Consider the following 1,153,433-nt stretch of genomic DNA (forward strand, 5'->3'; position numbering starts at 1 on the left):
GCTTCCCTACATTATGTCCGAGTGTGTAGAGTTCTGTGGATCTTCTGTAGATGATCTGTATAGGTGATTACCTCTAGCAGACTACATGCAAAAATCTACCTGCAGTGTTCCGCATAATGCCGAGACGGCTACTGTCAGCTACGAACGTCACACACGAGTTCTGTATCTCTGTAGTGCAGGTGATGTATGCACCTTAGCGACAGCATTTCACAATGCTATGTGTACATAATGAGTGAGGAAACTTGGCAAAGGTTAGACCGTTATGGTTAGCAGTTGCATTCGTAGATTTCTCTCATTACTGAGAATATTGTCACGTGGCATATATCTACCATACCAAGAAGTTCTCAACCATACCAGGTGCTCGATATGAGAATGCTTGTCTTCTGTCTGATAGGTTGCCACCATAATGTAAAAGTTGTTCCACGCCTCAGCGCCGAAGTAGGAATTCGGCGCGAGAGATCGGAACCCAGCAAACATCGACGCTAAACTCGGCATGATGGGACAGCACTTTTGAATTTCCCCAACTTGAGATTAATCTTCCTTCTGTCATCCAGACTAACAACAAGACTCATTTCATTTTGCGGCGGTAGGGCTAACCACATAATTAGTATCGGCTTCACTGGATTGGATTTCGATGGATCCTTCATAACATTTCTGCCCACCCCTTCCCGTTTCTATAGTCCCAGTTGTGTCTAAATCTGATTACTTTAAATTCCTAATTCTGTCATAATATTAACCTATAACTGTTACTGACGCGTGGTGAAGGAAAGCTAGTAAAGAGCTCCTGACAGAAAACAGCTGTAGCAAGGCTTGGAGTGAGTAAACATCTGACATCATCAGCTACGTGTACGCGTGTGTGTGTGTGTGTGTGTGTGTGTGTTCGTGGAGAGGGGGGGGGGGCGAGGCGGGAGAGGTGCACTGTGAGGATTAATGTATTACTCTTATATTCACGAATTAAAACTGGACGAAAAATTATAGGAGGCCAACGCGTGGAAAACAAAAGGAAGATGAACAGCAGAGATATTAAGTATCGTCATTCCTTAGTGAAAATAAAAAGAGACATGATTACGATTTATCGTGTTGTCAACGAAAAGTCATCCGAGACGGAATAAAAGTTTGTACTGCAGGAAGGATGAGAATGGAAACTGTCTGTGTCCTTTTCTACGGAACTCGGACAGTCTCGCGATTTTATGCCGCGGGCACTTACACTGAACAATTTATAGAATTCGCTCGCGCTCATAAACATACAATTAGTCTCCCCTGGACGTAGTATCCCAAACTAAATTGTCAGCTGCAGTGTCCGAGCGTTTCTAGGCGCTACAGTCTGGAACGACGCGACCGCTATGGTCGCAGGCTCGAATCCTGCCTCGCTCGTGGATGTGTGTGATGTCCTTAGGTTAAGTAGTTCTAGGTCCTAGGGAGCTGATGACCTCAGTAGTTAAGTCCCATAGTGCTCAGAGCCATTTGAGCCGAACAAAATTAGAAAGTGGTTCTGTCCAAGCAGTTCCGATTAAGGTCATCGTGAGGTTTCCTTGGTTCAACAAAAATTCCAGAAATTAAAATCTTCTCATAGATGTGCCGAATATGGGGGGCCTCTGCATCTCAAGCAGCACCACAGGTTACTGGATGAGATGGATCCGATTTCGAACAGCTAATTGAACGTTTAAACTTTTACAAAATAAAGCTGTGAATCTGTCACATTAATTTTCTACATAAATCGGAGTTCTTGAAGAAAGCTCGTCCTTATACAAAGAATAGAAAAATTACACCGCTACCATTAATATATCACTATTCTCGACATTTACGTCGAGATAAATTCAGCAGCAATTTTGATATTTAAAGTTTAGTGTTTTTGTACCTGTGGTTTCGATCACAATCGACCATCTTCAGATCTGTGTAGATACGTAAGCTACACGTTGTGTCCGTACGGAACTGCATACAGGACTAAAACTGTATGTCCATACGGAAACGACATGTTGCTAACGCAAATACATAGATCTGATGATGATGACTTTGGACTGAAACTATATTGAAATAAATAAATGTGCAATTAAGACTTAAAACAAATAATAAATTTCACATTAATACAGCAAACACGTCGTGACAGAACAGGGGACTTGATAAAGAAGGTTGCATACGTATACTCATGCTACAACCATTTTTCTACAAGAGTGGCTCATTGCAGAACAGAGTATATGTTTTGGGTTTCTTGCAGTTGTGGAGGCGGATTACAGGTGCATCTCGCCATGGGATTAAAATGACGCAGCTACACGACACGTACACAAAAGTTGAAGTACGCGACACAGCACGAGTCTTGCGGTGAAAACGTCTAAATCACGCGAAGATTAACAGCGAAATTCTATAGTTGAACAGACCAAATACAGCGTCATGCCTCGACGTAGAGAATGCTAGAAAAACTTCGTCCAAGACGGCATAGATGTGTGATCTCGAGCGAGAAGGAGGGCCATCGGACGTAAAGCACTGACGACTCTTTTCAGACAGTCGAGGAACAGATTCATATCAGTCACAAATAAACCGAGGAAGATGAATCACAACGATGCGAAACCGGTAACGGTACCCTTTGAATAAGGGAACTGAAAGTAAATTTGTGGCTGGTTGCTGTCCCAACACTAATATTTGTCTACAAAGTTAAAGAATACAGGCCGGCAGCGGTGGTCTCGTGGTTCTAGTCGCGCAGTCCGTAACCGTGCGACTGCTACAGTCGCAGGTTCGAATCCTGCCTCGGGCATGGATGTGTGTGATGTCCTTAGGTTAGTTAGGTTTAAGTAGTTCTAGGTTCTAGGTGACTGATGTCCGCAAGCAGTTGAGTCGCATAGTGCTCAGAGCCATTTGAACCATTTTTTGAAAGAATACAGAAAACTGCTGATACCAGAAATCAGGCAACATATCACTCATACAGAAATATAATAATTCCTAACTGAAATGGCCTACAATAAGATAAAGCAGAACCTATTCCAAAACAGATCCATACATTATTTAGGTAAAATAGTCTTGGTCAGCCAAAGTAAACTATAAAAGCAAGCTCTAAATAAAAATAATAACTTGTTTATGCTCGCGATTATCTTTACTGAAAAAATAAAATACCCAACACTCTGTGACACCAGTAATTTACTTCTCTCAATCTTCACCACCTGCCCAAACAGACAGCACAACTATACAAAACTAAGTACTTCATGGACCATAAGGAAAGCAGTACAATGTCACCACTATACACTTACAGATCCACAATTTCGCGTTGTATTTAACTTCTCAATGCAAATATTACACCCTCTTACACCAAGGCCCACAGTGCAATGCTGTCTGTTCCACAATAAACCTCTAGGCTGGTACAAATTGAAGAGGCCATCTCTGCCCTGCCCCACTGTCTAGCTTATCCACCAGACTCTGGTTGAAGCAACTCCATGGACCAGCCGCGCCGAAGCCAACTAGTGCAGCTCTGAAGCTGAAAAAGGCGTCTGACCCTCGCAAACACGACTATGAGTGGAGGTGTGGAGGGGGAAGGCAGCAGGAGGGAAGATATACACTCCTGGAAATGGAAAAAAGAACACATTGACACCGGTGTGTCAGACCCACCACACTTGCTCCGGACACTGCGAGAGGGCTGTACAAGCAACGATCACACGCACGGCACAGCGGACACACCAGGAACCGCGGTGTTGGCCGTCGAATGGCGATAGCTGCGCAGCATTTGTGCACCGCCGCCGTCAGTGTCAGCCAGTTTGCCGTGGCATACGGAGCTCCATCGCAGTCTTTAACACTGGTAGCATGCCGCGACAGCGTGGACGTGAACCGTATGTGCAGTTGACGGACTTTGAGCGAGGGCGTATAGTGGGCATGCGGGAAGCCGGGTGGACGTACCGCCGAATTGCTCAAAATGTGGGGCGTGAGGTCTCCACAGTACATCGATGTTGTCGCCAGTGGTCGGCGGAAGGTGCACGTGCCCGTCGACCTGGAACCGGACCGCAGCGACGCACGGATGCACGCCGAGACCGTAGGATCCTACGCAGTGCCGTAGGGGACCGCACCGCCACTTCCCAGCAATTTAGGTACACTGTTGCTCGTGGGGTATCGGCGAGGACCATTCGCAACCGTCTCCATGAAGCTGGGCTACGGTCTCGCACACCGTTAGGCCGTCTTCCGCTCACGCCGCAATATCGTGCAGCCCGCCTCCAGTGGTGTCGCGACAGGCGTGAATGGAGGGACGAATGGAGACGTGTCGTCTTCAGCGATGAGAGTCGCTTCTGCCTTGGTGCCAATGATGGTCGTATGCGTGTTTGGCGCCGTGCAGGTGAGTGCCATAATCAGGACTACATACGACCGAGGCACACAGGGCAAACACCCGGCATCATGGTGTGGGGAGCGATCTCCTACACTGGCCGTACACCTCTGGTGATCGTCGAGGGGACACTGAATAGTGCACGGTACATCCAAACCGTCATCGAACCCATCGTTCTACCATTCCTAGACCGGCAAGGGAACTTGCTGTTCCAACAGGACAATGCACGTCCGCATGTATCCCGTGCCACCCAACGTGCTCTAGAAGGTGTAAGGCAAATACCCTGGCCAGCAAGATCTCCGGATCTGTCCCCCATTGAGCATGTTTGGGACTGGATGAAGCGTCGTCTCACGCGGTCTGCACGTCCAGCACGAACGCTGGTCCAACTGAGGCGCCAGGCGGAAATGGCATGGCAAGCCGTTCCACAGGACTACATCCAGCATCTCTACAATCGTCTCCATGGGAGAATAGCAGCCTGCATTGCTGCGAAAGGTGCATATACACTGTACTAGTGCCGATATTGTGCATGCTCTGTTGCCTGTGTCTATGTGCTTGTGGTTCTGTCAGTGTGATCATGTGATGTATCTGACCCCAGGAATGTGTCAATAAAGTTTCCCCTTCCTGGGACAATGAATTCACGGTGTTCTTATTTCAATTTCCAGGAGTATATATGCCACTAAATTTCAGTTCCATGAATGGTACAGACGCAACCCTCCCCACAAAACTACTCACAATACCCATCCAGCTACATGGATGGAGCATCGTTGTCCACTGCAAAAATAAATAAACAAATTTACAAACTTCACAAAAACAGTTCACAATTCCTGACACCGAGGTACCACAACAACAAGTGACCGGACAAGAACTAAATTTGCAAGCACAAGGAGAGAACAGAAACCAGGCCAAGTCATACAACATCATAAGAAAGTTTTGACCGCTATGCTGCAAACAAGAGCACCAGTTACACTTTTGAGACCTGCTTCTGTCAAGTACAAATACCAAGAAAAATAGAAAAATACTTTCCACTTCACAAAACACGAATACATCTTTCTGTCATTTAATGTCACCAGATACTATAGGCATATTAATCCCTCCGGTGCTGAATCTATAAAATAAACTACAGAATACTACTCATGATTGTTCATCATGCCTCATAATAGATGAGGTAATATAGCAAACTCTTATCTTCATCATTTTACTTTCATGTTCTAATGCCTGTATCATATTCGGTTCTATCGTATTATCCTACAGGATGACAGTGGTAACAAATCACTAAGAACTACATCTACCCACGCTGCCCTATCTTCCACTTATTCAATTCCCCTTGCTTTTTCCCTCCTTAGTTATGAATTTTGAAATCATGTCTCCTACACATAAAGTACACTCCTGTAACGTTCATAACTGCACGTAAATGGACACGTCACCTCTATAAATTTCGACTTCCTATAATGTAACATAGTATTTTATAACAAGTTCCATAAGATCAGATGATGACAGCATCAGACGGTTGAAACCGGTCATCTTCGAACAATGAAAATGCCTACACTCCAATCGAGGCGTATAAAGTGTGTCCATTTCCATAAAACTTAAGTACCAATTCAATTTCATTCTGGGTCAACTGAATATTGTCAATTTACTTACTCACTTCCATCCGTTCCCCAAATGTCATAGAGTGAGGCTGCACATTGATCAGCATACTGGGCTCACTTTTGGGAGGATGATGGTTCAAATGTGCATCTGGCCTATCTGATTTAGGTTTCTAGTGATTTCTCTAAATTGCTGAACATAAATTCCAGAATGGCTATTTTGAAAGGGCAGAGCCGATTTCCTCCTGCGGCCGGCCGGAGTGGCCGTGCGGTTCTGGGCGCTACAGTCTGGATCCGAGCGACCGCTACGGTCGCAGGTTCGAATCCTGCCTCGGGCATGGATGTGTGTGATGTCCTTAGGTTAGTTAGGTTTAATTAGTTCTACGTTCTAGGCGACTGATGACCTTAGAAGTTAAGTCTCATAGTGCTCAGAGCCATTTGAACCATTTGAACCATTTCCTCCTGCATACTTTCTTAGTTGGAGTTCGTGATCCGTTTCTAACTTGCTCTGTTGCACAATGATCTTCCTTTCGAAATGGCGCTTGCAATGTCTTTCCCATCACCTGACAATATTCTTGGGATAATTCCGCCACAGTGTTTGTAAGGGTCGTATCACAGGCAGAGGTTTTTGGTGGAGTGGAAATTAGCTAGTTGTTCGAGGACATTGACTTGCAGTAAATACCTTCTTTATCAAACAACACCTGGCTGCTGGACGAGCATGGACTTGCAGTAAATACCCTCTTTATCAAACAACAGATTACTCCACGCAAGAACATAAGAAAATAACTTTATCATTCAGTAACTGAAATAAAGAATTCAGAACGTTTCTGATATTGGAAATAAAACGTTATTTCGCACATATTAAACAATATGATTATTCTTAACTGCAGTGGGTAACAATAATATACAACAGAACGTATTCTTACACGCACATTTAATACTTAGATAAAATCATCATGCTTGGCTCCGATAGACCACAAAGTGTGCTCCAACTACTAATGATAATTAAGCCCGTGACAAAATAAACAAGTAGTCACACTGAATAATTGTGAAAAACTGCCAACTCATTCTGATACCAACAGTGTAATAAACCTTCATCATTTGACTAACTAACCCAAAGGACAACACAAGAAAATAGAACTAGCTACTACTTGAACCATAAGGAAAACAGTACAATTCAAAATCCCCTGTCGTTAGAACACAATCATATTACCACGGTGTCGCCGTGTACATAAGCTCACGACGAAAATATAGCGTCCGCAAATGGAGCAGATTTTATAGTTCATAATGAAGAAGGAAAATTTGATGTGTGCTGTAGAAGTGAGAAAATTTTTTCCGTTCCATGTAATATGATAACGGATCATTTTCAGACTATGTTTCTGCGTAAATCCTCGTCTATCGATGCTCTATTCGGCCTTGTGAAACATCCCGTATACTTTGACTTGAGGGGAGGTGGAAGCGTTTATTTGTTGTGTGTTTTAGGCAAATCGTTTTTGGCTCTGAGCACCATGGGACTTAACATCTATGATCATCAGTCCCCTAGAACTTAGAACTACTTAAACCTAACCAACCTAAGGACATCACACAACACTCAGTCATCACGAGGCAGAGAAAATCCCTGACCTCGCCGGGAATCGAACCCGGGAACCCGGGCGTGTGAAGCGAGAACACTACCGCACGACCACGAGCTGCGGACACAAATCGTTTTTCTGAGAATAATTTCCCTGCTCACAAAAGTTTTGTGAGATGTTCAGTACCGTATCTGTGATTAGTAAAATGCGAAAATAGATAAAAGAGCAAACGATGAAATCGTTGACTAACAAGGGGAGGCCACATGGTTCGTATCACTTATTTACTTCAAACTTTTGTACAGTTTTAGTAGTCCATTATTACAACATAATGTGCAAGCAGTAAGCAGTACTACTTAGGCGATTTCGAATAAACAGCAAGGTAATTCTTTCGCCTTGTTGATGTACCGGTGGGTTCCGACCCAGAGAACGTAATCGATGAGTCACCGCATCGAGTCCCAGTCATGATTTTCTTTATTTATATTACATTCAATGGTAGTCATATTCTTTCATACATATCTTATTTGAAAGAAAGGAGGTGAAAAGAAACAAATATCTGCATGAAATGATACTGAATTTCCTATGTTATTTGGTTATTTCCTAATTTCTGCAACCACAGGAAATATATGTTTATAACTGTCGACAAGTGTAGGATCGAACGTATGAAGTTCTTCTGGAAATGAGTGCCTGCCGTGATTTCCGAAATCCCTTATACTTGAAATCGGGTGAGGTATCGAAAGCTATCCTGACCTACACCCTTTGATATGCAAACGCAAGTTTCAAGGACGAGGGACAGGCAAAGCGCAAGTCAAATGGCGATAAATAAAGGTGCAATTAACTTTACTGAATAACATGATTAGTTACAATATGCCAGAATATGCGACTAAAGGACAAGTAATCGTCGGATGTGCTTTCGACTTTACAAGCACGCTGATATTTTTCACACAAACACGAAAAGCATAAATTAAAATAGCGCCTCTACATGGATTGAACCCAATTTTCCTGTATTCACAAGAAATCTTTAGAGTTTCAAAGGAGAAAAAGGTTCATTGACATTTGGAAACTTTTTCTTTCTTCGAACAGTTTGGATGAAAACAGTGCGTAACACATTTTCGTAGATATCGGTATCGAAAATTGGCGATGCACATTGAATGTATTTTAATAACATCTTCAGCAGAAGCATTCTCTCTTTCGTTGTCAGTCAAATATGAACATGTTAGAAAGCTCTTCATAAAGTTTTTTGCATGCTACAGACGAAAAGTCACATAATATTTGGTGCAATAACAATAACTACTAAACGTCAAAACAACACTGAAAGTTCAATAAAAGTTCATACAAACACCCGTGTCATGTCATCATATTATCTTTCAAATGTAGTACATACGGAATAATATGAGCTGTGTCGAAAAAAAAGATATTAAAAGAATCATAATGAAGCTTGGACACTAACCACAGAATCGGCGTCAGTACACGCAGAGCCGCGCGGGATTAGCCGGGCCGTCTGAGGCGCTGTAGTCATGGACTGTGCGGCTGGTCCCGGCGGAGGTTCGAGTCCTCCCTCGGGTATGGGTGTGTGTGTTTGTCCTTAGGATAATTTAGGTTAAGTAGTGTGTAAGCTTAGGGACTAATGACCTTAGCAGTTAAGCCCCATAAGATTTCACACACATTTGAACATTTCTGAGTGCAAGCAGATGCTCGCGACGCATCAGTAAATCATCGGCAGGTAAAACTTCTCTTCCGATTTTTTGAAAATCGCCTAAGTGGTACTCCTTACTACTTGCACATTATGTTCTCCTTATGGATTATTAAAAGTGTACAAAGTTTGATTTAAGCCCATTATCTGACTGTCTTGGCCTCCCCTTATTAGTCACCAATTTCATCGTTTGTTCCTGCATCTCTTTCCGCATATTTTATAATTCTTCATACGGTACTGTAATTCTCAGAAGTTTATGCTGGACTACTTGACACTTGTAGAAAAGGTTATAAAGACAGGAAATATAAAGCCGAGCCACTGTTACCACGGATATTTTTCTGGAACTTACATTTCCATATTCCTTAGGCGTCATAATTGTCAATTAATGAAGAAAAGTAAAGAAAATCGAATCTGCCTTTGGTAAGACATTCTAGCTGAAATATCTTTCCTCGTAGACGTACAAGAAGAACGGAAGTGTGTGTACGAGAGGGAGATGTGTTTAAGGAAGACGTAGCTGTTCTCTACGGGGGTCGGCGGGCAGAAGTAGAGCGATGCGCCAGCAGGCCGAGGTCCGCCCCGGGGCGGGCAATCTCATCAACGGTGCCCGTCTCCACAAAGCAGTATCCGGCGTACCCCATTACGCGCCGCATAAAGTAGCCGCCGCCGGTTATCTCGGGCGCTGCATTCGTCTTAACTGCTGCCGTTACGTCGCCCTGTTTCAGTCGCCAGATTGGAAACGTGACCCGGAATTTCAAAGCGGGCGCCGCTGTTATCACGGACAATTTTCTGCGTCGGATGCAGCGCTTTCGTTGCTCCCTTTTTGGGGCATTTGGTTATCTGATTGCGACATTTAGGTTGCCTGCAACAAGCTGATAAACTACCTGCGAGATTAGCTGCACGCAATATCAGACTAACTGCGGTGTTTACTGTCGGCACGGAGATGTTTGTCTTTGAGAGGCCGGGGGTTTATTAGAGGTCAGTTTTAATGAGTGTGTATAACGCTAAGGAAATAGAACGTAGTGACACATTTATTTCTAAGCATACGGAAACTTTAAACTCGAAAACCAGAAACTTACGACGAGCTCGCTAAGAACGTGGCAGCCGAGCGAAAAATACACTAGTGCGCACGCTTTAAGGTGAATTTAACTTTTTGATAATGGGACATATCGGCGTCTCGTAAAACACCCATGAAGGTCTAAATGGAGGGACTGGACCTTCTGGGGGGGTGGGGGGTGTCAGGGAGAACTTTATTCACCTTTTATTCTTTTACATATACTGAGATGGTATCTGTTCTTTCGGACATGTCCGGTGACCATGCACCTCGTTAGAATGAAATTACAATAAAACGAACACCCTTAGCTGCATACAGGAGTCGACATATGTCAACGGGGACAGATGAAAATGTGTGCCCCGACCGGGACTCGAATCCTGGATCTCCTGCGTACATGGCTGACGCTCTATCCATGTGAGCCGCCGAGGACACAGAGCATAGCGCGACTGCAGAGATTTGTCTCTGGCACGCCTCCCGCGAAACCCACACTCCCAACGTATTGTCCCGCACTACATTCGTAGTGGCCCCGCCCATTATACTCATTACTCGCGACTGCACAAACAGTGCCCGAACTGTTACGGGAATCGGCAACGCGCCGCGAGTAATAAGAAAGTTGGGCGGGGGGCACTACGAATGTAGTGCGAGACAAAACGTAGAGAATGTGGGTTTCGCGGGAGGCGTGCCAGAGACAAATCCCTGCAGGGGCGCTGTCCTCTGTGTACTCGGTGGCTCACATGAATAGAACGTCTAAGGAGGAGATCCCGGGTTCGAGTCCCGGGCGGGGCGCACATTTTCATCTCTTCCGGTTGACTTATGTCAATTCCTGTAAGCAGTTAAGGGTGTTCATTTGATTGTAATTTTATTCTTTTATTGCACAGAAAGTTTTAGTTATGTAAACAATTAATCAAAATGAGGAAGAAGTCTTTCGCGATTCGGCTGGTCCCGGTGGAGGTTCGAGTCTTTCCTCGGGCATGGGTGTGTGTGTTTGTCCTTAGGATAATTTAGGTTAAGTAGTGTGTAAGCTTAGGGAGTGTTGAGCTTAGCAGATAAGTCCCATAAGATTTCCCATACATTTGAACATTTCTTTCGCGGTGACACTGAATGTAAAACATTCTCTGTTTTCTTGCCACGTCAGTTCGGGATAGAATCTGGAACTTCCGACGATAGCCTCCATCGTCATCGTCAGGACTGTCTTCACTGCTGCTGTGGTGGCCTTGTACAGGGTGCGTCACCTAACGTTACCGCTGGATATATTTCGTAAGCCACATCAAATACTGACGAACCGATTCCACACACCGAACGTGAAGACAGGGGCTAGTGTAATTGTTCAATACAAACCATATAAAAATGCACAAACCACAACAGTGCACTACAGCCACACTCGTAAACATGTTCGTTATCGTAAACATGTCCCTGCAGATGCTGCTCGCCGACCGTGGCCCGTCTTTGTTACAACACACAACTGAACGTCGGAGGTTTCAAGCGTCAACTTTAGGTTACAATATCTCCGGACGTAATTAACATTTTACAATGCAACAAACGGCACTGATTACGTATTTGTTTATATGTTCAGATGTGCTAACAAAACTAACGTGGTCCCATTTTTTTTAAAAAAAACGTAGGTTTGTGTTAAAAAACATACTTCCGTGCATTTTTTTATTGTTTGTATTAACCAGTTACACTAGCCCCTCTCCTCACGTTCGGTCTGTGGAATCGATTCGTCAATATTTGATGTGGTTTACGAAATATATCCAGCGGTAATGTTAGGTGACTCACCCTGTACAGCCCGTGGACGGCTTCTGGTTGGTCGGCTTGTGATTGGTCGCCAACTACGTACTGCTCTCTCAGACGGTGTCAATGTCTGCGCAGGAAACAACAATAAAAAATAAAAATGCTTTATTTGAAACAGTTTAGCCACTCCTTTCAGCAACTTCTCTACACAGTCGCCGCTCCGACTTAACGACATTCGTCGTACCATTGTACCAGTTTTCAGGCTGGCCGTGGTGGCCGAGCGGTTCCAGGCGCTACAGTCCGGAACCACGCTGTTGCTACGGTCGCAGGTTGGAATCCTGCCTAGGGCATGGATGTGGGTGATGTCTTTAGGTTCAAGTAGTTATAAGTGTAGGGAACTGATGACCTCCGATGTTATGTCTCATAGTGCCTAGAGCAATCTGAACTAGTTTTCCAGTTCCCTACGCTAGGCTATACGTCTTTGTGCCAAAATTTTCTTTTCATAGTCAGTGGTTCGTGTGGGCAGACATGACTGTCAAGGGGAGTCAATGACGGGCTGTATGGTGGATGATCAAACACTTCCCTTCAAAAACGCTGCAGGAGCATTTTCATTGCCCCTACGGAGTGCAGCCGATAATTGTCAGGAAGAAGGAAACGTATGACAGCTGTGTTATGTGGGCTGCAAGACATCAGGTGAAATGTCACACCAGGCCCTCAAACTTGGCGGGAGACTCTACCGTTCTAGTCGTATTTACCTGCTCACTGCACGCTCAGAAATGAAAAGAGCGATGTGATGCGATCGACGTGCATACTAAAGACACTGTACAAAAAATTTGTGAAAAGCTTCATCGGATTTTCATTGTGGATCCCATTTCACACACAATCAGACCTTACCTTCCAAATACCCCTCTTATAATACAAAAGGTAACTGAGACGAACGATTATGATACGGAATATGTGCATATTCTTAGGGTTGCATTCGGCCCTGACGTAATTTTTATGCATGACAATACATAACCACATCGAATTGCGGAGCTTTTGGAACGAGAGGATATTCACCAAGTCGACTGCCCTGCAAGTTTGCCCAGCTTAAATTCCTTCAAGCACAGGTGGTATTCTTTCGGAAGACATATGGCCCAACATCCAGTTGTATCAATGACCATCCTGCAGCTGTCAATCACAGTGATGGAGGAAGAAGAACTGCTCACCAACCATGTTAGCAGCATGGGAGCATTTTGTACAGCATTGAGCTATGTTACTTGGCAATACCGAGTCCTCCGCACACCAATGCATTTAGACGACATTCTGTTTTCTCTTTTCTTATCTCTAGCGTTTATCATGTTTATCATGGGATTACGAAAATGTTATTTTGTTATTTAATTTTATATCTGCATGTCCTATATAGTGGAGATTTATAAACTGCATAAACTATGAAACTTCCTGGCAGATTAAAACTGTGTGCCCGACCGAGACTCGAACTCGGGACCTTTGCCTTCGCGGGCAAGTGCTCTACCATCTGAGCTACCGAAGCACGACTCACGCTCGGTACTCACAGCTTTACTTCTGCCAGTATCCGTCTCCTACCTTCCAAACTTTACAGAAGCTCTCCTGCGAACCATGCAGAACTAGCACTCCTGAAAGAAAGGATATTGCGGAGACATGGCTTAGCCACAGCCTGGGGATGTTTCCAGAATGAGATTTTCACTCTGCAGCGGAGTGTGCGCTGATATGAAACTTCCTGGCAGATTAAAAAGGCAAAGGTCCCGAGTTCGAGTCTCGGTCGGGCACACAGTTTTAATCTGCCAGGAAGTTTCGTATCAGCGCACACTCCGCTGCAGAGTGAAACTCTCATTCTGCACAAACTATGTTCTATATAAAATCAAAATTTTAGACCAACCATAAGTCACATGTAACAGCTCTTTTTTTTTTAAAAAAAATAAATAGAAATAAAGGCAAGTTACTTGTAACTTGTGGATATATATTAAATTTTTAACTGTCACTGTTCCTCGAGCAGGCGAGACCTGCGGAGACTACGTTTTACGTGTTATCAAATTATAACTGTTTGAGTAACATAACAGCCGAGCATTTACGTGAAATATCCTGGGAAACCCCCTAAAAACTACATTCTGGCTGGCTGGTGCACGCGCCCATTGTCATTAATCCTCAGAGTGGATTCGATCCGAGTTCTGCTCCCCTCCCCTCTCCCCCCCTCACTGCCTCACAAGTTATCTCACTTATGAGCAGGTAAAAAAAAAGTTACGTGACGTACATATATACAAAGTAGTAGAGGTGCACAATAATACCTATACGATTTTAATTTCATGTATTACCTCTTACTCAAATTCAGTGAATTCATCTGCGTGTGAATACAGGTGCCTGAATACACGTACAGCATCGACGTGACTGATTGTGTGATATGTGGTATCACCAATACCTGCCATAACTAATGCCGACAAGTCATCTGTAACTGGCCGCTGTCACTGGCCGTTGTGACCTAGCGGTTCTAGGCAGTTCAGTCCGGAACCGCGCTGCTGCTACGGTCGCAGGTGCGAATCCTGCCTCGGGCAACGATGTGTGTGATGTACAAAGTTTAGTTAGGTTTAAGTAGTTCTCAGTCTAGGGGACTGATGATCTCAGACCTCAGTCACCTGTCACTGCTGGGAGCATGGAAAATGTTAGTTTGATACTGAATGGCACCACAAAACGACTGACGTAAGAGACGTACAGGTTAAAACAAGTCTTCCCTGCTTATCAACTTTTATTTCTAAGGAACTGTATCAGATATAGTTGTACGATTTGTCGCAAATGGTAGCTTCATTTGTAGAGTCTTATTGTGGATATAATTCCATATTCTATGTGCTTTTCGTAAATTCTAACTTATGTTGCGAAGTTTTTATGAAAACTTCTACGTGTGCTCTCATAACATCTAATTTCTTCTCTCTCTCTGTCTTGTAACACGTAGCGTAATTAGGGAGTGATGCTTTTACAATGAAGTCCAAGCAGGAGTAAACACAAAATTTTTTGTATTGCCGTTAAACACATTCTCCTATTACTATTCGTCCACAGTTCCGATGAGCCTGAGGTCGAGATCTGCCAGATGTCAGGAGCATCAAATGATTGTATGAAAAGTTTAAAAAAAAGCCTGTACTGTCTGTGACAGGACAAGAATCGGTAGACCTTGAGTGACAACACTGTTGATACTGTAGGTACAGCGTTTCAATGCTGTCGTTGGAATGAAACACGTATTCCTCACACGGCTGTCGTGAAGATTTAATACAAACTGCTGCAGTTCTGCAGTTCGATGCGTATGAAGTGCAACTCCTGCAAACTTTGCAGCCAGATGATAAGTCTACACATGCAGAGTTTGCTAGGAATATGCTGGAACGAACCCGTGCCGACGATGACTAACTTAACAAAGTTCGTTTTTTCCAAAGAAGCAACTTCTCACACCTCCAGCAAAGTAAGCACACATTATTCCCGTATTTGGCGGGGGGGGGGGGGGGGGGGGGAATCGGAGACCACATAAGCACATATAGATAAGGGGCCGCCCCGGATGTGTAGTGTGGTATGGTTTAATGCACGCTATAGTCATTGGACAGTTCTTTTCACTGAGCCTACCATTACAGCAACAATTAATTTACGGTCATTTGGCGTCATTTTGGAGCATTTTATGCCTAGAGGGACCACTGTCACCAGTGCATCATACACAGATCTCCTAAAAAATCACCTTCGGCTTGCAATCAAATCAAAGCGACGTGGATTGCTGTCAGCAGGTATCCTATTGCAACATGACGATGCAAGGCCTCGCACTGCCCATACAACAGTTGCAACAATCACAGACCGGCATTTTGAGTGTCTTCCTCATCCACCATACTCACCAGACCTTGCCCCAAGTGATTTTCGTATGTCTGGACCACTCAAAGACGCAATGGGAAGAAAGAAGTTCATCTGATGAAGAGTTACGCCACGCGGTGCATGAGTGGTTGCGCGGACTACCAAAAGAATCTTTTTCTAAAGGAATTTATGCACGTTGTACGCGCTGGAGGACTTGCATTCAGCGTGGGAGAGATCATGGAGAAAATTCATACAGCTTTGTACCACTTCTGATCAATAGTAAATATTTAAAAGATATTTAAGGTTTTAATTTAAGTCCTCTTTTCCATCTGTGCCATTAGGTAGGGAAAAACTATAAACATTCCAGTTATGAGCCTAGAGTAAAAAGTTTTTGCTTCATGTTAATGTATTTACATTTACACACAGCCTTTCTGAAGCTTTTTGCGTGTAATTCTGGACATAGGTTCAGTCTGATGCAGAAACATACTTTTGTGGTTTTTTCGAAATTAACTCTTAGATTTTTAATTTATTAAGTAAACACTGATTTTTGTATGAAATTTTGTAAAATCTTGCTAGATTAACTGGCCTTCAAAAATGAGTTACAATGATAAAATTGCATCACTTCATTTATTAGAAGTAGTAACGGAGATGTACCAAACTACAAGAGTATTACGTAACTTTATAGAGGTACAGACCGTAGAATACAGTTCGGAGGTCGCAGTCTACCCTCTTTTCCCTTAGAAGAACCCTTAAGTCAGATTTAAGAGTTATATAACGTATACTATTGTTGAACATACATAGAGTATAGTATTTCTCATGGAAATATTTGTAGAAGTTGTGAGTCTTCAACTATCAACGATATGCAAGGTCTTGAAGTCAAAAAGGGTACTATTTAAGCACTGCTGCAGGCGCTAAAGGCTTTATATCTACAAGTGTTCCGTTTGCGGAACTGCAATGTCAGTATAAGAGGACCTCCGTAGCATCGTGTGAGACACAAGCAGGAGCTGGTGGTGTATCTCGCTACTCTTCAGAACGTGCCGCACCCCTGTACGCTAAACCTTGCGTAAAGATGAAGAATTGACTATTTATCGGGTCCACCTACTTATTGCTCATTTTTGCGCAAATGTGTAGAAGTGAACATTCGGGAACTTGTTAATTTACTGGAAAGCCTATGTTTTAGCTTCGATACTTCAATGTAATGTACCACCTTAGTGTTTTAAAGAAACGCGTGAGGCGTCGAGTAGACTCTTCACAACTCTGAACGTGAGCAATTAACTGCACTTAATTAACAGCTGGAGCGATAATTAGCAATGCCTGGAACTCCCAGTGGAGGACGTCTCTGAATTGTATCGAGTGCTTATTACGGTAGGAAAACTTTAAAGAATTTTTTTTTAAATGTTCATTTTTATTTGTGAACGTTTCTTGAATATACAGTACCAAAACGTTAAAACAGCAAACTTTCACGTCATGGTTCCTGATAGCGAGTTATAACATTTTATGTCGGTTCGGAGAGCTGGATTATGGACTTGTGGACAGGAGATTACGGGTACCATGTTTCTCGAGTACTTTCTGGCTGTCCAACCAATAATTTTCAGCCTCTTGTAAATCTGAACACTCTGTGTCACAATGCTCAGGTAATTAAAGCTGTTTATTTTTAGTTGGTATGCAGCAAAATGAGGAATGGAGAGAGAAAGAGCAAAACTGCAACCGTTCGTTAAAACAGCTATCGTATTCCAAAAACTTCATTACGAATGCCCATTTAGTCAACAAAAATTTCTCGCTGTTTAAGCTGTCTCTATGTAGGGTCGTAGTGTGATATCCAATGTTCAATTTACCTTAATCATGACAAAAAAAACTCACTGCTTTATCTCTGAATATGTTTCAAAGGTTACAGAAAATGTTACTCAAACGTTTTATCTAGTATTTCTTGTTTTGCCAACATAATGACTGTCATAAACAAAGAACAAAGTTTATTTACATATGTCCAATGTACTCCTAACAGCTCAGCAACTAGTACATGTTTCTACATTTAGAATGTAAATTAATTTTAACAAAGGGAACTTCGCATGTTAAATTGCACATCCTGTGTGGACATGATAAAGTGGTGTATTCATTCCGTTAAAATAAAGTTCCTTTTGTCAAACTGCGTTAGAGACATACGCTATAAAAATGCGATCCATTGTATTGCACACAGCAGGTGAAATTCTGCTATTCATAAATATTGTTTTGTTTGCTTTAATGAAGCATGACTGTAGCAGGCCACCGCCAGAATATATCTAGTTGCAGGAATGCAGCAGCTAAAGACCTGGCACGAATACAGGATTATGGGGATAGTCACTGTCCACTGTATTAATTAGTTGTGCACAGATAACAAGAAACAGCTTGAAGCCGTAGGTTTTCGAAGCCTTGTAGTGCACAACCGACAATTTTATTCTACTTAGATGTCGCATGGATCGTTAATGAATCACAGACGAAGTTAAAACGTGTAGAAATAGTATTTCTCTGTTAGAATACAGTGCAATGGTACGCGAAATGTGTTTGTAACGGACTAGTAAGCCGCCAGAGATGTAGTAGCTTCAATTAGAATGGCGTATAATTTTATGGTGTCGGATTGTCCTTAGCATCCAGACTGACGTGCGATGCTGGTGGTCGACAGAAGATTCAAACAGTCCTTCTGTTTTGCAATTGATTGGCCGTCTATTATTCCACAAAACATATCAAAGTTATTGTTCGCTGACAACTATCACAAATAACATTAATTGTAAAATCAAATTCAGCCATGTGGTATCGTCCCAAGATGCCAGCGCCACATCAAAGTTTGCAATGTACATCGATACGGCACACATAAGCAATGTCTCGTCAGACATAAGCAATGTCTCGTTGCAATCCGTAACGACGAATGGTGGTTTTTGAAGGAGACACGCCCTCTCACTCAGCCAGCAGCGCCCTCACATAGAGGTCAATGTAGAGCTGTGCATAGAAAAGCTCTGGTACAGTCCGTGAACTCAGCTGAAGTCGTCAGCATCATCGAGTAGGGCTAAAGTGTTGTTCAATTCTCAGGGGGAAATGTACTTTTGTAAATATTGAACATTTTACTTCAAGAAGCACTCCGTCTTCAGGTCACAAGTGGCACATGGGGTCATCCGACCGCCGTATCATCCTCTGTCCAGGATGCGGATAGGAGGGGCGTGTGGTCAGCAGACGGCTCTCCCGGTCGTTATGATGGTTTTCTTTGATCGGAGCCGCTACTAATTCAGTCGGGTAGCTCGTCAATTGGCATCCAGAGGCTGAGTGCACCCCGAAAAATGGCAACAGCTCATGGCGGCCCGGTTTGTCACCCATCTAAGTGCCGGCCACGCCCGGCGGCGCTTAACTGCAGTGATCTGACGGGAACCGGTGTATCCACTGCAGCAAGGCCGTTGCCACTTCAAGAAGAGAGTTTGTTAATTAGTGCAACACTTGTTGCTGTAATAATCAATGATAGCTGTAATTATCAAGCACTTCAGTGGCAAATGATTGTCCCAGGTTAATTCAGTATTTTCATTCATTCATGTAAAAAAGCGAACTAATATTTCATATGTAGCAGAGCCAGTGAACAATCTCCCAGAGCAACAAAAGAGCCCACATTTAAGGCCAGACGATTGTAATTTCGTGTGTAGGTAAAACATATATTGACAGCCTGTTCGCTTCGACGCCCAAACGTGCAAACATGCTATTTGTATTTCTTTTATTTCACGAAGATGACAACGAAACATGAAATAACAATAAATCAGCGACGATCTGATTCATAGCAGACTGTCACTGGCCAAGCGTGTGGAAGCGAGGTCTCTAGGATTTCGAAGATCCACCATAAACACTGACAACCTCGGAAACCTGACTTCCTCTGTGACCTCAGATGTGTGTGGCCCAAGTATCATGCGTCGATTATTACCCACATGCCAGTTAAGGTAACACCTGGCTACTACTACGTTGTACATATGTACCTGTAGGGGCTGCTCAGATGTTGATCTACACTCTCGCCGTGCGCCGCATCTTCCAAATTCGGATGTCGTGCGTGGTACGCCTTCTAATGGGCGATCGAACCTTTCCCGTGACTGTCAGTCTTCCTGTATTAGAGTCAATCGAGCCATACAGAACGTTGAGTACATTTTCCAAGATGAAATGGTAGGTAGTATGTATCGGATCTGGCAAGCTGAGTGCACTAAAATACGAACTTAGTGCAGGGCAGTCAAATGAAAACCGAATACCCGCCATAACAAACAGTTCGCGCTCCGAATGGTCTCCCTATGGTTGCATTTCGATTCTGTGACCGCTGTGGTAGGGTAACGGCACAATGCCACATCACAGGTGCAGGCCGCTGTTGGCGGACTGGCCTAGAGTGTTCCTCCAGCTGTCGTAGTGTTGTACGTCTACTGTCTATGATTTGACTACCCTTCAGACGGCTATGTAGCAGTTGTGACCTGCATTCGTTGCTCGCTCGCTTGGTGGACTACAGCGATGTGAGGGAAACAAATTCCTCGGTCGTGGAACTAGAATCTGACGAAGGCAATGCTTCAGCGATTTGGTTGGAAAACACTGAAATATCTTTCATACAATCCGGATCTTTCACCGTGTGATGAATCTAAGAATGGCCTATGGGGACGTGGGTTTCAGTCGGACGAGGAAGTGCAAGAGTCGATGGGGATCCACCTGCGGCCGACCGCGGTCTGCGAAACATGTAATGATCGCTTCGTCTTTCAGTGGCATAAATGATTTAACTGGTCTTGTGCTTACTTTTGAATGGAACCATTCCATGGTACCTTTGTAGGGGTTGTTCGGTTTTCAGAATATAAACTCTCATAATATAAATTAGGAAAGTACTGGTATAGTATATAACCCTTCCACAACTATTGTAATTTGGTATGCATTTACATAAATAACAGAAAACCGTGTCTCAAGACCTTACGCAGCGGTTAGATAGAAACGCCGTATGAATAATATGTTGAAACTAGGACGCCGGGTGGGGAGGCCGAGCGGTTCTAGGCGCTTCAGTCTGGAACCGCGCGACTGCTACGGTCGCAGGTTCGAATCCTGCCTCGGTCAGGGATGTGTGTGATGTCCTTAGGTTAGTTAGGTTTAAGTAGTTCTAAGTTCTAGGGTACTTATGATCTTGATTTGAAACCAGTTTATTTTTAAGTTCAAGAATGATTATTAAAACAGATTTTAAGTTAATGGTTTACGCTGCACAAAACAAAAATACAAATATATCTTATGTGGTCGATGTAGGCTTTGGTGTGAATAACGTAAATGCTGTGTGGCTAGGGCCTCCCGTCGGGTAGACTTCGCCTGGTGCAAGTCTTTCCAGTGGGCGCCACTTCGGCGACTTACGTGCCGTAACGATGATAATAAGGACAACACAACACCAAGTCCCTGACCGGAGAAAATCTCCAACCCATCTGGGAATCGAACCCGTGAGGTACTACATTCCATCGCGCTGACCACTCAGCTACCAGGGGCGGACTTCGATGTGGTGAACAATTATGACTGTTACACTACCTACATTACGGCATGCAATTATCTTGATGTATGGGATCAGTTTCTCTTCCTGGCGTCGTTAAATTTTTCATACAGTAGCCCACCGACTCGCAGTCATGCCGTAAGCCGTTTGCTGACTTCATCCGAGACATTTTTGTGCAAATTTACAGGATCAGCTTCTCCTGCTCCACGAGGGTGTTGTTTCAGTCACTACTGCTCACAGACTGCGTGACTTGCTTCCCGCGCTTGCTCTAGGTAGAGCGCCAATTCGCCCTCCGCCCCCTTTTCCTCTCCCCAGAGTCACTTTCGTTTCAAACAAAAGCAAAGTGGCTTTTACATAACATCTATTTGTTACAATGTTTTCCAAACGTGACCATTCCTTACAATAGCCAAATTTAAATCAACATGAACAGTTTATACATACAATTATTTTTAAATACAAAAAGTCATCAGAAAATTATTTACCGTAATAAGCAATTTACATAGCATTTTACTTAGATTAGAATTTCAACTTCCAGTATAAGACACTTTACATATACATAAAGTACAGCACAAATTTGAGAAAAGTTTAAAGCAAAAAAATCAGAAAAATTCAAATAAACCAAAAGCAAATAATGTTACAAGCAGACTGATGGCAAATCCAGCAATGCAGTCATCAAAAGCTACAGATCAGCTCTCACCAATTGCTCGTATCAAAGCTCCTTTTGTTTTCAGAGGATAGTGGTTTTGCATTTGAGTAAGGTTCAGAGTTGCTGCAGATTATGCAAAATACATTAACATGTGCATTTGACGGATGAACGCTGTAAGACAATCTCCAACAAGCTTAGAGTTCACAGTCTTTATACCCTTTTGAAGTACTAACTAATGGTTGCTTTCTGACACCCATGAGTTTGTTTGCCATTGTGCTCGGGAGGTAACCACATAAATAACAGAAGCGTTCTCACTAGTGATTCACAGATTACCGTTTGTCACATGTAGTTCTGACTTTGGTTTGAGAGGTCAAAGTAAATAAATATAGTAGCTTTCATCTGAACTGGTGAAAATGACGGAATTAGTACAGTCTTTCAATTACTTCAGATTCAATTGGAAAAATAGTCAGCTTCAGGATGAATTAGCAGTGTGTAACAATTTGACTGGGACCGTGCTTGACAGTTTCACAAATTCTCTGGAATGCAAATACTTTTATTACAATCCCGAAATTAAAGAGAAAAATCATAGTACAGGATAATATTAGATGATTCGATTTTGTTATACAAAGACGTTGAGAAACTACCTCAAAATGCGTTCAAAACACGTGAACACCAAAGTCACAATGAATTTTGAGCAAGATGGAGATTTAGTAGTTATGATTGCCACGTATGAATGTCCAAGGCGAGAGGGGAAAGAGTGGGCGATGGGACTGTGGGACAATGTACGGTGTGCCTCACTTACTTTTGTAGACGTCATATTATTAATCCTACCAATACTACTACTACTACTACTGCTACTACTTCTGGAAAACATCATGTTTTAAACATGGCTTTCCTTCAAAATGTTCTGAAAAACCCATTCATTTTTCGTATGGAATTTACTTTCTACTCATATGTGACGGGCTTACGAGACGCCACTTGCTAGTTATTGTCTCAGGGTCTTGTCCTGTGACGTAGCATGTAAATATTCTGATTAAATGAAAGGTTTATTCCTGACTGAATTTATCACTCTGCAGCGGAGTGTGCACTGATATGAAACTTCCTGGGAGATAAGCTGTGTGCCGGACCGAAGCTCGAACTCGAGACCTTTGCCTCTCACGGGCAAATACTCTAAAAACTGAGCTACCCAAGCACTACTAATGATCTCGTTCTCACAGCTCTAATTCCGCCAGTACCTCGTCTAACACCTTCCAACCTTCACGCAAGCTCTTCTGCGAACCTTACAGAACTAGCACTCCTGGAAGAAAGCATATTGCGGAGACATGGCTTAACCACAGCCCGACAGATGTTTACCCAGGCTGTGACTAAGCCATATCTCTGCAAGGTTCGCAGGACAGCTTCTGTGACATTTCGAGGGTAGGAGAAGAGATACCGACGGAATTTAAGCTGTGGGAAAGGGTCGTAAGTCGTTCTTGCGCAACTCAGTCGATAGAGCACTTGCCCGTGACAGGCAAAGGTCCCGAATTCGAGTCTTGGTGCGGCACACTGTTTTAATCTGCCATTAAGTTATAAGGTTTATTCGTATAAACGATACATTCTCGTACTTTTTATTGCTGATACAATACAATAGTAATGTTGTAAATGGTAAAGTATATGTTAGTTATTTTATTTTCTGCCTCTGTAGTTCTGAAGACAATTTAGTCACGTTTTCTACAATGAATCGATCATAGATGGATAGTGAAGTCTCTTGTAAAGAAATCAGAATTAATTCCCTTTATTACTGGTTACAGTTTTCACAGCAACCTTCCTTACATCAAATAACTGACAGAGCAGTTATTAGCCTTACTGAGGTCTCATGTATTACGACTGTGTCCATATAGTGCTCTGGTTTAACGTGACTCCTGTATCGACTAATATGATTTAAAAATTAAAAAGAAGAATAATCACTGCTGATTTCTCCAATGCAATACAGTGTTGTACTGTACAAAACCATTACCTGCTATCTTTAGGTTTTCGAAACGATAATGACGAAAAGGGTTAAGCAGTTTTCGTTGAAATAGCACTAAGTTTGTGGAGACTTGGTATATTACTGAAAATATGTTGGTTAAATAAAATGGCATGTCTGTAACGATCTTTTGATTTAAAACAACCTATAGTTGAATTTATCAAGTAAAACTAAGAGTAGGAACAAAAATTAGAACCTCCTATTTTAAGTAGACTTGACCGCACACTACCTACAGTGAGAGACTGCAAGGTGCAAAAGAACTTATGATGCGATAGGGATACGTTTAAAAAAAATCATATTGTGGAAGGAACAAATTCTGACAAGTAACACGGTTCATTTCCCTAAGCTGATGGGCGTTAAAGAAAACAGGAGGTTTGAAGATTTCATTACGGCTTACAAAGAATTGCAGGGATAGATTTCTGATAGTTTACAGGACACTGTCGGTCGCACATCTATTTTCGAGCTGTTTTCGAGAGCGTTTGCGCTTCTGTTGATAGCGTCCCTATGCATTTGCAGATGGAACTGACATATCTGCCATGTAGGTTTTGATGAGATAGTTGTCCAGTATCAAAGTAGGTGACGTAAATGGCCGTATCTAGTAACTGAATTGACACAGATGCCTAGAATTTTCACACCGCGAAGACACCACGGACATTAATACATGATATAAAAAATGGTTCAAATGGCTCTGAGCACTATGGGACTTAGAACTACTTAAATCTAACTAACCTAAGGACGTCACACACATCCATGCCCGAGGCAGGATTCGAACCTGCGACCGTAGCGGTCGCGAGTTCCAGACTGAAGGGCGTAGAACCACTCGGCCACACCGGCTGACTGCCATGTAGTGTTATCCTTTACGTTCACACTGTCCAGCAGGTCTCCATTGTTTCTCTGGAAGAGTTTCCACGTATCCGCAATGCGTATTCAAAAGTGATAAAATATTTCGATCAACAAATGTGTAAAAATTATTTTTTCGGTTGTGAAAGTAAATGAGTCATAATTACATCACAACCTGAGTGCGAAAAGCTTCGAAAATGTCTGCGTCTGTCCATGTACCAACAGATTCTACCATGTAAAAATTATGTCTTCATTGGGCCAAAAATAAATAAAAAATACTACTACTTTTTGGGGGTTATGTTGTAAAAAAATACGAAGAATGATACTAAGCCATACGCAGAGCATCTGCATCGGCATCACGGTTTCCTTTCTTCTCCCTCTCTGCAGTCAGACAGCGTGGTGTGGCGGCGGGTAAAGCACGCAGCCAGGGGAGAGACGTGTGGCACACTAGCCAGAACCCTGCTCGTGAGCCGAATACACGACTGTCCCTGATGTGAAGCCTTCCAGGGGCAGCAAAAATTTGATGGTCATTATTCCATATGATTACTGCCTTAATTTCATAATTTAAAATGCTCTCATAATTTGCTCATTAACAGGGTTAATCTTATACAAGTATTACAGCTAGTAACAGTGTGTAAATATTGAGGCAGCTTAACTCACGGGCTGCAAATTACCCGGGCTAAATTCATCCACAGTTTGAGAGAGAGGGCACTTAGCGTCATAGAACACACTTGAAAATTAATTTCAAATTATCACGAAACTACTCCACAACAACACCCCACGCAAAATCTTGAATGGATACACGTTTGTCAATAACTTCGAGGGGCGTCCAATAAATAATGCACCACTTTTCTCCTGAAAGCATGTTGGTTTTATTCAGATTCCAATGCACTACACCATTTCCTACAATTATGGCAAAAAGAAACTTACTTTTTATAATAACCTCCTACCAATGCGACGGCCCCTCACCACCTCATTGGGAGAGCCTGTAGTTTGAGGTGCTACGATGAACACTCGGCAGACGATAAGCAGCAACGGGAGTCAAACGGCGTTCAGATCAAAGACACTTGAAAATTTTCAAATGTGTGTGAAATTTTATGGGACTTAACTGGTAAGGTCATCAGTCCCTAAGCTTACACTCTACTTAACCTACATTATCCTAAGGACAAACACACACACCCATGCCCGAGGGAGGACTCGAATCTCCGCCGGAACCAGCCGCAAAGTCCATGATTACAGCACACTAAACCGCTCAGCTAAGCCCGCGACACTTCGACTGCCACAGTTTTATCAGTAAGATGTCGAGGTAGTCGTAATAAAGTTATAAAATTCATAAGAAATTTTGGTTTTATGACAGAGCGGTAGGTGGATCAAAACCAAATGTCCAGACACTCTGTGACCAAAACTGTACTGAAGCACAGGATGACAGACTAAAAGCCGAAATACAAAATGTTTTTTTTTCCAAAGCTGTTTCACAGAGGAAGACTGCACTGTAGTTATTTCTCTAGATTGTCACACAGATGGCAAAATGGTAGATATCGAAATAGATAACAGAGGGATAAAAAGTAATTAAAACCGCTCAGAAGAGGAAAGGCCACTGGACCTGATGGGCTACCAGTTCGATTTTACACAGTGTACGCCAAGGAACTTGCCCTCCTTCTTGCAGCGGTGTACCGCAGGTCTCTAGAAGAGCGTAGCGTTCCAAAAGATTGGAAAAGGGCACAGGTCATCCCCGTTTTCAAGAAGGGACGTCGAACGGATGTGCAGAACTATAGACCTGTATCTCTAACTTCGATCAGTTGTAGAATTTTGGAACACGTATTACGTTCGTGTAAAATGACTTTTCTGGAGACTAGAAGTCCACTCTGTAGGAATCAGCAAGGGTTTCGAAAAAGACAATCGTGTGAAACCCAGCTCGCGCTATTCGTCCTCGAGACTCAGAAGGCCATAGACACGGGTTTACAGGTAGATGCCGTGTTTTTTGACTTCCGCAAAGCGTTCGATACAGCTCCCCACAGTCGTTTAATGACCAAAGTAAGAGTATATGGACTATCAGACCAATTATGTGATTGGATTGAAGAGTTCCTAGATAAAAGAACGCAGCATGTCATTCTCAATGGAGAGAAGTATTCTGAAGCAAGAGTGACGTCAGGTGTGCCGCAGGGGAGTGTCGTAGGACCGTTGCTATTCACAATATATATAAATGACCTTTTGGATTACATCGAAAGTTCACTAAGGCTTTTTTCGGACGTTGCTAAACTATATCGAGAGGTTGTAACAATGGAAAATTATACTGAAATGCAGGAGGATCTGCAACGAATTGACGCATGGTGCAGGGAATGGAAATTGAATTTCAATGCATACAAGTGTAACGTGCTGCGAATACATATAAGGAAGGATCCCTTATCATTTAACTAAAATATAGCACGTCAGAAACTAGAAGGAGTTAATTCCATAAATTATCTGGGATTAGGCAATAGGAGTAATTTAAAATGGAATGATCATATAAAATCAATCTCGGTTAATCAGATGCAAGATTGAGATTCTTTGGAAGAATCCTAAGGAAATGCAGTCCGAAATCGAAGGAAGTAGGTTTCAGTACACTTGTTCGTCCACTGCTTGAATACTGCTCACCGCTGTGGGATTCGTACCAGATAGGGTGGATAGAAGAAATAGAGAAGATCCAACGGAGAGCAGCGCGCTTCGTTACAGGATCATTTAGTAATCGCGAAAGCGTTACGGAGATAATTAAACTCCAATGGAAGACTCTGCAGGAGAGACGCTCAGTAGCTCGGTAAGGGCTTTTGTTCAAGTTTCGAGAACATACCTTCACCGAGTAGTCAAGCAGTATATTGCTCCCTCCTACGTATATCCCGCGTAGAGACCATGAGGATAAAATCAGAGAGATTAGAGCCCACACAGAGGCATACCGTTAATCTTTTTCTCCACGAAAAATACGAAACTGGAATAGAAGGGAGAACCGATAGAATTACTCAAGGTACTCTCCACCACACACCGTCAGGTGGCTTGCGGGGTATGGATGTAGATGTAGAAAATTACTACCCTCCAGGAAGTTCTTGCACTCAAAACGTTTTTGGGATCGAGAAGTGGTTGAAACCTGAAGAGGAAAGCTCTGAGACAAACATATTGTCTCTAGTGAGGTCGAAGTTGAGTGTGACAGTGAAGTTATCTTTGTGCGTAACAGGTGTTTCACTGAACAGTTCAATGATAGGGTTGTTCTTATCAGAATCGACAACAGACAAACACCGACAACGATAGTTCAGTACACATGCCGATGTTGAAAGCTAAGATAAAAAATAGAGAAAGAATATGAAGATCCTGATGGGGTAATACAGTAGGTAAATTGAGATGAAAATCTAATAGTCGTAGGGGACTAAATTGCAGTTGTAGGGGAAGGAGTAGAAGAAAAGGTTACAGGAGAATATCGGCTTTTGATAAGGAATGAGAAAGGAGAAATACCAACTGAGGTTTGTAACAAGTTTCAGCTAATAACAGCGAATCCAATCACAAGAGAAGGAGGTATATTCGGAAAAGGTCGGGTGATACTGAAAGACATCAGATTACATGGTGGTCAGACAGAGATTCCGAAATCAGACACTGGATTGTAAGGCGTACCCAGGAAAAGATACAACCTCAGATCACACTATATTCGTGATGAAGAGTAGGCAGCAGTTTAAGAGAATAGTCAGGAAGAATCAATATGCAAAGAAGTAGGATACGGAAGAACTAAGGAATGACGAGATACAATAGAAGTTCTCTGTGGCTATAAATACAGTTATAAGGAATAATTCAGTAGCCAGTATAGTTGAAATGAATGGACATCTCTAGAGCGGGCAGTCACTGAAATTCTAAAGGAAAGCATAAGTGCAAAAAAGGCAACTGAGAAAAAAACCATGGGTAATAGAATAAATCATTCAGTTAATCGATAAAAGAAGAAAGTACAAAAATGTTCAGACAAATTCAGGAATAAAGAGAACAAAATTAATTGAAAGTGCAGGGAAGCTAAGACGAAATGAACGTATGAAAAATGTGAACAAACCAAAAAAGAAATGATTGTCGGATGGACTGTCTCAGCTTATTGGAAAATCAAAACAACTTTCGGTGAAATTAAAAGCAAGGGTGGAAACGTTAAGTGTGCTACGGGAATTACACTGTTAAACTCAGAGGAGAGAGGGGATAGACGGAAGCGTATATTGAGGGCCTCTATAAGGGGGAAGATTTGTCTGATGTGGTAGAAGAAGAAACAGGAACCGATTTAAAGAGCCAGGGGATCGTATGCTTGAATCAGAATTTAAGAGACCTTAGGAAGACTTACGATCAAATAAGGAAGAAAGGATAGATAACATTCAATCAGAATTTCTAAAATCATTGGGGAAAGTGGCAACAAAACGACTATTCACGTTGGTGTGTAGAATGTATGAGCCTGGCGACATAACATCTGACTTTCGGAAAAATATCATCCACACATTTCCGAAAAGTGCAAGAGCTGACAAATGCGAGACGTATCGCACAATGAGCTTAACAGCTCATGCACTCCTGTTTCTGACAACAATAATACACAGGTGAATCGAAAAGAAAATTCAGAATGTCTTAGATGACGATCAGTTTGACTTCAGGAAAGTAAAGGCACCAGAGAGGCAATTCAAACGTTGCTGCTGATAATGGAAACAAGAGTAATGAACAATCAAGACACGCACATAGTTTTTGTCGACCTGCAAAAAGCGTTCGACAAAGTAAAATGGTGCAAAATATTTGAAATTCTGAGAAAATTGGGGATAAGCTATAAGGAGAGACTGACCATATACAATATGTACGTCAGCCAAGAGAAGGAACTGCTCGGATTAAAAAGGCTGTAAAACAGGGATGTAGTCTTTTGCCACTACTGTTCAATCTGTACATCCAAGTAGCAATGACGGAAATAAATGAAAGCATCAGAAGTGGAATTAAAATTAAAGGTGAAAAAAATCAGTGATACGATACGCTGATGAGATTGCTATCCTGAGTGAAAGTGCCATGACCTGCTAAATAGAACAAATAATGTAATGAGTACAGAACATGGATTGAGACTAAATCGAAGAAAGAAGAAAGTAACGAGAAGTAGCAGAAATTTGAGCAACGAGATACTTAACATCTGGACTGATGGTCACGAAGGTGACGAATTTGAGGAATTCTACTACGTAGGCTACAAAATAACCAATAATGTATGGAGCCAGGAGGAAACTAATAGCAGACTAGCACTGGCAAAGGGCATTTATAGCCAAGAGAAGTCTACTAGTATCAACCATAGGCCTTAATTTGACGACAAATTTTCTTAGAATATAGGTTTGGAGTAGTGAACATGCACTGTGGTAAAATCGGAACAGAAGGGAATCGAATAATTTTGTGGACTTATAAGGTAATTAATCAGGAGGTTCTGCGGAGAGTCGGAGAAGAAAGGAATATGTGGAAAACAGTGACAAGGAGAAGAGACGGGATGATAGGACAACTGTGAAGACATTAGGGAATGACTTAGATGGCACTAGAGGAAGTTGTAGAGGTTGTGGAAGACAGAGATTGGAATACATACAGAAAGTAATTAAGGACGTAGGTTGCTAGTGGAACTCTGAGATGAAGAGGTCGGCACAGGAGAGAAAATCGTGGCAGGCAGCATCAAACCCATCAGAAGACTGATTAAAAGAAAAAAAAGTAAGAACTGGCCTTCTTCACCAATTTCATTGTCAGATGTTCTTAAAGGCCACCTGCTTCTGCTGCGACAGTTCTAAAGTCACTCAATGATAGTCTATGGTCGATGGCGCTCAAGTACCCAGATGGTATGATGCTAGTTGGAGGGGACTTTAACCTAGCGAGTATAGAATGGGATGTCTGTGGACCCATTGCGGGGCTACAGACAGACACTTGTGCGAAATACTTTTGAAGACTTGTCCTGAAAACTGTCTTGGGCAGCTAGCTCGGTAGCCCACACGCAATGGAAATATCTTAGGCTTTGTTGCTACAAACAGGTGGGACCTTATCGAGAATGTCAGTATAAAAACTGGGATTAGCGATCATTATGTCCTTATAGCAACTATGATTACGAAACTTAATAAACCACTCATGAATGCCAGGAAGTGTTCCACTATAGGAGACAGATATGCATCTTACTTCAACGGTAAGTTGGCATACTTAGTTCCGGCAAGATGGCTGTAGAAGAACTATGGGGAATGTTCTTCTTCACTTCTGTGAAAATATCTATGCGTGAAGCATACAATAACCATCACCGTCACACCTCAGCATAAGATCTGGCGGAGAACACGAGGAAATTCTGGTGTTATGTAAAATCGCTGAGCGCCTATTAGGCTTCCATTCAGTCCCTTCTTGAGCAGTCTGGTGTTGCAGCTGAAGATAGCAAAATGAAAGCCGAAGTTTTAAATTTCCTGTTCAAGAAACCGGTCCCCAAGGAGAATCGTAGAACCGTACCATCATTTGATTCTCGGACAAAATTCCGTATCGGTGACATAGTAATAAGAATAACTGGCGTAGAGAAACAACAGATTTGAGAGATAATAAATCACCGGGTCCGGATGGAATCGCAGTTAGGTTTTACAAAGAGTGCTCTGCAGCATTGGCGACTTACCTAGATTGCCTTTATCACAAATATCTCGCCAAGCACGAAGTTCCAAGCGACTGGAAAAATGGCGCAAGCGGCTCCAACATATAAGAAGGGTAAAAGAACGGACCCACAAAATTACAGAGCAGCATCTCTAACGACTACCTGCCACAAAATTCTTGAACATGTTTTCATTTCCAATATAATAAACATTCTTGAGACTAACAAGCTTATGCGCACGAATCAGTATGGTTTTAGACGGCATCGCTCGTTAGAAACTCAGCTTGCCATTTTCTTACATGATATACTGCGAACTATGGATGAAGGGCAACAGGGAAATTCTATATTTCTAGATTTCCGGAAAACATATGACACGGTGCCCCATTTCACGCTGTTAACAAAGGTAAGATCATATGGAATAAGTTCACAGATATGTGAGTAGCTCGAAGACTTCTTAAGTAATAAAACCCAGTCCTCGACGACGAGTGAACATCAGAGTTAAGGGTATCGTCAGGCGTGTCCCACGGAAGTGTGATAGGACCGGTGGGGGACAGGGTGGGCAGCAATCTGTGGCTCTTTGCGGATGATGCGGTGGTGCACGGTAAGGTGTCGAAGTTGAGTGACTGTAGAAAGGTACAAGACGACTTAGACAAATTTCCAATTGGTGTGATGACTGGCAGCTAGCCCTAAATGTGGAAAAACGTGGATGAGTAGGAAGAAACAAACCTTTAGTCTTCAGTTACTGAATTACTAGTGTGCTGCTTGGAACAGTCAAGTTGTTTAAATATCTGGGTGCAACGTTGCAAAGCGATATGAGATAGAGCGAGCATGTGGGAAATGTAGTAGGGAAAGCGATTGGTCGATTTAGGTTTAGTGAGAGAATTTTAGGAAAGAGTGGTTCACTTATAAAGCAGACCGCATATAGGAGAGTGGTGGGCCCTGTCCTGACTACTGCTGGAGTGTTTGGGATCCGTATCAGGTCCGACTGAAGGAAAACATTTAAGCATTTAAGAGACGCGCTGATAGACATACTAACGGTAGGTCCTAACAGCACATAAATGTTACGGAGCTCAAATGGGAATCCCAGGAGGAAAGTCGACGTCCTTTTCGAGATACGCTGTTGAGAAAATTTAGAGAATCGGCATTTGAAGCTGACTGCCTAACGATGCTACTACCGTCAATATACGTTGCGCGTAAGGATCGCGAAGAGAGAAGAGAAATTAGGGCTCATACAGAGGCGTATAGACAGTTGTTTTTCGCTCGCTCAGTTTCCGAATGGAACAGTCACCGTACGGTGGCTTGCGAAGTATCTAGATGTAGATACACCCTTTACTCGTCGACGTAGGAGCCAACGTCTTGCTGCAGCAGTAATCTCACCATCATCCACGTACTGCTTCCCACGGTGTGCATCCCTCAGTGGGCCAAAGAGATGGAAGCCGACTGGTGAGAGATCCGGGTTGTCGATTGGATTAGGAAGAACAATGCAATGAAGTTTTTTCAGCTGCTCTCGGATGCACAGCCTTGTGTTAGGCCTTTCGTTGTCACGGAGAAGGTAAAGTTCGTTTTCATTACTGTGGCGATGAACATACTGAGGTCTGTCCGCATGTTCCAACATTACAGATGTTGCAGCTGTGTGCGATCGACCAGCACGCGGGAGATAGGGAAGATTTTCGCGATCTTGATCTGAAGATGAAGGATGCCTCGCTCAATGTCCTATCGTGCTTTTGTTCACTGACAGGTCTCCGTGGGCACTCTACACACACCTATGAATTTCAGCGATACTCTGGTTTTCCTCCAAAAGATCAATGAGAGCTCTCAGCTATGAACGTCCGCTACTGTGGCTAGCGTTGCTGCCTCTCTACCAGGGAGTCTCGGGTTCGATTCCCGTCCATGTTGGAGATTTTCTCCTACTGGAGATTGGGTGTTTGTGTTGTCCTCGTGGTGTTTGTGTTGTCATCATCATTTCATCACCATTCATGAAAGTGGCGAGATTGGACTGAGTAAAGATTGGGAATTTGTGCAGGAGCTGACAACCGCGCAGTTGAGCGCCTCCCAAACCAATCATCATCATCATCAACTGCTATGAACGAACCTCGATACAGACGCCATTTTTGAGGCTACGAGTAGCGCAGCCATCATTCGGACTTCATGAAACTGTACGGACTGAAGCGGGAATATTTCACGATACCTCACAACAAATTCCACATCTTTTCATCCAAACAGTTGTTGTAGTTGTTGTTGTTGTTGTCTTCAGTCCTGAGACTGTTTTCATGCAGCTCTCCATGCTACTCTGCCCTGTACTAGCTTCTTCATCTCCCAGTACCTACTGCAACCTACATCCTTCTGAATCTGCTTAGTGTATTCATCTCTTGGTCTCCCTCTACGACTTTTACCCATCACGCTGCCCCCCAATGCTAAATTTGTGATCCCTTGATGCCTCAGGACATGCCCTACCAACCGATCCCTTCTTCTAGTCAAGTTGTTCCACGAACTTCTCTTCTCCCCAATCCTATTCAATACCTCCTCTTTAGTTAAGTGATCTATCCACCTTATCTTCAGCATTCTTCTGTAGCACCACATTTCGAAAGCTTCTATTCTCTTCTTTTCCAAACTAGTTATAGTCGATTTTTCACTTCCATACATAGCTACACTCCATACAAATACTTTCAGAAACGACTTCCTGATACATAAATCTATATTCGATGTTAACAAATTTCTCTTCTTCAGAAACGCTTTCCTTGCCATTGCCAGTCTAGATTTTATATCCTCTCTACTTCGTCCATCATCAGATATTTTACTTCCTAAATAGCAAAACTCTTACTACTGTAAGTGTCTCATTTCCTAATCTAATTCCATCAGCATCACCCGATTTAATTTGACTACATTCCATTATCCTCGTTTTGCTTTTGTTGATGTTCATCTTATATCCTCCTTTCAAGACACTGTCCATTCCGTTCAACTGCTCTTCCAGGTCCTTTGTGGTCTCTGACAGAATTACAATGTCATCGGCGAACCTCAAAGTTTTTATTTCTTTTCCATGAATTTTAATACCTCTTCCGAATTTTTCTTTTGCTTCCTTCACTGCTTGCTCAATATACAGATTGAATAACATCGGTGAGAGACTACAACCCTGTCTCACTCCTTTCCCAACCACTGCTTCCCTTTCATGCCCCTCGACTCTTATGACTGCCATCTGGTTTCTGTACAAATTATAAATAGCCTTTCGCTCCCTGTATTTTACCCCTGCCACCTTTAGAATTTGAAAAAGAGTATTCCAGTCAACATTGTCAAAAGCTTTCTCTAAGTCTACAAATGCTAGAAACGTAGGTTTGCCTTTTCTTAATCTTTCTTCTAAGATAAGTCGTAAGGTCAGTATTGCCTCACGTGTTCCAACATTTCGACGGAATCCAAACTGATCCTCCGCGAGGTCTGCATCTACCAGCTTTTCCGTTCGTCTGTAAAGAATTCGCGTTAGTATTTTGCAGCAGTGGCTTATTAAACTGATAGTTCGGTAATTTTCACATCTGTCAACACCTGCTTTCTTTGGGATTGGAATTATTATATTCTTCTTGAAGTCTGAGGGTATTTCGCCTGTCTCATACATCTTGCTCACCAGCTGGTAGAGCTATGTCATGATTCGCTCTCCTAAGGCCGTCAGTAGTTCTAATGGAATGTTGTCTACTCCCGGCGCCTTGTTTCGACTCAGGTCTTTCAGTGCTGTGTCAAACTCTTCACGCAGTATCTTATCTCCCATTTCGTCTTTATCTACATCCTCTTCCATTTCCATTATATTGTCCTCAAGTCCATCGCCCTTGTGTAAACCCTCTATATACTCCTTCCACCTTTCTGCCTTCCCTTATTTGCTTAGAACTGGGTTGCCATCTGAGTTCTTGATATTCTTACAAGTGGTTCTCTTCTCTCCAAAGGTCTCTTTAATTTTCCTGTAGGCAGTATCTATCTTACCCCTAGTGAGATAGGCTTCTACATCCTTACATTTGTCCTCTAGCCATCCCTGCTTAGCCATTTTGCACTTCCGGTCGATCTCATTTTTGAGACGTTTGTATTCTTTTTCGCCTGCTTCATTTACTACCTTTTTATATTTTCTCCTTTCATCAATTAAATTCAATATTTCTTCTGTTACCCAAGGATTTCTACTAGCCCCCGTCTTTTTACCTACTTGTTCCTCTGCTGCCTTCACTTCTTCATCCCTCAAAGATACCCATTCTTCTTGTACTGTGTTTCTTTTTACCCCATTCCTGTCAATTGTTCTCTTATGCTCTCCTTGAAACTCTGTACAACCTCTGGTTCTTTCAGCTTATCCAGATCCCATGTCCTTAAATTCTCACCTTTTTGCCGTTTCTTCAGTTTTAATCTACAGGTCATAACCAATAGATTGTGGTCAGAGTCCACACCTGCCCCTGGAAATGTCGTACAATTTAAAACCTGGTTCCTCAATCTCTGTCGTATCATTATATAATCTATCTGAAACCTGTCAGTATCTCCAGGATTCTTCCATGTATACAACCTTCTTTTATGATTCTTGAACCAAGTGTTAGCTATGATTAAGTTATGCTCTGTGCAAAATTCTACCAGACGGCTTCCTCTTTCATTTCTTAGCCCCAAACCATATTCACCCACTATGTTTCCTTCTCTCCCTTTTCCTACTGACGAATTCAAGTCACCCATGACTATTAAATTTTCGTCTCCTTTCACTACCTGAATAATTTCTTTTATCTCATCATACATTTCATCAATTTCTTCATCATGTGCAGAGCTAGTTGGCATATAAATTTGTACTACCTTAGTAGGCATGGGCTTTGTGTCTATCTTGGTCACAATAATGCGTTCATTATGCTGTTTGTAGTAGCTTACCCGCACTCCTATTTTTTATTCATTATTAAACCTACTCCTGCATTACCCTTATTTGATTTTGTATTTATAACCCTGTATTCACCTGACCAGAAGTCTTGTTCCTCCTCCCACCGAACTTCACTAATTCCCACTATATCTAACTTTAAGCTATCCATTTCCATTTTTAAATTTTCTAACCTACCTGCCCGATTAAAGGATCTGACATTCCACGATCCGATCCGTAGAACGCCAGTTTTCTTTCCCCTGATAACGACATCCTCCTGAGTAGTCCCCGCCCGGAGATCCGAATGGGGGACTATTTTACCTCCGGAATATTTTACCCAAGAGGACGCTATCATCATTTAATCATACAGTAAAGCTGCATGTCCTCGGGAAAAATTACGGTTGTAGTTTCCCCATGCTTTCAGCCATTCGCAGTACCAGCACAGCAAGGCCGTTTTGGTTTTTGTTGCAAGGCCAGATCAGTCAATCATCCAGACTGTTGCCCCTGCAACTACTGAAAAGGCTGCTGCCCCTCTTCAGGAACCACATGTTTGTCTGGCCTCTCAACAGATACCCCTCCGTTGTGGTTGCACCTACGGTACGGCCATCTGTATCGCTGAGGCACGCAAGCCTCCCCACCAACGGCAAGGTGCATGGTTCATGGGGGGATCCAAACAGTGACCGAGGAAAAAGAAAATTACATTACTTACTGAAGGTCCTCCATTGTCGATGCCTGAAATTTCAGCGTCAAGACGTTTTAATTTGTTCCTTACTTTCTGCTAACTGTTTTCACAGGATATTTTGCAAACATTATCCTCATATGGCACTGAATGAACATGCAAAACTAAACCATTATACAAAAATAGTTCAGGATGTATGGTGTCATAAAAATTGAGATCCGTGAAAACTTAGCTTTCGCTTAAAACGGAGCGCAAATTAATCAAACCCTTCGCCTATTCATCCAGTAGTGTTTGACAACTAAAACATCTACACCTTATTGATGATTTCAAATATCTTCTGAAAATTTCTTAACTTCAGCTGTTTAACACATTAACTAATTTCTAATCAGTAGTTTGTAAAGTAAATAAATTTGAACATGGGAGGTCGACTCTTTGGAGAACCGGGGATGTGGATGTACTGATTATTAAACTATCCGTGTTAACTCGGAGCTGTAAGACACCATCTTATGCTAGCGCTGTTACTTACCGAGGGGAACCTAGCAATAAGGGGCTATTCTTGCTTCTTTGGCCTCAACGTTTCAACTCATCGTTTTATTCCTTGTGCACTAGTTAAGAGTGCTCTCACGTTTCAATGGGGTACTGCAGAGGCTCCTTTAGACGAGATTTCTGTAATATTTTATTCGCTGCCAAGCTAATTAATTAGAGACTGGCACGTCTTCAGACGGCTTAACGGCTCTGCTTACTTCGTCAGGCGTTCAACGGATCAGCTCTTTGTAAAGCACCTGTAGCATGCAGGCTCTATTACGGCATCAAATAAGTTTTCCTTAACACGTTGACTAAATACCGATAATAAACAGAACTGCTCACTCGCAGAACAGTCCACTGAGGGATCCTCGGCAATGAAGCTGTTGACCGCTTACGAGGAGAGCGCAACTGCCATAATCTGATTCCCCAAAAACTTCGCTCAGTGTAAGAGGAGTCATAGTAAGGGCTTATAAGCAGATACTCAAACGTTGCTAAGAAAACGACGGTTTTGGGTACTGATGTAACTTTTAGCTAGTAAATTGTTCATCCGAAGCTCTGGCGCACTGGCTAGCGTCACAGCTACAATTTTGCGCACCGTCTTCGAAACTCGACTATTAGTCGTATTTTTATTTTTCATTTACCTACCCATTTTCGTAGAAGCTTACTAGAAGAATGTTGTACAATGTATAGGGAAATTTAGTCCTTATTCCTCTACTAATTGAACGTTTGGCGAATTACTTTAAAAAAAAAGAAAAAACAGTAAATACATGAGAACTATTTGGAATTGTTTCACGCGAAATTCCTGTATTTATTTTGATTCATAATCAATTGCAAATGCCAGCTTTCGGAAAACTGTTCATTTATGCGTGAATCTCTAACAGTATTAACGACGTTTCTTTTCAGAGTGAGATTTATATGAAGAAACGCTCGTAGTGTTCGGAATTTCCATGTATAGAATGTTTCTATTATCGGTATGAACATTAAATATAAGAATAGGGGTTTAAGAATTGATAACAGAATATGGGAATTTAAAAAGAGTGTAATCTCCGTAAACACCATACACATATACATTAACTTGATAAGAAAGATTTGTGTAGTAACTTTCTGCAGATATGGATAGATAAATTTTAAAAAAAATAGATAAAAGAAATAATCGGGTGGGGTGCACAAGCGTGAGGCCGCATTGCTATCCATTTTGGCATTACTGTAGCTAATAATTTCACTCACTCAGAAACGATCCATTTTCTACGGATAAGGCGGGAAATATGTTCGTTTGACTGCTTTTCCACTGAACGAAGTTTCATGGAAAACCGAGGTATGGCAGTTGTCTTATTCTCCTCATTAGTCAAAGAAGCTGCTGGGAGAGAATGTGCCACCTGGGATGCAGTTCCAAGTAATAACTCCCGCAACTCCTACAAAAACGCAGGATAGAATAACCGAAATGGGAAAGGGAGGAGAGAACAAGACATAAAACCAAGAAGTACGCAACAATTGATACACTGGTCCCCTGTTCCACGAAATCTCATATATTTGCGTAGGCACCTCGTCTGATAGCCAGGACCATATTTAACCTCGGATTTTTCTGAAACATCTTGACAGGCACATCTTTGTGTGCTTATGGAGCAGAACAGAACGCAGATCACTATTTCTTTGGGTGACAACGTGGAAGTACTATTCCTTTAGAAGAACTTGTGCACCATGATCATCCGTTGCCAACCCGCGTGAGGACTTTACCAGCAACACAGGACCACAAACTTCTGTAAGGGCTGTACAGATTCACTGTTGCTTGAAGTATCCGCATCTACAACCAACATACCACTGATAATGGACTTGTGTTCTCTAAGAGTTCTGTAACTACACTGAGGCCACAAAATGTCGTGTTATAGCTTTATGCACATATACAGATAGCACAAGTACCGCTTACACAAGATATAAAGGAGCAGTGGGCTGGCGTAGCAGTTATTTACATAGGTATTTAATGTGAACGGTTTTACTACGTGATCATGGCCGCACGAGGTGAATTAACAGACTTTGAACGCGGAAGCTTAGTTTGAGCTCGACGGATGGGACATTCCACTTCGGAAATCGTTAGGGAATTAAACATTCCGAGATCCACAGTGTCAAGAGTTTGCCGAGAATACGAAATTTCAGGCATTACTTGTCACCAAGGATAACGAAATGGTCGACGGCCTTTTTACTACAAGTCTTCAGTAAGACTTGGCATCATTAATGGCATCTAAATAAGGGACTTTAACGTTTCGTTTAGTTTTTCGCTAACTGAAAAGGATCCGCCTCGCTTTGTCGCTGTTTCATTTGCTTTCTTAACTGGAAACTAATATAAAATTAATTATCTCATTTATATAACAATTAAGTTACTCAAGGGACGTTTTCATAAGCTTTATCTGGTATTTTGCTAATGACTGTAAAGACGAGTAAGTTTGGTGGATGATCAACACGTGAATAACGTTCCGTATAGCTGTCGGTGAGAGATACACGTTTATTTTGAATTGAGTCAGCATATTTCACGTTGTGCTTCGTTGATAGTTATACTGTACGCCAAACTTACCGGAAATTTGAGCCGATTAAACATGAATGGTAAATTTGCAGAAATGAGTAGAATTATTCCAAATTTTTTTTTTCCTTTCAGATTTTATCAGCAAGAGAATACCCGAAACATTGTATGAATTTGGAAATTCTGTTAGGAAGTTTTGGTTTTCGTTTTGATACATCACTGTATCTCTGGGCTTAAATATTTTTTTCCTCCTCTGGTGTTATATTCAGTATCCAGTTATATCCTCTTAAACTCTGCCATTTTTAGAGGTCCGCGTCAAACAGGAAAAAAAAAAAGAAAACAGAAGCTTGAAATGAAACTCCGACGTGCCGACTTAAAGTAAAAAATGTCTCTTTCAGTTCAGGACTTAAGCTTGGTAATATGTAAAGTAGGAAACAATTAGGACCTAATAAGAGAAAAGCTACACACCGAGTTGGGAACCTTCTCAGACAAGTGGAATGTACATTAATTTTTTTAACACAAAACAAAACCCATGTGCCTGATATGCAATGAATCTGCCACGGTTCAAAAGATTATAACATCAAACAGCGTTACGAGACTCAACATGCAGTGACGTTTCATACGAGGGTTGGAACTTTAATAGTGGCTACTTTTTATTTACAGTTCTTACAAAATAGATACGCTCTTCAAAATTGTACTGATCTTCACCGTAGTCACCATCATTGTCTATAACCCGATGTGGAACTCGTAGGATACTCTTAGCAGTGTTGGCAGTTCGGGCGGTGCGGTCTACTGCCCGACGAATTTGTAGCAGTTCATAAACGAATCCCTTGAAGCGTTTCCTTCAGATTAGAAATCGAGCTGAACTTACGAGGGCCTAATTCAGAGGAGTGCAGTAGGTGGTATAGCACTTAGATGTCCCATCAATCAAACAAATCAGTAACAGCTTGCGCCGTGCGTGCTTGAACATTGTCCTGCAAAATTATGGTCAGGTCCTGCAGGAAGTGTCATTCTATAGTGAGGCGTTTTTCAGAACTCTAGCGAGCAAAATGAAGAAAATCTCACCTAAGACCAGTAAAGTATCCATCAGATAATACTTTCGGAAACAGCGGTCATTTTCCTATGCAGAATGTACTTCTGTGTTCAGCAGCATGTTTTAAAATGAAGCACATAGAAGACATGGTGTCTGCACCCCGGTAGCTGAGTGGTCAGCGCGTCAACTAAATCCTAAGGGCCCGGTTTCGATTCTCGGCTGGCTCAGAGATTTTCTCCGCTCAGAGACTGGGCGCTGTGTTGTCTAAGTCATCATCATTTCATACCCATCGACGAGCAAGTCGCCGAAGTGGCGTCAAACCAAAAGACGTGCACCAGGCAAGCGGTCTACCCGACGGGAGGGCCTCGTCACACGCCATTCATTCATAAGACATGATCGGATATCAGTATAACTTTGTGCACATACGCACCACTGGGAATATATAAATGATAACAGCTGCAACTGAGAGTACGTTAATGTGATTAATGTTTACTACTGTAACGAGACGTGGTAATATATGAATGTGACGTGAACAGCATCAGGTGTTAAGTGATCGCTGTGGAGAGCAGTGTCATCAAAGAAGCCTCACTGTAGATCTCATTTCGCCAGATAGTAAAATCATGTAGTATCGAGATTTGTAGGGTGCTGTTGTAGGGGCAGTTGAGGGCAAGCATGCTAGTCGACCGGGGGGGGAGGAGCGGATGACTTATGATGGAGCTAAAAAAAAGGTACTGAGAGAGCAAACTGTGTATGTGTATGTGTGTGTGTGTGTGTGCTCTCCTCGCCTGCCCCTCTCCTAGTCTGCACACTTGACGTCAGAAAGATGGTACTAAGGAAAGTAATTTCCTATCCTTACAAGCGGTGAGCCAGTGCCCTGTAGACATACTACTATTGTGCGCTTTATATGAAGTAGCATACTGCTCGTATGTTTAGCCACACGCCGAATCCCATTAAAGACATGACATCTTGCCTACTTCTGTCGTTGTTTACGTGGTTAAACAAATGCTTTTTTTATTACACTTGTTTCCTGTTGTAAATTCCATCAAAACACAGAACTCAGTTTCCATGTCCCTGTATCATTGCTGTCTCACACTGACCTGTCTTGGATTCTGTATCTCTCTCTCTCTGGCGCAAGTTCATTTCAGATATTAGAGATTACTAAATGATTTCCTAGGAAGTGTCTAACATTAACGGCCTGGAATCCCATTGAGTGGAATTGATTTGTCCTCAGTGGTGAGTCACACTTCGAACTGGGCACAGATGACCAACGAAGACGTGTCTGGTGACATGCTGAACAGCGGTCGCATACTAACCAGACTGTCGCCCGCCGTAGGGCTCGACAACTGGGTTAAAATGGTTCAAATGGCTCTGAGCACTATGGGACTTAACATCTGAGGTCATCAGTCCCCTAGAACTTAGAAGTACTTAAACCTAACTAACCTAAGGACATCACACACATCCATGCCCGAGGCAGGATTCGAACCTGCGACCGTAGCGGTCTTGCGGTTCCAGACTAAAGCACCTAGAACCGCTCAATCACACTAGTCGCCCGACAATTGGGAGTTATGGACTTGGGTGCTATTCCTTTTAACAGCGGGGCACCGTTGGGTGTCATCTGTGACACCCTTACAGCTCAGCAGTACATCTAAGGTTTTCTACTACCCGTTTTGTTGCCCTTCATTGCACGCTACACTGGGTTTACATTTTAGCGAAATAATGTCCCCCGCTCATGCGAGGGTTTCTATGCTGGTTTTGGAGCTTGCCAGACCGTAATTTGGACAACATGGTTAACGGATCTCTCCCAAACTGAGCACTTTTGAAGCATTGTTGACAGAACTCTACAACCAGCTCGAGATTTTGACAATCTAACTCGTCAATTTGACAGAATTTGATACTATATTCCTCACGAGGTCATCAAACAGCTCTATCAATCATTGCCAAGCCAAATAACCAGAGGTGGACCAAAGGGTTATTGACATGCTCATTCTGTGAAGCACTTTCTCTTGCATAACTTATCCAGTTTTTCTGAAATTGTTATCAATTTCTGATCTGTACGTGTACATAATATCCAGCTTTTTTATTTAGGGATGTTTTCGCAGATTCGTCAAGTAGCAGCGGTAAATAGTTGCTGTCAAACTCAGTTTTAACGGTGAAGTAACATCGGAACTCGGAACCTCAATCCTTCTAATTACTGCATTTGCAGACAGCGATACAGAATTAATAGCAGAAATTATCTCCGTTTACGTTTTGAAACTATCAAATAATCAATCTGAAGCTTCTAAAACACATTATTGATTAATCGATCGTTTTTGTAAGGTTTTTCATTCTGTGAAGTGCGACATTCAGACGATACATGTTTGCAAATATCTGATATATTCACAAAACATAACGTGCTCAACCGGCATGTATATAGTTAACTATGAGGAAGACAATTTACTATCCTTGACTGACAACTGGAACTCCACTGCAGTCATGGGCGCGGTTGAGCTCAGTAGAGCAATCCTAAGCGTTACGTCATTTACCAAAGGTGTCTCTGCGAGCTACTATTAACACTGACATAAACTGTAGGGCACGTCATAGTCAATCGGCTGATAATGTTGACCAATACTTAACGCGGACAGGCAGCCTACTGAAAGAAATTTAAGTCAGATAAGAAATTTACCTCAGGTGTCTAATCAAAAAGGAGTCTATCATATCCCGACAGTACCTTGCAATTACAACACTAACATAACAATTTGGTGACATTTTTCCTGTTGGTGACATTGTTCCTGTTGGATATCTAACCTCCAAGGTGATAACGTTCACATATGTAAATAAAACACAACGAGGCTGATGATGTTATACACGGCAGTGACAAAAGTCATGGGATAGAACATATAAAGATTGCGATAAATCGCATACACAAGGTGTAAAAGGGCAGCGGATTGACGGAATTGTCATTTGTATTCAGGTGACTCGTATGAAAAGATTTACGACGTGATTATGGCCGCACGATGGGAATTAACAGAATTTTACCGCGGAATAGTACTTGGCGCCAGGCACATGGGATATCGATGGGGATTTGCATATTCCGAGATCCACAGTATCAGGTGTTTGCCGAGAATACGATATTTTAAGCATTAACTAGCGCCATGGGCAACGCAGTCCGCGACCGACTTCACTTAATGACCGAGAGCAGCGGCGTTTGCATAGAGTTGACAGAGTGCTACCAAACAACACAGTACTATTTCGTGCCGATAGTGAACTAAAGAGCATTTTGGCGGGAAGATTCCAGGTTGCAAACCAAGATCTAATTTCGTAGTTGTTCCCAACCAAATACTATATAAATGTAACCAAAATAAAATAAACAACATAGTTGAGTTATTTTAAAAAGCTTAGAAAAGAACAGCAAAGGGAGTTATAGTTTAATTAAAAGACAGATACAAAAGTTTTGCAAAATTATTCAAATTAAATACCGTGAATAGGTCCCTTGTGGCAAGCACATCTAGAAATGGTAGTTGTTTCTTCTAGTCGTCTTCGCCGGCCGCAGTGGTCTAGCGGTTCTAGGCGCTCAGTCTGGAACCGCGCGACTGCTACGGTCGCAGGTTCGAATCCTGCCTCGGGCATGGATGTGTGTGATGTCCTTAGGTTAGTTAGGTTTAATTAGTTCTAAGTTCTAGGGGACTGATGGCTACAGCAGTTAAGTCCCATAGTGCTCAGAGCCATTTGAACCATTAAAATCCTAGTATTCTTCCATTGCAGTTTTATGTTCCTGTTGCATTTTCGTTTCGAATTTAATTGATCAGAATAATATTTGTTAATTTTATCGTCGTTTTGAGTTTAATTAATTGGTCTTCATTTCGAGTGTAATTAATTTACCTCCTGTTTTAAAGTTGATTAATTTATCTTGGTTTCAGGTTTAATTGCAGCAGTCACTTTTTTATGACCTCAGATGTGCATCCAAATTAGCAATAAAGAATATTAAATTGAAAATTTGTCTTTTTAATATTTTAGCTTAACAATTCTTTAATAAAAGATATCTTAATCATATCTTACACTGTAAGGCTGTGTGAATACTACAGTGTTATATATTTTTGAATCACCATCATCTAAGAACTTATTGTGACACACTCCCCTTTCGTTCACAGATTGAGTAAAAATTTCAATAGCCTGAGTCCTTCATACCACAACTTGTTCCTTAATCATTTCTGTCACAGCTATGCCCTTCTTCATTCCTTGATTTATACTTATAACAATGTTTGGTAAAAATCTGGAAATATATTACCTTTCCAGTATCCACATTGGTCACCATTGCAACAGAATTCTTACAACTGTAGCCTTGTTTCTGCCAAGTGCCATCAAAAGCTACTGGTATGTCAGTCATACCATCATTTATTTCAACAGCCTCGTTTACTGCACACTTTATTGACTCACATGCAACACATGCAACAGATTCCACAGCAGCTCCAATACATCCTGCATACTTGGCGATTTTCCGTGGTGGGTGTGGTATATTGATCATGGCACACAACGTTTCTGCTACAGTGTATGCTTTGCCAGCTGCTCTCAATCCATTGAACCACCTAACATTTACTTCAAAATATCTTCATGTAAACTAACTGGCCCTCCACATGTTTCACAACACACACATTCACCTAACACCCTTTTTAGGGTGTGTAAATCTATCAGAACACAACTTAACCTACCAATTATATCACTTTCGTTTTGAGAAAACTGTGTATCACAACATTTTATTTTAATCTTGCAAGCACTAATGGTTGTTTCTCTAGATACTGACGAGTTTGACAGTATTTCATTGTCTTCAAGTTCACATGCTACATGTTGATAAGAATGTTTCCCTTTATTCGAAAATCTATTACCATGAAACCCACATTTCTTAAAAACACTTCGTTTCTGTGTCATACTTTCGTTTTTGAGAGATTTACCAATCTATTTGTCACTTTTTCTTGCAAAAAACGTTAGCACTTCGACATATAATAAGTGTTTATACTATGAAACGTTAGAATACTGTTTTTGGCAGTGCTACCAATACATACACGTAATTAAACCTTTATAGCATAACAATCCACAGCCCTCTGTATAAAAAATTACAGCAATCCTAAACAAATGCATGTAAAAATTTTAACGTTTTCAACCAGTGAATATTATATTGATAAAGAATAAAATAAAATGCTTCCCATGGGAGTATATAAGAACGTAGCAAGTTTTGTAATGAGGTAAAAATTCGAAAATGCGAAAAATAATTTCTTTCTGTTCTAACTCCACTTAAAATTCAGTGTCCCTAGTGTGGGGCACTGAATTTGAAAAATTTGAACATAAAATTGAACAGCAAATAAAAATTAAGGTCTTCTTTAGTAAATGTGACCACCATTTTGATCTATTACATCTTCTTCTTGGGGGAATGGTTCTTTCTAATGTTTATCGCTATATCTTTTGGTTTCTTCACTAGAATCCGAATCGTTTCCTTTCACATATCATTTGTTAAGCACCTCAACAAACTGTTTAATGTATTACTCTAGACTGCATTTATTGAAATCTTTTAAATTTATGAATATGTATTTTTCTTTATTGTACACAGTAATTTTTAGATAATCGTTTTTATGTAAAAATAAAACCAAACATTTTATTTGGTTTGCTTCATCCAACGAACTATTTACTTCACTTTAATTCACTTCTGAACTTATAGGCCATGCTTGATGTATAAAACTCTTCCCTGATTTTTCGTCTCCAACTGTGGGAGACATCCTCTGAAGTAAGTGCCGAACTTTTTACTGAAAGACAATGCTGGCTGTGAAATCTACACTGTATAATCAAACTATTTAATTTTTCTCTTGTATCTTGGTAATGCATTTTATTCTTGTAGAACATTTAAAATATTAGCATTTATGTTTTTCTCTATTTATTAAACAAACTTTAGTAACTTATAAATAATTTTGATTAAAATAAAAGGGAAAGCTAATTATTCTGAAAGATACTGCACACTTTGAAACAGACTAAGGAGACTCTAAATAAAGAATTGTTTCTGTTATTAATTACATCTTTAGGACATGATTGAAATGGCTGTGAGCACTATGGGACTTAACTTCTGAGGTCATCAGTCCCCTAGAACTACTTAAACCTAACTTACCTAAGGACATCACACATCCATGCCCAAGGTAGGCTTGGAACCTGTGACAGTAGTGGTTGCACAGTTCCTGACTGTAGCACCTAGAACCGCTTGGCCACCCTAGCTGGCATTTAGGATATAAGATTGAACACACTTATTCTGTAGAAGATGGAAATTTAATTCATCCTTGTTATATTTTTGGAAATTATTATATCCATAAATATATAGAAGGTTTAATTGGACTTAATAATGAATATCACCCTTTAACATTAGATTCTTTAAACATAATATTACAGTTATTACATAGAAATTCGAATCAATTAAAGCAGATATAAAAACGTTAAACAACAATCAATAATTTTTCTTTGCGTTTATTTAATTTTGTGTCGAGCTTAACTGTAATCTTGTAACTTCGATCTCTTTTTCTATTCAGTACCTGTTTCTAACTAATAATTAGATACATTACAAGTTTCTATATTTCTGAATTTAAATATATATCATTGTTTGCATCTATAATCTTTTTTGGATAAACTAGATAAAATTAATTCCGTTCCTTTTGCTAAACTTTCTACATTTTTCCACTCATTTACCTTCACTTTCCCTAATAACCCTCCCATTTGTGCATTATGAATTCATTCTTTTGTTTGTTCATCATACAAAATGTTTTCTTTAGTTTTAAACACCTCTAAGAGTTACCTTGTTGCATTAGGATAAGAATTTCCATTTCGTTTTTTAGTCCTTGTTTCCTTTATTTTGATTTTTTTTTTTTGCTGGAAAATAATTATTTCTGATCTGTCATGTAGAACAACACCAATCTTTCTTTTTCTAAAGAATCTCTCTCTTTACTTATATCTATTAATGTACTTTCTTGTTCACTTTTAACAGAATATAATTATTATTTCTGTCTTTTTCTCAGAATGCTCCAACATATTGAAAATTTTTATTATTTACTACAAAAGCATATATATTGTAAACAAACTTGTTTATATCTAACTCTTTCTGACATTTAATAAAACATTCTCATAACTCCTCTTCCATCCATCTTTGTAGTTTTTGTAGTTCTTCCTTCTAATCCTCTTATATACATCTTGTATCCCCCCCAAATAAGCATGTTTTTGATGTTTGATTATAATACTTACTAGTTCTTGGTCCTGTTTTCTAGTGATATATAAATATTCGAAATCAATATGTTTAATTTCTTTAATGGGATATGGATAATTTTTCCTGTTTGACTTTATTTTTTCATACATATGAAAGGAATAATATTGTCTGTTTCATTGGTCCCAATTCTTCAACATTTACTTCTTTTGGTATTGTAGAAAAAAGGCTCTTCGATTTAAAGAAATATGTGTCTTGATATTGTTTTACAGTAATTAGATTCTTTGTGTTTTCCACAATTTCTGTGCAATTAATTGGTAAGAAATTAGAACCAAAACCAACTAATTCAGCAAATTTTTCGCTTTTCCCATTTTCTGTTTAAATTCTTATTTGTAGTCATGTCACTTTTTTGTGTTTTTATGTTGCCTCAATAAACATATAGCAAAAGATTTTTGTCAATAAGACAACTACTGTTTTGTAGAGTACCTATTAATTTTTGTCACATTTTAGTAGGTGGAACAGAATAGAATTGAGCTGTGAACAAATATTGCCCAGTTTTGCTATTACTTGTAAGCAATCTGTTAATAGATCGAATTCCTGCCTTTTTCAGAAATATGGGTTATTACAATAGGAGATTGTTGCCTCCAGCCTTGTAATTCCATTTTCTTTAGTTAATGTAGATGAAAAATTTCCATCAACAGTTTATTCGGGCAGTTAAAAAACCTGTAATGATTAATTATTAGTTATTAACTCCTGGACTTGATAATTCACAAATATATTTATTATATATCCATGGTAAACAGTTTCTCCCAACAGAATGATTATTGTTTACTATACATTACATTTTTCCTTACATTCTCCTTGTGTTCAAAAATTAAAATTACTGGTTAAGTATTTGAGTTATCATCTTTGTTACATATTCCAGCAAAATCTTATGTTACTCCAAAAACAATCGTTAATAGTGTTCATTTTTAAGTTCTTCTTAAATTTCTGGTAAATCTTATAGGTGTATGTGATTTAACATCAGCTAATTCTATATTGCAAGAAATAGCAACAGGCTTTTAATATTTTTGTTTTGTAATTTTTATATATTTGCTTATAAAATTTTTAGTACAATGAGCATTTGTGTACTGGAATCTAAAAAATATGGCATTTAATTAAATTCCATGTCTTTCAAAATTAAATGTAGAAAACCTACATCTTAAAATGCTATTAAAACCTCCATGTATTTACTTTTTTCACAAGAAATTTTCCAGTTTTCAATACTGCTGTACAGTTTATAAACGGGTTATTCTTAGAACATAATGTTTTAGCAAAAAGGTTCTGTAATTGGTCTAAATTTTTGTTACTTTTGTTCTTTTGTGTATTTAATATCTCCAATAGTTGCAACAATATTATTACTATCTAAATTTATTATAAGTAGCTATAAGCGAAATCTTTCATCAGTTGGTTTTACTTTATTTCCAAAGAGTTCCCTTATAGAATTTTTTTAAGTTGTAGCACACATTTTCCTGTCAGCTTCCATTTATGGAGGAAAAAACTTATTACACTTATGTTAAAGCGGATAGAATTTGAAAACGTTAAATATATGCCTATATGGTACTAGTGATTATCCTGAAAATAGTTTTTACAGTGTTCCAACTGTGAACAATGAATTTGTAAGAATAAAGAAAGATGAATGGAATGGAAAAATAATAAATAATTTTGTGGTTTGAGAGCAATAATGTATGCTTATCAAGTTGGTATTAAAAGAGAGAAAAATCTAAAGGGTTTCAGAAATATACTGTCAAAAACAAAGTAAACTTAGAAGAATGTAAAGATTCTTTATTTACCGGTAGATAACAGTACAGGGAATTGGTATGATTCAAAGCAAAAACACGAAACAGTTGAAAATGAACGAAGTGGTGTGTCATTGTGATGACATTCATTACCATATGGTCATTAGAAATTATAGACAATCTAATAAAAATTCTTCTTTACAAATAGAGAGATAAATGTTTTATATAATGTTATTGTATGTGAATATTTATATACTGAGGAATGTATTGAGCTTAATAACGAGTTTAAGATTATTTTACCAGAGAGATTGGGATTTTCAGGTAATAGAAAACGAACAGATGAAAATGATATGTAAAAGAATGAAGAAACTTAAAAACAGAAATAATGAATTTTGCAGTATAATATTTTTGACCTTATGATAATGAATTTGTTATTCCAGTGTTTTTGGAGCAGAGACATCGATATTCAATATATAATTCGACAATGTATGCTCATAACCTCCTGAAAAATAAAAGTTGCTTTTTACATTGACCATAATGCATTTTATTTATTTTCTTACATTCACCTTTATAAAACTACATTAAATTTTATTTCCTTGCAGTCACCTCTTATAAAAAAAATATTAAATTTAATTTTCTTATGTTCACCTTTCGCATTAAGAAAATAATTATTTTGAAAAGTGGCGAACATGACACGAAAAAATATTCATTTTTGTTAATTTCTTTAATTTTAATTAAATTAAACAAGTTAGACCTGAAAAGTTGATTGTAGTAGGATAATTCCGTAGAGATGGTTTTCAGTTTCTAGTGAAGGTGCGAGTGAAATGAGTGAGTGAGCTAGAAAATGAAAACTGAGCCAGAAACTAATGAATTACCCGTTTTTGAAATAACCACATAAATCAATGTGGTGACGTACGAGGAACACACCTGTTAAGAGAATGTGGCCAAAATTTGGCTTAATGGGCTATGTCAGCAGATGAGCGAAGCGAGTGCCTTTGCTAACAGTGCGACATCGCCTGTAGTGTGTCAACTCCACTGGTGACCATATTGGTCGGAACCTACATGACTGCAAAACCGTGACCTGGTCTAATGAAACGCGATTCAACCGGTGATAATGAAATGAAATTATCGTATGGCAGTGTTGGCTGGGATGCCTCATTCGGGATCGGGCCCCAAGTGCGATCGTTATTTCATTTTCGCCACATTGGGCGACTTGCGGCTGTTAATGTAGAAAAAATGATGAGGGCAACACAAGACCCAGTCCACAGGCGGAGATCTGGCCTGGAGTCGAACGCGGGCCCAGTGCAAGGGAGACAAGTACGTTACCAACCTGCTAAGCAGGCGGACTTCAGTTGATGAGAGTTGATAGTATGGTGGAAGTGTGGCAAAGACTCCACGAAGGAATGAAACCAAGTTGTCGATAAAGCGCTGTGGAGGCTGGTGGTTTCCCCATGATGGTATGGGCGATGTTTCATGGAATGGATCGGATTCTCTGGAACAACTGAATCGATTATTGACTGGGAATTGTTATGTGAGGCTACTTGTAGACAATTTGCAGCCTTTAATGGACTTCTTGTTAGCAAAGAACAATGGAATGTTTATGGATGACAATGCGCCATGTTCTTGGTTTGAAGAACAATTCAAACGAATGACTTGTGCACCTGAATCATACGAATGAATCCATTCAAGGACGTAGCCAAAGGAGTGGAGAGTCCAAGTGGTGTGGACCGACGTATCACATACATGGAATGACGCATGATCTAGTTTCCATGTGTGAAATTGAAAGACAAACATAAGCTGTGATCAAAGCTTTTCCTTCCGACGGAGTTGCTGCATTGTATAAACAACATAACGCGATTCCGATGAGAGTATATAAGCACCGACATATAGGTAAGGATTAGTGTGTACCTGTATGTTTCCAAGATCCATGTGGTTTATTGTTCTGTTAATCAGTCCAGTTTTTACTTGCAGTTGAATTTAATTCATGTGCTGACCTTTATTGTTTTTGTACTGTATTCTGTTCCGATAACTATTAATTATGGATACGTTTCTAACAAGAAGAAGAGGAACACCGATTTTGATTCTTACACTGGCGTTATAGTAAGGAAGATATATACAGACTACTATAATAGCCTAAGTATCTATCTACAGCAATTTGATAGTCGTTATTTGGAGAGTGGTAGAACTTTCAGTATTTCACGAGGCAATGGAGAGGAAAACATCAATATATATAACGTTACATTAAAATTAGTGCATAAAAATGCACTTTGGTTGGACCATGTCGCTTAAAAATCGCGTTGATCTACAAAAAATGGCGTCTGTAGGGTGATTGTTTCTCAACATTCTGTCATTGGTAGCCCTAATGGCAAAATATCGCCCAATCTCGTCAACGAGCGGTGTGGGAGACGATTCCGAAATGAAGCGATGGGGCGGGGTTTGTGGAGAACAGAAGGAACAAGTGTTGATAGCACATTCTAGAGTTCGTCGTCTCTAAAATCAATTTTCGCCAGCTACTTGAATTCGCCTCCATCTTTCATCCAAAATGTATTTACACTCTTGTAATACTATGATAAGTCAAGCCACGAATTCAGTGCACTACTAAATCATAATGTTCATATGCATCCATGCCCTATTAAATGATGAGACATGCGCAATTAAAGCAAAAATGCCCAAGATCAGAGTCTTTTCTTGTGATGCATTTTATTTTATTTTTGCAAAGTACAGGGTGATTCAAAAAGAATACCACAACTTTAAAAATGTGTATTTAATGAAAGAAACATAATATATCCATCTGTTGTACATCATTACAAAGAGTATTTAAAAAGGTTTTTTTTTCACTGAAAAACAAGCTCAGAGATGTTCAATATGGCCCCCTCCAAACACTCGAGCAATATCAACCCGATACTACAACTCGTTCCACACTCTCTGTAGCTTATCAGGCATAACAGTTTGGATAGCTGCTGTTATTTCTCGTTTCAAATCATCAATGGTGGCTGGGAGAGGTGGCCGAAACACCATATCCTTAACATATCCCTATAAGAAAAAATTGCAGGGGGTAAGATCAGGGCTTCTTGGAGGCCAGTGATGAAGTGCTCTGTCACGGGCTGCCTGACGGCCGATCCATCGCCTCGGGTAGTTGACGTTCAGGTAGTTACGGACAGATAAGTGCCAATGTGGTGGCGCTCCATCCTGCTGAAATATGAATTGTTGTGCTTCTTGTTCGAGCTGAGGGAACAGCCAATTCTCTAACATCTCCAGATACTGTAGTCCAGTTACAGTAGCACCTTGAAAGAAAAAGGGACCAAAAACTTTATTGGCTGAAATGGCACAGAAAACGTTCACCTTAGGCGAGTCACGTTCATACTGAGTTGTTTCCCGCAGAATCTCAGTGCCCCATATACAGACATTGTGACGGTTGACTTTCCCATTAGTGTGGAAAGTTGCTTCATCACTAAATACAATCTTTGAAACGAAAGATTCATCTGTTTCCATTTGAGCAAGGATAAAATCACAGAAATCGATTCTTTTAATCTTATCTGCTGCAGACAGTGCTTGAACCAATTTCAGACGATAAGGTTTTATAACAAACCTTTTTCGTAGGACTCTCCGTACATTTGATTGTGGAATTTGCAGCTCTCTGCTAGCTCTGCGAGTCGATTTTCCTGGGCTGCGAACAAATGCTTGCTGGATGCGTGCTACATTTTCATCACTCGTTCTCGGCCGTCCAGAACTTTTCCCTTTGCACAAACACCCATTTTCTGTAAATTGTTTATACCAACGTTTAATACACCACCTATCAGGAGGTTTAACATCATACTTCGTTCGAAATGCACGCTGAACAACTGTCGTCGATTCACTTCTGCCGTACTCAATAACACAAAAAGCTTTCTGTTGAGCGGTCGCCATCTTAGCATCAACTGACGCTGACGCCTAGTCAACAGTGCCTCAAGCGAACAAATGTACAACTAAATGAAACTTGATAGCTCCCTTAATTCGCCGACAGATAGTGCTTAGCTGTACCTTTTGTCGTTGCAGAACTTTAAATTCCTAAAGTTGTGGTATTCTTTTTGAATCACCCTGTACAATAGCCAGTTTTTCCCCTGGTAACCTTGAAAACGGTTTCCTGGTGTTTCCTATTTTCAATTTAGGCAACTGCCGGGGTTGGTAACTTACTACAGGCCACAGCCAATTTCTTCCGAATTCGTTTCTTTTCTAATACATTCCAGTTCCCTTGAAGATGCAGCCTCTGTGCTTAAACGCATGAAAGGTGAATTCTCTTCAGAGACCCTCGGCACTGAGATCCATATTTACATGGCAAGGAGGGTTGCAATCTTCATTCTGTACTACGTACATGTACATAAAGGTAGCTTATTTGAGGAAAAGGGAAGTATCATGTCTTCAAGGTTCACTGCAAGAACGACGTTCTACTGTGAAATATCTTATTTGTAGTATCCTTGGAAAAGTGAGTGCAACCATGAAACTCTAACGTGTTTGTAAACAAACGTCATACAAACGACAGCATTTGTAGTACATCGTCGAGGAGTTTATTTGTATCAACGACTGTACAGCCATATTATCATGAGTAAATGCAAACTAATTAATGACGTCGCATATGTTAGGAGTCTAATTAAAATTAATACGAGAATCAGTTTTAACATCTCAAAAGCGTACCTCACTCTATATGTTTATTACATTTCGTTTTATTAAAAAAATGTTGCTATAGTTTAAAAAATGTTCTTGATCACTTAAGGAAATTGAAGAAGTTTAATGAAATGAAAGATACTTCAATAAAATTTAAGCTTGAATTGAGATGCTTTGATGTGCGGGAGAAATTCTGACTTTGTTTAGATAAGCCATAAATTTAAAATACAAAAATTTAATAGGAGTTCTATAGCTATTGTCAAATGTGATTTAAACGTATTTAACTTTATAGGTTAGTCAACCCACCGTTATATTAGGAAACACCTCTGCTTTGTTAGCAAAGAGGTAATACTGTGTTATTCGGATTTTAATTCGTTTGCCAGTAAAGTTATTACATTGCTATATAGAGAAATGTTTAATTGTGCCCTTGGGTACTATGTAAATTTAATGTTGAGAATATATGTTGTACTTTGTTTAATAAAAGCTTTCCTTCCTTAATTTTATAGACGACACACTATTTCCAGAAGGCCCTCCCAAAGCAATTATGTACATAATATTAATAGATACATTTTCCAGAATGAGAAACCTAAGCCTTTTTTGAGGTCATCTTTAACAAAACCCCGACCCCATGCCGCCTACGTCCTTATCCTGACGCACATTCATGGAGCATAACGGAGAGGTCAGTTTGTGCACAAAACATGCACCGGCAATACTTTAACATTTACGGACGGCTATAAGGGTAGAACGGCACAATATTTCTGCAGGTGACTTTCAAAGACTTCGTGATTCCTTACAAAGTCGAGTTTCTGCACTATGCAGGGAAAAACTCCCTTTGCAAACAATATTAGGAGCTTTCCCAAGGCTTTTATCACGTCAGTGTAAAAGGTAGCATTGTGACTTTTGGTCCCGACACCAAACCATTATTATAGAAAATGGTAGTGACATAGTTTTCCTGTTAAACTCTAAAATTTTTCAAAAATTTCATTGTTTTATACAGCTATTTTCTCTTATGGATCATAATGCTGCAGCGATGAGGCGCTACTACGCAAGAATGTACGTCTGTAGCGTAGCTAAAGCAATCTGAGCACAGTTTCACCATCTGGTGGAAGTATGTCTTAAGCAGCACGAGCCAGCAGACGCACATAGCGACTGCTGTAACGGTCACAACCGCAGCGCGGTGGATGTAGCAAACCTATCGTCCTCTGCCCTCCCCTGTACCATAGGCTGCCAGCTCCGAGCGTTCGTGCTCTCACACGCGATTGCCTAGAGCGGTGTGCTCGGCTTAGTGTGACAAAGCGAAACGTCCGATTAGCAAACCTCTAGTTCCTAAGCTCAAAATTAAAATTTCTTAGCAGCTGTGGCACAATGGAACCGTAATTATCATGAAACTACAAGATGATTCAAGAACAAATTTTTTTGTTAATGTTTCAAAATGAAATACAGTTCTGCCTATGGTGCGCATTAGGTCGACAGAATAGCCCCAATAGACGTAATTACCGTTCAAGGGGCAATGTAAAGCGTCGGGCTTGATGCTGTAGAGGAATGTGTGAGTCAGGAAACCGCGAGGTCGCAGGGTTGAATACCACTCACACATCGGAATGTTGTACTCTGTCTTTACGCTAACCTCCCAATCTCACCGATGTGAAGGTATGCCAGTAATGACACGAAGTAGAGTCCACTTGAAAGAAATAGTAAACGGGCGATTGAACAATTGTCTTGAGGGACTCTCGGCCAGTAACGCCATAAGTAGTTATTTTACTCAGTAAACTTTTGTCTCTTACGAATAGTTTGTTCGATGGCATGTGTGATACCAAAGGCGAACAAACATGGTAGAAGCCAATAAATATTTTGACTGGCTCGGTGGTTTGACATGTAGATGACGACGGTGATTAGAGAGTATAATATGACCTGATGACGCAAAGTCAAACGTCACTGTATTGTTCGGTGATTCATCGTGTAGGGCGCTGATGGGAACGAAAATCTAAATTATCAGTCCAGTTATTCTGATTCAATGAATTCCATCAGAGTGGACGAAACAGCACTGGGATGTTTTTCCCTTAACGAGCATTCACTCCGACGTACCGTAGGTAAATTAATTATTGGGTTAATTACCTGTGATGCCTGGAGCTTGTTAACGCAAGGCCATTAGAGGAACCGTACTTGGGTAGCAATTAGGAATATTCCTGGGGGAGAAGCATCGTCCTCCCCCCCCCCCCTCCCCCCAGCTCCCCTCCCACTGGCCATCACTGCCGCGATAAATAACGCCAAACCTGTTGGCCGCTTGTCTCCCCGTCTCTTTCAAGAGATGCATACATCATACTGTTGCTTTAAGAAAATTTGACACCCAATTCAACACGAGGTGAAGCATGATGACAATGCCGAAATTCTGTTACAGCAGAAACTGGATTCGGTGGTATAAAAGCAATTGCAATTGTTTCCACAAGTGTCCAACAGTATTTTTAAATGTCAAGTGCATCGTTGGCAACTCCTAGAAAATGAATTTCTCATTTGAGGCACTTCGTCATTTTAAACGCGTCACATTTAAACCTTAATGAAGGAGTGACGTACAAATTAATAAACTTCGATGTCACGCATAGCTCGAAGTAACATTATTATGTTCTTCCACTACCCATTCTGGTTAATTTGTTACTAACGTAACAATGAGCAGATCTCTAACATTTCGCCATATTGTACGCGTATCTCTTAAAGATGAATCCCAGCCCGGGTACCCGTGCATGTTAAGGCGCCGCTTCTGGGATGGAGAGATGAGCCGGCCCCAGATCGAATCCCCCCAGTCGATTGATGAAGGAGTCAGTGTACCAGCCAAACTACAAGTGGTTTTGAGGCTGTTTCCCACATCCCACCAAATGCATTCTGTGATGGTTCCCCAGTTCTGCATCACTTACATGATTCGCAAATATTTCGAAAACTAACGCTCACAGTCACATGAGAAACAGTATATGCTGACAGTCGGAGTACAGAAAGGACATCCAGCCACACGTAAAAGTAACCGTGCGAAGTCCGTAACTAACAATTTGCCACAATGATGCTGTTTAGCAGCTTAGAGCATACATTGTAAAAGGTAAGTAACTGCGTGAAAGCAATACAGAGAACAGAATTAACAGCTGAATGACGTTAAGTTACAATGAGACGGAGCTAACATTAATGAACTTCCTGAATCATGAGATTATTATTCAAAACAAGTGTTACGTTTCAAATGTATAGCAATAAAGGGAAGGAGACTGTGACTGGTGACAAAATAGACACAGACGCTAAAGAAGTGCTTGTATAATTGGACTCAGACATTGTAAAACTCTCCATTTAAGTGGCTTAGGCATAACTTACACATTATTATTTGCAGATACATTTTTTTCCGACATGGCCACCAAGTCTCTTGTAAACCCTGGTCGGATGTTCTAGTAATCGTTCAGTTTTCGACGACAAAAATCCACTCTTTCGTCACGGAGCATTTCGGTAAACGCTGTGTGAACGTCATCATTGTTGGAAAGTCTCTTTTACAGCCAGATACCCTTTCAGCTTGCCGATTGAAACGACGTGTTGCAAGACGCGGACCGTAACAAGTATCACCATCACCAACGTCTATGCGAGCTGCGTCAAATTGTTGGCACCTTTCGTCTGCGGCTGGACGCGAAATTGCATTTGCTTCATATACCACAAAACTTTTACGGTGCAACAGTGTACAGTTTAGATGTTTTGTCCACAAGATTCATACCGTACCGCGTTGTTCAGCATTCGAGTACGTTTCCAGTTGCTGCACCATTTGACTTCCACACTTTAACGCACCTGTTTTCCGTGCTGCAAAACAATTTTGCTTGTAGGAAATCCGAAAAATGTGCTCTCTTCTGCCAATGCAACAGACTTTTTGCGCAATGGTTTTGCTATGAGAAGACATCTGTATTCTATTGTATTTTAACCGGGGACTTAGAAATGACGGAAAGGCTCCGTCCCCGCCGAAACCTATGTTTGCATGGTAGAGTATTGGTGGTGTACGCGTACGTGGAGAACTTGTTTGCGCAGCAATCGCCGACATAGTGTAGCTGAGGCGGATTATGGGAAACCAGCCTACATTCGCCGAGGCAAAAGGAAAACCGCCTAAAAATCATCCACCGACTGGGCGTTTCACCGGACCTTGACACATCCGCGGGGCGGATTCGTACCGGGGACCAGGCGCTCCTTCCCGCCAGGAAAGCCGTGCGTTAGACCGCACGGCCAACCATGTGTAACTTAGTTTCTCAAGTGTTTACGTCTCTTGCAAATCTCTCATCCCCGTAGTTTGTAAGGGTACCCTTTTTGTCGTCTTGGAGATCATGTGCGTACCCGGAAATGACTTGAATAAGAGTAATCTTGTACGTTCATATTCCAGTTCACGCATGTAAGAGGAGCTTGCGCAGATGTTGACAATATTAAGGGTGGGAAACCATCACGAACCGGCACGTACCTGCTCAGAGATTCTGCAGCAAGTCAAGTCCTGAATCGCGCAATTCTAAAGGCCGTCCACACACGGGGAAACTGAAAAGGAACGCACTGGGCAGGAGATCTGAAATCGGCAACTGGTAGCCTACAGGTTGGCAACATTGTACCAGACACTGCGTAACCTTCATATGAGAAACTGCAGTTGTCGTGAGCGGGTGTTAAGGAGAGGGAGTACTGTTATTTACACATGAGCATCTTTTGGGTATGTGTCAAGTGAATCCTAAAGAAATTCTTCACTTTAACGTAATGTACATTATTTTATTTTGAACACACAGATGCCGTTAGATTTGTACACATGGATTCGTGAAGATAGTCATTTGTGCTCCTTACAGCCCCTTTGGGCACCATTGTGTTTACACGTATCGACAATTTCATGATTGTTCTGTCGTTTTCCCGCCGTTTTAATTTTTCGATTGAATGCAGCGTAATTTTCCAGAAAGACATAGGCGTTGATAGTCATGCGGAAGAATAGTCCTGGTATGTAGGCGAATTGCCTACAACAAATAATTGCATAGCCGTCCGGTATAATGAGTTAACGAAAAAATATTTATTCGCAAAACTCTCAACGAGAAGAAACTAAAGAGGAACAACAGAGAAGTAACAAAAACTAGCAGACTCTATAGATAAAAAAAACCACATGACCAAAAAAATCTCTCGCCCGTCTTTTGATATCACTTTGGACCGGACATAAAAAATATCCCTGCCACACAGCCCCCCCCCCCCCTTAAAGAGCGGAGCCCCAGGGATATCTTGATACTGGGCTCTGGTGTGCATCGGGTGTCTCGGGGGTGGTGACGTTGTTGTTTGTGGTGGTGATTTACCTGTCTCGGACGATGCACTGAGCGGTGTTTCGGTATGCTCTGTGTTGATGCAAAGGCGTGGTGTCAGAGGTCGGAGAGGGTAAAACCCTTGCTGGCTTGACAAGTTCAATCGATATCTTTGTCCGAACACCATTGTACATTATGTCCACGGTATGCTTATTTCTACTTGTGTGTTTGCTCCCATTGACTTATCGGTAATTTTGTTGTAATCATCAGATGCACAGTACATTACTTACCTGTCTTATGAACTTCTTTCCTCATTTGATACCACGCTTTCTCTATCAAATACCTACAGTAGTAGCGCAGGAGCTTGTATTAAACGAAATATTTTTCATTTCCCGTGCAAACTAATGTTCAAACCTGCTCGTTCATCTTCAAATGAAACCAATCCAGATCTGTGTTAAAGGTCACGATACAGCTCAGATCGCTTGTCATACGCGGGGCCCCGGGTCGCTGACAACTGGTTGGTAAAGCTCTGCAACAGATTAACTTGTGAGTCAGTCTGCAGTCGCGCTACCTACAGTAAGTAATTTACAAGCGATCAGCTGACAACTAACATCGCGAACGGGTATCATTTGATTCGCTCCGTTAGTGAAGCCCTACGTCTTTTACTGAATGAGGCTCTGCAACTGGGACAAATGCTATAATGTGGAGATCGCGGAAACAGTAACAACTGAAATAAAACGACAAAAATACAGCGCATGGGACTTCATGGACTTTGAGGATGGGAATTTGGATTCAGATCTGATTACTTTATTGACAATGCAGTAAATGATGCACTGAAAATAGTAGACGGGACCCCCTCCAAAATACACAGTTCTTATCATGACAGGCCCCTGTTGCGCTACGCTGTTTCCGCAATTACGGGAACTTAAGTTAGCACATCACTCCATTGCAGTTCCTGCGACTGTTCAGATAAAACAATCATTATGGGGTACCAGGAGCGGACGATCTGTGGATTCATATCAGGGACATCACTAACACCTTCTTCACCCAACTGAGGGGAACGCCAATGTGTAATACATAGTAGCATACGTGGATTTTGTTGATGTTGTTGTTGCAGACTCAAAAACTTCATTAGAGGGAAAGGACTGTGAGATACTGGAGCAGATTATGATACGGGTGCGAAGGGAATAAACTTCCAAATGCTGGTTTTACGGTGAGAAGGGAATAAACTTTCGAATGCTGACAGTAGTCCAACTACGTACTGCTAAAGGATAATCCCAGAGACTACTAGGAACAGTATCACTAGTAAACTCCCGCTGAAAGACTACAGTATGGGTGCCTGGTAGAGTCAACAAGACATAGTGAGCAAGGATCGAAGGGTGTGTTACTTCTTTTCGAATATCAAGAAAAGGCACAGTCGGACACGCTTCACCTCCAAACAGCAAGTTGTCCTTGTCCGACATATCCAGAAATATTCCAACTTAATTAGGGAGGAACCTGCCAGTATAGAAGAACTAGATTGTTTCAGTATGTGGTTACAAAATGGAACACGTGTAGTTGTGTTAGTGTCACACACACCAACAAACATTGCGGATCTATAATCTGCATTATGGACCTCTGTTTCTCGTGGAGGAGGCAAACCCACGGATAGGGTTTCTGCAAATCAGTTATCGACGGCACTTCGCAGTTGTACGATTTTGATTTCACCGAGATCAGTAGGCAGCAAGCTGGCAACGCCTTAATGTGGTAACGCTCGGTAACCGACAACAATGCAACTATACGCAATGCTGAAGCAACGTCGAACGTTCACCATTTGAAGACTCATTTTTAGACCTAACAGAATAAGGTTAATATCTAATTGCAATTACGTACTAGCCTTAAAGACGAATTCTTATTTTTATTATGAAAGCCGGCTGGAGTGGCCGAGCGGTTCTAGGCGCTTCAGTCTGGATCAGCGCGAGTTCTACGGTCGCAGGCTCGAATCCTGCCTCGGGCATGGATGTTTGTGATGTCCTTAGGTTAGTTACGTTAAGTAGTTTTAAGTTCTAGGGGACTGGTGACCTCGGAAGTTAAGTCCGATAGTGCTCAGAGCCATTTGAACCATTTATTATGAAACATAGATATCAGACTACATTACTAACACATTCAATAACGTTAAACGTGAACCTTGTAATGCAGGATCATTAAAATTACTTAGAGACAGAACCACCAGCGAAATGTGGACTAAGTTGACAAAGATTGTGTCATATCTGTGCGTCTGTTGTAACTGTGGTTCCGTAAGGTCACCCAATGAGTGCATAATTCTATGTAACTCTGATGCAATACTCTGTGAAAGTTTTGAGAGGGTTCCTCTCTCCATCCCTTCGACTATTTTCTTAAATTGTTCTGTTCGGTTTATAGGCTAGTTTTCCAGCAAACTTCATTAATTTTACTCTCAAACGCAAATACTTGTAATCAATAGAAAGAGAAACATTGTAAACATGTTAAAAAGTAATTAACGATAAAATTAATCAGATAGTTAGTGCCAAGAAAGGTAATAAATTAGTTCATTCCTCCTCAGATCTTTAGTATGAAAAGGAAATCTTATAAAAATGAGGAAACCATAGTCTCTTCATCTTCCAGACGGTCATCGAAAATGAACAGCTGTAAAAAAATGAAAAGGTCATGTAAAGGGAACAGTTGTGCTTCGATCTCGCCAACCAATGTCATCATGTATTTGTGTCAACAACATTTATTACATGAAAATTTCAAAATATCACGCCAGTTTGTTCATTCGAAGTCTATATTTATTCGTTGAACAGTTACTGTAAAACTTGACTTGGTTATAAGGAACATGCAATTAAAAATTTATACCGACCTGCAGTAGCAAGTACGTGCAGGATACTCATAAAATTACCAGTATATCATACGTAATCAGTTTGTTTCGCAACACAACATTTTTATGTTCACCGATTCAAACGAATACATCTACAATTCAGTTGGGCGTATGGCGGGACTAGTTATATTTGCAGTCCATACGATCTTTTTGGGATAAACTGATGCGAACTGAATTACAGGAAAAACTCTTACTATTCCTCTGCTAATAATAATCTTTGATTTGACTGCTTAAGGCTCTTTGAGGTGTTCATATTTTCACGTAACCTACTCGAAATCGTCCAGTAGTACAAACATTGATAACAGAAAAAGTTCTTTAAAAGTTTTGTCTGGAGGACAGTTATCAATAAGTGAGAAATGCAGACCAAGTAGAAGGTATAAATGAAATCTTTAGAAGCCTTTGAATTCGGTGCTGCAGGAAACTGTTGCAGATCAGATGGACTGTTTGAACACGTTCAAAAAATGGCTTTGAGCATTATGGGACTTAACATTTATGGTCATCAGTCCCCTAGAACTTACAACTACTTAAACCGAACTAACCTAAGGACATCACACAACACCCAGTCATCACGAGGCAGAGAAAATCCCTAACCCCACCAGGAATCGAACACGGGAACCCTGGCGCGGGAAGCGAGAACGCTACCACATGACCACGAGCTGCGGACTGACCGAACACGTTACCAAACAATATAACAAGAAGAAATTTCTAATGAAGAACAATTGCATCGAAAAGATCGAGATGTTGATATAGACATTACAATGTGGATCGCTGGTGGAAATTGTGCTGGAAGGAAGACGAAAGGAAAGAATCGTGTGGATAGTAGAACGTGTTTACGTAACAATCGTGTACGATTTGCTGTGCCGTTGTTATGCTGAAATGAAAAACATTAGTGACAGTCGACAGTAGAAATGCAATGATCGGCCATCGGAATGTTTTAGTACGCTGCAACTACAATCCTTATATTGTGACTATGTGAAACAATATTATCTACAATCATATTCATGTGGAACGGAGGAATAACTTTAGTTGTACATTTTGCATCGAAAATTATCGCGTAAATACTTTTGCTGAATTAACACATGTTCTCTACTCTCTATTGCCGGCCGTCGTGGCCGATCGGTTCTAGGCGCTACAGTATCAAACCGAGTGATAGCTATGGTCGCAGGTTCGAATCCTGCCTCGGGCATGGATGTGTGTGATGTCCTTAGGTTAGTTAGGTTTAAGTAGCTCTAAGTTCTAGGGGACTGATGACCTCAGCAGTTAAGTCCCATAGTTCTCAGAGCCATTTCAACCATTTTCTTACTCTCTACATTTCTTTACTCTTCCTTTAAACATGTTCTCACATCGAGTTTTGAATTTTTGTGTCAGTAACGAACAAGAAAAATAATTAGGATTCCCCGTTTCCGATAAAGGGTTTTCAGTGTGTTTTCCTTAGTTATGAGGCGGAATTAGAAATCTCCCGTCAAATGTTCCCTCTTGAGGACCCCTTCACTTCGCTTCCAACTCATTATACTTTGCCTGCAAGAAATTAGCAACAGTCCATGATCTATGACTGCTGCCAGTGATTCCTAATTGGGTTAAAAGGAAGTCATTAAAGCTGGATTTCAAAATCAGCTGTTTACAGTTAACGTTTATCGCTGTTTCCTTGAGACCACAATCTTAATTGGTGTTTTGTACTCTGAAACCATTTATTACCTTTGCATATTTTAAATTTCAAGGTGCTGTAAGAACCAAAACAACTGTCTCAAACTGAGTACCACTAGAGCAACACAGCAGCGTAAATAAAACTTTACTACCACATGTACAAAACGTGAAAAATCGGAAAGTGTACAAGCACTCTGTGTATTAACTGAAAAGGTATTGTCAAAACCCTGTCACTTGATTACGTATCACTACAAAAACAATATACATACGAAATCACCCCGCATTACGTTCTCGAAACAGTGTTGATATTTTCCGCGCTGTGTATGGCAGCAAGACAAAGTCATTCAAAGACCATGCTGCTTTACTTGTTCTGATATTATCGCAATTTCTTCAGCAGCAGTAATAGGCTTTTATATTTACTCTCGTATGTTGTTGAAATGGTGGTTAAATTCGGATGCTACTTAATACTTTTATTGCTCTTAAGCAACTGTAGAAAATTTTTTACGGGTTAATAGACGGGAGTTTTTGCTGAATTTGAGCTTGCTTGTTCCGTCGGTGCTACGCCGAGGGTATTATCGTTCCACAAGTTCTTCAAGGTGCACCTGACAATAGAATGTTGCCAAAATCAGCTACTAGCGTCTCACACTTCAAAGATGGAATAAAAAATACCCTGAATCTAAAACGGAAAATAATTGAAACTCATACTGTATAATGGCTCATACGTTTCAGTTCTGCAGGAAGCTCTCCAGTCTTATACTGAAAGGAGCAGTCTACTTTCTAATGTGGTTCATAAAACACCCATGATTGTCGGGGGCTTGACGTAGGTATTTTCCTGTGGCTAACTCTTCCTGCCTCATAATCATAAGCCAGTTGACAATATGTCGCATCCTATTAACGGCGGCGCGAAGACAGGTGCAGTATGATTCAATTCCGAGGGCCTTACGTGTAAAAAACGAAAAAAACATAGGTGGTAGCATTACAATCTCCATTGAGATGAGGGCAAAGGGCTATAACGTATTGTCCCGCAAGTCAATGTCACCCTTCAGATTCAATGCGCTTGCCACCTACACGAAGGAAACTTATGAAAAATTGAAAAGTCTGCCAAACAAAATTCCGAGTTCTTCAGTTTTCACCATTCCTTGCATGCAGCCTTCCAGCCAAATGTTCTTATGTTTTCTACGTACAAAACATCGCATGTCACTGGGAAAGAAGTGTGATTTGTCAGAGAGTATTCCAAGTTTTCTATTCCGCATGAGTAACTGTTGCTGTCTCTTCACCTACTGTAAACGGGATACTTTGCGGGCCAGGTTGGTCAGGACAACCACTCCATTGGTCGATAAGAAAGTGTTATTTCTCAGTTACGTATAGTAAATTAAATTATTATCAGTGTTCATGAAATCATCTTCCTTAGGGAAAGAGGGGAACAGCATGTACAAACTTTAAAAAATGCACACCACTATGCTGTCAATAATAATGTTATTTTATTTTGCTACCGCTTTTTCTTCTGGACTATCATCTGCTACAGTAAAATTATCACATATGTATCACATGTCAACATCCTCAGGTTAGAGCAGGTTTATTCAAAAGTTTTGTTTTTCTTCGTAATAGTAAACTCTTTGAAATTTACGAGACGAAGCTTAACGTTCTTCAACTGTGAGGGTTAGTTAATTCCTCACTCAGTAGCTGGCACCTCTGGATCCCATTGTTGTGCATTACTCTACTTTACTTAAATAAACTCTACTGAAATTTTACAACTTTTTTGCTGGCCTAGCAGAGAAAAAATGTGTAATTCAAATCAGATACGTTTCCAGAGAAAAGCTGCAAATATAGTCTTATATGTTTTTGGCAGATTCTGACTGTAGAACTGCTTTCGTGCAAATTCATCAGCAATAAATTCTCTTAGACTACGGAATTCGGCCTTCCCTCCCTACAACAATAAAGAGAGAAGACGTCCGTGGAAGACTGTACATAAATGTACTAATGTCCTATGAATACAACGAAAATACAGCGTCCCTGAGAAAAGTTGTCGAAAAATAAAAATCTGCCTAACAACTTAGCACTCACGCACGACAGCAGACCTTGTATCAGGAATCTCTTACTTCTGTTTTTACATCAAATGTGATGCAATTGTCATCCGTACATTTCCGTTTGTAACAAATCGAAAAAAGTGCTGAACATATCTACCAGCTTCTAAAACTTTTAATTATCTATCGTGACACATGCAGCCCATCCAGGCCCTACCTGATCCCCTTCCGACGGCATTTTCGATATCTGTGCCCACTGAATTGAGGAGTTCGAAACTGCTCGTAAAACATGAGAACGTGTATCTTATGGTGAAATGACTCCACAGTCCACCGCCAACTCTTCCATGAGTACGAAACTGATTACCCATGTTGCCATTATGTATAATACTTCCACAGTAAAAGCTCGTGTCAGTTACAAGGTCGTAGTACTTACGTCAGTAGTTAAACACTTCATCGGAAAAACAATAATTATAGGATCTACGTGTTATATTATGAAGAAAGTAATTCCGCGCTTTTAAGCTTCATTTTCCTGAATAATACATCCACCGGATAAAGTATTATTTTATGCCGGAGCAGCGCTACCACATTTCATTCTACGGACAGGGGGAGCGAAGAGATCATTTCCTGTAGAGACCAATAGCCGACGAGAAATCGAATACTGGTTTTCGATAACCGCGTTGGTGGCGGATATACGACGGAAGCTAAAATGTTATGGGAAGGGAAAGTATTCAATTTAGGGAGGTAAACAAAAGGCAACGGCAGCTCTACAGTGGAATAACATTCCAGTTTGTTGCTCTGGTAGCATTCTTTCAGAAAAATGCATAGTAATCACAAACAACGTAGAGAGAGAGAGAGAAAGAAAGAAAGAGAGAGAGATAGACAGAGAGCCGGAAATGGAAGACTGCTCATAAAATTACTGTGTTTTTGTCTGGCGCTGGTGACAACAGTGATGACGTAACACTAGCGGAGTTCACTGCGAGAACAAACAGAATTGCATATTCGTTTCCGCTATGCATGCACTTCTCATCTCACGGGAAGCACCAGCTAAAAGCAGTGTGCTGTGGCTGTAACACACGATGCACGTTTCAGCTGTTCCTACTCGCAGTGTTCATGCACAAAATGTTAATTTATGTAAATTACTCGCCGTAGGGTTGGCTACACTTCATTTTCAACTAAGACACTATAACTGGCAAAACAACCGAGGATACTCTAGTACATTGCGACATAAGGTACGGAAAATCACTAGTGAGGAAAATATAACATTAAGAACAAACGAGGACATCTGGTAAGGTCATCGCATAGCCGTCACCCCGACCGCGTCAACGTCACAGACCACTAACCTTGCCAATCATATGATAGTGTGTGACGCCTTGCGTGAAAGCGATAGCGTGCTCCGCTTTCAGTGTTTGGCTGAGAGGTTAGGATGGTGACATCAAAATGATTTTCCTAAAATTCCGAGACAGGGAGTAGTGTAATGTTTTCTTTTACTGGAAAGAATATCGTTAAACAGTATCTTCCAATCAGCAGTATAAACTGTAACAAACTACAGAAAATCAGAGTATGCCACAGAAAACTGTTGATACGTCGTGAGCTTGTCGGTGAGAGAGAGCTACAGAGAAAATTAGTCTCAGCTCAATATGAGCCCTCTTTGCAAAGTTAGTATTCGAACATCAGAATGGAGTTGGAAAACAGTGACAGGTAGGTCACTTGCGTGTGTGTGTGTGTGTGTGTGTGTGTGTGTGTGTGTGTGTGTGAGAGAGAGAGAGAGAGAGAGAGAGAGAGAGAGAGAGAGAGAGAGAGAGAAGAAAGAGAGAGAGAGAGAGAGAGAGAGAGAAAGAGATCTTACCATAAATGAGTTTCTGTGGCGTATAGATATATCTGATAAATTTGTACGATATACAGTTTTATAGGAATGAAATGAAGGTATAATATGGTCACAGAACCTTCTCCGTCCAGATAAATGTTCACATACGATCGTAACATCACAATAAGCGACCGTGTCACGTGCCCTGCTGTGGCAAATGCTTTCCCGGGCTGAATCTCGATGTTAGGAATTAAAAATTGCACTGGCAAGAACTACATTTCGCCATTTCCTTCCGTTGACATTATGTATTGCTCATACAATTCTTTTGTGCATTCAGTCCTCCAAACACCTTCCCCCGACTAATGACCCAATGTTTTGTGTCACCGACCTCAGTCGCAAAGTATCTATGACACATACAGAAAATCTCACCTTCGTACTATTTCCGGTGGCAAATGATCGAGCAAAACTTAATACAGTTGGAAAATTGCATAAGACCCCGTATCAAGTTTTCTTTCTATCTTTTGTGTGTAAAGCTTAATATGAATGTCATGAGAAACAGTACTAAAGAGATCCCTAGTGATATTTAACTTATCGTAATAATATCGCTTATAAACATAGGAAAGTTGCAGTTTTCCCTTTTTCGCAGCGAGCAGCGAGGAGAACATTTGCAGTTTCGCGTTTTTTCTTGTTTTTGTTTCCACCGTTTAACCATCAATATATTAATCTCCCTTTAACTGTGAATATATTTAAATCTTTTAACGTTAGCTGATCAACTTATTTCAAATGCAGATAAGTTCCTTGTGTATTAACGCTACGTAATTATCAGGCTTTCATTTATAGCTATTAGGTGAAAGGAGACACAAAATTTGGTTTTACCCTGTGGTAAAGGACCTGTAGTTGACTTCCAGTTTATTTTGTACAGCATAAAGCGATTGACTGGCCGTGTTATGCATACACCTTTCAAAATCGATCCACCGCTTTAACTTACTGAATCATTTCTCTGTAAGACTGAAGGAAACTACAATGATAAGCATCGGTATTCTTTGCGGGTAACATTGTTAGTCGAGTGAAGGTTTCTCCAGAAAATTAAGTTGGTTGATCTCTGAGGTGGCCAAATTAATTACAAGCTTTACTCTTTACTTCCTTTGCCTTTCTTCCATCTTCACAGCTAGACGTCTACTCACACTGATGACGGCGCCTGCACACGTGAGAAGAAACAGTAATATTTGTTAAATGTAGTATATTGTATTATCTACGTGCTATTGAAACACTGCAGTGTGGACACTATATCTAATTGGTGAATGGATATGGATGTGCAGCTCTAATGTTGAAACAATATGGTATAAAACAATGTGGAGAAGTTATAACATAAATAGATGCCAAACCAATACAGAAATGTTTCAGTTAAGAGAAGAACTACTATTGCGCTTCATTGTTTAAAGTACTGAGTGCTAGACTGCTTTACTTACGCTTTTATTTAAAAATTCAGTAGTAATTTTGTCTCGGATAGCTACATGCTTGCACATCATACAGTTTACAGATAACTGTAGCCTACACAATCATACGTAATTTAGCTGCTCTAAGACGGACGATTTTTACTCATATCGTACGTAATACCGTGTTCCATTGCTGAAGTATAAGCTAATCTGTGTTGTCATTCTGCAACTGAAGTATTGATATTTTCAGCTGCGAGTTAACGTTATAAAAAAATAAAAATAGAAAAACACGCTCCAAGGCGATTTGATAATTTCTGAATATTATGGTAAAGATCGTAAAGAAACAAATAATGGGCGAAGCAATAACATACTTTCAGGCGAAGAAACCAGTGAAGTAGAAAACAGTATTATTGTGAAAAACATTAATGGTGCAGCATGCAAAAGGAGTGCACCAACTGTTAATAACACAGCTCAGCCACATGTTCAACCGACAGAAAGCCCAGAAATCTAGTGAACTTATTATGCAGAGAATGATGCAAAAAACCGTAGGCAATATGAATAATATGAACGCCAAACTTGTTACACTTGCTATAATATCAACAACTGACGAAGTGACAAACAATATTGACACATATTTCTGATTTATCATCGTCAAAGTCTAGCACAAAATTACCGTGTTTTAACATACAATCTAATGACAAATTATCTGAACAAAATAAGGATTTAAGAAAACAAGACACGCTGTACAGAAATGCATCGAACTTATCTAACGTTTGCCAGAGTCTATCTTGTAACGAAGTAGTCAACCCATCAAAAATATTATCAAATCCAATTGGCAATGAGGTATCAGAGAAAGTATTATCTAAGTTTGATGAACTGGCAGATGAACTTGGAGAACATGTCAGTAGAATATACACAAACGTTTCAGAACAAATAAATGTTCCACTAGTAAACATACAGAAACAGGTACAAAATGCACAACATGGTTTCTCTCTATTAATCTTCTCAAATGTTGATTTACCATGTAGAAAAATCTATGCATGATTTCTATTACCTCTTGCAAATGCTGGCTTACTGGTTGAAGATGTGTAGAAAATAATGTAAATTACTTCTCTACCATTTTCCACGCTTGAATTAACAGATGATTACAAGAACACACAAAAATCGGGAAACCGCCTTTCCGTTTTGCCTTTTGCGACTACAATTTTCTCAGTGAAAGTGGCAGTATTGACTCAATATCAGTAGTCAAAGAGGACGCAAGTGAGGGACTACTAATAAATAAATTTGTCATGAACTATTTTGAAACCAAGCACTATACTAATAGGCTACACAGAAATCTATCTTTTCACAACCTGCCCAATGATATGGGTCTTTTTCAATAATTTCATGCTCTCATAACGTTGCACGTGACATCAGCTAGCCTAGTAGCACGCATGGCAAAAAGCCTAACAAGACATATAATCTGGGTGCTGTAACGAAATTTTCACATTTTGTCATGTTCCGCAAAATTTTTTTTCAAACACAAACAGTTAACTACGCAGACGTTCAAAGAATTTTTACTACTAGTGATCCTGCAGTCGTACGGAAACTAATTAGTAACCTGTACGGCTACAAAAATAGAAATAAATACTAGCCCGGATCATCCGACCTGCCATTTGCAATACGACAAGTTGGACAGGTTTTAGGTAACGTATAAACAAAGAACAGTGGCCAAACGATACGTCATGCTATATTCTAATCTGCACCAGTGTTGCCAATCTATGCCTAGTAACAAACAGACACCACAAAAAGGGTGCAGTATGACACATTATTAACTTAACTGGACGGAGGCAACAACATACTTCAAATTACTGAAGTCAAAGAAACTAAAAACATGATCTAGTAAGGTAAGTAAGTACACTAAGCTAGGGTGACCAAACGTCCCGCAAAAACCGGGATTGTCCCGGTTTTCATCTCTGTGTACCGGTGTCCCGAAAATTTGTTTCGGGACGCTCAAAAGTCCCGGAATTCAGTTATTAAATACATTTCGTGAAACTTTCTCAAATTTTTGGGATTTCGTTTTATTAAAGGTAATACAACACAAGAAATTAATATATTTTAACTGATTTGTCTAAAAGCTCCATTGTCCCATACTAGTAATCACAGTATCAGTATTGATACACTCAGGCTATAATCTACTTTGAGCGATACTTTGGCCGACAAGTAGTAAGTTGTATTATTGTAACACAGCTACGAAACCGTCCGATTGTCGCTCCACTTACACACTCATTGTCAGAACAATGTAGTTGATGATGTTTTGTTAGACAAACTGCAATAGTTTTTTCTCATATTAGTAGTATTATTTCTGCAGTACTGTGAAACGCAATGCCGAAACGTGCCTGCAAGTTCAGTGACTGTTTTTCCAAGGAATGGAATTTCATTAAGAAAGGTCGTTTGGATTACGAAGCAGAGTGATCCGTATGTAACTGTTTTGTTAGTATAAGCCATGGTGGACGTTCCGATATAGTTGATCACATCAAGTCAAAGAAACACATTAACAAATACAGTGCACCGAGCTGCAGTAAAACTCTACAAAATTATTTTGTGAAACGTCAGTCACGTGAAGAGACGAAAGTTCGAGCAGCCGAGCTCACACTAGCCTACCACACGGTAAAACATCACCAAATTTATAGATCTAGTGGTTCTACTAATAAGCTTAACAGCATTATGTTTGATGATTCTTCCATTGCAAAAAAGTTTAGTTCAACAAGAACCAAAGTGTCAGCCTTAGTGAAAGGAGTTATTGCTCCCCAGAGTGTAAAGGAAAGCCTTGAATACATCAAGAAGTCTTCTTTCTACGGAATATCCACTGATGTCAGCAATCATAAGGCCACTAAAATATTTCCGTTTGTTGTTCAGTTTTTCGATATTAATCAGGGAATTCAGACCAAACTTTTGAAGGTGAGGTACCTACCTAATGAAACATCTGACGAAATTTCAATATTTTGTATGAATACAATCGAAATGTTTGATCTTGAGAAAAATAAATGTGTGGCATTTTGTGGTGGCAACACCAACACAAACTTTGGTCGTTTATAAGACAAGGCAAATGAAAAGTATTTACCAAATTAAAGGCAACATTGCATGAAAACACTGAAGGCATAGGGTGCCCTGCACATATTTTACACAATAGCGTGCAGACATCTGCTGACAGTTTAGGCTGTGATGTTGAAACTATCGTCATGAAGGTATACTCCCACTTTTAAATATATACTGTTAGAACAGTGAGACTTAAGGAGTTCTGCGATTCTGTGGGAACTGAATATATGAATGTAATGTGTCACTTGAAAACTCGCTGGTTATTCTTGTTTCCAGCAGTTGAAAGAGTGATCCGCCTGTTTGAACCGTTAAAAGATTTTTTCCTAAATGAAGACAAAGCCCCCAAAATATTGGTTCAGTTTTTCAGTAACCCTTTAAGTGAAGCCTACTTATGGTTCATTCACAGTCAGCTTAACACTTTGCAGCATGGTGTAAAGGAAATTGAGGGAAGCACGAAAAGTGTAATAGAGGTAAATGATGTTTTGAAAATACTCTGGAAACTGTTACTAAGAGGAGAGAACAGCAGTTCATTTCTTTTAATGTTAAATCTGTCCTTAAAAGAGCATAAGTATCAGAAGCAGCGGAAAGGAGTTTTTAGAGAAGAAGTTAACAAGTTTTATGACCCTTGTGTGGAACATCTCAGCAAGTGAAGTGCCTCTTATTTACCCTCATTGCCGGTGTTTTAATTGGATGTTACTGAAGAGAGTGCCGAAATGGGAAAGTGTTGAAGAGACAGTTTCTTATTTGGAGAGTAAAGAGATAGAAATCGGTGATTCCATCCTCTTTGATCAGTTCGGCATACTGACAAATTTTGTTGAAAAAACTCTTCACAAGTTGAATGATGAAAAAGAACACGCCATTGGACTGTCATAGAAGTGAGTGAGTTTTTTTAAAGCTGTGACTGTCTTGAGCATTACTCTGAGTTGGTAATAATTGCAAGGTATTTATTTGCAATCCCAGCCCATAATGCCACTGTGGAAAGAATATTTTCGTTTATGAATATCCAATGGACTGATGAAAGAAACAGAATGGAGGTGGACTCTCTTGAAGCAATCCTGCAGATCCTCTACAACAACAAAATGGACTGTGCGAGATTTTTCACTGTGTCTCAAAGAACAAAGACATGATCAAGAAGGCTGGAGGCAGTGAAAAATACTCTTTTTACCAAGGACAGTCAATTCCATCTACAAGTGCTCAGTAATATTAAAGCTCATGTTAATACACTCCTGGAAATGGAAAAAAGAACACATTGACACCGGTGTGTCAGACCCACCATACTTGCTCCGGACACTGCGAGAGGGCTGTACAAGCAATGATCACACGAACGGCACAGCGGACACACCAGGAACCGCGGTATTGGCCGTCGAATGGCGCTAGCTGCGCAGCATTTGTGCACCGCCGCCGTCAGTGTCAGCCAGTTTGCCGTGGCATACGGAGCTCCCTCGCAGTCTTTAACACTGGTAGCATGCCGCGACAGCGTGGACGTGAACCGTATGTGCAGGTGACGGACTTTGAGCGAGGGCGTATAGTGGGCATGCGGGAGGCCGGGTGGACGTATCGCCGAATTGCTCAACACGTGGGGTGTGAGGTCTCCACAGTACATCGATGTTGTCGCCAGTGGTCGGCGGAAGGTGCACGTGCCCGTCGACATGGGACCGGACCGCAGCGACGCACGGATGCACTCCAAGACCGTAGGATCCTACGCAGTGCCGTAGGGGACCGCACCGCCACTTCCCAGCAAATTAGGGACACTGTTGCTCCTGGGGTATCGGCGAGGACCATTCGCAACCGTCTCCATGAAGCTGGGCTACAGTCCCGCACACCGTTAGGCCGTCTTCCGCTCAAGCCGCAACATCGTGCAGCCCGCCTCCAGTGGTGTCACGACAGACGTGAATGGAGGGACGAATGGAGACATGTCGTCTTCAGCGATGAGAGTCGCTTCTGCCTTGGTGCCAATGATGGTCGTATGCGTGTTTGGCGCCGTGCAGGTGAGCGCCACAATCAGGACTGGCACACAGGGCCAACACCCGGCATCATGGTGTGGGGAGCGATCTCCTACACTGGCCGTACACCTCTGGTGATCGTCGAGGGGACACTGAATAGTGCACGGTACATCCAAACCGTCATCGAACCCATCGTTCTACCATTCCTAGACCGGCAAGGGAACTTGCTGTTCCAACAGGACAATGCATGTCCGAATGTATCCCGCGCCACCCAACGTGCTCTACAAGGTGTAAGTGAACTACCCTGGCCAGCAAGATCTCCGGATCTGTCCCCCATTGAGCATGTTTGGGACTGGATGAAGCGTCGTCTCACGCGGTCTGCACGTCCAGCACGAACGCTGGTCCAACTGAGGCGCCAGGTAGAAATGGCATGGCAAGCCATTCTACAGGACTACATCCAGCATCTCTACGATCGTCTCCATGGGAGAATAGCAGCCTGCATTGCTGCGAAAGGTGGATATACACTGTACTAGTGCCGACATTGTGCATGCTCTGTTGCCTGTGTCTATATGCCTGTGGTTCTGTCAGTGTGATCATGTGATGTATCTGACCCCAGGAATGTATCTATAAAGTTTCCCCTTCCTGGGACAATGAATTCATGGTGTTCTTATTTCAATTTCCAGGAGTGTATTAATTGATTAAAAGTTGAATGGCTGTAAAATTTTGTAAAATTTTTATTACTGTATACGTTTATTAAATGTCATTAATTATACAGATAATCTAGATTATATCAATCTTTTGTATCCTCTTATTAGTTATAATAATCTGGTTAACAAAATGTATCAACGAAATATTAATATTTAAAATTAAGAAACCTGGATACATGTGGAGTGAGGTGTCCATTGGCGCCCGGGTGAATGTGTCCCAGTTTTCACCGAAACTAATTTGGTCACCCTACACTAAGCTAAAACGATGACACGGATCTTCATCATATCTTAACTAAGAAAAACAGAATGTGTCGTGGACTTTCAAGTAAAGCGTTTTAAGCCATGACACCAGCAGCACTATGTAAATTTAGAGAAATTGTTTTATAAGCGTTGGCAATGTGTTACACTGTATTATATTGCACATTTTCGAGACGCAGAGTCAGGATTAATACCGTTACTAAGATAACCTTATATGGAACACTGATATATCTGCACTATTAGGTTCGAGTCCCACATCTTTAGGGTATAGGTTTAATGAACAGTTACCGGGAAAATGGAGTAAAATGAACGTTCCTAGTATCTGAATATTAACTGATTTATAAATAGAGACAAGGACGCAACAGATGACTTCTCGTCTACAGAATTTGCTACTCGACTGCACATAGCGAGGGTTGGTAGTCAACCATACGATGCTAGCTGACGCAGAATGCAAGTTCATAATTAGTACCTGTAAGTGACGCACATAAAATCATCGCTCACCCGTGTATAACCCTGAGACTTGACCTAAACAAACTGAATGTAAATAGTACATTCAACTCGAGTGCTATCCGGAACCGTGCGACTGCAACGGTCGCAGGTTCGAATCCTGCCTCGGGCATGGATGTGTGTGATGTCCTTAGGTTAGTTAGGTTTAAGCAGTTCTAAGTTCTAGGGGACTAATGACCACAGCAGTTGAGTCCCATAGTGCTCAGAGCCATTGGAACATCGACTGCCATCAGTTAAAAACCTTATCCTAGGTAATAACGACAGCTCCTATTATACTTACACCTATCCCACAAGCGAGAATAAATCACTGCCGTCTCAATATACACTTTATATGGCAGTTAGTTCCTTAGCAATGTACTGTAAGCAGAAACGCATTCCATCCTACGATTTACACAAACAATGATAAAGAATGAAATAAACGAATAGTTAACTAAAGTGCCAACATAATGTATGTTGCCTTTAACACACAGACAAACACATGTTAGCGGCAAGACTAAGAAAGCATGCCATGACTATGACACACAAAAACTTTTCTGGAAGCTTGCCCCAAGAAATGGACATGAATAGAGGACAATGCCTGTCCCAAGTGCACGAGGTAAGCGAAAATTCGGTAAAGATTCAAAGAAATTCTCATATATAGAGAACTCAAATTAGCATCACAAAATGTAAAACTTGAATCGACATACAGGAATCACCGTACTAATTTCATGAAACTACAAATTTGTCGACTATATCTAAAGAGTAAGTAAAGTAAAACAAAAAATGATTTGACATTGCGTGAAGAGTGAACTCTGATACCAATACTTTAAAAAATAATTACCGAAATATTATCTGTCTAAATAGTAGAAAAAGCAGGATGGGCAATAGCACCAGCCTATTTTGATTATGATTCTCTTCTGTGCTGTAAATATTTTCACTTGTATAGGTTTAGGATGTACCTCAGTTCAAAGAATTGCTGAACGTAGGTAACGTAGCAACCTAGGTAAGACAACGTAATACTATGATACTCACTTCGTACTGAGATAGGATGATCGCAAGAAGTTATGATTGAACGTTATAATGTTATAGAATGACAACAACACAATACCCAGTCCCTGAGAGGAGAAAAACCGCGAACCAGACGGGAGTCGAACCCAGGCCCGTAGAACAGCAATCCGTCACGTTGATCACTCAGCTATCGGGGCGGACTTCATGAACGTAAAACTAACGAAGTCCGATAATAAATAGACTAACGTAGCAGGCCTGTTATTGGAACTTTACGTATATTCCGTTTGAGTAAATGTCTAGATAAATGAAACAGGAAGCGTTACTCATATGATCATTTGTTTGGCTTAGTTCAGTGTTTTGTTTGTACTAAGGAAGCTTGGTATTTTATGAATTAAAATTCATTTAAGGGAGCAGCAAAGGTGATCAACCACTCTTGGATGTACTAATGGTCGGAATTTAATAAATATTTTAATAATGTCTAAATTTTGGTGTATTCCATTTCAGTCCAGCACCACCCACACCCATTGGGATTCTATCCTTGCTGCACTGTCTGTGGAAGAAACCTAGCCAACTAAGAAGAGTAAACGTCAATAACTTGGATGTAGGATATACGGAAATTGAAGCTCCTTGAAAAATACTAAGAATTGGTACACGTGTAACTGAAATTTTAAGTGAATGAACACGAATCGAATAACGTCAAAATGTTAAAGACTGTGAGTGACTCACGGATGGGTAGGAGTGGTATTAAAATGCTGCTCGTATGCTCACGGTTCCTGGGCGAATGCTGGAAACACTGGGACAAGAAGACGGCATTTCTGCAGTACAAACGAATGTGTACTTACCTTGTGACGAGTGAAACTGCCCTCTCCAGGAAGGGTGTCGCAGAAGGATACCCGATTCGACCAAGGCACTAGCCTCTTTAAAACACGTTTCCAAAACAAGATATTGACTAAGGTGTTTTGGAAACATCCATACTGTGTCGCATACAGCGACTACTTGTGGAATAATCTGCAGCTTCGCCAACAGTTAAACAGATTGTTGCGGAACTACGTTGTGGAACTCATTATTTAGTGTTGAAACATAAGCGCGACAGCGCAGTTACCAAAATAAAATAAGTACTTTAAAATAATAAAAAAACCTATATACTTGGGAAAACCGACAGATATGCGACTCTTACTGAAAGGTGATTGTGGTTCAGTTTAGAGTAACATACTTTTACACTGGACTGAGTTTCAAAACTCTGCACTGTGCAAAGTCCAGGTCCGTATATAATTCAGTCCAAATTAAAAATAAATTATGCACAAAACTTACATTACATAGAGTGGGAAATTAAATTTCTGTTCGTTCTGTTTTCCAAATTTAGTTTTTGTTTTCTGTATGTATATGTACGTATGTATTTTGTTGCGGTCTGTGCCATGTTCGTACAGCAATTTTATTTTTATTTTTAAGGAATGTTATACTACGCTTGTGGCATGATACATGGGATGACTGCTCTGGAGACTTAATAAGAAGATGTGGACATGAAAGACTGAAAAGCTGAACTACAGTTGCCGACTGAAGAAATAAAAAATACGTAGATGGCGTGCCCACCCAGGGTCTGACGACAAGTCGACGTCATCAGCATCCTGCCTGACGTAAAACCAGCATAGTGTGTGACCTATAGAGCAGTTTGTCGTGCCAAACTACTTGAAACTACTAACCGTTCATCACATCTGTAACACAAACAACATTATGCTAACGAAACGTATGTGAATCCTCCCGTTACTGGTGCTGAAAATGAAAGTTTTCCAAAGTAAGCAATTAACTAGAAAGGCAAAGACACCCTGATACCTGATATGATGAGAAGACGCTCATCTTCAAACTATTTAATGAATTGCAAATGTCAGTGTAATCCTCTACCTTGTCGTTTAAAAATGTGTATAACTGGATTCCTCGTGTACGCTAATATTATCGTCGTTAGTTGAATCTTCACAGTAATTAGGTAGCCTGTATCGTTGTCAGTCAAGGGGACAAACATATCATCCCACATCCTATTTTCTTTTTCTGTATTCAGTATCTAAAATTTACAACGTATGTCATGAGAAACAGGACTAAAGAGAACCGTAGTGATATTTAACTTATCGTAATAACATCGCTTATAAATAGAGGAAGCTGCAGACCACTTTTTTCAGCTAGCAGCCAGGATAACCCTTGCTATTTCGCTCTGTTTGTCTTGTTACAGTTGCCATCGTGTAAGCATCAATAGATTAGTCTCCCAGTATTTATGAGTATAAAGAATTCTTTTAACGTTTATCTAACCTATTTGTTTCAAAGCCAGACAGTTTTCTTGGTATTAGTGCTATGTAGTTATCAGCTTTTCATTTAGAGCTATTACGTGGAAGGAGACACAAATTTTCAGACGTGAGTCGAGTCCACCATTAGCATTTTACGAAATGCCAGTTTACCAGATCTTTTTCTTTTATCGTGCAGTAAAGGACTCGCAGTATCACAGACACAAAGTCCGACTTCCAATTTAATTTGTACAGCATAAAGTGATAGATTAGCCTCGTTATGCATATAGTTTTCGAGATTACGACAGTCCACGCCTCTAACATAATCAATCCTTCCACTGTATATCTGAAGTAAACTACAGTGGTCAACAGCGGAACTCTTTGTGAGTAATATTCATCGTGGAGCAAAGCTTTTACCAGAAAATTAAGTAGCGTGACTTCTGAGGTGGCTTTATTCTTTACTTCTATTATCTTCCGTCTTCACAGGTAGCGGTCAGCTTGCAAGTCACACAGTTCTGGAGTTCTAGATCGAAGAATTGTTTGCAACATTCTTTCCATACTGTCCTCTTTCTTAACTACGAGTAATTGTACCAAACATCGAACAAGATGTATTTTCACCTTTCCAGAACCAAATAAAGACTCTGTGTCAATCTCGAAGATAAATATTCTCGTCTTCTCTTTCATTAAAAGAGAGACAGAGCCCATTATGGATAAGAATCTCTCGCCAAGTTCATGCTACAGGAACAGCTTGCAACATGCGTTATGGTTTCATGAAGGCTGAAAAGAAAAAGAAAGATAAAAAAAAGAAAACATACCGACGTGTGTACGATAAAGACAAAAACGTGAACTATTGCGACGTTATTACCAAATGCACAGTAAGTGGTTCAACGTGCTGTTATTCTTTTCCTGCCTCCCGAAAGACAAACACCGGTAGACTTCCATCGGGCAATGAAGAATGTGTACGAGGCAGCATGTCTCTCTATAAGCACAGTTGTGGAATGGTATGACAAGGGGTGCTGCTGCTTCATCATAACGCACGTCCAAATACGCAAAATGCAGCAAAGCAGAAGATACGCCAACTCAAGTGAGAGACACCGGAGCACCAGCTCCAAGGCCCTGAAGGGTCAGATGGTCCTGCCGGACGCAGATGTGCAGCAGAAATTACAGACTTTTTCACTCAGCAGGACATGACGTTTAACCAAAAAGGACGACCGTAGGTCTGTAGAAAAGCGTAGCGTTCCAAAGGATTGGAAAAGGGCACAGGTCATCCCCGTTTTCAAGAAGGGACGTCGAACAGATGTGCAGAACTATAGACCTATGTCTCTAACGTCGATCAGTTGTAGAATTTTGGAACACGTATTATGTTCGAGTATAATTACTTTTCTGGAGGCTAGAAATCTACTCTGTAGGAATCAGCATGGGTTTCATGCGAAACCAGCTCGCGCTATTCGTCCACGAGACTAAGAGGGCCATAGACACGGGTTCACAGGTAGATGTAGCGTTTCTTGACTTCCGCAACACGTTCGATACAGTTCCCCACAGTCGTTTAATGAACAAAGTAAGAGCATATGGACTATTAGACCAATTGCGTGATTGGATTGAAGAGTTCCTAGATAACAGAACGCAGCATGTCATTCTCAATGGAGAAAAGTCTTCCGAAGTAAGAGTGACATAAGGTGTGCCGCAGGGGAGTGTCATAGGACCGTTGGTATTCACAATACACATAAACGACCTGGTGGATGACATCGGAAGTTCACTGAGGGTTTTTGCAGGGGATGCTATGGTGTATCGAGAGGTTGTAACAATAGAAAATTGTACTGAAATGCAGGAGGCTCTAGAACGAATTGACGCATAGTGCAGGGAATGGCAATTGAATCTCAATGTAGACAAGCGTAATGTGCTGCGAATACATAGAAAGATATATCCCTTATCATTTAGCTACAAAATAGCAGGTCAGAAACTTGAAGTAGTTAATTCCATAAATTACCTGGGAGCACACATTAGGAGTGATTTGAAATGGAATGATCATATAAAGTTGATCGTCGGTAAAGCAGATGCCAGACTGAGATTCACTGGAAGAATCCTAAGGAAATTCAATCCGAAAACAAAGGAAGTATGTTACAGTACGCTTGTTCACCCACTGCTTGAGTACTGCTCAGCAGTGTGGGATCCGTACCAGATAGGGTTGATAGAAGAGATAGAGAACATCCAACGGAGAGCAGCGCGCTTCGTTACAGGATCATTTAGCAATTGCGAAGCGTTACGGAGATGATAAACTCCAGTGCAAGACTCTGCAGGAGAGTCGCTCAGTAGCTCGATACGGGCTTTTGTTAAAGTTTCGAGAACATACCTTCACCGAAGAGTCAAGCAGTATATTGCTCCCTCCTAAGTATATCTCGCAAAGAGACCATGAGGATAAAATCAGAGAGATTAGAGCCCATACAGAAGCATACCGACAATCCTTCTTTCCACCAACAATACGAAACTGGAATAGAAGGGAGAACCGATAGAGGTACACAGGGAACCCCCCCGCCACACACCGTTAGGTGGCTTGCGGAGTATGGATGTACATGTAGATGTAGAATCCTCAAACTTCCTCGTCGGTGGGATGAATGCAGACGGTGATTTTGCCTGACTGGGTTCCCGGTTATGGACTGTGCAACCTACGAACGGAAACTTTTTCATCGCCCCTACAAAGATAAATTTTTAAGTTTGTTGCTTACACTGTGCTACTGTTCTCCATGGATTGTGTTTAGCATTCAGAAAATTTATGGAGTTAAATACATATGGATGTACAAGTTCCTCAAACAAGACAAGATTTATAATCCATATTATTTAGTAACGCCATTAACGAAGAGATACACTCCCTTGAGACATGCTCATTTCCTAAGTCAGAGATTTCGCAGAGTAGTACAAGTCATCACGACGACATACATACTTTACAAAGTTACAATAAACATTTATTAAAGACAGAAACCAAGTTATAAAACCAAAATAACCACGCATATACGAAAGAGGCCAATTAATATCGCGCTGTCTTCCATATGGTCTCCCGATGTGACCTGTTGTTGGTGCGTGTAACAGTCGCCAGTCGCACTCCTGATGATGATCATTGCAATGTAGATTCAATCACTAAGTCAGATGATAAGATGATTTTTTTTTGCGGTCTATCCGATTTGTAGCATTTTTCCTGCAATGTCACCTTAATGTTTCCAAATAAGCGTCACAATTAAATTTCCTAACACTTTTCACGACCTACAACACTACAGATACACTGACAGACTAAATTTCGTTTACGTCTCTGAAATTACAAGATATGGTTAGATGCAGAACACTAGTAGCGTAGTGAGCGAGCACATGAAATGTTCCATAGGTTCATAACATGGATGAAGCCGAAATCTAAAAACGGCATTCTACATTAGTAAAAAGTAGGATAGTTTAATCGAATGACGGTAAGATGCTATTACAAGAAGCCAGGATAACAAAAAACGATTAAGCATTCTTGCTATTTTACTTGTTATGACTGTGAAAGAAAACCAAATGAAAGAAGAAAATAGATACACGAAGGTTGAGAAATCCGATGACTTGTTGTTTATGACAAATTATTAATGAGGTCATAGGACGGAATAAAGAACAGAACGTGGTGATTAGTGAGGAAATTGTAGCTGAAAGAAGATTTCGAGCAACTGAAATTCCTGGTGACAGGAAGGTCATTTGAGCGAGGGTTGGCGTTCTAATATCAACAAATGCAAGTAATATAATAACATAAAAGCTCGAAAGAAATTGCATCAGTAACGAAATTATGTTTTCAGATAATTAAAAATACAGTTTTTTGTGTTTTTTTATTATTACGTCCTATAGGATGAATATCTATCCTACTGTAGGATAATATGAAAATATAAACTAATGGGGGTGAAAGTCTAATACATACTTATTTAGATTTTATAGGCGTGTAACCAATTATTGTAATAGCTAGAGTTCGTATGCGTTAATCATTTTTGATAATTTCATGACACTAACACACAGTTTACAGGTTATCATTTATTGTATGAATGTTCTAAGTGGAAGCGTATTTCCGTAGCTGATATGTGGAATACTACTCTTTTAATATTTCAGATGAAAACAATGTCGCGAAAAATCTTCAATAAACGATACTTTAAATGCTCTGAAAACAGTTATTATTGCGTAAACTTATGCTATCTAAAAATTATGTTTTAAAACTTATTTAAAAAATTCAAAATGAAGAATTAGGGTTTGTTTTGTTTTAAATGTGTAGTACAAAGACTTGCATGAATACATGTACTTCTGTTTTAGACATGTTTGAGGCCGAAAAACTCTTTCTGCTAGACTAGAAAAGATGGATTATTATTTGAACTATTTGCGTTTTCATGTTAAACACTATGATGTCCTGTCCTTGTTTGGCAAGCAAAATAAGCACAGAGGTGGTGTTTGACCAGTGCGATGTTGTCAGAGCTCTAGAGGGGCATGTCAGAGAGGGAAGACTTCACACTGGTACGAGGGTCAGTCAAAAAGTAATGCCTCCTATTTTTTTTTCTATGTTTAATTGTCAGGAAATTTAAATGCAATTACATAGGTTGAAAACCACAACATTGAGGATCATTTTGTCATTTTTCAATGTAATCTCCGCCCATCTCTACAGTTTTGGTCCATCTTTGAACAAGGGCATGTATCCCAGCACGGTAAAAATCATAGCTCTGCTTCCTAAGCCATTGACGCACGGATGTTTTGACGGCCTCCTCATCTTCAAAATGAATCCCACGATGAGCTTCTTTTAGTGGCCCGAACAGATGGAAGTCTGATGGTGCCAGGTCAGGGCTGTATGGGGGATGAGGCAAAACTTCTCATCCAATTTTGACAATCTCGTCAGAGGTGTGACGACTGGTGTGTGGTCTTGCATTGTCATGCAAAAGAAGAACATCTGCCATTGATTTTGTTGGGCGAACTCGCTGAAGACGTGCTTTAAGTTTTTTGAGGGTTGTGACGTATTGAACAGAATTTATTATGCATCCCTGCTCCAAAAATCAACCAGAATCACACCCTCTGTATCCCAGAAAACTGTTGCCATAACTTTCCCTGCCGATCGCACAGTTTTGAATTTTTTCTTCCTCGGCGAGCTTGTGTGACGCCACTCCATTGACTGCCTCTTTGATTCGGGTTCAAAAAAATGCACCCATGTTTCGTCCCCGGTCACAATTTTTTTCAGAAACTCATCTCCCTCCAAACGGAAGCGCTGCAAGTGTTGGGAGGCTATTGTTTTCCTTGCATCTTTATTCTGATCGGTTAACATTCTTGGAACCCACCGTGCACAAACTTTTGAGTACCCCAATTGTTTAATAATCGTGATCACACTGCCTTTACTAAGAGAAATAATGCGACACACTTCATCTGCAGTCACCCGACGGTCACCACGAATGATGTCATCAACTTGCTGAATGTTGTGTGGAGTCACTGCACTCACTGGCCTGCCGCTCCGCTTTTCGTCAGTCAACGGTGTTTGCCCTTCAGCTTCCTTACAACGACGAACTTATCGTCTAACAGTGCTGACATTCACTGTCACAACACCATACACCTTCTTCAGTCTTCCATGAATGCGTATGGGCGTTTCACCTTCTGCATTCAAGAATTCAATCACACAACGCTGTCTCAAACGAACATCGATGTCGGCCATCTTACAAACTTCTGCTGTGCTGCCACCTGTTGACACAGAAAGTTACTACTGCAGTGGATTGCAGAAGAAGGTTTGAGGAATGGCGCCAAATTCAAATTTTTCACTTAACTTAATTTTTTTAAGTAGAAAAAAAATGGGAGGCATTACTTTTTGACCGACCCTCGTATGATCAGCTATTAATTATATACTATCTCGTGTTCTGAAAGTTGCTTACGTCGATAAACCAAGTAGTCTAACCATAGCCACTGAGCTGACAGGCTGCCAAGGTGTTATAACAAGACTGTGTGGTTCAGTATTCGCCCGTTGTTGTGTGCGACCCATCTTCTATTCAATGGTTCTAGTGAATATGTTGTGTGTAGCCTTATGTAATATTATTAACGGCACAAGTATACACACACTCACAAACAACACACAAACATAAAAAGAAATCACTACAATGGCGCCCAACGTGGGGCCAGTAGTACATGTATGGTGCTAGACATAACAGTTGTATTGTAATTTTTGTTGTTTTTTCTTTCATGTACGACATCACCTACGAGGGTAAAAGTTTATCGGCTAAACAATAAGCTGAGGGACGTTGATGCTAAAGACCTCGAGCAACACTATAAGTGAGATTTCATTTTCGCATTTTCAATAATGCTTCTTGGTGCTATTGAATTCGCAGTACTGTGTAGGAAAGTTACTTTTGTAGTCTATTGTCCTAAAGTAGGGAACAATAGTGGGAGTGATGTTTTATTTAGATTATTGACGTTTTCAGCGAGTTAATATATTATACATCACGTCCTTTTGCTTCAATGTTATGCTTAGTGTACTTCGGTATGGAATATGGGTAGTCCCAAGAGAAAGGAAAGGCTACAGGGAGATAACGTGACGGAGTTAGAGGAAACTGATAACATTCGCGAGTTTGGTTACACCGAAATAGAGGGTAATTGCTCGGAATTCCGGAATTTGAAAACCGAGATAGGTAGTCAGATGTCTGGTTCTAGCGTGGAACACTGCAACAGCAGACAAGCGCCACATCTGCTGACGCTGCTACAAGTACCGTACAAGCCGTAACGACAGATGGGTTGTTGCTTACGGCGACAGAAAAGATTTCATTTCTCTGTTGGGATAGAATGCGGGGAACGAGAAGAAAGGGAAGGTTAAAGCAAACGGGACGGGAAGAAGAGAAAGGATGAAGGAAAAGTACGGGAAAGGAAATGGAACGGGAAGGAAGAGAAAGATGGAAGAAAAGGACCAAGACGAAAGGGAAAACGTAAAGGAAATGAAGAAAAAGAAGGGTTTTAGGAAATGGAACGTGAGGAAAGGGAAAGAATTCGTGAATTCGAAAGAGATTATAGGCTGACCGAACAACTTCGTAAGATTCTCGACGTTGGCGGTCAGTGTATCCTCGTCCATATGAAGGGGGAAATGGATAGTATATGAGCACAAACGGAAGAACTAGTTACTCAAAATAAGGACTTGCCTTGTAAAGTGGGTGAACTGGAATCACTAGTAAATAGACTAGAAAAAACTTCACCAAACACCTCAAGGACAGGTAAAAAAGATTACTAGCACTGTGGAAAATATCAGCCGAAGCTACTGCGACATTACAACGTTTGAGCAATGCAGTAAATCGTGAGAAAGATGACTTTAATAAACGACGGCCTCCGGATGTGCGTGAAATACAGAAGCGCATAGTTGTGACAGGCCGTGAAACTATCGAGAACAGGATTAGAGAACCTAACGAAAGCTTAAATACTAGTAACCGGTACGGTAACAGCACCAATAACACTGCAAGTTGCGAGACTTCAAACAGCGGTCAAGCAGCCCGAGTAGCGACGGGTGCATTGTTGGCGCGACAGCCACCTTGGACAATTTTAAGCACACAGAGTCGCTTATAAAACATGACAATTCCAGACGTTCTCGAAAGAGTAAAAGACGCTGCATCCAGTAATTTTCATTAAGAGGTTTAGGAATGTACTTCCTACTTCTTGGTCAGAGAGACAATGGGTTCAGTTTGTTACTCCTTTCAAAATTCACGATGTAGCATTGAAGGCGATGGAAATCACTGACACCTGTCAGAACTTTTCGAAGTTTGAGAAGTCTTTTCTGTCACTCTTCTGGTCGAAGTGTGCTCTAGAGCGCTGAAGGAAAAATGTTAACAATCGCGAACCATATAATCCTAGACAGGGAAACCCGCGAAAATACTTTGTAAAGTACTTAAAGAGGAATTCGTACTGGGATGAACCAATGTCTCCAAGCGATGTACTGTGCATACTGAAAAGCAGATTACCAACTGTCTTTAGGAAAAACTTTCCATGCCTTTAATACGGACCTGGGCCAGTTTATGGCCACTGTTGACACACTTGACCTCATACAGAAAAATGCAAAGCAAAGTGAGAAAGGGAACAGTGACATGGGCCATAATAATTTTTACAAAAATGGAAATCAGAATGGAAACAGCCCGAAGAAATATGGACACCAGAGAGACAATGATTTCTGTACGAGAATCAATGGCAGCCACCAAAACGGGTACGGAAGTCAAGGCAATTATGATGGTAGCAATAACAGTTCGTTTAAGAACGGGACCAACAATTTTTAAAGAAAGAGGAGAAATGGAGGCTACAATGCCTCGCTTCAACCCGGAAATATGAGGGAGGTGAATGAACAAGTACAAAAGACAGAAACAGTAAACTGGCATTCAAACCAAACACCGCGGAGTAAGAACCATCCTGTGAATAACATTGGAATCGCAGCTCATAGTGTCTGGAACCGCGCGACCGCTGAGGTCGCAGGTTCGAATCCTGCCTAGGGCATGGATGTGTGCGATGTTCTTACTTTACTTAGGTTTAAGTAGTTCAAATTTCTAGGGGACTTATGATCTCAGAAGTTGAGTCCCACAGTGCTCATTTTAAACCAGCTCATAGTCAACAGCCACAGCGGCTACCCCCAAACAATGACATACTGCAATAGATGCAGTAATCTCTTAGCGTCAGAATAGTAAAAATGGTAGTTGACACACAACTAAGTACACCGCAAGTGTCAAACTCGACACGACTCATGTAAGCCTTCCGCATGTGGTCGTGAGAACACGAATGCGGGGTAGTCGATATGTAAATATATCCATGCTTAGATACAAAGAAGAGTTTGATCTGAAAGAACTACTCTGTGCTCATGCGAAAAAATGCGTACAGCGAAATACTGAGTTGGTACAAGCCGCAATCAAGGCAAAAATACGAAGAATGCCTGTAAATTTAACTATTGATACAGGTGCAAGCGTATTCGTTATGGGATACGACCTTTTCAACTGCACCAGTCAAGCGAATAAGTTGACAACAAGACCAGTTCTAAATTGTAGAATTGTAGGAGCCATACGTGGACGTATCCAGCTAATTGAGAGCAAGGTACAGGCCGTCATTCAAGTGGGAAATGAAGCAATAAATTGCTCATTCCTCGTCGTGAAAAAATTTGCGATTCCCTGTATTCCAGGCTGACGATTTTTAAGAAAAGCTGTCTGCTCACTTATTAATGAAGGATAGTTAGTCGAACTGGCAATGGTGAAAACAGCTGCTTTACATGAATAGTATTGCAGAAGGTTGAAGTTAACCTATATTAAATCTAAACTACTGCACATAGCCAGTGACTATACTCGGGAAAGCAACCCGTGTCTAACTGAAAAGGGCAAAAATGAGGTCTCGGTGGTAAACAGCGGCAACAGCTCGCTCAGTTACTGAAGCATTAAGCAGTGGTATTCTCCGATAAACCCGGGATAATTAACATATACATATACGACATGCAGGTCAAATCTAGTGACACCTACTGCCGTGCTACGTATTCGGTACCATGGAGTTAAAAGGAGACATTGTCTAAGGACATACGGCTTATCATTAAATGGGAGATTATAGAGACTTCCTTATCTCCATATAGCAGCCCGTTAGCCGCTAACCCCAAATCTCCTGGTAGCATACGCCTCGTGCTTGATGCAAGTGATATCAATGAGATTATCGTATCAGAGCGAACGCGACCTGGAAATGTGGAAGAGCAAATACAAAAATTTCAAGGAGCACAGTATATATCGAGCTTTGATTTAAAAATTCGTACTGACGGGTGTTACTTTCAGCAGAATGTAGGAAGTATGCTGCCTTTATTTATGCTGTCCGAAGTTAGCAACTCCGAGTGTTACCTTTCGGGCTCAATGCGAGCACCGGAGTCTTGATTTTGTCTTAGATACAGTCATAGGTTCGGACTTTTACTTACAGCAACCGTTTGGAACTCATAGATGAGCTCTTGACAGATTTGCAGGGAACGGACGTCACAGTGTACTCAAAAATTCAAACTTCGGGCAAGAGGAGATAAAGTTCTCGGGTCATGTTATCTCGCCTATAGGGATAATGCTTGATCCGGGTAAGCTTAATGTGATTTGGCATTTACCTTACCCAAGCATTTACCTTGGAAGCTTTCCTAGGCCAAGCGTTATTATTTAGGCGTTTGGTGCTTGCACATATGCTGAACAATGTTGCATTGTTAAGCCTGCTAAGGATTAACGCACTTTCGGTTTTTCGCTGAGGGATTCAAGACAGTCTTTGACAGAATCAAAGAGATTCTAGTCACTTCTTAACTGCTACATCATAACTTTATCTAGCGACAGATGCGTCGAACTGTGGTTTAGGAGCGTGTTTGTTCCAAATAGATCAGACCTCGGGACAAGCCTATGTTAAAATGATAGGATTTTCAAGTTCTGTCTCATCCGGTTGTGAACAAGCATATTCTGCAACTGAACTCGAAATATTTACTGTGGTTTAGGAACTACAGAAGACCCATTCTTATGTTTAAGGTAAACACGTAGTGGTCTTCTGTGACCGTCAAGCTTGGGTTTTATCCCGTCGTGCCTGGCAAACCCTGTGGGTATTAGTCTTGGAGGGTTATGATCTTGAAATATGGCATGTGAAAGGAAAGGATAACGTAGTGGATGCTTGGTTGCGTTTGACGGAAAGGTTGTGCGAATTCACAGAACTTGTCGACAGTCAATCGAATATAAGATGCTGTTAATCCAAGACGGGAGCCAGAGAGAAGCATATCTGAGAAAATGTGAGGACATGAGAAACCTACAAGACGCAGATTCCTACTGGAAGAAGATAAAAGATTTATTAAAAAGTAATCAAGAAAGAGACGTAGGAAACATCACAAGCTGCAGAATGATGTTTTATTCCAAAGGTACCACCCTGATACAGAACACTGGTGTGTGTATACCCGAGCAAAGAGTATAGATAATTTTATTTGGTTCACAAACCACAGCTGTAGTCACTTCGACATAAAAAATGTTAACTAAAATACCTACCTACTGTTATTTTCCCAATTTGCATGAATGTGTTAGGATTGTGAAAGGGTTAAAGCCGACGAACTGTAGTACATTTAGCGAAGTACATGCGATTATACCCTCACAATCACTACAGTTAGCAGCTGTCATCTGACGGGACCTTTACCTACGGCTAAGGGGGTGGGGGGGTGGGGCGGGCGCTAAGTACTTGGTGGCTATTTATGGTGTATTCTCCAAGCACATAAAACTCTACCGTACTAGAAATTCTAACTCCACTTCCATCGCAAGAAAATTAGTAAGTGACTACAACCCAAAAGTGGGGAGAAAAGTTTCCTTCTTGACACTCGATGCTACTTACTTCAAAAGCAGCAAACGAAGACCTTTATAAGGGAACAAGGTGTTAAACGGCTTTTGGTATCTGTGTTTAACTCCAGAGCGTACTCGGCTGACAGAATCTTTCGCGAATTAGACAGCTTTGTCAGAAGCAACACAGGATACTAAGTGGGTGCAGTATGTCCCTCTATTTGAGAATATTGGCCGGCCGATGTGGCCGAGCGGTTCTAGGCATTTCAATCTGGAACTGCGCAACCGTTACGGTCGCAGGTTCAAATCCTGCCTCGGGCATTGATTGTGTAATGTCCTTAGGTTAGTTAGGTTTACGCAGTACTAAGTTCTGTGGGAGTGATGACCTCAGATGTTTAGTCCCATAGTGGTCAGAGCCATTTAAACCATTATTTGAGAATATTAACAATAACTTACCCCAAAGTAGACAGGGTTCAACCTATTGAGCTCATGTCATCAGAACTTGAATGTACCTCAAACACTTAGAAAGATCGCGAGGAAAGATAAAATCAAGCAGACTTGATAAGCAGACAGGTTCAACTTACGGAGCCGAAAACATAATAAGCGGCAGAGGTCGATACATGAGTACCAAGAAGGCAATCTGACCTTACTGAGGATATATTCTAAAGCTTCTAGTATAAAGAACAAAAACTGGCAATTTTTGAATAGAAAATATCTCACGAAGGTCGTTACGTTCTAGGTAACCCAAGGGCACTAAAGATGGAAGGTCTATGTCGAGACCGGGATTTAAAGCATTTTATTGCCCTTGAATAAGTTGATAACAAAGGTTTGCTAGGAAGAACAACATTGCTTTTTCTTTAATTGTTTGTATATACATGACATTTTTATTTGATTGAGTTGCATTTATGTATATTTGTAGTATAAATGTTTTTCAGGTATTTTGTAATTTATATGTGTAATGACATACCTATGCGTGAAGTGTCGTTGTTAAAGGTCGCACATGATTTGAATACAGTATATAGATAACAACCATAAGTGAGCCGTGTCAGCAATTACAAGTCCACTTGAGCGAGCCCTCAGTAAGCAAATATTGCATGTACCGGTTGCCAAATATTACTTACCTTCAGTTTTGATCTTCTGAAAATCTTTAAAAGGGCTCTGAGCACTATGGGACTTCATATCTGAGGTCATCAGTCCCCTAGAACTTAGAACTACTTAAACTTTACTAACCTAAGGATATGACACACATCCATGTCCGAGGCAGCATTCGAACCTGCGACCGCAGCAGTCGCGTGGTGCCGGACTGAAGCGCCTAGAACCGCTCGGTCACAAAGGCCGGCTTTGAACTTCTGATCAGAACGCTGTGATTTCTTGTTTTGCTACTCATGGCACCCTAATTTAGGAGTTTTGAATGCCATCATGCGTGTCTCGTAACTGCTACATTCAGTCGAGACGAGGCTTTCTTCATGTGACAGTAAAGCTTGGAAGGATGAAACTGTGTCCTTTGTTTAGATATCACACTGTAGCATTTGCTTACGGCATGCCTCTGTATGACTGATTTTGAAACTACAAGAATTATTTAGTCCAGATGACTCATGGTCAGCTTTTCGACATGGACGGATGATTAGTTGCTTTCTGAGGAGGTCAAAAGTAACGATAAACAGCATATTGTAAATGAAAATATGTGACGCTCAAATGTAAGTTACATTCTGTGTCTGCAAATGACACATAACGAACCAAATACTTATAGCGTTTCTTTCCATCATGTACGATGTTCGAACTGAATGATGTACGAGGACATTTTAAGTCTCTGTGCGAGTGATTAGTATGTGAGTGACACTAAGGAACATAATCTGCGTAATTACAGCAAGCGTATAATTGACACATCAGTCGGTGATATTGAGGCCGTATTCACGCGGTTTTTTTTTTTTTGTTTAAACGTCCCATCCGACGTCTACAGAAATGTTCTGTGTAAAAGAGAACTTAGACTATTCTATAAGTGTTAAAGCAGACTATGTGTAATCGTCAAGCGGACAGTCACAGTTGAAATGTGTCATTTGAACTTTGCTACACCAGGTGTGTGAATTGTAAATTCTGAAAGCACGACAAACCGGTTGCGACTGTAACCATAGTGTCTACAAACAGTGCGGGCACCTGAAGTTCCGTGAAAGACTATAGGTCAATTAAAACAGTTAGTACCTACAACCCCGAAATGTACGAAATACTGGAATGAATAATTGCTTCACGCTACAAACGAAAACATTACCCACAAACGCAAGAAAAACTGCGGGATAAATGGAAACTAATAATGCCTAGTTTCAGCTGAATTAACAATGCTGTGTTGGCAACATTTCCTGTTCACCCGGCAATAATACCTGCGACAAGATGGGTGCGCCCCGCACGAACAGCTAGCTGACTGACACGGGGGGCAGAGCCGGCTGCAACACCTGACCACCGGAGGGGTGTGCTTCATTGCAGATCACCGGCCAACTCACGTACATCTACGAGCATCTTTTCCTGTACCTTGGGTCAACACTGCAGACGCAGATACCACAAGAAGAAACTCTTTATGTAGTTCGCCGCAAAACTGTAAAATACCAATTCTGCAAATATTTTGTTACACCTGGACAGCTTACCCGTTACTTTCTCAAAGAATTTGTATTCTTGAGATTCAAAAAATTATATAATGAAAGTAGTTGCAACGACTTCTTTTAACGAACTTCTATTTGTTCTGAGGCTTTAAAATCATCATGGAGTGAATTTTAAAAACATCGTTTACAGCTTAAGGAGCGTAGTTGGTAACTAAATTAGTAGTTATTGTGCGAGTGCTCATATGGGAACAGTCTGAAGATTCCGGGCTCGGTTTTATGTCGTCCTAAGCTTTTTTCATTGTCTACAAACCAAATGGCGGAGTTACCAAGTACCATTCCATGGAATATTCAACTTTACCACATAGTTTTCACTGATTGCAGTAGTATAGTGAGAAATGGGCCACAAGTCGTTAATATAATGCCCAAGTAAAAGTAAATAACAATGAAAAAACCTTATATGATAGCTATCGTTAAATACTAACTGACGAATTTTTAAACATAATTTTGAACTCATATCCAATGTAATCATGCGGAACTAAAGATGCTTAATGATCTGTTGAGTTAATAACTGCTTAATGCAGATACGATTGCAAAGCCGCTTTAAATGTTAAACTATGTATTTGAAAAACCATGTATGAACTGATTAATTAATAATTAGTTAAAACAGTTACAATTATGAGCCCACAGCTGATACAAGAGTGTACACATAGCAAAGCATTATAAACTTGCCTTTTTATGTTTACGAGTGCACTGTGACAAACTGCGATGGGACGAATTAACGGACAGTTAATGTGGAATGCCTGTCAACTAAACTTTATATTATTTTGGTCCAGTCATTCTAGGGCTCCATTGTACTGGTTCTCTGTGAACGAGAAATATTCATTTCTGATTGACATGAAATGTTTAAAGGAACTGTTATTTTTTGTAAAAAAAAGTTTATGTGAGAAACAGAGTCGATATTGAAGGATAATAGTGGATTTAGGACAACGAAACAACAGAGATAGATTTTCTGAATGATACCACTTTTGTTCGGATCTTCACACCGGAAAGACGTGGGTGGAGTCGTATGTACCTTGTAACGCACTTGTGGTACACGTATGATGTTATTGATAAAAAAAAAAATGGTTCAAATGGCTCTGAGCACTATGGGACTTTACCACTGAGGTCATCAGTCCCCTAGAACTTAGAACTACTTAACCCTAACTAACATAAGGACATCACACACATCCATTCCCGAGGCAGGATTCGAACCTGCGACCTTAGCGGTCACGCGGTTCCAGACTGAAGCGCCTAGAACCGCTCGGCCACTCCGGCCAGTCTTTTATTTATAACAAAACTACTTATTTCAGTACGGTAGTATCCCTATATGTGTGAAAATTTAATGTTACGTTTTTTTTCAGAGATTAGTAACGTGCGAAACAGCGCGTGTCATAATTTGTATTGTTGGACGCCATTTGCAAGACGACAAATTATTAATCAAATTAATCTAATATTAAGCTGTGTAAAGGAAACTGGAGAGGGTTTACAGGTAATTATTGAGTAAACATACTAAAAAAATTTCATTCATTTTGCAAAAAGGTATCGATATTAAACATTCTTGTAGTTGCCGCTTAACGGTTATCTTTTCTTCAAGTGACAAGATTCTTACAGTTAAGGAAGTTATCAGCTTTGAAGTAACAATGAGTGTAGCATGCAGAAGGTGTTTCTCTACGCGAACCTACGAAAGTATCATTATTATCCGAATGAAAGGATATTAGTTACAACCCTGAGATGTTCCAAAACGTAAAGGATTGTTCAAATGTGTGAGAAATCTTATGGGGCATAACTACTAAGGTCATTAGTCCCTAAGCTTACACACCATTTAACCTAAATTATCCTAAAGACAAACACACACCCATGCCTGAGGGAGGACTCGAACCTCCGCCGGGATCACGTAAAGGATTAAGGGGTTCACACCGATGTGTTCCTGATTTATTTCCCCAATATACCGACATTCCAAGGTGACTTATTTAACGGGCACTTGGATATGGAAAGAATTAACAATATCAAAAATAATAATAGTCGCCCATCATAACAAGTTATAGTGAATATGTAGTGTGTATCATTATGTGATTTTACGAGATATTATTAACAGCCCATGTATTCAAACACTCACTTACAACACGCAAACACAAAAAAATCACAACTAACAGACACCTGACTTGTCGGGTATCACCAAAGAACAGTTAAAGCCCAGCCCACTGCTTCTTCGTTCAGGAGACGCTAGACGCTGCTGATTCGTTGTATATGTTGGGAGACACATGACACTAGTAGATGGCGGATGGATTCTGACGATCTGAGAGAATGAAAATGACTTCCAAATGAACTGGGAGCACATAAGAACCTAGAGCGGTCAGTAATGGCCTCGGCAGTATACGGAAAACAAATTACACTTGACTCACACAAGCTACAGACGACGGAAAACCAAATAAATAAATAAATAAAAGGGCCTCACGCTCTATCTTCGTATTTGTCTAGTATTCCGATAAGTTGTTAACCGAGGCCTCTCCTTGCATCTTCACCTAATGATGGCCTTCTCCGACTGAATAGCTACAGTCAGTCGTGGCCTAACTTGTTGGCATGGGCCTCTGAAGCGTCCTCAGGCGGGGCAGTTGTCGACGTGTGCAATGACTTGACAACAGCTGACATGTGCTGAAAACAAATTGCTCTTATCAGCATGACATACTAAGTCACACTACAACAGGGATCAGCCTTCAAAACATCGAGTTAACTAGGTGATGGGCTTTTTTGTCTTACAGCTCCAGACGGAGTTTATTTTCATCGAGGGAACACTACAGAGAATTCGCAGAAAGTCCTTCAAACTAAGGACGGCAATTACTACTCCTTGAATGAGGATATAAGTGAACAGTGAACAGCAACAGTGAAATCTGAACCTTTAGCGATCGGCGAACACTAGATACTCGCACGTAACAATAAAGTTAACAAGACACCTGTGACACCATAGCACGTTCAACGAACCGAATCACCTGTTTCATCTGTTTCTGAGCATCAAGGAATGGTTATTCGATCCCAAAAGAATAGACATAGCTAACGACGAATAAGAAATAAACAAACTGTACCCAGAGTATTCAAAACAGACGCGTATTTATTGTTTGCACAATAAATAAATGTACTCCATCAGTTGACGTAGTTCATAACGGAGTACCTAGCATGATATTCCTTGTTTCATGCTAATATACACTACCGGGAAGAAAATCGCAACACCAAAAAAAATTAATGTAGCGCAATGAAATTTTAGGAAGACAAAAGCGTAGGTAAATTTTCAAGATCAATGGTTAATGGAAGTGCGATTGCAGATGTGAAATTCTGGTACGTTAATAACCTGTGTAGCTGCCAGACTGTTGAAAGAAAGCAATCAAACTTGCATGCAATTTCCGGATGTTTCTTTCTGGGGAGTTCCAAGCCTGTTGCACTTGATCAGGGAATGCAGAGCCGGTTAGTTCTGTCTGTGATCGGCCCTGAAGTTGTGGTCCGATAATGTCCCTCATGCGCTCCAATGGAAATAGTTCTCGTGATCGAGCAGGCCAGCGCAACATGTCGACCCTCTGTAGAGTAGTTTGGGCTAAAACAGCGGTATGTCGACGAGCGTTATCCTGTTCGAAGGCAGCCCCTAGAATGATGTGCACGAATGGCAGTACAACAGGTCAAATCAACAGAGTGGCGTATAGTTTCGCAGACTGGGTGCGTTGTATAACAATAAGAGTGTTCCCCTGTCATACGAAGTTCCGCTCCAGATGATAACTCAGCTGCAGGTCCTAAAAGTCTAGCACGCAGACAGGATGGTTGCAGATACTCAACTGGCGTCGTTCTAACCAAGACACGGTCATCACTGGCGCCAATCCAGAAACAACTTCCATCCGAAAGCACAACACTCTGCCCTCCAATGAGCTTTCAGTCGACGCCATTGAGGGCACAAATGACCATGTTTTGGAGTCGATGGAATATAAGCTACAGAGCGTCTGGCTTAGAGCTGTCCGTGAAGTAACCAATCGGCAACAGTTGGTTGTGTCACTGTGGTGCCTACTGTTGCTCAGATTGCCGCTGCAGATGGAGCAGGGTGCGTCACAGCCATTTTTCGAACACGATGGTCTTCCCTCTCGGTAGTACGACGTGACCATCTGGAACCCGGTCTTCTTGCGAATCAAGATTTAGATTTTGTGCCCACGGGTACTAACAATCATGTACAGTGGCTGCACTCCTGTCAAGCCTTTTTGCAGTATTAGAAAAAGAACATCAAGCTTCTCGTAGGCCTATTACACGACCTCGTGTACAGTCAGTGAGAGATTAAAAATGGCATCTTTGTCGCCTATAAGGCATTATTGACTAACGTTAGTTCAACACGTTCAGTATCAAAGTTAACTAAGGCGCACGACCGTTAAAGTGTGTGTTTAAAGAAAACCTGATGTTCATCCTCATTGCGGTATTACTAGCGCCACTCTTATCTGACTGGTGTGAAATTTTAGTAGAGACCATGGTTCATATGTAGAAACACACCTACCAGATGTAGCTTACATCATTCAACTCCTCCTTTTGATGCGATTTTGGCGCGTCAGAATACGAGGACGATATCATTGTGTACAGGATCGCACATGTATCAGTATCTCAAGTGTAGCAGTTCGTAGGAGTTACTTTTTACGCCATTACAAGCCATCTGTAGTACCCACGTTCAATTTGACTGTGACCAAACTGCATGGCCACTGCTAGGAAATATCGGTGTATGATCTTCATATTTACTCAGCGAAAAATATTCATTGAGTAACCGTTTTCCATAGATAACTATTTGCAATGTGAAGTGCACTATATCAGCTACAACGAGTGAACGTGGAATCGAAAAGGATCAGGTGAGAACGTTATCGACATACTGCTTCCTTATCACTGCTAAGAGGTCTCATTCTGCAACGTTTCCATTAACCAGTCGTACAACTATCACTTTCGTTTACCATTTCTTCATTAGCTATTGGGTAAGATTTTCCAGAATTGACTTGGCAGTGGTACATACTGATTCGAACTAGTAATGTCTGAATCAAACAATACTTCATGGGTGAAGCTATAGAGGCACTAAGGGGAAAAACAATTTAATCAACGCTTACACCGCATGAGCGATCAAATATAACAGTCCGGGTCAGAAGAGCTTTATATCTGCCAGTCAAACATTGAGTTGCACCTGAAGACAGCGGGAAGTAGTTCTTCTAAAATATTATATTATTCTATTTCTTTAAGTGCTCCATTCCTATTACTTAGAGCGTAGAAGACTGTGGTAAAACTTATTAGAAGAATGCCCGGTCACAAGTAAGTAATGTTTTTAATCATTGTAATCTGAAGGGGGGAATACTGAATAAGGAATTAAATAATCACTTTATTATTTACACAAATTTGGTATCATCATTTGGCTCACATACAAACGTATACCGAACATTGTACTTTATCACAGTAAAATATACGTAAGAGAATAATGTATTCAGAGCATTTCATTAGAAATAAACAAACGTGACAAGAGTGAACTTCTTTGTTTGGCGTGAGTAGTCTCTTTGGATGCTTCCCTGGCTTGTTGTGTACTCTGTACAGACGCGCAGAGGTTGCCAATTCGCAGGACAGGCCTCAGAATCTGGTGGCTCCCCCTCTGATGGGCACCTGCAGCAGCCCAGGCGCCCCAACGGTCGCTTCCTGTGCCGTCAACACCTGGAAAACATAGCAAACGTGTTACGGCTGTTACAGAAGTTATATTTTACGAGACGCCATTACATAAGAAATACTGATCTCATTCGCAAAGATGTTGTACACACTTCTGGTGTATTTGGTTAGACATATACACGTTGTATATGAAATTTGCATGATTTCTATTGAAATGTAGAAAGACACTTTAGACACGGTGTAGTTCATGATCTATTTGTGTGTATCTTGGTTACCTGCAGCTTTCTAAGTAGCACGGGAGTTTAAATTAAAAGAATAAAATTTTTATTTTCAGATTTCAAACGGAACACCAATTTAACAATCACGTAAATATCTTTTCTGCTATATTACACTTTGCACCAGCGTTTAATCGGATATTCTTTTGTGCAAAGTTTCCACTGGATAAAGCAGCATGAAGAGCAGCGTCAAACCGTCTGCAGACTGCCACACCCAACAAGAACAACAACAACAGAATAAGAACTGTTAAGAATAAATCCTTTCATAAGATTTAAAATAGAGTTCGCTATTTTTCATATGTTTTATGTTATTGCGAAAATAATAAACGAATTGTGATTCCATACTGAACTCATTTTAACCACCCTGATAGTTTTGCTAGTTAGTGGATGATATCTCTATTCTCATTGCTCTCTTTCGTATATTCAATGCCTACTTCAACAAGGTGTTTCACAATTCATGTTACAAACTTCAACAGCCTGCAAAGGTGACTTAGTAGATCGAGTTTTACATAGGAATCCATGCTTGGAAACTTCATCCAACGACGCTACAGAGCGACAGAGTTAGACGTATACAGGGTGGTCCATTGATAATGACCGGGCCAGATATTTCACGAAATAAGCGTTAAACGAAAAAACTACAAAGAACGAAACTTGTCTAGCTTGAAGGGGGAAACCACATGGCGTTATGGTTGCCCCCCTAGATGACGCTGCCATTGGTCAAACGGATATCAACTACGTTTTTCTAAATAGGAACCCTCATTTTTATTACATATTCGTGTAGTACTTAATGAAATATGAATGTTTTAGTTGGACCACTTTTTTCGCTTTCGATAGAAGGCGCTGGAATAGTCGCAAACATATTGCTCACAATTTCAGACGGACAGTTTGCAACAGTAGGTTTTTTAAATTAAAATACAGGACGTAGGTACGTTTAAACATTTTATTTCGGTTGTTCCAATGCGATACGTGTAACATTTCTGAGAACGCATGCTGTTACAGCGTGATTATCTGTAAATACCACATTAATGCAACAAATGCTCAAAATAATGCCTGTCAACCTCAATGCATTTGGCAATGCGTATAAAGATATTCCTCTCAACAGCGAGTAGTTCGTCTTCCTTAACGTTCGCACACGCATTGGGAGGGGGGGGGGGGGAGCTTAAATTCAATGTAATTCTAGCTATTTCTCGACTGAGCAAACTTTGAAGTTTTCGCCAACGTAAAGAACATTTGTACATTTAAATGGATGAAAATCAGAAAGTAGAAAAAGTGAAAAAAATATCGGTCAATGAGACAAGTTTCAAAAGTTTGACTGCATTTGATTATTTGTTTACGATCTCTACTATCGGAAGTAACAAATATTGTACACACACAGTAGTAGCTGTAACAGATAGCCTGATGATAAAGTAAGTTTACCGCACAATGGTATAATAAATGATTTTCAATCAAGAAGGATAGCTATACTCGAGTTTAGGTTTTGGTTCGTTTTGTAAAATCCTAGATTGTCACTACCTAACAAAAGCTTGAATAATTTCGGTAATCGACTCTAAAGATTCCCTAGCAACAGTAATATAGACGAAGCTCAATAAATTTAACAGAACGCTTGAGCGATAGAAAAATGTACAGCATTTACAAACGGTAACTCTAAATAATAAATTCATACACCACAGCTCTTCAAATCAAGAATTACTGTAGTTGTTCCAATTTATCACCATCAGTTCCCAGGGGTTTCCAGTTACAATGAACTGACCCACATTCGTTAAAGTGGTCGCTATGATTTCTGAACATTGTGTTACAAATCATTTTGGATGTCAGAAGTGGAGCTACTTATATGTGGCATACAGTATTGTTAGGGGTTCACCGTAGGCAGAAGTAGAGTGGTGTTAAGTATTAAGAACGTACAGATCACAAATAGCGATAGAAGTAATCAGTAATTAAAAATTTTGCGTCGTGGAGGTAATATGATGGTGTGCCATCCCCATGGAAAAACAATCTCGCGTTCTTAGTAAGTGTGAAAATAGGGGGGAGGGGGTGATGAATTTATACATAACATATTCTGTTGTACTAGGCAACTTCAAACTTTTTCGGACAGAAAGATGCAGTTACAACAGAAGGTGTCTAGCTATACCAACCACTAATATCCGGTTTATAACAACTTAGCGCATTCTATTTCAGACTAAATGCCGTCCCCTGTGTTGAACGTGAAATACGCCACATCTAACGAAAACGTTATCCCCACTAATTACATACGTTATTACGCCGTGTTCCAAACGTTATGGAACACTGTATTATTCTACGAGACCCACCATCATTTAATACACAAGACAATATTCGAATGGCAAATGTAAATTGGATATTTTTCCAGTAACAGGCCCAGCAATAGATTTCAGCAGCTTAAAGAAATCACGAGAAAACTACATCTGGATAGCATGACCAGGATTTGGAAATCAATAATAGTGAGTGTAAGTTCACTATTTTAACAACAACACAAACTTTTTTGGTATACACTGGTTCTTCTAACCAGAATTTCAAACAGATATTGTTTTCACAAACCTATTTTTAATGTTGAATGGTGACAGAGTTCCATAATGTAATAGAGCAATGATGGTCACTTGTTTCACTAGATCTCTTACATTTACCACTAGACACAAAAGAAAGCTGCTGCAACTGTGGCCGAAACGTTGGTATTTCTCCAGCAGCAGTAGTTTCATACATTATGACGCGGTACCATTCCCAGAAAACGTTTAGGTCGACTGACTCTGGCCGCGGAAGCCTACGCAGTTATAAGATTAATTTGTTAGTTCCACTGGTTGTTGTGGCCTATTATAATACTTTCTTGTTTTCATTGCCACTTTGAAACCGTCTTCCCGGAGATATAGCGATCGAGCACTTGTGCAGCAGTAATGCAATACCATATTAGGAATACATGCGTCAATATACAGCTCATCACATTACAGCTCAGTTTATTTCAGTGTATCGTTCGAACATTGCAGTAGTTATCACCATTTAAAGATTGTACACAGTTTTATGAAAGTCTGGCACTCTGTACATCCGTGAGATCTATGTAATGTTAATTGGCCATACAAGTGCATTAGGAAGGAAATATAAGGCAAAAAAGTGAAATTCATAACAACTGAAGAGATCGGTGCATTAGCCAGTTTCGTCTACTTCTGGCCAAAAATGAAGCTTTACTACCATTGCATGGTTTGAAAATATCTCTATGGTGTGGTGAAGAATGAGACATATCTGTATTTACGGACCAAAAGCAGAATAATGTAGGAACTGGATTCGTCGATGCCGTGTGCTTGGGGCTAAAACCAGATATGACCACGGCTTGTTTTGCCATTGCACCAAAGTTTAGTCAGATTCTGACAAGTGAAATTAATCCAAAAAGTTCATTGTGGTTGATGTTACACAAGTCCTACTATTAGACCTCTTCTTTCACCCAGAAAAGCTGCTTCGGTCTGACATTAAGAGAGCAAATGACGAGAAGTTTTAAAGGACTGTTTCTTTGAGTACTCCACTGCTCACAAGCATATAGTTAGCTGTAGCGCATCGTTATCACAACTTACCTATCATGATTTCGTCATTCAGAAAGCCTCAGAACACTGACATTAACTGAGGACCGAGCGAGGTAGCGCAGTGGTTAGACACTGGACTCGCATTCGGGAAGACGACGGTTCAATCCCGCGTCCGCCCATCCTGATTTAGATTTTCCGTGATTTCCCTAAATCACTCCAGGCAAATGCCGGGATGGTTCCTCTGAAAGGGCACGGCCGACTTCCTTCCTCATCCTTCCATAATCCGATGAGACCGATGACCTCGCTGTCTGGTCTCCTTCCCCAAAACAACCAACCAACCATTAACTGAGGAAAACTGTATGAAATACTTCTGTCAGTTAAATCTGAGGAATTTTAAGATATCATGAAGCTTCCCAAGAAGTATGTGCCTATCTCAGACATGGAACTTCATAATAAATTGCCTCTGGAAGAAATCTTAGGGATGCTGTATACAGTTCATTAAAAGGTGGAGTACAATCAGCGGTTTATTAACCTTCCACACCTATGACTTTTATTAAGTATCCACTTTTTTTTTTAATTCTTAGACTCTTCGTAATATTCAATACCCTGTAAATAGATAACAGTTGTTGTTTTAGTTTCTTGTTTATTTTTGATAACATATTAAAAAAAACTGTTCAGGTGCAAGTAGGATTCGCACAGTGAGTCTTCCCTACGAATTTAATTACTCATATACGCACAGACAGTTTATCCATTCCGGGAGCAGAAGATATTGACAATTTTTGTCTATTGTTGACATTGCCATTGGCAAGATAACGCTCCCAGGGAACCCGAAACCTTCGACAATGCTTTAATTTCAAGTTTGAAGCCGGATAACAAATGACAACAGTAATAATTTTTTGTGTGATACAAATACAAATTTACAATTTTGGATTTTTTCCTGTACTCGAACTGTGAAACTTGCTCCATGGAAAATTTCAGGGAATAGGACAACGGTAAGGGTTTTATGAGTCAGTTGTACAGTATCAAAATACGTGACATAAAAAGCAGAATCTACTAACTGAATTGACACACAAGTCTACAATTTTTACGCCGCCAAGAGACCACGGATATTAATACATGATATAAATTTGAACCCGTTACTTTCAACTATTATAGAAAAAAAGCACAGACGGACAGCCAAATTTATAGCAGGATAAAAAATGGGAAAATTGCCTTTATTAGGATATGTAAGTATAAATTAAGATTTTTCGTATCTTTTTCCTTTACTTGTACTACGAAACGTTGCTTTCTTGCAAAAATTTCATCTTTCTAGGTCAACGGTAAGTACGCTACAGGTACTGACGAGGGAATTTTCCTGCATCATAATACGTGCCTTATCTTTTTAACCTCGCCGAGGGACTATGGACCTTCATAAAAGCCATAAATTTCAACTTGGTACGTCTACTACTTCCTGAGAATAAAGGTTCTTAACAGGCAGGAAATCAGACTGACGAACAATAAAGCGATCCTGCAAGAGTTCTACACTACTGGCCCTTAAAATTGCTACACCAAGACGAAATGCAGATGATAAACGGGTATTCATTGGACAAATACATTATAATAGAACTGACATGTGATTACTTTTTCACGTAATTTGGGAGTATACATCCTGAGAAATCAGTACCCAGAACAACCACCTCTCCCTGTACAAACAGCCTTGTACGCCTGGGCATTGAGTCAAACAGAGCTTGGGTGGCGTGAACAGGTACAACTGCCCATGCAGCTTCAACACAACACCACAGGTCATCAAGAGTAGTGACTGGCGTATTTTGACGAGCCAGTTCCTCGGTCACCATTGACCAGACATTTTCAGTTGGTGAGACATCTGGAGAATGTGGTGGCCAGGGCAGCATTCGAACATTTTCTGTATCGAGAAAGGCCCGTACAGGAACTGCAACATATGGTTGTGCATTATCCTGCTGAAATGTGGGGTTTAGCAGGGATCGAATGAAGGGTAGAGCCACGGGTCGTAACACATCTGAAATGTAACGTCCACTGTTCAGAGTGCCGTCAATGCGACCAAGATGTGACCGAGACGTGTAACCAATGGCACCCCAAACCATCACACCGGGTGATACGCCAGTATGGCGATGACGAATATACACTTCCAATGTGCGTTCACCGCAATGTCGCCAAACACGGATGCGACCATCATACTGCTGTAAACAGAAAAAATGACGTTTTGCCATTCGTGCACCCAGGTTCGTCATTGAGTTCACCTTCGCAGGCGCTCCCGTCTGTGATGCAGCGCCAAGGGTAACCGCAGCCATGGTCTTCGAGCTGATAGTCCATGCTGCTGCGGACGTCGTCGAACTGTTCGTGCAGATGGTTGTTGTCTTGCAAACGTCCCCATCTGTTGACTCATGGATCGAGACGTGGCTGCACGATCCATTACAGCGATGCGGATAAGATGCCTGTCTTCTCGACTGCTAGTGATACGAGGCCGTTGGGATCCTGCACGGCGTTCCGTATTACCCTCCTGAACCCACCGATTCCATATTCTGCCAACAGTTATTGGATCTCGACCAACGCGAGCAGCAATGTAGCTATACGATAAATCACAATCGTGATAGGCTACAATCCGACTTTTATCAAAGTTGGAAACGTGATGGTACGCATTTTTCCTCCTGACGCGAGGTATCACAACAACGTTTCACCAGGCAACGCCGGTCAACTGCTGTTTGTGCATGAGAAATCGGTTGGAAACTTTCCTCATGTCAGCACGTTGTAGGTGTCGCCACCGGCGCCAACCTTGTGTGAATGCACTGAAAAGCTAATCATATGCATATCACAGCATCTTCTTCCTGTCGGTTAAATTTCGTGTCTGTAGCACGTCATCTTCGCGAAGTAGCAATTTAAAGGGGGGGGGGGGGGGGGGGGGTAGGACGTCAAACGGCCCAACTTGGAGCAGTAGAGGCATCACAGGACATTTTAATTTCCACTGTCTACACTTTTACAAATAAATTCATAAAACTTTAACAGCATGACCAGGAAGGATTCAGATTTCATACTCATATCAGTGGAAGCTCAAAAACGTAGTAAAACACTTTTTTTTACATGTGAAATTTCATCATTTTTCACTCACTACTGGCTGCATTTGTTGCTTAGGTATCCTTTTCTTCCTAAGTAAGAGAGATTCTTCGATGACTTTTGCACACCATAGAAACCAAATTTACAGGTGCATGAAACTCTAGGAGTTATTTAATTTATGAAAAAAGGAATGAACTCTCACATTTTAACTTCATGTTTAGAACAAACTCTAGTTTTATTGTTCATTATCTCAATTTTTCCACAGTTTTTTAATAGATTTGGAATATTCCAGAGTTTCATGAACCTGTAGCTACTGTTTGTATGTTATGAAAAATTCATCCAAGGATCTCTCTTATTTAGGATGGAAAGTGTACCTATAGCAACAAATGAAGCCAGTAATAAGTTAAGAAATGATGAAATTTCACATGTAAAAAAAAGCTATTTTGGTACGTTTTTGAACTTCCACTGCGATGAGTGTCAGTCCTCAATGCTTCCTGGTCATGCTGACAAAGTTTTATGAATTTATGTGTAAAAGTACAGAAAGTAGAAATTAAAATGACCTGTGGTGTCTCTTCCGCTCCAAATCGGCCCGGTTGACGACCTACACTCCTTAACGGCCAGCAGTACATTTCTACAGAGTGAGGCACGGAGCTTTAAAAACAATGTTGTTTCGTGTAAGAACGAAGCATCTTTAATTCTGTTAAATATATGTAGTAAGCTCTCACGGTTTTCTGGTTGTCTACATAAAGGTTTGGAAAAGTAAAGACCGATTAATAAAGTTTTCTATTTTCTGAACAGTTTTTGCACTTCATTAGAAAGTATGTGAACATGCTTATCTTGTTAACCCAACGATGTCTTGAGTATATACACTTTCCAGAAAGCCTACAATGACAGCAAAAGTGACACTACTAGATGCGGCGAAAGCGCCTGCTGTTGCGACAGCAGACGCTCGAACTCTGGAAGCGCTGATAACACGCCAAGGACGGCCTCGCACACACTGCCTCTGTGAAAACCGGCGTGCGTCCCGCCTGCCGCTGTCCCAGGCGGCTCTTTCGTCACACAGACCGGCGCCGCTGCGGCTCGAGGAGACGAGACGTGCGGTGGGCGGTCGCTAGCCTCCCAGGCCGCCACCCTGTGTAAACACGCCGCGCTCTTCCCTTCATTACTGAAATTAAAAGTGTTGGCTCACAAAATTGCTCCGTCGCCCTGTCGCCGGAGCTGGCTCGCAAGTCTTCAGGAAAAACTAACCGTTCCTCCGTTGAAGAGAGCGCTCTGGCCGGCAATTGGAAAAAGGTAACTGCTTTCCTCCGGCACACAGCGGCTATCTCAGCTCGCCGAAAAGTTCTATGTGACAGCTGAAAACGTGAGTGTCCATTTGACTATATATCGATGTTGTGTTGCAGAAAATACAGCATATTTTTTTTAATAATGAGTAAGTTTGTGAGTCCTAATAATTCAGAAAAGCACAAGACAAACCTGAATAAAACCGACACAATTTCCGCAAAAAAAAACTTTTGAATTACATACACAGAATGGTTGAAGACAGAGAAATCGAAGAATTAACAGTAATAATTGTTAGTATTCAACCGTTTAATCTCTTGGAAACAACTCCGGCTTCGAAGAGACAATGCTCTCGTCATGAACAACTATTTCCTCCTTTTTACTCAATTCTTCTGACTGGTTTGATGCGGCCCACCACGATTTCCTATCCTATCAATGTCAGGGAAGCGCTTGCAACCGATTACCTCAATTATTTGCTGGATGTGTCCAATCTGTGTGTTCATCTGCAGTTTTTACCGTCTTCAGCCCCCTCTGTTACCATCGAAGTTATTCCATGATGTCTTAACACATGCCCCTCCTTCTTCTGCGTTTTCCATGTTTTTCCTTTCCTCGACGGTTCTCCGGAGAAATTACACATTACTTACCTTATCCGTCCACCTAATTTTGAACATTCTTTTGTGGCACCAGATTTCAAATGCTTCGATTCTCTTCTTTTCCGGTTTTACCACAGTGCATCACTACCATACAATGAAGTTCTCCAAACACAAATTCTCTGAAACCTCTTCCTCAAATTAACTCCTACGTTTGATGCAAGTAGATATCACATGGCCAGAAATGCCAGTGCTGCTAGTATTAGTCTGCTTTTGGGATCCTCCTTTCTCCGTCCGCCATTGTTACGTAGCTACCTATGTAGAAGAATTACTTAACGTGTTCTACTTCGTGATCACCAGCTATAATGTTACTGTTCTCACTTCTGCTACTTTTCATTACTTTCTTTCTTAGATTTACTCTCAATCCGCATTGTGTACTCACTAGACTGCCCATTCCATTCAACACATCCTGTAATTCAAAAAAATGCTTCAATTGGCTCTGAGCACTGTGGGACTTAACTTGTGAGGTCATCAGTGCCCTAGAACTCAGAACTACTTAAACCGAAGCAACCTAAGGACATCAGACACATCCATTCCCGAGGCAGGATTAGAACCTGCGACAGTAGCGGTTGCACGGTTTCAGACTGTAGCGCCTAGAGCCGCTCGGCCACACAAGCCGGCCATCATGAAATTATTTTCACTGAAGACAGCAATGTCACCAATGAATCACATCATTGATATCCTTTCACCGTGAAATTTTTATTCCACTCTTGAACCTTTTTTCCTGTTATTGCTTCTTCGATGTATAGATTTAACATGAGAGATGAAAGACTACATCCTATGTCCGTCCCGTTTTGATCTAAGGACTTAGTCCTTGGCCTTTCACTTTCATTGCCCACTTTTGGTTGTCATTCTCAGACGCAAAAGTCTACCAATTTCATGAGCCGAATTTGAAAATATCGTTATCAGAGCATTGTCATTCAAAACGCAGCCGGCCGGGGTGGTCTCGCGGTTCTAGGCGCGCAGTCCGGAACCGTGCGACTGCTACGGTCGCAGGTTCGAATCCTGCCTCGGGCATGGATGTGTGTGATGTCCTTAGGTTAGTTAGGTTCAAGTAGTTCTAAGTTCTAGGGGACTGATGACCACAGCAGTTGAGTCCCATAGTGCTCAGAGCCATTTCAACCATTTTCAAAACGCATTCTTGACTTGAGTGACGGACATAAAACGATAGACAACGGTAACCAGCTGTTACTGTTAAAATGTAACAACCGCAGCCTCGAATATTTAAAGTGGCTAGTATTGATACGATGAGTTACCACGGGAGAATACATAATAAGAAGGAGCTTCACAGGATACGGAAATCAATATTTAAGATGGCCGCGACGAACATCGTGTATCACTTTTGTTTGTGGACTGAAATAAACTTACAAAGAGGTCAAGGAAGCCTGATTTCACACATAGCAAAAAGCACATAATTAAGGACAATTAGGTACAATGATTGTGCTATTAGTATCGAAGAAGTGGCATTGACAGTGTAAGGAAGAACAGACGATAACTGTACAAATACACGCTGCATTTAAATGTTAAAAACTTAAACTGCGGATAATAAAAAATCGACGTCAAGGGAACAATACTTGTTTTCATTTTTACATTCTAAAGTAACTGCCTTTGTCTTCTAACAAGAAAGTTCCGATGACAAATACACATATTCTTTTCTATAAGGTTCTTGAAGACCAACCATAATTTACTCATTAAAAGTTGAAATTGTTGAACGTTGTGTTGGTGAGATACCACATTATTATGCAACTATCTTCGTAGTTTTTTTGAACCATGTCTCGTTCCGTGCCATCCAACAATAAATTCCAGTGAGACTAGTTGCTGTTCTTTCTTTGACTAGGCTACAAACTGAACAATGGACGTTGCTTTTCCAGCACCATGGAGCTTTTGTATTAGCCTTAATTCATTATTTGGTTTGTTTCTTGGAATCTGGTTTGTGATTAAGTACCCAAGTTTCACACGTAGACATAAAATTTGCACATAATGTACCACCCCAGAGTTCCCACAAACTTCTCCAATTTCGATCTGTGCAGCTGGCCTGCAGGTCAAACGAAAATGTGTCACAACCGCTGGAAAAATGTTTCGCTGCATTTTTTTTTTCAACTTCACAATGACAGCTGGGCTTCCGATTAAACATATAGTTATATAAGGCAACCGCTCGAAAGTTTAAGAAAGATTATGACCATTAACTATGAAAGGGTTTAAACATTTCCCATAATTTCGTAAGTTCTGGGTTTATTATACCTGTGCTGTACTTTCTATTGGAAACATTCTAGTCTCATATAAGCATGGCACGGATATCTGTATTTCTTGCTTGCAAAAAATGCCTTTGCCTTGCTTGAAGAAAACGTAAATTGTGAAATAGAATGATACATTCCCTGCTGGTGAAGCGAGGAATAGCTATCAGTTGATTCAAATTACCTCATACAGCTCATTACGTACCTGGATTTGGAAGTTACATTGAAAGTCTGCGTCGCTTGGTAGTGTTTCAAACTGCTTTCGATAGTCTCTTGAAGTATGAAGGGCAGTGAAATGAAAACCGAATACTCGCCATAATAGGAAAGTGGAGGATTTCCATTCGAAAGTAATCACACACTCATTAAAACATTTTTTCCATTGGGAGACAAAACTATCAGTTCGTGTTTTAAAGGACACGCTTTCGGCCGCTGAGGGATCCATAACCGCACCCACCCTTGCACTTCCTTGTCCGGTTGAAACCGACTTTCACGCATGTCATGCTTCAGGTCGCGGAAGACTTGAAAATCACACGGCGGATAATCTGGATTGCACGAAGGGTGCTGCAGTATCTCCCCATCAAATCGCTGAAGCGCAGCCTTCGTTCGATCGGCAGTGTGGCGGGTGGTGTCGTGCAGCACGGTGATTCCGTCCCACAGCATCCCTACAGCCAACGTCGGAAACCTCCACCGTATCTCCCCTTGCTAAAGAAATGTAAAACTTTTCACACAAATTTCTGTAAGGTTAACATGGGTTTCGAGTGCAGAGGCCGTCTGGTCATCTAATTCTTCAAGCGTGGCACCACAATCAATGCACGGCGCTATGAAATACTACGCGGAAACTACGACGCTCCCTTCCCGACGCACGATAACGAAGGGATGGAAAAACGGACCTGTTAAAACAGATACCGGTAATTTAATTCTGAGTAATCGCTATTTCCCGGTATTTGGTTTCGGTTATAACAGTTTATTTTTTATTTTTTGGTATTAACCGAATGAAAAATCGAAATATTAGTTTCCATAGCAGCAGTGGTAAAATATTACATTTTTCAATAAGGCTATTTTACGGGGCGAGTAACTTTTATTGGTAAAATTTGCGTTTCTTTGAAATAATGTGTTATTACAGAAACTACGAAAAGCGATCAGTACTGTTTTAAAAACAATGCCGACGGGAACGAGCAAAAAGTAAATAGCGTAAGACGTGGTACAGCGTTGTTCAGACAATAGGGTACCTGTTACCATGCGACGTCTTCTATTGGATGGTACGCTTGTACATGTGTGCGTAAGACCTGCTTCACGTGGTTTCTCACTACCGTCTTCGGACATCAGTTCTATTACACAACAGCACCATCCCTAGTCTGGAAGTATGTTAAGTAGTGCGGTACCAATCAATTTACTTTGGGAGATAAAAAATTGAAGAGGTCTCAGAAACTTGTGACGTAATATGAGGAGAAAACTTGGAACCTCACAGCTCATTCATAGCATAAAATAAAAATAGAAAGCAGGTGATCTGCTGCATGTGTCTACATAACACGCTTGTATCTGCTTGCAGCCCCTGAAAACGGACTAATTAACCCGAAAAATAAAGTTGTTCAACCTCAGTTTTTACCATTTAGCACTGACTGTTCATAATGTCCAAACAGTGGTAGGATCCCGGTTACAATACAAAAAATGAGAATTTGTTGGAGAATACTGGCGATTTTATTTTTGTAGTAATCGACCATTTACTCCTTTTCGAGAAACGCTGCGAACGGTACATGGATTAAGATCTCTTCTACTTGCCTATTTAATTTAATATTTTTCTATATAACTTGAAAGTAAGGCAATCAAAAGTTTTTAGTCTTGCTTCGACTTCTACGCGTTTCATAGGGAAAGGTAGCAAATAATAACCCTAAAATATATTACTTGATAAACCTCTTATTCTCAGTTGTTTTAACTGACCCGTTCGACTGGCTTTGAAAGAAAACCGATATAACAGAAAATCGGTTGTTTCAACGATAACTATCATCCTACGACTACGCCCGCCCACACACACCGCCAATCGGACGAAGACCACGCTTCAGCGAATTGCTTGGGAAATACTGCATTATCCTCCTTACAGCCAAGATCTTTCACCGTGTGATTTTCACATCTTTGGCGATCTCAAGAAAGACGTCCGTGGAGGTCGGTTTCAGTCCGATGAAGGAGGTCAAGAGTGGGTGCGGTTTTGTATTCAACAACAGCCGACCTCTTTCTACGAAATATATCGCCTCTTCTCTCAGTGCAATAAATGGCTCAACGCGTGTGGCGATTACTTTTGAATGGAACAGTTTCGAGGTCCCGTTGTGGAAAGTGTTCGATTTTCATTTAACGTTCCCTTATTCTCTTGAAAGGTGTTCACAACATACTCGTAATGACAATGTGCGAGGGATGTTCAGTAAGTAACGCAAAACATTCTTTTCTCGGCCAGTTTTAGTTGAAAAATCTAGAATTTATTGTGGGGCATCGTGGAATACTACCGCTTCAGCCCTATAGTTCCATGAAGTTCCGATAGGTCGCGTGTTATAGGACATCTTCAAGTTGGCGTCTGTAATAGAAATACGTTCCAAGCAGAGATCTGTAACCGAGTTTCGTTTGGCGGAAAACCAGTGGATCGCGGATTTTCGCAGGTGCTTGCTGAATGTCTACGTAAGTCTGGCAGCGAGTATAAGCACGCTGAGTCGTTGGGCGAAGCGTCTATCATCATCACAACAATGTCACACCAACGTGTCCGATCACCCACGTGTCGACTGGCCGCGCGCAGTTTGACTTATGCAATTCTGGAACTTGCGGACACTCTCATTAGAGGTGATCAATGGAGCACAATGAAACACAACGCTGGTCATATCGACGTCTCTGTTGGTGGTGTTGACACTCTCATCCACCAGTTGGGGTACTGTTTTTCTTCATCCACCCACAACCGGGACCTCACTCTTTCCGATTTCCATCTGTTTGGCCCAATGAAGGATGCATTCTGCAGGAAGCAGTACGTTGATGATGCGCAGGTTGGAGATCCACCAAGATGTTGGCTCCGATGTCGACCAGTAGAGTAGTGCCACGGGGACATACAGGCCCTCGCAGTTTCACGGCGTTACTTCGTCGGGTTGGACGAAGATTGTGTAGAAAAATAGGGTTTTGTATCCAAAAGTGTGCAGAATAATATGATGTACTGGAATGTTGAATAAAACCAACCTGCTTTCACAAAAAAGGTGATGCATTACGCACTGAAAGCCTTTCTTAAAAATGGCACACATAAAGTTGAATTAAATATCCATGTTCATACTCATTGTACTCTGAATGAGTAAGCTCAAGTCGCCATACGAAACACAATCCCCAAAACATGACAGAACCACACCCCTGGTGTGAACTACACCATTACATGCTGCAGCTCAAGCGTCTCAATGAGCCATCGATGCACTCGGCACATCACTTGAAAAGAGGAAGAATCGTAACTTGATGGAGCACCTACACTCCTCCAATCGGCTACTGTACCATATGTTTGTTTATCATTTGTTTGTTGTTTCGACCACTGAAGATTCACAGTTTTATGAACTCCTCTGAAATAATGGCGCTTACCTGACGCCAAACGTTTATTGCATGCAGTTTCTTTCGGAAAGCTTGCTTGCATTCACTGAAAGTACCACTGCTTATCAAGTTTGAAACTCCGGTCACCGACTCTCAAGGTGTCTTTACAACCGCTATATACTCATTGAGTGGCACGTGGAAATACTACAGCTGCTTCCCGCCATTTTGTGATGTCTGCATTTGGACCCGATCTTACTGCGCTCAGGTCATACAACTGTCTGGCACACACACACATACACACACACACACACACACACACACACACACACACACACACATACACTACTTCACACCCGTGACTAAAGATAGGGGTTAAGGGTCACGTGGTTACTATACAAAATGCTTCAAAGCGACCAGTGGGCTCTTTTAAAGGGGGATACTAATATATTATATATAGTGTGTATTGTTATCACTAAACGAAGAAACCGCCACAGTTGTTGAACCAATAATGTTTAATTGTTTATCACTGGTTTAGGAGTAACGCACTCTATGACCCTTTTTGTGATACTTCATTGCAACTCATCCTGGGCTTACGTTTCAGCAAGATAATGTTCACGCACAAGGACGAAAGTCTACAGCTTTTCTTTGTGCTTTCCAAACTCTACCTTGGCCAGAAAAGTCGCCGGACTCACCCGCAACTGAGTACATATGGAGCTTCATGAGGAGGGATCTCCAATCATCTCGGGATTTTGACTATCTAACACGCCATTTGGACAGAATTTGGTACAATATTCATCAGGAGGACATCCAACAACTCTGTCAATCATTGAGAAGCCAAAAAAACAACAGCTTGCGTAAGAGCCAGAGGCGGCCCAGTCGTTATTGACTTGCTAAATTTGTGAAGCTCTTTCTCTTGAATAAATGGCTGTAATAATGATGACTACGCTCGTATAATTCTTAACTCTTCGGAAAATAATGGGGAAACCTTGGTTGTTCTTTCTCAACACACATAAATTATAAAAATTCTTCACTCTTGCCCTCGTGAAACTCCTAACGAACTTACTGACTTTTAATATAGAAATATTTTAGCTAATTATGGCATACTTCAGGTTACCGCGTCAGTTAGGATTTTTCAGTGTTTCGTCTGCATGGAGCATTTTCTCTAAAATATAATTTTGTATCTCGTCCAATTTTTTCTTTTAAATTGGTGAAGTGGTGATTGAGCACGTTTGTGTTTTGTATCTATATGTGCATTTTCCCTTCCTTTCTAGTGTTTAGAGTATCCATATTCTTTTATATGGTTTTCCCGCTCGCGTGACAAACCTTCCACCTGTCACAGCTGCAGGCAACAAGCATGATTGCGTCACGTGTGGCGCACGTTCACGCTAGTAGCGCCACTACGAGGATGACAATCGGGATTACTTTAAATGCACACTGTAACGTTCGTAAGCATGATCAGCAGATGTTAGTCAAGAATTCCTTTAAGGTGATAAAGGCACAATTATCAACACCTCACTGAGTCTGACCGAATTCGTATAATAGGCTTACGAGAAGCTAGAGGTTGCTTTTGCGAATTTGCGGAAAGAATTGGCAGGACTTTAGCCGTCGAACATGGCTGCTGGCAGCGGTGGTCACGAAAATGTACGTTAGCAAAAAGGTCGGGCTCCGGACGGCCACGTGGTACTACCGAGAGGGAAGATCACCGTGTTCGGCGTATGATTCTGGTGAATCCCACTGCAGTTTGAGCAGTGGACACCATATCACACTACGAACTTTTACAAATAGGTTACTTCAAGGATAGCTCTGACCCAGGCGCCATGTAGCGTGAATTCCACCACCATTTGCGACTTTACCGGTGTCAAGCGAGAGCTCATTGCAGGGTAGGGTGATGAAATCTGGTTCTTCCTCGGTGGCAGCAATGGCGGTTATTGGTTAGGAGGAGGCCATCTTGAAGGCCTGCAACCAATCAGTCTGAGTGTTAGACACACTCGACCTACACCAGGAGTTATGGTCTGACAGCAGGAACACTCCTGTGACCATCCCACGCTACCAGACAGCAAGTTTGTACTTCAGTGTGATGATTCGACTCATTGTGCTGACATTCATGCACACAGTTCCAGGGGGTGCTTTCCAATAGCACAACGCTCGTCAACATACCGTTGGTTTAGTCCAACACGCTCCATAGAGTGTCGACATGTTATCTCGTTCTGCTCGATCATCAGATCTGTCTCCAATGGAGCTCGTGTGGGACATCATCGGATGATGATTCCTACGTGTCACCAACAGCATTATCGATCGCAGTACTGACCGACTCAAGTGCCAGCAGGGCTCGTCGTCATGCTTTCATTTAACAATTTTGCGGTTACACCGGTTATTAATTTACTAGCATTTCGCATTGGGAATGGCTTATCTCGCAATTACATTAACCTGTGATCTACACTGTTAATCACGTAAATATGTTGCGTACATCAATCTATTCCCAATATTATTATATTTCTTTTATTTTTTGTGTTGTACTTTTTTCCCATCATTGTATTATATTTCTTTTATTTTTTGTGTGGTACTTTTTTCCCATCATTGTATTATTCCGAAACCGGTCGTAAAAAATTAAATACTGTTCGTCCGGCAACTGTTGCGGTTTCTTGATTTTGTGAAAATGGCCGTGTACAGCTTGTAACACTACAACACAGTGCGTCATGAGTTTTTCTGTTACGTGATTTCTCGACTTTATAACCATTTTATGTAAATATATGTATTAATGAATTTTTTCAGTAATTAGTGTTTATGAAAACGTTATACACAGGGTGGTCCATGTGAAGTCTCGGATGAGATTATCTCGAAAACTATACGTCGGGTAAAAATAGTGGGTAAGACAAGTTCGTAAGCTCAAAGGGGGACACGTGACCACCGCCTCATGGGGATGGGAGGGGGGCAACTTTTAAATCTTAAAGGTAACCCCCATTTTCTATTCCAGATTCGGAGTCTCCAAATAAAAGTAATTTTGTTTTGTCTGAAACATTTTTTTAAACCATTGACAGATGGCGCTGAAATCGAGAAAAATTAAAGTGTGGAAGAACTCCGATTAATTTAGAATTACGCAAAATTAAGCTATTGTTTTACAAAATATATCCTACCCGCCACAGTTATTGATGGAGAGAGGAGGAATGGTATTGAAATCTCTCTAGCGAACTCTTCACAATTGCATTACTCACCCGACTGCGGCGCTACCGTGGTCAAACTGCGAAATATGGCTTAGTATAAAGGTCGGTGCAATGCGATCAGACATCACTTCACTTTCAGATTCTGAACCGTAAATATCAACTGACGAAAGTAAATTATTCCTTAGCGAAAGGTGGCTCACCATCTTTCCACAGTTATTGTTGATATGAATTTAATTTTAGGTGAATGGCATAACAATCACGCTGCAGCCGCGCAATTGTATGCGGATCATTTCCCAATCAGACGACATCCAAGCGAAAACATTATTCGAAATTGCACTCAACGAACTCGAAATGGATACATGCAGTGTCCACCTCGTCATTGCGAATACTATTAAAATGACGCTCGTATCCTTACCGTTCTCGCCTGTGTTAAACTGGATCCCGAAATTAGTAGTCGTGCTATTCAGAGACAAACTCGAATACCGAAATCAATTGTTTTGACGATTTTGAAGGCACATAAATATCATGTGTACCTTATAACACAGATACAGACATTAACGCTGAAAGATATGCAATACGCAAACATTTCTGCCAATCCACCTTGGAAATGATAGATGTGACAATGATTCTTTTAGATACGTTATGTTCGCCGATGAAGCCACATTCAAAAACAATGGCGAATTAAATCGTCATGATTGTCGTTATTGGTTCCCTGTCAATCCACACTGTCACAGACCCGTTAACAATCAACACAATTGGTCATTAATGGTCTGGTGTGGACTTTTAAACGGTTACTTCATACGACCGTATTTTTTTGAGCGAAATGTTACTGGATAATCTTATTTACAACATTTGCACGATGATTTTTTGGAACTGATGGAACATGTTGATTTAGAAACTAGACGACGAATGTGGTTCCAACAGGACATAGCCGCTCTCCATTATGTTAAAATCTGCCAAACGTTTTAAATTTTTGGTACCCTTGTCGATGGATAGGACGCGGCGAACCAGTTCAGTGGCCTCCTCTTTCACCAGACCGAAAATATCCCGATTTTTTCTTGTGGGGTTATTTAAAAAATATTGTTTATGAGAGACAGCCCGCAACCAGAAACGATATGGGGCAACGCATTCGAAAAGCGTGTGCAGCCATACCACGCGATGTGCTGCTCAAAACTGAGGACAACTTTCGCAGACGACTGGCTTTATGCATTGAAACAAATGGGAATAATTTTGAACAATTTCTTTGTGGATAATTTCATTAATTAAGCACCTCATTTGCGTGAGGCAAGGGGACTCACACTAATGAAGCAGCCCATGGGAACATCATTCTATTACGCCCATGTCGTTGTTCCTGGGTAACGCTAAAAGTAGGATACAGCGCATTTTGTACAAAAATAACTTAAGTTGGTGTAACGAAAGAATTGGTGCACATTTTTTATCGATTTCATGCGTATTTACCGGATAATTCTAAATAAATCAGAGTTCTTCCCCAATTTTACTTTTTTATCGATTTCAGCGCCAACTGTCAATAGTTTAAAAAGTGTTTCAATCAAAACCGGATTACTTTTTATGGAGAATTCGAATCTGCAATAAAAAATGGGTGTTCCATTTAAGATTTAAATGTTGCCCCCCCCCCCCCCCCACCCAAGGCGGCGGGGCTGGAGGTCACGTGTAGTATCACTTGATGTCCCCCTTTGAGCTTACGAACTTGTCTTAACAACTGTTTTTACCCGATGTATAGTTTTCGAGATAATTTCATGCGAAACTTCAGAGGGATCACCCTGTATGTTGATAGGCTACGTAGAAGTTATTTACGTCAAATAATTGTAGTAAACACCCTGGCAATTTAAGGGAAGTCTTTACTAGCTAAATCCAAGAGAACATCTTTCATATAACAGTAACGTCGCTGGCGCGAGTGCACTCAGTCACAGAGATGAAGGCAGACAAATAGTTGCAAAGCGTCTGTATTGTGAAACAGATGTGTATGTTGGCGCGCAAAAGCCAGAGCGTTATGCATCGAAAATGTTGTTATAGTATGTGGCTGGACAGTTTTAGGTGGCCAAGCAATTATGTGGGTACAGTACAAGGTCGTAAGACGAGTTTGGAATTAATGAATACTGCACGGTCCCAATTTATTGAAGCTCCTCGTTGATCAACAGTAGTCTTTTGCCAGTAGTGGATGACGTATGAAGCACTACTTCGGACCACAAGCAACTCATGACGAGGTAAGATCCAGCCAGAATTTTGTATCTGTTAACAGGCGTTCCAGTGCCTTAGTAACTTTTCGGAACCTTACTGTATATCTGGCAAAGAACAAATCTGTCAAGAGAAGCTTCATTGACGAGAGTAGTTATACATGATCAGGGTCCTATTGTTTCTCCATAAATTCCAAGAAAGTCACAAATGAAGGAAATAGTGAAAAAATCTAGTTAAATAAACAACCAATTTTCAATCAAGTACTTATTATGTTCATTGCTCTTCGGTCTACTACTGCGACAACCAGCTTAAATTAAAACTCATGTAATTCAAATTTATTTTATATGACTAAAGTATGCTGGTTTCTTTGTAGCCAAAGTAGTGTTCGAATTTTTTGTTTTATTTTGTAAACAATATTATGATTGCACGTCTATTTAACTTTAGTGCCAAACAGTAGTTGTTGCCATAAACGAAAGTTGTAACGGTACTAAACAGAGACGCAGGCACTTGCAAAGCAGTAAGTAAAGAACGATAAACTGTTTTTGTCAGATTTAGGCTCTTTTTACTAACAGACAACATTGTCGTGAGTTACGTAGACAATAGTTTTCGTAAAGTGTTGTTAGTCATTGGTTATTGTTAGTGATCGTTATAGTAACTACCAATATAGCATTGCAAATTAACGTCTTTTGTGCTCAGATCATTTGTTTCTTTTACATGTAAGTTAGCGAGTGTACATTTTGTCCAGTTGCTGCTTTGTCTTTACCACACGATATTCCGGCGACTTATCACAACCATTTACCGAATTTAACTTTTGCCCGTTTTTTAGACTTCGTGACCGTTTTATTCCACAATCTGAATTCGCTCAGGCTAAATTCTGGCATTCAGAACGACGACTACCTAGAACGACATTTACATTTATTAACATTGTGTTTTTTACATTTCGATCGTTGATGTGCGCAGTAACAAACACTAGTACATAGCGATCGGGTTGTAACTATCTATATTCCATAGGCTAGCATTGGTCGGCACAAGTATCACAGTAACTCCATACATACACAATGGAGTATGGGTACGTTCTAAGCTGAGATTTTCCTATGGTCCGTATTGCGTTGTTTTAGGGAACTGTTTACATTTGCGTTAGACAACGAAAGTGCGCACAACAGAGTAGCGGCAGAGGAGAGGGCGGACACATTGTTACCGTACCGGCTGGTGGAGGTGCAGCGGGCGACCCAGATGCAACCCCTCGGCGGAGGGCCTGCGGACGGCGTGGGGGCGGGCCTGCTGGAGCTGGTGGTGGGGGTGGGGGCGGTGTCCGTGGCGCTGCAGCGAGCTGTAGCCGGGCCGCGCGCCGTACGGGCCCACCTCGCCCGGCTCCAGCGCCACCACCTCGTCCTGGAAGCGCACCGTCGGCCGCGGCGCCGGCGTCGGCGGCGCCGTCACTGCCACGCTCTGTGGTGCCCGCGGCGCCGGAAGCTCGATGTACGTCACTTCGTCTCCCTGCCGGCACCGAGCGTTTCAGTACTATTTCGTATTGTGTGAATCTTCGCGTTTCCAGAAAAAGCAAACACAATATCTTAATTACTTTTGAATAAATTATGGGAGTCGCGGTGATCAATGTCTTACAAATGTTTACAATTAAAAAAATCTTGATCACGATTTATTTATCAAGATGACCGATTTCGACCACTACTGTGGTAATCTTCAGACCTGCAAGTTGAATACAAAGCTTTAATTAGACGGCTACATACATTAAAGAAAATACACAAATTTACAAAGCTATAAAACGATGAATTGCCATTGAGTAGGAACCTCTGGGTTTCGACCACTGCTGTGGTCATCTTCAGACCTACAAGTTGTATACAAAGCTTTAATTAGAGTGCTACATACATTAAAGAAAATACATAAAGTTATAAAGCTATCAAACGATGAATTACCACTGAGCAGGAACTTCTTTCTGTTGGAGAGTCACTACTGGAGAAACCAGTGCACGTCTTACTATATATATAACGGAGGCTCCGCCCACTTTGACGGCATGATGTCATTACTGAACAATGAGTCGAATAACAATTTAAAATTTCTTAGTTAGAAGAACATTGTCAAGAATTAAAAATAAATACACACTCAACTTAGCTTATTAAACAGCTATTGTCAATTCAGAAGCGTTAAAAATATTTAAATATGTAGGATAAATGAATTTCCGTTTGGCAGTACAGGGCAAGATGTGCACTGGTTTCTCCAGTAGTGATTCTCCAACAGAAAGAGCTTCCTAGTCAATGGTAATTCATCGTTTTATAGCTTTATAACTTTATGTATTTTCTTTAATGTATGTAGCCCTCTAATTAAAGCTTTGTATACAACTTGTAGGTCTGAAGATGACCACAGTAGTGGTCGAAACCGGTCACTTTGGTAACTGTTTTTATTAGTAAACACAATATCAGTTACAATACCTCGGCAACCCGTCTGGCCTGTTCAGAAACGGAGATCACATTACCACACTCATAGGCACTGAAGAGCGAAAAAAAAGGTACACCTGGTAATACTGTGTAGAGCCCCAGGGAGCACGCAGAAGTGCCGCAACACGAGGTGGCATGGACTCAACTAATAGTTGAAGTAGTTCTGGAGGGAACTTAGATCATGCATCCTGCTCGGGCTGCCAATAACTCCGTATGAGTTCGAAAGGACGGAGATCTCTTCTGCACACCACGTTGCAAGGCATCCCAGATATGCTCCATAATGTTCATGTCTGTGGAGTTTGGTTGCCAGTGGAAGTGTTGAAACTCAGAAGAGTGTTACTGAAGCCATTCCACAGCAAATCTGGACGTGTTAGGTGAACCATTGTTCTGCTGGAATTGTCCATTTCCATCGGAATGCACAATGGACATGAATGGACGCAGGTGATCAGGCAGTAAGCTTACGTACGTGTCTACTGTCAGAGTCGTATCTAAACCTATTAAGAATGCCATACCACTCCAACTGCACACGCTCCACACCATTACATAGCCGCCACCTGCTGATATACAGGGCTGATGGATTCATTAAGTTGTTTCTCTACCCATAGACGGCCATCCACTCGATACAACTTGAAAATGGACTCGTCCGACCAGACAACATGTTTCCAGTCATCAACAGCCCAATGGCGGCGTTGATGGTCACAGGAGAGGCATAGAGCCTTCTATCGTATAGTCATCAAGGGTATACTAGTCGGCCTTCAGCTCCAAAAACCCATATCAATGAAGTTACGTTGAATGGTTCACACACTGACACTTGTTGATGGCCCAACATTGAAACCTGAAGCAGTTTGCTGAAGGGTTGCTCTTCTGTTACGTTGAGCAATTTTCCTGAGTCGTCGTTGGTCCCGTTCTTGCAGGATCTTTTTCCGGCCGTAGCGATGTCGATGATTTGATGTTTGACTGGATTCCTGACTGTCATGGCACACTAGTGAAATGGACATCCCCACTTCATTGCTACCTCTTAGATGCTGTGGCCAACAATTCGTGTGCGGACTGTAACATCACGCTTAAACTCAATTAAATCTTGATAGACTGCCATTGGAGGAGCAATAACTGATCTGACAACTGCGCCAGACACTTGCTTTCATACATGAGCGTTGCCGACCACAGAACCATATTCTGCCTGTTTACATATCTCTGTATCTGAATACGCATGCCTGTACCGGTTTCTTTTGCGCTTCAGTGTAATTTCGTGGCTGCCGAAGGGCAAACACCGGTCGAAGTACGAACAATGTGTATGAGGCGGCATATCTGTCGGAAACTTCCGCTGTGGAATGGTGCGACATGGAGTGCTGCTGCTTCATGATAACACAAGTCCACAGACCGCAAATGTTGTAACGCAGAAGTTACGCCAACTCAGGTGGGAGATGGTCGATCACCAGCCCTTCAGTGTTTATCATTTGAATTAGCAAGACGGTTTGCTACAACTACTACTTAATTTTGAAGATGATTCTGACTAATAGAAACATGTATCTACTTCAAAATATGCAGATGAGGCATAACAACAAATTAGAATTATCTCAACTATCAGTACAGTTGCTGAATCTCTGAAGACCAATATGTTAGCTATAGTGAAGAAAGAAGTTTTCATAAATAGACCAGCTTTCACACCATTATTTAGCATTTCGTAGAAGCCAATTCTCAGTAATTGTTTCGATGCTGAAATGTTTAACGATTTGTTGCAGCCACAACTTCAACAAATCGAGAGTTTGATTAATTAAATGCATAGACTGGGCTATATTAAACACTAGCGCTGGAAGCTTTATGACTTTGTTTTTCTATACATTCAAGTTAATTCAAAGCTCAAAAAAATCTCTGTCCTTGTTATAGCTTAATTTGTCACAGTTATATCCCTTGGCAGTGTATGACATGTGTGTTTACAAATTCAGCATCCTTACAAATAACGGTGGTAAAATTTCCTGTCTATGTGTCACAGATACATGTAGAGTCGTTTTTTATAATAATGGTGATCTTTGCTTGCTTATTGTTTCAATGTGTGAAGGTACACAGCAATGGAAGTCTCTTATTATGGCCAAATTATGAAATCAGTAACGCTACCAGTACCGTCTCATCAACTGTTTGGCAGGGTGCAGCTCATGTATACAATTCCTCTTGTAGTTATCATGACAGGATGACTTCCTTCGGAGTATCATTTGGAAGCATTAACAAAAGCATCTGACAACCATCTTGCATCTGAATCTAAATAAATTTCTAACACTGATAGAACATGTGGCAATGTGCAAACGGTCCAGGTGCTTCAGCCAAAAGTTTATTTATCATGTAAAAGCGCAGGATATTTTCCACAAACTGGAAGAATATTTATTACAAATGTTATAAAATAGCCTCGTTGTAAATCAAGGTAATGTATATGGATTTTACAAGAAATAACATCATATTATGAAGGTCTTATGAATGATAATAATAAAAGAACATACTGGTGAAATGAACAATGCAGGGGGTAAAAAAGATTTCTACGGCCTGTCGTCGTGAGTAGTGTGGCAAGGCGTCTACAAGGAGAATTTGTTTGCCTGGGCTGCATATATTCATAGGAAAAAGTAATTGATTTATGACCTCTCCCCCCTCCCCTTAACACACTGTGCTGTTAAGTGGTTTAGGAACCCTTGGGGGTTGATTTACGAGTCCTTCTGAGAAACCAAACCCAACCCTCCCCTTTCACTGTTCCTCCTCCAGCCCTCTGGAAACTTTCAACCCAGTACCCTCCCCGTCGCCAATACAAGTACACTTTCAGGCCTGAATTATTCGTAGAGCTATCTTCCCGTCTATCAATTTGATTGGCTAATAACTAAATCGATCAATTAACCCTTCCCTCTCTGAGAAATCACAGAGCTCCCCTTACCCCACAGCTGGAAATTGGTGTCTCTGTGCTGGAGAGGAGGGATCCCATGCCAGGAAATTCAGTTAAAAATATACTGTTTATTTATAATATTCTATTTGCGGATCCACAACAGGTATCTTCTTTTTTTCTAGGGTTATCAGTTTTCTGACTCATTTTATGCGGCCCACAACAAATTCCACTCCTGTGCCAACCTCTTCATCTCGGAGTAGCACTTGCAACCTACTCCCTCAGTTGTTTGCTGGATGTTTTCCAATCTATGTCTGCCTCTACATATTTTGTACTCTACCGCTCCTTCCAGTACCATGTAGGTCATTCCCTGATGTCTTAACAGATACCCTACCATCCTGCCGTTTCTCCTTGTCAGAGTTTTCAACATATTCCTTTCCTCTCTGATACTGTGCATCACCTCATTTTTCACCTTATCAGTCCACCTAATATTCAACAATCGTCTGTAGCCCCACATCACATGCGCTTCGATCCTCCTCTGTTCGAGTTTCGCCCCAGTTCATGTTTCACTACCACACAATGCTGGGCTCCAAATGTACATTCTCAGAAATTTCTTCCTCACATTAAGGCCTATGTTTGATACTACTAGAATTCCCTTCGCCAGCAGTGTCCTCTTTGCCAGTGCTAGTCTACTTTTGATGTCCTCCTAGCACGATCCGTCATTGGTCATTTTGTTGTCTAGTTAGCAGAATACTTGATTCAATCTACTTTGCCACCATCAATCCTGATGTTATCATTTCTGCTACTTCCCGTTACTTTCGTCTTTCTTCGATTCACTCTCAATGCATATCTTCTACCCATCAGACTGTTCGTTTCATTCAGCAGATCATAAAGTCTCTTTCACTTTGACTCAGGACAGGCAATGTCATCAGTGAATTGTATCATTGATGTCCTTTCATCTTGAAATTTAATTCCACTCTTGAATCCTTCTTTTATTTCCATCCTTGCTTCTTCGATGTACAGATTGAACAGAAGGGACGAATGACCCTCTCTTACACCCTTCATAATCTGTGCACTTCATTCTTAATCGTCCACACGTATAATTCCCTTTTGGATGTTGTACATGTCGTGTATTACCCACCTTACCCTTCTCCTATTTTTCTCAGAATTCCGAACACCTTGCACCGTTTTACATTGTCAAACGATTTTTCTAAGTCTACAAATACTATGAATGTGTCTTGATTCTTCAAACATCAACCGCAACGCTAGAATTGCCTCTTTCGTGTCTTTACCTTTCCTTAAGCCAAACTGATCGTCATCTAATACAACCGCAACTCTTCTGTATGTTATTCTTGTCAGCAACTTGGATGCACGAGTTGTTAAGCTGATTGTGCGATAAAACTCGCACTTGTCGGCTCTTGTAGTCTTCAGATTTGTGTGGATGATATTTTTCCTTAACTCAGACAGTATGGCGCTAGGTTCATACATTCTACACACCAATGGGAATAATCGTTTTGCTGCCACTTACCCCTATGATTTTAGAAATTCTGATGACATTTTACCTATCCCTCCTGCCTTATTTGATCCCAAGTCCTCCAGAGACCTCCTAAATTCTGATTCTAATACTGGATACCCCATCTCTTCTAAATCGACATATCAGACAAATCTTTCCCCTCATACATGCCTCCACTATACTCTTTCTTTCTATCTGCTCTCTCCGCTGTATTGAACAGTGGAATTCCTGTCGCAGTCGTAATGTTACCACCCTTGCGTTTAATTTCCCCAAAGGTTGTTTTGACTGTCCTATTAACAGAGTCAGTCTCTCCGACATTATTTCTTATTTGACTTCTTCACATTTTTCACCCACCCATTTCGTCTAAGCTTCCCTGCACTTCCTATTTATTTCATTCCTCAGCGACTTGTATTATTGTACTCCTGCTACCCATGATTTCTTCGCACTTACCTTTCCAACTTCTGTGATTTCCCTTTCTAGATATGTCTATTCATCTTCAACTGTACTGCCTACTGAGTTATTCCTTATTTATGTATCTATAGCCATAGGGACTTCAACCATATCTCGTCATACCTTAGTACATCCGTATCCTACATCTTTGTGTATTGATTCCTCCTGACCTGTCTCTTAAACTTCAGCCTACTCTTCATCACAATTACACCGATATCTGCGTCTCTATCTGCACCTCTGTTCACCTTATAATCTAGTATCTGATTTCGGAATCACTGTCTGATCATGTTGCAATCGAACTGAAATCTTCCCGTATCACCCTGCAAGCCCATATTCTTCTGTAACAGTTTCTTCTACTCCTTCCCCTGCAACTGCATTCCGGTACCCCATGACAGTTAGATTTTCATTTCCCTTTACGTATGGTATTACCCTTTCAGTATCGATATATACTTTCTTTATATCTTCATCTTCAACTTGCGACGTCGGCATGTGTACCTTAAGTATTGTTGTTGGTGTTGCTTTGCTTTCGATTCTAATAAGAAGAAGCATATAACTGAACTGTTTGTAGTAGCACACTCTCTGCGCTGCTTTCCTATTCATAACGAAACCTACTCCCGTTACTCCATTTTCTCCTACTGTTGATATTACCCTATATTAATCTGGCCAGAAATACAACGCTGATAGTAGGACGCTCTTTAGCTAAGGACACCTTACAGAAATTCTTAACATGATAGCCCATAGCTTTGGGGTCACATCTGGGATTGTGGTCCAACATTTATATAAATTTATCACTCTACATTTGGTGGTAAAATACGTAAAAAATTGTATTCCAGCCGTTTTATCGCTGTCGATAAAAATGACTGTTTCCCTGGTTCCAGTGGCTCCCATATCACCTTTTTCTCGTATTCTTCTTGATGTCATCTTATCGTTCACATCTGCGTGAATTTTCCCAGCAAAGCACATGCAAGAACTACCTCTTCCTCCATCAATGTCCCTCCATTTTGGCGTATTTTCCCTAAACTGATACGCATTTACCTTCAATTTTCGTAACTTTATTAATTTTATGTCACTTTTGCCCATGGGATCATGAAATCACTTCTTGAAACGTACTCTAAAATTGCTTCTAAATGTAGTACAATTGTTAACGCCTAGCGCAAATGAACTGTTTTGTGGTGGGATGGTATTGTAAAGCACTATGCTCAAATGCATCCACTCACTTCCAACGACATATTCTACAGCTACAGTGCATTGTCTCTGTTTTCTGTACCGTCAGTGGATGTGATGCCTCACATGATCCAACTCTCCGCTTCTCTGTGTTTTAACATCACTGGTTTTAAAGTGCACAATCATGTAAACTCAGAAGTGCATGTGTTTATGTTCGACGATCATTTCTCACTTTCCGATATCTTCTTGGTACTAGCCCCAGACACTAGAACATTTTTTTAGAATTGATAGTGATGTTGATTTAGATAAAATGCTTCAAACTCCTTACGTCTGGAGCTCCATCATGCATAAACCACACGTTTTTTTATTTGTCTTGTATATCATCAAAACACTTTCATACCTACTGTATAGTGATGAAATGATCGTATGGAATTGTTGGCCGGGAGGCCCCACGCGGCGGAGGGGTGCTAATCTCCTTAAATGCACGCACCTGGAGAGATCTTGTGCTCTTGTGTGGCAGCCGTAAGATTAGTCTGGAACAGTCTTCGCTGAATAGCATTTACGGACTCAGCTCAATCTGTTCCCTCACGAGACATGGACTGTTGTGGGCATAATACCCTGCTATTTCTGGTCAGTTTCAAATTAAATCGGCGACCATGTTGCATGGACAGTTGGTGAAAGACAATGCAGGAAGATATTTCAATCTGCAGGTGTATTGTATGAATGGTAGACTAATCCTTGACTCCCATCCACATAGAGAAAATGGACAATTGTAAATGTAAATTACACAGTATGATCGAAGTGATAGAAGTATGTAGATAACCTAACCACTTTGGTATGAGTCGCTGCCTGGTATACTTTGGTGTATATGTTCGAGAATTAACTATGAATGGACGTACTGCACAATTATCTATCTACATTCGCAATCTAGTATATGGTGTACACAGAGTAGTGGAGGGATGGTTTATTGATGATACAGAAACTGTGAAGCATGCTGCCATCTCATTGCTCAGCATATTGCGATAAAGGAAAAACTGCTAAAATTGCTAAAATTGATAGCGCTATGGACTGTGGTGCTTTTTAAAGTACATTGTCCCATATCAACTGCATGTTTTGCATCCCATCTGTCTACTGGTACACTGTTGATTACCACATAATGATTGACTAACACCACTTGTTTGGGATGGTGAGAGTCTTGGTGGGGGCAAGACCTTATGAGTATGGCCACCACCAAAACACTGACCTCATACGTATATGCAACTTGAGGAATCAGTGATGTTGGTCTCTTCAAAATGCACAACCTAGACATTTGCTATCCCATCAGTGTGGAAGATGAGATCAAAAGTAGAGGTTATCACCTTCAGGCACCTGTTTGGAAATGCTCCACAACGTCGCAAACTCTTCCAGTTTCCACCTCTCTTGGTTCAAATGGTTCAAATGGCTCTTAGCACTATGGGACTTAACATCTCAGGTCATCAGTCCCCTACAACTTAGAACTACTTAAACCTATCGAACCTAAGGACATCACACACGTCCATGCCCGAGGCAGGATTCGAACCTGCGACCGTAGTGGCCAACACCACCTCTCTGTTTCATTTGAACCATCTTGTGCGTTGTGGGAACAGCATTATTTACATCATGTGATGCCCAACTTTCTGTGAGAGTCAATCGACTGAAAAGTATTAATGTCGGTTTAGCACTTGACACAGAGCTCGAAGTCATGGTGGGCAAACAAAATGTTTGATGATGTGCAAAACTGTAGACATGCACTGCTTCTATGTGTTACAGCAGAAAAACATGCATGAAACAGCTTACGAGGCAACAACACAAGAACCCTCTGCTTGTGAGTGGACGTCTGTGGTGTATCGTCCTTCTACAGTACAGGCCAAGAAACTTCATGCTGGCCTGTGCACGAGACTTCAATCACTACCTACCTACTCCACTGGACCAGTGTCTGTATATTTAATAGTATTGCCACACATTCTTGATCTCAGGACAGTGACGGTATTGTTTTGGACATATCAGAAGACAGGAATACAGTAATATCTTAGCAAATTTTCTACCAGGTGACGTTAGCCAAGTTTTCCATTTGTAGTTTTTCCTCTTTTGGACGGTACAGAATAATGATGATATAGAGAATATTTGGGTGGCATACATCAATGGGCCCTGAGGGTTGCAGATCTCCTTCAGACTGCAGTATCTGCAGCATACTCTCAGATCGAAATATACACTCCTGGAAATGGAAAAAAGAACATATTGACACCGGTGTGTCAGACCCACCATACTTGCTCCGGACACTGCGAGAGGGCTGTACAAGCAATGATCACACGCACGGCACAGCGGACACACCAGAAACCGCGGTGTTGGCCGTCGAATGGCGCTAGCTGCGCAGCATTTGTGCACCGCCGCCGTCAGTGTCAGCCAGTTTGCCGTGGCATACGGAGCTCCATCGCAGTCTTTAAAACTGGTAGCATGCCGCGACAGCGTGGACGTGAACCGTATGTGCAGTTGACGGACTTTGAGCGATGGCGTATAGTGGGCATGCGGGAGGCCGGGTGGACGTACCGCCGAATTGCTCAACACGTGGGGCGTGAGGTCTCCACAGTACATCGATGTTGTCGCCAGTGTTCGGCGGAAGGTGCACGTGCACGTCGACCTGGGACCGGACCGCAGCGACGCACAGATGCACGCCAAGACCGTAGGATCCTACGCAGTGCCGTAGGGGACCGCACCGCCACTTCCCAGCAAATTAGGGACACTGTTGCTCCTGGGGTATCGGCGAGGACCATTCGCAACCGTCTCCATGAAGATGGGCTACGGTCCCGCACACCATTAGGCCGTCTTCCGCTCACGCCCCAACATCGTGCAGCCCGCCTCCAGTGGTGTCGCGACAGGCGTGAACGGAGGGACGAATGGAGACGTGTCGTCTTCAGCGATGTGAGTCGCTTCTGCGTTGGTGCCAATGATGGTCGTATGCGTGTTTGGCGCCGTGCAGGTGAGCGCCACAATCAGGACTGCATACGACCGAGGCACACAGGGCCAATACCCGGCATCATGGTGTGGGGAGCGATCTCCTACACTGGCCGTACACCTCTGGTGATCGTCGAGGGGACACTGAATAGTGCACGGTACATCCAAACCGTCATCGAACCCATCGTTCTACCATTCCTAGACCGGCAAGGGAACTTGCTGTTCCAACAGGACAATGCACGTCCGCATGTGTCCCGTGCCACCCAACGTGCTCTAGAAGGTGTAAGTCAACTACCCTGGCCAGCAAGATCTCCGGATCTGTCCCCCATTGAGCATGTTTGGGACTGGATGAAGCGTCGTCTCACGCGGTCTGCACGTCCAGCACGAACGCTGGTCCAACTGAGGCGCCAGGTGGAAATGGCATGGCAAGCCGTTCCACAGGACTACATCCAGCATCTCTACGATCGTCTCCATGGGAGAACAGCAGCCTGCATTGCTGCGAAAGGCGGATATACACTGTACTAGTGCCGACATTGTGCATGCTCTGTTGCCTGTGTCTATGTGTCTGTGGTTCTGTCAGTGTGATCATGTGATGTATCTGACCCCAGGAATGTGTCAATAAAGTTTCCCCTTCCTGGGACAATGAATTCACGGTGTTCTTATTTCAATTTCCAGGAGTGTAGAAATGGTGAAGTCAACAGAAGTTTAAGACAGTTGTACGGATGAATCAGTGTGGAAGGAAATGCGATACTGAACTACTGAACAGTGATAAGATGTGTGAATTTAACAAAGGACATGGATACGGCGTTAAGGAATATTACAGTAGGCTAGCCAGTTTAAGAGGAGTGGATAACTCTAAAAAGTCAGTTACAAATGTTGGACACTACATGGAAGGTAGCTCTAGAACCCTTTGATAACATAAGAAACTGATTGACGAAAGGAGGAGGTACAAAAATAAGACGGGAATACAGCAATACAAATCATTTATGAATGAAATAAACAGGATGTGCACGACAGCCAAGGCGAAATGGCTACACGAAAAATTAGAAGAAATTGTCACAGACTATCAGACTGACTCAGCACATGGATATGTCAAAACGACCTTCGGTAATGTTGAAAGTGAGGGGGGGGGGGGGGGGTAACATTAGGAGTGGAATGTGGAATTTCACTTTAACGCAGAGGGAAGAGCGTATTGGTGGAAAGGGTACACTGAAGGCCTCTATGACGGGGAGGAGTTGTCTGATGAGTTTATAGGCGAAGAAAGTGGAGTCTGTAAGGGAGACATGGACGATTCAGTATTAGAATTTGAAAGAGCTGTGGAAGACTTGAGATCATATAAAGCAAAGGGGTAGGTGAGATGGGATTTCAAAAAGAGCTACACCTATATGCTCTTTTGAGGCATAGCGACCGGAGTAGTTTATAAGGACACAATACTCATAAACTATTAAACGCTATTACCATTTCTAACTTAAGTTCTATTTTCGCATCGCAGGTTGCATTTGTGCCAGGATTATATAATTCCGAAACTACACTCTAAGGAAAAAAGGTGCATCGCGAATGAATTATTTGAATGGCAAATGCTTGGTAGAATCATCCTAGAAAACCAGCCACATATTTATCAGTCTAACTTCGATTAAAAATTGTAGCACCAATCTGGTGACATTCGTCAACGTGCGAAGTATCGGAACTACATTGTCCTGACGACTTTGGCTCTGGATATGTCAGTATCTATACTATTCTTATGACTGGACGTGGTTTTCGACATAAAAACTTTCATCTTTATTAAGGCTTATAATGGGAAAAGGGGGGGGGGCATAATTGCAACCAAACACATGTTTATGAGACTGTTGATGTACCATCAGAAAATTGGAAAAATATCATCTGCAAAGTTTCGAAAATAGCAAGGGAAGATATTTGCGATAACTACTGCACAATCAGCTTGACATCTCATACGTCCACGCTGCTGACAAGAATATTATACAGAAAAAGAAAATCGAGACTTTAGAAGGGGTAAGGGCATCAGGGAGGCAGCTCCGATTTTGAGTTTGTTAGAGGAAGCAAAATCAAGATAAAATATGATAATCTAGAAGAAGGTTTCGAGAATGTGAAATTGTGCAAAATGCTCGTATTTTTATGAACAGTAGGAAAGGCGTCTATTGTACAATATGTAATATGTAGAGAAAGCAAGATGGAGTAATGAGACTAGGATACCGAATACGAATTTTTAAAGAAAGTAAGCAGGGTTAATTCCATTGAATTAATTGTTCTTCGGTACGTGCAAGGCTGTATTGATGGCTAGTGAGTTTCTCCTGAAGGTTGATGCTTTCTAGAAGCGTCAACAGTTTCTACGGGTCCGTAAGGACGTGCCATCTGATCGTTTATGTTCCGACATAAGAAACTTAAAGTATTATATTAGTAATTCTGTGAGGTTGTTCTCGTACGACACCATTAGACACAAGGAGAGATCATAATTAGATAATTGTAGGAAACCTACCATACCAATCATCAACGCTTGTTGCAAATCTGGCCGCCAAAGTAAACAAGACGGTGGCAGAGCAGAGACTCATGGGAATAATAGTAAGTGTATCCAAATACATGAAGGTTGATGTATATCGCCTACAAGCTGTCGGCCGACGAATATGGATGACGGAGTTTTGCAGCTTGTGTCACTGTACCGGGTCCAGAACTGCACTTTTCGTCGTGGGTTTCTCCAGTCTGCGTGAGTCGCAGAAATGAACAGGTAACTTCGTTGGGAGAAACTATGTGACTGATTAGTCTTAAATATTTGAAAGTAAGTGCTACAAAAGTAGACATAGAACCTATTTCGTACTTTCACCAAGTATCTCGTCTTAAGGCTTACACTAAAAAAATAGAATAGAGAAAATCGAACAAGCATAGAAGAGTTACCGACACTCGTTATTGCTATGCATCTTACATGAATGTAATAGTTATGAGAGTAAATAAACGTACAGTACATAATTTACACCTTACTCCATATGATGAAATGTAGTATGCTGGTGTAGAACGCTTACTTAATGCCATAAAAGTATTCACTTGATCAGTGATACTAATTTTGAGGTGCCACAAAATCTTTTGCCCACATAAGACGTGATTGTTTGCATTTCTAATGATAGAAAATCATTGTTTGGAACATATTAATTCGAGATGTTTTGGAGCTGAACACCACTAGTAAAATTTCAGATTTGTTTCATATACCAATCGAATATGGAACTCTCACAGAGTAGAGGAGCGTAAAATATCCGCTGAAACACATGAGAATGCGAGCATACTGAGTATATTAACTTGCTTAATATTCTCCTTTTTCCTGAGTGTTTTATATTTACTTCAATAGCGTAGCAACACAAAGTCTGTATGAATACCATTAAAACCGCAGCAAACCTGGCTCAATTTCCCAGTTACAAATATCTACTGGTGAAATTCACTTCAATCGCTGGTAGTGGCAACTGAAAGTCCACAAACGTATCATTAAATGCGACTGTTAGTGCATATTATGTGAGCATAGTTGGCCTTTAAATCACAGTTATTTGCCACAGAGTAATATAATCAGGAGGGTGACTGGGGTTTGCGCCTTATGAAGGTGAAGGGGATGAGGAGGAGCTACTCAACAGAAATGGCGAATATTTGACTAGGGCTGTTAAGATGTTGTCTCATGACTCTATCGCCACGAGCAACACTCGGTGTCCTGGCTAGAGCCCAACTTTTCGTGTATGTTTCATTTACATAAAGAATGAACATTTATCTCTTTATCACAAATTCCGCTAACGTTGTAAAATTTTTATGTTTACGTTTTTGTGTGTTTGAACGTGTGTGTATGTGTGTCTGTCTGTTGGTGAGTTGGTGGGTGGATGTGGGATTGTGTGTGAATTCTCATGTAGACAAAATAACCTACGGTAAACTCCTGGAAGCCTGTCCACTAATCTCTCTGACACGTAAGCACGTGAGACAGGTGGCTCTGCGCGGGTGACACTGGCAGTGGCAGTTGAGGCATTCCCGGCGGTGGGCGGTGTGAGCAGAGGCGGGGCGTGCGGCGGTACTCACGTTCCTGGTGACGTAGCGCACGTGGCTGGCCGGACCGCCCCCGCCTCCGCCGCCGCTCGGATGCCGCCCGTGCCGGCCGCCACCCACGCCGCCAGTGTCGTCGTCGTCATCGTCCTGCACGTCAGCGTCTGCGGGCAAAGGGCAAAACATCGGGCTCACTGCGCAGTCGCATACCCATGGCTAGTTGGTCTTACAGGGTGCTTGTCGCTCTCACGTTAGCGGTAGTTAGAGAATTCAGTTGTCAGTACAAGGACTTAGACAGGCAGTATTAGCTATTTTGAATAAATGCTTTTGAGTGTGTAACTATATCGCGATGTAGGTGAAGTTAACAGTGCACTTGCTTTTATTACAGGCAGACCTTATTATTGTGGCTACTAACTACACAATCTTGCATTATAGTAAACATCTTCCTGATAAATGACTAGAAGGCATTGAAATATTCCAGGCTCCCATAGAAATATAAACACAGCAGTGTATCACGACTGCATCTCTCACAATCTTCGTTGACCTCAACTGAAGGAAATTGTTGGGAAAAGTTCAGACATTCCTTTTGACACTGACTTCCAGGTAATCTTACATCATTGCCACCAAGACTTCAGTGACAGAGACCATGGATATCGTAGGTTTGGTGACTCCACCACAACCTCAGATAACTACTTCGCTTCGCTGCTCCCGCCAGTTGTTCATATACTCAGAAATATTTCCTTCGAATATGTGTCTTACCGTAGTCCATGTTGTGTTTAACGCTACTGGTACATGCTCACGTTATTATAAATTCCACTGATTGCCTCCTGTGATAGACGATGAACTTCAGGAACTTTAAGTTTCAGGTACTTCCACTTAGTTCACTTACTTGCAGAACATCTTTTTCAAACGGGTACTAGCTGAGAAATCCAGCATTGCCTGGACATTTATTTATTAAAGTCTTCTGTTAGTTCATCTCTTACCTCCTCTCTCTGTCCATGTACTGTTCCCCCTCTTTCTGTCCATGCCCTCTTCCTCCTCCTCCTCCTCTTCCTCTTACCCCCTTTATATCCATACCTCACTTCTCCGTTTGTCTCTTCATCCCCTCCCTCTCTCTGTCCAACCCCTCGTCACCCTCTCTCAGTCCGTCTCAACCTTCCCCTCTCCAGTTCATCTCCTCCTCCGCCCCTCTCTGTCCACCTCTGCCTCTGACCACCTCGTCCTCCCCTCTCTATGCCCTTTAGCTTGACCCCATATGCCTATGCATCTCATCACCTTCTCTCTCTGTCTGTCTACCATCTCCTCCCATCCTTCTCTGTTTATCACTACCAATGCCACTTAAATGGGAAGTTTGCAGTTTTCACCCACAAAGTATTTCATTCCAGACAGTAAGCAATATGAGTAATAAGATTAGTTCAAATCGAACCAAGGGCTTGGGAGGAGATGTCGAACACATACATATCTGACACACGTAGCACACATGTAGATGTCTGATTCTCTGCTGTTTTACACCGTAAGGCTCTAGAAATGGTGTGTATTCAGCCGTGTAGCTTGATCATAGGTACTGAAGTACTGTGACAAAATAATTGGCTAGCTGCAGCTCGCATTCTGGTGACCTGGCTCAGACGTCGAACATAGACACATTGAACTTTGTATTTCATCTCATCGAAACACAGGAAATAAATAGCAATAGGCTGTTTTCGAACATTTTCATGTCACTGATTCTCATTCACATGAGCACGCCTATTGGTAATGGGCATCTTAATCTCATAGTATCTATATTCAAATTACGAGTCGTGTACCGAACAAATTTGGTTGTAATTGCTCCAGATGTTAATGAGTTATTCTTCTATGTCACCCCCTTTTCATTCCCATCCCAATCAGATGTAGATGGCCCGTAACCCCACAGTACTTCTTTCCATATAGCAAGTAATATGTGTACCATCTTTGGTAGAAATCTGTGCAGTTCTTCAGGATGAAATGTTGAACATTCACTTACATATACATACATTTAAAAATATATTGCGATATGCAAGTATCCAGTGGTTTAACTTCCATTAATATTTGTTGACCAGTACATACCATAACTGTAAACGTTTTTATTTATTGCTGTGAGTTATATCCCGCTACAACGTAAAATCTGGAGGAATGATAGCAAACATATACTGCAACGACATATCTCAAGCAGGTCCTGGTGAATTCCTCCTGTAAAAGTAGTTATAAATAGCAGCTTATACTGTAGGCGATCATATAACCAAGATAATTATGACACACAGATCTTCCAGAAACACACATTTTAACAAGCTTCTATCAAAAGACCTACGTTAACGTCCAAGGGTCTTTTTATGTTCAATCCCAAACACCTTTTAATGGCGAACAGACCAGATCTGCCCCGACGGAGTAAAGTAACGCCATATTTACAATGCTAGGTTGAAGGAATGTCTTCATCCCTCCCTCTGCTTTAACATTCAGATGTGTCGACTCTGTTCATTCTCTTCTTTCGATAATCCTTTACCCCCCCCCCCCAAAAAAAAGAAATCGATAAAATTTGTGCACATATGTAAGAGGGCTTTCAACAATTATTGCCACAGTTTTTTTCTCTATTTCTGATGTAAAAATGCGACATTCCTGTGAGACATCGTGGAATACCCACTTCAGCCCCTACAGTTTCGCGTAGTTCCGATAGATGGTGGCACTATAGGTAGCCTTTAAAACGCCGTCTGTAACTGAGGTGCGTTCCAACCAGAGAGATGTCAGTGAGTTTCCTCTGGCGGAAGACGGGAGCATCTCAGATAACCAGAAGCGCTTGTATTATGTCTACAGAGACTTGACAGTGAACTGAAGCATGGTTAATCGTTAGGCGAGGCGCCTGTCATCATTGCAACTAGGTCGTGCAAATCTGTCCGCTCCACCTCTCTGACTACAGCAATGTTGAAACGTGGGGACACACTGTTTCTAGCTGGTAATCGAATCACCATGAAACACCCCGCTGCTGAACTGGATGCCTCTGTGCTGACACAGTCGGGCCCCAGTTGGGCTGCTCAAAGGCGTGTGTGCCCGCTGGATTCCTTGCCGCCAAAGAGAAGGCCATAAAAAGCAACGGAGGGCCATCTGTGCGGAAATTTTTGTCGAATTTTCTTACAGATGATGAATATGAGTTCTTTAATTCGAACCGTACACAAAGTGGCAATACATATAGTGGCGCCACACCACGTTTCCTGCGAAGAAAAAGTTCAGAGGTGTATCTTCAGCAGGTAAAGTTATGGCGATGGTCTTCTGAGACTCTTTGAAGACATTATTATGTTTGATGTTCTCCCTCATGGTGCAACGATGAACTGTGAAGTTTATTGTACCACACTTTAAATTGAAGAAACAGCTTCAGCTTGTCCGTCGCCACAAAATGGGAACTTAACTTCTTCTTCTCCATGACAACATAAGGCCTCACACAAGTTTGTGCACCCCAGCAGAGCTCACACAACTTATTTGGAGCGCTCTTCCTCATCTCCCTACAGTCCGGATCTCCCACCTTCCGATTTCCATCTGTTTGGCCCTATGAAGGATGCAAATCGCGGGCAGTTTGTCTGTTACTGATGCAGCAAGACGTTGGCTCCGACGTCGGTCAGTACCATGCGGGAATACAAGCCCTCCCAGTAAGGTGGCGTAAGGCCCTCACTTAAAACGGAAATTATGTAGAAAAATAGGTTTTTGCAGCCAAAAGAGTGGGGAATGATTTGTTGTATTAAAATCCAGAAAAAAACGAACCTGCTTTCAGAAAAAAATGTGTTGCATTACTTATTAAAAGCCCCTCGTAAGTTTACGTACAGTTGGGTGAATGAGTTTAACTAGCCTTTGGTTCTAGCAATGTATTCTTTTTGTGGTAATGATTGTTGGTTTTCATTGCCTTATTCTGAAGAGCTGATGATTCCCCATTTCAGTCTCAGTCGCGAAAGGTACGCGGGAATAATCCGTGTGAGCTCGAATGTCTCTATTATAACGTCACCGCCAGTTTACGAGATATGCTACGGAGGGAGGAATGTACTGGCCGAATCTTCCAGAAATACATGCTCCAGTAATTTTAAAAGTAAGTTATACCGCTACGCAGAAGGGTTCTCTTGTAGCGGCTGCCACTAGAGTTCAAGGAGCATGTTCTTGATTTTTTTGTACCTATCAAATGAACGTGTAAAGAAATGCGATGCTCTTCTTCAAATCTTCTCTCTGTCTACCATATTTTTAAAAAAATACGACAAGCACATTTCTTTTTCTTTATGCTGCCTGAAGATTCTTCCAGTGAATCTTAGTCTGGTATATACCATTCCTATAGTTATTTGTGTGTGTCGTCTCACTTTAAATCGCTCCCATCGCATCCTTCCAAGTATTTGAGGGATGTGACTGCATGCAGTGATTGTTCGACAGTCGTGTGATCTTACAGTAACTGCTTTTTCCGCCTATTTACGCACAGGCGTTACATTTGTTTGCGGTAAGGATCAACTGTTAATATCTGAACTTAACTCTGATCCTCTGCAGGTCCTCATGGGACTTACTACAATTTTATAGCGTTGCAACTGCTCTGTGTGCAACAGCATCGCCCGAGAACAACCTAAAAGAGTTTCTAGAGTTCTTCAATAGGTCACTTGTATATATTGTAAAAAGTAATGGACCCATATCAAACTCTGGCGTCCGCATGCAGTTACTTTTACGTCTCAATACCTATTTCTGCTAACAATTACATGCTGCGCTCTCTTTGCCAGTATTTCTTCAATCCAATCACAAACTGTTCTGATACTGTATACGGAGTTTTCCGTTCATGAAGCGACAGTGTGTAACTGTATCGAACACGTTCCGGAAGTCAAGGAACAATGCCTCCGGGTGTTGCGGGTAAGGAGAATGAGTTGAGTCTCTCACGATCGTTATTTACCGAAACCATGTTCATTCCTAAAGCGACGAGTTTTCGGTCTCCACAAAGTTCGCAAAAGACGAGCGTAATACTTGATACAAAATTCTACAGCAGACGACGTCAGCGATGTAGAGTGGTTGGACAATAAAATGTGGAAACGACGCGAGAAATGTATGCTTGACTATAAACAGATGTGACGATATCGCTTTTGGCCGCGAGTGGCGCATGTGCAATGCCCTCAGTACGTTGCAAGCGCCAATCGTGGTCAGAACAGTGTTCTGTGTAGTTATGAGTGCATTATATTGGAGTTAACTGAATTTCTACGTGGGAAAATTGTTGGTGCTAGTGTGGTGGTTTCTTTGGTAACCAAGATTTGGTGTCTCCATTGACTCACAAGATGGCAGAAGATCATCATCCACTAAATCACAACGCGGACGGAACTGACTGTTGAGTCATGGTATCAGACGGCCATTGAAAAGGATTGTGGCCAAAAATAAGATGACGGAAGCTGCAGAAGTCACTGCAGAACTGAATGTCTCACTCGCGTACAACTTCAGCGCCAAAACAACAGAAAAAGGGCTTCATGAGCAGGGAATTACAGAGCGAGCTGGATTTTCAAAACCACACGTCAGGATGTATATGCCCCCAACAGGATAATGTAATGCCCAAGCTATATAATCTCTATGGAGCACTTGAAGCATGTGATTTCGTCGAATTAGTTTTTTTTTTCCACGCAGTTTCAAACTCACGGGTGAGTTCACGTCTGACGCACGCCGTCCCAACCCTACGAAGCAGACTGATTCCTGTAAGGACTAAAACATACCGAGAGTTCGTCGATATTCCATGGACCCTATGGTTACTCTGCAAGGTCACATTACTTCCAGAGATTATGTAAACATCTTGACTGATCATCCCATGGCAAAATATTTGACCTCCAGTGGTGACTCTGTCGTTCAAGACGATAGGGCCTCTGATACTACAGCTCGCACAGTCCAGGAGTGATTCTTGTAGGCCCAGAATCAACTGTGAGATGTCCCCTAGCCCCCACTGTGACCAGATATAAATGTTATTGAGCGTTTGTGGTCAAATTCCGAGAGAAGAATGCGGGATGGCTATCCTTCATCATCATCATCGTTACCTGAACGCGCCACTATTTTTCAGGAAGTATGGCATTAGTTTTTCTTAAAAACCACATGAGACCTTTATTTATCCATCCAAGGCGACTGGAAGCTGATTGCAATGTCAAAGGTTTTCCTACACCACATTAGGAATAGTAATATGTTGTACTTTCCTGTGCATCTATTCCACTATCCATATTTACAACAAGAACGGCCTCTGCACCTTTCTAATGACTTGGAACTCTTCGGTCCTCCAGCTACCTATGGTAGACTAGAATAGAAGTTATTTCACATAGTTTGTGTACAACTATATAAGCATCCCCTAAAAGAACATCGCCTTTCTTCTGTTGAACGATTTTAGTAGATTCTCTACCAGCGCTTACTTATTTCGATTTCATTCATTTTGGCGACCGAGTGACTATTGAAAGGCTTAATCTTAGAACCCTATTTCTTTGTGAAGCAATTTTGCAAAAAGCCTTCTCTGTTAGCCTTCTCTCAGTCATCCTCTGTTTCGACGCCAAAATGTCACTGAGGGCCCGGTCAAATGGCTTTGATCAGTTTATTGATTTAACGCGATACCAAAAATTCTTAGTATTTTCAGTCAGGTCGATTACTGTTTGCAAGTTTCGTCCCTTAGCCTTCGCTATGCCTCCCTGAAGATATGTCTCCATTGTTGGAGAATCAACCGCTCCATAGAATGGTGGGATGTTTACATGAGAATGACTACAACATCGCATAGCCACACTAATTTTTACCAGTGCAGAGACTGAATTACGCCATTGCCATGAGCAGGCAAAAATGTATAGTGTTTAAGACGTTGCACTCATATTACATTGTAGTCCCGCTGTAACATTTGTTTTTCGTCACATGTCTGCAGTGTAGTGAGCACTTAGTTTGCAAATACTCAGAGGTTCAAATACAAAATAAGAGAGTACTTAACTAGAAACTCTGTAATTGGAGCTCGAGTACATAATTTTCAGTTAACAACAATGTTCATAGCACAGAATTATAGAACTTCTACATTATGTATACACATTGTAGCAAATCATTCAGTTTCAGGTATCTACCTGACTGAATTTCATAGAATTTAACATGGAAAAATGAGATTAAATCGCTGATTCTAAGCGTCATTTTCGTATGCAATATGTCTGTGAAAGTCTTCTGATACTTTTACTTAAGATAATAAAATGTAATAATTTCTTTCTTCCTTTCTTGCTAAGCCACGGGCTAGAGTGTTGTGTTATTCCGGTATCTTGAATTCTGTTGTGAAGTAATACTGCTGTATGAATGATTTAGTCTTTATTTTGTCACATAGTGCATAATGCTGCAGTCCTGCACTACTGAAGCTTTTTGATTATTTTTTGACCTTTTAAATTTATTGAACGTACTCAGTTTACCGATACGACGGTTGCACGCTATAAGCATTCTATTGCCTTTTCATTTCAACACTTGTATGTCGAACCTGCAATCGCCGGCCGCGGTGGTCTAGTGGTTCTAGGCGCTCAGTTCGGAACCGCGAGACTGCTACCGTCGCAGGTTCGAATCCTGCCTCGGGCATGGATGTGTGTGATGTCCTTAGGTTAGTAAGGTTTAAGTAGTTCTAAGTTCTAGGGGACTGATGACCATAGATGTTAAGTCCCATAGTGCTCAGAGCCATTTGAACCATTTTTTGAACCTGCAATCTGTGTTTTTATACTAAGTACGATTATTATTATATAAGCAATTTCTTATGTATTCACAGTTAACAACAACACGTTTTCTTCACACTAAGTTCGCTGCATCGCAACGACGAGTTCCTGCTCAGCAGCATATGTTCCATGGCAATGGAATCAAATTTGCAATCTATTACTTAATCGCTCAGGCAGCGAGGAACGAGTGAAAGATCCAGTACCTTCTTCCATTTTTATGATCACATGTTTTCTTTCGTTGTTGGCAATGTGATGCAGCGTTTCTTCGATTACACTCTATTCTCACGAAACAAACCAATACTTTGGAAGAACGATGATACATTACAATTCCATAGTATTTGCTGAAATCGATGGTGTTATATCCAATAAGTACTTAGCAACATCCAAAATTAATTTCCTTCTCGAGAACAAATCAGTTTTCTTAACATGCGACCCGTTGCAATGCCTTGCGCACCATAATCAGTTTTTAAAAGTATGGTTTCGAGTAGCACGTCAGTGATGGAGATGGAAATTGATTTTTATATTAGTAACAGTATAGCGACCGCTACGTACCAGTGACGGTGCCACTCTTTCGAAATTTGAACTATAAATGTATTGAAGAGCCAAAGAAACTGATACTCCTTCCTAATATCGTATAGGGTCCTGTCGAGCACGCAGAAGTGCCACAACACGACGTGGCGTGGACTCGACTAACGTCTGTAGTAGTGCTGGAGGGAACTGACACCATGAAGGGCTGCCCAAAAATCCGTAAGAGTACGAGGTTGTTGAGATCTATTCTGAACAGCACGTTGCTCATCATCCCAGATATGCACAATAAAGTTCACGTGTGGGGAGTTTAGTGGCCAGCGGAAGTGTTTAAACTCATAAGAGTGTTTATGGAGAAATTCTGTAGCAATTCTGAACGCGTGAGCTATCTCATTATCCTGCTGGAATTACCCAAGTCCGTCGGAAGGCACAATGGACACAAATGGATGCAGGTGATCAGACAGGACGCTCACGTACGTGTCACCTATCAAAGTCGTATTTAGACGTATCAGGGGTCACATGTAACCCAAACTGCACACTCCCCACATCATTAAAGAGCCTCCACCAGCTTGAACAGCCCCTGCAGACATGCAGGGTCCAAGGATTCATGAGGTTGGCTCCATACCCGTACATGTCCATTCGCTCGATACTATCTGAAACGAGACTCGTCCGACCACGCAACATGTTTCCAGTCATCAACGGTCTAATGTCAGTATTGACGGGCCCTGGTTAGGCGTAAAGCTTTGCGTCGTGCAGTCATCCAGGGTACATGGGGCGGCCTTCGGCTCCGAAAAACCCGTATCGATGATGTTTCGTTGAATGGTTCGCACGATGACACTTGTTGATGACCTAGCACTGAAATCTGCAACAGTTTTGTGGAGGGGTTGCACTTCTGTCACGTTGAATGGTTCTCTACAGTCATCGGTAGTCCCGTCTTGCTGGATCTCTTTCCGGCCCCAGCGATGTCGAAGATCTGATCTTTTACCTGATTCCTGATACTCACGGTACGCTCATGAAATGGGCGTAGACGAAACTCCCCACTTCATCGCTACCTCAGAGATGCTGTGTCCCATCGCTCGTGCGCCGATTATAACACCACATTCAAACTCATTTAAATCTTGATAGCCTGCCACTGAAGCAGCAATAACCGATCTAACAACTGCACCAAGCACTTGTTGTCTTATATAGACGTTGAGGACCGCAGCCCCGTATTCTACCTGTTTACATATCTATGTACTTGAATAAGCAGGTCTGTATCATTTTCTTTGGCGCTTCGGTGTGTAATTTTGTTTTCAGTCCGTGATGGATCGCAGTGGAGATCTGAATTAGTAACATATCCACACTGGTAATTTCCACATACCTTATACAGTTGAACGGATTTTCTCAAACGTTTCCTAATTCTTTTCATTCTGGAAACATCCCCCAAGATTGTGGCTAAGCTATGTCTCCGCAATTTCCTTTCTGTCAGGAGTGCTAGTTCTCCAGGCAGATTTTCTGCAAAGTTTGGTCGGTAGGAGAAGAGTTACTGGCAAAAGTGAAGCTGTCAGGACGGGGCGTGAGTCGTGCTTGGGTAGCTCAGATGGTAGAGCACTTGCCCGCGAAAGGCGAAGGTTCCGAGTTTCTCAAATGTGCTTTTTTTATCTAATATAATTTATTGGGCTTACTGATTATATGTAAAAGTACATTTTCTATAGGATTATTGGTGTTTCAATTAAAATTACATCATATGGGTTGTAAATGGCAAAGAGTGTGTGCAACCTTATCCTGGTTAGGAATATAATTTAAAAATTTTGAATGTATCCGAAAGCAATGACTTGGAGAACTTCCTGTGAAAAGCATGCTGCAGAATGATGCACTTGCCTAAAGCTCAGGACATAGAAGTTCGTAGTGGTCTGTACTCATTTAAAGGAATAGCTAGTCAACCATGCGTGCAATTCAAGAAGAAACCTTACAGCAGAAAAAATGTGGCGGCTTTCTGCCAACGATTATGATTATTACGAAGATTGTTTGGAAACTAAGAAACGATCGGTCGCGAAATGAAAACCCCAGTGAAAATCAAAACAGTTTTGATTTTCACTGTTTTCTTTGCGCATTTAGCTACAGCTTCCAGGTACTTCTCTACATACAGTCGCCGCTCCGACTTAAACACTTGCCGGAGCGTTATACCAAATTACCAACACCATCGTCATAGAAGGCAGCCCCCTTTGCTTTCCGATAATACTTACGCTGGTCTAAAGCGCGTGGCCTGCTCCCAAGTGTTGTCTTCGTATTCAGCGTTTCATGTGAACAGAGATGATACTCAGGACGAGCCAATTAGGGCTGTGTTGTGGATGATCAAATACTTCCCATCGAAAAGGCTGCAGGAGCGTCTTCACTGCCCCTGCAGAGTGCGGCTGAGAACTGCCATAAAGAAGGAAGTGCGTGGCAGTCGTGTTAGGTGGCCTGCATTCATCAAGGCGAAGCCTCTCAGATGGTCCTCCTACTTTGCGGGAGACATTGTTGTTCTAGGCACCTTTATCGCTCACAGTGCGCTCACAACTGAAAAGATTTTCACAGTGGTTTCCATTTCGTGACCGATCGTTCCTCACTTTACGAATGGCCCTCGTAGCTTTGGAATGATGTTACATAATAAGTGTAGTTGTAGTGGTAACAATTCACTATAAAAAGACTTACATGAAAGAAGAACGTCCAAATGGTAACCGAGCTGTACAACATGACGTAAACATGTCTGAACACTTACCGACAGAGGATCAGTCTCACTATCATAGTTCACAACAAGCAAAAGTTGATATTTGTATAAATTAACTTTTGTAACATTGTGAAGATTAGTGTTTTTCTAAAACAAAGAACATCTAACGACCAAGTTCAAAGTGTTTAACTGACTCTAAACTACAGTATATCAAAGTTCTAATGTGAACAAAATCCACTGTGCATTGGTTTAATTAATGGTACACAGAATTACTATATTACTAGTGTTGATTCACAGTTGCGAAGTGCACATTACCCAGGTTTCAATGTTTTATTGCTCTTATTAAGCAAGCAAAACATTGAGTCCTTCAGCTATGTATTTTTCTAACATTATGTGGTGTTGTTGGAATTAATTCCAATACATCTGGGATCTACAAAATCAGGTGAGTTTGGGGACAGGGGAGTACTGTAGACTCATCGTGGTGCTCCTCGAACCAAGTACGTACGCTGCGAGCTGTGCGATATGTTGTATTGGCTGGTGTGTAGATGCAATTGGGAGGAGGGCCGAAAGCCACTCAATATGCTCTTTTTAGATCTACATCGATATCTACATGATCACTCTGCAATTCACATTTAAGTGCTTGGCACAGGGTTCATCGAACCACAATCATAATTTCTCTCTACCATTCCACTCCCGAACAGCGCGCGGGAAAAACGAACACCTAAACCTCTCCGTTCCGCTCCGATTTCTCTTATTTTATTTTGATGATCATTCTTACCTATGTAGGTTGGACTCAACAAAATATTTTCCCATTCGGAAGAGAAAGTTGGTGACTGAAATTTCGTAGTAGATCTCGCCGCGACGAGAAACGTCTTTGCTTTAATGACTTTCATCCCAACTCGCATATCGTATCTGCCACACTCTCTCCCCTATTACGTGATAATACAAAACGAGCTGCCCTTTTATACACCCTTTTGATGTCCTCCGTCAATCCCACCTGGTAAGGATCCCACACAGCGCAGCAATATTCTAACAGAGGACGAACGAGTGTAGTGTATGCTGTCTCTTTAGTGGACTTGTTGCATGTTCTAAGTGACCTGCCAATGAAACGCAAGCTTTGGCTCGCCATCCCCACAATATTATCTATGTGGTCTTTTCAACTGAAGTTGCTCGTAATTTTAACACCCACGTACTTAGTTGAATTGACAGCCTTGAGAATTGTACTATTTATCGAGTAATCGAATTCCAACGGATTTCTTTTGGAACTCATGTGGATCATCTCACACTTTTCGTTATTTAGCGTCAACTGCCACCTGACACACCATACAGCAATCTTTTCTAAATCGCTTTGCAGCTGATACTGGTCTTCGGATGACCTTACTAGACGGTAAATTACAGCATCATCTGCGAACAGTCTAAGAGAACTGCTCAGATTGTCACCCAGGTCATTTATATAGATCAGTAACACCAGAGATCCCAGGACGCTTGCCGGCCGGAGTATCGGAGCGGTTCTAGGCACTTCAGTTTGGAACCGCGCGACCGATACGGTCGCAGGTTCGAATCCTGCCTCGGTCATGGATGTGTGTGATGTCTTTAGGTTAGTTAGGTTTAAGTAGTTCTAAGTTCTAGGGAGCTAATGACCTCCGATGTTAAGTCCCATAGTGCTCAGAGCCATTTTAACCATTTTGAACCAGGACGCTTCCCTGGGGAACACCTGATATCACTTCAATTTTACTCCATGATTTGCCGTCTATTACTCAGAACTGCGACCTTCCTGACAGGAAATCACGAATCCAGTCGCACAACTGAGACGATACCCCATAGGCCCACAGCTTGATTAGAAGTCGCTTGTGAGGAACGGTGTCAAAAGCTTTCCGGAAATCTAGAAATACGGAATCCACTTGAGATCCCATGTCGATAGCGGCCATTATTTCGTGCGAATAAAGAGCTAGCTGCGTTGCACAAGAACGATGTTTTCTGAAACCATGCTGATTACGTATCAATTGATCGTTCCCTTCGAGGTGATTCATAATGTTTGAATACAATGTATGCTCGAGAACCCTACTGCAAACCGACGTCAATGATATAGGTCTGTAGTTCGATGGATTACTCCTACTACCCCTCCTAAACACTGGTGCGACCTGCGCAATTTTCCAATCTGTAGGTACAGATCTATCGGTGAGCGAGCGGTTGTATATGATTGCTACGTAGGGAGCTATTGTATCAGCGTAATCTGAAAGGAACCTAATCGGTATACAATCCGGACCTGAAGACTTGCCCTTATCAAGCGATTTCAGTTGCTTCGCAATCCCTAAGGTATGTACTTCTAAGAAACTCATGCTAGCAGCTGTTCGTGGTTCAAATTTTGGAATATTCCATTCGTTTTCCCAGGTGAAGGAATTTCGGAAGACTGCGTTCAGTTACTACGCTTCAGCGGCACAGTCGTCGGTAACAGTACCATCGGCACTGCGCAGCGAAGGTATTGACTGCGTCTTGCCGCTTGTGTACTTTACATACGACCAGAATTTCTTCGGATTTTCTACCAAATTTCGAGACAATGTTTCGTTGTGGAACCTATTAAAGGCATCTCGCATTCAAGTCTGTACCAAATTTTGCTCGTCTGTAAATTTTAGCCCCTCTTCGGGATTTCGCGTTCTTCTGAACTTCGCATGCTTCTTCCGTTGCCTCTGCAACAGCGTTCGGACCTGTATTGTGTACCATGGGGGATCAGTTCCATCTCCTACCAATTTATGAGGTATGAATCTCTAAATTACTGTTGCTACTATATCTTTGAATTTGAGTCACATCTCGTCTACATTTGCATAGTCAGTTCGGAAGGAATGGAGATTGTCTCTTAGGAAGGTTTCTAGTGAAACTTTATCCGCTTTTTTAAATAAAATTGTTTTGCGTTTGTTTCTGGTGGATTTGGAAGAAACGGTATTGAGCCTAGCTACAACGACCTTGTGATCACTAATACCTTTATCAGTCATGATGCTCTGGATTGTTTGTGGCTAAGAGGTCAAGTGTGTTTTCGCAACCATTTACAATTCGCGTGTGTTCGTGGACTAACTGCTCGAAATAATTTTCGGAGAAAGCATTTAGGACAATCTCTGAAGATGTTTTCTACCTATCATCGGATTTGAACAAGTATTTTTGCCAACATATCGTGGGAAGGTTGAAGTCCCCACCAACTATAACTGTATGAGTGGGGTATTTATTTGTTACAAGACTCAAATATTCTCTGAACTCTTCAGCAACTATAACATCGGAGTCTGGGAGTCGGTAGAAGGAGCCAATTATTAACTTAGTTCAGCTGTTAAGTATTACCTCCACCCATACCAATTCGCACGGAGTATCTACTTCGACTTCACTACAAGATAAACCACTACTGACAGACACAAACACTCCACCTAATCTATCTTTCCTGAACACCCTCTCAAACTTCGTAAAAATGTTTGCAGAACTTATTTCACGCTTTAGTCAGCTTTCTGTACCTATAAAGATTTTAGCTTCAGTGCTTGCTATTAGCGCCTGAAGCTCAGGCACTTTCCCAGCACAGCTACTACAATTCCGACTGTTCCTTTATCCAAGCACGTCCTGTATTTGCCATGCACCCTTTGAGATTGCAGCCCACTCCGTACTTTCCCGAGGCTCCGCTACCCGTGTAGCCGCCAGCTGAGTATAGTGACGGGATAAATTACTCCGATTCCGTATTACGGTAACAACTGTACTGCTTTTGTGCACTTTGCTGGTAGTGCTCGCATCTGACAACTCTGTTTGGTTACTGCACGTTGACACATAACTTAGGCGGTGCACCGTGCCAAAAATTTAACTGTCTTGTTCAGTGTGTCATTGTGTGTTCATATGTCGATTTTACTGGTATTAATTTACAAATGGTGAACGGTATCTTTACGTAGCTTATTAGATGTTGTGATAACATAGACATTTACTGCAGGTACTGTATTTGCAGATGAGGTGAGTTCATTCTAAAGTCTAGCCAGGCAACCATATAAATGAAAATGAAACTAATGTATTATTCAAAAAATGATTGTAGTATTGCAACAGCACAGAAAGAGTGAATAGTATTCTCAACTCATTTAACAAATAATACGGCAACAAATTGTTGAGACAAAACTTCACATAATAACGCCAGTGATCATAATTGCTTGTACTATATAGGGTGAGTAAGCTGCCCCTGCCGATCTCGTTATATGCATCCCGAATGGTATACGTGGCCCTCAAAAACACTCTCGCGATTTTTATGCTCCTGCACAGTAGAAATTAGAGTGGAATCTTTGTACAGCAAATTAGGAAATATAACGTTGTCTGCACAGATCCTACTTTTCGAGTTATCAGTGAAAAAGTTCAAATGTGACATTCAAACGCACCCCCAGTGAGACTCTCGGCCTCCACGGTTCAGGATTTCTAGTATATTGTTCATGGCACTCGCTGCTAACACTGTACAATAATTTGGGACGTCACGAATTATTTCCCACATACGAAATTTTCGATCTTCATTGACTGGTCTCATTACACCACAGGCTTAATCGAGGACTTAAAAATTGTAAAATTTATGATTGTGAAAATTTTACCAAACAAATTTGTGAATTTTAACTTCTTAAAATAAACAATCGCACTGCTGTAATCGTCTGGAATTTTTTACTTCGAAACTGTGGTGCTTGTAGGTATCGAGTTTGGATCGAAATGTCAACGTGAATAGTCCTATTGTAACGTTCTATAAAGTCATTTTTTATTTCGCTAATGTTACGGGTACGTCTACAGTAGTGATGTTAACGAAATATCTGAGTATGCTGGTAAACTATTAGTCCTGTCAATAGTGACCAAAAACGTTGAATGTTGGGAGTAGATCGAGTAGTCTGGAATATTTGTACAGTGGTAGGAGGGATGCCACGTACAACATACTGGAATTCCTTATCGACGAGGGGTGTGCGTTTGAGGGTCACTTTTGTACATTTTTCTTGAATAGTTTCAAAAGCGTCGGCTCCAGCGAAAACGTATCCCAGAAAAAAAAAATTAACTACGTTACATTTCCTAGAAATACGTCTGTTAATTTTTTCTGTAGCACTAACACGGTTTAGCGACAGAGACAATATGAATATCTCACACGTGGTTTTCGAAGGCCAGTTATAACCCTGGGGGGTTGCATAGAAAGTCACCGGTGGGAGTAGCTGAATCACCATGTATAATGCAATCCTCCACATTCGAATGAGTAACGCTGTTCTTCGCCAGAAGTGGACTCACCGCTGTTGTGCGGCACGACGTCTGGGTTCTTGTCGTCGATGCTGTCGCGGCTGCCCGCTACGCCGGCCGCCGCCGCCGCCGCCGCGACGGCCGCCGCCTCCGCCGCCTCCTTGCCGGAGCTGTAGGCGTCGGTGAGGCCCGAGTCGCAGTTGGCGGCCTTGTCGTAGCCGCGCAGCCGGCGGCGGCGCCGCGTGCGCACGATGAGCGTCGCGACGGCGGCGGCCAGCAGCACGGCCAGCACGGCGCAGCCGGCCACCACGCCCAGCAGCGGCGCCAGCCGGCCCACGCCCGCAGACGCTGCCGGCACACACGCACCGCCGCGTCACCTCGCTGCATCCGAGCCAGCGTACTATTTTCTGCATCATACTCATCAGCACAGAGCAGAAAGCTAAGAACCACATAAAGCCGACGCTATACCGTCGTTGTAAAACTGTCGCAGCTGGGACGTTGCAGGTACCTCTATTCCGACGGATGATTCGAAAGGTTGAGCATAAATTGAAAGAGCTGGTAGAGAAGTGTAAAACGAAATAATGAAAAATGAAAAAGCACCGGTAGATGTGAGGTACATGGACGGACAAACAAATGATTACAATTTCAGAAAAATTGTATGATTTATTCAAGAGAATCAACTTCGCAAATTACACATATTGAGCATGTCAATAACGCTTCAGTCCAGCTCTGACCCTTAGGCACGCGATTCTTCGGCTTGGCATTAATTGACAGTGTTATTGGGCGTTCCCTTGACGAATATCATGATAAATTCTGTCCGATTGTCGCGTTGAATGACCAAAATCCCGAGCAGCTGGTTGGAAAGTCCTGCCCATAATGTTCCTAGAGTTTTCAGTTGGGGAGAGATCTGGCGACCTCGCTGACCAAGGTAGGGGTTTGACAATGATACCGACAAATAGTAAAATTTGTCGCTGGCGAAATTTTATCTCAGGATGGCTTGCCTTGAATGGAAACAAAACGTTGAGTAGAATATCGTCGACATGTGGGCGAGCGCTTCTAGGCGCTTCAGTCTGGAATCGCGCGACTGCCCCGGTCACCGGTTGAAATCCTGCCTCTGGCATGGATGTGTGTGATATCCTTAGGTTCGTTAGGTTTAAGTAGTTCTAAGTTGTAGGAGACTGATGACCTCAAATGTCAAGGCCCCTTAGTGCTCAGAGCCTGTGCCGTAGGGCTGCTGCGGATGATAACAAAGGAGTACTGCAATGAAAAGAAAGGCACCCCAAACTGCCAGGTCGGTATGCCAATACTCTCCAGGCGTCTTCAGACGCATCTTCGGTCTATATGCTCATTAACTGGAGGAGAACTGTCTTTACGGATGAGTCCTACATCGGAACTGAGCTCCGACGACCAGCGAAGACGTGCCTGGAGACATTTCGGCAGCAGTGGGACACCAACCTGACTGTCGCCCGCTATATGGTCCGACAACCGAGAGTGGTGGTCCCGTGTGTCATTTCTTTTCATAACAGAATATCTTTGGTTGTCATTCGCGACATACTTACAACACAGCGGTACTTCGAATCTATTCTACGCCTCATTTTCTTTTTCTGGCCTTACTTTTCAGCACGATAATGGCCTGCCTCCACACGGCGAGAGTTTCTACTACTTCTCTTCGTGTTTGCCAATCCTGCCTTGGCCAGCAATGTCACCCGATCTCTACCTGACTGAAAATGTTTCCAGCAATACGGAAATGGCCTTCCCAGCAGCTCGGCATTTTGACGTTCCAACGTGTACATCTGACAGTATGTGGCACGATATCCCTCAGAAGAACATCCAGAACTCTGTCAATCAATGCCAAGCCGAGTGTTTGGCTGCATAGGGGCCACTGATGGACCAACGCGTTACTGACTTGCTCTGTTTGAGAACCTCTTCCTCTTGACTAAATCATCCAATTTTTCTCAAAATATAATAATTTATTTGCCTGCACAGATATATCACATCTACCGATTTCTGTCTCATTCGGATAATTCCTTCGTGGTATGTCTTTTTTTATCTTACAATGTGCAACAAGAGGAAAGTGTGGTCTTGGAAGTAATGCTGAGTCACTGGAAATTCAGGAACACCGACGACAGTCAATACACATGAACTTTATGCTTAACAAAGGTAACTTAGTCTTTACTGGAAAATGTTCTGCATTACAGAAGTTGTTGAAAAGGGCAATCAATACATTCAGTAGAGGTATAAAATCCCCGTAGAATATTCTGACTCTCTCTACGAGCTGCACTAGGTGAACCTAATCAGACTCTTCTTGTACCCTGGAGGAAAGTGTCTTACTCTCACATTGGTATCACGTCCACGAGGCTTGCCCTCACAAATACAAACCGAACGGTCATGTGGTGTCATATGAGCAGAGCGCTGTGGGCATTTAACCGGACCTCCTCTTTTATCGTCTGTTGCATTGAGATGCTCAAAGAAGTATGCAGGTCCCCCGTCTAGCTGCATTCACACCTAATAATGCACGTTAAATGGTACATTTTCAGACTGTTCTAGGCAGAACACATTCCAACACCTAATAAGGTTCGTGGGATGCCTTAAGTAGTTTGCAGAGTATGCCATAATTGTATAGGAAGATGTTTTGGCCGCCGTTTTAAACGTCTTCTGTTGTATACAACATAGTTGAGTAAACAGTACACTATTGTAGACCACCTTCAAATGCATGTACATTAATTTTCCTCACTGTTTCTGAGGAAAGCTTTCATTGCTTCAGACTTACTCTGACGCCTATAATTTCATGTTCCAAAGTTGTCGTATTTCGACTACTCTGTCAGCCCCTCCAGTATGTGCACAACGTTTAGAATAACTCCGCGTGTTTAATTTTTAACGCTGTAATGCATGCATCTCATTACGAAAAATTTTCACAGTTATAAACACATGGCGAAATTATTGTAAAACTGCATGATATAATGCGTGCAGTAGCCGATGGAGACTGAAAAAGAGAGAAAAACGAAAGCTTCCTCCTTTACAATATATTATATTAATCAACAATAACTGAAATACGGCCTTGGCATCACATTCTAGTGATAAGCTCTTATTTTTTAGGATATAAGCGATGTCGACTTCAAAGAATATGTTACGCATTATAATTACAAATCAAATAACTTTTGTCAATGCAGCATTACACTTCAAAAGTGACACAGGTATGCGACTCTTTATTCACTTCAACAGTCACCAAACCTCTGTAAACAACGGTCGCAACATTCTACGAAAAGTTCAACTCATATAGAAGAGAAATCCCCCTCCACCTTGGTCACGGAGCCATTCCAGAACGACTGTTTGAACGTCTATATCATCGGAAACTTGCGATTGTGGCCGATGCCAATGGCCTTATACCCCGATCGACATCATCGATGTTTGCTCGGCCTTGTTTAAATCGTTGGCACCATTTCACTAAGGTTGGGCACGACACTGCATTTGGTAGATGTACCGCCAGAATAATACGGTAAATACCTGTGCAATGGAGACTAGCGCACAAGAATCTTACTATCCCGCGGTTTTAACTTCAGAGTGCGTTTCCGGCTGCCGCACAATTTCAGTTCTACAGTGTGATGTATTTCTCATCCCTACCACAAAATAAATGTGTCTATTAAAAATTGAGAATAGCTTTTCTCTTCCGACAGGGACGGGGCATGTAACTGACTTCTCGAAGTCTTCTCGTATTTGAGACGTCTAGTTAAGTTCAGGAGCAAATCTCTAGTTCGGATATTATGTCAACACAAGGTTTTCTTTTCGTCAAATTATTTAGTGCCAAAGTATGGTAGGAATTTCAGTGTTTTAATTTCTAAGAACATTTGTCGTTATAAGTCTGTTCTTTTTTTCAGTTTAGCTAGAGTTGAATACCACTATGATTCAACAATTGCTTCCGATTTCTATTACGAATTTCCTGCAAATCCGTTCCTCATTTCTGCTGCTTAATCGTCGTTTAATAGTTAACATAGACTAAGCTATCTTTAATCTTTTCTTTTCCCTAGCGTTGATCCCATCTAGAACGGTACCGCTTTTTTCAGCATTTCCCAAACTTTCGTTTTATTATTTAACATAGTGACCGAATGCTCTTTATGACTCTACAGTCGCCAAGGTAACATACGGCAGGGAACTCGTATGTGTCATCTGTGGAGCTTGGAGCTTTGTCCTGTGTTATCAGGTTCGATTCCATTGAGAAATAGTTGTGTACAGTGACTTTACTCCAGTTGTTTAAAGAAGTAACGGATATAGCAATTAGTAACAAATAATGTTCATTGCATATCCAGGTTTCGGTCACTGTGTGGCCATCTTCATTGCAGTAAATATTATTTAAAGCATTAAAACCAAATACATTCACACAGTCTCAACTAGACTATATATGTAGGAATACATAAGTGGTTGCAATGTTTTAACTTACATTTACTGCTCTGAAGATGACCACTCAGTGACCAAAACATTGACATACAAAAGAAGTTATCTGGGACTGATTGCTGTACCCTTTACAAAATGGTTCTGATTTTTAATGCATTTTAACTATTTGTGTATTCTCTGAGGCGGATTCTGGGAACATTACAGAATATCTGGTTAAACGAGCGTGGTAAACAACCTAAGTACTACACTCAGTCTGAACGGGTGTACTAGCCCACGTCGTTAATCGGATATGCGGAATCGATTCCTGTCTGGCTCACCTTCGTGATTCGTAAGTTAGCGCACTAGATGTTCTGTTTTACGAACACAAGATGCGTCTGAAAATATCGTTGAATATTCAAAGAAAATGAATGAAACATGAATTACATGCAAAATGTCTTTATTGGTCTTCAAAGAAAGCATGATTACGTACAATAAACTTCTGAAATTGGTTGTTAACCTGTAGGAAATCGTCACCAGACGCATCTCGTGAAATCGGCCGAAGCAGCGTGGTCAAGTGTGTTGGATATCCGCAACGTCTGCCCATCCTCTTGATCAACAGCGCTTACACAGCCTTTTCTTATCTTTATCTCTTCTGATCTCGTTATCAAAGACAGCCTTCGATCATCCTCGAGCACCCTTTGCACTTTTTCGATGTTGCTTTGGACTGCACGTGTTGACCCAAACGCGGTTCAATCTCGACACCAACCTTTCCCTCGCTAAAGCCTTTAAGTGACACACACACTTTTAACTCGCTGCTTTCACAGCGTGCACTTGCACTAACTTTCCATGGGACTCCTTTATAGTTTTCCCTAATTGGAAGCAAGGCTTCCCGTTAACACTTTACCCCATTTTGTGCTCCACTTTTTAATGACACTATCGCGACGGACACTTGCGGATGAAAAGCGGGGCTGTCTTTATGAATGAGAGCACATGGGTTAAAATAATCAAAGACAATGTAAGCGTAATAGTTCATGAACATTCGCTGACGTTGTGTATACCCAACAACGCGTTACCACTATAATTCTAGCGAGTTCATATGAAGTTTGTTATCACTTATCGTGATTATTTTGAAGGTGAGCTAATCTACTTTGATTGTAACTATTCTTCCTTTTATTTTTTACACGCACATTGTATAAAGTATGCAGATAGTAGAGAACTATGAATGATCGGCATAATAGGTTATAGAATAAAACGTTTACTATGTAGCAGGGTGTGCGCTGATACCGAACTTCCTTGCAGATTAAAAATATGTTCTGGACCGAGACTCGAATCGGGACCTGTTTCGTTCGCGGGCAAGTGCTATTCTCCTTTCTTCCAGGAGTTCTAGTCTTACAAGTTTCGCTGGGGAATTTCTGTGAAGTTTGGTAAGTTGGAGACGAGGTACTGAAGGAAGTTAACCTGTGAGGACAAGTTGTTAGCTGTGCTTGGGTAGAACAGTCAATAGAGCTCTTTCCAGCGAAAGCGAAAGATCTCTGGTTCCAGTCTCGGTTCGGCACACAGTCTGAATCTTCCAGGAAGTGGCCAGCAGTATGGCACGTTCCAAGACGACACTAGCAGAACATAGCAACGTAAGGTGCTAGGGTACACCGTTCTTGAAACTACTTTTCTAAAGATGCTATCAATGAATACTGCCACAAACACACGACTTCTTTTTTTTTTTTTTTCAAGTAGTTTGACAACTACTGCGTCAGTCGGACTCAACGTGTCTCTTGTTACCGAAGGAAAAGCTGTTATATGCGTCCACAGAAAAGCGCATTTCCTTTAATCGCCAGTGGACCAGATGGGATGCTAAGAAACTAATATTCGTATGGGTTTCTGAGACAGAGAAATACGTTCATCTGCCTTATCAGAATGCATTTTCTACCTTCGCAGATAAAATATCCCTTCCCAAATGGTATGTGAGTGTGTTTGTGGGTCTGCCTCGGTAGCTGCCCGCTCAGCAAGGCAGGTTGATGATTGAAGGGACGTGGGTTCGAACTGCCATTCCACATTTGAAATGCACTAAGTGATGAAAAGTATCCGGACACCCCCAAAAAGATACGTTTTTCATATTAGGTGCATTGTGCTGCTACCTATTGCCAGGTACTCCATATCAGCGACTCAATCGTCTTTAGACATAGTGGGAGAGCAGAACTGAGAGCTCCGAAGAACCCACGTCAGGTGATTGGGTGTCACTTGTCTCATAAGTCTGTACGCGAGATTTCCACACTCCTAAACATTCGCAGGTCCACTGTTTCCGATGTGATAGGGGAAACGTGAAGGAACACGTACATCACAAAAACGTACAGGCCGATTGTGTCTGTTGACTGATAGAGACCGCTGATATTTGAAGAGGATCTTAATGTTTAATAGGCCTGACCATCACAAAGGAATTCTAAACTGCATCAGGACCCACTGTAAGGACTATGACAGTTCGCTGGGAGATGAGAAAATTTGGATTTCATGGTCGAGCCGCTGCTGATAAGCCACACGTAACGCTGGTAAATGTCGAACGACGCCTCGCTTGGTGTACGGAACATAAACAGTGGATGACTGAACAGTTGAAAACGTTGTGTGGAGTGAGAATCACGGAACACAATGTTCCGATCCGGTGGCAGGGCGTGGGCATGGCGAATGCCCGGTGAATGCCTTCTGCCAGCGTGTGTAGTACTAACAGTAAAATTCGGTGGTGGTGGTGTTACGGTGTGGTCGAGTTTTTCATCGGGGCATGCACCCCTAGTAGTCTTGCTTGGCATTATCACAGGACAGGCCTACATTGAAGTTTTAAGCACCTTCTTGCTTTCCACTGTTGACGAGCATTTCGGTGATGGTGATTGCATCTTTGAACACGATCGAGCACCTGTTCATAATGCACGGCGTGTGGCGTTGTAGTTACACGACAATAGCATCCCTGAAATGGACTGGCCTGCGCAGAGTCCTGACCTGAATCCTACAGAACACCTTTGGGATGTTTTGGAACGTCGACTTCGTGGCAGTCCTCACCGATCGGCATAGATACCTCTCCTCAGTGGAGCACTCCGTGAAGAATGGGGTGCTATTCCCCAAGACACCTTCCAGAACTCCAGAACATGAGTGAACGTATGCCGGCGAGAGTGGAAGTTGTCATGAAGGCTAAGTGTGGGCCTACAACGTATTGAATTCCTGCATTACCGATTTAGGGCGCCTCGAATTTGTTAGTCAATTTCAGCCAGGTGTCCAGATACTTTTGATCGCATAGTGTAGCTGCGTGGGAACGTACCGAAAGCCACCATAAAGAAAAAGTTTCCGGGAGAGTACCTGCTCGCCGCTCTGCGGGCTGCAGCGTGTAGGCGTGCAGGGTGACGGCGCGGCTGCGGCCCTTGCTGTTGGCGGCGAGCAGCGCTACATCGAAGCCCAGCCCCGGCTGCAGGCCGCTGACGGTGAAGGCGGGCGCGCGCGAGCTCACGTTGCCGACGAGCGCCTGCGACGCCGCGTCGTACACCTCCATCACGAACTCCTGCGGCAGCCCGCCGTCGAAGCCCTCCGAGCACTCGACGTGCAGCGAGTCCGCCGTCTGGTTCACGATGCTGCAGTTGTGCGGCGGGTCGGGGCGACCTGCCCACAAGCGTAGCATGCACAGTGTGTTTTACTTATAACCACGCTCTAAGAACGTGTCTTGTTAGTAATTAGGTGCAAAGATGGAAATGGGAGCAGCGGCGATCCGCAGTTATTGATTGTTTAACTGTCCTCACCCATTGTAGCAACTTATTGTTTCCGAGTACAAAAGTTATGAAACAATAGTTTCTTTGAGCACTTCATCACATTCAGTACATTGAAAGAAGACTCAGACTCATAAAATACTTCCACGGATAGTATTGCGAGAATCACAGAAATTGAAGCTCGCATGGACGCGTTAATGCGATGTGTCCACGTAGAAAAAAGCGTTCGACGATGTAAAATGGTGCAAGTTGTTCGAAATTGTCAGAAAAATCGGCTTACTCTGTAGGGAAAGACAGATAATACACAATTTGTATAACAATAAAGAAGGAATAACTAGAAAAGAGGACAAAGAATCTAGTCTCACAATTGACACTATGTCTTAGACACGGTGATCGCTTCTATTACAGTTGTTAAACAATCATAACCTCCTCTCAAAGACGCTATTGCTTTTCCTATTTAGGTGCTGTACAGAAGCGGAGGAAGACTGCATCAGTGTCAAATGGCCTTCAAAATGCAAGCTCTTTCTTCTTGTAGAGAATAAACAAAACTTTTTGGATCACAATCTATTTTATTAGTGACGGAAATAAAAGAGAAGTTTAGAACTGGCACAAAAATTCAGGGACAAAGGATATGAATGGGAATGAATGGGAGGAGTTGATGTGACACAGCTATCGTCACTGAAAGTGAGGGTGAGCTAAAGGGAATACTAAGTAGAAAAAATAATCTAGCGAGCAGAGGACATAGACTGACGGCAAACCGAAGAAAGACGATATTAACGAGGACTGCTAGAAATGAGACAGTGAGTGACCACCACAAGTAGGAATAATGAGATAGACAAAGTGAAGAAATTCTGCTACCTCGGAAGCAGAATAACCCATGACAGACGAGCAAGGAAGAAACGAAAAGCTGTCTAGCACTGGCCCTAAAGGCGTAACTGTCCAAAAGAAGCCTAGTAGTATGAAACATCGGCCTTACCTAGAGTATGATCATTCTGAGGAGGTAAGTTTAGGTCACCCCATTGTATGGAAGTGAATCACGAACTGTGAAGAAGTCGAAAGAGAAGGTCGAAGTTTCCGAGATGTGCGGCTACAGAAATATGTTGAAAATTAGTTGGGCTAATACGATACCGAATGAGGAGATTCTCCGCATAATCACTCGAACAGAAAGGTTTAGGTGTTCGTTTTTCCCGCTCGCTGTTCGGGAGTGGAATAGTAGAGAGATAGTATGATTGTGGTTCGATGAACCCTCTGCCAAGCACTTAAATGTGAATTGCAGAGTAGTCATGTAGATGTAGACATGTGAAGAACATTGTAAGAGGAAGGGGGAGGACGTGTGTTAAGACGTCAGGCAACAGCTTCCATGTTCTTAGAAAGAGCGGTTAATTTTAAAAGCTGTAGGGGAAGACACAGATTGAAATAAATATGACAAACTAACTACAAATAACACAGTAATGATATTCTTGTGCATTAGGGTTACGTCATTCGTAATATGATACAAGTGACTGTTGCAGTACGTGATCGGACTGCGTCACTGTAACCTTGGCGTTCCCCGCGGCCATGGCGTTAATACTGACGACTACTCACAAGGATTCGATTCCTCGTGATTACCTAATGTTTTTCTGGGGTGGACGCTGTGATGTTACCCAAGCGTGAGGTCGATAAAAATAAAGTCTGAGCCGCCACTGAATACAGCATGCCTCAAATATTACTTGCTGATTTCGTCAGTATGCTTTGATGAATGTAACGAATGATTCGCATACCAAATGGCTGGAAGAGACGGACTGCTTGATACTGATCCCGCAACACTATTATGGCCTTCAGTTGCTATCCTCAGTACATGGTAGCAAAGCATGACATACCGATTGAAATCGTTCAGCATTCGATGAATGGAATACTTACAAGAATTATATGGTATCAATACAATCAGAAAGCAATCAACGACGCTTTTCTGTTATCATAAATAGACTATGTATATGAAATAAAAGGAATCACTTGATATAAATGTAGGTTAGCGTCAGAGAGTTTGTCGTTAGGTGTTGCGAAGCAATTTGCATTTATAAACGATTAAGAAAGTATATCGCAACATGCCTTCAACTTGAACATTCAACGTCTACAGTGAATGGAAAACTGTTCGAATAATACAGTCACTGAAATTGGCACAGGATTCGGCGGAATGGTACGAAGGCGATTGGCATGCAGCTCGGTGGAAGCCGGATGACATCCGACCATATAGTTCTTTCTTGCGAAACATTTTCTGTTTATGGAAACTTTAAGGAACAAACGTTTGAAGATCGACAAAATTTCAGCTGTATATTCCGTGTAACATTGTAACATACCTTTATTAAGGAGGGAAACATCTCACAGCTGATCACTGCCAGGAGATAGTTTAGAAACTAGGGAAGGATACGACTCGTTATGGAATATTTCCTTCACCACAATACTCCACTACAAAATGGCCTCAATATAACAGCCTCCACTAGTCGTGGAGAAAAGAAATTTCTCGGAAGGGGATATCAGGGGAGTGCATACTCCTGTAGTCATTACGTAGCTGGAGAGCAGCTGCGCTACCCAAACAGAGAGAAATTCGGCGAGTGCCAGAGGTTTATGGAGAGAACTGAATATTTGTAACAGCTGACGATGGAAAGAACGTTATAATAAGAGTCCTGCAGTAACAATCCGTCTGTAAGCTTCATCACCCCATTTCAATTAGGAAAAGCGTTAACTGACAGTATTTGCATCGTAACTTTCAAGGGGAATACTATCTAAATAAGCGTGGAGTGAGATTAATGTCATCTCACGTGATTGCTGTTCTAAGAAATTATTTTTGGGTTGAGCATTACGGTCTCGACAGTGATAGTAATGCATAACTTTCTTAACTTCTCAAATCTGAAGTAACATAGACTGATCGTTTCTTTGTATTTTAGATGAAACACGCTTTAACAACAAACTCCAGTGCTTATAATGTTAATGTAAGTGCAAAGGTTGGGGCACGTACATCTTCCAGACAATGACCTTCAAACTTGATGTGCTTGCATGAGCACGATGGTCAGCAGAAGAGGGATTCGGCTTCGTGCTGTAGTAGAGGTCTGAGACGCGAGGAGGGCTCGTAACGTGCATAAAGCACTCGTGTGCACTCTGCGAGGCGGAAGTTGACCGTATGTGGCTTTCTCGCGATCTGCCACTCATGGGTTCCAGTAAGCAGAGCAGAAAAAACTGACAACAGATTGTGCCACATCACAATGTAAATAACTTGTCGCAAAATTCGGGAATGCGTCAGTTATGCACCACTGATGGTAGCGACCAACCTAGTTTCTAGTTTAAGTTGTTCGCCGACGCCAGCTTCACGAGAGACTGTGACACTGATGAGAAGAGTGACCTTCAAATGGTTCAAATGGCTCTGAACGTTATGGAACTCAACTTCTGAGGTCATCAGTCCCCTAGAACTTACAATTACTTAAACCTAACTAACCTAAGGACATCACACACATCTATGCCCGTGGCAGAATTAGAACCTGCGACCGTAGCGGTCTCGCGGTTCCAGACTGTAGCACCTAGAACCGCACTGGTACTCCGGCCGGCAGTGATCTTCAATTTAAATTTTAAATCCCTGTGTCACTTTTCGAACCCTGTTGATTCTGTACGTTAGACTACATTACTGACCGAGGTTGTTATTACCAGGGATAGATTTCTAATTCCAAGATTTCAATTGGCGTGCTCGAGTAACATGAGTGGAATATAGAATTTAACAGATTTATATTATATTTCATTCCTTTTAAATATTCAGGAGACTTTGTAGATTAACCAAAAGCCACCGTGCATTGTAACAGGCTTTCAGTTGGGTAATATTATAGTTGCAAGTCATTATTTAATTTGAATGATGGCACTAAATAAGTTAACTATTGAAGGAAAACTGCTTTTAATTTTATGTTGTTGTTTATTGATCTCAATGTGTCAGCAGTTCAAAGTTGTTCCAGCAGTTGGTATTTCATAGTGATTTACAGTGGTTTGAAAGTTTTATTTTTCTTCTTTGTACTATTAACAAAATTACCTGCGAATTGTTTATTTCATATTGATTGCGTAAGTTCCGGCAAGGTTCCTTTTTGGGCATATTAGCAAGTGTTCCCTGCTGATATTATATTTATCATTCATTTTATTGCATCTCTATGTACAAGTTTTACGAGATTTTTTCTTAAATTATATTCTCGTCTAGATGGAGTGACGTCCATAAATAATCTTGGAACATAAGTTCTTTTATGTACTATGTTGCTGACATAGATCACATACTTACTTTCGGCACACTACACAAAAGAACACCTCTAAGATTATTTATGGATGTTGTTCCGGCCAAACGTAAGTATAATATGACATAAAATCTCATCGTTCTGTTACATCCACACACGAACCATCTCTCATTTTACAACTGTCACAAAATGATGCGAAATTTCACTATTATTATTGAAGTAAATATGTGACCTATGTTAACAATATAGTGTATAAAATAACTTAAGTTCAAAGGTGATTTGAGGAAGCCACTCCATTGGACATAAGAATAATATAAGACAAAATGTCATATTACCCTTACACGGACGTAGAATAAAGTGATTTGTAAATGTTATGTCAACAGGTACACATGGTAATGTGACATATGCCGTAAAACGTTTGTCGTGAACTTATGTAATCATCAGAAGATAAACAATTTCCAGCTAATTTTGTCAGTGTAAAGTGTAAAGATGATGTCATATTATGACCTTATGGAAGCTGAGGGACCATCAGAGAAGAGGTTATTTTATTTCTCTGTTCTACTTACTTCATAGTAGTGTAGTAAGACGTCTATGCATGCTTGTGCTGAAGTTCATTTCAATGTTACAGTGTTCACAGTACGTTTTACTGTACTAATGAACTTCAGTTATTATGGAGCAAAGTGATTCAGGCATGCTAAATTCAGTACAGTAATCACAGGGAATATCTGCATCAGCAAGCACGTTACAAAATTGCATAATCAAGCTATACGCACAGCGTTAGTTACGCACAGCATTTCTGTAATTAACTGATATTGCAGTTAAGTTTGTCCAGATCGACTGGTGACCGTATTATTGCAAAATTGTACAAGTTCATTTCAAGCAGCTAAATTATTCACCTAGTTGTAAGTATGTATTTCCTTGATAAGTCAGGGCCAAATTTAATCCCTTTATTCACCAATAGTTCCTTATTAAGGAGATTGTCGTCGGATGAGTTGTCGTGGTCCTTCTGTGTTTTATATGTTCCATTTCGATTTGGCACAATTAGTAACCGATGGCTATGCTTCCGAGATCTGTGGGTCATGGAATTAACCAAACCGAGTATGTGGGCGTTGCAGGCGGACAACAGAAGCAGACAAATCTAGACAAATAAACGCTCTGAAATTGTTTCGCTAATGCTAAATAACAAAATACAGAGGCTCTATAACACCAATTTCAGAGTAAAATGTAGAGCCGTATTCCATATAAACTCATAGGGAATGGAGAATGTCATTGGGAGAAAGTGAAATCAATGTGGGAGTTAGAGTAGGTTAATAATAATAGTATGACAAAGGGACATCCTATCGTCAGTAGTAACGTACCTAAAAGGAACAACCTACGAATAGAACGTTTAGCGTTTGTGGATGACGTAGGTGTTTTCTCAAACTCAGTAGAAACAACCACAACACAAATAGCAATTTTAAAGAAGAGGATAATCCAAAGATAAACGATATTTTAATCAAACCAGTAACACTTGGTGCGGCAGTTTGTTATAATTCAGAAAGTCTGTCTTAGCTCTGGAGCCCACCGAACTAAAATACTGGGGTCCGCTGTTTAAACAGTGACTTATATCCACTGAAACACAATTCACTGGCAGGAAAGTGTAAAAATTCATGCAATAGATGTGCAGATAGATGTAGTGACATATCTTTCAGTTATTATATGTAGTTTTCTGCATAGACCATAGCACTATAGGGGAAGACCGGACGTAACACCGAACCAAAGGTTTGATGATTTCTCCAGCTCAGTGGCATTCAACTTAGAAACTCTTAACATCACAAGATGTGAAGTCATACTACCTTCTTATCTTCCCTACTTTTTCCCTTCACGATTGACAAAAGGAAAGCACCTAAATAATCACTAATTTGAAACGTCCACTGGTGCCAATTTTGCCCAACGGGGTAGCGCACAATAGCCACATTGCTAAATAGGCCTAAATAAATTGAGAAAAACAGTTTTAACTTTGAAAATTTTTACTGAGAGACAAAATAAGTTATTTGTGTAAAAGCCATACGTTAAATATACTTAACAATTATAATAATTTTTTTCCAAAAACCAATATTTATTGTTACCGGAAAAAGTAAGGTGAAATGTTTACAGAAATTTTAGGCACAGTTTCCTCACAGTCATTTTCATCCTCACGAGTGATAGCACTCTGTTCGTGGGACTGCTTTGCATATCCTGGGCCACTCTCAATGTAGCAAACCGTTTCAAGAAACCAGCAGTCCATCCATTTCCAGTAATTCAGGTTACCTTATCAAAATTATGAGAAAAATTATTCCTTTCGGACAGTTAAAATGCTGTGCATAGTAGATCTTTACCTCATATACCGAGAAATCTTGTCCAACAACAGATGGTCGTAAATTTGCTTTCTTTCTTTTGATGTAAAGGTGACTTAAACTCGCCAGACACATTTTTCCTGTCAGTATTCATCCTTTGTTAACATTAATAACAGCAGGAATGGAAGGAAAATGTATGCATCACGACGGGTATAGTGGCTACTGGCTGTCCATTGTGTCCTCAAAGACGCCTTTTCACATAAGGTGTTTTCAGCTGGAGAAGGCCACCGATGAAGCAATGGCCGACATGAGAATTGGTTGCTAAGTAACTTCTTTTACAACAAAATTATGTTCGAAAAATGTAACCTATTATGTGAATTTTAATAATTACTTTAAATCCGCACTTAACTTACAGGAGATGGTCTTAAGATCACACGCAACGTGACTACGAAAACGCGATGTCCTGTCTCTTTCAACTCCTTAAGCGGAACTGGATGTGTTCCGAGTAGCACAACTGTGCAGTCTTCGTACGACTGCAGCTCTATATGGACGAACAAATCGAAATGGCCAAATGGTCGCCACGCCAGCAATGGCCTTTATGCCCACGCTTCTCCTATTCTGGAATTATTTAACTTACAAAGTAATCATATTTTTGATTTTTCTCAGTATCATTACGTTAAGTGACACGCTGGTGAGCAGCAACACCATGAATTCCGAAAACAGTAACGTGTTAGTGTATCTGTAGTTCTGGTAGAAGCTTCAGATCGCCATACCATGTAGCCTACGTATGGCATTAGAAATCCGCACCCGATTGCTTAATTATGGTAGACTAATCCGGGATGGTTCCTGGACACGTTAAGTGGCCCTTGCTGAAATTAGTGGGCCCTGTACGTGCAATATAAAAGCTATTCTCGACTTTTGCGACCCCAGGCTTGGTATATGATATTACTTGACACAACTGCTTGTCTTAATTATCAGTAATAATTTAACATACTGAGCGAAAAATTACATTTTAAGTCACATGAAGTATCTATTCGGCGTTTTCCACAATTGCTTTCTTCTCCTACCGTGTATTTTATAAAACGTACACTGCCATAGAGTAACCCTTGTCGCTAATTCTCCCAAGAATGTGACACGAAATCACGCTACCTGATTATAGGCGAAGTAATTCTCTTCCCTTGTCAAAGGACACCAACAGCACGATATACTGCAAACAAAGAGGGTAGCATAACTCCATCTTATAACAATCACGTCAACGTCGCTTCTAAGAAGCCTCGATCCTTACATTTATTGGGATTTTATGTAGTAGCATGTACACGGTTCCTTTGCAGATTACTTCTTATTACTTTCCTGTTTCTGTGTACATACTTTAAAACTAATTTCAGATATTTTCTTTGGAAAGTCTGCCTCTCTGCACAGATCGTTTCATTTCGTTAAAGCTATGAAAGATGTTTTGATAGCAAAGTTAGAAGCAGAATATTCAAATATGCTAATACAACGGCGAGACAAAGAAGACCTGAAACTTTTTCAAATCCTTCTCCTATCTCTCCAAGATTTCAGCTAAACGAGAGAGGCCGATAAAGTCTCAAAGTCTACTGACGCAATTTATTTCAGTAGCAAATATCAGGTTCTTACTACTTTTGTGACAAGACCTTATTTCTCCATCGTAACCATAAACGTGATTCACATGGCGAGATTCTCACTACGACCACTGCCTGACAAAAGAGATGAAGCACCCAGAAGGGTAGGAGGAAACAAAATTTAATATCATGGGTTGAGAGATAATGTGGTGTTACAGAACTGATGATAATATCGAGTCACATTTACAAGGAATTTGGCAGTACGATCTTATACAGAGTGTTCAGAAACTGACCGAATAACTTATGAGGGTGTTGCAGGGTACTTTGCGTCTAGAAATAGTTACTCGGAAAAAATCTATACTTTCCAAGTCAATTAGCAGCGAAGTTAACCTATGAAGACGTTACGTGGGCGAGCTCAACCAGCCACCAAGAAATGGTATCTTCGTTTGGCCTCCTAAAACAAAGCATTACAAATGCTGGCCATGGGACAGTAGTAACGATCGAACCAGAGACACATTCTCGTGCGCTGTCCTCCACGCTATGAGAAAAGCTGACACTAATTGTATTCGGTGGGCCACCTGAATTTGCTCTTTAATGTCAATTCTAATTAGCTAGGAAACGGCGATTTTTAATAGTTATTTCTCTACCTTGCAGCACCCTTACCAATTTCTGTTCACTCTATGTATCTATGACTTTGCAGCCAATCTGGATGTATTAGTTATTTCAGAGCGGAAGGGTGCCGTAAAGCCGTTGTGTCCTTTCCTGACGCAGGCTGGCCATCAGCTGTTGTAGCTGGACCTTGATGTCCTATACAGTGACACTGGGAGTGAACTGACATCCGAGAGGTCCCATGCATGTTCAATTCGGGATAAATATGTAGACCAGGTTGGCCACGGGAGCAACTGAAAATCGCGGAAACAGTTAATAGAGACTATTACCATGTTTGGACGACCATTGCCCTGTTAAAAATATTGCACCAAGACGTTTTGACATGAGAGACAAACACATGGGTCGCACAATGTCTTTGGCTAACCACTGTGCCGTCGGAGTCCCACCTCTCACTACCACTTGTGAGAGTGGGTCATACTCGATTGGTCAATATATCATCAGGGCTACGAGTAATACTCGTACCAGAGTGACTCTCCAAACATGGGAGGAAAGTGACTTCACCTCAGGTCACCGCCACACTCGCCCACAGTGAAAACAATGTGACGCACCCCGGCAGGAGTCCATCGTTCCTTCTTGAGGCACCACACTAGAGGCAACCGTTAGTGTTATTAACGGTAGCCTACACATGAGATGGTGTCCATACTGTCGCTGCTAGTAGCATCCGACCATTGAGGCGGGATATCACAGAATTCTGTAGGGAGTCCAGTACCGATTTTCGGATGCCAGGCGCCATTGTGGTTGGTGCACAATACGGCGACCGTCGCTTGTGGTGGTAAGACTTGGTCGAGTGGAACCTTGATGGCGCATATGCATTCCCTCACGTTCCCATGCAGTTTGTGACAGACTAGTCACCTCCCAGTGCTCCACAAACCTCGACAACGCACGATTGCACCAGTCAGCCAAATGGAGATTCACGACAAGGACCTTTTCAAGCTAAGTCGGGTATTGATAGCAGGGTATTCGAGCCATTGGCGGGAATTACACACCTGATGTTGTTCATACCGCTTATAGACCTCTCCAGACATGGTAACAATACTAAACACAAACAGCAGTTATGCACTCTAGGATGCCGTTCTATTTTACCTGTCTCACAGAATAGTAATTCTAACTATTTACATATCGGCCGATAGCGTGTACGTGTACGAAGTTACATTTATATCCGATTGTAGCTATTGCTTCTTCTTTCCCACCAGTGAAGTTTAGTTCGGTGTGTCAAATCATTAATCAAAAACTCGCTTAGAATAGGTTATCTCAAATCATAAATGAAACATTGGTTGTGTGCATGTTATTTGGGACTCGCGGTGTACGTTTTATTCTATTGTGGTACAGGATGAAGACATATGACGAGATTTACTTGCTAAGTCGCCTTCTGTAAAGTGGATGACTCCACCGTTTTCCCAGATGACAGTTTTTTTTCCATCCCTCCGTCAGTAAAAACAGAAGCCTTATAGGATCTCTTTTTGTTCGTCTAGTGTCTGTCCGATTCTTAAGAACACTTTTCCTCAAGAACGGGTAGACATATCAACTTCAAATTTATGTGACGTACTGAGATGTGCGGTCACTTAGGAAGTAAAAACGTTTAAGCTTCTAACACTAAATACACAAAAGATACGACCATTTACGTCACTCGTAAACTTATTAACACCTGTATAGTAGGTCCCATTGACATATAATCATAAAACATAGCCAGAAGGAAAGTTTCACAGTATAAATGAATAAGCACAAGCAACTTGTTAATACGAAAGTTGTTATGCAATTATATTACATAAAAATGCCTTTTTAACATTATAAATTAATTTGTAATCATCCTCTGTCAAAAACTTTACAAGTAATTACATTGTACGCAGAGACAAAATGTAACTGGTAGCCATGTTTGGTAAGTTCATACGAATATTTTATTAAATCTTCTCTCTCTACATACAGTACACTTAAGTACCCTGCTCGCTACCTTTTGTATGTTTGGGCTAGTCTAATGAACTACTGTAGAGATCGTGGTACAGTCTTGGAATATCTTGTCAGCATCGATATCGATAACAGGCAAAAATCGTCGAGATTCTCACTTCCTTTGGTGGATGAGCTATCTAAATATGTAACTAAATTTGTAGGGAACCCATAGTGGGTAAATAATACTTGCGCTCACCAAATTTTATATTACCATCTTTGGTAATGCATTGTGTTAGAAAGCAAGGAATCATACCATTAGATTTTCAAGCGATCTCAAACAAGCATAGTGTCTTGAACTAGTGACACCTGACGAGAAATGGGGAAAACCATAACAACACCGACGATACGGTATTATTTAAATTTTCCTTGAGCTGTTCTTCAGAACATTTGTCTTTCCATATAAGGTGCTACTCCAGATGAACATCTGTTGTTCTGTTGCGAATTGCAAGCTTGGCGAGTTAGAGATTAATACGCCCTCCAAATAGATTAAAAATTTATCTCACTGAACACGTACTTGGTTCTTGGTGAAACTTTTAGGCGATATACGAGCAATGTGAAAGCTATTCTCGACTTTTGCGACACCAACTTCAATATTTCCTTTGCAGATTACTTGTTATTACTTTCCTTTTCCTATGTACATATTTTAAAGCTAATTTCAGATATTTTCTTTAGAAATTCCACTTCTCTACACAGATCATTTCATTTCGTTAAAGTATGAAAGATTTTTGATAGCAAAGTTAGAAGGAGAATATTCATATATGTTAACACAATGGCGAAATAAAGAAGACCTGAAACCTTTTCAAATCTTCCTCGTATCTCGCCAAGACACACACACACACACACACACACACACACACACACACACATATATATATATATATATATATATATATATACGCTGGGGCTCCTCACTTTATGCTTCCTTAGTCATAGCTCTAATAAAAATGTTACTTGTGAGAGCAATTTGATATGGATAAAAGTAAGAATAGTGCTGGCAAAAACATCAGTGTCATACATATATATAAAGCAAAATGTATGTTTGCATCTCAGGGACGTCATCACAAACCCCTTGGTACATTTCAACCAAATTCGGCCCAGAGACAGAACGCTTCACGAGTAGCAGCATCGTGAGGTTTGTAACATCCTATCTTCAACAGGAAAAGAGATAAAGTGTTTTATCCTGGCCCTGGAGTATAGACTGCTCTACACGACACACACATTCTGTGGAAATAGCATCAGTTACCAAGTCTATTTTGCCAAACAGGTACCACATTAAGGGAAAAACTGTTTTCAAATCCCTGACAGACTGTCTTGTATGACAGCTGAGTTGCAGGAGTAGTATCAACCTGCTTCAGATATCAGTATTTCAAATGCTACAGATGTGATGAGCATGGCTGGAGGTATGTTGAGATTGATAGAGGAATGGCTGGACAAAGAGAGGGTGTAGAAGTGGATGGATGGGGAGAGTATGTAAGGTGGAGGGGTCAGAGATGAGGAGGCACAAAGAGATGGACCGAATATGAAGAAACGTATAATATGAGAGAAGAGGGAGAAGAAGAGGGACACAGAGAGAGAGAGAGAGAGAGAGAGAGAGAGAGAGAGAGAGAGAGAGAGAGAGAGGGGGGGGGGGGTCACGGAGGAGGAGAGGATGGAAAGTAATACATAATTTATTAATGCTTTAGTTCATGTAGGCGATTTTCTGTTGAATTTAATAATCTTAGTTTTACTAGAGGAGGTATTCATGTTATTTTCAGATGCTGACAAATTAAGCTATGAACTGCTCTTTGAAGATTATTTTCATTTTCTTGCATTATTATTTGATTATATGTCTATAGCACAGTATTCACATATTTCTCATTGTCGTTCTCTATGCTAAACCTTGTTTCAAGGCCCTGACTTGGTCATCCATGTGGATGTTGAATGCAGCTGGGGACAGGTCACATAACTCCAAGTGGTGTAATTATTTGTTTTCATATGTTATCTCCATCTTCGATTGTAATTTTTGTCTCTTCGTAAGGAGTTTTAAGAGAGGTAATTAGATGTATTTGGGGTGTCTTTCTTCCATAACCCATCAGAACAGGTGTCAATATAATTTCGTTAAAGTCTTTACCATAACATAAAAAGGCTCTGAGAAAACTTGATTCCTTTTGTGTACAAGTTGTTTTAGACTAAAGAAACGGAGAGTTCAGCATCGTTCTATGCTAAATTACATCAATTATCCTAAAAGGATTGTTGAGATGGCGCAGTTTATTATTTAATGTAGTGTTATAGACGTTATAGCATATGTTAATGAGGCTGTCTACAGATGTATACGTCGGTTATGTTGCCTTTCTTGAATATGGAGAATATTTTTGCCAAATCACACCCATTAGATTACTTAACTGCAGCTGAATATATACACTCCTGGAAATTGAAATAAGAACACCGTGAATTCAATGTCCCAGGAAGGGGAAACTTTATTGACACATTCCTGGGGTCAGATACATCACATGATCACACTGACAGAACCACAGGCACATAGACACAGGCAACAGAGCATGCACAATGTCGGCACTAGTACAGTGTATATCCACCTTTCGCAGCAATGCAGGCTGCTGTTCTCCCATGGAGACGATCGTAGAGATGCTGGATGTAGTCCTGTGGAGCGGCTTGCCATGCCATTTCCACCTGGCGCCTCAGTTGGACCAGCGTTCGTGCTGGACGTGCAGACTGCGTGAGACGACGCTTCATCCAGTCCCAAACATGCTCAATGGGGGACAGATCCGGAGATCTTGCTGGCCAGGGTAGTTGACTTACACCTTCTAGAGCACGTTGGGTGGCACGGGATACATGCGGACGTGCATTATCCTGTTGGAACAGCAAGTTCCCTTGCCGGTCTAGGAATGGTAGAACGATGGGTTCGATGACGGTTTGGATGTACCGTGCACTATTCAGTGTCCCCTCGACTATCACCAGAGGTGTACGGCCAGTGTAGGAGATCGCTCCCCACACCATGATGCCGGGTGTTGGCCCTGTGTGCCTCAGTCGTATGCAGTCCTGATTGTGGCGCTCACCTGCACGACGCCAAACACGCATACGACCATCATTGGCACCAAGGCAGAAGCGACTCTCATCGATGAAGACGACACGTCTCCATTCGTCCCTCCATTCACGCCTGTCGCGACACCACTGGAGGCGGGCTGCACGATGTTGGGGCGTGAGCGGAAGACGGCCTAACGGTGTGCGGGACCGTAGCCCAGCTTCATGGAGACGGTTGCGAATGGTCCTCGCCGATACCCCAGGAGATACAGTGTCCCTAATTTGCTGGGAAGTGGCGGTGCGGTCCCCTACGGCACTGCGTAGGATCCTACGGTCTTGGAGCGCATCCGTGCGTCGCTGCGGTCCGGTCGCAGGTCGACGGCACGTGCACCTTCCGCCGACCACTGGCGACAACATCGATGTACTGTGGTGACCTCACGCCCCACGTGTTGAGCAATTCGGCGGTACGTCCACCCGGCCTCCCGCATGCTCACTATACGCCCTCGCTCAAAGTCCGTCAACTGCACATACGGTTCACGTCCACGCTACCAGTGTTAAAGACTGTGATGGAGCTCCGTATGCCACGGCAAACTGGCTGACACTGACGGGGCCGGTGCACAAATGCTGCGCAGGTAGCGCCATTCGACGGCCAACACCGCGGTTACTGGTGTGTCCGCTGTGCCGTGCGTGTGATCATTGCTTGTACAGCCCTCTCGCAGTGTCCGGAGCAAGTATGGTGGGTCTGACACACCGGTGTCAATGTGTTCTTTTTTCCATTTCCAGGAGTGTACTAATGAGATTTAGCACATACTCCTTCAGTTACAGGCTTCCATATTACAGCAATTCGACAATTATTACGTCTGTATTTGTTGCTTTCCTGTTCGTCAACATTTTTATTGCCAAATATTATTCACTGCAAGGCCTTACTGCATTGGCTACACTATATCCCCTTAGTTCACCAAACTCAAGCTTTATCGGATGGGGCAAGCACTTCAGTGGCTGATCGTCTGGACCTGCCATTTGCTCTTCGCAGGTGGGGTGCATTGAGCGCTTATGGCCAACTCAGGAGCTCCTTGGCTAGAACCCATGCCAGGCGAGCGCCGTCATGACCTCTCGTCTCTCCATACCTGCAACCGATGACGCATGTGGGGTGAGAGTTACACGGTGATCGAACAGTTGGCACCACTGGGCCTTCTGCAGCTTGTTCAGCCCGACTGTCAGACCTTATTCATCCAGTTATATGAGATCGGTGTTTCAATTGATTGCGCAAATGTCACCGAGCGGGATGGGTCACTGGTTAGCACACTGGACTCGTCGCATCTGGGACGACGATGGTTAAACCCGCGTCCAACCATCCAAATTAAGGTTTTCAGTGATTTCCCAAAATCTTTGGGACCGTCACTTTCCTTCTCCATCCTTCCGTAATCCGAGCTTGTGCTCCATCTCTAATGACCTAATTGTCCTCCTCCTCTCCCAATTTCACAACACTCCTCTGCTGCTGAACGTTCATCCCAGTGACTTTTACACTGATGTTCCAATCTTTTTAAATTTTTGTCTTTTAACTGGAAAAAGCTTTGTATTCTTTTCCATTTGCTTGAGAAACAGAAACTTGACTGCTCCAACACCACCAACAATAACAAGAACAGTAACAGTGACCATAATAACTAACTGGTGCCAAAATGGTTGTGTTAGTAACGGCAATAATATAAGCAGGGGAAGTATAGTTGTCTGGAGGCATACCTGAAATAATTGTAAATAAAAATATTAATGTTAACTTGTCCAAAATTTTAAACCTCTTCACCAATTGCTTACAAATTTTCACACAAGATTTCATTCGATTACATACATGTTTTATATACCTACTGGAGCGCCATATGATGTGTAAAATATATGTATTGTATACATAATAAATAAAAATATAATATTCATATGTAAGGAAGATTCAGCTTCTCCTACCTGTGGCGTTTTTGCAACCTGCAGTATCTTTGTAAATCATGTGAGATTTTCATTTCTCTTAATCGCTACACACGAACTATTAGTTCAACAGAAAACATAAGCAGAAACTTTTTGTGGGATATTTTATTTAAAACTTCATACTGGGATACGATTTTGTTGGAGGTCACAGTTTTCGAGTTATTCAAGAAAACCGCATTTGAAGGTCTGTTTTTCTTGGAGAGTTAGAACACTTCGGCCTCTAGCGAAACCATATTCCAGTACGGCATTCAACTACATTAAATTTCCGACATAAAGGTCACTTTCATTTTATCGTAAGACTAGAAGCTTGCGAATAGCGACCGAGAAAATTTGAAAACCTGGCGCGTGGCATATGAATATGTCGGGGTTGCATAAACCACACATTTAAAGGCACCTGAAGCGACCGGTATACAGGGTGGGCATTAATAAAACCGACAAACTGCAAGAACAGATATCTGCCTGGACAGGTAGTAAAAAGATGCTTTGGACATGGGCAGTACTCGATAACGAGAAAAAAATATTTTCAGAACGCAATACACAATTGTGTAGTTTACACGTTATGATGAAAGTCCAAAGTAGATTTCATGAGATTGTAGGTGTAACATTAGCAGCTAATTTACACGTTATAATGTCCCCACACAATGTAATGTAACTGTAATATTCCAGGTGTGAGTACCAGCGATGATGCGCTAACGTAATATGATATGACAACGCTCTTTGCTCTAACGACAACACTCTTTGCTGAAAAAAGAGGAGCCTCTATGTTTTTCTTGCAATTGTTGGAGATAAGTTTGCATATAGAAGTAATGTGAAGTGCAGAGATCAACATGTAATCGCGATTGTCAAGAATAAAAATTGAATTTGTGGACAATAGTAAGGTAAATATCTTTACGAACATTTACTCGATGCTGGATCCTAGGACCTTCATAAAAACTATTGATGTGTTTAGTAACACAGTGCGTAGTGATTTCTTCGCGAATTAACAATACTGGGCGAATCTGCTACTATCACGGTCCGAACGACGCGCAATACTTCGCCGTCAGCTTTTATATTCAAGACGTTCCCTAAGCGACTAGTTTCTTAGTCAGAAGATATCATACTGCCGTGTTTCCAGAAAAGGAAATCTTAGGCGACGGTGAATACTGTAGCCGCTAAGGGAGGCGGTGTCTTCATCGCGAGTTGCAAGTTTTCTCCGACTTTGCCTGGCTCCTCTTAGAAACTTCCGACCGCCATCTCATCCTGTACCTAACCCGTTCTCTCTTTACAGCAGCCACGAAGAAAACACATTCATTTACAGTCAATTTTTTCACAAATTTTTGTATCGGAGAGGTAAAAATTTTATAATGTATGCATCTTGGCAAAAAAATTCAAAAGAGAGTTTTTTTAATGCGCTACCTGTCTTAAGTTTGTTAAAGACAGAAGTCAAAGAGCAAGTTAATTAATTAATAATTTTTTTTTGCGTTGAAGAGGTTCATTTCACAGGTACAGATACATCTACATCCACATAAAGAAAAATGTTTATGTTGGTTTGCTCAAAATATTGAACCTCCAAAAGCTTTTCGCCCTTCCACATACGCCTCCCGTCTCCTATTGACCTCATTCCTTTCCCCCATCTGCTCCTATTCTTCCAACATATCCGCATACTCTACACCTCCCACGACCTAGATCCCCCTCACCCCCGGGTTGCTCCTCTCCCATCCAATCCCCACCCTATGCCACACCTTCACTGTTGTGTCCACCCTACCCTCCATATCCACACCGTTCATCTCCTATCCAAAGGTGGCTTCCGTCAACTGCCCCTCCCAGATGATGCCCTCTCTCCCTCTGTTTATCCCTCCTTTCCTCTGTCCTTTCGTTCAAATGGCTCTGAGCACTATGGGACTTAACATCTATGGTCATCAGTCCCCTAGAACTTAGAACTACTTAAACATAACTAATCTAAGGACATCACACAACACCCAGTCATCATGCCTCTGTCCTTTCCCCAGCCTCCCTCTTCCCCCCCTTCCATTCTGTTTTCTCCCCGCCTTACCTGTCTGAACTGCCTCTCTCGTCCCCCCCCCCCCCCCCCGCCCCACAAGTCCTTTTGTATTCCACTCCTCTGCCTTTCCCCACTCCCTGTCTGCCCAGCACCCCCCCCCCCCCCCTCCCTCTCTTGTGGGTCCTCGTCCTCCATCGACTCCTTTACCCTCTCTGCCCCACTTCGTATTTCCTCTCCTTCCCCCCGCCCCCTATTCTTTCTCATCATCTGTCCAGGTTCCCCCCGTCTGCCCTCAGCTGTGGTATGTCATATTTGTGCCAACTTTTTAATGCAATGTTCCAGTGAATGTTCAGTGTTGTTTGTCTTTCCAAAGTGTTGTGAACAAAAATCATGCTGTCGCTGGGTGTGAATTTTATATCTCTTCCGAAGAGAAAGCAGACTTTCGCCGTCTTTTTTAATTGTCTGTCTATTATTTTACCTGTCTGCTTCATATGTTTTTTATTAGCATCATCAACCCTTTGTTTGATCTTTTAAGTTCCAGGATTTTCCGCCATTTTATCATTTAAGTCACCGATTTTAGCACCTGCTTTTATTATTTGTTACCTTCATCTTTTTAAAACAAACTCTGTCGGCTGAAAAGCGGCGTACTAAGCTGTAAACGTGTGCTTTCTCTTTCCTTGCATTTCCGTTTAACCAGACTGAGCCACAGTAACAGTAACTAGTGATGGAAAAAATGTGTGAGGATACCTCACTTGCGACTACTGACCTGCGGGCACGACCTGGAAGACGCAGGGCGCGCGCTGCGTGCCGACGGCGTTCCTGGCGCGGCACAGCAGCTGGCCGTAGTCGGCCTCGGCGCGCGGCGTGTACAGCAGCAGGCTGCGGCCGCGCTCCACGGACCACGTGGCGGCCGGCAGCTCGCGCTCGTCCGCGCTGCCGTTGAAACTCCAGCTGAACGACAGCCCGTGGCTGGGGTTGGCGTCCACTTCGCACGACACGCGCACCGCCTCGCGCCGCGCCACGCCGTACGTCAGCTGCTGGTTCTCCGAGCACAGCGGTCGGTCTGCGCAGCAGGCCAGCAGCGGTAAGTTATGCGCGTAGCTCTTACAGATATTGTCTGCCAAACTATCGGGTGGTACACTTTTCAAGTAGCACGTTCCCCTCTGAAAGCGAAAGCAGTACCTCGACTTCTGAAGCAGAGTAAACAGATCTTTGCTCTGTTTCTCAATGGGCACAGAACCTAGGTCTGAAACTAAACCCCAAGAAATCTCAGGTCATTCTTATATCTCATCCAAAGTTAATCAGCCGGTACTTTCGCGAAACAGTCCCTCAAATACTCCTCAATAGTACCCAACTACCGTACCAAAAAAGTGTAAAGGACCTTGGAATAATCTTGGATGAACACCTAAACTGGGAAGAAGAAACAGTCACAGCTTGCCCGAAATCGCTCTCCTCTCTACATGAAATCCAAAAATTTAGAAAAATGTTTCCAACCAATGTTAAACAAAAATTAGTCCAAACACTAGTCTTGCCTAATCTTTACTACTGTGATGTAGCTCAACACGGCACAAATAGTGAAAATTCTAGATTCCTCGAGTTAGTGATGAATGCTTGCGTTAGATACGTGTGCAATATTCGGTTGTTTGATCATATAAGTCCTCCAAACTCCCAGCTAGGTTGGATACGCCGACATAAGGTACGCGATTTCCACGCGATGTGCTTACTTCATCGATTTCTTAGCCACTGGTGCCCTCAATACTTATCTTCTCACGTTAAACACCTATCATCATTCCACAACCTCAGTACCAGATCGAATACGTCTAGCATCTTGGCTGTACCTTTACATAACACAAAACCTTTCTCCGTGTATTCTCCATCTCAGCCGTACGACTACGAAACGCGCTCCCCTGTGATCTGCGTCTTATCCAGAACCACTCAATATTCAAGAGGGAACTCAAAACTTACATATTAGGGACGGTGTAGCCACCATTGTTGTGCCCCTCTCATCTCTTTCTTTATCCTCTCCATCATAGCTTCGAATTTTACCATTCTATTTCTCTTCCGCTAACCTAGCTACCTCTTCTAAATCTCTTTCACCCCATTCTATTGCCTTATGTCTCTGCTCGATGTGAATAACGCACAAGTTGCAAGAATATAACGAGAAAATTCCCAACTAGTAATAGGAGTGACATTCTTAAAGGAAAAAAATGTTTACTTTCAAATACATAGTCATTATTATTATTATTATTATTATTATTATTATTATTGACATAATTATTTTTGAGTGTTATAATTATCCTTGTACTATTGTTATAATCTCTATTTTTTCTTTAACAGTAATACTGTGTAACACGTGGTATGTCCATAATGTTCTGTACAAACTGAAATTCGTTCAATCTGAATATGCCTGGTTAGGTGTAAGAGAGGGCCTGAAGACCCTAATCTCACCACGTAAAATAAATGCATAAATAAATAAAATAAATAAACAGCTAAAACAAAGGGCTGTTTTCCGCAATAATAAATTGTTATCGTTCTTCAATCAGCATTTCAATTCATTCAATCAGGGAAGATAGAAGTTTCTTTTTGCGGTCTGCAAAATGACTTGCTCCACAGAAGAAAGAACTGAATGTGGAAGTATATATGAAAACAAGTTCGATTAAGGAAACTAGCCACATTTTAGACGTGAAGTATCAGAATAGAGGACTATCAGCAGAGAGAGAAATACAAAATCTGTATAAAAATTGGCTCACCTACGGATCTGGGGAAGATGTAAAACGACAAAGAATTCCTTCAATTCGCACACCAGAGGTTATTGCAGATATTCGCCGACGAATTATTCAGAGCATAAAGACGTTAACGTGTAAATTGATCCAAATGGTGTACGTAAAATTTTTGAAAGTATTCTGTGACTGCAGAACAGTGATGGGTATAAAATGCTAAAAATCATATAAGAACAGTCCAGATCGCGTTTTCACATTTTTAATTTTTTAGCATCCGGTTTCGGCCCTTTCCTGAGACCATCTCCATCTTTGGGCTTTTCCCCGCCACTAGCATCCGTAATGAGGGGGACAAGCCTGAAGGGGGTCTGAGCAAAGGGCCGAAAAATTCTGCCAACAAATAAAAAATCTGGAAACGTGATCGAGACTGTTTTTATTTGATTTTAAATGTTTGTAAATAGGAGTAATTACCAACTGATATTTAGAGGTATTAATGTTCAAAAATTTTCAGATGTGTGTGAAATCGTATTGGACTTAACTGATAAGGTCATCAGTCCCTAATCTTACACACTAGTTAACATAAATTATCCTAAGGACAAACACAGACAGCCATGCCTGAGGGAGGACTCGAACCTCCGCCGGGACCAGCCGCACAGTCCATGACTGCAGTGCCTCGGACCGCTGAGCTAATCCCGCGCGGCTAGATGTATCAATCCGAAGCCATATAGTGTGATGGTTGTGCAGTATTTACGGCAAGATGAGTGTCATAAACGTGTAGAATACCGCACGTGGCTTTAGAATAACATTAAAGACGGTTTGCTAGACTCTTTCCATTATTTCATTAGTGAATCACACAACACGAGGTACTGGGCAACATAGAAACCTAACGCTGTGTGTCAGCAACCACACCATGCTTTAAAAAATCGGAGTGTGGTCCGGTGTATCAGAAAAATACACCATTGGACCGATATTTGTTGACACTACCCTAAAGACGATTGCACGTATATATATTTTTGATATTTTTGTGGTCAACTTGCTGAATATGAAAGACAGTACCGGCTCTTCTAGCAAGATGAGCCTACTTGACAGGCGTCTGAGGTATCGCTGAAGGAGTCCATGACATCTTCATTGAGGGCGAACTGTCAGCTGACATTTAGTGCCACCACGTTCGCCGAATCTAACAGCAAGTGATTTCTTGCCTATGGGACACTTTAAGAGCAAGGTGTATGAAAAAAAAATCCACACATAATGCAGCAACTGAAAGCCAACATCAGCCGTGAAGTTATCGCTGTCGATATCCGATCTTTACGCCGCATGCATGTGAAAATGCTCAGACGTGCACAGCTGTGTACTGACGTTGCGGGGTGTCACTTTCAACATATTCTACAAATTATTTTTCAGTGTGTTTTCGATCGTACGTAAATGGTAAGTCCATTTAAGCTCACTGTTTCTGTAATTTCACTGCATTTTCTTTAGACCTACCCAGGCTACTTTTACCTACGCCATCCTTTATAAAGATTTCTCTAGCTTAAACAAAGCTAAACCAAAGATCATGATGGGCCACAAGCAATTAACTGCTATAGAAGGAGACACCGGTATAGTCACCGACAAAGAGGAAATTGTACATCTCATTCGCAACTTTTACAGACGACTTGTGACATTCCTCTTACTTTGGACAGTTTATTATTTCCTAAACTTTGCACTATAAGGGACTCTGCAGTAAGAAAGAATCTTTTAACCATTTCCTGTACTTGTGATTTATGGTACTATTATTACACACATGATCGAAGTTATATTTACATACGTATGCACTATAACAATGGCAGTGGAGCGATCGACAACCACTTACTGGTTGATGTGGCTAACTTTTACTTTAAGTTTTGCTTGTTCTAATTACACTGTTGACAAACCTCATCATTTAAAAATAAACATTCCAGTGATTGTTGACAAGCAACAAACTCATAGCTGCAGACATTTACCTGACGAAAATGGCTTCCTCTAAAGGACGTACGAAAGCAATACAAAAAGTACTACAACAGGTACTGGATGCAAGTTCAGATGACGACAGTGATACAGATATGTTTTCTGGTGATACTTCTGACATTACTAACGATGGACTGAGTGAACATCCGACGTAAACGAAGTGAATCTCTCTGAAAATGAAGACAATTTTGACATAGGTGATAAAAATGTAAACTCTGGTGACAGCGAAATGGTCGAAAAAATTATAGGAGAAAGGTAAATTGTGGAAAAAGTTATCTCCTCCTCAAAGTCGTTGCAGACAGCATGGTTACAGGTAAGCCAGAGTTGACAACTTACAGTGAAAACGTTTCAGACATATGTGAAACCATGAAACATTTTTTACTGGTGATATACTGAATGAAATTTGTCTCCAAACTAATTTTGAGGGCACTTCTAAACACCCAAGTTCGTTGAACGGTATTACTGCAGAGGAATTGATAGTATTTTGTGGATTGCGTATTCTTGCGAGTCTTATGAGAGTGAAGAAAGAATGAGTAGTAAATTCATGGCGCCGAGGTCAGTATTTACAGAAAATTGGGAAAGGACAGATTTGTTCAAATTTTAGATCTCCTTCGTTTTCATGATAAAATAACAAGACCTTAACCTAGAATGTCAGACACATCAGACAAAAATTTGACAGTGCAACCAGCAGATTTCAAATGAACAGTTGATTTGCATTTAGGGGAACATGTCCATTTTTCATGTTCATGAGAAGATAAACAAGCGAATATGGAATGAAAGTTTTGATTGCAGTAGACGCCAAAGCTTTCTACGCACACAGTATAGAAGTTTAAACAGTAAAAAAATAATGAGGAAAGAGAAAAGACCTAAAGTCTTCGTGAAACCAAGCATGTGATCAGTAATTTATATGGGACCGGCAGGGCCGTCAAAGCTAACAGTTGTTTTACATTCTGTGAGATAGGAGAGTTCCTTCTAGCACAGAATATGATGCTGGAAAGCACATTGCGGCATAAGAAAACAGAGTTCACAGAATTCCCATTCTGAAAAACAAACACAGGGTGGTACACGCTTCACTTACCAATGAATTAACGTTGGCGACTTATGCGCCAGCAAATGATAGAGCGGTACTACTTCTCTGATCCCAAGATCATTATGATTCAGGTGCTAAAGAAGCAAGTGACGCCAGGCCAGAAGTCAACATGAATTATAATGTTACCAAAAGTTGTGTTTATGTGCTCTACGACTTAGTGAGGGAATATACAGGCTAAAGATCCACCAGATGATGTTGCTAGTCTGAAAGCTTTCGTTCTCTGGACGACGAAAAATTCGTCAAGGAAAACGATAGATAGCAATCTAAACGTTACAGTGATAAAAGTAGCAGACAAAATAAAGACAATAAGTAATAGTGTTGTAGACAATGTAAACTTAGTGACGTTCAGAACAGAAAAAGGAGATAGGAAAGTAAAATTATCTTGAAAATACATGCACATGCAATTTTGTGTATAATGGCCCTTTGTTGTAATCAAGACAATGGTCTGTAATAAACAAATTATAAAAGTAAATTACCTTGAATTGAACTCTGATTGTACTCTGCTGCCTTCAGTCGAATCTTTGCTTGCAATTCTTTTCCGAGTTATGGATGTTGACGATAGGGTAATAAAAGATTTGAAGATTCTATTACTGGTAGCGAAACGTATTAGAGACAGCATTACAGTCTGTTATTGGACTTTTCTGTTTGCATTCCCTTCTAGGACACATGTGCCACTTAAGTGATTTGCTGCAAAACTTTTATTTCCCATTAGTTTTCTGTGTGAATGGTTATTGCTCCCTCCATATTTAGCGAATCCGTTCCCAAACTTTTTTTTTAAAAAAAAAAAAGGCAGTGGGGTTATTCTCCGGGTTAGTTTCGATTCCAGGTGTTTTGTACTTTAGTTTGTAAGCTATTGTATTAAGTAGAAACAGAAGTAAAAGTTCAAGCAACCAAGATCGCTATTGTAAGGTACCTATTGTGGCGACCGGTTTCAGCAAACTACGTTGCCGTCACCAGATCTATAAATCATAAATCAACATCTTGAAGCAGACTGGAATCAGATGTAAAGGGATCTAATACAACTTAACATAAATATAGATCATACCACTGAATATAACATACCTTCTGCAGTAGATTTCGCTTAATCTAGACCAAATGAATCATAGCATATAACGATATTTCATGAACATGGATACGACAGTATATCAACAAGCCAAGCATAAAATAACGTACAAGTGACAAAGTCGTTGTAGAGGCATACGACCATTACAATCACAAGAACAGAAAGGGCAAGATATAACAGTAACAGGATATTTCTCAAAGGCATTTCTGCTCTGCCCATCTTCAGATGACCAGGTGACAAATATATTTTTTTACAATATTGCAAAATTACACACAGCAGATTTTACCTAAAGATGTGTGCTCCTAACAGCCTGGTAAAGTGACTGGTGTCACCTAGCGCCGAGTAATTTTCTTAAGCGGTAACGGACGCCAGTCACTTCATTCGGCTGTTAGTAGCACATATGTTTGGGTGAAATCTTACTTTGCTTTGAGGAAATGCAAATCCTACGTCGGTTTTGCCGTTCTTCGACAACTTTGTCAAAGTTGTATGTTCACTTTGAATCAAAGGGTATTATTACGTTTTAAATGTCTTATTATAATATGGTGGTTTAGTGTAGGGGCTCCACTTATACGCGAGTGTAACATTGTAAAGAAACGTATTTGTCACCAAGTCATTTGAAGGTGGGCAGAGCCCGAAACGCGTAATGGGCAACAAAGGGTCCAGAAATACTCTGTGACTTATTTCGCAACCAACAGGCCACATTAAAGCCATTTCTATTCTTGTGAAGCATGAAACAACTGTTACATGAAAAACGTACGTATAAAACTGATTACACAAGCTTATTTTCGTACATTTCCACAATGAAGACTGAGATTCTCAGCCACCAGGTGGCAATGTGGTAGAACTTACTAAGAAAAATGCGACGTGTCATTTAAAATATGAAGAAAAACGAACGATCCAAGAACGTTACAGTACAGACATACAATAAATAAATAATCGAAATCAGAGTACGTTACCCTTACTTTGTTATAAACATTAAAAATTAATATTACGTAAAATTTAAAACCACTTTAAAAACAGAACTGGAAACACTATAGCTTCACTGTAATGTTTAATACACAATTAGTGAAGGCACTCATTGTACCTAAATGTCTAGCTACATGTTGGTAGCGTAGTTTCTGTATCTGGGATGAGGTGTATTTGGTTGTTTGTGAGTGGAGCACTTGATGTTTCCTTTGTAGTTTCTTCGTGTTTGCTTAACCACACCGAGGCAGCAAACACACTGTATGGTTGTCGAGGCTTTTTGCTCCCTGCATTTTATGATATTTGTATTTTTACTTTTTTGTGTAATACGAACATGGTATACGACTGACGTCACTACTTCGGTATTATATGACACACTTAAAGTACCGTGCTTCCTATTATTTTGTATACCATTAATTTATTATTATTATAAACAAGTAAAAGTAAGTTATTCTGGTTTGTATTATTTTTTTATTACATGTCTACGGTGTAAAATTCTTGGATCGTTGGTTTGTCTTTATGTTTTATATACCACGGCGTATGCTGCTTCTACCACAGTTGCTGCTTCTACCACAGTTTCACTTGGTGACTGCTTCTAACGTCTCTGATGTTTACTTGAGAATCTCAGAATTCTGATAACATACGGACATGAGCTTGTGTAATAAGTGTAATACTATTTAAATTATTGTACTGTGATCATAATCGAAAGTAAATGCAATGACATCTATACCTACATACATAGCCCGCAAGCCACCGTACGGTGCGCGACTTTGGGTACCCAGTAACAGCGCTAGTAATTTTCTTTCCTCTTCCACTCGCAAACAGAGCGAGGGGAATCGACGGTCTATATGCCTCCGTATGAGCCATAATTTCGCGTATCTTCTCTTCATAGTCCTTGCGTGAAATGTATGCTGGCGTCAGTAGGATCGTTCTGCAGTCAGCTTCAAATGCCGGTTCTCAAAGTTTTCGCAACAATATTGTTCGACAAGGACTTCGAGTTTTCTCCAGCGAGTCGCATTTGAGTTCCCCAAGCATCTCTGCAACACTTGAGTGTTGATCGAATCTACCGGCAACAAATCTAGCAACACACCTCGGAAATGCTTCAGTTTCCTTTAATCCGACATGGTAATGACTCCAAACACTCGAGCAGTACTCAAGAATAGGTCGGCTAGAGCACTATATGCGGCGTCCTTTGCAAATGAACTACACTTTCCCAAAATTCTCCCAAAAAAACCAAGTCGATCGTTCCCCTTTCCTCCGCGATCCTCACATTTTCGTCCCACTTCATATCGTTTAGCATTATTACATCAAGATATTTAAACGACGTTACTGTTGCAAGCAGCAGTTTTGCTGCATCCGAACATTACGGGTTTGGTTTTCCTACTCATCCGCATTAAATTACTTTTTTCCACATTTAGAGCTAGCTGCCATTCAACAAACGAACTAGAAATTTTGTGTTAGTCATTTTGCATCCTCATACAGCAACTCAACTTCGACACCTTCCCGCACACTTCTTCTCTGCTGGGCCCCCATCTTATACGAAGTCAATATGAACATATTGGAAGAACTGGACACATATGCACACACAAATAGATATCCGAATGACATTCTAAACGAATAAACGCACCTCAAACAAAAAAATTATCAGCATTCCTTTCCTGACATAATAGAAAAAGAAAAGGAGTGAACCCAACATGATAAACAAAAGCAACAGAAAACTTTAAATCAAAGATACACATAATGCACAATATCTCTGGTAATTTATATCTGTGACTACCTCGTGAACAGAAAGCATCGTTGAAACTATCTGTCATTTTAAAACTGTTAAAAGATAACACAAAATTTCTGTAGAAAATAAATACGTGACCTATGTTAACAATTTATTACATAAAAGAACTTACATCGCAAGGCTATTTATGGACGTCACTACACATACACCTAAATATAACATAAGATAATATCTCATTGTACTGTAGTGGAGACGTAGAATAAAATGATACGTACATATGCCGAAACAAGCTTGTCGTGAACTTATGTAATCAACAGCACCAGGTTATCCTCCATTCAGAAGCTGTTGCAATCAGCGACCATTATTTTGATTTGTAAATAATAGATTTCAGCTATCAGTCGTCCTTTGGAATTTTTTTGTCAGATCTAGAGGTCAGCTAGAAACTAGCCATTCTTAATGCACTACCATTTTTGGTCAATGCATGTAATGCCTGTTGATCGGGCTTTGTCCACAGTTCATTGAACAGTTCAGTGAACAGACCAACAGGCATTACATGCATTGACCAAAAATTATAGTACATTGAGAATGGCTAGTTTCTAGCTGAAATCTAGATCTACCAATAAAAATTTCAAAGGACGACTAATAGCTGAAATCTATTGTTTACAAATCTCCAACAGTTTTTTTCAAAAGTATAAAAAGTAAATAAGTGAATAAACGTGTTATGACAGTGTGACCTGTATGAAAATTACTCAAACCCACCACACCATTTCCCCCTTGTAATTTACACTGTTTCAGTTGGTGCTTTGTTGTCCTACCATACGCGAACATCCAGGGTTTTAAATTAGACATCAATACAACAAGAGAACACTAGCTCATAATAATCAAGCTGAGATTGCTACAACCTTGTACCCTTATGGTGGATGGGACACTTACTACTTGTGCCAACTGTTTCGGCTGATTATACGAGAGCCGAGAAACAGAACATCTGGTTGAAGATGGCACTGTTGTGTACTCACAGGTCACGTTGAGGTAGACGGGGTTGCTCTCACCGTCGCCCTCGTGGTTGCTGCCGACGCAGGTATAGATGCCGGCGCGATCGCGTGTCACAGCCTGCAGCACGAGGCTCTGGTTGGCCAGGATGGTTCCCGTGGAAGCGTTGTTGTGCAGCGGCTTGCCCTGCAAGGGAAGCACCGTATTGAAACTCGCTTTGTCTGGTGGAGTAATTACAGGAATAGAAATTTAAAACGATACCAGTGCTCCTTTCCACTATCTGATTTTGAAACAAGTTGCATTTGAGAAGTTGCATGGCGCTATTTGTCTAAAGATATCCTGTGTTTCGTAGACGAGACACAGAAAACAGTAGATGATTGGCGCTTAGGTCTATGGCACTTTCCTTGATTTCGAGAAGGCGTTCCATAGAGTAGTTCTCTGTCACCTACAGAACAAAATACAACGGCATGGGATGTCAGACTATCTTTGTGGTTAGATTTAAGAGTTTCTAGTTAACAGAATACAGTATGTTGGAAAGATATCTTCAGACGAAAAAGTACCTTTGTGCGTACCCAAGGAAGTGTTGTAGGGCCATTACTTTTCAAAAGATATTTATTGAATAACGGCAAAAGTTCCTAGAGGTTTATCCGGATGCTGATATTATACACAGATTAGGCGCAACGCTATAAAATTGTAGCGAAATACAAGAAGAACCTATAGTGGATCGAAGTTTGCTGCAGGGATTGGCAGCTGATCTAGAACGTAAACAAATATAAGACCCGCTACTGAATGATTGCACAACGGAAGACCGTAAAGAGGAAATTTTCTGACATCTCTGTCATTTGTCACATTAATAAAAAAATGATGTACCTTTCTTTCGTACAAAACTGATTTGTATCCTAAAACTTGTGGTGATATTCTGATAAAACAGAATAATGCTGCTTATAGTGTTGCTGAAAAAAAATCATACAAATTAGAAACTAAATACTTCATTAACAACATTCTAAAGGTCACTGCAGGAAAATGACTTTTTTTAAGTACCGATACGAATTTTTTAACAATTGATTCTTGGAAGGAGAAAACAGCAACCAATCATTCTTAATAATGCTAGGAATTTACACAAATAGCGTCCTTACAAGTTTCAAAGTGTCAGGTTCATCTTTACATCGTTTATATTGAAGTTGTTGTTTACATTAATTGTAGACATTCTTTCCAACAGCTAATTTCGGTACAAAACAGGTGACAACGATACCTGTGTAAATAAATAGCGTTATTAAGAGTGGAGGGTTGTCGTTTTCTTCTTTGCAAGAAGCAATTTTTGTTCTACGTAGTCACTGTCTCAAACACGTTAGTTTTACACAAAACTGCAGGACGAATGTTTTTGTTCCATGCCCCATTAATACTGAGATACGTTTTATCTATGATGATACTAGTACATAAATATACTAACTAATAGATCTGTATTCAGCAAACCGATGTCTGATAGCTTTTAAATTTTGGAACCCAAAAAGGAAGAATAACATGGCAGAAAGACCATGCGACATCAGCTACAGCATTTCGGAAAACTTTCACCATGGTTTTTCACCTGGATCATGTCTGGAGACATGCAGTAATATTCTGAGAGCACAACAGCACTAATAAGCCTTTGTGAAAACATGACACTTACAACGTTTTACATTTCCTCTCTTCAGGTGCCAGACCAATTATGGAAGCACTTAAATACAGTGAATATCTGCCTGTATGCGCACAAGGAATCTAGATACAAATTTATATGTACATGTGCATGTTCATATACATGTACATGTAAATTAAAATCAATTCTTTACAATGCCTTACAATTTGGCGCCCCTGTCGAAAGCTCATTAGTCTTAAGCCTTTACTGTGACGGCTAAAACATTCGATCTCAGAGAGATCCTGTGGCTACAGCTGGGATCGACAAGCACCCTAAAACGACTAAGCAAGGCAGGCTCACCGAGATGGAGGGCAGTGACTCTTACTGCCTTCACCTGCACTTTCTGTCCAAAATTTTAACACTGCATGATATTCCTGTGAATGCAGTTATAAAAAAATGTGGATCTCAATTTTCGTTCAATTGTAGTGGACTGAATCGATGTTTGGCATTGCTTCACTTACTTCTGGTGAACTGGAAGGATTTTCATCGACGATGGTATGTGCAGTATGCTCTTCATTGGTTTCCCCCAAAAACTTTCCTCTACAGCCAAGAGTACTGTTTCAGTCAGCAAACAACCCGCAGTGTTAAGAGTGGTGATTTTTTCCCTCCATTTCTTTAGCATGGATTTTTGATCGATTGTATTTCTATTGTTTGTATTTTACTGACTACCAAATTTCAATTAATACAGTACTATACTGCACCAGTCATTCCTTCTCTTGTTTCAGTGCTCGCAGCGTCCCTCCTATATAGAGTATCCTCCGACGTTCCGTATAACATGTAGCCTGTAGATCAATTTGCATGGTCCTTTTTTTCAAAATTTTGTTTTAATTTTGCTAGAGGCTCCATTACTGTCTTCTCTTTGTGAACTAACTCGGAAATCATGTTTTTACCTTACATATTTCCTCAAGAGGTCAAAACCTGCTCGTAAGGTCAGATTCGGTTGTATAGAAGATACTACTTCTCCGGAACAACAACGTAGAACCACAAATTTTATTGACTAGGCACATTACAAGAATTTCACTGCAAAAATTTCAAATAATAGTCTCACTCATTTCTCACTTTACACATTCGTATAGCTGCCTTATACTAAGACGGGCAGACAAATGAAAACCATGTGAAGACAGTAACTGAGTTTCGAATATGGGGCACACAAGTATGAAGCCACGACGCTAGTCATTGTGCTCTCACTTCGGCTGACGTTATCATGCCCTATACGCTAGTGTGAATATGTCTAAAACCTTAACCCTGATTTTCTCAGAAATGGTAGAGCATCCGCATATAAGTTGAGACACATGTTCGCTTATTTTAACACCTCTTCCACAGAGCAAAGTTTCTGGAAAATCGGGTTATATTACTTGGCGTGTTCTCGACCTAAGACAACAGAGAGTTCTGTGTTTCCTCGGTCGCTATATATACTGTTCACAGATAGTGCCGTAAAGAAATATTAACTTTTGTTGTAGTAATAAAAGCGTATACGAGCTTTCGTTTATTTATAGGAATATAACGAGCTAAACGCAGCTTGCTATCACACATCTTCGACAAAGGAAGGAAAAATACATACAGCAGAAGCTAATCACAAATAAACAGTTACGTGTGCGTTCATACTGCAGCAGCGATTAATATTTTGAACTAAGATGTAGATTAAAACCTTTCCCTTTGTGTTTTATGAAACAGATCATGTTAGGACCATTATCGCAGGCCAAAGTTCGTGGACTTCTTGGTTTGGTATACTGTACAGTCTATCTGTAACATAACTTCACTCTATTAATACATACATATACAACATTTATTCACATTTCATATACACAACATTTGAATTGTTGGCTGGGACAACTCCTCAATGAAGGACGTTATCCCAGAAATAAGTTAGTATGGTTCCACTTCTCTGCGTTCTGGAACTTTTCCTTCGTTCCAAGACGAATGACTAGAACGGGGCCGGCCGCGGTGGTCTCGCGGTTCTAGGCGCGCAGTCTGGAACCGTGCGCCTGCTACGGTCGCAGGTTCGAATCCTGCCTCGGGCATGGATGTGTGTGATGTCCTTAGGTTAGTTGGGTTTAAGTAGTTCTAAGTTCTAGGGGACTGATGACCACAGCTGTTAAGTCCCATAGTGCTCAGAGCCATTTGAACCATTTTTTTTTAACTAGAACGGGTAAAACCCTCCTATTTTTCCCCAGTTGGGATCCCCCAACTGCTCTGTTATCAACTTGTGTGCTAATAAGTGAAATAGGACCGCGACTCATTAATGATCTGGATCCCGAACAGCCAGCTCCACTCATTGGGAAAAAAGTATACTGTGAAACATGATATTCGTTGTGTTCCCCAATGATTTTAACCTTGTAGCGGGTGGTACATCAATACGACTGCGATAGCCAAAAACAAATTTATTTACGACATGTAGCATAACAAAACAAGTAACACGAACTTATTTAAAATCTTGAAAATTTTACCGGTGCTAATGTGTGTTTTAATAAGTTTGTATCCATCCCAAGTTCCGTTTTACACCGAAGTAAAGATTAGCAGCGAGAGGACAACCTTGTCGGCAACAAGGGAAACGAGGTAAATAAACAGTATGTCCCTGGTCGAACAGTAAGTTTTTCGGGAAGCAAACAGGTCTAGTAAACATAGACTATAAAACTGTATATGAAATGGGGGAATAGTAAGGAAAGGGATGTGTGGGAGACTTGGGACTTCCAGCCACACAGGGCATTGCTAAAATGCAATGGCGAAAGTTGAAAATTTGTGTCTGACTGGGACTCCGACCCGGATTAAACGCTTTTCCGTGAACAGTTGCCGTAACCGCTTTGGCCGTTCATCCACGGTCCCTGACCGACCCTAATTTCCAACTTATCGCACCCAGCACTGCAGCGTCCCTTATCAGTTACGCCCTACAGGCAAATTATTGATTTCGTACGAATTTGGATGATATTATTGCATCTGCACTGAAGCGAATGCCTTGGAGTTAACAGCTGTGAGCAATTGTTCGGCGGAAGAGATGTGTTTCGTATTAGCGAAGGTACGTACGTAGATTAGTTTAAAGATGTATGGGTTAGTACAAAGGATGTTGGAAGCGTTCTCTGTTCAACGGAATCATTTGAAATGGAGCACAAGACAAGACAGAAGAAGGTTAGAGAAGAATGCTGGCTATGTTGTTTTGAAATCAATTATACCTGCTTTTCACATAAATCTATTAAGAAAAAGCAGGGCAAAAATAAATATGAATGAGGGGTGGAAATCTAAACGCTCCTTCCGCATTCTAGCTCAGTGCCTCAGTCACTTCGTCAGCTCGTTCTGTTGGCCTTACAGTTCACTCGTTCCGACAAGCTGTCCTCTGAGGCCTGTCTGTATTATCATTGAATGTTAACATTTCCCAATAATGTGCGAAAGAACGGTCAGCGGCACTTTTAACTGCCTTAAATTCTCTGGCGAAATGTACGACCTCGGAGATTCAGCTCATCCTATTCTATCTGCTGACTGATTGTTTCTGATAGTATTTGCATTACGATGATGGAGCTTTATGGTTGCAGTTGATTATTATTCGACGGAGAGCTGTTTAGTGTATCCGTCGAATTTGTTGCTGAAAATTCTTTCTTGTTCAAGAGATCTTTCGATCATCTATTAAATTGTCTTAAGTTTAATATTAATGGAAATGAAATATTTATTGCATTTTATACTCTTGGCACCTGCATCTGTTGAAAGGCATCAAGCCACAAAGAATCCCGCCAGGAGCTGTTGAAGTTGTTGTTTATTGATATACAACAGGTTTCACCGCCTAAAGCCACATCATCTGGTGTAACCTATATGGTAAAGGGCAGTGTACACTGTCACCTCTTTTTAGATATTAAAATTAATGAAAAAATTGTAAAATAAACTCGCAGTGTTAAAGGTTCATAGGCATACCACTCTCTCCTAGACAAAATTTGCTGTTATTCAGTGAATTTTGTCAGTACTATGTCGAACGAAAGGTAACGAAGACCTTCTTTGTTCCTTTAGGACAAATTGCTGGCCGCAGTGACCGAGCGGTTCTAGGTTCTAGGTGCTTCAGTCTGGAAACGTGTCCAAGATATCTTTCGATCATCTATTAAATTGTCTTAAGTTTAATATTAATATAAATGAAATATTTATGGCATTTTATACTCTGGGCACCTGCATCTGTTGAAAGGCATCAAGCCACAAAGAATTCCGCCAGGAGCTGGTGAAGTTGTTGTTTATTGATAGACAACAGGTTTCACGGCCTAAAGCCGCATCATCTGGTGCAACCTATATGGTAAAGGGCAGTGTACACTGTCACCTCTTTGTAGATATTAAAATTAATGAAAAAATTGTAAAATAAACTCGCAGTGTTAAAGGTTCATAGGTATACCAATCTCTCCTAGACAAAATTTACTGTTATTCAGTGAATTTTGTCAGTACTATGTCGAACGAAAGGTAACGAAGACCTTCTCTGTTCCTTTAGGACAAATTGTTAGCCGCAGTGGCCGAGCGGTTCTAGGTGCTTCAGTCTGGAAACGCGCGACCGCTACGGTCGCAGGTTCCAATCGTGCCTCGGGTATGGATGTGTGTGATGTCCTTAGGTTACTTAGGTCTAAGTAGTTCTTAGTTCTAGAAGTTGAGACCCATAGTGCTTAGAGCTATTTCTAGTGGAATGAGGACCTCAGATGTTAAGTGTCATAGTGCTCAGAGACATAACCATTTACGATAAATTGGTGATAGGTCAAACGAGCAGTTACAGAGCCATGTTATAAAATTCACCCGTACCAAAAAACAAAAAGGACATATATTTTTTAGTGAGGGGTCGATACAAATATTTATTAAAAAAGGCCGGATTAGTGTTAAAATTGTCACTGCTACCGAGATATATTTTTTAGTGAGAAGTTGATACAAATATTTATTAAAAAACGTCGGATTAGTGTTAAAAATTGTCACTGCTAAAATAGTTCGTCGCGGCACTCTGCAAATTACTGTATGGGATGTATACAGTGTACTGAGAAGTGCGGTGAGAATGACACTTCACCGTTTTTGGACCTGCAAGTGTCTGTAAAAGTGGAATATCTGGCTTCGATATTTACAGAAAGCAAACCATGACAGATCTCGTTATACACAAGCACTCATGCCATCCAAAGAAATGTAAACCCGTGGCATTCCCAGCCAATTTAATCGGTATGTATGATGTGTCCCTTGGTAGCGAATCTCAAATGGTTAAATATAGGGTTATATAGTATGCAGCGTATCGAAATGGCTATGATCCAGGATTTGTTAATGTAGTTGATAGAAGTATATTAAAATAAAGAAAAATCCTCTTTCCATTAGCGGACCAGAGGCAGATTTTATAAAGCGTAGACCAGCCGAGCAGAGAAAGAAACGCTCTACATCTAATGATTCCCCTAAGAAATGTACAAGGCAAACCAGTAGGTTATTTCGAATAGGATTTCAGGAACAGTAACTTAGACAATCAAATGTGTGTGAAATCTTATGGGACTTAACTGCTAAGGTCGTCAGTCCCTAGCCGGCCGCGGTGGTCTCGCGGTTCTAGGCGCTCAGTCCGGAACAGCGCGACTGCTACGGTCGCAGGTTCGAATCCTGCCTCGGGCATGGATGTGTGTGATGTCCTTAGGTTAGTTAGGTTTAAGTAGTTCTAAGTTCTAGGGGACTGATGACCACAGATGTTAAGTCCCATAGTGCTCAGAGCCATTTGAACCATTTTTTTCATCAGTCCCTAATCTTACACACTACTTAACCTAAAGTATCCTAAGGACAAACACGCACACCCATGCTCGAGGGAGGACTCGAACCTCCGCCGTGACCAGTCGCACAGTCCATGACTGCAGCACGTTAGAGCGCTCGCTTAGATAATCCCCAATCTTCATTAACAGCGATGAGAAGAGGGGCATATCATCACAACCCCTTCATAAATTTTTAAAAATGCTTCATAGATAAGAAAAAAGCCATGTTTTTAAAATAGTACAGGAAGTAAAAATTTTTAGACATAAAAAAGAAAATTCACAGCGCACGTCGAATAACCAATTAGAATTACAGCGCTACAACATTGTGGCTAAATTCGATTGTTTATACGTTTAGGTATTATTACGCAATAAAATTCTGTATTATATCAATTGTAAAGGCCGCAACCCAAAACTCCCACTCATCACATTGTCCACATGGATAGCCTGCGTTCCGCCAAAACGTTAGTCACTACAAGTCGTTCGCGTGGGCCGGTTTTTATTTGCCCTGCCGTCACACCGCCTTAAGACGTTGCCACGTGGTGCAGTCCACAGAGTAATCTGCGTAGTGTCGCGACTAATTGCGCTAGAAGTGGCAATTTTTATCGCCAATCTGGCTCTCTTCTAAAAATATATCCAATGTCTGTTCACTATGAAATATTTTTCTTTTTTCTTTTTAGACGCAGACAGACTTTAAAGCATGGCTGTGTAGCTGCGTGTTTCACCTATCAGCAAATGAATTGAGCACAGGTTCATTACCAATCGTTCATCATAGGGTTCACAATACTCATTGGATAGCAAATTTTGATTAGGCGCGATGAGTAGGCCTATGAACATTTAACGTTGTCAGTATATTTTAGATATTCGTTTATTAATTTTAATATCTGCAAAGTGATGACACTATACGTTGCTCTTTATGAAGTAGGTAGCAGTCTTTAGGCCGCGAAGCAAGTTGTCGCAGTAATCACCAATTTTCCCAGCCGTTAGTGGAATTCTTCCCAACATAATTTTATTACATTATCCTGTTGCAATTTAACTGTCTCCAGTCAATGTCATTACTGAACAGTAAGACTGGGTCAGATAATTTTATTACTGATAACGCTAGTCGTGTACTGGCAAGGTATCTTCCTTTTTTTCGTGGCGATTGTTTGTTTATTCTCATAAAACATTCAGTGTCACGACATCCTGCCTTTGGGAGAAGTAAACTGACTGTCTTTCATAGTAATTTTATACATCATTCTAATACTTAATTTTTTTCTTATTAAAAGATAACAATGCTTAGTAGGTGCGAAATTCCAAATACTCATATGAAATTGCATTATAAGGTAACGATATGAACGTGCGGTATTTTATCATTTTGTGTTGAAAGACTTAATTCTGGTAATCTAATCACAGGAATCCATGACTCATAAATTTCGTAATTATTGTTTTCAAATTTGTATGAAACAATACACTGCTGAAAATCGCTGCTGATCGAACGTTCTTTGGCCTGTGTGCATTGTTGTATGGACAAGATCGTCATGCATAGATCAATCAATTGTTTATATTTACACCCGCCTTAGAAAGACGTGTCTACCTGCGGGAAGCCATCTAAAGTTGTTCCTTAATAGTCCTCAAATGAGTGATATGAGCAGCGACCCACCAGTACACAGCGAATGACCGTAATATGCACTCCCGCCTGCTGCTCGTCCATAGGAAACTAATCTCGCGGCACGTGCTCCATAAGCGTGAGTGGAGTGTCGCATTGTGTAGGGGCCCGCATGCTTCACGCCTAAACTGCTAAATTATGGGGCATCACGCTGCCATCTGTCCCAGCCCTACGACAAAGGACCCCCACCAACCCTAATTCAGTGTCGGGCGGTGCCACAGCACGTTCTTATTTCCGCTTCAGATCACGACTCGTTTATTGTACGACAAGCTCTAATATTATGCACCAGTTGTCCTGGTACTCAAAAGGATATCTTTTTTTTCATTTTAAAGCCCTCCGTTATTAACTTACTGCTTGGTGCACTGATGTAGCCTATTATACAACTATAAATCATTGACAGTCGAATGCATGCAACTATCGAAACATTTCCAAAGAAAGTTACTGCATTTCGTTACGTATTGCACTGAGGACATTCAAGCTGTCTGACTGATTCGGCGGGAAGGGTCTTATATCTGTTGTAGCCACGTTTGAAGCAAGCTGGCCCACAAGTGTTCTTAACTGATACATTATATCTTGGATAGTGTCACCGGGACAGCGATGACGTCAGTGCTGGTGTCACATATTTTTTTTCGGGAAGAGGTGTGGGATACTGTTGGCCACGGTAGCTTCTCTGCATCACGCAGGCAGTTCGAAGAGCTATGTGCCATGTGTAGATGAACCTTGTCCTGTCGAATAATCGCACTGTTAGATGGGATATAACAATTGAGAAAGAAGGATTTTCGTGACGTGCCGTTGTGTCTTCAAAGTTCCCTCTGCACCAGCAGCCCGTAATCTGAAGTCATACCCCCACGGCTGTCCACACCATGACTCCAGGTGTAAAAGCACTGCGCCCCTCCAGAACACCGGAAGTATGGGCCCTCACCCCACGTGCTGCTGTTGTTACATGTGCGAAGAAAATACACTGCTCGTGAAGTATTCTATGGAAACCAGGGGCAAATATTGGTTCCCTGTTATATACATATAAGGCTGGATGCTTATCGCCGTTCATGCTACTGGGCCTGAAGATGACTCTATTGTGGATTCGAAACTAATAAGCTCAGTAATTATCTAAGAAAACGGCAGTTGACATTTCTACTATAAAATGTAACAATGTTATCTGATGATGTCGACTGTCTCTTACAACATGCTTTCTAGTTTAGCTAAAGGAAATTTTTGCAGAGGAATTTCGTTGCACGTTGGAATTGATTCAGATGCTGGGAGCACAGGAGCATTTTGTACTTCATTACACATTATTACTCGTATGTTCGAGCTCGGAAGAAATAAATAAGGTGGAAAGTAACAGGTCATAACTTTCCATTTTCATAAAGATACACACAAACAGGTGCAAAACGCCACTATTACAAGGTTACATGATTACCAAACAGTGACTGGAAGTAGTCACATCAATTAAATATCTGGGCTTCGCGTACCAAGCGAGTTAAAGTAGCAGCCACATAAAACCTACCGCAAAAACGGTAGATGCAGACTGAGATTCGTTGGAAGAATCCTTACAAATTGTTATCAGTCACGAAGGGGGTAGCTCATAAAACCCTCGTTCCACCATAACTCGATATTATTCGTCAGTCTGTGATCCTTGCTAGATGGGACTGACAGTCGAAATAGAGAAGGTCCAAAGAAAAGCAGAACGTTTCGTCACAGTTTCGGCGAGAGATACCCAGAGATGTACATCTAAATCAATTGAGAGACTCTAGAAGAGGTGAAATAAATCAGAGGTGGTTTCCCGTTAAAATTTTCGAGCGTAAGTTCTTGTAAGAGTCAACGAATAGATTGTTTCCTCTTACGAATTTCTCGCGACAAGACGATTGATGTACAATTATTGAAGCTCTAATTCACTTGGAGGGTCACCAACAATCGTTCTTCCTACGCACCCTTGGGAACTAGGACAGAAAACATTCGGAGAAGAGTGACTAGGACTTGAGCACTGAGGATGGCGCACGAATTTAATTATGTATGTGGATAGTTCAGCCATTCCAAGAATAGATAATCACAATGAATTTTGCCTCTTATCAACGTTGATACAGGCAAGATATACATCAATCCATTCCTGAGAAAAAGGAGTCCTAACAGAAAGACAGACAGCCGGAAAAAAAATTAACAAGAAAAATATTTTTATGTCATATAATTACAGATCAACGATTATCGGAATTTTCTTTGTTTCTACTATCAAATCTTGCTTCCTGCCATATTACATGATTATAGATCAACACCCTACTGATTCTGATGACTGAGTTCGGCAGTACGAAAGTTTGTGACAGTAATGGTCGTATTTTCTGACTGCGTCGATTTAGAGCCTTACATGTATTACACTACCAAGACACATAGACTTTAGTATGCGACATTTCAAATTGACAAATCTATTCGTTCCTGAGGAAAAGGGGTCTTAATAGGTGGACAGACAGACAGAGAGTCTGATAACAAATGACCAAAAAACATTTTTTCCCTATGTTGTAATTACAGATCAACAGTTTTCTGATTTTTTCCTGGGCATGTACTTCGAAACCTTGCTTACTGCCAAATGTCATGACTCTAGAGCAACGGGGGGTACTCTACAGGCTCTGATGAATGAGTTTGATCGTATCAAAATGTGACATGTCCGCACTCCCCTCAGATTTTGTCGTGAGATGACCCAGTGAATAGCCCGACAAAACCTGAACAGAGTTAAAAACATGAAAACAGGAAGGAAGTGTACCGAACTTTAAAAAGTTAAGAAAAATAGGAGTTGACCGGTTCAAGCTCGAGGTCTGCAACATCGAGCGAACTGCGAGAACCACGGCGTCGTGTTTGTATGATCACGGTGTTGGACTGCAAAGCGAGAGATCCGTGTCCAGATTTCTCTCATGCCACCCCCCCCTCCCCCCACCTTTTTTTTTAAAGAAATTATTAACTTTCCGTCCGGTAGTTTTATTTGTCTGTTCTCTTTCTGTACTCTTCACAATTGTCGTACTATATATTGGTTATAGAATATGAATAAGAATATATTAGAGTCACAAGTAAATGTTATAAATAGTGAGAGCAGGCAGGATGCTGCCTAGACCTCTCACTGAAATGAAAACAACAAATAAACAGGTGTGAAGTTTGTTACAACAACAAAATTCAAGAGTCAAAACTTGCAAAACGGTACGAGAAAGTCATAACATGTGGTATTTGTGTAGAACAAACAGGGGATACGTACGTCTGGAGGTCCATTCCTCACTCCTCGTTGTTGCAAACGGTCGTTGCACGACGACACAGACAACACACACACAAATGTGAACACAACGAACAGACGTGTCACTAACCGCATGGACAGTTCATAGTTTTGTGAGAAAAAGATATATGGGTACGAAGTAAATCTGAACGCTGATCTTCCACTTTTCAGACCACGAACGTTACCACACATCCACGACTCCGTTGTTCTTGGGATTTAAAAAAATGGTTCAAATGGCTTTAACCACTGTGGGATTTAACATCTGAGGTCATCAGTCCCCTAGAACTTAGAACTACTTAAACCTAACTAACCTAAGGACATCACGCAAATCCATGGCCACTGCAGGATTCGAACCTGCGACCGTAGCGGTCGCGCGGTTCCAGACTGTATCGCCCAGAACCGCATGGCCACTCCTGGCCGCGCGGTATGTCTTCAGGCGTTCATCTAAATTCTTGATTCCATTTTATGAAGCTCATTACATTTTCAGATGCAGAACGTATTAGCAGTTATTCTGTGAATACTCACATTATGCCTCCAGCTGACTTTGTACACCCAAGGATTGGACTTGATGTTGCACTCGAAGTACACGTCTTGCCCCTCCCGAATGTTGCTGGGGTCTAGTTTGCTTCCTATCTCAAGAGACACAACTGGAACATCTGTGGACAGAGGAAAACACGTATATTAATTGAACGGACAGACAGTCAACCCTTCGCATATCCAGCACATGACATGTATGTACCTTTGAGAAATATTCGAAAAGAATAAAGTAGTAGGATGCACTGTTCCTTAAAAAACTGACTGGTAGTTTTATTATTTATTTAACATAAGAAGATATTACATATCTTCCACCAGTACCGATTATTTGAAAACGTACAGCTTATAACGCTTAATATTACAGACGAAACAACCTGCTCTAGGTAATGAAAAGTCTTCCAAATAAAAGTTTCTAGAAACGTACTTAAATATTAGTGTCTTCACTATCATCATCATCATCACAACGTTTAGCGAGCTGTAGGATGACACATTGGCACGGCAATACTTAACTTGCATATGGATATGAACAACTGAAGTTTTACTGTGCCAATGTGTCATTCTGCAGCTCACGCTAGTATACCGATTTACCTTGACATTATCTTGCTTGGACGTAGATTCCATGTTCGTTTTTAAATTGATTCTGTGGTTAGTATTCAAAATACCCCAGGTTAAATTTTGTATTTATTATGGAGACAATCAGCATTTATTAGCATCCATTAGGGTGACGTTGGTGATTAGATGGATTATTGGGGGAGTTACAGCCATTTGTTCAATTTCAATTGTCAGGTCTGAACCAGGGCTCTTGATAAATATACCGATATGTCGATACATCGATATTGTTTCCAAAAGCAAGCAATACACACTCCTGGAAATGGAAAAAAGAACACATTGTCAGACCCACCATACTTGCTCCGGACACTGCGAGAGGGCTGTACAAGCAATGATCACACGCACGGCACAGCGTACACACCAGGAACCGCGGTGTTGGCCGTCGAGTGGCGCTAGCTGCGCAGCATTTGTGCACCGCCACCGTCAGTGTCAGCCAGTTTGCCGTGGCATACGGAGCTCCATCGTAATCTTTAACACTGGTAGCATGCCGCGACAGCGTGGACGTGAACCGTATGTGTAGTTGACGGACTTTGAGCGAGGGCGTATAGTGGGCATGCGGGAGGCCGGGTGGACTTACCACCGAATTGCTCAACACGTGGGGCGTGGTGTCTCCACAGTACATCGATGTTGTCGCCAGTGGTCGGCGGAAGGTGCACGTGCCCGTCGACCTTGGACCGGACCGCAGCGCACGCCAAGACCGTAGGATCCTACGCAGTGCCGTAGGGGACAGCACCGCCACTTCCCAGCAAATTAGGGACACTGTTGCTCCTGGGGTATCGGCGAGGACCATTCGCAACCGTCTCCATGAAGCTGGGCTACGGTCCCGCACACCGTTACGCCGTCTTCCGCTCACGCCCCAACACCGTGCAGCCCGCCTCCAGTGGTGTCGCGACAGGCGTGAATGGAGGGACGAATGGAGACGTGTCGTCTTCAGCGATGAGAGTCGCTTCTGCCTTGGTGCCAATGATGGTCGTATGCGTGTTTGGCGCCGTGCAGGTGAGCGCCACAATCAGGACTGCATACGACAGAGGCACACAGGGCCAACACAGGGCATCATGGTGTGGGGAGCGATCTCCTACACTGGCCGAACACCTCTGGTGATCGTCGAGGGGACACTGAATAGTGCACGGTACATCCAAACCGTCATCGAATCCATCGTTCTACCATTCCTAGACCGGCAAGGGAACTTGCTGTTCCAACAGGACAATGCACGTCCGCATGTACCCCGTGCCACCCAACGTACTCTAGAAGGTGTAAGTCCACTACCCTGGCCAGCAAGATCTCCGGATCTGTCCCCCATTGAGCAGGTTTGGGACTGGATGAAGCGTCGTCTCACGCGATCTGCACGTCCAGCACGAACGCTGGTCCAACTGAGGCGCCAGGTGGAAATGGCATGGCAAGCCGTTCCACAGGACTACATCCAGCATCTCTACGATCGTCTCCATGGGAGAATAGCAGCCTGCATTGCTGCGAAAGGTGGATATACACTGTACTAGTGCCGACATTGTGCATGCTCTGTTGCCTGTGTCTATGTGCCTGTGGTTCTGTCAGTGTGATCATGTGATGTATCTGACCCCAGGAATGTGTCAATAAAGTTTCCCCTTCCTGGGACAATGAATTCACGGTGTTCTTATTTCAATTTCCAGGAGTGTATATGGTCGATATTTCTTCCAACGATATATCGATATCAAAATAGCAATATCGAGAGACAATATTAGTATTTTATATTATTTCTTTTCACAATATTTGGTAAATATTTGAAGTTGTTATCTCGGAAAACAATGCAGTAGTGGTCGTAAAGCGGTAACGGAACGATTTATCGGATGTCCAACAGGGCATGATCGTTGGCTTTTTGGCCAAGCGTGGAACTATTTCCGAAACTGCTAAGTTTGTAAACTGCGTGCCGTCGTGGTTAAAGTATACTGTGCATGGCAAACTAGCGCGAACTGGAACAGTCGTAGAGGTGATTGTGGCGCAGATGGCCACACCACTTCAATCTGCATAGCTCCATATTCCCGTCGGTACCTTCCAGAACATCATTACTCTCTTCCTGCACGTCTCGCAGTGTCGGTGCAGCAAAAGGTGCTCATCGAGCCATTTGAAAGGTGGTCACATTAAGGTGACTCTACAGTGTAGATAGTAACATGCATCACATAGAAAAGAAAGATGTAGTGTAATTGCCATAGGACGTTACGTGCACATTACGAATCTATACGTTGAAAATTTGTCATACTTTTGATTGGCGACTCAAAAGAAGAGCATTAGAGAATTAAAGAAATATGTGCAGCTGATCACATACATATTACTGGGAATGTAGAGGAAACTATCTTTCAAAAAAATATTTAGGTCCAGTCATTAGAAAATCATACAAATGTGGACCACAGGCTGTCTAACAGTCCGGAGCTCTTTGTTCTCTGTTCTCCTTCATGATATCTTAAACACCACCATAAGGGAGTGTCCAATTGCAAACGCTTGAGTGACACCTTCGAACTTTAACTTTTTCTTCAGAGGATTTTACCTATGGCATTACTGGTAATATTATAACCGGGGAAGTGTATCTTACATTAAATGTATTCGCAGTTGCAAATGTGGACTACAATCAACAGATTGTGGAATGACGAATCGGATCTCGAGCCTAGATTTCCCGCTTACTGCGAGCCGTAGCCCTAACCTACTTTATTCTTTTCATTGTGCTTGTTATTTTTCGTTGTGTTTGATGGAAGCGGACCTCATATGACATCCGTTGAAGTTCTTTGTTGGTCGTTTCACTCAGTTTTTTTATTACAGAGAGCAACCAGCTCTCTGACCGAACGCGCTGAGCTACCGTGCCGGCTAATCATGTGTCTAATAACCTGTGCTTGTACATCTATGATGTACATTGTATCACGATAGCCTACTGTAAAAGGAGGAAACACTTTATTCGATCTCAAACACGTGACCGCGGACACAAAGGCGGCGACAGATCGGGCCATACTAGTGTTGACAATTGAAATCAGCTTTACAAGAGCACGTGAATGGCCAGTTTCACACTATGCTCCACAGATGGTGTTGCCTCTGGACTTCCAACGGTCGCTAAGGTGACCTCGTTACCGGGAAACCCGTCCGTTGGGCAACACAATGGCTGCTTATTTGTCATAGCTGCTTTTCGCGTTCAGTGCAAAATTAAGGATTATCTCAAAATCAATAAATAGTGAGGCATATGTGTCACTGAAGAGCCATAGGCACGTTGGAAATGAAAAGAGGGACGATTAAGCGTGTGGAGACGCGCCTTTCGTATCCGTATTAGTTTATATAACTTATGGTAAGTTTAATTTTATAAATAATTCCTGAACTGTGAAAGTGAATATCTCGGCAATGCATTATCCGATTGAAGCAAATGAGGTTTGTACGAATACAGCCTGGAGGACTGTATCGGACTGCAGTAGTAGATTTACTGAGATTATCCACACATTTAAATGAGAGGCAGAAAAGTGGATTTCGCGAAATTAAAAAACAGCTTTTCTTACAAAATAAATGGAGAAATATTGAAATTAGTGGCAGTACAGTAAAAGTTAGATAGATAGGAAATTATTGAATTTATTTTTATTATTAATTATTAATTTATTTTATTTATTTCTTCATTATTTAATTATTAATTTAAATCATTTATTGATATTTACACCCAAAAATCCGTAAACGCAGGAAAACAATAGAAATTATCGTTATAAGCAAACTATGGTAGATAAAAGAAAACTTATACCAGCAAAACATTTATCGGACATTTTTCGTGTGATTAGATATGCCGTATGTGTATAAAATATTAAAATTAAGAATTTCATCTATTTTCATTTCCAATAGTTTAACTGACTTCAGTGATGTTTGACCAAGCTTTCCTGGGTGAACAGCAGCTCTTTGGAGGGGAGTTTACTTTTGGGTGCCGATGGAACCGGTCAGGTTGTGTTAGGAGAAAGTTCTGTCTGATGAGCGGTGAAATATCCGCCAGTTCACATGTAGGATTTATTTAGTTTCTGCTTTCGGGGATAGATATTATTCGGCGTCTGATGAACTTGTTACTTTTCGAGCTGCGTGTAATGCAAACCTCACTTATAAGGTTTCAGCGTCTAGCCATTGTGGCATTTATAGTTTGATATTCTGCAGAACATTACCAATTTTCTAAGGTAATTCACGCAGTTCATCTTGGTTTATTCAACCGCCTCCAAGGTCTTAAGAAACTCGCTGAGGCTCTGGAATTCTTATGGACCGTGCGACTTTCGATTTTTCTGTGTGCTTCTTGGAAATAAAACACGGGTTTGTGAAACTTTATAAAAAATACGTGAGAGTATCCATGATGTTTTCATAACAAATCCTGCGTGCATATATAATATATACTTTCGTGGGATATTGGGTGCGTTGCGATGAATTAAAGTTGGCACCCCATAGACGAAATTTATCCAAACATGTACGACCGACCACATTTACGAGGGCCCATTGAAGGGTTTGTGTTGTGTAATGTTTGGGTAAATTATTTCATGCAGTAGTACGTGGGGACTAAGAGCTAATACAGAACTTGTGAACAGTTAAAATTTTGATTTTTGGCGAGTTGATATTGTGAGAGATTGTATTTTATACCGTCATCCACGCCTCATGCACACTCCTATGCAACCCGTACGGTGACATTATTCCAGTACAGGGGAGACATTTTACCTGAAAGCCGCTTGCCATACGTCGGCGGATAAATACGATATTGCAGTGCCTGTGTTATTCCGTATGCATGTCCGAAGGAACAGGCACTGCGGCGACTGCAGTCGTTATGAAATACATGAAATGTATTCGCCGTTGGGAATGTGGACAACCATTAGCTGTATAATGGAACGTCCTTCGAACATGCATGCATGTCCGAAGGAACTTTGCATCGTAATTCGAAATAACAGAGGCACCGCAACATCGTATAGCGTAACAATTACTGACGTCCCAGTTATTTGCCGACAACTCTCTCAGTGAATTCTTACGTCACAGTATCCTCCAAGTAGATGAATTAGCTATTCTCAGCGTACGTTGATTTAACTTTGAATGCAGCATACCGAGAGCAAGAACGAAACTAGAGGAATTTCTTGCAACACAATCACAAAAGCACTCCATAGTGCAGAAAATTGTTCCATCGAGCCAGCATTCCTCATCTTGCTGTAAGCAGATAAAGAAGCGATGTCAGAGAACGTTTACATATTCTGTAAAATATCCAAGTAACTATCTCCAAAACGACACAACAAGAATAAAAAAGTAGCTATAAGCACTGGCTGCCACTCGTAATTGAAGGTTATCGTTGCGTTGTCAACGTAAGTGTAGACACAGTAGGTAGAGGACAAGATTATATATTTTTTAGGAGTGAACTCCTTACTTTGTCTATAAACACATATTTACCGTATATTCGCGAAAGTAGAAGCCATGTCGACAAATTTCATAGGTGCATTCATCTGTGTAATAGGACACACTTGTTTAAAAACCCAAAAAATTAAAAAAGGTTTTTAAATTTCTACAGCTTTAAAGTGGGTAGAAGGGATAATGTGATGGAAAGAATGATTCATAAGCACATGATGATGTGAATATGCAGTAGAAAAAAGGAACACCAACAAGATCACCAAAAAATTAACGGCTGTCAGCAGTTTTGTAGCTAACAACGATTGTGACAGTGACAGCGATCAAATATTCGAGAATTTAATTGGTAGTGATGCTGTTTGAAAAGTGAGAGAGTTTTATGCAGAGTGATCATTTTTGTAACATAGTCTGGATGGCGTGGTGATAAATTATTCTTATTGTAAATTATTCTGCCATAGGTCTGTATCAATTGGCAGACAGTGAAGAAGAGTATTCAGTCTGACTAGTGACGATGAGGTCCACTAATTGTGATATACTGCATGTGTGTAGTCCATTGTAGAAAAGACGAAGTTTTTCAGGCGTCTCATTGTTTATGACGTAGTGTCTTCTGAATTATGAGTCGTACAATGATATACTTCTACAGGTGCAGTCATTGATATATGTAAACACTGTCTAAAAGTGTCTCGATAATAGAGGTAGTTGTAACGAAGTAATGAATTAAATCGTCATGCCTGACGCTGAAGTTTCACTGCGCTCCTACTGAAACAGAAGCTAGTTTTTCGTGCGTCTAAATGTTTATGACGTCACAGCTCCTGAACTACGTCTCTTACAATGATCTAATTTGTCTGCAAACTGTTGCGAACAGAGTTAGTAGTAACGAAATTATGTATTAAAACGTTATGTCTCTACCTGGTATCTGAGGGCATGACAGCGAAAGTGTAGTAACTAATTCACTTATTTCCTCTCATTATTTTGTGGACATGTCAGCTAGAAAAATTTTCTTTAAATTTTTTTATTTATACCTAAAGTTTGTTGGAAGTCACTACCTGCATCAAATACTGGATGAATATGTCCAGGTATTTGCATGTCGTCAGTTACACTGCCTCAAGAAGAATCCACAGTTTCTAATTGTGATACTTGTCTCGCTGTGTTAAACTTCTCATTAGGTTTTATCTTTTAATGAATAGCTTAAAATATCATTTTAAATTATTAATTTCGGTCAATAATGACATGATAATTTGAAATTAAATTTGTATTGCCCATCGAAGCAGTTAGATAGGCAATCTTCAAGTCGTATAGGATTCCGGAATAGTCACTTCGTAACATAGATTACCCTGTCGACAAAATGATACATCTGATGCGCAGAATTACTGATTTTATTTGTCCGAGCAATTATCTTTAAATCTAAGAACAAAATAAAACGAAACTGAATTTACGATGTAATCTAGATAGACACTGAAAGCACAAATACATCTCACTAAAACTTGATATTATAGAAATTTGTTTGTTATACCTTTTTATTGTCTTGGCTGTATAGAAATTTAAAAATAATAATAATAATAATAATAATAATATACATGCGCGGTTCACAGGCATGGTGCAGGTCTTTCTATTGGACGCTATTTCGGCGACTTGCGCCCCCCCCCCCCCCAACCTACCCCAGTTATCCAACAAAGGAAAAGCGACATTGAATCCGAACCACGTGTCGTGTCTGGTGACTCCTCACAGCGTTGAGAGCTGAAGGCTAAGTTAAAACAAAGACTTAAAAAACATCGGTCCGATCGGGATTTGATCCCGCAACTTCTTGGTTTATATGCAAGTGCTTTGTCGCATTTATTTCTTGCCCCCTCCCCCTTTCTCTTCTTTCATTCGCCATTGTTAACGACATTTTGTCTGGGCAGACGTCACATGACGTCCCTTCAAGTTTATCTTTGAAATCTTCTTTCACTTTTAATTTTTTTATTTTTTTTATTTTCTCATTACAGAAAGCAGTCATTCCTCTGACCGAACACGCTGAGCTACCTTGCCAGCGACTGATAGATTACCGGGCCTATATAGAAACAAATTATTATTTGTTCAGATGTCTTCCACTAAGGAACTGAGCTGAGAGATCTCACCCCAGTTCACGCTATATAATGAAATACACAACAGCAATGTATTTTCAAAATAATCCCGTCAGTTGACAGATGAGCCCCCGCGCGTCTAATTTAGTACATTTATAAATATAATTTTACGTTTCACAATGATTTCAGCGGTTTAGTAATGTGATTGATTGCGCTTCCCTTGCCTCACTTGTGCAATGTATCGTAATGACGTGGAACGAGTGAATTTACTCGTTATTTAATTAATTTGTATTTAAACATTGCTCCACAGTGATCGATTACAGATTTCACATAATAAAAATAATATTTTATAAAATAATAAGGGAAGTAATGTAATAATTACATCTTCAAACACAATTTCTTTCCTTAGAAATATATTCCCTTGATTTTGAAAATATCATCTGCCTTCCAAAAGTGCTTAGCCGATGACGTGACGCGAAAAGCAAAGGTACCTATTGCAGATTCCCTTCTTATGTAACACAACGTAAATCTCTTTTGTGCAATAAAGTATACAATTGCGGAAAATAACTACTTTGAAGAACGAATGTGTGGTTGTATCTGTATTACTACCGTTAATATTCACATCTATACTGCAGACGAAGACCTCCGGTACCTGCTAACCCCACACAGCCCCGAAGGAAGTTTCCTTAATGAGAAATGGAGAAGAGAACAAGCGAGAACAATTAGGGCCTCTGTTACATTTACAAAAGGCTACGTTAAGAACAAGTACCGTGTTGGTCCGACATTTGTGAGGGGGAGAGCGGTGTTCCGCCATGTGACTTCATAATATTGATTTTTATTGACGCTACAGACAGAGCGTGATACAGAGATCTAGCGGAAGGCAATAATCTGTTTAGATGATAGTGACGCAAAGTGTGCGTCAAGCTTCGAAAGTACTCGATAGCAGATTTACGTGTAGTTACGTAACATTTAATGGAGTAAAGTAAAATAACTGGGTGCCAGTGAATCTATGGATTTTTTTTTCATCGGCCCATAATGATAATAATTTCACATCGCTGAACTGTTCAGAGTGGGTCACTCTCTATCCTATCTTCCTATCCGTACCATATCAAAGCACCATGGTTTCTGCTGCTGTTGATATTACCCTGTATTCGTCTTACTAGAAAACGGCATCAGTGATGTGGCCCAGTTTTAGGTAGGAGTGAGCATAGAGAGTCTCCCTGGCCCATCTCTTTATTTGGTATAATTTCATCTGTGAATCCTTTGTGTGGTTTAATTCTCATTACACACACACACACACACACAAGCTCCTAGACCACGAGTCGAAAATTCATTAACACTGAGTACACTACAGGAACCAATAGGGCAATAGAAGATGTTTATTGTGGGCGATAACCAGTTCAGACAAGCAGGGAACAGGAGCTTTTGATATGTGGTGATACTGAAGAACGCTGAATAGTAGGTTGGCGAATAGAGTAGCTGAGGAAGAGGTATTGAATCGGATTGTGGAAAAAAAGAAATTTATGTCAAAACGTGACTGTAAAAAAGGGATTTACTTACATGCCACACCCTAAGGTATTAAAGAATCGTCAAGGGCGTGGGGGGAGGGGGAGGATAATTGTAGAGGGAGACCACGGGTGATACACAGTAAGCAAGTTAAACTTGAAGTACGTTGTAGTAGTTACTCAGAGATGAAGAGAGTTGCGTGGAACAGACTGGTGAGAAGAACTGTATTAAACCAGTTTTTAGACTGATGGTCGGATCAACAACAACAACTACAACTATTAGGAGAGACTGGAAACCAAACAAGTGGACCCGGACACAGCCTGAGGTGTAAATCGTAATATAATTGAAATGGAGGGGCTGTGAAGCTTAACCAGATGAATGAATGATAGATGAACCAGGTAAGTTCGTTACTGACATTCAAAACATAACACAAGACAGAATCAAGGACGTAATGGAAAGTGGGTGGGAGGTATTAGAAAATCTTCATCATGGTGCGCTCCACAGCTTTTAGGAAATACAGTTTTGTCTTAAAAATCATAGCTGAACAACTTCGATTGCATACCTGAAGACCATAAGCCCCTGAAAAGTGTGTAGTGTTCTTTTATCCAGTATCGTATGACATCTGGGTGGTGGTCATGATGACGAAGATGCCTAGTGCTATTTTAAGAATTTGTATCCTGTTTATGTAATCACAATGAATAATTGTGATTCCATATGCTAGTAACTGAATGCAAAAGGTTCCAATGAAAATTATATCAAATGAATGTGAAAGTATGGAAGATCAGGGTTTAGCTTTTAGCCGAAGAGCAAGTCTTTAGATGCAGTCACATTAAGAAGGAAGTTTGGGATCCAAATAGGTACTGTGTTTTCCAAAGCAACCACCTCGTCATCCAGGCCTCCAGGAAACTTAAATACGAATAACAAGATGGAAATTCGAACCACGCTCCTCACGACTTAGCAAGTTCAGTACACTACTATGCAACGTTGATTACTTGAAGTGAGTAAAATAGAGACTGTGTTTCATCAGCAAATTCCTTTTTTTTAAGGCGAAAACTTTCTTAACAGATCGTAGGTAACGTCCCATCTTCGACACTTGTGTGGGTGCCTACGTTGCACTGTTGGCTGCTCTCACGGTACCCGCAGACTATGCGAAAGGGCAAGGTAACTTCTTTTTTTACTGTGATTGGTTCAGTATCTGATGTCAACGAGCAAGCGTAGTGGACTTTTCAGCTTTCCGGTTTTTATACGGCGGTGATTCAAAAGAAAATTGTTTTTTATTGGTACGCAGATATCGAAGAATTGCAGAGACGTCGTATTTAGAAGTAGTCCCAATAACTAGTAATACACGCATCTTTCCTTCTCGTAAATGCATTGATACCTCGTGAGAAGAATCCTTCCTGGGTGAAGGCGTAGCCACTCACGCACTACGCGTTTCACCTCCTCACCGCTCTCACTGAGTCTTTCAGCCGTTTGAATTCATGAAAATTACTCGGGGGCCAGGTCTTATGAATGAGGTGGGTTTTCGAGACCTCGACAGTCATATCCTGTATCAGGTATATAGTTGAAAAGGCAGCATGCACACGAGCACTGTCATTTTGCCACGAAATACCTGCATTCGGAAATTGTCGTTACCTCCTGATTGGAGGACGAAAGTGATTTTGTTTTAAAGCTTGTAACTGAAACAATGTTTTAGGAACCGTGATCTCATTTGGTATAATAAACTAACAAAAATCGTATAACACTCGTGCTGCAAGTCTGCAACGAGTATAGCGCTATGCTCGCAGTTTAGTGTTACCCTCTGTGAGGATTTTCGTGTTTATTCGACCGTTTGTATACCTAATAGACAGAGGGAATCGAAACAGTAATTTCGTATCGATAGCAATTAATAGGAAACTGAAAGACTTTATTTTGGAAGTAACGAAAGTAGTGAAGTTCACGTGAATGAAACAACAAAGATAGCCTAATAGCCTAATTAGGCATAATAATTTGAAACATTAAGTTTAAAGAAAATCTGAAACTGGGTTGCTAAAGTGACTTTCATTAATACTCCTTTTAAATAGTGCCCTGAATACACACGACTACCGGCCGAACAGAGTAATGGGTAGCAATGGTTACTATTTCCACGAACCATCAATCATAGGAAGTTAAATGATATTTCACTCGTAGCAATATTAGTTACTTTCTCAATCATTAATCAATTCAGCACCAAGATGTTACTCAAGACATCACGAGACTAAAATTGGACGTGATAAGAACCCTGGTTTAACTAACATACAAACCATAAATGAAGTTAAGAAACACTACATAAACACTTTTTATACTGTCACTATAAAGGAAATGTGTTATATTTCTTTAGCACCTGCAATATTCCGTTTATCTCCCTTATAATAGAAAAGAATGTAGTGGGAACCCATAAACTAAAACTGCTTTTACAGGCAAATTCTCTAACTATTTCAGAAACAAAAATGCAATTTCCCAATATTGATTTCTCACCCCACTTGAAACAATTTATATGTTCATAATTTAAAGCAAGTAATTCAAATATCAAGTGGAATTAACTTCAGAAAATAGTTCATAGTAATAATCAAAGCAAAAGTACTTTCGTATGAGTTCAATTTATGTGCCTTTCTCACTGCCTGTGAAGCAGGTAAAGTATTGGCAACATTTATACACTTTGGCACACTTAATGCAGACAGAAATCAATAGTTATTCAGAAACAGGACACTCGGGCTGCTGCACGTTTAGGTTTGGACCGTACATTGGTTTCATGATCAGGACAATTTTAAGGTTCACACACATGTTTATATCACTGGAATTATTGTTGAAAACCACTCACACAACAATACTGGTCCATACTATGATTCATATCTGAGTTCCCGAAGCAGGCGGACCAGTGTCGCAATAGTGGTGGCCAGCACATGGTGGCTATCTGGTCTCACGCTCTTGCTGTTGAATCCTCTTTATAAATTCTTCTTGGCGACGTATTATCCTTGTTTTAGAGCCATTCCATAATAACAAGAGCACCATACGACGGCCGAAACCACATCCGAGGCAATTTCAATATACATTGGCTTTCAGATGCCTCACTTGGCACCGTCGATGTTAACCATACAATTGCTAGTAACTGACTGCGTAGCGTGCTCACTCTGTAGCTGCCCAGATAGACCGCCAAATCCATCTTTTAACGCGCGCCAGGCCACTTCCGTAGCAGAGGGGGTTCCCTACACCTCTTATACTACACCACACAAGTTCCGTAAGCATGAACCAGCATTAAAAGTAGTATTTTCCTTACTGAACATACATATTTTATAAAGTTTCATTATTTTTAAACATTATTTTAGTTTTCATAATATATATATTACAAACTTAAACTTCCTCTTCTGACATTTCAGTGACCTTCATTAGTAAAGAACAAACACTTCATTGTCACATACACGTAATTGCAGTGTAAACTACTTACAGTTGATATTGGTGTTACAATCGTTTTACAGCACTACTGACAAACAGCACATCACGGCACCATATCTGAAAGTGATCTACAGCGGCTTTTGATACTGGTAGTCTGTGATAAATGCTATAATCCATATTTCAGTATGAATTAATGGTCATCGTTAACCCCGTTTCGAAGCAATGCTCCAAATTTACTCCATCTGCATCCCAATACGGAGTGAGAATGACTTATTATGCCGATGTTTCAGCGTGCTGCGTTTTGGTTTTGTCACAGAGCTACAGTACAATTTCTTGCTCGCCCTTTTGTTTCATTTCAGGATGATAGTGCAGCCAGGATTCATCTCTTGCAACACCTCTACCCAGAAGTCCATTACCTTCAACCAGGAAATATCGTAAAGGTTCTTCACAGCCATCGACGCGATTACCCATCAATTCTGCAGTCAACTGACATGGCAACCATCTTGCTGGCAATTCACTGATTCGCAACACATCATGGACACCATGGTGCACTAAAAGAACGCTAATATCCAAAGTAGTTTACAGTAACAAGTCTGGTTTTACTTAACAAGCTTTTCCACAGCTGCAATGCTTCCTCCGTCAGTAAGCGGCGTGCCTTGTTCGGACGCAGAGCGTCTTCCACAAAGGTTACATCTCTTTTAAACGTTCTGCACTACTTGCACATGCGCTGCAAGGACAGGCACAAATCCTACGTTGCATATCCAGAGGCTCAGCAGCTTCAAAACTCAAAAAACATATTACAGATCGAAATGGTTCAAATCGCTCTGAGTACTATGGGACTTAATATCTGAGGTCATCAGTCCCCTAGACCTTAGAACTACTTAAATCGAAGTAACCGAAGGACACCACACACACCGATGTCCGAGGCAGGACTCGAACCTGCGACCGTAGCAGTCGCGCGGTTCCGAACTGAACTGCCCAGAATCGCTCGACCACAGCGGCTGGCTTCGCAACTCAAATAACATGCAAGTCGATGTTGGAGCGGCCATCTTTGTACTGACACAGTTTCCTTTTTCGTGGTGCAACAAGAGATTACAACTGTTAGCTTCCCCCTGCGGGTTTGGGGGTAAGAATAGGCCCGCGGTATTAGTAAAGAACAAACACTTCATTGTCACATACACGTAATTGCGACCGTAGCAGTCGCGCGGTTCCGAACTGAACTGCCCAGAATCGCTCGACCACAGCGGCTGGCTTCGCAACTCAAATAACATGCAAGTCGATGTTGGAGCGGCCATCTTTGTACTGACACAGTTTCCTTTTTCGTGGTGCAACAAGAGATTACAACTGTTAGCTTCCCCCTGCGGGTTTGGGGGTAAGAATAGGCCCGCGGTATTCCTGCCTGTCGTAAGAGGCGACTAAAAGGAGTCTCAAACTTTTCGGCCTTATATGATGGTCCCCTTTCGGGTTTGTCCTCTATCTTTCTACATGGTTCCGAAGAGCGAGCCAAACTGGGGAAGGGCGCCTTACATGGTGCACTGTATCTGTCGTGCATTGAGACCTTTAGCCGGCTTTCTCGTCGGTGCAATGGTGTCCCGCTCGTTCTCCATCTCTTGGGCGAGGATACGTCCCTGGGTGCGATTACCACGCTGCACTGTGCAGTGTTGCTTTTCGCTGCGACGACGACCTTATACATTTTTGCACCTAAGATCCAGCACGGTAGCCAGTCCGTTGTGGTGGGGCCGCCATGTACCCTGTTTGTTGTAGCCCCTTGACAACACAGGGATCGCTCTGCTGATGCCTGCGCCGTTTACTCCCCATGTATGCCAAGGAGTAGATGCCCATCTCCCTGGGGCATCAGGACTCCCGGCAATGGCCATCCTGCCAGGTGGCTTTTGCTGTGGCTGGGTGGCGCCCTTGGGGAGGGCCCTTGGTCGGAGTAGGTGGCATCAGGGCGGATGTCCTGCAATGAAGTGTGGTACATCATCTCTTGCTGGTGGCCAGCCACCAGAAGCCTCTAAGCGTTCAAGGGCTCATTTAAAAGCTAACGTTTATGACCCCAAATCGTTCCCATCCCTGGCCACACCATGGGAAGAACGAAAGGCAATGAATGATAGTGACATGTATTCGCCCAGGTATCTCGTCTGTACCAGAGCTGATGGGGAATCCTTTGTATCCATGAAGCCTCAGTTCTTTGTACAGCATTTGGAGGACAAGTTTGGGAGGTGGAGGGCTTGTCTAAAATTCGCTCTGGGTCAGTTTTGATAAAAACAGCATCCTCCGCCCAGTCACGCAGGTTGCTTGCTTGTGATAACTTGGGGGATGTTAACGTTACCATCACCCCACATAAGAGTTTAAATATGGTCCAGGGTGTTATTTTCCATAGGGACATACTTCTGCAGTCTGATGACGAGCTGCGCGCCAACTTAGAGCGTAGAGGTGTTCATTTCGTCCGTCGCGTTCATCAGGGTCCGAGGGACAATCAGGTTGCTACTGGTGCCTTCATCTTGGCCTTCGAGGGTGATACATTACCGGAGAAGGTCAAGGTGATGGTCTACCGTTGTGACGCCAAGCCCTATATCCCTCCTCCGATGCGGTGCTTTAAGTGCTGGAAGTTCGGCCATATGTCTTCCCGCTGTACTTCCAGCCTCTCATGTCGAGATTGCGGACGCCCATCTCGTCCCGATACTCCATGTGCTCCGCCTCCCATCTGTGTCAACTGTGGAGAGCCTCATTCACCTTGCTCGCCAGACTGCAGGATCTTACAGAAGGACGCAAAATCATGGAATATAAGACCCTGGACCGACTGTCTTACACTGAGGCTAAGCGGAAATTTGAACGGCTACATCCCGTGTGCATGATGTCATCTTATGCCTCCACTGTCACTCCTGCTCCAGCTCCTTTAGCTGCACCACAGACAGTTAGCTCTCAGCGTCAGAGGACCTCACCTGCCCCCTTGACGATGGGGGCCCCTTCTCTTGCTGTTGCTCCCACACCATCTACCTCGGGAGCAAGACCCACTAAACCACCGGGGACATCAGTCCCCACTTCTAAGCCGGAGAAGCGTAAGTCATCTTCGGCTTCTCTCGCTCGGAAGGGATCCCTTGGGTCACTCCCTTCCCAGGTTTCTACCAGCGGCACAACAGACGCCAACCAGTGGCTGAAGAAGCCACAGGTCGCTGGTCGTCGAGCTTCGCGATCATCTTCGGTTCCGGAGACTGACACCAATCCACCCTCTCAACGACGGCAACCGAAGGAACAGCGAGAGAAGACGACATTGAAGCCCCGTAAGACCAAGGCACCTGCAGTGGCTTCTACTCAATCGCTACCTACAAGCTCTTCGTCTGACGATGAGGTGGAGATTCTTGAGTCCACTGAGGACGTCGATCTCGCCGGTCCCTCAGACGCAATGGATAGAATTTGCATGGGTGCTCCATCGGATGCAGCAGGTGACCCAGCGGCGTAATCTGCCTTCTCAGTCCCGTCACGCCTTTCTCAGCCATGGACAACACCATCTTCCAGTGGAATTGCAGCGGTTTCTTCCACCATCTAGCTGAGCTCCGCCAACTTATCAGCCTTCACCCTTTCCTCTGCATTGTTCAGGAAACTTGGTTTCCGGCAATGTGAACCCCCGCCCTCCGTGGCTATCGGGGTTATTATAAGAACCGGGCAGCTCATGAAAGGGTGTCTGGTGGCGTCTGCATCTATGTCCTGAACTCTCTTCACAGCGGGTCTGTCCCTCTCCAAACACCTTTAGAGGCTGTCGCTGTTCGGGTGTGGACACCACAGGCTGTTAACGTCTGCAGTCTTTACCTTCCACCGGATGGTGTTGTCGCCCAGCATGTCCTGGCTGCTCTGATAGCCCAATTGCCGCCACCTTTCTTCTTACTGGGTGACTTTAACGCCCATAACCATCTGTGGGGTGGGTCAGTGGCCACAGGTCGAGGCGCCATCGTTGAGCATTTCTTGGTGCAGCTCAATCTCTCGATATTAAATGATGGTGCCTTCACACACTTCAGTGTGGCGCATGGCACATACTCCGCCACTGACCTTTCCATCTGTAGCCCTAGCCTCTTACCGTCTGTCCAATGGAGAGTGCATGACGACCTGTGTGGTAGTGACCACTTTCCGATCTTTCTGTCACTGCCACAGCGTCAGGCTTCTGGGCGCCCTAGCAGATGGGCTCTGAATAAGGCTGACTGGGACTTGTTCTCCTCCACTGCCGCTAATGAGCCTCTCTCTAACGATGACATTGATGCAGTGGTTCAATCGGTCACCACCGGCATCGATACTGTTGCCGAAACTGCCATTCCCCGTTCTTCTGGGTCCCCTCGGCGGGTTCTAGGCGTGCAGTCCGGGACCGTGCGACTGCTACGGTCGCAGGTTCGAATCCTGCCGCGGGCATGGATGTGTGTGATGTCCTTAGGTTAGTTAGGTTTAAGTAGTTCTAAGTTCTAGGGGACTAATAACCACAGCAGTTGAGTCCCATAGTGCTCAGAGCCATTTGAACCATTCCCCTCGGCGGCGGACTGTGCCTTGGTGGTCGCCTGAGATCGCTGAAGCGAGTAAAGCTCGCCGGCGGGCGCTCCAGCGTCACAAGCGACATCCCTCAATCGAACACTTTATTGTCTTCAAACGGCTGCGTGCGCGAGCCCGCCGCATTATCCGCCAACGCAAGCAGGAGTGCTGAGAGCGGCATGTGTCCACCATTGGCCTCCATGTCACTCCATCGCACGTCTGGGCCAAGATTCGATGCCTCTATGGCTATCAGACCCCTGACAGTGTCCTTGCGCTCTCACTGAATGGAGCGGTTTGTAGTGACTCCTACGTCTTTGCAAACCGCTTGCCAGAGCACTTGCTCTGAATCCCGCTTCTGCCAACCACCCCTTGGGCTTCCGCTCCATTAAAGAGCGGACAGAACGTCGGAGTCTTTCTTTTCGCACCCACCATCCTGAATTGTACAATGTTCCATTCAGTGAGTGGGAATTCCGCAGTGCCCTCGCTGCTTGTCCTGATACCGATCCTGGGCCAGATAGCATCCACTCTCAGATGGTGAAACACCTTTCAGTGGACTGCCAGCGACGCCTCCTCGACCTTTACAACCGTATTTTGGTCGAGGGTGAGTTTCCGTCGCAATGGCGGGAAAGTCTTTTTGTCCCCATTCTGAAACCAGGGAAGAACCCTTTGCAGGTGGAGAGCTACCGTCCCATTAGCCTCACCAACGTTCTTTGCAAGTTGCTTGAACGGATGGTGAGCCGGCGCTTGAATTGGGTACTGGAGTCTCGAGGCCTTCTGGCTCCGTCTCAGGGTGGGTTCCGTAAAGGCCGCTCCGCCGCCGACAATCTGGTGAGCCTGGAGTCGGCCATCCGCACTGCCTTTGCCCGCCGTCAGCACCTGGTTGCTGTCTTTTTCGACATGCGGAAGGCGTATGATACGACATGGCCTCAACACATCCTTTCTACGCTTCATGGATGGAGACTTCGGGGCCCTCTGCCGATCTATATCCGCAATTTTCTGTCGTATCGTACCTTACACGCGTGCACGTCGCGGCCTCATATACTTCCTCCCAAGTCCAGGATAACGGTGTGCTACAGGGTTCTGTTCTAAGTGTCTGCCTGTTTTTAATAGCCATTAACGGGCTCGCTGCGGCCGTGGGAAATTCTGTCTCCGCTTCCTTGTATGCTGACGACTTCTGCCTTTACTACAGCTCTATTGGCATTGCAGATGCTGAACGACAGCTACAGGGCGCAATCCGCAAGGCGCAGTCTTGGGCTGTATCGCATGGTTTTCAGTTTTCGGCAGCCAAGACCTGCGTTATGCATTTCTGCCGGCGACGCACAGTTCACCCGGAGCCGCGGCTTTATCTTGACGGCGAGCTTCTTCCAGTGGTAGAGTCACATAGGATTTTAGGGGTGGATTTTGATGCCCAGTTGACTTGGCTGCCTCATATTCGGCAGCTTAAACAGGCGTGTTGGCGGCATCTAAATGCTATGCGATGCCTGAGCCACACCAGATGGGGCGCCGACCGATCTACTCTCCTACGGCTTTATCAGGCGTTAATCCAGTCCCGTCTGGACTATGGGAGTCTGGCTTATGGCTCAGCATCCCCATCTGCGTTGCGGGTGCTGGACCGGGATACGACTTGCCACTGGTGCCTTCCGGACCAGCCCTGTGGACAGCATACTAGTGGAGGCAGGTGTCCCTCCCCTGCGGTTACGACGCCAACGTTTGCTGGCCGCTTATGCTGCTCACATTTTTAGCTTGCCTGGGCATCCCAACTATCGTCTCCTGTTCCCGCAATCGGTCGTCCATGTGCCAGAACGTCGGCCTCGGTCAGGTTGTACGATGTCGGTCCGAGTCAAACAGCTTCTTTCCGGGCTTTGGGTTCTCACTGTTCCATCTCCTTTCCAGGCCATATTGCGTACACCCCCATGATGTGTTCCTCGCCCTTGCCTACGGCTCGACTTGGCACAGGGCTCGAAGGACCTCGTCCCTCCAGAGGCCTTCCGCCGCTTTTATTCCATCCAGGCCACGTATCAGGGCTCTGGCGTTGTTTACACTGACAGTTCGATGGTTACTGGTCGTGTTGGTTATGCGCTAACTCTAGGGGACCATTCCGAACAACGCTCCTTGCCAGATGGCTGCAGCGTTTACACTGCTGAGCTGGTCTCCATCTTTCGAGCCCTAGAGTATATCCGCTCCTGCTCAGGTGAGTCCTACGGTATCTGTAGCGACTCCCTGAGCGGTTTACGAGCTCTCGACCAGTGTTTCCCTCGTTCTCGTCTGGTGATGGCTATCCAGGAGTCCCTGTGTACTCTTGCGCGTTGCGGCCGCTCTGTGGTCTTCGTGTGGACACCAGGCCATGTTGGGATACCCGGCAATGAGAATGTTGACCGCCTGGCGAAAGGGGCCACCAGTACATCATCTCTGTACATTGGCCTCCCGGAAACAGATTTGCGAGCGTTCCTACGCAGCAAAATTCTGGATCTTTGGGACACTGAATGGCGCGCCCTGCCTTCACGAAACAAACTTCGGGCCATCAAGGAGGCTACGGTGTGTGGTGCTCCTCCTTGCGGGCCTCTCGCAAGGAGTCTGTTGCCCTCTGCCGGCTGCGCATTGGGCACACATGGCTGACGCACGGCCACCTATTGCGACGTGAGGACCCACCTTTATGTCGCTGCGGCTCCGTTTTCACAGTGGTCCACATTTTATTGGACTGTCCACTTTTGGCTGTGCTCAGGCAGTCGTTCGCCCTGCCTGACACGCTCCCTGCGCTTTTAACAGATGACTCTGCTATGGCTGACTTAGTTTTACGTTTTATTCGGTCAGGGGGTTTTTATCGTTTAATCTGAGTGTTTCTGTTTCATTTTATTGTATTGTGTTGATTCTGGCCTTTGGCCTACGATTTTAAACTGAGTTTTTAATGTGTTCTCGGTGGTTGGCTTTTCCTTTTTTTATCCCTCTGGTCGGCCAACCGCCGCCACACTCTGTGTGGTTTTACTTTGTTTTGTCTGTTCTTTATCTGAGTATTTCTTGTCCTGTGTCGTCTGCCGTCTTTCCTGTTGTTCGTTTTTCTTCTCTTTAGTAGGTTTTAGTGTTTTTTTTTTTTTTTTTTTTTTTTAACGGACTGATGACCGAAGCAGTCTGGTCCCTTTAACCCCCCACAAACCAACCAACCAACTGTTAGTCACTTGAAGGAGTTATTTCAGTAGTGGTACAAGTCCACTTTTGTTCATTCTGAGATACAGAGTCTTAAGGTTAAATGAGCGCTGAAAAACCTGCTTTTGAGTTATCAGAAATATTCTAGCATATGTCTGCTTGCTAGAGATGAATCTTTCTTTCTGTTTGTTTGGACCATTAATGTCAGAAGCATTACAAACAGGAAAGTGGAGGTAACGAACTTGTACCACTATTGAAATAAGCCCTTCATTTGTCGTAACGCAAGGATAGCCCCTGCCAACTGCCATATCAGTACTGCAACATGTAGGAACTTTATTCTTCTGTTTAGGTCTTCATTTGAATCGCCCTCGTGATCTGCATTGTAAAGGACGAAAGTAATATCCTTAACAACAGTTTGCTAAAGAGTTCTTGAACATATTCTAAGTTCGAATATAAGAAATTACTTAGTACAGAAAAGTTTCTGTCCACAAATCAGCACTGATTTACAACGCATCTGTCGTGCGAATCTCAGATTGCCCTTTTCTCATCTGATACTCTGCACATCATGAATAGAGCGCAAAAGCCAGATCCTGTATCCCTAGATTTCCGGGAAGCGTGCAACAGGATGCTCCAATGCCGACGCTACAGATCCAATCACACGGTATAATTTCCTAGATGAGTGAGTGGCTCGAAGACCTTTTAAGTAATAGAACGCAGTATGGTGTCCTCGACGGTGAGTTTTGATCAGGGACAAGGTTATCGTCAGGAGTGACACAGGGAAGTGTGATACGATCGCTTTGATTCTCTGTGTATATAAATGACCTGACGTACAGGTAGAACAGCAGTTTATTGCTGTTTGCTGATGACGCTGTGGTGCACAGAAAGGTGTAGTTGAGTGTCTATAGGAAAATAGAAGACGACTTAGAAAAAATTCGTAGTTCCTGTGATACTGACAGCTAGCTCTCAAGACAGTCAACGTTGATTAAATAACTAGGCATTACACTACCAAATGATATGAAATGGAATGAGCACATCAGTTTGACAGTATAGCGGGTGTAGGTCACCCACATAGAATACGGGGAATAGAGGCCTAGCGACAGTGGCACTCTTACTGACTACTGTTAGTGTGTTTGAGTAACCCATCTTGTCTGAGTAGGATTCGATCAGCATCCAAGTATTACGGATGTCCTTCACGAATTTAGATGGGAGTACCTGGGAAAAGACGACACCCTTTCTGAAAGGCACTGTTGCGGAAATATAGAGAACCAACATCTGGGGCCGACTGCACGACGATTCTACTGCCGCCTACCTGTATTTCACGTAAGGACCATGAACATAAGATGCGAGGAATTAATGCTCGTACGGGGCTTTGAGACAGTCGTTTTTTGCTTGCTCCATTTGGATGTAGAACAGGTAAGGAAGTAACAAGTACTGGTACAAAATCCCTCCGCCATGCAGCGTACGATGGATCGCGGAATATGTATGTAGATCTAGATGTTGATATATGATTCCTTTCATGTCGGTGTTGATGCTGGTGAACGGAGGAAGGTATTGGTGGGAGACGAGAGGGCCCATTTAAACGACGCATTCCGACCAAGAAAACTAATATCTTTAGAGAATAAAACAATAATGCCTCTGCAGCTTCGAAATGGCGGAATAAGTAAACGACGAGCGACGGGCCGCTGTTCATCGGGGACCACGGGCAGCAGCTGGCGCGGCGATTCATTATTGAGAGGAAGCGGATTACAGCGTCCCAGTAACGGCGCCGCCATTCACTGGGCTGCGGGCAAAACGCGCCGCGCCAGATTACTATGAGCGGCTCCCACTCAATGCAAATTATACATCAACACGCCGCATGGCCGCCGCGGGAAGCCGTAAATAATGCGCCTACAGCGCCGCATCGCCACAGCGGCCAGTTTGCCAATCAGGGCGTCCGCTCGCCGCGCGCCACGCGCTCCGCCCGGAAGAAACCACCCGCTCGTCCTAATGGCGAAATTGAGGCCACTGCCCAATTATGATCACGTGAAAAATTCCATGTGCGGCTACCGAGTAAATTTTCCATTCCATAACGAGCGTTAGTCGCCTGTACAATAAAAAAAAATAAAAATAAAAAAAACTGGAGAAATAGATCCTCGAAAACAAAACTAATGTTGCATTATGGAGTTAGTGAGCTAACATTCCTCGTCGTGATATCGGGCTTTTTCGATTTGCTTGTAGTCTACATTGCTTGTGTCGTTTAATACCATCTACCTCAGCCATGGGCAACCTTGGGGATCCGCAGGCCTGATTCACATACTTATTGAATGAAGTAGACTACGGCAGAAATTTTTGTATCCTAATTTTTTTAGTGGTTTATTATGTTCCTTGGAGTGTCTGTTTTTAAGATTCATTCATATCAAACGCGCCACAACTGTTAAAATATGATAAAACCGCGATTTACTGCATGGGGGTCAGGCACATCCGAGGAGCTCGAATACAACCAATGGTTACATAATTAGTGACGGAACAGGCGTACTCTGATATGTCCGAAAGGACAGATAGCATCTTCATTTTATATATAGGTCATATGACCATCTTCTTCTGTACAGATACACAAAAAGTGCCCGAGCTCTTACGGAAATCGGTTGTAAAGCCGCGGGTTATGAGTATATTGGGCAGGATCACTAAGAATACAGTGCGGGACAGTAAGATGAGAATGTGGGTGTCACGGGTGGCGTGACAGAGATAAGTCGCTGCATTCGCTCTATCCTCTGTGTCCTCTGCGGCTGAGATCTATAGAGAGTCTAACATGTAAGCAGGAGATCCCCGGTTCGAGTCTTGGTCGAGGCACACATTTCCAACTCTCCCCGTTGACTTATATCAACACCTGTATGCACCTAAGGGTATTCATTTCATTGTAAAATTCAATTCTCAACTAGATTTCTCTTCGTAACATGATTCGTTTACGGTAAACAGTCTGAAAGCACGTGCTTGCCACGCGTCTGCTTAGTTTGTCATTTCGCATTTTTTTTTATAGAAGTAAAACTTGATTCTTGAAAATGACAAACGTATTTATAAGGATAGAAAAGGTTCTAAAAGTAATGAATATTGTAAAAAAACGGTTCGATTCGTAACCAGAAGCCAGTTAACTGTCGTAATTTCGTGAAAATGAGAGTAGACATCGACGAGGAAAAGACCAACTGCACAGTGCAGGCATTTTTTTAATTACACCAGGTATTATGTTAGACAATATCGTCAGTTTCAAAGCAGTTTTTGAAATTTTGTTCTAGGTCAGACGTTGTGGCGTTCAGGGCTCCCACCAACCAACCACGCACTCCATGAAGGTCTCTCGTCGGCCTGCCGGTGTGGCCAGGCGGTTCTAGACGCATCAGTCTACAACTGCGCGACCGCTCCGGTCGCAGTTTCGAATCCTGCCTCGGGCATGGATGTGTGTGGTGTCCTTCGGTTAGTTAGGTTTAAGCAGTTCTAAGTTCTATGGAACTGATGACCTCAGATGTTAAGTCCCATAGTGCTCAGGGCAATTTGAACCATTTCTCTCGTCGTAGCTGTGTGATGTTCTCTGGATGCAAGTTTTGGGTGTGTCTTAAGGGCGTATAATAAAGGTCTAAAGTCGATTTTGTAATTTGATATGTCAGTTTATTGATAAAAAATCTAGAATGTCGGTTCCAAAATCGGGCGTCACCCTGGGCGGTCCCCTTCACCTCGCTGGCCGGCTCGTCATCTGACACTACGGCAGCACTCTATTGCATAAAGTCGAAACACCTGAGCCCGTGACGTTAATTTTCTATGGGGTAATGGGCCGATACAAATGGCATCAATGGCACCACATTCTCAATGCGCCAGGCCAACAAAGTATGCCTCAAAACTCGCGTTTTTAGGAGTACTTTCGTTCAATGTTTCAGATGTTTAAATTTTATATCTGTCGTAAATATTGTTTACTTACTTACGACATTTTACAATAGTTGTCTTAAAAATTCCACTGCAAAATTCTGCAACGCCATTAGCAAGTAAACGATTTCCGTGACACGGAAAAAATTTAAATATGTCATGACGGGATGCCAAGCATCTTGAAATGTTATCATAGAAGAACAGACGCCTGTAAAAGCAAATGTTCGTTGTTAAATCATTATAAATTGCAGTTTCAACAGGTGCAATGTTCTAATACGTCCACAACGGACAAGAATTATGTAACTAACGTTAATACGAGAAAGAACAGAAAACAAAATACGACAATGAGATTTGCGATCTCCGTTGACAAGCTGTAAGGAGTAACTTTGAGTTTCTGGCCACAGGCAGCTCATTCAGTGTTTGAACTTTAGTGTGCTAATATACACCCACTATACAAGAGTTTTTAAAATATTTGTCCAAAAATTCTTTCGATGTCTTACCGCAGAGGCATGGACTGAATCGGCAACTCTAAACAAATTAACCCATCATTTGTTTATTCATTTTAAAAAGTTTAAAAATCTAAATCGATTGAACCTAACGGATAACGGCTGTAGTATACAGAAGCTATACTGAAAAAATGGGAACAACGGAATGGCGAATATCTGAAAATGCGCCACAGGAGGAGTGCACGGTGTCCCACGACTTTCTTTTGCGGACCATATTGAAACCATTCATCGGTTACAATAATTATTTAACTGAAATGAATTTTTAATGTGTCACGTGTTTCAGCCTAATCTATGCGCCCCACGACTTTCGTTTTAAGTCTTACAGATATTTTCATAGCTATAAAAAATTTATAGCTTAATCAAAAAAAAATGGTTCAAATGGCTCTGAGTACTATGGGACTCAACTGCTGTGGTCATTAGTCCCCTAGAACTTAGAACTACTTAAACCTAACTAACCTAAGGACATCACACACATCCATGCCTGAGGCAGGATTCGAACCTGCGACCGTAGCAGTCGCACGGTTCCGGACTGCGCGCCTAGAACCGCGAGACCACCGCGGCCGGCTATAGCTTAATCAACTATTTTCAAAGCCATCTCTATGGGGTTAGGAATTTTTATGAGGTTGGGAGAAATTATTTTACTTTTTTAGTCCGATTTAGAATCATGTTGTACTAATAATTGATTTTTTGTTTGTTTAAAAAATTATTTTCTGTTTTTAAGTCTAATATCTGTGACATTTTTCTGTCGATTTTAAGCATTTTTATGAGATTACAACAAACACATGTGATAAATCTCGATTGTATCTCCCTTTTTTCATCATACTGAACCGAAATAATGCTTCCTCCTCCGCGTATGTGGCAAAAAGACCGTGAATGTAAAAACTAGAAAGATTCGACTTTAACCAAATTTATCATGCAATCGATTTTCCCGTGAACCACTTGCTATTGTAACAGGATATAGAGGGCATGGTAGTGGTACGCGAAGTACCTCAGCCACCCACCAGACAAGAAACGAAGATAATATTTCAGAATGAAGATAATATTGTATTGTCATTCAGAACTGAGTCGTATTGAAAATTTAAGTCTCTCGCTGATCGGGAAGTTAGTTTAAAATCAATTGCAAAAACATGTACGGAAGAGACAGACCGATAGGAAAGCTGCATAATATATACTTGCTAGAAAAAGAAAAGGAAGATCATTGTTTAATCTTCCTGTCAACGTCTTGCTCATCAGAGACAGAGAAGAAGTTCGGACTGCACACTTAAGTGGAAAGAAACTAATGGGTCGAGTTCTTAGAGGAAACATCCTAGTGCTTGCATTAAGCAATTTACGGAAACCACCAAAAATTGCTATACTGTCAATTAAGACAGCAACCCCAGCGAGATAGGAATAACGGACTTTTACTTACAGTGGGTTTACTGTGCGATAGGATAATAAAGTATTATATTTGTAGATAGTTTGTGAGCAGTGTGCAAAAGTCAGTACATAGAGGTTCCGCCCATCGCTCAACAATTGCTGTAACCGAACTGAGCATGAATGACACACGTCATTTCAAGCTGCTTCAACTCTTTGTCATAGATCATCGTAGTGGCATTACCAGATGAGAACTCGTTGGCCAGGCCAGTAGTAATATACCCTCTACATCGAGGTATCTTACTACGGCATGAACAACAGGATAACGCATGTTGTTGAGCAGTAATGTCACAAAGAAATAAAAGTAGAGGCCGAGCAAGGTGGCGCCGAGGTTACCAAACCGGACTCGCATTCGTGAGGACGACGGCTCAGACCCGCGTCCGGTCATCCAGATTTAGCTTTCTCGTGATTTCCCTAAATCGCTCCAGGCAAATTCCGGGATTGTTCCTTTGAAGTGGCACAGCCGATTTCCTTCCCCTTCCTTGACACCATGCGATCTTGTGCTCAATCTCTAATGATCTCGATGTTGACTGGACGATAGACGCTATCTTCCTCATTTTTTTCCCTCCAAGAATAGGACAGGGTAACCGACTTCAACTAGTCAGAAATATAACGGCTGCCGTCCAAATTACCAGAGATGCGAACAGGAGGGCAGCTATGCGAAGCAGAGGTGGTTGTGATATGTACTCTTGGTAGGCGCATACTCGATGACGAATGCAGTCTACTAAGGCGCATACTCGTCGGATTCTCCACAAACCGATACGTTCATCACGATGAAAAACCGGGACTAGGCTGAAAGGAAGACGTGATGCCAATCATGTGTCCAGGCCGTCGGCGGGTGCACCACTGTTCCCAAGCCTCACACTGCTTGGAAGCAGCAAAGGTCGCCGTGGTGCTTCTGACGTCGTCGTCCTGTCCGTGTGGATATCTGTCTTGCCGTATAGAAGCCAATTTTCTAGTTCAAGGTGCGTGCTGAAGTGAGCCGAGTGATCAGAATGCCTGTGCACTTGCGTATGAGTAGCGTTTGGTCATTGGAATCCTGTACAGCGTTCCGTGTGGCGCTGCTGAACCCACAGATTCTGTATTCACCTCACAGTATTTGGAACTTTAACAGTGCTAGCATCAATATCACGTACCGATAACCCGCACTCTCGATAGACGATGATCCCACCACTGTCGAGTTCCGACACATGCTGACAGGCGTTACTTGTTCTTCCGCGAAGCACGACACGAACGCCTTAGACGACAAATAACATTCAAATGCGGTTTTTCAATGAGAAAACGATGCGTAATGTTTCCTTATAAACGGAATGTAGATGGCGTTACTCCTACCTGCTCTGTGCGATCGTCCTGAAACGCTCTTCACTAGCCAGCATATGAGTTGCACTTACGATGGCCTGCATAGAGATAGAGATTAGAAGAATTTCAGGAGCAAATAGGTAAGTCTACAAAGAACGCTAAACTTTAGCAAAGAATCTAAGGCGCACGGTGCCTACTCACATATTTCAGAATCCAGACAGTCGAAGAGATGTTTCCCATAAATTTCTGTTATTCTGTTGGGAACTATCTAAACCCATTAACAAGTAATTGTCGATATAACTGACAGTCGAAGAGATGTTTTCCATAAATTTCTGTTATTCTGGTGGGAACTATCTAAACCCATTAACAAGTAATTGTCGATATAACTGGAAAGCATGCAATACTGTTCACATTGTTTACAATTCAAAACTGGATTTTCAAACAGTACGATAATGACGGGAATAGCTTGTACATTGCTGTATACAGGGAGTCGTGGAAGAATGATCAGTACGCAGGTATTTAAAGGAAATAGTCATCTGTCCGCAGCTCGTGGTCTCGCGGTTGCGTTTTCGCTTCTTGAGCAAGGGGTCTCGGGTTCGATTCCCGGTGGGGGCAGGGATTTTTACCTGCCTAGAGATGACCGGGTGTTTGTGTTGTCCTCATCATCCAGGAAAGCGGCGAAATTGGGCTGAGAAAAGGTTCGGAAATTGTAGGGGCGCAGGTAAGCGCCCCACAAACCGATCATCATCCCAGTAATGGTCTTTTGAAGTAAAAGTATCCAGTACTCATTTTCCTTCCGCAAGAGCCATGAACACTCGTACGATGGAAGCGCTGTGTTTCGCAAAAACGAGATGAACAAAATGCTCATAGTACTTGATGCACGCACTTCAGAGCCCATGCTTACTGGAGTTTCTTTTTTTCTTCGTACAACGCACCACCTCTCAAATACGAAAGGCAAAGAGCTCGCCGTAGAAGATGTTTGCAATGTATGCAGGATGAAGAAATGCTCGTTGCTCTAATGGTATGCGTTTTAGACCACATGTTTGCTCGAGATACTTCTACGATTAATCGCTGCTGTCATATCCCTGAATATTGAGAATTGCTCCTGAAAAACCCGGTAATTTTGTTGTTATATTTAGTGGCATATGTGCATACTGCCTACAAAATGTGTTGTTAATGCATTTAGTAATAAAGAAGTAATAAATTAAAACGTCATGCCGGATGCTGAAGTTCTGTATGAAGAACGAAACTATAGTGAACAATAAATTTTGTTCTTTTCATTATTTTATTTAGCGGTGTCATGAACAAAACGTTTCGAAAACGTTGGAAATTACGCGTAATGTTTGTTGGAAGACAAGTGCTCTCACTCTCAAACACTGGAAAAATATAGACTGGGTAATTTGTTTGCCATGTCTTACAGTGCCTCAAGGCACATAGATTACACAGTTTCTAATTCTAATACTTGTCGCATTGGATTAAACCTTTACATAAGATTGTACCTTTTGATTAGTAGATTACGACAGTACTTTAAATTTTTGAATTTAGTCAGTAATTACATGGAATACTGAAAGTCAAATTATTGTTGCCCTTAGAAGCTGATAGATAGCCAACCTGCTTAATGGACTGAATGAAGGGGTGAACGTTTTTAGGCATTTAGTAATACAGCCTCATTTACCTAATCTGAGCTCTAACGGCATTCTGGAACTGGATACAAGCACTTCTACTGCACAGTCTTGGCCGTTAGTGTATTTACCTCGCTACTAGTTTTGGCTATTAGCTATTTTCAAGGGGTACACTTACCTCTAAGTATTAACACGCAGTTCACTAGCTCGCAAGAGAGGGAGAGGGAGGTTAGTCACGTCTTTGTTGTACTCTTACAGCATATTAGTGACAGTTGATCTGGTACGTCAGTGTGGTTCTTAAGCAGTTTTCCACGGTATGAGATTTGCGCTTGTGACCTGTACCGACAGCATTGGCGGGGTACTTCCTGCTAAGCTATTCCGTGTCCTTTTGAAAGTGGCTAGTGACTGAAACGCGTCAGGAAAATTCATATGGTATTTGCAGCCTCATCTCATTTTGAACTTACGCGATGTAGCCCTAACTTAAGATACCCGTTATAGTAAGTTGTTGGTGGAGACGTACTGAACACTTGTGACACGTTAAAGCACTGTATAATGTCGAGATACGGTCCCGCTTGATGAATGGTTGCCGCATTTAATATTTCTGTCATTGCGGTCAGTAATGTATGTTTCGACTTCACCTTCCACATAAAAAGTGAGCGGGGAGTTCTAGTTTTTTAATTAGTTGTGGAAAGTAAATTGTAATCACTGATAAATTTCACGGCGTACTAGGTTTTGTTTCTATGTTTGAGCTCGTTTTAGACATGCACTTCTATTCTCTTAGTGAAGTATGTAATATTTTGTAAGCGCTGTAGAATCTTTTCGTTCCAAAAATACAGTAAGAATACAGGGGTGTCAGAGAACAAATATACCTAGCCTTACGCAGGAACTGATTTCTGTTTCAAGCTTGTCAAACAAGGATAACCACAACCAACAAACAAAGAAAAAGAAACGGAAAGCTAGGAAAGAACCAAGTGAATTTTATTATCTGTGAAGCAGTATCACTTACGTAAGTGAATCATGAAGAATAATTTAGTAACGGCAGAAAATTGAAATGGACCGTATAGGGGGCAAACTAAAACCGGAGCCATGAAGTAGGAACGGCAGAGAAACGTGACATTTACCAAAACTTAAGAAAACTAAATGTCACGACTCACACACACACACACACACACACACACACACACACACACACACACGCTTGTATATAATACCTCTCTTGTGCCATCCTCTTCCTCTCAGAGTAGTACTTGCAACCTACGTCCTCAAGTATTTTCTGGATGTATTCAATTTCTGCCTTCCTCTACAGTTTTTACTTTCTGCAGTCAATCTAGCACCACTGAAGTCATTCCCTGATGTCTTAACAGATGTCCTATAGTCCTGTCTCTTGTGCTCTTTCCTCTCATATTCTGAACGGAACCTCCTCGTTCCTCACCTTACCACCAAATTTTTAACATTCCTCTGTAGCACCACATCTTAAATGCTTCGATTCCATTCCGTTCCGGTTTTCCCACGGTTCATGTTTCACTACCATACAGTGCTGTGCTCCATACGTATATTCTCAGAACTTTCTTCCTCTAAGGCCTATGTTTGATACTAGTAGACTTCTCTTGGCCAGGAACGCCCCATTTGACAGTGCTAATCTGATCTTGATATCCTCCTTGTCCGTCCCTCAGTCGTTATGTTGATGCCTAGATAGAAGGATTCATTAACTTCATATACTTCGTGACCATCAATCCTGATGTTAAGTTTCTTGCTGTTCTCATTTCTGATATTTCTCATTACTTATGTATTTCTTCAAGTTACTCTCAATCCATATTACGTACTCAGGAGATTGTTCATTTCATTCAGAATATCACGTAATTTTTCTTCAATTTCACTCAGGATAGCAACATCATCTGCGAACCGTAGCGTTGATATTCTTTCACATTGGATATGCATATTCAACAGTAGGAGCGAAAGGAAGCAATCCTCTCTTACAGCCTTTTTACTCCGAGCACTTCCTTCTTCGTTATTATTCCCTCTTGGCTCCTGTACATATTGTATATTTCCCGTCTCACCCTGTAGCTTACGACCTATTTTCCTCAGAATTTAGAACATCTTGCACCATTTTAGATTATCTAATGCTTTATTCCAGGTCGATAAATCCTATAAACGTATCTTGATTTTCCTTTAGTCTTTCCTCCATTATCAACCGCCACGTCCCAATTGTCTCTCTTGTGCCTTTACATTTCCTATGGCCAAATTGATCCTCATTTAATACGTCCTCAGTTTCTGTTGAACTGTTCACAGTAACACACTCTTTGCCCTACATTCCTATTCATAACGAATCCTACTCCCGTTGTACCATTTTCCGCTGCTGTTGATATTACTCTATACTCTTCTGACAGATATCTTTGGCCTCTTTTCATTTTACTTCACTGACCCTTACTATATCTACATTGAGCCTTTGCATTTCCCTTCTCAGATTATCTAGCTTCGCTCCTTCTTTAAAGCATCGGACATTCCATGCCACGACTCGTAGAACATTATTCTTTCGTTGATTGTTCAATCTCTTTCTCATGGTTACCTCCCCCTTGGCAGGCCTCTCCCGGACATCCGAATGTAGGACAGATCCGGAACCTTTTGCCAATGAAGTGACCATCATGATACTTTTTCAATTACAGGCCACATGTCATGTGGATGCACGTTATGTGCCTTTAGTGCAGTGGTTTCCATTGTCTTCTTCGTCCTCATGTCGTTGACCATTGCTGACACTTCCGCCTTTAGGGGAAGTTTCCTACCCCATAGACAAGAGAGTGCCCTGAACCTCTGTCCGCTCTTCCGCTCTCTTTGATAAGGCCGTTGGCAGTATGAGGATGACTTCTTATGCCTGAAGCCTTCGCCCCCAGAGGCGATTATTAATCAAGATTTAAGTGGTGTGCACGCATACAGAACTGGAAAGGTAGTCAACCAACCAAACAGACAGGTCATAGAGAGTATATACCTAATGAATACAAACATGAGGTAGCAAGTCAGTGCATAGAAGATAGGATAAAATTCAGAAAGTAAGAAAATTCATAAATGAATAATTTTTGAAGTACCGGAGAGTTGTATGAATACTTGTGTGTAGTTTTTTTTTACAGAATAAAGAAGAAAATAAAAGTTGGGTAAACATTTGAGAAAGACAGTTTGAGTGCCGAAATGTGTCTAACAGCCTCTGGCAAGTCAGTCTCGATGTACGCAACCCTGCATTTAGAAAGAGAAACTACTACGTAAGGAGCGAAATGCGACTATTAGATGATGGTCACGTAAGCTAAATACGGCATTTAAATCTCTATGGTTGTTTAACGTAAGACAGCCTTTGGAAATTACATTTTCTACAGGAGAGTAGGCCACTATGAACCACAGCTGTATGTCCCTCTGAGTTGTATTGTTAAGCGCCATCGACAAGCTGTTCGTGAATGCGTGAATACTGCGCGAAGACACAGAAAGAAGGCTGCAGCTACCGGAGGCTGAGCTACTCACGGTAGATGTCGAGCTTCCAGGAGTCCTCCAGCGAGCTGTCCGGGATGAGGGGCGTGCTGGCGCGGCACGTCAGCAGCTTGCCGCTGTCCTCCATGGTCGGCACGAACGTCAGCGTGCTGGTGGTGACGTTGCCGTCCGGACTCGACTGCAACAGGCGCCGCCGAGGTTCCAATCATACTTCACCGTCGAGTACTGCCCCACATGATTTCAGTGTACTAAATTGTGTGTGTTGAAATATCAACCACTTAAATATATGCTGTATAGCAATTTTGATTGGGGGGGGGGGGGAGACGGACCAAAGGAGCGGTTATGGTCACAAAGGAAAATTTCCATGGACTTGGAGAGAATTATGGAATACATTAACTATTACAAACAGTTATTCAAATCTGAACTATCTGTAAATTACTAAAAACTGTTTTTGTGTATTCAGGCCAAATTTACAATCGAAACCTTTCCAGGAAAACCGCTAACTGTGAAAAACTTCCACTTACTCAGTTACAATCAATTGCTGCCATTTAATCTTACTGACAGCCGAACATCGGCACGACTTCATTTATATTCATCGTACAATTACATTTCGAAAGACGAGAGCCTACTTCATGATCAATATTCCTGCCCAAAGAAAACTGAAACACTTAATGAACGAAATTCCAGCAAACAAGGCATTGTTAGGTCAGGTATTCAAGTGGGAGGAACCTTTTTACGGACTGAAAACGCATACTTCGAAATTAAACTACGCGAGCTACAAATCGTAAGCTTATCTAATAAGAAATTATTTCACAGAGTTATTTACAGTTCTCTTTGAAAATCAATCAAATCTTTCCATGGTTCTGCAGAGAGATATACAACTGAGATATTGATCAATGGACGTTAACGAAGTAACAGTTTATAATGAAAAACACATCATCATTGCATGATACTTAACAATATCCTACAACAATGTTATCATACTTAAGAATTGACGTGTAATTTGTAGAGAGGTCAGTCATGTGAACCATTTTTAAGCTGTGTAATATTTGACAGATATATACTGAGATATGATACTATTTTGCATGAAAGAGGTGGAAACAAAAGCAAAAACTCGGTAACTGGATAACTGTGTTAAGAATAGTGTGGAGATGTCCGCCCCGGTAGCTGAGTGGTCAGCGCGACAGACTGTCAATCCGAAGGGCCCGGGTTCGATTCCCGGCTGAGTCGGAGATTTTCTCCACTAAGGGACTGGGTGTTGTGTTGTCCTAATCATCATCATTTCATCCCCATTGACGCGCAAGTCGCCGAAGTGTCGTCAAACAGAAAGACATGCACCAGGCGAACGGTCTACCCGACGGGAGGCCCTCGTCACACGACATTTCATTTCATTTTCAGTATGGAGATATTGGCTACTGGACACTTTTGATATATATTTGATCTTCAAATTAATTAAATTGAGAAATTAATTCACCCGAAGCTCTACACACCCACCCTCGGCCCCAACGACGTCGTGTGTTTCACTCGGCCTGTACGTGTGACCTAGCCCCATCCGCCTTTCCCACCCTCCCCTCCCCCCACCTATAGGCCGGAATTTCGAATTTTGGTAGGAATGTCATTGTGCCAGGGCTGTGCTGATGCCCGCCCGCCCACCCCGCCCCCCATGGGAATTAGCATGACTCAAAACCCGATTCGACTAGTAGAAGGCCCTCGTTATCCCTCCAAACACATTGAAACTTATAGATGCAAAAGAGGAAGGTTAGATCAGTGTACTTTATTTATTTTGGTCGGGAAAATCAAGTAAAGATAAGTCCTAATTACAGAATTAATCATAAAGATTAGGCCTAGTTACACAACTGTGTGCGTAGCGCTACTCAAGTATGACCTAAAACAGAAATACAACTCAAAATTTACGGTACCATACAACTGGTGTAATCCTGCTGGGAAAAAATTTCGCAATACCATTCGAAACTAGTGACAGATACAATCGAACTCTACCCTGCATGTACAAGATGGTGCGAAAAAAGGCTCGGATGTAAGGCACTAACTTTACTCTTTTCGTTGGGAAATAGGTTTAAGAGACGAGATGATGGTGTTGGAGAGAGAAGAGTTTGAAAAATGTATTATCTATATGCATACCGCTGGGTACAGTATCTATCGTTAGTTAACATCAGAGTTCGCTACACACTCGTGCTCAAAAATCACCTTGCAGCCCAGGTAACCGAAGCAAATACACACTACCAGAACTGATGGAAAAGAAACGTCATAGTATTAATTACACTTCCAAATTGTCGTTAAAAATACCAGCATTTGTAATGAATGTGTCATAATGCAACACATGTACTGGGGAAAATCGTAGTCCTGAAAAACAGTAGAGGGGGAGGTAGTTGATCGTGCATTCTCCTAGAGAAGCGTCAACAAACTGCTGAAAATCGAGACCCTCTCACATCCTTCCCTCCCTCCGTCCATCCACTTGCATGGACGACAGAGGCTTTTTCAAACAACGAGCTTCTCCACTGAATGCCTCGTGGCACGAGCTGTCCGCTGTCCGCCTTGAGTCGATGGTCCTTAGCCATACGAAACCGTGCGTGGTGGAGTAAACAATAGGAGATAAAAGGATGACCGCTTCAAGCGCAACTTGTGCATCTAAAATAAAGCGACACGTCTCCCACATGCCACTCCGTGGTTAGAGTGGCTGTGGCCGGCGACCACCCACTGTAGACAGCCCCCCCCCCTCTTTCCCCCAGCAGTCAGTCCACCTTTCTGCGATGGAAAACAGTTGTACTTACCGTCAAAGAAATTCTTTCTTGCAATCAGCTAAACGTATTTTTAGGAAAGATAGAACCCCTCCATAACAACAAAGAAATTACGGATACGCTCCAGATGGGTTTTTCAGAAACCGGGTGCTATGGATACAAGAAGTCTTCGGCCTGAAGTGACCAAAGCCTCACACCACAGTGTCTTCACCACAGTCAGCTCCAGCGAGCACACTGCTGGGCGTCCACTGCTATCGACGCCGAAAAAAGCTACACATATTGTAGAGTGTGATACTGTCATCCCTCAGAGTAAAACCATGAAAAAAGGAGACTATCCCAACCGTTGGTTGTTTGTCCAAAGGGACAACTGCGACATCTTAAGGAACTCAGCCACCACGCCTTTCCGAGCACTGGACGGTGACATCTGTATTGCACATCAACGTAACTCCTATATTAAAGCATCTATATCACGGCAATAATAAATGTCCTCTTTCCACGAAAATAACCACAGGCCATTTTCTTTTAGTTTGATGAGCAAAATGGTATAGTTTTTATATTCAACTGCAGGATACAATTCACATCTCATTATTTTGCGCCATCCAGTGAAGTGCACTGCCACCCATTACATATGATCAAGTGTGTTACAGACATTTCAGACACGTAAAATAACAGGGGACAACACAATCTTTCACGCCATTGGCTCACATATCTGAAAAAAAAAACTCAATCGTTTCACGTTCGACAACAAGAAGCTATTATTCAAAAGGACGTAACGGTTTTGTACACTATGGCCGTGCTCATTTTACAGTTGCAATACTATGTCATACAGGCGTTCATGAAGCAAATCGTCAGCATCTGTCTTGTAATAGAATCACATAAGATTCTACCATGCACCTTTTCCGTAACATCAAAAACAGTGACCATCTGCAAGCCCACATTCGACATTTTTGATGCATAACTCACCTCTACCGACATGCCTGTAAAATTTCTGCCACGCAACAGCAGGTTCTTGCGTTCTAATTTTGCAAGCCAATTGATCGTCACTACCTGTTTCTCGCCGTCAACTCGTATGTCTGAGATACAACCCGCCATCATTTCTAGATTACACAATGAGCTGTAATTAAAGTGGGGTCTAATTTATAATTGGAAGTATGAAATAACGCCTATTTTTTTAACACGCAATCGTGACCACAATAATAAAAAAAAAACACAGTCATGAGCCCATGAGAGTAGAGACAGCTGATTCCGATGAATTTTATGAGCGAAATCGATGTAGTTTTGAGCAAACTATAAGCATCCAGACTTCAACCAGTTATAGCACTCTTTCTATCACCCTTCCCCTGCTACTACTAAGTACATTACTTCACCAATAACTGCATGCTGGCAATGGGAAAGAACACTGAGTGAAATTCAAGGCTGATTGGACATTTCTCATAAGTTTTTCCTTCCACGTGGTACGACTGTGTCTTAGAAACAGAGTCGTAATCGACCTACGAGCCGCCAGTTGTTAAAAACACGATCGTAACTGCTATGTTACTGTCACATGCAGTCATGGTTCTACAGGTGCTCCCTATTATCGCTAACGATATCCATGTTAAAATCTATACAAGCCTTATAAATCGAGGTATTGCATTATCTCCGAATGAAGCGTTTTTCCCACACAAATACCTTGTCATTGAATATAGACCTTGATCGCTGGAATGCGCATTAATACACCTACGGTGCTGTTAGGCGTTGCCTACGGTGCTAGCTCGTTATAAAGTCGCTGTGTTTTTAACATCTGGTTGCTTGTAGGGGGATTACGCCTCTCTTTCTAAGACATAGTGGAACCAGGCACAAGGAAAACCTTATGAGAAATGTCCAGACCAAAATAATGTACACTAACCTAACTTTCCTCTTCTGCATCTAGACAGTTTCCTTGTGCTGCGGTAAGCACTTGGGCTTTCCAACCAGTAGATCTATGGTTTGAGTACCAGAAATGTCACTGCCATTTTTATTTCCCGCCAATTCCAAGTGCCTCTGGTGGTATAATTGTGTTAGTAGGGCGCTCTTGGGCCTCCTGGCCAGAGGGACCAGTGGTCGTGTCCCGGAAAAGGCACTGCCAGTTTTAATTTCGTGCCAATTCCCGGTTTTGGGGGGGGGGGGGGGGGGGGAATTCAGCACAACGAAAATCCCTGCAAAATTCGAAATTCACATGCCAACAGGGGGTGGGGGTGAAGGAGAAGAGGGACGCTGGCTGGGGCCCACCTAAAGGCTAAGAAAAGCACATGATATTATCCTGGGGTCGGCGTGGGTATGATCGGGGTCGGGGAGATTAATTGATCAATATAATTTAATTTGCATATCAGTTTCATAGCAAAAGTGTCCTGCTGCCGCCAGCTCCCTACTACTGTTAACGGATGACAATAGAAAGTAAATTTCGGTCAAAATCGGTAATATTTAACTATGAGTTGCTAGGAGCATCTTCACAGATGCGGGTAAGCATCAAATCTCTAGACAAAATGTAAGATTTGCAGACATGTTGAACGTCAGCTGAAGCCCGTTAGTCATTATTGACATTACCTGCGAAAGAATCCATCTACACATACTCATAGAAAACTGTAATTTATGTTTTATGATTTTAACTTGTAACGGGCAGCGTGCAATCAGAACATAGCCACTTAAATAAAATAAACGAATTTGACAACAGTGCAAGTAGACGGGATTGTCGCATGTTCATTTAGTACGTCCCCTAAATGTAAAAGAGAACACTGGCTGCTTTGGAGCTCTGCAAACAGTGTATATTAGGTGGAAGGAGGTCATATGACCCGCCATCGCTGACCTAGGTCACGGCAATGGAATGGAGTGTGTCTTCGTCAGCATGCTGCATAGAATGAACGTAATAAAATGGGTTGACGTGGAGACGTAACGGAGTGGCAGGTCTATCACACCCAATTACTGGACAAACATTGAGAGGCGAAATGCATACAATGGGGATTGGGAAATAGGCACCTGGTAGAAGACCTCTCTCAAAGTTTCACATTAAGATGCCCGTCTTTGACGGGCCAGACAACGAGTAAACTTGAAAGTATCTGACTGGAGTCGTGTAGTAGGGCCTGTGGAGAGGTGTTTTTGCTTCTTTTCAAATAACGCAAGGTGATGAGTGCACAGACGGCCCAATAAGGTGTGTAACGCGTCCCTGTTACATCTGAGTGGCATCAAGAATAAACCCTACCACGAATGTCAGCAGACGAAGAACGTGATGTAAAACACTTGCTGCTTTTCTGCAGTTTCTTCTAAGTACAATAAAACAGTTTCCTCAAAATTTGGTGAAGTTGAAGGCTCTCCTTCCGCAAGTGCTACAGTTTTATTGCGTCATGAACATCTCAAATATGAGAAACGCCTTTTTGTTCTATACGACATAATAATGAGTGTGCATGACGTTTGGTGTGCTATTGGTGGTTGCATGTGTAATCTCACAGTTTCGCCTATAGCTGCTACGTCAAGTCTCCTTATCTTCAAATATTATACGTGTGGGGATTGGACAAAAATTTGGAAACAAGTCGAGAAACGCGTTATTGAACGGAAATGCAGATTCTAGATCAGCCTGCAGGTCCTGCTGTTGCGTATGGCCACTAACGGCACCTGTGCAAAGTCCTCAATACTCTACAGTTCTCAGTCGTAGAGAGAACAGTGTTCTGTGTAGTAGTGTGTGGATTATGTCGGAAATAAATGAATTCCAATGTGGCCAAATTGTGGATGCTCGTATGGTTGATGATTCCGCCACAAAATAGTTCAAATGGCTCTAAGCACTATGGGACTTAACATATGAGGCCATCAGTCCCCTAAACTTAGAACTACTTAAACCTAACTAACCTAAGGACATCACACACATCCATGCCCGAGGCAGGATTCGAACCTGCGACCGGCCGGAGTGGCCGTGCGGTTCTAGGCGCTACAGTCTGGAGCCGAGCGACCGCTACGGTTGCAGGTTTGAACCCTACCTCGGGCATGGATGTGTGTGATGTCCTTAGGTTAGTTACGTTTAGTTAGTTCTAAGTTCTAGGCGACTGATGACGTCAGAAGTTAAGTCGCTTAGTGCTCAGAGCCATTTGAACCATCGAACCTTCGACCGTACCAGCGACGTTGTTCCGGACTGAAGCGCCTAGAACCGCTCGACCATAGCGGCCGGCTGATCCCGCAACCAAACTAAGTGACGTATTTGGTGATTCAAGACACTCCATATCGATGGTTTATACCACGCACAAGAAAAACGGGAAAACACCCGCTTAGACACAATATGCAAGACAGTGTGCAATGGGTGTTAGCGACAGATGGTCCTTGAAGAGGAGTAGTTAGAAACATAATACGATGACAGCTACAAAAGTCACTGCAGAACTTAAAATCGCACTGCAAACTCTGTCAGCACCAAAACAACAGCAGCAGATGAGTGATTTGAATGCCCGTAATAGGAAAATGCGCCGAAGCCAGAAAAGAAAGATTACGGAGCAATTGAAGTAAGTAACATGGTCGGATTAGTCTTGTTGCACACTGTTTCCAATTTCCGGCCGAGTTTATGTACCAAGGGAGAAACACAGCGGGAGTTCGGTGAGAATTTGAGCAGTAATACCGTGGTATTCCATACGCTGCGTGAATACTCCTCAAGGTCACATTACTATGAAGCTTCATAGGATCATTTTGGCTGATCAGATAAATCCTTTGGTACAATTTTTGTTCCCCAATGCTGATGCTATCTTCTACGACGACAGGAATCCTATTCAGATAGCGCAAAATGTTCAGAACTAGTTCCGTGAGATACGAGGATGAATTGTCGCCCTTCGGAACACCACAGTAATCAGATCTGGATACTGAAGAGACTTTGTGGTCTATTTTACAGAGAAGGGTGAGTGATCGTTATCCAACTCCATCATCGTTACCTGCCCTTGCCACATATGGTATATGATTTCCCAGAAAACCACCGAGGATATCTTTTATCCATTCTGAGAAAACTGGAAGCTGTTTTCATGGCCAACGGGACTCCCTCGCGTATTAGACAGGTTAATGTGTTTTTTGGGTTTCCTCATATTTACCCACTGTAAAATAATTTTAAATCATTGTCCAAATCATTTGTGTTGTGATTTTTCTGTACTGCGTATGTGATTTTGTATTTGTACGAAGCTGCTTGCAATATGGTTCAGTAAATGCAAGCCAAAGACCACTTGATAAAAACAGTGTATGGACAGTGCACCTCTAGGCTGGAGGGAGTGCTGTGTTATTCGTAAATTAATATGAGTCTATGGTTTTAGGAAACCGTAAACATAAACCAAGACATTCATTTCAAGATTCTCAGTCACCAAGAGTTAAACTTTCGTCTACATCTTAATTTGAGTATTCTGTGGAAATTCCTATGTTCCAAGATAAGAAAACTTTGATAAAGCACCCAATAGATTCGCATTCTGCGACTATACATCCACATCAGCTGTTTGCAACACTTGAAAATTTATGCTTGACCGGTATGCGAACCGGGATTTCCTGCTCATCGCGAGCGGTCGCCTTAATCTCTTCGGCTACACCAGCGCCCTCAGTCATGGCTGTCCATATGCTTGCAAAATTCCTGACTCTCTCACAGGGAGACAATCATTCGTCATTTTAGCCTGTCAACGTATGGGTACATGCTGAATGCGTGCATTTCTGAAGGACTTTTATTGTGAAGATACAGACTCTATATATACACAGACATTGTAACCATCTAAAATGCTGATCAAGTTCCTTGTCTGGATGACACTCAGGTACCATTTCACACCTCGATAGGCCTGCTGAGTCTCTCGATTTTAATCCCGTATAAATTGTAAGGGTCTGTTTGGAACAGCGTGTGAAACATATCTAACAACTTCTACCTACGGGATCTAATCACGACTGTTTTCAGCTGGATATGATGTACATTGCGATATTTCTGAACATCTCGTCGAAAAACGGTGATTATTTTGTCCAACGTAGGTAGTAGACTGCTCTGCAGAGTGACGTCTGTTGAAGAGGAGGAGCTGTGGTGTGACTCACCGTCTCCCTGGTGTTGCGCAGCTGGACGCCGGCCTTCCACCAGGAGAAGACGGGCGGAGGCCGCGTGCCCACCGCCTCGCAGTCCACCTCCACTGGGGCGTCTGCTGACAGAGGCCGGTTACGGCCGCGGATGCGCACCGACAGCGGCCGAACTGCAAAACACAGGCATTCAGGTGTAGCGCTACCGTTCTAGCGAGAAGGTGTTAACACTTACTTACCCACGACTGCCTTCAGCAGGCACAAGCTCATCTGTTCTTTATTGGCACTGGGCGGAAACCCTAGCGTCTTGACCACTTCTCACAGTGGTGCTATATTGGATATTTAACAAAAGTGCTGCATATTCCTACAGGACATGATAGGTCAAAACTACACTCCTGGAAATGGAAAAAAGAACACATTGACACTGGTGTGTCAGACCCACCATACTTGCTCCGGACACTGCGAGAGGGCTGTACAAGCAATGATCACACGCACGGCACAGCGGACACACCAGGAACCGCAGTGTTGGCCGTCGAATGGCGCTAGCTGCGCAGCATTTGTGCACCGCCGCCGTCAGTGTCAGCCAGTTTGCCGTGGCATACGGAGCTCCATCGCAGTCTTTAACACGGGTAGCATGCCGCGACAGCGTGGACGTGAACCGTATGTGCAGTTGACGGACTTTGAGCGAGGGCGTATAGTGGGCATGCGGGAGGCCGGGTGGAGGTACCGTCGAATTGCTCAACACGTGGGGCGTGAGGTCTCCACAGTACATTGATGTTGTCGCCAGTGGTCGGCGGAAGGTGCACGTGCCCGTCGACCTGGGACCGGACCGCAGCGACGCACGGATGCACTCCAAGACCGTAGGATCCTACGCACCGCCACTTCCCAGCAAATTAGGGACACTGTTGCTCCTGGGGTATCGCCGAGGATCATTCGCAACCGTCTCCATGAAGCTGGGCTACGGTCCCGCACACCGTTAGGCCGTCTTCCGCTCACGCCCCAACATCGTGCAGCCCGCCTCCAGTGGTGTCGCGACAGTCGTGAATGGAGGGACGAATGGAGACGTGTCGTCTTCAGCGATGAGAGTCGCTTCTGCCTTGGTGCCAATGATGGTCGTATAGGTGTTTGGCGCCGTGCAGGTGAGAGCCACAATCAGGACTGCATACGACCGAGGCACACAGGGCCAACACCCGGCATCATGGTGTAGGGAACGATCTCCTACACTGGCCGTACACCTCTGGTGATCGTCGAGGGGACACTGAATAGTGCACGGTACATCCAAACCGTCATCGAACCCATGGTTCTACCATTCCTAGACCGGCAAGGGAACTTGCTGTTCCAACAGAACAATGCACGTCCGCATGTATCCCGTGCCACCCAACGTGCTCTAGAAGGTGTAAGTCAACTACCCTGGCCAGCAAGATCTCCGGATCTGTCCCCCATTGAGCATGTTTGGGACTGGATGAAGCGTCGTCTCACGCGGTCTGCACGTCCAGCACGAACGCTGGTCCAACTGAGGCGCCAGGTGGAAATGGCATGGCAAGCCATTCCACAGGACTACATCCAGCTTCTCTACGATCGTCTCCATGGGAGAATAGCAGCCTGCATTGCTGCGAAAGGTGGATATACACTGTACTAGTGCCGACATTGTGCATGCTCTGTTGCCTGTGTCTATGTGCCTGTGGTTCTGTCAGTGTGATTATGTGATGTATCTGACCCCAGGAATGTGTCAATAAATTTTCCCCTTCCTGGGACAATGAATTCACGGTGTTCTTATTTCAATATCCAGGAGTGTAGAAGAAAAGTTCCGGGAACCAAATACCTGCTGGGATGTGGGCCGCTTAACTTGTTACTGCGTATTATTTGCAGACGAAAAGGAATTCACGAGAGATGACATAATAGATCGCTACTACACGCATGTTTCGGCAGGTGCAAATGATTGAGCAATATTGTAGATGAGACATCAGGATCAACGTATGCACAGGAATTGCCAGTGAGCCTCTGTAGAACCATACTCAAACGAATTCAACTTCGTCCGAAAGGCGTCGTACGACCCAATGGTACCGACCGATCACCGTGTCATTCGCCAGATAGGTGTCACTGGATGCGAATACGGAGGGGCGGGTGGTCAGCACACCGCTCTCACGGCAGTTTCCAGTTTTCGTAACCGGAGCCACTACGTTTCAGTCAAGCAGTTCAACAACTGACCTCGCAATCGCTGAGGGCAGTTCGCTTATTAACAGCTCTCGGTCATCCATCCAAGTTCTAGCCCAGTCCGACAGTGTTTTACTTAGATGATCTGACGCGAACAGGTGTTACCACTGCGACAAGGCCTTTGATATGGAACTATAAACTTTTCCAAGAAGAGTAACAGGCGTGTGTCACCGAACTCTACACGATGAATTACCAGCGCTATTGAGAACATCACCCTCGCTGAAACATAACTACTTGCCACCGCACAATTTCCTATGGATCGTGCGAAAGTGCCTCACAGCGAAGTTTCATGAGCAATGCTTTTGTCGAAGAAGACGAGTTGGATGGCCTCCTTAACTCATCACCCGAAAATCTGTTTGAATTGTGGCTATGGCGACATTAAAATTCATTACTGTATTCCCACACCGCCGACCATGTGATGACATTACAGAAGTGAGTGTCCAATGCATAGGACGCGATTCGAATGGACCGAGTATTCTTGAAATATTACATGATCCACTGTGAAGAAGGGCTGAAGCCCTTGTCATGAAGTATGTGAGCTCAAAACGAGGGGGGACAGGTCCGACAAAATTTCACCAAATTTCATTTAAAGAGAGGTTTGAGGGAGGGGATGGGTGGCAATGAAAATCTCGTATCAGATTTTAATTGCGAGAATATACGTTATAATAATGGATAACACTTTGTTTTTTATTAATGCCGAGCACAGAAATTATTGAAGTGCACACCGGTATTTATGGCATCTCTACACTGAACTGAATACTTTACACATTTGCATGCCCGCGATTCTCCAATTATAAACAAGTGCCGCACAAGTGTTCGATTTAATAGTGGTAATTCCCTGCCACCATCGGTTGAAATCCGTGCGTGTCAGTCAGCTGTGATATTCTGCAAAGCATAGAACATCGATGTTACTATGTTAAACAAGAACTTGCCTCGAAACGTTTACAATGCATATGTTAAATGGCCTGCCGTTGAAACACACGTTCGTATAAGAAGTTAATCGTTTGTAGGAGTAAGCTAAGTTGAAGTTCACTTATAAGAGTTCTCTCAGATACCACATAAATCAAGAGACTGAAAAGCACGTAATCATAGCGTTCAAAGGAAGATACAAAGACTGTTGTCTTTCATCTGAAAAATAAGTAAAGGTTTTTGAGTATCCGTCGATACGGTTAATACTATTTTCGAGGAACCTTTTCTTCGTCTCCCTCTCTGTTTGTCGATACAGATACTATTTGTGGTTGACATGTTTAAAATAAAATGTTTTTCATCCCGCATTATAAGTAAAGTGTAGTACAGTTTCTAAATTTATGTACTACACTTCTGGGTAAAACAGAGGTGAAAATGATAACTACGTTTAAGGTCCACTATAACGAGTTTAATTAAATTTCTTGTCTTGAAACCTGTCAAATAGCAGTGAATATGCACAGGATGTCCATTATTATAAAGGATAACGTTTTGTTTCATAAAAATAATTCCGAGCAACCTGAAAGGTATTTTTAGTGGTATGAAACTGAAACATGAACGTATCAAATAAATCTGTTTAACAATTAAAGGGTAAATTTAACGTAAGGTGAAGGGGGCCTACCACATCACACAAAGGAAGAGAGAGGAAGGGGGGGGGGGGTGTCTAGAACTACGAGCAGCACTGTTGTAGTGTCTGCTTCTAAGTAAAATATAGGTGGTAATGAGAACACAGATTGGTCCATACATGAACAGTTATTGCTTTCCGGATATACCACTGTAGGAAGTTTTCTTCTATGTCTGACGAGTAGCGCCCATTGTAGATGGCGATTGCCGTCAGATGGCACTGTTAACCTCCACGACTTTTTTTTGTCTTTACTAAAGAGGACAAGGATTTTTTCAGTCTCTGAACCACGTGGGATAATAACAGGGCACTTGAATTAATCAAACTAAATATTATGATCACTGCCCACTCTAGACTGAATGCCGCATGTTGGTATGTGACGCTTTAAGGAGAGTAGGTCTGCAAAAGGGAATAGAGACCAAAGCATTCTAGCGACGATGAGAGTCGCAAGGGGGAAAATCAACTGAAGTGAGCAACTTTCACGAAGGGAAGGCTCTTATGGCTCGGCACCAGGGAACGAGCATCTCTGAGACAGTGAAGCTGGTCCGTGTCCTATTGTCATGAACATTTGTGGAATGTGGTTGGAGGAGTACGCGACAAGATACCGGATCGTCATGCCACATCATAGAAAGTGGAGGTCCAAGGCTTGCTCGCTATGTAAAGTGGGTTAGGCGATGACCTGTGGAAGATCTGATGACAGTGTACAATGCTGGAGCAGGTGAAAGTGTTTCGGAGCACATCGTTCAGCACAAGTGTTGAACATGGGCTTCCGCAGCAAACGATCCTTACGAGTTGCCATACTGACCCAATACTTTGTCGCCTAAGACTGCAATAGGCACGGGACCATCGAGGTTGGACCCGGATCAATGAAAAATGGTTGTCACGCTGAGCCACAACATTATCAGGCAAGACTGCAGCAGCATCAGGATCATCCAGATTGGACTGTGAAGCAATGAAAGCACGTCGCCTGGTCGAAAGAATCAAATTTATTATTACACTGGGCCTGAGGTCGTGTCCGAATACGTTGTCATCCAGGAAAATGACTGCTCAACGTATGTACAACACCACGGACACAGGTCTGTTGGAACAGTATTATGCCACGGTTGATTTTCACTTAGATTTCCGTGGGATTTGTAGTAATAATCGAAGGAAATATTTCTTTTTGTAGTATTGAGGTTGATACGTACAGGAGTCATCAAAATGAGTTGGTCACTGAATTAAAACCACTTTACACAATCACATACGGTCGGGTAAATGATCGCAGTTCACAGTTAGGACACAGAACAGGAACGTCGGTCATAAACAGCGCAGGATCAATGTACAAATTCAGCAAATCGACTGTGCACTCAAAACTCAGAACAAGAATTCCTACAAGAACGCGGTCGAGCTCGGTTTAGCAGTTAGTCTTTACACGGCTTCCTTAGTCATTGTATCCTAACACGTTGTGATTAATTCTCGTACATTGTGGCAACATTTACATAGAACAAACAATACGCTCGGTATAAGAGCGTGCACCGAACGCTGGCGACATATACCCCTTCTACTGCCAAACAAATATGCCTAGACTGAGTATTAGATTTCTGCAGGTCATTCCATAGATTACGGGAATGTCGTTATACTGGCAACATCCTCGTAGTACAGGAACTGAGTGGTTAAGGAAGCCGTCGAAATAAGATCCAAATCAACAAATCATGGAAATTGCTCAATTCACTTCCGAGTTCCGAAAAAAGTAGTGTTCTGAGTCTTCTCTGTTTGCATTCCAACACATGCTGCTATATCCTAGCCGCACCAAGTTTTTAGTAGCAAAAACTAAAACGTTCGAAGGACAAAAACCAGTCGCGGCCAGAACACAAGTGAGAACGTCGATCGCGCACCTAATCAAGGCATCAAACAAGGAGAGATTCCCATGAACACGTACTACTGAACCACAACATTATTGTCATTGGCCGTTATCGGAAACACGTGGTGACGTTACAGTAAACAAGTACAGTGCTCACTCAGAAAAATACATTGCGTTGTCGATGCCTTCAGGTCGGTTGTTCATATAATATCAATCTTGATAACGCGCTGACTCGCGATAAGACGACCGAAGTACTCTTACGCCCAGTACTGAGTTACTGTGGTCAACTAACACACGTCCAAGCGACCGAATATCCGCACCAGACGCTCTCTCTAGTACGCACGGCATGAGAGCCCACAGTCGGCGGCCGTCGTAACCAGTTCGCTGGCTGCGTTGATTCAGAGTCCTGCGTTGCCGTGGCATTATTTTCAGGTGCAGATAACCAACACACCATCAATTTGATGGATTTTCTGATGCCGGTTGCTGTATTTTGCTCTTAGATTGATAGTGTATGTGTGACTGACATTATTGTACTGACGTCTTATCTATGATGCGCGTGCGTTTACTCCACAGTACATCATTGTCTGAAGTGGTTTTTAATTGTCACTGGGAGACGGCTGTCCGGTTATGAGCCCGAATAACAGAAGAAGAAATCTTCCTGTCCCGGATACGTGCCAGAAAGATGAGGGAATATTTGTAAGAATGTGAAGCCATTTAGACTATTTTGCGACCGTGACAGTCTCAAGAAAAATGTAAAGGTTTTTTGTATTTTTTTTAAATTACCGCTACCAGCCACAAACTTCGTCAACTATTGTATTACTTACTTATTTAGCGATATGTTTCAAGGTAATACCTTATCTTCAGGCTAAATGGCATTACAAAAGCAACTTTACAATAAGTCCATACTGATGTTACATAGTCTTTTCGTAAATGCTATGATCATCCAGTGGCAGAAGAGAAAACTTAGTAAGAGGTGATGTCACTGTGGAGGCTGGACTGATGTTTGCACGAAAATGTTTTGTAGCAGTCACTCACTTGTTTCTTTTGGCGAGGCAGCGTCGTTGTGGGTCGCTGGGGTGCCTCCATTTCTGTGGCTCTCCTGGTCACTGTTCACAAATTGTCACTAACATAGCAGTAACTTGGAAAACGATCACACACAGTGCTGAAGTGCAGTAGAAAAGATGGCGGACGAAATACAGCTGGTTATGATTTGACTATCGATTTGTCGATCTATGTGGTGTCAGATGTTTACCTGTCTTCTGCACATCTTGCTATCATATTACGGATGTAGGTTGACGAAATACATTACACATTGAGCACCTATTACAATATTATTGAACACATCATTAAATAAAATAATTTATTTTACATATTTCTAAACTATTTCTGGGGCTAGATCGAAACGACTGACATTTTATGTATTTTTTTGTTCTAGGAGTACTGTAGTGAAAATGGAAAAGAAATGTGAATTTCTTAAGTTTGTCAATTCATTCAGGATCTCGTTATTCCCCATGTGGCCATGGATGAATATTTCCATTTCTTCCAAGATGTCCATTTTCCAGCTCTTTTCTAAGTTATGTAGTACTTTGAGATCGTTTTCTATTGTAACACTGTGTCCTGTTTCATTTACATGTTTCGCTATAGCTGATTTATACGGTTTGCCAAGTCTGAAACAGTCAATGTGTTCTTTAAGGCGGGCTTTAAAATTTCTTCCCGTTCGGACAATGTAATATTTGTTGCAATGACTGTATGTAACTTTATAAATTCCTGATTTGTTAAGTTTCTCTGTAGGATGTGAGATGTCATGTATCAGTTTCGTTTTTAAGTTGTTGTTGGTAGCAAAGGTGATCATGGTGTCTGTTTTTTTAAACAGCTTGGCTTTTCTGTCTGATATGACACCTATATATGGTAATGATATGTGCTTGGGTTTTTGTATGTTGTGTGAGGAAGCTGTGTCTCATTGTATGTTGTAGATGTCGTTTCACTCCAACTTATTCTATAAGACTGTTGCATAAAAATACTTTCCTGACAGTCAGGTGAAGTTCGAGTTGAAACACACTGCATTGTCATAGAGCCCTAACAGACAACACTGCGTGTTAAAGGCATGTGGCAAAGTTGACGATAATCCCCTTCAGATAACGTATCACACGATAATCTGTGCTACAAGTACAGGATGAGAAATATTGAACTTAATGAAAAAAGAAAAACCCAGATCCAAAATGCAGTCCCCAAAGTGCTCCTAGCCGGCCGGAGTGGCCGTGCGTTTCTAAGCGCTTCAGTTTGGAACCGCGTGACCGCTACGGTTTGCAGGTTCGAATCCTGCTTCGGGCATGGATGTGTGTGATGTCCTTAGGTTAGTTAGTTCGAAGTAGTTCTAAGTTCTAGGGGACTGATGACCTCAGTAGTTAAGTCTCATTGTGCTGAGAGCCATTTGAACCAAAGTGCTCCTCTAGGACACCAAACATTCTCGTGGTTCGATGGGTTTGAGGTCAGTCTTGCAAGAACCACATGCTGTCGAAATCAGTGTCACTTTGAATAGTGGAGATGAAATCATCTTCCAAAACCTTCGCGTACCGTTCGGTAGTCACCGTGCCACACCGATTATTCTGTAACTGGTCATCGCGCACCACACGGTCATCTGCTGAGGGCGAAGAGACTTCTCGATCGCGAAATTCAGATTATCAGTCTCCCAAATGCGCCATTTTTGCTCATTCTCGAGACTATCCAATTGAAAGTGGACTTCGTCTCTAAACCAAACAATGTATTTCATACTAATTCCCATCATGCCCCGCGGCCTAACGTGCATTTTGAAAGTCCTAACACAAACCGCTCAGAAGCTATGACGATTTTTTTTGTAGTTCAATAATTGTCACCATGTACATTGTTACAACGTAAGAGTGTACCGTGGTCCCAGTACTACGAGGTAGTGGAATTTTCTCTGCAAATCATACTTATCTATTAGATAGAACTGATCGTGAAGGAGCCACGTGTAATCAGGTAACAATGTGGTTTCTGCCGTGCACAGTTCTAGGCCACGTGAGCAGTTCGCGTATTGGGTGCAGGAACTGAGTGCCTACGAAATGACTTGTCCCTCACGCGCCGGGTGCTACACGCCGCTACGTTCTCGCGTGTGGTATCGATGGAACAAGTGGCGGACGGGTCGGAGCACGAGTGCACCGTATCTCAATTAAGCGATCGCTGTCGCTCGAGGGCTGTGCGACGCCCGGGGACCGCCGAGCCCCATAAGCAGTTAGCGGCATGAACAACGAGCGCGCAGGGGGTTAGCGGGCCTGGGGCAGATGCGTGCAGTAATTGTGAAGAGCGGTAACAGTCGCGCGCGGCCGGCCCGCGGATAACGCTGAGCTACGCTAATATTCGTAATGCGGCTCGATTAGGGCGGCGAGTCTCTTCTGGCGAAACGGCCGCCGTCTGCGGTGTGGCCCTGCCGCGTTGCGCGAAACACGGATCGCGGAACTGAACTCCAGGTGTGCTACTTCGCCCCTGATAATCCTACTCCCCTCTAAACATTGATCGCGAAGTTAATGCAGACATCAGCCCAGTTGGTAACCGGATTCTCTGTCTCATGCGAAACTTGTCGATTGATTTAGGAACGGCCGCTCTGTGACCAACACGGATTGGATCCGGTTCTGGCTGACCTACGTAATTCGTTAGCAACCTCATAGCGCGTTAAGCTGTACGAGTAGATCAGGGCAGCAGGTAAGCATCCAGGCTTGGACCCAGTTTGAAGGAGGGGTCAGAATCCCCGTAGAATACTTTGAGTTTATATTTTTACCAGTTAGTAAAAGAGATTTCCTGGTATGTATTTATTGCCCTCTTCCTTTAGTCCATCTTCTGCTTCTCCCTCTCTCTGCTCATCACCTCCCTCACCCCACTTTGTCAGTCTCCTCCTTCACCCCTCTTTATCAGTCTGCTCCTTCCCCCCCTGTCCAGCAATTCTTTCCCCCTCTGTCTATCTCCTCCTCCTGCCTTTAATTCCATTTCTTCCTCCCCTTCTCTTTTCTTATCTTCTCTTCCTCCTTCCCTCTGTCCATTACCTCCTGCCCCACCCTCTGACCATATCTCCTCTCCTCCCTCTCTCCATTTAATTCTCTTCCCTTCTCTGTACATTTCCTACTCACCTGCGTAGTAGCTGAGTGTGTGCTGATATGAAACTTGGTGGCAGATTAAAACTGTGTGCCGGACCGAGGCTCAAACTCGGAACCTTTGCCTTTCGAGGACAAGTGCTCTACCAACTGAGCTACCCAAGCACGACTCACGCCCCGTCCTCACAGCATTGCTTCTGCCAGTACCTCGTCTCCTACCTTCCAAACGTTACAGAAGCTCTCCTGCAGGAGATACCGACGTCGTCGTCGCACAACAGTTTACAAAAATGTGGAAAACATCGAACTAACAACAACAACAGGCGACAAGAAAAATCGCATCCCAGTGAAGAGTGTTGCAGCAAACGCGCTCGTTGATGGACCATGTGTGTTTTTTGGATGTAGTCTTAATTTTAGTTTGGACATAAACGATACCTTCTCTCATGGGAATGGATGGTTCACAGTTGCTACAGTAAGAGGTGGTAGTGGAGTTCCAAGTGTACCTGGACTAGATAGTTTTAATGGATGTAAAGTTTGGAAGGTAGGAGACCAGGTACTGGCAGAAGTAAAGCTGTGAGGACGGGGCGTGACTCATGCGTGGGTAGCTCAATTGGTAGAGCACTTGTCCGCGAAAGGCAAAGGTCCCGAGTTCGAGTCTCGGTCCGGCACACAGTTTTAATGTGCCAGCAAGTTTCATCTGCGTTTGTTTATCTCCTCCTCCCCCTCTTTGCCTATCTCTTTCTCTCCCTGTCTCTGTCCATTTTCTTCCTCTCTCTCCATCTCCTCCCCTCCCCTCTCTCTGTCCATTTCCCCCACCCCTCCCTCTGTCCTCCTCCCTATCTGTGCCCATCCCCTCCTTCACCCTCACTGTCACCTCATCTCCTCGTCCCACTTTTCTATCCAGGTTGACACGCTCATCGCAATTGGATTATGATCGTTCTTAGGCCAATGTATTTCTCTCCAGAGTTTAACTAACATGTGTAGAAATTCGGTTGAAATAGTTCCAGGGACTTTGATAAGCTTTTAACCCGCAGCTTCGCCCACTTATACGCATGTGCACTTATACTTAACGTATATTACACGTATTAGCACACACATTTACCCTGTATCTCAAGTGAATTTCGCCTTGCAGTTTCATTTTGACACAGCTCAGGGTTTATAACGTCGTACCTCTTAAACTATGTGCTGTAAACAAACCGACCTCTCACAGATGCTGTTTTGCGACGTGTATGCAATGTCACACTGATGCAAACAATCATCGTCTCCGAATTGTTCCTGTACAGTACACAGTACACAATCTTGTGAAATGTGCTCATATCCTTGAGCATTTAGGAATTGTATTGAGCATAATACAGGGAGCAGACTACAAACGCTAAAGACACCCACATACTGTAACACCACCTATTCCGTACTTCACTGTTAGTACCATACATGATGGCCCGTAACGTTACACAAAAACCTAACATCGGATTGCCACGTGATCTAGCCTAGTTCGTCACGCCAAATCACTCGTTTCCAGTCATCAGTGGTGTCGCTCTTTATACTGCCTCAAGAGATGCTTAGCACTGACTACAGCAATGCGTGGTATTTTAACTATTTAACGCCTTACGTGCAGACAATGTACTAGCAGAAATGCTGACATCACTTTGTAACTCATGAGTGTTTCCTTCCCTCGATTTTTATAACTGCTCTCTGCAATGGCGATCATTCGTATCCTCCATTACATTTAATCCGTCTGGTCTTGATTTAGCTGTATTTGTTCCTTCGCTTCTCCGCTTCACAGTCACACCACCACCAGTCGATTTGAGTACATGCAGAAGGTCTCTAATGGGTGTGCGTTCCTAGTGAAGTCCAATTACCGGCCCATGTTTGAAGTCACTAAATTTTGCTGTTACTGCCACTCTGTTGACAACAAAATACACCCCGCCTCCTCTTATGCTGGTGAGTTCGATCGTAGTTGTTAGCTCCTCATTTCATAGATGTTTTCAGATACTGTTGATCAGCCACTGTACCTGGGGTAAGCTAAAGGCTTTCACCCAGAGTCTGCACCTCTCCACAAACGAGCTTTGATAACGGAGACACTAACCGATTGGAATTTAATATTATTGAAGTATCCTGACATATTAGCTATTTGTGAGTCCTATGAAGAGGCCTTGGCAACCTTACACAGTCATTCTGGGAACCTTACACAAACAAAAGAAGAAAGGTGTTCCACACCCAAAAGGATTCCCTCTTCTATGGCTCTATGGAATGAATAATTAATCGAATCTCTAGGCAACAACCCACTTAGCGTAATGTCTGGGTCAGACACGTCGACTTAATGTAGTCCCACATCAGCTCGGCCTCAGCTGTTTACGATCTATCACAGGAACTACATGTACGTGGACTCTGTAGAAACAACTGTCGGAATTTTACAGCACTTAGAACGAATATCTGCACTACCAAAGAAACACGACCTTCGAATCTCGTGGAAGCCAGCCTTTTTATTATGTCTTCTGTTTGGTATCTACGGAAATCGTAGGCATAGTGATTGGGTGAGCCATATGGACTTCCTTGATGTGCAGATTGTACGAGAACCTATTTCGAGTTATCCACTATCACGTGGGGTTTTTATATTGTGTGTATTAGGCATAATTAACCTCCACTGTTGCTAATATTAGCCGAGTGGTCTAAGGCGCTGCAGTCCCCGCGGAGGTTCGAGTCCTCCCTCGGGCATGGATGTGTGTGCTTGTCCTTAGGATAATTTTGGTTAAGTGGTGTGTAAGCTTAGGGACTGATGACATTAGCAGTTAAGTCCCATACGATTTCACACACATTTGAACATTTGTTGCTAAGAGGTGTTTATCAGTAGTTCAAAAGGCTCTGAGCACTATGGGACTTAACATCTATGGTCATCAGTCCCCTAGAACTTAGAACTACTTAAACCTAACTAACCTAAGTACAGCACACAACACCCAGCCATCACGAGGGAGAGAAAAATCACTGAACCCGCCGGGAATCGAACCCGGGAACCTGGGCGTAATTTCAATAATTGTGCTACACTGTTTTTTCCTACTAACTTTATCAAAGACTTTTGTTTCAGATCAAAACTTTTGCAAAGACTTTTGTTTAAGATCAGCCATTTTGAGCCGGTACGGCTCGCTGTTTAATTTTTTTGTTTTTTGAAACCACCCACCTTCTCAGTATTTGCCGTGATGTCAATATCGAGATAGGATTGGAGTCTCGGGTCGCCGCATATCTTTGGCGAGTTGGCTTACCGCGAGGCGACAGAGTGAGGAAGAAGGTGGTTGCTGGGAATTAGCTCTGGACTGTGCGTGAGGAGTGACGTCGGTGTCGGATGGCAAGGCCGCTTGGTTGGTGGGCCCAGCGGAAGCAGTGGGTTGGGGACGGACCGCCGTGGGCTCGAAGATCTTAGTGTGGAGGGCCGGTGTTGTCCCGATGGCGGTCATCGTGTGGTCTGACAAGTGATCTGCCCTTGGATTCCAACGAAGAGTTAAGGCAGGTTTGGTGCATGAGGTGAACACAAGAATTCTAAAAAGGTGCACGTTGGTGGCGCGTATATCAGACTTGTGAGTGGTGTGTAAGCTTTGCTACGGTATTGCTGTTTCCAGTTAGAACGCTGTTCGGGAGGAGAGCGTTGATATCGGTATTGTCATTTATTTACCTGCTTTAAGGTAAATGACTTTTTTGGATCGAAGGTGGATCCAGGTGAGGAACCGAACCATTGCTTGTCTTATTAAGAAACCTAAGTCGGCCACCACCGTATTAACTATGTTTTTTACAGTTATAACGAGTAATTTGACAATCTGGTAGTGTCCACGATCGAAATTTGGAGGTACTGTTAAGTGTTTGTAGTAAGGGAAAGATTGACTGTGGAGCTTTTTAGTCGGACGCTTGAGATTCGTGTTAATTGCAGTTCATTTCTTATGGTATTTTACGGTTCTGCTTGTCATGGCGAAATCGCTCATAGTATTTTCATAATTTAGCTTGGGACATCTTTGTATGGTTTGGTGTGATCCTTCCAAGAGTTTAAAGCCCCAAATATTCTCTTACTGCCTTCGCTGGGGTAGCTTTCCAATAGTAGTTTGTCTCTGGTCTACCTGACCGTACCGCTGTTTCGTGCGGTGCGGTATTGTCGAAGTGTTCACTAGTACCGCATCTACTCCCTCGACCGTTTTAAGACTTGCGAGCCGCATCCATATCAACGTATAATCCCAGCGTGAAATTTGTGCAGGTTGGTAGCGCCCTGTTAACGTTTTGTGCATCGGGGAAAATTTTTCCCGTGCCGCATGTGATCCTGAAGGACAGCACGGTCCACAACAGCGCATGACCACAACGAAATCAAAAGATTTGTATTGTATTTTCTTAATAGATGAAACCACTGAGATTAAGAGTTGATTTGTGTGTGTTTTTTTATTTGCTCTGAAACGAAAAGATTCATGTACCTGGTTAATTAGAACACGTGCTTAATTACTTGTCATAATTCCTTGAGTGTAGTGTGCACCACATGTAGGGCGCTTTATGGTATAAAATGTTTAAAAGGAAGGTAAATATTTTGTGATACGGTGCGCATCGTAGAGGCTACGGAGTTTGAGTGTACGTTGATATAAATTAGATGTTCTTGCATTTAAGTTGTTGTTTTAATTACAATTTTTGTGATTAATATTTGATTGGCTTTAGAGATCACAGGCGATATCTAGGAAAATTTTGGTATTGCCATGTGGCGTTAGCCTTTTATTTAACCTTTCATTATCCAAGTTGTATTTTTTCTTCGCTTAAAAAGGGATTTTGACTTTTAAGCGTTGTAAATGGATTTTGAGAGCTGTTCTTGAACTGTTAAAATAATACTTAAGGGACTTTCATTAAGAAACTATATTGAGGATCTTGCTGTTCATGATAACGAATGTTCTCTTACTATTCTAAAATGAAGTTAACAAAAGTTGTAAAATTTTAAAGATAAAAAAAAGCTTTTATCTGAGAAACGGTGCGTTCCGGTACCCCCCACAACTTCCATGCATTCAAAGCACTGGCCTTCGGATGTTGTCTGGTGTTATCCCTGGTATCTATCCCAGCTAACGCCTGTGAGGCCACGTCACAGTGCTAGGTTGCCCTGTAAGATCTGACATCGTCGGGTGAAATAAATACTGCTATCTCTATAGGTTTTTTTAAAAAAAAAAAAAAACATAATAGTCTTGATCACAAAAAAAATACTTACTGATTACCGGTTTCGATTTACTAAGAACCATGGTAAGCGAAGAACCAGTGCCGGTGTGCAGTGTTGGCCACAGCACAATCGCTGCTAAGTGCAGCTGGTATCACGCTTACTAAGAAATCGGTACCTGAGGAGGGTGTTGGGCAGAGTGGACGCAACCAAGCCCGCGCAGAGGGAAGACTTCTGAAGGTTTGACAAGTTAACACCCATGCTTTGACCAACTGGTTACTATTGACTTTGCACCTAAGATATTGAAAACGTCGTAGTTTGGTACCGCTTCCTTAGTAAGCATTATCTGACCTACACTCAGTAGTGATGGTGTTCCCAACTTTGCATCATAGCTATTGATTCTTTAGTAAGCATGATGTGGAGATGGTTATCAGTCAACCGAAAACAAGTTATAATTTTATGTTTTACTAACTGTTTCCGGCCTCGCGTTGTCGTGGCTTAGGCTTGTTAAATGGAAATGAAGGAAAAGAGAAAGGATTAGTTTCAAATATGTATCGGAATTGGACATACGTCCTAATCTCTTTCTCTCCCCTGTCTCTGTTCATCTATGACTACCCGTTAGTGGTCCACCTCCTCCTCCTTCCCCCTCTGTTCATCACCTCCTGTTAGTTTAAGTTGTGCGTAAGCTTAGGGACCAAAGACCTCAGCAGTTTGGTCCCGTAAGACCTTACAACAAATTTCCGAATTTTCCCCCTCTCTCAGTCCATCTTTCCCTCCCCTACCTGTCTCCATTTCCCCCTGCCTTTCTTTCTCGTCCTGACTCTGTCCATCACCTGCTACCCCGTATCTACGTCATCTTCCCCTCCCCCTAATTCTCCAGTCTCTGCTGCGCCCTCTCTATTCATCTACTGCTTTCTGCTTTCTATCTCCATTTCCTCCCGCTCCTCTGTCTACCTCCTATTTCTCCTCTCCCTGGCCTTCAGCCCCTTCTTATTGTTACTGCAGATATATGTATGGCATCTGGTTATCCGAATGTTCATTAAGAAATCGTGTAAAAATTTAAAATGTGTCAAGAGCATTCGGAGGTTTTTGGCAATAACGTTTCCCCTGCTACATTCCCTCTTTATGTATATATGAAATATAATAAAATTAGACACAGAAAAACACGCACGTATTCAAACGCAACGTTGTCGCAATTTCAAAGAAATCGTGGAAGAACTTAGCAGATTGCGAACATTTTTGTTTATGGAGATGTAAATGTACTTTCGTACGAAATCAAAAATCTCTGAAAGCACTTCACCGAATGCTTTGAAATTTTTGCAAAACGTTGCGTTCGAATACGTTTGTATTTTTACTTGGCTACTGAAGCGATGTATGGTATATACAAATTCATATATAGTATATAAATGGGATACGTTTTTAGCAAAATTAGCATGTTGACATACGTATTCGAACGCAACGTTGTGTCCACTTTTCCAAGCAATCGGTGAAGACCTTTCGGACATACGCGATTTTGAACAACGAACATTTTATTGAAATCAAGACTACTGAAAGTTTTAGCTAAACGTGTCCCTCGATTAAATTCTGAATTTTTTCAACAATCTCTTTCATCAAAAAACTGCATCTAATACAGATTTTCGTCGACGGAAGCCGATTTGATGTAATTTTAATAAAGACGATGGAACATAGATAAATGTTTTATTTTACATCATAAACAGCAGGAGTTTGCAAATCACAGTCCAGCGCTGACGACTTTTTCTTTCTCTCTTTTGGCGTCTTCACAGATTATCCGCGGTGACAAAGGACGAGCTTCCCCCACAGGTGCAGGGAGGACTGGATAACGGTAGGCGAGCTGCGGCGCCGGCGGCGGCGGCGGCGGCGTGGGGCGCGCGGAAGTCCCGTGATCCTGGCCGAGGAAGCGCGCCGCGGCGCGCCCCGCGAGGCATAAAATACGATTCCTGAAAGCGGCGCGGCGCCTGGCGCTGGAGGTCCCGCCTTATTTATGGGATTTATGGTCCTAATTAGGTCCGTAATGGGAGGCGGCGGCCCCCCACGGCGCTGCGCCCTGTTTCCACGGCTACCTGTTGTATAAATTGAGCGCTCCTGACCCACAAAATAAATCTGACTCCTCCATTCCCAGCTAATAAATATAAACCGGCGAATCGATATCCCGACCCTGCGGCTGTGCCTGCGGTGACGCCGCGACTTGCGAGGACCCCATTTGCAAGTTTATTGTGGCCGACAGTGAGGACAGATGAAAATTTAATTATGTCTGCAAACAAATAACATTGTTTGTCCATTCTTCTGGAGGGCTGTAATAGGACACGGTTCGTTTCTCGCATTTAATAACGGTATCTGAGGACCACCCGGGTGTCCTGAGATGTCAAGAAAGTGCAGCCTCAGTAATTAGTATCCGCCGAGCGAGTACTCTCTGAAAATGTGTAACAAAACGTAGGAATTTTCTCTCGCTTTACACAGCACTGCCACATCTGCACGGTAGTCCCACTTTCAGCTCTTCCTTAATTCACTCCAGCATTGCCTTAACTCATAGCGAGAAATGCTGTATTTACTATACCTTTGTGTGTGTGAAATCGTAGGCGACTTAGCTGCTGAGGTCATCAGTCCCTAAGCTTACACACTACTTAACCTAAATTACCCTAAGGAAAAACACACACACCCATGCCCGAAGGAGGACTCGAACCTCCGCCGGGACCAGCCGCACAGTCCATGACTGCAGCGCCTTAGACCGCTCGGCTTACTATAGCTTTCCGAACCAACAACCTGTGCTCTTTATTTTTTAGTTAGGTCTCTCCAGTGACCGAGCGGAGAGAGAAAACAGTAGCATATAAGGAGCACAGATTTTTTTCTTTTGCTCCCCCTACCCCACACACACAAATTACTTCGCTACACTTTTTGCTATGTAGTTACGTCTGTGGTATTGCCTGTAATCGCTGTAGGAACCCTCAAGTTTTACATCGTTTTCCATATCATGAGCTTTGCCCTTCACAAGCATCAGTCTAAATGGCACGCGGTAGCGTTCTCGCTTCCCACGCCCGGGTTCCCGGGTTCGATTCCCGGCGGGGGCAGGGATTTTCTCTGCCTCGTGATGGCTGGGTGTTGTGTGCTGTCCTTAGGTTAGCTTGGTTTAAGTAGTTCTAAGTTCTAGGGGACTGATGACCGTAGATCTTAAGTCCCATAGTGCTCAGAGCCATTTTAAAATGGCACGCTTTGTTTATCTCAATTTATTCCGATTCTCCAGTTAAGGAAACTAAAACTAAACTCCTCCCGCACAGGCCATGAAGACCCAAAGGTACCGACAGGCAGCCGTGTCATCCTCACCCACAGGCGTCACTGGATGCGGATGTGGAGGAGCATGTGGTCAGCACACCGCTCTCCCAGCCGTTTGTCAGTGACCCTGAGTGGAGCCGTTACCTCTCAATCAAGTAGCTCCTCAGTGGACCTCACAAGGGCTGAGTGCACCCGGCTTTCCAACAGCTCCCGGCAGCCCGGTGGGTCACCCACCCAAGTGCTGGCCCAGCCTGACAGCGCTTCGGTGATGTGACCCACCCAAGTGCTGGCCCAGCCTGACAGCGCTTCGGTGATGTGACGAGAAGCGGTGTTACCACTGCGGCAAGGCCGTTGGCGCAGTTAAAGAAACTGGCATGCAAACATTATGAACGAAAGCCACACTCACATGATGTCACTGACAAGCCACATTGTTCGATAAAACTGGGACAGTAGATACACTGAAGCGCCAAAAAAATAGGTAAAGGTACGCGTATTTATACATAGATATGGAAACAGACAGAAAACGGTCCAGCAGTCGACAACGACAACGTAACACAACTGTCTGGAGCAGTTTTTAGTTCGCTTACTGATACTGAAATTGCAGGTTATCAAGATTTAAATGAGTTTGAACATGGTTAAATAGTCAGCGTGTGCGCGATGGGACACAGAATCTCCGAGGAAGCGATGAAGTGGGTACTTCCGCGTACGACCATTTCACGAGCGTACCGTGAATATCAGGAGTCTGGTAAACATCAAATCTCCAACATCGCTGCGACCGGAAAAAGATCTCGAAAGAACGGGACCAACGACGATTGAAGAGAATCCTTCAACGTGACAGAAATGCAACCCTTCCGCAAATTGCTGCAGATATCAATTGGGCGTGTGACGGCCTGGCTGGCTAAATTGTGCTAAATAACTTGGAGCAACATACCGAAATGGTTTCTTAACAAATATTTCTCAGCACAACCACCACTGCAATATCCTTACGAACTGTTCAGACTGTTGCAGATCACTCTGTACATTGATTTGCACGTATTTCACACTCTAAGCTCCACCCACAAGCCCTTGCAGTCTCATGTACCGACCGTTCGCCGTGTCACCCTCTGCCAGTGCTGTGGTTGGATGCGGTATGCAGGGGCGTGGGATCATCCCATGACTCTGCAGACCGTAGTCGGTTTTCGTGACCTTGAGCCGCTTGATCAAGTAGCTGCTCAGTTGATTTTACGTGGCTGAATGCGTCTCGGTCCTGTTCTTCCAAGGAAACATCATTGGCAGCGCTGGCAACAGAGCTCGGTTCCTCAGCGAAGCAGACGACCGCGCTGATCAACTACTTTTCTTTTTTTTTAAATATAATATAAAGCATTAAGGGTGCCTACCAAAGGAAAACAAAAAAAGGCAGTAGTAACCCTACAGAGCATCGCTACATGTGACCTGGCCTAACAAAAGTAAACGGATCCTTCATCAAGCGTTTCCATTTTAAGTATAGCTGAAACTCCAGCCACCTCCCCTCTCACCTACGGGAACTAAAACTGGACGTCGTTCGAGCGATAATTCTTAAAGGCGATAGGAGAGAGGGATAGGGGATTCCAATAACCAAGAAACAAGTTTTTTCATGTATTTATTTTTTTATTCATGTACGTATTTATTTATCTCGTATTATAACTGTTCGTTGGCCTGTACATGTTAATGCACCGTACCTCGGAAGGTCATCAGGATGCGACATGAAGTTGAGTGAAGGGCTACACCCCAGCTAAGGGGGTGGAGCATCAAGAAAGACGCTGCGGATATATCCTGTGAAGGTTCGTCGGTAATGGGGTGACTGGATGTGTGTACAGCGCCTGATCACAACCAGATTCCAGTAGTCAAGGACTGTATGTGGATCGTTGTGAGAGAGGTATTTTAATGCATGTCCTCGAAACCATGTGAGTACGTGATGTTTCGCCAGAGGGCAGTGTGATGTCGGGGGCAACAACAGGTAGCCGCCGTTGGCGGGGCGCAGAGGTAACGCCACACGGTGCGTTGGATGGTGAGCCAAACTTCACGTTTCCGGTGGTGCCACTGAATTACGAAGACGGGCGCGCACACTGCAGTGTCCTTAGTTCATTCCAGAGTTGAAGTGTTTACCTTCCTGTTCTGCTACTGTTTTTGTCCCTTTCTGTGGTGTGTTGTAGAATTTCAGTTTTATTTCTCTGTTACATTTTTAGAATGTTGCTACCTGTATATGTTCGTGTGGTGTGTCATTGTGTACCTTCAGCCTCGATCAGTCGATTCTAAGCCTAGTACACGCCGTTTGTTTGCATTGTGTATGCTTGCGTTGGTGTAGGTGCGCGTTCCTTAAAATAATAACTGCACTAACGATAGTAATAATAACAATAATAATAATAATAATAATCCCCGTGGAGGCCCGGGAAAAGAATAGGCCTCCGGTATGTTCTGCCAGTCGTAAAAGGCGACGAAAAGAACAAACCACTAATAGGGCTAACTTCCCTTTTAGTGTGATTAGTTGGTTCAGGACACAACTAAAGAAGACTCGGACAAGCGCCGTCATGGTCGGGGACGACGCTAGAACCCCATGCCCGCCCACAATGGTAACGACACTGCTAGCCAACTGGAAAATGATTTAAATCCAAATAGAGGTGTTTTGCAGGATATGCTTCCTGCAACCACTCTAGAAGGAAAACAAAGACAGAGGATGAGATGGTCAGATGAAGTTAATCGACACCTCATGTCCTGTTATTACCAAGCAACAAACATAGGAACCAACACAACTGGATACACATCACAAGTATACACAACATTTATTACCAGATACCCAGAATTAAAATTTTTAACAGAACAACGACTAGCTGATCAGATCCGTGTAATAATCAAAAATAACAGGATACCCCAGTCAGAATTAGAAAACATCAAACAACAAGTACAACAAATACTGGAACAAAATAATGTGCAATCAGAAGAAGAAGAAAATACAGTAATGGACTCACATCCCAGAGCAAACAAACAAAGAACAACACGCATCAATTAAACAGTCAGAGGAAAACGAAATATTAAGACTGCCACCAGAACAAGTGCAAATAGAACACGAAGTGACACACATGTTATATATAGAAGAAAAATTTCAGCTGTCATATATAGAATACAAAGACACAAATACAGACATTAGACCATTCTTGCTTAGACCGCCAAATAACCCACAAGTCGAAACAACAATAAAAACTATCAACACAATCATACACAACAAAATAAATGAAAACACAACTATGGAAGAGTTACAAATACTGTTTTATATAGGAGCACTCACTACACTAAATATACACACTAGGCAGAGATCAGAACCAACCAACACACAGAAGAAACCCACAAAACCAGCATGGCAACACAGGCTACAGATCAGAATAGAAAAACTGAGAAAAGACATTGGACAGCTAACACAATTTGTTGTTGTTGTTGTCTTCAGTCCTGAGACTGGTTTGATGCAGCTCTCCATGCTACTCTATCCTGTGCAAGCTGCTTCATCTCCCAGTACCTACTGCAACCTACATCCTTCTGAATCTTCTTAGTGTACTCATCTCTCGGTCTCCCTCTACGATTTTTACCCTCCACGCTGCCCTCCAATGCTAAATTTGTGATTCCTTGATGCCTCAAAACATGTCCTACCAACCGATCCCTTCTTCTAGTCAAGTTGTGCCACAGACTTCTCTTCTCCCCAATCCTATTCAATACCTCCTCATTAGTTACGTGCTCTATCCACCTTATCTTCAGTATTCTTCTGCAGCACCACATTTCGAAAGCTGCTATTCTCTTCTTGTCCAAACTAGTTATCGTCCATGTTTCACTTCCATACATGGCTACACTCCAAACAAATACTTTCAGAAACGACTTCCTGATACATAAATCTATATTCGATGTTAACAAATTTCTCTTCTTCAGAAACGCTTTCCTTGCCATTGCCAGTCTACATTTTATATCCTCTCTACTTCGACCATCATCAGTTATTTTACTTCCTAAATAGCAAAACTCCTTTACTACTTTAAGTGTCTCATTTCCTAATCTAATTCCCTCAGCATCACCCGATTTAATTTGACTACATTCCATTATCCTCGTTTTGCTTTTGTTAATGTTCATCTTATATCCTCCTTTCAAGACACTGTCCATTCCGTTCAACTGCTCTTCCAAGTCCTTTGCCGTCTCTGACAGAATTACAATGTCATCGGCGAACCTCAAAGTTTTTACTTCGTCTCCATGAATTTTAATACCTACTCCAAATTTTTCTTTTGTTTCCTTTACTGCTTGCTCAATATACAGATTGAATAACATCGGGGAGAGGCTACAACCCTGTCTCACTCCTTTCCCAACCACTGCTTCCCTTTCATGCCCCTCGACTCTTATGACTGCCATCTGGTTTCTGTACAAATTATAAATAGCCTTTCGCTCCCTGTATTTTACCCCTGCCACCTTTAGAATTTGAAAAAGAGTATTCCAGTCAACATTGTCAAAAGCTTTCTCTAAGTCTACAAATGCTAGAAACGTAGGTTTGCCTTTTCTTAATCTTTCTTCTAAGATAAGTCGTAAGGTCAGTACTGCCTCACGTGTTCCAACATTTCGACGGAATCCAAACTGATCCTCCCCGAGGTCTGCATCTACCAGTTTTTCCATTCGTCTGTAAAGAATTCGCGTTAGTATTTTGCAGCCGTGGCTTATTAAACTGATAGTTCGGTAATTTTCACATCTGTCAGCACCTGCTTTCTTTGGGATTGGAATTATTATATTCTTCTTGAAGTCTGAGGGTATTTCGCCTGTCTCATACATCTTGCTCACCAGCTGGTAGAGTTTTGTCAGGACTGGTTGTCCCAAGACCGTCAGTAGTTCTAATGGAATGTTGTCTACTCCGGGGGCCTTGTTTCGACTCAGGTCTTTCAGTGCTCTGTCAAACTCTTCACGCAGTATCGTATCTCCCATTTCGTCTTCATCTACATCCTCTTCCATTTCCATAATATTGTCCTCAAGTACATCGCCCTTGTATAAACCTTCTATATACTCCTTCCACCTTTCTGCCTTCCCTTCTTTACTTAGAACTGGGCTGCCATCTGAGCTCTTGATATTCATACACGTGGTTCTCTTCTCTCCAAAGGTCTCTTTAATTTTCCTGTAGGCAGTATCTATCTTACCCCTAGTGAGATAAGCTTCTACATCCTTACATTTGTCCTCTAGCCATCCATGTTTAGCCATTTTGCACTTCCTGTCGATCTCATTTTTGAGACGTTTGTATTCCTTTTTGCCTGCTTCATTTACTGCATTTTTATATTTTCTCCTTTCATCAATTAAATTCAATATTTCTTCTGTTACCCAAGGATTTCTAGCAGCCCTCGTCTTTGTACCTACTTTATCCTCTGCTGCCTTCACTACTACATCCCTCAGAGCTACCCATTCTTCTTCTACTGTATTTCTTTCCCCTATTCCTGTCAATTGTTCCCTTATGCTCTCCCTGAAACTCTGTACAACCTCTGGTTCTTTCAGTTTATCCAGGTCCCATCTCCTTAATTTCCCACATTTTTGCAGTTTCTTCAGTTTTAATCTACAGGTCATAACCAATAGATTGTGGTCAGAGTCCACATCTGCCCCTGGAAGTGTCTTACAACTTAAAACCTGGTTCCTAAATCTCTGTCTTACCATTATATAATCTAACACAATTTATAAGACATCAAATGTCAGAAAAACAACGGAAAAGGTTAGGTAAAATCTCACAGGAAGAAGCGATAGAGCAATTAGATGAAAAGAAGCAGAAATTACAAGCATTGGCCAAACGACTTAGAAGATACAAGAAAAGTGAAAATAAAAGGAAACAAAACCAAACATTCAACATAAACCAAAAGAAATTTTACCAGACAATAGATAACACACACATTAAAATAGATAATCCACCAAACATAGCAGACATGGAACACTTCTGGAGCAATATATGGTCAAACCCGGTACAACATAACAGGCATGCACGATGGATAGAATCAGAAACAGACACATACAAGATGATACCACAAATGCCTGAAGTGATAATTTTACAACATGAAGTCACCAAAGCAATTAATTCTACTCACAATTGGAAACTGCTGGAAAAGATAAAATAGCAATTTTCTGGCTAAAGAAGTTCACCTCAACACATTCACATCTAACTAAATTATTTAACAGTTACATTGCAGACCCATACACATCCCCTGATACACTTACACATGGAATAACTTATATGAAACCTAAAGATTAAGCAGACACTGCAAACCCAGCTAAATACCGCCCCATAACATGCCTACCAACAATTTACAAAATATTAACTTCAGTCATTACACAGAAATTAATGACACATACAACACAGAACAAAATTATAAATGAAGAACAAAAAGGCTGTTGCAAAGGAGCCCGAGGATGTAAAGAGCAACTGATAACAGATGCAGAAGTGGCATATCAAGCTAAAATTAAACGAAGGTCGCTACACTACGCATACATTGATTACCGAAAAACTTTTGATAGTGTACCCCACTCATGGTTACTACAAATATTGGTAATATACAAAGTAGATCCTAAATTGATACAGTTCCTAAACATAGTAATGAAAAATTGGAAAACCACACTTAATATCCAAACAAATTCAAATAATATCATATCACAGCCAATACAGATTAAGCGTGGAATATACCAAGGAGATTCATTAAGTCCTTTCTGGTTCTGCATTGCTCTGAACCCACTATCTGACATGCTAAATAATACAAATTATGGATACAATATTACCGGAACATACCCGCACAAAATCACACATTTGCTATACATGGATGATCTAAAACTACTGGCAGCGACAAATCAACAACTGAACCAATTACTAAAGGTAACAGAAGTATTCAGCAATGATATAAATATGGCTTTTGTAACAGACAAATTTAAGAAAAATAGCATAGTCAAGGGAAAACACACTAAACAAGAAGATTACATATTGGATAACCACATCGACTGCATAGAAGCGATGGAAAAACAGATGCCTATAAATATCTAGGATACAGACAAAAAATAGGATTAGATAATACAAATATTAAGGAACAACTAAAAGAAAAATATAGACAAAGACTAACAAAAATACTGAAAACAGAATTGACAGCAAGAAACAAAACAAAAGCTATAAATACTTATGCTATACCAATATTGACTTACTCATTTGGAGTAGTGAAATGGAGTAACACAGACCTAGAAGCACTCAATACACTTACACGATCACAATGCCACAAATAGAGAATACATCACATACTTTCAGCAACAGAAAGATTCACATTAAGCAGAAAGGAAGGAGGAAGGGGATTTATCGAAATAAAAACCCTAATTATGGACAGGTAGACAATTTAAGAAAATTCTTTCTAGAACAAGCAGAAACTAGCAAAATACACAAAGCAATCATTTATATAAATACATCGGCTACACCACTGCAATTTCATAACCAATTCTACAACCCTTTAGATCACATAACATCAACAGATACGCAGAAAGTAAATTGGAAAAAGAAAACATTACATGGCAAGCACCCGTATCATCTAACACAGCCACACATTGATGAAGACGCATCCAACACATGGCTAAGAAAAGGCAATATATACAGTGAGTCGGAAGGATTCATGATTGCAATACAGGATCAAACAATAAACACCAGATATTACAGCAAGCATATTATTAAAGATCCCAATACCACAACAGATAAATGCAGACTTTGCAAACAACAAATAGAAACAGTAGATCACATCACAAGCGGATGTACAATACTAGCAAATACAGAATACCCCAGAAGACATGACAATGTAGCAAAAATAATACATCAACAGCTTCCTTACGACATAAACTTATAAAACAACACGTTCCCACATACAAGTATGCACCACAAAATGTACTGGAGAATGATGAATACAAATTATACTGGAACAGAACCATTATAACAGATAAAACAACACCACATAACAAACTTGACATCGTACTCACCAAAAAAAGAAGAAATTAACACAACTAATCGAAATATCCATACCCAATACAACAAATATACAAAAAAAAACAGGAGAAAAAATTTAAAAACACATCCAACTGGCTGAGGAAGTCAAGGATATGTGGCATCAGGATAAAGTTGACATTACACCAATTGTACTATCAACTACAGGAGTCATACCACACAATATCCACCAGTACATCAATGCAATACAGCTACATCCAAACCTATATATACAACTACAGAAATCCGTAATTATTGATACATGTTCAATTACCCGAAAGTTCCTAAATGTAATATAACATATACCGATCAGTTAAAAGGAAGTCACGCCTGATCAAGGTCCGCGTCACTTTCTACTTTTGACCAGACATAACGTCTGAGATAAGAAAGAAACAATAATAATAATAATAATAATACAAACACTGTTCAAAAGCTAATATCCTTATCGTTCTTGGTAAACGGAGGAATAAAATTGAAGCAATGTCTTCAATAGATGCAAATTTGTTTATAATTAAAGTATACAGATCTGTTTAAAATAGGATGCACTCTGCAGTTACCTCATATAACCCAGCGAGATAAACGTAGATATAAAGAAATAAATACCTGCTTCAAACGAATGCTGACCACTTACAAATGACCCGAAGAATATAAAGCATCTACTAATTGAAAATGTGGTATGTAGTACTTCCACATGCAACTAGAAGTTATGCAGGGAAATCTAGAAAAACAATGTGTTGACAGCTTGTAGTGAGACCGAAATTAGGAAGCACAGCAGCACGTAAATAGATATGTGGATTTTTCAACCCATTTGTGTTTAATAAGAGGCGTTAATCGTCTCATTATCATCCTGTGGAACTAAATTAAAACAGCTTGACCTCCTCCGTAAATGTTCATTGGCCCATAAAATTTAATTACTAAGTAATGGGGCTAACCGGCTGCTCCAGCGGCAAAGGAAGTCGCTTCGTTTGGTCCTGTCGATTTAGGATGAGTTGTGGCAATATGTCTGCTGTTAACAACTTAATCAACAGCTGCATGAATCCCAGAATATTGAATTCCACCAGAAATATAACAAATTATCGAACGCATTCTGTAAGGACTTTCCCGTAATTTATTGTCAGTCAGCTGTGTAGCTCAACACCCACATACGTATAAAAATTTTGTAGTTCCACTGAGCTGAAAGTACATATATGACAACATATATTCCAAAGCGCAACACATTTTTCCCGGACTCATACCTCTGGTAATCTTGGTGATAGGAAGGAAGGAAGGGTCAAGTGTTTTGGACAGCCCTTGTGTTTGGGCCATTTGCATCCTCAATTGAAGGACAGTGTTGCTGTAACTATTGCTCAGTACAGGGTCAAAATCTGAATATTATACACTTCGTCCAGCTTAGGCAACTGGATTTTACGTGCGTATTTTACGTGTGCAAATGAGGTAACTTTGAACCTCTATAAAAAGCAAACGGATGAATAATTTCAAATTTGTTCGAGATTGGGTCCTTAGAACTTTAACGTAAGAATTACAGCGAATTGCTGTACATCACCATTTTGGTATCCAAACCCAAGCTTTGTCTGCAACGGTTAGCGATTACTGAAAACGGGAATCATCACTTCCGGATAAATGTCTAGAGAATACGTCGTTCAAATTTGAGAAATTTGCTGCCGTTAGTTATTTAGATATTCGCAAGTTATGGCGAAATACTGGCAAAAAATAAGTTTTCTCAGGACACGCCCATGAATAAAAGGATGCTTCCATAAGCTCCTTGAAGTGCACCGTAGACTACATGTAACTCATAAAGATAAAAATTCAGTTTTTCATTATTTAAATTTCACATACACAAATAATCAATACTTTATTGACCCCTAAATTTAGTTTCATATGAGTGACATTCCCTGCTGTAACGGGAGAAATAAGAGAACCAGTGGAAGAATGGTGCTATCGGAGCTCAAAGGAGGCGGATAGGCTTAAAAGACATTGAAGAAAAAGCCGGCTACCAGCTGATTCATCATTTTACCTTCCTCAGGACTCTTAAAAATTATACCAAAAATTTTGGCATGCGAACATATTCGCGCTTTTTTATGCCGAGAGAGAAGTAGACAGTGGCAGTGTGAGGTAGACGGAAAATTAATAATCACTGTAGGATAGGCAGTAGTTTTGTAGAAAGAGCGAAGGAGATAACGTTATTGTGAGACAAAGAGAAGGACAGAGTGGCAGTGGAACATAGTTGACGGTGAAACAAAAGAACTACCGAAAGAGTGAAGCAGACATTGTCAGTAGGAGAGGAATGAAGAGAAGGAGAAAGTGTAAGTGTGTGAGAGCCAGTGATAATGAGACAGTCTATGACTATGAGAGCAAGGAAGAGAGACATTGTGACAGTGAGAAAGGACAGCAGCAGTGGGTAGGAATGAATGAGATGGTGGCAGTAACAGGGAAGGGGGGGGGGGGGGGGGGAGGCAGTGGCAATGAGAGCAGACGGTAGTAGTAGGGCAGAGCGAAGGTGACAGGCCGGGAGACAAGACAGAGTGACAGTTAGAGGGGCACAAATAGATAATGCCAATGAGCTGAGCTGAGCTGACTGAGTGAGTGAGAATGGTAAAGTGGGTGTGCATGGGTATCAGCGACTTACAGCGGCGGGCTAGTGGCTGTGACCTAGTTGCAATTTGGGGAGGTTGTGGGGGTGAGAGGTGAGTTGCATGTTAAAAAAAGTGCGAATATGTTCCCATTTCAAAAATTTTAAAGGTACTGAGGAAGGAATCGCGAGGCAGCTCATATCCCTCTTTTCGGTCACATTCTTCTAAACAGAACCATATTCACCTTTCTTTTTCCTCTGCTATAATTAATAGTTAAAAACTTTACAAGATGTTGATATTTAAGTGGGTACGTAGTGGACAGCCAGTTTAAAAAATGCCTCTGAGACGTAATTTACTCGTACAAACACTCGTTTCTACAGGCGACGTCACCTGCGCTTAACTTTGTGCTTGGAAGAGCGCTGTTTGAAATCCGACGGAGGAAATACTTCTCAGTATTGATAACAAAACCGTAAGTGAAAACAGAATGATCTTCATTTCTACTCCATGCCCTGGTTTTATGCGACTAAGTCTCTCATGAAGTAACGACAAAATTCATTCGACAGTGACCCATTAACCTGGCAACACACATTAATCTAGGCAAAGATTGTCAATATTCGATTGTGCAAAACGACTTGACATTTATCCGCAGGACACAAATACACACAATCTCTGCGGATGTTTTATGAGTTACTATTTTAGAAGATAACATTAGTCCTTGGAGCGATGCAGATGGCGTACTACCGGTACAGGTAACGTACGTCGTGGTAGCGAAGTGGAGCATATGTGCCATTCGCATTTATTGAGTTGAAGCGGTATCATGTGTCGATGTGGAGACTTGGGACAATGTTAGAAAGAAGCCATCCAATTTAGACGATGCCGTGCTCTCGCTGGGTGAACTGGTACGCTTTGTTGATGTGTCAACGTAGACTTTTCAACATGCCTCCAAAGAATGATGTGATCGTAGGTAGATACTAACCAACAGAAACCGGATATTATACGTCACGCCTTGGCAATGACATCGGTTCCAAATCCGAAATGAACTGATGCTGTCAGTATACCCATGTTCATTTCAACCAATTTTAAATCAGACACTGCGAAGGGAACTGCGTGCAATGGACGCTCTGAGTCAAGTACCACGGGAAAGGCTATTACTCACAGCGTCAATGAGCCAAACAGCACGAAAACTGGACAGTCGGTCATTGGAGGAGTCAGGTTTTAACATTTTGACTCTTCTCAGCAGATTAAAGTCATCAAATGCCAAATGAGGCGTTGAAGCCGCTGTCCATGGAAGTGTAGTGATGTTTAGGAGGTCGTTTCCATACTGTGAGTTGTGACCACTGTTATAGGTTACCGTAAACATGATTCAGGGTGTTTATTTCAACATTTCGGTGATCACGTTTTGCTCTTTGTTCTCTATCTTCATGATGAGTACGCTATAGACATGCGTGTCCCGCAATGCAACAGCTATGTTCGCAGGGCTGCACGCATACGTTCCTCGTTTGACGAACTATCAGGCCCTATCCCACCTCCGTTCCATAAAAAAAAGTCTGTCTGGAGTCACCTAACAAACAACATGACCGCAGTTTGGCACCTCTACGGAATGTAACAATCGCGGGGCCGCTTTTGCTAAATAGGGGACAGCTAGGGACGTCTGTGGCATGTCCTTATGGACAGAGAAGATTATCAGTATTGTTGTTACACAGTATTAGCATGATGTCTCGCTCAGGCGACTAATTTATACTCGTGTAAACACAAAAAATTAATGGTTAACTGTGGAGTGCATTCATTTTTCATTGTATTTCTAAAATAATTTTGTGCATCAAATGAAGGTATGCACCTACACCTGAAAGCAAAAAATTCGTATCCGGTATCCCAATACTGAAAAGCTAATTCTTTTCATGTATCCGAAATGGTCTTATTTTCAAACATAATATTCAAATATAAGACGTGATCTATAGTTGCTCTCTTGATAATTCGATAAAAGGAGCTGCAATTACTCAAAAGGTATCAGACTCGTGGACCACATTAGTTTCATTCGAGATAAAACAAGGGAAGGGAACGTTACTGAATTTTGGTGGGAATGAACGTTTCTTCTAACGATTTCCTTAGCAACGGCAATGAGCATACGCAGCTTGCGGTTCGGAGGAATTATTGTACAGTGGTCTAGTGGCGAGAGCCGGCAGCTTCTGATGGAGTCTTGTTTGGGGAAAACTTTGTTTCATCTTTCAAAGTACAATATAACGGTTACTGGCCATCAGAAAATAACTCTACGGTGCCTTACGCAAAGTTGGTTAATCTCCCAACCGTAATTCTGTGTCATCTGTGCTTATGGATGAACATAATATTGATAACAAACTTGGAGCGATTTTCAGCTGGAGAATGGCCAACCGGCCCATCCAGCATAACATGTAAGACAATGACTTAAATATAACCATCATCATTGCAAAAGCGCGGATTTAACGATTAATAATTAATTTCACCCTTTTGTAAAGTCCGCGAGCTTTTGATAGTCGTACCTCACTGATGATTCATAATGCCAGTGAGGGAGCGTATTATAAGCTTTGACAAAGTATCCTATCCTTTAAATAATAAACATAGATCTTCTCCGTTAATTAATAATAATAACTACTCAAAGCTCTGAATCTCTAAAAAGGAAGAACATAATTACTAAACTTTAAATATGCTGTTTTGCATTGATGATGGTTAAATTGAAGTCTTTATCTCACTTGATACGCTGGCCGAGTCTGTTGGCCTCTCTCCAGCTGCAAAATGCTCACGGTTTATCCGTGTTAGGTTGAACCATAAGTATAGATCTCACAGAATTGCGGATGGAAGGAAGACCGCTCGTTGTGCAAGGCACGGAACTTAAAATTTCCCACAAACAGGGCTCGATCTGAAGCTGCTGTCTCTGGCCGCTAGACCACTGAAAGTTGCGGACGCTCATTAACACGGGTGACGAAATCGTGAGAAGAATCCTGGCGAAAGTATATGCTAACCTCATGTTTATACCTGCCAAAGGAATTTCAAAAGGCACTTCCGCAAGTGAGTGGTATGTAGTCGAATACAGAAAGGAATAAATTTTGTATGCTTGCCACGTTGCGAGGAATTGTTTTCTGATGTGCCTCTGCAGGTGAACTGTAAGAACTCCACTGACCGGCCTGGTTAATGTACTATTTTAAATACGATTGTCTGCCTGACTCATACATCACGCATAGTCGAGCTGAGTGCTTATGAACATTCGAAAAACTGACACAGAGATGCTGTACCTCGTCCAATATCCTGTAGCTAACATATTTCTAATTGTTTGGTGCTCTGAGGAACTATGCTTTCAGATCTTTCGAGTTTGGTAGCTAAGTGAGTGGAAATGAAGACCAGAATTCTCACCGAATTGTAATTTCAATTGCTGTCCCTCATATTCAATTCAGGCAAATTAAAAACAGAGAACGAGCGGTAAAAACGGACAGAAAGAGGTATCTCAGTTGAAAACTTTTATTTTCCCACTCATCTCGGCTTCTGTCAGCTGCAGCTGTCGTGTGCTGCATGCGGTGCTGGAGGAGGATTAGAAAATAGGAAAAAGTCAGCCACGAGTAGGAAACAGTATGCTCATACTCTTACCGCGGACGAAATATTGCTAACTGCAAATTTTGTCACACTTCAAACACTACCTTGTCCAAAACGATCCGACCAAATATTGTCAAAGCAGCAGCTAAAAGAAAGCGAGGAAAAGAGAAACCACAAGAATGCTGAGAGATCTCCTCGGACGCCTCATTCTTGGAGATTCGCATTGATACCATACTTCAAGGTAATGCTACAGGTTCTTTAGAAAGACTTGCCTATTCTGGAACTTCACCCTGAAAGTCAAAAGATATTGTTCCGAAAATGTTGTGAACTGAATATTATAGTGGGTAGACTATAATTTCTTTCCGTTTTTTATTTATATAGAAGCCGAAAACAGGTCGTCCTTAATAGTTGTTAACTTTAAGGCAACAATATTTATTTGCCTTATCTTGTAAGGAAAGGCGAAAGAATTAAATATTTAAGAGCTTCCACTTTTGACCTGCCACGGTACTGTCTTACGAGAATGTCTCTTCTTACCATTCAGCAACAATTATTTAAAATAACTACACTAGATTTCCCTGTGTATCTTTGTTCATCCATCGAAATATCGTGATAAAACGATTACCTCGTTTATTGCTCACATTACGAAAATTTGACAGGAAATAATTTTAATGACATATACAGCTATTCATACGAGTGCATCAGGTGCTTCGGGTTTTACACGAAACAGGCAAGGGTAATATTATAAGCATTCTTGGAGGACTTGAGATATACATTCATTTGTGTGAATATCCTAACAGCATTCTCAATAATGAAACAGATACTTTGAAACCAGTATCTGTTGCTTTTGGTTATGCTTTGTGCTTTTTGCGCTTCGGCGCCGAAGGTGATGAGTGTTTAGTATTTTTGATCTCGTCCACTGTGTATTACACTCATCCTGCAGATTGTATTTTATCCTTTCACTCTTATACCAGCATTATTCTACTACTCTGAACGAAACTAAAATTTAATTCCTTCAGTGAAATGTATTTGCCAGGTGACCATCTTCTTACATAGTGTATAATTTAATGCGACTACACGTAATATAATAAAATTCTGTCCGCAGCTCGCGGTCTTGCGGTAGCAGCCTCGCTTCCCGCCGACGGGGTCCCGGTTCGATAACCGGCGGAGTCAGGGATTTTCCCTTCCGCGAGATAACTGTGTGTTGTTGTGTCGTCTTCATCATCATCATTCACCTCCATTACGGTCGGAGGAAGACAATGGCAAACCACCTCCGCTGGGATATTGCCTAGTAGGTGGTTCAGGTCTCCCTCATCGTCCTCTAGGTTCCTCGGAAAGTGAGACCTCATCATAATCATCATCACAGGAAATATCAGATTTTCATTTTCAACAGTTTTATAAACAATGTGTCAACTGTATAAGATAGTTTTTACTGTGCTATTAACGACTACTGACAGTGACACACACATATATCCACATATATCCATGTTGTTGTTGTGGTCTTCAGTCCTGAAACTGGTTTGATGCAGCTCTCCATGCTACTCTATCCTGTGCAAGCTTCTTCATCTCCCAGTACCTACTGCAACCTACATCCTTCTGAATCTGCTTAGTGTAGTCATCTCTTGGTCTCCCTCTATGATTTTTACCCTCCACGCTGCTCTCCGGTACTAAACTGGTGATCCCTTGATGCCTCAGAACATGTCCTACCAACCGATCCCTTCTTCTGGTCAAGATGTGCCACAAACTTCTCTTCTCTCCAATCCTATCCAATACTTCCTCATTAGTTATGTGATCTACCCATCTAATCTTAAGCATTCTTCTGTAGCACCACATTTCGGAAGCTTCTATTCTCTTCTTGTCCAAACTATTTATCGTCCATGATTCACTTCCATACAAATACTTTCAGAAATGACTTCCTGACACTTAAATCTATACTCGATGTTAACAAACTTCTCTTCTTCAGAAACGCTTTTCTTGCCATTGCCAGTCTACATTTTATATCCTCTCTACTTCGACCACCATCAGTTATTTTGCTCCCCAAGTAGCAAAACTCATTTACTACTTTAAGTGTCTCACTTCCTAATCTAATTCACTCAGCATCACCCCACTTAATTCGACCACATTCCATTGTCCTCGTTTTGCTTTTGTTGATGGTCATCTGATATCCTCCTATCACTAACCATTCCGTTCAACTGCTCTTCCAAGTCCTTTGCTGTCTCTGACAGAATTACGATGTCATCGGCGAACCTCAAAGTTTTTATTTCTTCTCCATGGACTGTAATACCTGCTCCGAATTTATCTTTTGTTTCCTTCACTGCTTGCTCAATATACAGATTGAATAACATCGGGGATAGACTACAGCCCTGTCTCACTCCCTTCCCCACCACTGTTTCCCTTTCATGTCCCTCGACTCTTATATAACTGCCATCTGGTTTCTGTACAAATTGTAAATAGCCTTTCGCTCCCTGTATTTTACCCCTGCCACCTTCAGAATTTGAAAGAGATTATTCCAGTCAACATTGTCAAAAGCTTTCTCTAAGTCTACAAATGCTAGAAACGTAGGTTTGCTCTTCCTTAATCTAGCTTCTAAGTTTAGTCGTAGGGTCAGTATTGCTTCACGTGTTCCAACATTTCTACGGAATCCAAACATAAACATAAACATGTATTTATGCCTTATAAGCATATGTCATCTACGTAATTGTTAATACACTTCTATCTTACACTTATTATCTTTATCCTTGTTCCGCTGCTATATTTTATCTCTATTGCTTTCTGTTTTTGGAATACTGTAATTTATGATGCCTATGAACATATTGTTTGACTTGTACGTAATTTCTGATGCTTTTGTTTTCACTTTTCTTTTAATGTGTTCAAAAATCTACCCTGTCGGGGGCGGGAGGAGGGGGGGGATGAAAAAGAATCCGTTGGAAGGCCATACAGTCTAAAATCAGTAAGCCAATCAGGTAAAACCGTTGTGAACGCTGAGGCAATCATCCCATCGACGCACCTTGATGAAGATATCCGTTTGGCAAAACACCGTGAAAAGGGTCGTAACTGTTTCCTGATCCTCGTTCAAGAGGAATCGTCAACCTCTGAAAGCCTTTCTTAAGAGTTTGAAGGCGCGAAAATAGCGTGGGCAGAAATCAGAACCATAGGGCTGGTGGTCAGGCGTCTACCACTTGAGCTGGCACAACATCAGCGTTACGACATTTGCGATCTCTGGACGAGTGTCATTATGAAACAGCAGCACCCCTTGTCGCACCATTCCACAGCGGTGGTTTTGGACAGCTATGCTGCCCCATTAATATTCTTCATACTTCGACCAGTGTTTACCGGTGTTTGCCATTCAGCAGCCACGAAATTACACTGAAGCGCCAAAGACACTGGTGTAAGCTTGCGTATTCAAATACAGAGGTACGTAAACAGGCAGAACACGGTGATGCGGTTGACAACGCCTGTATAAGACAGCAAGTGTCTGGTGCGGTTGTTAGATCGGTTACTGCTGCTACAATCGCAGATAATCAAGATTCAAGTGAGTTTGAAGGTGGTGTTATAGTCGGCGCACGAGCGATGGGACACAGCATCACCGAGGTAGCGATGAAGTGGGGATTTTCCCGTACGACCATTTGACAAGTGTACCGTGAATATCAAGTATCCAGTAAAACATCCAATCTCCGACATCGCTGACGCTGGAAAAAGATCCTGGAAGAACGGGGCCAATGGCAACTGATGAACATCGTTCACCGTGACAGAAGTGCAAACCTTCCGAAAATTACTGCTTATTTCAATGCTGGGCCATCAACAAGTGTCAGAGTGCGAACAATTCAACGGAACATCATCGATATGGGCTTTCGGAGGCGAAGGTCCACTCATCATTTATGACTGCACGACACAAATCTTTATGCCTCGCCTGGGCCTGTCAAAACCGACATTGGACTATTGATGACTGGAAATATGTTACCTGGTCGGACGCTTCTCTTTTCAGATTGTATAGAGCGGATGTACGTGTACTGGTATGGAGACAGCTAAATGAATTCATGGACTCTGCATGTCACCTGGGGACTGTTCAAGTTGATAACTGCTCTGTAATGGTGTGGGGCGTGTGCAGCTTGAGTGATATGGGAACTCTGGTCCGTCTAGATACGACTCTGACAGGTGACACGTACGTAAGCATCCTGTCTGATTACCTGCCACTCATGTCCACTGTGCATTCCGACGGACTTGCGTAATGCGTGATCTCACATATCCAGAATTGCTAGAGAGTCGCTCATCTGAGTTTAAACACTTTCGATGCCCACCAGACTACCCAGACATAAACATTATTGAGCAAATCTAGGGATCTTTGCAATGTGCTGCTCAGAAGAGAGCGCCAACCCATCGTACTCTTACGGATTTATGGACACCCTCGCAGGATTCACGGTGTCAGTTCCATGGAACACTACTTCAGACATTAGTCGAGTGCATGTCACATCGAGTTGCGGAACTTCTGTGTGCTCGTGGGGGCCCTAAATAACATTGTGCAAGTGTACCGGTTTCTTTGGCTCTTCATTGTAATAACAGTACGGTTTTCCTGTTTGGGCGGATTTTGTAACAGAGTCGCCTCAATTCACGTTTCCCCGTTTACTGATGGCACATCGGGTAGACACGAATGCCACACTAATACTTTGTCGATATGTCAGTAGTTATACAACCGCATATGAGTCGTTCTAAGTTGCATATACGTTGCCGCAACGCCCTAAAACGGAAACTTTCTGACCGCTCCTTATAGTAATGGTGTATAAAGCACAGCCTGGTGGAATGACGTTCTTTTTCATAAAGTAATATCTTAAACACAATAACCTCTTCCATGACAAACAGGGTGGAGTACGAAAACGTCGGTCACCCGTTACAGTTTTCTCATTCGAAATCCTGCAGGCCAAGCAACATTACACACCGTCCTTTGGTTGTTTTGCAGAGCCGTTGAGTTACGGAGTCAGGAAAGTGAACATTAGAACACCTATCTCAACACAGCCAATTATGGGCAGGATGTTTCAACCATCCCTTTAAAGTGGGAACAGAAAATTACTAAACTGCTTTGTCCACAGCTGGTTTAAATACAGAACTACAAGTTTGGAAACATTAATGTCCGATTAATAACGTGTACAATCTTTGCTTTAACCCTCTGAAAATAATTAATTACGCTATGTTCATAAACCCGCAGGAAAGTAACGTATATTACGTTCACTTAATTAAACAAATACGCCTTTCAATAATTATTTTGTAAGGTAGACGGAAAACATGTTGTATCAAACACCCGGTGTAGATGTTGGATATTATAAACCAATTCCTTCTGAACATTGATTCAAATTTCTTTGTCAGAACGATGGATTGACAGGAGATGGATTCCACTGCCTCAATGTGAGAATTTATAGACTTTGTAGGTGTCCGGTGGACGGTATCTGCCTGACGTTTTGTGGCAGTCATAGAGTTCAGAACAGACAGTGTGCCAGTTTGGCGCTGTTTTCTCCGTTTTGTGCTTGACGAGAATATGACAACATCCAGCAGTGGTTTGAAACCAGTCCATTGCTGTGTAGGCATGATAACGCTGCAGCGTTGCCTTAACGAGATGGACCAGCTTCAAGTCCCGGCCAATGAATTAACTAGACTGCTGATATCGAAAAACTTGGCACTATCAACTCATCGTGCTTCACGACGATCTGAAACAAATTTCTGTGTCACTAAATGAAGCCTTTCCCTTTCTAAAACAGTAACGAAAACAGTTTCTGAATGCCGCCGTCTTCACACGAAAAACAATGTGATATCCGGAGTTGGCCGCAGAATTCATCATTTAATCAGAACAGATAAAAAGCACTTCCCCTTGTCCTTGGACTTGTTATTCTGTCGTCAAGTCTGTTCTGTCCGATTATAAATATTTACATTTAGTAACCGAGACAGAGCCTGTGCCATAACGGGTATCAACTGTTGGGACAGTCTGAATGACGACGCTCCGCTTGTCCCGTGCTCATTTTGGCGACACAGGTAGCGTGTGTGTGTCTCCTGCTGACACGGCTTTGTGTGACGGTTTTGCAGGAGCTCTTCATCACTGTCATGTCCGCTCTGCTTCCAGCGGCCACACCGTCCCTGGCTTCTGCGAGTGACCCTGAAGAAACTCCTCGACAACAAACGGGTTAACCAGAGTGGTCGTTTCCTGAATTATGCATTCGGCTGCACTGTCGCGTGGACAGGAGTACATTTGTGTTTGTTTGTGTGTGTGCGTGTGCGTGTGTGTGTGTGTGTGTGTGTGTGTGTGTGTGTTCGTGTATACACTTGATAGCACCCATGTGGATGTACTTTTAAATGCCCCGAGCGTACCTAGAAGAATGGGAGGGTGGTGAGGGGCATGAAGGCGGGAGGAAGGTAAAGTAGAAAGCGCAAAGGGAGTAGGAGGATCAGAACAGAACGAGAGAGGTATAATGGAATGGAAGAGACAGGTGGAAGGCACAAGCGGTTTTAAAGCGATAACTACTTTGCTTGATAAGAGTACAAGGATGACCCCAAAAATGACTTTTGACGGCATTTAGATACTATATCGACTGGGTCTCGAAAGAATGTATGTGCTAGGTGAAAAATGCATATATCATTCGACGTAATGTTGACTTAGGTAACGTCATTTCCTTGAACTCAAAGCCGGCAGCGGTGGTCTCGCGCTTCTAGGCGCGCAGTCCGGAATCGTGCGACTGCTACGGTCGCAGGTTCGAATCCTGCCTCGGGCGTGGATGTGTGTGTTGACCTTAGGTTAGTTAGGTTTAAGTAGTTCTAAGTTCTTGGGGACTGACGATCACAGCAGTTGAGTCCCATAGTGCTCAGAGCCATTTGAACCTAGAACTCAATGCCTTTCCCCATGTTAAAATGCGGAAGATCTGCAAATACTTATCTTCGTCCACCTCGTTCTCTTCATTGAAATCAAACTGTTCATTAACCACAAATTTCTTTAATTATAAAAATCAGGTGTTTATAGCAAATATTCGTATTTAGAATCCCTTACTCTCTCCATTCCCAAGACGCATATGTGGTCATATTCATTATTACAATAACCATTTTTTCCAACCCTTCGTGGCATATTTCAGTGCAATCTTATGATTCAGTTTGTTGATGAATCTCACCTAGTATTCGCAGGACGACTGTTACGCACTCCTTGGATTAGTAAAGTTGTCTTCGATAAAATATAAGAAGCGTTACATTATCACAATTTATACAGAAACGATACTGCAGTTCCAAGAGTCGAAGGGTATGAAAGGAAAGCAATAAGTCAGAAACGATTGTGACAGGGACGTGACCTATCCACCATTTCGACATTAAATTGGGAACACCAGCAAATACAGAAAATAAACTAAACGAAATTGGTAGCAGCCCTATTGAAAGACCCGTCTCAGTATTCTCCTCAGTAAATTAGAAGGGCTGAATAAGAAACTGAGACCCTCTGCTCCAGCGCACAGTTCCAGTCTCCTAAGATCACCACCATCTCACTACGCGAAAGTTCTGTTAAGATGTTTATCTACATTGCTAAGGTGCAATTAATCCTAGGAAATTGGCATATACATGCCTTACGGAGAATTTAGTGCGAAGAAAGGAATGAAGGAATAGTTTCTTATATCATACGAAAATCGGATATGGCAAACTTGCTGAGAAAATTTTTACGTAAGAACTGTTTCCGGTGCTTTTGTGCGATCCGTACTCTGATACATGCCCCTAGCCTTGTCCCAAGTAGCAACTCAGGAACAAAATACGTTAAATATTGATTAACAGCCGGTGCAAGGTCTTTGAGTCAAACAGTACCTCCTTCTGGAGTTCCAAGCGCCGTGCGCCTAGGTCCCCTCCAGTTATAATGGGATGTTTCGAAGAGATAACGCACAACTTGTCTGGTGTTCGAGCACAGCTCTCAGAGTTGCGAAGGAATTTAGCGACTACAGAAAAACAAAGACAGGAAGGCAAGGCCTCTGATCCTAAAGATACATGAGATTGTTGAGTTGGCTAAAGCTATGACCCCATTCGATGTGATTCTAATGTATATAACGGTCTTATTTGATTTTGAAGATGCTGTAGAAACATTATTGTCAACGCATGTGTGCAAGTTCTCCAAATACAGTACGAGTAAAGCGTGTAAGACAACCCATCTAAAATTGCCTTGAAACATTCTAACTCTGAAACAGAAGCGGGGAAAAAAGTCATTTTATTCGAACGTGGAAAGTTCATGTCTGACGTATGCCACTGAATACTTCTTCTGAAAGACCAGCCATGTTTATCAAATGCATTACAAAAACATTTGTCGACGTCGTCGGCATTACCTCCTCAACAGTGCAGGGAGTTTTACAGCAAGCTTGTGAAGTCTGATTCAGAGAAGAGAACAGAAATCAATAGTGAGTGATTTTCCTTGAATTTAATTTTGTTATTCTCATCTAAAACACACAAAAAATTAGAAAAAGGTTTTTATTACATCTCTATTAGTTAATAGTCTACTATTTAAAACATTACTGTTTTATTTCTGTATGTTAATTATCACAAATGAAATGTAGTAGCTCATTATTAGTGGCATTTGAAACAATAACTTTTTGATTGGCACTTAGATTTAGGACCAGTTCCTTGGTATGACGCATAGAAAGCTCTTCATAAATTATTTATTTTCTGATCTGTCTCACAATGTTTTGCAGTGATGAACGGGGCAGCGTAGTTCTTTGCTATCAGGAAACCTCCTCAATTTCTTTGGATACGACTAAATCACTCACAAAAAGAGATATATTACTTTCTGGTCTACCAGATAAATTTACCTCTTAGAATATTCGACTTTTCCAGCCTTCATATGATGTAGTAGATGTGGTCATTAAACGGTGGACTTGTGTTTACAAATAATAGTGACATATTATTGATATCAAAAAAAAAAAAAAAATTAAGCAATAAATGAGTGATGTATGTACTTAAAGTAATGATTGGGTTACCAAGTGGGGTTATGAAATTCTTCAAATCAATTCTAAATTGATAAGCTGAAGGTAACAGAAAGAAATGCATTTCATTATGGCAGCTGCAGTAAACATGGAAATTCTACAATTTTCAGCTTATCAGAGACGCATACCAAATTTACGGGGAATTGCCGAACGTTTTCTTTTTATTAGTTGATTTTAATTTTCATATAAACGTTGCACATTTCTTATTTTCTTCTGCAAATTGATATATTTCTCTTTACCTTCAGCAAACGCTACTGAGAAGTGGAATGTGTAATGATTGGTACATAGAGAAAAACATTGAATAACAAAAGAAACAAGGAATGGCGAAACATAAAAATATATTTAGAGGGAGCTTCTCTTAATATGGAAAGATTTTAAAAGCAGAGGAAAGTTCTCATTTAAATGAAAAAGTAAGAGTGTTACCCTCGGGCTACAGAATAACTTGGACGCCAACAGCAAACAGCGTGTGTCAAGGGGAAATAGTTTTAAAGAAAATATTAAAACACCACCGTTGATACTCAGTACGTAACCAAAGAAATAAGAATGTGGAGGTACAGTATTTTACATGATGTTATTTCCTGTGTTTTAGGTGGAAAGACATACATGAGTATCTCAATTACACAGCTGCACCACTTCAATAAAAACACATCTGAAGCCTTACCCGTACAAAGTACCACAGGCTTCAAACAACAATTATGGACGCATTATTTTTTCTCTTATATGTTTATTATCTCACACGTAGAATGCGAACAAAGAATGAAGCTTAAAGAAACTAGCACAAAACATAATGAACTCGTGTTTAAAAGGTCAAATTAACAATTTGGAATCACTTGTTTTAAAATCCAGTCTGGTATTTTAACGTAAGTTTTAACCAATCATCTGAGATGAACGTATAAATAATTTCTCGGTCATATTTATGGCCACCACACTTGCTCATCATCGTCCAATTCATGTTCATCCTCTGTCGCTATCCGAAGATCTGTAGTCTAATATATTGTTTCCACTTTCATTATTTTCTCTTATCTTGTCACATCAAAAATAGTTACAGTAGTGGAGGCTTTGTGAATTTTTCTATGTACGTTCTATAACTGCCTTGAAAGTAATTCTAATTTATTTCAATTTTATACTTCTGTATATTCATACATTCATTTCCTTAAGTATCGTCAAAAATATTTCTAGGTGCATAAAATCATATATTATTGTAAAATTGTAGTTAATGCAATATGTTACCATAAAGAGGCATTTTGAACACCAATCGACAGGTCGCGATGTGGAGTGGTAACAAAGGACTCTGAATATAAGTGAAGACATTACTGTCGCGCGTGAGCATAGCACCAGATTTTTTCACTGCGCATTGCGTTTTCGGCGTGTAGCGTTGACTGTTTTCGGTGTATGCCGTATATTGTGAACCTGAGTGACGCGTAGATCATAGATATTCTGGTTATAAATTATTGTATCATAAAATAAAAATGTAAAAACTAAAACATCGGAAAGGTGAAGAGACATGTTTACCACCTCAACTGTTGTCAATGCTTACGGCGGGCTGCCCAGTGGACAGTTCACAGTTTATAGCACGGACTGAGTAATATGAAATATAAATGTACTGAACGGCTACTAGCCATAAATTAATATTTAAAGAACTAATCTTACCACAACAAAGCTTGAAAAGTAGTGAAAAATATTTAGTAGGTGTTTTGACGTGGATAGACATCACGTTTTCTTTCCGAGTGAAGTGTCTGGCGCACGTCACCGACTACAGATATTTCCGCTCGAGGAGACAGTAAATAGCATCTGCATACAAGCGGCCTTTCTCAAGAGGACAGTTAGAGCAACGGTTGTTAATAAGGAGTGCACTGTTTGGTTCATGGCCAGCCTGTGGTGACCACAGGCCTTTCCCAGAGTTAACTTTTACTTCGTTAGACTTTGATTCTCAGGAGCTCTCCTCTAGTAAACTGATTTGAAGAGGGCTTATAGATATAATGAGGAAAGCTCGGAGCTCCTAAATCATCAATAAGGGTTTTAGTGGGAGGACTGGAATCCAAGCTTTTGGATATTCGTACGACATTTATTACACACAAAATGATTTATTAGTAAAAGCTTCAGAATTAAAACAAACAATTAACTTTAAATGAAAATATAAAGGTTCTGTACACCTAAACAATGTTTACGCTTTTAAAACAGCATTTCGACAATAATGATAATAAACGGCAGTAACTCGATTCACGAAAATGGGGGTATCATAACCCCTGTTTTTTAAAATAAATTTGAACAATCTATGATAATTGGTGTTAGTGCGGACAAGAGACCCCCAGGGTCTTAGTGAATATCAAGGGTGGAATATTTCAAGTCCCTCTTTAGGAAAGCATTAACATATGAACCTGTTCTCCTTCAAAAGTATAAAAATTCCACAACAGTAAAATAAAATATCAGTCTCAATATACAACCACGAGGTATGGAAATATACGAAATTAGAACCCTTTCCTGTAACATAAAGCCGGCCGGAGTGGCCGTGCGGTTCTAGGCGCTAAAGTCTGGAGCCGAACGACCGCTACGGTCGCAGGTTCGTATCCTGCCTCGGGCATAGATGTGTGTGATGTCCATAGGTTAGTTAGATTTAATTAGTTCTAAGTTCTAGGCGACTGATGACCTCAGAAGTTAAGTCGCATAGTGCTCAGAGCCATTTGTAACATAAACTTTAATGACCCCTTGGAAAGCACAAGCTAGTAAAGGAAACACACCAAATTGTGTTATAGATATTGATGGGTGGTACAAAACGGAAGCAGCTTATATACGAATTCCGTGGAGAGAGTGGTCTCCGATAACACAGTCGCACACAACGTCGGGCATAGTTAATGCCTCAATTACGCGACCACCCGACAGCTGTCGCAGATATGAACAGTGCACCAATCGACTACGGACGTGCGAAACAAGGATTACAACTCCCAACCTGGCATAAAGACTGACGCCCATACAAAGCAGTACAAGGCCCACAAGCAATCACGTTTCGCATAAATACCTGGAGTAAAGAGCATACGCTGATAAACATTAAATTATGGACACCCCAAGTACGCGCACACCATATCATATTAACACAACTAAGTCTCAGAACATGCCAATAACAACAACCTCATACTGGGCAAATTAATAAAGGGTCCAACGAATAATGGCAATTCGTGACATTTGTTTACAACAGGTAACAACGCCCATGGGACGCAATCATTTTCCCCTAGGACTGTAGACGGTGATGTGCGCCAGACACTTCACTCGGAAAAAAGTGATGTCTACCCACGTCACAACACTTATTAAACATTTTTCACTACCTTTTGAGCTTTGTTGTGGTAATATTTTTTTTAATATTAATTTATGGCAATAAACTGTTCAGTACATTTATATTTCATAGTCCTTAGCCCGTGCTATAAACTGTGAACTTATGCGACGACACAGTTTTAGATGAGAATAAAAAATATCAATTATGAAGACATAAAGAGCTACAGCCAAGTCAAGTGAGCAAGACATTTAAATCTTAAAAGCTACGATCAAAATCGCATCAAAATTGCCATAATCCTAATCCTTAAAATATCCAATTATAAGTCTGCTTTACAGTCTTAGCTTATCCGGTGCAGAGGCAACATCCAAAATTCCCCAGAAATTATCCGATGAATAAGAAGTCTGTCGAAAATGACCTCTGCTCGGCAATACAAACAGCCTCCTGGAACACGCTAAATGCGAAAACTGATATAGGGTAATAAAACAAATACTAAATGTTCACAGACTTTCGAATGTTATAATGTCAGTGGAACAACTCAAACCCTGGTGCAGATAAACTGAATTAGTACTCACCACCTCTCTGAACTTAACGAATCGTAGTACTGACCCGTGCAGTAAATCATGAATATGAATTGAGAGGTCAGGAGAAAACAGCAAATTGCACTTCAAGGAATATCAGAGTAAATACAACTGCGGATAAAGACGTCAGAAATCACCTTCAAATAAAACGACGTATGTACAGAGAAATCAAACATATCCAAGAGTCCACATGTGACTGCATAAATTCTGCAGTTGGCAGGTAAAAAAATTGTTCAAATCACTCTGAGCACTATGGGACTTAACTTCTGAGGTCATCAGTCCCCTAGAACTTAGAACTACTTAAACCTAACTAACCTAAGGACATCACACACATCCATGCCCGAGGCAGTATTCGAACCTGCGACCGTAGCGGTCTCGCGGTTACAGACCGAAGCGCCTATAACCGCACGGCCACACCGGCCGGCAGTTGGCAGGTAAGTGAATCTTGTCCAACATCAACGCCCCCCCCCCCCCCCCCCTCAGGCACCTATGCTCCCCCGGCTAGTCCACAATACAACGCACGTACTGTGGACGCTGGCCAAACCGACGACCGCCTGCTTGTTTCCTAATTCCATCACCTCTCTCCACCGCTCGCTTTCCTCTTCGCCAGAGCGTGCCACCTCGCGCTAGGGTCACACAACAGACGACCAAAGATCAAAACAGACGCAAGGGTCGATATCGAGACAGCCGGCATGGCTAGCAGATAATTAAGATTGCTGATGTTACGCTAATGACTTCTCATTGTTGTTACCTGTCTCACGTAACCTAATTCCCAGACACTTTAAGTCATACATTAGGTAGTTTTAAAAGGTTAAACTGCTACTAATTTACTTTGCATAGGAAAATAAGTAAGAGTATTTGCGAATACTTCCTGTTTTAATGTTTTCTTCACCTTTTTGTTTTTATTAGCCACACGTAAACTTGTGTTTGCAGTGATATGAATCTTAGTTCTTTCTTTTTTGTACTTTTATCCAAACTGCATGATGAATTAGGTGTTGTTTACTGACTTGCTTGTAAAACATGTATGTCTTCCATTACACCAGCTGTCTAGGAGCAGTCATGAAAGAATAATTGGATTTTCATTGAATATTGTTATTATTATTATTATTATTATCAACTTTTTATATGAATATAGCCATTTCTGGTAGAAGTAATGTTAGGAAGGATTGTGTTTCGTGCCAGCTACCAATTTCTTCATTGACAGGACGTTTGTCTTCTTATTTCATTTTGAGAAATTTACATTACATCGAGTCTGCTCTACGTAACCTGTGTGCACTGATAACAAGAAGGGAATGAGATATCTAAACGGCAATATGTTAGTAACAAATATGTTAGGGAGGGAGCGAAAGAGGGAGGGAACAAGTGTTTGTTGCTGACATACACTCCTGGAAATGGAAAAAAGAACACATTGACACCGGTGTGTCAGACCCACCATACTTGCTCCGGACACACCAGGAACCTCGGTGTTGGCCGTCGAATGGCGCTAGCTGCGCAGCATTTGTGCACCGCCGCCGTCAGTGCCAGCCATTTTGCCGTGGCATATGGAGCTCTATCGCAGTCTTTGACACTGGTAGCATGCCGCGACAGCGTGGACGTGAACCGTATGTGCAGTTGACGGACTTTGAGCGAGGGCGTATAGTGGGCATGCGGGACGCCGGGTGGACGTACCGCCGAATTGCTCAACACGTGGGGCGTGAGGTCTCCACAGTACATCGATGTTGTCGCCAGTGGTCGGCGGAAGGTGCACGTGCCCGTCGACCTGGGACCGGACCGCAGCGACGCACGGATGCACGCCAAGACCGTAGGATACTACGCAGTGCCGTAGGGGACAGCACCGCCACTTCCCAGCAAATTAGGGACACTGTTGTTCCTGGGGTATCGGCGAGGACCATTCGCAACCGTCTCCATGAAGCTGTGCTACGGTCCCGCACACCGTTAGGCCGTCTTCCGCTCACGCCCCAACATCGTGCAGCCCGCCTCCAGTGGTGTCGCGACAGGCGTGAATGGAGGGACGAATGGAGACGTGTCGTCTTCAGCGATGAGATTCGCTTGTGCCTTGGTGCCAATGATGGTCGTATGCGAGTTTGGCGCCGTGCAGGTGAGCGCCACAATCAGGACTGCATACGACCGAGGCACACAGGGCCTACACCCGGCATCATGGTGTGGGGAGCGATCTCCTACACTGGCCGTACACCTCTGGTGATCGTCGAGGGGACACTGAATAGTGCACGGTATATCCAAACCGTCATCGAACCCATCGTTCTACCATTCCTAGACCGGAAAGGGAACTTGCTGTTCCAACAGGACAATGCACGTCCGCATGTATCCCGTGCCACCCAACGTGCTCTAGAAGGTGTAAGTCAACTACCCTGGCCAGCAAGATCTCCAGATCTGTCCCCCATTGACCATGTTTGGGACTGGATGAAGCGTCGTCTCACGCGGTCTGCACGTCCAGCACGAACGCTGGTCCAACTGAGGCGCCAGGTGGAAATGGCATGGCAAGCCGTTCCACAGGACTACATCCAGCATCTCCACGATCGTCTCCATGGGAGAATAGCAGCCTGCATTGCTGCGAAAGGTGGATATACACTGTACTAGTGCCGACATTGTGCATGCTCTGTTGCCTGTGTCTATGTGCCTGTGGTTCTGTCAGTGTGATCATGTGATGTATCTGACCCCAGGAATGTGTCAATAAAGTTTCCCCTTCCTGGGACAATGAATTCATGGTGTTGTTGTTTCAATTTCCAGGAGTGTATTTTAGATGTGGAAATACTGCAAGATGCGCACTTTATGTAATTTTTCCGTTAAATACTGCGAATGAAACAAACATTCCAGCTGATTTGGATATTTCTTAACATGGCCAAAATTGCTGCTCTGTGCCATCATTGTGATCGGCTGTTTCATTTTTATGATTAGTAAAATACTACTCTGTCTCTGTCTGTTTTGTTTTAATACAACTCGGTTATTGACTGGAGAGGGCAGAGGGGAGGAGCATGAGGAAATCACTGAAAAGGGGAGTCCTGTTACATGATGATGTTAACGTCTTTAATAAGATGGGTAGGGCTTGTGACATTATCTGTGTGTGCCCCAAGACAGACACATTTATGTTCGTCAGGTTAAATTGTTCCAGCTTGTTCATAGCTATTCTAGTTGGAGCTATACAGTGATCAGCATAAGAAGATTTTTTCACACATAAAATAAAAATTAACCAAATTTCCTGTTATGTGAGATGATGTTTTTGATCTGATTGTGGGGTAAATGGAGAGAGAAAATGACTATCTCATGATGACATTAACTGGTTGCAGAGGCGCTAACAGGTAAGTGAATTTTCAACTAATATTCACTGGTAGTTTGGCAATTCGACGGTAATTAAAACTTTTATTTTTGCTTGTGTTACAGATCAATGTATAGAGTATGATCAATGACAGCGAACCCAAGGCGACAGATTGCTTCGGATGTTCCAGCCCTCGTGTGTGGTCTCGCATTGGCAAGCTGACCGAGACGATGCTCCATGTGTGGATGAATTCATCGAATTCACGTTTTTAATTTTCTGAGCTCATTATCACACACCGGTGTAACTACATTACATATCACCATGTTACACAGTATAGCTTGGAGCTCCCTCTCAGCAGATGGTGCAACTTCCCTCAGTGAAACAGGTAAATCGACGGAGTAATGTGCATGTCATGTAATACGTCAACCAATAAATGTGTAACTTCTGCATGTAACACATTCTTCATTGAGTGATATATGGCGCTGTAGTCGATAAAGAAAAATGAAATTTAGTTCGAAAACAGTAATATCTTGAGAAACATATCAGGGATCAGACCTGATCAGTAACAGCTTGTTTGAGATGTGTCCTCTCACCTTTCACTAAATCGGCGCTTGACTTTAAGAGATCTTTCACAGTAACTAGTCACCTATTTATTCGAACACTGGATGATTCTACACACTTCAGAAGTGTTTTGATGTAATATTCTAATGACATGCATTGGTGGTACGCTGAACAACGTTAACGGGCGTCGTTGGCACTTTGTCATAAATTTTCCTCTTCAAGTAACACCACAAAACAAAAGTCAGGCGAAGTAAGATGCGGCGATTTCACAGGCCAAGCACGGGGCTACCGATTCCTATCCACCGACGATTGCACACAGGATCTAATGCTTCCTGTACTAGTATACAAGTACTATTCGGAGAGTAAGGTCTGATCCGTCGAAAACTGGAAACCACTGGATTAATCGGAAAGGTTTTATTTTCTAGCCACTCCTTCTTACTGCTCCTCTAGATAGTCACCACTCCGACTTAAGCATTTGTTGTACCGTTGTACCAACATTCTAACACACCCGTCATGGAAGGCCGCCCCATGTGCTTTCCGTCAACCATCGTATTGAAACCACATTGTTTGTCGCCAAGGTCAAGGAAACGCCTGTGAGCAGTGCTGGAAGGCCGTCCTCCAAGAATGTTCCGCATTTATCATCGTAGAAGGTGCTATCGATAAGGACTGGACCAATAAGTGTGTCACCCATTATTCCACTGCACACATTCACATTCCGCGGACGTCAATGTTCAGTTTGGCGTAACTTATATGGGTCTTCCACAATCTAATAATGGATATTGTTTCGATTAATCGTACCGCCGTACGTGAAGCCGTCTCGTCAGCGAGCAACACTCGTCCAAATATACTGGGACCACTTTGTGTCTGCTGAAGCAATTGTTTCGCTTTTTAATGCAATGTGTAATATTTGAGGTATATCGTTATCTCAAGATAAAAGCTCGCCCTGTGTGTGGTCTTAATTCTGTAAACTGAAAACTGTTTACAGCACATAGACTTGGTAAAATTCTTCGACGTTACCTACTTTTTTCTTTCGAAAACGATGTATAAATGTAATATTAGAGACCAAACTCTCCTCTAGAAAGATGTCTGGAAGTTAACATAATTCGAAAAGGTAGTTAGAGGTATTAGTACCAACGTACTCATTAACCTGCCAGATCAGACTAAGCTAGTGTAGCTTGACACTGAAAGAAACTTCTTCTACCACACAGAGGAGTCCCTTCACAGAAAATCTTAATATCCATGTTTTCGGTTATTATGAAATTCACTTTACCATAACAGTTCGGTAAAATTTTTTGATGTTGACAACCACGTGGTATTGTACGAGGGGCGTTCAGTAAGTAGTGCAATAATTTTTTTTCTCGGGCAGTTTCCGTTGAAAATGTGCCGAATTTGTTCTCGGACATTGTGGACTATTCCTGCTTCAACCTCTGTAATTTTACGAAGATACGGTAGGTGACGGTACCATACATAGCCTTCAAAATGGCGTCTGTAACGTAGGTCCGTTTTCGAGCAGAACGCTGTCATCGAAATCGAGAGAATCGCAGATATTCTTAGGTGCCACGGGCGCCTGTCTGTGAACGTAGGCATGATGATTCATTTGATGAGGTGTCTGTCATGGCCGCAGTCCTGCAAACCTGTCCAGTCTCCCATATGCCCGACGGCCGCACTCACCTGTGACCCCTGCAATATTGGAACGTCCGAACACTCTCATTCGAGATTATTGACGGAACAGGATCAAACATTTCCATTATAATGCAAGACCTCATAGAAGTCTGCACTCACTAGAGGAACTCAGAAGATTTAAATGGATCGTTCTTTCTCATCCACCCTACAGGAAGGATTTTGCATCTTCCATTTCTTTGGACTGATGAAGAATGCAGTCCACGGGAAGCAGTACGTGGATGCTGGGGAAGTTATGGCAGCAAGACGTTGGCTCCGACGTCGAACATAGAGAGATACTACGTGGGAATACAGGCACTCCCAGTAAGATGGCTAAATGTCATCGTATTAAACGGAGATAATGGAAAAAATAGGATTTTGTTGACATACCAGTGGTGTATAATATGGTGTACTGGAATCCTGAATAAAAATCACCTGCTTTCAGCAAGAAAATGTATTGCATTACAGCCGGCCGGGCTGGCCTAAAGGTTATAGGTGCTACAGTCGGGAAACGCGCGACCGCTACGGTCGCAGGTTCGAATCCTGCCTCGGGCATGGATTTGTGAGATGTCCTTAGGTTAGTTAGGTTTCAGTAGTTTTAAGTCCTGGGGGATTGATGACCTCAGAAGTTAAGTCCCATAGTGCTCACAGCCTTTTTGTTTCATTACATACTTAAGACCCCTAGTAATTAAATAAAATGTACATCCTCGATTTCCTTTCATATTCGAGGGCACGCAGAATTGTTACTTACTATGTCGTTATGAAGTCTAACCAAATTCTTTTATTGAGCGACTGAACAGACAAATATTTTCCCCCAGGTTTTTGGTAATATACAACTCTACATATGTTGCCTGTGTGATTCGTTTATGTATGCGAAACACTTGTGCATTCATCCGTATTTATTGGTGTTTGTGATACTCCCCAGTCATCCGTCTTAATTTTTCTCTTTGCATGTAATTTTCAAATGGTTCAAATGGCTCTGAACACTATGGGATATAACATCTGAGGTCGTCAGTCCCCTAGAACTTAGAACTACTTAAACCTAACTAACCTAATGACATCACACACATCCATGCCCCAGGCAGGAATCGAACGTGAGACCGTAGCGGTTGCGCGGTTCCAGACTGAAGCGCCTAGAACCGCTCTGCCACACAGGCCGGCGCATGTAATGTATCTTCTCAATTTCAGAGTTACGTAACTCCAACTTCAGGCATCCATTGATTGACGGGAAAACATATGTGTATCTGAGGGTGGAGTTAGTAACTTTGAAACCGTTAAAATATTCTACATGGAATCATGAACAATAAAGGCAGATGATTGGAACATGTTACACACTTGTATGTGTGTTCCACCTTATTGTTAGAATACGCCACATATAACTTAACATGTATGTTATATACCACTTTTAAAAAGAATCGTTATCTTCGTTTTGGTATTTGCCTCATAGCAGTACCGAAACTTTCTGCGATAAACTCAGGCATCAGGACTTGGCGACATGCAGCGATGACGCCTGACGGGAGGGCAACCACACCAACTCGGTCGTACTTGTAGCTGCCTTCCCTTGCACCGTCTGTGAAAGCTATCATTCTTTGTAGAACATCTTACGTGGGCGTGCTGAAAACTCTTAAACCTCTTTAAATATAACAAACGTTATTAACATTAATCTCATGATTAGTTGACAACCTCCATAAATTACAATTAGTATGCACTGAGGCACCTATAAACAAGCTGTATTATGGGCGTGATAAATTGGCTTCCGGCCCTCAAATAATGTCATTGAAAGGCGGCATCATATGGAAAACTTCGTGTCGACTTTTGACTGTTTTAAATTGCTGCCACCCTCAGTGACACCAGACATGCGACACTGCAATTGACTGACTTCGTGCTGTTGTGTTGTCTATGTGGGCGAATGATTAATCATACATATTATAAAAATGGATGTAAATATGCTTGTAACTGTGTGTTTATATGCCACATTTCCTACTAAACCACCAGCATACCGATTTTAACCAAACCTGGTACACATATCCCTTACTGTCACCAATAATCGCTATGGGGGTAAGAACCACCTACCTATCACGGTTCAGAAGATATGACGTCATAAATACTGAGATCCGTCAAAAACGGCCGCATTGTGCACGACGATTAAATTTATTACTTCTGTTCTACTAACTCTATTCGCAACACATTTCACCGACAGTATCCGCATATGCCGCTGAATGTAGCTACATAAACGAATCACTGTTCGACACATAGCTGAAGACACTCCAACAGTCGAGTCAATCCCTGACACCTGGCAGCGCATATGACAGCTTTCAACTGCGAAGCGCAAACAACTGTAGACGAAAACTATAGCCGTCTATAGAGCTATGAAGAGGAATTGCCATAGAGACGTTTACGAAACAACGTTGTATAGATGGGATGCAGCTGCACCCACCTTACAGATGTTGTCCGAAATAGTGTTTCTCAATCTTGATATTGTACCTATAAATTTATACATCATGTAAATTTCTTTGCACGATTGTTTCATCATTTCAAAGATGTATTTCACACATTTATGAAAATGTATTTCTTTCGATACTTCCTACAAAGACAGTTCTTTTTTTTGTTTTTCTTTCTAATGGAAAATTGGCAAAATGATTTCTTGAACATTATGGGGTTTATCAACTAGTTCATTAAAAACTAAAATTGCACGTATAATGAAATGCCTTATACCGTGTGAGACATGTTCACAAATGTTTACTAAATGTTTTGAATGTTATTGTCTTGTACTCACTGAGGTGTATTAAACTGCCTTAATTTAATTTCGTTTTCCTTACTACAAATATGTACTGCATTTCAAGGTAACCCTCTCTACAATGTGTATTCACGAATGCACGTTACTTCTCTTCTTGTAGCGAGGGTCCTACATCTGACCAAGCATCCCATATATATGTATTAACTAAGCCCTTATCTCGTCATTCTTCCTCTTCTTCTCCTTCCAGGTGGTTGCCATGAAAGTGTTCACTTTGGCCACCACTATTGTTCCATTCTTTTGACATGACCTAATCATCCTAGTTTTTATTCTATTCTATTCTATTCGCAATACTAGGTTCTGCGTCCTTTCTCTTATTTCCTAATTTCCTACACGGTGAAGTCGACAAATACTACATGTTGTTTTCAGGTGTCCGCTTCTAAAGCTCAGAGTATCTTTTTATTTATTTATGTGTCAGTTCCCAACATGCGTCCCATAACCTGTTATTGGTTCCAAGACGAATTTGTGTAAGCTAAACTAACTTTTGAACTTATTTTTGAGAACCGAAGTACAGGATTTTATTTTTGGATATCCATCCTTCCTTCCTGATATGTCATTCGATATCTCTTTCCTATCTCCCATCACTTGGTGGGATTTATCCTGGTATTAAAACTTTTCATATATTGTAATTTAATGTGCAAGTTGCTCCTCTCCGTTCCTCAACACAGATACTCCATCTTCTCAAGATTCGAATACCATTTTTTATATTCTTCTAAGAACTTCCTAAGCATGTAAGACATATCCTCTTCATCGTTTACTGAAAAGACATGATTTTCAGCTTAGAGAAGTTTGTACATAAACTGGCTACTTACTTCATTCCCCAAGGCCATAAACTTTCTACACTAGAGATCGAATGTCTTCTGCACATACAGTATTTGTTAAAGAGTGTGGGAGACAGCGTCCTTGTTTCACTTCTCTGTTTATACTGAAGGCCTCTCTAGAAATTTCTGCGCCCACTTTAACGAGACACGTTCTAGATTTGTAGAGGCTTATGGTATTTCTTGTTTTAATTTTTGGCTGTTCCATGACACCTCGAACAATATCTTTAGTAGCATGGTGTCATATAAGTTCTCAGTATCTGCGAAGACCAAATGACTGCTTAGGTCATTTCCAACCTCCTTTTCTGATCTACACATGACCCACCTATTCAGAAGCAACTTTTGTCCATGTTGTGATGTTCAGGTGGGCGTTATGGCGGCTGGTTCTAATCTTGCATGCAATTGTTTGACGAGGGTGTGACTGATGATTGGCCCTACTGCCACTCATTCATGTTTTCATCATTATTTGCTGGCAGCTGAACATGTAGCTTTAAGCTTCGACTACGGCCGTGGAATAAGTCAGAAAATTACTAGTAGCTGAAGTGGATTTTTTCTATAAATATTGTCTTCGTAATCTTCACAATAAATTCTCCCGTATAATTTGCTAATTGAACTTGTGACACTTATACCACGACAACTTCTAGAAAATTTATTGTTTCTTTTTTTATGAAGAGAGCTTAGATATATTAAGTTCCATTCTGTTGGAAGTTCCTTCCCATACCACACACATTGATTAAATATGTTGTTAAGATATTCGTACAGAATACTTGCGCTATAACTTGGTAACTCTATTGGTACATTCCAAGGCACTGATGATTTCCCCACTTTAACTTTCGGAACCGCCTTGTATACCTCTTTCGTTTTGATTTTCTCCACATTTTCCTCATCCTGGTTCCCTAGATCCTACTTTATTTCCTTGTACTCTGTCCTTTATTCAGTTAGCAGGCCTTTAAAGTTTTTCTCCTATTCTGACCAGTAATAGACAGGTTATCTCCGTTTGAAATTTATACCATGGAAGTTGACCGGCGCAAGGGACACACGCCTGTAGGTTGTTAGACAAACAATAAAACATGTCCCGTCTCATATCCTGTGGCCCTGCAAAAGCCACGCTACTTTCCCGTCTGCTCCGGAGACAAGCGACCAACTTTATTAAGGTCTCGGCCAAACTCATCAGCGTCCATTACAAGGAGCGCAAGTTGATGTATTACTCTCTGTGTATATTACCAAGCAGGAAAACTGCACGCTGAAGATGATCTTAACAGACTTTATGGACTCAGATGTTAGTTGCGAGATGCGTACTATTACAAAATACGGCTGAGAACCGCGGGCTGTACGAATACTTGATTCTGGCCGTATCCCGTCCCCTGGCCGAAGTTTGACGTCAGCTGCTTTAAATATCTATTCTTCGTGCGGACATATTTATTCCTCAACGTAGTCACCTTGACGCTCAACACGACAGTTCCCTCAAAATTAATTCCCCCGTTTCACATCTTGACTTCTTCTCCGGAAACCTAGGTTCAGTTAGTAACGAACATGATGAACATTTGCAGCGGATGATTTTGGTGATGGAGTCACGGTATCAGGGTCGATAGCATGCAAAAGTGGTCCGTCTACTGCTGTATACCTCATCGTGATATGCCCAACACTCAGCACAAATGCACGTCTACAGCCAAGAAATTCAAACCGAACGAACTTTAAATTAAGGAAATATTTCAGCGTCTTTGGATTTTACTGGTACTGGCTCTGAGCACTATGGGTCATCAGTCCCCTATAACATAGAACTACTTAAACCTAACTAACCTAAGGACATCACACGCATCCATGCCCGAGGCAGGATTCGAACCTGCGACAATAGAGGTCACTCTGTTCCAGACTGTAGCACCTAGAACCGCTCGGCCACCCAGGCCGGCTTACGGGTACTACATTATATCTTGAACTCGATATTACCGAATGGTATATGTGTCTTTAGCTAGGAAATCGAGAGTATCAACGATTTTTGTCTGTTATCGACATTCATAATAGCAAGATATCGGACCCAGAACCACGACATTCATGACTGCTTTAATTTCATGTTTGAACTTGGAAAACAAATGTCATAAGAACCTTATTCGTTTGATACAATTGCAAATTAAAAATTTTGATTTTTTCGCTTTACATGTATTGTGAGACCTCGTTTCTGCCAAATTTCATGATTCAGTGTCAACGGGAAATATGCAACAGGTTATAATGTGTGAGTTTGCAATAATCTCAACATGTGGCAAAAATGGCTGCATCTTTTTATTTGCAGTGACTTTGAAGCTTACATTCATTACATCACCTAGAAACCGAAGACCTCAACATGCTACATCACTTTCGACTTTTTACGTCTGACTGTTCCTCAGAAAAAGGAGTCTTTGAAACGTTGCTTGTTGCCAAATTTAACGACTCCGAGTCAACGGGAGGTTCCCTTTACGTGATGGTGAGTGACTTTGCGAGTATAAAAATATATGAGACAAATAGCCCTATTTTTTCATTGCACTGAGTTGGAAAGTAATGTGTATTATAGCGCCAAGACACCATAGACCTTAGTACATGACATAAATTTCAACTTGACACGTTGAACTCGTTCATTGGAAAAAGCGATATTAACAGGCGGACTGTCAGGCAGACGCACAACAAAGTGGTCCTTTAAGGGTTCCATTTTTGCAGACTGAGGTGGTTGTTGTTGTCTTCAGTCCTGAGACTGGTTTGATGCAGCTCTCCACGCTACTCTATCCTGTGTAAGCTTCTTCATCTCCCAGTACTTACTGCAACCTACATCCTTCTGAATCTGCTTAGTGTATTCATCTATTGGTCTCCACCGAGCGACGTGGCGCAGTGGTTAGCACACTGGACTCGCATTCGGGAGGACGACGGTTCAATCCCGTCTCCGGCCATCCTGATTTAGGTTTTCCGTGATTTCCCTAAATCGTTTCAGGCAAATGCCGGGATGAATCCTTTGAAAGGGCACGGCCGATTTCCTTCCCTAACCCGAGCTTGCGCTCCGTCTCTAATGACCTCGTTGTCGACGGGACGTTAAACACCACTAACCTAACCTAACCTATTGGTCTCCCTCTACCATTTTTACCCTCCACGCTGCCCTCCAATGCTAAATTTGTGATCCCTTATGCCTCAGAACATGTTCTACCAACCGGTACCTTCTTCTTGTCAAGTTGTGCCACAAACTCCTCATCTCCCCATTTCTATTCAATACCTCCTCATTGGTTATATGATCTACCCATCTAATCTTCAGCATTCTTCTGTAGCACCACATTTCGAAAGCTTCTATTCTCATCTTGTCCAAACTATTTATCCTCCAGTTTGACTTCCATACATGGCTACACTCCATACAAATACTTTCAGAAACGACTTTCTGACACTTAATTCTATACTCGATGTTAACAAATTTCTCTTCTTCAGAAACGCTTTCCTTGAAATTGCCAGTCTACATTTTATATCCTCTCTATTTCGACCATCATCAGGTATTTTGCTTCCCAAATAGCCAAACTCCTTTACTATTTTAAGCGTCTCATTTCTTAATCTAATTCCCTCAGCATCACCCGACTTAATTTGACTACATTCCATTACCCTCGTTTTGCTTTCGTTGATATTCATCTTATACCCTCCTTTCAAGACACTGTCCATTCCTTTCAACTGCTCTCCCAAGTCCTTTGCTGTGCCTGACAGAATTACGATGTCATCGGCGAACCTCAAAGCTTTTATTTCTTCTCCATTGAATTTAATACCCACTCCAAATTTATCTTTTGTTTCCTTCACTGCTTGCTCAATATGCAGATTGAATAACATCGGGGAGAGGCTACAACCCTGTCTCACTCCCTTCCCAACCGCTGCTTCCCTTTCATGCCCCTCGACTCTTATAATTGCCATCTGGTTTCTGTACAAATTGTAAGTAGCCTTACGCTCCCTGTATTTTACCCCTGCCACCTTCAGAATTTGAAAAAGAGTATTCCAGTCAACATTGTCAAAAGCTTTCTCTAAGTCTACAGATGCTAGAAATGTAGGTTTGCCTCTCCTTAATCTATTTTCTAAGATAAGTCGTAGGGTCAGTATTGCCTCACGTGTTCCAACATTTCTTCGGAATCCAAACTGATCTTCGCCGAGGTCGGCTTCTACCAGTTTTTCCATTCGTCTGTAGAGAATACGCGTTATTATTTTTCAGCTGTGACTTATTAAACTGGTAGTTCGGTAATTTTCACATCTGTCAACAATTGCTTTCTTTGAGATTGGAAGTATTACATTCTTCTTGAAGTCTGAGGGCATTTCGCCTGTCTCATACATCTCGCTCACCAGATGGTAGAGTCTTGTCAGGACTGGCTCTTCCAAGGCCGTCAGTAGTTCCAAGGGAACCCTAAAAACTTGGGTAATAGAGACAAGTGCTTTGTAGATTTTGAATCATCATGTTTCACTCGTCTCAGAATAATCGTTGGATACCAATAAATTCGCCACATTTTGTAATTTGTTTCCCAATATACTAAAATGAGGATGAGACCTCAATCAATAAAGTGAAAATGGAAATCGTAATTAATTTCAGATTCACGGTCCCATCGCTAAGATTTTTCTGTGGTCGGGGAAGGGCTGCGAAGCGTACAACACCCAACAGTGTGCAGTTGAGCAGAGGTCTACTTTGTCCCAGCACGGCGGTGCGGCTGCGCGCGCTCCGTGACAAACACAGCGGCCCACGGAATCTGTTCCGGAGAGCGGGACGCGGCCCCCGCGCTGGTCCGCTCCCGCCGGGACGCGAGTCTCTGCCAGACGGCCGATCGTGTTAATTAGAGGCCGTGTATCGACGGCCAGGTGCCGTGTTCCCCGGCATCACACCCATTCGCCGGTCCCAATAAAACGCCGGAGGCAGATCCCTGCCCCGCCTGCCACCGCAGAATTCCATTCGGCGCACGGGATCCGACCTCTAAATTCAATAGAATCCTCGCCGCTTCTTTATTGACTGGTGAAAGTGATAAGAGTGAGGCGGGCATTTCCTGCAACCACTTCGTTAGTGTTGTCGACACTTTCACTGTATCTGGGAGCATTCTATGTTTAATTTCCGCATCGGTATTCGATACATTTATGGAACACAGACCAGGCTATTTTCGAGTTTTTGGCGGTGTTACAGCGCTGTTTATGATCGACGAAAATAGCTCAAAAAGACTTCTTGAAAACACAGCTTATGCTCTGTACACTTATTTAATTCTGTTACTTGTTGCGCGATTTGTTCTGGTCCAACGACCCGTCCCGCCTGGACGACTTATTTATAATATGTAGTGGTGGTGGTGTGGAGAAGGGTGGCGGACACTGCAAGACTCAGAGTTCCGTCGCGCCCCGATTTCGGAGGGAGTTCTCACACAGCAAGATAATTCCTGATGTTCTCGAGTCGCAGCAGTCTCGCCTCACGATCTTCATTCGATTCTCGAAACCGGATATTCCTCAGTCTTTCAGCCGTTCTGGTGTATTCAGAAGATTGGAGATGTATAATTTCAAGCAAAACGAAATCAGAACTTAATGTATAGGCATCCAAATCACAAATCAAACTTAATGAATTCGTTTTCCCTACCAAATTATGTAAATAAAACCTATTGAAAGAAGCAAAGCAATGTCGATTAGTCTTTAAAAACACAAAGTGAAATCAGCTAAATCCTTATATGCTAGCCACGTACTTTCAATTTTGGTTTGTACCCGTCCATATAAGAGTGGAAATACTTCTGTCACCGAGGTTAAAGAACTTCCTTGAAAAGAACAGGAGTATAAACAATAGCTGTCTAAAACAACAAAGCAGCGTCACTTAGTTTTTAATACACAAAGCGAAATCAGTAAATCCGCATATTCTAGCCAAGTTATTTCATCGACCTTAATTTGTATTCGTAAAGATAAGGTTGAGGCACACAATTTTGTCACTGACGTAAACTTCCGAAAATACTCCTGCCATCGAGTGTGGGATCCGTGCCAGATAGGGTTGATAGAAGAGATAGAGAAGATCCAACAGAGAGCAGCGCGCTTCGTTACAGGATCATTTAGTAATCGCGAAAGCCTTACCGAAATCATAGATAAACTCCAGTGGAAGACTCTGCAGGAGAGACACTCAGTAGCTCGGTACGGGCTTTTGTTAAAGTTTCGAGGACATACCTTCACCGAAGACTCAAGCAGTATACTGCTCCCTCCTACGTATATCTCACGAAGAGACCGTGAGGATAAAATCAGAGAGGTTAAAGCCCACACAGAGGCATACCGACAATCCTCCTCTCCACGAACAATACGAGACTGGAATAGAAGGGAGAACCGATAGAGGTACTCAGGGTACCCTCCGCCACACACCGTCAGTTGGCTTGCGGAGTATGGATGTAGATGTAGATGTAGATCTAGAAAATAAGCTAACGGCGTCATCTATTCGTTCACCGGAGTACTATGAAACTAACAACTCCATCTATTGCTTATTTTGTGTACTAAATTGTGACATTTAAACATCCTAAATACCTAACTGGGAAGGCGATTTTAGATAAAGCTTCCCAAATTAGGATACGTTCTTTTCAGTGTTTCTTATGAAATAAAGCCTATATTATACTCCAGGCTGTGCTCAAGATACTTGCGAAAACCTCTTTAAAATCTGTCTAGTAGCTATGGAGATTAATGTTTTCAACAAGTCACACAGACACGACAGTCTTGCAGTTTTATTGTTCGTAATACTAATAACTGATTATCTGGCCCTGCCTGGGAATGTATTTATTGCGATTCCATTAGTCCATCTATACATTCCGCCTTCTCTGTCCGTCTCCTCCGCCCCCCCCCCTCCCGCCCACCTTCTGTCCTTCTCTCCCTGTCACTGTCTATCTCCTCCATCTCCCCTCACTGTCCGTCTACAGCCCCATTCTCTCTGTCCGCCTACCCCATCAAACTCTCTCTGTCCATCATCTATTTCTCCCTCTCTGTCCAATTGCTCCTTCCCCTCTCTCCTTCTCCTCGTCCTCCCTCTCAGTGAGTCTCCTCCTGTTCCTTCTAACTTCGAATCATCCCCTAAGTCTCCTCTTCCCTACTCTTTCTGTTTCTCTGACCATTTCCTCCTCCTCGTCTCTCTGTCCATTTGCTCTTCTCAGTCTCTCACTCCATCTCTTCCTCCTACCTGTAAGTCCATAACCTCATGTCCCATGTCGTCTTCATCTCCTCTATCTCCTCCTCCTCAGTCCTTCTTCTTCTCCTCCACCTCCTCCTCCTCCTCCTCTTTCAGTCCATCTCTTGCTTCTCTTCCATCTCATCCTCTTTTATTCTGCTTTTCTTCTCGTCCTCACCCCTCGCTGTCGATCTCCTCCACTTCTCCTTCTCTGTCCATTTCCTCCACCTCCCCCATAACTGTGTCCACCTTATCCTTCCAGCTCTCTGTCTGTCGACCACTTCCTCTCCTGCTCTCTCTCTTTCTCTCTCTCTCTATGTTATCATCCCCATCCAAATCCGAAGTCGCTATTTCTTACCACCAGTATTTATTTCCAGGTGGTAATACCTGTACATGTACCAAGTTTAGCTGAAATGGATCCAGGAGCTTAGGAGGCGATTTGTATCTGCGGCTTTGCGTCATAGCCACATTTCACATGCATTTAACGTATATTTAACATATTTCAGTAGCATCTCCAGTGAATACCGTCCTGCACTTTCGTTTTCACGCAGCCCAATCTTTATGCCGTCATACTTCCTGATTTACGAGTATTTTTTTCAAGTACATTAAGCAGTATATGTGGCTACTGTGTATGAAATGTATTTCGAATAGCGTTAGTGGTAAGTAAGTAATAAAATTAAACATCATGCATGATGCGGCATTTTTTCTTGAATCTCAGTCTTGATGACGTTATATCTCCTGAACTACGTATCGTAACAAGATATGATGTTGCAGGTACATTCAGTGATGTGCTTGAGTAACAGGTAGTAGTACAGAAGCAATAAATTAAAATACCGTAAAAAATGCAACAGTTTACTTGAAGGAACAGAAAAAAAGTCGTAGGCGATTAACTTTTCCCTTTCATCGTCGTTATGGGAGCTGTACACGAGAAAAAGTTTCGTAAGGATTTGAAATTAAGTGTAAAGTTTGTGGTAAGTCGCTAAATGCCCACATTCTCAAACAACGTATAAGTGAAGCCTGGGAATTAGCTCGTGGCTGACTACACATGTTTCGTAGGAGGTTATCACCCCCCCCCCCCCTCCCTCGCCACCCCACCCAGCTACTGTTTCAGAGAATAAGGCATATGTGCATCAAGTTTGGTTTACATGATTCCAGTGGTTTAGGAGATGATGTAAAACTTGCATGCTTACAAAAATTCTGATGTACATATATACTACAATACCTAAAAGTATTCCAACGACCTGATTATCGTTTCGCCTGATTTGCATGTAGCCCACTTAATGCAGCTGTCTTACAGGCCCTTTAATCTCCTTGCTGTACACTTGTTTGATTTCACAAAATGGATATCACAAGAGAACTGTTATTTATGGCAATCAATCCAGGTGTAAATCAAAACCAAAATGTTGTAAATACTAGGAAATACATCATTAGCGATGAAAGAGTCCTTAATGCCAGTAAATTGAATTATACTGCAGTAAGTGACATTTCAGATCATTAGCACACTCATTAGAATTTTAATAAACTAACTCCATCATGTAAGTAATTCCAATAATCCTTAGGCAAAATTAAAAACTTTTATGAACAAAATATTTTGTGTCAATAAACGGACTCTTAAGGTTCTCTGACAATTTGAAGTATTTTTGCTGTTTCAAGGGTTTTACAGCAATTGTGAAACGTCTTTCTTGATACGACTGGTTTCCATAAACTGGATGTTGAACTAAGCAGTTAAAAGCAACACTATGAATAGCAGCAAGCGCTCTATGGAAACCACAAAATTATCATCAGATCACCAGTAATCTTGTGCTAACGTAAGCTGTCGCCAACGCACTGATCGGCAAAGATGTAGAGCGAAGATCGATGGTAGGCCCTGGATCAAGTGCGCCTATCACGAGAGAGAGGCCAGAGACACACCGACAAGCAACATGACGCCAGCGCCCTCTCCGCACTATGTATTTACGCCACCGCCGCTGACCGGGTGGGCCGCACTGACTCACTCAGAGTACGACCAGATCTAGACTAGCATGGAGACTACAGTTCGTAATAGCAAGGTTACCAGCGTTGTCTGCAAGAGGATACTCCTGATAAGCTTGTACCACAAACATTGTCTCTATTCAAGTTAAATGGCACCCTCATGTAAATAAAGAAACCTATTAATGCACGTGTGAATTTGCATTGTAGAATGAACATAAGAGCCACCCATAACACTACCCTCTTCCTTGCATCCTTACAGTACAACATACTACAGTGGAGGCTAATTCAGTGACGATTGAAGATAATGAAATTGGCTTAAAATTTTGCTTGCTTCTCTTGTGTTTCAGCTTTCAGGGCCGATCGTCTTCAAGTCTTTCTATTTGTTTGTAGTGTTCCTGCATGTATTCCAGTAGGGGAGCCGCGGAACTAATCAAATTTCACTTTCCAGTGGGTTTGGCAACTTTTGACATGACGTATTTGTATAAACCATGAATTCCTCGCTCCCTCCAGCCTCAACCCCTCAAGCTTCAGCCGCAGAAGGCCAATTTGATGGATCTAAATCAAGCTTTTCAGTCTCAGAACCAACAAACTGATACCCTACTGACGACGTTGCAACAACTACCGGCTCCACAAGCTACGTCGTCCGCGCTACCACAACCGACGAACTAACCAATCAATCAACCGAACAAGTGGCTGTGACCAGTATTCCACCGTTCTGGAAATTTAAACAAACACCAGAGGAATGTCCCCAACACCTGACTCAGTTCCAAGCACATTGTCAAATTCGCTGTGTACAGAGTACAGTAAAGTTACAATACTCCCTTTCAACTGCGGGATCCCCAGTGTCCAGGTTAATACAAAAACTGTTACCACCCACGTCTCTCGACGAACTCTGGTTCAAAAATGGCTCTGATCACTATGGGACTTAACATCTGAGGTCATCAGTCCCCTAGAACTTTGAACTACTTAAACCTAACTAACCTAAAGACATCACACAAATACATGCCCGAGGATTCGAAGCTGCGACCGTAGCGGTCGCGTGGTTCCAGACTGAAGCGCCTAGAACCGCTCGGCCAAACCAGTCGGCCGACGAACTCGCGTCTCATTAAGTAATTGCTGCATTAATTAAATATTATGACCAGCAAGCCCATGTTGCTGCAGCTAGATATCAGTTCTTTTGCTTGCAAAAGAAGCCTGAACAGACGTACCGCCAGTGGTACACAGAACTAATGGGCATGACAAGGAAATGTAAATTTAAGTGTAGTTGTGACAACTTTAACAGTGATTTAGTAATCCACGATGCAATACATTCAATGTCCCAGATCTTAGAACACGGGAACAGATCTTAAAGTACTCCGATCGATCAGTTCTTCTTCAAGTATTGCAAATCATAGAGCAATATGATCTGGGTACGACAGCGGTTGCTAAGTTGGACCAGGTCCCGATTTGTCGGGTCGAGTCGTCTCTTGATCGTGACCACCCCAAGCAACCATACAAACGAGCACATACACAGCCACGCGGACAGCCCCATAGACACGTAAACAGGCCTGTGAATTTCTTTGTCTTGCTGTAGATGTTTTGCTCGCCATACAATTCAGAATTGCCCTTCACCTAACGCAACGTGGTACACGGGGTAAGAAACAGGCCATGTCCAAGAAGTTTGTTTGCAATGGCACCAAAACGCAAATTTTGTCCACTCCGGGAGGGGAGGGGGGGTTGTGCTGGCGTAAGCTGTCGCCAGCACAAAGGTGGTCAAAGATGTAGTGCGAAGATCGATATTTGGCGCTGAATCAAGCGCGTCCATCACGAGAGAGGCCAGAGACACACCGAGAAGCATCATACGCCAACGCCCTTTCGACGGCAATTATTTAGGCCACCGCCCTAACTCACACAGGCTACGACAGTGCACAGCGGCCAGATCGTCACTAGCAGCGAGACCAATGTTCGTAATAGCAAGATTACCGACATTGTCTGCAAGAGGACTTTTCCTCATGTGTGTGTGCCACAAACATGACTCTATTCAAGTTAAATAGCAGCTTCATGTAAATAGAGGACCGTATTAATCAACGTGTGCACTTGTGTTGTAGAATGAGGACACAGGCTACCCATAACAACATCCTCTGGCTTGCTTTCTTACGGTACAAGACTCTACAAATTTCTCTGTACTCATGATTGAGGAATTTTCTGTCTACATGTCTGAACCTAAAACATGACGAAATTTTGGTTGTGCATCTCGACTAAAACCAAGTAGCCATTATAACTAAGCAAAGCTTCAATGTCTGGCAAAAATTCGATCACAGCAATACTCGTGACTGGTCACCAGGTAGATAGAGTCATGTAATATAGAATATTGACCAGTATCAGTTGGCACACTTAAACGTGAAAATTTTGAAGTTCTGTAGGAATCTTGTCAAGTCCCTTATCTCCTTTTTAAGTAACCAAGGAAAACGTTTGATATAATTTCAAGAAAAAACGTTTGCACATGTTTACAAAGAAGTGCCGTCATGTTAAGTTTCGTGATGGTGACTAGAACGAAGTAAAATCAAAATGTGTTCATCATCGGCGAAATGTTTGAATCGACGATATTCACAGAATTCTTTTGTGTGACAAGGAATCGAACAGGCACATACCGTCGTCGCTTTCTGTCTACGAATCGTTTGCTCACCAGTAGTTGTGGTGTGTGCATATTTGACCTGTCGTCATTTTTGACCCACATGAAGAGACGTTAAAATGAATATTATTCTCATTGGTAGCTCGGTATGCACATGCTAGCGCTTGAAATGAATAAACAAGTGCCAAACCAAGATTCGAACAAACCTAAGTGCCTTTCCTGGAGAGTTTACAGTCCTGGGGAAGACAATTAAACACCACGAAAGAGGAGACCCGAATTCGAATCCGATCCAGCACATAAATTTTCAGCGTCTCATTTCTAACAAAACAGGAGTCCCATGACCTTATATGAACATTGGCTCATTAAATAAAGTTTCTAGAGTACGGAAGCTCACTGGCAACACAGTTTCTATTTGCTGCGACTTCCGCATCTGCTGTGTCCCAACCTAAACCGTCTCTGATCCAGATGGTAGCAAAGGGATGTGACGTGTATAGTGCAGGTACTTGAAATAAGGTGCATCCTGCCTTTAATAACTTGGCATTATTAGACATGTGACGGATGTGGAAATCGAACACATACCCCGCGACTAAGAAACTAGGATCAATTCGTGAGACCACTGGAGCGCACATTTACACATTCATGACTATGTTATAACGTATGGTACACTTAGCATACAAATTAGACACGGTGAAAAAATTCCGCTCTTTGTTAACTGGTTAATTCATAACAGGAGCTGCGTTGCTCTATTTCATTTCCTTATGCTTAGCAAAGACGCCTGTAAAATGGTAAACCTAGCGGTGAACAGCACTTTCAAAGCGAGACTATGTTAACATATTCTGTTAAATGTCGCGACCATTCTTTCCACATGACTTCGTCGACGTCACCAATTCCAGTTACAGTAAAGAAGAAGATATTGCAGTAGGTCAATTGGTTTTGTTGCAGCAAACCTACTTTCGCCCAATTACGCTAACTGTATTATCCACTTCAACAATGTAGAAAAACATTTTGACTGTGCAAAACTGACACCGACTCAGTGGCCTTAAATTTAGCGGCCATCCTGAGCTCCATCTCTGTGGAACTAAAGGATTAGTAAACTGATGTAGCGTAGGCTGTTTACCACGGCCTTTTCTCACCGGAAAATACATAACTGACGTATTTGGCTCTATAATTATACTGCAACAGTAATTTTGTGTGCAAGGAATTTATACGAATTGCAGGATTTAATAGTGTCGTACCTTCCAACTCTAAATATTACTTACCTCAACCTGTTCTTAATGATTTCAGACTCCAGGCACTGCAACGTCACACTACCACCAACAGTCCGCTCGTACTGCTGACTTCACTGTAATCACTTTTTAAGTCCGGTGACCTCTTAACATGAGAGGTTTCACTTCAGTCTTCCTTTTCTTCTGGGAAATTAATTCTCTGGTCAGAAAGGTTTTCCCTTCTAAGCAGCGAAATGCGGCAAAAAGCGGCCAGTAATCGCTTCACAAACCGTTATTTAATGCTGTTAAGGCGCTTGATTTTAACGCACTCGTGGGTAAAGGAATTTATTTTCAACAGGTCTTGAGCAGAAACGATGAAAAAAATGGTTCAAATGGCTCTGAGCACTATGCTACTTAACATCTGTGGTCATCAGTCACCTAGAACTTAGATCTAATTAAACCTAACTAACCTAAGGACATCACACACATCCATGCCCGAGGCAGGATTCCAACCTGCGACCGTAGCAGTCGCGCGGTTCCGGACTGAGCGACTAGAACCGCGAGACCACCGCGGCCGGCTCGATGAAAAAATCAGCTCATCAGGAAACATTATTGTCCAGATAGAAGAAGGTTTAAAAATCAAGCCTGCGCAATCAGGTCGAGCTTTTCGTTTGATTTCAGTCCTTTATAGATTGTTGCTGTGTTCCTGTAGCCGTGGAGATCGTTAGTTGAAACCGAGTTTAACATCTGTTCCCTCTTTTGTATGAAATGTTGTTACAGACCTCTGGTATGTAACACGTTACGTAAAAAGGCTGACAACATGACCTACATCACAATGTGAATCTAAATTTTATTGATAATCTCTGTAACCGAAATCATTATTATTACATATGATGATTAGAGACAAGATACATTTACCCGATACTCTAGACAGTACTCGTAAGGAATTAACTTACTTAATTATCTTAGAGCACACAACAAGGAATGAATTTAATTTCTGAGGCGAAGGCAGTACTCTCCGCCTTGTATTGCTCTTTGTTTCCGCCTGCCCTACTTGAGAAACGTCAGAGCTCAAGGGATTTGATGAAGGACGCTTTCGTGCCCGTTCTGAACATGGATACTGCATCCGCGCCATTTCCCGTGCCGTACGATATAGAAAATCTACGATACGATGAAAAGGAAGGCGGAAGAGGGCAATGTGAATCGCCTTTGTGGCCCTTGACTTCCACGGACTATCACGGAGGATCAAGAGAATTATGTACTGTACTGCAGGACTACCAGAGAAATTACGGACTCCTCCTGATAACTGCGAGGAGCTCAAAAAATAGTCGTCGTCCTCAAGAGAAAGGAAGTATTGACATTAATCAACGGTGAAAGAAATGTTACAGAAGCAATACAAGCCTACCAAGCTAAACTGCGTACTGGCATACTGAATAAAATCACTTTCGTTTGAGATCAAGTTGTATTTACGGTTGAGATGGTATTTTCTACTACATAAAATACTTTAGTCTATGTATATTGACAAAATGGAGCGGGATTAGACGTCAGGTATGTCCATCAGAGGCACAAGTGTGGTCGAATTCCTGTTACGTTTTCGGGATTGATATCAGAAATTATTGCGGCGTTCTGTGGCAGCCGGTTCATCCATTATCTTGTCATTTCTCCTACAAAACACTGGAGAACGTGACGCCTCATACTGTTCGCCTGAGATTTACGGCAAGCAGAATGATCTTCCGGCATGACCGTACTACAATCCACACAGCGAATTGTGTGAATCACTGGTTTCGAATAGACGGAGACGTCGAGCTGTTGGTCTGGCCCACAAACGGTGATGATCACTGTCCCACAGAGCAAATATGGTCTGAGAATAAGAAAATTAGGTGTAGAAGCCCACCAATGACATGCAGCCAGTGCTGTCCGAAGTTCATGACACACGGCAAGAGTTGTCACACAATAACAGATTTATCCAGAAACCTGTTGCCTCTATTCCCCTGTGGATAAATGCAGTTGTTGAGGAGGATGGAAACTAGACAAGCTACTGAATTATTGTGTTGCTAGGGAGAAACTTTCGGTTATGGCAATTGAACGATTTGTTTTCCATCGAATATAAGGAACATTTTTTGGTCTTAACGCTTTTCTTTTTTCTAAACAAATTTGAGAATAAATTTTTCATAAACCTAGGCTGCCTATTTCATTATTTTTAGTCGTTAAACAGACTTTTGATTTTAAATTAGTTCGCGGACATTTATCAAGAGTACTGAGACAAAGATGAAACTATTTTTTATTTTTTGTCATGTGGCTCATGGTAGTGCCAACGAATGCATCAAGGAGGTATTATTTAGTTTTTTCAAGAAAAAGCACCATATCAGTTTATGTTCTCTTTATTTACGTGCAGGGAGGACGCCAGTACCGACGAACGAACTAATCAGATATAATTTTATGCCAAACAACAGTCATAATGAACAAAGAGAATAAGTGACGAAAGTGGGGCAAAATTGGCGGATTAGACGTAGTGGAGCATTGGAGTTTAACTTTAAAATTATGGATACTTAATAATTTTCATTGTCCTCCTAAACCAATAAATCTTACCACGAATTAAAATTCAGGAAGTGACAGGTTTCGAATCCTCTCCCGTGGATTAAACTGTCCGCCCTAATCACTGCGCCATGAATAATCACATATACTATATTTACGAAATGACATCGTACGGTCTGTTGCGTCATACCTTTTCCACCAAAATGAACTGACACGCCGAGTGAAAAAGGCGCAGAGCATCTTCGACTTGAATGGAGACAGTCCATCTAACTTTGCATTCAATGAGCGGATTTAAGGAGGAAACAAGTTAATTGAAAGTGACACAGTATATATTCTGCTAGGTTTTATCATATCTGCTTGTTTAAGAGCTGCTGCATGTGGAGGGTTGTGAATACTTGATAGCTGCTAATACAAGTGTTATAAAATTTTCAATATGTTTTTCACCTCCAGAACTACCTCAGTATGTTCATAGCCTCTGTAACGTTTCTCTCGGGTGATGATTTCCTAAATAACAAGCAACACACAAATAACTTAGACTTTCTTGTGAAGTAACCCAGTGTTTACGAAACATACTCTTCTGCTCAGACCTACAATGTACTGATTGGAATTTGTAAAATGTGTTACAATGCAGAGCTTGCCTTATGATCTAGTCACTGAATTAAATTCTGGCCATTTGTGGATCGAATAAACAAAATGAGAGTAAGACTTTCAAACCACAGCATTTCTCCAGCATGTTATTTGAACCCAGATCTCACATTTGACACCTAAACTACAATTGCCCTTTCCTCTGAGCAATCAACGTTAGGAAAAATTGACGTAATAAAAATAGGTTTAACACTGTGATGTCATGTTGGCCTAACGGAGACACATTCGATTTCCATTGCGCTGGTTGATATGCAAGATGGTTTGGTGCTCACTGGAGAAGGCTGTGGTTTGCAAGTCTTTCTCTCGTTTCCTTTATTTGACCTGCAAATGGGCAGAACTAAATGCAGTGAGTAAATCACTAGACAAGCTATGTATCATAAGCCATCTCACATCCTCTCCATTCGATACATCGCAGAGCTGATCAGCAGTGTCCTCGGCAAGACAGACTCAGAAAAACCTCAAAGGCAACATTAATGACAGTAATTTGTGAGTTGCTTGTCCTTTAGGGAATAATAACCTGGGATATACGTTACGGAAGCCCTGAACATACTGTGGTAAATCAGGAACTGAAAAAAGCAATTGAATAACAGAATTGCACGCTTTTTTTATATCTCCTTTTCGTATCTGCATCGGAAGAGATACATTTTCCTTGCACAAATAAATTTTGCTTACTGTGTGAAATGATGGAATCATTTACGACTGTAACTGAAATGAACAGCTTTCTTTCATTACGTCAAGCTTACTTCCGTAGGATAGATATGTTAAAATAGAATTTTGTGATACATTTCCGTCATGTTGATAGCATTTATAGTTCAAAAATTCTCAAGCCGTTTCCTCCACAAGCAATTGCCACGTTATTAACCTTTCAATCACTGTTAAAAATTTCATGACGCTTTCGTTAGGAGCTATTACGTTCTCACACTTTTCCACACACGGCACCGCCACAACAAGCATAAAACATAGCAGAATATGTATTGTGCCACTTTCAATTACCTTATATTCTTCTTAACTCCGTTCACTGAATTCAAAGTCAGATGGATCGTCACCATATCCGTCGAAGATGCTCTGCTCCTTTTTCATCTGGTACCCCACTTCATTTTCGTGGTAAAGGTATGACATCACACACCATATCAAATCATATGGTTCAAATGGCTCTGAGCACTATGCGACTTAACTTATGAGGTCCTCAGTCGCCTAGAAGCATGGTAACGGTTGGGTAACCGTTGCCCTCGCCCGTGGACCAAAAGTCGACAAAGTTGCCGGGCTTGAAAGTTTTAAGAGCCGTGACGACATCGCATACCGGAAATTTCACGTCGCAGACGTGTAAAATAGAAACATGGGTAAATCATATTACGTGCGGTCAATGCCTTTCGTTCTCAGGACCAGGAATCGTCGTAAAATAAATGAATCCGAATCTGTGTCAGTGTGAGTTAAAGGTGGTGACAATTGTAAAGCAATATCCATTCATTGGCGTAATCAACTTAATATTATTATCATTATTTTATAATTATTATTACATTAGAATATGTTTAATATTTTGTGATAGTTAAATGTTTTATTATTAACACTTGAAATATTTTGTATGTTTTATTGTTATTGAACGTGGCCATATCTGAGTCCAATGAAGAGTTTTGGAGTGGTAAGTTACATTTTTTAGCGGAGTGGGCAGGCAAAAACAGTAACAAACTGTAATCGTCTCCTCCCCCACTCGTCCTCCCCCCCCCCCCCCCCAAATATTACCGATCCATGTATCCACACTTGCATGCTGGTCCAATGCTCTTGGCAGTAGTGAACCTGCTGTGCATTTCCGTTGCCCCTTTCCGATCAGTGATAACAAACAGCGAAGTATGAAAATATGCCCGGACTGCGGACTGGTTCTCGCACGCCACTGGAGGCTTCGTAAAGCCTTCGTCACACGGACCGTACTGTCGAACGTCAACAGTGGACGTGCTAAGTTCAACGTTTTGCTGAACGCTCAGGAACGATACGACTTGTGCATACGGTACGTGGGCCCCAACGTGGTATACGCGATATACATGCATTCCTGCGGCAGTTCAGAGATGGTTCTAGTTCGTAAATCACACTGTTTACTCAAGGGTCGAGCGCAAAATTCCCACATTATCTCTATTAAAAAGCACATTTTCTCCATCGTCCACGAAAAGGAAAGTACCATGTCCAGTCAACAAGGGCACAGGCTTATAAAAGTTCCATTACAAACAGTACGGTACAAATTTGGAATGTGTCTCTGCATAAGATAAACATTATTTCATCATTCCCACATTTTAGTAAAACACCAAGGTCAGTCTTACTTGATCGCTGTTCCTGCCCAGTAGCAGAAACTTTGCAACATGTGAATTACGAAGCGTAAAAGAAAAAGGAGCAAAATATCTTTGTACAAATAGCGCAAGCTGTCCTTTAAATTAAGCCAATCGAACAAAGTCACCCCTCAAAAAGAGGTGAACTTATATTTACATAACATCAAATATTATATTAAACTAATAATTAATTATCAGAACCTAATAAAATCGCCAATGTTAGGAAAAAAATGGCAATGTCAAGACGCGAACCACCGCCCTATGAACTTTAATAAAGGGACAGTGACGCTGCTCACTACGCTAAACCAACATCAGACCATTCGCAAATAATCATAATATGTTGCCCTTGCTGGAAACCTTAATCGTGGCTATGCTACTAATTGAAATTTAATTATAACAAACTGTACCAAGAACAATGCGTTTTTGATGGTTCTTCAGTGTGTGGCTGTCTTCAAATAGCCTACTCTCATAATAAGCAAGTTACAATAATTCTTTTGCCACGAGTATGATGTTTCTCTTTATTTTATTCGAATGAATGACATAGTTAACAACGGTTTTCCAGTGATTCTCAATTTGCTGGTGCTCAGAAACGGCATATATGCGTATAAGCTTGAAATGAATGCCAATATGGCGCCCCACAAGTCTGTACTGAAGGGAAACGGCGTGTGTGTGACTTATGTGGCGTTCTGACATCTCATTTGTCAACGCTCAGACGCACACTCAGAATATCTGACGTGCCAGATATTGCTCTGCACGTTCGGAAAGACTCCAGAACGTGCCCTTCCTCGCTATGACGTCAGAAACTCGGCACGCTCAACGTTCGGATGCACGGTCCGTGTGCCGACGGCTTAAGTCGCTAGAAAGGAGTGTGCCGGACCGTGGGTGGAGCTGTGGCACGCTCTCTCTCTCTCTCTCTCTCTCTCTCACACACACACACACACACGGGTGGTGGGCGTGGCGCCAGACCAGGCCAGACCAGTCCAGGCCGTGGTCGGCAGCGCGGCGGTCGCGTGGCCGCCACACGACAGCAGTAACAGGCAGGCGGGGAGGCGGGCAGCCCTCCAAGCCGGACCGGTCCGCGCGGCTAAAAAACGACCACCGAGCCGGACACACGACCGGGCAGTCCACCGCCGGTCGCTGTGCCGGCGAGGCTACCCAGTAGTCAGCCGTCCGCTGAACGAAATGACATCGAATAGTGCGAACTTTCAACACTTTCCTATTACATCATTTGCAACCTGTTACTGTAATTACGACGGAATTCTGTTGAAAAGCTACTGTCACACAGCTCTGTGTCTCATTCGAGTAGTGCCTCCTTTTTTCTGACCTTATCACATGTCTTCACTGAGTGTCCTTCCTGTCACCACCCATTTCCCTGTGACGGAATTAATGTACCCCAACTCCTCGTCAAGTGCTAATCCACGTGAAAGTGTGCGAACGCGTACCTGACACGAAACGTGGGAACCATCCCGTATTCACCAAGTCGGGTGTCGAAAACAGTCTAAAAACAATATTCAGGCAAGCCGTCACCCTGTCGTCGCTGTTAATCCATCGAACGAATCCATCCGCAGCCGGCACGAATCCCTGAAGCGATGAGCTGAGAGGCGGATTCACTGAAGTACCATCTTCAACAGAATCCTTTTTGACGTGGAACATCATAATGTTAAGCGAAGTCCGGTTCAGATGACACATTGTCGAAGAGTGGGCATAGTTACGTCGCGGTCGTTTGTTGTCCAGAGTTGCCAGTCAACATTTTATTACACTAGGTGTGATGTCACCGCCAGACACCACACTTGCTAGGTGGCAGCCTTTTAATCGGCTGCGGTCCGTTAGTATATGTGGGAACCGCGTGCCGCCAATATCAGTGATTGCAGACCGAGCGCCGCCACACGGCAGGTTTAGTCTACAGAGACTCCCTAGCACTCGTCCCAGTTGTACAGCCGACTTTGCTAGCGATGGTTCACTGACTACAGACGCTCTCATTTGCAGAGACGACGGTTTAGCATAGCCTTCAGCTACGCCATTGCTACGACCTATCAAGGCGCCATATTGAGTTACTATGTCTTCTGAACAGATAATAGTGTGACTCATGTACCGTCAAGAGTGAAGTTCATCAAATTAGCTACGACCGCTTTCTGAATTCTAATTCCTTGTCATGTTCGAGACATCACATCAGTATAGTCCTTCCCTCCTCACGCCAAGCTGCGTGAGCGAAAACGCGTGCATTTCGGCCTCCATTCGTAGCACGGTGTTGGCTCTTCTGCCAACCCAACACCATGAAATGACAAAGAAAACTGGTATAGGCATGCGTATTCAGATACAGAGATATTTAACCAGGCAGAATACGTCGCTGCGGTCGGCAAGGCGTATATGAGACAACAAGTGTCTGTCGTAGTTATTAGATCGGTTACTGGTGCAACATTGGCAGATTATTAATATTTAAGTGAGTCTGTACGTCATGTTATAGTCAGCGCACGAGTGGTAGGACACAGCATCTCCGAGGTAGCGATGAAGTGCTGATTTTCCCGTACGACCATTTGGCGAGCGTACCGCGAATTCCAGGAATACGGTAAAACATCAAATTTCCGACATCGCTGCGGCCGGAAAAAGATCCTGCAGGAACGGAACCAAACACGACTGAAGAAAATCGTTCAACATGACAGAATTGCAATCCTTCCGCAAATTTCTGCTTATTTCAATGCTGAGCCATCAACAAGTGTCAGCGTGCGAAGCATTCAACGAAACATCACCGATAAGGGCTTTCGGAGCCGAAGGCCCACTCGTGTAGCCATGACGACTGCACGACACAAAACTTTACGCATTGCCTGGGCCCGTCACACCATATACAAATGTTGACGACTGGAAACATGTTGCCTGGTCGGACTAGCCTCGTTTCAAACTGCATCGAGCGGGTGAACGTGTACGGGTATGGAGTCAACCTCACGAATCTATGAAACCTGCATGTCAGCAGGAGACTGTTCAAGCTGGTGCAGGCTCCGTAATGGTATGGCGAGTGTGCTGTTGAAGTGATATGCGGCCCCTAATATAGATACGGCTCTGACAGGTGGCACGTACGTGAGCATCCTGTCTGATCACCTGCACCAATTGATGTAAATTGTGCATTTAGACGTACTTGGACAATTCCAGCAGGACAATGCGACAGCCCATACGTCCATAATTGCTACAGAGTGTCTCAAGGAACACTCTTCCTACTTTAAACACTTCCGCTGGCCAACAAAAAACTCAGAGATGAACATCATTGAGCATATCTGCGATGCCTTGCAACGCGCTGTTCAGAAGAGGTCTCCACTCTTACGTATTTATGGCCAGCTCACACTGTTCATGGCGTCATTTCTCTCCAGCGCTATTTCAGATGTTATTGGAGTCCATGCTACGTAGTGTTGCGGCACTTCTGCGTGCTCGCGAGGGACTCTTCACGCTATTAGCCCAGTGTATCGGTTTCTTTGGTTCTTCAGTGTATATTGACGTGTTCTCAGATTTGTAAATAAGAAAGAAAGAACTTTGAGTAATTGTTGGAATATGATTGTAGCTCACAGTAGTATTAATCAGTTTATTACACGACCAGTTTCAGCCATTAATAGACAGTCTTCAGGAGCTGTATCAAATCGTAATCATGTGTGAGATAACTTCTAACCATTAACTACCATGGTGGTACAAGCCAACACTTCCTTTTAACTCCAAACTTATGCCGTGATCGATGATAGTCGTTATGAGTTGTCTCATATCTGATTACGATCTTACAATACATATGAAAACGGTCCAAAAATGTTTAAAATGGCTCTGAGCACTATAGGACTTAACATCTGAGGTCATCAGTCTCCTAGAACTTAGAACTACTTAAACCTAACTAACCTAAGGACATCACACACATCCAAGCCCGAAGCAGGATTCGAACCTACGACCAGAGCGGTCGCGTGGTTCCAGACTTAAGCGCCTAGAACCGCTCGGCCAACAAGGACTGCGAAAACGGTCCGTTAACGACTGAAACTACTCATGTAATAAATTGATTATTGCTGCTGTGTCCAATCATGAATTTGTAACAACTATTCGTTGTATCTTTGTTTGTTAATTATACGGAAGCATGGAATTTTACGAAGTGCTTTAAATTGTGTCGCTTGTTACATCACAAGTAACTCTCAATTCGTAGTACTTAGATTATAACGAGCAAAACAGTTTTAGTTTGAAGTAGTACTCTTGGAATAGTCGGAGTGGTTGCTATGTATTTCGAATTTATGAAAAGAGCTCTGAGTTCAATTTAATGAGATCGCAGCACTTTATGTTATAATGTATTGGGTACACTTGACATTTAATTGGGACTGGCTAGCATTTGTAGTAGAGCGTAGTGACACAAAAACCAGACGTTTACCCATGCTTCTCTGTTCTTTCTTGACTTCCATGTAAGAAAACGATTTTGCTAGGATCGACAATAACATATGGGTCTCATACTGAAATAGGTTTTAAGCAAATGGTCACTGCAGTTTAATTCATTACATTAGCAATTACGTTTACATGCAATGTGTCCTTGCACCGAGGGAAATGGCGCAGTGGTGAGCACACTGGACTCGCATTCAGGTGGACGACGATTCAAACCCGCGTCCGGTCATCGCGATTTAGTTTTTCCGTGATTTCCCTAAATCGCTTCAGGCAAGTGGCGGGGTGGTTCCTTTGAAAGGGCACGGCCGATTTCCTTTCCTATTCTTCCCTAATCCGAGCTGGCGCTCCCTCTCTAATGACCTCATTGTCTACGGCACCTTAAACACTAATCTCCTGCTGCTGCTCCTCCTCCTCCTCCCTGTCCTTGTAGTATCAGTTGTTTGTTTTGCTTATGGTGGGATCCGAAAACACTGTTGTCAGCTTTTGAAGCTTTGGGCAAGGCTACTCACCACTGTGGCTGTTCATTCGGAAGTGTCTATTTCTGGATACGAGCAGTCGAGAAATAGCAAATGTGTCCATACATTCGTAATGTTTATTCGATGGAGCATTTTTTCCTTCTCCTTTAACGGCAACCAACGAAGTTGGGTAAAACAAGAAAGGAGACAAGGGTCCGGCGAAGAATAATCATCCAGGCATTTTTCTTTAAAGCAGTTCCAGTAACGAGTGCTGCGTTGTGCTAGCGCACATGTCCATTCTTGACATGTTGTCTGCTAGAATAGTCACTTGATGGAAAGTAACGGAGGGCCCAAACATCGTAAATCCTGCCAGCGGTAAGAAACGCTCTCTAATAAAATCAGAGGGCTAAGGAGGAAAAGGACAAAAGAACTGAGAAAAAAATTACAGGATTTACGAGATCAGAGAAAAGCTCGTTCTACAGGAAAGAAGCAGCTCATAGCTCCTCAGAAAACTAATCCTGCCAAAAATTGCAATATCCTGGGGTGCTGATGTAATTTTGCATACGACTTGATGCAGTACGGTAAATGTGAAGAATGATGGTATTTTAACTGTTGGGATATTGAAGGATCATGACGATAACATTATGACCATTGCTGAAGAGTTTCAAGTAAGAACTCTTGATCGACTGACTGTGCGTTCTTATCCACCTGTGATCGCAAACGAGCATAGTTAATGCTTTTGTATTGACGCTCTTATTGTCGCTTTGTTAAGAGGGAAACGGATTAACTTGTTAATTATTAATACGTAGATACTCAAATGACACATTGTTGTGTAAATAAATTACAGTGAAAAATTCGACAGGTATCTGCGATTTTTCTTTTTCCGAAACTTCCTTACATCAGTTGTCATTTACAACTGAAACTATGTAGGAAATATTCTACGAAGTTTGCTGTAAAATAGTCCTTCCACTCACTTCAGTGCTACAACAAATAAGATTTCGATCGTAAGGCAATATTCAAGGGAGCACATGCCATACTTGCGACGTACCAACTTAAACCCCAACTTCTTAATGTTTTTAAATTTTGTCTTAAAATATCTACTGTGTGTAACAAATGTTTTATACTAATGTTGTAAAACTGATTTTGAATTTTAATTTATGCTTTGTCCAGAATATTTAAAATGTGTATGCACTGTAACTTGTCAGGCTACAAAATAGTAAAACATCAGTGTTAGGAATGGGCGGTGTTCTAAAGTTCGTGAAAGCCAGAAAAAAAAAGCTCCGGGAGACTTATTCCTATGGGCTTCCAATTCTTGATTCACTAGAAGTGCTTCCACCACAGAAGTAATTACAACAAAAGCGTCTTGCGTAGCAGCGAGATCTTTCCACGAAATTTGAAACACCCGTTTTCTGCTCTGAATGCAAAATATTTTGAGGCTCCCACCTACATTGGGAGAAAAGATTATCGTAACAGAAATCCGAGATCGTGCGAGAAGATTTAGTTGCTCATTTTTTCCATGTGATGATCGAGAGCGGTACGGGCAAGAAATAGTCTGAAAGTGATTCCAGGAACCCTCTGACAAGCACGTAAGCGTGAATTTTCAGAGTTTTCATTTGTGTGTAGATGCAGATATAGAGCGCGAGGCACCCTGGAATGTTGAAGACTCAGTTAATATTCCCAATATAATACATTTCCGTGAACATCAACGAGCCAACAGTCGTCTGGCAAGAGTTACAGGTGGAATTAAACACACATAACGTGCGCTGAGCCAGAGAGATGCACTCTAGATCCAGATGGACGATTCAAGATGTTGATCATTCGATGCAGGCAGCTTCTAACAAACATCACTGAAACCTGTAGTCGTGAAACGTTTTTAGCGAAGACAGAGTACTGAGTTCCTAGGAATGTGCCTCGGGTCGCAAACGTACCTAACTTGTTAGTAACCGGTAGCCTACATAAATTAGTATGTTGCGAGCCTAAGTACAGTAAGGATACGGTAAGTTGTCGCTTGTTCGTAGGTATTGTCGTTTAAAAGTCGGCAGCATCCGGAATTATCCGTATCCATTGTCCTGTTTCAGACTGCTGCCATCCTCAGTAACTATAAATTGCTGAATCTGTAATTACCTGACGAAGTATCATATTGTCTGTGATCGGATGATTTATTGATTTACAACAGTAACTGTAGTTACACTTAAATACATTTTGCAATATGGGATACAATCACAAATGCTTACTAAATGTTTCGAACATCATTTTTCTTCTACTCATTGCGTTATTTAACTTCATATTGCGTGCTACAATTGCGCCCCCCCCCCCCCCCCCCCCCTCCCGTCGGAGGTTCGTGTTCTACCTCGGGCATGGCTGTGTGTGTTGTCCTTAGCGTAAGTTAGTTTAAGTTAGATTAAGTAGTGCGTAAGCTTAGGGACCAACAACCTCAGCTGCTTGATCCCATCGTCATTACCACAGATTTCCAGTATTTGCTACAAATATATACCATTTCTATAACGTGAATTCCGAAATACGTGTGCCGGGCGGAGTGTCCGTGCGGTTCTAGGCGCTACAGTCTGGAACCTAGCGACCGCTACGGTCGCAGGTTCGAATCCTGCCTCGGGCATGGATGTGTGTGATGTCCTTAGGTTAGTTAGGTTTAATTAGTTCTAAGCTCTAGGCGACTGATGGCCTCAGAAGGTAAGTCGCATAGTGCTCAGAGCCATTTGAACAAATCCGTGTTATGCTCGTTTGAAATTAATGTCATAGCAACCGATCGTTACGAGGCTCGCACGATCGTGAGTTGACAGAAAACAAACAATAAAACATTCACCCTCTCACGTTCTCTAACCCTGCAGTGTCAAGAGTCCCAGCTGGAATAACGAAACAGAACGTGCGCTCTGCCCCTGAGATAGACGGACAACTCTACTTATTTCGCGACACACATCACCAACGCCAATCAATATTAAGCACGTCTTAAAATGTTAATGCTCCTCTAAATATTTTCGTTATTGAGCAGAAAAACACACTCTCAATAACCTCTTAACGTTATTTGACACTCTAGATTCTTGTAATTGTTGTTAGATGCGTATTATTGCAAATTATGGCTGAGAACTTAGGGCCAAACGAATACTTGACCCAGGCCGCAAGTTTGACAACCACTAGCTTAGACAGTTGGCCATATAACCGGCAAGTCGACTCTATGTGCTGGTTACTTTATGATAACACAGTTCTGCACATGCAGCTGTAGTACGGCAGTTAATTTCCATCAACATCTTTATGTCATGTAACTACCTCAAGAATTAATTCACTTGCTAAAGAACTTCAGTATTAAAATGTAAGAGTAATAAATACTACTGAAGTAATCTTAAGTTATTTTTCTTTTATGAATACAGGGTGAAGAAAAAAATTACGGTTCGGATTTGGCAGAGCGATTGCTCACACACTAGCAATACAAGAACGCCTCTCACGAAATTTCGTCCTGCTCGTATTTCCGGCAGTAAATGGATGTTAAAGATCAGCAATCCAACAACTCTGTATTCACATGTCGGTAACCACTTCTGTCAGGGTAAAGTAGTAGAGCTATGCAGTTGGTACAGTGGATAGCATTTTGGGTAAGGTTGCAGGAGACAGAGGGTTCGATTCTGGTTCGAGGAGTATTTGTTTCTGTTTGTCAATTTTGTCCTGCGATATAATACTGTAATTTACAACGTTTCATAAGCCACTCGTATCCGGCATTTACACCATTTTTCTAACGGTACCGGTAATGGACGGGAGGTTACCATATTTCCATCGTTGATGACAATAATAATAATAATAATAATAATAATAATAATAATAATAATAACAATAATAACAATCACGCAACGCATAAAGATGCTTACCAAACAGCATGCGCTGATCACACTCAATGTTGCAAGGCATAATTAGTGTTTACATGGGGATAAGACAATCAGCTGGTAAACGAGTTAGGATATTATTTGCAGAGTATGTTGCCAGCATTATTTCTGACTTAAGGTTTGAACAAAATGTAATGGACCTGAACGTGGCAAGAATGATAGTGGTTAATAATCGATGGGTCCGTTGGGGGTGGAAAACAGAAAGCAAATTAGGAATCTAGGAGATGCAGTGGTGTGAAACAATTCACATCGATGACGTGCGAAAGGGTTCTTTAACAGCTGACTAATGAAAACGACTGTACTTCGATTTCTATGTTGCAGTATGTAAGCGCAAATGTTTAGCAGAAGACCCACCGTAATTTCTGTGTGGCGATTAAGATGCCAGATACTACGCGAGTATATTTAACAAATAAAAACAAACACGTCTCGTCCTAGAATCAAGCCCTCGACATCCTCCATGATAAATAGGACATTGTCCACTGCACCAACTGCACAGAACTGTCGACTGCTAACAGAGGTAGTTACCGTAAATGTGATTACAGTGTAGCCAGGCTGCCAATCTTTAACGTCCATTTACTGCCGCAAACAGGCACTGGAGGAAATTATGTGAAAGGCATTTTTGTATGTGAAGAATCTCCCTGCGGGGTAAAAGTGCGTGAATTTTTATTCTCCCTGCATATTCTGGCTCCAGTTTTCGGGAATTGTTTAACACTTCACATGTGTCTGTAGTTTTACTGTACCAGTGTCTTTGTTGTTTGCCATCCTGTACTCTGATAGTGACACTTCATTCGGAGTGCAATTTGGTTTCGAGTGTTATTTAGAAAAGTCTATTTGAAGAGTATTGATCATCTTATGCAGTTCATAACTGTATAGACTATACACATAACGTGTATTGACGTTTTCACCTTGTCGTGTACATAGCAATTACACTTCATAACTACAGCGTAAATTGTAATCTGCCGTTTCTCAAAATTTATCAGAAAGTTTGTAAGTTATTTTTGAGTCAGAAAATTCCTAACTGGGTTCCACGAGGATTTTTTCCGAAAGTCTGTAGACATTTAGTGAGGAGCATTATCTTTCTAGAAAATCTCATTCTCCATCAGTAATTCTATCGCCATGTATTAGGTATTGCCAATTACGAAGCGGAAAAAGGCTGAAGTCTTAATAACAACAACAACAAGCCACGTGAAACTGAAATTCCTCCTGGTGCATAAAATCTCCAAACCACTTACGGGAATGAAACAGGTGACGTCGTCGGCAACCGCAGATATTTCGGCAGTTGAACATCCTGTGATCCTCAAGTCGCAGAGGCAACGAGAGAGCGCTGAGCAAGGAAATTTACACCTCATGTAGCAGTGGCTAGGTAAATCTGTTCCTCTGTTGAAACTTCCTGGCAGATTAAAACTGTGTGCCCGACCGAGACTCGATCTCGAGACCTTTGCCTTTCGCGGTCAAGTGCTCTACCATCTGAGCTACCAAAGCACGACTCACGCCCGGTACTCACAGCTTTACTTCTGCCAGTATCCGTCTCCTACCTTCCAAACTTTACAGAAGCTCTCCTGCGAAGCATGCAGAACTAGCACTCCTGAAAGAAAGGATATTGCGGAGACATGGCTTAGCCACAGCCTGGGGGATGTTTCCAGAATGAGATTTTCACTTTGCAGCTGAGTGTGCGCTCATATGAAACTTCCTGGCAGATTAAAACTGTGTGCCCGACCGAGACTCGAACTCGGGACCTTTGCCTTTGGCGGGCAAGTGCTCTACCATCTGAGCCACCAAAGCACGACTCACACCCGGTACTCCTTTCTTTCAGGACTGCTAGTTCTGCATGCTTCGCAGGAGAGCTTCTGTAAAGTTTGGAAGGTAGGAGACGGATACTGGCAGAAGTAAAGCTGTGAGTACCGGGCGTGAGTCGTGCTTTGGTAGCTCAGATGCCCAGTCGTGTTCCGGCACTCGGCCAGTGCACATCGCGCGGTGACGGGCGGTAGCGCGGGCCAGTGTTTACGTCGCGAGCAGTGCTGAGGTGGAGAGCTGAGCAGCGTGTGCGAGCGCTGTTAACGTTTGTTTCTGTATAACTGTTGTAAGTAAGATGTCGACAATTAACAGAGCGAACAGCGTTCAGTGTGTTTTCGATCGCGCTGCCTTGCGACCGACGGCGTTTGAAATTCATGAGTGGATCTTTGAGGATTTGAAATTGCCTGAAGATATAGTCGACACATTCCAGTTGGACTTTGTGCAGTACTCGTTATTTATCAAATTTATTTCGAGTGACACTTACGAGAAATTCGCTGAGGAGCATGTTGGTGTGAGACCATTTCGTCATAATGATGGCAGTATTAGTAATGTCCAAATCGGGATACGGAGTAAGAACCGTCAGGGTATTTAATGTGCCACCTGAGTGCCCTAATGATCTGATTGCACGTTCTCTGTCACTGTACGGCGCTGTTTTGTCAGTTACAAATGAAAAATGGTCGAGTGCCTATCGCTACCAAGTTAACAGCGGGGTGCGCAGTGTACGTGTAGACTTGAAAAAGCATATACCTTCGTATGTTGCCATTGGCGGCTGTCGTGCACAGGTAACTTACATTGGTCAACCCCCTACCTGTTCGATCTGCCATTCAACTGAACATCTGCCGATGAACTGTACACGTAGACGTCCATTTCAACTTCCACGGGAACGTCCTGCAGACGGTAGTGACAAGCTTGTTCCGACATTGAGTGAGATAGTCGCGGGGGAGTGCATATCGCTACCAAGTTAACAGCGGGGTGCGAAGTGTCCGTGTAGACTTAAAAAAGCATATACCTTCGTATGTTACCAGTGGCAGTCGGAACATGTTAGCGAGGCGGAGATGCCAGTTCAGGTGGAATGCAATGCCAAAGACATTCGCGGTAGGACGGACGTCGATTCGGCACCGTCATCCTCACCGGGGCAGTTACCGCTGGATACCAACAATGCGCCAGCCACCTCTGAAACTAAGCCGTGTGAGATACAGGAGCGGGTGCAGATCAGTTTGCCTGAACCACCCCTATCGGTAGAAACTGTAGCAGACACGAAGAAAGGCCGCCGAAGGAGAAGCAAAGGGAATACTAACAAAGAGGAAAAGTCGAATGATTTAGGACCCGTACACATGTCAGAAAGTGGCAGCGAGACTGAACCTCAATCTTCTTGCTCCGTGCGCTGCGAGGACACAGCGAGGCAAGAACGCATTCGTGAACAAACCAAACACCTGAAGGCACTACTGAGCGCTGAAAGGGATCAGAGCACCGTAACGGCCAAGAGGAAGAGCGAGCAGAGCAGCGAGCAGCTGCAGCAGCGATCTCGCAGGAACTCGCTGACATCAGTCGCAGCCCCGCGTGGTGGCCAGGCGGATGCGACCACGTTGACAGACTCAACCGGCGGTGGCGGGCAGGGCGGCGCGCGCACCGCGCAGCACCCCGACAGCAATGAGCCGTGGTGGCAGTAGAACGAGGAATGCAGCAGTAGCTGCTCTCGCGCATGACCATCGCGCTCCGACCTTCCCCTCCCTGACCCGTTATTGGTTTTGACATTTCGTTTCGTACTCCAAACGTTACCAACGAGTTTGGTTCAAAGCTGGAGAGAAGGACGATCCGAAACTCACAGCTCATTGTCCTCTGAACCATCATGGGTGACAGCCAAACCTAAACATTACCACACTTAACGTCAATAGAATTCAAAGTGCGGTGAAACTCCGTTCGCTAAATGATTTCTTGTATGGTACCAGCGTTGACATTGCCCTCCTACAGGAGGTAGTCACAGCCTTAGAAGTGCCCGGTTACGTTCTTATTGATAACATCAGTCTTCTGGATACTGTAGGCACTGCCATCCTTCTGCGCGACGGTATATCCTTTACGGATGTGCAGCGGCTGCCCAGTGGTCGTGGCATTTCTCTTCGAGTGAATGGTGTGCAGATTGTACGCCCCCTCAGGTAGCACTCATAAGAGAGATCGTTCAAAATTTTATAAAACCGAGGTTCCCATTCTTCTTAGCGGTTATCGTGAACATCTCATCCTTGGTGGTGACTTCAATTGTGTGCTCAACGACAGAGACCAAACTCCTAACACGAACAGATGTATCGAACTTGAACATTTAATTCATGGCATGCGTCTTCACGATACATGGGAACAACTGCACGTTGAACGGGTAGCGTACACCTTCGTAACCAGTCATTCTGCCAGTCGGCTGGATAGGATCTATGTGTCCGATGCCCTCCAGCGACACACTGTGAACTGTGACATAGCTCCTGTCAATATCTCCGACCATTGTGCATATCAGTGTTACCTCAACCTACACCGCCAGCCAATTTACCGCGGGAAGGGCTACTGGAAATTGAATGTCAGCCTTCTGCAGGATGCCCAACTTGAAGAGGAGGTGAACTTAACGTGGCAACAGCTCCAGCGGCACCGACGTCGTTACGCTAGCGTTTTACAGTGGTGGATTCAGTGTGCTAAGCCTAAATTACGCCAGACCCTCATGAGCTACGCCCGACAAAAAAGCTTTTGGCAGAAACAGACTACTGAATTTTATTATCGCTGTTTGAGAGACCTGTACAGTCGCACTAACAATCCTTCTCGAGACATCGACGTAAAGATCAAACGATATAAAGCGAAAATCACGGCGATACAACGCCAACGAATGCATGGCATCATCGTGCGAGCCCACCCCAAGGACGTTGCCGCCGAAGAACGGGCCTCTCTGTACCACATCCTGAGAACGACGAAACGGTGTAAAGCCATGTTGATTGAAGCCGTCGTTGATGACGCTGAGAATGCCATCACGAAGCAACGTGTCATCATCTCGCACGTCTACGACTATTATAGTCAACTTTACAAGAAGCAACTTGTTGATGAACACTCGTGCGAGGATTTTTTTAGGACCTTGAGCTGTCGCTTGTCACAACAGGATAATGCAAAGTTGGAATCTGTTTTCACAGAGGACGAAATTCGACTGGCGGTCCACAGTGCAAAGAAAGGGAAATCACCAGGACCTGATGGTCTCAGCGCTGAGTTTTACCAGCGATACTGGAACGTCCTCGGTCCGACACTCCTCGAGATAGCGAATGACCTCTTGCACCTGGAAGTCATACCCAAGGCATTTACGGAAGGTATCATCCTGCCCTTACCGAAAAAAGGGAACAGCAGGAAGGTCGAAAACATGCGACCCATCACACTCCTGAATGCCGACTTCAAAATCATCACCAGATCGATTAAGCTAAGGATGCAAACCGTTATGTACAAGGTTTTAGGCAGTTACCAGTACAGTGCAGTGCAAGGTCGAAGTGCAATCTCAGCTGCCTGCGATTTGAGGGACATCATCTGTTCATATGCTGAAACTAAAGGACAGGGCGCTCTGATCTTTCTAGATTTTGAGAAGGCTTATGACCGTGTACGTCATGATTTCCTCTTTCAAAGCATGAAGAAACTAGTATTTGGACCTCATCTCATAGAATTAATTCGCAAACTTACTACAAACGCCTCTTCCCGGATTCTCATTAATGGCCATTTTACAAAAGAAGTTTCCATCGAGCAATCCATCCGCCAAGGATGTCCTCTGTCAATGATTTTGTACGCCATTGCAGTAGAGCCGCTCCTGAACAACTTAGTGCATAGCGGGATCGGGCTTAGCGTCGAGTCTGTCACTATCCCATGCATTGCGTATGCTGACGATATATGCGTAACTGTGTCATCATCGCAACAACTTCTGTCAGCAGCAACTCTTCTACAAACATTCACGTTTCTTTCAGGAGCAATAATCAATAGAACTAAAACCACAGTTTTGCAAATCGGTGGCGGTATCGGAGACATATCCCATGTTACCTGGTGCAAGGTAAAGGATTCTCACACAACCCTCGGTGTTACTTTTGAAGCCAAACCAGACAAATTTCTGACGAAGAACTGGTCACACATGCTTCATAAATTACGTGCTGCTTTGATCCTTCACTCCGACCATGACTTGAACATACTACAGAAAGTTAAGACCATCGAGATCGCCATTACGAGCAAGATGAATTATTTGGCGCAAATTCTTCCAATCTCCGACCACCTAGCCAAGAGTATACAACAAGCGTTATGTTGGTTTATTTTTAGGGGGCATATTTTCAAAGTTCAGTTCGATACCTTAACCTTACCTTCGTCCAAAGGTGGCCTTAACCTCATTAAAGTACACAAAAAATGTGTCACTCTGCTCCTAAATCGCATCAGGAAGGAGTTTCGTACCCGGAGGACCAGTCTCATCAGAAACCTCATTCAGCGGTGGAAACCTCATAGCTTGGACCCACCCGTTAATATCGCCGGCATTCCACTTTCTTACCAACATGTGCGACTATACTACATGGAAATGAGCTACATTCGACACAACATCGTCGATACCGGAAGCCTGACGAACAGGAAGCTTTATGACCTTCTCATGACAACAAACCACAGGAATCGTCTCGAAGAAAAATATCCACATACACATTGGAGTATAATATGGCGGAATGTGCACAACATGTTACCATCACGCGTCATAGCAGACTGGTATCTCATAGTCAACGATAAAGTAGCAACGAATGAAAAGCTACATAAAATAGGCCTTCAACCAACGCCCAACTGTGACGCATGCGGAAGAGTCGATACGCTCCTTCATAGGTTCACTTGCGGACATGCAGACGAAATTACAACATTTCTTCGTCAACGATTGTCAGTGATAGACCGTACGACGCCCAGTGGTGTAGACCTTTTATAGATCATTCAGCCACAAAAACTGAGATATCCACGAACCAAAAACAACGCTGCAACGTGGATCATGGGCCACACAGCATCGTTTATTATGCAGAATAGGCATGCTACTTTTCTAGACTATTATTCTTACATAGAAATTGAACACTTTAAAATAAGCCAACATTGTGACTACAGGAGGATATTTGTAAATATGCTGAAAATCATAATTAACGGTTAAATGCTTCAAATACAATATTTGGATAGTAGAGGTTGCCAGTTGCCTGTATGTATGAATCCTATTTGCTTCCTGGGACTTTATTTCTTGCCGAAATTTTAAGATACTACTCAGATGCTCACCAATGCAGAAGGCATTTTTTTTCCTTCCCATTTTCCTCTCAACATTTTCCTTCTCTCGCAGAGCAGCGGAGCAACTTTCCTTTCGACAATGATGTGATAGTCTTTTGTGTACCTCAAGAAGACATTTCCTTTCTTTTCTTATATTGCGCAACGGCAGCCTAGCACTCATAAATACTATGTTCATTCTATTTTCATTACAAATCGGAGCACATGTTTATTTTTCCCTTCCCTAAAAAAAAGGTTTAAAAAAATAGCTGAGTGGTCAGCGTGGCAGAATGACACACGAAGGGGCGCGAGTTCGATTCCTGACTGGTGCAGGAGAATTTTCCACTCAGCGACTGGGAGATGAAATGATGGGGAGGACAACACAACACCATCTCCGAAGCTCAAGTCGTCCAATGTGGAGTCGAATGCAATTAGTACTTGCCCTCGGCGGCCGAGCTTCCCCGAATGGGAGCCTCAAAAAAAAAAAAAAAAGATGGTAGAGCACTTGCCCGCGAAAGGCAAAGGTCCCGAGTTCGAGTCTCGGTCGGGCACACAGTTTTAATCTGCCAGGAAGTTTCATATCAGCGCACACTCAGCTGCAGAGTGAAAATCTCATTCTGTTCCTCTGTTGTTTGATCAGGGGGTGAAGAGGATTACAGGATTCCAAACAGAATTATGGGAAAAATCTTTGTTTGTGATTATAAGATTGCTTGCTGAGTTAGTTTCAACTGGTTCCTTAATAACACTGTTCTAAACGGTGGAAGTGCACACCATAATCTTTGTGTACTTATATTTCACAGGATGATCACTAAAAGGAGAATCTTCTGCTTTAGCACACCTTCTCCGCTCTTGTAAGAATGTCTGACGCTTATTGTCAGTACTCCATTCCTCCATGATCCTGACAGTTTGACCAATGTATGACACAAGAAAGCAACAAGAGATACGGTAGATGTCCATCTTCCATAAAGCAAGATTATCTTTCACAGATCTTAAAAGAAACCTAACCTTAAGATGGTTAAAAAACCTACTTCTCACCGCTTTCCCACAGAGTACATCCAGTCTCGTTAGTAACGCTACCTAGGATAGGTAAAAGAGGTCATAAACTTACGTTCCACCTCTTCATTTTGATCGCTCAGTTAATTGACGGTTGGTCGATAACACAATATGTGTTTGAACTGTCTTACGCTGTAACTTATTGCGGCTGAAGGTGAATTCGCGGTGAGGGAAACTCAGCTGAAAGACCTTCGGGGTTTCATGTCATCCGGGTTCTATGAACAGAGGTACGAAGTACTCTTACATGCTGAGCCAGATGCTGACAATTATCATCCCTGAGATACGAACCAGTGACAGATGGGTTCCTAGAAACGGCATTCCCCATTGTACTACCTACTTTCATCCCAACCGTTACATCAAGGAGGGATAGACAATCATCTTTTCCCCCTTCGACAATGAAGCAATAGAAACGGCATTCCACACTGTACCAGCTACTTTCATCCCAACCATTACATCAAGAAGGGAAAGACAGCCATCTTTTCCCGCTTCAGCAGTGAAGCAAGTATTTGGGTGGATTGGATTAAGATATTCTGAAGAGCTTGTTAAACGTGGATTCCGACACGAAAGGATATGAGCAGGATCCAAGCTGCTGAAATTCCTCAGAGAAGATCACTTCAGACATGAAGACATTTGAAATGAATTACATGTTGATTTAATGCACAAGAAAACAGATTTAAATAGAAACAGATGTTGGAATATTCAGTCAGAATGCCTGAAAGTAGACTTCCACAACTAATTCTTGACTACAAACCACGAGGGGAAGACCACTAAAAGAAGGCTAGACCTTGTTTACTGGAATTGGTGAAACAATCTAATCTACGAAGGGAGAAAAAGAAGAAGAAGATATTCTGAAGAGCTGTTTAAATTTTCACTACCTTGATGCCTGACAACAAAAATGTTGTCTTCATACCTAAAATGTGATTCACGTTCGAAAGTCGTCGACGCCACGGCACATTCCTCAAATGTTACATAAAAGTAATCACAATACTGGTGACAGAGGGCTCCCCAAGCAGCTCCATCTGATACCTCATAAAACTGGTCATGTAGTGACAGTGAGCAATATGTGAATCAGTGAGTGTGATCTGAGGATAGGCTCAAGAGACACTTCCAAATGGATCTACAGGCGTATGAAAAAAAAAAGCCTGGACAACATTCAGTAGACAGTACCACTGTCGACGCTACTGTGTTTTCCAGTCTATTGTTGTAGAGTTGGTCTCCAACTTTTCTTTCAGAGGCACTTGACTTCCATCCATCCTACAACACTAAAACGTGACTCACAAGTGAAGCCTATCGATCACCGAAAAGCAGGAGACGAAACCTTTTCTATCATCTGCTTCTGAAACCCTACAACGTCATTTGTCGCCTAATCTTCAGGTGCAGATCCTTTGGTTAATCCTCAGCTTGTTTGAGTGGCGAACTGTCATCTGCTTCTGAAACCCTACATCGTCATTTTTCGCCTAATCTTCAGGTGCAGATCCTTTGGTTAATCCTCAGCTTGTTTGAGTGGCGAACTGTATGTATTTAGAATGTCAGTTGGCGCTCTTAATGTTCGATAGCTAGATCTGTGTCAGGATTCATGTGTCGGATCGCTAACTTCCGATACTTCATGAGGAATTTGAAAACATCAGTATTTCAGAAATACTGCCGCCTATAATTCAGTTTTCATCAATCAATCCATTGTGGAGAACCAGCATTTTTTCTTCAAGGTAACACTAAGTTAAATGCACCTCAGGACCACATATTTGTGATCATTCATAACACTTCGTACAGCCAATTCTGTCACACGCAATGTGGTTAATGCTTTAACTTCAGAACTTCACTTTGATCAGATTCCTAGGATACAGATTCTGTATAAAAGAAAGTATATGTATTGTTAAACACAGTGTTGATACAATTACATTCAGCTAGCTGCATTTTTCAGAAATCCGCGATCGATTGCGACGACTCGATCAAATTCATATCGATTGCTGCAGATGAAAACCACTTTTTTTCGTCATAATATAAATTTGTGGAATAAAATTTGATTATGATGCACCATAACAGTCACTTTCGCCCACTATATAAAACTGCTTGAAATTATTTGTCTCTTCCCACATCAGTCTTTTTATTTGTATTTACTGTATCGCCTTCCTTCAAGGGGTCGAGTTTTCTATTAGGCTTCTCTTTTAGAAATTATTCACATTATAGCAAATCTAACAACCATTAATACGGAGTGAGATAATATGTTTTGTAGAGCCTATATCCAATCAACTAATCCCGCACACCGTTCACTTTAATGGTGATACTTTTTAAAAGCGTTTTGAAGTAACTGATCTACTTCATTTAGAGCAGGAGGCCAGTTACTATTAATTAACTGAAGCACTGACAGCTTTAGTTACTGCTTTGTCTAGACAAAATTCAGTTTCGGAAACATCTGATGAAACAGAATCGTTTGATATCCTTCAGAATAACATTCTGTTTCATTTTTATTTTGGCGTTTATCTAGTTATATTTGTGTCTGTATGTTTCTAGCCCTACCACTCTGTTTGACACGTTTCGACCTATATATTATGAATACAGTTTATATGTGAACGAAACTGACAATTTGTAATGGGAACCAAATGTCATTTGGATGCCGTGATTTAGCTGAATTGTTGGCTGTCAGTATAGCTTAAAATGACACAAAATATGTGTACTTTTCCAGTATTGCACTGTACTTTTTTGCCTAGTTTCTACATCTACATCTACATCCATACTCCGCAAGCCACCTGACGGTGTGTGGCGGAGCGTAACCTGAGTACCTTTATCGGTTCTCCCTTCTGTTCCAGTCTCGTATTGTACGAGGAAAGAAGGATTGTCGGCATGCTTCTGTGTGGGCTCTAATCTCTCTGATTTTATCCTCATGGTCTCTTCGCGAGATATACGTAGGAGGAAGCAATATACTGCTTGACTCTTCGGTGAAGGTATGTTCTCGAAACTTCAACAAAAGCCCGTACCGAGCTACTGAGCGCCTCTCCTGCAGAGTCTTCCACTGGAGTTTATCTATCATCTCCGTAACGATTTCGTGATTAGTAAATGATCCTGTAACGAAGCGCGCTGCTCTCCGTAGGATCTTCTCTATCTCTTCTATCAACCCTATCTGCTGCGGATCCCACACTGCTGAGAAGTATTCAAGCAGTGGGCGAACAAGCGTACTATAACCTACTTCCTCTGCTGTCGGATTGCATTTCCTTAGGATTCTTCCAATGAATCTCAGTCTGGCATCTGCTTTACCGACGATCAACTTTATATGATCATTCCATTTTAAATCACTCCTAATGCGCACTCCCAGATAATTTATGGAATTAACTGCTTCCAGTTGCTGACCTGCTATTTTGTAGCTAAATGATAAGGGACCTATCTTTCTATGTATTCGCATCACATTACAATTGTCTACACTGAGATTCAATTGCCATTCTCTGCACCATGCGTCAATTCGCTGCAGATCCTCCTGCATTTCAGTACAATTTTCCATTGTTGCAACCTCTCGATACACCACAGCATCATCTGCAAAAAGCCTCAGTGAACTTCCGATGTCATCCACCAGGTCATTTATGTATATTGTGAATAGCAACGGTCCTATGACACTCCCCTGCGGCACACCTGAAATCACTCTTACTTCGGAAGACTTCTCTCCATTGAGAATGACATGCTGCGTTCTGTTATCTAGGAACTCCTCAATCCAATCACACAATTGATCTGATAGTCCGTATGCTCTTACTTTGTTCATTAAACGACTGTGGGGAACTGTGTCAAACGCCTTGCGGAAGTCAAGAAACATGGCATCTATCTGTGAACCCGTGTCTAAGGCCCTCTGAGTCTCGTGGACGAATAGTGCGAGCTGGGTTTCACACGACCGTCTTTTTCGAAACCCATGCTGATTCGTACAGAGTATATTTCTAGTCCCCAGAAAAGACATTATACTCGAACATAATACGTGTTCCAAAATGCTACAACTGATCGACGTTAGAGATATAGCCCTATAGTTCTGCACATCTGTTCGACGTCCCTTCTTCAAAACGGGGATGACCTGTGCCGTTTTCCAATCCTTTGGAACGCTTCGCTCTTCTAGAGACCTACGGTACACCGCTACAAGAAGGGGGGCAAGTTCCTTCGCGTACTCTGTGTAAAATCGAACTCGTAGCCCATCAGGACCAGCGGCCTTTCCTCTATTGAGCGATTTTAATTGTTTCTCTATCCCTCTGTCGTCTATTTCGATATCTACCATTTTGTCAACTGTGCGACAATCTAGAGAAGCAAGCACAGTGCAGTCTTCCTCTGTGAAACAGGTTTGGAAGAAGACATTTATTATTTCGGCCTTTAGTCTGTCATCCTCTCTTTCAGTACAATTTTAGTCACAGAGTGTCTGGACATTTTGTTTTGATCCACCTACCGCTTTGACATGGGACCAAAATTTCTCAGGATTTTCTGCCAAGTCAGTACATAGAACTTTACTTTCGAATTAATTGAAAGCCTCTCGCATAGCCCTCTTCACACTACATTTCGCTTCGCGTAATTTTTGTTTGTCTGCAAGGCTTTAGCTATGTTTATGTTTGCTGTGAAGTTCCCTTTGCTTCCGCAGCAGTTTTCTAACTCGGTTGTTGTACCACGGTGGCTCTTTTCCATCTCTTACGATCTTGCTTGGCACATACTCATCTAACGCATATTGTACGATGGTTTTGAACTTTGTCCACTGATCCTCAACGCTATCTGTACTTGAGAGAAAACTTTTGTGTTGAGCCGTCAAGTACTCTGTAATCTGCTTTTTGTCACTTTTGCTAAACAGAAAAATCTTCCTACCTTTTTTAATATTTGTATTTACGGCTGAAATCATGGCATGAAGGTGGCATTCCAGGGAGATGATTGACTGTATCTCACTGGTATTGTTTTTATGTTGGAAACGAAGTAAACACATGTTATGCTAAGTTCTTGTTCATCATTTAGAAATTTAAAACAACTCTTCAATCACCACATGAATAAGTCTGTCTGTAAATCTGAAAACAGTCGGCTACAAGATAAGTCTATCTATGTGAGTTGTAAATCTGGGAATATTCAAATTTAAATGGGGATCATATTAACGCCATTTAAAAATAAATGATATGTAGGTTTCACTGCATAAATCCCGGAAATGTATGAGTTAAGGGCAAGGCAAGGTGGGGATACTCACGGTTGAGGTCCAGCGTGATGGAGCCCGCGACGGGCGCGGCCAGCGGGCTGCTCTCGGCCTGACAGGTGAGCACGGCGTGCAGCTGGCGGCGCGATAGCTGCTGCAGACGCAGCTTGTTGCGAACGCGCTCGTGAGAGATCACCTCCCAGCGGTCCGTCAGCAGCGTGTTGTCCTGCCACCAAGTCACTCGCGGCGGTGGCCGACCTGCACAACGACATCGCAGCTAGTATCACTCGTACTGAGTTGCGCACGCGCTGTTGGGAAGTCACCTTCCACTTGTTCGACACCAGAATGATGGTCCGAGACCTCGGCAGCTGACAGCTTGTTGCACGTGTGTTCCTGCCAGATCGATATCCTGCGATTCTTCAGCAAAGTGTTTTCCTGGGATCACACCACCTGTTGTGGTGGTGGACTGTATACTAACACCTCAACTCTATTACTAACAACTGACTGCACATACATTCCTGCGACATCACCTCTCAATAATCTGTCAGACGCAAAATGTCCCCCCCCCCCCCCCCCCCCGAGGTCAAATTAATCAGCAGACGACCTGTATAAATATATCACTCTTTTGTTATTGGTTTATAGATTCTTGCAAGATTGCGTCCCAGTGATACGGCTGCAGGCTGTTCTCTATCGACAAGCAAAGTGCCCCAAGTGGTAGGGCACTGGACTCATTGCATTTACGAAGGCAGTGGTTCTAGTTCACGCCCAGATATCAGATTTAAGATTTTGCTACATTACTGAAGATAAATAGCACTTAATTTTAAATTGCATCGATTTATCCTAGATTAACATGCAGGCATCCTCAACGCACATCATCATTATAATTCTTGCACTAATTTTGAATTTTGAATTTGAATAAAGCAGTCTCTTGTAGTTCAACGTACCTCCGACAGCAATATTGTGACCCTCTTTCCTCAGCCTGATATGGTATTTTATCTTGAATGATCTCACTTGTCTTAATTTCTTTTCATTCTTTGGCAATGCTTTACTAGGGTAAGAAGATGAGAATGACGCCGTTGACACAATCGCATAATGGTAAAAAATGTTATATGAATGAAGTTAATATCTGGTAAAGCTGGTGTTCGCTGTGGTAACAGTTGCTACCACAGCATGTTTCAGGATCTGGAATTTTCGTCAGTAGTTCTTGATCAGGTAGTTGCCACCCAGTTTCCGTATTCAGCAGGTTACTGAAGTTGTGTCACAGCTGTCTTACTGTTCATGATTCCTAGTAAAACTATAAATGCAGGAATGCATTATAAAAAGTATGTGGCTTTGACGTCAAGAATACACCCTGACTTGCGGTCTTCATTGATTCTCCATAAACCGTTGCAAAACGTCTTTTGAACTGTGTATGGATACATAGTGTAACATTATTGCTATGCTAATTGGCTGTTTCATTTCAAAGGTGATTCGTGAGATGAGAAGGATATCTTCATATGTGACTTTTGAAACATGACATAGGCAGTTCTTTCAATATGAGGACTCAGTATACCTCTACAAAATAATATCTTACTTCAAACTTATCACACCTAGTTCTAAATTAAAGTGAATGAGCAAAAAAGGACTAAAGGATTCAAGATCCGTATTTGTCAGCTGTTTTTTGTTTTACAGTTTCTATGGTAAAACGTGCTTAGCGAAACTTGATATGGGGTACAGTCTGTACAACCTATGAAAGGATGCTGTTTAAGGGACTTGTGCCATTCTTGAATGCCCCTTCTCGTGTACTCAGGGCATAATCACTCAGAAATGTATCATAGACAATCGTAACGAAAGTTTTGTGTGTGTGTGTGTTTATGTTTTAAAACTGATTTCAATTTCAGTTATATGCTACTTCAACTTAAACCTCGTATATTGACACTCACCGGTGTTGGTGTCAAAAGAAAGTCGTCAGCTACACTCAGTTGCATCGATTTATCCTAGATTAACATGCAGGCGTCCCCAACGCAAATGTGCATAATACACTCTTGCACTACTTTGAATTTTAATTTGATTGAAGCAGTGTCTTAGTTCAACGTACCTCCGACAGCAATGCAGGTAATTTCCACTGTGGATCCCTCGTTGTAAGGACCAACAGTGTAGTGAGGTATGGTTTCTCCGTTTCCATCCAGAAAGATTATTCTCTTTGGTGGCACTGAAATAATAATAGCGCAATTTTAGAAACAGTTAAACCCGTGAAAGAAACTGAAACAATAAAACTGTTTTTTTAGGGCAATGTATGATAAGTTGAATTCATGGATATGTCTACTGAATTAACTCACATCCAGACTGTAGTAATACAGTATTTCCATTCAAGACAGTCGTCTAAGACTTGTCGATAGAAAAGACAGTTTCTGGTTTCCTGACATCTAAGACCAGTCGACAGAAAAGATACTTTCTAGTAGTCCATTTTTGTTACCACCACAGCCACAATATAAACTAAATTCTTTTTTGCTGATTTAGCTTGTATTTTAAAGCTAATAGGTTGAAGACGTTTACGGTCGCAGCTACACGTCATACGAATACTTTTGAACTGTTGTATGGAAACGATTTTCAGTGCGCGTCTAACTGCTCAAGATTTACCACAGTTGGATCTTTAGACGTACGACGTCTGTTCCTAGAATCCCATACGCAGTTCTCATCTTTTGTATTTCTTCTCCTGAAGTCAACAATTATTTCTCCAATATCAACTTACCTTTTTCATTTATCTTCTTAAAATATTTGCAATATCTTTAAAATATGACGTAAGGTACATGTAACTTTAATATTTTATCTTGTGTCGCCTATTGCATTTATATGTTGAGAAGAGCCTCCACCTGTGGGCTTTTACTACTGAGTAGTCTTTCTGAAGTACGATATACGTAATCTGGCGCTATCTAAAGCCATGACCTTCAGTAACTCTTTTTTCATCACTGTCGTTTATGACTTCCAATCTATTGTGGCATCATGTGATGTAATAAGGCCACTACTTCTGAAGACGATATTTTAATAAATATCAAAACCATGGTCAATGAATAATAAACCCTTATTTGCAACTGGTTGGCTGAGTTTTCAATCTGTACTGAATTACACAGTTGCTGTCTCGCAGCCATTTATAAGATCTTTAAACAACATATATTGGATATCCGTTTCTAGAGGGTACGATAAAATCACCTGTATATATTGGGCTATTTACTTCATCACCTTCGTTTTATGCAGACGACTTATGACCCACTCTCTCAGTTCCCGTTTTGCCAGTCCCCATCTCCCACGTAGAACATGTTATGGAATAACAGCGCGACTCCCCTGTAGAATGAAAAATTATGTTTGAAACCACTCCTATGCTTCTTCGGGACTCCGTTTCTTCTAGAAGTGCTAAAGCAGTACACTTAGTGAGAGAGAATATTATCCCAATCCATCTGATTGTATTCCTTTGTCATCTTACAAAATAAATGAAGTCTAAAATAACCGACATTTCGCCCTTGAAGTTTAATGTGTCTGAAAAGGTCCTGGCTAAATTTTTTGTTGTGTCGAAGCAAAGTCTGGATAGTTGATATGGTAAATATTGGTAACGAAAGGCAAGGTTTCGGATTCCAGTCCTGAAATGGTATACTGTTTCAACCTGACAGCGAATTTGATAACAGTGAACTGCAAAGTGAAAATTCATTTCTCACCTTCGATGTTTCCGCCCGCTTTACTGCAGATATTCTGTACTCTTGCCAGCTCTCAGTTCCTTTCGAGGTTTTCATAACGACTGTCACCATCTTCTCACAGTTCAAGACCATCGATACTCACTCCTTCTCCCCCAAAAGACAGCTATTCTCACACGTTTGTGTCGTTATCATATCTGTGTTTAATGACTTGCAACATACTTGCCGAAATATGATGTGATAACATCTGAGCTCAACGCTAAACGTCTGATGAGCGGTATACACCGGCTGCGTAAGATAATACAGGATACAGAACTGCAAATTCGAAATGACTTAAATGAAAAGTACCACGATTCCTACCAAATTTATACCGATGGAACAAAATATCAGGACAGAAACAATTTAGATTATGCTTTTTTTTTTTGCCGAAGCATTTGGTAAAAGAAATATCTGCCTTCGCCGCAGAAGCTTGTGCCATTCGAGAAACAGTGCTATATGGTACAACAGTCTTAACTAAGAAGCGCGTTGTAATCATGTGAGATAGCAACAGGATACGATAATCTTTCTAGTCGTCCAGTACGAAGCACGTACCTCATGTTCTTGTTATCGATCAAGAGGAGAAAAAAGCAATACAATTGGCCAACTTGCACAATTTATATAGGTGGGGGGTGACGGCGGGGGGGGGGGGGGGGGGGGGGGGGAAATCACAGACTAACCATATTTTACAAGCACGTGGGTGGTATAGCAAAACAGGAGTCGGACACAGATTTGTGTCATGAAATCTTGAAAGATATAGGTAGTTGTATGGTCAACATGAACAAATGTTAGAATACATAAATAAGGAAAAGAAGGCTAGATCATTATATTGGGTTCAATTGGTCTTATTTTCGGAATGATTTTATAGCTCACAAATAAAATGTAGTTTTGATATTGTGTCTAAGGATTTCATTATTGTCCTTTGCTGTGAGGTTCACTGAAAGGAAACCTGGTCATTGCCTCTATCTGTGCCTTACTCGTTAGGTGGCACCACGTAACTGCGGTTATGGTGGCGCCATCTATTGACTGAGAGACTAACACGTGAGCACCGTTTGATGTTGCATAGCGCCAATGTGGTTTCACGCCGAAGAGAAGGTGGTCACACCAGTTATCATCCACTAGCGAAGATGCAGGCCAGTAAGCAGGACCAACTAGCGTGATTCGATTTCTGACGACGGAGGGAGTTAGAGGCTTTGAAATGTATCGCAGGATGAAGGCTATGTACGGTGAGTACAGTGAGTCGTTCAAGTGTTATGGAGTGGCGCAAACGATTCCTTGAGGAGCGCGAGTCACTCGTCCTGGACAGGCTCATTGTTTCATCACTCCGGAAATGGTTCCGGAAGTGTATGCTTTAGTCTTGGGCCACCGCAGAATCACAGTGGACGAGGTACAGTTATCTGCAACGTTATCATGAGGAGGAATACGGCTCTCTGTCGCCTATTGTCACAACTGACGAAACATGGTGTCACTATTTTGAACCGGAAAGCAAGCGTAAGAACAAGCAGTGGAAACATGGTAAGGTCATGATGTCCTTTTCTGACCACAATGGCCCATTGCTTGTCGAGTACATGGAACGAGGAACCACGATCAATTCCCAGTGTTATCAAGCTACTTTACAGAACATTAGACAAGCCATCAAGTCGAAACGCACAAGCTTGCTGTCCAGTGGCGTTATCCCCATGCATGATAATGCCCGCACACACATGACCAATGCGGTGACGACATTGCAAACAGTTTTGGTGGGAAGCGCTGAAACATCCACCGTACAGTCCCGACCTTTCACCATATGACTTACATATGTTTGGACCTCTAAAACAAGCTATTCTCGGACATCGATTCGCAATGGATGACGTAGTTTCTGACTGGGTCCAGGGCTGCACGCGACAGCAGCTACTAGCTTCTTCAAGAATGGAATCGACCGGCTAGCGTCTCAATGGGATAAGCGTGCCCACAGTTTTGGCGACTGTTTTTAGTACGTCTACAGTGTATAACTACATTTTTGAGTTAATAAAATCGCTACTGTTCTTTTACATTAGTGACCTGGTGTCTTTTGAATGCCTCTCATATTTACGTTTAACTCGGATGTTGTTATTCTTGCTATTACGCAGTAGTTTAGTATCTTAAATGGTTTGCTGATTCGTGTTCAGAATGTGATTTGAGTAATCAGAGACGTGTACATATAATACACATTAATATTTGGTCTACACACACACAATATTAGAATGTACGTCTTACTTACTCAGATCCACAGTGAAGAGATTCCCAAGAATGTAGGGTTTCTAGTAAGTATTGACAAAGATAAAGAGATGGTATAATGTTTCTTCTAAAGATGTGCGTCTTATTTTCATTCGAAAGATAATAACAAACTTGTAGCAAAAGCTGTAAATATATAATACACTGAGGTACATATGATTATGCTGCAATTTGCATGAAAATACTGTGAGCGACCATGTGGGTGCACTTTTAATTACTATACCTTTATTTTTCATCAACCTTACGCGTTTCGAATTTCCGTCATTTTCTAAGCCTACAAAAATATAACACATTACTGATATCAGACGACATGAAAATATGATACATTTCACCACTGACAAGAGACTTAGTACAACGGCTAGAACATGGCACCCTAGCTTACCAGTGCAATGTCAGCCATATAAAAACATTATATACACTGTAAATAAAGCAGTAGACTTGAAAGTATTTTATACATTATAACGACGTAAACTGTAGTTGTAAACAAATAGAAACAAATTGCAGCGTGTAGCACGTACCCAGCGGCGCCTAGCGGTTGAAACCACTTGGCTTGACCTTGTCTCGTGCTCGAGAATGTTGACTTGATACAATGTATCTAATGGTTTTATATGAGTGACATAGCACTGGTAAGCCAGGAAGCCATATTCTAGTCAGTGTAATTTGTCTCTTATCAATGGTGAAATACTTAATAGTTTCATATGGTCTGATACGAGTTTCGTGTTGAATTTTTGTAGCCTTTGAAAATGACGAAAGATTGGAACGCGTAGGGTTAGTGAAAAAGAAGTGTGGTCGAGACACGATAATCTTTTGGCTAATGTTGCAACATATCATCAAGAGAAACTCTGTTTACGACATTTACGTACGCTGGCTACATTACAGATTTTATGTAGTACTTATTACATATGATTTTACCAGTAATATATACTCATCAGTTTGATTTATGACGAAACTCAGCAACAGAGTAAGAATTGGCTTAACCTGAGTGTTATTAGTATTGGTTCAAATGGCTCTGAGCACTATGCGACGTAACTTCTGAGGTCACCAATCTCCTAGAACTTAGAACTAATTAAACCTAACTAACCTAAGGACATCACACACATCCATGCCCGAGGAAGGATTCGAATTTGCAACCGCAGCGGTCGCTCGGCTCCAGACTGTAGCGCCTAGAACCGCACGGCCACTCTGGCGGGCCGTTATTAGTAGCTTCACATTTTTTGCTGGTGGCATGTTATTAAAAATATATGTCTCTGAATAACGGGAATCTTTCTGAACCAAATTAAGTGATTTTTAACCTTTTTGAAGATCATTCTTACCTCCAGTATCAGTTCAGTGTACTGAGATTATACCTGATTACATGCGTGTAATAAATACCCTCACTTGTGTTACCTTTGTTCTCCCTCTAATCACCTCTGATCTGATGCCATCATTGAGACTTACTCCTTGCATCTGTAACGCCGTGGTTTGTTCGGTGGAGACAATGGGAGCTCAACAAAGATATTGGGAGAGCATCAAAGAGGCGGATTGATGACGCGAAGCTGGTAATCTGAATACGATGGTGTCAGATGGCTCCGAAATGCAGATGATTGAATGGTGAAAACGATGCCAAAATGCACCAGTGGGATTGGATAGGCTAAAGAAGAAAAAGAAGAAGAAGAAAGAGAAGAAAGTACCCTTAATGATACCTTTTATAATAAATATTTATGAGTTAATTTTCCACGCTGTAGCTATTGCAAGTGAGAGAAATGCTCTTACCTTGTTTATAGAAATTAATCTAATCAAGCCATATGTTTCATATCTCTTATGCGTGTCCCGCAAAGTGCTCACAGAAATTCATTGATTATGGATCAGGTTTCGTTCTTAAGAATTCTGCTCAGAGATGTAGCAAAAAGAAGAGTATACTACATAGAAAGGAAGTAATCAGTGGAACACGTACCCTGTCTTTGGCTACAACACACGAAAAAAGAAATGCCTTTGTGTGATACTTCTCATTCCTGTATCTTGCCGATAGTTGCAACGGCTGATGAACTTATTTTCTGAATGGAGATCGGTACCGAAGAACCAGTCGTCGTTCATCACTGGACACATTCCAGCAGGGACCCGGTAAAAAAGCGGCATCCTGAATTCTGACCGTGTGGTATGAGCTAACGAGCGAAACAGCGTCAGCTGTTTATTGGATCGGAAGGTATTTCAGGCTGTCCGCGCAGATTAAGGCGAACAATGACGGGAACGTTCATCAGCGTCCTGGGACGCATTCATTACCGCGGAATAACAAACGAGCAGCGACATGTGAGCCGAGCCCGGAGAAAGCAACTGGAGGCGATAGATACACGCGGTGCTGCTGTCGCCTGTGCAGCGGGACGAACCCAGCTGTCCCCTGCGTCCGTGTGATTCCATTCGTGAACCACACAAACTGTTGACGTCTACAGTGGCCAGTCACATTGGAATGTATCCGCCGCATCTGCCCCGCAGCAAAACTGAGTTTCGCATACATTCACATCGGATAAAAATAGTGACGTACAAGAGCTACTGAGTCAAACTTTTATACGATTCTTCACAAAATATTGACTAATATTTGACATACTATCGAACTTTCCTATGAATATCACTCACAAAATCCAGAAGACTATGACAAACAGATGAGCTAGAGATATCACAAGCAGCTTGACAGTTCTTGCACTCTGTAGTAAGAATAATGCGCAGAAAAGAGAAAAACAAAATGGAGGATCTGTTACAAGATGATTAGTTTGGTTCTAGGACAGATAAAAGCACCCGAGGATTCTGACATTGCACTTGACAATGGAGAGAAGATTTGCAATTCCGGCCGGCCGTTGTGGCCGTGCGGTTCTAGGCGCTTCAGTCTGGAACCGCGTGACCGCAACGGTCGCAGGTTCGAATCCTGCCTCGGGCATGGATGTGTGTGATGTCCTTAGGTTAGTTAGGTTTAAGTAGTTCTAAGTTCTAGGGGGCTGATGACCTCAGAAGTTAAGTCCTATAGTGCTCAGAGCCATTTGAACCATTTTTTAACTTGCAATTCGGTCTGAGGCGCTGCAGTCATGGATTGTGCGGCTGGTCCCGGCGGAGGTTCGAGTCCTCCCTCGGGAATGGGTGTGTGTGTGTTAGTCCGTAGGATAATTTAGGCTAAGTAGTGTGTAAGATTAGGGACTGATGACCTTAGCACATAAGTCCCATAAGATTTAAAAAAACAAAACAAAACCTGCAATTAACGAACACACCTTTACAGGACTTGTCGACTCAGAAGAAATAAAATGGGGCAAAATATTTAATATTCTCTAGAAGAGGCATATAAAGCTATGTGGGGTGATGGGGTATTCATAACACGTGTAAATAGCAAAAGGAGCTAATGATAATGAAATATAAAGAGAGAAGTGTTCGTATTAAATAGGATCTAAGAAAAGGAATAAATCTCTTTCCCCTAACGTTGAAACTGTGGTATCGTAAATCGATACCACCCTACAGGCGTCATAAAGTTGGCAGTGGAATTGCAAGTTTTCGTCACTTGCCGACAGTGGTTGTGCAACATCCATCGGACCCAGTGCAGCGTGTCTGCTGAGCCAGGCCCCAGCGGGCTGGATAACGAGCGCCCTCTGCTGTCTCAATGTAGGGCGTCCGGCGGCAGCCATACAACCCACTTGCAGTTGGAGCCACTTCGTTATGTGACCCTGTGCAAACGCCACCTAGTCATAGCTCCAACACCATCGTTTACCACTGCTATCAGCTGCAATGGGACATTAAGCGGAATCAGCGGCGACGATCGAAAATGTGCACCAGACCGGGACTCGAACCCTGGGGTCTCCTGTTTACTAGGCAAGTGCGGTAACCACAGGCCCATCCGGGACACAGCGTTATCACAACTACACGGACTATCTCGCCATGCCGCCATGCATTACGGCTGATCCACATTCACGCCGAGCGCCACCTGCCCGCAGTCCCTGTCCATTATGTTCTTGTTCACTACTTAGAGATTCCCACACGACGTATTTGTGCATTCGGACTGAAGAAAGTGGATCCATTGCCCATCAAGGCCTATCAGGTATTTGATTGCATGGCGTCTTTCCTTCAAAAGAACAGATACCACGGTGGATGCATTGTGCTCGGCTGGAGTGTGGATCGGCCGTGAGGCGTACCGAGACAGTCCGTGCAGTTGCGATAACGCTGTGTTCCGGATGGCGCAGTTGTTACCGCACCAGCCTAATAAGGATGAGACCCGGGGTTCGAAACCGGTCCGGTACACATTTTCGTTCCTCACCGCTTAGTCCACTTATGTCCCACTGCAGCTGATGGCGGTGCTCCCACTTCAATTTACATATAGCTTTTCACAGCAGCGGGATCTGCGTGGTGTCTGTTCTTTCGAAGAAGCAGACACCATGCATTCAAAAAACCACGGTTTGTGCTTACTTCACAGAGCCTCATTCTTGTTGCTATTGTATGACCTTGACTATTAATTTTTACTGCACTATTTGCGATGAGTCTTTGTACGCAAGTTAAGTTAATCTTATATTTGCTGTGTTAATTTCTTCGCTAATCATTCCTGCTTCTGTCCAGAATTTCTATAATGACAGTTGCTGCACCACTCTGTAGCTTACTTCTCCTTACCAGAGTGGGGTAAAAATTTTGGGTGGAAGTATACCAATGGATAGATTCCTGATGGCATCACTACCTTCAGTGTGAGTGAGACGTAATTACAGGAACTCTTGATTGGAATAGATAGTCAAATGAGCGCGTAACATGGACTGAGACAAACCGAAGAAAAGTGGAAGTATGAGTAGTAACTGAAATGAGTTTGGCGATATATTTAACATGAAAATTGTGGACTACGAAGTGGCGGTTTCTGCTACCTTGTACAGAAAAATAACTGTTATGGACAAAGTGAGGAGGATATAAAGAACACACTGGCATAGACAAAGAGAGCATTCTTCGCTTAAATGAGTCTCCTAGGTCAACAAAAGACCTCAGTTCGAGGAAGATAATCGTGAAAATGTACATCTGGAGCACAACGTCATATGGAAGTGAACTACAATCCACTGTTGGAAAACTGAAATGGACGAGAATCTAAGAATTGTGATCTGGAGTAAAAGGAGTATGCTGAAAATTAGTTTTATTGATTTGTTTATTTATTTAACCTGGCACGATTAGGGCCACCAGAACAGCTTAACCAGGCATTCTACTATTTTCCATTACATTGATTACGTTAAGTATAAGTTACATCTTACTACTTACTACAGTGTAGAAAGAGAAGAAAACACAGTTTGCGTTCGTTCTTGGCTACAACAGTAGAAAAATCTTGCAGAAAAGTAGAATTACACTAGGAGAGCTAGCTGCAATGGTCATGACAGATTGGGTCGAAGAGGGGAGGAGAAAGAAATTTAACAAAGTACAATTAATAATGGCAGGGCAAATAGTCATGTGACTTACCGATATATGAAATGAGAAAGATATGTAAGTGGGAGTACTTGGGGGCATTTGTTTTGCTGTCTCACTGAGTGAAAATTGGTCATATACGTTAATTTGTGGGGAAATGTTATGACAGAGGCAGAAGGAATTCCCTCTTCTTAAAAATGCCGGACGTTTAATTCTGCTCAGAGTGCCGTTAGCTAATTCCAGAGTTGGACCGTAGCAATAATGAAGGAGTATGCAAACGCTTTTCTTCCGTGGGTGGTCACAGGCAGAGTACTACAGAAAAGACGGCGTTGAGAGAATATCTGACAGCTAGGAGGCCTTCTTGCAGCTTCCAGCTGTGAATCGCAAACAGCTGTAGACGAAACAACAGCCGCCTGTAGAGCTGTGACAATACTGTTGGTTACCGTACAGAGGTTTACAGACTCGCGTTACACAACTGATTGGGACAGGTGTGCGAACCAGCCGCGCCCAGCCCGCTGCAACTGTCGGCTCTTCTTGTGTCGACTATATGTAACGTGTATTTAACCTCTGACGCAAGGTACCAGATTTCTTGTGCACTGCCGAGCCGATGAAGAAATCATAGCGTGTGGTAAGATGTCTGACCACAAGTAACTTAGCTTGACGTATGAAGCACTGATGGTCGTATAGACGGATATTGCAGATATAATACACACAAACAGTCTAGGTTAATTGTAACGATCTAACATTCTCACTACCTGTGCCATTTTAGGCTACAACGTAATAGTGAATGTTCGGTAGAACAAATGGCTGCACAAAATTTTAGTAGCGCATAGAGACAAGGGGAAGCCTTTCCGCGTGCGGCAACAGTTTTCTCTGACAAGTTGAGACGCTTATAAAACTGGTTACACCTAATTTCGTCATTTATTTTTATTACTGAGGCATGGCATCCTACTCAGAACCGGCGATGTAATTAAGTGTGGGCAAAACACTGACTGGAAGAAGTGACGGGCATATAGCACATGAGTTGAGACATCGAGCAAATAACTTTGATGATACTAGAAGAAATCGTAGACAGCAAAAACTGCAGAGGCCAGGGATTGGAATATATCTAAGAAAAAATCAAGGGCGTTGTGCTAAATGCAAGTTCTACATCGAGTCGAAGAGGTTGCAAATCAGTAAGGAGACTAATCATCCGCCTACCAACTCCAATCCCCTCCCCAGAGCTCAGGAAAGAAAACGAAACAAGAAAATGAAATCACGGCTCAGCTCTAAGCTTATCACCCTCTCTTATATATAGCTGAAGGCCACTGACGAACCGAATAAAAATTTGCCAGAAAGATTTATTACTAGTGAAGCAGATTGCATTTATCTTGTAAACGAAGCGGTATAATCTTTGAAATAAATCCCCCGGCGATGAATGTGAACAAAAGTATTTCTTTCCATCACAAAATTTGCAATTGACCAAATTTTGTTTGGCATGATATACCAAAGAGAGACATTATAAAACACAACTAATGACGAATAAGGAACAGCGGAAGTGCGTTTCGGAAGGCGGTGACCTGTAACACACGATAACCAACGTCCCAGAGTACCCCTGTAATATTAAAAATTTATACTCACGACAACACAGTTCCTAGCATGTGTCTCTGTGTAATTTCTGGATTTCGCCAACCACAAAGATACATTTCTCTATTTGCACTGATAAGTACAGAATTTAGAAGGCGAATTGCCTCACCTGTTTCACAAGCCTGACGTACTTAATGAACCTTTTGAATGTCTGCCAAATTACACAAGGCACAGTATTAGAGCTGCTGCGCAGTCATGTGTCGAGTATATTTAGGCGCCTTAAATCCTTCACCACTGGTGTAGGAAGAAGATGTCATGTAAGCTGTCTGAATTCTACATAAATAGCGTTAAGACCACCGGAACAGGATGCTACTAATGTTTCCGGCTCTCTTCCAATTAGACGCACCCATTTGGCTCAAGCTCAGTTTTTTACTCTCAGACAGTAGAGGTTTCTCTTGTAACGAGCTTGTGCGGCATCGGGGAGTAACACTTCTCGAATTATATTCTTCTGTTTTCAGATTTTTGCACTTTAATTTATCCACACAAATGATTTCCTCTCTAGGCTTAAACCAATATTCGCACAATCGGTATTGACAATAATATAATTCAGACAATCATGTCAGGGTCCTAAAGTGTAACACCAGCTAAATCAAGTAACCTATTTTTCACGAGTTAATACAGTGGCTAAATTACTTGGGACATTCAATAAGGTGTCACGATGGTAATATAGTACACACTGTCATAGTAGCTAAGGACTCGTATGTAATACTGTAACTTAATATTTGTCTACTATGAAATTTATAATAATTACCATAGCGAAATTTGCAAGCTAACATTATATCTCTCTCCATAAAATTTGGGTATACACGTTTCTCGTATTTTTTGTCTTTCACAAATTCCAACAGAACACATGTTCCATACTATTTTTGTGACTCACCGCCTTTCTTTATTTCCTTAGATTAGTTACAATTAATGACAATGAATGTATATTACATTTACTACAAATCTGTGTCCTACTAACTTTCTGTCGCAATATTTAGATACCTACTATTACTTCTGTTGCCTGTTTTTGGACTTTTGAAATGTTTTTCATGTTCTGTTATAGCTCTGTGGCGTTAAAGTAGTTTTAGTGCTAGCCAGTATGTGTACATATTCTACGTTCTCGTGCTCTCACAGGCCCATCTCTTAACGCTTCATTTTCTGCAAAATTAATTGCGGTATACCTTTTTACATACTACATGTTTACTCATTTTAATATGCAGGGCCTGAAGATGGCATACTAAAATGCCGAAGCTAGTTGTCATAATAAAACAAAATAATTTCTTAAAAAATCTGTTTGCCAATTTTCCTTGATAAATACGTCAGATATGTGGTCGTCAGAGAACGGTTTTAGGTGTAACAGACCAGTTTGCGACGTGGACAGATCTGAATATGATCGAGGGGACTGGTACGAACTGTCTCATGGAGCTGTTGTGGACTTCATCCCAAAGTGTGGTATGATGAAGCTCCCCACGTTAGTCCATTAAGTGAAAGCCCCTTCATCACTGCATCATAACATGTGCAACCTACATCAATTTGGATCAACTTACTAAAATGAAGCCGCCTAAAATTTTTAACCATCACGCGTCCTCCATATTTGACGATTCCTTAATGCCTCAGGATGTGTTCTCATCAAAGGAAAATTATTTCTTTTTGTCAAATTGTGCCGTAATTTTCCTTTCTCCCTTAACTCTATTCAGTAAACCTGAATTCTCCTGTAGGACCCTATTTCAAAAGCTTTTATCCTCTTCTACTCTGACCCGTTAATCGTCTACGTTTTCACTTTAGTAGATGCCTATACTCCTGAAAAATGCTTTCTGATAATTTTCCTAATATTTAAAGTTATATTACATGTTAATAAGTTTCTCAATTTCAGGTTCGTTTTTCTTGCTGATGACGGTCTGCATCGGTAGCTTCTACAGATGGATGTACTACAGACAATACATACACTACACATAGTATCCTCTCCTTTGGAAATTGCCTTCATTACTCTTCCACTTGACTATGAGCGGGGTGGCAATAGTAGATCCAGGCGCACTGTAGAGGGGAGATGGGGACCAGGGAGAACTAAGGATGTGATACCCATGGCCCTACCCTACAAATTCGATGTCCTGTCTCCCACTAATACTGGAAATGAGCCAGTGAGACTAAGATCACTTGTTAATGAATACAACATTAATAAGGTAGGTGGTAGTTCAAACATGCAGTAAATAATGGTGTGCCTTGAGGAAATGGCAACAAGGAATCGGAAGGAACACAAGTGCACTCAAAGTTAATGCCCTGGGGGCCTCATTCAACATGTATTCAGGCACAGAAGCTCTCCTGAAGTTTGGACGGTAGGAGACGAAGTACTGGCAGAACTGAAACTGTGAGGACGGGGCGTGAGTCGTGCTTGGGTAGCTCAGATGGTAGAGCACTTGCCCTCGAAAGGGAAAGGTCCTGAATTTGAGTCTCGATCCTGGGCAGTTTTAATCTCCCAGGAGGTTTCACCTCAGCGCACACTCCGCAGCAGAGTGAAAATATCATTCTAAAAAAGCTTAACACCGTTACCATATATTCCCCTACAAAGAAAAACACAGAGTATTACCTCAATTTAATTCTCGTACCATTGCAAAGATGAGTAAAATGGATATTAGTGCCACTGGTGTTGTGAAAGAGATGATGAATTACCATCACCTTCTGTACCGAATTATTAGCTGAGCTAACCACTCTTTTAACCATACAAAACCGAAACTCCCTCCACAAATACTGCGTCTCAACGGTTGGAAGAAGGCACACGTGAACATCCATTAATGAAGTACCTCGGCCAGAATGACCTCTTACATGTCAAGCAGCACGGATTTCGAAAACATGGATCAAGTGAAACTCAACTTGCACTTTTCTCACACGATATTCTGAAAGCTATGGATGAAGACAGTCACCTAGATACAGTCCAGAAAGTGTTTGATTCAATACCACGCCTACTCTTGCTGTCGAAAGTACGATCCTATGGTATGCCAAGCAGATTTGTGGCTGGGCTCTGGATTTCTTGGTAGGAAGGGACCAACAACTTTTCTTGAAGGAGACTTATCAACAGATGTAGAAATAACGCCTGATGTTTCGGATATTTGTTATACGTGTTGTTTACTAGTGACTTTTCAGACAGTATTGATAGTTACCACAGGCATTTTCCAGATAATTCAGTTAGTAGCTATAGTGAAGTATTTTCTGCCTTTTCTTCAAATTTGTGGTATTTTCCTGAAATTTCAGTCCTGAAACAAGATCGCCACTCTCCCTCTTTGTAGTGAAACATATGAAAATCGTGTCATGTAGTGATCCATTCTTCGCATTATTTATTATCCCGCATATCTCCAAATTGCCGTACTTTTCAAACACAGTCCTCAATTTCTTTTTGTTATTCCTTCACTACAGCGGATAATAACCTATAATGACTACTACACTGCTGCAGGACCTACACGATATCATAATAGCCATTATTTTTATTATTATTAGTTGTAGTGCTCAGACAGAAGTCATTGACAGCTAGAGGATTTCAGTTTCCACCAGGTCAGAAATGAAGTGTCCAACAGTCAACTGATTTACAAGCAGTAAATATAGCGCATGTGTCTTAATTTGGTTGATTTTAAATGGAGTGGACTAAATTCTCCAGGGAGAGGAATATCGCAGAGAAACCATGTTCTGTAACAAGTGTCTACTGCGAAACACCGTGGTGTTGTGTACATACGGCGTGTGTACGTGTGGTTGCGTAACGTTGTGTCCGCAACGGAAATATCACGTTTATGAATAAATTAAACAGCCCTCTCACCGACAACTTACACCGAGAGGAATATAGTAGATGAGATATTTAGCCGTGACGATATTCTACTATTCCTTAATTAGAAGGTCGATAGCTTGAGTAGATGTCCTACAAAATGAATACAAGTAGATACCGTCAAATTATTTAGTTTCAAACAACAGAAAAATGCAAAAATATAAAATCAATACGGAATGTTAAATCCTACTCTTAATATTGTTTTGAGATCGGGAGAACATCTGTGACTTTCCCCATTTATTAGATGGACATACTAGGTTAGCCGACACTAAGTTGCATCGAGAAATACAGGACCTCCACCCTTACTGGAACTGACAGTAAGGACCACAGAGAACAAGCAGGTGGAGCCCAGCCCATTTACTGTGATTTTTTTTCCCTATCTGCTGATCCATGGTGCGTATATCACCGTTTACAGTGCTGAGAGACGTGGTCTGGCAACGTGGATCTGCTTCGCGCCGTTGGGTGGCTTGCAGAGAATGTACTTTAAATACCTATAAATCTGTCAATGTTGTCGTTGTTGTGGTCTTCAGTCCTGAGACTGGTTTGATGCAGCTCTCCATTCTACCCTATCCCGTGCAAGCTTCTTCATATCCCAGTACCTACTGCAGCCTACATCCTTCTGAATCTGCTTAGTGCATTCATCTCTTGGTCTCCCTCTACGATTTTTACCCTCCGCGCTCCCCTCCAGTACTAAATTGGTGATCCCTCGATGTCTCAGAACATGCCCTACCAACCGGTCCCTTGTTCTTGTCAAGTTGCGCCACAAACTCTTCATCTCCCCAATTCTATTCAATACCTCCGCATCAGTTATGTGATCTACCCATCTAATCTTCAGCATTCTTCTGTAGCACCACATTTCGAAAGCTTCTATTCTCTTCTTGTCTAAACTATTTATCGTCCATGTTTCACTTCCGTACATGGATACACTTCATACAAATACTTTCAGAAACGACTTCTTGACATTTAAATCTATACTCGATCTTAACAAATTTTTCTTCTTCAGAGACGCTTTCCTTGCCATTGCCAGTCTACATTTTATATCCTCTCTACTTCGACCATCATCAGTTATTTTGCTCCCCAAATAGCAAAACTCCTTTACTACTTTAAGTGTCTCATTTCCTAATCTTATTCCGCCAGCATCACCCGATTTAATTCGACTACATTCCATTATCCTCGTTTTGCTTTTGTTGATGTTCATCTTATACCCTCCTTTGAAGACACTGTCGATTTCGTTCAACTGCTCTTCCAAGTCCTTTGCTGTCTCTGGCAGAATTACAATGTCATCGGTGAATCTTAAAGTATTTATTTGTTCTCCATGGGTTTTAATACCTGCTCCGAACTCTTCTTTTGTTTCCTTTATTGCTTGCTCAATATACAGATTGAATAACATCGGGGATAGGCTACAACGCTGTCTCACTCCCTTCCCTGCCGCTGCCTCCCTTTCATACCTCCCGACTCTTACTACTTCCATCTGCTTTCTGTACAAATTGTAAATAGCCTTTCGCTCCCTCCCTGTATTTTATCGCTGCCACATTCAGAATTGGAAAGAGAGTATTCCAATAAACATTGTCAAAAGCTTTCTCTAAGTCTACAAATGCCACAAACGTAGGTTTGCCTTTCCTTAATATTTCTTCTAAGATAAGTCGTAGGGTCAGTACTGCCTCACGTGTTCCAACATTTCTACGGAATCCAAACTGATCTCCCCCGAGGTCAGCTTCTATCAGTTTTTTCCATTCGTCTGTAAAGAATTCACGTTAGTATTTTGCAGCTGTGACTTATTAAACTGATAGTTCGGTAATTATCACATCTGTCAACACCTGCTTTCTTTGGGATTGGAATTATTATATTCTTCTTGAAGTCTGAGGGTATTTCGCCTGTCTCATACATCTTTCTCACCAGATGGTAGAGTTTTGTCAGGAATGTCTCTCCCAAGGCTGTCAGTGGTTCTAATGGAATGTTGTCTACTCCGGGGTCCTTGTTTCGTCTCAGGTCTTTCAGTGCTCTGTCAAACTCTTCACGCAGTATCATATCTCCCATTTCTTCTTCATCTACATCCTCCTCCATTTCCATAATATTGTCCTCAAGTACATCGCCCTTATATACACCCTCTTTATACTCCTTCGACCTTTCTACTTTTTCTTCTTTCCTTAGAACTGGGTTTTCATCAAAGCTCTCGATATTCATGCAAGTGGTTCTCATATCTGCAAAGGTCTCTCTAATTTTCCTGTAGGCAGTATCGACCTTACCCCTATTGAGATAAGCCTCTACATCCTTACGTTGGTCCTCTAGCCATCCCTGCTTAACCAATTTGCACTTCCTGTCAATAGAGTGGACGCAAACTCCTAGAGCTAAAACTACTTCAGTACGAAAAGGACCACGAGACGAGACATGTGTTTGCTCATAATCCGGGAACGAGATTAACTGAAGTATTCATTCGAAAAGAAGCACTTCAGTATACCTCAGACTCCAGAGAGAAGCCAAATATCGTCATTGCGCTTACAGAGAAGCGGCTCAACAACTTGCTCCTAGTGGCGAGACGCACAGGCAGTCCTTTATCATCCTAGATGCTGGTTTCCAACAAGGCTCACGGCGACTTTGTGTGTGCTCGCTGCAACAAATCTTAGCGTCTTGCAAAATCATTGCCTCTCACTACATGGGGAAGATGCCAGCCAATCACTTACATTCATACTCTGTATAGAATGCTGGTCTAGAGCATTCTAAGGACTCTGCCAATTAAATTCTCTTCTCTGCTTATTTGCAGTAAATGTGGCTCGCTGTCTCGTGTGGAAAGATCTGCGAAGGGTCAATTATCGTCTGCCATTCCTGACCCTGCACATGCTATCGCTCTCCAATCTATTCTCTTTAGAGTACTAAAACGTCCCTCTCAGTCGAACACGGGAAGATGCCTGTTCTAACCTCTCTTCTGCTGATCGCTGCTTTTACAGGAATATGTAAATGTCAGTATCCCGCTCAAATTAATTCCCAGCCGTTCAACAATACAGAAAGTATTAGTACATGGTGCTACCCAGAAAGACCTAATGAAATGACCAATTATCCGGTCACCCATTTTAAATCTCGATTTCATATCGAATGAAGTATGCAAGCAGACTGGCATAATATTGCATGTATAGCGGAAAAATATAACTGCTTTACAAGTGGATAGTTAACTTCCTTTTCTGGGTAGTTGTAGGTAGTACCTGCGGTGCATAGACGGTTGTTTCACCATTTTATAAAAATCGTTGTTATAAATAACCAGTATAATTGTCTCACTGGATCATTAGTTTAATACGAACACTAAATACGATTTATCTTCCGCCATTTTTAAAATAAAGGTGTTCAAGGAATTTTTTTTTCTTCCTAAGTTTGGTTACATGCTAAGATTGTGGTGGAGGGAGGAGGAGATGGGGTGCTAGCTATTATCTGACTGCACTTAGGATTATGTTCTCAGGAAGGTTCTGGAGCACTGCTTCAGTATGACACAGTCTAAGTTCCGAAATCACATGCAGCTGCAATGTTTACATCAATGCTATTTTATTCATTCTACGCAGAGCATCCAACGTTTGGTCCCTCTTTCTCTTTAATGTAATTCTATAGTCAAGACGAACGGGGTCAATGTAATGTTATAAAACTCAATATTACCTTGGTAGGTTACACAGTACTAGAATCCTACTGCTGACTCTAAATGTAATTACTGTCCTCGTCAACTGAATGGTACACAGGAGAAAGGGAGAATGTCTAAGCCCTGGTTGCATTCACACCTAATGGTCTAAGAAAGGTTGGGAAAAACTGCTTCAGATCATTTTGTGAGCCAGAGAAAAAATCCTTCATTGACAGACTTATTGGCAATTAACGAAAACTGTAATAATGTTATTTGCTAGTTTTTATTCAAATTGACATTACTCTTTATTTTAGTAAGAAAAGTGTAGTTACTTCATTGTCCGTTTTTCAGTTATAAATATTATGTGCAAATTTTCACTATTATCTCTGTAGAAAACCAATACAGTAGTGTACCCTTACTTAATATAATGATTTGTGTGCATGTATTATTGAAGATTATAATAAAAGATGTAACATTCAAACTAAATAAAATCAGTGTGTTGAAGATACGACATTAAGATGTGCTCTAAATTTTTCATGTACATAACAGCATAAAAATTTCATCTGTTTGCCTAAAGGGAAAAACTCGGCGTTGGAGGAAGGCTTACCGATGACGGTGAAGTTGACCTTGTAGTTCCTGGTAGGCGATCGGCGGAAGTCGACGCGGCAGCGGTAGACGGCGGCGTCCGCCTCGCGCACGTTCTCTATGACGAGCGCCGACGGCCGCTTGTAGAGGAAGACGGCGCGCTGGCTGAGCGCGCGCTCGTCCTGCCAGCGCACTGCGCCCGCCAGAGGAGACGTGCGTGCGTCGAAGCTGCGGGCACAGCACAGCGCCAAGGCAAGAGTACAGCGCAGTACAGTTGATACACGACGGAAGGCGGGGCGCGTACGACGCTGCTCCTGTGAGTGCGCCCACAACAGCCTCAGAGGGTGCACAAAGGGCGCGACAACGGACGAGTCCTAGCAGTAGACCAGCGACAGCAGAAGCGACGTACGTGCACAAGTCTACGTCCACACAATTACAATGCAGCAGATAGATAAGTGTCAGACGATTCATAGTACCTCACGACTGTTCTGTTCTCGTACAACGCATGAGAAATATGAACACCTAAACCCTTTTATTTTATTATGCTGGACGTTTTTTATTCTGTAGATGGGAGAGGACAAGATATTTTGGCCTTCAAAGGAAATACGCCTTAGAAAAAAAGAAACGACGCACCACAAAGAAATTATTCGGACAGGACGCAAACCGGTAGATATGATGCACATGTACGGCCGAACAAATGACACTTTCTTAAGGTTGAGTGACAAGGGCACTGTTTGAGTTCTACTGACTTTTGTTTGTTTCAGACTAGTTTCGGCTTACTAGGCCATCTTCAGGCAACAACTGGCTAGCGACTGAAAATGTCCTAATAAGCGGAAAATTAATTTGAAATAAACTATAATCAGTAGAACAGAAACTGTGCACTGGTTATTCAACCATAAACATGAAATTTTTCTTCCATGACGTAATGGTGGAACTCATAAAAAATTATTACAGCTACCAAAAAATTGTATGACTTATTCAAAAGGAAGAGCTTAACAAACTGAACAAGTGAATAACGTGTTGGTTCGTCTCTAGGCCTTAAGAAGGCAGATATTAGCCTTCTCATTGATTTATAGAGTTGTTGGATGACAGTGCAATGTGCGCGTTAGATCGTCAGAATCCCGTTCCTGCCCATAATTCTCAAATCGTTTTCAGTTGAGGAGAGATCTGCCGACCTCACTGGCCAAGATAGGGTTGGCCAAGCACGAGGATAAGCAGTAGAACCTCTCCTTTGCCATAGTGGACCTTATCTAGCTGAAATGTAAGCGCAGGACGGCTTGTCATGAAGGGCTACGGAACGGTGATTAGAATATCGTCAGCATTCTGCTGTGCTGTAAGAGTCCCGCAGATGACTACCAAAGGGGTCCTGGTTGTCATGCCGCATGGCGAGCGACAGGCAGATTGGTATCCCGCCACTGCCTCAGGCGTCTCCGAACAAATCGTCGTCCTGGAATGTCACTGACTGGAGTAGTAACGTCTTAAGTCTCCTGATTCGAACTGAGCCCCGATGACCAGAGAAGACGTTCCTGGGGACGCCCAGCACAGTCATGGGTTACCACCCTGACTGTCGTCCGCCACGCAGCCCGCCTACTAGGAGTGATGCTCTGTGGCGCCATTTATTTCCATAGCTGGAACCCTTCAGATGTCGCCCACGGCACCCTAAAACCACAAGGCTATGTCGTCGGTATTCTACGCCCCGTTTTGTTGCCCTTCGTGGTAAGCCATCTAGGCTTATACTCCAGCAAGATAATGGCTGCCCGCACACAGCAAAAGCTTCAGATGTTCGTGCTTGCCAAAGCCTATCTTGCCAACAAGATCTTCAGGTCTCTCCCCAGTTGAGAACGCTTGTAGCATTATGGCCCTAGCCATCCAACTAGCTGAAGATACACTCCTGGAAATGGAAAAAAGAACACATTGACACCGGTGTGTCAGAACCACCATACTTGCTCCGGACACTGCGAGAGGGCTGTACAAGCAATGATCACAACCACGGCACAGCGGACACACCAAGAACCGCGGTGTTGGCGTCGAATGGCGCTAGCTGCGCAGCATTTGTGCACCGCCGCCGTCAGTGTCAGCCAGTTTGCCGTGGCATACGGAGCTCCATCGCAGTCTTTAACACTGGTAGCATGCCGCGACAGCGTGGACGTGAACCGTATGTGCAGTTGACGGACTCTGAGCGAGGGCGTATAGTGGGCATGCGGGAGGCCGGGTGGACGTACCACCGAATTGCTCAACACGTGGGGCGTGAGGTCTCCACAGTGCATCGATGTTGTCGCCAGTGGTCGGCGGAAGGTGCACGTGCCCGTCGACCTGGGACCGGACCGCAGCAACGCACGGATGCACGCCAAGACCGTAGGATCCTACGCAGTGCCGTAGGGGACCGCACCGCCACTTCCCAGCCAATTAGGGACACTGTTGCTCCTGGGGTATCGGCGAGGACCATTCGCAACCGTCTCCATGAAGCTGGGCTACGGTCCCGCACACCGTTAGGCCTTCTTCCCCTCACGCCCCAACATCGTGCAGCCCGCCTCCTGTGGTGTCGCGACAGGCGTGAATGGAGGGACGAATGGAGACGTGTCGTCTTCAGCGATGAGAGTCGCTTCTGCCTTGGGCCAATGATGGTCGTATGCGTGTTTGGCGCCGTGCAGGTGAGCGCCACAATCAGGACTGCATACGACCGAGGCACACAGGGCCAACACCCGGCATCATTGTGTGGGGAGCGATCTCCTACACTGGCCGTACACCTCTGGTGATCGTCGAGGGGACACTGAATAGTGCACGGTATATCCAAACCGTCATCGAACCCATCGTTCTACCATTCCTAGACCAGCAAGGGAACTTGCTGTTCCAACAGGACAATGCACGTCCGCATGTATCCCGTGCCACCCAACGTGCTCCACAAGGTGTAAGTCAACTACCCTGGCCGGCAAGATCTCCGGATCTGTCCCACATTGAGCATGTCTGGGACTGGATGAAGCGTCGTCTCACACGGTCTGCACGTCCAGCACGAACGCTGGTCCAACTGAGGCGCCAGGTGGAAATGGCATGGCAAGCCGTTCCACAGGACTACATCCAGCATCTCTACGATCGTCTCCATGTGAGAATAGCAGCCTGCATTGCTGCGAAAGGTGGATATACACTGTACTAGTGCCGACATTGTGCATGCTCTGTTGCCTGTGTCTATGTGTCTGTGGTTCTGTCAGTGTGATCATGTGATGTATCTGACCCCACGAATGTGTCAATAAAGTTTCCCCTTCCTGGAACAATGAATTCATGGTGCTCTTATTTCAATTTCCAGGAGTGTATTTACAACCTAGCGCCCCAAATGGACAGAATTTGGCACTATATCCCTTTTGCGGATATCCAACAACTCTGTCAATCTATGCCAAGCCGAGTAAGTGTTTGCACAACCTCCATAGGTGGCGGAAGGTGTCACTGAAGTGCTCAATTTGTGAAGCTCTTTCTCTTTAAGGCGTGATAATTTTTCTGAAATTGTAATCACTAGTTTCTCTGTATACGTGCATCAGATCTACCGATTGCCGCCGAATAATTCGCTCCTGGTGCTCCGTTTCTTTTTTGTCTTAGTGTGTAGTTAGCGACTGACATTTCGTGGAAAGACCTCGCTGTAACGAAAAATACCTTTGTTCTAGTGAAGGCCACCACAACTTCCTTATTATATCCGTGAAATTCTCTCACCTATTCGCTATAGTAAAAAACGACCTACCCCTCTAACTTTTTTCGATGTCCTTTTTCCCGATCTGCTAACGGTCCCATTCTGCTAAGCAGTGCTCCGGAAGAGAACGGACATTGTCTCATCATTAGAATATTGTACCTTATAAGTGTTTTGCCAATGAAACGGTTTCGCTACAACAGTTCCTATGTGACGGTTTTAACGGTAGTTGTCCATAATGACAAACCGTAGGCATTTAATTTCGTTAACTTTTAAATTTGTGTTATTTATCCTGTAACCAAAATTTAACGGAATTTGTTTTACAACTCATCAGGGGGACACTATTTATTATTTAAGGTGAATAGCTTATATTCAGAGTATACAGATGTCTAAATGGTTCTTCAATTCGGTTTGATTTTTTGATGTCTTCACTAGAAAGTAGATGACAGCATCATCTGCAAACAGTGTAATATGACTGCTTAGATATTCTCCTAAATCGTGTCTATAGATTTAGAACAGCAGAGTAACTATAACGGTTCTCTGGGTAATGCTAGTATCACTCCGTCTTCAGTAGATGACCATCAGTCATTTACTACGAACTGTGAAGCTTCTGAGACGAAATCGCGAATTCACTCGCACAACTAAGACGGCACTCCATAGATGTGCAATCATTGCTTCATGTGAATAAAGTTCCAGTTGTGTTTCACAAGAATAATGCTGGTTGTGTCTCAATTGAGCCGGCTGAAGTGGCCGAGCGGTTCTAGGCGCTACAGTCTAGAGCCGCGCGATCGCAACGGTCGTAGGTTCGAATCCTGCCTCGGGTATGGATGTGTGTGATGTCCTTAGGTTAGTTAGGTATAAGTAGTTCTAAGTTCTAGGAGTCTGATGACCTCAGCAGTTAAGTCCTATGGTGCTCAGAGCCATTTGAACCATTTTTGAGTCTAGATTGATTGCTTTCTTTGAGATATTTTATAATGCTGCAACACAGTATATGTTCCAAAATGCCACCGAAAATCGACGTCAAAGACGTGGGCCCGTAATTCCGCGATTGCTGCAATTTACTTCCTTGAGCGTTATTGTGGTCCTTCAAACTTTCCAGTTTAAAGGTATGGATCTTTCACGTCGAGCGAACAGCTGAATATATTTGCAAGAAAATGAAGCTATTTCATCAGCGTACCTATAAAATTACCGAACTGGTGTACAATCTGGTTCGGAAGACTTCCTTTTACTAACTGACTTATATTGCTTCACTACACAGATGCTATCTGCTTCAAAGTTGCTCACGTTGGCTTCCGTTCTTGATACGAATTCCGGGATATTTACTATAAATTCTTCACTGCAGGTATTTCGGAAAACCATCTTTAGTGGCACTTTCGTTGGTAATGGCTGTGAACTTAGAAGTACTTAAACCTAACTAACCTAAGGACATCACACACATCCATGCCCCAGGCAGGATTCGAACCTGCGACCGTAGCGGTCACGCGGTTCCAGACAGAAGCGCCTAGAACCACACGGCCACACCGGCCGGCTTCGTTGGTAACATTACCATTGTCATCACGGAGTGAAAGCGATAATTGTATCTTACCGCTAGTTCACATCACGTATAACAAGAATCTCTATGGATTTTCAGTTAAATTTAGAGAAAAGTTTCGTTGTGGAAACTATTCAAACATGTTGTTCGTATCAAAAATTACTTCAGGACAAACAAGTCGCTATGTCTATTACCCCTAGCAGCTATAAATAATACAAAATTTACCACACAGTACAATAGAGGAGAGAAGACAATCGAGCAGATTCTGCTATATGCTCTGCTCCCACCAGTGCTGACATGAATTGGCCAAACTTAACAAACAAACAGAAGACCATAGCGCAGCATTAGGACTGATGCTAAAGGTAGGAACGAAGGTTCCGAAAAGACGATTTTATGCACATAACACTCTATGCGATGTTTGTAGGCTCGCAAATCGAGGTGATGGAGGTATTTCAAGGCTTCAGTATTCTGTAGTTACAAGTTCTTCTGTGTAATTAATAATTAGGTAAAATGTTCTACTTATAGACAGCTTGTGTCTTTATTCTCAAGCAAAATATATTTTTCTCTTCCCGACTATTTTTGTTTGCAGAAGAGTTTTTGAAATAGTGCATTCAATAGCAGCCATTAATTCAACTTCTCAGACTATTACGGACACCCAACACCGTGATTCCAATACAACATTAGTTTATTTCTATCCAAGGAACGTACATCCTGGTATATAAAACATTAATTCAAGGATAATCAATATTTCGAGAGTGTATATAATTACAAATATTAACCCGCAACCCCCTCCCCAGCCTGGTCAACTTCTAGAGGAATGACCAGTTGAACGGGATGTGAGATCCTGGATCCTTCTGAAGTTCGTAAGGTTACAGTTCGTATTTTCCCATCTCTTCCTTCATGAAGATCTTCTATCCGTGGCTTCCTCCACATGTGTCGTGGACGAACATCCTCTTGTAGAAGAACGACATCACCCAGCTGGAGTCATCCTGAACCTGGCTTTGGTTGATGAGTTTCATGGAAGTTTTTGAGCAGGATCAGATAATCTTTCTTCCACCTGTTCCAGAAGTTTTCTACCATATTCTGCAGCCGTTGAAATTCCTTGGACAAGTCCTTTGTAACTGGTGATTCTGGACCTGTAGGTAGTGTTGTGAGTCGATCACCTACAAGGAAATGTGCGGGCGTCAGTGGCTCAGATTCCTCTCCCCCTTGCGTGATTGGCCTAGAGTTTAGTGTTACTTCTATGCCCACTAGGATTGTGTTGCAACTTTCTTCGTCCAACTGTGACTGTCCTAGAAGTTTTCTCAGGTAGCGTTCGACAGATATCACCATCCGTTCCCAGAATCCTCCCCACCAAGGCGCGTGTGGGGGGGATGAATTTCCAAGTCATGGCTTGCTGGTCGAGGTACTTGTGCGTCTTGCTTGCCATGAGAGCCTGCCAGAGCTCCTTCAGCTCTAAGTGCGTGGCATGGAAGGTAGTAGATTACCAGTGTAAATTTTGCTGGGCACTCCTCGTCTTCCGACAAACCTTTGTAGGGATTTAAGAAATCTGTCAGCTGACATATCTGAGCATAGTTCCAGGTGAATGGCTCGTGTTGTTGCGTATGTGAACAGAGCAATATACGCTTTCTTTGTAATATGTCCTTATCTGACATATAATGGACCAGCAAAGTCAATACCTGTTACAGCAAATGGTTTCAGTGGTGAGACTCGTACAGCTAGTAACAGAGCCTCAGTTTGTTGAACAACGTGAGCTTTCACCATCTTAAAAGGTAGGAAACGGTGTAGAACATGTTTAATTGTCTGTCGAGCTCTAAGGATCCAGAATTCTGTTCTCAGATACACTATGTTTACTCCAAGGTGATGCAAACAAATGTGAGTCTGCTGGATCAGTAAACGTGTGAAATGATGATGTCCTTCAAGAAGAATCGGGTGGCGTTGATCTCTGGGTAATTCTGCAAACTGCAGTCGTCCACCGAGACGAACAAGACCATTATCCAAGAATGGGTTGTAGCGAGCTATCTGAGAATTACGTGGTAGAGGCATATTGTTGTATAGTGCATGCAGTTCGAGCGCAAAATGTTGCTGTTGAGCAACTTGAATCCAGTAAGTTCGTGTTTCACGTAAATCTGATTCTGTTGGTTCTCCAGATGTTCTGTTTTATTTCAATAAGTGCCGTTTAAAGCGAAGTACCCATCCTGTAACTCTTAACAGCTTGAAGTAGCTACTGTGCCGTGTAGCTGTTAAAATAGGAATAGTTGTTTGTATCATGAACACATCTGTTAATTTCTTCTTTTCTGGCAAGGAGTGCTGTTCCGTCTGTAAAATTCGAGGCCACTGTGTTCTGTTCTTTATTAACCAAGCAGGTCCACGGAACCATACAGAAGCATGGTGAAGTTTATCTGCTGTGGTACCTCTGGAGGTTACATTAGCTGGATTTTCGTCACCAGGGCAGTGCCTCCACTGTGACGGATTCGTTAGTCGTTGTATTTCACGGTTTGACACAAAGGTTTTCCATCGATTAGGGTCATGTTGTATCCATCCTAAGGCTATAGTTGAGTCAGTCCACAATGCTGCACGACTTGCAGTATAGCTCGTGGCCTTACAGAAGTAATGAAGTAGTCTTGATCCAAGAAGTGGTGCTAGAAGTTCCAGCCGTGGAGGAGTTATTTTTTAGATGGGAGCTAGTCGGTTTTTACTGCAAAATAAATGGACTGATACCATATTTGTTGTGGGGCACACTACATAAAGGACTGCGTCGCAAAAGACATGGATTTCTGGCTCAGTGTTTTCAGACACACCAAGCCATCGGGGCATTTTTATGTGTGCACTTGATGGCAATGTTGATACCCACATTCGCCAGCGTTTACTAAGATCAAAGGGTTAAAGCTCATCCCATTCAATTCCTCTTGACCAAATTTCTTGAAAATTATTTTTGCAGTGAGGGACACAGGTGACAGCAAACCCAGTGGGTCATAGACTCTAGCAGTGTTTTGTAGTACTTCGCTTAGTGGCAGGACGATTTATAACATTGTCGGTAACATTGCTGTGAACAACACTGAGCGTATCAGTTTGTGTGTTCCAGTGGACTCCCAGTACCTCCGTATCTGTAGTGTTTATGACACCTTCTGATTGCCGTATTCCAATCATCTGGCTTGAATTTGTGGGCCGCTTTGCCATTGGTAGACTGATCTGTCCCATGAGTGATGTAAGCTCATAATATAAGTTAATTACGGCATTGTCATTTTTAGCACCTGCTACAAAATCATCCATGTACATATTATCTTCAACAAGTAAAGCAGCTTGCGAAAAATTCGTTTTGTGCATTACAGCAAGTTCTTTCAGCGTGGCTGCAAGAAGAAACGGACTGCAGGTAAGTCCGAAAGGTAGCCGGGTGAAGCGATATGTAATGCTTTAGTCAGTTGTAATACAGTTTCCTTGTTGATCTACGATTATTTTGTACCAAAAATAGCTCGTGAGATCTCTATCTTTCCTGTGAAGAACTAACTGTAGAAATGGTTGTTTGATATGGGTAATTAAGGCTACTTGATGTAGACGATATCTTAGTAACATTGAAAGAATGTCAGGAAGTAAATTAGGATCTATTTCTAAAGAGTCATTCAGTGAACGTGCATTCTGGTCGTGCGACATACAATCCTCCATTTGATGACACCTAACTTTTCTTTCTTTACTGCATCATGTGGCAGACAAAATCTGCCACGCAATTTCTGTCCAGAATGTGTGACTTCCACATGTTTCTTCTTGATATGTTCTATCATTTGCGCCTCGTAAATGTTTTTCGGTTTCTTGTTCTTCGTAAATTTTTTCTCCATTGAAGCAAATCTCTTCTCTGTTTGCTGACGATTATTAGATAACATAACGTTGGGTTTTCTGGGGAAAGACACCACACTTCTTTTGTCTTCGATGCAGTAGGATTTTGAGAAATCTTTCAATAACGCCAATTCCTTCTGATTCAGATTTGTTGTTTCATCTTCTGTGATTCCCATTGTATCTCAATTCCAGAAACGTCGTAAAATATGGACTGTTGTTGTCGCTGTCTCTAAACTGATGTAATTTGCCGTTACAAGGTTAGCCGTGGTGCTTGATTTGCTTCCAGTAAGAATCCAACCTAGAATGGAAGGTACCAGAACAACTGATGACGTTAGTCGAATCGGAGGGGAATCTTTAACGATTTTCCAATAGTAATCTACTCCGAAAAGAATCTTCGATGGGAAGATCTTCTGTATCATCCTTTAGGTCCGCAAACTGAAGTCCCCGTGTGCGTACAAGTTTTCTTAAATCGGACGGCACAATTGGGTGGGCGGAAAATGAGTATGTGCTTTCAAACGCAGTCACAGACATCTTGGAATTAGTCCATGTACCCTATAGTGTGAATTCTACGCCCCTACGATGCGTTGAAGCTGCCGATGGCATTTCAAAAGCGTTGACATATAGATCACGATGTTCTCTGGTTCTTAAACCTAGCTCATCAATCAGGAACTTGGAAGTGAAGCTTGACTGACTACCGCTATCCAGAACGCAGCGAGTAAGTTTGCTTAATCCGGCGGGTCCACTGACCCAAACTCGAGCTGAACTTACGTCGATTCTCCCTACAGATGTAGAGCTAATTTGCTGAGAAGATGAAGAAGAGGCAGCAATGTCAGTACAGATAGCTTCGTGATGACTTTTTATGCACTTAGAACACGAGACCTTGCGCTTCTTACTGCAGTTTTTAGCATTATGACCTCGGTTTAGACATCTAAAACGGCGATTATCTTGCTTCGGTTTATCGATATGTTGTTGGCTGTCAGTTACTATGCAGTCTTGGGCCCAATGAGAGCGAGCTTCGCAAAATACGCAATATGGTTGTACCGGTACTTCTCGTTTAGGCTTACGCGGATCTTTCGCTTGCTTTGAATTTATGTGAAGCACTGCTGCAGTGGGCGTGAAGCTAGGAGATGAGTGATATTCTGTATGAATCTTTTGTGCAGTGAGAGCACCACGAACTTCTTCTTCCAAAAAGTTAAGTAGTTTCAATACATCTCCTTCCGCTACTTCATTTCTTCTAGCATGAATGACCCAATTCTGGCACATTTCAGCGGGAAATCCATTAAGAATTTTCGGAGTGAGAATTTTGCCGTATGCCACGATGTCTTCTCCTAAGGCACGCAGTGCTTGAATACGACGGTTGCATTCCAGGAATGTACTGTTCAGCGTTTCAGATGTCGCTGACTGTACAGGCTTAAGCGCATCCAAATAATCGAGGTGTGCCTGTCTAATGCGATTGCTATCTCCGTATCTAGTCAATAAAATTTTCTTTGTTTCTTCATACGTGTTAGCCGTTATAGGTATTCCATCTACTTGCAACTTCGGTTCGCCTAACAGATACCCTCGTAGGAAAACATGTTTGTTTACTGTAGAAAGGGATGGGTCTATATCAATGGTCGATTCAAATTGTTCCCAGAGCGGCACCACATTTTGACATCTCCACAAAATGACTCAAGCTTAATTGCTGGTAGCTTGACAGAGTGGAATACAGTTGGTTGTGTGAGCACTGAAGGTGACGTGATATTCATCTGCGACGTGTGGCTGAAAGCTTGTAATCAATTGCTTTTCTAGCCTTCTGTATAGCACGTTTGACTTTGTCTATATATTCCTCAAAGCTCAGCACGTCCGCATTGTATTCATCGTCAGAGAGAAAATTATGAATAGCGTCATCTAATGAAACGAGCTTCTCTAGAGTTTCTTGAAGACGTTCCCTGTAATGTTCTAAATCATCAAACGAGCTTTCTGTGGTAAGAGCATCAACAGCCACACAAAACCCCGTAGCATTAGTCCTCTCCCTAGACAGACAAAGCAGGACGTAGAAGTACTGCAATGAACATGAAATGCTATTTTCATGGACCCTCTGCCAGTTTGTGTCAGTATGTGTAGCGTACGGACTATGTGCAATGTCTGCCGCTACTAGTGATGAGGTGTAAGTGAATACCATAACAATAGTTTCGTCATTATCAACTAATTCACATGCAATGTGTTGTACAGAAATGAAACGATATTCTTAATGGGGAGATCCCAATAAGTTGTCACTTTCGTGTCTGTATATAAAAAAGTATTATACAAAGTATACAAATCCCCTTTAAACCAGATCTGAGGATAAATACATGCGTAAAGGTATAAAACTTGAGCTTCTAAATAAGGTTAAATGTAGACTTTCCTTTCTGTTTCATTGTTGTAAAAAGTTGACGTATTTCATATTACTGTAAAATAGTCCTTGAATCAAGAAACAACGAATTAACTAAGAAAAAAATACGCATCTGCATGCCTCCTTTCATTATAAAATGTGTAACTGTTGCTCAAAGGAGATTTTATGTCTGATCAGTAAATAATTGATCACAAACATCATACAATTATCAGAAAAGAAGGCTACAGTTAAGTTACACATGAATTATCATGAGATCACTATCTTTTCGGAGTATCACAATGCTGTAGATATGTTTGATAACCTCTGGTATGAAAATGAAACTTACTTTAGAATGGGGAACTATGGAATGCGCGTCTCTCATGAATCTTTAACTATTTCACCTTCTATAATTTCCAAATTACGCGTTAATGACGTACAAAATAATTAAAATCGTCTCTCAACAACATTAACACTTTCTAGCATGAAAAGGGCTCTGGTCAAAAAGTCTGAATTCCTCCATCTTGTCTAGGAGGAAGTAAAACTCAGAGCAGGTGCTCGCTTACTGAACTTCAATGTTTTGTACTCTTTCTAATAAAGTGTAAGTAATGTATTTTGAGACATGTACCATTACTTTTCTCCTTGCTGAAACGGATGCGATATACAGGTTCTGAACGACACCTCAAATGTAAAATGTATTTTTCTTTTTCTGCTGCTGATAAAGTAATCAAATGTTCCCATTAGTACGAGAGTTGTTCATAAATTAACCTCCGAGTAGAAGAAAATATACATTACAGTTGAGAAATTTTGTCTCCCAATGATACAAGCTTCTTTATTCCTTGATCGAAGAATAGTGTCGCCCGGTTCCTCAGCCATTTGCTGACAGAATCCTTAAACTGATCATCGGCCGTGAAGTGCTGAGTCGTCAGCCAGACCTCCTTCATGAGGAAGAGAGAAAAGTCGCTTCGTGCAAATTCCGCACTATAGGAAGGATGCTGAAAAATCTTCCACCCAAAAAGTCTGAGATTTTCCAATTTTCGATTCACGTAAGGCGACGCGCATTGTCCTGAAGAAGAATGATTCCTTCGGCAATCATTCTGCGCCGTTTGCCGTATAATGTCCTCCGGAGATTCGAAAGAGCCTCAGAATTAATCTGTGATATCACAGTATTCTGAGGCGTTAATCTCACGAATTCATTTTTCAAAATCCATTTGCGAACATAAAAAATGTAATCGACATTTTACGGTTTGAGAACTTCTGCTTGAATTTTTTAGATTTATTGGGAGAATGAGTAACATTCGAGTACTTACACTGTTCCTTAGTTTTCAGGTTGACGTACTGAATCCTACGTAATGTCCCTAGTCACGATTCTTCGGAAATTCCTCCCTCTCTCCATGATAAAGCTGAAGAAATGTCAAGGCCGCACATCATTACAATCAAACATGAGTTTTCTGCACCATTCCCCCGCAACGTCATCACTCACAACCCAATCCTCATACACATGAAACAAATGACAATGAATCCCGGCGGCGGTGACCCCCTCTGCTGGTAGAAAACTAATAACGGAACATATGTCAAAACTGACGGGAGACGCAGCAACACAGGTCATTTCAACTGTCGTTAATGTAGTAGCTTTTGTTTATTTGTAATAATGTATGAACACTTTATGTCTGCGTCTAAAAACGTCCTCTTATAGTTAGTCTATGGTTACACATACGTAATAAAATTACAAACTTTTTCATTTTAGTTTCCTTTGTGTAATAACGCTTTGGAGCAAAGAAAAGTATACTCTGTAGCAACGATCTGACAGGAATAATCTGTCAATAATAAAGCGTTATAAATAGCTCTCATAATACCAATTATTGTTTTTGCAAATAACTTCAAGTTCAGACAGACTTGTTTGCTCCGTGACAGAGCGCCATGGAGAAGTTGAAGAGTCTAAACTAGGAGATGCATGAAGGTAGACGCTACGTATCCCACGAAAGCCTATCTAAAAATGTTACGTTTATGGAGATACACAGCTTCCAGATGCGTAATAGACGTAGACATGGTTCGTACACACGTTCATTTAATTGTGCGATTTGTTAATTTCGAATAAACGTCATTATCAAGCACATGGAACATAGATGTTACAAATGTACTTGACAATGACGCTTAGTCGAAATTAGATAATCGAACGATTAAATAAACATCGTGTTATAGCCTACTGCGAACCATGTTTACGTGTATTAACCATCTAAAAATATTCCAACAACCAGCATTGAGGACTCTAGAAACATACCACAACGCTTTATGTGTCGATCCCGTGTGGAAAGTGAAGAAATGAAGTAGAGTAATTGCAGTGCACACAGAGATCTCTGTACCTTCATTTTTTCTACAGCACAAACTCGAATGGAGTGATAAGAGCCCCTAATAAGTATTTTTAGTTTATAGTTTCCTACAACTCGGACAAACAGTATAAATGACATCATTTAACGCTATAAGCTTCTGTTTAATTCGTGCTTTAATGTGCGACCGGTTTTTGGTCAAAGAGCATTACTGGTCACACTTTTTCTGAACAGCAAGAAAGCCCTCTGTATGCGTTCGACACAAATACTGAATACACCTCCTCCTGTGTCCACCTCTTCCTCCCTTTCTCTCTCCCCCTCTTCCTTCACCTGTCCATTTCATTCTCCCGCCTCTATCTGTCCAGCTCATTCTCCCTTATCTGTTTCTTCATTGCCTCCTCTCCTTCACCATATCTTCTTCTCCCCTCCATCTGCCCACCTCCTTCTCCCCCACTCTTTCCATCTCTGCCTCCCCCGATTCCTTTTCCATCTTCATACTACCCTTCTACATCATCCGCATCTCCCACTTGTATCTTTTCTCCATGAGTTTACTCTTCCCCTAAATCTGTCCATTCCCTGCTCTGTCCATTTCAACGTGCCCCAGCCACGTTCATCGACACATCTAGCCCTTGAAATACAGTTCAATAAAGCAGACCGACACTACTACCAGATCACAGTTGTAATGCAAGACAGGCTAAAAATCAGGAGCCTGAAAATTATTTATTTGATGACGTTGCTTTTTGTTACTAGGTGGGATCACGTCAGAAATATGGAGGTCAACGTTTTTTAATATGGGATGCTATGGTTTTCTGATAGCCGCTATCGAGACGAATTCCAATGAAGTTCAAAAAGGTGCCATGAACGTCCATTTACAGAAGGAGTTCAAAGTGATGATCATTGGTATCAGTGCAGTGCTGCAATCTTCTTATGATGAATCTAGTGGTATTCCTTATCACTTCGGCACCTACCGAAGCAAATGCTCTGATAATTCTCTCTCGTATATCGTGCAAATAGTAAATATTCGCCGAACACGGCGTATCCATCCAACGTGCCATTGACGTATCAACACCATTCGATGGTTTCGAAATACAACTCTAATAGGAACGGCAAGACTTAGTATCGACGAATCAGGCGAATGTGAATGATGTATTCCTTCGAAGAACGAGTCGATATGTTTCTCATTTACGGAAAATGTCAACGAAATTCATTGAGAACTAGAGACTTATACGCTGAAAGATATCCTCAACGGTTCAGCCTACGCGTCGTACATTTAAAAATATGTATGATAACTTGACAACAACTGTATCTTTAACGCATCGGAAACATATCCGGCAAAGGAAAGTTACTAACGAAGGAACGGAAATTGGTACTCTTGCCACTGTGGTTCGAGATCCTTATGTTAGTTTGCATCACATCGCAAGGGAATCAGGATAAGCCAAAGTAGTGTGGTTCTTGTTCTGCGTCGCCATAAATATCGTCCTTACCATATCAGTCTCCACCAAGAATTAACTGGTACCTATTGTACCCGTCGCATTGAAGTCTACCGATGGGCTCAAGTTCAGATTCAGAGTGATGACACATTTTTTAATTTCATTTTATTTACTCATGCAAGTGTTAATTTTCCTAACAGACATTATTGGGCAACTGAAAATCCATGTTGGCTGCGGCAAGTTGCGCACCAGAAACCGTGGTCGGTGAATGTATGATGTGGTATTCCGGAGACGGAATTATAGCTAAGAAGAAGAGGTATGATGGGAAGCACTCTCGGCCGCGGACTTCACAATGGTTTGCAGACCACAGATGTAAATATAGGTCAAGGCTTAACAACTCGCTAATTCTGAGCGCGAGCACTCAATTCTGCTAACGCTCTTACCTGCAGCAGACCTGTTGCGGCGTGGTGGCGAGTGAGGGAGATGCGCGCGCAGTATGTGATCACGACAGCACGATAGAAGAGGCAAAATGTGAAATTTCGGAGGGTCAGTTTTGGTAGCAGTTCCATCTAACGTCGAGTAAGCATTGTGTAACACCGACAATGTCTTCGCTTTTCTACCTGCTGTGCCAGGAGATGGGTATTGCTTGTCATAGCACTTCAAAGAATAGAAAACGGAAAATGTGAAGGACCTGATAAAGTACAAGAGAATTTGAAAATCAAAAGGGAGCAATCGAAAGGAAGAAAACAGCATTACTTTTAATGAAGTCCTTGGAAAATTTCACGGATGATATTTAATGGCCGCGCGGGTTGGCCGTTCGGACTAAGACGCCTTGCCACATTTCGCGCGGCTACGCCCGTCGGAGGTTCGAGTCCTCCCTCGCGCATGGGTGTATAGGTTGTCCTCAGCATAAGTTAGTTTAAGTTAGATTAAGTGGTGTGTTAGTCTAGAGACCGATGACCTTACCATTTTGGCCCCATAGGAACATACCACAAATTTCCATATTTTGATATTTAATCGAAGTATACTAGACTGTTGTAGCTGTACATTTACGTCCACTTCAGGTAAAGCACTTCCACGTGGTGTCTTATAAAACATGACAATCGTGCATCTCACATTTGTTATGGAAAGTAACGTTCAGAGCTGGCTTTTAATATTTCTGTAAAATATTTAACCCTGAATGAAACTGTAGATAACATAAGCACACAACCGAATGTGACATTCTTAGTAGCTCTGGAGAACATGTATAAAACGTAGGTTTGTCAGGGCGATTATTAGTTTGTGTGTCTGCAGTTGGAGCGTTAGTCATGATGGGAAGTAAATCCGGCTTCGAAGCGCAACTGAATGAGACACTGAGAAAGCTTCCAGCACCCAAGACAGCATGATCAGCAGCTTGAATTAATAGATCCCAAGACACTGGAGAGGGTAAAGTACTCGCTCGTTGCGGACTTGTGCTCACCGCTTGCTGGCGGAGCACGTTTGCTGCGAAGCCCTAATGTAGATGTACGAGGACTGTTCGCTTAGTAACAACCGATCACAGGCGAAATTGAAACCACTGTCAAAAATAAAAAATATTTTATTAACAACTGTTAGCTATACCTTCCAGCTACTTCTCTACATAGTTGCCGCACCGAATTAGACATAAGGTGTAGCGTTGTACCAACATTCCAACACCTTCTTAAAAGAAGGCAACGGTCTGTGCTTTCCACCAATTCTCTACGCTGATCTACAGCTGGTTCTCTGTGCAAAATGTTTTGTTTATAACCAGCGGTTCATGTGGGCAGAGATGGACCTCCGGGGGGGAACCAATTGTGGGATGTACTATAGGTTATCAAAACTTTCCATTGAAAACGCGGCAGCAGCACCTTAAAATCCCCCCCCCCCCCCCCATAGTGCGGCCGAGACTCTCATGAAGAAGGAAGCAAACGAAAGTTATAAGGGGTGCATAAAATCAGGAGAAATCTCTCACGAAGCCCTCATTCTTGGCGAGAGACACTACTTTCTCGGCTATTTTACGTGCTCACTGCGTGCTCAGAACTGAAAAGAGCGACGTGACTCGATCGACGGGCATACCAGAGACTCTGCCCAACATATCTGTGGAAAGCTTCCTAGAAGTTTCACTGTGATTTCTATCTCATGTGCGATTGGACATTAATTTCACAAGAGATCTCGTATGTGACGACAAGTATATTACAGGATGGAGCACAAGTTCTGATTAGGGAAAGATATCGGTCAAGCCCCTTTGATAGGAACGATCATCAGTTCTGCCTAAAATAATTTGGGGAAAGCTACGGAAGGCCTAAATGTGGATGGTCGCCCTCTATCAAGTGGGGCTATCGGCATATCAGCTACATCATTTCTGTCGTATCATGGGTCAACCCATTGAGAAAGGTACCTTAAGCTGTGAAAATTTCGTAACCGATCTTTACGACGAAGACAAAATCGTATACGGAATGGAAGGCAATGTGTGGATTTATTGCTGACCTATAGATGGGTGCTTTGAGGTCCTCCCGGTACCAGATGACCAGCAGCGGCTTGTCTTCGGCCACGGCGGGGGTGATGTCACACGGCAGCCGAGCCACGCCCCCTTCCGCCGCCTGCACGTTCGTCGTCGGCACTGTAACACGAGAACACACAAGCGGGTCACAGAAGTGCTCTAATTGTACATTAAGGTAATTGTATGTTTGTGGGCCAAAAGCACCAAATACTTGTCTGAATAATGCTATTGAACAGTGTCCCATTCTACGTCGCTGTGAAATGCGACCATCTATGTCGTGTGGTTTTTTTTTTTTCCCAGTCTGATGCTGGCTCTTGTGACATCTGCTTTTTCTTTTATTTATGCGGTTCACAGTCACTTGCGCGACAAGTTCGTGGTTTTGGTGCGGATCGCCGAATGAGATGCATTTCACTTATTGGAACACGTTTATTGCCAAGGCAAGTTCAATAGCGGTATACGGAAACTGTCTTTACTTCAATACGACTCAAAACGTCATTTAAATTTATGACTCATCCGAGAGTACTACTGACAATGAGATTATTAGCAGTTGTGCTTTGAAATCTTCTTCAGCTTGCTGTGACACCTAAAAGAAAATAAGATGGTACCCGTCCCCATTGCAGCTCTTCAAATATCAAGACATTTCCTTTAAATAATAATATGCTTTAATTATCAAAACTAACGGAATGTAGTCACTTATTTAAATTTTGATATGGTAATGAATTAACATTCAGTGAAACTCTATGGCTACATTTTACATATTTAATCTCCTTAGTATGAGCAAGGAGAAACGTTAGTAACATCCTCAGTTACAGGAGTCGCCGTACCCGATGAGTGCATTTGATGCCATTCCTCGCTAACTCAAAATGCCGGTAATGAGAAGCAGTCCTTGTTCGTCTGAACGTCACTATCTCGTTGAGGCTTCTCTCCTCAATTTACAGAAGGTGCCAACCAGATGCTGTTATAACGGTCTGTCCACAGTCCAGAAAGAGACTGAAGATCCCGGTGGGTTGATAGCGTGCGCGTTCGTTAGCCTCCTGAGACAGTCGCGAGTTCTCTGGAAAATGAACTAATAAACCTGTGAGCTTACACAACCACAACGCCCCTCTGTGCCTGTTCGTCGTTGATCTTAGAGTCAATTAGTGCCGTCCTGACTAGGACGACGAAGATAAACCGTTATTAGATGAATGATTCTCCTACAGCGTCCACCTTCCTTTATCTTCTAATATAGACACACGTACATGTGTGCGAAGCATGGGTTAGCAGAAGAAGTCCAGCATTTCTCCCCATTAAGCTATACCGATGGAGCGTTAACGAACATGTCCAGACTTTTTTAGTCGTCCAGCGAATCTAAGCCGCCGCAAAACATAACTCTTTCGCGCTCCCGTTTACACCGCAGATCTCACGGCGAAGCCAGGTAACGAACGTATGCTGGAAGTTCATCCTCCTTGCGAATTCTTGTCCTCGCTAGGCATACATTTCTTCTTTCCAACCCTTAAAATACAAATCGATCTTTGTGACTCAGAATTTCACTGTCCTCAAGTTTTCAACCCGAACCAGGAACGACCATTGTTGCTGTTAACTACCTTGCTCTCAGTAGGGCAGGTCCAATTTTCCATTCGAGGTTATTTGTCTGTTTAACTATTCTAATGACTCTTTAAAATTCTGTACTTGTTTTGTACAATAATCGGCAGTACATTTTCTCAGTGTTTCCCTTTCCATTTCAACCCAGCTGTTTGCTGAACAATACCGTATCGTTCTCACAATATACTTACACGTGGTGATTCGACTGCCCCTACCGCTCGGTTTTATACAAGCCATAGTACCTTCAGGTGCTACTCGCAACATGGTAATATTCTTTCATTTGACATGCAAAAACTATTAGTCCTACGAAAAAGTTAACAGGACCCTTTTGCAGGAAGTATAATGCAGTTAAATTTTGTGCTGGATTCGCTATCGCTGGAGGCCATGGTTTTCAAGTTACTCAAGAAAAATGTGCTTAAAGGTCACTTTTGTACCTGTTCTTGAATAATTAGAAAACTGCGCCTCTATCGAAATCGCATTCCAGTTACAACATTTAGCTAGAGGACCAATAGCTTGCCTACAGCAAGCGAGAGAATACGAAAATATAGAGTGTGGCATTTGAAGGTGTTGCATGCTGCATGAAACACAGAGGTGAATTACCCTCTATTGACTGACTACATATCATGCTTTCAGAGCTAAGACTTTCCTTCCGTCGTTTTCTCTCGAGGAAGAGGTTGTACTGTGAAACACTGAATTTTACGGTTCATAGCATCGGCCATCTCTGGCCACTACTTTATCACACCTGTTTTGGCGGCATACGAATCCAGCACAGGAAGATCTGAGCGTCTTTTGAGGAGACCCATTAATGAATCCAGTTTTTCCGCTATTCATTTGACTGAAAGTGCTGGTCAGCCAGGCCCTGTGTCATTAATCGAAAAAGGTGGTAGACAAAGGCAGCAATGTCTGCAGAATACGGCGGTCAACATTTCCAAGGGTTTTGATTGGTTTTGCGACAAGGGGTGGAGCATTTCCGTGTTGCAAAATCAGTTTTTATATGTCTCACCTTATTGTAGTAGTTTGTCTTTCAGCGCTTGGCTTAATGGAAACAACTGCTTTCGACAACCGTTACCCGTGATTTTTTCCATCGGTTTCACTAGCCTCGAAAACCTCCTCTTTTTCACTGCCAAACTGATACCCGACGTTCTTTCACAAACAGGAGCCTCAGCATAGGCCTTACCCAGCATTTTATGAGTCTCAGATGCAGATTCCATCATGCAAAGCACGAAACTAAGACTTCCCACTAATGCACCTGGTCGGGTAGCACAGTACTTGTAGAGTGATGGTATTTTAGGCTAGATGCTTGTTTGAGGTGGTTTGATAAACACTCGCCAGTCGATACGCAGCATGGGAAGCCAGTTGGCGTTCAGAATAAAGATACTTCGACTGTCAAAATTTTATCACTAAACTGTCGAATACTCGTAATAAAATTCCACAACTTATTGCCATTCATGAAACGACTCAATCTCAAATTATTCTAAGGTCGAGAGGTGGCCGAAACCCCAGTGGATAGCTATGAGATATTTAGCAAGTCATGGTTCATGGTTTGGGTTCCTGCTGTCATGTCCTAGTTCATGAACCACGGGCAACGTATGAGTGGCCAAGTAAGTGGTCCCGACAGTCGGGATACCAGTTACTGTGGAATAAGGCTAGACATCTCGGACATATTCTGAGTCGTGGTCAGCTTTGTGCTCATACGGCAAAGACTACCAAATCCACAGGTTAGTCCCTCAACCGTTAGGGGTAAAACTCAATGGGACTCGGGGCAAGTAAGGCTAGCAACCTGCTTCCCTGGTACTTTAAATATTATGCTGGCAACAATCAGAGCAAAATGCCTCGGACCTTTGGAGGTGACGGAGTCCCACCTCTAACTGCCAAACCAGGGACTCCTAAGATACGACTTGGCAAACAAAAGATAATGAGATGGGGAGCTATTAATATCAATGGGGGCTACTCTGGGAAGAAGGTAGAGTTGGCAAAGGCTGCAAGTAAGATGGGGCTGGACGTTTTAGCTGTTAGTGACATCCGGGTAAGGGGTGAGAAAGAAGAGGAAGTGGGAGAATACAAGGTCTACCTTTCAGGAAGTCAAAGCAGGAATAGCACAATGGGGTGTAGGGCTTTACATCAGGAAAGAAATTGAACCCAGCGTAGTTGCAATAAGGTACGTAAATGAACGACTGATGTGGATAGATTTGACAGTGTCTAGCAAGAAAATTAGGATTGTGTCAGTATATTCGCATTGTGGAGGGACAGATCAAGATAAGATGGATAGTTTTTATGAGGCACTCAGTGATGTAGTTGTTAGAGTAAAGGACAAGGACAGTGTTCTGCTCATGGGTGATTTTAATGCCAGGATTGGAAATCGAACAGAAGGGTATGAAAAGGTTATGGGTAAATGTGGAGAGCATATGGAGGCCAACAGGAACGGGAAACAACTCTTGGATTTCTGTGCCATCATGGGCTTAGTAATCACAAACTCCTTTTTTAAACATAAGAACATTCACCGGTATACTTGGGGAGGCAGGGGAACCAGATCTGTCACTGACTATATAATAACAGATCAGGAATCCAGGAAGGCTGTGAGGGACACATGTGTATACAGGAGATTCTTTGATGACACTGATCATTATTTAATCTGCAGTGAAATTGCGATTGTGAGGCCGAAAGTGCAGGAGGTCAGGTCCATATGTAGGAGGATAAGAGTGGAGAAACTTCAGGATAAGGAAATCAGGCACAAGTACATAACAGTGATCTCAGAAAGATACCAGTTAGTTGAATGTAGGCAATTACAGTCATTGGAAAAGGAATGGACAACGTACAGGGACACAGTACTAGAAGTGGCTAAATAATGTCTTGGAACAGTAGTGTGTAAAAGTAGGATGAGGCAAACAGCTTGGTGAAATGACACAGTCAAGGCAGCCTGTTAAAGGAAAAAGAAGGCCTATCAAAAATGGCTACATACTAGAACTCAGGTAGACAGAGAAAGTTATGTTGAAGAAAGAAACAAAGCTAAAGAGATAATTGCAGCATCCAAGAAGAAACCTTGGGAAGACTTTGGTAACAGGTTGGAGGCTTTGGGTCAAGCTACTGGAAAACCATTCTGGAGTGTAATTAGCAGTCTTCGAAAGGGAGGTAAGAAGAAAATGACAAATATTTTGGACAGGTCAGAAAAACTGCTGGTAAATCCTGTGGATTCCTTGGGCAGATGGGGGGAACATTTTGAAGAGTTGCTCAATGTAGGTGAAAATACGATCAGTAATGTTTCAAATTTCGAGGTACAATGGGATAGGAATGATGATGGAAACAGGATCACATTTGAGGAAGTGGAGAAAATGGTCAGTAGATAGCAGTGCAATAAAGCGGCTGGGGAGGATGAAATTAAGTCGGAACTCATCAAATACAGTGGAACGTCAGGTCTTAAATGGCTACACAGGATAATTGAAATGGCCTGGGAGCCGGGACAGGTTCCATCAGACTGGACATTAGCAGTAATCACACCAATCTTTAAACATGGAAACAGAAAAGATTGTAACAACTACAGAGGTATCTCTTTAATCAGCGTTGTGGGTAAAATTCTCTCAGGTATTGTTGTGCGAGTATTAGTTGAGGACCAATTGGATAAAAATCAATGTGGGTTTAGGCCTCTTAGAGGTTGTCAGGACCAGATCTTTAGCTTACGGCAAATAATGGAGAAGTGTTATGAGTGGAACAGGGAATTGTATCTATGCTTTATAGATCTAGAAAAGGCATATGACCGGGTTCCTAGGAGGAAGGTATTGTCTGTTGCACGAGATTATGGAATAGGAGGCAAACTTTTGCAAACAGTTAAAGGTCTTTACATGGATAGTCAGGCAGCAGTTAGAGTTGACGGTAAACTGAGTTCATGGTTCAGAGTAGTTTCAGGGGAAGACAGGGCTGCAAGCTGTCTCCACTGTTGTTCATATTATTTATGGATCATATGTTGAAAACAAGAGACTGCCTGGGTGAGATTAAGATATGCGGACACAAAATAAGCAGTCTTGCATATGCGGATGACTTGGTTGTGATGGCTGATTCGACTGAAAGTTTGCAAAGTAATATTTCAGAGCTAGATCAGAAATGTAAGGACTATGGTATGAAGATTAGCATCTCCAAAACGAAAGTATTATCAGTGGGAAAGAAATATAAACGGATTGAGTGCCAAATAGGAGGAACAAAGTTAGAACAGGTGGCCGGTTTCAAGTACTTAAGATGCATATTCTCACAGGATGGTAACATAGTGAAAGAACTGGAAGCGAGGTGTAGCAAAGGTATGCAGTGAGCGCTCAGCTACGATCTACTCTATTCTGCAAGAAGGAAGTCAGTTCCAAGACTAAGTTATCTGTGCACCGTTCAATCTTCCGACCAACTTTGTTGTATGGGAGCGAAAGCTGGGTGGATTCAGGTTACCTTATCAACAAGATTGAGGTTACGGATTGAAAGTAGCTAGGATGATTGGAGGTACTAGTAGATTAGAACAATGGCAGGAGGGTGTCCGCAATGAGGAAAGCAAAGAAAAACTGGGAATAAACTCTATAGATTTAGCAGTCAGGGCGAACAGGCTTAGATGGTGGGGTCATGTTAAGCGCATAGGAAAAGCAAGGTTACCCAAAAGACTCATGGGTTCAGCAGTAGAGGGTAGGAGGAGTCGGGGCAGACCAAAGAGAAGGTACCTGGATTCGGTTAAGGATGATTTTGAAGTAATAGGTTATACATCAGAAGAGGCACCAATGTTAGCACTGAATAGGGGATCACGGAGGAATTTTATAAGGGGCTATGCTCCAGACTGAACGCTGATAGGCATAATCAGTCTTAAATGATGATGATGATGATGGAACGAATATAGGAAAGACGGATTACAGGCCATAGGATTGGGAGTGTTCACTGCAGTTGACAAAAACGTTGTCTCTATTGACGTTGATATAAAGTGTAACAGTAAACTTATGTGATCGCGTGTAGCAGATGAAGTAGAATCCAAGTTAATTGGTGAATATTTTTACGGGACACCCGATTCTAGAGTCATTCAAAGAAAGTCTGCGATCAGTAGCGCGTAAATACCCAAATCTTGCAATACTACACGACTGGCCATTAAAATTGCTTCACCAAGAAGAAATGCAGATGATAAACAGGTATTCATTGGACAAATATATTTTACTAAAACTGACATGTGATTATATTTTCACGCAATTAGGGTGCAAAGGTCCTGAGAAGAACAACCGCCTCCAACCGTAATAACGGCCTCGATACGCCTGGGCATTGAGTCAAACAGAGCTTGGAGGGCGTGTACAAGTACAGCTGCCCATGCAACCCCCACAGTTCATCAAGAGTAGTGACTAGCGTATTGTTACGAGCCAGTTGCTCGGCTACCACTGACCAGACGTTTTCAGTTGGTGAGAGATCTGGAGAATATGCTGGCCAGGGCAGCAGTATAATATTTTCTGTATCCAGAAAGGTCCGTGTAGGACCTGCAACATGCGGTCGTGCATTATCCTGCTGAAATTTAGGGTTTCGCAAGGATCGAATGAAGGGTACATCTGAAATGTAACGTCTACTGTTCAAAATACTGTCAATGCCAACAAGAGGTGGCCGAGACGTGTAACCAATGGCACCCCATACCACCACGCAAGGTGGTACGCCAGTATGGCGATGACGAATACACGCCTCCAATGTGCGTTCACCGCGATGTGGTCAAACACGGATGCGACCATCATCATGCTGTAAACAGAAACGGGATTCATCTGCATTCGTGCAACCAGGTTTGTCGTTGAGTACACCATCGCAGGCGCTCCTGTCTGTGATGCAGCGTCAAGGGTAACCGCAGCCACGGTCTCCGAGATGATAGTCCACGCTGCTGCAAAAGTCGTTGAATTGTCCGTGCAGATGGTTGTTGTCTTGCAAACGTCCCCATCTGTTGACTCAGGGATCGAGATGTGGCCGCACAATCCGTTACAGCCATGAGGATAAGATGCCTGTCATCTCGACTGCTAGTGATACGAGGCCGTTGGGATCCAGCACGGCGTTCCGTATTACCCTCCTCAACCTACCGGTCCATATTTTGCTAACAGTAATTGAATCTCGACCAACGCGAGGAGCAATGTCGCGATACTTTAAACAGCAATTGCAATAGGCTACAATCCGACCTTATCAAAGTCGGAAACGTGACGGTACGCATTTCTCCTCCTTACACGAGCCATCACAACAAGGTTTCATCAGGCAATGCCGGTAAGCTGCTGTTTGTGTATAAGATATCGGTTGGAAACTTTCCTCACGTCAGCACGTTGTAGGTGTTGCCAGCGGCGACAACCTTGTGAGATTGCTCTGAAAAGCTAATCATTTGCATATCAAATCATCATCTTCTTCTCGGTTAAATGTCGCGTCTGTAACAGGTCATCTTCGTGTTGTAGGAATTTTAATGGCCAGTATTGTAGTTGTATGCGACTTTCACCTACCGAGTATAGACAAGGATGTCTATGGACTCATTGTACGGGGTAAAGACAGGCAGTCATGTGAAAAACCTTTGAACACGTTTTCTGGAAACTGTTTTCAGCAGCTAGCTAGGCAGCCCAGAAAAACGGAAATATCTTAAACCTTGTAGCTACAAATAGGCCGGACAATGTCGAAAATGTCAGTATAGTAGTGAGGATTAGCGATGAAGGTATTAAAGCGCCAGCCGCTGTGACCGAGCGGTTCTAGGTGCTTCAGTCCGGAACCGCACTGGTGCTACGGTCGCAGGTTGTAATCCTGCCTCGGGCATGAATGTGTGTGCTGTCCTTATGTTAGTTAGGTTTAATTAGATTTAAGTCTAGGGGACTGATGACCTCGGATTGTAAGTCCCATAGTGGTTAGAGTCATTTGATTTTGTGATTACAGCAATCGTGATTACGAATGAAACTTCCTGGCAGATTAAAACTGTGTGCCCGACCGAGACTCGAACTCGGGACCTTTGCCTTTCACGGGCAAGTGCTCTACCAACAGAGCTACCGAAGCACGACTCAGGCCCGGTACTCACAGCTTTACTTCTGCCAGTACCTCGTCACCTACCTTCCAAACTTTACAGAAGCTCTCCTGCGAGACATGCAGAACTAGCACTCCTGAAAGAAAGGATATTGCGGAGACATGGCTTAGCCACAGCCTGGGGGATGTTTCCAGAATGAGCTTTTCACTCTTTCCCCCAGGCTGAGGCTAAGCCATGTCTCCGAAATATCCTTTCTTTCAGGAGTGCTAGTTCTGCATGTCTCGCAGGAGAGCTTCTGTAAAGTTTGGAAGGTAGGAGACGAGGTACTGGCAGAAGTAAAGCTGTGAGTACCGGGCGTGAGTCGTGCTTCGGTAGCTCAGTTGGTAGAGCACTTGCCCGCGAAAGGCAAAGGTCCCGAGTTCGAGTCTCGGTCGGGCACACAGTTTTAATGTGCCAGGAAGTTTCATATCAGCGCACACTCCGCTGCAGAGTGAAAAGCTCATTCTGTGATTACGAATGTTAATTAGTCAAGATGGCTAGGACAGTGTCTCTGCTGGATGGAGAAGATAAGCATTTATTTGAAGCTCTTTTGACAATGAACTACAACTACTTAGTTCGAGTAAGATGGATGTAGAGGAGCTACGGGCAATGTTTAAGCAGGTTGTAAATCATGGTTAGGGAAGATATGGGCTTAAAAGTGGTTAAATTATGCAAAAGATCCACCATGGTGTATTAACGAAATTTGGAAGATGCTGAGGAAGCAGAGGCTGTTGCACTCTCGGTTCAAAAGAGAACGCATGGATGACAAGATGCGAAGACCAGAGATTCGTGCTTCTGTGAGAAGATCTATGCGCGAAGCTTGCAACTACCACCGTCACATCGTAGCGAAATATTTTCCAGAGAACCCGAGAAAGTTCTGGTCCTATGAAAAATCGTTGAGTTTCCATTTAGTGCCCTGTTGGCCAGTTTGACGTGGCAGCTGAAGGTAGCAAAACAAAAGAGGAAGTTTTAAATTTCACGTTCAATAAATCGTGCAACAGGAGCATTGTGAAAACATACCGTCATTTGACCACCGGACAGACTCCCCTACGGACGACACAGTTATAAGCATTCCTGGCGTTCAAAGACAACTGAAAAATTTGAAAACAGATAAATGACCAGGTCCGGATAGAAACCCAATTCGGTTTTACAAAGAGTACTCTAAGGCATTGGCCCCTTGCCTAGCATGCATTTATTGTGAATTTGTCGCCCAGTGTAAAGTTGCAAGTGACTGAAAGAAAGCGCTGGCGCCTGCAAAATATAAGACTGGTAAAAGAACGGACCCGCAAAATTGCAGACCACAATCCCTAACTTCAGTCTACTGTAGATTCTTTTTACATAGTCTCGGTTCCAATATCTTTCTTGAGACTGAGAAGCTTATGTCCACAAATTCTTGCGAAACGCAGCTTTCCCTATTTTTTCATGATGTACTGCGAAGTATGAATGAAGGGCGATAGGCAGATTCCAGAGTTCTAGGTTTCCGGAAAGCATTTGCCATGGTGCCCATTGCAGGCTGTTAACGAAGGTACGGGCATGTGGAGTAAGTTCACAAATGTCTGAATGACTCGAAAACTTTTTGAGTAGTACAACCGAGTGCTATGTCCTCGACGGTAAAGATTCATCAGAGACAAAAATATCGTCAGAAGTGCCTCATGAAGTGTTATGGGACCGCAGATGATCTCTTTATACGTAAATGTTTGGCGGACGGGGTGCGCAGCAATCTGCGGTTGTTTGTTGATGATGCCCTCGTGTACAGTAAGGTGTCTAATTTGAATGACTGTAAGAAGGTACAGGACGACTTAGCAGAAATTTCTGGTTGGTGTGATGAATGGCAGCTGGCCCTAAATGTGGAAAAATGTAAGTTAATGCTCATTAGTAGAAAGAACAGACCTGTAATGTTCAGATACACTACTGCTAATGTCCTTCTTGACACAGACTAATTATCTGGGCAAGAAACGTTTCAAAGCGATACGAAATGAAACGAATAAGTGAGAACTGTGGTAGGGAAGATGACTGGTCGACTTCGGTTTATTGGGTGAATTTTAGGAAAAAGTGGCTCGTCTTAAGCGGGACCGAATATAGGTCGCATGTGCGACCTATTCTTGAGTGCTGCTCGAGTTTTTAGGATCCGTACCAGTTCGGCCGAAGGAAGACATCGAAGAAGTTCAGAGGCGGGCTGCTAGATTTTTTAACTTTAGGTTCGAATACCGTGTACGTGCAACGGAATGCTTCGGAAACACAGATGGGAAACACTGGAGGAAAGGTGACGTTCTTTTCGAGAAACACAGTTTAGAAAGCATAGAGAACCGGCATTTGAAGCTGACTTCCAAACGATTCTACTGCCGCCTACATACATTGGGCATAAGGACCCCGGAAATAAGATACGAGAAATTAGGGTTCTTATGAAGGTATATAGACACTCGTTTTCCACTCGCTCTATTTTCGAGTGGAACGGGAAAGGAAATGACTAGTAGTTGTGCAGAGTACCCTCCACAACGCACCATACTGTGACTTGCGGGGTATCTACGTAGATGTAGATGCAGAAGGTCGTTTCCTGCCGCCACCAACATGCTACATAAAGTCTCTGTCATGAACATTATTTCATTTTATTATAGACGTACCGGATGTGCAGCTCAGCAAGTTTCCTTCACTTCTTGTCATACCGGTCTCGAGAAAGTATGTTCCACCTTACTTGAATTGTTAACGACGTGACCACAAACTATTGATGTTCTTCCAGTCAATGTCCTCCCTTTACTCATTTACCGGCCGAGCTGGTTGCCTTAATAGCTTAGTACTGAACTCCTGCTATAGATGAGATGAGTTCTAACCCGCCCCTGGCTATCAACATTAAGATTCACCATGTTTTTCTGAATTTATTAAGGCGAATACCACGGTAGTTCCCTTGAAAATGCCAATCATTTTACACATTCTTGCAAATCCAACTGATCTCCTTTGAACTCATCGTTGATGGAACACTAGCTTATCCTAACGTAGGACTGATTTATCAGAAATGTCAACAATGTAGTTTTGTAAAATCGAATATGATTCTCCTTAGCGATTGGCTACCTGTTTTTTGGTCTTCAGTGCCAAGACTGGTTTGATGCAGCTCTCCATGCTACTCTACCCTGCCCAAGCCTATTCATCTCCGTGTGATTACGGTAAGCTACAGCCTTCTGAATCTGCTTAGTGTATTCACCCCTTGGTCTCCTTCTACAATTCTTACCCTCTTACTAAATTGGTGATCCCTTGATACCTCAGAACTTGTTCTTCCAACCCATTCCTTCTTCTAGCCAAGTTGTGCCAAAAATTCCTCTTCTCCTCAGTTTTGTTCAGTACCTCATTAGTTATGTACTCTACCCATCTAATCTTCATCTCACTTAATAATTTCATTTATCTCATCATAAATTTCTTCAATCTCTTCAACATCTGCGGAGCTAGTTGCATTAAATTTCGTGTCTATTTTGGTTACAATAATTCGTTCCCTATGCTGTTCGTTGTGGTTTATCCGCGTTTCTATTTTTTATTCATTAGTAAACCTACTCTTGCATTACCCCTATTTGGTTTTGTATTTATAACCTTGTATTCTCCTGACCAGAAGACCTGTCCCTCCAGCTACCCAACTTCACTAATTCCCACTATATCTAACTGTAACCTATCCATTTCCTTTTTTAAATTTTCTAACATACCTGCCCGATTAAGGATCTGAGATTCCCCGCTCCAGTCCGTAGGACGGCACTTTTGTTTCTCCTGATAACGACGTCGTCCTGAATATTCCCCGCCCGGAGATTAGAATGGGGGATTGGCTAGCAAACTGTACAAATTATCCGGTATAGATAGTGCTTTTAATGATACATTCCATAAAATTCCCTGCCATATATCTAGTTAACAAGTGGTTAGTTAGTCGGTCTGCAACGCTACCTGCAGGACGAAACTGCTGCTGCTAATAACAAACTTAACTTTCGCTGTTTTGCAGATATATTGCATCAAAAGTGTGTAAAAAGGTTTGTCGTTTTATTATGCAAATAATAGTAAGTAAAGCAACATTTACTAGTAAGTAAAACGTACTTTCTAATTTCGGCCCTCGTTATGGGTTTGTCCATGCTCTCGGAAGCATATTTGGTAACACACATGCAACATGTTAAGAAAGATAATGCTAATAAAGCAACGCAGCATTTTCGCTCTGCGTATGGAATTTTTATGTAAGCAGCATCTGGTCATGATAGATCAGAAGTCCTCTGTAGGAGAGTACTTGAGCAAGAGTTCGTTATCACACGCCTTACTAACGTTAGAGGTATGAATGTTTAGAGTCTCTAGAGACCGATTGCTTGTACATCATGATTCCCAATATGATGATGTTACGAATGTGTTGACATGATATCTCGCGATACTGAATTTCCTGTAACAATGCCTTGTGGTCAGACATAATGCAATGTGTAAACGTAGCAGTAACAACCATCTGCTGCTTATTCGACTGACTAATGCACAAAAGTCAGATAGAGATACAGATGTCTGTTGCGAATTAGTGTTGTTGTTTGATGCAATTACCTACGTTAGCCTATTCTGTCCAAACCTCACCTCAGCTTAACTAATGCAACTTACAATAACTTGACCCTGCTTATTGAAGTTCAAATCTTGGTCTCCTTCTACAACTTTTATCCCCACACGTCCTTCCATTACAAAACTGCCTCCTGATGTATCACTATCAGTCTATTTCTCTTTTTAGTCAATTTCTTTGAAACGCAGTTCCATTTAGTACCTCATTAGTTATTCGAACAAACCATTTAATTTTTAAACTTTCTTCTGTAGCAATACAATTCTAAAGTTTCTTTTTTCTTCTCGTCTGAACTGATATCGTCCACTTTCACATTCGTACGTACCTAAGCTCCATAGAAAAACATTCAAAAAAGATTCCCTGGCAGTTAAATTTATATTAGATCTTAAAAAAAAATATTTTTCAAGATCACTTGTCTTGCCATTTCCATTTTGACAAATTGTTTTCCATAAGATTTCGGGCGTGCACGCGGATGACGTCGACATCTTTCACGCAATTTCGGCTGACACTGCCTAAAACTCACATGAAGACGATCAGATAACTGTCGCCTGAAATATCGTGGCAAGACGTCGACGTCATTCAACTGTAAGCCCGTTTTACAGTGGGAGGAGTTATTTAAACCATGTGTTTTCTAGAGCTGCATCTACAGAATGATTCCTTAATGATGTTACAATCTTTCAGGGATGATGGAAAAGGGCAAATGTATCAATTTCAGGTAACTGATCTAGGTGCGAAAACGATGGAGTCGAAAGTTCCAAGCGAAAATCGTTCTGATTTCTCTTACAGTGGAAAACCTGTACCAGGACTGTTGATGCTAAGACTGTAGGGTCGGCAACTTTCAAAGGTGGTAGTATGAACTAAAACAAAAGAGAAATATATCTCTTAAGTATGGACACTAAAATGCATACCTTAAGAGATACGCGCATTTGTTGATCTTCGATACTGTGAAAGACATCTCTCTACTGTAAACTTTTTCATTTCTGTATTTTTGCAGCAACTAGTATGGAATAAAACAAGAAAAAACCTGCCAGTAGGCATGGGTTCCAAAAGCATATCTTAAAAACTACCGGCACTTGTTCAGTAGTAGACACTTTTCAGGGCGTCGAAGTTGAACAAGTGTCCATAAGTTTCACGTGAGTGTGTGAAATCTTATGGGACTTAACTGCTAAGGTCATCAGTCCCTAAGTTTACACACTTCTTAACCTAAATTATCCTAAGGACCAACACACACACCCATGCACGAGGGAGGACTCGAACCTCCGCCGGGATCAGCCGCACAGTGTCCATAAGTTTACTAGACATTTTTTTCCTTGTTTTTTTCAATACTACTGCCTCTGAAAGTTGCTACCCTACAATTTTAGCAATTAGATATAAATTAGAACTTGGACATTTGCAAATCAGGGTCCCTTAACTCAGACTGCTGAATTTATCTTTCTCCATCATCCCTGAAAGTTTGTCATATCACAGAGTCACCCTTTATAGACATCAATAAGCAGGAACTGTGTAATACATTCTCCGTCTGCAAGCTGCAGCAATCTGAAGTTATTTATTTATCTAGCTTATATCATGAAACACTACACTGGAAACAGCATGAAAAAGAACATATATAGTTAAAATATTGGATAAAAACGTAATAAAATAAGGTAAATTGAACATTAGGACATAACAATAAATGTATAACTAAATTACAAAACAATAAGATTGCATGAAGTTCAGATTCCTGTATTTTCAGCAATCACAATTTCGCACTGAGATTCTGCAACCACTCCACAGCTTCTGCACCCTGGGTCAGGTCTCAAGTTCAACTGTTCATCAAGGATCGGCATCGGCCATAACCTGTCCATGTTCTGTTGAGTGTTACCCAGGTTTTCCTTGGGAGGTGAAAGCCCTCTGCATGGTTGGGGGTCTCAAATAATGTATGCCATCTGGGATTTGCTCTGTTTCCCTAGCTCGATCGCCAGATTTCAACAACATTGTAGTTTTGGCTCAGAAGTTGCTGTGCAGTCTCCACAGGAGGATTTCCGGATTTGAGTCTTCTAAATACAGTAAGATCCTGGTGGGTTGGCAGCGATGTGTTACTGGAGATCTTTTTAAACTCTTTTATGAGTGTATTGCATCGTTATATATAAGGCGGTTCCATGTTACTGAGGACTGGTAGCTAGTAGAGTGGAGTGGCTTTAATACTCCAGCTATTATTCACATCGTCTGATTTAGCACCACATCTACTTTTCCCACGTGCGGGCTACTTAGCAACACCAAAGCGTAGTATTCAGCTGTTGAGTAGACCAGGCTTAGAGCGGTGGTACGGAGTGTCTCTGCAACAGCTCCCCAGGTCGTTCCCGTAATTTGTGGAGGATGTTGTTTCGGGATTTCAGTTTTGCGGCCAGATTTGATAGGTGTTTTTTTCTATAAGAGACAGTTCGATCCAATGTTACGCCCAGATATTTTGGTGGGAATTGTAATGAAGCGCAGTACCGTTCAGAGATATCTCTTGAGGTGTTCCAGTCAGCCTATTATTTAGATGGAAGCATGAGGTCTCCATTTTTAGAGCGCTGGGGATTAGTAGCCATTTCCTGAAGTATTCAGGCAACAGATACAGGTCTTGGGTGAGAGTCTGTTCAAGAGTATGTTGGCATGCAAGAGTGATGTCATCTGTGAAAATAAATTTTCTGGGTGCGGGTGACGATGGGTCGGCTACAGAGAGATTGAACGGCAGAGGCGCAAGCACTGATCCTTGGGGGGAGACCATTACTCAGAAGTTCTGATTTGCTGAAATAGTCAAACATTGAGATTTGCAAGATCCTATTTGACAACACGTTCTCTAAAAGAGACATCGTGGTGTCACCGCCAGACACCACATTTGCTAGGTGGTAGCCTTTAAATCGGCCGCGGTCCGTTAGTATACGTCTGACCCGCGTGTCGCCACTATCAGTGATTGCAGACCGAGCGCCGCCACACGGCAGGTCTAGTCTAGAGAGACTCCCTACCATTCGCCCCAATGGTACAGCCGACTTTGCTAGCGATGGTTCACTGGCTCCATACGCTCTCATTTGCCGAGACGACAGTTTAGTATAGCCTTCAGCTACGTCGTTTGCTGCGATCTAGCAAGGCGCCATATTCTTCAAGAATGTATTCTGAACAGATATTGTCAATCGTGTACCGTCAAGAGCGACGTTCATCATGAGTGGATTAAAGTTAAGTATCAAACACTTTGGTCCGCTTTCTGAATTCTACTGCCTTGTCATGTGCCAGACCTCACGTCAGTGTAATTCTTCCCTCCTCAAGCCAGCCTGTGTGAGCTAAAACGCGTGCACTTCGGCCTCCTCTAGTAACACGGTGTTGGCTCTTCGGCCAACACAACAGACATCATCGTTTTACATGTAGTAGCTTTTGGGAACTTATATGTTATTCGTTCTCTCCAGACAGTATCATATGCTGCTGTCAAATCGACGAAAACCGTCCCAGTTCTCAGGCGTTGTTCACAGCTCCTCTCAATGAACATTGTTAATGCGAGGACCTGATCGATAGGCAGAGATTTCAGTATGATTGATGTTAGTCTATTGTGAAGGAGACGCTCAAGCAGTTTATATGCTACACTTAAAGAGAGCGATTGGTCTATAGCTTTTTGTTTTATCGTCTCGCCTTCCTGGTTTGAGGATGGCAATGATCTTTGTCCTCGTGAATTATTTTGGCACAACTCTTGACTGGAGTATGTGGGAGTAGAATGTCGTCAGCCATTCTTTTGTTTTTGGTCCAATCTGAAGTAAAACTTGATTGTTAGGAGTTAACTTAATGCTGTTTGGGCATACTGAATTCAGATATCATCTTTTGGTTTTTCGTATACGCGAGCCCATGACCCAGCAACTTCATCCATTACTGACACCCCCTCGTCCAATAGGATCGTATAATTTATTTGATGAACGTTTGTGGCCAAAAACAGCGGAGTTACTGATTATTTAAGGAGTCATAAACAGAAGTGACTCCAAACCTTATCGTTAAGAGTCCATTCAATAATCACTGCATCTAGAAAGCGAAACGAACAGAACAACATTGCGACACACTCCAAGACAAAGGTTCAAGACAGTTTCACCTTGCTAAAGAGAACTGAGATTACTTTGTAAATGTGGTGCATTAGTCGTCGTCTATCGTAGCTTGCACGCTGAGAGTCGATCATAAAATTATTCCGCTTCGAAACACATCCTTTAATTGAGGAATAATCGCGCTGAATTCCAAATTTAGAAAAGAAGTTGTAAATATTTCTAGACTGCTAAACCTAGTGTGTGGTGGTCGTTCCTTAATGCAACAGTTTGCCATCTACAGTCGCTCACCCTTTCCCTTCAGCGCTGTAATCCCCGCGTGTTGTGGCCTCGGCTTCTCATTCTCAGTGGCGGTGAACACAAAGACGGCTGGCGCGGAGAATGAAGTGGCTGCCATTTTACAAGCGCGGCCCTCTTTCAACACGTCCCCCCCCCCCCCCCCCTCGCTCGCCCCACCCTCTTATCCCACCGACTCCACCTCCTAGCCCAAGCTAGGGCGTCTGCAAAGAGCGCCGCAGAACAGCGCGAGCAGGAAGGAAGCGGTAAAAGAAACCGCCGTGGCGCAGAGGCGCCGGTGAAATGTAATCCCGGCTTCCGAGGGCGCAGTAGTTAACGCAGGCCGGCCGCTTCTTAATTCCCCGACAGGAAAGAGGGGGCAGAGAATGGGAGGGAGAAAGTGTCTGCGCGTCTGATTCCCTGGCTACGCCAGCCGGCGTCTTTTGTCCACGGCGTCCCGACGCCGAGCGTCGTCGCACTCAATAGGTTGCCAGCAGGCGTCTAGGACCTCACCACTGTCCCCACGGGCCTCGACGCTACAACGGACGACACAGTGCGATCTACTTTCGCACTTAGACGGACGTGCAAACGTGCAAAGCCCGGAAGGGAAACAAAAGTTAAGAGAGAATAGTCTTCTTAATCTTGAATGGTGCTCTCAGTCCTATTACTTAGCATCTTTTTAAAACCACAGTGAAATATAATTCATTATGTTGCACGGGTGACACATATTGCTGTATTTATTGGTCTTACTTTTATTACAATCGACCTCGCCGTTCTATGACACCGACCTCAACCCCGTTTCTGATATCTGGTTTCTATTTGGATACAAGGCAATCATCATTATACACATGTGATCAAAATTATCCTGACGCTATTAATGGACATTAATATGGGTTCTAAGAAATGTATTATGAATTTGGAGTACCATTAGCCTTCAGCAGCGCTACTTATTAGTGACAAATGAAAATTTGCGCCTGACCGGCACTCGAATCTCCATTCCCTGCTTTTCGCAAGCTGTCTCCTAAACCGCTTCGGCTTCCAAAACTCAAATGAGGACTAGGCTGAAACTTTCATATGCCGTCGTCCGTGTGTCGCACCTGCTCCGCTATCACGCGTCACCGGATGCTGATACGGTGAGGCACGTGGGCAGCACACCGCTCTCCCGACCGTTGTCATTTACCGTGACCGGTGTCGCTGCTTCTTAAACACTTAGCTCTTCAATTGGCCTTACGAGCGCTGAGTGCACCCCTATGCCAACAGCACTCGGCTGACACGGATGGTGACCCATCCAAGTGCTAGCCAAGCCCGACAGCTATTATCTTCTGTGATCAAACGGCAACCGGCCTTACCACTGCGGAAAGACGTTGGCATGTACTACACCCATGCTCATAAATTAAGGATAATTGCAGAATGTGGGGCAATACAAAGCGGCACTACACAAAACTGGCGCTAATAGCAAAGGCACATAGGGAACACACACGACGCAGGTCTGTAAGTCCACGGTATTGATGATAAGTTGGGATAACCGTCCAGAAACACATGTGCTAGAAAACGTCACTGTGTCCTGCGCATGTACCTCGACATCAATATGGGATATGATTACCATGCACACGTACACAGGTTGTACAACGGGTTGGCACACTCTGGATCAGGTGGTCGAGCAGCTGCTGGGGTATAGCCTCGCATTCTTGCACCAGTGCCTCGCAGCTCCTGAAGTGTCCTAGGGGTTTGAAGACATGCAGTGATACGTCGACCGAGGGCATCCCAGACGTGCTCTATGGGTTTTACGTCTGGAGAACAGGCAGGCCACTCCATATCTTCTGTTTCAAGGTACTCCTCCACGATGGCAGCTCGGTGGGGCCACGCGTTATCATCCATCAGGAGTAAGGTGGGACGCACTGCACCCCTGAAAAGGCGGACACACTGGTGCAAAATGACGTCCCGACACACCTAACCTGTTATCGTTCCTCAGTCAAAGACATGCAGGGGTGTATGTGCACCAATCATAATCCCACCCCCACACCAACAAACCACGACCTCCATACAGGTCTCTTTCAAGGACATTAAGGGGTTGGTATCTGGTTCCTGCTTCACGCCAGATGAAAACCCAGAGAGGATCACTGTTCAGACTATACCTGGACTCATCTGTGAACATAACCTATGACCAATGTTCCAATGAACATGTACTGTGTTCTTTATACCAGGCTTTACGGGCTCTCCTGTGACCAGAGGTCAGTGGAATGCACCTTGCAGGTCTCCGGGCTAATATACCATGTCTGTTCAATCGTCTGTAGACTGTGTGTCTGGAGACAGCGGCTGCGGTAAGGTCCCGAGCAAGGCTACTTTCTGTACCACGTCGCCGTCTGCGGACATTGATGGTGAGATATCGGTCTTCTTGTGGTGTTTTACACTGTGGACGTCCAATACTGTAGCGCCTGGACACATTTCCTGTCTTCTGGAATCATTGCCATAATCCTGAGATCACACTTTGTGGCACAAGGAGGCCCGTGCTACGACCTTCTGTGTTTGACCAGCCTCCAGTCGCCCTAGTATTCTACCCCTCATAACGTCATCAATATGTGTTCTTTGAGCGACTTTCAACACACAGTCACCGTTAGCACATCTGAAAACGTCTGCACACTTACTCCCTGCAGCGTACTCTGACATGCAACAGCACAGCTCTGCGTCTGTAGACTGCTGCCAGGGACACCGTGCGACGACCTCAGGACAAATGAGCCGCATGGTCATATATCGAGGTGATGTAAACCCGCAGACCGCCCACCAGAGTGTTGTTTCACCATGTATCAGCATTATCCTTCATTTTTTTAGCATGAGTGTAGTACACAACATTAAGGTTTTTTCCATGCAGGGGAGACATTTTATGGCAGGCCTGGTGTCGGCCGATTGGTTGGGCGGTTGATTCGGGAGAGGGGCCAAACAACGACGTAATCGTTTCATCGGATTAGGGAAGGGTGTAAAAGGAAATCGGCCGCATCTTTTCAAAGGAATCATCACAGAGTTTGCTTGAAGCGATTTAGGGAACCAACGGAATCCTAAATCAGGTTGGCTGGACGGGGGTTTTAACCACCGTCCTTCCGACTGCGAGTCCAGTGTGTGTCGCCAGATAACTAAGAAATTGCAGTGCCTGCATTGTGTAGAAATACCATGGAATGAGTCTTCCGACTTGCATGCATGCCCGGAGAAATGTTGCATCGTACTTCTTCACAACACAGGCACTGTAATTGTTATTGTCGTAGCCTGTCTAGGCATATAATGCTATTTGTAGTTATATGAAATAGAGAAGGGGGAAAGAAAGGGAAAGTATGGGTGGTAATTCATGACTTTCAGCGGCACAGGGCACTGTGGTAATGCAAAGGCGTAGGTGAAAATTTGTGCCGGACTGGGACTCGAATTCGGATTTACAACTTCTCATCAGCGGTTGCCTTAAGCACTTTGGCCATCTGGACACGATTCCTGGCCGATTCGAATTTCCAGCTTACCGCACCCATTAATCCCCTACTTGTAAATAATTAACTCCAGTTAGAGTTCAGACTCTATTGGTGCATCCGCACTGAAACAAACGCCAAGCAGCCGTCGCACTATTAAAGAAATATATATATTTCACTTGTGTCTGTTCTGCCAGAGAGTCACCCTGGGAGTGCGCTAGGGTATCCCTTTACCCCAAAGAAAAAGAAACTATACAAATAGCGGAAGGCTGTTGATTCAGCACTGGCGAACAGGTGAAGACCGTACTATCGTTGGAAAAGTTGGTTCTAAGTGATTTTTTTTTCTCTTTTGTATTTGGGGGACGGGGAGTGGAACTTATATAGTGTTTGAGCTAACAGTTTACCTTCGCAAGGGGGCAGACCGTCACAGAAGTATCTATTGCCACGCAGGGTTGTCCAACGTTCTTAGGCGCCTCGCCGCTGTTCACGTGGCTTCCCACGTTGGAGGTTCGAGTCCTCCCTGGGGCATGTGTGTGTGTGTGTGTGTGTGTGTGTGTGTGTGTGTGTGTGTGTGTGTGTGTCTGTGTGTCTGTGTTTGTGTGTGTGTTGTCTTTAGCGTAAGTTAGATTAAGTAGTGTGTAAGCCTAGGGACCGATGACCTTAGCAGTTTGGTCCCATAGGAATTTACCACAAATTTCCAAGTATGCTATCGAAATATCCTGACAAGTTTACGGGACGATGTGAAACTGAAGCTCCACGGGAACCTGTCCAAAGGATCCGGTTTTGCTCCAGCTGATTCTGCACGTGACACAGTCATATACGATGGTCCTTTGGGGCTATCAACGTTTACATTCTCCGTAATCCTCTGATGTAGACCCGGACTAAAGGCGCTTGAGACACTGACGTCGGCTCTGTATGGGGCCCTCGCAAAAGTAGATTTATTTCTAGAGATGGTCTATCAGATGCTACAACGCCCACGAATATTAGAAGACTTTATTAAAACTTGAGCATTCTGAAGTACTTAACTTTGAAACAAACACAAGAACATCCCAGAGTCCAGGGAAACGACCCATGTCCACTGGGATATCCTTGTGTTTGTTACTGCCGCTGCACTCTACAGCTCATTGCTTGGTACAATACAGTATGATAGTCTCTCCTCAACGTACAGATGACTATTAACTTCCACATACGATTCTGATTTCTAATACAGCTCGCGTTGCTGTTGGATCTAAGAAGACACTGTTGTCGTACGCGGTGGTAGCAGAGTGTGGTGGGCGGCTCTGTGCTCTGACGCAACTGATCTTCCGCCAGCAGTAGCGTAAGGAACCACTTGAAGATATGTCTTCTCCGACATCACTCATTCGTTGCTGCGTCATTCAGCGACTGTCCTCAGCTGTGGTTCCGTCATGAGCCACCAGCTCCTTTATGGTACCTCTTCCTTCGGGCGACACCACATCTCACACGACCCCCTGTGACTTATTCTTCTGTCCTGCAGGAATATTCAGAAGTTTTCTAGGTGATATGTTTAATATAAATTCAAAGTAGAGACTTCTTTGGCAAGATCTCTGCCTGTCCGTTGTCGGCAGAAGTGTGATGCATTGAAACGTGAATATGTACAAAAGAATCGTCATCACCAAATTTCATAAACGCGGTTCCAATTTTTGCGAGTGATATATCAAAATCTTGACTGACCCTCGAATATGACTGTCTTGGTCCTTCTACCACATCTTACGATATTACTCTGCGTCCGCAAGGCATTTCTTCAGATTTCGAAACAAAATGTAACCTCTTCGAGTATGGTGTGTTTCGATGCGCTTAGAATCGAAAACAATGTAGTTTAAATTTAACAATTCAAGACTTGTTAGTAAGTGTTATCGTGACGAAAAATAACTTTCTTCTTAGAAAAATATGGAAGCATAGGCAAAATAACATCCTTCAATTTTCCAGTAGTTAAGTATACAACTCTTCGCCCATGGTAATGTAATCTTGGTGAAAGTGCGTAGGAACTACATCATGAAAATTTGAAATGGCATTGGTCAAGAGATCCCGACTGGGGCTGCGCTGCGTCTATTGCTATCTTCGCATTACGTGGGAAATACCGTCTCCCTCATATTAACAAATCTACATACAACATATAAAAGATTCTTTTTAAAAAAAATTTAAAATCTAGTGTACATAATTTCTTTTGATCAACAGCAACTGTTGAAAAATGGACATCGCAAACATCAACCTTGCACAAGGCGAGGTGTATTTGTCACGTAAAATTTACCGCACTCGTATTAGTAATACGTCTATGACGTAAAGTATTTTACATGCTTCCGATTGTCATTCATTTAATTTGGGCCCTATCTCAACTTGTTCATCAACGGGTAATTTTATCTGACATCTTTCATGTGGATCACTTCCATGAGAACTGAGGCAACATCAAAATGCTTAAAATAAAAAGAAGTAATCCTTACGAATCCTCAGTAACTGAAGGTGAATTTCCCTTTCCGATCTTATGACTGGACGTTATTCCACTTTAAAAAGCTGAAGGAAACACGTGCAGCATGGCGACTTCAAAAATGTGTGTATTAAAGCTATTCTGCAGATCAATTTTTTAATATTGAAATTTTATTTATGCAACTAGACATAATGTTGAAACATTGCAAAAAGAAAATTTCATTTATATGTCTGTTGTTACTGTGTCAGATCGATGAAGTTACATCTTCTACCGCCGCGAGGGGTAGCAGCGCGGTCTCGGGCGTCTTGTCACAGTTCGCGCGGTTCCTCCGCGTCGGAGGTTCGAGTCCTCCCTCTGGCATGAGTGTGTGTGTTGTCCTTAGCGTAAGTTAGTTTAAGTTAGAGTAAGTAGTGTGTAAGCCTCGGGACCGATGACCTCACCAGATGGTCCACAAATTTTCAAATTTTCATCTTCTACCCCATGCCGGTGATAGTAAGCGTACCCAAAGTGTTAAAACAGAAAACAATTTCGCCAATTTTACGTAATACAGGACTGCCAACGACATGGATCTGTACCGACGATCAAACCTGAAAAGAGACTTCAAAGCTCTGGAAATGCTTTACAGGGGTCTGCTATGCACTTACGAAAGATAAGCAAAATTAAGAAAATGAGAAACTACTGACCATTTGTAAGGAAACGTGAGTAATAAATTCCATGAAAACATAAGAAAAACACAAATGTTAAAGAACTTGTTCTGGGACATGTAGACTAATTAGCGATAGACCAATATGTCGCCGTCCAAAAGAAATAAGTAATTCCCTTGTTTCAGATTTTTGAAAATTTATCTATAGCAAACACTAAGTCGTTGGCAGCTAACCAGAACAGTTTTTTGCTCGAACCCGATTGCGTAATCGATGGTGTATTAATAAAAAAAATCTAAAGGAATAAAGTTGATGATTCAAGAGCGCGGAATGGTGGAGGAGAAAAAATAAATCAGTCAAATGTAGAAGTCAACCGGTGGTTGTCGGTTTTGTTACCGTTCCCTCATGCCAACCTGACATATGTCTCAGATTTGCACTTGGCCGCAATCTTCAGGCGCAAGGCTGAGCCGCAGATCAACTTTGCATTTGAAGTAGGCGGGCAGTTAAAACACCGAAATGTTAGAGCGATTTGAGAAACTGGCTGCAAACCTCACAAACCTACCACAAATTATCAAGCAGTGAAAGCCTATGCACTCGCATCTTGAAAAGGTATGGCCAGGAAAAGTAAATATTTCCAAGATATTTTCGTTCTTAAAATCGTAGCAGTGCAATGGTGATCATGTCGTTACAAGTGTTAATTCATGAATAAAGGGACTGTCTCAGGGCCTCTTAGCTGACAAATACGCTGACACATCTAGAGTAGGAGCCTTTTGTCAGATAAAGACTTCTGAGAAGAGAGGGAAAATATAATGCTGCACTGTCGTGGAAGAGAAATTCTCCAACAAACTTTTCTCATTCCGAGATGATTACGGAAACTTCGCCTTAGGGGCTTCTTTTCATTGCTAGTCTCCGCTATTACGCCTGGAAACAATTTTCGCGTATTTTCTCCAATTTTCATCGTGTTTTCCTCTCTCCTTACAGCAATGTGTCGTCGTGCAACACAAATGCCTATGGACTCCAACTGAAGTCACCAAGTCATCCTCAAAGGCGGTAGTTTACTTTAAGACAGAATATACGAAAAGACACTGCAACAAATAGTTTTCACAGACATTATTACTTTGACTTGTTCCATACATTCCTCTAGCTCTTTTGAGTATATTTTACTGTCATCATTTCTGTATAAGGGCCAAATCATACCATTTATTGCTTCATAAAAAGTTAAAACAACAGATCCATATAGTATGTTGGCGTCCATTGTTTGGAGGCCTGTTGCAAATTATTGAAGCTAAATATGCAGTGACATAATCTGTGTGTGATGAATTGCACTATTTTCCAAAATTTAAGTTTCATGTTGAGAATAGGAAACGTAAAGAAAATTACAAGAAATCAGATTAACGTGCCGCAAATAGACATTTGATAGAAAGGTATAAGAAATGATCACCCGTGGTCTATTGCCGGCACGGTGGCTCAGTGTGTTCGGTCAGAGGGTTAGCTGCCATCTGTAATAAAAAAACTGAGTTAATCGATTAAGAACGAACTTAAACGCATGTCTTACGACGTCCGCCCTGAGCACATGAAACGAACAAAACCGAACAAATTGAGACTTTTAAAAGAAGAAAAAAAAGGGGTAGCGTCTTTGATTCATAATCAAAACGTCTTCGGTCCCGGATTCAATCCCCGCCACTGCCTAAATTTTGATAAATAATCAGCATTGGCGGCCGAAGACTTCCGGCATAAGAAGTCAGCCTCACTCTGCCAACGGCCTTGTCAAAGAGGGCGGATAGAGGTTCAGGGCACTCTCTTGTCCTAGGGGTGGGAAATATCAACAGCAGCAGAAAATGATATAACAGGTGTAGGATTCGTTATGAATAGGAAGGTAGGGCAGAGGGTGTGTTACTGTGAACAGTTCAGTGACCGGGTTGTTCTAATCAGAATCGACAGCAGACCAACACCGACAACGATAGTTCAGGTATACATGTCGACGTCGCAAGCTGAAGATGAACAGATAGAGAAAGTGTTTGAGGATATTGAAAGGGTAATGCAGTATGTAAAGGGGGACGAAAATCTAATAGTCATGGGCGACTGGAATGCAGTCGTAGGGGAAGGAGTAGAAGAAAAGGTTACAGGAGAATATGGGCTTGGGACAAGGAATGAAAGAGGAGAAAGACTAATTGAGTTCTGTAAAAAGTTTCAGCTAGTAATAGCGAATACCCTGTTCAAGAATCACAAGAGGAGGAGGTATAATTGGAAAAGGCCGGGAGATACGGGAAGATGTCAATTAGATTACATCATGGTCAGACAGAGATTCCGAAATCAGATACTGGATTGTAAGGCGTACCCAGGAGCAGATATAGACTCAGATCACGATATAGTAGTGATGAAGAGTAGGCTGAAGTTCAAGACATTAGTCAGGAAGAATCAATACTCTAAGAAGTGGGATACGGAAGTTCTAAGGAATGACAAGATACGTTTGAAGTTCTCTAACGCTATAGATACAGCAATAAGGAATAGTGCAGTAGGTAACACAGTTGAAGAGGAATGGACGTCTCTAAAAAGGGCCATCACAGAAGTTGGGAAGGAAAACATAGGTACAAAGAAGGCAGCTGCGAAGAAACCATGGGTAACAGAAGAAATACTTCAGTTGATTGATGAAAGGAGGAAGTACAAACATGTTTCGGGAAAATCAGGAATACAGAAATACAAGTCGCTGAGAAATGAAATAAATAGGAAGGGCAGGGAAGCTAAGACGAAATGGCTGCAGGAAAAATGTGAAGACATCGAAAAAGATATGATTGTCGGAAGGACAGACTCAGCATACAGGAAAGTCAAAACAACCTTTGGAGACATTAAAATCAACGGTGGTAACATTAAGGGTGCAACGGGAATTCCACTGTTAAATGCAGAGGAGAGAGCAGATAGGTGGAAAGAATACAATGAAAGCCTATATGAGGGTGAAGATTTGTCTGATGTGATAGAAGAAGAAACAGGAGTCGATTTAGAAGAGATAGGGGATCCAATATTAGAATCGGAATTTAAAAGAGCTTTGGAGGACTTACGGTCAAATAAGGCAGAAGGGATAAATAACATTCCATCAGAATTTCTAAAATCATTAGGGGAAGTGGCAACAAAACGACTATTCACGTTGGTGTGTAGAATATATGAGTCTGGCGACATACCATCTGACTTTCGGAAAAGCATCATCCACACAATTCCGAGGACGGCAAGAGCTGACAAGTGCGAGAATTATCGCACAATCAGCTTAACAGCTCATGCATCGAAGCTGCTTACAAGAATAATTTACAGAAGGATGGAAAAGAAAATTGAGAATGCGCTAGGTGACGATCAGTTTGGCTTTAGGAAAAGGCACGAGAGAGGCAATTCTGGCGTTACGGCTAATAATGGAAGCAAGGCTAAAGAAAAATCAAGAGACGTTCATAGGATTTGTCGACCTGGGAAAAGCGTTCGACAATATAAAATGGTGCAAGCTCTTCAAGATTCTGAAAAAAGTAGGGGTAAGCTATAGGGAGAGACGGGTCATATACAATATGTACAACAACCAAGAAGGAATAATAAGAGTGGACGATCAAGAACGAAGTGCTAGTATTAAGAAGGGAGTAAGACAAGGCTGTAGCCTTTCGCCCCTACTCTTCAATGTGTACATCGAGGAAGCAATGATGGAAATAAAAGAAAGGTTCAGGAGCGGAATTAAAATACAAGGTGAAAGGATATCAATGATACGAATCTCTGATGACATTGCTGTCCTCAGTGAAAGTGAAGACGAATTAAATGATCTGCTGAACGGAATGAACAGTCTAATGAGTACACAGTATGATTTGAGAGTAAATCGGAGAAAGACGAAGGTAATGAGAAGTAGTTGAAATGAGAACAGCGAGAAACTTAACATCAGGATTGATGGTCACGAAGTCAATGAAGTTAAGGAATTCTGCTACCTAGGCAGTAAAATAACCAATGACGGACGGAGCAAGGAGGACATCAAAAGCAGACTCGCTATGGCAAAAAAGGCATTTCTGGCCAAGAGAAGTCTACTAATATCAAATACCGCTCTTAATTTGAGGAAGAAATTTCTGAGGATGTACGTCTGTAGTACAGCATTGTATGCTAGTGAAACATGGACTGTGGGAAAACCGGAACAGAAGAGAATCGAAGCATTTGAGATGTGGTGCTATAGACGAATGTTGAAAATTAGGTGGACTGATAAGGTAAGGAATGAGGAGGTTCTACGCAGAATCGGAGAGGAAAGGAATATGTGGAAAACACTGATAAGGAGAAGGGACAGGATGATAGGATATCTGCTAAGACATGAGGCAATGACTTCCATGGTACTAGAGGGAGCTGTAGAGGGCAAAAACTGTAGAGGAAGACAGAGATTGGAATATGTCAAGCAAATAATTGAGGACGTAGGTTGCAAGTGCTACTCTGACATGAAGAGGTTAGCACAGGAAAGGAATTCGTGGCGGGCCGCATCAAACCAGTCAGTAGACTGATGACAAAAAAAAAGAGGAATGAAATGGTGGCGTGGCATTGATGGCCGGGAGACCCCATCCAAGACGTTTTGCCTCCGGGTTGCAAGTACTATTTCAGGCGACGCTACATTCGGCGACTTGATCGGCGGTGATGATGATGATGAAAGGACGATAACAACGCAACACCCATTCCACGAGCAGATAACATATTGATCCAGCAGGAAATCGAACCTTTGACCGTTGCTTGGTAGGCAAACATGCTATCATATAATAAGAAGCGCGAGAGGAGGATAGGGTAGGGGTCCCGAGGCAGGGCCTCAATGTCCCATTCCCACCCTTCCAGAGCCAATAGAGGAAAAGGGTCTTACAGGATATAAAAGTAAGTTTTTCATTTATTTATTTTGTTTTACTATTATTAATCGTATCCCACTACCGCCACAGGAAGCTTCCGAGACGTCTTCTCGTAAATTAATGGAAGGGGGAGGGGGGATTCACTTTAAACTGTTTCCTCGGAGGATCAGTCATGGGACATGAATCGTCTTCATGTGTGTACCTTCTACACTACTGGCCATTAAAATTGCTACACCAAGAAGAAATACAGGTGATAAACGGGTATTCACTGCACAAATATATTACACTAGAACTGAAATCAGATCACATTTTCACCCAATTTGGATGCACAGATACTCAGAAATCATTACCCGGAACAACCAACTCTGACCGTAATAACGGCCTTGATACGCCTGGACATTGAGTCAAACAGAGCTTCGATGGCGTGTACAGGAACAGCTGCCCATAGAGCTTCAACACGATACCACAGTTCATCAAGATTAGTGACTGTCGTATTGTAACGAGCCAGTTGCTCGGCCATCATTGACCACTCGTTTTCACTTGGTGAGAGATCCGGAGAATGTGTTGGCCAGGGCAGCAGTCGAACATTTACTGAACCCAGAAAGGCCCGTACAGGACCTGCAACATGCTGTCGTGCATTATCCTGCTGAAATGTAGGGTTTCGAAGAGTTCGAATGAAGGGTAGAACCACGGCTCGTAACACACCTGAAATGTAACGTCAACTGCTCAAAGTGCGGTCAATGCGAACAAGAGATGACCGAGACGTGTAACCAATGGCACCCCATACAATCACGCCGGATGCTACGCCAGTATGGAGATGACGAATACACTCTTCCAACGTGCGTTCACCGCGATGTCGCCAAACACGGATGCGGCCATCATGATGCTGTAAACAGAACCTGGATTCATCCGAAAAAATGACGTTTGGCCATTCATGCACCCAGTTTCGTAGTTGAGTACACCAACGCAGGCGCTCCTGCCTGTGATGCAGCGTCAAGGGTAACCACAGCCATGGTCTCCGAGATGATAGTCCATGCTGCTGCGAACGTTGTCGAACTGTTCGTGCAGATTGTTGTTGCATTGCAAACGTTTCCATCTGTTGACTCAGGAATCGAGACGTGTCTGCACGATCTCTTACAGCCATGCGGATAAGATGCCTGTCATCGCGACTGCTAGTGATGCGAGGCCGCTGGGATCCAGCGCGGCGTTCCGTATTACCCTCCTGAACCCACTGATTCCTATTCTGCTAACAGTCACTGGATCTCGACCAACGCGAGCTGCAATGTCGCGATACAATAAACCGAAATCGCGAATGGGTTACAATCCGACCTTTATCAAAGTCGGAAACGTGATGGTACGCATTTCTCCTCCATACACGAGGCATCACAACAACGTTTCACCAGTCAGCGCCGATCAACTGCTGTTTCTGTATGAGAAATCAGTTGGGAACGTTCCTCATGTCAGCACGTTGTAGGTGTCGCCGCCGGCGCCCACCTTGTCTGTATGCTCTGAAAAGCTGATTATTTGCATATCACAGCATCTTATTCCTGTTGGAATTTCGCAGCTGTAGCACGTCATGTTCTTGGTGTAGCAATTTTAATGGCCAGTAGTGTGGCATGCCGGGGAACGTAGAAACAGTGCAGTAGTAGTCGCAATGCGGAAACGGATTTAACTGGCGATCAAAAGGGCATGATAGTTTGCTTTCGGGCCGAACACGAACAGTTCGACGACGTTTGCAAAAATATGTTCAAATATGTGTGAAATCTTATGGGACGTAACTGTTAACTTCATCAGTCCCTAAGCTTACACAGTACTTAACCTAAATTATCCTAAGGACAAGCACACACAGCCATGCCCGAGGGAGGACTCGAACCTCCGCCGGGACCAGCTGCACAGACTGTGACTAATACCGCGCGCCTATGCAGCTACGAACAGCTAAATCTATTAAATGTACCATCTAATTCTCTTTTTAAATTTCGCATTATTATGAAAGACCTCGCTAGTTCCTGTTGTGACACACGCTGATATTCATTACAACTATGCACGTTACATACAGCCAGCATTAAACATTCAAAATTAGAAAAAAATCATCACAGTTAAAAATTAATTATCTGGCCCTTAAACAAACGGATTAAAGCTTGAATAAAGTACTTATAGTAATAATTTGTAATATACAGTATTACAAGAGTAGCGTGACACACATGAGTTGGACAATAATATGGAAACAGCAAAAACGCAACACATTACCACGCATAATATGGTGTAGGAAACACGTTGACATTGCCAGCCGGAGTGGCCAAGCGGTTCTAGGCGCTACAGTCTGGAACCGAGTGACCGTTACGGTCGCAGGTTCGAATCCTGCCTCGGGCATGGCTGTCTGTGATGTCCTTAGGTTAGTTAGGTTTAAGTAGTTCTAAGTTCTAGGGGACTGATGATCTCAGCAGTTAAGTCCCATAGTGCTCAGAGCCATTTGAACCACGTTGACATTAAAAACAGCTTCCAGTCGTCTCAGAATTGTCACATATGAATCCTGAACTGTTTTTAAGGGAATCCTATATCATTTTTTCTGTAAAATAGAACCAGTAACGATGATCGTGGTGTGGAACGATCAGGCATTCTTGCATTTTCCCTTAAAAGTAGAGAACAATGACTCTATAGCATTGAGATCTGATGACTCTGGTGACCACGGGGGGATGGTGGAATTCACTTTCGTACTCACAAAACCAGTCCTGGACTATGTGATCTGTGTGAACAGTAGCCCTGTCGTCTTGGCACACAGCATTTTCATTCGGGAACGAAGACTGTACTACGGGTCGGACCTGATCATCCAAAATAGACGCACAATCCTTGGCGGTAAGGCATAGTAGCCGTGGGACACTCAAATCATCACTGAACCCCGTCCACGTCGTACTCGTGTAACGAAAACTCTGCGAGAAGTTGGAAACAGTGTGGAACAACACTCACGACAGTCTTCCACTGCTGGGTCTCAAAGGCTCATCATTGATGAGTGGTTTTGGAATTCCACTTCACTCTTCAATTCCCAGCTCATAAAGCTTGCTTCGTTTTTTTTTATTATTATTATTATTTCTGTGCTGACAGGCATTGAGAGTGAAGCATCCAGTTTCGCAATAATGACTTCTACTTAGTTTTAGTTACCGTCCTCTTCAATGACCGTCCGTCACGGTCACTCAACACAGACTTTCGTACGCGTTTTCACTTAGCGGTTGATCTATTTCCGCTTTTCCTGTATACGGTATACATTTTCGACGCGGAGCCTCTTGAAACACCAAACACTGCTGCTACCTTGGATACGGAAGCACCCAGTATCCGCGCTCGAACAGTCTGCCTGATTTCGAAGTCACTGAGCTCCGACGTAATGCACTCATAACTGCACGAAGCAAGTTATGTCCACGACTGATACATGTAACATATTGACGACCTTGAACAGTTGCTGTTCATCGTCAAACACAAAAGGGCAACCTGCAGGATTGGCTAATATTTAAATTTATGTACAAACACATACATTTATAGTGGCGTTACCGTATTTTTGACAAAGCCCTTTACTTGTTTACACAAATACTGGGGCTGCACATATATATGAGGCTACGAAATTACTTTTAACATTTTAGAGAACATAGTTCTCATATAAACAAAAAACAGCGGTTTGTAATTATTACAAATAAATTGAAAGCAGTCTTTATCGTTTAGCTTTTTTAATGGTGACCGGTTTCGATCATTTTATCAGATCATCTTCGAACCATGAATGTCTGTCGGAGCAGTCATGGACTGTGCGGCTGGTCCCGGGGGAGGTTCGAGTCCTCCCTCGGGCATGGGTATGTGTGTTTGTCTTTAGGATAATTTAGGTTAAGTAGTATTTAAGCTTAGGGACTGATGACCTTAGCAGTTAAGTCCCATAAGATTTCACACACATTTGAACATTATTTTGATGTCTGCCGGAGGCGGTGGCGCATGTTTGTGGCTGTTGGTGCCATGTGCCAGCGCCTCCGGCAGGCATTCATGGTCCGAAGATGATCTGATAACAGAATCGAAACCGGTCACCACTATAGAAGTTAAAATCGATCAAGACTGCTTCCAGTTTATTTACGAAATTACTCCTCTGTTGCAAATATCGTAAGACAGTGGTTGTTTGTCTGTGCAGTGTGGATCTGGTGACGGTCATCACCCGTGGATCTCAGATTCCAAATCCCAGTTCTGTGCGCTACAAACCTCCTGCGCAACTACTACGTCCCAGTACGGACAGCTGTTAAATGAGACTACAAACCGTATTCACGATGGTCGATCGATCACGCCCATTCATTTGGCGGGTGCGGTCTACTGTAATCTCTCAGACTACGTTTGCCGCTCGCAAACAAGGAAACACGGCGTCCTACACTTCTCTGCAGCCATTTATGTGCACACACGTTGCGCGGCCATCCAGCAGCTGCTGACAGCACGAACACCTGCTATCATCCTGTAATCATATTCGTTTCATAGTTTCGTTTCCCCATATTTGAAGTGTTTTGTCGTTTGATAGGAAAGTTGCCGTTTTCTTTTAACTGTTGTCTATCTGACAACATTGTTTTCTTTCAGAAGATACACAGTGTAGTAGATAACTACATGACGAAATCTCTTTTCTCGAAGTGCGTGGTTATCTGTAGTAATGTTGTTGTGCAGTTGTTGTTGCTGTTGTTTCCGTGTGTGTGTGTGTGTGTGTGTGTGTGTGTGTGTGTGTGTGTGTGTGTGTGTGTGTTTGAGAGAGAGCGAGAGAGTTTGTAGCTGGTGTGGGAGACTACCGAGGGACGACAGATACTTTCATAAAACTTAACGTAAGTCAAGACCTAATCCTTCAACTGTTTTTCAAGTGGCACAAACGGTTTCACTAGGACCATGGACACTGTCGAAAATTGAAGTCAGCGGTAGGTCGACATCAACGGGACATCGACTACATCGCATTAAATAAAATTGGAATAATTTGACTCGCATCATTGAAGGCAAAATAGACATCCCCAACACTGCAGTCTTGGGCTGCCTTCAAGAAAATTTGTACTGCGCAAGGTTTTTCGGTTGATACTCCTTGAGAACAGACCGATCAAGGTGGTCCACAGATTCTCGATTAGGTTTAAATCAGTGGGGGTTTGGTGTCCAGGGGGGTATGATAAACTCATGTTGGTGCTCTTCGAACCACGAATGTACAGTGCGACCGTGTACCACTTTGCGTTGCCCTGCTGATAGATGCCATCGTGCCGATGAAAAACAAATAGCAATTAGCGATACACATGATCCCCAAAGACAGATTGATATTTATGTTGATACATTGTGCCTTGCAGAGTGACGCGACCGTCCAGGGAATGACTTCCCGCCTGGCCCCTTCCGACGATTGTTGCAGGGAGTTTGCTTTCAGACGTATTTCGCCGTACACGTTAACGGTTGTCAGTATGATAAAGCATAAGCCATTATTCATCAGAAAAGGCACCTTTCACCTCTCAGTGGACGTCCAGTTGTGTGCTGGCATGCAGGTTTCATCCTTCGCCACTGATGAACATCCTGCTGAAGAAAACAATACGCAGAAACGTTTGTTGAACTGTCGTTGAGGCAGGGCAGATTCTCAACAGTTGCGCGTCTATTCGCTCAAGGATATTTTCGCGGCCGTTGTTTACTCCTAACGTCTATGGCCCGCGGTGCACCACAGTTTGGCAGAGTGGTTCTAGGCGCTTCAGTCTGCAACCGCGCGACTGCTACGGTCGCAGGTCCGAATTCTGCCTCTGGCATGGATGTCTCTGATGTCCTTAGGTTAGTTAGTTTTAAGTAGTTCTAAGTTCTAGGGGACAGATGACCTCAGATCTTAGTGCCCACAGTGCTCAGAGCCATTTGAACCACTTTGCACCACAGTTGTCTTGGCTCCGGTTTTGAATAGCTCTATTTTGTCATGCAAAGTAAACTTAAACCACGGTGACAAGCGAACAGTTTACAAACCTAGCCGTTTCGGAAACACTTTTACCCTTGAAACTTCCTGGCAGATTAAAACTGTGTGCCCGACCGAGACTCGAACTCGGGACCTTTGCCTTTCGCGGGCAAGTGCTCTACCATCTGAGCTACCGAAGCACGACTCACGCCCGGTACTCACAGCTTTACTTCTGCCAGTATCTCGTCTCCTACCTTCCAAACTTTACTTCTACCCTTGTTTCGAAAGCCGGTAACGCTGCCCATGTGGACGTCAGAGATATCGCTCTGTTTCCGCGTTGCGACAACAACTGCAACGTTTTCCCCTTACCCTCGAAGAGCTTTATATACCCTCCAACACTAGAGCTGCCACCCGGCGTCTATGAGTGGTTACTGCCCTCTGACGTCGAACATAGACGTTGGCCGCAATAATGTGACTGGACCGTAGATCTCTATATTGCCACGCAAAAAATTGTGTTGTTTGCTACAAACAAGCGCATAATGTAGAGCCCAGTTTACGGAAAAGTGTACCTGGAAGAACGACTGGGCGATTTGGAACTCTACATCTACATGAATACTCTGCAGATTACATTTAAGTGCCTGGCAGAGGGTTCATCGAACCACCTTAAAAATTCTCAATTATTCCAATCTGGTATAGCGCTCGGAAAAGAGTGAACACCTGTATCTTCCCGTACGAGCTCTGATTTCCCTTATTTTATCGTGGTGATCGTTCCGCCCTATGTAGGTCGGTGTGAACAAAATATTTTCGCATTCAGAGGAGAAAATTGGTGATTGGAATTTCGTGAAAGAATTCCGTCGCAACGAAAAACGCCTTTCTTTTAATGATTTCCAGCCCAAATCCTGTATCATTTCTGTGACACTCTCTCCCATATTTCGCGATAAAACAAAACGTGCTGCCTTTCTTTGAACTTTTTCGAAGTACTCCGTCAGTCCTACCTGGTAAGGATCCCAAACCGCGCCGCAGCATTCTAAAAGGGGACGGACAAGCGTAGTGTAGGCAGTCTCCTTAATAGGTCTGTTACATTTTCTAAGTGCCCTGCCAATAAAACGCAGCCTTTGGTTAGCCTTCTTCACAACATTTTGTATGTGTTATTTCCAGTTTAATTTGTTCGTAATTGTAATACCTATAAATTTAGCTGAATTTACGGGACCTCGAAGTGTAAGATACTAGAAGCAAATAGTATGGAGGGCAGAATTATTTGGGATGAGGAAGCACTAGTGATGGACCTCTGGCTCGGATTGCAGATGTACGTAAAAGCCATTTATTTGGAAAATCGTTCTTTTCAATCGAATTATCCCGGCATTTAGAAATACCGTGGAAGACCTAAGTCGTATCTTTTGACCTTATTCCAGATTGATTACAATATAATAGTAACACATACTATAGTTATATACGATGGCCTGTTTAATATGAACTCCTCTAGAAATGTCCTCTTGTTTACATGCGACCGAAGCGTGTTAGGTTTCAACGTGACCGTTATTAACATCAAATGAAACTTCAATCTACTGTAACCATCAAATTTATTATACTTTCCACTACATTTTTCCGAAAATGGTACCTACCTGAGGTGCATTTATGTCACTTAATAAGACGTGGATGTATTGTATGTACGAGTTTTGGGTAGCCCGCGGCATTCTCAGCAAAATTTAAAAAAAAAATTAAAATTATTTTCTGCATAGCTCACATTCTTGTGGAAGATTTGTACCACAAGCGGGAACAGCAATATACATCTGATATACATGATGGAGCAAATGAAATTGGTCAGGACGACTGGATAAGATTGGACGGAATTGTATGCATACAACCGCACCCCGTGAGGCGCACACCAAGTGTATGGCCGCCACCGGTTCTGAGCGTAGTGTAGGCCGTGCCAGTGTAACTGGAGCGATGCAAAGGGGGCGATGGTGTTCGTTGCGGAAAGTTACGTGACAACAAAGCCGTGGAAACGGTGTGGTCAGTTGTTTGCTGAGAAGTTCAGTGGTGTCAAAGTGCCACCAACGCTTTGTTCGAAAACGGTGTCAGACGGGATATGTTTTGAACAAGTCCAAAAACATCCCGAAACTTAACCGCATACTAGAAAATGAGGCTGCTGTTCCACCAGAAAACGCTTCAGATTCCTACTAAATCAAACCAACCCCTGTTGTAAGAGGCCGGCATATCACGTCAATAATGCGGGCCAATACTCCACCTGGACCTGCATGTGCATCACTAACGAGTGTCTGTTGTTCACGCATAAAAACCAGCGCGTATGTGCCCGCATGGTACCACTCTACAGGCCGACGTCGGAGCCAATGTCTTGCTGCATTAGTAACCTCACCATCATCGAAGGACTACTCCCCGAAGAGTGCTTCAATCATTGGGCCACTGAGATGGAAGCCGGAAGATCCGAGATCGGAGCTATAGAGCGTATGAGGAAGAGCAATCCTATGAAGTTTTATGAACTCCTTTCGGTTACGCAGACTTCTATGAGGCCTTGCATTGTCATTTTTTTGGCGACGAACACGCTGAAGTTTCTTCAGTTTTATGAGGGTAGTAAAATACGCCACAGAATTGGTCGTTGCACCACGAGTCCTCTCACCCTTTCAGTGACCTAGAAGGCCGTCGCCAACACATTTTCGGCAGAAGGTGTGGCTTCTGACTCTTTTTTTTCGGAGAAGAGGTGGTGTGGCACCACTCTATGGATTGCCTCTTTGTCTCCGGTTCATACTGATGAATCCATGTTTCACCGGCTGTAACGAAGTTCGACAAAAATGTTCACGATCAGCCTTCTCACACAGTCCTTCGTTGCTGTTTATGATTTTCTGTTAGGCGACGAGGAGCCCAGCTCGTACACATACCTTGGGTACACCAACTCTTGCAACACTGTGTCAGCACAACCAACAGAAGACGTCCAGTTGTGCAGTTAGTATTTGACTGTTACCCGTCGATCATCTCTAATGAATGTCGGCACGTTGTAACACTGCAGGAGCCGACCGGTGTGGCCGTGCGGTTCTAGGCGCTTCAGTCGGGAACCGCGGGAACGCTACGGTCGCAGGTTCGAATCCTGCTTCGGGCATGGATGTTTGTGATGTCCTTAGGTTAGTTAGGTTTCAGTAGTTCTAAGTTCTAGGGGACTGATGACCATAGATGTTAAGTCCCATAGTGCTCAGAGCCATTTGAACAATTTTAACACTGCAGGAGCCAAATCCGTGTGCGGCCCGCCGGTGCGCGAGTCACAGGATTGATTTGCGCAACTTTCTTGTAAAGATGTCAGACGTCTCACCCAACGACTCACTTTGCTTTTGTTCTCTGCCAGCCTGCGTAGACATTCTGCAAGAGCCTATGAATATCTGCGATACTCTGGTTTTCAGCCAATGACAGCTCTCTGCTCGGAACACAACACAGTTACAGACGCCACTTTGAAGGCTACTAAAATCTTGGTCAACTGCCAGAGTTTCAAGAAACTGGAGGGGCTGAAGGGGTTGGGGTTGTTTGGGGAAGGAGACCAGACAGCGAGGTCATAGGTGTCATAGGATTATGGGAGGATGGGAAAGGAAGTCGGCCGTACCCTTTCAAAAGACCCATCCCGGCATTTGCCTCGACAGATTTAGGGAAATCATGCAAAATCTAAATCAGGATGGCCTGACGCGGGATTCAACCGTCTTACTAGTGAATGCGAGTCCAGTGTGCTAGCCACTGCGCCACGTCGCTCGGTAGGAGGGGCGATATCCCTCAACAAATCCTTCATTTTTTTTTCAAAGGAAATTATCCGAGAATATTTTTTTTTATTATACGCCTCTTATACTCCTCCAAAACGGGTAGAGAAAACAATAATATGTGTGGCTAATTACAGTAATTCATAATTTCCACTCAACACCTTTTGTTTCCTATACAAGGAAAAATGATAGTCCTGTTCTCGGCACCAGGGATATACTTCGCTCAGTCGAAACACTTCCAGCAAGTAGCCAACTTTTTAATACTTGCAACGTTTCGAGATCTAACCAAAGTGGCAGGGGTCGTGAGAAGGACACTCGTAGGTCACTTTAAGGGGCGGGCGCAGTACAAAGCAAGGGTGGTAGAGAGGGGAAGGAGAGCGGGGGTGGGTACGCGAAGTGCTCTCGCTTGCGCCGGCCCCATCCCCTTTCCTGCTAATTATTATCACCAGCTAGCAGGGCTGGCGCCGAAGAACGCGCCTGTGTGAAGCCGGAGCGAATTTCCGTGTCAGCGTCGTCGTAATTCATTGTGGTGCCTTCTCCGTCTGTACCACCAGGCGGCTGCCTCCGCGTGCGCCTTCCCTCCCCCCTACAGCTGTGGGCCACGGCCGCGGCAAATTAACCCGCTCTTCAGAACGCAATTAACAAGGAGATGCGTGAGAGGTTCAGAGTCGTGCTGCGAGCGCGCGCGCGCTGGCTGACGGACGTGCGCGAGTGGCAGGCAGTGCGACGCACACACTCTGACGCCGTGCCCCACTGTACCGGGGGGCAAGTGCACGCGTGCGTCGGCGGACGTGCAGAGTGTGTGTGTGGTGTGTGTGTGTGTGTGTGTGTGTGTGTGTGTGTGGCGAGCGCGTAGCGGCTCTTGCAGGCGCGCGCGGACAGTCTGTCTCTTTGAGGCAGCGCCACAGGATTTCAAAACACGCGCGCACCAATCCCTCTGTGGCGCGTATTGTACAATGGGCAACCGCCATTTTGGACCTTAATGACCTCGGTTTGACCTCTGCCGACGCGATCCGGGCCGCATAGTCGTAATGGACGCGGGCACAGCCTGGGCAGCCGAAGCGCACGCTAATGGCTGTTACATAAAAAACTGCATAAAAGGAGCGGCGCAATCGTTAAATGAGGAGCCCGCTGCCGAGCGCACAATCCCGGCTGTCATTATTTCCAGCATTTTTTTCGGTTTGTCCGAGCTCGAAAAAAAAAAATGCGCACTACCGCTCCCCATGCCAGAAGTTTTCCGATAAAGATAACAGAATATCCATATGTGAAGTCTCCTGGAAGCGAGTCCTATTTTTCGAGGAAACGAATACCGTATTTACGCATCTACAGCGTATGTATTTTTTTCCCCGTACTGTCACTGGAAAAACAGCGATGCGTATGTTCACGCTTGATACATATATGAATTATACAGAATTCAATGCAGTCTAATTAGAAATATCTCAAATACAGAGAGATATCATGAGCTGGTCATCTGGTATTATTTCCGATGTCATATACTGATACGTGGTAGCGTTTTCCAATGAGCTGACAAAATGAAACAGTAGTATTTCATTTTCGTACTACATACAGTAATTTTTCTTTTTACTTTTGACAGTGGTGAAAGATTTTCAGTTCTTCTGTGCGGTACTTCCGTTTCGACAACATTCTTAAATTTGTGATCGAAGTCCCAGAAAATATATTAATTACGAACGTAGGCGCATGACCAGCGATGGCGGTACTAACTGTAAACCTATATTCAAATTCTGACAGAAGTAGTTCAGCAACGTATTGCTCTACTTGTCTCTCATACCAACTTGGAGACCCAGATAAGAAAGAGGCTAAAAAGTAAAGGCACTCCATCTTCCTCAGGTGGCAGAAAAACACTGACGACAAATTTCGACTGCATGTCACTTTCTGTCGTCTGGCTGCTGTATTCCAGTACTTTAACGAGAGGGCTCGTCTTAAGTCCACTCAAGCGTATGAGTCACAAACGTTTTTTGATGTATAAATCACTGCTCTTTCGTTCTCATAAACACTCCACAGATACTTGATGTGTTCTCCTCACTGCGATACTTCCCAGGCTGAAAAGAAGCCCCAGCGGAGGTTCGAATCCTCCCTCGGGCATGGTTGTGTGAGTCTGTCCTTAGGATAATTTAGGGACTGATGACCTTAGCAGTTAAGTCTCATAAGACTTCACACATTTGAACATTTTTTTTTTTTTAAAGAAGCGCCCGCTCGTTGTGGTATTTACAAGCTACCATCCCGCCATGGACAAAGTTAATGTACTCTGTACGTATGCGCACACATACTAACGAAGTTCCTGACAGAGAGCACTTGGTATAAGACAGGTTGATATGTGCAGTTTCAAGATGCTACACTGGATGACACTAGGAGTACTAAGAGTGACTCAGAAAAACGTTTATTTCATCTGTAACTGAAATACATGATAAGACACACACACACACACACACACACACACACACACACACACACACACACACACACAGAGAGAGAGAGAGAGAGAGAGAGAGAGAGAGAGAGAGAGAGAGAGAGAAGAAACCAGTGCATCACGTTGGAATTATCCGAATGGGATGCAAATCGATAGGTGTGATTCACATGTACCGGCAAACAAATGATTACTACACTACTGGCCATTAAAACTGCACAAGAACACAGAGCCTAAGATCAGATTTTTGACCTGATTCAGGACTTAATTGCTGATAGAATTCAACATGTCGGTTTTAATGGAACAAACTCAGAAAATGTAAAGGAATGATCAGTTGCATCCAAAGAAACTGTAACAGGACCGTTAATGTTCAAAATAGACATTACTCATCTATCGTTATAGGTTTCGTGAATCTGTTCTCAGGCATTGTTGTTGTTTATACGTAGGTTGCAAAGCGACAAGACTATAGCGAAATTCAGGGGGGACCTGTACAACGTTGAAAGTTGCTGCAAGGACTGTCAGTTGTACTTGAGAGTAAATAAATGTGACGTTTTTCGCACTAATAAGCGAAGAAATGCTTTGTTGTTGGTTAAGGATAACCAATTAAAACATCACTAATTCTAGGAAAAGTAGATGGCAGGCTGAGATTCATTGGCAGAATCTTAAGAAAATGTAATTCCCCCAGTGAAAAAGTCACAAAAAATTCGTTAAGACCTACTCTTGAGCATTTCTAATCGGTATGGGACTCTTATCAGTTGGCTTTAAAAAAAGAGATAGAGAAAAATCCAAAGAACAGCGAAGCGCTTCGTCAAGGGATCGCTTAGCCGGGAAGTCCAAAGGATGTTTGTCGTCCATCATTCTTTTCACACACCATTCACGAACTGGACAGGTAGGGGGACTTGTCGAGCATAAACACGATAAACGTGGTGATATGGCAATATTACATGCATTCACTGAATGTTAAATGACTCTATAATGTTCAAAGGGCCTAACTATAGCCGCGTGGGATTAGCCGAGCGGTCTGCGGCTCTGCAGTCATGGACTGTGCGGCTGGTCCCGGCGGAGGTTCGAGTCCTCCCTCAGGCATGGGTGTGTGTGGTTGTCCTTAGGATAATTTAGGTTAAGTAGTGTGTAAGCCTAGGGACTGATGACTTTAGCAGTTGAGTCCTATAAGGTTTCACACACATTTGAACATTTTTTGCCTAACTATATTTGTTTATCTGTACGATCAAAAGATGGCAACTATTTTCCGAAACCGTTAATCTAAATATTGTTTTATACATCTAAGTGATCAGCCACGTAATGAATTAATATACGAGTCGAAAGGTAAGCTGCTAAGATTTCCCGAGACACATACTTAACATGCACTGAAATGACGCAAACAGTCGCCTCTAATAGCTCAGTAAATGCTAAAGTTGTGGTGGAAATTGTCAGTTCACATTCAGTGCTGTAATTCGTATTTCACATTGAGCTTAGACTATAATCGCCGTTATTCAAATGAAGTGCTGTGTACGGTGACTATGGCGCGGTATGCCTTTTTGTGGCGGGCCTTTGTTTTTAGATTGGCTGTCTGCACAGCGCCGTGAGCGGCGCTAATGAGCTCAGAGGGTGCCGTGCCCTAATGAGTGGGCCTCCTCCGCTCATCTACTGTCGCCTCCCGCGCCTCCTGATGGGGGCGCTGGAGACGCCCGGCGCCCGCTTTGATGGATGTGCTCCGTGGTACTGGGTTGCCGCTCGATGCTGTCTCATATCGCCCGGAGGACGTAATTATTACGTGGCAAAAAGTGAAACATTCTGACAGTATCTACCCATGCGCGAACGCAGTTGAGTTTGTTCGCTGGTACTGCCATGAATGACGTAGCTAAACCTCCACGAAGGAGAGAGGTGGCACGTGTACTTGTTGATCAGCAGACTGATTGTTAGCGTAAGTGCCGTGATTCAGTAGGCAACTTTAATATTCAGCGTGTACATAAATTATCGTTACAGCTCCAGAGTTAAATATCTTTCAAAGAATACTGGATAATAACAGTTGGTTTTCTACACGTGAAAAGATAAATCCCGAAGATTATTCAACGTGACACATGGAAAAAGTCAATACACAGCATGGAACATTAGGGAATGCTTATACGCAAGTCCAACGAAACTTTCTGACTCATGGACTGTGCGGCTGCTCCCGGCGGAGGTTCGAGTGTTTGTTCTTAGGAAAATTTAGGTTAAGTAGTGTCTAGGCATAAGGACTGATGACATTCGGAAGTCCCATAAGATTTCACACACATTTGAATATTTTTAAAGCTTTCTTACTCAATACGAAGGGAACCTCAGTTCCGACCCACTTGGCATACATCATCTAATATCGTCCACAAGCAGGTGCCGCGTCATTCTACACCCACGACTGATGCAAACTTCGACATTCCGTACAATATTTCTTTCACCAATGAGTCAGTTTTCACGTATATGGCAAACAGAAGCGCTGGGAAAGCGGTCTCGCTGGGAAAGCGGTCTCGCTGGGAAAGCGGTCTGCGTGGCGTCACCTGGGGGAGGTGTGTTGCCTTCCGAAACTGGGTTAAAACCGCCAGGAGACCCTCTGATTCCTGGAAATCCTCAGACACGTCTGAAGTGCTCTTGGCTCAGAGGAACCTGAGTGGGGCGGGGACCGCAATGTCCTATCCCGTGGCCTTGACGTGGCCCTGGCGCTCAGTAGCTCCGTCGAAAGGAGTGAAGCTAACACGGGAAGGGCCGTCCATGCATGACGTTAAAAGGCTAGCCCTTAACTGGGTGCAATCCTCACGGTCTGCACTGGCCCACCGTGAACTAGCAAAAGCGGTGGGTGAGACGTGGTCGGTCATGATCCCCCGGTACGTGTGGAGACCCCCATGGGGAACGTAACTCGGGCTTGAGTGCCGCACCGTCTCGATGATGTCGAACTCCACAATATAAGACCCAGTCATGTCTATCTCTGGGCTGTGGATTCGTGAGGGTTGTCGTGTGTCAAGGAAGGACGTTAAACTCCCGTCATGGTAGGACGTAAAACGCCCCCAACCCAGGCGAAAGCAAAGGGTGCATGGCGCAGGGGTAGCTGCGTTACGGGAGACACTCCACCTGTCTCCCTTGAGTTGAGCCCGGTGGTCGGGCGAGGATATGAGGGTGAGCCTCACGGCTTTCCTGGGGCCCTGCAGTCCGGCTGCCGACGTTCCTCACGTCCTGGACGACGTTAAATGTCTCCCAACCCAAGGCGAAAGCAAAGGGTGCATGGCGCAGGGGAAGCTGCGCAAGAGGGACACAACATCTGTCCCTGGGGAGGGGAGGGTCGAGTGGGGCTGCTCGGGGGTGGGTGATGGCGCCTTGGCGACTCCCCACCACTGGGTAGCTTCTGCTCCCCTCCCCTCCCCTATTTTTACGCAGGGCACAGACCATCAGGTGCCCCGCATGCTGGCGACCTCTTTTGTCGGCGTGGGACCTCGGCGCGATTCGGCAAGGGTGCTTCGCCGCGCCTCTGGGTAACCGAGGCGTGGTCCGCCAAACCCAGATGGTGGTGACATCGTCTGGGCCAGGTTAGCTGGGTCCAGACCGCCGAAAGACTGGGTGACCGGCCCGCCACCTGAGTAGGAGCGGGTCCTTGGCCGAAAGGTGGAAGCTCGGGCGAGTAGGCGGCGAAGGGCGAGAAGTGCATCCGCTTCTCCGGAGTGCGGGGTGCACTTGCCGGTGATCGCTGGGTGAAATCGTCGATGAGGAGGCCGCTGAAGAGGACCAGTGCGTTGGAAACGGTGCGCTGAACCTGACAGCTCAGGAATGCTCTTGACCTAGGGGCGAGGTTGGTGAGCGAGCTGCAGTCTTAGTCCCCCCCCATGCCAGAGGAACCGGTCCGGGGAAAGAGACGGGTTCCCAACCCCTTTTTTTTTTTCGCTTGTCAAATAATGATGGCTACAAACGAGACAAGCGATTTGAGTGCGCCTGCGAGGCTTTCGACGCTAGCTGATCCCTCGCCACAGGAAGGCCTGGGTCAGGCAATGGTAGAATGCAGCATGGAAAGGCATCTCAGATTAAGCCAGTTCCTGGACCATAACGTAAAGAACGGTAAAATTAGTCAAACCGCGGTACAGGCATTGAAAAACGAGTTGGCGGCATGGGCAATAGCCAACGCCAAACTCGAAGGACGACTAGAGGAGCTCGAAAGAGAGAATGAAAGGCTCCGGAAACAGCCTGCTAGGACATGGGCCGGGGTCGCGGCGCAAGCTGCACCCAAGGCTCCCACAACTAGAGAAACTATCGTCAAAGTGTCCAAGCGGCCGGAAACAGCGGTCTTTTTGAGACCAATGCCTGGCCAGAACATAAAGAAGGTCCAAGAAGTCTTCGCGACTTCAGTCAACCCAGTTAAGGACAAAATTAAAATTAACAGGATTAAGGCTACAAAGAATGTAGTGATTGTCGACGTCGCCACTGAGGAGGACAAGAACAAGCTTTTGGCGAATCAACAGCTATGTAAGGCAGTCAGATGTGAACCCCCCCGTAAGAAGAACCCCTTGGTCATTCTTTATGATGTGCCAAAGTCCATAACGGACGAGGACCTGTGTAAGACGATCTATGAGCAAAACTTTGACTCAGAAAGCAACATGGAAACTTTCCTAAAAGACTTTAAACTTAGGTTTAAAACTGGGCCTAAGGATAAAGATACAGTCCACCACGTAGCAGAAGTCACAGGATCCCTATGGAGGAAATTGACAGCTATGGGCAGGGTATACATAGGTTTTCACTCTGTTAATGTCAAGGACTACCTTGTTGTCCCCCGGTGTCAGAACTGTGGGGATATTGATCACATACACAAATACTGTAGTAGGAAACCTGCTTGCTCCAGATGCGGAGAGGAGGAACATATGAGAAAGGAATGTAAGAAGTCCGTGGTGTGCATTCCCTGCACACGGAGAGGAAAGAAAACCTGTGGTATGGCAGGAAGAAACTGCCCGACCTACAAACTGCTAGAGCAGAGACTCATATCCCGAATTGACTATGGCTGATGCTGGTAACATAAGAAGGACGAACATCAAAAGGAAGTCTCCCAGCAAAAGAAAAAGGGACGCTGGAAGGGCAGAAAGGTTTAATAAATTTTTGAAGTCTCTAAAACAAATGCAAGAACGAAAAGCAACGATGATTGACTTCAGTACACAAACTGACTCTGATCCGAGATTCGAAGAGATAAGAGAAATAATGCACGAAATAAAAGAAATTGAGGTAATTGTAGACGACTTCTGGGCTGCTAGTGAGTCTCCACCCTCAACATCTCCAGCTCCTCACTCAAAATTAAACCCTGAAGCTGAAACTTTCGTCTCAAAGCTTGAATTAAAAGGGACACAGGAAGTAAAAATGGTTGATCTTTGTATTCAAACAGAACCTGAAGAAGAAAATGAGGAGCATGACGGAAAAGCAGTTAACCCAGGCTCACAGCCTCAATCTTTACCCAGAAGGAACAGCTCTGCTCCTGTCCCAGGGAGTCTTCCAACTTTTACCCTGCAAGACAGCACAGTCACAAGCACCACTACGAGCACAAGTATGGCACAGCTGCAAGACGATAAACCGGCTGTAGGAGCGGACCCAAGACGGATCTATCCCAACTTGGAGTTCGCGATGCAGCTATCGCGTCTGGAGCAACCAGCGATCCTCACTACAGCTTTGAGGCACGTCGTACGCGTAGGTCATGAACATGGCAGAATGGTCACCTTCACGGCGATGGAGGCTGTAGATAGAATACAGCTGAAGTCAGTGAATCTTCCCACTGATTTCGGAGCCCTGCGTGACCTGGTGAAGAAAGTATTTGAGAGAAGAGGTGAAGAATTCAAGCTGGACGAAATTTATGCACAGGCTGTCCTAGCTAATGGTAGAGTAGCATTCGACTTTAACAAATCATGGCCTGAATGTTACTTTCACACTTATTTTCCTTAATGACAACCCTAAATTCAATCACGGTAGGGCAGCTAAACACTCATAATAGTCGGTTGGTCATGCAGGAACTCCGAAAAGTAGTGGAGGAGAGGAGACTAGATGTACTCTGTCTACAGGAGCCATACTACTGGGCCGGGCAAATATCATTCATGTCGAAAACATGGCAAACCATCTTTACAGGAGAGGAGCCAAGGGCGTTAATAGTAATAACAAATAAGGCCCTCAGAGCCACAAAAATAGCGCAACTCTCTGATTGCCACTGTAACGTCATCGAGTTGCAGTCACCCGCCGGGATATTATATATTGTCAATATGTACTTTCAGTACGGGGGAAATTTCGAACATTTCATAGAACATCTCTCCAGGGTAATGATGGCGTTACGTGGGCGTAAGGTAATAGTCACAGCAGACATGAACGCGAAATCCCCCCTATGGCACAGCGGCACTAGGGACGAAAATGGTGAAAGGGCAGAGGAAGCAATAATGGCGTCACAGCTGGTGGTAGTAAATAAAGCAGGGAACCCCCCCACCTATGCAGGAGGAGGGGGACAAGGCACCAACATCGATGTGACGTTAGCATCACCGAATGCTATAAACCTCATCCACAGCTGGAATGTGATAGAGCACGCTACCACAAGCGATCACAACCTGATTACTTTTTGCATAGGAGATGAAGAGTGCCGCTGGGACCTGGGGTGGGAGATTCAATATAACTATCACAAGACAAATTGGGAATGCCTGGCTCAGGAGTGTGACGTTCCTCCGTTGCCTGAGGGTGGCCTGGATGTCGACAGGTACGCCGAAGAACTGGTAGGCTCCATCGTTAGGGCGGTAAAGGTCGCCGTGCCAACCAGGAGGAGGGCCGTGGCGGCCTCACCATCACCATGGACTGCCGAACTGGAAGGTATGCGTCGGTCTGTTAGACGGGCGAGGAGGTACTACCAGCGAAGTGCCGTCTGGCAAGAGAAGCAATACTGGCTGCAGCGCTACAGAGATGAGAAAGAAAATTTTCAAAGGGAATTAAAGGAAGTAAGAACAAGGAGTTGGGAGAAGTATGTGCTAAATCAGCTCGATACCGATCCCTGGGGAATACCCTACAAACTCGTAAGGGAAAAGGTTAAATCCCCCGCGGTTCTCTCGACCATCCAAGATGGAGACCGAGTGACAGAGTCGTGGAAGGAAACTGCTGAAGTTCTCCTGCGCACTCTGCTACCGGACGATGATGAACATGATGATGATGACTCTCAAAGGCAAATCCGCAGGGAGGATTCTCTAGAATATACCAATAATACTAGAGTGTACCCTTTCTCTGAAGCAGAAGTCGCAGCACATATCAAATCATTAAAGAAGGGGAAGGCGCCAGGACCGGACGGCATTGTAGCAGAGGTGGTACAGTTCCTCGCCCCACAGCTGGTGGCTCCTCTAACGCGGCTCTTCAATGAGTGTCTCACAGCTGGGAAGTTTCCGAGAGTATGGAAGACTGCAAATGTAGTAATCATACAAAAAGGAAAGGACAAGGACCCTATGGATCCCAAATCCTATAGACCTATATGCCTGTTAGACACCATGGGGAAGCTGCTGGAGAGGCTGCTGGCGGACAGACTGACCGCACATAGGATGCTGCGTGGAATGAGTGACAGGCAGTTCGGCTTTAGGCCGGGGCGATCAGCGTCTGACGCAATCGCCCTGGCGGCTGAGGTCTGTGGCTCATCCACGCACAAGTATGTCGTAGGCATCATGGTGGACATCAGTGGCGCCTTTGACAACCTCTGGTGGCCCTCGCTCTTCTCACGTTTGCGTGAGATGGAGTGTCCAGGGCCCCTGTATGGCTGTCTGAGGAGCTATTGCATGGACAGGGAGGTCTGGCTATCATCGCCTAGCGAGAGAGTAAGTAAGACCTGTACGAAGGGGTGCCCCCAGGGATCGGTCCTGGGGCCACTCTTTTGGGACGTAAACATAGAGCCCCTGTTAGTCAGGTTACAACAATGTAGAGATGTGCTAGACGTGATAGCCTACGCTGACGACCTCCTCCTGCTGGTAGGTGGCCGTAGCCGAGAAGACTTAGAGCCAAAAGTGGAAAGGTCAATGCAAATTCTCCAGGAATGGTGCCGAGAGGCAAAAATGAGAATTGCACCACACAAATCAACATATCTTCTACTAAAAGGCAGTCTGATAAGAAATCCAACTGTCAGGATTGCGGGAGCCCCAGTTCTCCGGCGACGCGAAGCTAGGTATCTTGGAGTAATAATAGACGAAAAATGGAATTACGCGACGCACATAGAAATGATTGCACAGCGCGCGATAGAAATCCTTAATAACTTAATAAACATAGGACATAAAAGATTTCACTTACCCCCCCACCTAATAAAATTATATCATAATAGTATTCTGACTTCCTTAGTAGGGTATGCCAGCGGGGTCTGGGCACACAGGCTCACGAGGGTGGCGCCTGCCATGGCCGTGAGGAGGGTGCAGCGAAGTATGCTACTAAGATCTGCTGGGGCATACAGAACTACTCCTGGGGGGGCGTTGCTAGTTATTATGGGATTATGTCCCCTTGATATAAAAATTAGGGAGCAGGCAGCGTGGTATTGGGTAACAAAGGGGAAAGTTGAAAAGACTAGGGAAATCATGGGTGTGCAAGTAGGGGACAAATACGCAATCAAGAGAAGGGGGGAGGAACTATGGCAGAGTCAGTGGGAAGGGGAAGGAACTGGGAGACGAGTTTTTGAGCTACTTCCAGATGTTGCAGAAAGATTAAAAATGGGATACTTTCAGCCAAGTAGGGGTCTGCTGCACTTCCTGACAGGACATGGGCCATATCCGGCATACCTTTGCCGATTTGGTAAACAGGCGACACCAGCGTGTGACTGTGGTGCTCCGGAAGGAACTCCCGAACACGTCATCTACAACTGCACGTTGTATGATGGAGTGGCAAGTGAACTTAGAGCGCAACTTCCTAGCCAAGATACATATACCTTGCTGCGGCGTGCCGACACTTTCAGAGTCCTCAACAGTCTGGCAAATGAGATCTCGATGAAAGTCATGAGGGACTTTATTAGGGCAAGGAACTAATCAAGTACCAAACCGAACTTGACCGAGTTGCACCTGCACTACCGCCAGGCGCGGATCTGGCCAGCCATTTCATGGCTGGAATCCGCCGCGTCTTCGGACAAGGATGGCAGGTGCACTACCCGGAATTGGAATTATCGCACAACTATTTTTTTTTTTGAGTAGAAAGTAGTTTAAGTAAGAACTAGAAATACTAACATACTAACAAGGTAGGGACTGCAGTGAAGTTAAAGTCGTAGCCAGCCCAGTGCCAGGGGCACGCCCACTGGGGTTAGCTCGGTGGGCAGGCTAAATAACAGTAGGTTTGTATGCATAACTTCTGGCACATACTGTAACACTGCAGATCACACTAGAATAGTCATGTAAGGTAGTCTAACAAGTAACTTATTAATCATGCCCGTAGTTAGTGCCACACAAGTAATACACTGCCAATTAGTAGTTTGTAATAAGGACCCACTAATTATTTGAGGTGGTGGGTTAATAGTATGGGAATAGTTTCTTGTATTTGACTTTTTGTATCATACTTAGTTATATATTAAGATGTTGTATAATTAAATTAATGTTGTTGTATTATTAATAAAGTTTTTTTTTTTTTTTTTTTTTTAAAAAAAAAAAAAAAAAAACAGAAGCCTTATTAAGTTCATATACAGGGATAAGAGACTCCTTGTGTTAGGCCTACACGAGGAATGGAAAGGCAGAGCGCAAAGGTCAGTGTGTGCACACAACTGCAGCTTTCTTTTTCAGCTTCTCCAGAGTTAACAGAGATGCGTTGTTCGATAGTTACAAGAATCTGCTGTGACATACTTGGAACATCTGAAATCTGACGTTATATTCCAACACACGGGGGCAAGATCGTACTGGTCCCGAAATAGCCGTTCATTTCTAGATGAATAGCTTCCGGGTAGGTGGACTGCACGAGAACGTCCTATTCGTTGGCCACCACGATCTCTTGAACTTACATCCGTGTGATTTTCTAATGGATCATATGTGCCTAATCAATGCTACAGACTTATAGTACTTGAAGAAATGCTTTCTCAATACCGTGGGGTCTATGGAACGGACTTGAAAAGAAACTGAATATCCACTGGGTATTTCGCGTACCACTAGAGTGATCGTGTTGACGTTTATGAATAAGGAGACTTCAATTTATCACTTACTTTTTGAATGTTGACAGCCATTGTGAAAGTGAAAGTTCTTAAAATCAAATACTGTCAAGGTAGTTTATGGCACGATTTTGTCAGACAGAAAATTTAACATTATAATGGAATATCGATTTGTGTAGTTGGTGACTGATGCAAAACATAAAAAAGATGTGCACTAGACAAAAAAGTGGGCCACTTCTGAATGCAAGCTACATAAATAAGCTGTCTCGCAAGTCTTGTAAACACCGAAACATTTCTGGGTGCAGTCGTTTGAACATGCACAATGGTTACTCCTTGTGACTACTTAGAGAATACTGCTCTTTATTACAGTCAGTCAAGATGTAACTCAATACCGTGATACAACGAATATTGGAAAACACGTTATTAGCGATGAGACAGTCCGCAACGCCTGTAAGTTAAACTTCATTACAATAAGTAGCACTTCAGAACTACTATCACACCCATTAAATGATATGACGAGTTGTTGTTCGTAATCCGAATTTCAACCCACTGTTAAGCAAACAATGCTTCCATGTCTGGTCGAGATACGACTAGGCATAGAGAGCCGTAAAATATCAATGTGTTCACCAATGTCGGTTTACAAGGCCGTTTGTCCGAACCTGTAAATAAATGACAGTACGTTTATCAATGCACCGGGAACCCCGTGAAGCTTATGTTGCATCTGAGAAGTAACCATGGAAGGTACGTAACAAATTGCAACGCCCAAGTGTGAAACGCCGTAAAGTAAAGTTGTGGTGATGGATTGGGAATAGAACCCGGTGCCTGTATCAGGTGTTAACTAAGCACAGTCAGATGTTAAATAATAAATATGTTCACCGATAGCTTGGTACTGGAAGCTCAAACGACGATACAAATGATTTTTGTCTGACAGGTCTTCGAAGCCAGCGCATTTCGTTATTGTCTTGTAGCTACGAACAGACGTGAAGTATTTATTATATTTTCATCAGTAGTGAGACGTGCACATGTTCGGCTAGATGTAACTCAGTGAATGGTTTGTGTTTCCCAACCCAATGCATACCTTCGTTGTTGACTCCACACAGGTGTCCACTGTCATTGTCTTTCACTAGTAGGATCGCGCTGTTCGTAAAGACCTGGAGGAGTTGGGCATCATGAGGAAGAACGTAATGATGGGACAGAATCATCTCGATGGATTCAAATACAGAAAAATTTTTTGAATCCGAGCTCGAATCCCAGTCCACTGCCAGTATTTTCCAAACCTAAAGGTCACTTAAAATAAGAAATGACGCTGCTGTTACCTTACATGACGATTAGTGTGTGACCTAAATAATATGATTAGTATAAAGAAGATTACTAGAGACAAAGTTTCTGCAAGCAGCGACTTCCGCCTCTCACAGCAAAAATTAGTCCAACTCTCTTCCAGTCACTAGTGATTGGATGTGTTTAATGTTGATTTGGAACCACGGCACAGTCCTCGGTTCCTTACTTGGCGTTGCTAGAGGCGAAGGGGGTATGGTTGTGGCTATTAAAAACTGTTACCCCAGCGGGAATCGACCCCGTACCTTAGCCATTACAAGCTGGCCTCAGTCCAACCAACCACTGGATTTCTCAAGTGTTAGCATCATGTTTTTGTCATAGTGGGGTACGCAGAACACGGTACGAGAAGTGTTGATTTCTATTGTTGCAAATAACCTATTCGTAGTATTGTATGTATAGTCAACGTCAGGTAGCGCAAATGCAAAGCTGTGTTATCAAACCCAATTTTTTCCCCTTTCTTTTTTAAGATATATTCCGTCTGCCTCGTAAGAGCATCAGTCTGACAGACGGTCAGAGAGTTTCGTTCATTTTCTAACCAACTTGTAATTAAAAAAAATATCGTGGAAAAATGTTTTTGAATGGGCTCATAGGCGCCTGTCATGGTTAGACCAATTTCAGTGCTATCAGCCAGCGACCGCTGGGTACAGACTGGCGTCCGCCTAGCTCACCGAGACTCATAGGGCATAGAGGATACGTTCACTAGCAGAGTTTTCTACATACGAATTATCAAGTATAGCATTATGTAACATTGCGTATGATATAATTCTATGTTTCACCATTCTTAATGAAGAATCGGTATGACATATTGCTATTATTTATCTATGGCTTTGTTTTCAAGTGTGTGGTACAGTACGTGCCACGACGACTTTGAATATTTCTCATTTTTGACGTTAGGAGGAGTGTCGTTTATGCATTAGAAAACGCAGTCTAAAAAGGAGGAAAGTCAAACATTTCTGACATTGTGTTCTGTCTGTATATTTAATAAAAGCGTGAAAGCACTGGAGGCAGCTCGAAACACCTGTGTGGAGTGATTGCTATGAGAAAATCAAGTTGTATCGTTTGAAGGACGACAATTTTGAGATTAACTGATCATTACATTTAGGAAGACATGAAGGTGTTGATGAGGGGCAGTTCTGTCATGTTTTACAACGATCAACGATAGTCTAACCGGTAAGTGGCAAGTGTGGTGACCAATTAACCTTCTGTTACTCTCTCCTTTAGTAGTCACGCTAAGGTAAAAAGAAAGGGAGTGGGATTATGGTACAGTGTCTGATCGAAAACGAGATTAGACGTGAAACAAAATTTGGTTGTGGGAAGGTTGGGGAAGTAATTCGTTGGTGCCCTTTCAAAGGATTCACCCTGGGGTTCGCCATACTGAATTTACGGTTGTCACCGTAAATCATTGCGGCCTGTGGAGATTTGAAGTACCGTATGCAAATTTCATAGTGAGAAATTAGTGGGTAAGCCATAACAAATGTTATCTTAACCGAATGCCTGTTTACGTTCAAAAATGTGTTATTTATATGCATCGGGTGGCACAAAGAAGGTGTTTTGTGTTACGATCTGCTTCACAGGGATGTGTCCTTCGCAGCTTACGTTTGTTATCAACAGGTGAGATGCCTTCAGTCGCAGAGTAACGAGTGCAGCCAGGAAGACAACACCAAGAAACTTGGTTGGCAAATATGCCTACCGCACGTTTACTAATCTGTCACTCGTATGTGTTCTCATTTCTCGCTCCTAATCTATCAACGACCAGGAAACTTGTGTTTTATTTTCCTCTCTCACTCATCTCTCTCTCTCTCTCGCTCTCTCTCTCTCTTTCTCTCTCTTTGCGACTGCAGTTTAAAAGTAGCTTAACTCAGAATCAGCAAGTGCCACTACATAAGTGTTATTGAAAAACTACGTGCACACATTCAGACAGTTTTCGATAACGAGGTGGAATCTATTGTCGACAATTTCTCTGATTTTTTTTCAGTAACCTAGCCGACGATACAACTGTTGCCGGATCATAATTTCATACAACGAATGGCATTAAGCATTAAGTCTTTTTATACTCAATTAGCTTCACCGGACGACATTGTAAATATGAAAATGTAGCTGTGTGAATAGCTACTGAATGAAACAACGTTAACAGAGTATTCTGTGATACTATGTCATTAACAGATGAGTATATTTTCAGCTGCAGTTCCATAGTATTTTATGTTTGTTACCTCTAGATCTACCGGCTACTGAACATAGCGAGACGTCTTATGGTAATAAAATTTCTAAAGATGTCGTTCTGAGTTCGACATAGCTGTTTGTAGGTTATCAAAGAGGAAGTAAAACGTTACTCTCCTGGCAGTTTGGAACTAAGCTCCTCTGTCTGTAAGCATAGATTTGATAAGTCGATGACACACCAAAGTAGAATTCATTACGAGTCTTCTATTGATTACCTCAAACACATCCGGTTCTAGGCCCTTCAGTCCGGAACCACGCGGCTGCTACGGTCGCAGGTTCGAATCCTGTCTCGGCCATTGATGTGTGTGATGTCCATATGTTAGTTAGGTTTAAGTAGTTCTAAGCCTAGGGGACTGATGACCTCAGATGTTAAGTCCCATAGTGCTTCGGGCCTTTTGAACCATTTGAACCTCAAATATATCAAGTGAATAGTCCATTAAATTTCGGGCATACAGCCGCGCAAATAAAATCTCCTCCACTGACATTTCGGCCGCGTATCGTTCGGCCATCCTCAGAGTGAGTCACAAGTCTGACGACAAGATGCCAAGCTCGGCCTTATATGCTCCACCGCGGCGGTACTGCGCATGCGGGTTACAGATGCTGGTCGGCAGCAAAGAAATACGCTTAACATACGCCGTCTGTAGCAAAGGCGTACAGGCATTCGATTCGCTTATCGATGTATTATCGGCGGCGGTGACACCATGACGACTTCTCTGCAGTTTAATTACCAGAAGATCCGGATTCCATGCTTTTTCCTAATTAAAACCATTATCTGTATTTATTAAATGGAGATAATAGTTTCCCACAGCATGCGATTGCTAGGTCGTTGAAATATTTTGTGGTAGTTGTGTTTATCAAGGACGTATTCTTTAACTTATCTTTCATTATTGGAATGAAACGTCAAAATTACGTTATAGAAAAATAGCTCTAGCAGCATTAGTGTGTACTACAGACTTGGGTACGGTAGATGAAACGTCTGATCCTTCACGGGGTGAGCATGGCTTTGCATACTGGGCCTGTACTGGCCGTGGCTCAAGGGCTAAGGGCTAGCCAGGCTGGACAACTGATGGGCTGGTGACTAGGCAAGACCTAAGCTAGTGAGCTGGCAGTGGCAGGAAGCAGCGCCCCCTCCCTCACACCCCATCCCCTCACACACTCAGCGATACAGGGATAAACTAGCACGGCCACCACACATCTCTCTGCCTCTCCTTTTGACGTAAATTTGTACTGTATTGGACGTCAACGATCGTTTCTTAAACTTGATGTAGCGTCCGTAACTTAAAGAGAATTGCTTGATCGAGACCAGATGGCTGTGAATAAATACAACTGCTTTAGGTGGGTCCATTGTACCGTTCTTTAACTGGAATGGTTTGTAACTAACGTTTAGTAGACATAACCGCTAACAACCTAGTACTACCGATATAGGAGAAAGGTTGAAGGATGCAGCCACAAACGCTTGTTTTAATTACAATAACATAATGTATTTGGCGTCACTAAATTTTTCTTAAACCTGACATAGTGTTCACGACTCAAATATGAGTGCTTGGCCGAAACCAATTGACCGTGAGTAAATACAACAGTTTTATGTCGTTCTGTGATACCTATCCTTAAAAAGAAAGGTTTGTGACTGTTGTTTAGTAGACATAACCATTATAACGGAATACTACTGCTGTGGCATAACGGTTGTAGTATGCAGACACAAACACTTCTTTATCTATTTTAGTTTTGTAATGAAGAAGTCTGCAAGTCATATGAAGTAATTTTGATAAACGACGGAGGACCAAAAAAGCTAAAGGGATTAGTACAATGCTATTTCTGAATACGGGTACCTTAACTACTGTGTCAAAATTTTTGTTGGAGGTTCTCGTTAAGAGCAGAGATGCGATAGCGCTGTCTATTTCTGTTGCTCCAAGCTACAAAGTAGCTAAGCAAATTCCATGCTAAACAAACTGCTGGTGTTCATATATGAAATACAGCTACGTCCCTGATGGCTATACATAATTTGCTGTAAAGCGTGGAGAAACTCTCAACAAGCGCTGACTATTTAACCGAATGTGTATGATGTTAGAGTAAATACCGAATCTTATTATTACGTGTAATATAAATAGGTATGCTATACACCACCGAATGTTTCTTACGGATATAATGAAGATCATTTTCTTGCAGATCTAATGAGATCATAAACAAGTTCACCATATAAAATACTGGTCATTCTTTCAAAACAGCCGGCCACTGTGACCGAGCGGTTCTAGACGCTTCAGCCTGTAACCGCGCGACCGTCGCTGGTTAGAATTCTGCCTTGGGAATGGATGGGTGTGATGTCCTTATGTAGTTCGGTTTAAGTAGTTCTATGTTCTAGGGGACTATGACCTCAGATGTTAAGTCCCACAGTGGTCAGAGCCATTTTAACCATTTTTGAACCTTCAAAACAGCACATTTGGTGCGCTGCAGGTGATGTAGATCGCAGACGGTAGTCATGTGACCTCCCCTGCTGACGCAAGTAACAGCAGCGAAGTGTTAGGTATGTGCCAGTTACCTGTATGGTGTCAGTGTAGGAAGATGAGTCGTCATGCAGACGTAACAGAATGACTAACAGGAAGAATCGTGAATGAGGTAAAGGTCCCGAGTTCGAGTCTCGGTCCGATACACAGTTTTAATGTGCCAGGAAGTTTCAGGAAGTATCATGTTTGTAAGTGTTCCTCAACAGGTATTTAAAGAAATATCTCGTTTTGTGATTTACAGACCACCAACGTATATGGACAACATATTCTTGCAATGATTTGTCATGCACCGTACCAATGCACGGGGACTCTACGGACATTAACAAGAAATTCTTACAGCAGCTCGGTCACCGACAGCTTGACACAAGTGCTGAAACAAATCAAGCTCGTGTTGAAGCAGAATCAAACAGATCCGTCCCACCTTGTCGTTTGAACCTTCGTCGGAACCAGTAAGGTGCGTGTAGACAGGCTGCGTTCTTACCGTATGCTGGGGCGTGTCTTCAAAGACAGGAAGACTATTTGAAAGTCATAATACACTAGTGTGTAAAAGTTTATAAGGAAATAATGTTTCGGATAGTTTCACACTTGCAAGTAACATAGGTCGATGAAACTTGGATCATACATACTACGAACCGCTACAGTACAGTGTAGAAGGTAAGTGAAATACGCAACTAGACAGTCAGACATGATCCTTTTATTCAACTATGATAATTACACTGAAGTCATCGCGATTGATGATGGTGCGCTGGATACTACGAAATACGGGAAATGATTCTTAAGGGGGTATGTGATCACCACGGATAACAGTTCAGGCTATGTGAACTGTTGCCATGATGGCCACAAGCAGTTATTGTGGTAGTGCGTTCCTCTCCTCCACTAGCGCGGTTGACAGTTATTGGATAGTCGTTGGTGCATATGAACGTACTGCAGTTTGGCTCCCCAAAGCATTACACACGTGCGCAGTGGAATTTCAGTCGCGGGAACGAAGGGGCCACTCCATTCACTGAAAATCTTCTCATCCCAAGAGCTCCTCCACCTACGCTATTCGAGGCGGTCGCGCATTGCCATCAAAAGGGCCGAATACATCCCTGATATTTGTGCATATCGGGAAGGAGTAAAATGTCATGATAACGTTGTCCAGTGAGAGGACCATATTCAAACAGATTCTGAAAATGGTCATCGAATTTGCATTACCTTAAGCGACGTTAACTACAGCCCCAACTACTGTTAATTTTACACATTCCCGGAACAAAAGCTGCCTTTACTTTCGTAAAGGTTAAAGGTCATCGTTTCTCTACGTCTTACACCTTGCGTGATTAAACGACGGGATTGAAGTAGGAGGCATTGAGAATTGTATAAAACTATAAATTTATTACATAAATACAGACGAATGTTGATGCCAAGTAACGCCATTCCACTGAATATGAAAAATTGGCGCAGAAGGTATAACAAAGAATCAGTTCGAAGTTAGATGTTCCATGGATGCTCGAAAAACAACCCTGGTACAGAGAGAGAAGACAAAAGAAAAGGAGAATCATTGAAAAGATTCCATTCTTGTATTTCGTTTCTTTGGTCTCAATAAGACTCAAGAAATGGCGCTGTCAATTTTGCTGTTTTGACTTGTTTTTCGTTCTCAAGTTCGCTGCACGGACTGATCTAGATCTCTGCTCATTTTCTCAAGAAGAGTCCTGAGTTGGAAAAAGGAAGCGAAAGAAGCAAGAGATAATAGGTGAAATTGATGGCGACGGCTTGGAAGTAATTTTAAAAGATAGCTCGGTCAATACCATACAAGGTGCCACTCGTAAGAGACGTCAGGCGCATTTTCTATGGTATTGCGGCATATATTTAGAATTTCATTTTTGATATGTGTAGCTGGAGTCAGCCCAAACAAATACTGTTCAAAACATCTTTCATACGACTCTCGGTGCCGAAGAAAAGCGTCGGATTGTTTCCAGTTAGTGACAAAATGAATTTTAAAAAAAATAATTTTAATTTTTTATTCGATAGAGCGGTCCCAGATTACTTTTATCCCAATTTCTTTTATCGACATGTGTTAACAGGACAGTAAAACACGAAGTATAATCAGACTCCTGCAATAATAATAACGAGCGTATGGCATTGGTGGCCGGGAGATCCCTCGCGGGGCGGTTCGGCTGCCGCTCCAGAAGTTCTTTAACGCCACTACGGCGATTTGCGAGGGAATGAGGATGAAATGATGAAAGACACACAATACCCACTCATCTCGAGTCAGAGAAAATCCCAGATGCTGCCGGGAATCGAGCCCGGGACTCCCTGCGCGGGAAGCGAGAAAACTACAGCAAGACCACGACCCGCGGACGACTCCTGCAGTGGTACAGCAGAGCTCTTGCACGGCTGTAGTAGTCAGCGCGGACCAGGGCGGTGCTGCTGGTGCTGGTACTGCTGCTGCTGCTGGGTACTAATTAATCTTCGTGTTTTACTGTCCCTTTCAATACATGTTGATAAAGTAATTTCACAGTAAACTAGTTTGTGACCGCTCTATCGAAAGGGCAATTAAAATTACGGTTTAAAAATAATTTTGTTTGTAACGGAAAAAAAACCTATCCTTTTCGTCGACGATGGGCCCCGAATGAAGGCGTTATGCGTAGTGTTTGTCTTGGCTGCTTCCAGCTACAAATTGAAAAACAAAACTTCAAATATCTACAGAAATATGACGTTCACCGGGCATTAGCGTTACCCACACCCTGCCACCGAATCGCCACATTGTGTACCGTGATTCGTCGGTCCACACAACATTTTCCACTGTTCAACCGTTAAATATTTACGCCCCTTACACCAAGCGAGGCACCATTTGGCATTTATCGGTGTGATGTGTGGATTATGAGTAGCTGCTCGATCATGAATTCCAAGTTTTCTTACCTCCCGCCTAGCTGTCATAGAACTTGCAGTGGATCCTGATGCAGTTTGGAATTCCTGCGTGATGGTCTCGATAGATGTCTGCCTCTTACAGATTACGACCTGCGTCAACGGTCGGCGGTGCCTATCAGTCAACAGATGAGGTCAGCCTATACGTTTTTGTGCTGTAAGTGTCCCTTCACGTTTTCATTTCACTATTACATCGCAAACATTGGACCTAGGGATGTTTAGAAGTGTAAAAATCTAGCATATACACATATGACACAAGTTAAACCCAATCACCTGACGACGTTCGAAGTTCGTGTGTTCCGCGGAGCGCCCCATTTTCCTCTCTCACGACGTCGAATGACTACTGAGGTCGCTGATATAGACTACCTGGCAGTAGGTGGCAGCACGATGCCCATAGTATGAAAAATGTATGTATGTTTTTGGGGGTATCCGGATACTTTTGATCACATGATGTGTGATGATGTGGATAATGTCGGAAGCTGAGAAATGCTCTCTCTATATGATCACAGTGTGTATAGGGAATTCGCAGTGCCAGGAACTTGAAATCAGGTAGAGGAACACCTACACAGGATAGACGATCGATGTAAGGCCTCGTAGCTAAGCATAAAATTAAAAAGCAGAGCTCGTTGCCTACAGGTAGGCAGAAAAAAATTATTCGATTACCTGATCATCGGAGAATCACTAGCAACATGCAGAATATGTAATGCGTCTACGGCAGCTCTAAGTGGAACAACGACGTGTAACCAGTCGTAGAAGATACAGTTGCCAGGCTGCGTTTTATTAAAGAATTCTAACCAAATGTAGCTCATGTGCGAAATAGTTAACTTACAGATCCCTCCCATGGTAGACGCTTTACCATATGAGGTTCATTTAGTAAGTGCGGTGATATCCATCCAACGGAACTGACTGACAATACGCCAGAGGCATTATTTCCAAGAAGATTCAACCAAAATGTTTCTTTGTCCTCTATGAGTGCCAAGAAAAGGCCGTGGAAAGCTTCCCAACAGACGTTCTTCACACTACTTGGAACGGGAGAGGTCAGAGAAGGAAAAGATAGAGCACCCATACAGAATACAGTGGTCTGTCGATTACAGATGTTGGATGTGAGTGTTGTCCACAAAGTCTGATGTTTGGAGTCCCTGTCTTCTGAATGAACATGTAAATCTGCAACGATCCAAGCGCAGTTTGAAACTTCTTGGGGGCTGATTAAAACCGGGTCGCGGACCGGTAGTTGAGCCTCTGATTCTGCCTAGTTGCACGCAACGCACTTAATAACTGAGCTATCCAGGCATGATTCACGTTTCGTCCCAGCAACTTCACAGTCACCAGTACCACTCCCCTACCTTACATTCTTCATCGAAGTTCTCCGGAACGCTTTGGTGCACTAGAGCTCCTCTGCAAAGTATTCCCTGGACTGCGGTCCAACCATTTCTTCGCAAAATACTATCTTCCCGAAAGCTATGCATCTGTGTAGTTTGGAAGCTAGGAGATATGTAACGGCAGAAGCAGAACTGTGATGGCGGGCCTGAATGCCTCATACCTTAAGGGCATTACCCGCGAAGGAAATGGGTTCTCGTCGATTCCTTGTCCGACCCACAGTTTTAATCTGCTCCTTAGTTTACTAAGTTAATTACATGTTCCTTAGGTCAATTTACTCCTATGTATACACGATTATACATTACTGAACATATTGTTATTTTTAGTCCTATTTATGCAACTACAATTTTTTTTCTTTTTCTGGCAACCAGTATTTAAGCACAAATTCGCCAATGGAATAGAAGTTGTTGTCCAGCAGAAATTGTTTTAAATTACATTCGGAACTAGCTTTTCTACACGTCCGAGATTTTGTTATTGGACAAACGATCAGAAACCTTGTTGCTGCATATTGGGCTCCATTCTGAGCCACTGACAGCTCTCACGATGGGTATTAAAGGTCATTTTCCCTCTTGCTCTAGATATGGACATCACTGTTCTTCTCAAATTTTGATAGATTATTGATGACGAATTTCATTATGGAATAAATGTACTGTGACTGCGCAGTTAAAGTAACAGTTCCTTAAAGATATGTCTAGATGACTGTAGTGAGCGAAAACTACATATTATTCTTACTACCCGCTTTTATGCAGACAATACTTTCTTTTTTTGTGTTGAATTACTATAGAAAATTATTCCGCAAGACATTAGTTTCCACGGTAAGCAATTATACGAAGACAAAAGGTAGCTGAACTGTATGAGAATCTCACTAATATGCATTTCCAGTTCAAGTTCTTATCAAAAAATTTAGAACGTTTTACCTTAGTTACTGACACCTGCTCAAGTGCTACATCAGCAATCGGTATGATCTGTTTCTTGCACAGAACGGAATAAAGTGTGCTTCTTCGAAATGTAGGGAGAGCCCACTTCCAAAGAACCGCTTAATAACTAAAGATGATTTTAAAACTGGGATAATCATAGCTAATATAGCTTTACATGAGTATACAGTAACTTAAATTTTGTGTTGTGCCTTACGGCAGGTCTTGTCATGGGGGAAGCCTCGTCAGAGAGGTTAACCGCATAAGCGTCTAGGGAAGTGATTTCAGTGGTGGTTTCCCATTGCGTTCCACTGATAATGATGAAATGATAATGAGGGCAACACAACGCCCAGTCCCTGAGCGGAGAAAATCTCCAAACCAGTCGGGAATCGAACCCTGGGCCCTTGGCGTAACAGACCGTCGCGCTGACCTCTCAGCTATCGGGGCAGACTCATACAGTAAACAGTTAATCAAATACAAGTGGTACAACTATTGAAATATAAAACGGAATGAAAAGTCCAGTAGACCGCTGTAGGCTGACAGGGACACATTTTAGTAAATGAAGTGATGACAGCTCGTGATTTTAATACAGAGATAACATTCATAACTGATGATTGTTTTTATCAATCGAAAATGGGGCTGATGACTTTGTCTAGCCACGCTACGTGTCACTCCGTGACATTCTGTAACCACTCTATATACTACATGACACAGCATTTATATACACCGGAAGATGCAACTTAAAAGTTGCGCATCTGATTGTGTTGGTCCCTGATCGACTTATATAAATGCAGCTGCAGCGGACTATTGGATTTCTCATTCAGTTTTATGTTTTAATAGTTTTAAAGAACTGTTCTCTGTATCAATTGTCAATCCATTAGGTAGACCAATAATCCTTTGGAAGATACCATCTACCAACTCTTATCTTGCTTTCTCTCTAGTGGGATTTATTACACCACTATTATCATCTAAGTAACAATTTTGCTTATTGAATATTACATGGAAGATCATTCACATTTCCAAGCGCAGTGCAAGAATGGGGCTAGATCCAAAATTGAACACTGTGAGACTCTCTACGTGATTTGTTTTTCCTCCGGTCATTAAAATACTGCCCTTTGTCTGAATTATTCATGACAACCTTTTGCATTCTGTTTCTTTTAACTCGTAACGTATGTTTCGTGTGTGTGTGTGTGTGTGTGTGTGATTAGCTTATTAGCTTACTAGCTTACCAGATGCTGGAGAACTGTCGTAACAGGTGAGAGCACATGTCAGCAGGCACAGCTTAGCAGCTGCAAAAGGAGAACTGGTTCAACTTGTCAACAGTGGCAGGGCAGGACGGTTAATCCCAACCCTGTAAAACAGCATGGAGTGTAACTGTCAGCTGTTGTTTTTGAAACGAAGAGGAAATAACAGAGGAAATACCACCACTGAGAAATGAAATGGAGGGAAAAAGAGAATCACATCCATGTTTGTCTTGGCGGCAGATCTCGCGTGCCAGGATGGCCGCTTTATAAACCGAATGGCCGCAGCGCAGCGCTCTTTGTCTTGGAACGCGGCTGAGCCAGAGGGCTCAGGCAGTAACTCGCCGCCCGCTGTAATCCCGCCCTCGTGCCGCGGCAAACAAACGCCGCTGCCAGCCGTCGCCTCTCACTCCTCTGTTCCACCTTACCGACTCGATGCTAGTAGTCACACGACGCCACACTCCTTTTCATTTTTTTTACAACTATCGACACGTTTTACGGCCGATGACAAGCACTGAATGCTTCTATTATGAAAGCGTAGAAAGTTTGTGACATTTTTGCACCAATATGTCGTCAGCGCACTCATTCTCTCCGGAATAATTTTCCTCCGCGTGTGAGAGGATACGTTCAGGAAGCGTATTTTCATTTCCTTGCAACTGACAGTCGATTGTGGTTGTGGAGCCAGTGCGATGAGGAAACAGTGAAAAGTTCATTTAGTGCTTTAGCTTTCTTAACATTTGAGAAGTTGATAGCAAGAGTCCACTTATCGATATGACGTCGTACACCCTCTGGTTTGTATGCATGCAGCTATTCGGCTGACGAGAGTGTCCTAAAGCCTTTGAATCCTTTCCAGCGTCGAACTAGTCCCATAACTGTGGTAACTGGTCCTTGACAACGTGCATAATGACAATGGGATGGAGCTGACATCCCTGTTGGTCCTACACATGTTCTGTCGGAGATATAATTGGGGGGTGGGGGGGGAGGGTCACCTCACCATGACGTAGACATTTCACAGATGCAAGTGCCATGTGTGTACTAGCATTGGCCTGCTGGAAAACGTCATCACGATACTGCCGCTTGAGACGTCCATCACGTACCACTGTGCCATAAGAGTTATCTCAATTATCACCTCAAGTGACCTGAATTCATAACCGATGGTTCGCCACACAAAGACACAAGAAGCACCGCTACCGCGTCTCTTCGAATAACTGAAACATTGGAACCTCTTCCAAATCACTCCCATTCTCGACGACGATGGTCACTCAGGACAGTACAGAGTGAGTTGTTTTAGTTTTAGTTATGCCATGTTCCGTAGATCATTTTTCCCGATTATTTTATCGATATGATGAGGAACAAGTAAGATAACAAGATATATATACACACACACATGAATAGAGCTAATATTAACATTACTGAAATTTTTAGATCTACACATGCAACTACATTTAGAGGTACATTTTTTTTAACATTTCTGAAACAGAAACTCGTAAATAGAGTAGATGGAGTTGTCCAAAAGAAATGATTTTAAGCTATATTTCATACTTGATCTGCTACTTGACAGACACTTTATGTTGTTGGGCAAATGATCAAAGATTTTTGCTGCTGAATAATGTACTCCTTTTTGAGCAACTGACAGCTTCAATAACGAATAAAATGGTTCAAATGGCTCTGGGCACTAAGCGACTTAACTTCTGAGGTCATCCGTCGCCTAGAACTTAGAACTAATTAAACCTAACTAACCTAAGGACATCACACACATCCATGCCAGAGGCAGGATTCGAACCTGCGACCGGATCGGTCGCTCGGCTCAAGACTGTAGAACCTAGAACCTCACGGCCACTGCGGCCGGCAATAACGGATAGGATTGGTCATTTTTCCCTCTAGTGTGGTACGTATGAACATCACGGTTCTTCGCAATTTGAGATGGATTATTTGTACAAATTTCATTAGCGAACATATGTACTCTGACGGTGAAGTTAAAATACCTAACTCCTTGAAAAGGTGCCTACATGACGTCCTTGGGTGAACAAGACTAAATATTCCCACTGCTCCCTTTTGTGCAATCAGTACTTTATGTCTAAGTGATGAGTTACCCCAGGAAACTATACCATAAGGCATTATTGAGTGGTTAGCACACTGTAATTGCATTCGCGGGAAATACCGTTCAAACCCGCTTCCAGCCATCCTTTGAAAGAGCAGAGCCGATTTCTGTCACACAGAGCTCGTGCTGCGTCTCTAATGACCTCTATGTCGACGGGACGTTAAACCCAATTCCTTTCCCAGGACAGTACAGAACACTGATTTATCGTTGAACGCCAGTCACCAGCAGTCTACGCTTCCCAGCCACGGCTCCATCACAAAATCAGCCGTTCATGTTTTGATTATAATGGCAGCCTATGTATTGGGCATTAATTCCCTATTCGGGCTGCTGATAGTCTCCGACCAGTGGTGCGAGGTGGCAGAGAATGCTGCACGGAGTACATTAGTCGTTCTCGCACGGTGGGCGCACATGTGAGCTTGGTGAACAACTCGGCGGTGCTCTCCTGTGGTGTCCACACATGGTCTACCGGAAACTTCTAGACCAGTACATCTGACATGCCAACAGACATGCCAACATCGGGTTAGTGTCACATCCGGCTGCTTCACGAATCTAGATGTTGCACGATTCGAGCAGCCGGCCGCGGTGGCCGTGCGGTTCTGGTGCTGCAGTCCGGAACCGCGGGGCTGCTACGGTCGCAGGTTCGAATCCTGCCTCGGGCATGGGTGAGTGTGATGTCCTTAGGTTAGTTAGGTTTAAGTAGTTCTAAGTTCTAGGGGACTTATGACCTAAGATGTTGAGTCCCATAGTGCTCAGAGCCAATTCGATTCGAGCAGCAGGTAAAATGAAGTTACAATGAGTCCATTCTCAAAATCTGTGAGGTGCTGATAACGCCAGTGCAAAATGTCATGCATAAGGACGCTACGTCCTATACAGAGTCGAGTGAAGAGGACCTCATCCCGCATGTGTGTTCGGAAGGACGAATGCCACAGTTGTACAGTGGGTTTCATAGCCCGCAGCTTGCTGTCTCTTATTAATAAAAGAAATAAGTCCCATGAATAAGTTTCCGATCACGGTGGACATTTTGAGAAAAAAGCGGATTAAATCACTTAACATATCTTTTATTTGTAAGGTTGTTCCAGCTAATGCCATAACCAGATCAAAACTTAGAACCTGCCGCTCTCGTTCGTTTCTTTTATTGATACTGACACTGGATGACGTTTTACGAATTTTGAGTTTTGATATGCTGACTCTCACCTACAACCACTCATAGCCCCCCCCCCCCCCTCCCCCTTAAACTCATTCATGCCTTTACGGAACAACAGCGTAGGGGAGTTGCACATGTTAAACACTGTCATCCTAACAGGGGTTCTTAGTTGCTACGTCAGCTTGCTTGTCCCCCTTTCCACGTATACAGGGTGTTACAAAAAGGTACACCCAAACTTTCAGGAAACATTCCTCACATGCAAAGAAAGAAAACATGTTATGTGGACATGTGTCCGGAAACGCTTTCTTTCCATGTTAGAGCTCATTTTATTATTTCTCTTCAAATGACATTAATCATGGAATGGAAACACACAGCAACAGAATGTACCAGCGTGCATTAAACATTTTGGTATAGGATTTGTTCAAAATGTCCTCCGTTAGCGAGAATACATGCATCCACCCTCCGTCGCATGGAATCCCTGATGCGCTGATGTAGCCCTGGAGAATGGCGTATTGTATCACACCCGTCCACAATACGAACACGAAGAGTCTCTACATTTGGTACCGGGGTTGCGTAGACAAGAGCTTTAAAATGCTCCAATAAATGAAAGTCAAGAGGGCTGAGATCAGGAGAGCGTGGATGCCATGGAATTGGTCCTCCTCTACGAATCCATCGGTCACCGAATCTGTTGTTGAGAAGCGTACGAACACTTCGACTGAAATGTGCAGGAGCTCCATCGTGCATGAACCACATGTTGTGCCGTACTTGTAAAGGCACATATTTTAGCAGCACAGGTAGAGTATCCCGTATGAAATCATTATAACGTGCTCCATTGAGCGTAGGTGGGAAAACATGGGGCCCAATCAAGACATCAACAACAATGCCTGCAAACGTTCACAGAAAATCTGTGTTGATGACGTGATTGCACAATTGCGTGAGGGTTCTTCGTCAGCCCACACATGTTGATTGTGAAAATTTACAATTTGATCACGTTGGAATGAAGCCTCATCCGTCAAGAGAACATTTGCACTGAAATGAGGATTGACACATTTTTGGATGAACCAATCGCAGAAGTGTACCCGTAGAGGCCAATCAGCTGCTGATAGTGCTTGCACACGCTGTACATGGTACGGAAACAACTGGTTCTCCCGTAGCACTCTCCATACAGCGACGTGGTCAACGTTACCTTGTACAGCAGCAACTTCTTTGACGTTGACATTAGGGTTATAGCCAACTGCACGAAGAATTGCCTCGTCCATTGGAGGCGTCCCTTCGTTCTAGGTCTTTCCCAGTCGCGAGTCATACGCAGGAATGTTCCGTGCTCCCCAAGACGCCGATCAATTGCTTCGAACGTCTTCCTGACGGGACACCTTCGTTCTGGAAATCAGTCTCGATACAAACGTACCGCTCCACGGGTATTGCCCCGTGGTAATCCATACATCAAATGGGCATCTGCCAACTCCGCATTTGTAAACATTGCACTGACTGCAAAACCACGTTCATGAAGAACACTAACCTGTCGATGCTACGTACTGATGTGCTTGATGCTAGTACTGTAGAGCAATGAGTCGCATGTCAACACAAGCACCGAAGTCTACATTACCTTCCTCCAATTGGGCCAACTGGCGGTGAATCGAGGAAGTACAGTACATGCTGACGAAAATAAAATGAGCTCTAACATGGAAATTAAGCGTTTCCGGACACATGTCCACATAACATCTTTTCTTTATTTGTGTGTGAGGAATGTTTCCTGAAAGTTTGGCAGTACCTTTTTGTAACACCCTGTATAAACTGAGTCAGGCCGCCGTGAGACACACAATCAACAAGGATGAGTCGTTCCTCGTGGGAAGGCAGTCCTCTGTGGAGTGCAACAGATACGTTAGTATGAGCACATATCTTCTGCTAGCACTTGCGGCCTGAAAGGTCTTCGTCGATGTATAAGGCTAAATCAAATGAAAACAAGACGGATGGAAAAAATGTCAGAAAACTGTTTATTATTTCAAAAGTAACTGCAATAACTGGAAATACATTTACTCACTGTGAGACAACACGGTCAATGCCTTCGCGAAAAAATGTTTGCTGTGCCGAACCATGATTGTACCCACGCTTGTAGTTTCTCGTCTGAAGCAAATCTACGGCTGCAAATGTCCTTCTTCAGGACTCCAGAAACACCGTAATCCCATGGCGGGACTGTATGGAGGACGTGTGAAGATTTCACAGAGAAACTTCTGCAGCGTACTCGAAACAACAAGCACAGGAGCTCCGGCAAAGTCGCAATGATCATCTCCTTTGACTGCAAGGACCTGCTGCTCACTGACTTTCTGGATCGCGGAGCCAGAACTTACGCAAGCGGTAGGTGGACACTTTGCAGAGACTGAAGCGCACGGTCGAGTATAAACGCCCAGGAATGTTGACGGACGATATCATTCTGTTGCAGCATACTGCCTATCCAAATGTTGGCTAGGTCGTTTCAACTACGCTGCAGACGTTCCACTGCGTAGCCCTTACAGGACCTCCATATTGTCCTGATCTTTCGTCATACGGTTTCCATGCTGTAGGAACCCAGAAGAAAGATATTAATGGCCGTCGACTTCCTTCGGATGATGAGTTTCGTGCCTTCATACAACCATGGTTCCATAGGCAACAGCACAACATTTTTCCATGTTGGCATTGACCGTCTTGTCCCACAGTGTGATAGATGTATAAAAAGATTATTTTTTAAAATAATTTTTTCCATCTGCCACGTTTTCTATTTACTGTCCATTAAATGAAGCTATTCATTTACTCTTCGTCCCCATGTGTGGGAGACATGTTCAGAAAGAAAAGGTTTCACGAACATGGCGACGTAACTTCCGTGGACTGATCATGGCTGGACATCTCGGACATTGGTCAGATACATCACATGATCACACTGACAGAACCACAGGCACATAGACACAGGCAACAGAGCATGCACAATGTCGGCACTAGTACAGTGTATATCCACCTTTCGCAGCAATGCAGGCTGCTATTCTCCCATGGAGACGATCGTAGAGATGCTGGATGTAGTCCTGTGGAACGGCTTGCCATGCCATTTCCACCTGGCGCCTCAGTTGGACCAGCGTTCGTGCTGGACGTGCAGACCGCGTGAGACGACGCTTCATCCAGTCCCAAACATGCTCAATGGGGGACAGATCCGGAGATCTTGCTGGCCAGGTTAGTTGACTTACACCTTCTAGAGCACGTTGGGTGGCACGGGATACATGCGGACGTGCATTGTCCTGTTGGAACAGCAAGTTCCCTTTCCGGTCTAGGAATGGTAGAACGATGGGTTCGATGACGGTTTGGATGTAGCGTGTACTATTCAGTGTCCCCTCGACGATCACCAGAGGTGTACGGCCATTGTAGGAGATCGCTCCCCACACCATGATGCCGGGTGCTGGCCCTGTGTGCCTCGGTCGTATGCAGTCCTGATTGTGGCGCTCACCTGCACGGCGCCAAACACGCATACGACCATCATAGGCACCAAGGCAGAAGCGACTCTCATCGCTGAAGAGGACATGTCTCCATTCGTCCCTCCATTCACGCCTGTCGCGACACCACTGTAGGCGGGCTGCACGACGTTGGGGCGTGAGCGGAAGACGGCCTAACGGTGTGCGGGACCGTAGCCCAGCTTCATGGAGACGGTTGCGAATGGTCCTCGTCGATACCCCAGGAGTAACAGTGTCCCTAATTTGCTGGGAAGTGGCGGTGCGGTCCCCTACGGCACTGCGTAGGATCCTACGGTCTTGGCGTGCATCCGTGCGTCGCTGCGGTCCGGTCCCAGGTCGACGGGCACGTGCACCTTCCGCCGACCACTGGCGACAACATCGATGTACTGTGGAGACCTCACGCCCCAAGTGTTGAGCAATTAGGCGGTACGTCCACCCGGCCTCCCGCATGCCCACTATACGCCCTCGCTCAAAGTCCGTCAACTGCACACACGGTTCACGTCCACGCTGTCGCGGCATGCTACCAGTGTTAAAGACTGCGATGGAGCTCCGTATGCCACGGCAAACTGGCTGACACTGACGGCGGCGGTGCACAAATGCTGCGCAGCTAGCGCCATTCGACGGCCAACACCGCGGTTCCTGGTGCGTCCGCTGTGCCATGCGTGTGATCATTGCTTGTACAGCCCTCTCGCAGTGTCCGGAGCATGTATGGTGGGTCTGACACACCGGTGTCAATGTGTTCTTTTTTCCATTTCCAGGAGTGTATAAACATTAAAGTTCTAGCTAAAACCAAAAATTGTGTATCTAAGGTGGCGAGTGGCCGGACCACGGAAATCTGTATCTGCGATATCCCCTTCCAGAGACCAGGAGACAGTCAAATCTCTATTGGCAGCAAGTACAAGATTACATGTGTTGTTTATTTACGAGTGGCATTAGACAGCGTAACATTTTGCGGAGCCGATTGCCACTTGTTACAGCGTACATCCCGCTGCGTTCTGCTTGATTTACCTACTAACTAAATATGAGATGGGTTGAGAGTGAGAGATCTCTGTACTAAATTGCCTTATAGAGACAACTAATTATCCTTACATCGCTGTTTGGATTTTGGATGGTCCATGACAGCTAATATGTACATTATGAAGGTTTCGAAAAGAAAGTTTTGATACCTATTTGAGAAAGAATTACAATCACCGTAATCTTACAGTATTATGCAAATGGCTGCTACATTGTCAACCAACAGAACTTCTTCCATAATACGTTAGCTCAGATGCATATAGAGCATTATTAACAGCAATTTAGTATATTTGTGGTTTTGCAATGTAAAAGAAAAATCGGTTTTAAGGGATGGTTCAAATGGCTCTGAGCACTATGGGACTTAACATCTAAGGTCATCAGTCCCCTAGAACATAGAACTACTTAAACCTAAGGACATCACAAACATCCATGCCCGAGGCAGGATTCGAACCTGCGACCGTAGCAGTCGCGCGGTTCCAGACTGTAGCGCCTAGAACCGCTCGGCCAACCCGGCCGGCTCATTTTAAGGGATAATGAGAATAGTAATCTCTAGACGTAATTTAGAAGTTTTAATAATAGTAACGGACTCACAAGGTGTGAACATGGAAATTTTATTACTTGCCGGCAAATACGAAATAAGTCGGACTACAATGTAAAGAATTTTACTTATGTTTCGTTCTATGTAATTCTCACGCAAATTTGAAGTGGTTTACTTCCCTTGAATTTTATATATGTAGTTCATGTGCAAATTAGTGAACTATCAGTTTAATAAGTCACAGCTGCAAAATACTAACACGAATTCTTTACAGACGAAGGAAAAAACTAGTAGTAGCCGACCTCGGGGAAGATCAGTTTGGCTTCCGTAGAAATGTTGGAACACGTGAGGCAATACTGACCCTACGACTTATATTAGAAGCTAGATTAAGGGAGGGCAAATCTACGTTTCTAGCATTTGTAGACTTAGAGAAAGCTTTTGAAAATGTTTACTGGAATACTCTCTTTCAAATTCTGAAGGTGGCAGGGGTAAAATACAGGGAGCGAAAGGCTATTTACAATTTGTACATAAACCAGATGGCAGTTATAAGCGTCGAGGGACATGAAAGGGAAGCAGTGGTTGGGAAGGGAGTGAGACAGGGTTGTAGTCTCTCCCCGATGTTCTTCAAGCTCTATACTGAGCAAGCAGTAAAGGAAACAAAATAAAAATCCGAAGTAGGTATTAAAATCCATGGAGAAGAAATAAAAACTTTGAAGTTCGCCGATGACATCGTAATTCTGTCAGAGAGAGCAAAGGACTTGGAAGAGCAGTTGAACGGAATGGATAGTGTCTTGAAAGGAGGATATGAAATGAACATCAACAAAAGCAAAACGAGGATAATGGAATGTCGGCGAATTAAGTTGGGTGAGGCTGAAGGTATTAGATTATTAAATAAGACACTTAAAGTAGTAAAGGACTTTTGCTATTTGGGGAGCAAAATAACTGATGATGGTCGAACTAGAGAGGATATAAAATGTAGACTGGCAATGGCAAGGAAAGCGTTTTTGAAGAAGAGTATAGATTTAAGTGTCAGGAAGTCATTTCTGAAAGTATTTGTATGGAGTGTAGCCATGTATGGAAGTGAAACATGGACGATAAATAGTTTAGACAAGAAGAGAATAGAAGCTTTCGAAATGTGGTGCTACAGAAGAATGCTGAAGACTAAATGGGTAGATCACATAACTAATGAGGAAGTATTGAATAGGATTGGGGAGAAGAGAAGTTTATGGCAGAACTTGACCAGAAGAAGGGATCGGTTGGTAGGACATGTTCTGAGGCACCAAGGGATCACCAATTTAGTATTGGAGGGCAGCGTGGAGGGTAAAAGTCGTAGAGGGAGACCAAGAGATGAATACACTTAGCAGATTCAGAAGGATGAAGGTTGCAGTAGGTACTGGGAGATGAAGAACCTTACACAGGATAGACTAGCATGGAGAGCTGCATCAAACCAGTCTCAGGACTGAAGACCACAACAACAACAGTTCATGTAGATGGCGTCATGTAACCGACCGATGTGTTCTCCATACATCCTGCCTTCCGCTAACAGTAGTATCCCATGAACTGTGGGTGAAGCCCGATCAACAGGAACTTACATACTTTGAGCTAAAATAATAGTGGTATGGAATATGCGAACCATATGATCTAAGCCATTACTTGTAACTTTTTATTACATCATCTGACTATGTATTTCTTGTATTCTTAACACTGAAAATGGCTAGCTTCTAGAGGAAATCTAGATCTGCATGCTAAACTTTAAAAAGGATGACTGATTGCTGAAATCTGTAATTTACTAGTCGATATAACAGTCGCTGAGTGCAACCGCTTTCCAAATGGAAGGTAACCTGATCTATAGCTTTTTATTCAAGACATTCACTCAGTCTGCCTTTCCGTATCTGATTATCGCCAACCATGCATATCGTGTGACAACTCACTCAGTTCCCGCATAACCTTCATCATCTAAGATGTAACCAACATCATTTCATATATCTTATGAACCGTCTTCAGTCCTGTTTCCACACAAGTCTCATATCTCGAATAAACACGAGTCTAAAGCACCAAGACAGTCACAGACCTCATAAATTCGCACATCACTCTGGTGTTACACGATCATCAGTCACGTTGACAAGGAATGGTTTATAAAGCCGTAAATGGTCATTAATCTAAGGCTGAAGAGCTGCTGCATTCAAACTACACTGGACTGGGTGATCGTAGATATTACAAAGAACTTGCGTCCGCTGCAATTGTGTATGGGTCTTTGATTATGACTGATAGAATCTACGTATTCTGAGGTGACACTGCTGCAGTTGAATGGTGGAGGTCGTAACGTTCCACGCAGTGGTTGTTCGGCTACATGCGGCCGTCTGTCCACGGTAATGACTCGCAGGATGTGGCGCAAACAGCAGCAGTCATGGCAGAAGGGGCTGGTGATGCCTGCCGGGCAGTTCGCCTGTCTGCTTTCCTATTGAATCGTAACGGCTGTATAGTTTCTGTGCGGCGTATTATACTCTTTCTTTTGTCCGTTGCCTAGACCCTTCCCTCCTCCCCCCCTCCCCCCCTCCCCCCAACACTCCCCTTACACCAGCGGGCCGCTGTAATGCTCACTACGGGGAATGACTACTGAACCTCCCACAACCATAGTTTACGGCCACAACCTCCCCTTCCCTCCGCGCCGAACGTTTCTGCTCAAACTATAAATCGTCTCCGAAACATTCTGCAGTCTACACCGATGCTATTCAAACCACATCAGGCCAAACAATAGGAAGCAAACATATTGCGTCGCTGTTAACTTGTTTCATTGTTACCCTCAGACATAACAGTAGCATTATCAGGTCGGTTGGATATTTTCAGTTCAATTTTACGCCGACTTGTGTGTTAGTAAATAGCCAGTAACTCACCCCCGGTTCATTAAAGAACTCAATCCTATATGTAAACCAACTTCAAGCGCCTGATTACTTTACATATGAGTTAATATACTAAATATTCAACGTTAGGCATGTTAAAACTTTGCGGTTTAACACATAAATGCCCAGTGATATTGATTTTATTTGTTTTGGATTTGTTGGAAGCCACTAAGTGTTGTCCATATCAAACAGTGGGTGAGTACGGTCCGTGTAATTTCGGCTCCGTTTTAAGAAAAGCTAGTTTATCACGCATCTCAGTTCTTATTACGTTGTATCTCATGAACTATGTTTCGTACAATGATATAATTTTGCAGATACATTCAGTTGCATATCTCAATACTGTTTGAAAAAAGTGTTGCAAATAGAGTTACTAATACTAAAGGAAAAAATTGCAACATCATGTCTGGTGTTGAAGTTTCATTGCATGAATAGTGGAAATAGTAAGCGATAACCTTCTCTCCTTTTATTACTTTGTGGGTAGTGTTAACGAGAAAAATGTTTGGAAATGGTTTGAAACTATCCTCAAATACTAGATGAATGTAATCTGGGTAAGCTGCGCCCCGTGAGCTGCAAAGTCTCAAGACATACACGCATTTTCTAAGAACAATAGTTGTTTAATGTGTTAAATCTTTAATGAGGAAGATATGAGGGTACTATTTTTTTTTAATTCCGTCAAAAATCATATGAAATACTGAAAGTCAGTTTTTTTTTTTTTTAAGCCATTAGATAGGCAACTTGCAACTGGCAAAGTGCAGCATTTTAGCCGTTTAGTAACAGTTTCAAAGATTAACATTTGTCTTCCTATATTACTATATTAAACATTTAAAGTCAGATTATAACTCTTGTGAAAGCTTTACAGATTTTTAATTCTCACAGCAATTACTCGTACATCAAACATTGAAAATCAAATTTGTGTTGCTCCTGAAAGACATTACGCAAGCAACTTGCAACTGGAACGGTGCGCCGTGTCGGAAGTTCCATGCGGCTTTTCGCGGATGACGCTGTAGTATACAGAGAAGTTGTAGCATTAGAAAATTACAGCGAAATGCAGGAAGAGCTGCAGCGGATAGGCACTTGGTGCAGGGAGTGGCAACTGACCCTTAACGTAGACAAATGTAATCTATTGCGAATACATAGAAAGAAGGATCCTTTATTGTATTATTATATGATATCGGAAGAACACTGGTAGCACTTACTTCTGTAAAATATCTGGGAGTATGCGCACGGAACGATCTGAAGTGGAATGATCATATAAAATTAATTGTAGTTAAGGCGGGTGTCAGATTGAGATTCTGTGGGAGAGTCCTTAGAAAATGTAGTCCATCAACAAAGGAGGTGGCTTATAAGACACTCGTTCGACCTATACTTGAGTATTGCTCATCAGTGTGGGATGCCTACCAGGTCAGGTTGACAGAGGAGGTAGAAAAGATCCAAAGAAGAGCGGCGAGTTTCGTCACAGGGTTATTTGATAAGCTTGAAAGCGTTACGGAGATGTTTAGCAAACTCAAGTGGCAGACTCTGCAAGAGAGGCGCTCTGCATCGCGGTGTAACTTGCTGTTCAGGTTTCGAGAGGGTGCGTTTTTGGATGAGGTATCGAATATATTGTTTCCTCCTACTTATACCTCCCGAGGAAATCAAGAATGTAAAATTAGAGAGATTCGAGCGCCCACGGAGGCTTTCCGGCAGTCGTTCTTCCCGCGAACCATACGCGACTGGAACAGGAAAGGGGGCAATGACAGTGGCACGTTAAGTGCCCTCCACCACACACCGCTGGGTGGCTGCGGAGTAAAATGTAGATGTAGATGTAGATGTAGCCTATCAGTAATGTGTATAAAGCAAGGAAGCTTATAAACAAGCAGTCATATATAAAATGCAGATTATAAATTTCTAAAAAAACTGTGCATGAGTTACTCAACAATACTGCTTCGATGATAAGGAAAGAGAGAGATTATATGAGGAATCAGAGAAATTAGTGAGATTTTTAAGAGACATACGAATGCGAACGTATTCTGCGTTAGCGTCACTGAATGATATCATTCTTAATTGCGATTATATACCTTCGGAATTACATAACAGATTTCCTGAAATGCGTTATCATAAGCTTATCAAGGAAGACATTATTGCATGATTAATTTGACAAATCACGTTTGGTAACTACTGATCAGAATGGTAGAGCCTAAACTAGAAAAATTAAGACTTAATGATGCTCGGTTTGGCTTCAGAAGAGCGAAAAGTATTGGAGAAAAAAATTCAAAATTGCTCTTCGTTGAGGAAGAGGGACTAAAACAAAACATGATGTATGCAAGCATTTATGCACCCAGAGAAAGTGTTCCACAATTTAGTGTGAGTCTAATTTAGTTAGTTCTTGGACGAGTGGGGCTAATATACAGAGGCGAATATTCTACAACTTCTACAAAACCGTGGTTGCAGCGAGAAATGTGAGACGTCAAGAAATAGAAATCTTTGCTATCAAAGATGTGTAAAGCATGATTGTAGACAGACACTGAAATTGAGATTATAGTTCGAAGAAAAAATGAATGTTGAAAATGAGAATTTCCAAAGACTAATAAAAATATAAGGGCTACAGAGAGCAATTCTAATGTCTGTAGATAATACCCTTTCTGGCCGGATGAAAGGATCTGATTGCATACTTGCCACATTACATTCATTAAGGATAGAAAAATCAAGGCAGTGTGACTAAGAATAAAACGATGAAGAATAACAATTTAATATAAAATTGAGAAAAACAATTTCAAAAATGATACAGAAAAACAGAAGCTAAGAAGGCACAAGAAGTTGACGGGGACAGTCGAATAAACCTTTGTTCAATGGAAGAGGCCAAGAGCTTTCACATATTGTTAAGGAAATAACGAAGAAGTTCCTGAAAGTAAAAGTATGGAGAAGGTTGACTGGAAGAGAAGAGTGAAAGACTGTTAATTGGGAGGAATAGTGGGGAAGAAATAAGTATATAGAAGACACTTACGAGAAGCAGGGACGGGTTAATGGGACGTCTGCTACGAAATCTAAAACCAGTTAACTAGGGACTGTGAACAGCAGTGGAGGATAAATATAGTAAAGTGTAGAAATTTCAAAACGGGATACAGAAGGCTCTATTTGTTATGCTAGGTTGAAGTTTATCTACAGCACGTACTCACTCTCCGTTCTCCGCGTTTAAGGACAGGAAAATTTCCTCTATGGTTGCTGAATTTTTGTGACGTGCAGTGTAATTGCCTGAACTGTATACATCTCAGTTCCCTGTTAACAGCGAGAGGAGACACAGTACTTGAGACATGGGAGGACGGACGTCCAATCCCTTGACCACCCATCGAAATTTAGATTTCTCACGGTTTAGCCTGCGTCTTACTACCTACATCTATATCAACACTACAAATGGTACAATTGGCCCTGAGCACTATGGGACTTAACTTCTAAGGTCATCAGTCCCCTAGAACTTGGAACTACTTAAACCTAACTAACCTAAGGACATCACACAAATCCATGCCCGAGGCAGGATTCGAACCTGCGACCGTATGGGTCGCGCGGTTCCAGACTGAAGCGCCTAGAACCGCTCGGCCACAACGGCCGGCAACTCTCTACAGTTTACAGTTAAATCCCTTTAAGAGGCCACATCGAACCGCTTTCATACTATTTCTGTATCGTTCGACTCTCGCATAGCGCATGGGAGAAACGAACACTTTAAGCCTTTCCGTGCGAACTCTGATTTCTCTTATTTTACTGCGATGATCATTTCTCCCTTTATAGGTGCGCATCAACAAAATATTTAACATTCGGAGGAAGGTATTGGCGATTGTAATATCGTGAAAACGTTTAATCACAACGACAAACTCCTTTTTTCTCAATGTTTACTAACTCAACTCCCTATTATATCCCTGATACCTCCTGCACTATATAGCGATAATGTAAGACGAGCTGTCATCTTTGAACATTTTTAGTACACTGTGTCAATCCGTCCTTCCGAAGACAACGGACAAGCGTAGAGTAGGCAGTCTCTTTAGCAGCCCCGTTGCGTCTTCTTAGTGTCCTGCCAATAAAACTCACTCTCTGCTGCGTTTCCCCCACATTAGCTGTGTGATCCCTCCACTCTAAGTTGCACGTAGATGTAAGCTCCAGCTATTTAGTTGAACTGACAGCCTTTCGATTTGTTTGATTTAATGTGAAACCGAAATTTAACGTATTCCTTTTAGCACTGATTATCTCCTACCAATTGCAACTTTTCGCGACATTCAAGTAATGTGTGGAAATCACTTTGTTATTTGTTATTATCTTCTTACGAGTTTATTAGACGGTAAATGATAGCATCATCTGGGAACAATCTAAGATTGCTGCTCACATTGTCTCTTAAATAGTTCATATAGGGACAGCGAAGGGTTTGTAACATTTCGTTGGGTAACGCTACGTAGCCCTTCTGTTTTACTTGCCCTCAGTCACTACAAACTGTGGCCTTTGTGGCAGGAAATGTCGGTATGGTACTTTTCACACAATACGTTGACGCAGTATCCTCCTTCAGTTCCCGCTTTTGTTTCTTTCTTAGTGATGTTGCTGTTGACAGGACATTAAACGCTGCTCTTCTTTCCTTTCTTTTGTCATAAGTTGTTCGTACAGTTACTTTGGAAATTGAATAGAAATATTTCTGAAGAACTGTGAGTCCTGCACAAGGCTCAGGCTGCTCAACTTGCACATTATTACGTTGTTCTGTTTCATTATGTCGGCCTGTATTTAATGTCGTTAAAATGTATTATTCGACAAGAGTTTAATAACAATTTAGTGAATATCGTAGACATTAGGGAAAGAGGGTGATAGACCTTAAGCTTCTTATGTGGAGCTTTTCTCTTTTCTTGTGAGTAGATCATTTATAAGGCTGTTCTAACTTCAAAGAATGTATGAGACAGAAGACAATTCTCAAAATAATTCTGCGAGTTCCTATTGCATTAGTTTTTCCTCCCGATTTAATTGTTGCTGACAAAGGAGAAAGCTACTCGGCCCTTTCCAATCTTCACCTAGACTACGCCTACACTCTTCATCCGACACACCTTGTCGTGGCACTGGACACTAGCTTTTACTTTTTACATTCATAGTTTCCCACTGCAGAAAGTTTATTTAATATTTGTTCTACTTTTGTATTAATATCCGTATCTGTCTGTTACATGGAATTTAGTTATTAAAAACCATTTCGACCGACAATGCTCATCAACTGTTGGCGTTGAAAACTAGCTGGACAACTGGTACTACAAGCAAAGCATTTGTTTATGAAATGAAACTGTGTTGAGAAATTAATGTGAAACGTTCTTGTAAAGGTAATGAGTACGTTAAATTTAACTTTGTTGCATGAGATTTGTTGAAGTCAGCGACAGTACTGAAGATTTTAAAAGTACACTGAAGAGCCAAAGAAACTTGAACTGCTACAAAATACCGTGTAGAGTCTCCGCGAGTACGTAGAAGTGCCACAACAGGACGTGCCATGGACTCGATTATGTCTTAAGTAGTGCTAGGAGGGAACTGACACCATGAATCTTGCAGGGCTGTCCAGAAACGAGGGAGTGGAGATCTCTTCGGAACAGCACGTTCGAGGCATCGCAGATATGCTCAACAATGTTCATGTCTGGGGAGTTTGGTGGTCAGCAGAAGTGTTTAAATTCAGAAGAGTGATTCTAGAGCCACTCTGCAGAAATTCTGAACGTGTGGTGTGTCGCATTGTCCTGCTGGAATTGCCCAAGTTCGTCGGAATGGGCAAAGGACATGAATGGGTACAGGTGATATTATGAGACGCTTAAGTGCGTGTCACCTGTCAGTGTCGTATGCAGATGTATCAAGGGTCCCATATGACTCCAACTATACATGCCCCACACCATTACAGAGTCCCCATCAACTTGAACAGTCCCCTGTGACATGCAGGGTCCAAGGATTCATGAGGTTGTCTCCATACCCGTACACGTCCATTGCTCGATACATTTTGAAACGAGACTCATCCGACTAGGCACAACATGTTTACAGTAGTCAAGAGTCCAACGTCGTGTTGAGAGACCAGGTGATACTTAAAGTTTAGTGTTGTGCAGTCATGAAGGGTACACGAGTAAACCTTCCGCTCCGAAATCCCATATAGACGATGTCTCATTAAATGGTTCGCACGCTGACTTTGTTGATGGTCCAATACTGATACCTGCAACAATTTGCAGAAGAGTTGCACTTCTGACACGTTGGGCGATTCTCTTCAGTCGTCGTTGATCGTGTACTTGTAAGATAGTTTTCCGGTCGCAGCGATGTCGGAGATTTGATGTTTTACCCGTATCCCTGATATTCGCGGCACGCTCGTAAAATGGTCGTACGGGAAAATCCCCACTTCATCGCTACCTCGAATATTCTGTGTCCCATCGCTCGTGCGCTCACTATAATACCACGTTCAAACTCACTTAAATCTTGATAACCTGCCATTGTAGCAGCAGTAACCGATGTAACAACTGCGCCAGACAATTTTTGTCTTACATAGGGGTTGCCGACCGCAGCGCCGTATTCTGCCAATTTACATATGTCTGTATTTGGGTAATCATGCCTAAATCAATGTCTTAGGCACTTCAGTGTAATTTGTGTGCTAAATCAGCAACAGCCACTCACATTAAGAATACTATCGTCCCATTCCAATATATCGCGAATGACCGTCGGATACCGTATTTCATAAAATGGAAAAAGGACACAAAATGTACTTATATGAAGAAAAATAAATTTTCATACATAGCATAGTACATGACAAGAGTTGCTCAATAACAGGATAGAAAGTAACGATGTACATGTATTCAATAGTTTTTCCGATGCAGTGTGCTTTTTTGTTAGTATAGAAAGGTTTAGTGACTCAATAATATCAGACGTAAATATTGCTGGATACCTCATTACAAAATTGTCTTCACAATAACTAATAAGCCAATAATTGTAAGTGAAAGTGTGAATTGACAGTGTAGTGTTTATTCTTGCTCTCGGTGTGCCACACAAGAGTATATTCAGCAACCATTCCTCACCAAACTCCGAAGAAATTGACGATGAACAACTAACGTGCATGTAACTATAAAGTAGCTTACGATCCTGCCGGAACCCGTCTTGTCAGTAAAAATTGTAAAATAAAAGTGAGTGAAAGATAAAAATATTGTAATTAGAACGAGTAGCATTAAGACCCGCCCAGATAGTCGAGAGTGTCAAAGCGCCGCTTCCAGCACGGTGATGTGCGGATTAACAACGAGATTTGGTGTACCGGTGAGCCTGCATATAGTTTATAGGCGGTTTCCCACGTCCGTCTGACTGAATACCGGACTGGTGTCCAGGATTCTCCTTAGCTGCACGATTCACAAACATTTTCGGAAAACTTCCACACTTTCAAATGAATTACTATAAACGCAGATAGCTGGGGTGCACATTCTCCGTCCCCCTGGATTAACGGGGTGGACACAGAAAGTGGATCCTGCAACCCTTTAAACTTCCCGTGCCAGTTCCGTTACTAATAATGCCGAGAGTGGGAAGATGTGCGACATAGGCATAAGAAAACAAAAAGGATGAGTAGCTCTAAGGCAAGGTTTTGGAGACGTCAAAGAAGCCATGAGACAACATTAGGTACTGCAACAGTGATGATGATACTGAAGCTGAGGAGTTTTCATCAATGCGAATATGCATCGACATGAATATAAACGGTGACCCAAAAAGTTCGTCAACAATTGAAACTTCATTACTTCACGAAATAATGTAGGTAAAGAGGTAAGAATTTTCATACGTTTTAAATGACATGCGGTTTTATTTAAACAAAAAAAAGTCACAAAATGGGCAGCAGATGGCGCTTCATATAATACAGAAGCAGTAATTTAGCACAGCAACTGATTGCTGTGCAACGCCATCTGTTATCCTGTTTTTGCTCCCGTTTGTGCCTGAATCTGCAAAAAACGTAACTCTTATAGGTCCGTTTTGCTGTCCATCTGTGAGGCAGTCCGATTGTTAAGAACTCTTTCTCTCAGAAACAGGTAGACTTATCAAGTTAAAATTTATGTCACTTATTAAGGTTTTTAGTCGGTTGGTGATGCACAAATTTTAAGCTTCTAAGTCAGTGCAATCAAAAGATACTGCCATATATTTTGATAAACTCACTCATCAAAATCTATGGGATGCTTCCCGTTGACAGAGAATCATTAAATTTGGCAGTAAGCAAGGTTTCAGAGGACAAGTAAAGGAAAAATACGAGTATTGTTAATTTGCAATAACAAGAAAAATACTTTCTGTTAGTATTTAGCAGGCCGGAGTGGCCGAGCGGTTCTAGCCGCTACAGTCTGGAACAAGGCGACAGCTACGGTCGCAGGTTCGAATCCTGCCTCGGGCATGGATGTGTGTGATGTACATAGAATAGTTAGGTTTAAGTATTTCTAAGTTCTAGGGGACTGATGACCTCAGCAGTTATGCCCCATAGTGCTCAGATCCATTTTCTGTTAATTTTCAGACTATGTTAAGATCCTTTTTATCTGGAATGGTTTGACGTCTCAAGTTCAAATTGATATCACATATTCAGGTTTATCGTCCCTCGGTGGTATAACAATTTTAAGCCTCTATGTGAATGCAATCAAAAGATCGGGACACTTGTGTCACATACGAGATATTTCGATACTAGGAAACTCATTCATTTCATTAAAACCTACAGGGTACTTGCCAGTGACCTAGAATCATGAAATTCGGCAAGAAGCAAGGTCTTTCGGTGACATTAAAGTAAAATATATGAAACACGTCGAACTGTAATTAACTGAAAACTATTGAAATGATCGTACGGCAATGATTGATGCGAGTTCCCACCTGGAGGAATCCGGCAGCCGACTTGCGAGTTTTTTCAGTTGACGGCACACGGGGCGACTCGAGTGTCGATGCTGATGAAATGAGGATGACAATGCAACACCCAATTCCCGAGAGGAGGAAATCTCCGATCCGGGCGGGAAACCCACCTGGGCTCCGCACATGGTAGTCAGACGCGCTGACCCACTCAGCCATTGTAGTTGACGTTAAATTGTAATTACATCTCGTAAAAAATACCTCTTCGTCATTTGAACATGCATTATATTTATCGTCTGTCACAGGCGTAACAGACGACCCTTATTGCATGCAAACATAAAATGTACGTAGTGGTCATGTTTTCGTATGTAAATAAAAAGGTTTTCACTGGAGCTTCTCTCACTACATATAAAAGCTTAAGTCCTTTGCTCGCTTCTTTTTGTACGTGAGGACTAGTCGAACAACTGTAGAGATTCGGGTATGATTTAGCAATTCCCTAAACCAATAACTTGCCAGTATCGATATCGGCAGTAAGCAAAAATTGTTGACCTTCTTGATATCCAGGATGGATTAACTACCTGAATACGCAATTAAGTTTACTGAGCATTCGTGGTGGGTGGCATAAAACTACCCAGAAGACTGATGGAGAAAAAAGAAGAAATTCAGGTGCGTTCATTGTTCCGTGAATTACTGCATTTTCTAATGATAAGATGGGAAACAACCCTAGGAGGTGCAAAAAAATCAGATTTTTTTATTGAATAAATCGTTAGCTTAGCTATCCAACGTACGGCCCCGGTAGCTGAGTGGTCAGCGCGACAGAATGTCAATCCTAAGGGCCTGGGTTCGATTCCCGGCTTGTTTGGAGATTTTCTCCGCTCTGGGGCTGAGTGTAGTGTTGTCCTAATCATCGTCATTTCATCGCCATCGACGCGCAAATTGCCGAAGTAACGTCAAGTCGAAAGACTTGCACTCGGCCAACAGTCTACCCGACGGCAGGCTCTCGTAACACGACATTTGTTTTACTATCCAAGAATAGGCCGTCAGAATTACAAAAGCGAAATTCACGTACGTTTAGATTTAATAAGTATAGCACGGAGTGCACATCGGGTACAGGCTCCAGCGTAGATAGGACGGAGGACTACCTCATGGGGACTCGACTCCGAAACATTCCAAAAACTGAAAAGCTGGGTGGAAAAGGCTAACTCACGGTGTAATTAGTGAAAAAACTCAGCACATATTATGGACTAGGGATTCTAAGACATATAGATAGTGCGCAAGTCGTGAAAAAAAGCAATTATGGTGACATACTATCATACGATTTCCAAGGATGATAATCCTCGACACGAGTATTGCCCAGAGGGACAAGACAGCTGGTGCAAGTGGCAGCAATGAACAACCCTTGGAATGGAACTTGAACCGCATTCTACTCCATTGCACCCCGACGTACTGAAGGAAATTCTTCTAATATGTGAAGATTTATAAAAGGATTAATTACTGGAGAGATGTTTAGGTGGTCATACACAAAATGCGAATGAAAGTTTTATTCCACTGTTTGGCGATTAGCACCTCAACACTTGCACTCCGCACTAAAAGTCACTGAATTGACATCGTTTTTAGCAGCGGGCTTATTCAGTGAAGGAGATTCATCCCTTCTGATGGTCATCAACGAGGCAGGAATTGTACTAGCGAATCAAATGGAACAAATGGATAACCAGCGCGTGAACCGGCAGAATCCACGTAGTTCATTGGAATCTAAGGAAGGTCGGCAAACTCGGAAAGCACCGCTGCAGCACAACACGAAGTCTGTGAGGAAAAAGAAGGATTATTGTATGGTGCTGGAATAGCAGATTAATCGGTAAGCATTTTACAATATCGTTAACTTGCTTGAATTTCTAATTTCCGAGAATTTATTTTCCAACGCGTTCATCTCGAACTCACTTTTTTCACGTTTGTGTGCAGTCTAACTCAAAAAGTATAGAACCGATCATTATGAAAATTGATAGTATGATTCTTTGTAAAATACGAATTATATGAACCAACTTGTGAGATGATATCATGGTTTTAAGTGTATTTTTCTTTGCATAATTAGAGAAAAACATTGTGAAAATCGTAGAAAATTGTTCCAACGCCTGCAAAATTTTTAATTTTCATTATTTTCACCTGCATGGCGCTTCACATTGTTAGAAAATAAGTTTTTATTGTAAAATCAAAATCTTTTTGATTTCAGAAGAAAATCGTAATGGCTACACTGCATGCAATTGAAGAACTGTATTCAGAAACTTCAGTGGACATCACAGCGTAACGTTGTTACTTTTGGCCGAAATTATTCAAAAAAATTCACAAAAACATTTCGAAATATGAATTAAATGATGTCAAAATTTGATTAAATTCTATTTAACTTTTCCTACCCAAACAATTAATGTCAAATAGCCTGCCAATGTGGTTTCCCTCCTTAACGGATCTTTTGGGTCTGCCCGTAGTTACCACTTCGGTTGTCCATGCCCCTGCTTTCAGAACCTTTGATTTGTGAGTTGAACCAAGCGTCGCGTATCTGTTTACAGACGCCGAGTTTCCGAGTGCTGTGGGCCGCCTCTATTATGCTCGGCGTCAGCCCTGAAAGCAATAAGAGGCGGCCGAAGCCAGCGCCACCCTCGACGCCTCTCAGCCGCCGACATGGCGTGGCGTGGCTTGGAACTGCACCCCTCGCGCTGTGACTCACGTCAGCCGCCCCTATGCGACAACATGACGGCCGTTCCCCGTCCCCTTTCACTGTGCCAGCGCGGTCCTCGCGTTCTTCCGTCTCCCGTTCCCTACAGCACGCAGTTGTCAAAAGAGAGAAGAGAGGCCACCAGAAAGAGGCGCGGGGTGGGGGACGGGGTGCGGATGAAATGAGATGGGAATAATTGAGGGAGGAACTGCCATACAAGCTTCATAATCCGATAATGCAGTTTACTGCAGCCGGAGCGGGGCGGCCATGCATCAAAGCGGCTCGGAGAATCTCTCTCTCTCTCTCCCTCTCTCTCTCTCTCTCTCTCTCTCTCTCTCTCTCTCTGTGTGTGTGTGTGTGTGTGTGTGTGTGTGTGTGTGTGTGTGTGTGTGTGTGAGGGAGGGAGTGAGAGAGTGAGGGAGGGAGGACGCACAGTGGGAGGGTCGGCCGAGGAGCTCTGCGGCCACGCACAATTGTGCGGGCACAACAGTTATTAGGGGTGCCGGGCGTAGCCAGCTGGGCCCGCGTCGTTTACCCGCGGTAACTCAGCCTTATGCCTGTCGGCACTCGGGCGGCGAGACGGCCGCCATATACAGGGGTCGTGACTCACAAGCCGGGGGTCAAGCATCGTCTCCCCCGCCAGCGCTTCCCCGGGGCAATCATTCTCGAATTATTGCTGGAGGGTGCCGGCGACCTCTACGCGTCGGCACGTGCTCTCACAAAAGCGCGTTCGCGAGAAAATTCCTGTCAGAGATGTCTTTCGAATAAAACGGTGTCCAAGTATTAAATTTTTTAAGCCTATTGTGCCGTCGTGGAGTGGATTTTCATGGACCACCCAACGTTTTGCCTGTAAGGTCATCTGCAGAGGAGAAGGACGGGCCATGACTTCACTTCAATGCCTGCAGTAGCTCATTGCCGTACGCGAAGTATCGAAGTCGCTGTAGTGCCGTGGGCGTGGCGGTAACCGCACTGCTTGCAGTAAACACCTAGCGCAGCATTTCGCCAAGCAAAGGTAGAAGAAAGTGCGCAAAAGAGGACTATTTTAAAAAATAAAAAATAATAAAAAATTATGTTTTAGAATCATGTATTATTTACGTTATACCGTTCCGCAGACTCTACATTTTACTTTTAGAAAGTATCACCAAAAGTTAGTTTCAAGAACGTTATTTTCATAAACCTTACAATTAGTGAGTTAGAAAAATCGTTGTGAAAAACGAACCCCGCGTGCAAATAATCAAAATAACACTAAACCAAATTAGAATAAGATATTAAATCGTAGAAAAAATGGGTCAAATGGATCTGAGCACTATGGGACTTAACTTCTGATGTCATCAGGCCCCTAGAACTGAGAACGACTTAAACCTAACTAACCTAAGGACATCTCACACACATCCATGTCCGAGGCAAGATTCGAACCTGCGCCTAAAACCGCTCGGCCACAGCGACCGGCGCCTGAAAGAAACACTGTAGATTTACAAAAACGATATTTTCTGTAATTTTATTAAATCTGTCGGTTTACGCCTGTACAGCTATTCAAATAAAGAAACAACAGTTCGGCCACAAGTCGTAGAAAACGTGATTTATTTTCACTGATGAACCCAAGTGCCCTACTATAGGGTATTTCTGTTGGCGTCTTTTGTAAAGCACGGCTTCTCACTCCGGCATTCAGATTAGTAAAGTAAATCAGAAACAAGACCGGTCCTGTAACAGTTCCCTGTGGTACTCCTGACGGTAGTCTTGTCGCTGCTGAACAGTCGCCGTAGAGGATAACGCACTGGGTACCATCACATAAAAGGTGCCCGAAAAACTCACATATCTGACAATCCATTCCGTTTGCCAGGACATTCGTTAAAACTCGGCAGTGTGGCATCGTGTGAAACGCTTTCCGGAAATCTAGGAATATGGAATCTTCCTGTAGTACTTCATCCTTGGTTCGGAGGATATCATGCGAGCAAAGAACAAGCAGAATTTCGAGTGTGATGCTTTTTACATCCATACTTATTTGTGTGTGTGTGTGTGTGTGAAATCTTATGGGACTTAACTGCTAGGGTCATCAGTCCCTAACCTTACACACTGCCTAACCTAAATTATCCTAAGGACAAACACACACACCCATGCCCGAGGGAGGACTCAAACCTCCGTCGGGACCAGCCGCACAGTATATGATTGCTGCGCCCTAGACCGCTTGGTTAATAACGCGCGGCATACTTATTTGTGGACAAAATGTTTTTGTCTGAAAGAATTTATTATATTAGGAGTTATAATTCTCTATGATACCGATGTTAGGGATATGGGGGTGAAGTTTTGCGGGTTTGTTCTTTTACCGTATAAGCACGTGTGCGCTCACTTTTTAGGGCAACACTACAGCTGATCTCGAAATCTACGACGGAGCACAGAAACACACTTTCAGCACCTCACAACGTCCCGTACTACAAAAGATAATCTCTCCCTGCATCACTACAGTATCTCCTCCGTCCCCGTGAGCATCCGTCTGCTTCACACCATGATTGCCCGCGACAGCCCGATTTTCACGACCTCCCGACGCTCCACGAAATTATCTCACATTCAAGCCCTTCGACCACAATTTACCGTATGGTGTTTGGCGCACACTATTTTGTACAACTAATAGTCATTTCCTTTACTATTCCACTCGCAAACACAGCGAAGGAAAATTGACGTACTAGTCCTAAAACCTATAGCCTTTTCTTCGTGGTCCTTACGCGAGACGTACTTCGGCGGCAGAAGAATTGCTTTGCAGTGAATCACAAACGCCGGTTCTCTAAATTGTCTCAGCAGTGGTCGTTGAAAACAACGTCGCCTTCCCTCTAGCCATCCCCATTTGAATTCCCGAAGCGTCTCCGTAATACCTGCGTGTTGTCCGAGCCTAACGGTTACAGATATGGCAGCCCGCCTCTGAATTGCTTCGATGTTACGCCAAGATATTTAATCGACGTACCTGTGTCAAGCAGGCACACTACTAATGCTTTATTCGAACAGTATGGGTTTGTTTTTGCGACTCATTTGCATTAACTTAAATTTTTCTACATTTAGAGCTAGCTGCCATTCGTCATACCGACAAGAACTTTTGTTTAAGTTATCTCGTATTCTCCTGCAGTCACTCAACGACAACATCTTCCCGTACATTTCAGCATCATCAGAAAAAAACCGCAGACAGCTGCTTACCCTGTCCGGCTGGTCATTTATGTATACAGAACAACTAAATACCTAGAGATTACTTTTGGCGTATTGCTGCTCGGTGTGGGGTCCTTACCATGTATGATTAAAGGAGCATATCGAGAAATAGGGCAGACAGTGTCACGGACATGACACAGGACTTGTGGTGGACTTATTACATCAAAGGCGTTTCTCTTTGCGGTGGGATCTTCTCACGAAACTTCAATCACCAACTTCCCCCTCCGAACGAAAAAATAATTTGTTGACGCCGACCGACTTAGGGAGAAACAAGCTTCATAATAAACTAAGGGAAATCATAGCTCGCACAGAAATAGATAGGTATTCGTTTTCTCTGCACGGTGTAAGGAAGTGGTATAACAGAGAATTATTCGATGAAGCCTCGACAAGGCACTAAAGTGTCATTTACAGAGTATCCATGTAGATTTAGATGTAGATGTAGAAAATGACAGCCATCCTGTCACACTTACCTGGACACTCCCGAAGATGCCTTTGTCTGTGATGAACACTCGGCGTCGAGGACAACATATTGGGTTCTGTTACTTTAGAAGTCTTCGAGCCACTCACATATGCCTTTTGCTTGTTCCTTCGTTAACAGTCGGTGGTGTGGCACCGTATATAATGCTTTAAGGAAATGTAGAAATACAAAATCTGCCTACTGCCCTTGATCATTAGTTCTCAGGATGTTATGTGGGAAAAGGACAAGCTGAGTTCCGCACGAGCGGTGCTTTCTAAAACCATGCTGATCTGTGGGCATAAGCTTACCCTCTCAAGGAACTTCATGATATTCGAACTGAGAATACGTTCAAGGATTTTGCGGCAAACCAACATTAAGGACATTGATTATTTGTTCTGCGGATCCATTCTTTTACCCTTCATATATATAGAACTGCTTTTTTTCCAGTCGCTTGGTACTTTGAGCTGTGAGAGACAATCGTGATAAAGCCAAGCTCAGTAAGGGGCAATGCTGTAGAGTACTATTTGTAAAACCAAACTAAAATTCCATCAGAGCCTGACGACTTATGTATTTTCCACTCTTTTAGTTGCTTGCCTACTTCAAGGATTCCGGTTACTATGTCGTCCATACGGGAGTCTGTACGATGGTCAAACAACGATATGTTTGTGCGATTCTACTGCTAGCAATTACATTTGCCATTCCCCTCTAGCACTAATCACTCCACTGCAAAATGCGTCCTGCTGTCAAGGCTTTTCAAATGGCTGTTTTCCTGCTGGTACGTTGAAAACATCTACCAGCCTGGGAAAAAAACTCTCCTGTGAGCCATCTCCTCAGGTATCCACCACAGCCCATTTAGGACAATAAGGAACGGTCATACCGCCGTCTTCAGGCTGAACAAGAACTACCTTCCCTTGAAAATGGAAACCGAAGAGGCAAACACCATATCGGCCAAAACTAGAACACAGGCACGAACAGGAAACATTACATATGTAACAGCTGTAGTGCATCCTGCATTAAAAGCTTAGGTTTTGTGAATGTAATATCGAACGCTCCAAGCAGACGATACTAACGGAAATCATGAGATAAAAAGTTTTGTGATCAACGTGGCTAATACACTGAAGTACAGAGTTTTGGCATGGAGTGTCACTGCCAAGTAACATAGCTCTACGAGACTTGGATCGTACACAGAAGAAACTGCAACAGTATATATTACAGAAGGTAAATGAAAGATCTACAGAAGTGTCACTTTAATTCAAAGACATAAGTACACTGAAGACAACTTTGCCACCAGCATGGTGCACACGTTATAGAGCATGCACTGCCGTGGATAGTAATCACACGTACTGTTAAGAACAACGTCTCGCCTCTTCTAATGTCCCGGTGACCTTAATGGATCGTGGTCACACCGCCGTCTTCAGGCTGTGGCAAACACCATATAGCCCAAAACTAGCACATAGGCACTATCAGGAATAAAAGAAGCATTCATATTCTTCTCATCGCGAATTCCTTCCAGTCACATTCTGTTCTCTACTGTAGCAGTTCTTTCTACACATGGTCCAAGTTTCTTCGAACTGTGTACTTTGCTGTGACAAATCAGACGAAAATTATTTTCGTCATTAAGTCTTGCTCACCATTTAGTTCCTTCAGACTGTCATTACAATGTAGGAATATATATATTCCTACACAGTATATATACGAGGGTTGCAACTTTAATAGTGGCAACTATTTATTTACAGCTCGTACAAATAGATACGTGTTTCAAAGTTTTACTCACCTCCAAAGTAGTCACCAGCATTGAGTATAACACGTTGCCAGCGATGTCGAAGGCGGAGTATACTCTTAACAGTGCCAGTTGTGTTGACAGTTCGAGCAGCGCGGTCTATTGCCCGACGAATTTCTATCAGCTCTGAAGCGAATGCAGTAAAGTGTTTCCTTTAGTTTAGAAATCGTGTTGAGCTTACGAGGGCTTAAGTCAGGGGAGTACAGGAGGTTGTATAGCACTTAGCAGCTCCATCGATCAAACAAATCAGTAACAGGGTGCACTGCACGTGCTTGAGCATTGTCCTGCAAAATGATAGTCAAGTCCTGCAGAAAGTGTTATCACCTCTGTCTGTAAGCTGGTCGTAGACTGTGTTCAAAACATGAACACCATAGAGACAGAAGTGATGACACTTTCTGCTCGACCTGACCATAATTTTCTAGGACAATACTCAAGCACGTACAGTGCAAGCTGTTGCTGATTTGTTTGAATGATGGGGCTAAGTGCTACACCACCTACTGCACTCCCCTGACTTAAACCCTGGTAAGTTCGTCCGCAGCTCGTGGTCGTGCGGTAGCTTTCTCGCTTCCCACGCCCGGGTTCCCGGGTTCGATTCCCGGCGGGGTCAGGGATTTTCTCTGTCTCGTGATGAGTTGGTGTTGTGTAATGTCCTTGGGATAGTTAGGTGTAAGTAGTTCTAAGTTCTAGGGGACTGATGACCATAGATGTTAAGTCCCATAGTGCTCAGAGCCATTTGAACCATTTTAAACCTCGTAAGTTCAACTCGATTTCTAAACTGAAGGAAACACTTCACGGAATTCGCTTCAGAACTGCTACAAATTCGTCGGGCAACAGACCGCGAAGCTCGAACTGTCAACACAACTGGCAGTGCTAAGGATATCCTACGACTTCCACATCACTGGCAACGGGTTATACACAACGCTGGTGACTACTCTGAAGGTCAGTAAAACTTTGAAACTCCTGTCTATTCTATTTTATCTATTTTGTACTAGCTGTAAATAAATAGGTGCCTCTCTCTCTCTCTCTCTCTCTCTCTCTCTCTCTCTCTCTCTATATATATATATATATATATATATATATATATATATATATATATTGTATGAAGAGTGACACGAGACAGCACAAATACTGTATTTAACCCAGATGTGTCAGCGGGGAAGACAGGGCAGGGAACCAGAAGTAGATCGTGACTGCGAGTTAAAAACTACGGGTCAATACATCGGTCGCTCGTAACATTGCCTGTTCGTGCTCGGTCAGCTATTTGAAGTACTTTCCCTTTTTAAGCAATGCAGAGTCCATTACAGAAACGTCAATTTGAGCAGAAAACGAATGGTCTATGATCGAGAGAAATAATTCACAATACGCAGGAGATCAGCTGTCTATGATATCCGACATAAATTTCATTCATGCCAAATTTCCAGATATGTGAAAAAAACTAAGTAGCCTTTCAGAATTAGCCCATGACTCGCTGCATTCCCGTACACAGATTTACTGTTTGCACCTCTTCAGTATTAGAACTTAGTAAAACATGTAGGAGCTATTTTTTCTTAATTGCTTGCTCCGAAGCCTCTTCAAAGAACGAAATACAGATACATATTAAATTGTATAAATAACAATAAACACATTCAGTGACCACATATTCACAGATTTACCGCTGCCATTTATTTCTACGTCACTGCCACAAAAATACTAAGATTCTTGACACCTCTGTTTTTTCCATATTTCCGTCACATTAAAGCAACACAGAAACAAACAGAAACACGAAGACAGTGGAATTGAATTTCGTTAGCACACATACGGTGTACACGATGTTGTCTTTCTTTTTCAGGTTCATGATCACGAGGTGACGGGAAATGGGTTTCGCCATAGTTGCCAACTCTAGGTAACTCTAGCAAAGGCCTCAAACCAGAAATATTATTGTCCAGCAACTACAGTTCATCCAACATTACATTTTCATTTCCACAAAAACATAAATTTATGGGGTCAGTTTCGCACTCTCAATGATCCATACAATCTAAGCCGAAGGCACGCGTGGCATATTTGTAGGCGAGTAAGGAAAAAACCTGAGCATTGAAAGAGGTTGAAATATTAACTGGAAGGACGATATTTATTTAGAATGTTTTCTAAGGTTTCTCCTCAAAACAGCACATAACGTCAACCGCTACGGTACATATTCAGCGTCAAACTTGCCATTGTTGTCATTTGCCACTCGCCTGCCTGACATATAAATTTTATTCGATTAAGACTGCCTTCGCACAATTAAAACTCGTACCCGTTATCTGAAAAAAAAAACCCGACCCACAGCCTATAGCCCCCTAACAATGTGGTCCAAGATGCGTATTAGTCGAAGATACGTATGACATCTCATAAATCGTGAAAATGATGAGCTGCATGTAATTTTCTACACTATATAACCGTTTGTCTTTGACTGGTCGATTCCTGCATAAGAGTCTGCGAATAATTCTGTGGACTTCCTGGGGGGTGACATCGACAATGTGATGCAACTGTTACAAGTTACACAGAGACTTCCTTTAGGTCTTGTCTCAATCTGCCACAAATCTCCAAGTTCCCTCCGCAGCATATTGAAAGAAGTTTCTCCCCCACAATGAACTTATCTGTTGGTTACCGAACTCGTATTGTTTACGATCATTTAGTAACAAGCGTATTAATAGCATCAACAAAACAAGGACTCGGACTGATGAACTCCCTCAGGGGCTTTTGTAAGAACCTAACTAATGCCACTGCTCGTGAGAAAGGTTTGAAAATGATTTTTGCCTGTAATTATCTGTATTAAAACATAGGCAGTTAACAAATTTACATCACTGTCAGCCTTATTTGCTTATGTGAAGGGCATTCAGACGTTAAAGAATGTTTAGCCGATTGTCAATAATTGGTTCAAATGGCTCTGAGCACTAACATCTGAGGTCATCAGTCTCCTACAATTTAGTATTACTTAAACCTAACTAACCTAAGAACATGCCCGAGGCAGGATTCGAACCTGCGACCGAAGCGGTTGCGCGGTTCCAGACTGTAGCGCCTAGAACCGCTCGGTCACACCGGCTGGCTTGTCAATAATTCTAAAGTAATGGAATATACGCTACTTTACGTATAATGCTACCTTTTTCTCCTCTTATTCATCCTGAATAATGATTGATTCTCCGTAACCACACACATCATGTAGTTTATCTCTGCATCATGGGTTTGCTTGGTTTTCACTGTTCACGATCGCATACTGGAGATGCTAATCGGTATAAGATATAATTCACCTTTTTCCCTATTACGACTATAGTGATAATTGTCTGCCTTGATCTCTCAGCGTCATGAAGAACTTTAATTCATTCACAAAGGACCATTTTCAGAAGTTACTGTCACTTATTCCGCATATTACTTTCACGGCGTAAATATTGTGGATCTGCTCATTGTAAGCTACGGGGAACATAGATCACAAAATAGTAACGTATAGTTCATGGCCTGTGTTCTTTATTCAAAATCTACTGTCGAAATCCCCGAGTGTTATTCAATAATCTACGGATGGAACACATCGAAAATCAACATAACAAGCGCTCTGTCAACAGGTATGGGTACAAGACAGGTGTTGGAAAAATTATAGATAATACAGAAAAAGTTATAATGTAGTGTCGTAGTTTTTCGGTACTGTTTGAGTTACAAGCGGCAGGCACCTGGGCACATTCTTCTAGTTCGACATTAGTTCCCTATTTGGTAGCCAGTGCTGCTGGCAAACGTTCAGTGTAAACAGACGCCTGCCCGTGCCAGACCCTGCTTGTAGCCATGGCTGCAATCAGTTGCCAACAGAGTAGCAGTTCTTCAGCAACATGTTCAGTAAAATAAACTAATCTAAAGTGCACTTGTGCCAAGTAATCTTTTGCCTACCTGTACAGTTTTCTACGGCGACAGATCTCCGTGACAAACTTCCAGGCCGGCCGAAGTGGCCGAGAGGTTCTAGGCGCTACAGTCTGGAACCGGGAGACAGCTACGGTCACAGTTCGAATCCTACCTCAGACATAGATGTGTGTGATGTCCTTCGGTTAGTTAGGTTTAAGTAGTTCTAAGTTCTACGGGTCTGATGACCTCAGAAGTTTAGTTCCGTAGTGCTCAGAGCAATTTGAACCGGCCGGCCTAGGTGGCCGAGCGGTTCTAGGCGCTACAGTCTGAAACCGCGTGACCGCTACGGTCGCAGGTTCGAATCATTCCTCGGGCATGCATGTGTGTGATGTCCTTAGGTTAGTTAGGTTTAAGTAGTATTAAGTTCTAGAGGACTGATGACCTCAGATGTTGAGGCCCATAGTGTTCTGAGCCATTTGTACCGTTTGAACCAACTTCCACCCAATTATCAATAGCTGTGAGGACATAACACTTGGCTCTTCGAAAGATAATTGTTGCTGATTGCATCATGACACAGAATTAACAGTTAAGTACTATACTTGAAGGATGTCGATAGAGCAAAGGAAAGTCAGTAGTAAATACTGTTCAGGAATGTCACTAACGCGTGATGAAAAGAGCAAAACTAATCGAAAAATATGTCACCCTTATTGGACAAGTTATCTGAAAATGAATGCAGAAATATCAACATTGTCTGGCAAAAAAAGTTAAGCATAGAGTAAAGAGCATACTAAATACAAAAATCCTTTCAGGAGCGAGCAGAACAATCCAGGCACTCCAAGGGCATTTCCAAAAATGGGAAAATGCGGAGGAAGAAGAATTGGTGGTGTTCTGACACACTTCAAATTTGCACTGACGTACTGTAGCTAGTGTTGACTTTTTTTCCTTCTTTTTTTGCGTCCTCATCATTCTGAATGGTTTGATGCGGTCACTCGCGAACTCCTGTGCCAAACTCTTCTTCTCAGAGTAGCACTTGTGATTCTCAATTATTTCCTGGCTTTATTCCAATCTCTGTCTTCTTCTACAGTTTTTTCCCTCTACACCTTCCTCTAGTTCCATGGAAGTCATGCCCTGATGTCTTCACAGATGTCCTGTCAACTTGTCGCTTCTCCTTGTCAGTATTTCCCTCACATTCCTGTCCTCTCCAACTCTGCGCAGAACCTCCTCGTTCTTTACCTTATCAGTCCACATAATTTTCAACAATCTCCTGTAGCACCACATCTCAGATGCTCCGATACCCTTCTGTTCCGGTTTTCCCTTCTGTCCATGTTTCTCAACCATACAATGCTGTGCTCATAGCTTCTAGGAAACAATAGTGAAGGATTTAAAGGCTATGAAATCCTTCACCGCGGTATCTGAGGTCTTTGATACGAGATAAGAACTGAAGCATTACCATCACACTTGTGAAGTTCATTTTCTTCACGCTACCGAGCAGATTTTTACACCTGCCAAAGTGCTCTGGCGTGGCCTGTGGGCACTGCCGAAGAAACATACACGTTCGCTGCAACTATTGTGAGGAGCTGCGGTGCTTACTTCTCCGTTATTTATTATTGCACAACACCCACGTTTACATAAGAACTATCTCTGGGCATAATACTGTCGATTATTAAATGTCAATCGTTTCTCTCGATATCGTTGTATCTACGTGTTAATATACAGGATTTTAGGGGTATAAGTGCAGATATTGCGATCATTGGTACCTTAATATGACCCACTTCAGTGTGTGACTTTTTTTCCCCTGTGTCTCACAATATTCGCGCAGACTCGTCACAGAACTTTTCTCCTGTTGTGTTCTGGGTAGTCTTAACTGTATGAATAAGAGGACTATGCCTGTCAGTATAGACTTCCCGTTTTGCATCTACGTGTTTCCACTACACCTGAACTGCTGCCCAAGGGGAAATAAGAATTAATGGCTTGCTCTTGCCCCAGGCACTTCGAGGTACCAAACAACCTAAAAATATACTACTCCTAATAGTTGTAGTTATTAGTCTGCAAATGAAGTAAATACTGACCTAATATTGTTCAGTACACTGGCCTCAGTCACCAGTAAATGTATCTGCACTTATACACGTAATAACCAATACGTATGTCGTGCCGGCCGCGGTGGTCTCGCGGTTCTAGGCGCGCAGTCCGGAACCGTGCAACTGCTACGGTCGCAGGTTCGAATCCTGCCTCGGGCATGGATGTGTGATGTCCTTAGGTTAGCTAGGTTTAAGTAGTTCTAAGTTCTAGGGGACTAATGACCACAGCAGTTGAGTCCCATAGTGCTCATGGCCATTTGAACCATTTGAACGTATGTCGTTTAGCAACTGCTGTTGTCAACTAAGCCCAAGGTTGCACTGCTCCCAGCTCAAAACCTGCTCCACCCAAATCCTGTGCTACAACTGGTAGCAGATGTGGTTGTTCATTGCACTTGTTTGGTGCCTGTTGCCTTAAGTTTAGATAATTAAGAACTGGTGTCTTGCTTTTTCAAACGGCTCTGAGCAATATGGGACTTAACAACTGAGGTAATCAGTCCCCTAGAACTTGAACTACTTAAACCTAACTAACCTAAGGACATGACACACAATCATGCCCGAGGCAGTATTAGAACCTGCGACCGTAGCGGTCGTGAGGTTCCAGATTGAATCGCCTAGCATCGCTCGGCCACTACGGCCGGCCCCGTTCTTTTTATCTTTGTGGTGTTACAGTATGGTTGGTGGTAAGATGCCAGGTAAAACATTAATGCACAAGGAGGAATTGGCATATATCCATTCAAGTAGGCAAGGTCTTCACTGTGGCTGAGCTAAGCCAGCAGCTCCAGCAGGTTATGGGCGAGCCATTGCAGTTCACGGTGGATGAATAGAGTTATGTGAGCTGTAACATTAGGCAACAATATCATGTTGGTCCTCACAAAGCTAGAACTAATATAGAATATTGTTTTTTTTTTCTTTTTACAAGATCGAGCAGCGTGAGCAGACGCCCGTATTAGTGAGTTGCTTGCCTGGATCATCCACACCGAATACCAGAAGAGGCACTAGTTCTATTAGGGTACTGTTACACCGATGGTCCCAGGATAAACGCTAGTAGGCTATTTGGTTCTTTACCAGGTGAGTTCTCTTTTTCTCAGTTGGGCGCAGCATGGGGTGTTGCCTGGTCGCTGCTCTGGAAAGAAAAGCATGCCACAATTCTGCATCTTTCAGCAACCTTGTCATGTTCCCAATATTTTTATTCCTACTTCTGCTAAGAGGGGAGGCTGTTCGTTTCATGCAGTACGTTCGAAAACAGAGCCCACCTAGAGGACTTGTTTTTAGTGCGACATCGTGGGCCCAAGTCGTTAGCATGGACCAGAGTTGGAGCAGGCCAGATGCTTGGTTAGTGTCCAGCAACAATGCCACTCTGACATTATGTGGGAGGCAGAGATGCTCTGCCGCTCATAGTTCGGCAACAGGACATGGCTGGCAGTGTCCTGAGCAACAGCAGTGCCACACTGGAATTATGTGGAACGGTCCAGAATGGAATAGGTTAGTCATTTGCACAAAGTGGTAACGAGAATGCCATCAGGACGGCACGTGGAAGCGGTGGATGAACCTAAGGCGTGTCACTGGAGCCACGGATGAGTGCAGCAACTGAGTTTTTCTGTATCGGCAGACTTGGCCTAGACGTATCTGTCAGTGTGTCAGTAGGACACGAAGATCTGGCGACTACAGCTTCAGCCACCAGATAAAGCTACCGTTCATGTCGTGGATCGCATAGAAGCAGGCCATATGATTTGTAGATGGCTATCAGCCGATGGCTCCAGTCTGCAACGTCGTGTCCATGGAGCCGAGCTGCCTGTACAGTCGTAACTTTCAGTGTAGGCTTTGCCAAGATGTCATGTACATCACCTTCCTGGAGGGTAAACGATGTCTATTTTCTAATTCCCAGAGAAGGTGGGAAGCACAACCAGAGATGGGAAACAGTGGACGTGTTATTGCTGTGATGTAGAGAGCACTATGATTGTGCTTTGATTGTCCACAGTGACTGGTGGGCAGCGGGTAAGTGTTAGGTAGTGTAATTACCACAATGATGATAGCCAGTGGCTGGTGCGTGTGTTTGAGTACGGCGCATTCGCTACAACTGTGTATTCTACAGTGGAGCTGCGAGGGTACAAGAGCATACATTCAGTATTGTGTGCTATTTTCGCGCTGAGGACATGTTCAGCTGCATACAAGAGACAGTTCTGCAGTATGTTACTCAGTAACCTTGACGCACAATTAACTATTCTACACAACTACATAGTAGGTTTGCTGAATTTTATGTCTATTTTTGTACGTAATTACATAGTACGTTTGCTGCATTTTATGTGGATTTTTGTACATAAGTACATACTACGTTTGCTGCACTTCATGTGGATTTTTGTAGGCAGTAGTACACTCGGCCTGGCGTAATCTATTTTTGTGGTACAGAGTAGCTAGTGGAGTTTCTTGGTGGTAAAGGTAAAAGCTGTTGTGATTTTATTAATTTATTATACTGTGTTACTACAACGTATATTTGCTCGATTATAGCGTAATACTGACTGAAACTGTGAAAATTGTGGTTTATCCTGTTGTTCTTGGTTGTTGGTCACTTGTATATCACGGAAGCTGAATCAGAGTTGTATGTATTAATAAATTTGCTTAGGACAAGTTTCTCGTACTGTTATTTAAGACTGTGCACATCCACTTTACATAAGAGCTATTCCTGCCTAAAATACTGCTCTTTATTTATTAACTGCAAGTCATTTTCACTGACGTCATTGGGTTATTTCTTAGTATGCCTGATGTCAACAACGCTGCCCACGACCGCACAACCCCCAGCCCTAGCCCCATTCTACCCAAATGTTGCACAACAACGTATGGACATGTGACGGTCATCATAAGGTCAGCCTGAGATTCCATCTTTATAAATTATTCGAATGAATCAGATAGTCAATTGAAAATTGTATCTGATATAAAAGGACCTTCAGATGAGTTTCAGAAAGGGAATCTACGTCCATAAAATGTCCTGTCATTTCGTTTGTCATCGAAAGCAGATGTGAATACAATGGTTTCAAGCATATGTGAGTCTAGTCGTCGAGAGTATGAACAACCGATAGCAAAGTACTGAAACAGGTGGTTGGTTTGCAATATCTAAAGTGGTTATAAAAAGGTGAGAATAGAGATGCAGAACCTTGTGCGTAAATACATTGTAGTTGATGATAATATATATTCCTGTTATATCTTGAGAAAGCAGAGAACTTGGAAACATAAGGGTGATACCAAAAAGGTTCTCTTTGAGGGTGAGCCTGCAGGATAAATGCAACGCAGTGCAACTCCTATGCAGGTATATAAGCACCAACACTTTTGCAAGGTATTAGTGTGGCATTCATGTCCTTCTGACGTCCACGTGGTAAATAAGGAAACGTGACCTATGGTGACGTTATTACCAAATACGTCCAAACAGGACCAACGTGCTGTTATGCTTTTCTTGCCTGTCGAAGGTGAAAAACCGGCAGACGTCCAACGGAGACTGAAGAATGTGTATGGGGCAGCATGCGTGTCAGAAACCACAACTGCGGAATTGTGCGCCAAATTCCATGCTGATCGCGATTTGACACACGACGCCAGTCGATCTGGGAGACCAGCCCCATGCAAGGATTTTGAGAACCCGCCCTATAGTCTGGATCTCTCTACAATGCGACAATCACGCCTTCGGTCCCATAAAAATGGTTTTGAAGGGTGTACGATTGCTGTCGGACGAGGAGGTGCTGCAGGCAGCTATACACTTCTTCACACAGCAGAAGGCGGCGTTTTACCGAAGTAGTATATTCAACCTGGAGTGTCGGAGGGTTGATCGTCCCAGTGCTCACGGCAATTTTACCTCACTGGAAAACCGTTTGTGGACTATACGGCCTCCGAACGGAAAATTTTTGATTGTTTCTTATGCATAAAGAGAACATGAAGCAGAAGGCGTATATATTACTATTGTTCATTGATATAAATGCCGCAAACGAAGGAACATAATTTAATGAACTCTTAATCGTTACTGACGGCTTATTAGTACAGAATGTGGGAAAAGGTAAGGAATAGAAATATCAGAAACAATGTTGGACGTAGATATGGGGAATGCATAAGAAGACTCAGAGCAATAGCTGTATCTGGGGTGCTAGTTCATAAACTAACGCGAAGGACCCATGAACCATGGACCTTGCCGTTGGTTGGGAGGCTATACATGTCTCTGCGATACAGATGGCCGTACCGTAGGTACAACCACAACGGAGGAGTATCTGTTGAGAGCCAGACAAACGTGTGGTTCCTGAAGAGGGGTAGCAGCCTTTTCAGTAGTTGCAGGGACAACAGTCTGGATGATTGACTGATATGAACTTGTAACACTAACCAAAACGGCCTTGCTGTGATGGTACTGCGAACGGCTGAAAGCAAGGGGAAACTACAGCCGTAATTTTTCCCGAGGGCATGCAGCTTTTCTGTATGGTTAAAGGATGATGGCGTCTTCTTGAGTAAAATATTACGGAGGTAAAATAGTCCCCCATTCGGATCTCCGGGCGGGGTCTACTCAAGAGGACATCGTTATCTGGAGAAAGAAAACTGGCGTTCTACGGATCGGAGTGTGGAATGTACGATCCCTTAATCGGGCAGGTAGGTTAGAAAATTTAAAAATGGAAATGGATAGGTTAAAGTTAGATATAGTGGGAATTACTGAAGTTCGGTGGCAGGAGGAACAAGACATTTGGTCAGGTGAATACAGGGTTATAAATACAAAATCAAATAGGGGTAATGCAGGAGTAGGTTTAATACTGAATAAAAAAAATAGGAGTCCGGGTAAGCTACTACAAACAGCAAAGTGACCGCATTATTATGGCCAAGATAGACACGAACGCCCTGCCTACTACAGTAGTACAAGTTGATATGCCAACTAGCTCTGCAGATGATGAAGAAATTCATGAAATGTATGATGAGATAAAAGAAATTATTCAGGTAGTGAAGGGAGACGAAAATTTAATAGTCATGGGTGACTAGAATTCGAGAGTAGGAAAACGGGGAGAAGGAAACATAGTGGGTGAATATGGGTTGGGGTTAAGAAATGAAAGAGGAAGCCGTCTGGTAGAATTTTGCACAGAGCACAACTTAATCATAGCTAACACCTGGCTGAAGAATCATGAAATAAGGTTGTATACATGGAAGAACCCTGGAGATACTAGTAGGTATCAGATAGATTATATAATGGTACCACAGAGATTTACGAAGCAGGTTTTAAATTGAAAGACATTTCCAGGGGCGGATGTGGACTCTGACCACAATCTATTGGTTATGAACTGTAGATTAAAATTGAAGAAACAGGAAAATGGTGGTGATATAAGGAGATGGGGCCTGGATAAACTGACTAAACCAGAGGTTGTACAGAGTTTCAGGGAGAGCATAAGGGAACAATTGACAAGAATGGCGGAAAAAATACAGTAAAAGATGAAAGGGTAGCTTTGAGAGATGAAGTAGTGAAGGCAGCAGAGGATCAAGTAGGTAAAAAGACGAGGGCTAGTAGAAATCCTTGGGTAAGAGAGGAAATACTGAATTTAATTGATGGAAGGAGAAACTATAAAAATGCAGTAAATTAAGCAGACAAAATGGAATACAAACGTCTCAAAAATTGTATCGACAGGAAGTGCAAAATGGCTAAGTAGGGATGGCTAGAGGATAAATGTAAGGATGTAGAGGCTTATCTCAATAGGGGTAAGACAGATACGCCCTACAGGAAAATTAAAGAGATCTTTGGACAGAAGAGAACGACTTGTATGAATATCAAGAGTTTAGATGGAAACCCAGTTCTAAGCACAGAAGGGAAAGCAGAAAGGTGGAAGGAATATATACAGGGGCTATACAAGGGTGATGTACTTGAGGACAATATTATGTAAATGGAAGAGGATGTAGATGAAGATGAAATGGGAGATATGATACTGTGTTGAGATTTTGACAGAGCACTGAAAGACCTGAGTCGAAACAAGGCCCCGGGAGTAGACAACATTCCATTAGAACTACTGACGGCCTTGGGAGAGCCAGTCCTGACAAAACCTTACTATGTGGTGAGCAAGATGTATGAGACAGGCGAAATACCCTCAGACATCAAGAAGAATATAATAATTCCAATCCCAAAGATAGCAGGTGCTGTCAGATGTGAAAATAACGAACAATCAGTTTAATAAATCACGAATGCAAAATAATAACGCTAATTTTTTACAGACGAATGAAAAACTGGTAGAAGCTGACCTCGGGGAAGATCAGTTTGGATTCCGTAGAAATGTAGGAACACGTGAGGCAATACTGACCCTACGACTTATCTTAGAAGCTAGATTAAGGAAAGGCAGACTTACGTGTATAGCATTTGTAGACTTAGAGAAAGCTTTTGACAATGTTGACTAGAATAATCTCTTTCAAATCCTGAAGGTGGCGGGGGCAAAATACAGGGAGCGAAAGGTATTTACAATTTGTTCAGAAACCAGATGGCTGTTATAAGAGTTGAGGGACATGAAAGGGAAACAGTGGTTGGGAACGGAGTGAGACAGGGTTGTAGCCTCTCCCCGATGTTATTAAATCTGTAATAGAGCAAGCATTGAAGGAAACAAAAGAAAATTTCGGTTTAGGTATTAAAATCCATGGAGAACAAATAAAATCATTGAGATTCGCCGATGACATTCTAATTCTCTCAGAGACAGCAAAGGACTTAGGAGAGCAGTTAAACGGAATGGAAATTGTCTTGAAAGGAAAATATAAGATGAACATCAACAAAAGCAAAACGAGGATACTGGAATGTAGTCGAATTAAGTTGGGTGATGCTGAGGGAATTAGATTAGGAAATGGGATACTTAAAGTAGTAAAGATGTTTTGTTATTTGGGGAGCAAAATAACTGATGATGATCGAAGTAGAGAGGATATAAAATGTAGACTGGTAATGGGAAGGAAAGCGTTTCTGAAGAAGAGAAATTTGTTAATATCGAGTAAAAATTTAATTGTCAGGAAGTCGTTTCTGAAAGTATTTGTATGGAGTGTAGCCATGTATGGAAGTGAAACATGGACGATAACTAGTTTGGACAAGAAGAGAATAGAAGCATTCGTAATGTGGTGCTACAGAAGAATGCTGAAGATTAGATGGGTAGACCATATAACTAATGAGGAGGTATTAAATAGAATTGGGAACAAGAGGAGTTTGTGCCACAACTTGACTAGAAGAAGGGATCGGTTGGTAGGACATGTTCTGAGACATCAAGGGATCACCAATTTAATATTGGAGGGTAAAAGTCGTAGAGATAGACCAATAGATGAATACACTTAGCAGATTCAGAAGGATGTAGGTGGCAGTAGGTACTGGGAGATGAAGAAGCTTGTACAGGATAGAGTAGCATGGAGAGCTGCATCAAACCAGTCTCAGTACTGAAGATCACAACAACAACAAAAGGGCAGACAAAAAGAGGTAAAGTAACTGGCGTAAAAAATGTTAGATTACGATTGTGTTTGGAAGATAATACTACGTGGATGTTCAAGTTGAACACTGGATGAGCCAGAAAAGATGTTTTGATGGTAAGAGAAGAGATAATGGCGGAATTACAGATGTGAGGCCGGGTTCCGCTGGTCGTGTGCATGTAGCTCAGTTGGTGGAGCGCCTCATTCGGGATAGAAAAAACACCTCTAGTTCGAGTCCCGGTTCAGTACGCAGTTTTCGTCTGCGAGGAAGTTCAATAAAAAAGTAGCCGGGGCGTCTGTTCTGTGACGCCATTGTAATATGCTGAATACTAAATGAAATTTTACTAGCGATAATAGCCCGATGGATAAGTGACAACTGTTAAGATGGCAAATGGTTGGGACCAAATGCTGAAGGTTCATGCACCGCGCGGAGGTCCGCGAGGTTTGAGGCGCCATGTCATGGATTGCGCGGCCCGTCCCGCCAGAGGTTAGAGTGCACCCTCGCGCATGTGGCGTGTGTGTGTGTATGTGTATGTGTGTGTGTGTGTGTGTGTGTGTGTATATGTGTGTGTGTGTGTGTGTGTGTGTGTGTGTGTGTGTTTCACTCTTAGCTAAAGTTAGTTTAAGTAGTGTGTAAGTCTAGGGACCGATGACCTCAGCAGTTTGGTCCCTTAGGAATTCACACACATTAAAGGTTCTGGCTGAATCTAATTTCGATTGGTAGGGACTTGTGGAGATATTATTAGGGAAAAGAATGATGTACACAGAATACATTATCAGTAGTACACAGTCCGCAGCAGTGGGAAAGTTGCTCATACTAGGATGATAGGTAACAGCAATAAAGATGAATAGTTTACTTGCATGGCAAAGACCGAGCGTCAACATAGGCTATTGATCTTGTAATTCTATCGAAACATTGTCATGTGGCAAAAAGAAATCTCTTCCACTTTCAGATGAGCAACGTGATCTTTAATAGAATGATCAACAATCAATTTACTATTGTAATAAAAATTACTTAATGTGTGCTGTTAACGAAAGCTGCAGATATTAGAGAGAGCATGAGTATCGTTACAGCGAAGCAAATCTGCCTAAACAAGGATGGTTCATCTCTTTTATGATTTATAACCCGACCTACGGTTTCGTAATCGGCTTCACAGTAAGTGAAGCAGAGACCCTTCCTGAAATTATTTGTGAGGAGAATTAGGTTTTGGTCATACAGAACAGAAAAAGTACAGTTTCTGTTCACAAATGTAATATATACCTTTGCTCCGCAAATGTAACTCTTTCCTGGCTGAAATTTCGTTTATAACTTCATTAATTACTTATAGGTTTTGTCAATGACTGCTTTCCTGCAGCTTTTTCATGTGCTCGTCTATCTGTAATTAAAGATTCGTAACCAAAATAGGCATCCCTCTTCTCTTACGGTATGTGAAGTACGGCACATTTTCTGAATGGACCTTAAACTATTTCGAGAAATGATGAAACAACACTGCGCCATCGCATTTGGCAAATAGTTTCTTGTACACTACGCCCAAGTTAAATAAGTTATTTATGAACTTCCGGCGCTATGACAAGAGATGCAGTCAGATGGTGAAGTACAATTGCATGGATCACTGAATGGAAATCGTTTCCAAGAAATTGTCTACATATTTGTTATGCTGGTATTTCTTCACCTGCCTGCCCCTTAAATCTGCAAACGTCTCTTCACGAATTGCACCTGCGACCTTCGCCCTTTGATGCAGCACACTGCTCCGCATTATATGAATTCCCAGTGGCAGCTGGGTAATTAGGACTGTGAGGCATCAAGCGAATTACCATCGCCCATGCCGGATTTAATTCCGTAGTGGAGAAAAGCTAGATGGCGGATCTGTTCCATCCTGGTGAGCGTCTCAATTCAATGTTCCTAAATGTGCTTGAACGAACTTCACAAGCTTTCAGATGAAAGCCGAGACATTGATTTTTCTCGACTGAAGTAGCACGAGCACATTAATAAGACGGGTCTTCAGCTACATTAACAATATCACTGTTTCCGAAGTGGAGAAAAGTAGACTGTTATCGTGGAACTTGAAAGTAAGAGGGATGAAATAGATGTACTCAATATTTAAATTCATCGTAGGTTCTTTTAACAAGGATTACCACTGATATATTGCTAGTGCGTCCAAATTCATAAACACTGTATTATGACAGCCATTCCCGAAACCCTTTCATGTAATCATAAAAGAAAGTGATCTGAAGCCAGTGCATCCTTTAAATAAGTCACAGGACAGATTAGTAGAATGTCACAAGGAAAATAAGCTTCTCAAATTACACAAATAAAAGACTTCAGCTTTTATTATTATTATTATTATTATTATTGTTGTTATTATAATATCCAGAACAGTACGGTACAGTAATCTGACAATTCATTATACGCACAAGACTTTATGCATTTCAAATTGATACTGAGGCTCAAAATTCGGCATTCTTGCTGCTGGAAAATTTTCTGAGACTATGTCCACAAGCGTGCAGGCTTCAGACAACTCCAGGCAGACCAAGAATTGTTCAGCGTCTTGACGTTCTCCACATTCGCAGGTTGCAACTCCAGTATTGTAGACTTTTCAAGTTTCGCCTTCACCACGTCATTCAGTTCGCAGACTGTTCAAAGTCATCCACGTCCATCAAGGTCGTTAGAGACCAGCAGCGGTCTCTTCCTTTACGTTTCAGTTATTGTTTCCAGGTGCCTCCTTCAACGTACATCCTTCGACTGCAAATGCAGTGTCGTTGGCACAAATGGAAGATCTTGTGTCTGTTCCGACACTTTGGTCATTGATGGAGACATTGTACAGCAGTGGTGCCAACAAACTTCCTGGATGAAGACGGTTCCTACGGGTTCTCCAACGGCTTTTCTTGTTGTTCATGGTGACGAGGAACCGTCTGCTTTTTAGCAAACTATGGATGGACTGCGATAATCGGTAGTCGTTGGTGATGGCAAAAATATTCTGTGCCAATTTGTTATGATTTATTGGGCCACAGCCCCATTTAGGTCCACGAATACCAAGCCTGTAATCTCCCCTCTCTCGTATCCGTTCCCTGTACGCTGAGGTAAGTTGAGAATCTGTCCACAATATAATTATCCCGGGCGTAAAACTGCCTGTTGTTTAGTAACAATCTCTCGGTATTTCCCGAGATTTGGTTCATGAACATTCATTTTTACGTTTTGTATAGACCACAGAGAAGTAAGACTTCAATGAAACCAACGTATCCGAAGGGAAGAAATGTTCTCGAAAGTTGATAATGTATGGAGTGCCTATCTCCTCATCTACGTGTACAATGGGTGGACGAAAATGTGGAAACACCAAAAATACAAAACATTACCACGCCAAATAAGGGGTAGGAAAACGATTGGCATGAAAATGAGCTTCCAGTCGAGTCACGATGGATAAATATAATAGGTTCTGTGTAGTTATTAATCGAAACTTATGCCATTCTTGCTGCAATATATTGACGATATCAGGTAATGATGATGAAGATGAATAGCGATGACGCATAATTTTCTCCGAAGTAGACCACAAAGCCTGAATAATAGAGGGGTAACGGAGGTGCGACAGTTCTCCCTCGTGCCCGCAGAAGCAGTCGAGACGAAGCGAGCTGTATGAACAGGGGATCTGTCGTATTGGAATAAGGCATCGCCACTGCGGGTAGCGTAGTACCATGGAGTGGACCTTCTAAGTCGAAATGGACACATAATACAGTAATAGAACCCTTGCAATGTCACGATATTGTTGTCCAAATCACCACCGAACCACCGCCATGTTTCACTCTTGGGACGTAAACCATGACAGGAGTTGTTAACAGTGTGAAACAGGGCTCATTCGACCAAATTGCATTCTCTTATTGCTTCATAGTCCAGATTTTGTGATTTCGAGACCTACGTTTACCTGTTATGGGAATTTTCATCATTGACGAGTGTTTTTGGATTCCTAGCTCGCCCTGCAATACTGTCTTCTGGAGCTGCCTTCGTGTTGTTTTGATTCCTGGAGGGCAACATTCAGCTCTGTAATGACTTCTGTAGCTGTCATCTTCTTAGCCGACTGAAGAACATCCCTCGTTCATTCACTTAATATTGGTCGTTGAAATTTTGTAAGTTGACTTTTGCTAGACAGTTTGTGTCTAACAATGAAAAGACAGCCAATTCAGTTTTTTTTTCAATTTTTCTGTGAAGCTCTCCTGGGGTAAATCTGTGACAATTCCAGCAGCGGTTGTTTGTATTTTTTCAATATCCCTTTTTGGTCTCGATGTCTAATGGGGCCCTCTGAGATGAACGATGTAGATTGACACACTAGCGAAAAATTAAGAGTTTCTACTGTAGCCCGACTGCGTTTTCCCAGTAACCAGCCACTGAACTGAAGTCGCCCGCGTGCCTTATCTACGACTTACCCAGTGTGATCATTCCATTCCATATCCCTACAAATGGCTACATCCAGATGTGTTGTATGAGTTACCTGATTCTAATAATCAATCACTGACCTTTTTTGTCACAATATTCTACATTTTTCAAGTCTGTGAATTGCGTGTTTGTACATTTCTATGCCAGTTTTACAAGTTGCGAATATATTTACACGGCTTTGAAATGGTAACTACATCTAATTGAATAATACTGTAGCTTTTCGCAGAAGTTATTTTATAATAACTAACAGCATGTTCTAGTCTTCGTGTACCTTCGGGCTCTCTATGTAACACATTTGTTAGTCGTAATCTCTGCCAATCTGGATCTTGTGCTGCAGGGGCCCTTTGAAACCTAGCGATTACAAAACAGCTACACCTAAGGAAACGCTGTCAAGTTGGTAATATTCAAATTGATTATTAATTCATAATATTAACAACTAAGTTATGGTGAATAATAACGACGCTATAAAAGTGTGGGTAATATCAAGACTATCACAAAGAAAACATTATCCAGACAGTGTCTTAATTTATCAAATGATACAATATTAGGTTCGCCACAAGTGTCACATACGCTTGGAAGAGAATCTATATATTTCAAATGTCTTGGGTCAAGAAAATAAATAAATGTAATAATCAAGGGAAACAAAAAATAGTAATTGACTAGTAACTAATGGGGGAAAGACTGCGGCTGAATTAAAGAAGTGGATCAGTGCAGTTTCTAGTCTTCTCCCGCATGTCTAATTCATCACATGAGTCATCACTTCTAAGGAGACGGTCTGATATGCGAAACACCGATTTTAGTGAAGTTTTGGAAGGACTTGCTATACCGAAAATGTTTCACCATTTTCCGATACACTCTCTAGTCTTTCAAATAATCCAGGTCAATTCTCTGTGTTTCATATCGAAAGATCGTCTAGAAAGAAACTTTTTAATTAGTACAACATGGGGGTCCAATATTAATAATGTTTGACTTATTAACTTTCCTGTGTTTACATGATGTAGCTAGGGTATCCGCCGTTCCACGTTTTCATAACGGTATCAGACAGCCGGGCGTGTTCTATTCCTGACCGTAGAACTTTTTTTCATTAATTTTTTTCCTGTTTATATGAAAATATTCTGGTATTGGGAATATATTTCTTTCCTTTTTTAAGTAAAGCATCGGAAGGTATGACTAATTATCGAATAAGTGTATATAATGTATTGACAGTTGTTTTCATCGTAATGCATACGCTTTAGATAGGACTTTTGCGAATGATGATACTCAGCCGCCGTGCACCGTAAAAGTGATACCACCGAAATATACCTCACTTTGTGAACCGCGTGACGTCTATTGTTTCGACGAGTAAGGAATTTCATCGCTCGACTTCAAAATCATGCGGCGTCACAGCAGAGTAGAGAATTACAAAATAGCATCCGACCTATCAAAATTCATCCGTTGGTCCAAACAGTTCTCCGAGCGTTTTTTTCAAGTCCTCCTGTTATACACTTGGTACACATCCAAACTGATAGCTGATGGATTTGTTTTTAGTAACGTGAATCAGGTATGTTTCGAACGAACAATGCACCAAAAAGACGCATCAATGCAGCGACATTTCGCTTGTGTGTTCCGTGAGTTGGGAGAAATATTTATGTTTTGGCTATAATAAGTTCCACCGACGATCGATTATGGTTAAGCAGTAATATACTTCGGGTATAGTTTTGTATTACGTGACATGATTAAAAGAGCAGCAAGTACATTATAATATAAACTTTTTTGATTACGAATCATACGTCCCGATATTTTACTTCAAAATGGCAAAGAAAATTGTTCTTGTTGTCAGAGTCTTACCAGATACACTATAAATGGATGGACTGAAAAGAAAGCCACTATCAAGAATCGAACACCGACCAGCAGTTTGGTACCATCAAGCTGGTGCGCTACGCTTTTGTTCCATCAGAAGTAAAGAGCCTAGGTATGCGGGACCGGAAGTGTTTGCAGTACCTGAGGGATTTGCGACGCTATGGGAATAATGACATAGCGCGTAAGTTGCAGGAGGTCATAGGAGCGGAGGCGATGCTCAAAGAGTCCAAGCCTGATCCAGCGCAACAGTACGCACTACGTACCAGGTCGACCGTAAATGGCGAGCCGCAAGGCCACGGAACCAATTCACAGACTGAATCTTAGTCTCCGGGTAGTACACGTTGTCTGGGAACATCATCATGTGTTATGAATTCTGTCAGGAGTGGGGCGTGTGAGGAAGGCCAGAATACGCTGGACCAAGTGCTAGACGTCTACCGCTGGGCCACAAAAGGATTAATGGTCGTCCGTGTCCGGCACCGGGCACGCGACGTAAAGCGGAGAGTTGACGAGGCGCACTTGATGGAGACGAAAACTATGGGACTGTGTTCCGTTGACAGTGACATACCACGCGGAGCGTGCATCAGTGTCGAGAATAGGAGTATATATTGCGCCACCTGTAGTGTGTGTACTTCTATCAGATTTGGGTAGAGAGCCAGGTGCATCTCAGTGCAGACCACCTTCGTCGACAACAAGCTCTCAGATGGCAAAGAGGCAGAAAGATAGCTGCGCTTCAGAAGCAAAGGGTCAACGAGACTGGGGCATATGCATCAAGGAGTAAGCTGGTAACGAAAGTCGGGAGTCACTGCCACATCAACGACTCTGAGCAGACAAAAAGCACCCGACCTCTATATCAAGGTAGAGACTCATACCTTCTGAAGCCGGGGGAAGGTTGAGAGACTCATAGCGGGCTTTGAAGATCATCCCTTGGCTAACAAAAGAACCCATCGCAGGTAACATGCAGCGAGCCTGAGTGTGCGCTACCGGAAGTGTTTGCAGCATTTGAGGGATTCGCGACGTTATGGGAATGTTGACATAGCACGTATGTTGCAGGAAACCATAGGAGCGGAGGTGATGCTCAGTGAGTCCAAACCTGATCCGTTGGGGCAGTCGTTATGCAGTTGAGTGCCGCAATACGCATCAGGTCGACCGTAAAACCGATGCCAACGTAAGGCATCAGTCACGCTGAGCGGATCTACAGTCCCCTAAGGCAGGCCTGTACCGATAGAAATTGTCGGCGATTTATGTGCATTAAGGGAGCTGCCCCTTGCCTCGCCAGGCCGCTACCCACGCGAGCGCTGCCCGGTTACTATAGGCACCTCTAGGCAGAGCACAAAATTGCCCGCGTAGGCGGTGCAGCGAAATCGATGTCCACCTAGCGACACGCATCTCAGTCGTCATCGCAGACCACATAAAAATGATGCAAAGGTGTACAGCAGCGCCGACAGGGGGCATCCTTGTCACATTGGGCGCCTGATCAGTATCGGTTGTGTGTGTCTACCATTATACAGCAGCCGATACTTTGCTTCATGCGGGAGGCATACAATCTCCTCGCCAATAGTTACTTCATGCGGGAGACATACAATCTCCTCGCCAATAGTTACTTCATGCGGGAGACATACAATCTCCTCGGCAATAGTTACTTCATGCGGGAGACATACAATCTCCTCGCCAATAGTTACTTCATGTGGGAAACATACAATCTCCTCGCTAATAGTTACTGGGTCCGCTCGACTGCCCACCACGCTGCCCTAGACACGCTGAATGACGGGTTCCCATCTAGAGCATCAAAAAACAGCATTATTAACGTTCGATCTCAAATTATTTTGATAAATTTTTTTAGATCAGCTTTCGTTATCTACCACTGAAAGTCAATTTTGCGTCATCAACTTTGACCTCGATTTTTGCAAAAATACGAATTGTCTGTTAAAAAGGCCGAAACATGTGTTTTTTTTTTTTTGCTTTAAAGATAGAACGTCTTTGTCAAACTTGATGAAAATCGTTGACTAACATGTCAGAATAAGAAACGAAAGGTAAAAGATTAGCATCTTTTGTCCAAGTTCTGTTCTCCACTGTATCCATATTACTGTTAATTGAGTCGAACTTTATCTAACTTGAATGCCATCTCTCTTCCTTCCTACGTGAACTCCACACTCCTGACTATTTGGTTATGGCAACAGGCAGTAGGGTGCAGGTGCAAGACTTGCACTCGCCTAGTATAGCAACAGCTGTTACAAACACAATGCTTCTACTATCTGCCGCTGTCGTCCATTGATTGCCCGGTGTGAAGTCTGCGATATTACTCAGTGCAAACGGCTAATGTTTGGCTTCAATTATGGCAAGCTACAACTTGTCGAAAATTTCTTAACTTGCATCAAATGAGCAATTTCTCTGTTGAAGCCAGTAGCTCTCCACCTAGCCTCGGAGCAGTGGGTCATTCCCTCTCCCTGACCAGTCGTTGGGCAATCGCGACACTCAGTTCCCATTAAAAATAATTTACAATAAAGTTTATTTTCCCACCAACATGGCCCACATATGGGAGGAAGGACATCCAAAAATCACCCCCCCCCCCCCCCCCCCCCTGCTACCGACGGGTTTCCTCACCCACAAGAATTTGGCCAAATATGAAGCGTGTAGTTCTGAGAGCTTATCTCATCTGACGAGTCCGGAGAAGATGATATCAGACCCGAGCGCTCTGCCGCCTGCATTCCTCCGTCTCGGGCTTGCTCAGAAACAGCTTTATCTGGTTGCCACTCATCCAGCCTCTGCAACTGAGAGCTGGAGATAATGTCCTAGGGTCTCTCCTTTTTATTGCCTGTGTTGCATCTGAAAGGAAGGCGGCACTTCCTGTCTGGCCGAGTACAATCCAAGCGACTTCTGCTGTTCGCGGGTCGCAATTGGCCGCAACACAGTTTCTGCAACGGCCATTACGACGCCTCAGGTGCATTCTTGTGCCGTACCGTCCTGCCCGCCAGTTTCTATGCATAGACCTTTTACCAATTTGTTTCGCACAACACAGGCGAGTGAACAGAACTTTGTCCATAAAACTAGCACTCAGATATCATTTGCAAATGTACGATAACATTACGAAATGAAATTAACTATAAAACCATTTGGCCTGAATCTTGTGGCCTACTCATTTATAGACAGAGAAGGAAGTGAAGTCGCGCAAACTCCAATTTACACAACCGTTTTTAAAAAGCGAAACGCTCAGAAGAAACGGTCTGCAACAGGCCAAGATCAGAGAACTTCATCACGGTAAATGATAACAGCCATACAGTTGCAGGATAAAGATTTATTAAAATCATTGACTACGGTTTCACTGTATCTAAATATACCTTCATCAAAAGAAAAATACACTAAAATCACATCCTGCAGTGGGGATACATAAAACAATCGTGCCAAAGGCGTCGTCAGCAGTTAAAACATCATCTCCTTTCCTAATTATGTTGTATAAATGGAGATCATGTTCTAACTACTGACGAGGCCTTTGGCACGATTGTTTTATGTATCTCCATTGCAGGATGTGATTTTAGTGTATTTTACTTCTGATGAAGGTAAGGATTTTAATAAATGAAATAATAATTTTAATGAAATAATAATTTTAATAAATTAAATAATAATTTAATTTTAATGAAATAATAATTTTAATAAATTAAAACTGTGTGCTCGACCGAGACTCGAACTCATACCAGTGCACTCTCCGCTGCACAGTGAAAATCTCATTCTGGAAACATCCCCCAGGCTGTGGCTAAGCCATGTCTCCTTTCTTTCAGGAGTGCTACTTCTGCAAGGTCGATAGGAGACGAGGTACTGGCAGAAGTAAAGCTGTGACGACCGGGCGTGCGTCGTGCTTCGGTAGCTCAGATGGTAGGGCACTTGCCCGCGAAAGGCAAAGGTCCCGAGTTCGAGTCTCGGTCCGGAACACAGTTTTAATCTGCAAGGAAGTTTCATATCAGCGGACACTCCGCTGCAGAGTGAAAATCACATTCTGGATTTTAATAAATATTTATCCTGCAACTGTTTGGCTGTTATCATTTACCGTGAAGAATTTCAACAGAAACTGTTTCAGTCATGTTTAAAATCTTGAAATAAGAGAACGTGTAGAACAGCAGAACGACACTAAGAGACTTAAATTGTGGAGAGGTGGCGAGCACTTAGGCCTGTCAGGTCAGTATCAGGCATCGCTCAGTCGTCATACGAAGTGGAAACGTGTAACGGAGTGCCACAATGCTTCGACAGCATCGCTGGGTGGAATATCGACATATGAGTGTGTTCGAGCAGGGCAGAACGATTGGTCTACAGTAAGCCAGTCTGTAGCTCCGGGACATTGCGACTCATACAGGGCACGGTGCTTCAACAGTGGGGCGTTTGTGGAACCAGTAGAGAGAACAGAGCCATACACAGCGCCGAGAGGGGTGCTGGACGACACACTGTGATCACTATGCGAGATGACCGCCACCTTGTCCGCTTGTCCGTCAAGGACAGGGCAACTTCGTCCACTGAGTGAACGCACTATGGAGCACTGCAAAAGGTGTAGACATGTCTGAGTAGACGTTTCGCCGCCTCTTGTGCGGATTGGGCTGTTTGCACACATGCCACTGCGTCGGCTTCCATTCAGCAGGACCCACCAACCTCACAGATTGAAACTAGCATGTGACAGTCGTCACTGGCACGCTGAGTGACAAAATGTGACGTTTCTCAAAGAATCCCGCTTCTGTCCTACAGTGACGGCCTCTTGCTCGGTCGACGCTCCCACTGTGAACGGAACCAGGCTGTCGAGCAGCACAGCAGTTGGTCGGGGCGGCAATGCCTACAACACATGATATTGCCTGCTACGAATTGAGGGCAGTCCCGGCACCTACCGCTACAGCCTGAGGCACTGCCCCTCCTGCAATCCGTTCCACGTGCAATATTTCAGCAGGGAAACGTCGGCCGCATGTGGAGAAGAATGTCCAAGCCTTCTTCGAAGAACGACGGGTACCACTGCTTCCCTGCCTGACAGTTCGCCTCAAATGTCGCTCAGCGGACATGTCTGGGATATGTCCGGCCGGCAGCTTGTACGTTCAGGTCCTCCTGCAGCCGCAGTTGCTTTGTGGACGCGCCTGCAAACCACATGGCACAGTACGGGGTGTTTATAAATGAATATCGGTGTTTTAACGCTTCATAATATTTATTACATTAAACTTGCAGTATTAAATGATATGTCAAATGAAAGAGCAACTCAAACAGTTTTACCAAGAACCTTATACATGTTTAATGTGATCACAAGGCACGCATCAAGTCTATAGCCGAGTTCCTCCCAAACATTGATAAGTGTGTCTCCAGTGATTGTAGCAACAGCTGCTTCTATCCGGTTTCTTAATTCAAGGTGGTCTGCTGGTAGCGGAGTCACGTACACACAATCCTTGATGAAGCCCCAAGGAAACAATCGCATGGCGTTAGGTCGGGTGAACGTGGAGGCCACGCAAAGCAAGCCCTGTAATTGGGCCCCTTGCAGCCTATCCAGCGCTTTGGTAAAGTGAAGTTCAACCAATCGCGTACTGCGCTATGCCAGTGAGATGGCGCACCATCTTGCTGGAAAATGAAGTTCTCTGGCTCATCTTCTTCCAACTCAGGGAAGAGTCATTGCTCTAGTGTATCAAGGTAACAAGTGCCAGTTACAGTAGGTTTACTATAAAAGAAAGACCCGTATACCTTCCGCCGTGATACGGCATAAAAAGTCAATTTAGGGGAATCTCGTTGCAATTGTACTGCCTCGTGACGATTTCCTGAGCCCCAGGTGCGCACATTGTGAGTGTTAACATGTCCTCACTAAGGTGAAAAATCGATTCATCACTGAAGACCAGAAAATCTTCATCGTCATGAAACAACATTTCTTTGCGAAGTTGGCATCTAATCCATGGTCTGCCGACTTTAGAGCCTGTAACAACTGTAAATGGTAGGGACGTAGTTGTACGTATTTTCTTAAAAAACCGTCGACATGGGAAATTCTAATTCACGACTAGCCTTCCGGACTGATTTCCTTGGGCTACGAGTGAACGACTCTCTCACTCGCTCAACAGTCTCTTTACTAACTCTTGGTCGTCCTGTGCTCTTCCCTTTACAAAGGCAGCTGGTATCTTCAAATTGATGATACCATCTACGAAAGTTATTATCACTTGGAGTATCACAACTGAACTTCAGCCGGAACACACATTGCACAGTAACTAGAGATTCAGTCTTTGCAAACTGCAAAACACAAAACGCTTTGGTAACCTTTAAATCGGCCGCGGTCCGGTACTATACGTCGGACCCGCGTGTCGCCACTATCAATGATTGCAGACCGAGCGCCGCCACACGGCAGGTCTAGAGAGACTTCCTAGCACTCGCCCCAGTTGTACAGCCGACTTTGCTAGCGATGATTCACTGACTTCTAACCTCTCATTTGCCGAGACGATAGTTAGCATAGCCTTCAGCTACGTTATTTGCTACGACCTAGCAAGGCGCCAGTATCCGTACTATTGATATTGTGAATCATGTACCATAAAGAGCGACGTTCTCCATTAATGGATTAAAGTTAAGTATTCCACAAGCTGCGTCCGTATTTCTCAATTCTAATTCCCTTGTCATGTTCCAGACCTCACGCCAGCCTGCGTGAGCTGAGACGCGTGCATTTCGGCCTCCTTTAACCATACAGTTGGCTCTCCTGCCAACCACAACAGTAAATGCATACTTGAGGAAGTCCGTTTGGTTGAAAGTGACCGATACATCTTATACAAATAATATGCAGGCTGAGCGGATGCATGACTTCATTTAACCTATGTTTCTGAACTGTGGATAGAAGCATAAGGAATACATGTTATTGGCGTTTGTGCTTTTGAAGCAGTGAAACAAGTGGTCAGAGTTAAATGTTCCTACGATATTGAGTGCACCAGGAATGTGGTACATGTTTGGACAGGACACAGACGGGACAGGAGATCGCATGTATCATTTTAGAAATCAATACACCAGCATTTACTTTGGTCTTTTTTTAGGAACTGCGTAAAGACCTATCCTGATGGGTGAAAAGGGATTTAAATCTTGCTCCTGCAGAATGTGATATCACTTTATTTCGCAAGTCAAATATAGTTCCATTCATAAAATGTTTGTGTGTGTGTGTGTGTGTGTGTGTGTGTGTGTGTGTGTGTGTGTGTGTGTGCGCGCGTTTATGGCTAAGGGATAGAGAGAGACAGAGAGAGAGAGAGAGAGAGAGAGAGAGAGAGAGAGAGAGAGAGAGAGAGAGAGAGAAGGGAGAGGGAGAGAGGCATAATATTGGTTTGGATGGGAGGAGTCGGAGAGTTTGTAACAGAAAAATGTTAATATTACATATATACAGACTCATCCATGATATAAGATGCTGGTATCTAAAAGATCCATCATTTCAAATACATGTACCTAGTCTCTTAATTATTCGTTTCCTGAAAGCGCCTGAAAGAAACACTGTACACTTAGCAACAAGGTATTTTCTGTAATTCTATTAAATCTTTCGGTTTAAGCCCATAGATATATTCAGATCAAGAAACAACAGCTTTCTTTTGTTTTATTTTGAAAATCTCTTTCCATCTCTCGAACCTGAGGACCAAGCTTGTCGGAACTCCTGTAGCTAATTGAATTCCGATATTGTATTGGCAAAGAGTAATCCATCTCATTCACTCATCCATCTGTGTCACCATATTCCTGATACATTAGCTACCCCAAAGAGAAATCTATGCAGTCACTGCGAGCTGGCAATTTTGTGAGCATAAGCAATCACTTTGGAAATGTAATTAAACAAATCTCATCTGAAGCACGCCAAAATGGCTTTTACTGGTCCACAATGTCCAACTCATTCTTTTTGTAATATTATGTTTTATAAAATGAAATAAATTCTCTGCACCTAGTTCGTCACAGAAAATTACAAGAGTTGTTTGTAATGGCCTGTAATTATTTCTCGGTCTTATGTTAGCTACTCGCTTAGTAAAAGAACAATATCACTTTATTACTTTTAATTCACAATTTCGCCATGGAAACGAGGAGGTGCTCGCCGCAGACTGTTCATTATAACCGCGCCTCATGTGAACTCTCACCTCTCTAAAAGCGGGGCTTGCCAGCTGCATTCCACTTAATTTTGCTGCGAGGCCAATTTAGTTATAACGGCCCGCAGGATATGCTTTCGAGAAGTACCATAAAGCCTGAAGCGATTCTCCGAACTTATTTTGTTCCGTGCTCACTATATAAGAAATCTGTAGGGGCAATTATGTACTTCTTGTGCTAATATTATGTGTAGCGTCACTACTTCAGAGGTTCACTTCAAAACATTTCCCAGAAATTAGTCTTCTTGCCCGTCGAGTTTTTTCGACAACTTCAGAGAGGAGATTCTTCGGCCAGGCATTGGAGTGGGGAATCATATATTTTCTATCGTTGAGTATAGAGTAATATGGTGTGGACTGTCACCTGACCATGAAAAACAAAGATACCATCAGATTTAGTATCTGGTGAACGTCATCATTTATTAACTTCTTACGACAGATTTTCGTGTTGTGTAAATGGAAGATGTTTGTTTGTTTATTGAGTGACTGGTAATGGCGGGTCCGCCACACAAGAGCGAGAATGAATTCTTGCAACTAACAAATTCCCGAAGAAGATTCCCAAATTACTTTCAGCTAAGGGTATGCACCATGTAATGGTACTTGAATTACGTAACCATTACGGCACTTCAACTGAACCTCTCGATACCAGCAATATTCTACTGTGTTTCTGTAAAGTAGTTAACATGTTTCTGAGACAATATTCAGATTTGATTTTATTAATGTAGACGTACTTTGATACGTCGATGTGTTTATGTTGCAATGATATTATTCTTATGTGGATTCTTTCTTTGGTCACTATGATCTTTGACGTATTTGTAACTCTGAATTTTGGGCGCGTAAGCGATTAGTAGTTAGAGAGTCGGACCTTGAGAAGGTCATGTCTTGGATGTTATGTTGGAAAGACGCATATTGTAGTCAGCTTATAAAATGTGAACTTTAACAGTGAGGAAGATGTTTTCAAGTATGTTTTGTATTGTGAAGTGATGTTTTGTGTGTTACGTAATGTTGCAACAAAAGTAATGAAGAAGAAGTGTAACTTAAATTCGGAGTGCTGATTACCTTTTTTCATCACCATTGCGCTAACTTTCTAAGATTTAATCTTCAAGATTGGTTTGTGAAACACATCTATAAAAATTTTGAATGTAGCAGAATAAAACCTAGGCCTCTTTGCATCCGAGCTTGGAATCATCACCACCTAGATTTTCGACGACTGAGCCATGATTTTACGAGACCAGCGTGGGAAACACGAAAAGATGAGTGCCTAGTTTATTCATATTTACGTGAAATGACTTTATTAACTGTGCTCTAATGACACCTGCCACGTAATAACTTTGTTGTTGCCCGAAAATGCAGTATTTAGCAGCTTGAGCAACACCACAATCAGTATTAAATTCTGACCTTTGTTGTGGTAGCGTTGTTAGAACCACCAGTAATGATATAGATCTTACTCAATCGGTATTATTGTAGAACACTCAAGATTTTTAATATTTGTTAGCTTTGAAAAGAAATAACGAATGACTCCCGACTCTGAGAATAAATACAGCAGTGTAGTAATAAGTGATTATTACTGATGAAAGATGGCGTACAGACTGGTCCAGACGCGTCACGCCAGTACTGCACCAAGATCAGATTCGTCGAACGTTGAAGCAAGCGAACTAACGCTGTAAGTAGGCTGTTTAGGTTTTTTTATTGGTAACGCCGCCGCCACGCAGCGCTATGTATGAAAATCACTGGCAGTGCCGTGTGCAGTCTGTGGCTGGTTTGCATTGTTGTCTGCCATTGTAGTGTTGGGGAGCAGCAGCTGGATGCTAACAGCGCATAGCGTTGGGCAGTTGGAGGTGAGCCGCCAGCAGTGGTGGATGTGGGGAGAGAGATGGCAGAGTTTTGAAATTTGTAACACTGGATGTCATGAACTGCTATATATATTATGACTATTAATGTAAATACATTGTTTGTTCTCTATTAAAATCTTTCATTTGCTAACTATCCCTATCAGTAGTTAGTGACTTCCGTAGTATGAATCTTTTAGTTAACTGGCAGTAGTGGTGCTCGCTGTATTGCAGTAGTTCGAGTAACGAAGATTTTTGGTGAGGTAAGTGATTTGTGAAAGGTATAGGTAAATGTTAGTCATTGCCAATCTTTCGTAGGGATTATTGAAAGTCAGATTGCGTTGCGCTAAAAATATTGTGCGTCAGTTTAAGCACAGTCGTGTATAATTTTTCTAAGGGGACGTTTCAACGCCCCTTCGGGGTGAAAGGCACAGTGTTAATTTCTGAGTGAGTTCAAATGTGTTCGTCATTCCATACCAGCTAGTGCAGTATATTCATGTGTAACAATGCTGTGTATGAAGAAATAATGAAACAATGGTTTATACAATGTCTGTGTTTATGCACTGTCATCTAATACACGAACAAAGCCGGTCCCAAGTCTTGTTGAAAAAGAAGGAGTAAAACCTCGTTAAGAAACGAAGGTTCACTGGCCCTGGTGATGATACTACCTTGTGAGGGACCCTTACCAGGAATACGGTGAAAACATCAATGGCAGTGAAGGCGGAGATGAAGATCATCAACTGGCGGAAGAGGCAACCCAAATCCACTAGCGTCTGTTCTGTAATCGAGCTGGTAGAGATCAGCGTCTGTTCACCTAGTTCGTGCGGCTGCTCAATACTCTTCTTGATCTCAACAATCAAGTCGTTAACATGGTCTTCATAGAAGATCACCACAAAACAAGTTTGAAATTGAACAAACGTGATGGAACAAAAGGAAACAAATCCACTACCGCAGGCATCAGCCTCGAGACTGAAGTTTCCTGGTCATCCAATTCTGGGGGGACAGGAGCGTGCGCGGAGTGACCTCGTGGTTAGGGGGGCCATGTCACTGACTACGCGGCTACTCCCGTCGGAGGTACGAGTCCTTAATCGGGCATGGCTGTGTGTGTTGTTCTTAGCATCAGTTAGTTAAGTTAGTTTAACTAGTGCGTAGGTCATATACATTTTGAACATGAGGAACGTCATGTGCAGAAGTCGGAGCTGCTCAAAATCTCTAAGACCAAACCAGGAAAACTTCATGCAAACTCTCAGCACAAACACACTCTTCAGAGTAGATAAACTCAAACAACTCACAAATACTATGGAAAAATTCCACATAAAAATCCTTACGATTCAAGAAACACGATTTACTGACGAAACTCATTTTGATTCAGGAAACTTCAGAACCTACAAAGGAAAACATGCAGTCCAGCTGATGAAGGGACCCAAACAATTTGGCACAGATTTTGTTGTGCACAAATCAATTATAGGTTCTATTATAAATTTCCATTCAACATCAGAAGGAATATCCGCAATCTCAGTAAAATCTGGAAACAAGGCATACACACTGGTCAATACACATGCCCCTACAAATGATTACAATAGAAAAGATCCACAGGTAATAGATAATTTCTGGTAACTATAGGAGGAAACGTGAAATAAAATCCCTACTCATCACATGAAAATTATGTTAGGAGATTTCAATGGACAACACGGCAAAGAGAAAAAATTCAGGAAAACAACAGGAGTTCATACGGGTCATTAGAAAACTAAAACGGTGAGAGACTGATAAAATTTTGATCTTAAAATCATGTCCACACAATTCCTTGAACCTGTAAACAAACTTACAACATGGAAATCACCAAATTCAACTGTGGGTGAATTTCAGATAGACCATGTTGCCATATCTAATAATACCAAATAAATACTTAACGTATGGACAAGAAAGGGATTTTTTGAGTTAGACCATCATCTACTGTAAATAAAGATAAGATTTCAACAGAAAGAAAACACCAATGCACAAAACCGTTAGAAATGATGCAGAATATCCTAAACTGAACAAGACGGTCTCCAGGAAATTGGGCAATGAAACGCAACGAACTGGAAAGAACTTGCAGAAGTACTGAAAAACACTGAAACCCCCAAGAAAGAGAAAACACAAATGGTGAAACTACGTATGTGATGAAGCAGTAGAAGGAAGAATGAAAGCTTGGAAAACTTTCAGTAGCAACAAAAGTACAGAAAAATGTCAAAATGGCAGGAATTTTTGAGAATACAGAAGAGTTCATCCAAGGCAATACGAATAGGAAAACGTAGCTATGATATGAGCCGGCTTAAAGACACTGAAAAAGAATTTATTAGGAGCTAGAGAACTTTTTTCAAAATGTTCATGGAAAAGGTAACAGGGTATCAACCACCTAATCTGTGCTTTCAGCGGCCCGATGGATTACTGGAAAGCAACCCTAAAAAGAATTGTAAAATTTTATCTAAATATTTTCACTCACTTCTCAACTGCGAGCCACCGACAGAACAACTAGACTTAGAAAAGCCCACATCCAATCCCGATTCAAATCCACCATCACTTAAAGAGGTAAAGGAAACAATCACTTCTTTGAAGAACAACAAGTCTCCAGGGAAAACGGAATCATAGCAGAAGTATGGAAATTAAATGACAATAATCTCACACAAGCAACCCAGAGAATCATATCAAACATTTTGGAAACCGAACAAATACCTGCACAGTGGAAATGTCCATTAATTGACCATCTTCACAAAAAAGGTGCAAAAACCGATCCAAAAAATTACAGGGGAATATCACTGCTCCCTTTAATATACAAAATTCTTCCAAAGGTCCTGTCAAACAGACTAGAAGAAGATGCAGATCGGTTAATAGGGGAGTAACAGGCAGGGTTTCACAAAGGTCGATCCTGCATCGAACAGATATGGAACTTAAAAGCAGTTCTGAAAATGAGAATTTGTAGAAATACTGTGGTAACTTTTGTCAACTTTAAAAAGGCTAACGATTTAATAGATAGACAAACATTATTCACACTTTAGAGGAGCTCAGGATTGACAGGAAAACAAGGTCAGTTATTCAACAGACGTTAACAGATACAAACGCCAAAGTCAAATTCATGGTAGAAACATCAGAAGCACTTCATATCCATACTGGTGTTCGCCAAGGAGATGAAATGTCCCCCCCCCCCCTTTTATTTTACATGGTTCTGGAAACAATTGTGAGGGCATGGGAAAAGGAAAAAAAAGGAATTCACCTAGGGATAAAAAAAAAGGAAAGGCAGAGAATCAGGGTGAAGTGTCTGTATTTTGCAGTCCTAACGAACAATAGAGAGGAAGCCAAACTTGGTTGGAAAAACTACACGAAAAAATCACAGAAAACTGGGCTACAAATATCCTACGAGAAAACGCAGTATATGGAAAACAAACCTGTAGATAATCTCCCCATTACTACTCAATACGGGAAAGTGGCACAAGTTGCCCACTTCAGATATCTAAGAGAGCTAATCCAACCATCAGGACTGAACTCAATAGGCAATAAAGATAGAATCTCCAGATTACAAAAAGCATAAAAGCTCACTTGGAATCACTATAATAAGAAATATATTTCTGTCAATTCGAAACTAAGGCATTACAACACAGTAGTCCTACCAGAAGTACATAATGCTGCAGAAACTACAGTGATTCATGGTGATACGAAGATCAGAGAGATTGAAAAGCAGGAAAGAAACATTGAGATGAAAATATATGGAGCAGTGTTTCGGGAAGGAATTCGTAAGAAGAGGCCAAATAAAAAGATTTACAAAGACATAGAAACAATAACAGACACAATTATAAAGAGAAGTATGAAATTTTATGGATATATTAGCAGGATGAATAAAACCAGGCTTACAAGGCAAATCTTTGATATAGTAAGCAAGAGCAAAAACAAGACAAAGTGGATCACTGAAATGGAAGAAGACATTAGAGAACTGAGAATCACACAAGACAACATAAACAATAGAAAACAATTCAAAGCATCATAAAGAACACACAGAGAACAGAAAGGGAAAGAGATGGTCGGAAGAGGCAACAGAGAACACAGTGAACGTATGAAGAGTTTGGAAAGAACGAAGCAAGAAGAAGAAATCATGACTATTCAAGGTGAGTCACTCTCATAAAAAGCAATATAACGGAAGACCAAATGTGCAGTCCAAACCTAAAATAGGTGTTCGACAACTGCCTTAGTTGGCACGTTCTCCACGTCTCTCATCCATTGAAAATCTATACATCGGTTACCGACTGACACATAAAAGGAACATCATTGTTTGAAAAACAGCACTGATATTATAGGCTGTGCACAAGTCAGTACAACCAGGATTGGGGAGGACTCAATCGATCACAACAGTATTGAACGAACTATAACAGCATTCGCCTGTGTTATCTTATACAGACCAAGAAAAGTAAAATCTTGGGAAGTCTAGTTTGAATCTTAACCCCCAGTTGCTGTGTGACTTCAAACACAGATGGCAGCCTAGAGCATATACCTAATACACCAACTCCCAAAAGAGTATAGACTTCTGAAGTGATGAACGCACTGTGGTTACCGTTGGAAGATTTGTTACTATAGCAGCGTTTCTAAACGTATCAAAGTATCAGAAACTTGACATACGTAAATGGGCGATAATCAAGCAAAGACAGTTACTTGAACAGAATCAGAGGTTCGCTAATCGGACAACAGTGGAAGGAAGTGTTGCTTAACACATTAGACACCTTACAGAAGCAACATTCCTCCATATGGACGGAGAAGCGCATTTAACGCAGTAGAAACCAGACGGCACATTTTTCATAAGCACGAGAAATAAAATAATATTTCAAAAGTAACGGGAATTGACATCCTTGCGATACTGGTCTTAGAAAGGAAAGATCCTTAACAATTGTGTAAGGACAATAAATGTTTCTTTAACTGTGAAATTTTGCAATTGTAAAATGTCAAGTACCAAGTCAGCTTCAAAATATCGTCAATTTTACGTATTCGTAAATTCTTTAATTAACTATAATGGGGGAGAGTATACTCGTAAATTGCAAAAATACGCATGGACATTAGAGCGTTCTAAGCATAAGGAACTGTGGGACTTCAAAAGAGTAATTTATACAGGATTCAGCTCGAATTACATACAACTTTTCATTGATTGCTGATCGCTTTAAATGCTCAGAATACGTCACATTGCTATGTACCACGGAATTGAAACTTTATTTTTGTCTGCATCGTGGGAACAAACCTAAACTAAAGGTTAATTATTGAGAGCCTCAGAGTCCAATAAGCACTTCGTGAAAGCAGCTTGTACGAATCACTACTTCGAAAACGTCTATGACAGAATGATGTGGCCGGAAATATTTTGAGTTTTCATTTTTCAACTGATTAGATGCCTGTGCGTCAGTTCTACGTATCAACTGAAGCTAATTAGTCATAATTTCTCTCGGAAAGAGAATTCATTCCTTGAGGTTTTCACATACAATGACGCAAGGAAGGATGCATCCTAAATTGAAGCTTTCCGATGCAAAAGAACAAAACGACATTGCCTGTTCAGATCACAATAAAGTGCACACAAATCATTTTCTCGAGTATCTCTGTTAATACATCAGTGCGCTTGTGATCTATCCTCGACAGAATGACACAGCCCCGCGGAAGAGTACTGCGGGTATATAAACCCATTTATTTTATTCAGAATTTATAAATAAATGGAAACTAATATGTTAGATACTCAACGAAAACTGAGAAAATTTAGAGCTCCAGAATATCAACGTACCAGTGAGTAATGCACGGTAGGTATACTGAAAAACGAGCCGTTTCTACATCTACAGGGAGGTCCAAACTATGTAGACATTCTTTTGATAGTCAATATTAATGGAACAAAGTGACATACCGTTACTATTCCTCCTTAGGGTGAAGGTCATTTTGTGTGTTCAAAATGATCCCATTGTGAGCCAAATAATGTCGAGGCCTCTGAACTGTTGACCGAACTACGGCTATCAGTGTGGCCGGCGTAATAGCCGTACAGGACGCCTCGATGGTTTCTCGTATCCCGTTCAGTGTAGCTGGCTTCTGTTGACTAACATCACTTTTGATGGCCTCCCGCAGGTAGAAGTCAAGAGGTGCAAGGTCTGGAGACCGTGGCGGGTACTCTACGCCTTCTCTTCGGCCTGTCCACCGTCCAGTAGTTTTAAATCCAAGTAGGCTCTGATATCTCTTTGATAGTGAAGTGGAACGCCATATTATTGTAGGTTAAATCCTTCCTTTCGAAACACCTCTCGGATAACAGGTAAAATCGATGTTTGCGGCATACTAAGATAGACCTCGCCAGTTACGGTACCTTCAAAGAAGAATGGCCAATCAAACCGCAAGATGACAAACCACACCACACATTAACACCCTGTAGAGTAATATGTCTATCCTCGTGAGCGTGGAGTTTACAGGAGCCCAGGACACGCAGTTGTGGCAGTCTACAGTGCCATTAAGTTTGAGCTGCATCTCGTCAGACCCGATAACCGTCCCTGCAAGCCGTTCATCCACCATCATTCGATCCAGGTCGTCCTCGTTCTGGATGTACGTTTTCCAGTTTGCAGCCTACAGGTATTTCTGCCCACATGCTATTCTTTGCTAACGCATTGTAAAGGCCACCTTGATGACTTGTGTTTTGTTAAAAGCCCAGGAAGCAACCATCTGACAGCGGAGCTTGTACTTGTGTGTTATTATTTGGAGCCAGGCTTTTAAGGTAAGTTATTTAGGTTTCAATTTCTCATGTTGTAAGCTAGCCAACGCTTTAATCTGTTATGCTGTAAGCTAGTCAGTGGTAATTATTACTTGGTGTTATTTACAGGAAATCGCTCTTTAACTCCAAATTGTCACTACCGTTTCCTTGGAACTATCACTGTTTCAAATGGGATGCTTGGTAGATACTGTATGGAGAGGCTGTGAGCCTGAGATTCATGTTATTTGACATTTGCGTATTCAAGCTTAAATTTTAAAGTGTTCGCTAACTGAAGTTGTGTAATTATTGTAACTCTTTTGGAAAGAACTTTACTTTGAGGACAGTTACAAGTGTTAATAATTTACAAGGTAACTTCAAGTTCTTTCTTCTGGAAGTGGATTACATCAAGATTTGCGAAAGTGCTGCTAAGTTTTGCACCTCAGGCTTTAACTTGTATATTTGTTACCTAAGCTCTGTGAAACTGATGTCAGTTTTGAAAGTTTATTTTCCTAAGCTACAATCGGTGTGTTAGCTTGTAATTTGAGTTTGAATTTAAGTGCGGTGTCGTATCACTGCTATTCTTGTAGCTTTGTGTCAATAGAAATTGTAATATGAAGCAAGGGTTGGTCACTTTTGATTGTGATAGATAACTAAGTTTTGAGCTTTAATATTCAAATGCAATCTTCGTGTAACAAATTATTTTTGTTGGTAAAACGCATAAAGCAATTGCGGCCCTACAATGTACCACTTCCTGCTCACTCCTACCACTATACCAACAGTGGCACCATGTGACTATTCGACAGGCCTCTTGGCTTCCACGACACTCAAACTCTGCCATAGCTTTTAGCAGCTCTTCCCTTCTCTGGACGTGCATTCGACCCAATATGTTTTAATCTGGCACCTGTTTTACACAACACCGTCGGGTGACCAGAACGTGCTCTTCTCACGACTGATTAATGTATGCAGTCAACGTGAATGCATCATCATGCATATGCGGGAACTTGATGGCGATAACACTGGTATTACAGCCAGCGTGCTCTCTCAATAGTAGTTTCCGGACCAATCGTTATTAGCTCTGCTTAACGAAATTCAAATTACTAGAAGTTATTACTATTCATGAAATATTATAGCATAGTTCAATACAAAGTAATCTTGGGAATACAGAATTTTTCAGCAGAGATGGATGTACGAAGTCATACGATATTGAAATAGCAACGGAATACCGCGTAACACGGTTTGTCTATTAATCTGGGAAGAGTAGCTCCTTGCGGAGGGACTGGTGGGCGTTAAGCGCATAAAGAGCATTAGTTGGTAATTGGAAACATTTACAGATGAGTAGAAATATCAGAACGCATGAAGCAACACGGTGCTTCAATTGAATGTAATGATACAGTTAAATACAGACATCGACATACATTTAAGATACACACTTTCAAAACATGCAGTTCCAGCATAGTATTTGTTCGTTTACTTGTTTATTTCAAATAGTACTACAGTATCAGGTATCTTGATGTTTGTGCCTAAGTTATGTAAATATAAAGTAGGCCGCCTGTCAGTAACGTAGGCAAGTTTTTGCATAAATGCTGTCACTTTTCTGTCTGGGAAAATTAGTAATTGCATGTATTATTAATTTTGGGATTCATTCTCTACAGTTCCACAAAAGAGAAAAAGTGAAAGTATGTAAAACATTTTATTAAGCCTGTAAGAGAACAGTACTGGTTAGGCACAAACATTAATTATTTATCGATCGTAGTAGTCTGTTGCCGGCTAAGAATATGATGGTCAATGTTGCTTGAAGTGCAGCGGGATGAAAAGTACATTGTGGGGTAAATAAAAAATGGCCCGGAGAACAGAGTTCCAGGGAACAAAGACACGAAGCAGAGGAAAGGAACTACAGTACTAATCTGACTGTAACACATACTGAAAGTGACCACCATTCACCTCTTGGCACTTACGGGCCCTGGTCAGTAAGTTGCTGAAGACGGATCGAAGTTGTGCAACTGGAACTGCTTCACTATCATCAGAAATGTTCTGCCGTAATTCTTGAAGACTATGAGGGTTGTTAGGCTACACCTTAGACTTGAGCTCTCCCCTCCTCCTCCTCCTCCTCCTCCTCCTCCTCCTCCTCCCCTCCCCCCCCCCCCCCCCCCCACACACACACAAAGTAATCGTACACTGACAGATCTGGTGACTTGGGTAGCCGGCTAGGCCTGTGACCAGACTGACCTCTGCTAACTACTCCGTCTCGCGTAAAGATTATGTAAATATGGTCCAAGGTTTGTCCGGTTGTATGGGCAGTTACTCAATCGTGTTGGAAGGAGCTCCAGGTCCCTTCCTCCTCCTATTCACGTCAAATCGTATCCACTCGTCCAAGCCACTTTTATTTGCTCCAGCCTGTATTGTACGGAAGAGAAGAATGTCTGTCATATTTGCACAGGAGATACATTAATGAAAGAAGAAGAGATTTATTGCTCTGGAGGAAGAGACTTAACGTGACACTGAGATGTGCGTTTTAATGGCAACGTCCACTTCAACAATGCACGAAACGATCTAAGTTTGCAATGAAATATAATAAAGTACAGTTACGCAGTAAATATTTCTATGTGTCACATTTGATTAAGCAGGATGATTTTCGCCTTGTCTTCTTCATGGAACAAAAAAGTGTTAGCAACGTCAATTCTTGAGGTGGTTCATGTTTATTGATAGATAACTTTATGACCATAGGAGATATCCTGCTTGTATTCAACGAAAGACGAAATTAATGTTCCCTTTCGTTTAAAGCGTTTTCTTAAAACAGATCGACATTTCGGCGGCTTCCGCGTCAGTTGTTTCTGAATTGTTAAAGCGCCACTTCAACCATCCTTACTATGAAGGACAACAGGACGATAGCCGCAATAGATATAAGCAGCAATAAATAAACCAACAGCTGTATTTACATCTTTGGTCTCTTCAATCCAGTTTCAGCATTCCATATGTGGTGTGACTGATCATCGCATATGGAGTACAGTGCTTCACCCGTGTTTTTCACATAACATAGAAATGAGAGGGTGGAATCCTGTGTCGACACATAGTTTGCATCTCTCGTATAGAGTTAAGGCAAGCGCTCAGTTTAACGACGGCATCACATGGACAATAACCTACGTTCCGTTAGACATTACTTAAGCTTTTGAATTTATTTTCATATTTATTCCAGATATTGATCACAATATTTTGCATCAGGTAATTAGTTTCGATTTCTGATGACCATCTTCTAGACCTTAATACAGTATACTAAAACACGTGAAATCTACTCCCAATTTCGACTAGTTTGTATTTGGTACATATATTTTTACACGAAACGGCGAAGCTTTTCTGGGTTAGATTACTTTCTACTGTTCCATATTGAGCCCTTAACATGCTGAACAAATGTAACTGGAACACAGTTTTTCTCAGATCTTAAAGATGGTTATCAAAGACCTAAACCAATTACCCGTAATAAACTATTGTAGTGATTATGTTGCAACGCTTGAAAATCTGCATTTATTATCGACACTGGTGCAATACCTGGTGGTCAGTAACATTCTATTTTCGATTCTACCTCCACCTATGCTCCTCTGGTCGGCCGAATACTGAAATGACAAGTTCTTTCGGCATCACGCTTACAGCCAGTGACCCCAGTTACAGCGTCCCGGCTTACGTGTGTGTGGCAGCTGCCTTTGAATGTTAGTGTTTGCAACAGTTCCAGCAGTTTCGGTTCGCAAGCTGAGAATCATGCCTGAAGCAATAAGTAATTCTTTGTGCCATCTTAACTAAGACAAGGCAGACGAAAATGGAATTGCTCCTCTCCTCAGGCGTAATTACGCGACTCCTGTAACTGAAATTACTAGTCATTTCTGGTGAAGGTCAAAAGTGGGGAAAGTGTTTAGGTGTCTATTAGTGCTCAGAAAATGCAGTCTACAATATCATTAACAAATCAAGCACAGAAAAATTTATAGGTCGCACTGTGGTCACTTCCGCTAAACCCTTAAAATACGAGTGGTCTACGTCTTAAACCACCATTGTGCTGGTTTGTTTTTGAAGCACCAGTGCCTTTAGCATCAACCAACCTATGCTGTTGCAAGTCAGAGACATCTAGTGATACATAGAGGTACTCCTACGAATGTCGTGCATCGAAGTAGTCACTTTAGAGTTGAAAGCAACATTCGGAACGGATAGAGTGCTACGTGAATGTTGGAGATTCTGCCATGCAATATTTTTGCAGTGATCATATTAAAGAGAACAATGACAGTGTAAATTTCAGACTGTACTAATGCTTTATGTGTGATTCGAAGTGAAACTACAGGGACAGTATATAGTTTTGATTCAAACTTTCTTTGGCTCTGGCCCTGATTTTGTTTCTTATTTAGAACTATATTTTGTTTTAGGTATTACGAGTATGACTAACTGATTAAATGATAATGGTTAAATGGTGATGGAGTCCTCTTGGGTGAAATATTCCGGAGGTAAAATAGTCCCCCATTCATAAGGAGAAAGAAAACTGGCGTTCTACGGATCGGAACGTGGAATGTCAGATCTCTTAATCGGGCACGTAGGTTAGAAAATTTAAAAAGGGAAATGGATAGGTTAAAGTTAGACATAGTGGGAATTAGTGAAGTTAGGTGGCAGGTGGAACAAGACTTTTGGTCAGGTGAATACAAAGTTATAAACACAAAATCAAAAAGGGGTAATGCAGGAGTAGGTTTAATAATGAATAAAAAAAATAGGAGTCCGGATAAGCTACTACAAACAGCATAGTGACCGGATTATTATGGCCAAGATAGACAAGAACGCCCTGCCTACTACAGTAGTACAAGTTTATATGCCAACTACCTCTGCAGATGACGAAGAAATTGATGAAATGTATGAAGAGATAAAAGAAATTATTCAGGTAGTGAAGGGAGACGAAAATTTAATAGTCATGGGTGACTGGACTTCAAGAGTAGGGAAAGGGAGAGAAGGACACATGGTAGGTGAATATGGACTGGGGCTAAGAAATGAAAGAGGAAGCTGTCTGATAGAATTTCGCGCAGAGCATAACTTAATCATAGCTAACACCTGGTTTAAGAATCATGAAAGAAGGTTGTATACATGGAAGAACTATGGAGATACCAAAAGGTATCAGATAGATTGTATAATGGTAAGACAGAGATTTAGGAACCAGGTATTAAATTGTAATACATTTCCAGGGGCAGATGTATACTCTGACCACAATCTATTGGTTATGAACTGTAGAGTAAAACTGAAGAAACTACAAAAATGTGGAAATTTAAGGAGATGGGACCTGGATAAACTGAAAGAACCAGAGATTGTATAGATTTTCAGGGAGAGCATATGGGAACAATTGACAGAAATGGGGCAACGAGACTGGGTGTTGTGTGATGTCCTTAGGTTAGTTAGGTTTAAGTAGTTCTAAGTTCTAGGGGACTGATGACCATAGCTGTCAAGTCCCATACTGCTGAGAGCCATTTGAACCATTCGGGGCAACTAAATACAGTAAAGAAGAATGAGGGATGAAATAGTGAAGGCAGCAGAGGATCAAATTGCTAAAAATACTAGGGCTGGTCGAAACCTTTGGGTAACAGCAGAAATATTGAATTTAATTGATGAAAGGAGAAATATAAAAATGCAGTAGATGAAGCAGGCAAAAAGGAATACAAATGTCTCAAAAATGAGATTGAGAAGAAGTGCAAAATGGCTAAGCAGGGATGTCTAGCGGACAAATGTAAGGATGTAGAGGGGTAAGATAGATACTGTCTACAGGAAAACTAAAGAGACCTTCGGAGAAAGGAGAACCACTTGCATGAAAATCAAGAGCTTTGATGGAAACCCAGTTCTAAGAAAGAAGGGAAAGCAGAAAGGTGGAAGGAGTATTTAGAGGGTCTATGTAAGGGCGATGGACTTGAGGACAATATTATGGAAATGGAAGAGGATGTAGATTAAGATGAAATGTGAGATATGATACTACGTGAAGAGTTTGACAGAGCACTGAAAGACCTGAGTCGAAACAAGGCCCCCGGAGTAGACAATATTCCATTAGAACTACTGACGGCCTTGGGAGAGCCAGTCCTGACAAAACTCTACCATCTGGTGAGCAAGATGTATGAGACAGGCGAAATACCCTCAGACTTCAAGAAGAATATAATAATTCCAATCCCAAATAAAGCAGGTGTTGACAGATGTGAAAATTACCGAACTATCAGTTTAATAAATCACTGATGCAAAATACTAACGAGAATTCTTTACAGACGAATGGAATAACTAGTAGAAGCCGACCTTGGGGAAGATCAGTTTGGATTCAGTAGAAATGTTGGAACACGAGAGGCAATATTGACCCTACGACGTATCTTAGAAGAAAGATTAAGGAAAGGCAAACCTACGATTCTAGCATTTGTAGACTTAGAGAAAGCTTTTGACAATGTTGACTGGAGTACTGTCTTTCAAATTCTGAAGGTTGCAGGCGTAAAATACAGGGAGCGAAAGGCTATTTACAATTTGTACAGAAACGAGATGGCAGTTATAAGAGTCGATTGCTTGGGAAAGGAGTGAGTCAGGGTTGTAGCCTATCCCCGATGTTATTCGAACTGTGTACTGAGCAAGCAACAAAGGAAACAAAAGTAAATTTAGGAGTAGGTATTAAAATCAATGGAGAAGAAATAAAAACTCTGAGGTTCGCCGATGACATTGTAATTGTGTCAGAGATAGCAAAGGACTTGGAAGAGCAGTTGAATGAAATGGACAGTGTCTTGAGGGTATAAGATAAACATCAACAAAAGCAAAACTAGGTTAATGGAATGTAGTCGCACTGAGTCGGGTGATGCTGAGGGAATTAGATTAGAAAATGAGATACTTAAAGGTAAGGGATTTTTGCTATTTGGGGAGCAAAATAACTGATGATGGTCGAAGTAGAGAGGATATAAAAAAAAAAGACTGGCAATGGCAAGGAAAGGGTCTCTGAAGAAGAAAAATTTGTTAACATCGAGTATACATTTAAGTGACAGGAAGTCGTTTCTGAAATTATTTGTATGGAGTGTAGCCGTGTAAGGAAGTGAAACGTGGACGATAAATAGTTTAGACAAAAAAAGAATAGAAGCTTTCGAAATGTGGTGCTACAGAAAAATGCTGAAGGATAGATGGGTAGAACACATAACTAATGAGGAGGTATTGAAAGAACTGGGGAGAAGAGGAGCTTGTGGCACAACTTGCCTAGAAGAAGGGCTCGGTTGGTGGGACATATTCTGAGAAATCGAGGGATGACCAGTTTAGTATTGGAGGGCAGCGTGGAGGGTAAAAGTCGTAGAGGGAGACCAAGAGATGACTACACTAAGCAGATTCAGAAGAATGTAGGCTGCAGTAGGTACTGAGAGATGAAGAAGTTTTGCAGAGGATAGAGTAGCACGGAGAGCTGCACCAAACCAGTCTCAGGACTGAAGACGACAACACAACAGATTATGAGTTCACATATAAAAATGCGAATATATTTTCAAATCTCCTTTTCTTTCGCTTGTGCCTTTGTTGTGCAGTTTCGCAGGGCCGGCATGTTTAAGGTCGGATTTGGCAAGGCTAATTTTAAGGGGTAGCTAGATGCCCTTCCTGTCGCCACCCTATATCCCCCAGGCCAGAATCAGTGTATCCCAGCTGTCTGTGTCTAGCGTAACGCATGGAATAGTAAGAACATGTTCAGATGTCTGCGAGTCCTGTAACTGAGGAGGTACGTGGGGACCAGCCCAGTATTCACCTAGAAGGATGTGAAAAACCTCCTAAAAATCACATCCAGGTTGGGTAGCTGGCACACGGGCCTTCGGCGGTAATCCGCTGGGTGGATTCGATCTGGGGCCGGCGCGCGTCCAGGAAGCAGCCCATTAGCGCTCTCGGCTAACCTGGCGGATGAGAATATACACTCCTGGAAATTGAAATAAGAACACCGTGAATTCATTGTCCCAGGAAGGGGAAACTTTATTGACACATTCCTGGGGTCAGATACATCACATGATCACACTGACAGAACCACAGGCACATAGACACAGGCAACAGAGCATACACAATGCCGGCACTAGTACAGTATATATCCACCTTTCGCAGCAATGCAGGCTGCTATTCTCCCATGGAGACGATCGTAGAGATGCTGGATGTAGTCCTGTGGAACGGCTTGCCATGCCATTTCCACCTGGCGCCTCAGTTGGACCAGCGTTCGTGCTGGACGTGCAGACCAGGTGAGACGACGCTTCATCCAGTCCCAAACATGCTCAATGGGGGACAGATCCGGAGATCTTGCTGGCCAGGGTAGTTGACTTACACCTTCTAGAGTACGTTGGGTGGCACGTGATACATGCGGACGTGCATTGTCCTGTTGGAACAGCAAGTTCCCTTGCCGGTCTAGGAATGGTAGAACGATGGGTTCGATGACGGTTTGGATGTACCGTGCACCATTCAGTGTCCCCTCGACGATCACCAGAGGTGTACGGCCAGTGAAGGAGATCGCTCCCCACACCATGATGCCGGGTGTTGGCCCTGTGTGCCTCGGTCGTATGCAGTCCTGATTGTGGCGCTCACCTGCACGGCGCCAAACACGCATACGACCATCATTGGCACCAAGGCAGAAGCGACTCTCATCGCTGAAAACGACACGTCTCCATTCGTCCCTCCATTCACGCCTGTCGCGACACCACTGGAGGCGGGCTGCACGATGTTGGGGCGTGAGCGGAAGACGGCGTAACGGTGTGCGGGACCGTAGCCCAGCTTCATGGAGACGGTTGCGAATGGTCCTCGCCGATACCCCAGGAGCAACAGTGTCCCTAATTTGCTGGGAAGTGGCGGTGCGGTCCCCTACGACACTGCGTAGGATCCTACGGTCTTGGCGTGCATCCGTGCGTCGCTGCGGTCCGGTCCCAGGTCGACGGGCACGTGCACCTTCCGCCGACCACTGGCGACAACATCGATGTACTGTGGAGACCTCACGCCCCACGTGTTGAGCAATTCGGCGGTACGTCCACCCGGCCTCCCGCATGCCCACTATACGCCCTCGCTCAAAGTCCATCAACTGCACATACGGTTCACGTCCACGCTGTCGCGGCATGCTGCCAGTGTTAAAGACTGCGATGGAGCTCCGTATGCCACCGCAAACTGGCTGACACTGACGGCGGCGGTGCACAAATGCTGCGCAGCTAGCGCCATTCGACGGCCAACTCCGTGGTTCCTGGCGTGTCCGCTGTGCCGTGCGTGTGATCATTGCTTGTACAGCCCTCTCGCAGTGTCCGGAGCAAGTATGGTGGGTCTGACACACCGGTGTCAATGTGTTCTTTTTTCCATTTCCAGGAGTGTATTTTCAAATATATCATATGAAATGATGGACGGCTGTAAACTGCACGTCCTAGTGGTTACAATGTGAAACCACTTCCTTAAAACCATTGACTGTGTACTCTTGGCCTATTTCTTCTTGCACTCGTTGCGTACTATGATGATAAAAATTAATTTTCTGAAAAATATTAAAATTATATTCTAAAGTGAAACCACCTTCTTAAAATTGTTCAGAGATAACTTTTCAGAAATTTCTTCTTGTATTCGTTGCTTACTGTGATAATAAAGGTTATTGTTGGGACAAATGTTAGAATTATATCTCCTTTCATACCGTTCGGACTCAAATGATTAGTGACCTGCCATTGAAATATTCTGAGTTTGCCGTAAGCAGTGCGAAAGTCCAGAGAAATTTGTGGTGGCTCTCAACCATCGACTGAAAATCTCCTGGTTCTGCGGGAAATAATGAGCGTCTCTACAAAATACCGGGCTGTTACAAAACTTTCGTGGATGATGTATCAGTCTGGTGTAGTGACTCCTAGTATGGCAAATACTAAGTAGAAAGCTGTAAGCGAAACTCCGCTCAAGATCTACCTTAGCCTCTACACGAATATCGTGTCTGCAAGATCCGTCGCCTGTTAAAACACGGTTTGCTTCGGGCTGATAGAAGTGACAATTTCAACTTTTAAACACAGACTGCAATATAGTCCAGAAAATAACTTTTGTACCAGGATTGCTCATGACAGTGCACAGTACGCCATCTGCATTGGTTGTGTTATTATGCCAACCTTTACACCTAAGTGCTCGTCGGTGGTGCCTACCCTACACTGTTATTATCGGAACATGTATCCCACTGCAAGAGATATCAGGATGATTTTCGCTTACAACTTTCGACTCGCTCGTTTCGGGAACAGAGTGCCTTACCTCAAATTTATCCCTCATCATCATCCACGAAAGCTTTTAACCCCACCACGGATCACCCTGTATGTAGGACCTATCGGCCATTAGAGAGGAACTGGAGAAATTTCCATCGCTAATAATGCCGCCCAGTAACTTAGAAGTGTGCTCTACTGGAGGAAGTGAGCTCAGGTGCGATCCCTTTTAAGGATAGTGGCACGACGTCCACATAATAAGTAAGAGCAAAACTGTACTCTCTCTGGTTAAGGTAGATAAAGAGAATCTGTGATAGGGAACCAAAATAAAATGGAAGCGTTATATTTTTTCATCGATAAAGTTCCAAACACTTCCGTTTGTTCTCTAACCAAGCATCTATAATATATTTTTTCGAACGCTATAATTTACGACACGCTGAGGAGATGGAAGAAGACGTAATTATTACCTGATAAAACCAATCAAGACAGTAAAACCCACGTTAAAAATGGCGTAATATAGTACTCTAATGACTGAAACAAGTACTGAGAGACCTGCGTCTAGCCAAATACTTTGTCTTAGGTTATTGATGAAACTGTGTAAGAGGTGGCATCCAAATGTTTCCCAAATATATGGTTTAAAATGATTACGCCTCAGTCAAATTTCATTCTGCACCGGCACCTTTCCCTCGTTTCAGCCACATTTGAAATGGATCCTGGAGGTTTCTCTGTGTTTAGTACCCTCTGCGTCCTGCTTGAATCTTCTTCATTGCATCACATATTCACCGTTGATTTTGATCTTAGGTTAAAACAAATCACACGGAGCTTAATCTTGTCAGCACGGTGAGTAACAAACTACAGTCATCTTATTTTGGGTCGAAGATTCCTGAATAATGTAGGTGGCCGTGCGTTGTAGTAGAGGAGTACCCGGTCGCTTGTAAGCCACTGTGAATATTTTCTCCTCCCTTTCTCCCTCCAACATCTTACAGCATTGCGAAAGTATCCTTTATTTACCTTGTGGCTTGGCGAAAGTCTTAATAAATACTTCCGTTTATGCACTGTAACGGAACAGGAAATAGATCAAAAAAGTCTTTATGTTATTTTTGTAAAGATTTTCTTGGCCGAGACGAAGAAGGAGTCTTGTGCTGTGATAGTTGTAGTTAATAATCAGTGCCATCGTCCTAACTCAACTTCTCTCACGAGTGATAACCCCTTTGATAGAATATATGGATCGTCTTGAATCAATTGCTTAAGTTCTCTGAAGATTTGCACTTGATATTCCTTCTTGACGTCTTGAAGCAATCATGGTACAAACTTCTCTGTAATCCTTCTCAACTATTCTGAAAGAACATGTTGTCATGTAGCATAATTTATTTTCAGGGTGGTGCACAAATATTTGATGGTGTGGCTACAGCCTTTCAGAGGCAGATGCGTCATTTTCTGAATACTTTCTTTTGTGACGTTACCGGCCGTTGTGGCCAGCGATTCTAGGCGCTTCAGTCCGGAACGGCGCGACAGCTACGGTCGCAGGTTCGAATTCTGCCTCGGGCGTGGATGTGTGTGATGCCTTTAGGTTACTTAGGTTTACGTAGTTCTAAGTTCTAGGGGACTGATGACCTCAGATGTTGTCCCATAGAGCTCAGAGCTATTTGAACCTTTTTTTTTTTTTTTTTTTTGGTGATGTTAATTGACGACCAAACGGAACGATCGTCAACGGCAGTCGATGTTCGTGTGGTATTCGATCGCTTATGCCAGTCACAGTTCTATGTATGACCTCAAGCATTGTTTGCGTCAACATATGGTGAATTTCTGTAGCGCTTTACGCAAGTTTAAGATACAGCTTTATTCAGAAATGCTTCTCTTTCGGAATTGAGCTATGTTCTTAGGGTCCTGTGCTAAACCAAATACGTCGCCTTAGCTCGTAGAAGGGAAATGTAATTAACATATGTGCAACAGCATTTAATATAACTTCCAGTCATCTTAGAAAGGCTGATCAACTTGAGACCAACCTCTCAAATCCTGGTCCATCAAAGGATATTCACCAAAGGATATTATCACACAATATAATACATTTTAGAGAAATGTTTTGTAACAGTGGTATTTTTAGGCCATACATTGGGCTCCAATTCTGTGGTGCTGAAATTCGGTTGCTTTTCAAGGTTAGAAATATAATCTCACCTCCGCAATTACCGCTTGATTTGTAAATATTTTATATACTACATTTAACACGACTGGCTAATTGATGACTTACAGACCATTTTCATTATAAATGAAACACACACAATAATGGTGTGCTATTCTACAACATTTATTGTTTTTACACGAACCCCTATTCAGATGTTACGCCATCATCAGGTGCAAAGATTAGTATATGGAGCAGTGAAATTTTGTTGGATCAAAGGTTTTAATCTAGTTCATCTACAGAGTATTTCCATTTCCGGAGATGAAAATGAAAATCATAGAATTAGAAATAAAAGACGAGGGTTTACTTCAGTGTAAATGTTATGTAACATTGTTTAACTAAAATAAAATATGTGACACATTAACTAATAAACTACGGACAAATTACAACAGCTGTACATAGAAGAAAATAATTGAAAAATAAACTCTTGTGACATATTTCAAAGATCTGGCTGAATAAAAGTAATGTTTTTATTAACACGTGTTCCTAAATTACAAACAGATAAGAAATATTGGTGATATTAAACTGGTGAGTAAAGCAACTGTGATTATTTTGAGTTACTGTATGCATCAAAAGACCGAACAACACGTAGCTATGGTTCAAATGGCTCTGAGCACTATGGGACTTAACATCTATGGTCATCAGTCCCCTAGAACTTTAAGAACTACTTAAACCTAACTAACCTAAGGACACCACACAACACCCAGTCATCACGAGGCAGAGAAATCCCAGACCCCGCCGGGAATCAAACCCGGGAACCCGGTTGCGGGAAGCGAGAACGTTACCGCACGACCACTAGCTGCGGACGCTCAAACACACTCTGTCTCCTAACACCTTGTCTTTCGTTCACTCTTGTCTTACATGTATATTTTCCATTCGAGTTTAGTGATGGGAAACAGAAGGTCGGCTTCTTTATGTCCCATTGGCCGAAAACTCCATAGAGAGTGGATATTATCTGCATAATGTATCTCACCTAAGCGGCGGATAAATTGCTGCTCCAACGTCACTGGCTAAAATTTAGCCTATACGGTTTCGTATGCAGAGGCAAGTAGTCCTCAAACGAGAGGTACACTGAGAATCATTCTGATGTCATTTGTAGATGGAAACAGGCGTAAAGTATTCAGATAATGACAGTGGAAGGAAGCAGACGTGAAGATTTGTACTATTCAAACCGTAAAGAGCCAGATGTAGACTGCAGCTGTAGCTTCAACTCTTCAGAGGCTAAGCGCTACTTTGCAAAGTGAGATAATAGAGTCCGCTGGATTATTTTCTGACTGAGACAGCAACCCACAGAGGAGTGTTTGATGCATATCACATTCAGTTAAAGCCACTGAACTGTGTACCTGGTGCTCGTGAATGGAACACTGCCTACTTGATCACGCGCTTATGCTTACTTTGACATAACTGCTCACGTAATGTAGACTAGGTGGTATTGGCTCTTTTCACATACGTAATTAATCCATGCCTCAATAGCAGTACTAATTGTTTTACATGTACAAACTTCGTGACTTTGATTATTAGAGGTGATGCCATAACATTCTTTTCCCAAGTTTTCTGCTCCTACAAATTTCGATGTATTTTGCTCATAAGGCCCATAAGAACAATGGATTAATGACTGTGTTTTCCCTCACTCACCAACTGTGTGTAATCTTGTACAGCTTAATGTTCAGTCTTAAGATGTAATAAATAGTTAGGATACATGCTAATAATTTGCTTTCTCCGACCCATTCTGTTAATAATTTCAACGATACCAGCACTAGAAATTGAACGTATCTCACCCTATTCACATCGTTCTGAACACCACAACACAAACGATTGCGCCTGGAGTGGTACCACGACCTGTAAGCGTGCACTGCTACTCAATATCGTCACTATGTGTTCAGCGATGAATCAGGGTTCTGCATTACCCGGTATGATTATCACCGCCGATTAAGGCTGCAAGAGGTTCTATTCTTCCTATGTTTTGGAGAGGAACAGCGACGTTACTCCCGGCGTCATTGCTGCGGTGCCTTCAGATCACGGTTGATAAATATCGATGAAACAACGGTACGTCACGGACGTCTATCACCGCATGCGTTACCGCTCATGAGACGGTATTGTTGTGCCACTTTTCAACAGGGCAGTGCTCGTCCAAATACGACACTTGTCTCTAAAGCTTCCTGATGTAATCCTGTTGCAATTAATATCGCCAGATCCGTCCATGATAGAATTCCGATGGATTATCTCAAAGGGCAAAATGAAGGGGCATAGAATATCGTCAACGTACCGCTGTGCAGTAAAGGTGCAGTGGATGACAACCGAAGGGGTCTTGATATGAAATGAAATGTCACCCCTGATCGTAACACGTGGGTGTCGGACCGTATGTGGCCCGACACTCAGTTGGTATCCAACCGCTTTCTGGGGCGCCTCCAGATACGTATTCACTCTATATACTCATTGACTGGAGTAGGAGCGTCTTCAGTGATTGGACCCGCTTCGAACTGAGTGCCGATAACCAGCGAAAACGTGACTGGAGACACTCCGGGATAGCAACGTGACTGTCGCCGCTATACAGCCCGACAATCAAGAGTGATGATCTGGGTTGCTAATTCTTTTCATAACACGATCTCTTTGGTTGTCATCCGCGACACCCTTACAGCATAGTACGTCAACAATATTTTACGCCCCTTTATGTCGTCCTTCGTGGGGAGCCATCCTAGGCGTACATTTCAGCAAGATAATGCCCGCTCGCACACGGCTAGTGCTTGTCTTCGTGCTTGCCGAACCCTATGATGGCCAGCAACGTCCTCAGATGTCTCCCCAATTGAGAATGTTACAGGGGATTATGGGCAGGGCCCTCCAAACAGCAATGGGTCAAATGGTTCAAATGGCTCCGAGCGCTGTGGGACTTAACTTCCGAGGCCATCAGTCCCCTAGAACCCAGAACGAATTAAACCTAACTAACCTAAGGACCACACACACACCCATGCCCGAGGCAGGATTCGAACCTGCGACCGTAGCGGTCGCGCGGATCCAGACTGTAGCGCCCAGAACCGCTTGGCCACTCCGGCCGGCACAGTAATGGGTTTTTGAGATTCTAAAGTCGCAGTTGGACAGAATATGGGACGATATTGCTCAGCAGGGCATCTAAACGCTCAATCAGTCAATCGATGTAAGGCTAAATAACTGCTTCCATAACGGCCAGGGGTGGGCCAATGGGTTATTGAATTATTCCATTCGTGAAGCTGTTTCTCTTGAATAAATAATTAAGTTTATCTGAAACTGCAATCGTTTCTTGCCTGTACATGTACATCACATCTACCCATTTTCATTCCTTTCGGATAATTCCTTTTCAACGACCTCTGGTACTGACTGATCGTCCAGCCATTCCAATATGGAAAGGTGAACCTTTGACAACTTCATCCACTCGTTCTATATATATTAAATGTCGGCCGAAGATCCCGATTAAAAAGCCAACAGGCAATGCAATATATTTCTTTTTTGGGCACAATACTTTCTGGCTCTGTTATAAAAATTCCAGGAAGCAAGAAGGCCAAAAACGATTTTACCTTTTCTCAGTTGAGTACTATATTCAGTTCAGAAACTAAAAAAAAAAAAAAACTACTGAACTGTTACAACGAGTGAAGTAAACTTCTGTTTACCGTAGAGCAGCTCTATCTAGCAACAGTCTATCACAAAAAGAAGGAGCACTCATTATACGAAGTTCTTGGCTGTTTTATCATCAGTACGATCACTTCTTAGAAACTCGAATGTCTGAATACCAAGTAGTGGACAGATCACTAGGTTTTCTGAACATCTGCCTCCTACTGCCACAAATACACCAAGTCCACTTGCGCTAAGAAAAGAATGAAGTCTGGAAAGTAGAGAAGAGAGTAAGAAAAAAGGACGGTTCAAGGCGAGGTTAATTCGAGGAAGTTAAGGAGTCATTATGGAACGCTTAGATGAGACCGCACCGGCGCCGCCCGCGCAGCCGTCGGCCCCCCGCGAAGTAGCGGCAGTTCTGGCGGCACCGCAGTTCCCGCGAGCTGACTTCCAGCTCACTTAGGGGTTGTCCCCCTGCCCCCTTCCAAGTCTCAACTAGCTGAAGTTGCTCAGGCCGTAATGGCTATAAAATGACTTGCACCGTCTAATGTCTTATGCCTCGTTATTAGCGAATTTCCATTGTTGCTTACACTTAAATCAATTAACATTTCGGCAATATACCGTATCGGTAAACCGATAAAAGCCACCTGTACAGACACCTGTGATCATAATGGCCTCCAAACGGAAACTGAGAAAGACAAAGCCAAAACACTGATGGCTTGTTACCAAAACTCACTGAGGAAATCGTACTACGCGTTCCCCTAGAGGGTGGTTTTCTCAGTGTACTACAAAAGCAAGCAAAAATTTTGTTTCGTAAACAGCTCGACACAATTCTCGATATAGTCTCCCTTGGGGAATATGCACTCGGTCGAGCGCTCGTCTAACTTTTTCATCCCATCGGAAAAACAAGTTCCGCAAAATACTCGTTGACTGCGACTATCACTTCCTCATCTCACGAAAACTTCTTCAGCCAAAATTTCAATTTAGGGAACAGGAGCAAGCCAGTGGAGATTAAGACTGGTGAACAGGGTGTCAGAGAAATCAATTCAAAACTCAGTCAAGCACTTACGGCATTGATATCGTTGACGTGTGGGATGGAGCATTATCATGGTGAAAGGACACGTTTTAGCGTGTGAACCTCTGTCGTTTTTCAGCCAACGCAAGTTTCAATCGCTCGGACAATGAAGCATAACAGGGTTCATTTATGGTTCTGCTTTTTACAAGTAATCTTTCAGTGTTATTCCTCGGAAACCCAGAAAGCAGTGGCCATCATTTTACCGACCAACAAAATGGGGTTTGCCGTCTTTGGTGCACTTTCACTACCCTTTGTGCATTGTTTTCATAACTCATACTGTGCCAGCAATCTCACGAAATTTTATTCGGTGGTCTTACATTACCATATCATGGATTTTGTCAATAGTTTCTTACTCGGCAACTTCAACTCAAGGCCGGAGCGTGCTTAAACTCCGGTGCTTGTCCGACCACAATTAAATCCATTAATCCAAAAGTTACCGGTTCTCAATGGTAGGCAAGGTCCGCGTGAACGTCATCCAATTCTGTTTTGATATTTGCGCAGAACAACCATTCAGATGAAACTGTTTAATAACATCACGATACTCAGTTTTTCTCTATTTGAGTCGCAGTCGACACACTGATCAATTGAGACGGCTTTAAGCAATGAACTGTACGCTTTGTATTGTTGAAATTCTTTATACGACCTTAGGGATAATCACACTTACCAACAATAATAGCATAAAAATAAATTAAATAAATTAATATCTTTCTTATGTATCATTGTCGGAAGGTGAATAAAAAAAACGTTTTTATGGAATCACAGAATTCAGTTTCTACTTTTTTTGCTCACATTTTAGGCCTTTTTCTTTCGTGGCCTCTTATTTAATACCTTTGTTATCTTCGGCTAGTTTGATGTTCCCAGCTCTTGCTTGCTCTACCTGTTTATATTTACACTATTGGTCGATAGTTCATCACTACCTTAGGCATTCTCTTTTTATTCGTTCTTGCGATATGATCACTCATTTTATTGGTACACTGCTTGGTCTGTTCGTTTACACTTTTAAGTCCTTGTCTGATTTTATACCCCTTTAAACACAATTTCCGCAGCTTGCAACCCCTTAGAGACAAGCCTTGCTGGGACAAAAGTAGTGGAGGGGACTGGTAAACGAAAATTGTCGATGTCATGCTGAAGGTACCTCCATTTAGAATTAGTGAAAAGAAGAAGAACCTAAATGATGATGGCTGTACAGGTATTGCCATACTTCTGCTACTTGAGACGAGACGTGTGTCTTAATAAGTCCAAATTTCACCCGTTATGAATTACGTCCCACTTCTTACCTCGTTGACATTTTCACAGTTCAGCATCTATATCCAGTATTCAACTTAGGGGAAGTGCTAGAAGCCACTTGAGAAGTTATAAAGAATTGAACAGTCTTCACCTTACTGAATAACACATGGTGCAACAAGTGCAATCGGCACCAATATTCCATAAATCCAAAAATCCTCCTCAAAAACATTTTGTGGCGATTACGTTAATAGCTGAGACCTCAGAGTAAAGTAATAACATCTACGTTACCACGTTGTATACGACAATGAAAGAGAATGTTTGGAATTTACTCAGGTTTTTCCGCTTATACATAAGTCGTCGTGCTTTTATGGAGGGGTGTCCCTTGTTGTTTTACGTGGCACTATCACAGCACAAGCCTACAGTAATGTTTGAAGCACTTTCTTGCTTCCCACTGTTGCAGAGCAATACGGGAATGCCTATTGCTTCTTTGAACACGATCGAGCAACGGTTCACAATGCACGGTCTGTGGCCGAGTGGTTACACGACAATAACCTCCCTGTAATGGACTGGTCTGCAACGAGTCATGACTGGAATCCTATAGAACACCTTTGGGATGTTTTGGAACGCCGACTTCGTCCCACGCCTCGCCAACCGACGTCGATACCTCTCCTCAGTGCAGCACTCCGTGAGGAACGCGCAACCATTCCAGAAGAAACCATTCAGCAGCTGATTGAACTTATGCCTGCGAGAGTGAATGCTGTTCTCAAGGCTAAGGGTGAGCCATTTCCTTACTGAATTCCAGCATTACCGATAGAGGGTGCCACGAACTTGTAAGTAATTTTCAGCCATGCGTCCAGTTACTTTTGACCACATGGTGTACACGTCTTTAGTATAATATGAATCAAGTTATTTCTAAATAACTGAGTACTGCAAAATTTTGCTTAGTTACGTTTGGAAACACACCAATATAGCCTTTTTGTTTTCTTCCCTATTAATATAAAAATACATAAAAATATCTCTCCCTGCCTCAATAATTTTTAACTTTACCACTACCCATTCATATTTTGATTTTACTTGTGTCATTAACGTGTGGTGTTAGTTCCTTTCACATTATGGTAAATTTAATGGCCTTTTCTGAAACTTTAAGAAATGAGTGTTACGTTATGTAGCAACTTCTAGCCACCAAACTTTATTTATTGCAAGAGCTAACTTAAGGAGAATGCTTCATCATAACGGCTTCAGTTTTCTGCTAATTCTGTTTCATTCGAACGTCAAAGTTTTGTAAATGAATGCCTGCGAACGGTTATGTCTCTTCATTAACGGGAGTCTCTTGTTCATGCAATATATATAAACTTCGGATTCTCTGAAATTTCCAGGCGGATTAAAACTGTGTGCCGTGTCGAGACCCGAACTCGGAACCTTTGCTTTTCGCGGGCAAGTGCTCTGCCAGCTGAGCTACCCAAGCACGACTCACGCGCCGTCCTCACAGCCTTACTTCCGCCGGTACCTCGTCTCCTACCTTCGGATTCTCTGTTCCTATACAGTGAACAGAAACGGTTTTCCTTTTAGGATAAAATACTATCTACAGCTTCACTGCTAGTAACTTTCTCAACACTCTAGCGAATGCGTAAAAAGCTGCAAAGACAACCACGCGATTGGTTTACAAACAAAATCAGATATATTTTGTTGTTATTGATGGGGAGTACGGTTAGTAGTTGAAAGTGTTGCTCAAGTGGTTCCTCTTCAATGTATTGTCGTACACTCGTCGATCGTTCCGGCATACGTACTTTTTATTGCTGATATTTTATTTGAAAATTAACCCATGTCATGACTTCACGGTCATTTAGGTTTTATGTGATACCATAGCTACGTTTCCTCTATATAAATATTTCTTGTTTAATATCTCAACACTTACCTCTTTTTCCTTCATATCGTATGATAACGGTTCATTGGTCTGTAATACTGGGCATTTGCACCTTATAGTTTGTAATGCATTAACAGGAATTTGGAGGTTAAAAACTTTTATCTAATTAACTGGAATTCTGAAGTAAGCCTCAACGTTCCGTTTGGCAGGTTTAAGGAAACTATCAATTCTTGAACGAGTTGTGAGGAAGTAAAGTTCTGTAAACATGCTTTTACGACATAAACGGGGATGGAGATGTAGAAATACCGTATTCTCAAGAGGATGTCTCTGATAAATATATTAAGAAATGAATACAACTATGAATTAGTGTCTCACCCTTAGAAAATGAAATGGATGAGTTGATCAGTAACATTTGAGGAGACATTATCAATTGTTATATCTAGGTTTTAAGTTATACAACTATTTCTTAGCCTCTTAGAATTTATTTTATTGTATTTTGAAGAGGAAGAGGCTAAGGTGAATGTTTAGAAAGAGATTTAATGACTTTGTTCTTAGAAGCACATTTTAAGACAGCTTGAGCGATTAGAGGTGCCGTGGACTGTGAGATCTCTGCCGAAGTTTAAGGTGTAATTTCATACTTGCTTGGGCTGACGGCACATCCTCTGAAGTGGAGCGTGGAACCAGGTTACGTCCTAACTTCGCGAACGGCACCAACTTAAGCTAAGTGCGCATCTGTACTCTCCTTCAAACAACAAATCAGAAAGCGCAGAAGTTGATTCGCCCCTCCCCAGACCGTGACTTAATGTTCATTATGTCCAATATATTCCAACATAGGAGAACTACTTACTTCAAACGTCAGAAATAACTGAACATGGATTACGATACACAACAGTCATTCTTTTATTTCACCTTTCGAAATTATCTGTGTTGTCCAGCAGCAAATCGTAAGAGAAAATTAAGTTTGAATAATGAGATAAATACCGTTTTAGATACAATAATCACGTGTCACTGCGAAATACGTTTGACTAAGAAACTTAAAACTGTAAAAGACGGAGTAAAGTAAAATAGCTACACGATGGAGGTGAATAGTGTCTCCATGCGATGGGATCTGTGTGTTTTTTGGCGTGTGCCTTCAAGTGTGCTAGTAAACTGAGGGTCTCCTTACCATGCGTGGCATTTTGTATTCCTGTAGTCTACGAAACGACGATTTGTAATACCACCGATTGCAAAACCCCACGAAAACGACTATGTGAGTCGTCTGGACGTTGTGAATGAAAACTGAATTGTTAAATGTAGTCAACATCAGAAAGAATGCCTTCTACTGGCGAATATTTGAACTGCTAACCAAATTTGGTACGAGCCAGTTCTTATGAAATATTAAAGAACAACGGTAATACTCTCTCGATGTGAATATATTAAGTCGTTGCACTTTTCCAGCGTCTTGATATCTACAGAAAGGAATATCAGTCAAATCTTCGATTTATGTGACCATTGAATTCATAGCTGCTGGATACTTTGTTTGATGTTTCTACTGTGCATACAAGTACTGAAAAGCATATTTTCGACACGATATACATTTATTTTTACTCGTTGTTTCTTACTGAAAAGGACGATTTGTGCCTGCTTGCATGTCTCACAAGAATATTCACCTCTTAATATATTACTAACTGCCTTGAGAAGGTTAGGCACAGTAGGGACACTGCTCTGCACTAAACAGAAATATCTTACTGTTTTTCTCATCACATTCTTGCCGAAATTAGCACAGAGAAACTCTATATACTCATGGAAAAACGTGTCCCAAATATGAAGAACATAAAGTCCATTCACCAGAAGAAGTAACCCTATTTTCGAATTTGTGTAATAGTTCCAGGATAAATGACACTAACCGAAGTGATTTATTTAGATAGATATTTAAATTGTTCGGATTGTGTGATTTTATAATATACATTATTGTATCCCTACAATCGTTATGTATCTTCTGCCCATTCTTACGATCTCCAGACATTATTGAGGCAGCAGAAGTGATCTCAGTGTCGACTGACTAACAAGTAGTTGCTTCAAGCATTTTTCTTCAATAATGAGAAGAACAAGATGTCAAAGCAACAAGGGACACGATAGATTAGAGGGTGTAAGCACCTACATAGCTACAAACTCCAAAGGCTACTTTACAGTGCATGGCGGAGGATACATCGAACCAAAATTATTTATATTCTTCCGTGTTCTACCCTCGAACTCACGTGGGTACAGAACATTACTGGCTCTGTACGTGGACGCCTAACCTTGTAACCGTCCTCTCTAATCTAGATGTATGGTAGTGTCAGCAATTGGTCGCTCAGTCTTCTCCAAATACAACTTCCATAAATTCACCCACTATGATTTTTCGAAAAGTATGTCCTCTTCCTTCCAGAGAGCCCAACGGAAGTTCCCCGATCACTTCTGTTACATTTTCGTGTGGTATTTACAGATCTGTTACAATCCTGTTCGATGGCAGTTGTCCTGTCTGCCTGATAGCAACTCCAAAAACGTGGAACACAGTCATAGGATTGGTCGCGTACAGTCTCGTACGCTACTCCCATTTCAAATGCTCAGCACATTACCAGAATCCTGCCCTCCGCTTTCCCTAACAACGACTTTACACGATCCGTTTCATACCTGTTCTTAGTTCTTGTGTGAATAAGGTTCGCACTGTGTTCACTGCCGATCTTGCGAGCAGATTTTTTACAGTTTTTTCTATATACAAAAGGCGTTGTCCTACATTTATCCACATCATAACAAGCAGAAATTTTGCTCAATTCTTTCTATCACTTCTTACGGTTCTAAACGTACCCACATATGGCGTAAGGTGGGAACATGTATTGCATTCAGGAACACTGTCGAACTTGATCTTTTTCATAATGCAGGTGTTATCGTATGTTGCATGGACGTACTCATCCCCAAACCGTACAACACAGTAGTCTCACCGGTCAATGGTATTGTGACTCTCTACTGTTCCTTGTGCACATTTTCAGAAATGAGCTCGTCCCTGGCCTAATTTTTATGGATGACAATGAGCGACCGCATCGAAATGCACAGGTGGAGAACTTCCATGGACGAGAGGATATTTAGTGATGGACTGGGCTGCCCGTTCTCCTGACGGAAATTCTATCGAGCACTTGCGGAATGCTTTTGGGAAACGTAATGCAGCACGCCCACATGCATAAAGACCATCCTGCAGTATTCAATCGTGGTGGTGGAGGAACGGATGGCCCTACCGCAGGAACTCCTCACAAACCTCGTGACCAGATTGGGAGCACGCTTCAGGGCATCCACTGCCGTCAGTGGTAATCACAAACATCATGAAGACACATGTCGACCGTTTTGTAACTTTACGTTATTTATACTCGTTGAATAAAAGGGAAATTTCTGAAGGCGTGTTTCATTCATTTACCTCATCTACTATACAATAGCATTTGTTTTGATGCCTGCTGCAAGTTTCGTCGAGTGTATTTCTTGATATTCCCACAGCGCTCTTAAATTTTGCTGATTAGTGTACACTGAAAACCACACAGGGCCTGTCGTTCTTCTTCGGGGTACGCAGAGAACCCCGTAATCTTGACGATAGAAGTAAACTATGCTGAGAAAGCCCTATATACATAAAATTAGAGCTGAAATCTCATGTCCCCGAATTATTTAAGTGGAAACTCTTAGAGCTTTATACAGATAACGTTGTTAATATCACCCATTTTTATTCTTCATGTCTACATAATGGCGATGGTCACACTTCCGTCAACGAGAGACCAGTTACTAATACTGTCACTATAGAGTGTTTGGTGACGGGGGCACAGCCTCACCTCTGCTAGCCCCACTTCATCATTACCAAAGAGAATTCCTTGAACGTGATATTTACGGTTTGCAAACAAATGAAAATCGGTTGGGATCGGGCCTGGATTGTATAGAGGATGATCGATGAGAGTGAAACCAAGGTGTAAGATTGTTGCGCATGTTGCAGCACTCCGTGGTCTCGCATTGTGATGCTGAAGGAAAGGGTGACCCTGTGCTCACGAAGTTTTGTAAGACTAGAAACTCCAGTATAGCACGCTGTTCCTCCCGTACCGCCACAGGTAAGTTTGACACCGCCATTTTACAAGCAAGAATTCGGAGGCCTATTGTGGTAGAGGGTTGCAACTTACGACAGCGAAGCGGAAAAGTTCCCTGAGTAATATGAATGACCTTATTTTAGGATCTAAACACTTGTATAATTTAATGTGTGCAACATTTTCACCACTAATCCTGCAATTAGATACCGTACAGTTCTTTCTCTAAATTATGTGTGTTATCTTGCACAGAGACTTTTAAACGTTCTGCCCGAGATACATCCTTTACCAGAAAGCGAGAAAGGCCTTAGAACCCGTACAGTGGGACGAACGCTTTGCCATACACTTCACAGTAGTATACCCATAATGGATGAAGATGTAGATTGATTGTTAAATAGTATAAGTCAAATGTTCCTGTAGCCAATCACTTTTTTGTGAAGATAAAGTGATTATATTGTAGCAGTCGACGCTGTGGTATAAATGTCGAGTGCTTTACGGATACTCAGAAAGCGGAAGCAAGCAGTTTACATGCATAATTTGTTTGCCAGATGTCTTGTATGAATAAAGCAAGCTGTATTTCCTATTGGCTTTTTCTTAATTCTTGCAAAATCTACTTAAATCTATAATTTTTGAGCTGAGAACGCTCTAGGACCCTGCAACGGATGTTATCTATATTGATCTATAGTTTTGTACATCGGGTTTCCTATATTTTTTGTAAAGAGGATTCACCTGCTCTCGTTTATAATCATACAACAGTATTTGCAGCGCAAGCAATTCTAGATGAATATGTGCTAGGAACGTAGCTAATGAATCTAACTAGAATTCAAGCAGGGGCTCTGATCTGTTCGTATTCTGTATCGCATTAATTGAAGAATTATTCCGTGAACTACCGAACACTATACAGTAAGGCAATGCTGTACTACTAAGCTAGTATTTCTAGGACGAACAGTAATGATATCCATAGGCAGCTGCGGGATGGAAGGGAGTGTGGGGCTAGGACTGTTTCCTTGCACCCTTCCTCATTCTTTGCAGCCATTATTCTGAGTTGTCTACCGTTGTTAAATGGAAACTTGCTGTTGCACTCCATCGTAAAATGTAGTGCACATGCTGTATCTTTGTGTACATATGTATCTGTACTAATAACACACGGTCCAGTCACATTAATGTAACTGCCTGTCAAATCCATCAATAGCCACTTTTCGCAACGCGGACCGCTGCTAGATGTGCAGTAACAAAGGCAAAGAGGTTCTGGAAGGTACGGATAGAGATATGGAGCCATGCCAACTCCAGGGTTATGGCGCTTAGTCCAACACATTTAACTCGGCGCCTAGTTTGAATAGTGCCATTTTTCCCTTGTGCAGAATGCTTCAACCACTGTAGCACGCAACCAGTTTACCAACTAATCCGTTTCGGAAATGTTTCCACCCTTCGTTCGAAAGCCAGCAATCATGCCCAAATGAATATCAGTAAATTTCCTCTGTTTCCGTATTACGACAGCGACTGGTTTACTTGTCCTCAGACACGCTTCATGTACTTCCCCCTCCCCCTATGCCCCCCCCCCCCCCCCCAGCTGGTGTTCCCACCTGCTGTCTGCGAGTGCTTAGTGTTGCACGTTGATGTGGAAGATGGTCGTGGTCAGATTAATAGGACTGGAATGTGCAAAATTTTAAAACTGTCCTGTCTTTTTGTTTGTCTGTTTGAACACAGTGATCGCCAAACTACTTGATGAATTTTCATGGGATTTTCGGAGGTAAGTTGAGCGTAGTTTGGGAAAACGAATGGGCTTTATTTAAGTCAAACCGGAACACTGAATATATATATATATATATATATATATATATATATATATATATATATATATATATCTTAATTTACATTTTTATTTAAAATAAACTCTTCGTCTAAGTAGGTCGGATGTTTAATCTTCATGGTATAGGACACCAAGAAACAATCAAACGCAACCGTTAGTTCCGTATTACACCTAAGAACCAGTAGATGGCACTGCTACCTTCTTTTTTTAATTAGTTACTGTCGTATTTTCGAAATTTTACGTCAGAATGAAGCGCCACGATGTTATTACCAATACCAACTACCGGTGAAGTTACTTGGATAGAATATACGGGTTAACTGATTTTTATTTTTTCGATGGGTTTCATTTACATTCTTTTCTACGAAAAACATTTATAAGGGATGATAAGAAAGGTTCCGTTTGTGGGCGTTGCTGCTGTCTATATGCAATCCAGGGCGATTCCGATGAGGGATATAAGCACAGACATGTAAGTAAAGAATTAGTTTGTCATTCGAACTGAAATCTTCTGATTGCCTCTTGTATTCTTTTTCATTTTGGTGTCTATTCACTACAGTTTGATTACCTTTTGTTTTCGTCAAAAATGCGAAAATAGTCGAGTCTTTCCGAATACACCAGAACGGCTAAAGGACTGAGGACTACGCAACATCAAGAGTCCAATCAAGATCTAGAGGCGAGACTTGTAGCGGCTAGCGAACGTTTGTGTTTCATCCTTTGAAAACTGCTTCTGAAAGCAAGACGCGATCTCTCATGAAGGGGGTCATAAATTATTTCGCTTCTCAGAATCGTTCACTCCCTGATACGTGAAGTTGTTTCTCTACAACGTAACGTCATAGAAGCGGAAATGCTCTTGGAGGGTGGCAAAGGCGATTAAGTTTTTGTACCGCAGATTCCATTTATTTCTTGCAATTTACGATTGCCCTTTAAACGTCTGCAATTCCCGGTAAGCTTAAGCTATGCTATGTTCATAAACTAAGCACAAGACCAGACGCTGCAATTTCCGGACGTGGACCTGGCAGTTGCTTTTCTTCGCACGGCCGACTCTGTGTGGCTCTCTCCCATGTTATGAAGCAAACCAGTTCATTCAAGTACGCAATAATACTAACCCAAACTTTGTATACGAAGAAGTTTTCTAAGTTAAAAATTAATTCCATGCTTCGAAGTCTCGGGCACAGCTACAAATAATTACCTGGGCAACGCTGGTTTTCTCATGTACTACTGAGTATGTTCAGCTAGTGGTCGTCGCTTTCATAGTACCAACATTTTGAGTCCAGACAGTATGCATACGTTGCATACACTATTAGAAGTATGTCAGCATATCGTTTCTCTCGCGGGTGCACGGAAATTCGTACTTGTTTTTCACTTCCCATGATGCACAGGGCGAGTGTGTAGAAGCCTGCTTGTTCACTGTCACTGAGTTAACCAATCTCGATGAACCAAGACACCGCATGTGGACACAGTTCCACGTCTTCAACTCACACATAAGCATCACTGCCAACGTATCACGCCAAATAGTTTCTTAGTTTCTTCAGTTGCAAGGTAATGTCTACTGGCGATAATGTGCGTCATGCGATCACTTTGTTAAATAGGAAACATTTTCCTAGAAAAAAATATTTATTTGCTCGAAAATCGGCCGAAGTGTCCGAAGCCCGGTTTGTAATCAAATAAATAATATTTTGCAGAACATTAGGAAAGAATTTCCTATTTACTTTGTTGTCGTGTGCTGTCAAGTACCGACAGGAAGTTAATACATCAGCTTTGTGTTAGAAGCAATGCGATGATCTTACGATTCTTACGGACTTGAACACTCCCGTCATCATCAAGAAACTTTATGAAACCTAAGCTTCCCTATGCTGTCAACTCTGAATTACAGACAGTGAAACGCATATAGATGTTCAAAAAAGCTTTGCAGTCCCAGGAAATGAGCACTTGGTTGTCCAAGCGACACGATTAGGGAGTCGTTGGTCCACGACACACTGCTGGCAACGCACAGGCACCTCGTCAACAAGGTAAATCCTGTTTAATACTGGACAGCCAATTAATAAAGAGCTTCCGACAATCGTCCCCTGTTTGCTGCTCTGTATTCTGTATGAGCGCCGGCGCAGTTAAAGGTACTTAGCCGCCCATAAATAGTGCAGCGTCTGTCAGAAGCACTTAGTGACTTCATCGCTCACTTCAGACGGGCAGTCCCGCAGCTTAGCGGCCATTAGCCGAGCCACTTATTTTCTGCTGCAAACAGGCCAACAACGCCACCTGCTTTGCTTAAGTGATGGAAACCTGCAATGAAAAACTAGATATTTCTCGGAGAACACGCGACTTACTATATCATATTTTATCATTAACTTTCCAGCAAGTAAGGATTCAAAGAATGAGATTTTGTCTAGCGCCTCGCCATCATATGACAACAAAATTTCGACACTTCGGTGCTGCTTATCGTAAGACCAAATGTAAAATGAGGTGCCAAAAGTCAAGAACTGTGACATGCACATGTACAGGTCACGGCAGTATCACGTATACAAGTTATAAAAGGGCAGTGCATTTGCGGAGCTCTTATTTGTACTCAGGTGATTCATGTGAAAAGGTTTCCTACGGGATAATGGTCGCCGAATGGTGTCTGCAGCTAAACACATTGGATATTCCATTTCGAAAGTCCATAGGGAATTCAGTATTCCAAGATCCACAGACTGAAGATTGTACCGTGAACACAAAATTTCTGGCTTTACCTCTCAACAGTAACAGAAGGCCTTCATTTGACGACCGAGGGTGGCGGCGTTTGAGTAGAGTTGTCAGTGCTAATAAACAAGCAATACTGCGTGAAATAATCACGGGAACCAATATAGGACTTACGACGAACGTATCTGTTAAGACAGTGTTGTGAAATATGATGTTAATGGGCTACGGCAGTAGTCGAACAACGCGAGCGCCTTTGTTAACAGCACGACATCACCTGCAGTGCCTCTCCTGGGATCGTGACCATATCGGTAGGACCCTACATGTCTGGTAAACCCTGGCCTGGTAAGATGATTTCCAGCTTCGGTTGGTAAGAGCTGGTGGTATGTTTCGAATGTGGCGCAGACCCCTCGAAACCATGGGCCCAAGTTTTCAACAAGGCTCAGTGCAAGCTGGTGGTGGCTCCACAATGGCGTGAGCTGTATTTATATGGGATGGACTGCGTCTTCTGGTCCAATTGAACCGATCATTGTTGGGCTACTTAGAGGTCATTTGCAGTCATTTATGGACTTAATATTCCCAAACAACCATTGAATTCCTGTGGATTACAGTGCGCCTTTTGACAGGGCCACAATTGTTCACGATTGTTTGGATAACGTTCTGGGCAGTTCGAGTGAAAGGTTTGTCCATGCAGGTCGTCCGACATAAACCCCTTCGTTCATCTGTGGGAAATAATCGCGAGGTCAGTTCGTGCACAAAATCCTGCACTAACAACACATCCGGTGTTATGGACAGCTATAAAGGCCGAATGGTTCAATATTTCTGCAGGGGCTTTCAACGACTCCCTGTGTCCATACCAGGTCAAGTTGCTGCATTACACCGGGCGGACACACTCTTGAGGCGCGTCCCACGACTTTCGTAACCGCGGTGGATTACAGCACTCCGTCTTCAGGGCACAAGTGGGACCATCCAACCGCCGTGTCGTCCTCAGAAAGGTATGCGGATAGGAGGGGCGTGTGATCAGCACACCGCTCTCCCGGTCGTTACCATGATTCTCTTTGGCCGGAGCCGCTACTAATCGATCGAGTAGCTCCTCAATTGGCATCATGCGGATGGGTGCACCCCGAAAAATGGCAACAGCGTATGGCGGCCCGTATGGTCACCCATCTAAGTACCGACCACGCCCGACAACGCTTAACTTCGGTATTCTGACGGGAACCGGTGTATTACGCACTCTTTTAATTATAAGCATTATAGGAAGCAAATTGTAAACAGCTTTACAGTTGGAGCACCATTATAACAACAATCCGTATACGTCAAACTGCCACTTTTCGATACGCAAAATGTAGGATTTCGGCGCAACCGTACGAAGTAAGGAAGAGTAACACTACCCACTTTTTGCATACAAGGTAGGATTACTCAGTGGGTTTCTCAGTCAGAAATCGCATTTGAATATTGTAAATGGAAAAAATCAAACAGCTCGTGCTGGGATTCGACGGCAGCAGGGCCACGGTCTATAGAGACTGCCGTTTATCGTTAGGTAAAAGTTCTGAAGGCGATGACTGGGATTTAAGAGATGTTGTGTGAATATGGAATCGATGGGTTCAGGAGGCCGTACTCAACGTCTTGCAGAATCTCAATGAAACTCTTGAGACAAGCGCTGGAAAGCGGAGAGTGTTTGCTCGGACGTACGGAGTAGTACAGGCAAATCACATACACTTTTTTTTTTTGAGTCGTCAATCATCTGACTGGTTTGATGGATATCGACATCTAAACACGAATATCTCTTCTGTGCGGACTTTTTCATTTCCGATTAGCACTTGCTACCTACTTCCACCTCCAACAACAACTGTGGAAACCATTAGCAGGAAGTATAAAGTGACATTATCTGTCAGCATGTGTGCAAGCGTAACTTTGTAGGCAAATAAAACTGCCAACAGATTCATGAATTCTTTTAAATTTCCCAAAATACTCACTCCAGAGGTTCTACGTTGCAGAACAACTAAACGGTAATATTAGGTCCATGTTTCCTCGGAGAATCTGGACAAATTGAGCCCTTCAGTGGCATCAGCCGTTACAATCACTCTTCAGCTGTCCCAAGCGTATCAACTTGAGGGGGGAAGCGGTAGGTCTCTGTCGCACTGCCCTGTTAATTGCGTCCTACATACTGCAGGTCCCCGAGGATGAAGGCAGAATCCATCGTTATTTCTGCTCCTTTCGAGAGTACTGTGGACCTTTATTTGGCTATCGGGAGGCCTCCATCTAGTCGAGCCGTTAGATTTTATTAATTTGTCAGTTATATAGATGCAACATTACGTCGTTTGAACTGTATTTGCATGTACGACTTTTTCCGCAACAGAAGGAAGATCAGAGAAATAAACGCAAAGGATAATGCCAGATACTGTAGGTGTGAACATAAATCGTTTTGTCTGGAGGGGAATATTATAGTAATTTGTGTATTGCAATACCATTAAGTGATACTACTTGGTTGGTGCCTAAGTTCGTAGTATCCGTAAGTTTAATAAACCCAACAGATACACATAACAGAGACTTTAGTCATAAACAGTATATTCTCCTTCACCATTTACAGCGATCTGCCAGCGCTGTGGTGACTTTTCTATTCCGAGACTGTAAGAATCCCTTAATTTTGAAGCGAAGAATTCGTCGAGTCATGTTCGAAGTGCACTTTCATACAGAAAGAAAGTTCCTTGAAAGTTGTTCGATAGAGAGCGGAAAAGGTGAAAATCTGAGGACGCAACATCAGACGAATAAGTTGGGTTCGGAGTGACTTCCCAACCCAGCTCCTGTATAGCGTTTTTTTTGCCAATCTAGCACAATGTGGGCGGGCGTTATCATGGATTAACATAATTTAAAGCAGTCTTCCAGCTCGTTGTTCTTCGATTGCATCTTCAAAACTCTCAGTGTCTGAAAATATCAGCAGTGATAGTTACACATCGGGGAAGCAATTCTTGGTACTCCACACCGTCGCTGCCCCACCGGATGGATGTCATTGTCTTTTGTGGATGCGGGCAAGTCTTTGTCATGAGAGTTACTGCTTTTTTTGGGCTCAATCATTTTTTTCTTTCTCTTGTGTTAGCTTACAGAGAGCACATCTCGTTACCAAAGGATAATGCGAGGTACTGCAGGTGTGGACATACATCGTCTTGTCTTGAGCGAAATATTATAGTACTTTGTATATTGCAATACCACTACGTGACACTACTGGATATAGGATAGGAATGATAGGTGTTGTTCACGGGCCAACTGCCGACGAGCAAACAGAGGTGCACATATGGCCACCCGCTGATTTTCGTAATTTCGGATTAGAACACGCGGTACCCATACACGCGATTTTTAAACTTTCTTCAGGCATTCAAATGTCTCATGACAGTGGAATAAACTCAGTTGATCATATTTGACAGTTCTCAATTACACTAACGTGGATCATTGAGGATTAATGCACTTACACGATCTCCATCAACTCTCTAGTACCTTCCTGAAAGTGGAGAGTCTCTAAAATCAAAACGATCCTCCTCAAATCGAGCAAACCATTTTCTCGCCGTGGTCTGTCCAATGGTATTATCCCCATACACGAAGCAAAAGTTTCTAGCTGCCTCCGCTGCGGTCACCCCCAAAATAGAACTTAAAAAGAAGAACATGTCTGTAATATTCCTGTTTCTCCGCTTGGCACTCCATTTTATAGCATCCACAGCTCCACTCGCTATCTCCAAATAATGAAACCACAGTAGGTAAACTCAAATAGCAATATGAACTACATATGAAATATGACAGCAGAAATAAACCCATAGCAACCAAGCCCATAAATTCCGAACCGAATGCTGTATGACGTAAGTGTGATTAATATTGATTTTTGACAGAGGAAACCCTTTCACGGTTTGCTTGTTCCTCTCCAGCAACTGGCTATGTTACCAATCATCAGCATTCTTACGAGGCATAGACCCTGTCTTCAATTTCTTTCTTCTACAGATCTTGAGCATTTAAATGCTTGTATTAAATTACGCTCATTACAGCAGCCATGTGATGGAAGTTAATTACTGTATAGTTATCAAGATTAATATGGCGAATATATGATGCCATGCACAAATGTATAGTAATATGCTTCATCACTCGGCTTGATTAACTATCGAAGACAATGATCATGTCGTTCTTCTAAGGTAAAGATCCATTCTAAATTATCTGTACCCCCTATACAGTAATACTGCTTCATGTAAGTTTAAATTAATGGGCTTTGCTGCTCCGCGTTGTGGCCCGGACAAACAAACCGCTATGCCATCCTCTGACAAGGGCTGCTACTTCCACATCAACTAGCTCTTCAGCTGTCATAACGAAGCTGAGTTCATCCCGTAAAAAAACAATGGAAGTCCGGGAATCGAGCCTGGATCTTTTGTATAGCAAACAGAAACGCTATCCACTGGGGGTGTATTGAGTTTATATAAATAGCCCCAGCACAAACATAAAATGCTTGTTTGGCTGACGAAAGATTGTAGAAATATTGCTGAAAAACACCCAGATATATATGGAAAGCTGATATTTCGAAGCACTGATCGAAGTACTGAATGGAAAAACATCCCAAATCCACCTTTGGTCAATTTTCACTTTTAATATGAAACTGAATGTACATGCCTAGAACTGCCTCCCTGCCGAGAAGAACATTCCAAGTCCAGATCTCTCCCCTTATAATGACTCAATACACTTACAAATGAATCGACTTGGGCAGCTTTTCCATTCAGTAAAACCTTGGAAGCTACATTCAGTTTTCAGCACCTAGCGGCAGCTACAACAATCAATAAAAATATTTTTGCACGACGATGGACCGGCTTATACATACTACATTGTTGACATTTTATGTATTTCACTACCAGTCAGTTCCCATGAAGCCTGTGTAGCGAACGCACCATTTGTGAAAGTAGATTTTTTTTTCATTCTAATATAGAGGTGGTTTCAAGTGATAGCGATTCAGAAGTTTGTGGATAAAACGTAAAACTCCTAACAAGCAGTAAAAAAATACGACGAAACAAAAACGTGCTGTGAGAGAAGAATATATCAAACATACAGGTGAAATACATCAGGATCGAGAAACCGGTCCTAAATGCAAGTGCAGAAGAAAATGTTGTGATTTGTTCACAGAAGAAGAAAAGTCAGTCAGTTTACGTAACTTTAATGGTTTAGATGGGAAAAATAAGCAAGATGTTTATCTCTGTTCGCTGATGTCTCCTAAGGTTGTTTCTCGTCGAAGACTCGGCACAGACGAACGTTCCCAAAAAGCCTTTACAATGGAATATAAGGTAAGCAAAATGTTAGTGCATTTTCATACTTACGTCCATTATCAAACATGATTCTCTGTTTCTGAATTTCTCAACCAACTCTTATATAGAAAACTCATAATCATTTTTCTCTCTCCCCCGTTTTGCCTCTCTGTGTTCTCCCTCTCCCCTACGTCTCTCTTTCTCTTTTTCTCTCTCTCTCTCGTATTCTTAGCCACATTTTTCCTGTAGATTTATTCATTATTAGACATATAATACTATATACTGATTTAGGTAACCATTGCAACAACTAGTCATCTTGTATGCTGAATGGCATTTTACAGTCTTCATGGCACCGGAGAAGGCAGAGTGAAATGTCTGGCAACACTAGCTGCAATTGGGGAATCTTCTACTGAGAAAAGATGTGCATATACTAGCAGACACCACAAAAGATCTTGGGAAATCAAAAGTAACGTAATACGTCTTTTTCCTTCGGATTATTAATTTTGATGATTTCATCATGTAGTTAGTGGAGTTCCGCAGGTAGTAATTGTTTTCCCTTATAGAATCTAACACGTTGATGAGCACATACGATCTCTTCCTTATAAAGTGAGATACTGTGGGAGAAATAAAAGTGGGAAGCTATATTTGTCATCAGAGCTGAGTATTATGAAAATTTACACTCTGCATCTGGAGAAACATGAGGCAGAACAGTACATAAAAATCTTAAGTAGTACTTCACCCGAAAAAGTAGATGCACAAATTAAATACCGGTGATTTCATAAATACTACGCAGACAGTCTTAGTAAGCATTTGGTGGTCCTCCTACAGTCATATGTAATTCATGTGCCGAGGTAGAGAACAAGTTGAAATTTAGCGCAAACGATGGATTGTGAATATTCTCTGTTTTGACTTCCAACAGAATCTGCCATGCCCTTTAATCCCCGTAAATAAAATATTCTATCTCCGTTAGCTTTGGGAATTCAACTTTTGTATTCACAGTGAAAAACAACAAAAAAAAACATGTTTACGTAGGACAAAACACAGGGTCATAAGGGTGTTAATGAAGTAATTTCATGCCTAAACAGCTACATTACAAGTACATTATCACCGCAAAATGACGCACTTTACGTGTTCTCCGATGGCTGCATTGGCCAGAACAAAAATATGGCAACGGTTCATTGTCTAACAACTTTAGTTGCTTCTGGAAGATTCAAGTAAAGCAGTCATTACATTCCCATGAGAGGCAACATCTTTTCTCCATGTGACGCCAACTTTGCAAAAATAGTAAAAATTAAAAGAAATAAAGGAAAGGTAGAAACTCCTAGACATATGGAACATACTGTCAAGAATGAGGCAAATTTGCAAATTTCAACGTGGTACGGGTGACAAGTGTTATTTCCAGGAATAAAAACGACGTTAAGTCGGTATTACCAAATGTCAGTAAGAACCAGAGGTCAGAAATTTTCTGTTAAAATATAAATATATACAAAATATTTAGATACACACATTGATGACTGGGTGTTGTGTGCTATCATTAGGTTAGTTAGGTTTAAGTAGTTCTAAGTTCTAGGGGACTGATGACCTTAGATGTTGTCCCATTGTGCTCAGAGCCATTTGAACCATTTTTGATATACACACAAATAACCGAAAAAAGTTGCAATTGCAGGAACAATTGGAGCAACAGACTGCATAATATATCCCTTGATGAATGATCCGTCCCAGCATGTCACTTTCAGCACTCTGCTATTGTACACCAACACACTGCCATAAAGTCAGGAAAGCTGGAAAATCTGAAACGTCGTGTAAGTAGTGATCGCCAGAGGGCACAGCCTTTTATTCTTCTGCCACAGGATATTCCCAAACCGAAGTAACAGCTATGGAAACTGGAGAAGAAGAAGAAGAAACAACATAGAGAAGGAAAAATAAGTTCCTTTTCATCATAGAAAAAATTGTATCACAGAAAAAACTGTATACATTATATTTTTTATTTCCAAAGATTAGGATATTATATTCATATATTCAGTGCCATAAACCGTGTTAGGATGTGAAAAAATATCAACTAACAAAATTAAAAATAAATTTTCTTTCACCAATGTTTATCTTTTTACCATGCATTGGAAAACATCTCAAGCCCATGAATATATTAATCACTTTCTCTTGACGTGTACACTGCAAGTGTCTGAAACTTGCAGGGAATATAAAAGTGGGAAATTCCTAAGTGATGACTAAAAATTACGTCGATACTGCAAAACCAGCCCAACGTTTTTTGCCATTCCTCGTATATTTTGTTTAATGAACTTAGGATTATTTTCCGCTCAGGCCTTCAACTATAAAATTAGAAAATCCTGTTTTGAGGGGGGAATTTAAAAATATTCTTAAGCTGCTGACGTATCTCCCATGAAATAGTCAAAAAGTAAATCTAAGAATCGTAATATGTACCACAACATAAAATTCTGTACACTATTAAAAAGTAATTTCGAAAGTGTGTGTGACGCCGTGTATATATAGAACCTCCACGTCACAAAGGGAGCAGAAATAATTACTGAAGATCTAATAGTTGCGTCTGTTTCAAGACATATTTCTGCTTAAAGATACGAAATTATGAACTTCGTCTCTCAGCGTGTATAGATTAAGAATTTTTTTGGATTTCCACCATGCTGGTTTAATGACGGGATAGCAACGTACGTTAATTTTTTATGTAAAAAAGAAAGTTACGATATTCCATTGTTTTTATTTAATTAATGACCAGTTTCTGGTATGAGAACCCATTCTCAAATCATCCAAACAGAAGGGCCATTTGAGAACGGGCTCTGATGCCCGAAAGCAGTTATCATTTAATAAAAAGGACTGAATGTCGCAACTTTCGCAGTTTTCTACATAAAACTGATCATGAAGATTGTCAGAAGATCTATAATCCACTGACAACTGTGCTTCCAGGGATTTAAAATGTATGTCACAAAAGCACTCTACAGAAGACGCGCGACTACAGATACTTGAAGAATGAAACACGAAATACTTCTGTTACGTGTTAATTTGTTGTACTTGATGCCTTTTTTCTCACATAGCAGTTATATATTTCAGTTAGTAGCAAGAAACATCACGTTAATATTTGTTTAGCGAAATATAAATACTTAATGGGTTAATTTACACAACTTTAGCTGTTTCGGAAGAAAAGGAAATAACGGAATGGTTTTGATTGTTTAACAGCCAATCCACATGAACCACGTCCGCTGTTTCCCTATTTGTTTGTAAATCACAGTAGCTGACACAACCTATAAACATGCTGATTTGATTGGTAAATGAACGGCATTTTGTGCGCTGATTAAACTGCTAACGAATTTTGCTTGACAGAGGTATACTTACATGTGGTATCGGCAGGGCGAATAACGAGAATACTTAACGGTCCCAGCAATTGTCCAATAATGCTGGAAAGTTCGATAAACAAACTGCTTCACTATCTCGCACTGCACACAGGCCAGGTCATTCCATTCCATTCGTTCCATGGCCAGCAATCAGCCATAACTCTTCCGAATTAAAGTAGGTAATACGTGTTTCAACCATAACATTCTAAGCTGTAGTTATTGAACAGTTCTGTAACTGTGTATGTGACGCTGATAACTAGTAGCATTCTACCGTATTTTTTGTCCTACACACAGTTCAACAGCACGTTTCGAGAGACAATACTGTCATTATCAGGTTGTAAAATTTAGCTTATACAGGTGTCCTCCAACGCGTTGTTGAGCTGCATGCTGGGCAGATATCCACCGAATGTTGTAAATTATTAGCAACCCGTACCTATCATCCGTAATGGCTAATATTAAACTGTGTATGTAATATTTTGATTATCCTCGTCTAACGAAAACCTGCCACAAACTTTTAAAACCTTTAAGCGATGATCTTTTCTCTGCTGCAGAAATAAGTCAAGAAATAGGAGACACAGTGTATGCCCAGAGATGAATATGAGACTTTTATTAGGCATTTCATGCCCTGCAGTTCGTTCCTAATGTCACAGATTGATTTTGAAGAAGCAGAACAGAAACATGGTCGCTGATCCTGAATTGCACTGCTGATGGAGGAAATGTGAATATGTATAAATAGTATTTCTAGAGCAATTAAACAGTTAATCTTGAAGGAGATAAAACTTGAAATACAAATAAAAAACTAAGTCTAGTGTACTACGACTAGTTTCAAAATTATAACACCAGATAGAGCGCTGGTCAATCGTGGAAAAGGTACAAAAATTCCAAAGAAGAGAAGACCTGCTAGCCATCATCAGCGTGTAATATTCAGTGTCGAGTCACGTTGCTTGAGAGAGAAATCATTCAGAGGAACTATGCATAGGCAGTGTCAAGGACGCAGTTGACTTCAATGTTCTTCGCAAGGACAGGTAAAATGTTCTTGAGAACGTCAACATGATTGCTGCAGCATAGTAGCTATTATGTTGTAAGCTACCACTAGCAGAAAAATGCTCCTATCGAAACACAGAAAATGCTCACATTTTCGTGGTTAAAAGATTCTGTAAAATGCCTTCCAGAGCACATTTAAAGATTTTCTCAAACGTTTTGGCATACGAACATATTCGTGCTTTTTTTTTTAACAAGCAACTCACCTCAGACTCCCACAAATTCCAGAAACTGTAACTCACTCACACCCACTAACCCATCGGTGTAAGTTACTCATACCCATCCACTCCCAGTCTATCGTTCTCACTCACTCATTAAGTCTAACTCGTTATGTCTTTGTGTCTTTTTGTCATTGTCTTCTGTATCATAGCCAAAGTCCCCTTTTTTTCTGTCCTAATACTACAGTTTCCTCTCACTGTCACTGACTCCTTCTTGCTAATATCTCATCCCTTTCTTCCTGTTGCTTACGTCTCTTCTCACTGTCTCTATATCTCTCTTCCTCGATATCCTTGTCATATACTCTGTCCCTATTACCACTGCTACTACTGGCCCTCACCCACTTCCACTTCATATTTAGCTTTATTCCTCCTCCCCCCACGCCCCCCCCCCAAGCCGACCGCAGTGGCCGAGCGGTTCTAGGCGCTTCAGTCCGGAACCACGCGGCTGCTACCGTCGCAGGTTAGAATCCTACCTCGGGAATGGATGTGTGTGATGTCCTTTGGTTAGTTAGATTTAAGTAGTTCTAAGTTTAAGGGACTGGTGACCTCCGATGTTAAGGCCCATAGCACTTGAACCATTTAAAACCCCACCCACTGGTATTGTCCCCTTTTTTCCTAGCACTGTTCTGTCATTGTCAACTATGTTCCACAGTCTCTGTGTCATTCTCTTTCTCTCACACTGCCACTGTCTCCTTCGCTCTTTCTGTAACACAACCACTGCCTACTATCTTCCAGTATTTATTACTTTTCCGTCTTTTTGCCACGACCCCTTTTTACCTCTCAGCATAAAGAAGCACGAATAAATTCGCATGCCAAAAACTGTGGGAAAATTTTGAAGGTTCTGAAGAAGGTAGAATGAGGCACATGGTACTACACTGCGTGTTTTTTTTTTTTTTTAAAGAAGGAACATATAAACGTTTCTTGTGCTCCGATGGAGCATTTTCCGCTGGACCCCTTCTTTTCCCTGAAGGTTATTTAACTCAACATTGAAAGAAAGTTATTGATCAGTATAACTTGGATGTTTATTAATGTTAAACTGAGACAATGCAAAACTAATTTCCCCCGTGGTAGCGTCCTTGATGGATAATCAAAGCGTCCTCGGTCCCCAGGTTCGACACCCGCCACAGCTTAAATTTTGATTAATAATCAGCATTGGCAGCGGAACACTTCCGGCATAAGGAGTCACCTTCATTCAGCAAACGATGTTGTCAAAGAGGCCGAAGGAGTGGACAGAGGTTAAGGGCACTCTCCTGTCTCTGGGGTGGGAAACTGCCTCTAAAGACGGAAGAATCAGCAATGAGGACGCAGAATGCCACGGAAACCAGAGCATGTACTTGAAAAAGTGTCATGACGATCTCCCCATTGGCGAAAGATTCCGGAATAGTCTCCCATTCGGACCTCCGGGAAGGAACTGCCAAGGGGGAGGTGGCCATGACAAGAAGATTGGCTAACCAAAGAAAGTTCTACGAGTCAGGGCGTGGAATGTCAGAAGCTTGAACGTGGTAGGGAAGCCAGAAAATCTGAAAAGGGAAATGCAAAGACTCAGGCTAGTTATAGTAGTAAAACGTATTATACAGAGGTTTGAAGATTTTCCAAATGCACGTATGCACTCTAGAAGTAAGAAAGAAACTTATCAATTTTTGACCGGAAAGAATACGAAACCACAGGGACATAGTGTTAAGGAATTCTGTAACCTGAGTAATAAAACAGAGTAGAAAGCTGTTGTAAAACTATAGTAAATATATGGTAGTCGTCAGCTATGTGAAATAGAAAGGATTTCTGGTCAGATTATAGGTTATTATCAACAGCAACACAAAATGGTGTTACGGCAGTAGGAGTCGTTGTTGCCGACTCAATGTGGTCGCGGAAGTTACTGGTCCTTTGAATTAAGGAAGGAAGATTAGGGTTTAACGTCCCGTCGCTGAAGCATGAAGGCCGAATGTTTCAAGAATTGTCGTTATAAGTGTAATACTGCTTTTAAAACTGACTGGTTTTATTTTCTGCTCCTCCTCATGCGTCACAAATGTTATGACGTGGCACTTGAGACGAACGTATTTTCCTACGTGGCTTATCTTTGATGCTTCTTTGTCTTTATGATTTAGAGTAAAATGTTCTATTATTTCCCCAAATCGCTTCAGGCAAGTTCCGGGATGATTACTTCGAAAGGACACAGCCAATTTCCTTCCCCATTCTAACGCTTATATAGAAAGAAATTACTTTAATAATTTGAGGAAACAATGTGTTATGCCTACCCGTTACTTACGTTAATGCTCACAGGCACATCCGGACTACAGTTCATACGCGCCTGAAGATTACAAGTCTGGAGGTTTCAGAAGCCGCTACGAACTCTTTTTTACGTTTTCTGGCGCCGACATATTTGTCTGCTACAATATCAGCATTAACGCTGAATCGATATTTTCGACCCTCTATGGTTGTGCATCAATTTAAGATTATGAGTGTGGTAACAATAACTCAGTAGGTTCTTAGATGTCGGTAACTACCGAAGCCAGGAATTATCAAGACTATTGAATAAACATGTTCTTCATTCACTGCGTGGCTATGTTTGCTATTTTGTTAACTAACATCAGAATTTGTATCCGTCGACACCCGTGTCTGTAGGTGTTGATTCTAGCGCATGCCTAAGTCATGGCACTCGATTTGGAGGTACCCTGTTCGAAGCCTGATGCTAGAACAAATTTTTACCGTCAGAATTTGGCCAGCATGGGAGAACAACTAACAGCGTAACCCTCGACATCAACCTAATTTGAGCCAATGCTTTTAATTAAATCCAAGTGCTTTGTCTTCATGATGGACGTACACAGGGACTGGCACATTTTATGCTTAGAGCAGTACTATTAATTTTCAATAAGGCTACGTTTTGCGTCAATTAATGAAATTCGATGATTCGGTTGAATTAGACTGCCCTAATCACGTCTGAGATGATGCTGTGCAAGGGTGTGCAAACCCTAAGGACGAAAGTTACTTTCGCATGATGTGTCACAGAAGTAACATTCCTAGATTATGCTAGAACCATACAAATAAGGAATTACTACAGTATGGTGTAGCATGGTATGGTATGGTATGGGTGGTAACTGAAAGAAATACGCAATGAGACGAACAGAAATGACACTTTTATTCAAATACAATGATTATACTGCCGTCACCGCGATTAAGATGATCCTGTGGACATCACGAAAGGCAGAACGCAGTTTTTAACAGGGTGTAAGGACACCACGGATAGCAATGCATGTTTCGTAACTTCCTTCGGTGCCGGCTGCTGGGCTGGTAAGAAATTGTTGTGGGAGGGCGTTCGATTCCGCTACTAGCGCGGTTGACTACTACTAAATGGCTAGAATGATATATTAATACTTTCAGCTGCTGAAAGCGTTGATATATATCAATGGGGACAGTTGAAAACGTGTGCCCCGACCGTGACTCGAACTCGGGATCTCCTGCTTACGTCGCAGACGCTCAATCCATCTGAGCCACCGGAGGCACATACTGCAACTGCAGGGATTATCTCGCGTACGCTTCCCGCGAGACTCACATTACCACCATATATATGTCCACACACTACATTCCTAGTGTCCCTACCCAACATACTCATTACTCGTGGAAGACATTCTACCAAGTCCCGTAAGTGTTCGGGTCAGGTCATGGCCGGTATTGTCAGAACTATATACGTTTATCAATATGGTGTCTGTTCTTTCCGACATGTCCGAAAGAACAGGCGCCATATCCATGTAAGTATATACTGCTGGATGGTCGTCGGTGCATGTGGACGTGCTATAGTATGTCTCCCTAACGCATCCAACACCATCTCGATCACGTTTAAGTGGGGGAAACAAGCATGAGAGTTCATTCACTGGTTATCGTCTCGCTCAAGAGCTCGTCCACCTCCGACGTTCGATGCGTCGCGCATTGACACCCAAAAAAATTAAGTCAGCGCCAAACGCAACCACAAAAAGATGCAAATTTGGGAGGAGTTCAAAGTCAAAATACCGGTGGCTGGTGAGTGTACCGTGCTTAAAGATTTGAATGTCGGCACATTAGGTGTTCCCACCTCTATCCACATAAGGGTACGTATGTATGGTCGAAGTTTCGTAAAGTTACGTTACTTGAGAGTAACGTATCATGCGAGAATTACTTTCCTCCTTAAGCTCTGTACAAGTGTAGAATTTTGAAATTGATTATGTGAATTAAATATCATCATCAAAACATCAGAATGGATTACGTACAACTGTTTTTTGTGTTTCTGGAAGTGAGAGCGTATGATACTGTCAGTGGTAACATGGTAACAGACGATCGTCACAAAGGGATCGTTAATCTCAGTGAGCGGAGTAGGCTGTCGGAATCGGGCTGCTCTCTGTTCCTTCGCCTGATATAAAAATGGCTGTGAGCACTATGAGACTTAACATCTGAGGTCATCAGTTACCTACAACTTAGAACTACTAAAACCTAACCAACCCAAGGACATCACACACACACACCCATGCCCGAGGCAGGATTCGAACCTGCGACCGTAGCGGTCGAGCTGTTCCAGACTGTAGCACCTAGAACCGCTCGGCCACACCGGCCGGCGCCTGATATCATACAAAAAAATGACACAACGCTATACACATGTAAACTGCGGACCTGCATTTAATAGACACACCGATGACACAGCTATAACGGTTGAGTCACTTGAGACGTAACACAAATCGTATTTTCTGAAAAGTTTCATATACCGAAACGAGGTTTGCTGCATTTGATATTAATCTGAGGAGCCAGTAGTGTTTTGTATGGGTAATGTTCAGAACTCTGATATCAACCGACATATTGAAACGAGTATGATTTTTCAAACAGACCCGTGTACGTTTGATAAAATGGAATGGTCGTATGGCATTGCTGGCCGGGAGGCGCCATCCGGAAAAGTTCGGCCGCCGAGTGCGGGTCTTAATTCAGTCGACGCCACGTAGGGCAACTCGCGTGCCGGTGATGAGAATGAAATGATGACGAGGACAAGCACAACACCCAGTCCACGAGCGGAGAAGATCTCCAACCCGGCCGGGAATCGAACCCGGGCCCGCTGCGTGGTACCTTTGATAATTGCATTCAATACCTTTTGAAAAGACAACTATAGTGATAGAGAGCTTGTTAGTATTCTCGTTGAAACCATTCACAAAAAGTCCGAGACAGCACTAAAATTGGAAAGCACTGTGAGCAGAGCCGGCAATTGCGGTGCAAACAATGCCAAGCAGAGCTCTCGTTCCAGGTTGCGTCGCTACAAGCCGACGGAGCAGGATATGCCTATGCAACTAACATAAAACCTAATTTCCTATACGACATGGATATAGGGCCAGCTATGATCTTTGTGTGTGGAACTACAGCATATACTTGCTTCTGACGCGTTCTGCGCCGGCCGACGTGGCCAAGCGGTTCTAGGCGGTACAGTCTGGAACCGCGCGACCGCTAGGTCGCAGGTTCGAATCCTGCCTCGGGCATGGATGTGTGTGATTTCCTTAGGATAGTTAGGTTTAAGTAGTTCTACTTTCTAGGGGACTGATGACCCCAGAAGTTAAGTCCCATACTGCTCACAGCTATTTTTTTGGCGCGTTCTGTGGGACAAGGATTACCATCTCTACTATGCGTGTGTTACCAGGTTTTTATGGAAGCTACGTTAGTTTCGCCAGGAATTTTTCCATTGCCATTTAGACAGTATCTTTTGACATTCGACATATAAAAGTAGCATATTTAAGCTCTCCTCTTAGTGCACGTGTCCACATACAAGAAATGTCTGCCAGCCGTTGTTGCCGAGCGATTCTAGGCGCTTCAGTCCGGAACCGCATTGCTGCTACGGGCGCAGGTTCGAATCCTGCCTCGGGCATGGATGTGTGTGATGTCTTTAGGTTAGTTAGGTTTAAGTAGTTCTAAGTCTAGGTGATTGATGACCTCAGATGTTAAGTCCCATAGTGCTCAGAGCCATTTAAGACCAGAAATGTCTAAGCAGAAACGACCTGCCGATAGACAGCACAGTTCCTGGTAGTTGTGTATTGTTGACAAGTGAACAGTGGAAAGGGTCATTGCAACATCGTACCTGGCATGAGCCTGTCTACAACGCAGTAGCCCATTTCGGCCGACTTGTTTTTCAATTGTAGAATATTTCAAGGATTCCTTTCAGAAGAGTTTTAACCTCCAAACTAACAAGCATTGTATCACTGTACTGGTCTTTTCAAGCGTTATCGGATGCCGTTAAAAAAGTGTATCATTCTGTTCCAAAAAATCGTACTAGTGTCAATATCTCGATCGATACAGGAGTTGATATTCTTTGTTCCATACAGAGGTAGGTGCCCCTTAGCGGACCATCATTTGCCAATAACATTGTTTCGATATCTAAAATTATTCACGAAATTAAAGAGGGTGTTACTTCTTACGTGACTCAACATGTAGTTTCAAAAAAACACCTCCTCACACGCCTTGAGGTAAGGCCTTTCCTATTAGGCGGCTGAACCTACACTTCGGGATTTCCCAGTGAAGAATGTCACACAACTCTCTCTTTTATCTCCAACTTGTTACCAACAGGTTATCACTCGTTAGCGACGACGAGGAGGAAAGAACTCGAGTAGTACGTCCATTTACACCAAATGCGCTTCTCGTCGGTTCCACAATGCTACTTGTTTCACGAAGACAGGCATTCAGTGGATACAGTGCGGACGGAAAACACCGAAAAGGGAGGACAAGCTGTCACGTGGCACGTGCTGGCTGTCGTTACACGCGGGGACGCAGCCAGCGCCCGGCCACTTAGTCGGCGCTTAGCGCATTCGCAACGGCAGACGGAAACTCGCGTGCACCGCCCGAGTTGCACGGATACGTTTACGGCCGTCACGCGACACGGAAAACTGCGTTAATTTCGTCGGCAATTACCACACGGCCCGCCCCACGGCCCGCCCGCAAGTGGCTGCGGCACGCGGGGGTCACCTCCTCCTCCCACGCGGAAGCCGCTTCCCCAGCAAGCGGCCACTGCGCGTCCGACCGATCCACGTGCCCTCTCAAGGCGCGGGAGCCCGACGCTACCGTCTCCGCCGCCGTCATATCCCACAACAGGCCCCGAAACTTTCTCCTCTTTAATTAAATATCTTCTCGGTTTTCGGCGCCAGCGGTGGGCGTCGCGGTTTGCGCCGGACCGGCAAAGCCACATTTAAGCCGCAATTAGTAATGGGCCATGAACTCTGACAGCGGTTAATTTTCCCCCTTCAGCCGGCTCGCGCCTGTGTTATTCCGAGCTCCCTCGAATTAACAAAGATTGTCGCTCCGCGCCGCCGCGCCCTGCCGACCCTCCTTTTCTTTTCGTTTCGTTCCTTAGTATTCCGTCCCCCCCCCCCCCCCCCCCCCAATTCCCGTCCCCTTGCTGTCCTCACAGCTGTCGCCTTAAGCGGCCTTCACTCTCTCTGCATTAAATGCTCTCTCGATCCGAGTTGAATGACGCCGTCCCACGCTTCCACTGCCTGGTACCCGCTTGCTGTGCATTGTGTATTTCTGACAGATAAATAGTGCGATGAAGGTGGCAGGGGTAAAATACAGGGAGCGAAAGCTTATTTACCATTTGTACCGAAACCAGACGGCAGTTGTAAGAATCGGGCACGTATGGGAAGCAATGGTTGTAGCCTATCCCCGATATTATTCAATACGTACATTGAACGAGCATTAAAGGAAGCCCAAGAAAAGAGAAGAAACAAATACCTCGAGGTTTGCCGATGACTTTGTAATTCTGTCAGATGCACCAAAGGACTTGGAAGAACATGTAAACGGAATAAAGTGTGTCTTCAAAGGAGGATATAAGATGAACATCAACAAATGCAAATCGTGGGTAATAGAATGTAGTGGAATTAAATAAGGTGATGCTGAGGGAATTAAGTAGCAAATGAGATACTTAAAGTAGTAGCTGAGTGTTTCTGTTTGTACAGAAAAGTAACTGAGGATGATCAAAGTAAAGAGGAAATAAAATGTAGACTTGCGATGGCAAGGAAAGCGTTTCTGAAGAAGAGAAATTTGTAAACATTGAACACAGATTCAAATGTCAGGAAGTCTTTTCCGAAAGTATTTTTTGGTGTGTAGACATGTATGGATGTGAAACATGGATAATAAACAGTTTAGATAGGAAGAGAATAGAAGCTTTTGAAATACGGTGTTACAAAAGAATGCTGAAAATTGGAGGGACAGATCACGTAACTAATGAGGAGGTACTGAATAGAAATGGGGAGAATAGGAATTGGTGGCACAACTTGACTACAAGAATGGATCGGTTTGTAGGACACGTTATGGAGTATCACGGTATCTACACTGTAGTATTGGAGGGAAGCGTGGAGGGTAATACTCGTAGAGGGAGGCCAAGAGATGTATATACTAAGCACATTCTCGAGAATGTAGGTTGATGTAGTTACTCGCAGACGAAAAGGCTTCCACGCGATAGAGTAGCATGGAGAGCTGCATCAAACCAGTGTTTGCACTGAACACAACAACAACAAAAACAAGAACAACAACGACACTGACCAAGTGCAGTACATCGTAACAGGAAATTCTCACATTTTCCACATGCCTTTTGCTTCTCTACAAGGACAATTAACCATTGCACTCTATAGTGTGTGATGTAACTGTAGGCTACCTACGTGAGGCATTCATAAGTAAGACAGAAGATTTATTTCTCGGCCACTTTCGTTTGAAACAATGCGGAATTTGTTGCAGAACTTCTGGAATATTCCCAATTCAGCCCCTGTAGCTTGATGAAGTTTCGACAACAGGTCCCGACGCTGTACTCAGCCTTCAAAATGGCGTCTGTAACGGAGGTGCGTTATAAGCAGATAGCTGTCATTGAGTTTCTTTTGACGAAAAAAAACAGTTTCGCTAATATTCATAGGCGCTTGCAGAATATGTACAGAGAGCCGGCAGTGAACAAAAGCACAATGAGCCGTTGGGTGACGCATCTGTCATTACTGCAGCAAGGTCGTACAAATATGTACGATTTCCAGCGTGCCGGCCTTCCGCATACAGCTATGATGCGACAATGTTGGAAGGTGTGGACACACTCATTCGATGTGATCCACGGATCACAACCAATCAGTCTGTACAACTGGGAATCTTCGTTGGTGCTGCTCACACAATCTCCCACAAGTTAGGGTGACCGCTGTGCTCTTCACCTCCTAACAGAAGACATTAAAGTGCAACGAATGACCATTTGCGTGGACTTCCTTGCGTTTTAAGAGGCTGACCGTGCCAATTTTTATCGAATATCCCCACAGGTTTTGTACCATTGGTTCATCACTTCGAACCAAAAACAAAACCACAATCCACAGAAAGGCGCCAGGCTACCTCTCTTCTGAAGAAAAAAAATTCTAAGCCGCGCTCTCTACCGGTAAAGTCAAGACGACGGTTTTGTGAGGCACCAAAGGGGTTATTATGTTTGATGTCCTCCCTCATGGTACAACGGTCAGTTCTGAAGTGTATTATGCTTGCCTCACGAAATTGAAGAAACGACTTCAGAGTGTTCATCTCAACAAAAACAAATGAATTTCTGATTCTCCATGACAACGCAAGACCTCACACAAGTCTACGCACCGAAGAGGAGTTCACAAAATTTCATTATAACGTTCTTCCTCATCTAACCTACAGCCCGGGTCTCGCACCTTCCAACTTTCATCTGTCTGTTCCACTGAAGGATGAGCACGCGAAGCAGTACGTGGATGAAGGGAAGGTTATTGATGCAGCAACACATATGATACGACGTCGAGCATTAGACTGTTACCATGCGGGCACACAGGCCATCCCAGAAAGGTGGCGTAAGGGCGTCGCATTCAACGGAGATTATGTTGAAAACGAGGGTTTTATAGAGTAAAACAGTGGGGGAATAATATGATGTATTGGAATACTGAATAAAACCAACGTGATTTCAGAAAAAATATGTTATATTACTTACTGGACCCTTTTCATATAAGGCCTCAGAAAGGATTGATAGGTCGGCCGGTGTGTCCGAGCGGTTCCAGGCGCTTCAGTCTGGCACCGCGCGACCGCTACGGTCGTCGGTTCGAAACCTGCGACGGGCATGGATATGTGTGATGTCCCTAAGTTAGTTAGGTTTAAGTTGTTCTAAGTTCTAGGGGACTGATGATCTCAGATGTTAAGTCCCAGCTCAGAGCCATTTGAACCAAAGGATTGATAACACTCAATGTATTACGAGTAAGCATTCATTCGATATCATTTTGAGTAGGAATTTACATGTAGATTTATCATAAAGATGAGTTAAGAATTACGCAGCATGACTTTTCGATGCATACAGGAATGTGACCTGCAGAAACTACAGGTAATTTGCATACGAAAATTTCTCTACCTTTCTTTCCATTTTAGCAACACTTTACTGAATAATTATTGTCGAAGTTCTTTGCCTAGAGGCAGCCACGCATAGATGTCGGATGAATTAGCCACGCGGGTGTCTTTATGATTTGTGACAATACAGGTTGAGTATCTACAGGAAAACTATGCCACGTTCGCTTAACGACATTTCCAATGCAGAGATGCTTGCGATATCAGGAGGAAGCTCAGTCTGGCCAAAGTTGTGACCTCCCTTCATTTGATTCATGTTGTAATCACCAAACATATGTGGCGTCAAACATAAATGAGCGGCAGGAAGAGAACCCGTGTAACCCCCATGGTTTTTGTAACATGTATCATGTGAATGTGAGATTGCCTAATGTTGCCTCCGCATTGGAATTTCCACCCTTACAAGTGATTAAAAAGACCCTGCCATTGACAGACTATACTTAGGGTCTTCCGTAAAACGAAGTATCGTGTTGTGGGTTTACTTCAGTTTAGCACATCAGGCCCATCATTCCTATCGCGATGCTACTAGAATGAATCACTGCTTGGATACCGTACACGATTTATTCTCAAAAACCGTGTGAAGTGCAAAAAAAAATGTGTAAATATGAAGAATCCGAGATCGAATTCTGCCTAAATGTAGTTTCGAGACTGGCAGAACATATGCTTGACTTTCTTTTAGGCTGGTACTGAGTAACAGAAGACCTACACTCTTACTGGCACTTTCAGAATAAACTCAGTGAACCAGAAAATGAAACTCAGCACATTTACAGCAAGTGTTTCACTATCTGTTGAACCAGAGTGCTCGTATCCACCTATTGAAGTAGGGACCGCTGTTGTAAGGCATCGATGATCTACTCGTTAGGGCGTTGGCAGCTATGCAGACCACGTACATGGTGTACCTGAAATTCTCTGCCTACACAGTGGACGTAATGAGCCATCCGTAAACTCCTAGGGCTGAAATTACAAAAATAAGATAGAACTCTAGTCATGATTTCTCTTTGCTCATTAGCCAAGAACAGAAATTTGACTCAAGTATTCTTCCACAGAGAAGCACATCAATATGTGTCAGACTCCACAGACTGCTAAAGAATCATCTCTCGAGTGAACAGAGTAATAACTCTGCTTACAGAGGAACGACTTCACATGCTTTTTATGTGGAAAGTAACACTTCATAAAATCTGTCACATTCTCCATTGTGGCTCTCGCCATTGAAGCCTCTAGGTCGATCCTGGAAGGAAGTGTGTTCAATCGATCTCCGCAAGAAAATACGTCTCCACACCACACCCCACTCACTCCTGGACATGCGAAGTCTATGTTTGCACTCAGGCGACGAATTCCAGTGGCCATTACAAATATTTACCTCCCACTACATAGGTCCAGAATATGACAGCTAATCACCTCAATCTCTTACTCCTTTCAAAAGATTTTCTGGAAGGTCCATTTCCCCTCCAACATCCTTAAAACTCCGCAAAGCAAACGGGCATCCCTGCCTTTGGCAGGAAGCGTGCCCTTGGAGGGCTGATCGCGACAATTGTTTGTAACCCCACAGATTCCTTGGCACTTCAAGGATGTATTTACGCTTTGATCCACCCATAATGTTCCTTGGCACAGAGTGCAACTTCCCCCTCCACTGTCTGCGCTACAGGGGTTTTGCGGCCTCCAGCATTCTAAACTGCTGCCTCCTCACTCTGCCAGGGCAATAGATGTCCGCCCCTGCAGAACACGACGACACTCTTCCCAACCCCTCTTTAGTTGATAGCAGCTTTAGACCATTTCGTCTTTTCTAACAGTGCTTAGTTCTAAATAACATGAAATGCTACAGTAATACAGAACTACTTAGTATATGGTCGTAGCCAGTGTCAGCCACTGAAATGATTAATAATCTGATTGTGCATTGTAAACAGTGCTCTAATGCAGTTATACATAAAAAAGAATTCACAAAATATTAAATGTATGGTGACAGAATTTTGCCACCTTAGGTCTCCTACTACCGAAAGTAGTCGCCATTATGCACGCAGTAACAGCCTCATAACAGGGCCCAATAGCGTTAGGCAAAAGCTAAACTAAAATATACGACAACGCAAATTAGCAACAATTTACAGTTTATTGAAAGCAACATTACACTACTGAACTTTTGTATGAAGCTAGTTTTGATGACGATGTATTGGTTTGTGGGGCGCCCAACTGCGCAGTTATCTTCGCCTGTACACGTTCCCTATCCGTACACAGTCCAGTCTAGCTACTTTAATGAATGATGATGGAATGATGAGGACAACACAAACACTTAGTCCCCGGGTAGAGGAAATCTCCAACCCGGCCTGGAATCGAACCCAGGACCCCGTGATCCAGATGAAGGTGATGTAGGGCAGTAGTTTAATATTAACTTGAGCTTTCTTCCGCCGCTGAATCCAATGGACAGTAACTACAATCACTTATATAAACGTTTGGCTCCTCTTGGCGCCGGCCAGTGCTGATACAGTGTTGAGGTACTGTTGATTCTACTGTTGATACTGTTTTTTATACTGTTGACGATACTGATTTGAGAGGAGCCATGCGTCCACTTTTATCTGCATCTGGTGGAGGAATGTCCTCTTGAGCATCATTAGAGTGTCCTACGGCAGAATTACAAAGTAGTTCTTCCTGTGTGGTGTCCTCTCTGGACGCTAGCCTTATATGCTTGTTGTCTGAGATATTGGAGGCTTTGTGCTCTTTTATGTCCGGCTGTGACACGTATCTTTGGCAAACTATTGAAATGGTTCTTCTTTTTATGTGAAAAACGCACTTAAACGAAGAACCCAAATGGAATCTTTAGAATATAATCATTTTACATATTAAATAATTAGTTAAATGTTATTCTCATTTGTCGTTTACGAAATGAAGAAAAATAGTGAAAGCGCGCTGGACAGCGGATTGTGTAAAAAATGATACACGTTGGATAACTTATTGACTTTTTCAGCATTATCTGTACAACGATTCATTTTCGGAACCCAGTGAAAAGTAAGCCTTGTACTGGCAGCATTACCAACATACCTGTGCAGCAACAACAATGATGAGGCATCTCGTGCTGGTGCAGAAAAAAAGTACGGTGTCTCCTGTAGGCTACCCAATTTGTTGTTCAGCATAAATGTAACGTAACATTTTGCACAACAGCTCTAACATTTAGTGTCGTAAATGAATAATATATTAATAGCAAGAAGGCCGGTGGAATGGCAAACAGTATATTGACCCGGGGGCGCATACCATTAAAGAAGGTGTATTCAAACTCCATAGAAATATTTTGCTATTAATATTGCTTATACTGTGTGTTCATATCTATGACAGACATGTAAAGGTTATCAATTTTCGCTTGCAGCCTCAAATCTTATATCGTGTCACTAGCTGCTGTCTAGTTTCAACGACAACGTCATTATGAAGCAGCAGCACTCAGCTGTACATAACAGCACATAGTTGCAAGGAGAGCGGCACGGAAGATTAGGTTTTAATTGTCTGTCGACAACGAGATAATTAGACTCAGAGTACAAACTCGTATATGGTAAGAACGTGGTAGGAAATCTGCCGCACCCTATCACAGGGAACGAAACATGGTTGCCCAGATGGGAACTGAACCCTTGTCCTATGCATTGTCTTACTATTGGGCCACAATACTTGGTTGCACATAGTCGAATAGAGAAAAATAGTGTCACTGATATAACTGACACCATCTTCTGTTTTCCTATAAGTGTAGACCAGATGTGGTTTGAATTCAAAGAAATAGTATCGACAGCAATTGAGAAATTTGTACCAAATAAATTAACAGACGATGATCGCAAGATCATCTTATGGTCTGGGGAGGAAATGGTTAAAACTGCTTTGGGAAGTGCTTCTAGATGGAACGAATGTGTAAGGTACTGCCTCAGCATGCCAAGGTTCTCAAGAGTGACTATAAGTGTGGGTTTTAAGGTGCGTTTGAATGAAGAATAATGTACGGCAATACACTATGGAAGTAGCGTTGCTGTCTATAGAGCTGCAACGTCGCCACCATACAGAACAATTTTGCGACTTGGTTTCAGGTAGCTGCTGACGTATTGCCGAGAGGTTGTCGGTGTTATCCACCAATGACGGTGAATATTTCGTACTGCATGGTAATATTTATCTCTGTTCTCGTCTGTCAATGTTTCGCTCTCGGCCGCACCTTTTGTTTCCTACTTCTCTCTCCAACAGCGTTGCCGTCACGTCGCTGAGTGAAAAACAATATCGTTACGCTTTTGTTCGAAAGTTACCCGCGTACACCTGTTTTATTAATTGTTCGTTGTATATAGCAATACAGGAGAGGACAAAAGACAGAACTATGAATTTCACAAATGCGATTCGTCTACGACTAAAGTAATTTATACAATGATCGCGGACAGCTAACGAGCTGTGGCTTTTGAAGTCGATATCACACTTGATTCTGTTCTGCGCTTTGTCATATCTGTTTTCGGGTGCTGGTGGACACAAAATAGAAACAGAAGTTTTGTTCTTATTTCAGGCTTACTTTATGAAACCATTCAATCCTTTCGCCACTGCACTGCATGATGCTTGTTAATGGGTAGTGCACTTTAAAGAGGTATATCAAACTTCTGCACGAATCATCAGTAGCTAAAAACCGAATGGTGATCGCCGTTTGGTATGTAACTGCAATACACTTTCCCATATTTGTATCGGTTTTCACAAGCTGCGACATGGTCGCGAATTGAACAACGACCTGAATATAGAATAAATTTCCTTTACTACACGTTTACGGCCACCAACTTTAACTCATCGCAACGTTTTTAGCAGTTCTCGGTCCAATTACTTGTACGAGATAGTCGAAATCTTGTTTAGATATTCTGATAAAACTCTGGCAAAAGTTTCACGTTAGTCACGGCAGTGCCCTGGATTTCCAATGTAGTACTTGAATATTCCTTTAAGCGTGTGGTCAGTACATATGACGCTAGTTGTTAGAATAATTTTCGGAATTTTAAAAGAAGGTCTACACAACTGGATCTTTGGCGCATCCTTCTAATTCGGCAAAGGAACGGAGTTCCCACTGTCATTACACAAAAAGAACCGATTCTGAATTCAGAAACTGTTTTCATTTCACTTATGACGAAAGCGGTCCAGTTCATCGTTCAGTTCAAAATAAGCCTTCGTGAGTTCAACGAAAATAACGGCACATTAATTATCAAATGCTTTATAATTTCTGCTTTGACTGTGACACAGTTCCCTACAACGGCCACCACAGGAAATCGAAAAAACTTTAAATATTTCTGTAGCTTTGATATAAATTCTCGCAAAGATGTAGCCAACACAGAGAGAAATATAATTACATGGAAACATCTGAATAGAATATGAGTTAGTCATCGCTCACGAATACTCTGGCAATGGCATGTAACACAGTTATATAGTTCCCATTCTAAATAAGTGTCCCATTACGACCAAATTCGTATCATTACGTAAGACTTTCGATTAAAACAGAACGTTTAAACACGACTCTGCACGCAAGAGTTTCTCGTTCCAGCGCACGTTTATTATTTATTCATGAATACTACAAATAATGAACCTTATTTTTGTGGACATAGAGCACTCTCTTAGTATTTGTAAACGGTAGTTTCTGAATATTTCAGGACCTCCTCTCTTTTCTGTGACTCAGCTTTTTATAGATGTTGCCACACAACAGTATGAAAGAGGTTTGATGAGTCCCTATTAACATTCGAAGATCGAATGTGAGTCACATTTCCTTTTACCAGCGGCGTTGCATACTTCATTTGTTTTTTACCTGCTCCGAGATATGTTTTCACATGTTGTAACGGCTTCGTAGTAAGGGTCCGTAAGGTGAAAAAATTGTTAGAGAAATGTACAGTAAAAGAGGAGTAATACGTTTCCAGAACGAGCTTCTCACTCTGCAGCGAAGTCACGCTGATATGAAAGTTGCTGGCAGATTAAAACTGCGTGCAGGTCAGAGACTCGAACACGAGACCTTTGCCTATTGTGGGCTCGAACACTCTTCATCAGCACGGAAATGCATGGGAACAACCCGCAAGCTGTGGATAAGTCATGTCTACGCAATATCCTTTCTTCCATAAGTGTTAGTCCTGCAAGTTTAGCAGAAAAACTTCTGTTAAGTTAGTTCGGAAGGTAGGAGATGAGGTACTGGAGGAAGTAAAGCTGTGAGCGAAGGTCGTGAGTCGTGCTTGCGTAACTTAGTCCATAGAGCCCTTGCCCGCGAAGGGCAAAGGTACTGAGTTCAAGTCTCGGTCTGGATCGCAGTTATAGCCTGCGAGGAAGTTTAGATTATTTATATGGTTGGAAAGTTCAAAACTTGTTCAAATAGCCAGTATACGTGAAAAAACTGTAAAACATAGGTTCAAGCTCAGAGTGGGCAACGAAAAATCATAACGTGCTTAATTATGGAATACCATCCAGGTCACGACAACCCTCATAAACTTTTCATAGCACACCAGGATACTTAGATGTTAACGTCCCGTCGACAACGTCGGAATCACTGGGCTCCCATTTTAAGATCGGATTTGGGAAGGACGGAAAATGGAAAATCTGTAGGAACGGTTTGTGTTTCGAAAAGCTGCGCGCCGAAAATTCTATTAATCACAAATATAAACGGTCGAGTATTTTTGATAGTCCTTGGCCTAGCGACAATTTGTACGCCAGTCGGAAGAACGGTCATACTGTAGCTATGCTGCAGGGAAGGGTAAACATTTAAACATTACACGCTTCTTCCAGCCCAGGTAAATTGAGCAAATCTGTTAATCGTTTTGCATTAGGTATACCATGATTTTCGGCTACCAAAAGCACCAGTTGTGGGGATGGCCACTTCCATAGTTTCTCTTCACTCTAAACCATACAGGCTGAGTGCAACAGTGAGATACTCGGTGAAAGCGTTTAGAATGTTCCGTGTTAAAAGAGCGCAAACGTGTTCACATGCCAAAATTTTTGATGCTAGGCGGAATGAGAGAGACAGATGGTGTCCCACTTTTCTATCACAGTCTGTCGAATAGAGGAAATTACGCCTTTTTATGCAGCCACAAGAGCATTTTTAAGTTGGTCTGAATGACTGCACGACTTATAAACCACCGTCTTCCCGAAAATTTGTCCAGTTGTCTCAGTCACCGCGCCATCTCATTCAGTTGTTGCTGAACACAGTTTCACAATTCTCCATTACCTCCCCACCATCGGTTATTCTCAATTGAAGGTAAATACAAAAAGGGTATTTGTGGTGTCACCGCCAGACACCACACTTGCTAGATGGTAGCCTTTAAATCGGCCGCGGTCCGGTAGTATACGTCGGACCCGCGTGTCGCCACTATCAGTGATTGCAGACCGAGTGCCGTAACACGGCAGGTCTAGAGTGACTTCCTAGCACTCGCCCAGTTGTACAGCCGACTTTGCTAGCGATGGTTCACAAACAAATTACGCTCTCATTTGCCGAGACTATAGTTAGCATAGCCTTCAGCTACGTTATTTGCTACGACCTAGCAAGACGCCAGTATCCGTACTATTGATAATGTGAATCATGTAATGTCAAGAGCGACGTGCATCATTAATGGATTAAAGTTAAGTATTCCACCAGCTACGTCCGTTTTTCCCAATTCTAATTCCCTTGTCATGTCCCAGACCTCACGCCAGCCTGCGTGAACTAAAACGCGTGCATTTCGGCCTCCTTTACTAACACGGTTGGCTCTCCTGCCGTGTTGGCGACGAGGCAAAACCGCGTTTTTATCGATGTTGCCCTGATTTACTTGTGTAATGGCTTCACCACAATCTCCAGATGTACTGTCCGAATTTTATCGCTTACAGAATCAGCAGACGCAGGCCTTACTGGATGCCCTTGGACAGCTCGTCCAGGGTCAACGTGCGATGCAAAACGTGCTTCACCAATACCGCAGCCACAACACCCTGTTGCACCAACTTTTCGGCCTTTTGATGCTGTACTGGAAAGCTGGACGGAGTGGTCACGACAATTTGGATTCCATCTCGCCGCCTACAGAATTCAAGGTAACGAGCGGCAGCCTTTTCTCCTTTCTTCAGTAGGGGTAACCACGTACGGTGTGATAGTCAAATTATTTCCCCGACGCGACGTAGCAACTCTGTGCTACGGCGAAATTTTGTTTGCATTAGATGCATATTTCAAAGAATCAGTCAATGTAGTTGGCAAACGGTATACCTTCTTTCGTACAAAACGTACGGCAGGTTAGACTAATCGGGAGTGGGTTGCAACCTTGCTGGGCCTTACTGGGGGTTGTGCTTTTGAGTGTCAATGTGGACTCCCTTATTCAGATACTATGGTACGTGATGCAATTGCACAGAACGTTTCTGATGTTCGTATAAGGGAACAGATTTTGAAACTAGTCAATCCCTCCCTTCAACAAGTGATGGACATATTGAATCGGCAGGACACACCTGACTTTGCTCAGGAATCTTTTGAAACTTCGCCATCAGTGTGTCAGGTTCACCGGCCAGCCGGCCGAGCTGCACGGGGCAGTAAACAGTCCTCGCGCCCGGCCGCGCCACTGCCGCCAGGCTCTCAGCCACGTGTGCCGCGCCAGCAAGCAAATTCAGTGATGAAATCACGCCCGCGGTGTGCTACTAAACATTCGCCTGAGAACTGCCCGTCACGCCAGGCTATTTGCTTTTATTGTAATAAAAAAGGACATGTTCAGAGTGTTTGCCAGAAAAAGCTCAGATCGGAAGCTCAAACCCGTTCCAGGCCCTTTGCTTCGCGCTGGAATCGGAATCGAACCAAGGACACTCAGGCTCGCGAAACTTCGCCCATGGAAATTCATGTAGTTCATTCCACTCCCTTCAGTGCCACTCTCTCTAACAGTGACTGTGTTCGTCCCAAAAATAGTGTGCGTCGACATCGCCGGAACTCCCATCAAGTCGCAAGTGATTATGTACCAATGTCAGTTCACGTTGCAGGAGACAGTCGCTCTTGTCGTCAGCAGGACAATAAACTTTATGTGGACTTGGCCATTAACGGAAAAGTGATACCTTTCCAGCTCGATACTGGAGCTGCAGTTTCACTGATCAATCAAGACACTTACAAACTGCTGAGCACACCTCCGTTGCGTGCCGCAAATGTTACGTTAAATAGTTATTCCGGTCATCGTATCCCTGTGTTAGGACAGTGCAGCCTTCTTGCAACATACAAAGGACAAACAAAACTTGTGTCATTTTACGTCCTTCGTTCTTCTTCTGCGGTGAACTTGTTTGGTTTCGATTTATTTCAGTTGTTTAACTTGTCTATAGTAAATCAGGTCCTATCAGTGAACCAGAATGTGCCTCCAGACAGTGTTTCTCGTCTATGTGAAGAATTTGCAGACATTTTTGCACCGGGCCTCGCTTACGCTAAGAACTATAAAGCACATGTGGAACTGAAAGTCAATGTGGAACTGAAAGTCAACGGGCAACCGAAATTTTTCAAAGCGCGCTATGTTCCCAGCATTGCGTGATGAGGTCGCACAAACATTACACGATTGGGAATCACAAGGTGTAATTGAACGTGTGCAGGCTTCTCTCTGGGAATCACCCTTACTAATTTTGCCAAAACCTTCCGGAAAGCAGCGACTTTGTGTGGACTTCAATGCAACAGTGAATCCACAACTAGTGATTGCAATTTTTCCTTTACCCCGCCCGGAAGATCTTTTTGACACACTGTGCCCGGGTAAATATTTTTCGAAGTTGGACCTCCCAGATGCGTACTTGCAAATACCGGTGGACGAAGAAGCCCAGCGCGTTTTGGTGGTTATCACGCATCTTGGTTTGTATCGATTCAAACGACTTCCATTCGGGTGTGCATCCGCCCCTCCATTGTTTCAGCAATATCTACAAACTGTTTGTGCGTCGGTCCCTACTGCAGCAAATTATCTGGACGATATTGTGATATCTGGAAAGACGGATGAAGAACGTTTGGCCAATCTCAGAACATTATTTCAGGTCTTTCAACAAAATGGTCTTCGCTTGCGGAAGGACAAATGTGTGTTTTTTGCTCGGGTCTTACCATACCTGGGACATGTAATCAATGTCCAAGGCATACATCGCAGTCCCACGCACCTTCGTGCCATTCAAGACTTGCCTTCGCCGCAGAATTTGAAGCAGCTACAGAGTGTGCTAGGAAAAATCAACTATTATAATAAATATATTCTCGCATGCCTCTTCTATTTCAGCTCCGCTTCATCGCTTACGCCGTTAAGGTGTTCCGTTCGTCTGGACGACGGAATGTGAACGCGCCTTTCGCCAGTTGAAATCGGCGTTGCTTTCCAATACTTGATTTACGCCATTCGATGCCCGGAAGCCCCTTTTGTTGATGGTGGACGCATCGGATTTCGGGATCGGTGCTGTGCTTGCGCACAAAGATGGATCGCACGATCGCCCTATTGCCTTTGCGTCCAAATTGCTCTCGTCTGCGCAAAGAAATTATTCACAGATCGAGAAAGAAGCATTGGCTCTCGTATTTGTTGTTACAAAGTTTCATGATTTCTTGTATGGTCGTCACTTTACCATAATCACAGGCCACAAACCTTTTACATCGCTTTTTCATCCGACCAAGCCTGTACCTCCACGTACAGCGCAGAAATTCATTCGCTGGTGTATTTTCCTCTAGCAGTACCACTACGATATCTTGTATCGGTCCACTGCTAAGCACGGAAACGCCGATGCGTTGTACCGCTTGCCTGTTGCTGAGGATAGGGCATTCGATTCCTCCGAACTTGCTTGCATGTTCATTGATGCGGAAACCGATGACGTGGTCGAATCGTTTCCCATTGTTTTCGTCGTGTAGCTACAGCCACAGCTTCCGACCCTGTCCTTGCTCCCGTTCTGCGTTTTGTTGCTACGCAAATGCTCTTGTCAAAGTCACGGATCGGGGACCCGTTGGTTCGCCGATTTTTTGCTCACAGGGAGAGACTTTTTGTACGACCTGGTGTTTTGTTGTTGCGTTCTGATAATCAGTCCAGGGTAGTGGTACCACGTTCGTTACGGTCCTCTGTCTTACAGCTTCTCCACCAAGGACATTGGGGTATAGTGAGAACGAAACAACTTGCTCGTCAGCACTGTACTTGGTTCGGAATCGATGCCGCGATTACGAACATGTGCTCTTCTTGCATGGTGTGTGCCGAACAACAATCGGCACCACCGCGGAAATTCTATGCATGGCCAAAAGCCACTTCCCCTTGGCAACGCTTACACAACGATTTTGCTGGTCCATTCTGGAATGCTCGATGGTTGGTTGTGGTAGATTCATTCAGTAATTTTCCTTTTGTTGTCCGGATGTCTTCCACGACGTCATCTGCCACCATCCAAGTGTTATCTACTATCTTTTGCATTGAAGGTCTTCCACAGACTATTGTTTCCGACAATGGCCCACAATTCATGTCCGCAGAATTTCAGTCATTCTACAAGGCCAATGGTATTCAACATCTGACGTCAGCGCCGTTTTCGCCACAGTCAAACGGTGCCGCTGAACGGTTGGTCAGGACATTCAAGTCACAGATGTTGAAATTGAAAGAGTCACATTCTCGGGAGGACGCGTTATTGCTCTTTTTGTCCTCGTATCGCTCTCAGCCCGGAGATGGTCGCTCGCCGGCTGAGTTGCTCCACGGTCGTCATCATCGAACCGTGATGTCTTAGCTACATCCGCCGCATCAGGTTCCTGTGCAGCGGCAGACACCTGCTTTTGCGCCAGGCGACGTTGTCTACTATCGCCACTATCGAGGTTCACGGCGTTGGTTCGAAGGGCGCATACTTCGCTGCCTCGGCCGCGCTATGTATCTGGTTTTGGGGGCCTCTGGTGAGGTGCGTCGGCATCTCAATCAGCTGTGCCTCTGTCGTCTCACGGGATCTTCCGCTCGCCGTCTGCTTCCAGCGACGGTGCCGTCCGGTCAGCGCCGCCTCAGCCCGAGGTGTTACCGACGCTGCCTTCCATTTTGAACCATAGCGACTCGCCGCCACCCCTGCCGCCGCCGCCTCCTCCTCCTCCTCCTCCTCCTCCGCCGCCGCCGCCGCCGCCGCCGCCGCCGCCGCCTGTTCTCCCGCCGGCGATGCCCGCAGTGGACGCGTCGCTGAAACCGCTGGCTCCTCCCTGGGTCACGCGCCGCCGATCACTTCCCGTGACCAGTTGTCCTCCGACATGGAACACTTGCCCGCTCCGGACCATATGTCGTCTTCGCCCATCGGATGCCCCGGCCCGATGGAGGTCGACTCTTCGGCCCCTCCTGTGTCTCTACGGGCGCATACACCGCACCCTGGAGCAGGTTTTCAGGCGTTTCCTAGCTCCCTGCGGTCCGATTGGAAGGGTGCGGGTGGCACAGCCTCTCCTGTTGTTAGGCTCCCCACCTCGTTGCATACGTCAACATGCGGTCCTTCCCACGGCGGGCGGAAGCCTTATGCCACAACCGTAAGCCGATTTGCAGGGGAGGAATGTGGTGTCACCGCCAGACACCACACTTGCTAGGTGGTAACCTTTAAATCGGCCGCGGTCCGGTAGTATACGTCGGACCCGCGTGTCGCCATTATCAGTGATTGCAGAGCGAGCGCCGCCACACGGCAGGTCTAGAGACTAGCACTCACCCTAGTTGTACAGTCGACTTTTCTAGCGATAGTTCACTGCCTACTTACGTTCTCATTTGTCGAGAAGACAGTTTAACATAGCCTTCAGCTACGTTATTTGCTACGACCTAGCAAGGCGCCAGTATCCGTACTATTGATACTGTGAATCATGTAATGTCAAGAGCGACGTGCATCATTAATGGATTAAAGTTAAGTATTCCACCAGCTACGTCCGTTTTTCTCAATTCTAATTCCCTTGTCATGTTCCAGATCTCATGCCAGCCTGCGTGAGTTAAAACGCGTGCATTGCGGCGTCCTTTACTAACAGGGTAGGCTCTTCTGCCAATCACAACAGTATTAACTTTTTTTATCGTCACATTGCTGAAAACTCCAAATAATGTTGCTCTCATTCGTCGCAGCTGATCGCTACAGGGTAGACACCATAGCCTTGGGATTGGTGGGAAAGGGGGGGGGGGGCGCCGGGGGTGAAGCATCACCACAGGAACAACAGAGGCCTTAAGCCGTCAGCGCACGGACCGTGCTGTCGAACGTTAACGGTGAGCGTGCCAAGTTCAACGTGCTGCTGAACGCTCAGGAACGATGCGACTTGTGCCGACGGTACGTGGGCCCCAACGTGGTATACGCAATCGCAACGCACTCCAGCGGCAGTTGAGGGATGTTTCTAGTTCGCAAATCACACTGTTTACTGAACGGGCACGCGTAAATTTCCCACGTTAGCTCTATTAAAGCGCACATTCCCTCCATCGTCCACGAAAGGAAAGTATCATGTCCTATCAAGAAGGACACAGGCTAATAAAAGTTCCATTACAAACAGTGCGGTACAAATCTGGAATACTCCTCCGCATAAGACAAACATTATTTCATCATTCCCACATTTTAGTAAAACTCCAAGGCCAGTCTTACTTGATCACTGTTCCTACCCAGTAGCAGAATCTTTGCAACATGTGAATTACAAAGCATAAAAGAAAAAGGAGTGAAATATATTTATACAAGTAGCGCAATCTGTCCTGTGGATTAAGCCAATCAAAGAAAGACACCCTTCAAAAAAAGTAATGTAACATCAAATATTATAGTATATACTTATATTAAGCTAATAATAAAGTATCAGAACCTGATGAAAACGAGAATGTTAAGAAAAAAACTTGGAAGTGTCAGGACACGACCCACCGCCCCAATAAAAAACTCAATAAATGACAGTGACGCTACTCATTTCGCTAAACCAACAACACACTCTTTGAATCTAATCATATTATGTTAACCCTTGCTTAAAAACTTAATCGTAGATCTGTTACTAATTGAAATTTAATTATAACAAACTGTACCAAGAATAATGCGTTTTGGGTGGATCTTCAGTGTGGCGCTACCTTCGAATACCCTACTCCAGGACTTCCCAAACTTTTCAGCTGGCGGACCCCTTCTTCAGTCGAAATTCCATGGCGGACCCTCGTCAGTCAAGAGTACAGTAACTTAAAATTTCAGAGCGAAACCTATGAGAACTGAAAACTTCTTAATGCACGTGCCATGTTCCCAATTCGTCTACCATGCAAGAAACAATATCATGAACACACGGCTTTATGAAATTTTCTGCAAAGGTATGAGCTTTGCCTGTTTTTGCCACTCGATAACTAACCAAGAAAGAAGCTTTTAATGAATTTTTATTAATTGTTTTTGCATGAGTTTTCATGCAATGCTGAGAAGCAGCTAGTTTACCACTCTTCCTCTTGATAAAATCGATGTTTTTAACCTGGAAATCCGGGTGAGTACCTTCAAAATGACGGTGCAATTTAACTGGAAGCATTGAACTGTTCGGAAGGACTCGGGCACAAATTACACACTGAGCTTTACCCTTCTTTGTCTCCATAAAGCCCATTTCTAAAAAGCTTTCGTTGTACTTACACTTCTTGGTTATTCCACTTCCACAGGATATTGCAACCAATGGAGTACTTGCAGCGTTTTCACGTAATGAATCCGACAAAGCTCGCTCCGCGCATGCGTAATAGGTTTCAGCGCATCTAGCGCCGTGAGCCGGCGCACAAACGACCCCCGTATTGTTACGAAACAGTCGATCAGAGTAGCCGCATTCTCCGGCACTAAACTGTGCATACGTTCTCACTTAGGAACCGCAAAGGCTTCTTGGAAATACGACCTGAAGTAAAAGTACACATGTTTTTCACACGAAAAAAATGATAAATTTCATTTTCACATTTTATTCCATAATTTTAGTCATCATTTTACACGATTTGGTGAAATGTGGCCGCGGACCCCCTAGAGAGAGCCGGCGGACCCCTAAGGGGTCCGCGGACCACACGTTGGTAAGCCCTGCCCTACTGTCATAATACGCAAGTTACAATAATTCTTTTGCCACGAATATTATGTTTCTCATTATTTTATTGGACCGAATCAAACAGTTAACAACGGGTTTACCAGCGATTCTCAATTTTCTGGTGATCAGAAACTGCATATATACATATAGGATTGAAATGAATGCCAATATGGCGCCTCACAACTCTGTACTCTAGGGAGACGGCGTGCGTGTGTCCGTGTGACGTAGGTGGCGCTATGCCATCTCTTTGGTCATCGCTCAGACGCACGGTCATAATATCTGACATGTCAGATATTGCTCTGCACGTTCGGAAAGACTCCCGAACGTGCTATTCCACGCTATGACGTCAGAAACTCGGCACGGTCAACGCTCAACATTCGGATACTCGGTCCGTCTACCGACGGCTTTGCACTCCGAAGGCCATTGACGCCTGGCAGGACCACCACATTTCGCTAACTGCAAACGCCTGCGATTTACGCTGTTAGGTGAGAACGTTAAGCCCTCCTGCTCGATGGCGGGCTGATGCACTTTTGGAAAACAATACAGCAGCGAAGAATGAGATTTTCACTCTGCAGCGGAGTGTGCGCTGATATGAAACTTGCTGGCAGATTAAAACTGAGAGCACTTGCCCGCGAAAGGCAAAGGCCCCGAGTTCGAGTCTCGGTCGGGCACACAGTTTTAATCTGCCAGGAAGTTTCAATACAGCAGCGATTCTCCGTGGATTGAATTCGACCACGCCTTCCATAGATCTGTTATACATATTACGGGAATTCAGCAACTGTTGCTAATTCTTCAGCTGTAAAACTTCCAACCATCATAGCAGCAAGTCGGATACCCGAATTCTCTTAATTTTATGGATCAATTAATGTGGCTTGAAAACATTAACATCAAGTCCTTAGTATATCTCCGGAGACTCAAAATGGCTCTGAGCACTATGCGACTTAACTTCTGAGGTCATCAGTCGCCTAGAACTTAGAACTAATTAAACCTAACTAACCTAAGGACATGACACACATCCATGCCTGAGGCAGGATTCGAACCTGCGACCGCAGCGGTCGCTCGGCTCCAGACTGTAGTGCCTAGAACCTCACGGCCACTCCGGCCGGCTAAGTCCGGAGGTATGTGGCAGCAAATGTCTACGCGTGTCACACGATTCCAGAATGCTGCGGACTTGGTGCACCAACGAGCTGCTGCCTGATAGTGTCCCAAACGAGTTCTATCGGCCTCAGTTTAGGAGAGTATGATGACTAAAGCATCAATGTCAAAACACGTGGTTTGACATGAAACGTGATTAATCGGACCAGGAGACACGTTTCTGCTGATACACGACCAAATCAAGTTGGTTTCGTGCCCACTTTAACCTAACTTGATGACGTCGCGTCGTGGAATACGTAGTTATCGCCTGCACCAGTACCGCATATTTAGATCATACACTGAACAGTCGATTTCTCCGTTTGCGCACCTTATCGCAACTAGACTCAGTCTCTACTCCGCATATTTACGTTCTTTGTACCATCACGTTCCCACAACGTTGCCAAACGGTGTTCAGTCTCGGGTGTGCAGTGATCATAATGTTTTGGCTCATCAGTGTAGAGAGACGCAGGCAGAAAAGATGTGGCTCTTTACGATCCTGACGACAGCACCTCTGCCGCAGTCTCTACGCCAAAGGGACAAGACAAAAGCGATCGGTCCCATGTGCCCATTATAGGAGGCGTGCTTCACTTTTGTGAATCAGTTCAGCTAAGATGGTGATGAAAACCGGCCACCTGCAAACGGTACCAGCGTATTACGGCAGTTGAGCAACAAGAGACGCATTAAATTCGTCAATTCGGCCTCTCCATCCACTATAATGATTGCTTATACTAACAACAGGATTGTCTGATTGGGACCGTTGATTTAAAAGTATGTAAAAATCACGTGTTGAGGACGATGATTGTACCATGTCTGTAAAATTGATCGTACCCTCAGATGTTTTTATTTCTAGTTGGAATTCATAGAAATATACAAGATTTTAACATTTATTCCACGAGTTTAGTAAATGAGTCATGTTTTCGCTACTATGCTGTACCACTGGCGTTACCGTTTCGAGTAGCCATTGGTGAGACGGTTGACCTCCAAGCAGAATGTATAAAACAAGCTAATGCGATCCACATACCACAGTCTGTTAAAAAATAAGGCAAACAGTTCCTATAAATGCAGAATGATAATTATGTAGAAAAAGAGTAATGTAAAATTAATATTACCTGATCACAAATATTTGATATTGTCAAACAGGTTACAATTCCTCCTTGCAGCTACGTTAACGCCAACAACACAACACAGTGGCCAAACATACTGATTTACTAAAAAATCTATCAGTTTCCGAGTAAAATTCTCTTAGAGCTTTTACAGTTTTTCTTCCTTTTCACAAAGGCGAATCCCAAATAAAACTGAACATTTCTACAACCACTTGTAAATATAAGCTATTAAATACACTGCTGATGAAAGATACCTCCATTTTTACAAACTGACTACGTTTACGGTCACACTTTGAAAGCAAAGGTCCCCACCTGAGATACGTTTTGCTGGAAGGGAGGAAGGAAGGGAGGGAGGAAGGAAGGATGTTTAGTGGTAAATGTCCCGTCGACAACGAGGTCACTGGAATCGGAGCACAAGCTTGTAATGAGAAAGAACGGGCAAATAAATCGGCCTTACCCTTTCAAACGAACTACGCCGGCATTCGACTTAGGCGATTTAAGGAAATCAAGGAAAACCGAAATCTGAATGGCTGGATGCGGATTTGAACCGTTGTTGTCCCGAATCCGAGTCTAGTGTGCCAACCAGCATGCCAAATCTCCCAGTACCGGTTGTTGGAGGGTTGGCGTGTAGCTCTGCCCTTTTAGAAGTCGGGTAACTGGGAGCACATTGGTTTTTATGATACAATACCTCATCTTCTAGTTACTCTGATACAATACCTCATCTTCTAGTTACTCTGAACGATGTGAGTGATAGCACCTATACGGTGTTCTACTGGATCACTGAATGTCCTAAGCGTTAGTATATTTCAATATTTTTATTGTACACTACATAGTTCTGACTTAAACGTAAGCTAACAATAGTCGCAAAGCACAGTGTACTAATATCCGCATAAGCATTTCTCCCTCCAGAAATATAGATAGTACATTCGAGGATACATTGTGAACAGCAAAGCGTATTGGTTACAGTCATTCAACCACCATCATTCTAACAATGTTATAAGCAGTTAAATGCATGTCTGAAAGAAAATATACTGTTGACGATCTACAGCTCCATGAAATAATTCTTAATTAATTCGCTGAATTCCAATACTTTGAAAGCTGATTTGATCTACTATTCAGCATCAACATAAGGAAATGTTTTGCCGAACCGGGACCCAAACTTGGATTTTCCGCTTATCGTGAGCGCTCGCCTTAACTGTTTCGGCTATCCTTGAAAGATCCCCGGACCGATAAGAGGGGAGATTGGTGTTTTGAGTCCAGGTTCCACACAAATTTCCGTATTAGTGGGTAGTAGATCTATACTTAACACAGATGATCTCACGTCGTTTGCATTCAGTGAATTAGTGTCGAATGTTATAAATACAGCCAATGTGAAAACTGAACGTTTGCGAAAAAAATTGCCGTTTTGTATAGGTGCAATGATATATGATGTTCTGAGTGCGCAACATACTTTGTGGATTGAAGATGAAAACAGGGCGACATTCAACCAGTATCGTTAGAGCAGCGTTGTTACCGGTCAGAGTGGCAAAACGAAGTGACATAAACTGTTGTGAGAACATCCCATGCACAACCGGATTCTGCGGCACTGCGCAAGAAGCCGGAAGACAAATCCGAGGAGCGCATTAATAGGGGTGCATCGCGACTCTAAGTTGAAAGCGACGGACGACGGTATGTGTGAGCAGCGAGGGGTTCGGCGATCAACATAATTTCTATTTGCATATAGATTGCCTAACACATGAGAGATCAAAAGATTAAATGTACACAAAGAAGCTTAATTAATTCAGTTAATTTTGCCGGTACGAGGGAGGGAGGGAGGCGAGACGAGGCGTGTCGCAGCGACAATAGGTAGCGCAGGAAGAATATATTGGCGAACTGCGGAGGATGCGGGAATGAGGGGTGTGGGAGGAATGGGGGTGGGAGGAGACGTGGAGGAGGCGAGCAGCCGGCTTATTGCTCGCACCGCACAGTCACTGCGGCTGCGGCTGCGGCCTCCGGCCTGGGGTAATGGTTCATGTCCTGCGGGGGGCATAAGGTAAGGGAAGAAGCAGGGCAGGAAAGCAGACAGTAGCGGGCAGACGACGCTTGTTATTGCCTTAGAAGCACAGTGCACAGGCGTGGCTAAGCGCCGGCGGATTCATTATTACTGAGGGAAAACATACGCTAAGTGCAGGAATATCCCAGTGTGAACTGTCTTTTACGATGATTTCTGATTTTTCTACAGCCTTAATTCCGGTTGCCTCAGATAAATAAAAGTTTCACTGGGATTCATGGGACATCAAACGCTTTAAGAAGCAGAATGTTAGAAATGACATTGCCATCTTAGACAAACACAAATATAGATACAAAATTTTCTTCAAGGAGGGAAATCACGGTCCTGAGGGTTCAACCAAGGCCACATTACTGTTCATGCATACTGATGATCTACCAGTTTACTTGAGTCGGAACCAGAATTATACCTCTGTCTAACGACAAATATAACAAACCGGTACTGAGCTGTGAGTGAGTACGCCGGCCGTTGTGGCCGAGCGGTTCTAGACGCTTCAGTCTGGAACCGCGCGACTGCTATGGTGGCAGGTTCGAATCCTGCCTGGGGCATGGATGTGTGTGATGTCCTTACGTTAGTTAGGCTTAGGTAGTTCTAAGTTCTAGGGGAGTGATAACCTCAGATGTTAAGTCCCATAGTGCTCAGAGCCATGTTAACCATTCTTTCGTAAGTGTGTACCATGTGCTTTATTTTCGAAAAACCGTCATTTGCAGACTCGCCAAAAGAATTTTTTTTTCTGCAGTGGGGTGTGAACTGGTTCGAAACTTCCCGGGAGATCAAAACTGTGTGCTGGACCAGGACTCGCCTTTCGGGGGACAAGTGGTCTACCGACTGAGTTATCGGGGCACATATGAGGATCATCCTCTCACAGCTTTACTTTTGTCAGTACCCCATCTCCCACCTTCCGAACTTCACAGACTTCCTCCTTCATATCTTCATCATGTGGGATTAGGACTCCTGGAAGAAAGGATATTGCAGAGACCCGGCATAGTCACAGCCTGGATAATGATTTCCAGAATGAATTTTCGATCAGCAGCAGACGGAGCGCTGATTTCAAATTGTGGAAATGTGGACACCTACTGCACCTACTGCGAAAGCAGGTCAGCCGTCCTCCTTGAATAAAAGTCTTCGTCGCGGAAATACTGCTTTAACGACAAGAAAGGGAAATGAGACCCTTGAGCGAACAAGCGTACTGTAACCTACTTCCTTTGTTGTCGGATTGCATTTCCTTAGGATTCTTCCAATGAATCTGTCTGGCACCTGCTCCACCGACGATCAACTTTATATGATCATTCCATTTTAAATCACTCCTAATGCGTACTCCCAGATAATTTAAGGAATTAACTGCTTCCAGTTGCTGACCTGCTATTTTGTAGCTAAATGATAAGGGACCTATCTTTCTATGTATTCGCATCACATTACACTTGTCTACATTGAGATTCAATTGCCATTCCCTGCACCATGCGTCAATTCGCTGCAGATCCTCCTGCATTTCAGTACAATTTTCCATTGTTGCAACCTCTCGATACACCACAGCATCATCTGCAAAAAGCCTCAGTGAACTTCCGATGTCATCCACCAGGTCATTTATGTATATTGTGAATAGCAACGGTCCTATGACACTCCCCTGCGGCGCACCTGAAATCACTCTTACTTCGGAAGACTTCTCTCCATTGAGAATGACATGCTGCGTTCTGTTATCTAGGAACTCCTCAATCCAATCACACAATTGATCTGAGAGTCCGTATGCTCTTACCTTGTTCATTAAACGACTGTGGGGAACTGTGTCAGACGCCTTGCGGAAGTCAAGAAACACGGCATCTACCTGTGAACCCGTGTCTAAGGCCCTCTGAGTCTCGTGGACGAATAGCGCGAGCTGGGTTTCACACGACCGTCTTTTTCGAAACCCATGCTGATTCCTACACAGTAGATTTCTAGTCTCCAGAAAAGACATTATACTCTAACATAATACGTGTTCCAAAATTCTACAACTGATCGACGTTACAGATATACGTCTATAGTTCTGCACATCTGTTCGACGTCCCTTCTTGAAAACGGGGATGACCTGTGGCCTTTTCCAATCCTTTGGAACGCTTCGCTCTTCTAGAAACCTACGGTACACCTCTGCAAGAAGGGGGGCAAGTTCCTTTGCGTACTCTGTGTAAAATCGAACTGGTATCCCATCAGGACCAGCGGCCTTTCCTCTTTTGAGCGATTTTAATTGTTTCTCTATCCCTCTGTCGTCTACTTCGATATCTACCATTTTGTCAACTGTGCGACAATCTAGAGAAGGAAGCACAGTGCAGTCTTCCTCTGTGAAACAGCTTTGGAAGAAGACATTTAGTAATTCGGCCTTTAGTCTGTCATCCTCTGTTTCAGTACCATTTTGGTCACAGAGTGTCTGGACATTTTGTTTTGATCCACCTACCGCTTTGACATAGGACCAAAATTTCTTAGGATTTTCTGCCAAGTCAGTACATAGAACTATACTTTCGAATTCATTGAAAGCCTCTCGCATAGCCCTCCTCACACTGCATTTCGCTTCGCGTAATTTTTGTTTGTCTGCAAGGCTTTGGCTATGTTTATGTTTGCTGTGAAGTTGCCTTTGCTTCCGCAGCAGTTTTCTAAATTGGTTGTAGTACCACGGTGGCTCTTTCCCATCTCTTACGATCTTGCTTGGCACATACTCATCTAACGCATATTGCACCATGGTTTTGAACTTTGTCCACTGATCCTCAACACTATCTGCACTTGAGACAAAACTTTTGTGTTGAGCCATAGGTACTCTGTAATCTGCTTTTTGTCACTTTTGCTAAAAAGAAAAATCTTCCTACCTTTTTTAATCGCTTTATGATCGCTGATTCCCTGTTCTGCAATAACTGATTCAAATAGTTCGGGTCTGTTGGTCACCAGAAGGTCTAATATGTTATCGCCACGAGTCGGTTTTTTGTTTAACTGCTCAAGGTAGTTTTCAGATAAAGCACTTAAAAATATTTCACTGGATTCTTTGTCCCTGCCACCCGTTATGAACGTTTGAGTCTCCCAGTCTATATCCGGCAAATTAAAATCTCCACCCAGAACTATAACATGGTGGGGAAATCTACTCGAAATATTTTCCAAATTATTCTTCAGGTGCTGAGCCACAACAGCTGCTGAGCCCGGGGGCCTATAGAGACATCCAATTACCGTGTCTGAGCCTGCTTTAACCGTGACCTTCACCCAAATCATTTCACAATTCGAATCTCCGTCAATTTCCTTCGATACTATTGCACTTCTTATCGCTATAAACACGCCTCCCCCTTCACTGTCCAGCCTATCTCTGCGGTATAAATTCCAATCCGAGTTTAGGATTTCATTACTGTTCACGTCTGGTTTCAGCCAACTTTCTGTTCCTAGTACTATATGGGCGTTGTGACCGTTTATTAATGAGAGCAGTTCTGGGACCTTTCTATAGACGCTCCTGCAGTTTACTATTAGCACATTAATATTGTTATTCCTTGTTGCATTTTGCCTACTCCTGCCTTGCCGCGTCTCAGGAGGCGTCTTGTCGGGCCTAGGGAGGGAATTCTCTAACCTAAAAAAACCCCATGTGCACTCCACACGTACTCCGCTACCCTCGTAGCCGCTTCCGGCGTGTAGTGCGCGCCTGACCTATTCAGGGGGACCTTACATTTCTCCACCCGATAGCGGAGCTCGAGAAATTTGCACCCCAGCTCTCCGCAGAATCGTCTGAGCCTCTGGTTTAAGCCTTCCACTCGGCTCCAAACCAGAGGACCGCGATCGGTTCTGGGAACGATACTACAAATAGTTAGCTCTGATTCCACCCCGCGAACGAGGCTTTCCGCCTTCACCAACTCCGCCAACCGCCTGTACGAACTGAGGATGACCTCTGAACCCAGACGGCAGGAGTCATTGGTGCCGACATGAGCAACAATTTGCAGTCGGGTGCACCCAGTGCTCTCTATCGCCGCCGGTAGGGCCTCCTCCACATTTCGGATGTGACCCCCCGGCAAGCAGACAGAGTGAACACTGGCCTCCTTCCCCGACCTTTCCGCTATTTCCCTAAGGGGCTCCATCACCTGCCTAACGTTGGAGCTCCCAATAACTAATAAACCCCTCCCCCCGTGTGCCTGCTCGGACCTTGCTGAAGGATTGGCCACATGTCCACTCACAGGCAGAGCGGGCGATGCCACACGGCCAGCCTCCACATTGACTCTCCGCCTCGTGCGCCGCGAACGCCATTGAACCCGCCACTCCCCTTGGGGAGAGGGTGGTCCAACCGCGCCCGGTACCCACGAAGATGTCTCGACAGCAGGGACAGTGGGTGAAGCATCTAACACCTGGGGTGTACCTTGCGACGCACCAGACTCCCCACTGCCGCTACACTCCGAGGCAGCAGCCTGAAGACGGCTGACTGCGGCCATCAACACGCTCAGCTGTTCGCGAACAGTGGCCAGCTCCTCCTGCGTCCGTACACAGTAGCCACACATCCTATCCATCCTAAGAAATCAATTTACTATAGAGTGTTAATCAACTTTTAACTAGACTGCTAATTCACTAAAGGCGGCTGATTATTGACTAAACTATGATTGCTAACCACTTCTTGTAAAAAACAATGAAAATAGCTCTACCTGTCTCTGGACTGTATTGAAAACAAACACTAGCACTACTAGCACTATGGCTGACTAAAGGGACTCTCTGACTGTATTCAAAACAAACACGAGATCTATGGAACACTTAATAGCACTCGACTATTAAAGCTTCCTAAAAGCAAAAACACGCAGAAGAAGAAGTGACAAGTAAGAAAAATACAGTTAATACTTAAATTAAGGTAGCTCGCTGCACAGCAGACGTGAAGCAGACGGCGGTTAGGGCGACACTGTGTGATGTCCTTAGGTTAGTTAGGTTTAAGTAGTTCTAAGCTCTAGGGGACTGATGACCATAGATGTTAAGTCCTATAGTGCTCAGAGCCATTTGAACCAAGGCCTGAACTCAGGCAGGCAGGCATAAATGCAGTCAGCACGCAGCAGACACATCAGCATCACCTGACGACGTCGGAACGATAATTCCCCGTATTATTGTGGACTTTCAACGATTGGATCGAGTACTACACCGGAGTACCTCGGAAGCAGCATGTATGCCGGGAAAGCCGCAGATCACACTTCACCTACTTTTATTCTATGTATCTCATTTTTATCTAATTATTTCATTTCATTTGATTTGATTTATTGCTCATTTAGAGACCTGTTGCCTTACCTTTTAAAACAGGTCGTTCATTTTACAGCTTTTAGTGTAGATTATAACTATGTCCCATACTACAAACAGCAATTATTGTTTTCAGCTATTACAATGGAAGTAATAATAAATTAAATATACGTCAGAAATGTAAAGAAAAAAAACAGTATGATAGATGATAGGAGGGGAGAGAGAGAGAGAGAGAGAGAGAGAGAAATATGTTACTCTATCTGAGTCAGCCTGGTCTTGACGAATCGGATCTACTTCGAGTCTAGCACTCACGTTTCGCTATAGTTTAATTTATGGATAAATATTTCTAAACACTACTTACAAGAACACTATAATTATCATCTAGATTGTGGAAAGCGTAGTGATTTCTGAGTGTAAGGGATTTCTTGGGATTATTAATTAACGTTCAGTTCCTATATTGTGTGTCTCGAATTTTATCTGTTAATTTGCTTATATACTAAGTGTCCAATTACCAACCTCACATCACAACTGGTATAATGCCAGCGGCATGGATATGCCCGCTGTTAACACTTGAGCTAGAACAGTTTTACAGCACTGATTGCATTAGACTGTTTATTATGATATTGTTTAATTATTGTAGATGATACGTAAGGTTGTCTATGCTATGTGTTGGTGAATGTGTTTGGTGTTTGAGTGTCTGTTTCGGGACTGCTGCCTGTGTTGCTGTGTTGGAACTGCTGTCTTATGCGCTTCGTGTGTGTTGCAGTGTTCTGTTATACGTCCGTGTCTGTCTGTATTCGTCATGTAATGTCCTTGAGATATCGTCAGCGATTTTATTTACTCTTTCCCACTCGTCTTTGTCCCTTACTGCCTGTGTCATGTCACTGTTTTACTGCATTGTTGTTGTTTGGTGTGCTGCTCTGTATTAGTGGCAGTGAAAATGTATGTGTTCTGGGTATCCATGTTCCCCACGTGTACAAATGGCACTCTGGCTGCAGCCTACGCGGTGTAAATCCGCAGGGTAAGGGCCGTCACCTGTCAGACAGTTAACCATACGCCAGCTGAAATTGATATGGCTTAGTCTCAGACGTTCCCTGATGTCCGGTAAGAATTGATGTAGGCTACGGTCCTTATCGCTGACTTCCACTCCCTTCGCCAGGTATCCAGTCTCCATATAACGAGTTGGTGCTTCTTGGTAACTTCGTGGCCGGGTATCTCGATTACCTTCTCCTGTCCCCCTCCTCAGCCAGTACATTGCAGTCAGAAACCGAATATTTATGTCGAAAGGATAGGATTCAAGCACCACGCAGAGAGAATCCACTGACTTGGTGTTGAAAGCTCCTGACGGACTTACCAGGGCACTTCTCCGTCTCGCCACTAGATGCTCCGATTCGTCACCAGACGTACTCGGTGGGCCCATGCACTGGGTGCAAAACAGACTACAGACTCAAAGAGAACAAAATGGTAAATTTTCAGTGTGTGTAATGGTGCCCTGAAGTGTGTTGTGTTGAGACTGGTCAAATTGTGCATGATCTTGGCAGCCCTGTCAGTCGTTGTTCTGATGTGTTCGTCAAAGGACACTCGTTCGTCAAGTTTCACACCAATATATCGTGTTTTCCGTTGTCTGTGTATAGTAATGTACTGTAGTTTTATGGTTGGAGTACTTTCTACAGTTCCTTCGAGTAATACATAAACTGTTTTGTGTAGATCACCACCCTTGTATCATTTCGTTTCATTATTTGGTTCAACCGTTGACTACGGAAGGGGTAATGTACCCTGTAATGGAACAAATGGCCCGTCTTTGCTCTATAGGTTTTATAGTTATTATTTACAGTTTTAGTGATTTTCTAATGCGTTACGTGAGCTAATGAAACTCTGGTTCATTCTAGGGCTCGGCTGATTTCAGTCAGCAACAGTGAGTGGCAGTGAATGGGAACTAGTGAACTAGGTGGTCAGTTCATGCTGTGGATGATATCATATACAAGAAATTTAGTATTCGTGGAGAGGAAGTTGGAATCAGTTTGGCCTCGTACATATTTGCCTCCAAAATAATACCTCCTTCGACATTGATGATGTTGTATTTGTTATCATTTTTCCTCCCGACGCTTCTGCAAAATTGAGTTGCAGTTCATCTGTAAATAGTGTCAGCACTGATCAATTTACTCCTAATTTAATTTCAGTCTCGATGACTAAATTAACGAACAAATATCTTTACTTCTCAGTACTCTAAACCTGTGATGCATTTTGGTGGGAGATTTGCAAACCGGAGACGATGTGGGCTTTGTGCACGTTGTTATATTACTTCGTAAAGCCAACACCAGGTCTCGGTCACCTTATGCGATGGTTCCTCCTTTTTGAGAATGGACAGTTTTATGATGAACATTATTTGTGTTTACGAACCATCGCGAAACCCTTTTATGTAAGACTTCGTGGCACATTCAGAGGGTCTATAGCTGGCTTGCTACAATGCTCCAGATGATAAACATTGCAAAACCAGATGTGTTGTTCTCGTGGTAGTAAGCCCTACGCTGTAAACTTTAGATGGAGACTGTACTCACGGTAAAAATGCCACAGCTCCGACATTATAGGTCTGTAACTTTGCAGGCTCTCGTGGTCGTTGTCACTAAAGTTGAAATATTCTGGGTTGTTAGGCTGCATCACATTTCCTTCTAAAATAATCGACGACTCGACCCTCTGCTGGGATCTTCTTCAGGATCAGACAGTGTCCTCTATTGCTAGAATACTCTAGCAATAGTGGACACCGTATGATCCTGAAGAGAATCCCAGCACAGGAGTAAAAACGTCGATTATTTTATAAGGAAATATGAAAGGCCTAGCAAGAGAGAAGATTTTCTGTTGTCGATCTGATTCACTTTTTCTCATTGCCATTTAGTAGCTACCTTTTCGAAGCAGAAATTACTCTCTACTATACAAATAGTGCATATGCGATCTGTAAGGAAGTGTAGACGGCCATTATACTGACCTCTTTCATATATTTTTCTCTCAAATAAGATTGTGCATTACTTGTGTACGAAAAAAAATCACGGCTTTTGGTACGTTGCCTGGACTGTTATCCGAACGTGGGAAAGAGTAGAAAAACTAGCAGCCTTTCTGAAGAGCTTGAGAATCTGCATCCCCTTCGGACGTGTATCATCAGCCCGCCTATGGACCCTGTTTGGGAACTGCGCTCCGTAACAGCAGGTGAAGAGACCAGCGACTACAAGAAGGGTTGTAACGCGAGTGATGAGAGAAGGGTAAGGGAGGGTCTGTTTTTGCCGCTGTTGTTGTGGGGGAGGAAGGACAATGTCGCGCTACGGCGCCCTCCTGTCCTCTCATAACCGCTGCATACTGATCAGCCGATTAGCATTCATGCTGGGTACCTCCCGTGATTACTGGTCCGTCGCTGCGTGCAGTCCCCGACGTCGACAAGGAAATCTGTAATCTGGATTGCACGCAGGCGCGTCCGTGGCAGGCAGGCAAGAAGACGAGAAGTAGTTATTTCTCGACATAAAAGAAGGTGAAAAAAGGGAAAAATAAACCATTACGTCACAGTTTTTGCTATGAAATTCTGGTTTCGAGACACAATACTTGCTTAATTTGCTATCTACCAATACATGAATCAATACACGACACGGATATCCTAATAGGTCATTCATATAAGAAGTTATGGGAATATATTAAAATGGTCAGAGACAGCAAAGGACCTGGAAGAGCAGCTGAACGGAATGTAGAGCGTCTTGAAAGGAGGATATAAGATGAACATCAACAAAAGCGAAACGAGGATAATGGAATGTAGTCGAATTAAGTTAGGTGATGCTGAGGGAATTAGATTATGAGATAAGACGCTTAAAGTAGTAAATGTGCATTGCTATTTGGGGAGCAAAATAACTCGTGATTGTCGAAGTAGACAGGATATAAAATGTAGACTTTCAATGACAAGGAAAGCGTTTCTGAAGAAGAGAAATTTGTTGACATTGAGTATAGATTTAAGTTCAGGAAGACGTTTCTGAAAGTATTTGTATGGAGTGCAGCCATGTATGGAAGTGAAACGTGGACGATAAACATTTTAGACAGGAAGAGAAAAATGGTTCAAATGGCTCTGAGCACTATGGGACTCAACTGCTGTGGTCATTAGTCCCCTAGAACTTAGAACTACTTAAACCTAACTAACCTAAGGACATCACACACATCCATGCCCGAGGCAGGATTCGAACCTGCGACCGTAGCAGTCGCACGGTTCCGGACTGCGCGCCTAGAACCGCGAGACCACCGCGGCCGGCCCACAGGAAGAGAATAGAAGATTTCGAAATATGGTGTTGCAGAATAATGCTGAAGCTTAGATGGGTAGATCACATAGCTAATGAGTAGGTATTGAATAGAATTGGGGAGAAGAGAAATTTGTGGCACAACTTGGCTAGAAGACGTAGGACGTGTTCTGAGGCATCAAGGGACTCCAATTTAGTACTGGGGGGGGGGGGGGGGTGTAAAAATCGTAGAGAGACCAAAAGATGAATACACTAAACAGATACAGAAGGATGTAGGTTGCAGTAGGTACTGGGATATGAAGAAGCTTGCACAAGATAGAGTAGCATGGAGAGCTGCTTCAAACCAATCTCTGGACTGAAGACCACAACAACAACAGTAAAATGGTAAGTTAATGTAGCCTGGAAAAGAACCGTGAACTGTAAAGGGGATGTTGAAATGTTGGTGAAGTAGATGAGTGAATACGAAATAACTGGTAAAGTGGACACACAGTGACATATGACACGAATATAGATTCAACGCCACTGATGGCGCATGTACGAAAAAGAAGAGTAGAATGTTTCATACTAAGCATAGTACCGAAAGATATGGAGAAGTAATAAAACGACTCGACTCGCATTCGGTCGGATCTGTGTTCAAAACAGCGTCGGTCATTCTTGTTGAGGAATTCCATCGATTTTCTGAAAAGGTGAAGGTGAAAATCGGTGAACGGGCTTGGAAAAGAGGTAAAGACGTATCCGTTTTCTGTTCACGTCCTTTTGTATCGGAGCTTGTGTTCAGTGTCTAACAACCTAGGCGCTGACGGGAAGTTGGACACGCGTCTACGATTCTATGGATCAATAATATATATTTTGACAGTGTCATCCTCAAACTACACTTCACCTGGTGTAAACCTGACAATTTCGTCTCCCATAAATTTGACATTAAGAGTTGGCACAGTGTACAGTGTGCTAGTTACTAAGCAACCGTAGGGTTCAGATAGATTCCCTACCACATAGATTATTATGTTCGTTCGTCCATGCTGCTGATACATAACACACCAACAGCGCTATAGAGCGTTTGAAGTCTGAGTCTGCAGTAAGGCAAATGTAAGGAAAAATTCTAGAAATGATACCATTCAAAACAAGTAAAGCGAAAGATAAACATTGAGGACAACTAGAAGTAACAAACGAAATTAAATGAGACACTAGATAAGGACATAGTGTAAACTGAAAGAAGTGTCAGGAAGAATAGCGATGTAAGACGTGAAGGCCGTTTTCTGAAAACTGAAACAAGAAAATATGGCGCAAAAGAGGATAAGCTCTGGGAGTTAAGTTAGACCTCTTACAACTGTGATTACAACCCAAAGTGTAAAAATATTATATCAAATTTCTGACGCTAAGAGAAGTGCTGTACTTGTAAAAGACAAGCCATGTTAGTGCCTTAAAAATTTCAGTTGTTGACATATTAAGCTTAGATCGGCTCAGCTGAAGAAATATTGCAACACAGTAGCTTGGTGGGTTTATTTTATCTTGTACAAAGTGAACACTATGTGTTAACCTGGATGTCTAACTGCGTATGTGAAGTTAAAAAAATACAAATGCTAGCTATAAAAAAAATTGCAATGTCGCCTACTGAACTCGTGATTCCCATAATTGTGCCAATAATGTATTTTTTTAACTCTGTAAAAATGCCCACGCTACACTTGAAACTTATAACTTATTGAAAAAGATCATGAACTACCACAAGAGTTTCAATAAACAATAATGTCTTTCTTCCAAATTCGGATGTATGTATACACATCGTATGATTTTACAGGCACACAAAAGTATCTATAATAATTGGAACTGAGTCAGTGCGGAATCCTCAGATCACCGTCAAATGCTGGAGGAAGATACTCCCTGGCAACACCACTTCTTCAAGTTGTAGTCACATCTCCCTTGACTTGCCCTGATGTGGTTCAGCTTCGACCAGGTTTGGTGTGATAGTTTGAGTCCCTCAACATTCTTTGTGCGCTCTGTAACCAAGAGAGCATTTATGGATGGATATGCGTTCCAGTGTTGCCTGATATTTTGTGAATCATTTCAGGGTTGTTTGCATGATTTTAGATGAGTTGTTAGTGGATGTTTTAAGGAACTGTACAAGAGAGAGTTGCTACGAGAAGTGATCTTCTTTAGTAGGTTTACCTTAGGTGATCTCTACCTTACGTCTTGCGGAGTAATATTAGTTAGAACATATAACCATTGAATGGGATTAGATGTAACAGTACACGTATTAACTCTCATGAATTCACTAAGCTGCACATAAGTTTTTATTGTGTGTCCTCTTTTTTCCCTCTCACAGGAGCGCAATTCCCCTATAGAATACACAAGATCGAGTGTAGCAGAGCGTAGAGTATTCGTGTTTTCACCCCAGCCGCTTTCGGCAATCGTGCGAAGTAGATTGACTCTTAAGCCTATTTAGATAATTTGAAGCAATACTGTATGAATGTCAAGAACTTATCCTGAGTGGTTTCCAGATATATTCGATTTTAGCTAAGAATACGTATATACGAGTTTTTAGCGTTATAACCTTGAGAGCGAACAGAAATCGAAGGCTAAACATTACATGTAAATTACACCATGTACCTTTGTTATTAGCAGAAATTCACTAAGGGTTTTTAACAGATACGAAACAAGCATTCCACTGCATGTAATGAAACGCTGCTACACACGTATCAGATTACACGATCAGTTTTCGACAAAATTTCACGTCCTCCAAAGTGAAATATGTTCTGCGAAGGAACCAGTGTGCAGCCGCCCACAAAAAAATAGCCGCTCACCACAAAGTGAGTTTTAACGTCAATATCACGTTATTGACTGGAAAGTGAAGTTAGTCAACAGAACAAAAAAAGTTTTCGGGTAGGAGAAAACCAGAGATATTTCATGTTCTACTCTAAACCTACTCAAAGCAGAAGAAACTAGATAATGTGAAATGTCCTACTAGATAATGTGAAATGTCCTTATATTATTTTTGGAACGTTAGATGATTATCTTCCTCAAGTAATAGGACGGCGGCTAACTTTATCGTAATTATAAGTACATTTTCCACATTACTGAAATCACTGAGTTTTATAAATATTTAAAAATATGGAAAAAGAGAAAAAGATTGAATAGTCACAGTGCTACCAGTTCGACTCAAGTTGCATACTTTTTTTCTGAAGGGAATAAATTTAGCCTTCTTTCTTTACATTTGCTGTGTTAATTCTACGTCACGGCAGTGGAGTCGTGATCACAATAAATGTGACTAAATTTCTGGCTTTGTTATTCCTATACTATTTATAGTTGTTCTCCTAGATTTCTGCTCGAACGCCGAGAAGTTTTCTTGTTTTCACAGCTTTCTCAGAAAACTGAATCTGTAATGCACTTACTAAAAGGAATTTTATACCTCGAATATGTAATGCAAAAAAAATGGCTCTGAGAACTATGGGACTTAGCATCTGAGGCCATCAGTCCCCTAGAACATAGAACTACTTAAACCTAACTAATCTTGGACATCACACACATCCGTGCCCGCGGCAGCATTCGAACCTGCAACGGAAACAGTCGCGTGGTTCCGGGCTGAAGCGCCTAGAACCGCTCGGCCACCGCGGCCGGCTTCGTAATGCAGATGAGTTGTCTAGGTAACAGAATTTAGGCTGCCTCTGTCCCAAATCATTTTTCTTACAGATCTGTTTTATTGACTGCAAACTGTTTATGTTACTAATAAATGCCACGCAGTGCAATGGAGCCTTGTAGATCGAAAAGAAATATTTCTGTAGGTACCAAATCATACTATCTGGTACAAGTGTGATCTGTCAGTCTTGTAACACTATTCAGAAGGGTTATTGAGTGTCTTACGGATAAGTTCCAGTAATATCAGAAAACAATGGCAATGAACCTTAATACGCAGTAAATCCACATTTTATTGAATCTAAGGTAATTACGTTATGCATAGAAAAGTTGAGAAAACATTCACAAGAAATAAAACTTGTTTTTCTCTACTGAAAGATAAAACTATTTCTTTCTCTGATTACGGATTGCTACATTTAGCTTAATTTATGAAGATGTCATTCGCCAGAAGAATAGAAATATTACTTTATCTGAGGACTTTCAGTTAGGACACTATTAATCAGAAATAAATTTTAATATTTTTTAAATTTAAGCTACTTAGTAGTTAAAACAACAATTTGAGCAATTGTACGGTGCTAACGTTTTCCTCTGTAGTTTGTACAAGGGTTGCATACACTGATCTCATGTGACACAGTAAGAACTCTTTGTAAGAGTGAGGTTCAGCAAACGCTCTAGTTCTGCCAGTCGAACGAAAATATTATATGTTTTTCAAAATGCACCGTCGTGTTGGTACACATCCTCTCGGGGCAACAACAGATGCGGTGTCAAGTTATAAACAGGATAACAATTCCAGAATGAGATTTTCACTCTGCAGTGGAGTGTGCTCTGATGTGAAACTCCCTGTCAGATTAAAACTGTGTGCCGGAGAGCTTCTGCGAAGTTTGGAAAGTAGGAGACGAATTACTGGTGGAAGTAAAGCTGTGAGGACGGGGCGTGAGTCGTGCTTGGGTAGCTCAGATAGTAGTGCACGTGCCCGCAAAAGGCAAAGGTCCCAAGTTTGAGTCTCGGTCCGGCACACAGTTTTAATGTGCCATGAAGTTTCAGGATAACAATTAACCGTGACTAGTGACAGTCGCCAGAGTATCGTGGTAACAAGTGCTCATTAGACTGTAACATTAGATTATGAAAGTAGAAATGGAGGACCTCACATGCTGTTGTGTGTAGTCATGAGAAACAGAATCTAAACTAGATGTAAGATAACGCCATGTGAGGGCGATACACTACAAGTGTTGCTGAGGTCCTCGCTCTCCGGTGGCGAATAGTAGTAGATCGGGTGATGGCTGCCCTAGGGCGAAAGGTCAATACCTTTCTTAGTCAAGGACTTCCTAGGCTACTTCTGTGGTGGTATTCTGTCTATATAAACTGTTTCTTGTCTTCCTATTTTCCTATCTAATTGACATATAAATTATTGATTTCAAGGAATTCCGTCTCATAGTTAGTTATTTGTTTTCAAGTATTCCAAGCAGCAATCTTCTTAAAACACTGTGAAACAAAATAAGTTTCATTGTAAACAGATGTACAATTTAACTCTGTGAAAACGTGACCTGTTTTAGAATTAAGGTAGCATGTCAAACGTAAATAGCGCTAATAAAATTAAATAAAAAGCTAGGTAATTCTTTTTCGGGAACCTTGGTCAGATCGCTGAGGCATAAAAGACAGATTTTCTCTTAAGTTCCCACGCACGGCGATAAATTTCTTCCAATTATGGGAACGCTTGTTAGAATATTCGTTTGTGTATTTATCCGGCATTCCGTGCCCTATACTCTGAGGTGCAAAAGTCGTGGGATACCTTCATACATCGTGTCGGACCTCCTTTTGCCTGGGATAGTGCAGCAACCCTACGTGGCACGACCCAATAAGTTGTAAGTCAACTGCACAAATACTGAGCCATGTTGCCACTATAGCTGTCCACGAATGTGGTAGTGTTGCCGATGTAGGAGTTTGTACACGAACTGACATCTCAATTGTGTCCCATACATTTCAGATGGGATTCGTGTTAGGCGATCTGGGTGGTCGGATCATTCGCTCCAGTTGTACAGAAAGTTCTTCAAAGGAATCGCGAACATATGTGCTCTGGTGACAGAAGCATTGTCATCCATAAAAATACCGTCGTTGTTTGGGAACATGAGCTCCATGAATGGCTAAAAATGGTCTCCAAGTAGCCCATCGTAACCATTTCCAGTCAATGCAATGATCGATTCCATTCCATGTAAGCACAGCATATACCACTATGGAGCCACCACCAGGTTGCACAGTGCCTTGTTAACAATTAGACCAACTGAAATCAAGATTTATCCGACCAGGCCACGGTTTTATCAGCCATCTAGGGTCCAACTAATACGGTCACGAACCCAGGAGGGGCGCTACAGGCGATTTCGTGCTGTTAGAAATGGCACTCGCATCCGTCGTCTGCTGACGTAGCCCTTTAACGCCAAATTTCGCCATGCTGCCATAACGGATACGTTCGTCCTACGTTTCACATTGGTTTCTGAAATTATTTCACGCACTGTTGCTTGTCTGTTAGCACTGACAACTCTACGCAAACGCCACTGCTCTCGGTCGTTAAGAGAAAGCCGTCGACCACCACGTTGTCCGTGGAGAGTGGTATAGCCAAAAATTTGGCTTTCTAGGCACACTCTTGACACTGTAGATCTCGGAGTATTGAATTTCCTAACGATTTCCTAAATGGAATGTTCCATGTATGTTGATCCAACTATCATTCCGCGTCTAAGGTATGTTAATTCCTGTCGTGCAACCATAACTTTTCACGTGATTCATCTGAGTCCAAATGACAACTCCGCCAATACACTCTCTTTTATACCTTGTGTACTCAATACTGCCACCACCTGTGTATCGCTGTGGTATGACTTTTTCACCTCTGTGTGTATGTCCTGCAGCGATACACCCCAAATGCACCTGTGAAACATGTACTAACAGGTAAATTTACATCTTCGACAATCAGTTACACAGAGTTACAATTGGGCTCATCACAAAGGATTGTTGATTGTTTCTGAGACAGGGCTAGCTATGTCAGTGAGGTAGGTAGACGTTAGTTACGAAACATTTATAAATAGTACGATCACACGTATCAGTCTTTCAAGTCCTCTCCATCTCAGATAATCACTTTCGACAACTGGGCCTCACCTCGAAATTTTCGCTTATAGTCTCCTACCAACCGTATAATTTTGAATCTAGAAAGTTTTGGACACCCTGCAGGTTTCCATTCGAATCAGCCTATAAAGGATATTGACAAGTCCATCTTCTTCTAAAAAAAGCAAAACGTCTTTGAAAGAAACAATTACATCGTGACAGTTGAAGACTGTTGCCTGGACGGGGCTCGAACCTATATTTCATACGTTTAGTGAGATGTTGCCTCAGTCATTAGGATACCTGACACCTCTTTAGGCTTGACACAAACTTACATTGTCATTGACTGATCCAGCTATGACATCCGAACACTGCAAACAGAGGACATGGAATATATTCTAGTACAATTAGCATTTAAATCAGCAATAATTGCTACAAAGTGTTTTATTGTTTTAATGGCTTCGTTTGTGTTCCAGTATGACTATCCTAGGTTTTTCACCTCGGCCGAGTTGTGGAAAAGTGGTGGGGGCCAAAAATGTACCCAAAAAGGGGTATTTTTCGGTTTCTGATTATATCTCGTAAACAACTTACAATATAGAAATCAGTGGAATTAAAAATTGTAGGGCATGAAAGTCTGCATTGAATGAGACCATCCGCATATTTTTGGAACACCCGTTTCCATACTAGTTCCCTTCAAATTTGGACCAATTTTACATGTTGATAAAAATCTTCGTCCTAACCTCTATTTTTTTGGCAATATCGTTGAAACTAACCCACCAATCAATAATGTAGTTCACAAAAAATATATGGAGAGATAAATTCAGAATTCGGTTAAGCCAAAAGTGAATTTATTGAAACACCCATTTGTGTACAGCTCGTCATTAATGTTGAACCATTTCTCATCACTAATGAAGACAATTTCAAATGTATTTCTTCAATAATTCTTATGTACATTCTTTTAAATACAGAACTGTAACAACCCACTGTCTTATACTTATTTAATATAGTAATAGAATAAAATATTAAAATTTTGTAAAATTTGAAAATTAATGGTTAGGTTAGTGTTGTTTAACGTCCCGTCGACAACGAGGTCATTAGAGACGGTGCGCAAGCTAGGGTTAGGGAAGGATGGGGAAAGGAATCGGCCGTGCCCTTTAAAAGGAACCATCCCGGCATTTGCCTGAAACGATTTAGGGAAATCACGGAAAACCTAAATCAGGATGGCTGGAGACGGGATTGAACCGTCGTCCTCCCGAATGAAAATTAATATTAAAAAAGTTTTTCATATATCGTGGGTTAAGAACTGAGACCTCGTATCTGACAGATGTCAGAAAAAGTCCTGGATCAAAAAAACGTGTAAGTGAAAAAAATACATCTTATAACAAAATAATGCAAAAAAGACAATGCACAACCTGGGAGTAATAAACGATTATGCTCTAAATTTAAAAAAAAATCAATTAACCCAACATTTTATTAGAAAGTTACGTTTTTAGATCCCCTGTAAAATTTGTCTGTCAGATACGTGGTCTCCGATCTTAACCATCGATATAATATAGTGCTACCCAATCAACTGATATGAAGGAGGCAGGAAGAGAGAGACACTCCTTGAAATTAGGCAGTGGTTATTATATATCGTAATTACAAAATGTTACATAAATGTATGTAATGAAAAGGGTAAAAGCAGGTATGTAGACAAATTTCACATACGTCGACGTTTGACTGTCATTTCACTGGGCTCCTCAGGGTCAGTAATTTTCGTCACCTCATATATACAGTCCAGGTCTTCGTCAACACCTGCTTGGTCAGTTTCATCTGGTTGTAGGGAGTTGGCGCACGAGTTCAGCTAGCAGTTGACACAAATTAATGAGCACTTAATTCGAGCCTTCCGATACCCACAATTACCTGCACAGCCCTTGTTGCATTTGCAGGAAATTGTTGAGAGGATCTTTAGAGGTAGGAACGGGGCCAAGACCAAACTCTGAAGCCTGCTATCCCCAGAGGAGCGGATCAATCTCGTGTCCTATTCACATTTGTACTTGTAAGTACAAGCTATGCTGATGAGCTGCTTCTGACGTTGGTGGTAGGGATGCTAGGGTGAATTTGGATTTCACAATCGCTTTGGAAAACAGGTCGAATTGCAATTTATCTAAAGTTTCTCCTGCCCTACTGTAAGTAGGCTGTTTAGGTTTTTTTATTGGTAACTCTTCAATGGTGATTGTGTGCCTGCACAGTCAAACAGATGGCTGCTGGCCATCTCTACAAGGCCTACAGTGCGTCTACACCTTTGATGACCCACCAATACTATTATTTCTACAGGGACTGCAGTGGGTCTGCATCTCTGGTGGCCCACCAATACCGTAATCTCTACCAGGACTAAAATGGGTCTACTCTGTGACCACCTACCTACCAATATTCTTTAAAACTTCAACTGACTCTGCTGTGGGTTTGCTCTGTTGTGGCCCATTACCTGTCTGCATGTCAAGAGTCAGCACTGTATTTTCCGTTGGAAGGACAACACTACTTCTTCAAGACTGCATGGAAATTCACTACTTCCGTGTGCAGTTTCTTTTACTACTCAGACTTTGAGAAAAACACTGCAATTTTACTTTGATGAATGATCAGGATTGTCTTTATGGACTGTGAGAAAATTTTAGCTTTTGACCAACATTGTATCGATAAGTGTGTGCATTTCATTTCTTTGTTATTGTAATTATGAGAAAATTTTTCAAATCTGTATTGGCCACTGCCCAAAACAATCTGTAAATTTTTTTGTGGGCAGCATGGGGGCTATGTAAGTAGGCTGTTTAGGTTTTTTTTATTGGTAACGCCACGTAGCACTCTGTATGAAGATCACTGGCTGTGTTGTGTGCAGTCTGTGGCTGGTTGGAATTGTTGTAATACTCGCCATTGTAGTGTTGGGCAGCTGGATGTTAACAGCGCGTAGCGTTGCGCAGTTGGAGGTGAGCCGCCAGCAGTGGTGGACATGGGGAGAGAGATGGCGGAGTTTTGAAATTTGTAAGAATTGAAGTCATGAACTGCTATATATATTATGACTATTAAGGTAAATACATTGTTTGTTCTGTATTAAAATCTTTCATTTGCTAACTATGCCTATCAGTAATTACTGCCTTCAGTAGTTTGAATCTTTTATTTAGCTGGCAGTAGTGGCGCTCGCTGTATTGCAGTAGTTCGAGTAACGAAGATTTTTGTGAGGTAAGTGATTTGTGAAACACATAGTTTAATGTTAGTCAGGGCCATTCTCTTGTAGGGATTTTTGAAAGTCAGATTGCGTTGCGCTAAAAATATTGTGAGTCGGTTTAAGCACAGTCTTGTATAATTTTTTGAAGGGGACGTTTCAGTGCCTCCATAGAGAGTTGTTAAAAATCAGAGGCTAGCTTCGACTATAGCTTCAGCTTGAGTGTCATGCTGTAAGAAAGGTGTGATATCTTCCACAAGACATTTATTTTTTGCCAGCAGACTGACCATCTTCTTCTTGCCCTGACCGAAGAGTGCTGGAGTAGTGTCACATCCACTTATGGCGTGGATAAATATGAGTGGCCTTCTGATGAGATTTGTCAGAAGCTGCTGGAATCAAATACTTTTGATAAGGTCTTTCCTCTTCCAGACTTCAAGAAATGAATGGTTATAGAATTTGAAAATTGACGCAACTCGTCATAAGCAATTCATGAATTGATATGCAAAAACACGTTGCTCTTACTTACGGTAGCAGTGACGATGGTACAAGGGCTGCGAGGTGATGCGTAAATGCGTCGGAGGTGGCCCGACGAAAACGCATCGCGGCGCGGGTGTGAGGCGCGGAGGTACATCTCGGCACGCTGCACGTCGCACGTTGCGGTCGCGCGGAACACCGGCACTTACCGCCGTGTGGCGTGTCGTTCTCTATGGGTAAATAACGGTGTCATTTGGCGTGCGTCCACCCCGAAAGATAGGTGGGCACTGGCGAGACCCGGCCAGAAAAAGCTTTTACCTGGGGTGCACCTGTCCTTTCGTCCACGGGTGGCGCCAGGCGCCACTAGAGAGCAATGAACTGTGTCGCATAGTGGGCAGAAGCAGGATGCTGGCGCCTGGTAACTGCACACTCACATTATGCACAATATTCTAGTAAAGCAAAAGCTGCTCTCCCATATGGTGAATTTTGAATTAAAATCAGAGGTGAGCTATATAAGTATATTTGCCTCCAATTTCGTCAAATTTGAAGCTAACTTTCTGGTCAATTACCTTAGGAATTACAAAAGATACTCTTTTGTCATTATTATACTGGCTTGCCAGGCAGGACATATACACAAAGGCAGAATAATAGGGTGCAAAAAGGCTTTGCCGTTTAATAAGGGATTACCAAAGTTGACCTTAAATCTCTTGTCACTGAATTTACCCCTGACTTTGAACAGATTTTTAATTTTTTTTCAATCTTTACTCATGATAATGCTATTTTTGAGTTCTCTACATGAAACTGATCTAGAGACCTAGATTTGTAAATGTGAAGTACCTTACATGCATAGCGAATAAAAGTAAAACTTAGCGTTGCAGAAACGGGTGATCCATTTCACTTTTGGTCTCATCAAACGCAGAATTTATTCCTCTATATCGTTTGTATGAACCATTTTATTGATAGATTGGTTAGTTTCAACGATATTACAAAAAAACAGAGGTTAAAACGAAAATTTTTCATAAACATGTAATATTGGTCCAATTTTAAAGAGCACTAGTATGGAAACAAGTGGTCAAAAATAAGGGGATGGTCTCATTCAATGCAGAATTTCATGCCCTACAATTTTTAATCGCACTATATTTTCGATATTGTGAGTCATTTATGAGATATAATCACAAAACCGAAAAATACCCCTTTTCGGGTACATTTATGCCCGCATCACTTTTCCACAACACCGCCGAGGGGGGAAACTTAGGATAGTCATACTGGGCCGCAAATGAAGCCATTGCAACAATAAAATCTTTTGTAGCAATTATTTCCGATTTGTCTAGATTTTAGGCTTAACCCTACTGAACTAATAGCAGTTCTGCCAAATGTATTTGGCTCTGGAACACGGATTTTCCTGTTGGAAGGATTATAAACTGCTGGCCGTTACAGACTGCTGGCCACGAAGGTAATATGCAACGAAAGTAAATTAGGGATAACATTTCTTAGATCCTAGGATGTAAAAATGATTAGAACTTCAGCGCAACCGTACAAAGTACAGAGTGTTTATAAATTTATTATAAAACAGTAACCTTTAATTGTGAAGAGGTAAACAGCTTATAGGAATTTTTGATACACCACTGAATGCAGTATATCTTCAAGCTTTATTCCCGCCTAACACTTTTAGTTTCCGACGTTCACGATAGGAGGCATGCGCGAATGATTTATTTCAACAGTCATCATGGAGTCGTATAATACTGCAGAGCATGCAGAGTATTGTTTGTGGATTAATGAATACAAATCCTCTACTGCAGCTCAGAGAGAATTCAGGACTAAATATCTTAAGCCACCATCTCGAACACAAACTATTGTTAACTGATACAAACGTCTCACAGACACTGACTGTGCCCCAATGGTGACGCAAAGTCATGGTCGGGCAGTAGTCTCTGACGCAGCAGTTGAACAGGTTGCGAGTCTTACATTCGTAGTCACTGTAAATAAAACTAGAACATATACTGCATTCAGTGCTATATCGAACATTTCTGTAACTTATTTGTCTTTTTCACCTATATGTCACTAGTTAAGAGGAAATATTATACAGCGTGTTTAAAATTATGAAATGTTATGGAATGTTTATTGTTTGTGATAACGTCGTACTACTTCATATTAAAAGGAGAAACATCTAACAGCATGTGTCAGAAACTCATGGCCTATCACGACAGCAGTTCGTCACCCTGCAAAATAGCAGCTTACATTAGTCGGCGTCCGATGAGTGTCATGCGAATATGGAATCGATGGACTCAGCAAGGAGTTGCTCAGCCGCATGCACTATCTCTATGGCCCCATACCGCCAGCGTCAGGGAGGGTTGACATTGCTCAGACGTGCGGGATCGTATTGCTACCTCATACACCATCTGTCAGGATTTCTTTGCCAGATGTACTGCCGCTGAGGTTGCTGCTACGTCTGGAGCACCAGGCCTTTCACTATGGCGGTCATTGCCGACGCTTCTCTTGACAGGAGAGACGCTCAGTAGCCCGGTACGGGCTTTTGTTAAAGTTTCGAGAACATACCTTCACCGAAGAGTCAAGCAGTATATTGCTCCCTCCTACGTATATCTCGCGAAGAGACCATGAGGATAAAATCAGAGAGATTAGAGCCCACACAGAAGCATACCGACAATCCTTCTTTCCACGTACAATACGAGACTGGAATGGAAGGGAGAACCGATAGAGGTACTCAGGGTACCCTCCGCCACACACTGCCAGGTGGCTTGCGGAGTATGGATGTAGATGTAGATGTAGATGTAGACATGGCAGCAAAGAGAGACTAGTCGATTACACCCGCCCATCGCCGACATTTATCACAATACTGGCGCAAGAGCGTCTTTTCAGCGAGTGTGAATTATGTGTACATCATGCAATGAAAGTACCCGTGTGTGGGGTCTCTGAGCAAGACGAATGTTTCCAGATTGCAGTGATCATGGCCGTATGGGACCAGCATCTGCCGTGGCGGTATGGATTGCAGTGGGTGTGCACAACACTACATTTGGTTCATATTGTCAGTAATTTGGTCTAACAATCGTGGCGGATTGGAATATGGTTGGTAGAAATGAGAAAGGAAAGAGACGAGCTCTACAACAAATTTCAGCTAGTAATAGCGAATACACTGTTCAAAAATGCTAAGAGGATAAGGTACTCGGGAAAAAAACGGAGATACAGAAATATTACATCTGGATTCCATCAAGGTCAGGCAGAGATTCCGAAACCAGATAATGGTCTGTAAGACGTACCTAGGAGCAATTTGACAACGATCAAGAGCAGGCGAAAGTTTAAAGTAAATGTTCGGAAGAATCGATGTGAAGGGAAATGTTATACTGAGGTTCTGAGGAATGATGAGATGCTTTTAAAGCTGTATGAGGTTATAGAAACAGTAATAAGGAATAGCACAGTAGGGATTAAACTTGAAGTGGAACGAACATCACCAAAAGCGCAGTCACAGATATTTGACAGTCAGATAGGTACAGCGGGCGTAACTGTGAAGAAATACATCAATTGGTCGATGAAGAAGGAAATACAAAAACTTTCAGGGAAAGACAGGAATACAGAGATGTAAATCCGGACTGAAGTAAATAGGAAGTGCATGGACACCAAGGCCAACGGCGTTGCAGCAGTGGTCACACCAGTTCCTGTCAGATCACCGACGTTAAGCGCTGTCGGGCTGGGCTAGCACTTGGATGGGTGACCATCCGGTCTGCCGACCGCTGTTGGCAAGCGGGGTGCACTCAGCCCTTGCGAGGAGAAATGAGGAGCTACTTGACTGAGAAGTAGCGGTTTCGGTCTCGAAAACTGACATACGGACGGGAGAGCGGTGTGCTGACTACAAGCCCCTCCATATCCGGATCTAGTGATGCCTATGGGCTGAGGATGAAACGGCGGCCGTCGGTACCGTTGGGCCTTCATGGCTTGTTCGGGAGGAGTCTAGTTTTAGTTTTTATGGACATCAAGGCGAAATGGGTGGAGAAAGAAATGTGAGTACGACAAGTTATGAGAAGAAAGCAACGATCTTGCTCCTGAAGGCCAGAGAAACCTACATATTCCACAGCATTAACAACGAAATTACAAAGAAATCCAGACCATTAGCTGCTTAAAGGCGTTGATAAATGATAATGAGTGCTAACTGGCGAATACAGCCTGATGTCTAAGCTGCCGTCAGTTTCAGCAAAATAATAGTTTTTCTCTGCGAAAACTGGTTTGATGTATCTCTCGACGCTACTGTATCCAGTGCAACTTTCTTCATCTGCTAATATCTATAACTGTTTGAATCTGCTAATTGTATTCATCCCTTGCTATCCCTCTACAATTTCTACTCCCCTCCGTCAACTCCCCCCCCCCCCCCTCGCCCACCACCCTCTTTCCACTATTATTTCCTTATTCTCTCGTGCCCCAGTATGTGTCTTATCATGCGATTTCTACTTTACCTGCCGGCCCATGTGGCCGAGTGGTTCTAGGCGCTTCAGTCTGGAATCGCGAGAAAGCTGCGGTAGCAGGTTCGAATCCTTCCTTGGGCATGGATGTCTGTGATGTTCTTAGGTTAGATAGGTTCAAGTCCCATAGTGCTCCGAGCCATTTGAAGCAATCTTCTTTACCTCTGGTATTATTTGCTTCTCCATTTGGATCCAGCACTTGACTTACTACCCCTTTAATCATCTCTATTACACATTTCAAAATCTTCTATTCCGTTATTGTCTGAGCACAGGGCCGCACTCTAAACAAGAACCTTCAAAGAGCCTTCCTAACCCTGATATTTACATTCTATGTTAACGAATTAACCTTTTCCTGAAAGGCTGTTAAGCCTATAGACATCCTGTATCTTATTTCCTCTCTATTTCACCCTTCGTCAGTCACACGAATAATATTTCTCGTACTCGTGTGACTCGCAGTTTGAGGTTCAGCTATGACCCACGCGCACCAATGAGCTCCTCGTTACAGCAAACAGAGGTGCGCGCTGGCCCCCGTAAAGGAAAACAAACAGGCGCGCCCCCGTGGAGCGGGAGTTCTGTGCACGTGTGGAGCTCCCGCGGGCTCATTATGGGCCCGACTGGGCAGGAGCAGGGCTTCCTACAGCGCGCGCAGGCGGCAGGCGGCAGGCTGTCTGCCGGCATCACGCACGCGGAGCGCAGACGGCGCGGCCGCGCTGAATAGCGCTTTGCGCCGCGGTGCACGCGTGTCAACTTAACCACAGCGTACGCATGGACAATGGCCGCCCGTGACTGCGAATAACACGTCCTCAATAGACGGGAAGTCCTCCAGGGTCCGGCTGTCGCGTTCTCCCCCGGTGTGCGCGTTGTGCCGGGGCCACCGCATTCAGCCTCCCGTTTGAGGTCTCCGTGCTAAATACTGCAACGACTCTCTCACTTTGTTCCGCTGCGGATTGTTCCGCGTCGCGACTCGTTCGCACACCTGGTTCCGGGTCACCTTGGGGAGCAGTGCGCAGTTTCTTTAAGTTTCAAGAGTTGGGCACTCGAGTTTAACCTACTCGCGAGGATGAAAACAAACTCGATTTGCGAATGTTACTTCTCGTCTTAAGATAGATACCTACCCATTGCCACGGTAGTTCGAAAACAACAAGTTAAAAGAAGGCACATTTGAGGGCACTGAGTACTTCAGAGATGATGTACTGCCTTGAGCAGTGGCGCTCATTACTGGAGCGCCAGTCTCTTGGATGTTTATTATTGATCCTTCGATGTTTCTTATCTTTGCTTGCCTTGTTTTCCGCATTCGCGGGGCGAGTGCCATTTGACGTTTGCTCGGGCTACCTGCTGAGATGCCTCGAGGTACGAGGTGGGAAGCAACCATGTGTACGTGGAGTTGGTTTTACGCTGTCTGCCGGTTCAGAATGGAGGATATGTGTGGGCTGCCGGCTGTCTGCTCTCCTGAGTTTGCTCGCCGTGCCTTGCGACCGCCTAGCTTGGGTTGCTCCCTGATGGGTCCTACACGAGCCACACCAGACGTCCAACAGAAGTTAAGCAGTCTTGTGTTTCTTTTAAAGAAAAGGAGCAAATGTATAAGACTTTTTGTAACCAGTTTTGGTGGCCTCGTAAGTCTGGCCTCAGCGTTACACTGCCTTTGAGGGGAGCTAATTTTTTTTTTTAAATTTAAATCGTTGGGATTCCCTGTCCTTTATAATCTTTTGGGGGTTTTAGCTGAATTTCTCTTTCAGGTTCCTTCCTTGTGCATGGTTAATGTTTACTTGTATAGCGGGAAATGACTCCTGGTTAAAACTCGGGGAAGGTGTTTGATGTTACTCCCGCCTCCTACATTCGTCTTTTCAATTAAGTGTTGTCATCCCTTCGAGCGACCTGGTATCACTCCTCGTTAATCAATGCTGGCTTATGTGTACTTAGTTTTGAACTGGCCATTTGAATTAATATTTTGGAGTGCAGTATAGCACTCAGGCAACCTCATTCTATACCACCTTGTGCGCCTGTCTAGTACCTTAATTTTCAGTGGGACGCGTTACTTCCACTACCGATTTTACTTATGTGCTCCCTTCAAAATCTTTTCTAGTATAAGTTTGCCCCATGTGTCTGGGAACACAGAAATGAGCTTTAGTGTGACTTCAATGCTAGTCAGTTAATGGAATCTTCATTTTGGCTTGGCTTCCACTGAAGAGTTTGAGTGGAGCGTAGTGTGTTTGATTTGTTATTCATTTAATTACTGTAAGTCTATTTATTTATTTGTGAGCAAAACATTTAAAGACTGTTGGTATTAACTCTCCTATTTGCTGAGTATTGCTAATTCGTTCCAAATGACCTACTACTTATTCAATGGCAAGGCTGTTGGTTAGTTGGTTACTGTGAGTACAAATTCACGCTATTTATTTTTTGCGGAAGTTGTTAAAGTGTCTGTGTCGTGATTCAACCACTAGCTACGTGTTTGAGGTAAACTGATAAAAAACCTTACATTGCCTCCTTTATATTTGTTGCCAACAGAAATCCTTAAGAGAACTAAGTTTTGTCACTGCTTATTTTAACCTTTACTGGCCGCAATATTCCATGTAGTTAAATTTGTCTTAAAATGTGTATTTCTCTGATGTAATAAACGAGTGATAAAAGAAGAAAAGCAAAGAGGCCTTGTCCTTTCTATTGTGTCCGGTTTGCAACACGTACGAGGAACACATGCACCTATCAAGTAATCGATATGATGCAACCTTCATACGACAGTGCAACATTCTTAGACGTAAGGAGTATGCGGAATATCACAAGGCAGCGGTACCGTCTAGCTCTGGTGTTAGGGGCACATTCCCGTAGTACTATCGGATCGCCAATGGCCTTGCGTCACTGCATGTCTGTTCATGGGAAATCGCTAGCCTCACTAGCAGTAAACCACTCCAGACGATTCAGAGCAGATGCTTAAGTCTTGTCCTGGGTGCTCCACATTGCATGCGAATCGCAGACCTAAATGCGGAACTTCAGATGCGAACGATCACTGATTAAATCAAGGACTCGACATGGGAACTCTTGGACATAGCTGATGCACTACGGCCAACAATGGGACACCCTGAATACACCAGTTCTGTATCTCCAAAAAGGTGGCACCGGATAAAATTGAATTGCACCACTGTGGGAGCCACTCAATAAAATGTTAACCTAATGAACCACCATCTCAGCATGGTCTAATGACTTCAAGCACAAGCCCCTCCTTACGTTTCAATAAAGATGATGATGTACATCACCGCCCTGGAAGTCCTGCCTCAAGGAAGTTACTATTTTGGATATTCTGCAAACAATCCCCCCTCCGCTGGAAGTCATGGACGGCGCCGTAACGGTTGTATGCTACATGAATGCCATCCGCTAACCGATAGAGCTACCATATCGGCAGCGTGTTGGCGAGGCATTCGTCTTCATGGACGACAATTCGCGCCCCCATAGTGCAAATCTTGTGAATTACTTCCATCAGAACAACGACATCGCTCGACTGGAGTGGCCAGCATGTTCTCTAGACATGAAACCCATATAACACGCCTCGGATAGACTGAAAAGGGCTGTTTATGGACGACGTGACCCACCAACCACCCTGAGGGATCTATTCCGAATCGCCGACTGGCGGATGGCACCGATAAAGTTCAAAGAAGGGCAGCTCGTTTTGTACTATCGCGAAATAGGGGAGATATTGTCGCAGACATGATACGTGAATTGGAGTGGCAATCGTTAAAACAAAGGAGTTTTTAGTTGAGACGGGACCTTCTCATAAAATTTCGATCACAAATTTTCTCCTCCGATTGCGAAAACATTATGTTGCCACCCACCTACATAGTGAGGAATAATCATCACCATAAAATAAGAGAAATCAGGACTCGAAGAGAAAAAATTAAGAGTTCTTTCGTTTTTCCCTCGCGCTTTTCTCGAGTGGAACGGGAAGATAGCTTGAAGGTGGTTCACTGAAGCCTCTGCCAGGCACTTTACTGTGAATAGCAGAGTAATCACGTAGATGTTAATGTAGATGACTTCCGATTGAACACCAAACAGTGTAAGGGAACGCGGACACCTCTGACGTTGTTGTGGAGGATATTCGCGGATACTCTCTGAGTGTTTTGGTACGGTTCAAATGGGTCTGAGCACTATGCGACTTAATTTCTGAGATCATCAGTCGCCTAGAACTTAAAACTAATTAAACCTAACTAACCTAAAGACATTACACACATCCATGACCGAGGCAGGATTCCAACCTGCGACCGTATCGGTCGCTCGGTTCCAGACTGCAGCGCCTAGAACCGCTCTGCCACTTCGGCCGGCGTTTTGGTATGAGGGATCCGTTGACACCGGCAGCTCGTTACATATTAATTGGATTTCGTTTAATTGCTTACCCGCGTTTATTTTTATACCAGTCAGGCACTGGAAATATCTGCACAGCAGTATGTCGATAGTATTCGCTGTGTGTCCTCTTTGGAAACAAATTTGTTCCATTCACTTACGGTACTTGTTATTGACAATATTTACGCCCACTTTATTTTCCGCATTCAGTACTACTCGGTTTTGTTTCGAGTTTGTTTTCATGGCAGTTTTATTTGTACGTTAACAGAGATACGCAGCAGTACTGATAGGTATGCTGATGAATAATTGCGCAATGTGCACCTTCTAAATACATTAATTGATTGAAATGGATGAACGGCACAACGACGCTATGATCCTACATGGATGACACCCGCTTCACAGTAGGCTCTGAGCACTATGGGACTTAACATCTGAGGTCATCAGTCCTCTAGAACTTAGAACTACTTAAACCTTACTAACCTAAGTACATCACACACATCAATGCCCGGTGCAAGATTCGAACCTGCGACTGTAGCGGTAGCGCTGTTCCATACTGTAGCGCCTAGAACCGCTCGGCCACAACGGCCGGCGCTTCACAGTACTTGCACGTTTTGGTAACTGCATATTACAAGCTTGTTGTTATATATGCGAACAAATTAAAAGTAACTGGGTAATAAACCGAATAAACAAGAACAACGTTATTACTCTGTAACTAGCAACCGCAAGCCATGAGTCCCCGATATCGAAATACACTTAAACAGCTTCCGAATTTTTATATGTGCAGTTTGGGTTGGAACTGTGTACAGCATGTACAATTATCTAGAACAGAATATTCCATAAACGTCATATAGCATTTACTTATGTATGCGGTGTGTGTACTTTCGTATATGTCCGAAAGAATGGTCATTCAGTGCGGATGTTCTTCTCTTTCAACCTCTCGAGGAAATCAGCATGAGGCTGCGAGAAAAGAGGGTAATGCGTATGGGACGCAATGTATGTAGTGTGCTTGAACTTGGGACGTGTTCGGATAGCCGAAGCGGTTAAGGCAACCCCTCACGTAAAGCGAGAAATTCGGTTTCGAGTCCCGGTCTGGCACAAATTCTCACTATCACCACTGAATTTATTTCAATGCCCCATCGCGACTGGTGTCAGAATTTCAATTTCCTCATCGTATAGCACCCGGACCTGCAGAGTCAGTCACCTAATGAGGAAAGGTTTTTCTGTCCTTCACGCACAATGGCAATTTTTCTTAGTGAGGAGTGAGAGTTCTATGTTTAAGTGTATCTGGTAAGTGTAGCCGACTGTAATAGACGTAAGTAGTGTGTTGTTGTGTTTGTGTTGGATGATGATGAGAGTAGGTGGCGAAACTCTGTGCCGGCACGTAGTCTGCTCTTCTTAGAATAGCACCAGGGAAGCCGCCGAGCTTAATGTCCGCATGTGATAGTCGAATCATCATCAACAGTGTCACATTCCCTCACTTCTAGGGGCACAGCGGAAAAATTGGTAATTCCATTCAGGACATTGGTACACAGTCAAGGATTCAGGAACGCCACCGAAAGCCCTCTCATTTGCCCTCTCATTTGCCGTAAAAGTAAAGGGGAAACAGCCAACAGCACTTGGCGTATCAGACAGGTACTCGTCCAAGTAATGGCCAGGCCCAATACTGCTTAAGTCCAGTGATACGACGACAACCGATATATTCAACAAGTCAGGCTTGTGACGTCATTCCAGTCAGTGAGTACTACATGTGATATAATACTGCGCTGCAGATTATTTTGAGCTGAAATACATAATGTGATATGTTTTATCTCATCATACGATCCATACATCTTATAAAAATGGATGTACGTATCTACGTATGTATATTTGCACAGAGTACTATTATTGAACTATATGAAATACAATCGTCATAACTTTCGAACGGTTTGCGTTAGGACGTTCGAACTGCGCGGTTGGCCGCAGGACATGATAGGAATTAGTTAATGCTATGTGGTTTCGTTTAGCGACGAAGACCACTTTCATTTTAATTGGTTCGTCAATAAGGAATACTGGCGCAATTGGGGGTCTGAGAATCCGCGTTTCGCGAAAGAGAAGCCTCTTTACGCTCAACGGGTGACTGCGTGATTTGCAATGTCCAGTCACGGAATAATTGGTGCGATATTCCTTCATGGTACTGAGACTACCCAACGGTACGTGAAGGTTATGGAAGACGATTGTATCCCCATTATCCGAAGTGACCCTGATTTCGACAAGATGTGGTTCATTGTAAGACGAAGCTCGACCCCATAGAAGCACGAAAGTGTTTGATGCCCTGGAGGAGCACTCTGGGGACCGCATTCTGGCTCTGGGATACCCAGAGGCCACTGGCATGGGCCTCGATTGGCCGCCATGTTCTCCGGATCTGAACACGTGCGACTCTTCTTTGTGTTTCTGTATTAAAGACGAGGTGTACAGAAATAATCCCGAAACCATTGCGGATATGAAAACAGCCATTCAGGAGGTCATCGACAGCATCGATGTCCCGACACTTCAGCGGCTCAAGCAGAATTTAGCTATTCGTCTGCGCAACACCATCGCCAATAATGGCAGGAATATCGAAGATGGCGTACCCTAAATTCTAATATCTGTATTGACGTTTACAAAATGAATAAACGTGTGCATGCCGTATTTTGTAACTAATTTACGTTATTTTTCATATTGTTCGATAATTGTCACCTGGTATGTATGTATACAGGATGCACATTAATAAAATCGACGAACTACAGGAGCCAATTCCTGACTGGAAATGGAGGAAAAGGGTCGCACGAACTTGTGTTCGGAAATGGACGGTGCACGTGCAACGACAAATCATGACGTAACACAGTACAGTGCTGTGTCACATCCACGTCACAGCAGATGTCGAAGAGGCCTCCATGGGATTGCAGGTGATAGGGACAGGATACATTCAATCGTACTTTGGTTTACACTGTGACGGCAGTCCGCTTGTTTGCAGCTTGTATCAGGGTTCGTCTGAGTATCCTATAGAACCCGAACCTCCAAATCTGGTGTACGCACAGTCCGTAGCCTCCCTGCACGCCCGTATGTCTGAAACGACTCATTATCACATAAAGGCCCAAAATGGGCCTGAAATATTGTGTGGTGTGACTGGCGTCTGTGGGGGTATTTGTTTTGGTACGGCCGAGCTGCCTCTCGACAATTTCTGTGTGCTTGGCCGTACACTAACAACATCTTAGCTTATTCCCAACATGAATACAAGACCATTTGCGTCAATCACATAGCCTGCAGCACACAATGAACACATGGCACCTGGTCAAAGGAACTGTCACTCGTCAGTGTCATCTACCGTGGCAGCGATGCATTTCCGTATACATGTTCATAGAACCTTCCTTCCAGTAAACCGTCCTTACAGTTTTAGGGCTTTGTTAATGTTCAGTCTGTATATGTCTGTAAGTATGTACACTATGTGATCAAAAGTATCCGGAAACTCCCGTTTTTCGTATTAGGTGCATTGTGCTTTCACCTACTGTAAGGTACACCATATCAGCGACCTCAGTCACTAGACATCGTGAGAGGCAGAATGGGGCGCCCCGCGGAACTCACGGACCGTGGTCAGGTGATTGGGTGTCACTTGTGTCATAGGTCTGTAAGTGAGATTTCCATACTCCTAAACATCCCTAGGTCCACTGTTTCCGATGTGATAGCAAAGTGGAAACATGAAGGGACACATACGGCACAAAAGCGTACAGGCCGACCTCGTCTGTTGATTGACAGAGACCGCCAACAGTTGAAGAGGGTCGTAATTTCTAATAGGCAGACATCTATCCAGACCATCACACAGAAATTCCAAACTACATCAGGATCCACTGCTAGTACTATGACAGTTAGGCAGGAGGTGAGAAAACTTGGATTCCGTGGTCGAGCGGCAGCTCGTAAGCCAAACCACACGCCGGTAAATGCCGAAGGACGCCTCGCTCGGTGTAAGGAGCGCAAACATCGGACGATTGAACAGTGGAGAAACTGTGGGAATGGCGAATGCCTGGAGAGAGTCATCTGCCAAAGTGTGTAGTGACAACAGTAAAATTAAGAATTGGTGGTATTTTGGTGTGGTCGTGTTTTTCATGGAGGGGATTGGCATCTCTTGCTTTTTGCGTGGCACTATCACACCACAGGCCTATACTAATGTTTTAAGCATCTTCTTGCTTCCCATTGTTGAAGAGCAATTTGGGGATGTCGATTGCTTCTTTCAGCACGACTGAGCACCTGTTCATAACGCACGTCCTGTGGCGGTGTGCTTACACGACAATAACGTCTCTGTAATGGACTAGGCTGCAAAGAGTCCTGCCCTGAATCATATAGAACACTTTTGGGGTGTTTTGGAACGCCGACTTCGTGCCAAGCCTCACAGACCGACATCGATACCTGTCCTCGGTGCAGCACTCTGTGAAGAATGAGCTGCCATTTCCCAAGAAACCATCCAGCACCTGACTGGACGTATGCCGGCGAGAGTGGAAGCTGTTAACAAGGCTAAGGGTGGGCCAACACCATATTGAATTCCGTCGCTACCGATGGAGTGCGCCACGAAGTTGTAAGGCATTTTGAGCCAGGTGTCCGGATACTTTTGATCACATAGTGTATATATGTATGTATGTTCCACTTCTCTCCTAAACCACTTGAACGATATCAACCAAACTTGGTACACAATTCACTTACTGTCTCCAAAGAATCGCTGTGGCGGTACGAACCACCTACTTATCAAATTAGTGTGTGGGGGGGGGGGGGGGGGGGGGGTTGAAAAATGAGTAAAGCCCACGACGTATGAGTATCCATATTTTAGTGATCCAGTGTTTGAGAAAGAGAGCACTTATTGGCGAGCAACAAAACTTACACATAATTTCAAACCCTTATGAAACTAGTTCTCGCTGACAACACCCTCTTCCAAGAGAAAAAAGAAAAAAGAAAAAGAACTAGAATGTATCAGCAAATTTATATCACTCTAAGACATACAGTTCAGAAGACTTGAAGCCATAAAATCACAAATACTTAGATGCGTGCAAACCCGCACCATCATGTTTTACGTTTCAATTTATTACTTCGTTACTATTAACTCTACTCGCAATACATTTCGTAGACATTTGCCACATACACCATTAGATGTAGCCGACCCGCAAAATTATATCATTGTAGAGAATATAGTTCAGAAGATGCGACGTCATTAGCGTTCAGCTGCATGAAATGAAACTGCAGGAAGGAATTCGCGAGAGGTGCAGGTGAAACACTTGTACAAATACTTGTGAAATGTATTAAATATATGTGAAACATATGTGACATGGGCGTAAACAGGGAGTCACGGGTAAAACCTCAGCCTCAACTCCTGTCACGATTTCAACCGCATTTGGTACAGATGTTAGCGACGATTTGGAAAGAAATATTGAGGGTGTAAAAACTATAAGCGTCTTATTGGTGGAATGTGATAATGTGGAGAGGGAAGGGAGGTGAATGAGATGGACAGAGAGATTGGAGGGGAAATGAAAGAGAGAGACAGAGAAGAGGTGATGGACAGAGAAAGGAAAGGATATGGTCAGGGAGCAGAGAGAGGGGGTAAATGTAGATGAAAATAGAGCGGCGGAGGAGGAATGGGATAGAGAAAGGGAAGACGAGGAGATTGAACAGAGAGAGGGAAAAGATGGAATTGGACAGAGAAAGCAAAGACATGTAGATAAGCTGGGAGAAGGTGAGGAGATGGACAGAGATAAGGAGACGAGGAGATAGAAAAAAAGAGGGAGAGAGGGAGCTGCAATTGGAGCTGATGGACAAAGTGGTGGAGAGGGGGGTAAGGAGCAGACGGACAAAAAGAGGGAGAGGAGGGGATTGACAGAGAGGGGCACAGAATGGTCAGTAAGGTAGAGGGGGCTGAAAGAGGTATACAGAGAGAGGTTACAGAGGAGACGGACAGAGAGGGTCTGTAGGAGGACATAGACAGACAGAGGTGGAAGAAGGAGATGTACTAACGGAATATTGGTATAACTACATACCAGGGCGACGACGCATACTCAGCTAGTTGTAATTATATTACAGCCGGGTCAAGCGTCATCATTCTTTGGACAATTCTATGATTAAAGTGGTTAATTACAATCGACAGTTTTCAAAGTACTAAAACATGTCTTTCTACAACGTTTGTGTAATTAAAGAGACGCAGAAACGTCTTCAAATAAATTTCTCCAGTCTCACTGCATCAGTTGGTTACGAGAAGGAGAAAAGATAAAGTTTCTCCCTTCACGGAGAGGAGAGTTCACCACCGGTCGCATCTGTTCAATTGGTCCAGGCGTCCGCAGTATCGCTTCGCGAGGCGAAATCCAAGCGCGCAGGCGCTTCCGTCCCGTTTCCAGTTACACAGGATGCCGCGGATAAATTGCGAGAAGAGAAGACGCCTATCTAAATTCCGTCAGTCCTAAGCCCGGCGATTCGGGAGCACTTGCGCGGCTGCGAAAACAGGCGGTAGAGAAACGTCGATACGAGACAGGGCGTGTCTCGGCAGACGGATAGGGCCGGGCTGGTGGCGCGAGGGAGACTGGTATCGGGCCGCTTCTGGTCGGATGTCGGCGGCCGGTGGCAGCGCAGCACGGCGTGGGGCGGCGGGGCAGAGGCCAGGCTGCTCACGCGGACTAGCGGCCCACGTCGGTGCACAAAATGCATGTATTGTTGCCCTAGATAGACTTCACAGGCATCGTACTGAGGTATGTTGTTCAAAAACTGGCGATATTTGTACGGATGCAGTGCCTAACGTTCATATGACTTAATAAAAGTATCTCTGGCTTTCAACAGATCGAAGTGGTTACACACTGATGGAATTTAAAATTGTGACACCTTGATCGGACATTACAGAAGTGATACTGCATTATTCCCATCAATGTGGCTTATCTTGTTTAAAATTTAATCCTTACATGAGATTATTTTCACAATTTTCACTGTCCCTGAAGACGAAGAATGATGTAATTACATGGAGAGTATTGGATGTTTCTAATGTTCCTGAGATTGCAACAAAACATGCCGAGAGACCGAAAAGTGTTAAGACACATTGCCCCACTGTAGACTGTTACCGCTGATCATAACGTACTGAAAAGGTTCTCAGATATTTGCTTGGCTCTGTGATCCTACATGTAATAAAAATGCAAAAGTATCTTCAGGAGTGCCCCAGGAAGTGTAATAGTACTCTAAATACGTGAATAACAATCTGATACTGTTTCCTGTCGATGCTTTAGTATGCAGGAAAGTGTCTTCTTTGAGTGACTGAAGGAGGGTCAATGATGGCATGGACAGAATTACTCTCTTTTGTGATGATTGGCAGCTTGTTCTAAAACTAAAATGTTAATGCAGGTGAATTGGAAAGAAAATCATGAAACCTATGGCCACAGAGTTAGCGGTCTCCCGTCTCATCGATTAAATATCTACGGGTAACGTTGCGAAGCGATGTGAAGTCGAACAAGCACGTAAGATCGGTTGCAGAATAGATGAGCCGTCGGCTAATTCGAAGAATACCAGGAAAGTGTAGGTCTAAAAGGAAAATGCGTACAGAACACTTCTGCACCTCGTTCTTGAATGTTGCTCGACTGTTTCGGTTACCCAACAGGTCGAATTAAAGGAAGATATTTAACCAATTCAAAAACATATATATTTGTTACGAGTGTCGCTGCTTCTTTCGCAAACAGGTCGTTTTTGGAGCATCACCTGCGACCAGCTTTGCGAAGGAAGCGCCGACACTTAATGCGTAACCCACCCATCATTTTGCATGACAATGCGCGGGCGCGTACAGCGCTAGCTGTGACTGCTCTGTTCGGTCGATGGGATTGGGAAGTACTGTACCATCATCCACCATACTCCCCGGACTTAAGTCTTTGTGACTTTGATTTGATTCCGAAGATGAAGGAACCACTTAGCGGCATTCGCTTCAGAACTGTTCCAGAGATTCGACAGACATTAGACCGCTCCATTCACACCATCAACAGAGCAGGCTCTGCTAACGGTATGCTACGCCTTGCACATCGCTGGCAACGAATTCTACACAACGCTGGTGACTACTTTGAAGGACAGCAACAGGTGCAATATGTAACTCTTTTGTATCGGTTGCGAATAAATAGTTACCATTATTTAAGTTCCAACCTACGTAAAATCCAAATGACTGAATATTTTAAATCAACTTCAGCTACAAAACACTTAGACAAGTATTGTATTGTGTGTTAACCGGGGGCCTAGAAATGACGGAGAGGCTCCGTCCCCGCCGCAGCCGCAGTGGTCCACAACCCCACGACGACTACCGCAGTCTACTTCACCCCTCCGCCGCCTCACACCGAACCCAGGGCTATTGTGCCGTCCGGCACCCGGGTGGACCACCCAGGGAATGTCTCACACCAGACGAGTGTAGCCCCTATGTTAGCACCGAGCGAGGTGGCGCAGTTGTTAGCACACTGGACTCGCATTCGGGAGGACGACGGTTCAATCCCGCGTCCGGCCATCCTGATTTACGTTTTCCGTGGTTTCCCTAAATCGCTGCAGGCAAATGCTAGGATGGTGCCTTTGAAAGGGCACGGCCGACTTCCTCCTCCGTCCTCCCCTAGTCCGATGAGACCGATGACCTCGCTGTCAGGTCTCTTCCCCCAAACCAACCAACCAAACCTATGTTTGCGTGGAAGAGTAATGGTAGTGGAGTACTTGTTTGCTCAGCAATCGCCGACATACTGTAACTGAAGGGGAATAAGGGGAACCAGCTCACATTCGCCGAGGCAGATGGGAAACCGCCTAAAAACCATCCACAGACTGGCCGGTTTACCGGACCTCGACAGAAATCCGCCGGGCGGATTCGTGCCGGGGACCAGGCGCTCCTTCCCGTCCGGAAAGCCGTGCGTTAGACCGCACTGCCAACCGGACGGGCACTTAGACAAGTAACTCTATGTTCAACCAGTAATAAATAAAATATAGAGATTCCAACGTTGAGTGACTTCAGTACAAATAATCAAAGATCACTTTCAAAATAATTAATCTTTGGGAGCAATAACACATTACGCCCAAATGGCGATAATAGTAAGACCCAAAATTCTCCCTTTAAACAGTAGTAATGAATCGTGAAAAGCTTTGGGCATTCAACCAACACAAGTTTAAAACATATTAAAGTAACAAGGCAATGTGACACACTATCACTCCGGGTGCGGCCAAAGGCTTCCTCAACAACATGACAGCGCCGTCACTGCCCCACGATGAGAAAGGCCAGACGGATGCAGAGCGTCTCTACAACACACTAAGGTTGCGCATTAACGACCTGTAATGGTCAGGATACCACAGCACGTTACATGAACCCAATTCCACGTAACAGCAAGTTATCAAATGAGCTGTTTTAAGACACAGAACAAGTCAACAAGTCGGGGAACAAATCGCACACAAGCGTCAGTAGCGGCGTCACTTTACCCCGATGTCCAACACAGCAACCCTGGTCCTTGAGTCGTACGTGGCAGCGTGCGACAGGCCGATCTTCGTTAGCTACAAAAAGAGCGGCCGAGCCAAACTGGTCAGAAGCCAGTCGACTAACGGTTGTGTACAGGAAGTCCTTGCCGAAAGAAAGTTGACGCCAAGTACGAACAGCCCTTTCAAATGATATTAAATGACTTGTATTGACACATTACAGAAGTCAATGTAGTTTGTTCTTGCATAACGTAGTTGAATTAGTCACTGGTTAAATGCACCAAATTAATACATGTCAGCTAGATATTTACTAGAACGTACTGTCACCGGGCCTTATAATAAAATCAACTGACGTTCAGTCTACATTATTACGACACCACATAATCAGAAGTTATGTACATGGCACTGACGCCAAAGCTGTATTCCATTATGCCGAACAGGAACTGACGACCAAATACCCAATATTCATACTAACGGTCCTGCATTCCATTGCCAAGATACTTCCACTAACGCACAAAATTCACTGCGTTACACTGAACAAACTACGTCGCTTCCATCCCCTCTCACTAGCAATCAGTGTTTAGCAGTACCGGAGAGCAGAAATTATCCCCTTCTAACAGATCGTTCTAACAGCTCCGTTGAAAGCACAGGGACGCGACACGTGGCTCGGCCCTCTGAGGAAACACGGAAGAGTTGCTCCAGCAGCAGCCTTCCTGCCGCTTAGCAGCGGGAGAGGTAAGCCACCAGACTGCAGCCGGAAGAAGGCGAGCTGTCCCCTCGGGCGGTGTCCGTCGTCAGCTCCCCAACTCGCCACGCCACAATACGCCCCGTCCCCCCATCAACCACCTCGAGCAAAGATCTTAGTGGCCTCAAACCAGAGGGACATCACACGACACATCGGGCTACTGGCACCAGGGATTCGAAAGGCGACGGCCGCAACCCCGCCATGGTTCAGGACTCGTTACAGTTGGTAATATGAATAGAAAGAGAAAGGAAACGTAAGGTGTATTGGTGAAAGGAAATGGGTGTTATGCAAATAGATCCGTATCTGGATAATTAGCCAAATAAGATCATTCAAACAAATGTATTCGCAATGAATTATTTGTAAATTACGTAACGAATAACACCTATGCCACTGGTTTTTTGTTTTTTTTTTTTGTTTACCTCTTCTACTGAATTAGTATTTGTTCACTTCTTATGGTGTAGTTCCTCTTTGATAAGTAACTTATTAATGGCTTGTCCAGAAATGTACCTTAGTGGATCAGTGGCTTTAGTCTGCCTTTGGTAGTGATGACGGGCGCACGCCTTGTTTGCGTCTCGCCTGTTCTGCTGCTTGCGAGCGAGCGCGCGTTTCTTTACTTCCACGTAGTGGCTTATCTTAGAGTCTGACTTCATCAACCGTCGTGGCTATTCTTACCCAAACCGCAATTCTCTTTGCTTTTGGATCACGAACGACCGAAAGGCTTACGAAGTAGAACGTTTTATACGGGATTAAATTCGTCTGCCGCCTTAAGATATTGTCGGCATTCGTTTTTCGATCCTCGTACAAATACTGTGTACATGAAGCTGGTGAATGACTAGATGTCTGTCGACGTTGTGCGGCGCCACGCTAACGCTCTCAAGTTACGATACTCTAACGGACATATAGGGGCTGTCGTGGTTGATCACGCTGGATTTGGCCTCAGAACGTTGCGAGTTTTCGATCTCCCGTTTGAGGTACCGTCGGACGTTGTGGTGTCCCCCTTTAAACCTTACGGGAACGTCGTCAGTCTCGTTGCTCAAACGTGGCAGACATTCGAAACATATCGCGTCCTCAGTGGCATCCGTCAGATAAAAGGAAACACGTGCCTCCCTACTTGGTCGTGGTAGAATCTTGTGGGACCAGACTGCTAAGGTCATGGGTCCCTAAGCTTACACACTACTTAATCAAACTTAAACTAACTTACGCTATGGACAACACACACACCCATGCCCGAGGAAGGACTCAAACCTCCGACTGGAGAAGCCACGTGGACCGTGACAAGACGCACCTGACCGTGCGGCTACACCACGCGGCTCCTACTTGGTTATTGCCGACCTGTTCAGGTTATGGCCTGGAAGTCCACGTCCGTTCTGGAGTCTCCGACAAAGACTGGTTCAGACACTGATCGGAGACGTCGCTCTTCTATGTCTTACACGTCTGTGGCGGTGCTGCCTGCTGCCCCTCTCTGAATCAGTCGGTACCGGCGTCGACCCCTCTCGACGACGCGATGGACGTTTTGCCTGGCTGTTCTACACTCCTGCCGCAGGTAATACAAATGAACAATGACCGTCAGCAGGCGTAAGCTGTCAGTTCGAAACCCTAGGTTGTTGATCATGAAGCAGTACCGAGCCCTGGTTTTCTGCCGTCTGGCCACATGTCGGACATAGCCATTCAGCATCTGACGCGTAACAGCATATTAGAAAGTAACGGTCGCCGAGGAAACGGAAGAGACAGCGTCATACCGTTCTAATGAACGCCTCCATCAGATGTGTGCACAGGATGATTACCCAGCTTCTGATGGTGCGCGATCCTCTGATGTCCTGACACCTGAAGACGCGAAATCTTCCCCGCCTCTATCTTCAGTCAGCATCCATCTCCGGACACCGACGTTCCCGCACCTGTGTCTGATGCGGTTGCCTTCCTTTCTGTGTCTGACGCTACTTGTGGATGTAACTCTGACAGAGTTCCGCTGAACTGGCCCAGGAACAAGTTTGTCTCCTGGACGGACGACGTCTATGATGAGGATAGACAATCTGGAGGTGTACAGAACGATGGAAACCACCTCGGAGGGATCAGCTCCCTCCCCATTACAGTGATGTGCCGTTACCCAGGGGCCTAACAGAGAGTTCCCTGTGCTTCTCTCGTGTTTCAATCACCTGTTCTCCTGGTGACTGCTGGTTTCCAGGCTTATCACACAGCCACGGTCAAAGTCAATGCCATTCGCATACGCCACACACTGGGTTTACCCCTTTACATGGTGTGTACTGCAGACGTTGACGCTGCTCTCCTTCAGGGGGTGAACATTTCAACTTTTTGTGCTTCCCATTGTTTTACAGAAAAAGTTCCTCATTTTCCCCCTACTTGTAGCGGGGTCGCGATCCTCTTACATGATGGCATCTTCGCTGATGCAGATTCCTGTCTCCCTGATGCCGAGGTACGCCTCTCACTTTTAGTGGCGTCAGGATCGTCAAAGTCTGTGCGCCATGTGGCTCGAGTCGTCACCGTGAATGTTTCACCTTCTTCTCAGAGACAGCCGCGCCTCTTTTCCTGTGTTGGCAGGATGCATTGATAATGGGAGGCGATTTCAACTGCACCCAGACACCAAAAGACCAACTACCAATTCCGTGCGCGGCACTAGCAACAAAAAAATGGTTCAAATGGCTCTGAGCACTATGGGACTTAACATCTATGATCATCAGTCCCCTAGAACTTAGAACTATTTAAACCTAACTAATCTAAGGACATCACACAACACCCAGCCATCACAAAGCAGAGAAAATCCCTGCCCCGCCGGGAATCGAACCCGGGAACCCGGGCGTGGGAAGCGAGAACTCTACCGCACGACCACGAGATGCGGGCCACTAGCTACAATTCTCTAGTACCTCAGCCTTGTGGATCCTTGGTAGCATGTTCGTGGTGGTCGTCTGGAGTTTACGAATTTTATTAGCTATTCTTCCAGCCGCCTCTATCGTGTTTACATCTCCCACGATATTGTCAGTGAGGACAGGTTGCTGAAGTCTGGCCTGTTGCATTCTCTGATCCCGACGCATGTATTTCCTCCATCAGACTGTCGCTAAAGGGTGTGGCGCAGTTGTGGACCATAGAAGCTGAACCTGAGCCACTTTTCTTGATCAGACTGACGGCAGCTCACCGAGACCACGTGGACGGCTTGTCGTTGACGTCGCGATGCCTGTCAGGCCGCCCTGTCTTGGTGGATGCTCTTTGCAAAGCCTGCGCTTCGCAAGGATGTTTGTGTTTGTGTGTGTGTGTGTGTGTGTGTGTGTGTGTGTGTGTGTGTGTAAGGGGTCAAACTGCAAACTGCTGAGGTCACTACTTAAACTAACTTATGCTAAGAACAACACACACATCCATGCCCAAGCGAGGACTCAAATCTCCGGCCGGAGGGGCCCACACAATCCGCGACATGGCGCCTCAAACCGCGCGGCCATTCCGTGCGGTTGTGCTGCACAAGGCCTTGATTGGTTACGAAATGGAGATTGGGGCGTTGCAGCGACGAACTCAGGAATTCCATTGTCCCGAAATGTTCTATGACGCCCTATTCTCCAGAGTGCCAGCCGATGGCAAATTGTGCCTGCCAAGGCACCTTGAAGGAGCTACGATCAGGGTGCGCACATGTCAGTTCAGTGCAGGAGCGTCCAACTATGTATCATGTCGCAGCAGAACGACGTCACCATCGGAGGACTCTGATTGATGTTCTTACGACAGATGATGGGTGGCGTTTTGATACCCAACGGGATAGACGGTCTTCCCTCTATGCACATTATTTTGTGCTGTACCCTCAAAACGTCACCACCATGGGGCACTCTTCGGACTATTCTTTGGCACGATTCCCGTTGATGCGAGGGTGGGTCTGCTTGCTAACGTCGCAGGGGACGAAGTCCTTGAGGCTATCCTGGCGGCTTAAACGAACAGGTCGCTTGGCCCTGACGGCCTCCCACAGGAGTTTTATCGAACATTTCGTCCCCTTCTAGTGCCAGTATGGACGGAAATTTGACAGCACCTGATGGCACCTTTCGTGTCGATTCCAGATGGTTTGTTCTATAGTTTTATCATTTCCATCGATAAGCCTCGGGGAACCTTACGTGTATGCAATAACTGCCCTTTGACGTTACTCAATGGAAACACATAGATTTTTACCAGACTGTTGGCTGCGCGGCTTAAACGGACGACTCGGTACGTGGTTTCCTCCTATCAGACTTCTTCTGGAGTTGCCAATAACATCCGCACTGCCCTCTGTCACTATCGGGACATAATTGCTCTTGCTCACGCTCAATGTATACCTGGACTTTTTGGCAGCTCTTGACTTCAGCCAGGCGTTCTATCGGATCGATCACGACTATCTGGAAAGTGCGCTCCGCAGTATGGGATACTACCGCCGACGCCGTTTTTCGTAATGCGTCTCCTTGGTGGAGCTACGTCTCGTGTAACCTACACTGGTCGTCTGACTCGTCCCATCGCCGTCCATTGATCAGTGCTTCAAGGCTGCCCGATCTCTACACTGTAGTATGCTTTCGTCGTGGAACCGTTGCACTGCAGCCTCCGTCAATGCCTGTCTGTGATGTCTCTCGATGACTGTGTATTCAGCTGCACTGCTTATGCAGATGATCTATTCACCTTTCTTCATAGCGGTGCTGACGTCAGGGGATCACTGACACAGATTACCACCTAGGGCGATGCTTCTGGTAGCTGCCATAACGTCCTCAAATCGAGCGCCACGGCTATAGGTGCGGGTCTCTTGCGGACAGTGCTGCTCTTTTGCCTGTAGCTGTTACTATGCGATGCACAGGACTCGATTTCACATGTGATCTGCGGCGTACGACTGCCCTCAACTGCAGGTGCTTACGAGCTGGGCTCTTAGGTCACCGTTTACGAGCGCTCGAATGCAGTGGACACAATATGTAACTGTATATATGGCGTCATGTATCCTGCACGTGGCACAGACGATTCCTAGTCCGCCATCCATGACCCGCCGCATGCTAGTGGCATTGGATTCCTTTGTTTGCAACGATTTTCTGTTCAAATTCAGGTATGGGGCCCTCACCCTCCCGAGGTGCAGGGGCGGTTTTGGTCTGTATCGTGTGTGTGACAGAGCTATAGTTCTTTTCATTGGCTCTCAAATTTTGCTGTGGCGCCGTTGTCCTAAGTGTCAAACCAGCTCACCTGACATCCACGAAGACAATTTACGAGTTTATTCGGCAGCAGGTCACCGAATGTGGTTGTGGCGAAGCATCCCCAAGTCGACTGGAGTGCCGTTAGGCGATCGGTGTGTGCTTCTTATTTTGACACTAAGGTCCAGTCTGCATGGTACCTTACTGTCAATCGGAAGCAAGTATGTCTGTCACGCCTTCTCGAGATTCACCTCGCCGACACCGCGTTGTGTGTCGGATGTGATGTTTTGGACACAGACGAGCATCGCAGATCAGCAAGAGGTGTCTGATTTTTGGTGCGACAGGCGTTATCCCTAATTACTCGTATGACTCCTCATCAGATACCTACCCCACTGCTCCTCTTTCTGTTGGCGTGATACTTCCCATAACCGAAGAGGAAATCTGAGAAATGGATTTGTGGACACGCAGTACACTATTTGTATGCTGATGGCGAGAAAAGTATCCTTGATTTTTGACAGTTTCTTAATGAACGCCATTGTGCGATTGCCCACAATCCAAAGTACAGACAATATTTTAACAGTTTCCTTTGCAGTGTCTTGCTGAACTCGAGCCGGGGAGTTCCAATGATGAAGAGCTGATTCCCGCCTCTTCCATACTTAGAACCAATTATTTCTCTGGTCATCGAAGTTTTTCCTCAGAAAAATATACGTCGATAGTATCAATGAGTCTGAAGTCGTGCTGCGCCCTCCTCCTTGCGACACCTCACTTTTTTGGGCAACAGGAAGGTTAAAAAAAGAAGAGAAAAACTTAGGGCTTTGGGTGCGATCTCCGCTTGATCCTATGAGTTTCTTTGTTACGAAACGCTTCATTCACCTATAGTGGCACCGCATTCGGGAGTATCTTTTGAAATTCAGATCCACCGGTAATTTGTTGCATAAGTTCGTTCTGAGATTGAAGGAAGTCAAAGGCACATCATCACGCTGAAATCACTCTTAGAGTCTAGCCCAGCTTTACTTGATTTACAGGGTAACAAATGAAACATAAAATTATTTATAGGCGGACGGCCTCACAGGCTTCGGCCTTATATATAGCCGCAATGCTGAACAGCCAGTTTGGTCAGACAGCTGACAGTCAGTCGTCAGCCATCACCCGAGCCACGTGGCCGTGGAATATGTTATACCGTTTTTCTCATAACAAATGAATTTTAATTATAGAAATTATTTTTCCGTCGTTTTATTCGCTTTATGTGCTGGGGATAATAAGTGCACTTTAATACGTCCTTACGGAGGAAGGGGTTTAACGAATAATAAAAGAAGCTTTAATTGCCGACTGTTTATAGGACGCACTTCTGGCATTCTAGCAGATAAATGAAGAATGACGAATTTTTCTTTGCTAACTACATATTCGTGAAGAATTTCCAAATGCCTTAATAAGTAGATGCTGTATTTTACAAAATAATGTGACAGAATGAGGTGATTATAAATTAGTGGAGATACCATACGTCCCTTCTAAAAATGGATATTCCCAGAAGTCTTACAAGCTGTTGAAAGTAATCGTGGAATTTGTCTCAGGATGCGAGCGAGGTCTGACTGCTTCGACAAGTGCACGGAGACTGAGGGCAGCCACATGCGTTCTCCACGAGACACCCCGCTCTAAACTGCCACCCGTTTTCTTATTAAGTTCTCCCAGATCTCCTATCTGCTGCTCCTCAGTACTTTCGTCTAGCTTCGGCTTACTCAAGTCCATAACATGTAATGTAGCGCATTGTGGCGTGCGGCTCCGGCTGGAGAGTTGGCTGACACGGGGCTCAATTTAACAATAATTTGTTTAGCACCAACAACATCAATTAACAACACGGAAACCACTTATACACATATGGAAAAAAAAATTTCCATCACCTCGATTCTGAAAATTCCGGAACCTGTACAGATAATAGGAATAGAGATTAAAATAAACAATATTACCGCACTCTTTATTGCTCGTGAAAACCACACATTGCATGTTGTATTACCATGCAGTGAGACCTCCAGAGTTGGTGGTCCAGATTGCTGTACACACCGGTACCTCTAATAGCCAGCAGCACGTCCTCTTACACTGATGCTTGCCTGTATTCGTCGTCGCTACGGTCGCAGGTTTGAATCCTGCCTCGGGCATGGATGTGTGTGATGTCCTTAGGCTAGTTAGGTTTAAGTAGTTTTAAGTTCAAATGGTTCAAATGGCTCTGGGCACTATGGGACTTAACAGCTGTGGTCATCAGTCCTCTAGAACTTAGAGCTACTTACACCTAACTAACCTAAGGACATCAAACACATCCATGCCCGAGGCAGGATTTGAACCTGCGACCGTAGCAGTCGCACGATCCCGGACTGCGCGCCTAGAACCCCGAGACCACCGCGGCCGGCATTTCTAAGTTCTAGGGGACTGATGACCTCCGATGTTAAGTCGCACAGGGCTCAGAGCCATTTGAACCCTTTATTTGTATTCGTCGTGGCATACTATCCTCATATTCATCAAGGAACTGATGGTCCATATTGCCCCACTCCTCACCAGCGATTCGGCGTAGATCCCTCAGAGTAGTTGGTGGGTCCCTTCGTCCATAGACAGCCCTTTTCAATCTATCCCAGGCACGTTCGATAGGGTTTATGTCTAGAGAGCATGCTTGGCACTCTAGTCGAACGACGTCGTTATCCTGAAGGATGTCATTCACAAGGTGTACACGATGGGGGGGGGGGGGGGGGCAATTGATGTTCATTAAGACGAATGCCTCGCCAATATGCTGCCGATATGGTTGCATTATCGGTCGGAGGATGGTATTCATGTATCGCACAGCCGTCACGATGACTTCCATGACCACCAGTGGCGTACTTCGGCCCCACTTAATGCCACCCCAGAACAGCAGGGAACCTCACCTTCTTGAACTCACTGGACACTGTGTCTAAGGAGTTCAGTCTGACCGAGTTGCCTCCAAACACGTCTCCGACGATTGTCTGGTAGAAGGGATATGAGACACTCATCGGTGATACCAATCCTGAGCGGTCCATTCGGCATGTTGTTGGGCCCATTTGTGCCGCGCTGCATGGTGGCTGCAAAGATGGAACTCGCCATGGACGTCGGGAGTGAAGTTGCGCCTCATGCAGCCCATTGCGCACAGTTTGAGTCGTAGCAAGACGTCCTGTGTCTGCACGAAAAGCATTACGCAACATGGTGGTGTTGCCGTCAGGGTTTCTCTGAGCCAAACCCCCAGGTAGCGGTCATTCACTGAGGTAGTAGCGCTTGGGGCTACCTGAGCGAGGCATGTCATTGACAATTCCTGTCTCTCTGTATCTACTCCATGTCTGAACAACATCGCTTTGGTTCACTTCGAGACACATGGAATTTCAGTTGCCGAGATCCCTTCCTGGCACAAAGTAACATTGCGGACGCGATAGAGCTGCGGTATTGACCGTCTAGGCATGGTTGAACTACAGACAACACGAGCCGTGTACCTCCTTCTTGGTGAAATGACTAGAGCTGACCGGTTGTCGTAACCCTCCGTCTATTAGGCCCTGCTCATGCATGGTTGTTTACATCTTTCGGCGGGTTTCGTGACATCTGTGAACAGTCACAGTGACTGTGTCTGTGATACAATATCCACAGACAAGGTCTATCTTCAGGAGTTCTTTGAACGGCTGTGGTGCAAAACTTTTCTTCATGTGTGTAGCAAGGCAATGTAGCTTTCTTTAGTCCAAAAGAACTTAAACAGGGCCAGATATTCGAATACCAAATATCGTTTTACAGCAACAGAATAATGTCAAGACTGGAACAAGTTCAATCAGGGCTTACAACGGTCAACCTTGCAACAACATAACAAAACGTCAGGTACTCTGCCGTCATCATACACGATAATCTGAAAGCTGAAGAAGCCAGATAATTATCATCAATTCTATCTAGCTATCTGCACTTGTACATAAACAAATAGTTAACCAATTGCAAGCATGACAATTCATTCACATACTGTCAATCAAAAACTGTCTGAAGAGAAGTTCGCAAAGTAATGTACACATAACTAGTTTCGGTTCTTCGTACCCTCATATCAATCATAGTAAAGGCATAGCGTCAGTGTATACAGCGAGGCTGGACTGCATTATCAGTATATCTTGGTAAGTTCCCGTATGAGAGACAATTTCAATGAAGTGCTGGATTCACGAACGAAATAACCTTGTTGTCTCTCACATGAGAATGTACCAAAATGTGCAGACAGTGCAGTCTAATCTCACTGTATACACTGACACTTTGCCTTTACCATGAATGATTTGAGGACTGTTGTATGAGCAACCGAAACAAGTAATCAAATTTTATGTTTATATTGATTACGATTTACACAGTTTAAGGAAATTTGTGTACTATTTAAAAAAATTAAGACTGAAATCGATTTTTGCCTTTCCTGATAATGTCAGGTGTTTCTACCCATTCACATAAGATAAAGGAAAACAGATTCTTAATAAAAATGACTGAGTCACTGGTTTAGTCACAATACTTAATTGCCGGCCGCGGTGGCCGAGCGGTTCTAGGCACTTCAGTCTGAAATCGCACAGCTGCTGCGGTCGCAGGTTCGAATCCTGCCTCGGCCATGGATGTGCGTGATGTCCTTAGGTTAGTTAGGTGTAAGTAGTTCTAAGTCTAGAGGACGGATGACCTCAGATGTTAAGTCCCATTGTGCTTAGAGCCATTTGAACCAATACTTAATTCGCAGTGAATTCGTAAAACCACTGAATGAATAGTTAACTCACAGTCGTAACGAGGAACAATTAACACGCATTTAATTTGCTTTATCACGCCCCCGGCGACACAATTACGACTGCTCATTCAGATTTCGAACAACGCACAGTACTGCACGTCCCATGTGCCACAAATACAAACAAACCGTTACCTTTAACTCCCAGATTTCCGTTGAGGAAGTTGCTTACAAGTGGCTACACTTAGTGCAAGTTCTAACGTATCACGGTGCGCCACCACAAAGTCATGGACACAAGGATGCCACCAATAACTGCAAAAACTCTCATGTAGTGCTCTATAGTATTTTCCGAGGCTGTTCCATCATCTCCGCTGTAGTGCATTGTGTCCTACCTGGAAAAACAGCAACCTCTCAACTAGGCTGTCGTCCTCTTGTCAGCCCATTCCCAGCATACCATCATCGTGTCCGATATCGTCCCGCACATCTTCTCCTTGAGGCTCTCAGTCTTGCCCACACCCCGAAGAGTCTTCTGCGTGTCACTGCCGGAACTCACTAGCGCACCCATCTCCTAGCACGGGCCGAGCCGCCTTACTGGTCAGCGGCCACAGTCGTTTGTGCTGGCAGTGGTTAGCACGCTGGACTCGCCTTCGGGAGGACGACGGTTTAAACCCGCGACTGGCCATCCTGATGTATGTTTACGTGATTTCCCTAAGTCGCTTCAGGCAAATACCAGAATGTTTCCCTTGAAAAAGCATGAACGATATCCCTCCCCATCCTTCCCTAACATGAGTTTGTGCTCTATCTCTAATGACCTTTTTGTCGACGGGACGTTAAACACATATCTCCTCGTCCTCGTCCTCCTCCTCCACCACCTCCTAGTCCATGTTGACAGGGGAGACGCACCGTAAGCTCTGACCGTGAACTCGGCATTGTCTTCCGGGAGTCGTAGCTCGTCACCGCCATCCGCGCGTATCCACTGCTTGCCCGCGGAAGCGTGCGTGTCCTTCACATTACCCACTCCATCCACCTTCTCAAGTACACCTTTCATTCTACTGAATTTGGCTGTATTTCTTTCTCGATTTTACTTGTGACATCAGTTATCAGCGGGTCTTGTAACTGAAATTCCTAAGCGTGGAATTTTAATCGCTTTAATAACTAAATTCGAATGATGATGAGGAATCAGCGGCTGTTGCAGTCTCGAATCACAAGGGAACACGTAAACAACGGCAAACGAAAAAAAAGGTTCAAATGGCTCTGAGCACTATGGGACTTAACGTCGGTGGTTATCAGTCCCGTAGAACTTAAAACTACTTAAACATAACTAACCTAAGGACATCACACACATCCATGCCCTAGGCAGGATTCGAACCTGTGACCGTAGCGGTCACGCGGTTCCGGACGGCAGCACCTAGAACAGCACGGGCAAGCGACAGATAGTAGAGATCCGTGCGTCTGTGAAAAGATCTATGCTCGAAGCATACACCAACTACCACTGTTAGACCTTAGCATAAGGTCTGGCAGCAAACGCGAGAAAATTTTGGTCTTACGTACAATAGCTAAGCGGGTGTAAGGCTTCCATTCAGTCCCTTGTTTACCAGTCTGGTAGGCAGTTGAAGATGTCAAAACGGAAGCCGAAGTTTTAAATCTCACGTTTAGAAATCGTTCGTATAAACATCCCGACAATTGACCATCGGACAGATTCCAGTAAGGATGATATACTAAGAAGCATCCACGGTGCAGAGAAACAACTAAAAGATTTGGAAGCAAATAAATCACCAGGTCCAGACGGAATTCCAGTTACATTTTACGAAGAGGACTCTACGGCATTGGCCCTTACCTACTCTGCATTTATCGTGAATCTCTCCTGCAGCATAATTATCTCTGAACAATAATAATAATAATAATAATAATAATAATAATGACAAAACGAGAATAACGGAATATCGTCGAATCAAATCGGGTGATGCTGAGGGAATTAGACTAGGAAATGAGACACTTAAATTAGTAGATGAAGTTTGCAATTTGGGAACCAAAGTAACTAAGGATGGTCAGAGTAGGGAGGATATAAAATGTAGATTGCCAATAGCAAGGAAAGCATGTCTGAAGGAGAAACATTTGTTAACATCGAGTATACATTAAAATGTCAGGAAGTCGTTTCTGAATGTATTTGTATGGGGTATGAAATCTGGTTTCGCAGGATACAGCGACCAGGTTATGGTTGTGGAGGGGCCATAAACAGTTGCAGTTAGTTACACAAAACAGACAAACTTTTATTTTCCTAAGAACCACTTTATTGCACACTGCCTTAAAGGGATCACATTAAAACAATAAGACTGAAAGCCTAGTTAAGAAAACTTGCGATAGCTCCTCGCCAAAAACAAGAACGGCAGAAGGCCTGAACACAAGCTGTAAATTTGGCTTAAAGAATACACACGGCTGAAGACCTTAATCAAAAAAATATTTCACTTAAATACGCAGCTGAAGGCCACACACAAGAGAGTAAACAACTCAGGGCTTAGGGCCTGGATAACAAGAATTTCAGATAGAGCAAATTAAAAAAAAAATTTGTTTTCAACAAATAAGTTTTCAAAATTTTAATTTAAGACGTTTGAAGGCCTTTTCTTAAAAATATGTCGTGTACAAGTTCGGCTGAAGGCCACGCCCTAGACACTTAACAACTCAGGGCTTAAGGCCTAGACAACAATAATTTCAGATAGAACAGACTTCCAAAATTTAGCTTTTAAACAAATCAGTCTTCAAATTTTGATTTAAGACAGCTGAAGGACTTATTTTCAAATGAAAGAAACTAAATTAATAAACGGCTGAAGGCCTAACACAGCACATCAGACCAAAATGAAATTCACAATCTAAATCCTACAGAACAGTGGTGCTCAGAAGTATTCCAAGGGTCGACCTGAGGAGGTAGCTCTAACATAAGGTGAGGTGAGACAGACAGCCGAGAGTAAGGTTAAGTAATCCGTTGGCAACCCGACATAAGGACGGGTGAAGGACCTACCAACAACCTAATGAATTCCCTTTCGCCTGACCAACGGTACGACAACGGAAAATATCAGCCGAGGACGAAAATACCAGCTGCACAAGGACGGCTGAAGGACCTACCAACAACCTAATGAATTCCCTTCCGCCTGACCAACGGTACGACAACGGACAATATCAGCCGAGGACGAAAATACCAGCTGCACTACGTCTTAGAATTTGGCATCTAAAAACAGCCAAGGTACAATAACCACTCTTAAGAAAAAAAAATGAACGAACAACTAAAAGGCTGTAGAACTAGATGCCCTGCCGGACAGCATCAACACGGCAACGAAACACACACTGCTCGAAAACTACGCTAACGATCAGGGCAGGTAACTGGGGCGTTAACGGTCACAAGGCACAAAATACCACTGGTGCACTTCACTAATAAGTAACAACCAATTTAATAGTTAAAGACCATACAGGGAGACGGCTGCAAAATTTCTCCAACTCCTACACATCATATGTTACTGCTAGTGGGAACAGCCCAGGAAGCAACAACTAACAATGAAGGAAGGGATGTCACTGTAGTTGAGGTTTAATAACAGGTTAACTGATCACTCAGCTTCAGTATCCAGGCTGGGTGGGCAACGAACTTTGTAGCTCCCGCAGCTAGCACCTTAGAATCCGAAGTCGCGTGCACGCTGCCGGCAGTCCCGGCCTGACTTCGCGCCGCAAAGGTTTCCTCGTTGCTCTGTCGCAACCGACCGACTGCCACACACACCACCACACGGAAATATAGTGCTCACACCAAAGATGGTACAGCAGTACTAGTATCGATAAGTGCTGCTGCTGCCACTGACAGAGGCAAGTCAGCAATTCGTTATGGTAGTACTTCCGGGAGAAATAAGACGCCACTCGATTGCGACAAAATGCCAAGGAAGAAAAGGCATTAGCGCGAGATGGCCACGGCTCAGAGTGTAGCCATGTACAGAAGTGAAAAATGGACGACAAACATTGTAGACAGGAAGAGAACAGAAGCTTTTGAAATGCAGTGCAACTGAAGTGTGCTACAGATTAGATGCGTAGATCATGTAACTAGTGAAGAGGTACTAAACAGAATTGGGGAGGAGAGGAATTTGTGGCACAACCTGACCAGAAGAAGGTATCAAGGGATCACCGATTCAGTACCTGAGGGAAGCGCCGGGGTAAAAACTGCAGAGGGAGAACAAGAGATGAATACATTAAACAGACTCGAAAGGATGTAGGTTGCAGTAGTTACTCAGAGGAAGAAGAGGCTTGCACACAATAGAGTAGCATGGAGAGCTGCATCAAACCAGTCTTTGGACTGAAGATCACAATAACAATCGGCTGCCTGCCCTCAGGAGCTCGGTTCCTCAGCGCACCTGACGATGGCGACACGTCTGGTCGCCGAAATATTTTGCCCGTGGGACAATAATAATAATAATAGTACTTTAGTCCACATTAATATTAAAAGAATAATTTTCAATAGACAAAACATCGTTCTGTATCAAATGAATTCTGTGTCTTTTGAAGGAATTAATTCGGTGTACATGTGCTACGCTAATCAAAGATATAGATTCATTTTGAAACGCGAATCGGTCGCCTATTAACTGTTAATGAGCACCTTTGGTGGCAACCGCTAAACAACGCAGCTAGACGATAGTAACACTCGTAATTAGTTAATTTGTTAACTCAGGAGACTTTAAGAGGCTTGTGTAGATCAAAATATTTACTCAAATTAGTGCAAAGAGCAGACATTATCAACAAATATTGACTGTAATGACAGATAATATTGTGTCGCCTCGCTTTCTCATATCTCGATCTTACACTTCCGCTGATCGTGGAAGTGCCAGTAGGCAACAACAGGAGGCGTCACATAGCCCAACGTCCTCCATACAGTGTCGACACGCTGCTTGAGCCTGATTGATCACCAGATCTGTCTTCAATCGGTCACATACGGGACATCATCGGACGACAGCTCCAGAGTTACCGACAAACAGCATTAACCGTCCCTGCACTGATTGGCCAAGTGAAACAGGGATGGAACTCATTGCCATAAACCTACATCTGACCGCTGTTCAACACACCGTACGCACGTTTTCATGCTTGTATTCAGCGTTCTGGCGTTTACACCGGTTGTTGATGTACCAGAATTTTACATTTGCAATAGTTTATCTCGAGCTTACATTAAACTGTGATCTTGCACCGTTAATCTTTTAAAATGTTAACCAGACAAATGTATCCTCGAAATCGCATTAATTATTTTTCGGTATTGGGATTTTATCCCCCATCATTTTGTATTGTACATTACCCATCTTTCCTTGCCTTACACCTTTTTATCCGGGTATTTCGAACATGTTACAATATCTTACATTGTCGAATACAATTAGAGAACGTATTTGATTTTTACACCTTCCATTAACAAACACATCGTCAAAACTGCCTGTCTGCTCGCTTTACATTTCCGAAAGCCAAAGCGCTGGTCACCTAAGGACTTTTCAATTTTGTAAATTGATGGAGGAAGAGGGAGAAAGGGAAGGGATTATTGATATCGGCTGCCTCAGGACTTCGTGATGCATCAGCGGCGACAAGTGAAAATGTGTGCCAATCCAGGATTCAAACTCAGTCTCCTGATTGCTAGGCAGCTGCGTCAACCACTTCGCCACCCGTACAGAGTATCCTTCGCACCTGCGCGTACTATCTCGGAACGCCTTTTGCCCAGTCCACATCCCCACCCAGCTCCACCTACCTGCAGTCACTGTCCATTTTGACCATGCTAGCTGCGTTGAGATTTCCGTAGGAGGTCAGACGTAACTGGCCTTCCGCACTGAATGTGGTAGATCCATTGCCCATCGAGGCGAATCAGCTATATGAACGCTTCGTGTCTGTTCTTTCGGACAATATGCGTTCGTACAACTTTTCAATTTTCTTTCGATTCTTCTGCAAATAGGGCGAGTCAGGAGGAAAGGCACATGCATTGACGGATGACATCACTAGTGATTCTGAATTAAAAAATTCCTTATTGGCAAATGCTATATTCCGAATGGTCTCCGAGATAGAATGCATGTAATATCACTCTTATATGATTTCGTGAATCACTCGAAACGCGCACCCTCCAGCGAAAACATGTCGCATTACAAAATTACATTCAGTTTTCTACAAAAAAAGACTGATTCATGATTCTCTAGGACTTACAGTCTGCCCAAAGACAGCGTGAGGATACTGAAAACCCGAGGCGACGCGCGTGCGCTGCCTACTCTTTGTAGCCCAATTTGAAGTAGTTTTCCGCCCTCATGAAACATAAGTGTCCAACTGTTCGTCTCAGCTTCCTCTACACTATCGTCGTACGTTTGAAAAATAAGGATGTTTGAATAACACAGAAAATAACTAACAATGTGTTATTACTTACGTTCTATCTTGGAAACCATGCGCAATAGGGCGTATGTCCATATGAAATATTTTGTTCAGTATCACTTATACTGTCACCCCTCAAACCCCGTAACTTTCCTCCTGACACATCCTGTATATTTTTGTCAGGAGTTTGGATGCTGATACTTCTCATAGTTCTCAGTCTCTGGTGTCATCGAAACTGCATGGATTATATTTTTTTGCAACGAGTTTGAATAATCGTTTAGTTGCCAGTTCCCCTAATGTTTTAAGAAATTCTAAAAGAATGTTGTCTACATCTTTCGTCACATTTGATCCCAATCTCACAAAAGTCTGTCAAACACTGTCTGAATTAATAAACCCCCTGTGTCTTCCAAATTTACCTCAATTTTATTTTACAGGTCCGTCTTGATCACACAGATTTTCACACTTCACTATTACTGGTTTCGGCTAGTGTCACTTTATTATACACTCCTGGAAATTGAAATAAGAACACCGTGAATTCATTGTCCCAGGAAGGGGAAACTTTATTGACACATTCCTGGGGTCAGATAAATCACATGATCACACTGACAGAACCACAGGCACATAGACACAGGCAACAGAGCATGCACAATGTCGGCACTAGTACAGTGTATATCCACCTTTCGCAGCAATGCAGGCTGCTATTCTCCCATGGAGACGATCGTAGAGATGCTGGATGTAGTCCTGTGGAACGGCTTACCATGCCATTTCCACCTGGCGTCTCAGTTGGACCAGCGTTCGTGCTGGACGTGCAAACCGCGTGAGACGACGCTTCATCCAGTCCCAAACATGCTCAATGGGGGACAGATCCGGAGATCTTGCTGGCCAGAGTAGTTGACTTACACCTTCTAGAGCACGTTGGGTGGCACGGGATACATGCGGACGTGCATTGTCCTGTTGGAACAGCAAGTTCCCTTGCCGGTCTAGGAATGGTAGAACGATGGGTTCGATGACGGTTTGGATGTACCGTGCACTATTCAGTGTCCCCTCGACGATCACCAGAGGTGTACGGCCAGTGTAGGAGATCGCTCCCCACACCATCATGGTGCCCTGTGTGCCTCGGTCGTATGCAGTCCTGATTGTGGCGCTCACCTGCACGGCGCCAAACACGCATACGACCATCATTGGCACCAAGGCAGAAGCGACTCTCATCGCTGAAGACGACACGTCTCCATTCGTCCCTCCATTCACGCCTGTCGCGACACCTCTGGAGGCGGGCTGCACGATGTTGGGGCGTGAGCGGAAGACGGCCGAACGGTGTGCGACACCGTAGCCCAGCTTAATGGAGACGGTTGCGAATGGTCCTCGCCGATACCCCAAGAGCAACAGTGTCCCTAATTTGCTGGGAAGTGGCGGTGCGGTCCCCTACGGCACTGCGTAGGAACCTACGGTCTTGGCGTGCATCCCTGCGTCGCTGCGGTCCGGTCCCAGGTCGACGGGCACGTGCACCTTCCGCCGACCACTGGCGACAACATCGATGTACTGTGGAGACCTCACGCCCCACGTGTTGAGCAATTCGGCGGTACGTCCACCCGGCCTCCCGCATGCCCACTATACGCCCTCGCTCAAAGTCCGTCAACTGCACATACGGTTCACGTCCACGCTGTCGCGGCATGCTACCGGTGTTAAAGACTGCGATGGAACTCCGTATGCCACGGCAAAATGGCTGACACTGACGGCGGCGGTGCACAAATGCTGCGCAGCTAGCGCCATTCGACGGCCAACACCGCGGTTCCTGGTGTGTCCGCTGTGCCGTGCGTGTGATCATTGCTTGTACAGCCCTCTCACAGTGTCCGGAGCAAATATGGTGGGTCTGACACCCCGGTGTCAATGTGTTCTTTTTTCCATTTCCAGGAGTGTATTATTATATATTGTGATGTAGGTAAGATATGACATTGATACCTACATCGCAATATTTTGTGATCTCAAGGTGACAGAAACCGAAACCGGTAACAGTGAAGTGTAAATGTTTGTGATCAAGACAGGTCTGTAAAATAAAGAGTCACAGTATGAGCACGGACTCATTTTTCAGACTTTATGTCTTCGATTGATTACCTCCATTTCTTCTTGTATCATTGCACGGAACAGTTCTTCCATCTTGTACACGACTACATAGTATTCCTTCCACCGATCCGCTCTGCAGTCTACACTCAACAGCGGAATTGCTCCTGAACTCTTAACTTTGACGCCTTTGCTTTTCACTCACCGACGGTTGTTTTGACTACACAGATATGCAGCATCAGTCCTTCCGACGGAAATTTATGCTCTATTTATTCACATGTTTTCCTGTAGCCATTTATCCGAAATTTTGCTGTGCTTCTTTTTTAGATCATTGTTGTCGATGTTGTGGTCTTCAGTCCTGTGATTGGTGTGATGCAGCTCTCCATGCCACTCTGTCCTGTGCAAGCTTCTTCATCTCCCAGTACTTTCTGCAACCTACATCCTTCTCAATCTGCTTAGTGTATTCATCTCTTGGTCTCCCTCTACGATTTTTACCCTCCACGCTGCACTCCAAAGCTAAATATGTGATCCCCTGAAGCCTCAGAACATGTCCTACTAACCGGTCCCCCTTCTTGTCAAGTTGTGCCACAAACTCCTCTTCTCCCCAATTCTATTCAACACTACCTCATTAGTTATGTGATCTACCCATCTAATCTTCAGCATTCTCTTGTAGCACGACATTTCGAAAGCTTCTATTATCTTCTTGTCTAATCTGTTTATAGTCCACGCTTCACTTGCATACGTGGCTACACTCCATACAAATACTTTCAGAAACGACTTCCTGAAACTTAAATGTATACTCGATGTTAACAATTTCTCTTCTTCAAAAACGCTTTCCTTGCCATTGCCAGTCTACGTTTTATATCCTCTCTCCTTCGGCCATCATAAGTTATTTTGCTCCCCAAATAGCTAAACTCCTTTACTACTTTGAGAGTCTTATTTCCTAACCTAATTCCTTCAGCATCACCCGACTTAATTCGACTACATTCCATTATCCTCGTTTTGCGTTTGTTGATGTTCATCTTATATCCTCCTTTCAAAACACTGTCCGTTCCGTTCAACTGCTCTTCCAAGTCCTTTGCTGCCTGCAGAATTACAATGTCATCAGTGAACCTAAAAGTTTTTATTTCTTCTCCATAGTCTTCAATACCTACGCCGAATTTTTCTTCTGTTTCCTTTACTACTTGCTCAATATACAGATTGAATAACATCGGAGAGAGGCTACAACTCTGTCTCACTTTCTTCCCAACCACTGCTTCCCTACGTGCCCCTCGACTCTTATAACTGCAATCTGGTTTCTGTACAAATTGCAAATAGCCTTTCGATCCCTGTATTTTATCCCTGCCATCTTCAGGATTTGAAAGAGATTATTCCAGTCAACGTTGTCAAAAGCTTTCTCTAAGTCTACAAATGCTAGAAACGTACGTCTGCCTCTCCTTAATCTTTCTTCTAAGATAAGTCGTAAGTTCAGTATTGCCTCACGCGTTCCAACATTTCTACGGAATCCAAACTGATCTTCCCCGAGGTCGGCTTCTACCAGTTTTTCCATTCGTCTGTAAAGAATTCGCGATAGTATTTTGCAGCTTAGATCTTTATTAAGTGATTTATATTGCTATGGCTCTCAATGATAAAAATAGTGAAGAAACATAAACTCTCGTTCCAAAAAGGAGCGCCGCGCTAGCACTCCTGTACTACTGTGCACGTGTGAGCTAGATTTGAGCCTCAGAGGTTGCGAAGCTGCATATAATCCGTTACAATGCAACCCCTTCCGTGAGAGATGTGGACGTTCGCCGAACGTTGCCGGCGCAGTAACGCGAGCGGGCCTGCTATCAGGAGGCCGCTGGGCGACGTGCGCCTGTTTACAGGAGGTCCTGAATCGCACGCCAGGACCGCCATTAAACGGATCGCGGCCGTTAAGTGACGTCGTTAGGCGAGGCATAATGAGACGGCCGCGCGCGATCATCGCCGCTGCAGGCGCCAGATACCGCCCGCGACGCGACGCCTGCGACCCCGCCGCCGCCGCCCCCGGGATCGATGGCTGCCGGCGGAAGGCCGCCCCCGGCCCCCAAAACGCCGCTTTTGTTCTCGTCGCTTGCTGTTCTGTGTCGCAGGAGAGGACGACGTGATTATGTCGCATTGCCTCGTTAGCTGCAGCGGCCGCCGGCCACCGGAGCCTCTTCAGGAGTATAGGAACGAGAAGTGGGCGTCGGAATAATGAGCGTGGCTGTCAATAATTAGTGACGCATTCTTTTCGTATTTCCTTTTGTGGCGTTTACGACAGTATTTGGCCACCGAGAGGTAGAGTTTAACGGCCGGCCTACATTCGAGACTTTGTATTTACAAACATATACAGGCAGTTAACTAATACGAAGTAAACGTCTCGGGAAAAGATAGAGAACTTACAATGAAGCAAAAACGTTCATTTATAGACACGGTCAATTTTTTACGTTATTAATTACAGTTAACACTTTTTTGTTACTAAAATGTAGACTTTCACGGCCGGAAATGTCATGTCCAGTATAATTATCCGGGCTGTTATGCCGTGGTCGGTTGATGAATTCTGTGTCAATTCCCAGCGTTTCGTCCCCGTCTGCGGAGGACATCTTCAAGGGGGTCTGTAGCTCGATGGAAGGTCCAAACACCCACTGGTTTGCTACAGACCCCCTTGAAGATGTCCTCCGTAGAAGGGGACGAAACGCTGGGAATTGACACAGAATTCATCAACCGACCACGTTATAACAGCCCGGATAATTATAATGGACATGACTTTTATGTTGTTACATGTTTCCTTCGCTTTTATCCCTTTCATCAAATTTCCACCTTGATTCTTCAAGTATTTTTTCAGTTGAAGGAAGGCAACTTCTCAGCCAACATTGTATTCGTAAGAACTATTGCGGTATAACAGAGGTACCATCATCTAATCTGTTATTAGTGTACAGAACGTGTAAAGCATACTAAATATGACACAGAATTCATCAACCGACCACGTTATAACAGCTCGGATTATTATAATGGACATGACTTTTATGTTGTTACATGTTTCCTTCGTTTCTATGCCTTTCATCAAATTTCCACCGTGATTCTTCAAGTATTTTTTCAGTTGAAGGAAGGCAACTTCTCTGCCAACATTGTATTTGTAAGACCTGTTGTGGTAGAACAGGGGTACCAGCATCTAATCTGTTAATAGTATACATAAGGTGTAAAGCATACTAAATTATGAAAAATAGCGAATAATGTCAAAAATGTAATGCATAGAGTGAATTATTATTACACATACCTAGGTACAGGTTAACTCAAGTGCCCAACTAGTGCTCTAAATGCAGTCCATACCTTAATTTTTTTGGCTTACGATGCATTGGCATGTCAAAGTTAAAAAACAGCCGCGCGGGATTTCCCGAGCGGTCAAAGGCGCTGCAGTCATGGACTGTGCGGCTGGTCGCGGTGGAGGTTCGAATCCTCCCTCGGGCATGTGTTTGTCTTAGGATAATTTAGACTAAGTAGTGTATAAGCTTAGGGACTGATGACCTTAGCAGTTAAGTCCCATAAGATTTCACACACATTTGAACATTTTTTGTTAAAAACCACTATTTACACGTTTCACAAGTGCGTCCATGGACGGAGTCACAGAAAACATCACTGATTCAATAAAGCCGCTGAACTCGAAGCAGTGAAAGTTACTAGATAACGTGTGCACATTTAGTGACGCTAGAGGCCTCTTGTGTACTCATGTCATCGTCAATTGCAAATGCAAGTACGTATTCTTAATAAAATGAAGAAACTACTACAAAATTGTAAGATTTTTCTGTAGCAGGTAAAAGTCAAAATATTGCCTGAAAGCAGAAGTAGCACACGCGACCATATAGAAGTGAAACAGAAAGTCGGAAAAGGCTACTACTACTACTACTCCTGCTGCTGCTGCTGTTGCTACTACTAATAAAACCACCATCTGGTGTTCCATAAATGCTCCTAAACAAATATATCTCTAAACACCACGGTCTGTTGTGCTGTTGTGTATTTAGATCACAAAATCCGTCAATGTAGTTCTTAGTTTTCTGCGCGTTGACATCGATGAGAAATGGCTCAGATGGCTCAAATGGCTCTGAGCACTACGGGACTCAAATGCTGAGGTCATCGGTTCCCTAGAAGTAACACATTTAAAACACAGAGCATAGTCTTTAAATAACGTGGCTATCCATAGCTCCTGAATCATAAATAGAACTCAGACACTTTATGTTTCACGTTCACTGCTTATTTTTTTTTCATTTTGCGTTCTCAAAATTATTGTTTAAGCGAAGAAGATACTATTTACTTTCCTTTGGCGGCGCTGGATGTATGGTGGGTAATTGGAGTTGTTCGAGAAAGCAGTCTCCGTAGCCATATCAAGGTAAGCTGTACACAGCCTCCACAACACTCAGCCTACGCTGTGATGAAGCCCGGAATGTTTGTGGGCTGTACTTCAAGAAAATTAGAGTTAAAAGTACCAAGAGCAGTCGTAACACCTAAAATATGAATGGGTCGACATCAGCGTCACGCGATGATTGCCACAGTGCAAAAGGGCCGGATTGTTGAAGGCAACTAAGGGCAGAGGCGACTAAATCTGTCATTATTTCCGCTTATACTGTGATATTGGAACCCAACGTATTGTTAAAAAAACTGCTCCCGGTATGATCTGGCGTCTAAGCTCAATATTAGTGCTACTTCCTTCAGTCAACAAATTTGAAAGACGGTTCTCGTCATGCTAAACTCTTCCTCACTCTTTGTATTCATCGCTTCTTCCGTTGATGTAGTTTGTTTACAAATGCCAAATTGATTAGCCCAAAAATTATGACATCGGCTCATCTGAAAATTTAATGCAGCCTGATGGCGTTACAGGATAGCGAAACCGCAAGGAGAGCATAAAAGTGGAACAGATACGAACGGGGCATTCAAGCGGCTATGCGAGCTGCAGAAAGGAGCATTTGTTGACCAGGCGACTTTGACAAGTTGCAGATTGTTATTTCACTGGACGCCTGAGAACTAGCGTCTAGGAAACGGCGTTCTCATGATACTGTCAGGAGCGTCCATCCAAAGTGGTTGATGGTCGGCTAACCCACTAGTAGGTGAAAAGGTGTTACATGTACACGCCTCGTCACAGGACGGGAAGTTCGCAGGCTTGCCTACTTTGTAAAGCAGTTTAGGTGGCGACCTGTAGCAGATTTGATGATAGAGTACGAGGCTGGTGAAAGCACAACTGTTTCGCAACACATCATTCAGCGCACATTTTTGAACATGGGCTCCTCAGCATAAGACCTCTAAGTGTTCCCATATTAATCCAACAACAACGTCAGTTACGACTACATTGGGTATGGGATAATCACCATTAGACCGTTGATCAAATGAAATGTGTGGCCTGATTGAGGGAATAACATTCCCAATTACACCATGTTGGTGAACGCATACGGATTTGCCATCACCCAGCCCAAGAGATGCTCCAAACATGCACAGTGCTGAGGACGTAGAGGATGGGGGTTAATTATCCAGTTGTGGACGTTCACCTGGGATTCCGTAGGACCTTTTGAAATAATCGAGTGCTAGCTGTTGGCTACGTGAACAGTACTGCAACCTATGTGCATCCCTTTGTGCTACATGTCTTCCCAATGGCAATCTTCTAGCCGGGTAGCTGTCCTGTCACTTTAGTACCGTCCAAAGATTGCTGCGCCACACCAAAATCGCCGAAGCACATCGGTACCTCAAATATTACCAATGTCTCGCTGCAATGCGTAACAATGGGAAAGGTTGAACAAGACATGCCCTCTCTCTCAGCACAGCAGCACCATCGCACTGAGGTGAATATACAACCGAACATGGAAATGCTCTTCCGAGTACGTAGTCTCAGCTGAAGAAGTCAACATCAGCGAGTACGACTAAAGATTTATTCATGTCTCAGATGAAAACGAACATTTGTAGATTTTGAACATTGTACTTCAGGAGAACAGTTCGTTAATTAGTGCATCAAGAGAGGTTTTAATAGTCAATCACAGTTGTATATTATAAAGCAGTCCTGTGGCCGAAAATTGTAGCAAATTAAGTAATTCTTTTTATCATTCATGTAATAATGTAAATTAATATTTCATTCATATGCTGTAGTTCCAATGGCCGACCTCCCAGAGCAAATAACGAACCCGCAGATATGGTCGGACGATTGTAGTCTGGTCTGGTCATAACAGTAACAGTCCGACCCGACAGCTGGGTGGTCAGCGTGACGGATTGCCGTCCTACGGGCCCGGGTTCGATTCCCGGCTGGGTTGGAGATTGTCCTAACTCAGGGTCTGGGAGTTGTGTTGTCTTCATCATCATTTCATCCCCATCCGGCGCGCAGGTCTCCTAATGTAGCGTCGAATGCAATAAGACCTGCACCAAGGCGGCCGGACCTGCCCCGGAAGGGGCCTTCCGCTCAATGACACCAAACACTCATTTTCCGTTTCAAAACAGTCACAAGGCTAAAATCGTGGAGGTACAGGTACATAATGCTCACCGAACTTGCCCCAGGTGAGCCCAACTGAACACAGATGGGACGCTAATCGCCCACAAGCCACCGGCCTATAATTGCGTGATTTGTGCGGAGATCACAAACCTCCGGAAACCTTTGAAACATTTGCCGTATCCCTGCCACTGAGAGACACTGATGTAAGACGTTATAAAAGTGGACCAGTACGTCATCAAGCATGTGGTCAAAATTTTTTTAGAAACACATGCAACTGAACAAAGGACATTCGAACAACGTTCCTCTTTAATACCAGTCGCTGCACTAATCAATGCGCCACTCGGTCTCTGGCACTCTCTCTTAGGGAGGGTAAATAATGAACCTTTGCGGAATTTCACCAATGATAACAAAGAAACAAACTTCAGCTGTTTCATTCGAAATTAAAATTTTCGTTTTGATTAGTAATTAGTTTTTCATTTACGTTTCCAAGCGTTTCATTGATGATGATTTTTGTGAAATCTAACGTACCACTTCTCTAACAATGATCTCGTTACTTCAGTTATCCGTACTGATAGGCCTTGGTCGATGTATAACTCATTGTACTTAAGCGCAAGTATACGTCTGTCATTTACAGAAACTGCGGATAGGGCAAAACAATCAAATTACTGCAGAGATCGGCGTAAACAATTTATTTACTTTCAGTAATTAAAAATCGTGTTTGTTCCTTTTTTAAAATGACAGAGCACACCTAGTATGTAACTTCAAATACTATGTTCAAACAAATTATTCAAGGTACTCACTCTTGTGATGTGGTGCTGTACTAATACCTAAGAAGGCAAATCGATTGTATTTTTCATGTTTATATATAATCATTAAGTTTTATCGGGACTCTCTCAGCTACTGTAATAGTCTTCGCTATTAAATATGTATCCAATACCGTACGCCACAGGTCTGTTTGAAGAAAGAGTATGAGACCTTATCCAGGACGGACAAAAATCGGTCTCTCAGACATTACAGTGCGATTCCTTTCCTACTAACAGTTCAACAATATCCGTAACAAAACTTTGTTCCGTTCATATTTCAGCAGAAAACGAACATCCAAGAAAGAAAATTTGGCAACACTAATCAGATGTGTGGGAAGTATCTTCCTTATTTACTCAGCAGCTCTGCTTCCTGCTTAGTAGAAGGGATAGCATACTTGAATTCGAGAAACTGATTCCGCGCTTAGTGTAATTCTTCTTTAGCCCTCAGTTTTGGATCTTCCCAATACTCCTGACCTATACATTGTTTGTTGCACGATACATACTAACAACTACAGATTTTTAACGTTGATAGTGTTGATAGTAACTGCCGTTGGTCAGACGTACTAGAAATACTAAGAAAGAGTAATAATGATTTAAAAATAAATTTTGGCTACCTCTACATATATATTTCGCTAGCCACCGTACGGCACATGGCGGAGGGTACCCTGTACCACGTTTCCTTTCCTGTTGCAGTAGTAGACAGAGCAAGGGAAAAATAACCGTCTATATGCCTCATAATGAGCCCTAATTTCTTGTATCTTATCTTCGTGATTCTTATGTGAAATGTATCTTGGCGGCATTAGGATCGTTCTGTACTCAGTTTCTAATACAGGTCCCCTAATTTTTTCAGTAGTGTTCCTTGCAAAGGACGTTGCCGTCCCTCCGTGGATTCCGATTTGAGTTCCCGAAGCATCTCCGTAAGATTGCGTGTTGTTCGAACTTCACGTTAATGGATCTCGCTGCCCACTTCTGAATAGCGGTCGACGTCTTCCTTTAATTACACCTCGTGCGGAATCCAAACACTGGAGCAGTACTCAAGAATAGGTCACACGAGCGTCCTATGTGCGGTCTCCTTTACAGATGAACCACTCTTTCCTCCCAGTAACCCGAAGTCGACCACTCACCTTCCCTATCACAATCCCCACATGTTGGTTCCATTTCACATCGCTTTGTAACGTGACGCCCAGATATTTAAACGAAATTACTCTGTCAAACAGGACGCTACTAGTTCTGTATTCCAACATTACGGGTTTGCTTTTACTAGTCATGCGCATTAATTTACAATTTTCTACATTTAGGGTCATCTGCCATTCATCACACCAATTAGAAATTTTGTTTAAGTCCTGTCATCCGACAGTTACTCTTCTCTGTCTTCTTCCCGTACACAATAGCACCGTCAGTAAATTATAGTAAATAACAGCGACCCTATCAAACTTCTCTGGGGCGCTCGTGACAATACCCTTGTCTCTGATGAACACTCGCCTGGCCGGACCACATATTGGGTTCTGTTACTTAAGGGGTCTTCGAGCTACTCATATACCAGGGAACCTATACCGTATGCTAGTACTTTCGTATGTCAAATACTTTCTGGAAATGTAGGAATATCGAATCTGCCTGTTGCCCATCATCCCATATTTCGCTGTACAACACGTGAGGAAACGGCAATTTGAGCTTCACATGAGCGGTTCATTCTAAAACCGTATTGATTCGAGGACATTAGCTTCTCAGTTTCTAGGAAATTTTGTATATTCGAATTCAGAATATGCTCTAGAATTCTGCAGAAAAAAGATGTTAATAATATTGGTTTGTAATTTAACGGGCCCGTTCTCTTGCCGTTCTTATACACCTGCGCTGTTTTTCACTCACCTGAGATTTCTCGCTGGATGAAAGACTCGCGGTAAATGCAAGCTAAGTAGACCTTGTATTCTTTTTTTTTTTTTTAGGTTTAAAACTGAGTTGCCTTATTCTTCGCAAATAGATCTTTTCACAGACGCACGAATCTCTAATAACCTTTGCCTGTCAGCATTTGCGCTTTCTGTTTTGAAAAGAGAGTTCAACAGCCTTTTCTTCCTCAAAATTTTCCAAATGTCGTAGAGCAGCCGTGGCAGGTCTTTACCGCCTTAATGCACTTACTAGGCACGTACGTGTCCGGAGCACGATTTATACTCTGTTTAATATTTGCCCTTAAATTCTCTACCTGAAGAGAGACCTACGAAACTTATCAGTGTCGAGATATTAAGCATATATATAAAGAGGAGGAGGAGGAGATTGACGTTTAACGTCCTGTCAACATCGAGGCCATTAGAGACGAAAAAGAGTAAGAGCGGCCAAATGGAACATTTTAAATATGCTATCAGTGACAGGAGATCTTTCACAAATACACAGTACTCGTAACAGATGTCAAAGCGACCTCTCAAAAAATTTAGCGACTGTCTGCATCATGCATCTCTGAACTCTTCGCCATACAGGTGAATCCACAGTTACAAGAGAAGTTTGGAAGTGTACTATCAGCTCCTCCCTATTCATCGCCTGAATAAAGCAAACATGCTCCCTTAGGTGTCCCTCAGGAAGAAATTGAGGGGGTTTAGATCAGGAAACCTGGAGTGGGCCATGAGGCATTACCTCCTTGACCAGTTCATTTCGTGAGAAAGGCTACGCACCAGTACCGTCACACTTTTATTCCACAGTGTGCAGTCATCAAGTTAGAAAAAATGGTTCAAATGGCTCTGAGCACTATGGGACTTAACATCTGAGGTCATCAATCCCCTAGAACTTAGAATTACTTAAACCAGACAAACCTAAGGATCCGGACTGAAGCGCCTAGAACCGATCGGCCACCACAGCCGGCCATCAATTTGGAACCACAACCTCTGCCGCAAAGTGGATAGTCTTCCGATCATTCAGCCAAATAGTTAGTGGGAAATGAATGATACCTTCATTGAGTCGGGGTGTGTTTTTGAGGGGTGTAATTATGGCGTACAACTGAACTAAAAGAAGGCAGTTGTGAAAAGGAACCGGAAAACATGTGGGCGTGTAGCGTGAAAGAGAACAGGGTAAATATTTAAAAGTAAAATACGCCTTAAGATGGGAATTATTGAAAAGCACAGCACTCTCTTTTATGCTACTTTTACGTAATTGTACATGTTATGTACAGGATCTACTGCAATCCCAGATACAATACCATGCAGTCTAAAACTAGGTAATTGCAAACAAAAACACTACGACACGAAATCGAACTACTGAACTCAAGTTTTCTAATGCAAAACTCTATCCACTACGTTAACTCAGATAGAATACCTGAGATAGAAACACTGAACGAAGACACTTGATGTACATTTGACTGCAGTGTCGTCTAATTACCTTTCTTTGACGTACATTCCCTACCGAAAATTCGCATAGCAAGAAGTTTTGTTAAAGACGTTTTTTTGTGCTGCTAGCATGCAAAGGATAGCACTATGGCGCCTAAGTGAGCGAATTTCGGTTCACCCTGTTTATTAATAACCAACTCATCGGCTTATATAGCCGGCTTACAGCCGGCCGGAGATTTCAATCCGTTATTACATTGCCGGCTGAGAGTCAGATCGAACAGGTATAGCACCTTCTGACTGTTTCTTCTATGGTAATAGATGGACATGTTATATACCACTCGAAATCTGGGAAAGCGATTTATATAGTGGTTCATAACATACTCAACTTCTTCGATATTTTGTGAATCATAAGCAAATGTTTTCAGGTTTTGTTAAGTTTATGTGCTCCCAACACCATCAGAAAACACTCCAGAAATTGACTAGTGTGCAAAACAATTAATACACGGTATGAGTATGAGAAATGTCTAATGGCGCTGCACATGCCTGTATTTTTTCGGGTATATCATACCTACAAAAAACTTCAGGAACAGTTTTATCTTCACTCCTGGTCATTTCAATACACAACAAGAGGAGATTTATAAAGAGTTCTATCAAAACAATTATGCAATTTTGAGGAAAGTGTGTACCACAAGAATTCTGATTTTCGTAGTTTTAATTAAGAAATAAAGGGTCGAAGAGGGGGAAAATAGTAGTAAGTGAATTGGTTAACAATGAGAAGTCTGCGCTATTTGTAAAAGGAGCGGGAAAAGAAAAGTTCGAAAATAAATCCAGTGCACCGTTTGATTTAGGTATAATGCAGCCTATTTTGTGTGTTGACGCATTATTATAGATTACACACCTGTACACGTCGGAAACGAAACTCCAATCTCAAAATATACGCGACAGTAGAACGTTTAGGCTCTAATGAAGAGATTTTGGCAGCAGTAGTTCGGTATTTTCCTGAATACACATTCAGAACAGAATGTCCTCATTGAAGAAAAGAAATTAGAAGGAATGATTAATTTGAAAATTTAGGGCACTTTTGATCTTAACAACACGTAGTATAAGCAGCAAGCTAGCACCCGTTCTCCGTGCCACAGTCATGACTCATGTTTTTTGCTCAAATTATCGCTGAGATGCACGGCTGAAGCAAAATTAAGGGTACTGATATGCACGTGTCTCTTAACTTAAGATCACCACATTTTCCACGGGAGTAGTGGAGCGGTACCCTCAGCGGGCGCCGCTGTGCTCCGCGACCCGCGGCCCCGCGCAACGCAGCGCAGGGCAGCGCGCCTACTGTGCGTGACGTCACAGTCCCCGGGCCAGGCTGTTATCCGGCCGGCTGAGCCGTGCTGGGCGTGGCAGTGTCGGCGATGCCGCCCAGATAGCGGCGCGCGCTCCGTCAACAGGCGCTTAATTAAGAGGGCCATCTTCATCGGCGGCGCATGTTGACACAACGTAACTGCCTGCTGCGGGCTGCGTTGCCGCCGTCTGCATCCAACATGGCGTGGCCCCAACTCCCCGCCCTTGCAACTACTACAGAGCCTACTCGATGATGCTTGCTCGGCGTTTCCTCCCTGGGCGTCTTACCAATCTGTTGGATAGCTCTGCTCGTTCACACAGTTCCTGCTTTCTCATTCACTCATGAAGCGAACGAATACACATGGCGTCGAGTATATGGCGACAAGATATTGAATAAATAATTCCAGTAGGGAAACAAAGGTTTCCGTCGACACACAGCAGGCGTCGTAACGGCGCGAGTATATTAGTGTCTAATACTTACAAAGCCTTTGTGAGCACCATATTGGAACATGTTTCTGCAATGTTCACTCTTTGAAATTCTGGAAGTAGAAGGGATAAAACACTGGGATGAATGTGTGTGAGCCAGCCACTTTGCCTCAGACACAGATCTCCAGCCTACATGCTTAGGCTAGAGTACAGGCACTTCACAAACCTTTAATACCTTAAGAACACTCGACCCATCATCCTCTAAAGTAGAGGACACATCCCACCTAAATTTGCTTCTGCCCACGTATCAAAATAAGAAACGCACTCAGTTTAAATGTGGAGTATAGTGGATTCTCCACTACGGGCTTCACAGCCTGCGGTGGGTGAAGTTGGGAGATAATTTTAAAGAAACGAATAGTGTCTTGAAAAGAGCTTACAATATAAGTGAAAAAAGCCTAACACAAAGGGAAAGGAAAATAACTAAATTCAATCAAGTGACGATGAGGGAATCAGCTTAGGAACTGAGACACTAAAAGTAGTTAATGGGTTTTATTATTTGGCTATAAACGTGACTAAGGCAGAAATACAGAGGATATAAAATGCAGCAGCCAACAACAAGAAAAGAATTGTTGACAGCGATAAATTTGTTAACATCGAGTATCATCTTAAATACTAGCAAGTCTTTTCTGATGGTAGTTCTATGAATTGTAAATTTGTACAAAAATAAAACGTCAACAGTGAACTGCTCAGATAACAAAATAAGCTTTTGAATTATGGTGCTGAAGATGGAAGCTGAAGGTATTTGAGCAGATCGGATAACTAAGCCGGCCGGAGTGGCCGAGCGGTTCTAGGCGCTACAGTCTGGAACCGCGTGACCGCTACGGTCGCAGGTTCGAATCCTGCCTCGGGCATGGATGTGTGTGATGTCCCTAGGTTAGTTAGGTTTAAGTAGTTCTAAGTTCTAGGGGACTGATGGCCGGAGCAATTAAGTCCCATAGTGCTCAGAGCCATTCATTCAACCATTCGGGTAACTAAGGAAGAGGCACGGAGTACAACTGGGGACTATATAAACTAATGGCAAAATCTGTCAAAAATACGTGATTGGTTGATAGGACACACGCTGAGGTATACAGGTATAGCTATTTTGGTTATGGTAGGAAGTATGCGAATTAAAAACTGTGGAGAGATTCCAATGTTTGAATGAAATAAGGAAGTTTAAATTGATGTAGATTATAGTAGTTAATCACACCCGCCAGGGTGGCCGAGAGAGCTAATGCACTTCTTCCTACACTCGGGTAGGCGCGCTGGCCCCAGATCATATCCACCCGGCGGATTAACGATGGGGGCCGGCATGCCGGCCAGCTTGGATGTGGTTTTTAGGCGGTTTTCCACATCCCGCTAGGTGAATACCGGGCTGGTCCCGAAGTTCCGCCTCTGTTACAGGACTCACAGACATTTGAAACCGTTCGCACTATTCCATCACTTACACTCTACGCAGACAGCTGGGGTACACTACTTCCGTCCTGGGGGGTTCGGGGTGGTGGCAGGAAGGGCATCCGGCCACCCTCTGCAATTAACACTGCCAAATCCGTCATAACAAAGCCGACCCCGCTTGGGAGCGGGACAAAGGCCCAAGAAAGAAAGATAGAAAGAAGGAAATAGTAGTTAAGCACAGGCGATGAGGCTTGTACAAGACAGACTGCAATGGACAGCTGTATCATATCAGTTTTAGGAATGAAAACCACATCATCAGGAATAACGACAACAGTAACAATACAGAAACAAGAATTTTTTCCTAATAGAATTTTAAACTTTGTCAGCAGCTTCTGTACAGCCTTGTGACAAAGGGTTCACATATATCAGACCGGGAAACAATTTTTTGCAAAAGGTTGTTAACGTGCTAAATGTAGATTAGGCTGCTGAGAGTGAGCATATGTATCCACATTTTCATTTAAAAATAGCAAAATGGTACAGATATTCCTGGGTCTTTTAACAGTATCACTATGAACAATTATTGGTCTAGTGTACATTTCAAGATTTTACTAATTTAACTTAAAAATGCCCGTTGTACTATTTAAATGTAGTGATTCCTTTTACATATAGGTATACAAAAATCGTTTCAAGTATGTAACAGATCGCGAAATGCCTCTTCTGTACGTATAATTCTGTGGCAAAACGTCTTTCTACATCTCAAACTATTTATGAATTACTTCACAGAACATTCATATCTTGTGAATACAAACGCTTGCTAGCGGAAAGTCCATAATCACGAACATTTCAGTAACAGAGAAGCTATGAATTATTAGTAGCCTTCTATACAGTATTTACACCTTAGCGACCCAGGTGCCCTCCATAGAAAATATAGCGAATGATATGCTGCGGAGCAGAATGCTGCGGCAGCACAACAGTGATTGGCAAAGGATAGTGTCCTCGCATACACATGTCAGTGGGATAATGTACAACAAAGTTGGCCGAGACGGCTGACAGGAATTTGCAACAATCCGAGCTAAGCCTCGGATACTGTCTGTAGTGTCAGGCGAAGGTAACCACACGACTAGCTTGCTTCATCAAATCCAGTTGGAAATCTGACATCATCAGAACTAGCTGATAGCACCTAGCTCAGCGGTTTTGCCTAGCTGGTGATGCCGTTCGATGTGGCAGTAGCTTAGCCGCACATTCGACGGCCAATATTTGGCGCCGAAGGAATGCTGCTACTCGCTGAGCTGGGAGCATGTCACTCGTTCTGATTGGGTGTGTTATGACAGCACCTACGTTCCCGTAGTGCAGCTGCATGTACAAAAGCCACATTACGCTAGAGCACGTAGCAATCCATTCGACCAATGACGGAAGAACGCTACTCCTCTGGGTGCTACACCAGTGTCTGGCTGTAAATTACGCCTGTTGATGGCCCACAGACGCTTTGGCTCTGGCTGCAGAGGACCACCTGAAGGTCATGCCACAACACTAGATAACGACTGTCACGTCGAGACAAGTGACGCCTGGAAAATGGAAAACACAAAACTCACCAAGTTCAAAATGACAGAATACAAAGCGGTGTGCGAGAACGCTTCTGAAAAAACTTACGGACGATTTTTTTACCTATTCACTTACCTGCGGATATGTTTCGAGAACGGTGTTATATGTTATAAACGTCTGAGAAGGAATATTGGTGCCAGCTGTTTAAAGTAGTGTGGCTGAACAATATGTTTGGCAAGGTAAACGACTCGTTAGTACGTGCTCCTTATACACTATCTGATCAAAAGTGTCCGGACACCTATTAGTGGGCTTTAAAATGGGTAGTGTCCACCCCTCCGCCTTTATGACAGCTTGAACTCTTGTGGGGCTCTCTCAGTGACGAGTTCGTACGTCTGCGGAGAAATGGCATCCCGTTATTCCTCAAAAGCCGAAACCAGACAAGGCAGCGCTGTTGGACACTACGGTCTGGGCCAAAAGTCAACGTCCTAGCTCATCTCAAAGGTATTTCACTGGTTTCAGGTCGTTACTCCGAACAAACCAGTCCATTTCAGGAAAGTTTTTATCCACAAACCAATGCCTCACAGATCCTGCTTTACGACAATCATCGTTCCGGAAATGTTCCTCTGTTTTCCGCAGCACACAATGCTGTAAAATCTGTCCATCTCCTTCCACGTTTAGCGTTTTCTTAAGTGGTGTAAGTCAACCACACACTAACCACGAAACACGCCGTCATACCGCAACACCCCATCCTTTGTACTCCACTATTGATGCTACACGCGATGACAGTAACATTGTCCAAGGTCTCCCAAACCCTTCCATAGGATTGCCATAGGATATAGCGTGGTTCATCAAACCACATCATTCGCTTCCATTCACTGTCCAGTGGTGTCACCCTTTACGTCACCTTAAGTGTCACTTAGCGGTAACTACAGAAATGTGTGGCTTATGAGGAGCTGCTCAATAATTCTATCCCATTATTTTTAACTTCCTACTCACAGTCATTGTATTAGGTGGTCTACTGTTAGCTCTTACGAATTCACGATTTGTTTCGCTAATTTCATGCGATTTTTTCAACCACCTTCCACAATGCTCGACGGCCCCCTTCCATCAGTACATAAAGTCTTGAATTAACTGTGGATGTTGTTTCACATTGTAAGTTCACAAACCAATCACCGTTGACTTGGGCAACTTTAGCAGATTTGAAATGTCCCGATAGATTTATTATCCAAGTTCGAAGTCACTGAGCTGTCCTGATCAACCCATTCTTCTGTTACTGTCAACACAATATTCCGCACCTGCTTCATACAACCTCTAGTGACACTTAGTATCACATAGGAAAGTCTGTATATTCCTGATGAGGTAGTGTACATAACTATGACCTCAGCCTGTTAAGTGTTACACTAGAAACTGTGCACTAGGAATCGAATCATCAGCCATTTCTTTGGGCCTTTGACACTCTTCAACGCGTGTTCGGCATAGTTACTATGGATTTGGTGATGTTAGTGTCGGAGGGTGGCCAGATGACCTTCCTGTCGCCACCCTCTACCCCAGGGACGGAATTGGTGTACCCTAGCTGTCTGTGCCTAGTGTAAGCTATGAAATAGTGCGAACGTTTTCAAATGTCTGGGATTCGTGTAATTGAAGCGGGAGGTGGGGACCAGGCCAGTATTCACATAGTGGGATGTATAAAACCGATTAACAGCAACATCCAGGCTGGCTGGCACATGGGCCCGCGTCGTTTACCCGCTGGGCGGATTCGATCCAGGGCCGGCGCACGTACCCAAGTTCCGGAAGCAGCGCATTAGCGCCATTGGCTAACCTGGCGGGTCAGCACTGGACATCGAATATTCGTATGAAATATATGTAAATGTACTTTAATATTGCTATAAAATACGTGTACGTGTAGCTTAAATATGATAGTCATCACACAGTCAAAAGAAGAAGTAAAGGTCATCAGGCACTTTGAAGTTATGCTACTATTTGCACACGGCACAGATGTCTCAGGGCGGGGACACCAGCAGGTATTCTGTTGAGTCCAGAGAGACTTCAAGACTGGAAGTGGTCCATCAATACAAACAAATGCAATGTAATGCACGTAAATCAAAAGACCAGATATTGTGAAAGGTGGCTTGCCCTTACCAATATTTAACAATGCACCGGGAGGCGAGTTGAATTACTTCAATGGCAAACATGAGATCACCGTTATTATATGTGCAGATACCCTCTTCTCAATATTCTGTACTCTAACATGATGCTGAGTATGTCAGTTTGCTTTATAGGTGGGCTTCGGATTGAGAAGTGCTGTGAGTAAGAGACAGGCGACTTTTTGTGATGCCTGAGGAAAGGAGCCATGGATAGCCATGTGCACGCCGTCTTTGGCAGAACTATAGTGAGGACAGAGGAGGTATAGCTGCCTCTTCACCCAGGAGATGAAAGTCTTTTGCGAAATGGTGAGAAGATGGAGAGGCGGCTGGGCATTTCATTTCATAGCCTGTGGGACAGCCAAGAAAAACGCTTCTGTTCCAGACGACGGAACTCTGTCAGCAGGTGGTAGGCGCTATGAGCATGTTAAACCAAATACTTGAGAGGATAAATATCTCCTATGTTTCCTAAAAACTTGACAAATCAGCTTTGACATACGTAAGGTTCAAAAGTTGCAGCAGAGTAATCAACTAGATTCGCGACCCGTTTTTTTATCATTTGGTGGACCTGTAATGTAAGCCTAACTGATGGAGCAACGATTAGTCTGCTTCACGTCTGCTGTGCAGCGAGCTACCTTAATTTAAGTATTATCTGTATTTTTCTTACTTGTCACTTCTTCTTCTGCGTGTTTTTGCTTTTAGGAAGCTTTAATAGTAGAGTGCTATTAAGTGTTCCATAGATCTCGTGTTTGTTTTAAATACAGTCAGAGAGTCCCTTTAGTCAGCCGTAGTGCTAGTAGTGCTAGTGTTTGTTTTCAATACCGTCCAGAGACAGGTAGTGCTATTTTCCTTGTTTCTACAAGAAGTGGTTAGCAATCACAGTTTAGTCAATAATCAACCGCCTTTAGTGAATTAGCAGTCTAGTTAAAAGCTGATTAACACTCTATAGTAAATTGATTTCTTAGGATGGCTAGGATGTGTGGCTGCTGTGTACGGACGCAGGAGGAGCTGGCCACTCTTCGCGAACAGCTGAGCGTGTTGATGGCCGCGGTCAGCCGTCTTCAGGCTGCTGCCTCGGAGTGTAGCGGCAGTGGGGAGTCTGGTGCGTCGCATGGTGCACCCCAGGTGTTAGATGCTTCACCCACTGTCCCTGCTGTCGAGATATCTTCGCGGGTACCGGGCGCGGTTGGGCCACCCTCTCCCCAAGGGGAGTGGCGGGTTCAGCGGCGTTCGCGGCGCAAGAGGCGGAGGGTCAATGTGGAGGCTGGCCGTGTGGCATCGCCCGCTCTGCCTGTGAGTGGACATGTGGCTGCTCCTTCAGCAAGGTCCGAGCAGGCACACGGGGGGAGGGGTTTATTAGTTATTGGGAGCTCCAACGTTAGGCGGGTGATGGAGCCCCTTAGGGAAATAGCGGAAAGGTCGGGGAAGAAGGCCAGTGTTCACTCTGTCTGCTTGCCGGGGGGTCTCATCCGAGATGTGGAGGAGGCCCTACCGGCGGCGATAGAGAGCACTGGGTGCACCCGACTGCAAATTGTTGCTCATGTCGGCACCAATGATTCTTGCCGTCTGGGTTCAGAGGTCATCCTCAGTTCGTACAGGCGGTTGGCGGAGTTGGTGAAGGTGGAAAGCCACGCTCGCGGGGTGGAATCAGAGCTAACTATTTGTAGTATCGTTCCGAGAACCGATCACGGTCCTCTGGTTTGGAGCCGAGTGGAAGGCTTAAACCAGAGGCTCAGACGATTCTGCGGAGAGCTGGGGTGCAAATTTCTCGACCTCCGCTATCGGGTGGAGAAACGTAGGGTCCCCCTGAATAGGTCAGGCGTGCACTACACGCCGGAAGCGGCTACGAGGGTAGCGGAGTACGTGTGGAGTGCACATGGGGTTTTTTTAGGTTAGAGAATTCCCTCCCTAGACCCGACAAGACGCCTCCTGAGACGCGGCAAGGCAGGAGTAGGCAAAATGCAACAAGGAATAACAATATTAATGTGCTAATAGTAAACTGCAGGAGCGTCTATAGAAAGGTCCCAGAACTGCTCTCATTAATAAACGGTCACAACGCCCATATAGTACTAGGAACAGAAAGTTGGCTGAAACCAGACGTAAACAGTAATGAAATCCTAAACTCTGATTGGAATGTATACCGCAGAGATAGGCTGGACAGTGAAGGGGGAGGCATGTTTATAGCGATAAGAAGTGCAATAGTATCGAAGGAAATTGACGGAGATTCGAATTGTGAAATTATTTGGGTGAAGGTCACGGTTAAAGCAGGCTCAGACATGGTAATTGGATGTCTCTATAGGCCCCCGGGCTCAGCAGCTGTTGTGGCTCAGCACCTGAAGAATAATTTGGAAAATATTTCGAGTAGATTTCCCCACCATGTTATAGTTCTGGGTGGAGATTTTAATTTGCCGGATATAGACTGGGAGACTCAAACGTTCATAACGGGTGGCAGGGACAAAGAATCCAGTGAAATATTTTTAAGTGCTTTATCTGAAAACTACCTTGAGCAATTAAACAGAGAACCGACTCGTGGCGATAACATATTAGACCTTCTGGTGACAAACAGACCCGAACTATTTGAATCAGTTAATGCAGAACAGGGAATCAGCGATCATAAAGCGGTTATTGCATCGATGATTTCAGCCGTAAATAGAAATATTAAAAAAGGTAGGAAGATTTTTCTGTTTAGCAAAAGTGACAAAAAGCAGATTTCAGAGTACTTGATGGCTCAACACACAAGTTTTGTCTCAAGTACAGATAGTGTTGAGCATCAGTGGACGAAGTTCAAAACCATGGTACAATATGCGTTAGATGAGTATGTGCCAAGCAAGATCGTAAGAGATGGAAAAGAGCCACCGTGGTACAACAACCGAGTTAGAAAACTGCTGCGGAAGCAAAGGCAACTTCACAGCAAACATAAACATAGCCAAAGCCTTGCAGACAAACAAAAATTACGCGAAGCGAAATGTAGTGTGAGGAGGGCTATGCGAGAGGCTTTCAATGAATTCGAAAGTAAAGTTCTATGTACTGACTTGGCAGAAAATCCTAAGAAATTTTGGTCCTATGTCAAAGCGGTAGGTGGATCAAAACAAAATGTCCAGACACTCTGTGACCAAAATGGTACTGAAACAGAGGATGACAGACTAAAGGCCGAATTACTAAATGTCTTCTTCCAAAGCTGTTTCACAGAGGAAGACTGCACTGTGCTTCCTTCTCTAGATTGTCGCACAGTTGACAAAATGGTAGATATCGAAGTAGACGACAGAGGGATAGAGAAACAATTAAAATCGCTCAAAAGAGGAAAGGCCGCTGGTCCTGATGGGATACCAGTTCGATTTTACACAGAGTACGCGAAGGAACTTGCCCCCCTTCTTGCAGCGGTGTACCGTAGGTCTCTAGAAGAGCGAAGCGTTCCAAAGGATTGGAAAAGGGCACAGGTCATCCCCGTTCTCAAGAAGGGACGTCGAACAGATGTGCAGAACTATAGACCTATATCTCTAACGTCGATCAGTTGTAGAATTTTGGAACACGTATTATGTTCGAGTATAATGTCTTTTCTGGAGACTAGAAATCTACTCTGTAGGAATCAGCATGGGTTTCGAAAAAGACGATCGTGTGAAACCCAGCTCGCGCTATTCGTCCACGAGACTCAGAGGGCCTTAGACACGGGTTCACAGGTAGATGCCGTGTTTCTTGACTTCCGCAAGGCGTTTGACACAGTTCCCCACAGTCGTTTAATGAACAAAGTAAGAGCATACGGACTATCAGATCAATTGTGTGATTGGATTGAGGAGTTCCTAGATAACAGAACGCAGCACGTCATTCTCAATGGAGAGAAGTCTTCCGAAGTAAGAGTGATTTCAGGTGTGCCGCAGGGGAGTGTCATAGGACCGTTGCTATTCACAATATACATAAATGACCTGGTGGATGACATCGGAAGTTCACTGAGGCTTTTTGCAGATGATGCTGTGGTGTATCGAAAGGTTGCAACAATGGAAAATTGTACTGAAATGCAGGAGGATCTGCAGCGAATTGACGCATGGTGCACGGAATGCCAATTGAATCTCAATGTAGCGAAGTGTAATGTGATGCGAATACATAGAAAGATAGGTCCCTTATCATTTAGCTACAAAATAGCAGGTCAGCAACTGGAAGCAGTTAATTCCATAAATTATCTGGGAGTACGCATTAGGAGTGATTTAAAATGGAATGATCATATGAAGCTGATCGTCGGTAAAGCAGATGCCAGACTGAGATTCATTGGAAGAATCCTAAGGAAATGCAATCCGACAACAAAGGAAGTAGGTTACAGTACGCTTGTTCGCCCAATGCTTGAATACTGCTCAGCAGTGTGGGATCCGCACCAGGTAGGGTTGATAGAAGAGATAGAGAAGATCCAACGGAGAGCAGCGCGCTTCGTTACAGGATCATTTAGTAATTGCGAAAGCGTTACGGAGATGATAGATAAACTCCAGTGGAAGACTCTGCAGGAGAGACGCTCAGTTGCTCGGTACGGGCTTTTGTTAAAGTTTCGAGAACATACCTTCACCGAAGAGTCAAGCAGTATATTGCTCCCTCCTACGTATATCTCGCGAAGAGACCATGAGGATAAAATCAGAGAGATTAGAGCCCACACAGAAGCATACCGACAATCCTTCTTTCCACGTACAATACGAGACTGGAATAGAAGGGAGAACCGATAGAGGTACTCAGGGTACCCTCCGCCACACACCGTCAGGTGGCTTGCGGAGTACGGATGTAGATGTAGATGTAGATGTAGAAGTGAAGTCAGAAGGCCGCAGCAACTAGCAAGAAGATTTTTAGAGGAGAAAGGAGAAAATTCGTTCCCATTCGTTTGTTGATTTTGGTTGGGGTAGAAATTAAATTCCAGGGAGAAAATGAAAACTTTAAGATTTTCCGATGACACTGTGATTTAGTCAGAGATTGCAAAGGGCTTGGACGAGCACCTGAACAGAATGGGACGTGTCTTGAAAAGAGGATATAAGATGGGCACTAGCCACAGCTAAATGAGGGTAATGGAATGTAGAGGAATTGAATCAGGTGGTGCTGGGAGACTTAGGTTAGTAAATGAGACACTTAAAGTAGCATATGAGTTTTGCTATTTGGACATTAAAATAACTGATAATGGCCGAAATCGAGAGGCTATAAAATGTAGACTGTCAATGGCACGAAAAGCTTTCCTGAATAAGAGATATTTGTTAACGTCGAGTATTGATTCAAATCTCAGCAAGTCTTTTCTGAAAGTATTAGTATGGAGTGTAACCACGTGTGGAAGAGAAACGTGGTTGATAAATACTCGTAGCTTAGAGAATAACGGGGAATTGAAGCTTTTGAAATGTGGTGCTACAGCAGAATGCTGAAGATTATATGGGTGGATCACGTAACTAAACAGAAGGTACTGAATAAAATGAGGAGAAAAGAAATTTGTGCGACAAGCTGACTCGAAAAATGGATCTGTTGGAAGGACACGTTCTGAGACATCAAGGGATGTCCAATTTCGTTCTGAAGGGAAGCGCGGGGGGTTAAAAATCGTAGAGGGAGACCAAGAGGTGAATATAGTAATCAGGAAGTATGTAGGCTGCAGAAGCTACTCGGGTGTGAGGAAGCTTGTATAAGGTAGAGTAGATGTAGAGGTGCATCAAACCAGTCTTCAGACTGAAGACGACAACAACAAGAGCCCGATGGCCAAGCTTCATCTATTCGCAGGTGTATAACACGCTATTGCTCTTCGGTTTCTAACGACATGATGTGAGTACTTTTTATCAGTGAATTATTTTGAGTAAACTCAGACTATCAGGGTACTATCACACTAAAAACTGTCTCAAGCGTTTATTTATTGTGGAAAGGAAACGAGGCATAAAACTGTTTAAGGAACCTTTTCAACATTCGCCTGTAGAGTTTTAAGGACATGTGAATCATGGGTGGAGGCTTCAATGCCGTTACTTCAGAATACAATGTGATCAAATTGAGCGAAACATGGAGTGAAGCATTCTGTGAATGCAATGGACGTCAATACATCACCACGAAAAAAATTTCACTGAAATGAGACATGGACGTGAATCATTGTCATTTCTGTTCGCTTTTTCCGTCACTTCACCCGTGTGAATATTTTCTTTCTGGTTTTACAGACGAACGTAACTGAAATTTTCAGATGGCGACAATACAGTAGCACTGATCGTCGCCGGAACACTGTCGTTCTCATTAAAGCAGACTGCGGATCGAAGTGTAAATCGCGCCACACTACTGAAACGGACGCCGTACGTGTCATTTCCGCCCTGGCGAAACCTGTAACGACATTATTTCTCGAGCTGCGTTCCACGTGACAGATTCGTAATCACATAGATAAACAGACGCATATGCGGGTATTTCCCTGTGAGATTGGCTTTAAATGCGATTTTCGCCGTCGCCTGGTGAAAACGCGATCATAGCTCATTTGGGACTGCTTTGATCACGACCGTCGCCGGCCAGGTTCGCGTGTCATTAACGCGGTTATGGCAAAGCCGGCGCTAATTCCATTTAAATTTCGCCAGGGCAGACGGAATCTGGTTAAAACCCGTGGCCGACGTGTCCGTAGATAATTTAATCTACAGAACGGACATCCCCAGCGGTGCCGTACGGATCACGAGCGGTCAAAGGCTCGACTTCACTGGCGCCGTTCCAGATGCCCGCTGTTACGTCCACCGTTACGGACTGTAAAAATGTAGGACGAAGAATTTTAGTGTTTGCATCTGGAACTACAATCAATGGATTCGAAAACATCAAACGCTGTATGATTTTCCAAGTACGGGATGCTTCATTCATATCTCCGAAAAAGCTTTAGATCTTCAAAGTATGTCGCACTATGGATTATCGTGGTGCTTTTTCCAATGGTCTAACCTGCGAACGAATCAGTTTCTTGTGCGCTTTCTCGTAATTAGTCGAAGATGATATGTGACGTCATAATCATAACAGGAACTGCCGACAACGCCCCATTCTTTGTGCGCACCGCGAAGTGGGAGAACTGAAAATCATTCGATCTATAAACTTATATCCAAACGGTAAATATCCAGACATAGTTTGTTTTTGAGAGCTTTATCTAATAAATCCCCTCTACTACTCCTAGGAGCCTGTAGCAGAAAATGTGAAACACTGCTTATTATTTAACTACATAGTTCATGATAGGTAATGTACAAATGTCCGCAGTCTCGCAGTAGCGTTCTCGCTTCCCGCGCACGGGATCCTGGGTTCGATTCCTGGCGGGGTCAGGGATTTTTCTCTGCCTCGTGATCATTGGGTGTTGTGTGTTCTTCATCTTCATTTTATCATCACTGACTCGCAAGTCACCGAAGTGGCGTCAACTAAAAAAGACTTGCAATACGGCGGCCGAACTTGCCCGCATGGGGCCTCCCGGCCAACAATGACATGCGATCATTTCATTTCATTTCAATGTAGTGTATTTGTTGAGAAATAAGTAAGAGAGAGAGAGAGAGAGAGAGAGAGAGAGAGAGAGAGAGAGAGAGCGCTAGAGGACCCTCCATTCACTCCCTCCATTCACTACACGTAAACGACGTAAATTGCATACTATGTGGTAAAGAAAACTGTGACTAAGAAAGTATTTTCCAAACTATATCGGATGCTCCTATTATACAACATCAAATTTCATTGAAAAGATTATATAAAGATAACACTGCATATCTGTAAATATGGAATACACCAGTATATCACATGTCGTTTTAAAAATGTATTTTCATGGAGGTGACCTAATACCTTGTGTGATTAGAAAAAACAATATCACCGTTGCTAGCACACTTTCAGGTGGGAGAATGAAATGACAATATATCTAACCATCGATAACTAGGATATCATGAAATGGCATCGGCCGATTTTATCCACTTAATATTCGCAGTACGAGCCACAGCATTCGATATGTTTAAGTAATGCATGCCGTATTTTTTTTCAGTTATTGGAATGTACGTGGGTAGTAATAACGTTTAACTGTTATCTAGAAAACCTTAATTTATTAATTTACTTTTTCGTCTGTTTGCAGGTACGTGTCCACAGTTCTGGTACAGAACGAAATCCCGCCGCCACAGACTGTAGAGCACCGGTAGTCGAGGCACACACAGTAAAATGGCGCAATTAGTTGTTAAATCGATTCTAGTGGGGTGATTCATTCTTTGCACTTGAAGAGGATCTGTGATACCCGCTCGTACAGCACGGCACATGCTGTTTTGCGATTCAGCAAGGTGAGGAAGACACGGATCAAATCCCAGCAAATGTGGTTTTTAGGCAGTTTTCAATGCTCACTTAGGCAAATGCTTTGTGTCTCAGTAAATATAATATAGAAACAGTTAAAACACGGCCACACACAGAACGAAGTCTACAGGATTCACAGGTGGTATGCACAACTTCGTGTCTTAGGTGACTGACAACTGCGGCGACACTACCAGACGACGCATCAATGCAGGGGTAAAATAGCTTGCTCGGTGGGTCGTACACCATTGCTATGGTATCGTCCAGAGACAGCAAAAATGGGTCAAATGGATCTAAGTACTATGGAATTTAACATCTGAGGTCATCAGTCCCCTGGACTTAGAACTACTTTAACTAATCTAAGGACATCACACACAGCCATACCCTAGGAAGGATTCGAACCTGCGACCGTTGCAAGCAGAGACAGCAGTGCCACACTAAAGTTGGCAATAGACAGCGATACCACAGATGCTAATGATGTCTCGCTGCAATTCCGAAAAAAGAGTTTAAGAGGCTAAAGAAGACAAGTCCTAAGCCCTCACTTCCAGCCCGGAAGCGCTCTGACACAGAGATCAATGTAGAGCTGAATATGGAGGCACTCTCATCAGTTCATGCCTCAGCTGAAGCAGTGAAAATCATCGAACAGGCCTAAAGAGTCATTCAGTTCTCAGATACAAATGTACTTTTTTAAATGCTGAACATTGTACATTAAAGGAACAGTTTATTATTTAGAGCATCAGATGACTTTTTTAATAGTCAATTACAGCTATAAATTATCAAGCACACTTGTGGTAAGGGATCGTATGAAGTTAAGTAAATCTTTTTCTTCTCTCATATAATAAAATGATATAATATTTCATGTGTTGTAACTAAGATGAGCCATCTCCCAAAGCAGTCAAAGAACCCACAGTTCCCAAATTATAATACACTTTTAATCTTAAGGCCATTTACTAGTACAAACAATGGCGGTACAGAAAACAAGAAGTGGTCCCGTAGTATAGTGATGCTGTCTACACCACGAAGTTCGTGATCGTACAGGAAGTTAATAATAATCACACGGTCGCATGTGAATTGTGGCCTCACATCACATTAAAAGAACAGAATAATGTTAAAGCTCACAGTGTAAAACATAATTATGTAGTACCAACAGAGCATTTACAGACAGTAATGGATCTGGAATAAGTGCATAAAGTCACGCATTAAATCACGAAGAAACATTAGCAAGATATTAAAGTTCGACGGCAGAATTTCAGTCGAATTTACAGCAAAATCTATCATCCAGTTTTGTCAAGATGATTGCGAGTAATTCAGAATAGGTCCCTTACCAAATTTAAATCAAAAGTATATGCAGCAAATCAAAGGAGTTCACAGCTGATTATAATTACCTAAAAAGCGATTTAACAGCGAGAATTTTCGGGTCATTGCAAAAGAATTAATCACGGAAAGGGAATTCCAATTTCTATGTCCAACCGGAACTAAGTGTCCAGAAAAATTTCTAAGTGTTTGCCAAAAAATATTTGAAGTTCTACTATCACAGTCTAATGCCTCAGTAGGGCTCTGGCCACCCAACCCGACAGAGGTCTTACGGAACTGACGAACATAGACCGAAAGATGTTGAGCTGATCTCTGCAATTTGTTTGAAAGTCTCGGTCACCTGACCATTACGCTGCTCGACATACGTATTTGTAAAATTAACATCATTCTAAACTTTTTACATTAAACTTCACACATATGAAATTTAAAATACACAATAAACATTCACGGTCAGTTTGCAACTTCATAATAAAGTTACGTTATTCTCACCATGTACATATTAATACTACCTCACCACATTTTAGTTATTTAAGCATCATAATCAGTTGAAAAAGGAACAGGGATACTTATAATGGCCTGACAGCATGTATTCATGTCAAGAAAACGTAGATTTGGCACACTCTTCCTTACTCTTAAATAAATTGTTTGTAACTATCTACCAATTTCTTTATCTGTAAAAATAACAGGTTGGCTTGATGGCTGGCACTAACAGCTTTCACCAACGTGTTATAAAAGGTTCTAGGCGCTTCAGTCCGGAACCGCGCGACTGCTACGGTTGCAGGTTCGAATCCTCTGGCATGGATGTGTGTGATTTCCTTAGGTTGGTTAGGTTTAAGTAGTTCTAAGTTGTAGGGGACTGATGAACTCAGATGTTAAGTCCCATAGTGCTCAGAGCCATTTGAATCATTTTGTTATACCAGGTTTTTATAATTACAGTACAGCTACTCACAGAGGTCCTGTCTGCGCTGTAATTATCGTGTCACAGCAAGACTTGTTTCAGATATTCTAATGCTTTAATGCGGAACCGATCTACGCTGGAAAAAGTTTGGCTACCAATGCAAATCCGACGCTGTGAATGCAAGAAACACGTTTAGAAATGTTTATCAATGTAATGCATTAGAAACTGGATATGCACAAAAAATGTCAAATAAGCAAGAAAGGCATGATGTTGAGTTTGTCATTAACTGCCGCCTAAACATTTTCATCAGTATGAACACTGGAGATGTCGTCGAGTTTCTGCATCTGTATAACGACGTAGACAACAGTAGCTCGGAGAACTTCCGATGGAATCTGATCAAAGTGTTCCTGTATACTGCATTTGAGGACAAACACACAAGTGTTCCACATGGCCTCTTTCCATAAGAAGGCAGGCTTGAGGATGTCACCTCATGCGCCCGAGTGCGCTCACAACCACATCAAGAGCGTTCCGGTGATCATAGAACCTGTCAACAGGACTGGATTGAACCAAAGCTTTTAAACACCATCACGTGCAAAAAAATAAAAAAATAAAAAAATAAAACAAATTCTCCTGTTCAAGTCGAGGAACGTGAAAGGCCACGGTAATGGCGAGACACGACCGCTGTTTACCAACTCTTAGGTATACGTAATGCTTGTTTCATTGTCTTCTATTCACACCTTTCGTGCACACCTGTAATAGTCAAACATCCTGTACATGTATTTTTTATATATTTACATTTTTGACTAATTTTAGGCTTAAAATCAAATTTACAAAACGTCGAAATTACTATCTAAATTAATACACTGAAGAAGAAAAATCGCAAAAAATAATTAATATAGAGTCATGAAACTTCTTGAATATATTTATCTGGGATTAAAGTTGCTAAAAGATAGAGGTTAATGTAAGCGAGATACAGGCCATTGAAAATGTGAAACGCTGGTTCATTAATACCTGGTGTAACCGAAAGGATGTTGAATGCAAGCACACATACATGCTTTGTGCTGTACAGGTTCCAGATCTCACTTCATGGGATGGAATTCCATGTCTATTGCATATTTTCGGTTAAGACAGAGACGGTTGTGGATGAGGCCGGAGGTGTCGTTCGATGATGTACCATATACGCACGACCGGACACAGATCTGGTGACCGTACAGGTCAAGCCAACAGGTCGGCACTCTGTAGAGCATGTTAGGCTACAACAGGGCTACACGGGCGAGCTGTATCCATTCGGGAAACACCCCTGGAGCGCTTTTCATGAATGGTAGTGAGGGGGTGTGATACAAGCACGAGTATTCCTGCTGTTATACTGAACTGCATCCCAGACCGTAGTTCCAGGTGCAGGTGCAGTGGGTCTACCTGGCTGACAGGTCGGCTGTATGATCTCAACTGGCTTCCGCCTAACCAACAAAATGGTTCAAATGGCTCTGAGCACTATGGGACTTAACATGTAAGGTCATCAGTCCCCTAGAACTTAGAAGTACTTAAACCTAACTAACCTAAGGACATCACATACATCCATGCCCAAGGCAGGATTCGAAGCTGCGACAGTAGCGGTCGCGCGTTTCCAGACTGAAGCGCCTAGAACCGCTCGGCCACATCGGCGGCCCTAACCATCGTACGGTTTTCACTGGTATCGAGGCAAAACCAGCTTTCATCAGAAGACACAGCAGATGTGCACTCTGCGCTCCAATGACTTTCCATTTCACACCACTACAGTCACAAATGGTGGTCGTTTTGGTTAAGTTAAATGTAAGCTACACAGTTCGGAGTTGTCGTTGAAGCAACCGATTTGTAATAGTTTACTGTAGCACCGTGGTGCCAAGCGCTGCTCATTTTACAGCTGCAGATGGAATAGAATGCACCAGAAACACACGCCGGACACGATGGTCTTCCTTCTCGGTAGTGCCAGCTGGCCGCGCAGAGCTTCGTCTCCTTGCCACCCTACGTTCCTGCGACCACCGCTGCCAGCAATGACGTACAACGGGTACATTCCTGTTAAGTCTTCCTGGAACACAGCGGAACTAAAAACCAGCTCCGGGGAGTCCTATTAAACAACCTCATTCACATTAAGTGAGATGTTGATGATGGTGTTTTTGTCATATTAATGGCATTCTCGAAAAATATCAACTCACTAGGTACGATCTAGAAGGTAACTAACGCTCGCTGCCAAACGGCATGTGTTTAAACAAACCTGATTTGCATCCCCAAAGTCTCGCGTCTTATGCAACTGGCGTGAAATTTGAATAGGAACACGCCTACCAACTTTCGTTTGCGTCACACAACTCTTTCTTGCTGTTGCAATTTTTCTTCGTCAATGTAATTTGTACCTCATCGGGACGTGTGCAATGGTGCGTTTCCATTGGAGACCCGCTGTCTGTCGGAAGCCGTGGCTCACCCGGCAGGCAGGCCGCTTCTCACCTGCCCCCCGGCGGCTTGCATAATCAGCGCCCGCGTCCCGCCCCTCCCCGCTCCAAGCATCGCACCCGCCCGCGGCTGATCGCTCCCCTGCGGTCCGCGTAATCTCGGCATCAGGGTCGCGGCGCGCTGCAGCCACGGACGACGCGCCATAACTCACGGCGCGCTGCAGGCACCTCCACGTAACCTCACTCCGTCCCTCTGCCGCTCCCGTCGCACCCCACAGGCCCGGCGCTACTCTGCCTCCGGCTCTGGCCGTACCGAGACTGAGAGCACCACTGTTCTCAATCGTTTCCTTGTCATCCCAGCACTTTTGCACCGAAATAGTTCTTTCCTTACATATTCACCAAAAACTGCGTTATTTCGCCGTGAAGATATTTCATATGCATTGCTGCATCTGACAGCCTATGTTAGATAGCGTTTTTTTTGTTCTTCTTTCGGTCAACAGTCTTCTGCCTGCTTCATCTCTTCGCAGTGGCGAGCCTCGCGTATTTCACCATGCGGAACGCTTAAGGTTGACAGCCCATTCAAGCCTCGCCTGCACGTGTTCCGTGCACCTGCATTGTGGGGCTGGTATGCGTATGCATTGCAGCTGTTAGTTGTGTTATTTTCTAGTTCATATCTAAGCTGAGTGTTAAGAGAATGCTAGCTGTTGCAGAAACAGGATCGTTAGTGGAAAAAGGTTTCCGTGCAGGAGAAAACTTCACGGAGCGTCTGAGGCAGCAATTTAGATTACATTATCCAGCTTCGATGTATCCTCATTGTAACACGGAACGTCATATAATTCGCAAGTTCAAAAAAATGGTTCAAATGGCTCTGAGCACTATGCGACTTAACATCTGTGGTCATCAGTCCCCTGGAAATTAGAACTACTTAAACCTAACTAACCTAAGGACATCACACAACACCCAGCCATCACGAGGCTGAGAAAATCCCTGACCCCGCCGGTAATCGAACCCGGAAACCCAGGCGTGGGAAGCGAGAACGCTACCGCACGACCACGAGATGCGTGCTACATCCCAGCATTGTTCAAAGAAACGTTTTAGGGAGATAAAGGATCCAGCCACGTGGTTCTTTCCAGAAATCACGGGAAACCTAAATCAGGATGGCCGGACGCGGATTTGAACCGTCTCCTCCTGAATGCGAGTCCAGTGTGCTAACCACTGCGCCATCTCGCTCGGTAAGAGCCGCTTGTCCAGTTATTAATTGTTCATCTCAGCTGGTATCTCATGTATTTTGCTTTTAGATAATAAACGTAACTGATATTGTGACCTGTTGTTTCTGCCATAGTTTAGATGATCCCTTGTTGCAGTAACACGTCTAAGTGCATGGTTTGGTACTCACATTATCATGCCTGACTGGGCCAGCCCTATCCTATTAAATATTATTCAATAAAACGTTTCGGTTACACGACATTATCATTTCCTTTAATTAATGATCAGATGCAATGGTTCCCTGCACTGTATGTCACCAGAGATCAGACTATAGCACTGTAAAGTTACGCGAAACAGCACAGCCGCCAACACACCACAGTATGCACTGTGTCTTGTTTGCTGTTGACAACAGTAAATCCCACTTTAGTCCTCATATTCAAGCTCGCGTTCAGTACTGCTCGCCTCCTGATTCTAGGTTTATTTATTTATTATTTATTTATCTACGACACCTCGTGCGTGAGTGCACTGAATGCATTAGAAGTGTGGCTCAGAGACACGATGCTGACCTGTTCCCACAGCAGCAGCAACAACATTGCAGCACTGCGGTGGACGGGGCTTGTTATATTAGTCTATGTTTTGTGTAGTACACATTGTAGATTGTATACTACAGGTTATCGCACTATTCTGAAATTAGTCGAACGGAAATAAAGATAACTAGGGTAACAATGGAAATAATTCACAATTACGTTACTACTCTGTGATGAGCTCTTGTGGGCCAAGTTTCCCTCAAATCAAAACACTAATAAAATATTCCGGAGCAAACAGCGAAATTTCGTCGGTTGAGTTAGGGATCACCCTGCATTTCTTTCCTCATCTATAATTACATTTATGTTACCACCTCTCTTAACTGTCAGGATCCTGCTGTAACACAACGTCTAAAACTCTTCAGTTCTCTTCTTTTCTGTTTTGTCCCACAGTTTGGGATCCACTGCCACACAATACAGTACTCCCGGCGCACATTCTCAAAAAAATTGATTTTCAAATTAATGTCAATGAAACTACTGGACTTCTCTACCCGTCGAATGCCCTATTTCCATGGGCTATAACGCTTCTTACATCCTGGCTTTGTCTTTGATGGATTATTTTGTTTCAAAGGCAGCTGAATTACTTCAATTTGTGCAACACATGGTCCCCAGTTCTAGTGTCCGGTCTGCCGAAGATTTCATTTCTGCTGATCCTTAATACTTTCGTCTCGGTTTCATGTATTTTCAACGAACATTCTGTGCTTAGCAGTGTGTTCACACCATTCAGTCCCTCTCTTTCACAGAGTACAACAATTTCCTTACTGATCCCCTTCCGCACAGAATATTAATCAAATTTTTCAAATTTTCTCTCACTTTATTAGTTACTTCTTTGCTATAGAGACTGAAAAATTTCGCCCTTTTGTGCCCTCTCTGACTTCAGCAAGTCTCTTTTGGTATTTCTTGTTTTCCCAAATGGGTTCTTGTAAATATTATGTTGTACTTGTCTTCCTTTGAAATGTTTTTATTTTTATTTTTCAAAAGTTTACAAGCTTCTTTCACAACTTTACACTGGTGAGAGATATTTGTAGGGCTACCAATACTAGGAAAGTGTCATGATGTTTCTTGCTTCTGTTATCAAGCGTATCGTCAAATGAGCCTCTATTGTTCCTTTATCGTTCCTAAAGTCAAACCGACTTTTTTCAAGCAAATCTTCAAATTTAATGTAACTTATCTCAAATTTCACCTTCAATGCACACCAGATATTTATTTGTATAGTTAAACTTCAATATCGTATACGTTAACTCCATTCACACGCCCTGGGAGCCCGTCCTTACCGATCGCCCACCGATTCATCCTCCTCAGACGATGGCTCGATTGGATGTAGTATGGAGGGGCGTTGAGTCAGCACAGAGCTCACGGAGCCATTGTTAGTTTACGTGAGCTAGAGGCGCTCCCCAGTTGACCTCACGTGGCTGAATGCATCTCGGTCTCCCGCCGAGGAAAAATTCCTGGAAGTACCGGGAATCGCCCCCCCCCCCTTTCCCCGGAACACACACACATACTTGGCAGTCACCCTTGCTTTCCACTGATCTACAAGTACCAAATTCAAAATTCTAAAAAAGTTACAAATCACCACATGCAGCTTTCTACTATCACAAATCTCCGTCAGTTAATAGTTTCAGATATAGATACCAGGGCCTTAATCCAGTTTCTAGATCATCTTCGTCTGTAGGATATGCTCCACAATTTGCTCTGCTGTTCCATTGTTTCATTCAGGGCTGACAACAATGTCCCATATATGTAGGGTAGTCCTGGTTTGGGGCTGTTCGCATTCACTTCAGTCTTCATCAAATATTAATAGATAGTTCAGATACGAGAAGTCGTCCAGTGAGGCCTTCGTGCTATTACACTGCAAACATTTTTTCGGCTTCTGTCTCTCTTCCCGTGCTTTCTCCAGCACAAGAGATTGCTGTTGCTAAAGGATATCATTTTCCTACATATATTTACACCAGAGGAAACCGGAGGCAACATCTTCAGTGATTTCTAGATTGTAAATGCTCTTGGTAGTATGGTGGAACGACGCCCATCCGTTCCCTACGGTGGTCTGTGGTTTCCCAGACCCGTCGGAATGAAGTGTCGAAGTCTGAAAATTATGTCACGCACTGGCTCATTTAAGGATAAAATCTTTCCCTTTCATGCCTTCCCTGCACGATACTCTGCGATAGAGATCCGCAGGGATTGTGTGATGGTCTGATGAATAACTGATTTTCTTCACCAGAGTGTTTCTGTTAATTTCCTTATTATTCCGATTTTTATCTTTTTTTTTTTGAGCAATTAGCTGTTAATGTTGTGTGCCAGCGATCGGTGAAGGTGTTTTGGACAGTTTTTGAGGTTTATTAGCTCGTTACAAAAGAAAGAATTAACCATAGTACCTGATATACGATCATGAGGACAAATTCTCTACTTTTTGTTTTGTGTGGTTTTCATCACAGTCGCCATCTATTGTAAGAATGTATTTTCCTTCACCTAAATGTTTTGTTTGGATGATTATTGCCATCTGACCATCACTGCAGTATACCTGTGAGCTGATTACAGGCATGTAGGTTAAATCGATCCAAGAGCTCTTTACATTTAATATGGGAAGCGAACAAATCGATTGACTCACGAAGCATTATGTATATAAGCGAGGCAAGTCAAGTTTAGATCAATGCCTGCATATTTTTAACTAAATTTGCATATGTTTCGCTAAATTATTACTGTAAAATGCCGACACAAGATCTAATGTTTCTTTTTCCTTCTGGTAATTTGTCCAAAGCGTTCGCTAAACAACAATGCTTTCCGAAGAGCCATTCACAAGGCCTCTAAAAAAGAAAAAAAAATATTCATGGTGAAGCAAGAGTGCAAGAAGAAAAAACAGTAGTGCGTAGATCTGAAATATGTTCAAAATTAAAGTGTCCCCTGTAAGCTAAAGCTTTTCATTCTGAAATGAGATGGCACGTCCGTAAGAATCCTTAACCACATAATCAACATGAAGTATCAATAAAGCTATCTTTTCATTTATGCTGAAGATATCCCACACTGGATTAACTATCAGCAACAGCGGTTTCTCGTTGCTTCAGCGTCTCGAACCATCCCAAAAACAAATTATTTTAATGTTCGACAAAGAGAGTGTAACTGATATAACAATATGAAAAATGTAAAGGAATCAAATGAATATTTATAGTATTTGAATTACTGTTTTGTATGCCGGCCGGGTGCCGTCAGTATTTGCATATGCATCTAATCTGTATTCTGCCATCTAGTGTCTGACACGCTGCTGAGTATGCGTGATACCAATTTCCGTTCTGTTCCATTAACAGATGACGTGTGGCCGAAATTGGATTGCGCGCATACTCCATTACATGCTTTGATTTATCACTTTCTTACGAAAGTTTATCTCAAAACGAATGAACTCTACGCAGCAGGAAAAAAATATCAAAACTGTACTTCAACAAAGGCAGACAAGATACTTTGATTTTTAGATAGTAATCAGAACTCATTAAGTGGACTGCAGTCGTTTTACAAATTTCAGAATATCGCGTTCAAAAATCGACGGCATATCTCTTCAGCTGTGTCTCAGTACCCTCGACATTAGCAGAAGCTTTTCTGTTCAGATGAATCAGAAAGTGATTAAAACACTTTGCGAAGTTGAACAATCGTCTCACTCGTACGGTACTTGGCAAAGGAATAGAGATAATGTAGTAAAATATTTCAGTGATATTCATAAATAGGTTTTACAAATTACTAAAGATTATCGGAATGTGCCTGACGTGGTGTCAGACAATATCCTGTGTTTCAATTATATTAGGAATTCTTGGTGAATCTTCCATTTACGAACAGCAGTATTGTTCAGATCAATCGTCGTTTTTGTTAGACGTATCTTGTAAGTGATAACACAATGCAGACCAAGGATCATAAAAGAATATTTTCTTCTGGCACAATTTCCATCAAAGTTTTATGTGGCTGATAATACAACTTTTCAGCTACCACCTGTTCGTGCCAGCTACTTACTGTTATAAACTCGAGACACGGTGGACTAGTTATTTTCATATCCGATGAAGTGGATAAAAATGAAGTACTTCTCCCACTCTCGTGACGATACTCTATGAAGTTAGCTCGCCCCGTTTTGCGGCCTTCCAGATAACGTGACCTCACTCTAAGGAAATCTGCGACCCCATCGAGCCAGGTGTCCTTGACTTGGTCCAAGGTCAATCAACTACCGCGAGTGGTAAGCACCGACTCATGGATTAAAATAGTTCCGTTAGGCTTTTGAACCTTCATGGAGTCCACGCAAGAACTAGTTTACGGGAACCACTGAAAACGTAACTCCTGATGGTGGGATGGGTATTCAAGTGCCTCTACTCATGAATGCGAATCTCGTGCCTTAACTATTGTCCCACGTCATTGGGTCTCTAACCTGAGGCACATTAGAAGTTCCGGAAGGAAGGTGAGTGTTCGCTTACTAAATTTTCGTCTGTGCGAATATTTATCGCTGGTCTGGACCATTTGAAATGGGATTAATGAAAGCGCAGGAGGAAATTTGAGCAGAGTTAAGCGATTTGCTACAAATTTGATAGTTTATGCGAAAGCATCAAAGATGTTCCAGGGGAAGAAGCTATACGAAAAGTGTCCGTGAATGTTAAAGGAAAGGTGTGCAGTAGCCAGGGTACAAGTAGCTAGTGTGAAGAAGGACACACACTAACAGAAAAAGAATCACAACACCATGAAAGAGTTATATCATATAAGGTAGACGTGTTTCTTAATATGAAAGATGATTATTCAAGTTCCAAGCCAGACGCAGAAGAGTGGTGCTAGTGGCAAATCAGGGATGCTTTAAATACACGCTGTGAAGGTCGTGAGCGTTAGTTACCTTTGAGACGGCACGTGGTGATCTGATGTTAGTCAAGAATGCCTTTGAGGCGACCAAGACAACATTATCAACACTTCACTGTGTTTGAACGAGGTCTTGTTACAAGGCCACGAGAAGCTGGATGTCCCTTCTCCGATACTGCAGAAAGACGTGGCAGGATTGGAGCCACTGTAAATGGCTGCTGGCAGCGGTGGTCACACGAAGGTACGACCGAAAGAAGACAGGGCTCCGGACGGCGACCTGCCACTGCCGAAAGAGAAGACCATCGTTTTCTGCGTACGGGTCTGTCTCATTGTACTGCATCTGCAGCACCAATCTGAGCAGCAGTTGGCACCACAGTGACACAACGAACTGTTACAAACCGGTTACTTGCAGGACCTCTACTGAACCAATGTTACAATTAACATTTAACACTTATAACTGATAGATTGGCTGGTTAACACATTAACTCTTGCAGACATTCCTGCATCTTATCAAGCCCTCTTAAGAGGAGGTTAGAAAAGCCACTGCTGCAATGCAACATGATTAAAATTTTGTGTCCGCCCCCGGTAGCTGAGTGGTCAACGCGACAGACTGTCAATCCAAAGGGCCCGGGTACGACTCCCGGCTGGGTCGGAGATTTTCTCCACTCAGGGAGTGGGTGTTGTGTTGTCCTAATCATCATCATTTCATCCCCATCGACGCGCAAGTCGCCGAAGTGGCGTCAAATAGAAAGACTTGCACCAGTCGAACGACATTTCATTAAGATTTTGTGTGTCACAAAAAATTATATTACAAATTTCAGCCGCTCGTACAGTTACTTACAACTGGAGCACAGTTATTAAAAACTAAGGATGCATTCTAGAAGGCTAAGAGGCAAGACATCTATCAGATTCTGTCCTGATTGTTTTCTGTCTAACCCTAACTGGCACTTCTGGCCGGAGTGACCGAGGGGTTCTAGACGCTACAGTCTGGAACCGCGCAACCGCTACGGTCGCAGGTTCGAATCTTGCCTCGGGCATGGATGTGTGTGATGTCCTTAGGTTAGTTAGGTTTAAGTAGTTCTTAGTTCTAGGCGACTGATGACCTAAGAAGTTAAGTCCCTTAGTGCTTAGAGTCATTTGAACCATGAAAGATATGTGCTAAGGTCTGATCAGGGTAGCTCCAGAATAAGGTCGGCAGTTGCCAACAGTAAGGTGGAACAAGTATAATATCTTTGAGTAGGAGGTTCTTTGATAGTTAAGAGAGCCGGCCGCGTGCAGTAAAAAACCGAGGAGTCGCAGCTAGGTGCCCGGAGGAAGCTGACGTGTGGTGACAGCTTTATGGTAGGTCGCGCTCGCTGCTCCAGATCAAACCTTAGCACGTAAACGAGAGAAGTTATATAATTATTTCAAATTGGTTTTGTTAGATAATATTCAGAGTTAGGATTTCTATGTTCAAGGTTTGACATAGTAAGAGTTTGGTAAAAATTTTTGTAAGAGTGTTTCGTGCTGCAAAAATTTAGGAAATGTAGGTTTTGATATCAACATTGTATCCTTTCCTTAAATTGAATATGAAAATGAGTAGTAGAGTAAAGTTACCCACCAATGAAAGAACCAAGTAAACATCAGGGCCAAAAGTTAATTTTACAGTACCATCTTAATGCCATTTCACAAACGGCACTATTCTCTTAAATTTTATTGCTGAGTCAAATACATGTTGCATTTCTGGCAAAATAGAGGAGCGCAAGAAACAGGTTCACAGACGCAGTCAGATGCAGGTTTGCTGAATAATTAATTTAGAACAATCTCATCAATGATACTTTCACTGAATAAAAGGATCAATCATTTGAACCTAACTGGAACTAATTGAAATAACATTACGCCACACTCAACGTACCTCTGCCACCTTTTCGAGACAGTATGAGTAATAAACTTGCTTCCCAAGACCATCAACAGTTGTTGATGTCTTTGATCACAAGCCATTCTTTATTGATGTTAACGAGGTTTGCTGCCAGCGTGTGCTACACAACACACATAGATTTATCCACCTATGATCACCACGCCTTAGCTGTTCTCTCTGGTAATTATGCTGTGCATGGGTCGATGCAATATCGACTGACTTTACTAAATGACTCAGTTGGGCAGTGATAACAACGAATAATGAACTGTTGCAAATCTGTTACTTCAATGATAGCTCCGAACCAGACGCTCTGTAGCGTGGATTGTACTGACCCCTAAACATCGCCGTTTGCAACTTCAGTAGTGTCAAGCGAGAGCTTATTGGAGGGCAGGGTGGAGGTCTGTTGTGTTTTCTGATGAAGACAGGTTCTGCCTCGGTATCAGTGATGGCCGTGTGTTGGCTAGGAGAACCTGCATTCAACTTGTCTGGGTACTAGACACACTGAAGCGACAGCTAAAATAATGGTCTGGGGTGCGATTTCGTATCACTGCAGGGGTATTCTCGTTGCTATCCCACGTCCCTGACTGCAAATTTGAAATGCCAGTCTGTTGATTCGAACTATTGTGCTGCCTGTCATTCCAGGGGTGTTTTCCAACAGGGTGACGCTCGTCCACATACAGCTGTTGTAACACACCACGCTCTACAGACTTGTCTTGACCTGCCCGATCACCAGAAGTGTCTCCAGTGGAGCACATTTGGGACATCATCGGACGTCAACTCCAGCGTTATCCACACCTAGCAATAACCGTCCCTCTATTGATCAACCAAGTGTAACAGGCATGGAGATCCATCCCATTAACCTGGCATTCAGTATTCTGGCGGCTACACCGGTTATTAATGCTTCTGCGTTTCACATTTGGAACGGTTTATCTCACGCTTACATTAACCTGTGTTCTTTGAATGTTAGTCGCTTAAAAGAGTTACCAAGGTAAATGTATACCCACATTTCATTACCCTACATTAATTATTATTTTGTTTTGTATTTTTTCCGTCAGTACGTATTTTCAGACGAGCACTGCTTTATGCATGAACTTCCTTGCCACTTATCTGAAAATTAGAATTGCACGTTGAGTTCAGTGTCTCCTGCTATACCCTTCATAAGAAAGGACATGTTGTCGTACACCATGAGCTGCATTTCAAACGTATTTATTTGACATACCGACATTAGGGAATATAGCCCAATGTCAGTGGCATCTACTGGGCACATCTACGTCAATCGACGTGTCTTTTAAGTATAAAATCCTAGCGACTGTTAAAAGTGCTTTAAATCTCTGTGAGGTATGCCCGGTTATTCATCTGGCAACAAAATATTTCAAAGTGCAGCTCGTGGGACACAACAAAATGTCCTTTATCAAATACGTATAAACTGTGGAGCATCCAACATGCAACCTTTTTACTTATAGAATGATGGTATACCAGCTATGACACTCCTATGATAGGCTATACCTACAGAAAGTTAGGTGTAGTAGGAGGCAACTTCGTGTGGCTATACGAATAACGCTCCAGTGCTGCAAACTTTTCTCCAGTACTTTTTGAGTCCATTGCAGTGTGTTACAGCAACTAGTCGTAATCATAACAAAGAACAAACAGTCTCGCTTGGAAAATTTTAACCACAGTGGTTTCCGGCTGGGACGTTTGCGGGGCATTCTGTGTACTTAACACGACATTTAACCTGTAAATTATTTTAATTTTTCTTGCTAGTCTAATTTTGCTAAATCAGTGTCATGGCATTTATATGAAAGGTTTTATTTTTTATTCATTTTGTCTTACACCAGTCTGAAGATACCCTGTATAATGCGAAACGCGTTACATGAGGATAAAAACTTCCAGTTTGCAACATAGAGTGCTTGTTCTTCCATCTTCAACAATGTACAGTTTCGCCCTAATAAACGTATAAGGAAAATTTATGGGCTTCATATGCGTGAAAAAACTTTCTTATCAAACACATTAGTTGCAATAAAGTGACTCTACATTGGACTCGCATTCAGAAACACAACGGATCAAATCCCCGTCCAGCCACCTACATTTAGGAAATCCATAATCCCCCTAAATTGTTTAAGGAAAATGGCAGGATGGTTCCATTGAAACAACACGGCTGATTTCTTTTTCCGTCCTTCTACCTGGGCTAGTGGCCCATCTCTAATGGCTTCGTTGTCGGCCGGACTCTAAACAATCTTCCTTCTGTAATACGCTGAGCTGTAGAGTGTGACAGCAACTACCGCGTGATCACACGTGTCCACTGCCAGTATCGAATCAGCACAGCCGCTTAATAACAAAAGTAGGCACAAAACGTAAAGTTTTTGTTGCAACACTTTCACCGCATATCAGTGTTGCTCTACTAATCTGGTGTAACATGCTTACGTGATGGGTGTTAAGTAACTATTAAATTGCTTTATAGGGAGGTACGGCGATTCCGTGCTGCTGCAGTGCAAAAATTTGCTCGTACGCTCTCGAGGCCAGCATTCGCTTAACGAGGCGGAAATTCGCAACGTACTTGTCTGCACTTCAAAGAAGAATGAAACCTTGAGAAGTGTCTCGGCCAGGCGCCTGTGGCATCCATTTTTAAGTCTGTTTACACGACCTAGCGGCGAGGACAATGGAGTTCTAATGAGGACGCCGTGGGCAGGCGCTCTCAAGTCGCGTAAAAGAAATGACTCTGTCTCGTAAGAGAGGAAGCTGAAAATGGTGCAGCACAAACTTCCTTCTGACATGTTGTTAACATGCACTAGTCAAAGAATAGGGGACACGGACAGCGCCACGACTGTTCCCTACAAAACTACAGAAAACTGCTGTCAGTGTTACATTACCTGGTAACAATAATAATCACCAGGCCATGTAACAATAATGTTTTCTGGTAAGACAGGAGAGTTATAAAATATTAAATAGTAAATATTGGAAGGCGAATTACTAATTATCATGTCTCCATCGTATCTGCATTAATATATACATATAGGTTGTAATCAGGCAAACGCACCAGCTGCACTTTTATTTTTTCTTGATTGCCATTGGAAATTGGGCTTGGGAGGGGAAAAGTGAGGGGGTGGGTCAGGGGGTCAGAAGCCGGTCGTGGCAATTAAAACAAAAAGAAAAAAGGGCAACTGGTTCGTTTGTCTGATTGCAAATCAATACTGCAGTTGTGGAACCTGCCCCACAATGCTTCAAATACAGGGAAAAAATTTTATTTGCATATACACTCTGCAAGCCACTTCATAGTTCACAGCGGTGTGTACTGTGTAACAGTACCAACTGATTTTTATTCTGTCCTACTCAAATATGGAACGAATAAAATGTGATTGCCTATGCGTCTCCTAATTTCTCTTTTATGCTTCTCGTTATTCATAAGTGAGATATATATGGAACGGAGGCAGCCACAGTCCTACCCGAACACGTGCACTCTAAATTTTATTTCTTGGATGCCGCTTCCTTCCGAAATATCTCTTGAACTTTTATTGAACTGGTTTAAACTTTCACGTGCGCTATTGTGACCATTTATGATTGTAACAACATGTTGTTGTTGTGGTCTTCAGTCCAGAGATTGGTTTGATTCAGCTCTCCATGCTGCTCTATCCTGTGCAAATCTCTTCATATTCGAGTACATACTGCAACCCACATCCTTCTTAATGTGCTCATTGTATTCATCTCTTGGTCTCCCTCTACGATGTTTACCCTCCACGCTGTCCTACAATACTAAATTGGTGATCCCTTGATGCCTCAGAAGATGTCCTGCCAACCCATCCCTTTTTCTAGTCAAGCTGGGCCACAAATTTCTTCTACCCAATTCTATTCAATAGCTCCTCTTTAGTTACGTGATCTACCCATCAATTTTCAGTATTCTTCTGTAGCGCCACAGTTCGAAAGCTTCTATTCTCTTCATGTCCAAACTATTTATCGTCCATGTTTCACTTTCATATATGGCTACACTCCACACAAATACTTTCAGAAACGACTTCCTGTTACTTAAATGTATACTCGTTGTTGACAAATTTCTCTTCTTCATAAGTGATTTCCTTCCCATTGCCAGTCTACATTTTATATCCCCTCTACTTCGACCATCATTAGTTAATTTGCTCCCCAAATAGCAAAACTAATTTTCTACTTTAAGTGTCTCATTTCCTAATCTAATTCCATCAGCATCACCCGACTTAATTCGACTACACTTCATTATCCTCGTTTCGCTTTTGTTGACGTTCATATTATAGCCTCCTTTCAAGACACAGTCCATTCCGTTCAACTTTTCTTACAGGTCCTTTGCTCTCTCTGACAAAATCGCAATGTCATCGGCGAAACTCAAAGTTTTTATTTATTCTCCATGGATTTTAATTTCTACTCCGAATTTTTCTTTTGTTTCCTTTACTCCTTGCTAAAAATACGGGTTGAATAACTTCGGGGATAGGCTACAACCCTGTCTCACTCCCTTCCCAACGACTGCTTAACTTTCATGTTCCTCGACTCTTATAACTGCCATCTGGTTTCTGTACAAGTTGTAAATAACCTTTCGGTCCCCGTATTTTACCCCTGCCACCATCAAAATTTGAAAGATAGTATTCCAGTCAACATTGTTAAAAGCTTTCTCTAAGTCTACAAATGCTAGAAACGTAAGTTTGCCGTTCATTAATCTATCTTTTAAGATACGTCGTAGGGTTAGTATTGCCTCATGTGTTCCAACATTTTTACGGAAATATAACTGATCTTTCCCGAGGTCGGCTTCTACTAGTATTTACATTCGCCTATAAAGTGGGTGTGTTGGACTTTGCATCGAGCTACAGACCCCCTTGAAGATGTCCTCCGCAGACGTGGACGAAACGTTGGGAACTGACACAGAATTCATCAATCGACCATGGCATAACAGCCCGCATAATTATAAATGACAGTTCCGACCGTGGAAGTCTACATTTTAGTTTCCATCTCTTTGAGCAGCCGCTGTAGTTAGCTGGTACTAAGCAAGGAAGACCCTAAGATGTAAAATATACAAAGTAAAGAACTTGTAGACAGTACTGTAGGAAGGGGAGAGGAGATAGTTGAAGATGTGATATAGCGAGAAGGATTTGACAAAGCCCCGAAGGCTCAAATCCAAACAAGGCACCTGCAGCAGGCGACACTCACTCAAACCTTTTCTCATCCTTGGAAGAACCGACCATTGAAAAAGTATTCCACCTTGTAAATAAGATATATGTTACAGGCGAAAAACTCTAAGACTTCAAAAAGAATGTAAATAACACCAGCTCTATAGATGACGTGTTCTGACGGATGTTAATATAGCAAACAATCAGTCATGGTTGCCGAATACTAACATGAACTATTTGAAGAAGAATAGGCAGTCTGGTATAAGATCATGGATGATTTGTTTAATTCGGGAAAAATGTAGGAACACCTACCTAAGAAGATACATTGAAGAAATTCAAACCTAAATACCATTTGGAGATAAAGAGAACGTGATAATTGAAACTTCAGCTGCCGACAGGTGTTATTGACATACCTTGATGAGGACAGCTTAAAATGTGCGCCCCGACCAGGACTCAAACCCGGGATCTCCTGCTTACATGCCAGACGCTCTATCCATCTGAGCCACCGAATACACATGAATAGCGCGACCACAGGGACTTATCCTTTGCACGCTTCCCGTGAGATCCACATTCCCAACTGTCCACAATCTACAAACGTAATATGTACAATCTACATACACAACATACACAATCTACATACTTTGCCCATCCACTCGTTACTAGCGCCCACTTAAGTTGTCGATTCCTGTAAGAGTTTGGGCAACCTGTGCGCACTCGCACGGAAAGGTCAATGGCTGGGTAGCCCTTTAACTATATATGAAGATAGTAACTGTTCTCGAAAGAACAGGTACGATTGATGACCGTGCAGCTTCTCTCGAATCAATGATAATTAACTGAAACCCTCAGCGGCCGACAAGTGGTGTTGACATACCTTGATTGTGAACAGTTGGGAATGTGGGTCTCACGGGAAGCGCGCAAGGGATAAATACCTGCAGTAGCTCTATTCATCTGTGTCATCGGTGGCTCAGCTGGATAGAGCGTCTGTCATGTAAGCAGGATATCCCGGGTTCGAGTACCGGTCGGGGCGCACATATTCTGCTGTTCCCATCAAGGTGTGTCAACAACACCTGTCGGCAGCTGGTGGTTTCAGTTAATTATAATTTATTCTAGAATAGTGCACGGTCATCAATTGTGTCTGTTCTTTCGAGAACAGTTACTAGCTTCATATTAAGAGAAAGTGTTTGATAACGTTGACTGGAATACTCTCTTTGAAATTAGAAAGGTGGCAGGGATAACATCAGGACTACTTGGACATAAACAGGACGGCAAATATAAGAATCTAAGAGTATGAAAGGAAATGTTTTGTTGAGAGCTCAGACTGGGCTGTAGCATACCCTCACATGTTTCTCCATCTGCATATTGGGCAACGAGTAAAACAAACCACGGAAGTGGAAATTGAAGTTTATGATGAAGAAATATAAACTTTAAAGTTTGCCGACGACACATTCTGCGGCATCAAGGAATGGTTGATTTGGTTAAAAAAAATGGCTCAGAGCACTATGGGACTTAACATCTGAGGTCATCAGTCCCCCAGAACTAAGATCTTCTTAAATCTAACTAACATAAGGACATCACATACTTCCATGCCCGAGGGAGGATTCGAACAAGCGACCGTAGCGGTCACGCTGTTCCTGACTGAAGCACCTAGAACCGCTCGGTCACACCGGCCGGCGGTTGATTTAGTAATGGATGAAAATGTTAGCGGTAAAAAGTGTAGTCCGAGCCGAAGGCTTGACTACGGTAAGAAGATCAAACGGATATGGGTTGCATTAATTATGGAAAGATGAAGAGATTAAACTGTACAGGACAGAATAACTTTGAGGGCAGTCTTTTGACTGTAACCAAAATAAAACATCACGATTCGTCCGGTAAATGAGGCCTAGACACGTCTTCGTAAAGTTGATAATTCCAATTACCTTTCATCATAGGAATTGGATCAACAAATTCCCTGTTTTGAAGAAAGAGTAGTTTCCTATTACATGGTTTGGATGGAAACAATAGAGGCATAAATTAAATGGAACATCAAACCTCCAACAGCTACGAAAGGACTGAATTTTATGTGGTCTTATCGGAGTTACTGTGAATATTAGTGTTTCTCGACTCACTTCGAGCACATTCCTAGTGAAAAAAAACATTGAAAAACATTTTTTAAGATGAAGGAAGATTGGCGTTAACGTTTCTATACTACGAGATAGTTAGAGATTTGGAAAAAACCACGTATTTGACAAAAATGGGAAAATAATTAGTTCATATCTAGTACTTTGTTTTGCTCTATAGGATGTGAACGCCTCTCTTTCCAACTGCAAATGCAACGTCTGAACAACAACATATCCTGGTTCGGCAGAGGTTCTTACTATTTACTGAATAATGCTAACTTTTACTTCTGTGAGATACTGCAGTTGCTCTTCAGCCATACTTCAACTTTATACCATATCCTGTGATCTATCAGAAGACGTCCGTTGTAGCTATCTTGAGTGTCATCATCCGCCGTTTTTTGTTCGCATACGAATGTCTCCCGTGTCCACGCGCTAGAAAGGAGAAAATACTCTTAAGAATCTGTTTTGGCACACCGCCACTTGCAGCAGTTAAGAAGTGGCTCGGGGAAGATATTTGTAGAAGATATTTCTTATGTTATAATAAAAACTTACGTTCTCATTAACGTTTCTCATTTTGTGGTGAGATGACGTTGCGCAACGATTTCTTTTTACTTTTTAAGTTTCATTAAACTTCAGGGTAGTATCAAATGTCTGAGGGTTATCTACCGAGACCACAGAGTATTCCAGGGAATACATAAGTTTATTGCCCTTTCTGCATTGTTCATTTTATGAAGTATGTCGACCGTAGAGATACATGAAGTGCTGCGATGAACGGTTTTATAAGTCACAACCAACGACTATAGGAGAAAGAAATTGCCACAACACTGCTTTCCATGTTGTAAAGGAAGTTATTTTAACTTTTGCCGTTAAGGCAACTCAGTGCTCGTCTTATCCGTCGACATGAAACTGTTATCCAGTAAAGAGGTGGTCGGCGAGGAGCGCTAAATTTAAGCAGACTTATCAGGATTCAAGTATAACTATCAGCCTATAAATAAGAGCCTCAGAATTAATCCAAGATCGAAGTTCCGTTAATATTAGTTGTAAGGTTCGATTAATTCTCAATTAAATTCGTATGCTGGAAGCCAATAAAATACGTGTATTTTAATTTCGATTCTAAGACCAGCAACGAGGGAAGCTGTTGGTAGTTTATGTGTTACTCATAATTTTGAATGTTTGTAGCTTACACCTCCAACATTTTTTAGGAAACAATGCGAAAAGAGCAAATATATATTACTTACAACGGGATAACTTGAAAATTGAGATGCCATGTGTTTCCTGAATAGATGTAGACCAGGTCGAAAATATCTTGGACAGACTATGGCTCTTCTTTCCAAGGCTGAGGAATGTGAGAACGGAACAGAAAAGAAACTGATAGCAATAAACCTGATCCACAGATGGTAAGAACAAAACGATGCAAAAATATAAAATTTTTACTGATGCGGGTGTTACAATAAAGATGTACGAAAAATTTATTCAAACTAATTTCAAACTAAGATGTTAACTATCACAAAGCACTGTTACGACTCGACCAGTTCGTCATAGTTTTAGAATTTCATGGCATACTTACGGAATAATGGTAGAGTTTTTACTTCTGTTCAATGGAATACCTACATTATTTTAGGCAAGTACAAGCTTCGCAATACCTAAGTAATTGTGTTACACTGGTTGCAATATTGCATTGCCGTGACTGAAAAAGATTGTTGGCTCATTTAGTTGAACATTTTATATCAGGCACATATTTTTGCTGCATGTGTTACACACACACACACACACACACACACACACACATATATATATATATATATATATATATATATATATATATATATATATATATATCAGTGACTCAATGTTGTAATAATTCTGTGAACTATGTGATAGCAACGACTTCCACTGTGCTATCAAGCCAGAATTCTGGTACAACCGTGACAAGCGATCGCAAGCCATTTCGGCAACTTCGCTGCGTATGAAGTTTTATTTGAGTTCTTTGACTGCGCATAACTTGAAGATCCTTCACGATTCAGTTACATTCTTCTACTCGGAAACCATCTTTGATGAAGCACGCCAATACTTAAACTCAAAACCTTACATTTCGTAGCTCCACAGTAAGAAATGAAAACAGTGCTGCGGTCCGGGAATTATATTCTCCTGCTTTCTGAATAAAAATATTAAATAGACCTCCAAGGCTGTGGGTAAAATAATTCAATTTAAGGAAAGGAAACGATATGAAACAACTGGAATCGTCATGATATGGAATGAGCGTGAACTAATATAAGAAAAGTAATGAATCAATGTATTGACGTAACTCTTCAACGAGGGAAATAATACAGTTAATTGTGGACGAAGACAGAAAGTTAGTATGAAGTAGGGTAAGTCTCGCAAATTCAAGGAATTTTGTGGCTCATCAAAGTCCTAAAAATATTCTCTCGAATGATACTCTGGAATCAAGTCTCATTTACGTGCAGAGATAAAATAAAAAATTAAGTTAATGAAGTAGATGAAGAAGTGTCAAACGGTTGCCAAAATTTCTAGAGGAGATTATCCACGAGAAAACTGTCTTGGTTAACCGGGTAATACTAGACGATAGCTTTAGTTAGGGAAGCGGAAATTAAAATACGTAGCACAGGCTATTAGGAATAATAAAGAGTAGCATGAATATCGAAATGTAAAGAGCAAAACATCACAGGAAAAGGTTTTTGCTATCTTCTGATATTAAGTCTTTGAGTCGATAGCAGGAAAAACTATATAAAATTCAATTTTCCTGCGGCATTATGTCATACAAAGCAAGAAACTTAAGTATTTGGAATCATATGAAAAAATGCTGTTTTCTTATTTCAACTGTTATCACTCAATAACCGTGTCGGTAGAAGCTTGCATTACAGAGCTGTTAACTGCAGTAAGTGGCCGACTCCCGTTACCACAAAATATGAACTGTCATGATTATGCTTTTATAATCTACATGAAATTCATTCGACTCTGATTAACGATCGACAGTGCTTCCCGCACCCGGGTTCCATGTTTCGATTCCCGGCGGGGTCAGGGATTTTCTCCGCCTCGTGATGACTGGGTGTTTATGATGTCCTTAGGTTAGTTAGGTTTGAGTAGTTCTAAGTTCTAGGGGACTTATGACCATAGATGTTAAGTCCCATAGTGCTCAGAGCCATTTGGGCCATTTTTTGAACCATCGACAGTCAAAACGAGGACTATAAACGTGTGGTGCGTTACATAATTACGACAGCCCTCTACATAAATGTTGAAAGGTCTCTGCTGGATTCCTTTCATGTTAATTTCTTAAATCTGTTGTCATTTACGGCATAAATTCCACTTCTGAATTTATTGTAGTGTTTCTGACTCCATCTGGGAGGAGAATGAGCAGTGGAACATGTTACTTTTACACATCAACAAGATCGATCTGTTGCACCACTACACTTTAAAATACAATTTATATGTAATTCATGTCACACTGTCTAATATGGAACCTACATGCACTTTTTTCTATATAGTGTATATGATAAGATACTGTCATCCCCCTGCCCTTCTGTGGGAAAGGATGAATGAGCAAATGTATTTCTAGTTGCATGCTTGATGGTAGCAGACATCCTGTCTGGTAGAGAACAGTAGGACCAATGTCGGAACAGGTAGCTACGCTTTCTAAAACAAAGACGTTTCTATTCTTAGTATGGTCCGGTCCGTCCCTTGTCACGTTGGTATAGGAAGCTGCCTCTCTGGTCACTTCCGTTTGTGTCTGTGAAGCACCCTTGGTAGGGGCCCAGGCGAGTCTGTTTGCGGCGAGCGCCTGAAGTGGTAAGATCTCTAGCTAACCGCGTCTCTGCTAAGTCCGTAGGACAATGGATTTCTTAAGCTCAGCCTAATTGAAAATTTAATCACCTTTATTTCAGGTTGAGATCTAAAATATGTTATGTTATCTTAAATTGCAACACAGTGTAATTCGAGTGCGAAGTTCAGAATATTTTCCAGTAGTTGCTATGTCACTACTTTGTGACTGAAGTGGAACCACGTGTTGATGATCCGTAACTCTAACTAAGATCATCAATCTTAAATGCGAGTGTGCGTTAGTTTATAACGTGTCGTCTTGACAAGATTTTTCAATATAGCAACTTTTCTTTATGTTCAACCCACGTGAGGTGTACTTTGTGTACCAGTACCAGGTGCTTTACAATTGTTTGAACCATCAGGTGAATAGTTAGACGATAGTAACCAGTTCGAGGTTTTTCTTTTGTAAATTGCGTTTCGATGTAATTTATTTCAATTATCAAAATTATTGTGAACTTACACTTTTTGTATAAACCAAGTTGGCCACGTGAAGCATGTGGTGTAATCATCAAATTAGCCCTCAGCTATTCTTTTCGGGAAGATTTCACAGAGAGTTAGTATGAATTTAGTATACCAGTGGGTGCTAATTTCATGACAGACAGGATTGCGCTACGAACGTAACTTCTTTGGGTGAAAATTGAATCGGTTGGTTGTGGTTAATTTCCTCTTGCATATGTTCCAACGTTCTTCGTGTGTTATTTTATGAATGCAGTGTTGTATGCAGTCTCCCAATCTTGACTCCGTATTTGATGTGTTCCGTAAGATTACAAACTCACATTTTCACAATCTTAAATAAGGCACCAGTTTAGTTATGAATCAAGTTTAATATGCTGAAATTTTAACGGAACAATGATTAATGTTAAAATAAATGTGGCCGTGCGGTTCTAGGCGCTTCAGTCTGCAACCGCGTGACCGCTACGGTCGCAGGTTCGAATCCTGCCTCGGGCATGGATGTGTGTGATGTCCTTAGGTTAGTTAGGTTTAAGTAGTTCTAAGTTCTAGGGGATTGATGACCACAGATGTTAAGTCCCAGAGCCATTTGAACAATTTTTGTAAATGAATGTGCAAATATAAACTGATTTATTTCTTTTATTTAAATTGTCGTTATATATATCACCGGTTATCGTAAGATGAGTATTAAAAGATTACAATTAATGTTAGTCTGGCTGGGAATTTGGTAGCCCACAGCTTTTAACCCACTTTTATGGTCTTGAACATCAGCACCGCTTTCAGAACAACTTAATGTGTAGAGAGTAGATCAAATGATTCAAATGGCTCTAGGCACTATGGGACTTAACATCTCTGGTCATCAGTCCCCTAGACTTAGTACTACTTAAACGGAGAGTAGTTAGAAAAGAACATTTAATACCGGAAAGTACTTTCGAACGTGGTGCTCACGGACTGAGGTTCATGATATAGTACTGCATTCGGACGTCTCGGACAAGTGGGGTTCGGTGTTCAGATCCCTGTCCTTCTCTCCAGGTTCAGCTTTCTTCCGTGGTTTCTCTAAACGATTGAGAATGCTACCAGTATGATCCACCTGAAAAGACGCCAATTACTCTCGCTTCTTATCTAACGGCCAACGCACTAATAACGTAGATGCTGATCTCCCGAAACCCGAGCAATGTAATTACCTCATCGTCGACGGGATATTAACTCCTAATGGAATCATCTCGAGATAGTAATAGGAGAGTAATACACAGCGTTTGCTCATTATCGCCGTACCTGTGGCGATCTCTATTTCAGAGACGGAACAGTTCGTGAACCCTTAAAACCCATCTGTGACGCAGGTGTCCATCGTGAAAACTTCAGAGTTACAACTGCTACTAACAACAGAGTTTATCGTAGACTACGAGAGTGTGTCAAAACTAGTGCCAAACAACGGAGTAACAGCTCATTACTCAAAGAAACAAAGGGCAACCTGGTGCGTGCCTACCTCAAGTATTCACCCTTATCACCCCTATCTCAGGGAACGGTTATCTTCAAGTACAAGTTCAATCTTGTCGGATCATTCATGAAGAATATTTTAAGTTAGTGTCGAAATTGGAAGAATGTGCAAACATTTCATAGAAGGACGTGAAACGGTGGGACTATGTAGAGATTTTTGGAGGCATTACTTACGAATATTACCTCTTCTGAAATAGATACTTCAACGATTAGTTTCTCGGAGGTCTCGTCGACTCTTGGCACTGTATCCGGAGGCGCGCAGAGACGTATGATCACCCCATTTAATCATTTGCTATTATTCTGTTTTCTGCAGGTAAGGAGCTCCGGATGTATCACGTTCCTGCTACGGATCAGAGGCTATCATTAATGGAGCTACTACCTGATCCCTGACGTCGGTAATTTACTGCTGACTTCGAATGTGTGCTGACGATTGTGACAGCTAGAATATCGCATTAAAAGTACAATGTCATGGTCTTTGCTTTGGCTGAATGAGGTAGATATTAACGCAGGGCCGGCCAAACGCTGCACAGTGTGCCGACGTGCGGAAGTGCTGCACATGTGCGCACCTGTGCGACAGCGACATCTGTTATTAGACATGTGTCCTAAATGAACGGCGGCGGCTCCACTTCCCTGTTTATGCGGTACAAGCAAGAGCGCAACATACCCAGTCTCGTTTACCCCTGGTAACCGTAACTTCAACAGTAGAGTACTGAGAAATGGCAGGTACTGTGAAAAAGAAAAGGACAGGAGATCTACGTTCTCAGTTTAATAATGACTGGGAACTGCAATTCTTTCTTGTAGCCGTTGGTGAAAACTCACGGTGTTTGCTATGTCGCCAAATAATAGGCGGCCAGCGTAATTTTTCAATTGAAACACACTACAATACATATCACAAAGTCGAGTGTAGTGTACTCAACAGTGAAGAACGACAAGCAAAATTAAATGTCCTTAAGAAAATGGGTGAGTCACATCAACTCGATTATCATTTCTCATGACAAGTGATAAACGTGTCTGGATTTATTCCTTTCATAATTAAAAATTATTGTTTACTAACTGCATTATTGCCTCAGTCTGCTCCATGTTATATTATTATCAGGAAAGTTGGTGATTAAACCGATTGTTCCAATGTATACTTACATTTAGGTTTTCTTTTTTTTTTTTAATGTGTGAAGGGCTACGCTCAGCTCAAGTCGATAAAACGTAACATTCATCTAATTGTCGGTTATTATGAAGATTTCAGACAGAACTGATGAAAGATATAGCAATAATGGTATTGAAATAACAGGTGATCATCGAGAGGTCTGCGGTTACCATTCTGTTCAGAGGTCAGTGAAACAGAAATTAAGTGGGTGTAACTGAGGGCACCGAGAATTAATTAAAGGGAACCTTGCATTAGTTTAATGTTATTTGAAATCATGAATAAGGTTCGTTGGAAGTCGCTAAGTGCTCTCTTTCTTAAATACTAGATCAAAAACATAACGCGTATTTACGTGCCGTCAGTCAAGCTGCCTTAATAAAAACCCACGGTTGTTAACTGTATTACTTGTCTTACTGGGATAAATTGTTAACATAAAAGTAGACGTCGCAATGAGTAGACTGTGACAGTATTTTAAATGTTTAATACGCGAAATACCTTTCCATGGTTGGCTTGCAACCTGTGGAAAGAGCACTAGAATGCACCGGAACATAGTATCCTAGCAAGTGGATAAAGCTACATCTGTGCGTAGAAACTTGTACTACATGAACGCTGACGGCTGCGGCGTGCACGCTGTGACCCGGAAGTTGCCATGTGCAGGAGCACCGCAAGCGTGCAGAATTTCTGGCCCACCCTGTATTAGCGCAAATGTCCACAGATTACACCCCATAGACAGTTACTGGCAGAAACACATCGTAAAATATGTCATTTGCTTGCATTTCAACATCTCTAGTACTCCAGTGTAGAAGACCCGTAGGTCCCCAGCCCTGCAGTCACAACATGGCCCAGTTCCGCACTAGTGTGTGACCTCTGCATTCATCTCTCGTGGCTACTGGCCGCCTTTGTTCCCGACTTCCTTATGTCCCATGAAATCCAGGGATAGCCTTTTATCTCTGGCTGTTAGTCACCCCTATCTCAGGGAACGGTTATCTTCAAGTACCAACCCGCGCTCGTTGAAACTGCTTCTTCCGAATTCCCACAAACTTTTTCCACAAACAGAAGTCACATAATACTTTCAGATTCTATTTTTATGCAATATGGACACTCGGCAAGCGCCCCTTGCACTTCGCCGTGTCTAATATACAACAAAGACTCAGAATGTTTTTCTCCTGTAGGTTTCGTCATAGCTTCCTGTATGCACCACGAGTATTTGAAATGAGTGGCAGCACTCTCGTATCGGTCGGTTGGTAATAATGCTCTGTTTGTACAGGGCGTTTCAAAAATGACCGGCATATTTGAAACGGCAATAAAAACTAAACGAGCAGCGATAGAAATACACCGTTTGTTGCAATATGCTTGGGACAACAGTACATTTTCAGGCGGACAAACTTTCGAAATTACAGTAGTTACAATTTTCAACAACAGATGGTGCTGCAAGTGATGTGAAAGATATAGAAGGCAACGCAGTCTGTGGGTGCGCCATTCTGTACGTCGTCTTTCTGCTGTAATCGTGTGCTGTTCACAACGTGCAAGTGTGCTGTGGACAACATGGTTTATTCCTTAGAACAGAGGATTTTTCTGGTGTTGGAATTCCACCGCCTAGAACACAGTGTTGTTGCAACAAGACGAAGATTTCAACGGAGGTTTAATGTAACCAAAGGACCGAATACAATAAAGGATCTGTTTGAAAAATTTCAACGGACTGGGAACGTGACATTGAACGTGCTGGAAAGGTAGGGCGACCGCGTACGGCAACCACAGAGGGCAACGCGCAGCTAGTGCAGCAGGTGATCCTACAGCGGCCTCGGGTTTCCGTTCGCCGTGTTGCAGCTGCGGTCCAAATGACGCCCACGTCCACGTATCGTCTCATGTGCCAGAATTTACACTTCTATCTATAATAATTCAAACGCGGAAACCCCTCAGTGCCGCTACCATTGCTACACGAGAGACATTCGCTAACGATATAGTGCACAGGATTGATGACGGCGATATGCATGTGGGCAGCATTTGGTTTACTGACGAAGCTTATTTTTACAGAACTGGCGCATATGGGGAACCGAAAAGCCCCATGTTGCAGTCCCATCGTCCCTGCATCCTCAAAAAGTACTGGTCTGGGCCGCCATTTCTTCCAAAGGAATCATTGGCCTATTTTTCAGATCCGAAACGATTACTGCATCACGCTATCTGGACATTCTTCGTGAATTTGTGGCGGTACAAACTGCCTTAGACGACACTGCGAACACCTCGTGGTTTATGCAAGATGGTGCCCGGCCACATCGCACGGCCGACGTCTTTAATTTCCTGAATGAATATTTCGATGATCGTGTGATTGCTTTGGGCTATCCGAAACATACAGGAGGCGGCGTGGATTGGCCTCCTTATTCGCCAGACATGAACCCCTGTGAGTTCTTTCTGTGGGGACACTTGAAAGACTAGGTGTACCGCCAGAATCCAGAAACAATTGAACAGCTGAAGCAGTACATCTCATCTGCATGTGAAGCCATTCCGCCAGACACGTTGTCAAAGGTTTCGGGTAATTTCATTCAAAGACTACGCCATATTATTGCTACGCATGGTGGATATGTGGAAAATATCGTACTATAGAGTTTCCCAGACCGCAGCGCCATCTGTTGTTGACAATTGTAACTACCGTAATTTCGAAAGTTTGTCTGCCTGAAAATGTACTGTTGTCCCAAGCATATTGCAACAAACGGTGTATTTCTATCGCTGCTCGTTTAGTTTGTATTGCCGTTTCAAATATACCGGTCATTTTTGAAACACCCTGGAAATACTCTTTGCATTCCGCCGACCAAACAATGAGGGCGACGCGAGAGAAGCAGTGCTGCACAGTAAAATTGTGTTCGTGTAACCCATACACCCACAGAAACTAACGAAAAGCTGCAGCAAGCGTACGGTGAAGATGCACTACGGCGTGCAAAAGTGTTTGGGTGATCGGAGGACTACAAAAAAGGCCGACTTGCCTCTGTTGAGCAACGTCTACATATACCTCTACATACAAACTCCGCAATCAACCATAGGGTGCGTGGTGGAGGGTACCTAGTACCACAACTAGCTCTTCTCTCCCTGTTCCACTCCCAAACAGAATGAGGGAAAAATGACTGCCTATATGCCTATGTACGAGCCCTAATCTCTCTTATCTTTGTGGTTTTTCCACGAAGTGTAAGTTGGAGCAGTATTATTGTACTGCAGTCAGTCTCAAGTGCTGGTTCTCTAAATTTCCTCAGTAGCGATTCACGAAAAGAACTCCTCCTTTCCTCCAGAGATTCCTACCCGAGTTCTTGAAGCCTTTCTGTAATACTCACGTGATGATCAAACCTATCAATAACAAATCTAACAGCTCACCTCTGAATTGCTTCTATGTCCTCCCTCAATCCGACCTAATAGGGATCCCAAACGCTCGAGCAGTACTCAAGAATAGGTCGTATTAGTGTTTTATAAGAGGTCCCCTTTACAGATAAACCACATTTTCGCAAAATTCTACCAATGAGCCGAAGACGACTATCCGCCTTCTCCTCAACTGTCATTACATGCTTGTCCCACTTCATATCGTTCTGCAATGTTACGCCCAAATTTTCAATCGACGTAACTGTGTCAAGCCCTACACTAATAATGGAGTATTCAAACATTACGGGATTCTTTTTCCTATTTATCTGCAATAATTTACATTTATCTATATTTAGAGTTAGCTGCCATTCCTTACGCCAATCACAAATCCTGTCCAAGTCATATCGTATCCTCCTACAGTCACTCAACGACGACACCTTCCCGTACACCACATCATCATCAGCAAACAGCCGCACATTGCTATCCACCCTATCCAAAAGATCATTTATGTAGATAGAAAACAACAGCGGACCTAACATACTTCCCTCGGGCACTCCAAATGATACCCTCACCTCCGATGAACACTCACCGTCGAGGACAACGTACTGCGTTCTATTACTGAGGAAGTCTTCGAGCCACTCACATATCTGGCAACCAATCTCATATGCTTGTACCTTGCTTAAGAGTTTGCAGTTGGACACCAAGTCAAACGCTTTCCGGAAGTCAAGGAATATGGCATCCGCCTGATACCCTTCATCCATGGTTCGCAAGCTATCATGTAAAAAAAGGGCGAGTTGCGTTTCGCAGGAGCGATGGTTTCTGAATCCGTGCTGATGCATGGACAGCAACTTCTCTGTCTCAAGGAAATTCATTATCTACATCTACATCTACATCCATACTCCGCAAGCCACCTGACGGTGGGTGGCGGAGGGTACCCTGAGTACCTCTATCGGCTCTCCCTTCTATTCCAGTCTCGTATTGTACGTGGAAAGAAGGATTGTCGGTATGCTTCTGTGTGGGCTCTAATCTCTCTGATTTTATCCTCATGGTCTCTTCGCGAGATATACGTTACTATGTTCGAACTGAGAATATGTTTGAGAATCCTGCAACAAAGGGATGTTAAGCATATTGGTCTGTAATTTTTAGGATCAGTCCTTCTACCCTTCTTTTATACAGGCGTCACCTGCACTTTTTTCTAGTCGCTCGGGACTTTACGTTGGGCAAGAGATTCACTATAAATGCAAGCTAAGTAAGGAGCCAATGCAGAAGAGTACTCTCTGTAAAACCGAATTGGAATCCCATCAGGACGTGGTGATTTATTTATTTTCATCCCATTCAGTTGCTTCACAACCCCAGATATGTCTATCACTATGTCCTCCATACGGAAATATGTACGAGACTCAAACGGCGGTATGTTTGTACGATCCTCCTGCGTGAAGATTTCTCAAATGCTAAATTTAAAATTTCAGCTTTCGTTTTGCTGCCTTCCGTTGCCAGGTCAGACTGATCAGTGAGTGATTGGATGGAAGCCTTCGACCCGCTTACCGATTTTACGTAAGACCAGAATTTCATTGGGTTTTCAGCAAGATCTTTTGCTAACGTATGACGGTGGCAGTGGTTGTATGCTTTGCGCATCGCTCTTTTTATAGTAGCACGAATCTCTACTAACGTTTTCCTGTCTTCATTCTCCCGGTCTTTCTTTTACCGCGAGTGCAACTGTCTTTGTTTCCTGAGCATTTTCCGAATTGCGCTGTTAAACCACAGTGGGTCTTTTCCGTCTGTAACCCACTTTTCCGGCACATACTTCTCCAATGCGTGATTTACAATGTGTTTAAAATTTGCCCATAATTCTTCCACGTCCATCTTACCGGAAGTAAATGAAGTCGATTCATTTCCTAACTGGGGTGCTAACAACTGCTTATCTGCTCTTTCTAGTAAGAAGACTCTCCTAGCCTTCTTGACCGACTTTTTAACTTTCGTAACCATAGTCGTAATGACAACATCATGATCATTAATCTCTGTCTCAACACTGACACCGTCGATGAGGTCTGGTCTGTTCGTGGCTACCAGATCTAAAACATTTACATTACGCGTAGGCTCGCGATTTAGCTGCTCAAGACAGTTTTCGGATAATGTGTTCAAACGTAATTCACACGACGGCTTGTCTCTACCACCTGTAATGAATCCATAGACATCCCAGTCTATACTAGGTAGGTTGAAGTCACCTCCGACTAATATAGCTTGATCCGGGTACTTCTGCGATACAGAGTGTTGACTCCCTTTGAATGATTCTAGAACTGCCACGGTGGAACCTGGTGGCCGGTAATAACACCCAACAATTAACTTTATTTCTCCTAGCCCTGTTAAACGTGTCCAGATAACTTCACTATCACACTCTACTTCCACCTCAGTAGACACAATATTTTTGTCAAGTGCAGTGAAGAAACCACCTCCTGTCTTTCCGATACACGTTCCAACCCTCACAAAATATTTCAGAACTTCCTATCTCAGAGCTGAACCAGGTCTCAGTCCCGAGAATAATTTGCGCGCCACACGCTTCCTGGAGGGCGGTAAATTCAGGATCTTTATTCCGAACACTCTGAAAATTTACTGTTAATATCTTGATAGCTGAAGTGTCTTTACACTGAGCGCGCTCTGATTTCTCTGCCTGCACGTCGACTGGTGAGTGTTCATCAGGACACCTCGCACTATTGTCTAGCCTAAAAAAAAAGAAACAAGAAAAGAAAAGAAAAACCATGTGCACGCCACAACTACTCTGCTAGCAAAGTAGCTGCTTCCTTTGTGTAGTGCTCTCCGGACCTATCTAGGAGATTCCCACAATTCCCCACCCAATAGTGCCAGTCTAGAAATCCGCAGCCAAGACCGTCAGAGTCGACGAAGCCTCTGGTTGAGACTCTCCACTCGGCTCCAAACCAAAGAACCCCGATCCCATCTGGGAACTATGCTGCAAATAGAGATCTCTGCTTTCACCCCGCGTGTGAGGCCAGCGGTCTTCACCATATCCGCCAGCCGCCTGTACAAACTGAGGATCGTCTCAGAACCCAAGTAACAGGCATCATTGGTGCTGACGTGAGCAACTACTTGCAGACGACTACACCCTGTACGCTCGATAGCCGCAGGCAAGGCCACCTCCACGTCTTGCATGAGGCTCCCCGGCAGACAAACCGAGTGCACGTTGGAATTCTTTCCAGCCCTGTACGCTATTTCCCTGAGGGGCTCCATCACCCGCCTAACGCTGGAGCTCCCAATAACCAGCAAGCCTTTGTCCCCGTGTTCCTGCTCGGGCCTTTCTGAAAGAGCGGCCACCTGCCCACTGACAGGATGAACGGGCGACGCGAACTTGTTGCAGTCCACCACTCACCCTAAGGTGAGGGCGGCCCCAACGCGCCGGCTACACTAGAAGGTGCCTCGGTGGCTGAGTCAACGGACGCAGTAAGCGACACCTGGGGTGTCTCAAGCGACGCGCCAGACCCTCCGCCGTCGCTGCACCTCGAGGTAGCAGCCTGAAGGCGGCTGAACGTGGCCAACAGCACACTCAGCTGCTCGCGAACCGAGGCCAGTTCCTCCCGCGCCCGCACAGAGCAAGCACACACCCTATCCATCCTACTGCTAATATCTGGACGTATAGAGTTCCGGCAGATAAAACAGCAATATGCGACTGCACAGTTGCGTCACCAGCGCCAGATTGAGATGCGATATATGAACAATTACTTACGAACCAAGCAATCAAATGACCATGGCTACGCCACTATACAGATATAGTTGCAATGCGATCCAACCCCTGTCTTAGTACAAATGACCAACGCCTACGCGATGTTACACTCTACCGTTATTAAAATTTGATACTACCCATTTCTCATTCGAAAATATGCAAAGATCCGAAAAATTTCACCACGCAAGCCCACAAACACACAAATTTATTTGAATTAAACCTGTGAAACTAATACGAAAAACTGAATATACGACTAGTTTCTGCTACTGCTCCTCGACACGTCACTCTGCAAGCACAGGCGAAACTGCACTCGCTTCTGTCTGCTACTTACTGACTCTACGAATTAAACAGAAAGCACCGGCTGTCCAAATCAAACAACTGATTAACGACTCCGCGAATTTATGCTTCTCAGCTATCAATAAGCAATATTACTCCTCTCAAATACGAGAAAACGTAAGGATTTTATGTAATTAAATATGTAAGTGCACAAACACTCGGAAAGGAATTAAGAATCAAATTAAAAAACAAATATGAAAGCTAAATATGCGTCTCGTTACTGCACTGCTGCTGCACTACTTCTGCACTGATACTTCACCAGCGGCTGCTCAAGGCTAACTGAAAGTCATCGAGTAAAACATAAATAATGTCCGGCGTTCCCCAAAGGATATTAAAGACAAAGGAGACAATCTGAGTAACCGTCGTAGATTGTTTGCAGATGGTGCTGTCATTTACCAAGTCATGGAGTTTCTGGCTCAGTTGAAAACTGCACCTCACAATCTTTTCTTTTTTTTTATTCTAATCACTAAATGCCAAGAAGGCAAAGCTTCGGGGCTTTCTTTTTGAGAACTGTGAAGCAGTTCTCAAGAAAAGTGAGGCGATTCTCAAGGACCTGACAAAGAATGTTCTGTACTGTGTGATCGGGGACTGGCTGAGATGCTACACGAATTGTGTTCCAGCAGAAGGGGAGTACTATGGAAATGTTCATATAATCGGTCTCACTCGTTTTTCACCAGCTCTTACACATCTGCATTCTACACAAGGCTGTTAAATGACTGACAGAGGATGTCTTTTGTTGTATCTGTTATGAAGGTTTTGAACCGCTCAACACAGTATAGGAAGAAGGACTGAGGTATCTCAGGAACTCCTGAGAGTGGAAGTTGAATGGGATGTTTGGGATATGAGAGAGGGTGGATGGTGTGGTGGTGTGGGCACTCTGTTTGTGTGTGTGTTCTCATTCCGCTGCTACCCTCTAAATTCCACACGAACCCGTCGAGTTAACTCTGCAGCAAAGTTAAGTGCAGTGTTTAGAAAGCGAGGTTATGTCCAGTGAATTGACCGATCATTACACATAATTGATTTGAATATTGTGCAGGCAATATTGTACTCATATAGTGACAAAAGAAGAGCTAATTGGCACATGAAAAGAAAACATAAAAGCAAGCGACGAATTTCATAGTTGTATGATAAGACAAATTTGCTGCCAAGAGACACTTCAGTTTGCATCTACAGCTACATACATGCTCCGTAGTTTACTATACGGAGCACATCGGCTTGTGGTTCGCACCATTGCTACGAGTAGTTCCTGACACAATTGGAGCGAAGGAAAAATGACTGTCTGTATTTCTCTTGCCTCGTCTTTGTGGTCCTTATGTGAGATGTATATTGGCTGCAGCAGTGACACTGTGCAGTGTGACGTGAATGACGGTTGTCTAAACTTTCTCAATAGTATTTGGCGAAAAGAAAGTTTCCTTTCCATTTGAGTTCACAGAGCACTTTTGCAACATCCACTTGTCGATTGTACTTATCAATAACAATTCGAGCAGCATGCCTCGGAACTGTTTTAGTGTCTTCCTTTAATCCAACCTGATGGGGATTCTAAACACATGAACAATACAGTGAAGGCTTTATGACCGTTGTCCAAGAAACTTTTCCGTTCCTGACTGGACGTCACCGGAGGTGCTGTTGGTAACGGCGAGTCTCGGCGACTGACGAGTCGGACATCGGAGAGCATCATGAATACTGTGTAAAGTGGGCGTGATCTATGCGATCAGTAAAGACAGTTTTTCTCAGACATAAAACTTAAATATCGATTGTCACCTGCCAAAGATATAAATTTATCTGTCTATTCTGCAGAGCTACTGTCCATGTGTCATCCTGTTTCATGGTTGCTTCTTTTCTGTTACAATTATCACTGTGTTAATACCTTTCGATGGTTTCTCTATATAGTCGTCTCTAACAGTTTGTCATGGTCGATGGAATTTTGTTTTCGGAAAACGTCATGATTTCCTGACTGAAGAGTATATTCTGCTACAGATGGATTTTGTCTTTTCTCTAGTCGGCAAACACTTTTGTATTTTTCCGTCTTATATTCATGCTTCTCTTGGTAGTTTCAATGCGGACCTTTCCGCAACTTTACGTAATCTTACATACTCCACTTGCTGACAGAGGAAGTCGTTGGTCGTTTACAGATCAGAGTGCTTGACATATTTTTCTAGTTGGTCTACAGACCGGTCTGATAGCATGTTTCTGTAAACTCTTGTCGATCTGATCAGTTACGTTTTTGATGAAAGCGAAAGAAACAGTGTTCTTCCATCGCTGTGTTTTATCGTTGTGCTTTTTCTCCTACTGTTACCAAAAGAGTAATAGAATACAGTTCGTTGATGCCGAATGATCTCCAGAGAGAAAGCTACAGTCAAATTAGAATTATATTAATACCTTCAGCTGCTAACCCGCGTTGATATACATCAACGGGGACAGGTGAAAATGTGTGCGCCGACCGGGACTCGAACCTGGGATCTCCTGCTTACATGGCAGACACTCTATCCATCTTTTTTTTTTTTTTTTTTTTTTTTTTTTTTTTTTTAATCTGATAGGGGCGGACGTCGTAAGACACCCTTTTAAGTTCGTTGTTGATCTATTAACTCAGTTTTTTTCTTACAGAGGGCAGCTAACCCTCTGACCGAACACGCTGAGCTACCGTGCCGGCAATCCATCTGAGCCACTGAGGGCACAGAGGATAGAACGACTGCAGGGACTATCTCGTGCACGCCTCCCGCGAGACCTTGTATGTCCACACACTACATTCGTAGTGTCCCACCCCAACACACTCATTACTCGTGGAAGACATTCTTACCAAGTCCCGTAAGGCTACGGAGAACATGTGTGCATCCGCACAGAAGAAGGAGGTTCAGGCCGGTGTTGCCAGTACAATATACTTACTTGTATAGAATCAGAAAGAACAGACACGATATCCATATAAGGTATAGTCAGGTGCGCCCCAGTGAAGTGTGGTAGGACCGCTCTTACGTTCTCTATATTCAAAAACTCTGTGACAGTGTGAGCTGCGATCTCTTACTGTTAGATGACGACGCTGTAATGTTTGGGAACGTGTCGTCGTTGAATGGGTGTAGAGGGATACGAGATGGCTATAGTGACGTCGATTAAATATCTGAACTACTCATGTCAGAGAGACATAAGATAGAACGTGCACGTTTGGGTCGGTTGTGGAGATGACAAACTGTTGACTTTGCTTTATTGCGAGAATTTTAGGGAAGTATTGTTCATCTGTAAAGGAGACCAAGTACAGAGCACTTGTGTTACACATTCACGGCTATTGCTCTTGTTGCTGATGAATCTTCCAGGCTGTATGTCCGTGGTCGAAAAATTTTCGAGCCACTCACATTTCTGAGAAGCTGTTTCCAAACTTTGGATTTTTCTAACAGTCTGTAGTCAAATGTGTATTGTTAAATTATTATACTTGGTTTATACATTACTGGTGATTCAACGTAAGTAGATGAAACACCTATTGCTGAATACATTCAGTTGAGGAAAAGGGGAATTGTTCTTATCTACAGGACCAACGTTATTGAAGTAACCGTTGAGTAAGAATGACTTCAGATATTAACAAGGCGGGTCCCAGTAATCTTATCAGAAGACAATTCGTGGCGGCCGCCCTTACGCTGAGGCGCGCGTCCCCACTTGTGCTCGAGTCCCACGGTGCCCTGTCCCGGCGGCGTGTCCCGGGAGACAAACCGGCTGGCCGGCTGTTCGGCTCTGGTCTGCTGCGGGCCGCGTCGGTCCAGGCCGAGTGCCCTCCATTAGCGCTGCCGCTCCGCATTGTGGTTTGCCAGCCCTCCGGCCCACTGCGTAACCATGGTAACGGCTTTTCCGCGACCCGACGCGCGCGCCCCGGCGCCACTCGCCGCAGCTCATTCCGCCCTATTCGCAGCCGGTGCGTCAGCACTGTTGTTCGGTATTTTGTTTCTGAGTACCCTACAACAGGTCTCTGAAGAAACAATACTGCATAGCTTGCTTTGCCGATTTTCTGTATTTCACTCAGTCGGCATACTTGCCCCAGCGCACCTGCTGCCAACGCGGAAGTTACAAATTGTCATTTTTCGGCTACATCTACATCTACATGACTACTCTGCAATTCACATTTAAGTGCTTGGCAGAGCGTTCATCGAACCACAATCATATTATCTCTCTACCATTCCACTCCCGAACAACGCGCGAGAAAAACGAACACATAAACCTTTCTGTTCGAGCTCTGATTTCTCTTATTTTAATTTGGTGATCATTCCTACCTATGTAGGCTGGGCCCAACAAAATATTTTCCCATTCGGAAGAGAAAGTTGCTGACTGAAATTTCGTAAATAGATCTCGCCGCGACGGAAAACGTCTTTGCTTTAATGACTTCCATCCCAACTCGCGTATCATATCTGACACACACTCTCCCCTATTACGTGATAATACAAAACGAGCTGCCGGTTTTTGCACCCTTTCGATGTGTTGAGTGTTGGTGGACGCAACTGTAGCAGCACCGGCTATCGTTGTTCCCAATCAGATGCTCTTCTGCAGATCTTGTGCCATAGACCGAGCGAGGTGGCGCAGTGGCTAGCACACTGGACTCGTATTCGGGAGGACGACGGTTCAATCCCGCGTCCGGCCATCCAGATTTAGGTTTTCCATGATTTTCCTAAATCGTTCCAGGCAAATGAGGGGATGGTTCCTTTGAAAGAGCACGGCCGACCTCCTTCCCCTTCCTTCACTAATCCGATGAGACCGACGATCTCTCTGTTTGGTCTCTTTCCCCAAACAATCCAACTCTTGTGCCATAGACGTAGGGCATTGTTTCTTACAGTAAGTGTTTCACCATCTTGCAAGGAACTGACTTACAAAAGGAACAGCAGGGAAGTTATAGGCAAAGGAAGGGGGGATTATCAGGAGTAACATATATTCAGAAATGAAAACATAAATGAGATATAGCCACGCGGGATTAGCCGAGCGGTCTGGGGCGCTGCAGTCATGGACGGTGTGGCTGGTCCCGGCGGAGGTTCGAATCCTCCCTCGGGCATGGGTGTGTGTTTTTGTCCTTAGGATAATTTAGGTTAAGTAGTGTGTAAGCTTAGGGTTCAAATGGCTCTGAGCACTATGGGACTTAACATCTGAGGTCATCAGTCCCTTAGAACTTAGAACTACTTAATCCTACCTAACCTATGGACATAACACACAACCATGCCCCAGGCAGGATTCGGACCTGCGGTCGCGCGGTTCCAAACTGAAGCGCCTTGAACCGCACGGCCACTACAACCGGCTAAGCTTAGGGACTGACGACCTTAGCAGTTAAGTCCCAAAAGATTTCACACACATTTGAACAATGAGAGATAAATTTTAGTAAATTACCACTGGCAGGATGTAGCCGCTGGGCAATCATTAGGACAAGTTGAAACCGTCTACAGAATAAAGATCACTCCGCAGAGAGGCCACAGAAATAAAATAACGAGGATCATAACACAAGAAACTAATCATGGGTCACGAGTACAGTAACAGTAAAAGGAGTCGGCCGAAGCAGAATACCAAGCCGTATACCGATCTGCAGCGCAAGGACCTTGCAGCACAGCAGTACAGTTGCAATCATTGTAATTACCATGTGCTTTGTAACTCTGAACATCGCGAGTGGTTCACGGATGACTAAGCTGTTCCAACAGCCACTAACTGGCTTTAACTGCCGTGTAGTGAATTTCGCGATGTTGACGGCTCTGGAAACTGCAACGGAGTGGGCTGTAGAGCTATTCCCCAGATTGTTTAAAGACTCAGTCCATGAGCTATGATGCGCCTTCGCGGCACACGGAAAGGTCATTGTAGCCAATCTAACAGCGGCGAGACGTGTAACCGTTTCTGCTGTCCTGGCCGCCCGCAGTAGCCGAGTTTCGGCCCACAAGTTGGATGACATGAATTGGCTCATTCTCAGCACGCGGGAGAACTGTTTTTACCTCCATCACTGCGTGGCTTCAACTGCGATTCGAAATAACGACCAGGTAGGTAGTATACTACCTACTATGTAGGTAGTATCTCGGTAGTGTCTGTGAACCTGGGAAAAATAATTTGCCAGTATCATTTCAGTAGTTAAGTTTGATGAATTGGTGATTAGTTCATCGACTGGTCTGAGTTAATTTTATTACTCTCTCTTCCTTTGTGGAGAGGACTCGTCTGGACAGATACTCTGTTCTGGACAAAGTCACTGCGTTACACGTCGTTTCCAATGAAAACGGAGCTGAAGAATACGAATTAAACAAGATAAAAAGTGGTGTATGTTCTACGAAAATGAAACAAAAAATGGAATACCATGTAACTGGAGCCTAAGAACTTTCGTCAGGCAGTTTGTCGATGATGGTATTACCGGATGAACACCCATCGTCTTTGATCAATGACATCGTCACAAACCCCGAAACGCAAAATCAGCTTCATTTTAAAATGACAAAATGACATCACAATTATACAAACTTCAGTTACAGAAACATACGAAACTCTAGTAATAAATACTGAACCTTGCAGGACAACAGCGGGTAATAGCGAATTTTGGCCAGGACAGTCAACTCCAAAACAACAACAAAAACACGAAAACACTAAAATATGGAAACTAAAATACAGATACACGATAAAGCGATTCTTATTAAAGACGGTATCTGATATCTAAAACATGACTTGACGTATGTTGTTCAAGTCAAAAGCCCGATACCAACACAAGAGGACAAAAACAGATAACAACAGGGAAAGGCAAAAATCGATACCAAAAGCGCGTCTGCTGCTGAAACGCGGTATCGAGAAACATTAAATGACACATATATTTCAACTGAAAAGTCCGATATCAGCATAGAAAGCCAAAATCACGAAAACTAATTACATTTGATGTAACTTATATGTGAAATGGCACTCACTAAAACTTGCCTAGTGGTGATGATTTGCTTTATCTTATCGTTCTGCACCGAGTTTCTCGACCTAATAGCAACAAGTTGTGGACCATTTCGCTAGATTACTTTCAATTATTCATATTACTTTTCTTATACTTCACGTTAAAGGTCTTCATATACAGTTAACTTTTGCAGACTTACGTACTCCGTAATCGTCGTGATATCAACTCTTCTTATTCTAATAACACTAGTGTTAATGTTCAGTGAATTATATTAATTTCATTACGTTGCAGGTTCATCCTCGTCTGACGAAAAATAAGTGTCGAAAGAAATCCCATGCGTACTGTAATCGCTGCTTATGCTCATTACCAGGACAACCAAATTCAATGTTTAAGCTGATGAGTTACAATCTTCAGTTCACATAGCTAATGTTGTAGATTTAATGTCGCGCTGTAAGTATCACGATTCACAAAGCTCACCACATAACCATGCTGCGAACACAATAATAACAGACAGCCTAAATTGGAGCTTGTGCTCCAACTCTATTGACCTCTTCGCCGACGGGATATTTTATCCTGATCTTCCATTTGCACTTCCTGACAAAAAAGTGAAGCACCGGGATAAAACCAACTCTCCCCAGACGTATGACGTCACCAGCTGAAAGCCAACAAGTGGTATCGAAAACTCACTTTGAGACCTATACTCTATAGGTAAGCTGCAATGTCAGAAGGCTGTAGTGAAACACTCAAAGAGCTAAAACGGATAGACGTCAATCACTCTCAAATGTAAGTCTCCACTTTTACACTCTAATTTCAAGTGATCAACTATTTCTCTCTCGGCGAATAGATCGTCCTGTTGAAAGGCGGTTCGTTGCCATCAATTCAGTCCTAGATTCAAGAACTGGTTTCGTCACTGAGAGATATGTAACGAGCAACAACAATATCATGTGGTTGTGAACTGCGTTTCAAATACACGACCGATCGTCACAGAGACCTTTTTGTACAATAACTTATTACGTAAACGATATATTAAATTTTCCCATTACCAGCTTCGGCAGACAGCTGTCATATTCAGATGTGAAATACCTACTACAAAGCTTTCTTCCTTCAGATACGTAACAAAAACACTTAGGCACTTTCGAATATCGTGAAGTCAACTAAACTATTTCAGCGGATGTATATCATCTCGTCAGTGGTATAATGAGGCTTTTTCAGTGTTAAGATCACGCATGAGTTTCGAAATGGTAAAGCAGATGTATCACTGTTAAATGCACAACTTTCGAAACAGTTCAGTCTGTACCTCTTCAAAAGCTGAAACATGCGATTTAACCGATTGAAGTGGGCTTGCAATTCCAAAGTACTTTCTTTTCTGTTCTAGTGACGAGGACTTTTGGCCAGCACGTTTAGAAAGTTCTCCATCCGGGTAGTACAGAGATAGATGATGATCAGTACCGTTATCAAAGCATCTTAGGTCTCTGCTGTTTGGTGCAAAATCTCGGCTACTCCCAGGAGGAGGTTTTTCTAATCAGCAATTAGGAGGTCACGTTAACAATATCTGAAGACGGCTGGTCAACTCAGCATCTACATCTAGGGACAGATTCCGTATCTCAGTGCCCAAGGCATGTCGGAACGCACTAAGTACCAGTGTTGAAATGGTTCAAATGGCTCTGAGCACTATGGGACTCAACTTCTGTGGTCATCAGTCCCCTACAACTTAGAACTACTCAAACCTACCTAACCTAAGGACATCACACACATCCATGTCCGAGGCAGGATTCGAACCTGCGACAGTAGCGGTCTCGCTGTTCCAGACTGTAGCGCCTAGAACCGCACGGCCACTCCGGCCGGTCTCAATCTGCACTTGCACACAAAAAAGTGAAGCAGCTAGAAGACATAGTTGGCTACCAAAGTAACTTCGTACACTTTCACATTGGGAGGTGCAGGGGCTAGCAGTGTATTTAACACTAAATTCTTCTGGAACCTACATATGTAAATGATTCTCTAAGCCCCCCTCCCCCCCTATTCTAACTCCGACTTTTGCTGTTGCACATGGATTAAAAAGATAAGCGAACTGACTGTAATCGACCCTGAAAGTGGAGTAGAAAAGAGTTTGGCACCTGCAATAATTTAATTTGATAAATAAGTTAAATAAAGGAAGGTTTCATTAACGTAGTGAGAAATGATAGGGTTGCTCTACCGATTAACAGAATGAAAATTCTGTCAAAAATAACAATATGATTTATTAAGACGAAACACAAAATAACAAACAAAAACACATGAAACATTTACAATACATCAAATTGGCTCAAATTGGATACTCAAATAAATGCTGTGAAGGCGAAGTTGTCCCTAAACTAGATTGTGACGTTTATGACGAAGTGGTATGTGGAGCCAATTCCTTGCAACTCAAATCTTAAGAGAAACACACCGCTAACCCAACATTAATTGCTGCTTTATTAGTGAGAACTCAGACAATGAACACCCAAGACAGAACAAAGTTAGGAAAGGCGTGCTCTGCTGAGCTCTGATTATCACATAGCAAAATTCCCTAATCTATCGGTGCTACGGATATACATTACCAAGCTGTCTTCTTAACTGCACGAACACGATATGGCGTACTGGAGGCGATGGCTGGTTGCTTCGACGTCCCGTTGTGGTGATGATAATGTCGCGAGAATAGTCCGAAACAAATTATCCTGTTCTGGTTGTTCCAGACTAAAGACTTCCTAGCAACACAAATGCGCCTCTGAGGGAGACGAAGAAGGCTCGCCACACCGTCAGTGATTGATTTTAACAAGCGAAGTCACACAGTAACTCCGATACAGTCAACTTTAGCCAAAACTGCTCAAGACAGACAACATAGGCCACTTGTACGCAGAACGCTCAATTGCCAACTGTACTTGGAAAGTTACGTTGAAGTCGAAACTTCAGCAACTTCGTTAAACAGTTACAATCAAATAAAAGTATTTTAGACAGCCGACCACCACAAGAGCACCCGTACAAACCGAACACAGAACATTCCCGCCCCCACGACAGTGGCCGCGGTCAAACGTTCCAATCAGCAACTCGAAAACTGGCGGAAAATTCCTCTCTATTGCCGAAACACTACCATTCCACCAATGAAGATTCTTGGCGCCAATTTCTGCGCCGATTTTGCTACGTCACGGAGCTATTTGCTGAGCAAACCATCACAGTTACGATTTGGCAGAAAATGCGGGAATTTGCGCGCCAAGACTGCCTGGGGACACAAGTCATTCACACGCCTCGCTGGTAGCCCGTCAGAAAGTGTTTTCGCTAAGTTACTGCGAAGTAACGGAATCTCTAGCCCAGCCGCTCCTTCAGGCACCTGCGGGCGTGTCTCCGCCGCTCTACTGACAATGTCGGCGTCTGGAAAGCATTCACTCGACCCCCTCACACCCGTCGGCTTAACCCTTTCAAGATCAGCAGAGCCCGCCTGTCACCGGACCACGCGGGTGTCGAGAGATGCTGCGTGGGAAGTCCGCGTGTGAAGGAATAGCATCTTTTCCCGCATGCTGTAAGAGAGGAAAATCGAATTACTCAGAGTAAGATAGAAATATGAGAGGGGGCTTCTGACACCTCTCAACATCAACAGCTGATATAAAATTTATTAGATTTGCAACTTCTCTGAGACAAGAATGCATTAATGTTGTTAGTCTTCGCTGTTGTTACCAGGTCTGGTAGGGATTGCAAGGGGCGTGAACAGCATCCACCGAAGAGGTAGCACAGTGTCTAGCACACTGGACTCGCATTCGGGAGGGGAGGACGGGGGGGGGGGGGGAGGGGAGACGGTTCAAACCCGCTTCCAGTCATCCTGATCTACATTATCCGTAATTTCCCTAAAATTTCTTGAGGCAAATGCTGAGATGGTTCCTTTGAAGGGGCATGCCTGAATTCCTTCCCCATCTTTCCCAAATCCGATAGCACTCATGACTTCGATGTTTGGTCCCCTCCCCCAAATCAGCCAATCAACCAACAGCGCTGTGGTATACACCACTTCTAACAAACACCGAACAACGCGCTCCCTTACGCGGCCGAGAAATACATCGCTGGCCGCACTTCTCCGGGCGGCCGCGGCTACCATCGCTGGCCGGCTTCGCGCGCGCGCGCGTTGTCAGCACACAGCAATTGGAACCACCAGGAAACATTGCGATTGGTTTTCCCTGGAAAACAGCGACTCCAGCCGACGGCTCCATTAACTAGCAAGCCTTATATAAAGCCGGCCGCAGCCCCAAACGACAGTTCTCATCGGGAAGTGCAGTACGCCGTGTTCCAGCTGCTTGTGGAAGACTCGCCGCACCACTTGAGGTTACCTGGCTGCTCGGCGGAAATCTTGCGACTGCACTTGGAGAGACTGAACTTCACTGGACTTGGGAATAATTACGGGACGTGCACCCCACCGTGCCCATTTGGACACTGGTATAACCAGACTTTAATTATCCATTACTTCTGAGTGTGAGCCTGTGTAGACGCTTGGCTAACATAACTGTTAAAAAGTGATTTGTGATTTAATAAACCAGACTGAAGAGGGTATTGTGTTATTCCTGGTTATAACAAGCGCCATATCTTCAGTGATCACTGTGGAGGACATGGAGATGCAGTGTACTCGTCTGTGACAGTGTTATCTACACCTGACATCTTGAAAGAAGACTGATTATTGGTCTCCATTTGGCAGCCGGTCGAATCGCGCAATATCCAGATTTATGGGGCTTTCAAATGTAACTGTGTTTCGGCGTTGGACTGCATGAGAACTTGGAGCAGGCGCACTAGTCGTCATCGTTTCGGTCGGTCACGTCTGACCACCACACTGGAGGACTGCCGCACAGCGCACCACGCGTGTCGTAGCCCATTCACATCTGCCCCTACCATCCGAACAAGGAGGGTGCGTGCAAAATAAGGTTACCGGTATACGTGCGGTCGGTAGGTGACGCGTGGGGAAGGTGATACTGTTGCGGGTTGTGGGAAAGCGCTGTAGGGGAAATGCCGAACGCTGGAGGTAAGTGCCATTTAGAACTGAAAACTACCCTTCACACCCACACTTGCAAAGTGACCATTCAGGAAGATCAGCTGCCACCTTCATTTTGGTTAGTATCTGTAAGAGCTATTTATTTTCTCTTGGCTTCTTAACATCCGCGGTTCTGTTCTGGGGAGAGGAAATGCACCGAAAGGATAACCCGAATTTACCGGGAAATACTGAATTTTTTCCATGAGATACTGCGGCAGTGAAATGGGGGCCGCTATTTTCACAACTCCACATGATGGACACAAATATGGAAACACCACCAGAAATGCACGCCTGAACGTAGATATAGAAACTAGCCAAGCATGCAGGTTGCGCTGCTGTACTTGAGCACGAATGACATCCGCGCAGTGTCCTTACTACGTTTCAATTGTCAATCGTGGTCAGAACAGTGCTTTTTGTAGTCGTGAATGTTTTATGCTGACTTCAGTGTATTCTAGCGCGGGCAAATGGTTGATGCTCATATGATGGTTGCTTCCGTAACCGAGGGAGCCGAGGTGCTTGGCCTTTCAAAGGACACCATATCGAAGATTTACACCGCATACAGGAAAAGCGGAAAATATCATCCACTAACTCACACCGCGGACGAAACTATGTGTTGAGTGATTATGACAAATGGTAATTGAAGAGGTCTGCAACGAGAAGTAAGAGGAAGTCATTGTAGAATTGAATGTCGCACTCGTCAACTCTGTCAGCAGCAAAACAACACGAAGGGAGTTCCAGAAGCTTAGAATTGCAGGGCGAACCATAATTCTGCAACCACTCATCAGCGATGCAAACCACATAATAAGAAAACTTAGTCTCGAAGCTATAAAAGCTGGACTGTGAAACAATGGAAGAAAGTTATTTGACCGGGCGGGCCTTGGTTCACACTGTTTCCAACTTCTGACCGAATATACATCCGAATAGGAAACACTGCGGAAGTGTGTGTTAGTAGGGGGGGGGGGGGGGGGTGATGGTTTGGGCAGCCGTGGGCCGCATTGTTACCCTGCAAGATCGTATTACCTGACAATCTTGTCTTATCAGGTCCATAACACGATACAGTATTTTCCTGATGGTGCCGCTGTATTCCAAGACAACAGGGCTCCTTTTCACATAGCTCACATACCAAGGATTCGTTTTATGGTCACAAGGATTAACTTCTGCATCTCCCCTGTTAACGTCTGGTTGGGCCTTTGTGGTCTACTTTGGAGAGAAGGGTACCTGAGCGTGCCAATGTTTTTCAGGAAGTCCTTTGAAAACCATACAAGACCATTCCGAAACGACTGGAAGCTGTTTTGAATGTTATCTGGTTTCCTACGTCTTAATACGAGGTATGGTAGTATATTGTGTTTCTCGTGTTTCTAAATTTTTGTCCAAACCCTGTATGTGAGGTGGCCACTATCACGTGTACCCAAAGGACGTCGGTGACGGAAGACAAGTTTCTAAATAAACGTAACTTAGATTTCTACTTTCCTGATTCCTCATATCACTGTGAAATTACTTTATACTAATCGTATGTACCTGAAAATCAGACGATTTTACATGCCTGCCAATGGTTTGCACTCCATAACAAAGATTAATTCGCGCTGTAACCTATGTTGCATACATATTGTTTGAAAGAAAGGTTCCAACTGCTGGCTGTTACTTTCTGTGATCGACTGGCAACGTTCACAGTGGTGGCCTCGCCTACAGCATCGCCCATATTGCCTTGGGGAGAGATGCCCACATTTAAACGTCTGCTCGTTTTTAAAGCCTCTCTTCTAAGAACTATGTTATGAAATTGCCTAAAGTAATCTTAAATCTTACTGAACTATAGATTTAAAAATTATGACTGTAAATTCAATCGTGACGTATCAGGCACAAATTTTGTTTGTTAACCCTAGTATCGTTTGCCTAATGAAAGCATGTACCATTTGCAAGTGATCGGTGCAATATGAGTGGAATCAAGATCTCATCAACACGACGTTAAGATGGTAATACTCTGAGTATCGACCACTAGAGTCGGGTTGCTTGCTGGAGTGGATGGCTTCTCTTGGTAGCAGGTACACGGCTGCAGGGCAGCCGCGTCTGACACGTCATTAAATACACGCGACGGCTGTCAGAGGCCCGTGCGTCGCCTTACCTCGCCAGAATAGAGCAGGAGTAATCTCGACTGATGAAGCAATCAGTGAGGGCTGCCGCCGTCGAGAGAAGGGCCGTACATTGAGATACTCTGTCGACGGAAAATCTCTCCCAGTCATAAACAGTCGCTTAAAGGAGTCCTCACCCTTGCAGCAGAATCACTGACTCATAGATTTCATCACATTCGGTTCTTCCCGTGGAGCAGTTATTCAAGAGCCAGAGTTTTCTCACTATTTCCTTCAGTTGCATAAGGAATGAGGAAATTGAAATTAACCGATCTACTTGATCTTAGGGTAGTTTCCGTTCATAAAATTCCACATACAAAATGAGGGATCACTTTGTACATTATTTTTGATAAAGGTACCGATAAACTCTACTCACTTTGACGAAAAGGCAAGTCACACAGTGGCAATATTGACCAGGATGTTTCCATTGTGATAGTGTCACAAAAATGAAGACATCAAACTCGTTTTTCATAAAGCAGCTATGCAATATTTTGGTTCCGTATGCATTCTGCTATTCTTAATGCATTTTGTGACATCATCCGTACTTCATTACACTGCCATACAATTAACCATTGGTAAAATTGATAGTGTATTTTAAAAATTAATTACAAATTAATAACCATTCGAGACAAAATATTTCACTGGACATATTTCCCCCTGTCCAACGCAATTTTACATCTCACTTAATTCGAATCCAGAACACGGCATGACAATATTTATCCACACCATCTTCTTCAGGGATTTTATACTTAAAAATTTGAAGAAAGTGTCTTCTACCACATTCCATAAACGTTTTAACTTTCTCAGCGGTGGATATGATTTTTCACAATAAACGTCACACTCAATATTTTGAGACTGGGGACCCCCTCTTACACATTATAATTCCTCTAAAAAGTTTGCAGCGAGTAAAAGTCAACAATAATTAACGAAATTTGTATTTTTCGCTTTTTTATGGTGTTCTCGAAGTACCCCACCCCGACCCTGGTAGTATGTGCAACTAAAAGAGTGTGCTAAAAGATTATTTCAAGTTCTGGACCTTACTTATCCATCAGTACCTCTTCAAAAGGTGTGAAGTCAATGGAAAGTAGTCAACATTTTTTACCTATTGCACACTGTTACAACTCTGTTAGAAGCACAATTTTCTAATTGTCCACTGGTCGCTTAGTAATGGTGATTTAACAAGTATGGAAGCAACTTTTCAAAATGAATGAAGTAGGGTCACAGCAAGTTAAAGCATATAATAATATTCACTTACCAAAAGCTTTCTCAAAATTTTATGAAAATATTTTTCAAACACCTACTGGCTTCTGCCCATCATAAAAACCGGAAGTCTTTCCAGAGGGTGATTGGCACCAGGTTGACTACCACTTTGTAAATATAAGTATACAACAGTTAACAAATTTTGAGTTTTATTTTATTTATGTAATTTTTTTGGGATTGAGGGGAGGGCGCGTTGGACATAAGCACTCCCCTCCCCCTTGGTATTAGACATCATCGAAAATATGGTGGTATTGCGAGGATTAACCGAGTAACTTCTGTCTGTGTGAAACTCTTCTGCACCCGTGGTACACATCGAAATCCCGTGCCTCGGTACCCTAATTCACCACTAGTGAAGCAAAAACAAAATGGCACAGCCCAGAGATAAAATGGTGTTTCGCGTGGTAATTTGTTTTCGGCAGCAGCAGAAAATTTTGCAGTTGCTTCAAGCCATCCCTGATGGCTAATGAAGATTTACGATACTACCATAAATAATCAGAGGGAGCAGACCTACCAGAAGTCCCTACTTTTACTCGCCAGATAACCGGATCTGTCGACCAGCTGTATTCTTATTCATCCACTGTGAAACTCCGAAGGAGACAACAATCTTGTGAACTCTCTTGGAATCTTAGCCATGAGCTTGACCAGAATAATAATCTCACTTAGACGTATGTGTCACTTAACTGTATTAGCGCCATAAATTTGACCTCGAACGTCAGAAAAAATAATATTAACAACATCCTGCTCAAGTGTCAAGGCTTTAAAATCTCAAGTATACCACCTTGATCTTCCTTCTGCAGTGCCGTGGCTTACGACACTACCGCTGACTGGAATTCATACGAGTACATATCTTCGTTAATCAAGACTTTCTCACAGCGACTTTGCTGCCTCTTGTTGTTCACTCAGCGAGAGCATTCGCATAGATGCCAGGTGCATTCGTCTGTACATGATGAGTGGTGAGACACTGGAAATTTTCTAGCGGTTTGAGGCAGACAAGACCGGCTGCTCTGACAGGCTCTCACAAATCCTTATAGGCGGTTTCTCCCACTAAAGAATGCAGCTTTCTAGACTTGCATGTTGCTAAATACCTTGGAATACTTTCAGAATGAGATTTTCACTCTGGAGTGGAGTGTGCGCTGATATGAAACTTCCTGGCAGATTAAAACTGTGAGCTGGACCGAGACTCGAACTCGGGATCTTTGCCTTTCGCGGGCAAGTGCTCTACTATCTGAGCTATCCAAGCACGACTCACGCCCAGTCATAAATGGTTCAAATGGCTCTGAGTACTATGGGACTCAACTTGTGAGGTCATCAGTCCCCTAGAACTTAGAACTACTTAAACCTAACTAACCTAAGGACATCACACACATCCATGCCCGAGGCAGGATTCGAACTTCCGACAGTAGAGGTCTCTCGATTGCAGACTGTAGCACTTAGAACCGCACGGACACTTCGGCCGGCTCACGCCCCGTCCTCAAAGCTTCACTTCTGCCAGTACCTCGTCTCCTAACTTCCAAACTTTACAGAAGCTTAGCTGAAAATCTCATTCTGGAAACATCCCCCACGCTGTGGCCAAGCCATGTCTCCGCAATATCCTTTCTTTAAGGTTCGCAGGAGAGCTTCTGTGAAGTATGGAAGGTAGGAGACGAGGTTCTGGCAGAAGTGAAGCTGTGAGGACGGGGCTTGAGTCGTGCTTGGGTAGCTCAGATGGTAGATCACTTGCCCGCGAAAGGCAAAGGTCCCTAGTTCGAGTCTCGGTCCGGCACACAGCTAAACTCTGACAAGTAGTTTCACCTTGGAATGCTGGTTGTTACCGGTGGCTCTGGAACTCTGATACGCGGTATGATTGTATAAATTTACTGCCACGCGTATCTCCTTTTGCTAATTATGGCGAATAATGGAACATGAAGTGAGGTCAATTTCTGCACGCATGCACACCAGTCGAGTTTCTGTGGGGTCAATTGAGTGTCCTCTCTAACAGATTTAAATTGTAAAGCAGTATTACATTGTACATAGCACCTCTAATAGACGGTTCTCATTACCCTTTCACAGCCTTACTATACTTCACATAGGATAAATTTCTGAACTCTACCAAATCATCTGTTGTTACGGTATGTCTGCTTAAAAAAATCATTACGTGTAGACTTCGGTTATGATGGTGAAAATGAGGTTACATGATAGTGAATCTTGGTAAGCTATTATGCATGCCTTTTCACTGTATATGAATTCGATATGAAGTGAGAGAAAGAGAACGGTGAGCATTACATGGGAAATCTTTATTAAAATACATGACATCCCAGAGACAGTCTATCTAGCGGCAATCTTTTCATTTTCACTTGGTACTGGAATGACCTGTTTTCTGGATAACTTTTGTGAGTGTGGGGCGTCACAGTGACTCAGATTTGGCACAGGATAGCCAAATGCTACGCAAAAAGTTCTGTGGGGAACTATCAGAGCCCTTTGAAAATCGCACAGGTGTTCGACAAGGCGATGGCCTCTCGCCTCTCTTTTTCAATCTGGTGTTAGATAAGGTAATAAAAGAATGGGAAACATCACACCTTAGGAAACCTACAGATTAAATGCCTGTCTTTTGCAGACGATTTGGCGATTGTCACGAAAGGTATAAAAGAAACAAAAGACGCTATTGAAAAACTGCACGAAATCGCTTCCAAAATTGAACTACAGGTCTCTTACGAAAAGACACAGTTTATGAGCACAAAGAAACCCTCATCTCTGAACACAAAGTATGGCACGATTTACAAAACGGCAAACTTCAAATATCTTGGTGAAACACTACAAATGAGTGGACATAACAGAGATTCAAACTAAGAAAGAAAGACTAAACTGGACAAGGCATACAAAGTATGTGGAATCATTACAACAAGAAGTCAATCTCACAAAAAGTCGAATTACCCCACTACGACACGGTGGTGCTCCCCGAGGCACTGTAGTATGCAGCAGATACCACACTAATCCTAGGGCATACACGTATCAGACAATTAGAAAAAGAAGAACGGAAAATACTCAGGAAAATATTTGGCGCAACTAACAACAATGGAATATGGATCAAGAAACCTACAGAGGAACTATACAAACATACAGAGACAATCACAAACAAGATTAGAAAACGCTGACTACAATTCTATGAACACCTATACAGAATGCCATCACACAGACTTACCAAACAGATCTTTGACTGGGTATCCACTAGAAACAACAAATGGGTTTTAGAGGTAAAAAACGACCTGAACCAACTGAACATAACAGCAGATACAATAAACGACAGAATAAAATTCAGAAACATCATTAAGAAAAGTAAACTACACGAGATACAATGTGACAAACGAACAGGCGTAAAATGGACCGAAGAGCGCAAGCAAGATCACAGCCGGAAGATGAAAGAAATATGGGCAACCAAAAAGGCAATCAAGATGAAGCCGAAGACACAAAGCTGACAAGGAGCATGGACAGAGGACCGAAAACAGAAACACAGCGAGCGAATGAGGGAAGTTTGGGCAGCAAGGAAGGCAGCAAAAGGAACTGGCCATGTAGTTTAGTCCAAATGCGCTCTTTAAGGGCAAAACACCAATAATAATAATAATAATAATAGGTTAAAAAACCTTATCTCAAAGTCGTGACTTATTGCTGCATTTCCTTCTCATTAATGATAACGCTGCCTGAACAACAGAGATTTTCTACTGAGCAGATTATGTTGCAGAGTTTATTCAGAGTATAGGTGTGGGTTTCCTATGAAGTGATCAAAGCGAAGTGGAACAAAACAGAGCGCACATTTGACTAGAGCCACTTTTTTTCATTCAACATTACATCTGCAGTTAAGCAGCAGAAAATCGAACGCCACGCTACTTGCACTTTTAACCTGTGATCTTTCAAGCGTTTTTATTGGTAAAAAACACAGTTTTTCATGAAAATGCCTCATATCAATGCTTTTGCGATGAGCGATTTATGTTTTAAGCACATTTGTTTGAGGTTCTGAACGTTTGAGGTCAGAAGTTTTTACGTCAATCTGTGATTCGACCTGTTGTGCTGCCATTTTTAGTGCTGTGATCTTTTTTTCTTTTTCGCCAGTCTATTTGGCGTAGTAATTTCAGATCTGTCGCCCTGCCACATTGATGTGTTGCAGCACTGCACTGCCAAGTCTAGAGAACAAGCCATTTTAAATGCACTACTTTCGAATATTACGTGCCATGTGCTCATAAGAGTGTAATCATTATCGGAGAAAATGTGTCATTTTTATGGGATTTGTTATAGAAGGAAAAATGGCTCCGAATCAAGATGCGGACTTTCGTATCCTTAAAGGGAGTGTCGAAAAAGATTACAAGAGTTCGAAATGGTGAATTCTTCGTCGTCATTCATCGGAATGGAAAGCACGTAATAATCGTCTTTAATAACGTAGGTACCTGCAGAAAAATAAAACCAAAATATTTCTCCTTTATGTGAAATATTTTTCACAGTTTAATAGGGTTCACGGGGTCTTTGCTGGAAACAGTTCAGTCTGCGTAAAATGAGTGCCTTAAAAACATCCTCAGATGGAGCTCAGCTGAGAAATTTCATGACTCGCCAGACGCTGAGCAGTAAGCTGGATAAAAGGGTAACTTTCTACTCGAATAAGTTTCGGGTGCTCTTTTGAGGAAACACGCTTCTCTTAGAAACCAGGGTGGGTGGGGAGGGGGGGGAGTGAGGGGGAGGGGCTGAAAGGGCAACTTTGTGTAGGGTTCAGACTGAATAGCTGCTGCAGGACTGGCGCGGACACCAGTCGGGTTCCGAGCTTACACACCCGGCAGAGCCGCGCCACCGGCGGGTGGAGGAGCGCCGCTCGCAATTATAGGTCATTACTCAGGCAGACGTGCGAGGCCTGTGGGTGGGGGAGGAGGAGGAGGAGGAGGAGCAGGAGGAAAACGGGGTCGCCAGGAGGGGTAAGGGCTGCTGGACCGGAAGACGGCTGCAGCGCGGGACACGCCTTCTGTCTACTACGCGAGTGCCGCTCCAGTCTCTATGGAGAGTCCAGTCTGCGCCAAAAAGTCCCAAGGAGTTTGCCACAGTTACGGTTTGATGCTACATAGACGGTAATTGTAATTAATACCCAATATGCCCAAAGGTAAAAGGGTGCCAACAGAAGCGAAAGCTTTCTAGTAAAGTGACTTCGCTCATACACCGTTGGCGACAAGGCTGACTTCGTGGTAAGGAGCCGCAAATGACTTCAGCAAGAAATATTGCCCAGTGTGTGCAAAATGTGGTTAAGTTTCATCCCTGATACACTTTTATCAAGGAAAAGAATAGTCTTAAGTAGACCTCGACGTCTGGAGGGCCCAAAAAATGGAATATCTTTATTTAGTAAAACGTTGTGATTCTTCGAGTTTATAAAATGTCTGCTTTATACATTGTACCGCATTATTTCGTATTTAAATGTCTTTCTAAGGCAGATGCGGAGCGTGAATGCCTAGCTGACTTCTTAAGTAATAGAACCCAGTACGTTGTCCTCGATGGTGAGTATTCATCGGAGGTGAGGGTATCATCTGGAGTGCCCGAGGGAAGTGTGGTAGGTCCGCTGTTGTTTTCTATCTACATAAATGATCTTTTGGATAGGGTGGATAGCAATGTGCGGCTTTTTGCTGATGATGCTGTGGTGTACGGGAAGGTGTTGTCGTTGAGTGACTGTAAGAAGATACGATATGACTTGGACAGGATTTGTGATTGGCGTAAAGAATGGCAGCTAACGCTAAATATAGATAAATGTAAATTAATGCAGATGAATAGGAAAGAATCCCGTAATGTTTGAATACTCCATTAGTGCCGTATCGCTTTACACAGTCACGTCGATTAAATATTTTCGCGTAACATTGCAGAGCGATATGAAGTGGGACAAGCATGTAATGGCAGTTGATGGGAAGGCGGATAGTCGTCTTCGGCTCATTGGTAGAATTTTGGGAAGATGTGTTTCGTCTGTAAAGGAGACCTCTTATAAAAAAACTAATACGACCTATTCTTGAGTACTGCTCGAGCGTTTGGGATCCCTATGGGGTCGGATTGAGGGTGGACATAGAAGAAATTCAGAGGCGTGCTGCTAGGTTTGTTACTGGTAGGTTTGATCATCAAGATAGTGTTACCGATATGCTTCAGGAAATCGGGTGGGAGTCTCTTGAGGAAAGCAGGCGTTCTTTTCGTGAATCGATACTGAGGAAATTTAGAGAACCAGCATTTGAGGCTGACTGCAGTAAAATTTTACTGCCGCCAAATTACATTTCGCGGAAAGACCACAAAGATAAGACAAGAGAGATTTGAGCTCGTACAGAGGCATAAAGGCAGTCATTTTTCCCTCGTTCTGTTTGGGAGTGGAACAGGGAGAGAAGATGCTAGCTGTGGTACGAGGTACCCTCCGCCACGCACCGTATGGTGGATTGCGGAGTATATATGCAGATGCAGATGTAGATGTAGCTGTCACACTGCTGTCAAACATAAAGCCTTGCCTCCAGTTTCCACTGCAACTCGTTTGTGTGATATCCTTGAAGAATGTACTGACTTTACTACGTACAGGAGTTTATCGCAGACGATCTTTCTTTCGATTCAAGTAAATTACTTGTAATTCTTCAGGCTTTCCCGGCGAGGCGTTGCCTTGTTGATTAATCGGGTTTCTGCCGGTTATAGCGTCTTTCCTGCACGATATTTCAACTGCGTGATTAACAGTCTCCTTCAGGTGCTGTCCGATACTGATTCCAGTGTGGAACGAGTCCGGCATTTATGCCTACGTTGTGCTAGGCGTTCCCTCTGCGGTCTGCACAGCGTCTGGCGCCTTGTCCGTGGTGTGCACCGACCAATAGCAATGGTTGTAGCGGTTCCTTCTAGCCGCGGCTGTTCCGAACGCTGTGCGCGTACTTTGTGGGTATTATCCGTTGTCAATATAGCTGAACTGTTCGCCTTCGTAGCGTAGCTGTAGCGTTACAGCCTACTACGCAGGGCGCCCCTGTTCGATTCGCGGCAGGGGACTGGGTGTTGTCTGTCCATCATCATTGACTCGCAAGTCACCGATGTGGCGTCACCTAAAAAGGACTTGCAATACGGCGGCCGAACTCTTCCGAATGGGCCAACAATGCCATACGATCATTTCCTTTAATTTCATAGCTGAATCAAGTTGTGAATGGCGTCCAAGCTGTGCTAGACATTTTATCTGCCGATTGTCGTCATCCGAGTCCTTCTGTGAATTGAGACGTTCTGTTGCAGTGGCGTGCTGTGTTAGGCGTTCCGTCCGAAGTTCTTGTCCCCCAGGAGCGGCTGCAGAGTCATTTTCAGGCCGATTCTGTTCAAATCGTTGCTCGAGACTCGGAAGGACGCCCTCAGATACTGTGTTTGTTGTCTGGGGTACCATTTCACGTTCGTCCTTTGTTACATGTACTGGGCTGTTACCCTAATTCCATGTTTATACTTGTTTTGCTTTGGGTCTGAATGTTGCCTACGTTGCGTCTTCACAGGATCGATTTAAACACTTTATGGGTCATACGTACACACGAAAACTTGAAATTTTTTAATTTATGGAGTTTGTTGTTATCCATTTAAAACACAGCTACAAATAGTTTGGTACAACATTTTGTGTAGATATAACAAAACAATGTTCACCTTATCGGACGGCAAGAAGATGGTGTAAGGTATCACCGAAATCGAATGAGACCTACAAGTACAGCTGAAGGTATTATCGCTACAAATAAAGACGTAGTAACAGCGGTCGTCGCATGGACTGTATTATGAGGATTTGCAATGGCGAAGTTGTTGTGCTTGGCAGGAGCACCAACCGTGTTAGTAAAGGAGGCCGAAATGCACGCGTCTCAGCTCACCCAGGATGGCGTCAGGCCTGGAACATGACAAGGGAATTAGAATTGAGAAAAACGGACGTAGCTGGTGGAATACTTAACTTTAATCCATTAACGACGAAAGTCGCTCTTTATGGTACATGATTCACAATATCAATAGTACGGATACTGGCGCCTTGCGAGGTCGTAGCAAATAACGTAGCTGAAGGCTATGCTAACTATCGTCTCGGCAAATTAGAGCGTAATTGGCGGCGCTCGGTCTGCAATCACTGATAGTGACGTCACGCGGGTCCGACGTATACTACCGGACCGCGGCGATTTAAAGGCTACCACCTTGCAAATGTGGTGTCTGGCGGTGACACGACAGAAGCTATTTGTGTCGTTCTCTTATTTGGAAGAAACGGTACACTGCTACCTGCAGTGAGTAATAAATTTTTTCCAAGACAGCGGGTCATCTCGTAAATGGTGATACGACTTTACAGTTCATTTCAGTGGGGGGGGGGGGGGGGGTCCTGTATAATTCAATTTTGAGATGATCCCAGATTTAATAAAACAGTAATGAAGAGGAGTGAGGGCAGGTGAGGCCGATGTACATGCTCTGCTCGACCTATCTAACGAAAACTATACTGGTTCAGATGGCTCTGAGAGCTATGGGACTCAATTTCTGAGGTCATTAGTCCCCTAGGACTTAGAACTAGTTAAACCTAACTAACCTAAGGACAGCACACTCATCCATGCCCGAGGGAGGACTCGAACCTGCCACCGTAGGAGTCTCGTGGTTCCAGACTGCAGTGCCTAGAACCGCACGGCCACTTCGACCGGCGAAAACTATACTGGCACGATTTATGTCGTCTTACATCAGTAGGTGGCCCATCACGCACGTACCACACTTCCCTATATATATATATATATATATATATATATATATATATATATATATATATATATATATATATATGTGTGTGTGTGTGTGTGTGTGTGTGTGTGTTTGTGTTTGTGTGTGTGTGTGTGTGTGTGTGTGTGTGTGTGTGTGTGTGTGTGTGTTTGTGAGGGGTTGGGAGGGGGGAGGGCGGAGGGCGGAGGGCACTTCCCTGGGGCGGAGAGTATGGACGGATACAGCTAAAAATAATGGAGAAATATGCGCAGGACATGTCAAAAATTTTATATTCTTTTCTTACTGCAGTTAGTGAGTGACTTTTTTGTAGAGTTGGCAGCATCAATTTTGCCTCGCTCGCCACCAAGCTATTGCTGACACAACACATCTTCAGTCTGCGCTCTGCCTTCTTAATTCTGTATTGCACATGTTGTGCTCTGTAGAGATAGAGTGAAAATATCTACTAAAACAAGGTTGTGCAGCGAAAAATGTATCAAATGTAAATTCACGATTATTGAGAAAGACATTGTCCAGCTGCCACAGTGTGTTGTGAGTCACAATCCCCCTGAGTGACGAATCAGTGCACCCAGCGCGTCTGAAACGTCATCTAACAACAGTTCAACCCACGTTGAAAAATAAACTAGAAGAATTTTTTGTGGAAAAAGGAATTCTTTAAATCGCTTGAAACTGGACCCTCCTGGGATACCCGAACAGTGGAATGAGAAACTTATTGGAACGTCGTATGAAATTTCTCTCTTAATAGAAAAAACGAAAAACTTCATACTATTGGCGACTGGTTATGAAATTGTTAATGTTTTTCGAAAGAGGCAAAATAAATAAATACAGGTAAATTAAATAAACATATGGGGCCACGAGACATTCTGGAATATTGCAGAATGGAAGAGAGGGGGGGGGGGGGGGGGTTGGACGCGGAGTAGAAAAGGTTGGGAACCATTGATCTAGATGGGAACTAAATGGAAAAGCTTACATTTGAAACACCAGCTAGGACAATAGGTCGTACTGAAGTCTGTTGTGGCTAGAACAACGATACATTCGCAGTTATGTTCCTAACTGCTTATTTGCACACCTATGTTTACTCGATAGTTTTTCGTTCTAATATCATGTACTTTACGCTTGTGTCAGTTTTCGATATTAATTATGATACATCTTGTATAAATGAACCATGTTGGATTGTATAAAAAACAAGCAATATCGGCATAGCATTTGTCCTTTACGTCAGCGGAAACCTGAAATAAATGGAACTTCCACTTACACTTGGAAAATGATGACAACCGATGTTCTTAATTGCTTATCACTGACTAATTAAAACTTTGCGCTCCCTGGCTTTCTGACCTTATCCCTATCTTTCGACTGACTTGACAATGTCAACAAGCAGATGTTTTCCTCCAGCCCTCCCAACTGGAAATTCCACAAGGAATTTCTGTCAGAAGCTGACGCGGATAAGAATCCAATGGGCCTACATAACCCGTACGCCAGAGCGAAGACGGGTGAAGGAGGAACTTGAGGGGAAACCAAATACCGGACGGCCCATAAGATGTCCGAGATGGCGCTGGAAGGAAGACCTGTCGAAGAACCTGGCAGCTCTACGGATTTGAGACACCTGGAGGGACCGAGCACAAAACACAGAGGTTGAAGTCAGTTTGGCGAAGCAATGCCTGGTCTGATGGGGCCAGTGGTCACAGGATATATACAAATCAAAAACCATTCGAAAGCAAATATTGCATAAAAAATTTTCCTTACTTATGACAAACCGGTTTCAATAGTCATTGTTGCCATCTTCAGTTCCTGAAAATATTGTTGTATAACATGTTCATTTTAGACTGAAACTCACGCACAAGATGTCAAGTGAATAAAACTCAGCACATTACAAACGCTTGTGATAACGTTACAATGCACTGAGTTTTATCCACTTGACATCTCGTACGGGAGATTCAGCGTAAAATGAACATGTTTTACAGCTAAAAGAAAAAATAAGTTAAAGACCAAAAAAAGACAGCAATGACTGCTGAAACCGGTCGTCTTAAATAAAGAAATTTTTATGATAACTTGATGTTTGAATGGTTTTTAACTATTAAAACAGATTGCCCTTCAATACTCCGAAAATCAGGAACTTATATATATAATTTTCCTGGTACTTTAACACAGGTTCGTCTTTGAATCTGGCGTAGAACACGAAGAGCAGACTCAGTCTAGTATACGTAAACTGTTACGTAAAAAAGACGAATCACTTCCACGGAAAAAAGAGAAACACCAACTAGATCCGGTATCCAGTAAAGTGGTGAACTACTTCCGCACACAAAACGACACTTATTTTACATAAAATTTCAAAAGTGATTATCACTACCAGCTGTAAAGTAGACGTTTATCCTGTTATCTCTTAAACGTAAACAAACAAGTGGACGTTTACATCTCCACGTGATCATTAGAAATAGAACTCCTGCGCAGCTGGACAAGGCTGGAGGAAATAAATTGTTCAAGTGTGTGTGAAATCTTATGGAACTTAACTGTTAAGGTCATCTCGAACCTCCACCGGGACCAGCCGCACAGTCCATGACTGCAGCGCCTCAGACTGCTCGGCTTATCCCGCGCGGCGAAATAAATTGGTAATGACCTATTCGAAGGAATCGTCACAGCTGATTAGCTAGAATTATTTAGGATAGGCACTGGAAATGTAAAGCTGAATCCAATCCAGTCCAAAGTAAGCGCGATACTATCTCGGAATGGAACAGCATCAGTACAGAACGTCATTTTGGAACAGAACAGTCATGGGTCAAATTATTCCTTGTGAGATCACGCCGGAAATGATAATATTAAGAAAAAAATCGTATAGTTTTCTGTCATTCACCCGCAGAATAATTTTATAACTAAAAATGGGAGCGTGCCGTATTCATTCTTTACACGTTTATTTTGATAACAGACGTCCGGCTTGAAGAGTCAGTTCTATCCGAAATGGGAATACTACGGCCATTTTATTTATACAGCCCGGCTGCATAATTTTCTGTATAAACGTTTCCCACATGGCGAGTCAGTTCCTATATTGAGCAAAGGGGTATTACCGACGAACGTCCTTGGTCTAGCGTTGGTGCCAGAAACTTGCTGCAACTACACAGCTGGTCTCTGGGATTACGCTATCAAGACGATATGTCACAAATGTTTAACTGACATCCGTTGATATGGACATTATTAATACTTTACCGTAACCCCACAGGTTTCAAAGGAGCAACACGGTCCATATAATGTGTATATTGTAATGCTCACCTCTCCGGTCAGGAGGTCAGTGGGCATCGAGTTCGAACAGGTGAGAAGGTGACTTTACAGCTTCGGAAACCGAGTTCGAAAGCTGGTGTTTGTTTCAGTCTTACGCCTGATGAAACCAGACAAATAGCGGTTTCTAAAACAAAATTTATTAATAAGCTTGTTGTAATGAATACTGCCTTTCTCGAGTGGTCAGAAAACAGTCAAGGCTGCTCTCCCAGGCGCCGGCGAGAAGCACAGGACACAGCACCGAAACAGCTTGCCTAGCATGCGGCAGCTCAGGCACACTGACTCAAAAGACCTCTGAACGCTGGAAGGGGGACACGCTCTAAGGCTCCTGCCCACAACCTCTTCCGGATGGCGGTTGTCGTGAAGGTGGAAGACCAAGGTACCTACAGCAAACACACCATGCATAGCTACGGAGGCGCACAGCGTACAGCATGGGAAGCTGCACTTACGGGCCCACCTAGGATGCAGGAAATGGCAGCTTGCTGTTGGTGGGATACGTCCTTCACGAGAGGACCGCCCCCTAGACCTACATCAGTCACGGCTGCAACCTATCAGGAGCGAACAAGTCCACCTATTATCGGCGGGTTGCAGTCTCTAAAAGTCTTCAGACAGACAGCGAGCAGCACATCATGGTTCACCAGGCGAAACCGTCATTAAGTCTGGATCGGTGATGCAAACAGAATGAACGCACACACTGAGCGCGAGCTGTCTGAAACACTGGTATTTAAAGCCAGATGACCACTTGGTTCAAATGGTTCAAATGGCTCTGAGCACTATGGGACTCAACATCTTAGGTCATAAGTTCCCTAGAACTTAGAACTACTTAAACCTAACTAACCTAAGGACATCACACACACACCCATGCCCGAGGCAGGACTCGAACGTGCGACCGTAGCAGCCCCGCGGTTCCGGACTGCAGCGCCAGAACCGTACGGCCACCGCGGCCGGCAGATGGCCACTTGATCTCGTTTAAACAGAGGTGTCGGTAGTCCTGTCCACATGGTGGTGCTTCAAGTACGGACGGCTTTCCCTGCCTTTGCATTTATTGTCAGTACTAGCAGCGGAGGTGGAACGTTGCATTTTGTTACTGCGAACTGTAGAGTTTTCAGAACAACGTTCCGGATACTTTCATAATACACCGTTTGCGCTTCTTGCTATATCTCAGATTGCTGTTTGGCAATGAGGTATAGGAGTTGTCCTGCATTTGCAGAACTGGCACTTCTCACGAGCTGTAGATTATGTTTGTGTTGCAGGTCTGGGTTCGGTAGGGCTCTTTCACGGTCAGTGTCGAACAATTTACTGGTGCACCCACAGTGTTGCTGTGCAACAATATTTAAGTAACGAATTGGCAGCCAAGTGTTTCATTCAGAAAGCGTTTTAGAGTGCTAGTTATCTGTGACAAGGCCATTATGACTGATAAACCTTTAACGAAGTACCCTTATCTGTCAGAATTTCAGTTCTACACGATGCACTCCACGGATGGAACCATTTGTGTTGCTAGGAGTGACAGCACAACGGACTAAATTTCGTACCGTTCCTAACTCCGAATAATTTATGAATTTCATCATATATTCTTCCTACAATGTCGTAAACGCACAAAATATAAAATGTCAGTATTTATTATCCGTCCTGACGTAATTTAAATGGGCAACCTGTTTTACGTTCTTATAATTAACGCAGACGGGCTGCACTGAGGAAACAAAACATTACGACCTCCAGTTTAATAGTCAGTTGGTGCACCTTTGGAAAGCAATTCAGCAGCGATTCAATTCAGCATAGATTCCACGAGTCCTTGTTAGCTTTTCAGAGGTATGTGGCACCAGACATCTATGTGCATGTCTAGCAATTCCCCTGATTACAGGCCCTTGACTGGCTATTATGTTCCAGATGCGTTCGGTCGGGTGCAGATCAGGCAAATTTGGGGGCCAAAGGATAATGTGCGTTCACAGCCACGCTCCTGAAACATATGGTAGCACGATCCTGAACTAGTGACACGGATAGCTGTCCCGCTTGCAGATGCCATCACCGTCGGGGAAGACTTGAACCGTGTGTCGAAAATGGTGGTCTGCAGTCATATTCAAATGTGTGTGAATTCCTGAGGGACCAAACTGCTGAAGTCATCGGTCCCTAGACTTACTACTTAAACTAACTTAACGCTTAAGACGAGACTCACACCCATGCCCGAGGGAGGCCTCGAACCTCCGGTGTGAGGGGCCGCACGATTAGTGACACGGCGCCTCTAACCGCGCGGCCACCCCGTCTTATTCAAATAGTCCACAGTCACCATGGTAACCTTCGAGTACTACGACAGGTTTCACGGTAGACCAGATAAATGTCTGTCGTACCATAATGCTGACCATAGCGAACTGCTTCCACAGCTCAATGTAAGTTTCCAGTAGTCTTTTGCCTGAATGACGGCGGCCATCGACATGGTGTGTCAAGAAACGTTTTTCATTCAATAAAGACGTCAGCTTCCCTTCTTCTACGGTCGAATCTCGATGTTCCCAGAGCCACTGAAATCGTAACGGGCAATACCTTTTTTTCACGTGTGGGAAATGGTAGTAGTAGCCTGCTGCCTGACGTTCAACAGTGTGTGCTGAACTATGGGCTACGAAACACTTGTGCCTGCACCAGGACTGTAATCTGTCAGCAGACCTGCCACAGATCGCCGCCTACCCTGCTTTAAAGAACCAGGAAGCCTCCTGCGTTCTGTTTTGAGGCTTGGACTTCCAACATCTCGTCACTTACTCATCTTCCCATCGTCTTTCAACGAATTTTCATAGGTGCTCAGCAAGTAAACAACCGACGAGATTCCCTGAGTAATAGTCTGTCATTTTCTAGAGTCGGTTCGTGTTCCGTTTTCGTCTCTCCTCCACTTACATACTTTCCTTACCGCATTAAGTGTCAGAAATGGAAACTGGTGGCGTTCAGTGCCTCAGTGAGCAATGATCGTAATGTTTTGGCTCATGAGTGTATCCAACTGTGCTGTGAGTGTCGGTATTGGATAGGTACGATAGTATTGCACCATATGGTGAGTGTGCTTCAGTCAGCTTTTATCGCGATATTTCATGAGGACACACTTGACCACTTGACAGTATATGCGTAACTGACTTGAAATCATTCACAATATGATGCGTTTTCCTCAGTCACCACTATATCTGATTACTGTAACGTCACCACATGTTTCTGATAACGGCTCTGGAAGGCTGAGGGAAATAATATCGTGATCAGGCAGTACAACTCGACCACGGTATTACTTCACTTGGCCTCCAGTAGTCGTTATCGGAAACATGCGGTGATGTTACAGTAAACCAGGAAAATCCATCGCATTGTGAATGATTTCAAGACAGATGTGCACAGAATATCAAGTCGTTCAGCATTTCTTCGTGAAATATCACGATAGACACGTTAAACTGACTGTACCGCCCACAGTTCCAGGTGTAATATACAGGGTGGTCCATTGATCGTGACCAGGCCAAATATCTCACGAAATAAACGTCAAACGAAAAAACTACAATGAACGAAACTTGTCTAGCTTGAAAGGGAAAACCAGATGTTACTATGGTTGGCCCGCTAGATGGCACTCCCATACGTCAAAAGGATATCAACTGTGTTTTTTTTTTTTTTTTTTCAAATAGGAACCCCAATTTTTAATTACAGATTCGTCTAGTGCGTAAAGAAATATGAATGTTTTAGTTGGACCACTTTCTTCGCTATGTGATAGATGGCGCTGTAATAGTCACAAACATGTGGCTCACAATTTTAGACCAACAGTTGGTAACAGGTAGGTTTCTTAAATTAATGTACAGAACATATGTACGTTTGAACATTTTATTTCGGTTGTTCCAATGTGATGCACGTACCTTTGTGAACTTCTCATTTCTAAGGACGCATGCTGTTACATCGTGATTACCTGTAAATACCGCATTAATGCAATAAATGCTCAAAATGATGTCCGTCAACCACAGTGCATTTGGCAACACGTGTAACGACATTCCTCTTAACAGCGAATAGTTCGCCTTCCGCAATTTTCGCACATGCATTGACAATGCGCTCACGCATAACAAATATCCTTCAACTTTTCCCTCAGCAAGAAATCCGGAGACATCAGATCCTGTGAACATGCGGGCCATGGTAAGGTGCTTCGACGACCAATCCACCTGTTACGGAATATGCTATTCAATACCACTTGAACCGCACGTGAGCTGTGTGCCGGACATCCATAATGATGGGAGTACATCGCCATTCCGTCATGTAGTGAAACATCTTGTAGTAACATCTGTAGAACATTACGTACGAAATCAGCATACATTGCACCATTTAGATTGCCGTCGATAAAATGGGAGTCAATTATCCTTCCTCCCATAATGCCGCGCCATACATTAACCCGCCAAGGTCGCTGATGTTACACATGTCGCAGCCATTGTGGATTTTCCGTTGCCCAATAGTGCATATTATGCAGGTTTACGTTAATGCTGTTGATGAATGATGCTTCGTCGCTAAATAGAAGGCGTGCAAAAACTCTGTCATCGTCCCGTAATTTTTCTTGTGCCCAGTGGCAGAACTGTACAAGACCTTCGAAGTCGTCGTCATGCAATTCCTGCTCCATAGAAATATGGCACGAGTGAAATCGACGTTGATGTAGCATTCTCAACACCGACGTTTTTGAGATTCCCGATTCTCGGGCAATTTGTCTGCTACTGATGTGCCGATTAGCCGCGACAGCAGCTAAAGTACCTACTGGGGCATCACTATTTGTTGCAGGTCGTGGTTGACGTTTCACATGTGGCTGAACACTTCCTGTTTCCTTAAATAACGTAACTATCGGGCGAACGGTCGGGACAGTTGGATGATGTCGTCCATGATACCAAGCAGCATACATAGCACACGCCCGTTGGGCATTTTGTTCACAATAGCCATACAATATCGGCCTTTTCCGGAATCGGTAAACGGTCCATTTTAATGTGTCACGAAGTAAATACCGTCCGCATGCGGAATGTTACGTGACACCTCGTACTTATACGTTTGTGACTATTACAACGCCATCTATCACAAAGCGAAAAAGTGGTCCAACTAAAACATTCATATTTCTTTACTTTCTACACGAATATGTAATACAAAATGTGGGTTCCTACTTTAAAAGAAAAGTTTCTTTCTCTGCAGTTTTTTTGTTTGACGCTTATTTCGTGAGATATTTGGCCCGTTCGCGATCCGTGGACCATCCTGTATACGTATCCTGTTTGTCTGCCGAATTATTTCCTTGAGCAAAGCCGTGTACCGCGAGAGGTTCAGGACGTGATGTTGGTGAGAGCAGACAGCTGTTATTAAGCTGTGGCTAGGTAGTGTCGCACGGTTTAGAGGCCACGGCAATGACTCCACGGCTCGAGCTGGGAGGCGGAGCGTGTTGGCGCACAATCTGCGCGCATCTTCACGCGCAGCCAGCGCCCGCCGCGTCCCGTTCCGCTCGGCGCGGCGTTTCCCGGCAGGTGGCCTCGCTCCTGATTTAATGTGCCGCCGGCGGACGCTGCGCCTCCGCCCCCAGACACGTGTTGCTGCCGAGCTCGGCAGACACCGGCCCACAACACACAGGCACGTGCCGCTACAGTACAGTTCCCCTCTGTGTAACGCTCGTCCACAAGAGCGCGCGTACGAGTCAAATGAAATTTTACTAATTGTACTTCTTTAATATAGTAGGAAAACACGTGATTACATTTGCAGGTGCTTTGAGAGTACACAGGACGAAAAACTAAGTACAGAGACCTGTTACCTGTGAGAACAGCAATGGCTCTAACCTGGCTGGTTCAAATGGCTCTGAGCACTATGGGACTCAACTGCTGTGGTCATCAGTCCCCTAGAACTTAGAACTACTTAAACCTAACTAACCTAAGGACATCACACACACCCATGCCCGAGGCAGAATTCGAACCTACGACCGTAGCAGCAGCGCGGCTCCGGACTGAAGCGCCTAGAACCGCACGGCCACCACAGCCGGCGCACCTGGCTGCGAAAATACTCCAACTCGATTTGGAGGTCGGAGATGCGTACGTCTCTCCACGATACTCGGACACTCTCCCACAGTTCACCACTCGTAGTTCCTTCTGAAAGGACGCTTGCCATCCTCTCGACAACCCAGATCAGATATTTTTCAGTTGCTCAGAGGTCTGGATAATGTGCTGGCCTGGGAAAGAGTATTTCAATCCGTGTACCAAGGTGGATCAGGACAGCATGAGTAGATGTAGTCTTCTACTGTGTTGCTGAAAGATAACAACAGAAAGATGTCGAAAGCAGGGTGTAGCAACAGAATGTATTGGTTAGTGTTCGACATATTGCAGACCGATTTTGCGTCTGGAACCATCCACTAGATGTAGTTGGTAATTGATGGTTGCGGCCACAACATCGCTGTTACAGTAGTCTACGCAAACCCGTTCTTAGATGTTGGCCACTAATGAGAACGTGTATACAATCTGACTTCACCCCCTCAAAAATGGTTCAAATGGCTCTGAGCACTATGGGACTTAACTGCTGTCGTCATCGGTCCCCTAGAACTTAGAACTACTTAAACATAACTACTTTAAGGACATCACACACATCCATGTCCGAAGCAGGATTCGAACCTGCGACCGTAGCGGTCGCGCAGTTCCCGACTGTAGCTAATAGAACCGCTCGGCCACATCGGCCGGCCATGATGTGCTGAATCGCCGAAATTAGTAGCTGTATAATAAACAACATCGAAAGGACAGCTTACGTAAGTGTTATGGCCCTAGTTTCTCAGATCTTCAGCCAGAGGGATGGACATACAAAAACCTTACGATCTTCTCCGAGCTTACACGGACTGATACACTAATCGTGATACAGTATGCAGAATTGGATCTCGTCTAGAAAACCGACATGGCGCTTGTAGCGCTACTGTCGTATCAACGTTCACTCTGCTAGTAGTGCATGCTGCTCATGAGTTCGTCACACGTGGATACTACTTTTGTTGTATGCAAAATTAACGAGCGGCCGCCGTGTCATCCTCAGCCCACAGGCGTCACTGGATGCGGATATGGAGGGGTATATAATCAGCACACCGTTCTCCAGGCCGTATGCTAGTTTACGAGACCGGAGCAGCTATCTCTCAGTCAAGTAGCTCCTCAGTTGGTCCCACAAGGCCAGGCTGAATCCCGACATCATTGCATATGGCCCTCCTGATCTCATCGGTTCCATGTTCGCATGACAGCTGTGGGATCCCGACCTATGTCAACGAACGACATATTTCAGTCTCGGTAGGCAACGATCGATTTCTGACACCGGTTAGTGCATGTTTCGGCTCCTTATACGAAGCGTAAAACAGTGTTTTCGCAAAAAATTTGCATTCAAATATGCTTTCTGAATAGGAAAGCCGCTACACAACCTTTCTTCGTATACAGGACATACATGGTGTAACTCCTCCTTAATTTGTCACCTTACGCTGAAATGCATGTGGTATCGTTCACGCCCATTTGACGTATGTTGCCTTCCATCTACATGGCTTTGCAGTCACACTGGCCAGCAGTGCAACTTGCGATGTAGCACATCAAACAGCAGTATCAGTTTGTCCTTACAGGTGACTGCGTAACGCAGGTACTGCTGATTCTTAACACCTGTGTTCAAGTAACAATGTAGTGATAGTGAAACTGGACAATACTGCTTGTTAATAGAAGTGTCTGACATAGGTGTCGCCTTTCCCTATCACAACTGTTAATTATTAAAATTTATGTATTTCAGCCTATTTGCTGCATGGGTATAAGATTAATAACATGTATGAGCACCACGAATCCAAACTGTTGTAACATGGCTGCTAAGCCGCATGATGTCGTATATGGAGAAATCTGTGGTAAAAGGGCTCCCAAGCACTCTCATTCATGGCATCCCAAGATGATTGGTCAGTAAAAATGCAAATGCGACGAACGACAGTTCGAAGCAGAAAATTACTATAAATATGAACTCTAAAATGCATACCTTAACACCTGTCAGCACTTGTCGACTAGAAGAGACATAGTTCATTGTAGCGAAGATGAACAAGTGCTTGTAATCCTCAAAGTATGCACTTTAGAGCACATGTATACTGGATATTTTTCCCTGTTTGGGTGTGTACTTTTTTGAGTCATCAGTCTTCTCATTGGCATGATGCAGTCGCCGTTAAATTCCTCCCTCCCCGTTAAATCCCCCCCCCCCCCTCCTCGTTAAATTTTCTGTTGCACCAATCTCTTCATTTGAGAGTAACACTTGCCCCACACTACTTCATCAGTTACTTGTTGGACGTATTCCAGTATTTGTCCTCCCCTACAGTTTTTACCCCGCTACAGCTCTCTCTCTAGTACTATGGATGTAGTTCCGTAATGTCATAGCATACGTCCTATCATTCTATCAGTGTTTTCCATATATTCCTTTCCTCGACGATTCTCTGGAGTACCTCCTCATATATTGCCTTATCAATCCACCTAATTTTAAGCAGTAGTCTGTCGCAAGACATGTCAAACGATTGGAATCTCTCCTGTGTCGGATTTCGCACATTCCATAATCCACCAACAGACACAATGTAATGCTCCAAACGTGCAGTCCCAGGAATTTATTACTGAAATTAAGGTATATGTTTGATATCAGACTTCTCTGTCCAGAACTGCCCTCTTTCCTGTGCTAATCTGCTTTTCGCGTCTCCTTTCTTCGCCCATTATGATTATTTTGCTTCCAAAGTGGCAGGATTCTTTAGCTGCATTTCATCGCTACCATCAATTCCAATGTTTAGTTTCTCGCTATTCTTATTTCCGCTACTTTTCACTGCTTTTGTCTTTCTTCAGTTTACCCTTAATCCTTATTGTGTAGTCATTAGACCATTCCGTTTACGAGGTAATATCCCACAGATGTTCGGGCTCACATGCGGTTCCTCTTCGTCGAAATGTCTTGGCTGAAACTCATCTAGGGGTTGAACCGCACGTGTCGCATTACAGGCCCTACATTAGACACCTGTGATCCTTTTGTAAAATTGTCTGGCTCATGGCAACATAACATATAATAACAGTAATAGTAATATCAGGAACTGAATTAACACCCTATAAACGATGTAGGCCACTCAGTTGCGATTTCGTTAGATTAATGTTTATTCAGAAAGGAAGCTATTAGCGAAAGTGGTCGTATTTATAATTACTATTACACTCTAGCGCATATCCGTTTGACACAGTTAGATCATTCACAATCTCATTGCGAAACACAAGTTTAATATTCCACCTCGTTAACTTCACACCAGGCGCGGGGCTGCTCACCGCTCAGAGACGAAGTCCCGCGATACCACATAACGCGAAATTTTCTACGTCGTTTCACTTCCTGGCTGCCTAAAGACCGACCGCCTGCTTCTGCGCTTCCACCAGCACTGTCTCCGCCGCTCTTCACTCAACTGACCAGTGCAGTTCCCTTTCCTGAAGCCGTCCGTCTGATTGGCTACGCCTTATGCTACCTTATTTTACATTTTAACATATTTAAATAATTAAAGCTTGACCACTTTCACGTTCTTAATAAAGTAACAATAATATCCGTTACACAATAAACGTTAAATACGTTTATATAAAACCAGTACTGTTTCCTTCTTAACTTTGAATGTCACGGCCAGTAGCCTTGCACTGTGTGCTTTCTGATAAATAAATAAACAACAAAAGTGATTATTATGCACTAAACTTTATAAAACATATTCTATTACGTAATGATTCAAAAAGCTGCCATGCTGTCATCGTTCAACGTATTTTGTGTGGAGGAAATGATCTGATGCTTAACTGAAAATACTGTTGAATTAGATTTACTATATGTTTTAAACAAATAAAGTTACAGAGTTGGTATTTACAACATGTCATTTTAATGATGCGCTTCTTCACGAAATATTGATCGTTAAGGTCGACCAAAGGGCGTTCCGCTTTTAACATTCAGGTCTTTGTGACAAAACTTGTTAATTTAACTGTAAGAGTAAATCCTAAACTACTATAGATATCATCAATATTCAAATTTTATTGGGATCACCACGCAAATTTATGAAGGATGGCAGATTAAGAGTAAAATAACAGTGGCTTAATTCCCTGCATTACTACAGAATTAAATAATTTTCATAAATGTTTCCTGTATTGTAGGGAGCACATTGTACTCATGTGGGGAGCGATCTAGAGGCTTTTAAAATAAACTGGTAGCCAAGGTCGTAGGAATTCTTTTTATTCCATGATTACCATGTTTGTCTTGAAGTTGTAACCTGTATGTGTCCTAAAATCTGACGATGGCGAAACCGGTAATCATGGAATAAAAAGAATTCCTGCGATCTTGGCTGCCAGTTTATTCTTTTATGAATGTTTCCCTTTATGGTCGGTCTTAGGTCCATCATATTTAACACTGCTATGCTTTCCTGGGTTTCTCTATGACATAGGTTCTCGTCTGTCTCACTCGTATTCTACAGCGCTTCGACCTCAATAGACAAGAGACGCCTGTGAGTTTCCCCACCTCGTGGTGAATCTGCGGCCTTTGAGGCAAACGGTCCTGGTTGACAGGGTTCGTTTCACAATTCCTGTAGGCTGACTCTTTCCGCCTTATGTTTAAGTGAGAGCGAATTGCTCGTTCACTCACATGTACTACATATCTTTTAATGGTTCTTCACTTTTACTGAGAACAAAAATGTTATCAGCGAATCATGTCATTGATATCATTTCACACCGAATCTAAATCGTACTGCTGAACCTTTTTTTTTAGTTCCATCATTAATTCTTTAAAGAACAGAATGAACACTAGGTGTGAAAGACTATACTCCCGTCTGACACCCTTTTTAATCCGAGTACTTCATTCTTTATCTCCAACTCTCATTGTTTCCTATTTTACATAGTCGACTGCTTTTTATAGATCGTCAAACCTTATGAGCGTCTCTTGGTTTCTGTTACTCGTGAGTGCTTCCACTATCAAGCGCAGTGTCAGATTTGCCTCTCTTGTGCCTTTCCTTGTTCTTTACTACCATTGTCTTACTGTATCAAAGGCGAAGAAGTGCCCATAGTCGATAACGTATGCATTTTGGGGCCCATGATTACTAGGCTTCTTGTCTGAATAATCGCTCCTGTGATATCCCTGCTTCTTGAACACTCTAGTATACAGATGCAATAAGTAGGTCTGTGGCCTCGCCTAAGGCTCGAAAATGGTGACAGCGAAGGCACCTGACTAATTGATGGCACTATAAGAACATAGATCTTCAGATCTCATCAAACTAGATGCTACTCACGATTATGCAGGAAGACTTCTAGAGAAGAGCATACTTAGAGAGCCCGTATTTCTCTCGGCTTGGATAAAGAGGGTTTTCTGCAACAGCGGCAGGAGTTGCTAAAGGAATAGCAGATGAGAGGAAGAAACTGAGCTATCCAAGCAGACATATCCACACAGCACAGCAAAGATAGCGCGAAACTTATTACTCTTGGACCTGATGTGGGGATCCTCGTTTACTGCTCCATGGTTTTTTCGGTATTTTAGTTACCAGTACTATAATCTCTGTATATAAAGGGAAATGTCTAGCTGATATTTGCCCAACCCAAAATATTAAGGACAGAAATTTGAAATTTGGAGAGTGTGTTGACCCAATACTGTAGTCATGGTTTACGAAGGGGTCCTTCGAAATGCCTCCCTAAGTGGAGAAAATAGAGGATCAAACGTTTTTCGAAAACAAGTGATTGTTAAGGCAATTTTGAACGTATAATGACGAAAACTGTACTATATTTTATTTCTCGGTCGTAAATAGAGAAATAAGTACGAGTATTTCCGAATTTTTAGAAATTTATCATCTATGGGACTGTATTGTGGGTGAAACTTTTTTTTGATAATAAATCGTTATTACAGGACTACTGAAGCATTTTATATTTTTGAAAATTGATATCTGACTTTTCAATTGGATATAAAAAAATCGATGTGTCCAGTGTTTCTGAAAATTCAACCCTTGAGAGGTTCAAATTGGGGATGAAATGTTTTATGAAAACATTTCTTAGTGAAAGCGTTCTTAATGTTACATCTCTGAAAATTTGTATTTGGTTGCTCGGTCCGAAATGAAGAAATATGTTCCAGGGTACGAAACTTTCTATGGAAAGATCACCAAAAGCATTCAAAAGGCAGGATTAACAGAAACTACCGACTTTAACGACCGCAACTGACTCTTGAGCAGAAATACATTCAGAAAAGCCATGCTTTTACGGCCTTAATTAGTGCGAAAAGTTTAGAAGATGTTGCAGTTTGTAAACAACATAAAAATTTGCTTAAACAAAAATAAAAAAGTTATGTGCAGCCATGTAGTTCTACTCGTACGAAGCAGCGGACGATAAGCTAAATTTGTGTGAAGGACGTAACTCACAGACATCTGTACATGTTCCAATCAGCGCCGGCCGAAGTGACCGTGCGGTTCTAGGCACTGCAGTCTGGAACCGCGAGACCGCTACGGTCTCAGGTTCTAATCCTGTCTCGGGCATGGATGTGTGTGATGTCCTTAGGTTAGTTAGGTTTAACTAGTTCTAAGTTCTAGGGGACTAATGACCTCAGAAGTTGAGTCCCATAGTGCTCAGAGCCATTTGAACTATTTTTTTGTTCTAATCTGCAGAGGGTGTTTACAAAGCGGACGCTGTTTTCGTGTACTCACATCTACAGCGTACGGTGATGAGTGAAAACATAGTGCGCACTGCTCACCATGAGGTCAAACATTGTCTAGTGACGTTAACGGAACGTGACGCCGTAAGGAATGAATATAAGCCGAACAAAGACAAATAGGGAACGATTTCAGCGACAATTTGGGCAATTCAATTGTGCTTCCATAGGACCTGTGGTAGTAATCGAAGGCACGAGACAGCTGCAGTCTACTTAAACATTATTTGTGAAACACCTGCATTTCTTCATGCTTGAATTCTTCCCCAACGGCGATGGCATCTTCCATCAGAATAACTTGCCTTTGTCAGAAGTCCAGAACCGTAATACAATGATTTGAGGAGCATGATAGCCAAGTGACGCTGATACCTTGACCACCAAATTGACCTGATGTGAACCCAATTTAACGCATCTGGGAATCTATTGGCTGGTAACTCTGCCCACACTGAAGACCGGCCCATAACTTAAGAGAATTACGTGACCAGTGAATGGACATCACAGTGAATGGACGACACATACATCCGGCACGCTACCGAGGGCTTGTCGAATCCATAGCACGCAGAATCGCTGCTGTGCTGTGTTCCGAAGGTGCAGCAACACATTTTGAAGCATGTCTTCATAACAGTTTTGCCTGTGTGTGCTCTGAACAAGCACACTCAGGTAAACATCTGCGCGCACACGAAGCACCGCCTTGATCCTGCCTGCCACACCCCGAGCACAGCTCACCGCATCACATCGTTAGATAGTGACAGACACTGAAGCACTCACGTAAACGTCCGTACATCAATGTTCCATTTACTTCAAATTAATAGCTATCATCTGGAAAAGAATGATTTTCATCAACACAATAATCTACTGGCAGATCTCTTTCATCTAATAACAATAATTTGCGATGGGCTGTTACTAACAGTGTAAAAATAGGCCTGATACAAAGTATCTGCATTTAGCTTAGGTAGGGTCAAAACAGCTATGTTCTGAAAAAACTATATTAGTACAAAATATTCTATTTGCATTTAAAGAAGTTGTCATTCGTTTATTTGTTATTAACTGAATATAGCGCGCTGAATTTCCAGTTATTTTACAATTGATAATTTCTCTTTAATCATCGGTTTTTTGACTAGACTGATGCGGCCCGCCAACAACTCCCCTCTTGTGCCAACCTCTTTATCACAGAGTGGCACTTGCCACCTACGTCCTTAATTATTTTCAGGATGTATTCCAATTTCTGCCTTCCTCTACAATGTTTGCCCTCTACAGCTTCCTCTAGTATTATGGAAATCATTCCCTGAAGTCGTAACAGAAGTTCTGTCATCCTGTCCCTTCTCCATGTCAATGTTTTCCACATGTTCCTTTCCACACCGATTCTGCGCAGAACCTCCTCATTCCTTATTTTATTAGTCCACCTTATTTAAAAAGAAATGGTTCAAATGGCTCTGAGCACTATGGGACCTAACATCTATGGTCATCAGTCCCCTAGAACTTAGAACTACTTAAACCTAACTAACCTAAGGACATCACACAACACCCAGCCATCACGAGGCAGAGAAAATCCCTGACCCCGCCGGGAATCGAACCCCTAATTTTCAACATTCGTCTGTGATATAATTAACGTTAATTACCCTATTAATCTTCGTTTAATCACATTGAATTGCAATAAAATGGAGTGCCGCAATCATCATCTCAAACTATAAATTAAGATCTAAATAAAGTACAATAAGCCTTTTTGCGCTGTTGAGGCGTCAGAGGTGACATATCCTGATGAACGACTGATTCAGGCACACGTTGCAGTATTGTTGCACCACTGCATTTTACCGAGATGGCGGCGCCACTGCACCACGGTATGAAATCCAGACTCACAGCTTTTTTGTTACTTATTCAGGTTTGGTTTAATTCGTGTCAGTCCTTGAGTGTAACTTTTTAGTAATTATGAGACATCAGGGTAGTGTTTGCGCTGATGTTGACATTGAGCGCAAAGGTAAAGTGTGAAACGTGGTCCGATTTATATCCTACTTGAATAAAACTACAGAAACCACCGAACGTAACGTCCCTGTCAGACGGACAGGCCACTGTTAATAGTGCGCTTGCCTCTTCTCTATGAGTTATTAGGTTGTGGTTTGGAATTCGAGTCACGAAAATATTTCATTATCAGTAACATTATTTATCCTACATCTGATGGCTGATGTCTGAAGACAGAATTTCTCTCACCATCATGATTCATAGTATGTACTCTCGAGCTGAGATCAATAGAATAAGCGTTAGCAGCGTATTGGATATTTATAGTATTTTATTATGCTAACACAGTTTTAAATTCTAATGACAAAGGTTCCAAAGCTCTGTAAAAGCAGCTCATAATAAGTTGTCTTTCTAATGGACACCCGCGCCAGTAAATTAATTGCCCTTTCAGTTAGATTTAAGATTATCGTCAATCTCTGAAATTCATCTCACTACAACTTATTACTCCTGTTCTTACCTTGAATTTCTTAGTATAAATGTAAATGTCGTCAATTCCAACACCAAACTATTAGTTGACTCTAGCCTTACTTCGTTCCCCTGTGAAAATAATTTACTTTTTATCGGAGTAGCAGGTACTTGTTATAGCTCCATCAAAAGTGACGTCTTTGATGTCTAAAGTATTAGAGTACGCATCTTGCATATACTCCTCTTTAATGATAGTCGTTAACTGCTGTTCAAAAACATTAATTATACAGTCAAGAACTAAGGTTTTTACACTCCTGGAAATGGAAAAAAAACATTGACACCGGTGTGTCAGATCCACCATACTTGCTCCGGACACTGCGAGAGGGCTGTACAAGCAATGATTACACGCACGGCACAGCGGACATACCAGGAACCGCGGTGTTGGCAGTCGAATGGCGCTAGCTGCGCAGCATTTGTGCACCGCCGCCGTCAGTGTCAGCCAGTTTGCCGTGGCATACGGAGCTGCATCGCAGTCTTTAACATTGGTAGCATGCCGCGACAGCGTGGACGTGAACCGTATGTGCAGGTGACGGACTTTGAGCGAAGGCGTATAGTGGGCATGCGGGAGGCCGAGAGGACGTACCGCCGAATTGCTCAACACGTGGGGCGTGAGGTCTCCACAGTACATCGATGTAGTCGCCAGTGGTCGGCGGAAGGTGCACGTGCCCGTCGACCTGGGACCGGACCGCAGCGACGCACGTATGCATGCCAAGACCGTAGGATCCTACGCAGTGCCGTAGGGGACCGCACCGCCACTTCCCAGCAAATTAGGGACACTGTTGCTCCTGGGGTATCGGCGAGGACCATTCGCAACCGTCTCCATGAAGCTGGGCTGCGGTCCCGCACACCGTTAGGCCGTCTTCCGCTCACGCCCCAACATCGTGCAGCCCGCCTCCAGTGGTGTCGCGACAGGCGTGAATGGAGGGACGAATGGAGACGTGTCGTCTTCAGCGATGAGAGTCGCTTCTGCCTTGGTGCCAATGATGGTCGTATGCGTATTTGGCGCGGTGCTGGACAGCGCCATAATCAGGACTGCATACGACCGACGCGCACACGGCCAACAACCGGCATCATGGTGTGGGGAGCGATCTCCTACACTGGCCGTACACCTCTGGTGATCGTCGAGGGGACACTGAATAGTGCACGGTACATCCAAACCGTCATCGAACCCATCGTTCTACCATTCCTAGACCAGCAAGGGAACTTGCTGTTCCAACAGGACAATGCACGTCCGCATGTATCCCGTGCCACCCAACGTGCTCTAGAAAGTGTAAGTCAACTACCCTGGCCAGCAAGATCTCCGGATCTGTCCCCCATTCAGCATGTTTGGGACTGAATGAAGCGTCGTCTCAGGCGGTCTGCACGTCTAGCACGAACGCTGGTCCAACGGAGGCGCCAGGTGGAAATGGCATGGCAAGCCGTTCCACAGGACTACATCCAGCATCCCTACGATCGTCTCCATGGGAGAATAGCAGCCTGCATTGCTGCGAAAGGTGGATATACACTGTATTAGTGCCAACATTGTGCATGCTCTGTTGCCTGTGTCTATGTGACTGTGGTTCTGTCAGTGTTATCATGTGATGTATCTGACCCCAGGAATGTGTCAATAAAGTTTCCCCTTCCTGGGACAATGAATTCACGGTGTTCTTATTTCAATTTCCAGGAGTGTATTTACTTTAATGTTGAGTGTCTGTAACACCACAGGAAAGGATTCTTCTTTTACTTATTTACGTGTAAGTAGTACCTTTTCTCATTACGTAACTACAGCATTGAGGATGGTAGAAGGTTAAAGAATTTCACGTTCTTTCAGAGCGATTAACTAAACCTGGGGGAATTCCTTTTTTCATTCAAGTATGCCTTGTAAGCGTTTGTCAAGAGTGCTATTGAGCGCGTATCGGTTGGTATTGCTAAAACTCGTCAAATTCCATGTATAGAGATACTGAAGCAACCACTTGTAATGGCAGTAAAACGTATTAATAAAAGTATTTTCAATTTTTGCAATCAGACTGCGTTGTCGTAGCCGTCGCCGCCTTCACATTTATCATGAATCATGAATTTACCACATGTTTTCTTGTGATTTTCAGTCCGAAGACTGGTTTGATGCATCGCTTCACACCAGTGTATCTTCAGCAAGCCTCTTTGTATCTGCATTATTGTGCCCTAAATAAATTGAATCTGCTTATTGTATTCAATCATTGGTCCCATTCTACAATATGCCCCTCACACTTTCCCCTATTACCAAATTAAATACTCACTAATATCTCAGGATGTGTCTTATCAACGGACACCATCGTTTACTCAAGTTATGGCACACTTTCCCTTCCTCCCGATTCGTTTTTGTATCTCTTCCTTAGTTTGCCGATCTTTCCATAAATATGCAGCACCACATTCCTGAAGCTTCTATATTCTTCTTTTTTCAACTGGCTAACGTATATGTTACAAGGTTACATTCCGAAAAGAAAAACCTTCACCAAAAAACCTACTAATACTTAAATTTGTACTGGCTGTTGAAAAATTTATCTTTTTCAGAAACAATCCCTCTTTTCGGCCCTAGTCTCTCATTTTCCTACCACCGAGCAAAGCTCATCTACTACGTCTAGCGTCTCATACCCTGATCTAATTCCCCTATTATGAATATGATTATACGCCATTACAACTGTTCTACAGGGAGGGGCAAATGAAAGTGGCCCGGATAACATAGTTCCAGGGTACAAAGAAATGAAGCAGAGGAAAGGAAATAAAGTACCATCCTGACTATAGGAGACGTTGAAAGTGACCACCATTCATCTCTTGGCACTTTTGTGCCCTGATCACCAAATTGTTGAAGGTGGATCGGAGCTGGACTGCTGGAATTGCTGCTGTCACATCTTAAATGTCCTGCTGCAGTTCTTGAAGACTATGAGGCTTATTGCGGTATACCTTAGAGTTGAGGGCTTCCCACAGAACGTAATCGCATAGAAACATATCGGAAGCCTAAGTGGTCGGCTAATGCCGGGACCAGAGAGACCTCTGCTGACAACTCTGTCACGCATGAGTACCGCGTAAATATGCTGTGAGATTCCGCCGGCTGTATGAGCAGTTGCTCCATCCTGTTTCCTCCTTAATTAATGCTGCCACAAAGGGTTCAAAATGTTCTCAATGTACCGCGCCTAAGTCAGCATCTGATGGAGGGCGATGCGACGAATAACGCGGCGTGCAGACACTGCTCATCGAACCCTAACCTTCTAATCATGCGTTGGTGTTTCGTGGAAGTTACGCGGATTCTCCGCTGCCTAGGAACCGTGCTTCTGCGATCTGACATAACGACTCTGGTGCAACGAGGCTTCATCAGGCGTAAAGAACAAATGCATGTCCATTCATTGTTATCTCAGTAACAGCCACTGACAAAACTGGAGGCACTGAAGAGCATCTGCTGGTTTTAGTGTTAGCAGACTTTTATGGTGTGCGGGTACGTTTCGAAATGTTTTTGACTTGTCCAAAACAGACCCTGTATGACCCCATTTACGTGGAAATCTCTGCTAGCCCCTGACACCATTAAATTTCTCAGTAAACAGGTGACCAAACCGATTCCAAGGCTTTTTTGTCACATAATTTTCCATAAAAAAACATGCACTGCTCCAGTGTGAGTAGCATCGTCCCCTCTGCAGTGCTCCACTCACACTGACACTCGCATTACGCTCTGAACGGGAGCGGATCACTTGGCGGCGTACACGTGGTGTGGGCCTCACGGTATGGGCTGTATGCATACATTTACTTCAGTCGTATCCAGTCATCCGAGCCACTTATATTTACTCCACCAGGTACTTGCGCTCCTGTCATGTTCTTCGACTTCTATAACTGCTGCTTGCTTTCTATACAACTTGTACGTAACCTTTCTCCCCTTGTGATTTAACCGGCTGCTTTCAGAATTTCAAAACTGAATTCCAGTCAGCATTACTAACGTAAACGTAGGCTTCCACGGCCGTTCTCACAGTCAATAAAATTCTTCTGGGTTTGAGGCCGCATTGTCATCTGTAAAATTCCGACGTTTTGGCGATTGTTGCAAGACGGCTTCCTCAGGGTGTATTGAAATACACCCTGCAACAGTCGCCGAAACGTCGGAATTTTACAGATGACAATGTAGCCTCAAACTCAGAAGAATTTTATTGACTGCAACATTACTAATGTTCTATGTAAATTTACAAATAACATAAAAGTAGGTTTGCCTTCTTTCGACCTGCTTTCTTTGGTAAGTCTCGGATACATTTTCCAATTTTCACAAACGATGTAACATTGTTTCTTCTTTTGAGAAGTGTAACGTATGTTCGATCCACTACTTTTGTATTTTACTTTTAGCTGATGGGAAAGAGTTTGGTTGAGGGAAACGCCTGCTGTGGACATACAGTTTGTAGAGAACTTCAACTGAGAGTGAGGAGCACCACAACATGATGCTATTTCCTTGTGACTGTGTAGGTGTAGAATGGATGTCACCAGTACTTTGATTCACCGCAGCGCATGCGCAAGCGAGTATACCGTACGGATGGAAAAAACCAACGAGTTAAAACCGATTCCAGTATTTTATTTCTGATTAACCAGTATCATTCTATATTTCTGTAGTCTCGATTATAACAGTATTTTTTAATATTCTATTAATAACCGAGTAAAAAACAGAAATAGCAATTAGCCCTAAGCAGTAACGCCAATTTTTTTCATTTTTAAACATTTGTTTAAGTAAGAGGAGTAATATTAATTTCTAAAATTTGAATTAATTTGCAATATTACGTTATTATATAAAATGGGAAAAGCGACCGGTGACCCTTTAATACCAATGCCGACAGAAACGAGCAATAAATCCAAGCACTGCTGGAACAGTAGTCGCTCTGATGCCACGTCTTGTGGTTTAAGGTACGCGAGTACGTGCAGTGAGGAAGACTTGCTCGTACCTGGTCCACAGGCATTCGCTGCTTCCCGCAGGACATCCGTCGTATTGCAGAATGGCACCAACCGTAGTATAGAAACATTTTTACGAAGTGCCATAGCAATGAAGTACAACGCTCTATTTAATTAAAAATATTATATATTTGTCATTTCTATGAAATAATAAAAGAGGAAGGAAACTATGGTAACAGTTATAAAAAGTCAGTAACCACTCATTCATAGTGCACAAAAAATAGAAAATAGCTAATCTGCTGACTTAATCGGTTTTAGTCCTTGAAAACGAACAAATTATCACAAAAAACAGAGTTCTTCCCCCTCAGTTTCCCCCTTTAGCACTGGCTATTCGCAATGCCCAAAATAAAGGTATGATTCCCGATTGCAGTAGGACTTTTCAGCAGAGTTTCAAAAAATTACAATCATTTGGAGAACAATTGTAAGTTTTTGTAGTTTACCGCCACTTATCATTTCTCGAGAAAAATAGCGAACGTTGGAGGGACTAAGTTTTGCCGGCCAAAGTGGCCGAGCGGATCTAGGCGCTATAGTCCGGAACCGCGCTGCTGCTATGGTCGCAGGTTCGAATCCTGCCTCAGGCATGGATGTGTGTGATATCCTTAGGTTAGTTACGTTTAAGTAGTTCTAAGTTCTAGGGGACTGAAGACCTCAGAGGTTAAGTCCCATAATGCTCAGAGCCATTTGAAACATTTTTGAAAAAGTTTTCTTTCATTTGCCTATTTAATTTAATACTTTGATTCTATGTATCTTGAAAATGATAGAAGAAACTGTATCGGTCTTCTGTTCGATTGCTATGTTTATTGCATGAAATAAGAGAAACAAAAAAAAAAAACGACAATCGGTTATTTCATAAACCGGTTATAGCGTTTTTAACAGTCACTTTAAACTGGCGTCAAAAATTAAAAAAAAATAACAAAAGCATTAGTTTCAGCGATAATCTGCATCCCTCTGTGCCGATGGTTCACTAACAGAGCTTCACAGCGACCGAACTTTCAGCTGGAGTACTGTGGATTGAGTGCCAGTAGAAGCGTTAACTGCGGACGGCATTTCGTGCTGACTGAAACAACGAGACGAGGGCAACCGTCATCTGTGGCGTGGCAATCAATCGGCTCCCGCCTTCGTGTCATCGTGTCTATATCTACATCTACATGACTACTCTGCAGTTCACATTTAAGTGGGTGGTAGAGGGTTCATTGAACCACAATCATACTATCTCTCTACCATTCCATTCCCTAACAGCGCGCGGGAAAAATGAACACCTAAGTCTTTCTGTTCGAGCTTTGATTTCTATTATTTTATTTCGATGATCATTCCTACCTATGTAGGTTGGGCCCAACCAAATATTTTCGCATTCGGAAGAGAAAGTTAATGACTGAAATTTCGTAAAAAGATCTCGCAGCGACGAAAAACGTCTTTGCTGCAATGATTTCCATCCCAATTCGCGTATCATATCTGCCACACTCTCTCCCTTATTACGTGATAATACAAAACGAGCTGCCCATTTTTGCACCCTTTCGATGTCCTCCGTCAATTCCACCGGGTAATGATCCCACACCGCGCAGCAATATTCTAACAGAGGACGAACGAGTGTAGTGTAAGCTGTCCCTTTAGTGGACTTGTTGCATCTTCTAAGTGTCCTGCCAATGAAACGCAACCTTTGGCTCGCCTTCCCTACAGTATTATCTACGTGGACTTTCCAACTGAAGTTGTTCGTAATTTTAACACCCAGGTACTTAGTTGAATTGACAGCCATCAGAATTGTACTATTTATCGAGTAATCGAATTCCAACGGATTTCGTTTGTAACTCATGTGGATCACCTCGCACTTTTCGTTATTTAGCGTCAACTGCCTCCTGCCACACCATACAGCAATCTTTTCTAAATCGCTTTGTGACTGATAGTGGTCTTCGGATGTCCTTACTAGACGGCAAATTACAGCATCATCTGCGAGCAACCTAAGAGAACTGCTCAGATTATCACCCAGGTCATTTATATACACTCCTGGAAATTGAAATAAGAACACCATGAATTCATTGTCCCAGGAAGGGGAAACTTTATTTACACATTCCTGGGGTCAGATACATCACATGATCACACTGACAGAACCACAGGCAGATAGACACAGGCAACAGAGCATGCACAATGTCGGCACTAGTACAGTGTATATCCACCTTTCGCAGCAATGTAGGCTGCTATTCTCCCATGGAGACGATCGTAGAGATACTGGATGTAGTCCCGTGGAACGGCTTGCCATGCCATTTCCACCTGGCGCCTCAGTTGGACCAGCGTTCGTGCTAGACGTGCAGACCGCCTGAGACGACGCTTCATTCAGTCCCAAACATGCTGAATGGGGGACAGATCCGGAGATCTTGCTGGCCAGGGTAGTTGACTTACACTTTCTAGAGCACGTTGGGTGGCACGGGATACATGCGGACGTGCATTGTCCTGTTGGAACAGCAAGTTCCCTTGCTGGTCTAGGAATGGTAGAACGATGGGTTCGATGACGGTTTGGATGTACCGTGCACTATTCAGTGTCCCCTCGACGATCACCAGAGGTGTACGGCCAGTGTAGGAGATCGCTCCCCACACCATGATGCCGGGTGTTGGCCCTGTGTGCCTCGGTCGTATGCAGTCCTGATTGTGGCGCTCACCTGCACGGCGCCAAACACGCATACGACCATCATTGGCACCAAGGCAGAAGCGACCCTCATCACTGAAGACGACACGTCTTCAATCGTCCCTCCATTCACGCCTGTCGCGACACCACTGGAGGCGGGCTGCACGATGTTGGGGCGTGAGCGGAAGACGGCCTAACGGTGTGCGGGACCGTAGCCCAGCTTCATGGAGACGGTTGCGAATGGTCCTCGCCGATACCCCAGGAGCAACAGTGTCCCTAATTTGCTGGGAAGTGGCCGTGCGGTCCCCTACGGCACTGCGTAGGATCCTACGGTCTTGGCGTGCATCCGTGCGTCGTTGCGGTCCGGTCCCAGGTCGACGGGCCCGTGCACCTTCCGCCGACCACTGGCGACAACATCGATGTACTGTGGAGACTTCACGCCCCACGTGTTGAGCAATTCGGCGGTACGTCCACCCAGCCTCCCGCATGCCCACTATACACCCCCGCTCAAAGTTCGTCAACTGTACATATGGTTCACGTCCACGCTTTCGCGGCATGCTACCGGTGTTAAAGACTGCGATGGAGCTCCATATGCCACAGCAAACTGGCTGACACTGACGGCGGAGGAGCACAAATGCTGCGCAGCTAGCGCCATTCGACGGCCAACACCGCGGTTCCTGGTGTGTCCGCTGTGCCGAGCGTTTGATCATTGCTTGTACAACACTCTCGCAGTGTCCGGAGCAAGTATGGTGGGTCTGACACACTGGTGTCAATGTGTTCTTTTTTCCATTTCCAGGAGTGTAGATCAGGAACAGCAGAGGTTCCAGGACGCTTCCCTGGGAAACACCTGATATCACTTTAGTTTTACTCGATGATTTTCCGTCTATTACTACGAACTGCGAACTTCCTGACACGAAATCACGAATCCAGTCGCACAACTGAGACGATACCGCATAGGCCCGCAGCTTCATTTGAAGTCGCTTGTGACGAACGGTTTGAAAAGCTTTCCGGAAATCTAGAAATACGGAATCAACTTGAGATCCCTGTCGATAGCGGCCATTACTTCGTGCGAATAAAGAGCTAGATGTGTTGCACAAGAGCGATGTTTTCTGAAACCATGCTGATTACGTATCAATAGATCGTTCCCTTCGAGGTGATTCATAATGTTTGAATACAGTGTATACTCCAAATCCCTACTGCAAACCGACGTCAATGATATAGGTCTGTAGTTAGATGGATTACTCCTACTACCCTTCTTAAACACTGGTCCGACCTGCGCAATTTTCCAATCTGTAGGTACAGATCTATCGGTGAGCGAGCGGTTGTATATGATTGCTAAGTAGGGAGATATTGTAGTAGCGTAATCTGAAAGGAACCTAATCGGTATACAATTTGGACCTGAAGACTTGCCCATATCAAGTGTGACAGATTAAAAAGCTATAAAAGTCGAAAACCATTCTCTGCCTGTTCAAAAGCACCACTTAGAGTAGTTCCCAAAATCCAGGCATCAGTCCCGCACCAGACGTCATTATGGCTATGATTTGGAGTCAGATTCAGGTGTTCCCTGCAGACACAACTCAACATGTCGTTCCTAACGGAAAAATATTGACAGATATAAAGGTAGAAAGGTTTTAGATATAAAGGTAGTTTCCACAATACTCGAAGTCTGATAGGATCGTTACTGATTACAATACAAGTAAATGGTATAGTGTATAAAGTTGGAAGCTCCTAGAGACTGGTTGCAGATGAAATGCTTGTGTAAGAGATGGGGACTACGCCAGATGACGGTGTCGAATTGCAGGAAGATTTGCAAATACCGATGCTCGGTGCAGGGACTGGCAGCTGATGCAGTAAGCAGAAATAAGCGGAGAAATCCACTGCTGTACACAAGTGGGGAGGGGGGGAGGGAGAACCCTGACCAAGCGAGGTGGCACAGTGGTTAGCAAACTGGACTTGCATTCGGGAGGATGACAGTTCAAACTCGCGTCCGGACATCCTGAGTTTGTTTTTCCGTGATTTTCCTAAATCTCTTGAGGCAAAGTCCGAGATGGTTCCTTTCAAAGTGCTCGGCCGAGTTCCTTCCCTAATACGATGGGACCGATGACGTCGTTCTTTGGTTCCCTGCCGGCCGGAGTGGCCGAGATGTTCTAGGCGCTACAGTTTGGAACCGCGCGACCGCTACGATCGAGGTTCGAATCCTGCTTCGGGCATGGATGTGTGTGATTTCCTTCAGTTTAAGTAGATCTAAGGTCTAGGGGACTGATGACCTCAGATGTTAAGTCCCATAGTCCTTAGAGCCATTTGAACCATTTGGTTCCATCCCTCAAGTCAACCACCAAACCAACAAAGCACTGGAAGCAGTAATTGTCGTTTAATATCTAGGAGAAGCTATCCGCAGGGACATAATGTCTAATGACAGTATATTTTGTAGGCCAAGCAGATTCCAGGCTGAGATTAATTGGAAGATTATTTAAGAAACGTAGTTCATCCACGAAAGGAACGACTGAAAATATACTTGTACGACTGATTGTCGAATATTGACCGTCAGTCTGTAATGCTTACCAAGCTGTACTAAAAGAACAGGTATACAAGATTCAGCGACGTACGGAGAGATTCGTCTAGAGATCGTTCAACAGACGCGAGAATATTACAGAAATACACAACAAATTGCAGTGGCAGACGTGGCAAGTTGGGTGTTTTGTTTCGGATACAGGTTTACTACTGAAATTTCAGGATGGTATGCACGAGGAAGATTTGGGAAACACGTTACTAATTCCCAAATACGCTACGTGGATGGATAGTATCCATACACGCATTGTTGTTGTTGTTGTTGTTGTAGTCTTCAGTCCTGAGACTGGTTTGTTGCAGCTCTCCATGCTACTCTATCCTGTGCAAGTTTCTTCATCTCCCAGTACCTACTGCAAACTACATCCTTCTAAATCTGCTTAGTGTAGTCATCTCTTGGTCTCCCTCTACGATTTTTACCCTCCACGCTGCCCTCCAGTACTAAATTGGTGATCCCTTGATGCCTCAGAACATGTCCTACCAACCGATCGCTTCTTCTGGTCAAGTTGTGCCACAAACGTCTCCCCAATCCTATTCAACACTTCCTCATTAGTTATGAGATCTACCCATCTAATCGTGAGCATTCTTCTGTAGCACCACATTTCGAAAGCTTCTATTTTCTTCTTGTCCTAGCTATTTATCGTCCATGTTTCACTTCCATAGATGGCTACACTCCATACAAATACTTTCAGAAATGACTTCCTGACACTTAAATCTATACTCGATGTTAACAAATTTCTCTTCTTCAGAAACTCTTTCCTTGAAATTGCCAGTCTACATTTTATATCATCTCTATTTCGACCATCATCAGTTATTTTACTTCCTAAATAACAAAACTCCTCTACTACTTTAAGTGTCTCATTTCCTAAACTAATTCCCTCAGCATCACCTGACTTAATTCGACTACATTCCATTATCTTCGTTTTTGCTTTTGTTGATGTTCATCTTATATCCTCCTTTCAAGACACTATCCATTCCGTTCAACTGCTCTTCCAAGTCCTTTGCTGTCTCTGACAGAATTACAATGTCATCGGCGAACCTCAAAGTTTTTATTTCTTTTCCATGGATTTTAATACCTACTCCGAATTTTTCTTTTGTTTCCCTTACTGCTTGCTCAATATACAGATTGAATAACATCGGGGTGAGGCTATAACCCTGTCTCGCTCCCTTCCCAACCACTGCTTCCCTTTCATATCCCTCGACTCTTATAACTGCCACTTGGTTTCTGTACAAATTGTAAATACCTTTCGCTCCCTGTATTTTACGCCTGCCACCTTCAGAATTTGAAAGAGAGTATTCCAGTCAACATTGTGCATTAGCTGGTATTAATATTGGGTGTATCTACTATTCGCCTTTACGATGGCTTTAAATCTGCCGCGGACACTTTCAATTAAGTGTTTGGAGGAATAGCAGCCGATTTCACCTCAAGAGCCGCAAGAAGGTAGTGATGTTGTGCGCTGAAGAGCGAAGCGAAGTCGACTTTCAAATTCGGTCCAGAGGTATTCAGTCGGCTCCATGTCTCGGACTCTGGACAGGCCTGCGCACTTCAAGAATGTGACTGTTCACAAACGACTGCAACACAGGTGCTGCTTTGTGACAGCGTGCGTTCTGATACAGATACAAACATCCACCTCTTCCTCTACTGTACGCAAAACACACTGCTGTACTGTTTTGTTAAGCGGAGTATTGGGACCACACACTAACCACGTGGAACGTCACACACTTCGCTGTTGGCACTATCCAGGTTGACGGGTAGTGTTCTCCGTGCAATCGCCAAACCATACCCTTCCACCGGCATGCCATAGAGTATAGCACATCACTCCAAATCACTCTTTTCCATTGACTCACCGTCCATTGGCGTCGCTCTTTACATAACATAAAGCAACAATTAGCACAGACTGCAAAAATGCGTGTCTTATGACGAGCTGCTCGACGTTGAACCTCATTCTTTTTAACTCTACGCACGGCCTCCATGCTAGATGGACTCCTACTAGCCCTTTGGGGAAAGTCACGAGTGATTTCTTACGCTGATTTTACGCGATATTTTGCTCCGTCTCTCTACAAAGCACGACGGTTTCCCCCCGTCGGTACATGAGGCCAGCCTCGTCACGGTTCTGACTTCGGTTGATGCGGCCCGCCAAGATTTACTATCCCGTGTCGACCTCTTCATGTCAAATTAGCAACGTTCTCTGTTATTTGCTGGATGTCTTCCCCCTTACACTTTAGACTCGCTCTACAGCTCCCTATAGTGCCATGGAGGTTATTCCCTGAACTCATCCTGTCCCTTCTTCCTGTCAATGTTGTCCACGTATTCCTTTCCTTGCCGATTCTACAGCTAACCTCCTTAGCATTCAATTTGCCACTCTAGGTGGGTCTAGATATGAATGTGGCAACGGAAAACAAAAAAAGCTAAATTGAAGATTTGGTAATGTCTGACTATCACCTAAAGCAGATCTTAGGATCTCTTAATTCTATAAATTACAATCTAAACATAAATGAATGATGAAGATGACTAATCCTACTAAATGATAAACGTTGTTCCTGCTTACATATTTACTGTAGATTTAAAAAAACCTTTATTTTACAAAGTTTACATTTGTTAAGTAAAATTACTCATCAATTGATCAACTCTGCCCCTTATTATGACTGCGCGGTCTAATATCAATAACGCGAAATGACTGACATCATATTCGTACCAAACACTACACGACACTACCTTCAAAGATGAGATACGGTGGTGTGGAACGTCAATGGAAATAAACTAGCGTGATCACTACCATTTAGCCTTTATAGCCATAATAAGCCGAAGCAATTTGCGATATCGCCGTATGTACTGCGTCTGGTGTGTCGAAGTGATGGTTCTCGTACTCGGCTGCGACGATGGAACAACTCCAGCGACAAATAAACTCTTTAAAACACTAGGATGGTAGAAGGCGGTCCCCTGACTAATATACTCTAATACTGTCTTCTCCTTTCTGTGTTCTACAGACGAGAAACGGGAACTCCCAACCACAAGGACGGAGTTCAGATAACGTCTCAACGTAAGTATAGGCACAGAAAGTGCTCTCAATTACTGAACGTTGCCTGCTCAACGACGGCTTACAACCCGGAGGTGAAGTCCAGAATCGTATAGGTTCGCAACAGTACAGTGCTTTACTGTTCTAAGTATAAAATCTCGCCGGCGTGGCCGTGCGGTTCTAGGCGCTTCAGTCTGGAACCGCGCAACCGCTACGGTCGCAGGTTGGAATCTTGCCTCGGGCATGGATGTGTGTGATGTCCTTAGGTTAGTTAAGTTTAAGTAGTTCTAAGTCTAGGGGACTGATAATTACAGATGTTAAGTCCCATTGTGCTCAGAGACGTATAAACTCTCCTTAGAGCAAGGACAGCTAGTCCGTCTGTATCAAAAAAGCTGATATCGAGCGACCGTCACATACAGGCGCTCACAACGAAAAACATCGTCTCTCCACCGCTGGCTACCCAGCAAGGCTCGGCTCCCCACCCTCGTAATTCCGAAAACAAATCATATTCCCGAAAACACGGAATATTCTCCCTCTCTACAGATTCTTCCGAACGCCAACCAACCGCATTTTAGTCATTTGTCGCCCAGCGTGGAAAGTTTGCGAGGAAAACCCTATACGCGTACAATGGTGCGGTTCTGGGTAAAAATCCTTGGAAATAACCCAGCCTGCGTGGTTTCCGATGTGCCGCTCCTTCGTTCCTGACACATGCGTCCAAGATATTCAGCGTCCAGAAGTACTATGAGGTTATCCTTATGGCCCCTACTACAATAGCATCCGGCCGTCACCCTATTGTGCTCCAGAGCTAAGGTGCCACGTCGTCTGTCTAGCTTCTACCTGTGTTTAAGCAGGATCAACACCTGTGCAGGCCTTCCACCCAGAGCTTCAGTTCTGCCTGCCATTTCATCTCCACTGGCGTTCAAAACTCTGCTAGTATAGGCAATCATTCATTACGCCGCTTTTATAATGAAGACACTATCACCTTTCATGCAATAAGCGTTAGCAATTATTTACAAGACGTACCAGACAATGTCCGTCTCCTTTATATATTCATATATACGAAGTACAACGTATCACATGATACCTAATTGTCTTTGTAGATCACGGCAAAGTATGTGGATGAATTTTTGTAAGGTGTGAAGTTATAGCCACCTTACAACCTTAACGGTCCACCCAATTTTCAACATTCTTGTTTACCACATCTCAAATGCTCCCGATTTACCACCGTCCGCGCTTCACTGACATACAGTACTGTGCTCCAAACGTACATTCTGAGAAATTCCTTCCTCAAATTATAGCCTGTGTTTGATACTAGTAAACGTGTGTTTCCGGTTTAGAAGTAATGATCTGTCCCTGGTGGATTTGTTGCCCTGCTGACAACCAATAACGAGTCCACGTAGAACACACTGAACACTTCTGATCGACCCATTCTGCTGTACTGACAGCGGAACACTCCCTCACTTTACGTTGGCAGGTCCGCTTCTCATGATTTCTAGTGATCAGTTCGGAATTGCATTGGGGTGTCCGGATACATTTTATCAGACAGTGTGAGCTTCGAGAAATGATCAAGACGAAAAGATACCAGAAATTAGATCAAATACGGATGTTAGCCAACAGCCTTTCTTCCCATGCACCTTTGGTGAATGGAACAACAGGTGAGAGGAGATGGTGGTACCAGAAGTACCCCCGACAATAACCCTGAGGGGCTCGAGGAGTATAGACACGTCTCGATCCAGCAAATAATTTCAGTCTGGAGGGATATTTCTAGAATAATTTCCCTTTTCATCAGATACATTCATCCAAAAATTTTAAGACAACTTGCGAAGCAGACAGTAATGGAGAGTAGGAGGTAACGGGTAAATGGACACATAGAACTTTGAAATGAAGGTTGTCACAGCCGTTTAACTTCATAATGAAAGAAACTAAAATGAATAGCAAGACAGGTGTAAGTGGTGATTCCTTTATTATCACAACCTGTTTCGCTCCGTTAGAACAACATCCTTTGGTGAAGTATGTAAGACGGAAAGAATCTCGTGTAATACACATTATGCAAATACTAGAGGAATCTTTTAAAAATTGTATGTAGTTCACTTGAGGATGCTGTTTCATTGTAGAGAAGACAGATTGTGACAGCTAAAAAAATCACCGAGTACAGCTGTCTTGCGGTTCTTAAATGGAGTTTCAGAAGCTACAAAAGATCTCAGCGGCTGATGGTGGTTCTCGTGCTCGATATTCCCGGCTAAAGCCACCGGTGCCATCCCCAACGAGGTGCGGAGTGACACAGTCCGCCTTTAGCAGCAGCAGGACCAGCAGCAGAGGCAGCGGCAGCAGCTACAGGGGGTGTCGGGGCGACGCGGCTCCTGCAGGCGCCGGCCGGCGCTGCGCCAATTAGCGCAGGGGTGGCGGGGCTCGCCGCGCACCCTCGCCATTGTCTCGGGCCGCTCTCGGTGTAACCGGCCAAACGAAAACGCGCCCTCCAATTTGTGCGTCGTCGAGAGCGCCTGCCTCGCCCGGGACGCCGGCGCCAGCGAGCGTGAGTGCGTGCTCGCGTGTGTTTGCGTCGTGTGGAGGAGGGCACGTGGGTAGTGGCGCGGTGGCGGGGGTGGGGGGACAGGGTGGGGCTCGCGACGGCGCGCGTGACTGCGGCCGCGCTCACCGCCACCCACACCCACCCCCTCGACGCAGAGCAGCTGTCAGCTGGGGACGGTGCACGGCCTCAGAGTGTCGCGTGCTCGACGGCCACTCTTCCACAGAGTCAACGGATCAGAACTGACGCCTCGTCGTTTGACCTTTTTTAATTATTTGTTTGCGTGTGTGTCCGGAGGAGGGTGCCTTTGACTCTAGAAGTAACGGAGAGACAGAGGAGGGAAAACAATGGGAACTGTCCCCGCAACGTGCTGCCATGGTGAGCCACTAAGCCACTAATCAGGAGCCGGTGCACTTGCTCAGGCCTACTACATCACATGGGACCCAATCCGTGCTAGGCAAGATAACTCAGCGCCGAGCCACTGTTTGGCGGCACACGTCGCCTGCTTCGCACTCCGCTTACAAATACAATCCATAGACTGTGATGCGTACCGAATGGCCTGGGGTGCATCTGACTCGACCCTACTTACGGCTGTGATCAAGCTGTATTTTGAAGATCCATTAATCAAAGCTTATCACTGGGAATTCCACTATTAAACGCAGAACAGAGAGGAGATAAATGGAAAGAGTACATTGAAAGCCTCTATGAGACAGCGACTTATCTGAAAACCCGACAGAAGAAGAGACAGGAGTCGTTAGAGAAGAGATAGGGGATCCGCTATCAGAGTCAGAATTTAAAAGAGCTTTCGAAGACCTAAAATCAGATAAGGTAGAAGGGATAGTTAACTTTGCATCGGAATTTCTAAAAGCGTTGGGGGAAGTGTCAACGAAACGATTATTCACGTTGGTGTGTAGAATGTGTGAGACTGGCGATATACCATCAGACTTTCGAATTCACTTTTACGAACACAGTTTCGAAGATGGCAAGAGCCGAAAGGTGGAAAATCACACCATTAGCTTAACAGTTCATGCATCCAAGTTGGTGACAAGTATAATATAGGGAAGACTGGAAAATAAAATTGATTTGTTAGATAACGATCGGTTTAATTTTAGGAAATGTAAGGGCACCAAAGAGGTATTCTCACGTTGCGGTTGATAACGGAACCAAGACTGAAGGAAAATCAACATACATTCATGCTATTTATCGAACTGGAAAAAGCGTTCAGCAGTGCCGAGTGATAAAAGATGTTCGAAATTCTGAGAAAAATAGGGGTAAACTAGAGCGAAAGATGGGTAATACACAATACGCAGAAAAGCGAAGGGGGAACAATAATAGTTGAAGACCCAGAACAAAGGGCTCGTTTTAGAAATGGTGTAATGCAGGGATGTAGTCTTTCGCTCCTACTTTTCAACCTATACACATCGAAGAAGCGATCACGGAAATAAAAGATGGTTCAAGAGTGGAATTAAAATTCAAGGTGGAACAATATCAATGATAAGATTCGCTGATGACATTACTATTCTCAATTAAACTGTGGAAGAATTAAAAGATCTGCAAAAAGGAATGAAAAGCCTAAAGAGTACAGAATATGGATTGACAGTAAATCGAAGAAAGACGAAAGTATTGAAAAGTAGCAGAAATGAAAACAGCGAGAAACTTAACAACAGGGTTCGAAATCACGAAGTAGATGAAGTTAAGGAATTCTGCTACCGCGGCAACAAAATAACCCTTGACGGACGGAGTAAGGGAGACACAAAAGAAGCAGACTAGCATTGGCAGAAAAGGCATTCCTAGCCAAGAAAAGTGTGCTTGCATCAAACAAAGGTCTGAATTTGAGGGAGAAGTTTCTGAAATTGTAAATTTGGAGCACAGCAGTGTATGGCAGCGAGAACGGGCTGTGTGAAAACCGTAACAGAATAGAATAAAAGCATTTGACATGTTTAGCCACAAAAAAATGTTGAAAATTAGGTAGAACTATAAGGTAAGCAATTGAGGCCCGCCGCAGAATCAGTGAGGAAAGGAATATACGCAAAACACAGACAAGAGTGGGGGACAGGATGACAGGATACTTGTTAAGACGGCAGGGAACAACTTGCATGGCACTACACGGAGCCGTAGAGGTTGGGATACATCCAGCACATAATAGAGGACGTGTGTTGCAAGTGCTACTCAGAGGTGAAAAGGTTGGCACAGAATAGGAATTCGTGACGGTCCGCATCAAGCGATTCAGAGGACAGAACTTATAATAGTAATTTCAATCAGATGTACAGTTCCAATTCATTAATTGGAAAGTACTCTGACTTTAAAATTTACAAACAGGAAAACCAAATTAAGCACTTTCATTGGTTGTAGTATTCAGTATTAGGTTTCACATGCTATCAGGCATGAGTGAAAAACTTCCTGGCAGATTAGATCGATGGGCTGGATCGTGATTTGAAACAAGGACCTTTGTCTTCCTCTGGCAGGTGTTCTACTGAGCTATCCATGGACGACTGCAGAGCCGCCTTCACAGCTTTAACTCCGCCGTTACCTCATATCTACCTACTAGAAACGAAAACCATTATCGGGTTGTGACAAGCGAGAGAGCGAAATAACTTAATGTAGCAATCGCTATTTTAGTCCTCACATATCTAAACTGATTCTATTGGTGTGACCTATCATTCTGGGATAATTTAGATCATTGTCTTACTGGATTATATTTTGCCAATATGTCCCGCCGTTTGGTAGATGCACGCTAATCAGCGTATTTTGTTATGATCCGAAGATGGCTTGGAGATAAGCCGAAACTAGAGATTAATAAAATCGTTGATGCGATCTTGATTATTAAGGGTATTTCTGAATCTTCAACAGATCGCTGACCCTCAAATTTGACTACGTCAAGTAAAACTGGGAGATATTAGTAATACGGAGAAACACTGTGGTATGATGGCGTGTTACCAATGCTGTGGCCCATAGCGTCTCGCCGTGTAACGCCGGCGGTTTCATTCCTATCGGGTGAATCACCTATGTCATTTACATATGCCAAATAGTAAACATCCTTATAGATTTTCAAAGCCTCTCACTTTTCCTGTCGCGCTTCTTGTTACATTTATATGTATTTTCAAAATAAATATGTACGTAGAGATACTCCTCTAAGTGCGTGAAACCTTAAAGCCAGACTTTTGGCTACATGTCGCCTATCACGATGTCCTATGTTATGACTTTGACAACGCGGACATTAAACGTGATCCTTCTGGGGTCCTATTTAAAAACTCTGTCCCCGCAAAATAACAGCAGATTGTCAGGACAGGCACTATCTTCTATGCCGCTCTAACTGGCCATTCCAACAAAAAGCTACGCCCATTCTACAAGCAAGTTCTGAGCGAACTTTCCAGATCTGTTAGGTTGCTATTACCTGATCGGCACTAGTAATATAAAATAAAAAAAGAGTAAGGGCTCCTTGTGCTTCTGGCGCCCTTCTTCAAAATTGAAGGCCCCTCTCATGGTCACCGCATCTTTGAAAGTCGTAGCATTAACATTAAAGTGACCCAAAGTTACCACTGTACGGAGGTACACTTACGTCATTTATGTTTCAATCTCGTGTTGGGGACACACAGAAAATGAAGTGCAGAGTATTGTTTGTATTTTATTTTGCAACTTAACCCACAAAAGAAATGTATGTAGTATCACAAATGGTGTATTTGCAGTAGTCTCCTTCCCAGCTTTGGACTGCGCGGGTAATTTCCTTGACTGTTTTTATCTTGATGAGATGCTGTAACTGTGTGGCTGTATAAACTTATGGACGATGTGTCATTACAAAATAAATAGTTCGATGAAACTAGGTCCATACACAGAAACAACTGCTACAGTACAGTACAAAAGATAACTGAAAGAAATGACACTCTTATTCCAAGACAAGAATTATGCCGAAGAACCAAGATTCATGACGGTTCCGGCATTGCGATACACAGTTGTTAATGAGTTTAAGTGATCACTACCGAAGGAACTGCAACGTACTCTCACGCTGGACATAAGTTTGATAAGGAGTTCTTGTGGTCCATTCCCACACCAGCTCGGTTGGTAACTGTTGGGTGGTCTTGGTGCATGTGGACGTGCCAGTAAGTATTTCCAACGCATCCCACGCGAGATCGATGGGATTTAAGTCGGGGGAAACGCAGGCCAGTCCATTCACCGAACATCTTCTCTTCCCAACCGCATCTCCGCCTGCGCAATTCCATACGATCGCGCATTGTCATCCATAAAAATGAAGTCAGGGCCGAATGCACCATTGAAAATACGGACACGGAGAAGGAGTACAGTGCCACAATAACGTCGATCGGAAAATGCACAGTGTTCAAAGACTCGGAGGTCATTACGGACACGCAGCATTATTCCTGCCCATACCGTAACCCGTGGACCACTAAAATGATCACGTTCGACATTGTTCCTGATGACATTGTATATCACCATACGGCCAAAGGTGGGAACAGGTTAAATGTCCGGGAACATTGTCGAACGTGACCCTACTGGTGGTTCATGAGTTATGGTGTGGGTGCATATTGTCTGCAGCAAAAGTCTGATGATTGTTATACATTGCGCTTACTGACAATGAAAGTACTTGGGTTCGAACAAACACATTTATTCCACATGCCCATGAGGGATCATTTAGAAATCTCTTACTGCACAGTGATATTCGTTTATCTGCAAACCTCTGTAGTCATCCATTAGAGGCGATGCCGATTTCGACCCTTCCCTCCCGCTATGCCAGATGAGACCAGTAGATACGGTGCAGCTTGTATGTGAAGCTGCATTTGTGTAGTAAAGCGTCACATGGATCGGCGACTGGTAATCAACCCTCCTAATGTATTGCGACTGCTGTAAGATGAAGGTACGACGCACTCTTCTTCATAAAGATGGTACTTGTCTTAAAAATGAATCACTTGCATGTGTTCTGGTATCTGTTATAGCGCAAAAGTACTATCATTCATTAGGAACGGAAACTGTTGTACAACTAACACATAATTATGATGCTACTCATGATAATGACACACATATCACTACAGGCGGTAGCTATACTGCCAGTTCCAGAAGAAACGTTGAAAGCAGTGAAAATAAATTCCGACCTTCTCTTGATTCGCAGTTTAAAGTCGAAAGCGTCAAGATGTTTGATGACAACACATTAGAGAACATATAATGTGATTATTACGTCAGAGCCGACCAGGGTGGCCGAGCGGTTCTAGGCGCTTCAGTCTAGAACCGCGCGACCGCTACGGTCGCAGGTTCGAATCCTGCCTCGGACATGGATGTATGTGACGTCCTTAGGTTGTTTAGGTTTAAGTAGTTCTAAGTTCTAGGGGACTGACGACCTTAGAAGTTAAGTCCCATAGTGCTCAGAGTCATTTGAACCATTTTTATTACGTCAGACGTATCAACACCTGTGACATTCTCCTGAAAAGGAGACCCTAAACTGAAGGCTAAAAGAAACGCTAGGAGCGTACTAGATTACGTCGCAAAGGAAAGAGAAGGCAACGCAGTTTTGAAAGGAAATTGTACACTGCTGTTCAATACGATCAAGCAGCGTTTAATGGCCAAGTCTGAGACGCGTGAGAATGCGGTTCTTTCGTTTGTAATTGGCATTTACAACATTTAGCATTCGGCATAACCAGAAATCTCGGATGTACAAACTTTACAGCGTCACTGGAATTTTTTACTAATTTGAAAAACGAGTTTAGGGTAGCATCTTGTCGTGTAGTTACGCTTCATGCACGAAAAGATAAGGGCGACGAAGAATGGATGATTGAGAGAGCGCAAACACATGTTGCTTAAGTCTTGCGCATACCACTACAGAAAACATCAAAAGGCGTTCTGTATGAAACTGTGGTCAGAGTCAGTTCAACTATGAGTTTTCTTCCAAAAGAACGCTATCCACGAAATTGGACAGAAACACTGTTTCGAAGTTGCAATACGTAACAGTGCAACACGAAGCAACTTGGTCATTATGTCAATGGACGGACTAATGGCAGAAAAACCCTATACATGATTCCAAGAACGAAATGGAAAGTTGGACCCCGTGTGTCAAGGGAAACAGAAAGACGCTACCAACCGAATGTCTTCGTAGATGCAAGCTGGAGTGGGTAGAAGAAGAATGAACATTTGAAAGCGTTTTTCTGTTCTTTTTAAATCCACATTTTCCAACAAAGTCACTAGTACTTTGTGGCCCCTAGTCTGGGCATGCGGATGTATAAGTGCTTCTGGCATCATTCTACCTAAAACTACAAAATATGCACAACCTCTGGGGGTGTATTTCTTCAGGCAACGTAAATATATGCCAAAAGAATAACAGACTTCCTGAAACTGCGTTTCAGGAACGTGCTCCAAAAGTAACTTGACACATTTTTAGCATGAAAATTCATTCTGTCATTTAAAACTAATTATATTCGGAAATATATAGGCCAGGCTACGATATTGATGAACTATGACAACTTCAGATGTGTCGTTGATATGGCGTTCAGTACAGATATTACAGATTGTACAACTACTACAAGTGATCAACTTATTTTTTTTCACTGTGCGTTTTGGAGTCATTCATATTGCTTTCTGCATTTTACTGAAAATCCTCACTTCCATTTATAGTTAAGATATTTGCATTGGGTTTGACTTCTACATTGAGATCTGCACTCACATGTAGAGCATGTTTGCAGAGCCTTGCGGAATAACTATACTTACCAGCACCCTGAGGGGTATGTAGTGGTCCTGTAACCAAAATTTCACATAGATGTGTTCATTCTAACTTAAATCATTTCATTTAAAAATAAATGACAAAAAATGCGGAGTTACATAAATACGGGTAGCATTCTGCAGCACGACACTGTTTAGTAGAAAAGTTCGTGCAGTTTGATTTTTAAAATCCTGAAGACAGAGTATGAGTTAGTTTTTCCATCGTACCATGCCTGCATCAAAAATCGAGACGCTTGGTTTGGTTTCATCTCATGGCATGGTCATATGACGTAAGACTTTTTTTTCAATTCTGTGTGAGATTTGATTGATTATGGGGCGTTAATTCGATTTGCTCGATTTCATACCAGTTTCATCAAATTTACAGTAATAATTTACGCATTGCCGGCGTGTTATACACTGACCGCGTCATTGTTTAGAGTGATATCATTCCACCCAGATTTGTAATTGCGAGTTTTATTACGTAATTTTGGCACTTAATTCTATTCAAGCAATTGACGTCACTCAAACACATGGTGCGAAAAACGTTCGCACTAAATTATAGCTTTATGATTTATACTGAATTAAACATAATATAATCATTGTATTAATTGTGCAAACGTACGAAAAATTACGACACATTGTGGAGACGTCTCAGGGACTTCAGCCTCAAGAGATCATGGCTAAGAGAGTGTACGAGGAGTGTTTTTTAATTTAGTACCGTTTTGAAATTAAATAAATACGTGCTAAGATATCACAATAATTTCAGTTTTACATGAAAGCCTGTACCTTAATCTACGTACTGACGCCATTACAGGGTGATTCTTCCTTGTTTGCGTTGTGTACTGAGTGTTTAAGATGCTTCCGATAATCGTGAGTCCCGCCGACTGCGAAGTACGGGCTGTTATAAGATTTCTTAGTGCTAAAGGCCTAAAAGCGATCGATATTCATCGTGAGATCTGTGCAGTTTACACAGAAAACATTATGAGTGTTGGAATGGTAAGAAAGTGGGTGAGACGATTGAAAGATGGCCGCACAAATGTGCATGATGAACAACGGAGAGGGCGTCCTTCAGTCGTTAATGAAAGTCTGGTGCAAGAAGTAGACAATAATGTGAGAGAAAACAGGCGCTTTACGATTTCCTCCTTGCGGGATGACTTTCTTAATGTTTCTGGTAGTGTTTTGTATGGCGATGTAACCGAGCACTTTAATTACCGAAAATTGTGCGCTCGTTGGGTACCGACCATGTTGACGGACGTGCGCAAAACCAAAATTTTAGACATAGTCCAGTGAAACTGTAAGAAAAAAGCCTGTACCTTGCAAAAGGTGGGGTAGAAGATTTGATCTTTTTAACTCGTTCATATTGTTGGAAAGGTTAGTCAAAAAACTTCCAAAATTTCGGACGTTTTTCAGTTTTTCAAAATATCTCAGTTTCATTTGCTCCTATCGCTTTGACGTCTATTTTCTTTTTTAAAGAGCACAAAATTCTCTACAAATTTGATTTTTACCATTTTTCTCTTCTCCCAATATCTAATGCGCTACAGTGTGTCGAAAAAAAAACAATTTTTCAAATTTCGAGCAAAGTGGCAAATTACCTAATTTTTGAACACTTATTTCAGTTTCTATTTGTATGCTATATACATATTACTTATCATGTTATTCAATTGGAATTTACCATCTCACTCTGCTGCAGGGCCAGGACAAACAGCATCATATTCAGTAACTACGTACACACACACGTCGGATTGCGTGAAGTTTATTTGTGTTACAATATGTAACACGATTGCATGCAGGTGCCGTACATTTCCTACAGTTGATTGACGTTGATGATCAGTTATAAGAAAAAGTATGTAGGAATTGTTCTTTAGCGGACAAAAGCGAATTTATTCTTTGGAGGGCGGAAGGCAATTATCTCTAGTGATTGTTCACAGCGCGCTGACAGCTATTAGCACACAACAATAAGGGTCCTACAGTTTGGAGTCGCTTCCATTCAGTATATGTTGTGGTGCTGAAAATGATTATGTCTGACATGAATTTGTGTTTCATTTGCGAAAAAACTGTGGTGAGTGGTGGATGCAATGTGAAAAAGAAAGGACTGAGCACACTTATCGATTGTAGTGCTAAACGCAGGGAGTCTGCTCACTCCCGCTTTTTGAAAACGCTCGGTGAAGTGATGGTGCATGAAGCATGCTACAAGAAGTACATTAATGAGAGAATGATAGCAGCTAGCCTTCGACATCCTCAGGAACCAACAGGCGTGTTACGTCAGTCGCAGGGAAAAGGTCAGTTCAAGTTCAAAGCGAAATGCTTCTTATGTGCGAAAGGGAATTCTGACGACTTTTTAACCAAGCAGTTAAGACTGCCATATGCCAAACGAAATTTTGATGGTGGGAACCTTATCCACAAAGTGACTTGGACTCGAAATGTTAGCTTCAAATCAATAGCCCAAAGCTATGTTTCTTACCTGCAACGTCAATTTGGATCTCAATTTGGTATTGTATTTGATGAGTATCCATGTGAGGGAGACAAATGTAGCCCAAAGAGTGCTGAGAGGATTCGTAGGTCCAAAAAACATTCTTCGGTTGACGTTGTGGTTGAATCAGAGATGGTGAACCAAGTCCCTCAGGACTAGTTCTTGTACAACGAACGAAACAAGACGCGTTTGATCACTCTTCTTACAAAAGAATTTCTGGAGTGCAGCGTTGAAGTTCACCAGCCACAAGAAGATGCTGACGTTATGATTGTAACATCTGTCATTTCAAGAACAAAAGATTTTGGAAGTGTTGTCATTGTAGGAGAAGATGTTGACTTGCTTGTGCTCATGACCGGTTTGGGGCAAGGCATTGCAAACTTATTTTTATTAAAGCCAGGAAGAGGAAATGCAGAAGACAAGTGGTTTTCCACTGCATCTTACAAATCTGACAGTGAATATATTCTGTTCACTCAAGCCTTTAGCGGATGTGATACAACACGCGCTTTTTTTTGGTCAAGGAAAAATTAAATGCTGCAATATTGTTGCGAAAAATGAACGCCTAACCTCAGCGCTTTGCACGTTCAATAAACCACATGCTACCCGTGAAGAAACAATAACAGCAACAAAACAGGTTACTATCGTATTGAATAGTGGAGGTGTCAGCAGTTCTCACACACTACATCATTTACGGTACCAGCTATTCGCCAAGTCTACCACAAAAAGCAAACTGAATCTTGCACGGTTGCCACCTACACTAGATGCTGCACAACATCATTCGTTGCGGACTTACCAACAAGTTCAAAGTTGAATGGGAAACTGGAAACCTCCTGAGTAATGGGGCTGGAATCACAGTGACCACGGTCCAATACCCGTTATAATGAGCCAAGATCCAGCACCTGAAGCACTTCTTCACATTGCTTCATGCTCATGCAAGCTGAACTATGCCGGAGCGTGCTCCTGCAGAAAAGCGAGTTTGAAATGTTCCTCAATTTGCAATAAATGTATTGGGGTCAACTGTGAAAACGAACTAAAATTTTTATATGAGGAGAGTGAAGATGTTATGGAGGATGTTGAGGAAACCGCTGACGAAATCAACGAACTTGCTGAGGCTGACTCGCTGTTTAAAGAAGAGGTCAATCTGGGATCAACTCTAGGTACAAACCCTGAATACGTAACTCAAGATATTTCTGGTGACACTGAGGAACCTGGCCCATCAAAACACTGAAGTGATGCTCGTACCTGTCTCAAGTTCGCTAATGTGCGATATTACAAGTATTACACACCCAGAACTGTCAACAATTTTTAGTAACTGACAATGAATTTTAGTTGTCATAAAGCTACTTATTTTTAATGTCAACTGTGTGGCTTTTATACACAAGAATAATTACCTACCTAATTAGGTTGCCTATTGCAACTAATAAAAGTTCAGTTTCCTAAGACAATTTATTTTGTTAGTGTGTGTGTGTGTGTGTGTGTGTGTGTGTGTGTGTGTGTGTGTGTGTGTGTGTGTGTGTGTGTGTATTAATGATGTATTTTTATATTTATAGTTTTACAAATACCAGGGCTGAGGTGGCCAATAGTGAACTTCAGGTAGTGATATAAGAATCACAATAGTTGGGTTCCCAGCACTCCTCATATTGCATACAGAGATATTGAATACTTGAAAGTGAGGTGGTAAATTCCAACATATAACATGATGTATAATGTATTTATACTACACATACAGAAACTGAAAAAATAGTGTTCAAAAATAATGTACCTTGCCACTTTGCTCAAATTTTGAAAAATTGGTATTTTTTGAGGCGCTGTAGCGCCTTAGATATTGGGAGTAGAAAAAATGGCAAGAATCAAAATTGTTGACTTTTGTGCTCTTTAAAAAAGAAACTGGACGTTAAAGCGATAGGAGCAAATGAAACGGAGATATTTTGAAAAAAAAAAACGGAAAAAGGCCGAAATTTTCCGAGTTTTTTGACTGCATAATGTTTTCCCAAGCGAAATTTTGTTGGCAAAACTCGGTTTTTTAATATTTCCAACAATATGAACGAGTTGAAAAAATAAACTCTTCTACCCCACCTTTTGCAAGGTATTTCTGCAATTTGAATGGACTAACAGTACATTGACTTTCGTTGAGCGGTAACACAACGACGGTGATGACTTCGTAAGCCAAATTGTTACGGGCGATGAAACATGGGTGGCCTACGTCACACCAGAATCAAAGCAACAGTCCCTGGAAGTTGAGCGAGGGCATCGTTTTGCTGCAAGACAATGTCCGTCCGGATGTGGTGAATCTGACCAAAGATCTCATCACATCCTTTCGGTGGGAAACTCTAGATCATCCTCCGTACAGCCACGATCTTGCGCCCAGTGACTACCATCTGTTCCTGCACTTGAAGAAACACCTGGGCGGTCAGCGTCTTCAAGACGATTACGAAGTCAAAACAGTGATGATGCAGTGGTTACCAAGTCAGGCGACAGACTTCTATCAGGGGAGTATTCAAAAACTGTTACAAAGTTATGACAAGTGCCTCAATATTGACGAAAATCATGTAGAAAAGTAGATTAAGGTACAGGCTTTCATGTAAAAATAAAATTATTGAGCTATCTTAACACGTCTTTTTTTAAATTTCAAAACGGTACTTACTTTAAAAAAAAACACGCCTCGTACATAGGCCCACTGTGATAAAGATTACAAAACCTGTGATCTTTCAGTGGTGTCTGTGAAACAAAGTTTTGGAAAACGTAACCTGCTTATGAGTAATAGTCATCGGAGCTCCCTGCGAAGTAGAACTCATGATTGGTGACAGTTCTAGTCGATATTATTTAAATGGGAGTAGGAGGAGGAGGAGGAGGAGGAGGAGGAGGAGGAGGGGAAAGGAAAAGGAAAGAAAAGGTTGGTATCAGCTGCATCAGGACTTTATGTGGTATCGACGGCGACGAGTGAAAATGTTTACCGAAACGAGGCTGGAAACTGGGGTCTCCTGCTTACGAGGCTGTTGCGTTAACCACTGCGCCATCCGGATAGGGCCTTCACCGTAAATGCATGGACTGTTTCGGCACGTTCCCTGGCTCAGCCAGCGCAACCTATCCACAGTCCCTGTCCATGTCCTTCATGCTCGCTAATTTTAGATTCCAACTGGAGGTCGAACAATATTTTGCACCCGCGCTACATGTTGTGGATTCATGCTCAACGAGGAAATTAACTATATGAAAGCATGGTGTCTGTTCTTTCGGACCCAAAGGAGTGTCTGGAGACGCTCCGGACAGCGGTGGGATACCAACCTGACTGGCATTCGCCATACGTCCTGATACCCAGGTGTGATGGTCAGGGGTGCCATTTCTTTTCGTAGCAGGACACTTTTGGTTTCCATCCTTGGCACTCTCAGAGCACAGAAGTACGTCGACGATATCCTACGCCCCGTTTCGTTCCAGTTGTTAGTAAGCCATCGTGGCCTTATATAACAGCAAGATAATACCCGCGCGCACACGAGGAGGGTTTCTACTGCTTGTCGTCGTGCCTGCCAATCCGTATCTCGGCCAATAGGATCACCGGATTTCTCCAGAATTGAGAACGTTTCGAGCGTTATGGGCAGGGCCATCCACCCGACCTAGGATTCCGACGATCAAAGGCGCCATTCTACGGAACTTTGGACGATGTCCTCCAGGAGAACATGCAGCAAGTCTATCAGTAAAAACCAAAAACTGCTTAAGGACCAGAAGTAGACCAAAGCGTTGTTGACTTGCTCAATTTGTAAAGCTTTTGTCTTAAATAAATCATCCAGTTTTTCTGAAACTGTAATCATTCATTAGACTGTACATGTAAATCACATCCGCCCAGCCGCGCGGGATTAGCCGAGCGGTTTAGGGCGCTGCAATCATGGACTGTGCGGCTGGTTCCGGCGGAGGTTCGAGTCCACCCTCAGGCGCGTTAGTGTGTGTGTGTGTGTGTGTGTGTGTGTGTGTGTGTGTGTGTGTGTGTGTGTGTTTGTTCTTAGGATAATTTAGGTTGAGTAGAGAGCTTAGGGACTAATGACCTTAGCGGTTAAATCCCATTTGATTTCACACACATTTGACACTTTTGAACATCCGCCCATTTCCGTCCCATTCGGATAATCCCCTCGCCTTGTAGCATCCTACAGCAGATTCTGCACTGAGGTCCTGAAGGTTATGTATAGCTAATGCAATATTTTCGCTGCTATTCAAGCCTGATTGATGCTCTGCTCTTATATATCGGGAAGTTTTCATAGAGTGCTGCACTTCTACCTAGTAGGGAAAGAAATCGAGACTACGGAACACGGGATCGGGTTTTTGACAGAATTCCGGATTTTCCAGCGGGTGAATTTGAACACCTTGTTCGTTTGAGGGCAAAATAGTCTGCTCAAAAATCATCCACGGAGATACCCCAGAGTAGTGTTTACGACCGTTATTGTTCATAATGTATATATATTTCAACTGGTGCATAAAGTTGGTGGTTTGGAGAGCTTGTTCGCGGATGTTGGGTCGTATATGATGATGATGAAGTCCCATACTCCTTGACAGAGCGTAGGGAAAGGATGCGGGAGACCCGCACCACAGTACAAGGCGAGTCCTAGTGGAGGTGGTTGTCCATTGCCCTCCTCCGACCATAATGGGGATGAATGATGATGATGATGATGATGGAGACGACACAAATACACCCAGTCATCTCGAAGCAGGTGAAAATCCCTAACGCTGCCCTAAGTCGAAACCGGGACCCCGAGCTCGGGAAGCGAGAACGCTACCGCGAGACCACGAGCTGCGGACAGCAGTCTTACATAAAAAAGGAGAAAACGACACAAGACCTTAGCGGCATCTAGGAAGACTCGGTGAGGACCTGTACTAGGTACAAAGACTGGAAATTTACTTTTAACTCCAATATATGTACCAGATGATTTTGCTGCTCCTACAGCTGTCGTTTTATGCAACCCTCAATTTTATGTTGGCCTTCGTAGACCGCACTCGACATTTTCATATTCTTCCACTCGCTACGCGAGAAATTATCATACAGAAAAATGAAGAGGATTTTTTTTTTTAGGAAATTTCAATTCTGTACTGGGGTATGTTTTCGGTAGAGGTCGTTGTATTACAGTTATTCAGAAAATACGTATAAAAGTGACTTTTTGACCTTTTTTGCTCTTTAGCCACGGGCATTATTAGACCAGGGGCTTAGTCGAGCTCTTAAAAATGGTAAAGATGACGTTTGTGTAAATTTACTCCTACTGCTACTTTAAGTGTCTCGTTTCCTAGCCTAATTCTCTCGGCATCACCTGATTTACTTTGACTACAATCCATTATCCTGCTTTTGTTCATGTTCATTTTATATCTCCTTTTCAAGACACTGTCCATTCCGTTCAACTTCTCTTCCAAGTCCTTTGCTGTCTCTGACAGAATTACAATGTCATCGGCAAACCTCAAAGTATTTATTTCTTCTCTCTGGACTTTAATTCGTACTCCAAACTTTTCTTTTGTTTCCTTTACTATTTGGTCAATATACAGTTTGAACAACTTCGTGGATAGGCTAGACCCTGTCTCACGCCTTCTCAACTACTGCTTCCCTTTCGTGTCCCTCGACTCTTAAACTGATATCTGGTTTCTGTGCAAATAGCAAATAGCCTTTCGCTCCCTATAATTTACCCCTCCCAGCTTTAGAATTTGAATGAGAGCATTGCAATGAACATTGTCGAAAGTTTCCTCTAAGCCTACAAATGCTACAGCATAGCATATTTGTCTTTCTTTAATGTATCTTCCATGAGAAGGGGTAGGGTCAGATCTTCCCCGAGGTCGGCTTCTGCCAGTTTTTCCATTCTTTAGCAAAGTATTCGTCTTAGTATTTTTCTGCCGTGACCTATTTAACTAATATTTCGAAAATTTTCACACCTGTTAGCATCTGTTTCGAATTGGAATCATTGTATTCCTCTTGAAGTATGAGGGTATTTCGCCTGTCTCATACGTCTTGCCCGCCAGATGGAGTAGTTCTGTCAAGACTGGCTCTCCGAAGGCTATCAAGAGCTCCAACGGAATGTTGTCTACTCCTGGGGCCTTGTTTTGACTTAAGTTTTTCAGTTCTTTGTCAACTTCATCACACAGTACCATATCTCCCTTCTCATATTCATCTACTCCTCTTCCATTTCCGTAATACTGCCCTGAAGTACATCTCCCGTGTACAGACCTTCTATAAAGTCCTTCCACCTTTCTGCTTTCGCTTCTTTTCTTAAGACTGATTCTGCAACTGAGCACTTAATATTCATGCAGGTGGTTCTCTTTTGATTACACAGTTAATAAATATTTTCTGATATCACACTCTTCTTAAATATTTCATTCTTGTATCTGTTCTTCTTCTATTTTATATTTATGTTTATTGTACAGGAACATTTGGATGATAACGATCGAAAAAACGTTCGAAACATAGAAGTGCCAAAAAATGCCACTATCGCGGGAAGGTAGGTTTCCGACAGGGACATTTTCGCGTGTGAATCTCATTCGGCACAGATTTCCAACGTTAGCAATAATTCTGCGCCAAATCACACATAATGGATAACTTTACCGAAAACTGGCTCTTGCAGCTGCTTATGAATCAATACACCGCAGGAATTTCACCGAAAGCAATTCCAAATAGTTTTTCGATTCATTTATTGTCCTCCTTTTTAATTCATTCTCCATATAGCTAGTAGTCGAATAAGGACAAAGTTATTCCAATATACACGGGGAAACATTCGTTTAGTAATTTCAGGGGACGTGGGTAGCTAAACGAAAAACAACAAATAAATAAAATAGTCTTTGGTATTAATAAACCGCTTCAGCTGATTTAGTCCTTTGTTTCTAGACCACTACATGTTTCGTGACACTAGAAGTCACATCTTTAGGTGAAAATATGTATGAGAATAAATCCAGATGGAATAACTACCGATACATCCACTGAGATGTGAGTACAAATAATTTAATATGCTCAAGTGAAAGTTTTTTATAGGTTTTAAAAATTTCTAAATCTTTAGACAACTATAGAAAATTTACCGTATCAGTGGATATCTCAGGGCAGTTATTCCGTCTGGATTTATTATTATACAGATGTTAACTTGAAGATGTGGCTTTCGGTGCCACGAAACCAGTAGTGGTCCAAAAATAAAGGACTAACTACATCTGAAGTGGTTTATTAATACTCAAGATGACTACTCATATCTGTGATTGCTCTACCTACAAGGTTGTTTGGAAAGTAAAATAAAACAAAATAAATAATAATAATAATCGGATTTCAACCAAGGGTCGCAAAAGTGTGAAGCCACGTCGTTGACCGTTACCAGCGTTTCGTCTGCTCTGCTTTCTTGGTAAAAGGCACAAACAGCACTTCAAAAACTTTGAAACTCAGAAACTGTTGAGTACCTACGGTGTAAGCCGATTCCTGTGTTCATTTATTTTGACCCCTATTCCTCTGAGTGAAATTTCTGAGAAATCGGGGATGGCATTCGCCGTGTTCTCCTCTTTGGTAATAAATTTAAGAGAACGTAATAGTTGAATTTTCAGTAAATAAGAAACAAGTGTGCTATGAAAATAATCAACACTGTTTCTACATGAGCTCAACGCATTTTTCCGGAATGTGAAGTTTATAGTAGTTTACACCAGCGGTTAGGGAAAATAATATTAAAATAAAAACTTACTATGTCATATTCTTCCAAAAAGCGATTATGATGGAAGGAGGGAGGGAGAGAAAGGTAGGGGGAGAGAAAGGTAGGGGGAGAGAAAGATAGGGGGAGAGAAAGATAGGGGGAGGAGAGAAAGAGAGAGAGAGAGAGAGAGAGAGAGAGAGAGAGAGAGAGAGAGAGAGAGAGGGGAGAGAGAGAGAGAGAGAGAGAGAGAGAGAGAGAGAGAGATATTTCCCGCAAGTCCGACGAAACGTGCTCCTGATATAAATTATATAGACGAAATAGTAGACACATTGCTGCTGTGAATCAAAGAAGCACATTAATGCAGTTGGTTCCGTCGAGATACCACAGAGCTACTTCCAGTATCAGTGTATCGACCAGAAACTGCATTATGCAGTTATCAGTTACAATTCCATTAACAGCTCCACCAGTGTTATTGAAAATTCACTCGTTTGCAGAGACTGTGTTAGAAAGCAAATGATGCATCTGTCTCGTGACTAATGAGTTTATAGAAATGGTGAAAGGGATTCGGGAAGTCGACCATGTGACGTACCATAATCAGTCCGGAGTCGTAAATGTTAAGGTAAAAGCGAATTACTTCTTCCGTTTCCCTTAGTTACAACATTAAAAATGATGAGCGGGAAAGTTACAAGGTGCCTGTGGACATGATGACGGCTTTACACATTATAGATAAGAGAAGAATAGGGAATGGTGGCTCAAATGATTCGTTATTGGTGGCGACTCGGAACTTGGAAAAATTTCAAATATTCAAATGTCACTAATACAAAGGGACATACGCATAGAACCGGTCTGCTTAGTTCACCATAACTTCAAGAGAGTGAGGGCACTTCCACAAATGTCGAGGCCTTGGGAACACGCATCAATGACGTCGTTTGTCCTTCTAGTTGAATTTCAGTAGCTTGTGGTCTTTTGGTTAGCGTTCACGTGTCTCCGAGTTCGATTCACGACTAGGCCAGGGATTTTCTCCGATCTGACTGTGTGTATGTGTCACCCCTTACCATCATAACATCATAATCTACTCACAATACGCCGAAATGACATCAAACGAAAGACTTGCATCCCGCAGCCCAACTCCCCAGAAGGGGACCTCTTCCAAATTTCATTTCAAGTTGAGAACAAAGATTTGTAAAAATGATGTGGGCAGAGGCTTAGAAAGTAATGGTGTACAAGCAAAAAAAAAGCTACAACTAACAACAACACGCTCAGCCAGTGTAAAACATTAACCTAAAACTGAATCACTAAATGCTGGAACTATAGAATTAAGCAGCAGCAGCTTTTACATGTGATGAGCCGTTCTTGCAGCAGATCGGATGTATCGATTCCAGAGAAGTCTCACAGCAAGGACTATTGTTGCTGATCAAGCTCTTTGGCTCTTTGACGTAGCACCGAGCTTGGATTGGTGTGGCGGGCCGGCAGATAGTTAGCCGGCTGACAACGGGGCAGGCACTACGGAGCGCTTGGAGTAAACAGCAGTAACCATCAAGTGACCGTTAAATAGTATCCCCCCCTCCCTCTTACTCTCATTCTCTTTCTCTCTCTTCTCTCTCTTCTCTCTCTCTCTCTCTCTCTCTCTCTCTCTCTCTCTCTCTCTCTCTCTCTCTCATGTTCACTCCGCTGTGTACGGACAACGACGAGCAGGTTCAACAAACGCAAGCTTCCTTATGCTGCTATATACTGATGTGACAATAGTCATGGGTTAGCGATAAGCGCATATGCAGATGGCGGTGATATCTCGTACACAAGGTGTAAGAGGGCAATGTTTTGGTGGAACCGTCATCTGTCCTCAGTTGAGACAGGTGAAGAGGTTTCCCGTTATTCAAATGGTTCAAACCGAGCGAGGTGGCGCAGTGGTTAGCACACTGGACTCGCCATCGGGAGGACGACGGTTCAATCCCGTCTCCGGCCATCCTGATTTTGGTTTTCCGTGATTTCCCTAAATCGTTTCAGGCAAATTCCGGGATGGTTCGTTTGAAAGGGCACGGCCGATTTCCTTCCCAATCCTTCCCTAACCCGAGCTTGCGCTCCTTCTCTAATTACCTCGTTGTCGACGGGGCGTTAAACACTAACCACCACCATCAAATGGTTCAAATGGCTCTGAGCACTATGGGATTTAACATCTGAGGTCATCAGTCCCCTAGAACTTAGAACTACTTAAACCTAACTAACCTAAGGACATCACACACATTCATGCCCGTGGCAGGGTTCGAACCTGCGACCGTGCGGTCACGCGGTTCCAGACTGAAGCGCCTAGAACCGCTCGGTCACAACCGCCGGCTTTCCCGCACGACGGGAGTTAACAGACTTTGAACGCGGAATGCTACTTGGAGCTAGAGGGAAGCGACATTCCATTCCGGAAACTGTTAGGGAATTCAATATCCCGAGATTCATACTGTGAAGAGTATGCCGAGAATACAAAATTTCAGGCGTTATCTCGCACCACAGGCAGCGCAGTGGCCTACGGCCTTCACTTAACGACCTGAAGCAGAGGCATCTGCGTAGAGTTGTCAGCGCTAATAGACAAGCAACAATTGGTACAATAACCGCAGAAATCAGTGTGAGGAGTACAACCAAAGTATCTGTTAGAACAGCGTGGCGAAATTTGGCATTAATTAGCTATGGCAGCAGCAGGCAGGATGCCTTTGTTAACAGCAAGACATCGCTTGTGGCGCCTCTCCTCGGCTCGTGACCATAGTGGTTACATCCTAGACGACTGGAAAATCGTTCCAGTGGTTGCTTAATGGTGTAGACTGTATTTACATGGGATTAACTGAGTCCTCTGGTACAACCGATCGATCATTGACTGGAAATGGTTATGTTCGGCTACTTGGAGCCCATTTGCAGCCATTTATGGACTTCATCTTCCCAAATAACCATGGAATTATTATGAATGACAATTCACCTTGTCACCAGCCCACAATCGTTCATGATTGGCTTGAAGAACTTTCTGTAGAGTTGGAGAGAATGGTTTGGCCAACCAGATCATCCAACAAAAGAAATAATTGTGTGGTCAGTTCACACAAAAAAATCTTGCACCTGCAATATTTTCGGAGTTACTGGGGCCTATAAAAGCAAATCTTGCACCTGCAATATTTTCGGAGTTACTGACGCCTATAAAGGCAGTATGGATCAATATTTCTGCAGGAGGATTACCAACTACTTGTGGAGGCCATGCAATGTCGAGCTATAGCATTACGCCTGGAAAAAGGTGGCCCGACACGATATTAGGAGGTATCCCACAATACCCGTCACCTGAGTACATATGGGAAGTAAGGCTTGAACGATAACATCATTCTTATTTTTCCTGAAAATGATCATATGTTGCGGTCAACAGCAAAGTAAGACTTGTTAGCAGTAGATGGTGCTCGACAGCACCCTTTTGTCTGGTAGGGCTTTCACTGTGGTTTTATGGATATTGTGTGGACCCTGTAGGTGCTGAATGGTACATGAGTGATGTTCAGCAGATATCGCAATTTTTACACAGCTATTGTTCTTAGCTGTGGTCTTGTACTTCGTTATGTCGTTAGTTAATTCTGATACATGTTGTCTGTATAGGATAGTGAAATTTTGTGTAATATAAGGAAGGGGTGTTCTTATCGTGCTAATAATACATTTTTTCTTGTTCCTATTACTTTAGAATTAGTATTAAATGTAGTGTCCAGTACACTTGGCAATTGGGTTGTTACCTTCGGCCTAGCAATGTGGTATTGTACCCAAAGTACGTTTTATTTGAAGTGTTTTGTTAAAAATAAATTTTTGATCCCATCTTAACGTAAGTATTTTGTATGTTTAGTAGTCAGATTAAAATTTGGTAACCCGTAATATTTCTTTCCAAAAGACTATGGTTGACAACTTTCAGTATCTTTGTGAAAATGAAGATTGTTTCCGTATTGCTATCTTGCAGGATCAGTTGAAGCTTTCGTGTAAAACAATGTTCTTGGTAAATGTCCTTAGTGTCTTTTAAGATAATTTTTTTTTTCGAAGTGATAGAGACTGTGGTATCGTCTGAGAATTGTAGATTAAGTTTTCCAACGAAGTGTAATTTTTTTGAATGTTTCATATAATAAATTTTATTTGCCATATGTCCAATTTGAACAGCAGCATGCTTCATGTACCACCTCATTGTCCCCAACCGTTACACACAATACGAGGACAATAGTAAAAAGGACAGGAAATGAAGGAAGCGTTTCCGAAGTGTCATTTTTTTATTGTATGGCATAATAAATATTATTTATTTCATGTCTAGTTTGAACACCAGCACGATTCACGTGCCGTTCCCACCGTACCTACCGTTACACAAGATACGACGAAAATGGTAAAAAAAAGACAAGAAATGATGAAATGGTTAACATTTTAAGCACTGCACGCGGTTTATTAACTGAATAGTGAGCACTAAACTGAGGGAATCTAGGTACATTATTTGAGGAAACGCACAAAAACTCGTGCCACAAGTGCGAAGAGATTGATAATAAATGACTAAATAGTACGTTTTCTTAATCTGGTCCGGAAGAGTATAATCGGATTACAAGGCAGAGGATACTATAAATAAGTGTTTTTTTTTTTCAGATCATATTATCACTTGGATGCCAATAGGGACTGGAGATTGCGTACAGTAAAGAAGTTGCAACGGCCAAGACAACAGTTTTGATCTTGTGCCCTCCAGTCTTGAAGACAGTCGTTAAGGATTTAGTGTTCTGTAGCGCATGTTAATGAAGACCTAAGCTGTCGTGAAATGACGCCCACATAAAACTGTTGTAGCAAAGGAAGTCGTAAAACAGAATGGCAGGTATTATGTAAGCCCTTTGTAGGACAGGTCGGCGTAAATTTCGCTGCAACAGCACTTGGACAGACACTAAATTCTGTAATGTAAGAATCCCTGTTTCCTCGTATGGTATTGTGGGTTGTTCCGTCGGTTTTTAGATTTCATTCGAGGAGAGAATTTCTCCTTTACAACGTTTCTGAACGTGATTAAATACCCAGTTTTATAGTGTAGAACATTCAAGAGATGATGATTTGGTTGGCGCCCGTTAAAGTATTTCTGAATTTATATTACCTCAAGTACGACTGAAGACTTCCTAATTCTTATAGTGCTCAATTTTTACAGTGCCAAAATCAGTGCTGGTACTGAGGAATATCAGCGATAAAACCGCATCATAATGTAACTATTTTGTGTATTTTGTAGTCATATTAAAATTTAGTAACCCGTAATATTTCTTTCCAAAAGACTATGGCTGATAATTTTCAGTATCTTCGTGAAAACTAAGATTGTTTCCGTTCTGCTATATAGAAACAAACCAAACAGTTCTCAGTATATATCATTCGCTTTGAGGGAAGGGAATGTGCAGAATGTGTGCTTTTATATTTTCTTTTTTCATAATGGATCGATTACATACACATCGCGTGAAGTACAACGTAACACAATGGATATCATTATCATGTGGACGCTAATATCAAGCAAACAGGCACTATCTCATTGGAACGTTACTAAATGATGTCATCTGGTTGTTTGATCAATGGATTGATTGAGAAAAAAATGAGCGTCCGGAAAGGGAGTAGGAAACGGAAAAAAATTTCAAGGGTTGAGGGGGCGTGTGGTTACAATGTCGGTCAAATACACAAAGAACTTTCCAGCATGAGCCCACTTATCAATATGACTTTGCAGCACCCCTTCACCCTGAGTACATGCATTCACTCAGTTGGAAATTGAGGCAAGTGGACCCACAACTGTTGTAACAGGTCCTTTACATACTGGATGCTGGCAGTGGCACGGAGTAGACGTCCGAGCTGGTTCCACACGAGTCCTATCGGTCCACAGCTTGGGTTCGTACTGGCTTTTGGAACACCTCAGCATCACGCAGGAAGTTCTTAGGGACGTGCCCCTCCGTGGACGAGCAATGTCCTGAAGAAAAATAGCACTACTATACGGCGCATGGTAGGTAACACATAAGGACGCAATATGTCCGCGACTTACCCCTATGTTCCCTCAGTCAGTACCAGCCATGGCCTGAGGTCATACCCGAAGGATCTCCAAATAATGACGCCAAGAGGAACACCGCTAAGCCTCTGTTAAGGATACAGGGTACTTTTCCGGCTCAATATTATGTAAAAATCAACACCGATATCATTCAGGCACTGTTTATAATGTATCTGTTCAACAGATTTTTTGTTGATATCAGGTAATGCAGCACACTTTCTAAACAAATTAGACGTATATTGAATATTTTTGAACCTGTTTGAGGTTATTAAAAAATTACAAAGAAGTTGATGCAATTTTTTTCCAAAATGCTTACTCCAATTCAGGTACCATTTAATACAATGTCATACATTTCAAGGAGACCAAATTTTTACCAGACAAGCATAACATGATGGCTGAGGTACTTGATCTATTTATATACGTTTTTATGTATATTATAAGGATAAAAAATATCACATCTTAAATTTTAATGTTCATATAGCTTTTTCATAGTAAAAATGTTATTTTTCCTATAATTTAGTTGATTCTGCAATAAAGGTTAGGTGTGCTACATAAGAATGGACTACTGCAAGTTGCAGAAAAAAATTTGAGCAATTCTTTATAGACTTTACGAAATATTTGTACTTGAATTCTGAAAACTACAACTTGCGGGAAATTGTAAATGAACGTATGATTCTAATAAAACTGAACATCACAACATTCTTGAAGCATAGTCTTCAGCCTGCAGCATTTCTTCATCTTCAGTCATCTTTTTGGAATTCCTTTTAGCACTTCTTGCTTCTTTGGTAACTTGAAGAGTGAATCTTTCAGCTTTATGCACCCACTGTCTGTCACACCCTAGCAATTGATCTTCCATATTAGAGCCGTATTTTGTCCCTAAATTTCTCAGGACTTCCAACCTTCCTATCACTCCATCATTGAAACATATCACTGCATCGGGTTCACCAACTTTAGATGTATGTAGTCCTACAAAAACAGTCTTGGGTAATCTTTCCCGTATGCAATGGTTGAAACTTTTATTTCTATTCTGAGTGCCCACATGAAGACATTTACTAAGCAAATCAAGGGTCACTCAGGTTTCTAAAAATTGGTTTCAAGTCATTCATAACAGGCTCATGAAGAGAAAGTTTGTGACGGTATATTTCACCACTTTATTTTACTTTTTGGTAACCACACCACGAATCTGCTCCTTTATGGCAAAGTCCGTGAACAGGGTGGTCATCAGTGGACAATTTATGAAAGTGGGTCGCCCATACAGCTTTTCGCATTGCTGTAACATCATTCAGAGGTTCAGTTTGTCTAATGACCAGTTCACAACAACTCTGAAGAAAGTCTATTTCAGTTTCTGTCAATCTGCCTCAGCCAGACAGAGATTTTCCATCAGATATCAACTTTCCTTTCATTTCTCTTCGTAGCTTTCTCAATCTAGCAACAATCCTCTTTTTAACATGTCCACAACACTCCTGTTTTGTTACCAAGGTATCACCATAAACATAAAACCCATTATTTTTATTGAAAGCCTTAGAGTCCCCATCGCCTAGGTACTTCGTATACCTAACGTTATGAATGTGCACCGACCTCTGAAATATATATATATATATATATATATATATATATATATATATATATATATATATATATATATAGCTCCATCACACTCCATACCTCCACTGTAACCATCAAAATTCTTAGAACACTGATGTTCAATATGCCCTTCAGTGTTACCATGGCAGGTGTGGCAGTACTCAGATAAGCACTCAACATCAACAACTTTTCCATTCTTCAGAGAAGTAGCACTTACACCATTCAAGGAACGATGTCCACGACGTTGCTATGGCCCATGAAGTGCAACAGCAACGTCCCTGGTTCCAATAATATTTACAGTTTCTTCTAATGTACGTTTCATAGATGCTTTAGACACCATCGTCAAGGCACCTAAAAGTATTTTTATGTTGTTGTTGTTGTTGTTGTGGTCTTCAGTCCTGAGACTGGTTTGATGCAGCTCTCCATGCTACTCTATCCTGTGCAAGCTTCTTCATCTCCCAGTACTTACTGCAACTTACATCCTTCCGAATCTGCTTAGTGTATTCATCTCTTGGTCTCCCTCTACGATTTTTACCCTCCACGCTGCCCTCCAATGCTAAATTTGTGATCCCTTGATGCCTCAAAACATGTCCTACCAACCGGTCCCTTCTTCTAGTCAAGTTGTGCCACAAACTTCTCTTCTCACCAATTCTATTCAGTACCTCCTCATTAGTTATGTGATATACCCATCTAATCTTCAGCATTCTTCTGCAGCACCACATTTCGAAAGCTTCTATTCTCTTCTTGTCCAAACTAGTTATCGTCCATGTTTCACTTCCATACATGGCTACACTCCATACAAATACTTTCAGAAACGACTTCCTGATACATAAATCTATATTCGATGTTAACAAATTTCTCTTCTTCAGAAACGCTTTCCTTGCCATTGCCAGTCTACATTTTATATCCTCTCTACTTCGACCATCATCAGTTATTTTACTTCCTAAATAGCAAAACTCCTTTACTACTTTAAGTGTCTCATTTCCTAATCTAATTCCCTCAGCATCACCCGATTTAATTTGACTACATTCTATTATCCTCGTTTTGCTTTTGTTAATGTTCATCTTATATCCTCCTTTCAAGACACTGTCCATTCCGTTCAACTGCTCTTCCAAGTCCTTTGCCGTCTCTGACAGAATTACAATGTGATCGGCGAACCTCAAAGTTTTTACTTCGTCTCCATGAATTTTAATACCTACTCCAAATTTTTCTTTTGTTTCCTTTACTGCTAGCTCAATATACAGATTGAATAACATTGGGGAGAGGCTACAACCCTGTCTCACTCCTTTCCCAACCACTGCTTCCCTTTCATGCCCCTCGACTCTTATTACTGCCATCTGGTTTCTGTACAAATTATAAATAGCCTTTCGCTCCCTGTATTTTACCCCTGCCACCTTTAGAATTTGAAAAAGAGTATTCCAGTCAACATTGTCAAAAGCTTTCTCTAAGTCTACAAATGCTAGAAACGTAGGTTTGCCTTTTCTTAATCTTTCTTCTAAGATAAGTCGTAAGGTCAGTATTGCCTCACGTGTTCCAACATTTCGACGGAATCCAAACTGATCCTCCCCGAGGTCTGCATCTACCAGTTTTTCCATTCGTCTGTAAAGAATTCGCGTTAGTATTTTGCAGCCGTGGCTTATTAAACTGATAGTTCGGTAATTTTCACATCTGTCAGCACCTGCTTTCTTTGGGATTGGAATTATTATATTCTTCTTGAAGTCTGAGGGTATTTCGCCTGTCTCATACATCTTGCTCACCAGCTGGTAGAGTTTTGTCATGACTGGCTCTCCCAAGGCCGTCAGTAGTTCTAATGGAATGTTGTCTACTCCGGGGGCCTTGTTTCGACTCAGGTCTTTCAGTGCTCTGTCAAAGTCTTCACGCAGTATCGTATCTCCCATTTCGTCTTCATCTACATCCTCTTCTATTTCCATAATATTGTCCTCAAGTACATCGCCCTTTTATAAACCTTCTATATACTCCTTCCACCTTTCTGCCTTCCCTTCTTTGCTTAGAACTGGGCTGCCATCTGAGCTCTTGATATACACGTGGTTCTCTTCTCTCCAAAGGTCTCTTTAATTTTCCTGTAGGCAGTATCTATCTTACCCCTAGTGAGATAAGCTTCTACATCCTTACATTTGTCCTCTAGCCATCCCTGTTTAGCCATTTTGCACTTCCTGTCGATCTCATTTTTGAGACGTTTGTATTCCTTTTTGCCTGCTTCATTTACTGCATTTTTATATTTTCTCCTTTTATCAATTAAATTCAATATTTCTTCTGTTACCCAAGGATTTCTAGCAGCCCTCGTCCTTGTACCTACTTTATCCTCTGCTGCCTTCACTACTACATCCCTCAGAGCTACCCATTCTTCTTCTACTGTATTTCTTTCCCCTATTCCTGTCAATTGTTCCCTTATGCTCTCTCTGAAACTCTGTACAACCTCTGGTTCTTTCAGTTTATCCAGGTCCCATCTCCTTAATTTCCCACATTTTTGCAGTTTCTTCAGTTTTAATCTACAGGTCATAACCAATAGATCGTGGTCAGAGTCCACATCTGCCCCTGGAAATGTCTTACAACTTAAAATCTGGTTCCTAAATCTCTGTCTTACCATTATATAATCTATCTGATACCTTTTAGTATCTCCAGGGTTCTTCCACGTATACAACCTTCTTTCATGATTCTTAAACCAAGTGTTAACTTTGATTAAGTTGTGCTCTGTGCAAAATTCTACTAGGCGGCTTCCTCTTTCATTTCTTAGCCCCAATCCATATTCACCTACTATGTTTCCTTCTCTCCCTTTTCCTACACTCGAATTCCAGTCACCCATTACTATTAAATTTTCGTCTCCCTTCACTATCTGAATAATTTCTTTTATTTCATCATACATTTCTTCAATTTCTTCGTCATCTGCAGAGCTAGTTGGCATATAAACTTGTACTACTGTAGTAGGTGTGGGCTTCGTATCTATCTTGGCCACAATAATGCGTTCACTACGCTGTTTCTAGTAGCTTACCCGCATTCCAATTTTCCTATTCATTATTAAATCTACTCCTGCATTGCCCCTGTTTGATTTTGTGTTTATAACCTTCTAGTCACCTGAGCAGAAGTCTTGTTCCTCCTGCCACCGAACTTCACTAATTCCCGCTATAACTAACTTTAACATATCCATTTCCCTTTTTAAATATTCGAACCTATCTGCCCGATTAAGGGATCTGACATTCCACGCTCCGATCCGTAGAACGCCAGTTTTCTTTCTCCTGATAACGACGTCCTCTTGAGTAGTCCCCGCACGGAGATCCGAATGATGTTTTACCCAAGAGGACGCCATCATCATTTAATCATACAGTAATGTTATGTACTCGCTGAAAATACGGGGAGGAGGAGGTGGAAGGGCCATCAAACCAAAAAACGTTTGAGCAGCCTTTTTTCTTTTTCCTATTGCTCGCATTCCATACACTAACTTCAGATTCACACCATATGAATTATGCACAATGTTTTAAGTCATTTTCGAGGTAGATTAATTGCAGGATCTACACTAAACAACTAATTTTGACGCTAAACCCTTCCTGCTACTTTGTTGTTCAGTTATTTCCAGACAGCCTGCACCATCATATTGCGTACATTTCGTCACTTCCTTTATCAAAGAAGATACGATACCCACATCAACAACTACAAATCCACTACAAACAGTGCCATTGTTAACACAAAAACTTGAATCAGATCACCAGGAGGCAGCCATGCGGCCATGTGGGAGTTTCATCCCTGAAGAACTGATACATAGTTTACTTCCAACAATGTGCTTGCTTTGTTTGTGAACTGGTTACCATAGAATTTCCTTTTATTGATTTTCTTGATGCGTAGCATAGTTCGTATTTATTGCAAACTACAGGATAATTAGTTCCACTAATATATGTAGCACTTGGGCAACAAACATTCAGTAAAACTTGAACAAACTGCTTCAGCGAAACAAAAGTAAATACAGATATAAAGGGGGCGTGGAGATATACATGACTCTAACTTTAAAATTTTGAATATATAGGTCTTTTTTCATTTGAGACCCTATAATGCAGGCATCAATGTAATCAGTCAAGACTGTAGAATTTAAAAAGTCATAAAATAATTTAGATTTTTTCATCATTTATACGTACTCTGCATCCTTAAGTTTTCGAAGAATGGGACCATTTACCAGTCGCCGCCATGTTTATAGACGATGATCATCCGGGATAGTGCAGAACATAAGTCATCGCTGTACACGATGCAACACCATTCATCAGCAGACCATGTTTCCCGGCCACGACACGACTCCAAAGGTGGCCGTTAGTGTTGCACAGGGTTATTCTAAATGATGGACCCATTTTCAAACATTCGTATGTATTCAAGTACAAATCCAAAATGAACAAGCTTGATACCAATGAGAAGAGAAAGTTTTAAAGTTTTTGGCGAGCTGCGGCGGATGGCAAATGGTTCAAGTGGCTCTGAGCTCTATGGGACTTAACTGTTGAGCTCATCAGTCCCCTAGAACTTAGAACTACTTAAACCGAACTAACCTAAGGTCATCACACACATCCATGCCCGAGGCAGGATTCGAACCTGCGACTGTAGTGGTCGCGCGGTTCGAGATTGAAGCACCTAGAACCGCTCGGTCACACCGCCAGCGTTTGTGAAAAGTGAGTCGCAAATTGCAGTGCAGCGGGCATTTCGTATCAAATTCGGTATTCAACTACCAACTCGCTAAAGCATTAGCCGTTGGCGTAAGCAGTTTATACAGACTAGGAGTGTGTGCCAAGGAAAAAATATAGGCCGACCGTATGTGTCAGAGGATGATGTCCGACGGATTCCAGGAAGTTCTGCGCAGTCCCAGTAAGTCTACCAATAGCGCCAGTCGCGAACCTAATTTGTTCACCAAGTTATCGCCCCTACTGACGTGGTTCAAAGCTGCACGTTTCGAAATACTCGCTAATCTTTCTTCCATTCTCGCCTCCTACCAGAATTTGTGATTTGTCAGTGCGTAGCACAGATATAGGCAGTAAACAAAGTGTTTATCTTGGCAGCACTGCTACAGGGGCGAAAATAAACGCCCTTCATAGAAGACAGCATTTTTTCCCAGTCTACTCAGGCACACGAGCACATGGTTCATAACTTCCGCTGAGACTGAAAAGGTGGTGCTCTTCGTAGTTAAAATCCAGCGTCAGTGAAATGGCACTACAAATGCCCTGAGTAAGTAAATTTTTCTGTGGTCTGCATGATGAGCTACAAACTCGAGCCATTCGTCGACTCTCTCTCTCTCTCTCTCTCTCTCTCTCTCTCTCTCTCTCTCTCTCTCTCTCTCTCTCTCTCTCTCCCATGAATTTCTTTCAAGGGCCAGATTGAAACCAATCGCTGACTGGCTGTAGAAGCTAGCGTAAGCTCTTTCAGAGAGGAAGTGAAACACAGAGCAGTAGACACACAATGAGGCAAATGTTTGAATGTATTTAAAAGCTGTCCTGGTAAACTGAACGGTTATTTGTGACCAGTGCACAAGGTCGGATACGCACTACTGTTGTGGTGATCCAGTTGACCTCATCAATGAATTATTTCAAAATGCAGAACTGAATTGTGGATTCCTATGTCGAGTTTACACATCCAGGAGCAACAGACGGTATTTTATCACGTAAGACGATAAGTTGCTAGAAAACGCGACTTCAGCGGTAAATACATATACATCTATATGACTACTCTGCAATTCACGTTTATGTGCTTGGCAGAGGGTTCGTCGAACCACGATCATACTATCTCTCTACCATTCCACTCCCGAACAGCGCGCAGGAAAAACGAACACACAAACCTTTCTGTTCGAGCACTGATTTCTCTTATTTTATTTTGATGATCATTCCTACCTATGTAGGTTGGGTTCAACAAAATAAATTTCGCATTGGAAACAGAAAAACTTGGTGACTGAAATTTCGTAAATAGATCTCGCCGCGACGAAAATCGTCTTTGCTTTAATGATTTCCATCCCAACTCGCGCATCATATCTGCCACACTCTCTCCCCTACTACGTGATAATACAGAACGAGCTGCCCTTTTTTGCACTCATTCGATGTCCTCCGTCAATTCCACCTGGTAAGGTGCATGTTGTGTCTACTTCCATCTCACGAGAGATGAAACAGAGTATATCTGTGATGTGGCTGCATGTTGTTGCTCAACGTAATTCTCCCTCCTGAAAGCTGTTCATCGGGAAGAGGTGGTTTAATTCGCCTTGGAGCTGAGTGAAACCGTGGTTCAAACTCCGTCCGAACAGGCCTTTTAAGGCCCAACGATGACGATCGACCGCAGTGTCAGCCTTAGTTCACAGGGGTCACTAGGTGCGGATTTGGATGGGCACGTGGTCAGTACACTGCTCTGCCGGCTACTGTCAGTTTGTGAGACCGGAGCCACTACTTCTCAATCAAGTAGCGCCTCCATGTGGCTCATGAGGCCTGAGTGCACTCCTACTCGTCAACAGCACCCGGCAGATCCGGACGTTCACCCACACAGGTCCGACAACGCTTAACTTCGATGATATGGCAGAAACCGGTGTTACCATTGTGGCAAGGCCGCTAGCGATTACCAGTATCACACATTTCTCTTTTTTGTTTTGTGTTGAATTAACGAAGGATCTTCTGACGTTCCATAACATAAAATACATATTGTGGACACTTATAGAGGATGAACGCCAATACATCAACAAAACAGATCTTGAAGCATATCTGGGGAAACGACATTAACAAAAAAATTTATCCGAAAATTTAAAAAAAATGAATAACACAATGTAAAGAAGGAGTATCAAACAGACATATATTCGGGCGGAAAGTGCTAAATTTAAAATGATCCAAAAACACGAAGAGTAAGAGAACAATTAGTAAGTTATCAGACGAAAGATGAAAGACAAAGGGTGAAAATATGAATTCACATTGGAGGAAAAAATAAATGATAAGAAACTGAAATTGCAACGTTGACCCCTTGTTAGCCACAGCGGAATGAAAAAGAAAATGCTTTCTCTCGACTTTTCAGGCTATTCTTCCTTGACTAAAGACGACATATTCCTTGCGCTTCGTAGTAATTATGCATAGATATTAGTAATTAATTGACAAAGCCTGCCGAGTGGTTCTAGGCGCTACAGTCAGGAATCGCGCGACCACTACGGTCGCAGGTTCGAATCCTGCCTCGGGCATGGATGTGTGTGATGTCCTTAGGTTGGTTAGGTTTAAGTAGTTCTAAGTTCTAGGGGACTGATGACCTTAGAAGTTAAGTCCCATAGTGTTGAGAGCCATTTGAACCAATTGACAAAGATATCTAATAGAGGTTTTTCATAAATTTTCACAATTATGGTTAATGCTACTGTTTTAACAAGAAAATACACTTATTAGTGTTCAACAAATGTGCTGCTAATTGCGTTGGGACTGTTTAGCGAGTAGCTTCAAATATCCTGTTGACACCATACCTTTTGTAAGTAGGCTGTTTAGGTTTCTTTTATTGCTAACGCCGCCGCCACGTAGCGCTCTGTATGAAAATCACTGGCTGTGCCGTGTGCAGTCTGTGGCTGGTTTGCATTGTTGTCTGCCATTGTAGTGATGGGCAGCGGCAGCTGGATGCTAACATCGCGTAGCGTTGCGCAGTTGGAGGTGAGCCGCCAGTAGTGGTGGACGTGGGGAGAGAGATGGCGGAGTTTTGAAATTTGTAAGACTGGATGTCATGAACTGCTATATATATTTTGACTATTAAGGTAAATACATTGTTTGTTCTGTATTAAAATCTTTCATTTGCTAACTATGCTTATCAGTAGTTAGTGACTTCAGTAGTTTGAATCTTTTATTTAGCTGGCAGTAGTGGCGCTCGCTGTATTGCAGTAGCTTGAGTAACGAGCTGTATTGCAGTAGCTTGAGTAACGAAGATTTTTGTGAGGTAAGTGATTTGTGAAACGTATAGGTTAATGTTAGTCAGGGCCATTCTTTCGTAAGGATTTTTGGAAGTCAGATTGCGTTGCGCTAAAAATATAGTGTGTCAGTTTAAGCACAGTCTTGTATAATTTTTCTAAGGGGACGTTTCACTTTTAGGAAGGTTTTGGTCATTATTGCTTCTTTTCTGTGCGCGGTGTCCTGCGGACTGTATGAAGTTGATGACAAGGCCGCTGGTTTCATTGCTTTCTTTACAAAAAAAAATTCGAGCGGACTTGTGTCAGGCTGCATGTACATCTTCTGTGCTCTTTAGCTTTTAGCATGTCCTCACAGCGATGCAGATGAGGCAGTGTTGTTTATGTTTTCAGTGGTTAATTAAATTAGAAAATACATCGTTGGGAACACACTGCGTAATCTGTAACACTATGATGACGCACCAAAAAGTCAACTAAAGGTTAAAGAACGCAGATTTTTTTTGCATGTATTCTGATACTGGTCCTGCTAAAATAAATAATAAAGTAAGCATCCTTGTTTCTGTATATACAATTTAATTCATCAATTTGTGTAATTATGAACCCTTAGCGTAAAGACAATTTGGTACTTATATCATTTTTCACACAAACGCTATTGTTCTTATTTCATGTAAAAGAAGCCTCAAAGTAGGAACAACTTTGAATTACGTAGTTTCTTTACAACACTGTAACTTAGGCACACACAAACCTCTGAGAGTAGTATGTACGAGATCTCATTTTTATGTAAGAAAATAAAATACAGCTATACCGCAGTTTGTTATACCGTATTTCAGACAAAATCACGACTGTGGTAGGACTGTGTTGAAGGCTTAACGGAATGCAGTTCGGAATAGTTGAATACCCTCTGAATTTCTGCCACAAGTTGGAAGGAGTAGGGAGCAAAAGGGTACCGGACTAAAGGGAGTGACCGGAAAACTCCGGCCAGTGCCGGAAAGTTATCTCCGTCTAGCAGTGAATAGCTGTGGGAGACAATGGCAGCTCCAATCCAAAGATATCGATAGAATGAAAGTTGTCGGATGAGGAATGCGCGGCCGGAATAGTGCAGCCCCAGAACTTTCGTGAAATTTTCGCGGAGATAATCAAGAAATGGAGTCTGAGTCTTCGATCACCGTCGTCGGAGAGCGTACGATGAAACGGTCTATGTAACACTTCGCAGTAATCACCATTCGGACGACCAAGTATTTTTTGTTGTTGGTAGTAACGTTCCGATAACAACGGCATCCTGAACTTCATAATTTCGCACCAGGCACCTCGCTAGCAGCTTTTAAAGTTCAGATCTGTCCCTTCTTACCCTCTCGCTAGAGACAAACCAGTAACCGTTAGGCAGACTTGTTTTCATAAATAGTTGATTTGATCCCACTTGCTACTGGATTTTTTGTTCAATATAACGAATACTGGTTAATTTCTGAAGGTCGAAGTAGATACTTACATTCTAAAAAGGAGACCTTTCTCTCTAAATTATGTGCTTGTCTCGCAAAGGAAGACACAAGCCATTTCGAAGAAACCCTAGAAAATAAAACAGGGATGCGCTGTTTTTTTTTACCTTGGAGCCCGAATTTGTAAATGTGAGCTAGCTCTACATAAGCGTTTGATAGTGGAATATAATGAATTCCACGAACTGTTATGTTCCGTAAATTACTGAAATTGTGCGACTTAGAACCAGTAACTATTTAGCTGAAAGTCACTATCATTTATCACACAAAGACTTGTCTTATCTACTTTGCCAGACATTAAAGTTTTCTGTGAGTAGATTGTACACTTCTTTTACGCAATAAATTATGTACCAGGAGAAATGGACAATATTCGACATCACAGGAACTATCATTAGAAACAGAAAAGTCTAGTAAACATGGCCTCCAAAACGCATACTTGAGGCGCTATGATTACTACTTCACCTTCAGTACTGTGAAACATCACAGCTCTTAAGGTATGCATTTTAGAGCCTTTGTTTGGTAGACGATTTTTTCTTGTTATGGTTATGAATAAATTTGCTAGTGGCCATTAAAATTGCTACAACAAGAAGAAATGCAGGTGATAAACGGGTATTCATTGGACAAATATATTATACTAGAACTGACAAATGATTACATTTTCACGCAATATGGGTGCATAGATCCTGAGAAATCAGTACCCTGAACAACCACCTCTGGCCATAATAACGGCCTTGATACGCCTGGGCATTGAGTCAACCAGATCTTGGATGGCGTGTACAGGTACAGCCGCCCATGCAGCAACAACACGATACCACAGTTCATCAAGAGTAGTGACTGGCGTATTGTGACGAGACAGTTGCTCGGCCAACATTGACCAGACGTTTTCAATTGGTGAGAGATCTGGAGAATGTGCTGGCCAGGGTAGCAGTCGAACATTTTCTGTATCAAGAAAGGCCCGTACAGGACCAGCAACAAGCGGTTTGCATTATCACGCGGAAATCTAGGGTTTCGCAGGGATCGAATGAAGGTTAGAGCCACGGGTCGTAACACATCTCAAATGTAACATCCACTGTTCGAAGTGCAGTCAATGTGAACAAGAGGTGACCGAGACGCGTAACCAATTGCACCCCACGACGGGTGATACGCCAGTATGGCGATGACGAATACACGCTTCCAATGTGCGTTCACCGCGATGTCGCCAAACACGGATGCGACCATCATGATGCTGTAAACAGAACTTGGATTCATCCGAAAAAATGACGTTTTTACATTCGTGCATCCAGGTTCGTCATTGAGTATACCATCGCAGGCGCTCCTTTCTGTGATGCACCGTCAATGTTAACCGCAGCCATGGTCTCCGAGCTGATAGTCCACGCTGCTGCAAACGTCGTCTAACTGTTCGTGCAGGTGGTTGTTGTCGGTTTGAGGAAGGGCGGCATGTATCAGATTCCGTGTCAATGTGGCAAGTCGTATATTGGTCAGACGATGCGTACCGTCGAGGATCGATGCCGTGAACACCAGAGGCACACTCGACTGATGTATCCGAGCAAGTCGGCGGTCGCTGAACATTGTTTGTCGGAAAATCACGCTATGGAGTATGACCGCAAGAGGATTCTGGTACAGACGTCGAGATACTGGGACAGCGTTGTTAGAGAGGCCATCGAAATTTGCTCCAATGACGACCTCATAAACCGTGACTGTGGCTATAATCTTAGCTAGGCTTGGGAACCAGCGATTGGGTTAATCAAGAGTAGATCGAGCAAACGCATAGTTGTGACGACCACGGCGGACAGAGCCATCACACCGACGTCATCTCAGACGCCGTCGCAATATGTTCCACCGCGCTACCGTGGCGCGGGGCGCGGACGGCGGAGGGAGCGCGCCGCGGGCGGAGGGTATTTAAATCGGCCGCCGCCGCGACCGAACCCACTCCCGAGCGTTTGACTCGGTGTGGCACGACGGTCTCGAGTTCAAACTCTTTGAGCAAGGGATACCGACGTCTCACATGACGTTGCTGCGGTCGTACCTGTCCGAACGAACCTTCCACGTGAGGGCTGACGACGGTACGTCCACAGACCGGCAGATACGTGCAGGAGTGCCGCAGGGGTCGGTTCTCGGCCCCTCGCTGTACTCCCTGTACACTGCAGACGCGCCGAAAGTGGCAGGAGTCGAACTGGCGCTGTATGCTGATGATACAGCCCTGTTCACGCGCAGCATGAATGCCCAGGTGCTGAGAAACCGCCTCCAACGCGGGTGTGACGCCTTGGGCTCATGGGCAACAAAGTGGCGGTTGAAATTCAACGCCACAAAGAGCCAGGCAGTCGTCTTCACTCGAAGACTTCTGCCGCCAGGGCTTACGCCGCTCGAAATCCTGGGAGAAACCATCCCATGGAGTGGGACGGCTCACCTGGAAGCATCACATCCGTGATGTGAAAGGGAGAGCAGTTGGACGCCTCCGCGCCCTGTATCCACTGCTAAACCCGCAGTCAACTTTGCCACCGCAACACGGCATCACGCTTTACCTAACATTGGTTCGCCCACTGTTAGAGTATGCGGCCGTGGTCTGGGGGAAAGCCGCAGATGCTCACATTGTGACTCTGCAACGGATACAGAACCGCGCCCTGAAGACTGCTATGCATCTTCCAAGGCGCTTTTCGACGCGCCAACTCCACGAGGACACCGGAATCCTGCCTCTTCGAGAAAGGTTCCGCGCCATCGCCAGGAAATTCTACGAGAGGACGGAACACTCCCGTAACCGGCTCATCCGTGGACTGGGCCAACAACCACATCACAGGCCAACCACACGCTGGCCTGACCTGCTGAGGGATTAAGTTTTACTAATCCCCCAGCAGAGTGTGTTACTTTTTCTCTTACAGGTTACACCAGCATGGAAAAATCGACAAGTGTGTTAATATATTTTTCTTTTCTCTTCCACAGGAACCGCAGGAATGACAAATGTGTCTAGACTGCACCATTCTCGAGCCAAGGATCGGCTCGTCTTTACAGCGTCAGCGTCAGCGTCAGCGACCGTACCCAGTTCCCCCTGCGCAGTCATAGCGTACGGATCTCCGTGCCGGCACGTTCACAGGAGCTCAGTCCGTCAGTTCACCTGATGATGGCGACATGTTTGATCGCCGAAATATTGTGCCCGTTGGACACTATAGACCGGCAGTACACCCGTGGATATTTTGATTATCAAATACGTCGTGAGAAACTCAGGATTCCCCAAATTGCTTGAGGCAAATGGCAGGATGGTTCAATTGAAAGCGTTTCTTGCCCCATCCGTCCCTAACCCGAGCTTGTGCCCCGTCTCTAATGACCTCGTGGATGGGACATGAAACATTACTATCCTCCTCCTCTAATGATTCCGAGAGTACACATGTAGATACCTGTGATGTTGCTCTGAAATGCTTCTGTTACTGTACCGAAGTGCATTTCACAGTTACCTCTCTCGTGAAGACTGAAGCCCAAAACGTAAATATGGGTGCATAGCTCGGAAACACCGATTGCTTTGTTGTCTGTAGGCATTCCGAAGCCAAAGGCAAGCCGAAGCGTTGACGTGTGTAAAGATTCGGCGCAAGCCGTTTTCATACTTCTCACACGCGAGCGCACATGCGCGCGCAGGCACACGCGCGGTTGAGGGGCGCACTTCATTTTTTTGATGGTCTCGCAAAACGCCGAGGCGACTTTCGCCCCGCTGCGTGTGTGCGCCTAACTGGAATTCCAACGGCCGTATCGCCTCCGTGTTTCCCTTTGCCTTGCTTACAAGCTCCGACCTAACAACCGTTCCCTTTTCGCATCTTTTATCCGCTCCCTCCTCCTTCTCAGTTCTTCCACTCTTCCTCGTCCCGTGCTCGTCTTCTCCTCCGTTCTCCATTACCCGAAGAATGCCGTCTTGCTAACATCGAACCTCTTTACCAGAAACGCTCGCGAATACAGTGGCACTAAATGAGATTGGGAATATATACACTGCGTAGCTGCCGCTGCAGCGCAAAGTGAATGCCACCGCTGAGATAAGAGTGCCCACCCGGTGATCCAGAATGAAGACGCTTCCCCTACGTCCGTCTTGTTTCAGTTGCTTGTATCTTTCATTCGCTTCTATTTTTTCAGAATATATGCGATGCACACGTCTCGGTGTAATTCCTCGTGGGATATAGAAACAGACTACTAATTCTTTAGAAACGCAACGGGATTAACAGGAAAAAAAACCGATGGCTTGCTGATCATCAGGCAACTAAGAGGCTTTACATTGTTGATACGCGCAGTCCTAAAGGACTCCTCAACACAGAACGTGTGTAAGAAGAACTGGTAATGATTAACTAATAATGGTCACAGGGCACAGGATTAATAACTAAGTGGTGTGCAGATTAATGGCCGTATCTCGACTTGTTAAAGGTTGCTTCGTTCCTCAAGCACAGTAGTTAGGTGTAAATTTGTTTTTTGTGTGACTTACAGGGCCTGAGTGGTGCGTTAACTGACGTTGAGGAAGGGCGAATAAAAAGCATCGGTGAGAGATTTTGATCGCACGACTACAAGTCACATGATTCTTGACGAGTAGGTGACACGTTGGGCGGCAGAGAGCGACCACGACAGACGTACCGTGCTAGTGCGGGAGAAGCCCACTCTTGGCCCCAGTCTTGAAGATACCCCTGAGGTTCACATCTGTGGTCGGCAGAGAAGCGAGAGCCACGGTGACCTTCCAAATGTCGGCGTGAGCTGCCGACAGTTACTTCCTGAGAACAGATGTATGTTCTCCTCACATTTCTCACAATTCGAGAAAAGAAGGAGCGATGTGCAATGGAACAGGACGTATAACAACAAGTATTTTAAAGATCATAAGATGACAGTCTTAACTGTTGGAACCGGTGATCAGCGATAAATACGAGTAATAGTGAATGCGATCTTGCCTATAAAATTTTATTCAAATTTATGTTCTCGTTCCCACAGTTCGCCCAGTCGTAACAGTTCTGCATCAGAATCAGGAAATAGTTATTTGGAGAAGCGACTAGAAGTTTTTGACACCCAGCAATAACTTACTGTCTTGGACAAGCTGACATTTGTGCCCCTAAAGGGACTACTTACCACGAAAAAATAGATGTTATTGGCACGCAAGCGGGCAAATTTCCTTCGGTATTCAATTATTAATTCATACAACTATGGGCTCATCACTACTGCTCCATCTCCATACGTGAAATTTTTCCGGTAAGTCCTCCCACTGGTCAAAGGCGAAAGCAAGAAAATATGTTACACATCCTCTATTTGATTCGATAGTTCTCCTGACTTAAACCTGTTAAGGACTGTGTCACATGGTTGAGAAGTGTTCGAAGTCCACACTGTGTATGGGAATGATCAATGCGAAATTAACCGAAAAGTGTAACGTACTAGAGGAGGCATACCACAAACTTCCAACATCTGTAGAGCACATCAAATAACAAAGTGTCTGTTTGGATACACCCTGACGATACTCATTAGAAAGCAGCGTACCGCAAATCTCTCTGCAACTAAAACTGAACATTTACGGGCGTTGAACGAGCAGTGTCGTAATCAATACCAGATACCACCAACTTCTGGTCGTTGTCGAACTTTGGAAGAGTGTATGTCGATGTAAGTTTCCTCGATTTTCGTCTACAAACGAAACATCCCATAAACATGCCGCTGTCGTAATAGTACCATTTCATGAAGCATGTTCAGCGGTAAGAACACCGTCCGCTGAGAACAGATGTTCCCTAACTGTGACAGATACACGTTGCTTGAAAAAAAGAAGAAGCACCCAGAAGATGTGGTCGGATGTCACACGACACGTACCAACACCGTCGGTGAGTGTCTAAATGGTAAAAGCTGCAACTCTCTGTGACATGTAGAACGAACACAAAAGTGAAACAGTGTTACTCTTATTTTGTTTATATTCAGTTTTGTTACTAGGCCTGGTTGGGACGTATAAGGAATGTGAACAGCGTCAGTTGTTTATCGATCGAGGAGATAATGCATACCAGCATCTGACAGAGTTTGGAATAGTGCTAATTGTGGATCTTCGTTGGGTCTGTTGGTCGAATCATTTAATATCTAGATTTGTGGAGCATTCGGATGAGAGAGTGACCTGTGCTGAACCGCACGGGAACGTCAGGAGGGCATACTCGCTGCCAAAGCTCCGGTCGATTACATCTGTCCACCACACGGGACGATCGCCGTATTGAGCACCAGGAACATCTTAACCCCTTCACAGCTGCCCCTGCCACCTGAGGGCAAGTACTGGACTCAATGCAACATCCCCTACTACTGGTCAGAGATAAGTATCAGCCGGACTTGGGAATCACCGTCGTGTGTAGGCTGCCGTTAACACAACACAAACGGCTACGTCTGGAGTTGTACGGTGACCAGGAAGCATGAATGGTACCTCACTGTGACCACCGACAAATCGTAGGTCTGCAGTACTCCAAATAACCATCTTCGGTGAATGCAACGGCAATCTGTGGAGAGGTAACACTTTTGTAACGATTTGGAAACGCACAGCGATATTACTCCTGGCGCCATAGACAGAGAGAGAGAGAGAGAATGTGTGTGTCTCTGTGTGTGTGTGTGTGTGTGTGTGTGTGTGTGTGTGTGTGTGTAGCCACTGGGTAGGACTACATGTCACGGATGGTAGTGACTGAGGGAACTCTGATGGCACAGGAGTACACGGATACTATGTATTCTTATTTGTTATTTCTCACGTGACAGTAACGTGGTGTTATTTCTCAACAGAATATTCGTCCACACGTGGCACAGCTCTCAGTGACCCGTCTGCGTGTTGCTGAGGTAGTCCCGTGGCCAGCACGTTTTCCAGATCTGTCCCCGACACAACAGTGAAACACAATTGTAGGAAACCATAGCTTTCTAAAGAGACAAAGATATCTTGTAACCGGAAAAGGAAAATGTAACTAACATTAAGAAAGAGTAATGACGCTGAAACAGTCAAATATAATAAAAAAACTGCTCTACCATATTAAGGAAAGTTTTTAAAAAGTCAGGACGTAGTGTATTATGTCTAAGATTATTATTCTGATAATAAATGGCTCTGAACACTATGGGGCTTAACTTCTGAGGTCATCAGTCCCCTAGAACTTAGAACTACTTAAACCTAACTAACGTAATGACATCACACACATCCATGCCCGAGGCAGGATTCGAACCTGCAACCGTAGTGGTCGCGCGGTTCCAGACTGTAGCATCTAGAACCGCTCGGCCACCCCGGCCGGCTTACTCTGATAATAAAACTAAAGCAATGAGGAACACTGTTGAAAGGAAAACACAGCAACCAAGAGCACAGAACGACTGTATTTCTATCAAACTGACTGAAAAGTTTATTAACAAAAATTCAGAAAATGAAAATATTTTTAATAATCTTTTTTTTAAAATATTGTTGAGAAAGTACGATTCAGATCTTCGTTAGAAAAGACAAAGCCACATACGGAAGAGGCAATACCTAGGCAGTTCGATAAAATTGAAATTCTACCCACATCCCCCAGTGACGCTAGAAAATTATAGGCTCACTCAAAAGTAAAACCTCGCATGTAATTGATATCATTTCGAACAAAGACTAAAAGCTTGTTCCCAACAGATAAGTAGGATTCTCAGCCACATATGTAATAGCTCACTGAAAGAGGACATTTTTCCTGACAGACTGACTTGTCTATGGTTAAACCACTGCATTAAAGGGGGGATTGGTATCCTGCCAACAACTACTGCCTATTCTTACTCCTGACATCTTTGCCAAAAATTCTTGAAAAAGTAATGTATTCAAGAGTAGCATCTTATATTTGTAAAAATGCCAGTTTGGTTCTCAGAAAGGCTTTTCAACATAAAATGCTGTATTTGCTTTCACTGATGATATGTTAAATGCTTTGAATAAGTTGACATCATCAAGCGGGATTTTCTGTGACCTCTCCAAGGCTTTTGATTGTGTAGATCGTTGAACTCTTCTAGATAAGCTTAAGTATTGTGGTATGAGTGGGACAGTGTACAAATGGTTTAATTCATATTTAATTGGAAGTGTACAGAGTGTTGAAATAACCAATTCACATGATGTTTAAAAATCAGGGGATTCCTCAAACTGCGGAGGTACCAATAATGGGGATCCACAAGATTCAATGTAGGGTCCCTTACTGCTCATAATACACTCCTGGAAATTGAAATAAGAACACCGTGAATTTTTTGTCCCAGGAAGGGGAAACTTTATTGACACATTCCTGGGGTCAGATACATCACATGATCACACTGACAGAACCACAGGCACATAGACACAGGCAACAGAGCATGCACAATGTCGGCACTAGTACAGTGTATATCCACCTTTCGCAGCAATGCAGGCTGCTATTCTCCCATGGAGACGATCGTAGAGATGCTGGATGTAGTCCTGTGGAACGGCTTGCCATGCCATTTCCACCTGGCGCCTCAGTTGGACCAGCGTTCGTGCTGGACGTGCAGACCGCGTGAGACGACGCTTCATCCAGTCCCAAACATGCTCAATGGGGGACAGATCCGGAGATCTTGCTTGTCAGGGTAGTTGACTTACACCTTCTAGAGCACGTTGGGTGGCACGGGATACATGCGGACGTGCATTGTCCTGTTGGAACAGCAAGTTCCCTTGCCGGTCTAGGAATGGTACAACGATGGGTTCGATGACGGTTTGGATGTAACGTGCACTATTCAGTGTCCCCTCGACGATCACCAGAGGTGTACGGCCAGTGTAGGAGATCGCTCCTCACACCATGATGCCGGGTGTTGGCCCTGTGTGCCTCGGTCGTATGCAGTCCTGATTGTGGCGCTCACCTGCATGGCGCCAAACATGCATACGACCATCATTGGCACCAAGGCAAAAGCGACTCTCATCGCTGAAGACGACACGTCTCCATTCGTCCTTCCATTCACGCCTGTCGCGACACCACTGGAGGCGGGCTGCACGATGTTGGGGCGTGAGCGGAAGACGGCCTAGCGGTGTGCGGGACCGTAGCCCAGCTTCATGGAGACGGTTGCGAATGGTCCTCGCCGATACCCCAGGAGCAACAGTGTCCCTAATTTGCTGGGAAGTGGCGGTGCGGTCGCCTACGGCACTGCGTAGGATCCTACGGTCTTGGCGTGCATCCGTGCGTCGCTGCGGTCCGGTCCCAGGTCGACGGGCACGTGCACCTTCCGCCGACCACTGGCGACAACATCGATGTACTGTGGAGACCTTACGCCCCATGAGTTGAGCAATTCGTCGGTACGTCCACCCGGCCTCCCGCACGCCCATTATGCGCCCTCGCTCAAAGTCCGTCAACTGCACATACGGTTCACGTCCACGCTGTCGCGGCATCCTACCAGTGTTAAAGACTGCGATGGAGCTCCGTATGCCAAGGCAAACTGGCTGACACTGACGGCGGCGGTGCACAAATGCTGCGCAGCTAGCGCCATTCGACGGCCAACACCGCGGTTCCTGGTGTGTCCGCTGTGCCGTACGTGTGATCATTGCTTGTACAGCCCTCTCGCAGTGTCCGGAGCAAGTATGGTGGGTCTGACACACCGGTGTCAATGTGTTCTTTTTTCCATTTCCAGGAGTGTAGATAATAATGACTTACCTCTATGTATTCAGGAAGATGCGATGCTAGTTCTTTTTTTCTGATGATACACATATAATAATTTCACCAGAAAACAAGAATTAGCAGTGTAATGTGTTTCATGAAATTATAAGTGATTCTCTGCAAAAGGACTATCGTTAAATTTTGGTAAACCACAGTATAAAAAATTCTGTACAGTAAATGGCACAGCATAGTTAGTAAGTATAAAGTTTGAGCAGAGGTGTGTAGCTAAGACAGACTATTCCAAATATATGGTTGTGTGCGCTGATGAGAGATTGAATTGGAAGGAACACCTTGATTATTTGGTGAAACTTTTGGGTTCAGCAACTTACGATATTTGGGTTTAAGGAGATAGGGATCTACATCTACATCTACATCTACATGACTACTCTGCAATTCACATTTAAGTGCTTGGCAGAGGGTTCATCGAACCACAATCATACTATTTCTCTACCATTCCGCTCCCGAACAGCGCGTGGGAAAAACGAACACCTAAACCTTTCTGTTCGAGCTCTGATTTCTCTTATTTTATTTTGATGATCATTCCTACATATGTAGCTTGGGCTCAACCAAATATTTTCGCATTCGGAAGAGAAAGTTGGTGACTGAAATTTCGTAAATAGATCTCACCGCGACGAAGAATGTCTTTGCTTTAATGATTTCCATCCCAACTCGCGCATCATATCTGCCACACCCTCTCCCCTTTTACGTGATAATACAAAACGAGATGCTCTTTTTTGCACCCTTTAGCTTCGAAATATAGACACTCAAGAAATTTGTAGTTAATAATCCATCCAAACTCAAAAGAAATGGCAATGTGCAAAGCGACAGTATTAGGAGAAAGGCTACTTTGGGTTAAGTCTAGATTTGGCACAGAAGGAGGTGAAGTATGCTGTCACAAAAATTCTTTGTCACTTGTCAAATAGTACTAAAAGTCTGAAAGATAACCAACGAACGTTAAGAAAAAAGAACAATCTATGAATGACAGCTCCTACACAACAGATGAATTTTAGGTACAAATTAGTAATAGTACAAGAAAAATAGATAAACAAAAATAAAAAACTTTAATCATGGTATGTAAAGAATCCTTTGGTTGAACTGACACGTTCCACAGTGTCGTATTCGAGATCTATGGAACAAGTTGATTGGTTGTTTTGGGGGAGGAGACCAGACAGCGAGGTCATCGGTCTCATCGGATTAGGGAAGGACGGGGAAGGAAGACGGCAGTGCCCTTTGAAAGGAACCATCCAGGCTTTTGCCTCGAGCGATTTAGGGAAATCACGGAAAACCTAAATCAGGACGGCCAGATGCGGGATTGAACCGTCGTCCACCCGAATGCGAGTCCAGTGTCTAACCACTGTGCCACCTCGCTCGGAATGGAACAAGTATTAATGTAATGTAATATAAGCCAGATCGGACGTCAATACCGTTTCAGCGCCAGTATTCAGGATATCAGGGCCAGTTTTAACAGCTGTGGACCAGCTTGCCTCCGGAGAGGATACAAAGACACCTTGACGCAAGACACCCTGGCACTCTGCCATCGAATCTGCACATCGAAACCTGTCCGTGCATCGAAGCTAGAAGCAGTGGATCGTCGTATCGATGGGTGGGCTCATATTACCAAGTTGTTTTTAAATTTTGCTAATACTGTAAATAGTGAAACAACATCACACACTTTCTCCTCATGTGAAGTTTCATTCAGTTTTCCCCTTTCCTTCTAGATGATTTACATTGTGGAGTCTCATTCTTTATTGAGGTGTTAATCTTTTTCACGAGTAAACAATTTAAGGATCGAGACAGGATTACGAGACTGGATACTGTTTAAAACTAAAACCGATCTTGAAGGTGACCAATAATGACAACGGTAAGAAGCAGTCTTATTTCTGGAGTAATGTTTGAAGGTATATGATCCAGCTGGTAATATTTGTCATTCTTTGACCTTTTCCCAGACGTTTCTGACTCACGACTCAACAATTTACAAAAATCGGTATTTCAAGTGAGACGTTGTAACAAACATGTGGTTATTTGTATGTTGCAGGTAATGAAGTGGTATGTCGGGAGATTTGTTGCGCGACGTGTAGATTATTGACCCTTCCGAATAGAAAAATATCGGTAGAAAGCCGTAATTGAATGGCGGACATACCACATAACATTGCACGGTTAGAATGCAGTAAAAACTAGGTAAAATGAAAATTCTGATCAGATATCGTATCTCTGCAATAAATTTCATCCTTGAATTCTAATGGACTTACACGAGTATTTAAAAAGCTCTAAATTACTGTGCAGATAAGCTACTGCAGCAGCCACGATCATTAATATCTGGTAACTAGAAGCAGTTAGTACTTGTTTTAAGTATCTCCACCAATGAATTAGGAGTAAATGAACAGGCATCACAAACAATGTCTTGCACAGTGCTTTGGTTGATCGAAGTTCAAAACAAAAGGCTTCCTAGATCAGGGGTAGCGGGACCACGGTTTAGAGATGGATTATGTAAGGCTGGAAAAGCGTTAAAGTCTCATATTAGCCATTTCTGTGCTGCAGTCCGAATTACTGCTACATAACTGCAAACAATGCCAGTATGTTGAATGCCCTGATTACAGTTAACACGAATTCCATGTGGTTCACTGTTTCACTGAAGTACTGGCGCATTGCTAATTAACTGCTTAACTGCTGCAGACGACAACGACAGAATACAGAGTAGTGGCGTTCTTAGTACAATATGTCGGTACTGTACCTATACTTGGTTTGAATTCAATTGCAAAAATCACTATAAATCTATCTCGATCGCAGTGTCAAGAAACAGTAAGGTAACTAGTTTCAGTTGTCGAAGATCCATCTTCAGATCAAGATAATACAAGCTACGATAATGATTGACGTAGAAGAAATGAATTAAAATTTGTGCTACGACCAGGACTCAAACCCAGGTCTTCTTGCTTGCTAGGCAGAAATGCTAACCTTTTTCTTTTTTTAATCTCAATTTGTTCTATATTGTTCGTTGAATTTGGTCGTGACGGACGTCCAATGACACTCGTTCAGGTTGTTCGTTGATCCGTTTACTCAGTTTTTTTATTACAGAGGGTAGCTAAACCCTCTGACCGAACACGCTGAGCTACCGTGCCGGCTAACCATTAGACCATCACAGCACTGTGGTTAAGAATGCTGCACGAACTACCCAAGTTGAGTGCCCCCCGCAACACAAGCGTCAGTTCATATCATCAATCTGTTTTCTCTTGCATTGTCACTACTGCCAGGGGTCTCCGGCATTGGAATAGCACCACAGCGTTGGAGACAATGGGGAAGTCCCGTACCCCAGGTGATTTTAGAGATATAATTATAAGATCTGGTGACGATCAGTTTGGCTTTAGGAAAAGTAAAGGCACGACAGAGGCAATTCTGACATTACGGCTAATAATGGAACCAAGGCTAAAGGAAAATCAAGACACGTTCATAGGATTTGTCGACCTGGAAAAAGCGTTCGACAATATAAAATGGTGCGAGCTGTTCAAGATTCTGAAAAAAGTTGGGGTAAGATATAGTGAGAGACGGGTCATATACAATATGTACAACAACCAAGAGGGAATAATAAGAGTGGACGACCAAGAACGAAGTGCTCGTATTAAGAAGGGAGTAAGGCAAGGCTGTAGCCTTTCGCCCCTACTCTTCAATTTGTACATCGAGGAAGCAATGATGGAAATAAAAGAAAGGTTCAGGAGTGGAATTAAAATACAAGGTGAAAGGATAACAATGATACGATTCGCTGATGACATTGCTATTCTGAATGAAAGTGAAGAAGAATTAAATGATCTGCTGAACGGAATGAACAGTCTACATCTACATCTACATCTACATGACTACTCTGCAATTCACATTTAAGTGCTTGGCAGAGGGTTCATCGAACCACAATCATACTATCTCTCTACTATTCCACTCCCGAACAGCGAGCGGGAAAAACGAACACCTAAACCTTTCTGTTCGAGCTCTGATTTCTCTTATTTTATTTTGATGATCATTCCTACCTATGTAGGTTGGGCTCAACAAAATATTTTCGCATTCGGAAGAGAAAGTTGGTGACGAAAAACGTCTATGCTGTAATGACTTCCATCCCAACTCGTGTATCATATCTGCCACACTCTCTCCCCTATAACGCGATAATACAAAACGAGCTGCCCTTCTTTGCACCTTCTCGATGTCCTCCGTCAATCCCACCTGGTAAGGATCCCACACCGCGCAGCAATATTCTAACAGAGGACGAACGAGTGTAGTGTAAGCTGTCTCTTTAGTGGACTTGTTGCATCTTCTAAGTGTCCTGCCAATGAAACGCAACCTTTGGCTCGCCTTCCCGACAATATTATCTGTGTGGTCGTTCCAACTGAAGTTGTTCGTAATTTTAACACCCAGGTACTTAGTTGAATTGACAGCCTTGACAATTGTACTATTTATCGAGTAATCGAATTCCAACGGATTTCTTTTGGAACACATGTGGATCATCTCACACTTTTCGTTATTTAGCGTCAACTGCCACCTGACACACCATACAGCAATCTTTTCTAAATCGCTTTGCAGCTGATACTGGTCTTCGGATGACCTTACTAGACGGTAAATTACAGCATCATCTGCGAACAGTCTAAGAGAACTGCTCAGATTGTCACCCAGGTCATTTATATAGATCAGGAACAGTAGAGGTCCCAGGACGCTTCCCTGGGGAACACCTGATATCACTTCAGTTTTACTAATGCGTACACAGTATAGTTTGAGAGTAAATCGGAGAAAGACGAAGGTAATGAGAAGTAGTGGAAATGAGAACAGCGAGAAACTTAACATCAGGATTGATGGTCACGAAGGCAATGAAGTTAAGGAATTCTGCTACCTAGGCAGTAAAATAACCAATGACGGACGGAGCAAGGAGGACATCAAAAGCAGACTCGCTATGGCAAAAAAGGCATTTCTGGCCAAGAGAAGTCTACTAATATCAAATACCGGTCTTAATTTGAGGAAGAAATTTCAGAGGATATACGTCTGGAGTACAGCATTGTATGGTAGTGAAACATGGACTGTGGGAAAACCGGAACAGAAGAGAATCGAAGCATTTGAGATGTGGTGCTATAGACGAATGTTGAAAATTAGATAGACTGATAAGGTAAGGAATGAGGAGGTTCTAGGCAGAATCGGAGAGGAAAGGAATATGTGTAAAACACTGATAAGGAGAAGGGACAGGATGATAGGACATCTGCTAAGACATGAGGGAATGACTTCCATGGTACTAGAGGGAGCTGTAGAGGGCAAAACTGTAGAGGAAAACAGAGATTGGAATACGTCAAGCAAATAATTTAGGACGTAGGTTGCAAGTGATACTCTCTGAGATGAAGAGGTAAAAAACAAAAACAAAAAAATCTAAAACTAGCTGTATCACAAGCAAATTATTATGTAACCAAGAATGGTGCGTTAAAGGTAAATCTGTCATCAGGCGTATCGTTAGCTTGAACACGACAGTGCATTACTACGTATGGCCCTGCTGAGGTGGTATACCGTTTTCTTCCTCTGACTTTTGAACAGACCTACCCAGCCATTTATAGAGGCCTCTACAATTTTACGTGGACTACGAACCACGGTGCCGCTTGGCACTTTTCGTATTAAAAAACATTGCCAAAGGTGAAAGATCTAATAATCATCAGTTAAAAGTCCGGTGAGTGACCACTGCACTGATTGAACATGAATCTTTTGATCCTATAATCTAGCACTTTCCGAATGAACCACCGAGTGCATTTCAATCAGCAAACTGTTAAGGCACTCAGAATGTGCCTGAAGTAATATCAGCGTGATAGACAGCGACTATCAGCCTCCAGTCTCTAAAATTTACTGTTTGGAATCGTTCCTTATTGTTTATGCCCCACAATACCTGCTGCATTAGGAGATACTCTACTGGAAATTGAAATAAGAACACCGTGAATTCATTGTCCCAGGAAGGGGAAACTTTACTGACTCATTCCTGGGGTCAGATACATCACATGATCACACTGACAGAACCACAGGCACATAGACACAGGCAACAGAGCATGCACAATGTCGGCACTAGTACAGTGTATATCCACCTTTCGCAGCAATGCAGGCTGCTATTCTCCCATGGAGACGATCGTAGAGATGCTGGATGTAGTCCTGTGGAACGGCTTGCCATGCCATTTCCACCTGGCGCCTCAGTTGGACCAGCGTTCGTGCTGGACGTGCAGACCGCGTGAGACGACGCTTCATCCAGTCCCAAACATGCTCAATGGGGCACAGATCCGGAGATCTTGCTGGCCAGGGTAGTTGACTTACACCTTCTAGAGCACGTTGGGTGGCACGGGATACATGCGGACGTGCATTGTCCTGTTGGAACAGCAAGTTCCCTTGCCGATCTAGGAATGGTAGACCGATGGGTTCGATGACGGTTTGGATGTAACGTGCACTATTCAGTGTCCCCTCGACGATCACCAGAGGTGTACGGCCAGTGTAGGAGATCGCTCCCCACACCATGATGCCGGGTGTTGGCCCTGTGTGCCTCGGTCGTATGCAGTCCTGACTGTGGCGCTCACCTGCTCGGCGCCAAACACGCGTACGACCATCATTGGCACCAAGGCAGAAGCGACTCTCATCGATGAAGACGACACGTCTCCATTCGTCCCTCCATTCACGCCTGTCGCGACACCACTGGAGGCGGGCTGCACGATGTTGGGGCGTGAGCGGAATACGGCCTAGCGGTTTGCGGGACCGTAGCCCAGCTTCATGGAGACGGTTGCGAATGGTCCTCGCCGATACCCCAGGAGCAACAGTGTCCCTAATTTGCTGGGAAGTGGCGGTGCGGTCGCCTACGGCACTGCGTAGGATCCTACGGTCTTGGCGCGCATCCGTGCGTCGCTGCGGTCCGGTCCCAGGTCGACGGGCCCGTGCACCTTCCGCCGACCACTGGCGACAACATCGATGTACTGTGGAGACCTCACGCCCCACGTGTTGAGCAATTCGGCGGTACGTCCACCCGGCCTCCGGCATGCCCACTATACGCCCTCGCTCAAAGTCCGTTAACTGCACATACTGTTCACGTCCACGCTGTCGCGGCATGCTACCAGTGTTAAAGACTGCGATGGAGCTCCGTATGCCACGGCAAACTGGCTGACATTGACGGCGGCGGTGCACAAATGCTGCGCAGCTAGCGCCATTCGACGGCCAACACCGTGGTTCCTGGTGTGTCCGCTGTGCCGTGCTTGTGATCATTGCTTGTACAGGCCTCTCGCAGTGTCCGGAGCATGTATGGTGGGTCTGACACACCGGTGTCAATGTGTTCTTCTTTCCATTTCCAGGAGTGTATGATCTAAAGGTTGTTTTTAAGCACCTGAAAGCCATTGTCTAACTATGTTTCCTTTATAATGCGATCAAGACAAATAAATTTATACCGCACTTTTGGGTCGCGTATACATTACCTCTTCAATTATCTGGACACGTATCATAATACTGAACTGCCCAGTAGATGTCGCCACACGCGGACCCGCCAGCACCTAGTAGAAGAGAGTACTGGGTTGCCAGTACAGAAGCAGTTGTCAGTGCACAAGCGGTAACAGCAGAGTGAGTCGGTCAGGTAAGCTCAGTGACTTCGAACGTGGACTACTCATCGGGCGTCACATAAACAGCAGATCCATCGAGGACATTTCAACCCTTCATAATCTGTCCAAGTCGACTGTTGATGACCTCATTGTCGAGCGGTAACGCAAAGGAACAACGACTGCTAAACCATGATCAGGGACCGTGAGGCATTGCGGATGGTGGTTGAAAAAGGTCGCATGAAATCAGCCGAAGGAATCACACATGAGCTCCAAACTACTACCAGTAGTCCAGCCAGCTCAGTGACCGTGCGTAAGGGGTTAAAGATAATCGCGTACAAAGGTCGAGCAACACCACAAAGCTACGAATTTCTGTAGTAGAGCTAAGTGACGCATGAGGTGGTTAAAGATCACACCACTGGAACAATGGATGACTGGCGACAAGTAATTTTGCGTGATGTCTTGTGACAATCCGATGAAAGGGACAATATTACCTGTCTTCACGTTTAGTTCCAACAGTGCTTACGGAGGAAGTAGTGTTATGGTACTGGGGAATATTTCATACTTAGCATGTGTTCCCTTATTGCGTTTAAGATAACACAAAATACGGGAGGCTATGAACGGATTTTATGTCATTGTGTGTTACGAAGAGGAACAGTTCGAAGAAGATTATTGTATCCACATGATAATCCCCTTGCCATAAAATAGCCTTTGTGAGACAATGGTTTCTGGGCAACAACATCTTTGCAATTGCCTGGCCCCCACTTCAACCCAATTTAACACCTTTGGAATGAGACACATCCCAGCGTCCAATATCAACAGCTTCTCTGGTTTCTCCTGTTCAGGATGACTGGACTGCTACTCCTCCAGAAACGTTCACAATACTTCATTGAAAGCGTCCTTGGGAGACCTCAAGCTGCCATAAAGGTGAGGGGTCGCCACATCCGATGCTACGGTCCACTGATTGGTGTCCTGATAATTTTGATCTGCAGGTGAATATTTCTGTGACTATGTATATCATATCTGTAAAAACGTTCAGAAATCTCGATACTTGAAGGTGATGTGTCTTCTTTTATCGGAACTTTCATTGAAAGTGTTCTCATCAATGGAAGCGCTGCTTTGATGAGACATTAACTCTGAATACAGCCACGAAGAGCTTTCTTCATTGAGTTGACGGTTAAGACTGTGGCTTTAGTGGATCCCCTTTCCATTACACAAGGTTCCCCAATAATCTGCGCCGTCACTTAGATGTTTCCCTTAAACGGTACCATTAACGTAGCGTTTCATCTTTTACGACTCCGGCTACAATTTGCGTCGGCGTGAATTATCACGTGTACGATATGTTTACTCTGCGTGAAATGCTCCCACCGTAAACAAAGCTCTTCAGAGAAATTAAGTACTCTTGCAAAATAAGATTAGCGCTATTCAAAGCGGCGCCTCCGCTGAGCTGAGACGGGATTTAATCCAATTGTTCCGTCCGAAGAGCCGCGAACTGCCCGCTTCTGGGGAGACGCGTTCAAATAACGGCGACACGGCTCTTTGTTTCCTTAGAACTGCGACGAAAATCCGGATTACGCAAATGTCGATCGCAGATAAATCCGGATTTCCTGTGGTTTTATACATAAATCATGAGGGAGAACCTCGAGACAATGCAACTTAAACAACAAATCCGCTTCTGCAAGCCTCCGTCAACTTTGATCGTGGCGCTAAGGGACTCCTTTCCGTCATCAGCTTAAGCATGCAAACGCACATTATCTCTCTCTCTCTCTCTCTCTCTCTCTCTCACACACACACACACACACACACACACACACACACACACGTAAACGTACTGATATTCATAGACACATACACGCGGTCACGCATTCGTGTACGCAAGCAACATGCGAGCATTTACTTCGAGCATAGTTCACGCACTGAGAAGAAATCCCCTCCTCCCTGAATTCCTCTATACACAATCTCCCCTTTGTGTTGCGTCTCTCGGGAGCGCCTTTGTTGGGTCTTATTATGCAAACTCCGAACGCCGGCCACAAATTACGACCACAACGGCTTTCAATGCCCCCGATCCCGAACTAGCAGGCGGCGAAGCATCAAGTCTGGCGGGTGAGAAAGTACAGCGCTTAATCGGCGAGGGTCTATAAACGATCCTGAATGAAAGCGTTCAGATCCGCTAAGCGTAACTGACTTTTCACGCCATGTGATGCACTGCCGGAATTCTAAATTTTGGAAACATTTACAGCGCTCTTTCAGCATTTCTTGGAACTTCAGTGATCTTTGAAATTTCGTATTTAGGCTACAGGTATGGTCTGAGTCGCGCAGAAGAAAGAAAATCATATAAAAAATTTTTATCACATGTAGTACAATATCGTCATACTACTATGAACAACTTCAAAACGGCAGTAGCAGTTGCAAGAAGTGGTCAAATTCCCATCGGAGTCGAGTCGTGTTTTTGCCTCAAATGATTGACACTTATTAAAATAATATCTAAAATACAGAGGATCAACTAGTATATACGAGGGGCATTCAAGTTCTAAGGCCTCCGTTTTTTTTTCTAATTAACTACTCACCCGTAATCGATGAAACTGGTGTTACTTCTCGACGTAATTGCCCTGCAGAAGTACACATTTTTCACAACGCTGATGCCATGATTCCATGGCAGCGGCGAAGGCTTCTTTAGGAGTCTGTTTTGACCACTGGAAAATCGCTGAGGCAATAGCAGCACGGCTGGTGAATGTGCGGCTACGGAGAGTGTCTTTCATTGTTGGAGAAAGCCAAAAGTCACTAGGAGCCAGGTCAGGTGAGTAGGGAGCATGAGGAATCACTTCAAAGTTGTTATCACGAAGAAACTGTTGCGTAACGTTAGCTCGATGTGCGGGTGCGTTATTTGGTGAAACAGCACACGCGCGGCCCTTCCCGGACGTTTTTGTTGCAGTGCAGGAAGGAATTTGTTCTTCAAAACATTTTCGTAGGGTGTATCTTTTACCGTATTGTCCTTTGGAATGCAATGGGTAAGGATTACGCCCTCGCTGTCCCAGAACATGGACACCATCATTTTTTCAGCACTGGCGGTTACCCGAAATTTTTTTAGTGGCGGTGAATCTGTGTGCTTCCATTGAGCTGACTGGCGCTTTGTTTCTGGATTGAAAAATGGCATCCACGTCTCATCCATTGTCACAACCGACGAAAAGATAGTCCCATTCATGCTATCGTTGCGCGTCAACATTGCTTGGCAACATGCCACACGGGCAGCCATGTGATCGTCCGTCAGCATTCGTGGCACCCACCTGGATGATACTTTTCGCATTTTCAGGTCGTCATGCAGGATTGCGTGCACAGAACCCACAGAAATGCCAACTATGGAGGCGATCTGTTCAACAGTCATTCGGCGATCCCCCAAAACAATTCTCTCCACTTTCTCGATCATGTCGTCAGACCGGCTTGTGCGAGCCCGAGGTTGTTTCGGTTTGTTGTCACGCGATGTTCAGCACTCATTAAACTGTCACACCCACGAACGAACTTTCGACACATTCATAACTGCATCACCACATGTCTCCTTCAACTGTCGATGAATTTCAGTTGGTTTCACAACACGCAAATTCAGAAAAAGAATGATTGCACGCTGTTCAAGTAAGGGAAACGTCGCCATTTTAAGTATTTAAAACAGTTCTCATTCTCGCCCCTGGCGGTAAAATTCCATCTGCCGTACGGTGCTGCCATCTCTGGGACGTATTGACAATGAACGCGGGCCTCATTTTAAAACAATGCGCATGTTTCTCTCTGTTTCCAGTCCGAAGAAAAAAAAATCGGAGCCCTTAGAACTTGAATGCACCTCGTACGTGAAGTATAGCCATTTTCATTGTTAAGAGCATTGTTACAGCCATAGAAAAACAGAGTTGGTTAATTTGAATACATGTCCCCTGCTCATACGTTCGTAGAAAAGATTAATGGATAGTGCAGTCTTACGACTGTCGCCTGTCTGTGAGCACTGCAGAAATTATCCTTCCTGCTTACCATCCCCGCTTACATATAATTAAGACCAACTCCTCGCCGAGTGGAGTGGAGTGGCAGCATGGTTTGAGGCTCCATATCACGGGCTGCGCAACCCTTCCCGCCAGAGGTTCGAATTTTCCCTCGGGCCTGGGTGTGTGTGTTGTTCTTAGCATGAGTTAGTATAAGTAGTCTGTAAGTCGAGGGACCGATGACCATAGCAGTTTGGTCCCTTAGGGAAGTCACACACGTCTGCACATCCTCAAAAACGTTAAGGAAACATGTTGGCTAACCTGGTTGCCTTCTGTGTTTTCTGTGACATGCATGAGACACACACTCCTCTGCGAATATTTATTTCAAATACAAATTGAAAAGCCCGTCTACGTACAGTAATCGCTCCTTGATACCTTGATGGATTCGTTCTAAAATGCGTCCTATGAGCAATACAGACATTCGTTGAATGGTGTCTTACTTTCACCATTTGCTATACCAGTCAGTGTAAAAACACAAGTATTGACTGCTGTAATTTCGAGTTCGACAGAGAAAATGTGTTCTTGCGTGATATAATTCCGGATCAACGATTCTCGGATTTTTTTCTTTTTACTCGTACTGTGAAATCTTGTTTCTTGCCAAATTACATGACTGTAGGTCAACGGAAAGTACCCTGTCCGTTTTAACGGGTGAGTTTCCGAGTGTCAAAATATGTGACGTAAATGGCCGTACCATGTTACTGCATTGACTTAAAAGATAACTTTTATTATACCACCAATGGACCACAGACATTAGAACGTGACGTATATTTCAACTAGATATGTTAGTCAGTTCCTCAGAAAAAGTGGTTTTAACAGACGGTCGCAGAGACATGCAGTCCGATAACAAATGATAAAAATACATTTTTTGCCTGACATAATTACAGGTTTATAGTTTTTGGATTCTTTTGCTTTGGTTGTATTGTGAAACATTCCTTTTTGCCACATTTCATGACTGTATGCCAACGGAAAGCACACTATCAGTTTTGATGGGTGTGTGCGATTATCAAAATATGTGACCTAAATGGGTATATCTTTTGGTAGCATTGATTTAGAACCTACAAATGCCGGCCGCTGTGGCCGACCGGTTCTACGCGCTTCAGTCCGGAACAGCGGTTTTGCTACGGTCGCAGGTTCGAATCCTGCATCGGGCATGGATGTGAGTCACGGCCTTAGTTTAGTTAGGTTTAAGTAGTTCTAAGTTTAGGGGACTGATGACCTCAGAAGTTAAGTCCCGTAGTGATTAGAGCCAGTTCAACCATTTTTCATCGCCAAGGGATCGTAGGCCTTAGTATGTCACATAATTTTCAAACTGACACGTCGACACGTAGTGGGGTACACAGACAACAAAGGGGTAAGAGTACCGTTTTTACCGATTGTGACATTGGAACCCTAAAAGCAGCGTACTCCATAGAAAGTCGACTTCTAGACTACACAGGCCTAGTAGGTCACAATGTGTCGCACGATCACGATGCGTTGTTTTTCGACATGTCTCAATTTTTAAACAGTTCTTGTGTGCCATAGACCACTTCTTTCCTGTTAGTAAGTAAATAACTATCGATTCGCTAAGTAATCAGATTATCTGCAGCCTGCCAGCAGCATCTAAAAATAACAGAAAAATTCTCCTGGCAGAAAACTGCCAGAGACAAACTTGATTAGACCGAATGTTTTTCATTATTTCAAAAGCATTTATCACGTGCTATTTTTTCCCCGAATGCCTCACTTGAACAAAGGTGCGACGTTTCGGGTTAAAAGTCTCCCGCCCAGTGTTGCAGCCGCTTTATTTCGCTCAGCGACAGGGTGATTTATTGGCCTCTCACCTCGTTTCCTGTTTATTCAGGTCGCTGCAAGGCGATTTATGCACGCCACGCTGCGAAATTTCTGTGCCGAGTACCCGCTAAGCGCTGTTTGATACCTCATTGAAAGACCTCGGCGCACGGAGCTTAATTGCCCGCATTAGGCTTTTCCTGCGGCCTGGGATGTGCGCAGCGGTCCCGCTCAAAGAGCCTCACGCGAAAAGATCAACAGGCTGCGCTAACTGGCCAACTGTACGTCATATCAACCTAAATACGGGAGCATTTCTCATTCCTCGTAACATCGTCTTTAGTTACAATCATTTATGGTACTTTATTGCGAGAAATGATAAAACTACTCAGATAATGTAACAGTACAAAATATCAAAAGCAACAAAACATCTGCAACTTTATGAGAAATGAGTCTGGACATATATAACAAAAGTTTTCGGGACTCGATTATATCACGCTCTTATAGATGTCATAGGTAACACGTAATACGGCGTTTTTCTTATGACAGAGCTTCAGACTATAGCTTCCGCCTTGTTATGTAAAATTGAATACTATTATGATATCATATGGGAAATAAACGATATTACCTTTGTATTCAATTAGCATATACACAAGGGATGAAACGATTACATCCGTGTTTCACATATTCGATAGCATGAATGCAAATAGCTTTACTAAAATCTATAAATCCTTACCGTGTGTGCCTATGCCTTTAATGGTACAATGCAACTCCTGTCTGAGAACCCTGAGTAGGCTCCTTATTAGATTGTGTTCTTAATTACGAGGTAATAAATTTAATCGGGAATCACTGACCTATGGATCACATAAGATTTAGTTACATCAAACAGGCCCGAACTCTGCAGCAGTGATTCAGTTAGCTGCGTGGTTCCCGCACCCTGCTGGTTCCTCTCGTCGAGCATTGTGATGTTTAACATAAACTGCAGTGTGCGACAGTTTTAGGACCATTACTCTGTACGTCAACTTGGATACAAAACGTTTATGAAAAACGCAAGTCACCTATAAATGGAATAGATATTTACGTGGAATATCTAGGATAAATCCAAATTATCGCACTTGTGCCCGGCTTTTCAAGTTTTAAGCAGATTTCTTTCGTTTTATTTAGAAATACGATATTTTATCAACATAGGTACTAATCTCCAGTAGAACGTTTTTCATTTATCGTTGACTCATGCAAATCTCCTAATATGTAAAACTAATAGATTACTCACGTAGAGATAAAAGTGGAGGCTACATTTTTTGTTAACGATTACTTACGAAACTGATGTTTCGCCCTAGGTTTCTTTTAACTTTAAAAATCTTCAAAGACAGATAAATTTAATTTTTGTTCCGTAGATCTAGAACATGATCTACGTTACACAAAAACAATTTACGCAATAAAAGAAATATGTTACTGTTTCTTCTACGTAGTCCTCTACGTGAAAAAAGCTGAAATCTGAAATACATTTTCGTTTAAAAGTTAATACCAAAGGGGGCACAGATATGTAAATGTACGAGAATATACATCTAAGATCATAACTTGCTTCTTACGGTATTATAGCCACGTGTCATTAAACAGAATGCCGTTTACAGTACTTACTCATTCCCCATCACTGCATGTAGATGTGGCTATGTAACATTTTTACGTAATAGTCTTATACTTTCGTATAATTAATAGTACGTGCGTCGGCTGGTTTTCCTAAGAAATTTCTCAGTGTTTCATGCTCCTCTTGAATGGTACTTTATTACGAGGTAAACTTCTTATGTGGCAAGTATGGAAAATGTGAAACTTTCTGGCAAATTAAAACTGTGTGCTGGACCGAGACTCGAACTCGGAACCTTTGCCTTTCGCGGGCAAGTGCTCTACCAAATGAGCCACCAAAGCACGTACTCAGACCCCGTCCTCACAGCTTTAATGGAAAATGTGTTCCTTTAAATGACGGTCACGTTCCTGGATAGAAGTAAATTATTTGTTATTGGTAGATTGCTAGTTTCTACCTGTTGCTTTGTAAACGAGACACATTATATATAGTATAAATTTCATAATGGAATAATGTATTAGGAACTGCTACTTAGTATTCCTAGTTCCTTAAACAGGCCTCTGCAGTAAGTTGTATAATTAACATCGCAAATAATTCGTATTACAAACTTTTGAAATCAGAAAACTTTAGCTTCAGGTTGCCGCAATAAATGGTGCCGTATGCCGCTATGTGATGTGTAAATTTTGTTGCACTCCTATTTGCTCTTATACATTTCGGTGTACTGGACACCAGAATGGAAGGACGCAATTTAAAATTTCTGTAGAGCGCTGACGAAAAATTAAACAAGATGAAGAGGAAGCCGTTGAAAAATTACGGCTGTAAAGTGATGGAATTCCTGTTTCTAACGTGATTTATGTCCAAACAACAGGTACGAAGGATTTATCCAGAAGCTTTCGCTGTCACGTTCCTGTACGGTTACAGGAGACTGGCAGCGCCTTCGCAATTGCAGTATTTCTCGATGAGTGGCCGGATGCAGAGCTAACCAACCCAGCCGGTCCCGCTGCGAATGCAAAAGGAGCAGCCCGATTAAGAGGCCGTGGAAAAAAATAAACAGCGGATGTCGGACCGCTGCTACCGCTGCTCTGCGGCCACTTTATTGCCAGACTTGGTGCTAGGTACAGCCCTCCTCTCGCCATCTGAAAGCAAGCCCACCCCAGCAGTGAATGACTCGGTATCCGCTTCTGGGAGTCAACGTGAAACTGATGTGGCCGCCTAAACACCGTCAATTCCGGAATAATTATTGACCAAATCCGTTATCATTGCTACGGCTAACGAAAAACATATGTGGTTGAATTTTTTTAATAAAAGACAAAGTTTAATGCTATAATTTAATGGGTACAATTCCTGCACTGGTCTCAATTTTGTCTCCCAGTAAGTGCAATTTACTCATCAGACAATTTGGTTAGAAACCAGAAAATGGGCATATCGCATGTAATCGTATGAAGTATGAGCATTAAGACTACTCCCTATTACACAGCAGTTACATGCACATGACCTAAATATTTCCTTTAACTACTTCTTCAGCCGGCCGCGGTGGTCTTGCGGTTCTAGGCGCGCAGTCCGGAACCGTGGACTGCTACGGTCGCAGGTTCGAATCCTGCCTCGGGCATGGATGTGTGTGATGTCCTTAGGTTAGTTAGGTTTAAGTAGTTTCAAGTTCTAGGGGACTGATGACCACAGCTGTTTTGTCCCATAGTGCTCAGAGCCATTTGCACCATTTGAGCTACTTCTTCAACAGGTTAAAATGGTCCTTAGCACTATGGGACTTAACATCTGAGGTCATCAGTCCCCTAGAACTTCGAACTACTTAAACCTAACGAACCTAAGGTTATCACACACATCCACGCCCGAGGCAGGATTCGAACCTGCGACCGCAGCGGTCGCTCAGTTCCAGACCGAAGCGCCTAGAACCGCTCGGCCACACCCGTCGGCTAACTACTTCTTCTTCGGGTATCTTACACTGTCCAGTCACATTAATGAGACCACCTGTCACCTTTTACAGTGCTGATCGCTGCGAGAACCAGTGAGTTACTGGAAGGTACTGACAGGGATGAGAACGCGTACAGGATGAAGTGCAGTGGCCAGCTCCACTAGGTTTCGCGGCTCAAAATTCACGGCGCGAATAGCCGGATCGATGTGGTCCTTGAGATTCTCAATTGGATTTAAATCCGGGGAATCTGGTGACCAGGGTAATACGGTAAAGTCATCTTAGTGCTCTTGTAATCACACAACTACACTTCGAACTGTGTGACATGTTGTATTGTTCTGCTGGTAAACGCCATCGTACCGAGGAAAAACAAACTGCTTGTACGGGTGGAATGGCCCCCAAATATAGATGCATACTTGTGTTGATCGTTCTCCCGTCCTGAATCACGAAAATATTCTCCAGACCACAATGCTCCCTTCTCTCGCCTGGGCCCTTCCGACGACTGTTGCAGGGTACACGACTTCGCAGCAGCCGTTTACCGTTGTCAATTTTGGCCCGCGGTGCACCGCAGTTGCCTGTGTGCCGGTCTTTGATATCAGCATTTTGCCATTCACGGTATACTTTAACCACGGCTGCAAGTAAACAGTTTCCATCCTTGATCCAAAGTAAGGCAATGATCCGCGTTTCATATACCCTTCACTGCTAGTACTGCCACCTGCCGTCTGTGAGCCGGCAAAAGTGCCCGAGTGGTTCTAGGCGCTACAGTCTGGAACCGTGCAACCGCTACGGTCGCAGGTTCCAATCCTGCCTCGGGCATGGGTGTCTGCGATGTCCTTCGGTTAGTTCGGTTTAAGTAGTTCTAAGTTCTAGGGGACTGATGACCTCAGATGTTAAGCCCCTAAGTACTCAGAGCCATTTTTTGTCGTCTGTGAGTGGTTACTGCACATTGATGTCGAAAATAGGCGGTGGTCACATTAATGTGACTGAACCGTATACATAATATTTTTGCCGCGAACAGCCTGTTGTCTGCCTAGGTGTGGTACTGTCCCATAAAATTGGTTTTACCACGGGCTGTATCGTCATTACATTAGTCTGACGTAAAAGTGCTCCCGCCAAGTATTATCATACAAATGAGTTTCGTTTAAAAAGGGGTTCAAATGGCTCTGAGCACTATGGCACTTAACTTCCGAGGTCATCAGTCCCCTCGAACTTGGAACTACTAAAACCTAACTAACCTAAGAATATTACACACATCCATGCCCGAGGCAGGATTCGAACCTGCGACCGTAGCGGTCACAAGGTTCCAGACTATATTGCCTAGAACCGCTCGGCCACTTCGGCCGGCAGTTCCATTTACACCAGTCATGCACAGTCATAGGAGATCCGAAGGCCTGATTCACATAATTAAGCTCGTGCTCCTAGATTTTAAGGTTTTGGGATAACGCACCGATGTAAATGCCACTCTAATATTGACACGCCAGGCCAACAAATTATGCCTCAAAACACGCGTCTTCGAAACGACACTCATTTTATGTGCATCCCATCTTCAGATGTTTAAATTTGCTTAGGGGCCATGAACTTTGTCTCTTTACTTACAACATTTGACAATAGCTGCCCTAAACTGTTGTTACAAAATTCAGCAACGCCGTAGTGAGGAGAAAATTTTGATGACACGTAAATGTTGTAAATGTAAACATCAGGAAACGGGATGTCAAAAAAATGGTTCAAATGGCTCTGAGCACTATGGGACTTAACTTCTGAGGTCATCAGCCCCTTAGAACTTAGAACTACTAAAACCTAACTAACCTAAGGACGTCACACACATCCATGCCCGATGCAGGATTCGAACCTGTGACCGTACAGGTCGCGCGATTCCAGACTGTAGCGCCTAGAACCGCTCAGCCATTCCGGCCGGCATGGAATGTCAATTATCTTCAAATGTCCTCATGGAAAATAACACTCTAACAAAAGCCAATGGTTGCAGCTATTTTATTATAAATTGTAGAGTGGAGATAAATAACGGACTAAAGTGCCCAAAAATAAATTTTTAGAGTTAGATCCTAAAAACCAAGCTAAGTGCCGTTGCCAACAAACTGAAAAGCGGGATAAGCGCTACCATCATTTCTAGTCGATATGAGGCCGAAAAATAGCGCGCGCGTATTGTACCGGCCCACTGGTGGCGCTAAAGCGGGCTAATTGCCACAAAGCTTTGTAATTCTTTGTAGCGTATGACTGCGATTTTGCCCAGATTGAAAAACTTAAGAGGCTGGAAGAATGTCAGTGTCAGGTATCCAACGATCTTGTAAAACTTATGAAGGATACAAGACCTAACAATCTATTTGTGGTCAAGGATATTTTTTTTCAAGGAAGCTCAAACTCATAGTAACACAACGACAATAAATATTTTAAAATGTAGTCTGCGTTCCAGTAAAAAAAAAAAAAAAAAAAAAAAAAAAAAAACTGCGCCTGGTGTCGCACAGACGAGAAAAATGTTTAACGAACTTCAAGATTTTGAAGAAGAGGATTTCCACTGACATAAACGTCACAACAGTTTAAGAAAACTTGTCCGCTGAAAAGCAAAAGAATCTACAACAGATGCTGCCGTGTCTGAAAGTAGCTAACAGAACATTTTTCTTATATTTAATGAACTTCTTTCTCTGTGTACTATAAAATTAGGAGAAGTATAAAAAATAATATAATCACAGGATAGACTATCTGCAAAATGAATCGTAAAATGTTTCTTATTAAAAAATGATAATGCTTACCTAGTTTATCCGATCCTGCATCGCATTTTAGCGTCATCTGCGTTTTTCTAAATGAAATATTTATTTTCATTGGTAAAAAGAAGATAACTTAAAAACCATCAGCAATTCTTGAGTGCCGCTTACTGCAGACAGTAAATATTGTTGTGTTTTTTTTATTAAAATACTTTTGTGAGAACAAAGAAGACTGAATAACTCGGAATTAGTTAATTGGCGCTTGATCCGTTACTGATGTCCATTCTACGATTATCTTCAGTCTCACAGTGCTAGTGTTCTAAAAAGTTTGCGACGGTCAAGAATTACGAGTATTTACGGAATGTTAACACAAGAAACGTTGGCGGGAACATCCAAAAATGCGTCTCAGGTGGAGGATAATGCGAGCACCTCCATCTCTCTCCCACGAATTTCTTCTGTGGGCAGGACTGAAGGCAGTCACGCTCTGGACCTTCTTCCCGGTTGGCCACCCGTGGTTTACGCGAAGACCGACATGAGGTCACTCTACATTGTATGCTAATGTCCACCATTCATTGGTTTCTTCAATAAGTAGCCACTACGAAGGTGTAAAAATATTATTGTGTAGAATATGGTGAATGCCTTGTTCCTCATGCGGAGTGCATCTTAGTCGACTTCTGTTCCTGAGTTCGTATGAGAGCACCTTTCTTTTTCACTTCTCAGTTTTCATCCCAAGGAGTAGAGCGGACAATTACATTCGACGCATTACTGATTCGCAATTATTTCCAGACAAATACCGGGATATCTAGTAGTAACCCCTAATTTTATACTTAAACGCTTCGTTGTCTGCTCTCCACGGTACAGGGCAAACTCTTGCGGAACAGTGGAATACGTATTTTCGCTCTTTATCTCACAAGACTAAGCTGCGAGAAAAATGTGTGAACCACATCAACACTCATCTTACTGACATATTTTGGATTACACTTCCGCCAATTGATGACACACAGAGTAATACTGGCGATCGTAGTCGACATCACCAACGCTTGCTAGCAGGTGATGCTGGATCCAGATTTAACAATTCGAGTCTTGGTGGGAGAGTAAATTAGAATCGTTAAAATTTGATCCACGCGAGATAGACGATGGGGACTGCGTTAGCATCCCCTCCTCTTTCCAAAATATCATGGAAAACACGGCCGGATGGTCATGCGCCTTTACTGGTAGCTTGTGGGATTCGTGGAGATGTGGCAGCTCCCGATCGAATCCTTCCGGTGGCTCAACGGAGAGCGCCCGTGCACCGGCAAGCCTGAATGTGATTTTTAGGCAGTTTCCTAGATCCGATTATGTCAATATCGGGCTGGTATCCACATCAGGTGTCATTCACACGACTGGCAAACATTCAGAAAACGTTCGCACACTTTCACATAAGATAACATTTGACTCAGTAAGTACACAATTTCCGCCCCAGGGTGGGGAAGAGCATTCGACCACACTCTACCAATAACAGTTGTAACGAGCCTGTTTGTATGTTGGCAGCACTGTAGGCTGTGTTAATATCGCTGACAGCGCTCTGCGCCGTCGGCAAGAGATTCTGTGGCTGGACGGACTAGCAGTTAGCGAGTGGCTAGAGAAGTGTATGGACATGTTTTTCTTTGTGGAGAGACTGTATTGGTAGGACACGCAGAGCAAAGTAAGGCGAATTTTTTTTATAAGAAAATAGGCTAAGAAAGGTATGATAATGGGTGTAAAGTTGATCATGTTTGAGTAGTGGCATTATTGACAACTATATAATTTTTGGAACTGGATGTCACATAAATAAGGTAAAATTTTCTAAATACTTTGCTTGCTCTGCAACAACATCTTTCTTTTGCTACCCATATGCCTCCTAGTAGTTTGCGTCTATAGTAGTCTTTTATATTTAGCTGGCTGTTGTTGCTACATACTGTAATTGCTGTAATTCGTGCTATGAAGACTTTTTGTGAGGTAAGTGGCTTATGAAAAAGAATGGGATTTTCACTTTTGGGATTCCTGACTGAAATGAGTTTAGGCAATTAACAGAGTTGTAGGTGGGTTCAAATTTCTATAAGTTCATATTTTTTGATTTGTATTATTTTTAAGATTTTTTGCAATTCAGGGCCATACTTTTGTGTTAATTATTGGAAGTCATGTTTTCAATGTATAGCAGTCAGATTGTGTTGGGCTTGTATATTGTGTGTAATAAATGAATAGGTTAATTTTGAGTTGCCTTTGTCAGGAAAAATTCTGTATGTCAGTGTTTAGTAACAAAATAATTAAAGAGTTAGTTTCACAGTTCCAGATCCAATAATTAACATGACTGCTCTTTGAGGATAGAGAAAAAAGTTCAGGAAAAAGAAAGTATCATGAAGGCATGTGGTATTACTTCTGCTGGATGGTGGACGATCGACGACCCGTTGGTGTCATTCGAAACCTGTACAGTGCGCAGCAGCAACCGACTTAATAATATTACACACACAACGCTGACCTGCATAAGCAGTCTTTGCACCCATCCACAGGGACTGAAGTCTTTACCGATCTGAAGACCCAACTGAGAGTACAGTGCAGGTTTTGCACCTTGCCCCGTCGCTCACAACTGGGCATGGGAGTGACTTCGACTATGATTTGCATAATGCTGTCTGTGCCCGCCACACCCAACTCTCGGTGACACAGAATTACATTTACGTCTTACTTAAAGTTCAGAGCCGTGCTGGCAGCCGCTTAAAGCTTCTCCGAGAAGCGCGAGGCACTTGCATCCCTACTGCTCGGCCGGCCTCCGAGAAACTACGACCTGTCAACCAGAGCGCGAGCGGCGCAAACTCTGCCGGAGTGAGTGCCGTCTCAGTCGGGCAGCCTCCTCCTGCCGCGCCCCCTGCACGACAGATAACTGGCTGGTGCTGGTGCCGAGCTGGGTGGACACGTCGCCCGCCTGCCACGGAGGAAGAAAGGGGGAGGCTGCGCCCACGCGATATCGCTCGCGCCCAATGGGACGTGACGTCACAAGACGTGGCACGGCGTGGCGCGGTTCCGTCTCCTCATAACGGCGGCCAGCGTCTCAATAATTCATTTCCCACTTTCTTGTCCCAGCGCTGTCGCTTCCACAAGGCTCTGCCTTTCGAAAAGGCCATCTACGTTACGTTCCTTTCTGAAGAAGTTGGATAATGAAATGTGACTGGACTGATTCTGGACTCAGTCTAGCAGAAAATTGATACCACGAGGCCATGAGCTGTGACAAGAAGGTATCTTACACGGAATAGAAATGGTTGCACTCAGTGATGTGCTGGACTGACTTAATCTGTTTACTCCGTACTAGCTGAAAAGCCAGGCGTTTCCGGGTTGTTTTTTCTACTAGAAACGAAAGGGAACATGAACTGCATTTGTAGTGCAATACTGGAAAAAAATCATTGAAAATACCCATTAAGAGTTGTACAAAGAAATACGCGTAATGTAGACTCTTTCATAGCTTCAAAGGTGTCTCCACGAAAACGGGAAATGAAATTTTTTCGATATTATACTACAAAAACAGTACCCAGATTATGAGACATACTATGCAAAATAAAAATTCTTTGCAATGTTTACTTAACGCAGAAAATGATTACAAACAATATTTCTAGTACGTTGAGCGCAGCTACTTCGCCGATCTACAATGCGATTTTGTAAACGCCTCTATGTCAAAGACTTCTCGCAGCTCTGTAGACGGAAACTGTTTTCGCCTACAGCCGTTAGCGCTTCGCAGTTGTAAGCTGTCAAAAGCGCTGTCAGATGTCGTCGATTTCCTTAAGCTAAATGGACACTAGGACTGTCTAAGTAGTAAAGAATCGATGTATTAAAACTTCTTTCATGATGAGGCGTTTTTTTTCCTCGCGCCTACCAGTGTTTATGAAGCCGTATCTCCTGATTGAGGTGACATACGATAATATAGTTTTGTAGGTACATTCAGCGGCATGTATGAATACTGTCTGCAAAATGTGTTGATAATGAGAATTAATAACAAATAAGTAATAAATTAAAAGTCATGCAGAATGCGGCTGTCTTTGGAGCACTTCAGCATTTATGATGTCATATCTCTTGAACTATCTCTGGTTATATGGTATAGTTTTGAAAGCACTCGTACATTCAGCGGTGTTTGCGAATACTCTCAGCGAATTTTACAGCGAATGGTATTAGAAGCACTGAAGTAATAAATTTCTACGTCACTCAAAATGGGATACTTTATCATGCATCTCATTCTTTATTATGTCGTATCTCCTAAACTATGTTAGGTAGGTGGTTATTACTCAACAGAAATTGCTGGCATACACTAAGGGATACATGTGCCATTTTCGGTTAAAATCAGTCCAGTCTTTTAGGAGGAGATGTGGAACATATACTTTCATAGTATATATTGATTCGTAACATCTATCATCATTATCTTCGTATCTGCAGCATGAAATACTTAAACTGGCAATGCAGTAAACATGCATCGAAAATTAGATACGAATTTGCGATGTATAATATGGTACTCACCTCAATGTGCAAGGGTTTCAAAAAGATTCAACCGATATCATGACGCTGTGTCTTTTACATGAATAAATGCAGAAATTTGTGGTGAATTTGAACTTAGGCACAGGACTGCAGATTTCTTTATTTATGGCGCATAAAATGGAACACTCAAAAGACGTGGGTGGATGTAAATGTAACTTCGTTTTCCTACACACCACCTGCTGTTATGCAAATGATTACAGCTGCAATTCTCTGTGCCATGTGGAACGGCCCACCTGAGTGCTTTAGTGTTATTTGCGTTTAACGTTGTTGTCAGGCCTGTTAGGGTATGTAAAAGCCACTACCAGCGTCACAGAGTAACTGCTGTGAAGGTGACGGGTTTGTAGCACACGCGTGTTAGACAGCGTTATCAGCACCTCACAGAGTGTGAAAGGAGCCTCATTGCGGCTGTTCTAATTATACAATGTCCAGATTTGGGAGGAGGAAGGAGGGTGAGGGGGTGGGGACATTCGGATGTGACAGTGGAACAATGAACTGCATAGCAAAATGAGGATACGTACGGTCATCAAAGTAAATAAATGCAGAAATTTGTGGTGAATTTGAACTTAGGCACAGGACTGCAGATTTCTTTATTTATGGCGCAGAAAATGGAACACTCAAAAGACGTGGGTGGATGTAAATGTAACTTCGTTTTCCTACACACCACCTGCTGTTATGCAAATGATTACAGCTGCAATTCTCTGTGCCATGTGGAACGGCCCACCTGAGTGCTTTAGTGTTATTTGCGTTTAACGTTGTTGTCAGGCCTGTTAGGGTATGTAAAAGCCACTACCAGCGTCACAGAGTAACTGCTGTGAAGGTGACGGGTTTGTAGCACACGCGTGTTAGACAGCGTTATCAGCACCTCACAGAGTGTGAAAGGAGCCTCATTGCGGCTGTTCTAATTATACAATGTCCAGATTTGGGAGAAGGAACGAGGGTGAGGGGGTGGGGACATTCGGATGTGACAGTGGAACAATGAACTGCATAGCAAAATGAGGATACGTACGGTCATCAAAGTTCGGGTCGACCACATCTCACTGCCGCCACCGTTGATGACCCTAATGTGCAATAAGCTCACCGTAACCCTTCCGCATCTGCACCTGAAATCTGAGTATCAGTGCCATTCTTAGGACACAGATAACAAACAGGCTATGGCATTGCCGTTCTGTGCTTGGGCTGCCGCTAACTTAACGCACAGACGGATGGGTTTGGAGTAGTGCTTTGACCAGGAAGGATGGAGTGCTGATGAAAGGCGTCGCATTACTTTCAGCACTGAATCGCGGCTCTGTCCTAAACCGGAAGATGAGTATGGCAGCGACCTGGTGAGGAAGGCAAACCACAGATAGCATTTTACCGGTGGAACACTTAGAAAATGTAACAAATCTACTAAAGGGACTGTCTACTGCTTCACGGAGTGGGATCCTTACTAGATAGCATTAACGGAGTAAATCGAGAAAGTTCAAAAAGAAAAGCAAGTTTTGTATTATCAATAAATAGGGAAGAGAGTGCCACTGTCTTGATACGGGATTTGGGGTGGCCATCATTAAAAGAAAGGAATTTTTTCGTTGCGGCAGAATCTTCTCACGAAGTTTAAATAGCTAACATTATTTTCTTTACGCAGACCTACATAGGAAGAAACGATCATCAAAATAAGGGAAATCAGAACTCGTACGGAAAGATATAAGTGTTCCTTTGAATCTTCCTGGCAGACCAAAACTGTATGCCGGACCGAAACTCGAACTCGGGACCTTTGCCTATCAAGTGCAAGTGCTCTACCATCTAACCTAACCAAGCACGAACCGAGCGAGGTGGCGCAGTGGTTAGCACACTGGACTCGCATTCGGGAGGACGACGGTCCAAACCCGCGTCCGGCCATCCTGATTTAGGATTTCCGTTTTTTCCCTAAATCGCTCCAGGCAAATGCTGGGATGGTTCCTTTGAAAGGGCACTGCTTACTTCCTTCCCCGTCCTCCCCTAAAAACCAATGAGACCGATGACCTCGCAGTTTGGTCTCTTTCCCCCAAAACAACCCAACCCAACCCTAACACAACCAAGCACGACTGACGCCCCGTCCTCACAGCTATACTTCTGCCAGTACCCCGTCTCCTACATTCCAAACTCTTTCCGGCACACAGTTTTTGTCTGCCAGGAAGTTTCATATCAGTGCACACTCCGCTGCAGAGTGAAATCTCGTTCTGAAGTGTTCGTTTATTCCGCTCGCTGTTCGAGATTGGAATAATACGGATCGTGAAAGTGGTTCAGCGAACCCTCTGCCAGGCACTCAGTGTGATCCATGATGTAGATGTAGATGAGTACAGCCATCACACTGTGGGGAGCCCTCGTGTAAGATTTGAGGTCGTAGTTGTTACCAATGAGGGAACTACGACAGCACAAAGGCACGCCACGGAAATTCTACGTCCTCGTGTGTAACCTCCCATGCGGCATGGGGCAATATTTGGCACAATATTTGAACAGCACGATGCTAGACTACGCATGGCACGCGTGTGAACTCTCTTCGTGATGTTAATGTACTCCCGTGGACTAAAGACCACCAGATCTGGCTGTTGATATACTTTCCGGGATGTAAGGTCGTGGTCCAAGAACTTTTTCTGCTCCTTACGTTTCGTCCAGGACTGCGCTGGACTTCCTCAGAGGCGCTGCTCCGCTGAGTCTTGCCGACTGAGTTAGTCCAGCGCAGTCCTGGACGAAACGTAAGGAGCAGAAAAAGTTCTTGGACCACGACCTTTCATCCCGGATAATATATCAACAGCCATGTCACCCGGTCGTGAAAGCCTTCACCACCTGATCTGTTCCAGGTAGGACTTCTATTTGACCAGCTCCGTCTTTCAGCCAGGATCCAAAATACCGAGTAGCAACTCTAACAGCTGTTGGCTAGAAGGCTTCAGGAGATTCTACAACGGCTCTGTGACATCTTCCTCAACCGAAACATTGCGTGCAGTCAGGCCAGAGAGGGTGCAGCGTCATGGCGATGAGTGGACTCATTCTGCCAAGTAGTTTGTCAATTTGACTCGATATTGTATTCGCAGACGCTCAGATCGTGAAGTTCCATTTCATTTCCCCCTTCCCGTCGGAGTGCTTCACTATTTTTCAGGTGTGTATATTCAGATTAAGCCTTGGAGCAGATTGTACAATTATTTTTAAGATCGCAGTTTTGATATGCATATGTCCGATGTGCTCTCCACCAGACGCATGACATACATCCAGACAGCAGAGTCGTCACATAGTAAATCGCGTATGTCTGTTCGCACTCCTCTTGCTATGTGTGGTTGTAGTTCATTCAGAATTGCTTGAAGGGAAAGGATATAAAAAAAGGGAAAGAAAATATATTAACCATTTTACATCTGCCTAAGATACGTAATGAGTAGGTACGGAATCGAACTGAGAAAAGCCGGCCGTTGTGGCCGAGCGGTTCTAGGCATTTCAGTCCGGAACCACGCTGCTGCTACGGGTGGAGGTTCGAATACTGCCTAGGGCATGGATATGTGTGATGTCCTTACGTTAGTTAGGTTTAATTAGTTCTAAGTCAAGGGGACTGATGACCACAGATGTTAAGTCCCATAGTGCTCAAAGCCATTTGATTTTGAACTGAGAAGAAAATAAATTCGTGCACAACATAACTATAAGAAGGGAGCGGTTGATTGGATACATTCTGAGACAGAAAAGATTCGTCAGTTTGGTGAAGGAAGTAAGTGTGGGATGGTAAAATTTGTAGGAGACTATGGCTTAGGCCTAGCTACAGTAGTCAGCTTCAAATGAAAGTAGACTGGGGCAATTATATAGAGATCAATATGCTTGCTAAGGAGAGAGTGTGGTGGAAAACAGCATCAAACCATTCTTCAGACTGAGGACTAAAGCAACACATTGTGAGTTCAGGTGACTTTGATGCAATGAGACCCCTCTTACGGCTGAACTACAGCAACACATCGTGAGTTCAGGCGACTTTGGAGCAATGAGACCCCTTATGGCTGATCTCGATCCATCAACAAGACGGTACTCTCGACAGTAATCACACTGCTCAGATGTATCTAAATTGCAACATTGTAACGCAAAGTTCCCTTTGCTGTTGTGTTATCGCCATTAACCTGACCCCCACTGGGCGACAAGGGAAGGAACGACCCGTCTAGTTGTGCCTGGGCTCCCGTACTGACAATCACAAGAACCCGCAGCTTGTAACTGCCGCCAATGTAATTCTTTAGGTTCAATGCGTAAGTTAAAATTCAAACAATGTTTATATTTTCTTTCGTTTAGAAGATGAGGTCTTGTTAAATAGAATAACTCTGTATGTTAATGTGTAACAGTTTAGTCAACTTCCAATATTTTCAAAGTATTTACACTGTGTGAAAATCATGTTCCGAGCGGCCATCACTGTCGTGAGGCACTAAAGGGAAAGTTAATAGCTTCTAGCCTTAGCGTTTTAACGAGATCAAATGTTAAGAAGAAAATTACTGGTCCTATTTCCTCTTAAAGACATTGTCTTGGTTTTGCGATACTCTATTCTGCATTTAAGGTCGACTTCTGTCTAAAGGGACAGCGCTTCAGTGTTACGGAAAGTAAAATATGTTTTGAAACTTCCTGGCTAATTAAAAGTGTATGCTGGACAAAGACTCGAAACCATGACCTTTGCCTTTCGCCGACAAGTGCGCTACCGACTGAACTACCAAGCGCGACTCACGACCTGTCCTCAAAGCTGTACTTCTGCCAGTACGTCGTCTCCTACCTTACAGATACTTCAGTGTGCCGCCGTCTGTCAGTACAAACACAGCAAGCAATACATTCTGAAAGCTTTGTACACCACAACTATGGCTTTATTATGTATGACGCTACGCTGGAGCGTCTTCTTCAACGAGTGGTTCCCAAATATGGTTTATGACTAGGGAACAGTGCACTACATGTAATGGCACAATGGTTGATGTATGTAGATGAGCTGAAGACGCCAATTTAAACCTCTGAAACTAGTCGTTTATACATGCATTTATTGCGATCGGGGACAACAGAACTTCTCAAAAAGAATTATATATACAGGGTGTTACAAAAAGGTACGGCCTAACTTTCAGGAAACATTCCTCACACACAAATAAAGAAAATATGTTATGTGGACATATGTCCGGAAACGCTTAATTTCCATGTTAGAGCTCATTTTAGTTTCGTCAGTATGTTCTTCCACCTACGCTCAATGGAGCACGTTATCATGATTTCATACGGGATACTCTACCTGTGCTGCAAGAACATGTGCCTTTATAAGTACGACACAACATGTGGTTCATGCACGATGGAGCTCCTGCACATTTTAGTCGAAGTGTTCGTACGCTTCCCAACAACAGATTTGGTTACCGATGGATTGGGAGAGGAGGACCAATTCCATGGTCTCCACGCTCTCCTGACCTCAACCCTCTTGACATTCATTTATGGGGGCATTTGAAAGCTCTTGTCTACGCAACCCCGGTACCAAATGTAGAGACTCTTTGTGCTCGTATTGTGGACGGCTGTGATACAATACGCCATTCTCCAGGGCTGTATCAGCACATCAGGGATTCTATGCGACGGAGGGTGGCTGCATGTAACCTCGCTAACGGAGGACATTTTGAACATTTCCTGTAACAAAGTGTTTGAAATCACGCTGGTACGTTTTGTTGCTGTGTGTTGCTTTTCCATGATTCATGTGATTTGAAGAGAAGTAATAAAATGAGATCAAACATGGAAAGTAAGCGTTTCCGGACACATGTCCACATAACATTTTCTTTCCTTGTGTGTAAAGAATGGTTCCTGAAAGTTTGGCCGTACCTTTTTGTATATATATATATATATATATATATATATATATATATATATATATATATATATATATATATTCAGAGCTCGCTCTCCTGCTGACAATGTCAGCAATGCCAGGACCATATACTGCCATGTTATATCTTGGACGTAATTTGGAGTAAATGGATAGTTCTCATGAGAATAAGCTGTAATTCACTCCCGTTTAAAACCGACTAGCGCCAAAGTTATGTCCTTGGAAGGAGTAACGTCTGTGATGGAAGGAATGGTTTGAGTTGAACAGCACGAATAATGATTCAGCAGGACACTTGGCACATTCATAAGGACAATATTCAATGCAGGTTTATCAGACGTTTAGATTTACGGGGACGACAAGCAGAATTTTAGCTAGAGTGTTCGAATTAATATAGTTGTAGATGCCACTACAAATAAATGGAGTTTAATAATACATGGGCCATTAAGTACACAACGCACAGATTACATGTTCTGCAATGCATTAAACAATCACCAATATGACATTATGTACGCGGATACGTACATCGTTCCTCCGTTAAAAACATCCGATACACCCACCCAGACAAAGGCTTACGTCGATTTCCTTTCCACGTCGGACATAATTCTAAATTAAGTAAATCCTTCGCTTCCTCAGGTTGATACACGTGATTGTAGATTTTTATGGGTACAAATTGTCCACATGTCGATTAGCAGCAATATTAACGATATCACTGCTTTAAGTGGCAAGGTTGTTCCATTCTGTATTAGGACTAATGAGTGTGGGTATCACAAATCTGTGTTTTGATTTAATGAAAGTATTGTTTACCATACAATTAAAACTTAATATCTCTACTGTAGCACATAGTTTTGACTTGGATCCAAATATTTATTAAAAAATTTACTGTGTGTGTATATGGATATTTGTTTTTTTATTCGTTTAAAGTAACTGGTTTTGTGTCAGTTTATGGGCGACTCGCCCGCCCCATTAACAATCTTCTTGACAGACAATGCATTGAGCGTTAACTGTTGTTTAGTTAAGCGAATTCTGCGGTGATCGATAAACTAGCAGTATAAGTGAAAATATTAAACGCTCCAATTTGGAAATTCTACTAAAAATGCAATGTTTCAATTATTCGTCAGCTCTTCTCATCGACGCTTTCACCTATCTTTATTACACCGCTTGACAGTCTCTATCCAAACAGATACTATGACTAAACTCTTTTTCGCGACATTAAAAATAGTGAAATTTAAAAACGTCTTTTTGTGGATACAGCATACCACACTGTACTATGGACATTATAAGTACCTCGAAGGAAGTATAGTCTCTGGCTCAACGTCACAGCACAATACTCAGTTCATGGCACTCAACTGTTGGAGTGAGTAATCCGTTTAACAGACTGTGTAGGAGAAAGCCCTGATTAAAGACCTTACTATTCCCTGGAACGAATCTGCAAACACACGTTATTTCCTAGAACCGCCATTCAAGTAGTTAACGTAATTGTTGCGAACGATCCATGAATCACTGCTGACTCAATGACAAGCTTTATTTTCACAATAGCGCTGACATCAGTAAATGAACCTAGTGACGATTACGCCTAATTTGTCACCTGCAGAGAAGAAAACACCAGGACATTAAAGACGAAGGAATCAGTTGATCGTTTATTTTATTTGGTAAAAGCAGGGGAAGGGGAAGACTGAACCGCTACCGTGCCCCTGCGTCAGTGTTTATTCGCGCATAATAACGGACGGATGCAACATTTAAATATGTTTCACTAATTAAGAACACAAACGGAATGCAAAACTGTCCGTGAACTGTAAGTGCCACTGATGTCGCTGACATTCACGAGCACCGGAAGCCCTTGCTATGGACAACGTATTTTCATATTTTAAACATTAAGCAGCTAGATTAGTTCTTTGCTTATCCGCAAATAATCAGTTGTTTTACAGAATGATTTTCTGTTCCATACACAATAATACACAATAACAGTAGGATTGGATTTCACCAGAGAAATTTGTTCCCACAGCTGAACGAATGCGATTTCACTTTGCTAGGATCGACTTTGTCTGGCGACTTTATTGTAATTAATTACTGTGTACCTTCGGTACGTGATTGATAAATCCAATATACGGGTACGATTATGTGTCGACAAAAAGTACACATACCTGCTAAGAGCCAAATCAGGTGTTTCCGCTGAACATGCCTAACAAAGTGTGTGTTTTTGTCAACATAAATTGCAAGTTTAGACGATGCTTTCATGATGTTCTTACACCACCTTAAGCCATGAAAACTACTTCTTATGGACGTCCGCCTATTTTTATAGATTCAAGGTATCTTCACAATCTGCTTCACACTGCCTTGCTGTCTAATATGTATCATATGTCAGAATCACCCATAATGCTTTTCCTGTGCTCAGGATTTTACAGATTGGTGATGTTCTCACGTGCGAGAGAGCTGAAGAATTCGCTGTTGATTGAGACATTTTCTCATGGATATTTCCTCACGGTACTCGTGAATGGCGTGTAATCAGCATACATTTAACTACTTCCGCTGGCGTAGTTTGTAATGTGAAAAGAATAATCCGAGAGATATGAGTTTTAGTCTTAGAAAATTTTTTCCTTTGGCGATCAGTGCATCCTCTAACACAGCAAAATGCTACGTATCGGAGAAATACCAATTAATAGCTTTTACGCGATATTTTGAATAGGGTTAGCAGGTTCGCCAGTATGTGTTTGACAAGCTGATATTGGTCCCTAGGGAACTTAAATTTCTGACCCTCGCTGTAACTGCCGAACAGGCGAATGCTGTACTTAAGTTTCACTGCTATCCAAACACGATACAGTGTCTCCATTCTAGACATTTGCAGATACGTAGTGAAAGTAACGATACTTTACTTTTCATCATGAGTGGAAACTACATGGGAATTTAATTGATATAACACGTTACGCAGCGCTCGAATGGATTTTCTTGATAAAGAATCGACCGAAAAATAGATATAATTGTATGCCCTCGAACAGCTATAGTTCTCTCACAGTTATGTTCTCAGATCGTATCGATTGGTACCAATAAATTCTTGCCTGTTAACTACCACAAACTAAAGTGTGTATTAGAAAAATAATGAGTTGCTCACAAAGTATCTATCTCAAACTAAACGTTATTTATCTCGTGTTGTGCAAAATATAGGTAACTGTTAACAGAGCAGGCATCACTACGCTATGGAGGAAACATAAGTGTCTGATTTATATTTTCACAATGTACATATAATTTCTATGTTACAGGTAAAGGCACTAACTCATTTTGCTATGTAACTTCTGTTTTCTCCAGTCCACAGAGATCTGTGAATTTCTATAGCCTCACTCAAACTTAGCTGTAGTTTAGATTGAGTCATGAATTCCGGCTGTATAAGATACACCTAACATTCATTATCCAGACAATGTAGAAAATCAGCAACTAATAGAGGCAGAGTACACATTCCTGTAGAGTGGTGCAGCTCTTGGCGTCACATTTAGCGACATCGGTCTGTCCTAAAATTGGCACCTCCTAACCACCTTTAGTTCATTGGTGGAGTCAGCTTTGTATTTTCAAATGGGAACCCCTCCGTCCCCCTTTTATTGCACAAAAAAAAGGTTCAAATGGCTCTGAGCACTATGGGAAGTAACTTCTAAGGTCGTAAGTCCCCTAGAACTTAGAACTACTTAAGCCTAACTAACCTAAGGACATCACACACATCCATGCCCGAGGCAGGATTCGAACCTGCGATCTTAGTGGTCGCGCGTTTCCAGACTTTAGCGACTAGAACCGATTTTATTGCATATTCCAATTGTATACTGCATATTCTGATTCTACGCCTATTCGTGGCAGATGTCGATGTAATCGACAAATATCAAGTGAACTGTTTTTGCAATTAAGAAGCACAGTCTGCCACCAATGGGAAACAATAACTTAAGCAAGCAGAACGTATTTTTTGGCGTAGAATCGGATTATGCAATACCCTGCCCACGCAGGGAGGAGACGGTCAGTTGAGAAGAGATAGATCACTTTTCACCTAGAAAATTGTTGTGGTACAATGCGTCGTTTTCGAGATATTTAGGTGTCTCAGGTTAAAACCGATACCCTATTGTTCTCTAATATAGCATTTAACGCAGTGTTAGATATATTCTATGTGGTAATTTATAAATATGTAAATATTTCAAGTCAGTTTGTTATAGCATGTGACAGAATGACGAGTTTTTGGTTTTCCTCCCTTTTGGCATCGTGTTGTCTTTTACGCTTTGTGAAACAACGGCATAAAACTCACTGTAGGTAGAATGTCGTACAATGTATTGTTTCCATATATAGTTTACTGAAATTGAAAGGTACAACATCCGGCTCAGCCACGGGCACCAATGGTATGTTGATACATTGGATGTTTCACATTAACCGCGTATTTCTGATTAAGTAGTTTACGAACTGCTACTGAAAGAAGATAATTCATATTTTATGATGGAATATTTGAAACATTATCTGATGATGAAACTGGAAGTGAGCTTTTGACAATATACGTGCTCCTATCGACACTACCTTAAACGCTGAGCGTCGCACCATCGGTTAATTGGCTGTGCATGGACGAGACAGAGAGAGAGAGAGAGAGAGAGAGAGAGAGAGAGAGAGAGAGAGAGAAAGAGGAAGAGAGAGAGAGGGGAGGGAGGGGAAAGAGAGAGAGAGAGAGAGAGAGAGAGAGAGAGAGAGAGAGAGAGTGAGAGAGAGAGAGAGAGTATAAGGAACTGTTCGGACGAGTGCGCGAAGTCCAAGGTAGTGCACCGTAGCCGGCAGCGCAAATAAATATCTTGCGATTTTCTGATGCGCTGGGCAGCATGACGAACCCATTGAAAGCATTTCCGCAACACAACGACACTGGCGATGTGTCGTCGGACTGGAGTGATGCAAAGAATGAGTTGGCTAGCCATTGCTCTCTGCATCTACACCGATGTTACGTGTGCCGCCAAAGACGGTGCTCCGACTGATCGTAGTCCTTTCCGTAGTTTATCATGCCCTCACCTGCTAGTTTCACCAAAAGAACACATCCCTCCTGTATAAATAGTGCTGCAGTGCGTTCGATAGTAATCTCGATGTATGCGTTCGAATTCCTTTACTTTTTCGGTTTATTTATGAGAAATGTTGAAAGAAAGTGACACTATTGGTCTGTAGTTAATGTTATACAGTGCTCCCCTGCATTGATACAAGGGTTTCCTACTATTTAAATAAAAGTTCATCATAAATTCTAGTAACATTCTCGAACAGGCTGAATAGGCTGATCAGTCGGACTATAGAAGTATGTTTTTCAGTTTATTCGATCTTAGCAATTCTCACTTAAGCAAAATACCGGGATGCCGGTACCAAAACACCATTTGCAGTACTACATGAGGTTTCCTTTCGATCTGCACTCGATTCGATGGTACAAAAAATAAAAAAGATATTAAAAATATTTTTGGCTTGTTTTGAAAAAATAATGCATATGTACATATACAAATACATTTGTAGACTATCTACATTCGCAAATCAATATCAAGTGTAAAGCAGAGGTTTTTAGCATTGTACCAAGTATCAGGGATTCTTCCATTCCACTCACAAATGTACCGTGAAAGGAATGATAGCTTAAATGCCTGTGTTCGCCTTCTACACTGACTAGTCGCATTAATGTGACCACCTGTCAACAGCCTGAACAATCGCGTTTCGCTTCGCGGACCGTTCCACGATGTGGAATATGAGAGCGAGTGGGGTTCTCGAAGGTACCGATACGGGTGTCGAGTCATGTCCACCCCAGTGCCGTGAACAGCTGTCCTAGATGGTTAAAATGGCTCTGAGCACTATGGGTCTTAACATCGGAGGTCATCAGTCCCGTGGAACTTAGAACTACGTAAACCTAACTAACCTAACGACACCACACACACATCCATGCCCGAGACAGGATTCGAACCTGCGACCGTAGCAGTCGCGTGGTTCCGGACTGAAGTGCCTAGAACCGCTCGGCCACCGCGGCCGGTAGCTTACCTAGATCCGTCATCTGAGGATCCATGGTGCGAACATCCCGATCAAGGTGGTCCCACGGATTCTTAATTACGTTTTAATTAGAGGAATCTGTTGGCTAGGGGTGTACGGTGAACTGATTCTGATGCTCTTCGAACTATGCACGTCTACTGCGAGCTGTGCGAAACGTTGCATTGTCCTGCAGGTAGAATCCATCATGCCGAGGACAGAAACGCTCCCTCCTCCGGCGTGAACCCTTCCGACGATTGCTGCAGGACGTTTGCTTTCAGTCCGACGGAGCTTAAAAAGCGATTAATTGGCAAACGTCATATGTCACCAGTCAGTGGACATCCAGTCGAAGTATTGACGTGCAAATTCCAGCCTTCGTCGTCGGTGAGCAGCAGTCAGCATGGGTGACTGAACCAGGCGCCAGCTGCAGATGCCCATACGCAGCAACGTTCGCTGTACGGCCCTTGAGGAGACACTGTTGGTAGCCCGTTGGTTCATTTTGGCTGTCAGTTGCTCAACAGTTGCACGTCTGTTCGCTCGAATACATCTCCACAGCCGTCGTTCACACCTCTCATTTACGGACCGTAGCGCACCACAGTTGCCTAGGCGCCGGTTTTGAACGGCACCATTTTGCCATGCTTGTTACACTTTAACCATTGTAGCACGAAATCAGTTTAGAAACTTTGCCGTTTCGGTAATGATTCCACTTTTGGCCCGAAATCCAATGTTCATTCCCTTCTAGAAATGAGGTAAATCGCTCTGTTTGCGCAGTACAACGACTGCACCGTTTCCCGCCCCCCACCTCCTTCCCCCCCCCCCCCCCCCCCCCCCCACCCCGGCCTCTCCCCAACAGGCATTATATTCCCTCCACTGCCGTCTGTGCGTGGTTATAGCACGATGACGTCGAACACAGGAGGTGGCTACATCAGTATCACTGGACCGTGTAATTTGTCTAATATATTCACTGCGATGCCTACGAGAATAATAGGCGGAGTATTGTAGGTTTTCCTAGAATCCTCACTTAGAGCTGGTCCCTGGACCTTACTAAGAATGCTTGCGTGGTATAGTTGGTGTCTCATCTCGAAGCTGCTACCAGTTGAGCTTGTTCAGCATCTCCGTGACGCCTCTCGTAGATCGAACAAACCTGTGATCTTCCGTCCGGCCCTTCTCTGTATTCATTCTCTGTCACCTGTTACTCCCACAACGTCTGGTTCCAAAAATTTGAGCGAAAGACTAGGGTTGGCACATGACTGTCTTGTTAGCAATCCTTTGCATCTGAATAAACAGCATCAATTTGAATAAAGCGTTTTCGGTCCTAGGTCTTGCAGTTATAAAGCATTAAAACAAAGGTACAGTCGAAATTTCGGTAATTTTCGGAACGGTCCCCTTCAGGCCTAACAATCTACTGTAGCTGGTCGTAAGTCCGTTTGTACATTTGTTTTAATGTTTTATAATGACGTGGCCTAACACATAATGCGTTAATTGAGACTGACACACAGGTCGCGAACGCCAGCGAACTTCACAAAATCCTTTGTAGACTGATCCCATTTTCCCAGTTCCCACCAATGCACTGCAGTCTGTTACATGCTTTACAACCGACTGAGTCTTTGTGATCATACCCTTGTTTCCGAATGTTTCATTACAAAGGAAAATACTCGCACCATCGCAGAAGTGTTTATTGCATATATTAGTGTCAGTGGCATTGAGAAACAGCTGAATTCGCAAAAAAATGAACAAAGCTCCAGAGCATAATGGGGTCCCTATCAGATTCTATACGGAATTCCCAGTTGAATTAGCTCTTTTTTTTATTATTCATACTACATCGTACTACAGATCGCTAGAGTAAATAAATCTGTGGCCAAGGCTTGGAAGGAGGCACATAACACACACGTTTACAAGAATGATAGCAGAGGGGATATCCTAAACTATCGTCCAGTATCGACGCTTGTCTTTTGTAGAATCCTAAAACATGTTGTGTTGTCACCGCCAGACACCACACTTGCTAGGTGGTGGCCTTTAATTCGGCCGCGACCCGTTAGTATACGTCGGACCCGCGTGTCGCCACTATCAGTGATTGCAGACCGAGCGCCGCCACACGGCAGGTCTAGTCTAGAGAGACTGCCTAGCACTCGCCCCAGTTGGACAGCCGACTTTGCTAGCGATAGTTCACTGTCTACATACGCTCTCATTTGCCGAGACGACAGTTTAGCATAGCCTTCAGCTACGTCATTTGCAGCGACCTAGCAAGGCGCCATATTCAGTTACTATTCTGAACAGATATAATTGTGAATCATGTACCGTCAAGAGCGACGTTCATCATTAATAGATTAAAGTTAAGTATAAAAACTAATTACGTCCGCTTTCTGAATTCTAATTCCTTGTCATGTTCCAGACTTCACGTCAGTAGAGTCCTACCCTCCTCACGCCAGCCTGCGTGAGCTAAAACGCGTGCATTTCGGCCCCCACTAGTAACACGGTGTTGGCTCTTCTACAAACACAACACATGTTCTGAACCCGAATATAAAGCGACACCTCGAACTGAATGATCTGCTTGATGTCGACCAGCACGCATACCGGGAACATCGGTCATGCGAATCCCAACCCTCACTTTTCTCTGATTATATACTGAAATACATAACTCATAGGAATATTAAAAGAAATATCTTGGGCAACTGAGAATTTCGTGAAAGGAACTACACTGTAGTCATGCAAGGAGAGTCGTCAACAGGTGTAGAAGTAACTTCAGGCGGGCACCAGAGAAGTGTGTTAGGATCTTTACCGTCCCTGTTGTAGATTGATGACCAGGTAGATAGTATTCATAGTAGCCTCAGACGTTTCGTAGATAACAACGTGCAGTTCACACAAGAGCTGCAGAAATATTCAATGAAATCTTGATAAGATTTCAAAGTGACGGTGCTTTAAAAATTCAAGAATGTATAATTGGTAATTCACAAAACTAAAATCTCAGTATCCCCTTAATGAGTCACAATACAGTGAGTCGGCTGACGCATGAACGTAAGTGTAACGCTTTTATATGGCACAATCAGCATGGAAATGTATTAGAAAATTGTCTTGAAGACAAGTTTCTATTGACACGTACATGTGAAAGTATGCAAGTGTAACAGCAGCAGAACAAAATAAATACGAACTTTATACGTCGTGTAGCCTAATGCATACACAGCGGTGTGGACGGACACTGCCCCTTCGCGGTGGCTAAATAAAGCGAGTCGGCGTAAAACGCAGTTTCCTTGTGCGCTCGTTTCGCGTACATCCGGTGCCCTGGAGCCTCAGTTTTAAACGCGGAGAGAAGCGCTGCCGGCTCAGCCGGACAAAGGACGGAGTTCTGTCGCTGGTCGGAAATTCTGGGATGGTAGCAGCCGGACTGTGGTCAACTCTTTATGTAGGGCGCAACCTAGCCCACCAACATAGTGCGAGAGGCAGGACGATCCTGTGTCCAGTTAGACTTCCTCAAAATACTGGAAGAAACGTCAGGAGGCTTCATCGGAACACTGAAAATTGACAGAAAATAAATAAATACATATATATAGTGGCAACGGTAACCATTTTTCCTGAGAACGTGTATATAAGAGACTCACTAGATTCCAGAAATGTCAAGTAGCCAGTTCGCGTGAAAGAAACATTAAAACAAACAGAATTCAAAGGTATAAAATTCACAATAGATCCCACAAAACTAATGTCCTATGAACCCAGCCCGCATCTCGTGGTCGTGCGGTAGCGTTCTCGCTTCCCACGCCCGGGTTCCCGGGTTCGATTCCCGGCGGGATCAGGGTTTTTTTCTCTGCCTCGTGATGGCTGGGTGTTGTGTGTGATGTCCCTAGGTTAGTTAGGTTTAAGTAGTTCTAAGTTCTAGGGCACTGAAGACCATAGATGTTGAGTCCCATAGTGCTCAGAGCCATTTGAACCATTTTGAACCTAAGAACCCTTTAAATTATAAATTATTGAGAGTGTTGCGGAATGTGACTGGAAGCAGACATCTGTACTGGTGCAGAGTCCTAACTGCGGATGCTGTTGCTGTAATCTGGAATATATTAAAGAATATAATATCCAGCTACATAAGCTACCTTTGCAGAAAGTAGGATGTACCATTTAGGGAATATTTTCAGTTTTGATTTGCATTTGATTTGCGTTGTTTGACTATTGTGGTACTGTTGTTTTATCTGATGAACTCACAAACTCAGCTAAATGTATCACTCATTATCCCTTCCCATTCTTAAATGCTGAACAGAAATTTTGTTTAATGAACTAAGTTCCATGAACGTTTTGACGACGAGATAACTTTTTACATTTACGACTTATTTCCAGATGTGAACTAGTTATTAATAGCAATGTCCTTTGATGTAGGTATACTAATATTTGGTGTGAAATGACATATCGATACAACACTATGGGCGCCAGTGTTGGCAATGGGATTACAAGTTTCCGTCTGATACCGATAGAGGTCGCGCGGATTGTGGTGGACCCAATGCTGCGCGCCCGCTGAGTTGCGCCTCCAGTAGCTGTGGACTGTGGGTGCCCTCTGCCGCTACCACTATATAGGATGGTTGGCGGCAGCACACAGGCTCTCTTGCACTTCGAGCTTCATCACTACGACACCATCGTTCGTACCACTTATTGGGTGCCTCATCGTACTTGAAATTGTAATGTTTCTTGCTGCATTATTTGTAATGAGTCTTCGTTCGCTTGGAGAAACACAAGTCAATTAAAACTTCTGCAGGATTAGACCCTGCGACCGTACGGTCGCGCGGTTCCAGACTGAAGCGCCTAGAACCGCTCAGCCACAAAGGCCGGCGATTATTAGGGCCAGTAACAAATATTAGTAGTAGTAGTAGTAGTAGTTTTATTCATCCGTAGATCTCTTTTTACAAGGATATAGGACATGTGTTGCATACTTCCGGAACAATAATTATCACGCAAATTACTTTGACATGCTGATGTTACGTAGTTCACTGGTTGTGTAATTGTTTTTCAGTGGAAATGCAAGCACTGAGATTAGTGCAAAGCTTACACACCAATATAGTTATTACATGTGATAGGTCAGACGCATATTGTCCATGAGGACTGCATACAGAGTATGTAATAATAGAAGTAGGAACTTGAAACACAGAAGCTTCATATGCAACGTAAATAACGTTACATACAGGCCACGAGCTAGCATTAAATTACATTACCTTGATCCAAATTAAGGTCTAATGGTTATACTGAGATGTAATTGTAATAACTTTGTCTGAAAAAAGTACGCTTAGACACCCTTACAAAGCTAAAAATTGAACCGGAGTATCAACATAGAAAAATTACACTGAATATTAGTCCTGTTTAGAAAACTCTCAAGATAAAACAGAGTAGGAGTAGGGACATGGCTAAGAGCACACAGGATTATTTCAGTGGTGAGTCTTATGTCAAGCTTTACTGTGTCAGGAAGAGCAGTTGGAGCAACCACACTGCCATCGGCATGTTAACCTTCATTTCGAATTCACAAGTTTTGGAACGTAAAATCTCAGACTGCAAAGCGCACTGTATGAAAACTTTATCTCCCATATGAAAGTAGAGTAACAACGCCACTGTGGACAAACCGAACATTGCGGCGCCAGATCTGAAGATGGTCTGCTCCGCAAATGAAAACCGATAGTCAGTAATGAAAAGCATATCACAAAAAATCCGCTAAGTGAATACTCTTATTCCTTTTTACCTTTCAAAATCCGTTCGGTGCAGGGGTAGAAAACTGTGTCGGAACACAACAAAAACAAAATTTACAGCTGTTACTGTCAACGACTAGACACACGACACAGGAGATAGTAAGAAATTATAATCAATATGCGTAAGAATCGGAACTGATGGACTAGATAGTTGCGTAAATCACTTAGGTCTCTCAGGTATTTATGAGTGTACCAGCGTCCACTATGCATGTACTTAATGACGTATGGCATACTTAATGATGTGACGTGGAGCAACATTACCTGCAGTTAAGGGTCGTAGCCTGATACTATAGACAGGTCACTGGCACGAAACACGTGGCGTGTAGAAAGTAAGTTCGACTCCGAATCGATAGCCGAAAATACAGCAGAGAACGATGGTAGCGACAAGAAATAATGTGGGCTCGAATCAATTGTTTTTGAAAGTTAGCGTAACCTTCACCTAATAACGGAAGTATGAACTGCCCGAGCTGCACGCCGTACCAGGCATTAGTTCCATGCCATCGTGATGTGTTTTCAGGGCTCCTTTGGCTTACAGCAATTGAGGATCAAATAATGAGCCGTACAGATACACAGATGCCCCAAACTTAAGGAAGAAAGTAACTTTTGCCATGATGTGTCACCGCTGTAAAACATAACTCGAGGAAACTTGAACTGTACATAGAAACAGCTGCAACAAGGTATTACAGAAAGTAGTTTAAATTTGCAATGAGGCGAAAGCAAAAAACTCATTCATTCAAAGACAATAACAACTCACATGGGGAAGAAGTACAGTGTCACAATAACGTTGACCGGTGAGTACCCCGCGTTCAAAGATTTGGAGGTCAGTACACCCATGAAACTTTATGCTTCCCACACCATAAAGACTAGACCACCAAAACGATCATGTTCGATAACGTTTCTGGGTGCATTGTGTGTTCCCACCTCTCGCTCTGTCAGGGTACTCTATTTCAGGCCCTATGTTAATGTAGATTTGGTCTAAACGACGCTTTTAAGCTTTTTATGGAAATGCTCTCTATCTCAAGTCCTTGCATTGGAATAACCTGTGTTGCTTTGGCAGTGAGATCTGCTCTGGGCGCATGTCTGCATCTCTTTTCTTAAAAAGTAATTAATAATAAACTCTATTTTTTCTTAAATTCGAGTTGGAACCACTATTCAGCTCCCTGAGACTCGTAATTAATGAGGAACACACTCCAAGTAGGGAAAGAGCCGATGCTTAGCAGGTCCTTTAGAAACTGTTGTATCGCGGTGCCCGCTAATAATGAGGGGGTTATACTGTTTGCTATTTGGAGAGGTAGACGGTTACCTCGATTTGCTCTAGATAAACTTAACCACGAGAAGGCACGGACATTTTGACAGGAAATGCCTGAGGAAAGCCGGCCGCGGTGGCCAAGTGGTTCTAGGCGCTGCAGTTCGGAGCCGCGCTACTGCTACGGTCGCCGGTTCGAATCCTGCCTCGGTCATGGATGTGTGTGACGTCCTTAGGTTAGTTAAGTTTAAGCAGTTCTAAGTTCTAGGGGACTGATGACCTCACATGTTAAGTCACTTAGTGCTCAGAGCCATTTTGTTTTTTTTTTTTTTTTTATGCCTGAGGAAAAGACGGCATCACTTCAGTGAAACGTCATTGCAATCCGTAGGGATCTTCCCAGACCAATTCAGCATTGGAAGAACGTTTTCACCTTCTCCTAATAAGCCTTATTGTAGCAGAAGAAACGCATCATTGATGAGTAGTTTAAATATACATGTGTTGGAAGACAGTACACAACACTAGCCTCCGTTCTAATTCAGGGAAAATCCGAAATGTTGAAGAGAAACTTATACAAAAATATTTGAATCACGCAGTCAGTACATCTAGACAGAGTTTTAGTATCCTCGTCAGTGCGAGCTAACATCCCAAAGATGTTCGGGCTCACATGCGGTTCCTCTTTGTCGAAATGTTTTGGCTCAAACTCGTCTGGGGGTTGAACCGCACGTGACGCATTACACGCCGTAAATTAGACAATTATGACCCTTTGGTTAAATTGTCTGGCTAATGGCAAGTCTGCGAAATGCAAGGTTAATATAACATATAATAACAATGATGATAATATCGGGAACCAAATTAACGACCCATAAATGATGTAGGTCACACAGTAGCGATTTGGTTAGAATAATGTTTACTCACGATGCAAACTACTAACGTAAGTGGTCGTATTTAAGAGTTACTGTTACACTCGAACCCATATGCAACCGACACTGTTCGATCATTCACAATTTCATTGCGAAATACAAGTAATTCCCGCGAAAACTTAGAGTCCAAACCCGGCGCGCGGCTGCTCACAGCTCACAGACTAAGTCCCGCGATACTACACAAACAAAATTTCCTGAGTCGTTTCACTTCGTAGCTACCTGAAGACCGACCGTCCACTTGCCCGTCCCCACCACTCCTGTCTCTCTGCCCGTCCCCGGCCGTGCTTAACGCGCCGAACATCCTCACTCAACTGACTGGGGCAGTTCCTTTCCTGAGGCCGTCCATCTGATTGACTACAGCTTGTTCTAACATATTTAAATAGTTATTAAATAGTTAAAGTTTGTCCGCTTTCACGTGCTAAATAAAGTAACAATAATATCCATTGTTAAATTCTTTTGCATAGAACTAATACAGTTTCCTATTTAACTATGAATGTCACGGCCAGTAGCCTTGCGCCAATGTGCTTTCTGATAAACAAAGAACAAAAGTAACTATTATGCACTAAATTTTACAACAAATATTTTATTACCTAATGATTCAATAAGGTGTCATGCTTTCGTCGTTCAATGTGTTTCGTATGGAGGAAATGACCTTACGCTTACTGAAAAATTGATAATTTAAATTTACTATATCTTTAAAACCAAAAAGTCACAGAGTTGATATTTACAAAGTTTGTCATTTTAATGATGCTCTTCTGTATGAAATATCGATCGTTAAGATCGACCAAAGTGTTCAGACTTTAGCAGTCAGGTCTTTGTGACAAAACTTGTTGATTTCACTTTAACAGTAAATCTTTGTTCATTTCACTGTAACAGTAAAACCTGAACTAATATAGGTATAATCAATATACAAGTTTTATTGAGGTAACCATTAAAATTAATGGAGGATGGCAGATTAAAATTACTGTGGCTTGATTCCCTGTTTTACTACAGAATTAAATAGTTTCCATAAATGTTTCCCTTTATTATCAATCTTAGGTCCGCCATATTTAACACTGCTACGTCTCCTTGGTTCTCGTCTGTCTCACTCGCGCACTGCAGCGCTTAGGTCTCATTCAGCACAATAGCCGTCGGTGAATTTCCTCATCTCGTGGCAAAACTGCGCTCTTTGTGGTACATGGTCCTGGACGACAGGGTTTGTTTTACAACTCCTGAGGGCTGACTCTTTCGGCCATACACTTTAATGAAAGCGAAATGCTCGTCAACTCACATTAGGAACTTTAGATTTGGAGACCTCACGATATTCGATGGATGGGGACATTCTTTACACGGAGTTTCCAGCCTTTAACTTCCTTGGCCATCCTGGAAGGCCGCTTAATATACTTAACACCAACAATAATAGCTGGAGGAAAAAGGAATGGACTAGCGAGAGAACAGCGTCGTGTGTCATGAGTTTCAAATTGAAAATATTCAGTTTATCACAACTTTACATAAACAGAATTTTATGTTTTTTTTTTCTTTACCACCCCTGTAGTAGATGCTCACTTTTTTGACCGCTATGGTACTTGTTGTGGATTGCATGCGGCAAGCGGGTTAGACACTCCTGGTCAGAGGCGGCGTTGTAGTCGCCAGCCACGGGCAGAGCCTTCGGTCAGTAACTGCTGCTGAGCCTGAAGGAATCGGCAGGCGGCCAACTTCGTTTTTGACCAGGGAGTCACTTTGGACGTTGCGAATCTCGACAGATCGTGTATTTACCGATGAGGTGGATTATGACTGCTAGTGAAAACCAACGTGATTTTAACATTCTCTCTCTTGATATTACGTATTTTCGCTTTTTACAGCGTGATGATTAATCCACTGAAATTCAGTACGCAAACGAATCAAAGCCATCTCTCCAGGTTTTGATTGATATGATATCTGGTCCACTGACATTTCAACATGTTTTACTGGGTGAAGGGTTTTAATTTAAGTAAAGCTCTGGCCAGCTGACCACAAAAATTGAATCCTTCGGATAAGACTGCCACTAAAATCTGAACCAGTAAATATGTTAGCATTCCAACAAGAAGTGAAACTGCTGTTTCTGGAATGTTCAGTAAATACATAAATGCGTCTATATTTGTCGAATATCATATATTCTTCTTAGTTTTTTTTCAGGGAAGTACAAATACCAATTACAGTAAACAACGCTTGTCCACAAAACTAAAATTCAATACACAGTAGCTGCGGATATACAATGAGGTGACGAAGTTCATGGGATAGGGGTATTCACATATAGAGACGGCGGTAGTATCGCGTATACAATTTATAAAAGTGCTGTAAAACTGCGGAGTTGCCATTTTTAGTCAGGTACTCAGGTATGTGCAAGGTTTCCGACGAGTTTGTGGTCGAACGACCGGAATTAATAGACTTTGAACATAGAATGGTAATTGGAGCGAGACGCATGGAACGTTTCATTTCGGAAATCGCTAGGAAAATCAGTATTTCGGGATCCACAGCGTCAAGAATGTGCCGAGAATTCTAAATCTTTGACCATACCTCTGACCATGGACGACGCAACTGCGTGAAAACAGCGAACTACTTCACGAACTGTGTGTAGTACAATGATAACTTCGCAGGTAAATTCAGTGGTGTAAGTAAATATTGTCTGCAGAACATCAATAAAATTAATAGTAAACAATTACTAAATTAAAACATCATGCCTAATGCTTAAGTTTTACTGCATGAAGAGCATAATTGTAGTAATTATTTGGTGGGGAGTGTCATCGATAAAAATTCCCTTACTGCTTGAAATTGTATGGGAACTTTCATGCCATGCGGGATTAGCCGAGCTGTCTTGGGCGCTCCAGTCATAGACTGTGCGGCTGGTCCCCCCGGAGGTTCGAGTCCTCCCTCGGGCATGGGTGTGTGTGTTTGTCCTTAGGATAATTTGGCTTAAGTAGTGTGTAAGCTTAGGGACTGATGACCTATTAGTTAAGTTCCATAAGATTTCACACACATTTGAACATTTTTTGAAACTTTCATGCATGTTGATAGTTGCTCTCATTTTCAAATATTGGATGAATTTAGTGTGTGTAATTTGTGCGCCATAAGTTACGCTGTCTGAAGAGACATTAACACTTGACCAATTGGGTTAAGCCAACGGCTTGCCGCATTAGTAACACTGGTTCTCGTCATTAACGAAGTTCATGTCTGTCGGACTTTGCTAACGCTTGAGTGGGCGGCCGTCTGAGTCTGACGAGCGTTTTTGGCAACCGGGGTAGGATCAGCTCTTGTGATGCCAGCTGTGGAGCTACTTGGTTGAGAAGTAGCGGCTCCGGTCACGAAAACTGGGAACGGCTGGGAGAGCGGTGTGCTGATCATATGATCCACATCATCTGCATGCAGTGAGGCTTATCAGCTGAAAATAAGATGGCGGTCGGTCGGTACCGTTGGACCTTCCGAGGCCTGTTCAGACGGAATTAATGTGTATAACATTATACCTTTTAACGAGATTATGTCAGCATTTTAAATTTCTCAAATTAAGTCAATAATTTAATATCTAAAATTAAGTCAATAATTAAACGAAACATCGAGAGTTGATTTTTGGGTACCTCCGGGAACCATGCATTTCGCAAACTGTTACTCGTTTAGTATAATAGGTGACGTACTAGATAGCGTCGGAAGTGTCATGAGGCTTTCCGCGGATGACTGTGTTGTATACAGAGACGTCGCGACTGTTAGAAATGTACAGCGAAGTGCAGGAGGAGTTACAGGTGATCGACGCTTGTCAAAGGGATTGACAGTAGACCCTAAACATAAACAAATTTAGCACATTGCGCATAATTTCGCAGGAAATACTCATTCTTGTATAATTACACAGTTGTGCACAATAAATGGTGGCAGTTAAATCGATCAAATATCTACGAGCAGGCATTCGTTTCGGATAAAAGTGGAGCGAACACATAAAACTAATCACAGAGTGAGATTGACTGAAGAATCCTCAGAAGGTTTAATCCTCCCACAAAGCATATAGGATAACCCTCATTTGACCGATGCTTGAATATTCGGGCAGGCGTGGCAGAGGAAACGAAGAAGATCGAAATATGAGCAGCGATTATAATTTAGTAGCCCGAAAGCGTGAAGGTGATTCTTATTGCAGTATGAGACGCAACAGGAGAAGCATTGTACATCACGGTGTGGTTTACTATTAAAATTCAGAGAGCGTACGTTTCTAGAGGAGTCACCCAATATTTTGCTTTATTTTACGTATATCTCGTTAAAAGTCCATGAATGTAAAATGAGATTCTTGTTCACACGAAGTTGTACTTCCCGCCGACCAATTTCAACTGGAATAGGAAAGGGGCAACTGATAGTGGTGTACGAAGTACTCTCCGCCACTCCCCACACTCCCAGGGGCGGGGGGGGGGGGTGGTCATTCACGATTATTCAAGGAATTTCTACAAGGAGCCGCAGACTCTACAGAGGGCGGACGTAAAGATAATCTACTGATGATATGTGGAACACACAAACCATATACTGTCGTGACTGTTAAGTGTGAATTCAAGCCGATGTACCGGATGGTTCTAATTAAATTGCAGCTACTCACAGCGGTTCAGTGTGGGCTCTAACTATCGTATGGCAGCGAAACGTCGTAAATATTCTGATTCATTAATGCGGAACCGAACTGCGCTGTAAAAAAGTTAGCTCCAATTTTGGCCTCTAGGTGAAAATCTGATGTAGTGAATGCAAGAAAGACGTATAGAATATGTCCGTATGTAGCGAATTTGTAAGAAGACGTGAGCAGAAACGGTCAAACAAGTCAGGAAGGCCTGATGTTAATTTTACTATTAAATGCTGCTTACACAGTTTTTTCAATATGAGCGACACTTGCACCTGGTGGCCAAAACTGGAACTCATTTTTTTCCAGCGACATCCGTTCCACATTAACGCATAAGCATAAATACCAAGTTTCACTGCTGTACGATGACTGCAGCCGAAACTGGATCTTAGCGGCTAGTTGCACGTTAATTATATCCACCCAATATCTCTGCTTAATGTCGTACTCGACATTTGCGACAGAAATGGATGTCGAGAGTGGGGCACCTGAACTCGTCAGTACAGAAGATTTGGACTTGTCGTAACATAACGTCCACAACTCCCAGTATGCTTGACCACTCTGACTGCTGTTTTCATTCTGAAAATTTTGGGAGGGGCTCACCACTGTTCTGAAATACACTTGTCAATGGAAGGTCTTAGGGTAGATCCGAGCGACTCACTAGATAGAATAGGTGTCCTCAACAATATTCCAGCAACAGTCGAAGAAGCTATTACTACGTCAGCGGTCCTTAAAACAGTTCCGTACTAGTCTTGTAGTTGTGATAGTGTCATCTATCACATTGCTATGAATCTTCTGTCACATTGCCATAAATCTCATTCCTGAAGAATAGGATATCCCATGTTTCCGCCTCATCCACATCTCTGAATTACATTGGAGGAAATAAACTGAGCAGTTTTCATTTAACATTAAGAAGTTTAAGTTTGATACTTACACCTAGCAAGATCTCTTAAACAAAATGATAGTCTCGAAGCGTTATATGGTCATTAGCTTCACAGAGAGCAGTAAGTTACTGATGCCTGTTCCTAGTGAAACGACGCGAAATTAGCATTGAATAAGTATATGTACACACAAAAATTTCCAGATCGATTATCGATATGTCACTTTTTTGCAAGGAAATTAATTAGAAATTCAATAAATATACATTTATTACAGGTAATCACATATGACAATGTCAGATTCAGACTTCGAAGCATACACATAGAAAAGACCACTACGTAGTTCTTTTCTCAAAAATTAGTACTCCAATCATACCTTAGGATAATTAAAAATAAAAAGTAGTATTTTCTCTCAAAAACTTTTAACAACAAATCTGAACCTGTCGAGATGCACGTAGTTGTTGCATTAGTTTAGTGTGTCATTGCCAGAAGTCGATGATTCTGGTAAAAGAGAGGGGAGATATAAAGTAACATTGAAGACGATGTTTGATAAATATAGAGTTACTATATTCGTTGCTTCTGCCTTTAAGAACAGCAATTTTTCAGGTATTTTAAGTAACATTGGAAACGATGTTTGATAAATACAGAGTTACTAGATTCGTTGCTTCTGCCTTTAAGAACAGCAATTTTTCAGGTATTTTACAGTTACAATAAATAAAACCATTCCAGTGCTGATTACGTATTCCGAGTATCAGCAACTCTGCTTCATAAAATTTATTTGAAGACTTTGTGTCGCATAATTATCGTGCAAAACTGGACACAATTCTGTCAGAGAAAACAAAGACAGGTGGTGGTTACAATATAGTGGTACAAAAGACAGCTGTCGAAGATATTAGAGAGGAGGCGATTTCAAGATGTCCATTGCTCATAATACACTTTCAGATATACAGTGTGTGTGTGTGTGTGTGTGTGTGTGTGTGTGTGTGTGTATGCGTGTGTGTAGGTGTCCCCCCCCCCCCCCCCCCGCGTCTCTCACATGCACGTAAAACTTACGCAACTTACAAAAACTGTGAGCCAGCCGGGAGAGCGTTAAACTCTTATGAAATGCCCTGCGCGAAGGCAAACAACACACGCGCGACACCGACCCCCAGCAACGGTTCCCTAGCGACCAGGTTTCTAATAACATTAGCCCGCTACCCCTCCTGTTGCAACTGTACGAAATACTGCCGGCTCTTCCCCCACAGAAATTTCACCCCGCTTAGCGTGACCGACGACAGTAAACGGCAAACACGGGGAACGTGCGGGAGCCCCCTGAAAAGGGTCGTATATCTGAGGGAACGCGCGCTTAGCCCGCACCTCGTACCTTGCGTTTAATGAAAATTTATGTACATTCGTGGGCTATTAAGCGGACTCGAACGCAGCGAAAACAGAATACAGGTATCAGTGCCGAGGAAAATAACCGGAAAGAACAACTGCGATCAGTGTTATTAGACCAAAATTAGACCAAAAGTTCTTAATGTCGTACTCAATAAAAGTTTAAGACTGCGTAACAAATGCTATAGTTCCAGCCATTACGCTGAAATGAAAATTAATGGAGACGTAAGAAATAACGTCCATCTGAGCTCTCTTTATACTTCCGACTCGGATATACAAACAATATGAATTTTAAATTTGTTGCTATAGCCTTCTCTTTTAATCGCATTTTTTGAAATTGTTGTTATGATACACCCACGAATGTGCTGAATATGTATGAAATGTTAAATTTTCAAATGTATTTACTTATGTCGCTCATTACGATAGAACAACTACTCGCCCACTATATAATAATAGATGGTCAATCAGTTTTCCGTTATCTACAACATGAGGTATTATAATGGAAACAGATCCTAGACGCTGCTAATCGCTTTGAGACAGCTTACACTACACTCGTTCGTCCTCTGTTAGAATATTGCTGCGCGGTGTGGGATCCTTACCAGGTGGGATTGACGGAGGACATCGAGAGGGTGCAAAGAAGGGCAGCTCGTTTTGTATTATCGCGTTATAGGGGAGAGAGTGTGGCAGATATGATACACGAGTTGGGATGGAAGTCATTACAGCATAGACGTTTTTCGTCGCGGCGAGATCTTTTTACGAAATTTCAGTCACCAACTTTTTCTTCCGAATGTGAAAATATTTTGTTGAGCCCAACCTACATAGGTAGGAATGATCATCAAAATAAAATAAGAGAAATCAGAGCTCGAACAGAAAGGTTTAGGTGTTCGTTTTCCCCGCTCGCTGTTCGGGAGTGGAATAGTAGAGAGATAGTATGATAGTGGTTCGATGAACCCTCTGCCAAGCACTTAAATGTGAATTGCAGAGTACTCATGTAGATGTAGATGTAGATGTTCTCTTCGCAGGATGAGGCCACCTTCCTTCTGTATCATGCATTACCCCGATCGCACGTGTCATGTAAGAGGCCAGCTCGTGATAGCACCATGTTAATGGTAGTCATAAGCCAACTGGTCTCAGACTATGATACGGGAGATTAGGTCATGTCCGTAAATATGGAAAGATGCCTCGCTGCATATTCAGAACGCGATTCGGTACGTACATGTAACAGATGGAAGTGCCTCATTGGCTCTAGCCTACAGTCGCTGGAACAACATGAATGTAAGGAATGCGTCTCATTCAGAGATCTTGACTGACTTCTGTATCCAGAGCTATGTGAAAACTCACGTCATTTCTCGGAACTTACAACTGATATAGTGCTACATAGCCACTTGAAAAAATGCAGTCCATTAATTGAAAACTTTATCATGCGAGTGTAATTATAAAAACATAATCAACAAAATAGTATTTCTAAGATAACTGAGGCGATTTATATGAAACTACATTCGGCACCTTAAGTGAAAAAATGAAAACGTTATAGCTCTAGACGATTTCAATATACCCTACGTTCTGTTTGCACAGTATCGGTATTATTTGTGTATAATATAATTCTAATCGGTTTATTCAGATGTTTCAGAAGCTAAATTAACGGCCGTCATTTTCGTAAAATTTCAACAAAAGTTAACGGCAATGCGAACACCAAAACGTATGTCATAAGTATTGTATTGAAATTAAATCTCCATAAAAACCACTGTACTCGCTTTAGCATGCACTAACTCTCCATGATCTTTCCTATTATTTCACACAGGGGATATAATTCCCTGTCTTCCGTTAAGCCGTTGTCAAAATCAGCTATGTTACAGATTCCTTTACATGGGTCCCACAAATTGTAATTATTTTCTGCTAAGTGCAATTAAGTCGCATGTGGGACTACTATTAAATTACCTATATATTTACTGTCTCATTACTGAGAAGAATAGCACAGCGAAATAATTGAACGAACGAAATTAATTTACACTTTCGTAAAAGTAAAGTCTGGGTAATTAGTTACATAACACGCAAGCTGTGCAACAAAAGCGGCACTGGATCACCTGCTGTAGTGACCTATTTTGAGATACAGGATATGGACAAATGGTTTTCACTGGATTCATAGAGCTACTACGTCCAACATCTTCCCATCATTTTTTAAAGTTTCATTTGTCTAATGACTTCACATCGAGTGAATTTAACTTCCCCAGAAACCAGAAACAAACATAAATATTAGCTCCTCTATCTTTGTGTTACACATTCGACGTGAGGCTTACTTGTAAAATTCCTATGCGTCTAATGCCTTTTCGTGTGTGAGTTACTTATTGTATGAAGAATAGTCACATTGATCGAAACCTTCGTTATACTTGTACAGACGCAGGCCGTATACGGAAGTGTCATAAATTCCAATGAATATCTTAGCAATAAATGTATTACAACTCAGAGCTATTATGTGACAGTCTGTTACATGAATGTGCTAGCCTTAAAATGTTAAATTTTTGTAATTTCAACATGGCGTAGAGAAGCTGTTTTAGGTTTGAATAGGTGCTAGCCTTTTGATTCGTGTTTTCCTTTGAATGAATGGTTGTCAACTGCCGGTCAACAGCACCCCATAGATATTAAGTACGTTGACACATTAAATTTCTTTGCCAGTTTCGCGACTTCCTATCAACATGCGTCATGTGGCAAAGTGGATTTAAGTTATTCCCTTTTCTTCTGATTGTAGGCTTGAGGTGCGTAGACCAAATGTTTGTGTCCACAAACCGTCCACTTGTTATTTACACACTATCCGGATTTGGTTCTTCTCTTATATGATTTGCCGTTAGGGTTGCTCTCCTATTTTCTGGTAGATCATGTGACTCAAACGGACAAACAAACTTCCAAACGCAGATTGTGCGACGGTATTGTGTGATTCCAATCTATGAAGTTACACGCCATTGCACATACGACTCTCCCACATTCCCCTTTGCCAGATACTGCACAAGATCATCGACATTTATGGTATACACTAAACCATACTGGTTACCGGAAATTATCTCAGTCCACAATTGAAACACGAACGAATATGTAGCTCATGGGATTTTACACACCAGGTCTATGGAAACGTGAAATCAATGTTATATTACGAACGTATTAAACATCCACATCTAAACGCCGCCTTCATACAAAGTAGCTGGGTAATGAAATGAGGAACTATTAAGCAAACGCCCTCCTGCTTTTGTGAGAATTATTAAACTGACATTACAGAAACGCTGCACGAGGCACATTACGCCAGGCAGTACATTCACAGAAGGTGAATTAAATACAGTTCCCTGTTCTCCATTGTCGTTCTAAGCCGTAGCCGCTGGGAGCGGGCCGACTCAGACAGTTTAATGAGCAGAGCGGATCCACATCTCGCCTTCCTACCAATTATGTAGATCAAGAGGTGATAACACGAAACTGTTGGCAGCAAGTCGGCACCTGGATCGCTACACTGTCCTTTGGGTCTAGTTTTCCTTTTCACTTCTCGAGATATCTACAGTGGTGTCCCAACAGGCGTACGTAGCTTGTCTTCCGCTAGCTGTCCGATGAGCTAGACTGCGACCCCGTTGAAGTGGTCATACTAAAGTAGGCTCGTGAAATGTTAAAGCTGTGTGGAAGAAATGTGTCCCGCCGTTTCAAAGATGAGCAGTAGCCACGTTACGTCCCTCCTGTTGAAGGAGAACGGAAACCTTTGCATGCAAGACTGGTAATTATTAGTGGCATCGTACGTTGTAATCTGATACCGTTGTACTCAGCAGCGGGGGCGGCCGCACCGACACCTAACCGTCTGCTATGCCTGGAGCGTCGCGCCGGTCCGTTGTTCCTCTGTGTATCCTACGGAAGTGTATCTTCTGGTCACGGACACATTCACAATGTGCCCATCCCAGCATGCAGTAACTTTTATCTGGATGTTAAATCTAGTTGGACTGACTAATTATTCGTGTGTCTAACTTCACTCTGGGCCCAAAATCTCGTGACGTTATTTAAGGACGCGTTCCAGTACGTTTTTGAAAGTTTTTTCTGGAACACAGCAACTTGTTCAATTATTCATACCTTGGAAGGTGAACATAATTTAACACCTTGGTCAACCCGTGTAGTCTACTCATTAATACAAGGAAACAAATATTTACTTCATTCTTTAATGACAGAACGATTTCTTTGTTATAAGCATTTTATTTGTTTGATTGTTTTTTTATGACAACATTTATCAACATCTGGCAAAAAGTGTAACGGTCCTGTACCTCTCCTTAGTACGCAGTGCAACGAAGGCATTAACGAAAATTATAACTTGACTTCCCAGGGGCACGTCATAAACTTTCACAATGTATTAAAGTATATTTTGCACAGGACCTAGAGATTTTTTCACAGTAGTATAAAATGAGGGAACTTGTTGACTCATAGTCGAAACAAGTCTGTAAGTAGGAATAAAGAGACGTTGCATTTAAAACAAGTTGCGGAAAAATGTGGTTCTTCAAAAAAAAATTATAGTGGCTGAGGACCCACGTGCAACGAAAATGAGATAATTTTTGATACGTAGTGCACTGATTGAAATAAACTTATAACGTTCATCTTGATAGAAGGTTTTACTTAAATAACTTAAGTACTATTTGTCATGATAAAGCATAACGGGAAACACAGAACATATTTCATGTAATTACAGAATTCTGAATGCTTGTGGAAGGAAATATTACAGTAGTAGCTGTCATTGAAAAAGCTTTCGACTAGCCGAGAAGAACGTGACAGGAGCGCTGCGTTCGATGAGCATGATAAGAGAAGGACAGAGTATTTCTTCCGATTGCTTATACATTGTGAACAGCGGATGCATCGACGTCTTAAGGTGAAAGTTTGATGTTTTCAAAAATTCCTCCCTGGAGTAAATGTAAATTCTGTCAATATTATATCATCATAAGCTGAAGTAGTACGGTAATGTTGCTTCTTCATGGTAATATTTGATAGTACATTAAGCATGGAACATTAATAACGGAACAGAAATATTACGTCGGGAAATATTGGTTTTTATCTCAACCTTGCATGAAGCTTACGTTCCATTATCAAAAGCAGCTGCAGATATAACAAAAGGAAGAAATTTAGCGTAGAACCTAGGAACGAAAAGCCACTATTACCGTAACCGCGCTAAACCACGCCAGGCAGGCTACGTAGTTAAATTAAGACCTTCCGTGTCACATTTCCTGCACGAAATTCGGTGCGCTGGATAATTTTAGAGTGAAATGTTACACATAATAACGCTTGTTTTACTATCTTCAAATCCTTTACGTTTATCAAAATGTTTGCACGCAATGACCTGCATGTCACGGGAAGATAACGTTTATCCCAGAGCAAAAGACATCGGGCATTTGCGTTTTATCTCAAAAGAATTTCCAGCCCGTGCATGCGCTGCATATTCAACGGCCTGGAAAGCGAAAGAGGAATTAGTAAATGTTTTAATAACTTACCATCCTCGGTCATCAGCCTGGAAGAAGTGCAGCAGACGTGTAGTAGAAGGATAAATCCACACAGCACACAGTTTGTCGCAAGGAAAGTCATCTGTACGTGGATGTTCGTAGTCTTGGCTTTCACTGAGAAGTTCCTTCCTCTCTTGGAAGAGATAAATTCTGGTGTCCTCATTTTGGAAATCAATATTTTGCTTCCATACAGACAGAAAATAAATAACATATGCATTCATATGAAAGTAGTTTTCTCATGTCGCAGTTGACAGATGTCACAATCCTGTACGTGGGACCTCATCAGTAGAAACTACGTGAAACGCGCTCGTATCGTTGGCTATTCCCACGAAGTTCATTGTCACTGGAAGAACGAGAGCGCAAACGGAAATACCTTGTGGGTCTATGGAAGAAAGTTCTAAGCAAGCTAATAATAGAAGATAACGAAAATGGAAACATCTGCAATGAAGCGAAACGACATAGCTACAGCCTATATTGATGGCAGGTTTTACTACTGATCCGAGAACTGACAAGTGTCACTCCGCTTGCGCTACTTTATACAGAGGAGTGGCGTAAAAAAAAAAAATTAGCTGAAAAATCAGCGAGTGATCAGTAATTCCTAATAGTCTGGAAGCAGCGGATGGCCGCTTGCACGCGCGTTATTTACGCAGCCGAGGCCTACGAGGGCGGAAGCTCCGCAAGAGGCGTGGGGCTGGTGTGCGCGGCAGCGGCGGCTGTCAGGCGGCGGAGCGCGTCCGTCAGTCACGTTGTTTACGAGCGGCGCGCGGCCTGGCGACGCCAACACGTGGTCCCGGCGCCGCGGCAGTGCGGCCACTGCGCCACCACACCGCGGGCGCGCCACCGTCGCCGCCCGCCATTCGCCGGACGCTGCCGGAAACGGCCGAGCGCAGTCGGCCGCCGGCGGAGCAACAACCGCTCTCGTCGCTGTCGCCGTCGCTGCCGCTGCCGCCGGGTGTCGCCGGCGCAATCAATGGAGGAGGACAAGCGTAAACCGTCATACGGTTTTCAAAAAATGGTACGAATGGCTCTGAGCACTGTGGGACTTAACATCTGAGGTCATCAGTCCCCTAGAACGTAGAACTACTTAAACCTAACTAACCTAAGGACATCACACACATCCGTGCCCGAAGCAGGATTCGAACCTTGTAACACCTCCGTTTTTTTTTTTTATTCCGACCTGATCTGATCGAATAGCAGCCCAATATTTATTATTAACATGAGCGTGAACCTAATGGGGCTGGTAATCGGAACTGACTGCTACGGAAGTTGTTACTTTCCAGCTCGCTCTGTTCAGTACTATACGAGGGCTATCCACAACGTACATTACGTTTTCGTTTGTGTCCGTTAGGGGCGGGGCTAGCGCAGCCATCTTGGTGTCATGGCATTTCGCCGCTCAGTCGGCATCCTGCCGTGCAAGTGAGAGCTTCGTGCTGTACTCCGTTGAGTTACTGTGACAGATGGAAATGTCAGCGTTAATTGAAAATGCCGCGAAGTGTGAAGTGCATGCTGTAATAAGGTTTCTGACTGCAAAAACTGTACACCGGTAGAAATCTATCGGCAGCTTTGTGAAGTGTATGGGGACAACATAATCACTCTAGGTGGAGTGCGTCAATGGGTCATAAAATTTAAAAATGGCCGAACTAACGTTCACGACGAAGAGCGAAGTGACTGCCGAAGTTGTCGAAAAAGTCGATGCCGCGATCCGTGAAAACCGTAATTTCACAATAACGGAACTGTCTATGAGTTTTCCACAAATTTCACGAAGTTCGTTGCACGAAATCGGTACCGAAAAGCTTGGTTACCACAAGTTTTGTGCAAGATGGATACCAAAAATCTTGACAGATATTCACAAAAATCAGCGAATGTCTGCAGCGTTAACGTTTCTGGACGCTTACGAAAATGATGGCGACTCATTACTCGATCGCATCGTTACTGGTGACGAAATATGGGTTAAGCATGTGAACTGCGAAACAAAATTGCAGTCAATGCAGTGGGGGCACACAAATTCCCCCCAAAAATCCAAGAAATGCATGCAGACAATGTCGGCAAGGAAGGTGATGGCGGCTGTCTTTTGGGACAGAAAAAGTGTGATTTTTGTGGATTTCCAGGAAAGAGGCACTACAATAAACTCTCAAAAGTATTGCCAAACTCTGCACAGCCTCAGAAGAGCAATACAAAACATGCGCAGGGGAAAGTTGGGCTCAAAGATGTTGTTGTTTCACGACAACGCCCGGGCCCACACGGCAAATGCCATTCGTGAAGTTCTCGAATCTTTTAAGTGGGAGTTTTTTCCTCATCCGCCGTACAGTCCAGACCTGGCACCGAGCGACTTCCACTTATTCCCAGCAATGAAGAAGTGGTTGGCTATGCAGCGATTTGATGACGACGCACAGCTTCAAGAAGAGGTAACCACGTGGTTGAAGGCGCACGCGGCCGAATTTTACGACGAAGGAGTTTCCAAGCTCGTCCATCGCTACGATAAGTGCCTTAATTTAAATGGCGACTATGTAGAAAAGTAGTATTTAAGTTTGGCTTTCATCTGTATATAATAAAAAAAATTTCCAATACTTTATTTATTTTTAATTCCAATACGTAATGTACTTTGTGGATAGCCCTCGTAATACTGAATGTCTGGTAATAAGGAACACCAACACAGTTTTACTAATTATGAACCTATATTCTTCTCAAAACACAAAAAGGAGACAGCCTTTGCCTTCGTCATACATATCTAATTACGGCTAATCTCAGTACAGGCTTTCTTCATTTTCCATTATCGTCACACGCTAATCCATCACTGCATCCAACACTGCAATCCAAGGTTAGGCCGGCGCGGTAGACGCGAAACTAAATATCGGCACTGGTAACGTCACTGATCACTTTAACAAAGATACATCACTTTCCCGGTCTTTATTTATTATTTAGGGGTCTAACCACGGTGATGGTGACACCCTTCTCGGTTAAAAACCCTGTATTTCAATAATGTCCTCCACACACACACACCATTCCTGCCAACCACACTGGTGCAACTCGACACTTGCTCTCTCAACACGTCACAATCGATTGTTTGCCCTATCGACCTGTGCCGAGTGCAAAGTTATAGTAAGGGCCTACGGATCCCTTAGAACCTGCGACCGTAGCAGCAGCGCCTAGAACGGCATGGCCACCGCGGCCAGACGGGTCTCTTTAGCACGACTCAGGTGTCGATCTGTAACTATCGTGGTCGCCGCTTTTTACCATCTGAAGTAGGCGTCCTGACCTGGACCTCATTCAGCTACGAGCAGCCCTAGTCAGTTGATGAGGTTTGCACATACCGGTTCGAATCCGCAGAGCCGCGAGCGTGTCGCGATCAGGGTGTTAACGTTCAACCTGCCTTTGGCAAGGAACTGCTACTCGGAGAGAATTTCTACCCGAGAAACAAAGGACATCTAATTGCGTAGCTAGTTTTTCACAAAATTGCCCCATAGCCGAATAGGACTAGGCGAGATATTCTGGGCTGGTCAGCTTGTTAGGACACGAAGAGCAGTCAGGCCCTACCTGTGTGTACAAGCACACGTTCCCCTAGTCAGGTGAAGAATTCTAGGGATAAGCTAGGAACTGCGCGTGATTAGACGAGCGGTCTGGGGCGCTGCAGTCAAGGACTGTGAGGCTGGTCCCGGGGGACGTTCAAGTCCTCCCTCGGGCATGGGTGTGTGTGTTAGTACTTGGGATAGTTTAGGTTAAGTAGTGTGTAAGCTTTGGGACTGATGACCTTAGCAGTTAAGTCTCACAAGATTTCACACACATTTGAACATTTTTGATAGGCTAGGAAGTCCGACGTGGAAAAAGGCACTGAAATCGCATAAGGTCGCCCACCAATTACTTCTCGATAAAGAAAAGACTGCTGTCACACAACTGAAGCAAACGCCCACACAAACCTCGTCCATCGACAACAGACTCTAATCCATGTAAACGAACATTAGACATACTGAAAACTTCCAGTTATACCGCCAAGGACCAAAGAAGACGACCCAAAGGTGTATCATCAAACATCAACAATCCTAACTGTAACATCAGGAGACAACAATGTATAGCAATCGGTGATCAAGAAATTAAATACTACCTGTTATCATTTATTAGGCAGAAAAGTTTCTTGAGCTCAACGCCGCACAACAAATGCACATCAGATGAGAAGTTACAATCCACCAGGGCTACAGAACAAAATATCATCTTGATTCCTATACACCAACTAGACAAAAGCCATGGCCGTCGTCTTTTTTAAAGAACACAAATTATAAATTTGCGACTTCTACTTATTTACGTCATCATTTTATCAGGGTAAAAGCAATGACAGAATAAATACTCTTCAACGCACACTCTATACTAAACATTCAGTGGAAGATTGCATTTCGAAAAGAAGGGTCATGTGAGACATGCTAGCTTTTAGAGCATATGACAAAAGAGTGCCATCTTCCAGCATTGGGCTTGTAATCATCACTCCCGGGGCTCTACAGTGCCGAAAACGACTCTTTCCAAATATTGATATTTGGAAAAGGATCGCCCCGTCTTATGGAGAGGTTGTCCAAAGTACCAAGAAATGCTCCACATATATCAACACTAAATCAGTGCCCATCCACGAACGCCCAAACTCACAATGATGATTTGACCAACGTCCAGCACCCACAACAACGACAACAACTAAGATATTGCATGGCACTCTCACTTCTTATTTGGTGTCATGCCTCTTAATGTTCTTAAGGAAGATAATCTTTATTACGATCTGACTTCATACATCATCATGAAATGGTGGGCAGTAATTAATGCTCTTGCTTGTGTGTGCTCTAGTGACGGAATAGCGGCAAGCTTTACCTGCGTCAAAGGGAATAGGGTGCCATTTTAAATGACTGCAGTAAAAGCATGTTAAGTCTAATAGTGCTCAGAGCCATTTCTTGTTTAGTAAAAGCGTAAGGTGACTAGAGCCGAGGGGAGCGTTTTTTTCTGCAGAACCTCGTGAAAACATTTGTGGACTGCCGAGTTCCTCAGTCTCATTTGCAGACACGCTGAATGACGCCGGTTGGTCAGGGACTGCGTCCAGGTAGGTTGACTAGTGCCGCGGAGACGCCGCTGCAATGGGCAAAACAATGAAGACCGGCAGTAAAGCAGAGGATGGGCCGGACTGCTGAGTTCCACTGTCTCATTGTGCAGACACATTGGACGTTGGACAGCGCCGGTCGGTCAGCAGTCTCTTCCAGGTAGGCTGACTAGCGCTGAGAAGTCGGCGCTGCAAAGTCCAGCACATTGAAGACTGGCAATAAAGCACAGGATAGGTCCTTGTTAGGCAGGAAGTCGATGAGACAACTGACGTCTGGACTCTCTTACAGAACGCATTTGTGAAGGCACGAGGCTTTCAGTGAGTTTATGGCCATTCTTCAGAAATTTCGAAATGGACATTACAGGGAAGATAGTCTCTTTATGGAGGGCTGTGGCTACATCCTGGTCATATCGTTAGCAAACGACACGGCATGAACTCGTCGGAAAGTGGGCACAAAGCTGAATTTTTTTTTCCTTTTCTCCCAATTTAAAGTCTCTGATTGGTCAAATCTGTGTATGCAGAGCACGGGGCAGTCTCCCATCTTCGAAAGCAGAGGTTCAGCTCATGATTGGCTTGTGCTGAAGTGGGAGTAGTCTAAGATGTAAATGTGCTTTGCTACCGAGCTGGCGAGGATAGTTCAGAAAAAGAAAGGAGGACCCTCTTGTACTGGCGCTTCGCTAGTAAAGAACTGCAGGTGTCTTCCTAAAGGGTGAGACTTGTGTCCTCTGCTAGTGTGTCACGTAGAGCCTGTGCCAGTCACCTTCTGAACCATCAGAGGTACTGCTTCTAGCATCATGCTCACAACGGGTGATACTTGTATGTACTTATTTGTCTTGAGTTGGCTGTATATACATTCTATATATTGCATCATGCATAATCGTGGGACAGAGTGAAATGGGTTTGGCAGACCAGCAATCGGGTCTACCTGCACACTGGAATCCACCGGGGTTCCAGATGCTCATTGGAAAGTACCTGTGTTCTGAATTAGCCGAACGGCAGACAGCCTATTTGCATTTTTCGGGCGCGCGCCATTAATAACAGATTGCTGCCATCCATGACTTCAGTCGCCGAGCGCATCGTGGTATGCTGCTCTGACCAGCAGATGGGTAAAGTATTCGCTGCTACTGCGCAGGGCTCCAATATATTCTTCTCAGCACCCTGTTCTCTGGAATCATATTTTTCTTTTTGGAATAGTAGAGTACAGATGCTTGATGGTGGCGTAGTTTTTGTGCAGTATCCTGGATTCACGTGTATGAAGTGAAGTAAAGCGAATAGTGTTCAGGTTGGTGTCGTGATTCTCAGCAGATCACTTTGTCCACCATGGGCCCTACATTTGTGAAAGCGTTTGTCAAATGAAAATGTTTGTGTGACGCTTCTTTTGCCACTTTTTTTTGCCTTTTGATTTTAAGAATGAATGAAACTATTGTTATTTAGATCAAAACTCCTTACTCTGTTCTGATTAACATTGCCTTTGCATATTTATTAAAGTCTTGATTACAAAATAAAGTAGCAAACTTGCACAACAATAAAAGCACTATCAACAGCCAGGACCCACTTCCCAAAGTCAGCGACGGACTTACGCACAAGCAGCGAACCATCATCACAACAACAACAACAACATAATGGAGCTTATTGCATCAGGTCTTACAGACATCCCTAAATTGCTGGCAATACTTCAGTAATAAATTACTAGTATAGTCTCACATGTCGAAGGTATCATGAAATCAATCGTCTCATATTAAAAATGTTCAATCGACAGAGAACTATTCACCTCCACCTGTGAATATAGAACGATAGTGAACTGAAGACTGAAGTGACTGACGTCGTTCTTAGACCCATATTTCTTAGACCCATATTTCTTAGACCCATACGAAAACAAAACGCCTGTAAGTCCGAAATATTTATGTATTGGGGTCGCTGGCGTCACCTTTCCAGTACCTGGTGCCATTAGCTCGATCTGCCGTGTTTGAGGCCACTCAACACTCGGTGTTGTTGATGGAGAACGGGTATGCTATGGCATGGCGAGCAGGGGAGTGGTAACGATGCTAGGAGGACGGTGTGAGAGGTTCGCCCAGAGAGTAAGGCGAGCTCTTGCGCAAGCGACTTGTTCACGAGGTCCGGAGAGTGGTCGCGGGGCATACTTGTGGGTGGATTTGAATCCGCGTCTGACATTGGGTGCCGTGAAACTTCCTGGCAGATTAAAACTGTGTGCCCGACCGAGACTCGAACTCGGGACTTTTGGCTTTCGCGGGCAAGTGCCCTACCAACGGAGCTACCCAAGCACGACTCACACCCCGTCCTCACAGCCTTACTTCTGCCAGTACCTCGTCTCTTACCTTCCAAACTTTACAGAAGCTCTCCTTTCTTTCAGGGGTGCTAGTTCTGCAAGGTTCGCAGGATTTAGAACAAGAGTGGGAAACGACTGTATACGGACGACCGCAACCTACTAGGATTCCGTGTTTTCAAAATCAAGCGGCAGATACCCTGGACACTACGACTGTTAGTTGAAAGAAAAGGGTTCCCAAATTAGCTTGCATGGATAGTAAAATAATAGCAGCCAAGATCGTGGTCACCAAAGGACACTGCAGTTTGCGTTACAAGCAATTCACCGGAACTCCTGCTACTTCGGATCACTTCAACAGGTCCGGATCAACTTTAAGTGTTTTAAAGACATGGAAAAAGGTGTAAGACGAAGTATGGCGATCAAATCTCCTTGGGAGTATTTCAATTAATACCCTTTTCAAGACTGTTACATTAATTTTCCTCGAGAATTACCTTTAGGATAGAGAATTTTTTGTGTAAGTACTACGCAAGAAATCCGAAATGTAATATCCCCAGCAAGCACCCTGTAGGGCCTCGTCTTATTACCTTTATTTTTTAGTGTATATATTAACGATGTACCGTTGGAAAACGACGTTTCTACAAGTATTTGCGCCATTGACACGATATTCTTAAGCATGGGACGCAACATACCCCAGCGCTATACACGGCGACAACTAGAAAGACTTGAAAATTGGGCGCTACTAAATAAGACTACCATTAACACTGTTGCAGTACCACGAGATTGGACATAGTATTAATAACATGCGAAGATCGGATAGCTGGATACCTTCGCAGTTACAAACATCATGGAGACCAGTTCGATAAAGAACTAACTTTTGCAAACCACATCAAGGAAAAGAAGAAGGCGACACTTAAAATGATACAGGCCATTACGCCAACGTCCCTCAGTAAAAATCTCAACTCATCAACAAATCTTAGACTATACCAAGCGACCGTATAACCCACAGTACTATACGGTAGCTCATCATGGGGCGCGGCCTTCAGTATAAATTTTAAGTAAATACAGAACCCATAATAATGCTTCAAATGGAGCTTAGGACTTCTATAATTGACAAGTACTAGACAAATCTACAGAGTGCTTCAAAAGAGATGCCTGATTGGTGAGCAGGCCACTGCCATTTTCACCAGGATTGAAGACCTACGACACGTCGTTCGACAACTGTAACAAGTCTGAACATAACACTTCAGACGATGGCATCGCCACAAAGTGCCTCTCAGCTGGTTGCCGACTAGTAGGCGCACTGGACCTGTATTGGGTTAAAGTGCACCATGTGTCTTCTTACACGTGGGCAGGGTAACTACGAAACCTTCCCATTGCAAATTCATGTTCCCGGAGGTCAAAAAGACTCCTCTGTGAGTCCATCTTCCTATGAAACTGGCCACTAAAGATAAGAATTTTTTGTTAAACTTACACTACAGAAGCACAGACCGCTGAAGGCGGTAAGCCTTCAGATCACACCACAAGAAAACGTATTCCCAACTGTGCCAACTACAAGTATCGGCTGCTACAAGCACAGTCGTATCTGTTCGATAGTTTCGAGAGAGACTGGATTGGTTATTTAGGCTTCTCTTTGCTTTACTATCTTTTGTTAAAACGTATTTACAAAGGACAATTGTTCATAATGCTTAACTTATGAATAATGTATAGTCTTTGTAGCGGATGCAATAATCGACAATGGAACACTTTCTGACAAAAGCATTGTCAGACCTTGATCAAAAGTCGTAGTAGTCCAAAGATTGGCCAAAAGTTAAAACTGTGCACAACTCACAAAAAAAGTATGTTATGCGTACAACATCAATCAGTCACAGTTTCAGTTATCTCATACAAATACCTCAGTTGTGTGGATATGAAATGGAATGGTCACATAGGATAAGGCGTAGGCAAGCCAGGTTCAGACTTAATTGTCCGAGTAGAATACTGAGAAAATGCAATCAGTACAAGGAGAAGGGGATGTTACAATTTGCTAGCACAAACTGTGATTCCAAGTGTAAACTGCCGTAGAAATTTTACGGCATTGGTAACACACACAGTAGCACTAAATTTACAAGTTTTGACAGGAATACGCTTGTGTGTTCTTGCATGCAGCCGAGTTCCATTTCCAAACAGTTCGTGTTAATACCTTGCAGTGTAAGTATAGAAGTGATCGGGTAAGCTCGCTTCAAATGTTTTCCACACATTTCGTAGTATATCTTGTTTCTTTAAGACGGCGTTTATTTTCAACAGTTCGTTATAGCATATTGCTAAGAAAGTTATGCCAATAGCTTGCAAACGCTACTTCTAGCACAAACACAATTTTTCGTGGAAACCACCTCGTCACTTTCAGACACAATTCGGTGAACTGTAAGCGATTCTGTAGGTTATCGTCATGGCCGATCTCAACCATGCAATAAATTTGCGTTGTAGTGTCATGTGGACTGTCTTTTACCGCTTTAAAATGTCGGATGCATTTCTGTCGTCAGTTACTGCTCTTTTTCGGTGACGTATTTTATTCCCGAGAGCTCCAGCTTCTTAAAATAATTTTTTAATGTTTGCATAAACAGACTGTGATAGATTGAAACGAGCACGATACCTTTCAGCGTAAAATCACATTGGTTTTAGAGATGATATTTCGGCGAATTTGGACATCAGAATAACTATGTTTACTTTGCTAATTCTTGTAAACAGCTGTACCTTAAGTTGTTAGTGCAGCAGTAGTGGTCAAGTGTGTTTTGTGATGCCACAGAACGAATTTTCATGTAGTTTCAGAATTTTACTGCGCGGTACAACATTCTAAATTCATTTGCCTGCTAACTTGTTATTTATCTCAGCAGCGCAAGTAAGCAAGATGCATGTATCTTAATAGGCAACACATACGATTTCGGTGTGGAAATATTTAATTTGAAAGTCTGCTGTGCTTGCAGTTTGTGATACAACAAATGAACGTTGATCAGCAAGAGGTATTGCTTAACATATGTTTTATCCGTAGTGCAATACTTAATCCATGTCGAGTTTTTAAAAATCTTATGCAAAAGTTAACTTACGACGATAGTGCAACATGTGTTTTGTGCTCTAAACCTGATATTATACAACGTTAATTTGGTGCAAAGTATGAATTTTCATTTGCAGTCGGAGGTCTGTAATTATACTTCTGTGTATTAGACTAAGAAACTTGAGCGCGTGCGTGTGCGCTGTGCGTGTAGATGAACCGTTACTTATTACGATAAACAACTTTTTTTCGGTGGCAAAGATCGTATATTCGAGATATAGACCTTTAATCCCCGTCTTCTTCCACAGGTATCTTTGTACACGTTTCATCTGGGTCTTGTTCCACCAGCATACCGCGCGTTTTGTGTTGGTCGTAAACATTTCGTCTTGTAGTAGGTGGGTGCCAGGAGTTGACCTATTAAAACTCAGTGAGAACTTTCCAAATGATTTATTCATTACCACTACAGAGCTTCGTTCACCTCGGTCCTCGTCACAGGCCCCACAATGCTGAGGCCACTGTCCCAGAAAACTGTACAACGCAAAGCTGTGCCGTGCCGGCCTTGTTCACCGGCTGTAGAGTTCCGATTACGTCAGTACGGCTGCGCCAGCAGCAGATTCAGTGGCAACCGTCCCCGCTGACTCCACGCGGCTCTGCCGGGAGCCGTAGGCCGGCCCTGCTGCTGCTTCTTCCTCGGCTGGCATAGCTGGGAATGCGATGGCAACGACCGCCCCCAATGCGGCGTCCGAACCTGCGGCTCTCGCCTTCTAAATCTCTGGCGTGTGTCGGGAGACCGCCCACGGTAACGACCCAAAGAGTGGCCCGCCGTGGCTTGCTAGCTGCGGACCCTGCATCGGCCTCAGAGGGTCGAACCAACGACCCGCCTTGGACTGGGACGCTGTTGCTGTGTGTCGCCGGTAGTATGACACGCCCCGCCGTCTAGGAGAGCTGCCGCACTTGAATTAAACTCGTTAGAAAGCAACACCTATTTATACTCGGCTGCGCGCCTCTGTTTCGCTAAATCATCGCTCCAAGACCGTACACCCCACACCCCGGCTGTGCCTGTGGGCCCCTTCTTCCTGTAACTTGCGACATGCAAACCACTACGTTTACGCTTTTTAGCGGTTCGATGGCCTCTGTAGCCTCCATTTCACTTCGCAACAGTTGGTCAGCGTAACTTACTGCAATCCAGCCCACACCTGGCTGTAACTTGTGCGCTCCCAAATATTGCACCAAATCTAACTTCTCTATCTTAAACTGTGGTGCCGCATCATTATTCCCCTCTCCAGAAAGACCTGGCCCCTTTTAACTAACTCTTAAACTTGTTTGGACTGCCACTTACGACATACTTACTTAGTACTACAAAACTTAAATGGGGTTTAGTGTCCTCTTAAAACCATGACTTGAACCAAAACCTAAAAATTTCTTACTGGAGGACCACTGCTCGATCAACCCCTTACCCACTCTCTCACGCCGTCGGTATCCAATCTACTGGGACTTCGACTACCCTAGAACCGCTCGGCCACCCAGCGGGCAATAAACTCTATCTGAGGGAAACAAGATATACTACGAAACATATCGAAAACGTGTGAAGCGGGCTTACCCGATTACTTCTATACTTACACTTCAAGGTATTAACACGAACTTTTAGTATTAGCTCTCCGCCTACTCAGAAAAAAAGACAACACGTATCAAAATTAAGGCTGCGATGACACATGGCACAGAGGTGCTCAAAATGATCGTCACTTGCCGTTGCCTTTCCCTGTACTGCGCGACATGTTCAACAAGCTGTTCCGCTGATATGCGCCCCTATTGCTCTAAAACGAACTGGTTTAGGGATCTCAACATACCTGGCTCCAGAGTTTGATTGAACAAGATCAGATTCTGGCTTGGCAGAAACTCTAAAGTGGTTTCTGGCCAGTACAGCTGTGCTGCGTAACGTTCAATTCTGTGGCTCTTGAAATTGACGCTGGCAGGTGGAAGATTGGTCCTATTATGTTACGCTTAGTTACCATTGATTAAAATTCCCCTCCCTTCGAGCTCTACACGTTGCGCTTCCGTAAACACTCCTTGCTCAAAACAACTTGCTACTAATATCAAATTCTCATAGATGGAAAAGATCCAAGCATCCCGACTCGTTGCAAGTTCAATTTTGGTTCCACGATGTCCCTGGGACAGTCTACTTCTTTCCCCTAAGCTAAAAATAACTGCACCCATTGCGTGACTACTCTCATCCCTAAATTTACCTTATATGAACTGGTGTAATAAACACGACTTTTCTGAGCCAGCACTGTCGATAACTAAAAATTTAAATAGGAAATCCTAAAACTTTGACATCGTCCAACACATATTCATTACGGCTTTGCACAAAAATTTACTCAGGCGCATTTATTTCTTCAGAACTGCGTTCGATTTCTCCTCCAACAACACTTCACATACATCAGATGCTACACGTCCCTTTTCACTGACCTGAGGACAGGGATCACCATCACTCTTCCGCCCTCTTCAAAAAGACTGCTATCCCTAGCAGGCCTTCAGTCCTCGAAAATATATATAAAATACATTGCCTAATTACTCCACACAAACCCAAGGATACATGACACGAAAACAAAAAATAACTACAAATACTCTACTACCTTCTAGAACGCAAAGCATCCGGTACTTCATGCTGTACTCTATTTTCCTTGCTTTCTCTGCGTTTAGCACCTTTCTTCGCTCTTTCTTTCCTCCTCGTGTCCCGTGACACACCTGAAATCACATCCGGGTATCCCTTAAATGGCCGTAATCGCCCAACGGGTACTATCGTCGTTCTAGTTGGCAGATGAAGCTTAACATTAACGGAAGATATGGTTTCAACAACTTGGTATGGCCCTTGATACCTCGTGAGGAACTTCTTCATTTTTCCTTTTTGCTTTTAGGGGCTGGACAGCACTATCCATTGCCCCACTTTATATTGCGGTGAACTTCCTTTCCACTTTACTGCGTCTTCCTGCCTTTCCAAAGCCTTTGTATTCGCCTTTTGTACTCGTTTCCAAACATATAGAATTGTTCTCGCGAATTGACGTACAGATTCACCAGTCCCTTTCTGTAGCTTCACTAAATCAAACGGTGACGGGATTTTTCGCCGGTACTCTACCTCATATGGAGACAAACCGGTATTCGTATGGACTTTTGCATTGTATGCGCATACAATATGCTTCAAATACTCGTCCCACTGATGGTGATGAGAATACACATAAATACTCAGCATTTACCCGATTGTTCTGCGTACCAGTTCTGTCCTTCCGTTCGCCTGTGGATGCAACGCTCTCGTCATCAACGTCTTTACATTCAACAATTTACATAGTTCCTTCATTAAATCCGACATGAAGTTGGTTCCTTGGTCAGTAATTATTGTCTCTGGTACACCAAACTTCAAAATACAGTCATTTACTAATGCTTGCACGACCATTGCTGGCTGTTGATTTGGCATAGCCACGATCTCAGCATACCTTGAAAAATGGTCTGTTATTGTCAGAACGAATCTCTTCTCAGATGGTGTTCGCCTAAAAGGTCCTAATACATCAATCCCCAGAAAACAGAATGGACATGTTGCTTCCGGTAATCGTTGAAGTTGTATGTGTTTCTGATTCAAATCTACTCTCTGTGCACATGGTATGCAATTCTTGACATACTGATCCACTTCTACTTTCCTACGTCTCCAGCAATACCTCTCAGCCACTGTCCTGTTCGTCGCTCTACACCCTCCATGACCGGATAACACGAAATCATGTGCATTCTTCAAAACCTCATCCCTCAGTTTCGCTGGGACTACTACCCTTGGCCCTAACTTCGTTTCCCTGCACAGAAGACCGTCGTACACATTAAACTGTGTCCGATGAAATTTACAATCGTTGTCCGCTTGCTGTAATTTTTGCCATACTGCTACGTCATAACCTGTGACTTCTACTTTTGCCACCTTCCTACTTGGTGCATCTGGATAACCGTGATTCTTCCCAGGTATGAGCATCACGTTGCAGTCTAATTCACTAAGCCTCACAGCCCACCTGGACGGATCCTTCAACCCCAACAACCACTTCAACGCACCATGATCTGTCACTACCCAAACTCTTCTCCCATATGAATAACATTTAAAATATGTGATTCCATAGATTACGCTAAGCATCTCCCTCTCTGTTGTTGAGTAATTCCTCTCTGCTGGATTCAACTGCTTAGATGCATAGGCTACAGGATGTTCTTCCCCATCAATTTCATGATTAAGAACACACCCTAATGCTAGTTTGAACTCCTTTTCAAAATCTGAAGACAGAAGAACCGGACAAGATTATAACACTTTTTTCAGTTTGTCAAACGCTTTCGGACACTCTTCTGTCCAGTCAAATTTCACACCCTTCCGTAACAACGGCTGTGCTAAATCTGCAAAACCCTTCACGAAATTTCGATAGAAATTGCAAATTTTGACGAGTACTGCACTTCCTTGAATGTTTTCGGTTTCCTAAAATCCCTTACAGCCTGTACCGACCTTGGATCTGTTCACACTCAGTCCTTACTGATAATATGACCCTAATATTATACTTCTTCTAACGCGAAATGACACTTCTCCAGGCTCAAGGCCAAACGAGTTGCTCTTAATCTCATAAAGACTTCTCTTAACCGCTATGTTGCTCCATACTACTTGAAAACACTATAATGTCATTCAAATAGACAAGACATTGCCGTGGTTTCAAACCCCTCAAGACACTGTCTAGAAACCTCTCAAACGTTGCCGGAGCGTTTTTCAAACCGAATGGCCTCCAGGTGCAGAGATAGCAGTTTTTGGACGAACCTCTGGAGCCACCTCTAAGTGATGATAAACACTTGTCGAATCCATCGTAGAAAAGTACTGGCACTGTCCTAAGTGATCCGAAGTCTCCGGTATGTTTGGAATTGGGTATGCGTCCGTTACTGTCTTATTATTGAGGTATCGGTAGTCACAACAGGACCTGTATTTCTTAGTTCCATCCGCAGATTTTTTAGGCACAACGACAATGCCCGCATCCCAGAAACTATTACCATGCTCTATAATACCGTCCGCAAGCTGCTGATCAATGAAATCCTCCGCAATCGACTGCAAATACCTCGGTTTTCTATACGATTTACTGTCAACCGGTTCTTCATTCCCTATTGGTATCCTATGTTAGACTAATGGAGTTGATGGTAACGGTGCTTGTGGAAAAATTAAATCCCTAATTCCCACAATAATTCTTCCATCTGCTCCCTTTCTCCTCCTTTCAAATGCTTAATTTTGTCACACAATGCAGTTCTATCGACAGTTAATGGTTGATCGCTTCGCCTACCTCTCGAACACCAGTCTTCATCATCTGTCACATCCAAATTTGCTGCTAAAACTCCTTTCCTCAAATTCGCGTCGACGGCGCTAAAATTATCCACGTTCACGGGAACTACTTCCCCGTTACTCTCCTCCTGTACGCGTACAACACTACGTTTCACAAAACAACGCAATGAACAGAAATGTTCATTATCAAAAATGCTTCAAATGGCTCTGAGCACTATGGAACTTAACTTCTGAGGTCATCAGTGCCCTAGAACTTCGAACTACTTAAACCTAATTAACCTAAGGACATCACACACATACATGCCCGAGGCAGGATTCGAACCTGCGACCGTAGCGGTCGCGCGGTTCCAGACTGTAGCGCTTAGAACCGCTCGGCCACCCCGTCCGGCTGTTCATTATCCTCCAATGGTTCAATAACACATACTGACCCACAGGTAGATTCGACTCCACACTCACCCAAAGCGACTTCCCGGTGCCACTAGACTCACACTCATGCGAATTAAGCCTTAATGCTAATGTACGCGGTTTAATTGGTTTGTTCATTACGTTGAACGGCCCTCGCGACAGCTCTGCAATGACAACAGTTTCCCCTAGCGGAAATAACATTCCACCAAGTTCCACAGTTCGTTGTCCAAGGTCAACTTTGGCATGATATTGATGCAAGAAATCTACTCCTAAGATCATGTCGTAGCCGTCGCTCACTCATGGTACCACCTCCATCCTCGGACTTTCCCTATGCAAAAGTCAACTGTCACCGACCCCAAAGGCGTAACCTCCTTATCCCCCACTCCAAGCAACCTATAACGTGGTGGGTCTAACTTCCTTCGTCCCATTATATTCTTAGTAGCCACAGACACTTGTGCCCCTGTGTCCAACAAAATCTTAAACTTTTCAGTTCCTACGGATCCTACCACTGAACATTCCACTTATTCATACGTATTCGTAGCATTGAAATTAAACGGGAGTGTCTTTAGGTGGGTCTTTGCGCCTTCTGTCGTTTAATGCTTGTCCACCTTTCCTATCCCCATTTCTCCATCCTCCACGCTGCTGATTTCTACCCCTTCCTCTTCTTTGGTGACTGGGAACATTGCCTCTGAACATGTCCCATACAACCACACTTAAAATATTTCATACCCGCTGCAAATACTGTTTGCCTCTTGCGTATTTCTTTTGCCACGTCTATTTCCTCACATCGAATTGCCAGCGGAATGGCCGAATACAAATCTTTCGGAGTTCCTTCACGCACTTACCGTGACAAATTCACCGGTAGCTCTCTCAAAAATACATCAAGTTTCCTTTGCTCGGCCTCCTGCAACAGAACGCTATTCGCTTCATATCTCTGACCTAACTCGTAAGTGAACTCAATAATTTCCCTTATCCTGTTCGCAAACTCACAGCGGCTGGATCAATCTCCTGCTCCCTAGGCAACAACAACTGATCAGATGCCGTCTCCCGTCACTTCTAGATGCTAATTCACTTCTCAGCTGCTTATTGTCCGCTATCAATTCTGCTACCTTTTCCATTAAAATTCGGACCGCTTCTGGTTTCGACACACCTTGCGTCCTTGACACTGCCATTGTGTTGCTTTCGTTCTCAGTTAGTCGTTTTGATTCCGGACTAAGTACAAGAAGAACCTGACTTCCTACAACTCCGTATCATCATACTCAGTAACATCTTAAACCGTCCACCCCCGGTAGCTGAGTGGTCAGTGTAACAGACTGTCAATCCTAATGGCCCGGATTCGATTCCCATCTGGGTCGGCGATTTTCTCCGCTCAGGGACTGGGTGTTGTGTTGTCCTAATCATCATTATTTCATCCCCATCGACGTGCAGGTCGCCAAAGTGGCGTCAACTCGAAAGACCTGCACCAGGCAAACGGTCTACTTGATGGCAGGCCCTCGCCACGAGCGATTATTATTACATCATAAACCAATACAAAGTAATTAAATGCCACGAAAAACAACATCTTTCTGTCTCAAATACACTAACACTTATTCTGACAAAATAAATAATATGCATACGCAAAACATGTAAAATATGGTTTGCCAGGAGCAATACACATAAAACATAAAAGAAAGAAAACGTCCAACATTCAAAACAACAATTTTGACAGGACTCACCACACTTTGTGACTGTACTGCAGGTGTTGGGCTCGAACGTCGTACTGGACAGACGACGTCCGCTATTCTGACACCAGATGTAGTAGATGGGTGCCAGGAGTCGCTGTATTAAACAGCGGCGAGAATTTTCCAAATGGTTTATTCGTTTCCACTACACAGCTTCGTTCACCGCGGTCCGTATCACAGGCCCCGCAATGCTGTGGCCACTGCCCCTGCGACCTGTGCAAGGCAACGCTGTGTCGTACCGGCCTTGTTCGCCAGCTGTAGAGTTCCGTTTACGTCAGGATGGCTGCGCCAGCAGCCTATTCAGCGGCCACCATCTCCGTTGACTCCGCGCTGCTCCTCCGGGAGCCGTAGGCCGGGCCCGCTGCTGCTTCTTCCTCGGCTTGCGTAGCTGTGAACGCGGCGGCAACGACCGCCCCCGTTCCGGAGTCCGAACCTGCGGCCCTCGCCGTGTAAATCTCCGGCGTGTGTCAGGAGACGAGACGACTGCCCGCGGTAGCGACCTAAAGAGCGGCCCACCGTGACTGGCTGGCTGCGGACCCCTCGTCGGCCTTAGAGTGTCAAACCAACGACCCACTGTGGACTGGGATGCTGTCGCCCCATCTGTTGCTGTGTGTCGCCGATAGTGTGACACGCCCCGCCATCCAGGAGAGCTGCCACACCTGAATTAATCTCGTTAGAAAACAACACCTATTTATACTCGACTGCGTGCCTCTGTTTCGCTAACGCATCGCTCCGAGTCAAGTACGCCCCACACCCCGGTTGCGTCAGTGGGCACCTTATTTCTGTTGCGACATGAAAACAGCTACATTTACGCGCTCATATATATTGCACCAAATCTAACTTCCCTATCTTAAATTGTGGTGCCGCTACAGTATTCTGTAGTCCTCCTTGTGTACTACGAAAACGTATAGTTTAAGTGCTACATCGCAACGAAAATATCGTCGAAACGTCTTCCTTTCTTCTTAATATGATGTTTTATCCTTTTGTTTGTATTTTGGGTACGTTGTGTGTTTATGTTTGTACACTGAGTAGTGATTAGAGTTTTGGTTCAAAAAATGGCTCTGAGCACTATGGGACGTAACATCTGTGGTCATCAGTCCCCTAGAACTTAGAACTACTTAAACCTAACTAACCTAAAGACATCACACACATCCATGCCCGAGGCAGGATTCGAACCTGCAACCGTAGCAGTCGTGCGGTTCCGGACTGAGCGCCTAGAACCGCGAGACCATAGAGTTTTGGTATCGTGTGGTATTTCATCATGAGAAATACCGTTTTTGAGAGTCTTGGCAGCAGAGTTCCGGTTAGTACATATTGCAGCGTTTCTCAAAATTTGTTTTTATAAATAAACTCAAGTACATCCAGTTCAAATTCAAATAAAAAGCCATCTTATTGTCTTAATAGCACATATATAATACTTTTCTAAAGTAGAAAACGATACATTATCCTCTTCCCCCTTAAACTACGTCTTATTAAAGTGAAAGAATCATATACATCAGATTGAAATGCTAACAAACTTTACGTATTTTAGGCATGGTGATGTAAGTGTAACACTCGAAAAACATCATAGAACTATTTGGATGTGAAAATATTGATTTTTAGGGTCTCTTGTACCTTACACCTTATGTAAGCATAAGAAATGGAATAATTAGATACTCGCAGTAGTTGCTTTTAAGTATGATTGCTTTATGGTTTGTGTTCTTGTCTGCTTAGCTTCGCGTTCTAAGCAAATCTTGTATCTTTGCAGTTATAAGATTAGTCGGATTAGTTTGTACATCACCTCTTTTAGGCTGAACGTGAAGTTCGACTACTTGGTTAATATTTTATTTTTTAGCCACGTGTGTTTAGATACGGAAACAACATTGGTGCACTTTATTTGAGAATTCAGAAACCTGTTTTAAGCACTTGTTTTGAAGAATATGCCTGTGTGTGTGTGTGTGTGTGTGTGTGTGTGTGTGTGTGTGTGTGTGTGTGTGTGTGTGCATAGTTTTGCCAACATTTATTGACTTACAAATAACATTATGATTCTTGAAAAGCAGAATAGCAGTTGAAGTAAAAGTCATCCTTGGTAACTATATATTTCTAATTCGTTCGTTACGTTCCATAGCTGAGCATTAGTTCTTAATTACTTAAGGAGAGTATGCGTTATACTCATTCACTTATTCTATAGTGAATGTTAAATAGTTTTCCAATTAAATTTACAGATTTGGCATTCATCGACGAGACGGAACACTATTTAACATAAACACTTATGTAGTTAAGTCTGAAATCATAGTTCCCAACTTTTTTATGGGGTGCAATTTTACACAATTCAAGCGAAATTTACACGTTTTTAAAGATTTTGTGTGTGTGTGTCGCAGGTTCGAATCCTGCCTCGAGCATGGATGTTTGTGATGTCCTTAGGTTAGTTAGGTTTAAGTAGTTCTAAGTTGTAGGCGACTGATGACCTCAGAAGTTAGGTCGCGTAGTGCTCAGAGCCATTTGAAATTATTGTGTGTTTGGGGGGGGGGGGGGAGGGTGAAGTATTTTAGATGTGAAAATACTGCAAGATGCACTCTTCATGTAATTTTTCTAACAGACACTTTTGAACATGCCACAAAAAATTGAACTTTGAGATACTTTTGAGCACAACCAAGATGGAAATTCTGGCGCTTCTCTGTGACTCGCTGTTTCATTTTAATGTACGTTAAAATATTACACTTATATTGGCTGGAGAGCGTAAAGAGGGAGGGGAGAAAGGTGGATGACTGAGGAACAAGACAGAATAAGAAGCTAAACTGGGCCAGCTACCGTTTTGCAACTTTTAATCTTTTCGCAACTGCCACCTTGCATTTATGATTTTCCACCAGTGCCATCTACCATTTTTGAATTTCCTGCCAGCGCCGTCTTGGGACGGGAATCGGTAGAATTGACGTACATGTACAGATAAATAAATACAATTTCAGAAAAATAGGATGATTTGTTCGAGAGAAAGAGCTTCACAAATTGGGTCAGTAACACGTTGGTCCACCTGTAGCCCTCATGCGAGCAGTTATTCGGCTTGATTAATTGTTGTTTGCTGTGCTCACGAGGAATTCAGTCCAATTGACGCATTAGATAAAATCCCGAGCTTGCTGGAGGGCCCTGCCCATAATGCTCCGAACCTTCTCAACTGGGCAGAGATCCGGCAACTTTACTGGCCAAGGTAGGGTTTGTCAGCCACGAAAGCAAGCTTTAGAAACTCTCGGGATGTGCAGGCTGGAATTATTTTGCCGAAATGTAGCTGAGGATGACTTACCATGAAAGTTAACCGCGTTATTCTACGCCGACGTACAGCTGTGCTATATTGTTGCAGCGGACGACAAGGGGTCGTGTTGTGTAAAGAATTGGCACCCCAGGCCGTATGGCGGGCGACATTCAAGTTGATATCCTACCACAGTCCAGGGCGTCTCCAAGCCCCACCGCCTGGAAGCTCATTGACTGGGATCGTCTTAAGTAAAGGCGCTGCTTCGAAGTGACCCCCGATGACCACCGAAGATGTATTTGGGAACATCCAGGACAGCACTGGGATACTAACACGACTGTCTCCCACCATACCGTCCGACAGCCAGGAGTGATGCTCTGCGGCAGGGGTTTCCCACAACATTTTCTCGAGGACTCCCTCATCGAGGATGATTGGTACCTTGTCACATCACAGTATCAAGTACCTAAAAAAGCCAAATTAAGAATCATCTTTTACGTTTTCTATTTTCGGTACTTACAAAAAACATTGACATATTCATTATTGAAAAAAAATATTACGCTTAAAACTGCTCATGCAGGAAGCGACCAAAATAAAATATCTGTTGTCATACGGAATATATTTAATATATTTTTTATTCTAATAGCATCTTGCCGACCCCTCTGGCATAGCTCGCGGACCCCTGTGTGTCCGCGGACCCCCTGTTGGGAACCACTGCTCTACGGTATCATTTCATTTCATAGCAGGTCCACTTTGGTTGTCGTCCACGGCACCCAGAACCACAGCGGTATGTCGGCGTCAATGTTCACCTTGTTTTGTCAGTTTCGTAGCAAGCCGTCCTAGGCTTACATTTCAGCAAGATGATGCATCCACACACACACACACATGACTAAGGTTTCCGCTGTTTGTCTCTGTGCTTTCCAAACCATTGGCTAGCATTATGGACAGGGCCCTCCAAAGAGCTCGGGATTTTGATGATTAACGCTCCAGTTGGACAAAGTCTGTCAGGATATTCCTCAGAAGGACAACAACGCTGTCAGTCAATGTTAAGCCGAATAATTGATTCCATACAGGCCAGAGGTGCACCAACAAGTTACTCACTTGCTCAGTCTCTAAAGCTCCTTCTCTTAGAATCAAATTTTTCTGGAACTGAAGCAATATTTTTGTCAAATCTACCAATTTCTGTATAATTCGGAAGATTCCTCCATGCTGCGTAGTTTTCTTTTTTTTCTGTCGTAGAGTTTGTTACCATTTATACTCTTGCACTCTGAATTTCAATCCCAGTCTTGAATCCTTATTATTTGCGTCATTTATTATTCAATGTACAAATTGAACAGTAGAGTAGAAAGTCTGCATCATTTGCTAACACCGTTTTTAACACGTGCATTTTTTTCTTGGTCTTCCGCTGTTATTGTCCATTCTTGGTTTTTATACATGTATTAAGTGCTTTTGCCTATAGCTTACTAATCTCTCGGAATTTCGAACACTATGCATCATTTTTTAAACTGTCGATAGGTTTTCTAAGTCGACAAATCCTGTACGTCCTCCTCTCGCTCCCTTATCAAGTGCAAAGTCAGAACTGCCTTTCTGGTGCCTTTACAGTTCTGAAGCCAGATGTGTCGTCACCTACGATTTTTTCTATAAGCAACTTCCGTGAATTGGCCGTAAGGATGATTGCGCTATGATTTCCGCACTTGATGTCTTCGGGATTTTGGAAATGATGTTTACCCCAAAAGCGGATTTTATGACTCCAGTCTTATAGTTTCTACAAATGAACTTGGACAGTCGTTTGGTTGCCATTTCGTCCAATAATTTTAGAAATTCGAAAGGAATGTTGACTGTGCCTTCTGCCTTATTCGCCCCCAAGCCTTCGAGAGCTCTGACGAACTTTGCCTGGAACAAAGGATCCTCCATGTCTTCCAAACTGACTTCTATTTTCTTCCTCTGTCACGTCATCAGACGGTTCTGTCCCGCTGACGAGAACTTCAGTGTATTCCTTCTACCAATCCTACCTCCCCTATACATTTATTAGCAGAATTCCACCATACACTCCTCATTTTGACGCCGTTGCTTTTAATTTCACCGAAAGGTGTTTTGACTCCTCTACGTGGTGACTATTCTTCGAACTACTGTTTCTTTACCGATTTCATCAAGTTTTTTTTTCTGCAGCCATTTCGCTTGCAGTTTTACTGCACTTCCTATTCATTTCTTTCATTTTCGCCGATCAACTGAAGTACTTCCGCCGGCCGCGGTGGTCTCGCGGTTCTAGGCGCTCAGTCCGGAACAGCGCGACTGCTAAGGTCGCAGGTTCGAATCCTGCCTCGGGCAAGGATGTGTGTGATGTCCTTAGGTTAGTTAGGTTTAAGTAGTTCTAAGTTCTAGGGGACTGATGACCACAGATGTTAAGTCCCATAGTGCTCAGAGCCATTTTTTTTAAGTATTTCCGTTGCTCAAGGTTTCTTTTCACTCACTTTCCTTCTATCTCCATTTGTCTGCCTAACTGTGACTGACCTATTTAGAGATCTCCAGTCCTTTTCAACTGATGTGTGTACTATGGTATCTACTGCTTCAGAGATCTTCGTACACACATAATCATTTCTCAGTACTTCAGTGTTCTGCTTATAACTATATTAATTCTTCCAGATAATTATCTAAAACTTCAACCATCTTTCATCATTACTGAATTGTAGTGTCCTGGTCCGAGGCTGTATCTGGTTAAGAGTACCTATGCCTTACAATTCAGAATCAGATTTCTGAATTTCTTGATGCGTTTATTAATAAATCTATCACAGTTACAGTACATAAAAGAAGTTTGCTGCTTCTCTGTCAACAAAATGTTGAAACTGAAAAAATTATTTTTGACTTGCTGCCTGACCGTGATATAATCCAACTGGAATCTTCCTGTGTCTCAAGGTCTTTTCAGAGTATACGTCCTCCTCTTGTGATGCTTGAAAAGAGTATTCACTATTACCTTTCGAAATTTATTCCAGAATTGAATTAGTCTTTCTCCACTCTCACTCTTACTGCCAAGCCCCAGTTCTCTCTAACACTTTCTTCTATTCCTTCCCCTACAACTACGTCCCAGCCACTCATGACTTAAAGATTTTCGTCTCTCTTTACGTAAGGAATTACCCGTTCAGTATCCTCGTTTACTTTGTCTATCTCTTCATCTTATGCATGTGATGTCGACGCTTTCAGCACTGGTTCGTTGCTTACTTTGATGATATTAATCCTATCACTGAACTATTAAGAGTAACCTACTCTCTGATCTACCTTCCTATACACAACGTTCTTTCTTTTTTTCCTATCACATTCAAACTTCTGACAATCCATGCCCCGACTCATAGAATGTTAACCTTCCATGGGTTATTTAATCTTCTTCTCACGGTTACCTCCCCCTTTGTAGTCCCCTACAGGAATTTTGAAAGCAGGGCTAATACGGAATCTTTTGTCAGTGGATATATCATAATCACACTTTTGCAATTATAGGCCACGTGTCCTGTCGGTATACATGATGTGTTTTAATGCAGTAGTTTTAATTACCTTGTGTATCCTCACGCTGTTGATCATTGTTGCTTCTTCTGCCTTTATGCGCTAGTTTCCCAACTCATGGGCAGGAGGATTCCTGAACTTGAGATGCCGAAAAGTTCAGCAGTTATGAACTCTCAGAACTTCTTCGACAGATGGTGTTCGCAGATCTCATTGTACGGTTTATGTTACTCAATAAGGCGTGAGTGGGTTATATATAAGACGTTTAAGTTACCATTGGTATTGGCAGTATGCACAACACGAAGACCGACCTCAGTGCTGGCCGGAGTGGCCGAGCGGTTCTAGGCGCTACAGTCTGGAACCGCGCGACCGCTACGGTCGCAGGTTCGAATCCTGCCTCGGGCATGGATGTGTGTGATGTCCTTAGGATAGTTAGGTTTAAGTGGTTCTAAGTTCTAGGGTACTGATGACCTCAGCAATTAAGTCCCACAGTGCTCAGAGCCATTTGAGCCTACATTAGTACAAAGCTCAAAGTTATGTCACTATTTCGATTACACACACATAAAATTTGGTATCGTACTAAATATATTTTTTTTTTACTCTGCTGCCAGACAATAGCAGAGGTTATCCAAGGGTTGTACGGACACTTAAAGGAAATGAACTTGATGATGGAAGTACAGTGCTTCGAAACGTCTAGGGAAAATTATAATAGCTGGTTATAGCAAATAGTATTTTCACTTGGTATTCGTAACAGTCTAAGTCAAGCACAAATAAAAATTTGTAAGATAAAGGCCCGTTATTTGCATACAAACTGACAGGTTCTTTTATTCTACATCTACATCTACATAAATACTCCGCAATCCACCATACGATGCGTGGCGGAGGGTACCTTGTACCACAACTAGCATCTTCTCTCCCTGTTCCACCCCCAAACAGAACGAGGGAAAAATGACTGCCTATATGCCTCTGTACGAGCCCTAATCTCTCTTATCTTATGTTTGTGGTCTTTTCGTGAAATGTAAGTCAGCGGCAGTAAAATTGTACTGCAGTCAGGCTCAAATACTGGTTCCCTATATTTACTCAGTAGCGATCTACGAAAAGAACGCCTCCTTTCCTCTAGAGACTCCCACAAAAGTTCCTGAAGCATTTCCGTAACACTCGCGGGATGATCAAACCTACCAGTAACAAATTTAGCAGCCCGCCTCTGAATTGCTTCTATGTCCTCCCTCAATCCGACCTGATAGGGATCCCAAATGCTCGAGCAGTACTCAAGAATAGGTCGTATTAGTGTTTTATAAGCGGTCTCCTTTACAGATGAACCACATCTTCCCAGAATTCTACTAATGAACCGAAGACGACTATCCGCCTTCCCCACAACTGCCATTACATGCTTGTCCCACTTCATATCGTTCTGCAATGTTACGCCCAAATTTTTAATCGACGTAACTGTGTCAAGCCCTACACTACTAATGGAGTATTCAAACATTACGGGACTCTTTTTTCCTATTTATCTGCAATAATTTACGTTTATCTATATTTAGAGTTAGCTGCCATTCTTTACACCAATCACAAAACCTTTCCAAGTCACCTTGTATCCTCCTATAGTCACTCAACGACGACAACTTCCCGTACACCACAGCATCATCACCAAACAGCCGCACGTTGCTATCCACCCTATCCAAAAGATCATTTATGTAGATAGAAAACAGCAGCGGACCTACCACACTTCCCTGGTGCACTCCAGATGATACCCTCACCTCCGATGAATACTCACCATCGAGGACAACGTACTGGGTTCTATTACAGCTAGGCATTCACGCTCCGCATCTGCCTTAGAAAGACATTTAAATACGAAATAATGCGGTACAATGTATAAAGTAGACATTTTATAAACTCGAAGAATCACAACGTTTTACTAAACAAAGATATTCCATTTTTTGGGTCCTCCAGACGTCGAGATCTACTTAATGGTATTCTTTTTCTTGATAATCTATTGAGGACAAAGTACTGGGTTTTATTACTTAAGAAGTCTTTAAACCATTCACATATTTGGGAACCAATCCCATATGCTCGTACCTTAGTTAGGGGTCTGCAATGGGGCACTGAGCCAAACGCTTTCCGGAAGTCAAGGAATATGGCATCCGTCTGTTACCCTTCATCAATGGTTCGCAAAATATCGTGTGGAAAATGGGCGAGTTGCGTTTCGCAGGAGCGATGCTTTCTAAAGCCGTGCTGATGCATCGACAGCAACTTCTTTGTCTCAAGAAAATTCATTATATTCGAACTGAGAATATATTCGAGAATCCTGCAACAAAACCGATTTTAAGGATATTGGTCTGTAATTTTGACGATCCGTCCTTCTATCGTTCTTATATACAGGCGTCACCTGCGCTTTTTGCCAGTCGCTCGGGACTTTACGTTGGGCAAGAGATTCGCAATAAATGCAAGCTAAGTAAGGACCCAATGCAGTAGAGTACTCTCTGTAAAACCGAATTGGAATCCCATCAGGACCTGGCGATTTATTTATTTTCAACCCATTCAGCCAATTCACAACTTCAGCGATGTCTATCACTATGTCCTCCATACGGGAATTTGTACGAGACTCAAACGGCGGTATGTTTGTACGGTCCTCCTGCGTGAAAGTTTTCTCAAATGCTAAATTTAAAATTTCAGCTTTCGTTTTGCTGTCTTCCGTTGCCAGGCCAGACTGATCACTGAGTGACTGGATGGAAGCCTTCGACCCGATTACCGATTTTACGTAAGACCAGAATTTCGTACGCTGTTCAGCAAGATCTTTTGCTAAGGTATGACGGTGGTAGTGTTTGAACGCTTCGCGCATCGCTCTTTTTACAGCAGCACTAATCTCTACTAACTTTTTCCTGTTCTCATTCTCCCGATCTTTCTTGTAGCGCGAGTGCAACTGCCTTTGCTACCTGAGCATTCTCCAGATTTTATTGTTTCTGCCATCTACGTTTTCTTCTAGAAACATTTTAAGATTACTTCAAATTTCAGACACTAATTTCATCTCCTCTGTCTCCTGCCGTTACGTGAAACTGACGAGGAGTAGTGAACATCGTGACTGAAACGACGACAGCAGATCTGTTCGTAGGTGCAGCCTCGGTCAACATGGCAGCTTGTGTGGAAAGATAGACAGACACGTTACTGTGCCAGAATGTAGTGGCATGTGAATAGGAAGGCGTACTCACAATCATCCTCGATGACCGCTGTCATGATCAGTGCAAGACCATTGAGGAGGATACAGTACTGACCCGTTATGACTAAGTGTAACCAAAATGTGTGCTGACGGACAATATATAAACCCCTTTCTGTTCATCTTCTCCACCACCTTTCTCTGAATTTGTATTAGAAACAGAGTTTGCAGTGAAAAAGTAATAAATGATGCAGTCGTTCTTCATGCATCTCATTGTTTATAACGTCATATCTTCTGAACTCTGTGTCACACATCGATATACACGCCTGGCAATTGAAATAAGAACACCGTGAATTCATTGTCCCAGGAAAGGGAAACTTTATTGACACATTCCTGGGGTCAGATACATCACATGATCACACTGACAGATCCACAGGCACATAGACACAGTCAACAGAGCATGCACAATGTCGGCACTAGTACAGTGTATATCCACCTTTCGCAGCAATGCAGGCTGCTATTCTCCCATGGAGACGATCGTAGAGATGCTGGGTGTAGTCCTGTGGCGTGCATCCGTGCATCCGTGCGTCGCTGCGGTCCGGTCCCAGGTCGACAGGCACGTGCACCTTCCGCCGACCACTGGCGACAACATCGATGTACTGTGGAGACCTCACGCCCCACGTGTTGAGCAATTCGGCGGTACGTCCATCCGGCCTCCGGCATGCCCTCTATACGCCCTCGCTCAAAGTCCGTCAACTGCACATACGGTTCACGTCCACGCTGTCGCGGCTTGCTACCAGTGTTAAAGACTGCGATGGAGCTCCGTATGCCACGGCAAACTGGCTGACACTGACGGCGGCGGTGCACAAATGCTGCTCAGCTAGCGCCATTCGACGGCCAACACCGCAGTTCCTGGTGTGTCCGCTGTGCCGTGCGTGTGATCATTGCTTGTACAGCCCTCTCGCAGTGTCCGGAGCAAGTATGGTGGGTCTGACACACCGGTGTCAATGTGTTCTTTTTTCCATTTCCAGGAGTGTAATTTCGCTGGCACCTTGATTGATATATGTGAATACCACCAACATGTGCCGTAAACACAGTAGCAAAGAAGTAATAGATTGAAAAACCATACTTCCTGCGCCAGTTTTACTGCATATGTAGCGAAAACGAAGTAACTGATAAACCATTTCCTTTCATCATTTTGTGGCCGTTGCCGGCAAGAAAACTTTTGTGGAAGCTTTTTATTATGTGTAATGTTCGTTCAAGTTATTACGTGACCTCATTCTCAAATACCGGGTGAATAAAGCACGGGAATTTGCTCGTTGGGCTACACTGTTTTTCCTCTCCCGTCCCATTGATAGGTAGGTGGTCCTTACCCCCAGAGCCATTGTATCTGGCAATAAATGAAACGTACACCAAGTTTGGTTGAAATCGGTCCAGAGGTTTAAGAGGCGATACATACATAGGAACATACATACATGGCATGTGTGGGTTCATTTCTTTTTGTTGTCCCAAGACCTATTGTATTTCCGCGACGATACATTTTCATAAGGCGAAGTAGATCACAATGTATCGTCATGGCTACCTGGAAGTCAATACAGAACCAGCAGCGATGCAATCTTCTGTACTGTCCACCCTTAAGGCTGTGCCCACAGTGTCACCACATCCTCCGCCACCGACTCGCTCTGTGCTATTTGTATGCAGTAAATGTTGGCACAGGTGAGATTGTCAAAGCAGCAACCGCTTCAGTGAATCCTGACTGACGTGGACTGTGTGCTGACGCTACCCCTGCTTCCACTTCGTGTATTCATGGAAACAACATAATAACCTACCACTACGAGTGTGTGTGTGTGTGTGTGTGTGTGTGTGTGTGTGTGTGTGTGTGTGTGCGTGTGTGTGTGTGCCACTTGGTGGAATCCACTTCAGTCACCCTTGCTCAGTCAGCAACTTAAGATATTCGGTTAACATAGTTCAACATATTCCTATAAGTCTTTAGCCTTAGTTGCCAAAAATGTCATGGCACATTTTTTCCAACTACGAATTTGAACTTGAAAATGAAATAACAGAATCTGTTCATCTTTTCCGAGGAATGATACCAGCATATGAATCATTCAGATAACATTAAACAAATTAATCTGCCAATTATTTTAACTAGGCCAACACCTCAATAACACCGCTCAAGGGAGCATAAGGTCCTCGAATTTAATTCAAAGTCTTATCACGTTGTTCTAATGGTAACTAGCTACTGATGGTTGTTGGTCCCACAATTACAATAACTTCTGTGCCCGTTGTGAGCAGGCTCCTGTGTGCTGACAAAAGAGTTCTTCATGTCCTTTTATTGCATTTGCATACTCCCTTTGTGTGATTGGGGCCGAAGAGCACCAAATTATATTGTTGTTTTCTATTTCCATTATAAAAATTATGTGTTAAGGTTATTTTAGTTTTGCGATTAATATTGTCCGCTTTCCGCACATCCTAGTACTTCCTCGTACATATATTTTAATGGTTTAGCTGTCGTTCACCAGTTGTCACCATTTCGGTAAAAATACATGGCACGTGTACTGTTTGATTTGGCTGGGAGGAGCAAGTAATTTACGCCTGGGTGGACAGTGGTGGCAAGTGAGTAGCACATTTAGTGGCATGCCAACTGGGCCTAGAACCATATTGGAGGGAATAAGAACTGCCTCTGCTGGTATTTGGGTTTAACTTCCGGTAGGGAAGAGTTGAGGAACACCTCTATTCTAGGAATAGCGTCTTTGATTCATAATTAAAAACGTCTTCGGTCCTGTGTTCGAAACACTCCACCGCTGAAATTGTGATTAATAATAGGAAAAGGGAGAGAAGGAAACGTAATAGGTAGATATGGGTTGGGGCTAAGAAATGAAAGAGGAAGCCGATTGGTAGAATTTTGCACAGAGCACAACTTAATCATAGCTAACACTTGGTTTAAGAAGCATGAAAGAAGGTTGTATACATGGAAGAACCCTGGAGATACTAAAAGGTATCAGATAGATTATATAATGGTAAGACAGAGATATAGGAACCAGGTTTTAAATTGTAAGACATTTCCAGGGGCTGATGTGGACTCTGACCACAATCAATTGGTTATGACCGGTAGATTGAAACTGAAGAAACTGCAAAAAGGTGGCAATTTAAGGAGATGGGACCTGGACAAGCTGAAAGAACCAGTTGTTGTACAGAATTTCAGGGAGAGCATAACAGAACAATTGACAGGAATGGGGGAAAGAAATACAGTAGAAGAAGAATGGGTAGATCTGAGGGATGAAGTAGTGAAGGCAGCAGAGGATCAAGTAGGTAAAAAGACGAGAGCTAGTAGAAATCCTTGGGTAACAGAGGAAATATTGAATTTAATTGATGAAAGGAGAAAATACAAAAATGCAACATATGAAGCAGGCAAAAGGAATACAAACGTCTCAAAAATGAGATCGACAGGAAGTGCAAAATGGCTAAGCAGGAATGGCTAGAGGACAAATGTAAGGATGTAGAGGCTTATCTCACTAGGGGTAAGATAGATACTGCCTACAGGAAAATTAAAGAGACCTTTGGAGATAAGAGAACCACTTGTATGAACATCAAGAGCTCAGAGGGATACCCAGTTCTAACCAAAGAAGGGAAAGCAGAACGGTGGAAGCAGTATATAGAGGGTCTATACAAGGGCGATGTACTTGAGGACAATATTATGGAAATGGAAGAGGATGTAGATGAAGATGAAATGGGAGATAAGATCGTGCGTGAAAAGTTTGCCAGAGCACTGAAAGACCTGAGTCGAAACAAGGCCCCCGGAGTAGACAACATTCCATTGGAACTATTGACGGCCTTGGGGGAGCCAGTCCTGACAAAACTCTACCATCTGGTGAACAAGATGTAGGTTGTTGTTGTTGTGATCTTCAGTCCTGAGACTGGTTTGATGCAGCTCTCCATGCTACTCTATCCTGTGCAAGCTTCTTCATCTCCCAGTACTTGCTGCAACCTACATCCTTCTGAATCTGCTTAGTGTATTCATCTCTTGGCCTCCCTCTACGATTTTTACCCTCCACGCTGCCCTCCAGTGCTAAATATGTGATCCCTTGATGCCTCAAATCATGTCCTACCAAGCGGTCCCTTCTTTTTGTCAAGTTGTGCCACAAGCTCCTCTTCTCCCCAATCCTATTCAATACCTCCTCATTAGTTATGTGATCTACCCATCTAATCTTCAGCATTCTTCTGTAGCACCACATTTCGAAAGCTTCTATTCTCTTCTTGTCCAAACTACTTATCGTCCATGTTTCACTTCCATACAGGGCTTCACTACATACAAATACTTTCAGAAACGACTTCCTCACACTTAAATCTATACTCGATGTTATCAAATTTCTCTTCTTCAGAAACGCTTTCCTTGCCATTGCCAATCTACATTTTATATCCTCTCTACTTCGACCATCATCAGTTATTTTACTCCCTAAATAGCAAAACTCCTTTACTACTTTAAGCGGCTCAATTCCTAATCTAATTTCCTCAGCACCACCCGATTTAATTTGACTACATTCCATTATTCCCGTTTTGCTTTTGTTGATGTTCATCTTATATCCTCCTTTTAAGACACTGTCCATTCCGTTCAACTGCTCTTCCAAGTCCTTTGCTGTCTCTGACAGAATTACTATGTCATCGGCGAACCTCAAAGTTTTTATTTTTTCTCCGTGAATTTTAATACCTACTCCAAATTTTTCTTTTGTTTCCTTTACTGATTGCTCAATATACAGATTGAATAACATCGGGGAAAGGCTACAACCCTATCTCACTCCCTTCCCAACCACTACTTCTTTTTCATGTCCCTCGACTCTTATAACTGCCTTCTGGTTTCTGTACAAATTGTAAATAGCCTTACGCTCCCTGTATTTTTCCCCTGCCACCTTTAGAATTTGAAAGAGAGTATTCCAGTCAACATTGTCAAAAGCTTTCTCTAAGTCTACAAATGCTAGAAACGTAGGTTTGCCTTTTCTTAATCTTTCTTTTAAGATAAGTCGTAAAGTTAGTATTGCCTCACGTGTTCCAACATTTCTGCGGAATCCAAACTGATCTTTCGCAAGGTCCGCTTCTACCAGTTTTTCCATTCGTCTGTAAAGAATTCGTGTTAGTATTTTGCAGCTTTGACTTATTAAACTAATAGTTCGGTAATTTTCATATCTGTCAACACCTGCTTTCTTTGGGATTGGAAGTATTATATTCTTCTTGAAGTCTGAGGGTATTTCGCCTGTCTCATAAATCTTGCTCACCAGATGGTAGAGTTTTGTCATGACTGGCTCTCCCAAGGCCGTCAGTAGTTCTAATGGAATGTTGACTACTCCCGGGGACTTGTTTCGACTCAGGTCTTTCAGTGCTCTGTCAAACTCTTCCCGCAGTATTGTATCTCCCATTTCATCTTCATCTGCATCCTCTTCCATTTTCAGTACATCGCCCCTGTATAAACCTTCTATATACTCCTTCCACATTTCCGCCTTCCCTTCTTTGCATAGAACTGGGTTTCCATCTGAGCTCTTGATATTCATACAAGTGGCTCTCTTTTCTCCAAAGGTGTCTTTAATTTTCCTGTCGGCAGTATCTATCTTACCCCTACTGAGATAAGTCTCTACATCCTTACATTTGTCCTCTAGCCATCCCTGCTTAGCCATTTTGCACTTCCTGTCGATCTCATTTTTGAGGCGTTTGTATTCCTTTTTGCCTGCTTCATTTACTGCATTTTCATATTTTCTCCTTTCATCAATTAAATTCAATATTTCTTCTGTTACACACGGATTTCTATTAGCCCTCGTCTTTTTACCTACTCTATCTTCTGCTGCCTTCACTGCTTCATCCCTCAGAGCTACCCATTCTTCTTCTACTGTATTTCTTTCCTCCATGCCTGTCAATTGTTCCCTTATGCTCTCCCTGAAACTCTGTACAACCTGTGGTTCTTCAGTTTATCCAGGACCCATCTCCTTAAATTAGCACCTTTTTGTAGTTTCTTCAGTTTTAATCTACAGTTCATAACCAATAGATTGTGGTCAGAGTCCACATCTGCCCCTGGAAATGTCTTACAATTTAAAACCTGATTCCTAAATCTCTGTCTTACCATTATATAATCTATCTGATACCTTTTAGTATCTCCAGGATTCTTCCAAGTATACAACCTTCTTTTATGATTCTTGAACCAAGTATTAGCTGTGATTAAGTTATGCTCTGTGCAAAATTCTACCAGACGGCTTCCTCTTTCATTTCTTCCCCCCAATCCATATTCACCTACTATGTTTCCTTCTCTCCCTTTTCCTACTGACGAATTCCAGTCATCCATGACTATTAAATTTTCGTCTCCCTTCACTAACTGAGTAATTTCTTTTATCTCATCATAGATTTTCTCAATTTCTTCATCATTTGCAAGGCTAGTTGGCGTATAAACTTGTTCTACTGTAGTAGGCGTGGGCTTTGTGTCTATCTTGGCCACAATAATGCGTTCACTATGCGATTTGTAGTAGCTTAAACGCACTCCTATTTTTTATTCATTATTAAACCTACTCCTGCATTACCCCTATTTGATTTTGTGTTTATAACCCTGTATTCACCTGACCAAAAGTCTTGTTCCTCTTGCCACCGAACTTCACTAATTCCCACTTTATCTAACTTTAACCTATCCATTTCCATTTTTAAATTTTCTAACCTACCTGCCCGATTAAGTGATCTGACATTCCACGCTCCGATCCGTAGAACGCCAGTTTTCTTTCTCCTGATGACGACGTCCTCTTAGGTAGTCCCCGCCGGGAGATCCGAATGGGGGACTATTTTACCTCCGGAATATTTTACCCAAGAGGACGACATCAGCATTTAATCATACAGTAAAGCTGCATGCCCTCGGGAAAGATTACGGCTGTAGTTTCCCCTTGCTTTCAGCCGTTCGCAGTACCAGCACAGCAAGACCGTTTTGGTTAATGTTACAAGGCCAGATCAGTCAATCATCCAGACTGTTGCCCCTGCAACTACTGGAAAGGCTGCTGCCCCTTTTCAGGAACCACACGTTTGTCTGGCCTCTCAACAGATACCCCTCCGTTGTGGTTGCACGTACAGTACGGCCATCTGTATCGCTGAGGCACGCAAGCCTCCTCACCAACGGCAAGGTCCATGGTTCATGGGGGGATGTATGAAACAGGCGAAATACCCTCGGACTTCAAGAAGAATATAATAATTCCAATCCCAAAGAGAGCAAGTGTTTACAGATGTGAAAATTACCGAACTATCAGTTTAATAAGCCACAGCTGCAAAATACTAACACGAATTCTTTAGAGACTAATGGAAAAACTAGTAGAAGCCGACCTCGGGGAAGATCAGTTTGGATTCCGTAGAAATACTGGAACACGTGAGGCAATACTGACCTTACGACTTATCTTAGAAGAAAGATTAAGGAAAGGCAAACCTACGTTTCTAGCATTTGTAGACTTAGAGAAAGCTTTTGACAAATGTTGATTGGAATACCCTCTTTCAAATTCTAAAGATTGAGGTGATGTTGGGCCATGTGTTGATGGGTGTGTTGGGAGAATATGAATTAGAAAACCTTGCTAAATACTGAGGTAAGGCAGATGGGTCGGTAGGAGGAGGTACGAGTAGGAAGTTTGTACAGTTTGGGGACTGTAAGATTTTGAATGGTTTATATTGTTGAGGGTAATTTGCACAGATTTAGGACTTCTGCATTGAGACTTCTAAGATATTGGAAGATGCCTGGATCGGTTAGAGGGTGGAGTAATGGAATGGACGGGTCACGAGGAAGGAGGTTGTCATTCCTTAAAGTGGCCATAAGTAATGCAGTTGTGACTCGAGGAACCTTTGTGTACTGTTGTTGTGATTGGTTTGTGCTGTTTTGTCCAAGTCCTCGATGGTGGGACCATGGGGGCAGAGGTATTTGACATTCGTGGATGGAAGGGAAACTGAGCGATCGAATTGTGGGTCATCAGGGTGAGAAGATGGTAGGGAGAGAGGATGCAAAATGGCTAGCTATCATCAAGCTGTCAGATAATGGATGGTTATTGTGAGCAAGCAGGTAGTGAGGTATGGGGTTATCGTCAGTGAATCGATAAAATGCTTTCCAATACTTGGAATAGCTGTTGTGAAATGTATTGTTGAATCTGGTGATCGTGTGGCATAAGTCTCTGCGCTGCTGTTTTCCATTTAATAAGTCTCTGATGTATTTGTACTTGCTGGTAGCATGTGAGGGTATTTTGGTCACAACTTTGCAAGAAAGTGTGGAACATGTGATGGGCATCTCAGAGGAGTAGTATTGTGAAGGAAAAATTGGGTGGTAAAAATATATGGTCTTGCTCGGAGGATATGTCTACTGTAGGTATTATGTGGTATGATGGATATTGTCAGGTTGCTGGATGGTCAGGGAGTGGTTCCCAATGGATTACCAACAGGCATTCCAATTGGCACAGAGGTATTCTTGGTTTACTTTTGGATGGAGATTGCGATGCGATGGGCAGGGGTTTGTGTCTAGGAGATGGTGAGGAGCACAGGTAGGTCACCCTTTCCAGTCAGATTTAGAACTTCTGCATTGAGACTTCTAAGATATTGGAAGATGCCTGGATGGAGTAGAAGGTGGTTTCATTTTGCTCATCAGAGGATCAACTATGGATGTTGAGGTCTGCAGCAATAATATAGGTTTGACATATGTGTTTAAGAAAGTCAGAGGGAATGTGATGATTATATCAGATGTAGATGTTGGCTCAGGCAATGTCTAGGATTTATATAAAGATGCTAAGGATAAGGTGGTTGGTGGGAGTACATTATAATGATTCTGGACGAACAAAGAGCTTCCTTTGGTGATCAAATATAACTTCACCTCTGGCCAGGGGAGTGTCTGGTAGAGGATGTAGGGAGAGGTTAGAATGGTGGTTTGTGTCAGTAAGGTATGAGGAAAGTTGGGCAAAGAATATCAAAGTGGGTGTAGACGAAGTAGACCTGATTGTGGGAGAATAAAGGTTGGGCGTTGAGATGAAAGATGGAACAGGCAGTGAGGGGGATTTGTTGGAGTGTGTGGATATTGGAATGGATAGATATTTTGAGGACAATCGCAATTAATTTCATAATGTCCTTAGCAGTGACAGTAGAATGGAGTGGATTGTTGTGGTGAATGGGGCGTCAGTGGGACGAATTGGGACAATGAGCTTTGGTAGATTACATTTCGCAGAGTAGGTGGGGTCTTAGAAATTTCGCTTGATGCAAGTGGGAGGAGATGCAAGGTTAGGGCGCAGATCAAAAAATGGTAGTCTTTATGCTGTGGATAAGGAGGTGGATCTCGAATCTGTAGTAAGGTGATCATTGTAAGAGAGACGTATCTGGGAATTGTAGGACTAAAAGCGGTGGTATATCAGAGCTCCCTTATGAAGGTGCCACCACTGTCCAGGCGTAAATCACTAGCTGCTCCCAGCCAAATCAAACAGTACATATGCGAAGTATTTATACAGAAAAGGCTACAACTGGCAGTTATGCGCACACAGAACGATATCTAAACCATCAAAATGTATGAACTAGGAGATATTATGAAGTGCGGATAACGGACAATATTAATCACAGAACTAAAATAAATGGAGTAAATAACTGTTATAATGGAAATAGAAAACAAGAATAAAATTGGGTGCTCTTCGGCCCCAGCCATACAAAGGGAGTACGCAAATACAAGAAAAGGACATGAAGAACACTTTTGTCAGCACACAGGACTCAGCTCACAACTAACACAAAAGTTATTGAAATTGGGGAATCAACTATTGTCAGTAACTACTTATCATTAGAACAACGTGATATGCTCCGTTGAACGGTGTTATTGAGGAGTTGGCCTCGTTAAAATAATCAGCAGGTTGATTTGATCAATGTTATTTGAATCACACATATGATGGATTCATTCCCTGGAAAAGGTGAACAGATTATGTTACTTCATTTTCAGGTTCAAATTTGTAGTTGTAAACTATTATGGGTCAAGATCTTTTTCGCAACTAAGGCTAAATACTTAAAAGAAAATATTGAATTATTTCCACATAATATCTTACTTTTCCGACTGAGAAAGGGCGGTTGAAGTGGATTCCATCACGTGGCGCGCGCGCACACACACACACACACACACACACACACACACACACACACAAGCGCGCTCGCGCACGCATGCACACTTATGGTGGCAGGTTATTACGTTACTTCCACGAATAAGAGAAGTGGAAGCATACAGTCTACGTCAGTCAGGATACACTGAACCGGTTACTGCTTTCACAGTCTCACCTATGCCAACATTTACTACATACAAACAGCACAGTACAAGTTAGGGGTGGACAAAGTGGTGAAACTGTACGGTGGACAGTACAGAAGATTGCATCGCTACTGGTTCTGTACTTACATTCTGGTAGCCATGACGAAACTTTGTGATCTTCTTCGCTTTATGAAAACGTATCACCTTGGAAATACGATGGTCTTCGGTCAACAGAAACAAATGAACCCACACGTATTATGCATGTATGCACGTACTTATGCACGTGTGTATGCACCGCCTCCTAAACCACTGGACCGATTGCAGCCAAACATGGTACACGTATCATTTAGTGCCTGGATAAAATCGCTATATTCATCCGGTGTTTGAGAATGACAGCACTTAATGAATGGTAACGAGTATTGCACTTAATAAAAAACCTACACGAAACTTTTCTCGCTGGCAACGCTCACAAAATGATGAAAGGAAAAAATTTATCACTTCTGCATTTTTGCTGTATATGCGGTAAAACTGGCGCAGGAAGTGCGGCCTATTTAATCTATTACTTCTTTTCTACTAACTGTATTTACGGCACATTTTGCAGGAAGTATTCAAATATAACAATGAATCCACCAGCAAAATTATATCGATGTATGACACAGAGTTCAGGAGATACGACGTCATAAACAAAGCGTGGAGAATTGCCGCATCATTTATGAATTCTTTGCTACAAACTATATTTACAGCACATATCGCAGAGAAAAATAGTGGAAGAGATGAATAGTGAGGGGGGAAGCTAGCGATGGACTGACAGAGAGTAAGAGGAAGAGGAGATGAGCTATAACAAGATTTGATTAAATGTATACGCGGACAATGGCTACTACTCAAGTAATAAATGTTATGACAGCAAACCCAGCAATATGAGAAAAAGTAACATTCTTTTGTGTATATACTAGATCAGTAATTGGCTACAGCAAATCGGAATGTGCTAAATGCTTCCGCCGTGTCGGAGTGGACTCGCCGTAAAGGGAGCGGCGTTAATATCGTGTCCGATGGCCCATATTTTGTTATACGTAGTCATTGCGGCTCAGTACCAAATCCTCAGCAGTGGTCTGGCATTGACCAAGACAGCCGTTTTCGAGGAGTACCCCGTAATAGTCACATCCAACTACTTTTGACATAGTAACCTTTCCACACAAGCTGGCATCTACATCTACATCTACATGACTACTCTGCAATTCACATTTAAGTGCTTGGCAGAGGGTTCATCGAACCATAATCATACTATCTCTCTACTATTCCACTCCCGAACAGTGAGCGGGAAAAACGAACACCTAAACCTTTCTGTTCGAGCTCTGATTTCTCTTATTTTATTTTGATGATCATTCCTACCTATGTAGGTTGGTCTCAACAAAATATTTTCGCATTCGGAAGAGAAAGTTGGTGACTGAAATTTCGTGAAAAGGTCTCGCCGCGACGAAAAACGTCTATGCTGTAATGACTTCCATCCCAACTCGTGTATCATATCTGCCACACTCTCTCCCGTATAACGCGATAATACAAAACGAGCTGCCCTTCTTTGCACCCTCTCGATGTCCTCCGTCAATCCCACCTGGTAAGGATCCCACACCGCGCAGCAATATTCTAACAGAGGACGAACGAGTGTAGTGTAAGCTGTCTCTTTAGTGGACTTGTTGCATCTTCTAAGTGTCCTGCCAATGAAACGCAACCTTTGGCTCGCCTTCCCGACAATATTATCTATGTGGTCCTTCCAACTGAAGTTGTTCGTAATTTTAACACCCAGGTACTTAGCTGAATTGACAGCCTTGAGAATTGTACTATTTATCGAGTAATCGAATTCCAACGGATTTCTTTTGGAACTCATGTGGATCATCTCACACGTTTCGTTATTTAGCGTCAACTGCCACCTGACACACCATACAGCAATCTTTTCTAAATCGCTTTGCAGCTGATACTGGTCTTCGGATGACCTTACTAGACGGTAAATTACAGCATCATCTGCGAACAGTCTAAGAGAACTGCTCAGATTGTCACCCAGGTCATTTATATAGATCAGGAACTGTAGAGGTCCCAGGACGCTTCCCTGGGGAACACCTGATATCACTTCAGTTTTACTCGATGATTTGCCGTCTATTAGTACGAACTGCGACCTTCCTGACAGGAAATCACGAATCCAGTCGCACAACTGAGACGATACCCCATAGCTCCGCAGCTTGATTAGAAGTCGCTTGTGAGGAACGGTGTCGAAAACTTTCCGGAGATCTAGAAATACGGAATCAACTTGAGATCCCCTGTCGATAGCGGCCATTACTTCGTTGGGGAATCTGAACTCTGCTCATTAACGAGAACACGGTGAGAGTGCTGCTGATTCAAGATCCATTTGTACGTGTAAGAGCGACGTTAGTGTTTCGGTTGTGCCGCTCAGTTGCGTTAGGCTTTAGTTGTGGGGGCGCGTGCTCAGTGTATTTTCCAACTCTTAAGTTCAGTTGTAAGGGCACCTGTTGTGTAGAGAATCATGCGCATTTGTTTGCAGTTTTGTGTATGTAGTTATGAGGTTCCTTACTGGCTAATATGTCGTATTTCTGAAGAGGTCTTCAACTAAGATCAAATGGCTGAAATGGCTCTAAACACTATGGGAGTTAACTACTTAAACCTAACTAACCTAAGGACATCACACACATCCATACCCGATTCAGGACTCGAACCTGTGGCCCTAGCAGCAGCGTGGTTCCGGACTGAAGTGCATAGAACCGCTCGGTCACAGCGGCCGGCTCAATTAAAATCTGTCACGCTGATCTGTTAAGAAAATATTTCGCATGGCATTTGCGATAATATAAGTTCACCATAACTGCCTAGTAAGTGAGTCGTTGGTTTCCATAGTGGTACGGGTCATTTATTATAATTACCAGAGTGCATTAATTTCTGTGTGTCACCGTACCGCAGTCTGCATTGTGGTGATGTTTGTTTCTCGTTGTTTTGAGTACTTTTGTTTTTAATATCATCTGCTTGCCTGTGTGCATGTCTTGGGAGTACTAATTATTTTGTTCAACTCAGTGTTGTTCTTTAGGCACTTCTTCCGGCAGAATGCTCTTGAGGTAATTTGTCAAAGAGTCAGTAAAGGCGTAACCATTAACAATTTCGAACTGCTAAAAGTGGCCGGTAACTGATACCTCTTGAAGATTATTTCAGAGAATGTTTTGATTTCGGCCACTTACGTTAAATCGAATTGAAAAACCAATTTTTAGGTGGTGTGTAACGGTTGCCGTCTCAGTTTGAGGTTGTTTGTTATATACGCTCCCAGAGCTTTTGAATTTCTTTGGCTACCTTTCTTTTACGGGGCTGGGGAAGGGATTCGCTCCCTAATCCACGTCCAAAGAAGTGAAATTTCGGATTAATGGCTACCGAGACCAGGGGCGCATCGAACTGCGTGGGATAACGTAAAACAGAAATAATATCCGGCGTTCCCCAAAGATGTGTGATAGGTCTTCTGTTGTTCCTGATCTATATTAACGACATTGGAGATAATCTCAGTAGCCGTCTTAGATTGTTTGCATATGATGCTGTCTTTTACCGTCCTGTACAGTCATCAGTGACTAAAACGAATTGCAAAATGTTTTAGATAAAGTATCTAAAAGTGGCAATATGCGGAAAGTGGCAGTCGACCCTGAATAAAGAAAAGTGTGAAATGAATCAGATTAGTACTAAAAGAAAGCCGATAAATTTCGATTCGCGGTAAGTCACACAAATCTGAAGGCTGTAAATTCAACTAAATACTCAGGGATTACAATTATAAATACACTAAACTGGAACAATGTCGTGGATAATGTTGTCGGTAGAGCTAACCAAAGATGCGATTCATTGGAAGAATACTTAGAAGGTGCAACAGGTCTACTAGACGCTTGTCCGCCCTGTTCTTGAGTATTTCTGCATGGTGCGGGATCCCCACAAAGATGGGAATGACGCATGACATCGAAAAAGTACAAAGAAGGGCAGCTCGTTTTGTATTATCGCGAAGTATGGGAGATAGTTCCACAGACATCATGAGTGAATTGGAGTGGCTATCATTAAAACAAATGCGTTTCTCGTTGCGAGGGGATCTTCTCATGAAATTTCCTCCTCCGATTGCGAAAACATTCTATTGACACCCGCCTACATAGGGAGAAATGATCATCACGATAAAATGAGAGATATCAGAGATCGTACAGAAAAATTTAATTGCTCGTTTTCCCCTCGCCGTTAGAGAGTGGAACGGTAGAGAGGCAGCTTGAAGGTGGTTCATTGCACCCTCTGCCAGGATCTTTTTTGTGAATTGCAGAGTAATCACGTAGATGTAGATGCAGATGTAGAAATAGTAAAAGTCTGTATATGACATACTGTGAAACGCTGATATCGAGTCGTTTTATATAAACCTTGAATAGTCGTTAGGATGAATATCGAAGGTTAAGACTTCGTTTACTGAAACTGCCTTGTATTGGCGAAACAAATTTCAGACAAGAGAAACATGTGGCAAAACGGGGTATAATGTTCAACAGTCATTTTGAAGTCATAAGCTGTTGAATAGGTTCAGGCCTCTATATTATATAAGGATTAACTTGTATATTATATTATATTATGTAAGTATTAACTTTAAAAACATTACACTGTATCAATAGTTAATCACCTAACATTGCATTTTTATTGAAAAATATGAGAAATGGTAATTGTCCCAGTTTTCTCTCATAGGTGGGGCAGTATGGCGAATAATATTTCACATAAAAACTGATGGCAGGAATAAATTCTAACACTTACATATATTTGTAAAAATAAGTCCTAACAGATTATATATATTTCACATACAAAAATTAGTTATAAATGGCATACAAACTGCAAATGGTTATGTTCCGATTAGATTGCATACATGGACAAACTTGTCCTCACTGTCCATCCCCACACAGAAACTATTTTCGATTCAGTTGTAGCTACATGTTTTTTGGTTACATCAGGTTTTTGCTAGACTCCAGGACTAATTGAAGCCACCTATTTGCAGACTTTGTCCTTTATCGCTTGGTTTCCTTCTTAGTTTTCTTTTTACTTCCTCCGTATTGATTAGCTCCGTCATATGAGGAAAAGAAGTCGGAATAGGCCTTTTCCTTCTAATGTTAGCAACAGTTGAAAACTGCAAAGTGTTCTAATGGTAAAAATATTTTTAAAAAATAAAGTGCTACGGTTAGCATAACATTAACGTACTGAAGTACTGCTTCTCAGTCGCTGCAATTCTCCTAAAGCCACTCGGTAATGAGAATTTCTACAGTTTTATGTGATTGAGTTCATAAATAGCAACACCCTGCAAACTTTTTATCCGACTTAGGGCCACGTAAGCATGGCTTTTTGTAAAAGTACTTTTGCCTAAATAAATGAACACTTTTTCTACAGGGCTCCCTGGCAACTTGACATATTCTCTAAGAACCTTGAAACATCAGACTTTGTTACTGTATTGAGAGCCACGCGTTGTGTCTTTCGGACTCCCTTCCATCGATTTATCGATCTATCTTTACAATGTTAAAATAGCGCTAATAAATTACATATTTTATAAGAAAGTATTTGAGCTAGGAAATTGAAATTTTTGGAGGATATTTGGTGGAGTATTGGCTACAACACAGGAATTTTTAAAAAATCTAATTCAGTTGTTAGAGATTAATTTTTCTACTGTAATGAAAATTCACTAATCTGTTATGAAATTTTTTGTTTATAAATTCAACAGTGTACGGGTTTTTGGAAAAACACTGCGTAAAGTGACGTTGAAGGAACAGTGTAATATTTCCGGTGTATCCTGAGAAAACGTGTAATTCGCACGAAAAAATAAAACTTTTGGTAATCGAGTGACAAAGTTTAGATTACCTTTTTAGAGCATTAAGGGTCTATAGGATGGATTATCTTCATCTTCTGCAAACTCCACCTCCAGTTTCCTCTTTGTTCTCTTCTTCTTTACTCCAGCTTGTATTTACAGGCTATTTACAGCTTTGTCAGCAGCCCAAAGACATTTCTTGTTTAAAGCAAGCATCGTTCGTACCATGTTGAAACCTATCTTCATTCCCATATTTCGAAATACTTTGCACTTTACAACGTTGCCATCATTGAAAGCAGGAACGGCATCATACACACCAAATTGAAGTGTCTCTATACCAACAAACACAGTCTTGGGGATTCTTGACCATATAACACTATTTACACTTGCATTGAGGTTATACTTATTCAACAGTTCAGGTGCTGGCAAGTCTCTGAAAATAGGTTGTATCACCTCCATTACCACTGTAGTATTATGTTTATGAGCATGCTAGTTGTACTTACACCAACTGTTTTCCCCCATGAAACACAAGTAGTGTAGGGACTTCCATCGGTTGAAAAAGTATTAAAAAGAGAACACAAGCAACCCTCTTCATTTCATTGACAGTGAGTGTGTTTAGCCTAATATCCGTTCCATAATAATTCTGTATTTTGTCAATTAAACTATCAGTTAACCTTCCTACCCATCCAACCCATTCCCATTACAATGTTTTTGTTTCTTGTACAAAGCTTTCAGTCGCCGAAGTCCTGATTCTATTCGTTTCTGTACGTGTCCATTACACTCAGATTTCTATACAACATAATCAACTTAGGGATACAGTTCTTGAATATCTTTGAAACTTTCAGAATCACTGTCAGGGAGGTAGTTCACATATCGCAATCACAGGCAACAGAACATTAAAAAATATACTTGCAACACTAGCCACTTCCTTTCACTCACTACTGCCACTGTATTAGCTGTGAAATTATTTCATGTGTATCTTTATATTTTTTTTTTTGTACTACACCGCGAAGAGATCTATGTCTCCGTTTAAGCCAGGTACATCGAATGCTGCGGTAAGGTCTCTATTACCACTATTATTGGTTCTTCCACAGCTTTCTTCATGGAATCTATAGAAACATCTTCTACTTTAGATCCTTTAAATATGTTACAGTTCGTAAACTCGGCTGGGGGGATTTAGAAGACTCGTCATGCCATAGAAAACTGTACCTGTAGTAGCACCCTTACCAATTGCAAGCAAAGCATAAACAAATCTAATGTTCAGTTTCATTGTAATGGCCAGGTGTACCAGTAAGGTTAGATTCACATACTTGGCTTAGTTATCGTCTTTATTGTTTACGGTAATAACATCTACCTTTGCCTTTTATCGCGTAACTTTTTGGAAATGCTGGTAATTAATACAACGACAACTGTGCCTTTATTCCTCTTGTACGAAGTGGTTTTGAAAATACTCTTTTATGTTTGTTAAAACCCACAACTAAACTTTCTCATGGCGCTACCACCAGTAATATTATAAGTATCCCAACGTGAAGACATCCGTCTTACTCACGATGGATAACAAATCTTTCTTTAATATTACGCGATAATCCATTAAACACAATGCTTATTTTTTGTGTGAGGCTTGATGTTCCAGGATAGATGCCTATGTGCAATGGCAGCGTAAGCATTTATAGAAATTCCTGTTAATAAGGAAACTGTACCTCGGGCCTAATATGAATTGGAAAATATTACAAGACGCTGATTTCCTTTTATTCAGATTGTTCTTTTTAATACTTTTAGCATGAAATGACTATTAAAAGAGCTTATATCGTTTTCAGCATTAATGGTGTCTCTACAACAATGAGCCTACACAAAAATGGGCAGGGCATCATTTAACTATTACGTAACCAAATCGTAATTGGGAAGGGTACTCACTACTGACAACAACACATTTTATAGGCAGTAATTTCATATATTTTTAAACAAATTCTAAGATTGCTACAGATAATTGTATGAATTATTGAGCGCGAGCAATAAGCGTCCGTCAGCTAGAACATCAGAGTCGGGAAGACAATGAAACAAAAAACACTTATTCTTTTTATACAAATGGACAGAGATCATAATTATTTCGATTCGGAAGCGCAGATCACGCTTCTTTATTGTTGCGTATCGATACCATATTTATAATCCCTTTTTACCAGAGATTATGCTATACTTTCCAACATTTCTTCTTTTCTTAAAAGCCTTCACAACATTTCTAGTCACTTTAAGTTTACTTATGATTATCCTTCAATGAAAGAGGGAATTCAACTAACAGTATTCACTGCGAATATTTTCAGAATTACAAAAGAGTAAATAAACATGAGACACACGACGATCGAGCGAGCGATATATACCGAACTATTACAGGTTAGGCACAACACTTATCTTCTAACTTATCTTTCACTAAATCGTTCATGATGCGCTCGTAGATGGATGAGTAAGACATTTGGCAGCAGTTTAACAGCGCCACAGTTGGTCCCGTCCATGCAGAACACATTTCAAAAATATTTAAAAAAATTGTTTTAGTCTTCTGAAATGAATACATTATATATCAATTGAAAGGGTAAAGTCTGTAGATTTTTAAAACGTAAAAAAGTAAAAATTAAACGTTTCATGATTTTGAACCTTTCCGGAGCCCCTTAACTGTAGTACTGTTTATTTAAAAACATTTGTTGTCAGAATACGCAGACTCCGGTAGGCAAGATCTTACGTGACCATTTCGTTATTCCTAGAAAGTGTGTGTATGAATGTGGGAATTCAATATCGATTGTATCGAGTCTACTAGTATCATACTAAGTTTAAAGCGATGAAATAAAAGTTACATCTACAATTTCAAAAACCCTACCCCAAAAGACCTCTAAAAAGTAAAAAAAAAAATTATTGCCATTTTATGTTCAGCATAAGTAGTAATATTTTGATCGAAGCGTCGTCGCTTCGAGGGACCACGAAGTAAATAAAATCAGCACGGAATACCGCTAAAATGATGATGTATGAAATTTAAATATGTGTAAGCTACCCAAGGAACGTGGGTAAATATCTAATACCAATAGCTAATCGTTGAGTCAAAGTCTTAATTAATTTACTCGAAAAAAATTCCCAATATAGACACAACCGTCAACGACGCCTGCCCTTTGCGCGACTGCCCGTTCGGATCGCCGCACTTGGTCACGTCCTGCGTGCAGCGTACCGGGCATCGCGTGCCTTGCGCTCGCGGTGTAATGAAGCGGAAGCGTGAGTTAGTACGCTATCATGAAACCACTGCATAACGTAAGCCCCATAATGCAGATTAATGCATGAAACTAAGTTTGTACGTAATTTTGTAAAAATATGATATAAAACAAATAGGAAAATCTATTCTTTAACAATTTTATGCTAATTAAAAACGGATTGGTCGTTTCATTATTTTACAAGTTTGCAAGCTATTTTGAGGTGTGGATGCTGTACACGCAGGAATGGGAGATATGATGCCGAACAGAAGAGCCTTACAATACCCACCAATAATGAAAGTATGCTGTTCTAGAAAGGATAGCTTTACTTAGAGGTCCCCAGAAATGACGAATGTCGGGATTTTTTAAATTCTTAATTTAAGTTTTATTTGACACGCGTTCCATTTTATGCGCTACTTTCGGGATTGGAAACGTACTGTGTCTCGTCAGGATACGTGGCAGCTACATTCTGCAGAAGGAATGTTCGATGAATGTGTTGTAGAAATTGACCCCTGTGATGGAAGTTCCAGTTCTGCTATGCTAGACGAGTGTCGCTGCCCTGTTAATGTATTCTCCAGAGTTTGAAACTAGATATCAGGGTTGATGATGGTGTGAAATCTTAAGATCTGATGACAGTCTTTCAATAGGCTAAATTTCAGATTTTCGGAAGCCATAAACAGCATGTTACATCGACGGAGACTGCAAATGTGCAGTGCCAAACAAGGTCGCAGTTTGAAACAATGTGACCATTTACAGAATTTGATTTAGCCATTTGCTAATTTCACCATCAAAAATATGTAAACGAGGTCGCAGTTTGAAATGGAATGCTAAATTTTTCAGGATTTTATTTCAGCAATTTACGAATTTCAACCTCATAATATTTACTAAGGGGATTCATTTAAGCTAATCCAGTAGCTGTGTAACGTGTGAGATATGCTCGGCGGCAAACAATGAATGTGATGTGATGTTTGGTTTGTGGGGCGATCAACTGCGCGGTCATCCGCGCCCGTACAAAGTTCCAATTATTGTACAGTCCAGTGTAGCCACTCTCATGAATGATGATGATGATGAAAGGACGAGGACAGCACAAACACCCAGCCCCCGGACAAAGGAAATCTCCAGCCCGGACGGGAATCGAACCCGAGACCCCCTGATTCATAGGTTGCCACGCTAACCACTTTTTTAAATTGTTCTCATTTTGTTCCATTATGTTTGTTGCATTTGTTCCGTGTGGGTGTGCCATGACACCCGTTTAAGTTCAGTGTTGAACCGTTGACGCAGTTTTTTATTACAGAGGGCAGCTAACCCTCTGACAGAACACTCTGAGCTATCGTGCCGGCAGCCACTAGACCACGAACTGCGGGCGGTAAACAGAGAACTATAACCCAATTGTAAATAGGTACATCGATTAGTTACCACCTTTGACTTCGAAGCGAATGTCCGTCTGCGATTAGAAGAACTGGATTTTGTTTATTCACCCCTGAGAACTATACGAAGTGTTAGAACCATTCTATAAAAAGATCTTTAGTCATCCAGACAGTTTCGTGAACTGATGAGAGTGCACCAGCTGGGAGACCAGTATGAAACTGCCTTGGGAGATTTAACATTCTAGGGACGTACCTACTACATGCGAAAAAGCAGATCCCCATTCGCACAGTGTCACCTCTTCCAGCAGAGGTGAGAGTCCCCACTCGCCTGCGCCATTTCGGAGCAAATATTCTTGAGTGGCCTTTAGGTTTTACTGATATTCCAGCCTCAACACAATTAAATTTTATATTCCCAATAAACTTGTATCCATCGACAACAGTACTCAGCAAGTCAAAGTTTTTGCCGACTTCTGTTTTATTAAAGCCCGTACCGCGAGCCGCTTAATTAGGTTCTGGTTTCCGTAAACTCAGTATTTGATGCTGCCTCAAAGATCCTGTCCACTCTACTCCTACATTTCGATCATTGCCAAATGGATGAGGCAAATTTTTACGATATGCTTGTTCATGTGCTTATTCTCAAGACTCATTACTTATTATTCCAGATAGTTGAGCTTACATTTTACTCGAATATCACACTATTTAGACCTCTTTTTGTAAAGACACAATTAAAATGACCCATCCCCTTTTTAATACAACAGCCTTTGTTGACATGTTTTTTTCTTCACATTTTGTTCTAATGTGAGGTAGCAGCAGCTGGTTGAGACACAAGCAGCAATGGGGAAGTAACCGACTTCCTGACATTTAACGCTCTCCTAACCAGGAGCGAGTTGCATAATTTCGTCTGTAAGCTTAAGTAGCTTAATTTCTTGAATTTCTGCATGTTAATTTAATATTTAACAATCACAGTTCTGACATTTTCGTTCTTATCATAAAGTTGACCTATTTTCTGAGTATTTAAAGTTCCTAATCAGGAGCGAAATATTTGGTGTCAGTTGAGTGCTATGCTAGTTCAGCTATTCAATCTCTGCGTGTTAATCTAATTTATTAGACACCGTTCTTGCGCTTTCTTCGCTATCTACAGTAGAGTTCCGTAGTCTGTATCGATAGTCCTTCGTTCGTCAGTGTAGCATGGTTTTACACAGTCTTTAATATGGGTAGGGACTGCGATTCCTATGTGCGAATACAAGCCGAGTTGGTGATACTTTGCTCTGATCTCCAGGCTGTGATGGCTTTGGTTACACTGTTTGAGGCTGCAGTGGATGGCCATCACTGTTGTGAGCAGGCCATAGGGATCGGACGTCCAGCACGTCTGAGTCCGTTGATGACTCTGCACAGGTTGCCAGCCCAGTTAATGCTCGCATTTAGGTTGACCCTTCATCTTTGGTCGAGTGGTAGATTGTGTTGGGGCGTTGCAGGTGGCGAAGCTCTCTCAGGTGTCTGAACGTAAGCACTTAGCACTACGTCTTGAGGCCACTCGACCGCCGTGTCATCCTCAGCTGAGGATGAGGGTAGGAGGGTTATGTGTTCAGCACACCGATGGTTTTCTGTGACTGTAGCCGCTACTATTCGGTAGACTAGCTCCTCAATTGGCATCGCGACTCTGAGTGGATCCCGAAAAATGGCAACAGTGAATGGCGGCTCGGATGGTCACCCATCCAAGTGCTGGCCACGCCCGATAGTGCTTAACTTTGTTGATATGACAGGAACCGGTGTATCTACTGCGGATGGCCAATGCCTCTAAACATAGGGTCTCACCAGTCAGTCTGACAAACAAGCGGTGTCTGTTGCTGACACTGTGCCACAGCCTGATGCAGTTGCTTGTCCTGTTTCAGAGAAAACGTCTCAGCTTGCAAGATCTGCACACTCACAGAGGGCGTGACTACTCATAATTGGGAGCTCCAGCATTAGGCGCGTTTGGGACCATTAGGGACATAAATGCTAAGGAGGGGAAGAAAGCCAATGTATACTCCATGTGCATTCCCGGTGGAATTATTTCAGATGTGGAAGGGTCCTTCCAGATATCATGAAGAGCATAGAGTGCAGCCAGCTGCTGGTGGTAGCTTGCATCGGTACCAATGAAATGTAGTACTCTGGATAGGAAAAGAGTCAGTATTCCAGCATCTGTCTGAAGTATTAAGTGCTGCCAGTACTGGTTACGAGGAGTGGAGGGTCTGCATCATCAGATGCTCAGATGGTAGTGCTACCATGTAAACTGCAGACTCCTCGACTTTGCCCATGGGGTGGTTGGGTTTCGCGTTCTGCTAAATAACTCAGAGGCCCACTACACTCATAAGGCGGCTACACGAGTAGCAGGCGCTAAGTGACGTGGACTGTGCTGTTTTTATGTTAGAGGGTCTCAGGGAAACACAAAAATAGCTGCAGTCTCAAATGGTGCACGTTGAACACAGGAAGAACGTAGATCCGCTAACCATCCGTATACCACTTGTACACTTGACGTAGCTGTGTTGGGAAAGTGCCGGAGCTCCAAGCGATAATAGAAAGAACTGATGCTCAAATCCTTATAGGCACTGAAAGTCTGCTAAATCCGGGGATAATTTCAACCAAAAGTTCTGCGAATGACCTACCGGTGTTTAGAAAGAATAGGCTAAAGATACTTGGCGGTGGCGTATCTGTCGCTGCTGGAAGTAGTTTATCTTACAACGAAATGGAAGTAGATAGTTCCTGTGAGTTAGTATAGCTAGAGATCATTCTTGGCAAGCGCAATAAGATGTTAACTGGGTCTTTTTACTGACCTCCCAACTAAGGCCATACAGTTGCTGAAAGGTTCAAACAAAACTTGAGTAAAATTTTAAACACGTACCAGACTCATACAGTTACTCAATTTACTCTCGATATGTTGGCTAATATACATGCTTAAACCAGGAGGCACACATTAAACATCGGCCGAACACCGAGCTAGGTGGCGCAGTGGTTAGCACACTGGACTCCCATTCAGAAGGACGACGGTTCAATCCCGTCTCCAGCCATCCTGATTTAGGTTTTCCGTGATTTCCCTAAATCGTTTCAGGCAAATGCCTTTGAAAGGGCACGGCCGATTTCCTTCCGAATCCTTCCCTAACCCGAGCTTGCGCTCCGTCTCTAATGACCTCGTTGTCGACGAGACGTTAAACACTAACCACCACCATCGTTCGAAATTGTACGAAACGCATTCTCTGAAAATTATTTCGGACAGTTAGCTCATGAGCTCACTCAAACAGTAAAGCATTGTGGAAACAAACTTGACGACTTAGCAACAAATAATCCTAAGCTACTAACGAGCATAAAAACGAATACAGGGATGAGTGAAAGAAGGGTTGTCGTAGCGAGACTGAAAACAGTAACTCTCAAATCCTCCAAAAATTATAGATAAATATAGCTACTGGTTTGTACCCGTGGTCTAGGGGTAGCGTCTTTGATTCATAATCAAAACGTCTTCGGTCCCGGGTTCGATCCCCGCCACTGCCTAATTTTTGATAAATAATCAGCATTGGCGGCCGAAGACTTCTGGCATAAGAAGTCACCCTCATTCTGCCAACGGCCTTGTCAAAGAGGGCTGAGGAGCGAATAGAGGTTCAGGGCACTCTCTTGCCCTAGGGGTGGGAAATTGCCCCTAAAGGCGGAAGAATCAGCAATGATCAACGACATGAGGATGCAGAAGGCAATGGAAACCACTGCATTAAAGACACGTAACGTGTATCCACAGGACATGTGGTCTGTAGTTGAAGAAGTCTCATGATGATCTCTCCATTGGCAAAAGATTCCGGAATAGTCCCCCATTCGGATCTCCGGGAGGGGACTGCCAAGGGGGAGGTTACCATGAGAAAAACATTGAATAATCAACGAAAGGATAATGTTCTACGAGTCGGGGCGTGGAATGTAAGAAGCTTGAACGTGGTAGGGAAACTAGAAAATCTGAAAATGGAAATGCAAAGGCTCAATCTACAGTCCTGGAAATTGAAATAAGAACACCGTGAATTCATTGTCCCAGGAAGGGGAAACTTTATTGACACATTCCTGGGGTCAGATACATCACATGATCTCACTGACAGAACCACAGGCACATAGACACAGGCAACAGAGCATGCACAATGTCGGCACTAGTACAGTGTATATCCACCTTTCGCAGCAATGCAGGCTGCTATTCTCCCATGGAGACGATCGTAGAGATGCTGGATGTAGTCCAGTGGAACGGCTTGCCATGCCATTTCCACCTGGCGCCTCAGTTGGACCAGCGTTCGTGCTGGACGTGCAGACCACGTGAGACGACGTTTCATCCAGTCCCAAATATGCTCAATGGGGGACAGATCCGGAGATCTTGCTGGCCAGAGTAGTTGACTTACACCTTCTAGAGCACGTTGGGTGGCACGGGATACATGCGGACGTGCATTGTCCTGTTGGAACAGCAAGTTCCCTTGCCGGTCTAGGAATGGTAGAACGATGGGTTCGGTGACGGTTTGGATGTACCGTGCACTATTCAGTGTCCCCTCGACGATCACCAGAGGTGTACGGCCAGTGTAGGAGATCGCTCCCCACACCATGATGCCGGGTGTTGGCCCTGTGTTCCTCGGTCTATGCAGTGTACAACTGCTCGTTCGACGAAAGATCCATACTCAAAGACTTAATATTCAAGAAAGGCAGCAGGAGTAATCCACTAAATTTCAGGCCCATATCAACGTCGATACGCAGAAGGATTCTGAAACATATATTGTATTCGAACATTACGAATTATCTCGAAGAGGACGGTCTATTGATACATAGTCAACACTGATATGGAAAAAATTGTTCTTGCAAAACACAACTATCTCTTTACTCACAAGAAGTGTTGACTGCTGTTGACAAGAGATTACAAATTGATTCTCTATTTTTCCATTTCCAGAAGGCTTTTGACACTGTGCCTCACAAGCGGCTTGTAGTCAAATTGCTCGAGTATTGTCTCGGCTACTCGACTGTTTTCGCGATTTCTTGTCAGAGAGGCCAGAGTTCGTAGTAATTGACGGGAAGTCATCGAGTAAAACAGAAGTGATTACTGGCGTTCTCCAAGTTAGGCCATCTGTTGTTCCTTATCTATATAAACGATTTAGGAGAAAATCTGAGCAGCTATCTTAGATTGTTGCAGATGATGCAGTGATTTATCTTCTGTTAAAGTCATCAGAAGATCAACACAAGCTGCAATACTTTTCGGGAAAAATATCTGTATGCTGCGAAAATTGACAACTGACCCTAAACTATGAAAGGTGTGAGGGCATCCCGATGAACGCCAAAAAGATCCGTTAAACTTCTGTTACACGATAAATCAGTCAGATCTAAAGGCCCTCAGTTCAACCTGGGATTTACAATTACGAACGACTTAAATTGGAAAGGACACATGGAAAGTGTTATGGAGAAGATGAACAAAAGGCAGCTTTTTATTGGCCAAAAACTTAGAAGATGCAACAGGTCTACTAATGAGATTGCATACATTATTCTTTCCGCCCTTTATTGGAGTACTGCTGCCCTGTGCAGGAATCTTGCCAGAAAAGATTAATGAAGTACATCGAGGAAATACAAAGAAGAGCAGTACGTATTTTACTATCGTAATTAGGGGAGAGAGTGCCATTAACACGATTCAGGATTAAGGGTGGACATCATTAAAACAAAGGCGTTTCTCTTTGCCTCGGTATCTTCTTACGAAATTTCAATCACCAGCTTTCTCTTCCGAATGCGAAAACATTTCCTTGAACTGAACCTACACAAGAAGAAACGATCATAATAATAAAATGAGAGAAATCAGAGTTCGCACGGAAGATGTAGGTGTTCATTTTTTCCAAGCGCTCTTCGAGATTGGAATAATATTGTATGTGTATCCCGATGAACACTCTGCCAGGCCCTTAAGTTGATCTGCAGAGTATCCATGTAGATTTAGATGTACATGAATGTGGTGTGAGGGATGTTGAGCTGAGTTCTTGCCCATTCTTTTTTTTAATTATAAGTTGTACAACCTTTCGTAAGGGAATACAAGACGAAATCAGACGGTTATTGTTATTTTCTCTATTTGTATATTTGAACCATTCTGTACAGAAAACAAAATGTTTAATTTTCACAAAATTTAAAAAAAGAAAAACGTAGAAATAATTAACACGGAGCATTATGGGCTATTAGTATGGCAGTACTCAGTTGTGCTCCATCCCATTTTGCCACTAAACCACACTTTCAGATTATGTAATGTTCAGTGACCACCATGAACGATAGTTAAAATCTGAACTACTTAAAATTGAAGCAGACGGTACAATCCAGACAATGGTATAGATTTAGTTCAACTATAACAAACATATTTTTATTTGCATGTGAGATGTTAAGGCCTGAATATAGCAGGAACGTGTAGGAAAAATGCATATTCAGATCAAAGAAGAACGCGTCACGGAAAACCCAGCCACCGCCCTACCGCCTCACCTACTCTGAATCAGTAATATAGATTTAAAAGTACATTGGTCGTCCTCCCCTGTAATCTCTCCGGGTTTCCATCAAGCCGTCAGAAGACGAAAACATATCGTGGCCATACTATTTTTATATTAGATCTCTTCAATCGTGTTTCACGGGTCTCAATTTGAAGTGTTTCTGAGACGTGAGAGAGGTAAACTATGTACTTTTTTTTAAATACGGTGTTATTAGATGAACTAGCTGAAACAGAATTATAGTATTACTGTCTAATATGTATCATATTGTAGCCGGCCTTAGGGACCGAGCAGTTCTAGGCGCTTCAGTCTGGAACCGCAAGACAGCTACGGTCGCAGGTTCGAATCCTACCGCGAGCGTGGATGTGTGTGTCGTCCTTAGGTTAGTTAGGTTTAAGTAGTTCTCAGTTCTAGGGGACTGATGACCTCAGATGTTAAGTCCCATAGTAGTCAAAGCCATGTATTATATTGTTACTTAATATAAACAGTATAATTACTATTTCTTAAAACATTTTTCCTCACTGGATATCACAGCAGTCTTGTCACCTCAGTATAATTTGCACGTCTTTACTTAATTTAATTTCTTATGATTTTCCAATTTCGACCGTACAGTTCATTCCCAAATTCTGTACTTGCCAATATAATATGTCCGATTATTCTGAAAATACCATGTATTGGCCCATATTATCGCATGTGCTGTCATGTCAGAGTTCACATATTGGTTTTCTGATATCGTCGTTGTTTAAAATTACGCTAACAGCCAGTCAGGACCTCATCCGCCATCTGCATGATATTTGGTGACGCTCTCACGCATAGCAGACATTCCCTACGGACAACCACAACCGTCGATATTCATTCCTTAGCTTACTGGTGTTACAGGTAGCCCTTCCGTAGGTACACCTAACACGCCATTGATATGATCTACGCTCGCATCGTCGTTTTCCATTATGGCACCAAGTATAATCATTAGTAGACTTAGATTTCTGCCCTTTGATCGGAGGCAATCCGGGGCCATACCAGCAGGGGCAACTATAGAGGTGACACCAACAGAGGAGAGAGTAGAGGCCACCATGCATGACATCCTTGATTAGCGCGAGGAGTGTATGTTCTCCCTGCTGAGAACTCCAGAGGCACTTGAAATAGGCGAAACCGGTGTCGTTAAATATCTGAGCACCACACTTGTAGCCAGTTATGAAGATTTATCATCCCTACCATAATGAGGCGTGAGCAACCTCAGAATGGTGGAAGCAGACTGCGCTTGGGAGTTGACAGTGGAGCGGAAGATACCGGTACCTCAGGGAGGGTCTCCGCCAAACGCCATGTTTTCGGCGGCTAACGAGTCATGTGGTAGAGGCGCTCGTTTGAAACAGCGTAACAGGCGTCGCGGTGGCCGTAGATGCAGCTGCGCTGTCGAAGCGAGTCAACTAGTGATGAGCCGGTGGAGCCACAATGAAGCCTTCCGCATGTTAGAATCCTGCCTCGGGCATGGATGTGTGTGATGTCCTTAGGTTAGTTAGGTTTAAGTAGTTCTAAGTTCTAGGGGACTGATGACCTCAGATGATAAATCCTATAGTGCTCAGAGCCATTTGAACCATTTTTGTCAGGACTGGGCGGTTGGTGTGGTTATTAGACTTAGTATTTTACACTCCTGGAAATTGAAATAAGAACACCGTGAATTCATTGTCCCAGGAAGGGGAAACTGTATTGACACATTCCTGGGGTCAGATACATCACATGATCACACTGACAGAACCACAGGCACATAGACACAGGCAACAAAGCATGCACAATGTCGGCACTAGTACAGTGTATATCCACCTTTCGCAGCAATGCAGGCTGCTATTCTCCCATGGAGACGATCGTAGAGATGCTGGATGTGGTCCTGTGGAACGGCTTGCCATGCCATTTCCACCTGGCGCCTCAGTTGGACCAGCGTTCGTGCTGGACGTGCAGACCGCGTGAGACGACGCTTCATCCAGTCCCAAACATGCTCAATGAGGGACAGATCCGGAGATCTTGCTGGCCAGGGTAGTTGACTTACACCATCTAGAGCACGTTGGGTGGCACGGGATACATGCGGACGTGCATTGTCCTGTTGGAACAGCAAGTTCCCTTGCCGGTCTAGGAATGGTAGAACGATGGGTTCGATGACGGTTTGGATGTACCGTGCACTATTCACTGTCCCCTCGACGATCACCAGAGGCGTACGGCCAGTGTAGGAGATCGCTCCCCACACCATGATGCCGGGTGTTGGCCCTGTGTGCCTCGGTCGTATGCAGTCCTGATTGTGGCGCTCACCTGCACGGCGCCAAACACGCATACGACCATCATTGGCACCAAGGCAGAAGCGACTCTCATCGCTGAAGACGACACGTCTCCATTCGTCCCTCCATTCACTCCTGTCGCGATACCACTGGAGGCGGGCTGCACGATGTTGGGGCGTGAGCGGAAGACGGCCTAACGGTGTGCGGGACCGTAGCCCAGCTTCATGGAGACGGTTGCGAATGGTCCTCGCCGATACCCCAGGAGCAACAGTGTCCCTAATTTGCTGAGATGTGGCGGTGCGGTCCCCTACGGCACTGCGTAGGATCCTACGGTCTTGGCGTGCATTCGTGCGTCGCTGCGGTCCGGTCCCAGGTCGACGGGCACGGGCACCTTCCGCCGACCACTGGCGACAACATCGATGTACTGTGGAGACCTCACGTCCCACTTGTTGAGCAATTCGGCGGTACGTCCACCCGGCCTCCCGCATGCCCACTATACGGCCTCGCTCAAAGTCCGTCAGCTGCACATACGGTTCACGTCCACGCTGTCGCGGCATGCTACCAGTGTTAAAGACTGCGATGGAGCTCCGTATGCCACGGCAAACTGGCTGACACTGACGGCGGCGGTGCACAAATGCTGCGCAGCTAGCGCCATTCGACGGCCAACAGCGCGGTTCCTGGTGTGTCCGCTGTGCCGTGCGTGTGATCATTGCTTGTACAGCCCTCTCACAGTGTCCGGACCAAGTATGGTGGGTCTGACACTCCGGTGTCAATGTGTTCTTTTTTCCATTTCCAGGAGTGTAGTTTAGATATTTGAGGTGGTCCGTACTTGACTGCAGAGGGTCTTGCTATCGGCCTGCGATGTATCACTCTCCACGAGGTGTGGAGCGTACAGCGCCGAAATTTGAAGGTGGAAAGCCCGCTGTTGTGCATGGGCAAGTGAATGTTGTGTTTACCACCCAGCGGATTGCGGTACCTCGGCGGATCTTTCATGACAGGTACAGAGTAGTGTGCTCGAAGTATACTTTAAAACTTGTAGTATACAGCAGTGGAAGCCGAGCAACCTTTTGACAAGTTATTAAGCTGTCATGTACCGGATTACAAACAAATGCGGCACCCAGTGTGGACTAACTGCCTAGTTGAAGCGGGTTGGGTTGGTAGTTGCAACCGTTCTGAGTGGTGGCAGTTGATGGCTCGCTAAAGTGGAATACGAACAATGCTGTAGCTGGTGCCGCACTGCGAAGGCGTTGTCCACTGATGGAAGGTTGCTGTAGGTAATTGACTGGAATTCAGCTTTGCTTCGGCGAGATATGGGTGGGTATCTGCAGTTCTGTAAAACTTTGTTCATTGCCCGTGATTTAGTAGTGTAGTGTATTGTGTCCTGCTTCTAACAATACTTAGGTTTATTAGCCTTATGTTAATTTGTATGTCAGTGTGCTGGTTGCTTTTAAAAAAATTGTTTATTTGTTATGTGTGTAATGTTCCTTTTAAAGCTTTTTTTATAATTTCCGTTTTCTTGAGTTATCTTAAGTTTACCGAAAATACGCTCCTGTATAATAGCCATAAGTTTACACTTATTGGTCCATTAGTTTATCACAGCAACCACTCACTAATTCTTTGCTGTTGGTCAGTTATTGCTACAGAGTGTGTTTCCTTTTCAAGTAAAGTAACCGCTGACCAATTTGGCGGTTCCGTTAACTGGCGCTGAGCATTATTTAAAGATGGGTTTTAAACTTTTCTTATTTTCTAAAATATTTTATTAATTATAGTAATTGCCACTGTGTTGTGCAATCCTGAGCTTGGAGCTCGTTGTAAGCTTGGGAAACCATTATGTTGTTACATGTATGCTCATTTCTTGTTTCAGAAGTTTTCTGTACCACAATGTAAGCGTTCATGGTACGGCAGGCTTTCGATGATGGCATAATGTGGGGCCTCGGGGCTGTTGGGCCCCTTTCTAACAGCTTTTGCAGTTAACAACGTTTTTATGGTCACAGTTATTTGTTTGATGTAAAATGTTGTGAATTTAAAACTGTTGCCTTTGATTTATGTTCCTATGAACACCGGAATTTCAGCTAAATTTACTCTCTCTCTCTTTCCTTCTCTCTCTCTCTCTCTCTCTCTCTCTCTCTCTCTCTCTTTGATGCTACAATGGCAGGTTACCAAGATTAAAGTTAGTCTGAACGTGGTGTTATTGTCAGCACTCTAGTGAAGGTACAAGGCATCTCCGAGGTAGTGATGAAGTGGGGATTTTCCCTTACGACAATTTTACGAGTCTCCCGCGAATATCAGGAATCCGGTAAAACAACGAATCTCCTACATCGCTGCGGCTAGAAAAAGATCCTGTAAGAATGGGACCAACGACGACTCAAGAGAATCGTTCAATACGACAGAAGTGCAACCCATCTGAAAATTTCGGCAGATTCCAAAGCTGGGCCATCGACAAGTGTCAATGTGTCAATGTGCGAACCATTCAACGAAATATCGTCGATGTGGGATTTCGGATCCGAAGACCAACTCGTGTGCCCTTCATAACTGCACGACACTAAGCTTTACGCCTTGCCTGGGCCCGCCAACACTTACAACGGATAGGAAACCTGTTGTCTGGTCGGATGAGTCTCGTTTCAACTTGTATCGAGCGGATGGACGTTTCCGATATGGAGACAACCTGATGAATCCGAGTACCCTGTATATCAGCAGGGGACTCTTCAAGCTGGTGGAGGCTCTTTATGATGTGGGGATTGCGGTGTTAGAGCGCCATAGCACCCTTGATACGTCTAGGTACGTCTCTGACTGGTGACACGTACGTAAGCATCCTATCTGATCATTTGCATCCACTGATGTCCACTGTGGATTACGATGGATTCGGCCAATTCCAGCAGGACAATGCGACGCCTCACACGTCCAGAACGGCTGTAAAGTGGCTCCAGGAACACTCTTCTGAGTCTAAACAGGCCTGCAGGATTCATGATTTCTGTTCCCTCCAGCACTACTTCAGATATTAGTCGAGTCCATGCCACGACGTGTTGAGGCACTCCTTCGTGCTCACGATAGCCCTACATGATATTAAGCATGTGTAACCGTTTCTTTGGCTCTTCAGTAGACGTACATATTCAGTATATATGTATATGAATCTTCCTCGAGACTAAAACACGCAAACTCACACACACAAACACACCTATGTGTGTGTGTGTGTGTATGTGTGTGTGAGTGTGTGTGTGTGTGTGTGTGTGTTTGAGGGTTTGCGTGTTTTAGTCTCGAGGAAGATTCATATCTTCAGGCCCACTTCAGTGTTAACTTGTGAAAGAAGAATTAAATTTTAGGGCTGAATTCCGAATACATTGTTTGTGTTAAATGTTTACAATCCATTTTCATTTTGCAATTATTTAATTTTTTGTCAAGAGGTCAAATATTCTGAAATAGCTGTGTCTTTGTTGTGACGTCCGATCTTAGTGTTTATGGGGTGGTGTTAAATTCTATTTCTTTCATTATTGTGCCGAAGAAATTTAGATTATTTTATTGTTTGTTGTAATGCCAAAACTTCAGGAACTATAACTGGGTTACATATTTAAAAACAATGGTCGAACTGCTATTTTGTGAATCCTAAAGGAAGATACTTTTTTTCGTTTAATGAAAAATATTTTTCAAAGTATGAACACGCTTGCACAATGTCCAGCGTGAAAACCTCGCCACCCAAAACCTATGCTGCAAACGAAATCAGCTCGGAAAAGCTTTGGATATCGAATGGTGGAAGCCAGGAAAATAATAGCGGACCCTAAATCTCAGCCTGTTTACTAACTACAAAAGTTAAATATGTAAAGTTACCTAACGAATTCATTTCACACACATAAACTACTGGGCATTGAAATTGCAACACCAAGAAGAAATGTATATGATAAACGGGTATTCATAGGACAAATATATTATACTAGAACTGACATGTGATTACATTTTCACGCAATTTGGGTGCATAGATCCTGAGAAATCAGTACCCAGAAAAACCACCTTTGGCCGTAATAACGGCCTTGATGCGCCTGGGCATTGAGTCAAACAGAGCTTGGATGGCGTGTACAGGTACAGCTGCCCATGCAGCTTCAACACGACACCACAATTCATCAAGAGTAGTGACTGGCGTATTGTGACGAGCCAGTTTCTCGGCCACCATTGACCAGACGTTTTCAGTTGGTGAGAGATCTGGAGAATGTGTTGGCCAGGGCAGCAGTCGAACATTTTCTGTATCCAGAAAGGCTCGTACAGGACCTGCAACATGAGGTCGTGCATTATCCTACTGAAATGTAGGGTTTCGTAGGGATCGAATGAAGGGTAGAGCCACAGGTCGTAACACATCTGAAATGTAAAGTCCAAAGTGCTGTCAATGCGAACAAGAGGTGATCGAGACGTGTAACCAATGGCACCCCATACAATCACGCTAGGTGATATGACTGTATGGCGATGACGAATACACGCTTCCAATGTGCGTTCTCCCCGATGTCGCCAAACACAGATGCGACCATCATGATGATGTAAAGGGAACCTGGATTCATCCGAAAAAAACGACATTTTGCCATTCGTGAGCCAAGGTTCGTCGTCGAGTACACCATCGCAGGCGCTCCTGTCTGTGATGCAGCGTCAAGTGTAACCGCAGCCATGGTCTCTGAGCTGATAGTCTATGCTGCTGCAAACGTCATCTAACTGTCCGTGCAGATGATTGTTGCCTTGTAAACGTCCCCATCAGTTGTCTCGGGGATCGAGACGTGGTTGCACGATCCGTTACAGCCCTGCGGATAAGATGCCTGTCATCCCGACTGCTAGTGATGCGAGGCCTTTGGGACTCCGTATTACACTCCTGAACCCACCGATTCCATATTCTGCTAACAGTCATTGGATCTCGACCAACGCGAGCAGCAATGTCGCGATACCATAAACCACAATCGCGATAGGCTACAATACGACCTTTATCAAAGTTGAAACGTGATGGTACGCATTTCTCCTCCTTACAGGAGGCATCACAACAACGTTTCACCAGGCAATGCCGATCAACTGCTGTTTGTGTATGAGAAATCGGTTGGAAACTTTCCTCATGTCAGCACGTTGTAGGTGTCGAAACCGGCGCCTTCCTTGTGTGAATGCTCTGAAAAGCTAATCCTTTGCATATCACAGCATCTTCTTCCTGTCAGTTAAATTTAACGACTGTAGCATGTCATCTATGTGCTGTAGCAATTTTAATGGCCGGTAGTGTATATCGACGTACATCTCCTAAATCAGTGGTCCCCAACCTGGAGGTAATTACGCCCTGAGGAGTAAAACTATATTCTCAGAGGTGTAAAAACTAAACGATTCGTTTCTCTTTCAGTCACGAAACATTTATTTTCGAAAGATCATCACTATTACCACAATTTTTAAGTCTTTACTACTGATTATGTAAGTTATCAATAATTACTTGTTATCACTTAGTAGCATTAATGCGGTGGAGGTTAAGGTTCCTCACATAGTCCACCCACTACACATTGCTATTGTGCTTTGTCCCTTACATCGCTCATGATAAAAGTGAGACATATATACATCCATGTATATATCTTAAGAAAATGTCTTCTCCAAGTTTTAGATAGTAATTGCTGTAGTCCAGAAATTACTTCATTACTTGCTCCGAGACAGATAAATGAATTAACTGACAGTGCAACACAGCAGTCACTACATGAGGACTACTATAGTGCTGTACACAGTCCTATTATTATTATTATTATTATTATTATTATTATTATTATTATTATTATTATTATTAGAGTGGTTAGTCATAAAGAATTGACGGCCTGAAGGCGTCCTGTTTCACGAAGAAAGAATAAGTAATAATAATGTCGTGTGACTAGGGCCTCCCGTCGGGTAGACCATTCGCCGTATGCAAGTCTTTCGATTTGACGCCACTTCAGTGGCTTGCGCCTCGATGAGGATGAAATGTTGTTGATTAGGACAACACAACACCCAGTCCCTGAGCGCACTAAATCTCCGACCCAGCCGGGAATCGAAACCGGGCCATTAAGATAGACACTTGTGTCGCGCTGACCACTCAGCTACCGGATGCGGACTAAAGAATAAGTGAACTTCTGCCATAGCTGCAATAATAAATGATAGTACAAAACGAAATGTTTCAGAGGTAAGGAGTACAGCAATGATTCACGAAAATAAGCATAATACACACATGTGAACCTGTTTGATTTTAAATGGGACTGTAGTGCGCAGGTCAAGCAAGTGCCATAATGGAGAGGAGTAATGGAGGCGAAGTATGTTTTGTAACAAGTTTTTCTACAGTTTGGTTATATGCCAAAGTTGGTGATAATTTGGGGAAGAGGGGAGACAGAGAGGAGTGGTGGAGTGTACTAGCTAATGTCTGACTTTACACAGGGATAATGGTCTAAGAATGGTTGGGAGCCACTGCCCTAAATTACACATAAAGACACAAAGTATTTCAGTCCAAAAAAGAAAAAAAAGTTGTGGTGAGGGGGGGGGGGGAGGGGGGGGGGGGGCGGAACAGCCAACAGTAAAGGTAGATCACTAATAAAACGGCAAGCAGAGACATATAATTTTGAATCCACTCACTCACTATAAAAGCACGTTTATTCAGCGAAATCCACAAATGAAATTACATTGAAATATTTACAACTGCTTTCTATATCTTTACTGAGAGAATGCTCTACGTCAATACTTATCTACGCATGGGAGAAGATGTGCGATGTGTGGTCGAAGTAAATCCTTTATTTGTAAAATGCTCTCTTCTCTGCTGCATGGTCCTTTGTGTGCAGACTGGTCCTAACCAACTGGTACCCCCCAATCCCAGGAGCAAAAGTCAATTTTATGCAATATGACAAACAGTCTTTCGAAACCAAAACCTCTACTAAACAAGGGCTCTAAAATGCGTACCATAAGAGCCATGAGCACTTCATCTTCGATACTGTGAAACAAATTTCTACTACTGCAAGCTCTTTGCTTTCCCTATTTTGAGAAGTGGTAGGTTGGACCAAAGCAAGAAACAAAGTCCAGTCAACATGGCCTCTGAACTTTAACCCAGTATTATGTAATTTACAGTACTACGTATTGAAAAGCAGCTAGACATTTTCGATGTTATTTTTAATTAAATATGGGAATTACACTATGAGAAGGTGGAATATTAAATAGCACATAACAGCAAACTGGATTGCAGTGACTGTATATACTGACCTCTAACTTCATATGTTAACTACATTTAAAATAGTATATGTCAACCATTTATTTCTGAGAATGCCTGGGAACAGAGCACACAATCGTTCTAGTACAGGCAAGTCAGTATCTGATGTAAAGAAAATGCAGGCCAAAGCAGCCATCTGGCAGCCTTCTGGAAAACAGGACATGTAGTGTGAGGTGGTGTCGATGTGAAAGCTGCATCGCCGGGCGAGTCCCTGGTGGGGAGGAGGGGTGGTTGCTATTGGTCGTTTAGGACATGTCTCTAAGCAGTGCTGAGGAAAAGAACTATCAGAAAGAGACCACCATTACGCCATGTTCAGAACAGTGCGTTTAGCAGATAACAATCTCGTGCTTTCCAAAAGAAACATGGGGTGCCGCAAAATAAGTACCTAGCCTCAAGCACTTTTTTTACTGTCTGAGGACTTCTGATGCGAGTCTAGCTACTGGATGAGAAAAGAGTGATGGGTAAAAATGATTGTGACGTCTGGAAGATGTATCATATGAAAAAATTTTATGGAAAAGAGGGTGGATCGAATAGTCATGGGAGTTTTGGCACAAAGGACTTTTCTAGGTGGGGTTTTTGCAGTAGAAGCACTTACCAGTACGAAATGGCGTACTGAGAGTTCCGCAACAGCGACTAGCGGGAAGAAAAGTGTGGACTGTGTGATTCAGACAGAAAATAGTCAGTACAGCACGGGTCTTGGCCCTGAGCAGGTCTCTAACCTGCACTCTCCACTCGAGCAGCCAACTAGGACTCCAGAGTTCGTGCCTGCAGGGAAATGTTCTCCACCTTGTAATTCAGAGAGAGTTGTGACGGCAACACTCTTTTCGTCTCATGCTGATAAATTACAGATAGTATTATAAGCTGCACCAGCGCCTTAGAACAGTCTTCACATTCATTATACCCATTTAGTGTGTCGTTTCAGACTGTCAGTTGCAGTTACCCGGGCACGTTCTCAGACCGTTCAAGTAATTCTGGGAACCAGGAGGTTAAGTTAGTGTTATTCACGTTGTACAATTTTGTATTCTTTTGTATTATCAGTTAGTCAGATGTATTTCACGTTTGTGTTTCCTTTCAATACATTAATGTGTACATTTAAAAAATCGTTCAAAGGGTTCTGAGCGCTATGGGACTTAACATCTGAGGTCATCACTCCCCTAGAACCTAGAACTACGTAAACCTAACTAACCTAAGAATATCACACACATCCATGCCCGAGGCAGGATTCGAACCTGCGACCTTAGCAGTCGCGCGCTTCCGGACTGAAGCGCCTAGAACCGCTCGTCCACCGCGGCCGACGTGTACATTTAAAACTTGCTTCTTGATGACTCCTTCAGTTGACCGAATGTTATTATCACTCAGTTCCCCACTTAGGGATACACAGCTAGGACCATAACATTTCATCCCGTTAGTTAATCCGCTTCGGCACAGTAATTCAGCTGGGGTGTTAAAGGTATATCTGTCTCCTAAATAATTACAAACGCATGTGACGTACTGCAGTATAAAAAGATATCTGCACCGCTAAGATGTGTATAAAGTAAACAGAAGAAGAAAAAAATACCACATGGTATTCTCACACATTTTTCGAAATGTAGGGATTCACACGTAGTTGCAGTTCCGCAGCAGTCTCATGTGTTATTCAGCAAGCGCTGTGTTTTCAAAGGACTTCAGTGAAAGACGCATCAGGTATTCTATATTAACAAATGAAAGTCCCCACACGAAATGTAATATTAGTAGTCTTCGCCTCACAAAAATTGATATACGCTCAATAGTAAACTCCTGATGGCCTAAAGTTATCGAACAATTGTAAAGTAAAAGAAATGAACCATCGCATAGCAGCGACAGAATCTGTTATTCTTTATCTTTGCCGTTCCTGCGCGGTGCCTATAAATCTCTATATACATGTATGATTAATGTTTCAAGACAAATGAGGCATTGGGCGCCTCACATTTTACTGTTTGTATTCCATGAAAGGCGGTCGAGGACTTGCTGCGTTCCACATCGGTTGTAAGTAGGCTGATTAGGTTTTTGTATTGGTAACGCCACGTAGCGCTCTGTATGAAGATCACTGGCTGTGCTGTGTGCAGTCTGTGGCTGGTTGGCATTGTTGTAATACTCGCCATTGTAGCGTTGGGCAGTTGGCTGTTAACAGCGGGTAGCGTTGCGCAGTTGGAGGTGAGCCGCCAGCAGTGGTGGATGTGGGGAGAGAGAAAGCGGAGTTTTGAAATTTGTAAGACTGGATGTCATGAACTGCTATATATATTATGACTATTAAGGTAAATACATTGTTTGTTCTCTATTAAAATCTTTCATTCGCTAACTATGCCTATCATTAGTTAGTGCCTTCCGTAGTTTGAATCTTTTATTTAGCTGGCAGTAGTGGCGCTCGCTGTATTGCAGTAGTTCGAGTAACGAAGATTTTTGGTGAGGTAAGTAATTTGTGAAAGGTATAGGTTAATGTTAGTCAGGGCCATTCTTTTGTAGGGATTTTTGAAAGTCGGATTGTGCGTTGCGCTAAAAATATTGTGTGTCAGTTTAGGCACAATCATGTACAATTTTTCTAAGGGGACGTTTCATGGTGTTTTATATTTTATGTGAAAATATTCAATAAATGTGCTAATTATTATTTTTCCAATCAGAAAACATGTAGTTTCTAGTAACTGATTACGAACAGCCAGCATCAAGAGGACATTTCGACTGTTACTTATAGAGTATTTAACCACAGCGTGTTTAAAAAAAATTCAGTGGTTGTTCTAATAAAATTAATTTTTTTCATGTGGAGACAATTCATCGGACAAAGAGAAGTGGGAAAACGTTTTAATTAGTTCAGAAGAGCGATTGCTGAAAATACCAAAAAAACGCGAATATCCAGTGGTATCGCTATCAAGACAGCAAAAGCAAGTGGAAATTTCATACGCAGTAGCCAAGCTTTCGTAGTAACGAGTTGATCAGAACGTAAAGCTTTCTTTGCTTGCTTTGAAACAGCTTTATTTCAATTTCTCCATAGTCCATTCTTCTGCAGTTAAATTCAGTGAAAGTGTACCGTTGTTGCCAGTGCAACAAAAACATTTTACAGTATGGCGGATAATTACTCTTAAAACTGGTAAGACGTGAGATATTTCATTTGTTTGTAATTAGTAGGAACCATCTTGTTTTCTTGGAGTACGTGAACGTCTGTTGTTACCCAGAGTTAAAATTTCATCTTAGGTCTCAGTAAGCCATCGCACAATGTCACAGACAAACGACTGACGGCAGTGACAAATTACATTTCTAGCATTTTTACGTTTGACAAATAATTCATGAACATGGCTGACGGTAAACAGCGGACACAGACAAAAGCAGACGACAGCGGTGATGCGAATAGACCTCATTATCCATTACGATCATGCACGATAGGTACACGAGCGGAGGCAGAAACAGCCCCGACCGGAGTTTTAGAAGCCGGTCCTAGTGTGAAAACTGTTCCCGCATTTGAAAAAAATGACTTAGGCGCAATGATTGAGGCAATAATGGAACGTAAATTCGAAAGCCAAAAACAGGAACGGTTACATGAAACGTTCCGAGAAGAAGAAGAGAAGGCTGAAAGATGGCGTAGTAAAGACCAGATCCTTGCAGATCTTAATGAAAACTTAAATTTAGTAAAAACAGACAAAAACTCAGTAAAAGCAGACATAAATACAGTAAAAACAGATTTGCAAACGGAGATAAATGACCTAAATACATGTTTAAATACGGTAAAGGCCGAATTAAAGGCAGACATGATTTAAATACCCTGCTGGGTAATGTCCAAAACCAAATGGGTAGTCAGATCACGACCATGAGGTTAGAAATTGGCACACAAGTAGAGTAGAAAATTGAGAATATCTCAAAACGGTTAGATGAAAAAAACGAAGTAGCCAAGAGAGAGATAAATTCAAAAGTGTTGGAATATCATCAACAAGCTGCGACCTTAAAAGAAGATTATAATGCCATCTCTGATGAGGTCAAGGGAGTTAAACCCGCAGTTGATACGACCGAGAATGTTGTTCAAGATCTTTCCAAACAGATTGAGACTCTTAATGTAGAGGATCAAATAAAGAATACTGTTAAGGCACATGCCGAAGCGTTGTCCGACCACTACCAAGAGTGGATTAAAAACAAAGACGGATTCATAGAAAACAAGGTCAAGAACGAACTCAGGAAAACGGACAAAAATGTAACCTTTGAAATATTGGCAGCCCCTGGAAAAACAGGAGACACGTTCATGTCAGAATTAGGCCAGATAAGACGAACATTAGCTCAAGATTTACCTGAATGGCGTCAACAAATAGTTGATTAAGTTGGTACACTAAAATGTCAGGTTGAAAATTCCCCACATCCCACTATGTGATGAACAACAGCAGGTACACTACCGTTCACCACTTAACGCTCAAACCCATAGTTCTAGAGAAGCACAATTTAATCAGAGTACCAGACTACCCACTTTTGTCGGTTTGATGCAGAAGGAAAGCGTGATCAAACATCGTGTTTATCCGACCTTTCACCCACGGAAAAGAGAAATTCATCCTATAGCATTCCTTAGAAATTTCAGGGAATTTTTCCGAATAGCTGGAGTGACCGACAGCGAATTCATTTCGTTACTGGATTTATCGTAGGCGATGCTGCCTGATGGGGAACCGAAATGGTCGACTCTTGTAAAAGTTACTGCAGTCTGGAACCGAGCGACCGCTACGGTCGCAGGTTCGAATCCTGCCTCGGGCATGGATGTGTGTGTTGTCCTTAAGTTAGTTAGGTTTAATTAGTTCTAAGTTCTAGGCGACTGATGACCGCAGAAGTTAAGTCGCATACTGCTCAGAGCCATTTGTAAAAGTTGCAAAGAATTCGAACACACGTTTTTAGCTAAATTCTGGGGTTCTGGTGTACAGCACCGCCTGAGAAAAGAGGTTTACAAAGCCGAAGTATTTAACAGTACGCGCGGTAGTCTGAGGAGATATTTTGAAAAGTATTTAGCACAAATCAAGTTCTGGGATCCGCCGATCACTGGCAAAGACGTTATTATGATTCTAAAAACAAAGCTACTGATTGTGATGAGAGAAAAGTTAGTAAACGTGTCTGAGGACGATACGGACACATTCCTATCTGTGTTAGACTCATTAGATGTGATTTACGAGGACGCTAGATTTGATGTTGGCAACACCCACTTCAGTGCAGGCGGCCAGCAGAATATAGAGCACGCCGGCAACAATGGTGGCCGAGCGAAAGCGCGTCACAGTGACGGCCAGTACCAACCCCACAACGGTTTCAAAAATAATCACACTACATTCTCCAACAGTAAGTACAAAAATAAGTACAATAACGGCCAGAGATACAATCCAATATATATTTCGTCACCACATCAGTACGGAAATGCACACTACAATACACAGCCCCAGAAATATGGAAACACACAACCGACCAACGGTAATTATCAAAACGATCAGTCTTACGATTCAAATCGTCAGTGGAAAGGAAATAAATGGTATAATCAAGGTGAAGACCAACGTACACCTTTCAGTAACGGTTACAATCAACACATGTCACAGAAAAATACTTTACAGCCACAAAATATACACTTCACGCAAGCGAACGGACCTTCGGGAAGTCTGAAGCCTAAACACCGGCATAATACCCAAATTTATTATGCGCAAGAGAATACGCCAGAGCAAGAAGATCCATTTCCAACCGAGTTAGTACCACAAAACCAACACCAGTTCGATAAGGAAGAAACTTTAAGGAGTGTAAACCAGCAGGAAAGTAAGCGTCGAGCGGAAAATTAGAAGTAGCACCTTTGAGCCTTCTAGACGATGCTTTCGGGGTGAATGGGGCATCCTGTCCATTAGTCCACACGAAATTAAAGCAATTAGGTATGACAAAAAGACAAACTTAACGGATGTTCTAGTAGTAGACAATGAGACGAAAGACAGTGATAACGCATGGGACGAACAAGTTGAAGCTTCCATAAGAGTATCAATAGCAAACATACCAGTAACAGCCATCGTAGATACAGGGGCAAATATAAATGTCTCATCTTTATGTTTATTTAAGCAGATATCCTCTGTATGCAAAGTTTTATCACTTCCAATTCAAGGTTGCACCGTTTCGGGAGCAATCGGTCCACTAACACGACGTGTAAATCTTCAGACTCAGCTTCAAATCCAGATAGAGTCTATTTGAATAACATACATTTTTCTTATTGTTAGAAACCTATCAGTGCCATGTATCCTGAGTATGGAATTCTTGAGACAGACGAAAGCCAAAATTGACATCGAGTGTGGAGTCTGTACTCTAGTAGCAGGTCAGTAACAAGTAACAGTAAATTTGTTAAAGATTAAGATGAAGACAAACTTTGGTGTGCTTCAAATAGCAGTACGACCATGGACTAAAATACAACAGTACAGTCGGACAGGAGACATGACATATCTTGAAAGTGTTAATGACGATGAGTGTTAAGACCTAATTCTCGGTCAGAATGAATTATACGTTAAAGCTAGTGAGTCCACTGAATTATCAAAACCACAGAAGAATGAGCTTTAGAATTTGTTAACAGATTACGTTCAAGTATTTTCTAAGAAACCTCGACCAATAAAAGGCTTTAAATATCGAATGGATCTTCTGCCCCATTCAACCTACTGTAGAACAAGCTATTCCATTCCATATGCGAGACGCGAAGCTGCCAAGTGCGAGATCAGGAAAATGTTACGCTGGAATGTGATAGAAGTATCTCTTTCACCTTATTCGAGTCCTTTATTATCTGTTCTAAAATCAGATGGTAGCGTAAGGCTAATCAATAAAATAACAGTACCCGTAAGAACGAGACCTGAGGCTCTTGAAGAGCATCTGCAGAAGTTTCATGGATTTAAGTATTTGAGCACCCTTGATTTGAAAAGCAGTTACGGGCAAGTAAAACTTGCGCAAGAGTCAAGGAAGTATACTGCGTTTATATTTGCAGGTAGATCTTACCATTTCAAAATTGTACCGTTTGGACTAAATGCTTGACTATGTAATAGGTCCTGAACTTTTAGATGAGGTAACAGTCTATGTGGATGACGTTCTCGTAGCATCGAAAAATAGGGAAGATCATGTGGCCCTTCTGCAAAAGGTGTTTCAACGATTCAGAGAGTGTGGTGTTGCATAAAATCGTGAGAAATCCAAGTTTGGAAAAAGTGAAATTAGATTTTTAGGACACATCATCACCCCTGAAGGAATTAAACCTGACCCGGAAAAATTGTCTGCTGTAAAAAACTTTCCAACCCCTGCTACAAAAAGGCAACTGAGAGGATTTATCCGTCTTACATCATTCTTCAGACATTTTGTTTCCAATCAAGTATTGAACAATCCCGCTCTTCACAACCTTTTGAAAAAGAACTCAGACTGGATTTGGACGCCAGAATGCCAAGATGGATTTCAGAAAATTAAAGACAGTCTGGTTAACAGTAACATTCTCCATCATCCTCAGATAGATAAGGGTTTTGCATTACTGCAGACGCTTTCTTTGTGAGTATCGGCGCTTGTCTTTTCCAGATTCAATTAGTCGATGGACACGAGCAAATCCAAGTGATTAGCTTTGTGAGTCGAGTGTTTTCTGAGTATGAAAAACCGCTGGCCGGAGTGGCCGAGCGGTTCTAGGCGCTTCACTCTGGAAACTGCACGAGCGATACGGTCCGAGGTTCGAATCCTGCCTCGGGCATCGAGGTGTGTGATGTCCTTATGTTAATTAGGTTTAAGTAGTTCTAAGTTCTAGGGGACTGATGACCTCAGAAGTTAAGTCCCATAATGCTCAGAGCCATTTCAACCATTTGTGAAAAATCTTATTCGGTTACCGATATCTATGGAAGAAAAATTAAAGTCTATTCAGACCATCAAGCCTTATCATTTCTGCTTACATGCAAGTTGCAACATCCCCGTCTTACTCGATGGTGCTTATTCCTACACGGATATGACTTTGACATTGTATATATAAAAGGTAAAGATAATGTTATAGCAGACGCACTTTCTCACTCACTTGATGGCTTACCAGAAACCAGCGAACTGGTTTAACAAATATCTATTTATAAAATTTTGTTAATGAAAGATCCAATTCACAGAAAGTATTTTCTTCAGTTATGTAGGCAGATTCATATTCTGATTCTTCAAAATACAGATCGAAAATGGAAAAAGGTTAAACAAATTCTTCACCAAAATCCAGTTTCATAAGAAGTCCGAGTCATCTGAGAGATGGTGTCTTTGCATCCCTCAAAATTTCATTGAATATCTTCTGTGGTACACTCACATCTCATGGAGTCACTATGGACCAGAAAAATGTAAAAGGAAAATCTCGACTTACTGATATGTTCCAAATCTACATCAGAGAGTCCATGAATTATTGAGAAACTGTGTCATCTGTCAAAAGGCAAAATCCTTAAACATTTCCAATTAAATCCCACTAAATCCAATAATTGCTGAAAGGCCAAACCAGCTTCTTAGTATTGATTTGGCAGGTCCATTACCCACAGGTAGGGGAGGCGCTAAATACTTAGTAGCAATTTTCCTAAGCACATAAGACTGTACGCAGTGAAATCTTCTCGTGAAAATCCGATAATTTGTCCCATTGAAAATGATTATATCCCACGATTCGGTGTTCCTGAGTCAATCTTGTCCGATAATGCTTCAAATTTCAAATCACGCCCGTGGCGTGCATTTCTTGCTGGCCATGGTATCAAACAAATTTTGATATCCCGGTTTCGGCCGCAGTCGAATTCGACAGAGGTATCTTCAAAGAATTCAACAGATTTATAAGGACGTATATGCCGAATAAGCAGTCTAAGCGGGTAGACTTCGTAACGCCTTTCGAACAGATTGTAAACCACCTTCCTCGTCTGTCGACCGGATTCACGCCAAATGAGTTAATGTCAAGATCAAAAGAAAGGAATGAGTGGATAGACCCCCTTTCCAAGTTACAAGACAACGAGTTGGACCTAGACGCAAAAATCAGGCAAGCTCTGATATCATTGACAACGTATGTTAATCTCCGAAAAAAGGCATTTGGTAAGAAGGTAAACAGTGTTATCGATTTCAAAGAAGGAGAAAATGTCTGGACCCATTTTAAACCATCCGTGTTGTTAAAGAAGAATCGTAAGTGGCAACACATTTATGAAGGTCCCTTCGTGATAATGAGGAAACCACACATTGGTACCTGTTTGTTATCTGACCCTGCCACAAATAAAATCAAAGGATTGTTCCACCATCATGATTTAAGAAAATTTTATAACACCAGAAATTAAGTTAATTTAAGCCGTAAGAAAATCCTAAGGTATTGGAGATCAGGATTAACCGATGAGTGGCAAGAACTGAACTGAGCTGACTATGGACGTTAACTGGTGCTAAAAGGAAACCTTATGTATTAAGACAACGTGTCTGGAAAATAAAATACAGAATAAGTTGTAGACGAGTATTTATATGAATAATCCTTATGTAAACAATACGACACGTCGTAGGACCGATTTCCAATTTCAGTTTAAGTTAGTGTATAAGAAAAATGATGTACTCAAGAGGTATTAATTAGCCCCGAGGTACTAAAATGAGGAAAGAGAAAGGAGCGAATAATGAACTTCTCTCGATAAATAGTAAATATAAAAATGATGATTTTATGCTCTTAGTATTAGTAAGTGAAATTTAATCGAGGATAAATTAAGGACCTGTTTTGAAAGAAAATATTTAACTTCCAGACAAAGGAGGAAAGCAGTGCGAAAAGATTCCATTCCATGAGGTTATTCCCTAATATCAAATGTGAAGTAAATAAGGCACCACCTGTTAGCGCAAAGCGGGCGGTACATTTAACTTCTAAGATCCAGCACAGTGTTGTGCCAGAGATAAAATAACATCTCTTTAAAGTAAACAGATGCCTAGGATTAAGCATGAACAGATTGATAACGCAGCGCAATTGTTCTAAAAAGACCTGATGTTAACATTAAGAAAAAGCGTGATGGAATATAATGAAGTTTCTTATATAACGCAAATTAAGATGAGTCCAGAATATAAACAAGCTGAGTAAAAGAATATATGAGTAACATGGTTCATTATGACAACTTCACGGTACTATAGACCATTAGCGATACTGCAAATTCACAAGTTAGCAGCAAATGGAATAAAAATCTCGCCCAAGCTTCACAGATCGCCACAGCACCAATCAACAACACTCTAGTGAGATGCTTATAAATACAAATGATAATTAATACCCAGATGCGTAATGCATGATCTGGACTTAGTCCAAGAAATGAATATTGTTTTCTCTGTGACTACGTGAACATTGAATCCCTTTCGTAAGTGCAAATCCTTTAAGATCCTTGCTACTATCCACTCACCAGGACTAACTTGTAAAGATGCACGTGTGTTTGGGAAGTGAGGCACTGCGTATAAAAATGAGTATGTTCGCGATGCGCCAATTGGTTATGTATTGCGCAATGTAAATTAAATTTTCGACCTCTTTGAGGAGTAACTTAAATTCTGTCGACGATCCGCGAGTAGGCCTGCGCTGCCCGCTTTTCTTTTTCAACTGTTTGTATTTCTACACGAAATCCATAATCAAATTTGCTATTTTCAAATCTGTCCTCGAATTTTCTTTAAAGACAAGCACATACGAGGTAAACTTGGACATAAATGAAGCAGACTCACAAGTCACTAAATAAGATGGGCATTAAAAATGTATTGGGCCTACAAAATGAATAAGCAAACGTGATGAACATTACTATGAATGAAATAAATTTGTAAAAGAGACTGGAATGAATTTGGTCAAAGAAAAAGGACTTTTAATAGCTTGCCTGTGACCGTAGGCATAAATGGTAAATGAAATGACTATTTAAGAAACAATTGTTCTGATTCAATATGAACTCTTGTAAATATTAGTATGTAAATCAACTTTTAAACACAGTGTGATGTTTATGAAGTGAGAATTTCATCGAATACAACGTTCACACAGACGCTCACCACAGTGCAAGTGAAGTTGTAAAGTTCGACGATTTTCAGTGGCACTATTCTACTGCTCTATGTGTCTGAAAAATTCATTGATGTGTGAAGTGTGTCGTTCCACACATGCAGTTGCAGCGGTATCTACCACTTACCTATGAATCCGTAACTGGATAGTGGACAGGAAGCGAAGTGAGGCAGTTTCGGTGGCAGAAGCTCCCGCCAGCAATCTAAAAAGCACAAAGCCACGATCCGACGAACAAAAGCGACGCACGGCACCTCAAACGCGAAATCAACGCTCTGCAAGTAAGCTCAGGTCAGTGCGCCTGCAGACTGGATTTCAAGAGTGCTCGCAACAGTGTAGGTGTAGAGCCACCATGTGACGAAATAATGCAGACATTCAACCGCCAACAGCAGTTGCTATGCGCTACATCCTGTAGCAAAAACATTGACACCCACTATGGAGAACTCAGATCGGTGCTCCTCGTTTTTATCTTTTCTTCTTTCATTTATTGTCATCAAAACTGTGACCCGTCACCCGTTACCTCTAACTAGATGGGAATCTGGAGAAATGATAAGAAATGCTGGTTGTAGATATAATAATAGTAAATATGTGTTTGTTCATTCTAACTTTTGCATGTTTTCCTTTATATTATTTTTATGTAGATATTTATTGCATATGATCCTCCCCCCATGAACCATGGACCTTGCCGTTGGTGGGGAGGCTTGCGTGCCTCAGCGATACAGATGGCCGTACCGTAGGTGCAACCACAACGGAGGGGTATCTGTTGAGAGGCCAGACAAACGTGTGGTTCCTGAAGAGGGGCAGCAGCCTTTTCAGTAGTTGCAGAGGCAACAGTCTGGATGATTGACTGATCTGGCCTTGCAACATTAACCAAAACGGCCTTGCTGTGCTGGTACTGCGAACGGCTGAAAGCAAGGGGAAACTACAGCCGTAATTTTTCCCGAGGACATGCAGCTTTACTGTATGATTAAATGATGATGGCATCCTCTTGGGTAAAATATTCCGGAGGTAAAATAGTCCCCCATTCGGATCTCCGGGCGGGGACTACTCAGGAGGATGTCGTTATCTGGAGAAAGAAAACTGGCGTTCTACGGATCGGAGCGTGGAATGTCAGATCCCTTAATCGGGCAGGTAGGTTAGAAAATTTAAAAAGGGAAATGGATAGGTTAAAGTTAGATATAGTGGGAATTAGTGAAGTTCGGTGGCAGGAGGAACAAGACTTCTGGTCAGGTGACTACAGGGTTATAAACACAAAATCAAATAGGGGTAATGCAGGAGTAGGTTTAATAATGAATAGGAAAATAGGAATGCGGGTAAGCTACTACAAACAGCATAGTGAACGCATTATTGTGGCCAAGATAGATACGAAGCCCACACCTACTACAGTAGTACAAGTTTATATGCCAACTAGCTCTGCAGATGATGAAGAAATTGAAGAAATGTACGATGAAATAAAAGAAATTATTCAGATAGTGAAGGGAGACGAAAATTTAATAGTAATGGGTGACTGGAATTCGAGTGTAGGAAAAGGGAGAGAAGGAAACATAGTAGGTGAATATGGATTGGGGCTAAGAAATGAAAGAGGAAGCCGCCTAGTAGAATTTTGCACGGAGCACAACTTAATCATAGCTAACACTTGGTTTAAGAATCATGAAAGAAGGTTGTATACGTGGAAGAACCCTGGAGATACTAAAAGGTATCAGATAGATTATATAATGGTAAGACAGAGATTTAGGAACCAGGTTTTAAGTTGTAAGACATTTCCAGGGGCAGATGTGGACTCTGACCACAATCTATTGGTTATGACCTGTAGATTAAAACTGAAGAAACTGAAAAATGTGGGAAATTAAGGAGATGGGACCTGGGTAAACTGAAAGAACCAGAGGTTGTACAGAGTTTCAGAGAGAGCATAAGGGAACAATTGACTGGAATAGGGGAAAGAAGTACAGTAGAAGAAGAATGGGTAGCTCTGAGGGATGTAGTAGTGAAGGCAGCAGAGGGTAAAGTAGGTACAAAGACGAGGGCTGCTAGAAATCCTTGGGTAACAGAAGAAATATTGAATTTAATTGATGAAAGGAGAAAATATAAAAATGCAGTAAATGAAGCAGGCAAAAAGGAATACAAACGTCTCAAAAATGAGATTGACAGGAAGTGCAAAATGGCTAAACAGGGATGGCTAGAGGACAAATGTAAGGATGTAGAAGCTTATCTCACTAGGGGTAAGATAGATACTGCCTACAGGAAAATTAAAGAGACCTTTGGAGAGAAGAGAACCATGTGTATGAATATCAAGAGCTCAGATGGCAGCCCAGTTCTAAGCAAAGAAGGGAAGGCAGAAAGGTGGAAGGAGTATATAGAAGGTTTATACAAGGGCGATGTACTTGAGGACAATATTATGGAAATATAAGAGGATGTAGATGAAGACGAAATGGGAGATACGATACTGCGTGAAGAGTTTGACAGAGCACTGAAAGACCTGAGTCGAAACAAGGCCCCCGGAGTAGACAACATTCCATTAGAACTACTGACGGCCTTGGGAGAGCCAGTCATGACAAAACTCTACCAGCTGGTGAGCAAGATGTATGAGACAGGCGAAATACCCTCAGACTTCAAGAAGAATATAATAATTCCAATCCCAAAGAAAGCAGGTGCTGACAGATGTGAAAATTACCGAACTATTAGTTTAATAAGTCAAAGCTGCAAAATACTAACACGAATTCTTTACAGACGAATGGAAAAACTGGTAGAAGCGGACCTTGCGAAAGATCAGTTTGGATTCCGCAGAAATGTTGGAACACGTGAGGCAATACTGACCTTACGACTTATCTTAGAAGAAAGATTAAGAAAAGGCAAACATACGTTTCTAGCATTTGTAGACTTAGAGAAAGCTTTTGACAATGTTGACAGGAATACTCTCTTTCAAATTCTAAAGGTGTCAGGGGTAAAATACAGGGAGCGAAAGGCTATTTATAATTTGTACAGAAACCAGATGGCAGTAATAAGAGTCGAGGGGCATGAAAGGGAAGCAGTGGTTGGGAAAGGAGTGAGACAGGGTTGTAGCCTCTCCCCGATGTTATTCAATCTGTATATTGAGCAAGCAGTAAAGGAAACAAAAGAAAAATTTGGTGTAGGTATTAAAGTCCATAGAGACGAAGTAAAGACTTTGAGGTTCGCCGATGACATTGTAATTCTGTCAGAGACGGCAAAGGACTTGGAAGAGCAGTTGAACGGAATGGACAGTGTCTTGAAAGGAGGATATAAGATGAACATTAACAAAAGCAAAACGAGGATAATGGAATGTAGTCAAATTAAATCGGGTGATGCTGAGGGAATTAGATTAGGAAATGAGACACTTAAAGTAGTAAAGGAGTTTTGCTATTTAGGAAGTAAAATAACTGATGATGGTCGAAGTAGAGAGGATATAAAATGTAGACTGGCAATGGCAAGGAAAGCGTTTCTGAAGAAGAGAAATTTGTTAAAATCGAATATAGATTTATGTATCAGGAAGTCGTTTCTGAAAGTATTTGTTTGGAGTGTAGCCATGTATGGAAGTGAAACATGGACGATAACTAGTTTGGACAAGAAGAGAATAGAAGCTTTCGAAATGTGGTGCTACAGAAGAATACTGAAGATAAGGTGGATAGATCACGTAACTAATGAGGAGGTATTGAATAGGATTGGGGAGAAGAGAAGTTTGTGGCACAACTTGACTAGAAGAAGGGATCGGTTGGTAGGACATGTTTTGAGGCATCAAGGGATCACAAATTTAGCATTGGAGGGCAGCGTGGAGGGTAAAAATCGTAGAGGGAGACCGAGAGATGAGTACACTAAGCAGATTCAGAAGGATGTAGGTTGCAGTAGGTACTGGGAGATGAAGCAGCTTGCACAGGATAGAGTAGCATGGAGAGCTGCATCAAACCAGTCTCAGGACTGATGACAACAACAACAACAACATGATCCTGATAATTTTAGAGAGTATGTGGCTTCACGAAATGAAGGAATTTCTCTCCATCTTGAATTCCATTCATACTTTAATAGTAATAAAGAACTTTTATCTACATAAGATAACAACCAAAAATATCCGATGGATTATTCCGCTGCTGTAAAATTAAGTGAAGGATACTTTGTTTGCTGTCAACTGTGCGTCGTTTTAGTTTGTGGAATTTTGCAAGCACTGAAGAAGACCTCGTGTAGGGTAAGGCACTATTACCAGAAGATTGTGGTTTCACTGAAGCATCAAGCACAATCGTCTAAGCTTGCTAGCAGAGTGGCTGTAGCCGCGGCGCGACGAACTGCAATGCTCAAAGCAACTGTGTGTCACTTGATTCGCCTTGACATGAAGGACGACTTCTAACTCCAATCCGAGAGTCTCTGATGCGAGCTTACAAGTTAGGTAATAGTTCGTTTTAACGGGATACATTTTAAGGCCTGAGTATATGGAAAGTATAAATTTAAATGAGGGTAAGAATTATATTTTAGCTGACAATGGCATACCATTGTGGGTTAGCGATGCAAACAAGGCACGGGTTTTATTTCGCAAAATATTTTGCAGTAGTATATTTTCGTTACAGTCTCCGTTCACAAGGGGCGCTGTTAACAAACTAGAAAATAATCCAATGAACTGCGTGCTACTTTGTGGAGCTACCACAATAAAAACACTGTGTAACACTACTCTCAGATCTCTAGTAATTTGGTGACAAGTACGGCAGTGTTGTCAATGACTGCTTGAATAAACCGTATATTAAGGTGTTGCCAATTAAGTTCGAAAATCAAATTTATAATCTATCTGTTGTACAACAAAACCTCTTTTTAATGAGTACCTTAAATTCGACACATTGTAGAAGATGAACATATCGATGTGAAATGAAGGATATTATCTCGTGTCTAGACGTTTTTGTAAGTAAAATTCACAGCTATGTCGTTCATTTACTGCCAGATGTAGCGGTCTAAAAATTAATATGGTCCTTGAGCATGAACCTCAGCTACACTTTGGAATAAAACATAAAAAATAAAGTCTTGAGACTAGAGACAGTGTGTTTATAACAAAAATATTCCTAACTTACTAAACTTGATATTAATAAATTTTTAATCGCAGATTGTCTCCCAGCGTGTTATTCATATTAAACAAAGTAAACATACAATCTCATCCCGTTTCCCAGACTTCGGCGCCGACTTCATTTCACGACTCATAATACACCCGAAACTTCTCTTCCCACTTTTGTAACTTCGCATCGCCGAGGCGTGCACACGAAGACCCAGTAGATGCTGTAGAAATTTACAGAAGGCAATGCAAGACTGAAGGAGTTCCCTTAGTTCGAAGGATAACGTATAATGAGCTATAGTACTATTGTCAGTGTGTATGTTAATTAGCTTCTTCAATCACAGTGTCTAATACCGACAGTGAAGACCCATTGTCAGGCGTCACTTTAATCTACATCTACATTCACATATACATATACATCTACATCTATATCGATACTCTGCAAACCACACTTAAGTGCCTTACACAGGGCTCATAAAACCAACTTCACAATATTTCTCCATTATTCCACTCTCAAACAGCGCGGGGAACAAACGAAGACTCAATTTTTTCCGTACGAACTCTGATTTCCCTTATTTTAGTATGATGATCGTTTCACCATATGTGATTCGGCGTTTACAAAATATTTTCGCACTAGGAGAAAGAAGGTTGTGATTGAAATTTCGGGAGAAGATCCCACCGCAACAAGAAACATCTTTGCTTTGACGATGTCCACCCCAATCATGTATCAGGTCCGTGACACATTCTCCCCTTTTTCTCGATAATACAAAACGTGCTGCTCTTCTTTGAACTTCCTCGATGTGCTCCGTTAATCCTATATGGCAGGTATCACAGATCGCGCAGCAGTAATCCATAAGAAGACGGACAAGCGTACTGTAGACTACCTTTTTAATAGATCTGTAACATCTTCTAAGTATTTTGTCAATTAATCGTAGTCTTTTGTTCGCCTTCGCTACAGCAGTGTGTTCTTTCACATTTAAGTTTTTCGTAATTGTAATTTCTACGTATTTAGTTGAATTTACGGGCTTTAGATTTGACATATTTATCGTTTAACAGAAGTTTAATGGATTCCTTTTAGCACTCATGTGAATAATCTCACACGTTTCATTGTTTAGGATCAGTTTCCTACATTTCCATCATCCATATATCTTTTCTAAATAGTTTTGCAACTAGTTTTGATCTGATGAATTTACTAGACGATAAATGACAGCATCATCTGAAAACAACCTAAGAAAACTGCTCAGATTGTCTCCCAAACCGATAATATAGATAAGGAAGAGCAGAGAGCCTTTAAGGTACAGTGAGGAATGCCAGAAATCATTTCTGTTTTTCTCGATGACTTTCCGTCGGTTGTTAAGAACTGTGACCTCTCTGACAGGATATCACGAATCCAGTCACATAAGGGAGACGATATTACATAAGCACACAATTTCACTACAATTCGTTTGAGTGGTACCGTGCCAAAAGCCTTCTGTAAATCTAAAAAAACAGAATACGCTTTAAAATTTGTAGACTTAGAGAAAGGTTTTGACAGAGTTGATTGAAACATTCTCTTTCCAATTCTAATGGTGGCTGAGGTAAAATACAGGTAGCGAAAGGTTATTTACAATTTGTACAGAAACCAGTCGACAGTTATAAGAGTTGAAGGGCACGAAAGGGAAGCAGTGGTTGTGAAGGGAGTGAGACGGGGTCGTAGCCCTTTCCCGATGTTATTCAATCTGTATATTGATCAAACAGTAAAGGAAACAAAAGAAAAATTGGGAGTAGGAATTAAAGTCCAAGGAGAAGAAACAAAAACTTTAAGATTTGCCAATGACATGGTAATTCTGTCAAGGACAGCAAAGGACGTAAGCGATATTGCAGGCTGGGGCAGGTGGAGAAATCGGCTGTAGCAGAGCACGCGCTGTGTGAGACCGACCACGCAGTAAAATTCGCCGACAATAAAGTTCTGGCTGTAGAGAAACACTATCACACCGGATTGCTCAGAGAAGCTGTAGAAATACACTAACACGAGAACAGGTTCAACACTACTACGGTCGCAGGTTTGAAACCTGCCTCGGGCATGGATGTGTGTGATGTCCTTAGGTTAGTTAGGTTTAAGTAGTTCTACGTCTAGGGGACTGATGACCTCAGATGTTAAGTCCCATAGCGCTTAGAGCCATTTTTTGAACTCTATTGTAAAAAACTTATGAAAATGCAAGAAATGTGTCAACTTAATTATATTAACACTAAGAGATGCAAAAATTAAACTACCAGAGCACTCAGGTGAGGCTAAATAACTCATTCTTGATTAGGAATTTATAGAATGTCACAAAACTGCTTTATTTTCCGACACCGACGAATATGGGAGAACTGTGTCTACTACATATTAAATTAACACTCAGAGATTCAAGAACAGAAACTAGCAAAGCACACATATGAAATAATTCGTTCCTGATTAAGAACTCGTGAAATGTAACAAAATCGGTTACAAACCTTGTTGCTGCTTGTGTATCGGCCAGCAGATGCTGCCCCACTGTCTGACTCATGCCAATGAGCGGTCATGAGCTTTTAAAAAGAAAGAACAGCTATTGATATGGGCTACGGAGTTCCTGGTCAGGACCTCGTACAATGTCACAAAATCGATTACCTTCCTGTTGCAGCTTGTATCTCGGCTGGCTATTGCTGTCTGACGTTGATGTTTGATTTCATCTTAATGCTCACGATGTAAGTTCCTATACTATTTCCTTTATCATAAATAACGCGCATCACAAAAAAGATTTCCATTGGCAATATATTTTACAACTGTCTTTTTTGTTGGGTCCGTCCATGGGTGCATGCCAAGGAATAGTTGGATGCTGAGACAGAGAACCAGAAGACACATAATATTGTATGTAGCGTCGTTTACTTTTCTTCTACAAGGCCAAATAGTATGCCACACAATCCGTTACATAAGCACGTTAGTCATAAGCAGTCACAGTAAACGAGAGGCAAACTGTCAACGTTGCAATGTCTCCAAGTGGGATCTACTGAGAGACTCGCTCTAGTCTGTTTGGCGTCTTCTTAAGCCGGCTCTGTGGTGGCGCTATTCATGCTTGCAGCAGAGCGTGACACTGAGCCGGTTGATGATTGGCAGGACAGCCACATGTGTTACTGATAACCCCTGGACATCGTATGCTTGTCATGGTGTCTATTGTGTACTAGATCATATTTCTTAAGTTACAATGTCCAGTCACATGAGCCGCGCAGGGTAGTCACGCAGTCTACGGTTTGCGCGGCTCGCCCCGTTGGAGATTCGAATCCTCCCTCGTGCATGGGTGTGTGAGTCGTCCTTAGCTTAAGTTAGTTTAAATTAGATTAAGTAGTGTTTAAGCCTAGGGACCCATGACCTCAGCAGTTTGGTCCCATAGGGACGTAGCACAATTTTCCAATTTCCAGTCACATGAGGCACTGTAAACAACCTAGCAAGTAATCCAAGCGATTTCAGTGGCGTCAGTGTGGTTAGATATTCTGAGTAGTTGGCAGTGCCGCAAAAAATAAAGGAGATAATAGTAGAATATTCAGTGATGAGCCAAAAAATTATGGCCACTGCCCACCTCGACATCGTACGTTACATGAGGGCCTTGCGGACATGTGACACACTGAGGAAAATGCATAAGTGGAGCAGAGACGAATGGCAGTTCGTGCCAACCATAATGTGGCCCACAGACGAAGACATCCACTGACATAAGGAAGTTTGGCAAAGAGCGAATTACTGGGCCCAGCATCTGACAACGAGCAACGAGAATCTTTGAAGCTGGTCCGCCGTTCGTATGCTACTCTCGTGAGCATCTATGGAAAGTAGTTGGAAGACGGCGACGCCAGAAGCAGGCGACAAGGTGTTGAATGCATATATTTCATCACAGAATGTGGAGGTCGGAAAGCAGAATAGGCGGCCATCTATGACGGAAATGGTGTGTAAAGAAACTGGTTCTCTACTTGTGATAAAAAAAGCCTTTTAAACAATAAAACATGACCTATACAAGGAATCTGAGTACCCCACAGTTAGTCATGGACGAAAAAAAAAAATTGGCATAGTCTTTGTCAGAAGGTGCAGAATCTTATGTGAGGTCAATAAGACGTCAATTTTAATCTAAATATGGTATGCCAATGTTTACGTAATTAAAAAATAAATTAGCTAATTCAGTACAATTATTATATAGATGCGATAAATCACTTTAACGGAGGCCAAATGAACAATTAAAAATATAATTCCAGTAAACCTGCAAAAGTAAAAAAAAAATAAAATTGTAGGGCTCTACATAAACATCGCGCATCTTCTAGATGCCCACGAAATACGTAATTTTGTTTTGAAGCTGACACCCAATGAAACAATAGGTGCAAAAATACTATTGGTCAGTTTTCAAGCAGTAATGGCGGACAGAATCAGCTGGTAATATACGTAATTTTATAATAAACAATTTTACTGCACAAAAATTAAAATATGTACTCCCTCCGAAAGAAGTTACACACAAACATTATATAATATTTTGGTGAGCAGTAAAATGTCTGAGAAGAATTTTGAAAGAAAATTATTAATTGAACTTTAATTTGGCGGATTTTCAACATTGTCAACAAGACAAAATAATGGAAATAATATTTATTGGAACCAAACAAAATGGAACGTTGATATTGTGACAGTATTTTAAAGTTGATAATTTAACTGCCATTGTCTTCAATTTTGAAATGAGAGAGAGCGTAATAATTTCATTTAATGTCTTAACCGTTGCCGCAGGCAGTGCAATGACGTCAGCGGTGGTCCGCGCGAACCATGTGTGAAGTTAATCCTGGTTCGTGGCGTGAAGAGAAAGATGGATCCTCCTGTTTCACTAATATTCCAGTTGTGGCAGTGGTCCACGTCTCCGTTGTAGTCGAATCAGCTGTCAGCACTGGCGCGATAATAATAACTCCAGAGTGTGCGTTATCGTTACGTGCGCGACCCTTTTTTTATTTTTTGTCATCAGTCTACTGACTGATTTGATGCGGCCCGCCACGAATTCCTTTCCTGTGCTAATCTCTTCATCTCAGAGTAGCACTTGCAACCTACGTCCTCAGTTATTTGTTGACGTATTCCAATCTCTGTCTTCCTCTAGAGTTTTTGCCCTCTACAGCTCCCTCTAGTACCATGGAAGTCATTCCCTCATGTCTTAGTAGATGTCCTATCATCCTGTCCCTACTCCTTATCAGTGTTTTCCACATATTCCTTTCCTCTCCGATTCTGCGTAGAACCTCCTCATTCCTTACCTTATCAGTCCATCTAATTTTCAACATTCGTGTATAGCACCACATCTCAAATGCTTCGATTCTCTGCTGTTCCGGTATTTCCACAGTCCATGTTTCACTACCATAGAATGCTGTACTCCAGACGTACATCCTCAGAAATTTCTTCCTCATATTAAGACCGGTATTTGATATTAGTAGACTTCTCTTGGCCAGAAATGCCTTTTTGCCATAGCGAGTCTGCTTTTGATGTCCTCCTTGCTCCGTCCGTCATTGGTTATTTTACTACCTAGGTAGCAGAATTCCTTAACTTCACTGACTTCGTGACCATCAATCCTGTTGTTAAGTTTCTCGCTGTTCTCATTTCTACTACTTCTCATTACCTTCGTCTTTCTCAGATTTACTCTCAAACCATACTGTGTACTCATTAGACTGTTCATTCCGTTCAGCAGATCATTTAATTCTTCTTCACTTTCACTCAGGATAACAATGTCATCAGCGAATCGTATCATTGATATCCTTTCACTTTGTATTTTAATCTACTCCTGAACCTTTCTTTTATTTCCATCATTGTTTCCTCGATGTACAGATTGAAGAGTAGGGGCGAAGGTTACAGCCTTGTCTTACTCCCTTCTTAATACGAGCACTTCGTTCTTGATCGTCCACTCTTATTATTCCCTCTTGGTTGTCGTACATACTGTATATGACCCGTCTTTCCCTATATCTTACCCCAACTTTTTTCAGAATCTTGAACAGCTTGCACCATATTACATTGTCGAACGCTTTTTCCAGGTCGACAAATCCTATGAACGTGTCTTCATTTTTCTTCAGCCTTGCTTCCATTATTAGCCGTAACGTCAGAATTGCGTCTCTCGTGCCTTTACTTTTACTAAAGCCAAACTGATCGTTACCTGGCGCATTCCCAATTTTCTTTTCCATTCTTCTGTATATTATTCTTGTAAGCAGCTTCGATGCATGAGCTGTTAAGCTGATTGTGCGATAATTCTCGCACTTGTCAGCTCTTGCCGTCTTCGGAATTGTGTGGATGATGCTTTTCCGAAAGTCAGATGGTATGTCGCCAGACTCATATATTCTACACACCAACGTGAATAGTCGTTTTGTTGCCACTTCCCCTAATGATTTTAGAAATTCTGATGGAATGTTATCTATCCATTCTGCCTTATTTGACCGTAAGTCCTCCAAAGCTCTTTTAAATTCCGATTCTAATATTGGATCCCCTATCTCTTCTAAATCGACTCCTGTTTTTTTTTCTATCACATCAGACAAATCTTCACCCTCATTGAGGCTTTCAATGTATTCTTTCCACCTATCTGCTGTCTCCTCTGCATTTAACAGTGGAATTCCCGTTGCACTCTTAATGTTACCACCGTTGCTTTTAATGTCACCAAAAGTTCTTTTGACTTTCCTGTATGCTGAGTCTGTCCTTCCGACAATCATATCTTTTTCGATGTCTTCACGTTTTTCTTGCAGCCATTTCGTCTTAGCTTCCCTGCACTTCCTATTTATTTCATTCCTCAGCGACTTGTATTTCTGTATTCCTGATTTTCCCAGAACATGTTTGTACTTCCTCCTTTCATCAATCAACTGAAGTATTTCTTCTGTTACCCTTGGTTTCTTCGCAGCTACCTTCTTTGTACCTGTGTTTTCCTTCCCAACTTCTGTGATGGCCCTTTTTAGAGACGTCCATTCCTCTTCAACTGTGTTGCCTACTGCGCTCTTCCTTATTGCTGTATCTATAGCGTTAGAGAACTTCAAACGTATCTCGTCATTCCTTAGAACTTCCGTATCCCACTTCTTAGCGTATTGATTCTTCCTGACTAATGTCTTGAACTTCATCCTACTCTTCATCACTACTATATTGTGATCTGAGTCTATATCTGCTCCTGGGTACGACTTACAATCCAGTATCTGATTTCGGAATCTCTGTCTGACCATGATGTAATCTAATTGAAATCTTCCCGTATCTCGCGGACTTTTCCAAGTATGCCTCCTCCTCTTGAGATTCTTGAACAGGGTATTCGCTATTACTAGCTGAAACTTGTTACAGAACTCAATTAGTCTTTCTCCTCTTCTCCTCAACTGCATTCCAGTCGCCCATGACTATTAGATTTTCGTCCCCCTTTACATATTGCATTACCCTTTCAATATCCTCATACACTTTCTCTATCTGTTCATCTTCAGCTTGCGACGTCGGCATGTATACCTGAACTATCATTGTCGGTGTTGGTCTGCTGACGATACTGATTAGAACAGCGTGGTCACTGAACTGTTCACAGTAACACACCCTCTGCCCTACCTTCCTATTCATAACGAATCCTACACCTGTTATACCATTTTCTGCTGCTGTTGATATTACCCGATACTCATCTGACCAGAGATCCTTGTCTTCCTTCCACTTCACTTCACTGACCCCTACTATATCTAGATTTAGCCTTTGCATTTCCCTTTTAAGATTTTCTAGTTTTCCTACCATGATCAAGCTTCTGACATTCCACGCCCCGAGTCGTAGTACATTATCCTTTCGTTGATTATTCAATCTTTTTCTCATGGTAACCTCCCCCTTGTTAGTCCCCTCCCGGAGATCCGAATGGGGGACTATTCCGGAATCTTTTGCCAATGGAGAGATCATCTAACACTTCTTCAAATACAGGCCACGTGTTCTGTGGGTACACGTTACGTGTCTTTAATGCAGTGGTTTCCATTGCCTTCTGCATCCTCATGTCGCTGATCATTGCTGATTCTTCCGCCTTTAGGAGCAATTTCCCAGCCCTAGGACAAGAGAGTGCCCTGAACCTCTATCCGATCCTCCGCCCTCTTTGACAAGGCTGTTGGCAGAATGAGGCTGACTTATTATGCCGGAAGTCTTCGGCCTCCAATGCTGATTATTTATCAAAATTTAGGCAGTGGCGGGGATCACCCGGGACCGAAGACGTTATGATTATGAATCAAAGACGCTACCCCTAGACCACGGGTTCTCTTTGACCCTTTGTAACTAAAATTTTACTAATCACGCGGTGCGGATAGGTCGGAATTGTGCAATGTCTTTAGTATTTACGATATATAGCCGGTTAATGCCAATATTTCGCACAGTTCTTTCACCGTGTTGCCACAGGAAAACAGTCACATGTTAAATTCAAAATTAACAGCCTCCGCAACTGAGGCTGTTAATTTTGAATTTAATATTTATACAGTTGCTGACAGGGCCGCGACATGCTTAAAGTATTGACAGTCACATGTGTTTATCACCATAATAGTCCGTTGAAAATCAGTTCAATTTACGTCGTTGTCTTTAAGACAGTTTGGATGATATAATAAATGTTTCTTGATCAAATCACAGCATTGTTCTTTTACTTAACATTTTGGTTTGTTCCACTTTTACGCAATTCTTACAGTTAGTGTCTCCACACGACAATGGTGTCTGGTTCTCGGCTAATTGTCACAAGTTCACATAGTATGTAAAATAGTCAAGGCAAACACTCGAGATATTTTTCAGGTTTTACTGTTCACTTAATAATGCACGATCTCCTATTAACACCGCGGACGCACTGTAATTTATTGTTCCTCCGTCTATCGCCGTCTTTCACGCCGAACTTTGCAATGTTTCTCCACCAGCGAACCGGCCACGATACCACAACAACTCGTACGCTCTCTATCGATAGTCGTTGGCTCTCTCTCTGACACAGTACTTCTCCTAGCCTAACCAAAGATTTAAAAAGCATATAAAACCAGAACATTAATATTCTCACAATATAAAATATAAAACAGTACCAAAATGAAAGAAGAAACAATGCGACGTATTAACAAATAAAGAATAGTTGAAATAAATGATACTATGAGAAGGTAACGCACACAAGAAAAAAAATATTATCGACTTTCGAGGAAATCAGTGCCTCTGCAGGTGGCAGACTAATATAGTATTAGTTAGATAAATCGTTCTCGGAGCGCACTGTTCAGTGTACATTGTTGAACATAGGGATATGCAGCAGATCACCCCTGCGTCTTTGCCTGTAGACCCAATGACATCGTCAATTGCGGCAGCTGCGAACCACGTGAAAAAAGCTGCAGACTATCTGCATCCCTTCAAGTTTCATGTCTTCCCCGAAGATAATGGCATCTTCGACTCCAAATTTTTCTGATCTGAACCGAATGGAAAAACATGTGGGATACCTTTTGGAACCAGAGATGTGCCCACAAAACTCTGCCTAGTAATTTACCGGAAATGCGTGACCTGTGCGTAGTCTTTTGGGGTTACATACTTCCGCACTCTTGAAGGTCATGCCACACAAAACTACTGCTGTGTGCTTTTCCATATATGGAGCAAAACAGTATTAAAGAAGTTGTTATAATAATTTGGCTCATAAGTGCTTAGACATAAAATAAACTTTCGACTTCTTCTTTTCTTCTACCACGCCTCTCACACGTTACTCTCATCATACTGATTTTATGAGTGTTCACACCTCTACAATTTTACAATTCTATGTCATTAAACACCATGTAATAATAGAACTGGTGATGTATTTGAGTGGTCCAAGAAAATTATACGCACCTATGTACGTAAACAGCTAGGAAAGGGTGTTCACACGAGGGGCGTTCAATAAGTAATGCAACACTTTTATTCTGAAAGCCGGTTGGGTTTCGTCAGGATTCGAATACACCATATTAATCCCCACTTTTTGCTACAAAGCCACAATTATCGACATAATATCCGTTCAATTTGATAGCCTTACGGCACGACGCTGAGGGAATCTGTCGGAAACGACGCCGTGCTGCATCAGTAACCTTCCTATTATGCAGGTACTGCTTCCTCCTGACTGCATCTTTTCTTGAGCCAAAATGATGAAGTTTGGAGCTGCGAGATTCGAGCTGTAGGGTGGATGAAGAACAGTCCAATGAAGTTTTGTAAGCTCCTCTAGGGTAAGCAGACTTGTGTGACGCGTTATCATGGAGAAGGAGAAGTTAGTTTGCATTTTTATGGATACGAGCACATTGAAGCTGTTTCTTCATTTTCCTGGGGATAGGACAAAACATTTCTGAGTTGATCGTGACACCATGACGGAGAACTTCAAACATAGTAGCCCCTTCAGAGTCACAGAAGGCCGTCCTAGTGACTTTAATGGCTAAGTGTGCGACTTTGAAATTTTTCTTTTTCGTAGAAGAGGTGGTGTGGCTGCACTCCATCGATTGTCGTTTTGTTTCCGGTTCAAATAGGTGAAGCCATCTTTCATCGCCTGTAATGACGTTCGACAAAAAATTGCCACGATCACACTCTTTTTGGCGTTCTGTTCGGCAGCGAGGAACCCAATGGCCGAATACCTTTAACCCCAACTGGTCTACGAATGTGTCAGCACTACCAACAGAAATCTCCAGCTGTGCAGCGAGTTGTTTGGTTGTGATCTGTCGATCACTTCGAATGAGCGTGTCCAATATTACAGGGACAGAAGTGAGTGGCATGCTGGTACGTGGGAGATCGGACAGGTTTGCGTGACCTTGTTGCGATGATGACAGACGCTTCGCCCAGGGACTCACCATGCTTTTGTTCACAGCCACGTCTCCATATACATTATGCAAGCACCTACAAATATCTGTGGTGCTCTGGTTTTCCGACAAAAGAAAAAAAATACTGAGTGACCGCTCTCTGCTTGGAACGCACCTCCGTTACCATCCATCGAAACATAACTTAATGGCTGAAGCGGCAATATTCCACGATTTACAAACACAAATTACACATTTTCAAATGAAATTGGGCGAGGAAATGAAATGTATTGCTTACTTACTGAACGCACCTCGTACTTTTTCGACAATAACTCTTTTATCGGGTTCTCTTATTCATCGCATTGCACTGAGGTAAATTTGTAGTTGGTATCTGACACGGTTGAAGCACTTGCCTTGCAGGGGAATCACGTTTTGTATGTTATCATTAAACCTTTGCAACACTATGATAATGGTGTCGTTGACGTCATTAATGTCTTCAACTTTGTAATATTATTGGACTTTCCGTCGTATGAAAGCTGTGCGTATCCTTGGAAAGGCATTTACCTAGCTGTGTATTAAATGATCAACTTATGAGATGGGACCTATTCTTTGAAGACATTTGTTTTGTATAATTTACGTAACTGTAAATATGCGCCTCTAGTGCGGACGATAATATATTGATTGTTCAGTCAAATAAACATTTTAGCAGAAGCTGAACTGATCGTTCCGCTTCGATCTAAATAAAAGATGACAGTAAAAACCCTTTGTAGATCTTCAGATTTTTTCGTACTTCTGCTTGAAATGTGAAAGCGTAAAGAAGGTTGTCTTTAAGCCATAAAAATGAGTGGTCTTGCCAGCGTGCAGACAACAGTTATTGATTAATAAAATTCAAGTAATTTAGATTTTAAACTGTAAAGCGGCAAGCTATTGTTATGAAGGTGTTGAACGGTGCAAGAATGGTCTCGATGGAAGGTGAAAAGTAATGACTGTATTTTGTGACAAAAACGTGCACCATGAAGCTAGCACAGGACGGGATGAAATCTGATCGCGCCATACAGTCAAAAAATTACTTATTTAAGTTATACTGTTTATAAATGAGCCCTAATTGCTTGTGAGAATTATTTGAATATATTTAGTGTTTACCTGAAACCTTATTCTTTTTTTTCGTTTACTTTTTGTTACCTCCATGTCATGTTATTTTTATAAATGTCAAACAGCCTTTACTACAGCAGAGAATACTGCGGCATCCTGGTCGTAGACAGAAAGCCGCTCCTTGTCTTCTATACAACTCATAGCTGCCCCATTTATTAATGATTTCATTTGCAAATGCAATTTTTTTATTGTTCATTGTTAAAGGTCCCTTAGGTAGTTATAAAATTCATACTGATTACGTAAAGAAATCCAGGATGTTCTTTACCAAATAATAGAGCCCTTCGCGTAGTCAAAAACTAGCCTCCTTCTGACAACGATCAGGAGACGACCAGAAGACGGACTACAATTGAAAAAATTGAAATATATTAAACTTTTTTTTCTTTTGTCATATTACAACTTCCTCGATATACCAACCACATAGAACCAAACTGAGGTCAACGGGGTGATTAAAACTTTTGCTCTCTTCACTGCTTTAAGCTGAGTAGCCGTCATGCATTTGATCGTTACATATCATTTGAACTGTGGACAGTCCATGTAAAATTTTTCTCCCACATTTCACTACTGTAGTCTTCTGTTACTATTTACTCAGTGAAAGATGATTTAATTCGGTTTGACAGAAGTAACATTTTAAGAAAAAGAAGGAGTCGCAATACGTGAATAATCTGCACGACTATACACGTTGATTCTTACTAACGTTTAAAAATCACTGAAACTGTGGAGATCACGCTAAGAAAAGTAAATTTATATAAGTCACATGTTGACACTCATGTGGTTAAATCACCCAAAAGTGGATGAGAAATGTTGAACATGTGTAGTTACCAGACGGCGCACCTCACCGCACGTGCAGCAGTTGAATATCCCAAAAGTGGATGAGAATTGTTGAACATGTATAGTTACCAGATGGCGCACCTCGCCGCATGTGCAGCGGTTGAATATCCCAAATGTGAATGAGAAATGTTTAACATATGTAGTTACCAGATGGCGCACCTCACCGCACGTACAGCGGTTGAATATCCCAAAAGTGGATGAGAAATATTGATCATATGTAGTTACCAGATGGCGCAGCTCACCGCACGTGCAGCAGTTGAATATCCCAAAAGTGGATGAGAAATGTTGAACATATATAGTTACCAGATGGCGCAACTCGCCGCACGTGCAGCAGCTGAATGTCCCAAAAGTGGATGAGAAATGTTGAACATGTGTAGTTACCAGATGGCGCACCTCACCGCACATGCAGCGGTAGAATATCCCAAAAGTGGATGAGAAATGTTGAACATGTGTAGTTACAAGATGGCGCACCTCACCGCACGTGCAGCGGTTGAATATCCCAAAAGTGGATGAGAAATGTTGACCATGTGTAGTTACCAGATGGTGCACCTCACCGCACGTGCAGCGGTGGAACCTACCAGACTGTTGCAGCTGATCATCCCAACGCTACTCATGTTTTCACGTCAGTGTAGCTCCAGGTCCCAGTGCGCGACATTAGTGCGTGGGACTAAGGGTCCCATCTTGTGTCCTGCAGGCAGTTTTTTTTATGGAATTAGACAATCATATGTTTACATTGGACTGTGATTGATTATTCTATATACCGATCTCACAGTCTCTGCCGATTTACTGCAAAGTACAGTACAACAAACGCCTGCCATATCGCGTCACAAGTGAATGAATATAGCCTTGCGAATTGCGTTGTTACCAGTGATGGACTTAAGTTTTCTTTACTAGACAATATCTGTATGCAGAAACAGAATGATCAAAAGGAACGAAACACAAAATAAGGACAGCCTTTCCTTGGTTACATCGAAGAAAGTAGTTTTGTAGCTTCTATGTTCACAACAGATCGCATTAACTAAAGGTGTTCGAAATTTGCCGCGTTTGCCTAATGCTAGCATTGCTTTGCTCAATCGCCGTTCACGGCCAAGCCAAGCCGTTACACGTGCGGAGAGGTACGTCACCGGCTGACGTCATATCCTCGACATTTCTCATTAACTTCTGGGGTATTTCCGGACGTTTGCGGTCCCATGTGTCTTACGTTAAATATTTGTCTCAGTGTCACATACGTCGCTTCCGGGTTTTTTGAAAGTTGGTAAGAATCACCCTGGATGGAGACCGGTCGTTGTTTAACGTTCATACCAAAAATATTGACAACTTGTTGACCATTTGACTTAACATTTGTACCCAGTACTCTAGTGAACGTTCGGCGGACTTGGGCAACCCATTTCTGTTGAGGGAAAAATTTGTCAGTAACAGTCCTTTTAGACAGGTTTACTGCAAATTTTTATACGATTCTCTTATAAACGTGATTATGGACATAGGCTACATATTTTTAATATATGTGGCATATTAGTCAGTATATAAAAAGGAACGTTCTTAGGAAATATCTCGAAGAGTACTTGACCTGTATTCCTGAAAGCTTTGCACAGCGAGAAAATAAATACTATGTTGTAAAAATTTGCGTTTTTAGTTTCCTTCGTGCAGTCTCTTTTAACTAAAATTATAAACACAAGAATAAGCTGTTTTGATTTTTCCACGCAGACGGCTGTCACAAAAGAACAGCAACGTTATATTTATAGCTTATGGGATTATGATAAGAATACTACCACGGCATCTGAGTCTTCCGAAAACTTGTAATCCTACCTGTTTGCAGATTAAAACTCTGCGAAGTACTGTCAATGAAGCTATTACTGTCAAAGATCCAGTATCATGAGAGGCCTCTCGTACTCCGTGTACCACTGATCAGAACTGATTTACTCGTTCATTTTAAAGGCATGTAAATACCAAATTAACATTCTTTGGCAATAACTATAAACACGGCTAAGGATCACACAGAGGGAGAAAAGGAGATGGACAGGAAAGGCCTGAATTTGGGTATAGAGGAGGGGAAAGGATATTGTGACGTATATACAGTTCCCATACATTCAGCAATTGCGAAGTGTTGGCGAGCTCAATAGTAGAGACATAAAAATAGATCTATGACAGGTCAGAACAGTACGGTTTAAGATGAACCTTTTCTCTCTCAAATGATGAGTTTTGTTATTCTGCTACGTGTGGTATAACGTTGTTGTCTTGGCTTTTCGATATTCTCTAAACATTTAGATTCCTTTCCTGACCATTCCACATTTCTTTCCGAAAACCTCACAACTGTAAGTCGGTTTGATGTTTCTTACATTCACGAAACCATTAAGAATCTTGATGTACAGGCTGCAAGGCGACAAGTTCTCTCTGACACTTCAGAAGCCTACAAAACCTCCGCGACATCCTACCTTACTCTCTCGATGATTGTCAGCAGCACTTTGACGCAAGTAAGAAGAAAGTGATTATTTTCAAATGTTGGTATTGTTGTGTTTCGGTTGGGACTCGACAAACAGTAATTATTTTTCCGACACAGCTCGTAGCTAAGAAATGACTGCATTAAGCATTCTCTATAAACGTAGAAACGATGAGGCAACTAACTCTTGTCAATGCTAACATTTAAGCGATATTTAATTTCAGACGAATATGTAGAATCGAATCGAAAACAGACGAGTAAAACGCCAAAGTGGTTTTACTGGGACTTATTAACGGCGAAACAAAACGCCAGCTTGCAATTAACTGAAAGATAAGCAAATTTTTAAATCATTTCCATTGCGAGAGAAAGTATTTTGGGATACATTCCAGACCAGTATATTTCCTCCGATCAAGTGCGGAATGGTCTGACTTCACTGGGAGCGGACAATACAATGAAATGCGATCCTCTCCCTTATCCGAGTGCTGAAATTAATTTCAAAGCATCTTGGAATGACTTCTTATGGAGAAGTCACTTTTAAATAGTGAGGATTTGGTCTCTATTCCGCTTTTGTGAAAGCTAAAATCTGCAATTTCGCCGGACAAAGAAAATATTATACACTTGGTTTGATTCTTTCCATGGCCGCAGCTGGGCGAGATAAAAAATGCCGGTGCGCTGCTGCTCCGTCGGTATTCAAACACTCTGAATTAAATGAGAAAGTTTATCTGAATTTTGAATATCGAGAGAGGCGAATATCCTATCTACCCGAATGGAAGTTTGCGTTTCTCCACTTGGCCGAATTTATCAGTCAACACGAACCAATGAAACTTTCCTCCCTTTAAAGAATTGGAATGTTGACTTACGAGAAAAGTTCAGATATAACTTTTCCGAGCTGTCCCCGTGAAAAGTCTCTTGTTCGGATAGAGCGATGGCTCTGTTCGCAGAGATAACACACACACACACACACACACACACACACACACAGAGAGAGAGTGTGTGTGTGCGAGAGAGAGAGAGAGAGAGAGAGAGAGAGAGGAGGGGGGAGTGGGGATGGAGTAGCAAAAAAGAGAGAAATTGCAACAGAGAGCGCAAAGATAAGTGCAGACGAAGGAGGAGCGGGGTGGATGGGATACGACACAGAAACATCTCACTTTCGTACCTCCAGTCTTTTTCTTTTCCACTCCAACTTATTACCCGCTGTCGTCGGGCTCTGCTTGACATGTAAATTAGGTGACTTCTGGCGTGGTTCCACAGCGTGAAACTGTAACTGCGTAGTACTGTCGAATACCTAAAAACATTTCGTCTGATGAAACACATTGGGCGGAATGATAATAACACAGGTCTCTTATCTGGATTAGGCACAGTACGAGCTATGTAAACCGTCTCTATTTATTCGTGGCAAAGAAATTGTTATTGTTTACTTCCAGAGAGTGTGCGTTGTAAGTTCTGTTGCGTAATCAGCAATTTTTCAGGCGAAAAATAATAATCTGAGATCGGATATTTAAAAAAAATATACCTATTTTCACGATACGTATAATTAGGAATTATACTTCGTAGGAAACCTTTAGGTAATAAGTTGTATAATGCATATTACTCATAGTGCTTATATAACAGAATCAATGAGGTTAAGAATGGAACTATTGTATGTAGTGTATCCTTTGGGAAAAACGAGAAAACTGTTTATCTTTCAATGTCATAGTCCAAAGCAGAAATGTGCAGTTACAAAGTTAATCCAAGTAGCTAAGGAAATTAATCCAAGTAACTAAAGAAACACTGATAATACATGTAGTACTGAAGTATTTTACAGACCCTGAATACTAAACCCAGAGGACTATATTCCAATCTTTCTGTTCGCAAATTCAGTTGAACGAACTTGTTGTATAAAAAAATATGAATACAGGATCATGATAGTGCTGCATTACCTTCATTAACACGAGACACACGAAATATACCTATTATTTTACAAGTCCTAATGTTACACAAACTTTATTAAAATAAGTTTTTAAAAATACAAAGTCGTAATACTAAGTTTATGTCACTTTCTCTACCCACACTGAAAGTAGCCCACAACAACATCTTATGGCAGAGATCTTAAAGTCATCACTATAAAAACTATGTCTGAAGTAGAAATAAGTGGCCAAACACGTTCGTTGTTTGTTTTTTCTATTGCTTACCCGTAAAAGATGTTTTTCAGCAAAGTTTCATGGCTTTCTTTAACAAGTCATTCCATCATGTCCCAAAGTTACCTAAGTCCTAAATGAATAAGGGCATTAGATCCAATACCGGTTGATAACTTTGTGGCTTTACTCATCTGTTCGTTACAGTTACATAGTAAATATATTCAGTCAAGAGGGCATGAAACCTTCTTTATCACTGCAAAATCACAGCTGGATGAGAGTAAACTGAGATCAAGGAGGAAAATATTCGGAAAATGTTCCAGGAATGTTTTCTTTCTTCATTTCACTCTTCGCAATCACGAGCCCGTAAAATTCATCTTTGGCTTCGGAGAGCTTTCCTTTGTTAACATCAGCTGTAAGTGCTTTGTAAGAAGCAAATGACTATCTCAATCAATTTTTACTAAAATCTCAAATATTTTTCTTCTTAATCTCGCCATTTCTATTAATTGACACACCTAGAATCAACCAAACGTTTATTCAAGTTATGTATCGAAGAATATACTCGTCAAATGGCAGTGAGAAATTCTGAAATACGAAAGAAGTTAGCCGACGAGAATGTATACTACCGAACCTGTTCTGAGAAGTCCTACGAAATGTTCTCAGATCCTTAAACCACAAGGTGGAGCCGGGGAATAGAACCAGGTGGGGTATTCGTCCGCATGATCGACACGATGTGCCAGTGTCTTGCGACAGGCATGGGGTTAATTTGTTAGAGTTCTAAATCATTTTTGGTGACCTGTAGACACACTTTCTTCTGTGCGGACATGTTTTTGAATGTTTATTGACTTGTTCAAAGCAGATTCTGTCTTACGCTACTTTCGTTCTGGTCGCTGTATGGCACTCTTTCCTGGCGCTTTGAGATCATTAAACTTCTCAGAAACAACTTACCACACCGTTTCCAATGTCGTCACACAAATTCTACCGTCCTCCTCTAGTGGACAACATCACGACATGGAAGAATTTAATAGAGATAGTTCACTTGTATGCCTGACACCGAATTATAATATCTAAAACGGTTCTAGGCGCTTCAGCCTGGAACCGCGCGACCGCTACGGCCGGAGGTTCGAATCCTGCCTCGGTCATTGATATGTGTGACGTCCTTAGGTTAGTTAGGTTTAAGTAGTTCTAAATTCTAGGGTACTGATGACCTCAGATGGTAAGTCCCATAGTGCTCAGAGCCATTTGGACCATAAGACCTAAAATAACGTTTAGCGATCAAGCTAGAAAATAACTTGTAGAAAACATCAATGAAGTCACACAACCAACTAACAAAATATTGTACTTAGGCAGATTTAGTTCAAGACTACACGAACAGGGAAAGAAATAATCAGAAGAGCAGAGACGCCAGGAGTGCTTTCGGTAAATTTAAATGGCGTTTCGGTACATAAGACGCCACAAGTCTGAGAAGGAAAGTTTACCATGAATGTGTATCACTAGAATTGACTTGAAGCCAAGGGGCACGAACTTTTTAATGCGAAAATCACGCAAACAGTTAAGATAACCATTGAAATGTGCTTCATGGAAATTTCTCACAGAGACAGGAACGTAAACAGTTGTGCTGGTGAACAGACAGAAATGGAAGACGTTATTGTGACTGTAATAAAAATGAGATGGAGTTTGGTGGAACGTGTTGCCAGTCGAGTCACGCAAGGTATTTTTTGATAGATTACAAGAGATAAAGAAACACACAGCGATCTATCACGAGTAGCTAATGCACAGAAGGCCCATTGATTCGTTTATCGGAAGACAATAACGCACGGACTAGCCTTTAGCATTTACCGCGCAGTAGATGTCAAATCGATGATGATCGAAATGGTTGTACAAGAAAATGGGTTTGCTTACGTATTTGATTGTAGTTACATTAATTTTTCTCAAAAGCGTCTTTTTAAAAGCTGTGTATCTAAAATTAAGAAAGGAGTTTAGTCTTCTTAGTAGATCTACTTTGCTGTTCGTAATGGGTTTCGGCCCATAAGTGGTACTGTAAGTAGGCTGTTTAGGTTTTTTTATTGGTAACGCCGCCGCCATGTAGCGCTCTGCAGGAAAATCACTGGCTGTGCCGTGTGCAGTCTGTGGCTGGTGTGCATTGTCGTCTGCCATTGTAGAGTTGGCCAGCGGCAGCTGGATGCTAACAGCGCGTAGCGTTGCGCAGTTGGAGGTGAGCCGCCAGCAGTGGTGGATGTGGGAAGAGAGATGGCGAAGTTTTGAAATTTGTAAGACTGGATGTCATGAATTGCTATATATATATTATGACTATTAAGGTAAATACATTGTTTGTTCTGTATTAAAATCTTTCATTTGCTAACTATCCCTGTCAGTAGTTAGTGCTTCAGTAGTTTGAATCTTTTATTTAGCTGGCAGTAGTGGCGCTCGCTGTATTGCAGTAGCTTGAGTAACGAAGATTTTTGTGAGGTCAGTGATTTGTGAAACGTATAGGTTAATGTTAGTCAGGGCCATTCTTTCGTAGGGATTTTTGGAAGTCAGATTGCGTTGCGCCAAAAATATTGTGTTTCAGTTTAAGCACAGTCGTAAATAATTTTTCTAAGGGGACGTTTCATAGAGCGTAGCTTACCATCACCGCTGTGTAATGAATTAACAGACATTCTAAGTAGTAATTTGGTAACTATGCATAGGGAAATGGAGCGGGCGTCAAATAATGGTGTAGACAGTGAAACAGGTTGTGAACAGGGAACCATTATCGATCGATCGGTCGGCAACAGCTCGCCTCAGGTATCGGGAATGACAGGACACAATCCTGCAAATACTGCAGATTCAGGTTTTGGGTCCTCACCGTTTTCTAAAATAAGTCAAGACACATTTTCTTCTTGTCAAAATGTGAATGTTGCCGGTGCAACTTCACTGCCGAAAAGTATTGAGGAACATGTTTCAAACAGCAGTGCACTGTTATTACAGTTAATGCAATAAATGGGACAAAGGCTACAAAAGTTAGACACAACGCTTGAACAAAATCAGAAACAAATGGGATAAAATCTTCAAAAGTTAGACACAATGGAACAAAATCTTCAAAAGTTAGACACAATGGAACAAAATCAGAGACACACACAGCAAAAGTTTGACGCAATGGAACAAAAGCTTCAAAAGTTAGACTCAGTGGAACATACGCTTGAACAAACACGTGAAGATTTAACTACTGAATTACATAAAATCGAATCGAAATGTCAAAAAGTCTGTAATGACGTAAAAACACAAATTTGTGAGCATTTCAAACCTATTTTTTCGCGGCATGAAAATGCATTCCAAAATCATGAAGCCGCCATAAAAGAACTGCAAACTATTGTTCATGAAAATCATGAGACCTTGCAAGCTAAAATGGACTCAGTTGCGTCTACCGATTCGGTTACGCAACTTGCAAAAACTCAAGACAACTTAAAGAACACAGTAGATACTCTGAAAATTGGTTCAGAAAGACACATGGAGGACATTAGTTCATTATCAGAGAAAGCAGTTGAACTTTCGGACCAGCTAAATAATTTATCTACAAAGGTAGATGATAATCTGAATGACACAAAACCGGTAGTCTTTAATGACACAGAAGAGTTCGAACAAATTAGGAAATTCAAACAAAATCAGAATCAAATTAATACGCAACACCAAAGAGAAATCGGAGAAGTACAAGATCAGCTGACACAGGTAATACAAGAATTACGTATTTCAGAGGACACTCGCACTCTAATACGGGAAGAGGGACATAAAAATACGGAACTGCCACAAAATAATAACACAGGGCACTTCGGAGATTATGAAAGAAATTGGCAAAGTACACCGAATTTTGAGATGGAACCGCCGAAATGACGTAACAATGACCGACATGCGACTCGCCGACGTGATGATTTTGACTATAAGCTGTTCATTACTACACGTAAATTCAAAACATTTAAAAATTCTGGCAACGACGTTCATCCACAAGTGTGGCTTCATCAATTCTCTCATTGTCCCCCCCCCCCCCCCCCCCCCCCGCCCCAAACTGGTCATTAGAGCACAGATTAGAATTTATGTGAAGCTACTTAGAGAATGAACCAGCTGTAAGAATGCGATCGGTCATTCACGATTGCCACAGTGAAGGAGAATTTTACCATGCCTTCCTCTCAGCATATTGGTCTCAAGCCACACAAGACCGAGTAAAACATGGCATCATAATGATGAAACATTTCGAACAATCTGAATTTTCTAGTCTTGTGAAACATTTTGAAGACATGTTACATAAGAATCAGTATCTTTCAAACCCATACAGCCCGTCAGAACTCATCCGCATTTGCTTAATCAAATTGCCTGAACATTTACGGCATATTATTTTGGCAGGCCGTTGCAAAGACGACATTGAAGCTTTTCAGGGACTCTTACAAGAATTAGAAATTGACACTGACAATCACAGAACGCGAAAACAGGAACACAACAATTACAGGTCACATCCGTCGCAATTCCAAGATGAAAGAAATAATAACTGGACACGACAAGGCTATTCTCACAACACAAATCGTGACCAAAACAGACACCACCCGTATGATAACCGTTGGCAGAGTAGTAATAATTATAGGGAAAGATCACCTCTCCGCAGTAGTGACTATCACAGAGACAATCAAAGAAACAGACAATATGGGAACCAAAATAATTATTATCAAGGAAGACAGAATAACTTAAGATGCAATGGTCTAGCGCGCAGTTGCCATTCAGAGAGAAATTCTCCACCACGTGACCGACAAGAAAGAAACTATGGAATCTACCGACATGACGACAGACGATATGATCGTAACGACAGACCTGAATTGCAGCAGAACTGGCGGGATTCCAACAGAGCAGGGCCCTCTCGACAAGGTGAATTTGTAGAAGTTAGGTCTCCAAATCCCAATAACGACGCGCGCCTACAAAGACACAATAGGCAATGACTCATACCGCTGGCAGCCACAAAACGTACTTATGAAACTGATGACGCAGCTGCCCTAGCTAGTAATTACGTTAAAATGGAAGACATTAAGGACATCTTACTCCAGGAACACGACGTAAAACATAACAACATTGCATATCCTGTGATTCACCTTACTGTAAATGACGTAAAATTTACGGCAGTACTTGACTCAGGCAGGCCCATTTCAGTAATTAGTGAAATAGCTTTTAGCAAATGCAACAAATCGAACGATTGCCCCACACTTCCGTTACGCAAGATTAAATTACAAGGTTCAGTCAATGGAAAAAGTGTAGATGTACGCCAACAAACCAACTTAGAGTTCTTTTGTCAAAGCCACAGCTTCTCTATGAACTTTCTTATTGTTCCATTATTGTCGACGGAAATTATACTGGGAGTAGACTTTTTGAATGAATACAAAGCAATCTTAAACTTTCACGATGCTGAAATCAGTTTAGAGAAAGAAGGTAAGTCAGTAGCTTTGAAATTTGAAGATTGGCTCTCAAACCATGACGAGGAAATTAATCGGCTTTACCTTCTGTTAGACAACAGTTCGGAATTTTCTACGGAAGTAGACACTAACAATCGCTCTACAAGTACTGACAAGGATGATATCGACGGCATATTTGAAACTAATGAGTTAATTCAGAATAAAATTCAAACAATTGAGAATTGTAATGACACTGATAGGCAGGACCTTTTTGAGATTTTACAAGCACATTCCACAGTTTTTACTCACAAAACAGGATCAATCAAGGGATTTAAATACTAATTTCGTGTTCGTGAGCATACTAAATTTTGTGTTAGACCATACATAACTCCAGCACATTATAGGGACCGTGTCAGAACAGAAATACAATCTATGCTTGACGAGGGCATTATTGAGCCTGCAGTAAGCTCGTACAACAATCCACTACATGTTGTTGAGAAGAAAAATGGATCGATCAGTCTTGTCTTACATTCCAGACAAATCAACACTATCATTATTCCTGAAACAGACAGGCCTCAAACGTTGGAAGAACTTCTTCAAAATTTTAATCGTGTAAAAGTGTTGTCTTCCATTGATCTCAGATCCAGCTTTTATCAGATCGAACTTCATCCAGAATGAAGAAAATACACAGCTTTCCTTTGTTTCGGCGTTTGTTATCAGTTTGAACATTTCCTCGGCAGCATTCATTCGCGGGCTAAATTCCATATTACCCGAGCTCTTAAAACGTCACATCACCTTATATGTGGACGATATTCTGATAGCAGAAGCCTCATGGGAACAACATAATCGCATCCTCAACAGCGTGTTACATATTTTTGGAGAATCTGGAATTTCAGTTAACTTGGAAAAGTCTGAATTCGGTAGGACAAAGGTGAAGTTTTTGGGACATATTATTTCTTCTGAAGGCATTCAGCCGGATCCTGAAATGTTAGAAGCAATCAGAGCCATTCCAGTTCCATCCACAAAAAAACAAGTCCGCAGTTTTCTAGGTCTCGTAAATTTTTACCGTCGTTTTCTGAATATGCAAATTCAAGTTACACCAAAACTTTGTTTGCTCGCAGGAAAAAATACTATTTGGAACTGGGACGAACAAACACAGTTGGAATTCAATTCTTTGAAAGAATCGCTACTTAACGCGCCAATACTATCTCATCCAGATCTGTCACAAGATTTCTGCCTTAGCACGGATTCTTCTAAAGTCGGTCTTGGTGCCCATTTATTTCAAGAGGCCATAGAAAATGACACAACCGTTCAGAAAACCATTGCTTTTGCTAGCCGAGTGCTAACAAAATCTGAAAAAAAATATTCTGTTGCTGATTTAAAAGCTTTAGCTATCGTTTGGGCATTTAACAAATTCCATTTCTTTCTTTATGGTAAGCACGTAAAAGTATACATTGATCATCGTGGATTACAATTTCTTATGTCTTCAAAATTAAATCATGACAGGTTAAAACGTTGGGCATTGTTTCTGCAAGAATTCCACTTCACATTAGTCTACATTCCCGGCAAGGAGAACATTGTTGCGGACGCACTGTCACGCACACGGGCTGGACTTGAGAAAAGTAACACGGAAAGCAACGTCGAGAAAAATTTCAGTATTCTTTACATTCAGAAAGTCGCCTTTGAAAACTTCATCACCACACCTTTAAAGGACATTGCTCATGAACAAGATAAAGATCCGATTTCGAAAGACATCAAAAGTAAATGGCATGAAAAGACACACACACAGATTCGGCATTATTATCTGGTTAGAAACAACAAATTGTTTAATCGAGGCAACTGTTGATGACAACCTATGGGTACTTTTCATTCCAGACGATTTTGTTAATAAGCTCATTAGGTACATTCATTTCAGCTATGCACATTTTGGTCCACGAAAATGTTATCATATTCTTCGAACGACTTGTTATTTTAACAATATGGAAAAGAGAATTAGAAGAGTATTGTAAACTTTGTCAAAAGGCGAAACCATCTACTGTCTCTCATTGTGCTCCATTGTTTCCTATCATTCCTTCTAAATTAAAAGAATTTGATGCTGTTGATGTCTAGGGACCGCTTGTCAGAACATCTAATAGATTTTTGTACGTTCTAGTCACTGTTGAACTTACTTCAAAATTTGTTTCTTTCACTCCATTACATAAAGCCACTGGACGGTCTGTATCCATCGCGTTTGTTAAAAATTTCTTACATGAAGTTGGACACGTTAGTAAAGTCATTTCAGATAACGGACCACAATTCAGATCTGCTGTTTGGTCACGCATGCTTCGTAACCATAAAATCAAATCTGTTTTTATTTCATTGTACTCACCACATTGTAACCCGTCTGAACGGATTATGAAAGAAATCAATAAGCTTTGCAGACTTCATTGTCACAGAAAGCATCAGCATTGGGACAGATATTTACACTTATTTCAAAACGTGCTGAATGAAATGCCTCATGACTCCACTGCTTTACCTCCTGTTCTTGTACTGAAGAATAAAGAACCACCGAACAGAATCAGAGAGTTTGTACCTTTTCCGAATACGCGTAAACTTCGACACAAAGACATAATTGACTTGGCTATTAAAAGCATAGATTCTGGTGCAGACAAAAGGAGAAAATTACACGGTATCACAAATGCAGAGAAATTATATATTGGTCAGAAAGATCTCATTATAGCTCATTCATTGTCACATAAGAAGAAACACTTGAGTTACAAATTCTTTCTGGTTTGCAATGGACCTTACAGATTCCGACGTATACCACATGATAATAGCGTTGAGGTTGAAACTCTGCGTACTAGGAAGAGTAAAGGTTTACACCATATTTCACACGTAAAACCGTTTATTGAAAGATAATGTGCTTTTTAACTTTGTCTTTGCCATAAAACATTTCACTTCACATTTCTAGTATGCTTTGTCACACTAAGAAACTGTTAACATGCAACAATGTTTTGAAGTTAACTATCCAGTCTAGAATCTAGGGTACATTTTTAAACAGAAATTACGAATGCATTGTTATAGTGAACAGACGACACATTGTTGTTATTTGTACATTCTTGCTTGTTAGTTGCACGATTACGTAACGACTATAAGGCTTACATACTTAGAACATATACTATTAATGAGATTTTAAAGCAACATTTTGGTTTAGTTGAAAAGACATTCTTTATTTGAAGTACTTTCTGTGAGATTAAAGATGACTTAGCATTTGGTTTCTTTGATAGCTACACGATTATATCATGACGCTACTAATGTGTGACACAATTTACATTGTGCTTTTGCGGTGTATCTGTTTTATATCTGCACAGTTTTTCTGAGTTCTTCTGGAAAGGAAAACATGTATAGTAGTAACTTTGTGGTATAGCTACAATGAGACAGCCTTTCTGTAGCACAACAATACGTTACAGTACAGTAATTACTTCATCACGGCAATAAGTGTAGTAACAACGATATCTATACGCAAAGCATTTCACTTTTGTTTATCATGAGGTAAGTACATTGGCTTCTGCTGAACTTAGCTTTCGGAGGATGATAACTACGACACTTCCACAGAGATTATCTTACAACAAGACGCACAGTTTAGCACTACCGTACACGTATTTTAGTGATTAATTTTGTACTTAAACATTTCTTTTTAAAGATATTTGAAGTACAATGATACAAAGGTTTTCCATCATACATTTCATTCCATTGCTGTAATCTGTAACACCTGAGGATATAATTACATTAAGATGACTTCAGACTTATGAAATTGTATTTTGTCTGTACTTTGTGAACTGTTCATATTTTTTCAGAACCATTATGATACTATGAGAGCTTTGAATGACATATTTGGTATTAAATCATGATTTTTAAAGTACGTTTGAGGTAGATGACACTTTTAACATGAGCAGAGAATTTTTTTTAGGTTTTGAAATTATTGGAGGAAGCTACGACGATTTGGAGATTTGGCTGAGGTTTTATGATGTTATGATGACGATGTGTATTACGCTGTTGCAGTATGTTTATGATCAATAAGCTGATGCTATATGAGGAATTCGATTATGCTACATATTTATTATGATGAAATATTGAAGAAGTGTCTACGAATATGTATATGTGTAATAAAGCAACGAATAATGAGTAGTGGTTAGGGACTCTGGTTTGTGAAAAAGGTTGTTGTAAACCTAGAATCGTACTTTAAGAGCTATGAAATGTATATAAATGCGTGAATGTGTTACAATGCCGACGAAAATTTTTTGGACACTGTTATATCAATAGGATTTTGTTTCTACAGATGTGTAACGCAAATTCTTGACCTGTGAAATTTATGAGACTGACACTGTAGTGGAAACTCGTGTCGTAAATATTTCGGTAAGACAGTTAAGTGACCACCTGTACGTAATACGTCGTGGGCACCCAGCTACATGACAGCCACCTGACAAAAGAAAGCCATTAGGTGAAAAAAAAGAGGCCATTATCCTCGCTATTGACAGTCCTTCGTAGAAAGCATCGCAAATACAACACGCTCATTACTTGAAAAGATACTTACATCTGCACACTTGATTTTGACAAGCGTCTTTCTACGAGAGTTGAGAGAATTTCTAGTAACTTATGAAATGTCACATGACTATTGAACAATTTTTTGTGCTTTGCTTTTCATGGTTGCTTATTTCATTTAATATCTGTTTTCCAGCTGTGTTGCATCACTGATTTTATAAAATTAAATTAAATTCATTTGCTAATGTGAACACTTTCTGCCAGCAGGTCTATTACATAATAGTTTTGTGATCCATATCCTTCGAAAAAGGAGCACTTTGAATAGAAAGAACAATAAGAAGGGATTAATAACAGTAACTGAATACATAATTTTCTTTTCAAGTACATGGTAATATTTTTTTACAATAAATTTTTGTGATGCACCATTTTAATTACATGGACATTAAGATGTGAATAGACATTGTCCTTATCTGCATTGTTGTCTTTAGCGTAATATTTATTATGCTTGAGCTTTGTCATGTTTAGGTATAAGTTATAGGATTTGCTGCTGCTGTTTGCCATACATAGTGCTATTGAATGTCACTTGGTATTGCTAGGTTAAGCCAATTTTATTACTGATTTATTTTTCTTGTTTGCTGCGCATACCTTATATTAGTTGTAATATTGCTGCCTTTTTTGGCAATTTCCATTTTTTTATCATTGCTGTTTGTGTTAATCGTTTTATGCTGCTGCATTGCCCCGTCCCTTAGTTTAGCATCTGAGCTCAGTAGATTTAAATTAACTTAAAAGGGGGTAGACTATATGAGAGAACGAGCTGTGATGAACTGGAAGAAATGCATTGAGAAGTTATACGAAAAATGTACAAAAAAGCAGGTATAGGTAGGATTTTCTTGGAAATAAATGATGAGGTAAGATACTGGAAAATAAATGATGAGGTAAGAAATATGTGAACATATAAATACAGAAAGCATGGTTGGAGACGATATTTTTGGTGGAAACAAATGTTGAGATATGACGAAAGATCTACAGAATGAAGTTTTGGTTTGGACTGTAGTACCAAATGTCACACTGAAAACAAACCCTGTCCCGTATTTTGTGTGAATTTGTATTTTTTCCTGTCTTTGTGTGTTTAGCTGATACGAGTTACGTTGTAGAATTTTTCTGATAATATGTTATTTACTTTGTAAACATGTTTAGACATTATTTATCTGTTCTGTTTTGTTGCTCATATGTGAAGTTGATGTTTCAAAAGTTATTCTGATCTTTATGTATGTACTTACGTCATAATTTTTGTAACACTGATGTGCATGTTTATTTCTATTCTTTTGTAAAGTCTGTATTACTGCAAATGTTATCTGTATTGTTATGTTCTTTGAAGATGTATATTGTACCTTTGTTATTGTATTCTTATGTTATAAAATTGTAATTGACACCACTTCATCAAATTAAGTAACTTGTAAATTACATTTCACTGCACACGTTTCTGTTGGTTATAGTATATGGATAATATGTGAGAAGTAGGGAATGTTAGTGTTTGCACATGTGTTGATAATTCAGCAAGGGACTGGTTAACAGCATTGCTGGTTCTAAGGACAATTCCAAAAACTTAGTGGGTGCACAAGTGGTGGTTTATGGACTTGCTATATTCTCTGCAAGACTCCTCTATGGTGATTGTGCACCTGCACAGATGGCTGCTGGCCATCACTACAAGGACTACAGTGGGTCTGCATCTCTGGTGGCCCACCAATACCGTAATCTCTACCAGGACTACAATGGGTCTACTCTGTGACGACCTACCTACCAATATTCTTCAAAACTTCGACTGACTCTGCTGTGGGTTTGCTCTGTTGTGGCCCATTACCTCTCTGCATGTCAAGAGTCAGCACTGTCTTTCCGTAGGAAGGACAACACTACTTCTTCAAGGCTGCATGGAAATCCACTACTTCCGTGTGCATTTTCTTTTACTACTTAGAGTTTGAGAAAAACACTGCGATTTTACTCTCGATGAATGATCAGCACTGTCTTTGTGGACTGTGAGAAAATTTTAGCTTTTGACCAACATTGTATCGATACATTTCTTTGTTATTGTAATTATGAAAAAATTTTTCAAATCTGTATTGGCCACTGCCCAAAACAATTTTTAAATTTCTTTGTGGGGAGCATGGGTGCTATGTAAGTAGGCTGTTTAGGTTTTTTTTATTGGTAACGCCGCCCCCATGTAGCGCTCTGTAGGAAAATCACTGGCTGTGCCGTGTGCAGTTTGTGGCTGGTTTGCACTGTCATCTGCCATTGTAGTGTTGGGCAGCGGCAGCTGGATGCTAACAGTGCATAGCGTTGCGCAGTTGGAGGTGAGCCGCCAGCAATGGTGGATGTGGGGAGAGAGATGGCGAAGTTTTGAAATTTGTAAGACTGGATATCATGAACTGCTACATATATTATGACTATTAAGGTAAATACATTGTTTGTTCCGTATTAAAATCTTTCATTTGCTAACTATGCCTATCAGTAGTTAGTGCCTTCAGTAGTTTGAATCTTTTATTTAGCTGGCAGTAGTGGCGCTCGCTGTATTGCAGTAGCTTGAGTAACGAAGATTTTTGTGAGGTAAGTCTTTTGTGAAACGTATAGGTTAATGTTAGTCAGGGCCATTCTTTCATAGGGATTTTTGGAAGTCAGATTGCGTTGTGCCAAAAATATTGTGTTTCAGTTTAAGCACAATCTTGCACAATTTTTCCAAGAGGACGTTTCAGTACTACAGAGAAGAATAAATCCCACAAGACGCTGTCAATTAACCATGTTATATAAAGGTGTCAGTTTTACGTGAAAACGATATTTAGAATGGCAATGACGTTGTATCATTTTATTTGGGGAAAAGTTTCTGGTTACACGCTGTTTCATACTATCACTAAATTTTCAGGGGCATGAAATACTATTCCAGTTATGCAAAAGATCCAGTCTGCAGAGGAATGTTTTGCTCTAAAGGAAATGTTGATTACAGCCATAAACGGTACTTTGACAAATTTGAAAACTTGCAAATATATTACAGAGTAGACAATTTCTATGAAATGAAGAAAGCTTTTTGTTAAAATCACGTATGAGTGTGTGTATATTTTCAGGTTTACCATGCTCAATGTTGAGACAGTCTGTAAAATAATGTGAGACAATTGCTGTTAAAAGGTGTAGAACTGTAAAAAGCATTACAGAAGCACTCAGTACAAATCGCTTCCACTCTCTTTCAGTTTTACTCACATTCTTCAAGACAGTTATACCACCACTAAACCTGTCAACATGATCTTGTTTTTGATACCTGAACTCTTCTCAGTTTCCGTGCTAGCATGGAATTCTGTTATAATGTTATGTGCACAGTTCACTTGCAGGCCTCTGGTGCGGCACTGATACATTGAAGATTGGAGTGTGTAGTACCAGAGCTCTCACTGCCCTCTCCATATTTCTACTCCACAATGATGAGACAGAACACAAACTTTATCTGATAATTCTTTATTCTGTTTTACTTTTGAAGTGCACAAGGTGATATTCAGGAATACTTTGCCAGGTTCCCAGTTCGAGTCCAAGTCCAGTATACACTTAAGTAGTTCTGTAATGGGATTTCTGACACAGCTCAAAAATCATATATCAAATTAGCCCAAAATCATTCCATAATAAAAATGGATAGCCTTGTTACATGAATATTTTTTTCGAAATTTTCCAACACTATTTCTAGCATTCCAGAATGAAGATAAATATTGATGATTTTTCATTCACTCTTAATACTGGTAAATTGCCAGGGTTAAGAAATATGTTCACATTTAATTTATTGTCATCATCTGCATTTTTATGAGCGGCCACAACATAAAACAAGGCAAATTTTTCGTATACTTAAACATAACCCTGCAAAACTGAATGGATTAAAATCACAGCAGGAAAATTGTGCTTTGGTAATTATGAGCTGCGTAGGAGCTAACATGGAACAGTCATTTCCATCTTCGAAATACAAACTTTGAATTTTCCAAAAATCTAAATAAAAATTACCCTTATGAAAGGAAGTGACTTAAGACACATGTAATGTGTGGAGAGGAGAAGCATGCAAATGATTAAAAAAGATAAACATTCTAACATATGCTAAGAATGTGCAATAAGGTATTATATAACTAGATATTCATGAACACTGATGAAACAACAACAAAAGGAAACATGTGCCAAGAAATTAAAAATACCGACTTTCTAATTCATCTGCAGAGCACAGGCATGCAGGGAGATGTTTAACTTGTGAACCAGAATATACAAATAGTAAAGTGATTTGTGAATATGGAACTGAAGTAAATAAGCATGATTGCACAATGTATCTACTTTAGAACATACATCGAAATTTGTTAGAAACTGTCACGTAAAAAATTCAATAATAAAATTTATTATTTATTTTAAAGCAAAAATCCAAAGTAAAATTTGTTCTTCTATAATTAAGTCTGCAAAAATTCATTTCATACTGCATAATTCAATGTTTTAAAACTTAATAAAATGTATCCCTGTAAATAAGAAGGCAACTCAAATAATCTTCATTATTGATTTAAAATTTAAAAATCCTAATAAACATTAACCTTTATAAGTAAGCAGCGAACTCTAAGAATCTTCACTGTCGGCCTTCTGTTAAAAAAAAAACAACATAACATTTTATCTTTATAAATGAGTAGTCAACTTGAACAATTTACTGTCATCGATCTTCGCTCCTTATTTAGGGGAGATGATTGGATACGATACAGTAATGTGAGAAAGTCAAAGACAATTAATTTTATAACCAAACAGGCCACTCAAAAAAGAAGGACTTTTTAAAAGTGTCAATAATAAACAATTGAAGGAGATATTTCCATTGTCTACCATTGTGTTCAAAAGACAAAGAGAAAGAACAATAGTTAACCAATGTCAGGTTAGTAAAGCATTTGCAGAGAGCTTGCAAACAAGAAATCTTGAGAACCATTTAAACTGGCTTACCTAAAATTTTTCTTGACTGTATTGAACCAAAAAAATTATGAAAACTATGAAAGGTCAACTAAAAATTCATAGGGGAGTGAAGGTTAATTTCATTCTCTTCTGTGACTACCAGATGTAAACAGATCGAAAAATTACATTTGTATTTCAAACACCATACTACATGATCATTGGAGAGAAGCATTTGATTAAATAATTCAAGGATGGAAAGCAAGATAGTCTCGCCAAAATGTCTAATTTCCAGGCTCAATGATCAGGACTGACATTAAATGGAATTGTTGGTTTACAACTGGGAATTAATAGATACGTTCCATTGAGAAGATCATCTTTCATGCAACTGCCAGAAAAAAAATGTGCCAAGAAAGTCTGCAACAGTTTGAAAACTAATGAACAAAATAACTTCTTATGGTAAATAAAATCTGAATTATATCCAATACAGAAAGTTCTGTAAGGGGTAAGCAAATATCAAGACATGGGTCTTGTAATTGATGAAAAATTCAAAAATGTTGATTTTCCTGTAGTAGTCTGTAATATTCCAAAAACTGAAAATAGAATTAATGTACCTTTCAACATCTATTCCTGTAATGAAAAATATGAAATATATGTTTTAAAAATAACGAAATACAAGAAAGAGAAACATATAAATTAACTTTATTATAAAAGAGATGAAAAATTCACGCAACTGCTGGATAAATGATTTGTCTCGATAACAAAGCATATACAATCAAATTTTATCTGTACATATGTCTTCTCCACTTCAATAGAAAAGAAAAATTAGATGATCACTCACCAAATTGCTTAGTCAACAAACCTTAAAAGTGTAACTACCAAAAAGGTACATATGTAGGTTGCAAAAACTATCAACATTTGTTAATTATGCAGAGTTTGAAAGAATACTCAGGAAGATGGACAACTGTTGATCAAACCTGGAACATTCATAGACTATGAAATATATATATAAAATATTAAGCACTTTCTGTTATTATATTGTTGTTGTTGTGGTCTTCAGTCCTGAGACTGGTTTGATGCAGCTCTCCATGGTACTCTATCCTGTGCAAGCTTCTTCATCTCCCAGTTCTAACTGCAACCTACATCCTTCTGAATCTGCTTAGTGTAGTCGTCTCTTGGTCTCCCCCTACAGTTTTTACCCTCCACGATGCCCTCCAATAATAAACTGGTGATCCCTTGATGCCTTAGAACATGTCCTACCAACCGATCCCTTCTTCTGTTCAAGTTGTGCCACAAACTTCTCTTCTCCCCAATCCTATTCAATACTTCCTCATTAGTTATGCGCTCTACCCATCTAATCTTCAGCATTCTTCTGTAGCACCACATTTCGAAAGCTTCTATTCTCTTCTTGTCCAAACTATTTATAGTCCATGTTTCACTTCCATACATGGCTACACTCCATACAAATACTTCCAGAAAAGACTTCCTGACAATAAAATCTATACTCGATGTTAACAAATTTCTCTCCTTCAGAAACGCTTTCCTTGCCATTGCCAGTCTACATTTTATATACTCTCTACTTCGATCATCATCAGTTATTTTGCTCCCCAAATAGCAAAACTCCTTTACTACTTTAAGCGGCTCATTTCGTAATCTAATTCCCTCATCATCACCTGACTTAATTTGACTACATTCCATTATCCTCGTTTTGCTTTTGTTGATGTTCATCTTATATACTCCTCTCAAGACACTGCCCATTCCATTCAACTGCTCTTCCAAGCCCTTTGCTGTCTCTGACAGAATCACAATGTCATCGGCGAACCTCAAAGTTTTTATTTCTTCTCCATGCATTTTAATACCTACTCCGAATTTTTTCTTGTTTCCTTTATTGTTTGCTCAATATAGAGATTGAATAACATCGGTGAGAGACTACAACCCTGTCTCACTCCGTTCCCAACCACTGCTTCCCTTTCATGCCCCTCAACTCTTATAACTGCCATTTGGTTTCTGTACAAATTGTAAATAGCCTTTCGCTCCCTGTATTTTACCCCTGCCACCTTTAGAATTTGAAAGAGGATATTCCAACCAACATTGTCAAAAGCTTTCTCTAAGTCTACAAATGCTAGAAACGTAGGTTTGTCTTTCCTCAATCTTTCTTCTAAGATAAACCGTAAGGTCAGTATTGCCACATGTGTTCCAGTATTTCTACGGAATCCAAACTGATCTTCCCCGAGGTCGGCTTCTACTAGTTTTTCCATTTGTGCGTAAAGAATTCGTGTTAGTATTTTGCAGCTGTGGCTTATTAAACTGATAGTTCGGTAATTTTCACATCTGTCAACACCTGCTTTCTATGGGATTGGAATTATTATATTCTTCTTGAAGTCCGAGGGTATTTCGCATGTTTCATACATCTTGCTCACCAGATGGTAGAATTTTGTGAGGACTAGCTCTTCCAAGGCCGTCAGTAGTTCCAGTGGAATGTTGTCTACTCCAGGGACCTTGTTTCGACTCAGGTCTTTCAATGCTCTGTCAAACTCTTCACACAGGATGTTATCTCCAATTTCATCTTCATCTCCATCCTCTTCCATTTCCATAATATTGTCCTCAAGTACGTCGCCCTTGTATAGACCCTCTATATACTCCTTCCACCTTTCTGCTTTCCCTTCTTTGCTTAGAACTGGGTTTCCCTCTGAGCTCTTGATGTTCTTACAAGTGGTTCTCTTCTCTCAAAAGGTCTCTTTAATTTTCCTGTAGGCAGTATCTATCTTACCCCTAGTGAGATAAGCCTCTACATCCTTACATTTGTCCTCTAGCCATTCCTGCTTAGCCCTTTCGCACTTCCTGTCGATCTCATTTTTGAGACGTTTGTTTTCCTTTTTGCCTGCTTCATTTACTGCGATTTTATATTTTCTCCTTTAATCAATTAAATTCAATATTTATTCTGTTACCCAAGGATTTCTACTAGCTCTCGTCTTTTTACCTACTTGATCCTCTGTTGCCTTCACTACTTCATCTCTCAAAGCTACCCATTCTTCTTCTACTGAATTTCTTTCCCCCATTCCTGTCAATTGTTCCCTTATCCTCTCCCTGAAACTCTGTACAACCTCTGGTTCTTTCAGCTTGTCCAGATCCCATGTCCTTAAATTCCGACCTTTTTGCAGTTTCTTCAGTTTTAATCTACAGGTCATAACCAATAGATTGTGGTCAGAGTCCACATCTGCCCCTGGAAATGTCTTACAATTTAAAACCTGGTTCCTAAATCTCTGTCTCACCATTATATAATCTATCTGATACCTTTTAGTATCTCCATGGTGCTTCCATGTATACAACCTTCTTTCATGATTCTTAAATCAAGTGTTAGCTATTCTGTAATTATATCAAGCTCATTAAAGGACAATATAAAGACCCAGTTTTTTTTTTACAGAGAACTAAACTCTAAAAAATTTTATTGAGTGTATGAAAAAAGAATTTGAAGAAATCAGAACGATTTACTCTGAAATCCAAAAAATTGAAACCACCTACAGCTGAAGAACAAGGCACGCAAGAGCAAAAATTTGTCATCTAAGCACATGTCACCTTCAAAAAATTAACAAAAAAGTCCATCAAACAGAAATGTCTATCTCCACAATCATCTAACTGGAATACACATTGCCCCTTTGTGCAATAATTGTAATTTTCAAGTAAAGCATAACAGCTTTGTATCTAATTATTTCCACAATGTACCTGGATATGACTCTCATTTCTTGTGAATGAACTTGGTTATAATAAACACAGATATATTTAACCCTCAACAATCAAGAAAAATACATAACTTAGGCAAGAAAACGGAAAATCTCAAGATGAGATTTACTGACACATTTTGGTTCATGGCCTCCTCACTTGATAATCTTTCATCAAATCTGAAGGATCAAATGTAAAACATTAAAAAATTATTTCCAGAAGATTTAGTCGGTTTAGTGATCAGAAAAGGTGTTTATCCATATGATTATTTGGATGGTTGAAAGAAATTTGAACAAGCACGACTTCTGCCAAAGAAGGAATTCTACAACAGACTCATTAATGCTGACATAAAACATGAAGACAATAAGCACATAAAAACAGTATATAGAAGAAATCTGATATCAAAAAACTTGATGAATATCATGATTTATCTCTGAAAACATATGTGCTGTTATTGTGTTGGTACTACACAGCACCAGGATTTTTATGGAAATCAGTACAAAAAATTACTAGACAACCATTCAATTTAATACATAATTTTGATATTATTCTAAAGCTTGAGAAAGGTATAAGAGGAGGTATATCCCAGTGCTGCAGGAGATATGTGAAGCAAACAACAAATATTAGAAGTATATTGATTTGAATAAGATATCAATTCATATAGCTTATTTGGGTGCAAAAAATCTGTATGGCTGGGGTATGAGTCATTATTTCCTATATACAGGCTTTGAATGGGATGATCCAAGAAACTTCCACAATGGAAATATAAGTGGATGTCAAACACTTCTGAAGAGGGTTGCGTGTTCGAAGTAGTTCTAGAATATCCAAAGGAACTTCATGATTTACATGAAAATTCATCAGCACCTCTGAAGAGTAACATTATGCAAGAAACGAAGCAAAGCAAACTGTTAACAACACTGAATGACAAAAAGAAATATGTGGTTCACCATATAAATCTCAAACAGTACCTCTCTCTAGCAATGAAGTTCGCAAAAATACAATGTCTTAAGTAATCTGATTGGCTAAATAAATAGATAGTGAAAGTTAACCTGATTGTGGGCTCTATAAAAAATGATTTACTGAGAACGCTGCAGGGTCATACACAATGAAAATTATCTTGGCAGGGTCGTACACAATGAAGGTTATCCTGGCAGGATAGTATATAATGAAAGTTATCTTCACATCGGATGCCACAGTGAATGCTAACACTTGGGGTTACTATATAAGAGTGATGATTTGATTGAGAATGTAAGCTAAATTGAGTTTACTGACAAGATTTATTTTTTCCAAAAATAAAAACAAAGACAGGCATAGTTAAAGTTAAACATATTCTAGTAGAATACAGTAAACATCTAACAGGTAGTTTAAGACCACAGTGGACAAGGATCCTGGGTGGCAAAAATATGTCAAGTACTCTGGCCCGAAAATGTTTATAACACAGTCTGAATTGTTCTCATACTGAGCAGACTTTGATCGATGATCTACAGAAGTCTCGATAGGCGCAGCTGAGAACAAGTGGTGACTGGGACTTGTGCGTCCTGACAAGGCCAGAGCAGCAGTACTTGACTCAGTTTGCTTTGTGTACCGATGTAACTTGCATCTGGCGAGTCATGTGCGGCAGAGGCGAGCCGTAAGGCGGCACCTGAAAATCGATCACGGCCACGAAAGAAATGCAAATTATAACGAACTAGCAATCAGGCAGACGGATAGCAATTTAATCTCTACCATAGTCCTCAAATCACGTTAGATTTCAGCGTGCGACACATCATTCGCTGGTCGTACCAACGACCAATTTCACTCACTTATAGGACACAGCGCACAAGGATGCCAAATTTCAAGACTGATAAACGAGTAGTCCGAGACGTTTGATGTTTGAAGTCACACTGTCAGTACACTAAGATCTTCACCACATGCTCCCCAGTCTCAGTGCTCACAAGTGAAGTCAGTCTTAGGACAGGTCCCAAGGACCAACTACACATGCCAGAGCTTCGATCAGAAGTTGCTTCCAGACCAAAGTCCAGAACCTGACAGCCTCGCACCTCTCCAGATAAAAAAATTCAGATTTACCGTGAAGTGTACGAACGACACTGCCTTCACCCAATCTTGAGCCAATCAAAGGGCTTTAGAGGCTCTAAATCTCCCCTCCTACACAACACCACACACTCATGTCGAACCAGGGCAAGACACAAGAAACCTGTGTCTCTGGAAAAAAAGAAACCGGAAATTACTGGTCTTTTTAAGTTTTTGCGGAGGGAGAAGATGTTCTCCAAAGTCGTGTTGCTTCCCATCCCAACTTGTGAAAAAATACATTCTTAAAGATCTATATCTAAATTATCTGTGACTAGGAGCATGTTAGTCCTAGCTATGAGGTGTAACAAGGATTCCATCCCTCAACATTTCTCAGATGCCAGAGTTTCTTCTACGACCGAGGCCTATATGCACTTTCAGCGAACCCGAAAACTAGGAAACTTTTATTAGATGTGGCACAGCACAAAGTGCCCCATCTATGGCTCCACTGTGTAGATTCATCTCTTCAGTCCGTTGCCTCCAGCCCAGCCTTCGGCTTGCACCAATGCAGGTATAGGTCAGCATTGCCCTGTTGGTACTAGAGGGTGCTCTGTCTGCCCTGTATGACTGTGGGCCTGTCTGGCAAAATGTACTCAGAGTTGGGCACGCTGCCACTTACTTTCAACTTCCAACTTGCTGTTTCTACTAACTAAGAGCCATTAAAATACTTCATGTTTTTAGCGCCCTACCAGGCTCTATCAATGCCTGCTCTGGCCATTACCTTTATAGTCTCACTCAAGTCGCATAACGTTGTAACAAAATCTTTATGAAAAATATGTGAGAGAGTAACTTGCCCTCTCTCAATAGATATGAACACACTGATGAGGACCAAGCCTACAAAAGACTTCAAGAAAGATTTTGATAAGTTGATGAATAACTCAGTCTTTGATCAGGCAATGGAAATTTCAAGGACCAGAGTGGATACAAAATTAGTCTCAGATACGAAGAAAAGTGAAAAACTCATTGAAAGACCAATCTTTAAAGGTGTAACAATATTTAAAGAAAAATTAGTTCCCATGAAAAAAACAAAAATTATTTTCAGTAAACCTTTATATTGTTGGCTTGAGCATACTCGATCAGTCTAAAGAAATGATGTACAATTTTCACTATAGAATAACGAAATTATGGAGAAAATATAGAAATTACATATAGACATACCAATGCATTAATGCACAGTAAAAAAACTGAAGATTAATATGAAGAGAGGAAGTTGATGATTTATTACATTGATGCAAGTGACTATCCAAACGATAATATCGAAATTTCACAAATAAATATCAAAGCATAGGGCAGAATGAATGCAATGCAAAAGTGATAGACGAATTCTGCTGTTTCAGAGCAAAAATGTATTCCTATAAGGTTGATGAGAAGGAAAGAAAAAATCGAATGGTGTCAAGGAATATATAATACTGTGTAACATACACCTTCAAGACTCCAAGGACTGGCTGTTCAGCAATATCCACAAATGTAGAGTGATGAACCTGATTCAAAGCAAAAAACACATCTACAAAGTTGTAGCCAGTAAGAAAGAATAGAGTCCAGATGGAAACAAAAGATATATGTTTGAAAATAAAATAGATACGCTAACATATGGGTATTATAAAATGTAAGTTTATAAACAAAAGTTCAGCTTTTCCTCAATGTGGCTACATTGGTGGAAAATTATTCTAGAATTAAAGAAATTCAGTCATATGCTTTAAAAGAATATTTATTAATTACTAATCATATTTTAAAATCTGTATGTGGAATTCCATGAGTTAATTATTTTACTACTGAGGATTTTAAGTGAAACAAAAAACAAAATGTTAAATTTCTAAAAGATGACAATATGCCACATTCAGAAGTTAAGTATGACAATCCATGGTTTAACGCTAAGGATGTTCATGATATTTTAAAATATGTTAATTCCTGAGATGCATTGAAAGCAATGTGAAAAGTAAATGCACAAAAAAGTAAAAATAATTGAAGTGTAGTGAGTAGCTACACTTACATTCAGATACTGACTTCTTAAGTGGAGCTAGTCAACAACAAGCTTCCATATACTCACTATCTAGTCTATATGTTTATGGATGATCAGAATAATCCATGGTTTAAAACCAAAGATATTTGTGATCTTTTAGAGTATTATAACTGCAGAGATCCTCGTATTAAAAATGTTGATATAGATGGTAAGCAAAATTTTAAAGATTTCTTAGACATTGTTCACAGTGATATCCATAAATTGATTAAGATACTATTACATTAGAAAAAATAAACCCATCAAATTTTTGACAGATTTAATTGCAATGAAAAAGGATTATGAATTTAATCTAGTAAACTGGTTGAAACATATTTAGTTTCCCTTGTTTTTAGAGAAAAATTAATTAATTAGAAATGATATTTTAAACTATATTCATTATGATATTACAGGTATTCTTAGCAGAGGGCATAAAATTAATAATCAAAACGAGTTAAATGTCATTAAATCTAAAACAAATTACAATCTACAACATACAGAAAAAAATAAAATAATCCATTAACTTTCTAATATGATTTAATATAATCTTTTCTGTATAACAGTACACAAATGCGAAAATCCTGTACTTATAATTTTGCAACAACTGAATAATAAAAGTCAGATGTCTCAAAAAAAACAATACTATACATAGAAATTAAATATAGTGAGCCATTAGGTTTACAGCATGTGGAAGTTCTGACTACTGGAATAACTTTTTTGTAAGATAGTACCTGAAAATAATTTCAGCCCATGTGGGCTACTGAAATACTAGCTTCGGTAGTGATCAACATATTCTTTTTTTTAAAATAATGGGAAACAGAACCAATAGCTTTATATATTAGATATAGATTATTTTTTACCAAGATTTCCAAGTGGTTAAACATTTAACCACTTATGGAAATATAGATTTTCAGATGACTAAAGATTTAGCTAGACTGTGTGATCAAAACCATACGTATTTCATATTAGGTGCAGTGTGCTGCCACCTACAGCCATGTACTCCATATCAGTGACCACAGTAGTGATTAGAGATCGTGAGAGAGCAGAATGGTGCGTTCGACAGAACTCATGGATATCAACGCTGTCAGGTGATTGGCAGTCACTGGTGTCATAGACTGTACACGAGATTTCCACACTCCTAAACATCCCTCCATCTGCTGTTTCTGATGTGATTGTGTAGTGGACACATACAGCACAAAAGCATGCAGGCTGACCTCGTCAGTTGACTGCCAGAGCCCGCTGATAGATGCTCGTAATGTGCAATAGGCAGACATCTGTCCAGACCATCAAACAGGAATTTCAAACTGCATTAGCATCCACTGCAAGTATTATGACAGTTAGGTGGGAGGTGAGGAAACATGTCTTTGATAGTCGAGCAGCTGCTCATAAGCCACACATCACGCTGGTAAATGCCAAACGATGCCTCGCTTGGTGTAAGGAGCGTAAATATTGGACGTTTAAACAGTGGGAAAAGATTGTGTGGAGTGATGTATCATGGTACACAATGTGGCGATCTGATGGCATGTTCATATGGCAAATGGCCAGTGAACGTCATCAGCCAGTGTGTGTAGTGCCAACAGTAAAATTTGGAGGCGGTCGTGTTATGGTGTCGTGTTTTTGATGGAGGACTGTCAAAGAGCAATTCAGGGATGGCGATTGTATCTTTCAACATGATCGAGCACCTGTTCATAATGCACGACCTGTGGCGGAGTTGTACACGACAATAACTTATCAGTAATAGACTGGCCTGCACGGATTCCTGACCTAAATACTATAGAACTACTTTAGGTTGTTTTGGTACGCCAACTTCGTGCCAGGCCTCACTGACCGGCATCGATACCTCTTCCAAGTACAGCACTCTGAGAACAATAGGCTGCCATACCCTAAAAAACCTAACAGGAGCTGATTGAATGTATGCATGCGAGAGTGGAAGGTGTCATCAAGACTAAGGGTGGGCCAACACAATATTAAATTCCAGCATTACCGATGGACAGCGCCACGTACTTGTAAGTAATTTTCAGCTCGGTGTCCTGATACTTTTGATCACGTAGTGTACCTACGAAAGTCATTTAACAAATTTTCTTTTTGTAGCCTTGCATATTGTGCAAAGGCCTTCAGTTCTCTGTCTTCCAATTTTAGCTATTGTTTGATAAGGGAGACATATTTCAGTATTTTTTTTTTGTTTTTTACATTTCAAACACCAGAAATGATCAACCTTAAGGAATGAGTGTAAAGTGTGAATGTCTGTTTATAAAGATTAAAATTTATTACATAATATTATTATTTTATAATATCATAAACTTGTAATTATCTGAAAAACAGTTTTGGAACAAATAGACAGAAATCCACGTATTACATCAAAATTTTGAATTCATTGTCTGTTATAGTAAATTCTGTTTGTGTCAGATATTTAACCAATTCCTTAGGAACATTTTGTCCAAATGATTCAAATACAAATACTTTGTCTTTATTTTAAGAAAAACATATCCAATAAGAGCCTCTTGAGGCAGATGTATCTACATTTACCATTCCAAATCTAAATCTTTTTGGCTTCTTCAGTATCTAGTCAATCATAAAATCTCCTCTAAAATATTTAATTTTTAGTTGCTTACTAAGTATTTTCTATATCAAAATTAATTAATGGATTAAGATTCATATGAATTATATTTCCAAGAATTTTTTTATCCTTTGCCCATCTCCTCCATGTCTACATTGGATCTTTTCTGTTCTTCCAGTTCACCCTTCTTATTATTTATAACAGCATTCTCAATTGCTGCATATCCAACAGCTAGTGAATAAACAGTTACTAGAAGTGGTAATGCAGACAAAAGTCTAGAACCTTCTTCCAATTTTATTAGATATTCAATAATTTTTTCACAATGGAAATACATAATGTGATAAGTAAAATTCCACACTTATCTTAATTTTTTGTCATCAGTTACATATTGCTCAATACTATGTAACATCTTATTATGGGCTCTAATTTTTAATCCTCTTGGTTTTATTTTGCCACTTGGTAGCAAACTATATTCAATATTAAAGTTCTTCATTTATATAGACAAAAAATTTATAAGAATTAATATTTTTACGCTCCCCAACCATTGTCATCCACCCCTAAACCCATTTCTCTTTCCATACATTATTCCTCTAACTGCAGTTGCAGAAAATTTTTCTGATAATGAAGCATCACTTCCGTGCATTCTCTCTTTTGCAGCAAGCTAAGGTTCTTTATCAGCTTTGTGTCATTTTTCTAAATCTTTGTAATCTCTATAAGCAATATCATATTGTTCACATTCTTCACCTAATTGATTTATTTCTGGATCACCATGTGCTAATCTATCTTCTAGTTTAGTAAAAGGTGTGCAATATAATTATCCTGGAAGATGCATCTAGGGCATTGGTAGATTATTTAAAGCCCAGTATACTACTCCTATTCTATACTTTTCTGGGAAGATTATTGAAAAATTTAATTAAGTTTTGAATTCTTTTTTGAATGTTGATTATGATACTTTTTCATTATAATAGTTTTTATTTCCAGCCAATTCTTCTCCATGGATTACACCTAATCTATCAGTTAATTGACAGAGATCATTCATCTATAGGTACTCAACTAGTTTGCCTTATTCTAAATCTGATGATGATTCTTTTTGAATGCTAAAGATCAACAATTTCTTTTACAAAACCTTTATCTTTGATTTCTCCACTCAGTTTACTCTATTTGGATCTTTTGGTATATAATCGTCCTGTAGCGAACAACATATTAGCATTATTAGAAGTATCAACACCATCAAAATTTTTACCCATGTTCTCCATAATAATACACAATAATACACAGTTTAGTTAAAAGATTCATTAACCCACTTATTTCTTCATATGTTTGTTCATCAGGCAGCTTGCAGAGTATGGAGTTAGATGAAGATGTAGAACAGTTAATTTATCTCTGTCAAATGTTACTGGCAACCTTTGTGTATATAGTCAAAGGCAACACCAGCTCCTCATCCAAAATCCGCTTCACTATGGTTTAACATATTCTAGCATCCAATCACCTAAACCTATCATTCCCTCTTTAACCTTTTGGGCTGCATCAATAATGGGTTGATCACCATTTTCATGTTTCCATATGCTAATCTGGTTTTTTTCATTTTTTAAATTCTTCTTTTAATTTTTCCTTAATCTTTATATTTCGTTTAGCCCATTTCACAACATTTTGGCTATATTTTGCTATCATCTATTGGAGAAGAAAATCAAGAGAAAAATTATTTTTTACTTGTTCAGTCAGTTATTTGTTCAGGCAGTTAATTGGACAGTCAATTAGTTGGTCAGTCAGTTTGTTGGTTAATCAGTTACTTGGTCAGTCAGTTAGATGGTTGGTCAGTTAGTTGGTCAGTTAGTTTGTAGGTCAGTCAGTTAGCTAGTCTGTCAGTTAGATGTTTGGTCAGTTACTTGACCAATCAGTTACTTGGTCAGTCAGTTAATTGGTTGGTTGGTTGGTCAGTTAGTTGGTTGGTCAGTTATTTGGTTCGTCAGTAAATTAGGTGCTTAGTCAGTTAGTTGACTGGTCATTTATTTTTGAAATTAATAAATAACTTTTATGCTCAATAAATAATGAACAAAGTCGATAGATCAATTTGCTTATTCATGTGAATGAGAAGACTAAAAATAATCTAGATCTCCCCAACAAGAACACAAAAATTAATATAAATATTGGAGATGGTTGTGTTCAGCCTAATAATGGATAGCTTTCAATACATTTCAGTATTTTTGATGTCGATGGTAATTACTATCCAAATGATGATGGGAAATCTAATGCAAAATTAATCGATAGTTATGAAGCAAAACTTTTCAAAAGAGGAAACACTACCTTGTCTAGGTGTAGGGTGTATAATAATTATCTATGACAAACATGAGTAATGATTATGTGTTATTTATGGTTGAATGTAATAATTTTAGAGATTTGGACATATTAAGGCAAAATATTGGGCAGCCATATCAGTAGAATAAGGAAAGCCAGTATGTGTGTGACATTGATGACGTTTGTGCCCAAAGTGAGAAGGCGAATGACAAGAGGAGTTTCCACAATAGCAGTCAGCACTTCGACATATCGACTGAACTGAAGAGCAATGCTTCCTCATCAGTGGTCAATGCTTCAGGAACTGTCAGCATAATGAACTCACGTTGTGACGTATCTGGCGATGCGGAGAAGGACGACAGGACAATACCCAACCATGCCTCAGCATAGAGATAAAGCAATGGAAATCCGGGACGTGATTCGACCTTAGACACGTTTCTGGCAACTGTGATCAACGAGAGAAGAATAAGTCGCTATACTAGAAACTTTGCGACATAGGTAAAAACACCGAATAAATACCCTCGATAAACGGGCTTGTGATGGTCCTTTCAGGAGGTCCTTTGAGGGAAGAACGAAGACACGAAGGAATGTCGATGGTTACTCGGCGGACGTCATACTTCACAACAACGACTTAACCGGTATACTGCTCGACAGAAGAAGATGTCGGGACCGCATCAGTAAGTCAACGCAGAAGATGCCATTCCAGATTTTACTAGAAAGAAAATCGTGTGGTGCTTACCCAGGTGGCTGGTGAGGATAAAGGAACTGCAACTTTACCAAATGGGTCACATGCGAACCTAGAGGTTGATAAACTCCACTAGAGGACACCGAATATGACGGTCTCTTGTTCGATTCCACGACAGAGTGATCCGCCCCACGCCGTATTCACTTCGTAATAACACAACGAGCGAATTCACAAGGAGAAGGACGCGCCACCGCCGCAGTGATTCACGAATACGGTACTGAATGGAAGAATACTCAGCCACCGCTGCAACATGAGCTGTCACTGTATCAGTGGTAACTGTAATTTGCACGCTACGACTCCGCCACTCCGGAGCCACGAGGAATCGAGAGAGCTAGAAAGTTAAAAAACAATCTATTACTCTGTTTAAAGGGTCTTATGTCTGAAAAAATGACTATTGGTGGAACCACCAATGATTAACACATACACCTCACCCACTAAGTCAACGAAAGAGCCCTTTCCACTACCCACAAAGTGTCCTTCCTCTCACGGCCTGTGCAGCTGGTTCCGGTGGAGGTTCGAGTCCTCCCTCGGGCATAGGTGTGTGTGTCTGTCCTTAAGATAATTTAGTTTAAGTAGTGTGTAAGCTTAGGGACTGATGACCTTAGCAGTTAAGTCCCATAAGATTTCACACACATTTCTCATTTTTTTGTCCTTCCTCCCACCATCCCTGACAGACAAAATTAGGATAACCTGCCATAAAGTCACTTTCACGGACAAAATTCGCTTAACTTTCAATAAAATTAGTTCCACCAATAATGTTCACCAAACGAAGGTTTGGCTACTAAAGGTGCTTCCAAGTACACCATTAATCATTACATCTGACCACAAAATACTATTAATCAATAGAGGTCTGACTTTCCAACACTGAACAATTAATAGGAGCAAGGACTCGCTACCAGCTTAACCTACTTGGACGGTATCGGTCGTAATTCGGTCCTGGGAGAAAAGAATGTCAGAGCCATGACAGTTACAGGCAGTCGCTTACAAGATTCGACTTACCGAATTCGTATGTCTGTTTATCAGAAAGTCTGGCCATACCAGGCCACAAATCAGATGTCAACCAAGATGGACTATGAGCTGTCGTCTTTTGAAGAACTGACTCCGATGAAGCTCATATGTGGTCTGACTTTACGTGGACTGCCTATCCTTCTCGAGTAACAGTCATTTTGAAACATTATTACGAACAAACACGTAAAGCCACCTCGACTCTTCACAATGATTTCATTATTATCGTCGGCCTTCGGCGAACTCGGGCGGTAGCCAGCTATTCAGCAAAGTCGTTACATCTCTGGTTTCTGCGACGACTGCGATGTTGCTACTTCTTGGGTTGATCTGCTTTTGGTCTCCAATGAAGCGTGTATCTAGAACATTGTTACAACATACATACACAATTAAATGAAACAACAAGTTTACTGTTACCAGTGACAGTTTAGTTTTGACACCAAGTAAAGTCCCCTTGTTTGGAAAAGTTCCACATACTTGTAATGATTTCTTCATCTGAGGAAAGAACTTCGTTACTAGGTGCCATTTCAGAAGAGTAAGTGGTTGAAGCAAACTTTGAAATGTCAATGAAGTAGAACTTGTCTTCTGCATCTCTCCTGTGTCATGCACACGTTGTAAGTTTGCATTTACTTGTGCTCGGCCTCAGACGGCAAGTAGATATGGAAACAAGGTTTGTGCATGTAAAAACGTGTGTATTGCATACTATGTATGTCTTAAATGCGAACATTTTAGGTTAGGTTTCACCGTGATGTTATTGACTGAAACAAGTTTACTGTTACCAGGAACTGTTTTTTTATGTCCATGACGCGTTTCTAAGATTTAAACCTCCATCATCAGGTGGATTTACCTTTGTTAGTATGACATTTGCGTGCGAGTTGTGTTACGATTTTTTGGAGGAACTTGTGGTACTGTCTAGCGGAGAAACTAAACACTATTTCAGAACATGGTTTTGGGTTTCTTTTGACAAAAAATTAAACGTACTACTAACGGTAAACATAAAATAATTACAATAGAGTATCTACAGTTGACACAGGTTCCTTTTACTGTCGTAACACATCACATGTGTACCGTCATACCTTGTAAGCAAATATGGCGTCAGGAAAATATTGGGTGCAAGAATCGCATAGCAGAAGAGAAAACTTTATCACAAAGTACAAAGAATATAGACCGTAACCACATCATTACAGAATAAATTTTAAAGGATTTCGCGATGTTTGTCTTGAGGTGTCGAATACTTGCGTTGGAATAAATACTTCAGGGAGTATATAAATCCTTTTTGGCAACTTAAAAAAGCTTAAACTTCATACTCGTTTATACAATCAGGTGAAATACTACAAATTTTAAGTACAATAATCATATTGGCTACAGAAGTGAAATCAAAAGAAATAAAAATTTTGCTTTGGATTCACAGATAGGTATGAAAGGCTGGAGACAGAGGGAAAGGAAAGTAAAGTGAAAGTGAGTGGGAGAGATAGGGTGGAAAGAGTGCTTGTGTGAGAGCAAACTTTAGAAAGTAGGTGATCTTAAGATTATCTGTAACATGTAATAACTGCCTAAAGGTTGGGTAATATATTGGTCAATACTTTAAAATATGCAGATGGATGTACAATTTGTGCCAGTTGTTCATGAACATATAGTTCCAAATTCACAAGGGGTACAATCTACTGGTGTGATGATATATCTGTAAATGAGGTCAATCTCTTGTATATTTGGCGTCTGCCATGATAAAAGAACTAAATATTTATGGTAAATATTGAGGTGTGTGTGTGTGTGTGTGTGTGTGTGTGTGTGTGTGTGTGTGTGTGTGTGTGTGTGTGTGTGCATTTCTATTGCAATTTTAATGACATAGGCAGTTGGTGAAAACTGAGATTATACTATTGTAAATATTGTCGCTTTTGTCATTTAAGGTACATTCAGGTTGCTTTGTTTAGTGACTGTATATTTCGAGTGTTTCAACGAGGTCTAGTTTTCTGCCTGTTGGATGGATTTGTAGGATGCTCATATTTGTGTTGTTGACAAGGTGTTTTGTTTCAAGCAGGTGAGTGGCTACTGCTAATGTGTGGTTTTTTGTTTTTTATTGCTGCCATATGTTCTTTGAATCTAATCTCAAATGATCTTCCTGCCAGCCTATGTAGAAGCAGTCACAGTCCAAACATTCAATTTTGTACACACCTGTGTGATGAAGTGGGTTTTGTGTACTTATGTCATGGGGTAACTTCTGTACAATCTTGTTGTCTGTGGTAACAGATATTCTTATGCCTTTTAGTTTGAAGAGTTTGGCAGTCTGACACGAAATGTTACCTAGAAAGAGGACTGTATGGTAGATGTTATTTTCTTTTTTGTGTGTGTGTTGTGATTGCTCTGCCATTATTGAGTGTTTTAGGGTGTCTGCTATGGAGTCATTATAACCATTTGCAACAACTGTTCGTTTAATTATTTCAATTTCTTGTTCACATTTGTCTTCAGAGAGTGATGGTTGGATATCATGTTCCGGAAAGCTGCCACTTTTGGTCTATGGGGTGACAAGAGAAGATGTGGATTGTAGTAAGTGTTGTGGTAGGCTTCCGATACATTTCAGACTGATGTCTATTATTCTTTATTCTAATTGTAAGGTCTAAAAAAGTATAAGTCATCTGTTTTGTGTTCAACTGTGAATTTTATGTTTTCATGGGATTTGTTGAAAAACTGCTTCATCTTTAGACTAATTCATCTTTAGACTGATGTCATCTTTAGTACTTTTTCTTAAAACCATGGTATCATCTACATATCTGTAATACTATTTTTTTTTTGACGCAGTGGTGATTGCAATTCAGGATTTTCTTTGTAAGTTACTTATAAATATTTCAGCTAGAAATCCGGAAAGATTCGAGCCCATTGCTAGACTGTCTGTTTGTTTGTAGATTTTATTCTTAAATAGTTATGTGAAAGTGTGAATTCAAGCATTTCCATTGGTTCAGTAATGTGAGTTGGACTTTTTTGTGCTTTTGAAGGTAGGCATTGATTATCTGTGGTGTAGGATCTGTTGGCACAGAGGAATAAAGGTTTTATATGTCAAATGATGCAAGTGTGGCTCCATCAGGTAATTCTATGTTTTTGATATGTTGTGTCAATTCTGTTGTATTTTTAAGTGTTCTCTCATTATTGAATGTGTACGCTTCTTTGAGATTTTTGTTGAGTTTGAAAGTTGGGCTATTCGTACAGTTCACTATAGGCCTGATGGGGGTCCAATTTTTGTGCATCTTTGGTTGTGATGTAAGGCAAGGTGCTTGTGGGCTCATTGTTGCAATGTACCTTGCTTCTTGTATGGTGAGTAGAAAACTGATATTGTCCGAAATGTGTTTAATCTCTTTTTGTATTTTGGTTGTTGGATCTTTATGTATTTCTGTTATGTTGTTGGCTTGGAGGAAGTGTAAGGTGTTTTCTATCTATGTTGCTCTGTCCAGTACAACAATTGTGTTACCATTGTCAACTTTTACAGTTATTGAATTATTCATGTTTAATTTAGCCTTAATGGTACGTCTAAGGGCTTCTTTTCTCTTCTCTTGTATGCTGGGAATGGTTTTGAAATTTAACTCTCGAAAATGTTGTTGCAGGCGGCTTGTCTGTCATTCTGCTTCTTAAAGGCGGTGGTTCAGATCTGTGAGACACTAATGATGAGCTTTTCTTGATTCTTTTGGTTCAGTGGAGCTTGAACGTTCTGTTTTTAACCTTTACAGTGTGGTGCCTCTTCTTCTGCAATGAATATTATGTTCGTGTTGTGGCATATTTTAAAGCACTAACCAATGTATTACCCAACCATTAGGTAGTTATTACAAGTAACAGATAATTTTAAGACCCCCGCTTTGTAAAGTGGGCTCTCACTCTCTCCACCCTCTGTCTCCTACTCACTTTCTCTTTATTTTCCTCTCCCTCTGCCTCCAGCCTTTCATATAAATCTGTGAATCCCAACTAAAACGTTTGTTGTACTTAAAGTTTGTAACATTTCACCTTATTGTATAAACGAGTATGAAGTTTAAGCTATTTTATGTTGTCAAAATTGGATTTATATACCACCTAAAGTACTTATTCCAGTGCATGTATTCGACAACTCAAAACAAACATCGCCAAATCCTTTAAATTTAATTCAGTTTATTCTATAATAATGTAGTTATGGTGTATATTCTTTGCACTTTGTGATAATGTTTCCTCTTCTGCTATATGGTTCTTGCATCCAATAGTTTCCAGCCGCCATATTTGTTTAAAAAGTATGACAGTATACATGTAATGCGTCATGACAGTGAAAGAAACCTGTGTACACTGTAGATACTCTATTTTAATTATTTTATGTTTACCGTTAGATATACGTTTAATTTTTTGTCAAAAAAAACCCCTCAAAATCATGTTCTGAAATAGTGTTTTGTATCTCCACTAGCCAGTGCCACACGTTCCTTCAAAAATCGTAACTCAACACACATACAAATGGCATACTAACAAAGGTAAATCCACCTCATGATGGTGGATTAAGCCTTTTAAACGAGTCGTTGCTATAAATAAACAGTTACTGGTAATAGTAAACTTGATTCAGTTAATGTCAAGATCGCGGTAAAGCTTAACCTAAAATGTTCGCATTTAAAGCATACACAATATGTGATACACACGTTTTTACATACACAAATCTTGTTTCCAGACCCACTTGCAATCGGAAGCCAAACACGAGTAAAAGCGAACTTAACAATGTTCACATGACACAGAACAGATGCAGTAAACAACTCTCACTTCGTTGACCTTCCAAATTTTGCTGCAACCCCTTACTCTCCTGAAATGGCACATAGTAACAAAGTTCTTTCCTCAGATGATGAAATCATTACAAGGATGTGGAACTTTTCCAAATAAGGCGACTTGACTTAATGTCTTATTTTAATTAACAAAAAATTCCCTAACGTTTAAATGATTTGCGGAAATGATGTAATGTAAATGGGCAGGATAGTTAAACATTTCATTTTTATGAGACGGCTACATTCTGGCCATTTACAAGGTTCAAAATGCCAGCAGGATCTGAATTGTTATTTATGAGTTTTTTTTCCTATGAGATACCCTTTTTTAAATCAAATTTCGGCTGTGAAATAGAATAAGCGTTCCAAAAGGATAGACTCTGGATTACACTGGAAATACATTTGGCTACCAATGACAGTTTATGTTATTTAACAAGTAACGAAGAAATTATCACAAATTTTGTTGATGCTTAGTGATAGGCCCTTTTTCTTCATGTGTGTACCAGGGCACGATGGTTGTGGATTAGAGCACTGGGATGTTTGCAAGTGACGGTTTATTTTTCAGTTACTTTCTATTGATTTTTCCCAGTTCAGCTCCATTTTCATCAACAACTCCTGCGATTTGAAGCTCATCTCTGCACCCGACTTCCCCATGAACCGGGGTCCAGATGAAAAGCGCCGCCTATCTATACCCAACGCGACATCGGCAGCAACCACAGCATTCGTCCCTCATATGCTGAGAGTATCCGACTAATGTAAGGCGGACGTGCTGGCACAGACATCTGTTTAACTACCAATTAACACCACTAGCTCAGCACACTCATCAAGGTTAACGAATAAAACGTTCCCTTAGAACACTATTCAACTTTAATAAATACAAAAAATTTGTTTAATGTAGATTTCAAAATCTCTGGGCTCTTAAAAATGGGAGAGACACTACAATTACAAAAGTACATTGCCCACAACATAGTCATATGCACAGCAGACACTTGACGTTTGCACTTAGTACTACAACTGGCTGCATAGTAATTAACAGGAGCGGCGAGCCGACCGCGGTGGACGAGCGGTTCTTGGTGCTTCAGTCCAGAACCGTACGACTGCTATGGTCGCAGGTTCGAATCCTGCCTCGGGCATGGATGTGTGTGATGTACTTAGGTTGGTTAGGTTTAAGTAGTTCTAAGTTCTAGGGGACTGACGACCTCAATTGTTAAGTTCCATAGTGCTCAGAGCATGTCAACCATTTGAAGTAGCGGCGACTCAAAGCTAGACACAAGCTATTTAACAGGAGCGCTCACAAATAACTTAATGTCACACTATTACAGACACATCTACTATAAAATAACACTATTGTGTGATAACATTCTTATACTAATGGGCACTAGTCGTATATTAAATATACACACAGCAGCAGCGAGACAGTCTCTATCACCAAACAGGCCCTGGTCCGGTAAATAGCGTTATACCACAAGCTTACGGCTGTGCCTTTCATAATAGTTATCGGCGTAAGCTAACTCATCACTAGAAGAACTACAACCACTCAACAATTTTGCTGTGGGAACTCTAGATAGCCGACGACGACAGCACACAACTTGACAACGAACGGCCGTCTGCAGTAGTACACACGCCACAAGGAAACATAATAAAACAAGGAGTTGTGCACACAATAAACGTAACCAAGATTACGGAAAGTTCTCACAACGCGGGCTATTTTCAACCATGATACAACAGAAAACTGAAGGCAAACTGGTTAACACATTGTGGCAACGTAAAATAGCCGCCAGCCGTGTATTCAGTGCACAAGTGCTCTGGCATAAAGTCAAGCGCCGGCACGCCTGTCGGGAACGACGGGGAAGAGAAGGCTGTGAGACCAAGTCAACCAATCGCACGCTGACCGACCTCCCTTCCAGGATGACAATGCATCAAAGCGGCAACTGGGATGCGGACACAATTGCCACGCCCGAATAGTGGCACCCCAGTTCGACAGCAGGTTCAAAATTAGCCACGTGGGTAGCAGCGTCACGTTAGGCACTTCGATAGCAGTTCAGAACAGTCTTTTGTCAGTTAGAGGTAAGCAAAGACTGATTATTTCCTATGTCGCCCTTTCCTTGCGACGTATCTGTGTCATTGTCATAGTACTGTATTTGATTAGATGTAATAAAACTCTTTCATACGAGTTGTTTGTCCAGCGATCTGAGTAGCAGGACTCCTAGACAAAACATCAAGTGATTCCAAAATTACATAATAATTCTGGAACCAAGACAGAACAGTACAAACCGCCAACATAACTAGGCAGCGAAAAAACCGACAGTCAAACGTAAGTACACATTAAGACCACGCCCCCAGAGAAATTTAATGCGCCCTCGATCTTGGCACCTAGCCAAGCACCTGCAGCCCTGTGACAGCTGAGAAAATTCAAAACAGACATGCTTTCCACTCCAAGAATACACTGCAGATTTCGTCGCATATCACTAAGCTGACAGAGCAACGGGCAGTCACGGCTACAGGAGACAGTACATTTCACTAACATTGCGCAACCGAAGAAATCTGTGAATGCAACTAACTGAACGAAGCATCGCCACTTAAGTATGGAGGCCAAGACTTCTAGTCGTTTCATCCGCTTAGTGAACGTCTTAGCAACCGCATGTCATTGACGAAACCTCGCAAAGAGAAACAAAACAATTTCGCAAGTCGTGGTCCCTAAACCAACCACAACACACCCACTCAGTGGTAGACAACTTCCGACCGGCAAATACTGTCTGACCCTGTAGCCCTGCGTAAAGTTTGCATTCGAAACAAATGCCACTTGCCAAATCCAAAACTGCAAGCCGTTACGGAAAGGTAAAGAAGCGAAATCAAATTTCCGAATGCGTGATACATAACTGCCCAGAAGCAGACAGCCAACACTAAACCCAATTCGAAACAACGCTGGCGTCAGCATGCCGGGGACTACAACACGTAGCAATTACTACAACTGGTAGAATGTATCAACTCCAAGCGATGCCCAACCCATTTGCTACTTTGATAAGACGTTTGGTCTAGAACAACACTCGTGGTCAAGCGGTATCGTCTCTGATCAGTAACGAAAAGTCCACAGCTTAGATTTTGATTAACAAACAGCATTGGCGGCTGAAGACTTCTGGCATAAGAAGTCATCCTTATTCTGCCAACGGTCTTATCAAACAACGCAGAAGAGCGAACAGACGTTCAGGGCACTCTCTTGTTCTAGTGGTAGGAAATTGCCACTAAAGGCGGAAAAATCACCGATGATCAACGGCATGAGGATGCAGAAGGCCATCCAAACCGGTGCATTAAAGAGACGTAACGTGTATCCGCAGGACATGTGACCTGTAATTGCAGAAGTGTCATAATGATGTCTCCATTGGCAAAAGATTTTGTGAATAGTCCCCCATTCGGATCTCCGGGAGGGAACTGCCAAGAGGGAGCTAACCATGATAAAAAGATACTATAATCAACAAAAGGATAGCGTTCTACGAGACGGGGCGTGAAAATTCAGGAGCCTGAACGTAGAAGGGAAGCTAGGAAATCTGAAAATGCGAAAATAAAGGCTCAGTCTAGATATAGTAGGCATCAGTGAAGTGAAAATACGACAAGATATCAACAGCAGCAGAAAAAGGTATAACGGGAGTAGGATTCGTTATGAATAGGAAGGTAGGGTAGAGCATGTGTTATTGTGAACAATTCAGTGACAGGGTTGTTCGTCTCAGAATCAACAGCAAACCAAAACGATAGTTCAGGTATACATGATGACGCTGCAAGCGGCACATGAAAAGATGCAGAAGGTATATGAGGATACTGAAAGGGTAATAAAGTACATAAAGGAGATGAAAATCTAATAGTCATCATGAACTGGAATGTAGTTGTCAGGGAAGGAGCAGAATAATATAGGTTGGGGAAAAGGAATGTGAGTGGAGAAAGAATGAGATATTATATGTATAAAGCAGCAAATATTTAGTGTGTGAACCGATAGTCACACGCCACATATCTCGTGTATAGTCCGATTCGGCTCACTTCGTCCCCAAAGTGCCCACCTCGACGTCACTTCTAGCTGTCCTGATACTTCCGTGCAAATCAGCGACGTTATGGGGAAAGGGGGGAGGGGGCCGATGTGTTTCGTTTAACCGTGTCTTTCTTGTAAATCGAGAAGGAAAAAGTCACACGATGTGAGGTTCAATGTACGGGGGCTCCATGCCTGCAACTGCAGATTGCTGGCTGGAGCGCTCGGTACCCGACTACTCAAGAGCGTCGTTATGGAAGTGTGGGGAGGTACCGTCCTATTGATAAATGCAATTATCACTGTACTGTTGGAATTCCAGCTGGAGATACAGCTCAAGTATATCCAGGCAAAAATGACCATCGATCGTCATCTCTGGAAAGAGGAGAGGTCCACAATATTTCAGTTTTGACAAACCCCAAAACACTGTTCACCTTTGGGTATCGACAGACATTGTTCGACGACAATAAGAGGATTTTCTTCTGCCCATATTCGCACGTTGTGTCGCTTTGCTACAGCGTTCAGCTGAAATACCTCCTGATAGCTGAAGCTCAACTTGTGGGTAAAATCTTCGTGTTCCACCAAGTGCTGCATACCAATGACAAAATTGTGAGACGTAGATTTTTGTGGACTTCTGATAAACTGTTTCATTGATCAGTTCATCTGTTCCTCAGATATTGATGGATACCCACTCTTTTTGCCCCTGTTTCTTTAAACACCTGTATCCACTCGTAAAGGGATATTTTTGTAAGGTGGAGCCGTGTTAAATGTTTTGTGAACTGGTGGTACCCACTGGGATGAAAATATCGCTGCCGCTTGAAAAGACTAATAAAGGTGTCCTGTTAGGACGTGGTTGTAAGACCACTCACGCACAGTGACAGTAACCCACAATAGCGAATAGTAAAATACAGTACTCAACCTTGATAAAGCTGGCCACAGCAACTGTTTAAGGAGGTTTAGCCTGGGATAATTAAAATTCTATGAACTGGAACTAAATAAAGTTCCGGTCTAAAGTAGGAAGAAAAGCAATCTTCTCTCCTGATGTATTATTCCAAGAAAAGTTCCAAATTAATAGTATTCAGTTAAATCTCTAAGCAGGCGGTCTCTGCCCATACAAGATAATCATATTCACTGTTATGTTTCTACTGAAGACTAACCCCTGTCTATCTGTCAGCCACTGTTTCTGTCGCATTGGACGACTTGAAGAGTTGCAGACACAACGAACGTTCTGCAGGAACTCCCTACTCGGACTGACTTACAACTTGCACGTCACAACTTCTGTTAATTAAACGTGTCTCTCTTCCTGGTGGCGCCTCCGCTCCAGTGGTGGTGGTGGTGGTGGTGGGCGGGGGGGGGGGGGGAGGGGGGGATCTAGCGAACAGTATGACTGGTTTGCACGCAGCTATGTTCTTGCTGCGGACGGACGCCCATTGTATTGTACTTCTGATACCAGCTGTTGCCAACTGTTCTTGTGTGGTATCTCAGTACACCACAAAATGTGGTGCTGAATATCCGACTAACTGCGGTTGTGGACTCGCACTTGCAGAACTACTTCATGCTGGTCTGGCATCCATGTTACTGATCGTCACTGTCAACTTCAGTTGCTGTTTCGATAAGCATAGTCATATAATAACTTACCTCAATGCAAAAGTGTCTATCACTCTCTTGAAAGTATTTACTTTATTTTGAATAACCCTGTATGTATGTGCGTAAAACGGCGGCCGGAGTGGCCGAGCGGCTTTAGGTCTGGAACCGCGCGACCGCTACGGTCGCAGGTTCGAATCCTGCCTTGGGCATGGATGCATGTGGTGCCTTAGGTTAGTTAGGCTTAAGTAGTTCTAGGGGACTGATGACCTCAGAAGTTAAGTCCCATACTGCTCAAAACCATTTGAACCATTTTGTACATAAAACTCCACACCCGATTCTCATCGATCTCATAAATAAATGTTAGGCAGTTGAGTGTTGTAAATGAGTAGAAGATTAGGTAACTGTACGGCATCTTTGAACTTCGCCTCGGGTGAGAACTGGAAGCAATGTAGGCGAGAGAGTTTGAGCCACTTGCTTCGCAATGAAAGGGAGCGCGGAATGTTGCGAGCTAACCGCGGTATGCAAAGCAGTTGGTCGCAGCGGGTGCGCGCAGCTGTTGGCCCCATGCGGCTGTCCTAATAAAGTGATTGATTGCTGCCGAATAATGAATGAAGGCCAGCTCCGCGTCCCTGGCGCTAGTGGGGTGGCGCTGCGGCGGTGGTAGGGGAGGGTGCCAGTAGGAGGATGGGAGGGGGTGGGGCTAGGTGCCGTTGTACCCCCTCCCCTCCCCGCCCCTCCCACTCTGACCGCCTACCCACAGCTCAGACCAGCGACACCCACACCACCAGTATCGGCGGTCGCGCAGACCCGTCCGTGATTTATTCTTCTAATGGGGACGATAAATAAAAAAAGCGGGCGCCCCTAACGAGCAAGGTGACGTTCCGACGTGCCTTTTTATTTAGAAAGTCAAACTCCGCCATAACGATGCTGACCGCCCCGGGCTGCGCTCGCAATAAATTGAACGACTGATGTGTTACTTAGAGGCGGTAAAGGAAAAGCGTGCAGGACTATGCATCCTATCCACTCCCCATCTCTTTCTGTTTTTCCTCTTGGGATTATCTGCTACTTCAGTGTTCCTTTTTCTTCAGGATTTCCTGCCGAGGTAAACAGTGGAGTTTCCCTGCAGTTTCCCTCAAAATTCTTTGGTCGGCACTGGATCGCGATTAGTTCTGGTACTGAATGCACATGGTCTTTCATAATTGATTCGTATATTTTTAAAGGGCCCAAGTCAGCCCACGCACGTTAGTGGGAAACTGCGAAAAAGTGTTTAATTTGTATAATAACTTTACATCGAGTCTTCATTTATATTTTTATTGAATATAATGCAAATGCAACGGCCAGACAACGGACTGAATTTCTAGTGTTCTATTTTGGTATTGTATTGGGTAAGTGCATAAGTTCAAAGCGTTTATGTTTCGCATGTTGGTATTTCGGTTGCTATAGGCTTGTTAATCGATTTTCATTTATTGCTTGTAGTTCACTGTTGCCGTTTGAGTTTACATACGGTAATTTTGACATTTGGAGATAATGAGTGGACAGAAAATAGTGTCTAGTGGAGAAATCGAAACGTTCTCGACTTATTCTTCTGTTCGTGCTCAGTAGATGGGTGACACCAGCAAAGGCAGCCATTGGACGAACAAGGAAAGACAACTGTTTACTCGTTTTAAGGTGCATCGTTTTGGCATTAGTTACTCTCCACGTTCAGCGAAGACCATCGGGGATTGATGAAGATACTTTAAACACATTAATACATAATTACCCAAGTCAGTGTACTCGAACCGAGTGAGGTGGAGCAGTGGCTAGCACACTGGACTTGCATTCGGGAGGACGACGATTCACCCCGCGTCGGGCCATCCTGATTTAGGTTTTCAGTGATTTCCCTAAATATCTTCAGGCAAATGCTGGGACGGTTCCTTTGAAAGGGCACGGACGACTTCCTTCCCCGTCCTTCCCTAATCCGATGAGACCGATGACATCACTGTATGCTCTCTTTCCCCAAACAACCCAACCCAGTGTACTCGACAACTGACAAAACGTGATGAACTGCAACCATTCGTTCCACTGTGGAAGGTTCAAAAATCAGGTGTATCGGTACGGCATGTTATAAACCAAAATTACAGAAATCACTCGGTGGCCAGATGTGTATCTATGTTGGTTCGTTATCAGTTGGCTCAGGAGCAGCACCGGCTATTCTGGCCTGTACCGTTACTGGTGACGAGAAACGCTGTCTTTATGCTACCATAAGGAAAAGAGAGGCAATATTGAACCCAAAAAAAGCAGCAACTCCCCCTTACAAAGATCTGTGCTCATCCACAGAAGATAATATCACACACAATGACTGTGTGCTGTACTACGAATTGCTTCCCCGAGGTGTAACCAACATTGCTGGCATTTATTGTCAACACCTCAGACGTCTTGCAGACGCAGTCGAAGAACAACGACCAGGAAAACTGCATTAAGTGATGCTATTCCGTGATAAAGTCCACTGGCTTTCTACTACACTGACAAAAACACTACGCAGCAGTTGGGTTGGGAAGTCATTCAAACCCCAACTTATTCATCTGATTTTGCGCCTTCAGATCTTCACCTTTTCCTCTCTCGATAGAACAACTTTCAAGGAACTTCCTTTTCGGATGAAAACGCGCTCCCAACATGGCTCGATGAGTTCTTCGCCTCAAACCTACGTGATTTCTACAATCACGGATTCGAAATGTTACCCCAGCGTTGGAAGATTGTCGTAAATAGTGAAGAAGAATACGAGTATATTATTGATAACGAAGTCTGTATTATGTGTATCTGTTGTGTTTATTAAACTTTTGGATAAATGCGTCGAACTTATGCACCAACTCGATAATTAATCATTATAAGTTGGAAAGTGATACCTTTTTGAAAACAATACATGTAAAGATATTAAAATCAAACATTCCTTTTATTTACATCATTATCTTTATTTCATACAGTGTAAAGTTCGACATTTCGCAATTTTTGTGCGTTACTGAACACACGTAATCAGTGTTCGACGATCCATTCACTCGGTCAAAATGGAGAGATGACTTCGAAATTGTTCATAGGAAGATAGTTGTTCATCAGGCAAGTCGTTGATTGTCTTGGACTTACTGGAATCTTTCCTGATGTGAGAGGTAGCTTTTTTTCTCCCAGTCAGCGGATATCGGTTGAGGTCGAGACGAAAAATGTGACTAATCAGTCCACTGATCGTTGTAGAAGCTGCAATACTTCAAAAACAGAACGTGAGAATTTCTGATATGGAATGGCACGTTCCCTTGTCTTCCAATACTTTGAGTTTCTACGAATAGTAAAAAACCTGTCTTGCTTTCTTAGTTTCTATTCTATAATCTCGAAATACTTTCACAGAGTAAAAAATTGTGTCCGCATACTAGAAATTAAATGCTGAAATTTCTTGAATTTCCGAGAATCGATTGCATGCAATATAAATCTGTCGAGAGGGTGGTTCTTATTCTGAACTGAACAGTTATGTAAGCATAGACGAAGTTCGCTCTTTCCTTCAGTCACTAATGCCAATCAATAATGCAACACACATTTAATTGTCTGGATTATAAGTATAACTATGTACAATAGTCAAAACAACTGCAGCATATTTTATTCTTGTGGGCACTACTGATAATGCTCTCTGGGAATGCGAGTAGAAAATATTAAACGGTGTGCAGCCTCAACAGTGTCACTATTTAAAATTTGTTTTCATAGGAATGCGAGCCACAACTAGGACTGCCACTGAAATTGACGAAGTAACTGAACATGGCCTGTGAGGTGAGGGTTGAAGGTAAACATAAGAAAACATTCTCAAAACATTAAAAATTATGTTTATTATTGATATGTATATCTTCCAAAAAATGTTTGTTACATTCAGTGTTTTGGTAAAACTCGTTGTATGTTGGAAGATTTCTAATTACAACAAATGCACAATTCTCCTTGTACTGTACCAGCGGTCAGTTTGTTTTTAGCACCAGATCATAAATGATTCACGTGACGGAAGGGTGAAAGGTGACACGTCGCTCTGTAACCCTAACCACTAATGTAGGTCAGATTAATATTCATATCTTAGGTCATGATTTATGCGTTCCCCAATACTACATTTGGTATGTTGGTTCAAATGGTTCTGAGTTCAAATGGTTCTGAGCACTATGGGACATAACATCTGAGGTCATCAGTCCCCTAGACTTATAACTACTTAAACCTAACTAGCCTAAGAACATCACACACATCCATGCCCAAGGCAGGATTCGAACCTGCGACCGTAGCAGCAGTGCGGTTCCAGACTGAAGTGCCTCGAACCGCTCGACCACAGCGGCCGACTGGTATGTTGGCTTATGACTTTTTTGCATGAGGAAATTTAGAACAGAACGTCCTTATAACTGCATGTGTAACCTGTAGAGAGCAAATATCCGAGGGGTGTAGTGGAGGCGATGGACAACAGGGAGAAAGATGGATTGTGGGCCACAATTGTAGTGTCCAGTGGCCTGGTTATGTGAGTGATTCGGGGAAGCAGCGCTCTGTGAATGGTATCTGCAACAGGACCTCGGGTCGTGGGACTCCTCTCATCCCCCTTAGGGTCAGATTAGGAAGGCGCCAGCTTGCAAAACATTTTACCTGGGCCAGGCGACAGTCCTTCGCGAAGGCAGCCACATAGCGGAAAGTGGGTGGAGGAAGCGTTTTAAGAGAGACTGATGTAATCTGTGATTTTGTGCAAATGGCGGGACCGTCATAAAACTATAACAGTTCTCATATTAGAAGCTGGGGCGAAGCGAAAAGTGTGGCTGGTGCACATGTTTAGTGGAGACAGGACTGTTGCTCCACTGATTCCAGGAAGTCGCCAGGTTCTTTTCACAAGTGGAAAAAAAAAACATATATTTCGCAGGCATGACTGTGTCGAAAGCTTATCAGCCTTCATTCAGAAATTGGAAATGGTTGGCGTGGATAGATTAGATCCCACCATAAAGAGGGACTGTGGTCTTGTCTAGTTAGACGTTTGTTTTGCCAAAACGTGGCATGCTTACCGTGAGGACGATGCCTCCCTAGTCTAAAATCTTCTTTTTCCAGACAAGAGAGATTTTGAATGGCTGATTGGCTTCCCTGAGGACATGCAAAGCAGATTCTAACTCTTCCTGTGTGGGAACTGCGGTGCCGTGTCTGGGTTGTCTACCAGGCCAGCAGAACAGTCAAAAGGGGAGATTCAATGAGTGGAGGCGTTCTTTTCTATTAATTTGGCCCCTGTAAGAGGCTTGGTGGAAAGTGATTTGGTAGTTTGCGGTCTTCATCCTCTGGCCCTCTCTTGGTGGAGAACCTCAGGTCTTTCATTAGTGTGTGAGACTTGTGGTATGCAACCTGTGGTGGGCTAAGAGCGAGTGGCAAATTTTTAAGTGTACTGAAAGTCGAACTGCGTATCATGGTAGATATAGCGTTTGTCACAAGGGTGAGTTTATTTTTTCCTGAGTAGGCCATCTGACGTTTCACAATTCCAGCACACACTGTCTTGCCTCTGAGTCAAATTGGTTGGCCAGACCAGCAAATGGGTGCACCTCATACTGAAATCGCCAGCATTTCAGGCCTTTGACAGGTAAGTTTTTGAGGTAAAGGGCGACTTGTGGCGCCCTGAAAATATTCTGTGTTAGGAGTTGGCGTGGCCCCACTGAAGCCTCTTGGCGGGCTGCAGCTCTTTGGCGGCTGCGTGGTGCCGAACGTTAACTGGGGTCCAGGAACCATGTGGCTGGGAATTCCGTGGTGACGCTGTGTCAAGGAAGGAAACATGCTGGGAGTGCCAAAGATGGCGGGCTTTGTGAAACCATAATGTCAATCACTTTGCAATTCATACAGAAATTAATAATAGCCAGAGGAATCGTGATACCTTAAAGGAAACATAAACGTTACCATTATTTGCACAAAGGTTCTGATGATGTAATCAGATTTTTAATCTCTTTATTAGTTTAAAGTTTAGTATCTGTAAGTTATACAAGTAAGACCCAGCAACGAATTTCCAAAATCTGAACGGTTCATCCTATTTCGTTGGTCGACACGTCTTTAAAAAGCTATTACTGTAAACCTAATTTGGTATAAGTTACAGGCATGTAACTTGAATAGTACATGAGTTATAGGAGGTCAAAGTGGCCGATTACTATTGATCGCGTCAGTCCATAAGTACTCCACAGTTACATGATAAAATGGTAGCATCATGCTTATAATTATTCATCTTTGTCATTGTTTATATCCGATATATACTATTCAAGAAGGAATTGGTCAATTATTTACTGTGTTTTAGAAAGCACAGAGACAGTAGGATACTATCCTAACTTTTGCTTCTATTCCTTTGATATATGTTTATTTGATTTGTTTATGTATATAATAACGTGTGTTAAAGTGTGTTTATAGTCCATCCATGGGAGTATATATTTAATTTTAAGTTATTTAAACGTAATTCCAATATTTAGAATGTGTTTCATTATGCTTATGAGCGTGCGTTGGCTTGGAGACGTGATGGGAGCGCTATCGCCAATCACGGCGCTCGTTATTAAGGGAGGCGACTACCAAAGTAAACGGAGGGGGAGTTCTGAACAGTGCGGCGCGAGGGACAGTATGGGACAGAAGAAGATGCAGTTGTGAACAGTGTGGCGCGAGGGACAGTGGCACAGAACACGGGGAGTTCTATATTACCGGAGAGGACACGAGAGAGTCCTGGACAGTTCGGTGCGACGGATAAACAGTCGCACAGGACATGGGTAGAGAGTGCTGGACAGTATGGCGCAACCGACACACAGTCGCGGGAAAGACTTGGAGAGTGGAGCAGCTTGCGCGTGGTGGCGGGACTCCTGGAAATTGAAATAAGAACACCGTGAATTCATTGTCCCAGGAAGGGGAAACTTTATTGACACATTCCTGGGGTCAGATACATCACATGATCACACTGACAGAACCACAGGCACATAGACACAGGCAACAGAGCATGCACAATGTCGGCACTAGTACAGTGTATATCCACCTTTCGCAGCAATGCAGGCTGCTATTCTCCCATGGAGACGATCGTAGAGATGCTGGATGTAGTCCTGTGGAACGGCTTGCCATGCCATTTCCACCTGGCGCCTCAGTTGGACCAGCGTTCGTGCTGGACCTGCAGACCGCGTGAGACGACGCTTCATCCAGTCCCAAACATGCTCAATGGGGGACAGATCCGGAGATCTTGCTGGCCAGGGTAGTTGACTTACACCTTCTAGAGCACGTTGGGTGGCACGGGATACATGCGGACGTGTTGGAACAGCAAGTTCCCTTGCCGGTCTAGGAATGGTACAACGATGGGTTCGATGACGGTTTGGATGTACCGTGCACTATTCAGAGGTGTACGGCCAGTGTAAGAGATCGCTCCCCACACCATGATGCCAGGTGTTGGCCCTGTGTGCATCGGTCGTATGCAGTCCTGATTGTGGCGCTCACCTGCACGGCGCCAAACACGCATACGACCATCATTGGCACCAAGGCAGAAGCGACTCTCATCGCTGAAGACGACACGTCTCCATTCGTCCCTCCATTCACGCCTGTCGCGACACCACTAGAGGCGGGCTGCACGATGTTGGGGCGTGAGCGGAAGATGGCCTAACGCTGTGCGGGACCATAGCCCAGCTTCATGGAGACGGTTGCGAATGGTCCTCGCCGATACCCCAGGAGCAACAGTGTCCCTAATTTGCTGGGAAGTGGCGGTGCGGTCCCCTACGGCACTGCGTAGGATCCTATGGTCTTGGCGAGCATCCATGCGTCGCTGCGGTCCGGTCCCAGGTCGACGGGCACGTGCACCTTCCGCCGACCACTGGCGACAACATCGATGTACTGTGGAGACCTCACGCCCCACGTGTTGAGCAATTCGGCGGTACGTCCACCCGGCCTCCCGCATGACCACTATACGCCCTCGCTCAAAGTCTGTCAACTGCACATACGGTTCACGTCCACGCTGTAGCGGCATGCTACCGGTGTTAAAGACTGCGATGGAGCTCCGTATGCCACGGCAAACTGGCTGACACTGACGGCGCTGGTGCACAAATGCTGCGCAGCTAGCGCCATTCGACGGCCAACACCGCGGTTCCTGGTGTGTCCGCTGTGCCGTGCGTGTGATCATTGCTTGTACAGCCCTCTCGCAGTGTCCGGAGCAAGTATGGTGGGTCTGACACACCGGTGTCAATGTGTTCTTTTTTCCATTTCCAGGAGTGTATTTCTAGAGTGTCGACTTGTGCTCTTGTATGATTTCTGTGGCTTCTGCAGTGAATACCTAGTATGCGTCTAGAAGTGAAAATCTCACGAGCTATATTGTTGTTCACAACTAATTATGTGCAGTAGAAATCTATTGTTCCCCTGTTATTCAACTTATATTTTATTTAATTGCTGGATCATTGACACCATTCTAAAAGGTACACCTGCTATTGTACTCATCATTTAAGGTCGTTAAGATAGTATCTGCAGATTTTATTTAATTGCAATCTTTCATTTGTAAATCGCTATGTTTCATTAAAAACTCGCAATTGCCGTGTGATAAGAGCCTTTAACCGATCGATTCATGTGTCTGTCATACTGCATACTGTAGACACAGCAGTATTTGGCTTTTAATGCGGCAAATACGTAGCCCAGCCTCTAGACAACGAAACCAGCTAAAACTTTTAATATTTCAACTTTGAGTCTGAGGGTAGGTAGTTGAGGGACATTTCATCAAAATTTGGGGCTCATCCGGAATTTGTGTCCTGCAAAGTGGTAATTTCTTTGCTCTCTGTTATTCAGCGCACTATGCGAAATGTAAAAACCTTTGCAAAACCAGTAGAGATTTCTGTAGAGTGAACCTCTCACTAAACACAGTGTGAGATCGGTTTTATCCGCAAATAGGTGTCTGGAAATAGTGAAATTACGCAATAATTTTCACAACTAACACATACTATCAATTGAATGAACGATTAGATTGGCCCAGTTTTCATTTCATGCTCCTGGCGTGCATCCTGTGGACAATCATACTACACAGCAAGTTTAGTGCAATTACTGATCTTTTATTTTAATCACGCTTTCCCGTACCTTTCCTCATGGTTTTACTCAGTAATACCTTCTCTTCTCTGTCCCCCTTTTTCGGATCTGCTGCTGTTACGATTCTCTGGTTGCCTCTTCTTTTCATCTTAATAAAGTTACATTTTATTTTGTTAGTGGTACCTGGAAATACAAAGATTTTAGTACATTGTATAAAATCACTGCTCATCAGCACAACTGCCATGTCCTTAAATATTACCCGCTGTGTCATGTGCTTTGAACATACAGCTTCGTACTCTTCCTTTATTACATTTGGCCTGTCTATATCCCCTTATTACACTTCCATTTCATGACCCTGTAACACTCAATATTTCGGTGAGCTCATACGGAATTCCGCAGAACTGGCCACCATGTACACAATTATTCCGTCTCTTTGGACAGCATAAATACAACTTTTCCATACAAATAACGGTGCGCTCTCGTGTAGACACATGGAGCTGCCCCCGTTTCTCTGAATGGAGATAAATTATACTTGGACGACACACCTGCGTGTCACCGCAAACCTCACTCATTTATATTCCTATTGCTAAACTTGTAAAATAGACACTCATTTCTAATTTTTTTTACTGATTTCTCTCTTAATATGTTCCACATCAACTGGTTAACAATTTTTTTCTGTTCACACATCTTTACAAAATTTTTGCCGTACCACACGTCTCTCAATTTCACTTTATCCCTTCATGGACAGACAGACTATCTGAAACTCTAAACATCTTCTAAAATTGTACTCTCAGTTTGCTGTGCACATAGTTATGGCCTACACAAAGAAGCATACCCTAATTTTCTTACCCATGACATCCTGCCATTTGGTGTACTGTAGTAACACTTTTCAACATGATAATATTACAGAAAATTTGATAAATCTACAGATCCCTTCAGTGTAATACTTAGCTGCTAACTATATACAATACTATACTTTTGCCATACAAGTTCACTTCAATTCTTCCTACTTATTCTATATCATTTTGCCGTACTCTCCCAGGGTTAGTTAGTCTAATTTCAGCTGATTGTTCCAGGGTCTGTTGTTATTCATTCCGCCCTATCCTTGATCCGACCGTTGAAGAGTTTCTCTGTTTTCGCCCCAATTTGCGCCATTATTTTGTGGTTCCCATCTTCGGTCATTTTGTTGCCTATAATCTCTGACATAGTTCCTACACTGTCCATTATTTCCACTACTATCTCTCTGGTCCATGTTTTGGTGAGGCAGACGATTACCATTGTTTTGCCAATTACGCCCTCTATAATTCCCTCCGTTGTTCTCCCTTCTTTCACCTTGCACGTCTCTCTGCCTACGTTTTTCTCGCGCCTACTGCTCGTTGAAAGCCAACTCCAACTCTCGTAGCATACCTTTGAAACCTTCTACATCACTTCCACATCGGCCGACGAGCGTTTGCTGGTTACATAACCTTTTGATCTCAGCCGGTGTGCATGGGTCGTCCTAATACTGATTTTTCTTGGTCAAGTTCTCGAAAAACTTCACCGGACTACGGAATCCTGAACTCTCCAAGTCTCTGCTCATCGTTATTTCCTGCTTCTTCCTGTCCTGTGTCTCCTTGGACCATTATTTGTTTAAAAATGCGTCACGAAACTCTTCGTATGAAGTGCACATTTGTGCGATGTTCTGTATGCATTCTGCCGTTGTTCCCTCGATATGCGGACATATGAAGTCCAGTTTATACATCAGAGGCCACTGAGGAGGTAATGATGAATCAAATTGACCAACAAAGGTTTTCGGGTGTAAAACATAACCCTCGTCTTTGTAATGCTTAAATTTTCATACCGAGATAAAATGCTTAAAATCGAAAATTTCATTACAGTTTCTTCCCGCTCGGCCTGTCACATTCGCACTTGTCGCTAACGTTCTCTGCCTACAGTGACCTTGGGCATCCCCTCTTCTATTCCCTATCACGTTTTCGTCAATGGAATAATGTTCCGTGATGCGCATTATCGAATAACAATTTTGCATATGAAATATTTCATTGCTGTTCTCCGTATTCGCAATTTGCGATCCAATCGTGCCCTGTGAAGACGCAGGGACCACGTCTCTAGCGATATTTCGCTGCTCTGTACATACGCTTCCAGTCTGTAGTTGACGGGCAATAGTTGACGAGCAGTAGTTGAGGAGCAACTCTTATATTCGAGCACATTTTAATATCGTCTGAGTTTGGACATGATCGAGAAGAGTTTTAACTGGCTCTTTCGGTTGTTTCCAAATAGCCTACAATTTCTTTTCTGAGAGGCGATTTTTGCCTTGGTTTCGATCTGACTTCCTGAGATAATTGCTTAATTTCACTTTCTATGTACTGTTTCAATTGGAAGAGCTCCTCAGTAATGCCTTATTTGGTACAATTTCTGTCTTTTGTAGCTGCGTTATTTCTACTTGCTTCACGAGCCTCTGCAACTTCGTTAATGCACCTCTATCCATCTATGTCGTGTTTTCCGTCTTTTCAATGTTTCAAAAGCAATCCGTTTCGCCCTCCTCGCTTGTAATATCTCCTCTTTCGTGGTTCTTCTGCCCTCATCTCATGTTTTATTGACTGAATTTCGACACTAACGTTTAGAATTTTACTTCCCATTTCTGAACGGACCTTCTGCATCTCAGCACTAACGTTTTGAATTTTACTTCCCATTTCAGAGCGTACTTCATCATTCCGCTTTTTTATGTGCTCTCCCAATTCAGAGCTGACCTTTTGAATTTTACTTCCCATTTCACTTCCCATTGCTCTCAGGTATGCTAGGATGTCCAACTCAATTGTCTTATCTAAATCTTCTTTTGTGCCTTTCTCTTCCTCTACTCTTAGGTGATCTTCTCCCCTTTTCCCTTTCCATTTCTTGGTATTCAAAAAAGTCATCATCGCCCCCCCCCCCCCGCCCCCTCTGATATGCTGCCTCCTGACTGTGCCACTCACGGCGATCTACAACAATTCTCCATTGTTTTGCGTTCACTTTGACTCTTTACTGCTGACTCAGTGTGACACTGTTCCTCATATTCGCTATCAGATTGCCCACCACGTGCTTGACTGTGTCTAGCATCCTCACGAAATTCCCTAGTATCGGTATTCTCCTCACCATTGCCTTGTGCTGCTAACATAGCTAACTCTTTTTCATCTCATAGGCTTTCTTGACTAACCCATGTATCTGCAGTTTCTATGTTGTTACAACTAGTGCTCTGTTGTGCTACTAAGCGAGCTTTCGCCCTAGTTAACATGGACTGATCCCTGATAGCAGCTCTCTCTTAAAAGTACACAGTCTACACTACCCACATTTATTACATAATGGGCACGTAAGATAACATATCTATAACAAAGAAACTGTAAGTAGGATGTTTAGGTTTCTATGTTGGTAACGTCACTTAGCGTTCTGCGTGAAAATCACTGACTGCGATGTGTGCCAACTGTGGCTGGCTGCAATGACTGTTGGAATATTCGCTTATGTAGTGTTGGGCGGTTGGATGGGAACAGCGCATAGCGCTGCGCAGTTGGAGGTGAGCAGCCTGCAGTGGTGGATGTGGGGAGAGAGCTGACAGAATTTTGAGCGGACGATCTGGACGTATGTCCGTCACAAAAATGAAATCTGTCTAATTGTTCTATCAAAATCCTTCCTTTGCTAACTATGCCTATCAGTAGTTAGTGCCTTCAGTAGTTTGAATCATTTATTTATCCGGCAGTATTGGCGCTCGCTGTATTGCAGTAGTTAGAGTAACGAAGATTTTTGTGAGGTAAGTGATTCATGAAAGGTACAGGTTATTGTTACTTAGGGCCAATCTTTTATAGCGATTATAGAAAGCCAGATTGCGTTGCGCTTAAAAAAAATGTGTGTCAGTTTAGTGATGATGAGAATAAGTACAGAGAGAACTGTCTGAGTACATTCAGTTTTACTCAGCTCTGTTTCTATCAAATAACGTAGAAGTTTACTATCACAGTCATTTATAATTTTTCTAAGGGGACGTTTCATATGTCGACCCTGGCAGGATACCTCACTGGAATCTTCTGATTTTTTTCCTCGTGGTTTGAGTATTAGTGTATTTATTGTTTATTGCTAGGGTGTAATTGTAGAGAGAATTTCCTTTGTAGTTGTAATTTTTCCTTGTTGTACAGTAAAACAGTTGTCGATTGCATGTAGACTTGCACCAAGTATTTCGCAGCCGCACTTGCAATTAATTAGATATTATTTTCAGTGCAATGTCAATGTGTTTTCTTATTTTTGCTCTTCAAATTGTGCTTTTTCTGTGTTACCGTGTGAAATATTGTGACAGTTATAGCGCTTGAAAAACTTAACACTAGGCTGCAAAGTAAACTGAAAAATGACAATGAAGACAAGAGTACTGTGTTAGCGACACCATGTAATGAATTAGCAAATATTCAGGACAGTAATTTGGTAATTGTGCATCGGGAAATGGACCAGGCGGCAAATAATGGTGTAGACAGTGAAATAATTAGTGAACTGGGAAGCATTGTCGATATATCGTTTGGCAACAGCTCGCCTCAGGAATCCAAAATGACAGGACAAAATTTTGCCAATACTGTAGATTCAGGTTTTGCGTTCTCACCTTTTTCTCAATTAAGTCAAGACACATTTTCTGCTTTTCAAAATATGAATGCTTCTGGTGCAAATGCACTGCCAATAGGCACAAAGGAACATCTTTCAGACACTAATACATTATTATTGCAATTATTGCAACAAATGGAACAAATCAGAAACAAATTTAAAAAAATCTTCAACAAACACGTGAAAGTTTAACTGCTGAGTTACTCAAAATCGAATCGAAATGTCAAAAAGTCTATAATGATGTTAAAACACAAATCTGTGAGCATTTTCAACCTATTTTTTCGCGGCATGAAAATGGATTACAGAGTCACGAAGCAGCCATAAAAGGATTGCAAACTGTTGTTCATGAAAATCACGACACCTTGCAAGGTAAAGCTGACTTAGTTGCACCTACCGATTCGGTTATGCCACTAGCAACAACTCAGGAAAACTTTAATGACACAGTAGATATTCTGAAACTTGGTTCAGAAAGATACACGGAGGAAATAAGTTCATTATCAGAGAAAGTAGTCAAACTTTAGGATCAGCTAAATAATTTATCTACGAAGGTAGATGATATTCGGAATTACACAAGACCCTTAGTCTTTACTGAAACAGAAGAGTTCGAACAAATTAGGAAATTAAAACAAAATCAGAATCAAATTAATACTCAACACAAATGAGAAATCCGGGAAGTACAAGATCAGTTGGCACAAATAATACAATAATTACATATTTCAGTGGACACTCGCGCTCCAATACGGGAAGAGAGACATAGAAATACGGAAAAGCCACTAAATAATAACAAAGGGCATTTCGGAAATTATGAAAGAAATTGCCAAGGTGCACCGAATTTTGAGATGGAACCCCCGACACGACGTAACAATGACCGATATACGACTCGCCGCCTTGCTGACTTTGACTATAAGCTGTTCATTACTACACATAAATTCAAAACATTTAAGAATTCCGGCAACGACATTCATCCACAAGCATGGCTTCATGAATTCTCTCTTTGTTTTCCTCCCAACGGGTCATTAGAGCACAGATTGGTTTTTATGTTTGGCTACTTAGAGAATGAACCAGCTGTAAGAATGCGATCGGTCATTCGCGATTGTCACAGAGAAGGAGAATTTTATCATGCCTTCCTTTCAGCATATTGTTCTCAAGCTACTCAAGATCGCGTGAAACATAGCATCATAATGATGAAACATTTCGAACAATCTGAATTTTCCAGTCTTGTCAAATATTTTGAAGACATGTTGCATAAGAATCAGTACCTGTCGAACACATACAGATCCTCAGAACTTATTCGCATTTGCTTAATCCAATTGCCTGAAAATTTACGACATATTATTTTGGCAGGACGTTACAAAGACGACATCGAAGCTTTTCAGAGACTGTTACAAGAATTGGAAATTGACACTGACTATGACGCGAAAACAGGAATACAAAAATTTCAGGTCACATCCATCATCCATTCCGCGATGATTGAAATAATAACTGGACACGACATGGTTATTGTTACAATGCAGTTCGTGACCAGAACTGACACCACCCGTATGACAACTGTTGGCAGAGCAATAATACAGTAATTACAGGGAAAGATCAGCTCTCTGCGATAATGACTACGACAGAGACAATCAGAGAAACAGACAATATGGGAACTAAAATAATTTTTATCAAGGGAGACAGAATAACTTTCAGATCAACGGTCCACAGCACAGTTACGATTATGTGAGATATTCTCCACCACATGACCGACAAGAAAGAAACTATGGAAACTACCAACAAGACGACAGACGATATAATTTTAACTGCAGACCTTAATTTAATCAGAAGTGGCGGGGTTTAAACAGGGCAGTGCCCTCTCGACATGTCGAAATTGTAGAAGTTAGGTCTCCTCATCCAAATAATGACATGCGACAAAAAAGAGACAGTAGACAATGATCCACACCGTGGGCAGCCACAAAGCGTTCTTATGAAGCTGACGATGTAGCTGTGATGGCTATTAATTACGTAAAAATGGAAGACATTAGGGACATCTTACTCCAAGAACACGACGTAACACAGAACAACATTGCATATACTGTAATTCACATTACAGAGAGTGACGTAAAATTTACGGCAGTACTTGACTCTGGGTGTCCCATTTCAGTAATTAGTGAAACAGCTTTTAGCAACTGCTACAAATCGAGCAATTGCCCCACACTTCCGTTACCTAAGATTAAATTACAAGGCGAAGTGTTTGGAAAAAGTGTAAATTTAAACCAAAAAACAAACTTAGAATTCTTTTGTCTAAACTACAGATTTGCTATGAATTTTCTTATTGTTCCATTATTGTCGACAGAAATTATAATGGGACTAGACTTTTTGAATTAATACAAAGCAATCTTAAACTTTCACGATGCTGGAATAAGTTTATAGAAAGAAGGTAAGTCAATAACTTTGAAATTTGTAGATTGGCTCTCAAACCATGATGAGGAATTTAATATACTTGGTCTCTTGTTAGACAACAGTTCGGAATTTTCGACGGAGCTTGACACTCTGCAAATATTGACAGCGATGGTACTGACGACGTATTTGATACTAATGACTTAATTCAGAATAAAATTCAAACAATTGAGAACTGTAATGACACCGATAGACAGGATCTTTTTAACACTTTATAAGCACATTCCACAGTTTTTACTCACAAAACAGGAACAATCGAGGAATTTCAATACCAGTTTCGTGTTCGTGAGCATACTAAATTTTGTGTTAGACCATACGTAATTCCAGCACATTACCAGGACTGTGTTAGAACAGAAACACAGTCTATGCTTGACGAGAGCATTATTGAGCCTGCAGTAAGCTCATACAACAATCCGTTACATGTTGTTGATAAGAAAAATGGATCGATCAGCCTTGTCTTAGATTCGAGATAAATGTATACTATCATCATTCCTGTAACAGACAGACCACAATCGTTGGAAGAACTTCTTCAAATTTTAATGGTGTAAAAGTGTCTTCTATTGGTCTCATATCCAGCTTTTATCAGATCAAACTTCATCTATAATGCAGAAAATACACAGCTTTTCTTTGTTTCGGCGTTTTTCTTGAGTTTTGGAAACTTCTTTTGGTTTGAACCTTTCTTCAGCAGCATTCATTCGTGGGCTAAATTCCATGTTACCTGAGTTCTTAAAACGTATATCACCTTATATGTGGACGATATTCTAATAGCAGAAGACTCATGGGAACAACATAATCGCATCCTCAACAATGTGTGATGTATTTTTGCAGAATAGGGAATTACAGTTAACTTGGAAAAGTCTGAATTCGGTAAGACGAAGATGAAAGTTTTGGGACACATTATTTCTTCTGAAGGCATTCAACCCAACCCTGAAAAGCTAGAAGCAATCAGAGCCATTCCTGTTCCATCCACCAAAAAACAAGTCCGCAGTTTTCTAGGTCTCGTAAATTTTTACCGTCGTTTTTTGAATATGCAAATTCTACTAACACCAAAAGTTGGTTCCCTCACTGGACAAAATACTATTTGGAACTGGGACGAACAGGCGCTACTTAACTCCCCATACCAGCTCATCCAGATTTGTCATAAGATCTGTCTTAGCACGGATTCTTCTAGAGGCGGTCGTGGTGCCCATTTATATCAAGAAGCTATAGAACATGACACCTCTATTCAGAAAACCATTGCTTTTGCTAGTCACTTGCTAACAAAATCTGAAAAAATTTATTCCGTTACTGAATTAGAAGCTTTAGCTCTCGTTGGGGCATTTAACCAATTCCGTTTCTTTCTTTCTGGCAAACACGTAAAAGTATACAGTGATCATCATGCATCACAATTTCTTATGTCTTCAAAATGAAATCATGACAGTTTAAAACTTTGGGAATTGTTTCTGCAAGAATTCCACTTGACGATAGTCTACATTCCCAGCAAGGAGAACATTGTTGCAGATGTACTATCACGTACACTGGCTGGGCTTGACAAGAGTAACACAGAAGGCAACATCGAAAAAAATTTCAGTATTCTTTACATTCATAAAATCGCCTTTGAAAACTTCATCACCACAATTTTAAAGGCCATTGCTCATGAACAAAATAAGGAACCGATTTGGAAAAACATCAAAATTAAATGGCATGTAAAGACACACACACAGATTCGCCTTTATTATCTGGTTAGAAACAACATACTCTTCAAACGTTGCACTGTTGAAGACAGTCTATGGGTACTTTGCACTCCTGAAGATTTTGTAATAAGCTCATTTGGTAAATTCATTTCAGCTATGCACATTTTGGTCCACGAAAATGTTATCATATTCTTCGGACGACTTATTGTTTTAACAATATGGAAAAGAGAATTAAGAGAGTCTTGTCTATTTGGAAACTTTGTCAAAAATCTAAACCCTCTACCATCTCACATCGTGCTCCGTTGTTTCCTATAATTCCTTCTAAATTAAAAGAATTGGATGTTGTTGGTTTCTTGGGACCCCTTGTCAGAACATCGAATTGATTTTCGTATATTATAGTAGCTGTTGAACTTACTTCAACATTTGTTTCTTTCACTCTGGTACATAAAGCTACTGGTCGGTCTGTATCCAACGCCTTGGTTTAAAATTTGTTACGTGAAGTTGGATACGTTACATAAAATCATTTCAGATAACGGACCGCAATTCAGATCTGCTGTTTAGTCACGCATGCTTCGGAATCATAAAATCAAACCTGCTTTTATTTCATTGTACTCACCACATTGTAACCCATCTGAACGGATTACGAAAGAAAGAAATAAGCTTTGCAGACTGTATTGTCACAGAAAGCATCAGTATTAGGACAGATATTTACACTTCTTTCAAAACATGTTGAATGAAATGCCTCATCACTCCACTGCTTTACCACCTATTCTTGTACTAAGAAATGAAGAACCACCAAACAGAATCAGAGAGCTTGTACCTTTTCCGAATACATGTAAACTTCGACACAAAGGCATAATTGATCTGGCGATTAAAAAATAAATTCTGCTGCAGACAAAAGGAGAAAACTACACTCTAAAGCAAATGCAAAGAAACTATATATTGGTCAGAAATTTCTCATTAAAACTCGTCCATAGTCACCAAAGAAGAAACACTTGAGTGACAAATTCATTCTTATTTAAAAGGGACCTTACAGAATCCGACATACACCACATGATTATTGCGTTGAAGTTGAAACTCTGCGTACTAGGAAGAATAAAAAAGGTTTACACCACATTTCACATGTAAAACCGTTTATTGACAGATAATTTGCTTCCTTAATTAGTTGTTGCTATAAGATTTCTACTTCACATTACTAGTACACTTTGTCACTTTTAGAAACTGTTAACGTGCAACAATATTTAGCAGTTAACTATCCAGTCAAGAACCTAGGGAACTTATTTACACAGTAATTACGAATGCACTGTTATAGTGAAACAGAAGACAAAGTGTTATTGTGTGTACATTCTTGCTTGTTAGTTGCACAATTACGTAACGACTATAAGGCCTGCATACATAGAACATATGCTGCTACTGAGATTTTAATGCAACATTTTGGTTTACTTGAAAATACATTCTAGATTTAAAGTAATTTCTGAGAGTCTACAGATGACTTAGTATTTGGTTTGCTTGACAGCTACACGATTATATCATGACGCTATTACTGAGTGACACAATTTATACTACTGCTTTTACGCTGTATCTGCTTTATATCTGCGCAGTTTTTCTACATTCTTATGAAAAGTAAAAAATGTTTTAGTAGTAACTTTTATGGTATAGTTACAATGAGACAGCCTTTTCGTTAACACAACAATACGTTACAGTATAGTACTTTCTTGATCAATGCAATAAGCGTAACAACTACGATATCTCTACGCATAGCATTTCACTTTTGTTTATGATAAGGTAAGTACGTTGACTTCTGCAGAACTTTGCTTACGGAGGACGATAACTACGACACTTGGAACATTTTTCCCGTCAAGTAATGACAGAAGTTATCTTACAGCAAGACACATAGCTTAGCGCTACAGGAAACGCATTTGAGTGATGAATTTTTTCTACGTGGAACACATTTTAGAAAGATTATTGAATTACAAAGATAGAAAGAAGGTTTTTGTTGAGACGTTTCATTCCGTTGCTGTAATCTGTAACACCTGAACGTATAATTACATTAATCCTCAGTGGGTACAACGCCTACTTTGTGTACTAAGCGTGTGGCAAGCGCTAGGAGTCCTAGCTTATATGGTATTTGCTTATACAACTTTACACATCGATACCATATTTCTCTAACACAGAATTACACAACTATCTGACCATTTAACTGAGAGGCAAACTTTTTTAAAATGCACCTGTGACAGATGTTTACACAGTTACACAGTTGGATAACTTCTCACTTATAAAATTGTCTTTTGTCTGTACTCTGTGAACTCTTCCTATTTTTACGGAACGACTGTGATACTATGTTAGCTTTGAATGGTGTATTTGGTATGGGATCATGAATTTTGAAGTACTTTTGAGTTAGATGACTTTATTGAAACGAGCAGAGCATTTTCCAAAGGTTTTGAGATTATTGATGAAAGATACGACGTTTTTGAGAGTTGACTAAGATGTTATGATGTTATTATTATGACGACCATGTGTATTATGATGTTGAGGTATTTTATGGTCAATGAGATTAAGGTATATGAGGATTTTGATTATGCCACGTATTTCAAATTCAAAAGATGCAAATGACTCTGAGCACTATGGCACTCAACATCTGAGATCATCAGTCCTATATAACTTCGAACTACTTAAACCTTACTAACCTAAGGACATGACACACATCCACGCCCGAGGCAGGATTAGAACCTGCGACCGTAGCAGCAGCGCGGTTCTTGACTGAAGCACCTAGAACCGCTCGACCATACCGGCCAGCTGCTGCATATTTATTATGATGAAGTATTGAAGAAGTGTTGACGAATATGTATATGTGTAATATGGTAAGGAATAATGAGTATTTGTTAGGGACTCTGGTTTGTGAAAAAAATGTTGGAAACCAAGAATCGTACTTTAAGACATGCATGAATGTATCACAACACTGCTATTCATGAGATTTCGTTTCTACGCACTTCTACTGTAAATTTTTCGACCTGTGAAATCTTATTGGTATCAAACTGCCGCTGTAGTGGAAAATGATGTCGTAAATATTTGCGTAAGGAAGATAATGGACCTTGACTTAATACGCTGTGGGCGACCAGCTGCACGACAGCTGCCTGAAAAAAAGAAAAAAGAAAGGGAGCACAAATAGACCTTTGCCTTCAAAGGAATTGCATACATAACTTTTTCAACTACTCGGTGCATTGTTTGGTAGAGTAAGTTATTGTGATGCATCACTCTAGTGTTAAGATGTGACGTAGGTACTAAGCTGTAAATAGATATTTCCTATCTTTAATGTAATATTTTTTCTTCTTGAGTTTTGTCACGTTTAGTTATAAGTTATTGCATCTGCTGCTGCTGTTTGGCAGGCATAGTGCTACTGAACTTCACTTTGTATTACTCTGTTAAGCCAGTTTTACTACTGATTTATTTTTCTTGTTGCTGCACATTGGCTCATATTAGTTGTAATTTTGTATTTGCTTTGCTAATTTAGATATACTGCTGCTTGCTTTGCCAATTTGCATTTTTTTGTCATTGCTGTTTGTGTTAATTGTACTGTGCTGCTGCATTGCCTCAGTAGATTTAAATTACCTTCAGAGGGGATTGGCTATATAAGAGAATGAGTTCTGATGAATTGGAAGAAATGCATTGACAAGCTATAAGAAAAAGGATTGTCCAAAATAGTAGTGTACAATGAAGAATAATTATTTTGAAAGAGGATATGAATAAGAAAAGTGGGGTTAAGGGACAACCGGTTTAGGTAGAATTTTCTTGGAAACAAATGATGAGATAAGATAACAGAAAATAAATAATAAAGTAAGAAATATGTGAAAATATAAATACAGAATGCATACTTGGGTAGGATTTATTTATTTATTTATTTATTTATTATTATTATTATTTTCAGGAACAAATGTTTAAATAAGAGGAAACATCTATGGAATGAAGCTTTGGGTTGGATGCAGTACTAAATGTTACACTGAAAACAAACCCTGTCCTTTCCTGTTGTGTTATTCTGCTATGTGTTTGTGTACCCTTGTGTATTTGTGTTATGTTGTAGATTGTAATACTAAGTTACATTCATTATGACGAGGAATGGTGTTACCCTCAAATACTTTGGAAATATGTTTGGAGATTATTTATTCTGTTATGTTTTACTTTAATGATAATATGTCAAATTAATGTTTCAGTGTTTTCATTTATTTACTTATATCATAATTCATTTAACACTGATGAATATGCTTATTTCTATTCTTTTGTAAAGCCTGTATTACTACAGATGTTATCTGTATTATTATGTTCTTTAATTATGAATTTTGTACTTTTGTAATTGTATTTTATGTTGTAAATTTATAATTGTATAGACACCAGTTCTTCAAATTAAGCTTCATTACGCTGCACACGTTTCTGTTTGGTCATAGGATATGCACAATATGTGAAAAGTTAAAAAAAAGGACTCTTAGTGCTCGTACTTGTGTTGATAATCGAGCAAAGGACTGTTTAACAGCACTGCTGGTTTGATGATTCAGGGACTTGCTATGTTATCCACAACACTCTTCGATGGTGATTATGCACCCACACAGTCGCAATGGATGACTGATAGCCATCTCTACAAGAACTACATTGGATCTGCACCTTTGATGGCCTACCAATACCATCATCTCTACTTGGACTACAGTGGGTCTGCTCTGTGATGACCTACCTACCAATATTCTTCAAAACGTCGACTGATTCTGCTGTGGGATTGCTCTCTTGTGGCCCATTACCTGTCTTCATGTCAAGAATTAGCATTGTCTTTCCGTTGGAAGGACAACATTACTTCTTCAAGACTGCATGGAAATCCACTACTTCGGTGTGGATTTTCTTTTACTGCTCAGACTTTGTACTACTGTGATGAATGATCAGGACTGTCTTTATAGATTATGAGGACAACTCTTGCTTTTGACCAACAGTGTATCAATAAGTTGTTTGCATTTGATATATTTGTTATCGTTAATATAAAATAAATTCGCAAATAACTATTCGGCAATGCCCAAAACAATTTGTAAAATTTTTTGTGGGGACCATGGTGTCTATATAAGTAGGATGTTTAAGTTTTTATGTTGGTAACGCCACGTAGCGCTCTGTAAGAAAATCAATGGCTGCACTGTGTGCAGTCTGTGGCTGGTTGGACTCATTGTTGGAATATTCGGTTGCGTAGTTGGGCAGTTAGATGGGAACAGCGCATAGCCTTGTGCAGTTAGAGGTGAGCCGGCAGCAGTGGTGGATGTGGGGAGAGAGATGCCAGAGTTTTGAGTGGACGATCTGGACGTGTGTCCGTCACAAAAAGGAAATTTGTTTAATTTGCTGTCACAAAATTATAATGACTTTTGGACGCTATTAACGTAAATACATTGTTTGTTCTCTATCAAAATCTTTCTGTTGATAACTATGCCTTTCTGTGGTTAATGCTTTCAGTAGTTAGAATCATTTATTTATCTGGCAGTTCTGGTGCTCGCTGTATTGCAGTAGTTCGTGTGTCAGTTTAGTGATGATGGGAATAAGTACATTCAGTTTCACTCAGCTGTCTTTGTAGTAGTTTAGAATCACAGTCATTCGTAATTTTTCTAAGAGGACGTTTCAAAGCTATTGACAACGTTGTGAACGATCAGTGTCGTTACATTTCAAGCAAAATATAATGATAAATAACATTACAAAATCAATAAATTGCAGCCTGCGGGATGAAGTTCAACGCCTGTGACAAGGAATATATTAAAATACACAAATATTATGTTTAATGTTTTCGCATGACGTTACCACTGCAAACTATACACACAAGCTGGTAATCACTATCAATAATACCTTAACATTAAATGGGATTTTTTTTTAAATTCCGAGGTTACAAATCACTTTATGACTACTATTAGAAGGGCCCAAGTAGGATCCTGGCAGGGTAGGCCATATCCAGGTAAGTGTAAAATGAATGTGCGCAACGGAAAATAATAAATGATAAATGAAGATCTGGCCCTATCTGATTACCTCCTGAAGGAGATCTTAGGATTTCTTAATTCCATAAATTATAAACTAAACATAAATGACTAATGAAGGCAACTAATCCTACTAAATGGTAAACAATGTTCCTGCTTATATATTTATTGTAGATTTAAAAAAAAACCTTTAGATTAGAAAGTTTACGTTTCCTGAGTGAAATTCCTAACCAATTGCCCAACTCCGCCCCTTATTACGACTGCACAGTCTAATATCAATAACGCGAAATGACTGACATCATCTACCCACCAATCACTAGAAGACACTACTTTCAATGATCTACGGTGGTGTGGAACCTCATTGTAAATAGACTAATGTGATCCAGTTGTTTAGCTTTTATAGCAATAATCAGCCGAAGCAATTTACGATATTACCATATGTACTGCGTACGGTGTGTCGAAGTGATGGTTCTTATACTTGTCTGCGGCGATGGAAGAATTCCAGCCACAAATAAACTCTTTTAAACACTAGGACAGCAGAAGACGGTCCTCTGACTATTATACTCCAATACTGTCTTCTCCTCTCGGTGTTCTATAGACGAGAAACGCGAACTCCCAGCCACAAGGACGGAGTTCAGATACAACTCAATTTAAGTATAAGCAGAGGAAGTGCTCTCAATTACTGACTGCTGCGTACTCAAAGACTACCTCCCAACCCGGAGGTGAAGTTCAGAATTTATAGGTTTTACAACAGTACTGTTCCTAACTGCTCTACCTATAAACTCTCCTGAGAGCAAAGACAGCAAGTCCGTTTTATACCAACAAAGCTGATTTCGAGCGACCGCCACACACGGGCCCTCACAACGGAAGACCTCGTCTCTCCACCGCTGGCCTCCCAGCGAGGCTCAGCTCCCGACCATCGTAATTCCGAAAACGAATCATATTTCCGAAACCACGGAATATTCTCCCTGTCTATAGATTCTTCCGAACGCCGACCAATCGTATTTTAGTCTTTTGTCGTTCAGCGCGGAAAGTTGGTGAGGAAAAACCTATACTCGCACAATGGTACACGTCTGATTAAAAGTCCTTGGAAATAACCCAGCCTGCATGGTTTCCGAGGTGCCGCTTCTTCGTTCCTCTCACCTGCGTCCAAGCTTTCCAAAGTTCGGAAGTATTATCAGGTTATCCTTCTGCTCTACAACAATAGTGGCCGGTAGCGACTCTATTGTGCCCCAGCACTCAGATGTCTCAACATCCGTCTCACTACTTCCTGTGTTTAAGTAGGACCAAATCACATTTGTGGGCCTTCCACACAGGGCTTGAGCTTCGCCTGCCGTTTCATTTCCACTGTCGTTCCAACATCTTCTAATATGATAATAAAGACACTCCATCACCTTTCATGCAATAAGCATTAACAATTATTTACAAGGTGTCCACGACAATGTCAGTCTTCTTTATATGAGGGGGAGTTGGAAAATAAGTTTCCCCTGTCGACTGTGGGCAGAGTTGTGTGATATGGGCGAAAGACGACACGGCAGGTGAACGCCCACGTGCAAGACACCCATACACCACTGGGTAGAGGTCGACCGCGATGAAGAAGATGGCGCTGTCACAGTTCCTGCGTAAATCGGATGCCAGCCGCTCAGTCTTTCCCCGGAGCTATGATGAGAAGGTGCGTTTTGGAGTCATGGTCAAAGGTGGAAGTGAGAGCTTTTATGAATGGGCATGTGGAATATCAGGCAATAAAAAATTTATAACCGCCTTGTTGAGGTGTGTGGGTCAGGTGTCTAGGAAAATGGTGCAGAGATGGTGCCAGCAATTCAGTGATGGACGTCAGCAAGTGTAGGACATACCGAGACCTGGAGGGACGCGTACGGCCACTGCAGTTGCAAATGTCAGGATGTTGGATGACATGATGAAAGCGAACCGGCGTATCACCATCGTTGGAGTAGCGTCATAACTTGGAATCGGACATGAGCGAGCTCACAACATCATCCAAAACATTCTTCGATGCATGAAAGTCATGCGTTACCAGGAATCTGGCAATGACCTTCTGTTTCGGAATATGATGGAGGATGAAACGTGGGTCCACCATTACACACCCGAAACGAAGGCCGTATCCATGGAGTGGAAACATCCGCCATCACCTGTCCGAAAGAAGTTCAAAAGCACTCCGTCTGCAGGTAAAGTGCTACTCACCATTTTGTTGGACGCGAAAGGAGTTTGGCTGCCGGACTTTCTGGAGGATGCAACCATCAATGCTGCGCTATACTGCGCCACTCCGTCGAAACTGAAAGTGGTGATTTAGAAAAAGCAGCCTGGCCTTCTCAGATCTGGCGTTCTGCTGTTGGATGACAATGGGAGACCACATACGGTGTCGGCCACGCAAAACCATATTGCAACTCTTGGTTGGGAGCGCCTACATCTTCCGCCTTACACTACGGATCTCGCACCAAGCGACTTCCAGCTGTTTCCTGCTTTGAAGAAGACTGTCGCCGGAAGGCGATTTTGCCAGCAGTACTGGCCTCAAACAAGCCGTTCAACGCATCTTCCTTATCAAACTCTTTGGTTTTCTTCCTGGAAGGCTTTTTGAAGCCTACAAAGTGATATGACAAATATCTCAGTGTACTTGAAAATCATGTAGAAAAATAAAGATATGTCTTATCTTTAATGTCTCATTCTCTCCTCTTTTTTCCTTTCACACACAACTCTGACCACACTAGACAGAGGAAACTTATTTTCCAACTCCCCATGTACACTCCTGAAAATTGAAATAAGAACACCGTCAATTCATTGTCCCAGGAAGGGGAAACTTTATTGACACATTCCTGGGGTCAGATACATCACATGATCACACAGGCAGATCCAGAACCACAGGCACATAGACACAGGCAACAGAGCATGCACAATGTCGGCACTAGTACAATGTATATCCACCTTTCACAGCAATGCAGGCTGCTATTCTCCCATGGAGACGATCGTAGAGATGCTGGGTGTAGTCCTGTGGCGTGCATCCGTGCATCCGTGCGTCGCTGCGGTCCGGTCCCAGGTCGACAGGCACGTGCACCTTCCGCCGACCACTGGCGACAACATCGATGTACTGTGGAGACCTCACGCCCCACGTGTTGAGCAATTCGGCGGTACGTCCATCCGGCCTCCGGCATGCCCTCTATACGCCCTCGCTCAAAGTCCGTCAACTGCACATACGGTTCACTTCCACGCTGTCGCGGTATGCAACCAGTGTTAAAGACTGCGATGGAGTTCCGTATGCCACGGCAAACTGGCTGACACTGACGGCGGCGGTGCACAAATGCTGCGCAGCTAGCGCCATTCGACGGCCAACACCGCGGTTCCTGGTGTGTCCGCTGTGCCGTGCGTGTGATCATTGCTTGTACAGCGCTCTCGCAGTGTCCGGTGCAAGTATGGTGGGTCTGACACACCGGTGTCAATGTGTTCTTTTTTCCGTTTCCAGCAGTGTATATTCATATACAGCGTGTCCCAGTTATCTTGTCCATCCAAAATATCTCTGGAACAATAACAGATATTGGAAAACTACTTTCACCGGTATCAATGTAGGGCTGGGGCCCATGAATGTACATATTTGGAAACATTCCAAAACGAAAGCATATGTGATTTTTAACACAAACTTATGTTTTTTTTTTTTTTTTTAAATGGACCTCCGTTATTTTTTCTTCAGCAATCCATAGCATGACAAAGCACATACACAATGGCGTTGATTGCATCGTAATATTTCCATTACATCCCGAGATATTAAGACGCGAAGTTGACGCTTGAAACACCCGAAATGCGCTGCTAGCGCACGTCCTGAGTCTCAGGCGTGAACCCCATGCTGCCCGTAATCTCGATGTGATTGACATGCGTAATCACACTTCCATACTTATCAAGAGGTCCGAAAGGAATAATACGGTCTGCTGCCATCCTGCATTAACGTCGTACATTCCAGCAGATATTTATTCCATAGGCTAGGGGTGATGCGGTTCTGTAACATATCTGTGTACCGCAACGTTAGTCACAAAGTTAACTTCGCTTATCGTTAATCCGTTACTAAAAAGGTAATGCCGTTCAACGTTAAAACTTTCTTTTACTGTAGAGCTAGCGCAAGTGACAGTTAATCATTCACTCGTAATAGTAAAATTAATGTAGAGGGTTATAGTGAAACGTGCAAGTGGACTAAAAGTTTTACCGTTGTTTAGGTAAAAATGTTTTGATTTGGGAAGTTCAGGTAGGACATAGAAGATGAATGTAAACATGTTTAACCAATTAGTTTTATTATCACATAATTATCAATGTTATGTTTATCTAACGTGTTAAATGACAAATTGTAGCAAACAAATGTTTCGTAACATCACTGGGTATAATGGCCCTTTGTAGAAATTTCCACTGTGATACCAGCACTACATACTAAACATAGCGTTCACATCTCATGCTCAAAGTGATGCCCATTGGCTTGCATACATAGGGTCACTCTGCGGATGAAGGATGCCCTACTTCGTGCTACTGTTTCCTCTTTGATGGCTGTACAAGCATCAATAATGCGTTGCTTCATGTCCTCTGGTGTTGTTGATTCATCTTGGTAAACAACATCCTTCACTGCTCCCCAAAGAAAATAATCCAGTCCGGAGATCGGGCAGGCCACCTAACTGGACCACTTCGTCCAATCCACCTACCAGGGAACTTACGGTTCAGAAGTTGTCGTCCTTGTAAGGCGTTATGTGCAGGACATCCGTCATGCTGATACCACATGACCATTCTCCGGTTCAGAGGTACGGTGTCCAAGAGAACAGCAAGATTATGTTCGCCATCAGTGCAATCAACAAATCTGGAGTATTGTCTGCCATTTTGGATGCCATTTATAAAGAAAGGTCCGATAATGGTATCCCCTACAATCCCACACCAAACATTAACTTTCCACGGATGTTGATGCTCTACCTGATGGAGCCATTTTGGATTCTCTGCGGATTAATAATGCATATTCCTCATATTGACAATTCCTTTGTTGGAGAATGATGCCTCGTCGGTAAAGAGCACATCTGCAAAAAAATTGGGTTAGTCAGAAGTTTTTTCTGAGCCCACCGACAAAGGGTTACCCTATTGCGGAAGTCATTTCCATGAAGATCCTGGTGTAAATTAACATTGTAAGGATGAAATTTATGACGTTTAAGAATACGCCGTGCACTTGATTTCGACACACCAACTTCACGTTCAATTTGACGTGTGCTGATTTGAGGATTCACAGCTATGGTAGCGAGCACAGCAACTTCAGCACGTTCATCTGTGCGTGTTCTAGGACGATGTCGAGGTCTTGGATTTAAGCTTCCCGTTTCACGTATACGAGATGTGAGACGACCAAACATCCGGCGCGAAGGCGATGGCTTGTCATGGAATCGTCTTTTGTACAGTCGTTCTGCCTGAACAGCATTTCGTCCATCTATAACAGGGTACAGTACAGGTATGGAGAGTAAGGTAGAAAACAGACATATTAACTTAATAACCATAATGTTCGCTAACAGTGCAATCAACAAACAAGCAATCTCATAACGTATTTCCCGTCAACGTACGTTCTCCATAGATCAGCAGCATTTCTACCATATCTTCATGTGTGTACATTATACTGTACAATTCCACAACACAACGTTTATTCATAATGTGTACTACCTCCGTACCGTAACTAGATTACTCTGATGCACGACTACACTAGCACGAGGTGTACTGCACCCCAAAGCAACCACAAATGGGATGCTCGGAGGGTGGTGGAGTACAGGAGTTTGCATGGGTCGCAAATAATAAACAAGGCGAAGTGTTAACTGTGGCAGTAGTGGGAACTACGTTGGACACTTGACTAGGTAGAGCCAGGCCCTGCGCTACAGGCACAATGGGTCATATAACGCATTAGATAAACCTTATTTTGGGTGTGCAGGATAAATAAGACAACCTGACGGGTGTACACCGATCGGTACTGGTTCATATTGCATACTTAGATACGTAAAACAAGCAAGAGGGAAACCATTATGTGCTTAAGAGAGTTGATGGCAGCAGACCGTATTATTCGTTTCTGACCTCTTGATAAGTATGGAGGTGTGATTACAGATGTCAATCACATCGCGATTACGGGCAGCATGGGGTTCACGCCTGAGCCTCAGGACGTGCGCTAGCAGCGCATGTCGGGTGTTTCAAGCGTCAACTTCGCGTCTCAATATCTCGGGATGTAATGGGAATATTGCGATGCAATCAACGCCATTGTGTATGTGCTTTGTCATGCTATGGATTGCTGAAGAAAAAATATAGGAGGTCCATTTAAGAAAACATAAGTTTGTGTTAAAAAACGCATATGTTTTCGTTTTAGAATGTTTCCAAGTATGTACATTCATGGGCCCCAGCCCTACATTGATACGGGTGAAAGTAGTTTTCCAATATCTGTTATTGTTCCAGAGATATTTTGAATGGACAAGATAGCTGGGACACCCTGTATACGACGTACAACCTATCACATGATACTTAATTGTGTCTGGAAATCACGGCACAATATATGGATGGGGTCTTGAAAGGTGCGAAATTATAGCCACCTTACAATTGTAGGTTAAGTAGATTACGGGGGGATATGGGCTTCCTAGCAGGAATGAGAGAAAAGAAAGAGTAATTGAGTTCTGTAGTAAATTCAGGTGGTAAAAGCGAATACTTTCTTCAGGAATAACAAGAGAAGGAGGTGTACTGCCCATCTGGATTACATCATTGTCATACAGAATTAAGAAATATACTGTTGGGTTCTTAGGCATACCGGCGTGAGAATGTAGATTCAGTAATGATGAAGAGTAGAATGAAGTGTACGAGAAACGTCCGAAGGAATCTCTGTGGACGGAAGTTAGATACTGAAGTGCTAGAAAATGAAGTGACGCGTTTTAAAATTTTTATGGGTGTGCTTACTGCGTCTATCAATAATAAAGTAGGCAGTTCAGGTAAACAGGAGTGGACGTCTCGTCAGAAGATCCATCACAGAGGTAGACGGGCAAACAGGTACAGGGAAGAAACCTTGGATAACAAGGAAATACTTCAGGTGATTTACGAAATAAAGAAATTCAGAAATGTTCAGGAACAGACATACATCAGTATAAATCACTTAGGAATGAATAAATAAGAAGCGCAGGGCAGTCAATGTAAAAAGGATGCAAGAAATTAACCAAATCAGCCAGCCAACCACATAGAAAAAGCTAAAGAATCATCGGGAAAGTTAAAAAAAATGTGGTAAGGTCTTATGGGAGCAAACTGCTGAGATCATTGGTCCCAAAGCTTACGCACTACGTAATCTAACTTAAACTAACTTACGCTAAGGTCAACACACACACCCATGCCCGAAGGAGGACTCGAAACTCCGACGGAGTGAGCCGTGCATAACCTGACAAGACGCCCGAGACCGAGCGGGTACCACACGCGGAGAAAGTTAAAAGCAATGGTGGCAGCATTAATAGTTCAACGGGAATTCCACTGTTAAAAACGGATGAAAGAACGAGTAGGTGGGGAGAGCACATTAAAGGGCGCCATGAGGGGGAGCACTTGCCTTACAAATCATGACAGCAGAAGATACTAGAGTCGCTTACTTGGAGGATTTCAAAGAGCACTAGATTACTTAAGATGAAATAAGGCAAAAGGTGCAGATAACTGTTCCACAGGAACTGCTAAAATCATTGGGGCAAGTAGCAACCAAGCGACTATTCCGGTTGGTATGTAGAATCTATGAGAGTAGCCATGTACCAACAGACTATCGGGAAAATATCATCCACACAGTTCCGAAGATACCAAAGTCAAATCAGTGTGAAAATTATCCCACAATCAGCGTAACAACTCATGCATCCAAGCTGCTGACAAGAATAATATACAGATGAATGATGAGTTACATGACGATCAGTTTTGATTTGGGGTTGGTAAAGATACCAGGGTGGCAGTCCTGACGTTACATTTGACAGTGAAAGCAAGGCTGAAGAAAATTGAAGACTCGTTGATAGCATTTATCTACCTAGAAAAATCGTTCCACAATGTAAAATGGTGCAAGACGTTTGAAGTTCCGAGAGAGGAACAGGAGTAACCTATAGGGAAAGATGTGTAAGTGCAATATCTACAGGAACCAAGAGGGAATGATAGGACTGGGAGACCAAGAACAAAGTTCTCGAGTTAAAATAGGTGGGAGAAAGCGACGCAGTTTTTCAACCTACTCATCGAACAGGCAATAACGGAAGGAAAGAAATGTTGAAGAGTGTGATTAACATTCTGGGTGAAATTATATCAGTGATAAGATCCCCTTATGATGTTACTATCTTCAGTGAAAGTGAAGAAGAACTGCAGAATTGTTGAACGGAACGATCAGTTTAATGAATACAGGCTATGGACTGAGAGTAAAGCGGTAAAAGACTAAGATAGCGAGATGTAACGCAAATGAGAGTAGCGAGAAACTTAACACCAAAGTTGGATGTGGCAGGAAGGTCTGATCACTCATTCTTCAGGCACTTCGGACGCGATGTCATCTTTCTAACACTGGAAATTTATTGTCTATGGCTTCTACTAATAAATAAAAAAGAGTAAACTGAAATCTGACCTCTTATGTCTTCCACCCCTCACCCCCCACCCCCCCCCCCCACCAATCCGCGCGCGAACAGTATCCGAATATTTCTTCTCATTATCTTCGCCGGTCGCTGTGGCCGAGCGCTTCTAGGCGTTGCAGTCTAGAACCGCGCGACCGCTACGGTCGCAGATTCGGAATATGCTTCGGGCATGGATGTGTGTGATGTCCTTGTGTTAGTTAGATTCAAGTAGTTCTGCGTTCTAGGGGACTGATGACCTCACATGTTAAGTCCCACAGTGTTCAGAGCCATTTGATTTCATTTTCTTCATCAGAGATCCACCATACAGCATTTTCGTCTTCCGTCTTATCCCTCGGACAGTCCACGCTAGTTTCGTTCACAAGTGCCATACGCTTCTTATAATCACTGAGTCGAATACTCTGTGTCTCACAGATACATTCAATGATTACTGTTGTAGCTGACAGTATTTGAGATATACTTATTATTCCAATCTCGTGAAGTAACCTTTGTTATTCTGAAATAAACAGAACTTCTAATAATAGTAAATTTTGCGAAATGTCTGCCTGATAGATGTGCGTGTCATTAATTTCCCTACGTGATAAATTATACTGACAGTGCTATGACTGTAACATTCACTGACACATATTTCCGAAAACAATATTCGGAAAACAGAGAGAGTTTCAAGACTATCGATCATAACACAGAATACTTTCATTAAAATCAAGGAAACCAGATATTGCTTTAGAGCACAAAAGACTGAACAAATATTAATATACAACTGCACACAGAAATGTGTACTGTAATGTAATTATGGGTACACAATACTCACGCGTCGATGCAGTTAATGAATGACGGAAAGGAAATGAAACGTAGATAAATGAAGGGCAGTGGCGGACAATTTGTAATTCTGGCAGACTTTTTTTGGCACGTACCTCCTGTCGAAAAAGGTTCAGTAGAGCATTCCGTATTTGTAATACAGTTTTCGTATTTTAGCCAAACATGTTTTCGCATTGTTTCGTGATTGTAAGTAGGTTTCCACAGTTTTTCTTTTCCTTCATATTAATGTTATTGCTAATATGCTTAATGTTGCTGCTCGGTAAATTCTGAGTTGTTTGTAATATTATATTAATGATTTACAAGCTAGGACCATCTGTTTTGTTGAATCTTGAAAAGGTGGGATAATATCATTCTGACAAGTAAGAAATCAGGAGTAACAGAAATATCAATAGATCCAGAAATCAGTATTAAACAAACCGCGACATATAGCTAACGGCAATCTTCACTGATGTTACAACACAACGACAGTAAACGCAAAACACATGTAGTGAAACAATAGCAAGGTACAAAGAACAATGTTTAATCTGGGGAGAGGGACAGAGGCAGTGACAGATAAAGAGGGAGAGAGAGAAGGAGGAGAAGCCTGAGAAGAGATCAGGATGATATATGGAGAGAACCTGGTGAATCTTAGCACATGGCTGGCGCCATTGCTTTGCAGTCGTAACCCAAGGTACTTGCGCTCACTGAGCAAATGAAATCTAGTGCGTGCACGAGCAACATTGTAGTGCTCATTTCAGGTAGATGAACAGTTAAATTACAACTTATTGCATGACCACGAACGTTTGTAGCAAGATGCTTCTGCAATAGTCATGAAGTTGCAGCTGCTGGTTTGTTTCGAATCTCAATCTGTATGAACAGGACACGGTGACAGGCAGATTTTTATGCCTTTGACAGTGCCACACTACTATACTCCTCCAACTCTGAATAATAGAGCTATTTCCAACCACATTAGAGGGCAAGTGCAAATCCCTACCTAAGATGCAGGAGTTCACCACGTCATTTTACCAAGAGAGGTTTGCCATTCCTCCTAAGTTACAAGTGTAGAAAATGCAGTTCTTTCTGTATCCATACACCTTCATGAGAAACAAGAACAACCAATTAAAACAACTTCTCTCAAAGTGATGGCAGCAGAAATCTGTTTCCACATTTCGTTTCCTTGGTGTGTTAGAAACCATTATCATTGTTTCTGTCTTCTCTCAGAAATTTCGTTACCTGTTTAAATTGGTATAGAACATTTGAGAAACTTGAAATAGAATTGATAGAGACGTTATGAATTCAGTGGTGTCTTACTCATTACCAAAGGGTCTTAATCCGTCATCTGACTGAAAACGTTTTAATTCCTACTCGACTCTTTCGGTGGCTGTGCATTCACGTGTCCACACATCCATGCTATTACGAAGTTCTGTTGTGTCACAAACTGAATAAAGGGAATATTTGTTTCTCGAGGTATGTTTCACCTTCATTTGTACAGAAAAACCTAGTAGTATGAAACCAACACAAGAAGAAAAAGAGACAATGAAGATAAGTATAAGCATGACAAGGAATAATAAATAAAGACATAAAAGTCACAATAAAACAGGCACACCAGGAATCTGATAAGAACAACCAAGAAGTAGCTGCCACCATGAAAAACTGTAAAGAAACATAGAATCCAATAAGAGTTTTGTAACAAAAGTGGTCAGTGTCAGCAAAACAGTTCGCATTGCCTAGGAAAGGTAGCCCATATCACAAAAGGAAGAAGTTCATATTTGCTAACACCGTTCAGACACTGAAATCAGATCCCACTCCTCAGACAATAATAGAAGCAATACCTAAAAACACTGAACTTTTACTAGGTGACAGAAATACAAGAGAGCCTAGAACAACATAGGAAAAGCTCACTCTGTTGCAAACAAAAATAACAAACACAATATACCAATGAAACCAGCAAACCACCAGGTTAAACATGCCCAAAACGTGCTTACAAAGTATTACGCAAGCGACAATGGTACAACACTGAAGAATACAGGAGATCTGATGGAAATAATACAAAATTTAGAGATGCCACAATCAGCATGGCAGGTATTATTTGACGTTGAAAACATAGACACATCCATTCCAAAGCTAGAAACAATAGAAATTATTATGTCTCCATGCTCGTTGTCAACTATGGGGTGCCTAGGAAACCCGCTTTCTCGGATCGCTAGACACCCTTCAAATAAACCGTATTAATGAGTTTTGTTGCAAAAGAAAAAGATTACAATACTTACCTTCGCAACTACACAGATGGGTCACAAGCAAAGGGCGACGCACAAAATAAGCAATCACCTTCACTATAGACGAACCTATGTCGCTGCTATAGATATGCCTAATCTTGAAGTTGCTGTTCAACTGGGGCGTCGTCAGTTAAGGCGCTTATGTCCTCTTCGCATAGTGGCCGCTGCAGTCATCCTGGAGAGGGGTCGGTCAGTGTGCGATTGGCTAACGTCTTCTCAAAAATGGCTCTGAGCACTATGGGACTTAACATCTTAGGTCATCAGTCCCCTAGAACTTAGAACTACTTAAACCTAAATAACCTAAGGACATCACACACATCCATGGCCGAGGCAGGATTCGAACCTGCGACCGTAGCAGTCCCGCGGTTCCGGACTGCAGCGCTAGAACCGCACGACCACCGCGGCCGGCTAACGTCTTCTCACAGACATCTCTTGTCTATTGTTCCCGACTGGTGGCGTGCTGGTGCTTTTACGCCATAACATACTTCATCCCCCCCCAATGAAGCGGTGGACCGTCGTCCTTCATGGAGCGCGACAATGGAGGGGAAGCAGGAGCGTGGACTGGAAGCTGTGGCGTCCAGAAGGGTACGCGTCCACCTCCTGAGGCCCATACGAAGATGTGGCTGGCGTCGGCTGCTGCGGTGTGGGCTGGTCCAGCTCCATCGCTAGGTCAAGAGGAGGTGGAGGAGTCGAAGGCTCCGTCTCCTTGGGGTCATCCCACGGTGTCGTAATGACACCCTTTGGCAGCTGCCGTGGTCGAACTGTCCTCGGGATCCGTGAATCTGTTGGAAGAGATACAGAAGGATCACCATGCACATGACAGGGGCGAATTTGTTTGCGATGTCGGCGCTGCAATCCGTCTGGGTCTGAAATGAGATACATGCATGCGCAGAGTCGACGAAGGATCTCGCCTCGTGCCCACCGTTTGCTGCCGTTAAAAACTTTGAAAAAGAGATTACCATGCGGCGCGAAGCGATACTTTGAGCCTTGCGTCGGCGACAGAAGCTGAGGAGGGTGGAACAGGTGAAGCAATGTCCGATGGTGGCGGCCGAGAAGCAGTTCCGCCGACATAGGCCCATCTCGCCGGTGCGAACGATATGAGGCGAGAAACAGTTGCAGTGCTTGATCTTTGGTGTGTGCGGTGCGAAGTTTGGCCTTCTGCTGCTTGAATGTTCTGACAAACGTTCCGTTTCGCCCTTTGACTGTGATGGAACGGCGCACTAGATAGATTCTATATGACATTGCGTTCACAGAATGTTGCAAATTCATTTGCCGTAAACTGAGGGCCTTTGTCCGACACTATGACTTCAGGCCACCCTTCGAGTTATAAAATAGAGAACTGGGTTCCTTGACGTTGTCGATGTCATGGCACAGAAAATTAAACTTGCCTTAAAAGTCCACCACAATCAACCAACGAGTGTTCCAAAAAGGTCCCGCAAAGTCTATGTGAACAGCTTGTCATGGTGATTACGACTGAGGGCAAGCAGAGAATTTTTGTGGTGGAGCAGACTGATGTTCCGCAGATGCGTGACGTCATCTGTTCTATTTTGGTGTCCATACCCTTCCACATACAGTGTCGACGCGCTAACTGTTTCGTACTTACATTTCCCAGTGTCCCTGGTGAAGTAACTGCAGCATATCTTTTTACAAAGGTTTGGAGATTAACACATGTGACTGTCCACTGTCGTTTTGAACAAGAGTCACACCCTCTGTATAGCAAGTCTTTGCCGACGTGCAAAGTATCGGCGCACTACAGAGTTATTTATGCTATGCAATGAGCGAGGCGTCGCTTGGGGTAGTCCCACGGTCTCAGGCGTCTTGTCACGGTTTGCGCGCTTCCTTCCGTTGGAAGTTCGACTCCTCCCTCAGGCATGGGTGCATGTGTTGCCCTTAGTGTAAGTTAGTTTAAGTTAGATTAAGTAGCGTGTAAGCTTAGGGACCGATGACCTCAGTAGTTTGGTCCCATTGTACTTACCACAAATATCCAATTTCCAATGATCGAGGCCAATATGTGGCAATGTAACTTAGATAAATGTTCAAATCTGAATCCGCTTCCATGGGCTGTGCAATTTTCATGTAGTTCAGAGGATAGGATTGAAGTGAGTGAGAGTCCTGAGCATCGATGAGACAATAAGAAGCAGCAGAAGCGTCAAAGTCTGTATCAGAGCCAATATAAAGATACAAAAGTGCGTCCGCATTACCATGTTGAGCTGTCGGACGATGCACTATCGCCGGCCGCGGTGGTCTAGCGGTTCTAGGCGCTCAGTCCGGAACCGCGTGACTGCTGCGGTCGCAGGTTCGAATCCTGCCTCGGGCATGGATGTGTGTGATGTCCTTAGGTTAGTTAGGTTTAAGTAGTTCTAAGTTCTAGGGGACTTATGACCACAGCAGTTGAGTCCCATAGCGCTCAGAGCCATTTGAACCATTTTTGATGCACTATCTCATATTGGTATTGAGGCAACAACAAAGCCCGTCTTTGCAATTTTTGGGCAGTTCGTACAGGAACCGGCTTCATCGGAGGAAACAGGGACTCAGTGGCTTGTGATACGTCACTAAGTAGAATTTGCTGCCCTATAAATAGTGGTGGAATTTGGTGACACCATCAACAATAGCCCAGGCCTCTTTCTCTATTTGTGAATAGTTACACTGAACTTAAGACAACACTTTTGATTCGAAGGCAATAGGCCTGTCTGTATCACGAATTCTGTGCGATATCACTGCTCCGATTCCTTGAGAAGAAGCATCAACTTCCAACACAACTGGTTTGTCAGGATCTAAGTGAACCAAGCATCAATCATATATAAATTTGTCAAAAGCTTCTTGGCACTCATATGTCCAACCAAAGGGGATGCTCTTGCCACGCGAACGCAGTGGAGCTGAGATTTGTGCTGCATTCGGTATGAACCGAATATAATAGTTCATTTTCCCTAAAATTTCCTGCAATTCTGTGACATTGCGAGGAACTGGCAATTCTCGAATTGCTAACAAATGCGACTGAAGAGGATGTTCACCTTGACTGTTTACGACTTGACCAAGATACGGCAACTCAATAAAAAAAAATCACATTTGTCCAGCCTACAATTTAGTGTTGCATCATATAACACACGAAACAAAGCACGCTGATTTGCAATGCGTTTTTCAGGTGTACGGCCTTCTACGGCAATATCGTCCAAATACACTCCTGGAAATTGAAATAAGAACACCGTGAACTCATTGTCCCAGGAAGGGGAAACTTTATTGACACATTCCTGGGGTCAGATACATCACATGATCACACTGACAGAACCACAGGCACATAGACACAGGCAACAGAGCATGCACAATGTCGGCACTAGTACAGTGTATATCCACCTTTCGCAGCAATGCAGGCTGCTATTCTCCCATGGAGACGATCGTAGAGATGCTGGATGTAGTCCTGTGGAAAGGCTTGCCATGCCATTTCCACCTGGTGCCTCAGTTGGACCAGCGTTCGTGCTGGACGTGCAGACCGCGTGAGACGACGCTTCATCCAGTCCCAAACATGCTCAATGGGGGACAGATCCGGAGATCTTGCTGGCCAGGGTAGTTGACTTACACCTTCTAGAGAACGTTGGGTGGCACGGGATACATGCGGACGTGCATTGTCCTGTTGGAACAGCAAGTTCCCTTGCCGGTCTAGGAATGGTAGAACGATGGCTTCGATGACGGTTTGGATGTACCGTGCACTATTCAGTGTCCCCTAGACGATCACCAGAGGTGTACGGCCAGTGTAGGAGATCGCTCCCCACACCATGATGCCGGGAGTTGGCCCTGTGTGCCTCGGTCGTATGCAGTTCGGATTGGGGCGCTCACCTGCACGGCGCCAAACACGCATACGACCATCATTGGCACCAAGGCAGAAGCGACTCTCATCGCTGAAGACGACACGTCTCCATTCGTCCCTCCATTCACGCCTGTCGCGACACCACTGGAGGTGGGCTGCACGATGTTGGGGCGTGAGCGGAAGACGGCCTAACGGTGTGCGGGACCGTAGCCCAGCTTCATGGAGACGGTTGCGAATGGTCCTCGCCGATACCCCAGCAGCAACAGTATCCCTAATTTGCTGGGAAGTGGCGGTGCGGTCCCCTACGGCACTGCGTAGGATCCTACGGTCTTGGCGTGCATCCGTGCGTCGCTGCGGTCCGGTCCCAGGTCGACGGGCACGTGCACCTTCCACCGACCACTGGCGACAACATCGATGTACTGTGGAGACCTCACGCCCCACGTGTTGAGCAATTCGGCGGTACGTCCACCCGGCCTCCCGCATGCCCACTATACGCCCTCGCTCAAAGTCCGTCAACTGCACATACGGTTCACGTCCACGTTGTCGCGGCCTGCTACCAGTGTTAAAGACTGCGATGGAGCTCCGTATGCCACGGCAAACTGGCTGACACTGACGGCGGCGGTGCACAAATGCTGCGCAGCTAGCGCCATTCGACGGTCAGCACCGCGGTTCCTGGTGTGTCCGCTGTGCCGTGCGTGTGATCATTGCTTGTACAGCCCTCTCGCAGTGTCCGGAGCAAGTATGGTGGGTCTGACGCACCGGTGTCAAAGTGTTCTTTTTTTCATTTCCAGGAGTGTAGTTTGAACAGTTTGGTACTTGAGCAGTCAGCTGTTCCAAATACCGCTGGAAAGTGGCGGGTGCGGAAGTACTTCAAAAGGCAATCACAAATATTTAAAAAATCCCAAATGAGTGTTCACAACATACACTTTTTGAGATTCTTCATTGAGCGGTAGTTGAAGATATGCGTTGCGCAAATCAATTTTTGAAAATTAGTGACCAGTGCCTAATCTGTCTATGAGATACTCTGGGCGTGACAAAGGATAAGTGTCATTGAGAGTTTGTGGGTTGACTGTGGAGGTAAAGTCAACACAGAGGCGAATGCGACATCAAAGTTTGGGGAGCGAAACCAGTGTACTTGGCCACCGACTAGCTTGTGTAATAGCTCCGCTATCTTGCAATTCTTTATGTTCAATAACGACTTTGTGCCATAAAGCCATGGGAGCAGTTATAGCCCGGGAAATTTTCGGCTGAGCATTGTCTTTCATAATATTGCTATCCTTGCCTCAACATTCAGAAGAGAGTTCAGGAAATTCTTTCAGAAAGCTAGCTTAACTGTCTTCGGCATTGAATGCAGTCACTGACAACATATTGTCCTGAATTTGAAAGCCAAACAAGTCAAACGATTCAAGGCCAAATATGTTCTCACAACTGAGTGATTGTAGCACAGTGAAAGTCACAGTTCGCGTATGGCAGGCAAAGTACATTTTCAGAGAACGGGAATTTCTTGTCCATTATAAGTCGTCAGGTGCGTGTTAGTTTTAGATAGGCATGTGGAGGCTAACATTCTTGCCACAAACGTAACAGTGCTTGCCTGGACGTCAGTCTTGGCATTTGTGCCATGAAGAGCACTGAGGACATGACTTGATTCTGTTCACCTGTTTAGAAAACTGGTCACGTGACGTGCCATACGCCTGCTGTTTTTGCCCACTGGGTCGGTCGTAAGCAAGGGACGAGTCAAACTGACAAACTGGAGGCTGCTCACATTTATTGGCCACTACGGCATCTGAATCATACTGATCGAAAATTTGCACTATGATTTGAAATGATGGATCTGGGTGGCTCTAAACCTGTTCTCTTAGTCTGACATCAGTTAAATCGTACAAGATTGCAACACGCAACATGGCATCTGAATATAAAGCACCACAGACACATATGAATTTGCATTTCCTCTTCACACCCTGCAAATCTGTTGTCCACTCGCTATATGTTTGTTTTGATCTTTTCTTACAATTAAAGAACTGATATCTAGTTGCCACCACATTAACTTGTTGGTCAGCCTGGCGGTGTGGCCGAGCGGTTCTAGGCGCTTCAGTCTGGATCCGCGCGACCGCTACGGTCGTAGGTTCGAATCCTGCCTTGGGCATGGATGTGTATGATGTCCTTAGGTTAGTTAGGTATAATTAGTTCTACGTTCTAGGGGACTGATGACCTCAGAAGTACCATAGTGCTCAGAGCCATATGAACCATTTGAACAAAACTGTTGGTAATAATAGTTAGAGAATCTAGAACCTGATCACAGGAAAGTTCACTAAGAGTGGCTTTAGGGTACAATTTCTGAATGAGGCGAAAAACTGCACTTCCTACCGTTTACAAAATGTAATGTAGTTTCACAGTACCTGGTACACTGTGGACAATGATGTGGGCTTCATACTGTCACAACCACTCGAGCCATTTCTGTTCTTTTTCGTTAACCTGGCGAAAAGCTAGTACGGCACTCGGAGTTACAGGCGTTGCCTGTTGTACTGTATTGGTGACTTTATTGGTGAGCAGCTGTTGTACCGTGTGCAGCGGAGTGGATATCTGCTGTGTCTGAAACTGAAACATCCATATTAGCTGCGTTGTGCATATCGCCTGCAGCTGAGGCGCCTGAGCAGGGGGTGGGTGAAGTGGGTTGTTCATTTTGGAAGAGGCAAAGGCAATAAAGAGACATGCAAGCAATAAAACGACACAAGCAAAGAAAACTTCTGAAACGCCCACCTGAAACAACGAATAGCTAAAACACTGTAAGAGACACTACTAAAACACATAAATACAGCAATGCAAAGGAAAAACAATTTATAATTAAAGCGCCAGAAAAACACAAAAGCTAACGACAAAAGAAATTGTTGCAGCTAGGCTAACAGGCTTAGGCTATGGGAGTCGTTCTCCTTCTCGTCGCCAGTTTCCATGATTGTTGTCAAATACGGAGTGTCTAGGAAACCTGCTTACTCAGATCGCTAGACAACACTCAAACAAATCGTATTAATGAGTTTTATTGCAAAAGGAAAATATTACGGTACTTAAATTCGCAGTTACACAGATGTGTCGCAAGCAAAGGGCGAATACAAAATAAGCAATCTTCTTTAGAGCAGGAAATGCAAAATCGCTGCTATACAAGTGCCTAATCTTGAAGTTGCTGTTCAACCGGGGCGACGCCTGTCGGTCGTGGAGCTTACGTCTTCTTCACTTTGGGGCAACTGCTGTTGCGTTGTCATCCTGGAGAGGGGTCGGTCAGCGTGCAATTGGCTGACGTGTTCTCACAGCCATTTCTTCGCTATCGTTCCCGACCTAGCGTGCCGGAGCTTAAATTAAAGCCGTAACAGAAATAATGAAAAAAGGTATGTCATGCAGTAACCTGACTCCACATCCAATATCAGAAACAATGAATCCAGCCAGATAGGAGAATGGAATTACTTCGAATTTGAGAATCAATATTTTGTACAAAGTGATGATATTCTAGTTGGATCATTAGCTAGTAACCATTCCCTTCGAATATACACTCCTGGAAATGGAAAAAAGAACACATTGACACCGGTGTGTCAGACCCACCATATTTGCTCCGGACACTGCGAGAGGGCTGTACAAGCAATTATCACACGCACGGCACAGCGGACACACCAGGAACCGCGGTGTTGGCCGTCGAATGGCGCTAGCTGCGCAGCGTTTGGCACCGCCGCCGTCAGTGTCAGCCAGTTTGGCGTGGCATACGGAGCTCCATCGCAGTCTTTAACACTGGTAGCATGCCGCGGCAGCGTGGACGTGAACCGTATGTGCAGTTGACAGACTTTGAGCGAGGGCGTATAGTGGGCATGCGGGAGGCCGGGTGGACGTACCGCCGAATTGCTCAACACGTGGGGCGTGAGGTCTCCACAGTACATCGATGTTGTCGCCAGTGGTCGGCGGAAGGTGCACGTGCCCGTCAACCTGGGACCGGACGGCAGCGACGCACGGATGCACGCCAAGACCGTAGGATCCGACGCAGTGCCGTAGGGGACCGCACCGCCACTTCCCAGCAAATTAGGGACAATGTTGCTCCTGGGGTATCGGCGAGGACCATTCGCAACCGTCGCCATGAAGCTGGGCTACGGTCCCGCACACCGTTAGGCCGTCTTCCGCTCACGCCCCAACATCGTGCAATCCGCCTCCAGTGGTGTCGCGACAGGCGTGAATGGAGGGACGAATGGAGACGTGTCGTCTTCAGCGATGAGAGTCGCTTCTGCCTTGGTGCCAATGCTGGTCGTATGCGTGTTTGGCGCCGTGCAGGTGAGCGCCACAATCAGGACTGCATACGACCGAGGCACACAGGGCCAACACCCGGCATCATGGTGTGGGGAGCGATCTCCTACACTGGCCGTACACCTCTGGTGATCGTCGAGGGGACACTGAATAGAGCACGGTACATCCAAACCGTCATCAAACCCATCGCTCTACCATTCCTAGACCATCAAGGGAACTTGCTGTTCCAACAGGACAATGCACGTCCGCATGTATCCCGTGCCACCCAACGTGCTCTAGAAGATGTAAGTCAACTACCCTGGCCAGCAAGATCTCCGGATCTGTCCCCCATTGAGCATGTTTGGGACTGGATGAAGCGTCGTCTCACGCGGTCTGCACGTCCAGCACGAACGCTGGTCCAACTGAGGCGCCAGGTGGAAATGGCATGGCAAGCCGTTCCACAGGACTACATCCAGCATCTCTACGATCGTCTCCATGGGAAAATAGCAGCCTGCAATGCTGCGAAAGGTGGATATACACTGTACTAGTGCCGACATTGTGCATGCTCTGTTGCCTGTGTCTATGTGCCTGTGGTTCTGTCAGTGTGATCATGTGATGTATCTGACCCCAGGAATGTGTCAATAAAGTTTCCCCTTCCTGGGACAATGAATTCACGGTGTTCTTATTTCATTTTCCAGGAGTGTATTTAAACACATCAACACCCAAGAGAGACAAATTCCAATGATTAGGAACTAACCAACTCAATACCAAATCAGAAATCCAGTGTCGGCTGTAGCGACTAGCACTAGACATTACAGAACGAACCAGACGTTGAAGGAACGACACTAATCATTCCATGTTTCCAGAACGATTGAAACAATATTGCTACCACATCACAAATATAGAACACGAAATGGAAATGACCGGAATACATAATACACATCTCATCCAAATATAAGAAAACTGTCACAATAAAAACATGTAGTAGAAGAAAAGCAAATGATGAATGAATGGACACAAAGAAACAAATCCCACTAAACTTGAGAACGAAGTCTTTCATGACGGCACTTGCTTGTAAAACATTCTCAGTTTTCTTGTGGCGTAAATTAGGGATAAAATTCTAACATTCTGCGTGGTATCTGTTTGTTCTAAGTTGTGTCTCCTACCACTTTCGCGCAACGACGCTCTGAGCGTCTTTTTTAGGGAATTGACTAGTTTGAACCTAGGACCTGTTGCTGGTAAGGAGACGCCAGACCACACATGACATGTACAGTTTAGAAGAGTTCAGTGAGACTACCGATGATATAATCAAATGCTTAATGATATCAGCGTCAGCTCCACTGCACTCCCTGTAAAGGAATCTTAATACTTACCAAATTTAGTGAAGTGGTTAAAGGCTTTCCTATTTATAGTTAGCTGGTAAAATAACGTCGAAAAAGCAGTTAAGTTTACCATTGGAAATTTTATTCTACTCACATAACATTATTTATAAATTGCACTAGTGATAAAATTAAATATTTTAATACAGGATGATAAAAACCAACTGTGTTCAACAAAAATGTGAACGAGTATTCCCTGAGTGGTTTTCCAAGTTCTACAATGGATCGAAGGATCACCTATGCCATATCACATCTATAATCTAGGTTTAAATTTAGTTTCACAAAAGAGAAAACTATCAAAATGGGCTACAGTGACCCTCAGTTATCCTTAATTACTTATCTAACTTGTCGTAAATTACAGTGGCTGATGTGGCTTCTCAATAATTATATATAACAGAAAAATCACCACATTTCAGATTTTTACTTCATGTAAAAAATGTGAATACCATGAGCTTTAATTGACGATCGACACTAATATTATTCAAAACGGGGCTGTAACAGATGAGAATTCTGCAGTTCTGAATGAAGCTTTATGTGCTCAAAAATGCAGCATCGCGTGCGTTCACTACCTTGTCGGTTTTCGTCAGGGGCGACGGTGCGCAGCTCCATACAGCTCGCCGTCTCAGAAGCAACTTTCTCCTAACTTCTCCTTACTACAGTTTACCAAAGTTGGTTAAAAAAAATTATCTGGCTGTGTTTTTATCTGACCAATCAGGGTCTCAATGTTAACCTTAAGCTCCACCTACAAAAATTCTGTCTATCCAATGAGAAACGTTATACTTTTCGTGGTAGGGGAATGTTTTTAAAGTTTGCAACTTCACAGAGACGCGAAAAAGTCTTAGACTAAGACTTGCGGCTGGTGTGGCCCTTTTAGTGTTATCGTAAGATCTATACTGTTCATCTGGAGGGCTCTAGTTTTAACATGGGCTGGGGGTGGTCCTGGTGTTTAGCTGGAAACGTGTCCGTCCCTTATCGTAGGGCCTTCTAGCTTAACCCGGTTCTGCTCTCGACTTCTGTTCTCGTTTCTCCCCTCAGAACTGCGTCTGTCTCATGGTGGCAAGGTATGACATGCATTTAAGCATTCTTGTGCTGGTCTGTGGTATTCCATTTGCTCACTCATTACTCCTATTAGTTTGGTTAATTTAATGTCACGATTTATTCAGAGCTATGTGACATACTACTGGATTTTCTTATCATGTCAGGGTTTTCATGGAAGTTGTTGGATTTGCCCGACACCTTACATATCACCACCCTTCGAACTTAATTTTTGCACTGAAGTTAGGCACTGATTGAATCGTTGTCTAAGTCAGTCAAAAGTGATTCCTTCATCTAAATTTTATATCCTACTGTTCAGCCACATTATTCTGGTTCTACGCTAGTTTGTATTGTTAAGTATATTTTTATATTCTTCCACATTATTCTCAAAAGTATGTTTATATTGACAAGAGAAGAATATTTCTATGCTATTATTATTATTAATTTTTAATTATTTTCTTTCTTTAGTGTGAAGTTTGATTTTTAAGATGTTTGTTATCGAAAGTGAGGAATCTTTCACATCGTTTTTCTTAGAAATATTTTTTTATAAATGTAGTAATTAAGTAAAATCTATTCCTAACACATTTTCTAACTATCATGTACAAGTAAAATGTTTTTGTTTCTAGACACTCATTTTAACATTGTTACACTAACAAATAAGAATTATCTCCAAGAATTGCCTTGAAAATGAACTGTACATACACAAGTATTGTGATATTATCCTAACAAATGCTACAAATGTTAAAAAAGGGAAAACATCCAACAAGATAATTTTTTATTCTTTGTTTTTATAAGGAGCAAATAAGTAAAATATTCATTTATTTTAATGAGGAGAAAATAAGTGGCATATAGTTTTAGGGTTTTATATGCCTTACTTTTGTTCTTTATATACTGTGTATTTCAGAACTAATGACTTATTTTTATTGATAGTCTACTTTTTACTTAAGTCGATAGTCAATGACTGTTATTTTGTAGATTATTAGCTGTCTGGTGTGCTTAACTTAATTTGTTTTTCAAACGTTTCTTTTGCACAATTCCTACATCAGATAATTTGATTTCACACATTCACACAATCCTATGAATGTTTAAGCATGAGGTTGGAGAATTTTTTTCCACGAAGGTGATTGACTTGAGCGAGATGGATGTGTGCAAGTATTTGATGTACAGCTTCGTTCGTCGTTCATTGTTGGCTTTGCAAGTGTGTGTTGCTCTTGTGAAGGCCCCATAATGGAGTGGAGCTGTGAGTGCAGATTCTCGTGGTTTACTGGCTTTGTATACGTGAAGTCATCGTTATTTGTCACTGAAACGGTCGTTTTTCGTTGTAATACTTCGCAGACGACTAGTTTACAATAGGGTAGGGATTTGGGAAGGTATGTCGTCTATTCTTCACCGATCTTCTTTCTTGGTCTCAATCTTGTCAATCTTCAACTTCTGTTCTTCCTGCTTTTTTTCTTGCTTCTTGGTTCCTCTCTGGGCAGGATAAGGAAATATTTATTTATAACTAGTTGCTTTGAATTTCTCCTCTTAGTAACAGTTTGATGAATTGTTTGGGAGTGTCATTTTTACTTTGTGGAAGTTTTCTTCAGTTTCGTGCATCAGGGTGGTGTTTAATAGCAGTAGTGTGACTTTTACACATTTTTTTTTTTTTTGCCAGTGGTGGCTTCCCCTAGCGGTCTTCTTGTCAGGCCGTTTTTTGCTCTCTCCACTGAGTTGGGGCGTTCCAAGGCCCTCTTGGCCTTCCGTGTTCCGTCCCAGCAGGGTTCCGCCGCTGTGGTTCTGTGCTCTGTCCCAGCAGGATTCCGCCACTCTGTGGTTCATCTAGGCGGCAGATTTACTGCCCACTTCAGCTATAAGAGCCCTCTGTTGGTCTCACTGTCCTTTTCCTTCTCTCGACGCTTCTGCCTTGTAGGAATCGTGTCTTGCTAATTACATCCTTTTCTTTCTTGATACTTCTCATGTTGCAACTTGTGGGTTGTTGCATCTGGTCTTTGCTGGAGTTTTTACAATGGTTCTTACAAAAATGTTTTACTTACATTCATCTAACAAATGTCTACTACCTACATTGTTTTACACCTTGTTAAAAATCTTTACAAATTTCGGCGCTCTTTCCATGTTACAATTCTAAGATATTTTGAGTCTTAACTTCTACAAGAATCCTCAAATTGGTTTTTTATATTTGTGTAGTGTTGTGGTGTATAGCGATTTAGTATTTTGTGCTGTTAGACTATCTACGCTTTAACCCTTCACCTTAATCTAGGGTACTATTGGTGTTATATTGGTTTTTGTTTTCATTTAAACTACTTTCTTTTTCCCACCTTCCTCTCTCTTCATTCTTCTTTCTCCTTACGATCTTACCTGCAACATAATCTTGAAATATTGTGCTGATTATTTACCAGTAATAAAATTAATCTTCAAACTTTTTGATACGGCTCACATGGTGAAGTCCTAAGGTTTTGCCTGTTTTTGGGTTCATAGTTCAAAAGCATTATCATGAGCAATTCGGCTAATTATGACAGATCCTTTGTATGCAGCGTAAAACTTATGTATTTTGTGTTTGTGTTTGCTGGAGAGATGGTGTGTTTTTACAAATACTTTCTGGCCTACTGAGAATTTTCTTTTAATTGCTGTTCTATCTCCTCTTTCTTTTCCTTTAATGGCTGCCTTTCTGATGTTGGAGAGTGCTGTTGCTATGACTTGTTTGTGCAGTCTACATTGTACGTTGTGCTATGTGGCATTTCATTTATTACTTCTTGAAAATCTTTAAGGTATATATCCCAAGTGTTGTGTCTTTTGCCTGCATATAATCGGCATAAAGTGCCTATGTCCTTCATAAATCGTTTTGCTGGATTTACGCTAGGCTTTCACTTAGATATGTAGATGGGTTATATTTTGTGTTCTGCCATTGCACTGATTTGTATTGTGGGGCATTATCCGAAATTATTCGTTCCAGTCGACCTACTTGTCTGAGAAAATCTTGTCTAAATACTTTACTTATAGTAAGACCTGTTGCCCGTTTTAATGGTGTCAAGGTAACATATTTAGAAGTAAGTTCTTAAACGACAAATTTGAAAATATATCCATTTTTGTGCGTGGGTGGGCCCCCATCAAATCTGTTGCAGCTATTTGTTTTAATTTTTTAGGGATTATTGGAAACATAGGTGGTTTGGTTTGGAAAGTGACGTGTTTAGCCCTCATACATTTTTTGCATTTGACTAATACTGTTCTAATTCGTCTTTCCATATTAAGAAAATGGCTTGTTTGTTTTATTTTTAAAACGCCTTTGTTTGGTCCAAAGTGGCCATTACTTAAATGTGTATACGATATGTACTTATTAATTTGTTCATTTGGGATATAAATTAACCATTCATTCATTGCAACATGTCTAAAAAATAAAACATTGTTTTTTACCAGATAGTGTTGTCGAATGTCTGGAAAATCCTTACTTCTCCACTTGTGTTTGATTCCTAGTATTTCGGGATCCTTGTCCTTTTCTTTGGCTATGTTTTTCAATGCTGTCGTAATGTAGTTTTCGAAAGGTACTTGTTTCATATAGTAAATTGTAAACTGGTCTTCTGCTGTTATTGGATGCACCCTGCGGACATCGTGATAAAGCATCTGCTAATACATTCGCTGGTCCTGGTATGTGTGTAATAGTGGAGTCAAATTCTTGTAGTATTAACACCCATCTGGATAACCTCCCATGAGTTAGTATGGCGGATAACAGAAATTCTAGTGCCTTGTGGTCAGTGTATACTTTTGTTTTTCTTCCGAATAGGAAGTATCGAAAACGTTGGAAGCCCCATACAATGTCCAATGCTTCCAGCTCCATGACCAAATAGTTTTTCTCGCTTTTTGTGAGTACACGACTGGCAAATGCAGTTGTTCTATATGATATTAGCCCTGCCTGTTCGTATTCTTGGAATAAAACAACTCCTAAACCTGATTTAGCGCTACCAGTGGTCATACAAAAATTTTGTGTTAGATCAGGATGTGCTAAAATCGCTGCTGTTGTTAGCGCGTTTTTCACTTTTAAAAATTCTTCATTGGCTTATTGATCCCATACCCAAAGCGTGTTTTTTCCAGTCATTGCACGTAGGGATGGTGTTGCCAGAGACTCCATCCAAATAAATTTTTTATAGAATCCGGTGAGACCTAGAAATATTCTGAGGGTTTTCTTATTATACGGAGTACAGAATTCTTTGATTGCCGTTAGTTTTTCTGGGTCGGGCATTGCCCCTTTCTCTGAAATTATGTGTCCTAGAAATTTGACCTCTCGCCTTCCAAATGTGGATTCTGTTATATTTACTGTGACCCCATGCTCTTTCACGAGCTGTAAAGACTGATTTAATGTGTTGCGGTGATGTTCCCAAGAGGGTTCTGCTATAATCACATCATCAACATAACAAGTACTTTTTGTAAAATTTCATGACTGAGTATAGTATTAATTCCCCTAGTAAGCTCTGCTGATATGTTTAAACCAAATGGCAATCGTTTTAACTGGTAACATCTACCGAATACGATAAATGCTGTAAATTTTCTACATTCTGGGGCCAATTCTATTTGCCAGTTACTACCCCGTAAATGAATTGATGAAAATATCTTAGCACCGTCGAAGTTTTGTATCAATTCCTCTAACTTTTCTGGGCGATCTGTCTCAGTGATTATGATTGTGTTGATCTGTCTGGAATCAAGCACTAACCTGATGCTCCCATCTCGTTTTTGTAGAATATGGAGCGAGCTGTTATATGTGGAGGTAGCTAGTTCAATAGTATCATCGTCTAACATTTTCGATATCTCCTGGAATACTTTATTCCTGTAGCTTAATGGGATTGTATAGGATGGCCCTCTAAATGGTTTATGTTGTTTTACTTCAAACATGTACTGAAAGTGTTTAATACTGCCGTCTTAAGTAAAAATACCTCTATTTTATCTCGTAAAATACTCTCTAATTCTCTTTTACTGTGTTCCGAAATACCTTGAACTTCTCGCAATTTTTCGTTGATTTCTTTATGGACTTCTAACATGAGTTGAGGCGAGTCCCCCTTTTTTGCATACCATTCTAATTCTTCATCCTCTTTATGTCGCGTCATTCTTAATTGTTTGTTTATGACTGGTATTTCTTCTAATTTAACTTTTGCTCAAATAGAAGTGTGACATTCCCGAATGTTACGCTACCTTTCCCCATATCTATTATCGCTCGTCTCTCACTTAAAAAATCGGCACCTATAATCAAATCTACAGTTGGTTTAGGTATAATCACGAAGTTGGCTTTGATCTTTTGACCTTGACATGAAAGAGTTAACCTTGTTTGTCTCGTAACTTCCGCAGCATTGTTTCTAATAGGACCTCTTACTTTAATCTTACGTGTTTTCAGAACTGGCAATTCCTCATTGGCATTACACTGCATGAGTAAAATTTCTGAAATCGCAGTCAGTTCACTTCCGCTAGCAATTACGATATTGACTGGATATGCTTTACAGTGGTCTTCACAATTGGTTGTATTTGAAAGGGTTGGTTCTGTTGTTCTTCTTTTTGCATCAACGAATCCTGCACTGAATCATACATGAGTCTTTTCAGGAATTTCCCTTGTGAATTCGAACTTTCTGTAGGATAAGCTTCGACTGCCACTTCTCTCTCTTTTACTTACTCTTCTCTATTTCTTCCTTCATTTACGCTTTTTCAACATCCTCAACTTTTTCCTCATCCTCGTATCTTCTCCTTCTTCGTCGCTACTTCCACATAATTGCATCTAAATGCTCTAATTATCGCTTCATAACTTCCTGCATTATATACTTTGGATTGTGTGCCCACTAGTAAGTTATTTTCAAATTCTGTCGACTGCGCATTATCCTCTTTGAATTCGCTTTCCCTGGTTTCCATCTCAAATAGCTCTGAAATACTTATTACTTCGTCCTTTCCTCCTACACTCGTGCATGCCTCTGGTAATTCATCTTCCTCGTCAGTATACTACCAATTAATTTCGTCCCAACACGATATTGTTATTTTCCTGTCTTCGTTTTCATCTGGTCCCTGCGGATTTGTTCCTTCCTTCTTCTCTTCTCGTGATAAGGTATTTACTTCTCTGTTCAAGGTACTGCAATTGTCCTGGGTCGGTGCGTCATTCTCTTTGGCATGTGCGCTTAGCTGTCAATTCGAACGTTTTTAGGGGTTTGGTGGTCTTACCTCCACGTCTTCTATCTGTATTCTCTTTTCTTGTTCAGCTTCTTGACAGTGGTTTCTTTGTTGATAATTTGTCGGTCTATTGGTTCTCCAGTACCCGTTCCAGTGGTCGTTATTCCCTCTGTAATAGTTGTTGCCGTTCCTGGGTGAATTATAGTTATTGCCATTTTCCCTTCTAAATCAATAACCGGTTATTTGTTGAAATCTATTGTCGTTTCTTGGTGCGAAGTTATCACGTGGTTCGTAATTATTGTTTCTTGGTACTGTGTCTTGTGGATTCCACTGCTTTTTGCTTTCGTTTTCATGTGCGCTTCGTATTTTTCTTGCGTCATCTTCCGAAAATATTAACTCTAGTTCCCTTAGAACACATTTAAATGCTTCGACGCCATTGCCTCCACGACCTACTACTGATTGCTGGTATTTCAATGGTAACTTCATCACGCATAATTTAATCAACTCTCCGTCACTGTATGGTACATCTAATCATTGATTTTTCTTTGCCATTAATTCGAAAAATTTCATGGGACTCTTCTCTCCTGAATTTTCAAAATATGGGTTCTATAATAATTCGTACTTCACTCTGTTCTGTGCTTCGCTGGACCAATATCGTGAGAGAAACTTCTCTCTGAAATCTTCGTACGATCGGCATGTTGCTGCAATATTTTGCATGGTTTCTGCGACGGTTCCTGACATGTGTGCACATATAAAGTCTAATTTGTGTGCTAGCGTTCAGTGTTCTGGTAATCCTACTCGGAATTGATCAATAAAGGTTCGTGGATGTAAAGAGTTTCCTTCTCGAAAGTGTTGAAATTTTCTGACTGTGAGGAAATGATCGTTGCCGTACTTTCATAGTTCGATATGAAATTCGCGATTCTTCGCCACTTTTGTTTCTGATCATTTCTCCCATCGTTCTTCCCGGTTGTGGTAGATCCATTGGATATTGTCCACTGTACCTTTCGCCTACCCTTATATAGTATCGTTGGAGTGGTACGCAATAACTTTCTTCAATCGGTTGTGAACGTGTAGCTGAATGCATTGCACTGTACTCTTTGCGACCTGGCTTTCCATTGTCAGGTATTGGTTCGGTATCTTGTCTGGCTAGCGTTGCCGCTTCATTGCACGATCCAAACTGTCTTGACACGTACATTTGTGGATCTGCATGTGTTTGTGGTGCCGTTCGTTCATCAAGAATTTCGAAACGTGTTCGTTGCGGTGAAGGCTGTCTGATTTCACGTATGTTATTTTCCGCCTGTGATTGGAATCGAAAATGCATGATATCTTCGTTAATTGCTTGTTTTTCCGGTGCTGTTACATATACGGATGTGGTTGCAGACTCATTGCTTGTTCCATCCTGTTCACAACGCTCTTCAATGGTTTGGAACAACTCTGTTCGCAATTTCTGAAATTGTCGCTTCGTTTGCGCTTCTATTTTGACTATGCGGTTTTCATATCTTTTCAGCACTGCTTTTGTGATACGTTTGTGTAGCACACTGTTTTCAGCAATTTCACGCGCTTTACTGCTGCTTGTCTAGTAATTACGTTTATCTGTTTCTCTAGTTTCTTGACTTCTCCCTCGGTGTTGTTACATAATGTTTTGATCTCGTCCTGAATGTCATTACGCAATGTTTGTACATCCACTTGTACCTTGTCAATGTCTGTTTTCAATTGATTGTGACCTGTTATTAAGTTTCGTATCACTTCTCGAGATTCTTTTGCCTCGTCTTCAATATGACTTAGGTGTAACTGATTTTTTTTTTGTTTTGTTCTTTAATCTCACGCATTGTCTCGTGGTTTCTGGAATTTGTTTCGTCGTTTCTGCAGTCTGAATTTTAATTTGGTTCACAATTTCTTTATTTGGTCTTGTCATGGTTTCCGCCATTAATTGTAATAATTCTGCCAGATTGGTGGGTCCTATTGCGTTTTCTTCCGACGTCCTACGCTCTGTGTTTTCGCCCAAGTGTTTGTTTGCAACCGATTGCATTGAACTGTGCGGTGACACGTTTCTGCTCGAATTCCTTGTACTCTGTGGTGAGGGAGCTCTGATTACTTGTACTATGGGTTCTACGTATTCAAGACGCAAGTTAGAATCCTCATCGGCTGTCTCTCTACTTTCCTGCTCCTCTGTCGTATGCTGACTTATGTTTTCTCTGCCTTGACGTACATTATCCTCGTTATGGTGCGTTATCTGTCCTTTTTCTCGCGATACTGCATCGTACTGCCCTCTATTCTCTGTCCATCTTCATGTTGGGTCTCTACCTCAATTCGGTCAATGTCTCGATCTGCCATTGCTAATCTTTCCGAATCCCTTATATTCTGTTTTAAAAGCAATTCACGCGCCCTACTTCGCGTCAACATGCGCCCAAACGATCTCACACGTTTCATAAACTTTTTGCACACACGACTTGACAAACCATTCACTTACTTGTTGGGTCAGAACCAACTTGGCAAAGACATATCCGCCACCTGTGCATTTGCATTGGAGAGAAAACTTAATTCTAACAATATTAAAATTTATAACGTAATTATGCTATGGTCTCTGATATATGTCACACGTTCTATTGAATACTTTCTTACTATCTATCACTGGAGCTACTGTTTTCGACTATTTATAACTTTAGCAAAAAAAAAATTCTCAACAGGATATTTTACTGATCTAGTTATGTATGTGGTCGACCTTCAATCATGATATTTTACCATCCTGGCAGGATCGGAAGTCTCTAACATTCTGCGTGGTATTTGTTTGTTCTAAGTTGTGTCTCCCTACCACTTTCGCGCAACGACGCTCTGAGTGTCTTTCTTAGGGAATTGACTAGTTTGAACCTAGGACCTGTTGTTGGTAAGGAGACGCCAGACCACACACGACATGTACAGTTCAGAAGAGTTCAGTGAGACTAGCGATGATATAATCAAATGCTTAATGATTTCAGCGTCAGCTCCACTGCACTCCCTGTAAAAGAATCTTAATACTTACCAAATTTAGTGAAGGGGTTAAAGCTTTCCTATTTTTAGTTAGCTGGTAAAATAACGTCGAAAAAGCAGTTAAGTTTACCATTGGAAATTTTATTCTACTCACAAAACATTGTTTATAAATTGCACTACTGATAAAAGGAAATATTTTAATACAGGATGATAAAAACCAACTGTGTTCAACAAAAATGTGAACGAATATTCCCTGAGTGGTTTTCCAAGTTCTACAATGGATCGAAGGATCACCTATGCCATATCACATCTATAATATAGGTTTAAATTTAGTTTCAGAAAATAGAAAACTATCAAAATGGGCTACAGTGACCCTCAATTATCCTTAATTACTTATCTAACTTGTCGTAAATTACAGTGGCTGATGTGGCTTCTCAATAACTATATAACAGAAAAATCATCGCGTTTCAGATTTTTACTTCACGTAACAAATGTGAATACCATGAGCTTTAATTGACGATCGACACTAATATTATGCAAAAATGGGGGTATAACAGATGAGACTTCTGCAGTTCTGAGTGAAGCCTTATGCGCTCAAAAATGCGACATCGCATGCGTTCATTACCTTGTTGGTGTTCGTCAGGGGCGGCGGCCAGCGCAGCTCCATACAGCTCGCCGTCTCGGAAGCAACTCTCTTCTTACTACAATTTATCGAAGTTGGTTTAAAAAAAACTATTTGGCTGTCTTTTCATCTGACCAATCAGTGTCTCAATGTTAACCTTAAGTTCCACCTACAAAAATTCTGTCTATCCAATGAGAAACGTTATACTTTTCGTGGTGGGGCAATGTTTTTAAAGTTTGCAACGTAACAGAGACGCGAAAAAGTCTCACGCTAAAACTTGCAGCTTGTGTGGCCCTTTTAGTGTTATCGTAAGATCTATACTGTTCTTCTGGAGGGCTCTATCTTTTAACATGGGCTAGAGGATGGTCCTGGCGGTTACGTTTCGTGGTGGGGCATTGTTTTTAACGTTTGCAACGTAACAGAGACGCGAAAAAGTCTCACGCTAAGACGTGCAGCTGGTGTGGCCCTTTTAGTGTTAGTTTACTGTTCTTCTGGAGGGCTCTAGCTTTTAACATGGGATGGGGGGTGGTCCTGGTGGTTAGCTGGAGACGTGGGTGTCCATCCCTTATCGTAGAGCCTTCTAGCTTAACACGGTTCTGCTCTCGGCTACTGTTCTCGTTTCTCCCCTCGGAACTGCGTCTGTTTCATGGTGGGAAGGTATGACATGCATTTAGGCATTCTTGTTTTAGTCTGTGGTGTTCCATTTGTTCACTCGTTTCTCGTATTACTTTGGTTAATTTAATGTCACGATTTATTCGGAGCTATGTGACATACTACAGGATTTGCGTATCATGTCAGGGTTCTCATGGAAGGAGTTGGATTTCCCTGACACCTTACAAAATCTCGAGCTTTCGACGACAGCCTCCATCGTCATCGTCAGGAGCAACTGACTGCTAAGTATGGGACTCGGAGCTACAGTTGTAGCCTGTTGCACTGTATTGGTGGCTTGATTGGCGAGTAGTTGCTGTACCGTGTTTATCGACGTGGATATCTGCTACGACTGAAACTGAAACATCCATGTTAGCTGTGTTGCATCTCTCACTTGCAGCTGAGGTGCCTGTTCAGGGAGTGGTTGAGGTGGGTTCCTCATTCCTCATTTTGGAAGAGACAAATGCAATAAACAGACTATGCAAGCAACAACAAAAAAATACACAAGAAAAGAACATTTCTGCAACTGTCTGCTCAGTCAGTTGCTACGGACGATGACAATGGATGCTGTCGTCGAAACCTCGAGATTTTACCTCGAACTGACGCGACAAGAAAACTGAGGATGTTTTGCATACCACTAAACTTGACCAAAATGAGTCAGGAAAGAAGTGGCGACAATAGTGTCGTGTGTGAGTGAGGACCTTTATAGCTGGAGTTTAGGCTGTTTTTATGTGTACAACACAAACTGTTTTTGATGCACATAGCAGACTGTGAAGTTAATGTGCGTAAACGTACAAGTACATTAAAGTTCTAGCTGTAATTGACTGTCGTCTCCAAAAGAAATTTGGAGGTTATGATATTTGAACGGAGAAGCTGCTGCCGTCCTTATACAATAAGTCACTGGTGCCAGCCCCAGCACCTTACATGGCAATGTTTTTGTTGCGCGCTTGTTGCGCCCACTTCAACTTTCGATGCCCGGGTCCCAAGCTGTGATTAGCTGGAAGCTAATTGAGGGTGATGCCAGAAATGTCTATCTCGATCGCTTCTTTATATCGCTGTCCTAAAGAGCTCGGCAAATGCAATATAGTGTCCATTTTCTGCAGCACCTTCCACTAACGCTGATTTTCGGGGTATCGTAGGCAAAAACATTTCTCGTGTCCTACACGGCGCCGTTCACTAGTACGTACAGTATGTCTGATATAAAACTGTCCACATCCACTCAGTATTTTATTTACTCCTGGTGCTCCAATACTAGCATCGCCATTCGGAGGCCTCATTATCCGTCGTTTCTGAAGGCCGAATCGATTTTATGTCACTTTGAGAGCCCTGTTATTGAGCCACAGAACAGCGAAAGCACAAGCTTCATCGTATCGAGGGATTTCAGCTTAGGCTTCTTCAGCAAGATGGTTTGCGAAATTAGGAAGTTGTTATAGCTGTTTTCGTTGAATGCTTTCCGTAAGTGGCTCATTTCCTTCAGAGCTATTTCAGCGTCTGAAGTGGCTTCAGGCGATCCTCCGAGGTCCTGTGCATAGAACTTTTCTGCGAAGGGTTTTGATAGCTGGCAGCATGCAGGTATCTGCATGGGTGGGTTTCTGGTAAACACTACGACGGAGACACACATTTTATTTACGGCGAACGAGGACATCTAGAAAAGGCAAGGCATCACCTGTCTCTGCCTTTTCATGGATGGTGTTGAAGTGGTCCAAGAATTCTCCCAGCTTTTCACGGCAATGAGACTGCGCCTTGCAGGGGTCGTGTCCAGGGCGATGTCCTCAAATTACTCCATAAACAGGTTGGCTTTAACGGGAGCTAGTGGGCTCCCCATCGTGATGCCGTCCGTCTGGTTAAAATATTTTCCATCATAAAAAATCTATGACGTCAGAATGTGCTTAAGTAAATCCACAACAATTTCATCAAAAGTGTAGATCTATAGAATCTTTTAAGGGAACGCGCGTGAAAAATGACACCACACCAAAGCTAACTATCTTATCACCTCTCGAAGGAAAATCATTTAATTCGACCCTTGAAGTCGGGCGTACTCTTCTTATGGTGCACACAATCACCAACGTGTAGAGTAAAGAGGCTGGCCAGGTGTTTTTCGAGTCTACGAGCTGGTAATTCACAGGTGCTTACGATGGGTCATAGAGATGTGATCTTATCATTAAACTTTCAAAGGCCGTACAGTGGTCGAGCTGCCTGAGGGAGGAACTTTTTAACGGCTTTCTCTTCCAGTAAGACCGGTTGAAAAGCTCCGACGTCTTCCTCATTATTCTAGATGTCGGATCCATTGATAGGTTTTTATACGTGTCTTCCTTCAGCATCAACCGGATCATTACGTCATAGTCAGCTCATTCCATAATGAAAGCTGCTTTGCCCCTGTGTGCTGGCAGAATTACGATACAATGATTGTTGCAGAGTTCTCGAAAACCATTACGCTTAGTTTTTGTCATATTTGGTGTTGGCGCCTTGGATTTTGAAAGAATGCGGCCGGTTTTCCAAAGACGTCCTTCTGGTATTTCACTGGGAAACTTGCTAACTACTTGTTCCACATCACTTATGACATCATCGAAATGGGTACTGCTTGGAGTTGGTGCACAGTTAAGTCCCTTCTTAAGAGCCGACATCACGCCTGCGTCAATATTTCTCGTTCTTATGTTTACCAAAGTGCGTTCTGTTTTTTTATGTACTGGTACTGCTTTACGCTGTTTTGTGAAAACGGGTTGAGCTTCATTTTCTGTGTTTCCTTGGTTTTCCTCTACGACGATAACTGCTGTGCTACTATGGCTCCACCGATCCCGTTCCAATCCGAATCTGAGAACGACTCCATCAGCCGCAAATGATTTTAAAAATTCAAGGTCAAACTAAACTATTTCAATAACGGAAAAATATTACATACTGTATTTGCGACTACTTTCTAGTTTTACATTGTTTTCATTCTCGGAGCATTTGCGTTTGCTATGTGCATTCATCTGAAATGACGCAACCGTTCCATGTACTATTTTCTTCATTTTTTACTGTATGTAAATGCCTATTTGTAGCGTTTGCATTACTCATTCCTTTAGTATCTTTATCTAAATCTCCTGTCGACTTAAACGATGTTTTATAAAATGTACTTCTGAAACGCGCGCCGTATTTTGGTCGCCAGTCATTTACCTACGACCAATTAGAAAACAGTACCTCAATTTACGTCTTAGAACTCGTCGTATTATAGTATTCAATAGCCATTGTGGGAATTCGTATACTTTTTTGGTGAATGTCAGTAATTATTTTAGCCAAAGTGAGAGCAACATTAAATAAATTCTGGAAACAGTCAATAGTTTATGGTTTAAGTTTTCCCAAGATTATATGCCAGAATTCACTATAAACGTATCAGATTTTCTCTACTTGTACTACTTTTTGGGTGAAATTCAGTTTCAATTAGAAAGGTTTTATATCAACACTATTGTTTCTGATATACATAATGTAGGAGGCTTCCTCTTCGTTACGTCTATGCTATTCAGATTTCAGTGTCCTCCTGCCTTCGTTTATCATGTGACATTTTGCTTCCGAGATAGTTGAATTCCTTAGCTTTTCTACTTGATACCACAAATTCTGATGTTAACCTCATCGCTAGTCTCGTTTCTAATAATCCCCATTACAGGCGTTTTTTTTCGGTTTACTCCCAGTCCATATAAGGTACTCATGAGACTGTTCATTTCACTCAACAGGTCTTGCTTCCACTATGAGTCACAACGTGAGGACTGGCTCTGGTGACTTTACCTCTCCGAAAGTCAAAATGATGACATCCACAGATCCACAAATTTCTTTGCTATTCTGTCGTAATTGTCAGCCACTACGATGCATGAGATGTTATGCAACAGTGGTAACACTTACGTTTCCATTCTATCGCGACTGTGTGAATGATATTTTTTGGAATGCCTGATGGTATGACTACAGTCTAATAGATCTTACAAACTAACTGAAAAAATCGTTTGGTTGCCACTACCCCAAACGATTTTAGGACTTCCAAGACAAAGTTATCATTCCCGTCGGTCTTAACTGATCGCTTCCAGTACTCTGTTGAATTCTGATTCTAGTAGGGAACCCTTTGTCTAGGGGTCTCGTCTTTCTTTACTCATCAAAAGACTTCCGGCATAAGAAGTCACCGTGTTCCTGCCAACGGCACTGTCAAAGAGGGCGGAGAAGAGGATGGAGACTCAGAGCACTCTCTTGCCCTTGGGGTAGGAAACTACCCTACAATACGGAATAATTCGCAATGATCAGCGCCTTTAGGATACAGAAGGCAATGGAGAAAGACTAATGGAGTTCTGTAGTAAATTTCAGATGGTAACAGTGAATAATCTCTTTAGGAATAACAGGAAGAGGAGGTAAACTGTTGTTGCAAAAGACCCAGGAACACGCGAAGGTTCCAGCTGGATTAAATCATGGCGAGAAGAATACTCGAAATCAGATATTGGATTGTAGGGAATACCGACGTGAGAATATAGACTCAGATCACAATTTAGTAATTATGAGGAATAGAATGAAATTTAGAGAATTTTCCGAAAGAATCAATGTGGTTGGAAGTTGGATGAGGTACTTAGGAATGACGAGACGCGTTTGAGGTTCGTTAAGGGTGTGGTTGCTGCGACGACGAAAAAGTTGAGAGGAAGCGGAATGGACATCTCTCAGAGGGTCCATGTTGACAGACACAAGTTAGTACCATGAAGGTAATTGCGAAGAAACCTTTAGTAACAGAGGATGAACTTCAATTGATTGACGAAAGAAGGAAATACAAAAATGTTAAGGTAAAGACATACATCAGAATGAATTACTTAGGAATGAAATAATAAGGAAATGCGGAACAATCACAGCGAAATGGATGCTCGAATGATGTGAAGCCATCCAAAAGGAAATGATAGTCCGGAGGACCAATTCACCATACAGAAAAAGCAAAACAATCTTTGGTAAAATTAAAAACAATGGTTGTAGCATCAAGAGTGCAATGGTAATTTCACTGTTAAACACAGAAGAGAGAGCGGATTAGTGGGAAGAGTATATTGAAGGTAGCTATGTGGGCGAGGACTTGTTTGACGATGTTACAGAAGAATCGCTATGGATGTCATATGATATCCGGTGCTACAGTCAAAATTTCTAAGTGCACTGTATGACTTACGAGCAAATAAGACAGAAGGCATAGATAACGTTTCATCGGACTTGCTAAAATCATTGGGGGAAGTAGGAAGAAACGACTATTCATGATGGTAATTTGGTAATTAGGATCTATGAGTCTAGTGACTACCATCAGACTTCCAGAAAATCATCCACACAATTCCCATGATAGCATGGGCAAATCAGTATGAAAATTATAGCATAACCAGCGTAACAGATCATGCAACCATGCTGCTAACAAGAATAATACACAGCAGAAACGAATACAAAACTGAGGATGAGTGAGATGACGATCAGTTTGGATTTGGGAAAGGTAAACGCACCAGATAGACAGTCCTGACGTTACATTTGATAATGAAAACAAGGCTGCAGAAAAACCAAGACACGTCGATAATATTTGTCGACATAAAAAAAGGGTTCGATCATGTAAAATGGTACGAGATGTTGGAATTCCTGAGGGAAATAGGAATAACCAATAGGGGAAAACGGTTAATATGCAATATCTACAAGAACCAAGAAGGAACGATAGGACTGAATGACCAAGAACGAAGTGCTCGAGTTAAAATGGGTGTGAGACAGGTATGAAATCTTTTGTCCCTACTGTTCCACCTATACATCGATGAAGCAGTAACGGAAAAAAGAGAAGGTTCAACAGTTTGATTAATATTCTGCGTGCAAGGATATGAATGATAAGATTCGCTAATGACATTAGTGTCCTTAGTGAAAGTGAAGAAGAAGTACACGATCTATTGAAAGGAATGATCATTCTATTTAATACAGACTATGGAGTGAGTGTAAACCGAGAAAAGACTAAGATAACGAGATGTAACAGAAATGAGAGTAGCGATAAACTTAACACCAAAATAGGTGGACAAAAATCAGGAATGTGTGCTACCTTGCAAGCAAACCAAACCACAACGGACGAAGGAAGGAGTACTTAGGAAGCAGATTAGCACAGGCAAAGGGGGCATTCGTGACCATGAGAACTCTACTCTTTATCAAACAGTAGGCACTAATGAAACGAAGAAATTTCTGTGAATGTATGTTTGGAGCATGGCATTGTATGGTAGCGAATTGTGGACATTAGGAAAAGGGAAACAGAAGAGAATCGCAGCGTTTGAAATGTGGTGTTACAGAATAATGTGGAAAATCTGGTGGAGTGATAAGAAAAGGAATAAATAGGTTCTGTGGAGATTCGGCAGAAAAAAGGGCCTGTGGAAACCTCAGCAATCCGAATGACAGTACGGTACGACGTGCTTTACGACATCAGCGAATAACATCTTTGGTAGTAAAAGGAGCTACAGAGTTCAAAAACTCTAGGGGAAGACGGAAATTACCATACATACAGGGAATAACTGAGGACGTGTGTTGCAAGTGCTACTACGATACCAAACAGTCCACCCCCATCTCCAAGAATCTTTACTCTTTCCAAATATCTTCTCTCTTACTCTTTCCAAATGTCTGATATTTTACCTGCGCATTAACACTAGAATTGCCGTTGCACTCCTAATAAGTCCGCCCTATAGTTAAATTTCATCCAAACATGAAACTCCCCACTACAATTTATTTTCCGTTTTCTTCAAATTTTTCCTGCAACCATGTCGCCTTGACGCCACTGCACTTCCCGATTATTTCATTCTTATATGACATATATTGCAGTATTCCTGTCCCTCCCTGAATAGATTTGTACCTCATGCATTCGTCGTTCAGTTGAAGTACTTCAGTTGTTACCGTAGGTTTCTTCGCAGTCACCTTCCTTGTAATTATACATGACTGTCCAGCTTCCTTGACTGCTCATTTAGGGTCCCTTATCTGACTTACGACTTACTTTAGAAGAAATATTAAGGAAAGGCAAACCTACGTTTCTAGCATTTGTAGACGTAGAGAAAGTTTTTGGCAATGTTGACTGGAATACTCTCTTTCAAATTCTGAAGGTGGCAGGGGTAAAATACAGGGAGCGAAAGGCTATTTACAATTTGTACAGAAACCAGATGGCAGTTACAAGAGTCGAGGGACATGAAAGGGAAGCAATGGTTGGGAAGGGAGTGAGACAGGGTTGTAGCCTCTCCCCGATGTTATTTAATCTGTATATTGAGCAAGCAGTAAAGGAAACAAAAGAAAAAGTCGGAGTAGGTATTAAAATCCATGGAGAAGAAATAAAAACTTTGAGGTTCGCCGATGACATTGTAATTCTGTCAGAGACAGCAAAGGACTTGGAACAGCAGTTGAACGGAATGGATAGTGTCTTGAGAGGAGGATATTAAGATGAACATCAACAAAAGCAAAACGAGGATAATGGAATTTAGTCGAATGAAGTCGGGTGATGCTGAGGGAATTAGATTAGGAAATGAGACACTTAAGCTAGTAAAGGAGTTTTGCTATTTGGGGAGCAAATTAGATGATGATGGTCGAAGTAGAGAGGATATAAAATGTAGACTGGCAATGGCAAGGAAAGCGTTTCTGAAGAAGAGAAATTTGTTAACATCGAGTGTAGATGTAAGTGTCAGGAAGTCGTTTCTGAAAGTATTTGTATGGAGTGTAGCCATGTATGGATGTGATTTCTGAAATGGAATGTACGATAAATTGCTTAGACAAGAAGAAAATAGAAGCTTCCGAAATGTGGTGTTACAGAAGAATGCTGAAGATAAGATGGGTAGATCACATAACTAATGAGGAGGTATTGAAGAGAATTGGGGAGAAGAGGAGTTTGTGGCACAACATGACAAGAAGAAGGGACCGATTGGCAGGACATATTCTGAGGCATCAAGGGATCACAAATTTAGCATTGGACCATCTGGTATGAGACCAAAAACAGAAAACTACTTGCATAAAAATCTTAGTGAAAGAACTGGACAAGTTATAAATATTTATTGTGATCATACTTTTATTTAGTAATGGACGGTTGACAAAGTAATGAAAAATATAGTTCTAAAGAAGTATGGGCATTCTCAGAAATTTATACAGCCAGTGGGGAGCAAACTGTAAAATAATTGTCAATTTACACGTAGACGATTTGCTCAGTTTCGAAGTACCACAAGAACTAAATATTGTAGGTGACACAAACAAGCATATTACATCCGAGAGAATAAATGGTTGTCCACTGATTCTAGGGAATACTGTATTGAATAAAAAAATTGTGCTACAGCTTTCGGGAGGGGGGGGGGGGGCGCTAGGGTGAGTGCCTCCCCTTGCCCATTCTTGAGAATGTATTGGTATGTAAGGAACTGAGGACTGAAAGTACCATTCGGGAGGACGACGGTTCAATCCCGCGTCCGGCCATCCTGTTTTAGGTTTTACGTGATGTCCCCAAATCACTCCAGGCAAATGCCGGGATGGTTCCTCTAAAAGGGCACGGCCGACTTCCTTCCCCATCCTTCCCTAATCCTATGAGACCGATGACCTCGCTGTCTGGTCTCCTTCCCCAAAACAACCCAATCCCAACTGAAGGTACGTTACAAGTTAAAGATGTGTACCGGTATAGCACTAGGAAGCGAACAATTGACTTCCATTGGTAGAGGTGTTACTACGGAGCCATACGAGCGTGCCTCAGAGACAGATTTGGAACTTCCCAGGGCGACTCATCTTTCCCCACAAATTCCACTGGAGCTGTACGAACAGCGTTACTGAGGTAATGGATGTCAGATAGATCGGTGAAGGCATACTGTCAAGTGTTTTATTAGCTTAAAATGTTTGGCTGTTACTTTATTCACACACAATATATTGCAGATAGTACACTAATGCTCATAAATTAAGGATATTTGCAGAATGTGGTGCCACACAACGTGACACTACACAAAACTGGCGCTAACGGCATAGGCACGTAGGGAACACATACTACACAGATCTGTAAGTCCACGGTATTCGCGATAAGTTGAGAAAACCGTCCCGAAACACATGTGCAAATCGCCACTGTTCCCTGCACATCTACTCCAACATCAATATGGGATATGATCACCATGCACACGTCCACGGGCCGCACAAAGCGCTGGCATACTGTGTATCAGGTGGTCGAGCAGCTGCTGGGGTATAGCCTTCTATTCTTGCACCAGTGCCTGTTGGAGCTGCTGAAATGTCGTAGAGGTTTGAAGACACGTAGCTATACGTCGACAGAGAGCATCCCAGAAGTGCTCGATGCACATTGGCCACACTTAGCAACATTGTGGACTAGTTCGCTGATTGTAGTCTACAGGAAAGCACAATTGTAGGGAGATACTGAGAAACTTCAAATAACTTTAATTTGCTGTAATAGGTGTCAGGTCTCTTTAAATTTGAAGAAATGTAAAAGTAAATCCAAAGTAACGAAAAAGAACGGAGCAGCATTCAGTTACCGCATTAGTGGCTAGAATTCGTAGGTGTAAACTTCGATATCATCTTTGGGAGCCATTATGTACTTAAAAATGGGCTTATAACCCGAAACGTAGGGTGTACAGTAATGAAAAGTTTTTGAAACAAGAGTAAAAAGATTCTTCGGTAGATTAGTACACTATACAACGTTTCACCAAGATCTCAAAGCTGAATAAGCAAAAATAGTAAAAAAAGTATGTGGCGAATACGATGATGTTCTTATTCACCATAAAGTCAACGAAACAATACAAAAAATTCAGAAAATAGTAAGACAACAGTCTGCATGAGGTGCAAGTCTGTGTACTCAAAGAATGTATAGATAGTTTACGAGCCCCAGTAACTGACATAATAAATCAGTCTTCTCAATTAACTTTCCGGAGTACTTGAAAGAGGCAGCAGTTGTGGCTCTATTAACGAAAGGTGATGCCGAAAATACAGAATATAGGACCATTTATGTGCTGCATCCTTCTCAAAAATAATAAAATACGTTAAGAATTACTTGCGTAAATATAGCCTCCTCTATAAATCACATTTCGGTTGCTGTAGTAGAATAAGTACACAATCAGCCATGGCAGGGTTTAGAAAAGTGGTATTTGATGTACCTGAGTTGATTGAATGTGTCACAAGTATAGTTTACATCTATCAAAAGCGTTTAATGCAGTGTTCATCTTGGAAAAATTAGAATCCTTAGGTATAAGACAAATTGCCAATGAGTCTTCCAGTCATATATGAAAAACCGTGTACAAAAGGTAGAGGGAGCACAAGCTACAATGAAAGCAATACTTTCTATGTAAGACATACATAATATCCCATGTATATTAAAGTAGCAGTTCCTCAGGGTAGCGTCTTAGGATAAGAGAATGTTACAAATAGGAAAAAGATTATTTTTACTGTTGACAGCAACATTGGAATCACAGAAAAAGCACAGGACCTCCTATCCGAGATAACCAGTGAAAGCGTGGGAACAGTGTATAATTGACCTTCATGGAATAAATTTACATTGAACGTAAACAGAGGAAATACCATGAATTTCTGCTTAAAGATGCAGAATTATTCTGAAAAGTTGAATGTGGCTTAAAATTTGTTACATTGTATAGCAAATACTGTGACGTTAAGTGGAACACAGGTATATTGGAAAAGAAAATCTTATCTCAATACTATGCCCTTTGATTTCCGTCAGTGAACCCATGAAATTTGCTCACTGTTCCTGTGTGGACTTTCTCTTTAGCTACAGGAATCATTTGTCGGGGTCGCATGCACAACCACAGGCACTACGCAACTACAGATAAGAGTCATTGGAATGGTAACTTAACTAGTGCTATGTTGAAACGGTTTAGGGCTCTAACTGCACTATATAAGTACATGTATCAATCTATTATGCTTATCAAGAAGGCCATCAGCAGTTATCTTACAAAGAACAGCATTCTTAAGAAAAGAATTTAAATTTATGGAATTTAAACAAAACAACAAACATGGAGGAGATTAAGAAGGCACCTAAAATCCAAATATTTACCAAGTCAGTGAAAACAAACCCTTAAATATTCCATACTGCAAAGCTAAGGATTATTTAGACAATAAAGAAGGGTTTCATAAAAAATATTATTTATTAATGAACAACATTCTACAGTAAACTACGATCATAAAATTATTCCTACAGTAAAATTCTATAACTATGATATGCATGACGATTAGAACCTTTTGCCATATCCTTCAACTGAACATCTCATCGGGTAAGTGTTAAATCAGCTTTTTAAAATGGGCCACGTGGGGAATACGAAGAAATCAAGAGAACTGTATTTTTCTGGTAATTTAATATTTGAGAAACAGAGTTTGTGTCACTGATAATAGTCTACTTTGTTGGAGCTTTATTTCATTGTGTTTCTCGTCGGATATAAATGTTAAGTTTTCTGATCAGCTACAAAGGAGAGCAGTCATTAGCGCTATTGATCTACAGCGCTGATTATTGGTAAATGATGAATAATAAGTGATTAACATGGAGAAATATTTTTAATGTTAATGTATATAGTAAAGGTACAGAAAAGATAGTAAAACAATGTCTGAACCAGATTCGATAAGGGATTCTCTTATATTAGCCGCCATCTTAATGAAGTATTACAGTCGCAGTTTTAAATCAAACTTTTGAACACACCAAAATCTTGATGGTCAATTTTTACGATAGTAATTGAGTATTGGTGGCCCGGAACCCACTCAGAAATAATAAATTTGACTTAAATTGTGAATAATCTTTAAGTATAGCGCAAACAGCATTTTACGTGATAAAATTGTTATTTCGTAAGAACTTTTATGAAAGATTTTTGACAGGAAAGAATAGATTATGGTTCTGAACGTTTGGTATTGTGCGTAAGAACTGTTCATTCTGCTTAAGGAAAAGAGTTGCCATCTTGAATAACAGTTCGTTAAATTGTATGAGAGCACTCCTGGGCGTGAACTTTGTGCCATTTACGCTGCTTGACATACAACAGTGTTACCCCATCACAGGCGGATATTTCTTTAACGGAATAACTCTCTTTAGCCTGGAGAGTCAGCGATTAAATTAAACCTCATGTTACGCCAATAATAATAAGTAATTGGTTTTGTTGTAGTCCTGTCCACGATTTGAAAAATACCGCAATGTAACCGCACGGCACAGTGTGTATTTGTGTATGTGTGTGTGTGTGTGTGTGTGTGTGTGTGAGTGTGTGTGTGTGTGTGTGTGTGTGGAGTGTAGTGTAGTTGCGGCGTAGTGTACACAGTGAACTGGGGCGTGATGCAAATGAATTTTTTAAACTTGTCTTTGATAAGATAATGTTACGCAACAACTCCAGTAAGGGAACTTATTAAATAGCCTGCGTTATTCGATCATGTGGAAGTGTCGCCAGCAGCAGACAAGAACCGTGATCATTTAACGCCATTGCCGTGTTAGGCAAAACAGCCACCTCCCCACTCTCAAAAGGGACTGCAAGCAACTCAGCACAAAACGATTAGAAACAGCGCAAACCGAAGCGCCTTCGTTGCTCCAGTAACGTTACACAAGACACTTTTGGTAAGATGCAAAAACGACTATCGAGACGTTGACTAAGCAATAAAGATTCTGTAACAAAGTCGTTAATCTAACGTAACAGAAATTAAGACTGCTGATGTGGTGTCACCGCCAGACACCACACTTGCTAGGTGGTAGCCTTCAAATCGGCCGCGGTCCGGTAGTAGACGTCGGACCCGCGTGTCGCCACTATCAATGATCGCAGACCGAGCGCCGCCACACGGCAGGTCTAGAGAGACTCCCTAGCACTCGCCCCAGTTGTACAGCCGACTTTGCTAGCGATGGTTCACTGACTAAATACTCACTCATTTGCCGAGACGATAGTTAGCATAGCCTTCAGCTACGTTATTTGCTACTACCTAGCAAGGCGCCATGACCAGTTTCTATTGATATTGTAAATCATGTACCTTCAAGAGCGACGTTTGTCATTAACGAAGTTAAGTATTCCACAAGCTATGTCCGTTTTTCTCAATTCTAATTCCCTTGTCATGTTCGAGACCCCACGCCAGCTTGCCTGGGCTAAAACGCATGAATTTCGGCCTCCTTTAGCAATACGGGGTTGGCTCTCCTGCCAACCACAACATTGGCGACGAGAGTAAAAGTGTTCTTATCGATATTGCCCTGATTTACTTATGTAATGGCTTCGCCACAATCTCCAGATGTACTGTCCGAATTTTATCGCTTACAGAATCAGCAGAGGCAGGCCTTACAGGATGCCCTTGGACAGCTCGTCCAGGGTCAACGTGCGATGCAAAACGATGCGACAGCAGCCGCTTCACCGCTAACGCAGACACAACACGCTGCTGCACCCACTTTTCGACCTTTTGATGCTGCACTGGAAAGCTGGACGGAGTGGTCACGCCAATTTGGATTCTATCTCGCCGCCTACAGAATTCAAGGTAACGAGCGGCAGCCTTTTTTGTTATCTTCCGTCGGGGTGACCACGTATAGTGTGATAGTCAAATTATTTCTCCGCCGCGACGTAGCAACTCTGTCCTACGAAGAAATTTTGTCTGCAGTAGATGCATATATTTCAAAGAATCAGTCAATGTAGTTGCCAAACGGTATACCTTCTTTTATACAAAACGTACGGCAGGTCAGACTAATCGGGAGTGGGTTGCAACCTTGCAAGGCCTTACAGGGATTGTGCTTTTGAGTGTCAATGTGGACTCCCTTATTCAGATACTATGGTACGTGATGCAATTGCACAGAACGTTTCTGATGTTCGTATAAGGGAACAGATTTTGAAACTAGTAAATCCCTCTCTTCAACAAGTGATGGACATATTGGATCGTAAGGACACACTTGACTTAGCACAGGAATCATTTGAAACTTCGCCAGCAGTGTGTCAGGTTAACCGGCCCGCCGGGCGAGCGGCACGGAGCAGTAAACAGTCCTCGCGCCCGGCCGCGCCGCGGCCGCCAGGCTCTCAGCCACGTGCGCTGCGCCAGCAAGCAAATGCAATGATGAAATCATGCCCGCGGTGTGCTACTAAACATTCGCGTGAAAATTGCCCGTCACGCCAAGCTATTTGCTTTTATTGTAATAAAAAAGGACATGTTCAGAGTGTTTGCCAGAAAAAGCTCAGATCGGAAGCTCGTACCTGTTCCAGGCCCTTTGCCGGAATCAGAATCGAACCAAGGATACTCAGGCTCGCGAAACTTCGCCCATGGAAATTCATGTAGTTCATTCGACTCCACGCAGTGCCACTCTCTCTAACAGTGACTGTGTTCGTCCCAAAAATAGTGTGCGTCGACATCGCCGGAACTCCCATCAAGTCGCAGGTGATTATGTACCAGTGTCAGTTCACGTTGCACGAGACAGTCGCTCTTGTCGTCAGCAGGACAAACTTTTTGTGGACTTGGACATTAACGGCAAAGTGATATCATTCCAGCTCGATACAGGAGCTACAGTTTCACTGATCAATCAAGATACTTACAAACTGCTGTGCACATCTCCGTTGCGTGCCGCAAATGTTAAGCTAACCAGCTATTTTAGGTCAACAGATCCCTGTGTTAGGACAGTGCAGCCTTCTTGCAACATACAAAGGACAAACAAAACTTGTGTCACTTTACGTCCTTCGTTCTTCTTCTGCAGTGAACTTATTTGGTTTCGATTTATTTCAGTTGTTTAACTTGTCTATAGTAAATCAGGTCCTATCAGTGAACCAGACTATGCCTTCAGACAGTGTTTCTCGTCTATGTGAAGAATTTGCATACATTTTTGCACCGGGCCTCGGTTGCGCTAAGAACTATAAAGCACATTTGGAACTGAAAGTCAACGCGCAACCGAAATTTTTCAGAGCGCGCCATGTTCTCCACGCATTGCGTGATGTCGCAAAAACATTACGATTTGGAATCACAAGGTGTAATTGAACGTGTGCAGGCTTCTTTCTGGACATCACCCTTAGTAATTTTGCCAAAACCTTCCGGAAAGTTGAGACTTTGTGTGGACTTCAATGCAACAGTGAATCCACAACTAGTGATTGCAACTTTTCCTTTATCCCGCCCGGAAGATCTTTTTGACAAACTGTGCCCGGGTAAATATTTTTCTAAGTAGGACCTAGCAGATGCGTACTTGAAAATACCGGTGGACGAAGAATCCCAGCGCGTTTTGGTGGTTAACACGCATCTTGGTTTGTATAGATTCAAACGACTGTCATTCGGGTGTGCATCCGCCCCTGAATTGTTTCAGCAATATCTACAAACTGTTTGTGCGTCGGTCCCTACTGCAGCTAATTATCTGGACAATATTGTGATCTGCGGAAAGACGAAAGAAGAACATTTGGCCAATCTCAGAACATTGTTTCAGGTCTTGCGACAAAATGGCCTTCGCTTGCGGAAGACAAATGTGTGTTTTTTGCTCGGGACTTGCCATACTTGGGACATGTACTCAATACCCAAGGCATACATCCCAGTCCCACGCACCTTCGTGCAGTACAAGACTTGCCTTCGCCGCAGAATTTGAAGCAGCTACAGAGTGTGCTGGGAAAAATAAATTACTATAACAAATATGTTCCGTATGCCTCTTCCATTTCAGCTCCGCTTCATCGCTTACGCCGTAAAGGTGTTCCGTTCGTCTGGACTACGGAATGCGAACGCGCCTTTCGGCAGCTGAAATTGGCGTTCCTTTCCAATACTTACGCCATTCGATCCCCAGAAGCCCCTTTTGTTGATGGTGGATGCATCGGATTTCAGGATCTGTGCTGTGCTTGCGCACAAAGATGGATCGCACGATCGCCCTATTGCCTTTGCGTCCAAATTGCTCTCGTCTGCGCAAACAAATTATTCAAAGATCGAGAAAGAAGTATTGGCTCTCGTATTTGTTACAAAGTTTCATGATTTCTTGTATGGTCATCACTTCACCATAATCACAGACCACAAATCTTTGACATCGCTTTTTCATCCGACCACGCCTCTACCTCCACGTACAGCGCAGAAATTCATTCGCTGGTCTATTTTCCACTCGCAGTACCGCTACGATATCTTGTATCGGTCCACTGCTAAGCACGGAAACGCCGATGCGTTGTCCCGCTTGCCTGTTGCTGAGGATAGGGCATTCGATTCCTCCGAACTTGCTTGCATGTTCATTTATGCGGAAACCGATGACGTGGTCGAATCGTTTCCCATTGATTTTCGTTGTGTAGCTACAGCCACAGCTGCCGACCCTGTCCTTGCTCCGGTTCTGCGTTTTGTTTGCTAAGCAATGGCCCTTGTCAAAGTCACGGATCGGGGACCCGTTGGTTCGCCGATTTTTTGCTCACAAGGAGAGACTTTTTGTACGACGTGGTGTTTTGCTGTTGCGTTCTGATAATGATCAGTCCAGGGTCGTGGTGCCACGTTCGTTACAGTCCTCTGTCTTACAGCTCCTCCACCAAGGACATTGGGGTATAGTGAGAACGAAACAACTTGCTCGTCAGCACTGTACTTGGTTCGGAATCGATGCCGCGATTACGAACATGTGCTCTTCTTGCATGGTGTGTGCCGAACAACAAACAGCACCACCGCGGAAATTATTTGCATGACCAAAAGCCACTTTCCCTTGGCAACGCTTACACATCGACTTTGCTGGTCCATTCTGGAATGCACGATGGTTGGTTGTGATAGATTCATTCAGTAATTTTCCTTTTGTTGTCCGGATGTCTTCCACGACGTCATCTGCCACCATCCAAGCGTTATCCGCTATCTTTTGCATTGAAGGTCTTCCACAGACTATTGTTTCCGACAATGGCCCACAATTGATGTCTACAGAAATTCAGTCATTCTGCAAGGCCAATGGTATTCAACATCTGACGTCCGCGCCGTTTTCGCCACAGTCAAACGGTGCCGCTGAACGATTGGTCAGGACTTTCAAGTCACGGATGTTGAAGTTGAGAGTCGCATTCTCGGGAGGACGCGTTATTGCTGTTTTTTTACTCGTATCACTCTCAGCCCCGCGATGGTCGCTCGCCGGCTGAGTTGCTCCACGGTCGTCCTCATCGAACCTTGTTGTCTTTGCGACATCCGCCGCATCAGGTTCCTGTGCAGCGGCAGACACCTGCTTTTGCTCCAGGCGACGTTGTCTACTATCGCCACTATCGAGGTTCACGGCGTTAGCTCGAAGGGAGCATTCTTCGCTGCCTCGGACGCGCTATGTATCTGGTTTTGGGGGCCTCTTGTGAGGTGCGTCGGGATCTCAATCAGCTGCGCCTCTGTCGTCGCACGGGATCTGCCGCTCGCCGTCTGCTTTCAGCGACGGTGCCGTCCAGTCAGCGCCCTGGGGACCCGTCTACTGGCTCGCCTCAGCCCCAGGTGTTACCGACGCTGCCTTCCATTTTGCCCCATGGCAACGCGCCGCCGCCACCGCCACCGCCACCGCCTCCGCCGCCTGTTCTTCCACCGGCGACGCCCGCAGTGGACGCGTCGTTGCAACCGCCGGGCGCCTCCCTGAGTCACACGCCGCCGATCGCTTCCCGTGACCAGTTGTCCTCCGACATGGAACACTTGCCCGCTCCGGACCATATGTCGTCTTCGCCCGTCGGGTGCCCCGGCCCGATGGAGGTCGACCATTCGGCCCCTCCCATTCGCACCCGGCATGTTGGCGTGCACCCTGGAGCAGGTTTCCAGGCGTTTCCAAGCTCTCCGTGGTCCGAATGGCAGGGTGCGAGTGGCATAGCCTCGCCTGTTGTTAGGCTCCCCACCTCGTCCCATACGTCAACATGGGGTCCTCCCCACGGCGGCGGAAGTCTTATGCCACAACCGTACGCCGATTTGCGGGGAGGAATGTGGTGTCACCGCCAGACACCAGCTTGCTAGGTGGTAGCCTTTAAATCGGCCGCGGTCCGGTAGTAGACGTCGGACCCGCGTGTCGCCACTATCAGTGATCGCAGACCGAGCGCCGCCACACGGCAGGTCTAGAGAAACTTCCTAGCACTCGCCCCAGTTGTACAGCCGACTTTGCTATCGATGGTTCACTGACTAAATACTCTCTCATTTGCTGAGACGATAGTTAGCATAGCCTTCAGCTACGTTATTTGCTACGACCTAGCAAGGCGCAATGATCAGTTTCTATTGATATTATAAATCATGTACCTTCAAGAGCGACGTTCGTCATTAATGGATTAAAGTTAAATATTCCATCAGCTACTCTCAATTCTAATTCCCTTGTGTGGAGCTGTAGTGGACTCTTTCATCTCATATACACTAGATTCAGATTGATACTTATATTATGATGTTAGTTATCCCTATCTTCTACATCATTTATTATAATATGTAAAAGATATAAATACGTTAATCCTCCAGGTTACCTAAAATGCAGGGCTTTTGTTACCACGAGGATCAGCTGCTCTGCCTCGTCACGTCTGAGAAGACCTAAAATACTCCACGATTATATACGACAGAATGTCAGAGACTTGGCATGACTACTACGGTACAATGGTAGTGCCAAATCATGTAGATATTAATGTGTGCTGTCTTTTTACTAGTGTATTCAGTGTAGGATAAAATGGGAATAAAACGAGGAAAATTTATTTTTAAAAATTTGGTTAGCGTTTCACAATACGGTAGTTTCATCATTAAGACAGTCTGAAATGTTAAACAAATTGCTTAATTAGTTTACAATAAACGAATGATCATGAACGTACTGCACAGTAAATATTTTGCTCCAAGGCAAAGTGATGGGACGCTTAAAGCAATTCATAATTGGAGCAAAAAGGGTATAAATCTCCGTTCAGAATCGCGGTTTGAGCTTTTCACAATTTTCCTGAATTCCGAATCGAGATAGTTCCGTCAACGACGTCACTGTTCATTTAGTTCACTATTAGAGATATATTAGCTTCTGCCACGTATCATGTCTAATGATGAATGTAATCTATTATTAATATTTAGCTAGTTTTGTGGAAAATAAGTGGATATCGTATAGATTGCAGCCTGACAATTATTGGCAGGTAACTGTTACGATATACGTCTTAGCTAAGGAAACTGAAGAGCCCTCAAATAAAATAAATCTTTTCTGTACTTTGCAACCACGCAACACAAAAAGAGCTCCCCGCTAGGAACGGCTACTAAATGTGAGAGAAAGAGAGTAACTCATCACTGTCACAGCGAAGAGCTCCGAACAAATTAACGTGGAAGCGCGCATGCTCAGAATGCGTGTAATGAAGTCCTGTTAATTATGATTCCTGATATTCAGGCGCCCAGTGCAGCATGTCGAAGTATTACTTCCATTAATAACGGACCCGTTTTGTTTACGCAGTCCTGTTTCCGGCGGTGGCGGCGGCGGTGGCGCGCCGTGGCACGGCAGATCGATCTTTTAATCACGATATGTGAATACATTCCGCTAATAACAACGCCTCTGCGCGGTGCAGCGGCCTTTGACTGTGTTCCGTGTCGTTGAACTGCAGTGAAAGTCGGCTGGGGCGACCGCCGTGAATGGCTGAATGGGCGGAAGCGGTTGGAGGGGTGCTCAGCCTGAAGCACACTCAGGTATTTACGCAGCGAGCAGTTAGGGGCTGCAGTCTAGCGCGCAAATCAGCTCGGTACGAAACCTGGACGTGCTAACGTGTGTCTAATATGGCAAGTAAGCTACAATTTATGTAGAATTGCAAGGAACTGAAGAGCTATTTTCGGAAAGTTCTTGTACTCATTCTTTCAATTGTGTAGCTGTTTCTCTATACGTCTGTCATAAAACCACATGACTACTTTAAACAGCCACAGAATTAAAACTATTTCACTGACACTTGCTATGAAGAACATATATCAATGTAACGAAAAATAGTGGAGTCTTTGAAGAAAAATCTTGGCTACAAAAAAGTTTACATTTTGCCTTTTTTGGGAAAATTTGGAACCAATGATCGTACAACAGCTTTTATCGTCCCTCTAGATTGAAAATATCGCTAAAAGCAATGGATTGCTCCTGTTGCACCGAACCATCTTCAGATATGGATATGTCAGCTACTAGAGTAACCCACTAAAGCTACCTCGTAGAATGGGTTTCATCCATTCTTGGTGCAGTAAACTTTATTACATCAGCAATTAATATACGATCGACGTGGAATGCTCATTGCTTATTGAAACTGACATGTTCTTATATCCGACATACTGAGAGCTGAAAAGTATTCGGTGAAACCGAATCCATCCATACCTTTGGAAATATAAGTAGTCTAAACCCACATTAACACTTACTATAATAACTTGCCTGCTACAGTGTATTTACATTACAAAGTCTGAAATTCACAAGTCCATTTACAACATCGTATGTATGTTCTTAAATTACTTGGGTGTGAAATATCAACACCTGTGGAACACCTGCTCAACTGTAAACAGGTTATTAACGCCATACAAAGTTGTGCGACAACACTACATTCATTTCAGAGAATGAAAGGAAAACAAACGATTGAGAGATTCTATGACGAATGAACAAATGGATTTATTTACATATTCTTATTATATTAGTTAGGGCACAAGGTTGAGAAGATCAATTTTTTAAAAATCTTATTGAATCAGTTGTTTCGTTGAACTATACATATTTACTTTTTCGTTACTTGAAATTTTAAACGCCTTTGTTCGACCTTTTAAACATAAGTCATGCTACAGTTGCGGGTACAACGAGAAAGGGATTTTTAATCGTTTCTGGAAGTGTCATGAGCGGAATGGTAGGGGACGGTCTGCTCCAAATTTTCCAGGAGTCTCATATTTTAGTAGCTACTTCATTTACCTTGCATAAGGAAAATCAAAATTTTTTATGAAAATAAGATAATCTAAAGTGCATAGAGACACATAAACTTCAAAATGTTAATATTGCTAAAATGTTAATATTGCACCTCAAGCAAGGGATCATGAAAGTATTAAAAAATGGAAAACACGAGCTCCACAGGCAAACAAATATTAACGTCAGCAGATCTCCCGACTACGCGAGAAACTGTGCCCTTTTTCAAGTGATAAGCCTTTTTCAAGTTTTAACAGGGTACATGTTCTCCGGCCAACAGGCGTTCTTTAGTAGATCCCAAAAGGGGATCCTGGCGCTGTTTAGACTTACCGTTGGTAAACGGCTCCGGTACCTCGGGCAAGACACCACAAACAAGATTCACGGGCGAAGAGTGAGATCCTCCTACTTTCTGGGCGCCTTCCTCTAGGATGTAACTAAGTGATTCGGCCAGCTGATTTCAGACCTTTCAATGTGCCCAGCTCTGATGCGGAATGCGGATATCCGTACCGCCCATCAGATGACCTTTCCTGTCTTTCTAGATCGCACTAAGACGCAGATTAAGGCTAAGTTTTCTGCCTGCAAATCAAACTCCCTCTGCTAGCGATAGAATTTAAATTTCTCAAGATCGAAGGGAACGGCCAAGGCCTCACAGTCGTAAACGGATTACTTCAATTCAGCAGCAGTTAAACTCCTCGAGGTGTAAGCGATGGAACATTATTGCAAGAGCACTGCCGTGACGCCAGCATTAGACGCCTCAGTCTGGACAATTACTTTCTCGAAGTCCGGTGTGACTGGGACTGAGGGATTAGTCAGGGCGGTTTTACTTGCCTGAAAAGCGGCCTGCTAGCTGTCCGTTACACTATGGTCTCTGCCTTTTTATGCATACTATTAATTGATGCCAATATCTCTAACTACCCGCTTCTTATTCCTTGAGGGAGAACAACTTCATACCGGTTGCTTCAGATGCCCGACGCCTAACAACACTTGCTCAAAATGACGCAAATATTGGTCAAATGAACGGGTGTAAACGAAAACAATATCAAGGTAGTTATAGATGCAGTTGAACTGGAGGTCACGCAGAACTTGATCCAACAGGCGAGACTAAACAGTATGTCATCACGAAATATTTCTTATACAGTGAGATACGGGTAATTATAACCCATCTTAAACTTTTGGGACCTTTTCCAGTGAAAAAAGAATGGGTGAATTCTTTTTGGAGTTATTAAATGTAATTCCAAGTTTCTAAAATTTCAGTTGCGAATATCCGCTTAGTAAAAATCCTAACAGCAAGAGGTCAGAAATAGAGGCTAGAAGTGCTTCGGAGGTGAAATCCGAAATTGTATTTCAGTTGCGATAATTCGGAGTAATTCGTTTTGTACCCCCTATCTACATCCCTCATCCTCATAATTAATCAGGAACACCCAACAAGTGGGTAAGAAACCGATGCTTTCCACGGTCAAAACAGAGCAGGATATTAATTTAAATTCCAGAAGCTTGTTAACATTGCCCACATTTTGGGACAAGCTCCTTAATAGTGCCATTGTCTGCAGCTGGCCACTGTCACCAGAAGAGGTGATACACCCTTTCTTCTCTAAGCCGAGATATGCCATGTATCAATTGCTCTCATTTTCTCGTCTCGGTTCGAAAGCTGTACGGTCCACAGTCGATCAGACAATCAGGCAAAATCATCGTGTACATTGAGGCAATCATCCCACCCACGCACCTTGGTGAAGATACCCGTTTGGTAAAACACAGTGTCCTTCTGAGTGAAGAAGTCCGTAACTGCCTGCTGCATATCCTCGTCCGAAGGGAATCGTCGAACCCTCAAGGCATTTTTAATGGAGCAAAGGTTTGCTAGTATAATATTGACAGATCAGAAATATAGGCCCTATGCTCGAGTGCCTCCCACTTGAGTTGGTGCAGCTCCTGCGTTACAACATTTGCGATATGGAGAAGTGGGTCATCGTGAAGCACCAACACCCCCTGGCGCACCATTTCGCAATGGTGATTTTCGACAGACATGCTGCTCCATGAAGATTCTACATTCTCTTCTAGCAATGTTTGTCCTACAGCATCCAAGAAAGAAATAACAGCACGTTGGTCCTGTTTAGAAGTATTTGGTAATAACTTCTCCACAGATGACGCTTCTGCATTTACCGTACGCACGTCGGAAAGATACGAATGCCACAACAACCACTTGCCTACACATCGGTGCTTATATACTTGCGTCAAAGTCGAGCTAAGTTGCATATATGTCGAAGTAAAGCTCTGAAGCGGACACCTATGAGCACCACTATATCTGTACATATTATAAAAATGATCTGTGTATGTGTCTAGTTGTGATCCACATCTCCTTCTAAAAAACTGGACTTGTTTCAACAAAACTTGGTCCACATATCCCTCACTGTCACGCAACAATCACCTTGGTAGTAAGAACCATCTAATAACCATCTTATAAACAATGACATATGAAATTACAGACTTATATCGTGGTACCACAGATATTTCGGGATCAGACATCATAAACACTGAGGTACGTGAAAACATGCCGCGCATATGAAGTTTTAATACATTTATTCTTTACTACTAGGAAAGTCACCCTCTTTCTGCCAACGGCGTTGTCAAAAAGGGCGGAGAAGCGGAGAGAGTTTCAGGACACTCTTTCCCCTTGGATGGGAACTGCCCCTAAAGCCGGAGAAATCAGCAATGATTGACGGCATGAGGATGCCGAAGGCAATCGAAACAACTGCATTAAATACGTATAAGGTGCATCCACGGAACATGTAGCATGTAATTGAAAAGTGTCATGATGACCTTTCCATTGGCAAAAGTCACCTATTCGGATATCCGGGAAGGAGCTGTCAAGGGGAAGGTGACGATGAGAAAAAGATTGAACAACCAACGAAAGTATAACGTTCTACGAGTCGGAGCGTGCAAGGTCAGAAGTTTGAACGTGGTAGGGAAGCTAGAAAATATGAAAAGGGAAATTCAAAGGCTCAATGTAGATACAATACGGGTCAGTGAAGTGAAATGGAAAGAACACAAGGCTTTCTAATCAGATGAGTCCAGGGTAACATCAACAGCAGCAGATACGGTACAACGGTGGTAGGATTCGTTACGAATAGGAAGGAAGGGCAGAGAGCATGTGACTGAGCAGTTCAGTGACAGGGTCGTTCGTATCAGAATCGACAGTAGACCAACACCAACAACGATAGTCCAGGTATATATGCCGACATCGCAAGCTGAAAATCAAGAGATAGGGAAAGTCTACGAGAATGCTGAAAGGGTAAGACAGTACGTAAGGGGAGATAAAAATTTAATAGTCACGAAGTACTGGAATGCAGTTATAGGGGAAGGAGTAACAGAAAAGGTTAAAAGAGAATATGGGTTCAAATGGCTCTGAGCACTATGCGACTTAACTTCCGAGGTTATCAGGCGTCTAGAAGTTAGAACTAATTAAACCTAACTAACCTAAGGACATCACACACTTCCATGTCCGAGGCAGGATTCGAACCTGCGACCGTAGCGATCGCTCGGTTACAGACTGTAGCGCCCACAACCGCACGGCCACTCCGGCCCGCTAGAATATGGGCTTCAGACAATTGAGCTCTACAATGAATTTCAGTTAGTAATAGCGAATTCTCTATTCAAGAAACATAAGAGAAGGAGGTATACTTGGAGAAGGTCGGGTGATACGGGATGGTTTCAGTTAGATTACATCGTGGTCAGAGAGATTCCGAAATCAGATTCTGGGTTTTAAATCTTAACCAGAAGAACATATAGACTCAGATCACAATGTAGTAGTGATGAAATTTAGGCTGAAGTTTGAGATTAGTCAGGAAGAATCAATATGCAAAGAAGTGGGATACGGAAGTATTAAGAAATGACGAGATACGCTTGACGTTCTCTAAGCAATAGCTCAGTAGGCAATACAGTTGAAGTGGCATCTCTAAATACAGCAATCGTAGAAGCTGCAAAGGAAAGCGTAGGTACAAACTGCGAAGAAACCATGGGTAATAGATGAAATATGTCAGCTGATCAATGAATGAAGGAAGTACAAAAATGTTCAGGGAAATTCAGGAATACAGAAATACAAGTCGTTGAGGAATGAGGTAAATAGTGCAGGGAAACTAAGGCGAAATGGCTGCATTAAAAATTTGAAGAAATCAAGATAGAAATGATTGTCGGAAGGACTGGTACAGCATAGAGGAAAGCCAAAACATCTTTTGGTCGAACTAAACGCAAGGGTGGTAACATTAACAGTTCAAAGGGAATTCCACTGTTAACTGCAGAGGAGAGAGCGAATAGGTGGGAAGAGCACCTTGTAGGCAGCTGTGATCGGGAAGATTTTCTGATGTGATAGAAGAAGAAAAAGAAATCGATTTGGAAGAGATAGGGGATCCAGTATTAGAATCAGAATTTAAAAGAACTTTAGAAGACTTATGATCACCTAAGGTGGAAGGGATGGATAACATTCCATCAGAATTTCTAAAATAATTGGGGAAGTGGCCGCAAAAGACTATTCACGTTGGTGTGCAGAATGGATGAGTCTGGCGACATACCATCTGACCTAAGAAATATGATCGACACTATTCCGAAGACTGCAAAAGATAACTAGTGAGAGACTTATGGCATAATAAGCTTAACAGCTTATGCATCCAAGTTGCTAATAAGAATAGTATACAGAAGAATGGAAAAGAAAATTGAGGATTTGTTAGATGACGATCAGTTTGGCATTAGGAAAGGTAAAGGCACGATAGAGGCAATTCCGATTATAATGAAAGCAAGAATAAAGCAAAATCAAGAAACGTTCATAGGATTTGTTGAACTGGAAAAAGCCTTGGACACTGTTAAATGGTGTAGGATGTTCGAAATTCTGAGTAAAGTAGAGAAAGCTTTAATGTGAGAAGTATTATATACAATATGTACAAGAGACAAGAGGGAATAAAAGTAGATCAAGAACGAAACGCTCGGATTAAAAAGGGTGTAAGGTAGGTACTGGTCTTTCATCCTAATGTTCAATCTGTACATCGGGGAAGCAATGATGGAAATAAAAGAACGGTTCAGGAGAGGAATTAAAATTCAACATGAAAGGTTTTCAAGGTACGATTCGCCGGTGACATTGCCATCCTCAGTTAAGGCGAAGAAGAATAAAAGGATCTGCTGAATGGAATGAAAAATCTAATGAGTAAAGAATATGGACTGACATTAAATCGAAGAAAAGCGAAAGTAATGAGAAGTATCAGAAATGAGAAGAGCGAGAAATTTAACGTCAGGACTGATGGTCACGATGTAGATAAAGTTAAGGAACTCAGCAAAATAACTAGTCACGAATAGATCAAGGAGTACATAAAAAGCAGACTAGCACAGTCAAAAACAGCACTGCTGGCAAAAAAATTCTACTAGTACCAAACATAGGCTTTAATTTCATGAAGAAATTTCTGGGAGTATACCTTTGGAAAACAGCATTGTATGGTAGTGAAACATGGACTGTGGGAAAACCTGAACGGAAGAGAATGGAAACATTTGTGATATGGTGCTACAGACGAATGTTGAAATTTAGTTGGACTGGTAAGTTAAGGAATGAGGACCTTCTGAGAAGAATCGGAGAGGGAAAGAATATTTGGAAAACATTGAAAAAGGTAATGGATCGGCTTATACGACATCTGCTAAGATATCGGGGAATGACTTCCATGGTACTAGAGGAAGCTGTAGAGGGCAAAAACCGTAGAGGAAGGCAGAGATTGGAATAATTGAGGACGTAGGTTATAACTGGTACTCTGAGATGAAGCGGGTGGCACAGGAGAGTAATTCATGGAGGGGCGCATGTAACCAGTCATAAGACTGACGACCCAAAAAAAAGACATACTTCAATCGAAGACTGCCGGCAGCTTTTTTGAGAGCTTTCAACTGCGAAGCCCAAACGGCTGTAGGCAAAAACGATAGCCGTCTGTAGAGAACGAACAGGCATTTCCATAGAATTGTTTAAAAATAGGGTTGTAGACACGCGAGGAATTTATGACTAACGTACAGGAACTGTCCCGGATCTTCTCTCAATGAGTCTACTGCATGAGTACATATGTTTCGTTTCGAACACAACACTGAGAAAATGAATATCTGGAAATTCCAGCTTTGTCATCTAGTATTTAGTACACCGTTAAAAGCAGGTCCGACAGATTAAGGTACTGCAATTGACGAGGAACATGAACAAGCATTGCAGTATACTGTGAAGAGAACAGAGAGTTCGCGATACTGCTGTACGGCAGAGGCTCCGTGTCTTCTGCTTACAAGTGCACGTGGCCCTGGTTTCTCGATTCTACAAGTCGTGTCGCATACTGTACGGGGCGGTGGGCGCAGCGCTGAAGTCGGGTGACATCGCGAGGCGGCGCGCGTGCCGGCGACAGCGGAAAACACTCGCCTATATCAGATTGGGTCGCGGCGCGGAGGGCTTGCAGGCAGCAGCAGCGCCACTTTGCTTGATCGGCAGTAGGCTGCGTGACGCGAGCGTCTCGAGTGGCAACTTTGGTAAAAGCCCGGCCGGGTGTGGCCCGCCGCCCCTAGCTCTGAGGGCAGGGGCGCCTGTGTCTGCTACCCGATCCACACACACCGACATCCCTCCCCGCACACCAACAGCCAGTGTCACTTACAGGTTGCCTGTCCGCGCTGCCCTTGCAGTTGCACTAGAAATGCAGACATGGAGACCAGCTCCATGTGAAAGATTTTGAAACTTTCACGTAAGACAGCAAATATGCGTAGATCTGTAGTCGCATAAAGTCACACAGCAGATGGAGAATGACTTTCCTGATCTCAAAGTATCCATGAGGCACTTATTAATTTTTTCCTTCTTCAGAAGCCCAAATTGGGAATATAACAAAGGAACTGGTATACAGAAATGCGTTACAACTTTTTCACATAGTAAAAACTAAATAACACTAAAAATTCCTGCCGAACCAAGTGCAAAGGAGGCGTAAGGACAAGAGTGTTATCAGCTATGTACGTAGTACGAGATGACAGATTACTAAGCGAGCAGACAGCTAACGCCTTTAAAAAGGCTAATGTACATGTATAAAACTTCAATCTGCTTAACGTACTTTGGTTGATGGTAAACTCAATACATTTTAAAGTCATATGTTTATCAAATCAGATGTGGACAATATGGCAGCTTTTGCATAGAACAAGCAGGATACGTGTTTGCTACCAGATTTAAAGCACATTCCGACAAAACATTCGACAGAAAATAAACATGTTTTAGAATCGACTGACACTTTTCTTACTGTATTGCACGTTGAACCAAAACGGCTTGACCTAGATATTTTAGAAGAAACTGAAAAGTACAGACACAGTGATAACAATAGAAACGTTATTTTCAATGAACAGACACACTGTAATGGAAAATGGTACTTCGATGTTTTCCAAGATCTATTATAAACGCTTATGTAAGCGTGCTATATTCCGCTCTCCTCTCCTCTTCACTTCTTTTCCCCCTCCCCAACCCCCCCCCCCCCCCCCTCTCGCATCTCCGTCCTTTCTCTTGTTCCTGTTTCATCACTCAATTCTTTGCTACATTTCTGTGACTTTTACTCGTTCCTTTTGTTGACTCTATACACTCGTCTTTTTCTGAAGTTTGTTTCAAGACACATTTATCTGCTAAATATCTATGAGCACATGTATATTATTTTTACCCCTTGTGGGAGAGAGCATTTCGGAATAAATGTAATGTACTTGTTGCTTACCAACACAGATATATTTTGTGACTTACGTTATTAATTACATATTGGTGAATAACTGATATTATGATCAGATCATGTACTATTAACATTTTGTTATTTTAATATCCTGTTATTCGCTCATTCATATCACTGTTGTATTGCAAATGTCAGCTTTGTTATGATTTTGCTCCACTATGTATCCGGTATCACCACACCAAATTGTTATTGTTTGCTCCATATCATTTCACTATAATTTATACCATTCTTACGATTAGCAGTCAGTGACCTAGCACCACGTACTTGGATCATATGCTCTCTCTTTTTGTTAATGTTTCCTTTATTATGTTACCAAAATAGCTCATTGCACTGCACTATTTCCATATGCATTCCCCTGAATGAAGTGTCAGTTTTATTGTAATAGTTTTCCGCCGCTTTGTATTCCAGTATTACCAAAGCAAATAGTTAATTTTGGCTCGATATCATTTGACAATAAATTATACCGTTCTTACAATTAGTGATTAATCAACTACCTACGTCTGGGCGCATAGACCCACGTACTTGGTTCATATGATTTATATGAAAAGTTTTTAAATGTTTCCTTTATTATGTTATGAAAATAGCTCATTACATTGTAGTATTTCCATGTGTACTGATGTAAAAATTTTAATTTACTCATTTTATGTAATTTATTACTGGTTGGTTATAATTAAACTTCCCAATTCTATACGTTGTAACATGGATCGGCTGATAATTCGATCGTTTCCAAATGTGTTTCGGAGATGCGCGTGGATTTCCAAGCGCTGTGCGGTGGGGACCCATCTTGCATGAAAGGTGTCGAGTTCAGTGCGTCTCTCTCCTGTATGGCGGGTATGGCACGCTTCACTAGCATCTCATACCCGTGGCTAATCACACTGAACGATTTGGGTCCTTGAGCGCCAACCTCTTCTATAAAGAATGGACCAGTGATGAACATAGCCATGACGCCACACCATACGGTGACACGTTCACCATACAGAGGAACTTCATGCACAGTAACAGTAGGTGAAGATCTCCACACTCGGCAGTTCTGTGTGTTCACCTCACTCATCAGAGAAACATGAGCTTCGTCTGCCCTCGTCAACTTCAGTCCTTGCGAGAGAGCGAAGAGTGAAGTCAACACGTCGCTGTGCGTACTGTGGTGCAAGCTGCTGTACGATATGGATTTTGTACAGATACCATTTCAGAATGGTTCCCAGCGCCTTCCGCACAGTGAACCATGAGATGATGAACTTCGTGACACGGCACGCGTACTGCGTGACCATGGGGAAATTGCGCGCAGAGTTGTTTGCCACAGCGACAGCGCTTTCATCAGTCAACTGTGGTGCAATCGGTCGTCGGCTTCTTCCAAAAGAGACTGCCAGTTTCCTAGTTGATTCCAATTTCTTCGTCATGCTCCACGCTACAGTTGGAGAAATAGGACCCTTCAGTAATCCTTTCATCCGGCGATACTCTAGAAGTGCATCTGATGTTTTGATAATAGATCTTCATTAATATTGCCCTTTCCCTTTTGTCCCAGCACATGTCAACAAGTGCACCGGACTGGTCAGGTGTGTGAGACTATGAATCACGATGACTGACCATTGCACCTGGTGGCCATAGTTTGAACTGGACGGTGGCGCTGTCACGCATGGAAATTATACATTCCATTCTCTGGGCATTAATGCTACCAATTTTGGTACTCGTACGGTAATTGCCACAGTTATCCCGGCAAGCCTCCGGGAGAACTGGGAGCCGGCAAGGCGAAATATCAGCTTGCCCCACAGTCGACTGGCTGTCAGGTATAATCGGGGAAGGCGGCCTTTGATGGAAAAATTGGTGACCACATCTTTATAAAAAAAATTCCGCACATAAGGGCCAGGATATTAAGGGCAAGATGAGGCCGCATTACCGGGGCCCCTGTCGTATTATTAAGATACTTAGCCGGGTTAATCTGGAGGTTAAGGAGGTTTCCTCCGGCAGACCATTCCAGGTTCATCTTAGTCTAGTGAATCCCAGGGGAGAGCAGGGGTAAGCTTCGGACCCGTTCTGAAGGAGGTTGTGACCTCCATTGAGAGGCAGAGGATGATACGGGGCTGTGTTGGCACCAGTCGCTCCTCTCCATTTATTTAAGATCCCTGCAATCGACTCTATCGCGTGGCCACGGTTTTCCTCTTTGGTCGCTTTTCGGCTATTCAAGCGCACGGCGCTGTGGGAAGAGGGCTAGTTCTGGTTGATTTAAATACCTCTTTATACAAATCTTAAGAATCACACAGACAATAAGTGGTTTAGTGAGAAAACTCCCTCAGAAGCCGGCCGAAGTGGCCGAGCGGTTCTAGGCGCTCCAGTCCTGACCCGCGCGACCTCTACGGTCGCTGGTTCGAATCCGGGCTCGGGGATGGACGTGTGTGATGTCCTTAGGTTAGTTATTTTTAAGTAGTTCTAAGTCCCATAGTGCTCAGAGCCTCCCTCAGAAGCAGGACACCTTTTAAGCAGAAATAACTCACAGTTACACAATTTCAGTGATAAGAAATGGCACTTCAGGGGTGCGAGGAAACTAAACTCAGATCGAGCCTGAATTAAAGCTGAAAGGATCGGTGAAGGAAAGACGGACGCCTCTGCGTCACCAGGAACAAATAATAAAATACTCAAATTTGCCGGAGAAGTTGAGTCTACTGATAAACACAGTAACCGCGCTATCGCTTTCAATTCAAACCGGCCGTCGCCAAGGCGTCGTCGCCCAGTTAAACGACCAACTACATCGGACGACTCGCATCTCTAATTATACCACTGAAATAACATGAAACCACACAGCTACGGGGCATTATCCAGAGTAACACAATCCTTAATACATTAGAGAAATTTCAAAACAGGAGTACGGCCACAAGTGACCCACAAGCCATTCACATTCAGCATTTCCAACTGACATGAAATAGTGATGTACACAAATTACTTCTACAAAATTTTTCGATCACACGCCGCTATTCGCCTTTGTCAATCAATAATTAAAATGTTCACAATATCATCACTTTGCAAATAGTTCAAAATGTTCAAATGTATGTGAAATCTTATGGGACTTAACTGCTAAGGTCATCAGTTCCTAAGCTTACACACTACTTCTCATCCAAAATTATCCTAAGGACAAACACACACATACCCATGCCCGAGGAAGTCCATAACTGCAGCGCCCAAGACCGCTCGGCTAACCCCGCCTGGCTTGCAAATATGGAGGTTTATAATTATGCCACTGATTCTGTCCTTCCCCTATGTACTACTTCTGCCAAGATAGAGTAAGCATTATTTCTGAAGGAAATTCCGATGGCGATTATTTAACAATGCGACGAAACAGACACACCGTACCATCACTGACGGACCAGAACTTAATCAGGAAGGAGAACTGCAAATTGGAACACAATACAAATCCACGATTATTTCTTCTGTTAACAATGCGACATTAATAATAAACTTCTCACACTCCCTCACGTCGTGTGGCAGCACAGACGAGGCCATCGCCCTCTCACTAGACGCAGCACACACGTCTCCGTCCTCAGACCGACTGTCCACGTGACAGGAAGAGGCAGAGCATGCGCAGGGAGCGACCGCCTACAACCAGACTGCACACAGGAGTGCCAACCAAACGACCAAAACTAGCCCTCTCCCCACAGCATCGTGCCCTTAAATAGCCGAAAAGCGACCAAAGAGGAGAACCGCATTCACGCGATACAGAGTCGATCACAGAGATCGTAACTGAATACAGAGAAACAACTGGTGCCAATGCCGCCACGTATCAAACTCGTTTGTTCTAGTTTATAGTTCTGAAAATGGAAATGATTTTGAAACGATTCTTGCATACTTTATGATCAATAAAGTCTTTCTCCATCTGCTGTATGACTTTTCGTGCAACCTAGCCGGCTTAATTGCAGCTCTTCGCATATTCACTAGAATGGTCACTAGCCTCCTACGAGACTTTGTCTCACATCTTTATGAGAAAGCAAGATTAGAAATTCTATGCCATCAGTGACACGGCATTCGCGTCAATGAAATTTTGCTTTTTTGTAATGTTAAAGTTTATCAAGTGCTGGAATCTGTTCATCGTATGGTTAACACGGATTTGTTTTTGTTTTGATTTGATTTAATAAAGGAGACAAAACAGCATTGGCCTTAACATTCCGCTGCCCACACCGAAACTAAATTTACTGCGCTATTTCTAGTAAATCCAGTCAGTACCTCTGAAGAGTAGCATGAGACCCTTTAATAATGCAAATGTGACGCCCTGGGACAGTTTCACCAAACAATCACAGATTCTGCAGTTAACGGCTTCTTTCTCCATACAAGTCGTATGCCGGCCTTTCTTTCCTGAAGTGCCTATGGCCAGTCATTGAGCCTACTGCGAGTTCAGTCGGCCTCCTTCTCAAACCCAGGATTGCAGTATACTTCTTAAAACAATAGTTCGGCTTCGTTAGTTTCCCTATTTTTGTTTTTTGATTTGAGTTCTATATTGTACGTGTTTAAATTCTACCAACGTCTTGGTGATGGTTAAGACAGGTTCAGCTGCGAAAATTAGACTCGTCGCTCTTCTCCTGGTCAGCCTACCAAGTTGTTCATTATCACCAATTCTTGAGTGACTCTATGCTCATAGCAGGTCCTCTCCCCTAGCTTCACAAGCGACTCTTGCACTCTGTCGTAAATGTGATCTACACTACTGGCCATTAAAATTGCTACACCACGAAGATGACTTGCTACAGACTCGAAATTTAACAGACAGGAAGAAGTTGCTGTTGCGACACCTACAACTTGCTGACGTAAGGAAAGTTTCCAATCGATTTCTCATACACAAACAGCAGTTGGTCGGCGTTGCCTGGTGAAACGTTGTTGTGATGCCTCGTGTAAGGAGGAGAAATGCGTGCCATCACGTTTCCGGCTTTGATAAAGGTCAGATTGTAGCCTATCGCGATTGCGGTTTATCGTAGCGCGGTATTGCTTCTCGCGTTGGTCGAGATCCAATGACTGTTAGCAGAATATGGAATCAGTGGGTTCAGGAAGGTAATACGGAACGCCGTGCTGGATCCGAACGGCCTCTAGCGGTCGAGATGACAGCCATCTTATCCGCATGGCTGTAACGAATCGAGGAGCCACGTTTCGATCCCTGAGTCAACAGACGGGGGCGTTTGCATCCATCTGCACGAACAGTTCGACGATTTTTGCAGCAGCATGGACCATCAGCTAGGAGACCATGGCTGCGGTTACCCTTGAAGCTGCGTCACAGACAGGAACGCCTGCGATGGTCTACTCAACGACGAACCTGGGTGCGTGAATGGCAAAACGTCATTTTTTCGGATGAATCCAGTTTCTCTTTACAGCATCATGATGGTCGCATCCGTGTTTGGCGGCATCGCACTGAACGCACATTGGAAGCGTGTATTCGTCATCGCCATACTGGCATATCACCCAGCGTGATGGTATGCGGTGCAATTGGTTAACGTCTTCGTCACCTCTTGTTCGCATTGACGGGACTTTGAACAGTGGATGTTACATTTCAGATGTGTTACGATCCGTGGCTCAGCCCTTCATTCGATTCCTGCGAAACCTTACATTTCAGCAGAATAATGCACGACCGCATGTTGTAGGTCCTGCACGGGCCTTTCTGGATACCGAAAATGTTCAACTGCTGCCCTGGCCAGCGCATTCTCCAGATCTCTCACCAATTGAAAACGTCTGGTCAATGGTGGCCGAGCAACTGGCTCGTCACAATACGCCAGTCACTACTCTTGATGAACTGTGGTGCCGTGTTGAAGCTGCATGGGCAGCTGTACCTGTACACGCCATTCAAGCTCTGACTCAATGCCCAGGGGCATCAAGGCCTTTATTACAGCCAGAGGTGGTTGTTCTGGGTAAATGAATACCCGTTTATCATCTGCATTTCTTCTTGGTGTAGCAATTTTAATGGCCAGTAGTGTAGTTGCGGAGCAGGTTAACATAGCATTAAACATTGTGATATGCTGTCCGTTTTTGTTGCCATGTCGTTGCATTCTCCTTCCCACAAAATACAAAACACGCACTGTCGCGTACAGTCGCGTAGGGTTGTTAGGGTATGTTTGTACTGCAGCCTCGGCGTTTGCACAACGCCTCTCTGCCAACTGCACTGTCCATCCCATCAGTCGTGGGTTAAGTGCGAGACGAGAATTAAGGTGCACAAACAGCATGACACTATCCCAACAGCCTCAACAGATGTCAACGTCCACTTAAATGTGATCTGATGCCTCTAATAAATTAATATTCTAATAATTTAAACAGGACGGGCTGACGAATAAAAAATGAGTAAATATTTTAACGACATGAATACTCGAACAAATAAATATTCTAATAATTTAAATGGAACTAGCGACCAACAAGAAACGAGTAAATATTTTAATGATATGCCTTTTGTTTGAATTTCTCTTATTACTTTATTTCCTTTACTACACATGTAGGTCTGCACTCTACAAATGTCTACTTGAATACGAGAATTAACACATAAATAGCTTCACAAAATACACAATACCTCTCGTGCACTGGTAGTCGTCGCTTAAATGCGTAAATATCACACAGTCTTAAAAGCAGAACTAGATTAATTGAGCAATGGATCTTGAAATGAGGACACGGATATTCTTTTATTTGTGATTTGTTATCGTAGCGTGACGTTGCAGATTATGTTCGAAAGCTGAAGCAGCGAGTCAGTGATCCGAGTTAGATTTTTTTATGTTATGAAATAGCAACTTTAAGATCCCTCCACATTATGATGATGCATCGACACGCGCAACATAACATCTTTGTCGTCACGACCCACTACTGCACAATCTGGTCTCAACACGCGATCTGAAAATGTGTCTGTGTCCTCTGTTACAGAGAGGATACGTACAACGAGGATGCGAAACCTCACTTTGGGTTGTCTGAGTCCTGTTCACTATGAACGTGAATCACTCAGAACACATTCAGGATCAGCAGTGATTCTCGAAGCTCACACAACATAAACCAACCTTATACTTGCTGTAAAATGCATGGAAAGAAATTACGTCCGTCCTTGAAGAAGGCAGTTTGTGTGAATAGCGATTTCCCTTAAGTAAGAACATCTTTAGTAAATTTTTCTCTCATCAATTATTGATTAAAACAAGCGAAAGTGAGCACATGGTGACAAACCAGATAAAACGTAGTAAGTTATAAACTGTTCCACGAGAAAAATATAACTTATAAATTATATAGCGCAGTAATCAGTCGACTTTTTTTGCAGGTTTTATTACTCAAATCCAGATTTCAGCTAGTGCCTAGCCATTATCAATGCACTATTTTCTAGTCTCTATGCATGTCAATTCCTTGAGTAGTCAAGTAACTGTCACTGACACCCGTACAACAGGAAACTGACATGAATAGAGACAAAATAGTGCATTGATAATGGCTAGGTACTAACCGAAATCTGGATTTGCATAATAAAACCAGCAAAAAAGGACGACTGATTGCTGCGCTCTATAATTTATGAATCACGTAACAATCGCTGATTGCCCCCACTTTCCTAATCGAAGGTAATCTAGAGAAAAGTATAAGTTAAGGAAAACTACAGACGACTTCGTATTATTATTCCACAAACAGTGAGAAATTGGAGTAACAACGTTCATTCCTCCTTTAACGCGTTACGTCGAATACAGTTCCGCCAAATATTTGAACTAGAACGAAAAGGACCTCTATATAGTCATAAATTCCGGTAGAAATATTAAGTGGGACAGTATCATACGCTATGACCTACTTTCAAGGATAAATGAATGGAATGCTGGTATCAATCACGGGGCACGGAATAAAACCTCTCGCTATGAATAGTGGATTTAAACTCAAGAACAAGAAAGGCACATCTATAAAGCTGAAAACTGCGACTGAAATACTATTCCAATGCAGCTTGCACGTAGCAATGTCACCATAAATTCCTGTAAGCTGTGGCATAGAAATAGCCGTCAAAATCAAACGCCAGAAGTAGTAAAGCGTTACGAGTGTCGTGATAACACATACAGCCTCAATAAATCCAGAAATACAAGTGGGTCTTGCCTTGTATTCTACTCGGGAATACTGCAGAAAACACTGTTGAACTGACAGCGGATTGGTCATATAACTACTGCTCCAAAGTACCTTACATATGCAGCCAAAGGCTGTGTTATTCGTATCATAGGAAATGTGTGCATGGGTGTCTGCACCTTGCCAGCGGTTGAAATTTGAGAGAGCTGAAAGACGTGTGCAGCCTGCCAAATGCGAAATACACTCCTGGAAATTGAAATAAGAACACCGTGAATTCATTGTCCCAGGAAGGGGAAACTTTATTGACACATTCCTGGGGTCAGATACATCACATGATCACACTGACAGAACCACAGGCACATAGACACAGGCATCAGAGCATGCACAATGTCGGCACTAGTACAGTGTATATCCACCTTTCGCAGCAATGCAGGCTGCTATTCTCCCATGGAGACGATCGTAGAGATGCTGGATGTAGTCCTGTGGAACGGCTTGCCATGCCATTTCCACCTGGCGCCTCAGTTGGACCAGCGTTCGTGCTGGACGTGCAGACCGCGTGAGACGACGCTTCATCCAGTCCCAAACATGCTCAATGGGGGACAGATCCGGAGATCTTGCTGGCCAGGGTAGTTGACTTACACCTTATAGAGCACTTTGGGTGGCACGAGATACATGCGGACGTGCACTGTCCTGTTGGAACAGCAAGTTCCCTTGCCGGTCTAGGAATGGTTGAAACATGGGTTCGATGACGGTTTGGATGTACCGTGCACTATTCAGAGTCCCCTCGACGATCACCAGAGGTGTACGGCCAGTGTAGGAGATCGCTCCCCACACCATGATGCCGGGTGTTGGCCCTGTGTGCCTCGGTCGTATGCAGTCCTGATTGTGGCGCTCACCTGCACGGCACCAAACACGCATACGACCATCATTGGCACCAAGGCAGAAGCGACTCTCATCGCTGAAGACGACACGTCTCCATTCGTCCCTCCATTCACACCTGTCGCGACACCACTGGAAGCGGGCTGCACGATGTTGGAGCGTGAGCGGAAGACGGCCTAACGGTGTGCGGGACCGTAGCCCAGCTTCATGGAGACGGTTGGGAATGGTCCTCGCCGATACCCCAGGAGCAACTGTGTCCCTAATTTGCTGGGAAGTGGTGGTGCGGTCCCCTACGGCACTGCGTAGGATCCTACGGTCTTGGCGTGCATCCGTGCGTCGCTGCGGTCCGGTCCCAGGTCGACGGGCACGTGCGCCTTCCGCCGACCACTGGCGACAACATCGATGTACTGTGGAGACCTCACGCCCCGCGTGTTGAGCAATTCGGCGGTACGTCCACCCGGCCTCCCGCATGCCCACTATACGCCCTCAAAGTTCGTCAACTGCACATACGGTTCACGTCCACGCTGTCGCGGCATGCTACCAGTGTTAAAGACTGCGATGGAGCTCCGTATGCCACGGCAAACTGGCTGACACTGACGGCGGCGGTGCACAAATGCTGCGCAGCTAGCGCCATTCGACGGCCAACACCGCGGTTCCTGGTGTGTCCGCTGTGCCATGCGTGTGATCATTGCTTGTACAGCCCTCTCGCAGTGTCCGGATCAAGTATGGTGGGTCTGACACACCGGTGTCAATGTGTTCTTTTTTCCATTTCCAGGAGTGTAGATCGCTGAGGAAAGAGTCATTGACTGGAAGCAATCTGATTTTATCACTCCAGTATTACTTGTTTCGGACACTGACGTGGTCACAGATCTGTAGAAATCAAGATAAAAGTACTTGGTTATATGTAAAGCAAAAATTAGTTACAAAACCAGGATAACCGGATACACAAAAGAATTATAAATCTTTAGGTGATAGGCAACACCGAACATCATCTTGCTCACAGATACAAACGTTACATGCTGTAGTGTTAACGATCATAAGCAGACTTTTAAACTATACTAAGATATACATTTTCGACACTATAGGGCATTGATGTAGAGATTATGGCGCTATTCAGTGCCAAGTATAAATTGCATTCGATTTACAAAAAGTAATGTACATATATAATAAAATATTTGAAAATCATTTTGTAGTGGAGGGTCACAACATTTTCACAGTGTACACAAATGTCAAGGCAAATTTCCAAGACAGGGTACAACAATTTTTCAGTGCGAGTTTGAACAAGACCTATATGGGTTCAAGATTTAATGCTCTGATTAGCAAAAAATGCTGTATATGTTTAGCGCTTTAACATACCTCAGTATTTGGTTTCCACTAGAATCAAAAGTAAATATCTAATACAGGATGTTTCAAGTATGATGGAGGCTACTAAAAGACCCTGTTGTGGAGTCGAGGGGACACTGATCTTCCTAATCAAACTGTTTGAGTAACATAATCTAGACCACGATATTGTTTACTTCGAATGACCAGGTTTCGGCCAAGGTGGCCCTTCTTCATATCTAGAAATTTCTTCAGACCTTAAAATTTGTGACAGCAACAGTTACCGCCAACAATTGCTATGACCAGTTTTTAGATCTGAAGATGGCATACACCAACTGTGATGGATGATCTGAAGTAGATAGTACCGTGGCTTACACTGTGTCAATCAGGAGGAGCTATGTCGGCGTCGTGCGTGCATTGCTGCCGGAGTAGGAGGGGGCTATTCCCCGCATTCACTACAGCCTCATCCGCGAAATTTTGCAGGTGGCATAACGATTCAAACTTAACAGGAAGAGCTGCAACTGGGCTCGGAAAGAAGTTTGAGAAAACCGTTTATCACTTCAAAGTGATAAGTCTGTAGGATAATTATATTCACAGAGCTATCTAAAAACTAAAATTAAAACCTTGCAAAGTAGTGGTACCCCTGGACAAGAGTACAGCAGGTTTATTGTGATGCTACAACACCCGATGTATAAGCACTGAGCCCGACAACCAGTCGCTGACAACTCATTTTTATGCACGAGGTCTGAACTTATGAAGAAGAGAACATGACTTTGAAGTCCGCTAATTGCTTATGTTCCGTTGTAGTCGAAAATGTTCGACCCGCACCGAAAAATGCCGACTCGAACCTCTACCGGAAAGGTAGGACGTAGTAGCGATTGTTCTCAGCAGTTATCTTGAAAGCGGTGAAGCAGTAATTCCGTACTCTGTACTAACTGTCTGTAAAAATAGAAAATAAGACACCTGGATCGATAAATAAAAATATTCCCATGAAAGTGTTTTGGCCACTGGAAAACTGACGGACTTGAAGTATGATGAGTTGAAAAATTCACCCCATCAGATCTAGTATTCAATTCCGACATCTAAAAAAATATCTGGCTAAAAGCACTGTGGCAGCCATAGATGGGTATTCAGCAAATATTCCAGAGCAGCGGTCTGAGAAGTAATCCACTCGCTGAACGTCTGGCGAGAAATTTCCGTTGCCCTAAAACGGAAATACGTCGAAAAATTTTAAAGATAGTCTTTCATTTGACATGTGTGGGTTTTAATTCTAATCATTCCTTCAGTTTACATATAAACTTCTGTAAGATTTATAGGCATAGCATCTACAGTGATACTACATAAGAATACTACTGTGCTCCTTGGAGAGCTGTGATTACACTAATGGAGAAAATGAAGTTTTCTAATGCTGATACCTCACAACTAGGCTTCGGATAACTTTGAAGAAAACACATGGACGATGTACTCACATATTTCGTCATTTGTTGTTTCATGTAATAAACTTTATTACGTAACAACAATATTATCATTACAATTTAAACACTTATTATAAGATTCATAATTCTTACAATAAAACTTGAACAGGCTCAATTCATTAAAAATTAATTTTAATAATTGTACCATTAAGAGCAGTGCATGAAATCGGAAGTACAGAGTTTTTCTAAAAAAAAAATAAAAATAAAAGGACACACAAACTGGGCATGGTTGCAAGCAGGTTCAACAAGAAATTTTGTCAACCAAATGGATTACAGTGACAACCGGTAAATGTAATAAAAATTAGCAAGCTTAGGTAACCGTTACACAACTGGATAACATTCACCCAAATACAAAAGAAATTCAAATGGCTCTAATAACTATAGGACTTGACATCTGAGGTCATCAGTCCCCTAGACTTAGAACCACTTAAACGTAAATAACGTAAGGACATTAAACACATCCATGCCCGAGGCAGGATTCGATCCTGCGACCGTAGCAGCAGCGCGGTTCCAGACTGAAGCGCCTACAACCGCGCGGTCACAGAGGCCAACCATCCAAAAACAGGAAGGATCCAAAGTTATCCCACTGATTGTAGCTGCTGCAAGGCCTCTTACTGATATAAAAACCTTATCAAAATATCCCTTAAGCAACAGAATACACAGTCTCCCAAAACAGACAAACTGGAAAGGTATCAAAGTTAAGTATAAATCCCAACCGGTATATTCCAAAACAAACATTAAAAATTACCTTTAATAAATGTGCAATTGCTCAAAAATTCGAGATCAGTTGTGAGTACATACAATGTAAATGCACTTCCAAGTGGTATCAACCAAAGGAAACGTGGACAACAATCTTTAGTAAATATACAGTTGCCCAAAATTCCATAGAAGTTGGAAATACATGCAACTGAAATGTACTTACAACTGGTGCAAACCAGCAGAAATGTTGACACAATCTTTAGTGAATATACAATTGCCCAAATTCAGAATAAGCTGAGAGCTACAGGAGACAGATATCACAGATAACAAGGGATGAGCAAGCAAATTTTACAACAAGTTGAGTAGGCAAGTGATTGTGTACCAAGATAAGGCTCAACAGTTTACATTAATAAGTAACTCACTCTGAGAAGTAGTAACACGAGTGCAAGGTTACAGAGGTATAATAAGGACAAACCTCGGGTTTGTTAAACACACTTTAGCCTCCTGAGCTCATTAAATTCATCAAAGGCAGCAAACTATTGTTTCCCACTTAAACGGCGGCACTCCGCCGTAGCACGCATCAAACGATCAGCTGTACTTAACTTGAGCCACCACTACGCGACCGGTAGGGGCACCGCACTTCAGGTCAACCTAGATGCCGTGACACGAAGGTAGTGCCTCCGTCGCAAAAAGCAAACACTTCTCTGCTCAGCGCCCAGGGGACAAGAGCGCCTCCTTTGCCGCCAAAACTACCCTGCCAACGCACATAAAAAGGGAACAGAATCTCAACAAATAATGCTGCACACCAGAATGGCCAAGGAGTAGAAAATTTGAACTAATGACATAATCGGATGCGGGTACAGGTAAACGTTAACACTCCTTAAAATTACTATTATACAGATGCGAAAATATCAGCCCCTGCTGATGCAATAACTCAAGCATACACATGTACCAAGATTACTTTGCCTCCCACACAGATCATGTCACAATTGATTCCTTCACGGGACTTATATATTATTTCTGAGAATATTAATTCTGTCGATGATTTCACTATCTATGAGTTCAGTCTTATATAGGTGTGATAAAGATTACTCCTTTTGCGCTTTCGTAGATATTAATTTATCCTGATCTTTTAATTTACTTGTGTTTTATATATCTGATTTAATATAACTTTTGAGTAAATTTAAAGGGGATAGGTTACCTGTCGGCATATCCTGAATAACTAATTATCTGTAGGTGAATTCTAGGAAACGGTCAGGCAAACATTAGGCCATTGGCTAGATTAATATAAATAAGATTAACGATTCCCCCATGAACCACGGACCTTGCCGTTGGTGGGGAGGCTTGCGTGCCTCAGCGATACAGATGGCCGTACCGTAGGTGCAACCACAACGGAGGGGTATCTGTTGAGAGGCCAGACAAACATGCGGTTCCTGAAGAGGGGCAGCAGCCTTTTCAGTAGTTGCAGGGGCAACAGTCTGGATGACTGACTGATCTGGCCTTGCAACATTAACCAAAACGGCCTTGCTGTGCTGGTACTGCGAAAGGCGGAAAGCAAGGGGAAACTACAGCCGTAATTTTTCCCGAGGACATGCAGCTTTACTGTATGATTAAATGATGATGGCGTCCTCTTGGGTAAAATATTCGGGAGGTAAAATAGTCCCCCATTCGGATCTCCGGGCGGGGACTACTCAGGAGCACGTCGTTATCAGGAGAAAGAAAACTGGCGTTCTACGGATCGGAGTGTGGAATGCCAGATCCCTTAATCGGGCAGGTAGGGTAGAAAATTTAAAAAGGGAAATGGATAGGTTAAAGTTAGATATAGTGGGAATTAGTGAAGTTCGGTGGCAGGAGGAACAAGACTTTTGGACAGGTGAATACAGGGTTATAAATACAAAATCAAATAGGGGTAATGCAGGAGTAGGTTTAATAATGAATAAAAAATAGGAGTGCGGGTAAGCTACTACAAACAGCATAGTGAACGCATTGTTGTGGCCAAGATAGATATAAATCCCATGCCAACTACAGTAGGACAAGTTTATACGCCAACTAGCTCTGCAGATGATGAAGAAATTGACGACATGTATCATGAGATAAAAGAAATTATTCAGGTAGTGAAAGGAGACGGAAATTTAATAGTCATGGGTGACTGGAATTCGTCAGTAGGAAAAGGGAGAGAAGGAAACATAGTGGGTGAATATGGATTGGGGTTAAGAAATGAAAGAGGAAGCCGTCTGGTAGAATTTTGCACAGAGCATAACTTAATCATAGCTAACACTTGGTTCAAGAATCATAAAAGAAGGTTGTATACATGGAAGAATCCTGGAGATACTAAACGGTATCAGATACATTATATAATGGTAAGACAGAGATTTAAGAATCAGGTCTTAAATTGTAGGACATTTCCAGGGGCAGATGTGGACTTTGACCACAATCTATTGGTTATGACCTTTAGATTAAAACTGAAGAAACTGCAAAAAGGTCGGAATATAAGGACATGGGATCTGGACAAGCTGAAAGAACCAGAGGTTGTACAGAGTTTCAAGGAGAGCATAAGGGAACAGTTGACAGGAATGGGGGAAAAATACACAGGAGAAGAAGAATGTGTAACTTTCAGGGATGAAGTAGTGAAGGCAGCAGAGGATAAAGTAGGTAAAAAGATGAGGGCTGCTAGAAATCCTTGGGTAACAGAAGAAATATTAAATTTAATTGATGAAAGGAGAAAATATAAAAATGCAGTAAATGAAGCAGGCAAAAAGGAATACAAACGTCTCAAAAATGAGATCGACAGGAAGTGCAAAATGGCTAAACAGGGATGGCTAGAGGACAAATGTAAGGATGTAGAAGCTTATCTCACTAGGGGTAAGATAGATACTGCCTACAGGAAAATTAAAGAGACCTTTGGAGAGAAGAGAACCACGTGTATGAATATCAAGAGCTCAGATGGCAGCCCAGTTCTAAGCAAAGAAGGGAAGGCAGAAAGGTGGAAGGGGTATATAGAGTGTTTATACAGGGGCGATGTACTTGAGGACAATATTATTGAAAGGGAAGAGGATGTAGATGAAGACGAAACGGGAGATAAGATACTGCGTGAAGAGTTTGACAGAGCACTGAAAGACCTGAGTCGAAACAAGGCCCCGGGAGTAGACAACATTCCGTCAGAACTACTGACGGCCTTGGGAGAGCCAGTCCTGACAAAACTCTACCAGCTGGTGAGAAAGATGGATGAGACAGGCGAAATACCCTCAGACTTCAAGAAGAATATAATAATTCCAACCCCAAAGAAAGCAGGTGCTGACAGATATGAAAATTACCGAACAATCAGTTTAATAAGTCACAGCTGCAAAATACTAACGCGAATTCTTTACAGACGAATGGAAAAACTGGTAGATGCTGACCTCGGGGAGGATCAGTTTGGATGCCCTAGAAATATTGGAACACGTGAGGCAATACTGACCTTACGACTTATCTTAGAAGAAAGATTAAGAAAAGGGAAACCTACGTTTCTAGCATTTGTAGACTTAGAGAAAGCTTTTGACAATGTTGACTGGAATACTCTCTTTCAAATTCTGAAGGTGGCAGGGGAAAAATACATGGAGCGAAGGCTATTTACAATTTGTACAGAAACCAGACGGCAGTCATAAGAGTCGAGGGGCATGAAAGGGAAGCAGTGGTTGGGAAAGGAGTGAGACAGGGTTGTAGCCTCTCCCCGATGTTATTCAATCTGTATATTGAGCAAGCAGTAAAGGAATCAAAAGAAAAATTCGGAGTAGGTATTAAAATTCATGGAGAAGAAGTAAAAACTTTGAGGTTCGCCGATGACATTGTAATTCTGTCAGAGACAGCAAAGGACTTGGAAGATTAGTTGAATGGAATGGACAGTGCCTTGAAAGGAGGATATAAGATGAACATCAACAAAAGCAAAACGAGGATAATGGAATGTAGTCAAATTAAATTGGGTGATGCTGTGGGAATTAGATTAGGAAATGAGACACTTAAAGTAGTAAAGGAGTTTTACTATTTAGGAAGTAAAATAACTGATGATGGTCGAAGTAGAGAGGATATCAAATGTAGACTTGCAATAGCAAGGAAAGGGTTTCTGAAGAAGAGAAATTTGTTAACATCGAGTATAGATTTATGTATCAGGAAGTCGTTTCTGAAAGTATTTGTATGGAGTGTAGGCATGTATGGTAGTGAAACATGGACGATAACTAGTTTGGACAAGAAGAGAATATATGCTTTCGAAATGTGGTGTTACAGAGGAATGCTAAAGATAAGGTGGATAGTTCACGTATCTAATGAGGAGGTATTGAATAGGATTGGGGAGAAGAGACGTTTGTGGCACAACCTGACTAGAAGATGGGATCGGTTGGTAGTACATGTTTGAGGCATCAAGGGATCTCAAATTTAGCATTGGAGAGCAGCGTGGAGGGTAAAAATCGTAGAGGGAGACCAAGAGATGAATACACTAAGCATATTCAGAAGGATGTATTTTGCAGTAGGTACTGGGAGATGAAGAAGCTTTCACAGGACAGAGTAGCATGGAGAGCTGCGTCAAACCAGTCTCAGGACTGAAGACCACAACAACAACAAGATTAACGATCTCTTACTGGGGTACGTGTAAGTGTCACGGCACCCATCACATGCGTGTATGAAATCCATTGCGTTTAATGAATCACTTGTAAGTAAGTACCTACGGCCAGTCCCCGCCATCAATAGCAGGAAGTGTTGTTGATGGCCGTTGTTACACATTCGCGCTGAGTCAGCACTGACCACAACCGGCAAATTGCTCTCTCGGCGTGCTCAGTGGTTTAGTTCTCACCTCACTTTTCTTTATTATTTAGCTTGTTATGAGCTTGCTTGAGGGTGAGTAAACATTGTAAGTAGTATATTTATCTCCAAACAGGCATGCCTTCTGTGTTTCTTCGGAAAAACACACTTCATTTCGCCTTGTAAGGAAGTAGTGAATAATTTGGAGTGCACTGAGTAAGGTATGCACCCATAGTCTAGGTGTAGCATCTTTGCTTAGCAATTAGAACGTCCTCGGTCATCAATCAACGTCCTTGTTAAAGAGAGCGGAGGAGCGGACTAATGTTCAGGGCACTCTTTTGCACGTGGAATGGGAAACTTTCTATAAAGACGGAGAAATCAGCAATGATCAACGGCATGAGGATGCACAAGGCATTGAAGAAAACTTCATTAAAGGCACATAATGTGTACCCACAGGACGTGTGGCCTTTAATTGAAAAAGTGTTATAATGCTCTCCCCATTGGCCATTCGGATGTGAGGGAGGAGACCGCCAGTGGGAAAGCGGCCATGAGAAAAATACTGAATAATCGACGGAAGGATAACGCTCTACGAGTCAGAATGTGGAATGTCAGAAGTTCGGATGTGTCAGGAATGATATAAAATCCGGAAAAGAGAAATGCTAAGGTTCAATCTAGATATAGTGGATATCAGTGAAGTGAAATGGAGAGAAGACAAAGATTTCTGCTAACTGTGAGCAGTTCAGTGATAGGGTTGTCCTCATCAAAATTAAACCAACACCTGCCACGTGTAGTAGCCTCGCGGTCTGGGGGGACTTGCCACGGTTCGCACAGGCTTCCCCCGTCGGAGGTCCGAGTCCTCCCTCGAGCATGAGTGTGTATGTGTTGTCCTTAGCGTATGTTAGTTTAAGTTGGATTAAGTAGTGTGTAAACCTAGGGACCGACGACCTGAGCTGTTTCATCCCAAAGGAACTTACCACAAAAATTTGCATACCAACACCGACAACGACATTTCAGATCTACATGCCGACATCACGACCCGAAGATGAAGAGATAAAGTGTATGACGTTACTGAAGAGTAGTTCAGTATCTAAAGGGAGATGAAAATGTAATAGTCGCGGGGGATTTGAATGCGGTTGTAGGTAAAGGACAAGAAGAAGGGTTAAGGGAGAATGTGGGCTTCGTACTAGGAATGAGAGAGTGGAAAGACTGAGTTCTGCAATAAATTTCAGATGGTAATAGTGTATACTCTGTTCAAGAATCGCAGTCGGAAGCCATACACTTGGAAAAGACCGGGATATACTGGAAGATTTCAGTTAGATTACATCGTAGTCAGGCAGAGATTCGCGAAATCAGGTATCCGATAGTAAGGCGTAATCTGGAGTGGATACAGAATCAGATCATAATTTAGTAGTGATGAAGAGTAGTCTGATGTTTAAGCGATTAGTCATAAAGAATCAACAAGCGAAGAAGTGGTGTACGGAAAAACAAGTAGTTAGGAAATGCACTTGAAATTCTCTGAGGCTGTGATAACAAGCAGCTCAGTGGGTAGTTCGGTTAAAAAGAAACGGATATTTCTAAGAAGTACAATCACAGAAGTTGGAAAGGAAAGAACGAGGTGCAAAGAAGGTAACTACGAAGAACCTTTGGGTAACAGAAGTAATAATTCAGTTGATCGACGAAAGAAGGAAGTACAAAAATGTTGCAGGAACTTCGGGAATGCAGAAATACAACTCACTTAAGAATAAAATAAATAGGAACAGTAGGGAAACTAAAGCGAAAGGGCTGCATGACAGGTGTGTAGGTATCTAAAATGAAATGATTCTCGAAAGGAATTACTTAGGGTATAGATAAATCAAAGGAACCTACGGTGAAATCGAAATCAAGGGTGGTAACGCTAAGAGTACAATGAGAATTTCATTGTTAATTGCAGATAGGGGGAGAGACGACATTGAAGGCCTTTATGGGAGCGAAGACTTGTGTGAGGATGTGATACATGAAGAAACAGGAGTCAATATAGAAGGGGCACGGGATTCAGTGGTAGAATTTAAAAGAGCATTGGAAGACTTAAGATCGAATAAAATAAATAGGAACAACAGGGGAACTAAAGCGAAAGGGCTACATGACAGGTGTGTAGGTATCTAAAATGAAATGATTGTCAAAAGGAATTACTCAGGGTATAGATAAATCAAAGGAACCTTCGGTGAAATTGAAAGCAAGGGTAGTAACGTTAAGAGTACAGATCATGCATCTAAGTTTCTGACAAGCACAGTATACAAAAGAATGGAAACGTACATCAAGAATACGTTGTATGACACGTTCATATGATTTATAGACCTAGAAAAAGCCTTCGACAATGTAAAGTGGAGCAAGATCTTCGAAATTATGAGAAAAATAGAGGTAAGTTTTAGGAAAATACTGGTAGTACACAATAAAGAGAACAACAAAGAGCGAAAAATAAAAACGATAGCAAAATGGCAGTCCTCCCCACGAGTAGTCTGCTAATATGAAACGTAGGACTTAATGTAAGGAAGAAATTTCTGAGAATGTACATTTTATGCACGGTGTTGTATGGTAGTGAAATATGGACTGTGGAAGGACCGGAATGGGGAGGGATCTGAGATGTTGTGCTACAAAAGAATGTTGTAAATTAGACGTAGTGATAAATTAAGGAACGAGGAGGTTTCCCGGACAATTGGCGAGGATAGGAATATATGGAAAATACTGACAAGATAAAGGGACAGGATTGTACGACATCGTACTAAAGAGAGCTGTAGCAGATAAAAAGGCGATTGGGATACATCCAGCAAATAACTGTGGACGTGGGTGGCAAGTGCATCTGAGAGATGAAAGGTAGGCACAGGAAAGGAAATTCTGGCTCGCCTCACCAAACTATTCAGAATACTGGTGACTCAAACAGAAAAGAAATAAGGATAATAGTTTTCCTTGCAAAATTGGTTCTTTGCCAGTACAGGGACGAAGTTACTAACGTTTCAAAAAATGGTTCAAATAGCTCTGAGCATTATGGGACTCAACTGCTGTGGTCATCAGTCCCCTACAACTTAGAACTACTTAAACCTAACTAACCTAAGGACATCACACACATCCATGCCCGAGGCAGGATTCGAACCTGCGACTGTAGCAGTCGCACGGTTCCGGACTGCGCGCCTAGAACAGCGAGACCACCGCGGCCGGCTACTAACGTTTCAGTTTGCCCAGATCTAATAATAATAATGGAAACATTTAATTATTTAATCATCTTCATTCATAGAGTAAATATGTCTGCATTTGTCACATGTAAAAATATATTAGCCACAATTTTTCTAATTGAGAAAAGTGACATCAAAATTCCCAAGTTCAAATGCAATTTTTTGTGTTGGGTAAAAGTGTTATTTTTTGGACACCGCGAAGACAACCTAAAGAAAATTTGTTTCTACACACCTGGCAACATTTCGACGGCAGTGATCAGTAATCACCACTATCAGAAAATCGGAGAAAGCCTGAAGAACACAGATTACATTGAACAACAAATTGCACGATTTTCTGTTAGTTATGTTTATTCCAATATAAAATAATACAAAATCATCATCTTCATAAATATTTAGCTCTAGTTCTATTTAAAAAAGTAATCTACATTTTTTTTTATAATAAACTCCCTAACTAAACATGCATTCATGTTCCAAGATTCAGTATAACAAGATTTAAGTGAATAATTACTAGAATTATGTTATTTGCTATGCACTTATAAATTTCAGAGCCATTCTGGAAGCACAAAAGTAAAATATTAAGGAAAAATGATCAGTATATTTTGTACCAAAACTATGCAAAGCACAAAATAAAATATATAAATTAAATAGTCTCAAATGTATATATATAGGATTACAAAGTTAAATGTCCACATGTTCAATATACACAACTACATATTCTGTTCAGAGATAAATTCAGAAGATGAGCATTTACGCTTGGCTTGACGTGTACACACATACGCGGGAAAATCCCTTATGACAGTCCAGCAGTAATCTGCTAAAATAGTAGGGCTCCACTTTCTGGCATACCTCTTCTCAAATGTGGCAATGTGTTGATGAAATCGCTCCCCATGTTCATGACTTAATGCACGACAATCTTTGGGGAAGATGTCAAGATGACTATGTAAGAATGCATTTCCAGTGACATGTTGCAACCATGTTGCAACCAAGTCTTTCATAAGATGACAACATGTTATCTACAACCTCCTTGTGTTTTGTTGCTCTTTTGTTCCATGATAACTGTAAACAGATCCTCTTAAAATATTACCATCACCTTGTATGATTCCATAAAAAGTATGGTCTCCGAATAGCTCTCGAATCTGTGGGCCTACAAATATGCCCTCCTTTACTTTGACAAACAAAGATGCCCTCCTTTACTTTGGCATTGCGTGAGTAAGTGAATTTTTGCTTTAAGTACTTTTAACGCGTCATCATCTTTGTTCATTCCCTTAAGTTTCTCATCAGACCCAATTTGATGTGCAAGGATGGGAGCAGATTCTTTTTAGGGTCTTTTACAAGTTCAGTCTTAATGTTCTTTCTACCTAGTTGAAGAGATTTTCTGCTTGGCCATTCATGTTTACAATGACAATTTCATTGTTAATTGCAGATAGGGGGAGAGACTACACTGAAGGCCTTTATGGGAGCGAAGACGTGAGGATGTGATACATGAAGGAACAGGAGTCAATTTAGAAGGGGCAGGGGATTCAGTGGTAGAATTTAAAAGAGCATTGAAAGAATTAAGATCGAATAAAAAAATAGGAACAGTAGGAAAACTAAAGCAAAAGGGCTACGTGACAGGTGTGTAGGTATCTAAAATTAGTATACCCTAACAACATACCTAATAGAAGTGCAACCACTTTCAAGTCACCAGAAATCTGCCATTGAGAGTCATTATACTCAATGGCTTCTAGTACAATTTTCATATTTTGGTATGACTCTTTCATATGAACACTATGCCCAACTGGAATAGAAGGAAGCTCATTACCATTATGTAAAATCATTGCTTTTAAACTCAACAGCAATCAATGAAGAGTATCCACTCGTCTGGGTCGTAATTAATTCTGAGAGCCTTCATTAGACCGTTTATGTCTACACATTCCACAAGACTATCTTTCATATTTAAAAAAGTAGATAATGTTGCTTTCTTCTGCGGTAGAAAGAAACGTTCACATTGCTTCCCAGAAAACTATACTGAGGCAGTCGTGATGCTATAATCTCAGTCTTAGCTTTAGAGAGCTCCAAATCTCTTATGAGATCACTTAACTCATTTTGAGACAATTTTTGAAGATCATCAGTTGATGATATATTTGGAAGAAACTCTGGATCGTGTGATGTACATGGTTCACGACATTCAGAATCCCCATCAGAAGTAATCCCGTATTGTGTCAGTAGTTCAGGTATTGGTAATCCTTCCCCATGTAGAACTTGAGGTATGGCACATGGAATGTTGCGATGGATCACTGTCCGCTTCTTCTCCTTAGATATTCCCTTGTTGATAGGAGGAACCATACAAAAGTAGCAGTCAGTGACATGGTTAGTTGAGTTGGCTCACTCCAACTGATAAGGACAGTGAACGTCTTTTTCCATGCATCCAGTTCCAGAGGTTGCTGGCACAAGTGTTGCAGATCACATGTGGAACACAGGGTTTATTCTGATGAACTGTTTTGCACCCGAAATAACAACTGTAAGCTTTTTTAATCAGTAGAGGTATTTGCGGTTTTTGTGAATCAAATGTCACTTCTACACAAACATAGCAAAATGTGTCAGCGCTCTTAAAACAAACTCATGTTATTTTTGTTCACTTCAATAGCAATCAGCTTGAAAAAAATGGTAGTTAAGCTAGAAACAAATGTGAAAAAATTATTACATCCATTAATAAAGTCACTGAAGTTGAAGAGGAAGGAAACAAAAAGGTGACTAAAATTGTTATCAAAATGTTTATATCCAAATTACTGCATACAAGTAAGACCAGGGACAATAACATAATCCATTCTTACTAGGTATTATGACTTTGACAAACTATTATAATATTTCATTTTAAACTTAACATAAAAATCCGTATATAGTTACCTCACCGTAATAAAACAGTGTAAAATGATAACTAGAGCTAATTTTGAATTGTCTGTGTGATATTCGCGATCAGCACATTAGAACTGATAGGAATTGGCTATTTTCATTCGATTTACATTTTCATTGTTAGACAGTGTTACATTTTTACCGTAACGATATATACCAGGTGTAACGTGTATAAGTGCAGATTTTTCTACTGATGATTGAGGACGGTGCACTGAACAGCATTACATTAGAATTTATGTCATATGCAAGTACACTCAACAACATTACATTAGTATTTACGTCATTTGCAGACTGATAATTACAGATATCAAGGTTCTTTAGTACAGGGTGACAATTATTGACTATATGAAATAAAATCGTCATAACTTCTGAAAGGTTTAGTTAAGGACCTTCAAACTGCACGATTGGCAGCAGGACATGATGGGAATTAGTACGCGCATGCGCTTGGTTTAGTTTGGCGACAAAGCCTACTTTCATTTGGATGTGTTCGTCCATAAGCAAAATTGGCGCGTTTAGGGGACTGAGAATCTGCATTTCGCGATCAAGAAGTCTTTTCTCCTTCAACGGATGACTGGGTGGTGTGCAATGTCCAGTCATGGAATAATCGGTGCAATATTCCTTGATGGCACGTTGACTACCTAACGGTATGTGAAGGTTTTGGAAGATGATTTTATCCCCATTATACAAAATGATCCTGATTTCGACAAGACTTGCTGCATGCATGACAGAGTTGACTCCATCGAAGCAGGAGAGTGTTTTTGTCCTAGAGGAGCACTTTGGGGTCCGTATTCTGGTTCTGGGGTACCCAGAGGCCACTGGCACGAGCGTCCATTGATCGCCGTATTCTCCGGATCTGAACACATGTGACTCCTTCTTGTGGGGTTATATTAAGGTGCACAACGATAACCCCAAAAGTATTGCTGAGCTGAAGACAGCCATTTAGGAGGTCATCGACACCATCGATGTTCCGATACATCAGCGGGTAATGCAGAATTTCGATATTCGCCTCCGCCACGTCATCGCCAATGATGGCAGGCACATCGAACATGTCATAACCTAACTCTAGATATTTGTTGTTGTTGTTGTTGTTGTGGTCTTCAGTCCTGAGACTGGTTTGATGCAGCTCTCCATGCTACTCTATCCTGTGCAAGCTTCTTCATCTCCCAGTACTTGCTGCAACCTACATCCTTCTGAATCTGCTTAGTGTATTCATCTCTTGGTCTCCCTCCACGATTTTTACTCTCCACGCTGCTCTCCAATGCTACATTTGTGATCCCTTGATGCCTCAAAACATGTCCTACCAACCAGTCACTTCTGTTTTTTTAAGTTGTGCCACAAACTGCTCTTCTTCCCAATTCTATTCAATACCTCCTCATTAGTTATGTGATCTACCCATCTAATCTTGAGCATTCTTCTATAGCACCACATTTCGAAAGCTTCTATTCTCTTCTTGTCCAAACTAGTTATTGTCCATGTTTCACTTCCATACATGGCTACTCTCCATACAAATACTTTCAAAAACGACTTCCTGACCATTAAATCTATACTCGATGTTAACAAATTTCTCTTCTTCAGAAACGCTTTCCTTGCCATTGTCAGTCTACATTTTATATCCTCTCTACTTCGACCATTATCAGTTATTTTACTCCCTAAATAGCAAAACTCCTTTGCTACTTTAAGTGTCTCATTTCCTAATCTAATTCCCTCAGCATCACCCGATTTAATTTGACTACATTCCATAAACCGCGTTTTGCTTTTGTTGATGTTCATCTTATATCCTCCTTTTAAGACACTGTCCATTCCGTTCAACTGCTCTTCCAAGTCCTTTGCTGTCTCTGACAGAATTACAACGTCATCGGCGAACCTCAAGTATTTTACTTCTTCTCCGTGAATTTAATACCTACTCCAAATTTTTCTTTTGTTTCCTTTACTGCTTGCTCAATATACAGATTGAATAACATCGGGAAGAGGCTACAAACCTGTCTTTCTCCCTTCCCAACCACTGCTTCCCTTTCATGTCCCTCGACTCTTATAACTGCCATCTGGTTTCTGTACAAATTGTAAATAGCCTTACGGTCCCTGTATTTTACCCCTGCCACCTTTAGAATTTGAAAGAGAGTATTCCAGTCAACATTGTCGTAGATATTTTTATTATCGTTTATATGTTGTATAAAGTGTATGGACGCCTTGTATCTCCAAGTATGTGTGGTAAGAGCAAGTCGTTATTGCTCATTTTCCCATAGGCAATAGGTCAGGTGTTTATGTGAGGACAAGTGAACACAAACAGTTACTCTATACTGACAGGCGTAGATTTGTGACGTGTTTGTGGGAAGACTGTTCGAGACCGCACAGAGACAACCACCACACTTATGTGTGTACAGATTAGGGCACCACATATGAAAATACCATCACCTATACCCGTTACACCCTATTTATGTTTTGTGAGGATTTTGACGGTAGCTATGTTGAAAGACAGTGTTCAAAGTTTGATGAGAATAATGCCATTTTAGAGATATTGCTGAAAATTTTGTCGTATGAATTTCTATTTTTATGTGGAGATGAAGCGTTTGCTGTACGAGACACTGATAGACACACCAGAGAAGAGGGTTCTCCATTCCACTAAAGCTACAGCCATTATACGTGAGACACCAACATGTTCTGAACCTCTTAGCCCGACATTAACACGTAGGTGCCAGATGCGCATTAGTTTGAATTTTAGCAACATCTCTGAAGCAATATTAGCCGCATAGCAATCTGAACACCGTCTCTTAACATCCCTAATGCCAAAAACTTGATGGGCCTTTGGCGGGAGAGCAGTGCAATGTAAAAATTTTGACACAGGAAGTGAATTTTGTGTGTATGGTTTTTACCGCTCTTCTGTATAGAGTGTTTCATAATTCCTATTATATGTTTTACTACTCACAAGATGAACATCATACACAAGCATTTGTTAAGACGTCCATGCCCGACAATATAACGCCGAAGTCCGACAATATTTTGTTTGATCTTTAAAAGGATTTGAGGGACGGAGCAGTCATATCTCCGACAATGCTTTTAGAAACGTAACAGTACAATTACAGTCCATCACGCATAACTGTCATCTAACTATAATGAGGCCTGCGAGAATCTGGCACGCTCGCAGCTAGGAGGGCTGACTGTGGTCTCCACAGGCGCGCAGCAAAGTTTATGACCTGTGTGTATGAAACCATACCTGTATGTATGAAAGCATGAGCCGGAGATAAATCTTGTGCACAAATAGGAAGGTTACCACTTGAAGTTACTCCTGCGGAACAGAAATGTCAGAGCTTATTATCTCCACTGTGTGAGGAATAGTGAAGCAATAGATTTGAAATCGATCTGACAGACTTGCTTCACATCCAAATCGTTAACTTCCGGACCTTTGTTTCTCATCACCACTTTATTAGATCCCTCTACAACCCCTACAAGTCAGTAACAAGAATTGTGAAATACAGCGTGTTCCTCCTTAGAATTGTGTGATCCATTTCCTTTGGTGCTTCTACAGCTATTTGCTCTTTCATTTTTGCAGTGAGTAGCTAGAGACAGCCTAAATAAATGCTGATCATCACGATCTTTATGAGTTGCCCAGTAGCGACAGAAAGTGTCAGTTAATTTTCCAATGAAAATAAAAAGATTTTTTGAACCGAAATTTTTCCTTTCCATTCGATACAGCGATCTTAGTTTAGTAAAGTGCGTATTTGTTTTATCGATGTGTATTAAGGACAGTAAACATGCAGAAAACGAGTACTCGGGCAGTAACTGAGCAAGAATTGAGTAAATAAACAGCACGAACGGTCACGTTAAGAATGTGTGTAAGATTATTATTGATCCTAACATTAAATAAATATTATGTATCCATCATTTTACTGACAGGAGGGTAATTTCCAAGAATGATTGTCTGTCGAACGAGGGGGTTCCTAACGATATATATCGTAAGCGCGTCTCTATGTAGACCACACGACACTGATGGCGCGAGTAACGAATACTGTTTACATCGTTGACTACAGCAACGACAAAAGACGAACGATTACTAAGTTACCATTACTTACTAATGATAGAAGTAACTTTATTTACTTTACTCGTCAAACAAAATTTCTGATGTTGAAGAATCCTTTCTTCCAATTACTCCGGTACACGCTTACTTTGTCAGTTAGAAATATCGGGAGAATAACAAGGTGGGTTTATTTTTCCAAGGTACCTCAAGGTGTGAAAACATAGGTATTGGCTTGGTTCAAATCGCTCTGAGCACTGTGCGACTTAACTTCTAAGGTCATCAGTAGCCTAGAACTTAGAACTAATTAAACCTAACTAACCTAAGGACATTACACACATCCATGCCCTAAGCAGGATTCGAACCTGCGACCGTAGTGGTCGCTCGGTTCCAGACAGTAGCGCCTAGAACCGCACGGCCACTCCAGCCGGCCATAGGTATTGGAAGAGGCTGAGATCATCCCTATCGTCTGGACTCCCTTTTTTTTAATAGACTAATTCAGAAATTTCCACAGGCGTTAGATATTCCCTGTGGTAACAGATGGATTGTCCAATGACACCAATTTAACAGGATAACTCACAAATTCGCCAACGCCCTTGCCGAGGTGGTAACAACGGTTCCCATCAGGCCACCGAAGTTAAGCGCTGTCGGGCTTGACTAGCGCTTGGATGGGTAACTGGCGAGGACTGCCGAGTGCTGTTGGCAAGCGGAGTGCGCTTCAGACATTGTGAGGCCAATTGTGGAGCTACTTCACTGAGAAGTAGCAGCACACAACGGTCGGACGGTACCGTTAGCCCTTCAAGGCGTGTTCGGACGATGTTTGCTTGGATTTTTACATTCACATGTACTTGTTCCTTTAAGGTGTTGCATGACTTAAAGCCATTTCTTATCACTTCCGTGTCTGTAATATAAAGCTCTTTATCAAAGAGCCAACACATTTCTCCCCCTTGTATAAACTCGAACTAAAAAGCACTTGCGAGATTCTCTTTCAGTGGTGGCAGATACCCAAATACGTCCAACTTCATTTTCCAACGCCCGTTCTACCGGGTATTTCCTAATAGCTATACTTGATTCTTCTATTTCGGCAACCTCGTTCTGTCCACCGACTGAAATACTCTCGTTCACGAATAATGCGTAATACATGTCTTGGCAGAAACTATAGCACTCGCACATGGTGTTCGTGGACAGTTGTGTTTCAGAAGCTGTCGCTTGTAGCACATAGTCCCTTATCCAGCAACAAATTAATATGGCGGTTTTCTCGGTGGATAACCTGGAGCTGTCAAACGATGTGTTCTTTTTTATTGATGTTCTTTTGTACCACTGAGCGCTGTACACTTGGAAAGGAAATTAGCATCCGCAGTTTTCTTGGGAAGTTTCACGAAGTTGAGGCCATGACACTCTACGCAATTCCTGCTATCCACATTTGAAAGCAATACGAAGTCCCAACAAAATTTCAAACAACTTTCCGCACTACATAACTGAAGAACTAGATTTCGTCATGCGGGTCTACTGGAACTCGCAACTATAACTATATCGTTCATTGCTATTCATTTGTCATAATTCCCCCCATCTGAATAGCGTGTGGTCTAAATCGAATGTCACGTTCAATCTGTGGGCGTGCGAATTCGATAGGCAATCGTTCTTGGAAAGTACCAACAAGAGCGCATACAATAAAATGCTAAGAATCGAAACTTGTCACAAATAAAGCTTTCGGCCATTGAGGTCTTCGTCAACAATAGATGTTGACACACACACACACACACACACATATATATATATATATATATATATATATATATATATATATATATATTACTCCTGGAAATGGAACAAAGAACACATTGACACCGGTGTGTCAGACCCACCATACTTGCTCCGGACACTGCGAGACGGCTGTACAAGCAATGATCACACGCACGGCACAGCGGACACACCAGGAACCGCGGTGTTGGCCGTCGAATGGCGCTAGCTACGCAGCATTTGTGCACCGCCGCCGTCAGTGTCAGCCAGTTTGCCGTGGCATACGGAGCTCCATCGCAGTCTGTAACACTGGTAGCATGCCGCAACAGCGTGGACGTGAACCGTATGTGCAGTTGACGGACTTTGAGCGAGGGTGTATAGTGGGCATGCGGGAGGCCGGGTGGACGTACCGCCGAATTGCTCAACACATGGGGCGTGAGGTCTCCACAGTACATCGATGTTTTCGCCGGTGGTCGGCGGAAGGTGCACGTGCCCGTCGACCTGGGACCGGACCGCAGCGACGCACGGATGCACGCCAAGACCGTAGGATCCTACGCAGTGCCGTAGGGGACCGCACCGCCACTTCCCAGCAAATTAGGGACACTGTTGCTCCTGGGGTATCGGCGAGGACCATTCGCAACCGTCTCCATTAAGCTGGGCTACGGTCCCGCACACCGTTAGGCCGTCTTCCGCTTATGCCCCAACATCGTTCAGCCCGCCTCCAGTGGTGTCGCGACGGGCGTGAATGGAGGGACGAATGGAGACGTGTCGTCTTCAGCGATGAGAGTCGCTTTTGCCTTGGTGCCAATGACGGTCGTATGCGTGTTTGGCGCCGTTCAGGTGAGCGCCACAATCAGGACTGCATACGACCGAGGCACACAGGGCCAACACCCGGCATCATGGTGTGGGGAGCGATCTCCTACACTGGCCGTACACCTCTGGCGATCGTGGAGGGGACTCTGAATAGTGCATGGTACATCCAAACCGTCATCGAACCCATCGTTCTACCATTCCTAGACCGGCAAGGGAACTTGCTGTTCCAACAGGACAATGCCACCCAACGTGCTCTAGAAGGTGTAAGTCAACTACCCTGGCCAGCATGATCTCCGGATCTGTCCCCAATTGAGCATGTTTGGGACTGGACGAAGTGTCGTCTCACGCGGTCTGCACGTCCAGAACGAACGCTGGTCCAACTGAGGCGCCAGGTGGAAATGGCATGGCAAGCCGTTCCACAGGACTACATCCAGCATCTCTACGATCGTCTCCATGGGAGTATAGCAGCCTGCATTGCTGCGAAAGGTGGATATACACTGTACTAGTGCCGACATTGTGCATGCTCTGTTGCCTGTGTCTATGTGCCTGTGGTTCTGTCAGTGTGATCATGTGATGTATCTGACCCCAGGAATGTGTCAATAAAGTTTCCCCTTCCTGGGACAATGAATTCACGGTGTTCTTATTTCAATTTCCAGGAGTATATAAACGCAACTCACATTCACGACTGCAGTCTAAGGCAACTGTAACCACACTGCAATCAGCAGCACCCCTATGTGATGGGAGTGACAACAGGGTGGGGGGTAAGGATTTGGCTGAGGTGGGGAAGAGGGAGTGATAGTATGGTGGGGGTGGTGGATAGTGAAGTGCTGTAGGTCAGATCGTGGGCACGGGAGAGGTGTAATGTACTGAGGAGGGGGGGGGGGGGGAAGGTGTGGAAAAGAAGTAAAAACTGAGTGTGAGGGTGGAGTGATGGCTGTGTAGTGCTGGAATGGGAAGAGGGAAAGCGCTGGATGGGTGAGGACAGTGACTAATGAGGATTGAGGCCAGGAGGGTTACAGAAATATAGAATGTGTTGCAGGGAGAGTTCCCACCTGCACAATTCAAAAATGCTGCTGCTATTGGGAAGGATCCATATGGATCTGTGGTCAGACAGTGTGACTTTGGAAGATGGTGGGAGACTGGTGACAGAGGAGCATTCAGCTCTTAATTCAGTACCATCCAGGACTGGAGCAACTGAATTACATTCTCGACCAGGGTTTAGACTACCTTGCCTGAGATGAGAAATGTCCTGCCCACTATCCTACCCATGCCTCCCACAGTGGTGTTCCGCCATCCACGAAACCACACAATATAATCGATCATCGTTGCACAGCCCTTGCTTCCAATCACTTACCTCATGGCTCATACCCCTGTAACAGACCTATATGCTACACCTGTCTCATAGGACCTCCCTCCACCACCTACTCTAGTCCGGACATGAACATCACCTATCCCATGAAAGGCAGGGCTACCTGTGAAACTAGTCATATGATCCACAAGCTAAGCTGCAACCCGGCACTGTATTCTATGTTGGCATGACAACTAGAAGCTGTCTGTCTGCATAATTCACCACTGGTAAACTGTGGCCAAGAAACAAGTGGACCACCGTTTTGCTGAACAGGCTGCCAAACATGACATCCTTCATTTCAATGCCTGCTTCACAGCCTGTGCCACATGGGTCCTTCCCACCAACACCAGCTGTTCTGAATTGTGCAGGTTGGAACTCTCCCTGCAACACATCCAATATTTCTGTAACCCTCCTGGCCTTAATCTTCGTTAGTCAATCTCCTGACTCATCCAGTCCCTTCCCTGTTCCCATTCCACCACTACACAGCCGCCATTCCATCGTCATACTCTGTCCTCTACTTCTGTTCTTTTCTGCTACTTCACTCTCCTCCTCAAGTCTCTCCTGCCCTCTGTGTAATCTGCAGCACTTCACTGTCTGCCAACCCCACCATAATATCCTTCCCCCTACAAAGCCGAGCCTCCTCCTTACCCCCACCCAGTCACCACTCTCATCATGCATTGGTGTTGCTACTCGCAGTGTGGTTTCAGTTGCCTGAGACTGCAGCTGTGTGTGAGAGTTGGGTTTGCGTGTCTGTGTGTGTGTGTGTGTGTGTGTGTGTGTGTGTGCGTGTGCGTGTGCGTGTGCGTGTGTGTGTGTGTGTGTGTGTGTGTGTGTACGTCTATTGTTGACGAATGTCTTAATGTTTGGTTCAAATGGCTCTGAGCACTATGGGACTTAACATATGAGGTCATTAATCCCTTAGAACTTAGAACTACTTAAACCTAACTAACCTAAGGACATCACACACATCCATGCCCGGCGCTGGATTCGAACCTGCGACCGTAGTGGTCTCGCGGTTCCAGACTGAAGCGCCTAGAACCGCTCGGCTACACTGGCCGGCTGCCTTAATGACCGAAAGCATTATGTGCAACAGCCCTTTTGTTGTGCCTATCATCGACTCAGCATCTCCACTATATGGTGAGTAAAAACGTTCCTTTTCATAATATTGTCACATATTCCGTCCTGGATTTTCCATTGTTTGTTCGAAAGTTGTGTTTGCTACTTAGCTAAAGCTAAGGTTCTGGGTGGCATCTGATCTCGTTCAGGGGAATCATCTCCAAAACATTGAGTACCACTAAACTAGAGTAGTTAATAAATGATATCTCTAACAGTACACGGTAAAACAGCGATTATTCAGTTGCGAAGAAATTACGATTTTCTCCAAGCGAGGCATCAACAGATAACTAAAACACGTAACGTCACAACAGAACTATATTCTTCTTCTCAAAATTAAGCAAAATAAATTTTTATTAACTGAAAACTCGGAGAAATTTATGAATTCTTTCATTACCCCACACTGTTTATGTAATGTAGTTTATGCTACCACTTTTTCATGTGGAGTAATGGCTATTTATGTCACTTAGAAGTGTATTTATTGCACTGCAGTCTATCATTCGCTGTGCTATGACGTTGCTGTCACGTACATATGTGTCCAGCAGACCACAGTTTCCTGCTGCTACCCAAACTGCGCCAACAACGGTGTTTGCTGCTGGCAGCTCCCTGCCGCAAATGTATTTATGGTTTCCAGTACACAGCAAGGTGTGCGCTTTTTGACTTCGTTAACAGAACGTCCAGGAGATATTGCACGTTTCTTGAATGCTGTTGTATTACTCTCTCTGCCCTTCACATTCTTATCGAGTAATATTGCGTACAAGAATAAACTGTTTTAATGTACTCGAACGATCAACGGAAATTTTAACGAATGTGATACTTTTATTGAGAGTAAAATTCTCTGTAATATGCGTGACGCATTTACAGACAGACTACGAGAACTGGATAATGATTAGCAGACAATGTGATAATTGGAAAGGTATATTTACTCTTTGCAAGTCATAAGTTGAATTTTAGATTCGCATAGGCAAGAATTGATATTAGCACGCAGCCAGATGCAAAAACTGGGCCAAATATCTGACAATTTAAGTTTACTAATCTGCTGAGTAAATTCGGAGAGTTTTGATATTAGGACCTTTTTACAGAAGTTTCTCTTTAGTTGCAGTAGGAAAGGCTTAGAGGGCTCGGGATGGGAATATGAGTACAGCCAGCATATAGTATTAAAATTATTCCTGCATCTCTGTGCCACACTGGCGGCCCTTTTTTTTTCAAATGAAATAAATATAGGAAGTTTAAACGTAGCAGGAAAGATATAAAATCTGAGAAGGGTAATGCAAGGGCTGAATTTAGGTATACAGGAGATCAGTGAAGTGAAATGGAAAGAAAATAATAATTTTTGGCCAGATAAATATAGGATATTGTTGACAGCAGCGTAAAGTGATACAGCGGGGTAGGGTTACCTTATATAGGGAATTTGGGCAGAAAATGAGCTACTACGAACTGTTCGTGATAGGATTGATCATCAGATTCGAAAGCAAGCCAACGCCGGCTGCTTTAATTCAGGTATTGATGCCAACGACGCAAGTGAACGGTGAAGAGATTGAAAAAGTATATGACAATATTGAAAGGGTAATTCAGTAAGTAAAGGGAAATATAAATTTAATAATCGTGACGGACTGAAACGCTATTGTACGGAAAATAGTAGAAGAAAGGGTTATGGGAGAATAAGGCCTTGAATGAGAGAGAGGAGAAAGATTAATTTAATTCTGCAGTACGTTCAAATGGTAACAGCGAATACTCTGTCCTAGAATCTCAAGAGGACAAAGTATACTTGTAAAACCGAGAAACGCGAGAAGACTGCAGCTGGATTACATCGGATATCGAAATCAGATATTGGATTGTAAAGCATACACAGGACGAGACCTAGACTAGGATCACAACTCAGTATTGATGAAGAGTAGATTGATGTTTAAGGCAATCGTCTGGAAGACCAGTTCGTAAGGAAGTGGAATATTGAAGTACTGGGGAATAAAGAGACGCTAGTTCGATAAGGATGTTGGTACTTCGAGAAAGAATACCAGTGTAGGTAGTTCTGTTGAAGAGTAATGGAAATCTCTTCATGGGGCAGTCACAGATTCTGGACAGTCAGACCTAAGTAAAACGAAGAAAACTATAGAGAAACCTTTTGTGGCAGCAGAAATATTTCAGTTGATCGACGAAAGGAGTAAATCGCTTAGGAATGATAAAAATAGGAAGTGGAGAATAGGAAAGGCCAAATTTCTGCAAGAAGAATTAGAAGAAATCGGAAAAGGATTGAGCGTCGGAAGGAATATAAAGAAAAGTCAAAACCACTACGGTGAAATTAAAAGCAAGAGTGGTATCAACAAGATTGCAAGTGGAATTCCACCGTGAAACGCAGATTAAATAAGGGATAGGTGGAAAGAGTACACTGACGGCGTCTACGAGAATGTGGGGGGAGGTGGAGGGAGTGGGACAACTTGTCTGAAGTCCTGATAGCAGCAGATACTAAATCCATTAGGAAGACATAGCAGATCCAGTATTAGAGTGAGACTTTAAAGGAGCTGTGGAAGACTTGAGATCAAGACAGCTTTCCACCGGAATATCTAAAATCTTTGGGGGAAGTAGCAACGAAACTACTATTCGAGTTGGTGTGTAGAATCTATGAAATTGGCAACGTACCATCAGATTTTCCAAAAAATATCATCTATGTAATTCTGAAGATAGAAAGGACAGATAAGTGCTAATCCTATCGCCAAATTAGCTGAACATTTCATGCGCCCAAGCTGTTGACAACTACACTCCTGGACATTGAAATAAGAACACCGTGAATTCATTGTCCCAGGAAGGGGAAACTTTATTGACACATTCCTGGGGTCAAATACATCACATGATCACACTGACAGATCCACAGGCACATGGACACAGGCAACAGAGCATGCACAATGTCGGCACTAGTACAGTGTATATCCACCTTTCGCAGCAATGCAGGCTGCTATTCTCCCATGGAGACGATCGTAGACATGCTGGATGTAGTCCTGTGGAACGGCTTGCCATGCCATTTCCACCTGGCGCCTCAGTTGGCCCAGCGTTCGTGCTGGACGTGCAGACCGCGTGAGACGACGCTTCATCCAGTCCCAAACATGCTCAATGGGGGACAGATCCGGAGATCTTGCTGGCCAGGGTAGTTGACTTACACCTTCTAGAGCACGTTGGGTGGCACGGGATACAAGCGGACGTGCATTGTCCTGTTGGAACAGCAATTTCCCTTGCCGGTCTAGGAATGGTAGAACGATGGGTTCGATGACGGTTTGGATGTACCGTGCACTATTCAGTGTCCCCTCGACGATCACCAGAGGTGTACGGCCAGTGTAGGAGATCGCTCCCCACACCATGATGCCGGGTGTTGGCCCTGTGTGCATCGGTCGTATGCAGTCCTGATTGTGGCGCTCACCTGCACGGCGCCAAACACGCATACCCCCATCATTGGCACCAAGGCAGAAGCGACTCTCATCGCTCAAGACGACACGTCTCCATTCGTCCCTCCATTCACGACTGTCGCGACACCATTGGAGGCGGGCTGCACGATGTTGGGGCGTGAGCGGAAAACGGCCTAACGGTGTGCGGGACCGTAGCCCAGCTTCATGGAGACGGTTGCGAATGGTCCTCGCCGATACCCCAGGAGCAACTGTGTCCCTAATTTGCTGGGAAGTGGCGGTGCGGTCCCCTACGGCATTGCGTAGGATCCTACGGTCTTGGCGTGCATCCGTGCGTCGCTGCGGTCCGGTCCCAGGTCGACGGGCACGTGCACCTTCCGCCGACCACCGGCGAAAACATCGATGTACTGTGGAGACCTCACGCCCCACGTGTTGAGCAATTCGGCAGTACGTCCACCCAGCCTTCCGCATGCCCACTATACGCCCTCGCTCAAAGTCCGTCAACTGCACATACGGTTCACGTCCACGCTGTCGCGGCATGCTACCTGTGTGAAAGACTGCGATGGAGCTCCGTATGCCACGGCAAACTGGCTGACACTGACGGCGGCGGTGCACAAATGCTGCGCAGCTAGCGCCATTCGACGGCCAACACCGCGGTTCCTGGTGTGTCCGCTGTGCCGTGCGTGTGATCATTGCTTGTACAGCCGTCTCGCAGTGTCCGGAGCAAGTATGGTGGGTCTGACACACCGGTGTCAATGTGTTCTTTTTTCCATTTCCAGGAGTGTATATTACACTTAGTAATGCAACAGGTAACTGAGGATCAGTTTGATAACGATCAGTTTGGTTTCTGGAAAGATAAAGGCACCAGAGAGGCTGTATTGATGTAGGATTTGATAATGACTGAACGAAATTGAAGACACTAGTGGTGTGGCGGTGTATATTCTGGCTCATGCAACACCTCTCAGCACGTTTTATCTGTGGCCTCTCATTACACCTGAGATAATTGCGCATGCCATATTCCGCTCACAGCAGCAGCAGCTCTTACTTATCTCCAAGGTTATTCCAGGAATCGCGGCGTCCAGCCGCTTACCAAGGACATGAAGGAGAGCCCTATCCCCTCCTATAAGGGACTACAGCAGTAGATGACCGATAAGAGTGCCTTTGCTAGCTGCATTAAATTACCTGCAGCAACTCTCTTGGGATCGTGACCATATCGCTTGGACGCTTGACGACTGGAAAACCGTGGCCTTGTCAGCTGAGTCCTGATATAAATTGGTAATAGCTGATGGTAAGCAACGAGTAAGGCGCCAACACCACGAAACCATGGACCCAAGTTGTCAATAAGGCACTGACCTAGCTGGGGATGACTCCACATGGAATCGACAGGGCCTGGGGATGTCCGGCTACTTGGAGGCCACTTTCAGCCATTCATGGTCATCATGTTCTCAATCGACAATGGAATTTTTATCGATAATAATGTGCCATGTCACAGGGCCACAAATGTTCGCGACTGGTAGGAAGAATATTCTGAATAATTCCGATGAACCAGTTGACCACTCTGATCACCCAACATGAATCCCATCCAAGATTTTTAGGACATAAACGAGAGATCAGTCAGTACACAAAGTCCTGCACCGCCAACATTTTGGCAATTATGGATTGCTATAGAGGCAGCATGGCTCTATATTTCTGCAGGGGACTTCCAACGACTTGTTCATGTCGAGTTGCTGCACAACCAGGAGGTCCGACAAGATGTTAGGAGGTATCCATGGCATTTGTCATCTTAGTGCACACGGTGGTTACCAGTAACACTGACAACTCCTGAACGTGTGACTTATCACATGTAATTTTACTCTGCATTTGGAAACAGTCGAGCATAATTGTCTTATATACAGTGTAACCCGACCTGTCGCTATATACACGTGATGTCATATCTAAGCTAACATTACGCTCCACGTAAGAAAATCTTTATAGAACTACGAGTCAGGCTGGTTCCGTTAATGTAGATGTACTGTGTATTTTAATGAGACAGAATAGCAAGAGATCCCTAGTGTGTAGAATTTTATGATGTTATGGCATATTCAAGTAAGCTGCATGCCCTCGGGAAATATTAAGGCTGTAGTTTCCCCTTGCCTTCAGCCGTTCGCAGTACCAGTACAGGAAGGCCGTTTTGATTAATGTTACAAGGCCAGATTAGTCAGTCATCCAGACTGTTGCCCCTGCGACTACTGAAATGACTGCTGCCCCTCTTCAGGAATAACTACTTGTCTGAATATCAAGCGCACATATGGTAAACCAGCTCTAAGGAAAGAAGGGAAATCAGAAAGGAGTGTATAGAGGCTCTATACAAGGGTGATATACTTGAGGTCAATATTATGGAAATGGAAGAGGACGTAGATGAAGATGGGACATTTGATTCTGCTTGAAGATTTTGACACAGCACTTAAATACCTAAGTCGAAACAAGCCCCAGGAGTAGACAACATTCCATTAGAACTACTGACGGCCTTGGGAGAGCCAGTCCTGATAAAACTCTACCATCTGGTGAGCAAGATGTATGAGACAGGCGAAATATCCTCAGACTTCAAGAAGAATATAATAATTCCAATCCCAAAGGAAGCAGGTGTTGACAGGTATGAAAATTATCGAACTATCAGTTTAAAAAGTCACTGCTGCAAAATGCAAACTCGAATTTTTTACAGACGAATGGAAAAACTGGTAGAAGCAACCTCGGGGGAGATCAGTTTGGATTCCGTAGAAATGTTGGAACACGTGAGGCAATACTGACCCTAAGACTTATCTTAGAAGATAGATTCAGGAAAGGCAAACCTACGATCCTAGCATTTGTAGACATAGAGGAAGCTTTTGACAGTGTTGACTGGAATACTCTCCAAATTCTGAAGGTGGCAGGGTTCCAATACAAGGAGAGAAAGGCTGTTTACAATTTGTACGGAAACCAGATGGTAGTTACAAGAGTCGACGGCCCTGAAAAAGAAGGAGTGGTTGGGAAGGGAGTGAGACAGGGTTGTAGCCTATCCCCGATGTTATTCAATCTGTATATTGAGCAAGAAATAAAGGAAACAAAAGAAAAACTCGGAGTAGGAATTAAAATCCATGAAGAACAAATAAAAATTTTTAGGTTTGTCGATGACATTTTAATTCAGTCAGAGACAGCAAAGGACCTGGAAGAGCAGCTGAACGGAATTGACAGTGTTCTGAAAGGAGGTTATAAGATGAACATCAACAAGAGCAAAACGTCGATAATGGAATTTAGTCGAATTAAATAGGGTGATGCTAGAGGAATTAGATTAGGAAATGAGACACTTAAAGTGATAGATGAGTTTGGCTATTTAGGGAGCAAGATAACTGATGATGGTCGAAGTGGAGAGAATGTAGCAGGTAGACTGACAATGGTAGGAAAAGCGTTTCTGAAAAAGAGAAATTTGTTAATTTCAAATATAGGTTTAGGTGTCGATAAGTATTATCTCAAAGTATTTGTATGGAAGTGAGACATAGACGATAAAGGGGTATAGACAATAAGAGAATACAAGCTTTTGAAGTGTGATGATACAGAAGAATTCTGAAGCTATGGGTAAATCATGTAACTAATGAGGAGGTACTGAATAGAATTGAAGAGAAGAGATATTTACGGCACAATTTGACTAGAAGAAGGGATCAGTTGATAGGACTTGTCCTGAGGTATTAGGGGATCATCAGTTTAGTATTGGAGGGCAGCGTGGAGAGTAAAAATCGTAGAAGGAGGCCAAGAGATGAATACACTAAGCACATTCAGAAGGATATACGTTGCAGTGTGTACTTTGGGATGTAGAAGCTTGCACTGGATAGAGTAGCATGCAGATCTCCATCAAACTAGTCTCTGGACTGTAGACCACAACAACAATAACAAGGCATATTCCACAAGAACGGGCACTGAATAATAAGGTAGTGGGGTAATTTACGTTCCGAGACTTGTGTGTGACAGAGAACCAAACTACAAAGACGGTCTATGCTTTTGACAGTATTGTGGAGAAGAATGTTTCTCATGTGTTTTAATACAGTATTTCTGCCAGAGTCTGATTAGCTTATCATAGCAGTATAGAGACAGAATATACTACCTGTACACTAGCAAGCAAATGGCAGAATCGTTGTTTAACACCAGACAACGTCTGTTCTGTAAGTTATTCGTTAACTGACCCCACATAGAAACGTTTGGCACAGGGAAGACTTGTGCTAACGGTAAATACTGTTCGATGGCATTCAATAGACTTCTGTACGTTTAAACATAGGGTGAAAGTACGTAATCGATCCCAGTTATAGGATTTCACATCATCCTTTGGATTTCGAATGCAATGGTCTTCTTTTCCAATAGAGGAGAGCTGCAAGAAAATTTAAGGTGATTACAACATAGTAACCGTTTACGAAGTATAAGGCTGATGGAATACCCGACTGCAATGGTAATTTGAAAGTACTTCATTGCAGCCTGGTGTCGTATTCTAATGGTGAGCCTATCTGCATACAAAAATAGTCAATCTATTTGTAGTGTTTTGCATTTTGTATACTGGTGTAATGAGCCTCTAAGCACTGTTAGTGTGTTACTTACCAGAAGGAAAGAAAACCGGAAATATAGGACTTTGAAGTCATATAGAGAGTCGCTACGCCTTCTCCTACCTCGTTTCAGCTACTTTTCCGGAACGTAAAATTACCACCTTCGCAGACACGTTGATCGTTGTGAATTCGAGAAGTTCTAGTATATTGACCGGGGCAGTAAATAAAACAGCTTAACATATTTTCAAACTTCATTAATCATTGTGTGCACATTCACACACAGGAAACAACTCTTTCTTTATTTTCGTTTGGTGCAATCTTAATAACATACGGCTCAATTTTTAACTTATAATTTAAACTTACAGTGGCCTCTTCTAGTTATTTCTTTAGACAGTAATTTGATAGATGCAAAGAAGGTATGTTCTCGAATTCCAATATCTATATAATTTTTTCCTGTATACTATCTCGTGACTTTTTCATAATTTTCTCTGTTCCTTTCAGGAGCTTTTCTAGGCACGATCACTCTTGGATTTTAATTATACCTCTTATCACTTGCATAACACTACCATTTTAACACTCTACATCTTCTTGGGCGTATGCTGTCAGCGCTTCTGCTGCACATTCTCCTGGAACGTCGGTACAGAAATTTATGATTACAATTTTTTCAAATGAGTGGTCATTCATTGTTGTTATTACATTGGTTTTGAGCTCTGCAAATGGTTGGATATGGTAAATGCACAATATGCTGTACACAGACATTTTAGATACAATGTAACCATTCTTTTTAAGCAGGCACAAGTGTGAATCAAGCTTTATAAACAAATTTTTCGTCTGTCCTTTAAACTAGTAAACGTTTTCGAATCCATCATATTCATCTAGGACTCCAACATATAACTACTTACCCATTCTATTAAAAGTAAATGCAGATGTTTTATATTCCGAAGTCGTAGCCAGAATCTGCTATACACTGTGTTTAAAGCAATGTGCAAGCCTCGCCAGTACATGTGCAGTAGCTTCTTCTGTTTCCAACTACCGTTAATATTATTCCTTTATAGCAGCTGTCTTCATAATATACTCCACTTTTCATTTTTTGGCTTCGGTGTCTTCCATTTCTAGTTCTCTTTTTTGTACACACACCACGGTAACTGCACCTAAAGGTGTAATTCCTGTGATGGAATATGGTTTAAGTCTGCGATACGTTTTTCCTTTTTCTTTGGACTTGCGGGACAACGTGAATGTCTGCCGGAGGCGGTGGGCCATGTCAATCATCTTGTTTGTGACTGGTTGTGTGTTGCAGTAGACCACCAGCCACAGAGAAGAGGATTGCCATGCCGCACCGCCTCCGCCATACATTCAAGGTCCGAAGATGATCTAACAAGAAGATCGAAACCGGTCACCATTAAAAAAGTTAGCGATGAAGACTGCTTCCAGTTTATTCGTAATATTTACATATCGTTGTTTTCCTATATAAACTATGTTCTTTAAAATGTAAATATATTGACAAAGTAAGCGAAGCGCCAAGAAAACCTGGTGCAATGGCTATATAAATGTATACACATGCATTACATCGGCGAGTACGTAAATGATTTGAGTTGCATTTCTCTGTGAGAGGTGCAACAGCCACCAGAGTGCATTAGTTAGTGTTCTTACCATGCCGTCTATTCATGTGAGGTAGCGTTATAATTACATGACAGAGTGTGAGAAGCGGCCTCATTATGGATCCCTCAAGCTGTTCGAATCATTCAGTATTCGGAGTTGTGGGTCATTCAGATGTGACTGAGGCAAGTTGCCGAATGGAATGGAAAGGGAAGGCAGGCACACTCTTTATCAAGGATCCAGTCGGCCTGGTCTCTACACCATAAGTCAGGATCGTGGTATTGTGCACGAAACACATCGTAATCTTTTCACATGTGTACCTGTCTTCCGACACCTAGTCGCTATGCAAAGACGCAGAGGCATCGTGGTGTGGGGAGCCATGGGCTCTAATTCACATTACGGTAGTGATTTAGGAACTCTGACGGCACAGTGGTACATCGCAGACGTCCTGCGACCTCTCATGTGACAGTATTATGATGGCATTTTACAACAAGCTCATAGCTCTGTGATCAGCCTACATGATGCTGAAATACTCCCATTGCAAGCAAGATCCCCAGATCTACCTCTGTTAGAACAGAGCTACAACGGTGCAGGCCACCTAGCCTCGATACGGAACAAAAATGGCTTACTGACACCCTTTCCAATCGAAGTGCCTGCCTCCAGAACAGAGGGTATAAAATTTTTACTACTTAGTGCGCCCCTACACCCAATTTCTTTATAAGACAGTCTCGAAACTGTAGCCGGCTGCTGTGGACGAGCGGTTCTAGGTGCTTCATGCTGCTACGGTCGCAGGTTCGAATCCTGCTTGGACATGGAAGTGTGTGATGTCTTTAGGTTAGTTAGCTTTAAGCAGTTCTAAGTCTATGGGACTGATGACCTCAAATGTTAAGTCCCATAGTGCTTAGAGCCATTTGAACCATTTTCGAAATGTAAAAAAATGTATATGTCGTGTGACTAGGGCCTCCCGTCAGGTAGACCGTTCGCCGGGTTCAAATCTTTCGATCTAACGCCACTTCGGCGACTTGGGCGTCGATGGGGATGAAATGATGATGATTAGAACAACACAACACCCAGTCCCTGAGCGGAAAAAATCTCCGACGCAGTCGGGAATCGAACCCGGACCTTTAGGATTGACATTCTGTCGCGCTGACCACTCAGCTCCCGGGGGTGGACATTTTAGAAATTTTAATCACGAAGTAACATCACGTATCGTCTCAATCCTTGTGTCTGTCGTATAGGTCGTCAGGAGCATTTTCTCTAGCGTTTCGGCAAATATTTGCGATTTAGTTTGTGCGACATGTTGCTGGAGTCAGCACTGCTCATCACGTCTTACATGCGACGTTCAGTGTCGACGAAAAGCTTTCCTTTGTTTCCAGTTACAAACAAAATTATTTCCAAATCGTGATTTTTCGTACCCATTCGACAGCGCTGTCCCAAATAAGTCCAGCGCATAATTCTTTTTTTCAATATGTATTAACAGGAACAGTAAAACACAAGGAGTGATCATCACTCCTTCAGCGAACTAGCAGCGCTACTGCATTGCGGTAGCAGTCAGCGCAGGCCAGGGCTGTGCTATCGCTGCTGCCCCTGTTAACAGCTGGCTACTGTGGCCGAGAGGTTCTAGGCGCTTCAGTCCGGAACCGTGAGCCTGCTGCAGTCGCAGGGTCGAGTCCTGCCTCGAACAGGGATGTGTGTGATAGTCTTAGCTTAGTTAGGTTTAAATACTTTTACGTTTAGGGGACTGATGACCTCAGATGTTAAGTCCCACAGTTCTTAGCGGCATTTTGAACCATTTTTGAACCTGTTAACACACATCGATGAAAAATGTGTCGCACTAGACTGATTTTGGACCGCTGTGTCGAATGTGCACGTAAGCTTCTACTTTAAAAATCATTCTCTCTGTAATGCGAGACAGATAGACACTTGGCATCGAACCGGGCGTCGCATGAAAGACAGGATGAATACTTTTCTTTTGGGCTTACTCCAACTGCATGTCGCATAAAAATAAGCTGCAGATATCTCCCGAAATACTATTTAAAATGCGTCTAACTGCTCTTAAGATACACAGTCTAGATACTAAGGCGATATTCACATACACAGATGGCGCTAGTATCGTAAAAGAGTAATGCTTTCCTCCGCCCCACCAAAGCTCTATAAATCCCTCCCACTCCCCGAACGTCATGCATTCCGTCCCGCTTTCCGCAACCATTTACTTTCCCCCACCAGGATCCTTTATCATCTCATCAAATCTCCACCTCTCCTCACGCACATGATCAGCTCTGCATCTCCTCTACTGTCTGAGAACTGGATTCCAATAACCCAATGTCTCCCCTCTGATCACCAACCGGTGTATGCTGCCGCCCCTTCACAAACACATCCCTCTGTCACTACACCTACACACATTCCATATCTTACGTCAATTACAACTGAACCAACTCCCTCTCCCAGACAGTGATCCACCCCTATATTTATCTCTCCTACCAACCTTACCTTTTCCCACCTATCTTACTCCACAACAGGATTCCTCCCTCCCGTCTCTCTTCACCAATTCCCATCCCTTTCCTCTTGCAAACAGTCCATACCCACACGACGCACTTCTCCTCAGCCTGTCTTTCTCAGCGACCGTGCTTCCCTCCTCAGCTCCTACTTTTCATATCCATAGTTTCCCTGTTTAACAAACATCTATCTTTTTACCAACACCCCTCAACCCAATGTAATGCACTCTCTCCTCCGGCAATACCTCTCACACTAGCGCAGGTCCTACGGATTTTAAGTGAAAATACAGTGCTTCGACGTTACTATAAGAAGAATCTCATCTCACTGCGATGTGTTTTTAAAATGTATATATTTCCGTCTTTTAACCATCCGTCTTTGATTTTAAATTTAATATAAAAGCAGTCCCAAATTTTGTTCTTATTTGTCTTTGAAAACTTTTTAATTCGATTGGCTGAAGAGAGGAGAATCGTACCGATGACACCACACCCCCTGTGCATTTTATTCAATGGGGATGAAATAACAATAAAGAAAATAAAAAACGATGCTTTCATTTGTACTCAGGTGATTCATAAGGAAATACTTCCGACGTGATTTCGGTCGCACAAAGGAAATTACCAGACTTTGAACCCTGAACGGTAGTTGGAGCTAGACGCATGGGATATTCCATATCGGAAATCATAAGAGAATTCAATATTCCAAGTTCCACAGTGTCAAATATGTGCGCATAGTACCAATTTTCAAGCATTAGCTCTGACCACGGACCAAGAGCATTGGCGTTTTCTTATAGCTGTCACATGTCACATGTCACAAGCAACACAGCGTGAAATAACCGCCGATATTAATGTGGGACGTACGAAAGGTATATGCTAGGACAATGCGTTGATATTTGGCGTTATTGGGTTATGGCAGCAGACGACAGACTCGAGTGCCTTTGCGAACAACACGATATCACCTGCAGCGCCTCACCTGGGCTTGTTGCCACATCGCTCGGACCATTGATGACTGGAAAACCGTGGACTGTGCAACGAATCCCTATCCCAGCTGGTAAGAGCTGATGGAAGGGTCTGAGTGTGGCGCAGACTCTGCGAAACAATGGACCCATGTAGTCAACAAGGCACTGCACAAGCTGGTGGTGGCTCTCTAATACTGTGGCTTGTGTTTAGATGGAATGGACTGGTTCATCTGGTCCAACTACACCGATAATTGACTGGAAATTCTCATGTTCAGCTACTTGGAGATTATTTGCGTTCATGGACTTCATATTCCCAAACAGTGAAGCTATCCTACCGCAGTTGTTCGCGATTGGTTTGAAGACCATCTGGACAGTCCGAGTGAACTATTTGGCCGCCCAGACAGTCCGTCATGAGTCGCGTAGTAAGTTTATGGCAGTTCATTCCACTTACAAAATCATGCTTAGCCAACAGTTTCAGAATTATGGACGACTATAAACGCAGCATGGCTCAGTGTTTCCGCAGGGTACTTGCCATGGCTTTGTTGAGTACATGCCACGTCCATTCACTGCACTACGCCACGCAAAAAGGGGTTCGACATGATGCTAGGAGGTATGGCAAGACTTTTGTCACTTCAGTATAAGGTATCCACAACACAATATTGTATTCGAGGGTTCTTACCAAACTTATCAAAATAGATATTTACAGAACCCAAGGAGTAAGAGACGGATCTGAGGACATATATTCTAAAGGACAGCAGTAGTTAAGAAATACCAGAAAGTTTGTACTCGGAAGAACAACGTAAAAGCTTTGAATTGGACATGTTTCTCATAGAATTGCCATGACACATAGAGGGAATGAGATATTGGCACAATGGTTTGGTTTCTCTTCATGACACAACAGTTACGTGCATGTGGGTGATGCGTTAAATAACAAGGTTTGTAAATCCTCAAACGATAGAGTAGCGTAGTATTCTGGAAGGAAAGTGTATGGGCAGTATTCTCAACAAGCTGTGGAAACACACATTCCTACATCGAACTACTCTAGGTTGGGAACAAAGCTGGCAAAAGTTTACCACATAGAGACAAATGAATTGTTCTGTTGGATGGAGCTTACAGAGAACATGATACTGAATATCCCACAATTAATGATCAAACCGAACGTTATGGCAGGGATCGAATTTTATCTGATTAAGAATAAAATTTTGCACATTTTGAACACCTGTCATCATATACAAAAAAAGAGAGTTCAAAACATTCATTCACTCATCACAGTCAGCAGCCGAACATGCCATAAAGCAGAAAAGAATAATAACAAGAAAACTAGTTAAAGACCATGGGCTCTGCCAATACCTAAAACATTACAAGGAATTCTTCCACACACAATTCTCGCAGCTATTGTATTACTAGCTCATGTAAACTAGAGCTCAAGGAATGCTTGGTCAGAAGAAAAGACTCAAGTGGTTGATGGAATCTGGGGTTTTGATAATGAACTATACGTGAAACCATAATGACACGAACTGGGAGCGCTCATTTGTGAGGAGTGAAGGAAAAGCTTCTAGCCATACTTGCCAACAAGCCACTTTCAAAAGTCGATCACCTGAAATTCATCATATTGTTACACATACGTATAATTATTTGAGAATCGAAGGCATACCTAATCTTAAAAGCCTGGAACTAACTGGATGCCAAAAGCCTTCAAACTAAAAAAGCAGCTACTGCTTGGACTCACTTTGTGACCTACACGCATACGAATAGTTAAATTAGTGCTTTCCCAACAACAAGGTACTTTTATGCTATTATAACTTCTATGAATACGTCTGTGAACATTTAATTTTCAGGTTCCTCCAGACATGTACAAAAAAGAAAATTTATATATCACAAACATTCATTACATTTCAATTTACCGGTTGAGCTTTAGGTGTGATATCATGCACGCTGGCTTTGAAAGGATGATCTTCTGTTCTACTTGCAGATTTAGTCAAAATAGACCGGATTCTGATACTGACTGCTTTGGAAACACACACCTAGGAGGTGGTAAAATTATGTAAAATCCTTTAGAGCACGAAATATTGATGATTTAAAGACACGTTTAAATCAGTTTGTATAATGGTTGAAAATGCATACAAACGTCTACACTCTTAGAATTGAAGCAAGAAGAAAAAAGAAAGAGAGTTCGAAGATCATGTTTCTCAACAGCTCGGTATTTGGAAGCAAATGTTGATAAATTTAATGAGTCAGTTCAACCAGTAGAAATTCTGTCAAGTAACACAATTCAAAATGATGGCAGTACTGCAACAAATGTATATCTCGATTATAAACTTATTTAAACAGTCTATACTCTTCTTACAGTTTGTAATGGATATAAAGTCCTCAACATACCAGCCATTACCAGAACCTTCCTGTGATTGTCCAGACATTACGATAACTTGAATATTGTAGACCGAAATGTAATTCTCATCGATTTCCCGTGTGCACAAATCATAACACAGTTATAATTGAAGAAGCACGGGAGTACAACACAAATCCGATTCACTCAATCACAATATATCACTTTGTAGCGAAATACAAAGTGCTAACACAGAATCTAAATCTTCCTTAAATCGCAAGACTTTCAACATGCAAAGATGTCGCTTGATACAAGTGCGTCAGAGGATTATGATGAACATATAACACCACCAAAACATTTTTACACGAGCCTTTAGCTTCGGTAACATTTATTCACAGTAAAGAGATTAGTATTCCCATTCAGCAGCAAGGTGCAGCAGTTTTCGGCATTTGGAAGGAAAATGTATGAAAACTGATGGTGCTTCTTCAACAACGTCCTATCGACACATAGCGCCTTGTCACCCCGTTTTCAGGAAGTAAGATACGATCTGAACGATGTTGTTATACATCATATGGGATCTGAGTGGTTTAAAAATTGCAGAATGGTTCCTCAGAAAAAAGATCACCATCAACGAACAAATACAAAGGTTTTAGTACGTGTATAACATCCAAACTGCTAACAGAATATTTCAGATCGAAATTAGTTCTCATGTGTGTAAAATATATTTATGGTTGCAAGTTCGGAGATTCAGATTGCGGCTGATAGGCTTTTATGGAGGATGCCTTATGTTTCAGTAACGGATGAGTAATGCTTACAAGTTTTACAGATGGTGTTTACAATGTTCAATTTCCTTTCAAGTACCATAAATGGGAATCGCTGGAATTCTCCATGCTGCCAAATGGCACTCGACGAACATCGAAATTTGAAATAGCAGTTTAACTGCAAATGCGTATTCGCACTGCAAACAGAAATGTGATTTGAGCGAATCTGGTAAACGTAAATTAACGGCGAAACTTCTCCTAATTCAGAGTGCTACGCAAAAGATTATTTGCAACTGGAGAGGAGTAATAATTTTTACTGCGTGCTGTTCGATCAGTACATAAGGTTTCACTTTGCTTACTTTGAAGAAATGAAGCAAGAATTCAGATGCATGCTCAGCCCACAATAATTCAAAGAATTTTTGCCGATTATTGGACTACTCAAAGCAGAATGAATGTATAAAGTCAGGTACTATGGATGTTTGTGTAGAACCTGAAGCTTCAGAAAACGTCCAAGTAAACGAAGCAACATATGTGTTAATACTACATGACTGTATAACGAATTACACACCACACATCAAGGACTGATGTAAACATGTAGATGTAGTGACACTTACAAAGTATTTCACCATGGTATCTCCAAGCAGCCGAAATTGTTATTTATACTCAAGATTTCTACAATGAATACAGGTAATTCATATTTAAGGATGTAACAGTTTTTTCAGTCATACATGCAGCGTCACAGAAACCATTCAGAAATGTGAAATGCAGCAAGTTACAGATAACGATGTTACGTCTAACACATAACTGTCATGGAATACATGGAAATTACCTGGGGATGCCTGATGCACGAATGATGACACTGGTGAGGACCTATGTCCACTATATCCATATGGTCTCAATTCTACAATTAAAAGATTGTGAAAAATTATGTGGATACATGTTATTTACAAATACACTGCAATATGGAATTTGTTGGAGTATGAGGATCACTCATTCCACCTTTTGAAGAATAAGAATACTACTGATTATGATTCATACATAATGAGTGTGGGTGACGTTGTAACGCTCCTGTCCAGTGGAATGAAAAATAAGTGACTAATTTTCTTGAAAAAAATACAATGTGGTGTATAATCTCTCCTCTGAGAGTGCACCATGTGCATCACTAGAGATAGCTCCAATGTGACCACAGTTTATTCACACCCCACAACACAGCCCTCAATTCCCATCGAAAGCACTTACAGTTGAGCTAATATAGAGGGTGGCTTTCACAGCTATTTCAGCAGCAGCAATGAGGAAGAAATAGGCAGAAGCAGCACTGTTGGTCTACACGTCTAGCCGCCCATGCAACTGCAGCTGCTGAGACGAAGGCTGTGAACTGCTGGCAAATGTCCCGAATTGGAGTCTCGGTGAGGCACACAGTTTTAATCTGACAAGAAGTTTCATATCAGCGCACACACCACTGCACAGTGAAAATTTCTGTCTAGAAAGGGACATTCTTATGGACAAATGGAAACTGAAATACGGATATCTAGATTCAGTGAATATACCACCATTCTCCAATAAACTTACAGGTAGTCAGGCAATGGGTGAAAAATGTGAAAAAGCCACGTGTATGAGGCAGGAATTCAATATCTCTGACTTACGGGAATTGACAGTGGTTTACATTGACACAGAGGTACGTCTCCGTAAGTCATACTCGTACAGTTAAAGAGCGTAGACTTGGCAACATGTAGTCTGGACCCCGCCTATAGCTCTACCGCTCTTGGATTATCGCGAGACTCAATGCTCACTCCCACGTATGTCGAATGTAGCTCCAATGTGTTGTTTTCCTTTGATCTAGGGAATTATGGGATACTTCGCTAACGTATTCATAGATACTCCAAGTCTAGTAGCCCATGCAAGTGTAAACTGCTTAGCAACTATGACGATATAGGTTACATCCTGTGGCTGACTTGTGCTGAAATCAATGTAATGGACTTTTCAACAGTAGCAGGTAATTCTGGAGTGGCATATGAATTGGAAGTTGACTTTGCATACCCAAGTAGTTTACATGATGAGCTCAGCGGTTTGTTGTGCCGCAGCACCAATTTCCATGACATGCTTTGCTTCTCAAGCCGGTAACTATCCTGGGGGACGAAACGAGGTATATCACATTGTAGAAATATAGGGCATATTCTCCGTTTGGTTATGGAAGTTATTAGTCAACCACATTATCCAGTTCACTGAGCACCTGGTTGAAGGAAAAAGATTTGGACACCGCTGAAAGTTCATGCACATTGAGCAACTTTAAGGAAGATTTTTAAAAAATTAATGAATACGTGACTTTTGGTAATGAAAAAGTGAAATATTCGAAAACATCGTGACATCATATTGGTTAATCATTGGGAAGGCATGAGGGGTGGCACAGCTGGTCACCAAGCCAAATTTTAAGTGTGCTACGATTTTACACACAGAAACTGTGAATTTGGAGACGGCGGAGGTTGCAATACAATTCGTAAATCAGATTATATTGGTACGTGTGTAGTAGACCAGTGAAATCTCTGCACATGTCGTACTTATTATTAGTTCACAAAAAGTCATTATGAAGATCCAAAGTAGCTTTATATGGATACAGACGGCTTAATGAAAACTATCTGTATGAGATGATAAGCTACCTGTCTGCTACGTTCAACAAATCTGGATATAAAACACCAGCCAAAATTAAGATTATCAGATTATTGAAAGGTAAAGTTTGTAGGTTTGCGATACAAAATCAATGGACACAATGACACTTTTAAACGAGCTAAAGGTTTCAACATGACAGTGCACGCACTCTTGCCGTTGATGATTATTGAGAATGTTTCTATGGCGGTGTAGCGATGCTACAAATGTTGTGCATCAGAATATTTTTCACCTAAGGAACGCGTGGTTGATATTGTATCCCACTTGAAAATAGGCATGCACATAGACACATACCAGTGTTTCTCCTAAGAGGCGTCAGATTCATATTCTCTGGTGTTTCCGAAGGTATTTGCAATGACATTTTTGCAATATGTAGCCGAAGTCAGCGATGTCTGGTCTGGATGGAAAGCGTCGGTTTGTCATCAGCTACCAACAAAATGATTTTTAAAACGAAATTTTAGGTGCTCATTCGATAGAGCGGCACCAGATTCGTCTAGCCCGATATCTGTTTTACCAATATGTATTACCAGCGAAAGCAAACACAATATGTCTGCTTCAGCGACCAGAGACAGTCGACATAAAAGTTGATATCAAGTCACAATGTGAGAAACAAACGTACCAGAGGAATTGGCGTATCGTACACGGATACAGATGCTTTCTTCTGGGTGGAATAGTTGTTTTAGCTGTGCGGAGGCACTTATATTTTGTCACTGATGCTCACAGAGCATGCCTTACATCACAGTTTTAAATAGGTCGTTGATATGGTTGGTCACTTAACGTGAAGTGGGTGGAAACTTTTTTACAATAGGTTGCTGTGGAGGGAGTGGGGATCTGCTGTTCTCTGTATAAAAGCGACTCCTCACACCTACAGCACATCAGCAGATCCAGAGGATGGCCACTGCAACACTGGCCGAAAGGTTAGTTTCCCCCATTATAGCTTTTTTACATTACAACACAGTATGGTATTCTGAAACTTTTTATGTTACAGTAAAATTCTAAGCATAGCCAATACTCCAATAGTGACAGCACTGCCCTGACACGTTCAGACCGCTACTGTCAAGTAAGTAGTGTGGCTGAGTGGCTGCTGTATTTTTGCTTATACTTCGTGTTTTACTGTATATCATGTAACGACCTTCGGACTAGAGCAATTTGGGAGCGCTCGGTCGAACTGGCACCAAAAATTCCGACTTAAAAATTGTTTCTTTTGTAAAGGGGAACAAAACCAGCGCTTGCTGTTGACTCAAGTGTTGCAACGAAAATGTGATGAGCAGTAATTGTTTGGGCTGCCCCACGTACACAATGCAAAACTAAATTCTAATTATCTGCCGAAATATCACAGCAAATGCATCTGACAATTCTTAAGAGAGACACCTTGTATATATCCTCTCCTACAATTAGGCTATTAGCTTCATTTGACTTAGTTTCCCTGCCATTATCTCTTCATGCGTCGAGCAAAATCTCTTCTTCCAGTAGAATGATCGTATGCGTGCATGTGTGTTGAATGAACAAGTGGAAACTTCCAGGGAGGTTTTTTCAAACCAGCCGGTAGGCGAGTAATGGTATTGGTTGTGTTGGAACGGAGACAAGTAGAAACTTGCAGGACGCTTGTTCCTACCAGTAGAGGAGCTGTGGGAACAATGAAGAATCTGCGACGGAGTTGTGGGAACAATGAAGAAGCTGAGACTTGCAGGGAGCCTGGTTAAACCAGCCAGCAGACACAGCCTGGCGGCAAAATTCTGCACCTCCTCCACCCAGTTGGTGATTTTACATGCCCTGAGTACAGGTACAGTTGACAGCGATCTCTCATAGTGGTTTATGTGTAGTCATATGCTGCTTGCCCCACAACTCATGCACTGCTTGGTTATTCACAGAACTGGCTGCTTCATCATAACTCTTTATAAATAAATATTAATAACTGTTCGCACAACTACAGAATTCCGACATCGTTTAATTAGAACTCGAAGGTAAACACAGATAGAGATGGGGGAATTGAGATTAAATAGATGGTGACTAAGTAGAGTGGGTAGCGGGGGAGGGAGTAAAGATGAGGAATTATAGGAATCTTTAAGTACCAGAAGTGGTCTGGCACCAGCAGAGTAGTAGATGAAGTAGTGGGTGGAGTAAATCTGTGAGGATCGATGTTGAGTCAGGTAACTCGGGTGGTGGAGCACTTCGTCAGGGAAAGCAAATATCCCAAGTTTGAGTCCCAGTCTGGTACATAATTGTAATCTGCCAGAACGTTTCATAGCAATCTATATGTAGACGCTGATTCTATTATATCTGACACGTTGGAATTTTGTGCCAACTATCATATGCCATTTTGACCTACCTTTAACCACCATCTTGAGTTTTAAGTAGCACAGTCGGGCTAGATTCGCAATCTTGAATTTTAAATGGCACATTCGGGTTACATCCGTCATCTACTTCTTTTACTATAAATATAACAATGCTGCATTTTCGGAGGAAGAGGGCTTGATAGGGATGGAGATACGTGAGGAGTTGGCATGAACCAGACACAGATGGACCCAGACATGGAATAGAAACTTCCTACATCCTCTAATTTCATCTTCACAATTAATGTAGTGCAAGTGAGTAATCAAAACAAAATAAACGGTAAGCCAACTATGGACTTTGTATAATATTTACCAAAATAAAACGAGAAAGTTGAAATTGTCTCATAGAAATCGAAACCTGTTTGAGTGCACAACAGAAAAAAATTATTAAATTATATTTTCTGACGGTACACTTCAAAAAGTACATTTTACACTACAGAGGTGTTTTAATGTCATCGAAGTAGTAGTATCGCAGCTCCATCGTTGTATGTGCACTGTCACTACATATAATGCTACTTTCGGCAAAGCCTATCTCCGTTAACTTTCTTATTTCTCGAGCAGTGATATTGACTACTAGTTTGTCCAAAGATTCTGTCGCTGACTTCTGCTTTCTTAATAATCTGTCACAACCACAAACGTATTTGGTTTCACTGTAGACCGGGAACAAACATAACAACTCCCAATTCTATATAGGCAACTTAATAACATTCTGGACGTAAGCCTTTTATCTGAATAACTTCCAAAGGAATCGCTGCAGGCTTGTTTTAAGTAATACATTTTTCTGTGGCGACTTTTGAGGTGCAGATATTGTTTTAAAACCGGCTGGTTAATCAAAGAGATAAAGCGAGACGTTCTTTGGACAAAGCGCTATTGAAACACGTCGGCAGCAGTGCAAGGAAAAGATGCACTGGACCTCTGTTATTAAAATAAGGAGGCCATCAGCGTGATATCATCCAGTGGTGCGATTACTGTCAAGTTAATCTTTGCCGAGATAAATGTTTGCATAACCATTCAGCAGGTCCACTGAAAATTAGTGTCAGAATACGTCGCTATGATAAATTTACCACTTCACGAGCCTGTGGAAGGTGGTGGTGAGAACGAGCTGCTCAGTTGTTAATCAGACTGCCGTGACATCGCGTCTATAACGATTCAGTGACGTGGTTGTTTTCCGTTAAGTAAAGACGGCGACTATGACAATGGACCATCACCACTATAAGTAAGGCGCTGAGGCGTCACTTTTGTGTGTTTATGTCGTGAAGTGTATTCCTCCCACATTTTTTGAGGTAGTATTTCAGAAATTAATTGAAAAGTGTCAATGTTAGTTGCAGAACAAGGACTCTAGCGAATACGGGTATCACTGTTATAGTACATTCGAAAGCTAAAACATCGAGGATCGTAGCACATAATTCAACCAAAGACATCCTTAAAGTTGACACGACTTATATGATGATGAAGATTATGATTTCTTGCATAACGTGATACAGCAAGTTGCAGTGTGGAAGACGTATAGGCTGAATATGCTGTATTGAAAGGAGTCTACTGGGGTACACTTCCGTGTGGCACCCGAATATAGTAATGATACTAATGTAAACTAAAATGAAACTATTATATTATGAATGATATATGTCTCTGATGGGATCCATAAAGCGGATCGATTGCTGTGGACGACCGCAGAGCAAAAGATACTACTTTTGGTCTGAGAGGGTAGAGTTGAGAGGAAGAAAGCACATGGCGCACAGCACTGGGTAGCTGTCTGTGAGCTAGGCGATGGAGTACGCGGTGTTTGTGGTGTACTCTTAAAAGACACCATGTGTTAGGTTATAATGTAGGGGCTATGAGTACATTTATTATTGGAAATGTAAATGTGGAAGCAGAAGCCTTCTCGCAAGTTAGGTAAAGAAATTAAATTTTTATGACTTTCATTTTGCCAGCACGTTTGTATAAAACAGTCGGCTAATAATTGGTAACTGTGAGTTCTATGTTGAGTAACTCCAGAATGTATGTAAGCATATTTGATGTACAGACTAGACAGATATTTCCATTTTGTAATGTTTTTAATATTTGTTAATGCTGTTATTCGTATTTGATGATTTGTCTTTACGCTTTTTTAGTGAGGTTAAATAATACTTGATGTGTAATCTCATTGTCTGTGGCTGAGTTATTAGAAAGAATATAATTTCTCTGAGTAATGTAATTTCAGTTGTCAGATGTTTTGAAAAGCCAAACTTAACTTCTAATACAATTTCACTATTTAAAAAAAATGTAACTTTTTTTCTAAATTTTCTTTTGGAATACACTGAATGGTTGCCTGAACTGGGATGTAGCATAGACCCCCCCCCCCCCCCTCAGCATTACTATAATATTTGATACCCGGAATTTGCAGCCAGGTATCGGTTCTTTCTGTTACACAAAGAATAAAAATTATGCCACTATAGCACCTTTTCCTGTTATGTAATTGCACTATATATACTATGAATGATATTTAAACAAAATTTACAAATAATTAAATAATATGTAAATATGTAACATAATAATCACTATGAACCATCATCATTTACTCAGAACTATAACAATCGGTATATAATTCATTTGATTAGAAGTAGTTATAAACGTTAGCATCATTATTACTTTCGTTAATTAACTGCAATGTAAATATATCAAAAAGCAAGAACCAAATTTAAATTCAAGTAATTTCAACTGATACGTAATATCAAACCCGTATTTGTAAACCAGTATTAATACCATTACTGAAATAGTTAATTGCTCATTGTTAGCACATGTAATTAACTCCATTACTTTCATTTGGATGCATATTTCAAAGTTATGAGCCATTAACAAGCTTAAACAACTTGTGTATATATTATGTAAATGTTAGCAGTATTTACGATCGATAATTGATTTGTATTTATTAAATTAATGAAACGCTTTACTGTAAAAATGTCATATCTAATTTTCAATCTTAAATTGTACAATTTCTAACCTAAATCTCATCTGTAATGAACTAATATTTTATGGTGTAAGTAATCTGATTGTCAACATTTTCTTTATTTCTATCTTTTCATTGTAACTATTAATTTCACTCATTGTTTGAAATATATACAAGCAATCGCGGAAATGCAGCGTCATTTCACCTAGGGATAACTTTGTAGTGACGTATTTTCGGTCAGTAAGTCAGTCTGTCAGCTGTTGGATTGTCGAAGAGACTATATTTGAAGTTTGATGTATTCTCCAATAAAATTGGAAAAAAATGTTATCATCAACAAATAAACCTCCTCATATTGTATGACCTGGAGTTTTAATTAGAAAGAATCACCAGCTACCCGACTCAGGCAAATTACAAGTTAAGTACAACAAAAATACTTTGTTATGCATCGCCCTTACTTACGTCCACTCTAGGTGCAAATATATAAGTAATGACATTAACCCACCAGTAAATGCATCATATGCATTCATAAAGTAAAGGAGCTGTCATAGGCAAAGCATACATAACTGGAGTTATCGTGTAATGTGTTGTTATTGCAAGTTGTGGGCTTATACTGCGTTACTGCTAGCATAAACTTTATACTAATTGATTGGGCAATGCAATTTCCAATACCAATAAGGAAATATACTCCCTGCAAAATACAGTCAGCCCCTTAGGTACTGAATCTTCTGGCCCTGTTAAAAACTGATAACTTTGGCCCCGTGCACATAGCAAAGAAATAAAATTATCTTACCCCTAAGTCAGCAATGGTGGATCGCGATACTTTCCGGTCTCTCGTGAAGAAGAATAAAATATAGAAGCTACAGGCTGGCCGTAATACTTTGAAGTATACATGAAATTCTTTTGGCTGATAAATGAAAACATTTAAGAAAAATTCTATGTCTTTGAGAAACATATAACCTGGACAGGAAGGCGTTAATAATTTCGGTGAATTACTATCACCGGCCTTTTCAATAGTGAAATTGTGTTCGAAGTTAAGTTTGGCTTTTCAAAACACTTGACAATTGGAATTACGTTACTGAGCAATACTATATCCTTTTTACTAATTGAGTAACAAACAATCAGATTTATATATAAAGTATAATCTAATATCACTGAAAAAAGGGCAAAGACAAATCATCAGATTACGTATTCTTGTATTAACAAATCTTAGAAACATTACAAAAGGGATTTATCTAACTAGCCTCTACATCAAATCTGTTTACGTACATTCTGGTGTTACTCAGCACAGAACTCAGTGTTACCAATTATCAGCCAACTCCATTTACATTACCTTTCTTTTTGCAATTTACACTGTTTCACCTAGTTAAGGCTTCTTCTTCAGATTTTGATAGACTATCGAAGCATTACACGTCACTGGCTTGTAGGTCAGTTAGTCAGAACAAAGGTAACAAAGCATCTAAAGGAAGAAACTACACACTAAATACACTTGAAATACTTGGAGGCACCAAGTGAAGCGCAGCGTAGAGCCACAAGTACATCGAATGAAGCTGGATAAAGCGTTTTATGTATAGGCATATGTCTCTCGGGCTAGCCGATGCGCCAAGTGGTTTAAGCATCACGAATTTTCAGCTGAGTACTGCTCGGCGATCGTCATGTAGCAGTTGCTGCCATTCTTATACACCGACTCTACACCTGTGACGTCACTGGTGCCCAGTCCAGTAGCATATAAGGTAATATTTGGGTTTAAAGACGGTTGCGTTCGCCTCAGCCTTCCGGTGGTCAGTACCCACTCTGTACTTAACTGCAGATGCTGTCAGTAGAGACAGCGTCTTCTGAAATATTTATCTCGATCGCTTCTTTTATAATACTATACCAGAAAGCATTTGTCTGTTAAATAGTGGAGATTTCGCCGATTGCAGTTTGTGCAGTTCGGTGTATGTTTTCGAGAACATTATCTGTGACCGCTGTTTTCTATGAATACCCTCGTGGAAACGCCTCTCGTGTTCTACATGGCGCTGCTCAATAGTTCACAGAATCTGTCCAACATAAAACTGTCCACACCCACACGGTATTCTATGTATTCCTGGAATTCTGAGGCCTACACATTCAGTTACATGCCTCAGGAGTTGGCGAATTATTTTGGAGGCACGAAGACTGAGTCGATATTACGCCCCTTTTGATGCCAACTAATCTCTCCTATCATCGAACCACAGAATGGCAACACCGCAAGTTTCTTCGTACCCTCCTTCTGCTTACTAGTCTCTGATGAAATTTGTTGGCCATGTTTTTTGAAGACTCTCCGTAAGCGGATCAGTTCTTCCGGCAGGTTTTCAGTGTTTGGAACGGTTTTCACATGATGCAGCAAGATCTTCAGAACAAGACATTTATTTGCAGGCTGTTGATACCCCGTTAGCATGCAGATTCCAATCCGTCTGGGTAGGTTTACAGTAAACATTGGTCCAAAGGAAGCCCGTTGCTTTTCGGCATAAAAGAATAGCAAGGCACCACACGTCTATCCTCCATAGTGAACTTGTGCGATCAAGGATATTACTGATTCAGTGCAAGAACTATTCAGTTTCCCACGTCCTTGAGGCCAGACAGCAAGTGTGTCATCTGCGTGACGGTAAATGCATTTTGGTTTCGCAGGAGTCGTAGGACGATGTTCTTAAAATATTACATAGTGTTATAATCGGAAGTAACTACCTTCCCACCGAAACACTGTTCTGATTTTTAACCACTTTAAGCGGCAGAAAGTCTATAAAGTCTTAAGTTGATGACCAACACTTTGATGAAGAATACAATTGTGTTTGATATATATTCCAACAACAGAGTAGATAGAACTCAAAATGTCATTCAATCTGTACGTAGAGATACAAAAAGAAACAGATGGAAATCTTACGATACAAGATAGGCTGAATATTTACTAAAGTTAGAGAATTATTACAGAAGAGTAAGTCACAGGAATGAATTTTAAAAACTTCAGTTGTACTGTCTACTGTCATTATCCATTTCAAAACTGGGAAACTGGAACAATTTCATAAAACCTGCAGAAATGTAACTTTTTTTTACTTTAACAGCCCTATACGGTATTGAATAAAACTGAGAAAAACCATGTTTTGAAAGTGGTGTGGTGTTTTGTGCCTGAATGGGTGATACGTTAAGCCATAAATAAACATGTTACCAGTTAAAAGTCCCCTGTGTACGAATCATACTGAATTTTCATGTATGAAATTTTTCACTTTTTAAGCAGCTGTATTACCCAGGGAAACCACAGATTAAGGACTATAGCCTTTCTACCATTTACCAAAATAAAAACGTGTGGTGTATTAGTATCATGTTCCTTGAAACACAGGAATTCATTGAACATCGTTCCATGGTCTTGGGGTAAGTATATGTGCTTATATTTCTTTAGTTTTTTTTCTAAAATCTTGATTATTTGGAAGAAAGAAATGAGCTTACCATCATCCTGATGAAGCATCCACAGCCACTTACAACAAGATGTAATGGAACGAATTCCGTGGTTGCTGTTACGCCCAAGACAATCATCAGAAAAAATATAGAGATGTGTTTAAATGAGGAAGTAAAGGTAGATTTATATATTCCAACAAGCATATTACGGATTTCGTTATCTGCACTCAGTACTCGCTTCTAAAAGGAAAATGGCTGGTAATACTGTATAACGACTGGAGCAGAAACAGCGTGCAATTATTACAGTTTTCTACAGGCGCTTTCCTCCGAGACGAGGCAGCAGACTAATGTGATTTCTGCACATACCGTGTATTGACCTCCCGCAATGTCATTAATGCCAGACAGTGTAATACTAAAATTCTGGGTTTGTGCGGGATCTTGTCATCAACACATTATAACAGAATAAAAAATTAATTTAAGGCCAAGTGATCACGGGAAATAGAAAAAATTCGAGAAAACGATAATATCTAGACACATTGCTATAAATAAATAACAATATCAGCTAGGAGCAACAAAAATCTTAATTTATTGTTGATATGATTTCCTTATTATTAATTATTTTTAACAATCTGGTCACTTCCCATAGTTTCATCTGCCCTATAGAATAGAATAGTGTGACACTCTTTCTTCATCTTCCTTTCCGAGCCGGAATGAAGTGGCACCTTGGTTATTAGTTTACTGGAAGCTTATTCGAGAGGAACAGGCTTCCAACCGCCAACCAACATTTTCATTATGGCTGCTCAGGTTCCTATGATTCCTATATAAAGAACAGCCGATTTCATACCCCATTCTCACCCTGTCCAAGCCCACGGTCTCGTCATCGATGGGTCATGTAACCCTAATTTTCTTTCATCCTATCTCTCTAGACAGCCCTGGCCATCGCAATTACTCCTCTGTCCATGGTTCGTATACAGTTCTCATCTAGATTGAAGTATTATCTGAAATTCTACTACAACTTTATAAAAATGGAAAATTGTAATTATCTACGTCCCCTTGTGTTTGGATCTTTATCTTGCCGAAAGGTATAAAGCAATAAATGTAACACTGAAACGAATTCAGTAGGATGTGCAAAATAACTTTCGGAGAGTTCAAAAACAAAGACACGTAAACGGTCATAACCGAGAATCCACTATGCTACGTAGAGGAGAGAGCGATTAAAGGGACAGTGTTTATAATGGTGTGTATGGGGGTTGGGGCAGGGGAGAGTGGGTGATGATCTGCCTGCTAACGTTTTAGAAGAAAATAATAATTCTCCACTCCGATTTTTTGAATAATTGAACTTCCATGTATAGACCGCCACGTCTCCGGAACCATGTGTTACTGTTTTGCTGATGAATTCAGCGGTATACTGGATATTGTCGGCAAGGTGGTTGCGAATAGACTTTGTAGTGAAGAAGCAATAAATTAACAAGACATGCTTCACATTACAGTTTGACTGCATAAACAATAAAAATCTAGTTACCCATAACCTTTTCTTCCGTTACATCACTTTGTGGGAGGTATCAGCGAAAAAAGTTTCATGATGTTTTGACATTATGTGATAAGTCAGCTGAAAGTCGCTAAATGCTTTCATTCTCAAGTGCGAGATGAGCATATTCCTGGTAATCTGCGTCCCGTGAGTTGCATTGCCTCAAGACAGTTCTCTGTTTCAAACTTGAATTTTGTATTAAATCTTCAATAAAATTGTATTATATTCTTAACAAAAGATTCAGTATCGGCAGTTTATTTTTTTTTTAATTCGGTCAATAACTGTATGAAATACTATAAATAAAATTTTTTGTCCGCCGAAGCGTTTAGAAAGGGAACCTGCCAGTAGAACTGTGTATCTCAGTAAGCCGTTTAGTAGTATGGGTGGCAGAGGATTGGAAGACTCCTCTGAAACAAGGTAAAATTTGTTCGGAATACCTAAAATCACTGGGGAAATAGCAGTTCAATGATTGTTCAAGTTAGTGTGTCAGGAATTATGAGACAGCAGACATCCCATTGGGCTTTCGGAAGAATATCACCCACTCAATCCTATAGATAATAGCGAAGATAAATGCAACAAATCCCATAGAATCAGTTTGACAGCTTACTCGTTCACAGTAATGCATGAAGCTAATGAAAATAAACTGGAGGATCTACAACAAAAGGATCAGTTAGGCCTTAGGAACGACATTGGCACTAAGCAAGTAGTTCTGACTTTGCGCTTGAAACGGGAAGAAGGTACATTCACAAAAAATTTCTACCTAGAAGCAAGTTTTCGAGTTTTTAAAATAGTGTTCGTTACATGACTGAAATGCTTAGAAAATTTGGTATGTGCTCCAGATAATAACGGGTAATATACAGTATGTTGAAGAATGAAGAATGTATAATTAGAATGGAAGGTCGAGAGATAAGCGCTCGGTTTGTGAAGAGTGAGAGAGAGAGATAAAATTTTTCCCTTTTTTGTCCAACCTGCATATTTAAGAAGCGACGACGAAAATAAAAGAAAGGGTATCCAGCACGATTAAAATTCAGTCTAAAAGAATATGAGACAATTTTCAGCTGTAATTCCTATGCTGTGTGATACAGAGCAAGATTTGCAGAACTTATTGGATGAAATTATGGTAGAGTATGGCTTCAGAGTAAAACAAATAATAATAATAGAGTATTGAGTGAAAGAAGAAATGAGATTAAGAACAAAATGCTATAATTAGGGCCACGAAGCAGAAGAATTGAAGCAGAAATGCTAAACATAAGCAAAATTATGCTGAATATACGAAGTGTATGATGTAGGCTAGAAAATTCACATAGAGCATTCCTCGCAAAATGAAGGAATATATTTCTATACATTTCTTTGAAGTGTAGAATTGCGTGGGACGTTTGTAAACGAAGAGAGTCGAAGCTTTTAACATGTGGTGGTATAGTAGTTTGCTGATAACTGAGCGCACTGTTAAAATAAGACTTGAGGAAGTCCTCCTCAGATTTTGCGGTAAGAGGAACATTTGGAGAACATTAACAAAACGTACGGACAAGATAATTCACCGAGTCGACTGAAGCCGTGTGGTACCTCCTAACATCGCGTCGAACCTCCTTTTGCTCGACCTAGTGCAGCTTCTCGATATGACGTGGACTCAACAAACGCGTTGCAAGTGTGCTGCAGAAATATTGGACCACGCTGCCTCTATAGCTGCCTATCATCCGGAAAGCGTTACCGGTGAAGGATTTCGTGCACGAACTGATCTTTCTATTATGTCCCACAAATATTCGACGACGTTCAGGCCGGGTGATCTGAGTTGCCAAACCATTTGCTCGAACTGTCCAGAATGTTCTTCAAACCGAACTCGAACAATTGTGGCTCGGTGACGCGGTACTTTGTCGTCCATCAAAATTACGTCATTGCTTGGGAACATGAAATCCATGAAAGGGTCTCCAAGTAGCCGAACATAACTATTTTGAGTCAATGATTGAGTCACTTTGACGAAAAGATCCAGTCCATTCCATGTATACACAGCCCACATCATTATGGACGCATCACAAGCTTTCACAATGTGTAATTGACAACTCAGGTCTGAATTGGGACTCATCTGACGAGGCCACGGTTTTTCCAATATTACAGCGTCCAACCGATATGGTCATGGGCCCAGGAGAGGTCTTGCATGCGATATCGGGCTGTCGTCAATTGTCATAGCCGACAAAAATTTCGCAGCACTGTCCTAACTGATACGTGCATCGCACGTTCCACTTTCGCTCCTGCGGTCATTTTACGCAGTGTTGCTTGTCTATTAGCACTGACAACTCTGTCGGTTGTTAAGTAAAGGTCGTCAGCCATTACGTTGTCCGTGGTGAGAGGTAATGCTTGAAATTTAGCACTTGGCAGCCTCTTGGCACTGTGAGTCTCAGACTACTGAACTCCCTAACGATTTCTGAAATGGAATGTCCTATGCGTCCAGTTGCAACTACCATTCCTCGTTAAAAGTCTGTTAATTCCCGTCGTGCGGTCGTAATGTTGACAGCTCTGCTAATGCGCTGCCCTTTTACACCTTGTGTAGGCGATGCTACCGCCGTCTGTATAGATGGTTATCACAATTACATTACCTTTGTGACCTCAGTGTACAAGATGTAAATGTCTCGAAATTGCAGTCGTTTCACTAGAGTGAGCAGTAGATAGCAGAACTAACAGAAGAGAGAGCCTGAAATATACTGCTGTAAGTTGAAGACAATGGTTTGGAGAGCATATCAATGGGGGTCATGTTAAACCATTTCGAAGACTGGCAACCCAAATCTGTCACTGTAAGTTATCGGAGCATCTATCGAGACATATTTCTGAGCAACTTGATTTCAGAGTAGTTTTAAAATAGCTGCACAATTGTTTTTGGTCTCAGTATGATCAGTAAGTGGTGTTTATTTATCGCCCCCGAAGATACACACACCTGTACTTCTACACTGTCGTCACAATACTCTTAATGTTGCCGGAACATTTTCCATTTTGAGTTGGTTCTGTTCTCATTTACTGACTTAAGATCTTCTTAAGTTCCGAAGTCAATATATAATCATTGTACTACTGTAGTGCTTTGGGAATTTGATCGTTTCCTGCAGGTGACATCATTGATGAACGCCTTTTCTTTGTCGTTTCTCACCTGTTGTTATCTTAGATATGACGTCGTTCCTTATCCCATATTTGATCTTCTCCCCACTATCCTGAAATATTTTCCATTACAGGGACGTATATCTAGGAGTTTCTTTTCGTGACGATCGAGAAGATTCTCTCTGTGACAAGTTTCCGTTGGTAGCCCTCTGTGGCGGAGTCGAACCTATGGGCATCTGTTTTTGGGTACATGAGACAGCCATCAATAGAACAGGTGATACATAAAGCTAAGCCTTTATGTAGCTTCTGTGAATGATTCTTTATTTGACGACGTAGTAACAATGGTAGCTTATCAAACGAACTCATGCAACTCTTTACTCCCATTGCATGTCTAGTACTGCTTTAGCAATCATATTGGCTATTGGACTTTTAAGACTAGATGTGAGGTGACATTTCTTGGTGTTTCGAACAGCGAAAATACGCCATGTACAAAACTGGGGTTCGCCTTGGTCACTAAACCCCACTGTTCTGAACGCTATGGTGTAAGGTCCTGCTAAACTGGGAACCAACCTGGCAACTGTCCTATCCTGGCCATGAGCTACACATCACCTTCGATTTCCTACTGTCTGTCCAATTAACTCCGGAATCCTGAGTAGTCACAATGACATAAGCAAAGACAAGACGTGTATGGAACTTCTGGGCCACTTTATATGTACTTGTAACGTCATACGTCAGACATACGCTTCTGAAATGGGATAGTGCTTTTGAAAAAAAGGTGTTACAGCTCAGTGCACAAGTTAAATCTGATACAAAAGCTCTATCTTGATTCATGTGCAACAAAGTGTTGTGAAACCCCTTTGGATCTTTTGTGATACATCCTGTATTAGGATCCCTGTTTTGAAGGATATTACGATATGCTACTATTTTAACGTTTCTCATGTGAGACAAGACAATCGGTGGTGAGATTAACACTCTTGTAGAAACCTTCACCTATTAATGATTAGTTCATTATCTTCATTTTGCATTTAATTTTTTTACTATCTAACGTAACTGTGACTTTTAACTACTATCGTTAAATGAAAAATAAATATGGAAAAATGAGACAGATATTAACACTAGCATTAGTGAGTTTTGTGTTTTTCACTTTTGTTCATAAGAGTTTAGCTGCTGTCGCATCGTAAACGAATCCAGCTTTCGTTGCTCTGTGATGTCTGGGTGTGGAGGGATACTAATACTGAAAGAAAAGTAAGACGTATTTAAGTAGACAAGTACAGCATTTCAGCTACAGTGTAATCTGGAGACAATTGTAGTATCCCCGTGAACAAAGCAATGATAATCTCCTGCTAAATTTTCCAGAAACGACGTAGTAATTTCCGAGACTACGAGTGGAGGTGGGAGTGGGAAGAAGGGAATAATGACTGCCCCAGATGAAAGCGCCAGCCTTAGTCTGGAGGGCCCTCATCTTTGTGAAAGAATAACAAGTCGACGAGCATCCTCAGAGCGTAAAGCAGCGTCCGCTGAGAGCTCAGGTGAGGTCCTCGGGGCGCCTGGGGACACAGGGCCAATTTTAGGCGGCCTCTCGCGCCCGCGATTGCATTTTTCCGAGAGCTGCCGTTTCTGTGAAGTAACTGACGGCCAGGAGCGTGCAGGATCAAGTACCTTTCTACGGCTAATCTATTACAGTAATATCCAATGGTTCAACAATCGCCCTATAGTGACACAAACATAGCCAGCAGCATCAACTAATTGAAAGCATTGTCTGTATACGCAATAAATTTTATGAGATTATATTTCAGAGTGCATTGGACTAGCAAGGTCAATAATACATACTAGTAACTGGCCCTCGATAATAGAAGAAAGGAGAGTGCACCACAGACAGCGACTGAAAAAAATCACTAATTATAAACACCGCCTGATACTACCAAATGTGTATCGCCAGGAGTTACTCTCATGCTTACTGATGCAATAATCACATTCCGACTACATAATTTTCGTTAAAATATAATATCGTTGTTATCATTAGGTACTGCGTTATCAGTGAAAAATCAAGTAAGGATGATGTAGGAGTAATCTAATAACGAATAAAATGTATAAAAAATAGTAGCTGAAAAGCATTGTGAACGTTCTATCGATGTCAAGACGATAAAGAGTTAACACATACAACAATACAACAGTTTTATATGTCTACTAGCTACATAGATGACGAATACATTGAAGGAATGTTGAAGGAGATTAAATTATTGTTATTATGACCGACTGAAAATCCATAAGTGGGAAGAAAGAGATGGCGAAAGCGCAGGAGAACATTGATCTAGAGAAAGGAGTGAATCGGCGAGGCGGATGTGAGCGATTTGTAAGGAAGATTTTGCAAGTAGATAAAGAATTAAGCTGTCAACGGCCAAGCAAGAGTGTCAGCTACCTACGCTTCTCGTAATACTAAAAAATAAATAAAAAATATTACCTTGCCCTGATCCTGAGCTGAGAAGAATAACCTCCCCTCTCCATCGATACAGTACTTTTACTTTGTGTAACAGCAAGCTGATGGGATAACACGGACAGAGATTTACTTTCAGAGTTTCAAGGTTCCATAACTCCGTTTGCAGTTATGTTTTCCTGGAATAAACTACTTGCTCTAATATGAAACAAAATTACTACTAAGAAAGTCACTTAACTATCTCGCAGTAGTACACACAATGTACTACCACTACTAAACCACATTCTCCTAAAGTAATCTCCCGCTGTGTGACAATGTAGCAATACTTTGTCATGTGAAAAAGAAAGCTTGATAGTTCTCCTGAATCTTAAATGGATCGTACTGCATGACGAGTGAATCTTGGATGTAGTTTACAGTTTTATGGAGAATAAAGTCCTAGATTGAGAAAAATATGTTTTACCAGATTTAGTATAGCACATATAAGTATGTTACCCGTCTCCTCTTTCTTAACAATTTGCGCCTCCCAGTTTGTATGTATATCATGAAAAAGTATCAGCAGACAGAGAATTCCCCAGAACACAAAATTTCACAACTGTGGTATCGCATACATACTTTATGCCAGAAAGGGAAGAGTTAAAACCCGCCCGACACATTGGTTTATTTAGGTCTTACTAGTCTAAAGATAGCTTTAATAAAGTCCTGGACAGAGAAAAAAATATATTTTCCTCAGCTGCAATACAATACCTATGACTTCAGTCTTGGATACTATGTTAATAGCGATTGTATACCTCTTCGGTGGTAAAGTACCACCATTTTGTTCTGCCTCCCATCATTACCAAACGTTTGGTTAGAACTACAACATAAACATCCCATACCGATTTTGAAATGCAATTTGTTCACAAAGAATAACTTTTACTTCAGCAGAGCTACGGAACTGTATGCATAACATAGAATTCCATCAAGAAATACTTACAGTTCACCTGTCATTCCTTTCTCTTAACAATCACTGTTTGGTACGAACTTCCACCATTACCAAATTTTTCGTTGAAACTGGCCTTCTATGGCATATACATCTCATTCAGATTTTGAAATCCTGTTTACTCACAGGTATGAAGAATAAATTGACACCAGCAGAGCTATGGACTCGAATACATAACACAGAATTCCATCAGGAGATTGAGAGTAAAAATTTCCCATACATGCCCCTCTCTTCACTGGAGTATTGCTGTGTGATATCCACTGCCCTCCCCCCCCCCAAAAAAAAAGAAAATACTGAATATTACATTGTAATTACAGTCTTCTAAGGTGTATGCATAACTTCCTGATTTTGAAATACAAATTGCTTAGGAAGAAAAGCCAGTAGTTCAGAGGAGTAACAGAACTCGATGCGTAACCTAGGTTTCGCCATAGTTTACATGCAAATGACTAAAAACTACAGGCAGTCAGCCAGTAGTTAATAATCTTTGCTCAGTCATGGTTGTCTGGAAGGTTTGTATTTCTACATCAGTCAAATTTCGTGTTCTCTTGTTACCACAGAATGATAGTAGAACTACACGTCGTTTGTACTCAAAGGAGCTAATCCTCGGCCAGTTATATTTTGTAGCAAGACTGTACTTGTTGCAGTGGGCTGATTGTTAAACATGAAAACCATAAGCTGCAGACAAGCTGTCAAATACACAGCATCTCTGTCGACCTAGCGGCAGCATCAGTGGCCTGCCACATAGTGTTGTGAATGGACGGTATTTGCTCAGACCACCCCTTTGGTCATCTCAGAGGATCTCCCAGTGTGTATCTCTAATGCAATTTAATCTATGCAGAAGATTCAAAACATCAAGTTGTCATCTGTGTGCTTCTTTTCTGAAGTATCCATCAAGTTAATTTGCATAGCCGGCCGGATTGGCCGTGCGGTTCTAGGCACTACAGTCTGGAGCCGAGCGACCGCTACGGTCGCAGGTTCGAATCCCCCCTCGGGCATGGAGTGTGTGATGTCCTTAGGTTAGTTAGGTTTAATTAGTTCTAAGTTCTAGGCGACTGATGACCTCAGAAGTTAAGTAGCATAGCGCTCAGAATCCTTTGAACCATTTTTTAATTTCCACGCACTGATACTGGAAAAAGAGGATAGAATTGTGGTAAACGACTCACAATTAGGCAAAGGCCAAGTACTAGTACAGTTGCTAATGTAAGTCATGTAGATTAAATATGAATGGTTATTACAACGCAGCCGGTTACCGGAATGATAACCTGCTTCATGATCTAGTACTGTACCAGCCGAGATGTGAGTTCTATACATCTCTTGCTCACAGAAATCGTGATTTGAGATTAGGTAGCCGCACATCTCCATTTTGTTAAAATGGCAAAAGCAAAGTTTTGCATTATATCCAAAAAGCTGTCGCAATGGTCTAGGCACCGGATCTATTAGAAGTTGTATATCGCCTTGGACAAACCGATTCATATTTCATAGCTATAGTTTTATTATATTTCTTGATATAGTTTCCAGCGTTTGGCTGCTAAATTTGATTGATACGTCTGTTGCTGATGAAGCACTGCCCATGTGTTGGTGAATGTGACGGTTTTCTCTTTCCATTATGAAAGCACATAAATATGAGGTGTCATTCCTGCCCTACATATCTAGTGCTTTTGTCACAAATTACAATTATTAACACTGCGTAATACAGTTTCCTGTATTCCCATTTTTCAGAATTTTTCACATCCTACATATTTATGTTTTCTTTCCATTTTTCCAAATTTTTTACTTTTTTCCGAATTCTGTGCGTAAATGTACAAGAATATTTGTTTTCTTACTGCTTATCTTACCCTTCTTAAGCATATAACAGTAACATGGATTCGTTGCCCAAGCCAAAGAGAATATACAAAGTGTCTGCAAGATCACTTGTTCCCCTTCTTCTTACAAATATCAACCGAGAAAGAAACTGTTTGTCAGCACACAAAACTAACTGTCAATAGCAAACCTTACAACCCCAAAAACACACAAGGATTGCATTGGAGTTAGAGTGCTGACTTTAGCTATTTATTCGTCTTTATGCCTACTGAATCTTACAAAATATCACTCCAATAATGATACCATCCATTTCTATTTGTTCGTGTATTAATAACGAAGAATACCGTCCTATAATGCCAGTCCAACCTTCGTATGTACTCTAAAGATACAACATATATATAACAGATGAAACTAGAGTTCGAAATATTGATTGATTGGGTAACATGATGATACTGGGATGATGTTTATTTCCGGTGACGTACTTGCAACTAGGACTGACAACAGCTCCACCTTCCCAGAAGTTTCTGCCACTGATTTGGACAACCGTCACGAACGAAAGGCATATGCGGACGGTAGCCATTTGGTATGCTATATGAATCACAAGCATGGGATGATGTAGGGACAATTAGAGACCTGTCTGAAACTGCTCTTTGTGAAGGGTGGATTAGGTCGGAGCATGCTTCTCCAAACAAACAGCCATCGAAGCACTTTGCCATGTAGTCAATAATTCCTGTGTCGGATCAGAGTCATCGAGATCATTATCTATGGATTTTTCTTTTGCAGTATGTATCATTTTACTCTGACAGGACCCAATTTAACTGTCAAACTGCAATCTTAGCGACGCTTTAGTACCTCTAAATATTGTACCTAAGGGGTGGACGTTGAGTCAGAAGCAGTGTGTATAACTGAGAGGTTAACTGCTGTGAAAATATCCTGGGATTATATTACAGCGATATACACTCCTGGAAATTGAAATAAGAACACCGTGAATTCATTGTCCCAGGAAGGGGAAACTTTATTGACACATTCCTCGGGTCAGATACATCACATGATCACACTGACAGAACCACAGGCACATAGACACAGGCAACAGAGCATGCACAATGTCGGCACTAGTACAGTGTATATCCACCTTTCGCAGCAATGCAGGCTGTTATTCTCCCATGGAGACGATCGTAGAGATGCTGGATGTAGTCCTGTGGAACGGCTTGCCATGCCATTTCCACCTGGCGCCTTAGTTGGACCAGCGTTCGTGCTGGACGTGCAGACCGCGTGAGACGACGCTTCATCCAGTCCCAAACATGCTCAATGGGGGACAGATCCGGAGATCTTGGTGGCCAGGGTAGTTGACTTACACCTTCTAGAGCACGTTGGGTGGCACGGGATACATGCGGACGTGCATTGTCCTGTTGGAACAGCAAGTTCCCTTGCCGGTCTAGGAATGGTAGAACGATGGGTTCGATGACGGTTTTGATGTACCGTGCACTATTCAGTGTCCTCTCGACGATCACCAGAGGTGTACGGCCAGTGTAGGAGATCGCTCCCCACACCATGATACCGGGTGTTGGCCCTGTGTGCCTCGGTCGTATGCAGTCCTGATTGTGGCGCTCACCTGCACGGCGCCAAACACGCATACGACCATCATTGGCACCAAGGCAGAAGCGACTCTCATCGCTGAAGACGACACGTCTCCATTCGTCCCTCCATTCACGCCTGTCGCGACACCACTGGAGGCGGGCTACACGATGTTGGTGCGTGAGCGGAAGACGGCCTAACGGTGTGCGGGACCGTAGCCCAGCTTCATGGAGACGGTTGCGAATGGTCCTCGCCGATACCTCAGGAGCAAAAGTGTCCCTAATTTGCTGGGAAGTGGTGGTGCGGCCCCCTACGGCACTGCCTAGGATCCTACGGTCTTGGCGTGCATCCGTGCGTCGCTGCGGTCCGGTCCCAGGTCGACGGGCAAGTGCACCTTCCGCCGACCACTGGCGACAACATCGATGTACTGTGGAGACCTCACGCCCCACGTGTTGAGCAATTCGGCGGTACGTCCACCCGGCCTCCCACATGCCCACTATACGCCCTCGCTCAAAGTCCGTCAACTGCACATACGGTTCACGTCCACGCTGTCGCGGCATGTTACCAGTGTTAAAGACTGCGATGGAGCTCCGTATGCCACGTCAAACTGGCTAACACTGACGGCGGCGGTGCACAAATGCTGCGCAGTTAGCGCCATTCGACGGCCAACACCGCGGTTCCTGGTGTGTCCGCTGTGCCGTGCGTGTGATCATTGCTTGTACAGCCCTCTCGCAATGTCCGAAGCAAGTATGGTGGGTCTGACACACCGGTGTCAATGTGTTCTTTTTTTCCATTTCCAGGAGTGTATTACCTCCTCCCAACGAAACTTCAACGAAATGACTTCGAGGAATGACAGATGTATATTAAGAAAAGGCAAACGTACGTTTCTAGCATCTGTAGACTTAGAGAAAGCCTTTGACAATATTCACTGGAATACTCTCTTTCAAATTCTCATCGTGGCAGGGGTAAAATACAGGGAGCGAAATGCTATTTGCAGCTTGTACAGAAACCAGATGGCAGTTATAAGAGTCGAGGGACATGAAAGGGAAGCAGTGGTTGGGAAGGCAATGAGACAGGGTTGTAGCTTCTCCCCGATGTTATTCAATCTGTGTATTAAGCAAGCCGTAAAGGAAACAAAAGAAAAATTCGGAGTAGGTATTAAAATCTACGGAGAAGAAATAAATACTTTAAGGTTCGCTGATGACATTGTAATTCTGTCAGAGACAGCAAAGGACTTGGAAAAGCAGTTGAACGGAATGGAGAGTGTCTTGAAAGGCGGATGTAAGGAAAAGCAAAGCAAGGATAATGGAATGTAGATGAATTAAGTCGGTGATTCTGAGGGAATTAGATTAGGAAATGAGGCACTTAAAGTAGTAAAGGAGTTTTGCTACTTGGGGAGGAAAATAACTGATGATGGTGGAAGTAGAGAGGATATAAAATGTAGGCTGGCAATGGCAAGGGAAGCGTTTCTGAAGAAGAGAAATTTGTTAACATCGAGTATAGATTCAAGTGTCAGGAAATCGTTTCTGAAAGTATTTGTATGGAGTGTAGCCATGTATGGAAGTGAAACATGGGTGATACATAGTTTGGACAAGAAGAGAATAGAAGCTTTCTAATGTGGTGCTACAGAAGAATGCTGAAGATTAGATGGTAGACCACATAACTACTGAGGAGGTATTGAATAGAATTGGGGAAAAGAGGAGTTTGTGGCACAACTTGACAAAAAGAAGGGACCGGTTGGTAGGACATGTAATGAGGCATCAAGGGATCACAAATTTAGCATTGGAGGTCAGTGTGGAGAGTAAAAATCGTAAGAGATGAATACACTAAACAGATTCAGAAGGATGTAGGATGTAGTACGTACTGGGACATGAAGAAGCTTGCACAGGATAGAGTAGCATGGAGTGCTGCATCAAACCAGTCTCAGGACTTCAGACCACAACAACACAACAGTCAAAATCTGATACCATGTAGGTACTACACTAAGCGCGATATAATTATAATTAATAGTTTCTATGATAACTGTTCTGGAGAACTAAAAATCTACCTCTGCTTATAAATCACAACTAAGACACTATTCTCTTCGAAATACACATAAAATTACGTTTTCCTGATTTCGAAACGCAGTTACATTATTGTCGTCAGGAGTTCTATTCCTGTAACTGTTATTTGACAATTGTTCAACAGGGCACCCGGTACTTCGTATAGATATTCTGCTGATAATGTAACGAGACGCCAATTTGTCTGTGATAAAGGGAATAATTACATTGCTTGTCAATGTGCACCTCGATATTCAATAAGTTTTAACGAAATGTAGTGATAGGCAGATTGCTGTTAAGGAAATAGCCTCGAGGTTACCTCTGCAGGTAGAAGAGGTACATTTTGTTCCACCCCAAATACAATATCGAAGTCATTCATTGGAAAATAACATGCGAGAAATCGAACAATGCGCAAAATCTTTACATACCCAGCTGTTCTACATGTAATACTGTTAATCACTAGAGACCTCCAATTTTTATATCTACTTTTCGCCCTATCGATCTCTCTTATCTTATTCCTATGGCTTCTGTGTGAGATATATTACGCCGGGATAGCGTTTTCATGCAGCCTACCTCAAACACATGTGACATAAAATTATCTAGCAGAGTTTAACGAGACTTATGTTGTTCCTCTTCCATGGGACCCTGATTTACAGTGGAGATGAACATATATGTTCGAACATACGCTCGAAAATCCTGCGTACATGTCCGACGCATGGCAGTGGCGATTTTTTTTATTACAATCTGCGCTTCGACTAGAAGAGACTTCCAATATTAATGTTCACTAGAAAGTGTCTAGATATTAACGTGGAGCATTGTAAGGTTTTATACTAAGAAATGCTAAGGTTGTAAAAGAGGGAGACGTATAGGGGGACTCCACTAATTTAGGACTCTTGTGTCGAAAGACAATATAAAACAAAATTTCGTTCTAAAGTAATTTTGTTCTTAATGGGAACAATCATGAGCAGCAGTTATATTCCTACAGCCTTTGTAAGAGGACAGTACTTAAGTTTTTCTTCATATTGTTCTTTTCCAGACAGGTTGTCAGAATCTAAATCTAAAAAAAAGGAATAGTAATTAAAATAGCATATGATTCTCAGGCTCAAAGATTGAATCAGTTATTACCCAAGAGGTAGCTGTTAAGTGCTGTTTGTTTTCTGATATAAGTGTTGCTTCGGATGAAAGCCATGAAATTGTTCTTCAGGCAGCAGCAAGCAGCTCGTTGCTTGAAGAACAACGTAAAGGTGGTGGTGGTGGTGGTGGTGGTGGTGGTGGTGGTGGTGGTGACGATCATGGTGATGTAGGTAATGAAGCCTAATTTTTAACTTTTGTGGTCCTGTATTCCTCAGCTGCCCGTAATATTACGGTATTTTGATAATTTTTACTTTTTGGGCCATCTGACTAAAACTGAATAAAACAAAGTTTTCGTGTCATACGCGTTTCGCCTTTATTTCCGCAAGGCATCTGCAACGGCCCTCATCATGTACATATTTTCCCTATTAGTTTCAATTCTGGGGCAATTTACCTATAGGTTATAAACAGTTCTGGTGGTTAGTTTTTGCTATGAAAATCGTGCATGCTATTTGTAAGTAGAATTTAAAATATTACTACATCAAACAAAAACCAACCACCAGAACTGTTTATAATCTATAGGCATATTTCCCCAAAATATAAACAAAATAGTAAAAATATGTACATATTCCAGGCCATTGAAAATGCCTCGCAGAGAAGAAAGACGGAATGCCTATGGCACGAAAATTGTGTTTCATTCAATTGTAGTCAGACGGTCCGAAAAGTAAAGGTTATCAGTGTACCCCAATAATGCCTCAGGAAAAATAAGCAATGAAACTGCTAACTTATTTATTGTTCCAAATATTCTATGGAGTAAACTCCCATTGTGCAAATTAAAAAGCATTTACACAACTTGGGAAAATTTATAGCAGAACTGCCAATGGGCATTATCACTTACACCCCTAATTATGCTTGGTATTCAATTATTCCTCTAGGCATCGTGGATGAAATTATGAGATGCACAAACACAGAGGCAAGAAGAGTTTGTGTATCAAGCAACTAGCGTGAGGCTACTATAGACTACTAGAGACAAAATGTTCGCATTCTATGGAATTTTGCATCATATTGAACCAGATAAAGGCAGGGGTGTTCCAGTCAGGAAACTTTTCCTGGGATAGTTTTCCGACCCATGATACATATCTACAATGTCTGTGAGTCGATTTGAGGCAATAAGACGATTTATTAGATTTGATGACAAAAGAATAAGAAAGGGTAGTTGCAAACTGATAAGGCTATTGCTGTATTCTACGTACGGAAATGTTCATAGGACAATGCAAGAAAATAATGATGCTTAAAATAATTCATGAAAGTAATGATACTTTAAATTAGTTTTACGATGGAAGAACAACTAGATTCAGTCAGATGCCGTTGGGGATTTGTGCTGTAAGTGCCAAGCAACCCTGGAAAGTATGATATTTACTCTGTATGCGCGAAACTGAAACTAGTTATGCCACTGATTTGATTGTGTACTAATTAAGAGACCAAGACGAGTCAACCCCAGAAAAAATTGGGCCTTACCACGGCGAACATCTTTGCAGTCAATATTGCTGGTGAAGCCAGAAATGTTATGTAGATAATTGCTTTGCGGGAACAACATTGACTGGGCATGTCTTGACTAAAACTGTACTTGTTGTACGAACGGTGAGGATGAATAAATCATAAATTCCAAAAGTGTACAAGAAAATTAAAGCCTGATTGCATTTACGAAAGAAGTGGAAGTCGTTAGCTTTGCGGCGAAGAAAAATAACTGCCAACGAAGGGTGGTGTGGATGTTACGGATCAGCTAGTGCGCAGTTATACATAAAAAGATAAACTTAACGCTGGCCCATGCGCCCCTGGTGCAACATGACGGAAGTACGCAATTTAAATTCCTTTATACCTTACGCAATACAACAACCCACATATCACGAAGGGCTTATATATAAAGGAGACTTGTCATCAAGAAATTTTTAGTGGAGTTCACCCAGCCGTTTATGATCAGATCTTGTAATCCCTTTCTACACAAACCCATATTTTAGGATGTTGCGAAGTTCATTACTATCCGCTAAACACAAAACGTAGCAACAACAACAGTGTAGTGGGTCATCGTAAGAGGTGTTCGCTATATACTACTTCAAATGACCTAAAATCAAAGACAGTGTGCTTTAAGTACATGAAGCAACTGTGCCAGGACCATAGCAGTGTAGTGTGCAACAACTTTAAAAACTCTTTTTTGTTTAATGATTTGTTCATTCTTAACATAATAGTCACTGACTTGTGAAAAGTTTCTGATAAATAATGCTGGTGGTTACGTTTCTGTTTTCATATTGTAATTTATTCGAAGAAAATGATTCAGGATGAAATATACACTGTTTTTAACTTATTAGAGATATATACTCTTTTCAAATCAATAAACCTATTAAAAATAATGTTAAATCTTGAAACAAAACGTTCTTGAATCATATTATCTACAAAATACGCCTTTTCATTTGTAATCCCATGTTAGACGTAATAGATCCTACGGACGTTTTGCTTTAAATGTACAAACGATGTAGGTCATGCATTGAAGGGTTGATAACTAATAAAGAATATTAGAGCATTTACCACACCCTGTGACTTATCGAGTTACAATGCTTCCAGCGGCGAACGAGTGAAAATTGTAAGCATGCGCATTGCTGAAGTCTACTCCGGTTACTAACACGTTTTAATGGCCAGACCACATGCAAGTTTGGAGGGGATGTCCTGTTTCGTTCCCAAGAAATCGACGGTGTACCGTTTCGTAAGTCTACAAGGACAGCAGCTACACTATCTCTCTCTCTCTCTCTCTCTCTCGCGCGCGCTCGCGCGAGAGCACACACCCTCATTCATCAAGTGTGTGAATCACTTCCGGCAGTTGCTGGCGGTCAAGACATGTTCTGTCCCGTCCATTGCAAATACTCCAATGGGTAGATTGCACTTCCTTAGGGACAGTATGTGTTACAACAGTATATACGGGAAAGTCAATATTTAGGGATGTGTGAGGAATGTTTCTTCGAAGCAATAAAGCTTCTATTGAAAGCTCTTTGCTTTTCATATTTTTTGAGGAGGTGGTGTGGATCACAACAATAAAAAACTGTCAAATCAGTATGGGCTCTAAAATGAATATCTTAAGAGCTACGAGATCTTATTCATCTGGGCTACAGTGAAACACTTCTCTTCTTTAGATTACAAGTCTAAAGCATATTTTTTTCACAGTTTAGTCTGTACTACCAACTCTCAGAATACGGGAAGCAAAGAGTTTTATGCATAAGGGAACTGTTTCACAAAATCGGAGATGAAGACGAGGGCATGAGTCTTAAAGTATGTATTTTAGAGCCTAAGATTTTTGGACTCTTGCGCAGAATGATCCTCCCTGTACATTGTGTATACATGAGGTAGAAAGGTGATACCACACCACTTAGGAGTGTCTTTGGCTGCATCCAACATTCATGCGTGGATTCTGTAGCCAGGCAGCTGCTGTCTCTGGTGAAACCAGACGATGAGCAGACTATCAACAGCGTGGCACCTGAGCACTGGAAAGGGTACACTGGATCTCGTTCTTGCATTTTCTTCTTTCTTTAAATAAGGTGCAATGACGATGGTGGTGGCGGCAGTTGTTTAAAACGTGAATTTATGTGTGTGCGTTTGTGTGTGTGTGTGTGTGTGTGTGTGAGAGAGAGAGAGTGTATGTGTGTGTGTGTGTGTGTGTGTGTGTGTGTGTGTGTGTGTGTGTGTGTGTAAGTGTGTATCTGTATACATTCGATTCCCCACTGTTATTCTCGGAGACGGCTGGCCCTCTGTCTTCATACAGTTATTAAGGGCCATCAAACCAGCCTCTCTTGTATTTCTAAAATCTGAATTTGCATACACGCAAATTAATGATAGGAGGGTGGTTTGAAAAGTTTCCTTGGAATCACCAGAAGAGGTCAGCTCTAGCGCAACAAGTTGGGCACATGATATACACTCCTGGAAATGGAAAAAAGAACACATTGACACCGGTGTGTCAGACCCACCATACTTGCTCCGGACACTGCGAGAGGGCTGTACAAGCAATTATCACACGCACGGCACAGCGCACACACCAGGAACCGCAATGTTGGCAGTCGAATGGCGCTAGCTGCGCAGCATTTGTGCACCGCCGCCGTCAGTGTCAGCCAGTTTGCCGTGTCATACGGAGCTCCATCGCAGTCTTTAACACTGGTAGCATGCCGCGACGGCGTGGACGTGAACCGTATGTGCAGTTGACGGACTTTGAGCGAGGGCGTATAGTGGGCATGCGGGAGGCCGGGTGGACGTACCACCGAATTGCTCAACACGTGGGGCGTGAGGTCTCCACAGTACATCGATGTTGTCGCCAGTGGTCGGCGGAAGGTGCACGTGCCCGTCGACCTGGGACCGGACCGCAGCGACGCACGGATGCACGCCAAGACCGTAGGATCCTACGCAGTGTCGTAGGGGACCGCACCGCCACTTCCCAGAAAATTAGGGACACTGTTGCTCCTGGGGTATCGGCGAGGACCATTCGCAACCGTCTCCATGAAGCTGGGCTACGGTCCCGCACACCGTTAGGCCGTCTTCCGCTCACGCCCCAACATCGTGTAGCCCGCCTCCAGTGGTGTCGCGACAGTCGTGAATGGAGGGACGAATGGAGACGTGTCGTCTTCAGCGATGAGAATCGCTTCTGCCTTGGTGCCAATGATGGTCGTATGCGTGTTTGGCGCCGTGCAGGTGAGCGCCACAATCAGGACTGCATACGACCGAGGCACACAGTGCCAACACCCGGCATCATGGTGTGGGGAGCGATCTCCTACACTGGCCGTACACCTCTGGTGATCGTCGAGGGGACACTGAATAGTGCACGGTAAATCCAAACCGTCATCGAACCCACCGTTCTATCATTCCTAGACCAGCAAGGAAACTTGCTGTTCCAACAGGACAATGCACGTCCGTATGTATCCCGTGCCACCCAACGTGCTCTAAGAGGTGTAAGTCAACTACCCTGGCCAGCAAGATCTCTGGATCTGTCCCCCATTGAGCATGTTTGGGACTGTATGAAGCGTCGTCTCACGCGGTCTGCACGTCCAGCACGAACGCTGGTCCAACTGAGGCGCCAGGTGGAAATGGCATGGCAAGCCGTTCCACAGGACTACATCCAGCATCTCTACGATCGTCTCCATGGGAGAATAACAGCCTGCATTGCTGCGAAAGGTGGATATACACTGTACTAGTGCCGACATTGTGCATGCTCTGTTGCCCGTGTCTACGTGCCTGTGGTTCTGTCAGTGTGATCATGTGATGTATCTGACCCCAGTAATGTGTCAATAAAGTTTCCCCTTCCTGGGACAATGAATTCACGGTGTTCTTATTTCAATTTCCAGGAGTGTATATCTGAGCTCAGTAGATGTAAGTTAGTTTAAGAGGGGGTAGACTATATAAGAAACTAACTATGATGGATTGGAAGAAATGCATTGAGAAGCTATAAGAAAATTGTTTGGCCAAAAAAGTAGTGTACAGTGGAGAAAAACTATTTTTGGAAGAGGATGTGAACAGAATACCGAAAGCAGGCTTAGATATGACTTTTTGGGAATAATGATGAATGAAGGGAGATTTCCAAGAAGTAAAGAAGGTTTTGTTTGCAAAATACTGCGGTAAAACAAACCCTGTCCTTTCCTTTTGTATTATTCCGCTATGTGTTTGTGTACCATTGTGTATTTGTGTTTTTCCTGTCTTTGTGTGTTTAGCTGATGAGAGTTATGTTATCTGTATTCTTATGTTCTTTAATGATGTATTTTGTACCTTTGTTATTGTATTCTTATGTTATAAATTTGTAATTGACACCAGTTCATCAAATTAGGTAACTTGTAAGTTACATTTCACTGCACACGTTTCTGTTGGTCATAACATATGGACAATATGTGAAAGGTAGGGACTGATAGTGTTTGCACGTGTGTTAATAATTCAGCATGAGACTGGATAACAGCATTTCTGATTCTAAGGACATTTCAAAAAAAATTTTTTTGAGTGCACAAGTGGTGGTTCATGGACTTGCTATATTGACCGCAAGACTCTTCGATGGTGATTGTACACCTGCACAGTGGCAACAGATGGCTGCTGACCGTCTCTACAAGGACTACAGTGGGTCTGCATCTTTGATGGCCCACCAATATCATTATTTCCACAAGGACTGCAGTGAAGCTGCACCTCTGGTGGCCCACCAATACCATACTCTCTACCAGGACTACAGTGGGTCTGCTCTGTGATGACCTACCTACCAATATTCTTCAAAATCTCGAATGACTGTGCTGTGAGTTTGCTCTGTTGTGGACCATTACCTGTCTGCAGGTCAAGAGTCAGCACTGTCTTTCCGTTGGAAGGATAACCCTACTTCTTCAAGACTGCTTCGAAATCCACTACATCAGTGTGCATTTTCTTTTACAACTCAGACTTTGAGAAAACCACTGCAATTTTACTGTGATCAACGTTTAGGACTGTCTTTATGGACTGTGAGAAAATTTTAGCTTTTGACCAACACTGTATCAATAAATGTGTGCATTGATTTCTTTGTTATTGTAATTATGGAAAAAATTTTAAATCTGCGTTGGCCACTGCCCAAAGCAATTAGTAAATTTTTTTGTGGGGAGCATGGGGGGCTATGTAAGTAGGCTGTTTAGGTTTTCTTATTGGTAACGCCACGTAGCGCACTGTATGGAAATCACTGGCTGTGCTGAGTGCAGTCTGTGGCTAGTTTGCATTGTTGTCTGCCATTGTACTGTTGGGCTGTTGGCTGTTAACAGCGCGTAGCGTTGCGCAGTTGGAGGTGACCCGCCAGCAGTGGTGGATGTGGGGAGAGAGATGGCGGAGTTTTGTATTTTGTAAGAGTGGATATCATGAACTGCTATATACAGTATGACTTTTGAACACTATTGAGGTAAATACATTGTTTGTTCTTTATCAAAATCTTTCATTTGCTAACTATGTCTACCAGTAGTTGGTGTCTTCAGTAGTTTGAATCTTTTATTTAGCTGGCAGTAGTGGCGCTCGCAATATTGTAGTAGTTCGAGTAACGAAGTTTTTTGTGTGGTAAGTGATTTGTGAAACGTATAGATTAATGTTAGTCAGGGCCATTCTTTTGTAGGGATTTTTGAAAGTCAGATTGCGCTGCGCTAAAAATATTGTATGTCAGTTTAAGCACAGTCATGTATAATTGTTGTAAGGGGACGTTTCAACCTACAGTAATTCGGCAGTGCCCTAATCAGACACTGTAATTTCGAAGTGTCGTGCGTCATAAATTATATTAATATTTACCGCTATTTTTCAGATTATGCCATTACCTCATTAGATTGTAACATTACATTATAGCGTGCTCCGGTCACACACTATAATGTCAAAGTTTCATGCCGCATACATGCATACATTAAGCTAATATTTACCGCCATTTTAAATTGGTTAACTCTGTTACTGATGATCTTCACTCTCACTATGATACACAGACCACACATGATGAGTCTCATGTGACTGGAGTGAGACAAAAGAAGGGAGGAGGGGGGGGGGGGGGGAACTGCAGACCCATTAGTCTAGAGAGAGATGGTGAGAGAGAACAGAAAGGAAGATTGAGCTTCATTTTTGTATTGAAGCTATTGGCGGCATATCATGTTCAACCCTGACCATGAAAGCAACTCATAGAATTGCCAAATATATGTGGGCAGGGCACCAGGTTAAAAGATGACTTTGAGATGAGTCCTTTATTAACATACCTGAATAAAACAGGAAAAGTCTTTTACTATTTTACTGTAATTATACCAAAGTGACATCGACATCACATAGAAACAAAATTAGCTTGACGTAGTCATTCAGATATAATAATGTTGGGCAAACGTGGCCACAGCGACAAGAGAATCATAATGCAGAAGGCATCTGAAACTAAAATGTTTAATAACGTATACAGAAGTATATTTTTTTCTTTTAAAAAAGGTAATTCTGTAGTCTCAATATTCGATTCTGAAAAGGTATGACGGCAACTTTCAGTAATAGTAGTAATGTAACTAGGTATTAAGGAATTAGCTTAAAAATCATAAAATTAATAATTAGAAAAGAAAAATAAATTATGCCAAAAAAAGTGAGACTGGAGTAAATAACATGCGACCTCTGTTGGTGTCGGTCGTTGATGCAATAGTCAAGTTTTAGGCAGTAAATAACACTGACAATTCTGATGTAAAGTAACTTGTCAAGTGTATGAATTTCGATTTGCCTAGCTTTATCTTTTCAGCTGAGACCATTATCTTCGACTAAATGCACACACTTCCATGCTGTCAGCGTTGATTGGCAGTCGTTTGTTGGCTGTAGCTTGCAATGAAAAAGACACTATGATTTATTTATGTAGACGCAAAAAAAATATATCAGACTACATTTTTGATGTTTATTACCAATCGGTCTCTTGCACTTCAGTCGTGTATATGAATTTTCTGACTGCTGGGACACACCTTACTAATTTTTCTTATAATGATTCACATACATATTAGCCTTATAATAGAATTACACTAATGTATCACTTCAGTTCGGTTTATTGAAATAGTAATTATACTATTCGCAATACCTACGTGTATATAACACTCAATTACAACGTTTTAAATAAAACTTTTTAAATTCACTTCGGACATACGAAATAAAATTTCGTGGAAATTTGGATGCTATCTGAATTATAATAATACGCTTATAGTTATCGTGTTTCATAATTTTATTTCATCAGCTTTTACTTTAAAAAATTCTGTGTTATCCAGAAATTCACTCTTCGCTTTTGATATATGTTTTAAAACTCAATTATTGGTACAGTTATGTGAAGTAACGTTATCGTTATTGGTTTTATGTGTAATAGAAGTAGTTACGACTGGTTATTCGATTAATTTCGTAAATTACTTGGTAAAATTGGCACTGGCCTCCTAAATAAACCTGCCAGTTTTATTTTTTATGTAATTTGTATTAACATTCTCAGAATGTGATTATATGAGTAATTACTTTATGATACCACAGTAATGAAACAGTAACCACTGTAATAACTCATACCGCAAAATGTTTGAAAGTATTGCTTGTAATCTCTAGCCATTTGATTTTCTCATGACCAGTTGTAGTCTGAACTCTGTAGGGATAGGTGGTTCGATGTGCCACCCACAACTCCCGAAAATTAGAATACTGAGCCCAACCAATCAGCAGTACAAACTTCCGTTGCTTGGTGTGTACTTCAACCGGCAGACTGCACCGTGACGTCGTTGTGGATGCGCCGGTTTGAACTTGTTTCTGATTTCTTTAGTGTATCTCCGAATTTCGAAACGGCTGACTTGAAATAGTAGAGGACAGTGTTAGGATGTTTTGGAGGAGGATACCAAATAGCGAGGTCATCGATCTCATCGAGTAAGAGAAGGAGGAGGAAGGACGTCGGCCGTGCCCTTTTCAAAGGAACCATTCCGGCATTTGCCCGAAGAGATTCTGGGAAATCACGGAAGACCTAAATCAGGATGGCCGGATGCGGTATTGAATCGGCGTCCTCCCGAATGCGAGTCCAGTGTGCTAACCACTGCGCCATCTCGCCCTGCGAAATAACAAATTATCTGCATTAAGTTTTATTTTAAGCTCTGAAAAACTGCAGACAAAACCTACTGCATGTTAAGGGAGACTTCTTATGAGGAATCTATGAGCCACTAAAAGACATTTGAGTGGTTTGAGCGGTGTGAAGAGGATGTGAAACTCTCGGACAGTCCGTCATGATGCACAACAACGGAACCTGTAGCGAAAATGCGTGTAGTGATCCACAAAGACAGAAGGCAGACAATCCAGGATGTTTGTGAAATCGTCACAATTTCATGTTGAGCGTGTAATACAACGCTAGCTCATGATCTGAACTTGAGACGTGGCGACGATCGCTACTGGTCTTTAGAAAGCCGACTAACGAGACCACCGGGTTCAGCTGTGCACTGAATTGCAAAAAATTGTTGGAGATTATCCATATTCCCTGTTTAGAATCTTACCTGCTGCGCGCAGTATTAGCCGAGCGGCAGTCCGCCTTTAGCCGTTTGAGCAGCTCAGACTTGTTTACGTCCAGGCTGCGAATGTTCGCGGAAGAAGCGGTCTTTACACCGTCGTCACTCGCGTGTGTTACTGTTTGAATCGATCGCAATGGCACACAATTTCCAAAAAACCACGATACAGTTCACGTTCTGTAACGAGTACGCAAGACCGAATGCTTTCGAAATCGAATGGTTCTTGAGGGACGAAGTGCATCTTAATTACACGGAGATTATTGGAATTCATTTATCAATCGTGAGCAGCACTCTTTACGTAAAGATGATTGACGACGCAACATGTGATAGGATCGTTGAAGCCACCAAACGAGGATTCCAGTTCCGACACTCCGATGGTCATATTGGCGAAGATTTAGTTGCTCATTCGGGCCTGGGCGTGGGTACGATTCGAATCTTCTAGCTGCCTTTCGAGGTACCCGAATCATTGCTCACTGAATCACTCCAGCCATATGGCAGAGTTATTAGTCACACGGCCGAACGTTGGGCAAGTTTTAGCACGTATCCAGTGCTCAATGGTGTCCGACAGGTGCAAATTGCCCTTACGAAACTTGTGCTATCGTACATAAACATCGGCGGCTGTAGAGCTATTGTCATCTATGATGGACAGCCCTGGACATGCTCCGGGTGTGGTGGTGAAAGACATCTTCGATCTGCGTGTATGCAGAGGAGACTCGTGCAACTCCCCAGCGGCGACTTCCAGAATCCGACTAGACCCACGTCACTGCCAATGACTTACGTGACGCCGAGGTCGAAGCGCACTATCGAACCGACGCCGCAGTTGATAGAGGCGCCTTCGGACCCCACTGAAGAAGGAATGACTCCGACCAGCCTCCACTCTCAGACACTACAGGTGGTGCAGAAAGAGGATGACAGCATCACAATAGGCATGGCAGCTGAAGTGTAACGGCGGCGGCGGGAGCGTAAGAGATGCGAGATTCGCCAGAACCAGAGACCGAGGTTAGGGCTCGCAAACAACGCTCGCCAAAGCGCCGCAAGAAGCTCCGACTAAACTCTGCGGAGACGCTCCCTTCTCTTCTTGGTAGCCCAGATGAGTCTAACACTATGGACCTGTCTGACATGGAACCACAAGCTTCGGATGTCGCAGACCATATGAATTCGGACATTGAAAAGATGTCATGTCGTTCAGACGGCGCACACGCTCAGGGGCCTGCTATCCCTTTTGCGGTGGAGTCTAAAGCTGCGAAAGAACAATAGATGCCACACATCAATGCACCACAGGAAAATTTGGAGCACCCCAATAATATCAGCTGGTATGAGCAGGACGTCGAAATCACTGATGCGGACCATTCTATTGGTGTGGACTTGTATCCGTCCGCATCTCAAGAAACCTAATGCCGCAGGGACACGTTCCTCGGGCGACCCTCTGCGGATGTACAAAGGGACTATCGATACGGTGAAACTTTATCATTTTAACATCATGTGGAGATGACAGCTACTCGAACCCAGGCATACAGAATAGGGACAGTGAATGTAAATACCATTATATCGCCCGTGAAACAACAGTTGTTTAGGGACATAATATACGCGTCGGATGTGGATGTACTGATGGTGCAGGAAATTTACATTCCTGAGTTCCAGGAAGTACGTGGATACATTTCCTACACATCGCCGCACTCGAACAACGACAGTGGAACGGCGATATTGGTCCGGGACGGGATTCCGGTTCGCGACCTAGCTTATCTACCGTCGGCACGATGACTGGCGATAACTGTTAATGGAATTCGCATTCTCAATGTTTATGCCCCTTCCGGCACAGACAACAGACGGGCGAGTGCGAGATATTATTCGGAAGAGATTGTGTCCTTATTTACCAGCAGATTCGATCATTTCATTATAGGTGATGACTTGCGTTTTAGCCCAAAAAGACTCCACA

The 1,153,433-nt window shown here is 42.5% G+C and overlaps 1 protein-coding gene and 1 non-coding gene across 3 annotated transcripts; one reads left to right on the plus strand and one right to left on the minus strand.

Moving 5' to 3' along the window:
* Nucleotides 1–98,645: 98,645 nt before the first annotated feature.
* Nucleotides 98,646–846,171, minus strand: LOC126267335 (nephrin-like). 2 transcript variants are annotated; one of them, XM_049972441.1, is made up of 15 exons: nt 845,346–846,171; nt 374,385–374,517; nt 356,784–356,989; nt 337,907–338,020; nt 335,884–336,087; nt 241,200–241,351; nt 232,441–232,585; nt 199,606–199,736; nt 186,823–186,982; nt 177,028–177,324; nt 158,139–158,435; nt 150,486–150,782; nt 134,346–134,473; nt 120,080–120,373; nt 98,646–98,997 (listed from the first exon to the last, which is right to left on the minus strand). In XM_049972441.1, the coding sequence occupies exons 1-15, from the start codon at nt 845,569–845,571 to the stop codon at nt 98,917–98,919; spliced, it is 2,865 nt and encodes a 954-aa protein (XP_049828398.1). In that variant the 5' UTR covers nt 845,572–846,171; the 3' UTR covers nt 98,646–98,916. The 2 variants fall into 2 exon arrangements, with proteins under 2 accessions (XP_049828398.1, XP_049828397.1); XM_049972440.1 differs by having other exon boundaries at nt 186,856–186,982; nt 845,346–846,158.
* On the plus strand, nt 383,313–383,387 carry Trnas-cga (transfer RNA serine (anticodon CGA)). The gene has a single exon. It is a non-coding gene; the product is annotated as a tRNA-Ser (tRNA).
* Nucleotides 846,172–1,153,433: the final 307,262 nt, after the last annotated feature.

This window comes from Schistocerca gregaria, chromosome 4 (genome assembly GCF_023897955.1).
Source record: "Schistocerca gregaria isolate iqSchGreg1 chromosome 4, iqSchGreg1.2, whole genome shotgun sequence".
Classification (NCBI taxonomy): Eukaryota; Metazoa; Arthropoda; class Insecta; order Orthoptera; family Acrididae; genus Schistocerca; species Schistocerca gregaria.

Coding starts and splice junctions, on each gene's coding strand:
- LOC126267335 (XM_049972441.1), bottom strand. CDS start 845,571: ATGCATATGTTATTTATTTTCTGTCTGTATGGAAGCAAAATATTGATT. Junction 241,352..335,883: donor CATCACGCTGGACCTCAACC/GTGAGTATCCCC, acceptor TGTGTTTTGCAG/TTCGGCCGCTGTCGGTGCGC. Junction 199,737..232,440: donor CTGGAAGCTCGACATCTACC/GTGAGTAGCTCA, acceptor CTCTGTCCACAG/ATGTTCCAGTTGTGTCTCTT.